This window comes from Lithobates pipiens, unplaced genomic scaffold, assembly GCF_037356315.1.
Source record: "Lithobates pipiens isolate NorthernLeopardFrog02 unplaced genomic scaffold, aLitPip1_a1.2 Scaffold_3, whole genome shotgun sequence".
Taxonomy (NCBI): domain Eukaryota; kingdom Metazoa; phylum Chordata; class Amphibia; order Anura; family Ranidae; genus Lithobates; species Lithobates pipiens.
This window is the reverse complement of record NW_027507790.1, coordinates 243,393,138-244,546,570: the sequence shown is the minus strand read 5'-3', so window position 1 is coordinate 244,546,570 and position 1,153,433 is coordinate 243,393,138. Positions and strand designations below refer to the sequence as shown.

At 44.1% G+C, this 1,153,433-nt stretch overlaps 5 protein-coding genes and 1 pseudogene across 9 annotated transcripts; 4 read left to right on the top strand and 2 right to left on the bottom strand.

Annotated features, from left to right (window-relative positions):
• The first annotated feature begins 6,528 nt into the window (after positions 1-6,528).
• CUNH18orf54 (chromosome unknown C18orf54 homolog) lies at positions 6,529-48,958 on the top strand. Of its 2 annotated transcripts, XM_077462989.1 has the most exons (9): positions 6,529-6,743; positions 11,481-11,771; positions 21,441-22,190; positions 22,304-22,451; positions 28,386-28,500; positions 34,108-34,239; positions 36,731-36,804; positions 47,078-47,164; positions 48,329-48,958. In XM_077462989.1, exons 2-9 carry the CDS (start codon positions 11,519-11,521, stop codon positions 48,390-48,392), a joined length of 1,623 nt encoding a protein of 540 aa, XP_077319115.1. In that variant the 5' UTR covers positions 6,529-6,743; positions 11,481-11,518; the 3' UTR covers positions 48,393-48,958. The 2 variants fall into 2 exon arrangements, with proteins under 2 accessions (XP_077319115.1, XP_077319116.1); XM_077462990.1 differs by lacking the exon at positions 47,078-47,164 and having other exon boundaries at positions 6,533-6,743.
• Positions 48,959-107,415: 58,457 nt separating this feature from the next.
• LOC143941060 (oxalate decarboxylase OxdD-like) lies at positions 107,416-152,753 on the top strand. The gene is made up of 9 exons (XM_077462988.1): positions 107,416-107,564; positions 123,881-124,141; positions 128,585-128,791; positions 130,877-131,107; positions 133,469-133,622; positions 142,822-142,931; positions 147,676-147,789; positions 149,370-149,516; positions 152,269-152,753. The coding sequence occupies exons 1-9, from the start codon at positions 107,469-107,471 to the stop codon at positions 152,401-152,403; spliced, it is 1,455 nt and encodes a 484-aa protein (XP_077319114.1). The 5' UTR covers positions 107,416-107,468; the 3' UTR covers positions 152,404-152,753.
• A 155,812-nt stretch (positions 152,754-308,565) lies between these two features.
• Positions 308,566-308,746, top strand: LOC143941756 (U2 spliceosomal RNA; annotated as a pseudogene).
• Positions 308,747-373,562: 64,816 nt separating this feature from the next.
• On the bottom strand, positions 373,563-594,888 carry LOC143941264 (uncharacterized). The gene is given in 21 exon segments (XM_077463301.1): positions 373,563-373,675; positions 374,425-376,447; positions 376,568-377,560; positions 378,326-379,552; positions 379,757-381,073; positions 381,377-382,752; positions 382,843-383,693; positions 383,823-391,767; positions 391,870-391,957; positions 392,396-393,852; positions 393,943-394,504; positions 394,856-394,918; positions 395,180-396,499; positions 400,109-400,141; positions 401,637-401,728; positions 427,389-427,527; positions 439,542-439,787; positions 444,931-445,137; positions 584,994-585,323; positions 587,666-587,716; positions 594,835-594,888. Coding segments are annotated over 21 exon segments (20,487 nt in total).
• Positions 555,806-936,780, top strand: RAB27B (RAB27B, member RAS oncogene family). Of its 3 annotated transcripts, XM_077462987.1 has the most exons (7): positions 555,806-556,028; positions 739,394-739,442; positions 920,349-920,522; positions 923,152-923,237; positions 929,517-929,620; positions 931,701-931,824; positions 935,840-936,780. In XM_077462987.1, exons 3-7 carry the CDS (start codon positions 920,370-920,372, stop codon positions 936,024-936,026), a joined length of 654 nt encoding a protein of 217 aa, XP_077319113.1. In that variant the 5' UTR covers positions 555,806-556,028; positions 739,394-739,442; positions 920,349-920,369; the 3' UTR covers positions 936,027-936,780. The 3 variants fall into 3 exon arrangements, with proteins under 3 accessions (XP_077319113.1, XP_077319111.1, XP_077319112.1); XM_077462985.1 differs by lacking the exons at positions 555,806-556,028; positions 739,394-739,442 and adding an exon at positions 785,946-786,059; XM_077462986.1 differs by lacking the exons at positions 555,806-556,028; positions 739,394-739,442 and adding an exon at positions 825,976-826,136.
• Positions 936,781-981,202: 44,422 nt separating this feature from the next.
• CCDC68 (coiled-coil domain containing 68) lies at positions 981,203-1,057,830 on the bottom strand. 2 transcript variants are annotated; one of them, XM_077462983.1, is made up of 12 exons: positions 1,057,534-1,057,830; positions 1,054,700-1,054,840; positions 1,019,914-1,020,069; positions 1,017,869-1,017,943; positions 1,010,588-1,010,734; positions 1,006,809-1,006,934; positions 1,005,759-1,005,887; positions 1,002,748-1,002,830; positions 1,000,023-1,000,128; positions 994,632-994,715; positions 985,100-985,176; positions 981,203-982,394 (listed from the first exon to the last, which is right to left on the bottom strand). In XM_077462983.1, the coding sequence occupies exons 2-12, from the start codon at positions 1,054,703-1,054,705 to the stop codon at positions 982,322-982,324; spliced, it is 1,062 nt and encodes a 353-aa protein (XP_077319109.1). In that variant the 5' UTR covers positions 1,054,706-1,054,840; positions 1,057,534-1,057,830; the 3' UTR covers positions 981,203-982,321. The 2 variants fall into 2 exon arrangements, with proteins under 2 accessions (XP_077319109.1, XP_077319110.1); XM_077462984.1 differs by lacking the exon at positions 1,054,700-1,054,840 and having other exon boundaries at positions 1,057,534-1,057,828.
• Between the last annotated feature and the right edge of the window lie 95,603 nt (positions 1,057,831-1,153,433).

The following is a 1,153,433-nucleotide window of genomic DNA, read 5'->3' as shown; positions in this document are numbered from 1 at the left end:
GTCCGACTACATTGGGTTAACGGCCGATGTGGACGCTCTGAGGAGTGATGAACCCCTAGACTACTGGGTGGGCAGGCTTGACCTCTGGCCAGAGCTTGCCCAATTTGCAATCGAACTGTTGGCTTGCCCCTCATCCAGTGTCCTGTCCGAAAGGACGTTCAGCGCAGCAGGGGGGATTGTGACCGATAAGCGTACTCGCCTAGCTCACCACAGTGTTAACTACCTCACATTTCTAAAAATGAATGAGGCATGGATCTCGGAGGAATTCAACACATGTGATCAGTAGACCATGTATATGTCTATAAACAATTTTTGGAATCAAGCACACAGACCTTCTTAATTCATTTGGCTCACTTCCCTGACCCAAAAAAGCACACCGTACTATATGCCCCTACCCTCCTCTTTGAAGAGGTTGAGCGGTGTCATATTTCTACTGGGGCTGCTTATTATGAGGGGTTCCCACCATCCCTGTGCTGTGCTGACTTCCTCCTGGGTGTTCTTATTATGAGGGGCTCCCACCATCCCTGTGCTGTGCTGACTTCCTCCTGGGGGTTCTTATTATGAGGGGATCACACCATCCCTGTGCTGTGCTGACTTCCTCCTGGGGCTGCTTACGGTGCTGCTGTCAGCGCTGTATGTCACGGAGCTGCTGTCAGCGCTGTATGTCACGGAGCTGCTGTCAGCGCTGTATGTCACGGAGCTGCTGTCAGCGCTGTATGTCACGGAGCTGCTGTCAGCGCTGTATGTCACGGAGCTGCTGTCAGCGCTGTATGTCACGGAGCTGCTGTCAGCGCTGTATGTCACGGAGCTGCTGTCAGCGCTGTATGTCACGGAGCTGCTGTCAGCGCTGTATGTCACGGAGCTGCTGTCAGCGCTGTATGTCACGGAGCTGCTGTCAGCGCTGTATGTCACGGTGCTGCTGTCAGCGCTGTATGTCACGGAGCTGCTGTCAGCGCTGTATGTCACGGAGCTGCTGTCAGTGCTGTATGTCACGGAGCTGCTGTCAGCGCTGTATGTCACGGAGCTGCTGTCAGCGCTGTATGTCACGGAGCTGCTGTCAGCGCTGTATGTCACGGTGCTGCTGTCAGCGCTGTATGTCACGGAGCTGCTGTCAGCGCTGTATGTCACGGAGCTGCTGTCAGCGCTGTATGTCACGGAGCTGCTGTCAGCGCTGTATGTCACGGAGCTGCTGTCAGCGCTGTATGTCACGGAGCTGCTGTCAGCGCTGTATGTCACGGAGCTGCTGTCAGCGCTGTATGTCACGGAGCTGCTGTCAGCGCTGTATGTCACGGAGCTGCTGTCAGCGCTGTATGTCACGGAGCTGCTGTCAGCGCTGTATGTCACGGAGCTGCTGTCAGCGCTGTATGTCACGGAGCTGCTGTCAGCGCTGTATGTCACGGTGCTGCTGTCAGCGCTGTATGTCACGGAGCTGCTGTCAGCGCTGTATGTCACGGAGCTGCTGTCAGTGCTGTATGTCACGGAGCTGCTGTCAGCGCTGTATGTCACGGAGCTGCTGTCAGCGCTGTATGTCACGGAGCTGCTGTCAGCGCTGTATGTCACGGTGCTGCTGTCAGCGCTGTATGTCACGGAGCTGCTGTCAGCGCTGTATGTCACGGAGCTGCTGTCAGCGCTGTATGTCACGGAGCTGCTGTCAGCGCTGTATGTCACGGAGCTGCTGTCAGCGCTGTATGTCACGGAGCTGCTGTCAGCGCTGTATGTCACGGTGCTGATGTCAGTGCTCTGTATTACGGTGCTGCTGTCAGTGCTCTGTATCTCCTGCACCCTCTTGTTTGCCTACCCTGGTCCCTGACCTTCCCTCTCCTCCATTGCCTTCATTAGCTCCATAGTCCTGAATTGTCAGAACAATTTCCCAAATAAAAAAAAAATGCTTGTAGTTATCGATCCCAAATTCACCTCATACATGTATTATGCTATTGTCCAGGTGGTGGGACTACGTGCTACCCCCTAATAATTACCCCGTGGCCGCAAATTCGACCTAAAGGTTTGCGAAATTCGCCTCCCATTGAAGTCAATGGAGCCCGCGGCGAACGGTCGTTTTCGCGAACGTTTGTGTCCGTTCGCGTTTCGCGTTCGCGAAACGTCCCGTCGGAAGTTCGTCCATCACTAGTCCTGAGGACAGGAGTTGAGAACCACTGGTCTAGGGGTAAACCAATTATACTTGATCCTCTGCTCTGGCTGGCACCTCCATGTTGCAAGACCAGTCCCTGCAGACTGTGCTCCCATAGCCCTGCATTGGACATGAGGACGCCAAAGGAAAGTCCACTATTAAAGCGTGGGGTAGTGGAGAATCAGGTAAGTAAAACTGCTTTTACTGTCCCCTAGACCAGTGTTTCTCAACTCCAGTCCTCAAGGCGCCCCAACGGGTCACGTTTTCAGGATTTCCCTAAGATGAAAGGGCTGTGGTAATTACTAATGCCCCGTACACACGATACAAATATCGTACGACCGATCTCACGACCGTTTTCGGTTAATAATCGCAAGTAGAAATTGAATAGCTAAATAAAGTCACGAAAATTCTTGTACGATAGAAAAAAAAAATCGTTAATGATGTCATGTGTTGTAATGTATTTGTATTGTATTTTCGGACGACAACTATACTGACTAAACGAAAATCGTACGATCTGGAATCGTACGAGGAAAATTTCCGTGCATGTCCGATCGAATAATATCGGATGAACGGTCATGATGGGCTGTCGAAAGTAGTGTACACACGATCCGAAAATCGCACGATCCTTCCTCAGATGACCGTTTTCGTACGATATTTGGATCGTGTGTACGGGCCATAAGGCAGTGAAACTGATCAAATCACCTGTGTAAAATAATGGTAATCCTAAAAACACGACCTGTTGGGGCGCCTTGAGGACTGGAGTTGAGAAACACTGCCCTAGACAGAAGCAAATTAGGTATTTGGGTTTTTAGGCTGGGTTTACACTATGTGCGGCCTCGGGGGACAGAAGGGGGTCTGGTGTGTCCCTGTTCACCATTTCAGGTCTGAATTAGGTTCGAATTTTTGGCTGAATTTGGACCTGAAACGGAGCCAAAGACGCACAGGACTCTTCTGCTGTGCGCTCTGCGGCCGCCCCGGAGATGTGTGAACCAAGTCCATTGGGAGCCGGTCACACACTCCTGTCAAGCGAACTGGATGCAGGGGAAACCCGTATCCAATTGGCAAGTGAGTGAACTTAGCCTTAAAAGCAAGATTTTGCCAGTTTTGACTGGATCAGGTGATGGTTATGTCTTCAGCCATCTTCTGCCACCACCGATCAAGTCTCCGGGGAAGTATCAATTGGACATCTTGGAAAAAATCTATCAATATTCTTATCCCTGGAGATATGATAGCAGTGCAGGTCTCTCGGCATGCTACCCCTGCCTCCTTTGTAGACCTAAACATGCATACTTGGGTGATCCAACCATGCATGTTTATTTGTGAAAAAAATAAAGTGAATTAATCTGACAAGTTAGATGGGCCCTGCATGTTTCTTTGAATGTCAGTGGCCGCTTGGGATATAACATAAATGAAAAGTCGAATAAGCAGAAAAAGACTGCCTTATAATGAACAAGATCGGTACACAGACATAGTCCATAGGAGATATAAGAGAGGGAAGAAGAGTCAGACAACAAACATAAACCCAAATCTTCCCCTATCTGTTTTGGATGGACCACCCCTTTAAACAACCCCAGTAAAACCTCAGATTCTTGAAACAAGCACATTTACTATTTTATGTTGGTTTTTATTACAATATTTGGTACAAATACATTTTGAAATGGACCTTTCAGTAACATTACAAGTCTTTATGAATACACTTCTGACATGTCACAATGTAAAGCAACTGTATACATTTTCAAAAATATCCCTACCTTTTAATAATAAAAATGTATCCCTTGTATCTTGCCTAGGATGAAATTATGTCCTCAGTCTACTGTAGGCAGGAAGAAGCATTGCCGTTTCTAGGCCCCCCCCCCAGATTTCATCCACCTGAGCAATCCCGCCAGGAAGCTGATACTGCACACCGCACAACCGCCATTGATCTGGTGGGTTGGGACTACGTTTCTGAAAATGCCTGAGCCCATCCCTAGTTGATGTAAGGGAATCCGATCTCAGCCATGTGCTGTTTTGGGAGGAGGACATCTGCTAACTGTGGCCAGGCTGTGTGCTCTGCAGGGATGGGAGAAGGAGCTGTGCTAAGTGCCCTGCCATCAGTGACCCCTGTCGTCTGCCCTGCTGACCCCTGTCCTCAGATCTGGCAACCTCTGCACACTGCCCTGCCAATCTCTGTGGTCCACTCTGCTGACCCCAAACATTGCCCTTCTGAACCCTGTCCTCTGCCCTGCTGACCCCTATCTGCCCTGCTGACCCCTGTCCTTTGCCCTGCTGATCCCTGTCCTCTGCCCTGCTGACCCCTGTCCTCAGATCTGGCAAACCCTGCACATTGCCCTGCCAACCTCTGTGCTCCACTCTGCTGACCCCAAACATTGCCCTTCTGAACCCTGTCCTCTGCCCTGCTGACCCCTATCCTCTGCCCTGCTGACCCCTGTCCTCTGCCCTGCTGACCCCTATCTGCCCTGCTGACCCCTATCCTCAGCTCTGGCAACCCCTGCACATTTATTAACTGTACACGAAAGGCCGCGCTTATGGAGCAGGTCACAGTCACACAGGGATATATGTGAATGCCTGTATCTCCCCCTGACTCTATTGATAATGTATTACTAGTTGCAGTATTTTATGAGGTATAGCAGTGTAGAAAATACATATATAAAAGTTGGACCTATTTATATTAGTCACTATGAGGTTGCTGCCTCCCTAAGAACACAATCTGAAACCCAGGTTATGTTTAAAAGTTAAATGGTAATGATAGGCTAATGGCGCTACCTCAAACCTATTGTTTTTGTGTTTATATCCAACTAATTCTTTCTATTATTCCAAATTCAACCATGTGCCACTACAAATCAGTTATATTCCTTACCCTAAAAAGGTGAACGCGCACAGTTCTTCACTAACGTGATCGAACACTCAATCAGAATCCCTAAAAAACACCCACACTACATGTAAAATCCAAGGATCCCAAACAATATTCAAACTAATTTTGTGATAGTGATTTTTGTGATCCCAAAAAATATATTAGTATACTACACAGCTGACTACCACACACAGTGTGCAAAACCCCTATTCGGGGGAGAAATTACACTTATAATCGCACTGCGTTTGTGCAGTTCCTGTGCAATTGCTATCACTGTGCACAATTTATATTACCACTATAATACCCCGTGGATGAAAAAAATATATTACAATGAAAGAAACAAAAACCACCGAGACCATGAAAAATACAAAAAATATAAGACTATAAAAATTATAAAAATAGAAAAGTCAAAGGCAAAAAAATAAAAAAATAATAATAATATAATAAATAAATGTGCGGGGTGATTCCTAACCCCCTTTCGAATGTGAAAAATACAAAAACCTAAAAAAAGGTGTAAATAGAATCCAAAAAATATCAATAGATTTATGTATCTATATATATAAGGTCCACAAGAAGTCTCTTATCATGTGCTTTCAACCATGCGACCCCTGTACACTGCCCTACAAACTGCTGACCCTATTTTCTACCCTGCTGACCTCCCATCCTCTGTCTCCTTGACATTTTTTTACTGTACCCCTATATCAGACAGGCTAGCTCTAGCCCTGGGAGGAAGCACTTTCTCAGTCTCCTATCCTCCAGAATGAAAGTGATTCTAAAGGGTTTCTTTAAAAAAAAAAAAAAACAATAACAAACATGGCATACTCATCTGCTCTGTGCAGGGGTTTTACACAGAGCAGCCCGGGTTTCTCCTCTTCTTGGGTCCCTTGCTGGCGCTCCTTGCCCCTCCCTCCTGTCAAGTGCCCCCAGAGCAAGCATCTTGCAATGGGGCACCCAAGCAGGCTCGTTCCCGAGCCTCAGCTCTGCGTGTCTATTCACACACAGCCACGGCTCGAACAAGCCCCCTCTCTCTTCTCATTGGCTCACTGGCTGTGATTGACAGCAGCGGGAGACACACACAATCGCACACAAACAGCGATCGTCCCACACATGTGGGGTATCACAGCGAGCAACAGATCATGGGATGTAATTCCAGCAGCAGCGTCGCCTATGGATAGTACACTTTACTTTGTTTTCCACTGTTGCCCGGGCGAGCACAATTTTAAAGTGTGACATGTTTGGTATCTATTTACTTGCTGTAACATCTTTTATATTTTACACAAAAACAAACAGTTATGTAATGTGTGTTTGGTGTGGTCAGCCTGAAACAGGAAGTGCTGTTACTGGCAGGATCACCAGGTCACCAAGTACCCAGCTTCTTGTACTGTGAGGGGCAGTTGGCTGGATTTTTTAAAAGACGAGACAGGTACACTTTAATGTCTATTCAGTACAGGACAATAATGACTCCACACCATTGTCAGCATTATGTACACAACTGAGTGGGGGCGGGCAAATCACCGCCACACTGAACGACATCTATGAGCGCGTATCCCTCCGCCAGGAGGTGCGGCGCTACATTCGCGGAAGGGTACGGCGTTGCTAAGCGGCACGTTGTTCGTAGGAGCGGGACATGCTGGTTTAGGAGGACGGTGCTGAGCGCTGCTCTATGGAGAAGAGGAGGATGGAGTGCCCGACTCTACCACCGGGATGGAAGAAGAAGGAGGAGGTGATTAGGAAGCCCGGTGTGAGCCATGTCTACTACTTCAGGTACTCGGGGACAGGGGACGGCGGGCCTGTAAACTTCACACTGACAGGAAACGCAACCAACTTTTTGCAGCGGTTTACTGATAGCGCTGAGCTGATTGGTTGCTGTTCTTTGGCTCTTCTTCCCTATTGGCTGTTGCTTCAAGCGCTGCCAACACAGGAATCTAGTTAGACAAGCCTTTTGGGTTTCCACGATTGGCTGGGTGCCTTTTAATCTGTGCGCTCATTGGCTGCGTTTATTCCCACCGTTATCCGCTCACCTCGTGATTGGCTGTTTTATTTCACAGCTGAGATTGTTACATTGTTTGAATACGGCTGTGTGTGTGTGTTGTATGGATGGGGGTGCGAATTCTTCTTCCTGCCTTTTTGTTTGGACCACTTTCTTGTATTAGATAATAGGAGGGTAGAAGTGGCGCTATTTTGGTGTGGAGTGTTTTAACCACTTCAGCTCCGGAAGGATTTACTCCCTTCCTGACCAGAGAGCTTTTTGCGATTTGGCACTGCATCGCTTTAACTGACAATTGCGCGGTCGTGCGATGTTGTACCCAAACACAATTGACATCCTTTTTTCCCCACAAATAGAGCGTTCTTTTGGTGGTATTTGATCACCTGCGATTTTTATTTTTTGCGCTATAAACCAGAAAAAGCGACAATTTTGAAAAAAAAAAACGCATTATTTTTTACTTTTTGCTATAATAAATGTCCCCCAAAAAATATTTATAAAAAAAAAAAAACATTTTTTTTCCCTCAATTTAGGCCAATACGTATTCTTCTACATATTTTTTTTAAAAAAAGCGATTATTTGGTTTGCGCAAAAGTTATAGCTTCTACAAAATAGGGGATAGTTTTATTGCATTTTTATTTTATTTTTTTATTTTATTTATTTTTTAAATGGCAGCGATCATATTTTTTTTTTTAGTTTTTTTTTTTTATCGTGATTGCGGCATTATGGCGGACACATCAGACATTTTTGACACATTTTTGGGACCATTGTCATTTATACAGCAATCAGTGCTATACAAATGCACTTATTCCTGTGTAAATGACACTGGCAGTGAAGGGGTTAACCACTAGGTGGCAGTGTAGGGGCTAAGTGTTCCTAGGGGCGTGTTACTAACTGTGGGAGGCGTGACTATGTTTTACAGATCACTGATCTCTGCTCCAATTACAGGGAGCAGAGATCAGTGTCACTTGTTGCTAGGCAGAACGGGGAGATGCTGTTTACATCGGCATCTCCCAGTTCTTCCTCTCCGTGAGGCGATCGCGGGTACCCCCGCGGCAATCGAGTCCGCGGGACCCGCGACCGGACTCGCGGAGCATCCCTCGGGCGTGCCCGCCGTCTCCTAAAGGGCCAGCTATGGACACCTGATTTTACCTGTACATGCCCTTCTGCTGACTTATATCGGCGTGAGGCGGTCGGGAAGCGGTTAAACCGATGGCTTGTGAAGGATCCCTAAATCTATAGAGTGAATTCCTGATGTAATAACTGCAGATGATGCAAAAATCCAAGACAAATAAATGTGCACATATGCAAATGACCTGAGTGATTATTACAACAACCTAGTATAATACTACTGGAATACAGATTGGTGAACAATCCAACCAGTGATTAATATATTCCTCCTGTGCAAAAAACACAATACTAAAAGCAACTATCTGCTGTGATAATAAATCATGTATAACAACAAACATAAAACATGTGTAATGTCCTCTAGTAAAAGAAAAGTGGTGTGCACTAAAAAGTCCATATATCATAAAAATGTAATATAAAGTGACAGGTGCTCTTCAAAAAACTCTATTCGGTGCTTCTTAACCACTTAAGGACCGCCGCATGGCAATGTACGTCATCAGAATGGCATGTACAGGCACAAGCACGTACATGTACGTGCTTGCCTTCCAGCGGGTGGGGGGTCCGATCAGACCCCCTCCAGCTGGATGCGGTGGTCCGTTTCGCCGCAGGAGCGATCCGGGATGAGGGGATGGCCGTTGGTTTCTGGCCATCCCCTCTCGATCGCTCCTGGCGAATGAGAAGCTTCCCCCGCCTGTGTATAGTAATCACAGGCAGGGAGGAAGTGATGTCATTCTCCTCGGGGCGGTCTTTTTGACCGGACTATGAGGAGAACACAAAGTGCACCAAACACTACACTAACATGTAGGTACACAAATCCCCCCCAATCACCCCCCGATTCCCCCCCCCCGCCACTTTTGCTCAAATCAATAAATATACGCTTATTGACATTTTTTTTTTTTACTAAAGACATGTGGCTGAATAAATTTTACCCTAAATGTATGACTAAAATTGAGTTTATTCAATTTTTCTTATAACAAAAAGTAGAAAATATATTTTTTTTCCTCAAAATTTTCGGTCTTTTTCCATTTATATCGCAAAAAGTAAAAATCGCAGAGGCAATCAAATACCATCAAAAGAAAGCTCTATTTGTGGGAAGAAAAGGACGCAAATTTCGTTTGGGTACAACGTTGCATGACGGCGCAATTATTAGTTAAAGCAGTGCAGTGCGAAATTGTAAAAAGACCTCTGGTCCTTAGGCTGACAATTGGTCCGGGGCTGAAGTGGTTAAAAAGTGCCCCATAAGAAATGCACTCACCGAAATCATTCACCCCACAAGGAGGTATTACACCTTCACAGTATTTTTCACTGTGTAGCACACAGGAAACACCTTTTTGGTCCTATTTCAGCTGGTTGCTTTTGTGTTTGCTGTGTAAGGCATAAAATAGTCTCCTTGCAGCCGGTCCTTTATTGCTCCCAAATGCAGAAAATAAACACCTCCATAGCGTATTACTATAAAAACATTTTTTTTTTTTAATGCAGACAAGGATGTACTCGCATTCAGTCTGTTAATACAGAGCTTTGGGGGGGGGGGGGAATCAGGAAGCTGGAACAGTTTGCGTTCCACGGCTCAAAACCGGAAGTGATGCAATGACGCTGTAAGCCTATCCCTACGCGTTTCATCACTGGGACGTCATCTGGAGTGGTGCCATCTTGCTGCGCCATCCGGTTTATATAGTATGAGGTGTATCCTAGTCGGTGGCCATGGCCATTTTTGGTTAGTCCGGACTTCGACATGGCGGCACTGATAGTAGTATAACTCAAATAGTAGTATAACTCAAACGGCCAATAATTAGATGAAAACCTAATACTACTCCGCAACATGTCAAGATATACAAATTTGAAAGGACTGATCTTACGATCCTCATTGTCTGTGGGGACACCACCATACATTCATATAAACATACTAATGATGTAAGCATCAAAATGATAAATTATCGAGATATAAATGTATCTGTATGACCCCCACGTATATACAGATGACCTCAATGCAAATAGAAATAAAAATTCAGAAGGGAAATTTTTAAACAATGGTTATATATATATATATATATATATATATATATATAAAAAATATATTACACCATACATAGGTTATAATTAAAAACAAAAAGATCAAAGAATCACAGTGGATCTTTTATTTTGAATACTCTTCAACTTAAAGGCTTGAATATTGACTTGAATTGTTCTCTCACCAATTTCTAGGTCCCTCCCCTGTAATCAGTCCTTTCTTGAGATGCCGCAGGAGTATAATCATGTTTTAATTTGATTATAATTTATAATTATTTTTGTTTTTAATTATAACACATATGTGTGTATTTTATAATTAAAAACAAAAATGCAATTATAATTTATAATGATTTTATTTTTGTTTTTAATTATAACACACATATTTGTTATAATTAAAAACAAAAATACAATAATTATAAATTATAATTAAATAAAAAAAATGAATATACTCCTGCAGCAATCTACTCAGGGTGCCTGACAAAAATGAAAAGGGAAGAGAATGCTTCTCCCCATAGGGTACTTACATATGAGCTAAATATGAAGTGGTGAGATTGCAGCAAAAGTGCCGCCGCTCAAGGCGCCTGTCATGGGAGCCGAGGTACAGGGACCCAAGGAGTGGAGCAGGAGCACAAAAAACCTCCACAGGAAAGACATGTCCAGAAGTGATCTGTACAGGCTCCAATACTATAAATTGTGTTTTGTATTGACTGTTTCGGTTGCCGCACAAACTTCATATAAAGTCCCACTCCAGTCCTCCTCCTGGCCACCGACCCGAGGCCGTTTATAACTCTTACTGTTGATGCAGAAACCCTTTTTTTTTTTTTTTTTCCCACTGACCTCTAAGCCCTTGTACACACGGTCAGACATTCCAACGGAAAAGGTCCGATCGGACCATATTGTCGGATAGAGAGCTGGATATAAAAATTTATCGACAACATGATCCAATCGGACAAAGTCCAATCGTTTGTAGAGAATTCCTATCGGACAAAGTGGCACGCATGCTCAGATCAAATTACGAGACCAAAGCTATTGGCTACTAGCCGGCACGTAGTCCCATCGCAACGACCAAACGTTCGTCATCACGTTCCGAACGATCGGATTTTCCAACAACTTTGTCCGACCGTGTGCATGCAACACCACTTTCGGAGAAAATCCGTCGGAAAAAATCTGACGGATTTTGTTGTCGGAATGTCCGACCGTGTGTACAAGGGCTAACACCAAGTTGGTGTGTGGTGTTTTTTATTTTTATTTTTTTTCTTATTCTAATATACCGTTTACCAGGGCCAGTGAGTTAACACCCTGATGATCAGGAAATTGGCCCCTTCTTTTAAAAGTGTAAAATAAATAAATGTAATGAAAAGACCATGTTCTTATTTTTACAGGTAGATTTCACCCAGGAGGCTGATGTGATTGTAGGAAGATGGCCGGATCTACATCTCCCGACTCCTCTATATCCATCTCCTCTCTCCTGGCCAGCTGTAGACTGGAGAACACTAAGGGGTCCTCGAGTTTTTCCAGCTCCGTAGAATACAAGGAGAAGCTGTATGACTCGGCTACGAAAGCATTGGAGGACTATATTGAGGACTTTGAAGAGAGTCTCAGATCTCCTTTGGCCAGTACAGGAAAGATCCACATCCGTTCAACGGCTACACTTGGTTCACCTAAGAAAAAAGGTACGATGTTCCAAATGTATGCAGGTTCTTGGTACTGGAGATATCTCAGTGTCCCCGAGATTCTCTTCAGGTGTTTTGGCTAACATGGGCAGAAAGTAGCACAAATGTCAGTGAGAACTCAAATTTGTTGTAAGCCGGCCATAGCATGTTTTTTGCTGTGATTGCAAGAAAGAAAATCACTTGATTGTATTATTATTATACAGGATGTATATAGCGGCAGCAGTTTATGCAGCGCTTTACAATTTAAAGCGGAGGGCCGTTTAAAAAAAAAAAAGTCAGCAGCTGCAAACACTGCAGCTGCTGACTTAATCAGCCCACTTACCTGTCCAGGTCGCCCGCGACGTCGGCCGCCCGAGGCCGACCCATCCCTCGGCTCTCGGGTCCCGGCGCCGCCATTCCTTGTAAGGGAAACAGGCAGTGGAGCCTTACGGCTTCACTGCCCGTTTCCTACTGTGCATGCGCGAGTCACGCAGCGCTTTGTGAATGGGACGCGCTGTGTTCTGGAACACACAGTTCCCAGAACACAGCGTGACCCATTACCCAGAAGACGCCGCACGGAGGAGAGAAGAAAGAAGATCTCCGCGGAGGAGGAAGAGGAAGATTAGGATTATGTGCCTAGCAACAAGCACTTCTGGTAAGTAAAAAAAAAAAAAAAAATTTTTCATTTTTTTTTTTTTTTTAAGTGTTCCTAGGGGTGTGTTACTAACTGTGGGGGGGTTGGGCTTTCATTTAGTGAACACTGATCTCTGCTCCAATCACATGGAGCAGAGATCAGCGTCACTAGTTGCTAGGCAGAATGGAGAAATGTTGTTTACACGGCATTTCCTCCATTCGGCTGCTCCGTGAGACGATCGCGGGGATGCCCGCGGCGATCGAGTCCGCGGGTCCCGCGACCGGACTCACGGGGGTCCCGACCAGCGCGGGAGCGCGCTGATGGCAGGGCGGCATTGAACATTGGACGTACCTGTACCTGCCATGCCTGCCCGTGCCATTCTGTCGACGTACATCGTCGTGCACTGGTCGGGAAGTGGTTAAAGCGGTTGTATACCTGCAAAAAAAAGAAAAAAATAAACTGTAAGGCAAAGGCATAATGAGCTAACATTCACCGCATACTAGCTTATTATTAAATACGTTAGAACGAAGCGCCGGCATCACCTCCCGGTTACCGCTGAGGGAGCAGACTTGTTCCCTCTGCGTATTCCTCTGGGTTTGTGGCTCCGGTGCTGTGAGTGTCACTCCTGCGCATGTGCGCGGTAGTCCTCTATCCTTCAGAGCATATGCACCACTGACATCAGCAGCTGCATGCAAGGTGAATATCTCCTAAACCATACAGGTTTAAGAGATATTCATTTTACCTACAGGTAAGCCTCATTATAGGCTTACCTGCAGGTAAAAAGGTGAAAGCGGGGTATACAACCACTTTAATAAGGGCAACAAATTTCAGGAGAATGAGATTATTAGATGGACTTCTCAAAACTAGAACGTCCATAGATGGATCAGAATTCACCCGTTCTCTACTGAACCAGACAAATTTCGACCAGCTTTAATTTCGAGAGAGCTGGAATATATATATACAGAAAGTAAAAAATATATATTAATTTTCAAAATGATCATTCCCTTTTTTTTTTTTTTTTTTTTAATTTGTGTTGATAGTGCAAAAATACTTAAAACCACAGAGGTGATCAAATACCACCAAAAGTTCGCTCTAATTGTGGGAGAAGGACATCAATTTTGTTTGGTTACAATGTCGCACGACTGCGCAATTGTCAGTTGAAGCGACGCAGTGCCATTTTGCAAAAAATGGCCTGGTCATTAAGGGGCTAAATCCTTCTTGGGCTGAAGTGGATAAAGCAAAAGATCGAAAAAAATAAAAAAAAAAAAATAAAAAAATATTGTTTTTGATCTTTTTGCTTTTAAAGGTAAGCAAGAGATTTGGGGTTTTTGACCGCAGATCTCTAAATAAAGAGGACCTTTATTTACAAGGGATGTTTACATTCCTTGCAATAGGAATAAATCTGATAAAAAAAAAAATATATATTTCCCAAGGCGTCTTTCAGGACAGCACCTGAGAGATAGCGACTCCACCCTCCTCGTTAGGAAACACCTTCTTCCTCCAGACTTTAAAGGGAGGCGCCTCCCTACCACACATCAGTTTTTGTGTTTCCTCCGGCCCGGAGGGAACACCTTTTGGGAAGGAGTCTGTTTCTCTTAGGTGTTCCTGAGGGACTAGGCTTCTTTCCCTTTTTTTTCCTCCTTTAGAGACCCGCTGTCCTCCCGACCTACCCACGCCTCGTCAGCGGTAGCAAGCGGGCTCCTCTTCCCCTCTTGTGCTCGGAGAGAGCCGAAGACTCGGTGGCCCGCACGTTCGTAGGCGCGGCGGCGCGCGTGTGCCGCCGCCATGTTTGTTTTCGGCGGTCGCGCCGGAAGTGACAGAGCGGGTCATCGGGTCAGCTGAAACGTCGTTTCCGGCGTGGACGCAGGGGGGAGGAGGGAGGACAGGTGCTGGTGCCTATTTCCGCTTCCGGTCCAGTGCAGCTGCACGGCGTGACTCCGGAGGCGGCGTTTAGCCACAAGTGGATCTCTGCACAGCTGATTATGGAAGATTCAGCGTCTGCAGCGGTGGGGACAGGCACAGGCACCAGCAAGGCCCAGGTAAGAGGCAGCAGTTAAAGTCTGCCTTTCTTTTTCTATTTCCTGGCGTTTGGTCTCGCTCTCTCCTTTCTTTTTTCCCCCCTGGTGGCAAGGGGCCTGTCTGGGCACTAGAAGCTGACTGGTTTCTTCTTAGTGCACCTGTGTGGTGATCCCTATCAAAGCTGAGACTGGGTCTCACTAAGGGTTCCCTGGTTTTTTTCCCTTTTTTGTCTTTTTCTTCATAGGCTAAGAGCTCTGACCCAAAGAAAAGATGTCCTTCTTGCAGGGCCAAGCTGGGAGAAAATTGGAAGAAAACCTTATGCAGTCCCTGCATTACTTCTTTAGTTAAAGAGGAATCTGCCTCTGTATGTGAGGATCTGGTGGCCTCTGTAAAGAAGGAGCTGTACGCCACGATCCAGAATTTTCGTGACTCACTAGCAAACCCGGCTGCTAGTCAGCCTTCCACTTCAGAGTCTTCCCAGGGGTCTCTCTCAATCCCGGTGTTAGAATCTCTGCCTGAAGACCCTTCAGATAGGGAAAAGCAGTCCACTGCTCTTTCCGTTAAAGATTCGGAAGAGGAGTTGGAGGATTCTGAGGTAGCCCCCTCTAAATTCAAACTGTCCCTTGAAGAGGTCGATGGGCTCCTTAAAGCCATTCATGCTACGCTTGGTTTAAGTGAGGAGAAAAAGGAATTATCACTCCATGACCGCATGTATGCTGGGTTGGATGAGCCTAAGGGCCGAACATTCCCAGTTCATCCGGTCATCTCTGAGGCCATTAGGAAAGAATGGCAGGATCCAGAGAAAAAGCCCTTTTTCTCCAAAGCCCACAAAAGGCGTTTTCCTTTCGAGGAGGACCCTGCAGCAGTATGGAACAAGGTGCCCAGACTGGATGCCGCCTTTTCCCAGGTTTCAAGGTCCACAGATCTGTCCTTTGAGGATATGGGAGTTTTGAAAGATCCGATGGACAAACGCATGGATCTTTTGCTCAAGAGATCATGGCAATCAGTTATGAGCAATTTAAAACCAGCAATGGCCACAACGTGTGTAGCCAGAAATTTAGAATACTGGATTAACCAGTTAAAGTCACATATAGCTGCAGATTCCCCTAAACAGGAAATCTTAGATTCTTTTCCTACCCTGATTACGGCAGTGGCCTATGTTGCAGATGCCTCAGCTGAGGCAATTAAGATATCGGCCAGGTCAGCAGCTCTAACTAATGCTGCAAGAAGAGCCTTATGGCTTAAAACCTGGCCGGGTGACTCGGCTTCAAAGAATAAGCTGTGTGGGTTACCCTTTTCAGGAGACTTGCTCTTCGGCTCTGACCTCGATAATATTCTTGACAGGACAGCCGATAAAAAGAGATCCTTTCCGGTCAAAAAGAAAAAGCAGGTACCAAAGCGTCTTTTTCGACCTCAAAAAACTCAGGATCAGGACAGCAAGTTGCAAGGGAGAAGGAAAAGTTGGTCCGCCCCGAAGCCGAAGGGTAGAGGCGGAATTCTCTTCCGTCCTCCTACACAGGCCGAAAAATCGCAATGACTCGTCTCTGCGGGTGGGCGGAAGACTACAAGAATTTCTTCCGCAGTGGTCAGGGATAACTTCAAATCAGTTTATCCTGACCACTCTCGCGCAGGGTTACTCACTCGAGTTTGTCAACGACCCCCCAAAAAGGTTCCTGATTACCAACACCCCGCGGGATCCAGTAAGGGCCCTGGCCATGAAGTCCTCTCTAGAGGAACTGATGCAACAGGGCGTAGTAGTACAGGTACCCCTGCAAGAACAGCAGGAGGGGTTTTATTCCCATGTTTTCCTAGTAAAGAAACCGACAGGGAAGTTTCGGTTGATTCTCAACCTAAAACCTTTAAACGAGTCCATAAGGTACAGGAAGTTCAAAATGGACTCAATTTTTTCGGTCAGAAACCTGTTGACGCCAGGATGTTTTATGGCGTCAGTAGATTTAAAAGACGCATACCTACATGTTCCGATCTCTCCCCAGTCTCAGAAGTTTCTCAGGCTGGCGGTGAGGTTGGGGGGTATGGTTCATCATCTCCAGTTCAGGGCCCTACCCTTCGGCCTGTCATCATCTCCCCGAATTTTTACCAAAATAATGGCAGAAGCTTTAGCGCCACTGCGTCTTCAGGGAATCGCAGTTATTCCTTATTTAGACGATCTGCTGTTTTTCGCCCCATCCAGCGAGGAATTGCAGACCAATCTAGGCAAAGCTCGCAGCCATCTGGAGGCGTTGGGTTGGATTTTGAACCTCCAAAAGTCGTCCCTAAACCCATCTCAGGAGATTCGGTTTTTAGGGTTTCTAATAAATTCGGTGGAGCAAAAAATCTTCCTTCCCTTAGACAAAAAGGACAGGATTTCCGGTGCAGTGTCTTTATTACAGACCAGCCAAAATCTGACAGTAAGACAGGTTATGTCAGCTTTGGGAGTTCTGACTTCAGCAATGCCAGCAGTCCAGTGGGCAAGAATGCATTTCAGGTGTCTGCAGGCTTTCCTTCTAAAATCTTGGGATCACACAGTGGCATCCCTAGAGGCAGAGGTGAGAATGTCAACCCAGGTAAAAAGGTCCCTATGGTGGTGGAAAAGACAGGAGGTCTTATCGGAAGGGTTAGTCTGGGCTTTTCCAGTCGGGAAAAGACTAACAACCGACGCCAGTTCCTGGGGGTGGGGAGCCCATCTAGGAACACGTTTCACTCAGGGGTCCTGGGCCAAAGAGGAGACAATAAGGTCCTCAAACTGGAGGGAACTCAAGGCGATTGCCTTGGCTCTGGAGTTGTTTGTTCAGGAACTGCAGTCCCATCACGTCCAGGTCCTAACAGACAATGCCACGGCAGTGGCTTATTTAAACAGACAGGGGGGTACAAGAAGCAGGTCGCTTCAGGTACTGGCCATGGAGATTCTTCGGTGGGCGGAAAAACATTTGTTATCCCTATCAGCAGTCCACCTAAAAGGGGATCTAAACAGGGTAGCGGACTTCCTAAGCAGAAACGCTATTCGGGAAGCAGAATGGTCTCTAAATCCGGAGGTATTCACAATGATTGCCGGAAAATGGGGTTTACCAGAAGTAGACCTGTTCGCCTCAAGGGTGAACGCCCAGGTTCCCCAGTTCTTTTCCCTGGACAGTCGCGATGGCTCGCTGGGCACAGATGCGCTAGCTTATCCATGGGAATTTCGTCTTTGCTATGCTTTCCCCCCATTTCAGTTAATCCCGTTAATTTTAAGAAAAATTCAGAGGGAGAAGGTACCAGTTATTCTAATCACGCCCTTTTGGCCAAAAAGGGCTTGGTTTTCGACAGTTCTAGGCCTGGCAATCAAGCCTTGTTGGCGTCTGCCCCTCAGACACGATCTGTTGTTGCAGGGCCCAGTGAACCATCCAGGAGTGGCCAGCCTGGCTCTCGCGGCCTGGTTTCTGAAAGGCAGCTCCTTAGGAGCAAGGGGTTTTCCAACCGTTTGATCTCGACCCTTTTAGCAAGTAGGAAAAGGGTTACGAGGGCCATTTATTCTAAGGTCTGGAAGCGTTATGAAACTTGGTGTTTGTCAGCCGCCCAGGTGACAGGGAGCCTTGTCTCCATCTTGGAGTTTTTACAAGATGGTGCAGACAAGGGACTGGCAGTTAGTACCCTGAAGGTGCAAGTAGCAGCCCTGACGGTGTTCTTAGAAAAATCTGTGGCCTCAGATCCGCTGGTGATCAGGTTCTTTAGAGCTCTTAAAAGATCTAGGCCAGCTCCTGTTAAGGTTTTTCCTAGATGGGATTTGTCGGTAGTCCTACAGTCTCTAACAAAAGGGCCTTTTGAGCCTCTTGTGGAGGCTTCCCTTAGGTTTCTCACATTAAAAACCGTGTTTCTGATTGCCATTGTCTCTGCACGCAGGATCAGTGAGCTAAATGCTCTGTCAATTAAAGAACCATATCTTTCCATTTTTCCTGACAGAGTTATTCTTAGAACAGATGCAAAATTCTTACCGAAGGTAGCTTCAGTTCAGAACCGTATACAGGACATAGTACTGCCAACGTTTTGTGTTAACCCCAAAGGAAATAAGGAGACTTCTTTCCATACTTTGGACGTCAGAAGGACTCTGCTGAGTTATTTAAAAAGGACGGAGTCCTTCAGGCGTTCAGATTCACTGTTTGTACTTTTCTCAGGAAGAAAAAAGGGTTTTCAGGCTTCTAAAGTTACTTTAGCTAGATGGCTGAAATTAGCTATCTCAGAGGCATATTCCCAGGCAGGGTTATCTCCTCCAGCAGGAATTTGTGCACACTTAACCAGAGCTCTGGCGTCTACGTGGGCAGAGAGAGCTGGTGCCACCCCTGAGCAGATCTGCAAGGCGGCGACGTGGTCGAGTTTTCACACATTTGTGAAACATTATAGACTGGATCTCACTTCTGCCAGCGATCAGGCGTTTGGCAGAAAGGTCCTGCAAGCTGTTGTCCCGCCCTAAGGGGTAAGTCTCTGTTATCCTCTCAGGTGCTGTCCTGAAAGACGCCTTGGGAAAGACCAAGTTAGACTTACCGGTAACTTGTTTTCCAGAAGTCTTTCAGGACAGCAAGCATCCCGCCCTATGGTATTATATTATGCTACGCTGTGACTAACGTATGTGTTTATGTGTTCCAGCCGGGGCCGGAGGTTCTCTTCTACAACTGATGTGTGGTAGGGAGGCGCCTCCCTTTAAAGTCTGGAGGAAGAAGGTGTTTCCTAACGAGGAGGGTGGAGTCGCTATCTCTCAGGTGCTGTCCTGAAAGACTTCTGGAAAACAAGTTACCGGTAAGTCTAACTTGGTCTTTTTTTTTATTTAAACGGAGAGTGTAAAAATAAGGGGGGGGAGGAGTGCATCATCTCTCCATTCTTGCGCGCTGAAACGAACGCATATGTAAATGATATTCTCACCACGCGTGAGGTATCACCGTGAATGTTGGAGCAAAATAAGTTATTGCCTATGGACATTAAGTACCGTAGTTTGCCACCTTTGCACAAGTGCGCGCAATTTTAAAGTGCGACATGTTGGGTTATCTATTAACTCACCGTAACTTCATCTTTCACATTGTACAAAAAATTGGGGTACATATTGTGTATTTTTTATTTTTCTAAACAAATTGCATTTGCCAAACCGTGTGACATAAAAAATTGCATTGAATGCCCCCTTATGTTTGGGGATTAGAAAGTCACATGAAAAACCCTCGCCTTGTAAAACGACCTATTCAATCTGTGTATTTATAAAAAATAAAAAAAAAATTATAAATTTACTTTCCCTGTTAGACAATGGCATAATGTGCTAGTATGCATCGCATGTTCGCACATTATGAAATGCCTCAGAACGAAGCCCTTCCAGTGGTGCTCCCGGTCACCGCTGAGAGGGCTGACCTCTTCCCCTGGCCTTTCTTCTGGGTTCATAGCCTCCACATAGCGATGTGAGTGGCCAGAGCTGCGATGACGTCACTCCTGCCCTTGGTTCCGCCACGGTATGCCAAACCCTCAGAGCACAGTGACTTCAGCGGCTGCATACATCCTGAACAGTGCACATTTTTAGAGATATTCATTTTTACTTTCAGGTAAGCCTTTTATTATAGCTTGCCTGTAGGTAAAACGAACAAAGCGGGCTTTACTACCACTTTAATAGGAAAGTAGGGAAACTGGCAAGATCACTGGGCATTTCACATAAAGGAAGCAGTACAAAGAGAACAGGAGATTTTCTTATACAAGTACATGGTACAGCAGGCACATATCGGGAATATGAAATGTTGGGTTTAAATACTCTTTTTACCCTTTCACACTGGCACTGTTTGCCATAATGTTTGTAATATGATTATCTCCTATGGTCATTGGCCCCGTCTAGTGGTCATAATGCAGTATTTCAGGAAAATACGACGTTGGGGGCCACTAGATGGAGCTAACAATGAAGGGAAATTACTATATTACAAACAATGCACAGCCCAGGCCAGAACTCCTCTTTAAGGCAACTGCACAGCAAATTATTTATACATAAGAGTCTATGTGTGTGTTAGCTGTACCTGGCCACAGTTTATTCCCTGGTCTGGTTCATTTGTGTAGTCTGAGCACACTGCTGTGATGGTGGCATATGACTGGACCTCATTTGGCGTCATCCTGGGAGTATTTTGGTCAGGCTTCATAAGGTATGTAAATTTCCTCTATATATATATATATATATATATATATATATATATATATATATATATATATATATATATATATATATATATATATATATATATATATATATATATATTCATCTTTAGTCAGAGCTGCACAGTTTGTTTTAATCTACAAACATACCTTACCTGCAAAATGCTCTGTAGTTTTTATTTCTATAATTTCCATTGTGGAGCAGTTTTAATGCTTCTCAATGCTCCTCAAAGTTTTCAAAACCATGCATGGAGGATATAGGGAGCGTTTTTTTTTTTTTTTTTTGTTTTTTTTTGTTTTTTTTTTAGTGCTTGTAAAACACCCCATACTAAAGCTCATTGACGCCCATTCTAACAACATACAAGCATGTTTGTTAAGCGTTCGGGATTGTTCCCACTTGACTAAATTTCTAAGTGTAATTTCTGTCTGCTGCCTTATTCCTCTATCAGCAGGAATTACTTCTGACAAGTTTTCCTGATGTGGAGAAAAATGGTGACACGGGACGGAGCTCCACCTGATTGCAAGCCTCAGCCCTGTTTCTGTGTGCTGTGTGGAGGGGGGTTGTCCCTTCCCTCCCCTCCAATAAGCTGTCAGAGCTCTCCTCGCTGAGCCCTGCAGAGTGTAACCTCAGCTCTCTGCCCCCTTTTTTTTTTCTGAACTCTCAGGCAAGCTTTATAAATTCAGCACTCAGAACAGATGTATAGAAGAAAGAAATGCAGATAAACGGGTACAAATCATGTAGGAGGTTTTGTTTTATCTGTGTATAACCTGAGGATAGTCACTTCACTGGGTTTATAACCACTTTAATAAACAAGGGCAACACCTGTTTTATGGGAGAAGATTATTAGAATTTGAAATTTTTAAAGAGAGGTTTTTTTTAAATTTTTTTTTAGGTGCAGCTGATAGAAGTTTTCGACCCAAGCATTTATCTAGAAGACGATATGTTGCCCATGACCCAGATCTATTGAGTCTCACCACTGATGATCTCTTGGACTTCCCCCCTGATGGGTCACTACCGTTCTCTCAAGTCTCACATTGGAAACACTGTGAAAAAAACCTGAATAATTACTATGGACCTTCCCTCCGGAGCCGCACTTCTCCGTCCTCGCCTCTAAGGTCCTCATTAAACACAAGGGTTCACCGTTACTCTTTACGTCACGATTCCCCGTCTTTGGATCTTCAGAGGCTTGGAGAGGACCTCAAAGAAAACAAAACAAACATTCTCTGTGAACTGGAGAGAGAAAACCGTCCTGCTTATTGCAACAACCTGAACTCTCCATGTTTGTCCAGAGGATCTGAAGTACATAAAAGTTATCCAAGATGGTTGACTAGTCAAAAATCAGAACTTAGTGTGTCGGGAATCACCAGTATTCCAGATGTTAAGTATCCCCTCTGGATAAAAGACTATGGTCTTCTGGGAGGTTCCCATAGCCCCATCACCAAGAACATGTACAGGACCTCAAAAGCTTCTGCTAATGAGCCCTTTACAGATGTACATGGCTCCTCACCTTTAGGTTCTTTACAACCTTTGTTTTATGATAGACATGGCAAAGAAGCAGTTAATGTCAACAGCACCAGTGGGAAGTTCTCTTCGGGACTTTCTGATTTGGATGTTCTAAAACATTTGCATACACCTCCTAAAAGTAAGTGTACGTCCATCCTTCTTCCTAAACTCACCAGCAGGAAATATTTGCCTTCCTGTGACATTTTCTTATGTAAACTGTTATGTAACATGCCTTAATTGCTTTGTTCTTAGATCACCCTGATGATTCACATTTGTGGAAATCACAAACCTTTGCATCCCCACTGAAGGAATTTCCTGACCCCCCAGAGAATAACGGAAGCCCCCGAACTGAAGATGTGCTGGAGGCGGAGAGATCCTGGGAGAAAATCCCATATTCATTGTAAGATGTGTTGCTGCCTATTGGTTAAATTAGATTTATATTCTGATATAACATATGACTCGGTATTTCTTTTTCTGATTTAGCTTAACCACTTCAATACCGGGCACTTTTGCCGCCTTCCTGCCCTGGCCAATTATCAGCTTTCAGCACTGTCACACTTTGACAATTGTGCAGTCATGAAATTCTGTACCCAAATGAAATTTATATATATATATATATATATATATATATATATATATATAATAATTTTATATTTATTATTATATTTTTTTTACTCACAAATAGCTTTATTTTGGTGGTATTTAATCACTGCTGGTTTTTTAATTTTTTGCTAAAAAAAGTCTGAAACTTTAAAGAAACAAAACCCTTTTTTTTTTTTTTTTTCTCCTGCACTGACCTGTGCTTATGAGGCGGTACTGATGGGCACTGACTGGCACCACTACTGGGCACTGTTGGGGCTGCACTGACAACCGAGACACTGATGATCAGTGCCCTGATTATCTGTACAGGTTTCCCCTGTGAGGAAAGGCTCTTCTCACACACTGTCAGTGTGAGGCGATGAGAGCCGATAACCTGCATTTCCTTGTTTTATATTGTGATCAGCTGTGATTGGACAAAGCTGATCACATGGGGAAAGATTCATGTCTTCATTGTCCCAGGAGGAGAGGGGAATCCCGCCCACTGTCATTTGACTATACGGTGGGCGGGAAGAGGGTAAAGAGACCCCATCAGAATGGAAACTTTATGAAACAGAAGTTTTAAAGTAATTCTAAGGTAAAGAAAAAAATAATATATACGTGCCTGTCCTGTGTAATGGTTTTGCACAGAGCAGCCCCGATCCTCCACTTCTCGGGTCCCCCGCTGGCAGCCCTGGCTGCTCCCCTCCCACCCCCGCCTCCAATAGCAATGGGGGCACAGGAGCAAGCTCACTCCCAAGCCTGCCCTCTGTGTGTCATTCACACACAGAACTCGGCTCCAATTGCCAATGGCTCCCGCTGCTGTGTGAGCCAATGAGGAGAGAGACCTGGAGCCGCTGCTGTCATGCACATTGCTGGATTGAGCTGGGGCTCAGGTAAGTATAAGGGAGCTGCACCTAGAAGGCACCCCCCACCATAAGAACTATAAAACACTATTTTCCAGGCGGATTTATTTATTTATTTTCTATAGCGACATGGTCACTTTAGGGACTTGTGCACATAGGCCTCCTATGTTTAACACCAAAGAAATTGATCTGGGAATATAAACTCGCTTTATACCTTTTTTCTGATTGCTTTCTCCTGCGCATAGATTTACTTGCATTAACATGCGTATAGCTGCAGAAAGTCAAGATGCACAACTGTCTTGTTTTTGTGAATGCAGCGAGACTGGACACGCCTACCGTAGAGGTTGCTGACTGTCTATATGTGATTTCAGCGATGGAAAAGCATTACATGCTTTCAGATGTATTTAGAAATTGGATCCAAACACGGCTTTTGACACCTGTGTGCTTGAGGCCTAAGGCTGTACTCCATGCAAACCACTAAATACACAATAAAATGCATACAGTATATTAGAAACGCATAGGTAGAAATACAACTACTAAGGCCCCTTTCACACGGGACAGATCAGTAATGATCCGCCCCGTGATGATCTGCTTGCTCAGTGGGGATCGCTCCGTTGTCCCCGCTGAGCCGGCGGCGGACAGGGCGGTCCCGGCACACTGTGCAGGGACCGCCCTGTCAGATCTCCGCTCTCCTCTATGGGGGATTGGATGAGCACGGACCGTCTGTCCGTGTTCATCCGATCCGCTCTGCAGACGGATAGAAAAATAGGATTTTCCTCCGTCTGCAGAATTGGACAATTGCGGAGGCGGACAATAGCGGGTGTCTGCGATGTTCATCTACAGACACCCGCTATCCCATAGGGATGCATGTATGTTCGTATTTCATCCATCCTACTGTCCGCATGTGTGAAAGGGGCCTTAGATGTACAAAGCTCTGTCAGGCAGAATATCCAAGCCTGGTGACCTGACTTGTGTCTGCTACAGGTCGGCAATAAAACTAGGTCACCTGCTTGCCCCCAGCTTGTGATTGGACCATAAACGAGCAGCAGATTGCTCCATTGCTTTCTCTTCCTTCTCCTCAGCATGTTCCGTTTTTTTTATATTCCACACACCTGATTGGCCCCCAACTATTGCTGTAAAGCTGAAATTTTAAGATTCGACATTTGAAACTTGCTGACGGAAGGAAAGAGAAAAGTGATGATTTGCTTAGTGTGATTGGTGCTTCTTCATTATCCATTTGCCAGGCAAATTTTTATTTTTTTTTGTTAAGCCCCATTTCTTAAGATGAAACTAAACTGGTGGTGCTGCCTAAAAAGAAAAGGGCGTGCAAAGGACTAGAACATTGCCTGTGTTCACCTAGCAGATGATCTTTCCTCCATCATTGACTTACTATGCCTTGTTCTGCAGTGTCTCTGGATGGAGGTGGCCATCTTGGTAAAGGCAGGGCTTTGCTTCTTCGTGTCCGAGCCCCCAGTAAAGTGAACAGCGAGCAGCCCAGTAGCAGTATATGTTTCTTAAAGTGTAAGTTCACCTTTACAGGAAATCTGTAAGATGATCCTTCACTGGACACCCCCAGTCCTGCTATACTGTAGTCCCGCAATCCTGCGCTGCCAGAGATTGGAGTGCCGCTTCACCAGTCTGGGGATTTAAAATCTTCCTGCCCTTTTCTCCTCTCCTTGCAGTGCTGACAGGACTGCTAGATGCCGTCAGCCTCCTCGATCCGAGACGCAGCGTTTCAGACTCACATGCCACCCATCTCTGCGCGCTCCTGCGGCTTATCCTGCTGGACGTCATATGACACCCAGTCAGGATGATGAAACTATCCGACATCTCCTTCAAATACAATATATCGTCCACAATAGGTCCCTAACAAACAATGTTCCTGTCACTGGACATTAATAAGGCATTTGACACCTTGTCCTGGCCTTACCTTTTACAGGTACTAAACCACTTTGTGTTTGGCACATCCTTTATGAGCTGGGTTTCAGCTATTTATGCCGCCCCCCAGGCCAAAGTAAAGTACTATGGATTTGAGTCGCCTACCTTCCCTATTTAAAAGGGGAACCCGACAAGGTTGCCCACTTTCCCCGCTTCTATTTATCTTGGCACTGGAACCCTTGGCGGAGGCTGCCCAATCCCATCTGGATATAGCGGGGGGTGGAAATAGCGGGTACCTCTCACAAACTGTCCTTGTTTGCGGACGATATCCTGCTCACCATCACTAAACCTAGACTCGCCCTCCCTAACTTACTATCCCTTTTAAACACCTTTGCTACGTTTTCGGGCTTAGCTGTCAATACTGCTAAATTTAAAGCTATGTTTGATTAACCTTTTCGCCCCCTGAGTTGGATGCTTTAAGGTATGCATTCTCCTTTCAATGGCTAAACTCACTACCCTACTTGGGAATCAAACTTACCTCAAAATACTCAGACCTATATCAAGCCAACTTCCCCTTACTTTTTGGCAAGCTGGCAGCTATGCTCACCTCCTGGTCTGCCCTCCCGTTGTCCTGGTTCGGAAGGATAGCAACCATCCGCATGACATATCTCCCAAAGCTGCATTACTATTTTAGAGTTATTACTCCATGTTCCACCCCACATTATACGTATACATCTGCGTAAAATTATGCAGTTTATCTGGGGTTCTACGAGGCCCAGGATCAAAAAACAGGTTCTGTATGCCCGCAGGATCAGTGGTGGCATCTCGGTCCCCAATTTACACGCTTATTACGCAGTGGCGGCTATCGCCCTGTTATCACATCTCCATGAGAAACAACAAATGCCGTTGTGGGCCACCATTGATCTAGTGGACTCACTCGATACCACTGGCCTCCCTCCTTTGGCTCCCCAGAGCCCACCGTCCAAGTAACATCGCCCCATGTCTGGTCCACTCACTCCGGATGTGGGACTCGATTAAGTATTCCGCAAACCTGATTTCCCCGCATCTCCCATTAATCCGTCTTCTGCATTGCCCACTGGCTGCGATAACCCGCTGCAATTCGCGTGGTGGTCCGAGAACGGCTTTGTGGATATTCACTCCATGTTTACTCCCATTAAGATTATCCCATTTGCATCCTTACGATCCTCCCATGACATCCCCCTTAGGGAGCACTATAGCTACATACAAATCTGACACTTCCTTCAACAACTTATTAAATCTTGACCAACTCCCTACACATTAACCCCTTTTGAGAGCGTTTGCAAATCATGGAACCAGTCCTTGGGTTTAATCTCTTTAATATATACAGCCATAATAGGCTAAAATAAAACACCCTTGCGACCATATCATCTCCAGAGGGAGGCAGAATTGGACCCAGAGGATTGGCAGGTCATAACTGCTACATTGTCAAAATGCTCCAAGAATGTACTATCTCTGGAAAATGCCTACAAAATGCTATATAGGTGGTACTATACCCCGGCTAGATTGGCGAGTTTTATTCCATCCTATTCCCCCCTATGTTTTCGTGGATGCGCCCAAGAGGGCACAATGGCACACATTTGGTGGAAGTGCCCCAGGGTATGCAGATTGTGGATCAGAATCTATACACTTCTTCGTAACCTTTAACACTAACATAAAGAGGGACCCATTTGAGGCGATTCTATGGAAACCAATTACAGAATTGCTACGACCAGAATGCCAGTTGGTGTCGCACATTTTTACTCCAACTAAATTGACCATAGCAAAAACATGGGAAAACCCCGGCCCTCAGCTTTGAAGCAGTCAATCATGTAAATGATATCATGGTTAATGAGAAGCTGACAGCCGTGTTATCGGATACACATGATAAATTCCTCCAGACATGGCAACCTTGGGTGACGCATATCCCCCCTTCCCGATTCCATCCAGTGCTACTTTCACTCTAATATGCCTCCACTCCCCTCACCCCGGGGACCACCCCCCTTCTTACCCCTCTTTCTTCCTCTGCACCATTCTCTCTACTTTCCCTCAACCTTTCTTCCTTTCATTCCCCCCTTTCTATACTCTCCCCTTTTGATTTTTCGACCCACAGGCCAGTTCCTGTTGGGACTGGACACATGGTGAGAAAATGCTTTTATTGCATAGGAGAATATGCTACCTAGCCACACGTAGGCTCCTCTAAAATGTTCTGTTTCACATTCCTTTCTCTACCAATATACTACAAATGGCTCTGTAAACGAAAGCACACACAAGCAAAGTTAAGGGTGCTACCACACGGTCAGGACCTGGTGGTCACGGGGGACCGCCTCTGAACCCTCAGGAATGTGTGCAAATTTCTGTGTCCAGAAATGCCATATTTTGATACTGGAAATTTATGCAGATATGTTCACATGTGTCCACTACTATTTTTGTATGTTCTTGTTGATCTGTATATTCAATAAAATCCTTTGTACAAGAAACCACTTCCCGGCTGTCATTCTGCTATATGGCAGGCAGGAAGTGGTTAAGGATGAGATTCCCTTTGAAAAAAAATACACATTTTTGCAGGAAACAAAATGTGCAACACACAAGAGACAAAACCTAGGAAGATGCTTTGAGAAATGTACTTCATATGTTTTCTTTTTTTAATTTGCTTTGACATACATTTTTAAGTAGTCTACATCAGTGTTTCTCAACTCCAGTCCTCAAGGTGCCCCAACAGGTCTTGTTTTCATGATTTCCCCCAGATGAAACAGCTGTGGTAATTACTAAGGCAGCGAAACTGATAAAATCACCTGTGCAAAACAAAATAATGGGAAGTCTGAAAACATGACCTGTTGGGGCGACTTGAGGACTGCAGTTGAGAAACACTGGTCTACATCAGTGTATAGCGACACAATAAAATAAAATGGGAACATTCTTCTGCAGCTTCTCACCTTTTTGAGTTCAAACAGCGTTTTTCAGTGTAGGATAAACTGTTCTTCCTCTGATTACAGCAAACCTCCAGTCACTATACCATGCAAGGATGAGATCAATGAGGAGTTTGCGGCTCCCTTAACAGCACGTCTTGTGGAAGATTTCCTTCAGGACAAAGTGAAAGAAGAAAGTAAAGTATGTTTGAGATTTCTTTATATTGGTGAATTTTGTTTATAAAGATTTTTCCAGACTGAACTCCTGATGGCACTGCTGTGTTCTACATGATCAAGTAAACATTATATACTTTTCTCTATCGTTCATTGACGGACACAGCAGCTCATCTTGACCTTAGGGTTATATCACCCCTTTAGGCGAGAACTAGGCAGAAAGTGTTAAAAACAGCAACACTTGCACAGTACTGCCCAGGGGGCGGTCCCACTGGTTATAACCCCTCACACTGCATCCAGCAGCTCAGTTGTTGTTTTTTTCTGCCTAGTTTAGAAGAAGGACCTGGCTCCTGGTGGAACCATTGGTCCTTGGAATTATTATTTAATTTTTTTTTCTTTATCTGCATTTTTGATCTACAATCAACAGCTGGGCTGGGTGATAGGTTGCATGATATAGATCCTTGTAGTCTCCCCAGCCTGGCCATCGAGCGTGAGCAGGCCCCAGCTACGCGCTGGGTCGGCCACGACATGCCCCATCTAATCCAGGGGCGGCCGGTGAGCTATATGCTCTGGGGCACACACATGACCAGGCTACTGCTGTCTGTGCCATGGCCGGCAGCCACCCCGTACTGCTCGGGTGATGGGTCTGTCTGTGGAATGTGTCCAGCAGTCCCTGCAGGAGGGCTAAATATGGTTCCACCTGTCTCGGCAGGATGGAGCAGCTGAGAATTCCCTCGGAGGTCGACTAGGGGGGTCTCTTGCGCTCCTTTTCTTCTCTCCCTGTCCTTTTCCCTCCTCTCCATACTATGGGCAGGTGTTTGACTTGGCACATGGGGGTACATTGTATGTACCTGGCCGGGGGTCCTCTGGGGGGGGGGGGCTCTGGGTCCTGGCAGGGGGCTGTGCCGGGTGTTGGGGGTCTGCTCGTCCTCTTCCCTGTTTTTGGTCCACGGTGGGGTGTTTGTGCTGTGTGAGACATGTGGGGAGGCCGCTGCACGCTCCGCGGCCATTTTTTTTGTAGCCACAGGCAGTTTTTTGCCTTTTAGACATTTTCTGGTAGTTTGTGGCCATTTTTCTGGTGCCCTCAGGCTGTTTTGTTGAGGCGGCTGGCTGCCGTTTTCTAGTAGCCTTGGGTAGTTTTGCCTCTAGCGCTGGGTGTTTGTTTCCTTCTAGAACAGCACGCTTCCACACAGGGGAAAGCGGACAGCAGCAGCACAACGCAGTACCTGGGTTAGGGTGATGAGTCCTGCGGGGGGCCCCCCTCAGTCTGTGGCAGCTAGGAGGGTGGACTTTTTGTGTGACTTACCTTAGGTCCCTAAGGGGTGACAGGCGAGTGTGGGTCAGCATGGTGTCAGAAACTGGCGCTTCTTCTCCAGACATCCCTGTTATTGCAACTGGTTCCCCTGCACCTGCAGTACCTATGGATGCTCTGTCGGCAGTCCTGGAGGCCTTTGTTGACAGGGTGAAAGTGTGCGGGCGTAAAGGGGGTAAAAAAACTCCCCCTCCCCCTACCGTTTTCTGGGGAAAGCTCTGATTCAGACTTGGAGGCGGTACCATATGCTCAATTTCAAACTCGAGTCTTGCAAAAGGAGATCCTGTCAAGATGGGACAAATCTCCATTGTCCCTGGATTGTCAAATCTGAGTGAGCCAGCTAGTCAGGGACTCCCTCCTCTGGTGGCTGAGGTCGCTGGCTCTTCAGTCCGGGAAGTTTTTCTTTCCTCTTTGGACGGTGATCACAACGAACGGCCGCCTGGGGGGGGGAGTTTGGGGCGTACAGTCAGCCCAGGGTCGGTGGATCCAGGAAGAATCCAGTCTGCCGATCAACGTGCTGAAACTTCAGGCAATCAGGCGGTGCCTCTCCACATGGTCACAGAGGCTCAGGATCCAGACGGACAACGCCGCGACGGTGGTGTACGTCAACCATCAAGGAGGAACAAGGCGCTTGGCTGCAGCACTGGAGGTCGCTCACTTTCTGCGGTGGGCAAAGCGTCGACGTGCTGGCTCTGTCAACCGTGTACATTCTGGGCGTGGTCTGGGCCCTGCGGGTGTATCTGTCTGCTATGGCTCCTTTTCGGAGGTCAGACTCGCTGTTTGTATCGGCGGCTGGTCCGAAGAAGGGACTGACAGTCTCATCGGCCACCATCACTTGGTGGATCAGACAGATTGTAGTTCAGGATTATGCCATAAGGGGGTGGGCACCTCCCTTTCCTGTCGAGGTGCATTCTACCAGGGCAATTGTTGCCTCTTGGGCGCTTTCCGCCATCAAACGCCCACTTCCCAGGCGTGTAAGGCGGCGACCTGGTCGTCCATTCACACTTTCACAAAATTTTACAAGCTTGCTGTGAGCGCATCTTCGGATGCTTGCTTTGGCCGCAAGGTTTTGCAGGCGGCTGTTTAAGGTTGCGACGACTTAGTTGAGGAGCTCTGGTTGTTATGGGTGGAGTTGTTTGCTGTTCCCAACTCTCGTTTCTTTGACACTGCTTTGGAACGTCCCTAAGGTCAAGCAGAGCTTCTTTGTCAGTCAATGAACGATAAAAGTAGGATTTTTGTACTCGTCGTAAAATCCTTTTTCTCTGAAGAAGTTCATTGACGGACACAGCAGCTCTTCTTGACCTTAGGTTTACATCACCCCTTTAGGCGAGAACTGGGCAGAAAGTGTTAAAAACAGCAACACTTGCACAGTACCGCCCAGGGGGTGGTCCTACTGGCTATAAACCCTCACACTGCATCCAGCAGCTCAGTTTGTCAAAAGCAGTACAATCCTAAATAGGGGGGGTGGGGTGCTGTGCCTGTCAATGAACTTTAGAGATAAGGATTATTTTTTAATTTTTTTTGTGGAAGTCCATGCAAAATTTGTTTCAAATAGAGTATGGAACACGTAAACTCTGATCAGGTTTATATTCCTGTTTTGTGAGATCTTCCACTCTCTTTGCTTTGTGGTCATCAGGGTGGGAAGTAAGGAAGATGAAGAAGGGATACAGACAGCAATAAAAACTCTCTCTGAGGTTCTAATCTCCAATTTGAGTTCTAATAAAAAGTATATAAATAAAACATCCGTGCAGGTAGTGGATATGAAAATGCACATGTAATCAAAGGTTTCTTCCCCACATGTAGTACACACTCACCAAAAGTAATGTGTTGTCATACAGCTAAGCAAGCTTAATAAGATGATTATAATAGTGAATGGGAGTCGCCTATCAATTATGAACACAGAATTTTCCCCCTCAAGCAGTGCGCACTCACCAAACATAATGTGCTGCCATTAGGAATGCAGCTACCACACTTGGGCAGATAGGTAAATGGATGGATGGATCCAAGCCAGACATCAATATCCTTTAATGTATACTCCTCTCCATAATCTACTTTTTAGGAGACACTGTGATGGCTCATTCGGTCAGACAGTATCATCAAGACAACAGAAAAGATGGATCGAAGTGTAATAGTCTTAAATGGAATTTAGCAACAATACAATCATTGCAAAAGTACTAAGCCAGTAAAAAACTTAAAAAGATGCTGCTCATTTTTGTCTTTTTATTTATTTTTTCCTTATTTTTTTTGCTGTTCTATAGAACCTGTGATTCCTAAATAGAGCACTGATATCAAATGGGTATTGATTCTGATCTGGGTCTATTCTGATAGATGGACATTGACGTAAGATGTGTATTGCTTGGATCTACTCTTCCCCCTGTACTTCCGCACCCATATTGATGATGGCGTTGGGTATAGGGGGCGGATCTAGGTGTTCTCTTAATTCGAGATTCTGTTATTAAATGCTTGCGTTACTTTCTTTATGCATCTGCTCACTTTTTTTTTCTTCTTTTGTTTTATGTGGAAACTAATAAAAACTTTGCTTTATAAAAAAAGATGTATTGCGTCGCTTCTTGGCCGCAGCCAGAATGGTGATTCCGCGTTATTGGAAGTCGAGGACTGTACCTTCCCTGGGGGAGTGGGCCATTGAAATGGACCGCATTAGAGACCTTGAACGTCTGTTGGCTGAGGAATCTAATGACGATCAGTTCTCCTTTACTTGGACTTCTTTGTCCATGTTCCGCTACTCATCGGACTTCATCTCATGGGCGGAGGGCAACCTAGACGGCACCACCTCATGACCATGTTGGAGTGACTCCGCCTGTTCCTAACCTTTCTGCTTTCCCTACTTTCCCCTAAATCCTCCTTCTCTTCATATAAATGTACTCCTCAGAATCCAGATGCAAAATAAGGCCCTCACAGGCAAATCCTATACAACATAACAGGTTTTTAGAATAAGTTTGATTGTAGTAATATATGAAGTTTACTTGTAATCCCCTCCCATACAGTGAGAGGGCCCTTTAATTATCCAAGTTATGTCTCAACATGTTGTTCAAAATGTTTTTTTTTACCTGTTATCAACACACATAATGTACTTGTTACAATACTACATTATGTATCCTTCATATACATTTGATGTATTGTCACCACCTGCTACTGTTATTGATGTTGTCTTTGTGGAATACATTTCCCTCTTTGTTTCTTTCAATAAAATAAGTTTGAACTAAAAACGCCGCCAGCTTGGAGTCCAGCGTGGCGGTGTGACATCATGTATATTACAGTAAAAACAGAGTAGTGCTAAAATTGAGTATGTAAAAACATGTAATGAACATGTAAATACAATTGATATTCCAGGAAGCTTGTTATATACATAAGAAAAAACACAATGATTGTTTCGCTAAGGTATTTCCGGCAGGCAAAGCTATGTGATAGGGGTCTTAGAGTCGCGCGATTTCTGGTATACGCAGTATGAGGCTTGGTTGGTGACACCTACTCTATCCTGCTTTTTCATTACTAATATGGCATGTGAGCCTCCTCCATCCTGATTTTATTATCTTGAAAATCCTTTTGGAATTATATGTATGTAACAAGCTCCCTGGAATATCAATTGTATTACATGTTCATTACATACTCCATTTTAGCGCTGCGCTGTTTGTATTGCATCTCTCATGTCAAATGTCAGCTATTTTTTTATTTTTTGTAATTTTTTACCAATACTGCGGATTTATTTTGGTGTTTTGTCACGTATATCTCTCGCTCTAGCTCTCTCTCTCGCTCTCGTGCTCGCTCGCTCTCTCTCTCTCTCGCTCTCTCTCTCGCTCTCTCTCGCTCTCGCTCTCGCGCGCTCTCTCGCTCTCGCGCGCTCTCTCTCTCGCTCTCTCGCTCTCGCTCTCGCTCTCGCTCTCTCTCTCGCTCTTTCTCTCGCTCTCTCTCTCTCTTTTTGTGGGTGGGGATGCAGGTACCTGGTTTTCAGTTAGCCGCTCCCCACTGCTGCTCAGATATCGCCTAGGCGATGGCAGTTCTCTCCCCCCACCCGCAGTCTTCTGGAACACTTCACACTGGTCCCAGAGGACTGTGGGTCCACTTCCAAGGAGCAGTCACAGCCAGCTGCCCACAGATAAGATGCTGGTGGCGGACACCAAAGACAGGTGAAGAAACTGTCCGGATGAGGACAGCACTGGATCCTGGGACAGGTGAGTGGCTGTTTATTAAAAGTCAGTAGCTACACTTTTTTTTGTTTTTTACTAAGGGGACCAGAGAACGACTTTAAAATTGCCCGTCTTGTGTTTTTATGTTTTTATATTATTATTATTTATTTATTTTTAGGCCAGCTCATTCTCAGGTGGAAATCATCATGGTCCAGTAGAGGCTCTGAAGCACATGTTGTTCAATCTTCAGACTTTCCAGCAGAACTTTACCCAGGCTCAAACCTCTAAGCAAGTGGAGGAGTTTCAGAAAGTAGGTATTCTATTTCATATTTACCAAAGTGGAACTCCACCTGAAAGGGGACATTCTGCTTTAAGTCCTCCTCCCCTGCCATGTTTGGGGGGCGGGTACCTAGTTTTGACAAGTACCTGTTCCCACTACCGCTCAGTCTAGGCACCAAACCCAGACACAATCCATTGGATTACTAGACAGAAAAGGGTAATTTGTCACTCCAGAGAACACGTCTGCACTGCTCTAGAGTCCAGTGGTGGCTTGCTTTACACTACTGCATCCAACACTTTGCACTTGGTGATGTAAGGCTGCTGCTGCCTGGCCATAGAAACCCATTCCATGAAGCTCTCCACACACTCTGTCTCTTTACGTGGCCTACCACTTTATGGCCGAGTTGCTGTTGTTTCCACTTTGTTATAATACCACTAACAGTTGACCATGGAATATTTAGTATCAAGGAAATTTCACGGATGGACTTATTGCACAGCTGGCAACCTATCACAGTACAATGCTTGAATTCACTGAGCTCCTAAAAGAGCGACCCATTCTTTCACAAATGTTTGTAGACGCAGTCTGCATGCCTAGGTGCTTGAGGTTATACACCTGTGGCCATAGAGGTAATTGGAACACCTGAATGCAATGATTTGAAGAGGCGTCTCAATACTTTTGGCAATATATTGGATCTCTAAGGTGCTGTAGGGTTGCAGTATGAGAGAACTGTCACTAGATGGCAACTACTTTCTATATTCTAATACATTTGCTTACTTTGTTCAGGAAGTATCTGTAAAACGATACTGCTTGAAAGATTCAAAAAAGTATCCTTTTAAATTGAAATACTATTGCTAAAAGAATTTCTGTAATGGTGCCACAATATTGCTTAATAGAAACATGGATAGCTAAGGGGAGAGGGGACACAGACTGGAAATGCATGGGTTGTTTTTATCACTTTCAGTCTTGCGTTTTGTAAATCCAATACGTTTCCTGTTTGTAATGTGCTTTTGATAAAATAAAAAAAAATACACCTTCACAGCTTTTATAGTATAGAAAAATTACTTGGCATCCTGTGTTCTGGCAATGTTTGCCAAACCTGGTACAGAAGAACCTGATTGTTCTCCTCACACAATAGAGCCCAAAAAGTTAAACCATATCTAATGCAGTCATTAGAAAAAATGAATAATGACCTTAAGGCTATTACCCTGACTTATTGTGGAAATATTTTGTACCTTGTTTGAGACATTTACAGGTGAAGCATTTCCTTTTCTACATTGCTATATTCTTTCGGGTTCGGGGCATGTATGTGTGCGCCCCCTGCCCAACCCATGTTGTGATTGGACACCGCATGAGACTGTTGGCTGATTTCGGCTGAAACCTGCTGATCAGCTATGTCCAATCACACAGAGTTCTGTGTGTACAAACACAGAACTCTGTGCACAGAGAACAGCGATCTGGCTGTTTGTTTTTCCCTGAAAAACTGAGAAAACCCAGCCAAATCTGTTAGTGAAAGTAGCACACATTACATATTGTTAGGCACACAGTTAACCCTTTGATTGCCCCTAGACATTAACCCCTTCCCAGCCAGTGTCATTAGTACAGTGTTATCACTGTATTAGTGTCACTAGGGATGTCGGTCAGTCACTGACCCTCCCAATAAATACATAAGTGGTGCGCATCAACACAAACCGAACAAAAGTCCACAATAAAATATAAGTGGGAAAATAAATCTTCAAAGTCCAATAATGTGATTAGCAATTTGCTGGTTGAGTATTGGCGGTTGTTTTTAAGCCACATAAGGAGAGGTGCAAAACTTGTGATGTATTAAAGTGGTTGTAAACTGCTGCAGTAAAAATAAAAAATAAAACTTTCCCCTGTAAGGCAATTCCATAATGTGTTAGTATGCATCGCATACTAGCCCATTATGAAATACTTACCTTAGACCGAAGCCCTGTCACTGGTGGCGGGGGGGGGGCTTCCATCCTCCACTGGTCTTCCTTACGGGTTCACGGACTCCGGCTGTGTGAGTGACCAGGGCCCCGATGTCCCTCCCTGGTCTGGCACCATGCTTTGAAGGTCCAGTACGATATGCCGGACCTTCAGCACGCATGCGCTGGTGACACCGGCTGCATTCCGTGTGAATATCTCCTGAACAGTGCATGTTTTAGAAGATATTAATTTTTACCTACAGATGAGCGTTATTATAGGCTTACCTGTAGGTAAGAATCACAAAGCGGACTTTACTACTGCTTTAAGCAAATCCCTCTATTCTTTGGACTTATTACTGCCAGTTTGTTAATAACAGAAGGTGGAATTTAATATTTAGTATTTTCCAGTGGATAGCAGGTAAATTGTAAAGTGCAGTGACTGCACACACCTTTTTGTCAGATCACACAGATGCAAACTAACCTCACAATCCTTCCCTCAGGGAATCCTGATCCGTTCATGTTTCTTTGATTCTTGCCTTTCAGACCCATTTATTCTGCTGGGTACTAAATGTATAATCATTTTTCTCTTGTAGGTTTATACAGAAGCAGAATCAGAAATCCAGCGTGTGGACCAAGAGGCATTTCCTGTAAATAAGTCTCTTCAGAAGTAGGTTCTGGGTCCATAATTCTATGAAATGCAACAATGTGTGTAATTGTTACCCATTTTAAACCTTACGGAAATTATTTGAATTTTAACCACTTGCTTACTGGACACTTAAACCCCTCTCCTGTCCAGACCAATTGTCTGCTTTCAGCGCTGTCACACTTTGACAATTGCGCAGTCAAACACTACCCAAATTAAATTTTTATAATTTTTTTCCCCCACAAATAAAGCTTTCTTTTGGTGGTATTTTATCACCTCTGCGGTTTTTATTTTTTGTCAAAAACATCTAAAAAGACCAATAATTTTTTTTTTTATGTGTGTGTGTGTGTGTGTGTGTGTGTGTGTGTATTTTTTTTTAATAAATTTTGCAAACAGGTAATTTTTCTCCATTGATGTACGCTGATTAGGCTGCACTGAGAAGTTGCAGTGATGGGCACTGGTAGGTTACACTGAAAGGTGGCACTGATTGGCACAGAGGAGGAGGCAGATGTGCCTCCTTCCTCTTCAGGACCAATGTCCCTTGAACATAAGCCGGTGACCAGCTTTTTTTTTCTCCTCGTGCTGCCGTCATAGGACGTCCTCCCCTCCCCTCTGCCCACTGTCAAAGTGGGGAGGCTCAGGATGTGATGGTGCTGGAACATGTTACATGATGCACCCTTAATATGAATGTAACCTGTTCTAAATGTGACCTTGGGCTTTAACGGCTAAGTGTAGCTAAAATGAAAAGCGTAAAAATCAGTACAAGGGATATAACTTACAAGACAGTAGGATGTGGCCCTTGTGCTGATTCCTCTTCTGTTAGTAGAAATCCCGCTTGGTCTATGCCCTTCACTGCCATAATCTTCTGGGGCGATAGGTGCTACTACAATAAACAGGATGTCACCAACTATGCCCACCCTTTCCTCCCAGCTCCTCCATTCATAGAAGCCATACTACAGCTTCTATGAGTGGAAAGCAATCTCTGAATAGAAGATGGGCAGATGATTAAAAGTCCACCTCCATTCATAGATTGTTTCATTGAAGCTGTAATATGGCTTCTATGACTAGAGCAGCTGGGCAGAAAGGGCGTGCATTGTGGGGCTCTCCTAGTGAGAGTCTGGACAGGCCCTTGTATTATCCCCTGCCACACCCGAAGATCGCCACTACACTGGGGATACATAGACTAAGGAGGATATCTACTAACGCAAAAGAAATTGTCACAAGATACATATTACTTACTATAAGTATTGTCCCTTTTGATTTTTCTGTTTATTGTAGCTACAAATGAGCTTTAAAGTACATGTAACGCGACCGATGCCTCCTGATGGATACAGAAAGTACTCTGAAGTACTGCAGACTCCATAATTATATTTTAAAGGAATAGGTCACCTATTTTAATTTAAGACCTACTGCTTTGCAATCTGTGTGCCGTCTGCTAGACCTAAACACTGTCACAGGACAAAGGGGACATTACAGCTCTTTGGTTGGTTGGGGGAACGCTGATGAGGTATGTATCGCATGGTATTATGATATGGCATCAACTGCCAACATGTTTCATCTCTACAAAAGGCTTCATCAAGGGGTTACAATCAAATGCCCTGGCGGTTGATGATGGCATGCCATGTGAAGGTCTATGATGGGTTGATGACTGATACCTACCACCCCATATTGGTGGATGTTTTGAATGAATAGTGTGGGGTTATTATCCATCTACATGTTGATAAAATGTTGCATCATTGGCTCAGTCCTGAACAATGAGGCAGAATAGCTGAGAACCTGGTGATCTCAATAAGATTTTTTTAAAGTGGTTAAAGTATATGATATGAATTCTGTTGAAAAGTTTAGAACTGTAACAGCTAATGCATTCCTATCTAATGAGAATGATGGGTGGTGTGACCCTATGGAAGTTTATTCAGAGACTGGTTTATCAAAAATGCTGCGTAGATAATACCTGTAATCATGTCATAAAATTACCTGCGTTTTAAATGGATAAGAACTTGCCAAGGGGATGTATTTCTTGCTGATTATGGGTGAAATAATTTAGCGGACAAACTGATACCATCTGAATGAGAACTATTAACAAATTATAGGGTGAGGACAATGCCTTAAGTAGTATGACGATCTACAGATGGAGAAACCTTTTGAATATGGATTCTTGGATGAGACTGTTTAAAACGAAAGCACTTATTTAAAATGTACCGTATTTATCGGCATATAACATGCACCCCAAGTTTAGGAGGGAAGTTGCAGCCTTGTCAGTATAATTTGCAGCCTTGTCATGCAACCTTGTCGGTGTAATTTTCAGCTTTGCCATGTAAAAATAGCGCCGCCGAGATACAGAGCTGGATGTCCCGCCTTCGGCCGTTCACGGCGGCTCACGATCGGCGGGGGATCAGCGTATAACGCGCACCCACGATTTTCCCCTGATTTTAAGGGGAAAGTGCGTGTTTGAAACAGAACTTTACCCCACAAGAAATATTTTCCCTCAATAAACTAACCAAAAATACTTCCATTATCATCAAATCAGCGGACAAAGGGAGTGGTATTGTTATCCAAAACCGTGATGAATACCTTGGTGAGGCAAACAGACTATTATTGGATAACAAAATACACACACGCCTCACTAGTGATCCACTTCCCCGTTTCTCCTTAGAGGCCGAAACACTCATTAAACGAGCCATTAAAGACCATATCATCACCAAAGCCGAAGCGTCCCAGAAAATCCCCCAGGATGGCCCATCGTAGCATCAATGGAGAGTGTTGCCAGTTTCTCTTCAATCTACCGGTATATTGATCATTTTCTACAGCCACTAGCCCAAGATATACCAACATACATACGTGACGGTACCCATCTTTTGGATACTCTCAAAGCTCATACCTGTGGGTTTCCCTGGATGTAAATTCTCTATACACATCAGTCCCCCATGATGTTTGTCTCCGAGCTGTCAAACACTTCCTATCACTTGACCCATCCATTAAATCCACACAGGCAGATTTCATTCTAGATTCAACCAATTTTTGCCTGACCCACAATTATTTCGTCTTCGATTAAAAATTTTTACTTGCAAACCCAAGGGACAGCCATGGGCGCTAATTTTGCACCCAGTTATGCAAACCTAACAATCCTTCTTTTTTTTTTTATTTTTTTTTTTTTATAGCACAGACACTGGGACACACATTTAGTTAACAGAGGGGATGACAGGAATATACTATAGTTATTCCAGCAGCAGGAGGGGAGCAGAGGAACAATGCCACGAGCTGACAGGGAGGAGAGGACAGATGACTGTGGCACGTAAACTGACCACGGTGTCAGGGGTCAGCAGTCATAATAAACTGTGGTCAGTTTACAGTGGGGAGGGCAGGATCAGCCAGGTATATTGGGTGATGGAAGGGGCCAAATTACACAGCACAAGCCCTGTGCTGTATAACATGCTTTAAGGCAGGGATATGCAATTAGCAGACCTCCAACTGTTTCAAAATTATTATACACGATTTGAGTAGCGCCAACAGTTTACAATGTATGGGGGGGGCGACACAACACAATTACAGTACAGTTCAATTCAAAAGGTACAGGTGGGCCCTGCTCATAGAGCCTATATTCTAAAGGGAGGAGGTGGTGGTACAAAAGGTAATAGCTGCAATAGCTACAAAACTACAAGTCCCATCATGCCTCTGGGTGTCATGCTTGTGGCTGTCAGTCTTGCTATGCCTCATGGGACTTGTAGTTCTGCAACAACTGGAGGTTGGCCAATTGCATATCCCTGCTTTAAGGGAACAGGATCTATTTCTTTTTTGGGTAACAAATGCTTTAATCAGCCGGTGCAGTGTCCCGGGGATTCTCTCTCTCTCTCTCTCTCTCTCTCTCTCTCTCTCTCTCTCTCTCTCTCTCTCTCTCTCTCTCTCTCTCTCTCTCTCTCTCTCTCTCTCTCTCTCTCTCTCTCTCTCTCTCTCTCTCTCTCTCTCTCTCTCTCTCTCTCTCTCTCTCCAGACTGATGCATTGGCTGCATGGGCACCGGCAGCTCGGCGCCTATGGAGGAAAGTACAGTGAGGGGTGGAGGAGGGGGCGGGTGTGTAGAGTGTTACAGAGGGTGTAGATCACCCTTCCTTTTTTTTTTTTTTTTTTTTTTTAAAGGTTAACTAAAACGTTAAATATCTCCTTTCGTTTTAAAGGAGAGCTCCACATTTTATATGGGAGACTTGTAAAGACAGCATGGGGTCACAGTAAATGGGCAGAATGGCCTGATATTGCTCTGAAAAGGACCACTGACACATGACTGAAGAGGTAGTCAGCAAAACACGCTGGAGAGTGGAGAGGGTAGGTGAAAATCGACCATACATACATACATACATACATACACAAAAGAAATATATTTTTTCTAACCAAGAATAATACATTTATATATATATATATATATATTGTAGACATGTCACTGGAGAAGTGATCGAGGGGGTGTACATCTCACCTAGGTTGCTACACAGTGTGAGATGGTAAATCCAGGATGGATCAGTTTCTCAGCAGCGATATGCTGCTGAGTTGTTATTTAATTTTGCCGGGCCTGGGTTTATATGGAATGGCAGGTAGGTTTGGTAGAGGGACCTGTCATTCCACATCCCCCGATCCAGTTCTGGGTTTGGGATCAGGTGAGCTTTGATCCTAATTAGCCTGGGAAGCTAAAGGCACTGCAGGGTCTGCAGGTGGTTGCTCTCAGCCAGGGAATGAACAATCTGTGTGTTGAAGGAAGCTGCAAGCACAGCCACTGCTGGAGCTAAAACTCACCCTGCGATATCCAGGTGAAAGACGCTGTGTTTGTAAGTGTCAGATAGGTGAGCAGAACCTGTTAGTAAGCGCCCAGCCGGGCTAGGACTTTTATTTTTGTTGTACTTAGAAAGCACGGTGTTGCTGTATATTTTGTTTGCTGGACTGTTTGTACCACGAATAAACGCCAAGATCTGCTTTATAAATTCCAAGTCTGCTGTGAACTGTGTCCAAACACACCCTACCCCGGGAAGATCCCTTACAATTGGTGGAGGTAGCGGGCAACACGGTTGCTAGGGGCAACGGTGTGGACAGACTTGGCTACAGCTGCTGATGTCCTGGGTGAAAGCTGTAACTACACTCCAAGAACAGTCCAGCAACATGGAGGAGATGCTGAAGCAGTTTATGCAAGTGAGTTTGCAACAACAGCAGGCTCAGACAGAGGCCAATAGACGACATGAACAGTCCATGGCTGAACAACAGCAGGCGCAGACAGAGGCCAATAGACGACATGAACAGTACATGGCGGCACAACATCAGATGCATAAGGAAGAGTTGCAAGCTTTGCGCCAAAGCCAACAACAACTTATCGAGCACCTGATAGTAAATCGAGAGGCGCCTGTGGTTGCTAATCCACCCACAATGGAGGGAGCCGCTCCAGAGATTTTTTTTGGGAGAAGGACTGTGCAGAAAGCGCTGCAAAAGATGACTGCTGAGGACGATGTTGAGGCCTATCTAACAGTATTTGAGCGCGTGGCTGAGCGAGAGAAGTTACCAGCCGCTGAGTGGGCAGAGGTAATTGCGCCCTATTTAACAGGTGAACCTCAAAAGGCCTACTATGACCTCAGTGAGCAAGAGGTTAAGGACTATACTCGGCTAAAAGAGGAGATACTTGCCCGACTAGGAGTTACTACTGCAGTCCGTGCCCGGAGGGTACGCAACTGGAGCTACAGTCTGGACAAATCAGCGAGGTCCCAGATGTATGACCTAATCCATTTGGCAAGAAAGTGGTTGGAGCCAGACACTTCTACTCCTGCACAAATCCTAGAGAAGGTCGTGATGGATCGCTACCTCCGAGCGCTTCCTACTGACCTGCAACGCTGGGTGGGACAAGGTGATCCTAGGAACGCAAACGAACTTGTCAACCTTGTGGAGAGGTTCCAGGCGACTGAGGACTACCTCCGTGATGTTCCTGCAGCATCTTCACCTCCCCGGAGCGCCAGATCTGTGCTGTCAGCTGGTAAGAGACTTCCATCTATTGGGGGAGTGTGGAGGGGTGCTGATGGGGGGAAAAGGGCTCAAGTGGTGTCTCAGGGACAAAAGACTGGTGATGGTCCCGGGTGGCTAAGGGGCTCTGAAAAGGACTCCTTGCCAAAGAGACCAGGCCCTATCCAGTGTTGGAGATGCCATGAGGCGGGACACGTGTCTGCCCATTGCCCTCTTACCTCTGAACCCATGGAATGTGACGCTAGCCGGCGTCAGTCGCTATTTGCGGAACCATCTTGTGCTGCAGTTCCTGGACTAGAGACTGAACCGCAAATCTGCAACATCACAATCAATGACTTTCCTGTTAAAGCGTTAATGGACTCAGGAAGCCTTGTAACCTTGGTGCATGCTAGCCTGGTGACTGGGGACTTAGAGTCTAAAAAGCATATGAGTGTTGTGTGCATACATGGTGATACAAAAGTGTACCCTATAGTGCTGGCTAAAGTCGGGACTGAACAAGGCACCGTACAATATGAAGTGGGTGTGGTTAAAAACCTCATGCATAATGTAATATTGGGGCGCGATTTTCCATTATTCTGGGCTCTTTGGGAAAAAAGAAAAATCCCCAAAAGGAGTGAGGATACCTCTAAGGGGGTTGCCTTGTCCACTGTGAATGATAAAAATGTGCAGGATGAAAATGATTGTTTTCCTTTGCAGGTCCTGGCTGGGGAGGAGGAGGCTCCTCCCACTGAGCAAAATATACTAGACTTAGAGGTGTCTAGCGATAATTTTGGGACTGCACAATTACAGGACCCCACTCTCAAAAATGCGAGAGAGCAGGTTGCTGTTATGAACGGGGTACCTCAGGAACCAGATGCTGAAAAAAGATTTCCACATTTTTCGGTGACTAATGATCTTTTCTATAGAGTCAATAAGGTTAAGGATGAGATTGTGGAACAGCTTCTGGTACCTAAGCCGTACCGGCGTCAGGTGCTTGACATGGCACATAACCATGTTCTTGGGGGACACTTGGGGACTGACAAAACGCGAGAGAGGGTTCTCCAGAGGTTTTTTTGGCCGGCCATATATGATGACATTAAAAAATACTGTGAGTCGTGCCCCACATGTCAGGTTAGTGCCCCAGTGTCACATTTTCGCAGTCCTTTGGTTTCGCTCCCTATTATAGAGGTGCCTTTTGAGCGTATTGCCATGGATTTAGTGGGTCCCATTGTAAAGTCAGCTAGAGGACACCAGTATATTTTGGTAGTCCTGGATTATGCGACCCGCTATCCTGAGGCTGTACCCTTAAGAAACACTGCATCTAAAACAATTGCACGTGAGTTGTTTTATATGTTCTCTAGGACTGGGATCCCCAAAGAAATCCTAACTGACCAAGGTACGCCATTTATGTCGAAAGTAATGAAGGAATTATGCAAACTATTTAAAATCTCACACATCCGTACCTCTGTGTACCACCCCCAGACGGACGGATTGGTGGAGAGATTTAATAAAACTTTGAAACATATGTTGAAGAAAGTGGTGGCAAAAGATGGTCGTGACTGGGATCATTTATTACCCTACCTCATGTTTGCTATTAGGGAGGTGCCCCAAGCGTCCACAGGGTTCTCACCATTCGAGTTGGTCTATGGTCATCACCCTAGGGGTCTACTGGACATTGCAAAAGAGACATGGGAGAATGAGTCCACCCCATACAAGAGTGTTATTGAGCATGTAGCACAAATGCAGGACCGTATAGCCACTGTAATGCCCCTGGTAAGGGAACACCTCCAGAGGGCTCAAGAGGCCCAAAGTAGAATTTACAACCGGTCCGCAAGAATCAGGACATTCAACCCAGGCGATAGGGTCCTTATACTAGTCCCCACTGTTGAGAGTAAATTCTTGGCGAAGTGGCAAGGTCCTTATGAAATTGTTGAAAAGATCAGTGAGGTGAACTACAAGGTGCACCAACCAGGTAGAAGGAAGCCTTTCCAAGTTTATCACATAAACTTGATCAAGCCCTGGAAAGACAGGGAATCCTTGGTGGCGACAAATACTGTTAATGATTTGTCACAACCAATCCCTCCAGTCAAGGTAGGTGATACTCTATCAGTGTCACAGAAACAGGAGGCTCAGGAATTTTTACAGAAAAACAAAAACAAGTTCTCTGACCTCCCAGGGCGTACACACCTCATCCATCATCACATTGAAACTGAGCCTAGAAGCAGAGTAAACCTTAAGCCCTATAGGATACCGGAGGCACGTAGGGAAGCCGTATCTGCCGAGGTAAAACGTATGCTTGCTCTGGGGGTAATTGAGGTGTCACAGAGTGAATGGTCCAGCCCAATTGTGCTAATCCCAAAGCCCAATGGAACTTGGAGGTTCTGTAACGATTTCAGAAAGTTGAATGAGATCTCCAAGTTCGATGCGTATCCTATGCCCAGGGTAGATGAGTTGATTGAGAAGTTGGGTAACGCCAGGTACATAACCACTCTCGATCTCACAAAGGGCTACTGGCAGATTCCACTTTCTGGTGAGGCTAAAGAGAAAACTGCATTCTCCACCCCTGATGGGCTATTCCAGTATGTAGTGATGCCATTCGGGTTACATGGAGCGCCTGCAACTTTCCAGAGGTTGATGGACTTGATTCTGCGACCACATCGTGATTACTCAGCTGCCTACCTCGATGATGTGGTCATTTTTAGCCCTGATTGGGAAAGTCACCTCTGTAAGGTACAGGCCGTGTTGGATGCCATAAGTGATGCGGGGTTGACCATAAATGCCGAGAAGTGTGCTCTAGCCCTAGAAGAGGCCAAATATCTGGGCTACATTATTGGGAGAGGGTTGATTAAGCCACAGCTAAATAAAATTGAGGCAATACAGAATTGGCCTAGACCCCTGACAAGGAAACAGGTTAGAGCTTTCCTGGGTATTACGGGGTATTACCGTAGATTTGTGCCGAACTTTGCCTCAGTTGCTGCTCCACTAACTGACTTGACAAAGGGCGGAAAGACAGCAATGGTCACGTGGACCCCAGAGGCCGAGAAGGCTTTCCAAAGCCTTAAGTCTGCCTTGTGCCAACCACCTGTGTTAGTTACCCCCGATTTCAGGCGAGAATTTCTGGTCCAGACAGATGCCTCTAACACAGGCTTAGGTGCAGTACTCTCACAAGTAGTGAATGGTGAGGAGCATCCAGTGACGTACTTGAGTAGAAAACTAACCCCGGCCGAGAAAAATTATGCCATTGTGGAGCGAGAATGTTTGGCAGTAAAGTGGGCCCTAGAATCTTTAAAGTATTACTTGCTAGGCAGGAAATTTAAGTTGGTGACAGACCATGCCCCCCTAACATGGATGAAGTTAAACAAGGAGAGAAATGCAAGAGTGACTAGATGGTTTCTCTCCCTACAAAACTTTAATTTCACGGTGGAACACAGGCCAGGGAAATTACAGGCAAATGCTGACGCATTGTCAAGGGTAAGTTGTCTGTGGGGACAAAAGGCTCAGCCCTCCGGTCTGAAAAAGAGGGGGGGGATATGTAGACATGTCACTGGAGAAGTGATCGAGGGGGTGTACATCTCACCTAGGTTGCTACACAGTGTGAGATGGTAAATCCAGGATGGATCAGTTTCTCAGCAGCGATATGCTGCTGAGTTGTTATTTAATTTTGCCGGGCCTGGGTTTATATGGAATGGCAGGTAGGTTTGGTAGAGGGACCTGTCATTCCACATCCCCCGATCCAGTTCTGGGTTTGGGATCAGGTGAGCTTTGATCCTAATTAGCCTGGGAAGCTAAAGGCACTGCAGGGTCTGCAGGTGGTTGCTCTCAGCCAGGGAATGAACAATCTGTGTGTTGAAGGAAGCTGCAAGCACAGCCACTGCTGGAGCTAAAACTCACCCTGCGATATCCAGGCGAAAGACGCTGTGTTTGTAAGTGTCAGATAGGTGAGCAGAACCTGTTAGTAAGCGCCCAGCCGGGCTAGGACTTTTATTTTTGTTGTACTTAGAAAGCACGGTGTTGCTGTATATTTTGTTTGCTGGAATGTTTGTACCACGAATAAACGCCAAGATCTGCTTTATAAATTCCAAGTCTGCTGTGAACTGTGTCCAAACACACCCTACCCCGGGAAGATCCCTTACAATATATATATATATATACATATACATTTATTATTCTTGGTTAGAAAAAAAATATTTTCCTTTTGTGTGTGTATGTATGTATAGTCGATTTCTTTATTGATTAAAAACCATACAGCAAGACATAGAATCACCAGTTAACGTGTTTTTCACACCATAACTACTCGTGCTTACTCATATCTTATATTTAAACGTTTCTTTAAAGAGACCCTGTGATAGCTCTGAATCTGCTGGGGCTGCTGACCTCACGTTCCAGGGCTTTTGAATGTCTACACAGGAGAGGCATTTACAGGTAAATAATATGCATTAAAGGGGTAGTAAACTTTGTAAACAAAAAATGTTTTACCCTGTAAGCTTCCACCTGCAAGGTTAAGGCATAATGTGATAGTATACATTGCAATACTAGCACATTATGAGAGATTTGCCTTAAAATTAAGCCCTCCAGCCTTGCGCTGTCACCGCTAACAGGGCTTCTATCTTCATCCAGGTTTCCTTCCGTGTTTGCAGACTCTGGCTGAGCTGTGATGTCACTCCTGCACATGCGTACGGGAGTCAGTTTATGGCACAGGCCTCCTGAAAGAACGGCACAGTATGCTGTTCCATTAGAGTGCATATGCCAGTGACCTCACTGCTGCTCCATCAAATATCAAATGAACGGCCCAGGTTTAGGAAATATTAATTTCACCAAAAGTAAAAAAAAAAAATTTAACTGAATACATAACATGTATGTATAACATGAAAGATTTTGTTGAAATGAATGGTCTCCCTTTAAGGTAAGTTATTGGTATAGGGCATGGGTGCTCAACTTGTGGCCCTCCAGTTTTTGCAGAACTAAAGGTCCAACGACAAGGCTGACCATTACATGCATGCCTCCCAAAGGCAGAGGAATGATAGGACGTAGTTCTGCAACAGCTGACGTGCCACAGTTTGAGCACCCATGGTATAGGTCACTTTTCAGAGCAAACTCCTGTTGCAGTTGCTTACTGTGGTGTTTACTTTGCTCACTGCAGTTCAGCTTTAGTTTTGTAAAGAGCTCTTAAAGAGGGAGGTCCAGCCTCCCCATGAAAAATGTAAGTCAGTAGCTACAAATACTGCAGCTGCTGACGTTTAATATATGGACACTTACCTGTCCAGGGAGCTTGCAATGTTGGCACCCCAGCCGATCTTTGGATTGGTTGTCAGGTGCACTTTCGGCTTCACAGCCAGTTCCCTACTGCGCTTTCTAATTGGTCAGCGGAGGAAGAAGGAGGGGACCGAACATGTCAATAATGGGTATCTGTCGCCCCCCCCCCCCCCCCTGTAAGGTGCCCAATGTGGCAATGGAGGGGGGGGGGGGGGTGGAGACAGATAAGCGGAAGTTCCACTTTTGAGTGGAACTCCGCTTTAATTTTGTTCATGATATTTACGTGCTACTATTTATTTTGCATAACCTTGTATTTTTTGTTTTTCATTGTAGAGCTTTGCAACATTTGGCAAGACTGAAGGAGCTGGTAGGAGACGGCACACCAAAACAGGACTAAGAAAAGTATGCAGAAATAAAAACGCAGAATTCGCTGACCGGCTAAGCGATTGCTATGAGTGAATAGGGAGTGTACAGAAATCCTGGCAGACATCTAATGTTTGGTATTAAGCTTTGTCCTCACAGCATGTAACGGTGTGTTGCTGAAGTGAACCGACTAAATTGTAAACTCAGAATAAACAGGCTTCATGTTCTCTGACCCTAGAGCTACTCGCTGCTGCTCCCAGTGCGATGCACATCTGTACTGTACCCTGGCTACAGTGTATCTGCTCTGCCCTCCGTTCTCATTATAGAATGTGAACCTAATAACTGTCAGGGCACTAATGCGTGAAGCACGCATGTCTGATCACATTAATCTCTCCAATGTGTGTTTTTTTTTTTTTTTTTTTTCTTTATCTATTTATTGCATCTTAATGTTATCAGATGTTTACCATTGGTATATCTTTTTGTATGTATAAATCTTTACATATTTTAACACGTTATGCAGAAAAAGGTGTTATTTACAAGGTGTGTATACAGTATTTTAAAATATTGTATGTGCCATATTAAAAGTATTTATTTTGTTCAGTTAATGGATCCTCTGATTTATAACCACTTCACGTTCTCTGCAATTTTTTGCTGGAAAATTACAATCCCTTAAACCTTTCATTAATATATTTTTATTATCTGAAGGCAAAGGCCCTGTAGAATTAAAAGCAATTTTTGTGTATTGCACAATATTTATCAAAGCCATATTTTCAGGAAAAATACAATAAAATCTTAATACTACACCCCAGGACACAGGAGGTAATGATCATAACTGCATGGGTTATGCTGCCATGTTACGGGTTAATGGATACTGGTTAAAAAAAAAATGCTGGAATCTTCATCCAGTCCAGGGAGATTGATATATGCGCTTCCCTGGGTCTTGAGATCTTCTTTGCTGTTCCTTACAACCTTGATGGGGCAGAGGTGGGCCTTATCTGGATTGATCACTACAGCCAAGGCGGGACCGTATCCAGTCGTACCCAAGAGCAAGAACAGAAACAAGATTTACCTGTGCTAAAATCCCAATAGCTTGTACATGTATTTAAATCTGGTGCTAAAGGGGTGTGACTACATGTTGAGACTACAAATTCTGGATGAACCCTCTGCACACTTGCTGTACATTTTTTTCCAGCAAACTATGCAGTGAAAAACAGGGGTTTTTAGATTGAACATTGCAATACATGTTTAAGCTGGCCAACTGTGTCAAAGTAAACCTTCTTACAGCCAGTCCAGGACTAAGAACGGGCTCGAATGTCTGTCTGTAAAATTGGTCAGTGCTAGATCCTATGGCTCAAGTGTTGGTTGTTGGAACTTCTCTGCAAGAAGCAGATAGAAATGCTTTGAGGACGTATGCTAATTTAGACCATTCAGAAGGCAATGAAGAGTAAAAACACACTCCGAAAGCAAAAGGTGGAGATGCCGGGTCAGAAAACAGTGGTGCCTTCTAAATCCAGGAGATCTTTTTGCAAGCAACCAACCTCCGGCTCTAAGAAGCCTGTGTCCTAGTTCCATAAACAGGAGCTGGACCCCAAAGTCCTGTTCTGGAGGCAAATACTCCTCACCGTGAAGGGGTTCCGGCACTCACAGGGGTGGTGGAAACTTCTGTTGGCCTTTTTGGTCACCTGGACTAAGGAATCTTAGACAACTGGGTCTGCAGTATGGTGTCTAGAGCATGGGTCTTCAAACTATGGCCCTCCAGTTGTTCAGGAACTACAATTCCCATCATGCTTAGTCATGTCTGTGAATATCAGAGTTTTACAATGCCTCATGGGATGTGTAGTTTCGCAACAGCTGGAGGGCCGTAGTTTGAGGATCCCTAGTCTAGAGGCTCCAAACTGAAGCTTCGCTGCTTACCCCCTCCACACTTTGCTCATGAGTGTCTATGGTCTACGGATCAACAAAGTCATTTTCTTTGTGGCCCTTGAAAACTGTCTTAAGGGGCATTGTACCTATGCTGGCTGAGGAGAGGTCTCACGGCTTCTATTCCAGTCTCTTCATTGGGTACCAAGTAGAGATGTTTGGCCTATTCTGGACCTCAAGCATCTCAACAAATTCCAGAAAATGCAAAAATTCAGGATGTAATCCACCTGGTCGCGACTTTGATTTGCTTGATCAAGGTGCCCCAAGAGTGTTTAATATGTTGGCTCTGGATCTGGGGTTGTTGAGGATGTGGAGTCTCACCATTGTGGGCCGTCTAAGCTTTCTGCTGCTCAGGGAGAAATTGGCTCAGAAACTGGCATCACATGTCCAGCAGATGGTATAAATCTTGGAGAAGATCAACTGTGTGCTGAAGGCACCCTTGTTTCCGGCACAGCATTTTTGGAGTAGTTAGGTAAGTACTTGACATGGCACAGGTAAAGGTTCTGCTTCCATAGGCAAATGTCTGTCCAAGCCCAGGTAGCGTCCCTGAGGTTCTTGGGGAAAACTGTGGCTGACTTTGATGCAGTTCTCTATGCCTAGTTTCACTCTGGCTCTCCTTAGGTAGCTTGTGGACAGAGCCGCACCCATATGTGCTGATATAGAGAGATGGTAGCAAAGGTAGATTTAGATTACTGTAAGGCTCCATTCACACCTGGGCGTTGGTTCACGGAAGAATTGCTGCAATTTTGCCTGTAATCTCAAAACTCATTTGAAATCATAAAACATGGGTTTAAAGGCCATTATTTTCAATGACCCCTAAAATTTGGTGCGGTTTGGCCACGATTGTTGCAGCAAATTGAATCGTCTGAAGCTTGTCGCCCAAAAAGAAGCAGAAGCTTCCTTTGGACAAAAAGCTTCACGTGATGTTATTTTCTGCAAAATAAATTGCGCTATAATCATGGCAAAATCACATTGTGTTTTAGGTGCCATTTGAAAATGATGGCACCTGAACCTGCTTTTTGCAATTATAGTGTATTTTGAGATTGTGAACACCCAGGTGTGAATGGAGCCTTATGCCACGTACACACGACCGGACTTTTCAACGGACTAGGTCCAACGGACTTTAGGTGGAGGTCCAACAGACTTTCTGAACTAGCAGACTTGGCCACACACGACCGGACTAAGTCTGTATAGTTTTGAATGTAATGGCGTAAACGGGACTAAACAAGGAAGTTCAATAGCCAGTAGCTGCCCTTGCGTTGTATTTGGTCTGTCAGACTAGCACACAGACAAGCTGTTTGCATGCTAGTAAGCCGAGTCCGTTGGACAGATTTGAAACATGTTTTATTTCTAGGTCCATCTGACTTTTGGGAAAAAAAGTCCACTGGAGCCCACACACGATTGAATAGTCCAGATTCCGGTCTGCCGGAAAGTCTGATCGTGTGTGTACGTGGCATTAGGGATTGATTTATAGACTTTACACTTTGCGAACTGCAGTTGCTCCAGAGCTTAGTAAATGAGGTAAAGCTTCACTTTGCAAAGAGTACCCAATCATGTGCAAGGAAAATAAAAACAAAACAACATTTTTGCTTGGATGATTAACCACTTGGCTACTGGGCACTTAAACCCCCCTCGTGACCAGACCAATTTTCAGCTTTCAGTGCTCTCACACTTTGAATGACAGTTACTCAGTCATGTAATACTGTACCCAAATACATTTTTGGCCTTTTTTTCATACAATTACTTCCTGAGTTTTTAATTTTTTACGCTATAAATGGAAAAAAAAAAACATTTTCTTTGTTTCTGTGGTACAATTTTGCAAATTATTTTTTCTTCATGCTTTTTGGCCACAATTTATACTGCTACATATCTTTGGTAAAAATAATCCAAATTAGTGGATATTATTTGGTCTTTGTGAAAGTTAAAGCGTCTACAAGCTGTGATGCAAATCATAAGAAATTGCTCACACCTGATGTACTGGTGGTCTATCTCATTTCTTGTGACCCTAACAAGCCAGGAAAGTATAAATACCCCCCAAATGACCCCTTTTTTGAAAGTAGACATTCCAAGGTATTAAGATGCATGGTGAGGTTTTTGATGTCGTTTCTTCCCACAATTCTTTGCAAAATTATGTGTTTTTTTTTTTTAATTTTCCCCACAAAATTTTCATTGTAATAGGTTATTTCTTTCACATGGCATGTGTATACCACAAATGAAACCCCAAAATACATTCTGCTACTCCTGCGTATTACGATACCACATGTGTGGGACTTTTTCACAGCCTAACCACATAGAGATTCAACATGCAGGGAGCACTGTCACATGTTCTAGGAGCATAAATAACACATCTAACTTGTTGACTACCTATTACACTTTTGAAGGTCTTGGAGCACCAGGACAATGACATGTGGCACTGATGACACGTGACACTGATAATATGGCATGTGACACTGACAGGTGGCACTGATGACAAGGGGGAGGTGGCACTGGGGCCAGATGGCACTGTGGGCATGTGTGTGTGTGTGTGTTCATTCACACACTCACGGCGTATGCTGCAGCCAGAGGTTGCTCTCCCTCCTCACATGCGGCCTCTGTGTGAGGAGGGAGAGCCTGCGATGAGAGATGATCTCATATGTTTACAAATGAGATAATCTCTTCTTGGACACTCCGAGTGCTAAATGGCAGCTGTGATTGGCCATTTAGCAAGATCTGTGATTGGCTGTGTCCAAGGGACACAGCAAATGCAGATTTCCCCTGATGCGCACCCGCGGCGACGCGCAGGGGGGTTGTAAACAGGAGGATGTCCAGAGACGTCCTCCCAACAATCGAGCTCCATGCTGTAGCCGTCTTTTCGGTGTAGCGCGGGCGCCAGGTGGTTAAAGTCAGCAGAGCTTCTGCTCATTTACAAAGAGCTATAGGAACTGTACTTTGCAAAGTGCACAGTCTTTTGCCTTTAGTAAATAGGCCCCTTAGAACAGGGGTCGCCACACTTTCCACTTCCAGGGCCACATTGTAAATTTTACACATATTTGCGGATCGAAAAAAAATCTGTTTTATTTATAAATTAATCTGCAGGAGCAGAATATTAAAGAATTTGGCAGGCAACTGGCAGCGGCGCTGGATGGTGCTTCTGTATCCTCTGCTGACACCTAAATGCTGGAGCATTATGCCCTGAGGCCTTACATCTTTGCTCCCAGAGTATCCCTATACATCTCTATCCCCATCAGGGTCTCCCTGCAAATTTGTGTCCTCATTAGCGTTCCCCTTATATGTGTGTTGTCAACAGAGCACCCCATTTATTTGCATTTCCCCTTCATAGCCCCCCTTAAACACATTTGTGTCCCCTTCAGAGTGCACCCCCCCATCCACTTTTGTTTCTGTCCCCATCACAGTTCCTCATGTACATTTAGTGTCTCCCTCACAGCCCCCCCACATACACATTTGTATCTGCTCAGTGCCCCCCACGTACATCTGTTTCCCCCCCAAGAGCCCCCCATATACCGTACTTTTTTTCTTGTCCCCCTCAGAGCCCCCCAAGCACATTTATATCTTCATCACAGCCCCCTCCCACACATTTATGTCCTCTTCAGAGCTCCCTATGTACATCTGTGTCCCCCTCAATTCCCCCATGTATTTTTTTTATTTTTTATCCCCCCTCCTTTATGTTCCCATCATAACCCATCTTAGCACATTTGCCTCCCCATCAGAAATCATTATCTTGTGCCTCTGAAATAACTAGCAAGTAATCACCAGCTCTGGTCCTGCTGATACATCGGCACCCTGTGTAAAAGACATCCTAAAAGCCGGTTCACACAGGGGCAACTCAGATCCGACTTCAGGTTGCCCCTAGTTGCCTTAGATTGGGCTACATGTAAAAATCAATGCAAGTTAATGAGAGCCGTCTTAATGCACACTACTGAAGTCGCTCCAACTTCAGAAAAGGTTCCTGTACTACTTGTATCCGACTTGTAGGCGACTGGTACCCATTGATTTCAATTTAAGTCGCCTCCAAGTCGGATCTCCGTCTATATGGAGGCGACTCTCACAGAATTATCAGCTCTCGAGAGGGAACTCCACGCCAAATTTATTTAAAAAATATGGTGTGGGTTCCTCCTCCGGGAGCATACCAGGCCCTTAGGTCTGGTATGGATGTTAAGGGGAACCCCTATGCCGAAAAAACGGCGTGGGGGTCCCCCCCAGATCCATACCAAACCCTTATCTGAGCACGAAGCCTGGTCGATTAGGAAGGGGGTGGGGACAAGCGAGGGCCCCCCCTGGACCGCACCAGGCCACATGCCCTCAACATGGGGGGGTTTGTGCTTTGGGGAAGGGGGCGCCCTGCAGCCGCCCCACCCCAAAGCACCTTGTCCCCATGTTGATGAGGACAAGGGCCTCTTCCCGACAACCCTGGCCGTGGGGGGTCTGGGGGGACCCCCATGCCGTTTTTTCGGCGTAGGGGTTCCCCTTAAAATCCATACCAGGCCCTTAGGTCCTGGTATGCTTCCAGAGGGGGAACCCACGCCGTTTAAAAAAAAAAAAAATTTGGCGTGGAGTTCCCCCTTGAGAGCTCATTCTCTGATTGGCCACGGCAAAAGTCGCCTGGCCTGGGGCGACCTAAAGTCGTGTTGTAAGTCGCCCCAAGTCGTGTTGACAAGTCATGTCCAAGTTGCCTCCAAAAGTCACGTTGGAAGTCGTGTTGCCCTTGTGTGAACCGCCTCTAACAGTGGGACTCCAGGTAAGTACTTCATTGTTTGCAAGGCAGTCCTAGCAATCAGTAGTACAGTATGGGGCCGGGTGGGCTTTCTCAGGTTGCAGGACTTGCTCTGTACAGTGCGGTGGACTATGCAGCGAAGTCCCGCAACCCGACAAAGAGACCGGTCCCTGCACTGAGTGTGAGGACTCGAGCTCTGCTTTGGAGACCCCTGCCTTAGGATATGGAATGTTGTTTATATGATACTATCTGCCTGATCTCCACAAACTTTGCACCCAAAAATTCAGCTTTTTATTTGTTTTATAAAGGCCACCTGTCCTTATAAATCAGAAACCTTTTTCTAATACTGGATTTATTTTTAAATTTTTATTGTCCTCGTTGAATATGTTAAAGTTCTACCTTCTCTTATTTCACCATCGTTGCGCTTCTCTTTTTGATATCTCACAGCCAGCAGACAGGCTCAGATTTACTCCCATTGCCGCCCCAAGGCCAGGTCCTTCAATGACGACACACACACCACCCTAGTCCTTTATTGATGACTGCTACAATAGATCAATAAAACCATATCTCCACACATGAGAATACTGAAAATAACTGCCTTTAATTGTACAGACTGAAAATACTCTAATGCAGAAAATGTCTTTTAAAGATTATAGCAGTAAGAAACTCCCTACAATTTTTTAGTTCTAACTTTTCTTTTGGCAAACTCAATATCTTTGTTTCAAAGTATTTAAAAGTTCTGACTCAATGGCAAGTAAAGCTAAACTGTTTCTTGACCCAAAGATGATCATAAATAGTTCTTTACTCGTTTCAGACATGAAAAAGATCGTTCTGCTGAACAGTTAGTAACCAGAGTGCAAATTTAAATACTCATTGCTATATCAATATTAGGGTAAATAATCTGCAATTGTTTTGCTTTGAATGTTTATTAGAGCTCTGAAATTGAAGCTTCACCTTTATCAATATTTTTCAATTCTTTTTCTGGTAGTGGTGGTGACGTCACAGTCTCAGACCCCCGCGCCTGACCTGGGGGAGATGAAGCCGGTTGCGCAGAGAGGGTAGGGTTCCCCTTTTTCTCGTGACTTGTCTCTTCTCCTCACGTCACTGGGCACAAAGACCCCTGCTCCCGGCCACGCAGTTGGCGCAGAGGAGGGTAATGCTCTGCCAGTTACCTTACTTTTTTTTCTCCACCAGGAAGTCATTGCGTGCGCCTGTCTCACACAGCCTAGGCAAAGTAGCAGGTGCCCCCCGGGGAAAATGTTAGTGTGGGGGGGAGGGGCAGCCGAGAAGTCACTGAAGGAGCGGCGCCACCCCTGCACCACTGCCGCCCTAAGGCCTTGCCTCGGTTGGCTTGTGGGAAATCCGGCCCTGGCAGTAGATCTAGGGGGAAGTTGACTCTTAAGATCTATGGAGTTGATGTACTAAAACAGAAGAGCACATGGTGTGTGTGTTCTAACTTCAGCTTGTTCAGTTAAGCTTTAACAAAAAAAAAAAAAACTGGAAGCTGATTGGTATCTTTGCAGAACTGCACGCCTCCAGGTTTAGTAAGTCGACCCCTATGTCTACTGTTTATATGAGTAGTTTCAATCTTAGATCATTGTTGGCATGCTGGGAATGCTAACTGCACATTGGCTGTGCTCTCAGCCAAACTATCAAACCATCCAATGGCTGGTGTCATAACGAATCACATGTGCAGCACCATAGCAGTTGAAGATTAAACAGAGGCAAAGATGGCAGCTTCCTTGGCTGAAAACGATAGGGGAGTTTACTTCCACTTTAAATGCAGGACCAGGGTGAAGGAGTAATACACATACAATGTCAGAAACCCAAGCAGACTTTCAAGGTGAAATCCATGCAAAACATATAGTCTAAAATACTAGGGGCATGTTTAGTATCACTTGATTCTTGGTGTGATCTCTACATTTCTTCTATATCTGTGCAATAATCTGTTGCCAGCCACCAGTAAATTTATGGACAGTTTGTTATGGGCATTGTCAGTGTTTCCATATTGTAGCACAAAAAAAGACTTTCAGGCCTCGTCCAAGTAATACAGAAAATGAAATGGCTATCATAGGGTTGCCACCTTTTCTGCAAGCCAAACATTCTAGCGGCACACAGCAATTTTTTTTTTTAACCATTTCGGAAAGTTTTATTCCCTTAATGACCAGGCCATTTTTTTGCGATGCGGCACTGTGCTACTGTAACTGACAATTGCGACATTGTACCCAAATAAAATTGATGTCTTTTTTTTTTTTTTTGCCACAACTATAGCTTTTGTTTTGTATTTGATCATCTCCTGCCGTTTTTTTTTTTTTTTTTTTTTGCGCTATAAACAAAGAGCAGCAATTTAAAAAAAAAAAAACTATTTTTTACTTTCTGCTATAAAACCTTTCCAATAAAAATGTAAAAGAAATCTAATTTATTCATCAATTTAGGCCAATTTGTATTCTGCTACATATTTTTGGTAAAAAATAAAAATAAATCTCAATTGGAGTATATGGATTGGTTTGTGCAAAAGTTATAGTGTCTACAAACTATGGGATAGATTTATGGAATTTTTTATTTTTACTAGTGGCAGCGATTTTTAGACATTGCGGCGGACAAATTGGAGACTAAGTAACACTTTTTTTGACACTAATACAGTGATCAGTGCTAAAAAAAAAAAATTACTGTCACAGTATAAATGTCACTGGCAGGGAAGGGGTTAACATCAGGGGCGATCAAAGGGTTAAATGTGTTCCCTGGAAGTGTTTTCTAACTGTGAGGGATGCTGACACTGGATGAAGAGACAGATCTGTGTTCCTGATTAGTAGGAACTATGTAAAGTGTGTGAAAAGTTGGAGTTCAGCTTTAAGTCTGTAAACAAATCTGATATGGATAACTGGACTAAACAAAGTCTCTGAAGTGTTGCTGTAGAAAATTGAATTCTCAATCCTTCAACATGAATTTTACAATGTCTTCTGGAACACGTTCGTCACTTTACAACTTCAGAAGAAGAAATGTTTAGGTTGGGTATTTAGTCATTGCTATAAACCTGCCACAATTCTTTTCCTTATTACAATACTTTAACAATAAGGTCATTATACCATATAATCTGATCCATGAGGAAATGTTATCAACATCCATTCACCAAATTGCCCCAGCAGAGCAGAAACATTCGACATCCACTCGTCAGACATCAAGAATGTTCTTGAGATAATATTAAGTTGTTTCCTTATTTTCATGAATGGCCTTTTATCAAAAATGTGTCACCATTGATTTTTTTATGTTATAACCCAATTGCAAACTTTTTTTTTTTTTTTAAAGCAATAAAGCAATATTTGAGATTGCAGTTTTAATCTCGTTCCATAAATATTTTGTAGGTGTCATTTAAGAAATTCTGGGGTTGATTTACTAAAACCAGGGAGTACAAAATCTGGTGCAACTCTCCATGGTAGCCAATAAGCTTCTAACTTCAGCTTGTTCAATGAAGCTTTGACAAAAAAAAAAACCTGAAAGTTGATTGGTTTCTATCAGAATAGGTGTAGGGATTCCCCCTTTCCGAGTCACCCCTACCCACCTCCGAGCCCTATTCCTTGGTTCCACCCCCTACCCACCTCCCAGTACCACACCTTTTAAAGAATACAGAACCACGTATCATTTTGTGGTGCTTTGGAATTTGGTAATGATAGCAAGAAAAGCAGTAAAATGGATCCCCCTGCAGCCAGTAACAATAGGGCCCCTACGTCAACCACAATAGATCCCCCTAACAACAATGGATCATATGCAACAACATTTCCCCTCTGCTAACAATAGACTATCGGCAGCAACAACAGATCTCCCCACAGCCAGCATCAATAGACTCCATCAGCTGACCCCCCCAGCAATATAAGACCCACCCTCAGCAAAAATAGGTCCCCCACCAGCAACATTAGACCTCAGCAACAATAGACCCCCCTGCAACCAGAATAGATCCCCTAATCAATAGACCCGGCAGCACACCCCAGCTTTTCTTGCCATCACATACAGTCAGTGCTGGAGGTGCCGGAACTGCATTCCTCCCTGTTCCCGCTGAAAAAAAAGTAGCCCTGGTTTCTATGCAGCCCTACATCAGATTGTGTACTCTCCAGTTTTAGTAAATCAACCCCTCTGTGTGTAGCAGTGAAGATAGTCTTTTAGCCAATTCTGACATTCCTCTCCTATATGTAAAATCAGCATTTTTGTTTGCTAGAAAATGACTTAGAGCCTTCAAACTTTATATGGTTTTAAGCAGAAGCCCTAAAGAATAAAATGGTGGGTGTTGCAATTTATTTATTTTTTGACACAGCAGTTTTTCAAACACAATTTTTATTTTATTTTTTGGAAAAAAAAATCCATTCATGAATTTTAATGCACAAAAACACAATATAATACCCAATTGTTAGTAAAATATAAAAGATGATGTTGCTCAAAGTAAATGGATACCTTACATGTCACACTTTAAAATTATGTACGACCATGGAATGACAACAAACTTCCGTACGTCTATAAGTGATGCTTTAACACTTCAATACTGGGCACTTAAACACCTTCCTGCCCAGACCAGTTTTGAGCTTTCAGCGATGTCGCACTTTGAATGACAATTGCGCGGTCATGCTACACTGTACCCAAATAGAGCTTTCGTTTGGTGCTATTTGATCACCTCTACGGTTTTTATTTTTTGCTAAACAAATAAAAAAAGAACTTAAAAAAAAATAACAAAAAACTTTGTATATAAGTACGTTTTCTCCTTCACTGATGGGCACTGACGGGCACTGATAAGGCGGCACTGATGAGCTGGCACCCTTGAAGTGGCACTGATAGGTGGCACTGATGGGTGACACGGATGGACACTGATAGGTGGCACAAATTGGCACTGATAGCTGGCACAGATTGGCATGGATAGGCGGCATGAATGGGCATGGATAGCCGGCACAGATGGGCATGGATGGGCACTGATAGTTGGCATGGATGGGCACTGATAGGTGACACGGATGGGCACTGATATGCAATACAATGTCGCTTTGTTTTGTACTGATGGATGCCAATCAGTGCCAAACAATGCATGCCAATCAGTGATGCCCATTGTGGGTACTGATTGGCATCCATTGTGGGCACTGATTGGCATCCCTGGTGGTCTAGGGTGGCATACCTGGTGCTGGCATCCCTGGTGGTCTGGTGGCATCCCTGGTGGTCCAGTGTGGGCATCCTTGGGGGGACTGTGCTGATAATCGATCAGCACAGACCCCCCCTGTCAGAGGAGCAGCCGATCAGCTCTCCTCTACTCTCATCTGACAGACGTGAGTGAGGAAAAGCCGATCACCGGCTCTTCCTATTTACACTGTGATCAGCCGTGATTGGACACGGCTGATCACGTGGTAAAGAGTCTCAGTCAGAGACTCTTTACCAAGATCGTAGTTGCCGGGTGTCAGACTGACACCCCGCAACAACGATCGGCTCAAAATCCTGGGACATCCTATCAGGAATTTGAAACCACTTTGCAGCTGTCATTTGACAATTTTCGGGCGGCAAGTGGTTAAAAGCCTTTACAGATTACCAGTTTAGAGTTGCACAGGAGGTCCAGTGCTAGAATTATTGCTTGCGTTATAATGTTTGCAGCAATACCTCACATGTGGTGCAAACACCATTTAAATATGCTTAGGCAACCTACGTATGCATTTGCCTTTGCACTGGAGGATGGGGTGCTTTAAAAAGATAAAAAATATTATTACATTTTTTATTTTATTTTTTTACATTGTGTCTTTATACTTTGTGAGATCATGAACAGTGATAGAAAATGGATTTTTGGATGATGGACTTTATAGGCATAACACAGATATATATTAAAAATATATTTATTACAAAAACTAAAATCAAGACAATTACACAAAATTTCATATATTGTACTTGGAGTGTACGTCTGTGGATGGTATAGGAAAGGAAACTATAACCAGAAAACATTGACCTGAGATGTGCCGGGGTCACGTGGTCAGTATGCCTAAAAGGGGGCATACCCAAGTATGAAATGAAATGAAAAAGAAAAGGGGAATGGGTGGGTGGGACACAAGAGCCAACGGCCACAAGGGGAAGAGGCAAAAGGAGGGCAGCCTGACTCCTCCTACAAAGTCAGCCTAAGCCAGGGGTGTCCAAACTTTTTATAAAGAGGGCCAGATTTGATGAAGTGAACATGCGTGAGGGCCGACCATTTTGCCCGACATTCTTTGAACCATTGAAAATTCGGTCTAAGTGTGTCCATCCGAGCGCTAATACACGGCCCAACAAGAATTCTCTTGCCTTTGTCGCGCTCGTTCCCAACAAACAGACGAATGCTCTGCACTTTAGGGGGTACCGTTAATTCTTAATGGTACCCCACACATTGGAAAATGTAGGGTGCTTTTGGTGCAGTGCAATTTAAAAAAAAAAAAAACTCGGGAACTTCTTTCCCTGCATTTGTGAGTAGGGAAGTCCATTGAAATTAATGGGCTGCCCTACACACAGTACGCAGCCACACAGATGTTGCATTTATGGGCTTAAAACAGGTGGTGAGGAGGCAACATAATGCCTCTTTACCGCCATTCAAATGCCTCTGAAAAGAGATCTGTGCATGGATTGCTTTTCAGAGGAGCAGCAGTCCTGGCTAATATCACACACAAGCCCTACAAAAGCAGTTTTGATGGTATAAGAATGGGGGGGGGGGTCCGGATTAAACGTAACATACACACAGATACATGCACACACTTGCAGACAAATGCACGCCGCACACACATACAGACACATGCATACACATACATACAGACATACATGCACACACATACAGACATACATGTGTGCACACACACATACAGACATACATACAGACACATGCACATACTTACAGACACATACAGACATACATACAGACACATGCGCACACACACACATACATACAGACATACATACAGACACATGTGCACACACAGATACAGACATACATGCACAAACCTACAGATATACAGACATACATGCACACACATACAGATATACAGACACATGTGCACACACACATACATACAGACATACACATACATGCACACACACAGACATACATACAGACACATGTGCACACACAGATACAGACATACATGCACACACATACAGATATACAGACACATGTGCACACACACATACATACAGACACACGCATACACATACATGCACACACACAGACATACATACAGACACATGTGCACACACACATACATACAGACATAAATGCACACACGTACAGACATACATACAGACACATGTGCACACACACACATACATCCAGACACATGTGCACACACAGATACAGACACATGTGCACACACACACATACATACACATACAGACACATACACACACACACACACATACAGACACATGTGTGCACACACACAGATACAGACACATGTGCATACACACACATACAGACACATGTGCACACACACACACACACATGAATAAAGCCCTTTTTTACACTCATTTAGCTTGTAGCATAGTACAGTACCTTTGCAGCTTCCTCATTCAGCCGGGTACTGCACTGTAGGGGGAAGCAGAGAGCACAGCGCACTCCTCTGCACTTTACTTTCACTTTTGAAGCTCACGGAGCTTCTCACAGTGCCGGGGATCGGCTCATCTGACAGCCCTGATCCCGCGGCACACTAAATTGAGAAAGACCAGGCGGCCCGTTCAAAACCGAACCGCGGGCCGCAATTGGCCCGCGGGCCGGACTTTGGACATGCCTGGCCTAAGCCCTTGTACACACGGTCGTAAATTCCGACAGAAAATGTCTGATCGGACCATATTGTCGGATAATCCGACCGTGTGTGGGCTCCATCTGACTTTTTCCGTCGGAATGTCCGACCAACAAAGTTTGAGAGCTGGATATAAAATTTTCCGACAACATGATCCGATCGGACTTTGTCCAATCGTTTGTAGAGAATTCCGATCGGACAAAGTGCCACGCATGCTCAGATCAAATTACGAGACCAAAGCTATTGGCTACTAGTCTGAACGTAGTCCCATCGTAACAAACGAATGCCATCACGTTCTGAACGATCGGATTTTCCGACAACTTTGTCCGACCATGTGTATGCAACACCAGTTTCGGACAAAATCCGTCGGAAAAAAATCAGACGGATTTTGTTGTCGGAATGTCCGACCGTGTGTATGGGGGCTTACACTTATTCACAAAATGTGCCTATGAGCATAGACAACGCACCACCCACATACAGATAGAATAATAACAATTGAAAAATCAAAGGACCAAACAGATCACTCTACATTATTGAAAGAATTGAAGAGGTAGTGTGTCATGAAAACTCAGCTCTACATGTTGCGCGTATTCATTAAACGCTTCTTCAGGATCTTATGGCATATTATTAATCAAGGACGAAAAATAAAAGATTGAGCAGAGAGTAATATCCTCAGTACTGAGAGAGACAGATCTTTGAATCACTTCTAAAGCTGCATGCACACGACCGGAGTTTCTGGCAGAAAAGGTCTGACGGTCTTCCCAACAGAGTTCTGACGGACTTCCGAACTAATGGACTTGCCCACACACAAAAGGACCAAAGTCCGTTTGTTTTGAACGTGATGACGTACGACAGGACTCAAAAAGCAAGTTCAATAGCCAGTAGCCAATAGCTGCCCTTGCCTAGGGGTCTCCTCTCTGATGACAGCTCCGCTCGTGGAGGAGACAGCTGCTATTTTGAAATTATCGGGATGTGGCAATTTCTACAAAAGTGTCGTATCCATAGTACCACTCTGTGGTGATACGAATTTTTTTTTATTTATTTTTTTAAAGTTGTTTTTATTGAAATTTCAAGGTAAATACAAAACAAAACAGCCTATTGGGCATACCCAGGCTCAGTCACTACTATAAAACCACCAAGAGAAAAAAAACTGAAATAAAATTATATATATTCCTAACAAAACCACTGTACGCTCAACCACCCATGCAGAATATGCAAAGCAATCCTCTAATTCTACGTATACCCTGCAAAACTTTCTTTAATTATTCATGGGATGAAATGTACATTACACTTACATATTCTTACTCCCCCTCCTCCCCATAGATTATTGACATAAGAGCCCAGGGATGTTTATGAGATCAGGGATGCCACCTACATCATTCCCGGTACTTAATAGAGTGATACTAAACATCGATCGAATCTGCATTAGTGGACTGGGATTCCGTACAAATATCCCAAATTTTGTGAATTTTTTTTGCCACAGCCACGTGACAGGTAAGTAGCTTTGAACAATGGTAGAGCCGTGTTTACTAACCTCTTCCAGAAATTTATTGAAGGTGCGGTTGAGGCCTTCAATCTGAGTACTATAGATTTACGGGCATAGTATAGTAATAGTCCTAACAGAGTTCTGATCGCCCAGCGTGGGGCCAGCGGTTCAACTAGTCCCAGCAGACATACCTCTACAGACAATGGCACAGGGATGGTGATGACAGTCAAAGTAAATTTGGTTACCTCAACCCAAAAAATTTCAATCTGTGGACAGCTCCAAAAAATATGAGTGAAATCCGCTGAGGGTGAGTTGCATCTCCAGCAAGAGGTGGAAACAGATGGATAGATTCTATGTAGATGTACGGGCGTGTAGTACACCTTATGTACTATTTTAAATTGCACTAATTTATCTCTAGCTGATACTAGCTGTGAAAATGGGTACTCCCACATTTCTTCCCAATCTTCTGTTTCTAGTGTAGGGAAATCTACCTCCCACTTTGCCTTAAGGTTTTCTAGTGCCATGTGGACGTTAGGGAGTAATGCTTTATATATGGTGGATAAGGGCTTAGATAGAGCTTCATCTCTGAGCACAGTCTCCAGATTTGAGGTATAAAAGGCTACAGGAGCATTTTCAAACTGAGTATTAAAAGCGTGACTAAGCTGCAGGAATCGAAACAGTTGTGAGTTAGGTAAATTATATTGTTGTTTCAACCTGTCAAAAGTCTGTATTTTGCCCTCAAGACAGATCTCATTAATATATTTGATGCCCTTGCATGCCCATATACCAGGGTCGGGAATGGATCCAAATTCTGATAAATTTGGGTTAAGCCAAAGAGGGCTATATGGGGGAATGTGTCCCGAGGGTATGGGGCGAATTGCTGAGGTAAGAGCTCTAGGGCCCCGGTAAAGTAGGTTCCGTAGCGCCTCATAAGACCCCAAACGTGATGCTTCCAGGACCACTGCCGCGTTGGACTCATCCGAGACCAGGCAGTTGTGGTCGATATATATAAAATATCGATCCATTTGCGGAATACTTCTCCAAAACCCATAACCTCCAGCACTGAGGACATAAAAGGTCATGCTACCGAATCAAACACCTTTTCAATGTCCAGTGTAACCATTACCCTCTGGGAGGACTCAGCGGGAGGTAGCTCAAGATGGGTAAACACTCTACGTAAGTTTATGTCTGTAGATTTCCCTGGCATGAAACCAGTCTGGTCTATATTAATCAAGGGTGGTAAAATCATCCGCAGTCTGGTCGCTAATATTTTTGTCAAGATCTTGAGGTCATAGTTTATCAGAGATCGGCCTGTAAGAAGTGCAGAGGGATACGTCTTTGCCGGGCTTAGGGATAAGGGCTATGTGTGCCTGATACATTGAAGGGGGTAATGCCATCTGTTTTTTACTTTCAGAGAAGACTTTTAACAGTTTTGGTGCAATTAAGGATGCATACATTCTGTACCATTCACCAGGTAGACCATCAGGTCCTGGTGTTTTTCCACTAGGAAATTAACAAATCGCTTCTTCTATCTCCTCGGTGGTAAAATCTTTGTCTATAAATTCAATATCCTCCTGCGAAAGAGTGGGTAGATGCAGGGAATGCAAAAACTCCCTACGCCTGTCCTCAGGCTAGCCAGGGACTGCGTTATATAAGTTTTCATAGAAGGATCTGAATTCATCTAGAATTAGTTTTGGAGTAGATATGAGCTGACCATCCAAACCACAAATTTCTGACACCACTGTCTGCATTTTAGAGTCCGCTATTAAATTCGATAGGAGTTTGCTATTTTTTTTTCTCTGGACTCAAAGACTTTCCCCACTAGAGTTTTCAAATCTAAATGTGTGGCCGATGGAAGATGTAGAGACAATGCTCTTCTTGCCTCAGCTAGCCGGCTGAAGTGATCCAGAGTTGATGAGCCAGAAAAAGCCTCTGCTGCCCTAGCCTTTCCCTCCTTTAGTGTCTGGACCTGACAGGACATCTCAGAACGGACCGCTTTAATAGGTGAGATGTATTCTCCTCTGGTGTTTGATACAAATCTTTAATCATGAACAGTGATAGGTTCTCTTTACTGAGACTTCTGGGTTCTATTAGTCCACACATCTCTCCTCTGCCCTTAAAGATGGGTTCACACCGCAGCATGGAGCGGGTCACAGCAGGAGTACGGTGCTTATCCATTCACTGTTTCAGGTGCAATTTCAGCCTAAATATTTGGCTGAATTTGGATCTGAAATGGACCAGAAGATGCACAGGACCCCTGTGCAATTCGCACAGGAGCCGCAAAGGAGCTGTGTGAACCGGCTCCATTGAGAGCCAGTCACAATCTCTTGGATGCAGGGAAATCCCCACAATTCCCAATAGTGTGAACCCAGCCGTAAAGCATCTGATCAAACCAAAATTGGTTCTATCAGATGCTTTCACAGGCCAGTAATGGCCTGTTTGAATTAGACCAAAACTGGAAGTGACAAAATACTTGTCGCTTCCGGTTTCATAGACCATAGAGTCGATCAGGGAAGTTCTGGTCATTTCCTAGGGTAAGCTGGCAGAACCGCTGGTTTCGGTCCTCAGCTCCCCATTGGAACGGGAGAGCCCAGGAAGGTGGGAGGGAGTACCCCCTTCTGCCTCTATGGTAAGCCGGCAGAACCACCGGCTTCAGTGCTGGGCTCCCAGGTGGAACGGGAGAGCCAAGGAAGGTGGGAGGAAAGACCCCCTGCCGCCGCATGTCAAAATGTTATTTTGCATTGCCGGCTGGAAAAAAAATACTGGGGTCATTACTGTAGCTGCAGCCATGGCCCCAATATAACCACTGAAATTCAATAATGTATGGATACATCCTATGGGCGTGATGTGGTTAAAGTACAACTAAAGGTGTGTGACAGCCTAAATAAGCTCCAAATCCAGTTATTGTGGGATGCACAAGCCTCATAAAATAAACAAAAAAACTTCCTTTACCCTCCCCTGAGCCAAATCCTCATTCATTTGTGGCTCATACCCTCCCAGACACTGCAGCTCACAATGATAGAGGTACAACAACAGAGGCAGTGCTGTAAATTCAGAAAGCAGTGGGCAGGACTAAGGGTCCATTCACACTAGAGCAGTGACTGGTGGTTTTTAGCATTGGAAGAACACCAGTTAGCCCAAGGGCACATGGAACGCAATTGTTTTCTACATGCCCTGTTCCAACTAAAATGTACTGTTCAGAGAGGTGCAATGAAATGCAAACATGCTACATTACATCGCACCTCACTGGATGACACTGCATATCACTGCGCAGCAAGTGCAATGCACCGTACTGCTGTGCGGTCACATGAATGAAGTGCATCACACTGGCTCTTGATGCACATCACTGCAGCCTAAAACAGACAGCTGCTTACACAGTATACCGCTCTGGTTTTATTTTGTGGGCAAGTGTGAATGTGCCCTAAATGTGACTAGGTACTGGCTGACAAGCTACAGGCTGTCACATTTCCCCAGACAACTAATGGCTTTAATGCAGTTATTGCTGTCCAGAGCTTAAAAGCACCAGGTTCCTTCTCCACTCTCACCATGTCTACGTGTGTTGGATCCAGATATGCCTTCTCTAGAGGAGGTAGCCATAGAGGGGAATGAAGAAGATCCAGAAGCTGTGTTAGAGGAGACTTCGCACAATTTCTCATCCCAGGCTGCTATACACCTGATGTTACAGCTTTACACAATATGCTTGCCTGTGTTGATATGTTCACTTCTGCTGTGCAAAAGAGCCTCTGCATTGTTGCACTTGATTCTCCTTCATCTTTCAAAGTCCATTTGGGTACTAAGAGACCTGCTAAGTCTATAAATCAGGGTTTCTCAACCAGGGTTCCATGGAACTCTAGGGATCCTTCAGAGGTTACTAGGGGTTCCTTGAGCAATGAGTCGTTTCTGCCTCTGAGATAAGTTCCCACTGGCACCATTGATGTTTCTAAGCTATCTGTAAGGAGGTAATTCTTCTCAATGAGCACAAGTGTAAGGCCGCGTACACACGGGCGGACTGTTCGCCCAACTTTGTCCGTCCAACAGTTTCGGCAAACAGTCCGCTCAAAATTAGCATGGACGGACATGGCCACACACGACGAACGAACAGTTTGCTGAAACCGTGCGCGATGACGTGAACGGCACGTACGACGGGACGAAAAATACGACGTCCTATACACTGCATTATAGCTTTCGCCGTGAAAATCCTTTCTGAGCATGCGCGCAACTTTGTTTGACGAACAAGCCTACACACGAGCGGACTGTTCGGAATTTCCGAAAAACCTTGTCCGTCCAACTGTCCGCTGAAACTGTCCGCTGAAAGCCCACACACGAGCGGACTGTCCGCCCAAACACTGTTCAGCGGACAAAGTTGGGCGAACAGTCCGCCCGTGTGTACGCGGCCTAAGCCCTTGTACACACGGTCGGAGATTCCGACGGAATGTGTTCTATCGGACCGTTTTGTCAGATAATCCGACTGTGTGTGGTCTCCATCGGACTGTTTCCGTCGGAGTATCTGACGGACCAAGTTTTCCAACTTGTCCGTAAAATTTTCCTGACAAAATGCTCTGATCGGACATACTCCGGTCATGTGTAGCCTACTCCGACGGACAAAGTGCCATGCATGCTCAGATCAAATTCCTAGACCAAAGCTATTGGCTAGTAGCCTGAACTTAGTCCTGTCGTAACGAAATAACGTCATCACATTATGTACAATCGAATTTTCCGACAACTTTGTCCGACCGTGTGTATGCAACAGTTTCGGACAAAATCCGTCGGACAAAATCCATCGGACAAAATCCAATGGATTTGGTTGTCAGAATATCCGACCGTGTGTACTAGGGCTAAGGAGCATTCTTCTCACTGACCATCACACTTTTGTATGATGATTTGGAGATATAGTCATTTTTAGCACAGGTTCCCTGAGACCACAAAGTTATTTTTAGAGTTCCTCTATGTTAAAAAGGTTGAGAAAGGCTGGTATAAATAACAAATAGAATAGGGCAATTTATGATGAGTGTGGGTCAATCCAGAAAATATTTTCACTCCTTCAAGAATCATTGCCAAGCCCTATTCAGTGGAAAAAGAGTTCACAAAAAATGTACCGTATTTATCGACGTATAACACGCGCCGACGTATAACATGCACCCCAAGTTTAGGAGGGAATTTTAAGGAAAAAAGAAAAACGTACGTTTAAATGCCCATCAATGCAGCATTATCAGTGTCCATTGCAGCCTTGCCAGTGCAGCCTTGCCCCCAGTGCAGCCTTGCCCCCAGTGTCCATTACTTGGCTGAATTTAAAATTGGCGCCGCCGAGGCTCACCGGAGCAGAGAGAACGCCACTGAGATCACAGGGACTGGGCGGAGCCGAGATACACATAGCCGAGTGTACTCGGCTCCGCTCACAGTCACGCCCAGTCCCACCCTATGATGAACATAACACAGGTCCAATGGCCAGGCTGGGCGTGACTGTGAGCGGAGCCCAGAAGAGCTGAGTACACTCGGCTATGTGTATCTTGGCGGCGATCGCTCCGCTCACAGTCAGCGGAGATCGGGGTATAACACGCACCCACGATTTTCCCCTGATTTTAAGGGGAAAAAAGTTAGTGTCATACGCCGATAAATACGGTAGGTTTTTCCAGTAGTAAGTCCTGTCATTTCAGTCTTAAAGCAGTGTTAAACCCAAAAGCAGATATGTATTATATTGCATCTTACCATGTATTAGCTGTGATGGCTGCATTCGTTTTTTAGGGTTTTTTTTCTAGGCTTTCATTCTTCTATTTGTATTTGGCGATCTTGCCAGTAATTTTTCGTACACACGATCAGATCGTTGGCCAACAAAACCGTGGAATTTTGTCCGAAGGGTGTTGGCTCAAGCTTGTCTTGCATACACATGGTCGCACAACTGTTGGCCAACAATTACGAACATAGTGACGTACTAGATGTACTACGTGTTTTTTTAGCTCTTTAGCGCCATCCTTCGGGCTCCTTCTGCTAATTTAGTGTTAGTAGAAGTTTGGTGAGTGTTGATTCGCACTTTTCTTTTTGCGGTTTTCATTTAGCGCTTTCAGTTCGCGCTTTTCTTTTCGTGCCCTCAGTTCGTTTCTGAACACCCGTTCATCAACCAGACATGTTACAGAATCGGAGATGACGTGTAATTTATAATTGGCCTTGATTGCTTTGACATTATTTTTTGGTTGAATAATGATTTGATTTGGTAAACTTTCTATATTTTTGGATGCATAGAATGCACTTTTTGGTTAAGTTCTATTGGCAGATAGCATGCCTAATTTCTTTTTTTTTTTTAATGCACAGTAACAATTGTGGAGAATAAGGCCGCGTACACACGCGGGGACTGTTCGCTCAACTTTGTCCGCTGAACAGTGTTTCGGCGGACAGTCCGCTCGTGTGTGGGCTTCAGCGGACAGTTTCAGCGGACAGTCTGACGAACAAAGTTTTTCGGAAATTCCGTAAAACTGTCCGCTGAAACTTGGTTTGAGCGGACAGTCCGCCCGTGTGTAGGCTTGTTCGTCAAACTAAGTTCCGCGCATGCTCAGAAAGGATTTACACGCCGAAGGTTGCATTGCAGTGTATAGGACGTCGTATTTCTAGTCCCTTCGTACGTGCCGTTCACGTCATCGCGCAAGTTTCAGTGGACTGTTCGTTCGTCGTGTGTGGCCAAGTCCGTCCATGCTAATTTTGAGCGGACTGTCCGCTCAAACTGTTTGACGAACAAAGTTGGGCGAACAGTCCCCGCGTGTGTACGCGGCCTAATACTTGGCTATGTATTTTACTTCAAATGACAGTTTGGGAGTAGGTACATTTAAAAAAAATACAATGTAAAATTGACAAGGGACACCAACATAGTTATATCTTTGATCTTAAAAACTATGGGATAATGGTGTTGTGGTAACTTGCCCGAATAAAAAATAAAATAAAATAAAAGCATAATATTATCAGTATCCATCAGTATCACCAGCAAAGCAGCTTCATTATTATCCCATTAAAGAAGAAGAGAATGTGCCCATTTGGAGATTTCATAATTTGACACGTCACAAATGTTAATTCGCCATTACAAACGCTAGTTTACAAGACCGACCGCTTTTGCTTCTGAGCATGCGTGTTTGTACTTTGGACTTTTGTCCAACGGACTTGTGTACACACGATTGGAAAGTCCGTCAACACACATTTGTTGTTCATTTAAAGATTTAAAGTTTGGAACGCTCTTTTTTTTTTTTTAATACTTTATTTCTCTGCAGGAATACATGACAAAGATCACAAAAAAATAATAATAATAATTACATAGATCAACTTATCAAATCAATTTACAAAACAAAAACTTATTAATTTAACCAATGATACACATTGCATTCCTGCAAATTTTTTTTTTTCTTTTCCTTTTTTTTCCCCTTCTAAACAACTAACAATATTACAAAAACGATTCCCCTCAACAACCCTCTGCTCCAAGGCCCTAGATCCCGTGAGGGACTTATAGAACTGAGGAGAGAGAGAGAGAGAGGGGAAAAAAAAAAAAAAAACCCAGGGAATCCCAAATGGAACAAATAAAAATATGTTGCCCCTGCCGACAGAGGGACCTGTGCCACATCACTTACTAGCTATTCCTCTAGTTCCTCTCCAATTAGCCCTTTCCCTTCCTCTGATTGTAAAAATAACTCCCATGGAGCCCAGACTTGCAGTAGACACTCCCTTTCCTCCAAAGACATAGGGATCAATTTTTCCATGATCCCAATTCTTCTTACTTTATTTAACCAATTAGAGATTCGGGGTGTCCCTGGTTCTTTCCAACATATGGTGATGCAGCTTTTAGCTGCATTCACCAAATGGCATAGCATTGAGTTCTTGTATCTCTCTAAAGGAATTTGTGAGCATTGTAGTAAGAAAAAAGCTGGGTCTTCCGGGATCTGGTAATCAGTAAATAATTGAGAGATTCTCTGAACTTCTTGCCAAAACTGTCTAATTACTGGACAAAACCAGAAAATATGGGCTATGGTGCCTCTCTCCCTACACCCCCTCCAGCACCTATCCGACATTTCTGAAGAGAATTTATTCATTCGAGACGGGGTGTAATACCAACGCATTAGTACTTTGTAATTTAATTCCTGTATCTTAGTACATCTAGATGATTTAAAAGTTAAATGTATTATTTTCTGCCGTTGGGATGGTGTAAAAGTTTGTTCAAGGTCCCTTTCCCACTTATCTAAACTCGCTATACCAAAATCCTCAGGAGGTGCTGTTAGTAAAGCATATATCTTAGAGATAATATGGGAGAGAGGTTCACTCTCCCCACAGTACTTCTCAAACTTAGTGAGAGGTCGACCATACCCTTCGGCGGGTCCCAATGTTTCAAGAAAGTGTTTACCTTGTAACGCCTGCCAGAAGGGCAATTCGTATTGTCCTCCTAGTCGCGTTAATATTTCTATTGATGGCCACTTACCAAACCTCAGAAAGTGTGAGGCCTGGAAACATCCTTTCTTTTTTAATTTCCCAAATATTCCTGATTCCAAACCAGGAGGGAAATTTGGATTCCCTAGAATAGGAAACAGGGGGGTTTCTGGTGATGAAAATTTGGGGATCCGAGTAAATTTAGCACCCATACGAAGGGTAGGTCCTATTAAGGGATGTACTTTTAATATAGAAGGTAACGCTGCATAGCACCATATAGCTCTATCTAAGGGGATAGAGCTGATATGTTGTTCCAAGCAGTGGCGGAACTACCGCCATAGCGACACACGTGGCCGCTATGGGGCCCACAGCTGAGAGGGGCCCGTGGGAAGGATGATGTATGCATACGGGGGGGGGGGCGAGCACCGCCCGCACGGTCCCCCAGACAGCGGAAGTGAGGAGAGGAAGAGGCAAGCTGTCTGTACGAGCAGTGAGCTGTAATAGCTTTCATTTGAATGTCCTGTGTTCCCGGGGCTCACCGTCACATAGCCCCACCTCTTGGCCCGGTACCTTTGATAGACAGAACATCGGTCCAATGCGGGACATGTGACGTCATCAAAGGCTCCGGGCCAAGAGGTGGGGCTATGTGACGGTGAGCCCCGGGAACACAGGACATTCAAATGAAAGCTATTACAGCTCACTGCTCGTACAGACAGCTTGCCTCTTCCTCTCCTCACTTCCCCTGGCTGGGGAACTGTGCGGGCGGTGCTCGCCCCCCCCCACTCTGAGGCAGCCCCACGCTTGCCAGCAGCCATTTGAGGGCCCCAGTATGCATTGGCTCGCCTCTTCCTCTGCTCAGGTGAGGCTGCATTGTGACTGCACATTCATTCAGCATTTCTCTAGTTGCTAAATTCTAACATTAGTCATTGGTTATATAAAGGAAAATTGCCAGATCATTTAGATCTTTACAAATGCTGATCTTTTAATTCGTGCTATATGGTAATTTTTTGAATTGGCAAAGAAACCAATGTTTGAAAAAAATGTTATGTCTAAAGAACATGTAATGTATAGTGCATTTTTGCATGTAGGAAATATCTTCACTACATATTTCAGATTTTTATTTTTATTTTTTTACAGCTATAAAAGGTAGCAGTATTAGTGTTTGCGTTTTTAAACGATAACTTAACTACTTGCAGACCGGACCAATTTGCTGGTCAAAGACCAGACCCCTTTTTGCGATTCGGCACTGCGTCGCTTTAACTGACAATTGCGCGGTCGTGCGACGTGGCTCCCAAACAAAATTGACGTCCTTTTTTTCCCACAAATAGAGCTTTCTTTTGGTGGTATTTGATCACCCCTGTGGCTTTTATTTTTTGCGCTATAAACAAAAATAGAGCGACAATTTTGAAAAAAACGCATTATTTTTTACTTTTTGTTATAATAAATATCCCCCAAAAATATATAAAAAAACATTTTTTTTCCCTCAGTTTAGGCCAATACGTATTCTTCTACATATTTTTGGTAAAAAAAATCGCAATAAGCGATTATTGATTGGTTTGCACAAAAGTTATAGCGTTTACAAAATAGGGATAGTTTTATAGCATTTTTATTAATAATTTTTTATTATTTTTTTACTAGTAATGGCGGCGATCAGCGATTTTTATTGTGACTGCGACATTGTGGGGGACCCATCGGACATTTTTGACAAATTTTTGGGACCATTGTCATTTATACAGTAATCACTGCTATATAAATGCAGTGATTCCTGTGTAAATGACACTGGCGGGGATGCGATCGGGACCGGACTCACGGGGGACCTGACCAGCGCGGGAGCGCGCCGCCGGCGGCGCGCTCCCGATGGCAGGGCGGCATTGAATATTGGACGTACCTGTACGCCAATATGCCTGCCCGTGCCATTCTGTCGACGTACATCGCCGTGCGCTGGTCGGGAAGTGGTTAAAGCGGGAGTCCGCCGTTTTTTTTTTTTTTTTTTAAAGCCAACAGCTACAAATACTGCAGCTGCTGGCTTTTAAAATAATGACACCCGCCCAGCACGCCCGCGATGTCGGCACCCGAAGCCGATCTCTCGATCGTTTCTCGGGTGCTGCCGTCGCCATCTTGGGTATGGGAATCAGGAAGTGGAGCCTTGCGGCTTCATTTCCCGGTTCCCTACTGCGCATGCGCGAGTCGCGCTGCGCAATAAGGATGGTCCCCGCTGTCTCTGGGATCCGTGTGTTTCCCAGCAGACAGCGGGGTACCTTCGGAAAGGGGCGTAGATTCTGCGGAAAGGGGCGTAGCTTCTGCAGATATCTATGCCGGAAGTGGGTGCAGATTCCTGTACTGTACAGGTACCTGCACCCCCCTCCCCTCTGAAAGGTGCCAATTGTGGCGCCGGAGGGGGGAAGGGTTCCAATGAGCGGAAGCTCCACTTTAGGGTGGAGCTCCGCTTTAATTTTTCACTTAGAATGAAAATGAGGGAAAGAAAAAAAATCGCTGGGTTGATTGGTTGAAAAGGGACAGTTGGTAGATTCAACCCTATAATGAAAATTCTCACTTTTATTCTATCCAAGTAAAGGTATAAACCTCTGCCAAATACAATGGGGCTGATTTACTAAATGAGTAGAGAATGTTTACTCTCAAAAGTGGTTATGCTAAGCCAGCCTTTCTCAGCCTTTTCAACACAAAGGAACCCCTCAAATAACTTTTCAGTTTCAGAGAACCCCTGCTAAAAAATGACTATATCTACAACTCATGATATACTAGTATGATGGTCAGTGGGATGAATGCTCCTTACGCTTGTGGTCATTGGGAAGAATTCCCACCTTACAGATAGCTAAAAAGATCAATGGTGTCAGTGGGAACTTATCTGAGGCAGAAATTAATCAAGGAACCCATAGCAACCTCTGGAGAAACCCTAGTTGATAAACCCTGTGCTAGGCTACGGTTTAGTAATTCCTTTATTAATATTATAGTGTAGCACCCTCTACCTTAGGTAAGTACGTGCTAGGTGTAGGTTTTGTGTAAGCTGCCAGCGCAGGTAAATTTAAGAAGGCCTATGCTGTGAGCTAGGTCTGTTTGTTTTGATCTGGGGGCAGGGGAGTGGTTTAGTATAGCAGCAGGTGACTGATATGTGCCTCAGTTCTTGGGCGCCTCCTCTGTTTCCAGGGAGAAGGTTCTGGAAAAGGGGCATGGCAGAGAGCTGGAGTGCCATGAGGTGCATGTGGGAGCTCTGACCAATCCCCAACTAGGACTCCTTCATATACCCATGGTCAACCTGCTGTGGGAGGAGTTGTCAGCTGGATGATGGAGTGTTAGACTGTTGTGTCTGAGGGAACCCCCTTTCTTGGGGGGGGGGGTGTACCTCAGGCAGGGTGCTCGGGGCTGGGAGGGAGCCTCTCCTTACACGGTTATGGAGAGGTGTCTGGGAACAGGAGCCAGAAAGGACAGCTGGTCAGTAAAGTCATTCAGGAGGGATCCAGGCCAGGTATCGGTGAGTGGAAATCACAGTGGAAAGCTCTGGAAGAGACATGCCAGAAGTTGGATGTAGAGCCAGAGCCCCCCACTCTGAGGCAGTCCCACGCTTGCCAGCAGCCATTTGAGGGCTCCAGTATGCATTCCTCATCCTCCCCGGTAGTTCCGCCTCTGGCTCGCCTCTTCCTCTGCACAGGTGAGGCTGCATTGGGCACCTGTCACGCTGCATTGGGCACAGGTGAGGCTGCATTGGGCACAGGTGGGCACAAGTGAGACTGCATTGGGCACAGGTGAGGCTGCAATGGGCACAGGTGGGCACAGGTGAGGCTGTATTGGGCATGGATCACTATGCATTGGGCACAGGTGGGCACAGGTGAGGCTGTATTGGGCACGGGCAGGCCATGCTGCATTGGGCACAGGTGAGATCACATTGGGCACAGGTGAGGCTGCATTGGGCATGGGACATTCTGCATTGGGCACAGACAGGTCATGCTGCATTGGGCACAGGTGAGGCTGCATTGGGCACAGGTCACGTTACAATGGGCACAGGTGATGCTGCATTGGGCACAGGCCACACTGCATTGGGCACAGGTGAGGCTGTATTGGGCACTGGACACGCTGCATTGGGCAGTATTGGGCACAGGTGAGGCAGTATTGGGCACAGGTGAGGCAGTATTGGGCACGGGCAGGCCACGCTGCATTGGGAACAGGCAGGCCACATTGGGTACAGGTGAGGATTATTGAAGCGCTAACACCAGCTGTTTGGAGTATCTTTATCTGTTGATTGTTAAACTTTCTGGAATACGTATATTGCTATTGTGGTGTAGGATCTGGGCGTGTTGTCCCTCCATCCCTTTTCTTTGCTTCCTTCCTTCCTTCCTCATTCATCTCAGACTCGAACCACACCCCCTTTGAGCCATGCATTTTAAACCACGCCCACTATTTAATTTAAGCCCCACCATTTTTTGTGGGGGTGGGCCCCATACAACATTTTGCTATGGGGCCCTGTGATTTCTAGTTACGCCCCTGGTTCCAAGGTAATCCATCTTTTACTATCTCTATGGCGGCACCAGTCAATAACTCTACCTAACTGGGTAGCTTGATAATATTTATATAAATCAGGAGCCGCTATACCACCCACCTCTTTAGATAGCGTTAACAAATTCCTATTAATTCTTGGCCGTTTACTTGCCCATATAAACTTTGCAAACGCTATTCGAGTTTTACTAAAGAAGGCGGGTGGAATCGAGATAGGTAACGCCTGGAACAAATAGAGAAATTTTGGCACTATATTCATTTTCAAAATATTACATCTCCCGAACCAGGAATGTGAGGCTTTACTCCATTCATCTAACAATATGCTAACTTCCCTTAGTAAGGGTGGAAAATTTAGGGCATATACATCTATTAAATTGGGTGGAATCTGTAGCCCTAAATCATTGATGGTGAACCTTAGCACTCCAGATGTTTTGAAACTACATTTCCCATGATGCTCCACTACCCTGCAGAGTACATAAGCTCCATGGGAAAAGTAGTTCTAAAACATCTGGGGTGCCAAGGTTCGCCATCACTGCCCTAAATAATTCAAAGCCGTCGTTGTCCATTTAAATTTAAAATTATTCTCCAAGTTTCTTTGGGTGGAACGCTCCAGGGATACCCCCATTGCCTCCGACTTGCTATAGTTTATTTTAAAATTCGACAGAGCACCATAACACTCCACCTCCCTTAATAAATTAGGGAGCGATATTTGTGGACTGGAAAGTGAAAATAAAAGATCATCCGCGTAGGCTGAGAGTTTATATTCCTGATCCCCCAAGGGGATACCTTTAATATCTGGGTTCTGTCGAATTCTATTTAATAAAGGCTCCAATGTCAGCGCAAACAGAATAGGAGACAAAGGGCAGCCCTGGCGCGTCCCGTTGGATATTAAAACATTTTCTGAATTTATTCCATTAGCCTTCACCAAGGCTTGTGGCGTTGAATATATTCCTGCTATCCAGTCCAGCATTCGATCCCCCAGGCCGATCTGTTTTAGTACTCCTAGCATAAAGGGCCAGCTAACCCTATCAAAAGCCTTCTCTGCATCTGTATTCACAAAGATACTCGGCAACTTCCTCTGATTTACATATTGAACTAAATTCAAAACTTTAATAGTGCTATCTCTAGCTTCCCGTGTGGGAACAAATCCCACTTGGTCCCAATGAACCAGCTGCGTCATAAATGGTTCTAGGCGAGCCGCGAGTATCTTTGTGAATATTTTGTAATCCGTATTCAGTAATGATATTGGACGGTAACTACTGCAAACTGATGGATCTTTTCCTTCCTTTGGGATCAGTACAATATGTGCTCTCAATGCTTCTGCGGGGGGTAAAGCAAATTGTCCTAATGCATTAAATGTCTTGACCATATAAGGAGCTAGTAATGGGAAAAAACTTTTAAAGTATTGCAGAGAGAATCCATCTGGGCCAGGTGCCTTCCCATGCCGCATCATCTTCATTACTGTAGATACCTCCTCTATTGTTATTGGTAACTCAAGTTTTCTTCGTGTCGGAGACGACAGTCTCGTTAAATGTGAGGATTCAAGATATTCTTCTAGTGATGAAGAAGACTGGGAAGGCACCGGGAGATTATATAATGAAGTATAATATTTTCTAAATTCCTCTACAATATCCTTCGGTATTGAGGATTTTAGACCTCCTTTTGTTTTAATATAAGGTATATATGAACGAAGTTGTTGTTTTTTTAGTTTTCTGGCCAACAGCCTGCCACATTTATCTCCCGAATCATATATTAACCTCTTCCCTTGCTGTAGTGCCGCCATTGCCTTATACCGCAAGAGATCAGAGAGTTGTCTTCTTAAATGTGCTAATTCTATTCCCATTTCCGTCCCCATTGTCATCTTATGTTGTAACTCTATTTCCCTTATCCTTTCCAATAAGTGACCCATCTGTTCTTCTCTGGCTCTCTTTATTCGGGATCCATGTTTTATTAAAATTCCTCTAATTACTGCCTTATGGGCTTCCCAGACTATCCCTACATCAATCTCTCCATTGTCATTAATTTGGAAATATGAGTCGATTTCTTTAACCACATCTTCTCGTATTTCAGGGTACTGCAGCAGGCTTTCATTTAACCGCCAGTACCAATGTGTCTTGTGGGTAGCACCCTTCAAAAAGATCTTAATTATAACTGGTGCGTGATCGGACCAGGTTATATTACCTATCTGAGTGTCCTGTACTAACGAGAGAATTTGCTGTGGCAATAAAAAGAAATCGATTCGTGAATATCGTTGATGGGGATTCGAGAAATATGTAAAATCCCTCTCTTCTGCATGAAAGGCCCTCCAGGCGTCAACCAGTTGAGATTCATCTAATTTCCGAAGGATATTTTTCCTAATTCTCCCAGAGACAGAGGATGTCCCATTAGAGGTGTCTAACTTAGGATCTAGTGGGACATTAAAGTCCCCCCCTATGATCAATATTCCCTCCCTAAATACCATTAATTTGGATAGAACTTTGTTCAAAAAACTATCTTGATGTATATTTGGGAGATAAATTGTTGCAAGAGTCACCTCAACATTTGCTATAGACCCTTTAAGGAATAAATATCTTCCCCCTGGGTCTTGACATCTATCCAACAGAGACCACATAATACGGTTAGAAATTAAAATAGCAACTCCCTTGGTTTTAGCCTGTTGATTAAAGGCATGATATACGTTTGGAAAATGTCTACTTTGGAGATAGGGAAGTTTTCCTTCCTTCAAATGTGTTTCTTGCACCATGCCAATATCAGTTTTGAGACGTTTTAAATCATTTAATAGCATTTTACGTTTTTCAGGAATATTAAGTCCTCTAGCGTTCAGTGATGTGACACATAATCCCTCCATCTTCTCCAAGATGGGGGCTGTACTAAGGGGAAAAAAAAAAAGGGGGGGGGGGAAACAAAACAACACCTACCTAGGGGTACACAATTACCCGTAGGCGTTGGATATGGGGGCAGTGGCTAAGGGTTGGTGGAGCACTACTTCCCCTCCAGAGAAACTCTTTATATTAGCATCCATAAAGACTGCTACTATAATTTATTTTCAATTAATCCCACATTCCCTCCCCACCCATTTAATAACACGTAACACATAATAACCTGGTCTCCCGCATCCCCAGCCTACATTTCCCTTTCAAGTCAACCTATAATGTCCCAACCAAAACCAATAACCATATCATACCTTGGGGAGAGAAAAATAAATAAATAATAATAAAAAAAAAACCCATCCCTCCCCCTACCCCTCCCCATCTCCTATATAAACTATAACCAAAACAGCACACTTATATTCCTTGTATCATGCATATTACTCATTGCAGATCCCCCCCCCTTCTGTGGGGACATAACAGAAAGAAAATAAATAAATAAATAAATAAATAAATAAGAAGGGGGAAATGGGGAAATCCCTCATTTCCCTCAACGTCCAAACCACACACCAAAAGTGACCATAAATGTGATATATAACACCTTATTTCTAACATCTTAGAATCTCGTAGATTTATTACAACCTCTTAACTTAGAACCTGACCCTTCACCCCTAAGTGTGTATGTGTTGCAATATATTTCTGGCCTATGCCATATTGCCCCACCTCAATGCTCTATTACTCTCCCTTACCCCTTATCCCCCTACCCCCTAACTACTTATCCCCAAGACCAACCCACATGGTCTACTCCCTAAGTGTATGATCTATCCACCTCCAAGTGAGAACAGTGCACCTATTTATAATATTTGTGAACCTCAGTTTATTACTTCATAGTACCCCCCCCCTAATTAATTTATATTTAACCCTTAAAATAATCTAATATACTTTTAAATCTATGTGTATGTGTATTTATATATTTAAATCTATTCCATTACTCCCAAAAAAAAAAAAAAAAAAAAAAAGGGAGGGAACATTTAAAAGTTTGGAACGCTCTTAAAGGCTGTTGCACTTGCAGGCTCTGCAACGAGCTATTGCTGAAATTTCTAATGTAGTGGGTTGTCTGGATGTGGTCCGAGCCTGTTGACACAGTTTTGTTTGCCAGGTTGTTGCCTACCTTCTTGTTTATTGCTTGCAGGTTTCCAAAGGTCTATGACTATCAAGCTTGTACTGTATGATTAAGATCAAATAAATTTTTATCGGAATACAGTAGAGCAGTGGTCCCCAACCTTTTTTAGCACCGGGGACCATCTGCGGAGATATGAGATTTTTTGCAGGCAATTTGTCAGGGTAGTGGCTGGTGTTGGTGCTTCAATCATCCCGGCACCATGGTTTATATGGTGTCAGGATGATTGAAGCACATTATTTCTATTATTACATTGTAATATAAAATTAAATAGTTCAACTCACCATAATGCAGAATCAGTGGGAGCACTGAGTATGTCACTTGCCAAGTCGCCTGCCACCAGATGAGGAATGTCACCTGTCACGCTGCCTGCCACCAGATGAGGAATGCTGCCTGCCACCAGATGAGGAATGTCAACTGTCACCAGACGAGGAACGCTACCTGCCACCAGATGAGGAATGTCATCTGCCACCAGATGAGGAATGCTGCCTGCCACCAGATGAGAAATGTCACCTTCCACTACATGAGAAATGTCACCTGCCACAAGATGAGAAATGTCGCCTGCCACCAGATGAGAAATGTCGCATGCCACCAGATGAGATATGTCGCCTGCCACCAGATGAGAAATGTCGCCTGCCACCAGATGAGAAATGTTACCTGCCACCAGATGAGGAATGCTGCCTGCCACCAGATGAGGAATGCTGCCTGCCACCAGAGTGCTGTCTGCCACAGAGAGAGCAAGATGTGGGGTGGGGGATGAGAGATGATGTAATCTCTCTGCTCCCCGCCAAACCACCGTCATTGAAGAGGCCCGCACTGTGAGGGCGGGAGAGTGGGGATGCGGTGCGGGTGGAGAGAGATAATGTCATCTCTGCTCGCCAGCCCGCTTCTCTGATCCACCCGGCTCTCTCATGCACCCGTCTTGCTCTCTCATGCCCCCCGCTCCCCCCCCCCTGGTGGTTGGGGACCTGTGCAGTAGAGGACATAGGCCAACCTACCCTTTGTTACAAAACTGAGGATTCATGGGGTGGGGTTTTAGGGGGACACCCAGGGGAGCATGCTCACAAAAGCTTTTCCAGAGTCCAATCACCTAAAGATACCAGCCTATAACCCAGGGCCTAGGAATATCCAGCCTGTGTCCCGTACTGTACTCCAAGATATGGCATTTACAGGTTGGCTTACCATCTTGTGATCATCGAGTGATAAAAGAAACTATGTCCACATGAAACCTTCCTTAGGTTTTGTATATTTAAAAACGATTGTGTCATGGGTAGAGCTTTATTGTCCACAAGGCAATATAGGCAAAAACATAGAGCCTGATGGATGTCCAGCTACAACCTTCTTGCTCCTGCAGTAAACCAGAGGGATAGCGCATATGGACAAAATTGTATATCTGCCTGTCAGATCACTAGCAATGATGCATTGCACATTCTGATGGGACAATGCTAATATAGACTATTTCAGTGTGAAATTAAAGCTATAGTATCAAACATTTCATGTGAATGGTGATATATTTGTATTTTTTTATTTTGGAATTTTGAAACATTGTAAAGTTAAAGTATAACTCGATGCAAAACTTTGTTTTTTGGATAGATTGGAGAGGGATTGGAACACCTGTCAGTTTTTATTGCTGTCTGTTTCCCCATTAAGGAGATTCGTCCTCTCCATTTCTCCTATTTACCATTATCATTGAAAGTGAAAGTAAAGAATATTCCAAAGTTTGGGTTGTCCCCAGAAAAGTAATAGAGGGGAAATCTTCCAATGGGTACACTAGTTCTAGTGACCCTGGCGGTCCCCAGGGGATTCCAATAATTTGCAGGGATTTTACTTGCACAAACAAGAGGCTCCCGAATACTTTCTTCCTCTTCTGGGTTGCTTTAGCCCTCAGTGTGACTCGTGTCAGGGGGTTTGATGTCCCCAATGGCAAGGTCTGTGCTGGAGTCAGATCCCATGGCTCCAAACAAACATCCTGGGTGAGCTCACCACATGCACATTCCTCTAAAAATAAACAGTACACCATTCATTAAGCCACACCAAGTCTTACCGGTTTCTAGCATCCATTTTGCTACATTAGTTGACCAACCTTGAACTTCGTCTGATGTCAGTGTCTACTCCTGACTAGTGGACTATACCATGCTGTACTCCGGTTGTTTTCCTTGTGAAAAATGCATAGAAAACAGGAAAAATTATATAATTTTACAGAGGGCAAACACGGTCAGGACTTGTTGGACAAGTGCCAACATTGAAAAAGTCCAGCATTTGCCCCCCACCCCTCTTGACTCCTATGGGCTAGGGGATATATGATGATCATCCTAGCAGGTGTGACTCTGTGTGACTGTGATCCCTGGGGCCTCTCCTCTACCCATGTCTACACTGTCAAGGCTGCATTAATGGACACTGATGAGCCAGGCAGCAAGCAGAAAGTGTTCTGCCCTAAGCCCATGGCTTTTGGACCACCTAGAAGCACCCCTGTTAGTGGCTAAATGAGTATTTGAAGTTGTCACTTACGTTTTTGGGGGGGAAGATGGCCTTGATGCCTCCCCTGTGGGGGCCGAGCGAGGGTAGCTTCCTTTTGTCCCTTGTGGTGGCTTGGCTGGAGCCTTTTTGGTGCCTCCCTGTTGAAAAAGAGAAACAAAATTAAGGAAAAAAATGTCCAAAAACATGGCCAAATAAGAAGGCTCATATCTGCGTTAGTTACCTTCATCTTTAGAATACCAAGTCATAAAAAAGATTTTAGAAAACCTGATAAATAATTTTCTAGAGCTACTTGGAGAAAGAACATATGCAGACAGTTAATTTACAAATATACATATTGGTTAGATAAAAAAAAAATTTTATGATCTGATGTATGTACTCAGTCTGATCTTGTTCACGATGTTCGAGATTAGACCATCGTTTTTTAAATTTGGTCCTTTGATCGTTCCACGGAAAATTTGCTATTTAAAACGGTGATGACCTTCTCCAAAATGAGTTCCTTTTACCTGTTAGGCCATTCGTAGTTGCGCAACTGGCAGTTGTAATCGTGCTTCTCTAGGATGCGCACCATCTCACCCTTGCTCATGAGGGTTGCTTTGTGTCTCCTATGAGCTCCACCACCGTAGGGCTGCCTGGAATCCGCCATGTTGTCCCTCCTGAATCTTCCGCCGTGTGTCACATGTAGAAGAGAGCGTCATGAAGCACTGAGAGCGGAGTTTCACGCACATGTATATAAAGCCAGAACGCACGGTTGGGGGAACGGCCGTAGGAATGATCTTGGAGTGGAGGATGAACGATCACCAACACAAGAAAGGAGCCATAAAAATGAAGGTACAATTGTAAATTGGGGCATAGGTGGTTAATGGCCTATACTGCTTAGATTGAGGCCTATATTGGGACCAGCTTATGAGTTAAGCCAGACATTATTGTTTGTCTTGTGTTCTGTCTTGCAGGTATATATATATAATTTATCATGTCGGATAAATTTGCTGTGCCTGATTTTCTGGCACAATTCATTGACCTGTACCGGGAGCTGCCCTGTCTCTGGAAGGTCAAGAGTAGAGAGACTACTTCAAAAAAATATTGAGGAAGGCAGCTTTGGAGAAACTGCTAGAGTTGGTGAAACCAGTGCACTCCAGGGCAGACATCAACTATGTCAAGACAAACAAAAGAAACCTGAGGAGTACTTTTAAAAGGGAGCTCAACAAGGTCATGGACTCAGAAAGATCTGGAGCAGCAGCAGATGACATATATGTTCCCAGGCTGTGGTATTACCACAGCCTGCTGTTTTTGACTGACCAGACAGAACCCAGGCCATCTCTGTCTACACTAGTGATGGACGAACTTCCGACGGGACGTTTCGCGAACGCGGACCGCGGACGCGGCCGATAATTCGCGAACCGGAACGTTCGCGGCAGGCCCCATTGACTTCAATGGGAGGCGAACTTTGCAAACCTACAGGTCAAATTTGCAGCCACAAAATAATTAATAGCTGTGCAAACATAGTCCCACCACATGGCCAATGACATAACACATGTATGAGGTGAATCTGGGATCGACAACTACAAGCATTCTTTTTTTATATGGGAAATTGTTGTGACAATTCAGGACTGTGGAGCGCATGAAGGCAATGGAGGAGAGGGAAGGTCAGGGACCAGGGTAGGCAAAGAAGAGGGTGCAGGAGATGATCACCAGCAGCGTGACATACAGCAATGACACCTGCACCGTGATAGAGTCATATGAGAGCAGCGCCGTGATAGAGAGCACTGACATCAGCAGCGTGACATACAGCAATGACACCTGCACCGTGATAGAGTGATCTGACAACAGCACCGTGATAGAGAGCACTGACATCAGCAGCGTGACATAAAGCACTCACACCAGCACCGTGATATACAGCACTGACAGCAGCACCGTGATAGAGAGCACTGACATCAGCAGCGTGACATAAAGCACTCACACCAGCACCGTGATATACAGCACTGACAGAAGCACCGTGATAGAGAGCACTGACATCAGCAGCGTGACATACAGCACTGACACCTGCACCGTGATATACAGCACTGACACCTGCACCGTGATATACAGCACTGACAGCAGCACCGTGACAGAGAGCACTGACATCAGCACCGTGATATACAGCACTGACACCTGCACCGTAAGCAGCCCCAGGAGGAAGTCAGCATAGCACAGGGATGGTGGTAACCCTCATAATGAGCATAGCACAGGGATGGTGGGAGCCCCTCATAATGAGCATAGCACAGGTATGGTGGGAGCCCCTCATAATGAGCATAGCACAGGGATGGTGGGAGCCCCTCATAATATGCACAGCAGAGGTACAGCCCCAGGAGGAAGTCAGCACAGCACAGGGATGGTGGGAGCCCCTCATAATAAGCAGCCCCAGGAGGAAGTCAGCATAGCACAGGGATGGTGAACTTTACAAACCTACAGGTCATATTTGCAGCCACAAAATAATTACTAGCTTTGCACACATAGTCCCACCACATGGCCAATGACATAACACATGTATGAGGTGAATCTGGGATCGACAACTACAAGCATTCTTTTTTTATATGTGAAATTCTGACAATTCAGGACTCTTGAGACAATGGAGGCGAGGGAAGGTCAGGGTAGGCAAAGAAGAGGGTGCAGGAGATGATCACCAGCACCAGCACCGTGATATACAGCACTGACACCTGCACCGTGATAGAGTGCACTGACACCAGCACCGAGATAGAGAGCACTAACAGCAGCACTGATAACAGCAACTTGCTGCTGGGCCCCAAAAATATAACACCGCTCAACCTCTTCAAACAGAAGGGTACGGGCATATAGTACGGTGTGCTTTTTAGGTTGTGATTAGCAGACTGTACCTCACTCAACCCTATATACTGTAGTACACTATACCTTACCAGTCCTTATAAGGACCTTTGTGGAACTAGTAGGTTGTGATTAGCAGACTGTACCTCAGTCCCTATACTGATAAAGGACTGCTGCAGAATTGGGCAGCAGTCAGCAGTAGTGCACCTCAACCCTATATATTGTGGACCTATACCAGTCCTTAAGGAATAGCAGACTGTACCTCACTCAACCCTATGTACTGTAGTACCCTATACATTACCAGTCCTTATAAGGACCTTTGTGGAACTAGTAGGTTGTGAATGATTAGCAGACTGTACCTCAGTCCCTATACTGATAAAGGACTGCTGCAGTATAGGGCAGCAGTCAGCAGTAGTGCACCTCAACCCTATGTATTGTGGACCTATACCAGTCCTTATAGAATAGCAGACTGTACCTCACTCAACCCTATGTACTGTAGCACCCTACATCAGGTTACCAGTCCTTATAAGGACCTTTGTGGAACAAGTAGGTTGTGTGTGACTGATTAGCAGACTGTACGTCAGTCCCTATACTGATGAAGGACTGCTGCAGTATAGGGCAGCGGTCAGCAGTAGTGCACCTCAACCCTATGTATTGTGGACCTATACCAGTCCTTATAGAATAGCAGACTGTACCTCACTCAACCCTATGTACTGTAGCACCCTACACCAGGTTACCAGTCCTTATAAGGACCTTTGTGGAACAAGTAGGTTGTATGTGACTGATTAGCAGACTGTACGTCAGTCCCTATACTGATGAAGGACTGCTGCAGTATAGGGCAGCGGTCAGCAGTAGTGCACCTCAACCCTATGTATTGTGGACCTATACCAGTCCTTATAGAATAGCAGACTGTACCTCACTCAACCCTATGTACTGTAGCATCCTACACCAGGTTACCAGTCCTTATAAGGACCTTTGTGGAACAAGTAGGTTGTGAATGATTAGCAGACTGTACGTCAGTCCCTATACTGATAAAGGACTTCTGCAGTATAGGGCAGCGGTCAGCAGTAGTGCACCTCAACCCTATGTATTGTGACTGATTAGCAGACTGCAGCAGAAGGGCAGCAGTCAAGTATAATATTCTTTCTATATTTGGAAGAAAGAATATTATACGTGTACAAGCCTATTACCATACCACTGATACCAGTCCTGAAAATAACCTTTGTGGACCTAATATAGTAACATCTACTGATTAAACTGACCCTCACTGCCTCACACAGAGCTTCCTGCCTGTCCCTATATAAACTGACAAAACAGAGGCTGCTGGAACAATAACTGGTTACTGGAATAGCACTTTTGTGGACCTGATAGTAACAGCTAATGATTAAACTGACTCTCCCTGCAACACACAGCGTCCTGTCCCTTTCTCTAAACTGACAAAAGACACTCAGGCTGCTGCAACAATCAGTAGCACAGCAAACCTATATACACCTAACACCTATACCAGTCCTGAAAAGAACTTTTGTGTACCAAATAGCTAGCGATTTGGGTCACTGTAATCTCTCCCTGCTCCACACAGCAACCTCTCCCTATAGTGACAGAAGAAAGAATGTAAAATGGCCACCGGATCGGGTGTATTTATAAGTTAGGGGGAATGTCCAAGTGTCCATGTGCTGTAATGTCTCAATTGGCTGTCCTGTACCCCATGATGGATGTGTCATCATAGGTCAAAGTTCTTTTACACAGTAAACACGGAAGTCCGCCGGGCGAACGGCGCCAATAGTCTGCCGAACTTGCGGACCGCGAACAGCCGAAATTCGCCGCGAAACGACCGCCGGGCGAACCGTTCGGCCATCCCTAGTCTACACTCCCTTTGACATCTCCTGAGGCCACAGTTTCTGAGGTCCATCCAGGTCCTGCTGCACAGGAAGAAGATGCGGAGGGGCCCAGCTTGACCCAAGTATAGCATTGTTGAACATATTTGTATCCAAAAATACAATGATGATAATTAGACTGTTAAACTATTTCGGCCTTAACAAAGTGGTTTCCATATCAATAGACAGTAGTGACTGACCAAAAATGATTTGAACAATAATTAAAAAGTCTGGGGTCAGAATTATAGTCTATTGTCCACATTCAATTTGCAACAGCGAGGAGATCAGAATTGTTTGTTATTGATTAACAAACCCTAAAAAAGATTCTAATAATGTCCCATTTTCATACACAGGAAAGTGTCAGTCTGGAGGAGCTAGCGGTCAGCAGCCAGAGTCCCAGATCCCTCCCCTACGCCCTCTTGCTAAGAGGGCCAAGAAGAGCAGAAATCTGGAGGAGGCCATAGCTGCCTTCCTCAGCCAGGCCACTACTGCCATTCGGACAGACCCAGATGAGGCTGAGGGAAAAAATCATTATAAAATAATTATAGCTAAATATTTACCAATACTTTCCACAGATGGAGATATGGCACCAATACTTAGGTCGGGGTGTAGGTTTTCAAGCCGACATGCTAAAACGCTAGGAGGCCTTTCGTCCCCAAGTTTGTTTGTGTCGCAGCAATATAAAAAAAACGTAGTTGAACACTGTGGGCTCTTACAATTGTGTCTCTTACTTTGTGTCTGTAGTAGACACTCTAGACAATACAATAGACAAAAGTATTCACCCCCTTGGCATTTTTCGTGTTTTATTGCCTCACAACCTGGAACTAACATGAATTGTTTGAGGATTTGCATCATTTAATTTACAGAACGTGCCCACAACTTTGATTTTTTTTTTATTGTGAAGCAAACAAAAATAACAGAAAAAGTCAATGTGCATAACTATTCGTCCCCCTAAAGTCAATACTTTGTAGAGCCACCTTTTGTGGTTATCGCAGCTCCAAGTCTCTTTGGATACGTCTCTATAAGCTTGCCAGCAATCTTTAAAGCGGGATTCCACCCTAAAGTGGAACTTCTGCTCATCGGAATCCTCCCCTCCTCTGGTGTCACATTTGGCACCTTTCAGGGGGGAGGGGGTGCAGATACCTGTCTAAGACAGGTATTTGCACCCACTTCCGGGCATAGACTCCCACGGGAGTCTATGCCGTTTCCTCTCTGCTGGGACACACACGGGTCCCAGAGACAGCGCGGACCATTCCTAGTGCACTGGGCGACTCGCACATACGCAGTAGGGAACCGGGAAGTGAAGCCGAAACGCTTCACTTCCTTATTCCCTCATCTAGAATGGCGGCGGCAGCAGCCGAGACCTGAGAAATTGATCGGTCTCGGCTGCTGACATCGCCGGACCCTGGGACAGGTGTCAGCAGCTGTAGCATTTATAGCTGCTGGCTTTTAATATTTTTTTTGTAGGTGCAATCCCTCTTTAAGTCTGACGACTTTTCTAGTGGATAGAGATCTGGGCTTTGACTAGGTCAATCCAACACATTTACATGTTTCCCCTTAAACAACTCAAGTGTTGCTTTAGCAGTGTGTTTGGGGTCATTGTCCTGCTGGAAGGTGAACCTCCATCCTAGCCTCAAATCACACACAGAGTGGTACAGGTTTTGCTCAAGAATATCCCTATATTTAGCACCATCCATCATTCCCTCAACTCTGACCAATTTCCCAGTCCCGACTGCTGAAAAACATCCCCACAGCATGATGCTGCCAACACCATATTTCCCCATTGGCATGGTGTTCTTGGGTGATGTGTTGGGTTTGCGCCAGACATTTTCTTTGATGGCTAAAAAATTATTTGTCTCATCAGACCAGAGAACCTTCCTCCATACATTTTGGGAGTTTCCCATATGCCGTTTCGCAAACTCAAAGCGTGCCATTTTGTTTTTTGCTGAAAGTAATGTTTTTTTTCTGGCCACTCTGCCATAAAGACCAACTCTATGGAGCATACGGCTTATTGTTGTCTTATGTACAGATACTCCAGTCTCTGTTGTAGAGATCTGTAGCTCCTCCAGGGTTACCTTAGGTCTTTGTGCTGCCTCTCTGATTAATGCCCTCCTTGCCCGGTCTGTGAGTTTTGGTGTGCGGCCGTCTCTTGGCAGGTTTGCTGTTGTGACATGTTCTTTCCATTTGGTTATGATAAGTTTGATGGTACTCCTAGGGATCATCAAAGATTTCGATATTTTTATAACCTAACCCTGACTTGTACTTCTCAATAACATTGTCCCTTACTTGTTTGGAGAGTTCCTTGGTCTACGTGGCAGTGTTTGGTTAGTGGTGCCTCTTACTTAGGTGTTGCAGCCTCTGGGGCCTTTCAAAAAGGTATGTATATGTAATGACAGATGATGTGACACTTAGATTGCACACAAGTGGACATCATTTCACTAATTATGTGACTTCTGAAGGTAATTGGTTGCATCAGAGCTTTTTATGGGCTTCATAACAAAGGGGGTGAATACATACGCACATGCCAATTATCAGTTTTTTATTTCTGAAAAATAGTTTTATGTATATATACAATGCCTTGTGAAAGTATTCGGCCCCCTTGAACTTTTCAACCTTTTGCCACATTTCAGACTTCAAACATAAAGATATAAAATTTTTATTTTTTGTGAAGAATCACCAACAAGTGGGACACAATTGTGAAGTGGAACGAAATCTATTGGATTTTTGAAACTTTTTTAACTAATAAAAAAATTAAAAGTGGGGCGTGCAAAATTATTCGGCCCCCTTGCGTTAATACTTTGTAGAGCCACCTTTTGCTGCGATTACAGCTGCAAGTCACTTGGGGTATGTCTCTATCAGTTTTGCACATCGAGAGACTGAAATTCTTGCCCATTCTTCCTTGCAAAACAGCTCGAGCTCAGGTTGGATGGAGAGCGTTTGTGAACAGCAGTTTTCAGCTCTTTCCACAGATTCTCGATTGGATTCAGGTCTGGACTTTGACTTGGACATTCTAAAACCTGGATACGTTTATTTGTGAACCATTCCTTTGTAGATTTTGCTGTATGTTTGGGATCATTGTCTTGTTGGAAGATAAATCTCCGTCCCAGTTTCAGGTCTTTTGCAGACTCCAACAGGTTTTCATCCAGAATGGTCCTGTATTTGGCTGCATCCATCTTCCCCTCAATTTTAACCATCTTCCCTGTCCCTGCTGAAGAAAAGCAGGCCCAAACCATGATGCTGCCACCACCATGTTTGACAGTGGGGATAGTGTGTTGAGGGTGATGAGCTGTGTTGCTTTTACGCCAAACATATCGTTTTGCATTGTGGGCAAAAAGTTCGATTTTGGTTTCATCTGACCAGAGCATCTTCTTCCACATGTTTGGTGTGTCTCCCAGGTGGCTTGTGGCAAACTTTAGACGAGACTTTTTTATGGATATCTTTGAGAAATGGCTTTCTTCTTGCCTCTCTTCCATAAAGGCCAGATTTGTGCAGTGTACGACTGATTGTTGTCCTATGGACAGACTCTCCCACCTCAGCTGTAGTTCTCTGCAGTTCATCCAGAGTGATCATGGGCCTCTTGGCTGCATCTCTGATCAGTCTTCTCCTTGTCTGAGCTGAAAGTTTAGAGGGACGGCCAGGTCTTGGTAGATTTTCAGTGGTCTGATACTCCTTCCATTTCAAAATGATCGCTTGCACAGTGCTCCTTGGGATGTTTAAAGCTTGGGAAATCTTTTTGTATCCAAATCCGGCTTTAAACTTCTCCACAACAGCATTACGGACCTGCCTGGTGTGTTCCTTGGTCTTCATGATGCTCTCTGCGCTTTCAACAGAACCCTGAGACTATCACAGAGCAGGTGCATTTATACAGAGACTTGATTACACACAGGTGGATTCTATTTATCACCATCAGTCATTTAGGACAACATTGGATCATTCAGAGATCCTCCCTGAACTTCTGGAGTGAGTTTGCTGCACTGAAAGTAAAGGGGCCGAATAATTTTGCACGCACCACTTTCAGTTTTTTATTTGCTAAAAAAGTTTAAATTATCCAATAGATTTCGTTCCACTTCACAATTGTGTCCCACTTGTTGGTGATTCTTCACAAAAAATAAAAATTTTATATCTTTATGTTTGAAGCCTGAAATGTGGCAAAAGGTTGAAAAGTTCAAGGGGGCCAAATACTTTCGCAAGGCACTGTATGTTTCTAATTTTACTTCACCAACTTAGACTATTGTGTTCTGAGCCATCACATATAATTCAGATTAAAAAAAACATTGCATTTAAGGCTGTAATGCAACAAAATAGGAAAAATGCCAAGGGGGGGGGGGGGGGGGGGTGAATACTTTTGCAAGCCACTGTATGTGTGGAAACAAGATGTTGCTTATTATTTCATCTCTGTATCTGCTGCAGGAAATGTGTAAGAAAAAAATTAGGCTCTAGACATTACCCAATAATACACTACTTTCTCTAATTCTAGTAGTTTCCTGCAATAAATTTACACAACTGGGATTCTTCTACTGTTAAAAGAACCTTTGAACTGTATTGCATTAATGTAACTTTTTGTTTCCTCACTGTTATTGGAGTACTTATCTATTTTTTTATTGACTGGTTATATTTGATCAGTGTCTGAGTAGAATGATAAGAAGGTGCCATTCATCACAGCGCCCCCCCCCTCCTGAGCCGTACCAGGCCGCGTGCCCTCAACATGGGGGGGTGCTTTGGGGAAGGGGGGCCGTGCGGCCCCCCACCCCAAAGCACCTTGTCCCCATGTTGATGAGGACAAGGGCCTCTTCCTGACAACCCTGGCTGTTGGTTGTCGGGGTCTGCGGGGTCCCGACCCCCCACCCTATGTGAATGAGTATGGGGTACAATGTACCCCTACCCATTCACCTGTGGAAAAAATGTAAAAAACAAAACACAACACACAAGGGTTAAAATAGTTTATTGCATAGCTCCAGGGGTCTTCTTCCGTCTTCGGGGGTCTTCTTGCCAGACTCCTCCGCTAGCTTCTGCTAGCTCTTTTACTAGTGGACGAGCCCGGCTTTCTTCTTTGCCGCCGCCCTCTTCTTCCGACTTCGGGGGTCTTGTGCCCCTCTTCGATTCTTCTTGCCAGGCCACCGCGCCTTCTTCTAGCTCTTTTACAAGCGGTGGCCCCATCTTCTGTCGCCGCCTTCTGTTCTTCTCTTCTGTTCTTCTGTTCTCTTCTTCTCTTCTTGAGCTGTTGCCTCATCGCTGTCTCTGGCCACAATGACAGGGACGCGGCGTGCAGCGACTTATATAGGGACATCACCGGATGATGTCCCCTCCCATTATGATGTCACAGTCCCAGCATCCTCTGGGACTGTGACATCATAATGGGCGGGGACATCATCCGGCGATGTCCCAATATATGTCGCCGCACGCCGCGTGCCTGTCATTGTGGCCAGAAACAGCGACGAGGCAACAGCTCAAGAAGAGAAGAAGAGAAGAAGAGAAGATGAGAAGACGGCGACAGAAGACCGGGCCACCACTTGTAAAATAGCTAGAAGAAGGCGCGGAGGCCCGGCAAGAGGAACCGAAGAGGGGGACAAGACCCCCGAAGAGGGAGACAAGACCCCCGAAGTCAAAAGAAGACCCCTGGGCGGCGACGAAGAAGAAAGCCGGGCTCCTCCGCTAGTAAAAGAGCTAGCAGAAGATAGTGGAGAAGTCTGGCGAGAAGACCCCCCAAGACGGAAGACCCCCGGAGCAGTGCAATAAATTATTTTTAAACCTTATGTGTTGTGTTTTTTTTTTACGTTTTTTTCACAGGTGAATGGGTAGGGGTACATTGTACCCCATACTCATTCACATAGGGTGGGGGGCTGGTATCCGGGGGCCCCCTTATTAAAGGGGGCTCCCAGATTCCGATAAGCCCCCCGTCCGCAGACCCCATCAACGAACGACGAGGGTTGTCGGGAAGAGGCCTTTTTCCTCATCAACATGGGGACAAGGAGCTTTGGGGGGGGGCCTATTACGGCTCAGGAGGGGGGGGGGCGCTTCATCGTCCCCACCCCCTTTCCTGACCGGCCAGGTAGCGTGCTCGGATAAGGGTCTGATATGGACCTAGAGGGGGACCCCCACGCCGTTTTTCGCTGGTCCCGGGCTACCTGGAGATGCGTTCAAAATGAACGGACTTTCCTCCGTGTGTGTGGGCGAGTCCGTTCATTTCAAAAGTACGGCAGATAATCCACCGCAAAAGTACCGTGTGTGGGCAGGTAGCTCGTTCGGAAAGTCCGGCGGACAGTCCGGCGGTTTGTCCGCCAGACTGAGACCGCCGGATAGTCTGATACGTGTGTACGCAGCATTACAAATACTTTATCCGTGACTGCTGGCCTACAATCAACCACAAAATAAAATGCGACAGAGGGCTCTTCAATTATAAGAACAAAAAAGGCAGCAAAAAGGTTGATTGCCCCAAGATCTAGCAATCATAATGAAAGTTACTTTTATTAACTGACCCCTAGTCTCTGTGCACTTTGCCAGCTTTGCCTACAACAGCTTAGAATACACTAATGCCACATACACACGATCGGACTACACTGTGTGTGGGCTCCAGCGGACTTTTTCTTCCCAAAAGTCAGACGGACTTAGAAAGAAGTCTTGACTCAAAATTGTCCACCGGACTCGGCAGTCCGGCAGACAATCCACCCGTCTGTGTGCTAGTCCGCCGGACTTTTGAAATGAACAGACTTGCCCACACACGGAGTAAAGTCCGTTCATTTTGAACGTGACTCCAGGTAGACGGGACTAGCCAAGGAAGTCAATGTCGCCATCTCCATCCAACAGATTTACACCTCGCGAGCTCCGATAATAAGGGGCCCCCCATATTCCGGCCCCCCCACCCTATGCGAATGAGTATGGGGTAGGCAGGGTGCCCCCCTTCCCCAAAGCACCCACCCCCCATGTTGAGGGCACACGGCCTTGTACGGCTCAGGAGGGGCGCTCGCTCGTCCTCACCCCCTTTCCTGACCGGCCGGGCTGCATGCTCGGATAAGGGTCTGCTATGGACTTTGGGGGGACCCCCACGTCGTTTTTTTGGCTTAGGGGTTCCCCTTTAAATCCATACTAGGTGACGGGGCTCGTGAACAGGGATGGACTGGACATCGGGGCTACTGGGAGTTTCCCGGTGGGCCGATGGCTCAGCGGGCTGGTTTACAGTGACAGCCCAAGTCTCTGCGCTCAGCAGGTAGTGTAACCCTCCCCAGCCCGCCACATTTGAATACACAGGTGCTGGAGGGAGGCTGAATGGGGGCAGAGGAAGGAGAAACACACTGCATCTGAACTTGAAGCTGATGAGATACAAGAAGGTATGACCATTAGGGTTGCCACCTGTCCAGGATTCACCTGGACAGTTCGGGTTTGGAATCATGCATTCGGGTTTCAGACTGCCTGAAACCCGGACACATTATGAACTATGGCTGCATGCAGTTGTCTAAGCTGAGAGTTTCTGTTACACTCTTTAACACTGCCCAAAGCCAGCACTAACAATTCCCCCCAAACACACACACATGAGAGGAAAGAGGGCGCACTCTGCGCCCCCCCCCACCCCTCTGTGTCTGCCCACACTCCCTCCAATCCCTGGCGCTGAGCCCCAGAATAGGAAAGTAAGTCGGGCCGGAAATTTGAAGTCCAGCAGCCTCAGATACATTTGGATGAGAGGTGGTGAGTGAGCTCACCATCCATCCCTGTCTGTGACTGAAGTCTCCCCCCTTCTCGCTCCTGCCTCTGAGTAAGCACACTAAGGCAAATCAGGGTTCTTAGAGCACCCTTACATCAGATTTCCCCTTTACACCAGAGGCCATAGTGTTTCCCCTTTACATCAGAGTCTTCTCCGTACATCAGAGTTCTCAGGGTCCTCCCTTAAATCAGGGTTCCTAGAGCATCCCTTATGTTAGAGGTCTCCCTTACATCAGAGTCTGCAGTGTCCCCTCTTACAGTGAAAGGGAACTCTGATGTAAAGGGGGACTCTTGTTCTTAACTTCATATGATTAGAAATGTTATTTAATAGCAAAATATATATAGTTTATACCATAAAAAAAATTGCCGCGCGCTGCTAAAGTCTTCGGGTTTGACTTGAAGAAAAGGTGGCAAACCTAATGACCATAGCTACAGCAAAACCAGACTCCTGCATCACACAGAGCACTAGCTGAATGGGAACAAGATCGTGGGACTAGGGAGCAATATCACATCTACACTGGCTGCAGTGTCTTCCAGAAATCAATGCCTTCAGGCAGTGTTCAGGTTACCGATCTGTCCTCTCTTCTCCCTCTTGTCTTGTTTGGTACTTTTTTTTTTTTTTTTTTTTTTTATAGCTGCCTTTCCTGAAAACTGATAAGATCTGCTCTGCATTCTCTGTCCCTTGATAGTGTGACACATGGCTGGCTGTTAACCATTTCAGCTTCTTTTCAGTAATTTAGCCAGAGCTCTGTGTGTGCTGCACGGTTTCTGTGATGTTTTTTGGAAGAATTTACTGCTGGTTCAGACTAGAAGACCCATCAAGTGTTTATTGTCCTCCACTAATCCTGACCAGTTCACTGTTTGTAAGACAATTTGTATTTTGGAAATTGGATGTGCTGCTGTCTTCTGTCACATGGATGTACTTTCAAAGGAAGATTACTGACTTGATCTTGTAGAACTGGTTTAAATACAGTGGAGCAACCCTGTGATACATTACACTTTTACACTCGGTTCAGCCATGCCTGCAGTCTTTTTCCATCTCCTGTACTATGTCTGCAGTCTCTGAGCATCTCCTATACTATGTCTGCAGTCTCTGAGCATCTCCTATACTATGTCTGCAGTCTCTGAGCATCTGCTGTAATATGTCTGCAGTCTCTGATCATCTCCTGTACCATGTCCCCAGTCTCTGACCATCTCCTGTACCATGTCCCCAGTCTCTGTCCATCTCCTGTACTATGTCTGCAGTCTCTGAGCATCTCCTATACTATGTCTGCAGTCTCTGAGCATCTCCTATACTATGTCTGCAGTCTCTGAGCATCTCCTGTATTATGTCTGCAGTCTCTGAGCATCTCCTATACTATGTCTGCAGTCTCTGAGCATCTCCTGTATTATGTCTGCAGTCTCTGAGCATCTCCTGTATTATGTCTGCAGTCTCTGAGCATCTCCTATACTATGTCTGCAGTCTCTGAGCATCTGCTGTAATATGTCTGCAGTCTCTGATCATCTCCTGTACCATGTCCCCAGTCTCTGACCATCTCCTGTACCATGTCCCCAGTCTCTGACCATCTCCTGTACTATGTCTGCAGTCTCTGAGCATCTCCTATACTATGTCTGCAGTCTCTGAGCATCTCCTATACTATGTCTGCAGTCTCTGAGCATCTGCTGTAATATGTCTGCAGTCTCTGATCATCTCCTGTACCATGTCCCCAGTCTCTGACCATCTCCTGTACCATGTCCCCAGTCTCTGTCCATCTCCTGTACTATGTCTGCAGTCTCTGAGCATCTCCTATACTATGTCTGCAGTCTCTGAGCATCTCCTATACTATGTCTGCAGTCTCTGAGCATCTCCTGTATTATGTCTGCAGTCTCTGAGCATCTCCTATACTATGTCTGCAGTCTCTGAGCATCTCCTGTATTATGTCTGCAGTCTCTGAGCATCTCCTGTATTATGTCTGCAGTCTCTGAGCATCTCCTATACTATGTCTGCAGTCTCTGAGCATCTGCTGTAATATGTCTGCAGTCTCTGATCATCTCCTGTACCATGTCCCCAGTCTCTGACCATCTCCTGTACCATGTCCCCAGTCTCTGACCATCTCCTGTACTATGTCTGCAGTCTCTGAGCATCTCCTGTATTATGTCTGCAGTCTCTGAGCATCTCCTGTATTATGTCTGCAGTCTCTGAGCATCTCCTGTATTATGTCTGCAGTCTCAGAGCATCTCCTGTAATATGTCTGCAGTCTCTGACCATCTCCTGTACCATGTCCCCAGTCTCTGACCATCTCCTGTACCATGTCCCCAGTCTCTGACCATCTCCTGTACTATGTCTGCAGTCTCTGAGCATCTCCTGTATTATGTCTGCAGTCTCTGAGCATCTCCTCTACTATGTCTGCAGTCTCTGAGCATCTGCTGTAATATGTCTGCAGTCTCTGAGCATCTCCTGTACTATGTCTGCAGTCTCTGATCATCTCCTGTACCATGTCCCCAGTCTCAGACCATCTCCTGTACCATGTCCCCTGTCTCTGACCATCTCCTGTACCATGTCCCCAGTCTCTGACCATCTCCTGTACCATGTCCTCAGTCACTGACCATCTCCTGTACCATGTCTGCAGTCTCTAACCATATCCTGTACTATGTCTGTAGTCTCTAACCATCTCCTGTACTATGTCCTCAGTCACTGACCATCTCCTGTACCATGTCCCCAGTCTCTGACCATCTCCTGTACCATGTCTGCAGTCTAACCATATCCTGTACTATGTCTGTAGTCTCTAACCATCTCCTGTACTATGTCCTCAGTCACTAACCATCTCCTGTACCATGTCCCCAGTCTCTGACCATCTCCTATACAATGTCCTCAGTCACTGACCATCTGCTGTACCATGTCCCCAGTCTCTGACCATCTCCTGTAGTATGTCCGCAGTCTCTGACCATCTCTTGTAGTATGTCCTCAGTCTCTGACCATCTCCTGTACCATGTCTAGTTTATATACTGTTTTTTGCGTGTTCGCAAAATAAAAGTGGGCCAGTCTGGATAAAGTCCAGGGCCGAATTTTTGTCCCAGTCCAGCCCTGCTTGTGAGGTGTCAATCTCGCCAATGGAAGTGGCGACATTCACTTCCTTTCGGTAGTCCCGTCTACCTGGAGCCACGTTCAAAATTAATGGACTTTACTCAGTGTGTGGGCAAGTCCGTTCATTTCAAAAGTCCGCTGGATATTCTGATCGTGTGTATGCGGCATAACACTATGAAATTTGATCATATGGTCAGAGCAGCCAGTTGAAAATTCCTAGAAAAAGTTGGAAAATTGGTACAAAAATTCTCAGATAATTTGAATGTCATTCCAAAAAATTTTGTTTACTTTTAACATTTGATTTTGGAATGAATAGACCTTACAGAATGACATCCACATACACTGTTAGAAATGTGTTCCTTTGAGAGAATTTTTTCATCCTGCTCCTTCGAATTTTTTTATCATTTCAGTCAAAAATGAAATTTTCTTATAACATTCTTTTCCTAAGAATATTTGTTCTAAATTCTACCTATCTATAACCAGCTTAGCCACTTACGGACCGCCCGCTGTTGTTATATGTCGGCACTTTGAAGAGAGCTATCGTTATGGCAGCAGCTAGCTACCATAACCCTGGTATCCTCTACTTCAGTGGGTGGTCTGCTTTCAGATAAAAGTGTCGAATCCGCTGCAGAGACCACTTTTATCGGCGACGGGAGAGGGTCCCCCCCCTAAATTTACTGTTGTCTTATTTTTTAAGTGCATTTTATTCTCTAGGGTGTTAGGGGAAAAAATAAATAAATAAATAAATAAATATATATATATATATATATATATATATATATATAATGTTTGAGGGCTGTAAGTAATTTTAAAAATGTTTTTTAAAGTGATTGTAAGGGTTTTTTTTTTTTAAATAACAAACATATAATACTTACCTCCAGTGTGCAGCTCGTTTTGCACAGAGTGGCCTGAACCTTGTCTTCTGGGGTCCCCCGGCGGCTGTCGTGGCTCCTCCCTGCATCAGATAACCCCCTGAGAGAGCTTCTCCTAGGGGATTACCTTGTGGACACGCTCCCGAGTCCAGCATTCAGTGTCCTCGTTGCCTGCATTATTGGATTTGATTGACAGCAGCGTGAGCCAATGGCTGCGCTGCTATCAGTCTATCCAATCAAGAGCTGGGAGCCCGTGGAGAGAGAGACAGCACGTCCCCGCCGACTGAATAAAGGGGTTCAGGTAAGTAAAACGGGGGAGTGGATACACGTGTGCCGGGTCCGGTGGGGAAGGGGTCACCAGAGATACAGAGTTTACCTCAGAGAAGAAGAGCGAGAGAGAGAAGGAGGGGGTGGGGGTGAACCAGGACTAAGACTCACGCCACCCGGTAAACCGAGGTGGAGCCACTGTCACCATGAAGGGGTGAGATAACCTGGGACACCAGAGGGGAGCACTGAGAGGAGGTGGGGCAGTGACACCATGTGAGAGGGGAGGAATGTGTCATCTGTACTGGAGGACGACACGTGTGTGTGTGTGTGTGTGTGTGTATAATACACATACAGTGGGGCAAAAAAGTATTTTGTCAGCCACCAATTGTGCAAGTTCTCCTACTTAAAAAGATGAGAGAGGCCTGTAATTATCATCATAGGTATACCTCAACTATGAGAGACAAAGTAATAGTTTTATTATGCAATAATTAGAAAATGGAAGACGTACAAGACCACTGATAATCTCCCTTGATCTGGGGCGCCACGCAAGATCTCAACCCGTGGGGTCAAAATTATCACAAGAACGGTGAGCAAAAATCCCAGAACCACACGGGGGGACATAGTGAATGACCTGCAGAGAGCTGGGACCAACGTAACAAAGGCTACCATCAGTAACACACTACACCACTAGGGATTCAGATCCTGCAGTGCCAGATGTGACCCCCTGCTTAAGCCAGTACATGTCCAGGCCCGTCTGAGGTTTGCTAGAGAGCATTTGGATGATCCAGAAGAGGTTTGGGAGAATGTCACATGGTCAGATGAAACTAAAGTAGAACTGTTTGGTAGAAACACAACTTGTCGTGTTTGGAGTAGAGTGAATGCTGAGTTGCAACCAAAGAACACCATACCTACTGTGAAGCATGGGGGTGGCAACATCATGCTTTGGGGTTGTTTCTCTGCAAAGGGAACAGGACGACTGATCTGTGTACATGAAAGAATGAATGGGGCCATGTATCGTGTATCGAGTGCAAACCTCTTCCCATCAGCAAGGGCATTGAAGATGAAATGTGACTGGGTCTTTCAGCATGGCAATGATCCCAAACACACTGCCTGGGCAACAAAGGAGTGGCTTCATAAGAAGCATTTCAAGGTCCTGGAGTGGCCTAGCCAGCCTCCAGATCTCAACCCCATAGAAAACCTTTGGAGGGGGTTGAAAGTCCGTGTTGCCCAGCGACAGCCCCAAAACATCACTGCTCTAGAGGAGATCTGCATGGAGGAATGGGCCAACATACCAGCAACAGTGTGTGACAACCTTGTGAAGACTAAGGCCGCGTACACACGGGCGGACTGTTCGCCCAACTTAGTCCGCTGAACAGTGTTTCAGCGGACAATCCGCTCGTGTGTGGGCTTCAGCGGACTGTTTCAGCGGACAGTCTGACGAACAAAGTCTTACGGAATTTCCGTAAGACAGTCCGTTCAAACTTGGTTTTGTCCGTCCAAACTTGGTTTCAGCGGACAGTCCGCTCGTGAGTAGGCAAGTTGGACGGACTAAGTATGGCGCATGCTTAGAAAGGGTTTACACGGCCGAAGGTTGCATTGCAGTGTATAGGACGTCGTTTTTCTAGTCCCGTCGTACGTGCCGTTCACGTCATCGCGCACGCTTTCAGCGGACTGTCTGCTCATCGTGTGTGGTCAAGTCCGTTCATGCAAATTTTGAACGGACTGTTTGTCGGATTGTTTGACGAACTTAGTTGGGCGAACAGTCCGCCCGTGTGTACGCGGCCTTACAGAAAACGTTTGAGCTCTGTCATCGCCAACAGAGGATATATAACAAAGTATTGAGATGAACTTTTAAAATTGACAAAATACTTATTTTCCACCATAATTTGCAAATAAATTCTTTCAAAAATTAGACAAATGTGATTGTCTGGATTTGTTTCCACATTTTGTCTCTCGTAGTTGAGGTATAACTATGATCACAATTCCAGGCCTCTCTCATCTTTTTAAGTGGGAGAACTTGCACAATTGGCTGACTAAATACTTTTTGTCCCACTATATATACAGTGCCTTGTGAAAGTATTTGGCCCCCTTGAACTTTTCAACCTTTTGCCACATTTCAGGCTTCAAACATAAAGATATAAAATTTTAATTTTTTGTGAAGAATCACCAACAAGTGGGACACAATTGTGAAGTGAAACGAAATCTATTGGATTTTTGAAAGTTTTTTAACTAATAAAAAACTGAAAAGTGGGGCGTGCAAAATTATTCGGCCCCCTTATAGCTGCAAGTCACTTGGGGTATGTCTCTATCAGTTTTGCACATCGAGAGACTGAAATTCTTGCCCATTCTTCCTTGCAAAACAGCTCGAGCTCAGTGAGGTTGGATGGAGAGCGTTTGTGAACAGAAGTTTTCAGCTCTTTCCACAGATTCTCGATTGGATTCAGGTCTGGACTTTGACTTGGCCATTCTAACACCTGGATACGTTTATTTGTGAACCATTCCTTTGTAGATTTTTCTGTATGTTTGGGATCATTGTCTTGTTGGAAGATAAATCTCCGTCCCAGTTTCAGGTCTTTTGCAGACTCCAACAGGTTTTCATCCAGAATGGTCCTGTATTTGGCTGCATCCATCTTCCCCTCAATTTTAACCATCTTCCTTGTCCCTGCTGAAGAAAAGCAGGCCCAAACCATGATGCTGCCCCCACCATGTTTGACAGTGGGGATGGTGTGTTGAGGGTGATGAGCTGTGTTGCTTTTACGCCAAACATATCGTTTTGCATTGTGGGCAAAAAGTTCGATTTTGGTTTCATCTGACCAGAGCACCTTCTTCCACATGTTTGGTGTGTCTCCCAGGTGGCTTGTGGCAAACTTTAGACGAGACTTTTTTATGGATATCTTTGAGAAATGGCTTTCTTCTTGCCACTCTTCCATAAAGGCCAGATTTGTGCAGTGTACGACTGATTGTTGTCCTATGGACAGACTCTCCCACCTCAGCTGTAGTTCTCTGCAGTTCATCCAGAGTGATCATGGGCCTCTTGGCTGCATCTCTGATCAGTCTTCTCCTTGTCTGAGCTGAAAGTTTAGAGGGACGGCCAGGTCTTGGTAGATTTTCAGTGGTCTGATACTCCTTCCATTTCAAAATGATCGCTTGCACAGTGCTCCTTGGGATGTTTAAAGCTTGGGAAATCTTTTTGTATCCAAATCCAGCTTTAAACTTCTCCACAACAGTATTACGGACCTGCCTGGTGTGTTCTTTGGTCTTCATGATGCTCTCTGCGCTTTCAACAGAACCCTGAGATTATCACAGAGCAGGTGCATTTATACAGAGACTTGATTACACACAGGTGGATTCTATTTATCACCATCAGTCATTTAGGACAACATTGGATCATTCAGAGATCCTCGCTGAACTTCTGGAGTGAGTTTGCTGCACTGAAAGTAAAGGGGCCAAATAATTTTGCACGCACCACTTTTCAGTTTTTTATTTGCTAAAATTGTTTAAATTATCCAATAGATTTCGTTCCACTTCACAATTGTGTCCCACTTGTTGGTGATTCTTAACAAAAAATAAAAATTGTATATCTTTATGTTTGAAGCCTAAAATGTGGCAAAAGGTTGAAAAGTTCAAGGGGGCTGAATACTTTCGCAAGGCACTGTATATATATATATATATATATATATATATATTTATATTTATTTTATATATATATATATATATATATATATATATATATATATATATATATATATTAACCCTTTTTCAGTTTTTTTTTTTTTAACCTTTACACATCCATATATTTTATACATAAATAATATTTATAATTCTACTTCTTTTTTTTTTTTATATTGTCCTCAGCGTATACTTTCTATGGAATAAAGGAGGGGGAAAAAAAAGTATTTTATATGTCTATTATTATTCTCTTTATATATACACATACTTGTATGAATAAAGAAGGGAATCTGACATTCACCGTACTTTCTTTGCGAGTGAGTCTCTCTGCCCCATGTATGTCGCATGGAGGAATAGTACCCCATCATTGGTGTTTTATTCTGCAGTTTGAGTGCAGAATAAAATTTTTATTCTTACTTTTAAATAAATGGAAAAATTGCATATTACGTTTTTTTAATGATTTTACCCAATTAATCGAAAAAATTATCGCCCGATTAATAGATTAGGAAAATAATTGTTAGTTGCAGCCCTAAGTGTCTGTACAGTGTTTAACTGCTGGTGTTATCAGAGGTGAAATCGCTAGCCCATAGGAAGGCATAGAAAGCAAGGTTGATGGCCGCCTGGATGACTGGGCTGAGCAAGACCCCAAAGGGGGAATGTGTGAGGATTTCGGACATGCCCCTACAGAAAGCACTCATGATGGGTAAGCGTTTACCATTGGTTGCGGGCTGCTGTTTTTGAATATTGCACAGCAGGGCAATCACTGTATAGACTGTGAAGACAGGTGGCTTTCCAGGATCCTGTAAGGACGTGAAATGCTGAATACCGGCCAGGTACAGCCTGATAGTGATATGAGCAAGAGCCAGCTTTGTGTGGCAGTAAGATATAAAGGCTAGGATGTGAGTGACTTTATCTGATGTGGTTCTGGGACAAGCGGCTAGGAAATTACGGTAGATGTTCCAGGCCGTGCGATAAGCTTTTAGTGTGTTGCTAGACAGGGAGTGGTTGATGAGTCGGGGTTGCATTGGCAAGGTGTGGCTTAAATCCATTGTTAGTTGAGACCAAGGTGGGATAGGTGTGGATGTGGATGGTGTGGATTTACATACTGTGACCAGAGCAATACAGTTTTACCATAGTAACACTGTACTACTTTGGGGAGGTAATCAGAATATATAAGCAAGCATTTTTACTGAAGGAAATAGATTCTTTCAGTGTGTGTTGTTGTGATTAGCTGTGATTGGCCACAGCTAATCACTTGGTACAGATGGGCTTTGATATGCCCTGTCTGTACCATGTGATCACTGTGACCAATCACAGCTAGAAACACAATTGTACAAAATGAATCAAAGCCTTTCATTATTTACAATTGTTGTGACCTGCTGTGATTGGTCACAGCGATCAAATGGTACCAGGCTGGTATACTGATCAGTCATTTACTGTTTCTTGTGGACACAACGGTTGACAGATCATGCTGATGCGTGGCCCTCTCTGGAAGGACATCATATGATATCAACCCAGAATAATAAAGCTCGCGCTAAGGCGCCATGTTACCATGGCCCGGGTGGAAAGCAGTTAAGTAAGGATTATAGATAAATCAAGATAAGGAATGTAGATAAGTTAAATAATTCTTTGCACCTACTTCTTGCTAATGTAAGAGCTTATGGTGCAACTGTGTAACTACACATTTATAGGGATATTACCAATGTTAGGGAGCAGTTTCAGTGGTAAGGTGTATATAAACCCTAACACTAAACTTCTATTATTATTTTCCTTTGCTTTGTTAAACTTATTTGTTTATTATTTGTTTTGTTATATTTATTTAATAGGTGTCATAAAAACAGTTTATCTTGGAAGAAATTGAGACCTATTCTGTGTTAGTGTGCACTCACACAGGAACTACACCAACGAACCAAACCCAACCAGTTCACCCCCTCGGTCCAGTTCATGGAAAAATTGGTCTTTGGGTGTCAGCACCTTCACACCATAAGCCTATAGAGGTGCTCTTGATGATAGCAAGAATTGGCCTTGCTGTCAAAAATTTAAATGATTTGCACCTGTCATACAGGTGTGGAAAAAATGGTCTTTGGGTGTTGTTGGTACCTTCTCATCGTAACTCTATAGAGGTGCTTTTGATGAAAGCAAGAATTGGCCTTGCTGTCAAAAATTTCAATGATATACACCTGTCAAACAGGTGCGGAAAAATTGGACTTTCTTTGGGTGTTACTTGTGCCCATGAAACCTACACCAAAAAAATTCTTCCAGGTGAAATCAACACCCACATTGCTAGGCAGCCTAGAAGGCCTGCAGAGATTCCACATCCCCAAAACACTTAATCAGCGACATCGGCATCAGGGGCTTCATAGCTGCTAGTAATCCAGGACTGATTCATTTTGACAAATGTCAGACGATCCACTGAGTCCGTGGACAGACACATTCTATTATCAGTAACAAAACCTCCTGCAGCACTAAATGCTTGTTTGGAAAGCATGCTGGATGCATTGCATTGTCTTTATGGAACTTGACTGGCCTGCACAGAGTCCTGACCTCAACCCGATAGAACGCCTTTGAGATGTATTAGAGCGGAGACTGCAAGCCAGGCCTTCTCGTCCACATCAGTGTCTGACTTCACAAATGCACTTCTGGAAGAATGCTCAAAGGTTCCCATAGACATGCTCCTAAAGTGGACAACCTTCCCAGAAGGGGAAGCTGTTATAGCTGTAAAGGGTGGGCCAACTCAATTTTGAACCCTACAGACTAAGACTGGGATGCCATTAATATTTATGTGTGTGTAAAGGCAGGCATCTCAATACTTTTTGTAATATAGTGTATCTTTGTGTGCTGTACAAATAAAAACACCCTTCACTGGAAACATGTTAACCAAATCATTTAGAAGGTTGCCAAAATACTTTGTCCATATGGTGTAGATAGACACATTTAAATATTCACAGTGGATGCTGTGATGCAAATTCTATAGCATTATGTTCTCCTATCCTACTTTGCATTATAAATACTCATACATCTGCCAGATATCCTTGATATATATGCACAAACAGTGCATGCTCTTCTCTCTTCCATTTAATAATGGTTCCTTCATCAATAGTGGACATTGCTGTCCTCTCACACTTCGAGGATCCTCTCGATTGTGGGTCATCAGAAACATTTTTATCAGTTTTTTTTCTTCTTGACTCAAATTTTTATTTTTCAGGAAAGTGAGATCACATTTCACAGTACTTAAGAAAGTTATTTTTTCAATTTTTTTCCCTGTTTCTCTGCTGATGTAGTGCCAGATCAGCATGAATCACAGTGCTGTTTATTGAGGAACTGCAATAATGAACAAGTATTTCCCCACATCAGACACCTTTGATGCGATTGGCTGTTGCTCACATCTCTGTACCATGTGTGATGAGCAGTTGTTTGTGGATTCCTTGTGAAAGAGGTATAAAAAGGTGCAGCAGGCTGCAGGTGGTACTAGACTCCAGACTACATCTGGGAACAGCCATAGCATCCTGCAGCAGGCTACCTGGATCCAGCTACAATGGATAACAGTGCATTTGAGATGCATGAAGACAGTGTTGCTCATATGTCTTCCAACAAACGTCAAACTTATGAAAACCACATTGAATGTAGACAGGTATGTACCTTATTGGTCTGTATCCTAAATATGTTTATTATTACGTTCACTGTTGAGTTGTGTCCCATTTGTATAATGCCAACATATTCTGAGGTGGTGTGCAGAGGAGGAGATTTACTAAAACTGGAGAATGCTAAATCTGGTTTGACAATAAAACCTGGAAGCTGTTTGGTTTCTATGCAGAGCTACACCAGATTTTGCATGCTCCAGCTTTAGTAAATATCCCCCAGAGTGTTGTGACCATGCCCCCCACCCCGGGGACTACATTCACATCTTCTGGTCCTGCCCGGTAATTACAGTTTTTTGGTCAAAAATCCTTATGATTGTGAATGAACTACTACGTTTCTCTATTGTTCCATCCCCAAGAATATGCCTGCTGGGGTTGGTGGAGGACCTGGTGCCCAGGGTGGTCGAGAGAACCTCGTTGGGTCTCTTGCTGTTCTATGCCAGGAAATCCATCGTCCCATGATAGAAGCAAAAGACTCCTCCCTTTATATGTCTATGGAAAACACTTATAAATAATGTGATACCCTTATACAAGGACACCTATAATTATAGGCTGTCCGAAAAAAAAAATATGACAGAGTCTGGACTAAGTGGTTAGCAGAACCCTCTACCACTGCAGCGGATTAGGAAACCTTCCTAATATCTGAAGGCCTCCCTTGAGGTCCTAATAGTTCAATATCAGCTTACCCTTGGAGCATGAGCCAGGCCATGATTGATCACTGAGGACCATTGACGATGGCATACTTTGGTATTCATAAATAATCTAACATTTCTTTGTACCGTAATCAGTGATGTAAGTAACTCAGTTAAAATAAACGGAGTTACTTAATGCAGTTACTTTAGAAGGTAACGAGTAATCTAACTGATTACTCTTCCCCTCATGGTAACGCAGTTCCCATTACTTGGGCTGCGTTACTGCAATTACATCTACCGCCTGGGACCAGCAAAGGAAGTCAATGTCGTCGCCGCCTCCATTGGCGAGATTGACACCTCGCGAGCCCCGTTGCCCGGTATGGATTTAAAGGAGAAAAAAACTGCATGGGGGTCCCCCCAAAGTCCATAGCAGACCCTTATCTGAGTACGCAGCCTGCCGGTCAGGAAAGGGGGTGGGGATGAGCGTGCGCCCTACCTTTTGAACCATACCCTGCGGCCCCCCCACCCCAAAGCACCTTGTCCCCATGTTGATGAGGACAAGGGCCTCTTCCCGACAACCCTGGCCGTTGGTTGTCGGGTCTGCGGGCGGGGGGCTTATCAGAATCCGGAGACCCCTTTAATAAGCTTCTCAACAACATGGGGACAAGGTGCTTTGGGGTGGGGGGGCCGCAGGGCTCCCTCCTTCCCCAAAGCACCCCCCATGTTGAGGGCACGCGGCCTGGTATGGTTCAGGAGGGGGGGCATCGCTCGTCCCCACTCCCTTTCCTGACCGGCCGGGCTGCATGCTCAGATAAGGGTCTGCTATGGACTTTGGGGGCACCCCCACACCCATTTTTTTGGTGTTGGGGTTCCCCTTTAAATCCATAACAGGTGACAGGGCTCGCAAGGTGTCAATCTCGCCGATGGAGGCGGCGACATCGACTTCCTTCGCTAGTCCTGTCTATAGAATATTAAAAAAAAAGTCACAGTTACTTTGTTGAGTAACTAATTCCTTTTCCAATGTAGTAACTGAGTTACTAACGCAATTACTTTTTGGGAGAAGTAATTTGTAACTTAACTAATTACTTTTTTAAAGTAAGATGACCAACATTGACTGTAATGCTTCCTTGTGACCCCTGTGCGGGTCCCTTCCCTGATGATAGCCAGATGTTGGCTGTGCTGTTGTACATTTGTATTGTCTGTGTGTTTATTACGAAAAAGAAATATATATATCCCCCCGGAGTATGTAGAATTTTTAGTATGATCTCTTGTCCTTGAAAGAGGTAACACATAAAAAGTACAACTCCAGGAACACAAAACCAAAATGAGTAGAAAAAAAATACTTTTGTGAGGGGGCTCATTAAATTTACAGCTGGGCATGTCATTTCAGTGCGAAGATATCAAAGTTCTTAATTGCTAATAATTCGGCACTTTTTTTTTCTCTTAACAAACTGCTTGTGTCATTTAATTTGACATTTGAGTCAGCACATCATAAAATTCCTCAGAGACACAAAAGTAATAAGTTCACCACCAATAAAAAAACTTTTGGTGTTATCTAACTTTTTCATGTTATTTAAAGCGGAGGTCCACCCTAAAGTGGACCTTCCGCTCATCGGAACCCTCCCCCCCTCCGGTGCCACAATCGGCACCTTTCAGGGGGGTGCAGTTACCTGGATAATCCAGGTAACTGCACCCACTTCCGGGATAGCTCTCTGCGGAAAGGGGCGTAACTTACAGTGCCCGCCCCTTCCCGCAAGTGCCCCGCTGCCTGCTGGGAAACACACAGATCCCAGAGGCAGCGGGGAGCGTCCTTATTGCGCAGCGCGATTCACGCATGCGCAGTAGGGAACCGGGAAATGAAGCCGAAAGGGTCCATTTCCTGATTCCCATACCCAAGATGGCGGCGGCAGGACCCGACAGACGACCTAGAGATCGGCTTCGGGTGCCGACATCGCGGGCGCGCTGGACAGGTAAGTGTCACTATTTTAAAAGTCAGCAGCTGCAGTATTTGTAGCTGCTGGCTTTTAACCACTTCCTGACCAGCGCACGATGATGTACGTCGACAGCATGGCACGGGCAGGCATATTGGCGTACATGTACATCCAATATTCGTTGCCACCGTGCCATCGGGAGCGCGCCGCCGGCGGCGCGCTCCCGCGCTGGTCGGGACCCCCGTGAGTCCGGTCGCGGGACCCGCGGACTCGATCGCCGCGGGCATCCCCGCGATCGTCTCACGGAGCGGCCGAATGGAGGAAATGCTGTATAAACAACATTTTCCCATTCTGCCTAGCAACTAGTGATGCTGATCTCTGCTCCATGTGATTGGAGCAGAGATCAGTGTACACTAAATGAAAGCCCAACCCCCCCACAGTTAGTAACACACCCCTAGGAACACTTAACCCCTACACTGCCACCCACTGGTTAACCCTTTCACTGCCAGTGTCATTTACACAGGAATCACTGCATTTATATAGCAGTGATTACTGTATAAATGACAATGGTCCCAAAAATGTGTCAAAACTGTCCGATGGGTCGCAGTCACAATAAAAATCGCAGATCGCCGCCATTACTAGTAAAAAAAAAAATAATAAAAAATTATTAATAAAAATGCTATAAAACTATCCCTATTTTGTAAACGCTATAACTTTTGCGCAAACCAATCAATAATCGCTTATTGCGATTTTTTTTACCAAAAATATGTAGAAGAAAACGTATCGGCCTAAACTGAGGGAAAAAAATGTTTTTTTATATATTTTTGGGGGATATTTATTATAACAAAAAGTAAAAAATAATGCGTTTTTTTCAAAATTGTCGCTCTATTTTTGTTTATAGCGCAAAAAATAAAAACCGCAGGGGTGATCAAATACCACCAAAAGAAAGCTCTATTTGTGGGAAAAAAAGGACGTCAATTTTGTTTGGGAGCCACGTCGCACGACCACGCAATTGTCAGTTAAAGCGACGCAGTGCCGAATCGCAAAAAGTGGTCTGGTCTTTGACCAGCAAATTGGTCCGGTCTGAAAGTGGTTAAAAAAAAAAAAAACGCGGAGTCCTGGTGGACTCCCGCTTTAACCTGGCAAAACAAACTTTTTTTTTAATCAATAGTTTTTATTAAAGTTTAAATTTTTATCAAGACAAATGACAGAAATTATGACTAAATAACAGATCAGTTACAGTATTTAGATACATAGATAATAGTATCCAAAAATAATAAAAAAAATAATATAAAGAAAACCATATTAATTATTTCAATTATAATAGGGATAATAAAGACAACGATCGGGAAGTTATTAATACATCCATTGTGGAGACAATACACAAAAGTAATATAAATATTATCTTCATATATTTATATACTGCCAATTCAAGTAATTCAAAGATGATGACCCTAAATATATTCCCGAACACCCCTATGGGTGCTAAATTGTGTTCGGGACAGTAATAGTAACCTGTCATTTAATAGATACAAAACAAAGATTAAAATATTAGAGCGGGGTAAGTCATTTTTTAATTCAAGTTATCTAGGAACAAAGAACTCGTGCAATGTTTTGGGGACTAGCCCATTTTAAGGCCAAAACTTTTTTAACGTGACAATTTAAGCGATCTCTTTGTAAAAATTTTCATACAAGATTCACACATTTTCCTGGATTTTTTATTTTTTTTTGAGATTCAGTTAGGATGACTTCATAAATTTGTATTGTATAAATTTGTATTGCCAAGACCATATATCAATAAAACAATAAAAGCTATCACAAAGATACTAAGTATTGTTAAAAGTATAAATGACTGGTCTATTTGTAAATGCTTTTCACATAATATTCACTAAAACTTTACTCAGGATGCACACATTTTTTACAGCCTTCTTCACACGCTCGTTTAGATGCAGCCACTGGATTCCAGCAGCAATAATCAACGTATTCTTGTGGCTGGAATGACCGGGCATCTGAATAGCAGCATCGATCAGCCTATATAAACTAATGACCGGCTGACAGCGGCAGCCACTGTTCGCATGTAGCCACACACAAATTGGTTAACTGCGGTTAGGGACAAATGTCCAAGTTTGAACACAACTGACTGTGCCCAGGCTCGGACATCCAACCCTAAGAGCGGCAAGGATGTGGAATTCCCTTCCACAGGTGGTGGTCCCAGCGGGGGGCATCGATAGTTTCAAAAAACTATTAGATAAGCACCTGAATGACCGCAACATACAGGGATATACAATGTAATACTGACATATGATCACACACTTAGGTTGGACTTGTGTCTTTTTTCAACCTCACATACTATGTAACTATATAACTGCATCACCCGATTTGCGTGTGGCTACATGGGAACAGCAGTGGCTGCTGTCACCCTGTCACTTGTTTATATAGGCTGCTAGTTGAATGCTCCAGTCATGCCAGCAGCAAATCCGGTGGCTGCATCTAAACCACAGTGTGAAGGAGGCCTTAACCGCTTCCCACCCTCCCAACGTCATAGGACGCCATCCACTTTGAGTGGTGATATCTGAATGATGCTTGCAGCTACAGGCATCATTCAGATATCTTCTTTTAGAGCCGACGATTCACTGCACTATAAGAACAATCATAGCGGCTGTTCAGCCTCTTGATCGTTCTTATAGGTGGCGGGAGGGGACATCACCCCCCTCCCGCCCCCTGCGATCAGCGAACCGGAGAAGGAACCAACTGGCACCGGATGTTGACCATAGAGATTTCCGATGGGCCAGATTGTCCCTGGGGTCTCTATGATTGTTTGGAGGCTGGGTGCAATGTTATGACATCACGCCCGGCCTCTGCATTTGAAAAAATGCCGCCGCCTCGGCTGGGAAGCCACGGTCTTTTTTTTGGGAAGGGGTGGGGGATTTCAGGCTTTCCAGCCTAGAGGTGAGATATGGGGACTTGTTGACCCCAGATCTCACTGTAAAGAGGACCTGCCACGCACTATTCCTATTACAAGGGATGTTTACATTCCTTGTAATAGGAATAAAAGTCATCCAAAAAAAATTAAATGTAAAAAGAAAGCATCAAACTAGAAAAAAAATTAACAATAAAAAATAAAATAAAAATAAAATTTAAAGCTCTTCTGTCCCCGTGTGCTCGCTCACAGAAGCAAGCGTATATGTAAGTCACACCCACATATGTAAACGATGTTCAGACCACACGTGAGGTATTGCCACGAACATTAGAGCAAGAACAATAATTCTAACACTAGATCTACTCTGTATATCAAAACACGTTTAGGTACCGAAGTTGGGCGCCCTTCCAGGAGCGTGTGCAGTTTTGAAGCATGACATGTTAGATATCTATTTACTCAATGTAACATCATCTTTCACATTATGTAAAAAAATTGGGCCAACTTTACTGTTTTATTTTTATTTTTTTATTGCATGAATCTTCCCCCCCCCCCCCCCAAAAAAAAACGCATTTGAAAAATTGCTGCCCAAATACCGTGAGAGATAAAAAATTGTAATGATCAACATTTTATTCTCTAGGGTCTTTTCTAAAAAAACATATATAATGTTTGGGGGTTCTGTGTAATTTTCTAGCAAAAAAATGTTTTTTTACATGTAGGAGAGAAATGTCAGAATTGTCCTGGTAGACAAATGGTTAAAACAGTAGTAAACCGCACAAAATTTCAAATCGTTTTTAAACCCTGCAGGGTAAAGGCATAATGTGCTAGTATGCATGTTGTCCAGGTGCCCACTGTCACTTGTGAAAATAACATGGCCATGCAGGGCTCTGCCCGCTCCGGCTACGTCATTCATTCACAGTCCTCTGTGAATGGAACACTACAAGTCCCAACAGCCTTTGTGGCTGTCGGCTTGTAGTTTCAATGAACTACCATGGTGATGCTGAGTGGTCTGGTGGTTCATTCTGTCTTCCTGACAGTATTTATCTGTCTGCCCGTATGAGGTACGAGTAGATAGATACACTGACAAGTCCCCAGAAGTTCTGTATGGTAACCGCAATCTGCTGATCATGGGTGCAATGCTTTCCAGACTCTAACTAAATTTTTTTTAAAAATACCTGCAAAAAGATGTGCATTTATTATTTTTTAAAAAAAAGGCAAACTTGTCCTTTAACCAGTTCATCAGAAGATTTACCCCCCCTTCATAACCAGGCCATTTTTTGCAGTATGGCGCTGCGTTACTTTAACTTACAATGGCCTGGTCATGCGACGCTGTACCCAAATAAAATTGATCTCCCCTTTTCCCCCACAAATAGAGCTTTCTTTTGGTGGTATTTGATCACCTCTGTGGTTTTTATTTTTTTCACTATAAACAAAAAAAAGCGACAATTTAGGAAAAAATATATATTTTTTTTACTTTCTGCTATAAAACATACCCAATAAATTTTTTTTAAAAATCTAATTTCTTCATCAATTTATCCCAATAAGCCTATATTGATTGGTTTGTGCAAAAGTTGGAGCGACTAAAAACTATGGAATAGATTTATGGATTTTAATTTTTTTTTTAGTAATAATACTAGTAGTGGCGGCGATTTTTTTTTTGGAACCATTGACAATAATACAGTGATCAGTGCTAAAAGCAAATGGACTGCCACTGTACCAATGACACTGGCAGGGAAGGGGTTAACATCAGGGGCAATCAAGGGGTTAAATGTGCTCCTAGGGAATGCTTGCTAACTGTGAGGGGGGGGGGGGGGTTGAGGTGCTTTGACTGGGGGAAGACAGAGATCTATGTTCCTGCTTAGCAGAAACACAAGATCTCCATCTTCCCCTCTGACAGAATGGCGATCTGCCTTGTTTACATAGACATCGAGTGACTGGAAACAGTGGGAGCGAGCCTCCGGCGGCGCACATGCGCTTCCCTGACCTGAAGAAAGAAATCACGTACAGGTACCCGATTTTGCGCCGAAGGCCCCCCCCCCCCCCCCTGCATGGGTCGGTCCGGAAGCAGTTAAAACATTTTTTAAGCCCTTGGTGAAAGTTGTGTGAAAATCTTTTAGAAATAGACCAGTAAATGAAAAAATAAAAAAGTTGTATTTATGCTAGTATCCTTTTTATGAACTTGCTTGGTCAGTGGTTTACTTACCCCAAGTACCTTTTATATGCATTTACATGCTTGGCATTGACCCTCTGCTCACCAGAATACTCTCATATTTTTATTACCTTTAAATTTTAAAGCTTAATTGAACAAACTGAAGATACAACCTGATTGGTTGCAATGCACAGCTGCACCAGAGTCTGTTTCCACCAATTTTGATAAATATCCCCAAAGATATGTAGCACTGACCCCTGAAGAAGCTGCTGGTTTTATTGGGCTTACCGTTACCTTCTTGACTGTTTCTCCGTCTAGGGGTTCCCGTGGTAGATGGGCCAAAGAAATATGGTAGCTGACACTGAAACTTCTTTTGGGTTATTTATTTAAAGTATAAACAAAGTCTTTCAGTTTAGTGTAGAGGGTTAGGATTAAGTTCAGGTACTTTGGACTGCAAAAATGATAAGTCTCTTATAGAAGAAATCCAGAAAACAACCGTTTCACAGCTGGATTCTACAACCCCCGGATAGACCTCCTCTCACTAGGCCTAGCAGCCGGTGGGGTGTTAATCAAAGTCTCTGCCACAGACTTGAATGTAGAATACTTAAGAGAAAAAGTCTCTGCCACAGACTTTAGTGTAACTGAGGGACATAGACAAATCATACAGTACCAGTATCTCTCAGCCGATCCGGCGATACTGTATGAGTGCAGATCCATGAAGTGTCCTTTAACTGAGCATCCAGGCTCCTTCAGAGAAGCCAGCCTTGCGCACGGTCTTCTCCTGAAGAGTCCTCCCCTGGGTGCTTCTCCAGTTGCTGGGCCTCTCTCTTAGACGAGATGGCACTGGACCACCTTTGAATCAATAAGACCCCGATATCCATTCAGGCCTGTCGCTGTAGGTGCTTTGCCTCGGGCTAGCCAGTCCAGAGACTTGGAAATGCATGATTCCGCACCCCAGGCCAGGAAGGCCAGGGGGCTGGTCAGGAGGACCAGAATGAACCAAACAGACAGCGAACCCTCTCTGGAGCGGAACCCCAGACCACGTGATGTCAGTACCTTTAATACCACCTCCCAGAAGGCACAGCAGGAGAACACTCCCACTGGGTTGGTTCCGAGAGAGACATGACATTCAGTACACCAAGCTAGACTGCGTTCTCAAACTTGCCGGAGGTGACAGCGACACCTACGGTCAAGGAGAACCCAGTGCAACCCAGCCAGACTGGTACTGAAGCCATAAATTTAGTAAAATTAGCCCCAAAACCCAACTGTGGTTTTAGGAGAATTAACTTTGAAAACATATAGCGCATGCTCGTCAGGAGCCAGCGCCACAGATATGATTTGGCACTCATTGTTAGGAGTTGAGCAAGCCAAAAGAGTATACAATTTTCTTTCCTTCATCCACAAGTTTCCCCATCAACACAGTCAGTGTTGAAGGGGGAAACCCTCCTGCTGCACTATTGTACTATTTTGACAGGGGGAGGTTTCCCCCACCGTCAGAGTACAATGATTACTGCTGCTGGCTATAGCCACTGGCCACCTTCACACAAGACAAACCCAAGAGGCTGGTTCATACTTAAATTGATCGATAGATAGATCAACTTCAGTACAACCAGCCTGCCCATAGATGGATCGAAATTTAGCAAGTTCAGCCATCTGTGGCTGACCTTAGGTTTAGGGTAATTTGGTTATGATAAGGATAAGCAACTTCTTTTTTGGATATGAAAAAGTCATTTAGTGGTGATGTGTTTGGCATTCACAGCAAGTTTTTCTTGCCAAAAAAATACTCCTTGTTGGTGTGCACTGAAAAAAATAAAAAAAAATTCAGATTGTGTTACGATATGTTGCAATGCATCACAATGCGCTACAATGCATATAATTACATTGAAGTTAAAAAAAAGAAAAATGAAGCGAGCAATGCAATGTGTTTTACCACACATCAGCACCCATGCATTTTGAGCATGATAAAGCACATTGTGTGGTTTGAATACATTGTATACTGTATATGATACATTTTACAAATACACTATGTTACCAAAAGTATTGGGACTCCTGCCTTTACACGCACATGAACTTCAATGACATCCCAGTCTTAGTCTGTAGGGTTCAATATTGAGTTGGCCCACCCTTTTCAGCTAGAACAGCTTCAACTCTTCTGGGAAGGCTGTCCACAAGGTTTATTAGTGTGTCTATGGGAATGTTTTTGCATTTCCTCCAGAAGCGCATTTGTGAGGTCAGGCACTGATGTGGAGGAGAAGGCCTGGCTCGCAATCTCTGCTCTAATTCATCCCAAAGGTGTAGCAGTTGCTGTAAGAAAAATAAAGTATAGAAATGGCCAGTTTTTTGCAATAGGTTTACTGAATTAGGGAGCCAGTATACAGCAATTCAGATTATTATTGGTATGAATTCAGATTTGTTAGTCATCCTAAAATTTATAACAGAATATGTTTTAACTGCTGCATTTTTTTTAAAACATTATTCAGAAAGGAATTGTTTATGACAGTTTAAGATAATTAGGATTAAAAAAATTTAAGTAATAATCCAAAGCAGGAAAAAAAGATTTAATTGCTATTTTAATAATCGGTTTAATTACATTTCTAGATCGTTGACTTAAGTCATCTTTTCGTTTATTGACTTCAGAGTGACTGTTCATAGCAGACTGGAAATTTCTGACGCCTTGTAATTGATTTAAAGGGCAGCTATTCCAAGCAGACGCTCCTGTATCAAACCAGTTATTGTATAGTCAGCAATACAAAGAAAATAAGACAAATCTGCATTTGGGTTCAATGCCAACAAGAAGCTGTGCCAGGCCTCAAGTTACTTATGAGTAGGGATGAGCCGAACACCCCCCGGTTCGGTTCGCACCAGAACTTGCGAACGACCCCCGCGTTTGGTACGAACGTTAGAACCCCATTGAAGTCTATGGGACTCGAACGTTCGAAATGGAAAGTGCTAATTTTAACGGCTAATATGGAAGGTAGTGTCCTAAAAAGGGGTTGGGGACCTGCCTCCTGCCCCAGGGGACATGGGTCACTGCAAAAAAAGTTTTAAAAACGGCCGTTTTGGCGGGAGCACTGATTTTAATGACGATTAAAGTGAAAAAAAAAGGTGAAATATTCCTTTAAATATGGTGCCTGGGGGGTGTCTGTAGTATGCCTGTGAAGTGCCACGTGTTTCCCGTGTTTAGAACAGTCCCTGCACAAAATGACATTAAACGGAAATAACACCATTTAAAACTGCTTGCGGTTTTAATGTTATATCTGGTTCCTGCAATATGGTTGAAAATCATTGAAAAAAATGGCATGGGTAGCCCTCCCTGCCCATTACCAGCCCCTTTCGGTCTTGTACGCATATTAAGGGGAACCCCGTACCCATATTAAAAAAAGGAAATGCGTGTGGCCCCCAGGCCCTATATACTCAGAACAGCAGTATACAGGCGGTGCAAACAAGACAGGGACTGTGTAGGTTTGTTGTGTTAAGTTGAATCTGTTATTTTCAACTGGTACATTTTTAAAGTGTAGCTCCATTCAAAAAAAATATTTTAAAGCTTTTTGGAAAACATAGGGAAGGGTTATCACCCCTGTATAATTTGTTTTGTCGTCCATCTTTTTTCATCTCACTTGCTGCTGTCTCCTTGCGTTTGCAAGTAGGAGATGTTTGTAAGTTGGATGTTTGAAAGTAGGGGCCTGCCCTATATTATAGCGGTATGTACTGGGTACAGAGCACGCAGACAGCACGCACTATCTCCTAACACTACTGACTGCAAGCTCTATTATTAACCACTTGACCACTGGGCACTTAAACACCCTTAATAACCAGACCAATTTTCAGCTTTCGGTGCCCTCACATTTTGAATGACAATTACTCAGTCATGCAACACTGGACCTATAGGAAATGTTTGTCCTTTTTTTCACACAAATAGAGCTTTCTTTTGGTGGTATTTAACCACTTGGGATCCGCGCTATTGCCGAATGACGGCATTAGCGCGGACCTAGATTGCCGGGACGACGTCTATTGACGTCGTCCCGGTTACGAGCGGCCTGCGCGCCCCCTGAGGGGCGCGCGCGGCGCGCTCTGTGATCGGCGAGTCCGTGAGACTCGCCTGATCACCGATCCGTGTAAGGGGTCGATCCCGACCCCTTATCACGTGATCAGCTGTCAGCCAATGACAGCTGATCATGTGATAAAACGGAGCCGGTAATCGGCTAGTATTCCTCCTCGCGCTGACAGCGCGAGGAGAAAAAAAAAAAGCCGATCGCCGGCGGCCGTGTTCGGGACATCAGTCCCGATCACGGCCAGCAATTCAAGCGGACACCTGCCCCCTGCCAGTGCCCACCTGCCACCCGCAGTGCCATCCTGAAATAAAGTAAGTGCCCCCCTGTCAGTGCCACCCAGCAGTGCCCATAGTGCCCACAGTGCCACCCAGCAGTGCCCACAGTGCCACCCAGCAGTACCCACAGTGCCACCCACAGTGCCACCCAGCAGTGCCACCCACAGTGCCACCCAAAATCTGCCTCAAAGGTGCTGCACCCCAGTGCCGCCCATCAGTGCCCAGCAGTGCCGCCCATCAGTGCCCAGCAGTGCCGCCCATCAGTGCCCAGCAGTGCCACCTATCAGAGCCACCTATCAGTGCCACCTATCAGTGCCCATCAGTCCCATCTATCTGTGGTACATATCAGTGCCCATCCGTGCCACCCATCCGTGCCACTTATCCGTGCCACCCATCCGTGCCATCTTATCTGTGCCCATCTTTGCCCATCAGTACCGCCTTATCTGTGCCCATCGGTGCCGCCTTATCTGTGCCTATTAGTGCCGCCTTAACTATGCCTATCAGTGCCCACCAGTGCAGCCTATCAGTGCCCACCAGTGCAGCCTATCAGTGCCCACCAATGCAGCCCATCAGTGCCCACCAATGCAGCCCATCAGTGCCCACCAATGCAGCCTATCAGTGCCGCCTAATCAGCGCACTTCAATGAAGGAGAAAAATGACCCGTTTGCAAAATTTTATAACAAACTATTAAACATGATTTTTTTTTTTTTTGCATCTTTTTTTGTTTGTTTAGCAAAAAATAAAACTCCGAGCTGTAACTAAATACCACCAAAAGAAAGCTCTATTTGTGGGAAAAAAATGATAAAAATTTCATTTGGGTACAGTGTTGTATGACCGCGTAATTGTCACTCAAAGTGCATCAGCGCTGAAAGCTGAAAATTGGTCTGGGACTGAGGGGGGTTTAAGTGCCCAGTAAGCAAGTGGTTAATCACCTCTCAGTTTTTTATTTTTTGTGCTATAAAAGAAAAAAGACCGAAAATTCTGCGAAAAAATGAATTTTTCTTCGTTTCTGTTATAAAATTGAGCAGATTAGTCATTTTTTCTTCATAAATTTTGGCCAAAATTCATACTACTACATATCTTTGGTAAAAATAAGTACAAATTGGTGGATATTATTTGGTCTTTGTGAAAGTTATAGAGTCCACAAGCTATGGTGCCAATATCTGAAAATTGATCACACCTGAAGTACTGACGGCCTATTTCCTTTTTTTTTTTTTTTCCACAAAATTGTCATATTATCAGGTTATTTCACACACACAGCATATGCATACCACAAATTACACCCCAAAACACATTCTGCTATTACTCCCGAGTACGGCGATACCACATGTGTGAGACTTTTACACAGCGTGGCCACATACAGAGGCCCAACATGCAGGGAGCGCCATCAGGCGTTCTGGAGCACCCAGGCCAATTCTGACATTTCTCTCCTACATGTAAAAATCATCATTTATTTGCTAGAAAATTACAGAGAACCCCAAAACATTATATATATATTTTTTTTTTAGCAAAGACCCTGGAGAATACAATGGTGGTCGTTGCAAATTTTTATCTCACACGGTATTTGCACAGCAATTTTTCAAACGCGTTTTTTTGGGGGAAAAAACAGTTTTGTGCTTAAAAAACAAACAAAAAAAACAGTAAAGTTAGCCCAATGTTTGCATAAAGTGAAAGATGAAGTTATGCTGAGTAAATAGATATCAAACATGTCACTCTTCAAAATTGCACATGCCCGCGGAATGGCGCCAAACGTCGCTACTTAAAAAATCCCCATAGGCGACGCTTAAATTTTTTTTTTACTGATTACATGTTTTGAGTTGCAGAGGAGGTCTAGGACTAGAATTATTGCTCTCACTCTAACGTTCTCGGCGATACCTCACATGTGTGGTTTGAACACCGTTTTCATATGTGGGCGGGGCTTACGCATGCGTTCGCTTCTGCATGCGAGCACATGGGGACATGGGCGCTTTAATTTTTTTTTTTTTTTTTTTATTGTTCATTTTACTTTATTCATTTTAGTTTGACATTTTATTCCCCAAAAATATATTTTTGATCACTTTTATTCCTATTACAAGGAATGTAAACATCCCTTGTAATAGGAATATGGGGTGACAGGTCCTCTTTACAGTGAAATCTGGGGGTCAATATGACCCCACATCTCACCTCTAGGCTGGGAAGCCTGAAATAAAAAATAAAAAAAAGATTCTGGCTTTGATCGTACTGGCGAGTTGGTAGAAGCACCGGAGGGCGGTGAGGGGTGGGGGGCGTCTATGGCTGGGTATTTCAGGGTATCACCGAGTATGGCTGGGTATCTCCTAGTATGGCTGGGTATGGCAATTTATGGCAGGGTATTGCAGAGTATTGGCGGGGTATTGGCGGGGTACTACAGAGTAATAGCAGGGTACTGCAGAGTATTGGGGGGTACTCCAGAGTAATGGCAGGGTACTGCAGAGTAATGGGGGTTACTGCAGAGTAATGGGGGGTACTGCAGAGTAATGGCAGGGTACTGCACTGCAGAGTAATGGCGGGGTACTGCAGAGTAATGGCGGGTACTGCAGAGTAATGGCAGGGTACTGCACTGCAGAGTAATGGCGGGGTACTGCAGAGTAATGGCGGGGTACTGCAGAGTAATGGCGGGGTACTGCAGAGTAATGGCGGGTACTGCAGAGTAATGGCGGGGTACTGCACTGCAGAGTAATGGCGGGGTACTGCAGAGTAATGGCAGGGTACTGCAGAGTAATGGCGGGTACTGCAGAGTAATGGCAGGGTACTGCACTGCAGAGTAATGGCGGGGTACTGCAGAGTAATGGCGGGGTACTGCAGAGTAATGGCAGGGTACTGCAGAGTATGCACTGGTATTGCAGAGTATTGGCAGGGAATTGAGGGGTTAAATTCGGTGAGCAGCGATGTGGGCACTGCAGATGCAGCCCACATCGCTGCTGACACCGATCTCTTTTCCCTCCGCTGTACCGATCGGTACAGAGAGGGGAGGGAGGAACCGGCGTCATAACATGACGCCGGTTTGTTTACAAGTGATCACTCCGTCATTTGACGGAGCGATCACGTGGTAAACGGCCGCTATGAGCGGCCGTTTACCGTGATCCGTGATGCGCCGGGTCCTGTGGACCCGGCGGTCACGGATGCTCTCGAGTGCGCACACCTCGGGGCGCGCGAGAGCAGAATTCTGGGAGGCCGTTAATTAACGGCCTCTCAGAGTTAAACAACCGCCCTGAAGCCGTTAATCGGCAATGGGCAGTTGTTAAGTGGTTAAAGCTAGATCACTAGCTATATAGGTGAGGTGAATATAGTGGTGTATACTGCAGTCAGGGCACAGACAACAACCACTACACAGCAGCAAGATAGGAAATTAGCCAAAAACTATTGGTGTGTAACTGTGTTGAAGGTACACAGAACACCCACTGCTTCAGATGCTAACACACTACACGAGGCCGCCTCAAAGGCGGCCTTATATAGTGTGGGGCGTGCACTACACAGCCTGAGCTATGATTGGCCACAGGCAGGATGCCTGTGGCCAATCATGGCTCTCCCCGCTGCTGGCGCTGCGATTGGCCAAGCATGCGGGGTCACAGTGCATGCTTGGCCAATCATGAGGCAGCAATGCACTGCGCCACCGCAGTGCATTGTGGTCCGCGCGCGCGCCACTCGAATTTTGACGCGAATGGCCAAAACGTTCGGAATTCGCCGAACACCCGAACAGCCAATGTTCGAGTCGAACGTACGTTCGACTCGAACACGAAGCTCATCCCTACTTATGAGGCTAGGGCTACTGATTTTGTGAGGAAACCCTATGCTGGATGTCCATTTTGTCTTAATGATAATATTTCTTGATAAAGGGGACATCCCGAAGAGAGCACAGATAGCAACTGTGCACCCTTAAAGCTAAATTCCAGGAATTCAGCACCTTTGTAAAAAGTGAAGGCAAACTATGAGTTAAGTCCAAGGAGGTGCATGACATTGCCTGGGCCTAGCGCTATTATTTACATCTGACAAGTTAATGAACTTCTGGAAGATGTTTTATTTCCAAGAGCCTGATGCTAATGCTTCAAGGGTGTCACAATGAGAAATGCTTCATCACTTATTTCCTTGCAAGTGCTAGTTAAGGCTATAGCATCGACCTCAGCCATCATCTTTAAGAAGCCTCTTATATCTTTCTGAGCATTAAAAGTTTTTCATGTATAGTTGGTTTGGTATATATGGATGACTGGTACCATTTGGGATGTACATAATGTCTTTGTGTCATTTTAACCATGAGATGCATGCCAAACGTTGAATTAAGTGCTTTTGTTCTTGTACTCAGTAGAGGCTAACTGTAGTGTCCTCTATGTCCTCCAGGAGAAGAAACGACCCATGTCTTTGATGAAAATCTTTCTTGTCTGCTTCCTGGCATGCCTAATAACCACGGCGATCGGGGTTCTAATATTATCTCTGGTCTACCTGGTTCATTTTAACCCAAGAAGCTCCCAACAGATGAATAATCCAGCCCCTGATATGGACAAAAGTCCATCACAGTCTGGTGGAGGTGGTAGCAACATCACCATTGTCAACCAAGTAGAGCCTCGCTACAGCTTCATGAGCCAGCTCAGTAAATCTAAGGTAAGGTGCACCAGAAAGTAAAACTATGGTGGAAGTATCTGGGAACTCATGTAAATATGTATAGCATGCACTGTCTGCTTAACACTTAGCAATTCCTTGGAACAAAATAACCCTTCTGAGTTGCTGTAAAAAAAAACAAAAAAAAAAAACAGTATTCGTTAGATCATATATGTCAAACACAAGACCCGCTGGCTGAATCCAGCCTGCCAGGCCTTGTCATGTGGCCCTCCATGCCACTACCTCCAGCTCTGACCCTCTACTCCTGTTCCCCACTATCACTTGTAAACACAGAAGCCTCCTGCATGTACTCATGGAGGGGCACGGCAGGGACAGCTCTCCAGAATCTAGAAAGAGAACGATCTTCCTGCAAGGTGAGGCAGAGCCACCTACACAGTGAAGTATGTAGGAGAGAGGGATGCAAGGAAGCTTTGTGAAGGGGGTTGGAGTTGCACACTGTGCATAGCGCACCCCTAAACCCTGCACTCTGTACACAGCACACCAGTGAACTCTGCACTCTATATGTAATACACTCCAGAACCCTAATCCTGTACATAGTGCACCCCTTAACCCTGCATTCTGTACATAGCGCACCCCTTAACCCTGCAGTCTGTACATAACACTCCTGAACCCTGCCCTCTGTACCTAGCGCACCCCTAAACCCTGCACTCTGTACATCGTGCACTCCTGAAGTTTGCAATTTGGGCATAGGGCACCCCTGGAACTGCATGAACACTGAAGAGCCGGCACTTCTGGAAGTTCAGTCTTGTATCTTTATTTCATATGACCATGTTCTAAAGAACACACAGATGCGTTTCTGCACAAGCCTTGTCCACAGCACATTCTAAAGTGAAACACTTGACATACATATATACAGACAAGGAGATGGTAAAGTTCCCTCCCTCCAATTAGGTGATGTCCTCAATTAGAGCATGAGTAGCATGACCGCGCAATTGTCATTTAAAGTGCGACAGCGCTGAAAGCTGAAAAATGGCCTGGTCAGTAAGTGTCTTGTAGGCAAATGGTTAAATAATTGTGAAATCCAAAAACAATTTCAATATTTTCAGTAAAGTTTCTTCTTCTGATTCTCTCTGCTCAAACTAACATATCTCATCAGGTCCATGCTGGTCTATATGCAACAAGGCCATTTTAACCACTTCCAACATTATTTAACCAATTGTACTGTAGATTACAAAAAGGACCACATAAAATAGATGAAGAAATCCCAACAGTGCAGACGTGTCGCAGGTCACTGCTGTCTGTGTGTGTCAGATTTGAAATATTACATCATATCAGAGGTTACACACAATATTCTCTGTATGCAGTGACCTAGCATGCTCCTGGCTTCTGTCACACAATAAGTAAAATGATGTCGGCACTTCTAGACCTCCAGAAATATCTGAAGGGCTTTAAAATGCACAAGCTGGTTCTTGTTCTCCATCCAGGACATCTAGATCCCAGATCCTCTCAGATCCCCTGGTTTCTTCACATTATTGCCGTTCGTTGGTTGTGCAAACATAGCGCAACATAAGAACTGCAGCCAGGATACAAATTGAAGTAATGAATATACTGTATATATATATATATATATATATATATATATATATATATATATATATAAATATGTATATGTATTATTTTTTTTGGGGGGGGGGGGGGTGTTGTTTTGTAGGTAAAAAAAAAAAAACATAAATGGTTGGGCCTTGTAGCAGGTTATTATAGCCCAATTGAACTCTCCACTTAAAGCAGAGTTTCTCCCCCCCCCCCCCCTCAGAAATTAAAAGTTAGAAGCTACACATACTGCAGCTGCTGACTTTTAATATTAGACACTTACCTGTCCTGGAATCCAGCAATGTCGGCACCCCAGCCGATGTTACCCTCAGCTCTCGGGTGCTGCTGCCGACATTCGTAGTAAGGGAACCCGACAGCCGGATCCCTATTGCGTTTGCACAAAGCATGCTGAATGCTTTCTGAATGGGTGAAGGGGGGCCAAACTTCTGAGTGATAAAAAAAATGATCCTGTTGCCTTAAAGCATGTTATGCAGCACTGTGCTTATGCTGTGTAATTTCCCCCCCTGTATAACCTAAAATACCTGGCTGATCCTGCCTGGTTTGCCCTTCCCCCTGTAAACTAACCACGGTTTATCATGGCTGCTGAGCCCTGACACCGTGGTCAGTTTACATCATCCAAGTTCATCTGCAGCTCTTCTCTGTCCTCTCCCCCGTCCTTTCCCCTTCCCTGCTTGTCAGCTTGCTTCATCCACTCCCCAGCCCTCCCCTCCTGCTGCAATCATAACACATTGCTACAATCCCCTCTGCTATATTAAATAATGTCCCAGTGCATGTGTTTTTAAACATAAATGCTGTACCTCATTTCATAGCACCGATTGGCGCTCACGTGACTGGTCGCTTCTCTTCTCCCCCTCCCCTCCACACCCTGGCTGACGTTAGCCACCCACTGTAGCTGTCAGATCAGGAGAGGGAGCAGCGGCCGGTCACGTGAGTGCTGATCAGAGCTATGAAATGAGGTACACGGCATTTAAAAAAAAAAAAAACACACGCACTGGGGACATTTTTTAATATAGCAGGAGGATTGTCCTTGTGTGGCTTAACAACCACTTTAAATCAGCTAAATACATTTCAGGTGCATTAAAACACAAGGAATTCAAAGTTTTAAGCCCCATACACACTATCAGATTTTCTGCAGATTTTTGTCTTCAGATTTATCAAAACCATGTGCAAGGGCCTGCCTGATTGCCAGGGCCATCTTTAATATTGATTGGACCTTGGGCAAAACTTTTCTTGGGCCCCGCAATGCAGTTTGGATTTCCACCTGCCCTGAGACATACAATAAATAGCACCTAGACTCAAAATCAGTTTACTGAATCAGATCAGGCAGCTATTGCGATTGGTTGCCAGAGGTTACAGTGTATCATTACTGCTCACTGACTGGTTGCTAGAGGTTACAGAACAAGATTTTTGCTTGTTGATTGGTTGCTAGAGATTACTGTGGATATGACCTCAGGAGGGCATGATATACATATCAATGCCACCAGCCGCTAATATTTACATATGAATGCCACTGCTATTTACATATGAATGCTGGTAATGTACATGTAAACAGAGGGTCTGCAGGTAAGTCATCTGTACACAACAATAGGGCAGAGTTGGGCAGCATTAGTAGCAGCACTTTACACTCAGATATCAGGACACAGCACAGGACTAAAACCTCAAGGGACGAGAGAATTTAAACCAGGATAGTTGGCAAGTATGAGGCAGCTGCTTTGGGCCCCACAACAATGACAGGGCCCAGGGCAGCTGCCCCTTTTTGCCCTGCCTTAAAAACAGCCCTGCTGATTACATACAAATTGAAAACTAAGGTTTGACCTCATATTATATGGTTTTAGTAAATCTGAAGGCAAATCAGCAGAAAATCTGATAGTGTGTATGGGGCTTTACAGGTCCTGTCATGCTTTTTTTTTCTATTACAAGGGATGTGTACATTCCTTGTGATAGGAATAAAAGTGATCCAAATGTTTTTTTTTTAAAAAGGACAGTATCAAAATAAAAAATAAATGGTAAAATAAATAAGAACAATTTTTTTTTAAAGTCCCCCGTCCCACCGAGCTCGAGCGCAGAAGCAAACGCATACGTACTTCGTGCTCGCATATGAAAATGGTGTTCAAACCACACATGTGAGGTATCACCGCAATCGTTAGAGCGAGAGGAATATTTCTATCACTAGATCTTCTTTGTATCTCAAAACTGGTAACCTGCAGAACATTTTAAACGTCGCCAATGGAGATTTTTAAGTGCCAAAGTTTGTCAGCATTCCAATTTTGAAGCGTGACATGTTGGTTATCAATTTGCTCGGTGTAACATTATCTTTCACAATATAGAAAAAAATTGGGCTAATTTTACTGTTGTCTTATTTTTTTAACTCAAAAACTTGTATTTTTTCCCAAAAATTTGACCACTGCGCAAATACTGCCATTTTATTCTCTAGGGTGTCTGAAAATTATATATATAATTTTTGGGGGTTCTAAGTAATTTTCTAGCAAAAAAATAATATTTTAACTTGTAAACAAGTGTCAAAAAGAGGCTCGGTCCTTAAAGTGGTGAAGGATTTTCCATTTTAATCATAGATACACTTTACATCTGCTGCTTAGATTACTGATACAGGTGACCAAAAAAGTTGAAATAACAGAAAAATGTGGGCACAATGTATTGTAGTTGCCGACCCACTTTTCCATCTACCCAAGGAATTATCACAAATTTTGCTACCGTGTCTATATATTTATACAGTGTATATGGGAAAGTTCTTGGCTATTATCATGCAGTGGGGAATCTTTTATTTTATATTTAGTCACCCTTTATTACTAATTAACATCAAATGCAATTTTTAATGTGAAGTGAATATACAAAATTCTTTTTTGACATTTTTAGGAATTCAAATTTGAAGGTGGCGCTATACAGTGGGCCCGCTATAGAAACAACCCAAAAGAATATGCGAACGATAATGAGAAGGAATTTGGCATCAGCATTAACAGTCATGAGTCCAAAACGACTGTCGGTACACTGAGGATTGTCAGCCAAGGATTGAGAGCGCCACACTGGCACTTTAATGCCAACGAGCATGGATTCCTGATACAGGTACATGACATTTACCCTAGACGCCCAAATCACTGTCCTGGAGACCCAACAGAAAGGGGGAGGAAGTTCCATGATTGACAGCTGTCACCAGGAGAGTTGTCCTCAATAGGAGACCTCCTCACTAATGCCGGCTATAGACTCTTCGAATCTCAGCTGGTTCAGAAAAGATTCAAACCATATATGGGCAGGCTGAATATACCAACTTGGGTACAACCAGCCTGCTGGATTTTACCTACAGTTATTGCTAGCGGCTCGTATAGCTGTTAGCAATAATCACTTCTACTTTTGTGGATGCCCCCCCCACCCCTTACCGGGAGAAGACAATGGCATGGTGGGAAGGATTCCTGCATCAACACTGTCTGTCTTGATGGGGGAATTAAGAAAATTTCTTTCCTGAGTTTAGATGAAAGTTGGGTATCAATTTACTCGGCGGAACATTATCTTTCACAATATAAAAGAAAATTGGGCTAACTTTACTGTTGTCTTATTTTTTAATTCAAAAAAGTGTATTTTTTCCCCAAAAATTGTGCTTGTAAGACCGCTGCTCAAATATGGTGTGACAGCAAGTATTGCAATGACAATATGTTTGGGGGTTCTGAGTAATTTTCTAGCAAAGAAACCTGATTTTAACTTGTAATCACCAAATCTCAGAATGAGGCTCGGTCCATAAAGTGATTGTAAAGCTTTGTTTATGTAAAAAATAAAAATAACAAACATGTCATACATACCTCCACTGTGCAGCTCATTTTGCACAGAGTGGCCCCGAACACCATCTTCTGGGGTCCCTCGGCGGCTGTTGTGGCTTCTCCCCACATCAGATAACTCCCGAGTCCATCATTTGGTGTCCATAGTCACCGAATGCATGATTCAACCCCACCCCCCGTCACCCGTGTCATTGGAATTGATTGACAGCAGCGGGAGCCAATGGCTGCGCTGCTATCAATCTATCCAATCAAGAGCCGAGAACGCTGGGCAGAGGAAGAACGCGTCCCCACCGGATGAAGTTCCAGGGATCAGGTAAGTAAAATGGGGGTGTGGGGCTGAGAGGCCGGAGCTTGCCAGGTGTTTTTTCACCTTAATGCATAGGATGCACGAAACTCGGAAACGCGCGTGAATCATGCTAATAAATCAATAAATAATAAATAAATAATAAATAAATAAATAACAAATCAATAAAATAAATAATAAATCAATAAATAATAAAATCACGAGCTGGAACACAATGTTCCCACTACATATGTGAACAGAGCTTTATAGTTATCCTCAAAACAGCAGGTGATTGGAAAATTTCTAATGAGGATACCAGTTCCCCGACTACAGCTGTCTTAAACTGGCCATATACTAGTAGATTTTTGTGAATGAACATTCATATGAAAATTTTCATTATCTTTCGAGAACTTCATAAATGTTGTTTGAAAGTACTTTCATTTGCTTTTAACATCTATTGCAAAATATAATTTCTGGAGGTAAAATCGTTCAAGAACATTTTTCCTGGTCCTTCAAAGTTTCTCGTCACTCTAAACCAGCCTTTCTTAACCTTTTCAACACAGAGGAACCCTTGAAAAAGTTTTCCAGTCTCGGGGGAACCCCTGCTAAAAATTCTGATACATTAGTGTGATGGTCAGTGGGAAGAATGGTCCTTACACTTGTGGTCATTGGAAAGAATTACCTCCTTACAGATAGCTAAAAAGATCAATGGTGTCGGTGGGAACTTATTCGAGAGGCAGAAATGGCTCAATGCTGAAGGAACCTCTAGCAACCTCTGGAGGAACCCTGGTTGAGAATTGCTGTTCTAAACGTTAATTTGACCCTACTAACAATTAGAAAATCAAACAAACATTGTAAGAACAAAAAAAATTAACAAAATTCTTTCTGTTTATGACCAGCTACAGCATGGATTCACCCTCATTTTGGAGAGATTTCCTCTCACTTCCTGTTATGTCTCCAGGATGTGAAAGGAAATATCCTAAACAGAACAGAGACTGAAAAAAGAAAAATCTGACAAAAGATCTAACCCTTCTGTATTCTATCCAAAGTTTACAGATAACTAAAGAATTTGAGTTTAACAAAAATGTGTTCTCTCAGGGCAAGGCATGGATTGGGGTTATCGATGATGGCAACACTGTCACCACCTTCAATGTCACAGCTGGCCAGGTCATCTTCTTCCCAAAGAACACATTACATTGGGTGAAGAACGTTGGAGATGAAGATTGCCTCTTCCTTCTCTTCTTTAGCACCCATGATGAGCTGAAAACCCTTGATGTAGATGATGCTTTCTTTATGACACCAGAGGACATTGCTTCCCGATCTCTAAAGGTACACTTTAAAAAAAAAAAATGAAAATTAAACATTGAAATGGATCCAGGGAGTATGTACTACTGCTCAACATTTTTGTTTCTTATGCAGGTATAGCTGTTGCTAGACATGTGCAATGCGTTTTGTTCCAAATTCTTTTTTTAACTAATATTGACAAATTTGTTGATTCTGAAATAACAAAAACCCATTTAACAAATTTTTCTGAATATTCCAAAATTCGTAAATTTGTAAATTCAATAATTCGAAAATTTGTAAATTCGTAAATTCAAGCCTCTGAAAACCCGAAAATTTGAAAATCTGAAATAATAACTAACTATTAAATTATAGGTATTGGAATTTCCTTTCAAATTTGGCTGTTAGTGAACGTAACGAATACAAATTTATCCGAATTTACGAATTATCCAAAATAACGAATGCCGTATCTAAATGAATGGAACGTAATGAATTAATAATAATAAATAATAATAGTAATACAAACTTTTTATTATTATTTATTATTCATTTTATTCCGCTCCATTGGTTTCGATGCAGCATTCGTTGTTACAGACAATTCGTAACTTCTGATAAATTCATATTCGTTACGTTCACTAACAGCCAAATTTGAAAGGAATAGTTATTTATTATTAGTTATTCTTTAGAATTTTCCGATTTTTGTTCTTTCTTATTTTCGGATTTTCTTTCTTATTTTCGGATTTACAAAATTCACGAATTTTCGAATTTACGAAATTACGAATTTACGAATTGCGATCATAACTAATGATGCGAAAAATTAAAAAGAAAAAACACAAAAAAAACCTGAATGTAACTAAAATTTTTCGACAGTGCACATGTCTAGCTGTTGCTGATCTGTTCATGAAAAAAAAAATGAACAAGAAAGCGTTTGATAGGAAGACCTTAGTTTAAATTAGGAGTGCCAAACTCAATTTCATTGTGGGCTGCATCAGCATTACCCAAGAAAAAATGTAGCGCTCAGCACAATATCAATAAACACCTGAAGTGTTTTGATAGTGAGTCCAACATTGAAACTATTCAAAAGAAACAACCATAGAATAGTTCTTATGAAGAAGTATCAAATGATAGGATTATTAGAAAGTATCTGGGAAGTTCTTGATGAGGTAATTTGTGAATTTGTTTCATAGATGAAAGACTTAATACTCCAGAGGCAGTTATAAATATTTTTTGAAGTCCACCATTTGAATTGGAGGGGTTCATGAAATCCTGGTAAAAACATCAGGTTACGTACGATTGGTAATAGGGGAGCATAAGGACACATTAAATTACTTTTAAATTTGTATTTATCCCAAATTAACATGGAATGCTTGATAATGGGGTTATGAATAGGTTTTCTAAATTTTCTTAGGAATCCATAGAACAGTATCAGTCCTCTATTTTTTTTAGTTTGGAAAAGAGCGTATTTTTCTTTCTTATGTCCCGTACACACGAGCGGATTTTCCATCGGAAAAACTTGGATGTTTTTTTTCAACGGAATTCCGCTCAAGTTTGTTTTTCACACAAAAGTTCTCTGAACTTTCGACTATCAAGAACGCGGTGACGTACAACACTATGGTGAGCCGAGAAAATTAAGTTCACTGCTTCTGAGCATGCGTCAAATTGTTTCCGAGCATGCGTAGGAATTTTGCGCGTTGGAATTTGTACAGGTGATCGGAATTTCCGATCTGAACTTTTTCTGACTGAAAAATAGAGAACCTGCTCTCAATCTTTTGCTGGCTGGAATTTTTCCAGCAAAAGTGCGATGGAGCATACACACAGTCAGAATTTCTGACCAAAAGCTCACATCCAACTTTTGTTGGCAGAGTGTGTGTATGGGGCTTCAGTGACAAAGGTCATCTTAAAGGGTAAGGAAACCTTTAAAAACATTTCCTTAATGTCTCTCTACCCTTTTTGCCCCCCCCCCCCCGAGCTAATATAACTCTCACAATCAAAGCTGCATAGTTACCCAGTTCTGGAACCCCATCCAGCTGCATCCAACCATGATATGTACCTAAGACCAGCAGCCAGTCTTCTTTTTGCCTGCACATCTCCTGAAAAGCAGAATAAATCCCTTTAGAAGTTAATTGGTTCTATTGAGCACGGGCAGAAAGCATATAGTACAGAACCTGCCTGGCCAGGGGTAAACTTTGCAGCTGGAAATTGCAGAACTAAATAAGTGTGAAGCATTGAATGAGGGACTGTGGGTCAGATTGAGTCAGATCATCTCAATGGGTGTGTGGGGGTGGGGGGTGGGGCATAAAGATAGGAAAACATTTTTTTCCAAAGTTTCCTCACTGTTTGATAACTAAATTACCATGATAACAGGCCCTTCTTGTATTGTTAAACTTTCTTTTTGATGCCACATTTCAGCCACGTGGTGGAGTGGAGTTCATCAGAACATTTAAGAGACCAGAGGAAGATCAAGCAATAAACCTCCCAGAAAATCTGGTGGAACTCATCCAGAAAGCTGATTATGTTCAGTATGATGAGTCTGACGTCTGGAAGTACTTTTATGACCTAAAAGGTAAAAATATATGCATTGAGCACAAGCAGCTTAATGACTACCTATACACTATATGCCAAAATATTTGTGGACACCCTGGCCATCACACCCTTATGAGCCTGTTTGGCATCCCATTCCAAAACCATTAGTATGAAGTTGCCTCCGATGTTCTAGGAAGCCTTTCCACTAAATTTAGAGACGAAAACAGAAGTTCTGATCTCTGTTCTTGTCCCAGATCAGTGACTCCAAATACTGATGCCAGAGGGCTGGCATGACAGTTATTCATCTACCCCGCAGTATTTTTCTCATGACAGGTTGGTTTTAAAAAGCTATAGCATATTGGTTACAAAAGGTACTACAGTCTCATTGACATGACATGTTGCCCAGAACTTGACAGAGTAAACTGGAGTATTTGTATCCCTGCCCCCAACAGGGGTTACAATTTAATGTCCCTACCACCGGCATTCAAGTCCATGCATTGCAGGACCAGTGTGGTTAGGAGCCAATTAGCCTACCCATAGATTTTTGGGATGTGGAAGGAAACCCATGGGAAGAACAAAACCCACCAAGAAGTTTAGATGAAAAAGCATAAAGGTTAAGAATGTAGAAGAGGCACCTGTGGATAAATGTATTACCCAGTTGAAGGAACAGTATAATGTTAGGACAAAAAGTCCTGAAGAATGTTTCTTGCTAATTAAATATTTATTTAAACACCAATGATCCATTTTGTGATGAATAGTCACTTACTCTAATAAAAGGTGTAATACGAATTCTATAACAAGTAAAAATGACAAATAAGAACAATGTGTGATAATAAATACCACGTAGAAATTATAAATAAGAACAATGTGTGATAAATCATTTTAATTTTATTAAATGTTAATTCATATTGTGCCTATATTATATATATATATATATATATATATATATATATATATATATATATATATATATATATATGAAAATAACTGTAACATTGGATATTATAAGTATCATATTCATGAACAGTATTATAAAAAATTAATAAAACCATAGTTATTTTTTTTTTTATATAAGCATGTATATTATTAAGTTCATATTTGATAAACTATCAATCATAACAGAGATAATTAATAAATTAATCATAATTGAGACAGCCGAAACACGGATAAAAAGTACAAATATATAAATATCTGAAAAGCATCATCAAGGTAAATTAATACAGTTATATGTTATAAAACAAACTCAGCTTGACTGGATACATGATTGGAATATGTAAGAAATGCTATCAAAAAGGATCAGAGTGATTACTCACGCATTGGATGAAAATGAAAATAGGTTTTTCGATGACGGGACTGAATTATATAATAAATGACATAAAAAATTGATTCTAGATGATTAAATAGGACTGAAAAATAAATCTAATGAACATGAATTAAAAAATATTTTTTGTAGAATTTTAATTTGTGGTTGATAAAACGAAAATAAATAATGAATGGTTAAAAATATAATAAAATAAATTAATCAAATGCAATAGGTGCGGTAATGGGAGTATACGATAGATAGAGAGATAGTAACTAGTGTAAATTCATGTAATCATAGGCTGAGCTGAATAACAGAATCATAAATCTAGGGCTATTATTTTTTGGGAATGAATATATTATATAGTTCGTTAGTAGGCTCATTCTATCATTTCGTTAACCCATCACAACTAATCATTTCAAGAGGAAAAATCCAAAATGCCCCTCTTGACTTAGTTTTCTAAATCTATTGCATAAAGCTATCATTTGTCGGAGGTTGATACATTCTCAATGGGGTGACTGGGGCTATCAATATATTTATTATGTAAAAGAGCATAATGCTTGGGTACACTGTGATTGAGAAACCCTTTAGCGATGTTCGTTCTCTGTTGTCCAGATTTATGATCGTGTTGTTCATCTCAGCTTATATTATCATTACACGAATATACGTCAGTTGCTATATCTTTATCTATCGCATGCTCCCTTTACCACACCTATGGTGTTTGATTTATTATTTATTGCTCATTTTATTACATTTATAACTATTTATTATTTATTTTCATGTCATCACCATGATTTCACATTCTAAATTTCAGATTTAATTTCTGATCGTCATATTTATTTCCTCATCCAGATTCTATACTTCACCACATGTCTTTTTTTTATTTCTTTCAGTCCGTTTCTTCTTATATACTTCAATTCTGTCACTAATTATATACTCCTTTTTTTGCATTGATCGTTCCATTTTTACGCTCAGCTAACTTTTTTTATACACTTTCTTATTTTATTTATTTTTATTATCTATAATTTTTATTATAGTTATTATATCTAATAGTCAGGTTTAATTTTCTATATTAGCTTAAGTAAAAAGTACAATGTCATTAAACTAAAGGACATTTGATTTAATTAATTATTGCACATTGTTCTTGATTGTAATATTTTATATATATATATATATATATATATATATATATATTTATATATTTATTTATTTTATTTTCCTTTTAATGGTTGAACTAGATGGACTTGTGTCTTTTTTTAAACCAGACACAAATTAGGCAAATTATTATTTGCCTAATTGTGCCTTGTGAGATTCACAATTGAGTTGCACAAACAATAGTTTATTACAGGAATGCAAGCATACCCAGTGCCTAATTAATCCGGGTGACTAAGTCCTCCTATCTGTATCTATGATTTCCCATCCATACAGGATTCAGGACTGATCCTGTTTGTAATGTTTACTTGTTATAGAATATGTGTTACACATTTTATATGCGGAAACAATCCTCTCAAAATATGTAATTTAATCATTTTAATAAACATTTCTTCATGCTTTTGGGGTGTACCCCTTTCTTCAAGGTCTAATACCCTGTCCACACGGTTGGACATTCCGACGACAAAATCAGTCGGATTTTTTCTGACGGATTTTGACCCAAACTTGTCTTGTATACACACGGTCACACAAAGTTGGCGGAAAATCCGATCGTTCAGAACGAGGTGACGTAAACCACGTACGACGGGACTATAAAGAGGGAGGTAGCCAAAAGATTTCACCTCGTAATTTATTCTGAGCATGCGTGGCACTTTGTCCATTGGAATTGTCTACACATGATCAGAATTTAAATGATCGGATTTTGTTGTGTGTGTGTCGGAAATTCCAATGGAAAAAGTCCAATGGAGCCCACACACGATCGGATTTTCTGACAACACGATCCAATTGTACATCCGACTGTGTGTACAGGGCATTAGAGTACGACTTGGAACACCCCGAAAGCTTGTCCTGAAAATATGGACAAGATATAATAAATATGGATAAAATATGGATGTTAGTGCAAACAAAAATAAATAAAAAAGAGGATCAAGGACAATACTCAGTTGTTTTTTTATCAACATTCTTCAGGACTTTTTGTCCTAACATCATACATTACCTTCAACTGTGTAATAAATTTATCCACGGGTGCCTCAAAATAGTAGCAAACTTTTACTTTTTTTTCCATCTACACCAAGTTCATCTAATCCTCCTAATGTTGCCAAAGTGGATCTAGGATTGGACCACCCCAAGCACTGCCTGCCTTTACACACACATAAACTTTAATGGCATCCCAGTCTTAGTCAGTAGGGTTCAATATTGAGTTGGCCCACCCTTTGCAGCTATGCCAGCTTCAACTACTCTGGGAAGGCTGTCCACAAGGTTTAGGAGTGTGTCTATGGGAATGTTTGACCATTCTTCCAGACGCGCATTTGTGAGGTCAGGTACTGATGTGAACGAGAGGGCCTTCCTCGCAGCCTCCGCTCTAATTCATCCTAAAGGTGTTCTATTCAGTTGAGGTCAGGGCTCTGTGTAGACCAGTCAAGTTCCTTCACCCCAAACTCACTCATCCATGTCTTTATGGACCTTGCTAGAACAGGAAGGGGCCATCCCCAAACTGTTCCTTTAAAGTTGGGAGCATGAAATATCTTGGTATGCTGATGCCTTAAGAGTTCCCTTCACTGGAACTAAGGTGCCAAGGCCAACCCCTGAAAAACAACCCCACACCATAATCCCCCCTCCATCAAATTATTTAGACCAGTGCACAAAGCAAGGTCCATAAAGACATGGATGAGCACATTTGGGGTGGAGGAACTTGACTTGACTGGCCTGCATAGAGTCCTGACCTCAAGAACACCTTTGGGATGAATTAGAGTGGAGACTGTGAGCCAGGCCTTCTTGTCCACATCAGTGCCTGACCTCACAAGGGCGCTTCTGGAAAAATGGTCAAACATTCCCCATAGACACACTCCTAAACCTTGTGGACAGCCTTCCCAGAAGAGTTGAAGCTGTTATAGCTGCAATGGGTGGGCCAACTCAATATTGAACCCTACAGACTAAGACTGGGATGCCATTAAAGTTCATGTGCGTGTAAAGGCAGGCATCCCAATACTTTTGGTAATATATTGTATCTTCCATAAACATCCATCAGAGGCTGCGTATACCATTCTTTATGATCACTTGCAACCTTGCCAGATCTACATTATAAAATGTTATTCTTTATGTTGCTATGTTTTTTTTTATCACAAAGTACTACACCATAAGGGCCATCGCGGTTTCCCTCTTTTTTCCTTTTCATGTAAATGTTCCATTCCCTCACTCTGAGAACCCCAAAATGAGATACAAATTCCAACCAGATGTCCATGCTAAGAACTGAATGCACTGCAAGGAAATATTCTTGAAGCCTAATTCCAGCCAAATGTCTTTCATTCATTTTGGATAAGTCCATTTTTTTTTTCTGTGACTCCGCATATTTTTTGTATTTATTCCCTACCTGTTTAGCACCCATACAAAAAATATGGGGAGCCCTTGTCACCAATGCAAGAAGGAATAGACAGCACTAAAATCGTTGTGAGACTGTATATGACCCTGTCTCCTTCTACCAAAATGAGTTTAAGGTAGTGTCCCCGATAGAGAGATTTCCCATCACTTCTTGTCCCAGCAGAAGGGGAATCTTCAAAAACGGTAGGGCAATAAAAACCTTCCAGAGGCTCAAATTTTTCCTGGCTTAAACCAAAATGAAACAAAAAGTTATGGCTGGAGTTTAACCATTCTGATGCCAAAAATGGTCGCTTCTTCACCTTCTCTCTCCTCCCTCTCACTTCTACACCTTCCCTCAGTAGTAAATAGCATTTTTACAACCTTGCACGTTTTGAGGGTGCCATGCATAGGCGGCTAGGCCCATCCACAGGAGTTTCTGATCTTTTGCTGATCTTTTCTTCTATTTTTATTTATTTCATCATACCGTAAACAGCCTCTGTATGACAGCTGCATGATTAATGTAGTACTGAATCCATTTTTTTTTGCAGAAATATTATTTTATATTTTAAAAAAAAATACTTTTAAACACAAATACTTTAGTTTTAGTTAGCCAGTGCGGCTCTTCTGCTTGATTCCGAGCATGCGTGGAACTTTTTACGTCAGAATTGTGTACACACGCTCGGAATTTTCGGCTAGTTTTGTTATCGGAAAATTTGAGAACCAGATCTCAAACATTTTGTCGGAAATGCTGACAGCAAATGTCCGATGGAGCATACACATGGTCAGGATTTCCGACTACAAGCTCACATCCAACATTTGTTGTCGAGAATTCCGACTGTGCGTACGCAGCATAAGTCATATGTTCTCCTCCTCAGGACTACATGTTCTATCATCCCGAGCACCAGGGTGCAAGGATGCTCCCTTTTAATCTTGGGTTATCTGTGCATAATGGCGCAGAATCCTCCTCATGGCAGCATCCAGTCCTCCCCAGGAGTGCAAATGGCAGAATGGCTCCAGCGGGCCTCCACAGGAACCTGGAAGCCAAGGGGCCATCCTGAAAGGAACTGAGTGAAACTACAGGAAAAGTTCCTTTCACGTGGACTATCCAATCAGGTCCAACTGCCAGTTTTTCAGGTGGACCTGATCAGAAGGTCCGGTCTATCCAGATCCAGGAAGAAGAAAAAAAAGAACTGCATTCTTTTCCCATTTTCTGGACCTAAACGTGATGGATTGGTGGTAACCTGATGCAAGCAGAAACAAGTCAATTTACATCCGGCACCCTATAGAGCCATCACGGGTCTGCCACAGGCTGCTATCAAAATGTATCAAAAAGTGATTTGGACACGTATGTTACAAATCTGACATCTGTCCTGTTCAGCTCTGAATCAGCAGATGATCTTCTTATGAATCCACTGCTGAACAGAGTGGCCCCACGTGAAATGAATCTAAAACATGAAGGAACTGCACACGATATAAGTTTTGAGGTCAATCACTTAAAAAAATTAAGCATTTAATATCACTTTATGGAAGCCCTCACTTTTTTTTGCCATAAAGAAGGGTAATTTTTGTTCATTATTATGCATTTCTATTTTTCAAAGTGCTGGAAAATATCAGTGGCTCACATCTATCAACTGATGCTTGCTTAGCCATTATTGCTTAACTGCTGACCATTACTCTACACCAGCCATTCTCTATCAGGATCCCGTGGAACCCTAAGGTTTCTCCAGAAGTAGTTAGGGGTTCCGTGAGCTGTGGCTAACTGACCTCCTATGTGATGATGCCTGCATAGTTCCAGGTCCTATACCCCTTGTCATAGCCAGAGCCACCATGACTGTAAGGGAACTCAATTCCCATTGACTACCACCAACAGAAGGGGTATTTTCCCAAAGACCACCAATGAACAAATTTTAACAGGGATTCCCTGAAACCTGAAAATTATTGCAAGGATTCCTTTTGGGGTAAAAAAGTTGATAAAGGCTGCTCTACGCAATTATTCCTAATTTGGATCTCTGACCTACTGTCTGCATTGCTAAGCTATCTAGCGAGAGGTCATTTTGGATCCCAGATGGGCCAAACGCAGCATTATAAGCCCAGTTGAGAACTTATACTGTAGGATAACTGGGCTGCACACGATCTGTATTTACATCCTGCGCTGGCTCAGTGTCCTGAAAAAGGTCAACGCAACATGTTGTAATATTTTCCTTACTGAGCTGAGCTATGCATTACCTGGAAACTATGAATAGGGATTTTATTTAGCTGAGAAAGAGCAGATGTCAGCGAAGGGGGATTGTCTCACTTTTCATTGCACTTATAGAGAAAAATGCTGACATACTTCTAAGTTAGCTGTAATGTTTTTCTATGTGATAATTATTTTACTACTAATCCAAGGGCAAAGATGAGGAAATACTTTGGTGCACTTCTCCTTAGAGTGGACTACTCAGTTATTTTATTATTCAGTACACAAGAGTTAAAGCTGAACTCCAGGTATGGATTTTATTACTTAGTTATATCGTTAACAGCTTGGACCAGCGTAGGGATGGATCTGCCATACTTGTGGGATCGCTGTGTGCAAAATCACTCTAGCAGTTAACCAGTACTACAGTGATCACCGCAGTCTTCCGTGGTCCATGCCAGGCAACTGCCATTCACAGGACGCCTTGCATTTTTTACTTTTAATGAAAATCTTCAGCGCACCACCTTGTCCAGTCAGAGAATTATTTTCATTCAGAAATATGAAAGGCATTCTATAAATGGCTCCCGTGCCAAGTGAGCGACCCCCTGTGGTCACTATGAAGAAGGGCAGCCATTCAGCACAGGACCCTGAAGACAATGGTGATCACTGCAGCATTGACAACTACTACAGTAATTCTACGCTTCCACCTTGGTCCCATAGGTATGTCACATGCATATGGCCAGGCCGCACCACTGTGACTATGTAGTACAATCCATTGTGACCCTTGACTGCTTTGTGTGCCGCTCAAGCTCGCTGAAATGGGGTGTGAGTCCCAAACTTCCATCACTGGGAGTGCCGACAAGCGAGGGAGCTCCTCCCAGCTCCTATAATCACTGGCAATGAAGAAAGAACTCCCTGGAGCCACACATCCATGCTGTTCCTATGCTGGGTGTATGAATGACAACCTGCACTCCGAACAGGCCATATCCCCAACGCGTTTCACCCCGCCCCTCAAAGCTTAGTCATGGGGATGAAGATCCCAGGCATTTGAGGGAGCATTTATGCATCATTGGCCATAATTCAAATGTGCAGAGGATCAACAGGTGTGTAGAGTGAGAAAGCGTGTGAAAGAATGTTGGAGAATGCTAGTTTATAATTGAAAAGTGTGGGATAATTAAAATGCCAAAGCTGGGAATTATAAAAAATAAAAATAATGAAAACAAAAAATAAATATATATTTTTTAAAGTTTATATTTAATTTTTTTCATTTATTTTATTTTTTTCATAATTTTTTTTTATCTTTATTATTTTCATTATTACATTTTTTGGAATTCACAACCAAAAAAGATTTTGGCCGAAACTTGTCTTGCATACACACTGTCGCACAAAGTTGTCGGAAAATCCGATCGTTCGGAACGAGGTGACGTACAAAACGTACGACGGGACTACATAGTGGCCTGTAGCCAATAGCTTTCGTCTCCAAAATTTTTTCTGGGCATGCGTGGCACTTTGTGCATCGGAATTCTCTACACACGATCGGAAAAAGTCAGATGGGATTTTGTTGTTGGAAAATTTTAGATGCAGCTCTCAAACTTTTTCCGTCGGAAATTCCGACAGAAAAAGTCCGATAGAGCCCACACACGATTGGATTTTCCGACAACATAATCCAATCAGACTTTTTCCATCGTAATTTCTGACAGTGTGTATGGGACATAAGTGTCAGTTCACACTGGGGCGGCTTCAAAGTCATGCAACTCTGAAGTCGCCCCCTTCAGCGCAGCTTGGAAACGACTTCTGCAATAGAAGTCAATGCAAGCAGCTCTGAAGACGGCCCCAAGTAGTACAGGAACCTTTTTCTAAGTCAGAGCGACTTGAGCCACTCTGATTACAACAGTTCCTTTGCAATGCATTGAGCATGACTTGTCAGGCGGCAGGTTGCCTTAGTGTGAACCTGGACTTAGGGGGCTTTATTATCCCACATTTTACAATGGAAGATTTCCTTCTATTACTTTTTTTGGGGGCAACCCAAAATTTAGGATCTTTGAGGATTACCAGGACAAATAGAGAGGGTAAATCTCCAGAACGGGGGGCACAGACCACAATAAAAAGCCGACAGGTGTTCTAATTCTTCTCTAATACAGAACTTAAAAAAAAAAAAAAAGTTATACTTTAAGTACTTGCAGTACTGCTTTTGGTCAGCAGATGTCACACTTAATGCAAAGTGAAAATATCTTCATGTAATGAATGATGTATTCTCAGGATCCAAGCAATACAAGTTCCCCGGAGGAATTATTCAGTGGGCTCGCTACCGCAGGAATGCAGCTGGTTTAAACGCTACTGAGAAAATCTACAGTGAATCTGTCAATATGGTGAGATGGTTTACTTTTTTCAACTTAAAGGGATCTTGATGTATAAGGCCTTGTTCATAAGAGGTATACTTAAGGTTGCCACCTGTTCTTCAAGCCAAACCAGAACACTTTAGTGGCCACTTTAGTGGCCTGGGACAATGCGGTGGGCAAATTATAATGCAAAATATAATGCACCCTGTCCTGTGCACGCCCTCACTCCCATTTACTTCCCCACCCCCACTTGAGGGGTCACCTCCCCATCCCCAAAGTATAATGCACCCTGTCCTGTGAACGCCCTCACCCTCATTTACTTCCCCATCCCCACTTGTAGCCTGGCATTACAGCCGATAGAATTTATATGACATTTTTTTTTATATATATCTTAAAGGAGTTGTAAAGTCTTAAGCCCCGTACACACGATCGGACTTTCCGATGGGAAATGTTGGATGTGAGGTTGCTGGCGGACAATCCGACCGTGTGTATGCTCCAGCGGACATTTTTTGTTGGACTTTCCAACAACAAATATTGGCTAGCAGGTTTTCAAATTTTCCACCAACAAATGTGTGTTGTCGGATTTTCTGAGCGTGTGTACACAAGTCCGTTGGACAAAAGTCCAAAGTGCAAACACGCATGCTCGGAAGCAGAAGTGGTCGGTCTTGCAAACTAGAGTTTGTAATGGAGAATTAACATTCGCGACGTGGCAAATTATGAGATCTCCAAATCTCTTCTTCTTTAATGGGATAATAATGAAGCTGCTTTGCTGGTGATACTGATGGAGTTATTGAAAACGAATTTTCAAAGGTTTTTTTTCTAGTGATATCAAGAATAATATTATTATGCGTTCTTTTTTATTTTTTTTTATTTATATATTTGTGCAAGTTACCACAACACCATTATCCCTTAGTTTTTAAGATCAAAGATACAGTTGGTGTCCCTTGTCAATTTTACATTGTATTTTTTTTTTTAAATGTAACTCCCTACTCCCAAACTGTCATTTGAAGTAAAACACATAGCTAATTATTATTCTCCACAATTTTTTTATTGTGCATTAAAAAAAAAAAAAATAATTAGACATACTATCTGTCAATAGAACTTAACCCAAAAGTGCATTCTAAGCATCCAAAAATATAGAAAATATACCAAATCAAATCATTATTCAATCCAAAAAATAATGTCAAAGCAATAACTCCAAGGCCAATAATAAATAACACGTTATCTCCTCCGATTCCAACATGTCTGGTTGACAAACGGCCGTTCAGAAACGAACTGAAAAGCACAAAATGAAAAGCATGAACTGAAAAGCGTGAAATGAAAAACACGAAATGAAAAGCATGAATCAACACTCACCAAACTTCTACTAACAATAAATTTGCAGAAGGAGCCCAAAGGGTGGCGCTAAAGAGCTGAAAAACCACATAGTACGTCACTACCAACATTTGTGTGGCCGCGTGTATGCAAGACAAGTTTGGGCCAACACCCTTCGGACAAAATTCAAAAAGTTTTGTTGGCCAACAATACGATCGTGTTTAAGGTTAAAAAAAACCTTCTGTGCTGCAGCTGCCCCCCAGAGCCTCCCTTTTTCTTATCTGAACTTTTTTGTTCCAACGATGAGCATGAGCACAGCAGCTTCAGCTGCTGTCTCAGGGTCCTCATTGGATAGATTGATAGCAGCAGCCATTGGCTCCTGCTGCTGTCAATCAAAACCAGTGAGGGGCGGGGCCGAGTCCTACTGTCTGTATCAATGGAAGCAGCAGCAGGACTCAGGTGCCCCCTTGGAAATCAGCTCTTTGTGGGGGCACTCAAGAAGAGGAGGAGCCAGGAGCGATTCCCGAGGACCCCAAAAAAGGAGGATCAGGGCCTTCTCTGTGCAAAATCTTTGCACAGAGGAGGTAAGTATCACATGTTTTTTATTTTGAAAAGAAAAAAACAAAAACAAAAAAAAACCTTTACAATCACTTTAAAGTTGCCCTTCTGTTTGTCAGAAATCAATATTTTTGTTTGTTTATGAAACTTGGTTTTATTTAAAAAGACATTATACATCACAATGGCTAAATCTGTTTCTATAGTCAAACCTAAATACCATAAATAACATATTATTATTATTAGTTTTTTTTTTCGTTTCAATGTTTATATTAAAGTTTTTCACCAAAGAGAATACAAAAATGTTTACAAAGAACACGCACAGTATAAAATATATACTAAACAGCATGAAAATACACCTAAAGTGTGCGTTCTTCCAAGTATAGACCTTTTCTAGTCTATATAGATTGTACTATCAGTGTCTTTATGGGGTAGCCCCAAAACTTGTTTAGTACTCCAACTGTGACATTAACAAAATGCATCTCAGTCTCCATATACAGTTAAAGATAGATATATTACATATTGCAATTTCAAATTAAAAGTCAGCTCATAACTCTTAATAGATTGCAGATGCGCCTAATATCTACTGTATAGATCAGCGAAAGGGGTCAACACCTTCATAAAGAGGAAACTATATCCCTCGTCACCCTGAAACCAGATTTCACACTAAGGGAATAATCACTTTTCAGGGTTTATAGGAAATAGGTCAGAAGACCCTTGTAAGACTACAGCAAAGACCGAAAAAAATTGAGAAAGAGAGAAAAGAAAGGTTGAAGGGAAAAGTAGGGAATGACCTCACGCTCTGAATCCCACCATCCCAAAGCTGCTCTAATCAGGTGTAGATAGAGGATCTCCAGTCAGATATTTGACCCACGGGTCCCAGATCCAGTCAGATACTTGACCCATGGGTCCCAGATCCAGTCAGATATTTGACCCATGGGTCCCAGATCCAGTCAGATACTTGACCCATGGGTCCCAGACTTTCTCGAACATCCGCATTTGATCATTCAATACCACTGTCTCATTAATCATAATTCAGGAAAGTTTGTACTTGAGCTGTTTCGAATGGCAAGACAGCCAATTTCCAAGTTTTTGCGATAATAATTTTTGAAGATATAAATATACCGTAAATGCTATGAGACATCTCTGAGATTTCGATGCTGTCTCCACCTTACAGCCCAGCAGCGCCTGTCTCAGGGATTTGAGAAGGTTTACTTGGGGGAGAGTGTAAATGAAATTGTACACCCTAATCCAATAACACCTTACCTTACGGCATTGCCACCACACGTGGTACATTGTAACCTCTTGTCTGCATCCATGGAAACACAAAGGAGATGCTGCCGGTACATAGGTTACCAGCCTGGCTGGAACCATGAACCATCTCAGAAGCACTTTATAATCCGCTTCTATAGTAGAAATATTGTGACCCCTTGGGGTTATTCTATTTTTTACTCCAGGAGTATATAATGAGTTTGCCAATTCTAGAGAAATGCTTAAATAATGTATTACAATTTAACTACACCTAGATTTTAGTCGACTAAATGAAAATTGGAATTCATTTTCATCATAGTTTTCATCAATTGACCTAATTCTATTTTTATTTTCGTTTAGTTTTCGCCACTGAAAACATACAGCTGATAAAAACTATGATCAAAATATTTTCATCAAGGAAATGAACACTGATTGATACTGCCCATTGCCAGCGCACTCCCTCCACTTCTTAAGTCCCTTTCACATGGGGCAGATACGCTCAGAGGAGTCCGCCAGATCAGCGGGAGATCACTCCATTGATCTCCGCTGAGCAGGCGGGGGACAGGTCTGACCTTTCAGAGCCCTGCTGAATTCTATGGGGAGATTGGACGAAAACAGACAGCATGTTCCATTTTCATCAGATCTCATCCGATCCGCCAGACAGATGGCTGAACGTATCTCCATACGGCTGTTTTTAGTGTATCGGATGGCAGACGGGTGTCAGCGAACACATCTCCGCTGACATCCGCCTTCCCATAGGAGTCAATGGGTAGCCTGTTTGGATTCGTCTGAAAAACGGACATGCGATCCGAGAGGGCTTATCGTGTGAAAGGGGCCTAACTCTGTCACAGACACTATCAGAATCCCCAATCTTGGCTGGTATTGGACACAAATGGGGGGCGGAATGTGAGAGTGCTCAGACCTAGTGATTGATTGCTAGAACCAAGCACTGTAACATGCACCATAACTGGATATCTTTAGCAGCTGAGGCAGCAGAAGGAGTGGCAGGAGAGCGCCGTGCTGTTACTATCAGGGGGAATGTTTACACCAACACAATGGGTTGATTTACTAAAGGCAATTAGGCTGTTCACTTTGCATGTAAATCTTTCATTAGCTTAGTAAATGTGGGCAAAATTCACTTTGCAAAGAATGCCCAATCACATGCATGAAAAAAACAACAACTTATTTTTGCTTGAACATGATTGGATGATGGAAGCCAACAGAGCTTCATCTCATTCACTAAGCTAAGAGAAACTTCCCTTGCCAAGTCAACAGCCTATTGACCGTTTTAGTAAATTAACCTCTATATTTTAAGTGATCAAGACAACTGCAGTTTGAAAGAGAAGAGACACGGGGATTCATTTTCATCCATGGACCCAGAGCCTATATTTGGATCCAGGGTCCTCTTCATGTACCATTGACCTGAGGTGCAGACAGATGTAGACAACACAAGGCACTTAATTTTTCCAGCCATGTTATTTCATACACTTTGATGGACATGACAGGCTCACTTTAAGTCCCACTTTAAGTGCCATTTACTTGCTGTATGTTGTTTGATGCTCCTGTGTATGGGGTCAATCCAGTTGAATATTCCTCATCACTACTGACTGCAGTGGGTATCACTGTGACTAACAGTTCTTTTCTTTGCTCTCAGCACTCTGACACCCTCACTCTGGCCACATTGAACATTACCACCAATGGACTAAGACAACCACATTTCCACTTCAATGCCCATGAAATGGGATATGTTATCAGTGGCTGCGGTCAGGTAAGTGTTTCCCGGTTCATATTTTGTTTATAGGAGGTTAGTAGTTTGTCTTTATGCCCTTACTGTCTGAAACCTGTATATTAACATTCATCAGCATGGTGCTCCTGGCTGAGGATAAGCATCATTACTTTTACCAGTTGACCAGCCAGGCACAGTATCCTCTAGTAACTGTCAGACTTGGCATTCACTGACAGCTTTGGTCCCTACTAAAAGATTACTCTATTATGGGGTCAATTTACTGAGAGTTAAAAAAACGCTGAAAAAAATGCGGTATATTAACCCATGCGGAAACAAGTTTGTAAATTTCCAATTCATTAAGAATTGTGCAGTAAATAACTACTGTGGCAAAGTTTGGATAATGCGGTAATTACTGCATATTTTCATGCAGTCATTTATCACATTGAGCTGGTTGCTAAGGAGTGGGCTGGGAAGCCCCTTAACAAATGATGAATCATCAGCTGTCAGCAGGTTCGCCACTGACAGCTGAATGTAAAGAAAAATTCAAAATTCAAAATGCATACCAGGCCTTTTGGGTCTGATATGGATTATAAGGGAAACCCCATGCCAAAATAAAAAAAAAAAAACGGCGTGAAGTCTCCCCCACCCAAAACCCATACCAGATCCTTATCCAAGCATTCAGTCCGGCAGGTCAGGAAAGGGAGGGGATGAACAAGCACCCCCCCCCGCTCCTGAACCATACCAGGCCACATTCCCCCCTCAATATGGGGGGGTGCTTTGGGGGCCACATGCCACCCCACCCCAAAGCACCTTGTGCCCATGTTGATGGGGACAAGGGCCTCTTCCCCACAATTCCCCACAACCCTGGGCGGTGGTTTTGGGGGTCTGCAGGTGGGGGGCTTATCAGAATCTGGAAACCCCCTTTAACAAGGGGGCCCCCATATCCTGCCCCCCCCCATGTGAATAAATATTGGTATATTGTACCTCTACTAATTCACCAAAAACTGTCAAAAAATAAATTTAAACACACACACCGTTTTTGACAATTCCTTTATTAAAAAAAAATGTCCCCCCGAAGTAGCTCCAATGTCATCACGATGCCCGCCGCATAGCCGGATCTAAAAAAAAAACCCCCTCCTGCCCACGTTTGTTATTTTTAAACGAAAAAGAACAAGACTTTAAGTACCGTTATATTGTGTTTGTATGCACTAAAATTCATTTCAGCTTTATTTTTTCTAAAAGAAAGAAAAATGCACAAATACCCTCCGACATGTACCCTCTACCCTCTACAGGGCCTCTACATTCAGAAAATATATACTGTTTGGGGGTTCTAAATAATTTTCTAGAAAAATGCTGATATTAACATGTATGTGAAAAAATGTCACAATTGCTCTGGGAGGTAAATGGGAAATTAAAGATTTTTTGAAACAGCTACACAATCTTCCCCTCAATGAGAAAGTGGCACTATTGTAGGAAATAATCTCCAGGTCAGGATATATCAATAGTTCCCAACTTTTCCTGATCAGTTTATCTGGAAGGCGATAGGACTGAGATTGACCAATGTCATTAAAGTGTGTGAGTGGTGGGTAAAAATATGGACTAATAATGGTTTACTTGCTCAGATTGGGATAATTGGAGAAAAACCGGTTCCAGACTTCAGCATTGGTATAGGAGATGTGTTTTTCTTTCCGATCGGGACTCAACATTATATTAAGAGCATCTGTGATGAGGACCTCTTCATGATTCTGGCCTTCAGTACTGGAAACCAGGTGAGATACTCTAGTTGTTCCCCAATTTTTTGTTTTCTCTGAGCTTATTGCATCCTTTATAGAAGGAATACACAGACCCCTTATCTAGCATACAAATTTGTCTAGAGGTCCTGTTTAACCACCCAGATGATCATTCATAGAACGCTCAGAGAATTCATGTCTCTGCTCCTGTCCACCTAATGCCGCGTACACGTGATCAGACTATCCGGCGGACTTAGTCTGGCGGACAAACTGTCGCAAAGTCCGCTGGATAGTCTGATCGTGTGTACGCGGCATTAGAGTTTTGGGTGTCCCCATCTGCCTTTGTACCTTTAAGTGCCTTCTTTAGGCCCCTTTCACACTGAAGGATCGATCGGGTGCGCCTGTCAGTTTTTCATGCAGACCACATCCATAGCTCTCTGCCGCTATCCAATCCGAACCAGGCTGCCAAAAACAGATGGATGGAGATCAATTCCCCAATCCGACTGTCCCATAGAGAAGAGTGGACTGTGTTCATGTCCACACTGCATAGTGGAGCGGACACAAGCCTGCCATCCGCCTGCTTAGCGGGGATCAGGGGACAGATTCCCACCTGCTGGAAGGATCCGCTTGATGGAGTCTGCTCTGTCTAAAAGGGGCCATACATTCTCTATAGTATAAAATAAATAATCAACACCCCATCATGGCCAAAGCAGGTGTGCAGACCCAGGAACCCATCTGCCCGCCTCTCCACTTTAGTCAATCAGAGGAAACCTTGCATTACTTTATAAAAATACAACATTCCTGTGAAATGCTGAGCAGTGTTCAGCCTGACTTTATTTTGTTTCGGGAGCGGGATGGGAAGTTTCCGTCCTGCTGCCAGAACACAGCACTGTACACCCGCTTAAGGACTTCCTACCGCAGATTTACTGCAGCAGAGTGGCGCTGCTTTGCTGGACCTTGTATATGTACAAGATCTAGCACTTCCTGGTAGGAGGCGCATGCGCACACACCCTCTGCCCTGGCTGCGCTGCCACTCCTTGCCATCCCAATGATTTATGGCTGTAACCTGCTGATCAGCTGAGCAAATGACAGAAGGGAGTTTTGTGTTGTTAAACAACACAAAGCCCTTTACAGAAAGCAGCAATGCGCTGTTTTTTTCCCTCTCTACAAGGTAGTAGATAAAACCAACACCCAGTATGCACAATAAACATTGTAGGCACACCATTGCTCACAGGCCACTAAAAGGGGGCAAGCAGCCTCTGAAATAATATTTAACAGCAGTGACCATTCCTGCACCCAACAAGAGTAACTGTGAGGGGTTATCGTGTTATGCAACCACCAACACCAAGGGCCCAGTTTTTCAGCAGAGTATATAGCGCCCTCAGTGTAGTATATATAATACAGTGCAGGGTATATAGTGCAGTGTACAATATATAGTATAGTGTATTAAAGTGGTTAAGGGGAGCCCTATGGCAGAATTAAGAAAAAAAAACAGGCCCTGGGTCTGGTATTGATTTTGGGGGGGATCCCCATACCATTTAAAAAAATAGATTTTTATTGTTTCATTTTATTTCTAAAACTATTACTGCTCCTGAAAAAACGTCTGTTTTAAAAAAAAATTTTTTTGCATTGATACATGTCCCCTGGGGCAGGACCAAGGTCCCCAAACACTTTATATAGTAATAACTTGCATATAAGCCTTTAAAATTAGCACTTTTGATTTTTCACATTTATATCCCATAGACTTTTTGCATGTTTGCACATATTTTTGATTTTTGGTCTGTTCGCAAGCTCTGGTGCAAAACGAACCGGGGGGGTGTTGTTCGGTTCATCCCTACTGGAGACGATAAAGCAAAATAAAGATGAACATAGGCTTGGGAAGAATACAATTCACGGCTGGGGAGTGGGGACCATGAATTGACTTTAGTGCAGATAGAGAGGCTCTGCTCACAAAATCCTGACAGATGCAGGCTCCAGTAAGGTAGTCCAGCCTCCAGTCCTCTCAGTATGCCGATCCAGTGATAAAGGGGAAAAAAGACAAACATCTAAGGGCTCCAGACTATTTAACAGAAACCCAGCCACCATCTGAGCACACCCCTGCCCGAAGATTGGCTAGGCCCTACTAAATAGGCTGGATATTTAAAGCTTCTTCTAGAGGCAGGGGGAAGCAATCAAACTTCCTGCCTGTGAAGCCCTGTGCAGACCAAACGAAACAAGCCCTGCCCCTGTGATTAAAGCAGAAGCACAAAAACTAAGCTCACCTAACAGCATAACTGGGAGGACGCTACACTAATGATTGGGTTGGTAGGGTTAGAAGTTAGGTTTAAAGCAGAACTTCAACCAAAAAGTACAAGATTCTAATTTTCACCTTATTCTGAGAATTCAAACACAGTACTTTTTTCAACCACTAGATGTCCTCAGTGTGACAGTAAGCATCAATTTACCCACTTACTCATAGCCCAGGTTGTCCAGGTTAATCTTGGACCCACCTCAGGTTGTGACTGAACAATGAAGCAGCATAGTGATGAGCTCATCTACCTGTCACTTTGATATCTCCTCCTATCAGCATGCTTTATGTAAGCACATGAACTGATTGGCTCCTTGTGCTGTTTTTTCCACTCATAGTCCAACCTTGCTTTATTTGGACTGGAAGAGGCTGATATCAGGTCAAATGTAGGTAATTACACTGCATACATTAGTTTAACTTGTGTATACTAGGTTAGTGAAACATATGCATACAGCTTGGTATTGGTCTTTTTTTTTTTTAAATGTCTTTATGTGTTTTTGGCAGCTGGAGACACTCGACATGGATGACTATTTCCATGCAACAGCAGACCATGTCCTGGCCCAGCTCTTCCTTAAGAAATCTGATGAATTTAAGAAGATTCCAAAGTTTGATGAGGACCAAGCCATCAATGTACCATAAAAGACATGATAAATCACATGCTTACACTGTATCAGTGCACAGAGGGACAATCACAGACACAAGCTGACTTCAAGGACTCTGTTCAACACAGAGCATAAATACTGTACCAGTGTCTTGTGATATGACCAGTGGCACATTGAGCCAAGAACTTTGTGAAAAAGAAGTTGAACGTTCCGCAAGTGTCAGACGAATATTTATAGACACCTCATTGTGACTTTACCAAATTTTAGAAATGCTACTACTGTACTCGGGACACTTCCAGGGAAGCAAAAAGCATGCAGAGGTCCTCAAATCCAATTATTCAACCTTGTCACGTTATTTTCTTATTTAAAATATATTTATGCTGTATATATTGTGGTTTGTTGTCTTCACAGTGGTAAATAACATGTTATATATTAATGAGGACCTATACTGAGAGATTAAATGCAAAGTTATATGTGTAGCGCTACCCCCGCAGGAGCAGCTGGTTAGGATTGGTCCTCTGTTCTTTGCCTTAACCTCCTTAAGAACTTCAGCCCCTCTGGCACACTAGGTTGATTGCACAAATCATTAAATATCTGAAAAATAGCAAAGAAAGTAATATTTACTTCCCAGTAGTAGGACTATATCAAAGAAAACAGACACTGAACCGGTTAGTAAAGGCACAATTAACCTCCCTGGCGGTACGATTATTTCGGATTTTAGGTGCTAAAAGCGGTACCATTATTTTGCATGAAAATTTGGCGTTTTATATTGTAGTCCTGCAATTCTTAGGAATAACTCACTTAAATCTGTCCAAACCAGAGTCTAGCAGACATCCCGGGTATAATAAAGTTTGAAAAATGAAATCATAAATTATAATATAATAAATAATTATAAATAATTGTACCAAATAATAATATAACAATAATAAAAATTATTCAATAATGTAATCAAATCAAAACCACTGAAATTTGCTCAGTTGCAGAATTGTCACTGTCATTACTTTTCAGTATTTGAGGACGGATCTCCCCACAAATCACTATCGCTCAATTCTGCGAGTGATTCCAATTTATTATCGCTGTTTTCTAGCTGGTCTAAAACCATTTTTTATGTAAAAGGACAGTTTTGGTTGCTATGGACAATCTCCAGTTTCCAGGCATAAAGAACAGTTTTTATTACATAAAACTGCATGCAGGACACTGGGCAGACCACTAGGGACAACGGGGATGTGAAATATTTACATACAGCAATGTAATCTGTAAGATTACATTATACTGTATGTTTACTGTTTGTTTCACTTTTTGAATTTGGCGCCGATCTCCGTCCCCGTGCGTCGCAACGCTCGCAGGGCACGGAGATCGGCAATGTGATGCATCGAGCGAGACACGGCTCGCTCGTACAGCGGGGAGACAACGCTGGATCCGAGGGAAAAGGTAAGTAAACCTCCTCCTGGATCCAGCGATGCGGTCCCGAGTCTGGCTCGGGGATACCGCGTTTGGTATGAAAATTCCACCCCGAGCCAGACTCGGGAATACCGTCAGGGGGGTTAATATATTCTCACCTGATATGGTTGGTAACAAAGTAAGCATTAAAATAAATTACCAATGATAATAGCATAATTTAGCATACTGGGTAATTAGTAATAAGGACTAGGCATAAGATGACACTTGGCGTCCAGATCAGCATAAACAGTAGCAAGGTTCAACAGTAACCAGTAATAAACCTTGATTTACAGAATTTAAGAACTTTATTGCCAAAGTGCAATAATGGCAACTATGCTAGACCTAGACCGACTAGATGTTCATGGAAATTAAGGAAAGGGGAGAAGGGAACAAAGAATACTTTTAGGATGGTTTTAGGGGAGGGGCAGTCCTTTATGCTGTTCTTCTGCTGGCTACTGTTGGGGCCCTTTAAGGAGCGTTAGTGTACTTAACAACAGTTTTGTTAATCCAGCATGCAGTATAGGTGCAAGAAAAATGCAGCAAAGGTGTGGTATAGGTGAAGTATACTTAATGTCTTGCCTTCAGTAACTCACTCCCTGCTAGCAGTGTGAACAATGAGCAAGGGGGGCCCCCTTAGTCCTCCATTGAATGCCTCTGGAGATTCAGCGATGGGAAGTAGAGGGGAGAGGATGCTCTGATCTCCCTGTGGCAATGCTGCACATGCAATCGCTGCAGTCTGTGCTGTTCTGCATTGGGTGTCTCCTCTGGTGTGGCCTCTCAGCAGTCTGGTCGGTTTCCAGAAGCTGTGCTCTCATCGGTTCCCTCTGCGCCAAGAGAAAAGGTCTCGAACTGTGTCAGAAAAGCAGCTCTACTCCTCCTCCTTGCCCCAGTGTCTCTTGGGAATTATAGTGCAAAGAGCCCATAAGCTCCACAATCTGGATTCTTCTTGGACTTTAAACTCCATGATCCTCAGCGTTCTGATAGGAATCCATAAGCATTTCTGACTATAGTTCTTCTGCTGACTGGACGGGATAGCCCAACACAACACTCAGTATAACAGCAGAAAGTGAAAGTAAACTGATTCTAAAGAGGGAAATGTCTCATTCTCCATTATGCTGTAGTGCAGCACCTGGGTACATACAAAAACCCATCAAATATGCAGAAAGTAATTTTTTTTATACCACTTAAACTTACTGATAGCTCTTTCATGAGATGTTTTTCACTTAGTTCCTTAGGAGTTGATTTATTAAAATTGGAGCGTGCAAAATCTGGTACAGCTATACATGGTAGCCAATTAACTTTTAACTTCAGCTTGTTCAATTAAGCTTTGATAAAAATACCTGGAAGCTGATTTAAATGCAGAGCTGCACCAAACTTTGCATTCTCCGGTTTTAGTAAATCAACCCCTTAGATCTTTACCTGAAAATGATCTGCACTAAAACCCCATTTAACCACTTGCCGACCAGCGCACGACGATGTAAGTCGACAGAATGGCATGGGCAGGCAAATGGGCGTACATGTACGTCCCTTTAAATTTGCCGCCCTGCCATCGGGAGCGCGCCGCCGGCAACGCGCTCCCGCGCTGGTCCGGACCCCCGTGAGTCCGGTCACGGGACCCGCGGACTCGATCGCAGCGGGCATACCCGCGATCGTCTCACGGAGCGGCCAAATGAAGAAATGCCATTGTAAACAGCATTTCTCCATTCTGCCTAGCAACTAGTGACGCTGATCTCTGCTCCATGTGATTGGAGCAGAGATCAGTGTTCACTAAATGAAAGCCCAACCCCCCACAGTTAGTAACACACCCCTAGGAACACATAACCCCTACACTGCCACCCACTGGTTAACCCCTTCACTGCCAGTGTCATTTACACAGGAATCACTGCATTTATATAGCAGTGATTACTGTATAAATGACAATGGTCCCAAAAATGTGTCAAAAATGTCCGATGGGTCCCCCACAATGTCGCAGTCACAATAAAAATCGCTGATCGCCGCCATTACTAGTAAAAAAAAAATAATAAAAAATTATTAATAAAAATGCTATAAAACTATCCCTATTTTGTAAACGCTATAACTTTTGCGCAAACCAATCAATAATCGCTTATTGCGATTTTTTTTACCAAAAATATGTAGAAGAATACGTATCGGCCTAAACTGAGGGAAAAAAATGTTTTTTTATATATTTTTGGGGGATATTTATTATAACAAAAAGTAAAAAATAATGCGTTTTTTTCAAAATTGTCGCTCTATTTTTGTTTATAGCGCAAAAAATAAAAACCACAGGGGTGATCAAATACCACCAAAAGAAAGCTCTATTTGTGGGAAAAAAAGGACGTCAATTTTGTTTGGGAGCCACGTCGCACGACCGCGCAATTGTCAGTTAAAGCGACGCAGTGCCGAATCACAAAAAGTGGTCTGGTCTTTGATCAGCAATCTGGTCCGGTCTGAAAGTGGTTAAAGCATTACGCAAAGACCAAGCTCCAATCCAACATTCCTTATGATTACTTTACTCCTCCTTAACCACAAAGGGCTACCAACAAGACCTCCCATTCTTCCACAAATGGGCCTATGGAGTTGATTTACTAAAGGCAAAAAGACTGTGCACTTTATGCATTCTGCAAGGGCAGTTGCTCCAAAGCTTAGTAAATGAGGTAAAGATTCACTTTGCAAAGACTACCCAATCACATGCAAGGGGGGAAATTTAAAAAAACTGAATTTTTTCTTGCATATGATTGGATGAGCTCTGGAGCAACTGCTCTTGTGGAGTGCAAGTCTATTTGCCTTTAGTAAATCAACCCCTATTTTCTCCCAGGTCCAAAAAGATCACACACAAAGCTTCCCTGGCCAACAAATACCAAGAGAGTTGGTACAAATGGTTGACTTGATGGTATAGAACACCTCAGAAGCTAACACAGATATACCCCCAGGTCTCCCAAATATGCTAAAGGAATGTTATTCATATATTCTGGGACTTCCAATAATTTTAAGATTCCTGCAATATAGTTAAAAACTTTGCAGTGATCCCGACGGGTGTGTCTCTTGTGGACAAACCTTTTTTTTAATGGCAAGCCTCCTATCTATAAAGAATTACACAAATTCCCACCTCAAACGTCTTCTGACTCCAGCTAAGGCATGTATAACTGCAACGCAGAAAGAGGAAAACAAAATTTCCACTCCAATGCAGTGCTATACCAGAATTAGTGAGTTCCAGCAAATGGAGAATCTTACCTTAGCGCTGAGGAACTAGGAAACAAAAACTCTGCCATACATGGACACCTTGGTTTCTACATAAGGATGCCATAAACCTAATTCAACAATAAAACCATAACCCCTACCCTTCCCTTCCCTTCCCCTACCCCCCCCCCCCCCCCTTTTACTTTTCTTCTCTCTGTCTCCTTCTAAAACCTCCCTTATGTGAACACAGTTCTTCCACTGCTTCCTCTTGCTACTTCCCCTCCTTGTCATAATCTATCCCCCCTACTTCACTCATAACAAACAAGGAGAACAGTTGGTTTGTAGGTGATAACATTTTATTACCAACCCAATAAGACTTATAGTAAATATTCATATGTCATGCTTGGACAGGTCACCGACAGGTTTCTGACCACTTTTGTATCTTGTATAATAGGATTGTAAATCTGATGATTTTTATATGTGTGTTGGTTGCTTTAACATTGTATGCTTTCCTAACAGTTGTTATTGCTTCTGTTTCCGTATTAAATAAAAAATGAATAATAAAAAAAGACCTACTGATAGCTGTACTAACAAGAATCTGGCTCCCTATGGCAGTGGGTCATGTGACCAGTACTCAGAAATATTTCCGGTTCGGCCTGACTCTACTTAACGAGTGGCTTGGCATTTTTCAACTACTCAAATTTTTCTCTGCATGGTCTTTTAAATGTAATTAAAATCCCTTCCAGTGCCCTCTTAACTCCTGTACTGTACTGTAACTGTCTCCTTTTATTTGGTAACGTTAAAGTGCTCCACAAAACGTTTGACATTATTATTATTATTATACAGGATTTATATAGCGCTAACAGTTTGCACAGCGCTTTACAACATGAGGGCAGACAGTACAGTAACAATACAATTCAAGACAGGAGGAATCAGAGGGCCCTGCTCAAAAGAGCTTACAATCTAGAAGGGAGGATCAAGTGATACAAAAGGTAGTAGCTTTGGGGGCTGAGCTGATGAAGAAAATCAAAGTACAGTTGTTAGGTGTGGGTAGGAAAGGCTTCTCTAAAGATGTGGGTTTTCAGGGATCGTCTAAAAGCAAATAGGAGTAGGAGATAATCGGACAGATTGGGGTAAGGAGTTCCATAGGATGGGAGAGGCTCTGCAAAAGTCCTGGAGGACAGCATGGGAGCAGGTGATGAGGGAGTTAGAGAGCAGGAGATCATGGAAGGAAGAAAGAGAATGATTTGGTTCTATATAAATCATGTATAATATTAATAAAAATTTAATTAAAAAATAATTATGTCTGGCCAAACCTTTTTTTTTTTTGATGTTATATGGAAAGATTAGAACCCTATGGGATTTTACTGCTATCAGGAGCTAGAAACATTTCCCCTCACATTGCATACACTGTTTGGGTATCCTGACAGCAACAGGTGCTGTCTGTCAGAATACAATCCCTCTTTAGGGTAGATTTAGATGTTTTCAGATTGCTTTTCAGAGGCGATTGACAGGCAATGAGGAGGTGATGTGACACCTCTTCACTGCCTGTTTTAACATCATTTTTGCCAGCAAACGCATTGCAACCACATGCGTTGCATAGAATTGAGGGGCGTGTGCGAAATTTCCACGTTTGCCCAAATGGGGCATCTGGGAGATCTTGGTCAGCTTGGCATGGCGTCTATGGAAATTCTTGGCCAGCTTGACTTCGCACGGCTCCAGTAACATTTCACATTGGCATCCATTGAAAATCCTTGTCAGCTTGGCATGGGCATGACAAGCTAACCAAAATTTCACCACAATGCACATGCGTGAGATAGGCAGGAGCATGCTGGGTAGCCAGCATGCACGGAATCCAGGAAGAAGGACACTGTGGCTTTAGATGCCCACACTGGAGATGGCCGTGCTATGCTGGAACTTCACAAAGTAAGAAACCGATGCTGCACAAATAGAAAACTGGGCATAGTTTATAGCATACCTTTGTTACATTGCATGAGGCATGAGTATTCTAGTGGTATTTTTATCTTAAAAGTCATATTTCGGCCAGAACTCCTCTTTAAACAGGTAAGTCGTTAAACGAGGAGTATCTGTAGTATCAATGAAAAGTTTCAAAATGTGTTTCCCAATATTGGGCTTACAGAGGCAAAGGAAAAAATATCAGCAATGTCACTGAAAGGAAATAATGTCCCTGTGTCGGTGGTGTTGCTGAAATGAAAAAATGTCCCAAGTTGGTGATTCATTGAAATGGAAAAATGAGCCCAAGCTGGTGGTGTCACTGGAAGGAAAATAAAGTCTTTGCATCAGTGGTGTCATTGCAAGGAAAAAAATGTCCCTGCGTGTGTGGCATCACTGCAAGAAACACAATCCCCCCCCCCCCCCCCCACGTACAGAGCTTTTTACTTATACCTGCTCCCCTTATACAAAGTTCAACCTTTCCCTTTAGTACAGAGCATTCCTTTCTTCCAACCCCTACCCCCAATACACAAGCCCCCTCTTCTCCCTCCAGTACACAAAGCTCCCTCCTCTTCCTCTCCCCCTGTAACCCCAGTACAGAAATCCCCCTCCTCCCTCTCCCCCAGTATACAGAGCCCCCTCATCCCTCATTACACAGAGCCCCCCCAGTACATAGAGCCCCCCTCCTCCCTCCCCCAGTACACAGAGCTCCTCCTCCCCAGTCCACAGAACCCCCACTCCTCCCTCTTCTCACAGTACACATTGCCCCCTTCTCCTCCCTTATCCCCCAGTACACAGAGCCCCCTTTCTCCCTCTCTCCACAGTACAGACCTCTTTTCACCTCCCTCTCCCCAGTATACAAAGCCCCTCTCCTCCCTCTGCCCTCAGTACACATAGACCCTTTTCCCCTCTCTCCCCAGTACACAGAGCCCCCTCCTTTCTCTCCCTCAAGTACATAAAGCCCCCTTTCCTCCATCTCTCCCCAGTACATATATCTCCCCTCCTATCTTTTCTTTTTAGCAAATGTTTTGTAAATTAAGCGGTTTGTTTGTTTTTATTGTAATTATGTAGCACTTTGAGGTCTTTTGATGGAAAGTGCATTATAAATAAAATGTATTATTATTATTATTATTATTACCTTTCCCCCAGTACAGAGCCTTTCCCCTCCCCTCAGTACAGACCCCCCCCCCCTACTGTCTCTCTCTTCAGTACACAGAGCCCCCCTTCTCCCTGTCCCCCAAAAACACAGATCCCACTCTCTCCCCTTTTCCCCCAGTATACAGAGCCCTTCCTCCAACTCCCCCAGTACACCAACCCCCCTCCTCCCTTTCTCCTAGTACACAGAGCCCCCTACCACCCCTTTTTAAAAAAAATATTTTTATTGGTTTTATAATGCAGTACAAAATGTAGAGTACAAAAGTACATGCACAAACATAAACATTCCAGTCTCAGGCACTTAGCCCACGCAGGGGCACATAAGGAAAAAGGATTAATATATAGTAGTTCAAGGTGGCCTTAAGGACTGTAACAACATACACAACGAACAACTAGTAAGACTCATGTACAACTGGCCAGCTTGGCCGCCCTCTACCTCTTTACTCCAAGTACACAGAGTCACCCCACCCTTCCCCCAATATATAGAACCCCCTTTCCTCCCTCTCCCCCCCCAGCACACAGAGCTAGTGCCAGAGTACCACCACACCTTAAACAAAATAAAACCCCTGCCGATAGGAGTGACACTGCAGTTACTCCTGTTGCTGAGAAAAACATACAATATGTTGCCCAAGGTTCTGGTAGAATATGAAAGATGAGGCTGCAAAGAGTAAACAGATACCCAACATGTTGAGTCTTACAAAATGTGCATTTGTCTGTTAAATGGCAAGAAACTTCTGTACTCAAAATTGTCAATAGGTGAAGCTTTAAAAGCCCTTGCAGATCATCATTGCAGAGATAACCATAAATAATGGCCTTATGATTATTGTTGGGTTTTTGTGCCTGTATAAGTAATTAGGTGACTTTACGGCCATCCAAAATTGCTTTGAGGCACTGAAAAATTACACACAGCCACCAGGAGCATGTGTAAAAGCAGTTGCTGCCACTGACCTAAGCTTTAATGCTTGAATCCTGCAATAGAAAGGATAAATCAAAGCATTTAGATTTGTGATATGCTTATATACTTCACACAAATGTTGTACATGTAGATATTCATCCAACATGTTTCTTGGGTCAACATTTTCAAGGATACAAATGCAGTTCAGATGATAAGAAACACGTTGAAAGGGAAAACAACAATAGGCAATTATGTCAATCAAAACGATGTAGATAGTATTGTTTATCTTACATTAACTTTACACAATATTTTTTGCAGACATCATCAGCTTGATCATGCTGATGTTCACAGTCATAAAGAACCATCAAACTTTCACCATAAAAACATGCCTAAACTTAAGTTAAGTCTCCAGTTCTTGTAGTGTAGTGCCAGAACTGGGAATCAACTACGGAAAAGACATAAGGATCCTAGTTGGAAAACTAACCCCCCCCCCCCAAAAAAAAAATAGCTATGGAATACACAAATTCAAGCTGTTATATCCACCACCACAACTTAATGTTCAGTATGCCCCTTCAAAACTCACATTTCGCACAGGGGTATGAGGTTGTCCTTAGACGGGTGTTATCCCAGCCAGTGACCATCACCCCTGCCATTGTTGCATCCAAGGAGAGAGCAGGGCATACTGGCATACTGCTACTCTTATCTCCTGCCAAAGAGTCACATCACACACCCAGTGACATCTTTATGCATGGACCAGAAATTCAGCTGAGCACTTCAAGCAGCACAAAAACACTTCCACCTCATGTTAATGCAGTCAAGTTCCTCCTCCTACCAATGGAATCTATATGATTGACGGAAAATACAAAAGTCAAATGACTTTGCAGATGACACCAAGATATACGATAAAATAACATCCTTACAGGATGTTTCCAATTTTCAAGCCGACCCCAATGCACTTTCATGTGGCAAATGAGGTTTAATATTGATAAATGTAAAGTTATGCACTTGGGGGCTAAGAATATGCATGCATCCTACATACTAGGGGGAGTACAACTTCCTTTGAATCAACTGTAGGTATATGATTGGGTATATACAGTCCCTTGAGAAAGTATTCATACCCCTTGAAATTCTCCACATTTTGTCATTGTACGACCAAAAGGCTAAAAAGGTAAATGTATTTTATTGGGATTTTATGTGACAGACCAACACAAAGTGGCACATAATTGTGAAGTAGAAGGAAAATGATTTTCCAATTTTTTTTTACCAATAAATATCTGAAAAGTGTACATTGGTATTCAGCCCCTTTTACTCTGATACCCCTAACTAAAATCTAGTGGAACCAATTGCCTTCAGAAGTCACCTAATTAGTAAATAGAGTCCACTTGTATGTAATTTAATCTCAGTATAAATACAGAAATTTACAGAGAATACAGAGCACTGTTCAATCCATCATTCAAAAATGGAAAGAGAATGGCACAACTGCAAACCTACCAAGACATGGCCGTCCACCTAAACTAACAGGCTGGGCAAGGAGAGCATTCATCAGAGAAGCAGCCAAGAGGCCCATGGGAACTCAATGAAGTTCAAGCCATCTATAGTTATCTTCACATCAGTATCAAGATTGTCCTGAGATTGTCCTGAGCACAATCTTTAAGAGATTATTTGGTACGGACCCATTATGAAACCAAAGCACAGGCATACAGTAAGTACCATTTTCTAAAAAAATGCAGCTATACCGTATATTATCATTCAAACAGATTAGCCAATAGAGAACGATTAATTCCAAAATATGTTCTTAATTGCTTTACCGTGGGGTGATTTATCCGATGATAGTTCAATGCATAGCTTTTTATGAAGAGAAGACAAAAAGCAAAATATGTGGGAAAATGTATGACTATACACGTGTGCCAAAAGAGATTGAGATCTACCTTTTCCATCAGCACCTCATTCTGGGATGAATCATGGATATGAGTCTTCCAAGGCTTGGATTATATCTTAATGACAAAAAGAGGTGGGGATAAACAGGATAAATTGATAACGTTTTATTGAAATCTCCTTATAAATTAATATATAGAAATAAGGCCACTATATTCCCAGGCTTTAATGAAAACAATTATTTTGTTCCACCGTTGTAATGTATTTTCCCATGATCTCTGTTTTTTTGTAATTTCGTAGTATATATTTTGTAAAAAAAAAAATATGTGAGGTGGATAAAGAAGATGTCATTGTGAATTTAATTATGTATACTGTATGTTCCATTCTAGTGTGTTCTGTTTTGTTCTAGCTCCCTGTTGTAGGTGAGGTGCCTCACTGGGAGGTATTATGTAGGATGGGCACTTGACATGAATGTACTTTCCCCTATTTTGCATGGGCTCATGTATGACATTTTTTCCATATTTTTCCCTCATTTGACTACTGTTCCAGTTGTTGTGGAAAATGTTATTAATGTGTGTTTTCAGATGCCTCCCAGTGTCAGTTTTGCTGCAATATGCTCATGTGAGGATATTCGCACATACAGACATTGGATGTGGAAACCTTCCCTTAGACATGGCGGATCTATTTGCTCTTTTAAGGTTGTTTGTTTATGCCTCACCAAGGGACTGGCCACTCCATGGCGACCGCATTTAAAATCCTAAGTAAGCAGATCGGTGTATTTGGGAACCATAGTATAACTATACAAAATTATGGCCCACTGGGCCATAGTTTGGTATGGCTCACATCACTGGTAGCAGTGGGAATGTGCACACGGTTGTGTTCGGAACCATGTGCTTGCCACATGGTTTTGCACACCACCGTCTGCACACTTCACTATTGTTTTTCTGTTTGAATATATGCATGTGTGTCATTGGTTCTTTTGAATGAATACAAGTGTCTGATTGGCTGATTCTGAAGTCAGCAGCCTCTTTTGTTATCAATGTGTTCACACCAACAACTGAGAAAGAAGGGCACGCTTTCCCGGCATTATATAAGAGGGCTTTTTGTGCTTTTAAGCGCAAATAAATTATATGCTTATAGGGAGACGTTTTAATTTTCTTTAACATTAATGGCGAGCCAGGCCGGAGCTAACAGATCTTCCTAAATCAGCGTATCTCGACGGAGACCAGACCAGAACCAGACCAGCAAAGGCCGGCCTATAGTAAGACAACCATACTTCAAGTTTTTTGAACATTTTTGCTGTTCTGTGTTCGGGATCTTGATTCTCTGTCCGCTGTATGAGGTAAGATCTGCCAGGCAAAGAACCTTATGTTTTTTTGTTGCTCTTTGTATAATGACGGGACTTTTATTGTAGGTTATATTTTTGTCTTTGTAAGTAGGTCTATTAATTGGGGAAGCACCTATATTTAAATCCTCTATAGGCCCCATTTAATACAAACCTAAAGTGAATGTTGTGTGTGACTGAGCAGGCTGTGTAACTGTATATTATGTGATATATTTGTGATGTATATGAGAAATAGATGTATTGTGATTTTTACCCCTGTATGGGACCAAGACACATGTCCCCATAAGTGTAAAAATATTTTTAAAGGGTTTGGTTTTAAGTTGAAAAGCCTGTCGCATATACAAGCGGCCATGTATTGTTGGGACATCACAATAAAAGCTGTTTACACTCTGTGGGGGGTCTCAGGCTTCTAGGTAATAGCATGGGCAGTTCTGTTGACTTTCTAACTCTCAGAGCCAAATATTGTGTTTGTATTTGGAACAAGAGTGTATGGTTAAGATGTTTTATGTAACTTTGGCATTTTTGGATATATTACATGGTTACATGGTTAGTGGGGTTGAGTGGAGACACCAGTCCATCCAGTTTGACCTGAGTGAGTGTGGGTGTGTGTCTGCAGTTGTCCGTGTCCCTGGTGTCTCATTAAGCTGCTCATATTTGTTTAAGGTGCCCATATAGCACCATTGGTTTGCACAGGGCTCCACACATGCATCACACGCTCCCATCAGTCCCTGCCCTCAGGGAGACCGCAGTCCTGGGTCCCCAGCTTGCATTCATATACAAGGGCCAATTTTGGACGGAGGCCAGTTGCCCTATCAGCATGTCTTGAAGTGTGGGAGGAAACTGGAATGCCCGGAGGAGACCCACACAGGCACAGGGAGAGCATGCAGAGACCAGGCAGGTAGTGTCATGGTTGGGATTCAAACCAGCAGCCCGGGTTTTGCTGCCGGGTGGAAGTGCTAACCACTACACCACTGTGCCACCCAATATTGTTGCAGTATAGTTTAATATGTCTATATTTTAGTATCGGCCCTAATTGACATAGCCTAAAGTATTTGTCTATGGATAAGTGTTAATATTGGTGTCTCAATTGTATGATCAGTTTTTGTAGGGAGAAATCCTGGTTTGTGTTGGTTTTCATTTGTTAATATCGGCCATCTTTCTGTAGTCCGGATTTCATCCACCATTTTGCCGTTGACCGATTTTCGATTGCTACAACAGCCTTTTTGTTTTTGCTGATTTTAGCCTGGAGCGATATATAGTCTGTTCTTGTACTGAATTCTATTTCCAGTAGAATCATTTATTTATTTAGGTTTTTATTCCAGTTTTTTTAGAGAAGTTTGTGTTTCTAATGAAGAAATCTGGCGGGATCAACAACTAATTTTCATGTGTTAATGGTGCCATTTTGTTGTGGCCTGGCTTTTGCCTGCCATTTTCCATTCATGTAGTCACCATGGGCCATGTCTTTATTTTCGTTTGTCCCGCTGTCATTTTGTGTCCGCTGTGTTTCTGTGTTTGGGTGGAATTGCTATTTGGTTTATAGAGGCGCAGTTTAAGGCACTGTTTCCTTTTAAGTGAATTCAATCTTTTTTTACTTTTAAAACGGTGTGTGTTGTTTTTGTTTTTGATTGTTTGTGGCCTGCAGTGGAAGGGAAAGACTTTGATTGACTTCTTTCAGATGTCTTTTTGCAGGAGTTTTAGTTTTGGCATTTGCTGCTCTGTTGTGTGGTATTCCGGTCTCAAAACTTGTGGTTTGACTTCCCAGGGAATATGTGAGTCAAGGGGGATCCCCCCCCATTTGCAATATGGGGGTTTATTCCACCCACTCCTGGACCAAAGTGTTTTATTTGCTGATGTTAGCCATAGATTTTTCTAATGTCTTGATAGACAAAATATGAAGCTATTCAAGGCTTCCCCTCACCCTCCCTCTTCCTGTTCAGGTGTGCAACAGGAAGTTGGTGGGAGGGGCTTGGGGTCTTTTGACTTGTGTTTGGAAGGACAAAATAATTTTGATTTTTAAATTAAATTAAGGTTTATATTGTAATACAGTTTTTGGTAGAGAGCAAACAGGAGGCATCCACGTTATTGTTGTAATATCTAGGTACAGATAGAAGCCATAAGATTGTTTTGAATAGCGGAGGATTTCATGGTGTTTTTGTAGTTGTCGGACAAACACGTTTAGAAGGCTGTATATATCGCGAGACTGGTCGGGCCTGTATAATAGTCGGAATTCCAGTGTGCGATTGTATTGGCATAAACATGAGGAGTAGTATGCTAACAGCCCCGCTCAGGCTGTGTATAATAATCGGGATGTGGGGGTCGATTATGGTGATAAAGGTACAAACCATAACCGCTCCGAAAATAAAGCGCAGGGTTCTCTGGACACAGAGTTCGCCAAAAAATCGTTTTGAATCGTCATGGGCAATGGGTCATCCATGCACACCAGTCAGACAGCTTCACAATACATGAAATCTGGGTATGGGGCTAAGGCCATTAGACCCCTTAAAGATTGGCAGATATGATCAGAGGGTACAGTAAGGTGTCTTCCTTTGGAAGGTACTTTTGATGTCTGAAGGTACGAGACCCCAGAATAAAAATACCTTGGAAGTAGTTCAGCTGTGGCTTCAGAAATCTGTAATGATGAGTGAGTTGATGGATATGCAGTACATGTTTGTGTGTTTAAAAATTATCATCCTTGTTTTTGGACTTTGTGTGGCTGGTTCATACAAGATTCTGAGATGTTCTCGTGTCTTTCCCATTGTATTTTTTTCTATAGTAAAAGAGTGAAGGCAGCATTCCATCTGGTTGTTTTTGTTTTTTTTAATTTTCATTTTGGGAACTATAAAATATCTTCCCCACATTTGTATCTAAGTGTTTGTCTCATGTTTTAGTCTTCTCAGTGTTTGTATATGGTAACAAGAATATGTTTAAACCTACCTCGACAGCCCTCTTACGTGTCGCGGGCGTTGTATTTTAGTAAGAACATGAAAGTAAGGGACAGATGGTACAGATGATTTAGTTATTATCGGTTTTGAGGAATGTCAGTGACAATTTACCAATGTACATGAATGTTGTATTGTTTACCATTCTTAGCAGGTTAAATATGAAGGATAGGATAATAATGTTTGTTTATATGTATCTTTTCAGGTCCAAGGAGTTTCTGAAAGTGTATGTACATAGAAAGCAGATGTATAAAAAGGTAAAAGTATCATAGGCTATTTCCCAGTTTTTTTCTGCACCATTCTATCTAAACCCTGCATGTCTTCCTCCAGTTGTAACAAGCAGGAAAAAAGGGGAGATGAGAGTGGTAAGAATGACAAATTTTTAAACCAATAATACTAATTGCTCTAATTCTAGCCAAGTTTGTGACCTAGTAGGAACGACAGGTTCCACGACTTTTTTCCTTTGATGGAATTTGGGTCAGCAGTCTGGTGAAGGACACTCCCATAAGAACCTTTTTTTCATTGGTTCCAGGTATTACACCCCAGATGGTAAGATACAGTGACCACAGTCATTAAGTTCCCACATGTCTGAGTTATTGCCATATGAGGTTTGTTTGGAAGTCAATCAAAACCAGAGTTGTACTTTACTCATTAGCTGTCACCTGCATTCTCAGCTGATGGGGTAGGTGCAATCACTGGAACATGAACTTCAAAAGGTCCACCACAGGGTTCAGGAGTCCCTCCTGGACCCTGACACAATAACCAGTTTACAATCTTTCTAACCAGATGACTGGGCTGTTGTAAAGAAGCTTGGGGGACGAGACCAGGCCAGCCACTGAAAGAAGCTGCTCAACTACACCAAAGGATGAGGAGTATCTTTGTTATTTATATTTTTTTAAGTGTATTTTCCAACTAGCTAAGAAAGCAAGCAGGACACATGGTGGGGTCTACTCTGAGTCTCCACCGAGCTCTAGTTCCCCAGCGATAACGGAGGTAAATACTATGTGTGATATTCATATTGGTATGAGGAGTTTTGACAAACTAGTAAAACCCAAGCAGACACTTGTCAATAGAACTTAACGATACAGTTCAAGAGGGTAAAATGAATTATAATTTTAACAGAGCTCTGGTTCTCGCCAGCTATGGTATCAGGACAACTAGATAGCCCACAAGTGTGCTTCAACTTTAGTTTGGTATTAATGCGAATCTACAGCTTATAAGGTAATTTCCCTAAGGCAAGAGGTTCATGTGTTCTGGTGAAACTCATCTCAGCATCTTATGTCACGGCCAATTGTGAGGATCCTATGGCGCGAGAGAAGGTAAGAATCGCAAGGACAGCTGGAAGGGAATTGCTTGTACGCGGTGGGGGCTTGAGCTTATGAAACGATTGAACAATTTCTCATCCATTGAGGATGGGATGTTTCATGTAACTGTGGAAGCTACAAGGAAGTTTCCACAGTCAAAAGTGGGTTTTTGGGAATTCACAAGTAAACATTGGTGTACCTGGATTGAGGATACCAGTGACAAAATTCAGGCCCATATGGATAAGGTTAGATCCCTGCAAGGCAAAGCCAGAGCTATAGATAGTGAAAGTTGGAATCCTTTTCAGGGGTTGGGGAACTTGGGGGATTTTTCATTCTTTATCAGATCATGGCTGAAGGAAGTAGGGGTATACATACTCATGTTGTTTTTATTTCTATTCCTTCTATACATTGGGGCAAAAAAGTACAGGCCTCTCTCATCTTTTTAAGTGAGAGGATTTGCACAATTGGTGGCTGACTAAATACTTTTTTGCCCCACTGTATGTCGTGATGAGGTGCTCCTGTTGCCTGATTGGACGCGTGACCAGAGCCCGAGCAGATGACCACATCTTCTTCACCGAGATGAGACGCCCCCGAAGCCCAGCCCACGTACAAGACACAGAGGATCCCAGACCGACTGCCAATTACTACTGCTCACCATGTCGTGTCCTCCCTATAAGTCATTCCTCCTGAAGAACAGAGTCTACATGTCAAGCCGTGTTTTCCTTTTTTTATGGACTCATATGGACTGTAAGGACTGATACATTTCCAGGTGTAAGAAGAAGATCAAGATTCATCGAGGGACACATGGGAGGATATGACAAAGAGGAGGAGGTATTGTGGAAAATGTTATTAATGTATGTTGTCAGATGCCCCCCAGTGTCAGTTTTGCTGCAACACGCTCATGTGAGGGTAGTCGCACATACAGACATTGGTGGAAAACCATTGGATGCGGAAACCTTCCCTTGGACACGGCGGATCTGTTTTTTCTTTTAAGGTTGTTTGTTTATGCCTCACCAAGGGACTGGCCACTCCATGGCGACCGCATTTAAAATCCTAAGTAAGCAGATCGGTGTATTTGGGAACCATAGTATAACTATACAATATTATGGCCATAGTTTGGCCACTGGGCCATAGTTTGGTATGGTTTGCATCACTGGTAGCAGTGGAAATGTGCACATGGTTGTGTTCGGAACCATGTGCTTGCCACATGGTTTTGCACACCACCGTCTGCACACGTCACTACTGTATTTCTGTTTGAATATATGCATGTGTGTCATTGGTTCTTTTGAATGAATACAAGTGTCTGATTGGCTGATTCTGAAGTCAGCAGCCTCTTTTGTTATCAATGGGTTTAGTATAAATAAAAGCCACTTGGCTATTTTGCTCAGAATTTCATATTAAGCTCAAGGTTACACCAACAGCTGTTTGTGTTACTTGGAGAGACAGAAGGGCACGCTTTCCCGGCATTATATAAGAGGGCTTTTTGTGCTTTTAAGCGCAAAGAAATGATATGCTGATAGGGAGAAGTTTTAATTTTCTTTAACACTTCTGCTCTTTCATAACTTGGCCTATATGGATTTCATTGGTGGGAGGAGGGACTCATTGGGAGGAAGAGTTTTTGCATTTCAAACCCAAGTTGTCCTGGAAGTGCCCAGCTGAATTTCATGTCCATGCCTCTGATGTCATGATGTTGGCATGTAGGCAGGTGCCTACAAGGAGTTAATATGTCTGCCCGTGTAAGCACTTGTTTTTCCTGGCTGTGCTCATTTGCTCATGTTAGTTGAGCCAGCCAATGTCTAGATGTTTTCCTGAGTCCTTAGGTTGACCTGTGAGCTTGGGGTAACCAGGCTATAAGAGTTAATGTTTTTCCTGCCTTTTTTGTCAAGATTACTGCCACCTACCGGTCAACCAACATAAAAGAGGCTGCCCCTAAACCCCTAGAGAGAGTCCTGGGGGAAATACTGCCTAAATGTAGGTGGTTACTCTACTGGAGAGGTCACAAGGGGAGGGGGAAGCCTAACTGGGGTTCCTGGAGAGGGTCCCAAGCCTGTAAACCATATAGACTTGTAGCTTTTAATCATTGACTTACTGCATTTATGGATTACTGCAAACCATTGACTCTAAGGGACTTTTGGATTTTTTCCTAAATGGACTCTGGCCTTAAAATGGATTGCTTTGTGGACTTGCCTTCTGTATACTGTATACAGACTTGTGGGATGCTATAAGTGCTTTGTACGGGTATTGTGTTGAAACTGCTTTTTGAGAACTGTACTGTGATCAGCAGCTACCTCAGTAAAGGATAATTTTTGTTTACTTGCGTTACCTGGTCTGAAGTCTCTTAAAGGGGTGCAAACACAGCGTGTCAAAAGAACAGGGCTTGCAACACAACAAGGGGACTGAGAGCAAGATACAATACATGGGTCTAACACAAAAAGTACTAACTAGAGGAAGTTAATGTGTTATTACTAAGGACTACAGTGTTCTGTCACACTGTAGTGGCCTGTTCCCCACTTTTTGGAACTGAACCCACAGCACATAGTGCCTAGGGACCCAGCCTTGAATCACGGAGGAAGGAGAGAGCAAGAGTGGAGCTTGGAGAGTGAGAGCATTTCCTGTATTCTATAGCAACCATGGGACTAGTCACTGGGATAGAGGGAACTTCTGGATTGTTGAGGTCCGGTACAAGCTCTGTGGTATCGGTCCCTTAATGCTGCGCACCTGGGAGTGGTGTCCTGCAAGAAAGGGCAGTGTCAAGTGTAACAGCCACAGAACAAGAGAGTTAACTGTGCATGTGCTGCTCACTTTGAAGCTTGGGAGATCTGCCTTAATGATGACCGGCACATGACCACATCTCCCTGCCCTGGGATTAGGCATCAGTGAATGCAGTTCCACTCGTCCCCACAGGGGTGCCTAAGTCCCATCCACAGGTCCCAGGTGGGTAGATAAAGTGACTCTTTGATGGGAGAAAAGATAACCAGGGCACCAGTATGCACTTCTCTCTCTCTCTCTGGACGCAGCAGCGGTGGGGAAGCGGCATACAGTACACTGGCTTGTGTTGGCAGATATAACATGTTTAGGAGTTCCTGTATTCCATGACTGTTTCTTTGAGGATTATTCAGTATATCCAACTAGTCTCCACCATCTCTTTCCTGCAGTCACTTCCTAGTAGTGGCATCACACTCCAGAAACAAGAAACTTAAAGAGGGAGTCCACCTAAAAAGAATTATTAAAAGCCAGCAGCTACAAATACTGCAGCTGACGACTTTTAATAAATGGACACTTACCTTTCCTGGAGTCCAGTGATGTCGGCAGCTGAAGCCGAGCAATCGCTTGGCTTTCGGTTGCTGCCGGCGCCATTCTCGGTGAGGGAATCAGGAAGTGAAGCATCGCGGCTTCACTTCCCGGTTCCCCACTGCGCATGTGCGAGTCTGCCCTGTCTCTGGGACCCGTGTATGTCCCAGCAGACAGCGCGGTGGGACAGGGAGTGTATGCCTGGAAGTGGGTGCAAATACCTGTCTTAGATAGGTATCTGCACCCCCCTTCCCCCTGAAAGATGTCATATGTGACACTGGAGGAGGGGAAGGTTCCGAAAAGCGAAGGTTCAATTTTTGTGTGAACCTCTGCTTTAACAAATCTTTGATGGTTCCTTATAGGTGTGAACAATGTTGTGACCTATCAGATGAGGCCTGTATACAATACTGTGTAAAATAAATGTAAGATAAACTATATTAAGCCTTCTTTTTCTACATTTATGATGTACATTAAAGTAGAACTAGAGGCAAAACTTTTTTATTTTTTTTAATTTTAGATAGAGCAAAGGAATTATAACCCCGGTCAGATTTTCTTTTTTTTTTTTCGCCATTTGTGTCCCATTTCAGAGATTTCCCTTCACTTCCTGTCCCATATCCAAACAGGAAGTGAGAGGAAATCCTTGCAAATTAAGGGAATCCCTTGGGAACCCCCAGGTCACCAGAACTAGGGTTCCAATTGAATGAGTTATGTGGATACTTGTGGCTATTTGGGGTATATATGTATCCACATATGCGATCAATGTATACTGATGACATACATGTTTTTAACTTTTGCGTTTGTTTTTAATTATTACGTACAAAAAACTCTTTTGTTATATTCTTTTGGTACCATTAAAATCCCACCATTATACTCTTTACTTGCATTTCTTTGAGGGATGTGGCACCATGCATATGGGGCATTAGTCAAATGTCCTGACATAATTTTATTCAGTAAACTAGCCCTTTCCTTTCAAAAATGTTTAATTCCTTTTAACAAAATGCTATTCTGGTTATACAATATGTATTTACCATATATGGGGGTGGAGGGAATACTATTTCCAATATGGAAATATGTGAATTTAATTTGCCAGTTATGGGTTTTGCTAATATTTAGTATTTTTAACTTCTTATTTAATTTGCCTCATATACAGTCATTAATGTGTCAACACTGTTAGTTAGTGATTAACGCACACTTATTTAAAAAAAAAAAAAACTTTAATTACCCCTTAATAAAACATAAATGACACTTGTGCTGGAGGGAAGGGTTGAGACATGGTTCATTCATGTTCGGTTTTACAATCTTCGTACTGGCATAGGTGAGAATAATTGAAATTCAGTGCCAAAATATGTAGGTTGCCAAAAAAAGACAATAATGTTAAAGGTATATGTGTGTGTGTTTCTGCATTTAGCTGTGTAGAGTTAATCTTCATAGCAAAATCTATACATAGAGCCATTAAAGTCACGAGTGGGGGGAAACGGGGTGGATGAAATATTACAAGCTCAATTTTAGACAGATTGGAAGAAATGCTGTGACATCCATACTGATATGCTGCTCACTAAATTTGTGGCATGTGAGGAGATAGATTTGGGTGTCATTGGCATAGAGGTGGTATTGGAAGCCATGGGAGGTCATCAACTGACCTAAGGAAGAGGTTTAGAGAGGGAATAGGAGGGGTCCAAGGACAAAGCCTTCGTTTGGATATGCAATGAAGGGAAATATAAATATGTGTAAATATGTATCATACATGTCGTATGAAAATGGCCTTGATCCAGTAGTCATTACTTTGGATTTAGAAAATATTTGCACAAAATCCATTGGGACATTGTCTGAACCCCATTGTTCTCAGTTTAATCCAGTATTATATAGCCATGTGTTTACATCTTGGGTTTAACATTACTTAATTATTATATGAAAAATAGTTTCTATGTTTAGAAGTCATAAAGAAATTCATTGGGTACTTATGTTAAATACCTGCCATGTGAAAATGGCATTTAGCCAGAAGTAATTTCTTTGGGGAGAATCATTTGATTAGCATCCCACGGGACATTGCCCAAAGCCTTCCTGTGTGCTCATAGTTCTCCAGTATATCCAGTATAATCTTCAATTCTCTTTTGATTTTTTATTAGGATATATATATATATATATATATATATATATATATATATATATATATATATATATATATATATATATATGCAAATCAATAATACACTCACTAATGCCCTTTCACCTGTGTATTTACCACTGCGCTTCCAGCAAAAAAAACCTTCCCCACTAAGCAGCCACTTAAAATAATGTGTGATTTCTGTGTATTTGTACCTATTATAAATAATTGAAACACGTGGCGCTAAACCAAGTGTCTGTTACACCACTAAATATTATACTACAAAGTGCATCAAGTATAGCTAAAAAAAATTGTATACATAGTGTGGCAGCAGGCAGGTGAAGTCACCTGGTTGTATTCAGGATGGTAAATATGTGTGTCCTAGATTCAGGCTTTATGCAGACTTTTACAATTAGAGGGGAAGAGTTAATGAGCCCAGCTGAAGCAAGTGGGCTCATTAAGGCCTCTACAAAAAACCCCAGCATGCATAGGGAGATGCTCCATCCTGGAACCAGTTTTGTGTTGTATAGACTGGGGAGTGTGTCACCTGTACTGTGCGGTGAGTTAACGCCTGTGTGGCAAAACCTTTACAACAAAGGCAGGGACTGGTACAGCACAAGGCTGTACCCAGTTGTTTTACAGGGAGTCTATGTGTGTAGTTAGAGGTCAAGCTGACCAGGATTTATTTTCTTGTTTTATTTTGTTTGGCTGTTATATGTATCACTGCATGGAGCATAAATAAACCGGATCTTTTGTTTTTTGAACCTACACCGCTGTCTGCGCTGCCTGACTTTGTGTTGTGAACCCATCCAGGGGGTCACACACACCCGCTGCCGAGCTAACCCCTCACAGTTGGTGGAGAATTTTGGCACTTTTTTTTTTTTTGTTAAGGCCAGCATGGAGGAGATACCGAGACAGCTGGCTCTAGCAAATGCAAACCAGCAACAAGCAAATGCAAATCAGCAGCAAACAAATGCAGGTTTACAAAAGAGCCTTGCAGCTCAACAACAGAGCCTTGCAGCCCAGCAGCAGACAAATGCAACTTTGCAGCAGAGTTTGGAAAATCAGCAGAAGGCTCACCAGCAGAGTTTGGAAGCTCAGCAACAAGCCCAGCAGCGATCTGAAGCCCGCTTCATAGACCTGTTGCAGAAGCAAGAGCAGAATTTTCAACAGAAAATAGAGACATTAATACAGCAACGTCCGCAGACCAATGAAGCAAGTGGTTACAATAATACCGCATCCTTTGGTGTGAGCCGTTTACTGACAAAAATGACTGGAGAGGATGATCCGGAGGTGTTTTTGACCACATTTGAAAGGACTGCTGAAAGGGAAAAGTGCCTAAGGAGCAATGGGCTGGACTGGTGGCCCCTCTGTTAACTGGGGAATCGCAGAAAGCTTATTATGACCTAGAGCCTGACCAAGCAAAAGACTATGTGGTGCTAAAAGCAGAAATATTGGCACGGCTGGGTGTCACCCTGGCCGTCCGGGCTCAGCGTGTGCATAACTGGACTTTTCAGGTTGGAAAACCTCCCAGGTCTCAAATGTATGATCTCATTCACCTGAGCAGGAAGTGGCTGCACCCAGAGACTTTGACTGCACCAAACATTGTGGAACGTGTGGTTATGGATCGTTTCCTGAGAGCTCTTCCTACTGCCATCCAAAAATGGGTAAGCCATGGAGACCCAGAAAATGCAGATACACTTGTGGATCTGGTTGAGAGGTACTTGGCTACAGAGAACCTGACCACCTCTTCCAGGGACTCACGGACTTTCCCCCCTAAGACCAGATCATCCCCAGTGGCGGGTAAGATGACTCCAAGGGGTGAGGGTGGAGAGAGTGAGAGGGTGGGAGTTCTACCTAAGGTCTGGCGGGAGCAGCCCAGGAAGCCCATGCTGCAAGAGGCAGCGAAAAAGATTATTTGCTACCGCTGCCGGCAAGAGGGACATATTGCAGCCAATTGCCCAGTTGTGGATGAGCCTATGCAATGTGACTTTATAAGGGAGAGACGTCAGTCGCTGTTTGCGACAGTTGCATGCACTGCCATTCGGGGACCTGAGAAACATTTATGTAAAATGTGTATTAATGGTAGACATGTTGATGTGTTGCTAGATTCAGGTAGCCTGGTAACATTGATAAAAGCTGAATTAGTTACTACAGAGGTCTCTGGGAAGAACAGGGTGGCTGTTATTTGTGTGCATGGGGACACCCGAGAGTATCCTGTAACTTCAGTGTTTTTTGAGACCCCCAAAGGTAACCTCTCTCATCAGGTGGGGTTAGTGGCTCACTTACCACATGATGCTATTGTGGGAAGGGATTTTCCAAAATTCTGGGAACTCTGGGATTGTCCTGAGGCCCCCATTGGTGCCCCTATAAACCAGGAAGATGACCAGAATTCCTCTGGGAGTGGTGAGGACTCTCCTGAATTTCCCTTGTCGGTATTGGCGGGGGAAACTCGAGAAACTGGGGAGGAGCCAACATCCTCAGATGAAAACATGCCGTCTGTGGAGTTTTCGGATCTTGAGGTTCACAGGGAAAATTTTGCCACAGAACAGTTAAAAGACCCCACCCTAATAAAGGCACGGGAAAATGTGGTGAAAATAGATGCCGAGTAAGTGAACCCAGATAAGACTTGCCCTTATCCTTACTTCACTATGGAAAGGGACCTGCTATATCGAGTGGCTCAAAGGGCAGAAGAAACCATTGAGCAACTTGTAGTGCCCAAACCTTACAGGAAGTTGGTGTTAGAATTGGCTCATGGACACATTCTGGGAGGTCATCTGGGGACAGAGAAAACCAGAGAGAGGGTACTGCAGAGATTCTATTGGCCTGGGGTCATGAAGGAAATAGAAAAGTATTGTTCCTCCTGCCCTGTGTGTCAGAAGTCGGCACCTATGCCACATTTCCGTAACCCACTGGTACCTCTTCCTATCATTGAGGTCCCCTTTGAGAGGATCGCAATGGATTTGGTAGGTCCGATAATGAAGTCTGCTAGGGGGCATCAGTACATTTTGGTTATTTTGGACTATGCCACCCGTTATCCGGAAGCAATTTCTCTCCGAAATACCTCGGCCAAAACCATAGCCAAAGAGCTATCTCTTGTTTTTAGCCGCGTGGGTATTTATAAGGAACTGCTTACGGACCAAGGTACACCCTTTATGTCCCGGGTTATGAAAGAATTATGCAAGTTGTACAAAGTGAAGCAATTGCGTACATCTGTGTATCACCCCCAAACAGATGGGTTGGTTGAAAGATTCAACAAAACCCTAAAACAAATGTTAAAGAAGGTGGTGGATAGAGATGGAAAGAATTGGGATTGTCTAATACCCTATCTGATGTTTGCCATTAGGGAGGTACCCCAATCCTCTACGGGTTTCTCACCTTTCGAGTTGCTCTATGGGAGACACCCAAGAGGGCTGCTGGATATCGCCAAGGAAACTTGGGAAAATGAGAGTTCTCCTCACAGGAGTGTGATTGAGCATGTCGCCCTGATGCAAGATAGAATTGCACAGGTAATGCCAATTGTAAAGGAACATTTAACCCAAGCGCAGTTAGCACAGCAGAGAGTGTACAACCGTGGGGCCAAGACCCGTACTTTTTCCCCGGGGGATAGGGTCTTGGTGCTAGTCCCTACGGTTGAAAGCAAATTTCTGGCCAAATGGCAAGGTCCATATGAAGTAATTGAAAAAATGAGTGAGGTGAACTACAGGGTTAGACAGCCAGGAAGGCGAAAGCCGGAGCAGATCTATCACGTCAATCTGCTGAAAGCCTGGAGGGATAGGGAATCCCTAGTCGCAGAGACTTTGTCACAAGTACAGCCTGATTGCTTAGTTCCTGAGGTTGGAATAGCAGACACCTTATCGAAACCCCAACAACAGGAGGTTAAAGAGTTTGTACTTCGTAACAAAGAGATTTTCTCTGAATTTCCGGGACAAACATCTGGCGTAGAGCATGACATTATCACCCCGCCAGGAGAAAGGGTAAAACTAAAACCTTATAGAATACCAGAGGCCCGACGGGAGGCAATACGTGGGGAGGTTCAAAGGATGTTGGAATTGGGTGTGATAGAGGAGTCCCAGAGTGACTGGTCCAGTCCTATCGTACTAGTGCCCAAACCTGATGGGAGCTGGCGGTTTTGTAACGATTTTAGACAATTAAATAAAGTTACAAAATTTGACACCTACCCCATGCCACGTATAGATGAGTTGATTGACCGGCTGGGAACAGCCCGATATATGACAACTCTTGATCTCACCAAAGGGTATTGGCAAATTCCCCTGGCCGAGTCGGCCAAGGAGAAAACTGCGTTTGTAACCCCAGATGGGGCATTCCAATATAAGAGAATGCCGTTTGGGTTACAGAATGCACCGGCAACATTCCAGCGGAAAATGGATAAGATTCTGAGGCCCCATCAGAAATATGCTGCAGCTTACCTGGATGATGTGATTATCCATAGCACAGACTGGGTCTCACATTTGCAAAAAGTACAAGCAGTCCTAGACTCTATCCGGGAAGCTGGGTTTACGGCCAATCCAAAGAAGTGTACCATTGGACAGGAGGAGGCCAAATATCTTGGGTACACTATTGGGAGGGGGGTGATAAAACCCCAAGTCAATAAAGTCGAGGCCATACAGAGTTGGCCACGTCCCAACAGCAAGAAACAGGTACGAGCCTTTCTGGGAATCGCTGGCTATTATCGACGATTAATTCCCCATTTTGCTTCTCAGGCTGTGCCCCTCACCAACCTGACAAAAGGGAAAGAGTCGGTTATGGTTAAATGGTCCCCAGAGGCTGAGGAAGCATTTCAGTCCTTAAAAACAGCCTTATGTAGCCAGCCAGTGTTGTACTCACCAGACTTCTCTAAGGACTTCGTGGTACAAACTGATGCATCAGACGTTGGGTTAGGAGCAGTGTTATCCCAGGTCTGGAACGGGGAAGAGCACCCAGTCATTTACCTCAGCAGGAAGTTAAAGTCCCATGAGGTAAATTACTCCACGATTGAGAAGGAATGTTTAGCAGTGAAGTGGGCTCTAGATTCCCTTCGGTACTATCTGCTAGGTAGGCACTTTGACCTGGTGACTGATCACGCTCCTTTAAAGTGGATGGCTCAGAACAAGGAGACAAGGAGACCAATAGAAGAGTAAATAGGTGGTTCCTAGCCCTACAGGAATTTAACTTTACAGTTAAGCATCGCCCTGGTGTTAAAATGGGGAATGTGGATGCTTTGTCTCGGATACATGCGTGTCTGACTGCTGGTGTTACAACCCCAAGGTTGAAACAAGAGGGGGGGGTATGTGGCAGCAGGCAGGTGAAGTCACCTGGTTGTATCCAGGATGGTAAATTAGATGGTAAATTAGAGGGGAAGAGTTAATGAGCCCAGCTGAAGCAAGTGGGCTCATTAAGGCCTCTACAAAAAACCCCAGCATGCATAGGGAGATGCTCCATCCTGGAACCAGTTTTGTGTTGTATAGACTGGGGAGTGTGTCACCTGTACTGTGCGGTGAGTTAACGCCTGTGTGGCAAAACCTTTACAACAAAGGCAGGGACTGGTACAGCACAAGGCTGTACCCAGTTGTTAGACAGGGAGTCTATGTGTGTAGTTAGAGGTCAAGCTGACCAGGATTTATTTTCTTGTTTTATTTTGTTTGGCTGTTATATGTATCACTGCATGGAGCATAAATAAACCGGATCTTTTGTTTTTTGAACCTACACCGCTGTCTGCTGTGCCTGACTTTGTGTTGTGAACCCATCCAGGGGGTCACACACACCCGCTGCCGAGCTAACCCCTCACAATAGATAAATAAATAAAAAAATTAATAATAATAAATAAACATTAAATAAAAATAAATAACCCAGTGAATAATTGATAGTTCACACAATACATTTAAACACTCCTCAGGGAGTATTGCAGAGCATATGCAGTGTTCATACAATGTTGCAAAAGTCCGCGAGTCTCCAAAACATATTTCACTTTAACAAACAATATTGATCAGTGTTTTTTCCTCTCAAACCGCCTTTCCTTCACCACACCGCTGTGAAATGTGATTCCTCTCCCCCTTATGTGAATTAACTCACTGACTAAATTAGACACAATTTCTTACCCTTCGCTTATTATTGTAATACACTTCATTGACATTTTGCCCTTATCTATACATGTCTTGTAATGATTATTATATAACATCTAAGATGTATAATACCCCTGTATTGTGTTTTTGTTTGTGCTGTTTGCTAAACCAATTTTGCACTTAACTTTTTGTTCCATTTTTTCATTTTTAATGTTTTGTATCTTTCTTAGTTTTTAATATCTGCTGCATTTTCCTGAATAAAGTTCAAGGGAGCGAAACATGTAGAAAGAAAAGAAAATCGCAGCATAAGCAAATGTGTTGGTTTGGTAACATTTCATGGTGTTATGAACTGTACCTTTCGTGTATACATTTTCATGAATTTATTCTCACGAAAACTGTATATGTATTTATCTATGGACTTTATTTTGAATCTATACTAAACATTTAATAAAGCTAATGTATTATCTCTGTGGGTATTATTTTTGATTTTTTTCTATTGTGGTACCATTTAAAGTCCTGGGGGTTGGTCACCCTCCAGCCCCTTTTCCCTTTTTCCTCCCTCATTTTTTGTTATATTCAATAATGAGATGTGGTACCTTTTATCCTGTATTTTTTTGATCGCTTCATCTGAATATACTACTTTGCAAAATGAACTTAATCGTGTGGTTGAAGTGTGATTGAATTTTTTTTACGGTATTAATGTTTATTTATTATTATTAATTTTTTATTTATTTATCTATGTATACAATTTTTTTGAGCTATATTTGATGCACTTTGTAGTATAATATTTAGTGGTGTAACAGTCACTTGGTTTAGCGCCACGTGTTTCAATTATTTATAATAGGAACATATACACAGAAATGTTATATATATATATATATATATATATACCGTATATACTCGAGTATAAGCCGAGATTTTCAGCCTCTTTTTTGAGGCTGAAAGTGCCCCCTCGGCTTATACTCGAGTCGCCGCTGTCTGACTGCTCGATCAGCGTATCGAGCAGACAGACGGCGGACATTAATTTTCAAAAGCCGCGCCTCCTTCTCCGCCTCCGCCTGTGATAGGCGGAACACTGAATTTCCCAGCAGTCAGTGTTCCGCCTATCACGGACATCCGCTCATTCTCATACTACGGACGAGTATGAGAGGATGTCCGTGATAGGCGGAACACAGGCTGCTGGGAAATTGAGTGTTCCGCCTATCACAGGCGGAGGCGGAATTTTGAATTGTAGAATGGCCGCCGAGAAGAGCGGCGATCCATCGGCACGGGACGGAGGAGGCACGGGACGGAGGAGGCACGGCACGGCACGGCACGGGACGGAGGAGACACGGGACGGAGGAGGCACGGCACGGGACGGAGGAGGCACGGGACGGAGGAGGCACGGCACGGGACGGAGGAGGCTCGGGACGACGGCGGCTCGGGACGGAGGCTTGGGACACAGGTAGGCTGGACACACACACAAGGCTGCACGGACACACACACACACACACACACACACACACACACACACACACACACACACACACACACACACACACACACACACACACGGATGGATGGATGGATGGATGGATACACACACACACACACACACACACACAGGGATGGATGGATGGATGGATGGATACACACACACACACACACACACACACAGGGATGGATGGATGGATGGATGGATACACACACACACACACACACACACAGGGATGGATGGATGGATGGATACACACACAGGGATGGATGGATGGATGGACACACACACAGGGATGGATGGACGGACACACACACAGGGATGGACGGACACACAGGGATGGACAGCCATGTCTCACCCTCGGCTTATACACGAGTCAATAAGTTTTCCAGTTTTTTGGGGGTAAATTGGGGGCCTCGGCTTATACTCGGGTCGGCCTATACTCGAGTATATACGGTATATATATATATATATATATATATATATATATATATATATATATATATATATATATACAGTATCTCACAAAAGTGAGTACACTCCTCACATTTTTGTTAATATTTTATTATATCTTTTCATGTGCCAACACTGAAGAAATGACACTTGGCTACAATGTAAAGTAGTGAGTGTACAGCTTGTATAACAGTGTAAATTTGCTGTCCCCTGAAAATAACATAACACACACTGCCTTAACCTTCTTGAGCATGGAGTTCACCAGAGCTTCACAGGTTGCCACTGGAGTCCTCTTCCACTCCTCCATGACGACATCACAGAGCTGGTGGATGTAGAGACCTTGTGCTCCTCCACCTTCCATTTGAGGATGCCCCACAGATGCTCAATAGGGTTTAGGTCTGGAGACATGCTTGGCCAGTCCATCACCTTTACCCTCAGCTTATTTAGCAAGGCAGTGGTCGTCTTGGAGGTGTGTTTGGGGTCGTTATCATGTTGGAATTCTGCCCTGCGGCCCAGTCTCTGAAGGAAGGGGATCATGCTCTGCTTTAGTATGTCACAGTACATGTTGGCATTCATTGTTCCCTGGATAAACTGAAGCTCCCCAGTGTCGGCAGCACTCATGCAGCCCCAGACCATGACACTCCCACCAGCATGCTTGACTGTAGGCAAGACACACTTGTCTTTGTACACCTCGCCTGGTTGCCATCACACACGCTTGACACCATCTGAACCAAATACATTTATTTTGGTCTCATCAGACCACAGGACATGGTTCCAGTAATCCCCTGCTTTCTTGTACATCATCTCTAGAGGCTTCCTTCTGGAATGACAGCCATGCAAACCAATTTGATGCAGTGTGCAGCGTATGGTCTGAGCACTGACAGGCTGACCCCCCACCCTTTCAACCTCTGCAGCAATGCTGGCAGCACTCATAGGTCTATTTCCCAAAGACAACCTCTGGATATGACGCTGAGCACATGCACTCAATTTTTTTTGGTTGCCTGTTCTGAAGTGTCTACTTTCCAAAATTTGGTAATTTGTGGGGGTTTTGTGCTATATTGACATTTCATGGCCTCTGAAACTGTGATAGGTGGTGAGGAAGTGAGCTCACCATTTTACTCCCGTAGAAAGCCTGGAGGTGGTGATTGGTTTTCAGGGTCCTGTACATGGCTAGAAACCCAAAAAGTGTCACACATGTGATATCCCCGTACTCAGGAGAAGCAGCAGAATGTATTTTGGGGTGAAATTCCACATATGCCCATGGTATGTTTGAGCAATATATCATTTAGTGACAACTTTGTGCAAAAAAAAAAAAAAAAAGTTTGTTAATTTCCAGAAACTTGTGGCAAAATGTAAAATATTCCATGGACTCAACATGCCTATCAGCAAATAGCTTGGGGTGTCTACTTTCCAAAAAGGGGTCACTTAGGGGCGGGGCCGCCATCAGAAATGTTGGGGCCCCTAACACAGCGTTCGGCCTGACCACCAACATTCCTCAGGGCCGGCCCAATGGCCGTCCCACAAATCCACCTACTGGCCATCCCCTGAGTTATTTGGTGCACTCACTTTTATTTTAACACTATTTTAATGCTGGACGTAGATGGGGATGCATTGTGGAAAGGGATGGATGGTGCTAGGTGTGGATGGGGATGTATTGTGGAGAGGGATGGATGGTGCTGGACGTGGATGGGGAAGCATTGTGGAGAGGAATGGATGGTGCTGAGAGGGGATGGGGATGCATTATGGAGAGAGATACATGGATGGTGCTGGGTGGGGATGGGGATGCATGGTGGAGATGGATGGATGGTGTTGGGTGGGGAAGCATTGTGGAGAGGGATGGATGGATGGTGCTGGGTGGGGAAGTATTGTGGAGAGGGATGGAGGGATGTTGCTGGGTGGGGATGGGGATGCATGGTGGAGAGGGATGGATGGATGGTGCTAGGTGGGGAAGCATTGTGGAGAGGGATGGATGGATGGTGCTGGGTGGGGATGGGGATGTGATGTAGAGAGGGATGAATGGATGGTGCTAGGTGGGGATAAGGATGCATGGTGGAGATGGATTGATGGTGCTGGATGTGGATGGGGATGCATTATTGAGAAGGATGGATGGATGGTGCTGGGTGGGGAAGCATTGTGGAGAGGGATGGATGGATGGTTCTGGGTGGGGATAGGGATGCGATGTAGAGAGGGATGGATGGATGGTGCTGGGTGGGGATGGGGTTGCGATGTGGAGAGGGATGGATGGATGGTGCTGGGTGGGGATGGGGATGCATGGTGGAGATGGATGGATGGTGCTGGACGTGGATGGGGATGCATTATGGAGAGGGATGGATGGATGGATGGTGCTGGGTGGGGATGGGGATGCATGGTGGAGATGGATGGATAGATAGTGCTGGGTGGGGAAGAATTGTGGAGAGGGATGGATGGATGGTGCTGGGTGGGGATGGGGATGTGATGTGGAGAGGGATGGATTGATGGTGCTGGGTGGGGATGGGGTTGTGATGTGGAGAGGGATGGATGGATGGTGCTGGGTGGGGGTGGGGATGCATGGTGGAGAGGGATGGACGGATGGTCCTGGGTGGTGATGGGGATGCATGGTGGAGAGGGATGGATGGATGGATGGATGGGGGTGGGGATGCATTGTGGAGAGGGATGGATGGATGGTTCTGGGTGGATATGGGGATGCATGGTGGAGAGGGATGGATGGGGGTGGGGATGCATTGTGGAGAGGGATGGATGGATGGTCCTGGGTGGGGATGGAGATGCACAGTGGAGAGGGATGGATGGGGGTGGGGATGCATTGTGGAGAGGGATGGGTGGATGGATGGGGGTGGGGATACATTGTGGAGAGGGATGGATGGATGGTTCTGGGTGGATATGGGGATGCATGGTGGAGAGGGATGGATGGGGGTGGGGATGCATTGTGGAGAGGGATGGATGGATGGTCCTGGGTGGGGATGGAGATGCACAGTGGAGAGGGATGGATGGGGGTGGGGATGCATTGTGGAGAGGGATGGGTGGATGGATGGGGGTGGGGATGCATTGTGGAGAGGGATGGATGGATGGTTCTGGGTGGATATGGGGATGCATGGTGGAGAGGGATGGATGGGGGTGGGGATGCATTGTGGAGAGGGATGGATGGATGGTCCTGGGTGGGGATGGAGATGCACAGTGGAGAGGGATGGATGGGGGTGGGGATGCATTGTGGAGAGGGATGGGTGGATGGATGGGGGTGGGGATGCATTGTGGAGAGGGATGGATGGATGGTTCTGGGTGGATATGGGGATGCATGGTGGAGAGGGATGGATGGGGGTGGGGATGCATTGTGGAGAGGGATGGATGGATGGTCCTGGGTGGGGATGGAGATGCACGGTGGAGAGGGATGGATGGGGGTGGGGATGCATTGTGGAGAGGGATGGATGGATGGTCCTGGGTGGGGATGGAGATGCACGGTGGAGAGGGATGGATGGGGGTGGGGATGCATTGTGGAGAGGGATGGGTGGATGGTCCTGGGTGGGAATGGGGATGCATGGTGGAGAGGGATGGTTGGTGCTGGGTGGGGATGAAGATGATTGAGTTACATTGTGAAAATGGATGAGGATGACTCTGGGTGGGGATGAAGATGATTGAGTTACATTGTGAAAATGGATGAGGATGACTCTGGGTGGGGATGAGCTACGGCCCTGCTTAGGGGGGATTTGAACTTTTAGGAGCTTATGTCACACATCACCCACTCTTCTAACCACTTGAAGACAAAGCCCTTATCGACACTTTCTGTTTACTAGACATGTGCGATTAGTTTCGTACGAATCCGAAATACTAATTTTTATGCTTACGAATTTCATACGAAATTTCAGATCCAAATTAACAGAAACATGACTGGTGTTTTGTTCACCAATCAGAGGAAGTCAGCACAGCACAGGGATGGTGGGAACACCTCATAATGATAAATTCATCATAACAAACTTTTTTTATTTTAACGACAAGTTTACGAATCTAACGAAAATTCTTATTTCGTACGAATCAGAATTACATTTCCTACAAGAATTGCGAAATACGATTTTTTTTTCATACGGAACAAAGCGGAACGAAACAAAACAATTTTTTGATGGCGCCCATGTCTACTGTTTACATGAAAAACATTTTTCTTTTGCTAGAAAATTACTTTGAACCCCCAAACATTATGTATTTTTTTTAAAGCAAAGGCCCTACGGATTAAAATAATGGGTGTTGCAATTTTTATTTCACACTGTATTCACGCAGCAAATTTTCAAACGCAATTTTTTTGGAATAAAACACTTTTTTCAATTTTGATGCACTAAAACACACTATATTGCCCAAATATTTGATGCAATAAAAAAGATGCTCTTATGCCAAGCACATGGATACCAATCGACATGCTTTACAAATGTGCAGCGGCGACAAACTAAATACATTTTTTAAAAGCCTTTAAAATCCTTTACAGGTTACCACTTTAGATTCACAGAGGAGCTAAAATGACTGCCCTCGAACTGACCTTCGCAGTGATACCTCACATGCATGGTGCAATTGCGTTTTACGTATGACACCAGACCGATGCTTGAGTTCGCCTTAGCGCGTGAGCTCGGGGGGACAGGGTGCTTTTTTTTATTATTATTTATTTTACTTTTTTTTTTAAACTGTTACTTTCATTTGAATTTTTTTTTAATCATTTTTATTGTTATCTCAGGGAATGAAAACATCCCCTATGATAGCAATAGGTAGTAACAGGTACTCTTTTTTGAAAAAATTGGGGTCTGTTAGACCCTAGATCTCTCATCTGCCCTCAAAGCATCTGACCACAGGATGGTGTGATAAAATGCTTTCATAATTTCCCAAGGGCGCTGTTTATACATGGCTAAACCTAATGCCACATACACACGATCAAAATTCTCGTCGGAAGAAGCTCTTATGGTTTTCCCGACGGAATTCCAACGGAATTCCACTCAAGCTGTCTTGCCTACACACGGTCACATCAAATTCCGATAGTTTAGAACGCGGTGACGTACAACGCGTACGACGGAACTAGAAAAAGGAAGTTCAATAGCCAGTAGCCAATAGCTTCTGTCTCGTAGTTGAATCTGAGCATGCGTGATTTTTTGGAGTGTCGGAATCGCATACACACGATCCGAATTACCGATAGAAAGTTTTTCCGTTGGGAAAATTGAGAACATGCTATCAATTTTTGGATGGCGGAAATTCGGACAGCTAAATTCCGATGGAGCATACAGACGGTCGCATTTTCCGATGAAAAGCTCTCATCGGTCTTTTTCTGGCCGGAATTCCGACCATGTGTGCGCCGCATCAGTCATGAAATGCTTGTAGCTTCTGGTTTCTTAGGCCATAGAGATAATTGGAGCCATTCTGGTCTCCAATAAGCGCTAGGGTCAGTTGGCGGAACCACTGGCTGCATTCTCGGGTTTCCTGCTGGTACAGGAGAGCCCCAGAGGGAGGGGGTGGGCGTTCCCTCCCACTGTTTGTAAAAGCAGTCTAGAGGCTAATTAGCCACTAGGATTGCTTTTACATGGGCCAGGAGCACCAAAGAGGGACCCAAAGGAGAAGAATTAGGATATGATCGCCCCCTAGTGTTTAACCCCTTCCCTACCAGTGTCATTTACACAGTAATCAGTGCATTTTTATAGCACTGATCGCTGTATAAATGACAATGGTCCAAAAATAGTGTCAAAAGTGTCTGATGTGTGCGCCATAATGTCGCAGACATGATACAAATCGCAGATCGCTGCCAATACTAATAAAAAAAAATTATAATAAAAATGCCATAAAATTATCCCCTATTTTGTAGACGCTATAACTTTTGTGCAAACCAATCAATATACGCTTATGCAGAAGAATACGTATCGGCCTAAACTGAGGAAAAAAATATTTTTTTTATATATTTTTGGGGGATAAAAAATATTGCTTTTTTTGTTGCTCTTTTTTTGTTTATAGCGCAAAAAATAAAAACCACAGAGGTGATCATATACCACCAAAAGAAAGCTCTATTTATGGAAAAAAAAGGTAAATTTTTCTTGCACGGCCGCGCAATTGTCAGCTAAAGCGACGCAGTGCTGAAGCGCAAAAAGCGCTCTGGTTAGGAAAGGGATTAGGAAGTTGTTAAAGGAGAATTATGCAAAAAAATATTAGTTAAATCCACAACCTTTTTTTTTTTTTACCACTACTATCCCGTTATACTGGCTTTTAACATTCACAAATGCAGCAATTTAGAAATTGGATGAAAGATTTAGCACTGGGAAACACTTTTTGAAAGATAAACAGTGCATTATATATATCTATATAGAGCAGACCAAAATGAGAAACAAATGCGGACGCATGAGGGACAGAGGGACATTGTTCCAAATCAGGGACAATCCCTCAAAATTCGGGACAGTTGGGAGCTATGCATTAATATGAAATTCGCTATTGATAAGAATGTGTAGCAGATGACAGCCTTCTCGGAACCCTACCCCAGACCGCCTGGTCTGGGGTAGGGATCCGTCTGTTCCCGATTCTCGGAACCGGCTGGTCCAAGGCGCAATAACTGAGGGAGGATTCAAGGTGTCCGGGTGGGCTCTCGGCTTGGAGGGGCACCACAGCTCGTGAAAAAGGGACCAGGGGAGGACTCTTTGGAGGGGGGCCGGCAAGTGGCATCCTGAGAAATGCCTGGTTACTGAGTTGGGAAGGACACTGACGAATCCACGATTTTTCCAGTACTATCAAGGAGACAGAGAATGTTCCAGGTACTGAGGGAAAAGGTTCCTGTTTGCTTTCAGTTACAACTTGTTCACGTTCAGAAAATTTTACAAGTTCTGAATCAACGTGCTGATTGCCACGATCTCTGGCTAGAGATCTGTTCAGCCTTGAAGCGCTCAGCTGCGAGTGGCTACTCTCTGGGTGATACTAGAGACTTTGTTATGTCTGCAGTTCAAGGTGCCTGAGTTCTTCACCCTTGCCCTCTGTTCCTATACGAGACTGTGTTGTTGGATGTTACCCCTGCAATAAAACCTTTCAAAAAGGACTTTATTGGTGTCAGCATCCAAGTTGTTGGGTATCAACCCTGGGAACCCCTAGATGTGGAAGAACAAGCCAAGCGGAGGTAACCGGTAAGCCCAATAAGTCAAGGCCGCCCTACAAAGGGTTATGGCCTCTACAAATGTATCAAAATGTTTTTTAAAATGTAAAAGATATTGAGGTCCTTCATTATTTATAAATGTAGTGATGATGCTGTATGATAGTAGACAGTAGCTATGACCAAGAAACCCAACCCAGCCAATCAACTTTCTCCAGAGTAGATTTGGCCAGGACAGGAAGCTTTTGTGAGGGTCGTGAAGGTGTCTACAAACATGTCACTGTATCTAAGAAAAACCTGTATTAATATTATACAGGATTTATATAACACCAGCAGTTTAAACCGTACTTTACAAAATATAGGAGACTGTACAGCAGGGTTTCTCAATCAGGGTTCCTCCAGTGGTTGCTAGGGGTTCCTTGAGAAATTAGCAATTTCTGCCTCTCAGATAAGTTCCAACTGGCACCATTGATCTTTTTATCTATTTGTAAGGAGGTAATTCTTCCCAATGATCACAAGCGTAAGGAACATTCTTCCCACTAACCCTCATACTAATTCATCATGAGTTGTAGATATAGTGATTTTTAGCAGGGGTTCCCTGAGACCAGAAAGTTATGTCAAAAAAGTTTAAAAAGGATGCTGGACAGGCTGCATAGGATCAATGCCCTATAACATCTGCATACATCTTAGGTTGACCATACATTATACAATTCTCTTGTATGATTTTCCTATATATATATATATATATATATATATATATATATATATATATATATATATATATATATATATATATATATATATATATATATATATATATTTTTTTTTTTTTACCAAAACCATATAATATGAGGTCAAACCTAAACACTTTCAATGTGTATACAATTAGGCAGGCCCTTGCATTGCATGGTAAATCGAAAGGAAATGGAGTAAGAAAATTGTATAATGTATGGCCAGCTTTAGTAGCTACAGCATGGGCCACCAGAAAGATTTCCCTAATCCTTTTACAAGGTGAGCTTAGTTTAATTTTCAAAATTTACTGACAGGGCCACTTTAAGTGAAAACTGGTTCATAAGCATTACTAACAATCAAGGAATTTGTGCTACAAACAAAGCATTATAAATGGATCATTTTGAACTAATATATTCTATATTCCTGTGTGAACAGTCCAGGCTTACCACTAGTTAATCGGTAATAAGTACATAAGAAATTGTCTTTGTTTTTAGTAGTCATTAAAAAATTCACTGAGTAGATATGTTACATACCAGCCATGTGAAAATGGCGTTGAGCCAGAAGTCATAATTTGGAGAGAATTATTTTCATAGTATCCCATGGGACATTGCCTAAAGCCTGCCTTTTTGCTCACAGTACTCCAGTATAATCCTACATTATTTTCTGATTAAGAGCACTGGCTGGCAGGAATGCACTCCAGTATGATCTGTAATTATTTTTTAATTAAAGTGGTTGTAAAGGCTTATGTATTTTTTTTTACCATAATGCAATCTACGCATTAAGATTTAAAAAAAAAAATCTCTGCCAGAGGGTCCCACTAACCCTCCCCGTTCTCGATCTAGCGCCGTGAATGGGAGCAGCGGCTTTCCCGGCTCTGTCCTTCCTAACTGGGCAGATTGATAGCAGTGGGAGCCATTGTGAAGAGGTAGTGGGGCTGAGCTGCTTGTCTGTGTCACTAGGCGCAGACAGGTGGCTTGAGAGCAAGCCTGCACAAGTGGCGCCATACAAAGGGGCTTTCTATGGGTGCACTTGCTGAAGAGGAGGAGCCTAGAACACCCCAGAAGTGGAGGATCAGGGCTGTTCTGTACAAAACCATTGTGCAGAGCAGGTAAGTATGACAGTTAATTATTTTAATAAAAAAAAAAATCCCACAAAGGTTTAGTATTGCTGTAATAATATAGATATACTGTATATATGTAGCACCCTCTACCAATAGGTAGGTGCTATTATATTTTTTTTACTAGGGACAGTCAGCACAGGCAAATTTAGGCAGGCCTTTGCTGCAAGCTAGGCCTGTCTGTTTTGATCTGGGGGCTGGGAGTGGTCAGAGTAGCAGTGGGTGCTCTAGTTCTGGGGTGCCTCCCCTGCTTCCAGAGAGAAGATTCTGGAAAAGGGGCAGGGCCTGGAACTGGAGTGGGAGGCAGCTCCTGTGGGAGCCCTGACCAATCCGCAATTGGTATTGGCAGGGGGCGGGCCTCCTATATAAGCTGAGGTGATATGCAATTGGGGGGATTTCTCGGCTGAGTGAAGTGAGGAATGGAATACTAGGCAGCAGCAGGAGGACACCCCTATCTTGGGGGGGGGTGTACTGATTGCAGGAGAAGGCTCAGGGAGAGCTATGAAGGAACTTTGCCTCTACACGGTCATTGGCAATGTCTTTGTCAACACATGGTTGGTTGTAAAGAACTCCAGGAGCAGAGGGGCAGAAGAAGCTGTCAGAACATATGTTCTGGTAAAGTTCCTCATCAAGGACTCAGAGTTGGAAGGTCAGTGAGTGTTACCACAGTGGAGGGCTGGATGTGCCAGGAAGTCTGTGAGGGAACTTTGCTTCTACACGGTCATTATCAAAGTCTTCATCAGTCACATGGTGAATAAGGAGGAGTCCTGGATCAGGGAGGGACTGCGGGGATATGTGTCAAGTCGATGTGGCCTGAGGGGACAGGATTGGCAAGTTGGGCTGGCTGGGAGCAGTAGTCCACCATCTAAAGACATGCTTTTAAACTACTAGGCCTCTGGGAAGAGGTGCTGCAGCCCTCAGGTCTAGTAGCAGCGAGCAATCAGAGTCCGATTAGGAGCTTATTCAGAGTGGGTCCTTATCTCTCAAAAGAAGATGTTACATGAGGAGGAAACAAGTCTGTTCAGGAGGAAACTAGTTTGTGCAGGAGGTGAAAGAGTTATAAGACTATCATTTTTACACAGGCCAAAAGTGATGTCTTCATCCTTCACACGGTGATGGATAGGGAATTCTTATGCCCTGTACACACGGTTGGACTTTTCGATGGAAAATGTCGTATCTTGCTGTCAGAAAATCCAATTGTGTGTGGGCTCCATCTGACTTTTTCTGTCGGAATTTCCGACACACAAAGTTTGAGAGCTGGATCTATAATTTTCCAACAACAAAATCTGATCGTTTAAATTCCGATCATGTGTAGACAATTCTGACGGACAAAGTGCCACGCATGCTCAGAATAAATCACGAGACAAAAGCTATTGGCTACTGGCCCGTTTATAGTCCCGTTGTACATGTTCTACGTCACCGCGTTCTGAACAATCAGATTTTCTGGCAAATTTGTGCGACCGTGTGTATGCAAGACAAGTTTGGGTCAAAATCCGTTGAAAAAAATCAGGCGGATTTTGTTGACGGAATGTCCGACCGTGTGTACAGGGCATGAAAAGGAATAGTCTGCGGAGGTTAAGCAGAGGAGGAGCAACAGTCTGCATGGAGATGTAAGAGGAGATTCATACTCAGTATAAACGCACATCCAATCTTCTGGCTCTAGCTGTGTGCTGTTGTGCTTAAAGTGGAAGTAAACTCCCCTATTGTTTTCAGCCAAGGAAGCTACCATCTTTGCCTCTGTTTAATCGTCAACTGCTATGGTGCTGCACATGTGATTCGTTATGACACCAGCCATTGGATGGTTTGATAGTTTGGCTGAGAGCACAACCAATGTGTAGTTAGCATTCCCGCCATGCCTTTTTTTTTTAACTGTTTAAATCCATGGGTTTACTTCCACTTTAAATATTAAAATATGATGGCAATTATATATTCTATGGGCATCCCATATCCCTATTCCCTATCCAAGTTGTACCCCCCAATAAAACAACAAAAACAAAACCAGCAAAAAGACTGCTCATTGTCTCTGAAAGTGATGTATGATGTCTGGCAGCGGGGTGAATTGGTGGATTGTTTGTTACTAGCGGCAACTACATCACTACATATACACTGTATATATATCAGGTACAAACAATAATACGTAAATAAGCCTGTGGGTAGGTTCTAAGCCAGTGTTTCCAAACTGTGCCCTGTGCGGTGAATTTGGCCCTTTGCTTGCCTTTATCCAGCCCTTGGGGCACTGTTCCTCCCACCAAATGACACCAACAATGAGGTGACATTTCTTCCACTGACACCAATGATGGTGCATTTTTCCCTCCACTGATAACAAAGATGGAGAATTTCTCCTTCCACTGGCACCAATGATGGGGCCTTTTTGCATTCCAATGATACCAACGATGGGGCACAGTTCCTCCCATTGATATAAATGATTGGGTCCTAGTCCTCCCACTAACACCAATGATGGGGCACTATCCCTCCAACTAATACCAATGATGGGTTGCTATTCCTCCTTCTACTGACCACAGGCTCTGTTTAATTTTTGTAACTCCCCATGGTCACCAAGCCTGAGACGCTGTCTATGCCCATTGATGCAGGGGCATTTTTCACTCTCACCAGCCATGGTCTGTCCCTCCTAAAGTCTAAAGCTGGCCAGAAATAGATCAAAATGTGTGGATGGGGTATCCATACATATAAAAAAAACATATATATATATCCATTTATGGCCAGCTTAAGGAACAGTAAACTGATCCTTTGTTTAGAAAGTTTAAGCTTTTGAAAGATGTACTAAGAACTAAGACTATACATTCTTATTAGTGCAAAGCCATTGCAGACAGATAATGTTGTGCTGTAGTCTAAAACCCATACAAATAATCATTAGCAAGCACCCAAATATCACCTTACAATCACCAGAAATGGAGGCGTAACTAGAACCTAAAGGGCCCCCGTGCAAGAAACCATGAAGGGCCCCCTGACCTTCGGCCGGGCCATCCCACTGATCCTAGGGTCCTTTACTCCCATTGCAGGACCCTTTATTTTGGTCCCACAGTGGGACCCTTTCACGTGTTCTGCAGCCACCCCCTTCCTGCTGTCTTTGGGGCAAATAAATGAATTCTATCACTCAGTTACAAACGGGCTAGACTGTATTACAGTCACTGCTCTCACAGGTTTCTCAAAGTATGCAGTACTTGGGATACTGATTTATTATTATTCGACTTATCAGTCACATGCATGCTTTAGTCCATAATCAGTAAATTTGCAATGACAATGTGTAGATAAAAGTTGTAAAACCACATTCACTGGCTCTAATAATCCATTGTGAACCACAAGCAATTATACTGGTTCTGCTGTGATCCATAAGTGGTAAGTCATATGAATGTGACACACAATGGAAACCACATACAATGGCTATTGTATGGTAATTCGCTATTAATAGCAGGCAAATAAACATTTTTTGCTGTGATATATATACTTCCACAAATGAGCTTGGCAGTGGCAACCTAACCTGAACCGAGATTAGACGTGCAATTTGTTTAGTTCCAAATAGTTTTTTTTAACTAATTCCGACGAATTCATTAATTCGGAAATTAGGAGTGGTTGGTCCATAAGGAGTGTAGTTTGCATGCAGGGGTGCCTTTATAGCATTCAGGGCACCGGAGGTTTCTATGAGGCTGGAGGCTCTAATTGGCTTGAAAAAGGTTGAAAAAGGTTTATAAGCAGACAGCAGGTTTTTTTTCTTTTGCGATAAAAGATTTACATAAATAAATAAAAGCTGCTCATTGTAAACTGCTAGTGTTAAATGTTTTGTCTCATCCATATACACTGATACGATTGACTGGAGAGCTTGGTTGGATCACCAGATGAAAATAGAAGAAAGACAGCCTAAAAAAGAAAACTAATGCAGCCATCACATCTATTAATTGGTAATCTGCAATATATTAAATGTTTGTTTTTGGGTTTAATACTGATTTAAGCCAGTCATTTCTTTGGAGATACCGTAATTATTTGTTTAGCATCCCATTGGGCATTGCCTAAAACCTGCCTTTTTTCTTACAATACTGCCCTTACCCCTTCTAACACCTATACTGACTAACTTGTATAAAAAAATATGTGTATAATTACCTATTTTCAGCCTGCTCCAGTCTGGCACATGATTTCCTGTGTGTCCACGTGTCCACCAGCAGCAGCTGCAGCGGAGAGGAGAGAGTGTGAAAACAATGGCTGGTTAAAGAAAATTATTTTTTTTTTCAGAATCATACTTACCTAGGTAGATGCAGCATCCGACCTTGCCATCTCTAGGACTGAAAGCTCCCTGAGCAGAGAGCTGGTGACAGTCTGCCCCCCTCCTTGCTCACTGGAGCCTGGACCAGATCTGTGCCATCAGCAGACAGCGGGATTCAGCACTCCTCTGATCTAAAGGAGAAGAACAGCCAAAAAAGCTTTGGCTGCACTTCTCCTTTAACAATTTGCCGACCAGCTTCTTCTACATATTTTTGGTAAAAAAATTGCCATAAGTGTTTATTGATTGGTTTGCGCAAAAGTTATAGCATCTATAAAATAGGGGATAGTTTTATGGCTTTTTTATTGATAATTTTTTTTTACTAGTAATGGCGGCAATTGTCAATTTTTATCGTGACTGCGACATTATGGTGGACACATCAGACAATTTTGACACATTTTTGGGACCATTGTCATTAATACAGCAATCAAAGCTAAAAAAAAAATGCATTGATTACTGTAAAAATGTCACTGGCAGTGAAGGGGTTAACCACTAGGTGGCGTTGTAGGGGTTAAGTGTGTCCTAGGGAGTGATTCTAACTGTGGGGGGGGCTGTATGTTACACGTCACTGATCAGCGCTCCCGATTACAGGGAGCTGTGATCAGTGACACTGTCTCTAGACAGAATGGGGAAATGCTTGTTTACATTATCATCTCCTCATTATTCCTCACTGTGAGATGATCGCGGGTATCCATCGTGGACATCGGGTCCACGGTACACGCGATCGGGGTCATGAAGCTCTCGACAAGCGCACATGCTTGCCCGCGAGCCGCCTCTTAAAGGGCAACGTACAATCTGCCTGTACATGCCCTTTTGCCACAGTATATCAGCGTGAGGCAGTTGGGAAACAGTTAAGATTAGTTTTAGCTATCATTATATTTTAAGGCCCCTTTCACACTGGGGCGGTGGGTGTGTCGGCGGTAAAGCGCTGCTATTTTTAGCGGCGATTTACCGTCAATTTGGCTGCGCTATTCGGCTACTAGCAGGGTGCTTTTACCCCCCGCTAGCGGTCCAGAAAGGGTTAAAACCACCACAAAGTGCTGCTGCCCCATTGATTTTATTGGGCAGGAGCGGTGAAGGAGCGGTGTATACACCGCTCCTTTACCGTTCCAAAGATGCTGCTTGCAGGAGTTTTTTTAACGTCCTGCAAGCACACCGCTCCAGTGTGAAAGCACTCAGGCTTTCACACTGGAGAGACAGGAGCTGCTCTTTACAGGTGCTATGTAGGTGCTATTTTTAGCGATGTAGCGCCTGTAAAGAGCATCAGTGTGAAAGGGGTCTAAGAGCAATGGCTGGCCCGATTGTGGATGGTGTATTTGTATCACCTAGATATCTCACCTACACATGGGAAGGGGTTTCAGGGAAAACACAAACTTGTTATATATACACACACACACACACACACAATTAATTACATACTGTCTATCTCTTATGTCAAACTGAGAACATTAAACATGTTACATACAGCCAAAACATGACATGTCCACTCCTTTTTCCCCCTGCCGCATTAGCCAGAAATTTTCAGCTGTGAAAATGTCAGCCAGGAGTTGCTGTGTTATAAAGCAGCTATTACAGCCACTGATATCAAATAATAAAACTCCTGATCAGTGTTTATAAACACTGTTCAGAAATGAAATAGATACAAAGTATCATTATTGTTATTTTGTATTTATTCTGTTCCATTCAGACATGCAAATCAATTGAGTAACTTTCTTCAGTTATAGCAACCCCACAAGAAAAAAAACAAAAACAAACAATGTTCCTATTTTACCCCTTATTAACCTTAATTAGCCAGGCCTTCTCATCAGTGACCTCACAAATGCGATTCTAAAAGAATGGTCAAACATTCCTATGGACACACTTCTAAACCTTGTGGACAGCCCTCCCAGAACAGTTAAAGTTGTTATAGCTGCAGAGGGTGGGCCAACTCAATATTGAACCCTACGGACTAAGACTTGGATGCCATTAAAGTTCATGTGCATGTACAGGCAGGTGTCCCAATACTTTTGGTAATATAGTGTATATCCCAAATAAAAAGCATTCAAGTGTATTTATGAAAATGAACATTTTCATTAAAATAGAACATTTTTAACTAACAGAAAACATGTTGTTACTGACAACAGGTATCAAATTCAGAAAAGCGCAATGGCATGGAAAGGACTCATCTAACCTTTAGGTTAGATGAGTTCTTTCCATGCCATTGCACTTTTCTGAATTTTATACTTTGTTGTGATCACAGAGGAGAGATTTTTACTTGATGCAAATATATTTTTGGATTTTATGTAAAGCCTTTATATCAAATAAATACATAACCATGTGGAGGCTTTCTGTTTTTTATGGATGCTGTGACCCATAAACCTACTAAACGGTTTTGTGGTTAAGGGAGATCTTTACCATTTTGGACATCACCATTTTGATCCACACTTTCCACCTGCCTGGCCGGGGGTTTCTTAAGTGGCTTAGCTGAGGAGGAGGAATCACACCACTTGGTATCTAGAGCTGTGATATTGAATGCCTGATTTATGCTAACTTCTGGTAAGCGTATTTTATCTTCTCCCTTGGGTGGTGGTGGTGATTTAGCTTTGAGCATATCTCACCAAAAATGAAATTTTTTGTTGCATGGGATGCTCAAAATCAGACTTGTATGTTAGTGTAAACTTCTGGGAAAATCAGTAAGCCAATCACAAAAGCAGGAAATTACATATCGGGGGGGGGGGGGGGGGGGGGGGGCGTGCTGTACACCATCTGACAAAGTGCCGTATAGTCAAAGCTAGGATATTCCCAGTAGTAACCTATGGCTGCAAAAGTTGGACTATAAGGAAGGTTGAATGTCAAAGAATTAATGCTTTTGAACTATGGTGTTGGAGAAGACTCTTGAAAGTCCCTTGGACGGCAAGATGATCAAACCAGTCAATCTTGAAGGAAATCAACCCTAAATATTCACTGAAAGGCCAGATCCTGAAGCTGAAACTCAAATACTTTGGCCACCTAATGGAAAGAGAAGTCTCATTGCTGGGAAACATGGAAGGAAAAAGGAGAAGAGCACAACAGAAAACAAGATGGATAGATAGCATAATTGAAACAACGAACAAGACGTTAAGCAAGCTCTGGGAGGCAGTGGAGAACAGAAAAGCCTGGCCTTCTATGGTCCATGAGGTTGGACATGGCTAAACAAGTGAACAACAACAACAATATGACTTGTGTCGCAATTATACATGCTGAAAGGAATTATACACCTTGACAACCACCCTGGTTTATGCAGGCAGACCACCGGGACCCTCGGATCTTTGAGAGACCAAATGAGACACTGGAAACAGGCTTGAGTGTATGTTCATAAGATCTCTGTCTTTATTGAATACAACAGTAGTATATATACAAGTCTAAAGCCGCGTACACACGGGCGGACTGTCTGGCCTACTTAGTCCGCCGAAACACATTTCAGCGGACAGTCCGCTCGTGTGTGGGCTTCAGCAGACTTTTTCAGCGTGCAGTCTGGCGGACTAAGTATTTCGGAATTTCCGTAATACTGTCCGTCGGACTCGCATTTCGGCGGACAATCCGCCCGTGTGTGTGCCAGTCCGCCGTACTTTTGAAATGAGCGGACTTTTCCCACCCGGAGAAAAGTCCGCTCATTTCGAGCGCGTCTCCAGGTAGGCGGGGCCCGCGAAGGAGACGTCGCTGGCCCCGCCGCCTGGTATGGACTTAAAGGGGAACCCCAACGCCGAAAAAAATCGGCGTGGGGGTCCCCCCCAAGTCCACAACAGACCCTTGTCTGAGCACGCTACCCGGCCGGCCAGGAAAGGGGGGCGACCGAGCGCCCCCCCTCCTGAGTCGTACCAGGCCGCGTGCCCTCAACATGGGGGGGTGCCTTGGGGAAGGGGGGGCCGCGCGGCCCCCCCACCCCAAAGCACCTTGTCCCCATGTTGATGAGGACAAGGGCCTCTTCCCGACAACCCTGGCCGTTGGTTGTCAGGGTCTGCGGGCGGGGGGCTTATTGGAATCCGACTTTCCTCCGCGTGTGTGGGCGAGTCCGTTCATTTCATGGTAGGGCGGATAGTATGGCGGACTTAGTACGCCTTATTAGTCCGCTCAAAAAGTGGTGTGTGTGTGGTAAAGTCCGTTCATTCGAAAGTATGACGGACTGTCCGTCGGATTGTCTGACGGACTAAGTTGGCCAGACAGTTCGCCCCGTGTGTACGCGGCTTAAGGGTTATTCAAACTTTACACTCAGTACATTCTTATCAAGAGTTAGGCTGCTTGATTAGGTAACAAGAAATAGCTGATGACTTGCTGACACAGATTCAGCTTAACCACAATATCTCGTAGGGTGCGGTTCTATGCAAACTGCTAGTCAAACTGACCATGGCAAAACTTACACACATAAAAAGTTAATTTATAATTTATGTAAAATGGAGGGGAATCTAAGCCCTTGTACACGCGGTCTGAGATTCCGACGGAATGTTTCCTATCGGACCGTTTTGTCGGATATTCCGACTGTGTGTGGTCTCCATCGGACTGTTTCCATCGGATATTCAGACGGACCAACTTTTCCAACTTTCCGGTAAAATTATCGGACAAAATGCTCCGATCGGACATACTCCGATCATGTGTAGCCTACTCCGACGGACAAAGTGCCACACATGCTCAGATCAAATTCCTAGACCAAAGCTATTGGCTACTAGCCTGAACGTAGTCCCGTCGTAACGAAATAACGTCATCACGTTATGTACAATCGGATTTTCCGACAACTTTGTCCGACCGTGTGTATGCAACATCACTTCCGGACCTCTTCCGGAATTAATCCGTCGGAATTACTCCGACGGATTTGGTTGTCCGAATCTCCGACCGTGTGTACAAGGGCTAAGATTGAGTCAGTTGTTTATACATTCTATTTTACACGCTATATTAATTATTATTTTTTATTCGCAAGAGTGGAGTTACCCTTTAATATTAATATTTATTCACTCCCTTTTTTCATGTTCTTATTATACTAGAATTGTGATATGTCTTCTCTACAGCCAGTGCAGTGACTGCATTATTTTATTATATTTTTATTTTAATAAACAGCTTACCCTTAGATGGTGGCGCCCTCTTTTGCTTGATTGTATAAGTGGAACGAATATAAATATAAATAATATATGCACATATTTCCTTATCTCCAAATGTAAAAGATACCAGCATGAATTTTTTTTTTTATTATCCAACAGAACATGTTCTGGATGCTGCAACAATTTGTCGGATGTCAGCATGATTCGCTGCCATGCTGTGCAGAGCTGCAGAAGATATTAGATGCTGCTTCTTCATTGCTGCGCCGGATGCAGGACTTTAGTGATCTCTTGACGAAGTTGTAGCATATTGTCAGAGCCACTGGCAGTGATCATTGTGTCCTGCTGGCTGGGAATTATATCTGATGAAAAAACAAAATAGTGCTGCAAGATGGAATCTAGCAATTTTTCAAACATATGCAATCATCTACGGCATGCCGTATGTGTCCTATAATATTTGTTAATGAAATTTAATATATCCCTCTGCGGAACACCTTTCAAACCTATATATTTGGAAAACAAAACCACACACTTGTAGCTGATGAGCCAACTTCTAATTCACACCTTTTGTTGACTTTATTCAAATTTGCAGACTGTTTTTCCAAGCCGATTGCCAAATGAGTTTACCACATTTGCAGATAAATGACTTCACACTTTTCGAGGCATCTACATCCTGCATGGATGAGCCAGCAATATTGACACATCCTACTATTAAGAGAAGACAGAGGGAAAATAAATATATTCATTGTTTAAGCCAGCTGTACTGAAACAAGTTTTTATTTGAAAATGTAATAAAAAAAAAAAAAAAACAGTAATGAACTTTTAAAAGTAGAATAGCTACTTAAAGCGGACCTTCAGTCATTCTTTCAACGTTTCATCTAAAAAATGATTCTGTTCTTTGAATAGTAAAACATTTTTTCCTGCCAGTAAAAGCCTTATACAGCTCACTTCCTGTTTCTTGTCTGGTCATTAGTCTAGGCTTTTGACATCATGCACGACTCTCTCACTCTCGTGAGAGTTTGCCAGGAAGGGAGGGGAGATGAGTCATAAGAGGGTCAATCAGAGCTGCGGTGCTTCAGAGCTGGAGGTGGACCTCTGTGTGTCTGTGTAAATCTAGGAAGTAAATAGGCAGCAGCTTCAGCTGCCCACAGTTAAAATCCCTGCAGCCAGACTTAGTGGAGGGAGATTTCTGCAGCATATTTGGCAAGTACTGAATCACAGTATATATAAAATAATATGCAATGTGGTTGGAGGGAAGCTTCAGTATGGCAAAGATGTTTTTATTACAAATTATGTGAGCAGACTGCAGTTCCTCTTTAAAATAAAGACCAAAGCTCAACTGAAGCCATTAATGTTGACAGAAAAATAATTGAACACTCCCCTAGTGCCAACAAAATAATTCACATAATCCAAGCTGCATGAATGGGCATTTAATATAGGCAACCTGGAAGATGCAATGCCAAGAGATGCGAGTCCCTCAGTGTGCTCATAGCCTCCACCATGGACATTACTACCGGGTATAGCTGGAAGTCTATCCACCTCCTTCTCCCATGGCACAGCTGTGATGTACACCTGTGCATGTGTCCTCAGGTGGTTATGAAGGACACAAGAGCAGAGAACAAGTATGTACATTTTATATAGAGCCAGAATGATGGTGGTTTGAAATATGCAAAATTGGTCCGCCATGATGATGAAAGCATTCTCTACTAGCCTAGGTTCCCTGTACACTCAAAAGTTCAAGATCTTCAAGTGTCATGTTGTGCATGGGGAAGGACTTCATGAGGTGCACTCCTAGGACATAGGCATCCTCAGCCACTAAAACAAAGTTCATACCTTTGACAGTGTCATCACAGGTCGGCAGGTCCAGAGTTCCACTCTGGAGGTGCTGGTAGAATTCTGTGTGTTCAATAACACAGGCAACAGAGTTGCATCCATTTTCCCAATGTCTAAACATATAAATTCATACCACAACTGCAAGCATTATGATGCTGAAATATCCTTTATAACTGAAGTAATATGATCCAGACCTGGGGGTGGTGTAATCCTTACATGCTTCCCATCATAGTTACATAGTAGATGAGGTTGAAAAAAGACGCAAGTCCATCAAGTCCAACCTATATGTGTGTCAGATTACATGTCAGTATTACATTCATTGTATATCCCTGTATGTTGCGGTCGTTCAGGTGCTTATATAATAGTTTCCATATCTTTGCCACTCTTACTGTAAAGAACCCTCTATGTATTTTAAGGTTAAACCAATTTTCTTCTCATTTTAATGAGTGGCCACTAGTTTTGTTAAACTCCCTTCTGTGAAAATGTTTTATCCCTATTGTGGGATCACCAGTATGGTATTTGCATATATCTTCTTATATCTTCTCCAGAGAGAATAAGTTCAGTGCTCGCAACCTTTCCTCATAACTAATATCCTCCAGACCCTTTAGTAGCTTTGTTGCCCTTCTTAGGACTAGTGCCCAGAACTGGACAGCATATTCTAAGTGCAGCCAGACCAGAGCCATGTAGAGCAGGAGAATTATTGTTTTATCTCTGGAGTTGATCCCCCTTTTAATGCATGCCAATATTCTGTTTGCTTTGCTAGCAGCAGCTTGGCATTGCATACCATTGCTGAGCCTATCATCTACTAGGACCCCCAGGTCCCTTTCCATCCTAGATTGCCCCAGAGGTTCTCCACCCCAGTGAATAGATAGCATTCATATTTTTTCCACCCAAATCCATTATTTTACATTTTTCTATATTAAACCTCATTTGCAATGTAGTTGCCCACCCCATTCATTTCTTCAGATCTTTTTTCAAGGTTTCCACATCCTGTGGAGAAGTTATTGCCCTTAACAAACACAGAGATTGAACTGTTTACCCCATCCTCCAGGTCGTTACTACTCCCCATTTATCACCACCCTCTGAACTCGCCCTTGTAGCAAGTTTTCAATACATGTACTCAGCCTATGGTCCATGCCAACGGACCTTATTTTGTGCAGTAATTGTTTATGGGGAACTTTGTCAAATGCTTTTGCAAAATCCAGATACACCACGTCTACGGGCCTTCCTTTATCTAGATGGCAACTCACCTCCTCATACAAGTTTAATAGATTGGTTTGGCAAGAACAATTCTTCATGAATCCATGCTGATTACTGCTAATTATACCGTTCTCATTACTAAAATCTTGTATATAGTCGCTTATCATCCCCTCCAAGAGTTTACATACTATTGATGTTAGGCTAACTGATCTGTAATTCCCAGGGATGTATTTTGGGCCCTTTTTAAATATTGGTGCTACATTGGCTTTTCTCCAATCAGCTGGATCAATGGTCTGGCAATTAATTCGGGTGCAAGCCATCTGGTCCTGGTGATTTATTAATGTTAAGTTTTCCGAAGTCTAATTTTAATTCTGTCCTCTGTTAACCATGGATATGCTTCCTGTGATGTGTCATGAGGACAAACACTGCAGTTTTGGTTACTGAAGCCCCCTGATTCCCTCGTGAAGACTGAGGAGAAGAATACATTCAATACCATCGCCATCTCCCCATCCTTTGTAACCATATGACCTTCCTTATTCTTTATGGGGCCAATATGGCCCATCCTCCCTTTTTTACTGTTTACATATTGAAATAATTTCTTGGGATTTTTTTTGCTCTCCTATGCTATGTGTCTTTCATGTTCTATCTTAACCATACTTATTGCACCCTTACATTTCTTGTTGCATTCTTTATAAAGTCTGAATGCTGATGATGATCCCTCAACCTTGTATTTTTTGAAGGCCTTCTCCTTTGCTTTTATAAGCATTTTTACATTGGAGTTAAGCCATCTTGGACTTTTGTTCGCTCTTTTAAATTTATTACCCAATGGGATGCATTGGCTAATTCCCTTATTCAATATGCTCTTAAAGCAAACCCATCTCTAGTCCGTGTTCTTTGTTCCTAAGATTTTATCCCAATTTATGCCTTATAGCATGGTTTGTAGTTTAGGGAAGTTGGCTCATTTGAAGTTCAGTGTCTTTGTATTCCCCTTATGTTTCCTATTTGTGTGATTTATACTGAAACCAATTGACCTGTGGTAGCTGCTACCTAGATTTCCCCGTATTTCCACATCCGTGATCAGGTCTGTATTGCTGGTAATCAGTAGATCCAGTAACACTTTATTTCTAGTTGATGCGTCTACCATCTGACCCATAAAATTGTCCTGCAAGACATTTAGGAACTGGCGTTTCCCATCCTTGCTGCTAAACCAAATTGTGATAGGAGATCTGTCTCCCATTCCTCCCTCAGGTTATGGGGCCTATAGCACACTCCCAGTATTATTTCCCCCTAGCTTCATCCCTTTGGAGCTCTACCCATAAGGATTCCAAATCCTCCCTAGCTTCCTTAGTGATGTCATCTCTCACATTCACTTTTACATTATTTTTGCTATATAAGCATACCCCTCCCCCTTTTTTACCCTCTCTATCCTTGTGATAAAGGGTATACCCTTGAATGTTTGCCAGCCAATCATGAGAGTTGTTGAACCAGGTCTCTGAGATTACCACAAAAAAATCTGAGTCCTCCTCTTACAGTATCTCTAGTTCTCTCATCTTGTCCACCAGGCTCCTGGCATTGGTGAACATGCCACGTAGTTTAGACCGGTCGCATATTATCCTCTTATTGGGTGTTCTGAGATTGCAACTAGGATTTGCTACTATACTTACCTTGGGTTTACGTGCTTTGGTCAACCTACCAACCTACCACTAATGCCCTGCTTTGGTCAACCTACCACTAATGCCCCCAATACTACCCTCTGGAATATATTCCATGCTGGACTATCTCTACCTCTGGACCCTCCCCCCATTGCCTAGTTTAAAAACCCCTCTAACTTTTTGCCCATCTTCATTTCCAGATGATCTACCAGTTTTCGACTGAGAAGTCAGCCCAGTCCTCCAGAAACCCAAACCCCTCCTTACTACACCAGCTCTTCAGCCACTTGTCTACTTCCCTAATCTCCCTCTGCCTTTCTGTACTACCTTGGAAGTCCTTTTCCTCAATTTAGCTCCTAAGTTCCTAAAATCATTCTTCAGGACACTGCATCTGCCTCTGACTTTGTCATTGGTGCCAACGTGCATCATTAGAACTGGGTCTTGCCCATCCCCTCACAGTAATCTGTCCACCAGATCCGTGATGTGCCGACCCGAGCGCCTGGTAGCCAACATAATGTTCGGCACTTCAGGCCTTTGTTACAGATTCCCCTCTCTTTCCTTCTAAGAATTGCATCCCCTACCACCAGAATCTGTCTTTCCTTTCCCTCCCCCCCCACTCTCACTGGAGTTCTTTCCCCGACAGCTAGGAGAGTCCCTCAGCTCCAGCAGTGCTGGTCCCTGACTGGTTTCACCAATGTCACTCAATGGAGCGTACTTATTGGTATGCTCCAGCCCTGGATCGGCCTCCCTATCACTTCCCCCTCTACCCTTCCTAACTGTCACCCATCTCCTCTTTGCTAGTGCCTGCACCTCTTTGTCTCCACCCGCCTCTGTGCTGGCCCCTGCCAGCACCTGCCGTGTAAGTTCCTGGCTTAATGAGGATTGGGGATTATACTCTTTTAAAATTACCTAACAACCAGCTTCCTGACACTAATACTCAACAAAACAATATACAAGTACTCAACAAGAAAATATACAGGTACTCAACAAGACAATACACAGGTACTCAACCAAACAATACACAGGTAATCAACAAGACAAGGCACTCGCAAAACTACGTGCACTCGCAGACCACTCGCAGAACTATGTGCACTAGCAGACCACTCGCAGGCCTACGTGCACTCGTAGTGTTCCATCGATTGTTCCACCACAAATAGAAAAGTTCCAAAGCTCCTAAACTATTTTGGGAACCTTCAGCCAATCAGCAGAATTAATAGGAAACTGATTGAATGCACAATCATATAGAATCATATAGAACACTTAAGCCCCATAAACACTATTAGATTTTCTGCTGATTTTTGTCTTCAGATTTACCAAAACCACGTAGTGCAAGTGCCTGCCTGATTGCATACAAATTGGTTTTGGTAAAATCTGATAGTGTGTATGGGATTTAATAGTAGGGCAGACACATTATGTAAACTTTTTTTGTTAAAAAAACTATTTACATAAATGCACTGTACCTTTATATATTTGTCCTTTAGCACCCTGATGAGAGCCGTGTAAATCTCTGGGGTGATTTGTTCAAGGGCTCGTGGGGAAATGTGAACTTTAGAACCTGCAGGCCAGATATCATAGGGTCACAATTGGCCTATGCTCCAGACTAATAGACTCACGGATTATGGTGTCCTTTTTTTGAATATGTGGATTCATGGCTATCAGCAGTTGCTAGAAGCAGTCATCATTCATCCTCAATTTTTTTCAGAAATCAGCTAAGCTGTTTGCCTGGAGTTCATGTGAGAGTATTTTCCACTGATGTGAAGCCATTGCTTACACCACGTCCTGTGCTTGGTCTTCTTCTTTTCAATTACTTTTTGGATGGCCAAAATTCCAAGAACAGCTATTAGAATGGTGTAATCCTGTGTGTCATCTGAAAAAAAATCTATTTAAAAAATAACTGAACATAGGCAATGAACAAATCTGCTTCAGACAAGGATTAATGCATGAAAAATCCTCAGCACGCCAATTGTGCATGACTCTAGGTGTGGCTAGAAGAGGGGTCAAATGTACATTACATCCCTTCCGATTACACACTAGAACATAGCTATGTAAGTAGAAAGTTGCATTCTGTCATACAAGAATTTTCGTATCTTTAATAAACCCCATGTTTTTGATATGAGACTATCATGCAGAAAAAATGAATGATTGTTCATCTGATTTTCATATCGTGTGTACTAGGTTTAAGCAGTGGTGGCTGGTGCTCAATTCTTTTTGGGGGGCGGCAAACAAACCCCCCGTCAGGTCCACACTCACCCTATCCACAGGCATGGCTTTCCCGGCTTCTCCTCCCAGCTAATCAAGTCTTAAGATCAACCTCCTGTCCTGATTGGCCAGAAGGTGAAGCCGGAAGACAATAGCGAGTATTTATTCGCTAATGCCACAATTGAGTGGGTTTTAGTCGCAGTGCTTCACGCCCCGAGCCCAACCTTTTTTGAAGCCAATTGGAGCCTTAGGCGCTAATCATGTGTTTCCAAAAAAAACCTCATAGAAAATTTTGAGTCTGGCACTCTGCATTTAAATTAGGGGGTGACCCCGCGCCCCTTTCGGACCGACCGCCGCTGGGTTTAGGGTGCCGAACTATATATATATATATATTTTTTTTTTTTTGGGGGGGTCAATTTAGGCAGGAGCCAATAAACCTATCAGCATGTCTTTGGAGTGTGGGAAGAAACCCACACAGATACAGGGAGAACACGCAAACTTCAAGCAGGTAGTGCTGTGGTTGGGATTTGTACTGACAACCCTGGTGCTGTTAGGTGTAAACGCTAACCACCTAGCCACTGTGCTGTCTAATTATTAAACATCCACGGGTTCTGACATTTTATGCGCTTTAAAAATCCATACAAATCTCTTCCAGGCAAACCAATTGTTTGAAATAATGAATGTTTTGCTGAACCACTTCAATTTATTGGTATCTTAGACCACAGTCTCCTATCTTTTGTTATAAACACTATACATTTATTGAAAATCTTAGAATGCATAACCCTTTCATGACTAAGCCTATTTTTGGAATTTGGTGTTTACAAGTTAAAATCCATATTTTTTGCTAGAAAATTACTTGGAACCCCCAAACATTATATATATTTTTTTAGCAGAGGCTCTAGAGAATAAAACGGCGATTGTTGCAATATTTTATGTCACACGGTATTTGCGCAGTGGTGTTTTAAACGCAACTTTTTGGGAAAGGGACACTTTCATGAATAAAAAAAAAACAAAACAGTAAAATTAGCCCAATTTTTTTGCGTAATGTGAAAGATAATGTTACGCCGAGTAAATAGATACCAAACATGTCACACTTTATAATTGCGCGCACTTGTAGATTGACGACAAAGTACGGTACCTAAAAATCTCAGTAGGCGACCCTTTAAAAAATTTTTACGGTTACCAGGTTAGCGTTACAGAGGAGGTCTACTGCTAGAATTATTGCTCTCGCTCTGACGATCGCGGCGATACCTCACATGTGTGATTTGAACACCGTTTACATACGCGGGCGCGACTTCCGTATGCGTTTTCTTTGCTTCGCGAGCTCGCGGGGACGGCGGGCGCTTTGAAAATTTTTTTTTTATTTATTTTATTTATTTTAAAATGACTAAATTGTTTTAAAAAAAAAATAAAAAATTTGATCACTTTTATTGCTGTCACAAGGAATGTAAACATCCCTTGTGACAGTAATAGGTGGTGACAGGTACTCTTTATGGAGGGATCGGGGGTCTAAAAGACCCCCCACCCCTCCTTTACACTTCAATGTATTCAGATCGCCGAAAACGGCGATTCTGAATACCGGATATTTTTTTAAAACCGGCGCCATTGGCAGCCGAGTAAACGGGAAGTGACGTCATGACGTCGCTTCCGTGTTTACGATGAGGAGACTGGAACGAAGCCGATTACGGCTTCGTTCCAGTTCCTCCCCAGCAGCCAGAGCCGACGGATCGCTAATCGGTGCTCCCGATCGAGCGGGAGCACCGGTAACAGCGGCGAGAGGCGGCGGGAGGGGGGGACGTCCCCTCCCGCTCCTCCGGCATAACAGCCGAGCGGCTTTTAGCCGCATCGGTTGTTATGGCTGGAAAGCCAATCGCCCGCTGTAAAAAACGGTACCGGGATGATGCCTGCTGGTGCGGGCATCATCCCGGTATACCCCCCGGAAGCCGAGTACGCAGATCTGCGTACGCTCGGCGGGAAGGGGATAATCATCCCATTCTGATTCTGTCTGGTTGACACTAACATTGAAGCACTCTACTAGTATTCCATCCATTTTGGGCTAGATATCATTAGTACAGGGGCGAACTGACCCATCGGGCATTCGGGCAGTGCCCGAGGGCCCAGGCCATACAAGTCTAGCGGGGATTCAGGAAGCGGTTGTAATAATACCTCGCACAGCATGCTGCTCCCCACTGGCCCCTCCTTCCCTCCCATCCACCCCAGGTGCTTGTTCTGTACATGACATCACCTGGGACGGATGAGAAGAGGGGCCAGCAGGGAGCAGAGAGCTGTGAGCGGCATCGGATGAGGCACTGTTTTTTTATTGGAGTACCATGGCGACCATCACAGGGGAGGTAGCAGGCGATGCAGCAGCCAGTACAGGTGTAGAGGGCCAGGGCCTGAGCCCCAACAGGACCGCAGGAGGCCCCATGTAACTCTCCTTCCCCCGCATGGTCTCCTCCTGTGCCCTCCACCCACCCACAGTGTCCCCCTTTGCCCTCCACCCCCACAGTGTCCCCCTGTGCCCTCCACCCACCGTGTCCCCTTGTGCCCTCCACCCCTCCCACAGTGACCCCCTGTGCCACCCACCCACCTACAGTGTCCCCCTGTGCCACCCACCCACATCTTTCCCCTGTGCCCTCCACCCACTATGTCCCCTTGTGTCCTTCAACCCCCACAGTGTCCCCCTGTGCCCTCCACCCCCCACAGTGACCCCTTGTGCCACCCACCATGTCCACCTGTGCCAGTGATGTGTGGCATGCCCTGCTGTGTACCTCCTGATGTGCCCTGTGATGTGCCCTGCTATGTAACCTCTGATGTGCCCTGTACCCCCTGTGATGCACCATACTGTGCTCAATAATGTGCCCTGCTGTGTACAGCATAATAAACTCTGCTGTGTGCCCCTGTGTGTCCTGTGATGTGACCTACTGTTTGCCCCATGATGTGCCCTGCTGTGTGCCCCATGCCCTGTGATGTGCCCCGTGCTCTGCTGTGTGCCATGTGATGTGCCTTACTGCGTGCTCCATGATTTATGTAGGTGGGGCTTTGTGTAGGTGTGATTTGCGTGTGGGCAGGGACACAGGGGGCCCCATGATCTTCTATTGCCCGGGGGCCCCATGAGTTTTCAGTCATTGCCTGCATTAGTAGATTCTTTCAAGAGAGGTGATACTCTTGCTGCTGGTTGCCAGACGTGTGTTGGAACTCCAACACATATTTGAACACATGTATGTGCAATGTATTCTTTTTTGGGTCTCCCACCACATCCATGTACTAGCCATGGGGACCTGCTGTGCCCCATCATATGCCAATCTGTACCTGGGGTGATGGGGGTATGCGCTGTTTGTGGAAGAATCCCTTTTTGGTGTACCTTGCCACACCCTAACCTTACAAAGGTATATTGCTAATGCACTAGTCATTTGGGCAGGATCAGTAAATGAACTTGTTTACTTCAATGTCTAACCCTGTTGGCATTTTGGGAGTCTACTGTCTATCCCCCCCCCCCCCCCCCCACACACACACACATTGCACAAGAATCCCTGGTAATTGAGCCACAGGGCTGAATGCTTTATATTTATGCCTGAATGATATAGTATGTTTTTCATACATTCATGGGGCAAGCTTTAATACTAACATTATAGCAGACGTAAGGATGTTTCATAGACTTTTCTGAGCTGGTTGGTCTGCTCTGACCAGGGGCGGACTGAGAACTCATGGGGCCCCGGGCAATAGGAGATTATGAGCCCCCCAGGTAATCAGAGATTATGGGGCCACACAGTATACACAAACATACACACACAGTATACAATTACACAGTATACACAGACATGTTTCTATTGGCTGAGAAGGTACTGGAGAGGTGGGGTAGCTATAATCTCAGGATTTTTAGACCAAAAGGATGTCGGTAAGGGACATTTCAGAGACAGATATAAAAAAAACGGATTTTTACATACTGTCCCTGGTTTTACTGAGGCTGGCAACCCTGATGGGGCCCCCTAGTGGTCCGGGGCCCTCGGGCAGTGCCCGAGTGGCCAAATGGTCAGTCCGCCCCTGGCTCTGACAGATTTGGACAATTATATTGTTTAACCTGTCCTGAGTTACTAGGAGAATAATATAGCAACAAACTGTGATCCTTATTTAAATAATCATAGAGCTTCATATAAAATCGAGACTTTGAAAAGATTGTAGCGTCCTGGTGAGTCTGCAGGAGCTCGTGCATTGCATCTACGATCCACCAATCATGGGTTGCAATGCATTTTAGGATTGAAAGCAAAAATGTAATAAATGCAATTTTTTTACTTTTGTTCAAATAAATGCATTTATTAAATTTTTGCAAGCAGTGGAATTTGTCTTTTATACATGGTCCACCAGACAGGTATCTATTATACGTCTTTTCTACACAAGTTAGTCAGTATAGAAGTTAGGAGATGGGAGAGATAGATTTTAGCTGAAATTACCCTTTACCATTCTGCTCCACCGCTTGGTAGCGCACATTTTGAGTCACGCTAACGCATTGAAAAATGTGGACTTTAAAGGGTTAAGAACAACGTCTGGCCGGATTCTGGATGGTGTATTTGCATCACCTAGATTTCTCACCTACACATGAAGAGGGGCTGCAGGGCTGATGACTGATTTGGAGAAGACAAATTTGCTTTCCCTTACAACTCTTTTCCACTGCTATCATTTATATATCAATATATAGATAACAGCAGCTATCAACAATGATTATTTTTTTAAATCATTGCATGGCATGCTGTCTACTTCATCAGAGAATCTTCTTCTTCAGAGAACCTAAAGCAGTTTCAGCAAATTACAAGCAATCTATACACTGACCGAAAATATATATCATCTATTACATACAGTATATCTCTTATGTAATGGGTTGAGAACATTGGACATGCTACATACAGCCAAAAAAGTACACAGGGCGTACGTGGCATGTCCTGTCCTTCTTCCCCCTGCTTATTAGCCAGAAATGTTCAGCTGTCAAAATGACAGCCAGGAGTTTCTGTGTTATAAAGCAGCTATAATAGCCACTGGTGTCAAAAATACTGCTCAGAAGTGAGACAGATACAAAGTGACATTATTGTTACTTTGTATTTACTCTGTTCTATTCAGATTTGCAGATCTTTTGGGTGCCCTACTTACAGTTAAACCAACCTTACAGAAAAAAAAAAAAAAAAAAACCCCAAACATTAAAAAATAAATTGTTCCTATCTATTTTACTCCTTATTAACCCTAATCAGCCTTATTACCTCAGATTTCTCCTTCTCCCATTAACTATTATTTTCCTGATGATTTTTTTTATTTCTATTTTTTAACCATTAATCGATTTTTACCATTAAACCCTTGTATACTGCGGCAGGATGGCTCCCCTGCGCGAGCCGTCGTAGCTGTACATAGACTCTTTAAGATGCTGTAGCAGGCGCACGTGCACAGCAGCGTGTCCCCGGAGCCAACACGTGTGCCCGGCGGCACGATGACAGCCGGGCACCCGCGATTGCTTGCGACAGAGTGAGAACTGGGATCTGTGTGTGTAAACAGTTCTGTCAGGGGAGAGGAGAGAGATTGTGTGTTCCTACTAAGTAGGAACAACAATCTGTCTCCTCCTCTAGTGAGTCACATTCCCCCCCACAGTTAGAACACATCTAGGGAACACATTTAACCCCTTGGCCGCTCCCTAGTGTTGACCCCTTCCCTGCCAGTGACATTTATACAGTAATCAGTGGCTATTTTTAGCTCTGATGGCTGTATAAATGTCATTGGTCCCAAAAAAGTGTCTGATGTGTCTGTCGCAATGTTGCCATCTCAATAAAAATGGCAGATCACTGCCATTACTAGTAAAAAAAATTATAATAATAAAAATGCCATAAATCTTATTTTGCAGACGCTATAAATTTTGCGCAAACCAATCAATACGCGCTTATTGAGATTTTTTTTACCAAAAATATGTAGAAGAATCGATACCTGCCTAAACTGATGAAGAAATTTGTTTTCATTTTTTTGTGGGATATTTATTATAGCAAAAATACTAAATATTGTGTTTTTTTCAAAATTGTCCCTATTTTTTTTGTTTATAGCGCAAAAAAATTAAAACGCAGAGGTGATCAAATACCACCAAAAGAAAGCTCTATTTGTAGGGAAAAAAGAACACACATTTTGTTTGGGTACAACGTCGCATGACTGCGCAATTCTCACTTAAAGCGGTGCAGTGCCGTATCGCAAAAAAATGCCTGGTCAGGAAGGGGTTAAATTCTTTCCGGGGCTAAAGTGGTTAATATAATAATTCTTTTCTTTTTTTTTTCATTCTCTTATTCAAAAATTGTTTTAGTACTGCATTAAAAAAGGCATAATTAATTAAAAATGTATTTATTTCAGTGGGCAAACTGTTGAAATATACCTGTGCATAATTTTTTCTTCATGAAAAATTATTGTACCAGAAAAATGTATTTATTTCAGTTGCAAATAACTTTAAATCTTTTTTTCATACTTTTATTTATTAATTGTTTTGGTTAATTGTTTTGGTGTTACTTTAAAAAAGCATAATTGATAAAAAAAAAGCCTTTTTTTAATTTGCAAATAACTTTGAATGATTTGTACCTGAATCATAGTTTAGCCCTGGTTCACACCAGTGCAATTTGTCATGTTCAAAATCACATGACAATCCCACTGCCGGAAATGGAACCTTTTAAGTCGTTGCGTCTCAAGTCACAGCGACTTTGAAAAAGGTTCCTGGACTACTTTTTTTCTCAAAGCCGCAATGAAATCAGAGGTCCAAATCGCACTGATCTGCAGCTTTGAAATCAAGCTGAAGTAGGTGAGCGTTTAATGTAATTTTAAACAAGACAAATTACAAATTTACAAAATTACAACTAATGGACAGGCTAGTGTCCATCAGTTCCACCTCATCAGTGCCCACCAGTTCAGCCTATCAGTGTCCATCAGTACCACCTCATCAGTGCCCACCAGTTCAACCTATCAGTGTCCATCAGTGCCACCTCATCAGTGCCCACAAGTGCAGCCTATCAGTGTCCATCAGTGCCACCTCATCAGTAGTGATGGACGAACTTCCGACGGGACGTTTCGCGAACGCGAAACGCGAACGGACACAAACGTTCGCGAAAACGACCGTTCGCCGCGGGCTCCATTGACTTCAATGGGAGGCGAATTTCGCAAACCTTTAGGTCGAATTTGCGGCCACGGGGTAATTATTAGGGGGTAGCACGTAGTCCCACCACCTGGACAATAGCATAATACATGTATGAGGTGAATTTGGGATCGATAACTACAAGCATTTTTTTTTTATTTGGGAAATTGTTCTGACAATTCAGGACTATGGAGCTAATGAAGGCAATGGAGGAGAGGGAAGGTCAGGGACCAGGGTAGGCAAACAAGAGGGTGCAGGAGATACAGAGCACTGACAGCAGCACCGTAATACAGAGCACTGACATCAGCACCGTGACATACAGCGCTGACAGCAGCTCCGTGACATACAGCGCTGACAGCAGCTCCGTGACATACAGCGCTGACAGCAGCTCCGTGACATACAGCGCTGACAGCAGCTCCGTGACATACAGCGCTGACAGCAGCTCCGTGACATACAGCGCTGACAGCAGCTCCGTGACATACAGCGCTGACAGCAGCTCCGTGACATACAGCACTGACAGCAGCTCCGTGACATACAGCGCTGACAGCAGCTCCGTGACATACAGCGCTGACAGCAGCACCGTGACATACAGCGCTGACAGCAGCTCCGTGACATACAGCGCTGACAGCAGCTCCGTGACATACAGCGCTGACAGCAGCTCCGTGACATACAGCGCTGACAGCAGCTCCGTGACATACAGCGCTGACAGCAGCTCCGTGACATACAGCGCTGACAGCAGCTCCGTGACATACAGCGCTGACAGCAGCACCGTGACATACAGCGCTGACAGCAGCTCCGTGACATACAGCGCTGACAGCAGCTCCGTGACATACAGCGCTGACAGCAGCTCCGTGACATACAGCGCTGACAGCAGCTCCGTGACATACAGCGCTGACAGCAGCTCCGTGACATACAGCGCTGACAGCAGCTCCGTGACATACAGCGCTGACAGCAGCACCGTGACATACAGCGCTGACAGCAGCTCCGTGACATACAGCGCTGACAGCAGCTCCGTGACATACAGCGCTGACAGCAGCTCCGTGACATACAGCACTGACAGCAGCTCCGTGACATACAGCGCTGACAGCAGCTCCGTGACATACAGCGCTGACAGCAGCACCGTGACATACAGCGCTGACAGCAGCTCCGTGACATACAGCGCTGACAGCAGCTCCGTGACATACAGCGCTGACAGCAGCTCCGTGACATACAGCGCTGACAGCAGCTCCGTGACATACAGCGCTGACAGCAGCTCCGTGACATACAGCGCTGACAGCAGCTCCGTGACATACAGCGCTGACAGCAGCTCCGTGACATACAGCGCTGACAGCAGCTCCGTGACATACAGCGCTGACAGCAGCTCCGTGACATACAGCGCTGACAGCAGCTCCGTGACATACAGCGCTGACAGCAGCACCGTAAGCAGCCCCAGGAGGAAGTCAGCACAGCACAGGGATGGTGTGATCCCCTCATAATAAGAACCCCCAGGAGGAAGTCAGCACAGCACAGGGATGGTGGGAGCCCCTCATAATAAGAACACCCAGGAGGAAGTCAGCACAGCACAGGGATGGTGGGAACCCCTCATAATAAGCAGCCCCAGTAGAAATATGACACCGCTCAACCTCTTCAAAGAGGAGGGTAGGGGCATATAGTACGGTGTGCTTTTTTGGGTCAGGGAAGTGAGCCAAATGAATTAAGAAGGTCTGTGTGCTTGATTCCAAAAATTGTTTATAGACATATACATGGTCTACTGATCACATGTGTTGAATTCCTCCGAGATCCATGCCTCATTCATTTTTAGAAATGTGAGGTAGTTAACACTGTGGTGAGCTAGGCGAGTACGCTTATCGGTCACAATCCCCCCTGCTGCGCTGAACGTCCTTTCGGACAGGACACTGGATGAGGGGCAAGCCAACAGTTCGATTGCAAATTGGGCAAGCTCTGGCCAGAGGTCAAGCCTGCCCACCCAGTAGTCTAGGGGTTCATCACTCCTCAGAGCGTCCACATCGGCCGTTAACCCAATGTAGTCGGACACCTGACGGTCTAGGCGTTCCCTGATGCTGGATCCGGATGACACCTGTCGATGGGTCGGCTGAAAGAATGACCTCATATCCGAAGTCACCAACACATCTTCAAACCGGCCTCTTCTTGCAGGCGCTGTTGGATTGGTACCCGCAAATCCTTCTCTGGGAGTGGGAATTGCTCCTCTGCCAGCGCACGCAAAAGCAGAATGCAGCATTTCTCGAAGCAAGGCCTGGAAGTGCTGCATTCTGACAGCCCTCTGCGACGGCGGTAACATTTCCGCCATTTTGTGTTTGTACCGGGGGTCTAAGTACGTTGCCACCCAGTACTGGTCCTTGACCCTCATGCTTTTTATACGGGGGTCCCTATTAAAACACTGGAGCATGAAGGCCCCCATTTGCACTAAAGTGGAAGCGGTGTGGTGGCCTGGCTCCTGCTCATCATCCAGGATAATGTCGTCCTCTTCATTCTCCTCTCCCCATCCTCGCACAACAGGGATCCCAGAAAGGTTTAAAGCATGCTCTTCTTGCTCCTGCTCATCCGCCCCGGCACCATCCTCCTCTGACTCCTCATCAGACTCCTGTTGTTGACTTGTCTCAGATAGAGTAGCCCCCCCTGGGAATTCATCCAGCATTGCGACTTCCTCATCTTCCCGCTCCTGCTCCTCCACAGCCTGATCAATGACACGACGCAATGCACGCTCCAGAAAGAAGGCATAAGGTACCATGTCACTGATGGCGCCATGGCTGCGACTGACCAGTTTGGTGATCTCCTCAAATGGCCGCAGAAGTCTGCATGTGTCGCGCATGAGCAGCCACTGGCGCGGTGAAAAAAAACCCAGCTCCCCAGAACCGTTTCTTTCGCAGAGTTCATACAGGTAGACGTTAACTGCACGTTTCTGCTGGAGCAGCCTATCAAGCATATAGAAGGTTGAGTTCCATCGCGTCGGGCAATCGCAAATAAGACGTCTGACCGGCAGATGGTGTCGCCGCTGAATGTCAGCAAGGCGAGCCATGGCCGTGTAAGATCTTCTGAAATGGGCCGAGATTTTCCTTGCCTGCCGCAAGATGTCCTGGACCCCAGGGTATTTGACAAGGAATCGCTGCACGACCAAGTTTAAGACGTGTGCCATGCACGGCACGTGCGTGATTTTGCCCTGTTTCAATGCGCTAAGCAGATTGGCACCGTTGTCACACACCACTTTACCAACTGTCAAATTGAGCGGTGTTAGCCACTCATCTGCCTGTGAACGCAAAGCTGAAAGGAGTGCCGGGCCAGTGTGGCTCTTTGCTTCCAGGCACAACAGACGCAGCACGGCATGGCAACGTCTCACCTGGCATGTGGAATAGGTTCTGGGGAGCTTGGGCGGTGCAGTGGAAGAGACGCTAGCAGCGGAAAAGGAGGAGGCAGCTGAGGAGGAGAGGGAGGAGGATGGAGTAGGAGGAGGAGAAGAAGAGTCAGGCCTGCATGCAATCCGTGGCGGTAAAACCAAATCTACACGGGTGCCACGGGTTACATGCTTGACGGCCGTCAGAAGGTTCACCCAGTGGGCAGTAAAACTGATATACCTTCCCTGCCCGTGTTTGCTAGACCACGTGTCTGTGGTCAGATGTATCTTGGCACCGACACTGTGTGCCAGAGATACATTCACTTGCCGCTGAACATGGCCATATAGCTCTGGGATGCCCTTCTCTGAGAAATACTTCCTTCCTGGGACCTTCCATTGTGGTGTTCCAATGGCCACAAATTTGCGAAAGGCCTCCGAGTCCACCAGTTTATATGGCAGTAGTTGGCGGGCTATGAGTTCTGACAAGCCAGCCGCCAACCGTTGGGCAAGAGGGTTATCCGGCGTCATCATTTTTTTACGCTCAAACATTAGGCCCACGGAAGCCTGCCTTTTTGCAGAAAAATGTGAGCTTGGCGTGATGGAAGGTGGAGTGGAGGACAATTGTGAGGAGAGAGGAGAAGGAGAAGTAGAAGACGAGGCTGGACGGTGAGAGCCTGCAGTGTGGCTTTGTGTGTTCCGTTGCTCCCACTGGGCTCGGTGATGGCTGCTCATGTGCCTTCTTAAGGCGGTCGTCCCTAGGTGAGTATTGGGCTTACCGCGACTAACGCGTTGACTGCAAAGATTGCAGATGGCAACGCTATTGTCAGCAGCGGACACGTTAAAAAAAGCCCACACTGCGGAGCCATGTGCCGGTGTCCTGGGAGCGCCAGATGTGACCGTACATGGTCGATGACTCGCTCCTGATACATTTGCAGTCTGCTTTGTCCCTGCTGTGCAATGTAAGTCATTGCTGCTTCTCCTCCCTATCTGCTGGTCCATATCTCCCTCTGAACTCCCCTCCTCTTCCTCTCTTGTGGGCACCCACGTGACATCACTAGACACGTCATCATCAACGTCACCTTCCCCACCGCTATAAGTAGAGTAGGCAGCAACACCGGGGACCAACCTCCTCCTTGGGCTGATCTGGGTACTGGCGTCAGACTGCTGAGTAGCGCTTGTTGCTACCTCCTCTTCCTGATCCAATACCAAGAGTGGCTGCGCATCAGAAATGTCCTCTTGATATGGATCGGAAAATAATTCCAGTGACTCAAGCGGAAGGTATGTGGTGGTGGTGGTGGTGGTCGTGTTGTTGGTGGTAGTGTCTTTGGGGGTGCACATAGCAGAGAGTGAAGAAGAGGGTGCAGATCGAGAGGATGAGGAGGGTGCAGAAGAGTAAGGCTGAGCGAGCCACTCAACCAAGTCTGGTGCATCCTTTAAAGTAATTGAACGCACCTTCTGCAACTTCCCACTTTGGCTCAAGCCTGTTGCTCCTGCCCTACCCCTACCACCCCTGCGGAAGGGCCTGCCTCTTCCTCTGCATGTCATTTTTTAAATGACCCTGTGACAAAACTCTTAGTCCCTATACCGCTGAAGGACTGCTGCAGTATAGGTGAGCGGTCAGCAGTGGTGCACGTCAACCCTATCTATTGTGGACCTATAGCGGTCCTTACAGAACAGCAGACTGTACCGCACTCAAGCCTATGTACCGTAGCACCCTATACCAAGTTACCAGTCCTTATAAGAACTTTTGTGGACCAAGCAGGTTGTGTATTAGTGTTTAGCAGACTGTACGTCAGTCCCTATACCGCTGAAGGACTGCTGCAGTATAGGGCAGCGGTCAGCAGTGGTGCACGTCAACCCTATCTATTGTGGACCGATAGCGGTCCTTACAGAACAGCAGACTGTACCGCACTCAAGCCTATGTACCGTAGCACCCTATACCAAGTTACCAGTCCTTATAAGAACTTTTGTGGACCAAGCAGGTTGTGTATTAGTGTTTAGCAGACTGTACGTCAGTCCCTATACCGCTGAAGGACTGCTGCAGTATAGGGCAGCGGTCAGCAGTGGTGCACGTCAACCCTATCTATTGTGGACCGATAGCGGTCCTTACAGAACAGCAGACTGTACCGCACTCAAGCCTATGTACCGTAGCACCCTATACCAAGTTACCAGTCCTTATAAGAACTTTTGTGGAACAAGCAGGTTGTGTGTTAGTGATTAGCAGACTGTACGTCAGTCCCTATACCAATGAAGGACTGCTGCAGTATAGGGCAGCGGTCAGCAGTAGTGCACGGCAACCCTATGTATTGTGGACCGATAGCGGTCCTTACAGAACAGCAGACTGTACTGCACTCAGGCCTATGTACCGTAGCACCCTATACCAAGTTACCAGTCCTTATAAGAACTTTTGTGGACCAAGCAGGTTGTGTGTTAGTGTTTAGCAGACTGTGCGTCAGTCCCTATACCGCTGAAGGACTGCTGCAGTATAGGGCAGCGGTCAGCAGTAGTGCACGGCAACCCTATGTATTGTGGACCGATAGCGGTCCTTACAGAACAGCAGACTGTAACGCACTCAGGCCTATGTACCGTAGCACCCTATACCAAGTTACCAGTCCTTATAAGAACTTTTGTGGACCAAGCAGGTTGTGTGTTAGTGATTAGCAGACTGTACGTCAGTCCCTATACCAATGAAGGACTGCTGCAGTATAGGGCAGCGGTCAGCAGTAGTGCACGGCAACCCTATGTATTGTGGACCGATAGCGGTCCTTACAGAACAGCAGACTGTAACGCACTCAGGCCTATGTACCGTAGCACCCTATACCAAGTTACCAGTCCTTATAAAAACTTTTGTGGACCAAGCAGGTTGTGTGTTAGTGTTTAGCAGACTGTGCGTCAGTCCCTATACCGCTGAAGGACTGCTGCAGTATAGGGCAGCGGTCAGCAGTGGTGCACGTCAACCCTATCTATTGTGGACCGATAGCGGTCCTTACAGAACAGCAGACTGTACCGCACTCAAGCCTATGTACCGTAGCACCCTATACCAAGTTACCAGTCCTTATAAGAACTTTTGTGGACCAAGCAGGTTGTGTATTAGTGTTTAGCAGACTGTACGTCAGTCCCTATACCGCTGAAGGACTGCTGCAGTATAGGGCAGCGGTCAGCAGTGGTGCACGTCAACCCTATCTATTGTGGACCGATAGCGGTCCTTACAGAACAGCAGACTGTACCGCACTCAAGCCTATGTACCGTAGCACCCTATACCAAGTTACCAGTCCTTATAAGAACTTTTGTGGAACAAGCAGGTTGTGTGTTAGTGATTAGCAGACTGTACGTCAGTCCCTATACCAATGAAGGACTGCTGCAGTATAGGGCAGCGGTCAGCAGTAGTGCACGGCAACCCTATGTATTGTGGACCGATAGCGGTCCTTACAGAACAGCAGACTGTACTGCACTCAGGCCTATGTACCGTAGCACCCTATACCAAGTTACCAGTCCTTATAAGAACTTTTGTGGACCAAGCAGGTTGTGTGTTAGTGTTTAGCAGACTGTGCGTCAGTCCCTATACCGCTGAAGGACTGCTGCAGTATAGGGCAGCGGTCAGCAGTAGTGCACGGCAACCCTATGTATTGTGGACCGATAGCGGTCCTTACAGAACAGCAGACTGTAACGCACTCAGGCCTATGTACCGTAGCACCCTATACCAAGTTACCAGTCCTTATAAGAACTTTTGTGGACCAAGCAGGTTGTGTGTTAGTGATTAGCAGACTGTACGTCAGTCCCTATACCAATGAAGGACTGCTGCAGTATAGGGCAGCGGTCAGCAGTAGTGCACGGCAACCCTATGTATTGTGGACCGATAGCGGTCCTTACAGAACAGCAGACTGTAACGCACTCAGGCCTATGTACCGTAGCACCCTATACCAAGTTACCAGTCCTTATAAAAACTTTTGTGGACCAAGCAGGTTGTGTGTTAGTGTTTAGCAGACTGTGCGTCAGTCCCTATACCGCTGAAGGACTGCTGCAGTATAGGGCAGCGGTCAGCAGTGGTGCACGTCAACCCTATCTATTGTGGACCGATAGCGGTCCTTACAGAACAGCAGACTGTACCGCACTCAAGCCTATGTACCGTAGCACCCTATACCAAGTTACCAGTCCTTATAAGAACTTTTGTGGACCAAGCAGGTTGTGTATTAGTGTTTAGCAGACTGTACGTCAGTCCCTATACCGCTGAAGGACTGCTGCAGTATAGGGCAGCGGTCAGCAGTGGTGCACGTCAACCCTATCTATTGTGGACCGATAGCGGTCCTTACAGAACAGCAGACTGTACCGCACTCAAGCCTATGTACCGTAGCACCCTATACCAAGTTACCAGTCCTTATAAGAACTTTTGTGGAACAAGCAGGTTGTGTGTTAGTGATTAGCAGACTGTACGTCAGTCCCTATACCAATGAAGGACTGCTGCAGTATAGGGCAGCGGTCAGCAGTAGTGCACGGCAACCCTATGTATTGTGGACCGATAGCGGTCCTTACAGAACAGCAGACTGTAACGCACTCAGGCCTATGTACCGTAGCACCCTATACCAAGTTACCAGTCCTTATAAGAACTTTTGTGGACCAAGCAGGTTGTGTGTTAGTGATTAGCAGACTGTACGTCAGTCCCTATACCAATGAAGGACTGCTGCAGTATAGGGCAGCGGTCAGCAGTAGTGCACGGCAACCCTATGTATTGTGGACCGATAGCGGTCCTTACAGAACAGCAGACTGTACTGCACTCAGGCCTATGTACCGTAGCACCCTATACCAAGTTACCAGTCCTTATAAAAACTTTTGTGGACCAAGCAGGTTGTGTGTTAGTGTTTAGCAGACTGTGCGTCAGTCCCTATACCGCTGAAGGACTGCTGCAGTATAGGGCAGCGGTCAGCAGTAGTGCACGGCAACCCTATGTATTGTGGACCGATAGCGGTCCTTACAGAACAGCAGACTGTAACGCACTCAGGCCTATGTACCGTAGCACCCTATACCAAGTTACCAGTCCTTATAAGAACTTTTGTGGACCAAGCAGGTTGTGTGTTAGTGATTAGCAGACTGTACGTCAGTCCCTATACCAATGAAGGACTGCTGCAGTATAGGGCAGCGGTCAGCAGTAGTGCACGGCAACCCTATGTATTGTGGACCGATAGCGGTCCTTACAGAACAGCAGACTGTACCGCACCCAAGCCTATGTACCGTAGCACCCTAGACAGACCAAGTTACCAGTCCTGATAAAGAGCTTTGTGGAACAAGTGAGTTGTGAATGATTAGCAGACTGCAGCAGAAGGGCAGCAGTCAAGTATAATATTCTTTCTATATTTGGAAGAAAGAATATTATACGTGTACAAGCCTATTACCGTACCACTGATACCAGTCCTGAAAAGAACCTTTGTGGAACTAATAGTAACAGCAAGTCTTTAAAATTATCCTCACTGCCTGACACACTGCTTCCTGCCTGTCCCTATACAAATTGGCAAAAAAGAGTAGGCTGGAACGATTAGCTGGAACAGCTCTTTTGTGGACCTGATAGTAACAGCTAATGATGATGATGATGATGATGATGAAGAAAGACTAATCTGGCTGAGCTGTCCCTAAAATAGCAGCATACAGCGCTCTGTCCCTTTATCTAAACTGACAAAAGAAACTCAGGCTGCTGACCTAACACCTATACCAGTCCTGAAAAGAACTTTTGTGTACCAAATAGCTAGCGTTTTCTCTGTCCCTACTCCACACAGGATCCTTTCCCTACAGTGACAGAAGAAAGAATGTAAAATGGCCACCGGATCGGGTGTATTTATAGGTTAGGGGGAATGTCCAAGTGTCCATGAGCTGTCATGTCTCAATTGGTTGTCCTGTAACACATGATAAACGTGTCACGAAAGGTTAAAGTTCTTGTATACATTAAACACGTAAGTCCGCCGGGGCGAACGACGGAAAAAGGCGTTCGAACCCGCGGACGGCGAAAGTCGGAAATTCGCCGCGAAACGACCGCCGGGCGAACCGTTCGGCCATCACTACTCATCAGTGCCCACCAGTTCAGCCTATCAGTGTCCATCAGTGCCACCTCATCAGTGCCCACCAATGTAGCCTATCAGTGTCCATCAGTGCCACCTCATCAGTGCCCACAAGTGCAGCCTAACCGTGCCCATCAGTGCAGCCTATCAGTGTCCATCAGTGCCCACCAATGCACCCTATCAGTGCCCCCTCATCAGACAATCCACAGGCCGACATTGTATTGGAGAGAAGGACCTACCTGTCAGTCAGCTCACTCCACATCCAATTCGTGCTTCTGGGGGTTGTCAGCGCTGCCACTTCCACTCTAAACCTGTTACTTAGCTTCACGGTTCACCTGCAGCCTCGGCCATCTCCTCAATGCAGACTGCATCAGGGTAAGGTCTGACAGTGATGGACATCTCCCCTGCTCCCTGTGGACTACAGGCATCATGGGGCGGCCCCCAATGTGCAGGCAGCGTGGACTCCAGGGGCCTCTCATTTGGGCCCCAAAATAGTGACTGGGCCTGAGACATTTGCCCCTTGTTAAAGATGGCCCTGGCGCTGCTCCTCTTAAATTGCCGCCTGTGTTCCATGGACCCTGCGGGAACCATGGTAGGGCCGACCCTTCCTCTACATAGTCTGTCCCCCCTTCAATCCATTATGAATGCTGCTGCCAGATGCATCCACATTTCCAATTGCTCTGTGTCTGCTACTCCTCTCTGTCAATCCCTCCACTGGCTTCCACTCACCTAACAAATTAAATTCAAACTACTAACAACTACTTACAAAGCCAACCACAACTTAGCCCCCCACTACATCACTAGCCTAGTCTCAAAATACCAACCTGATTGTTCTCTTTGTTTCTCTCAAGACCTACTGCTCTCTAGCTCCCTCGTCACCTCCTCCCATGCTCGCCTCCAGGACTTTTCCAGAGCCTCTCCCATCCTATGGAACTCCTTACCCCAATCTGTCCAATTATCTCTTACTCTATTAAGTTTTAGACGATCCCTGAAAACCTTCCTCTTCAGAGAACCCTATCCTACCTACACCTAACAACTGTATTTTCATTTTCTCAATCAGCTTATCCCCCACAGTTATTACCTTTTGTTTCACTTGACCCTCCCTTTTATATTGTAAGCTCTAATGAGCAGGGCCCTCTGAATCCTATCTATTGAATTGTATTGTAACTATACTGTCTGCCCTCTTGTTGTAAAGCACTGCGCAAAATGTTGGCGCTATATAAATCCTGTATTGTAATAATAATAATAATAATTAATACCCAACATATTCTCATCAATTTGTGGGGAATCGTGAAGAAGTGTGTCAGGTGGTTGTAGTTAACATAATAGAGAAAATGGGTTTACATGTTTTTAATGGTTCCTAGAGAGCACTAAGGCCTATGAGTTTATTTCACATCTTTGTATAAATAAAATATTTTTTTATGCTTTTTATATTTTATCAGTGTCTGGCAAATGTACTTTGTGAATGTTGGAATTGAAAATCCCGTATTTGTTGGTCAGTTATTGTGGATTAGTTATTTAGGATGCCAACACTCACAAAGGAACCTTGATAAGGGGCTTCACCTTATATATCTTACTAGCTTATTCAAAGGATTACTATGTATTTATATAACAGAATCCTGACCGACCCCCTTCCCCATACTAGCTATACTTCTTTGTAGATCAGTGGAGAAGCAGGTCCTGTAGCTATGGCCTACATTGGGTGAGTGGCACCATACTTCAGAATTTCAGGGCGTGGGCACATTCAGTACTGTGATGCCCATTGGCTGAAAAGTTTAGGCCTGTTCTCCAAGTGCCAGACAATCTGCTAATCTGAAACAAGTAAGGGGTATAGTAAGTTTACTGGGGGGGGGGGGGGGGGTAAGAAAGGATTAGAATCCAAATGCAGATTCTCTAGTCACCCCCATTTCACTCTCCTTCTGGACATCATTCAACCAAGAAGGGGAAAAAAAGCTGAAATTGGGCTTTAAGTTCTTAGCAGTTTTGCATTTTGACAGATTTAGTGCCGGTTCACACAGGGGCGGCTTCAAAGTCACCGACTCTCGCCCGACTCTGAACCCACCCTGTACAGCACAACTTATATCTGTATAGAAGTCAATGCAAGCCGCTCCGAAGTCCCCCCAAAGTAGTACAGGAACCCTTTTCTAAGTTGAGGCAACTTGAGTCACTCCTATTAGAACGGTTCCATTACAATGCATGGAACGCGACTTGTCAGGTGGCTACGTCGCTTGACAGGTCGCGTCTGTATGAACTGGCACAAGTGTTGAATGTTTACTATCAAAGCAACCCTGTCAATATGTTAAAAAATAAAAAATAAACGAAGCCCACCCTGTAAAATAAAAATGGTAAATACTTACTGTACCTTTTTCGATTGCCTGTGTCTTAAACCTCCACCAATTTGCTGTTGTTCCTCCAGCCAGCCTCTAAGTCACTACAGGCAGGAGGACAGCAGCACATGGCAAAGGAGGAAATATTTGACAAATCTGGTGTCGGATACCTGCAGCCATTAACAGCAATGCAGCAAAGTCTTAAGACAGAGGACGCCAGAGAAGTAAGCATTTTCATTCTTCTTTTACCGTTTGGGCTTAGTATCATTTTCTATATGTATTGACAGGGCCATTGTAAGTAACAAGGGTTCAACAGGATTACTAACATAACTATTTACCAAGGAAGTTTATGCTACAAACAAATTAAGCATTTAAATTGGATTAGCCGGAACTTAATGCTTAATCATGTGTACATACTCCAGGGTTACCATTGGTAAATCAGTTGTATATGAAAAATAGTTTCTGTATTTAGAAGTCATTAAAAACATTCACTGGATATGTATGTTACATACCTGCCATGGGAAAATGGCGTTGAGCCAGAAATCATCTCTTTGGAAAACTAATATGCATAGTATGCCATGGGACATTGCCTAAAGCCTGCCTAGTACTCCAGTATAATCTTTCATTTGTTTTGGATTATGATGTATTTACAATATCTCACAAAAGTGAGTACACCCCTGACATTTTCGTAATTATTTTATTATATCTTTTCATGTGACCAACACTGAAGAAATGACACTTTGCTACATAGTGAGTGTACAGCTTGTATAACAGTGTAAATTTGCTGTCTCCTCAAAATAACTTAACACACAACCATGTCTAAATCACTGGCAACAAAAGTGAGTACACCTCTAAGCGAAAATGTCCAAATTGGGCCCAAAGTGTCAATATTTTGTGTGGCCACCATTATTTTCTAGCACTGCCTTAACCCTCTTGGGCATGGAGTTCCCCAGAGCTTCACAGGTGGCCACTCCTCCATGATGACATCACAGAGCTGATGGATGTTAGAGACCTTGCACTCCTCCATCTTTCATTTGAGGATGCCCCACAGATGCTCAGTAGGGTTTAGGTCTGGAGATATGCTTGGCCAGTCCAATGTTTCTTTTTCTCTCTCTTTCAGTCCTAAACAATGTTGTTTGATAAACATGGCCTTTTTTTTTTTTTTTTTACAGCTGTGAGTATCGAACTGCTCTGTGCTTGTTATATGAATTGTGGAAATGCTAGGTTAAAGTGGAACTTCAACCTAGCCCTTGCAACTTTTCAACTTTGGATAGTAGCATTTTTTTTTTCTGCCAGTAAATGCCTTATACAGCCCACTTCCTGTTTTTTGCCTGGTAAAAAGCTTAGGCGTGTGACATCATGCACAGCTCACATAGGCGTGTGGCGTGTGACATCATGCACAGCTCACATAGTTACATAGTAGGTGAGGTTGAAAAAAGACACAAGTCCATCAAGTCCAACCTAATTGTGTGATTAGAAGGATGTGAGAGAGAAAATCTCCCTCAAAAAATAATGGGATTTTAGTGAAAAATGTTTTGACTGTCAGGCTGAGGCAAGCATGAACCTGTAAACATTTTTTTATCAAAGATTTATACCAAAAAGGTATAGTTAAAAAATGTGTGTGATTATATGTCAGTTTTACATTGTATATTCCTGTATGTTGCAGTCGTTCAGGTGCTTATCTAATAGTTTATTGAAACTATCGATGCTACTTGCTGAGACCACCACCTGTGGAAGGGAATTCCACATCCTTGCCGCTCTTACAGTAAAGAGCCCTCTACATAGTTTAAGGTTAAACCTCTTTTCTTCTAATTTTAATGAGTAGCCACGTGTTTTGTTAAACTCCCTTCCACAAAAAAAGTTTTATCTCTATTGTGGTATACCTAGTACGGTATTTATGAATTGAAATCATATCCCCTCTCAAGCATCTCTTCTCCAAAAAGAATAAGTTCAGTGCTCGCAACCTTTCCTCATAACTAATATCTTCCAGACCCTTTATTAGCTTTGTTGCCCTTCTTTGTACTAGCTCCATTTCCAGTACATCCTTCCTGAGGACTGGTGCCCAGAACTGGACAGCATACTCCAGGTGCGGCTGGACCAGAGTCTTGCAGAGCGGGAGAATTATTGTTTTATCTCTGGAGTTGATCCCCTTTTTAATATTCTGTTTGTTTTGTTAGCAGCAGCTTAGCATTGCATGCCATTGCTGAGCCTGTCATCTATTAGGACCTTCAGGTCCCTTTTAATCCTTGATTCCCCCAGAGGTTCTCCCCCCAGTGTATAGATTGCATTCATATTTTTGCATTACCCCCATTCATTTGGCCTTCAAAAAATGCAAGGTTGAGGGATCATCATCAGCATTCAGACTTTATAAAGAATGCAACAAGAAATGTAAGGGTGCAATGCGTATTTCCACATCCGCGATCAGGTCTGTATTGTTGGTAATCAGTAGATCCAGTAACGCTTTATTTCTAGTTGGTAGGGCTACCATCTGAACTATGAAATTGTCCTGCAAGACATTTAGGAAGTGGTGAGCCTTAGGCGAATATGTGGTGCCCTTTGCCCAGGCTATGTCTGGATAATTAAAATTGCCTATTATGATAACACTTCCCATCCTTGCTGCTAATCCAACTTGTGATAGGAGACCCGTCTCCCCCTCCACCCTCAGGTTAGGGGGCCTATAGCATACTCCCAATAATATTTTCCCCTTAGCTTCATCTCTTTGGAGCTCTACCCATAAGGAATCCACCTCCTCCCTAGCTCCCTTAGTGATGTAATCTCTCACATTCACTAGTACATTATTCTAGGCATACCCCTCCCCCTTTTTTACCCTCACTATCTCTGTGATAAAGGGTATACCCTTAGAATGGTTGCCAGCCAATCATGAGAGCTGTTGAACCAGGTCTCTGAAATTCCCACAAAATCCAAATCCTTCTCGTACAACAGTATCTCTAGTTCACCCATTTTGTCCTTCAGGCTCCTGGCATTAGTGAACATGCCATGTAGTTTAGACCGGTCGCATACTATCCTCTTATTGGGTGTTCTGAGATTGCAACTAGGACTTCTTACTCTACTTACTTTTGGTTTATGTGCTTTAATCAACCTACCACTAATGTCCCCAATACTACCCTCTGGAATATGTTCCGTGCTGACTATCTCTACCTCTGGGCCCTCCCCCCTGTCGCCTAGTTTAAAAACCCCTCTAACTTTTTGGCCATCGTTATTGCCAGCTGATCTGCACCCTCCTCATTTAGGTGCAGTCCTTCCCTTCTATAGTACTGGTGATCGACTGAGAAGTCAGCCCAGTCTTCCAGGAACCCAAACCCCTAATTACTACACCAGCTCTTCAGCCACTTGTTTACTTCCCTAATCTCCCTCTGCCTTTCTGGTGTGGCTCGATGTACCGGTAGTATTCCTGAGAATACAACCTTGGGGGTCCTTTTCCTCAATTTAGCTTCCAAGTCCTTAAAATCATTCTTTAGAGCACTCCATCTGCCTCTGACTTTATCATTGGTGCCAACATGCATCATGACAGCCGGGTCTTCCCCAGCCCCTCCCAGTAATCTGTCCACCGGATCCGTGATTTTCCAAACCCGAGCACCCGGTAGACAACATACAATTCAGCGCTTCAGATCTTTGTTACAGATTGCCCTCTCTGTCCTTCTAAGAATTGAGTCCCCTACCACCAGAATCTGTCTTTCCTTTCCCTTCACTTCCCCCACTGTCACTGGAGGATTTCTTCTCCCGGCAGCTAGGAGAGTCCCTCACCTCCAGCAGTGCTGGTCCCTGACTGTTTTCACCAATGTCACTCAATGGAGCGTACTAATTGGGATGCTCAAGCCCTGGATTGGCCTCCCTGGCACTTCCTGACACTAATACTCAACAAGACAATACACAGGTACTCAACACAACAATACACAGGTACTCAACAAGACAATACACAGGTACTCAACACAACAATACACAGGTACTCAACAAGACAATACACAGGTACTCGCTGACCAACATGCACTTGCTGACCAATGTGCACCCGCTGAACAATGGGCACCCGCTGACCAATGTGCACTCACTGACCAGAGTGCACCCACAGACCAGCTCTCTCGTTAACTCTCATGAGAGTTTGCCAGGAAGGGAGGGGGTGAGTCAATGGGCCAATGAGAGCTGCAGGGCTGCAAATTATTATATTATACAGACTGCAGTTCCTCTTTAAGATCGTGAGGGGGGTTGAATCGAGATCACATTTTTTTAATGATTAATCGTGCAGCTCTCATATACGGTATGTAAACTGACTGATTATATGTGTTTGATACTTTTAGTGCTGCAAGGTAGCACTTCTGTCTTTCTCACCTGGGTGAGAATGAGATTGCGCTTCCTAGGCACTGATGGCACTTGCACACTGTCAGAGCTTCGGAACCACCAGAGAATTTGGTATATCAGGGTTTTCCCGCACATGCACGAAGATGACAAAGGTATGATCCCAAATCTCCCCCCCAGTGCAAGAGCAGATGTGCCACAGATCTCTGCCAGGAACAGAATCCTTTGGCACTTCTGTGCATGTGCTTGGTTTTTAAAAATGGTGGAGTGCGCAGGGCCGAATCATGGGGGATTGAAGCTCCTCTTTAAAATACCTTCTATTTTGGCAAAATTACCTCCAAATAATCAAGGCATCATCCAGATATCTTTGCTTTCAGCCGGTGATTCCATCCTAGCGGCCCCTGGATTGCTTTTGTAGGCAGTGGGAAGCACAATACCTCTCCAGGCTTTTCCATGCAATGGGAAAAGCCTGGAGAGGTATTGGGAAGCCGGAGATGTGATCTGGCAGTGGCTGTGGACCAGATGGTCATGATGTCACTTCTGGCTCTGGTATATGTAAACACTGTCAGTTTTTTCCCCTGGAAAGCAGAGATCAATGTTTTTTTTTTCTTGATCTCATGCTTTCCAGGGTAGAGGAGATATCTGGGGTCTTACTGACTTCAGATGTCCCCATAAAGAGGAACTATCATGCCTTATTCCAATTACAAGGGATGTTTACATTTCTTGTAATAGGAATAAAAAGAAAAAAAAAGAAAAAAATTAAAGGGACAGTGTAAAAAACAAAAATAAAAATGTAAATTTTTTTTAAAGTACCCCATCCCCATACTCGCACGCAGAAGGAAACGCATATGGCGAATATGGCAAATGGTGTTAGCACCACACAGTGAGTTACCAGCGCAAACATTAGAACAAGAGCAAACATTTCTACCACTAGACCTCCTCTGTAACTCTAAATTAGTAACCTGTAAACATTTTTAAAGTGTAGCCTATGAAGATTTTTAAGTACCCAAATTTGGCTCTATTCCACAAATGTGCGCAATTTTAACCGCCTTAACCCCCGAAAGATTTTACTCCCTTCCTGACCAGAGCACTTTTTCCCCAGAAATAGAGCTTTCTTTTTATGGTATTTGATTGAATACCTAGGAACAATTGTGTAATGGCATGTCAAGCTCTGTTTCTCTCACTTACCTACTTTTTTTTTTTTTAAAAACATTCAGAATGGCATCAATAAAATGACTGCTTTTACAAATGTGTGCTATATATTCTTGCAGCACATGGAAATCCCAGTAGTTGGTCATTTCTGTTGTATCAGTAGGGATGTGGTGCATGGAGCCAATTTTCTGGTGCTAACTTATATGCAGGCTTAAAAATAATAATGAATAAAATTAACCCTTAAATTAGATGTAAACCCTAAGAGTCCATTCACACTGGGGCAACACAACTTCCAGCAAGACTTTGGGAGGCAACTTGGACACGACTTAAGTATGAATCACAGCGTGACTTGAGGCAACTTACAAGGCAACTTGAAGTTGCTTCCAGGACAGGGGACTTTGCCAGTGGTCAATCACATAATAATCAGCTCTGTGGGAGGGAGGGGTTTGCCTACAAAACTATTTTTACTTCCTGGAAAGTTGCTTCAGTTAAGACAGTGGATCAGACTTGGAGGCAACTTCCATTGAAATCAATGGGTACAAGTCGCCTAGAAGTCGGATTGAAGTTGTACAGGAACCTTTTCTGAAGTCGGAGCGACTTCAGTAGTGTACATTAAGACGGCTCTCATTCACTTACATTGATTTTATCATGTTGCGCGACTTGAGGCAACTTGGGGCGACTTCAAGTCAGATCCAAAGTTGCCCCTGTGTGAATGGAGTCTCAGGCTCGGTTCACACAGGGGCGACACGACTTCAGGACGACTTTGTGAGGCAACTTGGAGACGACTTGAACACGACTTTTAGACACGACCTTGGGCGACTTACAACACAACTTTAAGTTGCCCCAGGCCAGGCGACTTTTGCCGTGGCCAATCAGAGAATGAGCTCTGAAGGGGGAACTCCCCGCCAAATTTCTGAAAAAAAATTGGCGTGGGTTCCCCCTCCGAGAGCATACCAGGCCCTTAGGTCTGGTATGGATTCCAAGGGGAACCCCCTACGCCGAAAAAACGGCGTGGGGGTCCCTCCCAGATCCACACCAAACCCTTATCCGAGCACGCTACCCGGCCGGCCAGGAAAGGGGGTGGGGACGAGCGGGCGCCCCCCCCTCCTGAGCCGTACCAGGCCGCGTGCCCTCAACATGGGGGGTGCCTTGGGGAGGGGGGCGTGCGGCCCCCCACCCCAAAGCACCTTGTCCCCATGTTGATGAGGACAAGGGCCTCTTCCCGACAACCCTAGCCGTTGGTTGTCAGGGTCTGCGGGCGGGGGGCTTATCGGAATCCGGGAGCCCCCTTTAATAAGGGGGCCCCCGGATACCGGCCCCCCACCCTATGTGAATGAGTATGGGGTACAATGTATATATATATATATATATATATATATATATATATATATATATATATCTGAATATATATATATATATATATATATATATATATATATATATATATATATATATATATATATATATATATATGTATGTATAAATATATATAAAAATATAAATAAGTATAAATGACAATGGTTCCAAAATAGTGTCAAAAGTGTCCGCCATAATGTAACAGTCACGATAAAATCTCAGATCGCTGCCATTACTACTAAAAAAAAAAAAAATAATAATAAAAATGCCATAAAACTATCCCCTATTTTGTAGACGCTATAACTTTTGCGCAAAATAATCAATATATGCTTATTGCGATTTTTTTTTTTTTTTACCAAAATTATGTAGAAGGATAAATATATCGGCCTAAACTGAGGTAAAAAATTTTTTTTTATATATTTTTGGGGGATATTTATTATATTTATAGCAAAATGTAAAAAAAATTAGTTTTTTTCAAAATTCTTTTTTTCTGTTTATAGCGCAAAAAATAAAATCCACATAGGTGATCAAATACCACCAAAAGAAAGCTCTATTCATGGGAAAAAAAGGACCTCAATTTTATTTGGGTGTAACGTCGCACAACCGCGCAATAACTTTCAGCTAAAACGACGCAGTGGCGAATCACAAAAAATGTTTTGGTCAGGAAGGGAGTAAAATCTTCCCGGGCTGAAGTGGTTAATGATACTGCTTAGGGAATCTCTGCAGCATGTCACTCACCAGCCACAGAATGATACCTTGTTCATCTGAGCTGAAAAGAAGCAACCCTGGAGGCAGGGGAGTATTCCTCTAGCCTGTAAAAGAATCCTAGCACTGGAAAGCTGTTCCAGCAAGGGAACTGCTAGTGTGACGTGACCTTGTATCAGTATATATAACAGATAAAAGTACTATATGTTAAATGTATTATACTGTGGGACGGCACAGTGGTGTAGTGGTTAGCTCATGGAAATGCAATTATTTTAGCAGATAAACTGCTAAAAACCTTTTCTCATCAGCAGTTAGAGCAGTCTTGTGACTTCTGTCAGTGTCTGATAAAGCTTGTAGACGGAGTATATATTTCCCTCACAATTGTCCTATCAGGGTGCAGGACCCTTGACCCTCTGTCTGGATAGTGCTGATTGGCCCTGTGCTAATCACATTCACTCTCCTAAGAAAAGCAATCACTCAAGATGACATCCTCCTCCCATTTGGCCTTAAATACGTTTGCCAAGCTAGGGGTGAACTTGCCTCCCATAGCTACTCCCTGGTTCTGTAAATAAAAAGAGCCATCTAACCAAAAAAAACTATGTTGCATAGCAAAATACAGTAAGGTCTCAAAAGACTGGGTGAGAATATACCATAAACTCCTTCATTACTTGCTCCACCAAGAATTCTTTATATAATTTTTTTGATATGGATTTTATTTATTTTATTTTTATATTTATTAGTGTTCAATTGCATTATGATATGGACGCGTTCTTTCCTTTCTCGTGGCGGATTGGGTTTTTCTTATTTATTTTGATGTATCATAACATCTTTTATATGAACGTTTTTTTGAAGTCCAATTGTTCCCCATAATACTTCCACATATGAACTCTGAGATAGATATGTTTTTCTTGTTGATTCAGAGAAACTTCCCCACCTCTTGCCCTTCTTCTGGTCGATTCCCTGCAGGTATTTAAGCCGTAGTGCACGCCTGGTAACCTCACCCCTGACGACATCAAGTGTATGACGAAACGCGATGGGTGGGACCAAACGTGACATCACCACACTCTTTGGGTGCTTATTACTCTGTTTATGGCCATCGCTGCAGCATTTTTTCATATGATTACATGCTCATTTTATACTATGGATATATGAGTGCACCTTTTTATATTTAATAAACGGCCTTTTTATACAGAATTACGTTATGATCTTTCATGTTCTAAATATGCATATATCGGGAACAAGACTATGACTTGGAGCATGCCAGGACTGCCAGTACCTCTATGGATGTATTTGGGAAAGCTTTTTCCCTACATCTCATCTGGCTTCTCCATTAATTTAGAAGCCAGCACATTCTGTTAAGCTGCTATCTTCTACATTGTTGGTGTTGCACACGGAGGATCTGGGGAAGCTGGCTCTCCTATGCATGCAGTTGCCTGTCTCTATATTCCATGGATTCCGCTCTTCTGGGACACTGGAGTCTATTCTTATATTCTAGTGCAGTGTTTCTCAACTCCAGTCCTCAAGGCGCCCCACCAGGTCATGTTTTCAGGATTTCCCTCAGATGAAACATCTGTGGTAATTACTAAGGCAGTGAAACTCATCATATCACACGTGCAAAATAATGGAAAACCTGAAAACATGACCTGTTGGGGTGCCTTGAGGACTGGCGTTGAGAAACACTGTTCTAGTGAACTCCTTTTTTTCCATTTTTTATTTTTTGGACTTTTATGGAGTTTCATTGATGAATTTGGAGTTCACATTATGTCACTTACATATTGTTTTTTATTTTCTTGAATTTATGTAATTCTTTGATAGCGCTGCACTATATATATATATATATATATATATATATATATATATATTTATATATTGAGTTGGGAATTGCCAGCAAGTAATCGGAGGGGGGAGCTGCAGGAAGTACAGGATGTCCACGACTAATTAATATAGATATTAAATAGCATTTATACTACTGTTTCTGTTTCTAAATATAACAAAAATACTTCTGCTCCTGAGAAAATGAAAAGAATGCTAATGAGATGATTTAATTATAGGTTGCTCTGGCAGCCTTTCCATTTGTTCCCGTGTCACGTTTTTGTCATAGCCTTAGTTACCCTTACTTTGCACAGTTCTGCTGAAGATGTTGGCCCTATTATATTAATAATAATGGATCCAGTGCTCAGAATTACTTGGCAGTTGACAATTATGCTAAAGAGATATGCTAAAGAGGAGGAATGGCCTCAGACATCATACATGCAGAGCAGACATCAACCCAGATAGCTGGTACCCTGGGGTAGATCCAGTGGCCACACATAACCACCCAAGGAAGGAGGACTTCTCCAGGGGTATCCACACCCTCCAGGTCTAACAAATAGGTCGATGATCTATGGGGATCTAATACAAGTAGGCTTCATGAAGGACAATGTTGCACCATGTCCCCGAATAATTTGGCTGCCAGCTGCTGACAAGGCCTACTGTATGCTTTCATCTACACTGGAAAAAAATAACACTAAAGGTCCAGTTCACTTCCAGTCTATTCTTATTGCTATCAATCAAGCCCTGATGAAGGGGGCACTCTTGGTGATAACCCATTCTGATAGACACTGTGTATAGACATCAATGCTTCCTGCACTCATTACCATCTTTAGTCCAAAGATCTGTTCCAGCATATCGTAGACACCAGGGATGTGCGATGAGGCCAGTGGCTGTTGAGGCACTGGCTGGTATCAGAGCCAGATACACACAGGTTACATATGCCACGATTGATATAGCTAGAGCAATAAAACTCTAAACATGTAACCTGTAAAAAAAATTAAAGTGTCGCCGATGGAGATTTTTAAGTACTAAAGTTTGCCACCAATCCACGAGTGTTCGCAATTTTAAAGCGTGACATGTTAGATATCTATTTACTCGGTGTAACATCATCTTTCACATTAGAAATAGGGGGAAAAACACTGCGCTATAGTCAAATATATACAGAAAAACAGCCACAACAGCCGAAACAGCAGCCAACACCAAAAACAAAGTTCAACAAGCAAAAGGTAAAAATAGTGTAGCGCTTCTATGGTGATAAGTGTAATCAATATAAATTAAAAGGATAATCATATAACAGAGATCATATGAATAATATGGCATGCCCCTGTCGAAGACATATGTGTCGAAACGCGTCGGGCTAGCTGTTGGCACCCTACATTGCTTTTAGTTTCATTTTATTCCATTTTTTGTGATCACTAAGTCATTAATAATTTTTTGACTTTAATAAATTACTATTTTATACCGTCTGACCCGCACCATGTGGAGCCCTTTTTTCTTTTCCCCTTTCTTCTTTTTGGTCTAAACCCCCAAACATCTTCCTCCCCATCTTGGGGAGATTGGAGTATCGTTGTGTAATGGGCCGCGTCTGAGCTGGATTATAAACTATCCTGATGTTCCATCTGTGAAATACATCATCGGGCATACAGCCGTTTGGAGTTTCCTCACCAGTTCGACAGACCTCCCCCGATCCACTCCTTCATCTTTCACATTATACAAAAGGAAATTGGGTTATCTTTATTTTTTTATTTCTATTTTCATGAAACAGTTTTTTTTTTCCCAAAAAAACGCATTTGAAAAGTTGCTGCGCAAATAACGTGTGACATAAAAAGTTGCAACAACCACCATTTTATTCACTAGGGTGTCTGCTAAAACAATATATATAATGTTTGGGGGTTCTGAATAATTTTATAACAAAAAAAATTATGATTATTACATGTAGAGGAGAAGTATCAGAATTGGACTGGGGGCAAGGGGTTAATTACCATAAGTAATATACAAAGAATTATTATATATATTTTTTAAGGCAATTTACTATATTTTCAAAAACTATACTCAAGCAAGTGGCTTAATGGAGGAATTACTGAAGTTTGAAGTTATAACTCAAACCAGCAATTTCACAGTAATTAGATAAATAATAAATTACTATCTTATAACATAGAGCATAATAATATATGATTTAGCTTAATTATAACACTACCTTTTCAACAGCAGCAGATTCTTATTCTCTCTCTTAACTGTGCGAGAAAAACATGGGATTGTGGGTAAATATAATACACATAAACTCATGTTATTTCCTTGTAGTTAAGAGGATATAATAAATATACATTGATCAATCACAATTTGAATATTTAATAAGAGAGATACAATGAAACAGCACATCCATCAACCATATGTCTACCAGAAGTTTTTAATTTGCTTTTGAATGATTTGCATTCCAAGAACTCGTAGAGACAAGCAATGAGCTACAAAGCTAAAAGCTTCATAGTATTACATAGTATTACATAGTAGGTGAGGTTGAAAAAAGACAAAAGTCCATCAAGTCCAACCTATGTGTGTGATTATATGTCAGTATTACATTGTATATCCCTGTATGTTGCGGTCGTTTAGGTGCTTATCTAATCGTTTTTTGAAACTATGGAGCTCACCAGAGCTTCGTAGGGTGCCACTGGAGTCGACTTCCAATCCTCCATGACGACATCATAGAACTGGTGGATGTTAGAGACCTTGCACTCCTCCACCTTCCGTTTGAGGATGACTCACAGATGCTCAATAGGGTTTAGGTCTGGAAACATGCTTGGCCAGTCCATCATCTTTACCCTCAGCTTCTTTAGAAAGGCAGTGGTCATCTTGGAGGTGTGTTTGGGGTTGTTATCATGTTGGAATACTGTCCTGTGGCCCAGTCTCCGAAAGGAGGGATCATGCTCTGCTTCAGTATGTCACAGTACATATTGGCATTTATGTTTCCCTCAATGAACTGTAGCCTCCCAGTGCCAGCACCCCTGACGATGTTTCTATTGGACGAAACACCATGTAGGGTGGAGCTCTGACATCCCGACACGGTAATGTGCTGACTGCGGCCATCTTTGTGGTTGGAAACATCTGCTATCCATGACGAATTGCAACTTTTGATATACCTGCTTTTATTTTGCGAAATGTGAGTACCCTGGCTTTTTATAAGAATTCTTGTATCCTATGTATATGCCTATGAATTACCATTGAGTGGGACTACAAGATTCAGCCTTCTATGATCCAATTGAAGTGGTTCTGTGGCGCTGTGGATATATCATGAGTGTTTGACCACCTGTAATCCAGTGGTCCATTTTCTTTGGTAAGAGGCCCGGTGTGTTGATGTTCGGTGGAGGATAATCTCATGTTCACCTTATTTTATCTCTGTCTGCACCGTGGGTGGTTGCAGTATTTCCCCTGAACAAAGACTCTGTTTTAACACTATGGACTTTTATTTTATAATTCGATGCTTCTAGTGCTGCATATACTTAACGTTTATGATAAATATACATTGATCAATCACAATTTGAATTTTTAATAAGAGAGATAACGAAACACCACATCCATCAACCATATGTCTACCAAGTTGTTAATTTGCTTTTGAATGATTTGTGTTGGCGGCATTTGCATTCCAAGAACTCGTAGAGACAAGCAATGAGCTACAAAGCTAAAAGCTTCTTGGTATTACATAGTATTACAGAGTAGGTGAGGTTGAAAAAATACACAAGTCCATCAAGTCCAACCTATGTGTGTGATTATATGTCAGTATTACATTGTATATCCCTGTATGTTGTGGTCGCTGAGGTGCTTATCTAATAGTTTTTTTAAACTATCGATGCTCCCCGCTGAGACCACCGCCTGTGGAAGGGAATTCCACATCCTTTCCGATCTTACAGTAAAGAACCCTCTACATAATTTAAGGTTAAACCTCTTTTCTTCTAATTTTAATGAGTGGCCACTTGTCTTGTTAAACTCCCTTCTGCAAAAAAGTTTCATCCCTATTGTGGAGTCACCAGTACGGTATTTTATGATTTGAAATCATATCCCCTCTCAAGTGTCTCAAACCTTTCCTCATAACTAATATCCTCCAGACCCTTTATTAGCTTTGTTGCCCTTCTTTGTACTCACTCCATTTCCAGTACATCTTTCCTGAGGACTGGTGCCCAGAACTGGACAGCATACTCTAGGTGCGGCTGGACCAGAGTCTTGTAGAGCTGGAGAATTATCATTTTATCTCTGGAGTTGATCCCCTTTTTAATGCATGCCAATATCCTGTTTGCTTTGTTAGCAGCAGCTTGGCATTGCATGCTATTGCTAAGCCTATCATCTACTAGGACCCCCAGGTCCTTTTCCATCCTAGATTCCCCCAGAGGTTCTCCCCCCAGTGTATAGATTGCATTCATATTTTTGCCACCCAAATGCATTATTTTACATTTTTTGACATTAAACCTCATTTGCCATATAGTTGACCACCCCAATTTGTTCAGATCTTTTTGCAAGGTTTCCACATCCTGCGGAGAAATTATTGCCTTGCTTAGCTTATCGTATTGTCTGCAAATACAGAGATTGACCTGTTTACCCCCCTCCTCCAGGTCGTTTTTTGAACAAAATAAATAGCATTGGTCCCAGTACAGAACACTGGGGGACCCCACTACCTACCTCTGACCATTCTGAGTACTCCCTATTTATTACCACCCTCTGAACTCGCCCTAGTAGCCAGTTTTCAATCCATGTACTCACCCTATAGTCCATGCCAATGGACTTTATTTTGAACAGTAAATGTTTATGGGGAACTTTGTCAAACACTTTTGAAAAATCCAGATACATCACATCTACGGGCCTTTCTTTATCTAGATGGCAACTCGCCTCCTTATAGAAGGTTAATAGATTGGTTTGGTGAGAACAATTCTTCATGAACCCATGCTGATTACTGCTAATGATACCGTTTTCGTTACTAAAATCTCGTATATAGTCCCTTATCATCCCCTCCAAGACCTTGCATACTATTGATGTTAGGCTAACTGGTCTGTAATTCCCAGGGATGTATTTTGGGCCCTTTTTAAATATTGGTGCTACATTGGCTTTTCTCCAATCGCCTGGAACCATTCCAGTCAGTAGACTGTCAGAAAAAAATAGGAACAATGGTCTGGCAATTATTGGACTGAGTTCCTTAAGTACCCTCGGATACAAGCGATCTGGTCCCTGTGATTTAATAATGTTACGTTTTCCAAGTCTAATTTTAATTCTGTCCTCTGTTAACCAAGGTGCTTCCTGTGATGTGTTATAAAGATAAACACTGCAGTTTTGGTTACTGAAGCCCCCCGATTCCCTCATAAAGACTGAGGAGAAGAATAAATTCAATACCTTCGCCATCTCCCCATCCTTTGTAACCAGATTTCCTTCCTCATTCTTTATGAGGCCAATATGATCTGTCCTCCCTTTTTTACTGTTTACATACTTAAAGAATTTCTTGGGCTTCTTTTTGCTCTCCTCTGCTATGTGTCTTTCGTGTTCTATTTAACCTGCCCTAATTGCACCCTTACATTTCTTGTTGCATTCTTTATAAAGTCTGAACGCGGATGATGATCCCTCAACCTTGTATATTTTGAAGGCCTTCTCCTTTGCTTTTATATGCATTTTTACATTGGAGTTAAGCCATCCAGGACTTTTGTTTGCTATTTTAAATTTATTACCCAATGGGATGCATTGGCTAATTCCCTTATTTAATATGCCCTTAAAGCAAACCCATCTCTCCTCCATGTTATTTGTTTCTAAGATTTTATCCCAATTCAAGCCTTCTAACAAGGTTCGTAGTTTAGAGAGGTTGGCTCGTTTGAAATTCAGTGTCTTTTTATTCCCCTTATGTTTCCTATTTCTGTGATTTATACTGAAGCCAATTGACCTGTCATTGCTGTTTCCTAAATTGCCTCATATTTCCACAGGTCTGTATTGTTGGTAATCAGTAGATCCAGTAACGCTATATTTCTAGTTGGTGTGTCTACGATCTGAACCATGAAATTGTCCTGCAAGACACTTAGGAACTGGCGAGCCTCAGATGAATGCGTGGTTCCTGTCGCCCAGGCTATGTCTGGATAATTAAAATCCCCCATTATGATAGCATTTCCCATCCTTGCTGCTAATCCAACTTGTGATAGGAGAGCTGTCTCCCCCTCCTCCCTCAGGTTAGGGGGCCTATAGCATACTCTTAGTAATATTTTTCCCTTGGCTTCATCCCTTTGGAGATCTACCCATAAGGATTCCACCTCCTCCCTTGCTCCCTTAGTGATGTAATCTCTCACATTCACTTGTACATTATTCTTGATATTGAAGCATACCCCTCCCCCTTTTTTTACCCTCTCTATCCCTGCGATAAAGGGTATACTCAAAAATGGTTGCCAGACAATCGTAAGAGCTGTTGAACCAGGTCTCTGAAATTCCCAAAAAATACAAGTCCTCCTTGTACAACAGTATCTCTAGCTTCCTCTGCACGGCATCTCCAGGATGAGCGACAGGCTCCATTTGCCTCTATGATTAATAGCACCATCTACAGGCAAAGAGTGCAATAGCACAGGCTCAGTCATTAGCAGTAACACATGGAAAGGAAATTCATGCAGTGATTACCTGTACTTTGTACCATTCATTCACAGCATTGTAATCATCATGAAGTGAAAATAAATAAATAAACCAAATATATGTATAAAACACAAATGTAAACCAAAGTGTAAAAAATATATATAACAGTAATACTTCAGCACTTCAAGATAATAAAGTGACAAGCGCTTAGTGTTGCGTGACTCAATCCATAAAAAATGTGTATATATATATATATATATATATATATATATATATATATATATATATATATATATATATATATATATATATATATATATATATATATATTAATAAACACAAATAAACGTGTTGAGAAAAAAACAACAAATCTAAAAAATGTTTTGTGCTGCTCCTGCACACAAACCCTATGTATGATAAAATGACAAGTGCTAATTCCAGAGTGATAAGTCCCAAAAAATATATAATCTGTATGTGTATATGATTATACACTATTAAATAGCAGTCAAGTAAAATAAAGGTGACTCTCCAGTGCTCCCCTCTTCCATCTGCATCACCCTCTTGTGCCTGCACTCACCAGAGTGCCTTGCCCCTGCAGGGGTAGCAGGAGTAATAACTGTATCCCAATGGAGGCGTCCCCCTTTAACAAGGTATCCCTCTGGTTCGCACAGCTGAAATCCACCTCATCAAAGCGGTTTAGGAATCTCCAGCAACGGCCATCCACATATGTATGGAAAAGATGAGCCTCATAGCGTGAATCCATGGAACCAAAGTTTTATTTAATAAAAAGTCTCCATTTAAAAAAAAAAAAGAATATTAAAAAAGAAGCTCCACTGCTCTGCTATGTAATCAATAAGGGACTTCAGTTGTCCCGGCGTGGTCATGGCCAGGCTGGAAAAAAACGGAAGTTCGAAGAAATGGAAATGACCTGTTGTGTATCAAGTATGTCCCGCCTTACGCATGTCGCCACAGGGACGTCATCTGAGGCACTGCCATATTGGTACACCCTATGTCCATAAATAGGGCATGGTGGTGCCGTAATAGCCAATCGAAGGAATGGCAATTGAACAATCGCAGCAAACTCCGCCGTAGGATGAGTAATAGCTTCCCTTTACAGAGCGCCACCTATTGGAGGGAATAAATGATGGCAAGGACGGCATCTCCATTGCTAACATAAACGTGAAAAACATGATAAATAAAAATCAGTCAATATACATGTAAAAAGACATATATATCTAATATATATGGATCAATGTAATTCTCCAAAAATGAGCAAGGGTAAGATTAATAGGAGGACAAGGGGCTAAATACATAAGGGTCAATAAATATAAAAATTGATATACTATAAAAATAGATTTAAATATAAATATATAGTAAAGTGTAAGAATGAAATATATCTATACATATTTATGTAAGGCACTGTGTATCTAACCCTGAGAAGATAGAAAAATTCAATTATTTAAAAAATATTATAAAAATATATAAAATAAAATAAAAATTGTTATTAAAAAGGGATGAACATAGACTCGGCTAAGTAATTTGCATATAAGGGATATTGTAAAAGAGCATGATTGAAAATTAGATAAAAAGCAATTCAGGTTGATATCTACATTTAACCCTTTGGGCACTAGGGACCCACCCTAAACAATATATCGAGATGTATGAGCATTATGTGTCTGCAAAAATCCCCCCCATAAAAAATGAGCACTAATCTGCATGCTTATCCTCTAAACATAAACCCCCCCTCCTCCCAGGACAAATCTGTGCCCCTGCAGAAATCCCTCCAGCTCAAATGCCATCTCCAAACAAATTACCCCTCCTAGCACAAATCCTCTATCCTTCACATTCCTCACATTTCCTCTCTGAGTACATATTCCCCCCCCCCCCCCACTCCAAATCCACCCTCCCAGCAAAAATTTTCCCCATTCCCCCTCCTAGCACAAATCTTCCCCCTCTCCAAATTTCCCCCCAGCACAAATACCCTTGAAGCCTCCCCAGTAGCACAAATCCTCTCCACCCCCCCCCCAAATTTGCTATCACAATCCCCATCCACCATATTTTTTCTAGCACATCCCCCCCAGCACAAATCCTCTTCTCCCATCCCTTTTCTCAACACAAATTCCCCTAAATCACCACTCCCCTCCTAGAATACTAGAAAAGTTCTTACCCCCTGCTGACCCCAAATTCCCTCTTCCAACACAAATCTCCACGCGTCACATGCACAGGGCAGCCACAGGGCAGCCACAGTGCACAGGGCAGCTACCCCTCCTGCCCGCCTCCTGTCCCAGGCCTGACTTACACTGCTTGCATTTTAAAATATACATTTAAATATGTAATAATGATTCCAGAGCTGCATAAGTTTTATGATTCTAGATGAAGAATATTCAACAAAGGATTCTTGACATGTACTTCTCCTTCACATTAACAATTAAAGTATATTGTTGATGGGATAATTAGATTTTGTCAGTCAAATTAGCCTACTCTACATTCATAGCATGCTTCTCTACTATGCCATGGTGTGGCCTCACCTTACAAAGTGGTTCAGCAGAGGCAAATGACATTTATTAAAAAAGGCACATGTTCTTTTTTAATAAACACATGGAAACAGTACAACTACTAAGATTGCAGTGTTTAATAATAATATGCATTAATAAATACTTTAAATATTATATCACTGATGACAAAAGATTACGTGGGATGTGATAGGTGACCAAAGGCCGGGCTGCTGTATTGGAAAGCTGCCTGCCGTGAGTGCTCATTGCAATGTCAGAATAAAGACTGGGCTGCCACATCTGTGCAGAGGGGACAACTGTCGGAGAGATTCAGTGAGCTGGAGGAAAGGGATGTCACAGTTTCAGTGAGAGAACATCACTATGTAGGCGGGTGTAGTTCAGCCTCCCTGCACAGGTGATGCTGTGATGGCAGCTGCCATGCAGGAAGGATGGAGTATAAGAGGGATTCCTGCTCCTCTTCGGCCTCCATTAGCCATCTTTATTGAGGGCAGTGCAGTGCTAATAGCACTGTCCCACTGCGGTTGGTGCACATTTGTAATGTGGATAGGGCAAGGAAAGGTATCTGCTGGTGAGGGACAGGGCCTCTAGCATAGGGAAAGGTACCAGTGGAGGAAGGACAGAATAGGAACCTCACACCCGAAACCTCCATCCAGGAGCTTATTTTGCCTATCGGCTGCTCTTGCCACGACACTGTCTACCAACCACCTCCTTCATCAGATGCTGTCGGGTGTAGTAAGCTTATTAATAGGTCAATGTGTCCTTTGCTGTATTGAGATTGTGTTCCTCAAGTTCTTCTGCAAAGAACTGCAGGATTGTTTATGCTGTGGTTTAGGCCCTGTTGCCACTTTTTGGAACATTTGAGTTAATAGTTCCCATTAGGTACCACAGTTAGAAGGCCTCTTTGAGGAGAATGTTATCCTAACTGAACTCAGACACAGGTTTTTTATTTGTAGACAACAAGAGGATGAGAGCCTTACTCACTTTGCTGTAGCCCTTTCAAAAGTTATAGAAATGATTGGAGAAGAAAGACCAGAAAGGGTGTGCTGGCATACTGTAAGTACCCCAGATAAGCTACTATGGGACCTATTCATTGAAAGAGTAAGCATTGGCCCCATCTAGTGAGCCCTGCAAGAATGAGTGAGGTCTCCACCCTCCATCATTTTCAATGATGTGGTGGTGGCAGTGGCGGCCCAAGAACAGAAGGAAACAGAAACCGCTACTATGGTGACAAAGAGAAACCAGCCTCTATACTTTAAGGAGAAGGCTTTAGGGACTTCCCCATTGCCAGCCCTACAAATAGCCATATGGGGCTGACACAAAACATGGCAGCAAGAGATGACTACTATCAAGCAGGAGCTGACACAGTTCTCCAAGGGTGGGAATCCACTGTGGAAAGACCCAGAGGAAGACAGGAGGTGCTAGTTGTGTGAACGCTATGGACACCTGGATAGAAACTGCAGCTGCCCTCTAGAGTAAGGGCACCCCTTGTCATCAGTTAAACTAGTGCTTTCTGGGGCGAGGGGATGATCTCCAGAAACTTTGCATTTATTTCCCATGAAGCCAAAGTCCGTGGTTTCCCCGAGTCCCCTCGTCACTTCCTTAGAGAATGGCCAGCTGGTCACTCATCTGATCGGCACCAGTTCTACAGTGGTTTGGGACCCACAACCAACTAGATCAGTCAGGGTTGTCTCTAAAAGTGGCAAACAATTTTCACATCATGGTGGAAGGGGTCACATGGGTGACGCTTCAGGTGTTTGACCAAGTGGTTTTACGTGTAGAGTCATGGTCCAGCTAATTAACTTGGGAACCATTCCCATTCCATTGCCAAACTGCATGATCATCTTCAACCTCTATGTGTACCCAAGCATTGTATTGTGAAGTTCCAACCGGGGGTGAAAGCCACCTGTGCTCCTTTGCAATCTACTATGTCCTTCCTAGACATTGACCACTACCAACAGTTTCTATACCAATTAGCCAGCCCCTTCCAGGAGTATCCACTGTCCCAGCAGCATCTTCTATATCAGATATTGGAAAAACACTTGTTAGCCTTTGAGACTGGTCCTTAAGACGGCACACACCTGCCCTGTGCCAAGAAGTGAACGACTTGATTTGCAACATGCTGCAAGTGGGATAATCAAGGAAAGCCACAGTACATGGACCGCCCCCGTTGCCTGGTGAAAAAGGATGGTAGTTTACAGTTCTGTGTACACTATCTCCAACTCAACACTTGTACCCACCGGGATGTCTGCCCGCTACCACAGGTAGAGGAGTTGCTCATAGTGTTGGGCCAGGCCTGTTATTCATCCACCCTGGACTTGGTTAGTGGATACTGGAAAGTCCCAGTGAAAGAGTAGGACTGGGAGAAAACAGCCTTTTTAACCCCATTGAGTCTGTATGAGTTGAATGGCATGCCTTTTGGGCTAACCAATGCCCCCAGTACTTTTAAAAAACTGATGGAACGATACCTGAGAGATTATAACTTAGAGACAATGTTGTTCTACCTAGATAATATTATCATTTTTTCCAAGACCTTCAAGGATCAGATTCAGCATCTTGACCGGGCGTTAGTCAAAAAGTTTAAGAGAGGTAGCACACTGGAACCTAGGTGGGAGATTACCCCTGTATTGAGTGGAGAAACAACGTTTCCCATCGCCCCTGTGTATGATGTGGTGTCTAAAGGTCCTAAGTCTGTCAAGAAAAATCTTCACTGAAACCCACTGAGGCTCTATGACAGGGGTAGGCAACCTTGGCCCTCCAGCTGTGGTTAAACTACAAGTTCTATAAGACATTACAAGACCCTGACAATCACAGGCATGACTACTAGAGGCAGAGGCATGAAAGGATTTGTAGTTTCACCACAGATAGAGTGCCAAGGTTACCTACCCCTGCTCTATGAGCTGAGTGGGGATTGTTCCACCAGACCGCCTACATACTGAAAGGGCACTAGTATCTAGGGATGAGCCGAACACCCCCTGGTTCAGTTCGCAGCAGAACATGCGAACAGACAAAAAAATTTGTGTGAACATGCGAACACCGTTAAAATCTATGGGACACGAACATGAAAAATCAAAAGTGCTAATTTTAAAGGCTTATATGCATATTATTGCCATAAAATGTTTGGGAACCCGGGTCCTGCCCCAGAGGACATGTATCAATGCAAAAAAAGTCTTAAAAATGGCAATTTTTTCAGGAGCAGTGATTTTAATAATGCTTAAAGTGAAACAATAAAAATTAAATATTCCTTTGAATATCGACTTGGGGGGTTTCCTTAGTCTGCCTGTAAAATAACGCATCTTTCCCATGTTTATAACAATACCATAGCAAAATTACATTTCTAAATGAAAAAATTTAATTTAAAACTGCTCGCGGCTGTAATGTATTGTCGAATCCCGGCAATATAGATAAAAATCATTTTGTGAAATATTATATCAAAAATTGTAATTACATGTCCCTGTTGAACAGGGGCAGAAAAATTGGGCCTTGGGTGGTGGTGGTGCCACAACACTGTAACCCCTCACAAATACTCTTGTTGGGTGCAGGAACGGTACCTGCTTAACTATTATTTAAAAAATAGTAATTACATGCTCCTGTTAAATAGAGGCAGAAAAATTGGGCCTTTAGTTTTGGTGGTGCCAGAACACTGTAACCTCTCACAGTTACTCTTGTTGGGCGCAGGAATGGGCCCTGCTTTGAACTATTATATCAAAAATTTTAATTACATGCCCCTGTTAAACAAAAGCAGAAAAATTGGGCCTTGGGTGGTGGTGGTGCCACAACACTGTAACCCCTCACAAATACTCTTTTTGGGTGCAGGAACAGACCCTGCTTAACTATTATTTTTTTTAAAAAATAATTACATGCCCCTGTTAAACAGGGGCAGAAAAACTGGGCCTTTGGTTTTGGTGGTGCCAGAACACTCTTGTTGGGTGCAGGAACAGGCCCAGCTGTGAAATATTATATCAAAAATTGTAATTACATGTCCCTGTTAAACAGGGGCAGAAAAATTGGGCCTTGCGTGGTGGTGGTGCCACAACACTGTAACCCCTCACAAATACTCTTATTGGGTGCAGGAACGGTACCTGCTTAAAGCGGAGGTCCACCCTAAAGTGGAGCTTCCGCTCATTGGAACCCTCCCCCCCTCCAGCGCCACAATTGGCACCTTTCAGGGGGGAGGGGGGTGCAGATACCTGTACAGTACAGGTATCTGCACCCACTTCTGGCATAGATATCTGCAGAAGGTACGCCCCTTTCCACAGAATCTACGCCACTTTCCGAAGGTCCCCCGCTGTCTGCTGGGAAACACACAGATCCCAGAGACAGCGGGGACCATCGCGCTGCGCAATAGGGAACTCAGGCTCCACTTCCTGATTCCCATACCCAAGATGGCGGCGGCAGCACCCGAGAGACGATCGAGAGATCGGCTTTGGGTGCCGACATTGCGGGCGCGCTGGGCGGGTAAGTGTCATTATTTTAAAAGTCAGCAGCTGCAGTATTTGTAGCTGCTGGCTTTTAAAAAAAAAAAAAAACGGCGGACTCCCGCTTTAACTATTATTTAAAAAATAGTAATTACATGCCCCTGTTAAATAGAGGCAGAAAAATTGGGCCTTTAGTTTTGGTGGTGCCAGAACACTGTAACCCCTTACAGTTACTCTTGTTTGGCGCAGGAATGGGCCCTGCTATATCAAAAATGTTAATTACAAGCCCCTGTTAAACAGGGGAAGAAAAATTGGGCCTTGGATGGTGGTGGGGGTGCCACAACACTTTAACCCCTCAAAGATACTCTTGTTGGGCTCAGGAATGGGCCCTGCTGTGAAATATTATATCAAAAATTGTAATTACATGTCCCTGTTAAACAGGAGCAGAAAAATTGGGCCTTGGTTGGTGGCCTAAATCAAAAATATTGTTGGAAGCTAGCATCATCAAGATTGAGGAGGAATACTGTCAGCATAGGCAGCCTTTAAGGGATACCAGATCCATAGCAAATTCAATAAGTTACATCAGCATCAGGTGCTCGATAGCTGCTGATCCAAGACTGATTAATTTTCTTATGAATGTGAGCCTATCAACAGAGTCTGTGGACAGGCGCACTCTTTGATCCATTACAGACCCAACAGCAGCACTGAATGTGCGTTCAGAAAGCACGCTGGATGCAGGACAGGTCAGCAGCTTGATTGCATATTGAGCAGGTTCTGGCCAGTGGTCCATCCTCAAGACCCAGTAACCCAGTGGATGGTCTGTTGGAAAGGTCTCCAAGTCTGCTCTTGCCCTTAGATATTCCTGCACCATATAATGCAGACGCTGGCAATGGTTGTCACCGATCAGACAATGGCGCTGAGGACTAAAAATAGTTTAAAGGCATTGGTTAGCTGGCAACCTTCTCCAACTCTCTTCCTCAGACTGAACGAAGCCTCAGCAACACGTTGTCCAGCATCAGGAAATGGTAACCTCCCAGGGTCTGAAAATGCATTACACAAACCTTTCTTCAAGGCCTCCTGAAGACGTTTCATCCTCTGCGCTCTCTGCAAAGGAAGGATGAGTTCTGCAACTTTACCCTTGTAACGTGGATCAAGAAGGATTGCCAGCCAGTAATGATCCCTCTCCTTGATACCATGAATCCTAGGGTCCTTTCGCAGGCTTTGCAGAATCAGGGAGGCCATAAGTTTGCAGAGGCATTCGATTCTGAGTCCTCTGGGTCACTAAGGATCACATTGGATCATATTATATATATACTATACTGACTGTATATAAATATCAAATACACTACCACTAACTGAATAACTTGCCTGCTTAATCTAACTCAAGATATCTCTCTGTCTATATATAATACAGTTCAGAGTACCACTCCTGCCCATTGAAATGAATGGGCAGCGTGGCTATACCACAGGCATATCGCCGCTGCAACAGCATTTTGCGGTGGTTTTAACCCTTTATCGGCCACTAGTGGGTTGGTAAATGCGCCGCTAAAAATAGCGGCGCTTTACCGCCGACGCATCCACCGCCCCAGTGTAAAAGAGGCCTTAAAAACACAAGCAGCTCTACTGTCATGGACCGCTTAGAGCCCACACCTATTGGTTACTGGAGCAGGAATGGAAGGCTTGGAGTAGAATAGTTGGGACTCTCTGTAGAATGAAATATGCATGTTCAGTATACAATTAAGATCACACCAAGAGTTCAGCTTTAAAGAGGAAGTAAACCCTGATTGGTTTTACAACCTCTTTGTTCCCCTGCAAAGTAAAAGCATAATGGACTAGTATGCATCACATACTAGCCCATTATGTGGCTGCTAATGAAGCTTGCGCTGTCCCCGCATTCATCTTCGCCCCTCTTCATTCCGGGGCCACGGAATCCGGCTCTGTGACTGGCCGGAGGCGTGTGATGCAGGAGCCATCAGTCACATCACTTGCGAGTGATGAAACGGCACAGAGGGTCGTTTCTTCACAGCGCATGCGCCCCAATTACATCATTGTGCAGTGTACAGCAAATATCCCCTAAACGGCGCATGTTTATAAGATATTTCCACTACCTACAGGTAAGCATTATTCTAGGCTTACCCCTTGGCAAAAAACACTTTAACAGCAGAGGTTAAACTGTATATATATATATATATATATATATATATATATATATATATATATATATATATATATATATATATATATACAGAGAGAGAGAGAGAGAGAGAGAGAGGGAGAGAAAGGTAGTTGCCATAGGGCATGTTTTATTTTTTTCACGGGAATTGTAACATTAATAAAAACTGGTTAATAAAGTCTTTTATAGTCCTCATCACTACATTTACACCAGGCCGACAACAACAATAACATGTTAATCTTTGCTAGGTTACTGGAGGAATATACTGTATGCATATTTGAATGTCATCCAGAAGGGAGGGTGTGTGCAGTGAATTTACCACATTTTATTACAGTAATTAGAAGTGAGACGTCTACCTAATTAAAGAGAAGCCTTTGACAAGGTAACACGTGTCCTCAACTGACACAGACGATTGTTATGATGGTCTCAAATATGTAATATTCAAAATGGTCTGTAACATTATAGATATGGGGCTGGGGAAAGGTAGAAGCTGTAATGTCTGGGCATGCCAAAATGCTTGTTTTGTTTATGCAGGACAAAATAAAAATAAAATGTACTTACCTGATTTTATGCTTCCACAGGCTTTCTACTAGCTGAATGACCAGTTCCCCAAAGGCAATCCTCTTCAGTGCTCTAGTGTCGGTAAAAGGTACTACATTGAAAGTGAACGAGGGAGTACAGAGGGCCCACCATGGATTGTCAGAAAAAGTGAGAGGGGCACCGACTGTCAGAGAGTGAGGAATAAGGTAAGTATAGTTTCTTTTCCTCTTCCCCTATACAAAACAAGTGATTAAACTGTGTTAACAAGGGGGACCCCCCATTCACCAAAAAAGTGAATAAAGATAGTACACCAAGTCCTCTACTAAAAAGTTAAAAACAATGCCCCCCCAATGTAGATCTAGCCCCAGTCACACTGCCCGCCACAACAACGGATCTGAAAAAAGAAAGAAACCTCCAGTCTCATCGAAGGCTCCTGCCGAAAGCCTGTTCCTTCATCTGACATTTATTTATTGCAAAGTCAGAAGGTTTATCGTTATGCATTCTATGCATTAAGACAAAAGGCCTTCTCTGTGCAGCAGCCTCCCTCATTCCCCCAACACTTACCTGGGGTCCATCTTGATCCATGCTGTTGCACGTAAGACTTGACTGTCCATGACTTCCCTCCTCATTGGCTGAGACAACAGCACAGCGCCATTGGCTTCCGCTGCTGTCAATCAAAGTCAGTGAGCCAATAATGAGAGACACAGGGAGCTACAGCTGGGCTCGGGGGCCCCCATAGCAAATTGCTTGCTGTGGGGGCACTCAACAGGAGGGAGGAGCCAGGAGGACTGAGGAGGGACATGAGAAGAGGAGGATCTGGGCTGCTCTGTGCTAAATCAACTGCACAGAGCAGGTAAGTATAACATTTGTTAATTTTAACAGAAAAAAAAGACTTCAGTATCACTTTAAACAGCGCGTGACCCCTTACCCTTGTGATGTCATCATCTGGGGGCATGATGGATTGATGTTGTCACAAGGGGGGTGGGTCACCCACTGTTGCTGACATCATCAGGTGACTCCACCCCTTAGCTATTTAAGAAATGTCAGATGGAAGAGCAGGCAGTTATCAGGAGCCTTCGACGAGGGCAGAGTTTTTTTGGGTCCGGCGGTGCAGCAGACGTGTGACTGAGGATGGATCTACAGTGGGGGACATTGTTTTTTAATTTTTAATAAAGGACTTGTCAAAAACTTGTGTATTGTCTTTACTCACTTTGTATTGTCTTTGTCATTTTGTACCCATTTTGGTGAATGGGTAGGGGTATTATGTACCCCATGCTCATTCACATGGGGGGGCGGGATCTGGGCCCCCCTTGTTAAAGGGGGCGTTCAGATTCCGATAAGCCCCCCACCCGCAGACCCCCACAACCACAGCCTTGTGAGGAAGAAGCCCTTGTCCCCATCAACATGGGGACAAAGTGCTTTAGGGTGGGGGCAAAGCCCTCCCACCCCAAAGCACGCCCCTATGTTAATGGCATGTGGCTTGGTATGGTTCAAGAGGGGGGCCCTCACTCCCCCCCTCTTTCCTGGCCTGCTGGGCTGCATGCTGAGATAAGGGTCTGGTATGGATTTTGTGGGACCCCACGCCTTGAGAGAGAATAAGTTCAGTTCCTCTAATCTTTCCTCATAGCGAAGCTCCTTCATGCCTCTTATCAGTTTGGTTGTCCTTCTCTGTACTTTCTCAGGAGACCGGGCCACCACTTGTAAAAGAGCTAGAAGAAGGTGCGGTGGCCCGGCAAGAAGAAACGAAGAGGGGGACAAGACCTCCGAAGTCAGAAGAAGAGGGCGGTGGCGAAAAAGAAAGCCGGGCTCCTCCGCTAGTGAAAGAGCTAGCAAAAGAGCAGAAGATAGTGGAGGAGTCCGGCAAGAAGACCCCCGAAGAGGGAAGAAGACCCCCCGGAGCTGTGCAATAAACAATTTTAACCCTCGTGTTTTGTGTTTTTTTTTACTTTTTTTCACAGGTGAATGGGTAGGGGTACATTGTACCCCATACTCATTAACATAGGTTGGGGAGCCGGGATCCGGGGGCCCCCTTATTAAAGGGGGCTCACAGATTCCGATAAGCCCCCCGCCCACAGACCCCGACAACCAACGGCCAGGGTTGTTGGGAAGAGGCCCTTGTCCTCATCAACATGGGGACAAGGTGCTTTGGGGTGGGGGGGGCGCGTGTCCCCCCTTCCCCAAGGCACCCCCCCATGTTGAGGGCACGCGGCCTGGTACGGCTCAGGAGGGGGGGGGGGCGCTCGCTCGTCCCCACCCCCTTTCCTGGCCGGCCGGGTAGCGTGCTAGGATAAGGGTCTGATATGGACCTAAGGGGGGACCCCCACGCCGATTTTTCGGCGTAGGGATTCCCCTTTAAGTCCATACCAGGTGACGGGGCCAGCGACGCCTCCTTCGCTGGCCCTGGCTACCTGGAGATGCGCTCAAAATGAGTGGACTTTTCTCCGGGTGGGAAAAGTCTGTTCATTTCAAAAGTATGGCGGACTGGCACACACGGCCGTACTGTCCGACGAAATGCGGCGGACAGATTGGAGTGCAAAAATACTTTCTTAGTCCGCTGGACTTTTGGGTAAAAAAGAGCCTACACACGGGCGGATTGTCCGTCTGACTTTTCCACCGGATTGTTTGATCGTGTGTATAAGGCATAAGGCAGAAAAGCTTATAATCATTAGATTTTAAGCTACTATTGCGTACAAAGGCTTGCAGACATCATGAAAATGTCTAATTAAGCTCAGGACAATGCCCATCTGATGCTGCTTTTTAACATACAAAGAAATGTGTCAACTGAGATGAACCAAACATGCCTACAATTAAAACTGCTGATTAGATATTAGGCAGTGGAATCTAGAAATGGTGCCAGTACAGTACTTCCTAAATCTCTTAATGTAATGAATGCATACGTTAACGCTGAACTTAGGGCAGGTACGTACAGTAGTGCAAAACTAATTGGCGATTGATAAACGGGCATACACCTATATGAATAATAAAGAAAATTATTTCAGATTACAACTCCCTATCACTCACAACAATACTAGGTGAAGAAAATAATAATAAAGACATTTAGTTGAAGTGTCTTCCAGGAAAAATAAGATCACCTTATTATTTTCACATAAAGTTATAAAATGCATACATATGGATCTCCCCAACTAAAGGAGATGTCCAATATATAATATATGTTAGAACACTTATCATTAAACTCAATAAAAGGAGCTTACAAATATAGAATTATACAATTAAGACCAAAATAATAGAAGTTATGTGACTGTTCAGAACCAGCAATGTTATATATTTATGTTTCATTTTCCCTTAAAGTGGTTGTAAACTTCAATGATTATTTGTACCTATAGGTAAGCCTATAACAAGGCTTACCTATAGGCAGTGTAAATATCTCCTAAATGCACACCGTTAAGGATATACTTACTGTATATGCAGCCGATGACATCATCAACACATGCGCTCTGAAGGAATGGCCACCCGTGCTGTTTCTTCAGACCCCTCTGCCGTGACCAGTGGCTCCCGTGCACATGCGCGTGTCTTTTTTTGCCTGTTTCGCTGTAATATTTTGTTCTGTTTTATGGTCTTATGGCTGCACCATCTTTAATGCATCTTTTAGTGTGTGTCCCCCAAATATGTTGTTTGCGCGGGCGTGATTTCATGCGTCTCTGGCCAGTCACACGGCTGGTGTCTGCTGAAGGAAGATGGGTGAAAATGGATGCGGCCTCCAGCAGTGACAATGCATCAGTGGAGAGCTTCGTTTGCAGGTAAAGTTCACATAGTGTGCTAGTATGTGATGCATACTAGCATGTTATGCCTTTATTTTGCAGGTCAGAAAAAAAGGTAGTGGTTTACTTCCTCTTTTATTCTCCTGCTTGGAAAACACATATATGGTAGTCTCAAAAACCAAGTGGCTCTTCAAACAATAAGTGATAGAAAATGTATCCTGAAAAATGTACTGTATACACTGCTCCACATACTTGAAATGACTGCTACTGTGCTAGTTGATAAAATATGCAGTCAATCATTTACAAAAGTATAACTTGGATATCTAGTAAAGTGCAAATGATTTTTCAGCTATAGCATAGTTTTTTTTTTTAACACTTAATATATTTTTTGGGCATATTACTTTCAGGTACAGGGAACTGCAATGGGAACCACATTAGCACCACCATATGTGAACCTGTAGTACAATAGTGCAGTGCTTCAACCCATCCAACTTATCATACTATCAAAAGAGCAGCACCTGTGCCCCGACCACAGTGGCATGAACTGTTAAATAGTATCTGACTAAAAAAGGTTGGCAATCAGGTGTTCCACGGTCATAAAATCTTCTTTATCAACCACTTAAGGTCCACCATATAGTAGTTTTACTGCTGCAGGACGACACCTCTGTGGCGGATCACACACACACACACATATATATATATATATATATATATATATATATATATATATATATATATATATATATATATATATATATACATATATATATATATATATATATATATATATGTATACGTGATCTGACATTTCTGGGTAAGGGGCACACATGTGCGATGGTGGCGGCTCACTTCCTCTGAGATTACACACAGCAGGAGCCACTTGGTGGGTACCATGCACTCTATGTCTGCCAGCACCCGGCGATCATCATTCAAACGGACAGAACGGCGGTCTGCCTATGTAAACAAGGCAGATCGCCATTCTGACAGGAGGGAAGAGATGAAATTTGTGTTCCTGCAAAGTAGCAAATGCATTTAATCTCTTCCCCTAGTAAAATCATAACCTCCCAATGTAGTAAAACACTGGTTAGGCACACAGTTAACCCATCGAAAACTCCTGATGTTAACCCCGTCCAAGCTAGAGTCATTAGTACAGTGACAGTGCATATTTTTTAGCATTGATAACTGTATTAGTGTCACTGGTCCCCAAAAGTGTCAAAAGTGTCAGAATGCAATATCACAGTCCTGCTATAAGTCAATGACAGCCACCATTACTAATATATATATATATATCCCATAGTTTGTAAACATTATACATTTTACGCAAATAAATCAATATACGCTTATTGGTATTTTTTTACTAAAAATATGTAGCAGAAAACATATTGGCCTAAACTGATGAAGAAATTTGATTTTTTACATTTTTTTTATTGGGTATGTTTTAGTTTTTTTTTTCAAAATTGTCAGTCTTTTTCATACAAAAAGGAATATGTCTGTTGTCACCCACAAACCACCTCCATTCCAATATATGCAACACAAAACAGAAAATTTCCCCAGGAGTTTAAATGAGGTGAATGCGTTTAGCCAACAGTTGACAGAGTAAATGCACTCTCAAAATGTATTAAAATAGTCATGCAAACATAAACATGAATCATAGCCAAGCCACTGAAATGATACATACAGTAGAAAATGTCATTACATTAAAGTTTCGCAAGACCATGCTCATTTCATCAGGGGTAGATGTTTGTGTAGTACATCTGTAGGGAGTATAATTAACCAAATAAGTATCAACACAGATATGGTATCATGACAATTAGTCAAGAGGATCCAAAAACGCATGGCTCTATACTCACCGAAGGCTGGATCAGACTACCAATTGCTTGATACCCAGAGGCGGCAGTAATGAGCGTCTGGCTCGGAAGCTGAGGAGGCATAGGAAAAGCAAACCCAACAGAGCACAAACTGGGGGCAGACATGGCTGGGATGGGGGAATGTGTCACCAAAGATCTCCCAGTATCCATTAGTAATATCAACTGAAACATAAATGCATATGTATCAATAGGTGCTGCCATGCCAGCATAGAAATAAAGTAGTATATAATAGGAATTTGTAAATGCATGAACCAAGCTGGTTAAAAAATAGTATAAGCTAGGAATTGGAGAGACAATAGAGAAAAAAAATGATAATGAAAATATATATATAGAAATAAAATAGGACAAAGACAATGTGATAAAGTGTGTGTCCCGTATGTCAGCTAAGAAAAAAATATATGTATATCAGTTAGTACTATACCAACAGAGTATTTTGGTTATTTATTTTTTTCTCCATTGTTGCGACATCAGCTCACTATTGCGTGGAATGTCAGCATGTGCGACTTGGGGGCACCTGTGCATGTGTGCCCCCATTTGGCGACGAGCGTTACCCACGTTCGCTTACCTTGTCACACACACACACATGGCGTTGGAGGCGGAGCTCACTGGGGCCTCTGGGGATATTAATTGAAAGCCTCCTTTTATAAAAAGGTACAGTATACCACAGTTGTTTGTTTGTGGACCAGGTGAACTTGAAATTCACATTATCATTGAGCACAGCACAGAAACATATATTTTGGATACTATCAATTGAAGATGTGCGATTTTTTTAAATCTTTTTACTTCTTTTACTTCTCTTTACAGAAAACCGGTGGTGGGCAATATAATTTTACAGATAGCGCATATTTTAATTCTGTCATTGGACAGTGCCTCAGGATTTCAAAGCAGCTTTTCTGGGAGAATGCCTCAGTTCAGTGCCGGGACAAGGTAATTCGGTGCCCAGGGCAAAGATGACAAACTGCGCCCCCCCCCCCCCCCCCCCGGGTGTAAAGAAAGAGTCAGTGTCAGTCCAAATCAACTATGTTTCCTGTGTGTGCTGCTTTTTACTGAAGATCGATTTGTTCTTTTTCCAGAAAATAAAAAAGATTGATTATTCCCTCTGTAAAGAGCCCTGTATTGATTATCAGCACAGGGCTCTAGGCTGTGATTTGACACAGCCGATCAGCAGGTCCCAGCCATGAATCATTGGCTAGGATCTGCTGACAGTCTCCTGCTGCGTCAAATCATAGGGGAGTATATCGGTGGAAGCATGCGCCCAAAACTGAAACAGGCAACGTCGTACACCTGTAGCTGCCACCCTGTAGCAGTGTCAGGGCTTGGTTCAGCCCTTCCTTCTCTGAGCTGGCCGCTCAGCTGTTGGCTAATTGCCAGCTCCCATCTCTCTCCACAGATACTCAGCTGTTGATGATATCCTGCTCATCAGTCCTGCCTACTTGAGCTGTTCAGTTCAGAGGATCTCTGCCTGGTCAACATCACAGAGACATTCTCCTGTGTTCCTGTTTAAAGACTTGCTTTGCTGACATCCCTTCTGGCTCCAGATCCTGCTTGCTGTTTCATTACGTTGATTCCCGACTTCTGGCTTGGCTGACTATCCGTTCCGGTTACTGAACTTCGGCTATGTTTTGACTAAGTTTGTTCTTTTTACTTTTATTATTAAACAAGTGATTTCATGGTTTCTGACAAGCAGTATATGTACTGTGATGGATTGTCTTTTCAAGTGGTTAATTACCAATGGTATTTTATTTGTAATATGCAGTACGGGGGGTTAATGTACTGCCACTGATCACTGATGCATTAGTGACTGACCAGCAGACTGACTGACTGACTAGCAGTAAATTACCCCTTTTGTACTGCATTAGTGGCACCAGTGTCAGAGTAACCCTGACACTGGTACCTGTCAGGGTAACCCTGACACTGGTACCACTAATGCAGCACAAGGGGTTTAGTCACTACTGCATTAGTGAGAGTACATTAATATCCCCATGCTGCATATTACAGAAATGAAATAGCATCGCTAATTAGCCTACCCTCAGCCCCCTCCACCAATCCAGACAGTTTAATTATTACTCTGCAGATGGCATCATGCCTATGATTATCTGCTTACTTGTGCCGTTCGATACACTCTGCTTTGTTGGTTCCTCAGGCTCCCCGACTCCTCTAGGTCACAGCTCCGGCAGCAGCTCTCTGCGAGTCCTCCCACCCGTGAGTGGCGTCACGCTGCCGTGCCGAGACTACAAAGTGCCTTCGTAGGGGGAGTGAAGCACTGACAGGGAAGGGAAATGAAAGGCTGGTGGTCTGCCAGCTTGTGCCGGGTGCAGGAATGCCCTCGGCACATAGTTAGCAGTACATTACAGCCAGGGTTGATCCTAGGGTTACAGACGCCTGGGTGCAGAAATATTTCTGGCAACCCCACATGGACGTGGTCATTTTACTAAATCCTCCCATTTACAAATGTTTCTATGGCATGCATCAATGGCACAACACCTAAACATTTGAGTTTACAGTTGTTTCAGTAAGCCTAAACTACAAGCATGCCAACCACATCCTGAATTTTACCAACATTAACTAATCACAGCTCTACTACTTAGCAATGTGGGGATTTGGAAACACCACCCCGCCTCAGTTAATAAGGCTTTAAACATAAACATCTCATAAAAGCATATAAATGTGTTGTATTATCTGATACAGATAGACAAAGTAAAGTCAAGGGCAGATTACTAGATAAAACAACTAGGATTAATATTACTAGTTTTCCTGCCAACATACACAATTAAAATAGTTCATGCCTGTGGCTTTGGGTGGCAAAAGTATAATCTTATTTCTAAAGTGGTGTCATTTAGCCTAGTGCTTACTTCTCGTTGCACTCCTACTTTGAGATATAAAACTACACAAAGTGACTATGTACATCTGTCAATTATTGTAAGATTAAGGAAACATACAGATGAGGCACATGTCCTATGTACCATACATAAAAGTAGGGCTCTACCGAATGGGCAGTTTATTGCCTTGGCACACATTGTTTACTACAACATAGAAGGCATTATACCTTGCAAATTGTGAATGTTTTATGTTGAAAAAACAAAATGCCAATTCAAAATTCATGTCTTAATCTTGGGATAAGTTCCAAGAAATGTAAGATCTATTATTGCATGATACATGATTATTTAGCATGTAAAACAACCTTAACTCATCTTTTTGCCTTAGGTAGGGTCCATGAATCACAAAGAAGTGATTTTGACATAAGATTGCTTCAAGTCACTGGATTTATGGTAAAAAAAGATTTTTCTAGACTCGATGCCAAAAATATATAAATTGTTAATTATTTTTGTTTTTGCCTTATATTTTTTATTTTGGATAAACTGGATATGTTTGTAAATTATGCATGTTTTTTAAAATGTTTTTTTATATTTTTTGTTCCCCCTACCCCTTCCTTTTTTTATGTCATCCTTTTTCTCCATGATTTTTTCCCCATTTTCTAAGTTGAGAAACTAATTTAAATCATATTAAATAAAACCACCAGTATCTCCTACTGTTATATACTGTGTTGTGGTATTTATACATTAAAGATCCAAAAATCCAAACATAAGAACAAAAACCTGAAAACTCAAAAGAACAAAAATCTGAAAATTTTATTTGATTTATAATTAAAATATTGAGTCTATAACTCTAATGATAGTTTTTATTACTATTATTAATATTAATTTGTTACATTCCATTCGTTTAGATGTGGCATTCATTATTTTTGAATAAAGCCCCATACACACGATCAGATTTTCTGCAGATTTTTTTCTTCAGATTTACCAAAACCATATAATATGAGGTCAAACCTTAGGAGTTTCAATTTGTATGCAATCAGGCAGGTTTACCAACATGGTTTTGGTAAATCTGAAGGAAAAAAAAATCAGCAGAAAATCTGATAGTGTGTATGGGGCTTAATTCGTAACTTGGGATAAATTCGTATTCGTTTCACATTCACTAACAGCCAAATTTGAAAGGAAATTCGAACACCAACAATTTAATAGTTTATAACTATAATTATGCTACACATTTATTTTTCCCCTAGCGCGAGTGTGTTACAATTTTTTTTTTTCACAATAACGTTTATTGTAACTATAGAAAAAAAAGAGGTAATAGAGTACAAAGTAAGGTGGGTATTGCAAATACCCAAAATTTAAGCACTTAACAAGAAATAAAATGTTATAACATAGGTGTGTAACAGTAAACAGGTAAATGAAATATGGCAATGAGGTTTGTAAAATTTATTTTTACATATAAGTAATGCGACTGTAAATAAACAAATATTATTCACGTAGGAATAATGAATGAAATAAAATTATTTTTGTTAAACATGAAGACCATCAATTGCAGGGAAAAGGGAGTTAATTATTAATTTTAGTGAATGGGAATGCATATCAGGTATTTAAGGGCAAATACATTTGTATACTAGACAAAATTACACATGTGCATTCATACCCATAACACACGTATACATACACATGTACATAAAAGGAGTATTTTGTATATAGTTAAAATGGAATGGGTGAGACATTGGAAGGTGATTCCATAAAGAGAATTAGTTTCCACCTTTGTTGAAACTGAGATGTGTTTTCTCTTATAATGGTAATTTTTTCCTCCATTTCATAAATTGAATTCATTTTTGTAAGCCAGTCATTGATTGTTGGGATATTTTTGGATTTCCAATTGACTGGGATTAATGCTTTGGCGGCATTGAGCAGGTGTCTTGTAAGAGAGCTTTTGTATTTTCGGTAAAAAGGTTTGTTAATATGTAGTAAGCAACAGGCTGCATTTAGTTCTATCTGAGTGCCCGTGATGTGAACTATCCACTTTTTAACCTTGGACCAGAAGGTTTGGATGAGAGCGTAGTTCCACCATCAATGAAGGAAGGAGCTCCTTCCTTTATTGCATCTCCAGCAAACGTCCGATTCTCCGGGAGACCATTTTTAACGTTTGTGATATACCCCTAAGTGTGGATTTTATATGATATTTTTTGCATACGTGTGCTTAGGGAGCATTTATGGGTAAACACACTGTATTTTTCCCATTATAGATCTGAGAATTGCATATTTAGGTCATCCTCCCACTTTTTTTTGTATTTATCCGGGAGATCTGACGTTGGCTGTGATAGCCAGTTATACATAAGAAACGTGATCTTTTTTTATTGGGGTTTGGTTGAGGCAAATATGTTCAAAATTAGTAAGAGATCTAATTATATAGTCTTATTTTCGTTGTTTAGTGTAAAGTGGATGTGGATTTGTAGGTAGATCCAGAAATTTATGGGTTTTGTGCCTAGTTCGTGTTGTACTTCTGTATATGATTTTAAATTATTGTTTTGTAGGCAATGGTAAGCTAGAAGAGGTTTATTGGTATTGTCTTTGAGAAGGTTTTTGTTGTCAAGTCCAGGTGGGAAGTCGGGATTATTTGCTAATGAGGATAAGGGACTGGGCGTAGAAGACAGTTTAAGCTTGGCTGCTATTTTATGGAATATCTTCAGAGTTGTGTGTATCAAGGGGTGTCCTTTAATGTTAAGAGGATATTGACCAGGATTAGTCCAAGGTAGGTATTGTATGGCAAGTTTTGAACAGGATTTTTCAAGTATAACCCAGTCCTTGTAATGATCGTGGCAATGCCAATCTATTATTCTAGATAAATGGGTCGCAAAATAGTACTTACTAAAGTCAGGAAGGCCTATTCTTCCTTTTGTTTTAGGAAGTTGTAGAAGACCAAGTTGTACCCGCTATTGTTTTTTAACCTATAGGAAATGTCTTTGAATTGAGGCTATTTTTTTTTAAAGAAAGACTCTGGTAGTTCTATGGGTAGTGTGTGGAATAGGTATAAAAGTCTTGGCAGAACCATCATTTTCAGGATGGTGGCCCTGCCAAACCACGAAAACTGCTTGGAATTCCAGTTTTTTAGATCTGTTAAAATGTTTCTATCTTATTATACATTTTATTATTATTATTATTTATTTATATAATAACAATAATAACAAAAACTATAATAATGGTTAATAAATGTAATATTTTAATTACGGCATAATATAAATTATCCAAATGTTTTTTGTTCTTTTTCGGATTAGGAGAAATGTCACCTGAGACTAGGAGAAGGAGGGTGAGGAAGGCAAGACGGGAGTGGGATGTGCATGAGTGCACGTGTCTAACGGCCCTGGTGTTTATGCCAGCATGTGGGTGCAGCAAATGCAGGAGATGATGGGTGCAGTATAGGGAGAGGGTAGGAGTGAGGGTTATATGTACATACTGCAGGGTAGAGAGGAGGGGTAGAGGAAGGATAATTTGAGGATAGAAAACACGGATGTGAGAAGGAAGACAAGAAGGAGCAAGTTAGTGGATAGAGAGTGGGAATCTGACTTCATATTAAAATAAAATGTGAATAAAGTGCATATGCCTTATGTAGTGTAATAAGACCCTATAAGCAATTAATTTCATCTTGTTGTCTCTACTTTCAAGTGAAAACTGACAACACTACATAATGCATATGCACTTTATTCAATCGGAGCAATGAAACAAACTCTCAACACAGATACATTTCTGATATTTTTTCATCTTATATATTTATCGTTTTTGAATCAGCATTTTTTTGATAATTATACATTCAGATTATGAGACTGTTTTGAGTAGAATCTACTGTGTGGGGTGGATGAGAGTTGTATATGATTGGCTGTGGTGGCTACCTGTGTCCCATTAAGACCTTTGACTTAATTTTAACTATATGTGTTGGAGGTGGGTGTATTTAATATATTTTTCTAAATCTATAATGTGGATATTCAATAAAGAAAGTTAGTTTCATCCGGCTTATCCTCTTTGAAGAATATTCTTTGGATTATCTTCCTGCTTTTTTCTTATATGTCTTTTAGAGTGGAGCAGAGTTCATGTTGTACCTTCATCCAGTTTTAGTTATCCTGCATTCGTTAAACTGCGGCGGTAAAACTGTGCATCACTCATGACAAAACCACTCAGGAAAGAGCCATGGTGTCTGCGCCTTGACCCTGTCTGCGTCTCCCTATAGGCTGCTTAAAATTTATAGGGAAACTATGCAGGCATGCATTTCTCAATTGGTCATTACAGGGTCTGATTTGGGACACCTGAATTTGGGAGAGGCGATAACCAATACCAGACCAGCCCAGGAATCCAGTGCTGCCCTCACCTGAGTATTATTTGAAGTGGACTTCACATGAAAAGGGAAGATCCATTCATCCTCCTTCTCCCCTCTACCATTTTTGGAGGGTTTTTCTTCTGGGAGAAGGTATTTCTGACAGGTACCTGCTCCTGCTCCACAAAGTCCTCCCAGCCCACAATGTCCTGAGACACATCACATGAGACTATGGGATCACTGTAAAAGGGGAAGCGCACCTTGCGTATGTGCATGGAAAAGCTGGCTGTAAAACACCAGGAAGTTACAGCTGGCTTCCCCCAAGCAAGATGACGGTGCCGGGGACCTGAAGATCAGGGAAGAACTACCTCGGGTGTTTATTAAAAGCCATCAGATACAGTATTTTTTTTATAACTGCCCAAAGCTCCTATTGAACTTCAGTAGAGAATAATCAGGTCTCCAGCCTTTCAAGACAAGGCTGTTGAGAATGCACAGAAACACAAAATTCTTTGACTGGTAAAACTGCTCCTTATATGTATTTTGATTTGGTTATCCAGTTGTTTGCTTTGAGTTCAGCATTACCCAAAAAGAATAATCATAATAATCATAGTATAATAAAGAACATAGGGGAAGCTCAGCTATGAGGAAATGCTAAAAGAGCTGAATGTATTCTTCTTTTTAGCAGAGAAGGTAAACAAAGACCCAAACAGTCAAAGGACAATGGATTATGGTTCTACCCACTGGCTGCTACATCATTAGATTATTCCTTCTGACTTGCAGTTATAGGGAGGTATAGAATACCATAGGGAAGCACTGCTGATCAGCCTCCAAGGGATATTATAAGATGTCAGGTCACTCAATTTGATAGATCAGGCGGTGAAATATCAGTTTTAAATAGAGAAGGGTATTCGCCAGGGGCATTAAATTATTTTAGCATCATATAAATTGTAACATCGATGAAAACTGGCTAATAAAATGATTTACAATCCTCGTCATTATATTTACACCGGCCTGACAGCAGCAATAACGTGTTTATCCTTGCTGACTGACTGGAGTAAGATGTGTAGATTTGAGTGTCATCCAGAGCGGAGGGTGTGTGCCACAGATTTACTGCATTTTATTAAGCAATTAGAAACGAGAAGTCTACTTACATTTGTAATTAAAGGCTAGTTTTTCATAAGATAAACATGTAGCCCCATCTGACACAGAGGATTAATATGGTGAATGGGCCCTTAATATTCTAATATCCGATATCCAAATTGGATGATAAAATTACATGGATGAGTTGGGGAAGGATGTAATTTATAAAGCCTGGGAAATTTCTCACACGTTTGTCTAGAAACACACATATGTCTGTCATCGACCAACCTCTACTGCAATACAAAGCTGCCACCTGCATTCCCTCTGAATCTCTATAGTAGACATTATTACTGATACCTCTAAAGGGTTAGTTCCCATTTACCCATGCATGTAACGGTCATCTGTAGATAAAAGTAAACTGTGCAGATTTGAGCAAACTTAAATTGGAACTAAAGGCAGTTTATACTGGCCTCTTTGCCTGTTAGCTGTTTTTCAGGCATCTTCATTGGCCAGCACAGGGTGACATCACTCCTGGCATGTGTACAAGGTCATCATTCTGGTGCACAGGGTCTGGGACGGACGTTGTAAGCTGTGCATGCCCAGCTCAGTTTACAAGCCAAGGGATGCTGCAAACAGGCAGGTAAGTGTATTTTATTGCAAATGAGACATTGCATTTCTCTTCTGCAATAAAAAAAAATCTGCTTTCTTGCAGCTGACAATAGTGAAACTTTAGTTCTCCTTTAAATAAGACCTTGCTATAGGTGTTGGCCATTTACCTGTCTCTCAAAGCCTGGCCAAAAAGCTCAAGCAGAAGTGTAGTAAAAGAACAAGCCAAAGGTCAGTAACAAGTGGTAGTGAAAATAAAGATGGCAGCAGGATCGAGAAGAGCAAGCTGGCTGGAAAGAGCACAATAATCTGACAAACAGGAAGTGCAGAGACATGGCTTAAATCAGGAAGATCATGGGAGGTGCAAGGAGTTCAAGGTTCATGAGAAACAAGAGATAAGCCAAATTTGTCTAAGTAATCAGGCAGAAAGCCATCCGGCATTTCAAGTGACTCAGAGAGAAGAGTCACTGCCAGACACAGCAGAGGTCCCAGGTTCAGGTACAGGCCCTGACAATATTGTATATGAGGAAATATTAACTTAGCTGAGGGTATTCTCCTTTAAAAAACATGATATTTTTCACTGTAAATTTTTTTTTCTCTGAGTTCATTGAAGGGCACAGCCTGGAAAGAATCTTGACCGTAGTGTTATTGAACCACATTCAGGAGTAGGACACTAGGTAAATAAAAAAAAACAAAGAGCACCACCTATGGGCAACCCTTACTAATGGTCAAACCCCCCATCTGCTACAGGCAGCTCATTTAGTAACAAAGCCTTACAGAAAACAGCCTCAGAGGGGTGGGAGCTGTGTCCTTCAATGACCTCAGAGAAAGGGATGTTGTGGTGAGTATAAAGAAAAACATAGAATTTTCTCTTACATACATGGAAGGACACAGCCTAGGAAGAATCTTGACTATAGTAATGTCCCAAAGCAGTGACCATCAAGGGGTGGGTAACCAGAACCAAAACACTCAAACCACAAACGATCCCCCAGAAGGGAACAAAGAAACTCAGCTACCTGTTGTTATCTGCCTAGTGTCCTACTCCTGAAGGCGACGCTATAACCCTACAGTCAACATTTTTGCTGTGTCCTTCAATAAACGTAAGAGAAAAACAAAATTGAAGAAGACATGAACTGGAAGATGTACCAAAAAAGGCAGCTTTGTGCCTCTGTTGGTAGGGGCAGGGCTTTGCTATCTCTCTTCTTAAACAAACAGAACAGGGAGCAGGCAGAGTGCCATCAAATCTCACTTCAGATCTTGTGGGAATACCAGTCAGAGCAACGGTGTCTTAGATTCACACTGCAAATATACAGCTATCAGACTGCAGGCACAAGAGTGTATAGGCACCTTCACTAATGCACTAGAAAGTACGCTGCTATATTTCAAGAAGAATTCAAGGCACATTTTTCAAGGTACTCCTTTAGCACTGGGAACATTTCTAGATGTGCCCTGTAACATACATTTTAAGATTTAACACCTTTTAAATTCAGGTCAACTTGGGCAAGGGGGGGGGTTAACTACCACTTTATATTAGATGTCCATGTAGTAAACTAAGTGTAAAGTTTACAACTAAGGATCACTGCAATAGATACAGGGGCATTTTTTGGTGAAAAGAAGGTTGAACCTTTACATATTTAAGGATTTTTTACCGTAAGAGCTGTGGAAATGTGGAGAACTTCCAGGTAAACAAATAAACAGCTGATTTTACTCGGAAGGATTAACATTGTACAGCGTTGATCCAGGAAGTATGTAATTGCCTTTGGTTGTCAGAAAGTACAGTGCCTTGCTAAAGTATTCGGCCCCCTTGAACTTTTCAACCTTTTGCCACATTTCAGGCTTCAAACATAAAGATATAAAATTACAATTTTTTGTGAAGAATCACCAACAAGTGGGACACAATTGTGAAGTGGAACGCAATCTATTGGATAATTTAAACTTTTTTAGCAAATAAAAAACTGAAAAGTGTTGCATGCAAAATTATTCGGCCCCTTTACTTTCAGTGCAGCAAACTCACTCCAGTAGTTCAGCGAGGATCTCTGAATGATCCAATGTTGTCCTAAATGACTGATGGTGATAAATAGAATCCACCTGTGTGTAATCAAGTCTCTGTATAAATGCACCTGCTCTGTGATAATCTCAGGGTTCTATTGAAAGCGCAGAGAGCATCATGAAGACCAAGGAAGACACCAGGCAGATCCGTAATACTGTTGTAGAGAAGTTTAAAGCCGGATTTGGATACAAAAAGATTTCCCAAGCTTTAAACATCCCAAGGAGCACTGTGCAAGCGATCATTTTGAAATGGAAGGAGTATCAGACCACTGCAAATCTACCAAGACCTGGCCATCCCTCTAAACTTTCAGCTCAGACAAGGAGAAGACTGATCAGAGATGCAGCCAAGAGGCCCATGATCACTCTGGATGAACTGCAGAGAACTACAGCTGAGGTTGGAGAGTCTGTCCATAGGACAACAATCAGTCGTACACTGCACAAATCTGGCCTTTATGGAAGAGTGGCAAGAAGAAAGCCATTTCTCAAAGATATCCATAAAAAGTCTCGTCTAAAGTTTGCCACAAGCCACCTGGGAGACACACCAAACATGTGGAAGAAGGTGCCTTGGTCAGATGAAACCAAAATCGAACTTTTTGCCCACAATGCAAAATGATATGTTTGGCGTAAAAGCAACACAGCTCATCACCCTCAACACACCATCCCCACTGTCAAACATGGTGGTGGCAGCATCATGGTTTGGGCCTGCTTTTCTTCAGCAGGGACAGGGAAGATGGTTAAAATTGAGGGGAAGATGGATGCAGCCAAATACAGGACCATTCTGGATGAAAACCTGTTGGAGTCTGCAAAAGACCTGAAACTGGGACGGAGATTTATCTTCCAACAAGACAATGATCCCAAACATACAGCAAAATCTACAAAGGAATGGTTCACAAATAAACGTATCCAGGTGTTAGAATGGCCAAGTCAAAGTCCAGACCTGAATCCAATCGAGAATCTGTGGAAAGAGCTGAAAACTGCTGTTCACAAACGCTCTCCATCCAACCTCACTGAGCTCGAGCTGTTTTGCAAGGAAGAATGGGCAAGAATTTCAGTCTCTCGATGTGCAAAACTGATAGAGACATACCCCAAGCGACTTGCAGCTGTAATCGCAGCAAAAGGTGGCTCTACAAAGTATTAACGCAAGGGGGCCGAATAATTTTGCACGCCCCACTTTTCATTTTTTTATTAGTTAAAAAAGTTTCAAAAATCCAATAGATTTCGTTCCACTTCACAATTGTGTCCCACTTGTTGGTGATTCTTCACAAAAAATAAAAATTTTATATCTTTATGTTTGAAGTCTAAAATGTGGCAAAAGGTTGAAAAGTTCAAGGGGGCCGAATACTTTCGCAAGGCACTGTATCTTCTCTGTTGGAGAAGATTGGACTATGCTTTATCTACAACCAACAAATACAATGGAAAACTGGTGAAAATGTTTCTCTTGACCAAAGTAAGACTGGCTATGGTGTACAAAAAACCCCCTCCATGCTATTAAACATGGATAGATTGCTTATTTAATTTGGTTATTTGACCAAAAATATTATACCTACGGTAATTCTTTAAGTGAATTTTGGCGGGTTCATCAGGAACAAAATGCAAACAATAAATGACCAGCTTAAATCTGAAAAGTGTGGGAAATAAAACACATCTCAATAAAAAGTTGACAATTACATATGATAAATCTTTTTTTTTTTGTGGTGAACCAACACTTTGGGCAGAATCTTGGCTTACAGAACATAAAACATGGACCTTACTGAGTTATATAAAATTGTCAAAAGAATCTATAAACATTAGTCATGTTAATTCAAATTGCCATGTCAGATCAATTACAAGTATCTGGGTGAGCCTGTTGAGCAGCAATTACTGTTCTATATACCTAATAAGCAATATTGGAGCATCACTGCATTCAGTCGAAGACTGGACAACACAAACAGCTTTCACATGCGGGTTGTAACGTACTGCGTCAATCCGGTGAGTATTACATTTTTAAGCACCAGTTACAAGGGTTACTTATTTTATAGGGAAAAATCATATTAACCCATGGCCATTTTCTGGCTAACAGTTTGATTTCTATTACAGGTATTTTTATTTTGGGGGTACTTTTTTTGTGGTTGTGTTTTCTAGGTGTATATACTCTGTTTCTAATATATATATATATATATATATATATATATATATATATACACACACTGTATATACACATACTTTATTGTCAAAAGTATTCCTTTGTGTTCCAACATTTCCAACATGACTGGGCACCAGTGCACAAAGCAAGGTCCTTAATGGGATTTCTCATCCAACATCAGTGCCTGACCTCACATATGCACTTCTGGAGGAATGGTCAAACATTCTCATAGAGGTGTGCAGATGCTCACCTCGGGTCCGCCGTGACCACAATTCACCACTTTAGAATTTTTATGAAGACTTGCTGTGATATTTATGCTTGTTTTGAATTTATTAAAATGTGAGTGTAAAGGTTGAAGATTTTAGAGTGTTTTATTAAACTGATTCATACGTTATTACACTATTTGAGCACCTTTTATTATTTACAAGTGGAGAGAACCCTTATATACACGGCGGGATAGCGGATATTTTCTTAACCCTTTCTATGTGGTTTAAAAGCGTTTGAACCAAGTATGAAAGTGTAAGCCCTTGTACACACAGTCGGAGATTCCGACAACCAAATCCGTCGGATTTTGTCCGAAACTGTTTATACACACGGTCGGACAAAGTTGTCGGAAAATCCGACGTGATGACGTTAATTCGTTACGACGGGACTATGTTCACGCTAGTAGCCAATAGCTTTGGTGTAGGAATTTGATCTGAGCATGCGTGGCACTTTGTCCGATCGGAATTCTCTACACATGATCGGAGTATGTCCGATCGGAGAATTTAGTCGGAAAATATTTCCGTCAAGTTGGAAAAGTTGGTCCGACGGATATTCCGACGGAAACAGTCCGATGCAGACCACACACAGTCGGAATATCTGACAAAACGCTCCGATCGGACACATTCCGACGGAATCTCCGACTGTGTGTACAAGGGCTAAGGCATATTAATCTGGTGAGTGCGTTTTCTGAAGGGAGCGATATTACTTGCACACTGTTGTGGTGGATGAATAAGATGATATTACACTAAAATCATTTACTGGATTATTTTTATGGACTTTTCATTGTAAAATTTATTTATTTTTCAATTGTCACAGGGTGATAATATTTTATCAAAATTCTTTTCTATATTTATTTTTGTTGTATTGGGCATTTATATAATATGTATTTATATATGATTTCAATATTGTGATTTAAGCGTCACTATTTTTTCTCACTTTTCAAATTTGATAAGGGTTAAAATACTGTTCACATTTCATACTATTTAAAATGGCAGCTCTACTTGTTTAAGATATATTGTTCTGAGGCGCAGTGGTGGAACTTCGAGTGTTGTTGAACTTGATGACCATCAATTTAGATATCTACATAAAGATGGTCTAGGCCAGTGATGGCGAACCTTGGCACCCCAGATGTTTTGGAACTACATTTCCCATGATGCTCCACTACACTGCAGAGTGCATGAGCATCATGGGAAATGTAGTTCCAAAACATCTGGGGTGCCAAGGTTCGCCATCACTGGTCTAGGCTATAAGAAGATTGCCAAGACCATAAAACTGAGCTGCAGCATGGTGACCAAGACCATACAGCGGTTTAACAGGACAGGTTCCACTCAGAACAGGCCTCGCCATGGTCGACCAAAGAAGTTGAGTGCACGTGTTCAGCTTCATATCCAGAGGTTGTCTTTGGGAAATAGATGTATGAGTGCTGCCAGCATTGCTGCAGAGGTTGAAGTGGTGGTGGTGGTGGGGGGGGGGGGGGGGACAGCCTGTCAGTGCCCAGACCATGCGCTGCTCACTGCATCAAATTGGTCTGCATGGCTGACGTCCCAGAAGGAAGCCTCTTCTAAAGATGATGCACAAGAAAGCCCGCAAACAGTTTGCTGAAGAAAAGCAGAATAAGGACATGGATTTCTGGAACCATGTCCTGTGGTCTGATGAGACAAAGATAAACATATTTGGTTTATATGGTGTCAAGCGTGTGTGGTGGCAACCAGATGAGGAATACAAAGACAAGTGTGTCTTGCCTACAGTCAAGCATGGTCCTGGGAGTGTCATGGTCTGGGGCTGCATGAGCTCTGCTGGTACCGGGGAGCTAAAGTTCATTGAGGGAACCATGAATGCCAACATGTACTGTGACATACTGAAGCAGAGCATGATCCCCTCCCTTCAGAGACTGGACCGCAGGGCAGTATTCCAACATGATAACGACCCATATATACCTCCAAGATGACCACTGCCTTGCTAAAGAAGCTGTGGTTAAAGGTGATGGACTGGCCAAGCATGTCTCCAGACCTAAACCCTATTGAGCATCTGTGAGGCATTCTCAAATGGAAGGTGGAGGAGAGAAAGGTCTCTAACATCCACCAGCTCCATGATATCATTATTGAGAAGTGGAAGTGGACTGCAGTGGCAATCTGTGAAGCTCTGGTGAACTCCATTGGCAAGAGGGTTAAGGCAGTGCTGGAAAAGAATGGTGGCCACAGAAAATATTGACACTTTGAACCCAATTTGGACATTTTCACTTAGGGGTGTACTCACTTTTGTTGCCAGCGGTTTAGACATGAATGGCTGTGTGTTGAGTTATTTTGAGGGGACAGCAAATTTGCACTGTTATACAAGCTGTACACTCACTACTTTATATTGTAGCAAAGTGTCATTTCTTCAGTGTTGTCACATGAAAAGATGTAATAAAATATTTCTGAAAATGTGAGGGGTGTACTCACTTTTGTGAGATACTGTGTATGTGTGTGTGTGTATATATATATATATATATATATATATATATATATATATATACGCACACACACACGGTGGGTATAGTAAAGAATCCCCCCCTTTAAAATAATCAAATATTGTTGCTTTGCAGCCTGAAATTAAGGCATAAACTGTTTTTGTTTTATCCAACTGTATTTACTGCAACGTATAGCATCCTAGTGAAAGATAAACATGTCAGAAAAAGTTTGAAAAAGGATCACCCCCTTATGTCAGTATTTTCAAGGGCCTTGGCCAGCTAAGACTAAGCCCCTGTACACACGGTCGGAGATTTTGCCAACCAAATCCGTCGGATTTTGCCCCTATGGATTTAGTCCGACAGATTGTGTCCGAAACTGTTGCATACACACGGTCGGGCCAAGTTGGCGAGAAATCCGATCTTTCAGAACGTGATGACGTAATTTAGTTACGATGGGACTACATTCAGGCTAGTAGCCAATAGCTTTGATGTAGGAATTTGATCTGAGCATGCGTGGCACTTGATCCGATGAAAATGCTCTACACATGATCGGATTAGGTCCGTCCGGCCTAGTTGGTCGGGAAATATTTCCAACATGTTGGAAAATTGGGTCGGACGGAGATTTGGACAGAATCAGTCCGATGCATACCACACACAGTCGGATTATCTGACGACACGGTCCGATAAGACTCATTCCGACAGATTCTCCGACTGTGTGTACAAGGGCTAAGACTGGAGGCTTTAGCCCACCCAAAGCTCTTCAAAGCCAAACATTTGTTTACTTCATATCAGTCTCAAACCATGGTGCCCCTCAACATGTGTAGGTGAAAAACTTAGGTGACGCATGAACATAGACCACAATCCTGACAGCCAGTACCCTGACCTCCACCTCTGCTCAGATATGTGGGAAGGAGCACATTTTACTAACACAAAGTGAACCCATAACAGTCCATTAGCATTGCCTTGTTGAGCCCCTAGCATGTGCACTACATAAACTGTAATGTCTAGCAGAGGCAGAACCCATCTTGTGCCCCTTGCAGTGTTCCCTTTGTTCTAAGCCATCCACTGTAATAGAAAATGGTCTGTAATTGCTCAGAGCTGTCTGGGAAAAAAAGTGCACCCTTTCTGGCGAGAAAGCCGCTTTTCACTGTTGAATAGTCTGTCTCTGCAAGGGTTCATGAGAAATGCTATTGAATGTTCTGAATGTTCTTCCCCATTTATTTTCCTGAAACAAGACAACTCCCAGACCAACATCAGAGGCACCTGTTTGTACATTAAATTCTTGACTGAAGTTTAGTAAGGTTAACCCTGGTCCCTTACACAATACTGGCTTCAGCTTTTGAATAGCTTTCTCTGGCTCCCCTTAGAGGACTTACTGCCGTTGCTGGGATCAATTGGTGGAACTGCTGGATTAAACCTGTAATTGCTTCAGTATTGTTAATTAGAGGCTTTAGGACCTACCCCACCCAAAGCTGTAGCCCGAACGCTGTGCTTCATCTAGGCCTATTGCACATTTAAAAAAAAAAAAAAATTATTGGCTGTTAACCCACCCTAAAAAATGGAATAATAAACTTCCTGTAGGTGGGAAAATGACAACATCATCTCCCAAGATCTCCTGCTCTCTGGCTCTCTCTTGTCTCCTCCAACCACGCTCACCTCCAGGACTTCTGCAGAGCCTTTCCCATCCTCAGGAACTCTCTACCTCAATCGGTCCAGTGATCTTCTACTCTAGCCACCTTTAGGCCATCACCAAAATCAAATTTCTTCAGGGAAGCCTATCCATCCTCCACCTAACAACCAAACTAACAGCTCATCCCTCACAGTTATTACCTTTTGTACTCTTGCCCCACCTTATTAGAATATAAGTTCTTATGACCAGGGCCCACTTAACCCTCTTGTATTTTATTGTATCTGTACTGTCTCCATTTATATTGTAAAGTGAAGTGCAAACTGTTGGCGCTATGTAAATCATGTGTTATAATAATAATCATCTAGATATGCCAAAACATGGGGGGGTTATTTACTAAAAGAAAATCCACTTTGCACTGAAAGTGCACTTGGAAGTAAAGTCGCTGTAGATCCAAGGGGGACATGCAAGGAAAATAAAAAACAGCATTTTAGCTTGCACAGGATTGGATGATAAAATCAGCAGAGCTTCTACTTATTTCAGATCTACCCCTTAGATTTAGAGCGACTGCATTTTCAAGTACACTTGTAGTGCAAAGTGGATTTGGCTTTCGTAAATAAACCCCATGGTTTGTTGAGGTTGAGAATTGTATTTTGAAAGGATGAACCCCATATACAGCCCATGCAGTGTCTCCAAAGCTGACTTTTCCTTTGCCCTGTCTGCTTAGGGAACCCTTTCAATACTGTTCAGTAAGAGTGAAGGTGGTAGTATACTTCTTGGGTATCCATCGCTCTATGAACTCAACCACTTGGGATGAGCATTTAATAGGTATCACATTTGCAATATTTTATTTAATTTCCTGAAGGTGTTACAAAACTCAGGTTGCCATTTGGTATATGGATGAGCTCTATGGGACTTGAGCGCTCGCTGTTAGATTCCTGTATAACTGCAAGGGTCTTATATTTTCTGTACCCCTCTTCTGAAATGGCTTTTATCTGAGTTTCTTGATTTTTCTGTGAGAACTCTCTTAACTTCTAAACCTGAGTAGCAGGCAGGGTCTCTGATAGCCACTGGTATACCTTTCATGGTGATGCTTTAGGCTGGAGGGGCCAACTGACCCTTCCAGGGTGTTATTAGGATAACATTGTGTATTTTGAAGGGGCTTCCTCTTTGCAGGCTGGTATACCAGTAAGCACTGTTCCTCCTTCTGATCTCATAGGGGATCTACCACTTTGCCTGTAATTAGGGATGAGCTCGGTGTTCGACTCAAATGCATGTTCGACTTGAACATCGGCCGCTCGTCTGTTCGGCGAATTCAGAACTTTGTGGACCGTTCGCACCAATTCGTATGGAATGAATGGCCCACAATGCACTATGCCATCGAAGTGCATTGCTGGCTCATGATTGGCCAAGCATGCAATGTGACCCCGCATGCTTGGCCAATCACAGTGCCGGCAGCATGGAGAGCCATGAGGAGAGCCAGGATGCCTGTGGCCAATTATAGCTCAGGGGGTTTAGTACACGCCCCACACCTATTTAAGGCCGTCAGCGAGGCGGCCTTGTGTAGTGTGTTTTCCGGCGTGCAGGGAAAGAGCAAGATACACCTGTATCTACCCTTTTTTTGCTGGTGTTCTCTAATACAGGCATCTGCAGGAGTTAGTGGGTGTTGTGTGCCTCCAGCACAGTATACACCTGAAGATACCCCTTATTGCTGGTGTTGTCTGTTGCATATCTTGCATATTAGCCTTTAAAAATTAGCAGTTTTGATTTTGAACGCTCGAGTCCCATAGACTTTAATAGAGTTCTAAAGTTTGTATGAATTTTTGGTCCGTTCGAAGGTTCTGGTGCGAACCGAACCAGGGGGGTGTTCGGCTCATCCCTACCAGTAATGTGTTCTCTACAACAGGTACCACAAATAAGACTTTGTTTCCTGGGTTAAAAGTCCTGAATTAGCAGAGCAGTTGCAAACTCCTACTTGCACTTCTTGCCTCATATATGTTCCTGAACTATGATACTATCTTGCATTTGAGAAATTTGTTTGAGTACACTTCTGTACCATTTTAAATATACGAGGGGTCTTCAAAAGATTTTCGCACTTTTACATTGAGGTATTTTGCTGCTGGCATTAAAAAGATGGTACAACGCTAGAAATAATGCATTGCCAAGGAAGGTGACTACGTCAAAAAAGTGATGTTTTTGAAATTCTTAATAAAAAAAGAGTTTAAAATGTGCGGAAATGTTTTGAAGAACCCACACATGCAATGCTCATAAAAAGGTCTGCATTTGCATATTTGAATGTAGTTTTAAAATATTTATTAAGCAACCAGTGAATTTAACCAGTTTTGGACGTGATTCACACCATCAAAATGCAGTGTTTAGCGTGTTCTGTGCTTCACCCCTGCGGCTGCTCCCCCCCTCCGCATTTGCTGGAGTTGCCGTGGAAATACAATGTTTATTATAGCTGCTGTAAAAAGATGGACTTGCTCGGAAGCGTTTCCGAGATACGGAGTAATATAATTTTTTTTTTTTTTTAAATCACTCTGTTCTATTTATATGCATATCAAAGAGGTGAGTATATGATGTCAGTTAAAGCAACCTGACAGTAAAATAAAAAAAATTAAAATAGAGCTTTTTTTTTTTTTAACTGTTTTAATGTAATCCCTTATAACTCTTAGTTTACCCCACTCGCCTTAAATTATCTCCTTCCCTTTCTTCGCTTAGCTGTCATTTTTAGTGGTTTTGTTTAATTTTTTATTTGTCTTCTTAGAAAAAGCACAACATTTAAAAAGCCTTTGTTTAATTTGTCAATAACTTTACAAATGCTATGTACCAGAATCATATCAATTTTAGTGACAAAAATTTAACATTTTTATATAAAGTAACCTTTTTATTTTAAATTAATATTGATCACCATAAAATAAAACATACAAAAGGGTGTTTCCTATTTATGTTAAAATGTTGTTTATGGTTCGCATAAAGTATAAAAATCATTTTTGCAAAACAATAAAACCAAAAGAAAGCCTTGTTTTTCCTAAAAAAAACTCATATATATTTTATTATCATGAAATAAACAACCCCATAGCACTAGAACGAAATTGTTGAAACATGTTTTGGATAAAACTAGGTTTAAAAAAAGAAATTAATAAAGTAAAGAAATCAATATGAAAAGGGAACACAAAATAGCTTTCTGTGTACAGCAGAGACACAGACTTCAATTAAAACGTGACAGGTATACAATACCCTTCTAGCACTATAGAGGGCATAGATCCAAATCCGAAGATGTTTTGGCTTTAGATACTTTAAGTTGGCTACATTTTTTATTCTTTGTCATCTAATTACATTTTTGATTGAAAAATATATTGAACTTGTAAATATCTCATTCGTTTACCATTTTATAGGCACTAGGCTTGATCAGAGGGTCTGAATTAAGAGTCTGAATCCAAAATGTTAATACATTTTAAAACCCTGTTGTAAATGACTTGAAATTTGCTAAAGTTTGCAACGTGAAAAAAAAAATGATATGATGAAAAACCCACACATGTATTTTTAGATGCAATAGGGATTTCAAAACAACCAGGTTAAGGGAATAACTGGACTGCAACATTTGCGGGAGTCTTTAATCGTGTCCTATCCTGGTAATTGGGAAAATATCTTGCAAACTGCCACTGAGAACCATCGCTCTAAAACATATCTTCTTGCTTAAAAATTCATATTTTAAAAAGGAAGTGGAGTTTTAAGAGTTTGAAACAGATTCCTATACAGTTAACTAAACCTAAGCATTTCCAAATAGACACAATTGATACTTCAACAGCCTGTTTGCGCATAGCAAAACATAATAGCAATGGGTAATATTTATAAAGATAAATATCTAGCATCTGGCATCTATTAAATTGAAAAAAACAAAACTGTGGTATATATTGTATTTTGTATTTGGTATTATTTAAAATTCATTAAAGTGTATTTTTTTTCATTAAAAATTGCATTTAAAAAAACGATGTGCCAATACCATGTGACATAAAAATTGCAATGATCACCATTTTATTCCCTATTGTCTCTGCAAAAAAAAAAAAAATATATATATAATGTGTGGGGGCTATAAGTAATTTCTTAGCAAAAAACTCTTATTTAACTGGGAAACAAAAAGTGCCAGAAAAGGTCTGGTCTTCAAGTGGTAAATCAGGAGGTCCATTCTTAGTATTAATGAAAATTGATGCACTGACCAAAAACATAATAAAATAATTAAAGTTATTTACAAATATTTTTTTCTCTCTCTTTTTAAGGCTCAAAGATGCCGCCAAGAGTGCAATGAAGAAGCTTGCCTACCCACTGTAATGATACTAAGCTTGTTTCAGTAATCTGTTTATTTGGTGTTGTGTTAAAGGATATCTAAACCCAAGAAAAAATATGTAATATAATATAAATTACAGATTAAGTCCCTAGATATGGTGGCTGCTTTGGTTTTTATTTTTCATGCTAAAAACAGTTTCAGCAAGTACAGAAAACATATTTTTAATCTTTTCCTGTCACTTCCTGTGAGCTGAACTGAAATCACAAAGAAAGTTTTCTTCCTTCTTTAAACCACTTATCACCCTCTTCTTCCATGAACAAAGGAAGGCATGCTTGAAGTCCAGCCTGGGTGGCAATCATGGCTCCTTCCTTAGGTATAGTGGAATGAGCATTGTCACAAAGGATGATCTAAGGTTCAGCTCAAGCTTAGACGGGACAAAACCCATGGGAAATGGTCACATGACAGCAGGCCACTGTCCCAAGCCCCTCAAACATAACAAATGGGCAGGGATGTTGGTGACATCATTAAATTAATAAGGTCACATGGCCATTTTTAGACAATGTCATTGACCAAATATGGCCATGTAGCGATATTAGGTTAATACTGTCACCAACATCCCCATCCCTTTGTTAGGTGGCTGCTCTCTAAGACTTAGACTTGACATCAAAGAACACAGAACAGAGATGGGAATCTTTCAAATTGACTGTATGTGAGCACACTGCAAATCATTTTTGAAATTTGCAAAGAATATACCGGTAACTGAATATGTAAAAAAGAAATCAAGGCTGCAAAAATTCAAAATGAACGACAGGTTACGAAAGTGATTAGGACAAACCACAAACATGTTTTCACATACATTCATTGATAGTAAATAAGTCAGTTCTGAGTGTGTAGTGCCTTCTAAAATAATTGGGAATTGGGGAAAAAGAAGACACATTTATTTAATAGCTTTGTGTATACAAATGAAAATAGGAGCTTGAGTCCATATTGGGGATAAAAGAACTCCAGTGGCTCAAAACTAGTATGATCAAGCAACATTTATACCAGGTGTCACCAAATGACAGACCACAGTCTGGACACAAACTAAGTGACAGTCCTGTTTGGACTGCAGCCGCACCACTTAGCAGCATGGGTGGACTGTTCTTCTGTATGTACTCACCTGCCTGCCACTCCGGTTAAACACACAGCAGGGCAGATGGTGGGAGGCACAGCACGTCTGCACAATGGGTGGGAGCTGCCCAAATTTTCAAATTAACAAGCGTATGATGGACATGAGGCAGTCCTAGCAACCGATCACTCGCTTGTTAAAAAGTTGGGCAGCTCCTGCCTTCTGACCTGCTGTGAGTTTAACGCCAGGAGCAATGGCGGCAGGCAGGCAAGTACAGACAAAAGAGTCTACCCTGCTGTGCCTCTAGCCCCCTGCCCTGTTGTGTTAATGTAGGACTGTGAAGGGCTTAGAGCTGTAACTGAAATGGGGACTGTGGTTCATTAGGGGGCTGTGATAGCAAGGGGGGGCTGTGTTTGGGGGAGCTATGATGTGAGGGGGGAGTATGTTATTGCAAAGGGGGCATTGTTGTGAGGGGGGCTGTGATGTGAGGTGGGAGGGTTGTGATTGCAAGGGGGGCTGTCATGTGAAAAGGGGGGAGATGTTATGTGGGGGCTGTGAATTGAGGATGGGTTTGTGATGTGAAGGGGATCTGTGATTGCAAGGGGGGCTGGGATTGCAAAGGGGGTTGTGATGTTATGAGGGGGGGGGGGGGGGTTGTAATAGAAAACGGAGACTGTGATGTGAGGGAGGGGGGAGCTGAGATGTGAGGAAGGGGTTATTTCAAAGCCATTGTTTCTAATTTTTAGAGACTTTTTGATTTGACAAATGATTTGCTTTGGTACCCTTAGATTGGCGAATCTAAGGCCAATGTGGTGCCTATGTTTGAAAAGGGATCACAATCTTTACCAAGTATTTACAAACCTGTTAGTTCAACTTCTTTAGCGGCCCATATAGTGAACTTGGTAGAGTTATACACTTTAGGTCACTACAGAGGACAAGGGGGCACTCTTTAAATCTGCAGGAAAAGAGATTTAACTTTTAATAATGGAAAGGATTCTTAACAGTAAGAGCTTTGAAAATGTGGCATTGACTCCCTCAGGCAGTAGTCTTGGCCAGCCCAGTAGATTGTTTAACCACTTGCGGACCAGCCGCCGCAGTTTTACTGTGGAAGGTTGACTCCGCTGCATGAAATCACGTTATCGTATGTGGTATGTGATCTAGTGAGGCTTGCATAGCAGGCACGTGTGCCCGCTGCGAGCTCCATGAGTCCGACCGCAGTTCCCGCGGACTGGATGTCCGCAGGGATACCCGCAATCGTCTCACGGAGAGGAAGAACGAGGAAATGCTAATGTAAACAAGCATTTCCCCATTCTGCCTAGTGACACTGTCACTGATCACAGCTCCCTGTGATCAGGAGCGGTGATCAGTGTTGTATCACACACAGCCCCCCCCCACAGTTAGAATCACTCCCTAGGACATACTTAACCCCTGCAGCGCCCCCTCCTGATTAACCTCTTCACTGCCAGTCACATTTACACAGTAATCAGTGCATTTTTAATTGCACTGATCGCTGTATAAATGTGAATGGTCCAAATATAGCGCCAAAAGTGTCCGATGTGTCATAATGTCACAGTCACGATAAAAATCACTGGTCGCCCCCATTACTAGTAAAAAAATAAAATTTATAAAAATGCCATAAAACTATCCCCTATTTTGTAGACTCTATAACTTTTGCGCAAAGCAATCAATAATCGCTTATTGCGATTTTTTTTCACCAAAAATATGTAGAATACATATCAGCCTAAACTGAGGAAAACTATTTTTTTTATATATATTTTTTGGGCATATTTATTATAGCAAAAAGTTAAAAATAATGTGTTTTTTTTTTCAAAATTGGCACTATTGGCACGACCGCGGAATTGTCAGTTAAACCAACGCAGTGCCGAATCACAAAACATGCTCTGGTCTTTGGCCAGCCAAATGCTCCAGGGCTGAAGTGGTTAAAAAAAGAGCTGGATGGATTGCTCAATGCACAAAATATAACTGAATATTAACATGGAGGTTTTCTTTTTATTCTATTTTTTACATTTTTTTCCTATTGGTTGAACTAAATGGATTTGTCTTTTTTCAACCCAACTAATTATGTAACTATATAACAATATACAGAGCACATATACAGTACATATACCAAAATATAAGAACACACTCCGTGAAAATAAGTTATCCTTGAGTTCCTCCAATACATGAATATTTCTTCAAGTTTTATCTCTAAAAAAAAACACTACAGGTACATAAAACATATTAGTTGAACCTGGCAGAAAGCGTCTGAGATCTACTTCCACTGAAATCTCTATTAGTTTACTCAGGATTCAGAACAGGAAGTATATTACTGGCAGGATCACCAGCTGAAAGTAAAGGAATAAAGCCTGACAACAAAGAACACTAATGCAGCTACCACATCTAAGGATTGATAAGTTACAGTAAATTAAATTTTGGTTCTTGGGTTTAGATAAACTTTGTTGATTTTTGCTTGACAGAATACATTACTATATTATATAGTGTACCCTAATCATAGCTTGAGAAGTTGATCAGTAGAGTTGGGCCGAACATACCCGGTTCGTGACAGAACTCTTGAACATCGCAAAAGTTTGAACCCGAGCTCCACACCCAATTGAAGTCTATGGGACCCGAACTTGAAAAGAATCCAAATTGCCCATTTTGAAGTATTTGCAAATAATTAGCTGTAAAAAGGGTATGGAGGCCTGGGTAGTGGCCTGGGGGACATGTATCATGTATTTTTTTTTTTTAAGATTTATAAAGGAGCAGTGATTTTAATGATTGCTTAAAGTGAATCAATAAATAATGAAAAATTCCTTTAAATTTAGTGCCGGGGGGTCCCCTTAGTCTGTCTGTAAAGTGCGCATCTGTACCTTGTATAGAACATGCTGCAGCAAAACTAACATTTATAAAAAAAAAATTACATTTAAATTTCCGGCAATACAATACCATTGATAGAAAGGATGAACCACCGCTCCAAGGTAATCCTTGAGGACTGAAGCTCTCTCTCCTATTGATGAGCAAACAAGCAGGACAAAACTCTGGATAGCCGCACACTGGAAAAAGACTTGAAATCCCATCTGTAATTGAAACAATGTGGGTCACATCAAAACAAAATCAAAAAATCCACAGCAAAAGGAATAACAGGGTACAGGAAACTGACGCATTTCGCACCGCAATCAGTGCTTACTCATAGCTCATGAGTAAGCACTGATTGCGGTGCGAAATGCATCAGAATTTTCTTGTACCCTGTTATTCCTTTTGCTGTAGATTTTTTGATTTTGTTTTGATGTGACCCACATTGTTTCAATTACAGATGGGATTTCAAGTCTTTTTCCAGTGTGCGGCTATCCAGAGTTTTGTCCTGCTTGTTTGCTCAATACAATACCATTGCCGGAAATAGAAAGATGTTCAAATGAACAGCCCCTTTGGGCCTGGTATTGATTTTAAGCGGAAACCCAGGCATGTGGCCTGGTACACTTCAGGAGGAAGGTGGGGGGGAGGTAGGCGATCATTCGCCCCCCCCCTTTCCTGGTCTACAAGGATGCATGCTCGGATAAGGGTCTATATGGATTTTGGGGGGAAACCCATACCATTTTTTTTTATTTTGATGTGGGATTCCCCTTAAAATCCATACCAGAACCAAAGTGCCTGGTATGGACTGGGGGGGACCCCCGCGTAATTTTTTAAAACATTTTTCTATTGCCAGCAATGCCTGTTAACAGCTGACTCATCCATTGTTAAGGATGCTGCGGCTGGTTTTCCCATTGTTTCTCCTTATCAACAAGCTATTCAGTGTGCTTAGAATGCACTTCACTGCGTAGTGCACTATAGGGCGCTCAGCAGGTGAACATTCCACCAAGCGCCCTGCAAATTCGGGTGTTCGCCCAACTCTATTGATCAGCCAGGGTGGGAAATTTCTAATGGTTTTACATCAATCAGGATACTGAGATACTTTATTCATGAATGTGATTGTATAAGATTCCATAAGAAAATGTATGAATCTTATTGTGAAAACAGTGATAAATAGAATCTAGGAAGGTAATAAGAAGATACAGTAAGGTACCCAATACTAGCTCAGTTCAAAAAATGTATCTATTACCTTTTTATTAATAGGTAGATTAAAGTGTGATCTTTAATATATTTCTGAAGTTCTGATTTAACTGTGCGTAGTTTCAGTGTGCTGAGACAGGAGATATTTGGCACCCTCAATAATCATAATCTAATTTTTATTACATACCTGTTAGGGAACCGTATATGAGATCATTCAAGTTGACTGGGTGTCAACTGACAGTTTTCAGATGACCTATGGCCTCCTGAATAACTTTCAATTTTGGTAAATAAAGCTGAATAAGTAGGAAATTACGTTTTATAAGTAAGCCTGCACAATAATAATAATTTAAGACTGCATATTTAGATTTTTTATATATATAACTGGATAAAATGATGATCTTTAATATTTATTGTATGCATTGTGTCAGCAAGGGGGAAGGGGGCCATAATTAAAGAGAAAACCATGTTATTCAGGTGCAACGTCCACTTTAAGGGACAATGATAGAGAAGGGGATTTAATATACTATGATGTAGCAACCTCCTAGTTAGGCTGCTAGGATGTTAGGCAAATTTTATATTTGGATCCTTTGTAATCAGTAGAGCAGCTGCTGTTTGCTTTTGGCTGTTCTGTATCTTACAGGCTGCAGGTTTGAATGCTCTCCCCTGGTTTCTAGAAGCTTGTGGAAGGTTGGGCAAGGCAAATGGACAACCTGAATATTTATTGTGACACTCCCTGTGGACGCAGTAGGTGGCTTGCACATAAATAGTCTGAGGCCTGGAGCAGCCTGGCTTATCCTGCTGTAGAAATTCCCAGTCTAAGTGGCTGTAGCATGCTGCATGTTCATTGAGGTCCCAGCTTTGGAGTAGTTGCGGGGGGTCTATTTCTAAAATCCTACTCTAAAGCTACTTAAGGAAATTTCACCAAAGGACCTGGTCTGGAGAGCTCACTGAAGAGTGCCCAGTGAATGTTGGAATGGGTCTGACTGTCTTTTGGCATTGTGAGGCTACTTCTCCCTCACTGAAGAGTGTCCATGATAGTGGGAGAAGTCATCTGGTGATCCTGTGACATTCTGAGTACTGACCTAAGCTCTGGGTCCTAGTGACTGTGCTGTATTTCTTTGGGTGGAAGAGCAAATGGCAGTACTGTCTGGATAGCTTCTAAAAAGGGACCGCCATTTTTATTTGCTCCTGCATAGAGACTGTTCAGGGAGGCTTAGCAAAGTGGAGTGTCTTCCTGAGAATATTCAGTAACTCTTCAATATCCCAGGTATCACTCTACACCCCATCCAAGTTCTTCAACAATAACAATGCTATAAAGACATCCCCTAGACTGATTGGTGAGCCAAGAGTGATTGAACTATTGCCGTGTGCTTGGCTGCCTCTGCACTAATCTTGGGAAAGAACCAGGTAAATCACAGCGGCTCCTTTGGGGATAGCTCTACACTGCAATATTTTGAGTAGGTGTTATTTCTACATACTGTATATGCCTCTTAAAATGAGAAAGATAACATTTAGTTATTTCATTTATAGGCTTGCCTTTATGAATTCTGTTTATTACTCTTCTAGTGTGGTCAATGCTTGGAACCATGGAAAATCTTTCTCATCTGTGGTTTGATGTGCGCCATCGCCACTGCCGTTGGAATCATGACCACTGTGTTTGTTTTAATGGACCGATTTCCAGCAAATGCTGTAGATCCCAACGTTCAGGCTACAGCCCCCTCCACAACACAGCCCAGTGGTCTGAGGAATTGCTCAGAATATGTTTTTTCTCACTCGAAAATAAAGGTAGGGCAAATTCACTTTATTCCTGGGGTGGAACTGCCTCATTACAACATTTTGTGTTTTTGTGATTTTTATCTGATAATGACTGCATGTATGCTAAGAGTAAATTGGTTATAGGAACCCGAATGAAAACTGAACATGTTTTTTATTGCCTTTGCTAGACAACATACTTTTTATTTTAAGTACTGCGCATGAGAAATACACTCAGAATAAATATGCTGTGTTGTCAATGGTTTGTTTGGTGACTATGATCCCAATTGCTTTGAGATTATTCACAAGCTCCTCCTGTGTAGTTCTGGGCTAATCCCTCACTTTTCTCATGATCATCCTTACTCCATGAGGGCTGGTTATTTTGTATTTCTTCCATTTGCAATGAATTGCTCCAACAAGTGTCTCCTTCTCACAAAGCTTTTCGCTGATGGTCTTGTAGCCCATTCCAGCCTTGTGTAGGTCTACAATCTTGTCCCTGATGTCCTTTGACAGCTCTTTGGTCTTGCCCATGATGGTGAGGTCTGAATAGAAGAAAGAGATTCTGTGGACAGTTGTCTTTTATACACATAACGAGTTGTTGTTAGGAGCACCTTCTTAAATTGATAGGACGAATCTGTGTACCAATTACTGATTTTTTGGTTGATATTCTGTCTGTATCATTTAAAATACACCTATGATAAAAATGATAGACTCTTCATTTGTTTGTAAGTGGGCAAATTTACCAAATCTGCAGGGGGTAAAATAATCATTTACCCCACTATATACAAGTGGAGCCATCTTTTAAACAGCTTCAAGCTAAATTATGAAGTCACTTATAAATGCTAAAAAGTCAGATCAAAAACACCAAAGTGATCCAATTATTGATATTCAAAAGTATACATAGAACACGTTAACATATTTAAATACATGAAATAACTATAATGCAATTATGTAATTGAAAGTAAAAAACACATCTTTCTTGCAGAGTTTAAAGTGGTTGTAACCAGTGATGGGACAAGGCCATCCAGTGCCCAGGGCAAAGTTGCCCAACTGTGCCCTCCCTTCCCTTAGAGTTAGGGTCAGGGTGCCCACATTCCTGCAATAAAACCTTTGCGCTCAGGGCAGCCGGCCCTCCTGCCCACCCCTTGTCCCAGCCCTGGTTGTAACCCATACATAGATCCAGGGAAGTGACTGGTCGTAGGTGATACACAGATATTAAACAAATCCTCCTACATAAGTTGTATGTAAAAAAAATGCATTTGGGTGGCATTTGGGTCCCATGAGACATTGCAAGACCCTAACAATCACAGGCCTGACTCCTAGAGGCAGAGGCATGATGGGATTTGTAGTTTCAAAACAGCTGGAGAGCCGAGGTTCCCTACACCTGCACTAGGGGGAGAACCTCTGCGGGAATCTTGGATGGAAAAGGACCTGGGGGTCCTAGTAGATGAGAGGCTCAGCAATGGCATGCAATGCCAAGCTGCTGCAAGCAAAGCAAACAGAATATTGGCATGCATTAAAAAGGGGATTAACTCCAGAGATAAAACAATAATTCTCCCGCTCTACAAGACTCTGGTCCGGCCGCACCTGGAGTATGCTGTCCAGTTCTGGGCTCCAGTCCTCAGGAAAGATGTGCTGGAAATGGAAAGAGTCCAGAGAAGGGCAACAAAGCTAATAAAGGGTCTGAAGGGCCTAATTCCGCATACACACAAGCAGAATGTCCAACAGAAAAAGTATATTCCGATCGTGTATACCTCATCTGCCTTTTTTTTTCCGAAAATTCTGACGGACCTAGAAATAGAACATGTTTTAAATATTTCTATTGTGAAAACCGTTTGTCTGTATGCTGTTCCGACGGACCAAAAATTAAGCATGCTCTGAAGCAAGTACGAGACGGAAGCTATTGGCTACTGGCTATTGAACTTCCTTTTTCTAGTCCCGTAGTACGTGTTGTACGTCACTGTGCTCTTGACGGCCGGACTTTGGTGTGATCGTGTGTACGCAAGACAGTTTCAGCGGAACTCCGTCGGAAAAACCTTCAGAGTTTATTCAGACGGAAAAAACTGTTGTGTGTATGCGGCATCAGTTATGAGAAAAGGTTACAAGCACTGAACTTATTCTCTCTGGAGAAGAGACGCTTGAGAGGGGATATGATTTCAATGTACAAATACCGTACTGGTGACCCCACAATAGGGAGAAAACTTTTCAGCGAGAGGGAGATTAAAAAGACACGTGGCCTTTCACTAAAATGTGTTTTATTGAACTACATGGGTTATTATTGTTTTGTAGTATGCTGACATCTAGTTGGGCCACTAAAACTTGTTTACTATATGATTCTGGTTTCTACTTGTGTTTTTCTCTTCTTTTAGACCCCTTTCACACTGGGGCGGTTTTCAGGCTGGAAATAGCTTCTGCTAAGCGCCTGAAAACCGCCTCCCATTCATTCAAGTGTAATTTTTCACACTGGGGTGCACTGCCCATCGGAATGAATAGGCAGCGCTTTAGAAGCAATCAGAAAAGTGATTTGAAAGTGCTGCAAAAAAGGAGTTTTTAACCCGTTTTTTGTGGTTAAAAGCGCCTCGCTAGCAGCCGAAAGCAGTGCAAAAATACAGCTTAAACAGCACTAAAGAGACGCTAAAACAAGCAGCGTTTTACCACGAACGTTGCCCCATGTGAAAGGGGTCTTAGTTACTTCAGTCCTAGCTAGACCCTGCCCAGATCTTCCATGTTCCCTCAATCAGTGTTAGTACTTTGCAGAGGAAAGGCTTAGGAAAGTCAATGTCTTCTTAGCCCTTGTACACACGATCGGAGATTCCGACGGAATGTGTCCGATCGGAGCGTTTTGTCGGATATTCCCACTGTGTGTGGTCTGCATCAGACTGTTTCCGTCGGAATATCCGTCGGACCAAATTTTCCAACTTGCCGGAAATATTTTCTGACAAAATGCTCCGATCGGACATACTCCGATCATGTGTAGAGAATTCCGATCGGACAAAGTTATTCAAAGCTATTGGCTACTACCCTGAACATAGTCCCGCCGTAACGAAATAACGTCATCACGTTCTGAACGATCGGATTTTCCGACAATTTTGTCCGACCGTGTGTATACAACAGTTTCGGACAAAATCCGTCGGACAAAATCCGACGGACAAAATCCGACGGATTTGGTTGTTGGAATCTCCGATTGTGTGTACAAGGGCTTACACTTCAAAAGACTGGAAAAACATCCCTTGTACTGCAATTAGTTGAAGTAAAGTTGCAATTGGATCCAACTTCTGTGCCTTATAGAAGAGTTAAGCTGCCTGTGGATGGTGCCAAGTCATCGGGTGATCATACTGTTTGGACAGACTGGGTCTAACGAGGTATGTCAATGCATAAAGAGGAATTTGAAAAAGAGCAATGTGCAACCTAATATTACAAAAGTTGCAAGTGATTTTTACCCTGACTTGAGGTCTTCATTAACAGTGTAAAAAATAAAAAATAAAAAAATGAATTATATTATTTGGTATATTTATATTGTTTTTCTACTTTCCATAGAATGAGACATTTGAGGGAGGTGGGATCCAATGTGCGAAATACATAGCGAACCAGTCGAATTATACAAGTTTAGAAGAGCTCATTTTTGGAACATCCATCCATAACCATCAAGCTGGAATATCCTTGTGTGTATTATATCTAAAACCCGGAGGGCTACGTGTCCCACACTGGAATCTGCAGGCCAATGTTCACGGGTTTGTCATCCAGGTAACTACAGAAATATATGACTGAACAATAGATGTTAAATGTAAAATAAATGTAGATTTGCTATATGCAATGCAAAATCCACTTCTTGTCTGTAGAATGTGTATCTACTGTTATATCTGTATCACATATATCTGTCATAACATACAGGAGACTCAACTAAACTGTGACCTTTATCTGGCCTATGGGGCACTATTCCTTCCTTCCTATTCCTTCCCTGAAGAGGCACTATTCCTCTCACTGACACCAACAATAGGACAATAATTCCAGCACTAATATCAGCAATGGGGCACCATTCCTCTCAATGACACTGAAGATATGGCTGTATTCTTTACACTGACGTCAATGATGGGGCACTATTCCTCCCACTGACACCAATGATGGGGCACTATTCCTCCCACTGATTACCAGTGCTGGGGCGCTATTTCTCCCACTGACACCAGCAATTGGACAATATTTTCTGCACTGATATCAACAATAGGGACACTATTCCTCTCACTGACATCAATGATGGGACACTATTCCTCTCACTGACACCAATGATGGGACACTATTCCTCTCACTGACACCAATGATGGGGCACTATTCCTCTCACTGATACCAATGATGGGGCACTATTCCTCTCACTGACACAAATGATGGGGCACTATACCTTCCACTGATTACCAATTATGGGGCACTATTCCTCTCACTGACACCAATGATGGGGCACTATACCTTCCACTGATTACCAATTATGGGGCACTATTCCTCCCACAGATTACCATTGGTGGGGTACTATTCCTCCCACTGACACCAGCAATAGCACAATGTTTTCTGCACTGATGTCAACAATAGGGGCACTATTCCTCCCAGTGACTGCAACAGTGGAACACTATTCCTCTCACTGACACCAACCCACTGACACCAATGATAGGGCACTATTCCTCCCACTGATTACCAATGATAGGGCACTATTCCTCCCACTGATTACCAATGATGGGGCACTATACCTCCCACTGATTACAAATTATGGGGCACTATGCCTCCCGTTGATTACCAATTATGGGGCACTATGCCTCCCGCTGATTACCAATTATGGGGCATAATTCCTCCCGCTGATTACCAATGGTGGGTCACTATACCTCCCACTGATTACCAATGATGTGGCACTATTCCTCTCGCTGATTACCAATGATGCGCCACGATTCCTCCCACTGATTACCAATGATGGAGCACTATACCCCCCACTGATTACCAATGGTGGGGAGCTATTCCTACATACACCAGTGGTGGAGCTCTGCTATTCCCACTGTCACTTACAATGGGAAACTGTTTACTCCCATTGATGCTGGGACATTTTTTACTCCCATTGGCCAAGGTCCGGCCCCAATAATGTCTGAAGTTCAGTCAATTGGCCCATTGTTTATAAAGTTTGGAGACCCCTGCACTAAACTATATTAATTCTTATTTGCTATATTGACTGGTTTATGCAGCAATGAGAGACACCTATGCATTGAAAATAGCATACACATGGCTACAATCATTATGACATATTCATTATTGTTCAGTGAATTGGGCCTTATGCATAGTCATGCTCATACTCATACTCATGCATATGCATGCTCCTACTCTCACTACCACCCTTTCGTTCCACTTCTTTTTCTTTCTTTTGGGCTGTTGTAAAACTAAAATAGTAAGTTCCAGATGTTTAGGCAAGAGACAGCTGAAATTGGGAAAAGGATACGATGATTATAATTTCTCTTTTGCTGCTACCATTAAGTGAAGTTTTACATCTCCAAATGGGATTAACATGCTCACCCCCATAATTATATAAAAATGTATGTATGAATGTATGAAATCTTTGCAGAGTACCCTGTTGTGTAATATACTAACATTGCAATAGGAGGCGCTCTTCTCTCACTAGAGTACATTGTCCTTATACACATGCACAGGGTTGGTTAGTAGGGCTCTGACAACTAGCTTCATCTATGCATTGTGATGTCATGAACATAGGCCCATCCATTTAGGAACTTGGCATACACAAGTTGACATGGTTTGTAGCGGAGATGAGTAAAGTGTAATGTGGTGGGTAAGTGTGTAGTAGTGTTTCTTGTCAGCTCTTTAGTGTGGAAATGGTCAAGTTGAGACCATGTGTGTTCCACGGTCAGGACTTTAGTGTTACATAGAGCAAATTTACTGGTTATGATTTATTTCTGCAATCGTTTTAAGTGCAAATTATGCTGTTGATAAACTTTGATATTACAAGAAGTGTTCTTAATGTTACTGCGGATTGCAGCATTTAAAATTTACAAAAAATGATATTGCCACTACTTACCCTAAAAACATAAACTCAATATACATTACGCACACAGAATAAAAGAAGAAGAAAAAAATAGATAGATGTAACACTACCTTCTGACAAATCCTGCTAAGCCTCGTGGGCTAGATTTAATTTTGCATTTATAGCCTTTGGAAAGAAGCTGTCCCTGAATCTGTTTGTCCTCACCTTGGTGCTCCTATAGCACCTACCCGATGGCATGAAACAGTTGTAAAGACACTTTTTCTCCTAAACTAATAAACATCTTATTCTTACCTACTTTGTGCAATGAGATTGCACTTAGCAGCCCCCTTACCTCCTCTTTGGGGGCCCCCCTGCCAGCGATCTCTGCTCTTCTCTGAGTGCCCCAGTAGCAAGCTGTGTGCTGTGGGGGGCGACCCATGCGGGCATGCTTCTGAGCTGGGTTGTGTGCGTCCATAGACACACACAGTGCTGCTCGGCCCCACCCTCTGTTCCCTCCTCACAGGAATGAATGACAGCAGCAGAAGCCAATGGTTCCCTCTGCTGCCTCTGTCTTGTGAGAAGGAGAGAGACCAGCACTGCTGCAGACGGGACCACCACTTAATCAAGAGAAGAGTCAGGTAAGTACTGGGAGGGGGGGGGGTCAAGGTACAAGTAGTAAGACTTTTTGTACTTTAAAGTATGGAATGCATTAAGGTTAAACATATGACTTGCCTTTAAGTCAACCACTTTAACTCAAATAAATGATGACCGGGATGAGACGAATCGTTCCCTGGTTTCCCTGCTCTACAAAGTAACAAGACTGGTAGATCTCATCCAATTTTAGAGGCTGTATTGTACGTAAAGGTTTTACAATTGTTTTTCTTTTTTCTTTTTCAAGGGAACAGTGTGGGTCGGTATAATAGAAGGAGGAAAGGAATCAAATATAAGTGGCAATGTTGTGACATTCACCGTTACATGTGGCCAGGTGTTCTTTGTGCCCAGGCTCAGTATACAATGGATAAAGAATATTGGGGACACAGAGGCCACTGTGGCTCTTTATTTTTCAACTTCGGAGGAATTCTTCACCACCGAGCTGGATGTGCTGTTTTCTGAAACTGATGAGGATATACTGATAAGGTCACTCAGGGTAAGTCATCCTTTGGCACTGTGTATTCTGCTCTAGATTTGTCAACTGTTAAAACTCACAGTAGCACAAAGTTAAGGTTACCAGTTCCTACAGTATCCAGGTTTTCATACTATCACCATATCTAAGACCATTCAATATATAATATTTAGTTCAGAGGTATATTGAAACCTATTTCCTGAGACTCTGGACACCTGCTAAGGAGTAGAGACAAATACATTATATTGTCAAAAGTACTGGGACAGCTGCTTTTACACACACAGGGACTTAAATGGCATCCCAGTCTTAGTACATAGGGTTCAATATTGAGTTGATTTTTTCTAGACCTTTTGATGTCTTTGCATAAAACCAGTAAACCACATGGGGAAAACATACCAGCTGTGCATTCAATGCAGCCGCACAAGGGTTCTTTGGGACTCTGGGGTCCATTTTTATTATATATGGATCAGATGGGTGCTGAAGGAGCTAGATATGTCCCATGTCTATCTAGCTGCCAATCAACACAGAGTGAATAGGTATGGGTATTTTTACTTGGCCAGAAGTTGTCAAAAACTGACTTGTGTACAGGAGCCCTTTGGTGAATTTGTCCACAAATAAAGTAACATTCCGTATAAAGAAAACACAAAGCAACCAGCAGAATCACAAAATTAAGATGCAAAAATCAGTATAAAAATCTGCAAGTAATCCTTGCAGTATAAAACTAGCAAACATCAATCAACAAAACTAGAAGGCAACAATCAATATAACTAAACCAGCAAGCAACATTACAAGTATTAAAACTGCACATATGGGACTGCCTCGAAGGAGCCTCCCATCCAACCCAGCACCCTCATGCAGAAGCAAATGGAAGGGTGTTCAGGAAACTCATCGCCTATACTCTAGACTAAAGTTGTTCCTGGGGAAGGAAAACATATGGCAGGGTCATGTCCAGGACAAGGTCTAGATGCTCCAGTTGGGCTTCATTGTCCGTTTTTTGAGATTGATGACCCAGACAAAGTCCTGCAGGATTTGCACTGTTTGCTGCATATTCGCTCTGAGGCCTTCTTTTGACTGGGGAAACCCTGGCTCATAAAAGAGCTAAGATTGGGACTAGCACCTTCGTGAACACTTCCGGTCCCATGGCCAAAAGGCAGAACCACAAACGGAAAATGTTGTTCTCCCACTGCAAAGTGCTCGTAGTGTTGATGAAGCAGGAAATTAGGGATGTGGAGGCATCCTTGACATCCACCAAGGCAGCCACTGACCTTGCGGATTCCATACAGAACTTTTGAACATGTAAAATTGTACTTAAGGTCCACAATGTGTTGCACATCACCATGTGGCCTGGGTGCCTTTGGAATAGTAACTGTCAAACCCCTCTAGTTCTGAAACCAGGGCAATGACCACTGGGAGTGCAACTGGTCCAAACCAGCAAACACCTTTGACAGCATTGAGTATGAAGGAGGAATAACATGAAAATCCAGCTTCTAACCTCTGGACACAACATCGTGAATCCATACATCGGAGATATCTTGGATCCATACAGCCAAGCCTCTCTCCACTTGCAGAAGTGGGGGTGCTCCTTTATTGCAAAGAAGGTTTGCTGCCCATCTAGGCAGGATTTTTCCAAAAGGAAACTTTTTGTTTCACCTCTGGGTTCTTCTCGGTTCCAGATAAATATGACTTCTGCTCCATAGATATATGCTACTTCCGCCGCCTGTGATTTTCTGGAAAAACCAACATAGAGCATTGACATAAAAAGGTGTTCATCATCGATTGGCATGGATTCCAACTGCTTATTGCAGGGGAGTTCAGCTAACCAGCATTCTAGCTACAGCACTTGCCTCACGTTCAATGGGATTAGGGGCAAAGCAGAAGCGCAATGCTCCTGGGGAGAGCTCCAAGTGCTGTCTGGCCCATAAGCCAGACTAAAAAACTCCAGGTTCTTTTACCTATTTTACATATACTTTGCCCATACCAGAAGAGCGTGGCACACGCCCATGGATGCAGTGGTAAGTTACATGACCACACTGTCCCAGGAAAAGGAGACCATATGAAGGAACTCATCTCTCTCTCTCTTTTACCATTTACTTTGCCCATACCAGAAGAGCGTGGCACACGCCCATGGATGCAGTGGTAAGTTACATGACCACACTGTCCCAGGAAAAGGAGACCATATGAAGGAACTCATCTCTCTCTCTCTTTTACCATTTACTTTGCCCATACCAGAAGAGCGTGGCACACTCCCATGGATGCAGTGGTAAGTTAGTTGACCAAGTCAGAAAAAGGAGACCTTACAAATGAACTCAAGTTTTTTGTCTGCAGGGGCCTTAAATACCAGTACATCATCCAACACTACAGTAATGGCTTTTATTTAACTAATACCCTGCAGGGTCCACAGAAGGGACTTTTTGCAAGACTCTCTTCCATTGGATATCGTTCCTCAGTTTCTATAGTGCCCCAAAAAGCAGGGGGATAGCATCAGAGGACCCACCACAATATAGACACGATAAGTCATATGGGGAGCCGAGCTGGAAAATTGGCTTCACCTTATCCAGAAAAGGCATATCCAATAGAGTCTTCAGCAAACAGACCACAGCTTTGGACCTGTAAAGCACCCCACAGGCTAATTCACAGATGCAACCACCTGTCAAAGTGGGCACCCCAAATGGAATCCAGTGCCAAATCAGCCAAAATACATTATACATGAAATATATGTAAACCTCACATAGTTGCACTGTGTAAATACAAATAAGTGATTATAACAAGCGGGTATAACAATAAAAATGCTGATGGTGCAATCTCCAGCAAAGCGCGAGTAACATAAGCACAAACTCCGCCCCACCCAGACGTATGTTTCGTCTAAACAGACGTTGTCAAGGGGATCAGACGGGCACCAGCTATGTTTTCATTGTTATTACGCGCACTTACTAGAAGTTGTTTTTCATGTCGTTTTTTGGCTTATTTCAAACAAAGTATTTTATGGTACTCTAATATTGGAGCTTATTTTACATTTGTGGAGTAAGGAGAGGAAGATTGCAGTGGAGCTTCCATTCAAGTGCCATATGTGTTTCTGTGTCAGATGATCCAGGGTCAAGACCCATGCAGCCTCACACTATATCAGACCTCCTATATTCTGGGGTCTGACAGTTTGGTAAGAGGCTGTATGTGTAGGTGGTGGGCTCACTCTCACATTTGTCAGGTCTTATCTAGGATTAATGGACACCTTATTTATTCACAGAGGATTAACTTTAATCACCATATCACTTTGTTGATTGTGTGGACCTATTCATTGTATAAAACACTTGCAGAGGATTTATATTTACAGTGATTATCCTTGGACATTATTTATCACTTGTTATAATCACTTATTTCAATTTACATAGCGCAACTATATGAGGTTTACAAGCTTTGCTATTTGCCTGTGTCACAGGATCTTCCCATCGACCCCCCCCCCCCCCCCCCTAAACTTACCTGAGTCAAATTTTGATCCAGCGCTGTGCATGAGAGCAGCATCTCTCTCCGCTCTCTCTCTCTCTCCTCACTGAGGAGATTTCTGTGACGAGGGAGTGGGGGCCCAGCCACCCTGTCTTTGTCAATAGATGCAGACAGGGTGCCTTGGGAGCGAGTCCCCTAGAGTACCCCCATAGAAAGCTGCTTTCTATGGGGGCGGTTGGGGAAGAGCCAGGATTGCTGGTGGGAACCACAGAAGAGGAGAATCGGGGCTGCTGTGTGCAAAACCATCGCACAGAGTAGGTAGGTATGACATGTTTGTTATTTTATTTATAAAAAAATAAAGCTTTACAATCAATCACTTTAAGAAAAACCAAGCAACAAACAGTAGAATAAAACCAGCAGCAACAGTCAGTATCACAAGATCAGCAAGAAAAGATCAGTATAATAAAACCGGCAAGCAACAGTCAGTATGACAAAACTGGCAAGCAACAATCACTATAACATAAGCGGCAAGCCACACCAGTATCACCAAATTCAGCAAGCAGAAATCAGTATAACAAAACCAGCAAGAAACAGGGAGTATAAAACCAGCAAGCAACAATCAATATAACAAATCCAGCAAGAAACAGGCAGTATAAACACTGCAAGCAACAATCAGCCTTAGAAAATCCACAAGCAATAATCAGCATTAAAAAAATAGGAAAACCAGCAAGCAATAAGCAGTTTAACAAACCAGCATGCAGCAATTAATATAACAAAACCAGCAAACAACAAGCAGTATAAAAACAGCAAGCAGCAAACAGTATAACAATACCAGGAAGCAACATGAAGCCTATTCTATAAAACATCGTCAATTCATCAGTTTGAAAATCCAACCTTAGATTGTCTGTGTCTGGGAGCACTTGGTGGCGGGAAGGAGCCAGGAGCGTTGGCCGGGGATCCCAGCAGAGGAGGATCTGGCTGCTCTGTGTAAAACCATTGCACAGAGCAGGTAAGTATGAAATGTTTGTTATTTTATTAAAAATAAAAATAAAAAAAGCATTACAATCATTTTAATGAAACAAACCCAGCAAGCAACAAGCAGTATCACAAAAACAGCAAGAAACAGCCAGTATAAAATCTGAAAGCAACAATCAGCATCACAAAAAACGCAAGCAACAATCGGTACAACTAATGCCGTGTACTCACGACCGGAGTTTGACAGACTAGGTCAGACGAAACGAATCCGTCAGACAATTCGATCATGTGTGGGCTTTATCGGACCTTTGCTGTCTAAAAATCAGAAGGACTTTAGATTTAAAACATGTTTCAAATCTATCTAACGGACTCGAGTCCGGTCGAAAAATCTGTTCGTCCGTATGCTAGTCCGATGGACAAAAAATGGTGCTAGGGCAGCTATTGGCTACTGGCTATGAACTTCCTTATTCTAGTCCGGTCGTACGTCATCACGTTGGAATCTGTCGGACTTTGGTGTGATTGTGTGTGGCCAAGTCCGTTCATTCAGAAAGTCAGTCGGAACTCCGCCGAAAGTCCGTTGGGAAGACTGTAAGATCTAGTCTGTTGAAAAAGTCCGGTCGTGTTTACGCGGCATTAGAAAACCAGTAAGCGATAAGCAGTATAACAAAACCAGCAAGAATCAGGCAGACAGTATAAAACCAGCAAGCAACAATCAGTATAACAAAACCAGTAAAAAACAGATAGTATAAAACCAGAAAGCAACAACCAGCATTACAATTATTTGCAAGTGCAATTACTGTAATATAATAAGACCAGCAAAAAAGCAGTATAAAAACTAAAAAATACCAGCAAGCAACACAAAGCCTATTCTGCAAAACATTGTGAATTCAGAAGTTTAAAAATTCAGTAATAATAGCGTTATTTAGATCTTGGTAATGATCCTCACTTACCAGTACTGAGCTGGCACGCAGATTCTTGCCGTCACATTATTCAACGATGAACATGTTTTACGAGGTTTTATTGCTTACAACATTATAACATAATTAAGAGGCGGAGAAGGTAGAGTTACTGGCGCCAAAGAAAGTTTTGGCAAACCTCCAATTACTTTTTGGCAGGTCAGGTGTATATATTTGTAATGTATACTTCTGTTGTTTTGGGCCCCATTATTATGGAATTAACTCAGCAGCCAACTAAAAAGTAGTATTTTGGCTGGTATTATACATGACATCTTTTTTTCTTTCAATAGTTGTTAAGGATGCTGGCGGGTGTAGGCACCACTGAGTCCTAAACAACCAGTGATGCCCACGGCCCCATTCATTTACAAGCAAGGTAGCTGGAAATAAAAAAAAAAGACATGGGTGTTCCCACCAATTCATACCAGGCCCTTCAGGTCTGGTATTATTTTAAGGGGGATCCCACACACAACCCCACCCCCCAAAAAATGGTCAATGATGTAATCAGGAGACCCCACCCCACTGTTATCCGGCAGGAGTGAAGAGACAGGACAAGATGTAACAGGTGATGTAACGCCGAGTGACGCTTCTTCTCAGTGACAGCTGTTATATAGCTGAGGGTGGGGCCACCCGGTGACGTAAACGGGTGACCCCGTACCCCCTCCCCTCTGATGCCACTTGATGTCAGAGGAAGGTGGGGTCGCCTGTATATGTCACTGAGTGGCCCCGCCCTCAGCTATATAACTGCTGTCATCGAGAAGAAGCGTCACTCTGTGGGAGCATCCCATGGAGGCAGAGCTGTAGCGGCTTTTTCTTTTTTCGGCTTGTCGGGCGATGGAGATGGAGATGGATCTACATCGTGGGACATTTTTATTTTTTTTATTAAAGGACTTGTCCCAAAGTGTCTCCCGTCTTTTTTACTATTTTTGACACTTTTGTTGTGAAATGGTAGGGGTACAATGTACGCGTTGCCAATTCACATAGGGGGAGGCCAGAATCTGGGGGTTCCCTTGTTAAAGGGGGCTTCCAGATTCCAATAAGTCCCCTGTCCACAGACCCCCACAACCACCGGGCAAGAGTTGTGGGGATGACGCTCTTATCCCCATCAACATGGGGACAAGGTGCTTAGGGGATCCCAAAGCATCCTCCCCATGTTGAGGGCATATGGCCTGGTATGGTTCGGGGGGTCGCTTCTAACCCCCCTCTTTTCCTGCAGCCTGCCAGGTTGCATGCTCGGATAAGGATCTGGTACGGATTTTGGAGGGGGACCCCTATGCTGTTTTTTTTAATTTTTGCGCAGGGTTCCCCTTAATATCCATACCAGACCTAAAGGTATGGATTTTGGGCGGATCCACACGCAATTTTTTTTTCATTTTTGGTTCGGGGTTCCCCTTAATATTCATACCAGACCCAAAGGACCTGGTAATGGACTGGGGAGGGGGGGGTACCCATGCTGTTTTTTTCAATGAGTTTTATCTATATTGCCGAGACCCAACAATTCATTACAGCCTCGATCAGTTTTAAATGACTTTTATTCCTTTAGAAATGTCATTTTGCTGGAAACACGTGCCACTTTACAGGCATACTATAGACAACCCCCAGGCACAATATTTAAAGGAATATTTCATTTTTATTATTTCACTTTAAGCATTATAAAATCACTGCTCCCGAAAAAATGCAGTTTTTAAAACTTTTTACTGTTTTTAAAATATAACATTTTGTTCATTTGTGTCTTTATAGCCCCTGTCTGGATTGGATTTCATTCAAGCTTTGAAACAAGGCATTTCTCAACCTCAAATAATTACTCTGGGTTCCGTCCAAGGAGTATACCCCCAATCTCCAGCTAACATTGTCTCAAAGTATTTTTTGGACTTGGAAGGTAAGAAGGGATTGTACTGAAATGTTGTAATTACTGTATAACCCGGCATACAGGACAGGAGAAGTAGGACTGTGCAGAGTCCATACCAGTGGCAGCTGGTGCTCAAAATGTTTGGGGGGGGCAAAAAAATGTTGAAAAGAAAATCATCAATTGCAGCCACTGTGCCCATCAAACGCTGCCACTGTGCCTATCAAACGCTGCCACTGTGCCTATCAAACGATGACACTGTGCCCATCAAACGCTGCCACTGTGCCTATCAAACGCTGCCACTGTGCCTATCAAACGCTGCCACTGTGCCCATCAAACGCTGCCACTGTGCCCATCAAACGCTGCCACTGTGCCTATCAAACGCTGACACTGTGCCCATCAAACGCTGCCACTGTGCCTATCAAACGCTGACACTGTGCCCATCAAACGCTGCCACTGTGCCTATCAAACGCTGACACTGTGCCCATCAAACGCTGCCACTGGGCCTATCAAACGCTGACACTGTGCCATCAGTTGCAGACACTGTGCCATAAAATGTTGCAATGCATGAATCTATCTATTGGTGATTGTGGGGGGGGGGGGTGGCGGGAGAGAGGGGGCAACGCCTATGCGCCCTTATGGACGGGCCACCACTGGTCCATACATACAGAATAAGAACTAATACTGAGAATTACACCCGGCATACAGGACAAAAGACATGCTGCTGTGCAACATCCATACACACAGAATAAGATCGATATTTAAATCAGCATTAATCCCAACAACAAAAAGGTAGTATATTGCAGATCCCCAATCCTTAATGTAGTGGCTGCATTTGTTTTCTTTTTTAGGCCTTTTTCCTTTATTTTCACCTGGTGCTTCGGCCACTAACACACGTCCTGTCTTAGGGTGTCTCTATTCTGCATGGAGGAGCAACAGGGACAGGTTTAGACAGCAGCATTGTCCATATGGAAAGAGGGCAGTGTTAGATGAACTCAGGGCTGGGACAAGGGGATGGGCGGGTAGGGCGACTGTCCTGGGCACTGCGGTATCATGTGAAGGGGGGGGGGGGAGGTCGGAACCACAAGGAGATTGGGGGAGGGGGCAATTTGTGTTGAGAAAGGGATTTTGGGAGGCAAAAGGGGGTAAGAAATGTTCTAGGAGGGCAAATTTGAGGAGGTGTGTTGGGAGGGGTGTTGAGGGAAGAGGATTTGTGCTAGGAGGGGGGATTTGGGAGGTTTGTGATAGGAACTTTTTTGGTGGGGGGGGGTTGCTAGTGGAGATGATTGGAGGGGGGTATTTGTGCTAGGAGGGGAAATTTGTGGGGGATTTGTGCTAGGTTGGGGGATTGGGGAGGGGAATTTGTACTAAAAGTGAGGGATTTTAAGGGGGGGGGGATTTGTGCTGGGAGGGGGTATTTACTTTACTTGACCGTTTATAGTAATTTCTAGGCAGCTAGGTTTAGAGGCTTTTTTTTGGAACGCAAAAAAATGGGTTCAGATGCTGAGTTTGGAGGCATTTCAAACGCCAAACGCTTCTAAACATGGCTACACGCGGTAACTTGCATTTAACCATGTTTTGTTTACAGGCGTTTTTCATTTTTGGGTATTTAAAAAAAAAAATTATATATATATATATATTTATTTATTTAAACGCTTCTAAACGCAAACGCGGCATATAAAATGCACCAAAAAGGACGTTTTAAAAGTGGGTCACTATCTGTCAAATTAAATCGTTCAGGACAGGCTGTAAAAACGCCACGTGTACATGATGCCTTAGTCTCAACCTTCTAACTGTCACTTTTCCTGGACAGCTTGGCCTGTTAAAAAAAGTTTAAATATATCAGACTTACTGGCTGGATCACCAAGTGAAAATAAAGAGGAGAAAAGAGCCTAAATAAAAAACAAATGCAGCCACCACATCTAAAAATTGGTTAGCCGCAATATATTACATTTTGTTTTTTTAGTTTATTACCACTTTGACAGTACTCATAGATAAGATACTTATAGAATAGGTACTTTATATATTTATTTCAGGTACTTATACAGAACCATCAATTTACGCACGGCTTTACACATACATTATATTACCAAAAAGTATTGGGACGCCTGCCTTTACATGCACATGGACTTTAATGGCATCCCAGTCTTATTCCGTAGGGTTCAATACCGCCCTTTGCATTTGTAAAGCCCCATACACACTATCAGATATTCTGCTGATTTTTTTTTCCTTCAGATTTACCAAAACCATATAATATGAGGTCAAACCTTAGGAGTTTCAATTTGTATGCAATCAAGCAGGTCCTTGCACTACATGGTTTTGGTAAATCTGAAGACAAAAAATAGCAGAAAATCTGATAGTGTGTATGGGGCTTAACAGCTTCAACTCTTCTGGGAAGGATGTCCAGAAGGTTTAGGAGTGTGTCTATGGGAACGTTTGACCATTCTTCCAGAAGAGCATTTGTGAGATCAGGCACTGATTTTGGATGAGAAAGCCTGGCTCGCAGTCTTCGCTTTAATTCATCCCAAAAGTGTTCTATCGGGTTGAGGTCAGGACTCTGTGCAGGCCAGTCAAGTTCCTCCACCTCAAACTCGCTCATCCATGTCTTTATGGACCTTGCTTTGTGCACTGATACAAATCATTTGGTGGAGGGGGGAATTATGCTGTGTGGTTGCTTTTCAGGGGTTGGGCTTGGCTCTTGGAATTCTTAAGGTGTCAGCATACCGAGACATTTTGGATAATTTCATGCTCCTAACTTTGTGGGAACAGTTTGAGGATGGCCCCTTCCTGTTCCAACATGACTGCGCACCAGTGCACAAAGCACCCATAAAGACATGGTTGAGCAAGTTTGGGGGGATGGAACTTGACTGGCCTGCACAGAGTCCTGACCCTTAGGTGACCCAAGATAGTGTAGTTATAGAGTATATACCTATAGAATAGGTACTTAACAATTTTTATAAATAGGATACTTATAGAGTGGGCACTTTATACAATAGGTACTTACTTCTTATATATAAGATATTTATAGAATAGATGCTTATAGATTTGATACTTTAGCACACTTCTACAGTAAATTTACTTAACAAAAAGCATTGGGTGACCGCATTTCTCTATATTAAAGGGTAGGATGACTTGACACCTCTGTGCTGAGCTGGATAAATGGGGATTCTGCATTTTATGACTGAGACTGTTGAGAGGATTATAGGGCCGGGGTCTCTATTCCTACCCTATGCAAAACTTCCTTCTATCACACCGCTTTAAAAAAAAAAAGTACATCTACCTTTTAGGTCCCTTGCGCTTATGCAGATCATTTAAAAATATTTCCTCGCTATAACATTTACAATAGTTGCATTATGTGTTTCATTTTAGGTGAAAAGAAATTAATGTATAACAATATAATAATAACAACCATCGCTCGCTACTATGAGAACACTACAGAACTCACCCAAAATACCATCACCTATGGCAATTCCATATTCTCGGTAAGGAACGTTTTTTTTTTAATTTTCAAATAGGTTGATAAATGCGTTTTAGTTTATTTTGTGGAAGTTTAACATTTTAAATCAATGGTTAAAAAAACAAAACAAAAAAAAACTATTATAGAATTTTAGTTAATACACATGGATCAGGCCAATCTGGGGCATTTACCATGCATATTCAGGATGGTATACATTTTCCTTGGTTGGGTGCCGAGGACAAATACATATGAACTGAACTCAAGGCAAAGTGAACACACAGTTGATGTACAGTATGTCATAAAAGTGAGTACACCCCTCACATTTTTTGTAAATAATTTATTATATCTTTTTATGTGACAACACTGAAGAAATGACACTTTGCTACAAGGTAAAGTAGTGAGTGTACAGCTTGTATAACAGTGTAAATTTGCTGCCCCCTCAAAATAAATCAACACACAGCCATTAATGTCTAAACAGCTGGCAACAAAAGTGAGTACACCCCTAAGTGAAAATGTCCAAATTGGGCCCTAAGTGTCAATATTTTATGTTGTCACCTTTATTTTCCAGAGGGTTACTCTTGGGCATGGAGGCCACCAGAGCTTCACAGTCCTCTTCCACTCCTCCATGATGACATCACAGAGATGGTGGATGTTAGAGAACTTGCGCTCCTCCACCTTCCGTTTGAGGATACCCCACAGATGCTCAATAGGGTTTAGGTCTGGAGACATGCTTGGCCAGTCCATCACCTTTGCCCTCTGTTTCTTTAGCAAGGCAGTGGTCATCTTGGAGGTGTGTTTGGGGTCGTTATAATGTTGAATTACTGCCCTGCGGCCCAGTCTCCAAAGGGAGGGGATCATGCTCTGCTTCAGTATGTCACAGTACATGTTGGCATTCATGGTTCTCTCAATGAACTGTAGCTCCCCAGTGCCGGCAGCACTCATGCAGCCCCAGATCATGACACTCCCACCACCATGCTTGACTGTAGGCAATACACACTTGTCTTTGTATTCCTCACCTTGTTACCACACACGCTTGATACCATCTGAATAGGGATGAGCCGAACACCCCCCGGTTCGGTTCGCACCAGAACTTGCGAACGACCCCCGCGTTCGGTACGAACGTTAGAACCCCATTGAAGTCTATGGGACTCGAACGTTCGAATTGGAAAGTGCTAATTTTAACGGCTAATATGCAAGATAGTGTCCTAAAAAGGGTTTGGCGACCTGCCTCCTGCCTCAGGGGACATGGGTCACTGCAAAAAAAAGTTTTAAAAACTACCGTTTTGGCGGGAGCACTGATTTTAATGACGATTAAAGTGAAAAAAAAAAGTGAAATATTCCTTTAAATATGGTGCCTGGGGGGTGTCTGTAGTATGCCTGTGAAGTGCCACGTGTTTCCCGTGTTTAGAACAGTCCCTGCACAAAATGACATTAAACGGAAATAACACCATTTAAAACTGCTTGCGGTTTTAATGTTATATCTGGTTCCTGCAATATGGTTGAAAATCATTGAGAAACATGGCATGGGTAGCCCTCCCTGCCCATTACCAGCCTATTTGGGTCTTGTACACATATTAAGGGGAACCCCGTACCCATATTAAAAAAAGGAAATGCGTGTGGCCCCCAGGCCCTATATACTCAGAACAGCAGTATACAGGCGGTGCAAACAAGACAGGGACTGTGTAGGTTTGTTGTGTTAGGCTAGGTTCACACTATTGCGATGCGGGAACGCCGCGAATCCGCGGCGTTTTCCCGCATCGCATACCTCCCGCCGGCAGTTCACACTGCCCTATGCGGACGGCTGGGGGTGTCAATGTTATGTTAATGACACCCCCAGATCCGTCGGCATATCGCAGTGCGATCTGCCGACTCGCACAGGAATCGGATCGCATGGTGTGAACCCCCATGCGATCCGATTCCGTTGCGGACCCAAAAAAGGGTCCTGTGCGAGTTTGCTGCGGGACAGCTGCGAGTTCAGCCATACTATCTGTATGGCTGAACTCGCAGTGCTACGGAGATCGGATGTGATTTGCTGTGCGAATCACATCCGGATCTCCCCCCGCAGCAGTGTGAACCCAGTCTTAAGTTGAATCTGTTTGTCATTTTCAACCGGTACATTTTTAAAGTGTAGCTCCAGTCAAAAAAACTATCTTTAAGCTTTTTGGAAAACATAGGGAAGGGTTATCACCCCTGTATAATTTGTTTTGTCGTCCATCTTTTTTCATCTCACTTGCTGCTGTCTCCTTGCGTTTGCAAGTAGGAGATGTTTGTAAGTTGGATGTTTGAAAGTAGGGGCCTGCCCTATATTATAGCGGTATGTACTGGGTACAGAGCACGCAGACAGCACGCACTATCTCCTAACACTACTGACTGCAAGCTCTATTATTAACCACTTGTTAGCCCAATGTTTGCATAAAGTGAAAGATGAAGTTATGCTGAGTAAATAGATATCAAACATGTCACTCTTCAAAATTGCACATGCCCGTGGAATGGCGCCAAACGTCGCTACTTAAAAAATCCCCATAGGCGACGCTTTAAATATTTTTTTACTGGTTACATGTTTTGAGTTGCAGAGGAAGTCTAGGACTAGAATTATTGCTCTCGCTCTAACATTCTCGGCGATACCTCACATGTGTGGCACATGCGAGCACATGGGGACATGGGCGCTTTAATTTTTATTTTATTTTTTTATTGTTCATTTTACTTTATTTATTTTAGTTTGACATTTTTTTTCCCAAAAATATATTTTTGATCACTTTTATTCCTATTACAAGAAATGTAAACATCCCTTGTAATAGGAATATGGGGTGACAGGTCCTCTTTACAGTGAAATCTGGGGGGTCAATATGACCCCACATCTCACCTCTAGGCTGGGAAGCCTGAAATAAAAAATTAAAAAAAAGATTCTGGCTTTGATCGTACTGGCGAGTTGGTAGAAGCACCGGAGGGCGGTGAGGGGTGGGGGGCGTCTATGGCTGGGTACTTCAGGGTATCACCGAGTATGGCTGGGTATCTCTGAGTATGGCTGGGTATGGCAATTTATGGCAGGGTATTACAGAGTATTGGCGGGGTATTGGCGGGGTACTACAGAGTAATTTATACCATTACATGACCATATCCACTGTCACTACCGAATAAATCCAAATAGTGGCAGTGGGTCCCTCTTAAAGAAATAAGTCCTTATGTCACTCCTCAGAGTCTACAGAGTAATAGCAGGGTACTGCAGAGTATTGGGGGTACTGCAGAGTAATGGCGGGTACTGCAGAGTAATGGGGGTTACTGCAGAGTAATGGGGGTTACTGCAGAGTAATGGGGGGTACTGCAGAGTAATGGCAGGGTACTGCAGAGTATTGGGGGGTACTGCAGAGTAATGGGGGTTACTGCAGAGTAATGGGGGGTACTGCAGAGTAATGGGGGGTACTGCAGAGTAATGGCGGGGTACTGCAGAGTAATGGCAGGGTACTGCAGAGTAATGGCAGGGTACTGCACTGCAGAGTAATGGCAGGGTACTGCACTGCAGAGTAATGGCGGGGTACTGCACTGCAGAGTAATGGCGGGGTACTGCAGAGTAATGGCGGGGTACTGCAGAGTAATGGCAGGGTACTGCAGAGTAATGGCAGGGTACTGCAGAGTAATGGCAGGGTACTGCACTGCAGAGTAATGGCAGGGTACTGCACTGCAGAGTAATGGCGGGGTACTGCACTGCAGAGTAATGGCGGGGTACTGCACTGCAGAGTAATGGCGGGGTACTGCACTGCAGAGTAATGGCGGGGTACTGCACTGCAGAGTAATGGCGGGGTACTGCAGAGTAATGGCGGGGTACTGCAGAGTAATGGCAGGGTACTGCACTGCAGAGTAATGGCGGGGTACTGCACTGCAGAGTAATGGCGGGGTACTGCAGAGTAATGGCGGGGTACTGCAGAGTAATGGCAGGGTACTGCAGAGTATGCACTGGTATTGCAGAGTATTGGCAGGGAATTGAGGGGTTAAATTCGGTGAGCAGCGATGTGGGCACTGCAGATGCAGCCCACATCGCTGCTGACACCGATCTCTTTCCCCTCCGCTGTACCGATCGGTACAGAAAGGGGAGGGAGGAACAGGCATCATAACATGACGCCGGTTTGTTTCCAAGTGATCACTCCGTCATTTGACGGAGCAATCACGTGGTAAACGGCCGCTATGAGCGGCCGTTTACCGTGATGCGCCGGGTCCTATGGACCCGGCGGTCACGGATGCTCTCGAGTGCGCACACCTCGGGGCACGCGAGAGCAGAATTCTGGGAGGCCGTTAATTAATGGCCTCTCTGAGTTAAACAACCGCCCTGAAGCCGTTAATCGGCAATGGGCAGTTGTTAAGTGGTTAAAGCTAGATCACTAGCTATATAGGTGAGGTGAATATAGTGGTGTATACTGCAGTCAGGGCACAGACAACAACCACTACACAGCAGCAAGATAGGAAATCAGCCAAAAACGATTGGTGTGTACTGTGTTGAAGGTACACAGAACACCCACTGCTTCAGATGCAAAGTAACACACTACAGGAGGCCGCCTTAAAGGCGGCCTTATATAGTGTGGGGCGTGCATTACACAGTCTGAGCTACGATTGGCCACAGGCAGGATGCCTGTGGCCAATCATGGCTCTCCTCGCTGCCGGCGCTGCGATTGGCCAAGCATGCGGGGTCACAGTGCATGCTTGGCCAATCATTGGACAGCAATGCACTGCGCCAACGCAGTGCATTGTGGTCCGCGCGCGCGTCACTCGAATTTTGACGCGAACGGCCAAAACGTTCGGAATTCGCCGAACGCACGAACAGCCAATGTTCGACTCGAACACGAAGCTCATCCCTACATCTGAACCAAATAGGTTTATTTTGGTCTCATCAGACCACAGGACATGGTTCCAGTAATCCATGTCCTTAGTCTGCTTGTCTTCAGCAAACTGTTTGCGGGCTTTCTTGTGCATCATCTTTAGAAGAAGATTTCTTCTGGGACAACAGCCATGCAGACCAATTTGATGCAGTGTGCGGCGTATGGTCTGAGCACTGACAGGCTGAACCCCCACCCCTTCAACCTCTGCAGCAATGCTGGCAGTACTCATACGTCTATTTCCCAAAGACAACCTCTGGATATGACTCTGAGCACGTGCACTCAACTTCTTTGGTGGACCATGGCGAGGCCTGTTCTGAGTGGAACCTGTCCTGTTAAACCTCTGTATGGTCTTGGCTACCATGCTACAGCTCAGTTTCAGGGTCTTGGCAATCTTCTTATAGCCTAGGCCATCGCTTCTCGGCCTTTTGGCTAAGATCAAGTGTAGTATCTGTTCTTATCAGTTACCAGGAGGTGGCGCTTGCTTCCGTCCCTGTTCTACGGCGAGGTGGAGTAGGGGTGGCGGTTGCTATGCAAAGTAAAGCTGGTGTAAAGGTGACCTGGAGCGGTTCGTAGCCGAAAGGGAAGCCTTCTGATGGGGATGGAGAACCACTGGTCGAAGCCAGGGGAGGGGACCCTGGCCTTTTGGTCTGGATTGTGGCAGCTTTAGCTCCGGTCAGTTTTTCGGGATTGGAACGCTTGTTCCCCCTTGTCCGGTGGGGGGAGCGGCCAGTACGTCCTGCATGTAATTAGGTGGGAGTGATGGGAGTGAGGGTGTGACCTGATGGTAAAGGGTCTCACTAAGCTCCTGGATCTCCATACCTTCCTGATCAGGGGTGGGGGCTGTTGTGGTCTGGGCTGGGGGGCCAGGGATGCTTTTGTTGGAAAGCCCATGGTGATGTGCCCCTGGAGTGGCAGTCCAGGGGTGCCTTCTTTCACTGTGCATCAGCACTTTGATTTAGGCACCTAGGTCACGTCACCATTACACGCTTTTTTACACCTGCCTCTAGGGCCCGGCCTTTTGACTAGGACCAGAGGAATTTTTGATTCCTGGCCGGAGCGCCGGCCATTGTATTGCACAATGGTCACTTTTCACTCTCCTCTTCACTATCCCTTCCTCACTTTTTATTTATTTTATTTGTGTGTGTTTTGTCACAGTCTGTCACTGCACGTTTGATGAGTAGGGTGTCGGTCCTCGGACCAATCCTGAAAGTCTCTGGGAGAGCGGACATAGGCCTTCTGGCTTGGTCCAATCTCCATGAGGGGGGCCTACCTTCGGGGAAGCCCCCATAGTACCAAGTACCTAGGAGGTTCTGTTTCGGCAGTCCTCCCGGGGAAAGGAGGTCTTCCGGTTTCGTCCAGGGACCACTGTGTTGAGTCTGGTACCTCAGTCCCTGTCTGGAGCCTAACGCCCCGGGGATCAGGGTATGGTCCTTCTTTTGGAGGACATCAGACACCCGTCTGCACTTTTTAGTGTGTCACTCTTTATGTGTGTGCACTTTTTTTATGCACCGGGTGGAAGTTTTTTGGGTGTGTTTGCACGCCATGGACTTTTTCAATTAAAATCAGTGCCCACCAGTGCCGCCTCATCAGTGCATATCAATGAAGTTAGAAAAATTATCTGTCTGCCAAATTTAATAGCAAACAATGATTCATGATTTTTTTTCCATCTTTTTTTTGTTTGTTTAACAAAAAATAAAAACTCCAGCTAGCTGTGATTAAATACCACCAAAAGAAAGCGCTATTTGTGTGAAGGAAATGATAAAAATGTAATTTGGGTACTGTGTTGTATGATTGCACAATTGTCATTCAAAGTGTGACAGCACTGAAAATTGGTCTGGGCAGGAAGGGGGGTTTAAGTGCCCGGTAAGCAAATGATTAATGAAAATAAAACTCAACAAAAGACAATATAAAACACAAAACCAGAAAACAACTAAAAATCTATTATTATTGCTTGTGGTTAGAAAGTCCATTCGATTCACAGTATGTAGATTTCATCTCACTTTTATAAAAGTTATCAACGTGTTTCTCAATAAAATTAGCATCTTGTTACATATTTATGTGTATCTTGTATCTTGCTCGGGGAAATTAAACTGATACAATTTGTTTTTTTTTTTCAGTATCCAAATACACTTAGCTTGGGAGTGGTGACCCTAAAGCCATTCGGCCTCTTGGGACCATATTATAATCTAAATGCACATGAAATGGCCTATGTACTCAAAGGTTGTGGAAAGGTACGTAAATACAGTGAATAAAAAAAGCTTGGGTGGTCTTTGTAGTAGCCAAATCCGACTATTGTTAATGGCCAGTAACATACAGAGGGGTTGATTTACTAAAACTGGAGAGTGTGAAATCTGGTACAGCTCTGCACAGAAACCAATCAGATTCCAGGCTTTGTTTTGCCGAAGCTTAATTGAACAAGCTGACGTTAGAAGCTGATTGGCTACCACGCACAGCTGTGCCTAATTTTGCACTCTCCAGTTTTAATAAATCAACCCCACAGTAGCTTACACCCGTATGGCAACAAGGCAGAGCCTCTGCTCATTAGACTATTTTTTCTATGGCCGTACCTCCATTGTGTTGCACTTTGCTAATTCAAGGTGGATCCTAAAGGATATCTAAACCAGAGAACAAAATGTTCTACAGTGCCTTGAAAAAGTATTTATACCCCTTGAAATTTTCCACATTTTGTCATGTTAAAACCAAAAATGTAAATGTATTTTATTGGGATTTTATGTGAGAGACCAACACAACGTGGTACATAGTTGTGAAGTGGAAGGAAAATGATAAATGGTTTTCAATTTTTTTTTTTACAAATAAATATGTAAAAGCCGGGTATGTATTTGTATGGCACCCCCCTGAGTCACTGCTTTGTAGAACCTCCTTTCACTGCAATTACAGCTGCAAGTCTTTTGGGGTATCTGTCTCTACCAGCTTTGCACATCTAGAGAGTGACATTTTTGCCCATTCTTCTTTGCAAAATATCTCAAGCTCTGTCAGATTGGATGGAGATCATCTATGAACAGCAGTTCTCAAGTCTTGCCACAGATTCTCAGTTGGATTCAAGTCTAGCCTTTGGCTGGGTCATTCTAACACATGAATATGCTTTGATCTAAACCATTCCATTGTAGCTCTGGCTGTATGTTTAGGTTTGTTGTCCTGCTGGAAGGTGAACCTCCGCCCCAGTCTCAAATCTTCTGCAGACTGTAACAGGTTTACTTCTCAAGCCTCGTACACACAATCAGATTGTTGGTCAACAAAACCATGGAATTTTGTCCGAAGGGCGTTGGCCCAAACTTGTCTTGCATACACACGGCCACACAATTGTTGGCCAACAATCACAAACGTAGTGACGTACTACGTGGTTTTTGAGCTCTTTAGCTCCACTCTTTTGGCTCCTTCTGCTAATTTTGTGTTAGTAGAAGTTTGGTGAGTGTTGATTCGCGCTTTTCATTTTGCGCTTTTCATTTCGCGCTTTTCCTTTCGTTTCTGAGCGGCAACCAGACATGTTACTGATCCGCCCCGTGTGAAAGAGGCCTTATAAGTTAAGGTGTCGTTTACCCAAAAATGTTAACTAGAGAGTGTTTTTGACAATATGTATAAGAGTGTATGCTCCTTGGGGCATGGGATGATGTTTTATCTACTGAGATTCATGGTTATATTTTACTATTAAGAAGTCCCCTATACTGTATACCTCTCTGTAATTATAGATCATATACAAACTCTTTTTTTCTTTAACTAAACATATGTATTATTTTCACCAGGTAGCTATCTCCGGCACAGAATGCGATGTTGTTAAAGGGGATGTGATCTATTTCCCTATCGGGGTTCCTCATTATTTAAAAAGTACCTGTGATGAAGACTTCATATTGATTAGAGCTTTCAGTGTACCCGGAGAGGTAAATATAATGTACACCGTGCATAGAGTATGTGTACATACACAGTATACAGTATATTTATAAAGCCGTGTATGTGACATTCACTGCAGGTGAATCAATTACTATCATTTAAAACACTCGCAACAGGTAGATGCACCTACCTTGGTGAAAGTCACATTCACCAATTTATAAATATATCCCTATGTTTTTACAAAGGAAATTATTCAGACTCTGAAATAGTGTTGGGCGAGCAGTTGGGACTGAGCATGAGTTCGGCCCGAACATTGCCTGTTCACCCATTTGAGCACCCGAATTTGCGGGGCACTTGGCGGGATGTTCGCCCGTCGGGCGCCCAGGGTCGTCTTTAAGGCAGGGCAAAAGGGGCAGCTGCCCTGGGCCCTGTCATTGTTGTGGGGCCTAAAGCAGCTGCTTCATACTTGCCAACTATCCGAGTTTAAATTCCCTTACCCCTTGAAGTTTTAGTCATGTGCTGTGTCCGGATATCTCAGTGTGAAGTGCTGCTACTAATGCTGCCCAGCTCTGCCTTATTGTTGTGTACAGATGACTCACCTACAGACCCTGTGTTTACATGTAAATAACTGGCATTCAACATTTAAAAAGTGGCGGCATTACTATGTATATCATGCACCCCTGCAGTGAGGAGATGATGTGCTGTAACCTCTAGCAACCAGTCAGTGAGCAGTATTACTGTACAGTAATCTCTAGCAAGCATTTAACAAGAAAAAATCATTTGCTGTAGCCTTTAGCAACCAATCCGTGCTCAGTATTACTGTACAGTAATCTCTAGCAACCAATTAACAAGCAGAAATCCTTTGTTGTAGCCTCTAGCAACCAACCAGTGAGCAGTATTACTATACAGTAATCTCTAGCAACCAATTAAAAAGCATAAATCATTTGATGTAACCTCTACCAACTAATCAGTGAACCATAATGTTTGCTGTAACCTCTAGCAACCAGCCAGTAAGCAGTAATGATATTCTGTAACTGCTGGCAACCAATCGCAATTGCTGCCTGATCTGATACAGTAACTTATTTTAAGTCTAGCTGCTATTTATTGTATGTCTCAGAGCAAGTGGAGGGGGAAATTAAATGGGGGGGGGGGGGGAGAACATTTTTGCCCAGGGTCCAGTCAATATTAAAGACTGCCTTGCAGACGTCCCATAATGCACAGTGCATTCTAGGGCCCTAATTGGCTGAAGCAAGTCAGGTGCAAGGCTTTGCCCAATCAGGGCACAGAGCACTGTCAGGATAATTGGCTTTGCCCAATCATGGCTCAGTGCTCATAGTCCCACCCCACACTTTATAAAGGCTCCTTCCCACAGGAAGCTTTTGCAGTGTGTTGTTAGAATGGAGATAGATGGAGCAGGGCTCAGTTAGCTACTAGCTAGTTAGCGTGTTATTGTGACGCTGAGTGTAGAGTGTAGTGCAGTGTTTAACAGCATTACATTACATTTAGTCAGGGCTTTTTTTCTCAGAGAGTAGGTGTAGGAACTCACCCCTTATGAGTCACCCTCCGTCTCTGCCCCCCTACCCACCTCTGAGCACTGTCTCTTGGCTCCAACCCTACCCACCTCCCAGTACCATCCCTTTTAAAAAAAATACAGAACCAAGTATCATTTTGTGCTACTAAATTGTATGGAATTTGATAGACCCCACCCAAGCAGCAACAGACCCCACCACAGCAACAACAGACCCCCCCCCCCTGCACACAATGACAGACCCCCCCCCCCCCCAGAAACAATGGATCCCCACAACAAAATACCACCCCAGCAACAACAGACCCCCACAAAAAAATAGATCCCCAGTGACAATAGATCCCACAGCAGTCAGCATCAATTGACTCTCCAGCACACACAGAATACATTCAGTGCTGGAGGTGCCGGAACTGCGTTCCCCTGTGTGCCCTGCATTTAGTGCTGTAAACACAGTTTTATTTATTCTTTGGTTGCCTTTTTTTTATTTTTTTTGTCCCCTGCCTGCCCCCTATATATAAATTGCCAGCTGCAGTTTTTCTTACTGTGACACCGGTGTTCCCTATTTTTTATATTTTTATTTTGTGTATATATATATATATATATATATATATATATATATATATACATATACACAGTATATCACAAAACTGAGTACACCCCTCACATTTTTGTAAATATTTTATTCAATCATTTTTCATGTGACAACACTGAAGAAATGACACTTTGCTACAATGTAAAGTAGTGAGTGTACAGCTTGTATAACAGTGTAAATTTGCTGTCCCCTCAAAATGACTCAACACACAGCCATTAACAAAAGTGAGTACACCCCTAAGTGAAAATGTCCAAATTGAGCCCAAAGTGTCAATATTTTGTGTGGCCACCATTATTTTCCAGCACTGCCTTAACCCTCTTGGGCATGGAGTTCACCAGAGCTTCACAGGTTGCCACTGGAGTCCTCTTCCCCTCCTCCATGATGACATCACAGAGCCGGTGGATGTTAGAGACTTTGCACTCCTCCACCTTCCATTTGAGGATGCCCAACAGATGATCAATAGGGTTTAGGTCTGGAGGCGTGCTTGGCCAGTCCATCTCCTTTACCCTCAGCTTCTTTAGCAAGGCAGTGGTCATCTTGGAGGTGTGTTTGGGGTCATTATCATGTTGGAATACTGCCCTGTGGCTCAGTCTCTGAAGGGAGGGGATCATGCTCTGCTTCAGTATGTCACAGTACATGTTGGCCTTCATGGTTCCCTCAATGAACTGTAGCTCTGCAGTGCCGGTGTCCTATCATATAGAGTCCCCCATCGGATAGTGTCCGCTGTGTACTGCGCATTCACAGTATACAGCACACACAGATTCCGAAAATACCCAAAGGTGAACGGCGCCTGCGCCATGAGTCCAGGTTCTAGCCCCACCATCCAAGTGGACATAGAGTTGGAATAAAAAGAGCCAAGCGCAGCGAGGCCGAGCCCGAAGCATGGAGAGCGAAGCAAGGCCGCGAGGGGCCCTCTAATTTTTTCCAGCCTTATGTCCGCTTGGATGGTGGGGCTACCACTTCAACTCATGGTGCAGGCGCCGTTCATCTTCTGAGATTTTCCGAAGTTTCTTCTGCTCCATACTGCGCAAGCGCTCCGCATGCACAGTACGGGGCAGACAGTATCCGATGGCAGGACACTATATGCCAGAACACCGGCAGCACTCATGCAGCCCCAGACCATGACATTACTACCACCAGCAAGCGCCTCCCCCTTCTGAACCATACCAGGCCACATGCCCTCAACATGGAGGGGTGCTTTAGGGGCAGGGGGCTCTGCCCTAAAGGGCCTATTCCCCACAACCCTGGGTCATGGGTGTGGGGGTCTGCAGGCAGGGGGGCTTATTACGCCATTTTTTATTTACTTTTTTGTTTATCCGGCAGTGGGTTTTTTTTTTTTTTAACAAAGCTTGCAGCTGGGAAAATCAATTGAAATTTATTTTTTTAAATATTTGTCAGTTTTGCTACAGCAGATTCTATACATGGTACAGATGCTCCACTTTACAGGCAGACTAAGGTGACTCCCCCAGGCACTATATTTAAAGGAATTTTTCATTTTTATTGTTTCACTTTAAACATCATTAAAATTACTGCTCCTTTAAAAATTTTCTTTTTTAAACAAACATGTTTGCATTGATACATGTCCCACAGAGCAATACACAGGCCCCCATAACCCTTTTTATGAACAATAACTTGCATATAAGCTTTCAAAATGGTGACTTTTGATATTTTTGATATTTTTCAAGTTTGAGTCCCATAGAATTTAATAGGGTATGTGGTTTGTGGTGAACTTTTTCGATGTTCAGGAGTTCTGGTGTGATATTGGGGGTGTTCTTCTGCCTTACTAGTGTAACAATGAGGGAAATTGTATTTGATCCCCTGCTGATTTTGTACATTTGCCCACTGACAAACAAAATGATCAGTCTATAATTTTAATGGTAGGTTTATTTGGACAGTAAGAGACAGAATATCAACAAAAATATCCAGAAAAAATGCATTTCAAAAAAAGTTATACCGTATATACTCGAGTATAGGCCGACCCGAATATAAGCCGAGGCCCCCAATTTACCCCCAAAAAAACTGGCAAACTTATTGACTCGTGTATAAGCCGAGGGTGAGACATGCCTGTCCATCCCTGTGTGTGTGTCCGTCCATCCCTGTGTGTCCGTCCATCCCTGTGTGTCCGTCCATCCCTGTGTGTCCGTCCATCCATCCCTGTGTGTGTGTGTGTCCATCCATCCATCCATCCCTGTGTGTGTGTGTCTCCATCCATCCATCCATCCATCCCTGTGTGTGTGTGTCTCCATCCATCCATCCATCCATCCCTGTGTGTGTGTGTCTCCATCCATCCATCCATCCCTGTGTGTGTGTGTATCCATCCATCCATCCATCCCTGTGTGTGTGTGTGTCTCCATCCATCCATCCATCCGTGTGTGTGTGTCTCCATCCGTGTGTGTGTGTGTGTGTGTGTGTGTGTGTGTGTCCAGCCTACCTGTGTCCCGAGCCTTTGTCCCGAGCCTCCGTCCCGTGTCGTGCCTTGCCTTCGTCCCGTCCCGTCCCGTCCCGTCCTGTCCCGTGCCGTGCGTTGCCTTGCCTCCGTCCCGTGCCCTCTTCGTCGGCGGCCATTGTAAAATTCAAAAGCCGCGCCTCCTCCTTCGCCTGTGATAGGCGGAACACTGAATTTCCCAGCAGCCTGTGTTCCGCCTATCACGGACGTCGTATCATCCTCGTCCGTAGTACGAGGATGAGCGGATGCCCGTGATAGGCGGAACACAGGCTGCTGGGAAATTCAGTGTTCCGCCTATCACAGGCGAAGGCGGAGCCGGAGGCGCGGCTTTTGAATCAGAATGGCCGCTGTCTGTCTGCTCGACACGCTGATCGAGCGGGCAGACAGCGATGACTCGAGTATAAGCCGAGGGGGGCACTTTCAGCCTCAAAAAAGAGGCTGAAAATCTCGGCTTATACTCGAGTATATACGGTAAATTGATTTGCATTTTAATGAGCGAAATAAGTATTTGATCCCCTATCAATTAGCAAGATTTCTGCCTCCCAGGTGTCTTCTATACAGGCAACAAGCTGAGATTAGGAGCACTCTCTTAAAGGGACTGCTCTTAATCTCAGTTTGTTACCTGTATAAAAGAGACCTGTCCGCAGAAGAAAATCAATCAATCAGATTCCAATCTCTCCATGGCCAAGACCAAAGAGCTGTCCAAGGATGTCAGGGACAAGATTGTAGCCCTACACAAGGCTGGAATGGGCTACAAGACCATCACCAAGCAGCTTGGTTAGAGGGTGGCAATTATTGGTGCAATTATTTGCAAATGAAAGAAACACAAAATTACTGTCAATCTCCCTCGGTCTGAGGCTTCATGCAAGATCTCACCTCATGAAGTTTCAATTATCATGAGAACTTTGAGGAATTAGCCCAGAACTACACGGGAGAATCTTGTCAATGATCTCAAGGCAGCTGGGACCATAGTCACCAAGAAAACAATTGGTAGCACACTACGCCATGCAGGACTGAAATCCTGCAGTGCCCACAAGGTCCGCCTGCTCAAGAAAGCACATGTACGAGCCCGTCTGAAGTTTGATAATGAACATCTGAATGATTCAGAGGAAAACTGGGTGAAAGTGTTGTGGTCAGATGAGACCAAAATTTATCTCTTTGACATCAACTAGACTCGCCATGTTTGGAGGAGGAGTAATGCTGTCTATGACTCCAAGAACACCATCTCCACTGTCAAACATGGAGGTGGAAACATTATGCTTTGGGGGACAGGACAACTTTAGTGCATAAAAGGGACAATGGACGGGGCCATAGACCCTCAAATCTTGGGTGAGATAATGACCCCAAACACACAGCCAAAACAACAAAGGAGTTTCTCAAGAAGAAACACATTAAGATCCTGGAGTGGCCAAGCCAGTCTCCAGACCTTAATACCATAGAAAATATGTGGAGGAAGTTGAAGGTTCGAGTTACCAAACGGCAGCCTCAAAACCTTAAGCCCTTGTACACACGGTCGGACATTCCGATGGACAATGTCCGATAGGACCGTGTTGTCGGATAATCCGACAGTGTGTGGGCTCCATCGGACTGTTTCCGTCGGAGTATCCAATGGACCAAGTTTTCCAGCTGGGCTATAATAATTTTCCGACAACATGATCTGATCGGACTTTGTCCGATCATGTGTAGAGAATTCCGATCGAACAAAGTGCCACGCATGCTCAGATCAAATTCCTAGACCAAAGCTATTGGCTACTAGCCTGAATGTAGTCCCGTCCTAACGAAATGACGTCATCATGTTACGTACGATTGGATTTTCTGACAACTTTGTCTGACTGTGTGTATGCAACAGTTTCGGACAAAATCCGTCAGACAAAATCCGACGGATTTGGTTGTCGGAATGTCTGACCGTGTGTACAAGGGCTAATGCCTTGGAGAGGATATGCAAAGAGTGGGACAAAATCCCTCCCGAGATGTGTGCAAACCTGGTAGCCAACTACAAGAAATGTCTGACCTCTGTGATTGCCAACAAGGGTTTTGCCTCCAAGTACTAAGTCATGTTTTGCGAAAAGGTCAAATACTTATTTCACTCATTAAATGCAAATCAAATTATAACTTTTTTCAAAAATGTTTTTCTGGATTTTTTATTTTGGTATTCTGTCTCTCACTGTTAAAATAAACATACCATTACAATTATAGACTGATCATTTCGTTATCAGTGGGCAAACATACAAAATCAGCAGGGGATCAAATACCTTTTTCGCTCATTGTATAACCCATACGTTTAGTCTGGTGTGCCCCATGGAACCCAAGTCTTTTCTTTCAGTGTATTTCTTTAAACAGTGGATCATGGTCCTATATTTATCCAGTGCCATCTATACACAGAGACTCTGTACTAAGCCAATCCAAGGGGTTGGGTGCCATGTGATCACTTTGACTGGTCGTCACAGCAATCACATTGTATTGTTTACAGTGTTGATCCCTCTGCTTCCCCCACAATTGGGGACAGAGGGAAATGGAGTACTTGTGAATAGAGAAAGAATGAATGGATGAGCAGTCTCAGCTGCAGATTCATTCATTTTGTTTCAGTGACACAGGGACCTTTTTTAAAAAAACATTTCATGCCCCCCTCCAGTACAACACATACTATCTACATGGTGTCTCTATGTGACCTGCATATTAACCCTTTCCCCTCCCTTTTTGTGCCCATCTGAATATTAATCCCTTCATCTCTAGTTTTCCACTGTGTGTGATCAGTACATTAGCCTCTTCTCGTCCTCCTTCCTCTGTGTGTATGCTGTACATTAAAGTGTTTGTAAACCCTTACATATATCCAGTGAAGTGACTGGCTTTGGATGATATACGCATGAATCAAAAGCTTCTACATAAGTTGTACCTGTTTATCTGCAGCTCTCTTTCCACTACGGCCATTCAAAGTCCAGGATTTATAAAGCTTATCTGAGCTCTCAGAAAAGAGAGCTTAAATTACACACTGCAGAGCTCAGTGAGGCGAGCTCTGAGAGCTAATTGGAGGAAAGGGACACACCCCTCTTCACACAGCACACAGGCACAGATCCCAACCCCTTACCACATGATCAGCTGTCGGCCAATGACAGCTGATCACGTGATGTAAACAGAACCAGTAATCGGCCAGTAACCAAACACTGGCTTCTGTCAGAGGGACATCGGTCCCGAACACAGAGAGCCACTGCTGCCCCACCTGTGCCACCTACTAGTGCAAATCAGTGCCCACCTGTGCCACCTATCAGTGCCATTCAGTGCTGCCAATCAGTGCTGCCTATCAGAGTCACCTACAAGTGCCTATCAGTTCTACCCATCAGTGCCATTCAGTGCTGCCTTTCAGTGCTACCCATCAGTGCCACCTATTAGTGTCACCTATAAATGCCACCTATCAGTGCCCACCAGTACCACCTCATCAGTGCCGGCTTATCAGTGCCCACCGGTGCCACCTATCAGTGTCAATCAGAGCTGCCAATCAGTGCCTCATCATCAGTGCTGCCTATCAGTGTCACCTTCCAGTGCCCATCAGTGCCACCTATCAGTGCTACCTATCAGTGCCCATCAGTGCAGCTTCATCAGCACACATCAACGAAGGAGAAAAATTACCTGTTTGCAAAATTGTATAACTATGAAAACTTTTTTTTTTTTTTTTTTTTTTTTTACATTTTGTTTGCTTAGCAAAAAATAAGAACCCCAGTCGTGATTAAATAGCACTAAAAGAAAGCTCTATTTGTGTGAAAAAAATGATAAAAATTCAATTTGAGTACAGTACTGCATGATCGCGCAATTGTCATTCAAAGAGTGACAGCACTGAAAGCTGAAAATTGGCCTGGGCAGGAAGGGGGTTTAAGTGCTCTGTAGGCAAGTCATTAAAGCGGGAGTTCCGCCATTTTTTTTTTTAAAGTCAGCAGCTACAAATACTGCAGCTGCTGACTTTTAAAATAAGGACACGTACCTGCCCAGCACGCCCACGATGTCAGCACTCGAAGCTGATCTCTCGATCGGCTCTCGGGTGCTGCCGCTGCCAACTTGGATACGGGAATCAGGAAGTGGTTCCCTAGTGCGCATGCGTGAGTCGCGCTGCGCAATAAGGATGGTCCCGCTGTCTCTGGGATCTGTGTGTTTCCCAGCAGACAGCAGGGGGCCCGCAGGAAGTGGTGTAAATATCTGCAGATTCTGCGGATATCTATGCCGGAAGTGGGTGAAAATACCTGTACTACACAGGTATCCGCACCCCCTCCCCCCCCCGAAAGGTGCCAATTGTGGAGTTTAGGGTGGAGCTCCTCTTTAAGTGTATTTTCTGTGCGAAAGCACCTCTCAGAAACACAAGTTAAGGTGGTGGGTGGAGTGGGGTGGGGGGTGGTTTCTGTCTGTAAGAGAATATGCCTGTAAACTCCTGAAAAAGCTATTGTGTTCATGGAAACATTGGCAAACATGGTGGGGAGTTTCCAGGCAAAAATTAGAGCTCAAAAGCCTGTAGGAGCCGCTTCTATGAGCTTCTTTGAGCTTCTTTGCAATGCAGTGTGCATGAGCCCTAAGGCCGCGTACACACGCGGGGACTGTTCGCCCAACTTTGTCCGTCAAACAGTTTCGGCAAACAGTCCGCTCAAAATTAGCATGGACGGACATGGCCACACACGACGAACGAACAGTTTGCTGAAACCGTGCGCGATGACGTGAACGGCACGTACGACGGGACGAAAAATACGACGTCCTATACACTGCATTATAACTTTCGGCGTGTAAATCCTTTCTGAGCATGCGCGGAACTTAGTTTGACGAACAAGCCTACACACGAGGGGACTGTTCGCTGAAACAAAGTTTCAGTGGACAGTTTTTCGGAATTTCCGAAAAACCTTGTTCAGCGGACTGTTCGCTGAAACTGTCCGCTGAAAGCCCACACACGAGCGGACTGTTTGCCGAAACACTGTTCAGCGGACAAAGTTGGGCGAACAGTCCCCGCGTGTGTACGCGGCCTTACTGTTATCAGGAAGCCAGTCCTGAGGTATGCTTGGCAGCTGAAGCTGGAGTGATTGTAGATGTGGCTGAAGCAGGGTACTGAGGTCAGCAACACTGGGATAGGAAAAAGGAAGAACAAAGGTGAACAAAAAAAAGTGACTGTTTATGATGCACAGCACTGTATCCAATTAAATATCATCCTTTTCAGGTTTAGATCTTTGTTAAGGCATGATCTTACTATGGAGGCTCTCAAAATATATAAAGTTAGGAATTCAGATAATACCGGGGTAACGCCACGCGACCTCTGCATCTTGCTCATGTATTTGCAAATATGTGCAAACGAAAATATGTGAACTGTTAGACAGGACAATTCTGTTTGTTGCCGGCTGGCTAGTGAGTTGAGCTGGGAATTTCTTTGTTGTTGTTTAAAATGTAGCTAAACTTTCCTTACCGTCCTTCCCATTGAGGCATCTTCTGCTGGGTGCTGGTCCTTGGCTGACTTCATTGGCTGGTGCACAATGACATCACTCCTGCGCATGCTGGCGAAGGACTGCAGTCTGGCAAACAGGCACTGTGCTGGAATGTAAACTGAGCTGCGCTTGTACAGTCCAAAGAAGACTCGGGACTTCTGCACCATTTTCTTGTACTTATGCAGGCGCAGTGAATGCTTGGGTCCCAGTGCATATAATAGGCATGCAGAGACTTTCTGAAGACATCATCAAAGTTGCCTAAGTAACATCTTTTTTTTTTCTTTTAGGTAGAAATGTTGTTTATGGATTATTATTTTCTCACCATACCAGCAAACATCATTGCTGAGCTCTTCCATCAAAACGAGAGTGTTTTAGGACAACTTCCTGCTATCAGATATAATGTTACCTATTTGTTTTACTATGGAAATATTTGCATTGTGCAACCTGGAACTCCAAAGACAACATCAGCCAGTCCAACAACGAGAACAACCACAACAGCAGCAACCATTTCTTCTAAAACTACCAGTGGAGGTCCAGTAATACCTGTGACTACAACAACACCAACTACCACAATAGTCACCACCACAGCTACAACACCACCTGCTACAACCACAACAATCCCTTCAACAACACAGCTAACTACAATAACACCAACTAGTACAACTGCCCCTACAACAACTACTATAACCACAACAACTCCCTCAACAACACAGATGACTACAGTAACACCAACTACCACAACAGTGCCCACCACGGCTTCAACAACACCTGTTACCACCACAACAATCCCATTAACAACACAGACTACTACAGTAACACCGACTAGTACAACTACCCCTACAACAACACCTGTCATACCCACAATTCCCACAACACAGATGACTACAGTAACACCAACTACCACAACAGTCACGACCACAGCTACAACAACACCTGTTACAACCACAACAATCCCTGCAACAACACAGACCACTACAGTAACACCAACTACCACAACAGTCACCACCACTGCTACAACGACACCTGTTACAACCACAACAATCCCTTCAACAACACAGACTACTACAGTAACACCGACTAGTACAACTACCCCTACAACAACACCTGTCATAACCACAACAATTCCCACAACAACACAGGTGACTACAGTAACACCAACTACCACAACAGTGCCCACCACAGCTTCAACAACACCTGTTGCCACCACAACAATCCCACCAACAACACAGACTACTACAGTAACACCGACTAGTACAACTACCCCTACAACAACACCTGTCATACCCACAATTCCTACAACACAGGTGACTACAGTAACACCAACTACCACAACAGTCACGACCACAGCTACAACGACACCTGATACAACCACAACAATCCCTGCAACAACACAGACTACTACAGTCACACCGACTAGTACAACTACCCCTACAATAACACCTGTCATAACCACACCAATTCCCACAACAACACAGGTGACTACAGTAACTCCAACTACCACAACAGTGACCACCACAGCTTCAACAACATCTGCTACCACCACAACAATCCCCATAACAACACAAACTACTACAGTAACACCGACTAGTACAACTACCCCTACAACAACACCTGTCATAACCACAACAATTCCCACAACAACACAGGTGACTACAGTAACACCAACTACCACAACAGTCAGCACCACTGCTACAACGACACCTGTTACAACCACAACAATCCCTCTAACAACACAGACAACTACAGTAACACCAACTACCACAACAGTCCCCACTACACCTACAACAACACCTGTTACAACCACAACAATCCCTTCAACAACACAGACTACTACAGTAATACCGACTAGTACAACTACCCCTACATCAACACCCGTCATAACCACAACAATTCCCACAACAACACAGGTGACTACAGTAACACCAACTACCACAACAGTCACTACACCCGCTACAACGACACCTGTTACAACCACAACAATCCCTGCAACAACACAGACAACTACAGTAACACCAACTACCACAACAGTCCCCACTACAGCTACAACAACACCTGTTACAACCACAACAATCCCTGCAACAACACAGACAACTACAGTAACACCAACTACCACAACAGTCACCACCACAGATTCAACAACACCTGCTACCACCACAACAATCCCCTCAACAACACAGACTACTACAGTAACACCAACTAGTACAACTACCCCTACAACAACACCTGTCATAACCACAACAATTCCCACAACAACACAGGTGACTACAGTAACACCAACTACCACAACAGTCACCACCACAGCTACAACGACACCTGTTACAACCACAACAATCCCTTCAACAACACAGACTACTACAGTCACACCAACTAGTACAACTGCCACTACAACACCCACCATAACTACAAATCCTTCAACAACACAGGTGACTACAGCACCACCAACTACCACAACAGTCACCACCACAGATTCAACAACACCTGCTACCACCACAACAATCCCCTCAACAACACAGACTACTACAGTAACACCAACTAGTACAACTACCCCTACAACAACACCTGTCATAACCACAACAATTCCCACAACAACACAGGTGACTACAGTAACACCAACTACCACAACAGTCACCACCACAGCTACAACGACACCTGTTACAACCACAACAATCCCTTCAACAACACAGACTACTACAGTCACACCAACTAGTACAACTGCCACTACAACAACACCCACCATAACTACAAATCCTTCAACAACACAGGTGACTACAGCACCACCAACTACCACAACAGTCACCACCACAGCTACAACGACACCTGTTACAACCACAACAATCCTTTCAACAACACAGACTACTACAGTAACACCAACTAGTGCAACTACCCCTACAACAACACCTGTCATAACCACAACAATTCCCACAACAACACAGGTGACTACAGTAACACCAACTACCACAACAGTGCCCACCACAGATTCAACAACACCTGCTACCACCACAACAATCCCCTCAACAACACAGACTACTACAGTAACACCAACTACTACAACTACCCCTACAACAACACCTGTCATAACCACAACAATTCCCACAACAACACAGGTGACTACAGTAACACCAACTACCACAACAGTCACCACCACAGCTACAACGACACCTGTTACAACCACAACAATCCCTTCAACAACACAGACTACTACAGTCACACCAACTAGTACAACTGCCACTACAACAACACCCACCATAACTACAAATCCTTCAACAACACAGGTGACTACAGCACCACCAACTACCACAACAGTCACCACCACAGCTACAACGACACCTGTTACAACCACAACAATCCTTTCAACAACACAGACTACTACAGTAACACCAACTACCACAACAGTCACCACCACAGATTCAACAACACCTGCTACCACCACAACAATCCCCTCAACAACACAGACTACTACAGTAACACCAACTAGTACAACTACCCCTACAACAACACCTGTCATAACCACAACAATTCCCACAACAACACAGGTGACTACAGTAACACCAACTACCACAACAGTCACCACCACAGCTACAACGACACCTGTTACAACCACAACAATCCCTTCAACAACACAGACTACTACAGTCACACCAACTAGTACAACTGCCACTACAACACCCACCATAACTACAAATCCTTCAACAACACAGGTGACTACAGCACCACCAACTACCACAACAGTCACCACCACAGATTCAACAACACCTGCTACCACCACAACAATCCCCTCAACAACACAGACTACTACAGTAACACCAACTAGTACAACTGCCACTACAACAACACCCACCATAACTACAAATCCTTCAACAACACAGGTGACTACAGCACCACCAACTACCACAACAGTCACCACCACAGCTACAACAACACCTGTTACAACCACAATCCCCTCAACAACACAGACTACTACAGTAACACCAACTAGTACAACTGTTCCTACAACAACACCCATCATAACCACAACAATTCCCACAACAACACAGGTGACTACAGCACCACCAACTACCACAACAGTCACCACCACAGCTACAACAACACCTGTTACAACCACAATCCCCTCAACAACACAGACTACTACAGTAACACCAACTAGTACAACTGTTCCTACAACAACACCCATCATAACCACAACAATTCCCACAACAACACAGGTGACTACAGCACCACCAACTACCACAACAGTCACCACCACAGCTACAACGACGCCTGTTACCACAACAATCCCCTCAACAACACAGACTACTACAGTAACTCCAACAACAGAGGTGACTACAGTAACACCAACTACCAGAACAGTCACCACCACAGCTACAACAACACCTGTTACAACCACAACAATCCCTTCAACAACACAGGCAACTACTGAAGTTACAGTAGCAAATATAACTGTCGGTATTACTCAGCCTAATAATTATTATTATTATGATGATGATTACTAGGGATGCACCGATACCATTTTTTTTAACACCCAGTACGAGTACAGATACTTTGTTTTAAGTACTCACCAATACCAACTACCGATACCTATCGCCTAGGAAGAATAGGTATAGGGGTGGTTTGGGGGGGTGGGGTGTAGGGGAGCAGAGTGAGGCTGGGGTAAGAGCAGGGTGGGGGGAGGGTGTAAGTGAGGGCTGGGTGGGGGGAGGGGGGGCGAGGACAGGATGGGGGGAGTAGGGGATAAGTGAGGGTAGGGTGGGGGGGATTGCAGATTGTCAGAGACTGCGGACTTGGTGCATAGTAGGGTGACATGATATTTACAAAGGAAATAGTCAGAGAGCCCTTAATAATTAATAAGGATCCCACAGTTATCAGGGGATTATCAGTATGTTGTGCTGATTTTTTTTTTCATATCCCCATTCAGGACCTTCACACAGATTGGATGATGACAGATAACCCTCTTTTGACTATCAATCACTTAGACAGTACAACCTTTAGGTCAGTAGTCCCCAACCTTTTTGGTATCGGGGACCGGCTGCGTGGAAAAAAAAATTGTGCTAAGGACCCGTGGGGTGTCGCGATTTTTCGCGGGCAATGGCTGGTGTTAGCGCTTCATTCATCACGGCACCATGCACATTATTACTATTATTACATTGTAGTAATAAAGGAAATAGTTAAACTCACCATAATGTAGTGTGTCACCTGCCACTCTCGCCTGGCAACAGATGCAGAATGTCCCTTGCCACATCACCTGCCACAAGATGTGGATTGCCACCTGCCACCTTGCCTGTCACCAGATGCAGAATGTCACTTGCCACATTGCCTGCCACAAGATGTAGAATGTTCTTGCCACGCCACCTGTCATGTTGCCTGTCACCAGATGCGGAGTGAGTGGAGCACCCCTTGTGGTATGTCAGGCAGACAGCTGAGGGGGTGAACTACAAGTCCCAGCACACCTCACCTGTACTCCCACACACAGCTCACCTGTCACTGAAAAAAATACTTTTCTTCTCAGCAAATATATTCCACAGTAGCCGGGCATTTACAACATTTACTACACCTACAATGATACCTGGTGAATTCAGTAACCCCTTGTGCTCAAAAGAGATTGTTAGCAATATAATCAAATTTTTTAAGTAGAGCAGGGAAGGATTAGAATATTTCCTTCATTGCTGTATGTATCCCAATGGGGCGTGTCTGACATGTATGATGGTCACCAGGACAGGAAATAAGGAGCAATCTCCCTATTGGAGTTACAGACATCAACACAAATATGACAGAGGTCCTAAACCTTCCCCACTCTATTTAAAACTTAAGAAACAAACTGTACATTAGATGCAAACTATATTAAAAGTTTGGTGAATATGCAATGGTAGTTATTATTTTATTGTTTACACTTTTTTTATGTATTTTTCACATTATGTATATAATTAATGTTCTGTATATTATATATGTATTTTATATGCAGATGTGTAGGTCTGCCCTCTAGTGACTATCTGTATTATAGACATTGCATTCACTACCTTTGTTGTACAACTAAAGTAAAATTAACAATATACAAAGAAAGTGTATTGTTTTTATTCAGACTGAGCATACTTTTACTGAGCAAAAAATCCCTATGTAACCCTATTTTTTTTCTTTCCGATTTTATGTGACCAAAAACAAAGTGGCACATAATGGTTTTAATTTTTTTTTTACAAACAAATATCTGCAAAGTTTGGCGTGTATTTGTATTCAGCCCCCTTTACTCCGATACCCCTAACTAAAGTCTAGTGGAGACAATTGCCTTCAGAAGTTACCTAATTAGTAAATAGAGTCCACTTGTGTATAATTTAATCTCAGTATAAATACAGCTGTTCTGTGAAGCCCTCAGAGATTTGTTAGAGAACCTTAGTGAACAAACAGCATCATGAAGTCCAAGGAACACACAGGTCAGGAATAAAGTCGTGGAAGAGTTTAACCACTTTTAGACCGGACCATTTTGCTGGCTTAAGACCGGATCACTTTTTGCGATTCGGCACTGCATCGCTTTAACTGACAATTGCGCAGTCGTGCGTTGTGGCTCCCAAACAAAATTGACTTGCTTTTTTTCCCACAAATAGAGCTTTTTTTTGGTGGTATTTGATCACCTCTGCGGTTTTTATTTTTTGCACTATAAACAAAAAAAGAGCGACAATTTAAAAAAAACGCATTATTTTTTACGTTTTGCCATAATAAATATCCCCCAAAAATATATAAAAAAACATTTTTTTCCTCAGTTTAGGCCGATACGTATTCTTCTACATATTTTTGGTAAAAAATCACAATAAGCGATTATTGATTGGTTTGCACAAAAGTTATAGAGTTTACAAAATAGAGGATAGTTTTATGGCATTTTTATTAATAATTTTTTTTTTACTAGTAATGACGGCGATCAGCGATTTTTATTGTGACTGCGACATTATGGCAGACACATTGGACATTTTTGACACATTTTTGGGACCACTAGCAATCAGTGCTATACAAATGCACTGATTCCTGTGTAAATGACACTGGCAGTGAAGGGATTAACCAGGGGGTGGCAGTGTAGGGGTTAAGTGTGTCCTAGGGGCGTGTTACTAACTGTGGGGGGCTGGGCTTTGTGTTAGTGAACACTGATCTCTGCTCCAATCACATGGAGCAGAGATCAGTGTCACTTGTTGCTAGGCAGAATGGGGAGATGCTGTTTACTTCCGTATTTCCCCGTTCAGCCTCCCCATGAGACGATCGCGGGTATCCCCGCGGCGATCGAGTCCGCGGGACCCGCGACCTGACTCACGGGGGTCCCGACCGGCACATGAATGTGCCGGTGGCGGCGTGCACACGATGGCACGGCGGCATTCTTAAAGGGACCGATCTGTATGCCCATATGCCTGTCTGTGCCATTCTGCCGATGTACATTGTCATGCGTCGGTCGGGAAGTGGTTAAAGGGTTACTAAAGTTTTTTTTTTTTTTTTAAATCACAAACATATCATACTTACCTCCTCTGTGCAGTTGGTTAAGCACAGAATGGCCTTGATCATCCGCTTCTGGGGTCCCTCAGTGGCGCTGGTAGCTCCTCTTCTTCTCGAAATGCCCCTTGGAGAAGCGCTCTCCTTAGAGAAACCGCAGGCACGCTCCTGAGTACTGCTTCTGCGTATATTGACACAGAAAGCAGGATTTGGCCCCGCCCCCACGGGCATCATTAGATTTGATTGACAGCAGTAGGAGCCAATGGCTGCTGCTGCAAAGGTTATTAAAAAAATCCCAAGCTGTGAACATCTCAAAGGGCACTGTTCAATCCATCATCTGAAAATGGCAATAGTATGGCACAACTGCAAACCTATCAAGACATGGCCGTCCACCTAAACAGACAGGCTGGGCAAGGAGAGGATTATTCAGAGAAGCAGCCAAGAGGCCCATGATAACTCTGGAGGAGCTGCAGAAATCCACAGCTCAGGTGGAAGAATCTGTCCACAGGACAAATATTAGTCGTGCTCTCCCCAAATCTGGCCTTTATGGAAGAGTGGCAACAAGAAAGCCATTGTTAAAAGTAAGCCATAAAAAATCCTGTTGGCAGTTTGTAAGAAGCCATGTGGGGGACACAGCAAACATGTGGAAGAAGGTGCTCTGCTCAGATGAGACCAAAATGAAACCTTTTGGCCTAAAAGCAAAATGCTATGTGTGTCGGAAAACTAACACTGCACATTACCCCGAACACACCATCCCCACCGTGAAACCTGGTGGTGGCAGCATCATGTTGTGGGGATGCTTTTCTTCAGCAAGGACAGGGAAGATGGTCAGAGTTTGATGGGAAGATGAATGAAGCCAAATACAGGGCAATCTTAGAAGATGACCTGTTTGAGACTAGGTTGGAGGTTCACCTTCCAGCAGGACTAAATGTACAGCTAGAACTACAATGGAATGGTATAGTTTAAAGCATATTCTTGTGTTAGAATGGCGCAGTCAAAGTTCAGACCTAAATCCAATTGTAAATCTGTGGCAAGACTTGAAAATTGCTGTCCACAGACTCTCTCCATCCAATCTGACAGAGCTTGAGCTATTTTGCAAGGAAGAATGGGTAAAAGTTTCACTCTCTAGATGTGCAAAGCTGGTACAGACATCTTCAAAAAGACTTGCAGCTGTAATTGCAGTGAAAGGTGGTTCTACAAAGTATTGACTCGGGGGGGGCGCTCTACAAATACACGCCACACTTTTCACATATTTATTTGTAAAAAATGTAAAAACCATTTATCATTTTCCTTCCACTTCACAATTATGTGCCACTTTATGTTGGTCTATCACACAAAATCCCAATAATAATAATAGATCCACTTGAATAGATTTTATTTGCAAAAACTCTCAAACAGTCTTTCAACTTGGGATCAGAGGGTTGGAAAGGAAGGTTCAGGTACTCTCAATGTCAAAGTCCAAAAACTTTAAGGAACTTGCTTACTTTGACTCCATCCAGAGAATAGCCATTCGCAGCTGGATGAACACTCAGGTTGGACAGTCCCTCTCTCACAAGGCCTAGCAGCCAACCAGGTGTTTACTCAGGAACAAAGTCTTTATCACCGACGTTGTTGCAGAACACGTAGGGAAAACTAAGCTGTAGAACACTTGTAGGATACCTGGATCTTTCAGCCTGCTTGGCGATATCCACAAGACCGGATTCTCTCGGTTACTTCAGCCCTTCCAGGCTCTTTTTAAGAAAACCAACCCGTACGTGGTGTTCTTCTAAAGAGTCCTCCCCTGGAATGCTCGAAGTTCAATGGGTCTCTCACCGGAGAGAGCACCCATCCACACCTTGGAATCCTTCCTTAGTTCCCTTGCCTTGGGCTTCCTGGGGGCTGGTCAGGAGGACCAGGACCATGTAATCAGCACAGCATACTGGACCGGAACCCCGAACCACGTGACGTCCGCATCTTAAATACCCTCTCGCTGTGCCCTCTGCCACTCCCACTGACCTGACTCAGAGAGAGTAAATTAAACGCCCAACCAGACCATAGTTCCACGTCTGCCACCAGAGACAGCGCCCCCCTGTGAACATCTCACAGCCCAGTCAGACTGACACAGAAGTCAAATTTAGGCAAATAGATCCAAACCAAGCTGTAGTTTGGGTAAAGTTACATTTTGAAAACACATAGTGCGTGCTCTTCAGGAGCCCGCCGCTACATATACATATAGCACATTGCCTTGAATAGTTCTCGCTTGGCAATAGGAAGCCAGTGCAATTTTTCCAACACGGGAGAGATGTGGTCTGTTCTGGTGCATCCAGGCAAGCAGCTTGATTCTGAGTTGCTTGTAATTTTCTTTGCCACTTCAATGGAAGTTCAAGAAAAAAGATGTTAGAGCAATCCAACCGGGAATGCACAAGGCCCTGTACAAGAGTTAGCCGGTTTTCGTGCGAAAACAGATCTTTAATTTTCCGGAGTCTCTATATGTAGAAGTTGGAGTTTTTGATACAGAGTTTTGCATGAGGTATAAATGACAGGCAGGGATCAAAGATGATACCTAGGTTCCTGACCTGTTTTGCCGGCGTTTGGATGGGGCAGAATGAAGTGGGCCAGGCCAAAAGAAAATTGGTGGTTGATTGAGCATCACCTTGGTCAACTCTTTGCTTCATTAAGGACTCGCTTGTTATTGGCCATCAATTTTTGTATGTGAAGGAGTCAATTTCTCAGTTGTAAGTGCATATTTGGCCCATCATCAAAAATCTTGGGCCATCTTGTGGCCAAAAAGTATAATGGACCGACGGAATGCAAAAAACAACTGACAAGAAGCCCGGTGGATCGCCGCAATGTACAGATAATTTCAAATACAATAATATACAGGAAAAAAAATAATTAAATTGGTAAACAATATAAGACACACATTACATATCATGAATTTCAAAAAAAATTAATATCACTATGAATTTAATAAATTAAAAAATTAAATTTTTGCAATTATATGTACATTGCGGCGATCCATTAGGCTTCTTGTCAATTGTTTTTTTGCATTCCGTCGGTCCATTATACTTTTTGGCTACAAGATGGCGCAAGATTTTTCTTTTCTTTTTTTTGTTTAATTGGCTTCCTTTTGTTTTGTCCATTGCATCTATTTGGGCAGCAAGCTGTTAATATGGTGGCGCCTTTATGCTCTCTATTTCCTTATCTAGAGTGGCCAGTACTTAAGATGGCGCTGCGGGGCTATTTAAATTCTAAACCTAATGACAGCGTCACTTGGCCCATCCCCGGACTACGTCCTATCATGACAAAACGCGTAGGGTGGGGCCTGTGATGCTGACATCATTACCTTCTTTCTTGAAGGAGATTGATGGGAAGCAAACAAACAGCAGGAAGCCTGTGGGGACGCCGCAATCTCCATCTGTAAGCTGTATTATTACAATGCTCACTTTGGATGAATTTCTTGTAAGTGCAACCTTTATCGCCTAATAAATTATTATTTTGAATGATTACACTATGGGAGCAATTTATGCTTTTGCCTTTCGAGTGTTACAAATGTAGTGGTGATTGAAGGAGCTGCTAAAGAAGTTGTTATAGGTGTTTGGGAAACCTGGAAACCTGAAACTTCCATGTGTTTGGTGAGATCACCTTATGGTGGTCACTTGGAGTCGGTAAGGAGCATTAATACTCACTTGTGGTGTGTCACTATTTTGGATTGAGGATCTGGTTCCACTTATCTTCATTTGGATTGTGATTTTTTTGCACCTTATGTGGACTCTTTTTTATTTGTTCTGTTTTTTTCTATTTTGCACTCATTTTCTATTGAATGGAATTTTTTTTGATTTGTTTAATACTTTTCCTTTATTTTTATGGACTCACTAATATGCTTTTTATTTACTATTTTCACTGATGCTTTATTGATTAATTTTATTACTTAATATTGTCAACAAATATTTTTTGTGGTGTCTGCTTTAAACTAAACTATTTAGTCACCAATATTTGTTTTATTCATTAAGGATTTTCGGCATAATATTTTTATAGCTATTGCTATGTGGTAACTGCTGAGAAATTAGATAGGCAGTCAAAAACTAAAAGCTGTGCAAATTCCAGAAAATGTACCCTAGTTTGTAGACGCTATAACTTTTGCGCAGACCAATAAATATACACTTATTGTTTTTTTGTTTTGTTTTTTACCCGAGACATGTGGCTGAATTTTTTTTGGCCTAAATATATCACTAAAATTGAGTTTACTGTATTTTTTTATAACAAAAATTAGAAAATATCATTTTGTTTTCAAAATTTTTGGTCTTTTTTCGTTTATATTGCAAAAAATAAAAACCATACAGCTGATCAAATACCACCAAAAGAAGCTCTATTTGTGGGAAAAATAAGACACAAATTTTGTTTGGGTACAGCATTGCATGACCGTCCAGTTACTACTTAAAGCAGCGCAGTGCCAAATTGTAAAAAGTGCACTGGTCAGGAAGGGGGTAAAACCTTCCAGGGCTAAAGTGATTAAAGCGGAGTTCCTCTTAAAAAAAAAAGGTCAGCAGCTACAAATACTGCAGCTACTGACTGTCCCAGGGTCCCGTGATGCGGGAGGATCGAAGCCCCGCTCATCTCCCCTCCTCTCTGCGGCACTGCCATTGTCACTGTGGGTGCTCAGCTGTGGCTTCACAGCCGGGCACGCTCTGCGCTAATGTGCGAGACACGCAGAGGGCTGTGACTGTGACAATCATCTGGGACCTGTAACGTGTCCCAGAGGATTGCCGAGAAGGAGGGGGAGAGGTGAACTTACGTCTGGTGCCATGGTGCCCTGGGAGGAAGTGGGAGCTGGGATCCTCTAAAAATAGGGTTTCCGCCCCCCCCCCCTAAAAAAAATGACATACCAAATGTGTCATGTCAGGGGGTCACCTTCCCTTAAAGTGAAAGTTCAATTTTTGGGTGAAACTCCACTTTAAGGAACTGTCTGCAGGATTTGGGCTAGGGCAAAGTCAAATGTATCATTTAGGAACACTAACCGTATAATCCAGCTACATGTAGAAGTATGTTTGTCTGCATGTTATCCAGGTACCGTTTATGTTGTGGTTAAGTATGATCGGCAGGCGGTACCTGAGGCTTTGTATCGGTAGGCTGTCAGTACATGCATCTGGCTCCAAGAGGAAGAAGCTAGTATGAGCATAATACTGCAGAGATTTCCAAGCATAACAATTATGTTATGGCTTAAGGCTGTACAAAACCAGAGAAACCATCGATTTCAACACAAGTGCTGACAGGAGCATTATCACATAATCACAGTATAAAGAAAAAGTACAAGTGGAGATTACAGCTTCCTGTGTCCTTCAAATGGTTTACATTGCTCGGTAATACTGGTACAACACCATAAAATTGGTGCTGAAATGGCTTATTACTGGTCTAAGAAATTTACAAGCCAAATATCTTGGTGTGCGGAGGAAGGCGTGCCCAATGGATGGTGGACCTGGATAAACCACATTCTATTTTGGTAATTACAGTAAAGAAATATGATTAATGGGAGATTAATTGAGCTGTGAGTATATGATCCCAACCAAAGAGAAGCAACGGCTAATGCTTTAGGAAACACAGGAATGCTAAAAATTTTTATTTTTTTTGGTTTAAAAATAACAAACATGTTATACTTACTTGCTCTGTGCAGTGATTTTGCACAGAGCAGCCCAGATCCTCCTCTTCTCGGGTCCCTAGCGGACGCCTCTGACCCCTCCCTCCTGCTGAGTGCCCCTACAGCAAGGAGCTTGCTATGGGGGCACCCGAGTCGCTGCCCTGTGTGTCCATTCAGACACAAAGCTGCGGCTCGGCCGCGCTCCCTCTCTCTCCTCATTGGCTCAATAACTTTGTTTGGATATTTGATCACCTCTGGGTTTTTTATTGTTTGCTCTATAAATGAAAAAAGACCGAAAATAAATTAATTTCTGTTTATAAAATTTAGCAAATTAGTAATTTTTCTTCAACGATTTTGTCCAAAATTTACACTGCTACATATCTTTGGCAAAAATAACCCAAATCAGTGTAAATTTTTTTGTCTGTGAAAGTTGTAAAGTCTACAATCTATGGTGCCAATCATTGATAATTGATCACACCTGATGTACTGAAGGCCTAACTCGATGCTCTCTCCTACTACCTAATGCCGGTTGCGCAGTGTGCCACTACTTATATTGGCATGGGGCAGGATCACCAGGGACCTACCCCTTATGATGTCATAGGGGGCGGGGACTACGAATTATGTCACTTATATTGCCCCATGCCAATATAAGTAGTGGGACAATGCGCACCCGGAATTAGAGCTGGAGAGAGCATTGAGTCAACATTGGAAGAAGAACAGAGGGAGAAGACAGCGGAGAAGACCTAGCAAAAAAGTGAGAAGAGAGCAGCCGAGGTAGAGGACAGCGGACAGAGGGAGAAGAACCAGAGAGAGAGCGAAGACCCGGAGAGGGGAGAAGAAGTCGGAAGAGATGTCGAAGCTGCCTTAATAAATTACTTTAACACCCTGTGTGCTGTGTTTTATTTTTGACACCTTTTTTTTCAGGTGAATGGGTGTACAATGTACCCCATACTCATTCACATAGGGTGGGGGGCCGGAATCTGACCAGATTCCGGCCCCCCTAGTTAAAGGAGGCTTCCAGATTCCGATAAGCCCCCCGCCCGCAGATCCCGACAACCAACAGCCAGGATTGTCAGGAAGAGGCCCTTGTCCTCATCAACATGGGGTCAAGGTGCTTTAGGGTTGGGGGCGCAGGCCCCCCTGCTCCAAAACATCCACCCCCCCATATTGAGGGCATGTGGCCTAGTATGGTTCAGGATGGGGGGGGGGGCGCTCGCTCCTCCCCATCCTCTTTCCTGACCTGCCGGGCTGTGTGCTTGGATAAGGGTCTGGTATGGATTATGACGGGGGGGACCCCAATGCCATTTTTTCGGCGTAGGGGTTCCCCTGAAAATCTTACCAGACTGAAGGGCCTGGTATTCTCACGAGGGGGAACCCATGCTGTTTTTTTTGTTTTTTTTTACATTGTGTATGGAGTTCCCCATAAAGATTCATACCAGACACAGTGCCTGGTATTGTCGGGATCATAGTCGGATCCCTGTTCATTGAAGTCAGACGTATGTCGGACTTCAAGTCGTAGGGCAAAGTCGGATCCTAAGTGGTACAACTGTCGTGTCACACCAGTGTGAACCCGGCCTCAGGCTTGATTCACACCAATGCATTTTTAGTACTTTTTGCATTTTGCAGATTTGCACTACAGCCTATTTAACATAGTTTGCTATGCAAATCTGCAAAATTCAAGAAGCAAGAAGCACTAAAAATGCATAGATGTAAATCAAGCCTAAAAAGCCAGGAAAGTACAAATACCCCTCAAATGACCTCTTTTTAGAAAGTAGATATTCCAAGGTATTTAGTAAGAGGCATTTTTTTTAACTTGTGATTTTTTTTCCCCAAGTTCTTTGCAAAATTGCGATTTTTTTTTTCCATTTTTGTTTCACAAAATTGTCATATTAACAAGTTACTTCTCTCATGCAGCATATGCATACCACAAATTACACCCCAAAAAAACATTCTGCTACTTCTCCTGAGTATGGCAATACCACATGTGTGAGACTTTTACACAGCCTAGCCAGATACAGAGGCCCAACATGCAGAAAGCACCATCAGGTGTTCTAGGAGCATAAATTACACATACAATTTCTTGACTACCTCTTACACTTTAGAAGATCCTGGAGCACAAATGCCCAAAAATTATCCCAATTTTGTAAAGTTAACACCCGTATATTCTATGAGGCATAATGAGTCTTTTGAACACGTAATTTTTTTCCACAAGTTTTTGGAAAATGTGGAAAGAAAATGAAAATGCATTTTTTTTTTACACAAACTTGTCCATTTATAAGCTATTTCTAACACATAGCATGTACATAGAAAAAAATGATACCACTAAATACATTTTGCTACATGTCCCGAATATGGCGATACCACATGTGTGAGACTTTTACACAGTCAGGATACATAGCGAGGCCCAACATGCAGGGAACACCATCAGGTGTTCTAGAGACATACATTTCAAATCTAATTTGACTACCTATTACACTTTTGTGAGGCACTGATGGGCACTGTAGTGGCATGGATGTGGCATGGATGAGCACTGATGTGGCATGGTTATGGAATGGATGAGCACTGATGTGGCACGGATGATCACTGATGTGGCACAGATGAGCTACGAATGAGCCATGAATGTGGATGGGTAAGCATGAATGAGCCATGGATGGGAATGGATGAGCTATGGATGAGGATGGTTGAGCCATGAATGTGAATGGATGAGCCATGGATGGAGCATGGATGGATGGATGAGCCATGGATGCATGGTTGAGCCACGGATGGAGCATGGATGAGACATGGATGGAGCATGGATGGAGCATGGATGGATGGATGAGCCATGAATGCATGGTTGAGCCACGGATGGAGCATGGATGAGACATGGATGGAGCATGGATGGATGAATAAGACATGAATGAGCACATATCAGTGCTGTGGGAACTTCAGATCATGCCCACAGCACTGTTGCAATAAGCTCCCTGCCTACTCCTCACACACTGTACCGATTGGCGTGAGGAGAGGGGAGGAGCCGAACCGGACATGTTCCAGTTTGTTTACAAGTGATCACACCTTCATTGGATGGCGTGATCGTGTGATAAAGGGCTGCTGTCATTGGCCCATTACCCCAATTCATGACATGCTGAGTCTTGGAGACCCGATGGTCATGGACATTCCCGGGTATGCACCCCAGGGGGTTCGCGGGAGCGCAATTTTGGGAGGGCATCATAGTACGCCCTCCCAAAGTTATCAGACCACGCTGTAGCCATCATTCAGTTATGGCCCGGGCGGTAAGTGATTAATGCATAGAATGCATTAAGATAAAAAAAAAAACTTTTGCCTTTAGAGAAACTTTAAAGTTAAATTCTACAAAAACATCTAAGACCATACACCGCACACTGCATCAAATTAGTATGCATGGCTGTCGCCCCAGAAGGAAGCCTCTTCTAAAGATGATGCAGAAGAAAGCCCACAAACAGTTTTCTGAAGACAAGCAGACTAAGAACATGGATTGCTGGGACCATGTCCTGTGGTCTAATGAGACCAAGATAAACTTATTTGGTTCAGATGATGTCAAGCGTGTGTGGCGACAACCAGGTGAGGAGTACAAAGACAAGTGTGTGTTAAGCATGGTGGTGGGAGTGTCATGTTCTGGGGCTGCATGAATGCTGCCGGCACTGGGGAACTACAGTTCATTGAGAGAACCATGAATGCCAACATGTACTGTGACATACTGAAGCAGAGCATGATCCCCTCCTTTTGGAGACTGGGCCGCAGGGCAGTATTCCAACATGATAACGACCCCAAACACACCTCCAAGATGACCACTGCCTTGCTAAAGAAACAGAGGGTAAAGGTGATGGACTGGCCAAGCATGTCTCCAGACCTAAACCTTATTGAGCATCTGTGGGGAATCCTCAAACGGAAGGTGGAGGAGCGCAAGATCTTTAACATCCAGCAGCCCTGTTATGTCGTCATGAAGGAGTGGAAGAGGACTCCAGTGGCAACCTGTGAAGCTCTGCTGAGTTCCATGCCCAAGAGGGTTAAGGCAGTTCTGGAAAATAATGGTATTCACACAAAATATTGACACTTTGGGCCCAATTTGGACATTTTCACTTAGGGGTGTACTCACTTTTGTGGCCAGCAGTTTCAACATTAATGTCTGTGTGTTGAGTTATTTTGAGAGGACGGCAAATTTTCACTGTTATACAAGCTGTACACTCACTACTTTATATTGTAGAAAAGTGTATTTACTGGTGTCACATGAAAAGATATAATAATTATTTACAAAAATGTGAGGGGTGTACTGTATTTGCACACAGGCATAATTTTCATACTTTTGGCTCTGTATGCTACCAGAATAAAATTAAAACAAAACAATCAAAATGAATTTGAAGTGCAGACTTTCAGCTTTATTTCAAGGGGTTGAACATAAATATCAAGTACAAATTTTAGGAACTGAAACCATTTTTATACACAGTCCCCCCATTTTCAGGGGCTCAAATGTAATTGGATAAATTAATATAATAATAAATAAAATGTTCATTTTTAATATTTTTTTGAGAATCCTTTACTGGCAATGACTTCTTGAAGTCTGGAACCCATGTACATCACCAAAGACTGGGTTTTCTCCTTTTTGATGCTCCAGGCTCTAACTGTAGGATGATCCAGGCTCTAACTGCAGCTGTCTTCAGTTGTTCTTCATGGGTCTTTCTACCTTTAGTTTTGCTTTCAGCAAGTGAAATGCATGCTCAATTGGGCTGAGATCAGGTGATTGACTCAGCCATTGCGGAATATTCCACTTCTTTTACTTCAAAAGCTCCTGGGTTGCTTTTGCAGTGTGTTTTGGATCATTGTCCATCTGTACTGTGAAGCGCTGTCCAATCAACTTTTCTGCATTTGGCTGAATCTGGGCTGACAGTATATCTCTAAACACTGCAGAATTCATCCGGCTGCTTCTGCCTTCTGTCACATCATGAATAAACACCAGTGACCCAGTACCACTGGAAAGTGCCACATGCATGCCCATGCCATCACACTGCAAGCTCCACTATGTTTTACAGAGGATGCTGTGTGCTTTGGATCATGAGCTGTTGCAAGCTTTCTCTGTTTTTTCTTCCAGTCATTCTGGTACAGATTAATCTTAGTTTCATCTGTCCAAAAAATGCATTTCCAGAACTGGTTTGGCTTTTTAAGATTTTTTTCTGGCAAAGTCTAATCTGGCTTTTCTATTCTTCAGGCTTATGAATGGTTTGCACCTTCTGCTGAACCCTCTGTATTTGCTCTTGTGAAGTCTTTCATTGTAGACTTTGACAAATATACGCCCGTCTCCTGGAGAGTATCCTTCACATGTCTGGATGATGTGAATGGGTTTTTCTTTACCATATCAGTGGTGGATCCTGCGATCATCCACCACTATTGTCTTCCATGGACGTCCAGCCTTTTTCATGTTGCTGAGCTCACCAGTGCATTCTTCTTTCCTCAGAATGTACCAAAATGTTGATTTGACCACTCCTAATGTTGCTGCTATCTCTCTGATGGATTTGTTTCCTTTTTGAAGCCTTACAATGGCCTGTTTCACTTGCATGGAAAGCTCGTTTGAATGCATGATGTAGGTTTGCATTAATAGATTCCAAATGCAAATACCAAACTTAGAATAAACTTCAGACCTTTTACCAGTTTAATTGATGAAGAAATAACGAAAAGTAGCCCACACCTGCCCATGAAACAGATTTTTATTCAATTGTCCAATTATTTATGGTACCTTGAAAAAGGGGGATCGCTATTCTCAAGAGTTGGAATTCCTAAATCCTTCCTCCGATTTGGTTGTACATACCCTCAAATGAAACCATAGCTTGAATATGTTTTGGTAAATACCTGAAAATACTAAAATTGTGCCTGTGTCCAAATATATAATGCTAGAAAAAATGGCCTAGTGCGACAGACACAGCCGGTACCCCTGGGGATGTTTGAATGAGATAGACCAGTCCGTAAATGAAGTATAGCACCATAATTTATTAGTGGTACATATTACCTACATATATGGTAAAAAACTTTATTGTGGCAACATATGTAGATAAAAGGTTACTAGACAAAACTTTAAAGGCCAAGAAATAAATCCCCCCACCCTTCACTCACCTAATCTTATTAATTTGTCTGATTACCACTTATCTCCACAGGAAATTTCAGTATTACAAAAAGGCCTCACTTTCTGTCCTGTATCACAAATCGACAAATTTTCTGTCATTAAAGACATTCACCTTTTTATTCGTAAACTATTATTACAGAGTTTATACTCTAAAACGCCACTCACTGACCCTTCACTTTACACTTTTGCGGAGGCAAATGCAGTTCAGGACCTCATGGACCTCCTCGAGGACAATGCACCCATTGACCTAATTGATACTCTTGACTTTGACAGAATTCTTTCTGAGGTTGACAATGAATCGGCTATCATTAGGCCGAGGACATCTATTTTGTTTGGGTGCAGTGTCGCACGAGGGAAGAGGCGCACAGGACCATGGCTACCTTCTGGAAACATGTCTTACTGCATTGTGGTGACCAGGAGAGAACCTCAGCATGGAGCCAATTAAAAGAGGGGTTGTGCCTCTGTAACCAAGGATAACCAATGGAAACATAGGTGAGAAAATAACTAGGAATTGGATTATCTCATGGTGAAGAGCCCCTACGACCATGGACAACGGAACAGTCTCATGAGTCACGTGGGCAGGCTGTAGAGGTATTCCCTCAAGAGCCTTAATGGCAATGAACAGGCCTGCAGCCCCAGTCGATTAGAGCCTGTATCTTGACGGACAACTCGGCCCAAAAAAGGGTACCCGAAACCAGGGGCTTATCCTTCTGGATAACTGGGGATGAAACAAGGCATCTGCAGGAGTTAGTGGGTGTTGTGTGCCTCCAGCACAGCACAGTATACACCTGTATCTACCCTTTATTGCTGGTGTTCTCTAATACAGGAATCTGCAGGAGTTAAAGTGGGTGTTGTATGCCTCCAGCACAGTATACACCTGAAGATACCCCTTATTGCTGGTGTTGTCTGTTGCATATCTTGCATATTAGCACGTTCGAGGTCCATAGACTTTAATAGGCTTCTGAAGTTCGTACAAATTTTCGGTCCGTTCGAAGGTTCTGGTGCGAACCGAACTGGGGGGGGGGGGGGGGTGGTGGGTGTTCAGCGCATCCCTTGTTCCAAGCCGTCTCTTGTCTTTTTTTTTAATTTTTGACACTTTTTTGTGAAATGGTAGGGGTACAATGTATCCCATTACCAATTCACATGGGGGGGCAGGATGTGGGTGTCCCCTTGTTAAAGCTGGCTTCCAGATTCCCATAAGCCCCCACCCGCATACCCCCACAACCACCAGGCAAGGGTTGTGGGGATGAGGCCCTTGTCCCCATCAACATGGGGACAAGGTGCTTTGGGGTCAGACCCCAAAGCACCCTCCCCATGTTGAGAGCATGTGGCCTGGTATGGTTCAGGAGGGGGGACACTCTCTCGTCCCCCCTCTTTTCCTGACCTGCCAGGTTGCATGCTCGGTTAGGGTCTGGAATGGATTTTGGGGGGGCCCCTACGCCATTGTTTTTTATTTTGGCGCAAGGTTACCCTTAAAATCCATACCAAATCTGAAGGGTCTGGAATGGATTTTTGGGGGGGAGGGCATGACTTTTTTTTTCAATTTGGCGCAGGGTTCCCCTTAATTTCCATGCAATTTTTTTACATTTTTGGTTCGGGGTTCCCCTTAATAGTCATACCAGACCCAAAGGGCCTGGTAATGGACTGGGGGGGGGACCCCATGCCATTTTTTTCAATGAGTTTTATCTATATTGCTGAGACCCGACAATTCATTACAGCCGCGATCAGTTTTAAATTACAATCCTTTAGAAACATGGGAAAATTGCACCACTTTACAGGCATACTATAGACACCTCCCAGGCACGATATTTAAAGGAATATTTTATTTTTATTGTTTCACTTTAAGCATTTAAGAAATGACTCTTCCTGAAAAAACAGCCATTTTTAAAACTTTTTTTGCATTGATATCAGATTCCCAAACACTTTTTATGACAATAACTTGCATGTAAGCCTTTAAAATTAGCACTTTTTATTTTTCATGTTCGTGTCCCATAGGCTTTAACGGCGTTCATATCTGCTGCCGAATTTTTTGCCTGTTCGCATGTTCTGGTGAGAACTGAACCAGGGGGGTGTTCGGCTCATCCTTAGTGAGGATTTAAAAGCTTTTTCAGGTTTTCAGTTTAGAGTTAATTATGAATGATTGTCCTAGCTCTGATTGGTCACAGTGATCACATGGTACAGACTGGGCCAATTACAGCCCATCTGTACCATGTGATTAGCTGTGGCAAATCACAGCTAATCACAAAACACACTGAAATAATCAGTTTCATTCAGTAAAAATGGTTGCTCATAAAACATGAAATTCACTGACATAAGAAATCATGTGTAAAAACAAAAAAAAAAAATCACTTCCCTGGAGTAGTACAGTGTTACTATGGTAACACTGTTTTGCTTTGGTCACAGTGTGTTAAAAAGAATTGTTAAAAAAAAGAAAAAAATTGTAATAAAAAAAAATTGATCACTGCCACACCAGTTATATAATAATGCTGTACTGCATTGGTGACAGTAGGTAAAGAAAGAACATTGTGGATTTTTTTTTTAAATGTCTTAATTTTCCAAGAAATTGTAACAAAAAAATTACAATTTCAGAAAACTCGCTATGTCTCCTACTAAATACCTTGGACTGTCTACTTTCCAAAAACTGGTCATTTAGGTGATATTTGTACTGTCCTGCCATTTTTGGGTCTCAAGAAATGAGATCAGTCCCCAATACATCAGGATTGATCGATTTTCAGATATACTGTATACCAAAGTTTGTGGACTCTATCATTTTCTCACAGACTAAATAATATACACTGATTTGGGTTATTTTCACCAAAGAAATGTATAAGAATACAGTTTGGCATAAATTTATAAAGAACGATTATTTATTTACAAAATTGTATAACAAAAAATAAAAAGGCCAGTGGTGATTAAATACCACCCAAATAAAGCTCTAATTGTGTGAAAAAAATGATAAAAAATGTGGGTACAGTGTTGCATGACTGTGCAATTGTCATTCAAAAGTGTGACAGTGCTAAAAGCTGAAAATTGGCCAGGACAGAAAGGAGTTGAAAGTGCCCGGTATTGAGGTGGTTAATCATGGCCATGACCTAATTAGTGAAACTCGTTGGCAATGTTTTCAATTGTATTTTATCGTCTTACATTAAAGGACGTCTGTATACACTGATATACTGGAGTTACGGCTTTTCCCTTGCATGTAGATCGAGGAAGGAGTGTTCCTCCATGTTTAGCAATCCTGGCCATTTACAGTGGTCTTGGGATCTCTGAAAGAACAAAAGAGCCCAGAAATCACTGAGGGTGGTGACATGGAAGGGGGGTGGGGGGATGGCCTTTCTACTGAATGACCAATCTCCATCTATAACAAATGACACCAAGCTCATGGCTGCACTTATAACCATGTTTAGCAAGGGGTATGCTTTGCCTTTTTATTTAAAACCCCATTCAATGTTTTCAAATAATGGATCAACAAATATTATTTTAATAAAAACTGAAAATTACAGCAAAACATGAAAATTTATAAGAGATTTTTGTGCTTGGCTTTACATATACTTTAATTGGCAGCAGCACCATGTTGCCATTACCATAATGTGAAGGAGTTGTGTGCTTCCCAAAATTCTCCACAAGGGCACCAAATGAACAAGAACAACTACAAGATTTTCCTGCCTGGGCCTGTTGAGCATTGTTCTCCGTAAAGGAAAGAACCTGAGCAAGAAGTCTCTGATGAAAATTTACTGACGTCTGGGCTTCAAAGAAAATTCAGAGTGGTGATGGCTTCACTTCCAATGGCTCAGCTTACCTGTCCCAGAGCTAGCAACTCATATTGCTGCTTCCATCAAAGGGTTTTGAAACAGGACTTTTGTAGAGCCACAGAAGTGCAATGCAGTAAATGTCCCAAATAATCCTAAATCACTGTATGTACAATAAGGTACTTCACAGTTCTGTAACAAGTCAGTACAAATATGCATAATTTACAGGCAGTAGTGTGATCGTGGAGTGCTCCTTAAACAGGCCCGAATGACGGCTACAGTGTGATCGCATGTTGCCAGGGGGGCATCGTATAATGTCCTCCCGTGATCGCGTTTCCTTCGCGTCCCCTGAGGCACGCATAGGCAGTGATTTGTGATCGCTGTACAGCTGGTCACAGATTGGGGTAGAGAGCCAATCACAAGGGCACTTTACCTTGTGACCAACTGTGTCTAAGCACAGCTAATCACAGTGTAAACAGGATTTGCTGGTTATTGGCAATACGCCCCTTATACTGACAGCATGTGAAGACAGGAGAGCTGATAAGCTCACAGGGAACATCTACACCGGTGATCAGCCCCAACAATGTCCACCAGTGCTGGCAATAAGTGCCTATCAGTGATGCCTATCAGTGCCCATCAGTGATGCCTATCAGTGCCCATCAGTGATGCCTATCAGTGCCCATCAGTGCTGCCTATCAGTGCCCATCTTGCTGCCTATCGGTGACCATCATTGCTGCCTATCAGTGCCGCATATCAGGGCCCATCAGTGCCCCCTCATCAGTGCTCATAAGTGCTGTCTCAGAGCCCATCAATTCCACCTCAGCAGTGCCACCTCATCAGTGCCCATCAGCGCCGCCTCATCAGAGTCCATCAATGCCGCCTCATCAGTGCTGCCTCATCAGCGCACATCAGCGAAGGAGAAAAATTATTTATTTAAAAAAATGTTATAACAATAAACTAAGAAACTTATTTTTTTCAAAATGTTCAGTCTTTTTTTTATGATTTTTAAGGAAAAAATAAAAAACACAGTGGTGAGTAAATACCACCAAAAGAAAGCTCTATCTGTGTAAAAAAGAAAATGAAAAAAATTTAATTTGGGTACATTGTTGCATCACCGCACAATTGTCATTCAAAATGCGACAGCACTGAAAGCTGAAAATTGGCCTGGGCAGGAAGGGGGTGAAAGCGCCCAGTAGGCAAGTGGTTAAAGGGGTTGTAAACCCTCAAGGTTTTTCACCTTAATGCATTCTATGGAGCGGCTCTCCAACGGGGCACTTGAGAAGAGGAGGAGCCATGAGTGCCGCAGAGGGACCCCAGAAGAGGAGGACCAGGGCCACTCTGTGCAAAACCAATTGCACAGAGGAGGTAAGTATGACATGTTTGTTTAAAAAAAGAATGAAAAAAAAAAACAAAACGAACCTTTAGTTATCCTTTAAGGAATTAAAGACATGTGAGGGCTTTTAGTGGTGGAAAATAGAATCGACATACCTAATGCCACGTACACACGATCAAACCATCTGGTGGACTTGGTCTGGCGGACCAGAGTCCGCTGGACAATCCACCCATGTGATGGCTTTGGCGGACTTTTTCTTTCCAAAAGTCCGGCGAAGAAGTTTTGACTCAAAATTGTCTGCCGGACTCGGCAGTCTGTGTGCTAGTCCGCCGGACTTTTGAAATGAACGGACTTGCTCTCACGGAGAAAAGTCCGTCTTTTTTTGAACGTGGCTCCAGGTAGTCGTGACTAGCGAAGGAAGTGAATGTCACCGCCTCCATCGGCGAGATTGACACCTCGCTGGCCCGTCACCTGGTATGGATTTAAAGGGGAAGCCCTATGCCGAAAAAACAGCGTGGGGGTTCCCCCAAAGTCCATAGCAGACCCTTATTCGGAAAGCCAAAAGCCGCAGAGAACAGCTGAGTGCGGCCGAAAATAGCTGAGAATGGGCGAGTGCGGCCAAAAATATCCGAAAGCCGCAGAGTGCGGCCCGAGAACTACCGGCGCCATTTTTAAACGGCAAATGACTGACAAGGCTGCAAATGCAAGGCTGCATATGACTGACAAGACTACAAATGACTGACAAGGCTGCAATGCAAGGCTGCAAATGACACTGACAAGGCTGCATTGATGGGCATTTAAATGTAAGGTTTTTTTCCTTAAACTTCCCTCCTAAAAGTTTTTTTCTTTTAAATTCCCTCCTAAACCTGGGGTGCGTGTTATACGCCAATGCGTATTATACGCTGATAAATACGGTAGTTATTCTTTTGAATCTTCCGATTTTTTGCCATGGCACTGCAAGCACAGAAGGACATCCATGTACGCCCTCCCGGCAAATGAAGCCCACGCTGTAGCCATCGTTCGGCTATAGCACAGGGGTTCATTGATTTTGATTGGTTGAGCGTGGTGTAAGGCATTTTTTTCTTTGGCCTTGGATTTTTTGCTGTATTAGTACTACCAGTATAATTTTTGTTTCTATTTTTTGACTGGTTATTTCTGATTGGATCAATATGAAGGTGAATATATTCTTCTTTGCAGTACATTTTTAAAACTTGGAAACTTTTGTTTGCATATATTTTCTAGTTATCTTATGTATGTATTATTAGTACAGCATTAACATGTCATTGTTGTTATTACCTTTTATATCACTTTCCTCTCCCTTTTTTTTCCTCTCCCTTTTAGATCATAAGCTCTCAAGTTCAGGTTCCTCCCAATCTTCCTGTCTTGAATTGTATAGTAACTGTACTGTCTTCTTTTGTTTTGTAACGTGCTGAGCAAACAGTTCCCAATATATAAATCTTGTAAAATAATATAATAGTAATAATTACATGACAGAGAATTTTCAACCGTAATAGCCACTTCTGGCAGTCCATCAGTGTTTTACAATGAATTGCTGTTTCCAGTCCTTCGTAAAGCAATTTTCTTGCTCCTGGAATTAAAAAGAAATAATACAGTATCTAATAAAGTGTGTTTTATGTTTTGTAGTTATTGTGTTTTATTTGTGCAGTTTTTTTGATGGATACCATCACCAGTGCCAGATACAAGCCGCAGAGCACACTTATTTGACGTTTGCTTCATTTAACGAGAAACTACCAGATGATGGACGGCAATGTTGTGTAGAAGGAGGGTAAGGGAGCCAGCTATAAGTTCAGCTCTAGTTCTTGACAATTCAATGTTTAGTAATAGGGATGAGCTGAACATCCCTTGGTTCGGATCACAGCAGAACATGTGAACAGACAAAAAATTTGTGCCAACGCGCAAACACCATTCAAGTCTATGGGACGCGAACATGAAAAATCAAAAGTGCTAATTTTAAAGGCTTATAAGCAAGTTATTGCCATAAAAAAATGTGGGGACCCGGGTCCTGCCCCAGGGGACATGTATCAATGCTAAATTCTTTTAAAAAAAACAGACTTTTTTTCAAGAGCAGTGATTTTAATAATGCTTAAAGTGAAACAGTAAAAATGAAATATTCCTTTAAATATCGTGCCTGGGTGGTGTCCTTACTATGCTTGTAAATTAGCCCATCTTTTCCATGTTTATAACAGTGCCACAGCAAAATGAAATTTCTAAGCCCTTGTACACACGGTCGGAGATTCCGACAACCAAATCCGTCAGATTTTGTCCGAAACTGTTGCATACACAGTTTGCATACAAAGCCAATAGCTTTGGTGTAGGAATTTGATCTGAGCATGCGTGGCACTTTGTCCGATCGGAATTCTCTACACATGATCGGAGTATGTCCGATCGGAGCATTTTGTTGGAAACTTTTACCAACAAGTTGGAAAACTTGGTCCGTCGGATACTCCGATGGAAACAGTCCAATGTAGACCACACACAGTCGGAATATCCGACAAAACGGTCTGATCGGACACATTCCGTTGGAATCTCCGACCGTGTGTACAAGGGCTAAAGGAAAAAATGTCATTTTAAACTGATCGGGGCTGTAATGTATTGTCGGATCCTGGCAATATAGAAAAAAATACCAAAAAAAATGGCGTGGATGTCCCCCCCCAAAATCCATACCAGCTCCTTCAGTTCTGGTATGGATATTAAGGGAAACCCTGCACCAAAAATGTAAAATAAAAATGGCGTGGGGGTCCCCCAGGCACTATATACTCTGAACAGTAGTATACTGTGGTATATATATATATATATATATATATACTATGCCCTATACACTCTGCAGAAAAACTGGCCTTAGGTGTTGGTGGTACCAGCACACTGTAAGCCCTCACAGTTACTCTTGTTGGGGGCAGGAACCGGCCCTGCTGAGAAATATTATATCAAAAATTGTAATGACATGCCCCTGTTAAACAAGGGCTTGTTGGGTGCAGGAACGGTGCCTGCGTTGAAATATTATAGCAAAATTGTAATTACATACCCCTGTTAAACAGGAGCAGAAAAATTGGGCTTTTGGTTTTTTATGGCACCAGAACACCGTAAGCCCTCACAGTTACTCTTGTTGGGTGCAGGAATGGGCCCTGCATTGAAATCTTATATCAAAAATTGGAATTGCATGCCCCTGTTAAACAGGCAGAAAAATTGGGCCTTGGGTGATGGTGGTGCCACAACACTGTAACCCCTCACAGATACTCTTGTTGGGCGTAGGAAGGAGCCCTGCTGTGAAATATTATATCACAAATTTTAATTACATGCCCCTGTTAAACAGGAGCAGAAAAATTGGGCCATGGGTGGTGGTGGTGTCCTAAACAATATTGTTGGAGGCTAGCATCATCAAGATTGAGGAGGAATAGGATAGTCAGTATAGGCAGTCTTCAAGGGATCCCAGATCCATAGCAAATTCAATCAGTTACATCACCATCAGGTGCTTGATAGCTGCTGATCCAAGACTAATTTGGTTTTATGAATGTGAGCCTATCAACGGAGTCTGTGGACAGGCGCACTCTTTGATCTGTTACAAGACTAATGGGACAGTGTCACTGATGCATGCATTGTTGCTGCTCACCAGCCTTGTGGCCTCCTCAAATGGTGACAGGACAGTGCATGCACCCTTGATCAGTAGCCACTGGCGTGAGGAAAAGAAGCCTACAACATGTAGCGCTGTCACCTAATGCATGAACATATAGGTTGTGAAGAAATAGATATAAATCAAAATGTGAATAAATAAATAGTAAAAGATCTGTGTGGATGGATAAATATATATATATTTATATATAAAAAAAAAAAAATAAGTGAAAGTGTAATATGTGCCAAATATTCATCAAATTTATTTTTCAAATAAAGTCCACTACACATTTGAGTGTCTTGATAATCTGAAGAAAGTCCAGTATCCAACAACGTAAAATGTTCCATCTATAAAGGAAGTATAAACTGAAAAGAGTGCAGCAACACTGTCTCCAGTACACCACGACTGTGCACCAATCACCAGATAATCACACTGCTGCTTACCAGAATGTTGGACCTCATAATAAGCTAACAATTCTAATAGCGCTTCAAGGAGAGATCCCAAAACAGATGGATGTTGGATGCTCAATCTCTCAGGCTAGCCCTGTATCTATTTGCTCATCTCCAGTTAAAATAACGCTGAGGGCACCCTGGTAGCCAGACAATCATACATTCCATAAAAAGCAGAAGGGGAATCGCCCATAGTGTAGTAGCATATACCACCTTTTATTTAAAACCAGGCAATTACTCACATATAAAAAGTAATGTATAGCTTTTCACAAACTCTTGATCAATAACCCTGGCATGCGTGATGACGTCACCACAGTAGCTCTTCCCTTATGCCCTGTACACACGGTCAGACATTCCGACCACAAAATCCATCATATTTTTTCAGACGGATTTTGGCCGAAACTTGTGTTGCATACACACAGTCGGACAAAGTTGTCGGAAAATCCGATTGTTCGGAACGAGGTGACGCTCGTTGCGTAAGATGGGACTATGTAGAAGCTAGTAGCCAATAGATTTGGTCTTGTAATTTAATCTGAGCATGCGTGGCACTTTGTCCATCGGAATTCTCTACAAACGATCGGAAAAGGTCTGATCCGATTTTGCTGTCGGAAAATTTTAGATCCAGCTCTCAAACTTTTTCCGTCGGGATTTCCAAATGAAAAAGTCTGATAGAGCCCACACACGATCGGATTTTCTGACAACAAGATCCGATCGGACCTTTTCCGTCGGAAAATCCGACCGTGTGTACAGGGCATAAGCGTTTTGTCCGAAAAGGACGTCTTCTCAGGGACACATTTTCCATGTTTTTTTTAAACCATGGATTAGTGTCACTTTAAGGACACAGAAAAGATGTGGCTATCAATTGGAGTCACCAATACATTTTCCAGTCAATATCGTTACTGCTGAACAGAGAGGTGTTCTGGTGGTGCAGACAGCAAGGAAGGTACATATTCCCTTTTTTTTACTGACTTTGCATGACTTCATTGTGGGGACACACCCCTTTCATTTGTCCTAGTAGAGTTAGTACCCATTTGTGTTTTTAACCTGTAGAAGCCAGTGCTGGATTTGCTCTTTAGTAAGCCCAGCATGCTATCGGTGGTACATTATAATAGAATAGCTATACTTATACCAAACTTTAAGCGGTTCTTCGTCCTGTTTGAAAAAAATTTAATAAGTCAGCAACTACAAATACTGTACCTGCTGACTTTTACTAAAAGGACACCTACCTGTCCAGGGATCCAGTGCTGCCCTCACCTTAATCAGTTCTTCATTGGTTTTGCACCGACATGTTTACTGTGGGCAGCCGGCTGTAATTCCTTTGCAGCTTTACTGCCAGCTGCCCACTGCCGTATTTGCCCTTTGTGAATGGTCCCGCAGCCTTCTGGGACCTGTGGCACGTCCCAGAAGGTTGTGGCAGAGAGGAAGGGGAGGGGAATGTCTGGTGGATCGCTGTGGCTATCAGACAGGAAGTGGGAGTGGGTATCTGTAAAAAACACCTCCACCTTGTTACCTCCTTCCCCAAAAAAATGTGCCAAAAATACAAGAGGTGCTACCCATACCTCCTTTTATTACCTCAAAACAGTAGGTGATCTTTTAATCTGGGGCACTTTGTTAAGGGAAAATTATATTTCAGTTAAATCCTTATTATTTTTATTGTACATACAGCACTCAGAGGAGACTGATCACCCATGCAATTATAAGCTCCCCTGCCTTTAATTAGCTCTGTAGTTACTAATAAGATGACAGCTCAGAGCACTAATGGAAATACTCAATCCCAGTTCTTATTAAAATACAACTGGTTCAGTTTGGCAAGCTTCCCTGACGGAAGGAATTTGCAGGCAACATGAAAGACGATTAAATAGCAGTAATAATGACTGAACATGAGGCATGACTAAGGAGATTAATATTTCATCTATGATTGGTTAAAAGAACGAATGCATCAGGCTGTCAGTATCAGTGGCGTAGCTAGCACACCTGGCACCCGGGGCTGGTCATATTTTTGCACCCAACCCTCAAGAAAAATGATAAGTGGCACTATAGTGGCGCCACACAAAAACTGTGGCTGTGATCAAATTGAATCAACAGTGGGAGGGGCTTAAAGGGCCATATGCTTTAACCTCCCTGGCGGTATGATTATTTCAGATTTTAGGTACTGAAAGCAGTACCATTATTTTGCATGGAAATTTGGCGTTTTATATTGTAGGCCTGTAATTCTTAGCCCCTGTACACACGGTCGGAGATTTTGCCAACCAAATCCGTCGGATTTTGTCCGTCGGATTTAGTCCGACGGATTGTGTCCGAAACTGTTGCATACACACGGTCAGACCAAGTTGTCTGATTTAGCGGTTGCCAAGAACACGGTGATGTAAGCCCTGTACGGCGGGACTAGAAAAAGGAAGTTCAGCACCACGTCCGGCACCCTTTGGGCTCCTTCTGCTGATCTCGTGTTTTAGTAGAAGTTTGGTGAGAGACGATTCGCGCTTTTCAGATTAGTGATTCAGATCGCTATCGCTCTTCAGTTTGTGCTTGTCTTTGCGTATCTGATAATCAGTGCGTGCAGTCATTAAGTATTTGCTTATCATTGTGGACTATATCTTGGTATAGTACGCTTTGAAAGGCATTTTTTATTGTCTGCTTGCTTCTGCTATTCAGGTCGTCCTTTCAGGCCTTGCTGTTTATCGGTGTTTTCTGGTGTCCGTTCTGACTAGCCGACCATTTTCCAAACATGTTTCGTCTACGTACTCATCGTACAGTTTGTGCTGTGCAGGGGCTTCTTGTTGGGGTTCTTACTTTGACTTTGACACAAGCCCGGTCCATGAACAGGGAGGGGAGGCGTTTGTGGACCAAGAATTGGTTGCGCCAGCGTCACCAGTTCTCCCACATGCCTTTGCTCCGTCAGATCCGCTAGAATAATCCTGATCATTTCTGTATTTTTCTCAGGATGACGGACCCCGTTTTTCACCGTCTGCTGGCTTTGCTGACCCCTTATATCACCAGGCAGGATACCTGCATGCAGCAAGCCATCACTCCGGAGCAGAGGCTCATCGCCACGTTGCGCTACTTGGCGACAGGGAGAAGTCTTCTAGACCTCAAGTTCTCTATAGGCATCTCCCCCCAGGCTCTGGGGATCATTATTCCAAAGACCTGTTCTGCTATCATTCAGGTCCTGCAGAAGGACTATTATGCTAAGTTTTATCCTTAAACATCACATTCTATGTATTCCATGATTGCTAATGTCTTGCATTTCTTTCCTCATTCCCTAATTACCATCATTGCAATATGCTCTAATTCATATGCTCTGCCCCTTTGTCCTCATGCAGATTTGCCTCACTAACTTCCCCACCATGCTCTTCTTGGCCCCTAAAACTATAGTCTAGTCACTTAACAATGTCTTTTGGCAGCTCTATAGTATTGCTTTCCCCTAAACACCCCCTAAAATCTTTACAAATGTGATGTGTGTGCTTCAATTCATGCAAAGTGACCTTTTTTAGATTTTTGGAGTTGTGCCAAACTCATTAGTAACCCCCCTCTCCCCAACTGCTAGCTCAGCTGATAGCAATCCTCTATCTGATGACTTGACCCAACCCAATACACACTCTAAATACCTTTTTTATGATCACATTTATGGACAAATTCACCAAAGCATGTGAAACCATAGTGTAAGGGCCTGCCTCAATACTTTCAAATGCTATTTTTATTTTTTTAACACATAAATTTTCTTGCTATGTAATAGCAGAATGTCAAAATGTGCTTCCATTTTGTTATTATGACACTTCTTACCTGTCCGGTGGGCTGCCAATAGTGTAACTAAGGAGGGGCTTCCCAAAGTATCACACATTATTTAGGCATTCAGCTCTCAATCAAGTGGAGAGGGTTACCTGTCCTAAACATCCCCCTTCATTTTTTAGCAAGGGCCCATCATATGGGGGGGGGGGGGTGGGGGGGTTATGACACTCATAAGGGGACCTTATACTTTAGGCTTTAAATACTCTGTTAATAAAATGCTATACTAATTTTGTCAAAAAATGTGGGTGTCTAATCTGCATGCAATGTTGATTTGTCATTACTAGTTTTTGTTCTTGTTTCACTACACAGTGTCCTTCAACGCCACAGGAATGGCAGACTGTGGCCTCCCACTTTGCCAGTTTTATTAAAGTTGTGCCTTTTTCACCAACAGTGCAAACCCAAGTTCAGAGCGAGCTGAGGTGACAGTCTCTTCTTCAGATAATGTTATTATGTTGTGGGTCTGCTACACACACACCTTCTTTTTGGTAACTAATATATGTAGTGCATTACTGATCTAAATCGTGCTCATTTTCAGCTCCATGGCAGGAAAATGGCATGATTGTCCAAATTTACACCTCACTGTGGGTGCTTTTTACTAAAGGCACATCCACTATGCACTACAAGTGCACTGCAAAAGTACACCTGAAGCTGCACTTGGAGTGCAAAGTGGAGTTGCCTTTAGTAAATCGCACTCCTTCTCAGCACAAACTCAAATTTCACTACAAATACATTTTAAGCCCAATGAAAAAGGAAGCCACACATTGTTGAGAATTCAACTTTTTAATACAAGCACATTCATATGTGCGTTTATTAAAGGTTTTTACAACAAACCAAGATATTTTGTTTATCCAAAACAGAGTTTAATCATATTTTTTTTTTACTTGTTTTTTTTTGTGTAAACAGGCATGTATCAAACCGTAAAATACAGAACACAGGAACTTACAAAGTTCAATTTTGAAAAGTGAAGACAATATCAGACATGAGTATGTACAAACTGGGCTGATATTGCCTTCATCACATGGGGTGTGACCCCTGAAAAAAACACATTTGGAAGATGCACACAGTGTGTCAACATGTGCTAACTCCCATCATGGGGGATCAATGTACATGCTTTGGGGCTGCAACCCCTTCATCTCAGACACTTTCCACAAAACATGTACATTGATCCCCCATGATGGGAGATAGCGCATGTTTACACACTCTGTGCATCTTCCAAATTTAAAATTTTGCAAAATACAACATTTTTAGGTTAAAAAGCAAAAATAAAACCCTATCTAGTTTTTTATTTTTCACACTCTCCCCAAAACATCAATGATGTTCTTCATTTTATTTTTAACATCATTGATGTTTTGTTGTACAATTTCCAAATCCCGATTGCACCCCATTATCTCCCTGATCAAGATCTGGGCACTTTCACTGGTAAAACGGGAATCTTCTTCCACATCACCTACAAAAAAAAGCAAACAAACACACCATGTAATCCAAATATGGTGATATACACTGATGAGCTTACCAGAAGCTGTGTTCTCCGACACTCACCTGTTGTGGTGACAATTTGTCCAACCTCCACGATCTCTCCTTCCTCCTCCTCCTCCTGCTCCTGCTCCTGCTCCTCTGTTTCTGCTTTTGAAAGTTGGCCTTCTTTGGGAGGGGTGTGGTCCCTGGTGTCCTCATGGTCCCTGGTGTCCTCATACTTGACGAGTCTTCTCTCCCTAATGAGAATGTAAACAAAGAATAATTAGCACACAGAGGGCATAAATAGGAATCTGAAACATTGCTTGGAAGTGTTGTACAATTGTGTTTTTTGGCCGAGTTCCAAGGTGACAACATTTTTGGGGACACTTTGTTAAGCTGGAATACTTCCCTGCAGAACGATGTTTCATACAAAACCATGACCTTGAAAGTGGCCATTTTAAAATGCACAACATGAAATCAAAGCACATGGAGCATGTATGCAAGCAAGAATAATCATACGAACACACGACAACTACTTACTTTTTTTAAGAACACGCTTGATCTTTAGGTACTGCTCGTACTCCCTCAGTTTCAGGTCTGACCAGCGTTTTCTCAGTTGATCCTTGGATCGGCGTACCCCAAAATTCTTCAGAAGACTCTTCACAACTTTTTTCATGATCTTGGCCTTTCTGAGATTTGGGTTTGGGTAAGGTCCATACTTCCCATCATAGTCGGTCCTGTTCAATATGTCGACCATCTCCAACATCTCTCCAAAAGACATATTTGAGGCCTTAAATCTTGTCTTTCTGGATCGGGAAGTTTCAGACTCCGGGCTTTCCTCACCCTCACCCTCGTTAGTGGAACTATTAGTGCGCACCTGCGTTCTCTCCGCCATGTGCTCTCCCCACTGCGCGGGAAGCAAAGGGGCGGGGAATAGTCTGGAAAGAATGTCAGGGGCGGGCGGAGTTTTACGAATGCGCACTGTATATAAAACGCAACACGTGTGTATCGTCCGTACGATCTGGGAGGAGAATGTGAGGCACGGACGCGACGAACGTGGAAACGAAGGTAACATTTTTAAATTGGTGCTTCACTAGACTAGACTGCTTCTATCTAGGCTGATGTTGGGACAAGATTAGGAGGGATTTTAATTGCATTATTAGTATTTGAGGGTTTGTCTTGTGTTGTGTCTTGCAGACAATATGGACCCATTCAACAATGCCAACTTTATGGGGCTATTCATAGAACTGTACATGGAGATGCCCTGCCTGTGGCAGTTCCACAACAAGTTTTATAATGACAGATCAAAGATGAACGCAGCACTGGAGAGACTGCTTGCTTTGTTGCGGATCATGGTCCCCACGGCAGACATGACCTATCTGAATCGCAAAATTGTGGCCATGAAGATGACATATCTCAGGGAGAGAAAGAAGCACCTGGAGTCCTTGAGAGCAGGAGATACAGATGCTGTTTATTACCCCAGGATGGTGCACTTTGACAGGCTGCATTTTCTGGTAGACCAAGGGGTACCCAGGCCACTACTCAGGCCACCACTCTCCAGGCTTCCTCCAAGGCATCCTTCACCCCCAGCTGAGGCTTCTGATGTCCAACCTGGGCCTTACAGGCAGCACCATGTGGTGGGGCCCAGCTTGAGACAGGTATTGCATTATTGAACATATTTCTTGTGTTACATTTAATGATGTTAACTAGATGTTCTTATTGATCAGTAAGTTGGGATTTCTCAAAGTGATTTACATCTCAAGAGACAGTAGTGACCAAAAATGATTAGGACGGGAAAGAAAAATGCTGGAGTCACAATGATAGTCTGTTCTATTTGGTAACATTCAATTAGCAAAAGCCAGGAGCACAAAATGGTGTGATTGATGAGCAAAAAACTAAAACTATGTCCCCTTTTCATATACAGGATGACCTCAGTCGGGGGAGGCTGTGGCAGCCAGGAGGTTGACCAACGCCCTCCTCCTCCTGCCCCAGCTACAGGAGCCCAGCCACAGCCTGGAAGGGTGCCTGGTGGGAAGTCCCAAAGGAAGACCAGAGAGTGATGGCCTGGGTTGAGTCTGGTCTGCCAGAAGATGCAGCCTCTTGAAGATCCACATCCTGGGGACAGAAATGGCATCTGAATTTCCTGCTGTCTAGGACTTCGGGACCAGACTTCTCTCCCTGAGATATCTACTCCTCAGGCCACCAATTTTTTTATATCTCATTTAGTCATGTCTGCCCTGGGGGCCAAAGGCTGCACCAAAGTTAAGAAGTTTTTCCAGTGCTGCGTTCCTATTTTTAGTTTCTAGCGAACAAAAAAAATTTTTTTTTGGTTTGATAAAATACTTGTGTAATGTGTTTTCCTTCAAAAAGTACAGTTTATTTGTGAGCAGGCAGGTACATTTCAAAAATACAAAGTGAACTAAATAACAAGGGGTAGCAACACTAAACAACCTCCTGTAGATTAAAAAAGAAAAACAAAATATAAAAAATACAATAATGTTGTTGTTGTAAGTTTACACACAAAAAAAAATAAAAAAATAAGGAGAAATTAGCAAACTGTCTTTAAAGGAGATTTTTAGGGAATCCCCCCCCCCACCCCCCAAAACATCCAAAAAATAAAAAAACAAATCTAAAATTGTGTAGATGTGACGCAAACTAAAATTGTATTGCTGAAATGGTTAAAAAAGAGTAATGAAATCCGTTCGGGAGAAGTGTGTGTGACTATGAGCATCAAAAGAAGTTCGTTCTTGCAGCATTGTAAAGAACAAGAGAATGCGCTTAATGAAATAATTTTTAACATTGCAGCGCGACGAATGTGCTATATCGCTTACGAGCAGTAGTTTTACCTGAACGAGCGCTTCCGTGTCGGAATTTGAATGTGAGCATGCGTGGCACTTGGTCCGATCAAAATGCTCTACACATGATCGGATTAGGTCCGACCGGCCCAGTTGGTCGGGAAATATTTCCAACATGTTGGAAAATTGGGTCCGACGGAGATTCGGACGGAATCAGTCCGATGCATACCACATACAGTCGGATTATCCGACGACACGGTCCGATAGGACACATTCCGATGGATTCTCCGACCGTGTGTACAAGGCTTTAGGAATAACTCACTTAAATCTGTCCAAACCAGATTCTAGTAGACAACTCGGGTTTGATAAAGTTTGAAACACAAAATCATAAATTATAATAAATATAATAAATTATAATATAATAAATAACTATAAATAATAAATAATAATATAATAATAATAATACTTTTTATTCAATAAATTTTAGTAAATAATATAATCAAAAACATTGAAATTTTTTTGGACCAAACAAGGGTGCAATATTAGTAGTCATATTCCTTCAGTAAACATGCTGCCTTCTTTTCCGTTGGTGGAATGTGGTCCATAAAGTGAAGATAAGTCAGGCGTTCCGGATTCACAACGCCAGCAGCACGACGTCCAGATCTAGTTACAGTCATTGGTGTTTGGTACTTGAGAAATATAAGTTTGGCAACTTTCCAAACAAAGTCCGCATGAACCACAGGCTTGTTACTCTTTTTTTTACAAGAATGACAGCATTCCACAGGCACTGTTCAAGAAGATGCCTGAAGATTTAATTGTAAATTTTTTTTGTTGCTTTCTCATGGCTGGATAAAAAGTCATGGCCTGGTTAGCTCTGTCAACACCTCCCATGGTGTTGTTGTAGTCCATCACGACTTGTGGTTTCATTATGTCTTTTCCACCTTTTGTGTGTACCATGACAGTAGAGGTGTTGTGAATAGTACTCATTAGGCACACATCTTTTTTGTTGCGCCATCTCAGTGCCATCATTTTGCCTTTCTGCCAGGCAAATATTTCTCCTGCCTTGAGCTTTTTATTGCCAAAGGTTGGCGGCATGTCACGCCGGTTAGCTCTAATGGTCCCATATGCATCCATCTTGTGTTGTAGAAGGAACTCATAGAGTTCTGGAGAAGTGTAAAAATGATCTGGTTACACAATAGTCCTGATTCAGTAATGGTTCAATCAAAGTAAGAACAGAAGTGGTTGCCATTCCATAATTACTGAATCTTTTGTTGAACTTGATTACTTATAAAGGACAGAATTCCATTTGTAACCAGTGCTGGATTCACAGAGCATGAATGATTTTATACCAAATTGTGCTCTCTTAGACGCGATATACTGTAGAAATGATTGGACTCATGAGCTATGGCATGTTATTGCCATCATCCCGAAAATGATACATATAATTAAATAACACCTCAAATTTATTGGGATTTTTAAGGCAATATAGAAAAGAGAAAATATATACTAGAATGTATATGAAAAAATATATAAATTTTTATTACAACTATCAAAAGATATTACAAAACCACAATGATCTATAAAATAACACTGTTATTTTATAGATCATTGTGGTTTTGTAATATCTTTTGATAGTTGTAATAAAAATGTATATATTTTTTCATATACATTCTAGTATATATTTTCTCTTTTCTATATTGCCTTAAAAATCCCAATAAATTTGAGGTGTTATTTAATTATAAGACGCGATATACTGTATCCAGCTGAGTCTTCCTTTGTAGGCCATTAGACTTTTGCCGATACTGTCATGGTACATTTTTCTGAATAATTTGATATACCTCCCAAATCTTTTTCTGTTTTGGTGCTGGATTAGAAGTCTCATCAAATTCTTCATTATTTTTAAAGTGAAAATATTTCATTATAAGAGAAAATTTGTTCACCGACATGACGTTCCAAAAAAAGGAGTGGCTAGTAATTTGTTGGTTGTCCAATACCACTTCTGCAGGGGTTTCCCCACCACTCCCTGAAGAATTATGAGGCCCAGAAACTTCCAGATGTCCACTTTGGTCACTGGTTCCCACTTTCTGCTCCTTGCAAACCTCCCGTTTACGTAAACATGATGACCCGCCCCCTCTGACATCACGGGGAAAGACAGGGAAGTCTCTGTGCGTCAGAGGGGGCGGGGTCACTGGGTGGCCCCGCCCTCCATTATATAAGAAGTGTCAGAAGAACCAAAGCGTCACATGGCGGAAGACTCCCACTGAGGCGGATTGTGCGGACGGAGTGGAGAAGAACACCGAAGGAAGACTAGAAGAAAAAAGATGAAAGAAGAAGCGGAAAGAAGAAAAAATGTATAAAGGACTTGTCAAAAACCATCTTTTCTGTTTTTTTAACCCTTTTGACACTTTTTTTGTGAAATGGTACATTTGTACCCCATTACCAATTCACACGGGGGGCGGGATTTGGGGGTCCCCTTGTTAAAGGAGGCTTCCAGATTCCGATAAGCCCTCCGCCTGCAGACCCCTACAACCACTGGGCAAGGGTTGTGGGCATGAGGCCCTTCTCCCCATCAACATGGCGACAAGGTGCCCCAAAGCACCCTCCCAATGTGGAGGGCATGTGGCCTGGTACGGTTCAGGCAGTTGGGGCACTCTCTCGTTCCCCCCTCTTTTCCTGCGGCCTGCCAGGTTGCGTGCTCAGATAAGGGTCTGTTATGGATTTTTGGGGGGGTAATCAGGGTATCAGGGTAATTTGGGTAGTTTCTGTTGCCATTATGATCTAAAAAGAGTAAACACAGTTGATTGATAATAAATGGCTTCAGCCAAACACTAAACAATGATTGAAAGAAAATTTTTTGTGCTATCATTCATATTCTCTGAAAAATGGCCAAGAAATCATAAATTCTGCCAGGGTATGTAAACTTATGAGCACAACTGTATATACCATATCCTACACATATAGCACTCTGTACTCTTGTACGTTACTACAATGGATGTGCACTGCATGCATGGTGTGAATGACCAAACAACTTCAAATTCATAAATACGTGTTATATATTAACTCAATGCAGTTCTATCTTTTATATTTAGTAGGGATTTTTAAATTATTATTTTATTTGTGTGTACCAATAACAATTTTATGATATTTTTATCAAAATTATTCCTTTAATAAATGTAATTTGCTCAGCTATGTTAGGACTTAGAGAATGAATAGAACCTCCTTCATTTCTATATGCCCTGCACATTCAAAAAATACATGGTTTGAGTGGGGGAAGGTCTTTCATATTTTTTTCTCTGTAATTCAAGTCTATAATGTGTATTGATGTGTATAATGTGTATTTTAAAAATAGTAAAAATGGTCCAGCCACCTGAGAGCAAAAGCCCCAACTGATCTCTGTGGCGCTCCCTATCCGAGGGCGCTTCAGGAGTAGGGACAGACAATGACCAGAGGGCAGGGTTGCATACATCATTGGAGGCCAGCTGCCTAAATCTAGAAGAGACAATCGTCTTCCGAAGACTGAGAAGTACCAAGATGGTGGGCTGCTGCACCTGGTCAGTGGATCACAGCAACGCTTGATTCGCTGGGCAGGTGAGTATCTGAATCGATGATAAGCCCCGAAAACAGATAAGTGGGGATTAAAAAAATAAATAAATTATAGTAGGGTGAGTCGAGTTTCTCTTTAACTGCAGCGGACAGGACGCAGGAGTAGACAAGACTGTTTTTGGTGGCAGAGCTGTGTAAATCTCAGGACTGGCAACAGCGGCATGTGCCATTGGCTCCTGCTGCTGTAAATCAAAGTCAGTGAGCCAATGAGGAAAGAGTCTGAATGGACACACAGAGAGGCGGATCAGCTCCAGTGCCCCCATAGCAAGCTCCTTGCTGTGGGGGCACTCAGCAGGAGGGAGGGGCCAGGAGTGCCAACGAGGGACCCGAGAAGAGGAGGATCTGGGCTGCTCTGTGCAAAACCGCTGCATAGAGCAGGTAAGTATAAAAAATGTTTTTTTTAAACAACAAACAACAACAAGAAGACTTTAACATCACTTTAAGTAGCATTTCTATGTTTCCCAAAGCATTACCTACCTGTAGCTGTGCTTTGGTTGGGATCGTATATTAACAGCTTCATTTAATTTCCCATAATTTTTTTTACTGTAATTACTGAAATAGAATGTGGTTGATCCAGGTCCATCATCCATTGGGCACGCCTTCCTCTGCACACCCAGATATTTGGCTGCAAGTCTAAATTTCTCAGAAAAGTAATAAGCCATTTCAGCACCAATTTCATGGTGTTGTCCCAGTATTACCGAGCAATGTAAACATTTGAAGGACACATGAAGCTGTAATCTCCACTTGTACTTTTTCTTTATACTGTGATTATGTTATAATGCTCCTGTCAGCACTTGTGTTGAAATCGATGGTTTCTCTGGTTTTGTACAGCCTTAAGCCATAACTTAATTGTTATGTTTGGAAATCTCTGCATTATTATGCTCATACTAGTTTCTTCGTGGAGCCAGATGCATGTACTGACAGCCTACAGATACAAAGCCTCAGATACCGCCTGCCGATCATACCCAAGAACAACATAAACCGTACCCGGATAACATGCAGACAAACCTACTTCTATATGTAGTTGGATTATACGGTTAGTGTTCCTGAATGATACATTTGACATTGCCCTGGGCCAGATTCTGTAGGCAGTTCCTTAATTGGCAAGCAATGAAGGCCAATGTGGGGGATCTGCCACATTTGGCCTTTATTGCTTGCCAATAAGGAACTGTCTTCACGATTTGGGCCAACGCAATGTCAAATGTATGGTGGGGATAGTGGTCACCGTCACCTATTCTGGGATTTCTCTGCAGACGCAGAAGATTGGAGTCCCGAAGAAAGCAGAGGGCTAAGCCCATCTGTAAATCACATTGCTATGTGTGGGTTTTCATGGCTTGTCCACAATAGATGTGTTGGTCTACACCAGACTTTTTAAACCAGGGTGCCTTCAGGTTTTTTCAGGGGTGCTTTGACAAAATGCCTAAAAATTAGATCAAGCTTGCAGGCTTCCATTGTGGACCATTATAACCTCTACTAGCCGCTGGCACCCTAACAACCGATTACATCATTGGTTGATAAGGAGGATGTCAGGCCCCTGCACAGCATCCTTGTTTGCCCCCCCCCTGCCCCTCTCCACCATCACTGGGGTCACAGGAGAAAAGACGCTTGAGAGGGCAGTTTTGCTCTCCACCTGCTCTGAGACATACAATAAATAGCAGCTAGACTCAAAATCAGTTTACTGAATCAGATCAGGCAGCTATTGTGATTGGTTGCCAGAGGTTACAGTGTATCATTACCGCTCACTGACTGGTTGCTAGAGGTTACAGCTCACTAATTAGTTACTAGAGGTTACAGCTCACTGATTAGTTACTAGAGGTTACAGCACATGATTTCTGTTAATTGGTTGCTAGAGATTACTGTACAGTAATACTGCTCACTGATTCGTTGCTAGAAGTTACAGCACATCATCTCCTCACTCCAGGGGGCATGCTATACATATAGATGCTGCCTTTATGTACATATCAATGCCGCTGGATGCAGCTATTTACATATGAATGCTGCTGCTATTTACATATGAATGCTGGTTATTTACATGTAAACACAGGGTCTGCAGGTGAGTCATCTGTACATAACAATAGGGCAGAGCTGGGCAGCATTAGTAGCAGCACTTCATACTGAGATATCAGGACCCAGCAAGATACAAGGAAATGTAAACTGGGATAGTTGGCAAGTATGAGGCAGCTACTTTGGGCTCCACAACAATGACAGGGCCCAGGGCAGCTGCCCCTTTTGCCTTGCCTTAAAAAAACGGCCCTGCAAATACCATACTGGTGACCCCACAATAGGGATAAAACTTTTTCGCAAAAGGGAGTTTAATAAGACTCGTGGCCACTCATTAAAATTAGAAGAAAAGAGGTTTAACCTTAAACTACGTAGAGGGTTCTTTACTGTAAGAGCGGCAAGGATGTGGAATTCTTTTCCACAGTCGGTGGTCTCAGCGGGGGGCATTGATAGTTTCAAAAAACTATTAGATAAGCACCTGAACGACCGCAACATACAGGGATATACAATGTAATACTGACATATAATCACACACATAGGTTGGACTTGATGGATGGATGTGTCTTTTTTTCAACCTCACCTACTATGTAACATTAACTGAGTGGGGGAGAGAAACATTGGAATAATAGTCAGTACCAGTGCACAAAGGTGTATTTTCTTTGGAAGAGTAAATCACCTCTAACATGGTGTGTCCTATATTTGTCAATGTTGCTGCGTTATGTAAAACTATTATTTTAGTTTTTTACATTTTAGAATGGGGTGCCTTGAGATTTTGCATAATTGACTAAAAAAAGGTTGAAAAACACTGGTTTGCATGACCACAGCCCTGTCCAACTCAGTCCCAACACATAGGCAAGAGAAAAAGTCTTGTTCCCTATCATGGTACTGCAGCGCGGTGGTGTGAACAACCACAAAAGACAACAAGGCTTTTGAGTTGTATATGTGAAGGGGCTGCAATAGTAAAGGCTGCTCAGTGCAGCGGAATGCATATAGTGTAAACTAGCACTATAAAGAATCAAATTTATAAAGCATAGCACAGTGATTTACAAATAAGCATAGTACTCCACTGGCTTTGGGGCTTGGCACTGGTAGGCGGCACTGATGGACACTGGTAGGAGGCAATGCTGGGCAATGGTGGGCGGTAATGCTGGATACTGATGAGGCTGCACCAATGAGCACGGTAGGCAGCAATGATGATCACTAATACGCGGCAATGATGGGCACTAATAGGTAACACCGACAGGCATTATTGATAAGGAAGGGGGAGCACTGATACAAGGGGACTGCGAGCTAATGGGGGTCTCTAAGGGGGGTGCTTCTGATCTACTGGTTGATCCTCAACCAGTAGATCAGCAGTCTGTACCCCCTCTTAGAGACACCCATTAGCTCGCAGTCCCCTTATATCAGTGCACCCCGCCTCCTTCCTCAGAGACCTCCAGAGATGAGAGACCCACCTACCAGCTGAGCTGGTAGGTGGAGCTATTCTAGGGCTATTTACCCCCCACCATGCAGTGTAAATGGCAGAAAAAGCATATCATTGGTTGCTAGGACAGCAACCAATGACTGCAAGGAGATAATGGAGGTGGTGGCAGTGGCGGCAGGGGGTGAAAGAGGCAATGGGTGCGGGAGGTAGAGAGGCGCAATACAAGACAGGTGGCAACCCTATCCGGAGACAAAACTGGGGACAGACTTGGTCCGGGGACAGTGTCCTCAGTCCGGGGATGTCTGGTCACCCTAGTTGCAGCACTCTTTTTCTAGCTACAATTGCACCACACTGCGGTCAATAGAACTTAAAAAAAAATTAATTTTGTGACTTCTTAACCACCTCGTGCCCGCCCTATAGCCGAATGACGGCCGTAGAGCAGGTTCTTTCGTCCGGGTGGCCGTCCCTGGACGTCCTAATGTTTACTTCCACAATGTGTGCCCCCGCGGGCACGCATCAGGGAAGTTCTGGGTTTGCCATGTCTCCCGGAGACAGGCAAACACAGATCGCTGTAAACGGCCAATCACAACATATAAACATATGAGATCATCTCTCAGCGCCGCTCTCCCTCCTCACACAGACAGCGTGTGAGAGGGGAGAGATGAACGGCTGCAGCGCCGTAAGTGTAAAAGAAAAAGTAAAAAAAGTGCCATCCTCCCCAGTGCCATCCTGCCCCAGTGCCATCCACCCCAGTGCCATCCTGCCCCAGTGTCATCCTGCCCCAGTGCCATCCGCCCCAGTGCCATCCACCCCAGTGCCATCCCCCCAGTGCTACCTGCCCCCAGTGCCACCTGTTAGTGCTATCTGTCCCCAGTGCCACCTGTTGTCATTGCCATTTGTTCCCAGTGCCATCTGTCATCAGTGCCACGTATAAGTGCCATCTGTCATCAGTACCACGTGTCATCAGTGCCACATAGTGCCATCTGTCATAAGTGCCACATATTAGTGCCATCTGTCATCAGTGCCACGTATCAAAGCCATCTGTCATCAGTGCCACGTATCAGTGCCATTTGTCATCAGTGCCACCTGTCAGTGTCACGTGCCATCTGTTGTCAGTGTCACGTGTCATCAATGGCACTTATCAGTGCCATCTGTCATCAGTGTCACGCATCATTGGTGGCACGTATTAGTGCCATTTGTCATCGGTGGCACGTATTAGTGCCATCTGTCATCAGTGCCACGTATTAGTGCCACATGTCATCAGTGCCACGTAAAGATGCCATCTGCCATCAGTGCCACATATTAGTGCCATCTGTCATCAGTGCCACGTGTCATCAGTGCCACGTATAAGTGTCATCAGTGCCACGTATCAGTGCCATCTGTCATCAGTGCCACGTGTCATTGTCCTGGTGCTCCAGGGCTTTCAAAAGTGTAATAAGTAGTCAACAAGATGTGTAATTTATGCTCCTAGAACACGTGATGGCGCTCCCTGCATGTTGGGCCTCTCTATGTGGCCAGGCTGTGAAAAAGTTCCACACATGTGGTATTGTAATACTCAGGAGGAGTAGCAGATTTTTATGGGGGGTGTTATTTGTGGTATACACATGCCATGTGAGAGAAATAACCTATTACAATGACAATTTTGTGGATAAAAATAAAAAAAATTAAAAATCTTAATTTTGCTAAGAATTGTGGGAAAAAAATGACAACATCAAAAAGCTCACCATGCCTCTTACTAAATACCTTGGAATGTCTACTTTCCAAAAAGGGGTGATTTGGGGGGTATTTGTACTTTCCTGGCTTGTTCGGGTTAGATAGGCCACCAGTACATCAGATGTGATCAATTTTGTGCGATTCGCACCACAGCTTGTAGACTCTCTAACTTTCACAAAGACCAAATAATATGCACTAATTTGGGTTATTTTTACCAAAGATATGTAGCCGTATAAATTGTGACCAAAATTTATGAAGAAAAATTAATAATTTGCATAATTCTGTTACAGAAACAAAGAAATATGTGTTTTTTTTCAAAATTTTCAGTCTTTTTTCATTTATAGCGCAAAAAATAAAAACCCCAGAGGTGATCAAATACCACCAAAAGAAAGCTCTATTTGTGGGAAAAAAAGGACAAAAAATTAATTTGGGTACAGTGTTGCATGACTGAGTAATTGTCATTCAAAGTGTGAGAGCACCGAAAGCTGAAAATTGGTCTGGGCAGGAAGGGTGTTTAAGTGCCCAGTAAGCAAGTGGTTAATAAAGTTATAACAAAAAAGTTACAGTGCAATCCGCTGTTTACAACCCATCAGCACTGTTGCCTTCACATCGCACACCATGCACACTGCTGGTGTAAACCAGTCATTTAACAGCGGTATAGCCAGCTGTAAGGTCAATTTATATTGACAGCAAAGAGGCTGTTCTATCAGTTCTATTATCTGGCCATCAACTGTTCATTAACCACTTCACCTCTGGAAGATTTTACCCCCTTCAGGACCAGGGTATTTTTTGCTGTTTGGCACTGCGCTACCGTTCTGACTCAACTACAAGACCATAAACGTTATCTCCAGTTCTATTTATCCCTCACATCGATTCAGACAGTTTAACTCGATGAATAAACTCACCTGTTGAGGAAGCCAGACAAGGAAAACATTTCGAATGTTCAGTTTAAGTACTTTAAGCCACTTTAAGCCCGGAAGCATTTACCCCCTTAATGACCAGGCCATTTTTTGCAATACGCCACTGCGTTACTTTTTTTTTGTGTGGTTGTGCGATACTGTACCCAAATAAAATTGATGTCCTTTTCCCCCCAAACATAGCTCTTGGGGGTATTTGATCACTTCTGCATTTGTTATTTTTTGTGCTATAAACAAAAGAAAATAATTTAAAAAAAAAACAAACAATATTTTTTTACTTTCTACTATAATACATATCCCTCCCCCCCCAAAAAAAAACAAAAAAACAAATGTCTTCATAAATTTAGGCCAATATGTATTCTGCTACATATTTTTAGTAAAAAAAAGTGTATATTGATTTGTTTGCGCAAAAGTTATAGCGTTTACAAACTACGGGATAGATTTATGGACTTTTAATTGTGTTATTGTTTTTACCGGGAATAGCGGCGATCAGCGATTTATAGCGGGACCACGACACTGCGGCAGACAAATATGACCCTAAAGCCTCGTACACAAGATTGGATTTTCGGCAGGGAGTTGTGTGATGACAGACTGTTTGCCTAAAATCCAACCGCTAGTATGCTACAATTGTTGTCCAACTTTGGCAATGATAGGCACTGATGAGGCTGCATTAATGAGCACTGATAGGCAGCAATTATGAGCACTAATACGCGGCAATGATGGGCGCTAATGAAAGCACCGACAGGCATTATTGATAAGGAAGGGGAGGCACTGATACCAGGGGACTGCAAGCTAATAGGGGTTTCTAAGAGGGGGTACAGACTGCTGATCTAATGGTTGATGATCAACTATTAGATCAGCAGCAACCCGCTTAGAGACCCCCATTACCTTCCAGTCCCGTTGTATCAGTGCCTCCCCCCTTCCTTATCAATAATGCCTGTCGGTGCTACCTATTAGTGCCCATCATTGCCGTGTATTAGTGCTCATCATCGCTGCCTATCAGTGCTCATTAGTGCAGCCTCATCAGTGCCCATCATTGCCATCTATCAGTGCCCATCATTGCCACCTACCAGTGCCCATCAGTGCCGCCTACCAGCGCCCATCATTACTGCCTATTAGTGCCCATCATTGCCGCCATTCAGTGTCCATTATTGCTGACTATCAGTGCTGCCTATCAGTGCCCATCATTGCCGCATATCAGTGCCCATCATTGGCACGTATCAGTGCTGCCTATCAGTGTCCATCATTGCCGACCTATCAGTGCCCATCATTGCTGCATATCACTGCTGCTCAAATATGACCCTAAAGCCTCGTACACATGATCGGATTTTCGGCAAGGAATTGGGTGATGACAGACTGTTTGCCTAAAATCCAACCGCTAGTACGCTCCATCAGACAATTGTTGTCCAACTTTTTGCCAACACATGTTGGATGGCAGGCTAGTAAATTTTCGGCGGACAGCAGTCTGTTGTCTGATTTTCCTATTGTGTGTACACAAATCCGTCACGCAAAAGTCCAAAGTACAAACACACATGCTCGGAATCAATGCTCACCAAACACGACATTAGCAGAAGGTGCCCAAAGGGTGGCACTCAAGAGCTGAAATTCCATGTAGTATGTCACTGCGTTCATATTTGTTGGCCAACAATTGTGTGCCGTTTGTATGCAAGACAAAATCCAGGCATACGCCCTTTGGACAAGTCTGATGCTTTGTTGGCCAACAATCCGATCGTGTGTACGAGGCTTTTGTGACACTTTTTGGTAGACAAGTGACACCAATTCAGTGATCTGTGCTAAAACAAATGCACAGACCAATGTATAAAAGACACTGGCAGAGAAGGGGTTAACATCAGGGGCGATCAGAGGGTTAACTGTGTTCCCTGTTTGTGTTTTCTTACTGATAGGAAGAATACAGAGATCGTTGTTCCTGATCACTAGGAACAGACTAACTCCATGTTCTCCCCTATCAGAACGGGGATCTGCCTTGTTTACATACTGGCAATTGAGCGGTCATGCAACACTGTACCCAAATTACATTTATAAAACAATTTCCCTATAAATAGTGCTTTCTTTTGGTGGTAATTGATCACAACTGTTTGTTTTTTTGTTATTATTATATAAACGAAAAAAGACCAAAAATTTTGACAAAAATATATTTTTTACTTTCTGTTAGGAAACATATCCAATTAAATCAAATTGTTTCATAAATTTAGGCCAAAATGTACTCTGACACATGCCTTTGGTAAAAACCAAACTGCGTTTTTGGGAACATAAATCCCAGTATAGTATAGTTTTGATCCTGATCAGATCCTTACAGACACTATGCAGGTAATGGGGGTGATCAGCGACTTATAGTGTGATTATGATGGTGTGGTGGACAATCTGGCTGACGCTGACTGGAGGGACATTAACTGACATTGACATCATTAGTGACACCAATACAGTGTTTAGTGATAACACTGTACACAGTACTGATGACAATGGCTGGGAAGGGATAAACTTAATGCCGTAATCAAGGGGGTTAACTGTGTGCCTAACAAGTGTAACGTGTGTAACGTGTGCTGCTTTAACTAACAGATCTGGCTGCTTTTCTCCCTGAACTCAGAGTTGATTTCAGGGAGAAGAAACACCCAGATCGCTGTCTGTGTACAGATTTCTGTGTGTTCGTGGCCACATTCGATCAGCAGGTATAGAGCCAAAATCATTGGCTGAAACTTGCTGACAAACTTGTGCCCTGTCCAATCACAGCACAGGTCATCAAAGGGCACATGCATGTATGCCCAAAAATTTGGAAACAGATGGGGGCATACAGGTACACTGCCTAGCCTGCAGCTGCCGCCCACCTGCAGTTAATGTACTATGGGCAGGTGGCAAACAGTTAAAGTGATATTAAAGCCAAAACCAAAATTTTATATATTTGAGAATACCAGTTCTTCGTTGTGATGGCTGCATTTGTTTTCTTTCTTAGGCTTTCTTCTATTTTCACGTGGTGATCTGGCCAGTAAGTCTGTTGTTTTTCAACAAAACAAGCACATTTTACCATGTGTTACTGTAACATATAAATGTGAAGGCTCTGAGGGATTTTCTCTTGCTCTTCCTGTTAAGTTCCTTACAGTGTCCAGTTCCCATGGGCCTCTTGGCTGCTTCTCTGATTAATGCTCTCCTTGCCCGGCCTGTCATTTTAGGTGGACAGCCATGTCTTGGTAGGTTTGCAGTTGTGCCATACTCTTTCCATTTTCAGATGATGGATTGAACAGTGCTCGGTGAGATGTCCAAAGCTTAGGATATTTATTTATAACCTAACCCTGCTTTAATCTTCTCCACAACTTTATCCCTGACCTGTCTGGTGTGTTCCTTGTCCTTCATGATGCGCTTTGTTCACTAAGGTTGTCTAACAAACCTCTGAGGGCTTCACAGAACAGCTGAATTTATACTGAGATTAAACTACACACAGGTGGACTCTGGTTACTAATTAGGTGACTTCTGACGGCAATTGGCTTCACTAGATTTTAGTTAGGGGTATCAGAGTAAAGGAGCTGAACACAAATGCACGCCACACTTTGCAGATGTTTATTTATAAAAAAAATTGAAAACCATTTATCATTTTCCTTCTACTTCACAAATATGTGCCACTTTGTCTATCACATAAAATCCCAATAAAATACATTTACGTTTTTGGTTGTAACATGACAAAATGTGGAAAATGTCAAGGGGTATGAATACTTTTTCAAGGCACTGTAGTTCAGGAAGCAATAGCACGTCTCCTGCAATGGGACATCAAAAAAAAATAAAAAAATGACAGAGGTTTTGAAGCCTAACACCAATTTGCATAGGGTTACATAGGGATTTCTACTCACTAAAAGACTGCTCAGTCTGATTAAAAAAATACACATTCTTTGTGGCTTGTTAATTTTATTTTAGTTGTTCAACAAAGGTAGTGAATGCAATGTCTATAATACAGATAGTCACTAGAGGGCAGACCTACACATCTGCATATAAAATACATGAATAAAATACAGAACATCAAGAACATACAAAATGTGAAAAAGACAAAAAAGTGTAAACCATGAAATAATAAATACCATTGTGTACTCCCCAAAGGTTTAATATAGTTTGCATCTAATGAATAATTTGTTTTCTAAGTTTTAAATAGAGTGGGGAAGGTTTAGGACCTCTGTCATATTTGTGTTGATGTCTGTAACTAGGGAGATTGCTTCTTATTTCCTGTCCTGGTGACCATCATGCATGTCAGACACTCCCCATTGGGACACATGCAGCAATGAGAAAAACATTCTAATTCTTTCCTGCTCTTCTTAAAAAAATGTGATTATATTGCTAACAATCTCTTTTGAGCAAAAGGGGTTACTGAATTCTCCAGGTATCGTTGTAGGTGTAGTGAGTGTTGTAAACACCCGGCTACTGTGGAATATATTTGATGAGAAGGAAAGTCTTTTTATTCAGTTTTAGAATTCAGGGCTAGAAGTAAGGTTGCCACCTGTCCAGGATTCACCAATTCGGGTTTGGAATCATGTGTCCGGGTTTCAAACTGCCTGAAACCCGGACACATTATTCAGACTGGACTATGGCCTCCCAGCAGGGTTGCTGACTCCAGTTGCCTAAGCTGAGAGTTTCCGTTACACTCTTTCACACTGCACCAAGCCAGCACTAATAGATCCCCAACATACAGATGGGAGAGGAGACAGAGCTCGATCTGCTCCTCTTCCCCCCACGCCTACCCCGCTGTGTCTGTCCACACTCCAATCCCCGGCACTGTGCCTCAGAAAAGGAAAGTGGGGCCTGTAAATTTGAAGTCTAGCAGCCTCAGATACATCAGAATGAGAGGTGCTGACTGTCAAAGGGTGAGTGAGCTCCCCATCCATCCCTGTCTGTGACTGAAGTCCCACGTTATCTCTCCTGCTTCTGACTGAGTACACTAAGGCAAATCAGGGTTCTCAGAGCAACCCTTATATCACAGTTCCCCTTTACACCAGAGGCCACAGTGTTCCCCCTTACATCAGAGTCCTCTCCGTACATCAGAGTACTCAGTGTTCCCCCTTACATCATGGTTCCCAGAGCATCCCTTATGTTGGAGTCCCCAGAGTTCTCCCTTACATTAGAGTCTGCAGAGTCCCACCTTATAGTGTAAGGGAAGTGTTCGGGTTTGACTTGAAGAAAAGGTGGCAACCCTAGCTAGAAGTTATATGAGGTTATCAAGGTTAATCATAAAAATAAATGGGATATTCAGGCTCAAAAATACTGACAGATGGAATTGCTATTGTAACTTCAGAAGTTGTAGATGCAACTGTTTCAGGCGATGTTGTGGTAGGAGCTGCTTTGGTAGTTAAAGTAGTTAACTGTGTTGTTGATGGGATTGTTGTGGTGGTAACAGGTGTTGTAGCTGTGGTTGGGACTGTTGTGGTAGTTGGTGGTACTGCAGTCACCTCTGTTGTTGTGGGAATTGTTGTGGTTATGACAGGTGTTGTTGTAGGGGCAGTTGTACTAGTGGGTGTTACTGTAGTAGTCTGTGTTGTTGAGGGGATTATTGTGGTGGAAACAGGTGTTGTTGTAGCTGTGGTGGTGACTGTTGTGGTAGTTGGTGGTACTGTAGTCACCTGTGTTGTTGTGGGAATTGTTGTAGTTATGACAGGTGTTGTAGGGGCAGTTGTACTAGTTGGTGTTACTGTAGTAGTCTGTGTTGTTGAGGGGATTGTTGTGGTGGTAACAGGTGTTGTAGCTGTGGTTGTGACTGTTGTGGTAGTTGGTGGTACTGTAGTCACCTCTGTTGTTGTGGGAATTGCTGTGGTTATGACAGATGTTGTTGTAGGGGCAGTTGTACTAGTTGGTGTTACTGTAGAAGTCTGTGTTGTTGATGGGATTGTTGTGGTGGTAACAAGTGTTGTTGTAGCTGTGGTGGTGACTGTTGTGGTAGTTGGTGGTACTGTAGTCACCTCCGTTGTTGTGGGAATTGTTGTGGTTATGACAGGTGTTGTTGTAGGGGCAGTTGTACTAGTTGGTGTCACTATAGTAGTCTGTGTTGTTGAGGGGATTGTTGTGGTGGTAACAGGTGTTGTAGCTGTTGTTGTGACTGTTGTGGTAGTTGGTGGTACTGTAGTCACCTCCGTTGTTGTGGGAATTGTTGTGGTTATGACAGGTGTTGTTGTAGGGGCAGTTGTACTAGTTGGTGTCACTATAGTAGTCTGTGTTGTTGAGGGGATTGTTGTGGTGGTAACAGGTGTTGTAGCTGTTGTTGTGACTGTTGTGGTAGTTGGTGGTGCTGTAGTCACCTCTGCTGTTGTGGGAATTGTTGTGGTTATGACAGATGTTGTTGTAGGGGCAGTTGTACTAGTAGGTGTTACTATACTAGTCTGTGTTGTTAAAGGGATTGCTGTGGTGGTAACAGGTGTTGTAGCTGTGGTGGTGATTGTTGTGGTAGTTGGTGGTACTGTAGTCACCTGTGTTGTTGTGGGAATTGTGGTTATGACAGGTGTTGTAGGGGCAGTTGTACTAGTTGGTGTTACTGTAGTAGTCTGTGTTGTTGAGGGGATTGTTGTGGTGGTAACAGATGTTGTTGAAGCTGTGGTGGGGGCTGTTGTGGTAGTTGGTGGTACTGTAGTCACCTCTGTTGTTGTGGGAAATGTTGTGGTTATGGCAGGTGTTGTTGGGGCAGTTGTACTAGTTGGTGTTACTGTAGTAGTCTGTGTTGTTGAGGGGATTGTTGTGGCGGTAATAGGTGTTGTTGAAGCTGTGGTGGGGACTGTTGTGGTAGTTAGTGGTACTGTAGTCACCTCTACTGTTGTGGGAATTGTTGGGGTTATGACAGATGTTGTTGTGGGGGCAGTTGTACTAGTTGGTGTTACTGTAGTAGTCTGTGTTGTTGAAGGGATTGTTGTGGTGGTAACAGGTGTTGTTGTAGCGGTGGTGGGGACTGCTGTGGTAGTTAGTGGTACTGTAGTCACCTCTGTTGTTGTGTTAATTGCTGTGGTTATGACAGATGTTGTTGTAGGGGTAGTTGTACTAGTTGGTGTTACTGTAGTAGTCTGTGTTGTTGAGGGGATTGTTGTGGTGGTAACAGGTGTTGTAGCTGTGGTGGAAACTGTTGTGGTAGTTGGTGGTACTGTAGTCACCTCTGTTGTTGTGGGAATTGTTGAGGTTACAACAGATGTTGTTGTAGGGGCAGTTGTACTAGTTGGTATTACTGTAGTAGTCTGTGTTGTTGAAGGGATTGTTGTGGTGCTAACAGGCGTTGTTGTAGCTGTGGTGGTGACTGTTGTGGTAGTTGGTGGTACTGTAGTCGCCTCTGTTGTTGTGGGAATTGTGGTTATGACAGGTGTTGTTGTAGGGACAGTTGTACTCATTGGTGTTACTGTAGTAGTCTGTGTTGTTGATGGAATTGTTGTTGTGGCAACAGGTGTTGTTGAAGCTGTGGTGGTGATTGTTGTGGTAGTTGGTGGTACTGTAGTCACGTCTGTTGTGGGAATTGTGGTTATGACAGGTTTTGTTGTAGCGGCAGTTGTACTAGTCTGTGTTACTGTAGTAGTCTGTGTTGTTGAGGGAATTGTTGTGGTGGTAACAGATGTTGTTGAAGCTGTGGTGGGGGCTGTTGTGGTAGTTGGTGATACTGTAGTCACCTCTGTTGTTGTGGGAATTGTTGTGGTTATGGCAGGTGTTGTTGGGGCAGTTGTACTAGTTGGTGTTACTGTAGTAGTCTGTGTTGTTGAGGGGATTGTTGTGGCGGTAACAGGTGTTATTGTAGCTGTGGTGGGGACTGCTGTGGTAGTTAGTGGTACTGTAGTCACCTCTGCTGTTGTGGGAATTGTTGTGGTTATGACAGATGTTGTTGTAGGGGCAGTTGTACTAGTAGGTGTTACTATACTAGTCTGTGTTGTTGAAGGGATTGTTGTGGTGGTAACAGGTGTTGTTGTAGCTGTGGTGGTGGCTATTGTGGTAGTTGGTGGTACTGTAGTCACCTCTGTTGTTGTGGGAATTGTGGTTATGACAGGTGTTGTAGCAGGGGCAGTTGTACTAGTCTGTGTTACTGTAGTAGTCTGTGTTGTTGAGGGGATTGTTGTGGTGGTAACAGATGTTGTTGAAGCTGTGGTGGGGGCTGTTGTGGTAGTTAGTGGTACTCTAGTCACCTCTACTGTTGTGGGACTTGTTGTGGTTATAACAGATGTTGTTGTGGGGGCAGTTGTACTAGTTGGTGTTACTGTAGTAGTCTGTGTTGTTGAAGGGATTGTTGTGGTGGTAAAAGGTGTTGTTGTAGCTGTGGTGGTGACTGTTGTGGTAGTTGGCGGTACTGTAGTCACCTCTGTTGTTGTGGGAATTGTGGTTATGACAGGTGTTGTTGTAGGGGCAGTTGTACTAGTTGGTGTTACTGTAGTAGTCTGTGTTGTTGAAGGGATTGTTGTGGTGGTAAAAGGTGTTGTTGAAGCTGTGTTGGTGACTGTTGTGGTAGTTGGTGGTACTGTAGTCACCTCTGTTGTTGTGGGAATTGTTGTGGTTACGACAGGTGTTGTTGCAGGGGCAGTTGTACTAGTCTGTGTTACTGTAGTAGTCTGTGTTGTTGAGGGGATTGTTGTGGTGGTAACAGGTGTTGTTGTAGCTGTGGTGGGGACTGTTGTGGTAGTTAGTGGTACTGTAGTCACCTCTGCTGTTGTGGGAATTGTTGTGGTTATGACAGATGTTGTTGTAGGGGCAGTTGTACTAGTAGGTGTTACTATACTAGTCTGTGTTGTTAAAGGGATTGCTGTGGTGGTAACAGGTGTTGTAGCTGTGGTGGTGGCTATTGTGGTAGTTGGCGGTACTGTAGTCACCTCTGTTGTTGTGGGAATTGTGGTTATGACAGGTGATGTTGCAGGGGCAGTTGTACTAGTTGGTGTTACTGTAGTAGTCTGTGTTGTTGAGGGGATTGTTGTGGTGGTAACAGATGTTGTTGAAGCTGTGGTGGGGGCTGTTGTGGTAGTTGGTGGTACTGTAGTCACCTCTGTTGTTGTGGGAAATGTTGTGGTTATGGCAGGTGTTGTTGGGGCAGTTGTACTAGTTGGTGTTACTGTAGTAGTCTGTGTTGTTGAGGGGATTGTTGTGGCGGTAATAGGTGTTGTTGAGGCTGTGGTGGGGACTGTTGTGGTAGTTAGTGGTACTGTAGTCACCTCTGCTGTTGTGGGAATTGTTGTGGTTATGACAGATGTTGTTGTGGGGACAGTTGTACTAGCTGTGGTGGTCATTGTTGTGGTAGTTGGTGGTACTGTAGTCATGTCTATTGTTGTGGGAATTGTGGTTATGACAGGTGATGTTGCAGGGGCAGTTGTACTAGTTGGTACTGTAGTAGTCTGTGTTGTTGAGGGTATTGTTGTGGTGGTAACAGATGTTGTTGAAGCTGTGGTGGGGGCTGTTGTGGTAGTTGGTGGTACTGTAGTCACCTCTGTTGTTGTGGGAAATGTTGTGGTTATGGCAGGTGTTGTAGGGGCAGTTGTACTAGTTGGTGTTACTGTAGTAGTCTGTGTTGTTGAAGGGATTGTTGTGGTGGTAAAAGGTGTTGTTGAAGCTGTGTTGGTGACTGTTGTGGTAGTTGGTGGTACTGTAGTCACCTCTGTTGTTGTGGGAATTGTTGTGGTTACGACAGGTGTTGTTGCAGGGGCAGTTGTACTAGTCTGTGTTACTGTAGTAGTCTGTGTTGTTGAGGGGATTGTTGTGGTGGTAACAGGTGTTGTTGTAGCTGTGGTGGGGACTGTTGTGGTAGTTAGTGGTACTGTAGTCACCTCTGCTGTTGTGGGAATTGTTGTGGTTATGACAGATGTTGTTGTAGGGGCAGTTGTACTAGTAGGTGTTACTATACTAGTCTGTGTTGTTAAAGGGATTGTTGTGGTGGTAACAGGTGTTGTAGCTGTGGTGGTGGCTATTGTGGTAGTTGGCGGTACTGTAGTCACCTCTGTTGTTGTGGGAATTGTGGTTATGACAGGTGATGTTGCAGGGGCAGTTGTACTAGTTGGTGTTACTGTAGTAGTCTGTGTTGTTGAGGGGATTGTTGTGGTGGTAACAGATGTTGTTGAAGCTGTGGTGGGGGCTGTTGTGGTAGTTGGTGGTACTGTAGTCACCTCTGTTGTTGTGGGAAATGTTGTGGTTATGGCAGGTGTTGTTGGGGCAGTTGTACTAGTTGGTGTTACTGTAGTAGTCTGTGTTGTTGAGGGGATTGTTGTGGCGGTAATAGGTGTTGTTGAGGCTGTGGTGGGGACTGTTGTGGTAGTTAGTGGTACTGTAGTCACCTCTGCTGTTGTGGGAATTGTTGTGGTTATGACAGATGTTGTTGTGGGGACAGTTGTACTAGCTGTGGTGGTCATTGTTGTGGTAGTTGGTGGTACTGTAGTCATGTCTATTGTTGTGGGAATTGTGGTTATGACAGGTGATGTTGCAGGGGCAGTTGTACTAGTTGGTACTGTAGTAGTCTGTGTTGTTGAGGGTATTGTTGTGGTGGTAACAGATGTTGTTGAAGCTGTGGTGGGGGCTTTTGTGGTAGTTGGTGGTACTGTAGTCACCTCTGTTGTTGTGGGAAATGTTGTGGTTATGGCAGGTGTTGTTGGGGCAGTTGTACTAGTTGGTGTTACTGTAGTAGTCTGTGTTGTTGAGGGGATTGTTGTGGCGGTAATAGGTGTTGTTGAGGCTGTGGTGGGGACTGTTGTGGTAGTTAGTGGTACTGTAGTCACCTCTGCTGTTGTGGGAATTGTTGTGGTTATGACAGATGTTGTTGTGGGGACAGTTGTACTAGCTGTGGTGGTCATTGTTGTGGTAGTTGGTGGTACTGTAGTCATGTCTGTTGTTGTGGGAATTGTGGTTATGACAGGTGATGTTGCAGGGGCAGTTGTACTAGTTGGTACTGTAGTAGTCTGTGTTGTTGAGGGGATTGTTGTGGTGGTAACAGATGTTGTTGAAGCTGTGGTGGGGGCTGTTGTGGTAGTTGGTGGTACTGTAGTCACCTCTGTTGTTGTGGGAAATGTTGTGGTTATGGCAGGTGTTGTTGGGGCAGTTGTACTAGTTGGTGTTACTGTAGTAGTCTGTGTTGTTGAGGGGATTGTTGTGGCGGTAATAGGTGTTGTTGAGGCTGTGGTGGGGACTGTTGTGGTAGTTAGTGGTACTGTAGTCACCTCTGCTGTTGTGGGAATTGTTGTGGTTATGACAGATGTTGTTGTGGGGACAGTTGTACTAGCTGTGGTGGTCATTGTTGTGGTAGTTGGTGGTACTGTAGTCATGTCTGTTGTTGTGGGAATTGTGGTTATGACAGGTGTTGTTGTAGGGGCAGTTGTACTAGTCTGTGTTACTGTAGTAGTCTGTGTTGTTGAGGGGATTGTTGTGGTGGTAACAGATGTTGTTGAAGCTGTGGTGGGGGCTGTTGTGGTAGTTGGTGGTACTGTAGTCACCTCTGTTGTTGTGGAAATTGTTGTGGTTATGGCAGGTGTTGTTGGGGCAGTTGTACTAGTTGGTGTTACTGTAGTAGTCTGTGTTGTTGAGGGGATTGTTGTGGCGGTAATAGGTGTTGTTGAGGCTGTGGTGGGGACTGTTGTGGTAGTTAGTGGTACTGTAGTCACCTCTACTCTTGTGGGAATTGTTGTGGTTATGACAGATGTTGTTGTGGGGACAGTTGTACTAGTTGGTGTTACTGTAGTAGTCTGTGTTGTTGAAGGGATTGTTGTGGTGGTAACAGGTGTTGTTGAAGCTGTGGTGGGGACTGTTGTGGTAGTTGGTGGCACTATAGTCACCTCTGTTGTTGGGGGAATTGTGGTTGTTACGACAGGTGTTGTTGCAGGGGCAGTTGTACTAGTTGGTGTTACTGTACTAGTCTGTGATGTTGAAGGAATTGTTGTGGTGGTAACAGGTGTTGTTGTAGCTGTGGTAGTGGCTGTTGTGGTAGTTGGCGGTACTGTAGTCACCTCTGTTGTTGTGGGAATTGTGGTTATGACAGGTGTTGTTGCAGGGGCAGTTGTACTAGTTGGTGTTACTGTAGTAGTCTGTGTTGTTGATGGGATTGTTGTGGTGGTAACAGGTGTTGTTGTAGCTGTGGTGGTGACTGTTGTGGTAGTTGGTGGTACTGTAGTCACTTCTGTTGTTGTGGGAATTGTTGTGGTTATGGCCGGTGTTGTTGGTGCAGTTGTACTAGTTGGTGTAACTGTAGTAGCCTGCGTTGTTGATGCGATTGTTGTGGTGGTAACAGGTGTTGTTGTAGCTGTGGTGGTGACTGTTGTGGTAGTTGGTGGTACTGTAGTCACCTCTGTTGTTGTGGGAATTGTTGTGGTTATGACAGGTGTTGTTGCAGGGGCAGTTGTACTAGTAGGTGTTACTGTACTAGTCTGTGTTGTTGAGGGGATTGTTGTAGTGGTAACAGGTGTTGTTGTAGATGTGGTGGGGACTGTTGTGGTAGTTAGTGGTACTGTAGTCACCTCTGCTGTTGTGGGAATTGTTGTGGTTATGACAGATGTTGTAGGGGCAGATGTACTAGTAGGTGTTACTGTACTAGTCTGTGTTGTTGAGGGGATTGTTGTGGTGGTAATAGGTGTTGTTGAAGCTGTGGTGGGGACTGTTGTGGTAGTTGGTGGTACTGTAGTCACCTCTGCTGTTGTGGGAATTGTTGTGGTTATGACAGATGTTGTTGTGGGGGCAGTTGTACGAGTTGGTGTTACTGTAGTAGTCTGTGTTGTTGAAGGGATTGCTGTGGTGGTAACAAGTGTTGTTGTAGCTGTGGTGGGGACTGTTGTGGTAGTTGGTGGTACTGTAGTCACCTCTGTTATTGTGGGAATTGTGGTTATGACAGGTGTTGTTGCAGGGGCAGTTGTACTAGTTGGTGTTACTGTAGTAGTCTGTGTTGTTGATGGGATTGTTGTGGTGGTAACAGGTGTTGTTGTAGCTGTGGTGGTGACTGTTGTGGTAGTCGGTGGTACTGTAGTCACTTCTGTTGTGGGAATTGTTGTGGTTATGGCAGGTGTTGTTGGTGCAGTTGTACTAGTTGGTGTAACTGTAGTAGTCTGCGTTGTTGATGCGATTGTTGTGGTGGTAACAGGTGTTGTTGTAGCTGTGGTGGTGACTGTTGTGGTAGTTGGTGGTACTGTAGTCACCTCTGTTGTTGTGGGAATTGTTGTGGTTATGACAGATGTTGTTGTGGGGACAGTTGTACTAGCTGTGGTGGTCATTGTTGTGGTAGTTGGTGGTACTGTAGTCATGTCTGTTGTTGTGGGAATTGTGGTTATGGCAGGTGTTGTTGGGACAGTTGTACTAGTTGGTGTTACTGTAGTAGTCTGTGTTGTTGAAGGGATTGTTGTGGTGGTAACAGGTGTTGTTGAAGCTGTGGTGGGGACTGTTGTGGTAGTTGGTGGCACTATAGTCACCTCTGTTGTTGGGGGAATTGTGGTTGTTACGACAGGTGTTGTTGCAGGGGCAGTTGTACTAGTTGGTGTTACTGTACTAGTCTGTGATGTTGAAGGAATTGTTGTGGTGGTAACAGGTGTTGTTGTAGCTGTGGTAGTGGCTGTTGTGGTAGTTGGCGGTACTGTAGTCACCTCTGTTGTTGTGGGAATTGTGGTTATGACAGGTGTTGTTGCAGGGGCAGTTGTACTAGTTGGTGTTACTGTAGTAGTCTGTGTTGTTGATGGGATTGTTGTGGTGGTAACAGGTGTTGTTGTAGCTGTGGTGGTGACTGTTGTGGTAGTTGGTGGTACTGTAGTCACTTCTGTTGTTGTGGGAATTGTTGTGGTTATGGCCGGTGTTGTTGGTGCAGTTGTACTAGTTGGTGTAACTGTAGTAGCCTGCGTTGTTGATGCGATTGTTGTGGTGGTAACAGGTGTTGTTGTAGCTGTGGTGGTGACTGTTGTGGTAGTTGGTGGTACTGTAGTCACCTCTGTTGTTGTGGGAATTGTTGTGGTTATGACAGGTGTTGTTGCAGGGGCAGTTGTACTAGTAGGTGTTACTGTACTAGTCTGTGTTGTTGAGGGGATTGTTGTAGTGGTAACAGGTGTTGTTGTAGATGTGGTGGGGACTGTTGTGGTAGTTAGTGGTACTGTAGTCACCTCTGCTGTTGTGGGAATTGTTGTGGTTATGACAGATGTTGTAGGGGCAGATGTACTAGTAGGTGTTACTGTACTAGTCTGTGTTGTTGAGGGGATTGTTGTGGTGGTAATAGGTGTTGTTGAAGCTGTGGTGGGGACTGTTGTGGTAGTTGGTGGTACTGTAGTCACCTCTGCTGTTGTGGGAATTGTTGTGGTTATGACAGATGTTGTTGTGGGGGCAGTTGTACGAGTTGGTGTTACTGTAGTAGTCTGTGTTGTTGAAGGGATTGCTGTGGTGGTAACAAGTGTTGTTGTAGCTGTGGTGGGGACTGTTGTGGTAGTTGGTGGTACTGTAGTCACCTCTGTTATTGTGGGAATTGTGGTTATGACAGGTGTTGTTGCAGGGGCAGTTGTACTAGTTGGTGTTACTGTAGTAGTCTGTGTTGTTGATGGGATTGTTGTGGTGGTAACAGGTGTTGTTGTAGCTGTGGTGGTGACTGTTGTGGTAGTCGGTGGTACTGTAGTCACTTCTGTTGTGGGAATTGTTGTGGTTATGGCAGGTGTTGTTGGTGCAGTTGTACTAGTTGGTGTAACTGTAGTAGTCTGCGTTGTTGATGCGATTGTTGTGGTGGTAACAGGTGTTGTTGTAGCTGTGGTGGTGACTGTTGTGGTAGTTGGTGGTACTGTAGTCACCTCTGTTGTTGTGGGAATTGTTGTGGTTATGACAGATGTTGTTGTGGGGACAGTTGTACTAGCTGTGGTGGTCATTGTTGTGGTAGTTGGTGGTACTGTAGTCATGTCTGTTGTTGTGGGAATTGTGGTTATGGCAGGTGTTGTTGGGGCAGTTGTACTAGTTGGTGTTACTGTAGTAGTCTGTGTTGTTGAGGGGATTGTTGTGGCGGTAATAGGTGTTGTTGAGGCTGTGGTGGGGACTGTTGTGGTAGTTAGTGGTACTGTAGTCATCTCTGCTGTTGTGGGAATTGTTGTGGTTATGACAGATGTTGTTGTGGGGACAGTTGTACTAGCTGTGGTGGTCATTGTTGTGGTAGTTGGTGGTACTGTAGTCATGTCTGTTGTTGTGGGAATTGTGGTTATGACAGGTGTTGTTGTAGGGGCAGTTGTACTAGTCTGTGTTACTGTAGTAGTCTGTGTTGTTGAGGGGATTGTTGTGGTGGTAACAGATGTTGTTGAAGCTGTGGTGGGGGCTGTTGTGGTAGTTGGTGGTACTGTAGTCACCTCTGTTGTTGTGGGAATTGTTGTGGTTATGGCAGGTGTTGTTGGGGCAGTTGTACTAGTAGGTGTTACTGTACTAGTCTGTGTTGTTGAGGGGATTGTTGTGGTGGTAACAGGTGTTGTTGTAGCTGTGGTGGGGACTGTTGTGGTAGTTAGTGGTACTGTAGTCACCTCTGCTGTTGTGGGAATTGTTGTGGTTATGACAGATGTTGTTGTAGGGGCAGTCTGTGTTGTTAAAGGGATTGCTGTGGTGGTAACAGGTGTTGTAGCTGTGGTGGTGGCTATTGTGGTAGTTGGCGGTACTGTAGTCACCTCTGTTGTTGTGGGAATTGTGGTTATGACAGGTGATGTTGCAGGGGCAGTTGTACTAGTTGGTGTTACTGTAGTAGTCTGTGTTGTTGAGGGGATTGTTGTGGTGGTAACAGATGTTGTTGAAGCTGTGGTGGGGGCTGTTGTGGTAGTTGGTGGTACTGTAGTCACCTCTGTTGTTGTGGGAAATGTTGTGGTTATGGCAGGTGTTGTTGGGGCAGTTGTACTAGTTGGTGTTACTGTAGTAGTCTGTGTTGTTGAGGGGATTGTTGTGGCGGTAATAGGTGTTGTTGAGGCTGTGGTGGGGACTGTTGTGGTAGTTAGTGGTACTGTAGTCACCTCTGCTGTTGTGGGAATTGTTGTGGTTATGACAGATGTTGTTGTGGGGACAGTTGTACTAGCTGTGGTGGTCATTGTTGTGGTAGTTGGTGGTACTGTAGTCATGTCTATTGTTGTGGGAATTGTGGTTATGACAGGTGATGTTGCAGGGGCAGTTGTACTAGTTGGTACTGTAGTAGTCTGTGTTGTTGAGGGTATTGTTGTGGTGGTAACAGATGTTGTTGAAGCTGTGGTGGGGGCTGTTGTGGTAGTTGGTGGTACTGTAGTCACCTCTGTTGTTGTGGGAAATGTTGTGGTTATGGCAGGTGTTGTAGGGGCAGTTGTACTAGTTGGTGTTACTGTAGTAGTCTGTGTTGTTGAAGGGATTGTTGTGGTGGTAAAAGGTGTTGTTGAAGCTGTGTTGGTGACTGTTGTGGTAGTTGGTGGTACTGTAGTCACCTCTGTTGTTGTGGGAATTGTTGTGGTTACGACAGGTGTTGTTGCAGGGGCAGTTGTACTAGTCTGTGTTACTGTAGTAGTCTGTGTTGTTGAGGGGATTGTTGTGGTGGTAACAGGTGTTGTTGTAGCTGTGGTGGGGACTGTTGTGGTAGTTAGTGGTACTGTAGTCACCTCTGCTGTTGTGGGAATTGTTGTGGTTATGACAGATGTTGTTGTAGGGGCAGTTGTACTAGTAGGTGTTACTATACTAGTCTGTGTTGTTAAAGGGATTGTTGTGGTGGTAACAGGTGTTGTAGCTGTGGTGGTGGCTATTGTGGTAGTTGGCGGTACTGTAGTCACCTCTGTTGTTGTGGGAATTGTGGTTATGACAGGTGATGTTGCAGGGGCAGTTGTACTAGTTGGTGTTACTGTAGTAGTCTGTGTTGTTGAGGGGATTGTTGTGGTGGTAACAGATGTTGTTGAAGCTGTGGTGGGGGCTGTTGTGGTAGTTGGTGGTACTGTAGTCACCTCTGTTGTTGTGGGAAATGTTGTGGTTATGGCAGGTGTTGTTGGGGCAGTTGTACTAGTTGGTGTTACTGTAGTAGTCTGTGTTGTTGAGGGGATTGTTGTGGCGGTAATAGGTGTTGTTGAGGCTGTGGTGGGGACTGTTGTGGTAGTTAGTGGTACTGTAGTCACCTCTGCTGTTGTGGGAATTGTTGTGGTTATGACAGATGTTGTTGTGGGGACAGTTGTACTAGCTGTGGTGGTCATTGTTGTGGTAGTTGGTGGTACTGTAGTCATGTCTATTGTTGTGGGAATTGTGGTTATGACAGGTGATGTTGCAGGGGCAGTTGTACTAGTTGGTACTGTAGTAGTCTGTGTTGTTGAGGGTATTGTTGTGGTGGTAACAGATGTTGTTGAAGCTGTGGTGGGGGCTTTTGTGGTAGTTGGTGGTACTGTAGTCACCTCTGTTGTTGTGGGAAATGTTGTGGTTATGGCAGGTGTTGTTGGGGCAGTTGTACTAGTTGGTGTTACTGTAGTAGTCTGTGTTGTTGAGGGGATTGTTGTGGCGGTAATAGGTGTTGTTGAGGCTGTGGTGGGGACTGTTGTGGTAGTTAGTGGTACTGTAGTCACCTCTGCTGTTGTGGGAATTGTTGTGGTTATGACAGATGTTGTTGTGGGGACAGTTGTACTAGCTGTGGTGGTCATTGTTGTGGTAGTTGGTGGTACTGTAGTCATGTCTGTTGTTGTGGGAATTGTGGTTATGACAGGTGATGTTGCAGGGGCAGTTGTACTAGTTGGTACTGTAGTAGTCTGTGTTGTTGAGGGGATTGTTGTGGTGGTAACAGATGTTGTTGAAGCTGTGGTGGGGGCTGTTGTGGTAGTTGGTGGTACTGTAGTCACCTCTGTTGTTGTGGGAAATGTTGTGGTTATGGCAGGTGTTGTTGGGGCAGTTGTACTAGTTGGTGTTACTGTAGTAGTCTGTGTTGTTGAGGGGATTGTTGTGGCGGTAATAGGTGTTGTTGAGGCTGTGGTGGGGACTGTTGTGGTAGTTAGTGGTACTGTAGTCACCTCTGCTGTTGTGGGAATTGTTGTGGTTATGACAGATGTTGTTGTGGGGACAGTTGTACTAGCTGTGGTGGTCATTGTTGTGGTAGTTGGTGGTACTGTAGTCATGTCTGTTGTTGTGGGAATTGTGGTTATGACAGGTGTTGTTGTAGGGGCAGTTGTACTAGTCTGTGTTACTGTAGTAGTCTGTGTTGTTGAGGGGATTGTTGTGGTGGTAACAGATGTTGTTGAAGCTGTGGTGGGGGCTGTTGTGGTAGTTGGTGGTACTGTAGTCACCTCTGTTGTTGTGGGAATTGTTGTGGTTATGGCAGGTGTTGTTGGGGCAGTTGTACTAGTTGGTGTTACTGTAGTAGTCTGTGTTGTTGAGGGGATTGTTGTGGCGGTAATAGGTGTTGTTGAGGCTGTGGTGGGGACTGTTGTGGTAGTTAGTGGTACTGTAGTCACCTCTACTCTTGTGGGAATTGTTGTGGTTATGACAGATGTTGTTGTGGGGACAGTTGTACTAGTTGGTGTTACTGTAGTAGTCTGTGTTGTTGAAGGGATTGTTGTGGTGGTAACAGGTGTTGTTGAAGCTGTGGTGGGGACTGTTGTGGTAGTTGGTGGCACTATAGTCACCTCTGTTGTTGGGGGAATTGTGGTTGTTACGACAGGTGTTGTTGCAGGGGCAGTTGTACTAGTTGGTGTTACTGTACTAGTCTGTGATGTTGAAGGAATTGTTGTGGTGGTAACAGGTGTTGTTGTAGCTGTGGTAGTGGCTGTTGTGGTAGTTGGCGGTACTGTAGTCACCTCTGTTGTTGTGGGAATTGTGGTTATGACAGGTGTTGTTGCAGGGGCAGTTGTACTAGTTGGTGTTACTGTAGTAGTCTGTGTTGTTGATGGGATTGTTGTGGTGGTAACAGGTGTTGTTGTAGCTGTGGTGGTGACTGTTGTGGTAGTTGGTGGTACTGTAGTCACTTCTGTTGTTGTGGGAATTGTTGTGGTTATGGCCGGTGTTGTTGGTGCAGTTGTACTAGTTGGTGTAACTGTAGTAGCCTGCGTTGTTGATGCGATTGTTGTGGTGGTAACAGGTGTTGTTGTAGCTGTGGTGGTGACTGTTGTGGTAGTTGGTGGTACTGTAGTCACCTCTGTTGTTGTGGGAATTGTTGTGGTTATGACAGGTGTTGTTGCAGGGGCAGTTGTACTAGTAGGTGTTACTGTACTAGTCTGTGTTGTTGAGGGGATTGTTGTAGTGGTAACAGGTGTTGTTGTAGATGTGGTGGGGACTGTTGTGGTAGTTAGTGGTACTGTAGTCACCTCTGCTGTTGTGGGAATTGTTGTGGTTATGACAGATGTTGTAGGGGCAGATGTACTAGTAGGTGTTACTGTACTAGTCTGTGTTGTTGAGGGGATTGTTGTGGTGGTAATAGGTGTTGTTGAAGCTGTGGTGGGGACTGTTGTGGTAGTTGGTGGTACTGTAGTCACCTCTGCTGTTGTGGGAATTGTTGTGGTTATGACAGATGTTGTTGTGGGGGCAGTTGTACGAGTTGGTGTTACTGTAGTAGTCTGTGTTGTTGAAGGGATTGCTGTGGTGGTAACAAGTGTTGTTGTAGCTGTGGTGGGGACTGTTGTGGTAGTTGGTGGTACTGTAGTCACCTCTGTTATTGTGGGAATTGTGGTTATGACAGGTGTTGTTGCAGGGGCAGTTGTACTAGTTGGTGTTACTGTAGTAGTCTGTGTTGTTGATGGGATTGTTGTGGTGGTAACAGGTGTTGTTGTAGCTGTGGTGGTGACTGTTGTGGTAGTCGGTGGTACTGTAGTCACTTCTGTTGTGGGAATTGTTGTGGTTATGGCAGGTGTTGTTGGTGCAGTTGTACTAGTTGGTGTAACTGTAGTAGTCTGCGTTGTTGATGCGATTGTTGTGGTGGTAACAGGTGTTGTTGTAGCTGTGGTGGTGACTGTTGTGGTAGTTGGTGGTACTGTAGTCACCTCTGTTGTTGTGGGAATTGTTGTGGTTATGACAGATGTTGTTGTGGGGACAGTTGTACTAGCTGTGGTGGTCATTGTTGTGGTAGTTGGTGGTACTGTAGTCATGTCTGTTGTTGTGGGAATTGTGGTTATGGCAGGTGTTGTTGGGACAGTTGTACTAGTTGGTGTTACTGTAGTAGTCTGTGTTGTTGAAGGGATTGTTGTGGTGGTAACAGGTGTTGTTGAAGCTGTGGTGGGGACTGTTGTGGTAGTTGGTGGCACTATAGTCACCTCTGTTGTTGGGGGAATTGTGGTTGTTACGACAGGTGTTGTTGCAGGGGCAGTTGTACTAGTTGGTGTTACTGTACTAGTCTGTGATGTTGAAGGAATTGTTGTGGTGGTAACAGGTGTTGTTGTAGCTGTGGTAGTGGCTGTTGTGGTAGTTGGCGGTACTGTAGTCACCTCTGTTGTTGTGGGAATTGTGGTTATGACAGGTGTTGTTGCAGGGGCAGTTGTACTAGTTGGTGTTACTGTAGTAGTCTGTGTTGTTGATGGGATTGTTGTGGTGGTAACAGGTGTTGTTGTAGCTGTGGTGGTGACTGTTGTGGTAGTTGGTGGTACTGTAGTCACTTCTGTTGTTGTGGGAATTGTTGTGGTTATGGCCGGTGTTGTTGGTGCAGTTGTACTAGTTGGTGTAACTGTAGTAGCCTGCGTTGTTGATGCGATTGTTGTGGTGGTAACAGGTGTTGTTGTAGCTGTGGTGGTGACTGTTGTGGTAGTTGGTGGTACTGTAGTCACCTCTGTTGTTGTGGGAATTGTTGTGGTTATGACAGGTGTTGTTGCAGGGGCAGTTGTACTAGTAGGTGTTACTGTACTAGTCTGTGTTGTTGAGGGGATTGTTGTAGTGGTAACAGGTGTTGTTGTAGATGTGGTGGGGACTGTTGTGGTAGTTAGTGGTACTGTAGTCACCTCTGCTGTTGTGGGAATTGTTGTGGTTATGACAGATGTTGTAGGGGCAGATGTACTAGTAGGTGTTACTGTACTAGTCTGTGTTGTTGAGGGGATTGTTGTGGTGGTAATAGGTGTTGTTGAAGCTGTGGTGGGGACTGTTGTGGTAGTTGGTGGTACTGTAGTCACCTCTGCTGTTGTGGGAATTGTTGTGGTTATGACAGATGTTGTTGTGGGGGCAGTTGTACGAGTTGGTGTTACTGTAGTAGTCTGTGTTGTTGAAGGGATTGCTGTGGTGGTAACAAGTGTTGTTGTAGCTGTGGTGGGGACTGTTGTGGTAGTTGGTGGTACTGTAGTCACCTCTGTTATTGTGGGAATTGTGGTTATGACAGGTGTTGTTGCAGGGGCAGTTGTACTAGTTGGTGTTACTGTAGTAGTCTGTGTTGTTGATGGGATTGTTGTGGTGGTAACAGGTGTTGTTGTAGCTGTGGTGGTGACTGTTGTGGTAGTCGGTGGTACTGTAGTCACTTCTGTTGTGGGAATTGTTGTGGTTATGGCAGGTGTTGTTGGTGCAGTTGTACTAGTTGGTGTAACTGTAGTAGTCTGCGTTGTTGATGCGATTGTTGTGGTGGTAACAGGTGTTGTTGTAGCTGTGGTGGTGACTGTTGTGGTAGTTGGTGGTACTGTAGTCACCTCTGTTGTTGTGGGAATTGTTGTGGTTATGACAGATGTTGTTGTGGGGACAGTTGTACTAGCTGTGGTGGTCATTGTTGTGGTAGTTGGTGGTACTGTAGTCATGTCTGTTGTTGTGGGAATTGTGGTTATGGCAGGTGTTGTTGGGGCAGTTGTACTAGTTGGTGTTACTGTAGTAGTCTGTGTTGTTGAGGGGATTGTTGTGGCGGTAATAGGTGTTGTTGAGGCTGTGGTGGGGACTGTTGTGGTAGTTAGTGGTACTGTAGTCATCTCTGCTGTTGTGGGAATTGTTGTGGTTATGACAGATGTTGTTGTGGGGACAGTTGTACTAGCTGTGGTGGTCATTGTTGTGGTAGTTGGTGGTACTGTAGTCATGTCTGTTGTTGTGGGAATTGTGGTTATGACAGGTGTTGTTGTAGGGGCAGTTGTACTAGTCTGTGTTACTGTAGTAGTCTGTGTTGTTGAGGGGATTGTTGTGGTGGTAACAGATGTTGTTGAAGCTGTGGTGGGGGCTGTTGTGGTAGTTGGTGGTACTGTAGTCACCTCTGTTGTTGTGGGAATTGTTGTGGTTATGGCAGGTGTTGTTGGGGCAGTTGTACTAGTAGGTGTTACTGTACTAGTCTGTGTTGTTGAGGGGATTGTTGTGGTGGTAACAGGTGTTGTTGTAGCTGTGGTGGGGACTGTTGTGGTAGTTAGTGGTACTGTAGTCACCTCTGCTGTTGTGGGAATTGTTGTGGTTATGACAGATGTTGTTGTAGGGGCAGATGTACTAGTAGGTGTTACTGTACTAGTCTGTGTTGTTGAGGGGATTGTTGTGGTGGTAATAGGTGTTGTTGAAGCTGTGGTGGGGACTGTTGTGGTAGTTGGTGGTACTGTAGTCACCTCTGCTGTTGTGGGAATTGTTGTGGTTATGACAGATGTTGTTGTGGGGGCAGTTGTACGAGTTGGTGTTACTGTAGTAGTCTGTGTTGTTGAAGGGATTGCTGTGGTGGTAACAAGTGTTGTTGTAGCTGTGGTGGGGACTGTTGTGGTAGTTGGTGGTACTGTAGTCACCTCTGTAATTGTGGGAATTGTGGTTATGACAGGTGTTGTTGCAGGGGCAGTTGTACTAGTTGGTGTTACTGTAGTAGTCTGTGTTGTTGATGGGATTGTTGTGGTGGTAACAGGTGTTGTTGTAGCTGTGGTGGTGACTGTTGTGGTAGTCGGTGGTACTGTAGTCACTTCTGTTGTGGGAATTGTTGTGGTTATGGCAGGTGTTGTTGGTGCAGTTGTACTAGTTGGTGTAACTGTAGTAGTCTGCGTTGTTGATGCGATTGTTGTGGTGGTAACAGGTGTTGTTGTAGCTGTGGTGGTGACTGTTGTGGTAGTTGGTGGTACTGTAGTCACCTCTGTTGTTGTGGGAATTGTTGTGGTTATGACAGATGTTGTTGTGGGGACAGTTGTACTAGCTGTGGTGGTCATTGTTGTGGTAGTTGGTGGTACTGTAGTCATGTCTGTTGTTGTGGGAATTGTGGTTATGGCAGGTGTTGTTGGGGCAGTTGTACTAGTTGGTGTTACTGTAGTAGTCTGTGTTGTTGAGGGGATTGTTGTGGCGGTAATAGGTGTTGTTGAGGCTGTGGTGGGGACTGTTGTGGTAGTTAGTGGTACTGTAGTCATCTCTGCTGTTGTGGGAATTGTTGTGGTTATGACAGATGTTGTTGTGGGGACAGTTGTACTAGCTGTGGTGGTCATTGTTGTGGTAGTTGGTGGTACTGTAGTCATGTCTGTTGTTGTGGGAATTGTGGTTATGACAGGTGTTGTTGTAGGGGCAGTTGTACTAGTCTGTGTTACTGTAGTAGTCTGTGTTGTTGAGGGGATTGTTGTGGTGGTAACAGATGTTGTTGAAGCTGTGGTGGGGGCTGTTGTGGTAGTTGGTGGTACTGTAGTCACCTCTGTTGTTGTGGGAATTGTTGTGGTTATGGCAGGTGTTGTTGGGGCAGTTGTACTAGTAGGTGTTACTGTACTAGTCTGTGTTGTTGAGGGGATTGTTGTGGTGGTAACAGGTGTTGTTGTAGCTGTGGTGGGGACTGTTGTGGTAGTTAGTGGTACTGTAGTCACCTCTGCTGTTGTGGGAATTGTTGTGGTTATGACAGATGTTGTTGTAGGGGCAGATGTACTAGTAGGTGTTACTGTACTAGTCTGTGTTGTTGAGGGGATTGTTGTGGTGGTAATAGGTGTTGTTGAAGCTGTGGTGGGGACTGCTGTGGTAGTTGGTGGTACTCTAGTCACCTCTGCTGTTGTGGGAATTGTTGTGGTTATGACAGATGTTGTTGTGGGGGCAGTTGTACTAGTTGGTGTTACTGTACTGGTCTGTGTTGTTGAGGGGATTGTTGTGGTGGTAATAGGTGTTGTTGTAGCTGTGGTGGTGACTGTTGTGGTAGTTGGTGGTACTGTAGTCACCTCTGTTGTTGTGGGAATTGTTGTGGTTATGAAAGGTGTTGTTGCAGGGGCAGTTGTACTAGTAGGTGTTACTGTACTAGTCTGTGTTGTTGAGGGGATTGTTGTTGTGGTAACAGGTGTTGTTGTAGCTGTGGTGGGGACTGTTGTGGTAGTTAGTGGTACTGTAGTCACCTCTGCTGTTGTGGGAATTGTTGTGGTTATGACAGATGTTGTTGTAGGGGCAGATGTACTAGTAGGTGTTACTGTACTAGTCTGTGTTGTTGAGGGGATTGTTGTGGTGGTAATAGGTGTTGTTGAAGCTGTGGTGGGGACTGTTGTGGTAGTTGGTGGTACTCTAGTCACCTCTGCTGTTGTGGGAATTGTTGTGGTTACGACAGGTGTTGTTGTAGGGGCAGTTGTACTAGTTGGTGTTACTGTAGTAGTCTGTGTTGTTGATGGGATTGTTGTGGTGGTAACAGGTGTTGTTGAAGCTGTGGTGGTGACTGTTGTGGTAGTTGGTGTTACTGTAGTAGTCTGTGTTGTTGAAGGGATTGTTGTGGTTGTAAAAGGTGTTGTTGTAGCTGTGGTGGGGACTGTTGTGGTAGTTGGTGTTACTGTAGTAGTCTGTGTTGTTGAAGGGATTGTTGTGGTTGTAACAGGTGTTGTTGTAGCTGTGGTGGGGATTGTTGTGGTAGTTGGTGTTACTGTAGTAGTCTGTGTTGTTGAAGGGATTGTTGTGGTTGTAACAGGTGTTGTTGTAGCTGTGGTGGGGACTGTTGTGGTAGTTGGTGTTAATGTAGTAGTCTGTGTTGTTGAAGGGATTGTTGTGGTTGTAACAGGTGTTGTTGTAGCTGTGGTGGGGACTGTTGTGGTAGTTGGTGTTACTGTAGTAGTCTGTGTTGTTGAAGGGATTGTTGTGGTTGTAAAAGGTGTTGTTGTAGCTGTGGTGGGGACTGTTGTGGTAGTTGGTGTTACTGTAGTAGTCTGTGTTGTTGAAGGGATTGTTGTGGTTGTAACAGGTGTTGTTGTAGCTGTGGTGGGGACTGTTGTGGTAGTTGGTGTTACTGTAGTAGTCTGTGTTGTTGAAGGGATTGTTGTGGTGGTAACAGGTGTTGTTGAAACTGTGGTAGGGACTGTTGTGATAGTTGTTGATATTGTAGTCACCTGTGTTGTTGTAGGAATTGTGCTTATGACGGGTGTTGTTGTAGGGACAGTTGTACTAGTTGGTGTTACTGTAGTAGTCTGTGTTGTTGAGGGGATTGTTGTGGTAACAGGTGTCGTTGTAGCTGTGGTGGTGACTGTTGTGGTAGTTGGTGGTGCTGTAATCACCTGTATTGTTGAAGGATTTGTAGTTATGGTGGGTGTTGTTGTAGTGGCAGTTGTACTAGTTGGTGTGACTGTAGTAGTCTGTGTTGTTGAAGGGATTGTTGTGGTTGTAACAGGTGTTGTTGTAGCTGTGGTGGGGACTGTTGTGGTAGTTGGTGTTACTGTAGTAGTCTGTGTTGTTGAAGGGATTGCTGTGGTGGTAACAAGTGTTGTTGTAGCTGTGGTGGGGACTGTTGTGGTAGTTGGTGGTACTGTAGTCACCTCTGGTATTGTGGGAATTGTGGTTATGACAGGTGTTGTTGCAGGGGCAGTTGTACTAGTTGGTGTTACTGTAGTAGTCTGTGTTGTTGATGGGATTGTTGTGGTGGTAACAGGTGTTGTTGTAGCTGTGGTGGTGACTGTTGTGGTAGTCGGTGGTACTGTAGTCACTTCTGTTGTTGTGGGAATTGTTGTGGTTATGGCAGGTGTTGTTGGTGCAGTTGTACTAGTTGGTGTAACTGTAGTAGTCTGCGTTGTTGATGCGATTGTTGTGGTGGTAACAGGTGTTGTTGTAGCTGTGGTGGTGACTGTTGTGGTAGTTGGTGGTACTGTAGTCACCTCTGTTGTTGTGGGAATTGTTGTGGTTATGACAGATGTTGTTGTGGGGACAGTTGTACTAGCTGTGGTGGTCATTGTTGTGGTAGTTGGTGGTACTGTAGTCATGTCTGTTGTTGTGGGAATTGTGGTTATGGCAGGTGTTGTTGGGGCAGTTGTACTAGTTGGTGTTACTGTAGTAGTCTGTGTTGTTGAGGGGATTGTTGTGGCGGTAATAGGTGTTGTTGAGGCTGTGGTGGGGACTGTTGTGGTAGTTAGTGGTACTGTAGTCATCTCTGCTGTTGTGGGAATTGTTGTGGTTATGACAGATGTTGTTGTGGGGACAGTTGTACTAGCTGTGGTGGTCATTGTTGTGGTAGTTGGTGGTACTGTAGTCATGTCTGTTGTTGTGGGAATTGTGGTTATGACAGGTGTTGTTGTAGGGGCAGTTGTACTAGTCTGTGTTACTGTAGTAGTCTGTGTTGTTGAGGGGATTGTTGTGGTGGTAACAGATGTTGTTGAAGCTGTGGTGGGGGCTGTTGTGGTAGTTGGTGGTACTGTAGTCACCTCTGTTGTTGTGGGAATTGTTGTGGTTATGGCAGGTGTTGTTGGGGCAGTTGTACTAGTAGGTGTTACTGTACTAGTCTGCGTTGTTGAGGGGATTGTTGTGGTGGTAACAGGTGTTGTTGTAGCTGTGGTGGGGACTGTTGTGGTAGTTAGTGGTACTGTAGTCACCTCTGCTGTTGTGGGAATTGTTGTGGTTATGACAGATGTTGTTGTAGGGGCAGATGTACTAGTAGGTGTTACTGTACTAGTCTGTGTTGTTGAGGGGATTGTTGTGGTGGTAATAGGTGTTGTTGAAGCTGTGGTGGGGACTGCTGTGGTAGTTGGTGGTACTCTAGTCACCTCTGCTGTTGTGGGAATTGTTGTGGTTATGACAGATGTTGTTGTGGGGGCAGTTGTACTAGTTGGTGTTACTGTACTGGTCTGTGTTGTTGAGGGGATTGTTGTGGTGGTAATAGGTGTTGTTGTAGCTGTGGTGGTGACTGTTGTGGTAGTTGGTGGTACTGTAGTCACCTCTGTTGTTGTGGGAATTGTTGTGGTTATGAAAGGTGTTGTTGCAGGGGCAGTTGTACTAGTAGGTGTTACTGTACTAGTCTGTGTTGTTGAGGGGATTGTTGTTGTGGTAACAGGTGTTGTTGTAGCTGTGGTGGGGACTGTTGTGGTAGTTAGTGGTACTGTAGTCACCTCTGCTGTTGTGGGAATTGTTGTGGTTATGACAGATGTTGTTGTAGGGGCAGATGTACTAGTAGGTGTTACTGTACTAGTCTGTGTTGTTGAGGGGATTGTTGTGGTGGTAATAGGTGTTGTTGAAGCTGTGGTGGTGACTGTTGTGGTAGTTGGTGTTACTGTAGTAGTCTGTGTTGTTGAAGGGATGGTTGTGGTTGTAACAGGTGTTGTTGTAGCTGTGGTGGGGACTGTTGTGGTAGTTGGTGTTACTGTAGTAGTCTGTGTTGTTGAAGGGATTGTTGTGGTTGTAACAGGTGTTGTTGTAGCTGTGGTGGGGATTGTTGTGGTAGTTGGTGTTACTGTAGTAGTCTGTGTTGTTGAAGGGATTGTTGTGGTTGTAACAGGTGTTGTTGTAGCTGTGGTGGGGACTGTTGTGGTAGTTGGTGTTAATGTAGTAGTCTGTGTTGTTGAAGGGATTGTTGTGGTTGTAACAGGTGTTGTTGTAGCTGTGGTGGGGACTGTTGTGGTAGTTGGTGTTACTGTAGTAGTCTGTGTTGTTGAAGGGATTGTTGTGGTTGTAAAAGGTGTTGTTGTAGCTGTGGTGGGGACTGTTGTGGTAGTTGGTGTTACTGTAGTAGTCTGTGTTGTTGAAGGGATTGTTGTGGTTGTAACAGGTGTTGTTGTAGCTGTGGTGGGGACTGTTGTGGTAGTTGGTGTTACTGTAGTAGTCTGTGTTGTTGAAGGGATTGTTGTGGTGGTAACAGGTGTTGTTGAAACTGTGGTAGGGACTGTTGTGATAGTTGTTGATATTGTAGTCACCTGTGTTGTTGTAGGGATTGTGCTTATGACGGGTGTTGTTGTAGGGACAGTTGTACTAGTTGGTGTTACTGTAGTAGTCTGTGTTGTTGAGGGGATTGTTGTGGTAACAGGTGTCGTTGTAGCTGTGGTGGTGACTGTTGTGGTAGTTGGTGGTGCTGTAATCACCTGTATTGTTGAAGGATTTGTAGTTATGGTGGGTGTTGTTGTAGTGGCAGTTGTACTAGTTGGTGTGACTGTAGTAGTCTGTGTTGTTGAAGGGATTGTTGTGGTTGTAACAGGTGTTGTTGTAGCTGTGGTGGGGACTGTTGTGGTAGTTGGTGTTACTGTAGTAGTCTGTGTTGTTGAAGGGATTGTTGTGGTTGTAACAGGTGTTGTTGTAGCTGTGGTGGGGACTGTTGTGGTAGTTGGTGTTACTGTAGTCACCTGTGTTGCTGTCAGAATTGTTGTGGTTATGACAGGTGTTGTTGTAGGGGTAGTTGTACTAGTTGGTGTTAATGTAGTAGTCTGTGTTGTTGAAGGGATTGTTGTGGTTGTAACAGGTGTCGTAGCTGTGGTGGTGACAGTTGTGGTAGTTGGTGTTACTGTAGTCACCTGTGTTGTTGTGGGAATTGTTGTGGTTATGACAGGTGTTGTTGTAGGGGTAGTTTTACTAGTCGGTGTGACAGTAGTAGTCTGTATTGTTGAAGGGATTGTTGTGGTTGTAACAGGTGTTGTTGTAGCTGTGGTGGGGATTGTTGTGGAAGTTGGTGGTACTGTAGTCACCTCTGTTGTTGTGGGAATTGTTGTGGTTATGATGGGTGTTGTTGTAGGGACAGTTGTACTAGCCTGTGTTACTGTAGTAGTCGGTGTTGTTGAGGGGATTGTTGTGGTTGTAACAGGTGTTGTTGTACCTGTAGTGGTGACTGTTGTGGTAGTTGGTGGTACTGTAGTCACCTTTGTTGTTGTGGGAATTGTTGTGGTTATGACAGGTGTTGTTGTAGGGGCAGTTGTACTAGTTGTTGTTACTGTAGTAGTCTGTGTTGTTGAGGGGATTGTTGTGGTGGTAACAGGTGTTGTTGAAGCTCTGGTGAGGACTGTTGTGGTAGTTGGTGGTACTGTTGTCACCTCTGTTGTGGGAATTGTTGTGGTTATGATAGGTGTTGTTGTAGGGGCAGTTGTACTAGTCTGTGCTACTGTAGTAGTCTGTGTTGTTGAGGGGATTGTTGTGGTGGTAACAGGTGTTGTTGTAGCTGTGGTGGGGATTGTTGTGGAAGTTGGTGGTACTGTAGTCACCCGTGTTGTTGTGGGACTTGTTGTGGTTATGGCAAGTGTTGTTGTAGGGGCAGTTGTAATAGTTGGTGTTACTGTAGTAGTTTGCATTGTTGAGGGGGTGGTTGTGGTTATGATAGGTGTTGTTGTAGGGTCAGTTGTAATAGTTGGTGTTACTGTAGCAGTCTGCGTTGTTGAGGGGATTGTTATAGTGGTGGTAACAGGTGTTGTAGCTGTGGTGAGAACTGTTGTGATTGTAGATGGTACTGTAGTCACCTGTGTTTTTGAGGGGATTGTTGGAGTTATGACAGGTGTTGGAGGGGTAGTTGTAATAGTTGGTGTTACTGTAGTCACCTGTGTTTTTAAGGGAATTGTTTGGGTGGTAACACGTGTGTTTGTAGTCATTCTTGGGGTTGTTTTATTATTTGTTGTAATAGTTGTTACAGTCAAGGGATTTATTGTGGAGGTAACAGGTACTGTTCTATTTGTTGTAGTAGTAGTTAGTGTTGATTTAGACATCTGTGTTGCTGAGACGGGTAGTTTAGTAATAATGGTGGATTCTGTTGTAGTTGTAGAGAGTGGTTTTGTGTTAGTTGTAGTAGATGTAGACATAGAAGCTGTTGTTGTATAGGTTAATGTGGAAGTAGTGATAACAGGTTTGGTTACTGTAGTGAATGATATTGTTGAGGGTGGTGTTTTAGTTGTACTTTGTACTGTTGTAGTCCTCACAGGTATTACTGGCCCTCCTTTAGTAGTTTTAGATGAAATGGTTGCTGCTGTTGTGGTTGTTCTCGTTGTTAGACTGGCTGATGTTGTCTTTGGTGTTCCAGGTTGCACAATGCAAATATTTCCATAGTAAAACAAATAGGTAACATTATATCTGATAGCAGGAAGTTGTCCAAAAATACTTTCTTTTTGATGGAAGAGCTCAGCAATGATGTTTGCTGGTATGGTTTGAAAATAATTATCCATAAACAACATTTCTACCTAAAAGAAAAAAAAAGGTGTTACTTAGGCAACTTTGATGATGTCTTCAGAAAGTCTCTGCATGCATATTGTATGCACTGGGAGTCTGAGACCCGTGCATTTACTGAGCTCTGCATAAGTGGAAGAAAATGGTGCAGAAGTCTCCAGTCTTTTTTTAAATGTACAAGCGCAGCTCAGTTTACATTCCAGCACAGTGCCTATTTGCCAGGATGAATACAGTCTTATGCCGTGTATACACGGCTGGATTTTCGACAGCAAATTTCTGACGGAATGAATCCGTCGGATAACTCGACCGTGTGTGGGCTTCATCGGACCTTTGCTGTCGAACAATCAGGCGGACTTTAGATTTAGAACACGTTTCAAATCTTTCCGATGGACTGGAGTGTGGTCGAAAAATCAGTTAGTCTGTATGTTAGTCTGAAACCGACGCTAGGGCAGCCATTGGCTACTGGCTATGAACTTCCTTATTCTAGTCCGGTCGTACGTCATCACGGTCGAATCCGTCGGACTTTGGTGTGATTGTGTGTAGACAAGTCAGTTTTGGCAGAACTCAGTCGAAAAGTCCGGCCTTGTGTACACGGCATTACACTAGCATACGCAAGTGTAATGTCATTCTGCGCCAGCCAATGACGTAAGTCCATTAACAGCACCCAGCAGAAGATGCCGGCACTGGCGAGGGACGCAGACCATGGAAAGTAAGGTCAGTTTAGCTACGCTTTAACCACTTGACCACTGGGCACTTAAACTCCTTTCCTAACCAGACCAATTTTCAGATTTCGGTGCTCTTACACTTTGAATGACAATTACTCAGTCATGCAACACTGTACCCGAATAAAATTTTTGTCCTTTTTTTCACACAAATAGAGCTTTCTTTTGGTGGTATTTAATCACCGCTGGGTTTTTAATTTTATGTGCTATTAACCAATAAAAACTGAAAACTCGGTAATGTTCCCGGGTGCGCGCCCCAGGGGGCACGCGGGAGCAAGATTCTGGGAGGACGTCCATGGACGCCCTCCCAGATTAAGCCAACCGCGCTGTAGCCATCTTTCAGCTATGGCCCGGTCGACATGTGGTTAAATATGTGGTTAAACAACAACAAAGAAAAATTCCCAGTTCAACTTACTAGCCAGCCTGCAACAAACCGAATTGTCCTGTCTAACAGTTCACATTAAAAAGAGGGGCACACATTTGCAAATACATGAGCAAGATGCAACATCACGGCATCCCGGTGTTATCTGCAGTCCTAACTTTATACATTTGAGAGCCTCCATAGTAAGAGCACACTTTAAAGCAGACCTAAACCCTAAAGGATGACATTTAATTTGATACTAGGGATGGACTGAACACCCCTCGGTTCGGTTTGCACCAGAACATCTTTCGAAAAGGCAAAAGTTCTAGCAAACCCTATTAAAGTCTATGGGACATGAACATAAAAAATCAGAAGTCCTCATTTTAAAGGCTTATATGCAAATTATTTCCATAAAACTTGTATGGGACCCCCCAAAGCACCTTGTCCTCATATTGATGGGGACAAGGGCCTCTTTCTGACAACCCTGGCAGATGGTTGTTGGGGGGTGAGGGCGGGGGGGCTTATCGGAATCTGGAAGCCCTCTTTAGCAAGGGGCCCCCAGATCTCGCCCCCCCCCCCCCCATGTGAATGGGTATCGGGTACATCGTACCCCTACCCTTCACCAAAAAAAGTGTCAAAAATTAAAAACCATTTTTGACAACTCTTTTATTAAAAAAGGGAAAAAAAGTGTCCCGTGATGTACATCCACTGTCAATCACACTGCCCAACGGACCCGAAAATAGAAAAGACATTAAAACCTCCGCCTCGATGGGAGACCGCTGTCTCTTCGCTTTGACAGCTTTTATATAGGCAAGGGTGGCACATGACGTCAGAAGGGTTCACTCGGTTATGTCACCAGGGCGGGGGGGGGGGGGGGCTTGCTCGTGCCCCCTAGCCTGGCCTGCCAGGCTGCTTGCTCATGTGAGGGTCTGTTATGGATTTTGGGGGGATGCCACACCAATTTTCTTTTTAATTTTGGTGTGGAGTTCCCCTTAAAATCTGCAAGGGACCCAAAGGGCCTGGTATGGATTTTGGGGGGACCCCCAGGGTGTTTTTTTTCTTAATTCTGTCATAGGGATCCCCTTAACCACTTCAGTACAGGGCATGTTCAACCCTTCCTGCCCAGACCATTTTTTATCTTTCAGTGCTCTCACACTTTGAATGACAATTACTCAGTCATGCAACACTGTATCCAAACCAAATTTTTATAATTTTTTCACACAAATAGAGCTTTCTTTTGGTGGTTTTTAATCACCACTGGGTTTTTTCTTTTTTGCAACATGAGTAAAAAAAGAGCAAACATTTTTAAAAAATAAACACTTTTTACATTTTTTATTATAAAATTTTGCAAATAAGTAATTTTTCTTCATAAATTTGGGCCAAAATTTACACTGCTACATATCTTTGGTAAAAATAACACAAATTAGTGGATTTTATTTAGTCTGTGTGAAAATTATTGAGTCTACAAGATGGTGCAAATCATAAAAATTTGATCACACCTGATATACTAACAGCCTATCTAATTTTTTGAGGCCCTGAAATGTCAGCACAGTACAGATACACCCCAAATGACCAAGTTTTGGAAAGTAGACAGTCGAAGGTAAGGACCCGATGCACATGCCCGACGGGCGCAATGTCTGCCGGGCACCCGCGATTGCCCGTTAACCGAGCAGGACCGTGGATCTGTGTGTGTAAACACACAGATCCACGTCCTGTCAGAGGAGACCGATCATGTGATCCTAGTACAGAGGAACATCGATCGGTCTCCTCCCTTTGTGAGTCCCCTCCCCCTACAGTTAGAATCACTCCCTAGGACACATAGTTAACCCTTTGATCACCCCCTAATGTTAACCCCTTCCCTGCCAGTGACATTTATACAGTAATCAATGCATTTTTATAGCATGGATTGCTGTATAAATGCCAATGGCCCCAAAATGATGTCAAAAGTGTCTGATGTGTCCGCCGCAATATCGCAGTCACGATAAAAATCGCAGATCGCTGCCATTACTAGTAAAAAAAAATAATAAAAATGCCATAAAACTATCCCCTATTTTGCAGACTAGCTATAACTTTTGCGCAAACCAATAAATATACGGTTATTGCGATTTTTTTTAACCAAAAATATGTAGAAGAATATATATCGACCTAAACTGAAGACATTTTTTTATTTTTTTATTTTAAATTTGTGATATTTATTATAGCAAAAAGAAAGCACTACGGTATTTGTGGGGAAAAAAAAATGAATTTGGGTACAGCTTTGCACAACCGCGCAATTGTCATTCGAAGTGCGACAGCGCTGAAAACTGAAAATTGGCCTGGGCAGGAATGGGGTGAAAAATAGGATTTTTTGTACTCACTGTAAAATCCTTTTCTCTGTAGTTCACCGAAAGACACAGCTCCTTTCTTATACCATTGGGTTTTTACACCAGATGACCAAGTCGCCGCTTTACACTCCTGAGCGACAGACGCTTGATGTCGGAAGGCCCAAGACGTTCCAATTGCACTGGTGGAGTGGGCTGTGACAGGAAAAGGGGGCACCTGCCCCTTCAAGGCGTAGGCCTGTACTACAATCTGTCTGATCCACCTGAAATGGTGGCCGACGAGACCGCCATGCCTTTTTTCGGACCAGCCACCGAAACAAACAAGGAGGCTGACTTCCAAAAGGGAGCCGTAGCAGACAAATACACCCTCAGAGCCCGGACCACATCCAGGGAATGGAGGGCCACCTCCTTAGGATGTGTCGGTTTAGGACACAGAGATGGTAACACAATGTCTTCATTGATGTGAAACCACCTTCGGCAGAAAAGAAGGTTGCAGACGCAACACCACTTATCCTTGTGGAAAACCAGATAGGGCAACTTGCAAGACAAGGCCGCCAGTTCCAAAACCCTCCTGGCCGAAGTAATGGCCACTAGAAAAATCACTTTCTGGGAAAAGGTCAACAGAGGATCTCTCTGATATTTTCAAATAGTGTTTTCTGAAGCACCGATAACACCAGGTTCAGACGCACCGGAGGAATAACATGTCGGACCCCTTGAACAAAAGTGCTCACTAGAGAGTGAGACGCCAGGTGTCGCTGAAAAAAGACAGCCAAGGCTAATATTTGTCCTTTGATGGTGCTTAAAGCCAATTTCTGGTTTACTCCCTGCTGTAAAAACAGCAGGATCCTGAATATAGAATAGGAGCGTGGATGCCAACCTTTCTCCTCACACATGGAGATGTAGGTCTTCCAGGTACAATGATATATCTTACGAGAAGAAGATTTCCGTGCTCTCAGCATAGTTGGAATCACCGAGTCCGAAAGACCCCGGTTCCTCAACACCTGGCTCTCAATAGCCATGCCGTTAAAACCAGCGATGGTAAAGCAGGATGCAGAATCGGACCTTGAGACAACAGGTCCTCTCGTAACGGCAGTCGCCATGGGGCGTCCGCCACCAGGCGCACTAGGTCTGCATAACAGGGATGCTAGGGCCAATCTAGGGCAATCAGTATTACTGGAATCCCCTCGGCCTCTACTCTGCGTAGTAGACGTGGTAACAGCTTCAGTGGAGGAAAGGCAAAGATCAGCTGGTACTGATCCCACGGAGCCACCAGCACATCTGACGTGTCTGCCCAAGGATCTTTTGTCCTGGACACGAATCTCGGCACCTTCCGATTGAGGCGGGAGCCCAGAAGATCCTTGTCTGGTGTACCCCATCGCCGGCACAGTAGCCTGAACACCTCCGGATGCAACGCCCATTCTCCTGGGTCCAGCATCTGGCGACTTAGGTAATCCGCCTGCCAGTTCTTCACTCCCGGGATGTAAATGGCTGATAGGGCCGGTACATGTCGCTCTGCCCACTGAAGGATGTGAGCGATCTCCCGTGCGGCGGCCGAGCTTCTTGTTCCTCCTTGGTGATTGACATATGCCACCACCATGGCGTTGTCTGACTGGATTCTGATTGGACGCCCTTGAAGTCTTATCGACCATGTGGAGAGGCATAGCCTGATCACTCGCAGCTCGAGCACATTGATCAGCAGCTTGGATTCCTCATCCAATGTAGCAGTAGGAACGACTTCCCGGACCAAAGTGACGGGGGCCTCAGCCACCAGAGCAGGGAGTCCCTGACTGACTGGCTCACCTGAATCTGTCGATCCAGGTATAACGGAGATTTGTACCATTTCGTCAAGATCTCCTTCTGCAAAACTCTCGTGTGAAACTGGGCATACGGTACTTGCTTCGAAGGAGGCCACCATAAGTCCCAGGACTTGCATGCAGAAGCTTAGCGACGCCCACCTGTGCTTCATCAGCAGTCTTACCGCGGCTCTGAGAGTTCACAGCTTGTCTGAAGGGAGATAGACTCTCGCTTCCATGGAATCCAGTAGTAAGCCTAGGTACTCCAAATGTTGAGTCGGTACAATCACTGACTTTTTTAGGTTTAACAGCCACCCAATCTCCTGCATGGTGTTCACCACATCCTGCTCTAACCCTGAGGCGGAAGATGCTCTCAGGAGGAGATCGTCTAGGTAACCCACGATTGATTGCAATCCCACATTGTCGCAGCAATGCCAAAACAGGAGCCAATACCTTGGTAAAGACTTGGGGGGAGCCAAAGCCAAAGGGGAGAGCCACAAACTGGTAGTGGGCTTCCCCAACTGCAAATCGCAGACATTTCTGATGCCGAAGGCATATGGGTATGTGCAGGTACGCATCCTGGATGTCCAAAGACGCCAGGGAGTCCCCTTGGTGGAGTGCAGCGACTACTAAGAGAACTGATTCCATTCTGAACCTCTGTACATTTACAAAGTAATTGAGGGCCTTTAGGTCCAAAATTGGAAATACCCCTTCCTTTTTGGGGACTACAAACAGATTTGAGTAAAACCCCTGGAAACGCTCCGACTCCGGAACAGGTACTATCACCCCGCGATTCAGCAGGTCCCTTACCGCCCCCAATAGGGCCTCCCGGTGAGCCAGGAGTACGAGTATGCTGGAGGGGAAGAATCTGTTTTGTGGGCAAGAGAGGAACTTTATCTTGTAGCCGGAGGAAATCAGATCGCAGACCCATTGGTTGGACAGCCGAGAGGCCCACCGGGCTGCAAACTCCCGAAGGCGACTCCCCACCCGTGTTGCAAACCTTCATGTGGTAGCACTTTTGCTCGCAGGCTTGTTAGGCTTGCAGTTCCAGGGGCGCTTTTGTCCTTCAGAGGTCGTCCTGTCAGGCTGGGGACGCTTAGCCGAAAAAGCCGCGTGTGAGCGGAAAAAGAGGGCCCTTGCCTACAGAGTGGCTCCTTAGCCTTCCTGGCCTGTGGGAGTAGTGTAATCTTATCACCTGTGGCATTTTTAATAATGTCATGTAATGAGGCTCCAAAGAGCCGCACGCCAAGGAAGGGTAGATCCGTCAGGGCTTTTTTAGATGCCTGGTCAACCAACCAGCATTTTAGCCAAATCAGGCGCCTCAGCACCACTGCTGACACTGAAGCCCTGGATAGCAGAGGGAGAGTATACAGGGCCGCGTCACAAACATACTTAAGGCCTTGCACTAACTGGTATGCTAGTTCCATGCAGACAGGAGAAGCCTGTTGCTCCCCCAATTTGCGGTGCAAAAATTTTGCCCACTCAGTGTCTGTGACACAAGTGTGAATGTCAGTACTGGTCGCATTGCTGACCCCACAACCGTAAACACGGAAATATCCACTGCCTCGGCCTTCCTGTCCATGGGATCCTTAAAGGCAGGAGTCCCCTCTACCGGGATAGTGGTTACTTTGTTTAACCTGGATATTGGGGGGTCCACGACTGGAGGAGCCGACCACTTTTTGAGAAGGCTCTCCTCAAAAGGGTAGCGCTTCACCATATATTTGGGGACCAAAAAGGTCAGTTGCGGTCAACCCCATTCCTTGTATATGAACTTATCGAAATAAGTCAGAAAAGGAAACACCTTAGGTGTACGGGCTTGCTTACGGGACCCAAAAGGGACCGTTACATCAGAAGAGGGATCTGCTGGCTCCTGAATTTTCAGGGTATTGCGCACAGCTGTGATAAGTGCTCCAACAAGCGTTTTATTGCGCACGGACCCAGGCGGGGAATCATCCTCACTGTACGAACGGTCCTGGTCAACGTCGCCTGAAACGTCAGAACAGGGGTCACCAGCCTCAGCAGGGCCCGAGTCTGCGTCAGAGCTCTCCCCTGAGGACGGGGGGCAGGGGCTGTTTTTTACCACCTGTGCGCCCATGCAATGCCTCCATCTTGGCAACGAACGAATTAAGGACCGCCAACAAGGCGTCCAGAGGCACTGCACAGTCTGCAGGTGAACCGGTTGCAATTGCCTGGATTTCGGGGGATGAAACACCAGTTTCGGAACCCATACTGACCCTACCCTGTCTGCCACCTGTTGGGGACTTAAGACAGTGATGGTCCCACCCTCCTAACTGCTGCAGACTGAGGGGCCCCTACCGCAGGACTCACCACCCTGACCGAGTTCTGTGCCGTCCAGATAGGTGTGCCTGTGTCAGCTCCCAGATGCATAAGAGACAAAGCTGCGCTGTGCTGAGTTCCTCTGTATAGCGTTGAAGCTGAAAAACATGTTCAGGCTTCAACAAAATGGCCACCGAGCATCCAGTATAAAGGACATCACAGAGAAAATGGCCACTGGACTACAGTAAAATGGAGACAGAGTATGCTGCTCACTGGTCACACCAAAAATGGCCACTGGACACTGTATGCAATGAAGAATAGCAAAAAAACAGGCAGAGAAATGGCGGTAAAACAGCGCTACAGTGATCAGCAGACACAGCCTCCAGACACTTTAGGGGAGAGACCTACAGACATCCAGGCACAGCTACCCAGTGCAGTCCCCACCCCAGGTGAGAGCCCCTGTCCATGGCACACACACGGGGAGGGAAGATAGGGACAGGGAGAGAAGAGAGGCAGGTGAGGGACCCCCGAATTGACCTCCCAGGGAATGCTCAGCTGCTCAGCCCCACCGAGGCAGGGACCAGTCTACCAGTCCTGAAGAGCTGGGAGACATTCCATCATAGACCCACTCTCCGATCAGTACGGGGTGGCTTCTGGCCTGGCACACTGTGACACAGACATCAGTAGCCCAGTCATATGTGTGTCCCGGGGCATTACGCCCACCAGCTGCCCCTGGAGCTGGGGCATGTCGTGGCCGACCCAGCGCAGAGCTCTGGTCTGCACATGCTCGCTGGCCAGGCTGGGGAAACTACAAGGATAAGGGTATCCAGCCTGTCACCCAGCCAGTTGTTGATAGCAGATCACAGGATCACAGGATCATTAATCTTGCGCAAAAAGCAAACTTCTGCAGAAAAATCCATGGACCGATGGGCCCACAGGGTTCCTAGGTCCTTCTCCTTCACTAGGCAGAAAAAAAATGAGGCTGCAGTAGCAGGCTGGGGGGTTGTTACCTAAGGGAGCACCCCTTGGGCAGAATTAGAAAGTTCTAGTTTTATTATAACATATTAACATGCTCTGCCTAGTCCTCTCCTGAAGGTGGAGTAACAACCCAATGGTATAAGAAAGGAGTTGTGTCAGTCGGTGAAATGCCCGATATTTTTATACATTCTGGATTTTGAATGGCTGAAGAGGAGAGGGCTGCAGATCAGTGGCGTCACTAGGGTGTCACCCAGTGTGGAAAAAATTGGTGTCACCCCCTTCCACCAACTATAGCCCCCCCTCAGTACAGACCACCCTCTCTCAGTATAGACCCCACCCCCCACTAAGTACAGATCCCCCTCCTGCAGTATAGATCCCCCTCCCTCAGTACATATCCCCCTCACTAAGTACAGACTAACCTTCCTCAGTATAGACGCCCTGCACTAAGAACAGACCCCCCATCAGTATAGACCCCCCTCAGTACAGACCCCCCATCACTACAGACACCCCCTCAGTATAGACACCCCCCAGTGCACACCCCCCCTCAGTATAGACACCCCCCAGTATAGAAACCCCCTCTCAGTACAGTCCCCCCATCAGTATAGACCCCCTCAGTGCAGACCCCCCTTTCCCCTCCCATAGCACCCCCCCCCGTGCAAATGTCCATCTACATATAGTAAAGTGTATAGAGCTCAGAACAGCGTGGACGGATATACACAGCGGTGTGTGTCCCTCTGGCTCCTCCTCCTCCTGTGTGGATGTAAACAGAGAAGAGGGGGAGGCAGCTTCAGTCCGCTCCACTGAGAGACACAGCCACGAGACCAGAGACCAGTGCAGATCAGTGTAGGGCAGCGGACGGTGTTAGCAGTGCTGCCACATACGGGTTTCACCCATCTGGTGGGTGTCACCCGGGAGCAGCCCGCCCCCCCCCCCCCCCCCTTATGTAGTACAACTTATGTAGAAGCTTTTGTTTCATGTGTATATCAGTTAATGCCAGTCCAGTCACTTCCCTGGGTATATGTAAAGGTTTACAACTATTTTAATGTACAGATCACACACACAGAGGAAGGAGGAAGAGCAGAGGCTAATGTACTAATCATGCACAGTGGGAGACTAGAGATGAAGGGGTTAATGTTCAGATGGGCACAAAGGAGGTGAAAGGGTTAATACGCAGGTCACATTGAGACATGATGGCGATTACCTTTTTGAAAAGGTCCCTGTGTCACTGAAACACAAAGAATGATCTGCAGCTGAGACTGCTGATCCATTCAGTCTTTCCCTATTCACAAGTACTCGATCTCCCACTGTCCCCTGTTGTGGGGAAAAGCAGAGGGTTCAACACTATAAACAATACCATGTGATTGCTGTGATGACCAATCACAGTGATCACATGGTACCCAATCATTTAGATTGGCTTAGTACAGAGTCTCTGTGTATAAATGGCATTGAGATAAATATAGGGTCATTATCCAATGTTTAAAGACATCCCCCGATAGAAAAGGGATTAACCAGACTTGGGTTCCATGGTGAACCCTCAGAGATCTAGGCAGACTGAACGTATCGGATATAGCACTAGTACAGCAGAAGAACACCCCCAATATAAGCTTTGCTATTCAGAGTGATAATAATTTGCTTTGCACACACATATGAATATATTTATAAGTCAGTGAATGTGACTTTCACCAAAGTAGGTGTATCTTCCTGTTGCGTCTGTTTTAAATGACAGTAATTGATTTACCTGCAGTGAATGTCACATACACGGCTTTATAAATATACTGTATACTGTGTATGTACACATACTCTATGCACAATGTACGTTATGTTTACCTCTCCGGGTATACTGAAAGCTCTAATCAATATGAAGTCTTCATCACAGGTATTTTTCAAATAATGAGGAATCCCGATAGGGAAATAGATCACATCCCCTTCAACAACATTGCATTCTGTGCCGGAGATAGCTACCTGGTGAAAACAAGTTAAAGAAAACAGTTAACATTTGTATATGACCCATAATTACAGAGAAGTAATTAGGGGACTTCCTAATACACATGCGCATTCATTTTCGTCCGAATGCATTTTCGTCCGAATTTCAGGTATTTTCCTTATCGTTTTGACAAACGATAATGAAAGCACAGAATCCGAAAAATGAAAGATCCAACAGAAATAAATGCTTTATTTTCGTTTTAGTTTTGACACAGTTAGATACAGATAGGCGATTCAACATGACTCTGACAATAACAATCTGTGTCTATTGAACTTGTATCATAACAGTCCATTTACACAGGGGCAACACGACTTCCAGCGCGACTTTGGGAGGCAACTTGGACACGACTTAAGTGCGAATCACAGCGCGACTTATAACGCGACTTTAATGTAAAAAAAAGGTTTCCTTTCAAGGGCATGGGTATTAAGGGGAACCTCGCGCCAAGAAAAAAAAATGGCTTGGGGGTCCCCCTCAAAATCCATACCAGACCCTTATCCGAACATGCAACCTGGCAGGCTGCAGGAAAAGAGGGGGGGGCGAGAGAGCGGCCCCCCCACCTTAACTGTACCAGGCCACATGCCCTCAACATTGGGAGGATGCTTTGGGGTCCCCCCCAAAGCACCTTGTCCCCATGTTGATGAGGACAAGGGCCTCATCCCCACAACCCTGGCCGGTGGTTGTGGGGGTCTGTGGGCGGGGGGCTTATCGGAATATGGAAGCCCCCTTTAACAAGGGAACCTCCAGATCCCAGCCTCCCCCCCGGGTGAGGTGATAAGGGGGTACAAAAGTACCCCTACCATTTCACCAAAAAAGTGACAGTGTAGAGAGAGAGAAAGTCATGAGGAACATAGTTTCTCTATGGTTTCCTGGGTCACTGGGGCAGTGATCTGGTTGGATGCTGACAGCCCATGTGACCCTGGTGACCATCTTGGGTCAGGCAGAGTCTAAGACCCTGGCTCCTGGGTTTGGCATGCATTCAGCATGTGGGTAGTGTAGGGACAGGTCAGCCATCTGTCAGGGACAGTATTAGCAGTAGGGGAAGGTTCCAGATGAGTAGGGAATGCTTAAGGATCCAACTATACAAACAAATGGCAACCAACCCTCCAGGCATACCTGCCCTGAATCTATCCATTATTATATATGTGCTTCAACTTTGGATACTTTCACATTATAGAGTAAGTACTGCAGTGCACGGGGGTGCCGTGACATGGCTGCTGCTGCTTACGCATGTATTTGCAAATATGTACAAACTGAACCCCTGTCTTTAACGTGAACTGTAGACTACCCAAGCTTTTTTTATCCACTGTATTTACGTACCTTTGCACAACCTTTGAGTACATAGGCCATTTCATGTGCATTTAGATTATAATATGGTCCCAAGAGGCCAAATGGCTTTAGGATTACCACTCCCAAGCTAAGTGTATTTGGATACTGTAAAAAGAAATTGAAGTTGTGTCAGTTTAATTTCTCCAAGCAAGATACAAGGTTGCATAGCACAGAATTATGTAAAAAGATGCTAATTTTATTGAGAAACATGTTGATGACTTTTCTAAAAGTGATATGAAATCTACATACTGTGAATCAAATGGACTTTCTAGCCACAAGCAATAATAATAGTTTTAGTTGGTTTCTGGATTTTCATTTTATATGGCATTTTGTTGAGTTTTATATTCATTAAATTTTTTATTATAAAAAAAAAATATTTCCTAGAAAAATTCATTTTTGTTTCAGTCCACTTCCTATCCTACGGCCCCCTCCTATACGCCCCCCGTACAAAGCAACCCAAGACCATTAAAGTGATCACTAAGTTCTCTGCCCATCATAATCATTCACGTACCTTACTATCACATCACTGGCATCTAGTAACAGATCACCATGCCCTAAGGAAGTACGTCAGACCCACCCTCCGGAACTGGTATTTCATAGGGCAACCTCACTTGGAGATAGGCTTACCAGCAGCCACTATTGGGCGGAGTCGCGGGGGGCCATTTTGCATGATGCCCTTGGCTCCAAGAGACTACAACATTTATACTACCAAATGAAGAACTTTTCTCCTCTCCCACACATGCCAGCTGTGGTACGAGAGGAGTTATCTACTTGATGGTGTACGCATGTAACGCATTTTTTACGTGAGCAAGACCATCAGAGAGCTCCGGCAGAGAATAGGGGACCACCTACAGTGCCTTGCAAAAGTATTCACCCCCTTGGCATTTTTCATGTTTTGTTGCCTCACAACCTGGAATTAACATGGATTGTTTGAGGATTTGCATCATTTAATTTACAGAACATGCCCACAACTTTGAAAATGTTTTTTTTTTTTATTGAGAAGCAAACAACAAATAGGACAAAATAACAGAAAAAGTCAATGTGCATAACTATTCACCACCATAAAGTCAATACTTTGTAGAGCCACCTTTTGCAGCTATCATAGCTCCAAGTCGCTTTGGATAACTCACTATGAGCTTGCCACATCTTACCACTGGAATTTTTGCCCATTTCTCCTTGCAAAACTGCTCCAGCTCATTCAATTTGGAAGGTTTGTACTTGTGAACAGCAGTCTTTAAGTCTGACCACAGATTTTCTATTGGATTGAGGTCTGGGCTTTGACTAGGCCATTCCAACACATTTTCATGTTTCCCCTTAAACCACTCAAGTGTTGCTTTAGCAGTGTGTTTGGGGTCATTGTCCTGCTGGAAGGTGAACCTCCGTCCTAGCCTCAAATCACACACAGAGTGGTACAGGTTTTGCGCAAGAATATCCCTGTATTTAGCACCATCCATCTTTCCCTCAACTCTGACCAGTTTCCCAGTCCCGACTGCTGAAAAACATCCCCACAGCATGATGCTGTCACCACCATGTTTCACTGTGTGGTGTTCTTTGGGTGATGTGATGTGTTGGGTTTGCGCCAGACATAGTGTTTTTTTTGATGGCCAAAAAGTTCAATTTTAGTCTCATCAGACCAGAGCACCTTCCTTCATGCCTTTTTTGCAAACTCAGAATGTGCCATTTTGTTTTTTGCTGAAAGTAATGGCTTTCTTCTGGCCACTGTGCCATAAAGCCCAACTATGAAGCGTACGGCTTATTGTGATCCTATGTACAGATATTCCAGTCTCTGCTGTGGAACTCTGCATCTCCTCCAGGGTTACCTTAGGTCTCTGTACTGCCTCTCTGATGAATGCCCTCCTTGCCCGATCCATGAGTTTTGGTGTGCGGCTATCTCTTGGCGGGTTTGCTGTTGTGCCATGTTCTTTCCATTTGGTTATGATAGATTTATGGTGATCCTAAGACAGTGATGGGGAACCTCGGCACCCCAGATGTTTTGGAACTACATTTCCCATGATGCTCATGTACTCTTCAGTGTAGTTGAGCATCATGGGAAACGTAGTTCCAAAACATCTGGGGTGCCAAGGTTCACCATCACTGTCCTAAGAATTATCAAAGATTTGGATATTTTTTTTATAATCTAACCCTGACTTCTACTTCTTAACATCATTGTTCCTTACTTGTTTGGAGAGTTCCTTGGTCTACATGGCAGTGTTTGGTTAGTGGTGCCTCTTGCTTAGGTGTTGCAGCCTCTGGGGCCTTTCAAAAGGGTGTGTATATGTAATGACAGATCGTGTGACACTTAGATTGCACACAGGTGGACATCATTTCACTTACTATGTGAAGATAAGTGGTTGCACCAGAGCTTTTTATGGGCTTCATAACAAAGGGGGTGAATCCATACGCAGATGCCAATTATCAGTTTTTATTTTTGAAAAATAGTTTTATGTATATATTTTTCTAATTTTACTTCACCAACTTAGACTATTATGTTCTGATCCATCACATATAATTCAGATTAAAAAAAACATTGAACTAAAGCCTGAAATGTAGCAAAATAAGTAAAAAGCCAAGGGGGGTGAATACTTTTGCAAAGCACTGTATATTATTACTTCTCCAATGGAAAACTCACCACTGTGGGTCGCCATATAGGCCTGCATCATAGGTTAAATCCGAGGTGGTTACATTTATAGTTCTAGAGGTGATTCCAGAATACCTGCAGGGGGAGATCTCCTCCAACATGAAACCGGAGACCGTATGGATTGAGCGAAGCAATGCCAATGTCCCCCCAGGTTTAACCACTTGCTTACTGGGCACTTAAACCCCCCTCAGTCCCAGACCAATTTTCAGCTTTCAGCGCTGATGCACTTTGAAGGACAATTGCGCGGGCATACAACACTGTACCCAAATTAAATTTTTATCATTTTTTTCCCACAAATAGAGCTTTCTTTTGGTGGTATTTAATTACAGCTGGGAGTTTTATTTTTTGCTAAACAAACAAAAAAAGATGCAAAAAAAAATCATGTTTAATAGTTTGTTATAAAATTTTGCAAACAGGTCATTTTTCTCCTTCATTGAAGTGCGCTGATGAGGCGGCACTGATAGGCTGCACTGGTGGGCACTGATAGGCTGCATTGGTGGGCACTGATAGGCTGCACTGGTGGGCACTGATAGGCATAGTTAAGGCGGCACTAATAGGCACAGATAAGGCGGCACCGATGGGCACAGATAAGGCGGCACTGATGGGCAAAGATGGGCACAGATAAGATGGCACGGATGGGTAGCACAGATGGGTGGTACTAAGGGGCACTGATAGGTACCACTGATAGATGGGACTGATGGCCACTGATAGGTGGCACTGATAGGTGGCTCTGATAGGTGGCACTGCTGGGCACTGGTAGATGACACTGAAGGGCATGGATATGTGGCACTGGGGTGCAGCACCTTTGTTGAGGCAGATTGTGGGCACTGCTGGGTGGCACTGCTGGGTGGCACTGTGGGCACTGCTGGGTGGCACTGTGGGCACTGCTGGGTGGCACTGTGGGCACCGCTGGGTGGCACTGACGGGGGGCACTTATTTTTTATTCATCTTTATTGATGAGGGGGCAGGTGGGCACTGGCAGGGGGCAGGTGGGCACTGGCAGGGCTGGCCGTGATCGGGACTGATGTCCCGATCACGGCCGCCGGTGATCGGCTCTTTTTTTTTCTCCTCGCGCTGTCAGCGCGAGGAGGAATAATAGCCGATTACCGGCTCCGTTATATCACATGATCAGCTGTCATTGGCTGACAGCTGATCACGTGATAAGGGGTCGGGATCGACCCCTTGCTCTGATCGGTGATCAGGCGAGTCTCATAGACTCGCCGATCACAGAGCGTGCCGCGTGCGCCCCCCAGGGGGCGCGCAGGCTGCTCGTGTAGACATAGTCCCGGAAAAGGAGATCCGCACTGTAGCCGTCATTCGGCTATAGCGCGGGTCTCAAGTGGTTAAATGAAGTGCCTACATATAAGCCGTTTTTGTACTCTTTTCCTTCTTGTGCCTCTCCCCTCCCCCCCCTTTTCTCCCAGTTTCCCGCTTTTCCCTTTCCCCTTTATGCTGTACCAAACTGGCAGCGCCAGCAGATTGTGATTTGTCTTTTAATAAACTCTTTATTTATATAAAAAGACATATTGTTTATTGTGTTGTTTAATTGCGGAGTGAATTTATTTATCCTTATGTTTTGTTATATAATTTACATATGTTTTTATCTGGTTGATGCCTGTAGTGCCTATGTATCGTTGCCACATCCATTGCACAATAAACGTTTTAATTTATCTTTAGCCTTTTTGTCCTATATTGCACCGTGAGTTCCTGTGGATATATGTTCAGCCCGAGTTGTTTCTTCCTCCGCCAGTGGAAGACATGCGCCTCTCCAGGGAGGGGAGTATCTGCCTCGATAGAGAGCCTTGTTCACTCCCACCTGGATGACGGCCCATATTTTGGCCGCCTCGACATATGGTTACACGTGTGAGCGTACTCCACGCATGCCCAGTGTGGAGAGATGGGCCCGGTGATGTCACGCGCTGGCACCAGCCAGCCGGGAGGTGTGTGAACCGGGGTGCAGATATATACAAGGATGCATTGAGTGGCTTCCATTCAGATGGCTGCTTCCCAGGGGTACATGGCACTGACTTTTTTTAAACTTTCTGCCTTGCAGTCACTATTTGATTAAAAATAATTGCGGTATAAGTGGTACCTGAATCTGTCCTCTGATATCAGCCTCTTATAATTCCCTGCACAGCTGCATTCTGGGAGGATGGAGAGGCAGGCCACTAAAGCCCCATACACACTATCAGATTTTCTGCCGATTTATTCCTTCAGATTTACCAAAACCATGTTGTATAAGGGCCTGCCTGATTGCATACAAACTGAAACTCCTAAGGTTTGACCTCTTATTATATGGTTTTGGTAAATCTGAAGGAAAAAAAAATCAGCAGAAAATCTGATAGTGTGTATGGGGCTTAAGGCTGCATTCACACTTTAGTGTTTTGAATCGCGTGCAGGTTTACCACGATTTGAAAGCGCCAATGTGTGAATGACACATCGCATGTGGGATGCCATTCATTTGAATGATGCTCTAAATTGCGGTGTGGGTCTGCCACGATTGCCTCATGATAATTTGCGCTGCAATCGCGGGAACCCACAGGAAGCATGACGCACAAAAAAGTTCAGGAGCTACTTTTGGGCGACGTTCTTCCGGCGATGCCGCGAGGCAATCGCAGAAGACCAGCACCGCGATTTAAGATGTCATTCAAATGAATGGAATCCCATATGCGAGTCCCACGATTTGTCATTCACATATCAAGACCTCCTACTCTCAATCTCTCTCGTCTCCTCCTCCCATGCTCGTCTCCAGGATTTCTCCAGAGCCTCTCCCATCCTCTGGAACTCGCTACCTCCACTAGTTCGGCTATCCCCTACTCTTGCTACATTCAGGCGATCCCTGAAAACTCATCTATTTAGGGAAGCCTATCACGTCTCCAGCTAATCTCCTACCACTTCCATCAGCTCATTCCCGACAGTTATACCCTTTTGTACCACCTGCCCCACCCTATTAGATTGTAAACTCTTCTGAGCAGGGCCCTCTTAATCCTCTTGTATTTTATTGTATTGTAACTGTATTTTATCCTTTTTATATTGTAAAGCGCTGCATAAACTGCTGGCGCTATATAAATCCTGAATAATAATAATAATAATAATATCAGCGCTTTCAAATTGAAGGCTGAATCATGGCAAATTTTCCAGCGATTCAAAACGCTGAAGTGTGAATGCAGCCTTAGGTTGTAAGTGTCTCAGTACGTTGAAACGTCACTACGTTCGTGTTTGTTGCCTAAAAAGTCAGATCGTGTGTATGCAATGTAAACTTACGGCCAACGCCCTTTGTACAAATGTCCATGGGAAAGTTTGTACAAAGTCTGATCGTGCGTATGAGGCTTATGCCCCGTACACATGTTCCGATTATCGTAAGACAGATCGTTCACATTTTGTTGCATACAACTAAGATCGAATACAACAGTGCAAAATGTGTGTAAGATTTTTGTTGTACGATTCTGGAAAAATCTTCCGTTGTGCGTAGCTATGTATTTTAAATGATGTCAAATACGTGTGACCTGTGTGTCCTTCTGGTTTACTTTCGTGTTTCCGATCATGCATGGTGTTTGTCGAACAACTTTTATCGGACGCATACTGTACTGACTACACGATTGTCGATGGGCTGTCATCCGACCAAAGTTTTCCTGTTTGTCCCTTCGGATTTGGTTGGATGGACTGTCGTGATCGGCTGTCGAAAGCTGCATACTAACAATCAGATTATCGAACGATCTGTCCAAAAGCGACTTTTGTGGTCCGATAATCGGAATGTGTGTACGGGGCATTAACAATGTGAGCTTCCCAGGAGGAGGAGAGAGCAAAGTGATGACCTTATCAGTGTGCAGCTGCTCATTCATTGTCCAATCACAGGCTGAGGTGGGTCTTAGACCAGGCTGCATTGCTAAACTGCAGAGTAGTCTGCAGATAAGTCTATGGGTGTGTAGCACTTGGCTGTTCTGTCTAGCAGGGGTGGATGTAGCTCAAGATCAGTTGAGAAGAATTACAAATCTTTTGGCAGGCGAAACATTTACTGTCTATATACATCAACTGTGTATTCAGTTTGCCTTGAATTCAGTTCATATGCATTTGTCCTCGGCACCCAACCAAGGAAAATGTATACCATCCTGAATATGCATGGCATATACAATAGTTTCTTTTTTTAACATTGATTAAAAATGTGAAACTTCCACTAAATAAACTAAAATGCATTTACTAAGACATTTGGAAATTCGAAAAAAAATAAACTGTGCCTTACCGAGAATATGGAATTGCCATAGGTGATGGTATTTTGGGTCAGTTCTGCAGTGTTCTCATAGTAGCGAGCGCTGGTTGTTATTATGTTGTTATACACTAATTTTTTTCCACCTAAAATGAAACACATAATGCAACTACTGTATAGCAGGGAAATATTTTAAAGTGATCTCTATAAGGCCCCTTTCACACTTGTGCGACTTGTTCTTGTGACTTGGGATTGCAAAGTCGCATGACAAGTCGTACCCAGGGCCGTCTTTAAGGCAGGGCAAAAGGGGCAGCTGCCCTGGGCCCTGTCATTGTTGTGGGGCCCAAAGCAGCTGCCTCATACTTGCCAACTATCTCAGTGTAAATTCCCTTGTCCCTTGAAGTTTTAGTCCTGTGCTGTATCCTGATATCTCAGTGTGAAGTGATGGTACTAATGCTGCCCAGCTCTGCCTTATTGTTGTGTACAAATGACTCACCTGCTGACCCTGTGTTCATATGTAAATAACCGGCATTCATATGTAAATAGTGGTGGCATTACTAAGTAAATAGATGTGGCTGGCAGCATTGATATGTAAATAAAGGTGGCATTCATATGTGTATCATGCTCCCCTGCAGTGAGGAGATGATGTGATGTAACCTCTAGCAACCAATCAGTGAGCAGTATTACTTAACAGTAATCTCTAGCAACCAATTAACAAGCAGAAATCGTTTGCTGTAACCTCTAGCAACTAAACAGTGAGCCGTGGTGTGTGCTGTAACCTCAAGCAGTAATGATATGCTGTAACCACTGGCAACCAATCGCAGTTGCTGCCTGATCTGATACAGTAAACTGATTTTAAGTCTAGCTGCTATTTATTGTATGTCTCAGAGCAGATGGAGAGCAAAATTGCATGGGGGGGGCCAAGATAATTTTTGCCCAGGGTCCAATCAATATTAAAGACGGCCCTGGTCGTACCCCATGATTTCCAATTAATATCATTCATATCTGTGTGACTCCAGGTGGGAATGATTGCTCCCTTCAACCTTGTGGTGCAGGTCCAGCCCGTAGCCTGAATAAGAGCCAATGGTTCAAGAAAGGTTGACCGTACGCCCAGGTATGAAGCAGTGATGATTACTTTATTGAAGATAAAAATCCATCAAGATACATCATAAAGTCCCATACACACTATCAGATTATCTGCTGAGTTTTTCCTTCAGATTTACCAAAACCATGTAGTAGAAGGGCCTGCCTGATTGCATACACATTGAAACTCCTAAGGTTTGTCATCATATTATATGGTTTTGGTAAATCTGAAGGAAAAAGCCAGCAGATAATCTGATAGTGTGTATGGGGCTTAAGACTAGAGTTGCCACCTCATCCCTTTAAACCCGAACACAGGTTCTGAGGCTAATTTATGCAGATAAGGCACCAAGTGAGTTTAATTACCACCTTAATCAGCCTCGGAACCTGTGTAATTAATATGTGTTCCGTTTTAAAGGGATGAGCTGGCAACCCTACATCATACCATATCAAACCTACTAAGACATCATGCGACCTCTATGCAGGCATGGCAAGATTATGTGTTTCACTCCGGCCCTATAATCCTCTGAACAGTCTCAGTCAATAAATACAGAATCCCCATTTATCCAGCTAAGCACAGAGGTGTCAAGTCATCATACCCTTTAAAGCCTCATACACACAATCGAATTGTTGGCAGACAACGTGCCAGACTTTTGTCCGAAGGGCTTGTGCCGTTAACTTGTCTTGCATACAAGCGGTACACAATTGTGGGCCAACAAACACAAACGTAGTGACGTGCTACGTGGAATTTCAGCTCTTGAGCACCACCCTTTGGGCACCTTCTGTCGTGTTTGGTGAGCATCGATTCCGAGCATGTGTATACTTTGTACTTTTGTGTGACTGACTTGTGTACAGACTATAGACAAATCTGACAACCGCCAAAAATTTACTAGCCTGCCATCCAACATTTGTTGGCGGAAAGTTGGCCGCATGGAGCGTACTAACGGTTGGATTTTAGGCCAACAGTCTGTCATCACTCAATTCCCTGCCGAAAATCCGATCGTGTGTAGGAGGCTTAAGACTGGGTTCATACTTTTGCAACTTGGATGCTGGTTTCCCCCGTATCCAATTCACATGACAGGAGAGCATGACCGGCTCCCTTTGGAGCTGGTTCACACACCTCTGGCTGCGGTCTGCATTAGGAAAGGGTCCTGTGTGTCTTTGGCTCCAAATCAGGTCCGGATTCAGGTAGAAATTCAGACCAGATTCTCACCTGAATCCGTGAAAAGGGACGCACTGGACCCCTGGTGTGAGCCACGGCCGCAGCATGTGTGAACCCAGCCTAATATAGAGAAATGTGGTCACCCAATGCTTTCTGTTAAGTAAAGTTACTGTAGACATGTGCTAAACTATCAAATCTAAAAGCATCTATTCTATAAGTATCTTATATATAAGAAGTAAGTACCTATTGTATAAAGTATTTACTCTATATGCATACCTCCCAACTGTCACAGATTCGCCGGGACTTTCCTGGAACTGCAAGCAAATCCCGCTGTCCCGCGAATCCATGCTGAATCCCACAGCAGAGCCCAGTACCGGAACAAGTTCCTGTCCTGAACTCCACTAATCCTCCAGTCCGGTGCGCATGAAGTGGATGCGCCGTACTGTACCAGTCCCTTGTCTTCCCTGCCCCCTCTGTGTGTGCAGGCTCCTCTCACATAGGCGGCTGATGAGAGGCTTCTGGTTGGCCGAAGCTGCTACCAATCATCCCCTGCACTCCCAGAAATGCCCTCTGAGCCCCGCCCTCCTAGCAACCAAAGATGTCACGTAGGTCCTGCCCCCTGTAACGTGCTTCTTCTCCCACCATGCCCGAGCTACAGGGACTTATTGGACAGATACAGCTCTACTGATCTATGGGGACACCTGCCGTGGGGGGAACTCTGATGGGGACACCTGCTGTTGGGGGGACTCTCATGGGGACACCTGCTGTGGAGGGCTCCCATGGGGACACCTGCTGTTGGGGGGGAGCTCTGATGGGGACACCTGCTGTGGGGGGGGGGCTCTGATGGGGACACCTACTGTTGGGGGGACTCTCATGGGGACACCTGCTGTGGAGGGCTCTCATGGGGACACCTGCTGTTGGGGGGCTCTGATGGGGAAACCTGCTGTTGGGGGCTCTGATGGGGACACCTACTGTGGGGGGGCTCTGATGGGGACACCTGCTGTGGGGGGGGGCTCTGATGGGGACACCTGCTGTGGGGGGGCTCTGATGGGGACACCTGCTGTTGGGGGGGCTCGAAAGCACTCCGTACTAATGATCCGAAAATCTACAGCTTGTCATACAAATTTTTCCATCCGATTTTCGGATGGTGTGTACAGGCCTTGAAGGCCAAATTCCACCCCCCCCCCCCCAAAAAAAAACTCCACCACCCCCAAAAAAATTTCCCCTCCTTACACAAATCCCCCCCCCCCAAATCACCACTCCTAGCACACCTCTCCAAATTTGCTAGAATAATTCTTTCCCCCTTCTGCCTCCCAAATGCCACTTCTCAACACAACCCCCCCCCCCTAATCTCCTTGTGGCCCCCCCCAACACGATACCACAGTGCCCAGGACAGCCTCCTTTCCTGCCCACCCCTTGTTCCAGCCCTGAGTTCATCTAACACTGCCCTCTTTCCATATGGACAATGCTGCGGTCCAAACCTGTCCCTGTTGCCCCTCCATGCAGAATAGAGAGAGACACGCTAAGACACCCTTAGTGGCCGAAGCACCAGGTGAAAATAAAGGAAAAGGGCCTAAAAGAAAATGAATGCAGCCACTACATTGGGATTGGGAAGCTGCAATTAGTGATGGACGAACTTCCGACGGGACGTTTCGCGAACGCGAAATGCGAACGGACCCAAACGTTCGCGAAACAGAACGTTCGCCGCGGGCCCCATTGACTTCAATGGGAGGCGAACTTTGCAAACCTTCATGTCGAATTTGCGGCCACGTGGTAATTATTAGGGGGTAAAACGTAGTCCCACCATCTGGACAATGACATAATACATGTATGAGGTGAATTTGGGATCGATAACTACAAGCATTTTTATTTTATTTGGGAAATTGTTCTAACAATTCAGGACTATGGAGCTAATGAAGGCAATGGAGGAGAGGGAAGGTCAGGGACCAGGGTAGGCAAAGAAGAGGGTGCAGGAGATGATCACCAGCAGCGTGACATACCGGAATGACACATGCACCGTGATAGAGGCATCTGACAGCAGCACCGTAATACAGAGCACTGACAGCAGCACCGTGACATACAGCGCTGACAGCAGCACCGTGACATACAGCGCTGACAGCAGCACCGTGACATACAGCGCTGACAGCAGCACCGTGACATACAGCGCTGACAGCAGCACCGTGACATACAGCGCTGACAGCAGCACCGTGACATACAGCGCTGACAGCAGCACCGTGACATACAGCGCTGACAGCAGCACCGTGACATACAGCGCTGACAGCAGCACCGTGACATACAGCGCTGACAGCAGCACCGTGACATACAGCGCTGACAGCAGCACCGTGACATACAGCGCTGACAGCAGCACCGTGACATACAGCGCTGACAGCAGCACCGTGACATACAGCACTGACAGCAGCACCGTAAGCAGCCCCAGGAGGAAGTCAGCACAGCACAGGGATGGTGTGATCCCCTCATAATAAGAACCCCCAGGAGGAAGTCAGCACAGCACAGGGATAGTGTGATCCCTTCATAATAAGAACCCCCAGGAGGAAGTCAGCACAGCACAGGGATATCATAAGCAGCCCCAGTAGAAATATGACACCGCTCAACCTCTTCAAAGAGGAGGGTAGGGGCATATAGTACGGTGTGCTTTTTTGGGTCAAGGAAGTGAGCCAAATGAATTAAGAAGGTCTGTGTGCTTGATTAAAAAAATAGTTTATAGACATATACATGGTCTACTGGTCACATGTGTTGAATTCCTCCGAGATCCATGCCTCATTCATTTTTAGAAATGTGAGGTAGTTAACACTGTGGTGAGCTAGGCGAGTACGCTTATCGGTCACAATCCCCCCTGCTGCGCTGAACGTCCTTTCGGACAGGACACTGGATGAGGGGCAAGCCAACAGTTCGATTGCAAATTGGGCAAGCTCTGGCCAGAGGTCAAGCCTGCCCACCCAGTAGTCTAGGGGTTCATCACTCCTCAGAGCGTCCACATCGGCCGTTAACCCAATGTAGTCGGACACCTGACGGTCTAGGCGTTCCCTGATGCTGGATCCGGATGACACCTGTCGATGGGTCGGCTGAAAGAATGACCTCATATCCGAAGTCACCAACACATCTTCAAACCGGCCTCTTCTTGCAGGCGCTGTTGGATTGGTACCCGCAAATCCTTCTCTGGGAGTGGGAATTGCTCCTCTGCCAGCGCACGCAAAAGCAGAATGCAGCATTTCTCGAAGCAAGGCCTGGAAGTGCTGCATTCTGACAGCCCTCTGCGACGGCGGTAACATTTCCGCCATTTTGTGTTTGTACCGGGGGTCTAAGTACGTTGCCACCCAGTACTGGTCCTTGACCCTCATGCTTTTTATACGGGGGTCCCTATTAAAACACTGGAGCATGAAGGCCCCCATTTGCACTAAAGTGGAAGCGGTGTGGTGGCCTGGCTCCTGCTCATCATCCAGGATAATGTCGTCCTCTTCATTCTCCTCTCCCCATCCACGCACAACAGGGATCCCAGAAAGGTTTAAAGCATGCTCTTCTTGCTCCTGCTCATCCGCCCCGGCACCATCCTCCTCTGACTCCTCATCAGACTCCTGTTGTTGACTTGTCTCAGATAGAGTAGCCCCCCCCTGGGAATTCATCCAGCATTGCGACTTCCTCATCTTCCCGCTCCTGCTCCTCCACAGCCTGATCAATGACACGACGCAATGCACGCTCCAGAAAGAAGGCATAAGGTACCATGTCACTGATGGCGCCATGGCTGCGACTGACCAGTTTGGTGATCTCCTCAAATGGCCGCAGAAGTCTGCATGTGTCGCGCATGAGCAGCCACTGGCGCGGTGAAAAAAAACCCAGCTCCCCAGAACCGTTTCTTTCGCAGAGTTCATACAGGTAGACGTTAACTGCACGTTTCTGCTGGAGCAGCCTATCAAGCATATAGAAGGTTGAGTTCCATCGCGTCGGGCAATCGCAAATAAGACGTCTGACCGGCAGATGGTGTCGCCGCTGAATGTCAGCAAGGCGAGCCATGGCCGTGTAAGATCTTCTGAAATGGGCCGAGATTTTCCTTGCCTGCCGCAAGATGTCCTGGACCCCAGGGTATTTGACAAGGAATCGCTGCACGACCAAGTTTAAGACGTGTGCCATGCACGGCACGTGCGTGATTTTGCCCTGTTTCAATGCGCTAAGCAGATTGGCACCGTTGTCACACACCACTTTACCAACTGTCAAATTGAGCGGTGTTAGCCACTCATCTGCCTGTGAACGCAAAGCTGAAAGGAGTGCCGGGCCAGTGTGGCTCTTTGCTTCCAGGCACAACAGACGCAGCACGGCATGGCAACGTCTCACCTGGCATGTGGAATAGGTTCTGGGGAGCTTGGGCGGTGCAGTGGAAGAGACGCTAGCAGCGGAAAAGGAGGAGGCAGCTGAGGAGGAGAGGGAGGAGGATGGAGTAGGAGGAGGAGAAGAAGAGTCAGGCCTGCATGCAATCCGTGGCGGTAAAACCAAATCTACACGGGTGCCACGGGTTACATGCTTGACGGCCGTCAGAAGGTTCACCCAGTGGGCAGTAAAACTGATATACCTTCCCTGCCCGTGTTTGCTAGACCACGTGTCTGTGGTCAGATGTATCTTGGCACCGACACTGTGTGCCAGAGATACATTCACTTGCCGCTGAACATGGCCATATAGCTCTGGGATGCCCTTCTCTGAGAAATACTTCCTTCCTGGGACCTTCCATTGTGGTGTTCCAATGGCCACAAATTTGCGAAAGGCCTCCGAGTCCACCAGTTTATATGGCAGTAGTTGGCGGGCTATGAGTTCTGACAAGCCAGCCGCCAACCGTTGGGCAAGAGGGTTATCCGGCATCATCATTTTTTTACGCTCAAACATTAGGCCCACGGAAGCCTGCCTTTTTGCAGAAAAATGTGAGCTTGGCGTGATGGAAGGTGGAGTGGAGGACAATTGTGAGGAGAGAGGAGAAGGAGAAGTAGAAGACGAGGCTGGACGGTGAGAGCCTGCAGTGTGGCTTTGTGTGTTCCGTTGCTCCCACTGGGCTCGGTGATGGCTGCTCATGTGCCTTCTTAAGGTGGTCGTCCCTAGGTGAGTATTGGGCTTACCGCGACTAACGCGTTGACTGCAAAGATTGCAGATGGCAACGCTATTGTCAGCAGCGGACACGTTAAAAAAAGCCCACACTGCGGAGCCATGTGCCGGTGTCCTGGGAGCGCCAGATGTGACCGTACATGGTCGATGACTCGCTCCTGATACATTTGCAGTCTGCTTTGTCCCTGCTGTGCAATGTAAGTCATTGCTGCTTCTCCTCCCTATCTGCTGGTCCATATCTCCCTCTGAACTCCCCTCCTCTTCCTCTCTTGTGGGCACCCACGTGACATCACTAGACACGTCATCATCAACGTCACCTTCCCCACCGCTATAAGTAGAGATCTCGGAGTAGGCAGCAACACCGGGGACCAACCTCCTCCTTGGGCTGATCTGGGTACTGGCGTCAGACTGCTGAGTAGCGCTTGTTGCTACCTCCTCTTCCTGATCCAATACCAAGAGTGGCTGCGCATCAGAAATGTCCTCTTGATATGGATCGGAAAATAATTCCAGTGACTCAAGCGGAAGGTATGTGGTGGTGGTGGTGGTGGTCGTGTTGTTGGTGGTAGTGTCTTTGGGGGTGCACATAGCAGAGAGTGAAGAAGAGGGTGCAGATCGAGAGGATGAGGAGGGTGCAGAAGAGTAAGGCTGAGCGAGCCACTCAACCAAGTCTGGTGCATCCTTTAAAGTAATTGAACGCACCTTCTGCAACTTCCCACTTTGGCTCAAGCCTGTTGCTCCTGCCCTACCCCTACCACCCCTGCGGAAGGGCCTGCCTCTTCCTCTGCATGTCATTTTTTAAATGACCCTGTGACAAAACTCTTAGTCCCTATACCGCTGAAGGACTGCTGCAGTATAGGTGAGCGGTCAGCAGTGGTGCACGTCAACCCTATCTATTGTGGACCTATAGCGGTCCTTACAGAACAGCAGACTGTACCGCACTCAAGCCTATGTACCGTAGCACCCTATACCAAGTTACCAGTCCTTATAAGAACTTTTGTGGACCAAGCAGGTTGTGTATTAGTGTTTAGCAGACTGTACGTCAGTCCCTATACCGCTGAAGGACTGCTGCAGTATAGGGCAGCGGTCAGCAGTGGTGCACGTCAACCCTATCTATTGTGGACCGATAGCGGTCCTTACAGAACAGCAGACTGTACCGCACTCAAGCCTATGTACCGTAGCACCCTATACCAAGTTACCAGTCCTTATAAGAACTTTTGTGGAACAAGCAGGTTGTGTGTTAGTGATTAGCAGACTGTACGTCAGTCCCTATACCGCTGAAGGACTGCTGCAGTATAGGGCAGCGGTCAGCAGTGGTGCACGTCAACCCTATCTATTGTGGACCGATAGCGGTCCTTACAGAACAGCAGACTGTACCGCACTCAAGCCTATGTACCGTAGCACCCTATACCAAGTTACCAGTCCTTATAAGAACTTTTGTGGAACAAGCAGGTTGTGTGTTAGTGATTAGCAGACTGTACGTCAGTCCCTATACCGCTGAAGGACTGCTGCAGTATAGGTGAGCGGTCAGCAGTGGTGCACGTCAACCCTATCTATTGTGGACCGATAGCGGTCCTTACAGAACAGCAGACTGTACCGCACTCAAGCCTATGTACCGTAGCACCCTATACCAAGTTACCAGTCCTTATAAGAACTTTTGTGGACCAAGCAGGTTGTGTATTAGTGTTTAGCAGACTGTACGTCAGTCCCTATACCGCTGAAGGACTGCTGCAGTATAGGGCAGCGGTCAGCAGTGGTGCACGTCAACCCTATCTATTGTGGACCGATAGCGGTCCTTACAGAACAGCAGACTGTACCGCACTCAAGCCTATGTACCGTAGCACCCTATACCAAGTTACCAGTCCTTATAAGAACTTTTGTGGACCAAGCAGGTTGTGTATTAGTGTTTAGCAGACTGTACGTCAGTCCCTATACCGCTGAAGGACTGCTGCAGTATAGGGCAGCGGTCAGCAGTGGTGCACGTCAACCCTATCTATTGTGGACCGATAGCGGTCCTTACAGAACAGCAGACTGTACCGCACTCAAGCCTATGTACCGTAGCACCCTATACCAAGTTACCAGTCCTTATAAGAACTTTTGTGGAACAAGCAGGTTGTGTGTTAGTGATTAGCAGACTGTACGTCAGTCCCTATACCGCTGAAGGACTGCTGCAGTATAGGGCAGCGGTCAGCAGTGGTGCACGTCAACCCTATCTATTGTGGACCGATAGCGGTCCTTACAGAACAGCAGACTGTACCGCACTCAAGCCTATGTACCGTAGCACCCTATACCAAGTTACCAGTCCTTATAAGAACTTTTGTGGAACAAGTGAGTTGTGAATGTTTAGCAGACTGCAGCAGAAGGGCAGCAGTCAAGTATAATATCCTTTCTATATTTGGAAGAAAGAATATTATACATGTACAAGCCTATTACTGTACCACTGATACCAGTCCTGAAAAGAACCTTTGTGGAACTAATAATAACAGCAAGTCTTTAAAATTACCCTCACTGCCTGACAACACTGCTTCCTTCCTGTCCCTATACAAATTGGCAAAAAAAGAGAACGATTAGTGGTTACTGGAACAGCTCTTTTGTGGACCTTGATAGTAACAGCTAATGATGATGATGATGATGATGATGATGAAAGACTAATCTGGCTGTCCCTGTAGCATACACCGTCCTTTCCCTTTCTCTAAACTAACAAAAGACACTCAGGCTGCTGCAAGAATCAGCAGCACAGCAAACCTACTATCAACACCTAACACCTATACCAGTCCTGAAAAGAACTTTTGTGTACCAAATAGCTAGTGGTTTATCTCTCCCTACTCCACACAGGAACCTGTCCCTATCGTAACAGAAGAAAGAATGTAAAATGGCCACCGGATCGGGTGTATTTATAGGTTAGGGGGAATGTACAAGTGTCCATGTGCTGTCATGTCTCAATTGGCTGTCCTGTATCACATGATAAACGTGTCACCAAAGGTTAAAGTTCTTGTATACATTAAACACGTAAGTCCGCCGCGGCGAACGACGGAAAAAGGCGTTCGAACGTGCGGACCGCGAATGTCGGAAATTCGCCGCGAAACGACCGCCGGGCGAACCGTTCGGCCATCACTAGCTGCAATATACTACCTTCTGTTGTTGGGTTTAATACTGCTTTAAATATCTTATACTGTATGTATGGATGTTGCACAGTAGCACTTCCTGTATGCTGGATGTAATTCTCAGTATCATTTCTTATTCTGTATGCATTGACTTATTTTGTCCTGCATGCTGGGTTATACAGTAATTACAACATTTCAGTTCTTCTTACCTTCCATGTCCAAGAAATACTTTGAGACAATGTTAGCTGGAGATTGGGGGTATACTCCTTGGACGGAACCCAGAGTAATTATTTGAGGTTGAGAAATGCCTTGTTTCAAATCTTGAATGAAATCCAATCCAGACAGGGGCTATAAAGACACAAATGAACAAAATGCTATATTTTAAAAACAGTAAAGTATTTTTTGGGTTTTTTTTTTGTCTGTAGGAAGGGGATAACGTATCCTCTTAGCCCTTGTACACACGGTCAGTTATTCCGATAGAAAATGTCCAATAGGACCGTGTTGTCGGATAATCCGACCATGTGTGGGCTCCATCAGACTGTTTCCGTCGGAATATCCGACGGACCAAGTTTTCTAGCTGGGCTATAAAATTTTTCGACAACATGATCCGATCGGACTTTGTCCGATTGTGTGTAGAGAATTCCGATCGGACAAAGTGCCACGCATGCTCAGATCAAATTCCTAGACCAAAGCTATTGGCTACTAGCCTGAACGTAGTCCCATCGTAACTAAATTACGTCATCACGTTCTGAACGATCAGATTTTCCGACAACTTTGTCCGACCGTGTGTATGCAACAGTTTCGGACAAAATCAAGAATGTCCGACCGTGTGTACAAGGGCTTAGTGTAGGCTCTCCTTACAAGAAATGACCTTTTAACACCCCCCTATATTGGGTGCAGTCCTGTGGATGATACAGGTTTACATGTGCTATGGGGAGATTGCGGTACCAAGAAGGTGGTTCCTGGATAGTCCTATATTACTGTAGGTCCTAGCAAAGCAATGACTATGTGGGACAACCTACAGTATCTCACAAAGGTGAGTACACCCCTCACATTTTTGTAAATATTTTATTATATCTTTTCATGTGACAACACTGAAGAAATGACACTTTGCTACAATGTAAGTAGTGAGTGTACAGCTTGTATAACAGTGTCAATTTGCTGTCCCCTCAAAATAACTCAACACACAGCCATTAATGTCTAAACCGCTGGCAACAAAATTGAGTACACCCCTAAGTAAAAATGTCCAAACTGGGCCCAATTAATTTCCCTCCCCGGTGTCATGTGACTTGTAATGCCCTGTACACACAATAGGGTTTTCTGACAACCAAATTCATGTTTTTTTTTCTGACGGATGTTGGCTCAAACTTGTCTTGCATACACACGGTCACACAAAGTTGTTCGTAGATTCCAAACGTCGAGAACGCGGTGACGTACAACGTGTATGATGAGCCGAGAAAAATTAAGTTCAATAGCCAGTGCTGCTCTTCTGCTTGATTTCAAGCATGTGTGGCACTTTGTGCGTCGGAATTGTGTACACACGATTGGAATTTCCGACAACGGATTTTGTTGTCGGAAAATTTGAGAACCAGATCTCAAATTTTGTGTGATGTAAATTCCGATGGAAAATGTCCAATGGAGCCTACATATGGTCAGAATTCCCGACAACAAGCTCCTATCAAACATTTTCCGTCGGAAAATCCTATCTTATGTACGGGGCATTTAGTGTTACAAGGTCTCAGGTGTGTTAATGCTCTCACTCTCTCATACTGGTCACTGGAAGTTCAACATGGCCCCTCATGGCAAAGAACTCTCTGAGCATCTGAAAAAAAGAATTGTTTCACTACATAAAGATGACTATAAGAAGATTGCCAAGACCCCGAAACTGAGCTGCAGCATGGTGGCCAAGACCATACAGCGATTTAACAGGACAGATTCCACTCAGAACAAGCCTCGCCATGGTCAACCAAAGAGACTGAGTGCACGTGCTCAGCGTCATATCAAGAGGTTGTCTTTGGGAAATCGAAGGATGAGTGCTGCCAACATTGCTGCAGAGGTTGAAGGGGTGGAGGGTTTAGCCTGTCAGTGCTTAGACCATACGCCACACAATGCATCAAATTGGTCTGCATTAATGCCGTCCTAGAAGCCCACAAAGTTTGCTGAAGACAAGCAGACTAAGGATATGGTTTACTGGAACCATGTCTTGTGGTCTGAGACCAAGATAAACTTATTTGGTTCAGATGGTGTCAAGTGTGTGTGGCGGCCACCAGGTGAAGAGTACAAAGACAAGTGTGTCTTGCCTACAGTTAAGCATGGTGGTGAGAATGTCATGGTCTGGGGCTGCATGAGTGCTGCCGGCACTGGGGAGCTACAGTTCATTGAGGGAACCACAAATGCCATTATGTACCATGACATACTGAAGCAGGGGATGAACCCCCCCCCCCTTCAGAGACTGGGCCAAAGGGCAGTATTCCAACATGATAACGACCCCAAACACACCTCCAAGATGACCACTGCCTTGCTAAAGAAGCTGAGGGTAAAGGTGATGGACTGGCCAAGCATGTCTCCAGACCTAAAAACTATTGAGCATCTATTGGGGATCTTCAAATTAATAGTGGAGGAGCACAAGTTCTCTAACCTCCCCCTCTCTGTGATGTCGTCATGGAGGAGTGGAAGAGGACTCCAGTGGAAACCTGTGAAGCTCTGGTGAACTCCGTGCCCAAGAGGGTTAAGGCAGTGCTGGAAAATAATGGTGGCCACACAAAATATTGACACCTCAGGCCCAATTTGGACATTTTCACTTAGGGGTGTACTCACTTTTGTTGCCAGAGGTTTAGACAATAATGGCTGTGTGTTGAGTTATTTTGAGAGGACAGCAAATTTACACTGTTTTACAAGCTGTACACTCACTACTTTACATTGTAGCAAAGTGTCATTTCTTCAGTGTTGTCACATAAAAAGATATAATAAAATATTTACAAAAATGTGAGGGGTGTACTCACTTTTTTTACATACTGTACATGCCCATCTGAAAAATAGAATTGCTGAGAGACTATTTAAAGAAACTCAGTTAAAGAATACATTTAATAAATTATATTCAGGGATGCCATGGAGCAGCGATGCAACATTTCTTTAAATAACATGCTAGGGGTTTGCCCTTAATCAGTGAAGTGAAATACCAGTGCAATGTATTCAACTGACATTTCCAAAGAACAAAATGTGATTCAATTGCCGGCAAAATAACAGCTCCGGCTGTTCTGTGTGTGAACAAAATGGCCAGGGTTCCCCTCATCTATACTAAACCTGTCAAGTATGGATTTTAAACTTGGGGTCCCTCCCGAACAATCCACCATGGATTTATGATAAGGACAAGGGGCTCTTCCAAACAACCCTGGCCTGGTGGTTGTGAGGGTCTGTGTACAGGGGGGTTATCAGAATCGGAAAGCCCTGTTTAACAATAAGGGTTCTTCCAGATATCGCCTCCCCGGGGCCGAAACTAGGGATGGGAGCAGGGGTACGTGTGCCCCTGGCACGGCATTGAGGGGGGGGGGCACCACAGCTGGTACCAATCCTCCTGAATCTCTACCTCCCGCTAGCAGACCACCACAACCCCCCCCCCCCCCCCAGCGCTCACCTCTTCTCCCTGGCTAGCTGTGCAGTATGCGGGCGGGCTGAATACAGACATGGTCCTCAGAACGGAGAGGCTGATCATATGATCAGAAAGACATAACCTTCCCCGGCACTTGTTGTCCTGGTCTTTCCTTCCCCCACTCTCTATCCACTCTCTATCGCTAAACTGATTCTTTGCCCTGGGTGAAAGAATGTCTAGCTTTGCCACTGCACCCTATTGTGATAAGTAAGGGGTGCATAGGGGTAAAAACAAAATGTAAAGTGTAAATTAAAACACAAACAGTTTTTGACAAGTTTAGAATTAAAAAAAAAAAATTCAATGATGCACATCCGACATCAATCATGTCATCCACCGATGTAGATCCTTGTCAATTATGATGCTTACCGACCTGCTGAAATCATTTAAAAAAAAGCTGTCCCCTGACAAATCTTGTCCTGTCTCTTCACTCCTGATTACATCATTGACTTTTTTTTGTGAGGTCCACCTTAAAATAATACCAGACCTGAAGTGCCTAGTACAGTGATGGCGAACCTTGGCACTCCAGATGTTTTGGAACTACATTTCCCATGATGCTCCACTACACTGCAGTGTGCATGAGCATCATGGGAAATGTACTTCCAAAACATCTGGGGTGCCAAAGTTCGCCATCACTGGCCAATATGAATGGGGGGTGGGGGGGGCATCTGTGCCTTTTTTTAAATTTAACCCCTCTTTTGCTTACATGACCAGCCATGCAAATGAATGGGGTTGGTGGCACCACTGGTTACATATTGGACTGGTTGTTTTGGACTCAGTAGTGCCTGCACCCGCCAGCACCCTTAACAACAAGTGAAAGCAAATAGATGTCTTGTATAATAGCAGCAAAAACTAACTAAATCCATAATAATGGGGCCCATTGCTCCCAACTAATCTTTTGAAACCCCAAGTGTAATGCCAACAAACTTTCAGCAAATTGACATTTGCATAAAATTTCCATTGGTCTCCAGAGGCAATTTAAGATAGCAGAGAAGTGCAAGGAAGGTAGATATGGGCTTATGCTGCCTACTCTACTCTCTTTGTATTAGAATCACAATTTTTTTTAAATTTCTGAAAATGTTATCTACCGTGGGTTTTACAGAAACAGCTTTCTGAAAAACATGTTTTTAAAGAGGAAGTAAACCCTGATGGGTTTACTTCCTCTTTGATTCCCTGCAAAGGTAAAGCATAATGGACTACTATGCATCGCATAGTAGTCCATTATGTGTCACTTACCTGACACAGGAGCCAGCGAAGTCACCGCTGTTCACCGCAGTCCGGAGCATCCATCTTCTCGGTGGGTCTCGCCGCTCCGCCGCTGTCATTCGGCGAAGCCGCAATGACGTCACTCCTGCGCATGCGCACGGGAGCTGCCACTCGCGGCATATCGCCGTTGACAGCCACAGCTCAAGGAACCCCTAGCAACCTCAGGAGGAACCCTGGTTGAGAATGTCGGCCATAGAACTAAATAAAGAGGATAAATCATCAGACATACGGGGAATTACATTTAAAACAAACATGACTTGAAACTCATAACTAGACAGAAATACATCTACATACCACTTTTGCCTGCTTGTGAGCTAAGAGAGGGGTTTGTATCTTGAAGCTTCATAGTCAGATGGCTTACTTTACACACACACACAAAAAAATAAACTTTAAACCTTGGGAAAACAGCACTGTACAATTTTCTTTTAGTTGCAAAAAAACAAAACAAAACAGGAAGTGAGATGTAATAATGCATGATGGGGGAAATAAATGAACAAGTAAGCACACATGTGCCATCTAGAGGAAATTAACATTATAGACACAAAACTTTGTGCATGCAAGTACAATGTTCTAAGCAATAAAACCTCGGAAAACATGTTCATCATTGAATAACGTGACGGCAAGAATCTGCTTGCCAGCTCCGTACTGGTATGTGCGGATCATTACCAAGAATTAAATCATGCTATTATTATCATTGTCTAAAGCTGAATTTTCAAACTGCTGAATTCACAATGTTTTGCAGAATAGGCTTTGCATTGCTTGCTGATATTGCTATAATGTTTGCTGAAAAAAGGATAAAAGAAACTGTGCTAAATAAACTAAATAAATGGCTGGAGAACTTATTTCCAACCATTCAGTGGGGAGCTGCAATTCTCACGTATAACATTAATATAAAAACAGAAATTAGAAAATAATTTGGATCGCGCTACCCATACAATTCTAAAAATATAGAATCAAAGATAACATATATAAACCACCTATTGTTCAAATAATGTAAAATAATCCTGTGCATATCATAACAGTGAGTGAAAAAATATGATAAGGATCAAAAATTTATAAAAATCAACAATTAAACTAATTGTTGTGATCCGAAAAATGATGTCCATAAATTAATAATAAAAATGAACATGAATAATAGTGAAAAAAGTAAAAAAAAAACACACATATAGTCCATAAAGTGCACAAAGTAAACTGATTAAGAATCAAAAAAATTGTGAACGAATGAATATACCCCAGTGCACTGGGAAATAAACATCCATATAAATGTGAAAAAGCCATCTTCAAACTCTGAGCAGGAAACCGTGTTCAATCCACCACCAAACCAGCAGGAATAAACTCTTATGCCCCGTACACACGAGAGGAATTAAGTCTGACAGACCTCCAAAGGAGTTCCGCCGGAGTTCCGCTGGAGTTCCGACGGAGTTCTGGCGGACTTTTCGACCGAACGGACTTGACCACACACCATCACACCAAACTCCGACGGAGTCGAACGTGATGACGTACGACTGGATTCGACGTAGGAAGTTCATAGACAGTAGCCAATAGCTGCCCTAGCGTCGGTTTTAGTCCGTCGGAGTAGCACACACACGAGCGGATTTTTCAAAGGGGACCGGGTCCGGCGGAGTTCCGTCGGGAAAATTTAAAGCATGCTTCATTTCTAAAGTCCGTCAGACTTTAGCTTCGCTAAAGTCCGTTGCAGCCCACACACGATCGGATAGTCCGCCGGACTCAGTCCGTCGGAGTTTGGATGTCGAAAAGTCCGCTCGTGTGTACGGGGCATTACTGAATCACCATGATTCCCCATAACAGAGGATCAAGGAATGCATGTAATGGATCACAGCATGGCTCCAAAAGACAGCAGGCACAATCACGGATTCTTAACAACCACCTCAGGGCCAATCAGACCATCACATGGATCTGGAGGATGGTGAAGTGTGGAGAAGGTCAGGGCAGGCAGCCGCTGGATCTCTGATCACGGATGAAATGAAGAGAGTGACCAGAGGAATCCACAAATAGCCTGCTGTCTTTTGGAGCCAAGCTGTGATCTATTACATGCATTCGCTGATCCTCTATTATGGGGGATCATGGTGATTGGGTAATGCCCTGTACACACGGCCAGAGTTTCCGAAGGAAAATGTGCAATCAGATCGTGTTGACGGAAAATCCGATCGTGTGTGGGCTCCATCTGACTTTTTCAGTCGGAATTTCTGACACACAAAGTTTGAGAGCTGGATCTAAAATTTTCCAACAACAAAATCCGATCGTTTAAATTCCGATCGTGTGTAGACAATTCTGACGGACAAAGTGCGACGCATGCTCAGAATAAATTACGAGATGAAAGCTATTGGCTACTGCCCTCTTTATAGTCTCGTCGTATGTGTTGTATGTCACCCACTTCTGAACGATCGGATTTTCCAACAACTTTGTGCGACCGCGTGTATGCAAGACAAGTTTGGGCCACAATCCGTCGGATTTTGTCATCGGAATGTCCGACCGTGTGTACAGGGCATAAGAGTTTATTCCTGCTGGTTTGGTGGTGGATTGAACGCGGTTTCCTGCTCATAGAGTTTGAAGACGGCTTTTTCATATTTATATGGACGTTTATTTCCCAGTGCACTGGTGTATATTCATTCGTTCAAAATTTTTGGATTCTTAATCAGTTTACTTAGTGCACTTTATGGACTATATGTGTGTTTTATTTCCTTTTTTCACTATTATTCATGTTCATTTTTATTGATTCACAATTTATGGACATCATTTTTTGGATCACAATAATTAGTTTAATTGTTGATTTTTATAAATTTTTGATCCTTATCATAATTTTTCACTCACTGTTATGATATGCACAGGATTCTTTTACATTATTTGTACAATAGGTGGTTTATATATGTTATCTTTGATTCTATATTTTTAGAATCGTATGGGTAGCGTGATTCTAATTTTTTTCTATACTGTTTGCTGCTTGCTGTTTTTTTTATACTGCTTGTTGTTTGCTAGATTTGTTATATTAATTGTTGCTTGGTAATATTGTGATGCTGATTATTGCTCGCTGGTTTTATACTGTCTGTTTCTTACTGGTTTTGTTCTACTGTTTATTGTTTACTGGTTTTCTTAGTTTTTTTAAACTGATTGTTGTGTGTGTTTTTTGTGATGCTGATTGTTGCTTTCAGATTTTATACTGCTTGTTTCTTGCTGCTTTTGTTATACTGCTTGTTGCTTGCTGGTTTTGTTTTCTTAAAGTAATTGTAATGCTTTGTTTTTTTTAAATAAAATAATAAACATGCCATACATACCTGCACTGTGCAATAGTTTTGCACAGAGCAGCCCTGATCCTCCTCTTCCCCAGCACTCCTGGCTCCTCCCCACCTGCCGAGTGCCCCCAAAGAAAGCCACTTTCTATGGGGGCACTCTTGCAGGCTTGCTCCCGAGCCACCCTGTCTGCATCTATTGACAAAGACAGAGTGGTAGGGCCTCGACTCCCTTTCTCTCATCACAGAATTTGATTGACAGCAATAGGAGTGAATAGCTATAAATCTGACGCCTGGATTTGCCTCCCCATTTTGTTACTGTCCATAGCTGTTGGACCTTTCTTTCTCTGCGGAGAAAACCTTTTCTTCCTAATGCCCCGTACACACGAGCGGACTTTTCGACATCCAAACTCCGACGGACTGAGTCCGGCGGACTATCCGATCGTGTGTGGGCTGCAACGGACTTTAGCGAAGCTAAAGTCTGACGGACTTTAGAAATGAAGCATGCTTTAAATTTTCCCGACGGAACTCCGCCGGACCCGGTCCCCTTTGAAAAATCCGCTCGTGTGTGTGCTACTCCGACGGACTAAAACCGACGCTAGGGCAGCTATTGGCTACTGTCTAGGAACTTCCTACGTCGAATCCAGTCGTACGTCATCACGTTCGACTCCGTCGGAGTTTGGTGTGATGGTGTGTGGTCAAGTCCGTTCGGTCGAAAAGTCCGCCAGAACTCCGTCGGAACTCCTTTGGAGGTCTGTCAGACTTAATCCCTCTCGTGTGTACGGGGCATTACTGTATGAATTTCTACTTGAACTGCCTTCCTCTGCTGATCCTCAGTACTCTATAGCAGTGGCAATTTTCCAGATTGGTACTTATTGATGTTTCCCTTCCAGAGGCAGAATACCCAGACCCCAGTCAAAGAAGACTACCTGTTAGCTGATTTGGCACTGGATCCCATCTGTGGTGCTCACTTTGACAGGTGGTTGCATCTGTGAATTAGCTTGTGGGGTGCTTTACAGGGCCAGGGCTGTGGTCTTCTCCCTAAGACTCTATTGGATATGCCTCTTCTGGATAAGGTGAAGACTGAGCCAGTTCTCCAGCTCTGCTCCCCAAATGAGTTATAGTCTCTATTGTGGGGGTCCCCTGTTGCTGTCTCCCTGCTTTTTGAGGCACAACAGATACTGGGGAACAATAGGTTGGACTTGATGGACTTGTGTCTTTTTTCAACCTCACCTACTATGTAACTATATAATACCCAATGGAAGAGTGTTTTGCAAAAATTCCCTTCTGTGGACTCTGCAGTGTCTTATTTAAATAGAGCCCTTCCTGTAGTGTTGGATGATGTACTGGTGTTTAAGGCCCATGCAGATTAAAACTTGAGTTTCTTTGTAAGGTCTCCTTTTGCGGGGCCAGTGTGGTCGTGCAACTTGCCACTGCATCCATGGGAGTGTGTCATGCTCTTCTAGTATGGGCAGAGTATATGGTAGCCTTTCAGTTTGGCTCATGGGCCAGACAGCACTTGGAGCTTGCCCTAGGAGCATTGCGCTTCTGCTTTGATGGATTGGGAGAGTCTGTCCAACAACTTTTGTGCCTAATGCCATTGAACATGAGGCAAGTACTGCTAGAATGCTGGTTAGCTGAACTCCCCTGCAATAAGCAGTTGGAATGCATGCCAATCGAGGATGAACACCAGTTTGTGGTTCTGCCTTTTGGCTTAGCCATGGGACCGCAAGTTTTCATGAAGGTGCTGGCCCTAGTCTTAGCTCTTCTGTGAGCTAATGTACAGCACACAGTGCAAGTCCTGCAGGAGTTTGACTGGGTCTTCAATCTCAAGAAATGGACCCTGAAGCCATCATACCAACTGGAACATCTAGACCTTGTCCTGGACATGACCCTGGCACATGTTTTCCTTCCAAAGGAACAACCTTAGTCCACAGGATAGGAGATGAGTTTCCTGAACACCCTTCCATTTGTTTCTGCATGAAGTGTGCTGGGTTTGATGGGAGCCTACTTTAAGTCAGTAAAAATACCTATTCACTCTGTGTATTTGATAGCTAGACAGATGTGGGCCATATCTAGCTCCTACTGCACCCATCTGATCCATATATAATAAAAATGGACGTAAGAGTCCCAAAGAACCCTTGTGGTGCTGCATTGGATGCACAGCTGGTATGTTTTCCCCATGTGGTTTACTGGTTTTATGCAAAGACGTCAAAAGGTCTTGACAAAATAGTGTTTAATCACACATAAGACAGTAAATATTCAGAATAATGCATGTTATTTTTTAGAAACCTTATTTCTGTGTAGAGAGCATAAATAAATATATGTATATTAGGGAAAGCAAACTATTATATTTGTACAACTGTTGATAGGTTGTACACCCTCTCTATTTGTTCTGGTGACCATTGCCACACACCTTATCTTCCACAAAGGAGCCCTCTTCCGTTTGTGGGCAAAACCTACCTGTCTCCAGTGGCTCTATAGGGTTACCTGCTCTAAGCTATCAGGTGCCTTTTCTCTACCAAAACTGGCTTTTCCAGGGTCACTTACCATATTTACACTGTGTTTTTTTTATTCTATGTCAGCCTTTATCAACCAGGGTGTATTCAAGTTTCTGCAGGGGTACTTTGACAATATGCCTAAAAATTGCCCAAAAATTGTATACAAGCCAGCAGATGGATGACGTTTTTTTTTTCTTTTAGTTAATAGGTTTTCAGTGTGCACCATGGAAACCTTCAGCTTCCGGCATCCTAACAACCAATGACATCATCGATTGATAAGGAGGACATCAGGGGCCTACACAGCATCTTGTTTGACCCTCTCTATCAGCACTGGGGTCACATTATCTGAGTGAGAGAGCGAAACCAAGGTTTAAGAGAAATGATGGAAACATTTTCAGTACCAGTGTTTTTTAGAAGAATAAATCAACTCTAATGTTGGGTGTCCTACGTGGATGTTACTATTTTATGTAAAACGATTCGTTTCGTTTTTTTTACATTTTAGAACGGGGTGACTCAAGATGACTCAGATTCAAGAGCTTTAACCCCTTCCCGACCAGCCCCGCAGTTATACTGTGGCAGGTTGTCCCCTCTGGGCGAACTGGTGTAGCTGTACGTTGGTTCACCTTTTGACCACTTGGGGGCGCTCACACACCGCCAGAGCCGATACGCATGCCAGTTGGTCATCGCGACCACTGGGTACCCACGATTGCTCCACACAGAGACAGAACGGAGATCTGTTAATGTAAACAGACATATCTCCATTCTGTCAGGGGTGAGGAGAGCGATCTGTTGTTCCAACTAAGTATGAACAACAATCTCCTCAGGCAGTCCCATCCCCCCACAGTTAGAATCACTCCCTAGGTAACACGGTTAACCCCTTGATCGCCCCCTACTGTTAACCCCTTCCCTGTCAGTGACATTTACACAGTAATCAGTGCATTTTTTATAGCACTGATCACTGTATGAATGCCAATGGTCCCAAAAATGTGTCAAAAGTGTCCGATCTGTCCGCCATAATGTCGCAGTCCCTATAAAAATCGCAGATCACCACCATTACTAGTAAAAAAAAAAATAATAATAAAAATGCTATAAATCTTTCCCCTATATTGTAGATGCCATAACTTTTGCGCAAACCACTCAATATACGCTTATTGTGATTTTTATTACCAAAAATATGTAGAAGAATACATATCGGGCTAAACTGAGGAAAATATTAGCTTCGTTTTCTTTCAAAATTGTCAGTCTTTTTTTGCTTATAGCACAAAAAATAAAAACCGCAGAGATGATCAAATACCACCAAATTAAAGCTTTAATTGTGGGAAAAAAAAGATGTAAATTTTGTTTGGGGACAACGTCGCACGACTGCGCAATCGTCAATTAAAACGATGCAGTGCTATATCGCAAAAAATGGCCTGGCCATTGAGCAGCCAAATCTTCTGGGGCTGAAGTGGTTAAAGGGTGCCTTGACTGAAAAAAGGTTGAAAAACACTGGTCTATGTATTTATCTCTACTCCTTAGCAGGTGTCCTGAGTCTCAGGAAATAGGTCTCTATATAGCTCTGAACTAAAAAGTGGTCTTAGATATGGTGATAGTATGAAAACCTGAATACTGTAGGTACTGGTAACCTTACCTTTTTGCTACTGTGAGGTTTAACAGTTGACAAATCTAGACTAGAATATCCAGTGGCAAAGGATGACTTACCCTGAGTGTCCTTATCAGTATATCCTTATCAGTTTCAGAAAACAGCACATCCAGTTCGGTGGTGAAGAATTCCTCAGAAGTTGAAAAATAAAGAGCCACAGTGGCCTCTGTGTCCCCAATATTCTTTATCCATTGTATGCTGAGCCTGGGCACAAAGAACACCTGGCCACATGTAACTGTGAATGTCACAACATTGCCAGTTATATTTGATTCCTCTTCTCCTATTATACCGACCCACACTGTTCCCTTGAAAACAAAGGAAAAACGATTGTAAAATGTTTACTTACAATACACTCTAAAATTGGATGAGATCAGGACTCTGTGCAGGCCAGTCAAATTCCTCCACCCCAGACTTGCTTATTCTTATGTTTATGGACCTTGCTTTGTGCACTGGTGTGCAGTCATGTTGGAACAGGAAGAGGCCATCCCCAAACTGTTCCCACAAAGTTGGGAGCATGAAATTGTCCAAAATGTCTTGGTATGCTGATGCCTTAAGACAGTGGTCATCAACAATGTCCTCAGGGCCCACTAACAGGCCAGGTTTTATGTATTACCTTGGAGAGATGCAGACTAGAATACTGCAATCACTGAGCAGCAAATTATATCACCTGTGATGTATTTCAGTTATCTTGCAAACCTGGCCTGTTAGTGGGCCCTGAGGACAAGGTTGATGACCACTGTCTTAAGAGTTCCCTTCCCTGGAACTAAGGGGCCAAGCCCAACCCCTGAAAAATAACCCCACACCATTATTCTCCCTTCACCAAATGATTTGGACCAGTGCACAAAGCAAGGTCCATAAAGACATGGATGTGTGGGATGGAAGAACTTGACTGGTCTTCACAGAGTCCTGACCTCAACCCGATAGAACACCTGCAAAGGGTGGGCCACCTCAATATTGAACCCTACAGATTAAGACTGGGATGCCATTTAAGTTCATGTGCGTGTAAAAGCAGGTGTACCAATACTTTTGCCAATATAGTATAGCCCTGACCTCAACCCGATAGAAAACTTTTGGGATGAATTATAGCGGAGACTGCGAGCCAAGCCCTCTCGTTCCCATCAGTGCCTGACCTCACAAATGTGCTTCTGGAAGAATGGTCAAAAATTCCCATAGACACACTCCTAAACCTTGTGGACAGCCTTCCCATGAGAGTTGAAGCTGCTCAATATTGAACCCTATGGACTAAAACTGGGATACCATTAAAGTTCATGTGCCTGTAAAGGCCAGTGTCCCAATACTTTTGGTAATATAGTGTATAAGTTTTGTTGCTTTTGTAGAGCAGAAAAACTAGGGAATGATTCTACCTCATCCTGGTCATCATTTATTTGAATTAAAGTGGTTCTAAAGGCAAGTCATTTGTTTAACCTTAATACATTCTATACTTTAACCGCTTTAGAACCACCCCACGTACATATAATGCGGCAGGGCTGCCCCTAAGCGCAAAATCACATACCTGTACGTGATTTCTCTCTTCAGGTCTGAGATGTACACGCTGCCGGAGCCCTGCTCCCACTATGATTGGACACAGTGGGAGCCAATCAGCGGGTCTGGTGGCTGCGATGGCCGCCGTGTCTCACCGATCATTCACAGGAGAGGCAGAACCGCGGCCTGCCTATGTAAAGAAGGCAAACCACCATTCTGCAAGGGAAGAAGATGGAGATCTTGTGTTTCTGTTTTCCTCCAGTCACAGCATTCCCCCCACAGTTAGAAAGCACTTCCTAGGACAGTGATTCTCAACTAGGGTTCCTCCAGAGGTTGCTAGGGGTTCCTTCAGCATTGGGCAATGTCTGCCTCTCAGATAAGTTCCCACTGTTCCCAAGATCCCATTGATCTTTTTAGCTATCTGTAAGGAGGTAATTCTTCCCAATGACCACAAGTGTAAGGACCATTCTTCCCAATGACTACAAGTGTAAGGACCATTCTTCCCAATGACTACAAGTGTAAGGACCATTCTTCCCAATGACCATCACACTAATGTATCATGAATTGTAGATTTCTAATTTTTAGCAGAGCACTGTAGACCTACACAAGGCTGGAATGGGCTACAAGACCATCGTCAAGCAGCTTGGTGAGAGGGTGACAACAGTTGGTATGATTATTCACAGATGGAAAAAACACAAAATAACTGTCAATCTCCCTCTGTCTGGGGCTCCATGCAAGATCTCACCTCGTGGCGTTTCAATGATCATGTGAGGAATTAGCCCAGAACTACAATCTTGTCAATGATCTCAAGGCAGCTGGGACCATAGCCACCAATAAAACAATTGGTAACACACTATGCTGTGAAGGACTGAAATCTTGCAGTGCCTGCAAGGTCCCCCTGCTCAAGAAAGCACATGTTTAGTTTTCTAATGAACAACTGAATAGAGGAAGAAGAATGCTGCCTATGATCCCAAGAACACCATCCCCACTGTCAAACATGGAGGTGGAAACATTATGCTTTGGGGGTGATTTTCTGCTAAGGGGACAGGACAACTTCACTGCATCAAAAGGACAATGGACAGGGCCATGCACTGTCAAATCTTGGGTGAGAACCTCCTTCCCTCAACCAGGGCATTGAAAATGGGTCGTGGATGGGTATTCCAGCATGACAATGACCGAAAACACACGGCTAAGGTAACAAAGGAGTGGCTCAAGAAGATGCACATTAGGTTCCTGGAGTGGCCTAGCCAGTCTCCTGACCTTAATCCCATAGAAAATATGTGGAGGGAGCTGAAGGTTACCAAACGTCAGCCTCAAAACCTTAATGACTTGGAGACGATCTGCAAAAAGGAGTGGGACAAAATCCCCCCTGACATGTGTGCAAACCTGGTGGCCAACTATAAGAAATGTCTGACCTCTGTGATTGCCAACAAGGGTTTTGCCACCAAGTACTAAGTCATAGTTGCGAAGGGGTCAAATACTTTTTTCACTCATTAAAATGAAAATCAATTTGTAACTTTTTAAAATGCGTTTTGAATATTTTTGTTGTTATTCTCTCACTCACTGTTAAAATAAACCTACCATTAAAATTATTGTCTGATAATTTCGTTCTTGTATTCTGTGAGCGTAATGTATATTGAGTTTATGTTTTTTAGGGTGAGTAGTGGCAATATAATTTTGTTGCAAATTTTAATTTTGCCATAACAATAAAGGCAATTGCATTTCTACTTTTTCTATTTCTAAATTGCTGCCATCCATAACAACATCAAGAACACGTTTGGTAATGTCAATGTTAATGGACGGCATTACTTGCACTTAAAACTAATGCAGAAACATATTTGCTCTACGGAACACCATAATCCTGACCAAGCTGGCCATTTCCACACTAAAGAGCTGACAAAGCTGACAAGAAACACCACTACAAACTTCCCCACCACCTTCCCCTTTACTCTCTACTACATGCTTAGAAAAGGGTGTCAACTCATGTATGCCAAGTTCCTAAATAGATGAGCCTATGTTCATGATATCACAATGCATACAAGAAGCTAGTTATCAGAGCCCTACTGACCATCCCTGTGCATGTGTATAAGGAGAATGTACTCTCGTGAGAGAAGAGCGCCTCCTATTGCAATGTTAGTATATTGCAATCACAAAGTACATTACACAACAGGGCCCTCTGCAAAGATTTCATATATCTATTTTGATATAATTATGGGGGTGGGCATGTTAATCTCATTTGGAGATTGTGATATTGGGGGTGTTTAGCTCATTGATAGATGCATTTTTTTACAGCGAGTCAACGGCAATCAGTTATCAGGTTTAAGGGCGTAGCAGCCTATTTTTATTAAAAGGAACAAAATAAAAGTTTATACAGATTGCCCACACAGGGGTTCTTCTCCAACAATGCAACAAATGAAACTGCCAAGCCACCTGGCTCTCAAGGTTCACTCAGCCTTGGTTGCAGTACCATGCTGTGCAGGCCTAGTCCTGGCCTTAACAAGATTCTTCAGCCCCCCTGGGTTTGCTCACTGTTTCCAAAACTTCAGGACTTACTCCAGCCCCCTTGGACTTGCTAGCCACCTTGGCTCTCCCAGCCTCCCAGACCCTCTTCTGGTCTCCCAAGCCCGTGTAGCCGTCCCGACCTTCGCAGTCCTTCAGACAAGAAGTTCCCCCCTCACCAGGGATTAGGGTTGCCACATCATCCCTTTAATCCAGGATACACATTAATTACACAGGTTCTTTGGCTAATGAATGTGGCAATTAAACTCACTTGGTGCCTTATCTTGATTAAATCAGCCTCAGAACCTGTGTAATTAATATGTGTCCTGGATTAAAGGGATGATGTGGCAACCCTACCAGGGATGTAGTGTCAGACAGAGACAACCAGGTTCTCTGACAGGGCTCAGAATCTAAATAGCAGCCACTACTCACACTCCAACTTCCACAACTTCCTGCTCTCACCAGTCCAGTGTTATATGGGCTGTGTGCACCTGGGCACACACCCTGCTGGCTGTCCGCAACACCCGGACACAGGGTTGGAGATCCCATCCCAACCAAGACTCTTATGCCGTGTACACATGACCGGTTTTCCCGTCGGAATAAACTCTGAAGGTTTTTCCGACGGAGTTCCGACTGAGTTACACTGAAACTGTCTTGCGTACACATGACCACACCAAAGTCCGATCGTCAAGAACGTGGTGACACACAACACGTACAACGGGACTAGAAAAAGGAAGTTCAATAGCCAGTAGTCAATAGCCTTTGTCTCGTACTTGCTTCAGAGCATGTGTCGTTTGTGGTCCGTCGGAATAGCATACAAACTAGTGGTTTTCCCGATAGGAATTGGTTCAGTTGGAAAGATTTAAAACATGTTCTATTTCTAGGTTCGTCAGAATTTTTGAAAAAAAAAAGTCGAAAAATATACGATAAAAAGATTCCGTCAGACTTTTTCTGTCGGACATTCCGCTCGTGTGTACGCGGCATTAGGAATCTCCAAACTACAGAGCCACATCCAGCGATAGCAAAATCCAGAGAAAACTACAATACTGGGAAGAATAGTGCCCCATTTTTTATATCGGTGCAGAAAGTATTGTCCTATTGCTGGTGTCAGTGGGAGAAATAGCGCCCCATCGTCGGTGTCATTTGAGGAATAGCGCACCATTGTTGATATCAGTGCAGGAATTATTGTCCTATTGTTGTGTCAGTGGGAGGAATAAGGAATAGTCCCTCGAAGGTCAGATAAAGGCAAGCAAAGGGCCGCAGTTTAGGGAACTGAGTCTCCTGTATGTTATGATAGATATATGTGATACAGATATAGCAGTAGATACAAATTTATTTTAACAAAGACAAGCAGTGGATCTTGCATTGCATATAGCAAATCTACATTTGTGCCATGAATATTTTTTTTTAATTTTCATTAAAATAACATCTATTTACAGTTGTTCAGTCATATATTTCTGTAGTTACCTGGATGACAAACCCATGAACATTGGCCTGCAGATTCCAGTGTGGGACACGTAGCCCCCCGGGTTTTAGATATAAAACACACAAGGATATTCCAGCTTGATGGTTATGGATGGATGTTCCAAAAATGAGCTCTTCTAAACTTGTATAATTCAAATGGTTCTCTCTGTATTTCGCACATTGTATCCCACCTCCCTCAAATGTCTCATTCTATGGAAAGTAGAAAAACAATATAAATATACCAAGTAATATAATTAAACATTTTTTTTACACTGTTAAAAAGTCAAGTCAAGGTAACCTCTGTAATATTAGGTTGCACATTGTTCTTTTTCAAATGCCTCTTTATGCATTGACATACCCCCTTAGACCCAGTCTGTCCAAACAGTATGATCACCCGCTGACTTGGCACCATCCGCAGGAAGCTTAACTCTTCTATAAGGCACAGAAGTTGAATCCAATTGCAATTTTACTTCGGCTAATTGCAGGATGTTTTTCCAGTCTTTTGAAGTGTAAAACCGCATACACACGATCAGATTGTTGGTCAACAAAACCGTGGACTTTTGTCGGAAGGGTGTTGGCCAAAACTTGTCTTGCATGCACACGGCCACACAATTGTTGGCCAACAATCACAAACGTAGTGACGTACTACGTTGTTTTACAGCTCTTTAGTGCCACCCTTTGGGGTCCTTCTACTATTGATTCACACTTTTAATTTTGCGCTTTTCATTTCACGCTTTTCATTTCACGAGTTCATTTCTGAACGGCCATTAGTCAACCAGCCATGTTGCGGAATCAGAACAGATAACATGTTATTTATTATTGGACTTGGAGTTATTGCTTTGACATAATTTTTTTTGGTTGAATAATGATTTGATTTGGTATATTTTCTATATTTTTGGATGCATAGAATGCACTTTTTGGTTAAGTGCTATTGGCAAATAGCATGTCTAATTTTATTTGTTTTCTTTTTTTGATGCACAATAAAAAAAAAGGTGTAGAATAATACTTGGCTATGTGTTTTACTTCAAATGACAGTTTGGGAGTAAGCAGTTACATTTAAAAAAAAAAACTATGTAAAATTAACAAGGGACACCAACATAGTTGTATCTTTGATCTTAAAAACTATGGGATAATGGTGTTGTGGTAACTTGCACAAATAATAAAAAATATTTTTTTTTTTGCAATAACTCCATCAGTATAACCAAGCAGCTTCATTATTATCCCATTAAAGAAGAAGAGAATGTGCGCTGTATTTCAAGATTTCATAATTTGCCACGTCACAAATGTTAATTCTCCGGCTAGTCCTTGCTTCCGAGCATGCGTGTTTGTACGTTGGTCTTTTGTCCGATGGACTTGTGTACACACGCTCGGAAAATCCAACAACACAAATTTGTACGTGGAAAATTTGAAAACCTGCTAGCCAAAATTTGTTGGCGGAAAGTCCGACAACAATTGTCCGATGGAGTGTACACTTGGTCGGATTTACCACCAACAGCCTGTCATCGAACATTTCTCGTCAGAAAATCTGATCGTGTGTACGAGGCTTTAGAAGACATTGACTTTCCCAAGCCCTGTCTTTGCAAAGTACTAATGCCCCATACACACGGTCGGACATTTCAACCACAAAATCCGTCTGATTTTTTCCGACGAATTTTGGCTGAAACTTGTGTTGCATACACACGGTTGCACAAAGTTGTCGGAAAATCCGATAGTTCGGAACAAGGTGACGTTATACCAAACAACGGGACTACGTTGAGGCCAGTAGCCAATAGCTTTCGTCTCCAAATTTTTTCTGAGCACGCGTGGCACTTTGTGCGTCAGAATTCTCTACACACGATCGGAAAAAGTCTGATCGGATTTTGTTGTTGGAAAATTCTAGATCCAGCTCTCAAACTTTTTCCGTCGGAAATTCCGACAGAAAAAGTCTGATAGAGCCCACACACGATTGGATTTTCCGACAACATAATCCGATCTGACTTTTTCCGTCGGAAATTCCAACCGTGTGTAACCAACCGTGTGTATGGGGCATAACACTGATTGAAGGAACATGGAAGAACTGGGGAGGGTCTAGATAGGACTGATCTAACTAACAGAAGGGAAAAACAGAGGTAGAAACCAGAATCATATAGTAAACAAGTTCTAGGGCCCAACACCTCCACTAGATGTCAGCATACTACATAACAATAATAACCCATGCAGTTCAATACAATATAGAAACAGGACATAGAAGTGGGGCAGAACACACACTGTTGAACAGAGATGTAGAGCAGATATTGGGCAGTTTGCTGGAGCCCTCAGAAACAGGAGGTTGTTGCAGACAAGCCCAACAGTATAGGGAACATTGTTATTAGTGGGACTGCTTTCAGCTATTAAAGCCATTCCACTTTTAAAATGTTCAGCTCTTTCAGTCGATGTGTGCTATCCTTCAACTTTTTTTCTACTATTTATACTTTTTAAAATATTAAGCTTTTTAATACTTTTTTTAACATTGAAGTCAATGAGAGCATGCTTAAAATCCGTAAAATCTTCTTCCGCTGCCAAAGGTTTCAGCTCCTTCATACTTTCACCTACAGACGCCAAACAAACTTTAAAATTTTCACAAAATATTCAGCTATCTGGCTATATCTTGATATCTTTTACAGTTTTTGTGGAAAAAGCTGTTTAAGTTTAGTGATAATTTCAGAAAATGTCATTAAATTTAGGGCAGCCAGGCTTTTGTTGTCTGTTTTGTTTCCATGGTTACCAACACTTCTTATACACAGGGATGGGCAGTGGGGGAGAGCACAGCCACACCACATACTGATTTATAATAGAGGAATATGATGGGCAGTTTTGATGGGGGCAATATGATGGGGCAGTTTTGATGCTATTCAGCATCCCCACGCATTTTCTCCAGGAAATGCATTTTCTAGTTTAACTTGTGTTAGCTTCATGCTAATTTTTCTGGTTGGCTAACTTGACAATGTCTTGCTAAACATCTTCAGGGTCTGTTTGGATAAATCCAATAGATGTTGTGCAGTTTACTAATGGTAGCCTAAGAGGATGGGAACTTTTGCCTTGGCTCTAGATCACATGAACATAGGAGCAGCAGGTTGTAAACCCTCAGACATGAAATATGAACAAAGCATATCCCTCTATAGAGTGTCTCAATTAAGAGTACAAAGTATCATCTCTGCTTCTTCATTCCTCTGCTATCTGCTTCAATCACTTCTTAAAAGTTTTTTTGACTCCAGGAGAGGAAAAAGGTGACAGGGAAAGGATCTCCAGCACACAGCCTGTGATTGGCGGTCTCAGCTCTAGTCCTGTGTGCCGAGTGAGGGGGGTGTCCCTTCTCTCCAGCATGTAATTTCAGCTCCCACACCCTGCTTTCTCATAGCCCTTACAAGCTTTATAAATTCTGGACATTAAATAGCTGTAGCAAAGGGAACACTGCAGCTAAACAGGTACAACTTATGTTAGAGGACTTGTTTAATCTCTGTGTATCACCTAAGACCAGTCACTTCACTGGATGTATTTATGGGTTTATAACTACTTTCAACTAGGAAAGAAAGATGTGTTTTTTTTTTTTTTTTTACTTTCAATTTCATTATAGTTATTTCATTTATTTAAATATATTAATGTGTGCTATGATAGGTGCACTAGTGTTTTTTATCTGACTTTTTAGCATTGTTAGGTGACTTCATAATTAGTTTTAAGCTGTTCAAAAGATGATTTCGCTTGTATATGCAGCATGTTTTTCTGAGTTTATTTCACATGTGCAGTACTTTAGTCACTTGTCGCTCGCCATATAGCAATATGACGTCGGCAGAGTGATTGCGATATCCTGACCGGACGTTATATGATGTCGCCAGGATATTAAGCTGCTGTGCGCTCCCCCATCGCGTTATTGCGGTGTGTCAGTAAGACACACTGCAACTCCGATCTCGATAAAGAGTCTCTGACGGAGACTCTTTACCATGTGATCAGCCATGTCCAATTACGGCTGATCACAATGTAAACAGGAAGAGCCGTTGATCGGACTTTCCTAACTCGCGTCCATCAGACGTAGAGGAGTAGAGGAGAGCCAATCGGCTGCTCTCCTGACAGGGGGGTTTATGCTGATTGATTATCAGTGCAGCCATCCCCCCAGGATGCCCACACTGAACCACCAGAGATGACACCTGACCAGGACCACCAGGCATGCCACCACTAGTCACCATCATGTATACCACACATGGCCACCAGGGATGTCAATCAGTGCCCACAACGGATGCCAATCAGTGCCCACAATGGGCATCACTGATTGGCAGGCATTATTGTTTGGCACTGATTGGCATCTATCAGTACCATCCATTAATGTACATCCTTGCCACCTATCAGTGCCCATCCATGCCACCTATGTGTACCCATCAGTGCTACATATCAGTGCCACCTATCAGTGCCCCATGAGTGCAAAATATCAGTGCCACGTCATCAGTGCCACGTCATCAGTGCCACCTCATTGGTGCCATTGAGTGCCGCCTTATCAGTGCAGCCCCATCAGTGCCCATCAGTCAAGGAGAAAACTTACTTATTTACAAAGTTTTGTAACAGAAACAAAAAAAAGTATTTTTTTCCAAATTTTCGGTCTTTTTTTTATTTATTTAGCAGAAAATAAAAATCCCAGAGGTGATCAATACCACCAAAAGAAAGCTCTATTTGTGGGAACAAAATTATAAAAATATAGTTTGAGTACAGTGTTGCATAACCGCGCAATTGTCATTCAAAGTGCGACAGCGATGAAAGCTGAAAATCGGTCTGGGCAAGAAGGTGTATAAGTGCCCGGTATAGAAGGGGTTAAAAAATGTTTGTTGTCTAGCAAAGTCAATAAAACATCATTTTCAGTTTTCATTTGGGTTCCTATAACCAATTTACTCTTAGCATACATGCAGTCATTATCAGATAAAAATCATTGTGATAAAGTCATTGTCAAAAATCACAAAAACAAAACACAGTGTAATGGGCCAGTTCCACCCTGGGAATAAAGTGAATTTGCCCTACCTTTATTTTCGAGAGAGAAAAAACATATTCTGAGCAACTCCTCGGATCACTGGGCTGTGTTGTGGAGGGGGCTGTAGCCTGAACGCTGGGATCAACGGTATTTGCTGGAAATCGGTCCATTAAAACAAACACAGTGGTCAAGACTCCAACGGCAGTGGCGATGGCGCACATCAAACCACAGATGAGGAAGATTTTCCATGGTTTCAGGCATTGACCACACTAGAAGAGTAATAAACAGAATTCTTAAAGGATATGCTATGAAGGGTAGCCTATCAATGAAATAACTAAATCTTATCTTTCTCATTTTAAGAGTCATATACAGTAAACGTGCAATTTGTTTCATTCCCAATTCGTTCTTCGTTACAATTAGGCATAGTCGTCAATTTGGAAAAGGAAAGACCATGTAACAAATTTTTTCTAAAAACACATTTTTAAAAAGAATGAAAATCTGAAAATTAAAAAATCCGAAATTCGAAAAATCCGAAAATGTGAAAATTTGAATAAAAATGTGAAAATCAGAAAGAACAAAAATCGGAAAATAAGAACAAAAATCGGAAAATAAGAACAAAAATCGGAAAATCAGAACAAAAATATGAAAATAAGAACGAAATTCAGAAAGAACGTAAATCCAAAAATAAGTACGAAAATCGTAAAATTCCAAAATTCAAAAGAACAAAAAATATTTGGATAATTTCTATTATAATTAAAATCTAAGTTTATGAACCATTATTATAGTTTATTATTATTTATTAATAATAAATAATAATAAAAACTATAATAATAGTCATAAACTTTTAAATTATAGGTATTGGAATTTTCTTTCGAATTTCACTGTTAGTGAACATAACAAATACGAATTTATCCTAAGTTACAAATCATTTTGGATTATTATAGTTTTTATTATTATTTATTATTAAAAAATAATAATAATAAAATACTATAATAATGGTTAATAAACAAAATATTTTAATTATAATATAAATAAACAACATTTTTGTTCTTTCAGATTTTCGAACTTTCAGATTTTAGTTCTTTTTTATGTTTGGATTTTTGTTCTTATTTTCGGATTTTCGTTCTTTTGAATCCTCGGATTTTCAGATTTTTGTTCTTTCGGATTTTTGAATTTTTTGGATTTTCGTTCTTTCGAATTTTTGAATTTCGCATTTTCGTTCTTTCAAATTTTCGGATTTTCAAATTATTACAAATTATCAAAAATAACAAATTCCGCATCTAAACTAATGGAATGTAACGAATTAGAATTTATTCGAGTTTTCAAATGATTGAAATAATGAATACTGCATCTAAATGAATGGAATGGAATTTATTTGAATTTATCCGAAGTTATGAATTCAAAATACTGAACATCAATCATAACAAACGATCCGAAAAACAAACAAACAAATGAAACGAAAAAAAACAAAAACTTTTTGGCAGTGCACATGTCCAATATACAGTATGTAGAAATAATGCCTTCACGAAATGTGGCAATGTAGTGCTACCCCAAAGGAGCCGTTGTAATTTATCTGGTTCATTCCAAAGATTAGTGCAGAGGCAGTCAGGCACACGTCAATATTTCAATCAATCTTGGCTCAATAATCAGTCTAGGTCAGTGATGGCGAACCTTGGCACCCCAGATGTTTTGGAACCACATTTCCCATGATGCCCATGCACTCTGCAGTGTAGATGAGCATTATGGGAAATGTAGTTCTAAAACACCTGGGGTGCCAAGGTTTGCCATCACTGGTCTAGGTAAAGTCTTTTTAGGCTTTTGTATTGCCAAAGACCTTGGGTGTGGTGTAGTGTGATACGGGATACTGCAGATTTACTGAATATTCTCAGGAGGATACCCCACTTTGCTAAGCCTCCCTGAACAGTCTCTATGCAGGAGAAAATAAGGATGGTGGTCCCTTTTTAGAAGCTATCCAGACAGAACTACCGTTGACTCTTGCACCCAAAGGAATACAGCACAAGTCACTAGGACCCAGAGCTCAGGTCAGTACTCACAATGTCACAGAATCACCAGATGCCTCCTCCCAGTATTACGGACACTCTTCAGTGATGGAGAGGTTGAGCCTCACAATGAACTCGGACAGTCAGACCCATTCCAGCTTACACTGGGCATTTAAAAAAATAATGGATGGGAGGAAGGAATACCCAAAGGGTACTTCTAAATATTGGATGTAAAGTGTCCAGTGCCACATCCTAGAAAATAATCTGCACAAGAAAGAACCCTGAAATCTAAAGTTAAGGACTTTGACAGGACCACTTGAACTATGATAAAATATTAGGGCTGTTACTGATTAAAAATTTTGTGTTCGATTAATCGATTTTTTTTTTAATCTATTAATCGACTAATTTCAATTAATTATAACGCACATACAGATCCAACTACTTTTATCTGATCTCCTTGCATTGCAACTCTGCATAAGTCAGTGGTAAATGTGGTATACACTATATACAATCACCCGACACTAGTTAGTTTCCACAATCCATGACTTAACTTCACAGTTCACACAAACGTTTTAAATTCAAACTGTAGCTCTGACGTAAGCAATTTTTTTTTTCCACAGTAGCGTGAAAATCCCTCCACCTCCGGTCTAACTAATAACTCTCACCTTATGGCATGGACCCCTGTGCAAACAGGTGGTCATGCATGCAGGTATCAAAAGGGTTATCACGGACCATAAACTTCTCTCACAATCTCAGGTCATGGGTAGAAAGAAAAGATCAAAGTGCTCACGTATACAATTACATTTTTGTGTTCAAACACAAACTACTCACATAAAGATGATAAAAACACAACACATGTAAAGCCGACAATCGTGTTAGTTATGCTTAGCTGCCCGCTTCATCAGGAAGAAAACTAAAGCCAAGCTCTATAGTACATATACAGTATATAAACACAATAATACTATGATCAGTTGTTGCCAACTCCTTCGATAGGTGGGGTAGTTCATCAGGCTTCTCTCCACCATGTCACCGAAGGCCCAGGTTTCAACCTCAGCTATAGATATTTGATATTTTATCATACTTTCATTGGGCACTCTTCAATGAGCTCTCCAGACCAGGACCTTAGGTGAAAGTTTCTTAAATAGCTTCAGCAAGGGATTTTAGCCCCCCAGCTATGCCACATCTGGGACCTCAATGAACATGCAGCACTCTTCAGCAGTCTGCCTGGAGGGGCAGTGCCCCTTAGGCTGGGAACTCCTCCAGCAGGATAAGCCAGGCTTCTCCAGGCCTCAGACTATTTATGTGCAAGCCACCTACTGCGTCCGTCTCCCCAGGGATTGTCACAATAAATATTCAGGCTACCATTTGCCCAACCTCCTATGTTCCAGAAGCTTCTAAAAAGCAGGGGAGAGCAATCAAACAGGCAGCCTGTGAGATGCAGAACAGCTAAAAGCAATCACCAGCTGCTCTACTGATTACAGAGGAGCCAAGAAGTTAATTTTCCTAACATCCTAGCGGCCTAACTAGGAGGTTGCTACATAAGCATAGTATAATAAACCCCCTTCTCTATCCTTGTCCTTTGCACATAAATAACAAGGTTTCCTTTTTAATTATGGCCCCTTCCCCCCTGCTGACACACTGCATACATTAAATATTAAATATACCCTTTTATTCAGTTATATATTAAAAATCAAAATATTCAGTCTTAAATTATTATAACTGTGCACGCTTACTTATGACATTTAATTTCCTACTTATTCAACTTTATTTACCAAAAACAGGTACAGTATGTAAGAAAAGTTAGATTACCATTTTGGAGGGTGCCAAATATCTCCTGTCTCAGCACACTGAAACTACACACAGTTAAATCAGAACTTCAGATATATATTAAAGATCACCCTTTAATCTCTCTATGCATTAGTACATAAAAAGGTAATAAATCCACAACATCACCGCCAGCTACATCACCAACCTCATCTGCAGATACAGTATTACCCAACTTGTCCTCTCCTTTCCTCCCAATACCTCCTGCTCTCTAGCTCCCTTGTTACCTCCTCTCATGATCGCCTCCAGGACTTCTCCAGAGCCTCTCTCATCCTCTGGAACTCCCTGCCCCGGTATGGCCCCTTTCCCCCTGAGGCGTTTTTCAAGCGCTAAAGCACTAAAAATAGCACCTGTATAGCGCCTGAAAAAAGCGTCTCCTTTCACTCCAGTGTGAAAGCCAGAGGGCTTTCACACTGGAGCGGTGCGCTAGCAGGATGGTAAAAAAAAGTCCTGCTAGCCGCATTTTTGGAGCGGTGAAGGAGCGGTGTATTCACCGCTCCTAAACTGCTCCTACCCATTGAAATCAATGGGGCAGCGCAGCTATATCGCTGGCAAAGCGCCGCTGCAACCGAGCTTTGCCTGCGGTTTTAACCCTTTTTCGGCCGCTAGCGGGGGTTAAAACCGCCCCGCTAGCGGACGAATAGCACCGCTAAAAGGACTGTAAAGCACCGCTAAAAATAACGCCACTTTACCGCCGACACCCGCACTGCCCCAGTGTGAAAGGGGCCTAAGTCCAGTCAGCCCCTAACCTGTCCACCTTTAGCAAAACCCTGAAAACTAATTTATTCAGGGAAGCCTATCCCATACCCACCTAAGAACTCTATCTGAGCCACCCACATCAGACCATCCCCCGCAGCTATTACCTTTCGTACAATTTCCCCCTCCCTTTAGAATTTAAGCTCCACGAGCAGGGCCCACCTGTCCCTTCTGTATTGTAGTTGTGCTGTCCCCCTCTACATTGTAAAGTGCTGTGCGAACTGTTGGCGCTGTAAAAATTCTGTATAATAATAATAATTACATTTTTGAACTGACCTAGTATTAAGAACCTTACTGTATCTTTTTAATACCCTTCTGGATTCTATATATCAGTATTTTCACCGTAAGATCACACATTTTCTTATGGATGCTTCTACACCATAGTCATGAATAAAGTATCTCAGTGCTGCCTGTTTGATGCAAAACCATTCAAAGATTTCTACACTGGCTGATCAAGAGAGTTGGGTGAACATTTTGAACCGAGCAAAAATTCAGCACAAACATTGCCCGTTCTCCTGTTTGGCGAATATCCGAAGTTGTGGAGTGCTCGCTGGCTCACTTTGGTTGTTAAGCTGGTTGGTAAGGAGTGGGCCGGGAAGCCCGCTGCTGCGTCCTTAACTACAGATGAGTCTTCAGGTGTCAACGGGCATTGCCGTCAATGGAAAAATGTATGAGTGTCCCCCAATCCATACCAGGCCCTTTAGGTCTGGTATGGATTTTAAGGGGAACCCCATGCCAAAATTTAAAAAAAAAGTGTGGGGTCGCCCTAAACTCCATGCCAGACCCTAATCCAAGCATACAGCCTGGCAGGCCAGGAAAGGGGGGGAGCAAGCACCCCCACCCCCCCACTGAACAATACCAGGCCACATGCCCTCAACATGGGGGGTGCTTTGGGGCAAGGAGGTGATGGGGACAAGGGCCTCTTTCACACAACCCTGGGCTGTGGTTGTGGGGGTCCATGTGCAGGGGGCTTATCGGAATCTGTAAGCCCACATCAACAAGGGAGCCCCCAGATCCCAGCCCCCCTATGTACCCCATATACATTCACATCTGGGTCTGCCCCCTTCCTGCAGACCCCCACAACCACAGTCCAGTGTTGTCAGGAAGAGGCCCTTGTCCCCATCAACATAGGGACAAGGTGCTTTGGGGTAGGGGGGCAGAGCCCCCCATTCCAAAGCACCACCCCATGTTGAGGGCATGTGGCCTGGTATGGTTTACGAGGAGAGGCGCTCGCTTGTCCCCTCCCCTTTGCTGCATGCTCGAATGAGGGTCTGGTATAGATTTTGGGGAGAACCCCATGCCATTTTTTTAAAAATGTTGGTGTAGGGTTCCCCTTAAAATCCTCACCAGACCCAAGGGCCTGGTATAGATTGGGGGGGACCCCCACAATGTTTTTTTGTATACATATTTTCTATTACAATGGTATTGTATTGCCAGCATCTTAAATGTAATTAATTTTCTTTATAAATGTCAGTTTTGCTGCAGCAGGTTCTATACATGGTACAGATGTGCCACTTTACAGACAGACTAAGGCACTATATTTAAAGTAATTTATCATTTTTATTGTTTCACTTTAAGCATCATTAAAATCACTGCCCCTTTAAAAATGATCTTTTTTTTAAAAAGTGGCATTGATGCATGTCCCCTACGGCAGTACCCGAAACACCCTAACACTTTTTATGCCCAATAACCTGCATATAAGCCTTCAAAGTGGGCACTTTGGATTTTTCTAGTTCGGGTCCCATAGACTTCAATGGGGTTCAGAGTTTGGGTCTGAACTTTGGCAATGTTCAAGAGTTCTGGCACAAATCGAACTGGGGGAGGGGGGGGGGGGTGTTCGACCTAACTCTACTGATCAACTTCTCAAGCTATGATTAGGGTACACTATGTAATATTCTAATATATTCTGCCAAACAAAAATCAACAAAGTGTACCTAAACCCAAGAGCCAAAATGTAACCAAAATGTAACCAAAAAGAAAAAAAAAACAGATTACTGAAACAAGCTTAGTATCATTACAGTGGGTGGGCGAGCTTCTTCATTGCAATCTTCACGGCATCTCCGAGCCTTGAAAAAGAAAAAAAAAATATTTGTAAATAACTTGACTTGTTTTTTTATGTTTATTATGTTTTATTATGTTTTTGGTCATTGCACCAATTTTCATTTATGCAAAGACTGCACCTCCTGATTAAAGGGTTCCTGTATCCAAGAACAGAGCTCTTGTAAATAATGCAGTTAGAGATACCTTATATTGTCAAATGTATTGGGACGCCTGACTTTATAAATACATGAACATTAATGTCATCCCAGTCTTAGTCCGTAGGGTTCAATATTGAGTTGTTTTATTTTATTTTCATTTTTTGATTTACACTTTCCCTTTAAAAAAAAAAATTTGATCACCTTTATTCCTATTACAAGGAATGTAAACATCCCTTGTAATAGGAATAGTGCGTGCTCTTTATGGAGAGATGTGGGGTCAATTTCTCCTCCAGGCTGGAAAGCCTGAGAGAAAAAAAAACATGACAATCTCGCCTTTCCAGTATTTACAACTGCCAGGCCGGGCGTGACATCATGCTGGCCCTCCCAGGCCTCTTAGAGTTATAGAGATGACGAGGGGCCATCTGTTCCCCCGGAAATCTCTATAGTCAACTTCCAGCACTAGTGGATTCCTTCTCCAGCCATCGAGCTGGCAGAAGCACCGGAGGGTGTACTGCCGCTATGATTGTTCTTACAGTGCAGGGTATCGCCGGCTGAGGAGAACGATACCAGGTCGATGCCTATGGGGGCAGGCATCATCTGGGTATAACCACTGAAACGTCCATGTACGCCCTCCCAGCGGGAAGTTGTTAATACAAAATAACTTATCATTATCTATATGTACTATTAATAACTATATTTTTAATGCACTATCAATGTTAGAATATATAGAGCAATATTAACCACAACTATATATATATATATATATATATATATTGTAGACATGTCACTGGAGAAGTGATCGAGGGGGTGTACATCTCACCTAGGTTGCTACACAGTGTGAGATGGTAAATCCAGGATGGATCAGTTTCTCAGCAGCGATATGCTGCTGAGTTGTTATTTAAATTTTGCCGGGCCTGGGTTTATATGGAATGGCAGGTAGGTTTGGTAGAGGGACCTGTCATTCCACATCCCCCGATCCAGTTCTGGGTTTGGGATCAGGTGAGCCTTGATCCTAATTAGCCTGGGAAGCTAAAGGCTCTGCAGAGTCTGCAGGTGATTGCTCAGCCAGGGAATGAACAATCTGTGTGTTGAAGGAAGCTGCAAGCACTGCCACTGCTGGAGCTAAAACCCACCCTGCGATATCCAGGTGAAAGACGCTGTGTTTGTAAGTGTCAGATAGGTGAGCAGAACCTGTTAGTAAGCGCCCAGCCGGGCTAGGACTTTTATTTTTGTTGTACTTAGAAAAGCACGGTGTTGCTGTATATTTTGTTTGCTGGACTGTTTGTACCACGAATAAACGCCAAGATCTGCTTTATCAAATTCCAAGTCTGCTGTGAACTGTGTCCAAACACACCCTACCCCGGGAAGATCCCTTACAATTGGTGGAGAATGTGGGCAACGCGGTTGCTAGGGGCAACGGTGTGGACAGACTTGGCTACAGCTGCTGATGTCCTGGGTGAAAGCTGCAACTACACTCCAAAAACAGTCCAGCAACATGGAGGAGATGCTGAAGCAGTTTATGCAAGTGAGTTTGCAACAACAGCAGGCTCAGACAGAGGCCAATAGACGACATGAACAGTCCATGGCTGAACAACAGCAGATGATCGCTGCACAACAGCAGGCTCAGATAGAGGCCAATAGACGACATGAACAGTCCATGGCTGCACAACAACAACTTATTGAGCACCTGATAGCAAATCGAGAGGCGCCTGTGGTGATGGGAGCCGCTCCAGAGATTTTTTCTGGGAGAAGGACTGTGCAGAAAGCGCTGCAAAAGATGACTGCTGAGGACGATGTTGAGGCCTATCTAACAGTATTTGAGCGCATGGCTGAGCGAGAGAAGTTACCAGCCGCTGAGTGGGCAGAGGTAATTGCGCCCTATTTAACAGGTGAACCTCAAAAGGCCTACTATGACCTCAGTGAGCAAGAGGTTAAGGACTATACTCGGCTAAAAGAGGAGATGCTTGCCCGACTAGGAGTTACTACTGCAGTCCGTGCCCGGAGGGTACGCAACTGGAGCTACAGTCTGGACAAATCAGCGAGGTCCCAGATGTATGACCTAATCCATTTGGCAAGAAAGTGGTTGGAGCCAGACACTTCTACTCCTGCACAAATCCTAGAGAAGGTCGTGATGGATCGCTACCTCCGAGCCCTTCCTACTGACTTGCAACGCTGGGTGGGACAAGGTGATCCTAAGAATGCAAACGAACTTGTCAACCTTGTGGAGAGGTTCCAGGCGACTGAGGACTACCTCCGTGATGTTCCTGCAGCATCTTCACCTCCCCGGAGCGCCAGATCTGTGCCGTCAGCTGGTAAGAGACTTCCATCTATTGGGGGAGTGTGGAGGGGTGCTGATGGGGGGAAAAGGGCTCAAGTGGTGTCTCAGGGACAAAAGACTGGTGATGGTCCCGGGTGGCTAAGGGGCTCTGAAAAGGACTCCTTGCCAAAGAGACCAGGCCCTATCCAGTGTTGGAGATGCCATGAGGCGGGACACGTGTCGGCCCATTGCCCTCTTACCTCTGAACCCATGGAATGTGACGCTAGCCGGCGTCAGTCGCTATTTGCGGAACCATCTTGTGCTGCAGTTCCTGGACTAGAGACTGAACCGCAAATCTGCGATATTACAATCAATGACTTTCCTGTTAAAGCGTTAATGGACTCAGGAAGCCTTGTAACCTTGGTGCATGCTAGCCTGGTGACTGGGGACTTAGAGTCTAAAAAGCATATGAGCGTTGTGTGTATACATGGTGATACAAAAGTGTACCCTATAGTGCTGGCTAAAGTCGGGACTGAACAAGGCACAGTACAATATGAAGTGGGTGTGGTTAAAAACCTCATGCATAATGTAATATTGGGGCGCGATTTTCCTTTATTCTGGGCTCTCTGGGAAAAAAGAAAAATCCCCAAAAGGAGTGAGGATACCTCTAAGGTGGTTGCCTTGTCCACGGTGAATGATAAAAGTGTGCAGGATGAAAATGATTGTTTTCCTTTGCAGGTCCTGGCTGGGGAGGAGGAGGCTCCTCCCACTGAGCAAAATATACTAGATTTAGAGGTGTCTAGCGATAATTTTGGGACTGCACAATTACAGGACCCCACTCTCAAAAATGCGAGAGAGCAGGTTGCTGTTATGAACGGGGTACCTCAGGAACCAGATGCTGAAAAAAGATTTCCACATTTTTCGGTGACTAATGATCTTTTCTATAGAGTTAATAAGGTTAAGGATGAGATTGTGGAACAGCTTCTGGTACCTAAGCCGTACCGGCGTCAGGTGCTTGACATGGCACATAACCATGTTCTTGGGGGACACTTGGGGACTGACAAAACGCGAGAGAGGGTTCTCCAGAGGTTTTTTTGGCCGGCCATATATGATGACATTAAAAAATACTGTGAGTCGTGCCCCACATGTCAGGTTAGTGCCCCAGTGTCACATTTTCGCAGTCCTTTGGTTTCGCTCCCTATTATAGAGGTGCCTTTTGAGCGTATTGCCATGGATTTAGTGGGTCCCATTGTAAAGTCAGCTAGAGGACACCAGTATATTTTGGTAGTCCTGGATTATGCGACCCGCTATCCTGAGGCTGTACCCTTAAGAAACACTGCATCTAAAACAATTGCACGTGAGTTGTTTTATATGTTCTCTAGGACTGGGATCCCTAAAGAAATCCTAACTGACCAAGGTACGCCATTTATGTCGAAAGTAATGAAGGAATTATGCAGACTATTTAAAATCTCACACATCCGTACCTCTGTGTACCACCCCCAGACGGACGGATTGGTGGAGAGATTTAATAAAACTTTGAAACATATGTTGAAGAAAGTGGTGGCAAAAGATGGTCGTGACTGGGATCATTTATTACCCTACCTCATGTTTGCTATTAGGGAGGTGCCCCAAGCGTCCACAGGGTTCTCACCATTCGAGTTGGTCTATGGTCATCACCCTAGGGGTCTACTAGACATTGCAAAAGAGACATGGGAGAATGAGTCCACCCCATACAAGAGTGTTATTGAGCATGTAGCACAAATGCAGGACCGTATAGCCACTGTAATGCCCCTGGTAAGGGAACACCTCCAGAGGGCTCAAGAGGCCCAAAGTAGAATTTACAACCGGTCCGCAAGAATCAGGACATTCAACCCAGGCGATAGGGTCCTTATACTAGTCCCCACTGTTGAGAGTAAATTCTTGGCGAAGTGGCAAGGTCCCTATGAAATTGTTGAAAAGGTCAGTGAGGTGAACTACAAGGTGCACCAACCAGGTAGAAGGAAGCCTTTCCAAGTTTATCACATAAACTTGATCAAGCCCTGGAAAGACAGGGAATCCTTGGTGGCGACAAATACTGTTAATAATTTGTCACCACCAATCCCTCCAGTCAAGGTAGGTGATACTCTATCAGTGTCACAGAAACAGGAGGTTCAGGAATTTTTACAGAAAAACAAAAACAAGTTCTCTGACCTCCCAGGGCGTACACACCTCATCCATCATCACATTGAAACTGAGCCTAGAAGCAGAGTAAACCTTAAGCCCTATAGGATACCCGAGGCACGTAGGGAAGCCGTATCTGCCGAGGTAAAACGTATGCTTGATCTGGGGGTAATTGAGGTGTCACAGAGTGAATGGTCCAGCCCAATTGTGCTAATCCCAAAGCCCAATGGAACTTGGAGGTTCTGTAACGATTTCAGAAAGTTGAATGAGATCTCCAAGTTCGATGCGTATCCTATGCCCAGGGTAGATGAGTTGATTGAGAAGTTGGGTAACGCCAGGTACATAACCACCCTCGATCTCACAAAGGGCTACTGGCAGATTCCACTTTCTGGTGAGGCTAAAGAGAAAACTGCATTCTCCACCCCTGATGGGCTATTCCAGTATGTAGTGATGCCATTCGGGTTACATGGAGCGCCTGCAACTTTCCAGAGGTTGATGGACTTGATTCTGCGACCACATCGTGATTACTCAGCTGCCTACCTCGATGATGTGGTCATTTTTAGCCCTGATTGGGAAAGTCACCTCTGTAAGGTACAGGCCGTGTTGGATGCCATAAGTGATGCAGGGTTGACCATAAATGCCGAGAAGTGTGCTCTAGCCCTAGAAGAGGCCAAATATCTGGGCTACATTGTTGGAAGAGGATTGGTTAGGCCACAGCTAAATAAAATTGAGGCAATACAGAATTGGCCTAGACCCCTGACAAGGAAACAGGTTAGAGCTTTCCTGGGTATTACGGGTTATTACCGTAGATTTGTGCCGAACTTTGCCTCAGTTGCTGCTCCGCTAACTGACTTGACAAAGGGCGGAAAGACAGCAATGGTCACGTGGACCCCAGAGGCCGAGGAGGCTTTCCAAAGCCTTAAGTCTGCCTTGTGCCAACCACCTGTGTTAGTCACCCCCGATTTCAGGCGAGAATTTCTGGTCCAGACAGATGCCTCTAGCACAGGCTTAGGTGCAGTACTCTCACAAGTAGTGAATGGTGAGGAGCATCCGGTGACGTACTTGAGTAGAAAACTAACCCCGGCCGAGAAAAATTATGCCATTGTGGAGCGAGAATGTTTGGCAGTAAAGTGGGCCCTAGAATCGTTAAAGTATTACTTGCTAGGCAGGAAATTCAAGTTGGTGACAGACCATGCCCCCCTAACATGGATGAAGTTAAACAAGGAGAGAAATGCAAGAGTGACTAGATGGTTTCTCTCCCTACAAAACTTTAATTTCACTGTGGAACACAGGCCAGGGAAATTACAGGCAAATGCTGACACATTGTCAAGGGTAAGTTGTCTGTGGGGACAAAAGGCTCAGCCCTCCGGTCTGAAAAAGAGGGGGGGGATATGTAGACATGTCACTGGAGAAGTGATCGAGGGGGTGTACATCTCACCTAGGTTGCTACACAGTGTGAGATGGTAAATCCAGGATGGATCAGTTTCTCAGCAGCGATATGCTGCTGAGTTGTTATTTAAATTTTGCCGGGCCTGGGTTTATATGGAATGGCAGGTAGGTTTGGTAGAGGGACCTGTCATTCCACATCCCCCGATCCAGTTCTGGGTTTGGGATCAGGTGAGCCTTGATCCTAATTAGCCTGGGAAGCTAAAGGCTCTGCAGAGTCTGCAGGTGATTGCTCAGCCAGGGAATGAACAATCTGTGTGTTGAAGGAAGCTGCAAGCACTGCCACTGCTGGAGCTAAAACCCACCCTGCGATATCCAGGTGAAAGACGCTGTGTTTGTAAGTGTCAGATAGGTGAGCAGAACCTGTTAGTAAGCGCCCAGCCGGGCTAGGACTTTTATTTTTGTTGTACTTAGAAAAGCACGGTGTTGCTGTATATTTTGTTTGCTGGACTGTTTGTACCACGAATAAACGCCAAGATCTGCTTTATCAAATTCCAAGTCTGCTGTGAACTGTGTCCAAACACACCCTACCCCGGGAAGATCCCTTACAATATATATATATATATATATATATATATAGATATATACAGTAATACTTTGGATTACGAGCATAATTTGTTCCAGAAGCATGCTTGTCATCTAAAGCACTCGTATTTTAAAACGAATTTACCCATAGGAAATAATGGAAACTCAGATAATCCGTTCTACAGTCACAGCTGGTCTATGCAATACCTCATGTGGCCAGAGATGCAGGGGGCCAGAGACACTTGGAAACGCTTGGAGACCACTCGGAGATGCTTGGAGCCAGAGTACATGTGCTCAGAGTTAGTTGGGCCAGTAAACAGAGTCCAGGAAGGAAGGGGCGGCTGTCCTCTCCCCAGGGAGGAGGGCATGTGGCTCTGGGTGGTCAACCCAGGGGCCTAGAGAGAGAAACCGAATCCAGAGGTCCTGCAGAGCTGACTGGAAGGGAGACACCAGGAAGGATCTGAGTTTGCCTACTGTGAGTACAGATCTATGTCTTTGGGGCCTGTCAAGTGAGGGCCGCCCCCTTCAGCTAGAAGAGTCAGTGGATGGGTGTCAGTTAAGGGAATGATAGACAGTGTCCTGAAGATAATGTAGTGACAATATAGTGTATATTTATTAATATCTTCAATAACAAACATTTTAAACAATAAGAAAACATGCCATAGATCAAAGACTAATCAACATAAAGGGTACAGTACAGGTGGGAAGGTAGAAAGACACAAGACAGGGGAGTGGGGGTTAGGAGGGCACAATACTGGGATCAGAAAGGCACCATACAGGTTCTGGGACACAACCATCATGGAACAGCTTAGAACAAAGTGTGACTGTCCTGGCAAATCAAGGACAATTGACAAGCACAATGTAATATGCAAGATTATCATGGGGCCCCCCTGCACCTGGGGCCCCTGGGCAGTACCCAGGGGTGCCCATGCATTAAGACAGACCTGGAATGACTTTGCTGCTTTGTAGAAAAGTAGGAACTATTTAACATCCCAAGGGAAACCTATAAAAATGCTGCCCAGATAATGGCTTTGTTGGAAGCTATTACCTTATCAGATGCTATTGCTGTAGTAAAGATAAAGGCCCATACTAAAATAAATTATCCTATCAGTATAGGGTACCAAAGAGCAGACAGATATGCTAAAAAGGCTGCTTTGTTCCCTCTAGATGAACGGAAAAAAAAGGTGTGTTTCTTAAAAGGTACACCTGATATGGAGAAGACACTAAAGAAATTACAGGATGCAGCATCCCAAAAAGAAATAAGCAAATGGCAAAAGGCCTGATGCAAACAGAATGAAAGAGGTATTTGGCATCAGGAGGATGGGAGACTGTGTGCCCCTCATTCTATGTATTCTGCCCTATGTTCTATGGCGCATCTCCCCTCTCATGTTGGCAAAAATCAGAATGGTTGATTCCATTTTGAAAAATATGGTTTGCATCAGGTATTGAAACAATGGCAAAACAATTTTGTCAAGCATGTTTGATTTGCGCACAATATAACCCGGGGGAAAAAAAGGTACAAACACCATCTGGTCATATCCCAAGACCTTTATACCCATTTCAGAGGTTGCAGATAGATTATATACAGTTGCCAAAAGTAGGGATGTATGAATATGTTTTTTTCTGGCTGGTTGGAAGTTTTACTGTGGGAAAGGCAAGTGCTACTACAGCAACAGCTAAGAAATTAATACAAGAAGTAGTATGCAGGTATGGAATTCCAGAAACTATAGAGCGTGATATGGGAAAACACTTCATAGGTCAGATAATGACGTATTGACAGCTTTCAAAATTGAAACCATATAACCCTGCTGCAAGTGGTAAGGTAGAGAAATATAATGGATTGTTGAAAGCACAGTTAGAAAAAACTCAAATCTGAGACAGGATTGAATTGGTTACAAGGATTACCAATTGCATTGTTCTCTTTGAAGACTACTCCAAGACAAAAAGAAAAGATAGCTCCTTATGAGATACTTTTTGGATCAGTGCCAAAGACAGGTTTGTACTATCCACAGGCCCTAGCTAAATCCTATGGCACGCTCACTGAGTATGTAATAGGATTTACACCTTAAGCAGTTACACATTAAGATCTATGCTTCACTTCCAGATCCAGATGATTTTGAAGGGACACACAAGTTACAACCAGGTGATGCTTAATGCCGCGTACACACGACCGGACTTTCCGGCAGAAAAGGTCAGACGGTCTTCCGACGGATTTTCAACGGAGTTCCGACGGACTTCTGAAGGAACGGACTTGCCCACACACAAACGGACCAAAGTCCATTCTTTTTGAACGTGATTATGTACGACGGGGCTAGAAAAGGAAGTTCAATAGCCACTAGCCAATAGCTGCCCTTGCGCTGTATTTGGTTCGTCGGACCAGCATACAGACGGTTTTCCCAATAGAAATTGATTCCGTTGGACAGATTTGAAACATGTTCTATTTCTAGGTCCATCTGAATTTTTGAAGAAAAAAGTCAGATGAAGCCCACACACGATCGTAATATCTGACCTTTTCTGCAGGAAAGTTCAATTGTGTGTACGCGGCATTAGAAGCACCAGAGGAAAGGTCTCGAGCCTAGGTGGTCAGGGCCCCATTGTGTAGTAATGGTGACCCCAACTTCTGTAAAGCTTGAAAGCAGAGATGTTTGGGTGCATGTGTCAGACTGTAAGCACGTGCATAAAGCTGTGGTACCTGAACAATCAGTCTAACTTAACCACTTCAATACAGGGCACTTTCGCCCCCTTCCTTCCCAGCCCAATTTTCAGCTTTTATCGCTCTAGCGCTTTCAGACATTTTTATCATTTTGTTCGCACAAATAGAGCTTTATTTTGGTGGTATTTATTCACGACTCCGTTTTTTATTTTTTGCGATATAAGCGCAAAAAAGGCAGAAATTTGGAAAAAAAAAAACAATATTTTCTTTTTTCTATTTTAAAAGAAATCCAATAAAATCAAATTTTGTCATAAATTTAAGCCAAAATGTATTCTGCTACATGTTTTTGGTAAAAAAAAGTGTATAATAGCTGGTTTGTGTGATCACGGACATATGTACGCAAATGTTCATGTACATATGTGTGCAGGTGATCACGTACATATGTGTGCAGATAATCATTGGGACACGTGATTTTAGTGGGACATATGTGGGGGACATGTTTTTATTATTAGGGACATGTGTTTTTATTATTTGGGGACATGTATGTTTTGGGGACATGTGTGGGGACATTGTGTTTATACTGTGTGGTGTGTTTACTGTGTGGTGATTTGTGTTTACACTAGACTGGTGATCAGTGAGTAAAAAGCTGTAAAAACAGCTCATACTCACTGATCATCAGCCAGCTGCAGCGATCTGCTCTCCTCTCCTCAGCGATGACTTCTGTGTGAGGAGAGGAGGAGCCGATTGCCTAGCAACCGGCTGTTTGTTTACATAACATGACGGCCGTGATTGGACACGGCCATCATGTGATCAGGAGGGCCAATTACAGAGCCCTCCTGCCGATCTGAGATGTGCCGTGTCCGGGTGACACAAGCACATCGGGATCGCACCGCTGCGCGGGCACACGCGCGCGCGATCCCGCTCCTTCTGAAGGACATTCCTGAACGTCCTATCAGAAGTAGACGGCTCCCACCCGGCCGTATATGTGCATTGGCCGGGTGGGAAGTGGTGGGAAGTGGTTAAGGAATGGAGGCCTTGGAGGGGGCGCTGGATCTTAGCATGTGGTGCTTAGGAAAAATATTACTTGTGTCCTTTTAGTTTCAGAGTAAATCTCCTGCGGAGGAGGAAGATGAGCGCATGGAATGGTGTCCTGGTGGTATTAGTCCTGGGGCTGATATGTGTGGGAAGCCAAACCTTCTTGAATAAGGTGATCCAAATGCATGAGGTGATCAGTACTCAATTTAATATCTCAGATTGTTGAATATGTACTATGATTCCCCCTAGTGTACTTCACAAACTCATAATTGCTATGGCAGTGACAAGTCCTGATTTATATCATGCCTTATTGATAAACAGATCTACGAATAGGGAGTTAACTACACAGCAAGGAAAAATAGCTAAGGAAGAGGATTTGTTTATCCAATGCATATTGGGTAAAGGAAAAAGTATCATCCTAAATGGAACAATTAGTGCCCGTTCACACAGGGGCGACACGACTTGCAGCGCGACTCACAGATGCGACCTGCACACGACTTCAGCAGCGACTTGCAAAACGACTACTATATAGAAGTCAATGCAAAGTCGCCTGAAGTCGCCCCAAAAATAGTACAGGAACCTTTTTCTAAGTCGGAGCGACCTGAGTCGCTCCTATTAGAACGGTTCCATAGTACAGAACGGAGCGCGACTTGTCAGGCAACTAAGTCGCCTGACAAGTCGCGGTAGTGTGAACGGGCACTTAGAGTGGGTATAACAGATTATTATAAAGAACCAGGTGAGATCCAGGTTTTTCTGAATGGGTGTTATTATATCTTAAATCAAACTATGTGTCAATGTGTGAGGAGGATGATTGCTCCAATTGTTTTGACAAGACCTTGAAGCAATCACTTAGGGCCGGTTCACACAGCGAGGCGATGCGAGGCGACACGGCTCGCCTCGCCTCGCTCCCGCAAGTCGCCCCCGTTCTGTACAATGGAACCGTTCTGAGAGGAGCGACTCAAGTCGCTCCGACTCAGAAAAAAGGTTCCTGTACTACTTCGGGGCGACTTCGGGGGCGACTTGCATTGACTTCTATACAGAAGTCCTCTGCAAGTCGCCGCTGAGGTCCCCGCAGGTCGCGGCGAGGCAAGTCGGAGACGCCTCGCCGCGCCTCGCTGTGTGAACCGGCCCTAAAGGCTATGAATTTACCGTATGAGTGTAATGAGACATATATAAACACTGAAAGAGATGGTAGAGTCGGAATTGCAACAAGAGTCTTGCCTAATCCATACTAATTTGTGTGTGGTCAAAAGGCAAGGAAAAGATTGCCTCTCAAGGCCAATAGTACATGTATAATAGCAATAATTATCTATGCTACTAGACCTGTAAATATGTCCAATCTGCTAAGAGAATGTCAAGGTAGTAGGCATAAAAGATCTACAGAGAGTAAGGCATACTCAATAAAAGCTGCTTTAGATGCTATGACTGAGATTGCACAGAAGTATAACATATCAGTATTCAGGGCCAGATTTACATAGGGGCTATTGGAGCTGCAGCTCCAGGCCCCTTTCTCAAGATAGGCCCATTTGCCCCAAAAAAAAAGATTGACTTCGAGGATTGTAGCTCAGCGATCAGGAGTCACAGAGACCCCATATTTGGGGGATAGGTAACTGAAGACCCACTCCAGCACTGGTTAAAATATGGGGCTGCTATCATCTATGGTTCCGGACATACAGAGCTCCTTGCACAGCCTGTCAGAAGCTACATACAGAGCGGCCAGTATAAATACAAGCTGGAACACTCTGCAGCAGACGGAGAGGATGAACTCACAGAGCTTATAATAATTATTTGTATATTACTTATGATAATTAACCCCTTGCCACCCAGGCCCATTCTGAGACTTCTCTCCTAGATGTAAAAATCATCATTTTTTTATGCTAGAAAATTACTCAGAACCCTCAAGCATTATATATTGTTTTAGCAGACACCCTATGGAATAAAATGGTGGTCTTTGCAATTTTTTATGTGATATTTGCGCAGCAATTTTTCAAACTTTTGTTTGGAAAGAAACTGTTTCATTCATAAAAAAAAAAAACACTAAAGTTAGCACGATTTTTTTGTGTGTATTAAGCGATGCTTTAAATCTTTTTACAGGTTACATGTTTAGAGTTACAGAGGAGGTCTAGTGCTAGAATTATTGCTCTCCCTCTAACGATGGTGGCGTATGTAACCTGTGTGTATCTGGCTCTGATACTAACCAGTGCCTACCCAGGGACTGACTAGTATCTCTCCCCAGCCTGTCCTCACACACCCTCTCACCTGCTGACCTGTGAATGGGGCAATCACACCCGCAGTGTTATTGTGTTCTGCCAGTGAATACAATGATTAGTGTTGCTAACTATAGCTGGCAGCACTGATTGTTTTGGGGAAAACCTGACAGGCTGGTTGTACTCAAGTCGGTTAATAGGTTGACTTGTGTAAAACCAGATAGCCCATACATAGATCAACTATGGCTAGTCTCATACACCACCTATTAAGATATGGATAAACTGTGGAGATAGATCCCGGTGGTCTTCGGTTGTGGTTACTCTCACGCATCTTACGGTTTACATTATTGAGCCTCACAGGGTGTCAAATGTTTACTTCCTTATTGTGCTACTCCATACTTCTAGCTTAAGTGAGGCCGTTCTTTTCTGCATACTCGGATTCAAAACCGTTGCCTTTGTTCTACATGTTGGTTAACAGGATGTAAGGAGACTAACAGGATCTTATGGTGGGGGGAGGAACCTGACTCCGCTTGGACACAGTCCAGCTCCCTTTCGGGGTGTCCGGGTGGAGTTGCTCCCCTCCCCTCTACCCATTAGTAAAACGAATTTTTTTTTTATAAACAACATATATAGTATAGGTCCTTATACTTCTCAAACTGTCTAATGTATTCCTGGTCTTAGCATGCATAATACATGGCTGTTACTACATGTTTTGTATAAGTTGTAATGTGATAGCTTGTCAAAACGGTTCCTGTTATTTTGGCTTTAAGTCGTATTTTTCTGTATATTTATGTATACTTCAATAAAAATTTGTTTAAAAAAAAAAAAAAAACTATGGCTAGTCTCTGCTTAATTGGTGTAATTTCAATCCATGTATGGCCCGCTTAACCACTACGTAGTCCCTAAACATCCTTCCACAAACCTTTACATTTTTCCTTCCCAGATTACTTCATCCTCCTCACCTGTACATACTGCTCACTGTCATACCCTCCACACATAACGGTCGCTGTCATATCCTACACACTCCTCCTCTCTTGTACATAGTGCCTGCTGTCATACACTTCTATCCTGTATATAGTGCCCACTGTCGTACCATCCACATTCCTCTCCTATACATAGTGCCCACCGTCATACCCTCCACACCCCTCTCCTGTACATACTACTCACTGTCATACCCTCCATACTCCTCTCCTATACATAGTGCCCACTGTCATACCCTCCACACTTCTCTCCTATACATAGTGCCCACTGTCATACCCTCCACACTCCTCTCCTGTACATACTACTCACTGTCATACCCTCCATACTCCTCTCCTATACATAGTGCCCACCGTCATACCCTCCCTCCACACACCTCTCCTGTAATTACTGCCTCCTGTCCTACTCACCACACTTCTCTCCTGTACATAGTGCCTACTGTCATACCCTCCACACTCCTGTACATATTGCTCACTGTCATACCCTCCACACTCTTCTCTTATACATAGTGCCCAATGTCATACCCTCTGCACTCCTCTGCTGTGCATACTGCCCACTGTCATACCCTTCACACTCCTCTCCTGTACATAGTGCCTTCTGCCATACCCTCTGCACTCCTCTCATGTACATAGTGCCCACTGTCATACCCTCCACACTCCTGTACATATTGCTCACTGTCATACCGTCCACACTCTTCTCTTATACATAGTGCCCAATGTCATACCCTCTACACTCCTCTGCTGTGCATACTGCCAGAGGCGGCTCTTTAATTAGGCAAATTAGGCGATTGCCTTAGGCCTCGCCCACAGGAAGGGCCTCGCCATCGAGCGATTGCCTAATTTGTCTCTGAGGTGTTGTGCTGCACTGTCTGCTGCTGTGTGGAGTGTCTCTCAAACGGCGGGGTGAGCGAGCGGCGGGCGCGCTGCACACAGCTGCAGACAGAGTGAGCTCCGCGGCGGTGGATGAGGGGGGTGATAAGAGTATGTCCGACTGTCTAATATGCATGGCTTAGGCTGCCTGTGTGTCCAATAGCAGCAGCGCTGTCCTCCGAGTCCTAGCCCTTCCTTCCCCTAACGGCGGCCCCATTGCATGCCGGGAATTGTAGTTCTCCCACAGAGCACAGGCACATAGACTTTAACATGGCCGTCTGGTGCCTGTGCTCTGCAGAGACTACAACTCCCAGATTGCACTGCAGGGCAGAGCTAGAACATCATGTGTTGCTTCTCCAACTGAGTCCTGCTGCCTTTACCAATTTGTCACCAAGGCGAGGAGCAGGATCATCAGGTACAGTTTATATATAGGTTTTTCATATATATATATATATATATATATATATATATATATATATATATATATATATATATATATATATATATATATATATATGAAAAACCTAACAACAATGCACCCCCACCAAATCTAAGAGTCCAAAGGCCATATTAACTCTGCATTGACAAGACAGTTTTATTTTCACACATTCTAAAAATAACTTTTCATCTGCTTTACTGAGGATGCTTTACAGTGGCTGTGTTTGATGGCATGGTGGCTGCAATTGATGGCACAGTGGCTGGGTTTAATGGCACAGTGGCTGCAATTATTGAGCACAGTGGCTGCGTTTGATGGCACAGTGGCTGCATTTGATGGGCACGGTGGCTGTGTTTGATGGCACAGTGGCTGCGTTTGATGGCACAGTGGCTGAGTTTGATGGGCACAGTGGCTGCGTTTGATGGCACAGTGGCTGCGTTTGATGGGCACAGTGGCTGCGTTTGCTGGCACAGTGGCTGCATTTGATGGCGCAGTGACTGCATTTGATGGGCACAGTGGCTGAGTTTGATGGCACGGTGGCTGCAATTGATGGCACAGTGGCTGCATTTGATGGGCACAGTGGCTGAGTTTGAAGACACGGTGGCTGCATTTGATGGGCACGGTGGCTGTGTTTGATGGCACAGTGGCTGCAATTGATGGGCACAGTGGCTGCGTTTGATGGCACAGTGGCGGCGTTTGATGGCACAGTGGCTGCGTTTGATGGCGCAATGACTGCATTTGATGGGTACAGTGGCTGAGTTTGATGGCACGGTGGCTGCAATTGATGGGCACAGTGGCTGAGTTTGATGGCACGGTGGCTGCAATTGATGGGCACAGTGGCTGAGTTTGATGGCACGGTGGCTGCAATTGATGGGCACGGTGGCTGCAATTGATGGGCACAGTGGCTGCATTTGATGGGCACGGTGGCTGTGTTTGATGGCACAGTGGCTGCGTTTGATGGCACAGTGGCTGCATTTGATGGCACAGTGGCTGCGTTTGATGGGCACAGTGGCTACGTTTGATGGCGCAGTGACTGCATTTGATGGGCACAGTGGCTGAGTTTGATGGCACGGTGGCTGCAATTGATGGCGCAGTGGCTGCATTTGATGGGCACGGTGGCTGCATTTGATGGGCACAGTGGCTGAGTTTGATGGCACAGTGGCTGCAATTGATGGGCACAGTGGCTGTGTTTGATGGCACGGTGGCTGCTTTTGTTGGCACGGTGGCTGCGTTTGATGTCGCAGTGGCTGCGTTTGATGGGCACAGTGGCTGCGTTTGATGGGCACAGTGGCTGCGTTTGATGGCACAGTGGCTGTGTTTGATGGCGCAGTGGCTGCAATTGATGGGCACAGTGGCTGCGTTTGAGGGCACAGTGGCTGCGTTTGAGGGCACAGTGGCTGCGTTTGAGGGCACAGTGGCTGCGTTTGATGGCACAGTGGCTGCGTTTGATGGCGCAGTGGCTGCATTTGATGGGCACAGTGGCTGAGTTTGATGGCATGGTGGTTGCAATTGATGGTGCAGTGGCTGCATTTGATGGGCACAGTGGCTGAGTTTGATGGCACAGTGGCTGCAATTGATGGGCACAGTGGCTGTGTTTGATGGCACGGTGGCTGCTTTTGTTGGCACGGTGGCTGCGTTTGATGTCGCAGTGGCTGCGTTTGATGGGCACAGTGGCTGCGTTTGATGGCACAGTGGATGCGTTTGATGGCACAGTGGCTGTGTTTGATGGCGCAGTGGCTGCATTTGATGGGCACAGTGGCTGCAATTGATGAGCACAGTGGCTGCGTTTGAGGGCACAGTCGCTGCGTTTGAGGGCACAGTGGCTGCGTTTGAGGGCACAGTGGCTGCGTTTGATGGCACAGTGGTTGCGTTTGATGGCACAGTGGCTGCGTTTGATGGCGCAGTGGCTGCATTTGATGGGCACAGTGGCTGAGTTTGATGGGCACAGTGGCTGCAATTGATGGGCACAGTGGCTGCGTTTTGGCACAGTGGCTGCGTTTGAGGGCACAGTGGCTGCGTTTGATGACACAGTGGCTGTGTTTGATGACACAGTGGCTGCGATTACTGGCACGGTGGCTGCTTTTGATGGCACAGTGGCTCCTGTATCATTGTCCGCCCACAGTCTCTGACCATTTCCTGTATCATTATCTGCGCACAGTATCTGACCATCTCCTGCATCTTTGTGGCATGATTGTCTGTCAGCACCCTGTCAGTGGCTCCAACTTTTCATACCGTGTTAGCCAGGTAAGAGTTTGCTTGTTATTACCATAATAAAACCGTCTCCTGTATCATTGTCTCTGCAAGTCTCTGACCGTCTCCTGTATCCTTGTCCACACACAGTCTCTGACCGTCTCCTGTATCCTTGTCCACACACAGTCTCTGACCGTCTCCTGTATCATTGTCCACACACAGTCTCTGACCGTCTCCTGTATCATTGTCCACACACAGTCTCTGACCGTCTCCTGTATCATTGTCCACACACAGTCTCTGACCGTCTCCTGTATCATTGTCCACACACAGTCTCTGGCCATCTCCTTATTCATTGTCCACACACAGTCTCTGACCATCTCCTGATTCATTGTCCACACACAGTCTCTGACCATCTCCTGTATAATTTTCCGCAGTCTATGACCATCTCCTGCATGATTGTCTGTCAGCACCCTGTCAGTGGCTCCAACGTTTGATACCATGTTAGCCAGGTAAGAGTTTGCTTGTCATTACCATAATAAAACCATCTCCTGTATCATTGTCCACAGTCTCTGACCCTTGCCTGTATCATTGTCTGCACAGTCTCTGACCGTCTCCTGTATAATTGTCTGCATAGACTCTGACCATCTCCTGTATCATTGTCCACACACAGTCTCTGACCATCTCCTGTATCATTGTCCACACACAGTCTCTGACCATCTCCTGTATCATTGTCCACACACAGTCTCTGACCATCTCCTGTATTATTGCCCGTACACAGTCTCTGACCATCTCTTGTATCATGGATGTGAGGTCGGTGACTGTCCTTTAGCTGGATTGGACTGTCTCTTAGCTGGGCTGTCTCTTATCTGGGACTGTCCCTTAGCTGGATTGGATGGGTCGGACTATGTCTATCAGCTGGGTTGGACTATGACTATATCCCTCAGCTGGGACTGCTCCTTAGCTGGATTGGACTTGTTGCATTAAACAGGTTATGTTTTAGAATATGTTGTAAAATTACTTTTTTTTTTGTTTTATACTTTGTTGACAAATTAATTTCACATTTATGAGACAGCACAAAGGATAATGAGTAGGCAGCTGCACAATTTGATCTATATCTGTGTGCGTGTAACATATATACCCACCCACCCTATGTTTAATGATATTTGATTAAAGAATAATTGGCTAGAGAAATTTATAGAAACGGTGAATTCATAGTTCATAGGAATTAAGTTAATATATGCATTCATACAGTTAATTTTTATCATTTTTATAATATTTTTCCCATTATGGGCGTGAGTGGGGCCTCATGTCTAAGTTTTGCCTAAGGCCTCAGAAAGTCTAGAGCCGCCTCTGCATACTGCCCACTGTCATACCCTTCACACTCCTCTCCTGTACATAGTGCCTTCTGCCATACCCTCTGCACTCCTCTCATGTACATAGTGCCCACTGTTAGACCCTCCACGTTCCTCTCCCTCACCTGCACATACTTCCCACTTTTATACCATCCATACTCCTCCCCTATGCCTCTTGCCCACAAAAACTGTTCTTTAAAATTATACTGAATATCCTCAATGTTACCAGCTCTAGAATGGACACACTTTTGTTAGTTCAACTAAAGGAAATCTCACAGTCCTCATATTTGTTCTGCCCCATTATTAGTACTTATTTAATTTTGTAATTACTATTGTGATGTATAGAGGAACATAGGGGATGTCAGCTGCTCTAAATGTAGCACTTGTAAAAAAAACGTCCCTGAAAATATTTTTGAAATGTTGACAACTATGCACTTAGGCACTGCCCAAGGGCCACAGGGTCAGTAGCGGCCCCATGAGAGGCTCCTGTGATATTAAAGCGGTAGTAAACTTTTCTAACATTACTACTTTTTAGAGGCCCTGGGGTAGGTTATGCCCTAATGTACAAGTATGCACAACATATTAGCACATTAGGGCACACTTAAATTGCCAGACTGAGCCCTCCAGTGCTGTGCTGTGATAAATCCGGTGGGGCCCGGGCACTTCCATCTTCACCCGGTCTTCCGTCTGGGTTCTTCAGTCACTTTCCTTGTCCAGGCTGCGTTGATGTCATTCCCACACATGCTCATGTGCATCATCTTTCTCTCATCCCCCCTTTCTCTCTCATCCTCCCTCCTTTACCCCTCACACCTCTTTCATCCCCTTTCTCTCTCATCCCCCCTCTCGCTCTTTAATTTAATTTGTTATAACAAAAAATAGTTTGCATTTTTATTTATTTATTGTTTATGAAAGACCCCACCAAAATCCTCAGCACCAGGCCCACGATGTTCTTAATTTGGCCCTGTCAGTATTTGGGGAGGCATTTAAAGCTTGGACTTCTGCTCCATCCTTTTCTGGATGGGGACATGAGATGGCAAATAGAATAAATACTGTAGTTATGCAAATGTGACTAATATAATGTTGGGTCATGTCCTAGCAGCATTAAAAGACAAAGCAGAGAAGTTAATAGAAATAATAAGGCAGGTGATTGCTAATCATGTTGTTTTAGACATTCTGTTTGCATCTCAAGGAGTATTATGTATTATGTACAGTAATAAAACAGGAATGTTGTACCTATATGGTTGACAATAGCTATGAGATCAATGCCCACCCATCAGCAGCAGAGGAATTACAGGGTGATGTACCTGGAATCATTGACTATACTTTAGATCTGTCTAAGTGGGGGGGGGGGGGGGGGGTGTTGTCATGGACATCCTGGTTGAAACCATCTAATTGGTTTAAGGGAATTGGTGAAATCTTTAAAACATTTCCGATAGGATTATTGAAAATAGGAGGAATTGTGTTAGTAGTGATAATGTGCTTGCTCCTGTGCTATAAACTAAGCTTGTGCATTTGCAAAAAGATTTATAAAAGTTTTAAATCTAAGAAAAACTCAAAACTCAGATATGTTTGTCACTTTGTTCCAAAGGAACAATGACAAGCAGGAGAGACGAAAGTTATATGCCTAATCTGTCACCAATCTTTGAGGGGTCCTTTGACACAATCATTGATGCATTCCTTGCTGACACCTTTCCCCAGGTGCCTACATTGGTACCTGTGCCACCCTCATCCACAACTCCTGAAGAAACGAGCAGGCCTGACCATGATGACTTTGAAAAACATGAAAAGCCTTTGTTTTATGCTATTCGAGACCGTTCAATCACAAGGTTTCTTCCTATGTTTCCTAAAGTAGAGTGGATTGTGTCTGCATTGAGTGATTTACCATCCACTAGTGGTGGATCGACGCGGCCTACCCTGTTTACCCCAACTATGCCAAAGAAGCTCCAGGATTGTCTCAAAGCCCCGTAGGAGTCAAAAAGGACATTATAATTGTTGGACATTCATACAGATCTCTGGCATATTCTAGATCCATGTGGCTAAATATGGAAAATGTGGGGTTTCCAGAAGAAGAGATTAGAATTTGGTAGATGGGTCATGGAGGGATGAATTGGCGACAGTTGAGATGGGTTCTGCAGGGAGAGACACCTCTCAATTATCCACAACCATTTGCCACCATAGTACACCTAGGAGGAAATGTGAATAGAAAGGGGCGGGTGAATGGTTTGGTAAAGAAAATGCAGGAAGATATGCAGTGGATGAGAGAAAACTTTCCAAATACGCACATTTTTTCACAAATCATAAACCGGCCTTTATGGAGAGATCACAGAATCAGGCATGCACAGGAGGTGGAGGAGTGTTACAGGGCTCTATGTAAAATTAATGAGTTTGTCTATTACTATTGGGTTTTGATTAATGCACGAGACCCACGCTTATTTGGAGCAGACCGAGTGCATCTAAATGACACCGGGTTTAATTTTTTCTTGATGGGATTGCAAAAGATGGTCACCATGTGTCTGAACAAGGGAACTCAGGGGTAACATATGGGTCAACAATTTTAAGACAGAAATCTATTTCTTTACATTAGCTAGCGTGTGAAATCATTGCGATTGCTAAAGTGTGAAAATGCAACAATAAAGATAAATGCTTGCTGGTGTGACTGCAGAGGGCCAACGTCCCTTCGCTGTGTTCCTGCCCCGGTTGGAGGCAATCCTCCGACATGTAGATAGGTTTAGCCTACCTATATGTCCCAGTAAAGAGGGATTGGATGTTGTCCACTTATAGACAAGTTAGGAAACTGTTGTAACATCTGCTGATGGGAAACTAAGGGACAAAAGCATGCAGAGAGTGGAAAACCACACCTGTGCAGCTGAACTTCAGGAGTAATGGCGGTAACAACATCTCAGGGTTTTGCCACCTCTGGTATTCATGCTGCAAGGTCCCTCTAGCAGTATATGAAAATTAAAAAGGAGGTGGGTTTGGTGATCAGCAGGTGATCAAAGGGGTTGGAATTTAGAGAATCTCAACATTCTCTGCAGCCTTCCTGATGGTTATGTGTGGGTCTACTAAACTGCACATCCTATGAGTGTATTGTAATTGCTAATGTGCGATCAATAATTAAGATGCATTAAGCAATACAGTTGAAGATTTGAGGGTTTTTTCACAGCTATGTGTAAGAAACGAATAAATATGATCAGTAATGATCAAAGGAGGGAATTAATGTGCAGGGACAGAATATATGTACATGATCCTTACTATCCATATCATACTATACATTAATTGGGGTTAATATTACTCTATATATTCTAACATTGACAGTGCATTAAAAATATAGTTTTTAATAGTATATATAGATAATGATAATTTATTTTGTATTAAGCATGATAATAATTAATGTGTGGATGCATTCTACATTTTATATAAGTAGTTAAGATGGCCGCTTCAGCTTGTGTGATAAACAAACTTTTTTCAAGTAATCAACAAGTTGGGGACTTTCCTGTATCTGGCATATTTGTAATATGTAAGATGTTGATATGATAGGGGGTGATTTGCCATTGGTATGTCATGTGTATGTAGCTAAGGAGAGGTGCCATATATACATGTTGCTTTTGATAAGAAACCTTATAAAAAGGGCTTCCTGATAGCTATCAGATTAAAGCATACACTGATGCGTATAAAGGTATTCTCTCCACGGTGACAAAAATAAAATAATTATTTGGGAACTCATATCATCTGAAGGTTGATTCCACAGGTCCTTGAAAGAACAGGGAACTTGAGATTAAGATCTCTATTCAGGAATATCTCATCAAAAATGAAATTTCTGTTGCATGGGATGCCCAAAATCTGACTTGTATCTTATTACAGACTTCTGGGAAAATCAGTAAGCCAATCACACCAGCAGGGAATAACATTTCTCGAGGTGGGGATGTTCTGTACACGAGGTTGCCATATTTACAGAAAATTACAGAGCTGCAGTTTGAAAAGGAAAGGTAACTTTTAATAACATTCAATTACAATGGGGAAGATTTACTAAGACTGGAGCACTCAGAATTTGGTGCAGCTGTGCATGGTAGCTAATCGGCTTCTAAAGCCCCTTCCACGCAGGCTGTCCGAACAGGTCCGCTTGTCAGTTTCTCAGACGGACCTGATCGGACACTCCATTCAACTCTATGGAGCGGTGGCATGTGTCATCTAGGTTTCTCATCTACATATGTTGAGGGGCTCCGGGGGTTGTGACCGATATGAAAAAAAACACAATTTTGGTTTCTCAGATCCAAACCAGAAGGCTTTGAAGGTCTTTGATTGGGATAAAGCTTGCAGTCTTAGGTCACATCTTTTCTGATAGCCAGACCTCATTATTAGTCTCAGCTGATCATGGGCCTTTTTATATATGAGCTGACTGATGTTCATGACTCTCTCTGCTGTGGGAGACTGCTGCTGGGTGAAAAGGCTGACTGCTGCCAGAATATGGAAAAGGTACATGAGTGCCTTGCTTGTTTTAGGGAACCTGGTAGTTGCCACCCCGTTAGTCAGGAAATGATCTGAGTTTACTTAGAGGCTCAGAGAATCAGATTTTTTTTTCATTTTATGCCATGGACGTGTTGTGCCAAGACCTCCTTCGCTGTGTTTGATTTCGTACTGAATAAGAGTGCAGGATAAACTTACGCAGACTGTTCCTTAGTATTCCTCTCTTGTGCATGATTTTACCAGTGCCAATACCAAATGAGTTTGCCCCCTTATACATACTTTATATATATATATATATATATATATATATATATATATATATATATATATATATTAGAAACAAAATCTATAAACCTAAAAATCACAACCAAAAGAAAAATGACCCCCAAAATATAAATCCCTGTAATAGATATTGAACGTTTAAATGCAGATGTCCACAAATATCCAATATGTAATAGGTAGTGTAAATACATTTAACTGTTCTATTTTAAAGGCAGCCTGAAAATGGCCATGGGCTAATATGATTTATTTTCCCTATAATGAAAGTAACCCTTGTAACTATAACTTAAAAATGTAATACTCACCGGATTGACGCAGTACGTTCCAACCCGCATGTGAAAGCTCCTTGTGTTGTCCAGTCTTTGAATGAATGCAGTGATGCTCCAATATTGCTTATTAGGTATATAGAACAGTAATTGCTGCACAACAGGCTCACCCAGATACTTGTAATTGATCTGACATGGCAATTTGAATTAACATGACTAATCTTTATAGATTCTTTTGACAATTTTATATAACTCAGTAAGGTCCATGTTGTATGTTCTGTAAGCCAAGATTTTACCAAAGTGTTGGTTCGAACACAAAAAATAGATTTATCATATGTGAATATTTTATTATTTAGATGTGGTTTGTTTCTCATATGTTTTTTAGATTTAAGCTGGCCATACATTGTTTGAATTTTGTTTTGGATGAACCAGGCAACATTCACTTAATGGGTGGGCCTGTCAGCCCCCTCCTTAAAAAATAAAAGGAGTTAGGTGGATACTTTTTGGCCAAATACCCAATCTACCCATGGTAAATAGCATGGAAGAAGGACTTTTTTTTTGTTCTAATGGTGTATGGCCAGTCTTACTTTGGTCAATAGAAACCTTTTCACCAATTTTCCATATTATTTGTTGATCATAGATAAAGCATAGTCCAATTTTCTTCAACAGAGAAGATACTTTCTGACAACCAAAGGCAACTACATACTCCCTGGATCAACACTGTACACAGTTAATACTTCCAAGTAAAAGCAGCTGTTTATATTTGTTTACCTGGAAACACATTCATTGCTTTTCCAAAGAAGATCTCCACATTTTCACAGCTCTAAGCCCTTGTACACACGGTCAGAGATTCCGACGGAATGTGTCCTATCGGACCGTTTTGTCAGATAATCCGACTGTGTGTGGTCTCCATCGGACTGTTTCTGTCGGAGTATCCGACGGACCAAGTTTTCCAACTTGTCTGTAAAATTTTCCGACAAAATGCTTCAATCGGACATACTCCGATCATGTGTAGCCTACTCCGACGGACAAAGTGCCACGCATGCTCAGATCAAATTCCTAGACCAAAGCTATTGGCTACTAGCCTGAACGTTGTCCTATCGTAACGAAATAACATCATCACATTATGTACAATCGGATTTTCCGACAACTTTGTCCGACCGTGTGTATGCAACAGTTTCGGACAAAATCCAACGGATTTGGTTGTCAGAATGTCCGACCGTGTGTACAAGGGCTTACAGTAAATAATCCTGTAGAGCTTCAATATTTTTTCCACTAAAAAAATGCCCCTGTGTCTTTTGCAATGATCTTTAGGACTGAACTTTTTCGCTAATTTCAATACATGGACTACTAATATAAAGTAGTCACCCCCCCAACCCCCTTAAAGTGGACCTGAACTTAAAAAGTCTTAAGTGTTAAAATGTATGTTACATGGCACATCTAGAAATGTTAATTGCACTTAAACAGTACTTTGAAAAATGTACCTTATTCCTAGAACTCCTCTTGAAACATAGCAGCCTACATGTTAATATGCGAAGGTATCCAAGCACTCCTGTGCCTGCAGTCTCAAGCTGTATATCTGCAGTGGGAATCTAGTGGCGCATACACATGAGCAGAATTTCCATCTGAAAAATCTTGGATGGTTTTTCCGACGGAATTCCGCTCAAGATTGTCTTGCATACACACGGTCACACAAAAGTTCTCGGAACTTTCGACCGTCAAGAACACGGTGACATACAACACTATGACGAGCCAAGAAAATAAGATTCAATGCTTCCGAGCATTCATTGAATTGTTTCCGAGCATGCATGATTTTTGGGATTTTCTGCACATTTTCGGACTGGAACTTTTCCCGACCGAAAAATAGAGAACATGTGCTAAATCTTTTGCTGGCTGGAATTACGCCAGCAAAAGAACGATGGAGCATAACCATGGTCACATTTCCGATCGTATGTACGCAGCATTAAAGAGGAAGTAAACCCTTCCAAACAACTTGGACCTATAGGTAAGCCTAGATTAAGGCTTACCTGTAGGTCCAAGCAATATCTCCTAAACCTATATGGTTTAGGAGATATTTGCCCGAAAATGGGCACCGCTGTCTACGGCGCATGCGCCGTAGACAGCGGCGCGCATGCGCACTAAATGCGGCAAATCCAAGAATGGATTTGCCAAATTTGTCGACTCCCGTGCGCAAGCGCGGGAGTGACGTCATCGCGGCTTCGCCGTATGACAGCGGCGGAGCTGCGAGGCGCGACTCCCGTGCGCATGCGCGGGAGTGACGTCATCGCGGTTGCGCCGCTGTGATTCGTCGGAGCTGCGAGACGCCACAAGCAACATGGATGCGGCGGACTACAGGGGACAGCGGCGACTTCGCTGGCTCCTGTGTCAGGTAAGTGACACATAATGAGCTACTATGCGATGCATAGTAGTCCATTATGCTTTACCTTTGCAGGGAAAAAAAGAGGAAGTAAACCCATCAGGGTTTACTTCCTCTTTAAACACCGTTCCTCTGGTTACTAGTCTCCCAAGATCTGAAGTGAGATTTGATGGCACTACTGTGCTGTTCCCTGTTATTATTTGTTTAAGAGAAGAGATAACAAAGCCCTACCCCTATCAACAGAGACAAAGTGCCATTTGCTTGCCTTTTGTGGCACATCTTCCACAGTTCAGGTCTTCTTTAATTTATTTTCTCTTATGTTCATTGAAGAACACAGAAAAAATGTTGACTGTAGGGTTATAGTGCTGCCTTTAGAAGTAGGACACTAGGTAGATAACAGGCAGCTGAGTTTCTTTGTTCCCTTCTGGGGAATTATTTGTAGGTTGAGTGTTTTGGTTCTGGTTACCACCCCTTTATGGTCACTATTTTGGGACATCACTATGATCAAGATTCTTTCCGGGCTGTGTCCTTCCATGAACAAAAGAGAAAATTTGATCTTTTTCTTATACCCACCAATCTGAGGATGTTTTCTATACTGCTTTGTTACTAAGCTGCCTATAGCAGATGAGGGGGTTGGCTACAAGTAGGGGATGCCCATAGGTGGTGCTTATTGTTTTTTTCTTTACCTATTGTCCTACTACTGAACATGTCACTATAACACTACAGTCAAGATTCATGCCAGGCTGTGTCTTCAATTAATTCAGAGAAATAAATTTTACAGTGAGGAGAAAAATATCATGTTTTTTCAAAGAAGAATAACTTTAGCTATATTTCCTCATATATTGTCAGGGCCTTGACCGGAACCTGGGACCTCTGCTGTGTCTGGCAGTGACTCTTCTCTATGAGCCACCTGAGATGCTGGACAGTGCCCTGTCTGATTGCTTAGACAGCCTTGCCTTAAGTCTTGCTGCTTGTAGACTTTGAACTCCTTGTCCACCATGAACTTTCTGATTTAAGCCATGTCGCTGCACTTCCTATTTGCCAGATTATTGTGCTCTCCAGCCAATATTTCCTTGTGTCACTCCTGCTGCCATCCGTATCTTTACCACCACTAATTAAAGACCTTTGTCTTGTTCTTTGACTATGCCTCTGCTTGAGTTTTTTTTTACCAGGCTTTGAGAGATATGTAAATGGTCTACACCTATAGCAATGCCTTGTTTAAAGCACTTCACTGTTGTTCACTGCAAGCAAGCAGGTTTTTTTTTATTGCTATGCAATGTCTCATCTGCAATAAAATACTAGACATGTGCACTGCCAAAAAATTTGTTTGTTTTTGTTTCATTCGTTTTTGTTTTGTTTTTTGTTTTTCAGGCCATTCATTATGATCACAATTCGTAAATTCCAAAATTCGTAAATTCCAAAATCCGAAAATAAGACAGAAAATCATACATTTTGAAAGAATAACAAACTAACTAATAATAGCGAACTATTAAATTACAGTGCCTTGAAAAAGTATTCATACCCCTTGACATTTTACACATTTTGTCATGTTACAACCAAAAACATAAATGTATTTTATTGGGATTTTATGTGATAGACCAACACAAAGTGGCACATAACTGTGAAGTGGAAGGGAAACGATAAATGGTTTTAAATTTTTGTTACAAATTAATATTTGAAACGTGTTGTGTGCATTTGTATTCAGCCCCCTTGAGTAAACACTTTATAGAACCACCTTTTGCTGCAATTACAGCTGCAAGTCTTTTTGGGGATGTCTCTACCAGCTTTGCACATCTAGAGAGTGAAACGTTTGCCTATTTTTCTTTGCAGAATAGCTCAAACTCTGTCAGATTGGATGGAGAGTGTCTGTCAACAGCAATTTGCAAGTCTTGCCACAGATTCTCAATTGGATTTAGGTCTGGACTTTGGGTCATTCTAACTCATGAATATGCTTTGATCTAAACCATTCCATAGTTGCTCTGGCTGTATGTTTAGGGTCGTTGTCCAGCTGGAAGGTGAACCTCCACCTCAGTCCCAAGTTTTTTGCAGACTCTAAGGTTTTCTTCTAAGATTGCCCTGTATTTGGCTCCGTCCATCTTCCTATCAACTCTGACCAGCTTCCCTGTCTCTGCTAAAGAAAAGCATTCCTTCAACATGATGCTGCCACCAACTTGTTTCACGGTGGGGATGGTGTGTTCAGGGTGATGTGCAGTGTTGGTTTTCTGCCACACACAGTGTTTTGCTTTAAGGTCAAAAAGTAAAATTTTGGTCTCATCTGACCAGAGCACATGTTTGTTGTGTCCTCCACATCAGTGGTCATCAACCCTGTCCCCAGGGCCCACTAACAGGCCAGGTTTGCAAGAAAACTGAAATACATCACAGGTGATATCATTTGCTGCTCAGTGATTGCAGTATTTTGGTCTTCATCTCTCCAAGGTAATACATAAAACTTGGCCTGTTAGTGGGCCCTGAGGACAGGGTTGATGACCACTGCTCCACATGGCTTCTCGCAAATTGCAAACGGTATTATGGCTTTAGATATCTTTTTATATCATTTTCCATCTTTGTAAAGTTTCATTACCTTGTTATGCAGGTCTTTTGACTGTTCTATCCTACCTCCTCATGGCTCAGTGTCTAGCCTGCTTAGTGCATCCACGTGAGAGCTAACAAACGCATTGACTATTTATATACAGACCCTAAATGTGATTTAAAAAGCCACAAATGTGGGAAATTAACCTTTAATTGCCATTTTAACCTGTGTGTGCCACCTTCTGTGTCTGTACCAAGGCCACACATTCCAGGGTATGTAAACTTTTTATCAGGGCCATTTTGGTGATTTCTGTTATCATTTTGATTTAAAAAAGATTAAAAAAACGATGTGATAATAAATGGCTTCATGTGATCGCTATCCTTAAATAAAAGACGTTTTTTTTTGGCATAATCAGTCATATTTTCAAAATGAATGCCAAAATTTCACCATTTCTGCCAGGGTATGCAAACTTTTGAGCACGACTGTATGTGTGTCCCTTGATAAATGTGTGAGAACTTTCCCAGCATTTATAAAATACAGCCTTCCTCAACCCCATCCATGTAATATTATCATCCAATTTAAATATTAAGTATTAGAATATTAAGGACCCATTCACCATATTAATCCTCTGTGTCAGATGGGGCCACATGTTTACCTTGTCAAGGACTATCCTTTAATTACAAGTATAACTAGATTTCTCTCTTCTAATTGCTTAAAAAAATGCAGTAAATCTTCGGCACACACCCTCCGCTCGGGATGACACTTAAATCTACACATCTTCCTCCAATCAGCCAGCAAGGATAAACACATTATTGCTGCTGTCAGGCTGGTGTAAATTTAATGATGAGGATTGTAAATCATTTTATTAACCAGTTTTCATCGACGTTACAATTTATTAAATTTTTTTCCCAAAAACATATTTTATTTGGTTTGATAGATGGGCAAACAGCTCATACAACGTGAACATTGCCAACATCTTGTGAACAGAAATTCTTGCAACAAATGAGTAATGGGCAGTTGGGCCTTTCTGATGTAACTGATAACACTGAAATACAATTGGGTGGCATATTTACTAGTACATATCGTTGAAGACTAAGGTTAGAATCAAGACTGCAATATGAGAGATTATAACTTAGAAATTACAAATCAGCATTTCCCAAACACAATTATTAATAGCTTATAAACTTGTAGAGCTTGTTGTGTATATGAAAGGCTAAGGGTCAGAGAAAGGGGCATGAGAAGTATGTAGGCTTGACAATTCTTTCTACCAGGAACAATGGGGAGCCTGTTGTTATCCATGGAGGGGGTCTTTTGAGAGTGCGGTTAAAGTCATTAATCCACTCCGGCCAATGTTGTCCTCCTAATAAAACAGAGATCCTGGTTTTGGGAAGCTCCCTGGGCAGCACAGTGGTGTAATGGGTAGCACTCTCACCTAGCAGTAAAAAGGGTCACTGGTTCAAATCCCAACCATGACACTACCTGCCTGAAAGTGGTTGTAAACCCTTACGAACTACTTTGACCTACAGGTAAGCCTAGATTAAGGCTTACCTGTAGGTCCAAGCAATATCTCCTAAACCTATATGGTTTAGGAGATATTTTCCCGAAAACGGGCACCGCTGTCTACGTAGACAGCGGCACGCAGGCGCACTGAGCGCGGCATTCTCAGCGACTGAGCTGCCACGCGTGTCGGCTCCCGCGCGCATGCGCGGGAGTGCCGTCATCGCGGCTTCGCCGAATGACAGCGGCGGAGCTGCGAGACCCCACCAACAAGATGGATGCGGCGGACTACAGGGGGCAGCGGCGACTTCGCTGGCTCCTGTGTCAGGTAAGTGACACATAATGGGCTACTATGCGATGCATAGTAGTCCATTATGTTTGCCTTTGCAGGGAATGAAAGAGGAAGTAAACTCATCAGGGTTTACTTCCTCTTAAAGTTTGCATGTTCTCCCTGTGCCTGTGTGGGTTTCCTATGGGTACTCTGGTTTCCTCCCACACTCCGAAGACATGCTGGTAGTTTAATTGGCTCCTGTACGAAAATTGGCCCTAGTATATTAATGTGAGTTTGGGACCTTGGATTGTGGACTCTTTGGGTGTGGGGACCAATGTGTGCGTGTGTGGTGCACTGTGTAAATTGACAGCAATATATGGGTACCTTAAATAAATTATATATAATGGATGAGCATCTTGATGAGACACAATGTGCAGGGATAGGGACAATTTTAGACACTCACTCTAGATGGACTGGTGTCTTTATTCAACCTTACTAACTATGTAACACTCCCTAGCAGAAGGGGGAGGGTGAAGCACAAAAAGAAAGAGAAATCCTCTTATCTATGGTCATCATGCACCAGGGAAAGAGTATAATAGAGATAGATAACCTGTGTCTTGAGCAGGGGGATAGAATATCCCCAGGGCAAAGGAGAAGATTGTGGGGTCTCCCAGAGATTTATTTGATGCTAAAATAATTTCATCCCACTGACCAACCTTCTCTATTTAAAACTGATATTTCACTGACTTAGCTGTCAAGTTGAGTCACCTTCTGTCTTTTTATATCCCTCGAAGGCTGATCAACATGACCTTGACTAGTTTTCTATACCTCCCTATCATTGCTAGTCAGAAGGAACAATCTAATGATGTAGCAGCCAATGGGTAGAACCATAGTCCATTGTCCTTTCTGTTTGCTTTTTTTGTCCCACTGTTTGGGTCTTCTTTTACCTTCTCTGCTAAAAGAAGAATACATTCAGCTCCTTTAACATTTCCTCATAGCCGAGGTTCCCCTATGTCCTTTATTATACTATGATTATTATAGGGGAGCAGTTTTACCAGTCAAAGAATGTGTGTTTTCTGCCCTGTGTGGAAAGGCAGGAGACCTAAATTTTCTTTGCTGCAGTTCAATAGGAGCTCTTTTAATAAACAGACCCTTACAAGCCCAGGGAACCAGTGCTGTATTCATTCAGGCTGGTTCTTCGCCCCCCGACACCGCCGTCTTGCTTGTGGGAAGTCGGCTGCAACTTCCTGGTGTTTTCCTGCCTTATCCGTGCACATGTGTGAGATGAGCTGCCCATTCTCAGTGATCCTATAGTCTTATGTTACATGTCCCAGGACATTGTGAGCTGGGAGGCCATTGAGGAGTGGCAGCAGGTACCCATCAGAAATAGATACCTGTTCCCAGAAGAAAAATCCTCCAAAAGTGTTAGAGGGGAGGAGGAAGATGAGCGGATCTTCCCTTTTTTAGGTGAAGTCCACTTTAAATAACACTTACAGTTCTTGTCGATCCCCTATGTTTCACTTTGTGTCTTTTATGGTTCTTTGCTATAAAAGCAAGAAATCAATAAAAGCTCTGTAGTGTATTAATGTGTTTTGCTTTACTAAACATAACATGCTGTACCTACAAGCTACAAGCTTACAATTTTAGGAAAAGAATAGACGACTTCTAGATTATCACAAATAATGCTTACAAAATACACATGCACAAGCTATCTATCCTTCCTAGCAAATTAACAGTATCTAACAAAAAATGTACAGTAGTACAGTACCTAACAAAAGTGAGTACACCCCTCACACTTCTGTAAATATTTCAATGGCTGTGTGTTGAGTTATTTTGAGGGGACAGCAAATTTACACATTTATACAAACTGTACACTCGCTACTTTACATTGTAGTAAAGTGTAATTTCTTCAGTGTCGTCACAGGAAAAGATATAATGAAATATGTAGCGGCCATAACCCTTGATAGGGCGGCCTTGACTTTTGGGCTTACCGGTTACCTCCGGTTGGCTTGTTCTTCCACGTCTAGGGGTTCCCAGGGTTAGTACCCAACAACTTTGGACGCTGACCCCATAAAAGTCCTTTAGAAAGGTATTTATTTGCAGGGGTAACATCCAACAAACACAGTCTCGTTATGGGAACAGAGGGCAAGGGTGAAGAAACTCAGGCACCTTGAACTGCTAGTCATCAGAACGTTTCTAATACAACCCAGAGAGTAGCCACTCGCAGCTGGGCGCTTCAAGGCTGAACAAATCTCTAGCCAGAGATAATGGCAGTCAGCACTTTGATCCGGAACTTACAAAGTCTTTGACCTTGAATAAAGCTTGCAACCAAAAATGAAAAGGAACCTTTCCTCAGTACCTGGAACGTTCGCTGTCTCCTTGGCACTGGCAGCACTGGAAAAGTGTGGATTCCTTAATGTCCTTGACAACCCAGCAACCAGGCACTTCTTGGGATGCCAGCTTGTTGGCCTTCCTCTGAAGAGTCCTCCCCCGATCGCTTACACGGGCTGCGGTGCCCCTCCAAGTTGAGAACACACCTGGACGTCTTGAATCCTCCTTCAGTTACTGCTCCTCGGACCAGCCGGATCCTTACCCCAGACCATGCAGGTCTAATGGGGCTAGTCAAACTGACCATGTTGTGGGGTGGCACATGCTCCCATGACCCTTTGCGGGGCTACCCCGGTCCAGATCCAGGAACAGGCAGCTATGGCCTCTTGAATGAACCCTGAACACGTGACTTCAACATCTTAAGTACCCTTCCCCAGACTCCTCAGCGGGGCCAGCCGCACCCACTGATTGGTTCAAGGGAACGCGGATACCTAAAGCGTCCAACCAGACCTGGTTCTGGGCCTGTCATGTGCACCAACTGTGAACATGACCAGGTAGAACTCTAACACAGCCCAGCCAAACTGATGCCAAAGTCAAACCTACACAATCAACCCTCAGAACCCCTTTACTGTTCTGAGGAAAAAACTAAATTTGTACATAGCAGACACCTTGTCCAAAGTGTCACCGCTACAAATATTTACAAAAATGTGAGGGGGTGTACTCACTTTTGTGAGATACTGTATGACAATGAATGCAATAGGAACAGGGATACACTAAAAGTTGTTTAACTTGGGTTGTATATTTAGCATTATCCCCAAGTAACGTTCATTCTTTCAGTCTTCCTGGTGATATGGAGTTGTCTTCCTTTGTATCCAGGATCCCTTCCAAACAGCTCCTCACTTCTCCTAGCCTTGCCAAAGTACCTGCTCTTTGTCTTCAGCACATGGCTGAGTTTGAGCCTTTTGTTCCCTCTCTCTACTTCCTGACAACATCACTTCCTGTTCTGTGAGCTCCATGAAACCCAGTGGATTAATTAGAAGATGAAAAATATATGAATAGCTTTTAAAAACAATACATGGTAACCAAAATCTCATATATTTGTGATGTAAAAATCACTAAAATAGCCATAGCAACACACCCACCCTGTGATTGGACAGTGAATTGAAAAGCAGCAAACATTCGATCTAATTTCACTTTCATTTTCTCTCTCCTCCTATCAGCATAATTAGCACTGCAGCATAACTAATTGTTTCATTGCGCCGCTTCTCCCTCCTCAGTTAGTCTAAACTCTGCTGTAAAGGAAACTGCTCTGATTCAAGTATTTACACTGCTTGTATTAACCACTTCCGGACCATTGCACGACAATATGCGTCCTAGGTTTGAAGAGGAATATCATTGTTATGGCAGCAGCTAGCTGCCATAACCCCTGATATCCTCTCTGTCTCTGCAGCAGATTCACTACAAGATCACTTTTATCAGTGGCGGTAGAGGGGGCCCCCCTCCTGCAGCGCTCCGGTACCCTCTGCCGCTTACCAGAGCATTCGGCAGCAGCGCAGACGATCGGATCTTCACCCTTGCTGGGCATTGAGACAAGTGAGGGGAAGATGGGCCACCCGTCTCCATAACATTGCAGGGTGGAAGCAACGTCAAAACATCACTTCCACCCATAGCTCTTAAAGGTCTTTTTATTTTTTTATTTTTTTTATTATTGCATTTTAATGTAAATATGAGATTTGAGGTCTTTTTGACCCCAGATCTCATACTTAAGAGGTCCTGTCATGCTTTTTATCTATTACAAGGAATGTTCACATTCCTTGTAATAGGAATAAAAGTGACACTTTTTTTTATTAAAACATTGCAAAAATAAAAAATAAAAGGTAAAATAAATAAGATTTTTTTTTTTTAAAAGTGTCCCCTCCCGTCGAGCTCACATGCAGAAGGGAACGCATACCTGAGTTGCGTCCGCATATGAAAACGGTGTTAAAACCACACATGTGAGGTATCGCCGCGATCGGTAGAGTGAGAGCAATAATTCCAACCTCAGACCTCCTCTGTAGCACAAAACATGCAACCTATGGAGATTTTTAAGTGTAAAAGTTTGTTGCCATTCCACGATCGGGCGCAATTTTGAATTTACTCTGCGTAACATTATCTTTCACAGTATAAAACAATTGGGCTAACTTTACTGTTGTCTTATTTTTAATTCAAAAAAGTTTATTTTTTCATAAAAAAAGTGCGCTTGTGAAAGCCCCGAGGGCTTTCATACCGGAGCGGTGCGCTGGCATGAAGGTAAAAAAAATCCTGCTAGCAGCATCTTTGGGGCGATGAAGGAGCGGTGTGTACACCGATCCTGCCCATTGAGATCAATGGGGCAGCGCAGCTATACTGCTGCAGTATTGCTGTGTTTTTAACCCTTTCTCGGCTGCTAGCAGGGGGGTAAAACCGCCCTGCAAGTGGGCGAAGACTGCTGAAAAAACAACGGTAAAGTGCCGTTTTACCGCCGACGCCACTCCCGCCCCAGTGTGAAAGAGGCCTTACAGAAATGGATCATGTAATGTAACTATTACACATTTTGCCATTATTGAATTAGCCAGTAACATATAAACTCAAAAAATATACAAAATATCGTAACATAGACACCCATAACCATAGATAAAGAGGAGACTGTAATTAAAGTGTTACTATAAATACCAAAACACAGTATAGAACAGTAGGAGATACTAGTGGTTTTATTTCATTTGAATTAAATCAGTTTCTCAATTTAGGAAATGGAAAGTGTGGAAAAAATCATGGAAGAAATGGATGAAACAAAAAAGCAAGGAAGTAGGTAGAGATAGGGGGGTTACAAAAATATGCATAATTTACAAACATATGCAGGTTATACAAAAAAAAAAAAAATATATATATATATATATATATATATATATATATATATATATATGGCAAAAACTAAAATAGTTTACAAACATAAAGCATTTTTTGGCATCATTGAGTCCACAAAATCTGTTTGCCATTAAATCATAAATCCAGTGACTTGAAGCAATCTTATGTCAAAATCACCCCTTTGGATCATGGACCCTACCTAAGGAACTAAAGTTGTTTTACATGTTAAAAAATCATGTATCATGCAAAACTAGAACCTAGGTTTCTTGAAGCTTAATCCAAGATTAAAAAATGTATTTTGAATTGACATTTTGTTTTTTCAACATAAAAACTTTCACAATTTATGAGGTATATCAGAGGTCCCCAACCTCTGGGCCGCAGGTTCCTGTTGGGAGTCGAGCCGCACAGCAGGGATGAAAGGCAAGTGAGGCTCAATTTTAATTTGCGTCCACTTGCATTGCCACCTTGGCCCTGGCTCTTTTCATGGGCTGCGTGTGTGAGGAGTCTGTGTGGGTCTAGTGCACTGCCACTCTCCGCCCACCAGAGGGCGCCCACTCCCCTTCTCCCAGCAATACCACTCCCTTCCCTCCCTGTGGTCATGTCACTCATTGTTATTATTATATATTTTTTTATCTTTATTATTATCTGTTTGGCTGATTACATGAGGATATTCAACCATGTTAAATAGGGCACTTGTAATCAGCCAAACAAATAGAAAGAAAGATTTAAAAAAAAAAATATATATATATTTAGTTTCAATAATTTCTCATAATAATAATTAATCATACTCATAATAAATAAATACAGATACAAATAAATATATGAGTAGCAGTTGAGGTGACAGGCTGCAAAACCCACCCAACCCCACTCCCCACACCATATTACTCCCCCCAGGGCAGGCAACAGGGGGGTACAGCCGTTACAACTGTAAGGGGCCCTGGGGTGAAGGGAAACTGTGATGTGCGGTACAGAATTGATCTTGGCTCATTCTGCTCTCTGTGGCATTGAGCTCCAACATCAAGCTGTTAACTGCCACCTCTGGCTACTATATGCATGTGCACCTCTCGTGTACTGTGCTTCTCTGTGCCAGCAACATGTCAGCTTTGTGAAACGAGCTGGGATCAGGTAGGAAGGTCTTCTTTACAAGTAGGGGCTGTGAAGGAAATAGAGGGGGGCGTTTTGTGTACAGGGAGGGGCCAGTACCTTGTGTGTTTACATGTTTGTGTACATGTGGGGCTGCAATATATAAATGTGGTTGGGGGGGCTTTCATATATACAAGTGTGGGGGAGCTGACACATATACAGGTGTATGAGGGGGGAGGCTGCCATATATACAGGTGTGAAGAAGGCTAACATATATACAGGATTGAGTGTGTACTGGTGAGGTGGCCGGTGTGTGGATTCGGAAGGATGGACCATGGGCAAGCCCTGGGGAATGTTGGTGGTCAGGCTCGGTGGGGGCCCAGGGATAAAGCTGTGTAAGGGACCCAAACATTTCTGATGGCTGCCCTGCTCCCCCCACCCAGCCTGCAGAGGGGTCGTCTTCCGTGTGGCCGGTCCCTGGTGCTGGGGAGGGTGGAGACCACTGATGCACCAGTTTGAGACCCCTGCAATAGAGCCTTACTTTGATGTATGATACATAGGACATGGGCCACATGTGTACGTTTCTTTCATCTTACAATAACTGGCATTTGTCCCTTTGTGCAATTTTAGCTCTCAATGAAAAGTAAGCACTGGGCTGAATGACACCACATTAGAAATAAGATCAAAATTTTGCCACCCAAAGCCTAAGTTTATGCATGACCTCTTTTAGTTGTGTATGTTGGCATGAAAACTAATAATAATCCTAGTTGTTTTATCTAGTAATCTGTCCTTGTCTTTACTTGTTTCTCTATCTGTATCAGATAATACAACACATTTATATGTTTTTATGAGATGTTTATGTGTAAAGCCTTTTTAACTGAGGCATTCTCCCAGAAAATCTGCTTTGAATTCCTGAGGCACTGTCCATCCTGAGTGGTTCTAACGACAGAATCCAAATATGCACTATCTGCTTATAAAATTGTATTGCCCACCACCAGTTTTCTGAAGAAGTAAAAGAAGTAAATAAAAAAAAATTTGCACTTCAAATCATAATATCCAAAAAGGACTTTTTTTGCACTATGAAATGATAATGTGAATCTCAATTTGAACCTGTTTTGGTTCAACTGGTGCACAAAGTTCATCAACAACTGCGGTATACCTTTTTTTATAAAAGGAGGATTTAATCTACATACCTGTGCCACAAACCAATGTTGAGCAGGTACATACTATATACGTTCCCATTTCACTGGGTACAGGTTTGCATATTATATAAAAAATAGGTAATTCAGCCATTCCATGCTCAAAAAACATCTTTATTAAAGATCCAACAAGAGTAACAAGTCCTTTACAAAATGTGTTCACACGTTTCAGACGGTGGGCTCTAGTCATATGGTTAAAAGCCCATGCGGGCTGAAACGCATCAACACTTTTTCTATAGAATCTTGTTACTCTCGGCAGAGCTTTAATAAAGAAGCTTTTATGAGCATGGAATGCCTGATTGCCGACATTTTTTAACCAGATGCTGTTCAACATTTGGCGCAACTGTGGTTTGGGCACAGGTGCTGCTCTTTTGATAGTATGATAAGTTGGATGAGTTGAAGCACTGTGCTATTTTACTACAGGTTCACATATGGTGGGGCTAACGTGGTTCCCATCGCTGTACCCTGTACCCAAAAGTAATGTGCCCAAAAAATATATATATATTAAAGAGGAAGTAAACCCTGATGGGTTTACTTCCTCTTTTTTTCCCTGCAAAGGTAAAGCATATTGGACTACTATGCATCGCATAGTAGCTCATTATGTGTCACTTACCTGACACAGGAGCCAGCGAAGTCGCCGCTGTCCCCTGTAGTCCGCCGCATCCATGTTGCTGGTGGCGTCTCGCAGCTCCGACGAATCACAGCGGCGCAGCCGCGATGACGTCACTCCCGCGCATGCGCACGGGAGTCGCGTCTCGCAGCTCCGCCGCTGCCATACGGCGAAGCCGCGATGACGTCACTCCCGCGCATGCGCACGGGAGTCGACAAATTAGGCAAATCCATTCTTGGATTTGCCACATTTAGTGCGCCTGCGCGCCGCTGTCTACGGCGCATGCGCCGTAGACAGCGGTGCCCATTTTCGGGCAAATATCTCCTAAACCATATAGGTTTAGGAGATATTGCTTGGACCTACAGGTAAGCCTTAATCTAGGCTTACCTATAGGTCCAAGTTGTTTGGAAGGGTTTACTTCCTCTTTAAGTGCTAAAAAATAAAAAATAAATACCTTTGCTATAGCTGAAAAATAAGAAACTCCCTGCAGAGGTGGTTCTGGCCAGCTCAGTAGATTGCTTTAAGAAATGCCTGGATTATTTCTTAAGTGTACATAATATAACTGAGTACTAACATTTATAGGTAAAGTTGATCCGGGGAAAATCCAATTGCCTCTCGGGGGATCAGGAAGGAATTTTTTCCCCTGCTTTAGCAAATTGGATCATGCTCTGCTGGGGTTTTTTGCCTTCCTCTGGATCAACTGTGGGTATAGAATTGGGTATATGGGATTGTATGATATTATTATTATTATTTATTTTTTTGTGGTTGAGCTGGATGGACTTGTGTCTTTTTTCAACCTGACTAACTATGTAACTATGTAACTTTACCAGATATCCAAGTTATAACTTTGGAAATTATTGACTGCATATTCTATCAACTTGCACATTAGTGATAATTTCAAGTATGAAACTCTTTATACCATACTTTTTCAGGATACATTTTGCAACTATGACTTATTGTTTGCAGACCCACTTGGTTTTTGAGGCTACCATATTTGTGTTTTCCAAGCAGGAGATTTAAGGGGCAATGATAAATAATAGATATATAACATTGTTTGTTCTGAACAGTCACATAACTTCTATTATTTGGGTCTAAATTGTATCATTCTATACTTGCAAGCTCCTTTTATTTTGTTGAATGATAAGTGTTATAACATATATTATATATTGGACATCTCTATTAGTTGGGGAGATCCATATGTATGCATTTTATAAATTTATGTGAATATAATAAAGGTGATCCTATTTTTCCACGATCACACTAAATTTCTTTATTATTATTTGAGTCACATAGTATTGTTGTGAGAGATAGGTAGTTATAATCTGAAATAATTCTCTGTATTAACCATATAGGTGCATGCCTGTTTATCAGTCCCCAATTAATTTAGCTTTTAATGTGTGTCTTTTCACCTGCACCAAGTTCAGCGTTAACGTATGCATCCATTATATTAAGAGATTGTCAGGAACATTTGGCAGTAACACTGAGATGCACATGAGTGTGCAGGTGTGTACTGGCTGATACCCATCCAGCTGTGAACAGATGTTCACCAGTGAGCATGTGCATGTGCAGAAGCACGCACACACGATCGCGCACAGGTGTGCGCAGAAGTGAGCGGTAGTTGTCGCATTGGCACCCAATGGCCTATATAAGTGCAGAAGCTGCACTAGTCCTTTGCAGTTTGGTCTGCAAAGATTCCTCTATTCCTGCATCTGATCCTGTTGATTCCTGTGTTCGACTCGGCTTGCCCTTGACTTCGCTTGATTGCTGCCTACCTTGACCTTGGCTTATTCTACACTTTGCTTTGCCTTCTGATATCTGCCTGATCCTGTGTTGCAGACTCCTGCCTGTACCCTGAAGATCCCTTCGCCTGCTGTTCTGGCCTGCATCTGCCCATCTGTTACCGACCTGGCTCATCCGACTACGCTTCCAGTCGCTATTGCTGCTATCACTATCTTCCAACCAGAGATCTGCTATCTGCCAGCATCAGTTCCAGCTTATCATCCAACTCTGGTGACAAACATGCCACTCATCTCTTCATCCAGCAGAGAGACAACACGGGCACCTGCATTCCTGCGACCACTGTCACAACATCAGTGGTTTTCGAGTCGGGGCTGTCCGAGAGGCCTCCTTCTGCATGTCAGGCTCAGCCACAAGGTACGTGACAGAAGCACTGTACTGGCATAATTTCTAGATGCTAATATCTAATCGACAGTTTTAATTGTAGGCGTGTTTGGCTTACTTCAGCTGACATGTTTCTTTGTATGTTAAGGAGAACACTAGCAGCAGATGGGCATTATCCTAACCTTAGAAGTCTGATGATGTATGCAATCCTTTGTATGCAATAGTAGGTTAAACTCTAATGTGATTTATTAGCTTTCCTGCCAAACGATCCATATAAAGACAAAATATATTCAAGATTTTGTGAACTACTTAAGGGGAACTTAAGGGGATACTACTGTGTATGTATCACCTTCCCTGGGAAAAAGATAGTCCAGACGGTAGGTTTTTCTTAAAGTGGAAGTAAACCCGCTGACGTTTTTTTTTTTCTGACCTGCAAGGGAAAAGTCATAATGAGCTAGTATGCACCGCATACTAGCTCATTATGAAACACTTACCTTAGAACGAGGCCCCGACATCTCGCCCGAACCACGCTGAGGGAGCTGACATGTTCCGTCTGCGTGTCTTCCGGGTATCGCGGATCCATCGCTGTGCGTGGCCGGAACAGCAATATCATCACTCCCGTGAAGGGCGTGGGAGATCTCTTTCCGGCAGGGTGCGGTGTCTGCCGGACTTTCAGCCGAGAAGCCCCTGTGTGCATGCGCCGCTGCAGTCAGCGGTGCATTGCGAAGGGAATATACATACAGGTTTAGGAGATTTTTTTTTACCTACAGGTAAGCCTTATTATAGGCTTACCTGTAGGTTAAACTTCTAAAAAATACTATACAACCACTTTAAATCTGACTTGTAGCAAGTTTTATATAAAAAGTTGCATGGAAATCAAATAAACAAAAACAGAAAATAAATCCTACATTTCAGGTTCCTAATTCACAGGTGAAGGGCTTCTCCCAGTCACCCACAAAACAAAGATAATGCAAACCTTTTTCTCTCTCACAAAGCAAATTTCACATCAGTAGCTCTCTCAGGTTTTAGCTTCCTGACTCACAAGCCAAGAGCAATCTCCTGCTCCAGTCCTGCTTTAATTATCCCACTTGTTGGTGGACACAAGTGGACCACAAAATCTGGTCCGGAACCAACCCTGCCAAGGTGGCATTGTTTGGAGAAATGCAGAAGTACATTGCAGGGCAGACACTGCAGCAGCATGGTGTGGGGAGCTGAGTGTGGAGAACTACGGACAGTGACACCTCTCTCCCCACTGAGGCAGAGAAGGGCGGTGCGAGATCTGCGTCCATGAGCGGATGCAGCACTGCATTTCAGCAAAGAGTGGGGTGACTGGGGCAGTGACATCCATTGAGACTGACACAAGAAGCAGGCGGGCAGTAAATCAGTAGGACCAGAGACCGGGTAGCAAGACCGGAGACCGGGAGTGTCAGGAGAGGGGGTGGGTAAGTAAAACCACAGACCAGAGGGGGGAGTGTGTGACAGTTAGTCGGTGAAGCAGCGGGAGCACAGAGGCAGGCTGACCGAGGGAGACTAAAGGTGCTGTCAAAGCCTATAAGAGACTGTGACAGGGACTGAGTACCTGAGTGTGGCCGAGTATCTGAGTGCTGCTAAGTGACTGAGAAACTGTTGAGTATCTGTGTATTGTTGAGTACCTGTGTATTGTGTGAGTATTCTGAGTACCTGAGTATTATGTGTGTATTGTGAGTACCTGTGTAGTGTGTGTGTGTATTGTTAGTACCGGAGTATTGTGTGTACATGGGCTGTGAGTGCACGTGGACTGTGAGTACACGAGTGCTGAGAGTGCACGTAGACTGAATGCCGTGGACTGTGAGTACCTGTGTATTGTATTGTTGAGTACCTGTGTATGAATGAATGAATGAATGACTTGTATAGTGCTACCTATGCGAACTGAATCGCCTCAGGGTGCTTTCTTGCTACCAGAGTCCATCTGCGGCTTTGCATGGGCCTTTACCCTGTAAGGTCCTGACACGCTTACAAACACATACAACATTGACATACACATACACATATTAAGGCCAATTTTTTCAGACAAGGTCTAATTAACCTACCAGCATGTCTTTGGACATGTATTGTTGAGTATTAGTGTCAGGAAGCTAGTTGTTAGTTAATTTGGACAGGGTAAATTCCTCAATCCCTATAAAATTAGTAGGTACGATGCCCGGCAGGTATGGAGTTGCGACTCGGTGTACATCTTGCAGCATGTATGCGTTCCTTGAGGGCGAATACTGCTGTGCAAAATGTAAGAACATTGTTTCCCTGGAAGCCCAGGTTCTGAATCTAGGGAAGCACCTGTCGATACTGAGAAGACCCTCCATACTAAAGGAGAGTTGAGATCGTACCCAGCAGGTGCCAGCACAGAGGTGGATGGAGATAAAGAGGGGCAGGCACCAAAGCAGAGTAGATGGGTGACAGTCAGGAAGGGTAGAGGAAAAAGTGCCAGGGAGGCCGGTTCTGGGCTGGAACATCCCAATAAGTAGGCCCAGTTGAGTGACACTGGTGAAACCAGTCAGGGACCACCACTGCTGGAGCTGAGTGACTCCCCTAGCTGCCAGGTGGATAACTCCTCTAGTGAGGGTGGGAGTAAAGCCAAGGGAAACGATAGATAGATTCTGGTTTCAGGGGACTCAATTCTTAGAAGGACAGAGAGGGCAATCTGTCACAAAGACCTGAAGCGCCGAACTGTATGTTGTCTACGGGGCGCTCCGGTTCGGCACATCACAGATCTGGTGGACAGATTGCTGAGAGGGGCTGGGGAAAACCCAACTGTCATGGTGCACATTGGCACCAATGACAAAAGTCAGAGGAAGGTAGAGTGTCCTAAAAAAAACAATTTTAGGGACTTAGGACCTCCAAGGTAGTATTCTCAGAAATGCTACCAGTACCTCGAGCCACACCAGAAAGGCAGAGGGAGATTAGGGAACTAAACAAGGCTAAAGAGCTGGTGTTTACTACACCAGCTCCTCAGCCACTTGTTTAGTTCCCTAATCTCCCTCTGCCTTTCTGGTGTGGCTCAAGGTACCGGTAGTATATCTGAGAATACTACCTTGGAGGTCCTTGGAGGGTTTTGGGTTCCTGAAGAACTGGCCCGACTTCTCAGTCAGTCACCAGCTCTAAAGACGGGACAGACTGCACCTAAATGAGGAGGGTGCAGATCTGCTGGGGGTGAAGATGGCTGACAAGTTAGAGGGTTTTTTAAACTAGGTGACATGTGGAGGGTGCAGAGGTAGAGATAGTCAGCGCGGAACATATTCCAGTAGTAGTATTGGGGTATCGGGGGCATTACTGGTAGGTCGACTAAAGCACCTAAACCCGAGGTAAGTATAGTAACAAGTCCTATTTACAACCTCAGAACACTCAATAAGGAGACAGTATGCGACCGGTCTAAACTACGTGGCATGTTCACCAATGCTAGGAGTCTATCGGACTGTTGTATGAGGAGGATTTTGATTGTGACAGAATTACAGAGACTTGGTTCAACAGCTCTTATGATTGGCTGGCAACCATTCAAGGGTATTCCCTATATCGCAGGGATAGAGAGGGTAAAAAAGGGGGAGGGTATGCCTGTATATCAAAAATGATGTACAAGTGAATGTGCGAGATGACATCACTAAGGGAGCAAGGGAGGAGGTGGAATCCTTATGGGTAGAGCTCCAAAGGGATGAAGCTAAGAGGAAAATAATACTGGGAGTATGCTATAGGCCCCCTAACCTGAGGGAGGAAGGGGAGACAGATCTCCTATCACAATTTGGATTAGCAGGAAGGATGGGAAGTGTTATCATAATGGGGCATTTTAACTATCCAGATATATACTGGGTGGAGGGAACCACACCATCATCTAAGGCTCGCCAGTTCCTAAACATCTTGCAGGACAATTTAATGGGTCAGATGATAGATGCTCCAACTAGAAGCGTTACTAGACCTACTAATTACCAACAATACAAACCTGATCACGGATGTGGAAATACGGGGCAATTTAGGAAACAGCGTCAATTAGTTGTAGTATAAATCACACTAATCGGGAAACATAAGGGAATACAAAGACACTGAATTTTAAAAGAGCCAACTTCCCTAAACTATGAGCCTTGCTAGAAGATACAAAATGGGATAAACTCTTTGGATCAAAGAACACAGAGGAGAAATGGGTTTGCTTTAAGAGCATATTATATAAGGGCATTAGCCAGTGCATCCCAATGGGAAATAAATTTAAAAGAACTAATAAATGTCCTGGGTGGCTTAACTCCAATGTAAAAATGCATAAAACAAAGAATGCAACAAGAGATGTAAGGGTGCAATCAAGGCGGCTAAGATAGAACACGAAAGGCACATAGCGGAGGAGAGTAAGAAAGAAATCTCAAGAAATTCTTTAAGTACATAAATAGTAAGAAAGGGAGGTAAGATCATATTGGTCCCATAAAGAATGATGAAAGGAATCTGGGTACTAAGGATTGAGAGATGGCGGAGGTATTGAATTTATTCTTCTCAGTCTTCACAAGGGAATCGGGGGGTTTCAGTTACCAAAACTGCAATGTTTATCCTCATGACGCGTCACAGGAAGCACCCTCATGGCAAACAGAGGACAGAATTAGAAATAGACTTGAAAAACTTAACAAGTCACCGGGACCAGATGGCTTGCACCCGAGGGTCCTTAACTGCTTTAAGGCCTATTTTCAAACTTCTTGTTTACAAGTTAAAATATTTTTTTTGCTAGAGAATTACCCCCAAACGTTATATATATATATATACAGTTATATATATATATATATATATATATATATATATATATATATATATATATTGTAGACATGTCACTGGAGAAGTGGTTGAGGGGGTGTACATCTCACCTAGGTTGCTACACAGTGTGAGATGGTAAATCCAGGATGGATCAGTTTCTCAGCAGCGATATGCTGCTGAGTTGTTATTTAATTTTGCCGGGCCTGGGTTTATATGGAATGGCAGGTAGGTTTGGTAGAGGGACCTGTCATTCCACATCCCCCGATCCAGTTCTGGGTTTGGGATCAGGTGAGCTTTGATCCTAATTAGCCTGGGAAGCTAAAGGCACTGCAGGGTCTGCAGGTGGTTGCTCTCAGCCAGGGAATGAACAATCTGTGTGTTGAAGGAAGCTGCAAGCACAGCCACTGCTGGAGCTAAAACTCACCCTGCGATATCCAGGCGAAAGACGCTGTGTTTGTAAGTGTCAGATAGGTGAGCAGAACCTGTTAGTAAGCGCCCAGCCGGGCTAGGACTTTTATTTTTGTTGTACTTAGAAAGCACGGTGTTGCTGTATATTTTGTTTGCTGGACTGTTTGTACCACGAATAAACGCCAAGATCTGCTTTATAAATTCCAAGTCTGCTGTGAACTGTGTCCAAACACACCCTACCCCGGGAAGATCCCTTACAATTGGTGGAGGTAGCGGGCAACGCGGTTGCTAGGGGCAACGGTGTGGACAGACTTGGCTACAGCTGCTGATGTCCTGGGTGAAAGCTGCAACTACACTCCAAAAACAGTCCAGCAACATGGAGGAGATGCTGAAGCAGTTTATGCAAGTGAGTTTGCAACAACAGCAGGCTCAGACAGAGGCCAATAGACGACATGAACAGTCCATGGCTGCACAACAGCAGATGATGGCTGCACAACAGCGGATGCATAAGGAAGAGTTGCAAGCTTTGCGCCAAAGCCAACAACAACTTATCGAGCACCTGATAGTAAATCGAGAGGCGCCTGTGGTTGCTAATCCACCCACAATGGAGGGAGCCGCTCCAGAGATTTTTTTTGGGAGAAGGACTGTGCAGAAAGCGCTGCAAAAGATGACTGCTGAGGACGATGTTGAGGCCTATCTAACAGTATTTGAGCGCGTGGCTGAGCGAGAGAAGTTACCAGCCGCTGAGTGGGCAGAGGTAATTGCGCCCTATTTAACAGGTGAACCTCAAAAGGCCTACTATGACCTCAGTGAGCAAGAGGTTAAGGACTATACTCGGCTAAAAGAGGAGATACTTGCCCGACTAGGAGTTACTACTGCAGTCCGTGCCCGGAGGGTACGCAACTGGAGCTACAGTCTGGACAAATCAGCGAGGTCCCAGATGTATGACCTAATCCATTTGGCAAGAAAGTGGTTGGAGCCAGACACTTCTACTCCTGCACAAATCCTAGAGAAGGTCGTGATGGATCGCTACCTCCGAGCGCTTCCTACTGACCTGCAACGCTGGGTGGGACAAGGTGATCCTAGGAACGCAAACGAACTTGTCAACCTTGTGGAGAGGTTCCAGGCGACTGAGGACTACCTCCGTGATGTTCCTGCAGCATCTTCACCTCCCCGGAGCGCCAGATCTGTGCCGTCAGCTGGTAAGAGACTTCCATCTATTGGGGGAGTGTGGAGGGGTGCTGATGGGGGGAAAAGGGCTCAAGTGGTGTCTCAGGGACAAAAGACTGGTGATGGTCCCGGGTGGCTAAGGGGCTCTGAAAAGGACTCCTTGCCAAAGAGACCAGGCCCTATCCAGTGTTGGAGATGCCATGAGGCGGGACACGTGTCTGCCCATTGCCCTCTTACCTCTGAACCCATGGAATGTGACGCTAGCCGGCGTCAGTCGCTATTTGCGGAACCATCTTGTGCTGCAGTTCCTGGACTAGAGACTGAACCGCAAATCTGCAACATCACAATCAATGACTTTCCTGTTAAAGCGTTAATGGACTCAGGAAGCCTTGTAACCTTGGTGCATGCTAGCCTGGTGACTGGGGACTTAGAGTCTAAAAAGCATATGAGTGTTGTGTGCATACATGGTGATACAAAAGTGTACCCTATAGTGCTGGCTAAAGTCGGGACTGAACAAGGCACCGTACAATATGAAGTGGGTGTGGTTAAAAACCTCATGCATAATGTAATATTGGGGCGCGATTTTCCATTATTCTGGGCTCTTTGGGAAAAAAGAAAAATCCCCAAAAGGAGTGAGGATACCTCTAAGGGGGTTGCCTTGTCCACTGTGAATGATAAAAATGTGCAGGATGAAAATGATTGTTTTCCTTTGCAGGTCCTGGCTGGGGAGGAGGAGGCTCCTCCCACTGAGCAAAATATACTAGACTTAGAGGTGTCTAGCGATAATTTTGGGACTGCACAATTACAGGACCCCACTCTCAAAAATGCGAGAGAGCAGGTTGCTGTTATGAACGGGGTACCTCAGGAACCAGATGCTGAAAAAAGATTTCCACATTTTTCGGTGACTAATGATCTTTTCTATAGAGTCAATAAGGTTAAAGATGAGATTGTGGAACAGCTTCTGGTACCTAAGCCGTACCGGCGTCAGGTGCTTGACATGGCACATAACCATGTTCTTGGGGGACACTTGGGGACTGACAAAACGCGAGAGAGGGTTCTCCAGAGGTTTTTTTGGCCGGCCATATATGATGACATTAAAAAATACTGTGAGTCGTGCCCCACATGTCAGGTTAGTGCCCCAGTGTCACATTTTCGCAGTCCTTTGGTTTCGCTCCCTATTATAGAGGTGCCTTTTGAGCGTATTGCCATGGATTTAGTGGGTCCCATTGTAAAGTCAGCTAGAGGACACCAGTATATTTTGGTAGTCCTGGATTATGCGACCCGCTATCCTGAGGCTGTACCCTTAAGAAACACTGCATCTAAAACAATTGCACGTGAGTTGTTTTATATGTTCTCTAGGACTGGGATCCCCAAAGAAATCCTAACTGACCAAGGTACGCCATTTATGTCGAAAGTAATGAAGGAATTATGCAGACTATTTAAAATCTCACACATCCGTACCTCTGTGTACCACCCCCAGACGGACGGATTGGTGGAGAGATTTAATAAAACTTTGAAACATATGTTGAAGAAAGTGGTGGCAAAAGATGGTCGTGACTGGGATCATTTATTACCCTACCTCATGTTTGCTATTAGGGAGGTGCCCCAAGCGTCCACAGGGTTCTCACCATTCGAGTTGGTCTATGGTCATCACCCTAGGGGTCTACTGGACATTGCAAAAGAGACATGGGAGAATGAGTCCACCCCATACAAGAGTGTTATTGAGCATGTAGCACAAATGCAGGACCGTATAGCCACTGTAATGCCCCTGGTAAGGGAACACCTCCAGAGGGCTCAAGAGGCCCAAAGTAGAATTTACAACCGGTCCGCAAGAATCAGGACATTCAACCCAGGCGATAGGGTCCTTATACTAGTCCCCACTGTTGAGAGTAAATTCTTGGCGAAGTGGCAAGGTCCTTATGAAATTGTTGAAAAGATCAGTGAGGTGAACTACAAGGTGCACCAACCAGGTAGAAGGAAGCCTTTCCAAGTTTATCACATAAACTTGATCAAGCCCTGGAAAGACAGGGAATCCTTGGTGGCGACAAATACTGTTAATGATTTGTCACAACCAATCCCTCCAGTCAAGGTAGGGGATACTCTATCAGTGTCACAGAAACAGGAGGCTCAGGAATTTTTACAGAAAAACAAAAACAAGTTCTCTGACCTCCCAGGGCGTACACACCTCATCCATCATCACATTGAAACTGAGCCTAGAAGCAGAGTAAACCTTAAGCCCTATAGGATACCGGAGGCACGTAGGGAAGCCGTATCTGCCGAGGTAAAACGTATGCTTGCTCTGGGGGTAATTGAGGTGTCACAGAGTGAATGGTCCAGCCCAATTGTGCTAATCCCAAAGCCCAATGGAACTTGGAGGTTCTGTAACGATTTCAGAAAGTTGAATGAGATCTCCAAGTTCGATGCGTATCCTATGCCCAGGGTAGATGAGTTGATTGAGAAGTTGGGTAACGCCAGGTACATAACCACTCTCGATCTCACAAAGGGCTACTGGCAGATTCCACTTTCTGGTGAGGCTAAAGAGAAAACTGCATTCTCCACCCCTGATGGGCTATTCCAGTATGTAGTGATGCCATTCGGGTTACATGGAGCGCCTGCAACTTTCCAGAGGTTGATGGACTTGATTCTGCGACCACATCGTGATTACTCAGCTGCCTACCTCGATGATGTGGTCATTTTTAGCCCTGATTGGGAAAGTCACCTCTGTAAGGTACAGGCCGTGTTGGATGCCATAAGTGATGCGGGGTTGACCATAAATGCCGAGAAGTGTGCTCTAGCCCTAGAAGAGGCCAAATATCTGGGCTACATTATTGGGAGAGGGTTGATTAAGCCACAGCTAAATAAAATTGAGGCAATACAGAATTGGCCTAGACCCCTGACAAGGAAACAGGTTAGAGCTTTCCTGGGTATTACGGGGTATTACCGTAGATTTGTGCCGAACTTTGCCTCAGTTGCTGCTCCACTAACTGACTTGACAAAGGGCGGAAAGACAGCAATGGTCACGTGGACCCCAGAGGCCGAGAAGGCTTTCCAAAGCCTTAAGTCTGCCTTGTGCCAACCACCTGTGTTAGTTACCCCCGATTTCAGGCGAGAATTTCTGGTCCAGACAGATGCCTCTAACACAGGCTTAGGTGCAGTACTCTCACAAGTAGTGAATGGTGAGGAGCATCCAGTGACGTACTTGAGTAGAAAACTAACCCCGGCCGAGAAAAATTATGCCATTGTGGAGCGAGAATGTTTGGCAGTAAAGTGGGCCCTAGAATCGTTAAAGTATTACTTGCTAGGCAGGAAATTCAAGTTGGTGACAGACCATGCCCCCCTAACATGGATGAAGTTAAACAAGGAGAGAAATGCAAGAGTGACTAGATGGTTTCTCTCCCTACAAAACTTTAATTTCACTGTGGAACACAGGCCAGGGAAATTACAGGCAAATGCTGACGCATTGTCGAGGGTGAGTTGTCTGTGGGGACAAAAGGCTCAGCCCTCCGGTCTGAAAAAGAGGGGGGGGATATGTAGACATGTCACTGGAGAAGTGGTTGAGGGGGTGTACATCTCACCTAGGTTGCTACACAGTGTGAGATGGTAAATCCAGGATGGATCAGTTTCTCAGCAGCGATATGCTGCTGAGTTGTTATTTAATTTTGCCGGGCCTGGGTTTATATGGAATGGCAGGTAGGTTTGGTAGAGGGACCTGTCATTCCACATCCCCCGATCCAGTTCTGGGTTTGGGATCAGGTGAGCTTTGATCCTAATTAGCCTGGGAAGCTAAAGGCACTGCAGGGTCTGCAGGTGGTTGCTCTCAGCCAGGGAATGAACAATCTGTGTGTTGAAGGAAGCTGCAAGCACAGCCACTGCTGGAGCTAAAACTCACCCTGCGATATCCAGGCGAAAGACGCTGTGTTTGTAAGTGTCAGATAGGTGAGCAGAACCTGTTAGTAAGCGCCCAGCCGGGCTAGGACTTTTATTTTTGTTGTACTTAGAAAGCACGGTGTTGCTGTATATTTTGTTTGCTGGACTGTTTGTACCACGAATAAACGCCAAGATCTGCTTTATAAATTCCAAGTCTGCTGTGAACTGTGTCCAAACACACCCTACCCCGGGAAGATCCCTTACAATATATATATATATATATATATATATATATATATTATCTTTTTAATTTTTTTTTCTAGCACCCTAGAATAAAATGTCGATCGTTGCAATTTTTTTGGAAAAAAATACACTTTTTTAAATTAAAAAAATAAGACAACAGTAAAGTTATCAAAGTTATTAAAGTTATGAAACATGATGTTACGCCGAGTAAACTGATACCCAGCATGTTATGCTTCAAAATTGCGCCCGCTTGTGAAATGGCCACATACTTTTATCCTTAAAAGTCTCCATATGCAACGTTTAAAAAATTCTACAAGTTGCATGTTTTGAGTTACAAAAATTGTGTCACTTTTGTTCCTCTTACAAGGAATGTAAACATCCCTTATAATAGAAAAAAAGCATGACAAGACCTCTAAGGTCCCATGTACACGGGACGCTGTTGGACGTTTTTTTCAATTGCCCCTGAACTCATTCAATGTTATCCTATGTGACCATGTACACAGTCTCATTTATTGCCATTTTTATGCAGTTGCATTTAACAGCGTTTCTATGGAAGCAAAAAAATGGGTTCAGATGCCGAAGATTTCCACGTTTCAGACTCCAAGCGCGGCTAAACGCGGTGCCGGTATTTAGACGCGTTTTAGTTTATAAGCGTTTTTAAAGGTACCCTATATTTTAGACCTGAAAAGAAAAAAAAATGATGGAAAACAATGAAAAAACATTAAAAAAATTGTTAAAAATGTTTTAATTACGTGCGATGATTCATAGACCATATATAGCCCTTGATGCAATGCAATACACCACTGGCATTGCTGTATTCAAATTGGGTAATACTTTTTCAAGTAGGAGGTCAAATGTGGCAATGGACATGCGTGTGAAATTAAAAAATTTGTCGGGGTAGGTACACAGCTGTATTTACATGTTTACAAATATCCTGCCAACATTCACTGCACAATCAAAGGAGGGGTCCAATAGCGATGAACTCTGACTCTGGACCTCTCACGCAATTTTCTACGTTGCTCTAGTCTCATCAAGAGCAATGTCAGGAGCATTTCCTCACATATGCTCAATATGGGATCCATTGCAAAGAAAGCAAAGAAATAGAGGCAAATACAAGTATACAGCTGCTCTCTCTGCTGCTGCCACTCACTCTCGTCAAAATGGCTGAAATAGTTAACTTACAATGTTTTTTGAGCTTGGAGAGGGTCTTAAATTAGGTAATCTTAATAAACTCTTCTAGACGCAAACGTGGTTAAACGTGGCTAAACGTGGCATGCAAACGCGGCTAAATGGGCATTTTAAACGTGTCAAATAAATTCGTTCAGAGAACTTTGCCTCAGCGTCCTGTGTACATGGGGCCTAAAATATGAGATCTGGGGTCAAAAAGACCTCAGATCTCATGTAGTACTAACCCCTGAAGGAGCTGCTGGTTTGATTGGGCTTACCGTTACCTTCTTCTCCTCGACTTGTGTCTAGGGGTTTCCCGTGGTAGATGGCTCAGTAACTTTAACCACTTCCCGACCAGCGCACGACGATGTACGTCGACAGAATGGCACGGGCAGGCATATTGGCGTACATGTACGTCCAATATTCGATGCCGCCCTGCCATCGGGAGCGCGCCGCCGGCGGCGCGCTCCCGCGCTGGTCGGGACCCCCGTGAGTTCGGTCGCGGGACCCGCGGACTCGATCGCCGCGGGCATCCCCGCGATCGTCTCACGGAGCAGCCGAATGGAGGAAATGCTGTATAAACAACATTTTTCCATTCTGCCTAGCAACTAGTGACGCTGATCTCTGCTCCATGTGATTGGAGCAGAGATCAGTGTACACTAAATGAAAGCCCAACCCCCCCACAGTTAGTAACACACCCCTAGGAACACTTAACCCCTACACTGCCACCCACTGGTTAACCCTTTCACTGCCAGTGTCAATTACACAGGAATCACTGCATTTATATAGCAGTGTTTACTGTATAAATGACAATGGTCCCAAAAATGTGTCAAAAATGTCCGATGGGTCCCCGACAATGTCGCAGTCACAATAAAAATCGCAGATCGCCGCCATTACTAGTAAAAAAAAAAATAATAAAAAAATTATTAATAAAAATGCTATAAAACTATCCCTATTTTGTAAACGCTATAACTTTTGTGCAAACCAATCAATAATCGCTTATTGCGATTTTTTTTACCAAAAATATGTAGAAGAATACGTATCGGCCTAAATTGAGGGAAAAAATGTTTTTTTATATATTTTTGGGGGATATTTATTATAACAAAAAGTAAAAAATAATGCGTTTTTTTCAAAATTGTCGCTCTATTTTTGTTTATAGCGCAAAAAATAAAAACCGCAGGGGTGATCAAATACCACCAAAAGAAAGCTCTATTTGTGGGAAAAAAGGACGTCAATTTTGTTTGGGAGCCACGTCGCACGACCGCGCAATTGTCAGTTAAAGCGACGCAGTGCCGAATCGCAAAAAGTGGTCTGGTCTTTGACCAGCAAATTGGTCCGGTCTGAAAGTGGTTAAAGACTGACGACGGATCCGCATAAAGGGATTTTTATTTGCAAAAAACGTAGTCAACGAACAGTCTCTTAAAATAGGATCAGAGGGTTAGGAAGAAAGTTCAGGTACTGTGTGACTTAACCACTTGCTTACTGGGCACTTAAACACCCTTCCTGCCCAGACCAATTTTCAGCTTTCGGTGCTCTCACACTTTGAATGACAATTACTCAGTCATGCAACACTGTACCCAAATTAATTTTTTGTCCTTTTTTTTTCCACAAATAGAGCTTTCTTTTGGTGGTATTTGATCACCTCTGGGGTTTTTATTTTTTGCGCTATAAATGAAAAAAGACCGAAAATTTTGAAAAAAACGCATATTTCTTTGTTTCTGTGACAGAATTATGCAAATTAGTAATTTTTCTTCATAAATTTTGGCCACAATTTATACTGCTACATATCTTTGGTAAAAATAACCCAATTTAGTGGATATTATTTGGTCTTTGTGAAAGTTAGAGAGTCTACAAGCTGTGGTGCGAATCGCAGGAAATTGATCACATCTGATGTACTGGTGGCCTATCTCGCTTCTTGTGACCCGAACAAGTCAGCAAAGTACAAATACCCCCCAAATGACCCCTTTTTGGAAAGTAGACATTCCAAGGTATTTAGTAAGAGGCATGGTGAGCTTTTTGATGTTGTCATTTTTTTCCCACAATTCTTTGCAAAATTAAGATTTTTCATTTTTTTTATTTTTTTCCACAAAATTGTCATTGTAATAGGTTATTTCTCTCACATGGCATGTGTATACTCCTCCTGAGTATTACAATACCACATGTGTGGGACTTTTTCACAGCCTGGCCACATAGAGAGGCCTAACATGCAGGGAGCGCCATCATGTGTTCTAGGAGCATAAATTACACATCTAACTTGTTGACTACCTATTACACTTTTGAAGGCCCTGGAGCACCAGGACAATGACACGTGGCATTGATGACAGATGGCACTGATACGTGGCAATGATGACACTTATACGTGGCACTGATGACATGTGGCACTGATGACAGATGGCACTAATATGTGGCACTGATGACAGATGGCACTTATACGGGGCACTGATGAGACGTGGCACTGATGACAGATGGCACTAATAAGTGGCACTGATGACAGGTGGCACTAATACGTGGCACTAATACGTGCCACCGATGACAGATGGCACTAATACGTGGCACCGATGACGCGTGACACTGATGACAGATGGCTCTGATAAGTGGCATTGATGACACGTGACACTGACAACAGATGGCATGTGACACTGACAGGTGGTACTGATGACACATGCCACTGATACGTGGCACTGATGACAGATGGCACTAATATGTGGCACTGATGACAGATGGCACTATGTAGCACTGATGACACGTGGCACTGATGACAGATGGCACTTATACGTGGCACTGACAACAGGTGGCACTGGGGACAGATAGCACTAACAGGTGGCACTGGGGACAGATAGCACTAACAGGTGGCACTGGGGGCAGGTAGCACTGGGGCAGATGGCACTGGGGTGGATGGCACTGGGGCAGGATGGCACTGGGGTGGATGGCACTGGGGCAGGATGGCACTGGGGGAGGATGGCACTGGGGCGGATGGCACTTTTTAAACTTTTTTTTTTACACTTACGGCCGCTGCAGCCGTTCATCTCTCCCCTCTCACACGCTGTCTGTGTGAGGAGGGATAGCAGCGCTGAGAGATGATCTCATATGTTTACATATGAGATCATCTCACATTGGACACGCCGATCACACTGTAAATGGCCGCTGTGATTGGCCGTTTACAGCGATCTGTGTTTGCCTGTCTCCGGGGGACACGGCAAACACAGAACTTCCCCGATGTGCGCCCGCGGTGGCGCGCATTGCAGAAGTAAACAACAGGACGTCCAGGGACGGCCTCCCGGACGAAAGCGCCTGCTCTATAGCCGTAATTCGGCTATAGGGCGGGCAGGAAGAGGTTAATGTCAAAGTCAATAATGAAAGACTTGCTTACTTTGACTAAATCCAGAGAATAGCCATTCACAGCTGGATGTTCACTCAGGTTGGATAGTCCCTCTCTCACAAGGCCTAGCAACCAACAAAGTGCTTAACTCAGGAACAAGTCTCTGCCACAGACGTTGTTGTAGAACATGCAGGAAACTAAAACTTGTGGAACACGTGTGTGATACCTGGATCTTTCAGCCAGTCTGGCGATACCCACGAGACTGGATTCACTTGGGTACTTCAGCCCCACCAGGCTCTTGCTAAGAAGCCAACCCATATGTGGCCATCTTCTGAAGAGTCCTCCCCTGGATAGCTACGAAGTTATTGGGCCTCTTCAACTACCGGAGATGGCACCGGACCACCTCGGAATCCTTCTTTAGTTTCCTTGCCTTGGGCAAGCCCCGAGACAACAAGTCGGGTGGACCCGCACGCCAGGCCATAGCCTTCCTGGGGGCTGGTCAGGAGGACCAGGACCATGGGGTCAGAACATATTTCTGGACCGGAACCCCGAACCACGTGACATCCGCATCTTAAGTACCCTCTCCCAGAAAGCACAGCAAGAGTGACACTCCCACTGGGCAGGCTACCAGAGAAGGTAACCTTAAAGCACCCAACCAGACTGTGGTTCCATGCCTACCAGAAGAGACAGTGCACCCTGTGGCCAGGCTGAACATCCTATAGTCCAATCAGACTGATGCTGAAATCCAAATTTAGAACAATTGTACCCAAACCAAACTGCAGTTCAGGTGTAACCTTAAATTTCAAAAACACATAGCACGTGTTTTTCAGGAGCTGGCGCTACACTCATATTTACACAAAAAATGCAACAAACAAAATGAAAATAAATTAATAAAAAATGTCCCTTTTAAGAGCTATGGGCAGAAGTGGCGTTTTGACAAAGCTTCGGCCCTGCAATGGTATGGAGCTCCATACTACAGAGGGTACAGGATCCGATCGCCTCCACCTCTACCGGCGGCTCCGTTAAGTGGCAGAGGGCACTGGAGCGCGGCAGGAGGGGGGCCCTCTCCCGCCACCGATAAAAGTGGTCTCTCGGCGAATCCGCCGCTGAGACTACTTTTATCTGAAAGCGGACCGCCCGCTGAAGAAGTAGATACCGGGGTTTTAGCAGCTAGCTGCTTCCATACCAAACAATATTTGACTTCAAAGTGCCGCCGTATAATCATGGCGGGTGGTCCGTAAGTGGTTAAGAAAATCAGTCAAGTAATTGCCAGATCATTGTTCCTAATTTTTTACGAACAGTCTACTGACTGGAATGGTACCAGGTGACTGGAGAAAAGCCAATATTTAAAAAAGGGCCAAGTTAGCCTAACATCAATAGTATGCAAGCTCTTGGAGGGGATGCCTCAAAACAAACTGCAGACTGATTAACAAAGTTGATCAGTCTGCAGTTTGATTTGAGGCCCCATAAAGCACACACACACACACACACACACACACACACACTGATTAATCACTTGTTTTGTGTAGGGGGAACAGGAAAAGAAACGAAACTTACCTATTTGAGACCTGTTCATCATATTAATCGTGTCATTCGAGGTCACGTGTTACTTTGTCAAAGGCTTTTCTTTAATTAGGTATATGTCTCTCTTCTAATAATACTGTAAAAAAAATGCAGTAAATCTACCGCACACACCCTCCTTTCTGGCTGACATTCAAATCTGCATACTGTACATTCCTCCAGTCACCTAGCAAAGATTAATATTTTATTGCTGTTGTCGGCCTGGTGTAAATGTAGTGATGAGGATTGTTAAAGACGTTATTAACCAGTTTTTATTAGTGTTACAATTCACATGAAAAAAAAACAAAAAAAACATGCCCTATGGCCACTACCCTTCTATATAAATAAGCAGTTTAACCTCTGCTGTTAAAGCTGAACTCTAGGTGTGATCTTAATTGTATATTGAACACTGGTTCTGCTTGGTCCAAAGTAAGCATGCATATGTCCGTAGCAAGTTCCATAAAGACATGGATGAAAAAGTTTGGGGTGAAGGAACTTGACTGGCCTGCACAGAGTCCTGACCTCAGAACACCTGTCGGAAACTGCGAGCCAGGCTTTCTCGTCCACATCAGTGCCTGACCTCACAAATGCGCTTCTGGAAGAATGGTCAAACATTCCCATAGACAAACTCCTAAACCTTGTGGACAGCCTTCCCAAAAGAGTTGAAGCTGTTATAGCTGCAAAGTGATGGGCCAACTCAATATTGAACCCTACGGACTAAGACTGGGATGCCATTAAAGTTCATGTGCGTGCAAAGGCAGGTGTCTCAATAGTTTTGGTAATATAATGTATCTCATTCTACAGAGAATCCCAAGCCTTCCATTCCTGCTCCACCAACCGATGGTTGCTGGCTCTAAGCGGCCCGTGACAGTAGAGCTTCTTTCATTCTGAAAGCCCAGAATGAGTTTTATTATTACTGTCTGGTACAAGAGTTATTCTGACTAAGCTCCAAGTGAAGTGAAATGCGTAAGCGAGTAGGTGGTACCAGATAACCTTAATAAAACTCACTCTGAACTTTTAGAAGTCTAGCAGCTCTACTTTTATTTGTGATAATGTACATTACCAATAACATGAAACTGGCAATCACTACTGTGACCCCCACTGCACACTGACTATAAGGGCTTCCTTAGTTGGCACTGCCACCATTCACAGGATGCCCTTCTCTTTTTTTTTTTTTTTCAGTGGATGCAAGACATATGTAATGGACAAGGTGGAGATCAATATGCCACTACCCCTCCTCTCCACCATGTCTAATCAGAGAATACCTTGTACTCATTAAAATATTACAAGGTATTCTGTTAATAGCGGCAGTGCCAAGTAAGTGACCCCCCACCCCTGGAAAAAGAGAGCCTCCTCGGACCCTAACAGTTGGCACGTGTTGCATTGGCCATTCCTTGGTTTCCTGTCAGGTGGATGGACAGACACTCAGAACAGTTTACATAAACTTCATGGTGCTGGATGGATACTGGAGAGGAGATGCGATTTCCAGTTACCCATTTTACATAGTTACATAGTAGGCAAGGCCGAAAAAAGACACACGTCCATCATGTCCGTGTGTGATTATATGTCAGTATTACATTGTATATCCCTGTATGTTGCGGTCGTTCAGGTGCTTATCTAACAATTGTATGAAATTATCGAAGCTCCTTGCTGAAACCACCACCTGTGGAAGACAATTCCACATCATCAGCGCTGTAATATTTTAAACGACAATTTTGCGGTCTTGCGACATTGTACCCAAATGAATGATGATGATTTTGATCATCCCCCCCCCCCCCCCATAAATAGAGCTTTCTTTTGGTGCTATTTGATCACTTCTGCGGTTTTTATTTTTTGCACTATAAACAAAAAAAGACTGACAATTTTGAAAAAAAAAACACAATAGTTTTTACTTTTTGCTATAATAAATATCCCTATTGAAAAAATAAATAAAACAATTTCTTCCTCAGTTTAGGCTGATATGTATTCTTCTTCCTTTTTTTTTGTTTTTTTACCAAAAATAACGCAATAAGAGTATATTGATTGGATTGTGCAAAGGTTATAGCGCCTAAAAATTGGTTATTGATTTATTTATTGGTAGTGCGACATTGTGGCGGACACATTGGACACTTGACACTATTTTGGGACCATTGACAATTATACAGCGATCAGCACTATAAATATGCACTGATTACTGTGTAACTTTCAGGGAAGGGGTTAACACTAGGGGGCAATCAAGGGGTTAAATGTATTACCTAGGGATTGATTCTAACTGTGGGGGAGGGAACAGATGAGGAGAGGAGACTGATCGGTGTTCCTATATACCAGGAACACACGGTCGGTCTCCTCTCTCCTGACAGAACGTGGATCTGTATTTACACACACAGATCCACGTTCCTGCTCTCTGAGAAGCAATCGTGGGTGCCCAGCAGACATTGCGGCCGCCTGGCATGAGCATCGGCTCCCAAGTGATGCGGCGGGCCCCCTACAACGCAGGGAAGTTGAGGACGTCATATGATGGACGCCCGAAGGGACTGAGTCTTCCTGCGGCCTTGATATTACAATGGCTGGGATGGGAAGTGGTTCAGGTAAAACCACTTTTCTTCTAATTTTAGTGAATGGCTGCATATATCTTATTAAATTACCTTTCGCAAAAAAGTTTTATTCCTATTGTGGGGTCACCAGTCCGGTATTTATATATTGTGGGGTCACCAGTCCGGTATTTGTACATTGAAATCATATCCCCTCTCAAGCGTCTCTTCTCCAGAGAGAACAAGTTCAGTGCTCACAACCTTTCCTCGTGACTAAGGTCCTCCAGTACCTTTATTAGCTTTGTTGCCCTTCTTTGTACTCTCTCCAGTTCCAGTACATCCTTCCTGACAACTGTTGCCCAGAACTGGACGGCATACTCCAGGTGCGGCCGGACCAGAGTCTTGTAGAGTGGGAGAATCTTTTTTTTGACCTGCCTATAATTTGGAAGTCACAACTGCTTTTTAGTATCAATACATGGTGGTTGTAAGCAGGGCTCAAGTCCTGCGGGAACGCATGGGAACAGAGTTCCTGTACTTTTTCCACAACAGGAACCCCCGTTAGTTCCCGTTAGAAGCCGTGTCCTGGAAGACTTTGAAGTATGCGAGCTGTGTGGCAGGTGCTACACCAGCAGCCGCTGACACAGCTCACAATAGTAAGTGCCGCACACCTGAGCATTCAGGCATTGCCAGTAGGGGGCCCCATGACAGCTTCCGCTTCGATCTACCTGTCAATCACAGCTAGCTGACGGGTAGATCAGGTCCCTGCTGCTAAGAGATTGTATTTAGTGAGACCTCTCGTGTTGCGCTCCTCCCCGCCGGCCCCTCCTTATTTTCCATCCCCCCCCCCCCAGTCTCCTGCATACTTGCTCTGTGTGTCCCGCTGAATCCCCCCTCCTCTATCTTCAGTGCCATATGATGAGAGAACCCAGAGGAGGAGCACAGCTATTCTGCTCACAGGACATGCAGGGAGAGAGGTGAGCTGAGGGAGGAACATCAGTTTGGGGTGGTAAGCTAAGCACAATACCTGGCAAAGTTTAATGCCAGGAGGGAAGTTTATGTGGAAATATGTGAAGGGTTAGAATAGCAGCGAGTGTGTGTTGGAGCCCTGCAGAGTTTGCAGCCCCCCCAAGCTAACATACATCTCCTAAGCAGGAACACATCACTATCTCCCCAAGCATTCTGTCCAGATATTGTGCAGTTCATTTATGACCTTTCCGTTTAACCCTGTGTTATCCAAACTCTGTTCAATGTAAAGTGTAAACTCACCACATAAACACTCTATATACAAAATAACATTCCCCAATAAAGATCAGAACATGATGTTCACATTTGCATGGAAGCACAATTGAATGAATGCTGATTATTCAGAGAATACCATATCTATGTTTATTGAGGATTGTTTTTTTTATGTACTAACAGTTAAAGCGGGAGTCCGCCGTTTTTTTTTTTTTTTAAAAGCCAGCAGCTACAAATACTGCAGCTGCTGACTTTTAAAATAATGAAACTTACCCACCCAGCGCGCCCGCGATGTCGGCACCCGAAGCCGAGCTCTCGATCGCCTCTCGGGTGCTGCCGCCGCCATCTTGGGTATGGGAATCAGGAAGTGGAGCCTTGCGGCTTCATTTCCCGGTTCCCTACTGCGCATGCACGAGCCGCGCTGCGCAATAAGGATGGTCCCCACTGTCTCTGGGATCCGTGTGTTTCCCAGCAGACAGCGGGGGACTTTCGGAAAGGGGCGTAGATTCTGCAGAAAGGGGCGTACCTTCTGCAGATATCTATGCCGGCAGTGGGTGCAGATACCTGTACTGTACAGGTATCTGCACCCCCCTCCCCCCTGAAAGGTGCCAATTGTGGCGCTAGAGGGGGGGAGGGCTCCAATGAGCGGAAGCTCCACTTTAGGGTGGAGTGCCGCTTTAATCTTCATACACACAATACGAAAATTGGATGAAAAATACCACTTTTGAAGCGTTCCTGCATATGAGCGTATAATTTTTTTTTTTTTTTTTGGTGGGGGGGTGGATCTTGGGTGGGAGTTCCCACACTTTTTTCCCCAGGACTTGACCCCTGGTTGTAAGTGAACACACCTTATAAAGTGTTCTTTATTTCTTAATCATTATATATTTTTTAGGGAGGTTGAGCTGATTAGTTCCACTACACAACTGCTGGTGAGTACATTTCCATTTGGTGAAGGTACATAAAGGTGAAAAACATTGGATTAACTTCATTGATAAAGAAGATGTTTTGTTTATTTGGATTTTGGAATTGTCATGAACTTTGTATCATGTTTATATCACATTGTGTAGATTTTGGATTTTTCGGATATGTTTTACTTTCTCATATTTGTTTCTATGATATTATATGTTTATATCATGGTTGCATGGAATATATGTATTACCCTTCTACACTAGATGCTAGGAAAATGTAGAGTTTGGCTTGCTCTGTAGCCAAACACTACTTGGGTCTGTTCATGGTTTTCAGGGTGGTGAGATTGATTACTTCCCCTTATCTCTGTTGAGAACCTTCCAGAATTCAGGAAGGGAAATGCAAATCTACCACCTAAATATTTACTGCCCTCTGGCCAATCCTTGGGGGGGGGGGGGGTCCCGATAGGTGGTCAGAGAGGAAGTAAATAGGCTGGAACCTGTTCAGACTTGATCTTCCCTGAAGGAAAGTAGAGCTGTGTGCTTTAGGGGGCTGTTTGCCCTGAAGCCTTCCCTGCTGGACTGGCTGCTGGTGCTGGACTACTTTTCCTTGCACAGAGTGCATGGACTTGTTCTCAATGGGGACCAGTGAGTAAAGCCAAACCCTCCATACTGTAGTTTATTCATGGTCCCCGGCTGTGGATGTCTGAACTGCCTATGTACTTGCGCTACCAATTTACTTTGTGGCCCCCACACACACACACACACACGATTACTGAAATGGTGTGAATGGATTGTAGCTGTGTTCCTGGCTGCCTTTGCACTGCTTGGAAAAGAACGTGTCTAATTTGTTAATTTATCACTGTACTCAGTGCCATCTTAAGAGCATTATAGGCCCCCGGGCAATACAGTGCACTGGGGACCTGTCTACACAATCACACACGATTGCACAAAGTTTGCACATTTTCTCTTTCTCCTCTGCAGCCTTTTTCCTCTTCTGTGCTCCACTCAAAACATTACATTTCATTTCTGCTCTAAAGGTTATTTTTACAAACACGTCATGAAGTTTCTTTTTCCTCATCTTTCTTACACTTCCTCAAACTAGTGGCAACTCTAAGATTGATATATAAGGGGGAAACATAAGATATTACAGTCAAAACTTGGGGGGACCCGGGCACTAATAACTTTCACCACTAAATCATACAACTAAAAAAAAAATATATATATATATATATATATATACCTCCCAACTTTTTGAGATGAGAATGAGGGACACCTATCAGCAAAAGTATGCCGCCATAGGACACACCCCTGGACACGCCAAGGAATTTGCTGAGAGGCATGTTGAGTCCATTGAAGATTTTATTTTTGTGTCACAAGTGATTAAAAAATGATAATAATAAATTATATATTGCTCATACATGCCATGGTTATAAGTGGAATTACATCCTGAAATACATTCTGCTGCTTCTCCTGAGTACGGGGATACCACACGTGTGAGACTTTTTGGGAGCTCAGCCGTGTACAGGACCCCGAAACCAATCACCGTCTTTAGGCTTTCTAAGGGCGTAATTTGTTGATTTCACTCCTCACTACCTATCACAATTTCGGAGGCCATGAAATGCCAAGATAGCACAACCCCCCTAAATGACCCCATTTTGGAAAGTAGACACTCCAAGCTATTTGCTGAGAGGCATGTTGAGTCCATGGAATAGCTAATATTTTGCCACAAGTTTCGGGAAAATTAAATTTTTTTTTTTACACAAAGTTGTCACTAAATAATATATTGCTCACATATGACATGGACATATGTGACATTACACCCCAAAATAAATTCTGCTGCTTCCCCTGAATACGGGGATACCACATGTGTGAGACTTCAGGATTTCTAAGGGTGTAAATTGTTGATTTCACACCTCACCATCTATCACAGTTTCGGAGGCCATGAAATGTCAAGATATCACAAAATGACAAATGACCCCATTTTGGAAAGTAGACACCCCAAGCTATTTGCTGAGAGGCATGTTGAGTATTTTTCAGATCTCACTTTTTGTCACAAAGTTTTGAAAAATTAAAAAATACATTTTCTTTTATTTCTTTTCTTCATTTTCCAAAACAACGAGAGCTGCAAAATACTCGCCATGGGGGTTATTTACAAAAGGCAACTATACTTTGCACTTGGAAGTGCAGTTGCTGTAAATCTGAGGGGTAAATCTGAAATAAGGGGAAGCACTGCTGATTTTATCATCCAGTCATGTGCAAGCTAAAATGCTAATTTTTATTTTCCTTACATGTACTCCTCGAATTTACTGCAGTGCACTTGTAGTGCAAAGTGGATTTGCATTTCGTAAATCACCCCCCATGCAAATACTGTACTGTGGGGTGTCTACTTTCCAAAATGGGGTCATTTGGGGGATTGGGAAGGGGGGGGGGTTGTGCTATCTTGGCATTTCATGGCGTCCGAAACTGATAGGTAGTGAGGAGTGATATCGACAATCTACACCCTTAGAAAGCCTGAACATGATGATTCATTTTCGGGGTCCTGTACGTGGCTAGACTGCCAAAAAAAGTCTCACACGTGGTATTCCCGTACTCAGGAGAAGCAACAGAATGTATTTTGGGGTGTAATTTCACATATACACATGGCATATGTGAGCAATATATCATTTAGTGACAACTTTGTTTTAAAAAAAAAAAAATAATAATTTCCCCAAACTTGTGGCAAAATATAAAATATTCAATGGACTCAACTTGCCTCTCAGCAAATAGCTTGGGGTGACTAATTTCTGAAATGGGGTCATGGGGGGGGGAGGGGGTTTGAACTGTCCTGGTATGTATGTCCAACTATAGAAGCTTATGCCACAAGTCCTTTCTATTATAACTTTATCTACTCTGGCCTTACAGCAACTAAGTGCGACCCCATCACCTAGTCAATGAAGTCCACCCCTCCTATTTTAAGGTTGTAGTCGTGGACACAGAGGGGCTTCTCAGCAACATCAGTCGCCATAGTAGCTTGGACTGCCATATCTGGGTGAATGGAAGGCAGAAGGAAAATGTTCCATTTATCCTTCCATTTCACTGCAAGTAATTCATTGGACCTCAAGCAGGCTCTCTCCCCCTGACTAAGTTGGGCAATTACAAGCCGTTGGGGGAACCCCCGGCTATTAGATCGCACAGTGCCAAATGCACCAAACATGATTGATAGAGGGGTCTAAAAAGTGGCACGTTTGAATAAAAATTGTCCACGTATAAATGGCAACCCTTTCCGAATAAGGGTGACACCAAGTCCCAAACAATCTTACTGCTGCTCCCTATGTAGTCTGGGCAGTTGGGGGTCTCCAAGCTGCTATCTTTTACCTTATAAACCAGAAAACTCCATATATAGCCTGTGGCCCTGTAACAGAGCTTATACATCTTGACCCCATATCTGGCACGCTTGCTGGGGAGAAACTGTTTGAAAACAAGATGGCCAGAAAATGTAAGCAGGAACTCATCAATGCAGACATCATTTTCAAGGTCACCCCAGGGACGACAGAGTTCATTATCACTGAAATGCATGAACCGCAATATCTGCTCGTATATAGCCCTAGCCATTGTAACAGAGAACACGAGCATGTGGTGCATTGGGTCAGTGGACCAATATGACCGCAACTCACTCTTTTTACTAATGCCCATGTTGAGGGATAGGCCCAGAAAGGTCCTAAATTTGGGAACAGTTATAGGCTCCAGCCAAATTGTCTGGCAAGGGGTGAATTTGGGTTTTGGGCGATTAATTGACCAGCATATAAATTGCTTTGGTCCAATACAGATCTACGCCTGGCCTTAACTGCTCTGTCGTCAGAGCTATCTGTCGGGGTGCCACTCTCTACGGGTTCAAATATTGAGCCTGAATCTGACAGTGAGGACTCCCTGCTCTCATCTGTCATGCTCAGTATCTTGTAGTGCACCTTTCGTTTGACATTTTGGCCGATAAATTTATAGGTAACTAGTGCGTCTTACAGGTAAAAAAGCACCTGGTTGTCAGAGGAATGCTTGAATTGATATAAAAAAATGAACTGCTAGTGCTAGCAGGGATCAGGCCTGACTCTGCTAAACACTGCGGTTTTGTATGATGTGTTTTGGAAGTGACAGTGATCTTCTGATACTGCACTTGGGTGGGGTGGGCTGGGTGGAGGGGCTAAATGCAGGTGCTGGCAGGTGCTGGCAGGTGCTGGCAGGTGTCGGGCTGATCCTGCTAACGCCGTATTTTTGGGAACACTATACTAATGGGGACGCTAGTATAGTTCTGATCTGATCAAAGATATTGATCCGCTCAGACACTATACTAGTAATGGAGGTATATAATATGTGTATGTTTTACTGGCAATCAAAATGGTAAAATCTGACGCTGTCTGGGATTGTCGCTAAGTGACGCTCACACCTAACTGATGCTGACACTAACTTATTCCAAATAGCTAACTAGCGTCACTCGTGGCACTAATACGGTGATCAGAAAAAAAATCTGTACACTATACTAATGACATTGTGACAGGGAGTAGGGAGGAGAACGTTAACTGGGGGGTGATCAAGGGGTTAAACCTTTGTTAGGGAATATATATGGGTTACCCTAAACCTATCTGGGCCTACCACTAACTGCCCTATCGCTGTTTAGCATCACAAGTGACACCAACACAGTGATCAGTAAAAAATATATATACTACACTTGGTGACACTGTGGTGGGGAGTGAAAGGGTTAACTGGGGGGGGGGGGGGGATATGTGCCTAAGTGTACTGGTGTTAGTGTAGTGTTGGTGTACTCACAGTGAGATGCTCTCTCCCCCCTCTCTGGAACCAAAATTGCATCACTTCCTGTGCCTATGTTTACATTAAACAGGCATAGGAAGTTTGTCCATTGGTCAGAACCGATCAGCAGGTCCAGGACCATAAATCAGTGGCCTGGACCTGATGAGTGATCGGTTCTAAATTAGTCACCCTACTGCAGTATATGTACGTGGGGTGGTCTGGAACTGGTTAATGTGAGATCACATGGGGTCAAAAAGAACTTGGATCTCACATTTACATTTAAAAGCAATAAAATTTAAATGAAATAAAAAGCCATTTTTTTGTTCTACCCAGCAGGGTGCTTTTCTTGCGCAGGGACAGGGAAGCTGGTCAGAGTTAATGTAACAAAATACAGGATAATCTTAGAAGAAAACCTGTTAAAGTCTGCAAAAGACTTGAGACTGGGGCGGAGGTTCACCTTCCAGCAGGACAACGACCCTAAACATACAGCCAGAGCTAATATAAATTGTGAAAGAATCACAATCAGCACTATAATAAATTACTTCCTCCTATAACAGACTTCTCAAAGAAGAGCATATGCAATATGCAAATGCAATAAATTATTTTTAAACCTTGTGTGTTGTGTTTCTTTTTTTGTGTTTTTTTCACAGGTGAATGGGTAGGGGTACATTGTACCCCATACTCATTCACATAGGGTGGAGGGCCGGTATCCCAGATTCCGATAAGCCCACGGCCAGGGTTGTCGGGGAGAGGCCCTTGTCCTCATCAACATGGGCACAAGGTGCTTTGGGTGGGGGGGCCACGCGGCCCCCCCTTCCCCAAAGCACCCCCCCATGTTGAGGGCACGCGGCCTGGTGCGGCTCAGGAGGGGGGAGGCGCTCGCTCGTCCCCACCCCCTTTCCTGACCGGCCGGGTAAGGTGCTCAGATAAGGGTCTGATATGGACCTAGAGGGGGACCGTTTCTTCAGAGTAGGGCTTCCCCTTTAACTCCATACCAGGTGACGCCTCCTTCGCTGGTCCCGGCTACCTGGAGCTGCGCTCAAAATGAGCGGACTTTTCTCCGGGCGGGAAAAGTCCGTTCATTTCAAAAGTACGGTGGACTAGCACACACACACGGCCATATTGTCCGCCGGACTAGCACACACACGGCCGTATTGTCCGGCGAAATGCAAGTCCGGCGAACATATTTAGGTGAAAAACTACTTTCTTAGTCCGCCGGACTTTTGGGTAAAAAAAGTCCGCCGGAGCCCACACACGGGCGGATGGTCTGCCGGACTTGAGTCCGCCGGACTTTTCCACCAGATTGTTTGATCGTGTGTATGCAGCTTTACAGTGATACACCACACCAAATTCAGTATTGTTTTCCAAATAGTGCAGCACTGTGTCTCATTGGGGGTTATTTACGAAAGGCAAATCCACTTTGCACTGCAAGTGCACTTGGAAGTGCAGTCGCTCTAAATCTAAGGGTTAGATCTGAAATGAGTGGAAGCTCTGCTGATTTTATCATCCAATCATGTGCAAGCTAAAATGCTGTTTTTTATTTTCTTTCCACGTCCCCCTCGGATGTACAGCAACTGCACTTCCAAGTGCAAAGTGGATTTTCCTTTAGTCCATTAGACATTAAAATTTGCATACAAAATTTATATTAAACATTTCATGGTAAAAAAAAAAAAAAATGTCAAACAATTGTGTGAATAAAGGCTCCATAAAAACTTTCCAGAGCTCCATGTCCCTCTAAATGTGAGTGGTCATGGTAAGCATGTGTGTATTTCCCAAGCTGCACCAACCTAACTATGTAATAATATCCATACCTGGAATTCTTCTTTGAGAAGTCTCGAATTTCCATCTTCAATGCAAGTTTTCTGCTGATATAGGAGTGCTAATTGCTTCCATAGTCATTTTGCATACAGGCTCTCACATTTTGCTTATGTTTATTTCATGCAATTGTATTTGCCTTGTGCTGTTGCTATCTCCATACTTTGCCATCTAGTGGGCCCCATAGATGAAGTCACATCTTCTGCTATGGCAATAGTTATGTCCTTGCTCCAGGTAGGTCCCTCTTAATAACTTTATATTATGTGAAAAACAGGAGGAGGTAGGACACACAAAACTCCTAGGTGGGCAGGAACAGAGGTCTAAATAATACCAGGGCTATCTGACTGTTGGAATATCCAAGACATAAAAGATGCCAGGGGTTGACCAAGTCTACTACACCTCACCCTTTTGGGTGGACTTACCCTTTAAATATTTCAATCAAGACGTGAATATCTTGTGCAAAAAAAATTAAAAAAATTAAATGAAAGGATGATAAAACACACAGTACATATACTGACATGCTCAGTGCGTTAGTTCTTTTAACCAATCATAGATGAAATATTAATCTCCTTCATTAGTCATGCCTCATGTTCAGTTATTACTGCTATTTAATCATCTTTCATGATGCCTGTAAATGCCTTCCATCAGGGAAGCTTGCCAAACTGAGGCAGTTGTATTTTAATAAGAACTGGGGTTGAGCATTTCCATTGAGTGCTCTGAGCTGTCATCTTATTAGTAACTACGGAGCTAATTAAAGGCAGGGGAGCTGAAAATTGCATGGGTGGCCAGTCCCCGCTGAGTGCTGTACAATAAAAATATAAAAGAGTGTAATTGAAATATAATTTTTCCTTAAAGAAGTGCCACAGATTAAAAGATCACCCACTGTTCTGAGGTTATTAAAGGAGGTATGGGTAGTGTGACGGACTGGGGTTTATATGGTCACAAAACAGACACCCCAAAGCAAAGTACATGTAATTTTATTTTATTTTATATCTAAGCAAAGAAATACCTCCCTGCTATTCTATCAATAACCAGTAGATGGCAGAGAAGGTACACAAACAGAGTCTATATAAGGCCACATACCAGGTGACTGGAAATTAAATTACTTCCAGCCATAAAGTCAGTGGTCATATCTCATGCTGTTTGTGTGATTCTTTGCAGGTATGTACTCTATATCGTTCCTAATCTGTATTAACCTGTGATAGAAAATTCCTAAACATCTTGAGCAGATGCAGGAAAAGTCTCAGCAGATTTTATGCTATAGTTTTTCTGCAATTAGAAGTTTAGAGCAGCATGTGTGAGAAACAAGTGAAAAGGGCATAAAAACATGAAAATACTGCATTAGTCAGAACAAATGTCTATTATAAGCACTAAACCGTTCTAAATAGGTATATTTAAACCTGATTTATGGAAAATTGCATAGCTGTATAAAGCACATGTTGAAAACTGTTATTAAAATGGGAAACTATTGTATGTAAAGCTTATGCATTTCGTCATACAGACATGCAATGTGCACCATCTAGTGGTTAAAAAAGGGTACTACCGAGATAATATCTGTATTAAAGCAATGCATTGCCAGTATGATTATTGCACACTTAAAGTGTACCAGAGAGGTAAAGATAATTATCTATAACACTGAATAACAGGTATATATATGTTATTAAAATATAGTAATGTTCATTGTTGTAACTACATTTTAAAATACTTTAGTTAAAATCGGTATTATATATTGTTAATGGTTATAAACATGTGACTATAAAAATGTAAAAGATGTATTGTTATGTAAAAATTAAACTACTTCCAGCCATAAAGTCAGTGGTCATATCTCATGCTGCTTGTGTGATTCTTTGCAGTCCACGCCAAGCTGATCACCTTATCTCATGGCGTCTACAATCATCGGCTCTCTTAATTCAAATTTTGAGGCCGGTAACAGTAGCACAGGGGTAGGGGGGCAGCTGCAAGGCTTAAAACTAAACTTAACCCTAAAGGGTGCCCTCCTCCCCACTCCCATTGTATTTTTGGCACTTTTTGGGGGGGAAGAAGTTGATTTTTTACAGATACCCACTCCCCATTCCTATCAGATCGCCACAGTGATCCACCAGACGTTCTCTTCCCCTTCCTCTCTACCTCAACCTTCTGGGACATGCCACAGGTCCCAGAAGGCTGCAGGACCATTCATAAAGGGCAGTAGGGCAATGGGCAGCTGGCAGTGAAGCTGCAAGGAATTACAGCAGGCTGCCCACAGCAAACATGCCGGGAACCGGAAAACCAGGGACGAACTGGCTCGGGTGAGGACAACATTGAATCCCTGGACAGGTAAGTGTCCTTTTATTAAAAGTGAGCAGATACAGTATTTGTAGCTACTGACTTTTTTTTTTCAAACATGGCGAAAGAACCGCTTTAAGTTTGGTATAAGTATAGCTATTCTAATATAATGTACCACCGATAGCATGCTGGGCTTTCTAAAGAGCAAACCCAGCACTGGCTGCTAACTTCTACAAGTTAAAAACACAAATGGGTACTACCTCTACTAGGAGAAGCAAGAGATGTGTCCCCACAGAAAAAAAAAAAAGCAATATGTACCTTCCTTGTTTGCACCACCAAAACACATCTCTGTTCAGTAGTAAAAAATTTACTGGAAAACTTATTGATATCCACATCTTTTTTGTTTCCTTAACCACTTGCCGACCACCGCGCGCCAATTTACATTGGCAGGATGGCACGGGTGCGCAAAAGGGCGTACCCATACGTCCTTTCGGATCTGCCGCCTAGCGGGTGCATGCACGCCGGAGCATGCCGTTGCATTTCCCTGTTCTGCCTAGCAACGTGACAGAACTGTATGAGTGTCAATGGCCTCAAAATAGTGTCAAAAGTGTCCGATCTGTCCGCCGCAATGTTGCAGTGACAACATTGACATCATCACCATTACTAGTAAGAAAATAATTAATAATAAAAAATGGCATAAATCTATCCCCTATTTTGTAGACGCGATAACCTTTGCGCAAATTAATCAATATAAACTTCTTGCGATTTTTTTTTTTTTACCAGAAATATGTAGAATACATATCAGCCTAAACTGTGGAAGAAATTAGTTTTTTTCGATTTTTTGGGGGGTATTTATTATAGCAAAAAGTAAAAAATATTGCTTTTTTTTCAAAATTGTCGCTCTTTTTTTTGTTCATAGCCCAAAAAATAAAAACCGCAGAGGTGATCAAATAGCACCAAAATAAAGCTCATTTGTGGGGAAAAAAGGACGTCAGTTTTGTTTGGGTACAACATCGTATGACCCATGACCGTGCATTTGTCAGTTAAAGCGACGCAGGGCAGAATAGCAAAAAAAGCTCTGGTTGGGAAGGGGGTAAATCCTTCTGGGGATGAAGTGGTTAAAGTAACTCTAAACTCTGGTTTAAAAAACAAAATAACAGGAAGAGTGTGTCCCTGTGAAGACATCCTTTTGGACGAAATGCATAGGGCAGAGCGACTGCGGTGACATCATCACACCCGCCAGGGTGATTGATCAAGACTTTGTGAAAAGCTGTACATTGTTTTTTATACGTAATTGCCTGGTTTTAAAATAAAAGTAGATATATGCTACTACACTCCTCTTTTTATGGTATGTATGATTGTTTGGCTATATGGGTGTCCTCGGCGTGATTTAACCTGAGTTGAGAAAATAGATGAAAGCCTGGCCTGAGAGTTTAAGCATCCACCATCCATCCATCCATCCATTTTGGGATCTCGCCTTGAAGCGCTATTAGAATTGTTAGCTTATGAGGTCTAACCTTTGGTAAGCAGTGGTGTGATTATCTTGTGATTGGTGCACAGTGGTGGTGTACTGAGGACAGTGTTGCTGCACTCTTTTCAGCTTATACTTCCTTTATAGGTGGAACAATTCACGTTATTGGATATTGGACTTTCTTCAGATCATCAAGTCACTTTTAAATGCGTAGTGGACGTTATTTAAAAAAAATATATGAATTTTTATGCATATTTAAGCACTTTCATCAATTGTATTTTTTTTTTCTATTATTTATTTATTCATATATCCACACAGATGTTTTACTATGTATTTATTCACATTTTTATTGATATTTATTTCTTCACAACCTATATCTTCATGTATTAGGTGACAGCACTACATGTTGTAGATGTTGTAGTTGTTTTTCCGGCATGACTGTGCCCCCGTGCACAAAGCCAGGTCAATAAAGACTTGAATTGGGTAGCTTGGTGGCATAAGCCTTGAGTGGCCTGCAGAGAGTCCTCACCTCAACCTTACTAAGTACCTTTGGGATGAACTGGAATGCCTGACTGTGAGTCAGGTCTTATAGTCTAACAACAGTACCTCACCTAACAAATGAATGGGCACAAATTCCCACAGACACATGGAAGGCCTTCCCAGAAGAGTTATGGTTGTAGTAGCTGCAAAGGGGGCTGTGTCCATATAAAATGCCCATGGGTTTGAAATGGGATGTCCAACAAACTCACATAGGTGTAATGGTCAGGTGTCCATACACTTCAGCTATATATAATATGGGATGCCACAGGATCATGTTCAAGGACATAACCAGAATAGATGCAGAATAAATAAATTTTGTAATAAACTAGCTTTGCGATGGCATTAGGTTGGTGTCAGATCCCTATTTTCTTGTCTTGGCTTTAGGGGACACCGCTCCCCATTTAGGCACCATATTACAAAGAGGTCAGACCCAGGACCATTTCTCCTTTTTTGGCTGAAGTGGCTATGAACCCCCATAAATTGCTAACACCAGGTGCCGGGGAGGAGAAGGCAGGGACATAGGCCTACTGAGAGACACATGCTAACAAATAGTAAGGGCAAATAACAGAAAGCCAGTGACTTTATCAACAAACAGCACAGTAACAAAAGAAAATGCACAGCGAGCCTATGATAGAGTAACTACATTTATATAGTAAAATATAACCATTGAGATTTTTCTTCCACAAGAAAAATGCAGAAAATAAGAAAATGCATACTGTAAATATTTGTATGTATGTAATTTAAGGCCTATTCACATTGTCCCATTTGCATTACCATCCATGCACGTATTCATGCATATTTGTAACACAAAGTGTATAGTAGATGTAATATGGGGCACATTTATTTATTACTAATGGGCAAGTCAATGGAGTAAACAACACAACTGATTCTTCAACATCCAGTAATACACAGACGTGAATACACAAACATTGCAGTGCACTGCGTTGTCAGGTATGTTTCTTGATCTGTGGACATATATTGAAGACCCGCAGCAAAACCAAGCGCAAGTGCAAGTGCAAAACACCAAAAACAGCAGCCAATTAGAATTGATCAATGACCTGACTTTAGTAAATATGAAAGCTGATTGACTGCTATGAGTCACTGCAGTTTTCACTTCAACTTTTCCTTTGCATTGATTTAGACAATATCTCCACTATGGGCATTCCAGCTAGCTTATTCCTCCACCTAATGGTTAACAGGTGACATTGCAACCTTAGAATGAAGTCTCTCTTTAAAACGGTTGTATACCCGCTGAATTTTTTTTTTTTAACTCACCTGCAAAGGAAAAGGCGTAATGAGCTAGTATTTTATATTTTTTTTACCTACAGGTAAGCCTTATTATAGGCTTTCCTGTAGGTAAAAGTACCTAAATTGACTATACAACCACTTTAACTCAGCTTTTCACAAACTTTCTAACATGGAACCTTTGAAATGGAGTTTTGATTTTAGGGTACCCCTGTTAATAATTACTATAGCTACAGCTCAGGGTACATATGCTTTACGTTTGTGGTCATTGGGAAAAATCTCCCTCTTAGCCCCTGTACACACGGTCGGACATTCTGCCAACCAAATCCGTTGGATTTTGTCAGACGGATTGTGTCCGAAACTGTTGCATACACACGGTCGGACCAAGTTGTCGGAAAATCCGATCGTTCAGAACGTGATGACGTTATTTCGTTACGACGGGACTACGTTCAGGCTAGTAGCCAATAGCTTTGGTGTAGGAATTTGATCTGAGCATGCGTGGCACTTTGTCTGATCGGAATTCTCTACACATGATCGGAGTATGTCCGATCGGACCAGTTTGTGGGAAAATATTTCCAACAAGTTGGAAAATTGGGTCTGACGGATATTCCGATGGAATCAGTCCGATGCATACCACACACAGTCTGATTATCCGACAACACGGTCCGATAGGACACATTCTGATGGATTCTCCGACCGTGTGTACAAGGGCTAACTTAAAAAGATCATTGATATCAGTGAGATTTTTTCTGAGAGGCAGACATTGGTCAAGGAACCCTTAGCAACTATCTGTAGGAACCCTAGGTCGAGAAAAGGACTGTTCTAATTTATCAGCCAAAAGAAACATAGAAGAATAATGTCAGAAACAGATCAAGTTATCCATCAAGATTGCCAAATTTTATTGTTTAATTTTTTTTTGTCTGAGTACAAATCTATGTTTGTCCCTAGCATGTATAAATTCACCGTTGACTGGCTACTTCTGCTGGAAGTCTGTTCCAATCATCATCTACACTTTCTGTAAACAAAATATTGTCTAAGGTTTTGAACTTTCCACCCACTAGTGCGAGGTCAGGATGGTTTGATCTCTAACCATTTTTGTTGCATATTTCTAGCCTTGATCCATCTTATCAATATTTTGTCTCAGGAACTGGACATAGTATTCTAAATGAGATTAAAATTAAGATCTGTATAGAGGATATACAGTGTAGCACTAACCCCCGAAGGAGCTGTTGGTTAGATTTGGGCTTACCGTTACCTTCTGTTTTACTCGCTTCACGTCTAGGGGTGTCCCGTGGTAGATGGCCCAGTAACTCGAGAGACTGACAATAGATCCACTTGAATGGATTTTATTTGCAAAACGTACACAATGAACAGTCTCTTAAATTGGGATCAGAGGGTTGGAAAGGAAGTTCAGGTACTCTTAATGTCAAAGTCAAAACGTTAAAGAACTTGCTTACTTTGACTCCATCCAGAGAATAGCCATTCGCAGCTGGATGATCACTCAAGTTGGACAGTCCTTCTCTCACAAGGCCTAGCAGCCAACAAGGTGCTTAACTCAGGAACAAGTCTCTGCCACAGACGTTGTTGTAGAACATACAAGATAATGTCTCTGCCACAGACGTTGTAGAACACGTAGGGAAACTAAACTTGAAGAACACTCGTAGGATACCTGGATCTCTCAGCCAGCTTGGCGATATCCACGAGACCGGATTCTCTTGGGTACTTCAGCCCTTCCAGGCTCTTACTAAGAAACCAACCCGTACGTGGTCTTCTTCTGAAGAGTCCTCCCCTGGAATGCTTGAAGTTACTGGGTCTCTCCCAAACTGGAGACGGCACCCAACCAGCTCAGAATCCTCCTTTAGTTTCCTTGCCTCGGGCTAGCCAGCCCCGAGACAAAAAGATTGGGTGGATCCGATCGGGTGGATCCTTAGGCCATAGCCTTCCTGGGGGCTGGTCAGGAGGACCAGGACCATGAAGTCAGTACATCATTCTGGACCGGAACCCCGAACCACGTGACATCCGCATCTTAAGTACCCTCCCCCAGAAAGCACAGCAAGAGCGCCACTCCCACTGGGCGGACTCCGAGAGAGAGTAACTTAAGCACCTAACCAGACCATAGTTCCATGCCTGCTAGAAGAGACAGTGCCCCCTGTGGCCAGGCTGAACATCTCATAGTCCAGTCAGACTGATGCTGAAATCCAAATTTAGACAATTGTACCCAAACCAAACTGCAGTTTAAGCATAACTTTAACTTTGAAAAATGCATAGCGCGTGCTCTTTAGGAGCCGCCGCTACAACAGTATCTCACAAAAGTGAGTACAACCCTTGTAAATATTTCATTCTATCCTTTCATATGACAACACTGAAGAAATGACACTTTGCTACAATGTAAAGTAGTGAGTGTACAGCTTTTATAACAATGTAAATGTGCTGTCCCCTCAAAATAACTCAACACAGCCATTAATGTCTAAACCGCTGGCAACAGAAGTGAGTACACCCCAAGTGAAAATTTCCAAATTGGGCCCAATTAGCCATTTTCCCTCCCCGGTGTCATGTGACTCTTTAGTGTTACAAGGTCTCAGGTGTGAATGGGGAGCAGGTGTGTTAAAATGGTGTTATCGCTCTCAGTCTCTCATCCTGGTCAGTTTTGGGGTTCTACATGGCACCTCATGGCAAAGAACTCTCTGAGGATCTGAAAAAAAATAATTGTTGCTCTACATAAAGATGGCCTACGCCAGTGATGGCGAACCTTGGCACCCCAGATGTTTTGGAACTACATTTCCCATGATGCTCCACTACACTGCAGAGTGCTAGGGCATCATGGGAAATGTAGTTCCAAAACATCTGGGGTGCCAAGGTTAGCCATCACTGGCCTACGCTATAAGAAGATTGTCAAGACCCTGAAACTGAACTGACTGGGGACTCCTTTCAAAGGCCTCCGACAGCCTAACACTTTATCTCCATGTTCCACCCAAACTCCACACTCCCCAGCTGGGCTGACCCAGATTATTTGAGGGGGTCTGCCCCCTGCCAACACATCTGACTCTAGATAGTTCCTCCTAGACCCCTCCCAACTGCTTCTGGAACCTTCTCCAAGTTTCCAGCAAGCAGGGGGAGTCACCAGAGATGCTGTTGCTGAGTCATACCAGTACTCCCTGAGTCACTCAACCCTGACCCAGAAAAACACAAAGACTTCGCTGCCCACAAAGCCTGAATTTACCTAAGTTTTAGGACTGACCCCATATTATATGGTTTTGGTAAATCTAATGGAAAAAATCTAAAGAAAAATTTATAGTGTGTATCCAGCTTAACCACTTAAGCCCCGGACCAATTTGCAGACAAAGGACCAGGCTCCTTTTTGCGATTCGGCACTGCGTTGCTTTAACTGACAATTGCGCGAACGTGCGACGTGGCTCCCGAACAAAATCAACGTCCTTTTTTTCCCACAAATAGAGCTTTCTTTTGGTGGTATTTGATCACTTCTGCAGTTTTTATTTTTTGTGCTATAAACAAAAATAGAGGGACAATTTTGAAAAGAATTCAATATTTTTTACTTTTTGCTATAATAAATATCCCCAAAAAATATATAAATTTTTTTTTCTTTTCCTCAGTTTAGGCCGATACATATTCTTCTACATATTTTTGGTAAAAAAAAGTCGCAATTAGCGATTGGTTTGCACAAAAGTTATAGCGTTTACAAAATAGGGGATAGTTTTATAGCATATTTATTAATATTTTTTTTTTATACTAGTAATGGAGACCATCAGCGATTTTTATTGTGGCTGCGACATTATGGCGGACATTTTTGACACATTTTTGGGACCATTGTCATTTATACAGCAATCAGTGCTATTTAAATGCACTGATTCCTGTGTAAATGTCACTGGCAGTGAAGGGGTTATCCACTAGGGGGCGGGGTTAAGTGTGTGTGTGTTTTTTTTTTAACTGTAGGGGGCGTGGCTTGGCGTCTGATGTCACTGATCGTCTTTCCCTATAACAGGGAACAGACGATCAGTGACAGCCACAGTAGGAAGCAAGGGGAGAGGTTTGTTTACACAGACCTCTCCCCGTTCTTCAGCTCTGTGACCCGATCGCTGGACACCAGCGGCGATCGGGTCCACTGGTCCCGTGGCCACGGTCACGGAGCTCATGACCGGGTCGGGAGCGCGCCGCCGGTGGCGCGCTCTCAACTCACGGCTGGGCACTTAAAGAGCAACGTACAGGTACGTGCTTGTGCCCAGCCATGCCATTCTGCCGACGTATATGTGCAGGAGGCGGTCCTTAAGCGGTTAACACAAAAATCCTAACATTAGCACTCAAGCCACACTAGAGGGTGCTACATTTATTTTTAGACATATGGGCTTCATTTTTAAACCCCATTAGGCTCAGCAGAAAAAAAGTGTTGCTTTTTTTTTTTAAACAAGGCTCTTTATTCTGATGTGTCAGCTTTGTGATGAGGACTTTTTGCTTATTGCTGTCTGTGCCCCTCTTGCCGACATCTACAATCTACCCCCATTTCTCCTTTGGTTGTCACAGGAACAGGAAGTGGGGAAAAAACTCACAATGGACATAATTAAAACTGGAAAAAAATTTAACTTGTCCCCACAGAAACTAAAAGGGGTTAGGCCTTCACAATGAAAACCTTCATAACTAAAAAAGGAACATCGCCCACATTCCCTGTATTCCTTAATTACTAAACATTGAATTTTCAAGAACTAGAGTTGAACTTATAGTCAGCTCTTTCCCTCCTTCTACACAACATTACCATCCATCATCTGGTAGTTTCTCGTTAAATGAAGCAAACGTCAAATAAGTGTGCTCTGAGGCTTGTATCTGGCACTGGTGATGGTATCCATCAACAAAACTGCACAAATAAAACACAATAACTACAAAACATAAAACACACTCTATTAGATACTGTATTATTTCTTTTTAATTCCAGGAGCACGAAAATTGCTTCACGGAGGACTGGAAACAGCAATTCATTGTAAAACACTGATGGACTGCCAGAAGTGGCCATTGTTCTTGGAAATTCTCTGTAATGTAATTATTACTATTATATTATTTTACACAATATATCTAGCAGGAACAGTTTGCTCAGCACTTTACAAAACAAAAGACGACAAGATTACTAAACTATTACTCCGTGGCGTCTGCTCCATATGGGGCGCCACCCTCCTAATTCATGCGCTTGGCCCCTAATCTACATGCAGGGTGCCAAACTGAGGCTCTAATTGGCTTAAAAAAAGGGTGGGCTTGGGGCACACCCAGTTATGTGACAATAGCACCTAACTGGTTGCCGGACACAGTGCACTATGGGAAGCACCACGTGAATTCAATCATGAGATTGCAGATGAGGCGATTAATTTGCAGGCTTTTGACCTGCTTTGTGGCGCATTCCAAAGCGCCGGACAGCTTCCGCCCGTAGTATTACTACGGGCAGAGGCTTTGTTCTTCTAGTTAACTGCAGTGGTTACTTCTGGTTTCCATATGCTAGTGGTGAACTGGAAGTGTCATTGGCCGCTCTGTGGAACACACGGCCTGAGCAGAGCTGCCTGTAAGGTAAGTAAGACTCAGTTAGCACGCTGCATGTAAATGCTTCTTGTTGATTGGACAAGTGTTCTAAGGGCAATGTTGAGGGCTTTTCCAATAAGTTCCCAATCAGACTGAGGCTGCATTTGATGGGGCACAGTGAGGCTGCATTTGATGAGGAACAGTGAGGCTGCATTTGATGGGCACAATGGCTGCATATGATGTCGCAGCGGCTGCATATGATAGGCACAGTGGCTTCATTCAATGCTGCACAGTGGCTGCATTCAATGTGGCACAGTGGCTGCATAAGATGGGCACAGTGGCTGCATAAGACTCTAAACGCAACTGCCTAAAAACAACATTAAACGAACCTGTGTACATGTACACATAAGATAACAATGGATGAGTTCAGGGGCAGCTGAAAAAAGCACCCAACTGCCTCTGAATAGGCAGGAGCCGAACACCCCCCGGTTCGGTTCGCACCAAAATTTTCGAACGGACCCCAAATTCGAACGAACGTTAGAACCCCATTGAAGTCTATGGGACTCGAACGTTTGAAATGAAAAGTGCTAATTTTAACGGCTAATATGAGAGATACTGTCCTAAAAAGGGTTTGGGGACCTGACTCCTGCCCCAGGGGACATGGGTCAATGCAAAAAAAAGTTTTAAAAACGGCCGTTTTGGCGGGAGCACTGATTTTAATGACGATTAAAGTGAAAAAAAAAAAGTGAAATATTCCTTTAAATATCGTGCCTGGGGGGTGTCTGTAGGATGCCTGTGAAGTGCCACGTCTTTCCCGTGTTTAGAAAAGTCCCTGCACAAAATGACATTAAACGTAAATAACACCATTTAAAACTGCTTGCGGTTTTAATGTTATATCTGGTTCCTGCAATATGGTTGAAAATCATTGAGAAAAATGGCATGGGTAGCCCTCCCTGCCCATTACCAGCCTATTTGGGTCTTGTACGCATATTAAGGGGAACCCTGTACCCATATTAAAAAAAGGAAATGTGTGTGGCCCCCAGGCCCTATATACTCAGAACAGCAGTATACAGGCGGTGCAAACAAGACAGGGACTGTGTAGGTTTGTTGTGTTAAGTTGAATCTGTTTGTAATTTTGAACTGGTACATTTTTAAAGTGTAGCTCCAGTCCAAAAAACTATTTTTAAGCTTTTTGGAAAACATAGGGAAGGGTTATCACCCCTGTATAATTTGTTTTGTCGTCCATCTTTTTTCATCTCACTTGCTGTTGTCTCCTTCCGTTTGCAAGTAGGAGATGTTTGTAAGTTGGATGTTTGAAAGTAGGGGCCTGCCCTATATGCTCTATGCAGAAATGGCGGAACAAGGTGTTGGTTTTGCCACAACATTGTAAGCCCTCAAAGTGACTCTTGGTGGGCGCTGACGCCCCTTTCCGAAGGTCCCCCGCTGCCTGCTGGGAAACACACAGATCCCAGAGGCAGCGGGTCCATTCTTATTGCGCAGCGCGACTCGTGCATGCGCAGTAGGGAACCGGGAAATAAAGCCGAAAGTCTCCACTTCCTGATTCCCATACCCAAGATGGCGGCGGCAGCACCCGAGAGACGATCGAGAGATCGGCTTCGGGTGCCGACATCGCGGGCGCGCTGGACAGGTAAGTGTCACTATTTTAAAAGTCAGCAGCTGCAGTATTTGTAGCTGCTGGCTTTTAAAAAAAAAAAATGCGGACTCCCGGCGGACTCCCACTTTAAAGTAGAGGTGAGAGTTCTGGGAGCCCATATCCTTTCCTTTCTACATGAATATGTTTTAACCACTTCCTCTCTGAGTTGAGTCTATCAGAATACTTTTGGTGCCGTTGAATATACCTAAGGACTTGCTATATGGACTAGATTTTTTAACTACCTTTTTGTATATTTATTTATTTATGCACTAGCACATTTATCATCATATTTTGTATTTGCGCAGGACCACTATTTATTTTATTTTCCAGTACTGGTATTGTGTGAATACTACTAGGTCCAGCTGCAGTTATTAGCACTGTAATTGCTATTTTGCACGTTTACACGTTTTAGTGACACTTGCTTGATTTAAGTGCGTTTATTCACTTCATTTGTCTATATGAGGTTTTTTATCACATTTATACATATATTTATCACTTTAAAAATAATTTTTTTGTGATTTTACACTTTAAATAGTAGCGCGAAGGCCTTTTTACCCATTTTATCTGTTTTTTTATTTATTGCCCTTCTCCGCAAAATCAACAAAACAAGATTTGTCGATCGTATCCCTGTCACGAGGGACTAGCGCTAGAAAAATCTATAAATTTGCAACGTCAGATCTCGTCCTTTACCTCCTCTGACAGGTGCATGCCATTCGGGTAAACCACCCACAAAGCACCACCTGCAACAGAACCTGAACTAACCGCTGGACCCGATACCCCCACGTGGGACAAGACCGATTTTATGACCACAACTATGCATTCGTCTGGCTGACCCGATCCAGCAGCATCACTGGACCTACCCCAAATGAAATCACAGTCATACTCACTGATGTGTGGAGACAGAGCTGAAGAAAGGCGACCAGCAGCTGATCCAGATGGGCAGTAGGGGCTGGCAGAGGTGTGTGATGTCCATCTGCTAGAGGAGTTGTGGCACCTGGCGAAGCAGGTGGGTGATGACAGAAGGAGAGGTCCAGAGGCAGAGGTCCGACCACCGACCCTGATGAGCCCGGGTGGCCAAGAACAGCAGCCGAACAGCAACAAGAGCAATCGCTGACTCCAGACAGAGGACCCGTGATAGGTGCAGTCGACATCCTGGGAATGGAGTGGGAATCTCCTACCCTGCCAGGCACTGGTAGATGAGGCCGTGCAACAGACCGAGGCTGGGGTGTGGTGGCAGGAAGCTTGTGTGAATCTCCCACCCAGCTGGGTGCAGGGAGATGCTGGTAGGCACGAGTCAGCTGGAAGGAGTGGGCAGCAGGTGTGGAGTGGCCATCTCCCTCCCAGCTGGGCACAGGGAGACCCGGGCAGTCAGGAGACAGAGGCAATGGGTGGGCAATAGGTGAGGCATGGTGATCTTCCACCCAGCCGGGTGCAGGGAGATGCGAAGCAGACAGCACAGGTGAGGCAGTGTGCACTGGCATATTCAAATCTCCCGCCCTTCTGGGCGCATGGAGAGAAGGAGCTGCCGGGGACAGCAGTGTAGATGCTGGGAGAGCAGAGGAATCAGAGGAGATGTGAATGGGCAGCTGAAGAGGACCCTGCAGAGACTCCCGGGTGGTGTGCTAGAGAATGGGGAGGCCTTAGGGTTGCCACCTTTTCTTCAAGTCAAACCCGAACACTTTTTTTTTTATAGTATAAACTATACATATATTTTGCTACTAAATAACATTTCTAATCATATGAAGTTAATAACAAGAGTCTCCCTTTACATCAGAATCCACAGAGTTCCCTTTTACATCTGAACTCAGAGTTCCCTTTTACTGTAACGGGGGACTCTGTGCAAACTCTGATGCAAGGGAGAACTCTGGGGACTCTAGCATAAGGGATGCTTTGGGAATACTGAGGGTGTACACTGAGAACTCTGATGTATGGAGAAGATTCTGATGTAAGGGGAAACACTGTGGCCTCTGGTGTAAAGGGGAACTCTGATGTAAGGGGTTTTACCTTGGTGTACTTACTCAGAGGCAAGAGGGAGAAGGGGAAGACTTCAGTCACAGACAGGGATGGATGGTGAGCTCACTCACCCCTTGGCTGTCAACACCTCTCATCCAGATGGATCTGAGGCTGCCAGACTTCAAATTTCCGGCCCCCACTTTCCTTTTCTGAGGCACAGCGCCAGGGATTGGAGTGTGTGCAGACAAAGAGAGGTGGGGGGAAGAGGTGCAGTTCGAGCCCTCTCTCCTCTGCCCTCTGTATGTGTTTGGGGGGGGGGGAGGTTTGTTAGTGTTGGCTTTGGGCAGTGTGAAAAAATGTAACAGACACTCTCAGCTGAGACAACTGCAGTCAGTAACCCTAGCCATAGTCCAGTCTAAATAATGTGTCCGGGTTTCAGACAGTCCAAAACCTGGACACTTGATTCCAAACCCGAACTGTCCGGGTGAATCCTGGACAGGTGGCAACCCTAGGAGGCCTGGAAGCGGATGAATAGGAGGATCTCTGTGGAACCTCCCCCAAGCCCCCACCCCCCTGCGCGCTAGGGGAGTGAGGACGGACCCAGGTACAGCAGCGGTGGGCACCCGCAAGCGTGGGACAGAGGTGGGAAGTACTGCAGCTCCTGCCCGGCCGGGTACAGGGAGGCAAACAGGGGAAGAGGCAGCAGGAGGAGCCTGGGCGGACCATAGCATGGCTCTAGGGCTCTGGGAGCATGCATAGTGGGCAGAGATCCAGACCGCGGCATTCACTGGCAGAGGGAAGCCTGCTGGCCAGAACTCCACACCATCTTCGTACTGAGCAGTGAGCACTTGTGGTGGAAGATTTAGAAGTTTTGTCTCAGAGTATATCGTTTTGGTGTTGGGATTCATTCACTTATGGACTTTATGCTTGCTTATTCTCTCATTCATTAATATGCACATTTAAAGAGGAGAGCCAGCTTTAAAAATCATTTTTTAAAAGTCAGCAGCTGCAAACACTGTAGCTGCTGACTTTTAATATGCAGACTTACCTGTCCAGGGGGCCCCCGATGTCGGCCGCCCCGAGGCTGACCCCTCCCTCGGCTCTCGGGTCCCGGCGCCGCCATTTTAACTAAGGGAAACAGGCAGTGGAGCCTTGCAGCTTCACTGCCCGTTTCCTACTGCGCATGCGCGAGTCGCACAGCGTTTTGTGAATGGGGCGTGCTGTGTTGTGGGACACACAGTTCCCAGAACACACAGTGCCCTATTACCCAGAAGACGCCGCACGGAGGAGAGAAGACCGAAGATCACCACGGAGGAGGAAGAGGCAGTGTTTTCTTTGTGGCAGTTCTTTTATATGAATATGTATAGTGCCTTATCCTTTATTTTATAATAAATGATATGCCTAGCAACAGGCATTTCTGGTAAATTAAAAAAAATTTAAAATTTCATTTTTTTTTTCTGATTTTTTGCTAAATTTTAATGTATTTTTATTTTTCAGGGTGGCCCTCCACTTTAAGTTTGATGCAGTGTTTTCTTTGTGGCAGTTCTTTTATATGAATATGTATAGTGCCTTATCCTTTATTTTATAATTTTGCACAGTTTAATGATTTCTTCACTTTAAAGGGGGCAGCTGTTTGTTTATATGTTCTCATCGCCACAAGGCGCCATTTTTTTGGTACACATGTTTACAGTATAAACATGTTTAGCAGGGGTTTCACTTTGCTTTTTTTTTTTCAAAACTCTTCATTGTTTTCAAATAATGGAATAACAAATTATTTAAATAAAAACTGCAGATTAAAAAACAAAACTTTTTTAATTCAAGTAACGTGAAAATTTCTATGAGATTTTGGTGCTTGACTTTACATATACTTTAATTGGCATGCTGCCATAATGTGGTGGAGCTGTGTGCTTCCCTAATTTCTCCACAAGAGGGCACCAAATGAGCAAGAACAAATACAAGGTTTTCCTGCCTGTTGACCAGAACCTGAGCAAGAAGCCTCTGATAAAAATTTACTGAGGTCTGGTCTGGGCTTCTAAGAAAATCTAGGGTTGTGATTACTTTACTTACAATGGCTCAGCCCACCTGCCCCATATCTAGCAACATAGATTGCTGCTTCCAGCAAAGGCCTTTGAAACAGGACTTTTGCAGTGCCACAGAAGTGCTCATGTACAGCAATTCAGTAATAATCCCAAATTACTGTATGCACAATAAGGTACCATAGAGGTCTGTAACAAGTCAGTACAAATTTGCAAAATTTACAGGCAGCATCATGCTTGAGCAGTGCTTGTTTAGTAGGTCCTCTTGACTGGCATAAAGTGGGGTGCTGTTCTGGTGCTATAGGGTACAAAGTCACAGAGGTCGCCAGGGGTAATCCTGGCCATCCCTATTCCATCCCTGCTTCACAGGAATCTCTCCCCACACCCGACCCATCTCTCCATATCCAGCAAACGGTATCTATGTATAGATCGTAACTCACACTTCCATAGCTCCCAACTGTCCCTGATTTGGAGGGACTGTTCCTGATTTGGAGCAATGTCCCTCTGTCCTTCATTCCTCCTCATTTGTCCCTCATTTTGGTCTGATCTATATAGATGTATATAAAACGCACTTTTTATCTATCAAAAAGTGTTTCCCAGCACTGCACGTGTGCGTTTAACGCATTTTTTTTTTGTACAATTCTCCTTTAAGGGACGTGGTCAGGGGTGTGTCCTATGCCTGCATACTTTTGCTGATAGGTGTCCCTAATTCCCATCTCAGAAAGTTGGGAGCTGCGCACTTCTCACACTGCAGGTCTCACCATGAAAGCCAGGAAGGGCTATATACTGTGTAGCGGGCCCCCTAGGGAGCCGCACATAGAACTGGGATCCCCCACCCTACACAGCCAGGCACACCAACTTTCCACAGGCATACTTGAGTCAGGCAACAGTCCAGTTCTTGTTTCTGTATTTTTATTGAGGGGGTAAAACTTGGATGGGGAGTTGATGTCTTATGGAATGCCCACTTGACTTCAGACAACTTCAGGGACAACTCTCCTATATACAGTCTATATACAATCCTTTCTCTTCCTCCAGCATTCCACTTGATTGCAAAAAAAAAAAACACACTGGGACACTTTTGGTAAATCTGGCAAAGCAGAGCTCTTTACAGGCAGGGAACCCGAGACCCCTTTGGCTATGTAGCAAAGTCCAGTGTCCAGTTTACATTCCTGTGACTACTGATCCCAGCACCACTTCTTCAAGCACTTGGTTGCAGCTGCCCCCTTTCCATAGTTGCCAACATTGTAAAATTTATAGGGACACTTTTTGGTCTGTAGGCGGAGTCTTATTATAATTAGGGGCAGGGCATTCGTGTGTAGGTGTGACGTAGTGGGGGAAACAGGCGAAAAATGGGCATGTTTAAGCTAAATATTGGGCGTGGTCCCTCTTTACATCAGGCATTCCCAGTAGAGTCCCTCCTTACACCAGGCATTCCCAGTAGAGTCCCTCTTTACATCAGGCATTCCCAGCAGAGTCCCTATTTACACCAAGCATTCCCAGCAAAGTCTCTCCTTACATCAGGTGTCCCCAGCAGAGTCCCTCCTTACACCAAGCATTCCCAGAAAAGTCTCTCTTTACATCAGGTGTCCCCAGGTGTCCCCACTTATATCAGGTGTCCCCAGCAGAGTCCCTCCTTACATCAGGCATTCCCAGTAGAGTCCCTCTTTACATCAGGCATTCCCAGTAGAGTCCCTCTTTACATCAGGCATTCCCAGTAGAGTCCCTCTTTACATCAGGCATTCCCAGTAGAGTCTCTCCTTACACCAGGCATTCCCAGTAGAGTCCCTCCTTACACCAAGCATTCCCAGCAAAGTCTCTCCTTACATCAGGTGTCCCCAGCGGAGTCCCCCTTACATCAGGTGCCCCAGGGGAGCCCCCCCTTATATCAGGTATCCCCCAGTGGTGTCCCCCTTACATCAGGTGTCCTCCAGTGGAACCCCCCCTTTACATCAGGTGTCCACCAGTGGGGCCCCCTTTTACATCAGGTATCCCCCAGTGGTGTCCCCCTTACATCAGGTATCCCCAATGGAGCCCCCCTTACATCAGGTATCACGCTATTGGCAGCCACCCGGCCTCTTGTTTGTTCTCGGCGTTCTGGTCTTCTGTAAAATGGCAGCATTGGCTCCACCAGCTGTGGAACTCTAGTGACAGTGAAAAATCTGGAAAATTAGGATTTCCCAGGACATTTGCCGGGAATCGTGAAAACCGGGAAAAAGATCTGAATCCCGGCAACGTCCCGGGAATTTCGGGACAATTGGCAAGTATGCCTTTCACTAGCCCTCTTTGCTAGTTCTCCTTAGTCCTCCCAGACTGACACTTTTACCACAGTCCACACAGACTGCTCACTCACTAGCTCACCCGGCTGACTTCTAGAGAACTCCTGGACATGCCGACTCTCTCCCGCTGTCCTTACACTTGTTCCCATGCCTCCAGGAAGGATATCCATGTGTTGTAGAGTGTCCTTCCAGCACCCGAGCCCCCAACCAAGCCCCAGGCCAGAGGTCACCCCCCTCCCCGACCAGGGGGCACCCTCAAGAGCCTCCTCTGTACTGTTTCTTCTTCTTCCAACCGACTGCCCCGCTGGCAGGACCCATGAATATTTATGAGATGGCCTGCCACTTGCCAGCTCATTTTGCTGGAGATTGGCTGAGGCCCTTTTCAGTACTCCAAGCTGATCCTCCTAACCTCCCACCCATGTTTCTGGAAGCTTCTCCAAGGTTCCAGCAAGTAGGGGGATGTGCCAGAGGTCATCCAGCCTCCCTGAGTCACTCAGCCCTGACCTAGATTCAACCCCAGCCTGGCTCTCAGCAAAGTCAGTTTACCTACTCGTAACAATTATGTACAATTTGGCACACTAGAGGGTGCTACAGCAGTGTGCCCAGTGTCTAAGATTGGGTGAATTCAATGTCCAAATAGACACTATACCAAGATGGTGCCCAGAGTCTATGGAAGAGGACACACTGGTTCCATGCCTGGCATTCCCTCTTAATAGAGAAATAACTTTGCTGGCAAAACAAGTAAAATTAAAACAGACCTTCACCCTAGTGTACATGCAATAGTGCACTGCCTCCCCCCACTTCCCTCTCTCACAGCATAATTTTTTTTTGACCATTTATTTGTGCTTTAGCGTTCACATTTCTAGGAGAGAATGACACAGTCCAGTTTTCCCAGACATTCACAAAGACTGTCTATTTTGAAAATCCCAAATCTTTGCTGTCTTTGCGCATGCATGAGAAATCTCCTTTGCAGATGTGCCGAAGGGCTGGAGTCATAAGGGCTTGTTCACACCATACGTGCATTAAAACTGATGAGAAAACCACACAGATTTCACTTGCAGGGAGCAGAGACAACAGTTTATACCATGTTGATGTCATTCAGTATTTTCTCCTGTGCAGAAAACTGCATACAGGCTGCAGATTCCTGTACAGGAAAAAATCAGCAAGGCATGGTGTGAACAGGGCACATAGAGAACCATTGTTCTTTTTTTTTTTTTTTTTTTTTTTGAGCAATTGCAGAACCCATGGTGTGAATGAAGCCTAATGCCGGGAAAACCATTTGTGTGTATGCTGATCCGACCTTCCAAATATGACTGTATTCCGTTCGTGTGTGGGCAAGTCCATTCTTTCGGAAGTCCGATCGTAACTCCGTCACAAATCCATCGGGGAGACCGTCAGACCTTTTCTTCCAGAAAGTCCGGTTGTGTGTTCACAGCATAACTGGTCACATGTGCACCATCATGGCAGTTGAAGATCAAACAGTGGCCAAGAGGCCTTCATTGGCCGAAAGTGATAGGAAGGTTTAATTCCCGTTTAAAGTGATTGTAAAGGCTTGTTTTTTTTTTTTTTTAAATAACAAACATGTCATACTTACTTCCACTGTGCAGATCATCCTCTTCTGGGGTCCCCTGGCGATGCTATCAGCTCCTCCCCACATCGTATAACCCCCCTAGGAGAAACGCTCTCCCAGGGGGGGTTACCTTACAGGGGCGCTCCCCAGTCCAGCATTTGGCGTCCATAGACATAGTGAGTGTACAGCTTGTATAACAGTGTACATTTTCTGTCCCCTCAAAATAACTCAACACACAGCCATTAATGTCTAAAACGCTGGCAACAAAAGTAGAAGAGTACACCCCTAAGTGAAAATGCTCAAACTGGGTAATCTTAGCCATTTTCCCTCTCAGGTGTCACGTGACTCGTGAGTCTTACAAGGTCTCAAGTGTGAATGGGGAGCAGGTGTGTTAAATTTGGTGTTATTGCTCTTTCTCTCATACTGGCCACTGGAAGTTCAACATGGCACCTCATGGCAAAGAACTCTCTGAAGATCTCAAAAAAAGAATTATAAAAAATTGTTTGCTGCAACCTACCCTTTTAAATAGTTTAGGCCCTTGACGACAGCGCGGGGATACCCTAAATCAAAAAAAGAATTATTGCTCTACATAAAGATGGCCTAGGATATAAGAAGATTTCCAAGACCATGAAACTGAGCTGCAGTACAGTGGCCAAGACCTAGCAGCTGTTTAACAGGACAGGTTCATCATATCCAGAGGTTGTCTTTGGGAAATAGATGTATGAGTGGTGCCATTGCTGCAGAGGTTGAAAGGGTGGGGGGGTCAGCGTTCAGACACACACTACATCAAATTGGTCTGCATGGCTATCGTTCCAAAAGGAAGCCTCTTCTAGGGTTGTTGCACAAGAAAGCCTGCAAACTATTTGCTGAATACAAACAGATAAAGTACATGGATTATTGGAACCATGTCCTGTGGTCTGATGAGACGAAGATAAACTTGTTTGGTTCAGATGGTGTCAAGCATGTGTGGCAGCAACCAGGTGAGGAGTACAAAGACAAGTGTGTCTCAGTCAAGCATGGTGGTGGGAGTGTCATGGTCTGGGACTGCATGAGTGCTTCCGGCACTGGGGAGCTACAGTTCATTGAGGGAACCATGAATGCCAACATGTACTGTGACATACTAAAGCAGAGCCTGATCCCCTCCCTTCGGATACTGGGCCACAGGGCAATATTCCAACATGATAATGACCCAAAACACACCTCCAAGACGACCACTGCCTTGCTAAAGAAGCTGAGGGTAAAGGTGATGGACTAGCCAAGCACGCCTCCAGACCTAAACCCTATTGAGAATCTGTTGGGCATCCTCAAACGGAAGGTGGAGGAGCACAAGGTCTCTAAAATCCACCAGCTCTGTGATGTCGTCATGGAGGAGTGGAAGAGGACTCCAGTGGCAACCTGTGAAGCTCTGGTGAACTCCATGCCCAAGAGGGTAAAGGCAGTGCTGGAAAATAATGGTGGCCACACAAAATATTGACACGTAGGGCCCAATTTGGACATTTTCACCCAGGGGTTTACTCACTTTTGTTGCCAGCGGTTTAGACAATAAAAGCCTCTTATCGCTGACCATATGCACATACACGGCCTCGGCTTGAAGGGGTTATACTGCTGTAGGCATCAACTCAGGGCGGTTTTGTAGAGCTGGCGGTTGGCTTTTTAGTGATAACAACCGATGGGGCTAAAAGCCGCTCAGCTGTTATCCTAAAGGAGCGGGAGGGTATGACCCCCCCTCCCCCCCTTCCGCTGTATTCCACCGCTCTTCCAGCGCCTCCCGTCCCACCGGGAGACCTGATCCACGATCCGACACTTCCGCCAGCTAGGCTGAGACTGGAATGAAGCCGGAAACGGCTTCGATCTACTCTCCTATGTAAAAACATGAAAGCGATGTCACGACTTTAGACAGCATGATTATTGCACAGGTGTGCCTTAGGCTGGAAACAATAAAAGGCCACTCTAAAATGTGCAGTTTTATCACACAGCACAATGCCACAGATGTCGGAAGTTTTGAGGGAGCTGACTGCAGGAATGTCCACCAGAGCTGTTTCCCATGAATTGAATGTTAATTCCTCTACCATAAGCCGACTTCAAGGGGGTATCAGAGAATTTGGCAGTGCATCCAACCGGCCTCACAACTGCAGACCATGTGTAACCACACCAGCCCAGGGCCTCCACATCCAGCATCTTCACCTCCAAGATCGTCTGAGACCAGCCACCCGGACAGCTGCTGCAACAATCGGTTTGCATAACCAAAGAATTTCTGCACAAACTGTCAGAAACTGTCTCAGGGACCGGCTCGTCGTCCTCATCGGGGTCTCGACCTGACTGCAGTTTGTCTTTGTAACCGGCTTGAGTGGGCAAATGCTCACATCCAATGGCGTTTGGCACTTTGGAGAGGTGTTCTCCTCATGGATGAATCCCAGTTTTCACTGTACAGGGCAAATGGCAGACAACGTGTATGGCATCGTGTGGGTGAGCAGTTTGCTGATGTGAACATTGTGGATCGCGTGGCCCATGGTGGCGGTGGAGTTATTGCAACGAACACATGTGCATTTTATTGATGGCATTTTGAATGCACAGAGATACAGTGATGAGATCCTGAGGCCCATTGTTGTGCCATTCATCCACGTCCATCACCTCATGTTGCAGCATGATAATGCACGGAGCCATGTTACAAGGATCTGTACACAATTTCTAGAAGCTGAAAACATCCCAGTTCTTTTATGGCCAGCATACTCACCGGACATGTCACCCATTGAGCATGTTTGGGATGCTCTAGATCGGCGTATACGACAGCGTGTTCCAGTTCCTGCCAATATCCAGCAACTTCGCACAGCCATTGAATTGAAATGGACCAACATTCCACAGGCCACAATCAACAACCTGATCAACTCTATGCCAAAGAGATGTGCTGCACTGCGTGAGGCAAATGGTGGTCACACCAGATACTGACTGGTTTTCGGACCCCCCAATATAGTAAAACTGCACATTTTGAGTGGTCTTTTATTATGGCCAGCCTAAGGCATACATGTGCAATAATCATGCTGTCTAATCAGCATCTTGATATGCCACCCCTGTGAGGTGGATGGATTATCTCGGCAAAGGAGAAGTTCTCACAGATTTAGACAGATTTGTGAACAATATTTGAGAGAAATAGGCCTTTTGTGTACATAGAAAATGTCATAAATCTTTGCGTTCAGCTCATGATAAATAGGAGGAAACACAAAAGTGTTTGTTGTGTTTATAATTTTGCTCAGTGTATATATTAGAGCTGCACAATTCTGGTCAAAATGAGAATCACAATATTTTTGCTTAGAATTAAGATCAAGATTCTCGTGGCGTAACATCATCTTTCAGATTAAAAAAATAGTTGGGCTAAAGCCGCGTACACACGATCAAACAATCCGGTGGAAAAGTCTGGCGGACAATCCGCCCATGTGTGGGCTCCGGCGGACTTTTTTTACTCAAAAGTCTGGCAGACTAAGAAAGTCGTTTTGCACATCAATCTGTGCGCCGGACTCGCATTTCGGCGGACAATACGGCTGTGTGTGTGCTAGTCTGCCGTACTTTTGAAATGAACTGACTTTTCCCTCCCAGAGAAAAGTCCGCTCATTTTGAGTGCGGCTCCAGGTAGCCGGCACCAGCGAAGGAGGAATCGCTGAAAAAACGGCGTGGGGGTCCCCCCCAGGTCCATATCAGACCCTTATCCGAGCACACTACCCGGCAGGTCAGGAAAGGGGGTGGGGATGAGTGAACGCCCCCCCTGAGGGCCCACCAGGCCGCGTGCCCTCAACATGAGGGGGTGATTTGGGGAAGGGGGGCCATGTGGTCCCCCCACCCCAAAGCAGCTTGTCCCCATGTTGATGAGGACAAGGGCCTCTTCCCGACAACCCTGGCCGATGGTTGTCGGGGTCTGTGAGTGGGGGGCTTATCGGAATCCATGAGCCCCCTTATTAATTAATTAATAAGGGGGCCCCGGATACCGGCCCCCCACCCTATGTGAATGAGTATGGGGTACAATGTACCCCTACCCATTCACCTGTGAAAAAAATGTAAAAAAAAACAGGCACGCGGCGTGCAGCGACTTATATAGGGACATCGCCGGATGATGTTCCCGCCCATTATGATGTCACAGTCCCAGAGGATGCTGGGACTGTGACATCATAATGGCCAGGGACATCATCCAGCTATGTCCCTATATAAGTCGCCGCACGCCGCGTGCCTGTCATTGTGACCGGAGACAGCGACGAGGCAACAGCTCAAGAAGAGAAGAACAGAAGGCGGCAACAGAAGACCGGCAAGAAGAACTGAAGTGGGGGACAAGACCCCCGAAGTCGAAAGAAGAGGGCGGCGGCTCCTCCGCTAGTAAAAGAGCTAGCTAAGATAGCGGAGGAGTCCGGCGAGAAGACCCCCGAAGACGGAAGAAGACCCTCTGGGCTGTGCAATAAACTATTTTAACCCTTGTGGTTTTTTTTTCACAGGTGAATGGGTAGAGGTACATTGTACCCCATACTCATTCACATAGGGTGGGGGGCCGGTATCCCAGGGCCCCCTTATTAAAGGGGGCTCACGGATTCCGATAAGCCCCCTGCCCACAGACCCCGACAACCAATGGCCAGGGTTGTCAGGATGAGGCCCTTGTCCTCATCAACATGGGGACAAGGTGCTTTGCCATGCGGCCCCCCCTTCCCCAAAGCACCCCCGGGGCACGTGGCCTGGTACGGCTCAGGAGGGGGGGCGCTCGCTCGTCCCCACCCCCCTTCCTGACCGGCCGGGTAGCGTGCTCGGATAAGGGTCTGATATGGACCTAGGGGGGACCCCCACGCCGTTTTTAACTCCATACCAGGTGACGGGGCCAGCAACGCTTCCTTCGCTGGTCCCGGCTACCTGGAGCCGTGCTCAAAATGAACGGACTTGCCTCTGTGTGTGTGGGCAAGTCCGTTCATTTCAAAAGTACGGCGGATAGTCCGGCGGACTATACGGTGGATAGTCCGCCAGACCTAGTCTGCTGAAAAAGTCCAGTGTGTGGGCAGGTCCGCTCGTTCAGACAGTCCGGCGGTTTGTCCGCCAGACTAAGTCTGCCGGATAGTCTGATCGTGTGTACGCGGCATAACTTTACTGTTTAGTTTTTTTATTAATTTATTAAAGTGTGTTTTTTCCCCAAAAAATTGTGTTTAAAAGACCGCTGTGCAAATACAGTGTGCAACAACCGCCATTTTATTCTCCAGGGTTACAGCTAAAAAAAATATATAATGTTTGGGGGTTCTAAGTAATTTTCTAGCAAAAAATACTGATTTTAACTTGTAAGCAACAAATGTCAGAAAATGGTTTAGTCTTTAAGAGGTTAAACTTCCCTCATTTACAGACCGAATTTCTCCCCTTAGCTCTAAAAGGAGTAAGTGTTACAATGTTTCTCCTTATCTCTGTCTAAGGCCCCTTTCACATGTGCGGACCGTTCAGATCCGCCTGTCAGTTTTTTCAGGCAGACCTGAACGGTCGCTCCATACATCTCTATGGAGCGACGGATGTCAGCGGTGATATGTTCGCTGACATCCGATCCGCCCCGTTTCGCTCTGCAAAAACCAGATGGATGGAAACTCTATTTTCCATCCGACTGGTGGATCGGATCGGATGAAAACAGACAGGCTGTCCGTTTTCATCCAATCACCCCATAGAGGAGAGCGGAGATCTGACAGGTTAGTTTCTGCACAGAGACGGACTTGTCATCTGCTGGCTCAGCGGGGATCAACGGATCGATCCCTGCTGAGCAGGTGGATGAGAACGGATCTGCACATGTGAAAGGGGCCTAAGACAGGGGTAGGCAATCTTTTGAGCACAGTGTGGCAAAAAATATTTACAAATAAATTGAGAGTGCCGATTTTCTAACAACAAATTGTTAACTTTATGCTCTCAATTACGAAAAGGATTTTTTATAAAGTAAATTCTGTAAACTACTTTAGTAATGAGAAATTAACTTTTCATCCATATATATATATATATATATATATATATATATATAGCGTTGGCTTCTGAAGAGCACGTGCTATGTGTTTTTCTCTATTTAAAATTCCTAGAACCGCAGTTTGGTTTTGGGTTTAATTATACCATATGATGGTTTCAGTACCAGTCTAGCTGGACTGTGTTCTGCTTGGCCACAGGTGGCGCTGTCATCACTGGCAAGTGTGAGAATGTAGTTCAGCTGGGCCATTTTTCTCGGAACCAGCCCAGTGAGAGTGTCATCCTGCTGTGCATTCTGGGAGAGGGTACTTAAGGTACTGAGCACATGATGGGTTCCGGTCCAGAAGATCTTTTCTGTCTGTTTGGTCCTGGTACTCCTGACCAGCCCCCATGGCCCTCATGGCCTGGGGTGCGGATCCATCCAATTCCGAGTCTTGGGGCTGGCTAGGTGTATTAGTGCCATCTTATCTGTAGAGAGGCCCAGCAACTGAGGAAGCAACCAGGGGAGGACTCTTCGGGAGAAGGCCACGCTGAAGGCTGGCTTCTCAGAAAGAGCCTGGAGGCTTAGTTGAAAGACCCCAAGTGAATCTACACTCATACAGTATCACCGGACTGGCTGCAAGATACTGGTACCGTATAAGGGGTTTTCTAAATTTGTCTACGTCCTTCAGTTTACTACAAGTGTTCTACAAGTCTGTGGCAGAGACTTTACTACAAGTGTTCTACAACAAGTCTGTGGCAGAGACTTTATTCAAACGTTCCATATGCAAGTCTGTGGCAGAGGCTTCGCTTTATCTGAACACTTTATCGGCTGCTAGGCCTAGTGAGAGGAGGTCTATCTGGTGGCTGTGAAAATCCAGTTGTGAGTGGCTATTCTCTGGATTTCTATAGGGAGAGACTTCCTATTTTGAGTAGTTCCAAGAGTACCTGGACTTTCTACCTGAACCCTCTAACCCTCATTGAGAGACTGTGTTTTGTCTACTTTCTTTTGCAAATAAAAATCCCAACATGGATCCAGTGTCAGTTTATACAATTCTTTGGGCCATCTACCTCAGGAAACCCCTAGACGCACACGAGGTAAAGGTAACGGTAAGCCCAGCAAATCAGCCGCTCCTTCGGGGGTCAGTGCTACATGTGGGGGCTCAGGTCCGGGATATGTCGTTACCCCTCACAATGAAAGAACTGTACACGCGGTAACTACAGGGTAGAGGGTTGAATTTTTGGAACTGCGCAATTTTGTGAAAAAATTATTGACATCCACTGTTGCCGCGTAAACTGTGGGTGGAGTTGGAAAAAGCTTGCGAGTTGGGGGACCAGAGGAGCAAGTGGGAGGAGTCTTGCCTATTTCCTCTCCCTACACGAGGCACCGCCGGGAGAGTGTCGTAGGAGAGAGAGAGGAAGGAGGTTGTGCCTTGTTGCGGAAGAGAAAAAGATGTTTAGAGTTCCGGTAATGTCGCCCACCATGGGACCCAGAATGCCATCTGTTGGGATCCCTGTGAGTGTGAGACTCCCAGGAACTGTGTTGACCGATACGGGGATTCGCCTGGCACCTCAAGAGCGTTTCATCCTGTTTTATATATATCTATATATGATTCTTATACTCACTGTGGAACCTAAGGGGTTAATCCTCTTCATTGTGTAAAAAGGCTGCTTGATCCTGCATGGACAGATCCATCCCTTCTTTCACTGACTCCAGAACATGCCCAGATAAGACAGAGTTACTGGAGTCACTCTGCACATGCTCAGTTTGGTGTGTATTGCTAGAGATTTTTTTTTCTTAGGAGGGTGCAGGTGATCAGCACAGGGCCAATCAGCACTGTCCAGACAGAGGATCAGGGGTCCTGCATCCTCATAGGACAGCTCAGTGCAGTATGAAAACTCCTCCTACAAGCTTTAACAGGAACTGATAGAGGGAGAGGCCACAAGACTGCTATATACTGCCAATGAGAAAAGGCATTTAGCAGTTTATATTTACTAAAATAATTGCGTTTCCTTGTTCTGTGTACTGTGGGGGACCAGATATTGTGAATGCAATAATAAACATCCCTTATGGACACAATAGTCACAGGTCAGGTATTATTATGAAGGGATCTAGGATCTATAAGACCCCAAATCCCTCCTTTGCACTTAAAATATGCAAAATGCCAAGTTTGGGAGTTTTGAATACTGACTTTTTTTTTTTATCTGGTGCCGTTAAGGCTTGTATCCTTGAATCCCTCGTAGAGCTGTATGCTTCTGGTAAACCAGTCTGCCAGGTCAACGTTTCGCTGATAGCATGGCTTCTTCAGGACTCAATAAGGCAAGGTAGAGTAACTCATATTGCAGTGGATCACATGAGCACAGCAAAGTAGAGTCTGGGGGTGGGCACAGGGGCACCAAGGCCCACAAACAGGTGGCGGGGACCGTCACGAACAGAGATAATGAACTCTTAATTAGAATTAACTTTTCAAGAAGGACAGTTACACTTAGGACACCAGTAGTGGTCTTGTTGGGCCAATTGTGTAAAATTGTGTCATAGAAAGTCGGGATAGGGCCCCGTCATCCAACCAAGGGGTTTAGGGAACCAGACATATTATAGCACACATATCCCAAAATACAGTCCAAGGATAGGTAGTCCCATAAGGTGTCCAACAGGGTATGCTAATGCTCCAAACTGCCGTAAAACAACTGCCCGCTGGACCGCCATCCTATTTGCATTGTGTGGATATGGTTCTAGCCAAAACTTCTATTTTTACTAAAATTTTCCAGTTTTTATTGAAATTTAACAGCAATCGGGATTGTGTGTAAATCTGACAAGTAGACTGCTGCCTGTCAGATGGAAGCATTAGGGTGGCTGCGCTGCTGCCCAATTGCTTCCACTCACCTCTGGTAATGGCGCCCCCCACGCACACCCTTGCCATGTGTCCGGCCTCCGCTTGCCCATATGTGGGCATGGGACCGACATAGCAGTTGCCGCCAGGTAGAGGGGAGCTCTCGTCTCCTCCCTGTTGCTGACCTGGAAAACGACATGTTTGACATCACGTCCGGGTCCGCCTCAGTGTCCCCGGCCAGCAGGGCTGAACTTACCATTGGGCTTGACTGGGCTCAAGCCCATGGGACCCGCCCAATAGGGGGCCCCGTGGGCCCTGCCGAGATACATAGCCGAGTGTAATTGGCTCGGGTCCGCTTACAGTTATGCCCAGTCCCGCCCTATGATGGATATAACACCGAGGCTGGGCAGGGCTGCAGATGGACACTGATAAGGCTGCATTGATGGGCATTTAAATGTAAGTTTTTCTCTTTAAACTTCCCTCCTAAAAGTTTTTTTCCTTAAAATTCCCTCCTAAACTTGGGGTGCGTGTTATACTCCGATCAATACGGTAATGTATAGAAGGTAGGGCCCGAAAGTGACTCAAGCCCAGGGGCCCCCCACCACCCTAAGTCCTGCCTTGCCGGCCAGCATACTATGGTAAATGTAATGCAATATGAACTGCATTGCATTGTATTCAGTGGAGCTCAGGGGAGACATGCAGGATCTTTTAGACCCTGCATGTCTCATTAAAGAAAACCTGTCACCAAAAAAAATCATCAGATAGGGGACTTTTTGTCCCCTATGTGATGGGAAAAAAAAGTTGGGTAAAAAAATCGTTACACCTAAGCACATAAAATCCCCCCCTTCAAAGAATTTTTCAGAACACCCCCCCCCCCACGAATATGCATGTATGAACGTAAATGCACGCATCGGGGGTGCCTATAATCAAACCGCTGATTGCAATACACATGTTACACACGGCTGCGCATGCCAGAGTGAGAGCAATATTTATAGCACCAGTCCTCCTCCGTAACACTAAACTGATAACTTAGTGTTGACTATTAAAAATATAGGGTGCTGAAGTTTGTAACGTTGTCACGTTGAAGTTTGTATGTAATTTCTCAGGTGCACACAAATTTAAGGTCTGACATGTTGGGTATCTATTTACTCAGTGCAACACAGTCTTTTTATATTTTACCCAAAAGTTGGGTAATTTACTGCGTTTGTGAGCCCTAAATTTAACATTTTTTTTTTTAAAGTATTTTTTTACTGAAATTTTGCAATTGCGGTAATATCGTGTGACAATTTTGGAAACCCCATTATTTTATTCTCTAGGGTGTTTGCTTGCAGAAAATATTTTATGTTTTTTTTTGGGGGGTGAGGGGAGGATTTTGTGTAATCTTCAGTCCTAAAATATTATTTTTTTGAAAAAATGCCTCTGGCGGCGAAAAGGTAAAAAATTTGAAGTCCAGTAAAATAACCTGAAATAGTACATAGTTAAGCGATAAACTGCCAGAGGTGATACAAAATGTGTACTTTATGCATCCTTTAATACACTGCATTTCCTTAAATGCACCAAAAAGCCTACCATGTGCACAAACCCCAAAAAACTACGAAAGCCTGCAATCACATGGGCGTAAACATTTTACTGATCTCATTATGCGTGTTTTTTGTCTTTTTTCTTTTTTTTTAGCACAAAAGTTTCTGTGTAATATCACTAAATATTTGTTTGTTTTTTTCATTTTTTGCTACATATGCGTTTGACTTATATGTTCACGTATTTATTCTTAGATGCAGATTTTTTAATTTTTTGTTGCGGATCTGATCGGTTTGTGCACCGGTATGAAAATTTCTAATAAAAATTATGCAGCTGCGTTCAGATTTGTCTAAAAAAGAAAAAAAAATTATTGTAAACATGTTTGTTTTTTTGGGGGGATTTTTTTTTTTTTACAGGCGTGGGAATGAAGCTCAAAGAGAAAAACCACATATAAAAGGCAAGCAATCTCCTACAAGGCAGAAGAGGGATGTAGCTGGAGGAACGAAGAGCATCATCAGCACCAGAGACGAGGAGGAAGGAGGAGTTAGGACCCAGCGAGGCTGCAGGCAGGCTGAGATCAGGAGACGGCTGTATCTGGAGGGGGGGAGACGTCTATGTAAGCAGTGTGCACCTTGCATTGCACTCATCCCCTTCCATCCATCCCCGCTCCTCGCCCCGCATCTCCCTTCACCCATTGCAGACCAGAAGATGGAAGCAACAGTGTTGTGAAGCAAGCAATGGGCTGAGCCCTCCATCAGGCAGACACAGCATCTTCTCAGCATTGCACGTCAAGGCCGTAGGTATGTGATTTTATTTCATTTATAATCAGTCTCCCTGAGCGGTGGGTCCCTGCCGGTCCTGCCTGGTTTGCATGCTCCAGTTGCATGCCAGGGGGGAGGCCGGTTCTGGCTATTTGGCCTTAAACTTGCACTACTTTCAAAGTTAGGGTGGTCTCCATTCATATTGTCATCGCTGCTCCCTGATTTTTGCTACGTGGCGTTGATGACCGCCTGTTGGGTTTGTGGCGGCGGCGCTCTGTGGTGTCACTTGAAGTTTCCCAGGATTGATGGACTTGCAGGGTATTCTCAGATTTGCCTACAGACCATCCAGATCTTTGCAGTGAACGACGGTGGCTGGGAGTAACTGCTGGCATACTCAGTCCGCTGGTTTACTGAATAAGCCTATACATGGAATGCTCAATAACTCAAAACGGTCGCCTTCCATCAGCAGGCTGAGCAGTAAATGGTGATGGTTGCTGTGGGTTACCACAAAGGGCAGGAGCAGTGTAAATCATAACAACCAGCCAGACGATGGGTTACTAAAAACACAGGATAAACAGCAGCATCCATACATAGGTTCAGTAACCCATAGCAACCAACCAGCCACCAACCAGATGTCATCTGGGGCTAATTACATCTCAAATCTGCTTAGTTGCTAAAAACTTAAGATAAGCAGTAACATTGATACGTATGTTCAATAACCTACAGCAACCAGCCTGAAGTCTTTGGGATTAGGATCATATACAATCCGCTTGGTTGCTATGGGCTACCAAAAACACAAGGCAAGGAGCAGCACTCATATGTATGTTAACTCATAGCAACCAGAAACCTAACTCTATACATGGAACGCCCAATAACCAGATGTCATCTGGTGCTACTTACATCTTAAATCTGCGTAGTCGCTATAGGCTACTAAAAAGTCAAGGCAAGGAGTAGCATCGATATGTATGTTCAGTAATCTACAGGAACCAGCCTGGGGTCTTTGGGACTAGGATCATCATATACAATCTGCTTGGTTGCTATGGGCTACCAAAAACACAAGGCAAGGAGCATCACTATGGGTTACTGCACTTTGTATAGCAATGTTGGGAGCATGGAGGAGCACCAATATGTACACTTAGTAACCCATAGTAACCAGTCTGAAGTCCTTGGGACTAAAGCCATCCAAAATATGCTTTGTTGCTATAGGTCAATGGTTCTCAACCCTGTCCTTGAGTACCCCCAACAGGCCATGTTTTGGGAATTTCTCTTAGATAAAATAGCTGCCCAAAATACCAAGCCATTGACTCCGATTTAAAGCACCTGTGCAAGATAAAGGAAAACCTGCAAACATGGCCTGTTGGTGGTACTTGAGGACATGGTTGAGAACCACTGCTATAGGTTACCAAAACACAAGGTGAGCAGCACTGATACATAATATGTCCAGTAACTCATAGCAATCAGACTGAAGTCTTTGGGACTAAAGTCATCTAAAATCTGCTTTGTTGCTATGGGTTACCAAGAATTCAAGGCAAAGAGCTGCACTGATACATATGTTCAGTAACTCGTAGCCACCAGACTGAAGTCCTTGGGACTGCAGACATCTGAAAATTGCTTGGTTTCTATGGGTTACCAAAAATTCAAGACAAGGAGCAGCACTGATATGTACAGTAAATTCAGTTACCCATAGCAAACAACCAGAAGACATCTGGAATTACAGAGAATCTGCTTGGTTGCTATGGGTTTTTGCACTCTGTTGTCTTTTTCTTGCAGTATATAAATACATTCATCAATCAGGGAAAGTGTTCTGAAAAGGAGAAGTAAAATCCAGTTTCTCCCACACCTTGTACATCACTATTGCTCTTTATGCCGACATACTGATGTCTGTTGTAAAAAGGTAAAATAAGTATTGTCTCTAAGTTTATTGAGGACTGGAGATGCCCAGCCACCTGTTAGACAATCCAGAAATGGAGGAACTACAAGTCTCAGCTTTCTTTGAGGTTAATTGAGGTTTCAGTGTACTGTGCCAGTCAACATGCTGGTAGTTATGCTATTGCAACCAACGAATGGACTATCTGATAACCTCCCGTCCAAGTTTTTTTTTTTTAAACCAGACTGAGAGTTTGCTATGGACTTTAGAAAAAGGACACAGTGCATGAAATGAAAAATTCAGCAGCCAATCAAAGGTTGTCTTTCACTGTCTGTCAGCAGTTAATTGAATTGTGATTGGACATTATGGATTGTTAGCTTTACTGCTTTATTAAAGCTGGACTCCTGGAAAAAAACTAAAACTTTTACTAATTAGCGGTCTCCCCTCCCCACTGCAAGGGTTATAACTGCTAGTTTTGCCTAAAGGAAGAATGATGAATGAGGTGAAAAACCTTATGCCGCGTAAACACGATCTGAAGTTCAATGCTTCCAAGCATGCATCGAATTGTCTACCAGCATGCGTAGGAATTTTGCACGTCAGAATTGCTACAGACGATCGGAATTTGCAATTGGAACTTTTTTCCGTCGTAAAAATAGAGAACCTGCTCTCAATCTTTTGCTGGCGGAAATTCCACCAGCAAAAGTCCGATGGAGCATACACACGGTCGCAATATCCGACCAAATGCTCTCATTGGACTTTTGCTGGCGGGATTTCCAATCGTGTGTACGGGGCTTAAAGAGGGATTCCACCAAAAAAAAAAATATTAAAAGCCAGCAGCTATAAATACTACAGCTGCTGACTTTTAATAAATGGACACTCACCTGTCCCGGGTTCCAGCGATGCCGGCAGCCGAGGCCGATCGATCGCTCGGCTCTCGGCTGCTGTCGCCACCATTCTAGGTGAGGGAATCAGGAAGTGAAGCGAATCGGCTTCACTTCCCGGTTCCCTACTGCGCATGCGCGAGCCGCGCCGCGCAATAGGAAATCTCCGCACTGTCACTGGGACCCGTGTGTGTCCCAGCAGACAGCGCGGCAGGGCAGTAAATGGCGTAGACTCCCACGGGAGTCTATGCCCGGAAGTGGGTGAAAATACCTGTCTTTGACAGGTATCTGCACTCCCCTCTCCCCTGAAAGGTGTCAATTGTGACACCGGAGGGGGGGAGGGATCCGATCACCGGAGGTTCCACTTTAGGGTGGAATCCCGCTTTAAGTCCTCACTCCCAGGGGCTTCCTCCTCTTTGTGTGACCAGCGCCCCAAAGCCTATTCCCTTCATCTCCTCACCAGCTGCAGCTCTCTGACATCATCCCATACAATGCAGGACCAGCCATCCTTCATTGGACAGGAGGACAGCGAGGACCCGTCCACATTCCAGAACAACTGGACAAGGGAGGAGAACATCAGCTGCCGCTGGAGCAAGGTATATGGTAAGTATATTCTCTTGTTTGTCATCACCTACCAGTGGAAGGAAAAGTGCCCCAAGGGCTGGAAAAAGCCAGCAAAGGGCCACATCCGTCCCAAGGGCCACAGTTTTGAGACCATTGACTTAGGCAAAAAGAGCAGATAACCTTTACATGGAAAGACCCACTACAAATGTACATGGTTCAGTGTTAAAAAATATATATTTGAGTCATCCGATGTCGGTGATGTTTGTGTTTTATTATTGATTGTATGGAAGCTGTAGGCTCAGGACAAGATTTGGACTTTGTGAATGGGTGCTGATTGATTCAGCTTTATGACACCTTGCTTTTAAATTTAGAAAAACATTTTGTTTATGTGTGGGTAATGTTTTTTAATTGGATTTGGTCGGTGAAGCCATCGTGTCTAAAGATTACCATTTGCTGCCACTGTCAATTCATTGTGAGTGACTTGAAAAACCTTCACTTGGTATGTCTGGTTCTCTTCAAATTGCATGCTCACCTGTTAAGCAAATCCAGTGTCCTCCTATAGCCATCCACTGTTCAGGTGCCACAGCTTGTGTCCTTTGCCATGAACTTGGTCCTGTCAGCTGACTGCCTCTTAGCCCTTGTACACATTTTGACAACCAAATCCGTTGGATTTTGTCCGACGGATTTTGTCCGAAACTGTTGTATACACACGGTCGGACAAAGTTGTAGGAAAATCCGATTGTACATAACGGGATGACGTTATTTCGTTACGACGGGATTACGTTCAGGCTAGTAGCCAATAGCTTTGGTCTAGGAATTTGATCTGAGCATGCGTGGCGCTTTGTCCGTCGGAGTAGGCTACACATGACCGGAGTATGTCCGATCGGAGCATTTTGTCGGAAAATTTTACGGACAAGTTGGAAAACTTGGTCCGTCAGATACTCCGACGGAAACAGTCCGATGGAGACCACACACAGTCGGATTATCTGACAAAACGTTCCGATATGACACATTCCATCCGAATCTCCGACCATCTGTACAAGGGCTTACAGGTTCAGGCATCCTGGCCCAAATAAACACACTCCAGATCTGCCTGGGTACTGTCTCCAGCAACCTCCTGCGATTTATGACGAGGTAGCTCAGGCGGCTGCAGGAGCAGGACACATCATTCTTGTATAGCTGAAAATGGCCTTAAAGGGTGGGGCCATCGAACGCCCCCCCAAAAAAAAAAAAATATGAGGAGCGGTATGAGGAAAAGATAGGCCTAGTACAGGCCAAGGTTCCTGAGGAGTAGCATCAGGAAGAGCTTGGCCTAGTAAAGGTAGAGGTTCCTGAGAAGCGGCATGAGTAGGAGAAAGGCCTAGTACAGGTAGAGCTTCCTGAGGAGTGTCATGAGGAATAGATAGACCTAGTACATGTAGAGGTTCCTGAGGAGTGTCATGAGGGAGAGATAGGCCTTGTACAGGTAGAGGTTCCTGAGGAGTGTCATGAGGAATAGATAGACCTAGTACATGTAGAGGTTCCTGAGGAGTGTCATGAGGGAGAGATAGGCCTTGTACAGGTAGAGGTTCCTGAGGAGTGTCATGAGGAATAGATAGACCTAGTACATGTAGAGGTTCCTGAGGAGTGGCATGAGGAATAGATAGACCTAGTACATGTAGAGGTTCCTGAGGAGTGGCATGAGGAATAGATAGACCTAGTACATATAGAGGTTCCTGAGGAGTGGCATGAGGAATAGATAGACCTAGTACATATAGAGGTTCCTGAGGAGCGGCATGAGGAAAAGATAGGCTTAGTACAGGTAGAGGTTCCTGAGGAGCAGGGACAGAATAGTTATGAGTTAAGTTCTACTTTAAGACTTCTCTCATTCAACACATTGGCTTGGGTGAAAAATATGTACCAATAATGGCGCCCTATAGGGATGAGAACATATAGCAAACAGCTGCCCCTTTAAAAGTGAACAAATCACTAAACTGTGTAAAATATTGAAATAAAGGATTTGGCGCTATACACGTTCATAAAAAACTTTGCACAAAGAATAAATATATGGTGCATCAAACCTAAATGTGCACTCTAATAAAATAAATTATCATAATAGAAAGCAAAAAGTTCATAAGTGATAAATCCCAACACCAAATCGAAATGCTCTGAGATCAAACTTCCAGTTCTTCCACCACGAATGCTCAGTATGAAGATGGCCACTCACCAGAGATGTTTGACCCCTTTTTACAGGACTGTCAAAAAATGCTGGAACACCAGATTGGATCCGCTAATAGCATAAATCCACCCCAATGGCCACTCACGATGCAACTAGGATGTAAAAAATGACTCCACAGGAGACACAAATAAAAGTCTCATAGTGTATTAATTTTTAATTAAGTAAAAATCCTTGCTCCGGAGGGCAAAGCCTGGTATGCGGTACCAAGCTAGGACCTGGAAGTGACTGATCCTCCGCTTCCGACATATGTTTCGCCGTGATTGGTGTCTTCAGGAATTCTTCAGAGAATCCATCACTTCTGGGTCCTTACTTGATAACCTATACCAGGCTTTGCCCTCCGGAGCGAGACGTGGAACGCACGCCACCCCCAGGGGATTAGCTGACTCACAAACGCTGATTAAACCTAGTCGCAGGCCAGGCACTTCAACATGTGAGTGTAACTGCTATTATTGCTGCTGTTTTTATTTTACTTTATTAAAAATGACTACACTATGAGACTTTTATCCTTGTCTCCTGTGGAGTCATTTTTTACATCCTAGTTCCATCGTGAGCGACCATTGAATGGATTTATGCTATTAGCGGAACCAATCTGGTGTTTCAAAAGCATTTTTTGACCATCCTGTAAAAAGGGGTCAAACATTTCTAGTGAGCGGCCATCTTAATACTGAGCACTCGTAGTGGAAGAACTAGACGTTTTATCTCTGAGCATTTCGATTTGGTGTTTGGATTTATCACTTATGGACATTTTGCTTGCTATTATGACAATTTATTTTATTGATGTGCACATTTAGGTTTGATGCGCTGTATATTTCTTCTTTGTCCAAAGTTTTTTATGAACATGTATAGCACCAAATCCTTTATTTCAATATTTTACTCATTGGCTTGGGTCTGCCACTAGAGTGATGCCCCAGGTTCTGTTCTAACCCAGGTAGACAATACACAACAGAAGAAGGATATTTTAGAACTAGCAGCCATTAAAGCAGTTGAAAAAGACTGCTTTCTCTTTTTGTGGCTGTTGTTCCACTTTAATGACAGCGGATCGATTCCTCAGAGGTTTTTTCTGCTTCACTTAATATATAGACATTGACCTTTCATGGCCTCAGCTCTGGATAATACGGGTAATTATTACATGTGGCTTCCAGGGGTTTATAATCAGTTTATTTGTAAATGGGTCTTTCCTGTGGATTACGCCAGGATTGTGTGCAAAGTCTGAGCAGCAGAACTCAGTCCCTGGTTGTAGTATGGAAAATGCTGCGCCATTCTCGGCAACCGCATGCTGATAAGGATGCCTGGATGACCGAATTGTGAAATATGAAGGGCCGAGAAATCCTTTTTTTGCCCCAACAATGATTTCTCCGCTTTGAGTCAGAACTTTTTGCTGTCGCTTCCAAAAATGTCTCAGTGATTGTACTGAGGGTCCTTTACTAATGCGTTTAGGCACGTTTGCATGGTTCAGGTGTGTCAAGCATTTGTTCAATTAATGAACCCAATTTAATTAACCAAGAGCATCCAATCGGGTTCTGCCTTTCCCGAAACCTAATATCAATTCTGATTGGCTGCAGCAGGAAACTGCACTGTTTTATTATTTAAGCCCTCTTTTATAGCCTGATGTTTTAGCTTTCAACTTCGGTGGCGAAAGATGGAGAGGTTTGACCTCCCTTGTGTACCTCGGAGGAGCTTTAATGTGATAAATAGGAATGTAGCTTTTAATATTCATAACCCTACTTAATGTATCGGCAAGCTTGTCACGAAGTGGAGAAAAATCTATCATCAAAGGATCTGCTCTATTAGAAGACAAAATACTTCATATGTTCAGATGGAGTGATGATTCAGGGTGGCGAGGAGGACCCATTTCATCGTTAAAGGGGAACTCATGTTTTTATCTTTTTGTATTGCAAAAAATAGAATTTTGCCATCATTACAACTTTTATCTACCTATCTATCTATCTATCTATCTATCTATCTATCTATCTATCTATCTATCTATCTATCTATCTATCTATCTATCTATCTCAAAACTTGCTGTACAAATGTACAAAATTCAGTATTTTGCCTCATAGTTTTATTTCCTATATTCATTAATGCCAACTAGTGGACATATTGCTATATTTTCCTGAAATATGTCAATCAATAAAAATTTTAATTATGACCACTAGATGGCGATCAAAATAATCATATTAGACAACACACAGTGATTTTCCATTGCATCTGTGCAAATGTTTGTCACATTTGTGCAGCAATCTTTTTCTAAATAGAACCGAAAAATGTATATAAATCAAAAATCTCTTTTCAGTGTGTTTGGCATTATGTTTTACTTAATTTGGTTTTCTTAAAGCGGAAGAAAAGCCAAACACTGGCTATTCTTAAAAACATTCCCTCCCCCTTCTACCTATCCTGCATAAAAATTATATGTGTACTTAAAGCGGAGTTACGCCCCCCTCAACCTCCAAAAATGAAAAGCCGGCAGCTACACATACTGTAGCTACTGACATTTAACATTAGGACACTTACCTGTCCTGTAGTCCAGCAATGTTGGCACCTCAGCTGATGTTTCCATCAGCTGCCGAGTGCTGCCGCCGCCATTGCCGGTAACGGAACCTGGAAGGAAGCACTGCGGTTTCACAGCCTGGTCCCTACTGCGCGAAGCTCACTGCACTCTCTTACTGGCCCGGTGGAGGAGGAAGGAAGAGGGAGGAGGAGGGAGCCGGACTTCGTTATACCTTGCCGCGGCAAGGTCTGGCGGAAGTGGGGACAGGGTACCTGCCCAAAAGTGGCACCTGGAGAGGGGGAGGAGCCAGATGAGCGGAAGTTCCACTTTTGTGTGGAACTCTGATTTTATTTTTTTAAATCCGGTCCAGCTCCTCTGTGCGCTTAACAATGGCTGTGAATGATAGGACCCATAGTGTCACCCATAGGCTCCTATGGCCCAGCCATTGTTGGCACCCTATCTTTTCCCCTGCAGCAGCCAATCAATGACACAGGGGAGCCAGAGCTGCAGGATCATATGACCGGACCAGAACAGATTTAAAATAGGTAAGTACACAGATCTTTTTTTTTTATACCGAGTAGGCAGGGTAGGTGTGATGGTGGGATGGGGGGCATTTTTAAGAATAGTGTTATGCCCCGTCCACACAATCGGATTTTCCAACAACAAAACCGTGGATATTTCTCCAAAGAATGTTGGCTCAAACTTGTCTTGCATACATACGGTCACACAAATATTGGCCAAAAATTCCAAATGTGAGAACGCGGTGACGTACAGGACGTACAACAAGCTGAGAAAAAGGAAGTTCAATAACCAGTGCGGCTCCTTCTGCTTGATTCAGAGCATGCGTGAACTTTTGTGCAACGGTCTTGTGTACACACAATCGGACTTTCCGACGGGAAATGTTTGAGGTGAGCCTGTTGTCGAAAAGTCTGACCGTGTGTATGCTCCATCGAACATTTGCTGTCGGAATTTCCACACACAAATGTTTGAGAGCAGGCTCTCAAATTTTCCAACAACAAAACTTGTTGTCGGAAAGTCCGATCGTATGTACACAACTTGTTGTATATTCCAACAACAAGTTTTGTTGTTGGAAAATTTGAGAGCCTGCTCTCAAACATTTGTGTGTGGAAATTCCAACAGCAAATGTTCGATGGAGCATACACACGGTCGGACTTTCCGACAACAAGCTCACATCGAACATTTCCCGTCGGAAAGTCCGATCGTGTGTATGGGGCATAAGGCTTTTCTTCCACTTTAAAAAAATAATTATTTGTCAATCTGTTGCAAAGTTTCTTACCTGGTGATCCTGCCAGTAACAGCACTTCCTGTTTCAGGCTGACCACACTAAGCCACAGCCTCCCCATTAGCGGCAGTGTTGTCAGCCTGCTATGTGAGCGCCTACAGTTGCCCATTGAGCTGCCTAGCAAAATTTACTTTATAATTCTCAGCCAGCATTTGTGCACCTATAGGGATTAATTTTCTTACAATCAATTTGAAGTAACCACTTATAACAAATCTTTGTGGTGACACATAAAAAATAAACTCTGTGGAGTTTTCTCAATTTGTCTGGTCTTGTAATGTAACACAAACCTGAGATCCTGTCATCGGTGTTCAGCTCCGTCTGTTACATCTGTGTGATGTATTGTGCTGACACAGACCATATGCCTGCGCCGTAGGCCTGTGTGTAGCCGGGACGTCTGACTGCGGACATGTCATGGTCTTTTTTCAGAATCATTTAAAATTGAATTATTGTAGAGGGTTTAGCTAATGCAAAGAGAACCAGTCACCAGTGGGCATTTGGAACAAGCTGATTTTCCACTTTCAATATATTATATGACTGCCTTACTTTTTTTGGGGATTACCTAACTTTTACCTAACTTTTTTTTTTATTTACTTGTATTCTCTCCCTGCCATGGAAGAAGCATCAAGTTGTCATTGTTCAGCCTGAGCACTATACTGGCTACAGGCACTAAAAAAACAGTGCTGCCATAATTACATGAAACAAATGGAAAGGTTTTTTTTAGCTACTTCAATACTGGGCACTTTCACCCCCTTCCTGCCCAGGCCAATTTACAGCTTTCAGCGCTGTTGCACTTTAAATGACAATTGGGCGGTCATGCAACACTGAGACAGATAGAGCTCTCATATAATATTTAATCACCACTGGGTATTTTGTTTTTTGCTAAACAAATGAAAAAAGACCAAAAATGTTGATTTTTTTTTTTTTTCGTTTGTTATAACATTTTGTAAATAAGTATGTCTTCTCCTTCACTGATGTGCCCTGATGAGGCTGCACTGATTAGGTGGCACTGATGGGCACTTAGGAGGCACTGATGAGGAGGCACTAATATGCAGAACTAATGGGTACTGAAGTAGGCGGCACTGATGAGGAGACACTAATATGCAGCACTAATATGCAGCAACGATGAGGTGGCACTAATATGCAGCACTGATGGGCACTGAAGAGGAGGCACTAATATGCAGCACTGATGGGCACTGAAAAGTCGGCACTGATGAGGAGGCACTAATATGCAGCACTGATGGGCACTGAAAAGGCGGCACTGATGAGGAGGCACTAATATGCAGCACTGATAGGCACTGAAAAGGCGGCACTGATGAGGAGGCACTAATATGCAGCACTGATGGGCACTGACAAGGCGGCACTGATGAGGAGACACTAATATGCATCACTAATATGCAGCAATGATGAGGTGGCACTAATATGCAGCACTGATGGGCACTGAAGAGGCAGCACTGATGAGGAGGCCTAATATGCAGCACTGATGGGCACTGAAAAGGCGGCACTGATGAAGAGGCACTAATATGCAGCACTGATGGGCACTGAAGAGGCGGCACTGATGAGGAGACACTAATATGCAGCACTGAAGGATACTGATATGCAGCACTAATGGGCACTGATAGGTGGCAATAATGGATACTGATGGGCACCGATGGGCGGCAATGATGGGCACTGATAGGTGGCACTGATGAGAAGGCACTGACAGGCATCACTGGTGGGCACTGATTGGCATCACTGGTGAACATTGTTGATGAGGCTGCACTGATAATCACTGTGATGATTATCAGTGCAGATCCCCCTGTCAGGAGAGCCGCTTATCAGCTCTCCTCTACTCACGCTCTGTCAGCATGAGTAGAGGAATGCCGATAACCAGCCAGCACTTCCTAGTGACGCTGTGATCAGCTGTGATTGAACACAGCTAATCACATGGTAACGAGCCTACGTCAGAGGCTCTTTACCGTGATCGGAATGGGGTGTGTCAGAGTAACACACCACACTACCAATCGCCGTGCTGCATGCTCTGGGGGCATGGACAAGCGGCTTGTTCTGAAGGACATCAGCCAGAATGAGAGAGCCTTACGCCTGGCCATCATTTTGCTATAGGCTGGGCGGGATGTGTTTAATTAAAGAGGATCTTCAGTCCCGTCCCCCCAAATAAAAGATAAAAGTCAGTAGCTACAAATACTATAGCTGTTGACTTTTTACTTTACAAAGGTTTTTATTGACAAAAAGCATAGTCATACAGAGCCAACTGACAACGACAATAATCCAAAGTGTACAACATAACTCAAAGTACAGCACCAAAATACAGTGGAATGTGGAGGAACTATAATGAGTAATTATTGCAATAATAAAACTGATCATTAGTATGAATGTAATGTTCAGATGTATAAAGACTAGAACAAATAGCTGCTGACTTTTAATAAAAGGACACTTACCTGTTCAGGGATCCAACGGTGTCCTCACTCGGCTGGTTCTTCTCCAGTGTTCAGGTCTCTGGCACCGGCATGTTAATTTTGGGAAGCTGGTTGTGACTTTAGAACCTGCCTCTCACTTCATGCACGAGCCGCGCTGCTCTTTGTGAATGGTCCTGTAGCCTCCTGGGACCTGGGACATGTCCCGGAGTGCTTCCAGCAAAGAGGGGGGAAGGGGCAGCCAAACAGGCTGGGAAGTGGGAGCGGGTACCTATAAAAACTAGGTACCTTACTACCTCCCCCCCCCAAAAAAAGTGTCCAAAATGGGAGAGGAAGGCTGGGGTGGAGAGGCAGAAATGTGGAACTTCCCCTTTTGGGCGAGGTTCTGCTTTAAGTCCAAGAACAAATGAATATGAGGTACTGAAATCAATCTTTTCTCCTTTAGTTGGGGACTATTGGTTGGGCTTGAGGACTGAACATTGGCAGCTCTAGCACAAAATTGAGCCCCGCTTTGTGCTTTAGAAATGCATGCAGGTTGCATGAGTTTCTTATGCAAACATCTTTTCTGACTATTAATGCTCCTTTTTTCATTTAGAACATTTTCCAGGATCTTTTATAGATCGTCTCGTGCCCTGTACACACGATCTGAAATTCCGCCAGCAAAAGTCCAATGGGAACTTTTGGTCGGTGTGTGTGTGTATGCTCCATCGGACTTTTGCTAGTGGAATAAATACACAAACAGTTATCCCTTATGCCACGTATACATGATCGAACTTTCCGGCAGACTTGGTCCGACGGATCGTAATCTGTCGTACAATTCGATCGTGTGTGGGCTTCAGCTGACTTTTTCTTCCCCAAAACATCCGACGGACCTAGAAATAAAACATGTTTCAAATCTGTCCGACGGACTAAAAATTGGGAAAACCGTTCGTCTGTGTGCTAGTCCGACGTACCAAATATGACGCAAGGGCAGCTATTGGCTACTGGCTATTGAACTTCCTTATTTAGTCCTGTTTACGTCATCACGTTCAAAACAAACGGACTTTTGAACGGACTTAGTCCAGTCGTGTGTGGCCAAGTCCGTTTCGTTCATGAAGTCCGTCGGATCTCCACCGAAAGTCCGTTGGGAAGACCGTCAAACCTATTCCATCGAAAAGTCGGGTCGTGTGCACGCGGCATTAGAGGTAGGCCTGTACTATAATAACAACTTAGGGGTGGAGATTCAGATGCTTACAAATAGCCATTCCCGAATGGTTATTACACCACCCAGTATCATGAGGGGGTTCAGGAAAAGCTAGAGCCAATTAGTTGCGTTGTCTGTATACATATCCTGCTCTTTGACTGAGGCCACAAGCCCTTGAGCCGCAGCTGTGCTCCTGTGCTGGTGGTTGAAAATATAAAATACCTCAATCAACCCTCAGTAATTACTGTTGCAAACTAACTGCATTACAGTAATACTTGACAAAGCTTTAAATGGCCTTTAAATGCAGACAATAGAAATGTATTTAAATTGCAGAGTGTATGTACAGGTTATTTGCTGATTATTAAAGCGTAGCAGAACCTGTATGGTCATACTGTCTGGTTATTAAAGGATAGTTTTTTCATGGTGTCTGTGTGTAATGAGGCAAATCAAACATGTTTGATATCAAGTACAATGAAGATTAATTCTGAGAATGACGGAACATGTTGTATGCGTGTGTGTAAACCTGATAATGTTTATCTTACTTGTAATGTTTAACAAAATTTCATCTGATGATGTCTGTTTCCTGTAGATGCGTTACAGCCAACTAGACTGAGACAATTATCAGGAAAGAGGCGGCCTCTGTTGTACTCGTAAATGTTGATCGGCATTTAGCCTGGAGCTAAATTTCATATATATATTAGAATGGTTTTTCTACCACTACTATATATGACAGCTTATTTCTTCTGCTGTCTATGGTTGTTAAGGATGTGGGCGGTTCCACCACCTGCCACATCCTTAGCAACCGGTGATGTCACCCAGTACCATTCAGTTGCTGGCCGGGAATCCAGCAGGGATAAACATAAATGGCTGTATGTAAACAAAAAAAGGCTTGCTGTCCCCCCATAGTTCATACCAAACACTTAAAATCTCACATAAACCCCACCCAAAAAAAAAATGGCTTGCGGCCCCCCCCATAATTCATATCAAACACTTAAAATCTCATATAAACCCCACCCAAAAAAAATGGCTTGCGGTCCCCCCATAGTTCATACCAAACACTTAAAATCTCATATAAACCCCACCCAAAAAAAAATGGCTTGCGGTCCCCCCATAGTTCATACCAAACACTTAAAGTCTCATATAAACCCCACCCAAAAAAAATGGCTTGCGGTCCCCCCCATAATTCATATCAAACACTTAAAGTCTCATATAAACCCCACCCAAAAAAAATGGCTTGCGGTCCCCCCATAGTTCATACCAAACACTTAAAGTCTCATATAAACCCCACCCAAAAAAAATGGCTTGCGGTCCCCCCCATAATTCATATCAAACACTTAAAATCTCATATAAACCCCACCCAAAAAAAAATGGCTTGCGGTCCCCCCATAGTTCATACCAAACACTTAAAATCTCACATAAACCCCACCCAAAAAAAAATGGCTTGCGGTCCCCCCATAGTTCATACCAAACACTTAAAGTCTCATATAAACCCCACCCAAAAAAAAAATGGCTTGCAGTCCCCCCTTCCCCTAATTTCTATACCAGACCTTTCTGCTGCAGTGTGGATTTTTCTGGGGGAACCCAAGCTTTTTTTTTTTTTTTTGTGTAGAGTCCACCTTGAAAACTGTATCAGACCCTCATCAAGGATAAGGGGGAATCCCATGGCATTTTAAATTTTTTAAAATTTTTTTATTTTGTAAGTTGTCCCCTATTAACATTTACGCCAGATCCTCCACTATTATAAGGGTCCAAATTAGATGAAGGGAATCCCTGGTGATTTGTTTGTGAACAGAAGAAAGTGGTCAAAGCTGTAATTTGCTGCCAATTAAAAAAAAAAAAAAATTGTAAGGCCAAAAGGCCAATAGGACCACAGACAGCCTGAACTGACGGCTGCAGCCAACCAATGTATTTTCATGGACAGTTTCTCCTGTCCACAGAATTTTATGAATGGGAGAAATCCAAGTATTGTTTTACAAACTGTCCATGAAAATACAGCCGATTGGCAACCCTGCCTCTGAGATTGGATGTGCTGGAAGAGTTTTTACTGACTCGTTTTTATAGATGCAGACTCAGAAGCTGCCATTGTGATCCAGCTTTGCTATCTAATCACTCAGCTCCGATCCAGGATGGGTGTTTAGACTTTTCAGAATGCAATGTGTACATGATTGTTCCAGCCAGGATTACAGCCCTTGAGCCTGCACTTTGGAATTCAAGTCAGCAATGACTGCTCCCATATTTCCATCTTCATGGTTTTTTTCTGAGATTGCAATCATTATCTGTGACCAATTTAAATGCAGGTAGTTCATGCTCTTTATGAGGCACTGTTGATTATCAAGTCTTTAGATACAATGGAAGATAAGTGGAAATACTTAATAACATTAATATCAGTTAAATACAGTTTCAGGAGTGGCTACTGTAAGAGCAGATTCACGTAAATGATGCTTGGCGATTAGTAGTTCTGAGGCATACAGCATCAGAACAAAGATTCTATCACTGCCGAATATGTTGTCATAAGAAAATGTTTTCACCCCAGGCTTATATATATATATATATATATATATATATATATATATACTGTGTGTGTGTATATATATATATATATATATATATATACACATATATATATATTTGTAGTGCCGGTTCCTGATGAGCACGTGCTATATGGTTTTTGAAAATGAATATTCCTAAAGGTATTGGGGCTAATTTTGCCAAATGATGGTTTCAGTGTCAGTCTAGCTGGATTGGGCCGAGTTCTCCTTGGCTGCAGGTGTTGCTGTCACGGCCAGCAAGTGGTAGAATGCAGTCTAGTTGGGTGTATTGAGTACCATCATTGTCTCGGAACCAGCCTAGTGGGAGTGTTTTCCTGCTGTGCATTCTGGGAGGTGGTATTTAAGGTACTGCGATCATGTGCTTCAGGGTTCCGGTCCAGAAGATATTTTCAATCTGTTTGGTCCTCCTGACCAGCCCTTATGGCCCTCCTGGCATGGGGTGCGGATCCATGCAATTCCGAGCCTTGGGGCTGGATAGCCTGAGGCGAAGCAACTGCAGGGACAGGCCTGAATGGATATGAGGCCATAATGATTCAAAGGTGGACCGGTGCCGTCTCATCTAGGGAGAGGCCCAGCAACTGGAGAAGCTTCCAGGGGAGGACACTTCTGGAGAAGGCCATGCATAAGGCTGGTTTCTCAGAAGGAGCCTGGAGGCTCAGTTGAAGGACACTTTGTGGATCTATATTCATACGGCATGGCCGGACCATCTGAGAGATACTGGTCCCGTATGATTGTTCTCTAAATTTGTCTACGTCCCTCAGTTACAACCAAGCCTGTGGCAGAGACTTTTATTTCTCAAGTGTTCTACAACCAAGTCTGTGGCAGAGATTTTACATTACTTAACACCCTGCCGGCTGCTAGGCCTAGTGAGAGGAGGTCTATCCGGAGGTTGTGAGAATCCAGCTGTTTATTCTATGAATTTTGCAGTTCCAAAACTACCCGCACTTCCTTTCTAACTCTCTACCTTTTTATCAACAAACTGTGTTATCTTCTAAAATAAATAACCCAAAAGAGGATCCAGTGTCAGTGTCTGCATTTCATTGGGCCATCTACCACGGGAACCTCTAGACAGAGACGAGGTCAAGAAGGTAACGGTAGGCCCAACAAAACCAGCAGCTTTTTCGGGGGTCAGTGATATATATATATATATATATATATATATATATATATATATATATATATATATTATAATATATATAGATCTGCTGCACACTTGAGAGTCAGACGGCAGCTCAACACAGTGGCCTGGGTCTCCAGCTGTCCACCGCGTTCCCTGCCTAGTGCTCCAAAGGGCAGAACTCATGCTCCCTGAGCTTGGAAACTTCAGTTGTCCATCAAAGACTACTCCAACAACAGGGTGACAATGCTTCAATCATTTTACTGCAGAGTTAACATCATTGTTGCCCTGTTAAATGAAGTAGAAAAATAACAGATCTACTGGCAGGATCATTGGGTAATAACGCTTTGGGGTTTATATACTAAAGCTGGAGAGTGCAAAATCAGACTCACTTCTACATAGAGACCAATCATCTTCTAACCTCAACTTGTTCAAATAAGCTTTGACAATAAAACCTGGAAGCTGATTAGTTTCTATGCAGAAGTGAACCTGATTTTGTACTCTCCAGTTTTAGTAAATAAACTACATACAAAAAAGAAATTACCTGTCAGCTGTGGATAAAGATTAATCCCCGCTGAGAGGAAAAAGATGGCTACTATGGCTATAGTGGGCAAATATGAGAGATTTTAGTTTATTTCAAAATCACGTTTATTAACTATCAAAACCTATGTTTCATGGGGGACTCAGAAAGGCAAAAACTACAGCGTTAATGATAGTGACAGACTGGATCGCAATTTTTATTTTGCCCACAGTTTCACTTTATTTTTCATCTTTCTGGCGTATTTTCACCTAATGTGACCCTACAAGTTGTCATACTTCCATGTTCCAGACACATAAGCGTCGTCATAAGGCTGGATCTGTTTTCAGGCCGAAGAACCAACTGGCTGACTTTCTCTGAATGTCCTCCTATGAGTTCAGGTACTTTTGTGTACATTTGTTTTCTTCTTTTTTTGTATTTTTTTTTTTTTTTTTACGAATAAGGAAAAAAAAAAGATTGGAACATGTTAATTCAAAAACAAGCAATTGCGTCTATAAATATAGGAAACATTGGAAGTAAAAAGTCAGTAACTAATACAATCTTGACCTTTTCTACACAGAGGAACCCTTGAAATAATGTTCCAGTCTCAGGGAACCCCTGCTAAAAATGACTATATCTACAACTCATGATGCATTAGTGTGATGGTCAGTGGGAAGAATACTCCTTACATTTGTGGAAGAATTCCCCCCCTTACAGATAGCTAAAAAGGTCAATGGTGTCAGTGGGAACTTATCTGAGAGGCAGAAATTGCCTATTGCTCAAAGAAACCCTATCGACCTCTGGGAGAATCCTAGTTGAGAAACTCTGCCTTAAGATGAGAAAGCAACACCGATATGATAACTATTAGCTACAACTAATGAAATATAAGTGTGATGGTCAGTTGGAAGAATTCCACTCTTATGCCGCCTACACACGATCGGAATTCCAGGCAGAAAAAGACAGATGAGAGCTTTTCATTGGAAAATGCGACCGTGTGTATGCTCCATTGGAATTTAGCTGTCCGAATTTCCACCAGCCAAAAATTGATAGCATGTTCCCAATTTTCCAGATGGAAAAACTTTCTATCGGTAATTCCGATCGTGTGTATGCAATTCCGACACGCCAAAAATCACGCATGCTCAGATTCAACTACGAGACAGAAGCTATTGGCTACTGGCTATTGAACTTCCTTTTTCTAGTCACGTCGTACGTGTTGTACGTCACCGCGTTATAAAGGATCGGAATTTGATGTGACCGTGTGTAGGCAAGACAGCTTGAGCCGAATTCCGTCGGAATTCCGTTGGGAAAACCATCAGAGATTTTTCCGACGAGAATTCCGATTGCGTGTATGCGGCATTACAGATAGCTAAAAAATGGCGTCAGTGGGAACTTATCTGAGAGGCAGAAATTGCTGATTGCTCAAGGAACCTCTAGCAACCTCTGGAGGAACCCTGGTTGGGAAACCCTGATCTATAGCCATTTACACTTTGTGATAGTAAAGTTGAATGTGGATATAGGAGCAGGAAAATGGTGATGAAGTAGTTATGATACAAGGCAGAAGGAGGCCTCATAGGGGTTGATTTACTAAAACTGGAGAATGCAAAATCTGGTGCAGTTGTGCATGGTAACCAATCAGTTTCTAACTTCAGCTTGTTCAGTTAAGCCTTGACAGAAACACCTGGAAGGTGATTGGTTTCTGTGCAGAGCTTCACCAGATTTTGCACTCTCCAGTTTTAGGAAATCAACCTCATAGAGTCATACATATTAGGAAAAGGCCCTTTCCATGTGCAGTAGGGAGTACATTTGGTTTAAAACTTGAACTAAAAGGACAGGCTGGGAGCACCTTAATGCCCAGCCGCTGCTGTGTAGTTCTAAAAGGCACTGCATCGGCACCCCAAGATCTGTGACCAAGCTGTCACCGCAATCAGGAGCTGGTAGGATGGGTTCCTGATGACATCAGCACTGTACAGCTAAAGACAGAAGGATCAGGAGCCCCTCTTATCAGCCTAGGGCCTCAGAGCCTATTTACACCTAAAGGTTTTTCTACACTGGAATTATGTTGCCTAAGCAAGAGTGACATGTCCCTGCTTCTGCAGCCTTCTGGAATATTCCTGTCACATATCTTAGGAGGCTGCAGGAGTAAATACACCCAGCAGCTTGAGGGTGGACCTGGTGGTGTATCATCAGGAGCTGGCTGCAATAACCCAGAAGAGACAGCCAGATCTGATGATGTAGGATGGGAAAATGGTGGTGCTAGACCTGGCGTGTGGCAGCGGATTGTAGGACAGCACTCAATTTGCTGCAAAAATGGTAAGAGGGCATAGGAAAAAAAAGCACTTACGGTTCCTCTGTAAATCGTAGGAAAGAAGGGACAGGTGGAATTAATTCATCTTTCTGTCTACTTTATTATGCCAATATTTTATTTGATTTGCAAGTGCAATTTTCATTTAATTTGTTATCATGTTACCAGAAAGTACAATAACTACTTTATTTTATTTATAATTTATGCCTTTCCACCCACGTGTGTGGGTTATTCACAGTAAGTGAGCTGGTAAATGAAAGCATCTGTTTACACAAAGAAAAATAATAATTTAGGATTAAAGTGTTACTAAACTCACAACAGTAAAATCAGTCTGTATATGCAGTAAAGCATGCTTGTTATACCCGCTGCGGAACCTAAGGGGTTAATCCTCCGCATTGTGTAAAAAGGATGCTTGATCCTGTATGCACACATCCTCCTCTTCTTCCACTGACTCCAGAACATGTCTGGATAAGACAGAGTCTATGGAGTCAGGCTGTACATGCTCAGTGTGTTGCTAGATAGTTTTTTTTTTGTCTTGAGAGGGTGCATGTGATCAGCATAGGGCCAATCAGCATTGTCCAGACAGAGGGTCAGGGGTCCTGGATGCTGATAGAACAGCTCAGTGCAGTATGAAAACTCCTCCTACAGGCTTTTTTTTTTTGTTTTTTAAATACTCTTTATTGAGTTTTCGTGTGAAAAAGAGGGTTACATAATAAAGCCTCTGGGCATACCCTGGCTTAAGCAACATACATTGTAACAGTTCTATAAGATCTCATACATTCTATAGAAACAACTACAAACTTAAACTACTTGTGTCTAGTGATGGCCGAACGGTTCGCCCGGCGGTCGTTTCGCGGCGAATTTCCGACATTCGCGGTCCGCACGTTCGAACGCCTTTTTCCGTCGTTCGCCGCGGCGGACTTACGTGTTTAATGTATACAAGAACTTTAACCTTTGGTGACACGTTTATCATGTGATACAGGACAGCCAATTGAGACATGACAGCACATGGACACTTGTACATTCCCCCTAACCTATAAATACACCCGATCCGGTGGCCATTTTACATTCTTTCTTCTGTTACGATAGGGACAGGTTCCTGTGTGGAGTAGGGAGAGATAAACCACTAGCTATTTGGTACACAAAAGTTCTTTTCAGGACTGGTATAGGTGTTAGGTGTTGATAGGTTTGCTGTGCTGCTGATTCTTGCAGCAGCCTGAGTGTCTTTTGTTAGTTTAGAGAAAGGGAAAGGACGGTGTATGCTACAGGGACAGCCAGATTAGTCTTTCATCATCATCATCATCATCATCATCATTAGCTGTTACTATCAAGGTCCACAAAAGAGCTGTTCCAGTAACCACTAATCGTTCTCTTTTTTTGCCAATTTGTATAGGGACAGGAAGGAAGCAGTGTTGTCAGGCAGTGAGGGTAATTTTAAAGACTTGCTGTTATTATTAGTTCCACAAAGGTTCTTTTCAGGACTGGTATCAGTGGTACAGTAATAGGCTTGTACATGTATAATATTCTTTCTTCCAAATATAGAAAGGATATTATACTTGACTGCTGCCCTTCTGCTGCAGTCTGCTAAACATTCACAACTCACTTGTTCCAGAAAAGTTCTTATAAGGACTGGTAACTTGGTATAGGGTGCTACGGTACATAGGCTTGAGTGCGGTACAGTCTGCTGTTCTGTAAGGACCGCTATCGGTCCACAATAGATAGGGTTGACGTGCACCACTGCTGACCGCTGCCCTATACTGCAGCAGTCCTTCAGCGGTATAGGGACTGACGTACAGTCTGCTAAACACTAATACACAACCTGCTTGGTCCACAAAAGTTCTTATAAGGACTGGTAACTTGGTATAGGGTGCTACGGTACATAGGCTTGAGTGCGGTACAGTCTGCTGTTCTGTAAGGACCGCTATCGGTCCACAATAGATAGGGTTGACGTGCACCACTGCTGACCGCTGCCCTATACTGCAGCAGTCCTTCAGCGGTATAGGGACTGACGTACAGTCTGCTAAACACTAATACACAACCTGCTTGGTCCACAAAAGTTCTTATAAGGACTGGTAACTTGGTATAGGGTGCTACGGTACATAGGCTTGAGTGCGGTACAGTCTGCTGTTCTGTAAGGACCGCTATCGGTCCACAATAGATAGGGTTGACGTGCACCACTGCTGACCGCTGCCCTATACTGCAGCAGTCCTTCAGCGGTATAGGGACTGACGTACAGTCTGCTAAACACTAATACACAACCTGCTTGGTCCACAAAAGTTCTTATAAGGACTGGTAACTTGGTATAGGGTGCTACGGTACATAGGCTTGAGTGCGGTACAGTCTGCTGTTCTGTAAGGACCGCTATCGGTCCACAATAGATAGGGTTGACGTGCACCACTGCTGACCGCTGCCCTATACTGCAGCAGTCCTTCAGCGGTATAGGGACTGACGTACAGTCTGCTAATCACTAACACACAACCTGCTTGTTCCACAAAAGTTCTTATAAGGACTGGTAACTTGGTATAGGGTGCTACGGTACATAGGCTTGAGTGCGGTACAGTCTGCTGTTCTGTAAGGACCGCTATAGGTCCACAATAGATAGGGTTGACGTGCACCACTGCTGACCGCTCACCTATACTGCAGCAGTCCTTCAGCGGTATAGGGACTGACGTACAGTCTGCTAATCACTAACACACAACCTGCTTGTTCCACAAAAGTTCTTATAAGGACTGGTAACTTGGTATAGGGTGCTACGGTACATAGGCTTGAGTGCGGTACAGTCTGCTGTTCTGTAAGGACCGCTATCGGTCCACAATAGATAGGGTTGACGTGCACCACTGCTGACCGCTGCCCTATACTGCAGCAGTCCTTCAGCGGTATAGGGACTGACGTACAGTCTGCTAATCACTAACACACAACCTGCTTGTTCCACAAAAGTTCTTATAAGGACTGGTAACTTGGTATAGGGTGCTACGGTACATAGGCTTGAGTGCGGTACAGTCTGCTGTTCTGTAAGGACCGCTATCGGTCCACAATAGATAGGGTTGACGTGCACCACTGCTGACCGCTGCCCTATACTGCAGCAGTCCTTCAGCGGTATAGGGACTGACGTACAGTCTGCTAAACACTAATACACAACCTGCTTGGTCCACAAAAGTTCTTATAAGGACTGGTAACTTGGTATAGGGTGCTACGGTACATAGGCTTGAGTGCGGTACAGTCTGCTGTTCTGTAAGGACCGCTATCGGTCCACAATAGATAGGGTTGACGTGCACCACTGCTGACCGCTGCCCTATACTGCAGCAGTCCTTCAGCGGTATAGGGACTGACGTACAGTCTGCTAATCACTAACACACAACCTGCTTGTTCCACAAAAGTTCTTATAAGGACTGGTAACTTGGTATAGGGTGCTACGGTACATAGGCTTGAGTGCGGTACAGTCTGCTGTTCTGTAAGGACCGCTATAGGTCCACAATAGATAGGGTTGACGTGCACCACTGCTGACCGCTCACCTATACTGCAGCAGTCCTTCAGCGGTATAGGGACTGACGTACAGTCTGCTAATCACTAACACACAACCTGCTTGTTCCACAAAAGTTCTTATAAGGACTGGTAACTTGGTATAGGGTGCTACGGTACATAGGCTTGAGTGCGGTACAGTCTGCTGTTCTGTAAGGACCGCTATCGGTCCACAATAGATAGGGTTGACGTGCACCACTGCTGACCGCTGCCCTATACTGCAGCAGTCCTTCAGCGGTATAGGGACTGACGTACAGTCTGCTAATCACTAACACACAACCTGCTTGTTCCACAAAAGTTCTTATAAGGACTGGTAACTTGGTATAGGGTGCTACGGTACATAGGCTTGAGTGCGGTACAGTCTGCTGTTCTGTAAGGACCGCTATCGGTCCACAATAGATAGGGTTGACGTGCACCACTGCTGACCGCTGCCCTATACTGCAGCAGTCCTTCAGCGGTATAGGGACTGACGTACAGTCTGCTAAACACTAATACACAACCTGCTTGGTCCACAAAAGTTCTTATAAGGACTGGTAACTTGGTATAGGGTGCTACGGTACATAGGCTTGAGTGCGGTACAGTCTGCTGTTCTGTAAGGACCGCTATAGGTCCACAATAGATAGGGTTGACGTGCACCACTGCTGACCGCTCACCTATACTGCAGCAGTCCTTCAGCGGTATAGGGACTGACGTACAGTCTGCTAATCACTAACACACAACCTGCTTGTTCCACAAAAGTTCTTATAAGGACTGGTAACTTGGTATAGGGTGCTACGGTACATAGGCTTGAGTGCGGTACAGTCTGCTGTTCTGTAAGGACCGCTATCGGTCCACAATAGATAGGGTTGACGTGCACCACTGCTGACCGCTGCCCTATACTGCAGCAGTCCTTCAGCGGTATAGGGACTGACGTACAGTCTGCTAATCACTAACACACAACCTGCTTGTTCCACAAAAGTTCTTATAAGGACTGGTAACTTGGTATAGGGTGCTACGGTACATAGGCTTGAGTGCGGTACAGTCTGCTGTTCTGTAAGGACCGCTATCGGTCCACAATAGATAGGGTTGACGTGCACCACTGCTGACCGCTGCCCTATACTGCAGCAGTCCTTCAGCGGTATAGGGACTGACGTACAGTCTGCTAAACACTAATACACAACCTGCTTGGTCCACAAAAGTTCTTATAAGGACTGGTAACTTGGTATAGGGTGCTACGGTACATAGGCTTGAGTGCGGTACAGTCTGCTGTTCTGTAAGGACCGCTATAGGTCCACAATAGATAGGGTTGACGTGCACCACTGCTGACCGCTCACCTATACTGCAGCAGTCCTTCAGCGGTATAGGGACTAAGAGTTTTGTCACAGGGTCATTTAAAAAATGACATGCAGAGGAAGAGGCAGGCCCTTCCGCAGGGGTGGTAGGGGTAGGGCAGGAGCAACAGGCTTGAGCCAAAGTGGGAAGTTGCAGAAGGTGCGTTCAATTACTTTAAAGGATGCACCAGACTTGGTTGAGTGGCTCGCTCAGCCTTACTCTTCTGCACCCTCCTCATCCTCTCGATCTGCACCCTCTTCTTCACTCTCTGCTATGTGCACCCCCAAAGACACTACCACCAACAACACGACCACCACCACCACCACCACATACCTTCCGCTTGAGTCACTGGAATTATTTTCCGATCCATATCAAGAGGACATTTCTGATGCGCAGCCACTCTTGGTATTGGATCAGGAAGAGGAGGTAGCAACAAGCGCTACTCAGCAGTCTGACGCCAGTACCCAGATCAGCCCAAGGAGGAGGTTGGTCCCCGGTGTTGCTGCCTACTCCGAGATCTCTACTTATAGCGGTGGGGAAGGTGACGTTGATGATGACGTGTCTAGTGATGTCACGTGGGTGCCCACAAGAGAGGAAGAGGAGGGGAGTTCAGAGGGAGATATGGACCAGCAGATAGGGAGGAGAAGCAGCAATGACTTACATTGCACAGCAGGGACAAAGCAGACTGCAAATGTATCAGGAGCGAGTCATCGACCATGTACGGTCACATCTGGCGCTCCCAGGACACCGGCACATGGCTCCGCAGTGTGGGCTTTTTTTAACGTGTCCGCTGCTGACAATAGCGTTGCCATCTGCAATCTTTGCAGTCAACGCGTTAGTCGCGGTAAGCCCAATACTCACCTAGGGACGACCGCCTTAAGAAGGCACATGAGCAGCCATCACCGAGCCCAGTGGGAGCAACGGAACACACAAAGCCACACTGCAGGCTCTCACCGTCCAGCCTCGTCTTCTACTTCTCCTTCTCCTCTCTCCTCACAATTGTCCTCCACTCCACCTTCCATCACGCCAAGCTCACATTTTTCTGCAAAAAGGCAGGCTTCCGTGGGCCTAATGTTTGAGCGTAAAAAAATGATGATGCCGGATAACCCTCTTGCCCAACGGTTGGCGGCTGGCTTGTCAGAACTCATAACCCGCCAACTACTGCCATATAAACTGGTGGACTCGGAGGCCTTTCGCAAATTTGTGGCCATTGGAACACCACAATGGAAGGTCCCAGGAAGGAAGTATTTCTCAGAGAAGGGCATCCCAGAGCTATATGGCCATGTTCAGCGGCAAGTGAATGTATCTCTGGCACACAGTGTCGGTGCCAAGATACATCTGACCACAGACACGTGGTCTAGCAAACACGGGCAGGGAAGGTATATCAGTTTTACTGCCCACTGGGTGAACCTTCTGACGGCCGTCAAGCATGTAACCCGTGGCACCCGTGTAGATTTGGTTTTACCGCCACGGATTGCATGCAGGCCTGACTCTTCTTCTCCTCCTCCTACTCCATCCTCCTCCCTCTCCTCCTCAGCTGCCTCCTCCTTTTCCGCTGCTAGCGTCTCTTCCACTGCACCGCCCAAGCTCCCCAGAACCTATTCCACATGCCAGGTGAGACGTTGCCATGCCGTGCTGCGTCTGTTGTGCCTGGAAGCAAAGAGCCACACTGGCCCGGCACTCCTTTCAGCTTTGCGTTCACAGGCAGATGAGTGGCTAACACCGCTCAATTTGACAGTTGGTAAAGTGGTGTGTGACAACGGTGCCAATCTGCTTAGCGCATTGAAACAGGGCAAAATCACGCACGTGCCGTGCATGGCACACGTCTTAAACTTGGTCGTGCAGCGATTCCTTGTCAAATACCCTGGGGTCCAGGACATCTTGCGGCAGGCAAGGAAAATCTCGGCCCATTTCAGAAGATCTTACACGGCCATGGCTCGCCTTGCTGACATTCAGCGGCGACACCATCTGCCGGTCAGACGTCTTATTTGCGATTGCCCGACGCGATGGAACTCAACCTTCTATATGCTTGATAGGCTGCTCCAGCAGAAACGTGCAGTTAACGTCTACCTGTATGAACTCTGCGAAAGAAACGGTTCTGGGGAGCTGGGTTTTTTTTCACCGCGCCAGTGGCTGCTCATGCGCGACACATGCAGACTTCTGCGGCCATTTGAGGAGATCACCAAACTGGTCAGTCGCAGCCATGGCGCCATCAGTGACATGGTACCTTATGCCTTCTTTCTGGAGCGTGCATTGCGTCGTGTCATTGATCAGGCTGTGGAGGAGCAGGAGCGGGAAGATGAGGAAGTCGCAATGCTGGATGAATTCCCAGGGGGGGCTACTCTATCTGAGACAAGTCAACAACAGGAGTCTGATGAGGAGTCAGAGGAGGATGGTGCCGGGGCGGATGAGCAGGAGCAAGAAGAGCATGCTTTAAACCTTTCTGGGATCCCTGTTGTGCGTGGATGGGGAGAGGAGAATGAAGAGGACGACATTATCCTGGATGATGAGCAGGAGCCAGGCCACCACACCGCTTCCACTTTAGTGCAAATGGGGGCCTTCATGCTCCAGTGTTTTAATAGGGACCCCCGTATAAAAAGCATGAGGGTCAAGGACCAGTACTGGGTGGCAACGTACTTAGACCCCCGGTACAAACACAAAATGGCGGAAATGTTACCGCCGTCGCAGAGGGCTGTCAGAATGCAGCACTTCCAGGCCTTGCTTCGAGAAATGCTGCATTCTGCTTTTGCGTGCGCTGGCAGAGGAGCAATTCCCACTCCCAGAGAAGGATTTGCGGGTACCAATCCAACAGCGCCTGCAAGAAGAGGCCGGTTTGAAGATGTGTTGGTGACTTCGGATATGAGGTCATTCTTTCAGCCGACCCATCGACAGGTGTCATCCGGATCCAGCATCAGGGAACGCCTAGACCGTCAGGTGTCCGACTACATTGGGTTAACGGCCGATGTGGACGCTCTGAGGAGTGATGAACCCCTAGACTACTGGGTGGGCAGGCTTGACCTCTGGCCAGAGCTTGCCCAATTTGCAATCGAACTGTTGGCTTGCCCCTCATCCAGTGTCCTGTCCGAAAGGACGTTCAGCGCAGCAGGGGGGATTGTGACCGATTTCTAAAAATGAATGAGGCATGGATCTCGGAGGAATTCAACACATGTGACCAGTAGACCATGTATATGTCTATAAACTATTTTTTTAATCAAGCACACAGACCTTCTTAATTCATTTGGCTCACTTCCTTGACCCAAAAAAGCACACCGTACTATATGCCCCTACCCTCCTCTTTGAAGAGGTTGAGCGGTGTCATATTTCTACTGGGGCTGCTTATGATATCCCTGTGCTGTGCTGACTTCCTCCTGGGGGTTCTTATTATGAAGGGATCACACTATCCCTGTGCTGTGCTGACTTCCTCCTGGGGGTTCTTATTATGAGGGGATCACACCATCCCTGTGCTGTGCTGACTTCCTCCTGGGGCTGCTTACGATGCTGCTGTCAGTGCTGTATGTCACGGTGCTGCTGTCAGCGCTGTATGTCACGGTGCTGCTGTCAGCGCTGTATGTCACGGTGCTGCTGTCAGCGCTGTATGTCACGGTGCTGCTGTCAGCGCTGTATGTCACGGTGCTGCTGTCAGCGCTGTATGTCACGGTGCTGCTGTCAGCGCTGTATGTCACGGTGCTGCTGTCAGCGCTGTATGTCACGGTGCTGCTGTCAGCGCTGTATGTCACGGTGCTGCTGTCAGCGCTGTATGTCACGGTGCTGCTGTCAGCGCTGTATGTCACGGTGCTGCTGTCAGCGCTGTATGTCACGGTGCTGCTGTCAGTGCTCTGTATTACGGTGCTGCTGTCAGATGCCTCTATCACGGTGCATGTGTCATTCCGGTATGTCACGCTGCTGGTGATCATCTCCTGCACCCTCTTCTTTGCCTACCCTGGTCCCTGACCTTCCCTCTCCTCCATTGCCTTCATTAGCTCCATAGTCCTGAATTGTTAGAACAATTTCCCAAATAAAATAAAAATGCTTGTTGTTATCGATCCCAAATTCACCTCATACATGTATTATGTCATTGTCCAGATGGTGGGACTACGTTTTACCCCCTAATAATTACCACGTGGCCGCAAATTCGACATGAAGGTTTGCAAAGTTCGCCTCCCATTGAAGTCAATGGGGCCCGCGGCGAACGTTCTGTTTCGCGAACGTTTGGGTCCGTTCGCATTTCGCGTTCGCGAAACGTCCCGTCGGAAGTTCGTCCATCACTACTTGTGTCATCAAATTGGAAGGATACGGGGAAGGATAATGGATTGTATACTTCAGGTGACCACTTCAGGGAGAGATGCTGAGGTTGGGGATAACGCATCTAGGTCCACCTTCAGATAACCGCAATATTAGGTCTTCACCGCTACAAGACATTTAAAGTAAGCAAACAAAGGGATCCAGATCCTTTTGTGTTGCGTTTGTAACCACACCATACCAAATTTTGTCAAACTTAGCTGGGCATCATCTGGCGAGATAGGCCACATTGTATAGTGGCACCGCTGAGTTGACCAATGATTTCCATGAATTCAAAGTGGTTGTTTCCATTTTATGAGTAAAGCCTTCATAGCATAAAATAATAGACATCCTATTAGACCTCTGTCCAAAAGGCCTGGATCCTGGGAAAGGACGATAACATATGGCTAAAGTCAGCATCTGCTTTACCACACTTCCAACAGTTGGAAGAGGAATTTGGGATAATTTTGGATAATCTTTGGGGTGGCAAATATACCCTGTGAATCAGTTTAAATTGTATCAACCGGTCTCTGACAGAGATAAGTTGTAGAAAAGGATACTCCCAGGTGTCTTCCCAGTCTTCTGAATCCAAATCAAGGATCTCACCCTGCCACTTGGGGAACAAATCCTCCAGACCAGAGTTGACTGAGGGTAATAAAGCTTTGTAAATGGTAGAGGTGGGTTTGACCAGAGGGATATCCCCTAATGTGGATTCAAGGTTGTACTGAAGCTGAAGCACTAGGATGGATCCAAATTGGGTAGTGAAGGTGTGGCGAATTTGAAGATATCTAAAGAATTGGTGATTATTAGTAAGCCCACATTTCTCCTTAAAGGAATCAAAGGATAGAAGGGAGCCACTAATACAGATATGCTTGTATACCTTTAGCAGCCCAGAACCCTGGGTTTGGGACAGTCAGAAACTCTGATAAATGTGGGTTGAGCCACAAGGGGGTGTCCAGCCATCTAGTGTGAAGGTCCCCTTGGAGTTTACATACCAAAGGTTGCCAAACCCTGATCATAGCCTTCATGGAACGTGTGAGAGGAAAGGATGCCCTGACACCCCTACATAAACCATTTATCAGCGCTTCGTAGGAACCGAGGTGTGCAGCCTCAAGGACTACAGCAGCATTGGTATCATCAGAGGCAATCCAGTTCTGGACGCGTGATAGTAGTGCAGCAAAGAAATACTTGTGAAGATCCAGACAGGCTAGACCACCCTCTGTCCAGGGCCTTTTGAGTATAGATTTATTTATTCTGGGGGGTTATACTTCCACAGAAAGGAGGTTATAACGGGAGTCAAATTTTTGAAAAAAGGGTTTGGGGATCCAAATTGGGGAGTGCCTCAGAGCATAAAGAAAAACTTGGAGGAATTTAATTTTAGGTTCATCCGGCATTTGAGGGATAATGGCAGGTTATTCCAAGCTCAAAGTTTTAGTTTGAGTTGGGTGAGTAAGGGGTATAGATTTAATTTAGCAAAGTCAGAGACCCTAGGGATAATGTTAATGCCCAAATATCTGACAGAGGAGGTCCAGGTCAGTAAAACAGAGGGGTCTGCATGAAGTTTTGCCTCTCAGCCCAGATAATTCTGAAAATTCTGAAATAATATTCAGAGCAGCACAGAGGAAGGGTCCCAGGTCATTGAGAAAAAGCATGAGATCATCCACGTATAGAGCAAGTTTTTCAGTGATAGGGCCTACTTTAATGCCCTTTACTGAGTCAGAGTTCCTGAGGGCCAATGCCAGAGGTTCCATGACCAGAGCAAACAAAAATGGGGAGAGGGGACACCCATGCCTGGTTCCTCTCTCTACTGGGAAAGGATCAGACAGCAGGCCCCTAATTTGATTTGCGCTATTGGGGATTTATACAATATATCTATCCACTTGCAGAAGGAGGGACCGAATCCAAAGGACTGATGAACTAATTTCATGTATTACCATATTGAAGGCTTTTTCAATATCTAATGCAACCATTACACAGGTTTGGGAATGAGAATTTGGGAGCTGCAGATGAGTGAGAACTCTTCACAGGTTGATGTCACTGGATTTTTCTGGCATGAATCCGGTTTGATCAGTGTCAACCAGTTCAGGCAGAACTCTGACCAACCTAGTGGCGAGGTCCTTGGCCAGAATTTTTAGGTCATAGTTTTTTTTAACAGAAATGTTTACTGTAGAACAAATCTGAATTACAATGTCATGATCGATAGAAATACCATACAGACATAAAAAGCAGGATTACGTCAGTATCAGCCTAGGTATCTAACACCAGTCCAGGGGGATACCTGGACTGGGGATTAGAGGAGGAAGGAGGGTGAGTAAAACTTCAGGTCTACTCTTAGTACTTTAACCATTAGTGTCTATCTACCCCGACCAAACCTTATTGAATTTTGTTGGGCACTGCCTGCTCTCATATGTGAGCCCGTAAAGGGGTAGTACCGAGTTTATTGAAAGGCACTAAGAGTCTCTTGTGGATGGCTCTGCCGACTTCCATCTTAGGAGTATTTCCTTCCTAGCATAGAAAAGGGAGAATGTCATACAAAGATTAGTGTACCTGTCTTCCTGCACATCGCCAAAGTGACTCAGTAGGAGAATCAGGGGGTCCAGCGGGATCTGTGTCCAACTCACCTTGCTCCAGGTATCAGCGGCTGCCTTTCAATAGGGTTTGAGGCAGGACCAGACCATATGCCAGAATGAGCCTACCTCCTGTCTACATCTGGGGCACAATGGATATCGCTGAGGGTATATGCGGGCTAGTCTCTGTGGGGTGTAGTAGGCCCTGTGGAGGAATTTGGATTGAATAAATCTGTCTTTTGCCTATATCAGCGAGGGGATAAAAGGGGACACACAATTCCCCCGCCCCATTCCTCGTCACTAAGGGTCTGTATGTCTATCTTCAACTTTCCAGAGATTGGGTTGGTTTAATGTTGTGGGCTACCATCAAGTAAAGGTATAGAGAGGAAAGGGGTTTCCCCATCTGATCCCAAAATGATTGTTTCCGGGAATTGGGTCCTAAAAGCATGTCTTAATTGCCAGTATCTAAATTCCCGTGAGTTGGGTATCGAGTACAGGGCTTTCAATTCCTGAAATGTCATGAGTTTACCGTCCTTAGTGATATGTTTCAAATTCGTAATCCCTTTCCTTACCCAAGATCTATGCAGAGCCAATATCTTACTTCCCATGGGATGGGTCTCTTGTAGAAATAGGATATGCGGCTTGTGGGACTCTAAAAATTTGAACATTAAGGAACGTTTCAATTTATGATTCAGGCCTCGTATGTTCCAGGAAACTAGTCTAACATCAGACATAGCCATCATGTGATAAATTCAGATAGTTAGCAAAGATCATTGCTAAATCTTTCAGTAATTACTCTAGAGAAAATTCCCTCAGCAAACAGAGATGCAGAAAAGGAAATAAAATGGTGATAAGCATGACCGTGTAATCAGACAAGCAAGCAGTTTCAACCTTAGCAAAAAACTCCCAACTACTTAGCCAACACCCCAACATAACTGGGCTAGTAGTTTATTCCCTACACTTTTATACCAAAACAAAATTGCCTACTTGAGGCTCAAAGTTCCAGGGAAGACCCCTGATGGTGTCTGGCCTGTAACAGCAGGCGAGGGTGAGGGGACATGTATCCCATAACATCTAGTGGGCGACCGGATAGTCCAGAGATGCCCGGCGTGAGCACAGTGTCATAGAGAAGGTATGTTGATTTATTTTGCTGTAGCTCAGATTAGCTAGGATAAAGTAAGATCAGGAGAGTGCATCGCCCCAACTTTCGATAAGACTGTGGGTACAACATGAGTCAGCAAATGGAAGGCCAGCCTACCCCCCACTGCAGGGCATGCATAGAGGACATCCGCTAGGTGGTCACTAGGCTGAAGAAGGATGTCAGGCAGCTGGGTAAAGGGGTCCCCCTGCATGCTCCCACTGCAGGAGAACGGTATCGCTCCACACGTTGTAATATGCTGAATTGATCAAGCATCCGTGAAACATGAACAAACGAACCTTGGAACAAAAACAACAACCAGGATTGTAAATTGGAGAGTAAGCACAAAGATTACTGCAGAGATAGTAACCAGGTATCTGCCTCATCAGGAGATTCAAAAACTTCACCGAACCGCTATGTTTAACTCGCAGGCAACTTGGAAAGAGCATGGAATATTTGATATCTCGTTCCTGGAGCCATTTTCTGACATCAGTGAAGGTCTTGCGACATCTTTGTAAATCTGCGGAGAAGTCAGGGCTTCTCCGCACCATTGTATGTTCATAGAAAAGGGTGGGATGCTTACGGACCTCCCTGAACATGTGATCTCGGTCTTTGTAAATTGAGAAACCTCACTAGGAAGGGACTCGGTAGAGCCCCAGGGGTGCCCTGGCCAGTTAGGACTCTATGGGCCCTTTCCACCACGTAGGTTGGGGGACCTCGGTCAGGTTAAGAAGGGTCTTAAAGAAAGGCTCGCAAACTCAGCTGGATAGTCCTTCTTTGCCCCCTCAGGAAGACCTAGGACCCTGACATTCCTCCTCTGAAGGCGGTTTTCCGCATCATCAGATTTAGCCACCAGTGATTGGACGGTGTGCTGTAATGTGAGGAGGGCAACATCATGGTGGGCAGTGAGATCCTCTGTGGTAGAAATCCGCGACTCAATCTCAGAAAGTGTGCCCCTGATTTTATTCAAATCTGCCCTGATGAGCTTACATTCCTCAGCCAGGTGATCAATGCAGACCAGTAAGGAGGTTCTACTCTGTTCTATGGCCACAAGGATAACAGTGGTGTCACTTGCCTGTGGTGGTGCCTGCAGAGGTGGAGAGGCCATCGCGTTCGCTGCCAGTTCCATATCTGCTAACAGTGCTCTAAATTGATCCAGAATGGTGCTGGGACACTTGTCAGGCTGTGCGGGCGCCTTTTTGGTCACTGATTTGCTTTTTGAGGGCACGAGCAGGTGTTCTGGGGATTTTCAGGCTGAACTGCAGGGTGGTGGATTTGTCCCGTTAAGAGCGGGAGAGGGAGAACGAGACTTCCATGCAGGGGTGGCAGACACCTGAAATCAGTGCACAGCTGAGCTCCTGCCCTGAGGCCTAATGGGAACGTCTGATAGCCCCCAGATGCTGCACCCCTTATCAGCCCCCTCCAGGGATGTTGCCACAGGGATGGGAGTGTGAAGCGGCCGCTACAGCAAGAAGGATGCAGGAGGCTCCATAGGCCCAAAGATGTCGGTGGGCTGTGTGTGCGTGGAGCCGGCCTTATGGTACCATCCGACAGCCCCCTGATGCCACGCACCCAATCAGACCCTCCAGGAATGTTGCCACAGGTCTGGGAGTTAGGGTTGCCACCTGTCCGGGATTCACCTGGACAGTTCAGGTTCAGAATCATGCGTCCAGGTTTCAGACTGCCTGAAACCGAGACACATTATTCAGACCGGACTATGGCTTCCAGATACATCTGGATGAGAGGTACTGACTTACAAGGGATGAGTGAGCTCACCATCCATCCCTGTCTATGACTGAAGTCTCCCTCCTTCTCTCTCCTGCCTCTGAGTGAGTAAACTAAGGTAATTCAGGGTTCTCAGAGCACCCCTTACATCAGAGTCCTCCGTACATCAGAGTTCTCAGTGTTCCCCCTTAAATCAGGGTTCCAGAGCATCCCTTATTTTAGAGTCTCCAGAGTTCTCCCTTACATCAGAGTCTGCAGAGTCTCCCCTTACAGTAAAGGGAACTTTGCGAATTCTGATGTAAAACGGGAACTCTGTGGATTCAGATGTTAAAGGTGAATTCTGCAGACTCTGATGTAAAGGGGAACTTATGTTATTAACTTCATATGATTAGAAATGTTATTTAATAGCCAAATATATGTGTAGTTTATACTATAAAAAAAAAAATTGCTGTGCGTCGCTAAAGTGTTCGGGTTTGCCTTAAAGAAAAGGTGGTAACCCTACTGGGAGAATGGGGTGACCGCTCTTCCCGCGAATCGTGGCACCAGAGCATGGAGGATGCAGGAGGCTCCGTAGGCCTCAAAATGGCGGACAAGCAGGGCAGCTGTAAAGGCTTACCAGGGTGCACTGTGGGAAGGATGGTGATGGATTGCTGCAGGATAAACGGAGCTCTTCACAAGCACATCCTCTTCGGCTCACATCCAGACACGCCCCCTCCTACAGGCTTTACCAGACACTGATAGAAGTCACAAGACTGCTATACACTGCTGATGAGAAAAGGTATTTAGCTGTTTATATTTACGAATACATTTGCATTTCCAGTACTGTGGGAGACCAGATATAGTGAGTGCAGGGTGCCGGGTTTAGTAACACTTTAACTCTTGGAATAATTGGGGGATGAGGTTTCCAAATTGCAGCAAGGTGTCATCCAACGGCCAGGCTATGGAAACTCTGCAAACTGTCCTTGTTCTGGGGTTCTAAGTACATAGGTATTAACATGGTTGTAAACCCTTAAATATACTCAGTGAATTGACTGGCCTCAGATGATACACAGAGATGAAACAAATCCCCCTATATAGATTGTACCTGTTTAACTGCACCCCCTTCTTCTCTACATCTATTCAAAGTGCTGAATTTTAAAGCTTGTCTGAGCATTCAGAAATAAGGGGGTGGAGAGCTGAAGTTACACTGCAGAGCTCAGTGAGGAGAGCTTTGATAGCAGATTGGAGGGACAAGACACCCCCCTCTACACAGCACACAGGGGCAGATCTGAGTCTGTCAATCAGCTGGAGCTCCCTGCCCTGTCACCATTATTCTATTGGTGTCAGGAATACTTGTCACAAGTGATTCGTGCTGATAGCAAAGGAACGAAGCAGCAGACAAAAGTGACAGTGCTCTGGACTGAAGCAAGTACACACTATAGAGGGATATGCTTTGTTCATATTTAATTTCTGAGGTTTACAACCAATTCAAGTCTTTGGTTTTAAAGTATGGACCAAGTGTTCTCAAATCCTTCTATTGTAGGCTCAGTCTGTGCCCTTTATGCTTTGTCATTGGGCATGGTAATGATGTGACATGGTCAGTATGAAAACATTTTATTATTATTATTTTTTTTATGGGGTTTTAAGAATTACTTTAAGTTTTCATTTTAATCTTTTAGATCATAATTTTAGATCAAATCAAGTATTTTTTTGTATCCAAACAAAAAGAAAAAAAGATGCATTTGTGTCCAGTTAAAAAATCTTGTTTTGATTTGATAAAAAAAAAAAAAAAACCCTTAAAATGGATATGTATGTGGCTAATATTAAGCTGGGCTGAAAGAAAAAAATCCAACAGATTCCTCTATCCCCGGGGTCAGCAACCTATAGCCCGAGGACCACACCTAGCCCGCCGCCGCTATGTCCAGCCCATCAGTGCACGTGATGAATTCACGTGCACCCGGCCCGTGGATATTTTAACCCCTTCACACCAACGGTTGGCTTTCTTGGGATAACAACCGATGCGGCTAAGAAGCTGCTTGACTGTTATCCCATGCAGTCCCACCGATCCCGACCCCTTACCACGTAATCAGCTGTCAGCCAATGACAGCTGATCATATGATGTAAACAGAGTCGGTAATCAACTATTTTTTCTCCTCACTCTGGTAGCATGAGGAGAAAAAAAAACATCACCAGCGGCTGTGTGAGGGACATCAGTCTCAATTGTGGAGAGCCTCTGCAGAGGCTTCTGTGCCACCTACCATTGCCCACCAGCACCACCTACCAGTGCCCACAGTGTCACCTACCAGTGCCCATCAGTGTTACCTACCAGTGCTACCTATCAGTGCCCATCAGTGACATCTATCAGTGCCACCCAACAGTGCCCCCAATCAGGGCCCATCAGTGTCACCTTATCTGTGCCTATCAGTGTCGCCTTATCTGTGCAGCCCATCAGTGCAACCCATCAGTGCCCATCAGTGCAACCCATCAGCGCCCATCAGTGCAACCCATCAGCGCCCATCAGTGCAGCCCAACAGTGAACATCAATGAAGGAGAAAAATTACCTGTTTGCAACATTTTATAACAAACTATGAAATATGTTTTTTTTTTTAATTCCAAAATTTTTTTTTCTTTGTTTAGCAAAAAATAAAAACCCAAGTTCTGATTAAATACCACCAAAAGAAAGCTCCATTTGTGGGAAAAAAAGAATAAAAATTTCATCTGTGTACTTTGAATGACAATTGCGTGGTCATACAACACTGTATGACCGCGCAATTGTCATTCAAAGTTTGACAGCGCTGAAAGCTGTAAATTGGTCTGGGCAGGAGGGGGGATTAAATGCCCAGTAAGCAAGAGGTTAAAGCGGGAGTTCCGCTGTTTTTTTTTTTTTATCTAAAGTCAGCAGCTACAAATACTGCAGCTACTGACTTTTAAAATATGGACACTTGCCCGTCCGCGATGTCGGCACCCAAAGCCATCTTGGGTATGGGAATCAGGAAGTGAGGCCCTACCTTATATAGGTATCTGTACCCCCCCCCCCCCCCGAATGGTGCCAATTGTGGCACCCGGAGGGGGGGAGGGTTCCGATGATTAGAAGTTCCACTTTAGGGTGGAACTCCACTTTAATATATTCCGTTAAATAAATATCCTTTTCTACAAACATACATCTATCTATACTTTTCTCAATACATAAGTGCCTAAAAAGTCCTCCTAGGGGTATTTAGTTCTTTTCTAACAATTTTTGGATGTGGCACTACTGAGGATTCACTCACCGATTTCAGTCTCAAAGTAGGCCCTGCACTACTTTAGTCAGACTTTGATGCGTCTTGAGGTCCATAGACCTCAAGGTTACACAGGCATGGCTTCAAGTCACGTTGAAGTTTCGTCAAAGTCCCCCCCCCCACCTTCATATTCCTTTTTGCTGAATATAGTGCTTCTAAGCACAATGTACATTGATGAATAAATAATTCATTATAAGCATGCCTCCGTAGGACCCAATGGCATAAGCTCCATCAGTAACAACATTCTATAGAATGCTTAGAAAGTTTCCCTTAATTTGCTGCTTCTCGTATGTGTCGGCTGCCTTTGTCAGCTTATTTTTTTCCTCCACCTTTACCTATTGTGTGTTGCAGCAGCATGAGAGCCCTAATGTGTTCCTTTCATTTCTGCTTGTTCTGTGTTTCTGCTCTCCCGGCTTCCTCTTCTTCATCTGCTAAAGATTTTACAAATACCCGGCGTCCCGCTGGTTATTGCATTACAAGTTTTTCTTCTCTGCTTTTTTATTTTAATGTGTCTTTTGTTCATTAAAATCTCAGGAAATACTTCCTCTGAGCTTAAAGGACCGATCTTGACTTGGAGTTTATGCAAGGGTCAAAATGCATTTATTGTAACTGTGCAGGCATTAAATATTCATAGTTCCCCTTATTTACCATGAATTCAGTTGTTGAGCTGACATTTCAGATTGAGTGTCGGGGTTTGAGGTCACTTAAAGTGTTACTAAACCCACAACAGTAAAATCATTCTGTAGATGCAATAAAACATGCTTGTTATACGCACTGTGGTACCTAAGGGGTTATTATTAAGGGCCTAAGGGTTGCCAACTGCCAGGTTATTTACTGACAGTTTGTGAAAATCTGTGATTTTTTTTTTACAACTGCCAGGGGCTGATAATTTCATGCTGTGTTGACTTTTTAAGTGTAAAGCTAGCAAATGACTTTGTTATAGGTATTGTCAGTGTTTCCATATCATGTTTATACTGTTCAAATATTCACTGTGTTAGTTTTCAATAGGACTTCTGTCATTTCTCAGTTTGCCAGTAAAAAAATGTGTCTGTCAGTAAATTTTGTCAGTAAAAAATGATGCGGGAGGTTGGCAGCCCTGGCCACCCCCATCAAATCATTCCCCGCATCTATTAACGTTTATACCGCCACCCCCTCCCTTTAGAATGTAAGCTCTACGAGCCGGGCCCTCCTGTCCCTTCTGTATTAAACTGTACTGTAATTGTGCTGTCCTCCCCTCTACATTGTAAAGTGCTGCGTCAACTGTTGATGCTATATAAATCGTGTATAATAATAATAATAAAATTCCACTGCATTGTGTAAAAAAAGGCTGTTTGATCCTGTCTTCTCTGATCCTCCTCTTCTTCCGCAGTCTCCAATCCATCTCATGATAGAACAGAGCTGTGGAGGCACTCTGCACATGCTCAGTTTGGTGTATTGCTAGAGAGGGTTTTTTTTTTGCATGTGTGTAGCACAGGGCCAATCAGCACTGTTCAGACAGAGACTCAGGGGTCATACAGCCCCCAGTCAGAAGAGAATGAAAACTCCTCCTACAAATGCTTGTAAACCCAAGGGGAAAAACAAACAAACCTGCAAGACAAAGGCATAATGAGCTAGTATGCATCGCATACTAGCTCATTATGGAATACTTACCTTAGATCGAAGCCCCCGCAGCGACACCCGGCACACTGCTGTGACCAGCGACATGTCTCCCAGAGTTATTTCCAGGTTTGCAAGCTCTGGCGCTGTGATTGTGTCACAGGAAAACTACAAAATTTTCCTCAACTACCAATGGAAGAGAATTCCCCATAAAAGAACTGATTTCTTGCAAAAGCACGCATGTGACATATGTCATAGAGTGCCCCTGCCACAAACAATATGTAGGAAGAACTACACGGGAACTACATGTAAGAATCGGGGAACATATTAAAAACATCAGAAAAGGATATGACAAACATAGTGTCTCTCGGCATTTTAGAGACTTTCATAACCAAGATCCTAAACAAATGATCTTCTACACCATTGATAAAATTAAAGGACATTGGAGGGGAGAAGACATGACTATTAAAATTTCACAGAACGAAACAAAGTGGATTTTTAACCTGGAAACTTTACACCCTGCAGGAATGAATATAGACCTGGATCTTAATTGTTTCTTAACCAATTTTTAACCTCCAACCTCTAATTTTTAATTTTTAATCTTTAACTACTAATTTTAATCTGCTATTAATATATTTGGAATTTTTATTTAAGAACATTTCCAGGTCGAATGTAATAAATTCAACAAACCAAAAAATCTCATACCTGCTAAGAAAAGGGCAGTAAGACATTTCCTTATTCACCATAAGACGGAAAATATTACCATTACTTCTAAAGTCTTTTCCTTTCCAATCCTTCCCCCTCCCTTACATGCAACTATAGACACATGTCCTTTGGGAATGGCTCCAAACCCATCCCTTGCATATCCATATACATGATTCTCTATATAAGTTTCTATACTTACCATTATTATTACATGTAGTCTCAGGGGTCAAACACAATTGGAGATCTGACACACCAATCAGGGGCAAATATCCTCCACCCATGAAGCAGACACATATGGTAGTCAACCAAGGTGTAAAATCACATAATTAATCCAAGGTGGAAATAAGTGATGGACTCCACCTCTATTAAAAATTAAAGAACAACACATGAATTTGGGTCGAATGTTATTTATTCAAAAATAAAAATAAAAATTAGAATATTTCCGGTAAAAATATATGGTAATAATCAAGGCATTCTCAATTTGGTCCTCCCTTAACGCATTCTTGTTTCCCATTTTTACAGACTTTTTTGTCTATTTATTTATTTATTTCTATATACCTTCTACATTTTTTCACATCTTCTTATACTGAATACAAATGGTTTCTTTTTAAAGCATATATCCTTTATAGGCCAAATCCCTTACATAATAATAATAATAATGACTACTTTTTTATATACATATTTTTTATATATATATTTTTTTATTTTTATCCTTATAGGAACATAATTTTTCTTTTAATAAATAATCTTCCCTTCTCCAAGTATTAAATAGGCCCCGTCTTGTTAAATTATTGACATAGCGCAGTTGCAATAGTGAGAATCTATTTTAACTCATTCCATAAGTAACGTTTATAGCATAGTCGCAATAGTGAGTATTCACTTTAATTCAATATAAGTTTTCCATAATTAAATGACCCGGTAACATAAATAGAGAATCGGGTATCCCAACTTATTATCGTTTTAAATCAAGTCCCCACACAATATCTATCTAGCTTCTCGTTTAAATAAAACCATATCTTTTTTAACACAACCATCTTCTCTACTAGTTTCCTCACTACAGCAGTTTCCACATTCGTTTTCTGGTTTTTGTTTTGTTTTGTTTTATTGTTTAGTTCCTGTGCATTAGAATTTGACTCTGATAAAGTCTGAGCATAGAGTGGGTCAAGTTGCAGCTTCAAACATAGCGGTGTATTGTCCATCGTACAAGCAGCGAATTAAATGGGCATTCCCTGACTGGAAATGGCGGCGACTGACCGCGCATGCGCAATAGGAACATCACACGGCGCAGTACTAAAGAATGAGGGTATTCCCTCACTAAAAATGGCGGCGATTGACCGCGCATGCGCGATAGGAACAATACACCCTATATAAAGCTAAAGGTGTATGAAGATGGCCGCTCCAGATGACGTCTGTATGACGAAACGCGTAGGGCGTGGCCAAGCGACGTACACCTCTAGCATACACCAGGAAGCTGAGCGGGACTTTTAAAACCGTCTTAAAGCTGTAACACAACCGCATTTGCAAACTCTGCTTTTGTAAGTAGTTTTAATCTTTTGTGAATAAAAATGAACTTTTAAACGTTATCACACTATGGATATGCCTCTCTTTTAATTAACATAACGTGGCACACTATACTCACGGAGAAACGAGGGATCCCCAGTATTGCATCTGAAGCAAGCCAGAGAGCGACACAATAGCTGATATTGTGAAGGCTGATCCACCCCGGATGGGGTCCTTTTTCCGGTGAGAGCATAATATAGAAGTGACCACTGAACACGGGAAATAATTTTGGAAATTATCACTTCCCTCTCCTTCACGCACGGAAGATTCCGTCACTCACCAGAGACTTTTATTTTTATTTTTATATTTTTATATTTTTATATTTTTATATTTGTATATTTTTATATTTTTATTATTTTTTGCAGTGTGTCAGTCATCACGAAATTATTCCTGATTATACTTTGCATGATATTTTGTGCAAAACACCTTATAAACAAAATATAGTCACCATATTTTTAGTAGTTCTAAGATAACACATTTTGTTTTACTCCATATTTTTAATTCACGTATGATAACATATAGCTATTGGCACATGTAAATTCACTGGCACTTGCACTTTAGCAGCATACTGTTTGAGTCACTTTTGGATAAGCAATTTCCACTTTATGGTTTTTTCCATGTCTTTTATTTAATTGCCAGCACGCTGAAAATTACAAAGTCTTTATGCACAGGTCTATCACTTGCACTTTAGTATTATTAATAGTAATATTCGGATGAGCATTTTCTATTTTATGACTTTTATTCTATGATTTCCATTTAATTGCCAGCACGCTGAAAATTACACATAACAGAGTTCTCACGTACAGATTTGTAGTGGTATATGGTATAGCGCCAGGTCTATTTCCTCTCTTACCCCTTTCAGTATCTTTCCACCCGTTTGGGTGGAAATAAATAGAGGCTGCTCTTACCCAATTTTTCATATTTATATATATTTTTACCTTTTGTATTGAGTGGTCCATAGCGCAATCTAACCCCCCCCCCCTAATCCTGGCGCTGTGATTGGCCAGAGCTGCGATGACGTCGCTATCATGCGCCGATAATGGCCCAGCAGCTGAAGAAATGGCACAAGCGAGCCGTTTCTTCAGTGTGCATGTGCCGATGATATCGGCACATACTAATACAGTGAATATCTCCTAAATGGTGCACCACTTTTATCTAATTATAGGCTTACCTGTAGGTAGAAGTGGTGTGTAAGGGTTTACAACCACTTTAACCAGACACTGATAGAAGTCACAGGACTGCTATATACTGCTTATGAGAAAAGGTATTTAGCAATTTATATTTACTAAAATAATTGCATTTCCATGTTCTATGTACTGTGGGAGACCAGATATAGTGAATGCATGGTCCTGGGTTTAGTAACAATTTAAAGTGGTTGTAACCCTAAAAAAGACCCTGCTCCTTTAAAACATGATAAACAGCATAGTGCTTGTGCAGTGTCATTTCTCCCATTCTATGCTGTAAAATACCTGGTTGATCCTGTGTTCCCCTGTGTTTGCTGACCACGGTAATCATGGCTGCTGATCCATGATACTGTGGTCAGTTTATGTGCCTCCATCATCCTGCTGCTCTTCCTCTTACCCTCTCTCCATACATGTCAGCTATTGAGTCAGTGATGTGAAAGCCTATCTGCTCCCTGCCCCTCCCCTCCTGCTGCTATTCCGTTTAAAGTCACTGTGCCTAATTACTAGAATCCCCTCTGTTATAGGAAGCTATGTTGCATTGTCTTTGTTTTTAATTATGTAGCTCAATACCTTATTTCAGAGGGCCGCTGTGTGGTCATGTGACCTCCCACCACTCTCTTCCCGGCTGACGTAAGAGGGGAATCTCAGTCCCTCCCATTGTAGTCCTCAGATTGGGGAAGAAAAGAGGTCACATGAGCGCACAGTGATGTTCTGAGATAAGGTATTGTGCTGCAAAAAAACAAAAACAAAGACATTGTGCAACATAGCTTCCTATAACAGAGGGGATTCTAGTAATTGGGCACAGTGACTTTACAACCATGTTAAAGTCAAAAAGTTGATACCACACACATCTCACTTGCCTCACTTGCTTTCTCCTGTGAGAGCCCAGCTGAACTTTTACAGTTTGTCATTCTTCTTAGCCCTTGTACACACGGTCGGAGAATCTGTCGGAATGCGTCTTATCGGACCGTGTCGTCAGATAATCCGACTGTGTGTGGTATGCATCGGACTGATTCCATCCGAATCTCCGTCCGACCCAATTTTCCAACATGTTGGAAATATTTCCCGACCAACTGGGCCGGACGGACCTAATCCGATCATGTGTAGAGCATTTTGATCGGACCAAGTGCCACGCATGCTCAGATCAAATTCCTACATCAAAGCTATTGACTACTAGCCTGAATGTAGTCCCATCGTAACGAAATTACGTCATCACGTTCTGAAAGATCGTATTTTTCGCCAACTTGGCCCGACCGTGTGTATGCAACAGTTTCGGACACAATCCGTCGGACTAAATCCGACGGGCAAAATCCGACGGATTTGGTTGGCAAAATCTCTGACCGTGTGTACGTGGGCTTAGAAAGCAGCCACAGGTTGCACCAAGTAAATAGATACATGTCAAGTTAAAAAATTGCGTGTGCCCATAAAGATGACGGCCAACTTCGGGAACCCTATATTTTCCATAGGTGACACTTTAAAAGCCCTTACACGCCATTCGTTTAGAATTAACCATGAATAATAGACCCAGAATTAGTGTTCTCACTCCACCGTGTGTGGAGATATGTAACCTGTAGCACACGCAATGTTATCTTACATAGGCTCCCCTGACATAGTTACATAGTCAGGTTGAAAAAAGACACAAGTCCATTTAGTTCAACCATAAAAAATAAAAAAAATTATCAAACAATCCCATATACCCAATCCTATATCAACAGTTGATCCAGAGGAAGGCGAGAAAAACCTAGCAGAGCATGATCCAATTTGTTACAGCAGGGGAAAAAATCCTTCCTTATCCTCCAACTTTACCTATAAATGTCAGTACCCAGTTATATTATGTACATTTAGGAAAGTATCCAGGCCTTTCTTAAAGCAATCTACTGAGCTGGCCAGAACCACCTCTGGCGGGAGTCTATTCCACATTTTCACAGCTCTTACTGTGAAGAAACCTTTCCGTATTTGGAGATTAAATCTCTTTTCCTCTAGATGTAAAGAGTGCCCCCTTGTCCTCTGTGTTGACCGTAAAGTGAATATCTCAACACCAAGTTCACTATATGGACCCCTTATATATTTGAACATGTTGATCATATCCCCCCTTATTCTCCTCTTCCCAAGAGTGAATAAATTCAGTTCCTCTAATCTTTCCTCATAGCTGAGCTCCTCCATGTCTCTTATCAGTTTGGTTGCCCTTCTCTGCACTTTCTCCAGTTCCCCGATATCCTTTTTGAGAACTGGTGCCCAAAACTGAACTGCATATTACAGATGAGGTCTTACTAATGATTTGTACAGGGAGGGGGGGGGACGAAATTATATCTCTCTCTCTGGAGTCCATACCTCTCTTAATACAAGAAAGCACTTTGATCGCTTTGGAAAACGGCAGCTTGGCATTGCACGCTATTATTGAACTTATGATCTACCAAAACCCCCAGATCCTTCTCCACTACGGATTTCCCCAGTTGTACTCCCCCTAGCATGTATGATGGATGCATATTTTTAGCCCCCAAGTGCATAACTTTACATTTATCAACATTAAACCTCATTTGCCACATAGTCGCCCAATTAGACAGAGCATTGAGGTCGGCTTGTAAATTGGAGACATCCTGTAAGGACGTTATTCCACTGCATAGTTTGGTGTCATCTGCAAAGACAGAAATCATACTTGTAATCCCAGTCCCAGACCCAATATCATTTATAAAGATATGACATGGGTTTACGTTGTATGTGCATTATGTGGGGGTGGGGCAGGCTCAAACTTTTTCAGTGGAGTAAAGCGATTAGGTGTAATATTCTTTTTTTACACTTTTTTTTTCCGTCTGAAAATGTATTTATATTACATAGGTCAGGGTTTCTCAACTCCAGTTACCAAACATCCCAACAGGTCATGTTTTCAGAATGCTCTCCTTGCCCGGCCTGTCAGTTTATGTGGACGGCCATGTCTTGGTAGGTTTGCAGTTGCGCCATACTCTTTCCATTTTCGGATGATGGATTGGACAGTCCTCCGTGAGATGTTCAAAGCTTGGGATATTTTTTTTATAACCTAACCCTGCTTTAAACTTCTCCACGACTTTATCCCTGACCTGTCTGGTGCTGTTTGTTCACTAAGGTTCTTTAACAAACTTCTGAGGGCTTCACAGAACAGCTGTATTTATACCTTGATTAAAGTGTATGTAAATACACACTATGCAAAACACCTCTATGGACAGTAAATTAAATATGTGTTTGTTTTATAGTTAGGTGTTTTCCCGAAAACAATTCTGATACGTTTTTTTTTATATATTTGATTCGGCGGTCACATGATCATAGCTCCCAACTGTCCCTGATTTCGAAGGACTGTGCCTGATATGGAGCAATGTCCCTCTGTCCCTTGTTCCCCCTCGTTCATCCCTCATTTTGGTCTGATCTATATAATTGTATATAAAATGCACTTTTTATCTTTCAAAAAGTGTTTCCCAGTGCTAAACCTTTCATCTAAATTCTAAATTGCTGCATTTGTAAATTTTAAAAGCCAATATAAAGGAACAGTAGTGGTAAAAAAAGAAGCTCTTGTGGATTTAATTAACCTTTTGTTTTGGTTAATTCTCCTTTAAGAGGGTGTGGCAGGGAGCACATCCTATGCCTACATACATTTTCTAGTAGGTGTCCCTCATTCCCATCTCAAAATATTGGGAGGTATGTATGACCGCAAATAGATTAATAAGAATGCGGCGCTACCTAAAAAGTGCTAAAACTTATAAATAAATAGTAATCCCAAATTCAATATAAATCAAATAATAACAACTAATTGAAGCATGGATATAATAAGAAATGAATCAATGTAAATCATCCAGATTAAGATACGCGTGCACGCAATAAATGTGCAACAATTAGTGAAAAAAAGTCAGTGAGAAATTATCAATCCAGTGATTAAATAGAAATAATTTGCATAGATAATCCAAATGTAAACAAGCATATAAAATATATATATATATATATAAAAAATATATATAAAAATATATAAAGTGAAAATCCGTGAAAAAAAACAAATATAGTGACTATTTAAATAATCAATATACACACGTGATTGTCCATAAATAAAGTGCACTGATGACTGGTAAAATTGCAAAAAATATATAAATAAAGTTCATGCAAAAAAGTGTAAAGAATCCATTCCCAAGAGTGGCAAATCACTGCAAACTTCAGTGCTTAATGGGTGCACCAACTATTTTCCCCAGCCTCTCACCTCCAATAGCTGGTAAACAGGCACTGTGTAAAAGGATAACTGCTGGCTTCTTAATCATTCCCTTTGAAAAAGTTACGTTCTGTAACGCAACGCGTCAGGGAAGGAATTTGGTGTCGGACCTATCACTTCCGGTTTACGGCCGAAACCGGAAGTCCGCGGTTGCTGCACACTTTGCTGTATTTGTGAATGTAAGTGTGGATTTTACCTTTTATTTCAATAAAATAGCGAAGATACTACACATGAAAGCCCTCTGTGTTTTTCCATTTTATATGGCTTGGATATCCTGGAGCTATTGGGAGGGCATATAATATATAACCTTACAGTGAAATACAAACAGCGGTGGAGCAGTGTGACTGAATGATTAAGAAGCCAGCAGTTACCCTTTTACACAGTGCCTGTTTACCAGCTATTGGAGGTGAGAGGCTGGGGAAAATAGTTGGTGCACCCATTAAGCACTGAAGTTTGCAGTGATTTGCCACTCTTGGGAATGGATTCTTTACACTTTTTTGCATGAACTTTATTTATATATTTTTTGCAATTTTACCAGTCATCAGTGCACTTTATTTATGGACAATCACGTGTGTATATTGATTATTTAAATAGTCACTATATTTGTTTTTTTTCACGGATTTTCACTTTATGTATTTTTATATATATTTTTTATATATATATATTTTTTTTTTATATGCTTGTTTACATTTGGATTATCTATGCAAATTATTTCTATTTAATCACTGGATTGATAATTTCTCACTGACTTTTTTTCACTAATTGTTGCACATTTATTGCGTGCACGCGTATCTTAATCTGGATGATTTACATTGATTCATTTCTTATTATATCCATGCTTCATTTAGTTGTTATTATTTGATTTATATTGAATTTGGGATTACTATTTATTTATAAGTTTTAGCACTTTTTAGGTAGCGCCGCATTCTTATTAATCTATATACCTATTTTTTAGTGCAGAGATCACTGTTTTTATGCTGGCTGCTTCCTATGCGCATCAATTTTGTATATTGTTTTATGACATATTAGGTGGAGCGCACTAGTTTACTCTTTACACATGTATGACCGCAAAGACTCTTCTGAGTTTTATGTCGCGGCTGATGGGGCTTGCCAGTGTTGGAGGAGGGGCGGGCCGCTAATGACTAGATATGTGCACTGACAAAAAATGTGTTCGTTTTCGCTTCTTTCTTTTTTTTGCTTTTTTTCAGAAATTCGAATTTCTGAATTTTTGGAATTTGAAAATTCGGACATTCAAAAGTTCAAAAATCAGAAAATTCAAAAATCTGAAAAAAAGAAAGAAAATCTGTAAAATTCGAAATAATAGCTAACTATTAAATTATAGTTATTGGAATTCCCTTTCAATTTTGGCTGTTAGTGAACGTAACGAACACAAATTTATCTGAAGTTATGAGTTATCCAAAATAAGGAATGCCGCATCTAAACAAATGGAATGGAACAAATTAATAATAAATAATAATAAAAAGGTTTTATTATTAATATTGTTATTTATTGTTATTATTATTACGGCATTCGTTATTTCAGATAATTTGTAACTACAGATAAATTCGTACTCGTTACGTTCACAAACAGACAAATTTGAAAGGAAATTCCAATACCTATAATTAAATAGTTATTATTTTGAATTTTACTGATTTTCTTTTTTTCAGATTTTTTAATTTTCAGATTCTAAAAATCTGGAAATTAGAATATCCGAAATTCGGAAATTTGTAATTTGGGATATTCGGAAATTCGGCATTTTCGGAAATTGAAAAATTTGCTAATTTCGGAATTAACGAATTTGTTAAAATTTGTTAAAAAACAAATTCGTAATTAAACAAATTGCACATGTCTACTAGTGATGTCTAAGCCCTTGTACACAGGGTCGGACATTCCGACAATTTTTTCCGATTTTGTCAGACGGATTTTGTCCGAAACTTGTGTTGCATACACACGGTCGGATAAAGTTGTCAGAAAATCCGATCTTACGTAACGTGATGACGTTATTTCGTTACGACGAGACTACGTTCAGGCTAGTAGCCAATAGCTTTGGTCTAGGAATTTGATCTGAGCATGCGTGGCACTTTGATCGGAATTCTCTACACATGATCGGACAAAGTCCGATCGGATCATGTTGTCGGAAAGTTTTACAGCCCAGCTCTAAAATTTTGTCCGTCGGATATTCCGATGGAAACAGTCCGATGGAGCCCACACACAGTCGGATTATCCGACAACACGGTCCGTGTACAAGGGCTAACACAATGGGGAATACTTTCTTCCTCTGTTTACATTGCATTCCGGGAGCTTGCCTCTTCTGCGCTCCAGGCTGTGAGCAACATACACAGAGGGTAAGTCCTTTCTCTGTGTATATCTTCCACTGTCTGCACCCCTATTGGCTTCAACTGCATATGACAGGCTGTGATTGGCTGATGGGTCACAGCCTTCTTGCAGCAGCGGCAATGGCCAGGGGGAGTGTCTACTGACCTAACTACAGAGACACAGGCTCACCATGCTTACGTGTGGCATGCCTGGATCTCTAGATAGACGCAAACTGACCACGCTAACACTGATGTGCTTCCGTGCTTAAGGTGGTCAGTTTTGAAATGAAAAAAAGGAGGGACTGACAGATCCCCAGTTATTTCTCCCTGAAGAACAAACTGTAACAAAAGAGGCCACTCTTTCTTGGAAAGACATACCCTGATGGACAAATAATAAATAATAATAATAAAATGGCTAAAATAATTGTAAGGGTTACATACGCTTTAAATTACACATGGGTGGACTCTATTTACTAATTAGGTGAGTTCTGAAGGCAATTGGTTCCACTAGATTTTAGTTAGGGGTATATCAGAGTAAAGGAGGCTGAATACAAATGCACGCCACATATATTTATTGAAAACCATTTATCATTTTCCTTCCACTTCACAATTATGTGCCACTTTATGTTGGTCTATCAGATACAATCCCAATAAAATACATTTACATTTTTTGGTTGTAACATGACAAAATGTTGACAATTTCAAGGGGTATGAATACTTTTTCAAGGCACCGTATCTATATGTAGATGTACACCAAATGTGCCACAGTCCTGTTATGAGTGAACCTCAAAGGGTTATCACTTCTTGAGCCGCGTACACACGGGGCGGACTGTCTGGCCAACTTAGTCCGTCGGATTGTTAGTTAGTCCGCCTGTAAAAGAGCTATAAGAAGGCGCGGTGGCCCGGCAGAAGAACCAAAGAGGGGGACAAGACCCCCGAAGTCGGGAGAAGAGGCCGGCGGCGAGGAAGAAAGCCGGACTCCTCCGCTAGCAAAAGAGCTACAAGAAGATAGCGGAGGAGTCCGGCGAGAAGACCCCCGAAGACGGAAGACCCCCGGAGCTGTGCAATAAAGTATTTTATCTCGTGTGTTGTGTTTTTTTTGTACTTTTATTTTACAGGTGAATGGGTAGGGGTACATTGTACCCCATACTCATTCACATAGGGTGGGGGGCCGGTATCCGGGGGCCCCCTTATTAAAGGGGGCTCCCGGATTCCGATAAGCCCCCCGCCCGCAGACCCCGACAACCAACGGCCAGGGTTGTCGGGAAGAGGCCCTTGTCCTCATCAACATGGGGACAAGGTGCTTTGGGGTGGGGGGGCCGCGCGGCCCCCCCTTCCCCAAGGCACCCCCCATGTTGAGGGCACGCGGCCTGGTACGGCTCAGGAGGGGGGGGCGCTCGCTCGCCCCCCTTTCCTGGCCGGCCGGGTAGCGTGCTTGGACAAGGGTCTGTTGTGGACTTGGGGGATTTTTTTCGGCGTTGGGGGTTCCCCTTTAAGTCCATACCAGGCGGCGGGGCCAGCGACGTCTCCTTCGCGGGCCCCGCCTACCTGGAGACGCGCTCGAAATGAGCGGACTTTTCTCCGGGCGGGAAAAGTCCGCTCATTTCAAAAGTACGGCGGACTAGCACACACACGGGCGGATTGTCCGCCGAAATGCGAGTCCGACGGACAGTATTATGGAAATTCCGAAATACTTAGTCCGCCAGACTGCACGCTGAAAAAGTCCGCTGAAGCCCACACACGAGCGGACTGTCCGCTGAAATGTGTTTCGGCGGACTAAGTAGGCCAGACAGTCCGCCCGTGTGTACGCGGCTTTGGAGTTCTGTGATTTTTTTTTTAATTCCAACATTCTGTTTTTGTTTGTCCTAATAACACCCCTGGTCTGGACCATAGCGATGGACCCACGAGGGGGAAGAAGATTCTCTAGCAGACGCTGAGCACCTGTCAGCGAGATTGATGAATAGAGCAACTCGGCGAGCCGGCCCAGTGCCTGTGTTTGTACGCAGCACAATCTCATTAGCAGGCCCTGGCGCGAGCGCCTTCCATCCAGATTGCTTGCAGTAGTCAGACACTTAAAATTCTCCTACATATGAAGGGAAATCAATGGAGAAATACTTAGAGGATTCATTCTGCCTCAGTGATGGCCGACACATTCACAGCTTCATGTTTTTGATCTTTATTTTTATTTAAAACTGACCTCTCGCCTTCCCTTCAGTCTTGGCCAGCCCAGGTTCCTCTCCTCTACTGAAATTGCTTACTCTGATTTCACTGCACACTGTGAGCTTCTTGCAGTGTGCATTAGAGGTTGCAGCGGGTCAGATACAGCCTGCGGGTCAGATACAGACATTTTCTGGCAAGAGGGCATCCAGCATTATCTAGCCCCCTGATACCAAACCTGTGGCCCTTTGGCACTTTGTGTGCCACCCTTGTGGCCCCTACAGACACCAATCCATGTTTCCTTATTGCCCTGTTAGCAGTCTAGTATCATGACTGTCTTTTGAAACAGGTTACCATTCTGCAGCAACTATGTCTTTTATCATGTTTTTAGTCTCTGACCATCTCTTATATCATGTCCACCATCTCTAACCATCATCTGTATGATGCATACAGTCTCTCAACATCTCTTGTATCATGTCCTCAGTCTCTAACCATTTCTTGTATCATGTCCACAGTCTCTAGCCATCTCTTGTATCCTGTCCACAGTCTCTAGCCATCTCTTGTATCCTGTCCACACTCTCTAGCCATCTCTTGTATCCTGTCCACAGTCTCTAACCATCTCTTGTATCCTAGACAAAAGGATGTATATATGACAAGGCTGGAGGTCATATCAATCTAAATAATGAAAAAAGTGCCACATCCCAGTTAAGAATCATTGCAAAAGAGGGGGGAAAAGGTTATGAACAATGGGGACTGGAGGGTAACCAACCCCCGGGATTTTATCAACGGCACTAAGTATGATCAATCAATATTTAAAATCAATTATAAATGTTATTCAATGTACAAAAAGCATTATTTGAAACAAGTGATTTTCATCTATTTTACATATACAGTACAAAATACGGGTATACAGAAATAGGTATATGAGCCTCGAAGACTACATATGTTACCACATTAGTGTATAATTCAAACTGCATTGTTTTTTTCTACATGTTTCGCTCAGATAGAGCTTCCTCAGGACAATTGCAGCGTATAATATTCTACAAAAGAACAAGAATTATATAAACAAATTAATTGATTTAGAAAAGAAGTACAATAAATATACATAAATAAGTTTTGTACATAGCAAAATCACAGAGGGTACAGAAAGTATTAACCGATGTAGGTCAACACATTCTGATCAAATAACTCTAGTGGTGGAGTTCCTTCCCAGACATCATTGATGGCTGGAGAGGAACGCAACCACCACCCTACACGTAGAACATAAGGACATAATTAGCAAATCAATGTTGAATACCATAGTAATTTTCCGAACCGGGGGACACATTAACCCTTTATTTGGGTGGCGTCCCACATATTCATAATTGTAAGGTATGAGTTAATATCGTTCTCCTCTAAAGAGAACGATAACAGAATTGAGACCAAAAAACAAAAAACAAAAAAAAAGTAAAAAGAAAAAGTAAAATAAAATAAAATAACGATGACATTCTAACATACAAATATTATGCATGAGAAAAGTTATGAAAAAGAAGTATCTGAAAAAAATATATATATTAGTGTAAAATAGAAAAACAAGGCAAAACACAGCCTCTTACCCCATAGGTCTAATAGATTAAAGTGCTTTGGAGTCGTGACAGTTTGTCTAAATTGTGTATTGTTTCTTAGGATAAAGACCAATTATCTTATTTTATTCTGTCATCAAATGAGCAGATCGCGGTGAGGGCACCATTAGGGATCTCCCAATCAACCCCCTTGGGGATCTGCAGAAGCACAAGAAATAAATATGTAATGGGCCAGTTCAAATAAAACATCAGAATGGCCCAATCGATGCTCCAAACATACCTGATAGAACCCTGATGGTATTTATAAATAAAGTAGAACCAGTTCAACAAGCCCGATATCAACAATCACCGTGTATTGTCAGACATGGATTAGATAGAGTGTAGTTCAGGCACAGAAGGTCTAACAATGCTGATTTCTAAAGAAAAAATAGAAAGAGAGAGAACACAAATGTTCCAATCACTATTGCAAGAGTATCCCCAAGCGATCATCAATGTGATCCCCTCAGAGCCTTTCCTTTCCTACCTGTTCAATTGAATAGTGTGTGGTCATAAAGGTTTGGGTGCTCCTCCGCCCGTTCAGCAGCTCCCCACGTCAGCCTCCATCACTAGTTGAGATGGTACTGACTGGGACCCGCATTAATAACTCGTGCTTCCAGCCCGGCGGCGTCTGACGTCACCGCCGGGCTGCGGGCACACCTGTTGAGAGGATCACCGTCCCGCGCGTAACGATGACTATTGCGCATGCGCGAAGGACGTAGGTCACGTCCATATCGCGCGACGCCCATTTTGGATTCTGGCAAAAAAAAAAATTTTTTTGCCAGAAGATGATATATCAATCCATGTACTCTGACAATGACCTAATATAAAGTCAGAGACATGCAGCCCTAATGGCTGAAGGCCAAATGCCAAGATCTTATAATTAGATACATCGAAATAGCGAGTAACCAGGGGTAAGAGTGAATCGACATTATAAGTCAATCACCATACACTCCTGATTTCAACAGGATGGAAAAAGTGAAGGGTACTCGCAACCAATCGGCCGAAAAAGAGGAGGGGGAAAAAGACTCCCAATTGAAAATGGGGCGGGCTGACTGAACCCCTAACCAGTTAGGGAGGGTAGAGAGTCAAAGCCCGCCCCGGGGTGCCCGTACAGACCCCACAAGGAAAATTACCTAGGAAATCCCTTTCAGATATGGCATTCATCACCGTAATCCGCAAAAAAAATAAAAAAAAATAAAAAAAACCATTTTACTAACACTTGTTAAAGAAAAGGTTTGAAACTAAAAGCATCATTGAGTCCCGGAGATCGAGTAGCTTTCAAATTAAATATCCATCTAGTTTCTCGTTGTAGGAGAGTCTGATTATAATCACCCCCTCTTTCTCCTGGGGGGATATGTTCTAAAGGAAAGAAGTGCATGAAGTTATCATTAAATTGATGATATAAGCCAAAATGTCGGCTGATTGGAGTCTCCATTTTCTTCCCACGCACCAGGGACACATGGTCCCTGATGCGGTGGAAGAAGGGACGTTTCGTCTTTCCAACATAGAAAGCATTGCACTGGCAGACCATAATGTACACAACCCCTACTGACTGACAGGTCACAGCAAATTTGGGCTTGAATACATGGCCATTGGGTAAACGTATGGATTTTGATGCATATAGGTATCGGAAAAAGCCACATTTGTGGCAAGGGGTACAACCTGTTTGTCTGGAACCCAACCTTACAGAGGAAGAAAAATGACTTTGTACTAAAGAGTCCCTCAGAGATCGCGACCTTCTATATGTGACACCCGGATATTCCGGGAGATGTTTGGCTAAAAGGGGGTCACCCTTCAAAAGGTACCAATATCTCTGAAGGACTCCCTTAACTTGCACATGTTGTTCATTATATGTAGTGATGAATCTGACCTCTTTATTGGTCTTTGGTGGTCTATGGTTATGTATTAATGAGGCCCTATTCTGTTTCTTGGCTTGTGCATAGGCCCTTTTGAGGCATTTGTTACTGTAGCCTCTTTGACGGAGGCGCAACCTCAGCTGCCTTGCCTCTAGGACAAAATCCTCGTGACTGCTGCAATTTCGTCGTAGACGAAGATATTGTCCGTATGGGATACTCGCTATCAGAGGGGACGGGTGTGAGCTTGATGCCTGTAGGAGTGAGTTTGCCGCAGTTGTTTTTCGATGGAGAGTGGACTGAACAGCCCCACCTTCATCCGTAAAGATTTGCACGTCCAGGAAAGTTATCCTGGAAAGACTCATTTCCATGGTGAAATTTAAGTTAAAGGAATTTGTTCCCAATAGATCCACAAACATCCTCAATTCCTTTTCACTCCCTGTCCACACGAAAAAGTCCAGTCCCCATTGTTCATAACTTTTTCCCCCCTCTTTTGCAAAGATCTCTTGTATCCTGTCCTCAGTCTCTAACCATCTCTTGTATCATGTCCACAGTCTCTAGCCATCTCTTGTATCAGGTCCACATTCTCTAACCATCTCTTGTATCATGTCCACAGTCTCTAACCATCTCTTGTATCTTGTCCACAGTCTCTAGCCATCTCTTGTATCCTATCCACAGTCTCTAGCCATCTCTTGTATCCTGTCCACAGTCTCTAGCCATCTCTTGTATCATGTCCACAGTCTCTAGCCATCTCTTGTATCCTGTCCACAGTTTCTAACCATCTCTTGTATCCTGTCCACAGTCTCTAACCATCTCTTGTATCATGTCCTCAGTCTCTTACCATCTCTTGTATCATGTCTTTAGTCTCTGACCATCTCTTTTATCATGACCACAGTCTTTGGCCATCATCTGTATGATGCAAGCAGTCTCTGACCACCTCTTGTAACATGTCCATAGTCTCTAACTATCTCTTGTATGCTGTACACAGTCTCTGACCATCTCTTGTATTATGTCCACAGTCTCTAACCATCTCTTGTATTACTATATGTTCACAGTCTCTGGGCATCTCTTGCATCATGTCCACAGTCTCCGACCATCTCCTGTATTTTGCACACAGTCTCTGATCATCTCTTGTATCATCTGCACATTCTATACCCATCTCTTGTATCATGCCCACAGTCTCTGACCATCTCTTGTATCATGTCCACGGTCTTTAACCATCTCTTGTATCATGTCCACAGTCTCTGACTATTTCTGATATCATGCCCACAGTCTCTGGTCATATCTTGTATCATGCCCACAGTCTTTAACCATCTGTTGTATTATGTCCACAGTCTCAGACTGAATATGTCTGATATCATATTATAAAAAAACCCAACCAAGGCAGAGTCATGGGAGTGAAAATGCCTGCTTAGTGCCACACCGCTCATTAAGGGAAGTGCATCCAAAAAGCCATAGTATATAAAAAAAAAATCCATCAGGATAGAGAACATCAAAGGCTACTATAGCAATATCACCCCTTTTTATATATGTATGTCTGATATCATGTTCACAGTCTCTGATCATCTATTGTATCATTTCCATGGCCTTTGACTATATCCTGTTGTGAGTCTGCTGTCTCTCATACAGAATATTCACTTAATTTTATGTGTGGTCCTTTGGTGATGTTGGGGGCCATACTTGGGTCCCCTCTTATCAAGAAAGTTGACCAACATTGATCTGATTATCCCTTCCAATCATCCCTTGAAGTAAATTGCTTGTTTAGCCCTAGGGGACTTGTTAAAATAGATTTACTTACCTGATCCTTCGCTCCTCCTTGCTGCTAGGCCACTCCCCACAGCATTTCCACTGCAGGAGCATGGGGGTGCGCCATCTGCTGGTGGTGGAGGATTAGGTAAGTAAATTTGATTAGTAGATTGTATTCATGCTCCTATTATGCGTTGGTTATTATATGATAAGTGAATTTGATATGAGAGGTGCAAGGTTTGTTTGGTTTATGTTTTGTGGTTTTGTTTTTTTTCTTTCCTTTTCTTTTATATCGTTTAATGACTTCAGATATTTGATGAACTTATTTGATATATTATCTGTTTGTATGTATAGTTATCAAAATAAAATTATCTGGAAAATTTTTTTTTCCTAATCCCTAGACTAGAGGTCTCCAAACTTTCTAAACAAAGGGCCAGTGGGAGAAATAGTGCCCTATCATTGGAGTCAGAGGGAGGACTAGGACCCCATCGTTGTAATCAGTGTGAGGAATAGTGCCCCATCATTGGAGTCAGTGGGAGGACTAGGGCCCCATAGTTGGATTCAGTGTGAGGAATAGTGCCCCATCATTGGAGTCAGTGTGAGGAATAGTGCCCCGTCATTGGAGTCAGTGGGAGGAATAGGGCCCCATCAGTGGAGTCAGTGGGAGGACTAGGGCCCCATCGTTGGATTCAGTGGGAGGAATAGTGCCCCATCATTGGAGTCAGTGTGAGGACTAGGGCCCCATCATTGTAGTCAGTGGGAGGACTAGGGCCCCATCAGTGGAGGCAGTGGGAGGACTAGGGCCCCATCATTGGTGTCAGAGGGAGGCTTAGGGCCCCATAATTGGTTTCAGAGGGAGGACTAGTGCCCCATCATTGGTATTAGTGGAAGGAATAGTGCTCCATCATTGGTGTTGGTGGGAGAAATAGTGTGCCATAGTTGGTTTCAGTGAGAGGTCTAGTCCCACATTGTTTGCGTCAGTGACAGGAACAATGCCCCACTGTTGCTGACAGTGGGGGGAGGGATATTGTCCCAATGGCCGGATAAATGTAAGCACACAGTTTGGACACTACTGCTCTAGACCAAGGGTCTCCAAACTTTTCAAACAAAGGGCCAGTTTATTGGCCTTCAGACTTTAGAAGGGCCAAATTGTGCCCAGCGGGGGCAGAACATGTACTGGGCCCAGCATCAGTAAGAATAAATATGGCCTCAGGGTTGGTGGTCAATAGGAGGAGGAGTAGTGCCCCTAATAAGTAGCAGGAATAGTATCCCATCATTGGTATTGGTGTAAGAAATAGTGCTCCGTTGTTGGTATCAGTGGGACGAATAGTGCCCCAAGGGCCAGATAAAGGCTAGCAAAGGCCCTCGGTAGGCAGTTTGAAGACCCCTGCTCTAGACTAAAGAAGCAACTAACCCATCTAGTATGGGCACAGCCCACTGGAAGGGATCATGTTTGCATTTTTTTGGAGTTGTGCTCTAAATTCGGATCACTTGATGTATGGCATTAGAGAGCAACAGATGGGAAGTCAGCGCTTCTGTAATCAGTGAGGATCTCCTAGCAACACCAGGCTATACTGCATGGGAAGCAATATATTGTACAAGGTAGATGAAATTCTTCATAAGTGTTATTGAGGACTAGACATCGCCTGCCCAAATGAATATTACAGTAATAATAATGTGATGCAGATGAGCAGATTTTTAATTATTCCCATGGATGGACTCTGTAGTTCGTTATGCCTTTTATACTTAACCCCTTAAAAATAAACCCAAAACCAAAAATATAATAATAATAATATTTCTTATATTTTTCCCATTGTTTCCCATTGTTTTCTCCTGGCGATCTTGCCAGTAACACACCTCATATAGTAGAGTGCCACCACTCTGGATGAAGCAGCACAGGGGAGAACCTTTGGACAACAGCTTTGTCAGTCTGGGGGTGGGGGGGAGTCTTAAATGGGATTGGCAGATTTAAATACACTAACACACAATGTTAGTGAAATCATGGAACAGTGTTGTCACTTTGTGAACTGTTTAGTTTTTAATAAACATGCAGTTTAAGGGTCTAGTCACATGGGGCGCCGGAGTGCGTGCCCCATGCAGGTCCGTGTTTTCCTGACATGGCACAGGGATGCACAGGCGTTGTTTAAATGCCTAGAGGCGATTCAGTTCGCATTGTGCGCTATACAAGTATTTCATTCATTCATTCATTCAGTATCAGCAGTCTATAGAAATCTATTGGGAAAGTGGCTGAACAGACATAGCCGCTGTGTCCCAATAGGACATGTGTGGGTACAGGTTCCTAAACTCACCCTGTGTGCATTCAGGGACCACACCCGCACGCACCTGAATTTCATATTGGGACAAAGCAGGTCTGATTTTGCAGCCGTGCATCTCGATAAACAGTCAAGTACCCCATGTAATTGGACCCTAAAAGTGATTGTAAAGTCTTGTTTTAAAAATAAAAATAACAAACATGTTATACTTACCTGCTCTATGCAGTTGCTTTTGCACAGAGCAGCCCAGGCCTCGGGTCCCTCTTTGCTTCTCCTGGCCCCTCCCCCCTGATGAGTGCCCCCACAGAAAGCAGCTTGCTATGGGGGCACCCAAGCTGTGTCTATTCAGACATGGAGCTGCCGTTCGCCCCCCCCCCCCCGATTGGCTCACTGACTTTGACAGCTGTGGGAGCCAATGGCGCCGCTGCTTAGTCTCAGCCAATCAGGAGGGTAAGTGTCGGGGGGGGGGGGGGGCTGCTACACACAGAAGGTTTTTTATCTTAAAGCGGAGGTCCACCCACTGCTGCAAAAATTAAAAGCCAGCAGATACACATACTGCAGCGGCTGACTTTTAATAATAAGACACTTTCCTGTCCAGCGATGTCGGCACCGCAGCTGGTGTTTCCATCAGCTGTCGCCGCCAGTGCCAGTAAGGGACCTCAGCAGTGAAGCATTGCGGCTTCATGCCGGGTCCCTACTGCGCATGTGTAAGGAACTGCTCACTCTCCTACTGGCCCAGCGGTGGGGGAAGGAGGAGAGAGGAGGAGGGAACCGAGCTGCTGACGTAATTCGCTGCTGCCCAGTCTCCCGGAAGTGGGGGCATGGTACCTGTCAAAAACAGGTATCCGCTCCCCCCTGAAAGGTGCCAAATGTGGCTCTGGGGGGGGGGGGGGGGGGACAAATGAGTGGAAGTTCCACTTTTTTTGGTGGAACTCCACTTTAATGCAAAGAATGCATTAAGATGAAATACTTTCCGCCTTTACAATTCCTTTAAATGGACTTTACCCCTTGCCTCCCAAACCATTTCTGACACTTCTCTCCTACATGTAAAAATCATCATTTTGTTATTTTTTTTACTAGAAAATGACTCAGAGCCTCCAAACATTATATATACCATATTTATCGGCGTATAACACGCACCCCAAGTTTAGGAGGCATTTTAAGGAAAAAAGTTTTAGGAGGGAAATTTAAGGGAAAAAAAACTTACATTTAAATGCCCATCAATGCAGCCTTATCAGTGTGCATCTGCAGCCTTGTCCATCATTGCAGCCTGCCAGTGTCATTTGCAGCTTGCCAGTGTCATTTGCAGCTTGCCAGTGTCATTTGCAGCTTGCCCAGCACTGTTTGCAGCTTGCCCATTGCCGTTTGCAGCCTTGCCCATGTTTAAATTTCCCGCTGCCGAGACAGACCAAGCGCCGACGAAGAAGTCTGGGCGGGACTGCGAGTGGAGCCGAGCCAAATACACAGTACAGTCGGCTTGGTCTTTTTCGGCATCGCTCGCTCCAGAAACAGCAGGGAGGGGGACTGCGAGCGGAGCCGAGCAGTCGGCTCGGCCTTTTTCGTCAGCGCTCGGTCTTTTTCAGCGGCGCTCGGTAGGAGATGGATTAGAACCCCTGTCAGTTTTTAGTGCTGTCTGTCTTTTAATCCTTATCATTAAAAGTGAGAATAAAAGAAAATCCCACATTTTGGGTTGTCTCCAGAAAAGTAATAAAGGGGAAATCTTCCAATGGGAGCACTAGCTCTGGTGACCTGGGGGTCCCAAAGTTACCTCTGTTCTCAGCTGCATGACTGCCGGGGGGAAGAGATGCAGCAGCACACTGAGCTTCCCAGTGAATGGCTGTGCAGGGGGCATGTCAGGACAAGTTTGATCATTTGAAGAGAGAAGGCTGAGTTTCCAGCATAGCTAGAGAACTGACCACGCTGTGCTCTCTTGCTTAGTTTGGTCAGTTTTTAATAGGAAAACAGAGGGACTGGCAGGAACACCAGGGATTTCACATAAAGGAAGCAGTACAAAGAGAACAGGAGACTTTCTTATACAAGTACATGGTACAGCAGGCAAATATAAGTAAAATGAAGTGTTGGGGTAATAAACATTTTAATTTGCAGGGATTTCCTCTCACTTCCTGTTTGGCTATGAGACAGGAAGTGAAGGGAAATCTCTGCAATGGGACAAAGATGGCAAAAAAAAACATTACAAGGGTTATAACCCTCTCTTACTCTATCCGAAATGGCAAAAAAAGTTTGGCCTATATTTCTATATTATCTATATTTCCCACCTTCATGACCGGGCCATTTTTAGCGCTATACACAAAAAAGACTGATAATTTTGAAAAAAAAAAATAACAATATTTTTTATTTTGCTATAATAAATATCCCAAAAAATATAAAAAAAGTTTAGGCCGATACGTATTCTGCTACATATTTTTTTAATTAAAAAAAATTGCAATAAGCGTATATTGATTGGTTTGCACAAAAGTTATAGCGTCTACAAAATAGGAGATAGATTTATGACATTTTTATTATTATTATTTTTTTTTTACTAGCAATGGTGGTGATCTGCAAATTTTTATCTGGACTACGACATTGCGGCGGACAGATTGGACACTTTTGACACTTTTTTGGGACTAGTGACATTTATACAGCAATCAGTGCTATAAAAATGTACTGATTACTGTATAAATCACACTGGCAGGGAAGGGATTAACACTAGGGGGCGATCAAGGGGTTACATTTGTTCCCTGGGAGGTGTTTCTATCTGTGGTGGGGGGGGGGGGGGACAGACTGGGAGTAGAGAGAGATTGCAGTTCCTGATCACTAGGAACAGACTGTCTCTTTCTACTCCCCTGTCAGAACGGGAATCTGTTTGTTTACATTGAAAGATACCTAGTGCTGGCTGTTTGCGGAGCGATTGTGGGTGGTTGGGGGACATTGCGGCCGCCGACCACGCACATCAGCATACCTCCCAGATGTCCCTGATTTTGAGGGACTGTCCCTGATTTGGAGTAATGTCCTTCTGTCCCTCTTTTCATCTCATTTTGGTCTGATTTATATAGATGTATATAAAATGCACTTTTTATCTTTGAAAAAGTGTTTCCCAGTGCTAAACCTTTCATCCAATTTCTAAATTGCTGCATTTGTACATTTTAAAAGCCAATATAAAGGAATAGTAGTGGTAAAAAAAAAGCCCTTGTGGATTTATTTAACTTTTTTTTTGGTTAATTCTCCTTTTAAGGGGGTGTGGCAGGGGGCGTGTCCTATGCCTACATACATTTGCAAGTAGGTGTCCCTCATTCCCATCTCATAAAGTTGGGAGGTATGCATCAGCTCCCCCTCCATGCAGCAGGCCCGTGCCCACTATAGCTGTTAAAGGGACGAACGTACAGCTAAGGCGATTTACGGGAACGAGCCAACCTGCCGCAGTATAATGACGGGCGGCTGGTCAGCAAGCGGTTAAAGCGGCGCTCCACCCAAACGGGGAAGCTCCGCTTGTTCGTACACCCCCCCCCCCTTCACTGCCACATTTTTTGGGGGGTGGAGCAGTTACCTGGTTTTGACAGGTACCCGCTCCCACTTCTGGGTGAGATCGCCCATGGCGATCTACGACATTTCTGGCCCCTCCTCCCCCCGCTGCCCCCTGAGCCCCATCACTTCCTCAACACCTGCAGATCACATTTTACCGGATCCATCGCAGATCTCTCTTTTTTTGGGGGGGTCAGTAAATATTGCCTTTAGTAAGTGACTGTTACTTTTATTCAACTTATTTGGTCGGTAAATGCGGAGAAAAAAAAAGGGGGCATATTGTAAAAAAAGAATTCCTATACTAATCATTACAGATATTCTCCTCCTGCAGCTACTGAGATACAATGTTTTTTTCGCTGTAGCGGTCCTTTGCGGTCTCAAGTTGAGATCCCCTTAAATCCTTCATTATTAAAAAGAAGACGGGCAGAGCCGACTCCCCAATCTCTCGGCGGCACTATGAGCGCACTTCCCAGCCTTCGCCTTGATCTCACATATATACAGTACAGCTGCTCTATGCAAACATGTCGGATTGAAGAGTTCTGTAGATGTAGGAGGAAAAAAACAAGGCGAAGAATGAATCATACAATAAAAAACGCTGCGCATTCCGCCAGTGAATAAGAACCTGATCTATTTCCGTGGAGCCATTTTCTGTTTTATGGTATTATTTTAGACACCAATCAAAGCCTCATTGTCAGAATCCAAGAAGAAGCGATCCCCGGAGTCTCAGATGAAATCTGAGCTCTATTTGTATGATAAGCGGCGTCTGACAGGATGCGCGGTGCTCTACATCATTGTCAAGGTACATTTGTACAGAGAATAAGCCGAGGTTCAAGTGCTGCTGCGCAATTGCTTGTAGTAGGTACATTTTTTTGTAGTGCATTTTTGCATGTTTTTAAGTGCATTTTTATGCTTTTTCTTGCTTCATTCATTTTATTTTTTTCTGTTTCAATGGTTTTTATTGATCTTTTACGTAGATTGTTAACCACTTCAATACCGAGCACTTTCACCCCCTTCCTTCCCAGGCCAATTTTCAGCTTTCAGCGCTCTTGCACTTTCAAGAAGAATTGCGCGGTCATGCAACACTGTACCCAAATTTTATTTTTAGCATTTTGTTCACACAAATAGAGTTTTCTTTTGGTGGTATTTATTTACAAATCATTTTTTTATTTGTTTGCGATATAAGTGAAAAAAAAAGCAGAAATGTTGAAGAAAAAAAAATATTTTCTACTTTCTGTTTTAAAAGAAATCCAATAAAATCAATTTTTTTCATAAATTTAAGCCAAAATGTATTCTGCTACATATCTTTGGTAAAACGAAATTCAGTTAAGTGTATAATAATTGGTTTGTGTGATCACAGACAGATGTGGGCAGATGATCATGTACAGATGTGCGCAGATGATCATGTGCAGATGTGCGCAGGTGATCATGTACAGATGTGCACAGGTGATCATGTACAGATGTGCACAGGTGATCATGTACAGATGTTCGCGGATGATCGTGTACAGATGTGGGTGATCATGTACAGATGTGTCGCAGATGATCATGTACAGATGTGCGCAGGTGATCATGTAGAGATGTGCACAGGTGATCATGTAGAGATGTGCACAGGTGATCATGTACAGATGTGCACAGGTGATCATGTACAGATGTGCACGGATGATCATGTACAGATGTGCACGGATGATCATGTGCGGATGTGCGCAGGTGATCATGTACAGATGTGCACAGATGATCATGTACAGATGTGCGCAGGTGATCACGGACATATGTGTGCAGATGATCATTGGGACATATAATTTTACTGTTACATATACCTCCCAACTTTTTGAGATGGGATCGAGGGACGCTTGTTAGAAAAAGTATGTAGGCATAGGACACACACCCTGCCACGCCCCCTTAAAGGAGAATTATTCAAAAACAATATTAGTAAAACCCACAAGTGCTTTTTTTTACCTCTACTATTCTTTTACTTTGGCTTCTAAAATTTACAAATGCAGCAAAAATCCAGTTAAGTGTATAATTGGTTTATGTAATCACAGACAGATGTGCACAGGTGATCATGTACAGATGTGCGCAGATGATCACGGACATATGTGTGCAGATGATCATTGGGACATATAATTTTACTGTTACACATACCTCCCAACTTTTTGAGATGGGAACGAGGGACACTTGTTAGCAAAAGTATGTAGGCATAGGACACACCCCCTGCCACGCCCCCTTAAAGGAGGATTATTCAAAAACAATATTAGTAAAACCCACAAGTGCTTTTTTTTTACCTCTACTATTCTTTTACTTTGGCTTCTGAAATTTACAAATGAGGTCATTGGTTTGTGTAATCACAGACAGATGTGCACATGTGATTATGTACAGATGTGCGCAGGTGATTATGTACAGATGTGCACAGGTGATTATGTACAGATGTGCGCAGGTGATTATGTACAGATGTGCGCAGGTGATCATGTACAGATGTGCGCAGATGATCATTGGGACATATCAGTTTACTGTTACACATACCTCCCAACTTTTTGAGATGGGAACGAGGGACACTTGTTAGCAAAAGTATGTAGGCATAGGACACACACCCTGCCACGCCCCCTTAAAGGAGAATTATTCAAAAACAATATTAGTAAAACCCACAAGTGCTTTTTTTTTTTTTTAACCTCTACTATTCTTTTACTTTGGCTTCTGAAATTTACAAATGCAGCAATTTAGAGATTGGATGAAAGATTTAGCACTGGAAAACACATTTTGAAAGATAAAAATGTAAATTTTATATACAACTATATAGATCAGACCAAAATCAGGGACAAATGAGGAGGAAAGAGGGACAGAGGGACATTGCTCCAAATGAAGGACAGTCCCTCGAAATCAGGGACAGTTGGGAGCTATGCTATTACAGATGTTTTTACTGTGTGGGGATATATGTGTGGGGACAGCGTTTTGGGGACACTATTTAGGGGACATTGTGTGGGGACACTGGGCCGGTGATCAGTGTGTAAAAAGCTGTAAAAAAACAGCTCATACTCACTGATCACCAGCTGGCTGCAGTGATCTGATCTCCTCTCCTCACTGACAACTTCTGTATGAGGAGAGGAGAGCCGATTGTCTGGCAACCAGCTCTCTATTTACATCACATGACGGCTGTGATTGGACACAGCCATCATGCAATCATTAGGGCCAATCACAGAGCCCTCCTGCAGATCAGAGATGCGCCGTGTGACGAGCGCATCGGGATCACGCCACTGTGCGGGCACCTGCGCACCCGCGCACGCGCGCACCATGATCCCCCTCCTTCTGAGTGGATGTTCCTGAACGTCCACTCAGGAGGAAGCGCCCACCTGGCCGTATATGTTCAGTGACCGAGTGGGAGGTGGTTAAAGAATCGTCAGTAGAACAGCGAACAGTCCTCGCTTGTTCCATGTGTATCAAAAAAAAAGAAAAAACTGTTGAACAAGAAAGCAAGCATCCAACCATTGAAACAGTATACAAATTCATTGATTGAATTCTAGGCCTAATACAGACAAATATAAACCCGACTCACAGGTTAGGTCCTTTATTGCCCCCCCCCCCCCCCCCAACACAAATTAACTAAGATGGGAGGTAGGACAGTGTCTAGTGTTGGAATACTGATAGAACACGGAATCTACCTTTATTCTGCGGTGCAGTCATTCTATCAGCCACCCGGGGGCGTTGCTAGGTCTGAAAAAGATCTGGGGCACCAACCTTTCTGCAGGCCCGCGCGAGGGGGGGGGGGGCATTGGGGGCACGCCAGTGGTAAGCCATATTTCATGGCCAATGGCTTGTTTTAGAGCTTCAATCATCATGGCACCATGGTTGATATGGTGTCAGGGTGATTGAAGCTCATTGTTTCATTCTAATATATAATGAAGTGGTTCAACTCACCATAATGCAGAATCAGTGGGAGCCTTGGGCAGGCCACTTGCCCTATCTCCTGCCACCAGATGCGGAGTGCCACTTGCCCTATCTCCTGCCATCAGATGCAGCGTGTCACTTGCCACCGTCGCCTGTCACCAGATGCAGCGTGTTATTTGCCACCGCCACCTGCCCCCAGATGTGGATTGTTGCTTGCCACTTTCACCTGGCAGCAAATGTGGATTGTCACTTGCCACATCACCTGCCACCATAGGTGTGTACACGGGGTGTGCCGGGTGTGTCTGGGCACACCCTAATCACCTCGTGCTGTCTCCAGAGATTTGCCCCAAAATGCTGCATCCAAGAGTGTGTGGCTTGTGAGGATTGCCAGAGCTGTCAGATAATGACACTGCATGCAGGGAGAGACACTGGCTGTCAAAAGTCAGTGGTGATGTCGGGGGTGGGAGGGACCGAACGGCCATCAAACACCAGCCAGTGGGATGGGGTCTGGGCGGGCCACTACATTTATGGGGCCCTGCCCCCTCTCTGAAGCAGCTCAAACATTGGCTGGTGTTTATATCGCTTGGTCCCGCCCACCCCTGACATCGCGGCTGAGTTGTAATCGCGGGGTTATGGCAGCTGACTGTTAAAGGAGTAGTCAAGGTTTCTCACTTTACTGCACTCTATGCATTAAGGTGAAAAGCCTTTTGTAGGTGCAGCTACGCCCTCCCCCCCAGAGCTCCACCTTTTACTTACCTGAAACTCGATCGTTCCAGCAGCGAGATCGATCCCAGCGGCTCTTGGGTTCTTATTGTATAGATAGATAGCAGCAGAAGCCATTGACGGGACGGGGCCAAGTGCTACTGTCTGTGTCAATGGACGCAGCAGCAGGACTCAGGAACGTCCCCGCCTAGAGTGCCCACCATTTAAAGTGGCTCTCCGTGGGGACACTCAATGAAGAGGAGGGGCCAGGAGTGCCGTCAGGGTACCCCAGAAAAGGAGGGTTGGGGCCACTCTGTTATAAAACCCTTGAACAGAGCAGGTAAATACAGGCATGTTTGTTATTTAAAAAAAAAAATCCTTTACAATCGCTTTAAGCACAAAATCCTGCCAAATATGCACCGAAAATGTGCCAAAAATGCATGCATTTTTCATGTGCTCCCATTGAGGTCTATGGAGACAAAAACGCACCAAAAGAAGCACCTGCACCTTTTCAAAAATCACACTGCACCATGTGAACAGACATGCAGGCAGATGCACTCTACTCTCTCTACTGTAGGTGGCGCTCTTCTGCAGCTGCACTGCACTCCAAACTTTCTAAGCAGGGGGCCAATTTACTATCCTTCAGGCTTTATGGGGGCTGGACTGTAGCAATTGGGAGAAGAAAATGCCCCAGCATCACTGCCCCATCATTGGTTTTAATGGGAGGAATAGTGCCCCATTGATGGTGTCAGTAGGGGGATGAATACAGGTGTGTAAGCGCTTCCCCTTGCTCACATCACAATAGGGGGAATGATGCCCCACCACTGGTGTCAGTTTGTGGAATAGTGCCCAAGGGCCAGATAAAGGCAAGCAAAGGGCCACATCTGGCCCCCAGGCTGCAGTTTAGAGACTAATGTTCTATGGTTTTCTGGGTCACTGGGGAAGCATCCAATTCGATGTTATTGTCTCGTGTTCCTCTGGCAGCCATCTTGGGTCAAGCAAAGTCTATTTAAAGCAGAGCTACACCCAAAGGGGAAGTTTTGATTGTTTGCCTGTTTGTAAATTGTTTCTGCATTATCTCAGTACAAGTTCTTTCATTGCACTGGGACTGAGTGTATTATTCCGCCACACTTCGCTGCACCCCACTTATGCCCCGTACATTGCCCTTTAAGAGGTGGCTTGCGGGCATGCGTAGGATGCATTAAGGTGAAAAAACACAAACCTTTACAACCCCTTTAATTCATAAAATCTTAATCTTAATCCTGCATTTCCATGATTCATGTAACAAGTACAAAGCAGTTCTCTGCCAAGAGCTGTAAAAAAAAAAAAAGCCTGCAAATTTTTCACAACATTGCTCAGCGCTAAGATAAAAAGAAACATGTATCATTTAGATCTTTTAGATCAAAGTAATGAACTTCGGTCTGCAAATGAGGTCAGTTTAACCACTTAAAGCGGATCTTCAGTAATTTTTTCACATTTACATCTATTAAATCTTCTGTCCTTGTTGTTTTAACTTTGGATAGTAAAACATTTTTTTTTCTGCCAGAAAATCCCTTATACAGTCCACTTCCTGTTTCTTGCCTGGTCATTGGCCTAGGCTTATGTCATCATGCACAGCTCTCTCTCTCACTCTCGTGACAGTTTGCCAGGAAGGGAGGGGGGGATGAGTCATAAAAGGGCCAATGAGAGCTGCAGAGCTGGGGGTGTGCCTCTGTGTGTCTGTGTAAATCCAGGAAGTGAACAGGCAGCAGCTTCAGCTGCCCACAGCTAAAATGGCTGCAGCCAGACTCAGAGGAGGGAGATTTCTGCAGCATATTTGGCAAGTACAGAATCACAGTATATATAAAATAATATGCAAAAGTGGTTGGAGGGAAGCTTCCGAATGGCAAAGATATTTTTATTACAAATTATACTGCAGTTCCTCTTTAACCACTCGCCTACTGTGCACTAACACCCCCTCCTGCCCAGGCCATTTTTCAGCTTTCAGCTCTGTCGCACTTTGAATCATGCTACACTGTACCCAAACACATTTTTTATCAATTTCTTCACACAAATAGAGATTTCTTTTGGTGCTATTTAATCACTGCTGGGTTTATTATTTAAAAAAAAAAAAAAAAGAGACCAAAAACGTTGAAAAAAATGTTTTTACCTTTTTTCTGTCTGTAAATTTTGTAAGTAAGTAATTTTTTGCCTGCACTGATGGGCACTGATAGGCTGAACTGGTGGGCATTGATGAGGCGGCACTGATGGGCACTGATAGGCTGAACTGGTGGGCATTGATGAGGCGGCACTTATTAGGTGGTACTCATGAGCACTGATAGGCGGAACTGATGGCCACTGTTAGGTGGCACTAGTGGGCACTAATAGGTGGCACTGGTGGGCACTGATAGGCGGCACTAGTGGGCAATGATAGGCAGTACTGATGGGCATTGATGGGTGGCACTGATGGGCAACACTGGGCATTGATTGACAGCAGTGATGGGCTTTGATGGGCAGCACTGATAGGTGGCACTGATAGCCAGAAATGACTGGCATCGCTAATGGGCACTGATTGGTGGCACTTGTGGGCACTGGTGGGCACTGATTGCTGCCACTGGTGGGCACTGATAGTTGGCATTGGTGGGCACTGATTGTTGACATTCTTTTTCTTTATTGTAATCAGGACACTGATGATCAGTGTCCTGATTACATTCCTACATGTCCCCCTGTGAGGAGATGCAGCTAATCGGCTCTCCTCTCCTCACACTTTGTCAGTGTGAGGCAAGGAGAGCCAATTACCGGCACTTCCTTGTTTACATGCGACCGGCTGTGATTGGACATAGCCAATCACATTGTTAAAGAGCTGCAGAGATCGGGGTTGTGCCATGTCCTAGCAATGTGGCGTGGCCACAATCGCCACGCTGCACGCCCCCCACCGGCACAAGAGCTGCACCGCCCCGCTGTCATTTGACGGTGGACGGGCAGCAAGCAGTTAAAGACTAGGTCTGACGGGATCAGTCCATTGGACAATCCGATCGTGTGTGGACTAGTCCGATCATTTTTCAAAAAAAAAAATCGAACATGTTTCAAATCTATCCAATGGACTAAATTCCGACGGACTAAAAAACGGGAAAAACGTTTATCTGTGTGCTGAACGGACCAAATACAACGCAAGGGAAGCTATTGGCTACTGGCTATTGAAGCCCCTTGTTTAATCCCGTCTTACGTCATCACATTAAAAACAAACGGACTTTCGAAACAGACTTAGTCCGGTCGTGTGTGGGCAAGTCCGTTCGTAGAACATTTCAAAGGGTATGAATACTTTTTCAAGGCACTGTATACAGATGCATCTCAAAAAACGAGATCGTCAAAAGTTCATTTATTTCAGTAATTCAATTCAAAAAGTGAAGGTCATATTATATAGATTCATTACACACAGAGTGATATATTTCAAGCGTTTATTTCTTTTAATTTTGATGATTATGGCTCACAGCTAGTACAACCCCAAATTCAGTATCTCTGAAAATTAGAATATTGCATAAGACCAATGAAAAAATGTATTTTTAATAGAGAAATGTTGGCTTACTGAAAAGTATGTCCATGTACAGTATAGTATGCACTCAATACTTGGCCGGTGCTCCTTTTGCATTAATTACTGCATTAATGCGGCGTGGCATGGAGGGGATCAGCCTGTGGCACTGCTGAGGTGTTATGGAAGCCCAGGTTGCTTCGATAGCGGCCTTCAGCTTGTCTGCATTGGTGGGTCTGGTGTCTCTCATGTTTTTTTTGACAATACCCCACAGATTCTCTATGGGGTTTAGGTCAGGCAAGTTTGCTGGACAATCGAGCACAGTGATACCATGATCATTAAACCAGGCATTGGTATTTTTGGGCAAGTGCCAAGTTTTGCTGGTAAATTAAATCAGCATCTCCATAAAGCTGGTCAGCAGGGGGAAGCATGAAGTGCTCTAGAATTTCCTTGTAGAGGGCTGTGTTGACTTTAGACTTGAGAAAACACAGTGGACCAACACCAGCAAATGGCATGGCTCCCCAAGTCATCACCGACTGTGGAAACTTCACACTGGACCTCATGCAACTCGGATTCTGTGCCTCTCCGGTCTTCCTCCAGACTCTGGGATATTGATTTACAAATGAAATACAACATTTACTTTCATCTAAAAAGAGAACTTTGGACCACATGCTTCTGACGTTGTCTCTGGTTCAGGAGTGGCTTGACACAAGGAATGTGGCAGTTGTAGTCCATGTCCTGGATGCATCTGTGCGGTGGCTCTTGAAGCTCTGACACCAGCCGTAGTCCACTCCTTGTGAATCTTCCCATCATTTTTGAATGACCTTTGCTTCATAACCCTCTCAAGGTTGTGGTTATCCCTGTTGTTATCCCTGTTGCTTGTGCGCCTTTTTTTTAGCACAATTTTTCCTTCCACTCAACTTTCCATTAAAATGCTTGGACACTGCACTCTGTGAACAGCCAGCTTCTTTAGCAATGACCTTTGGTGACTTTCCCTGTTTGTGGAGGGTGTCAATGACTGTCTTCTGGACAACTGTCAAGTCACCAGTCCCTATGATTGTGTAACCTACTGAACCAGACTGAGAGACAATTTAAAGGCTCAGGAAACCCTTAGCCCACGTACACAAGGTCGGAGATTTTGCCAACCAAATCCGTCGGATTTTGCCCGTCGGATTTAGTCAGACGGATTGTGTCCGAAACTGTTGCATACACACGGTTGGGCCAAGTTGGCGAAAAATCCGATCTTTCAGAACGTGATGACGTAATTTCGTTACGATGGGACTACATTCAGGCTAATAGCCAATAGCTTTGATGTAGGAATTTGATCTGAGCATGCGTGGCACTTGGTCAGATGGAAATGCTCTACACATGATCGGATTAGGTCCGTCCGGCCCAGTTGGTCGGGAAATATTTCCAACATGTTGGAAAATTGTAAAAAGGGAAAACACTGCGCTATAGTTTGTGAAAAAATGGCCACAACGGCCACAACAGCAGCCAACACCAAAAACAAACAAAGTTCAACAGATAAAACAATAAAAATAGTGTAGCGCTTCAATAATAAGTGTAATCAACACAAATTATATAAAAATAGTAATAGCGAAACAGAAATCGCACAGAACCAAATGCCTAGAAATCAAAGTCCAACATAAAACACTCATTCAACTGTGTTGATGGCGTAGAAGTGACCAAACCGTCACATAGAAGGACAATGGTGTACTGGACGAATGTGTTCATACGGGTAAACTTGATTGTAAGCATCAAAATGAAAAGCGAATAAATACTTCTTACCGGAGCGGTTGGACTCACACAGTCATATGACGGTTGAGTCTAGAAGGCTTGGGGTCACACTCTGGGACCAAAGACTATAAGGAGAGAGGTCTTCTGAGCTGGTGGAGGAGCTCCGGGCGGTTGCAGACCCAAAGGTGGATCCTTCCAGATGAAACATCAAAGGTCAAGATGATCAAGCTCAGACGCAGCCCGTTGCGCCAACAATCCCGCCTCCCCCGAATGGGGAGGGGAGTGCTTGTAAAGTTTTACACCAAAGCAATGGAGAGGAGAAAAAAGAAAAAAAGGCTCCACATGGTGCGGGTCAAACAATATAAAAAAGTTGATTTATTGAAGTCAAAAAGGTAATAAATGACTTAGTGATCACATAAAAAACAAAATGAACTAAAAGCAATGTGGGGTGCCAACAGCTCGCCCGACGCGTTTCGACATATGTGTCTTCAACTGGGGCATGATGAAATCAACTTTTTTATATTGTTTGACCCGCACCATGTGGAGCCTTTTTTTCTTTTTTTTTTTTCTTTTTTCTGCGTCTGAGCTTGATCATCTTGACCTTTGATGTTTCATCTGGAAGGATCCACCTTTGGGTCTGCAACCGCCCGGAGCTCCTCCACCAGCTCAGAAGACCTCTCTCCTTATAGTCTTTGGTCCCAGAGTGTGACCCCAAGCCTTCTAGACTCAACCGTCATATGACTGTGTGAGTCCAACCGCTCCGGTAAGAAGTATTTATTCGCTTTTCATTTTGATGCTTACAATCAAGTTTACCCGTATGAACACATTCGTCCAGTACACCATTGTCCTTCTATGTGACGGTTTGGTCACTTCTACGCCATCAACACAGTTGAATGAGTGTTTTATGTTGGACTTTGATTTCTAGGCATTTGGTTCTGTGCGATTTCTGTTTCGCTATTACTATTTTTATATAATTTGTGTTGATTACACTTATTATTGAAGCGCTACACTATTTTTATTGTTTTATATGTTGGAAAATTGGGTCGGACGGAGATTCGGACGGAATCAGTCCGATGCATACCACACACAGTCGGATTATCTGACGACACGGTCCGATAAGACTCATTCCGACAGATTCTCTGACCGTGTGTACAAGGGTTTACAGGTGTTTTGAGTTAATTAGCCGATTAGAGTGTGACACTATCAGTCTACAACATTGAACTTTTTCACAATCATCTGATTTTCTGAGATTCTGAATTTTGGGTTTTCACTAGCTGTAAGCCATAATCATCAAAATTAAAAGAAAAACGCTTGAAATACATCACTCTGTGTGTAATGAATCTGTATAATATGAGTTTCACTTTTTGAATTGAATTACTGAAATAAATAAACTTTTTGATGATCTAATTTTTAGAGATGCATCTGTATACAGTGCCTTGAAAAAGTATTCATACCCTTTGAAATGTTCCATATTTTGTCATGTTACAACCAAAAACGTAAATGTATTTTATTTGGCTTTTATGTGATAGACCAACACAAAGTGGCACATTGTGAAGTGGAAGAAAAATGATAAATGTTTTTTAAAATGTTTTAAATATCTGAAAAATGTGGTGTACATTTGTATTCAGCCCCCCCAAGTTAATATTTTGTAGAATCTCCTTTCACTGCAATTCTGCAAGTCTTTTTGGGGATGTCTCTACCAGATTTGCACATCTAGAGAGTGACATTTTTGTCCATTTTTCTTTGCAAAATAGCTCAAGCTCTGTCAGATTGGATGGAGAGTGTTTTGTGAACCGCCATTTTCAAGTCTAACCACAGATTCTCAATTGTATTTAGGTCTCGACTTTGCCTGGGCCATTCTAACACATGAATATGCTTTGATCTAAACCATTCCATTGTAGCTCTGGCTGTATATTTAGGGTCATTGTCCTGCTAGAAGGTGAACCTCCGCCTGAGTCTCAAGTCTTTTGCTGTTTTTTAACAGGTTTCTTCTAAGATTGCCCTGTGTTTGGCTCCATCCATCTTCCCATCAACTCTGGACAGCTTCGATATGCGTTATCTACTGAGCCAAATTTGAGTGTTTATTCTCCACTGAGTGGAAACAAATAGTATATTAGCAATCTTGCGTGATGATGTTGTGTTAATTATTTTGAGAATCCACTTACCCTGGAGAAGTCAATTACCCTGGGAGAATCCCCGGAAACTATTTATACCATTACCCAGGATCGGAACACATAGAGGCTGACCACTATGAGTATTTCTGTCTGAAAATATTTGGAAGGTGAGCAGGCAGTTCACACTGAGGTGGTGGTGACTTTTTGTTTGCACTTTTTTTTTAAATAATTTTTTTTTCATTATATCGGCATACGGATTTTGATATAGAGTTTCTTTAGTACAGTTTTTCCAGCAATCATATCTTTATGGACATTTCATTTCATGTGATTGTTTTATCGTGCATTGTATTATTAATTTAGTTTCTAGCGCACTATTAAAAGTTAAATTTTGGTCTCATATGACCAGAGCACCTTCTTCCACATATTTGCTGTGTCCCCCCACATGCAGGCATGTACTGGCCATCGGGACTACAGGGAGTTTTCCGGTGGGCCGATGGCTCAGTGGACGGGTCAGGTGCAGTCCTGGAGTCACTCCTCTCTGACAGTGAGTGATCACGATTTCACACCTGTCAGAAGGAGCAGCTCCGTCACTTGCTGGAGAGAGCATTAGGCTTTCTGCTCCCTCCAGCCTGCAGGGGGAGATAGACAGCCGGCAGACTTTCCTTCCTCTCTCCCCTTATCACTTGTTATCACATGACTGGAGAGAGGAACAGAAGCTGCCTTCAAAACTGAGTACATGTGGGAGGGGGAGGAGAGGGAGGACACTCTGATGTGAAGGGGGCTTCTGATGGAGACACTGATGTGAAGGGGGCTTCTGATGGAGACACTGATGTGAAGGGGGCTGCTGGTGGGGACACTGATGTGAAGGGGGCTGCTGGTGGGGACTCTCTGATGTGAAGGGGGCTGCTTGTATGGACTCTGATGAGAAGGGGGCTGCTGGTGGGGACTCTCTGATGTGAAGGGGGCTGCTGGTGGGGACTCTCTGATGTGAAGGGGGCTTCTGATGGGGACTCTCTGATGTGAAGGGGGCTTCTGATGGGGACTCTCTGATATGAATGGTGCTGCTTGTATGGACTCTGATGAGAAGGGGGGCTGCTGGTGGGGACTCTCTGATGTGAAGGGGGCTGCTGGTGGGGACTCTCTGATGTGAAGGGGGCTGCTGGTGGGGACTCTCTGATGTGAAGGGTGCTGCTTGTGGGGACTCTGATGAGAAGGGGGCTGCTGGTGGGGACTCTCTGATCTGAAGGGGGCTGCTGATGGGGACTCTCTGATGGGAAGGAGGCTGCTGATGGCTACTCTCTGATGGGGAGGGGGCTGCTGATGGGGACTCTCTGATGGGAAGGGGGCTGCTGATGGGGACTCTCTGATGGGAAGGGGGCTGCTGGTGGGGACACTCTGATGTAAGGGGGATGCTGTTGGGGACATTAAAGTGGGCCGTTCATGATGAAGTCCAGGGCCAAATTTTTGTCCCAGTCCAGCCCTGCCCACATGGCTTCTCACAAACTGCAAACGGGACTTCTTATGGCTTTCTTTCAACAATGACTTTCTTCTTGCCACTCTTCCATAAAGGCCAGATTTGTGGAGTGCACGACTAATAGTTGTCCTGTGGACAGATTCTCCCACCTGAGCTGTGGATCTCTGCAGCTCCTCCAGAGTTACCCTCTTGACCACTTCTCTGATTAATGCTCTCCTTGCCCGGCCTGTCAGTTTCGGTGGACGGCCATGTCTTGGTAGGTTTGTAGTTCCAAACTCTTTCCATTTTTGGATGATGGATTGAACAGTGCTCTATGAGATGTTCAAAGCTTGGGATATATTTTTATAACCTAACCCTGCTTTAAACTTCTCCACAACTTTATTCCTCACCTGTCTGGTGTGTTCCTTGGCCTTCATGATGCTATTTGTTCACTAAGGTTTTCTAACAAACCACTGAGGGTTTCACAGAACAGCTGTATTTATACTGAAATTAAATTATACACAGGTGCACTCTATTTACTTCTGAAGGAAATTGGTTCTACTAGATTTTAGTTAGGGGCATAACAGTAATGGGGGCTGAATCCAAATGCACCTCGCACTTTTCACATATTTATTTGTAAACAATTTTGAAAACAATTTATCATTTTCCTTCCACTTCACAATTATGTGCCACTTTGTGTTGGTCTATCACATAAAATCCCAATGAAATACATTTACGTTTTTAGTTGTAACATGACAAAATGTCAAGGGGTATGAATACTTTTTCTAGGCACTGTATTCCTCTGTCTCTTGTTATAGGGGATATTTTATTTTTGTTAGTTTGCCAGTGGACATGAACTCACATTTGTGCCGCTGTTAGTAAGTGCATAGCCAAAGATTTGTAATAGGAGGCCTAAAAAAAGTCTGAGAGATGATGAAGGTACTGCTTTGGGTAGAAGTCAAGAGTGTATGTTGTAATCTTCACTATAATGCCACACACCTAAGACCAGTGATGGCGAACCTTGGCACCCCAGATGTTTTGGAACTACATTTCCCATGATACTCACGCACTCTGCAGTGTAGTTGAGCATCATGGGAAATGTAGTTCCAAAACATCTGGGGTGCCAAGGTTCACCATCACTGCCTTAGACCAAGGTTGGAGAGCAGGGTGCATCCACCAAATTTGAGGCAGTGTGCTGCTCTCATCTTGTGCATATTTTAACCGCGCATTTTGCCGTGTGTCTTTGTGCCTCCTGTTACCCCATTTCGGGTGCTATTAACAATAAAGCGCAACACCCATTTCTTGCATGTTTCATGAACACACGCAAAATCACAATTGCACATGTCCATATGCTCCACCAGTGTGAATGCACCCTATTGAGACACATTGCAAAACTGCTATAAGATGAAGGAAGAGGCAAGACTATGAAAACTGGCCTGGTAGTACTAAGGTCATCATTTCAAATCTCAACCACAACGCTACCTGTATGGAGTTTGCATCTTCTCTTTGAGCATGCGTGGGTTTCCTCGGGGTCTACTGATTTCTCCCTACATTCCAAAGACATGCTGGCCGGTTAATTGGCTCCTGTCTAATTTGGCCCTAGGATGTGTATGAATGAATGTGAGTTAGGGTAAATTGCCAGTGCTATATAAATACCTAGAATAGATAAATGTAGCACCCTCCTAGTAGAGAATGCGATGGGCAATTTAGGAGCCACTCTGTAATCATTGGATCACCTATTGATTGCTTAGGGCTGTTATAAATTTCACAGGCTTCAGGCTTGATTGCTTCATCCTGCTTTCTTGAGTCTTCCAAAACATAGAGGGCTGGAAAAGTCAAATGGACAGTCAGAATATTTAACGTGCCCAGTTGGTGGCTGAACAGGAAGATAAATAGTCTGGGGCCTGGAGCAGCCCTGGTCTGATCCTGCTGGAGACGCTTCCAGCCTCAGGGGCTGCTGCCCCTTTGAGGCAGTCCTGCTGGGATCTGCTGATGTCCATCGAGGGACCCAGCCATAGCAGAGCTGGGGACTTATTCCTAATTACTTTTGGAGCTAATTATCTGGTCTGAAGAATTCACTGAGGGGTGTCTGGTTGAAGCTGGCAGGTCTGAAGCTGCCCCGGGGCATTGTGAGTTCTGACCTAAACATAGGAGCCTAGTGACTGTGTGCTGTTCTATCTTTGGGGTGCCAGTGGTAGCTCCTTCCCTGAGACGGTTCTTTCAAGACCCTCTGCCTCACCCACAAATGCATACAAGGAAATGCTCCTCAATACCTACTTGATAAAATAAAACACCACACACCCAATCGCAGTCTTTGATCATCTAACCAAAACCTCCTCCTCATTCCCAAATCCCGCTACAAAGCATAAGGGAGAACGAAGATTCGCAGTCCAAGGACTACGGCTATGGAACACTACTGACTTACATCCGCATGGAAGAAAACCATCAGGCCTTCAGGAAAAAACTCAAGACCTACCTCTTCTAAGAAGCTGGACAACACAGGACCAATCCAGCTCCTTGAGGTGACTCAGTTCGCATTGCAGCGCTATACAAATTATTAATTCATTCATTCAAGGTCTCAGTGCTGGCTCCCCCTTTTGTTGCTGGCTTAAAGACTGTTCCAAGAAGTTTCACCTGGTGAAGTGTGTCCTCCTGTTTTTGGAGTGTCCCATACCACTTCAATCCTTCTCCTGTTAAAGTTCTGCATGCAATAAATCACAAAAATACTTATCCTAGACTGTTTTTTGAAGCCATAGTTCACTGCTGCCTATGTGAATGGTGGCCTCTGCACTGTTTGGGAAAGAACCAGTTAAATCCAGGGGGTCCTACAGGGGTAGCGCTACATAATTAAAAAAGAAGGAAGTAGCAACTGCTGAAAGTGGTTGCAAAAGATGAAGGCTTTTTACCTTCATGCTCCCCCCACAGCCCCCTCTAATGTTCGCTTACTGTCAGTCACATTAAGTGAGCCAATGAGGAGAGAGCAGGGGGTGGAGCCTTATGCCTTATGGACACATAGAGCAGGGCTTGGTAGTGAGCACATACTAGTGCCCCCATAGTAAGCGGCTTGCTACGGGGACTCTGGCAAGGGGGAGGGGCCAGGAGCGCTGACGGGGACCAGAGAAAAGGAGGATCAGGGCTGCTCTGTGCAAAACTTCTGCACAGAGCAGGTAAGTATAACTTTTAATACCACTTTAAAGTACATTTTTTCTTCTTGCAACTTCCAGAAGTCATGCCATTGTTTCTGCGTCCTATCTTCTCTGGCGAGGCCTTTGCTCTGACCTTTGATTGTTTAGGATGGAGCGATGTCAGGAAACCGCAGACCAATCACTATTAATAAAAAAGGTTTTCTAAAGACGTTACCGTAGGAACTGTCCGATATTGACAAATGTAATTACAGTGCGGCATGCAATCAATGGTGCTTTTTTTTTTCCCCTTCCCTATAAGAGAGTGCATCTCGTCTTTAATAAGCCTAACGTGCCTTTCTTGTCTTGTCATTTTTGATTGTATTCTCTACAGCTTATTGATTGGGTGAAGGAGCCATCTGTCGCTGTCTGAATTTTGGTTCCAGCGATTATATTATCAATTTTGTTTTTATTATTTTCTGCCGACTACCCACAAGATGCCTGTTATTTTACAGCTTTCTCTCTCTGGTGCCTTGCTAACGGTTATAATAAACTTTGGCGCTTGAAGCCAATATCAAAACATGTCACGGTATCCGGAAAGCTGATACTTTGTAATATTTCTGAGTTACAAGTTGAAAGTAGATTTCTTTTTTCATGGCACAAAATGTACAAAGAATCACATTTGGACCGTGAATAACTAACAGCTATATAGTTTTATTTTTAGGGGGGTGTTTCGGGAACTGCTTTGTGTCAAATTCCTTACTTTCCTTTACAAATTCCTTTAGTCCGACGGACTAAAAATCGGGAAAACCGTTTGTCTGTGTGCTAGGCCGATGGACCAAATACGACACAAGGGCAGCTATTGGCTATTGAACTTCCTTGTTTAGTCCCGTTTACGTCATCACTTTCAAAACAAACTGACTTTCGAACGGACTTAGTCCGGTCGTGTGTGGCCAAGTCAGTTTTGTTCATAAAGTCCGTCGGACCTCCACCAAAAGTCAGTCGGACCTAGTCCGTCGAAAAGTCCTGTCGTGTGTACGCGGCATAAGAGGTCTATTTGTAAAACATTCGTTGGACGAAGGTCACAAACAATCCCCATATTTGTTTTTATACTAAGAACATCAGCGCCATCTAGTGGATAAAAGACAGTATATTTTCTGATTGAGGTATTTCAGAAGTATATACTGCATTTTGGCCACTAGATGGAGTCTGCAATCATAGGAACCAAGCTAAACCGACAGGTATCGCTCAAGGCTTCACCGAGTCCACTTATGTGGCAACCGTTTGGAGTGCAGGCAAGGACAGAGCTTGTCTCAGCTCTAGACATCCAATGGAAAAAGGAAAATAACTAGAAGTCGCCCATCTCTGCAAAATCCTGTAAGAAGGCTTCAACCAGGCCATACCCCCAACTTGTTTCACTCCACCCATAGAGTTTTTAGTCCCCATGACTACGTTCTATGGGTGGAGTGAAATGCGTTGGGACATGGCCTGGTCGGAGGTTGGGCTGAGGCTGTCATACACCTTATAACAGGGTTTTGCAGAGATGTGCGACTTTCAGGACTTTTCCCTTTTCCATAATTATTGGAAGTTATAGTATTAGAGAAAATACAGGAACAGTTTCTGCAGTCTGGACAAATACTTGTGACTTTCATTAAAAAATTGGAAAAGGAAAAATAGAACACTGCACTGATGAAACAACCCGGATAAGGAAGATGAAAGTGGCTTCAGCTTGATACCTCCCAGAACACGCCCATGACACCTTTCGCCCCACCTACAGGGCTTAGTCATAGGGGTCTGAGACTAAGCACTGTGGGCAGGGCGAAATGGGGCTTAGTCATAGACAAAATGTGTTAGGGCTTGTCCTGGGAGGAGTTGGGCTGAAGCCGCTTGATCTTTTTTACCTGGGCTGTTTCTTCAGACTACGGTATTCCATCTCTCATTCTCCATGTGTGTATATAGACCCAGAACGGGCTCTCTCAACATCAGCTTCTGCTTCCAATGTGAATCAAAAGAGCATTATGGGATGATTGCTTGGAGTGGTATCCAAAGCTTGTTTGGTTATGTGTCAAATTACTGACACATTTATATCCACCCAATGGGCTTAGGAGTCTATGACTAAGCCCTGTGGGCAGGGCAAAATAGAGTTTTTAGTCATAGACTAAATGCGTCAGTGGTGTATCCTTGGAGGAGTTCGGCATCTTTTCTTACCTGGGCTGTTATTTCAGACTACGGAATTCCATCATTCCTTCTCCATGTGTGTACATAGAGACGAGACAGGCTCTCTCAACATTGACACCTGCATCCAATGGGAGTCATCAGAGCATTATGGGATAACTGCTTGGAGTGGTACCTGAAGCATGTATGGTTATTCGTCGAATGAATGATACATTTCACCCCACCCATAGAGATTAGGGGTCTATGACTAAACCCTGTGGGTGGGGTAAAATGTGGCTTAGTCTTAGACAAAATGCGTCAGCATGTGTCCTGGGAGGAGTCAGGCTGAAGCTGTTTTCATCTTTTCTTACCTGGGCTGTTTCTTCAGACTATGGCATCCTATCTTTCCTTCTCCATGCGTGTGTGTATATAGAGCTGGGACGGGATCTTTCCATGCCAACGCCTACATCCAATGGGAGTCGCAAAGCATTATGAGAGGACTGCTTGGAGCGGCACCCAAAGGTTTTACGGTTATTTGCCAAATTAGTGTTTTATAAATAGACCCCATAGTCTGTTTACAGAATTTCAAATTGATATGTTTATTTGTTCATCTTAAAAAGGAACAACCCCCCTCCCACCCCTTGCCCTTGGGTAATTTTGCTCTTAACCATTTCTTACCTGGTCTGCTGGGTTAAGCTATAATAAGCTACTAACCTGCCCAGTGAATCCAGTACTCTCCTGCTGTCAACCACCAAAAATCACTGCACTCCAGGTCCTGCGCCTCCATCTTCTTTGTGAAATTGTCTCTCTCATTCTCGCATGAGACACGCTCCCCAAAAAAAGGTGTCCCCCACCCAAATGTTTTCTTTCTTTTTTTACAATTCACTGTAAGGGGGAGGAGAAGTACAATGAATTGAACATGTAAAAGTGGGTAAAGATCTGCTTTAATGCAACTAATGAAGGAAAATCTTCCAAAGGGGGCCCCTGTTTTGGTGATAACGGTCTAATGCCCCGTACACATGATTGGATTTTCCGACAACAAATGTTGGATGTGAGCTTGTTGGCTGAAAGTCCAACAGTGTGTATGCTCCATTGAACATTTTTTGTTGGACTTTCCGCCAACAAATGTTGACTAGCAGGTTAAATTTTTCGCCAACAAAACTCTGTTGCCGGAATTTTCAATCGTCTGTACACAAGTCAGATGCACAAAAGTTCCCGCATGCTCGGAATCAAGCAGAAGAAGCCGTACTGGCTATTGAACTTCCTTTTTCTCTGTTCATCATACGTCTTGTACATCACCGCGTTCCCACGTTCATAATTGTTGGCCAACATTTGTGTGACCGTGTGTATGCAAGACAAGTTGGAACCAACATCCTTCAAACAAAAAATCCAAGGTTTTGTTGTCGGAAAGTCAGATCGTGTGTACACGGCATAAGAGGCTATTTATCCTTGCTGTGGCTTGCTCCTTCAGTCACCCCCAAGTGGACTCCCACTATACTATTTATAACTGACCCCTATTCCCCAAGATGCCCCACATTAGCATGGGCAGGGTGGGCACCTCCCAAGATCCCACCCTTCTGTTGCTCTAGTGCCGCGTACACACGAACGTAATTTCTGACAACAAATCTTCGATGTGAGCTTGTTGTCGTGTGTATGCTCCATCTGACATTTGCTGTCGGAATTTCCGACAACAACTGTTTGAGGGCAGGTTCTCAAATTTTCCGGCAACAAGACTTGTTGTCGGAAATTCTGAGCATGTGTACACAATTCCGATGCACAAAAGTCCATGCATGCTCGGAATCAAGCAGAAGAGCTGCATTGGCTATTGAACTTCATTTTTCTTGGCTCGCCGTACGCTTTGTACATCACCACGTTCTTGATGTTCGGAATTTCCGACAACATTTGTGTGACCGTGTGTATGTAAGACAAGTTTGAGCCAACATCCGTCGGAAAAAAAAATCCACGGTTTTGTTGTCAGAATATCGTATCGTGTGTACATAGCATGAGGGTGTCTAGTGGCTTTCTATGAGACTACACTTCCCACTCACTACGAGTCCCTGGGCATACTTTCACCGCTGTGGAGACAGCCTTCGGCCAAACTAGGCAACTACACTGGGCGCCCCCATGCCCTTACCCTACATTTGTAATAAATAAACTGTAAACAGTAGGGTTGATTTACTAAAACTCTCCTGAAATGAAAGTGTATGGAAACCCAAAATATATTTTACAACATGTCTCATCGGTGTTGATTTACTAAAACTGGAGAGTGCAAAATCTGTGCATGGTAGCCAATCAGCTTCCATTTTTTATTTATTTTTTCCCGTCAAAGCTTAATTGAACAAGCTGACGTTAGAAGCTGATTGTCTACCATGCAAAGCTGCACTAGATTTTGTACTCTCTAGTAGTAAATCAACCCCAGTGAGACCTGTTGCACTTGAATTTCAGGAGATGGTACAATATAAAGAAAAATACATTTGTTCCCTTTAAACCTCCGACGTGAACCATATGCATATTACATCGTATGTCTTTATTGCTGTTATTTACACATCACTAATGTGAAATCCCTTTTTTTTTTTTAAAAACTGATACCGTTTAAATGCACATTTTTAATATTTTATAAGCCGCTTGCAGAAGTGCTCATTTATCATGCCCAAATGCAAATATAAATTATGCAGCTGCTCCCAGCAAACACTAAAGCTCGCAGCACTGTTTGTTCTCACTTAACATCATTTGTTTTGGGGTTTTTTTTTTTTCTTTTTTCCTTTTTTTTTTTTTTTTTTTTTTAAACCTTAAACCAAGAGGGAAGAAAGTCAGATAATAGACATCTATCCAATAATGGTGATGGCTGCTCGGGTGAGCAGAAGGCAGCAGAATGTACAGTGTGGTGACAATGCAGTGAAATATCCCATGCGTCCCCTGGTTTTGTTGCTCGTAGAGGGTACGACTCGCCTGATTTCAACATTTTGCTTCCTGCAAAAAAAAAAAAAAGGCTAAACCTCGCAGGCTTCTTTTTCTTTGAACGTGTAATTAGTTTTGCTAGGATAGCCCCGAGCGAAATGTGGCTTACTTGTTAGTATGCAGCGAACGAGAATCAGATTAACAGAGATATTAAAGTGGACTGGTTATGAAAAATAGGGAAAAAAAATCAACTTTTAGGTAGAAAGTCAATTCGGTTTCATATCAGAGTTTTTGTTTTATTTCTATGCACATTGCAAACGTAACTCACTACAACCAGCAACATATACTCGCCTTTCCTTTGCTGTACCACTACATTGACGCTGCCATGTTTAACCACTTGCTTACTGGGCACCTACACCCCTCTCCTGCCCAGACCAATTTTCAGCTTGTAGAGCTGTCACTCTTTGAATGACAATTGCGCGGTCATACAACTCTGTACCCAAATTACATTTTTTATCATTTTTTTCCTGACAAATAGAGCTTTCTTTTTGGTGGTATTTGATCATCTCTCGTTTTATTATTTTTTGTTAAAAAAATGTAAATACTGATTTAAAAAAAATAAAAAATAATACAAACTGTTTTATATTTTGTTAATCAATTTTGAAAACAGGTAATTGTTCTCCTTCATTGATGTACGCTGATGAGGCTACACTGGTGGGCACTGATAGGTTGCACTGATGGGCACTGATAGGTTGCACTGATCTGCACTGATAGGTTGCACTGATGGGCACTGATAGGCTGCACTGATGGGCACTGAAAAGGCGGCACTGATGAATACTAATAGGCGGCCCTGGTGGGCACTGATGAGGTGGCACTGAGATGTGGCACTAATGGGCGGCACTGAAGGGCATTGATAGGTGGCACTGAAGGGCACCAATAGGTGGCAGTGATGGTCACTGATGGGTGGCAGTAATTGTCACTGATGGGTGGCAGTGATGGGCAATGACCGGCACTGGTAGGTGACACTGATAGGCAGCACTGCTAGGTGGCACTGATGAGACACCGATTGGCACCACTGGTGGGCATTGATAGGTGGCACCCTTGGGCATTAATAGGTGGCACTGATGTACTGGTGGGCACTGATTGGTGGGAACTGTGGGCATTGATTGCTGGGCACTGTGGGCACATATGAGGCAGCTTCACCTCTCCCTGCTCGGGACTGATGTCCCTTCAACAGAAGCCGGTGATCGGCTTTTTTTTTATCCTCACACTGTCAGCATGAGAAGAAAAAAAAAAAAAAAAAACGATTACCGATCCTTTGTTTACATCACGGGATCAGCTGTCATTGGTTGACAGCCGATCACGTGGTAAGGGGTCAGGATCGACCCCTTACTTCAATCTGTGAACACCCGAGTCTCATTGACTCGGGTGATCACAACGCGTGCTGCGCATGGCCTGCACAGGGGCATGGCCAGCTTTGAAAGGGGAGGCCGTCAATAGCTGCTTTGCCGGGAGGCCAGTAGACGGCCTCCCGTCAAAGCAGATCTGCACTGTAGTCATCATTTGGCTATAGCATGGAGCTGAAGTGGTTAACCCCTTCATGCCTAAGCCTTTTCTGACATTTGTTGCTTAAGCTGTATTTTTTGCTAGAAAATTACCCCCAAACATTAAATATATATATTTTTTTTAGCACAGACCCTAAAGAATAAAATGGCGATCGTTGCAGTATATTTTATGTCACACTGTATTTGCGCAGCAGGCCTATCAAATGCAATTATTTGGGGAGAAATACACTTTCATTAATTAAAAAACAAAAAAACAAACAAACAGTAAAGTTAGCCCAATTTTTTTATATACAGGCATACCCCACTTTTAAGTACACAATGGGGTTTATTTACTAAAGCTGGAAAGTGCAAAATCAGACTCCCTGAGCTTCTAACCCCAGCTTGTTCAATTAAGCTTTAGTAATAAAACCTGGAAGCTCATTGGTTTCTATGCAGAAGTGAGCCTGATTTTGTACTTTCCAGCTTTAGTAAATCCCATTGTGTACTTAAAAGTGGGGTATGCCTGTAATGTGAAATGTTACGGCAAGTAAAGAGATACCTAACATGTGTCATGCTTTAAAATTGCGCCCACTCACGGAATGGCGACAAACTATGGTACTTAAATATCTCCATAGGCAATATTTTATACATTTCTACAGGTTACCAGTTTAGAGTTCCAGAGGTGGTATTGTGCTAGAATTATTGCTCCCGATCTAACGGTCGCAGCAATACCTCACATGTGCGGTTTGAACACTGTTTACATTTGTGGGCTCGACTTACATATGTGTTTGCTTCTGCACACAAGCTGCAAGGGACGGGGCGCTGTAAATTTCTTTCTTTCTTTTTTTCTTATTTTTTTTTTATTTATTTTTTTACACTGTCCCTTAAAAAAAAATAAAATAAATACTGATCACTTTTATTGCAGTCACAAGAATGTAAACATTCCAGTCAGTGACCGGTACTCTTTATAGAGGGATCGGGGTCTATAAGATACCAAATCCCTCCTTTGCACTTAAATTCATTCCAAATGCCAAGTTTGGCAGTTTTGAATGCTGTAACTTTTTAAAATTTGGTGCCATTAAATCGGAAGCCCCGCAAAAATATTTTTTTTTTAAGTCCGCAGCTACAAATACTGCAGCTGCTGACTTTTAAAATAAGGACACTCAACTGTCACAGGGTCCAGCGATGTCGGCACCCGAGGCTGAACCATCCCTTGGTCCTCGGAAGCTGCCGCCGCCATCTTCGGTAAGGGAATACGGAAATGAAGCCTTGCGGCCTTACTTCACCAGTTCCCTACTGCGCATGCGCGAGTCGCGCTGCGCAGTCCGAATGGTCCCTGCTGTCTTTGGGACCCGTGTGTGTCTCAGCAGACAGAGCGGTGGGATTCGTAGACTCCCGTGGGAGTCTCTGCCCGGAAGTGGGTGCAAATACCTGTCTTAGGCAGGTATCTGCACCCCCTCCCCCCTGAAAGGTGCCAAATGTGACACCGGAGGGTTCCAAAAAGCGCAGGTTCAATTTTTGTGTGAGCCTCCGCTTTAAAGTCTTCCGTAAACCACTTCTGGGTTACTAGATCAGAGACCCGATCAAAGCCAATTCCGGGTTCGTTTGGGTCTCTGGCTAGGCAGCGGACATATCGGCTGGTCGCACGGGCATTCTGGTGGGACAGGTGAACCCGGGTAATCTGCGAAAGGCGGCGGTGGGTAGTCCTCTCTGGCTGCTTATAACGATCAAGCAGCTGCTTCGATGGCTGCATTTGTTTTCTTTTTTAAGGCTTTCTTCTATTTTTATTGGGCGATCCAACCAGTAAGTCTGTTGGTTTTCAAAAGCTCAAGCTCTCCAGCAGAATATATCAGTTTACATGGATGTGACAAACCATTTATCACTGGCAGGGGAGGTTAAAATTATCAGTTTTTATTTATTCGTGCAAAACCTTTATCCCAAAATGCTGTAACTAATTATAAAGTGAGAGCTGGAGTTTGGCTTCAATTAGTTAGTGTATTTAAAATGGAGCTCCACCCAAAAGGGGAAGTTCCACTTGTCTGCCCCCCACCTTCTGCTGCCACATTTGGTGGCACCTTTGGGGGGGGTACCTGGTTTTAACAGTTCAGCCCCCCTCCTCCTTACCCCGCAGCCAATTAAAGAGAGCAGCACAGTAGGGAACCGGCTATGAAGCTGCAATGCTTCACTGCTGGCTTCCCTCAGCAAAGATGGTGGCGCCAGCGCCCAGGAGCCGAATTAAGAATCAGCTCGGGTGAAGACACCGATGGATTCCTGGACAGGTATGTGCCTTAATAGTAAAAGCCAGCAGATGCAGTATTTGTAGCTGCTGCTTATTTTTTTTTTGCAGAGGTAGAAATCACTTAATATAAACACTACCCCCCCCCCCCCCCCCCCCAAGACTGACAGTGCTGCTGTTTGTTGCCACTAAATCACTAGGTGAAAACAGAAGGAAAAAGCAAACAAAAAGAAAACAAATGCAGCCACCACATCTAATGAATCACAAGTTGCAGTGGCCACTGGCCAGCTCAAGAAGGCTGATTAACCCTTTCATGACTTAGCCTATTTTTGACATTTGGTGTTTACAAGTTAAAATCCGTATTTTTTGCTAGAAAATTACTTGGAACCCCCAAACATTATATATATTTTTTTAAGCAGAGACTCTAGAGAATAAAACGGCGATTGTTGCAATATTTTATGTCACACGGTATATGCGCAGCAGTGTTTTAAACGCAACTTTTTGAGAAAAGGGACACTTTCATGAATTAAAAAAAAAAAAAAACAGTAAAATTAGCCCAATTTTTTGCATAATGTGAAAGATAATGTTACGCTGAGTAAATAGATACCAAACATGTCACACTTTATAATCACACGCACTCGTGGAATGACGACAAACTACGGTACTTAAAAATCTCAATAGGCGACGCTTTAAAAAAAAATTCCGGTTACCAGGTTAGAGTTACAGAGGAGGTCTAGTGCTAGAATTATTTCTCTCTCTCTCTGACGATCGCGACGATACCTCACATGTGTGATTTGAACACCGTTTACATATGCGGGCGCGACTTCCGTATGTGTTTTCTTTGCTGCGCGAGCTCGCAGGGACGGGGGGGGGGGGGGGGTCGCCTTAAAAAAAAAAAATGTCTTATTTATTTTATTTATTTTAAAATGAATAAATAGTTTTTTTTGTTTTTTTTTATTTGATCACTTTTATTGCTGTCACAAGGAATGTAAACATCCCTTGTGACAGTAATAGGTGGTGACAGGTACTCTTTATGGAGGGATCGGTGGTCTAAAAGAGCCCAAATCTCTCCTTTACACTTCAAAGTATTCAGACCGCCATTTGCGGTGATTCTGAATACTGTATATATTTTTAAATCCAGCTCCATTGGCAGCCGAGTAAACCGGAAGTGACGTCATGACGTCGCTTCCGTGTTTACAATTAGGCTTACGGCTTCATTCCAGTCCCTCCCTAGCCGCCAGAAGTGGTGGATTGTGCATCGGTGCTCCTGATTGAACGGGAACCCCGGTAAGAGCGGCGGGAGGGGGGCACGTCCCCTCCCGCTCCTCCGGCATAACAGCCGAGCGGCTTTTAGCCACATCAGTTGTTATGGCTGGAAAGCCAATCGCCCGCTCTAAAAATCAGTACCGGGATGATGCCTGCAGGTGCGGACATCATCTCGGTATAACCCCCGGAAGCCGAGTACGCACATCTGCGTACGCTTGGTGGCAAGGGGTTAAAACTTAAGTTTAGGTCAATTTACTTTCTTAAAAAAACAGCACAAGGGACATTACTTATATTGCATGTTGGAACGTGGCCATCCAGCTCCTGAGATGGACGATGGAATTTTTGGTGTACAATACACATGTCCACAACTAACGTGTACTGCTCATTCCAAACAAACAGAAGTAACTGGGAAAAGGACAAGGATGATGAATAACAAAATAAGAAACGACTTACTGAAAAACACACAGTCGAACTTTCCGGCAGAAAAAGTCAGTCGGAATCATTTCATTGGATATTCCAATCGTGTGTGGGCTTCAGAGGACTTTTTTTTTTTTTTCGAAAACTTTGACGGACCTAGAAATAGAACATGTTTTAAATCTTTCCGACGGAATCAATTTCTATCGGCAAAATCATTCGTCTGTATGCTGTTCCAACGGACCAAAAACGGCGCAAGGGCAGCTATTGGCTACTGGCTATTGAACTTCCTTTTTCTAGTCCTGTCGTACGTGTTGTACGTCACCGCATTCTAAACGATCAGACTTTGGTGTGATCGTGTGTAGGCAAGTCCGTTTCAGCGGAACTACGTTGGAAAAACCGTAAAAAAAAAAAAACGTTGTGTGTACGCGGCATTACACTAAAATCCCTGCAAATACAGACACCTACTATCTAACACCAACCTATCTAGCTCTGTAAAGAAGAAATCAGTATACATACCTTTTCATAAGCCAATCTGACCCGTTCTCCACCGGTGGAAGCTCTGCAGAGGACATGGCCGACAACGGCTGTGAAATGAATGGGGAGTGACGTCACCCATAGACTTACTATGGGGCTTCCGTTGTCAGATGTGTCCTGTGCACACGCCCACACAGCCGTGTGTGCAGAGGACACATATACACACACACACATATATACACACAAAAGTGAGTACACCCCTCATTTTTGTAAATATTTTATGATATCTTTTTATGTGACAACACTGAGTGAAAATGTCCAAATTGGACCCAAAGCGTCAATATTTTGTGTGGCCACCATTATTTTCCAGCACTGCCTTAACCCTCTTGGACATGGAATTCACCAGAGCTTCACAGGCTACCACTGGAGTCCTCTTCCACTCCTCCATGATGACATCACAAAGAGGATGTTAGAGACCTTGCGCTCCTCCACCTTCCGTTTGAGGATGCCCCACAGATGATCAATAGGGTTTAGGTCTGGAGACATGCTGGGCCAGTCCATCAGTTTTACCCTCAGCTTCTTTAGCAAGGCAGTGGTCATCTTGGAGGTGTCTTTGGGTTTGTTATGTTGGAATACTTCCCTGTGGCCCAGTCTTCGAAGGGAAGGAACCTTGCTTGGCTTCTGTATGTCACACTACATGTTGGCATTCATGGTTCCCTCAATGAACTGTAGCTCCCCAGTGCCGGCAGCACTCATGCAGCCCCAGACCATGACACTCCCACCACCATACTTGACTGTAGGCAAGACACACTTGTCTTTGTACTCCTCACCTGGTTGCCATCACACACGCCTGACACCATCTGAACCAAATAAGTTTATCTTGGTCTCATCAGGCCACAGGACATGGTTCCAGTAATCCATGTCCTTAGTCTGCTTGTCTTCAGGAAATTATTTGATTTTATTTGGCCTTCTTGTGCATCATCTTTAAAAGCGGCTTCCTTCTGGGACGACAGCCATGCAGACCAATTTGATGCAGTGTGCGGTGTATGGTCTGGGCACTGACAGGCTGACCCCCCACCCCTTCAACCTCTGCAGCAATGCTGGCAGCTCTCATATGTCTATTTCCCAAAGAAAACCTCTGGATATGATGCTGAGCATGCACACTCAACTTCTTTGGTCGACCATGACGAGGCCTGTTCTGAGTGGAACCTGTCCTGTTAAATCACTGTATGGTCTTGGTCACCATGCTGCAGCTGAGTTTTAGGGTCTTGGAAATCTTCTTATAGCCTAGCCCTAGGCCATCTTTATGTAGAGCAACAATTCTTTTTTCAGATCCTCAGAGAGTTCTCTGCCATGAGGTGCCATGTTGAACTTCCAGTGACCAGTATGAGAGAGTGAGAGCGATAACACAAAATTTAACACACCTGCTCCCCATTCACACCTAAGGCCTTGTAACGAGTCACATGACGCTGGGGAGGGAAAATGGCTAATTGGGCTAAATTTTCACTTAGGGGTGTACTCACTTTTGTTGCCAGCAGTTTAGACATTAACCACTTCCATACAGGGCATTTTGACCCCCTTTCTGCCCAGGCCAATTTTCAGCTTTCAGCACTGTCACATTTTGAATGAGAATTGTGCGGTCATGCGACGTTGTACCCAAATTAATTTTGATTATTTTTTTCTCCCACAAACAGAGCTTTTTTTTGGTGGTATTTCATCACCTCTGCGGTTTTTAATTTTTTGCGTTATAAACAAAAAAAGAGCGTCAATTTTGAAAAAAAAAACAACACAATATTTATTAGTTTTTGCTATAATAAATATCCCAATTTATTTTATTTTTTTTAATTTTTTCCCTGAGTTTAGGCCGATATGTATTCTTCTACATATTTTTAGTAAAAAAAACGCAATAAGCTTATATTGATTGGATTGCGCAAAAGTTATAGTGTCTACAAAATAGGGGATAGAATTATGACATTTAAATTTTTTTACTAGTAATATCGACGATCTGCGATTTTTATTGTGACTGCGATATTGCGGAGGACATATCGGACACTTTTGACACTATTTTGGGACCAGTGACATTTATACAGCGATCCGTGCTATAAAATGCATTGATTACTGTATAAATGTCACTGGCAGGGAAGGGGTTAACCACTAGGTGGTGATCAAGCGGTTAACTGTGTGTCCTAGGAGTGATTCTAACTGTAGGGGGAGGGGACTCACAAGGGGAGGAGACCGATTGGTGTTTCTCTGTAATGGGAACACACGATCGGTCTCCTCACCTGACAGGATGTGGACCTGTGTGTTTACACAAAGAGACCCACGGTCCTGCTCGGTTAACAGAAATCGTGGGTGCCCGGCGGACATTGTAAGATATCGGGGTGATTCAACTCAAGTGGTGCATGCGATTTTAGGAACATTCAGATTGCATTTTTAGGCCCACTTTTATTTAAAGGAAACAAATAAGTTCAAACAAACAGTAATCTTCCCTCTCGGGGTTCCGCCATCACTGCTGTTCGGGATGTTCGGTCGCAGGCCACATCTGCCTGCTACAGACATGCACACACAGGCAGCAGGCTGCAGCCTTATGCTTTGTACACACAGTCGGAAATTCAGACGGAAAAGGTCCGATCGGATTATATTGTCGGAAAATCCGATCGTGTGTGGGCTCTATCGGACTTTTTCTGTCGGAAATTCCGACGGAAAAAATTTGAGAGCAGGATCTCTAATTTTCCGCCAAAAAATCAGATCTGACTTTTTGCGATCGTTTGTAGAGAATTCCGACGGGCAAAGTGCCACGCATGCTCAGATCAAATTACGAGACCAAAGCTATTGGCTACTAGCCTCTACGTTGGCCCGTTGTATGCAACAAATGTCACAACGTTCCGAACGATTGGATTTTCCGACAACTTTATCCAACCGTGTGTATGCAACACAAGTTTCCGGCAAAATCCGTTGGAAAAAATCAGACGGATTTTGTGGTCGGAATGTCCGACCGTGTGTACAGGGCATTAGACTCCAAGACCTCCTGTCTCTTTCTCCTGGAGCCGTCTCCTGCTGGAACCCTCCCGACCTTCTAGGCCAGACTTCCTGTCTGCCGGGCGGAGAGTCTGAGCCTTGAGCTCTCTTCCTGGGATGTATATGAAGCCGGCCCACAGGTGTGCAATTAGCAATCCTATCAAAATCAGACATAGCCTGCCAATATACACCATGAAATGGGGTCACATCTCCACAATATATATACAGTGGAACCTTGGTTTACGAGTAACGTGGTTAACGAGCGTTTTGAAAGACAAGAAACTTTTTTAAAAATTCGGACTCAGTTTGCGAGTGTTGTCTCAAGCAATAATAAGTGGTGCAGTACCGCATTTGGCCAGAGGTGCGGGGGGCACCGGGGACACTCGGAACTATTCGGAGCCGTTCAGAAATACTCGGAAATACTCAGTTGCCGAGTGTTTAAGAGCCTTTCCGAGTTCAGTCCGAGTATTTCTAAGGATCTCTGGCGCCCCCCCCACCTCTGGCCACATGCGGTATTGCATGTAATAGAAGTCGATGCGCAACAAAGTATCTTCCTTTCCATTGACTTCTATGGGGAAACTCGCTTTGATATGCGAGTGCGATTACATGCATTCACCTGGAATGGATTATGCTCGTAATCCAAGGTTCCACTGTGTGTATATATATATATTATATATATATATATATATATATATATATATATATATATAAAAAATGTGTGTGTATATATGGGTGCTTATTAAGCTGCTTTGGGATATGCTGGTTATTTTGCGTTTTTTGCTGCCCCGATCCGTTGCTCTGGGATCGATATGCTTGTTCTCGGTGTCACTTGTGCTGAGATTGATGTCTTGATAGATGGGGAGAATTTCTCAGAACACTGATACCACTCTGATAGGATCTTTGTTGTTGCTCATTGTACAGACAGTTGCTGTGTGAACAGGCTTAAGATCAGGAAATGAACAGTAGGCAAATAAGATAAGGCTAACCACAGCGATAATATTGAGGCCTGGTACATGCACTTATCATGTACTAACTGCTGACGGCAAGCTCTGCCGACCTCATTTCTCGGTGTGAGAGATTCTGGAACAGTATTTGCACTCCTCAGCCTTTTACGCCTATGCATTTCCAAGTATTTTCTTTCTGCATTTTTTTTTTTTACATTTTGTGTTATATTTGTCTCATCACATAGAGATTTATAGCCAGTAGGATCAGCTCTACGTACATGAAAAGGTTAGAGATTTATGCTGCGCACAAATTTCTTTCCTGGTCTTTGTTTGCATTGTAAATAGGCCCTAAAACCTTTATCAACTTGAGTTTTTTAGTTGATATTTTGATGCTTTGGCGTGTAGAAAAGACATCTTGCTCTCTCTGTAGTAGCAGTGGTCTCTCTGCAGGGGTCCGGCACGCCCCCACTGAGTAAAACATATGCCCCATGCTTATTGAAGAGCTCTCACTCTTACTCAGACATGGTTTCTTAGACCTTGGCAGATAGACCACTGTTTCTCCACAAAGAGCAAGGGTCCATCTCTACAGCATGCTGGCAGAAGTCAGGCTTTTCTACTAAGGCTTTGGCTACGGAAAATATATATTTTTTTTATTTTGTACCTGGAATGTATTTAGCTGATTTAATCACTTGCGACTGCCTATTATACATATACTGTACAGCGTGTCTACTTGCCTGTTATTCCCAGAAGACATACTGGTAAGACCTCCAGGAACTTCGCGCCTGTGCGTGCACAGTCAAATGACTGCCTCTGATTGGACACAGCAGAGAAGAGGAAAAAGGTACAGAGCCAATGAGAGTGGCTTTGTACCATATGTTTGCTGTGACCAATCACAGAGTGCAAACGAGGCCATCCTTGTCTAAGGCTCCATTCACAATTGGCGTTTTGGGATCTGGAGAAGAATCTGCCTGCAGTCTAAAATCGCACTGTAATCGCCAAAAGCATGTTTGAGAGCCATTCATTTTCAATAATACCTAAAGGCGGTGCGGTTTTTCCGCAGTTATCATTTGAAAAATTGCACGGCAATCGCGGAAAACTGCAACACGCAAAGTTTGTCACCCAAAAGAAGCACCTGCTGCTTATTGGGAAACAAGCTTTGCGAATTGTTTGTCGCCCAATGTTTGCCACACGATTTATCAAACTACATTTTAGGTGCCATTGAAAATGAATGGCACCCAAGCATGCATTTTGCATTTTGCGATTGCAGTGCGATTTGAGATCACAAGCAGAATCACAGCAATCCCAAATGCGAACGCAACCTAACTTACTGGCCAGTGATCAGGAAACCCTCATACAGCTTCCTAACCACCAACCAGCACCAGTGAAATGCAGTAAGGACTCATTTACATGTTAGCTTCCGAACAAGTGATCCACTGCGGATCGCTTTTCAGAAGGTGTTCCACGATATAACTCCTCCTCACTGCCTGTCTTAATTCCAACCCGCAACCGATTGACCGTGAGACCAGCAATTAATATTATTGATACCAACAATTATTATTATTATTATTATTATTATTATTATACAGGCTGTATATAGAACCAACAGGTTACGCAGTGCTTTACAATATAAAAAGTGAAACTGTGCAGTTACAATAAAATACAAGAGTGCTAAGAAGGCCCTGCTCATAAAAGCTTACAATCTAATAGGGTGGGGTAAGTGGTACAAAAGGTTATAACTGCGGGGGATGAGCTGATAGAAGTAATAAAAGATTAATTGGAGGTTTGGTAGGCTTCCCTGGAGAGATGCGTTTTCAGGGATCACGTAAAGGCAGCCAGAGTAGGAGTTAGCTGAACAGATTGAGGTAGAGAGTTCCAAAGGATGGGAGGTGCTCTGGAGAAGTCCTGGAGACAAGCATGGGAGGAGGAGACAAGAGAGCTTGAGGGTAGGAGGTCTTGAGATGAGCGGAGAGGGTGATTTGGGTGATATTTGGAGATGAAATCGGTGATTTAGCTTGAGGCAGAGTTGTGAATGGCTTTGTATGTTGTTAGTATTTTGAAAGTAATTTTCTGGACAATTAGAAGCCAGTATAGGGGTTGGTGGAGAGGGGTGGCAGACACTGAGAGGTTGGTAAGGTGGATGAGTCTGGCAGCAACATTCATGATAGGCTGAAGAGGGGATAGCCTATGGAGAGGTAAGCCTATGAGAAGGGAGTTGCAATAGTCAAGGCAAGAGATAACGAAGGAGGGAATGAGTAGCTTGGTGGTTTCATTCATCCTTTTGCTGTGTACAGGCGATCGGACATTCCGACAACAAAATCCTGGATTCATTTCCGACGGATTTTGGCTCAAACTTGTCTTGCATACAGACGGTCGCATAAATGTTGTCAGAAATGCCGAACACCAAGAACGCAGGGACGTACAACAAGTATGACAAGCTGAGAAAAATTAAGTTCAATAGTCAGTGCGGCTCTTCTGCTGGATTCCGAGCATGCGTGGAATTTTGTGTGTCGGAATTGTGTACACACAATCGGAATTTACGACAACGGATTTTGTTGTCGGAAAATTTAAGAACCAGCTCTCAAATTTTGTTTTCCGACAACAAATGTCTGATGGAGCCTACACATGGTCGGAATTTCCGACAACAAGCTAGCATGGGACATTTGTTGTCGGAAACTCCGACCGTGTGTATGCGGCATTTGAGTCCAAAAGTTTTGCCAAAGCCACCAAATCTATCATAGCCTCTCTTCATCTGGGACATTGTCTGCCTTCTGTGGAGATAAGTAACCATTGACACAGTGGACTTTTAAGCTATCTGTAAAGGGGGTTCTAACCTACCACAAATGTAAGGAGTATTTTTTATTATTCACCATCACACTGTTCTTAGCCCTTGTACACACGGTCGGAGATTCCGACAACCAAATCCGTCGGAGTAATTCCGACGGATTAATTTCCGGAAGAGGTCCAGAGGTGATGTTGCATACACACGGTCGGACAAAGTTGTCGGAAAATCCGATTGTACATAACATGATGACGTTATTTCGTTACAATGGGACTACGTTCAGGCTAGTAGCTAATAGCTTTGGTCTAGGAATTTGATCTGAGCATGCGTGGCACTTTGTCAGTCGGAGTAGGCTACACATGATCGGAGTATGTGCTATCGGAGCATTTTGTTGGAAAATTTTACCGGCAAGTTGGAAAAGTTGGTCCATCGGATATTCCGACGGAAACAGTCCGATGGAGACCACACACAGTCGGAATATTCGACAAAACGGTCCGATAGGACACATTCCGTCGGAATCTCCGACCGTGTGTACAAGGGCTAAGAGCTGTAGATCTCGAGCAGGGGTTGCCTGAGACTGGAAAGTTATTTCAAGGGTTCCTCCATTTTAAAAAAGGTTGGAAAAGGCTGGCCTTATGATATGTTGTATTTAGAGTTTGTAGATCTACCTTGTGCCCTTTGCTCAAACTATAATACACACAACTGGACTTTTTGATGGACCAGGTCCGACGGTCTTCCCAACGGACTTTCAGCAGAGTTCTAATTGACTTTCCGAATGAATGGATTGGCCACACACAAGCACAACAAAGTCCGATGGATTCTAACTTGATGATGTACGACCGGACTAGAATAAGGACGTTCATAGCCAGTAGCCAATAGCTGCCCTAGCGTCGGTTTTCGTCCGTCGGACTAGCATACAGACGAACGAATTTTTTCGACTCGAGTCCGTCGGAAAGATCTGAAACATGTTTTAAATCTAAAGTCCGTCTGATTTTTAGACAGCAAAGGTCCAATGAAACCCACACATGATCTAATTGTCCAGTGGATTAGTTCCGTCGGACTTAGTCCATCTAAAAGTCCAGTTGTGTGTACGCGGCATTAGTTTCTGTGTCAGTAGAGCTGCTGTTTTCTATTTCTCGTTCATGTTGTTGTATGGAGGCCCTCAGCGGTCATGACCACCCCATATACATTAGCATGCATTATATACATATGCGCTCTAATTTATCATTTATCCCGATGCAATGTTAATCTAATTTCCTACCTTACATTAATATACTCTTCTTTCTATAAACAGAAATTGAAGTAATTCCAGGTTGATTAGATTTCATAGAGAAGGCAGAAACCTGCTTAGCAACAATACACATGATGATCATGTTAGTTATATTATAAGCCGGCAGCGTCCTAAGAGGAAACCTTGGAAATAACCTCAGAACTGAAGGCAGTTATTATGAGCAGGTTGTGTGCTAGGATAAACACTCGATTAACAAGATAAAAAAAAAAAAGCAAACCAGAATCCATGTTTTGTGGTTTATGTCAGCCACATATGCAATTTTCAGAGGTGGGATTCAGGGGAGAATGGCTGGTTCATACTTGTGTAGGGATTTAGTATTACAAAATCCCATTCTCGTTTTTACGTGATCTGTAGAAAGCAGCGGGTTTTAGCCCACCGTCTCCTGTACATCAGAAATCAGAATGAAAATTGGAGCTCGGTCAGCTTTTGGAGCCAGCAATGAGATATCCAGGTTGAATTTTGGTCCACTTGTGTACTGTCTGTAGGCAGATGCAGTCTATTTTCTACCCTGCAGGTGGCACTCAACCAGTGAGACGAACATGGTTCCTCTATGGTTTCCTGGGCCAGTGGTGAAGCGGTCGGTTGGATTCTGCCGCCCCATGTGAGTCTGGCAGCCATCTTGAATCAGGCAGAGCTTATTTAAGGGCTTGGGTCCCAGGCTTGGTGTGCATTATGAGCGTAAACAAATATATGCAAAGGAAAAATACCATCAATGGGTACCATGAATAACACCCTTAGTTCATTTACCCACTCACTTAACTAATTTAATTAAAATGGGACTCTATGGCAAGAAGGGGCATATAAAAAACAAGACAGGACCAGGAGGCGGAGCTGTCAAAAAGTCATAATATTGAGTATAAAGGATGCAAATGTTCGCATGTGGGTAATGTAGGGGCAGGTTACCTGTCTAACAGGGACAGTGATTAGCGGCAGGGACAGGTTCCAGATGGGTAGGGCAGGGACAGACCATTCTTCCAAGAAACTAGGGATGCACTGATACTATTTTTTTTTATTTTTTTTTACAACAAGTATGATTACTGATACTTTTTTTTAGTTATCGTTAATGTCAATTACCAATACCTACTGCAACTGTTTTGGCTGTCAGTAATGGTACAAAGTATTGAAAAGTTATTTACAAATTAAATCTTTTTTATTTTTTTTGCACTTTTTTTTTTTATCTGAAACTTGTAAATATATGTTAAAGGTGTAAAAATAATAATGAACAAAGCAAACTTAAAAGTCTTATATATTAACAGTATATAATATAGAAGTGAACAAAAACAAACATCTGTAGGAAAGTAACAATTAAATGGAGAAGGAGAATCAGGATTTAATTAAGGTTGAGTAGAGTAAACTAAGGGTTAGTAAGGGGTTAAACAGAGTAACATTGAATATAAAAAAAAAATTGTCAGGTTGCTTAAAAACTGACTTTATCTGGAGATCAAAGTTCATCCCTTTGATCTGTAGATGAATAAACTGGAAGATACAAAAAGAAACAATGTTTCTTTTTATCTTTCTGTTTCAGGGGCTGAGCAATGTTGTTGATGAACATTGTCCAGCTGTTTTTTTTTCTTTCTTTGACAGCTCCAATTGCCAGAACTTCAGTTACACATCAGCTGTCAACAGGATAACTCTGACAGCTAAATGCGTTATCGGTTGTTGAGGGAGCGTCGGCCCCGCACCTTAACAACCAATTATTTCTGGATTTTTCTTTTTTTTTCACATTTCAGCTGTCAGTGGGGGAATCCTGCTGACAGCTGAAAGAATGGAGCCTGAAAGTATTAGTTCTGGATATCGGAGCATTTGCACGAGTACCAATACTCATGCAAATGCTTAGTATTGGCACCAGTACTTGTATTGGTGCAACCCTACTGGAAATCTGCACAATTTGGCACGAACCGGCCAGGCCACATTCCGCCTTTTAAGACAGGCACTTTTGTCACTCTTAAAACCTGCTCTGCTACACATCGCTTGCAACCTGTGAGTGTTCCTGGTCTGGTGTCATCCCACTGGGCTTGTTGTGACTTATTGAACTTCACTTTAATCCAACTTTAATACAAAGTCTGTTTCAGCATATGGACTCTGTGAGGGAGATTTACTAAAACTGGAGAGTGCAAAATGTGGTGCAGCTGTGCATAATAGCCAACCAGCTTCTAACTTCAGCTTGTTCAGTTAGAGCCCGTTCACACAGGGGCAACTCAGGATCCGACTTCAGGTCGCCCCTAGTCGCCTCAAGTCGTGCTACATGTAAAAATGAATGTAAGTGAATGAGAGCTGTCTTAATGCACACTACTGAAGTCGCTCCAACTTCAGAAAAGGTTTCTGTACTACTTCTATCCGACTTCTAGGCGACTGGTACACATTGATTTCAATGGAAGTCGCCTCCAAGTCGGATCTCCATTTATATTGAGGCGATAATGTCGCCTCTCACAGAATAACCGGCTCTCGAGAGGGAACTCCACGCCAAATTTATTTAAAAAATCCGGCATGGGTTCCCCTTCGGATCTGGTATGGATTTTAAGGGGAACCCCCTACGCTGAAAAAACGGCATGGGGGTCCCCCCAAGGTCCATACCAGACCCTTATCCGAGCACGCAGCCTAGCCGGTCAGGAAGGGGGTGGGGACGAGCGAGCGCCCAGCCCCCCCTGGACTGTACCAGGCCGCATGCCCTCAACATGGGGGGGGTTGGTGCTTTGGGGAAGGGGGGCGCTCTGCGGCCCCCCACCCCAAAGCACCTTGTCCCCATGTTGATGAGGACAAGGGCTTCTTCCCAACAACCCTGGCCGTTGGTTGTCGGGGTGTGCAGGCAGGGGGCTTATCGGAATCCGGGAGCCCCCTTTAATAATCAACATACCAGGAAGACAATATCGCAAAAATCGAGCAGATGACCAGCAGTTGGTATAAAGTGACCCCTTTTATAGCAACTGCTGGGCATCTGCACGATTTTTGCAATAGTTTGTTTACTGCCACCCAGTGGCATCGCTAGGGGGTGGCTTTTGGGGCTATAGCCCCAAATCTGGGGCCCATAGCCCCGAGTCTCTGCAGGGGTCCCCAAGGGGAGGAGAGGCTCTCTGGGGACCCTGATGCAAGGGGGAGGCTCTCTGGGGATCCTGATTTAAGGAGGGGCTCTCTGGTGATATATACACACATACACATATATTACTGTATATACATGTGTATGCCCGCCCAAGCTTATGACTTTCTGTACTACGCTGCTATGGGCTCTAGCTAGGGTTGCTACCTGTCCAGGATTCACCTGGACAGTTCAGGTTTTGAATCATGTGTCCGGGTTTCAGTCCACCTGAAACCCGGACACAACATTCAGACAAGAATGTGGCTTGGTACAGGGCCTGACAGGAGAGTGGGGGGGACACTATGCACACTGCGGTACTATTCTCTTTGGAGTGCCCAAAAGGTGTCTCCGGTCTCTTACAATCCTATAGTGAATGCTAAAAAAGATTTTTTTTTTCTGTGCACCGCTAAAGTGTTCGGGTTTGGCTTGAAGAAAAAGTGGCAACCCTAGCTCTAGCCCCAGATCTCTTGTAGACCTAGCAACGCCTCTGCTGCTGCCGCACCACGCTGCGCCTCCTCACATGTCAATTGCTGGAGGCTGCAAAAGTAAATGCCCCAGAGCAATGGGTAAGGCCCAGGATGCACATATCTAGCTACTAGACCTTTTGAGATTTGAAAGAAGACGGTTTCAACCACCAATGGACTAAACCTTTAAATATCCACAAAACACAAATTATATTTAAATTGCAAATATCTGACTTAGTGCTATTTTATATTAAATCCCCGTGTTTGCATAAAAAAGTCTATAGCAAAATGAACACAATCTTCCCATGAGAAATGTCAAGGCAAAAATATATAAATAAAAGAAAACCTCGGGAGCATTCCAGAATCTTGTCTGTGCAGACTCCCAAGATAATTTTTATAAACTGCCAAATAATTCATAGGGTAATTAACTTCACATTAAATGTTCCTTTCCCAGCCCAGCCACTGTAACATAACGCATTGTCTGTTTCCTAAAGGAACAGCAGCGATTTATCATTTTTCTTTTTTTTTTTAAAGAAAAAAAGTTTTCCTCCCTATTCAAATAGAAATAAAAGTTTTAATTAAGGAATGTTTACGTTTTTCTTTTTTTGCGGGGCACTACACATGTGGCAGAAAAGCAGCGTTATGCTTCTACCTTATCTGTTGTATTTATAAATTAAAGTTCTTCTATAAAAAATAAAATAAAATAAATAAATAAAAATAATTCTAGCAACTGTATGGAATTGGCAAGAGTAAAAATATTTTTCAGTACATCAATTATTCTTTTAAAATGTAATTTGCCTTTATTTATATTGTTCTTCACATTTATAAGCGGACCAAGCTGTCCAGCAAAAGTGGTGGTAAAAGGGGTTGGGACAAACAATATAACACTGCCAGGGGTGCTCAGAAATGGTCGGCTATAATTCATGAAAACTTTTAAAACTTGATTTTTAAAAACTTAAAACTGAACTGTAAAAAACTTGAAACATAAAGCTTTAAACTGGTTAAAACATTTTTCCAAAATTATATATTTTTTTTTGCTGTAAATGCTTACAAATTGTAATCTGGAGTTGGGCCATAATTTGTTTGATTCTTACTTTGAGCCCATTTAAAGCTATGTGTCTGTAGGGTGGCAATGTCGGTGAGCAGCATAAACAGGGTTGTCAACCTGTAATGCTGGGTACACACGGGCGGAATTTCCGATGGAAACAGTCCGATGGGAGCTTTTCATCAGATTTTCCGACCGTGTGTATGCCCATCGGTCTTTTTCTGTCAGCATTTCTGACGATCTTTAGATTGAGAGCCTGTTCTTAATTTTTCAGATGGAAAACCTTTCTATTGGATTTTTCAATTGGGTGTATGCAATGCCGACACGCAAAATTCCGACGCATGCTCGGAAATAATTTGTTGCATGCTCGGAAACAATTTGACGCATGCTCAGAAATAATTTGTTGCATGCTCGGAAACAATTTGACGCATGCTCGGAAATAATTTGTTGCATGCTCGGAAACAATTTGACGCATGCTCAGAAATAATTTGTTGCATGCTCGGAAACAATTTGACGCATGCTCAGAAATTATTTGTTGCATGCTCGGAAACAATTTGTTGCATGCTCGGAAACAATTTGTTGCATGCTCGGAAACAATTCGACGCATGCTCGGAAGCATTAAATTTCCCTTTTTATAGTGTCGTCGAACATATTGTATGTCACGGTGTTATTGACCATCGGAATTTGGTGTGACCATGTGTAGGCAAGACAGTTTGAGCGAAATTCCGTCACCATTCCGACGGGAAAACATCAGAGCTTTTTCCGACGAGAATTCCGATCGTGTGTACATAGCATTAGAAAAAGTGGAAAGATAAAACTAATAAAAATAATAAAACTATGTATCAGGGAGAACTCAGAAACTGCTGTGTTAATACCACTGAAAGATTGCATCATACATGTCATTTTTTATTTTGGCCAAGGTTCCACTTTAACCACTTGACCTCCGAAAGATTTACCCCCCTTAATTTTCGTGATACGGCACTGCATTATTTTAAATGACAATTGCGGTGCTGTACCCAAATAAAATTTATGTAATTTTTTTCCCCACAAATAGAGCTTTCTTTTGACAAAATTAGATCACTGCTGTTTTTTTTTTCTTTTTTGCGCTATAAACAAAAAAAGACAATGTTTTTTACATTCTACTATAAAACATATCCAATAAAAATATATTAAAATCTAATTTCCCATAAATTTAAGCCAATAGACGTCCTGCTACATGTTTTTGGTAAAAATCATTTTATTTATATGTATATATATATTTTTTTTTATATTATATTATATTGATTGGTTTAAGTGAACGTTATAGGGTCTACAAACAATGGGATGTATTTTTTTTTTGTTTTTGTTTTTTTAACAAGTAAAAGCAGCAATCGAGAACTTATAGCTGGACTTCGATATTGCGTAGGACAAGTCAAACACTGACACTGACACTTTGTGGGAACCAGTGACACCAGTATAGTGATCAGTGCTAAAAAATATGCACAGTCACTGTACTAATGACACTGGCTGGGAAGGGGTTAAACATCTAGTGCGATCAAAGGGTTAAATGTGTGCCTAGCCAGTGTTTTTGTGTAAACAGTGTGCTGCTTTTACTAGGAGAAGAGATTAATTTTATTCCCTGCTTTGCGGAGACACAGAGTCTATCCCTTCCCCCTATACAGAACTGGGATATGCCTCGCATAGCTCGGTTCTCTTTGTATTGCCGATGATTGGTGGGTGCTGAAGGACATTGAGTGCCTGTCACCCGCAGATCGGTGATGTAAATGTTGACATCAGAAGCAGCCCGCGTGATTCTGCACAGGAGAGCCTCCCTGTAGCAGTAAAACTGCTATGGGACGGACTTTAACCACTTCATCCCCGGACAGATTTACCCCCTTAACCTCCCTGGCGGTATGATTAGTTCTGGTTTTAGGTGCTGAAAGCGGTACAGTTATTTTGCATGAAAATTTGGCGTTTTATATTGTAGTCCTGTAATTCTTAGGAATAACTCTCTTAAATCTGTTCAAACCAGAGTCTAGCAGACATCCCGGGTATGATAAAGTTTATAATATAATAAATAATAATAAAAATTATTCAATAATGTAATCAAATCCAAAAACACTGAAATTTGCTCATTTGCGGAATTGTCGCTGTCATTAGATTTAGTGTTTGATGACGAATTTCCCCACAAATCGCTATCGCTCAATTCTGCAAGTGATTATAATTTATTATCGCTGTTTTTTAGTTGGTCTAAAATCACTTTTGACATAAAGGGACAGTTTTTGTTTGCTATGGGCAATCTCCAAATTCCAGGCAGAAAAACAGTATTTACTGTATAATATAAAAGTGCATGCAGCGCACTGCACAGACCACTAGGGACAAAGGGGGTGTGTAATTTTTTTATACAGTACTGTAATCTGTAAGATTACAGTACTGTGTGTGTTTTGTGTATTTTAACTTTTTTTAATTTGGCGCCGATCTCAGCTCCCGTGCGCCGTACCGTCGCAGGGAACAGAGCTCGGCGGCACTCGGGCACTCTGTGAATCGAGCGGAGGACGGCTCACTCACACTGCGCGGAGGACATCGCTGAATCCAGGGGACAAGGTAAGTAGCCTCTCCCTGCATTCAGCGATGCGATCCCGAGCAGTGGCGGCCCGCCCATAGGGGGCGCCCGGGCGCCGCCCCCCCTCTCCCTAGGTGTAAAAAAAAAAAAGTAAAAAGTCGCCATGTGACATCAACCCATGTGACCAACCCATGTGACATCAACCCATGTGACACCGCCCCATTGTCCCTATATAAGTAGCAGCGCAGCGCGTCCCTGGCATTCCGGCCAGGGAGATCGTCGAGGCAACATCTCCTGGAGAAGAAGAAGAAGAAGAAGAAGAACGGGCGGCGGCGGCGGCAGCAGAAGACCGGGCCACCGCCTGTAAAAGAGCTATAAGAAGGCGCGGTGGCCCGGCAGAAGAACCGAAGAGGGGGACAAGACCCCCGAAGTCGGGAGAAGAGGCCGGCGGCGAGGAAGAAAGCCGGACTCCTCCGCTAGCAAAAGAGCTACAAGAAGATAGCGGAGGAGTCCGGCGAGAAGACCCCCGAAGACGGAAGACCCCCGGAGCTGTGCAATAAAATATTTTAACCCTGTGTTGTGTTTTTTTTTTGTACTTTTTTTCACAGGTGAATGGGTAGGGGTACATTGTACCCCATACTCATTCACATAGGGTGGGGGGCCGGTATCCGGGGGCCCCCTTATTAAAGGGGGCTCCCGGATTCCGATAAGCCCCCCGCCCGCAGACCCCGACAACCAACGGCCAGGGTTGTCGGGAAGAGGCCCTTATCCTCATCAACATGGGGACAAGGTGCTTTGGGGTGGGGGGGCCGCACGCCCCCATGTTGAGGGCACGCGGCCTGGTACGGCTCAGGAGGGGGGGGCCGCCCGCTCGTCCCCACCCCCTTTCCTGGCCGGCCAGGTAGCGTGCTCGGATAAGGGTCTGGTGTGGATCTGGGGGGGAACCCCACGCCGTTTTTTCGGCGTAGGGGGTTCCCCTTGGAATCCATACCAGACCTAAGGGCCTGGTATGCTCTCGGAGGGGGAACCCACGTCAAATTTTTTTTCCGATTACATAAGGGGCGTGTTTTATGAGAAGTGGGAGGGGCCAAAATGGTGGGCGGGGTCATGATGGGCGGGGTTTGGCGCCCCCCCATCCAAAAACTTCACCAGCCGCCACTGATCCCGAGTCTGGCTCCGGGTTACCACTTATGATAGTAAAATCCTAACCCGAGCCAGACTCGGGATTACCGCCAGGGAGGTTAATGACCAGGCCATTTTTTTCGCTATAAACAAGGTCGTGCGGCTTTGTACCCAAACAAAATTGATCTCCTTTTTTCCCACAAATAGAGTTATCTTTTGGTGGTATTTGATCACCTCTGCAAATTTTATTTTTTGCGCTATAAACAAAAAAAGAGCAACAACTTTGAAAAAATATATATATTTTTTACTTTCTGCTATAAAACATATCCAATAAAAATATGTAAAAAATCTAATTTCTTCATTGATTTAGGCAAATTTGTATTCAGCTACATATTTTTGGTAAAAATAATCCCAATTAGCATATATTAATTGGTTTGCGCAAATTTCATTTCGTCTACAAACTATGGGATAGATTTAGGGACTTTTTTTTACTTGTAATGGCGGCAATCAGTGATTTTTAGAGGGACTGCGACATTGCGACTGGCAAATTGAACACTAAGTGACATTTTTTGGGGACCAGTGACACCAATACAGTGATCAGTGCTGAAAAAATGCACTGACATTGTATAAATGACACCAACAGGGAAGGGAGTAACATCAGCGGCAATCAGAGGGTTAAATTTGCTCTTAGAGAGTGATTTCTAACGTGTGGGGGATGCTGACACTTGACAAAGAGAGAGATCGGTATTCCTGATTAGTAGGAATCACAAATCTCTCCCTTCCTCTGTGACAGAACGACAGTCTGCCTGTGGCTGGTGGTCGATGGCCATTGCGGCCGCCGGTCACACCGATTAGCTCCCACTGTTTCCTAAGTTGCCCCGTATTTCTACATCCACGTGTTTTGAAGGTGCCCCCCTCTTCCTCAGACCCCTCGGTCTATCAGGAGGAGTATTACCAGTTCAGGTCATACTGTTTGAAATTTAAGATGGATTATATGCTCTGCGTTGTTTTTGAGTATAGTACTTTTATATTTTTATATAAATTGTGTCTCTCGATTAATGCACCAGACTGGTGCGCCCTCTTTTGTTCTATTGTGTATAATGCTCTTGGATCCACCAACTTGATGAGGGCAGCAAGGTCAAGTAGACCCTTGAAGATCATGACCTGGGCTATGTGCAAGAGATGCTTGGAGACTAGAGAGGGTTTTTCAAGAGAACTGGTGCCATAAGTGAATTGTATATTTCGTTGCTTGAGAATGGATATGACCTCTGCCAGGTTTTTGTTGTGTGCTCTTGCCCTCCCTTCTTGTGATAGGAGAGGTATATTGAATGTATTCAATGGGGACACAGACAGCAATAAATGCCTGATGCAAATGTAATGCTCCTTGCTGTATCCCAATGAAAAAAACTATTATCAGACATTATATGATCCCTCAGGGCCCTAAGGGCCATAGGTTGTCCCGCACCACTCTATATACGCCAAGAGTCAAGGGAGGCTGGGTGTTCCAGACTTCTGGGCCTATTATAAAGCGGCGCAGCTTATGCAATTGTCTGTCGTATATTCAAGACGGGAATGCCCTGATTGGGTCACTATCGAATGATAGGCAGTTCCTTCCTACACTATTGATTTCTATTTGTGGTGCCCTTCTAAAGTTAGACACCCTATTATGCTGCCCACCCTTTCTCACTCCTTTCTGTTATAGGCGCGTACTAATCCGGCATTGGTTTCAGCCTTTAGCCCCTTGGGCTATTTGTTCCATAACCCGGCCTTTCCTCCGGGCATGGAGATCAGAGCTTTCAAATGGTGGACAAACAAGAGCCTCTACCATATAGGACACTTTTATATGCATAGACGGCCCTTTACCATTTTAGGTTGTATTAATAACTTAGGCCGCGTACACACGCGGGGACTGTTCGCCCAACTTTGTCCGTCAAACTGTTTCAGCAAACAGTCCGCTCAAAATTAGCATGGACGGACATGGCCACACACGACGAACGAACAGTTTGCTGAAACCGTGCGCGATGACGTGAACGGCACGTACGACGGGACGAAAAATACGACGTCCTATACACTGCATTATAACTTTCGGCGTGTAAATCCTTTCTGAGCATGCGCAGAACTTAGTTTGACGAACAAGCCTACAAACGAGGGGACTGTTCGCTGAAACAAAGTTTCAGCGGACAGTTTTTCGGAATTTCCGAAAAACCTTGTTCAGCGGACTGTTCGCTGAAACTGTCCGCTGAAAGCCCACACACGGGCGGACTGTCCGCCGAAACACTGTTCAGCGGACAAAGTTGGGCGAACAGTCCCCACGTGTGTACGCGGCCTTAGAGATGCACCCCAATGAATGATTATGTTTTCTTCAAATTTTACATTTCCTGTCGAGTCTCTGTCCCGCATCATACCCTCCTTCCTTAACACATGAGCAGTGGTGTACTAAAGACCAGGACACCAGGGGTGGCATTTCCATGGCTTATGCATCTCTACTTGCCCCACCTCTAAAACACCCTTATATGTTGGCATGGGAGAGGGACCTCTATATTTAAATAGAGCCTGAGTCCTGGTATTCCAGGCTTCAGGTCACTTTCAAGGGTATACTGAATGTCTCTTTAAAAGAGGTGAGAGTCAAAGTTTTGACGAGTTGGTATTTGGTCCCTACTCGCTTGGCTAAGATATATCCATCATCATCATCAGCAAACTGCTTTAGTGTTCTCTACAAGGTACTATGCTTCACATATGGTGGGAATGCCCTGTATTAGGAGTAATTGGAACAGGGTTTTTTCCTTGATACGCAAAATAACACGCATTGAATCCGAACAACTACCCTCTATCGCCCTGCTGAATGATGTTCTTGGCAACATGCCACGCCCAATGAAAAGTCTGGTTTATTTTATGCTGCTGGTGGCTAAGATCACCATGGCGAGAGCTTGGAAGCCCCCCTCCGTATCTGTCCACCGTATGAAGCATAAGATATCCTGGGTAATGTTGCATGAGAAAGTGGCTAGTATGATAAACAAAGACTCTAGGTCTCACTTTTCTTTTCTCTCTCTCTCTCTTTCGCTCTTTTCTCCTCACCCTCTTTTGTTTCTCTTGTCCACTCTACAGCAGTGGTCATCAACCCTGTCCTCTGGGCCCACTAACAGGCCAGGTTTGTAAGACAATTGAAATACATCACAGGTGATATCATTTGCTGCTCAGTGATTGCGGTATTCTAGTCTACATCACCCCAATATAATACTTAAAACCTGGCCTGTTAGTGGGTCCCGAGGACAAGGTTGATGACCACTGCTCTACAGCGTTGGTTTGTTTTATTCTTCTCTTTTTTCGTCACACCTTTTACAAAATTATGGGGCAACTCTGTTAAAGTGGAAGTAAACCCGCCTATCGTTTTCATCCAAGGAAGCTGCCATCTTGGCTAGGCTTGTGCAATTAGTTTCGTAACGAATCGTAATTCGGCCGAATTTTGCATCTTTTGGACATTCGGTTGCATTCGAATGTCCGAATAAAAAAATAACGAACAACAACGAATACGAAAGAAATATAATGAATGAATTTGAATGAATTCGACATGATTCGGTAATTCTTTAAAGATCTAATGAAACAAAAGGTCAGCTCAAAGTAAATCTTATAGTCCAATCAGCTAATTAATTTTGTGTCAGAGGATGGATTACTGGCAAAGTGCATTCCTGAGAACTGAGTTAGAAGGGTGTTGTATTGTATTTGAGCCGAGGAGAAGAGACGTTGTCATTGTGTGTGTTAAAAGATTCAATAAACAAACGACTTTCCAAACTACGAATCATTATCACGAATGTCTATACATACATAAATAGGGAATTTCAACGAATACGAATGAATGAATTCGACACTCTACGAATAATAACGAATTATCCGAAAAATTATTAATGTAACATAATGAATATAACAGAACGAAATGATGCATTTTACGAATGGCAACGAACCGAAACTAAACAAAATTTTCTGTTGTGCACAAGTCTAATCTTGGCCTCTGTTTAATTTTCAACTGCCATAAAGCTGCACATGTGATCAGTTATGACACCAGCCATTGGATGGTTTGACAGTTTGGTTGAAAGCACAAGCGATGTGACAGTTAGCATTCCCGGCATGCCAGGAATATACATGTTTCTTGAAACTGTTAAATTGATGGGTTTACTTCCACTTTAAGTAGGCCAACATAATGTGTATACAGCAGATCTCTCCTGATAGCATCAGATGTATTTCATAACCTTCTCTGATCCCTTAGAGTTGCAATCCTCTTTGTCCTATTAATTTTGCTTTTATCTGTAATATACTACATGATTTTGTTGACCTGTACATTGGCTTGTTTGATTTGTATTACTATTTGCTCCTTAAATCAATAAAACTCTTTGAATGAGATTCCAAAACAGTTTTGGAATCCCGAAGCGGATGGTCAGCTGATCACATTCCTAGACATTTAGTCATGTGATCTCTGATGAAGTGGGGATTAGCCAGTCGTAACTCTGATTGTGAGATAATATTGTGCATTGGAACCAGCCAACTTCTACAGGACCATGCAGTGGGCAATCCTACTACACAACTGTATAATGTTGCTTGCATAGACAGTGTGACGGTACTGTCATCCTACTTCCTTCCGGTGACTTTGGCTTCTTATAAACGGGATGTCTTGTAATATGTTTGTGAGATTTTCTGACATTTCTTGCGGATTAAGAGTGGTTTAATTATTTAGGTCATGCTGTTTAGATGATCTCCTTCGTCCTGTGAGTCAATTATGCAGCAAATTGATGACATATGCAACTCCACAGTCTATTGGGTCTGTCTGAACTCAACCAATATGATAGAACAGATTTATCATATCAGTAAAATGAAGAAAAAGGACATCATTTAGAAGTAATTAAAAATATAATGGTTTTGGTCCAAGATAATATTCATTTATTTTTATTTTTTTATGTTTTAATCTGTTGTGTTATAATTATAGTTACATAATCCTATCTTTCTTTCTTAGTATATCTTAACCACTTCAGCACCGGAAGATTTGGCTGCTGAATGGCCAGGCCATTTTTTGCGAATGGGCACTGCGTTATTTTAACTGACAATTGCGCGGTCATGCCACGTTGTACCCAAACAAAATTGACGTCCTTTTTTTCCCACAAATAGAGCTTTCTTTTGGTGGTATTTGATCGCCTCTGTGTTTTTTAGTTTTTGCTCTATAAAAATTTTATAACAATAAAACATTAAAACAATACAATACAATTAAATACAATAAAACAATAACAATTTTGAAAAAAGCTATATTTTTTACTTTTTGCTATAATAAATATCCCCAAAAAATATAAATATTTTCCCCTCAGTTTAGGCCGATATGTATTCTTCTACATATTTTTGGTAAAAAAAAAATGCAATAAGCATATATTGATTGGTTTGCGCAAAAGTTATAGTGTCTACATATAGGGGATGTTTTTTTTTTTTTATTATTAGTAATGGCAGCAATCTGCAATTTTTATCAGGACTGCGACATTATGGCGGACACATCGGACACATTTGACACATTTTTGGGACCATTGTCATTTTTTTTTTTTTTTTTTAAATTAATGTTTATTAAAGAAGAGAAGCGTGTACAGAGCATAACAATCAATATAGAAACCAATAGCAAGATCTACAACATTATAACGTTAGTTACATGGGCACATAAATATACACCCTCCTCTTCTATCATAAAAGAGGAAATATAGTAGACAGAATTAGAAGGGGAGTAAAGGAAAAGGAAAATAAACAGAAAGAGAGAGAGAAAGAAAAAGAAGGGAGAGGGGGGGGGGGGGGGCGGGGAGGGGGCAGACCACCGTCAGACAACCTATTGCAAAATAACAGTAGATGTAGTAAAAACAAGCGTCGTGTTCACTTCACTCTGGTTGAGACATTATGGCTGCATAACTCGAGGAATATTTGAAGGCAACCCAACAGGCCCAGATCTTTGTTGACAACTCAGATTTACCCCGGAGGGAAAGGGTCATATCCTCCATGTAATATGTGGTATCCACAGTGAGCAACCAACGCCGGAGGGTGGGGATCGTCTTCATCTTCCAAAACTGAGGAATGAGGGTTTTAGCAGCGTTTAAGAGATGTGGTGTAATCGACCTCTTGTAGGAGCCTGTCGGCCTTCCCGTGCAATGGAACAGGACATACCACGGGTCATTAGGTACCTCCCATCCCTGGATTTCTTTAATTGTGTATATGATCGCCAGCCAGAATGGGCGGATCCTCGGGCAGTGCCACCAGATATGGGCATGAGTGGCTACCTCCCCGCACTCCCGCCAACAGAGTGGGGAGGACTGGGGAGAGAACCTATGTAGGACAACCGGTGTGTAGTGCCATCTGGTCAAAAGTTTATACGCCATTTCTGATGTCTTAGAGGATCCCGAGGAGGCATGAGCCAGTGTTAGGATTTGTGACTGCTGGGACGGAGACAGCTCCATTTGTAGTTCCCTTTCCCAGTACCGTAGAAAGGAGGGGGTACCCGTAGAGGTGAGGGACAGCAAGGCCTGATAGAAGTACGAAACTGGCCGCTCAATCGGGTCAGGTTCAGCAAATGCGGTTTCCACAGGTGTAAGCTCCGCCAGGGTGCGCAGGGGTTTTGGGAGCATGCGAACAAAGTTCAACAGTTGATGATGTTTCCAGCGATCCATGTAGGAAATGGAGGAGTCACCCATGATGGAAACAAGAGGTAGCACCCCGGATGGGCCGGTGAACTGATGGAGATAGGTGTTAGTGCCCAGCCGCCACGGGTGAATCTGAGGGTCCATGTTACCCGGTGGGAAAAAGTTGTGACCCACCAAGGGCATCAGGGGGGAGTTATGCAGCCAGCCATTTCTCTTACAGATAGAGTCCCATACCATCAAGGAGGAGTGTGTAAGTGGGGACGTGGTAGGCAAAAGGGTTCGGAACTTCCTCGGTATCCACATCAGCGTGGAAGGTTCAGCTCCACAAAGGTCTGTTTCCACATTTACCCAGAGTTTCGTGCCCTTGCAATACTTTAAGTCAGAGAGTCTGGTCAGCACAACGGCCCTATAGTAGAGTTTGAAATCTGGTACCGCTAAACCCCCGCTACACTTAGGGCGGATGAGGAGCGTTCTATTCAGCCTGGGCCTTCTCCTATTCCATATGTACCGGTATACCATAGATGTCAAAATTGTAAAAAACCCCACCGGTATTCCAAACGGGACCATCTGCAACATGAAGAGCACCCTGGGCAGCAAGTTCATCTTAACCAGGCCTATTCTTCCCAGCCAAGAATGTCGTAGCTGGGACCACTTTTGGATATCGGATCTAAGAGTGTTGAGTAAAGGCAGAAAGTTAGCGCGGAAAAGGGACGATAATGAGGGCGTTAGGTAAATGCCCAAATATTTCATGGAGCTCAGCTGCCAGTTAAAGGGATAGTTCTTTTTCAGGTGGGATACTTGTTTGGCGGGTACAGAGATGTTTAACATTTCCGATTTGGACATATTGATTTTAAAGTTCGACACCGCGCCGTAGGCCGCAAACTCGGACATAAGATTTGGAAGGGTGATCAGAGGCTGTTGCACGTAGAACAAAATATCGTCCGCGTAAGCCGCGTATTTGTGTTCCGTCGTACCAATGGTAACACCACGTATATTCGGATTTTGTCTAACAAGGGATAAAAATGGTTCTAGGGATATCGCGAATAAAATCGGCGAGAGCGGGCACCCCTGACGAGTGCCGTTGTATAGGGTGAAGGGGTCACTAAGGGTTCCGTTGATCCGTATCTGGGCTGTGGGGCAGTGGTACAACGCCGCTATTTGGGAGCGCAGAGTGGGACCTATGCCCAGGTGCGCCAGCGTAGCCATAAGGAAGTCCCAGTCCACCCTGTCAAACGCCTTCTCAGCATCCGTGGAGAGTAACAGGGTGGGCTGGGCAGTCCGCCGCACATATGCCATCAAGGAGAGTGTGCGGAGAGAGTTATCCCGCGCTTCCCTCCCGGGGATGAATCCTGTCTGATCCCGTGAAATCCATTGTGGCACCAGGGGGAGCAGCCTATTCGCTATAGCTTTAGCATAAATCTTCGCATCTATATTCAAGAGCGAGATAGGGCGGTAGCTCGCGCAGTCACTAGGGTCCTTGCCCTCCTTGGGTAATACCGTGATATGTGCATGAGTGGTCTCCGGGCGAAGGTCCCCGCCGTCCGAGGTCACGTTAGCATATCTGGTCAAGTACGGCATCAGTATGTCAGCGTACGCTCTATAATACGATACCGTGAGGCCGTCTGGACCCGGTGCCTTACCGCGCGCCATAGCTTTCATGGCGCCCAGAAGCTCCGCAGTCGTCAACTCCCCCTCCAAGGAAGCCAAAACCTCCTCGGAGAGTTTCGGGAGAGCGGCGCGGGCCAGATAGTCCCCAATAAGGCGTCTCCGAGCCTCTCTATCATGGTCCCCCTGGTGCACCCGATACAGGCGCTGGTAAAAGTCCCGGAATGTCTTGGCTATACGGGGTGTCTCGAACACCAAGTCTCCCGAGGGGGTCTTAACTTTGGCAATAAACGCTGCATTCTTCCGCTGTCGCACCGAATTAGCCAGCAGTCTACTGGGCCTATCGCCCCACTCATAAAAACGGTGAGCTACCAACCGCGCGCGACGTTTGTGGTCTAAATGAAGGAGAGACTTCAGGGTCTCCCGTTTTTCCGTTAAGGCGTGGAAAAGGGCTGGAGTCTGGTTCAACTTATGTTGGCGTTCTAAGTCAGTAATGTCCCGCAACAAGTTGGCCTGTTGAGTTAAGCGCTCCCTCTTTTTCCTAGAACCCAATTCTATGAACTTTCCCCTAATATAGACCTTGTGGGCCTCCCAAAGCACTCCCGGTGAAACTTCAGGACTGACATTAGTCTTAAAATAAAACTCCAAACTTTCACCCATCACCTTTTTATCCGCTTCTTCGGCTATAAGGTCCTCGTTCAATTTCCAATTAGTGGCCTTCAGGGGTATGGACGCCACGCTAATGGTTAAGGATATCGGAGCATGGTCCGAAATGGGGGAGGAGTCAATGCTTGACTTCACTACGAGCGGAAGATGTTGGTGGTCAATGAAGCATAAATCTATTCTAGAGTAGGTTTGGTGCACCGGGGAAAAATAGGTAAAGTCCCTTTCCCGTGGGTGAGCAATTCTCCAGACATCCATCAATTGTAGGTCATGGAGTCGAGAACGTATATACCTTATTCCCCTGCCGGAAAGCGAGGAACCACCCCTAGAGGTGTCCAGAGTAGGTTCCAAGGGAACATTAAAATCGCCTGCTAGGAGGATGCATCCACGTGCAAAGTTCCGCAGGGAGCTAAGTGTGGAAGCCAAGAAACGCACCTGGTTTTTGTTAGGGGAGTATAAGGTGGCCAAAGTACACTGCATGCTGCCCAAGGTGCCCCGCAGAAACAGAAAACGTCCCGCAGGATCACACAACATTTCCTCAAACGTGAACGCGGTTCCCCTACGAAGCCCGATGGCCACACCCTTGGCTTTAGAGATGTCCGAGAGGCTGTAGTACCACGTGGGGTACTGTGGTGAGTGTAACCTAACTCGAGTCGTCTGTGTGAGGTGGGTCTCCTGGAGGAAGACCACGTCCCCCCGCAAACGGTCCAGTTCCCTATATAAATTGTGTCTCTTCCCTGGGGCGTATAGGCCCCGTACATTAAAAGATACAATGTTCACAGTAGCCATGGGGTCTCAGGAGGAGGAACCGCGATCATCACAACATTATCAATACAATACCAAGGCGGTCTGCCGCCAGAGAGGGGGGAGGGGAACAGAGGAGGTGGAGGCAGTAGACAGAAAAGGTGAGAGAGAAGAGGACAGGAGAGAGAAAGGCAACAAAAAAATACAAGGCCCCACCTTAGTGGGAAAAACAAATTGAACCAAAAAAGGTGCTGTCGAGAAACAGCCATTAGTGCACGCATTACTATGCCGTGCAAGAGCGGGCTGCGTGACCGCCACAGGGCCCCCACGCCCGCCACCCCAACGGGGGAACGGACGCCGAGGCCCCGCGCCGGGCAGCCCCCGCTCAAAAAGGGGGAGGCGGGACGCAGACAGCCGGGCGCAAACCACACCATAAAGGTCCAAGGCAGCGCCCCGCGGTCCGGTGCCGACACCCAGGCAAAAAAAATCTATGAATAACATCATCCAAAACCTAAAGCGCCTGTACAGAACAATATTGGTATAAAACTGAGGCGGTAGGGTACCCAATGGGGGGGGGGAGAGAGGAACCAAGAGTCAAATACGCTCCAGAGGCACAGCGAGGAAAATAAAGAAATGTCACGCCAATAAAAAGACAAAGGGCAAAAGTGCAGCGATGTTCATATCCAGACTGAGGGCCCCCTAGGGGTGCTCAGCCCTGGCCTGCAAAAACACGTTGTCGCCAAAGGCGGTCAGCTTCCTCGCACAAACTTAGTAAAGGAAACATTCAGGCGGTATGCCCCACAGATGCAAGTAGACGTCCTGAACAGGTAGCCAAGCTGAACAAGTTGGTGGGCAGGATGCCCTTTCAAGGGCGGCAATCAGGTGCAGAAGTACGGCGGGCACGGCTCACTCTCTGCCAGCCCTGGTCGGTCCCAGCGGGCAGGGGCGGGATGCCTTCATGCCATCCAGGTAGTTCTGGGGTAGGAACGGACATATCCGTGCAGAATTTGGACAGCTCCTCCGGAAATCGAAGTATTGCGGTTTTGCCATCTCTAGATGCGATCAAGGCCGCAGGGAAGCCCCACCTATATTTAATGGACGCCGCCCGGAGCAGTTCCGTGAGGGGCCTTAAAGCCCTGCGTCGATCCAAGGTTTCTTTAGCGAGATCCGGGAAAAAGGATAGCATCGCCCCATGAAAATCAAACGGATTAGCTCCCTTAGCTTTCTGCATAATCAGTTCCTTTTCAGGATAATGGTGGACCCGGCAAATAATGTCCCGTGGGACGTCTGTAGCAAGATTGCGTGGGCGGAGTGCCCTGTGCACCCGGTCAATCTTCAAAGGGGCGTCAGGTGCTCGTCCCAGAAGGCTATTAAAAATGCCCCGAACGGATGGTAACAGATCGTCGTCTCCAGTCGCTTCGGGAAGTCCCCGAATCCGAACGTTATTACGTCTGTTACGATTCTCTTGATCTTCGATCTTGTAGACGGTCGTACGATGCGAAATGGCAAGTTGACGTGTAGTCGCCTGGAGGGATCGAATAGCGTTCGCGTGGCGATCGAGACGTTGCTCCGACTCTTCAACACGAGCCAATACTTGCGAGAGATCCGAACGAACTGCGGAGACCTCCTTCCTGATGACCCGCTCGAGGTTCAGAAGCATGGCGGCGAGATCGGAGGTAGTAGGGAGATCGCTCACTCTCGGCGCCGCTCCGGCGGAAGGATGTGACTCACCCTCGGCCCCCGAGCCCGCCGAGGACTCGGGCGAGCGCGACCTCCGGTCCGGCCCATCGCGGGATGCGGAATCCACTCTACTCCGCGGCTTGCGGCCTAGGTCGTCCTGCTCTTCCACCTTGTCCGGTTCCACGGAAAGGAATCGCTTAATCGACCCCGTTGAGGCTCCTTTCTTGGGCAGAGACTTGCCCGTCCGCCGGCCCATCACTCAGGTAGGAAAAATATGAGTTTTTGGATGATTTTATGTATATTTCTCGGTGTCGGCCTCGGAGCTCACAGAGCACACGTCTGCTCTAGCACATCACCAGGCCACGCCCCCCCGGGACCATTGTCATTTAAACAGCGATCAGTGCTATAAAAAATGCACTGATTACTGTAAAAATGTCACTGGCAGGGAAGGGGTTAACACTAGGGGGCGATCAAGGGGTTAACTGTGTTCCCTGTTACGTGTTTCTAAATGAAGGGGACCGACTAGAGGAAGATGGATCATGTTTCCTAGCTATTAGGAACATACGATCTGTCACTCCTCACAGAGTAGAACAGGGATTTGTGTGTTTACACACGCATTTCCATGTTCTTCCTCTCGTGCCTGCGATCGCTCGTGGTCGGCGGTCATCCCGGAGCATCGGCACCCCCCCCCCCCCCGTGCAGCAGGCTAATGCGCGTGCCTGCTATCCCAATCCCACAAGCCGGCGTAAAGCTACGACGGCTCGTGGGATCGTGCCAACCTGCCGCAGTAAAATGATGGTGGCTGATCGGCAAGCAGTTAAAGTGGTTCTAAAGGCTCAAGGTTTTTTACCTTCATATATTCTATGCATGCAGGTAAAAAACCTTCTCTGTGCAGCAGAGAACCCGTTCTTTCATCGCTGTGCATGAGAGCCTTGGCTCTCCAGGACCCTCCCCCCTCATTGTCTGAGCCATTGGCTCCCACTGCTGAAATTTAAAGGCAGTGAGCCAATGAGGAGAGGGAGGGTTGGGGCCTCTGTGTGAGAATGGACATCAGGTAAGATGTGTTCCTAGGCATGGAGCACATAAAACTTTAGCACCCAAAGTCTCCAGGCTCCAGGGCACAGGACAGGAATTAATAAAAGTGAAGTGTGAAAAAAACAAAACATTCATACTGCTCTAGGTGGATGCAACAAGGCTGCTGACCCCGCAACTGTGCTCTCTATACTGAGAACTGAGCGATCAAAGACTGCTGATTGCTCAGTTCTCGGTTTTCAATGAGCAGAGCGTCAGTGATTCTCAGTCATCTGCTCTCTGCTCTGCTGCTCCAGTGCTTATTTTAGTGTAAGACTGTGGAGGGGGCAAGAGCACCTGGCTCAGCCTCAATGGCACACTGAGCATTAAAGTCAGGATCCCTCCAGAGTCTGGACTGGCTAAGTGATGTCAGAAAACAACGTACTAACTTAAAGTGGTTGTATACTCAATTTTTTAACTTTTACCTACAGGAAAGCCTACAGTGGTGTGAAAAAGTGTTTGCCCCCTTCCTCATTTCCTGTTCCTTTGCATGTTTGTCACACTTAAGTGTTTTGGAACATCAAACCAATTTAAACAATAGTCAAGGACAGCACAAGTAAACACAAAATGCAATTTGTAAATGAAGGTGTTTATTATTAAAGGTGAAAAAAAATCCAAACCATCATGTGCCAATGTGTGATTGCCCCCCTTGTTAAAACATACTATAACTGTGGTTGTCCACACCTGAGTTCAATTTCTCTAGCCACACCCAGGCCTGATTATTGCCACACCTGTTCACAATCAAGGCATCACTTAAATAGGAGCTGCTTGACACAGTAAGGTCCACCAGAAGATCCTTAAAAGCTACACATCATGCCGAGACCCAAAGAAATTCAGGAACAATTGAGAAAGAAAGTAATTGAGATCTATCAGTCTGGAAAGGGTTATAAAGCCATTTCCAAAGCTTTGGGAATCCAGCGAACCACAGTGAGAGCCATTATCCACAAATGGCGAAGACATGGAACAGTGGTGAACCTTCCTAGGAGTGGCCGGCCGCCCAAAATTACCCCAAGAGCGCAGCGACGACTCATCCAAGAGGTCACAAAAGACCCCACAACAACGTCCAAGGAACTGCAGGCCTCACTTGCCTCAGTTAAAGCGGGATTCCACCCTAAAGTGGAACCTCTGCTGATCGGAACCCCCCCCCCCCTCCGGTGTCACAATTGACACCTTTCAGGGGGGAGGGGGTGGAGATACCTGTCAAAGACAGGTATTTTCACCCACTTCCGGGCATAGACTCCCACGGGAGTCTACGCCATTTCCTGCCCTGCCGCGCTGTCTGCTGGGACACACACGGGTCCCAGTGACAGCGCAGAGATTTCCTATTGCGGTGCATACTAGCTCATTATGCCTTTTGCTTTGCAGGTTTAAAAAAAAAAAAAAAAAAAGTTTGCGGGTTTACTACCGCTTTTTTTACACCTGTCAGGGAAAAGGCATAATGAGCTAGTATGCACTGCACGCTAGCTCATTATGAAATACTTACCTTAGAACGAGGCGCTGGCATCTCACTCGGTCCACGCCAAGGGGGCTGACATGTTCCCTCGGCGTGTCTTCCGGTTATCGCGGCTCCGGTGCTATGAGTGGCCGGAGCCGCGATGTCGTCACTCCCGCGCGTGCGTGTGGGAGTTTTCTTTCCAGCAGGGTCTGGCGTCTGCCGGACTTTCAGCTGAGAATCCCCGGGGCGCATGCGCTGCTGAAGTCAGCGGCTGATTGCGAGAGGAATATCTCTTAAACCGTACAGGTTTAGGACATATTCTTTTTACCTACAGGTAAGCCTTATTATAGGCTTTCCTGTAGGTAAAAGTTAAAAATTTAACTATAGAACCACTTTAAGGACCAAGCCTCATTCTGAGATTTGGTGTTTACAACAAAAACATTTTTTTTGCTAGAAAATTACTTAGAACCCCATAACATTTTATATATATATATATATATATATATATATATATATATATATATATATATATATATATAAAAATATAAATATATATATATATATATATATATATATATATATTCTTTTTGTTCTAACACCATAAAGAATAAAATGGCGGTCACAATACTTTCTGTCACACCGTATGTGCAGCGATCTTTTTTTTGAAAAAATACACTTTTTTAAATTAAAAAATAAGACAACAGTAAAGTTAGCCCAATTTTTTTTTTTTATATTAAGAAACATAATGTTATGCCGAGTAAATTGATACTCAACATGTCGCGCTTCAAAATTGCGCCCGCTCATGGAATGGCGACAAACTTTTGCCCTATTGCCTCTCTATAGACAGCGTTTAAAAAATTCTACAGGTTGCATGTTTTGAATTACAGAGGAGGTGTAGGCCTAAAATTATTGCTTTGGCTCTACTGATCATCGCTTCCACACGCGAGTTCGTCGGGACAGGGCGCATTTAAAAAAAAATATTCTTTTTTGTGTTTACACTGTTCTTTAAAAAAAAAGAAAATGGTGTCGCTTTTATTCCTATTACAAGGAATGTAAACATCCCTTGTAATAGAAAAAAGCATGACAGGACCTCTTAAATATGAGATCTGGGGTCAAAAAGACCTCAGCTCTCATAGTTGCAGGAAAATGCAATAGAAAAATGTCCCTTTAACCACTTCCCACCCGGCAAATGCACATATACGGCCGGGTGGGAGCCGTCTACTTCTGATAGGATGTTCAGGAACGTCCTTCAGAAGGAGCGGGATCGCGCGCGCGCGTGCTCGCGCAGCGGCGCGATCCCGATGTGCTCGTGTCGCCTGGACACGGCACATCTCAGATCGGCAGGAGGGCTCTGTGATTGGCCCTCCTGATCACATGACGGCCGTGTCCAATCACGGCTGTCATATGATGTAAACAAACAGCCGGTTGCTAGGCAATCGGCTCCTCCTCTCCTCACACAGAAGTCATCGCTGAGGAGAGCAGATCACTGCAGCCGGCTGATGATCAGTGAGTATGAGCTGTTTTTTACAGCTTTTTACTCACTGATCATCAGTCTAGTGTAAACACACAACACACCGGGTGCTCGGGTTGTGGTGGCGTTGGATGCGGCCAAGGCATTCGATTCTGTGGAATGGGAGTATTTGTGGGAATGCCTCAGACGTTTTGGGTTTGGCCCTAATTTTATTCAATGGGTTAGGGTGCTGTACTCCTCCCCGGAGGCCAGGGTGGCGGTGAACGGGCAGATGTCGGAACCCCTGATCCTGAGACGGGGGACTAGGCAGGGTTGCCCATTGTCCCCTCTCCTGTACGCCTTGGCGGTGGAGCCGCTAGCGGCCTCCCTCCGAACCAATGCTAATGTCCAGGGACTTCGGTCAGGCCCCATCACCGAGAAGGTGAGCTTGTATGCAGATGACATGCTCCTCTATCTGGCGGATGGGGGGCCGTCTCTGCAGGCTGCTCTACAGATTATAGAGGATTTTGGGGTTCACTCGGGCCTTCGGGTTAATTGGTTGAAATCCCAGATATTGCCCATAGACATGTCCCCCCCCTCCTGCGACGCATCCTCCCTTCCGCTTCGTCGAGTATCCTCCATTCAATACTTGAGAGTCCAGATCACCAGGGAGCCCCTAGATTATGTGACACATAACGTCCTACCCCTGATCCCATACCTTAAAGCCAAGACTCAAACGTGGGCCAGACTCCCATTGGGAGTAATGGGAAGAATCAATCTGATAAAAATGATTATTTTACCCAAAATTTTATATAAAATGTGGCACTCACCCACTTTTATACCCCTCAAGCTCTTTAAAACAATAGACACTATCCTTAATACCTTTGTTTGGGGATCAGGCCGCCATAAACTGGCATGGAATACACTCAAGAACCCCACGGACCTGGGAGGGGCGGCACTCCCTGACATACGCTCGTACTATATCGCGGCCCAGCTGTCCCATTTTCACCACCTGCATAAGTCTGATGGCCCCCGGTATCACCCGCTGACCTGTGGAAATTCTCTTGACCCTACACACGCTCCCCTTCAGGTTTTGTTCCGCGGACGAACGAGGGGTGGGAGGCAGAAAGGCGGCACACCCCTACTGGACCAACACAGGCGTGTATGGGATGTTGCTCAGGGGATGGTCGGGGCTGAGAGGGTACACTCTCACACTCCACTGTGGCACAACCCCCAATTGGGGGAGCTTAGATCGTTACCGGGAGTGGGGCAATGGGCATCTAGGGGGGTGATATATTTACATCAGGTTGTCTCCCCGATGGGAGTCCGCAGCTTCCATGCTTTACAGGCGGAATTTGGACTGCCCTCACACATGGCTTTTTGCTATGCGCAACTCTCACATGCCCTCCGGGCCCAATTTGTGGACGGGTTTCCCAGTACCCAAGAGATGCCCCTGGTGGGTGTTATAGTGAGGGAGGATCCCGCCAAGCTTATCTCAACTATATACACTCTCCTTAGAACGCGTACGGTGACCGGGATTGCGGAGGTAGCTAAGCATAGATGGGAGGAGGAAGTAGGCCCACTGGACACCGAAGAATGGGAGGACATTCTCACCAATGTTGGACTGGTTTCCCCTAGGTTGTCGGACCGGCTGACCCAGCTCTACATTATACACAAGGCATACCTCACCCCACTAAGAATGAGCAAGTTCCGCGCGACACAGGACCCGGGATGCCCACGCTGTGGGGATCACCCGTGTACATTTTATCACTTAATCTGGGCTTGTCCAGACATTCAGGCCTATTGGCTGCGCGTCATCCAATTTTTACACGACCACATGGGCTCTCCTCTACAGGTTGACCCCAAAGTTTGTCTACTAGGTCTTCTGCCTGACGCACGGAACACTCGCTGTCATACCACTTTTCTACACGAGACCCTGTTTAGTGCTAGAAAACTGATTGCTAGGCTGTGGCTACGCACAACACCCCTCACCATTAGAGCATGGATAACCAAGGTGAATCTGTCGCTGCCCCTGAAGAGGGTCATATACGTAAATAGGGGCTGTCCCAACAAATTTACTAGGATATGGGACGGGTGGCTTGCCAGCCCGGACACCTGTGTGGAGTCTGTTTAAAGACGTACATTGAGTGACCTACTGGGGGTCGAGGAACGAAAACCATTTATTACCTGCAGTCCCAGTCCACTGGGGGAGCTGACCGGTGGGTGGCGGGGATGGGAGGGTGGTGTGGAGATACTAGTGATATAGAACTGGCCTGCATTAACTCGGGGTGCGGCCTCCCGGGGGGTTCTGATCCCCGGGCCATAGCGGCGGATGCCTGGAGGTTGCGGGGGGTGGGATGATGGGGCGGCTTTGCCTGCAGCTCGACCAAAGAAGCTATAATGTATATCGGTACACTGTATAATATCTGTGTCTGTGATTTGACTGCTGTATTGCTTATATTGTATTATTTGCTGTATGACCTGTTGATCTGGTCCACCAATAAACTTGTTGTTTAAAAAAAAAAAAAAAACACACAACACACCACACAGTATAAACACAATGTCCCCAAAACACACATGTCCCCAAAACATACATGTCCCCAAATAATAAAAACACATGTCCCTAATAATAAAAACATGTCCCCCACATATGTCCCACTAAAATCACATGTCCCAATGATTATCTGCACACATATGTACGTGACCCCTGCACACATATGTACGTGATCACCTGCACACATCTGTACATGATCATTTGCGTACATATGTCCGTGATCACACAAACCAATTATTATACACTTAACGGAATTTTTTTTACCAAAAACATGGCTTAAATTTATGACAAAATTAGATTTTATTGGATTTCTTTTAAAATAGAAAAAATAAAATATTGTTTTTTTTTCCAAATTTCCAGTCGTGAATAAATAACACCAAAATAAAGCTCTATTTGTGCGAACAAAATGATAAACATTTAATTTGGGTACAGTGTAGCATGACCGCGCAATTGTCACTGAAAGCGCGAGAGCGCTGAAAGCTGAAAATTGGGCTGGGAAGGAAGGGGGCGAAAGTGCCCTGTATTGAAGTGGTTAAGAGCTATGGGCAGAAGTGACGTTTTGACAGCGCTTCTGACCTGCAATGATATGGAGACGGGTGGGGTCCATCTTCCCCTCACTTGTTTCAATACCAAGCCAGCAAGAGGACGCAATCGCCTCTGCCGCTACCAACGGCTCTGGTAATCCAGAGCATGGTGGGAGGGGGGCTCTCTCCCGCCGCTGATAAAAGTGATCTTGCGGTGAATCCGCTGCAGAGACCACTTTGACCTTGAAGTAGAAGAAGAGGATACCAGGGTTATGGTAGCTAGCTCCTGCCATAACAACGGTATTCCTCTTCAAAGTAGCGGCGTAAAACAACGGCGGGTGGTCCGTAAGTGGTTAACCTGCTGTTGGCTGAATATGGGTCACAGGAGTGCAGAATTAAGGTCGCTCCTGTGACCTACAGGAGATACTCCTCTAATCATGTCCCTCATAATGCGTAGGGGAGAAACCTAGGTGACACATATCCACAATCCTGCCAGCCAGTAAGCCGGCCTCACATTCCCTCTCCCTGTGCTCAGACTATTGAGCAAGAGTACATTTTGTCAACATGCAGTGGATGCATGACTGTCCAATATTCCCTTGCTGAGTGTCTGTTATAAATAAAAAATTCTGTTTTTAGATTTTTTTTATGCTTTATTTTTACTTGGTGATCAAGCTAGTATGTATTTTTCAATGTTGAGACAAACCATTTAAAACTGACAGGGGTGCTCACACTGATCAATATTTATTAATTTATGTAAAACCTTTATCTCAAAAGGAAAATAAAACTGTAACTGCTTAAAAAGTCTTAGTTGGAGTTCCGCTTTAAATGGTTACTGAAGAACATCTAAATCTGCTAGCGGACGAGCTTTGGTAAACAAGTTCCTCTGGCAACACCAACCTCCCAGACTTAAGCATAAGATTTTATGTGCCCCCAAACTTAGGGGGGGTACGGGCCTCCCGGACTTCCAACTATATCATACATCAGCGGTATTTTCCCGACTTCTAGACTGGTTTCCGCAATCGAACATCAAACCTTCCACCTCAGTTGAGCAGGACATGGCAGGGGTGGACCTGCGTGCCCTGCTATGGGGGTATAACACCAGATATCGCACGATGCAGGGGCTCTCCCCCTTAACGAGGGCGGCCCTTACATTGTGGTACACTAAAGCTACTCCTTATGCCTTATCCACAGATCCCAGCCCATTAACGCCCCTGTTTGATAATCTGGCCCTCTCCTCCATAGCAGCTAAAACGTCCTGCGGGAACTACAAGCGTGACAGTTGGCCGACAGCAAACCAGTTTGTCCACCCCTCCACTGGACATTTCCGTCCTCCCTCTGACTCACAAGCAGCCACCTCTTCGGACTGGTTGACCACGATTTCCTTAAACCAGCTATGCAGAGACCTTCACCTCTCGGGCAAAACACACAGACCACTCACGTTGTTTGAGGATCTCTGCAAACTAGCCCAAACCCCCAGACACACTCTGTCATTAATTTACAAAGATGTTCAATCTCGCTCATACGACGCCCTCCCGACCTATACGAGTAAATGGTCTAGAGACCTGAATTTAGATATCACCCCAACACAGTGGACTACCTCCTTCACCCACACGCATCACTCCTCTAGGTCAGGGTTTTCCCAAGAGAAGAACTATAAATTGCTCTCGAGGTGGTACAGGGTCCCGGTCTCGGTGCACAGGATGTTCCCTTCAACCACAAACATGTGTTGGCGCTGTCACGGAGCACAAGGTTCTTATATTCACATGTGGTGGGACTGCGATAAGGTTCGCCCATTTTGGAATAAAATATATGAAATTTATAATGAGGTATATCAGACCACGTTGCCTCCTTCGCCTTTGTCTGCTCTTCTATCCATTCTCCCAGGGACAATTCGGTCCCAGAAAGGTAGTCTTTTAAGATTCTTTCTTTCAGCAGCCCGTCACACCATCTCCCTGTGCTGGAAGAGGGAATCCGCTCCCTCTATTTCAACTTGGGTGGATAACATTAATGATATCATGCTCATGGAGGAATTGCAGGCGAAGGCGGATGATACTTATGATAAGTTTACTATGCTGTGGTCTGTCTGGCGGCATCACTCTCAAAAGGAAATATTTCTTAACAATCTTAAACTCACTTGAACAATCCTTCTGCCATGACTGAGCAGAGAGTGGTGGCGCCGGGAGAGCCACAGGTAACACCGGAAGAACATACATAATTGTTTCCACAACTGTAACTAGGCGACTGTGGTGCTTTTATCCTTCACATAAACCAAGTATTTTGATACATGTGTTGATCATTTTGTTTTCACTAAATGAATCTGCTGTGCACTCCCCCCTTTCCCCCTCACCTGTCTTCTTTTCTTTCCCATCTTCCTCTCCCCATCTCCCTGTAGTACTTACCTTCTCCCCCCCCCCCTCCCTTGATCTATTGTGTTTAACAATGTGTATTAGTAGTCGTTGTTGGTGACATGAGTTATATGCCTACTCATTATCAGGTACACTATGTTATCCCACCTGGCATATAGTCGTACACAAGTTTTCAATATTAACTTTGTAATCTTACCCTTCCCCATCCCCCCTTCCCCTCCCCTCCTACCTACCCTTGGGTTATACAGCATACTATGTCCATCTACTTGGACATGTTATACGCTCAGGAAAATGTTTGCAACTTTCTGCACTGTTAATCGCGTTTAAATGTTCATACGCTAAGTACCATCTGAGTGGTTGTAATTGTTTACCACTACCCCCCATTTCCCCCCCCCCTTTTTCTTTATTCTGTACCCTTAATTATTTTTACTGCAAAATGATTAATAAAATATATATTCAGCCTTAAATCTGCTAGCGGGCAGCCGCTCTGTGCCAGATCACGTACCTAGTACCTGAACTGACACTTCCGGGTCAAGGTTGCACATGCGCACTACCGGTGACCCGCTCCCACACACAGCGGGAGCAGATCTGCGAGTACCGTGGACTCAATGACGGCCAGCACCCGCTTATTAGACAGTAAGCAGGCAGAACAGTGATCTGCCTAAGTAAACAAGGCAGATTGTTGTTCTGTTAGAAGGGAAGGCATGGATCCTACGTTCCTGGAAAGTAGGGACATGGATCAATGCCTTCCCATAGTCAAAGCACCTCCCACATAGGGATGAGCCGAACACCCCCCGGTTCGGTTCGCACCAGAACTTTCGAACGGACCCCAAATTCGAACGAACGTTAGAACCCCATTGAAGTCTATGGGACTCGAACGTTCGAAATGAAAAGTGCTAATTTTAACGGCTAATATGCAAGATACTGTCCTAAAAAGGGTTTGGGGACCTGGCTCCTGCCCCAGGGGACATGGGTCAATGCCTAAAATGTTTTTAAAAATGGCCGTTTTGGCGGGAGCACTGATTTTAATGACGATTAAAGTGAAAAAAAAAAGTGAAATATTCCTTTAAATATGGTGCCTGGGGGATGTCTGTAGTATGCCTTTGAAGTGCCACGTCTGTCCCGTGTTTAGAACAGCCCCTGCACAAAATGACATTAAACGGAAATAACACCATTTAAAACTGCTTGCGGTTTTAATGTTATATCTGGTTCCTGCAATATGGTTGAAAATCATTGAGAAAAATGGCATGGGTAGCCCTCCCTGCCCATTACCAGCCTATTTGGGTCTTGTACGCATATTAAGGGGAACCCTGTACCCATATTAAAAAAAGGAAATGCGTGTGGCCCCCAGGCCCTATATACTCAGAACAGCAGTATACAGGCGGTGCAAACAAGACAGGGACTGTGTAGGTTTGTTGTGTTAAGTTGAATCTGTTTGTAATTTTCAACTGGTACATTTTTAAAGTGTAGCTCCAGTCAAAAAAACGATTTTTAAGCTTTTTGGAAAACATAGTGAAGGGTTATCACCCCTGTATAATTTGTTTTGTCGTCCATCTTTTTTCATCTCACTTGCTGTTGTCTCCTTCCGTTTGCAAGTAGGAGATGTTTGTAAGTTGGATGTTTGAAAGTAGGGGCCTGCCCTATATGCTCTGCAGAAATGGCGGAACAAGGTGTTGGTTTTGCCACAACATTGTAAGCCCTCAAAGTGACTCTTGGTGGGCGCTGGAGCTCCCTGCTGTGAACGATTATACCAAGAATTGTAATTACATGCCATTGTTGAACAGTGGTAGAAAAATTGACCTTTGGTGGTTGTGGTGCTGGTGCCACAACACTATAAGTCCTCACCGTTACTCTGGGTGGGCACAGGAAGGGACCCTCCTGTGAAATATTATATCAAGAATTGTAATTACATGTCCCTGTTAAACAGGGGCAGAAAAATTTGGCCTTAGGCACTGCTGCTGGTGCCACCACACTGCAACCTCTTCCATATACTCTAGTTTTATTGCAGGAATTAGCCCTGCTGCAAAGCATTGCATCAAAAATTGTACTTAAACGCCCCTGTTAAACAGGGGCAGAAAAATTGGGCCTTAGGCACTGGTGCTGGTGCCACCACACTGCAACCTCTGCCATATACTCTAGTTTTATTGCAGGAATTAGCCCTGCTGCAAAGCATTGCATCAAAAATTGTACTTAAACGCCCCTGTTAAACAGGGGCAGAAAAATTGGGCTGATGGCATCAACCAGAACCAGAAATGTTCTTCCAACATATCAGCGGAGGAGGAAGAGGATAGACAATCAACATAACAGGACAGTCACTCAGCATCATACTGCGGTCAGGGCACGCAGACAATAACCAGAGAACACCAGAGATAAAGGGGTATATACAGATGTATACTGTGCTGTGCTGGAGGCACACACAACTTCCAATAACTCCTGCAGATGGCAAGTGGGCTCAAATAGAGAAGAGCTATGTAGGTGGATATAGCGGTATGTACTGGGTACAGAGCACGCAGACAGCACGCACTATCTCCTAACACTACTGGGTACAGAGCACGCAGACAGCACGCACTATCTCCTAACACTACTGACTGCAAGCTCTATTATAAAAGATAGATCACTACTGCTAGCTATATAGGTGAGGTGAATATAGCGGTGTATACTGCGGTCAGGGCACGCAGACAATAACCAGAGAACACCAGAGATAAAGGGGTATATACAGATGTATACTGTGCTGTGCTGGAGGCACACACAACTTCCAATAACTCCTGCAGATGGCAAGTGGTCTCAAATAGAGAACAGCTATGTAGGTGGATATAGCGGTATGTACTGGGTACAGAGCACGCAGACAGCACGCACTATCTCCTAACACTACTGACTGCAAGCTCTATTATTAAAGATAGATCACTAGCTATATAGGTGAGGTGAATATAGCGGTGTATACTGCGGTCAGGGCACACAGACAATAACCACTACACAACAGCAAGATAGAAAATCGTCCGAAAACGATCGGTGTGTACTGTGTTGAAGGTACACAGAACACCCACTGCTTCAGACGCCAACACACTACACGAGGCCGCCTCGATGGCGGCCTTATATAGTGTGGGGCGTGCACTACACAGCCTGAGCTATGATTGGCCATAGGCATCCTGCCTGTGGCCAATCATGGCTCTCCTCGCTGCTGGCGCTGCGATTGGCCAAGCATGCGGGGTCACAGTGCATGCTTGGCCAATCATGAGCCAGCAATGCACTGCGCCATCGCAGTGCATTGTGGGCCGTGAGCGCCACACGAATTTGACGCGAACGGACCAAAATGTTCGGATTTCGCCGAACGGACGAACAGCCAATGTTCGAGTCGAACGTACGTTCGACTCGAACATGAAGCTCATCCCTACTCCCACACAATGATAAAGCACAGGCTAGGCACACACTTAACCCTTTGATCGCCCCTGATGTTAACCCCTTCCGAGCCAGTGTCATTAGCACAGTGATAGCGCATATTTTTAGCACTGATCACTGTATTAGTGTCCCTGGTCCCCAGTCAGTTAGGTGTTCGATTTGTCCTCCGCAATATCGCAGTCCCGCTATAAGTCGCTGATTGCTGACATTACTAGTAAAAATAAATAGATAAATAAAAATATCCCATAGTTTGTAGGTGCTATAACTTTTGCGTAAATCAATCTATATACGCTTATTGGGATTTGTTTACAAAAAATATGTAGCAGAAAACATATTGGCCTAAATCAAAGAAGAAATTGGATTTTTTACATTTTTTTTATTGGGCATGTTTTATAGCAGGAAGTAAGAAATGCAGTTTTTTTTCAAAATTGTCTTTTTTTTTTTTTTTTGCAAAAACTAAAAAACACAGAGGTGATCAAATACTACCAAATGAAAGCTCTTTTTGTGTGAAAAGGGGACATACATTTTATTTGGGTACAGTGTCACATGACCATGCAATTTTCAGTTAAAGTAACACAGTGCTACATTGCAAAAAATTGCCTGGTCATGAAGGGGGTACATCTTCTGGAGTTCAAGTGGTTAAAGCGGGAGACCAGCAATTTTATTATATTTTTTAAAGTCAGCAGCTTTAAAATACTTTTAACATAAGGACACTCACTCACCTGTCACAGGGTCCAGTGATTGCGGCACCTGAGACCGAACCATCCCTTGGTCCTCGGATGCTGCCGCCATCTTCACTATGGGAATCAGGAAATGAAGCCTTGCAGCTACACTTCCCGGTTCCCTACTGCGCATGCGCGAGTCACGCAGGGCAATCTAAATGGCTCTGGCACCCATGTGTGTCCCAGCAGACAGCGCGGCGGGACAGGAAGAGGTGTAGACTCCCATGTCTTAGACAGGTATCTGCACCCCCTCCCCCCTGAAAGGTGCCAAATGTGGCACCGGAGGGGGGAGAGTTTCGGAAAAGCAGAGGAACAATTTTTGTGTGAACCTCCACTTTAAGTGCTGCGAAGTTTCAGTCTTCTCCATCTTTTTTAACTACTTTTTTTGGGGGTTATTTTAAACCGTTTCACAAGCTCATCAGTTTGGCATTAGTACACCAATGTTATTAGCAGGTTATGGAATCATACGCTTGGAAGATTGTTGTATGCAGAGAATACTTTATTTTCATGGAGGATTAGCAATGCCTGTCTTCCTGCATTAGGAAACATGATACAGGAACAAGGAAGATACAAGTACATACATTGAACATAGACAGAACATCCTGTTACTACATTACCATGGAATAACACTATAAAACTGCAGTGCCACCTACTGGTATAGATGTATATATTGCATATACTGTATATAGTTCACAATATAGAAAGCTACTTGCTGTTACTTCTTTCAACAGATATGTGTAGGTGAGTAAAAACTGACACAACTTGGTTTCCTTCTGACATGAAAGGGGTTTCTTGATGTGTAAACATTTTCCTTAGGAGTACATTAATAGAAAAACTTGTAGAAGAATTTTTTCACTACTAACTTAGAGAATGCTTTTCTAAGAGAGATTGTTTCTGGATATTGGTTGGCATAATCAAGGACTACTAAAATGTGCTAGTGCCCCCTGGTGGCCTTTAACAGTGGCATGTTAGACTCATAGTAAACCTTTTAAAAAGAATAATTTACAGGCAATGTTACTAGCTGACTTTAAAATGTGGTTAGGATGCATTACTTTGACATTTAGGGCAAGATATACAACATTCCTGTCAGATGGCTAAACAGTTCACCTCTTGCATGAGCTGATTAGTCTTCTGATGGTTAACATTTACCAGGAAAAGCTGTTTTACAAATGCCTTCATTTTATTCAACACTTGGTGTCTTTTTACTGCAGTGCCCGCATCCTCCACCACATTGTAAAGGGGCTAGGTCTAACTGATATTGGCAGCAGTAAACCTTAGAGAAACTCAGGGGCAGTCCAAGCAGGTTTTGTCCTGAACTTTTATTCAGCAAGGCAGCAAACACAAATTTATTGCAGGAGGGCTTTGTATGGAAGTTCATAATGTAATACAAACAAAACACCTTTCTAAACTCATGTCTGTTCATGACAAAGTGGGTGCTCCTTATGGGTTGCCCAAAACAAACAGGCAGCTCTTATACGTTTTTTGAGAAACCCCATGTGATGATGTCATAAAGAGTGATGCCAACAAAACCAGTTGGGGACAGACTCAGACTTCCGTGGTAGATTGCCAATCACCACTAGTAAAGGAGGTGCTGGCAAAGGTCCGTTTGTTTTTTCTAATCTCTCAACCTGATGTTTTATATCTGTTTCTTTTTCTTATATGTATACTCTTTTTTGCTTTCCAAATTAGCATTTAATATATGACAAAGAATTTCATCTGGGGTTACTCCAGGGTGGGCAGATCCACACTCATTCTTATGGCTCCTTTCTAGCACTTCTTCTAAGTTTGGCGTCTTCTCTCTTTGGTCAACTGGGCAGTCACTAATGATATAATGCAGTAATGATATTATGCAGTTGCATAAACCTGGCTCTGTTTTCTTTCAGAATGGTGAGAGAGTATCCTGCACTGAGCATGTGCGCAGGCAGTGTTCATGAAATAAGAAATTGCTACAAGAAACAGGAAAGAAATCTAGAAAGCTCTCCCTCCTAGTGATGTTTCCAGACTTAAATGTTTACCTTAAACTGAAATATTAGGCTTTAAGTGGACGGATACTAAAAGCATGATTATATAAGGGGTAGGTGGGGTGTGGTTGGTCGGCACGTCCTCCATGTCTCCCTTTTCGTTGGGTGCCAAGTAAGAGTCACATGAGGGGCTTACCCCAGGTTGGGTTCTTCTAGGTTATGCTAGGCACTTTGAATAGGCTGACTGCTTTACACATGGGGTACCTTTGCTCCAACAACCGACTGATCTCTAATAAACTCTCTCGATGTTACTGTATATCACCATGGTCACTTTTGTAGTGTATCACCAATACCCCACAACCAGCATGGGATCCCGACGTGCACCTAGCACTGTTTCCATGCATGCACTTCACTTAACTCTTCTTCTTCTGTACCTGTGTTCATGACTAGTGTAGTCTGAATGTTCCCCTTATATTATTCCTTACCCATACTTTCCCCTATTAGAAACGAGACCACACCATAGGTTGGAGTAAACTGGCCACAACAGCCTTTATTAAACATAACTCAAAATTCACTCCAATAACTTGTAAATATGAAAATATATAAATATATATAAATATATAAATATAAATAACTTTATTAACATTAAACCACATTAAATAACATTAACTGCCCATTCTGGTGATCTCTGACGGTGACCCCACTTAAGCCAATACCAAATCACTGCGGTACACCTGACCAACTTCCCAAAGGCCTCCACCTGTGACCGGTCGGAGACAACTTCCGCCATTGAACATAACCGTATTCCCTCCAACGTTCAGGAATACCCAGAGGGGCCGATCGTTAGATGAGCCCCCCACACCCTCAGATCCCTTCTGAGTACCTGTCTACCGTCAGAAACCACCAGAAAACACACCGCCAACACAGGAAAACCTTCAGCTGCCGTGACAACCGACGAAACCTGCAAAAGAAGAAAAGACCAGCAACAAACGACACAACAAAACAAACACATAACATTAGGGCGGGAGGGCGGGAAAAACTGCCTCCTCTGTGTCACGCTGGGATCCGAATGATCCCCTAAAGCCACACCCCTCTCTTTTATATGACCCCTCCCCTACACTGAACTTGTTTCCTGCAAACCTTTTTCCTCAGCTCCACCCATAAAGCTTAACCCTCTGTGTCCCTCATCCACACTGTCATGTCCAGCACTCCTTATATCATTGCATTCTTAATCCGTGCTTCTCTGGATGAGGATCCTGGCAGTACAGTGCTCCATGCGGTGCAGTGCATATCTGCTCCCGTTGCTATGTGAAATGGCTTCTCCCTCACTGCAAGAGGCTACCTCATCTGTACATGCTTATGACAGGCTGCTTGAGAGACCTTCATTACCCTTGGTAACTACTGTATCTTCACACTATATTAACCCTTGTAGCATTATCTTTATACTTCAATGTGTATATTGACCCAAGCTGTAACTACGTGTCGGTTACTTGTGTTACACCCCTTGAGTAAATTAAGACCAGGTGAAGACATAGTTTCAAATGCTTTTCTTAAATAAATGAACATGATAAAAGATGCAGATAAGAGTCCCAAATAATGTGCAGTCTTTTCTCTAACTTCCCTAGTCCTTAAAAGCTGAGGTCCACCCTAAAGTGGACCTTCCGCTCATCGGAACCCTCCCCTCCTCCGGCGCCACAATTGGCACCTTTCAGGGGGGAGGGGGGTGCAGATACCTGTACAGTACAGGTATCTGCACCCACTTCCGGGATAGCTCTCTGCGGAAAGGCGCGTAGATTATGCCCCTTTCCGCAAGTGCCCGTCCCGTTCCGCAAGTGCCCCGCTGCCTGCTGGGAAACACACAGATCCCAGAGGCAGCGGGGACTGTCCTTATTGCGCAGCACGACTCGCGCATGCGCAATAGGGAACCGGGAAATGAAGCCGAAAGGCTCCATTTCCTGATTCCCATACCCAAGATGGCGGCGGCAGGACCCGAGAGACGATCTAGAGATCGGCTTCAGGTGCCGACATCGCGGGCGCGCTGGACAGGTAAGTGTCACTATTTTAAAAGTCAGCAGCTGCAGTATTTGTAGCTGCTGGCCTTTAAAAAAAAAAAAAAACGCGGAGTCCCGGCGGAGTCCCGGCGGACTCCCGCTTTAACATCAGGCTTGTGGCTACCCCAGCATACCTACATAGGAAAGAGTCCATATGTGGCTGAGTCCAAGATTGGCATCTCCAGGAAAGACTGCAAGTCCCAGCAATCTTCCTGGGCATAATCTGAGTTCCAACCTTGGGATGACACTTGGAATCCAGACTCGGGTAATGGCAGCGATGGGTCCGACCAAGACAAGCTGACCGGAACCAAGCCTACAGAACAGCAACAAGAACCCCTTAGTCTGCCCTAGGATCCGGGCCTCTGTCCCTTTTACTGTATAGCACACAGGACCAGGGGTTGGACCCAGGAAAAAGCAATTAAAGGATAAGTACAGCCAAAGATTATTTGGATGTACTCCTCCTGTGGACCGTTTTCAGCACGGGGGGGGGGGGGTTAGGGCAGAGAGCAAGTGACTGACAGTTACTCCCTCTCTGCTCAGGGAGCTCTGAGAACCGAGCGATCGGCGGTGTTTGATCGCTCGATTCTCAGTGTGAGACCCGGCAGTGGACCATGCCAATGCCAACAAAACCAGTCGGCGGCAGGTTCAGACTGCAGTGCTAGATTGCCAATCCCCACAAGCAAAGGAGGCTCTGGCTGGAGTCAGTTTATTTTAATCTATAGACTCAAGGTTTAAAGGAGTTGTAAAGGCAGAAGTTTTTTTTTAAAACAACAGACTTTACAATAACTTTAAGCCTGATGTTTTATATCTGATTTTTTTTTTAATTATTATTATTATGTATACTGGTTTTGTTTTACTAATAAACATTCAATACATGATTCTGTCTGGGGTTCCTCCTGGGCGGGCAGATCCACACTCGTTCTCATCGCTCCACTTCTTCTTTAGAGTAATGCCGCGTACACACAATCAAACAAGCGGGTGGAAAAGTCCGGCAAACTCAAGTCCGCCAAACAATCCCCCCGTGTGTAGCCTCCGGCATACTTTTTTGACCCGAAAGTATGGCGGACTTAGAATGTAGTTTTACACTCCAATCTTCCCGCCGGACTCGCATTTCGGCGGACAATCTGGCCGTGTGTGTGCCAGTCCGCCTTACTTTTGAAATGAACGGACTTTTCCCGCCCGGAGAAAAGTCCGCTCATTTCGAGTGCGTCTCCAAGTAGGCGGGGCCCGCGAAGGAGACGTCGCTGGCCCCGCCGCCTGGTATGGACTTAAAGAGGAACCCCGACGCCGAAAAAAATCGGCGTGGGGGTCCCCCCAAAGTCCACAACAGACCCTTGTCCGAGCACGCTACCTGGCCGGCCAGGAAAGGAGGGGCGAGCGAGCGCCCCCCCCCCCTGAGCCGTACCAGGCCGCGTGCCCTCAACATGGGGGGTGCCTTGAGGAAGGGGGGGGCCGCGCGGCCCCCCCACCCCAAAGCACCTTGTCCCCATGTTGATGAGGACAAGGGCCTCTTCCCGACAACCCTGGCCGTTGGTTGTCGGCCCCCCACCCTATGTGAATGAGTATGGGGTACAATGTACCCCTACCCCTTCACCTGTAAAATAAAGTACAAAAAAAACACAACACACAAGATAAAATAATTTATTGCACAGCTCCGGGGGTTCTTCCGTCTTCGGGGGTCTTCTCGCCGGACTCCTCCGCTATCTTCTTGTAGCTCTTTTACTAGCGGAGGAGCCCGGCATTCTTCCTCGCAGCCGCCCTTCTTCCAACTTCGGAGGTCTTGTCCCCCCTCTTCGGTTCTTCTGCCGGGCCACCGCGCCTTCTTATAGCTCTTTTACAGGCGGTGGCCCGGTCTTCTGTCGCCGCTGCCGCCTTCCGTTCCTCTTCTTCTTCTTCTCCTGGAGATGTTGACTCGACGTTCTCTCCGGCCGCAATGCCAGGGATGCGATGCGTTGCGACTTATATAGGGACAAGGGGCGGTGTCACATGGGTTGATGTCACATGGGTTGGTCACATGGGTTGATGTCATATGGCGACAGTCCCAGCATCCTCCGGGACTGTGACATCGTAAGGGGGCGGGGTCACCATGTGACACCAACCCATGTGACATCAACCCATGTGACACCGCCCCTTGTCCCTATATAAGTCGCAGAGCAGTGCGTCCCTGGCATTGCGGCCGGAGGGAACGTCGAGTCAACATCTCCAGGAGAAGAAGAAGAAGAAGAACGGAAGGCGGCGGCGGCGACAGAAGACCGGGCCACCGCCTGTAAAAGAGCTATAAGAAGGCGCGGTGGCCCGGCAGAAGAACCGAAGAGGGGGACAAGACCCCCGAAGTCAGAAGAAGAGGCCGCGGCGACGAAGAATGCCGGGCTCCTCCGCTAGTAAAAGAGCTACAAGAAGATAGCGGAGGAGTCTGGCGAGAAGACCCCTGAAGACGGAAGACCCCCGGAGCTGTGCAATAAATTATTTTATCTTGTGTGTTGTGTTTTTTTTTGTACTTTATTTTACAGTTGAATGGGTAGGGGTACATTGTACCCCATACTCATTCACATAGGGTGGGGGGCCGGTATCCGGGGGCCCCCTTATTAAAGGGGGCTCCCGGATTCCGATAAGCCCCCCGCCCGCAGACCCCGACAACCAACGGCCAGGGTTGTCGGGAAGAGGCCCTTGTCCTCATCAACATGGGGACAAGGTGCTTTGGGGTGGGGGGGCTGCACGGCCCCCCCTTCCCCAAGGCACCCCCCATGTTGAGGGCACTCGGCCTGGTACGGCTCAGGAGGGGGGGGGGCTCGCTCGCCCCTCCTTTCCTGGCCGGCCGGGTAGCGTGCTCGGACACGAGTCTGTTGTGGACTTTGGGGGGACCCCCACGCCGATTTTTTTCAACGTTGGGGTTCCCCTTTAAGTCCATACCAGGCGGCGGGGCCAGCGACGTATCCCGCCTACCTGGAGACGCGCTCGAAATGAGCGGACTTTCCTCCGCGTGTGTGGGTGAGTCCGTTCATTTCAAAAGAAGGGGGGATAGTACGGCGGACTTAGTACGCCGTATTAGTCCGCTGAAAAAGTGCCGTGTGTGGGCAAGTAGCCCGTTCGGAAAGTCCGACGGACAGTCTGGCGGAAAGTCCGCCAGACTAAGTACGTCAGACAGACGGTTACGTGTGTACGCGGCTTTAGGCTTCTTCTCTCTTGGCCAGCTAAGCAGCCACTGATAATATAGCTCTTCACATGCATGGTGGAGGTGCATAAACTTGGCCTAGGGTTGCCAACTACGCAGGATTCGCCTTAACAGTCCGTATTTTGAATCATGTGTATGGATTTTAGTCTGCCTGAAACATGGACACAATATTCAGACTGGGCTGTGACTCCCCAAATAATCGAGATAGTCACACACAAATCTGTTTCCATCCAGGATCTGCGGGCGGCTGTCTCGGGGCAGGTTCGGCATCACTGGGGGGGGGGGGTCACTGGGGGATGTCAGCAAGAGCAGTTTGGCCACTGTTTGACCCAAAAGTGTCCCAGGTCTTTTATAGTCCTATAGTATATACAAAAAAAAAAAATGGCCCTGTGCAGCTAAAGTGTTCCGGTTTGGCTTGAAGAAACGGTGGTGACCCTAACCCAGCCCTGTTTTCATTCTGAATGCAGACATTGTAAGCTGCGCTGCGCATGGTCCCAGGCATGTGCACAAAATAAAAAATTGCTAGGAGAAAGAGGAAAGACATTTTATGGCTTTAATGGATCTATGGATGCTAAAATCGCGAATATTGGTAGATAAGGGTTTCAATAGCATTTTCCTGGATGCAGATAAGTGGCATTTTAATACCTAACAAGCAGTGTGAGATGCACATAATTAATGGATGTTTGGGGAGATGTGAAATGGTTATAATTTGTTTCCAGGATTACAGGAACTGTATTGACTGAACGACACAGAGAGGAAATTGGTGTGAAGTGTCTGACTGTCAGTATTAATGACTAGATGCTGGTGGTGAGAAATGAATGATTAATTAATAAGAAGGGTGGAAGAAGAACCTAAGTGGGATTCTACAGAACAAAATATCTAATACACTGAATATCTTTAAAGGCTACTATAATCCTGCTCCATAAAATCCATTAAATTCTTTAGTTAGACTTTGATAAGTGCAGCAAAGGACAGTTTAAAGGGTGAAAATAATTATATAAACTGGTGCCTGGTGCATAATGAACCTTTTATCATGTTGGAGTGTCCTTTCTTAATCAAAAAGCAAAGTTTTATTGAGGCATAAAATAAAAAGAGACATACAGAAATAAAGTGCAACAGGCACTACACACAGGGCAATCGCGTTGACATATACATATCGGTCACAAGTCATTGAGGGTTCTGTTAACAAGTGGAACCAATGATGGCAAACAAATGCTGTATATATACATGTAGCGCCGGTACTCCTGAAGAGTACACGCTATGCCTGGAAATTTATTTTTTTCCCAAGAATATAGTTAAGTCTTGGGGTTAATTGCTCTAAATTGAGGTTTTGGCATCAGTTTGGCTGGGCTGTACTAATGTTCTGCCTGGTCATAGGTGTAGGTAGCACTTTTGACAGGCATTGTAACGCAGTCTGGTTGGATGCATTGGATACCAATCTCTCTCTCTGACCCAATCAGTGGGTGCGTTGTCTCGCTGTGTATTCCGGGAGAGGGTACTTAAAGAAAGATTTCACTGTAAAAAAAAATTATTAAAAGCCAGCAGCTACAAATACTGCAGCTGCTGACTTTTAATAAATGGACACTCACCTGTCCTAGGATCCAGCGATGTCGGCAGCCGAGGCCGATCGAACGCTCGGCTGCTGCCGCAGCTATTCTAGGTGAGGGAATCAGGAAGTGAAGCATTGCGGCTTCACTTCCCGGTTCCCTACTGCGCATGCGCGAGTCGCGCAGTGCAAAAGGAATGGTCCGTGCTGTCTCTGGGACCCATGTGTGTCCCAGCAGACAGTGCGCCGGGACAGGAAGAGGCATAGTCTCCCGTGGGAGTCTATGCCCGGAAGTGGGTGTAAATACCTGTCTTAGACAGGTATCTGCACCCCCCCTCCCCCTTGAAAGGTACCAACTGTGACACCAGAGGGGGGGAGGGTTCTGTTGAATGGAAGTTCCACTTTAGGGTGGAACCTCGCTTTAAGGTGCTGAAGTCATGTGGTTCTGGATTCTGGTCCAGAAGTATGTTCTGACTCCATGGTCCTGGTCCTCCTGACCATCCCCCAGAGGCCCTCACGGCCTGGGGTGTGGATCCATCCATTTCCGTGTCTCGGAACTGGCTAGTCCGAGGCACAGTAACTGGAAGGAGGATTCTAAAGTGGTCCAGTGCCGTCTAAGGTTTTGGAGAGGCCCAGCAACTCGTCATGCAACCAGGGGAGGACTCTTCGGAAGAGGGCCACGCATGAGGCTGGCTGCTCGGTAAGAGCCTGGATGCTGAGCTGTATGGACACTAACTGAGTCCACATTTCTTACGGTATCGCCGGACTGGCTGCAAGATACTGGTACCATAAGAAGGTTCCTATTTTCATCCTTCTGTTACAACTAAGTTCCTGTGAGAGACTTTCTGTATTCATCTAAAGTTTGCAACCAAGTCTGTGGCAGAGACTTTGCTAAGTTTGAGTCATTTGTCGGCTGCTAAAGCCATAACCCAGGATTTATCCGACAGTGGAAATATCCAGTTGCGAGTGGCTACTCCCTGGATTACCTAGAGAGAGACATTTATTAAGTGTCAAGTTTCAAAGTGCCTGAGCTTCCATACCTATACCCTCTATTCCCAACTGAGAGACTGTGTTTCTGTTCAACGTTTTAAGCAAATAAAAATTCCTAAAGGAATTCAAGTGTCGGTCTCTGCAGTTATTGGGCCATCAACCTCTGGAACCCCTAGACAAGAACGACGAGTTACAAGGCGGAGGAGGTAAACGGTATGCCAAAGAAAACCAGCCGCTCCTTCGGGGGTCAGTGCTACCTTCAAAACACCAAACCATGTATCATATATTGGTATGATTGTAAATGCCCACAGGGAAGGGGTGGGGGGAGTCATATGGATGAGTACATAGGTCGTACTGGGGGGGGGGGGGGGGGTTGCTAGCGTAGATCAAGGATCATACCTTTGCATTGCAGGTGGAAGCCAACTATCCCAAATTTTAGGGTATTTGTTTGGACAGCCCCTATGTAAATAGAGTAAATTTTTGTAGAGAAGGGTAGTGTTAATAGCTCTGATTCACTGTTGTATAGTGGGGGCGACTCTCTCATCCATGTCCTGCCAAATTCCATTCTGGCTAAGAATAGTTTTTCTTGCAAAAATATGTTTAAATATTTATCGCCCTCGGAGAGAAGCCCCAGTATACAATGACAGGGGCACAGGGTCAATAGGGAACCCATGTGAATGAGAAGGAATTTGACAACCTGTGACCAGTAACCCTGAATAGACAGGCAGGACCATAGCAAGTGGTAGAAGGAGCCACTGGGATCACCACACTTAGGACATGCAGGACTGTGCTCTGGCCTATACCTGGAGAGGTGGTGGGGTGTTAGATAGGACCTATGGAGAACGTAGAGAGGGGTGGGGCAATCAGATAGTTTAGGAGACACACATTTGCAGGTAGCTAGCGCCTCCTCCCAGTCCTCATCCATCACATCACCCAGGTCGGGCTCCCAGTGGGACTTCTGCTAATAGGCAAGAGCAGTGTTAATAGGTAGCATGAGGTAATTATGGCACTGAGAAATAACTATTTTAGGATCCCGACCTGCGATTATATATACTGAGAATAGTTTTTCAAGGTTGAGGATGGAGTTCAGAATTAAGCAAATGCTGGAGTTGGAGGTATCGAAAGAACATATGGATGGGTATTGCAAAGCAGTCTTTTAGTGTTTAAAATGATTAAACTGACCTATTGGATACATTTGAAAGGTATATAACCCCTTTATTAATCCACAGACCGTGGTCAGGGATGGATGACAACTCGGACAGGTGCAGATTGTCCTACAGTGGTGTATGGTAATGAAATATGGTGGCCTTGCTATGATGCATGGCCAACTGCCAAATCTTGCAGTGATGGAATAGCATAGTACCCCAGGAAGAAGTCACTTTTGACGAAACAACGTAGGGTGAGCGGCGTGCTGACGTTACCGCCATTCCCCGTTGACCAGGAAGGGCGGGCAGTGTGAATAGGAGAGAGCCGGCCGACTCGTGATTATACACACGCTTGTATTCAGCTGGAAATCTGTGAGTTTGTTACTTTTATTTTATTACCTTCGGATTAAAATTTTATATGGAGTTACGCTATGGGAGCCTTTCTCTTTTTTCTTACTAAATGATTATGGTGGAACTGGAGACGCTCTGAGAAAGGGGTACAGGAGTTGGAGACGCCAGCAGAGCCTATTAAAGGGACCAGGATTGATTGTCTCGTTTGCAAGCTTGTATGATCTCCCTAAAAAGAGATCTTGTCAGCTGGTAAGCCTTAAGGCCCGTACACACGGTCGGACTTTTTGACAACAAACATGCAAATTAGCTGTTTTGGAGCAACATCCGACTGTGTGTACGCTCCATCGGACAAACTTTTTCTGTTTTCATCGGACTTTTGTTGGCTGTGCGAACGGACAAACTTTCTGGCAACAAAAGTCAGATGGAGCAAAGTCCGACCGTGTGTACGCAAAAGCATCGGACTTTTGTACAAGGTACAAACACGCATGCTCAGAACCAATGCAAAAGATCAGACTACAATACAGAAGTTGACCAAAGGTGGCGCTGGAGTCATTGAACGTCCTCTTTTGAAGTGGCGTCAGTACGTTGTGACATCACTACGTTTGTGTTTGTTGTCAAAAAGTCTGACCGTGTGTATGCAATACAAACTTGTGGACCACGCCCTTTGTACAAAAGTCCACAGAAAAGTTTGTACAAAGTCCAACCGTGTGTATGAGGCTTTACTGAATCTGGTGGTGGATGAACCTCTCTCTCTGGGTGCACCTGCTATATACCTGAAGGGTGTTTTACAGAGTCACTTTAATGGACTGAAATTCATCTCCTTGTCTCTCTCCCTCTTTTTTGGACTGTTTATGTGTTTTTAAATTAATTTTAGACATCAAATTTCACCCCATACTTGCTAATGAACCAAAAGTACCAACACAAGGGACATAAGGAGCTTCACACTCACGAGACTGTTACCCCAGAATGAGAGCACAGTAGTCTCGACCCAAGGACGTCAAATGTTTTATGGTCAATGCTCTGGAAGTCGAGATGCACAGACATTGTAATTACAACAAGTTCTGCCCTTTGTAACCAAGTATGTTTACAGTTACTGTATTGTTATTTTGCAAATAAAGAATTTGGGAAAAAAAAAAATTAATTTTAGATTCATTTTTGCACTATTTGCAGTCACATTATTATTTTTTTGTTTTTTTCGGTTCTAGCGCAGCTTTACTTTTGGATGGAATAGCATATGGCTCCTTTTTCCCATGTGAGACACTCCGCGGGTACCACAGAGTAGGATCTAAAAAAGGATGAACCACTGGGTGAGAGGCCTGGGCACATATTAGGGTGGAGAATCTTTCATTGTCATCCTGATTGAGGTAAAAGAAATAGGAGAGTTGGGAAGCAATGTAGTATAGGGATAAGTCCAGTAGTGCAGTGCCACCCACTTCAGAGCTTGCCATCACTGTTTGTGACAGGAGGAGCCCCAGATAAATGTGTTGATAAAGATTGCATAGATTTAAATATGCATGGTGGGATGTAGAGTGGGGATTGCCAGAAAATGTAAAGTAATTTGGGAAGTAGGATCATTTTTACTAGGTTGATTCGTCCCATAACCCCAAGGGGGAGACAGGACCATGACTGTGTTTTGGTTTTTAGGATGTCATATAAGGGTTCGATGTTAAGGCCTATGTAGTCCGTTAGAGATCGGGAGACTTGAATGCCCAGGTATTTGATTTTACTGGCATTAACCAAGGGAAGTGTGGCTCGCTTACAGTAGCTGTGGGGGCACCTAAATCTAGTGGTAGAATTTGGAACTTAGCCCAATTAATCTGGAGACCGGAAAATACCCAAATCGTTTAATTAGCTGCAAAACAGCCTGAAGTGATGGACCAGCATCTTTCGGATACAAGAGCATGTCATCATCGTACAAGCTGATAACCTCAGTCATCTGTCCGCCAAGGAGACCCCGGATGTTTGGGTGGGCACTGAGTGCAATGGCAAGGGGTTCCACAGCTAGAGCATATAGAAGTGCAGATATAGAGAAGCCCTGACGTGTGCCACGGGAAAGAGAAAAGGGATCTGAAACTCAACCATTGACCTGGATATGAACAGTGGGAGCCTGGTAGAGGAGTTGGAGCCCTTTAATAAATTTTGGACCGAAGCTAAACATGCGGAGACACTCCCACAGGTAACTCCACTCTACGGAATCAAATGCCTTAGGGCGTCAAGACTGACCACTACTATGGAGCCAATATTGTCATGATGGTATTGAAGATTCATAAAGAGCCACCTGAGATTAAATGCTGTGTTCTTGTTGGGCATAAACCTGGTCTTGTCTGGGTGTGTTAGGCTAAGGATTTTAGCAAGTATCTTAACATCTATTTGCAGGAGAGAAATGGGGCGGTATGACTCAGGGAACAGACGGTCTTTCCAGGCTTGGGTATCTGAACAATAAGGGCTTCACCCATGGTGGTTGGGAGTGTGGCAGTATCGAAAATGTGGGTATACAGCTCACGTAGTTTAGGGATAAGGATCTCTCCAAACTGACTGTAAAACTCAAGGGGAAGCCCATCTGAGCCTGATTGGTGACTCAAGATGAGCAATCTGAAAGGGAGTCAGCATGGAGAAAGCAACATCATATAGGAATACCGAAAGTTTCTCTGGAGAGTATTTGGCGCTGGAGGTATATAGGTCAGAATAAAAAGTTATGAATTCCCCAGCCACCAATTCAGGGTCTGTAATCGAGGCAGATTGAAGTGTAACCACTAACGGGGGTTTGTGGTCAAGGTGTGCCATGTAGGCAAGCAGTTTGCCAGCACGCTCACTGTGTTCAAAAATGCGTTGATAGCTGAAAAAAAAAACACTGTTTGGCTTTCTCAAAATGTAGTTGGTTAGTGAGTCTAGTCTGCATTCGTACAAGTGACGCATTGGCAGCGGATGGGTCATTCAGGAAGACCTGTTCAAGGGATCATTGGTGTTCTTCTGCCTGTCGGAGTACAAGTTTAGAAGAAGCCTTGTGTCTGTTAATACGTGAGACTCCTTAGCTTGTAGGATACTAACGAAAAAGTGTTTATTCTTCAGAAAGATAAGCAAGACAAGACTTGCGTAGTGACAAGTGGGAACATATAGTTTGGCTTCAGATCATCAGAAGGAGAAAGAGATGACAGATGTTATGTCCCCCATAGTGTAGGGCAGGAATATGCAATTAGCGGACCTCCAGCTGTTGCAGAACTACAAGTCCAATGAGGCATAGCAAGACTCTGACAGCCATAAGCAAGACACCCAGAGGCAAAGGCTTGATGGGACTTGTAGTTTTGCAACAGCTGGAGGTCCGCTAATTGCATATCCCTGGTGTAGGGTTTCTTCCCTCTCTCTTCCTAACTTTTCCATTTAGAACCATTTATTCTTATACTGTTTTGCAAAGTTATGTCAGCACGTCACAAGAGTAACACCCATTCTTGCATATATGGTTTAAACTATAGTAAGATACATAACTCCTCATAACATACTAACGTAGAAAGTCAGAATAGAAATACATACACAGCATTTTATTTTCTGCTCACGCTGTCAGTGAGTGCAGAAAAAAGCAGATTATAGATCTTTTGTTTACATCACGTGATCAGCTGTCATTGGCTGCCAGCTGATCACTTGGTAAGGGGCTGGGATCGGCCCCTTACTCCGATTTGTGATCAGCCCAGTCTCATTGACTCTGTGATATTTGTTATGTTACGTTAATACGTTTTCGGATAATTCGTAATTTCTGTATAGTGTAGATATTCGTTATACTGAATCTCGAATCATGCGCTATAATTTCGTTCATATTAGTTGAAATTTGATATTTATGTATATATATATATATATATATATATATATATATATATATATATATATATATATATATTCGTGATAATGATTCGTAGTTTGGAAAGGTGTTTGTTTATTGAATCTATTAAACACACAATGACAAAATCTCTTCTCTGCTCAAATACAATACAACACCCTTCTCACTCAGTTCTCAGGAATGTACTTTGCCAGTAATCCAACCTCCAGCACAAAATTAATCAGCTGATTGGACGGTACGATTTACTTTGAGTTGACCTTTTGTTTCATTCGATCTTTAACAAATTACCGAATCATGTCGAATTCATTAGTTATATTCGCTATAATTTCTTTTGTATTAGTTGAAATTCGTTATTTTTTTATTCGGACATTCGGTTGCATCTGAATGTCCAAAAGATGCAAGATTCAGCCGAATTTCGATTTGTTACAAAAAGAATTGCACAAGCCTACTAGGGATACACAAAAATATTGCTCAATGCCTAAAATTGCATACATATCCTTCATTACCAGACGTATAAAATTAAGAACCATTATCTGATTCCATGGTTTGAAACCTAACCCAAATAGAATATGACATAAGTTCACAACAACTTAGCTTTTGTTAAAATAATATTATTTGTTGCTAGAATTACCTCAATTAATTTATCAAAAATAAATCTTAACTACACCAAAAGCAACTTTATATCCCCCTTTAGCAGGTGGGAAAACTAATATAATCAATCTGTACAGATTGCTAAATCCATCAGTAATAGGTACTCCTTGTAGTACCTGTTTACCCTTTCCTTTTGAATTGGTCTATAAATAAATAAAAAATTCAGAAATTTGATGACAGTGATCTAAAATGATTATTTCAGAATTTCTTTAATTCGCTTAAACACAAAAAAAAAACAATCATTCAGGTACCTGGATATGCAAAAAGGAATAGTTACATTAAAAAACCTCTATTCATTATTGTTGGAAAATAACAAATCAATGGTTTTTACAATAAATGTTATCTCCACTTTCAGTCTGTACTGATTCTAACTAAGACAAGATTTCATAATCCCCTCTTTGTCCTGTGACTTTATCCTGTGATTTTATTAAATTAAAGAGTAGTCTTACCAGATTATTGTGTTTTTTGTACTACACTTTCAATTGCTTTAATTTTGCAAAAGAAAGGTCCACGGATTTCGTTTGGTCTTTCCTACGTATTACATATTGCATATTTCTGAAAGAAATTTGATCATGTTGAAGTACCATATTTATCGGGGTATAACACGCACCGGCGTATAACACGCACCCCAAGTTTAGGAGGTCATTTTAAGGAAAAAAGTTTTAGAAGGGAAGTTTAGGGAAAAAAAAAACTTACATTTAAATGCCCGTCAATGCAGCCTTATCAGTGTGCATCTGCAGTGTTGTCCATCATTGCAGAATGATCAGTGTCATTTGCAGCTTGCCCAGCGCTGTTTTCAGCCTTGCAGAGTGTCATTTGGAGCTTGCCAGTGTCATTTCCAGCTTGCCCAGCACCGTTTGCAGCCTTGCCCATGTTTAAATATCCCGCCGCCGAGACAGACCGAGCGAGCGCCACCGAAAAAGTATGGGCGGGACTGCAAGCCGAGCCGAGCACACAGTAGAGTCGGCTCGGTCTTTTTCGGCAGCGCTCGCTCCAGAAACAGCAGGGAGGCGGGACTACGAACGGAGCCGAGCTCGGTCTTTTTTGGCGGCGCTCTGTCTTTTTCAGCGGCGCTCAGTCTTTTTCGGCGGCGTTCAGTATTTTAGACTCACAGACAGTGGGGATCGGCGTATAACACGCACCCACGACTTTCCCCCGTTTTTAAGGGGGAAAAAGTGCGTATTATACGCCGATAAATACGGTAGTTTATTTTTGAGAACCAACCATGCCTCTCATACAGTATGAAATATATAAATACAGCGCTCGCAAACATAAATATATGTGAAAACAATTCTATATAAGGTGAACCAACATAAAGTCCAAAAACACTGAAAGTGCTCCAATCCGAAGTGAATAAAAACTTCAGGTGCACAACACCCCCTTAAGAGTCCCCACTCACCAGATACACATGACCCCCAGCTTTTCAGTCTGGAGGGTCAATTCAGGCTTGGTATAGGTGTTTTTATGATGGTATGCGGAAAGCCAGGTCAGCAGATCCAAGGTTCCTCAATGAAGAGTTTAAGCCAAATAGACATGTACACAGTACATGTAAAAAAGGGGGGACTAATAGTGAAGTACCATCAAAAACCGATTTATTATGGCGATTTATTTGAACAAAAGATGGGTACTTACAAAACGAAGGGATTAACAAGCATCAAGCATGAAACCAATGAAACCATCATAAGTATCGTGCATTCCAAACGACCGGAAATGACGTCGGTGTTCCCGGAAACAGCATCAACGTTTCGCCCTCCCACAGGGCATCATCAAGGACCTAGTTTCCGGTAGGCTGAGCCAGCTTAAATAGAGGGTGGAGGAGTAAACGCCCCTCCATATAACCAATCAACATAAGCACGATGGTCATATTGTTCGTTGGATAAAAGTGTCGCTCCTATGGATCAAAAAAAGTCCATAGGAGAGACAAAAACGCCATGTTTATGGTTTGATCACATCAAACAATCTCCAAGGAAACCATAGATGTCAATTCCGGTTTACTATTGGAACTAATAGTAAATACATAAAAAATACATGAAAAAAAAAAATGAAAAAAAAAAATGACAATGAATGAAAATAAGAAAATAAAAATAAAATTAAAAATAAAAATACATATAAATAAAAATACAAATAAAATTAGAAAAATATATAATAATAATAATGAAAATAATATATATTATAAAATGTTTTCAATATTAAATATTAAAAATTGGACAGGGAACAATTCAGATCTAGTTCAATATTCAGGCCCAGGGGCCTCATCGTTTTGAGACGATGTATCCACTGAGTTTCATTACAAGAAATGGCTCGCTTCAGCTTCCCACCTCTCCAGTGTCCCTCCACTCTGTCAATGCCACAGAAGGCGAGACCACTAGGGTCCCATCCGTGGAAAAGTCTAAAGTGATTGGACAAACTATGGTACTTATACCCTTTTCTAATCCTATTCACATGTTCTCTTAATCTCACTCCCAGTGCCCTAGTGGTCCTACCCACGTACTGTAGCCCACATGGACAGAACAGAAGGTAGGTGACATGGGTAGTGCCGCACGTGATAAACTTATTAATTTTAAAAGACTCACCCGTGGAACGAGCTGTTAATTTGGTGGTTTTCCTCTACCTGTGTTTAGATGTTCTACACATCACACATCTCATACAGTATGAGTGAATTAACCACACTTATGCCACGTACACACGGTCGGATTTTCTGAGGGAAAATGTTCGATGGGAGCTTTTTGTTGGAAATTCTGACTGTGTGTAGGCTCCATCGGACATTTTCCATCTGAATTTCCGACACACAAAATTTGAGATCTGGATCTCAAATTTTCCGACAACATAATCCCTTGTTGGAAATTTTCCGACAACAATTTCAACGCACAAATTCCTACGCATGCTCGGAATCAAGCAGAAGAGAGGCATTGGCTATTGAACCTATCGGCACGTCGTACGTCACCGTGTTCTTTTTTTTTTTAACAATCAGGAGTGCTTTATTGAACTTTATCATAATACAAAATCCGCATACAAAGGCATATAGTTAACATTGTACAAAGGTCGTAATAGCAATCATAATGAACACTGAGGATGTGTGAGCCAAAGGATAGCCATTGCAGTGATATAGCCCACCCGGGAGGGAAGAGGGAGAGGGATGGAAGGGAAGACAGCAAAAAGCAATAGAGAAGAAAAAGAGAGGAGGAAAAAGGGAGAACGAGGAGGGAGATGGAGGAGGGAGAAGCCAGGGGGGAAGAGAGGAAGCACATCAAAAGGAGCGAGAAAGTGTGGAAGGAGGAAGACACAGGGCACCATGCCACTCTCAGCCCATTATCCAAGGGTAGGTCCAGTCCAGGGGGACCATACCTTGTCGAACTTCCAAGGACATCCCCTACTTATATAAGTCAATTTGTACAGGGGTAATACAGCATTTATTTTATCCTCCCATGCGGACACCCTAGGTGGAACTGGGGATGTCCATCTCACCAGAATCTCCCTCCTAGCATAAAAACAGAGGATAGAGATAAGGATCTTACTATGGTGTGGTCTGTGGGCGTCCTCCTGTATTCCCAGGAGAGCAAGTTCCGGGGACCTAGGAACCGACAACTCCATACGAACATTCATATGTTCAAAAATCCCTTCCCAGAAGGTCGCCAGAGATGGGCACTCCCAGAACATGTGTAGAAATGTGCCGAGATACGTTCTACAACGGGGGCAGTACGGGTCCCTGTCCGCGTACATCCTGGACAGTCTGACTGGAGTAAGATACGTCACCGTGTTCTTGACGTTCGGAATTTCCGATAAACATTGTGTGACCATGTGTATGCAAGACAAGTTTGAGCCAACATCCGTCAGAAAGAATCCCATGGATTTTGTTGTCGGAATGTCCGATCGTCTATATGTGGCATAGCACTCGCAGTCTTTAGTTCAGCTTTCAGTGTAGACACATATCCAGGAAGTTTATATTGTAATATTGTAATAAAAAAATTCTGATCTGAAATCCAAACAGCAAATCCCATCCATTGTGCCAATATCTGGTGCAATCTATATAGCTCTGTCCCTCACATTGCATTATTTTAGTCAAGATGTATTTATCTCCTACTTCAATTGACAAGCCTTTCTCTTTAACATCCAATTGCCACTAGGCAAAGTTGTGTGCATTGACACCCCTTTTGTTTTCCTTGTAATAACACCTTTAGGCCCCAGTCACATCTGAGCGTAGCAATTTCAGGCAGAAAGTCGCACGATTTTACATCGCTTTTGCAGCATTTTTTACCACGATTTTGACGCGTCTTTGCCACAATTTTGTACAGGTCAAAAGGTCACCAATGTAAAAAGCAGAAAAACGCCCAAATCTGCCTAAAAAAAAAAAAAAAAAAGTTCCAGAATTTGTTTGAGCTTCAGGTGTTTTGGAGTGGAGATGTGAACCATCTCCATAGAGAATAATTGATTGTTTCCCCTCCAGCATTTTGTAGCTTTAGGCTTCAAGCTAAGAAATTCTCAGATGTGAATGGGGCCTAAATGTAACATGAAATGCTTTCAAAACAAATGGTGTAAAAAAAATACCAATGAAATTGTCTCGTCACCCACATAGACTTGAATGTAAAATGATTGAGAGAGAGGGGCGTGGCTTAGCAATGGCCGAGTGAGGACGGGTGTTGTGAGAGCTCCGGTCCTCCCTACCTTACCCAGCTATCACAGACAGCTACTGTGGCCGTTCCGAGCGGTATGTGCCCCGCCAAACGACACAGAACCGGATCGTCTACCGGCGGCGCCCGCCCGAGAGCTCTGCAACGGTCTATCCACAGATACCTGCAGGACCCGCACAGCACCCCGCCTGGCACCATTGCTGGGACACCACGTGCGTCCTGCACCACTGAGAGACCCGTACCTGCCGAGCCGGTCTCCCCTACCCTACCCACGGACGAGGATCCTGCTCTGGAACCACTGAGTCCCCTGCATGCTGAAATGGCCGGCCTACCGCAACCACTACCCGTTCTGCCCGATGACCTGCGGAGGATATTACAGGCCTTACCTACCAGAGCAGACTTCGAGGCCCTCCCCTCTAAAGCGGACATCGAATCCCTCATAATACGGGTGGAGGAGGCCCATGCCCGCGACATCCAGGAGGTAAGGGGGGACATCCAGGCTTTATCAGTTAGGGTGGATTCTGGAGAAGCGACGCTGCAATCCCTTACGCAGTGGGTGGTAGAACTGGAGCAGGCGCGGACTAGGCAACAGGCCGTGACCATAGACCTGCAGCTCCACGCGGAAGATTTGGAAGACCGCAGCCGCCGCAATAATTTGCGGCTGCGGGGGTTACCAGAAGCCATGGGAGCGGAAGATCTGGAAGCGACAGTAGTGGCAATATTCCACAAGATCCTAGATATTACCCCTGCACCGCTGGTGGAGCTGGATCGAGTACACCGAACCCTGGAACCCAAGTCAACGGACCCGGAGAGACCCAGAGATGTGCTTTGCAGGCTCCACAGGTACTCCCAGAAGGAATTGATTTTTAGGAGGGCCTGGGAGCATGGCGAAGTGAGCTTCGATGGAGCGGCGGTCAAAGTGCTACCAGACCTTTCCAGAGCTACGCTCCAGAGGAGGGCATTGCTGAGACCTGCCTTGGACTTAGCCAGACGACGGGGATGCACATACCGCTGGGGTTATCCCCTGGCGGTTACGTTTAGGAGGGACAATGGCTCTTTTGCTCTGCGCTCCCCAGAGGATTTGCCAGCGTTCTTCACCTTCTTAGGGGTTGATCTGATACCTGTCCCTAATTGGCTGGAGGCCATCCCACACCGAGTATACCGCCCAGGCTCCGCACCTCACCGTGTCCATCTACCCCAGCGCCCGTACCGGGCAAGGAGGCGATCGCGGACACTGTCGGCAGAGGGGTCACGTGAGTTATAACTACCTTCTGCCATGTCTATCCTGGATCTTTAGCCAGACAGATCGGTGCTGATGTATCCCTGAGCCCCACTCCCTTCTCTCCCCCATTGTTGTTTTTTTTGTTTGTTTTTTCCTCCCCCTTTCTCTCCCCCTTCCCCCCCCCCCCCAGATAATGTGGTTTCACCATTTTGTTTCTCTTATTGGGGTACTTCCTCTCCACACCGCCCCATGGTATCTATAGTGGGAGGGGTTTGCTCCCCCTCCCGCCATTGCCTTCATGGAACTTGCCTCTACATGCTAACTGTCTTGTAACCTCCCCACCGGTGTACCTGACCCCCTGAGGAACTCCCACTGATGCAGTTAATGGGAGGGGTGGAGTTTATGGGGGGGCTTGCCGGATTGCAGCTGTCTGCGCCATCTGTTCGGGACTTCCCTGGGTTCTTATGTTGGAGGTCCTCCCGGGCTGCTAGGTGGCCCCCCCCCTCCCCTCTGAAGGGATGCCCTTCCCACTGAGGAGAGAGGACTCTCCTGCTTATTTGGCTCAGAGGGGATTGACTGTCACTGTATGGGTGACTGGGAAGGATCTTGCCACGTCTTCTACTACCAGGACACCGTTTTCACCTGAACTTGCCTTTATGCACGGTGTTGGACTGGAGGACGGGGACTGACACCTCCTGGGGTGAGGGAGGTTTCTCCCTTGGGGAAAGCCTTCTGGAAGAGGGGTGAAGGAGACTGGGGAGGTGGTTGTTCACAACTCCCATTTTTTAGAGGACCCCCTGGGCAACACCTTGTGTGGCTGAGTCCGGAGATCTGGGGTCAGGGCATATTTACGCTGGGTGGAGGGACAGTTTTGAGAGGGGGCTGGCAATTTTTTCCCTTGGGGGGGATGGGGATGGGGGGATGGTTGCCCGACCCATTTCCATAATATGGGAGTATTTTAAGGGTACCATGGTCACTTCTGTTCTTTTAGCAATATCCGGCCCAGTGTTTGTAAACCATGTTGATACACATACTGCTGTTTGTTATCTGTTAAGAACTTGTATTTCCTATATGTTGTATATTTATGGTATTGTAGCTGTCATTACAGTCCATTTATCATAATCTGTCACAGTCTGGGTGAGGGGAGGGCGGGTAGTCTCCCCGCTGATCATTGCTTTCCCCAACCCCACATAGGACTGCGCTCGATTACCAGTCTTATACTGGTGAGCGCATTAGCCCTATTGTGCTGTAAATTTAGAACCGCGCTGTTCTCCATCTGAGAATCAGCTAATTACCACTTCTCCTCTCCGTCCTTTCTCAGTCTATCCTTCTGCTTCTCTTCTCTCATCTCCCTCCCTGCTTTCCCTGTAACCACCCCCCCATCCCTCTCCCAGCCCCTCCCCTTAGTTCCTTTCCCGGGGACCATGGAGGCAGTAAAAGTTCTTTCCCTGAATGCGAGGGGTTTAAATGTCCCGGAAAAGAGGCGCATGCTTTTGCAGGATCTACGCCGGCTTAAAGTAGATCTGGCTCTGATCCAAGAGACCCATTTTAAAAGTGGAAACCTGCCCTTCTTCTAATTTATACCCGACTGTGTATCACTCCACCAGTGGGACTACTAAGTCCAGGGGAGTCTCCATTCTAATTGCTCGACATGTCCCCTGGAAATGCTCAGAAGTAAAAATGGATTAGGAGGGCAGATTCCTGTTCCTTAAGGGCACTATTGGGGGAGTAGAGGTTACGTTTGCAAACATATACGCACCTAACTCCAGCCAAGACCGCTTTATTTCCAAGACGCTGACTACTCTACAGACGTTTGTTTCAGGCCAATTGATAGTAGGAGGGGATTTTAACATCCCGCTGATACCTACGGAGGACACATGCTCAGGGCACTCCTCCATTGCCCCTAGTGTCAGGCATCGTATTGCACGTTCCATACACAGAGCACAGCTGATTGATGCATGGAGGTTACTCCACCTGTCAGAGAGAGATTATACATTTTACTCTACGCCCCATAGACATTATTCCAGGATTGATTACTTCTTCATCCCTCACGATCAATTACATGCCCTTAAAGACTCTTCTATTGAACCAATAACGTGGTCTGACCATGCCCCCATTCTAATCTCCTATTCCCTGACTGACAGCCACACAGCAAAGGCAAGGACGTGGAAGTTAAATGAAAGCCTGTTGCAGGACAGGGAGGTGCTCCAGGATTTGGTCCGGGAATTGGAGCATTATTTTGTTACCAATGACACCCCTGACAGTAGCCCAGGAGTAGTGTGGGAGGCACATAAGGTGGTTATACGGGGGGGGGGGGTTTAGCAAGCATGGGGCACGCATCAAGAAGAGACGCACTGCACAGATGACGGCATTACTTAGTGATCTACATCTAGCCGAGGCCAGACATAAACACATCCAGACTCCGGCAGGAGAAACGGAACTCAGGCTTCTTCGGAATAAATTTACCGACTTAATGCAATTCCGAGCAAAGGCGTCCTTACAAAAGTGTCGACAAATTTCATACGAGTCTGGCAATAAGTGCGGTAGAATCCTAGCCCAAACATTAAAAGACCAGGCGCTGGCGAGTTACGTCCCTCATATTATGAATCCACACAACCAGAAAGCTACCCTTCCCCGGGAGATAGCGGGGGAATTTAAGGACTTTTATGGGTCTCTATATAACTTACAGACTCCCTCCCTTTCCCACACCCACATTGAGGACTATCTGAACGACTCCGATATGCCCAAGTTACCAGAGGAAGTAGGTAGGGCCCTAGACGAACCTATTACCTAGCAGGAACTACAGGCGGCGGTGGGGGCGGCGAAGCTTGGGAAGGCCCCGGGACCGGATAGGTTCATGGCTCAATACTATAAAACGTTGCTACCGTCACTGGGGAACTTTATGCTTAAATTCTTCAACTCGTTGGGAACCACACAGACATTTACAAGGGAATCCCTGCTAGCCCACATCACTGTACTCCCTAAGGATGGGAAGGACCCCTCGCAATGTGGTAGTTACAGGCCAATCTCACTACTTAACGCGAACCTTAAGATATTCACGAAATTACTGGCATCCAGGATACAAGGCCTTCTCCCGTCCCTGATCCACCTAGACCAGGTGGGCTTTGTACCCACCAGGGAAGCAAGAGACAATACGGATAGGGTTCTTAACCTTCTACACATAGCCAATAACACCAAGACCCCCTGTGTCTTTCTGGGGACGGACGCGGAGAAGCCCTTCGACAGGGTGAACTGGAGATTCATGACTTCTGTTTTGAGTCACGTGGGCTTTGGAGAGAGGCTAATGAATTGGATTGGCTCCATTTACTCCAATCCGTCGGCCCGGGTCCGGGTCAATTGGGTTCTGTCCGAACCCTTTGAGATACGGAATGGAACTCGCCAGGGATGCCCGCTGTCCCCTCTCCTTTTCGCCCTGTCGCTGGAACCTTTCCTGCGCAAGGTGCGAGCCAATCCGAACATTACGGGAATCCCAGTAGGAGACACACAATACAAAATTGCTGCATATGCAGACGACATGTTATTTTCCTTGACCAACCCAATGATTTCTCTCCCCAATTTGATGCAGGAATTCCGAGAATATGGCAACATCTCCAATATGAAAATAAATTTCCATAAATCTGAAGCGATGGGCTTAGGCCTCCCCCCGAGTCTTATAGCAACGCTCCATCAGAATTTTAAATTCAAATGGACCCATACAGCCCTGAAATATCTGGGAACGTATATCCCACCAACTATATCCCAAGTCTATGTTTTAAATTTCCCCCCATTACTGTCGACAATACGTACCCTGCTTGCCAAATGGAATAAGGGACTGCACTCTTGGCTGGGCAGATGCAACATCGTCAAGATGTGCATCCTCCCAAAATTTCTCTATCTTCTGCAAGCTTTGCCGATCCATATGCCTTCTCACTATTTTTTACAGACCAGGGCTTTATTATCCGACTTTATCTGGGCTCACAAACGACCGAGACTTAATTACCGCCAGCTGACCCGACCGAAGCAACAAGGAGGATTAGCGATACCAGATCTCCGTAGATACTATCAGGCTGCCCACCTGACCAGACTGATAGATTGGAACAGACACCAAAATACCAAACTGTGGACCCAGTTGGAACAAGCCCAAAAAGGGATAGCACTGAACAGAGCTCCCTGGTGCCACAGCCGATTACCAAACAGTGTGAAAAGCCATCCTATTATAGGAGTAACCTCGCGCATTTGCGTGTCTCTCTTCCTGAGCGCCAAGCTTGTATCGCAGATTTCCCCACTCTGCCCAATTCTGGGGACCCCAGAGTTTTCTCCCGGGGTCACGGACCCAGCGTTCCGTTCCCTTAGGAAGTCTGGGATCTATCAGGCATCCCAATGGGCAACTACTACTGAGCTTATGGACCCAGAGGGTCCGTATAAAATTAGACTTTTGGAAAGCATCCCAGCTGAACCATTTTTTGCAGTCCCTGACTCCCCCTGATAAATTCAACCAAAGTTTGACCTCCTATGAAGCTCACTGCTCGGAGGGAGGTGCCATGCCCCATGCCCTGTCTACCACATATCAACTATTAATTGCGTCGCCGGATGATAGTAGTCCGAGTTGTCTTGGGGCCTGGGAGAGAGACATGCGGTGCAGATTTTCGACACGTCAAAAACAAAATATCCTACATTTTACACACAAACCTTCCATCTGCACAAGAACACAGGAGACTAACTTCAAAATTGTAACCAGATAGTATAATACCCCAGTGAAGCTGCACCGGATCTTTCCGACATCGTCAGACAGATGTTGGAGATGTCGGAGGGAAGAGAGGGACGATTCTCCACGTCTTTTGGTCCTGCCCTCTTCTGGAGCGGTTCTGGAAGATGGTCAGGGGAACGATCTCAAAGTTTACTAACATTCCTGTTCCGGATGACCCTGCCTTTTTTCTGCTCCATGCCACGAATATTTCCCGAAAGAAATATAAGACTTCCTTGATCCGGCATCTACTAGATGCTGCCAAAGCGTGCATCCCACTGAGATGGAAGAGCACGCAACCACGACAATTGGTATGTGGCTGAGAAAGGTTAAGGTCATCAAGAAAATGGAACATTTAATCCTGACAAACAGGGGCCAGAATGAGAAATTCACTAAGACATGGTCAGGTTGGAACATATTTATATTCTCAAGGGAGGGTAGGGCCCTTTTGGAAGGGGATGCCTTGAGTAGTTGAGGATATTTCCTGGGTATGAATCTCGGAAAGAGCGGACATACTACTACTGACGGGCTTGGGGCCCTGCGTTCGGTGCTCGATACAGGGGGATTGCTCTGCCTCCGTGGACCCCACCCCCGCCCCCCCCCTCCGCTACCCTTCTTCCCACCCCCCCTCCTCCCTCTCTCATCCTCACACCCTCCCTCCCCCATCTTCCTGTGCCTTATTCTCTTGATAATTCTTGTCTTACTCTCTAAATTTTCCTCTTTTTCTCTTTTAAGGGTTTGAGCTTGGAGAGAACGACGGAGTGTCCTCCACGCCCATACTATCTTTTCTATATAAAAGTCTTGAAAATCAGGGTGGGATTTATGGTGCATACTGGTGTATCAGGAATAATCTTGGTAAAGGCCTTTGGCCTTTACGGTACAGAGGAGGAGACGCCGTAACGGGAAAGGCTCTTTACTACGGAGCAACAGAGAGAATTGCTTGGACAACGCCGTGATGTTGGATGTTCCTCTTCCTTTGCTCCGTAGGTTAATGTACCACTTGTGCATGTTGTATATCTCACCTGTTGCCGCATTGGTCTATTTTTATGGTTATCTGTTCACTGTACCATTTACATGTTTTTCTCCATGTTTCTCTGCCCTTTGAATAAAGAATAAAACATTTGAAAAAAAATGATTGAGAGAGATCTCTTTATTTATCATACGTACTAAATTTATAAGAGCTTTCTTTAGGTCTTCAAATGATCATATACAAGGTCTCTCCTTTTATTAACCACTTATGGACCGCCCGCCATCATTATATGGCTGCAATTTGAAGAGGAGTATCATTGTTTAGGCAACAGCTAGCTGTTGTCTCGCAAAATAAGCAGGATTCAAGCCAATGAGGTGTGCAGTACCGCATTTGGCCAGAGGTGCATGGCACCAGTGACACTGGGAACGGTTCGGAGTCCTTTGGAAATACTAGGAATCACTCGGGAATACTCGTAAATTCCATTCTCAATTGTTTCCAATACTTTCCGAGGGTTTCCGAGTTCAGCCGAGCTGTCGCGAGTATTTTTGAGGCTCTCCAGTGTGACCCCAGCTCTGGCCACATTCGGTATTGCATGCAATAGAAGTCAATGCGGAATGAATTATCTTCGTTTCCATTGACTTCTATGGGGAAACTCGCTTCGATTATGCTTTGGATTACAAACATTCTCCTGGAATGGATTACGCTCGTAATCCAAGATTCCACTGTACCCCTGTCAGTGGTCAGTAGTTTGTCTCCACCCTCTAACTGTCTCTTTTGCCAAACAGCTTTCTTTGTTAAAGGAAGTTAAAAGACAGCAGATTTACAGGCCAGATCACTAGATGAAAATAAGGGAAAAAAAACTAAAAAAAGAAAACCAATGTGGCCAGTACATCCTAGACTTGGTAAACTGTTATGAAATAAGTTTTGTTTTTTTGGTTTAATGACGCTTTGAAAGTGTCACATACCTGAGTGTGAAGCCTGAGAACCTGAAAGTCTGAGTCAGCATTTTGTTTCTTATAGGCTTGGGTTGACCAGCTTTTCTTAAATAGGATCTCTAAAATGCAACTGAAAGCCCCGCTTGCAAACTAGGGGGCCCCTTATGGACCAGCAGCTACTGGGAGCCAGGAACCCGAAGATGGGTAAACAACCGGCCTGGTTAAGAACACTGATGGATTCCTGGACAATTTTTTTTTTTTTTATCAGCAGTTAAAGTATTTGTAGCTGCTTTTAACTTGTTTGGAGGGCACTGAAGATCCTATTTAAGAAAAGCTGGTCAACCCAAGCCTATAAGAAACAAAATGCTGACTCAGACTTTCAGGTTCCACCTAATAAATATCCCTCTTGGGTGGACTGGCTTCTTATAAGTGTATGTGCAAGCTCTTCTACGTTTAAGTGTAGCTTTAAAACTCATCCCGAATGACAGGTTTACTTACTCAATTCTGAGTCCTTTTGTAGCTTGCGTTCAACTCTTGCGGCCCTTTTATGATCTAAATCAATAAGCGTTTCAGTCCAGCCTTGGATTCCATTAGAGCAGTAGACATGGACGTGACTGAGGCCTCTGTTATTTGGTGATTGCTGGGAATTTGACACACTGAACTTCCTTTACATGAAAAGACTTCCACAGATAAATATGATTGGCAGAACCGCTCGGATAAATGATATTTTGGGACTTTTTGCCTCGGGCACTGCTATTATAATATTATATAAGTTGCCATGTTGTATTAATGTGTGTACGAGAAGTAGGGTGAGTTCAGCCCATGGACGCACACACATTGCTGCCAGAAGTTCCCATGGAAACCCGCACTTACTGCTTCTTATGGGATGTCACAATGAAATATGAATCGCTTGGAAAGTCCTCAGTCACTAAAATCCATTTCGGGTTTTGCTTTGACCAGATTAAATATATAAATTATGGTAAATTTTAAGACGAAACCTCAAGGAAACCGCTTAAGGTGGAACTAAACTGCACCACAAACTAAAATTTCATTTTGATATTCAAAGCAAACTCACCCATCCATCCATCCATTTCTCCATGCTTTATTTTTTTTGAGAAATCACTGTGAGCGACCCCCCCCCCCCAAGATGGCCACAGCTAGAACTGCTAGGAGGGCTTTTCTAGCTGCGGCCTTCTTGAGTAAGGCCAGATAATTCATGTAGCATTTATTTCTTGAAATCCATCTGCCCTTCACCCAGTCATGCAGGGTGTGTTTAGATGAAAAAGCCCCTCCTCCACTTTTGTAGATGAGGAAAAAAATGCTTATGAGGGCTCCTGGGATGTATGACATCATTTTGACCTAGACCAGAAATCAGGAAGCAACTGAAGAAATGTAAAAAAACTATTATTAAACTAAGTAAATATAATAAATAGGGCTGTGGCAATTAAAGATTAATTCCTCGATTCATTGATTCATTTTTTTGATCAATCAAATTTCTTTTGATCGGTACTCACCTCTCTGCCAGCTTCCGGGTCTTCAGGGAGTTCAGTCGGAGATCCGGTGACATCGCAGACATCGACGTCACTGGACTCCTCCCCCTTCCCCAAGTGCCTCCATCTTGCTAACGAAGGGAAGGGGGAGGAGTCCGGTGATGTTGAAGTTCTGATTGAATGGAATGCTTACGGGGGAGGAGCTACGCATGACGTCACCCGCTGCTGCCCTACGAAACTAACACGATTGTCGGCTTTACATGCTGTGTTTTTATCATCTTTATGTGAGTAGTTTGTGTTTGAACACAAAAATTTAATCTTATACTTAAGCGGGGAGCACTTAGATCTTTTTTTTCTACCCATGACCTGGCGTCCTTGCTGAGATCTAAGGAGACGTGAGAGAAGTTTATGGTCCACGTTATCCCTTTTGATACCCGCTTGCATGACCACTTGGGGTCCATGCCATAAGGTGAAAGTGATTAGTTAGACCGGAGGTGGAGGGATTGTCATGCTACTGTGGGAAAAAAAATGACTTACATCAGTGCTACAGTTTGAATTTAAAACGTATTTGTGTGAACTGTGAAGTTAAGTCGGGGATTGTAGAAACAAACTAGTGTTGGGTGATTGTATATAGTGTATACCACATTTACCACTGACTAATGCATAGTTGCAATGCAAGGAGATCAGCTAAAAGTAGTTGGATCTGTATGTGCGTTATAATTCATCGAAATTAGACGAGTAATCGATTAAAAAAAAATTTTGATTAATCAAACACGAAAATTTTAATCCGTAACAACCTTAATAATATACCTTCCTATTTATTTACTAATACTAGTAGCAAAAGGATTAAAAATAGCTCATATTGATTGTGAGGGTGTAGCTCTACTTTGAGGAACACAGTGAGTGGTGTCACCTCCCTGCCCACAGCCTGCTGATTGGGCAATAAGGAGCAGCAAATCACTGAAAAAGTCATCAGCATTTCTCATACAACTGCTTTCAGTTGCATTTTAGGGATCAGTGGGGTCAATTCCCTGAAGCCTCGTACACACACGATCGGACTTTCCGATGGGAAATGTTCGATGACAGACTGTTGGCGGAAAATCCAATCGTGTGTATGTTCCATCGGACAATTGTCGGATTTTCTGCAAACAAATGTTGGATGGCAGGTTTTCAAATTTTCCACGGACAAATTTGTGTTGTCGGATTTTCTGAGCGTGTGTACACAAGTACGTCGGACAAAAGTCCAAAGTACAAACATGCATAATTGTTAATTTTACATTGTATTTTTTAAAATGTAACTGCCTTCCCCCAAACTGTCATTTGAAGTAAAACACATAGCCAAGTATTATTCTCCACAATTTTTTTTATTGTGCATTAAAAAAAAGAAAACAAATAAAATTAGACATGCTACCTGCCAATAGAACTTAACCAAAAAGTGCATTCTATGCATTCAAAAATATAGAAAATATACCAAATCGAGTCATTACCAAAAAAATAATGCCAAAATAACTCCGAGGCCAATAATAAATAACAAGTTATCTCCTCCGATTCCGCAACATGTCTGGTTGATGAACGGCCATTCAGAAACGAACTGAAAAGCGCGAAATTAAAAGTATGAAATGAAAAGTGCGAATCAACATTCACCAAACTTCTACTAAGATGAAATTAGCAGAAGGAGCCCAAAGGGTGGCACTAAAGAGCTGAAAAACAACGTAGTACGTCACTACGTTCATATTTTTTGGCCAACAATTGTGTGGCCGTGTGTATGCAAGACAAGTTTGGGCCAACGCCCTTCAGACAAAAGTCCATGGTTTTGTTGGCCAACAATCTGATCGTGTGTACGAGGCTTAAGAATTAAATAATGGCAAACAAAATGCAGTAAAATACCGCGTGCAGTAAATGAGTTGTGAAAGTTCAATTCACAAACAATTTAGCGTTAAATAACGAATGCAGTATTTTTTCAATTGTTCGGTAACTACAGAATTTTCCAATGCGGTCAATGCGGAATTTTCCAATGTGGTCATTTATTGCACGTGTCGGGGGTTAAGGGTTGTTTAAGGTAATTTCCTTATAACATGTTTTTATTTTTCAAAAAATTATTTTTTCATCAAATTTTTTTTACAGTAATCTGTATTTGGAAGCGTTTAAAATTTTAACTTCCTTCTCCTGATGCTTGGCAATCCAAGCTCCTTTACTAAATCTATCATGCCATACATTCATGAAAAAAAATACTAGAGATTTTTAAAGTCCTCTTTACTAGATTGTTTTATGTTTTTGGCCCAATTCTGTGCCCCTGCCTATGTTTATATTGTGGAAACTAAAGAAAACTTGACTATATATTTTTTTTCAATTTTTTTTTTTTAAATATTTATTTATTTTTCATGTTCCCATCCATTAACTTGTAAAGGTGTATATAACCAAACGTATTACAGTGGCCATTGGTTTTAAGAGGTCACTTCTAGCTGGAGTAATTGTCATGGTTGGCATGCACCTTTGTAAAAAAAAAAATGTCTTTTTTTTTTTAAGTTCTTAATGTCAAATTTCAGGCAATATTTGCATTTATTTGAATTGCACGTCATGCCTTTTTAAATTTAATTTTAAATAAAACAAATACTTATGTACTCGGGATGTATAATGCTACATTTTTCTGTGTCCACTGCTAGTGGAATAGTGTCAACTTTCTGTGGGTCCTTTGTGGGTGGAATTAGGCTCTTGGTGGGTAGAGTGCCCTTTTCTGATGAATTGAATAGACCCCTCTTTATGGTACCGCACTGGTTACTGCCACCAAGGGTGGTGTTAAATATCGCACCTTTTTTTTTTAGTCCCTGTTTCGTTTATGAATTGGATTTAACAGATTACTGCATGATTTTTTGCGATATCTAATGGCACATTCTTTTTTCCCATTGTTTACGCAAAATTGTTTTTGTTTTTTTGTTTTTTTATGAACTGGACTTTACTTACCGCATGCAAATGAGTAATATGATACCCTTACTGCATGCGGTAAAGCTTATTGAATTGACCCCAAAGTTTCACTTCCATCACTAATCCTAAACAAGTAAAACCATAAAATTATAACTGTTGCAAGTACCGTATATACTCAAGTATAGGTCGACCCGAATATAAGCCGCGGCACCTAATTTTACGACAAAAAAATGGAAAAACATATTGATCGCACTCAGGATAGGATCGGTCCCCGCTTGGTGGCGCTTGGAGCTATAAATAGAACGGTGCCCACTTGAGACTCTGGGCTTTTTTTAGGACCCACTCTGGGCTTCAGCTACGGTGAGCCCCCCCCCCCCCCCGCCGAAGCCACTGGTCAACAACCAAAAGATGACTAATCGGAGATGGAATACGCTGGCAATGTCCACTATAAGGAGCATCAAGGATGGTACATCTTCAACCAAAAAGGGGAAGTACTGTATATTTACTCTTACCGGAACAGGTGGACTCGAATGTCAGCGACAACGAGTCATAAATGCATGGATTCCGGTGTCTTGTCGAATACTGTGCCCCGTCGGATAGTGTCCGCCCTGTACTGCGCTTGAGCAGTACGGAGGGCAAGGAGATGCTGAAAGTCTCCAACGATGAACGGCACCTGCGCACTGAGTCCACGTTCAAGCCCCACCATCCAAGTGGACATAGAGTTAGAATAAAAAATTGCAAAGCGAGGCTGGGCCCGAAGCGTGACGAGCGAAGCGAGCCCAAGAGGGGCCCTGTTACTAAGTGCTGTTTTACATCATCTACTGTATGTCCACTTGCATGATGGGGCTTGAACCTGGACTCAGGGCAGAAGGTACTATCAAGTGCGCAGGCGCCGTTCATCTTTAGAGACTTTCGGCGTCTCCTTGTCCTCAGTACTGCGCAAGCGCTGCGCCTGCGCAGTAAGGGACGGACACTATCCGATGGGGGGACAGTTCTCGGCAGAACAACAGGATCAGCAGATTGACAGAACTCCAAGAAACCCAGGGCCTGCAGACACAGCTCCGAAAAGTGTAATGCCGTGTACACACGACCAGACTTTCCGGCAGAAAGACCATCGACTAGGTCCGATGGTCTTTCCGATGGACTTTCGGCGGACCAACGGACTTTCCGAACGAATGAACTTGGCCACACACAATCACACCAAAGTCTGACGGATTCGAACGTGACGATGGACTAGAATAAGGAAGTTCATAGCCAGTAGCCAATAGCTGCCCTAGCATCGGTTTTCATCCATCGGACTAGCATACAAACAAAATGGATTTTTCCGCAACATGTTCCTGTCAGTGACCCCTGTTAGACCCGACTGGTCTGGGGTAGGGATCCGTCTGTTCCCGAGTCTCGGAACCTGCTGGTCCGAGGCGCTGTAACTGAGGGAGGATTCAGAGTGTCCGGGTGGGCTCTCAGCTTGGAGGTGCACCACAGCTCGTGCAAGTGACCGGGGGAGGACTCTTCGGAGGAGGGCCGACAAGTGGCTTCCTGAGAAGTGCCTGGTTACTGAGTTGGGAAGGACATTGACGAGTCCACACTTTTCCAGTACCTCAAAGGAAGCAGGAAACATTCCAGGTACAGTCGGAAAAAGGTTCCTGTTTATCTTCGGTTAATTGTTCAAGTTTTGAGTCAACGTGCTGACTGGCATGACCTCTGGCTAGAGGTCTGTTCAGGCTTGAAGTACCCAGCTGCGAGTAGCTACTCTCTGGGTGGAAATAGAGACTTTGTTAACCCATTCCCGCCGAGCGTACGCAGATGTGCATACCCGGCTTCTGGGGGGTATACCGGGATGATGCCCGCACCTGCAGGCATCATCCCGGTACCGTTTTTTTCAGCGGGTGATTGGCTATCAAGCCATAACAACCGATGCGGCTAAAAGCCGCTCGGCTGTTATGCCGGAGGAGCAGGAGGGGATGTCCCCTCCCTTCCCGCCGCCTCCCGCCGCTGTTACCAGTGCTCCCGCTCAATCGGGAGCACCGATTCCATGTCTGCTGCCTCCGGCTGCTGGGGAGGAACTGGAACGAAGCCGTAATCGGCTTTGTTCCAGTATCCTAATAGTAAACACGGAAGCAACGTCATGACGTCACTTCCCGTTTACTCGGCTGCCAATGTTGCTGGTTTTAAAAATATATACGGTATTCAGAATCGCCATTTTCAGCGATCTGAATACATTGAAGTAGAGGTCGACCGATATGGGTTTTTCTCTGGCCGATGCCGATATTTAGAAATCATGGCGGCCGATAGCCGATATATGATGCCGATTTTTTTTGGGCCGATATGTTAGGCCGATTTTATTTTATTTATTTATTTTTTTCCTTTTTTATTTTATTTTTTAATCCCCCTTGATCTAACACACCTTTCCCACTGGGGCGTTTTTCAGGCGCTTTTGGGCTAAAAATAGCGCCTGTAAAATGGCTCCCCTGCAGTCTGTGTGAAACTTTCACACTGAGGCGATGCGCTGGCAGGATCTTAAAAAAAAAGTCCTGCAAGCAGCACGTTTGGAGTGGTGTATACCGCTCCTCCACCACTCCTGCCCATTGATATGAATGGGCACCACTGCCGAAGCGCATGCAATGCGATTTGGCAGCGGTGCTTCATGGGCGCATTTAACCTCTTCCTTGGCCGCTAGCTGGGTTATATGTGCCCCACTAGCAGCCAAATAGCACCGCTAAAATGATGGTAAAGAGCCGCTAAAACTTGCGTTTTACCATCAACGCTTGCCCGCTCCAGTGTGAAAGCAATCTTCATAAGTGATACAGAAAATTTCTTACATTTAAACATTTATTAAACAAAACAAACCTCCAATCAGTTTACTTGTATCTATGATTTAGATAAAAAAAAAAAAAAAAAACATATATTAAATAAAAACAGGTAGTCAAAACTTTTGTACGAAAAAAAAAAATGGGCTAACTTTACTGTTTTTATTTTATTTTTATTTTTTAAATAGTGTATTTTTTTCCTAAAAAAATGCATTTGAAAGACCTCTGTGCAAATGCCGTGTGACATAAAATATTGCAACAACCGCTATTTTATTCCCTAGGATCTCTGCTAAAAAACTATATATAATTTTTGGGGGGGTCTAAGTGATTTTCTGGCAGAAAATACAGGATTTTTACTTGTAAGCAACAAGTGTAAGAAAAGATTTAGTCTTTAAATGGTTAAACTGAGAACTTCTACACACAGAGATGACTTCATTCATTGAAGTGTAAACATTGTATCATTTTGTTCTTTTCTTGGCAGCCTGCCCAGAGAGGAGGAAAGGGTTTCTATGACGACTCAGGCAACTTACACTGACTGAAATGACTTCTGTAATAGAAAAGTCCCGCTGTAGTTCTAAATCGGCTTTTTATCAGCTCAAATCGGCCGATGCCGATTATTTAAAAAACGGCAAATATCGGCCGATATATCGGTCGACCTCTACATTGAAGAGTACCTGTCACCACCTATTACTGTCACAAGGGATGTTTACATTGGGACTGTGTTTTGTGAAAGTTCTACTGCAAAATAAAACCTTTTGAAAGGACTTTATCTGTGTCAGTGTACAAGTCGTTGGGTATCAACCCTGGGAAGCCCTAGACGCGGAGGTGCAGGCCAGGAGTTGGTAACCGGTAAGCCCATTCAGTCAAGGCCGCCCTGCAACGGGTTATGGCCGCTACACTAAGAACCAGCATACATCAATGAGGGGCAATGTGAGAAGCAGAAAGCTTAGGTGACAACTGTCACCCACATGTGATCCAGACACATGATGAAAACTACAGCCTGTTGTCACTGGCAGGTTCAGAGAGATGATGTGCAGCCAACACTGGAGCTGGTACAGGAAATGGTGGAAAGAGGCTGGAGGGGATCAGCAGCACTGAGATGCAAAATAAAAAAAATAAAAAGAAGGGAAAAGCAGTATTTTATTGAAAACGAAAATGACAGTTTATAATCCCCATTGCTATATCATCCAGGCAGGGATTAGATCTATTTTACGATGGTTGGAATGGCTTTGTATATGACAAGCAGAAGGGTTAAAAGTGAAGTCTTCCTGAAGACTGACAGCTATCGGAGCGCGTGATCCCGCAGAGGGCTCCTCGGGAGCTCTGGCTAATAGGCAGCGTATGTGACATGTTTCATTAATCATCAATTTTCTGAGAGTCACATAGTAATAGTTCCATCCACATTCTCAGCCGACAAGTGACACAAAAGAGCAGGAAGGAGGCGGCCCGTATCCTATAAATACTGAAATGAACAGCTGTGAATTACCGATTAATTAGACCAGCTGTGGGATTGACGTTGTGATGACACTTCTCGTGTTTACAGAGACAGTACACTGGGGTGGATAAATGGCTTGTGATAAAAACATGTATCATCCCGCGTTTAATTAGTTGGTTCAACTCAAAGTTTCACCCGCTGTCAGAGATATTTACTAACAGGGCTGATAGGTGCAAATTTCCAATCAGACCTCCGCAGCCAATCAGCAGCTACTTAGTGCTTGGCCGTGATAGTGAAAGGAAGATTGATTGGCTACTCTGCTGATGAGCAGTAAAGGATTTGCCAGTTCAAGGAAGAATTAATGCTCTAGAACAGGGGTCTCCAAACTGTGGCCCAGGGGCCAGATGTGGCCCTTTGCTTGCTTTTATACGGCCCCTTGGGGCCACTATTTAATCTACTGATGCCAACAATGGAACACAATCCCCCCCCCCCCCACTGTCATCAATAAAGTGGCCCAATTCCTCCTAATGACACCAACAATAGTGCACAATTTCTCCCAATGACACCAACAATGGGGCCCAATGACACCCACAATAGGGCACAATCCCTCCCAATGACACCAACAATGGGGCCCAATGACACCCACAATAGTGCACAATTCCTCCTAATGACACTAACAATGGGGACCAACAATAGGGCACAATGCCTCCTAATAACACCAACAATGGGGCCCAATGATACCCACAATAGTGCACAATTCCTCCTAATGACACCAACAATGGGGACCAATTCCTCCCAATGACACCAACAAAAGGCACAATTCCTCCTAATGACACCAACAATTGGGCCCAGTGACACCCACAATAGAGAACAATTCCTCCTAATGACACCAACAATAGGGCACAATTCCTTCTAATGATGCCAACAATGGGGTCCAATGACACCTACAATAGGGCACAATTCCTCCTAATGACACCAACAATGGGGCCCAATGACACCCACAATATTGCACAATTCCTCCTAATGACACCAATAATGGGGACCAATTCCTCCCAATGACACCACCAATAGGGCACAAGTCCTCCTAATGACACCAACAATGGGGTCCAATGACACCCACAATAGGGCACAATTCCTCTGAATGACACCAACAATGAGGCCCAGCAACAACAATGAGGCATACTAATTTCCATTGACGCCAAAGATGTTTTTTTTTTTTTTTTTTTTACTCATTGATGTTGGGACCTTTCCTACTCTCAATAGCCACAGTCCGGCCCTCCTAAAGCCTGAAGGACCGTAACATTTTTAACAAGGAAGAACACTTAAAATAACTTTCTGGTCGAAATGAACCCCTGCTATTAATTACGTTATGTACAGCTCACTACCCCCCCCCCCCCCCCCCCGCAGGAGCCGCTGGCAATTTGGGCCTATTTCCCCCACTCACAGCATGTACGGCCAGGCACATGGCATTTTTGTAATGCTTCCACTGGCTCAAGAATCAGGCTAGGGGGTTAATTTTTAGGGTTTTTATTGACTAGGAACTTGGAGAGGGAGCATGTGATAAGCTGAACTGTAGAACTTGCTAGGATTCTGGCTGCACATGGCACTTGAAGTGGTTGTAAACCCTTTTTGTTGACTTTTACCTATAGGTAAGCCTAGAATAAGGCTCACCTATAGGTAGTGGAAATATCTCCTAAATGTGCGCAGTTTAGGAGATATTGCACTTGTAGTGCGCCGATGACGTAATCAGCGCATACGCTGTGAGGAAAACGGACCTCCGTGCCGTTTCTTCCCCCAGCGTGTGCCGTGACTGACGGCTCCCATACGCATGCGCTGGAGTGACGTCACGTGACTCCCACCAGTCACAGAGCCGGAGACCATGGCCCCCAGAGGGAAAAGGGGCAAAGATGGATGCGGCCTGCTCAGGGGACAGCGCGGGCTTCGTTTGCAGGTAAGTGCTGTATAATGGGCTAGTATGCATTTTATTTGCAGGCCTTGCGAGGAGCAAAAGAGGAAGTAAAACCCATCTGGGTTTACTTCCTCTTTAACCACTTGGCTCGGGAAGAATTTACCCCCTTCCTAACCAGACCACTTTTTGCGATCCGGCACTGCGTCGCTTTAGCTGACAATTGCGCAGTCATGTGACGTGGCTCACAAAAAAATTGACGTCCTTTTTTTCCCACAAATAGAGCTTTCTTTTGGTGGTATTTGATACCCTCTGCGTCTTTTATTTTTTGCGCTATAAACAAAAAAAAGCAACAATTTTGAAAAAAATAATTAAATATCCCCCAAAAAATATATAAAAACAAAATTTTTTTGTGTGTCCTTGTGTGTGTTCTAACTGAAGGGGGGAGGGGACTGTGCAGGGAAACTAACAGATTGCTATGTATGAACAGACGATCTGTCAGTTCTCCCCTCAGAGAACCGCAAACTGTGTGTTTACACTGTGTGTTCCAAGCGATCGCAGGAGCCCGACGGTGATCGAGACCACTGGGTACTCACATCAGCTCGGGGGCGGCGCACACGAGCCCCCTTGTGGCCCCAGGGCAAAGCGACGTTACATAATGTTGTTTCGCCCAGCCGCGTCATTCTGCTGCAGTACAACTGCGGCGGCTGGTCGGCATGTGGTTAAAGGAGAATTAACCCCCCCAAAAAAGTTACTCAAATCCACAGGGGCTTTTTTTTTTTACCACTACTACTCCTTCATATTGGCTTTTAAAATTTACAAATGCAGCAATTTAGAAATTGGATGAAAGGTTTAGTACTGGAAAACACTTTTTGAAAGATAAAAAGTGCATTTTATATACAATTATATAGATCAGACCAAAATGAGGAGGAAAGAGGGACAGAGGGACATTGTTCCAAATCAGGGACAGTCCCTCGAAATCAGGGACAGTTGGGAGCTATGGCATAGTAACCATTTCGATTTTAGCTTCAGCTTGTTCAGTTAAAGGGGAAATCCATGCAAAATCTAAAATCCCTGCATCTATAGACGCCAGGGATCTAACACCAACCTCTCTATCCCTGTAAAGAAAAAAAGAGTATACATACCTTTCTGGAAGTCCGCCGGATAGTCGGCTACGTGTGTACGCGGCATACGATGTGATGGCCGCATTAGTTTTCTTTATTAGGCTTCATTTCCCTTGTTTTCACCTGGTGATCCGGCCAGCAAAGCTGTTGTTTTTCAAAAGAACAAGCTGCCCTGCAGATGTGGCAGTTAGCTGGACAAGGCAAAATATGTACCATTGACAGGGTGCTTACAATGATCAGCTTTTATTTATTTAGGTAAAACCAGGCCTTTTTTCAGCAGGAACACAGGGGAGTGCAGTTCCGGCACCTCTAGCACTGCATGAATGTAATGGCAGGGGTGCTGGGATATGTTGGAGGATGTAATGGTGCTAGCTGCTGGGGGATCTATTGTTGCTTGAAGGGGTCTATAGTTGGGAGGGTCTTGTTGTTGCTGGTGGGGGATCTATTGTTGCTGGGCAGGGGTGCTATTGTTGCTGGGGGATCTACTGTTAAGGGAGGTGTCTATTTTTGCTTGGGGGTCTACTGTTGAGTGAGGGGTCTATTTTTGCTTGCTCCTGAAGGATCTATTGATATTGGCTGGGCTGCTAGGAGATATATTTTTGCTGGGTGGGGGTCTGTTGTTGCTGAAGTTGATCTATCGTTTTGGTATGGGACATGATAGCATCACGCAGTTGCTGCAGATTTGTCGGCTGCACATCCGTGATGTGAATCTCCTGTTCCACCACATTCCAAAGGTGCTCTATTGGATGAGATCCTGTGACTCAAACAGTAAATATATCTCCTGGCTCCGCCCCTGGCGCCTTTTGCTTCTAAATGAACTTAGTTGGATGACTAATGCCGCGTACACACGACTGGACTTTTTGACAGCAAAGGTCTGACGGAAGGAATCCATCGGACAATTCGATCGTGTGTGGGCTCCATTGGACCTTTGCTTGCCAAAAATCCGACAGACTTTAGAAATAAAACATGTTTTAAATTTAAATACGACGCGCGGGCAGCTACAGCCCCTGCCCACGAGAATGTTTATATCGCGCTGGTTCTCTGCGACAGGGTACTGTACATCTCGCGCTCGCTGTAGTAGGAAAAACACATTTTCCTATCGCAGCGAGCCCGAGGGAGCATGCCCTTAGGTCTGGTATGGATTTTAAGGGGAACCTCTATGCTGAAAAAACGGGTCAGGGTCCCCCCAAAATCCATACCAGACCCTTATCCGAGCACGCAGCCCGGCCGGTCAGGAAAGGGGGTGGGGATGAGCGCCCCCCCCCCCAGCAGTGCCAGGCTGCATGCCCTCAACATGGGGGGTGGGTGCTTTTGGGAAGAGGGGGCGCCCTGCTGGCCCTCCCACCCCAAAGCATCTTGTCCCCATGTTGATGAGGCCAAGGGCCTCTTCCCCCGACAACCCTGGCTGTTGGTTGTCAGGGTCTGCGGGTGGGGGGCTTATCGGAATCCGGGAGCCCCCTTTGATAAGGGGGCCCCCAGATCCCGTCCCCCCACCCTATGTGAATAAGTATGGGGTACATAGTACCCCTACCCATTCACCTGGGGGAAAAAGTGTCAATAAAAAAAAACACACAACACAGGTTTTTAAAGTAGTTTATTAGGCAGCTCTGGGGGTTTTCTTCCGACTTCTCTGCGCTTTCCGGTTCTTCTCCCGGGCTCATCCACTATCTTCTGCTCTTTTGCCGCTCTTTTGCTAGCGGTGGCCCGGCTTTCTCCTTTGTCGTCATCAGTCGGACCGTAGTCTGCTGGAAAGTCCGGTCGTGTGTACAGGGCATACGCCTATTTGGGTGGGAAACACATCAGTAGTGAAGCCTGCATCCAGGAAGAAGATGTACAGTATTTCTGGATTTAGCAGAGTGCAACTTTATTTCCTGTTTATTTATTTAGTTATAAGTGATAACCTGAAAACCTGCATCCAACAGAACATGGAATATTTTTTTTTTTTAGGTTTTCAAGGGGAAAGAGTGAATCCATATTCGTATGAAGTAGAATATGCAGTTCCAAGTAAAAATTGTATTTATTTATTTTTTTGTAGCGCAGTTGACATACCCAGATACAGTTGCAGTAAATATCGCCAGTGTTCTAGTAGAGAAACATGGTAATGAGGTTCTAGAAAAGATACATCATGAATAATTCAGATTCCATTTGATACATATTTTTCATTTAATTAATTAGAAAGTGACTATTTATGCAACTTTTCTGCTGACTCTGAAGGTACTGCCCTTGAAAAATGCATGAACCTTTTTCAGAAATGGAAGATGTTACCCTGACAAGTATATAAAGAGAACCTGTCCAGGAGGTTGTTACCTGTTACATATCAAGCTCTCATGCAATGCTTGTGGACTGCATTGTCCCACTCTGGGAAGTGGTGTCAGTGCCTTCAGTCTCCTTTTCCTGTTATGCCCCATACACACGGTCGGAAATTCCGACGGAAAAATTCCGATCGGATTATGTTGTCGGAAAATCTGATTGTGTGTCAGCTCTATAGGACTTTTTCCGTCTGAAAACGTTTGAGAGCTGGATCTAAAATTTTCCGACAACAAAATCCGATCTGACTTTTTCCGATCGTGTGTAGAGAATAAATTATGGAATAAATGAGCTAAGGGCATGCTATCTGATACCAGGGATGAGGACCGCTTGAGCTTATCTCAAAGGGCTACAGAGTGAGACAGGGAGGGGGAAAGAATGGGAGGCGATTTGCGGGTGGACACCATAGAAGATAGTCTAATGTGTGCGAGGGAACCGCTTGTCTCTCAATGTCTACCGAGTCCAGTTTGACCTTCTTAGAGTATACTGTGGATAGCTGGGCAAATCTTGTGGCCTGGTAATACCAGAGCAGGTATGGGAGACCCAGCCCACGTCTAGTCCTTAGTCTGAAAAGCGTGTGTCACGAGAGTCATGTCCTGACTTAAACCAGACAAATTTAATGATTTTGCTTTGGAACAAGCTCAAGTGGACCTTCCTGATTAGAATTGGGAGAGAGTGAAAAAGAGTTAAGAGTCTCGGCAGAAAAATCATTTTGATGGAGTTAATTTTGCCTAACCAAGAGAGTATATATTGGGCCCAGGCTTTGAGGTCTATTTCTAGTTTCAGGTACATGGGGGATAGTTAGCAGAATACAATTGTTCAAACTTGGGAGTGAGGTTTATCCCCAGGTACCTAATGGTAGATTTGCTATATTCAAATTGAAAGGATTCCTTCAGCTGGGCCACCAATGTCGGCTTTAGAGAGACATTAAAGCGGAGGTCCACCCTAATTAACAGTACTAGGTCTATGTGATCCCCCCCTTCCCTAATCGCTAGGTAACCCCCTTACCTTTCTGCTGTCTTCTTCTGTTTTCTCCTTATTTTAAATTTTCTGCCTCTGGAGATTGCGGAAAGGGGCGGAGCCGCTACGGAAATGGGCAGGGCTTCAGCGGCAGGTCACTTCTTCCTGTCTGCCGCAGGGGCTCCTGGGATCGTTTTTTTTTTCCCCAGGAGTCTGTGCGGCGCCCAGGCTGAGTTGTTGTGTTCGCTCGAGCGGATTGATCTGCGCATGCGCGAGATCGCAGCTCATAGGGGCGGTGCATGATGGGAGTTTAGAGGACTGTGCCCCGGAAGACAATGCCTGTGGGCTTCACATGCCCACAGGCAAAATGGAAAACGCCTGGAGACGTTTTCCTAGGCAGTTTTGAAGAATGAAAAAGACTTGGAAGAGAATCGGACAGCACATAGAGGTATGTGAAATATTTAGTAAACTTAATTTAAAACATTATTGCGGGGAAAAAAAAAAAAAAAAAACGGCGGTGGAACCCCGCTTTAAGAGCTTGTTATTTGGCGTAGTTAACCTGCAGTCCCGAAACCTTGGAAAATTCCTCTAAGAGTTTGCATATAACAGGAAGGGAGTCAACCGGAGAGAGATGATAAAGAGGAGTAGGTCATCCACAAACAGACCACATTTATGTGTGTTGGGGCCACATTTGACCCCCGCTATATTTGGGTTTGCAATTGCCAGGGATTCTATTGCAATGGCGAAGATTAATGGAGATAACGGACAGCCCTTAGCTATTTTAATGGGATCTGAGTAGAGGCCCTGTAGTCGAATCCTAGCTTCTGGCGTGGCATATAATGCCCTGAGAAGGCCTGTAAAACGAGGGCCAAATCCCCAGTGATCCATTATGGCAAAGAGGTAGGGCCAAGAGACAGAATTTAATGCTTTTTGTAGATCCAACGAAAGCAATATGCCGACCTGTTTAGAACCACCATAAGTCACAGAACAAATACCTTTTCCGGAGACAAGTTGCCTTTGGAGAGGGGGAAACTGTGGGCCCCATGTTGGTGCAATTTGTTAGAGCAAACTCTCCCTCCTCAGTGGTACCTACGATTACCACAGAGGATGGAAGAGTGACCTTGTATGCTCCACAAATGGGAAAGTTCAAAGAATTTTATGAGGTTCTGTATAGCTCTCGGCAGAACAAGACGAAGGAGGAAATTAATAGTTTTTTTCGGCGTCTGAGCCTCCCCTTCCTTTCTGGGGTGGATAGAGCAGAACTAGATTGCCCCATAACATTAGAGGAGATGCAGCGGACCACTAGTGAGATGGCGAGGCAAAAATCACCAGGCCCAGATGGCCTCCCCGCCAAGATATACTGCAACTATGGAAAGGTTTTGCTCCCCGAGCTGCTGAGGGTAATGAGTTCCTCGCTTACAACAGGAGCGCTACCACCATCGATGATGGCTTCCACTATAATCACCATACATAAGGAGGGCAAAGACCCAGTTGATGTTGCCTCATACAGGCTTATTGCTCTGTTGAACACAGATATGAAAATTCTTGCAAAGGTCTTGGCTGCTAGGTTGAACAAGGTCATGGCGAAACTCATCCACCTCGACCAAACAGGTTTTATACCCGGAAGATCAACTAGCACAAATATAAGGTGACTATATTTGAATCTCCAGGTCCCAAAGAATGAGGGTGGAGAGAGGGCCATTTTGTCATTGGATGCCGCCAAGGCCTTTGACAACTTAGAATGGCAATACCTTTGGAGGGCAATGGAGGCCGTCCAACTTGGACCGGACTTCATCAACTGGGTCAAAATGCTTTATAGAGCACCAGAGGCCAGAATAAGGGTAAATAATGAACAATCTGATACATTTGGATTGAGGAGGGGGTTGAGACAGGGATGCCCCCCTGTCACCTCTCCTCTTTGCCATTGCGATCGAGCCTCTGGCCATTGCTCTCAGATCCTCTGAACAGGTGAGGGGTTTTAGAAGAGGTGATTTGGAGGAAAAACTTCTACTATATGCAGATGACTTTTTCTGTTATTCCTCAGAGATACACAGGACTCTCTTAAGAAAGCTATGAACATTTTTAATAGTTTTGGTCAAATCTCCGGGTTAAAAATAAACTGGGCAAAATCTAGCTTGTTACCTGTAGATCCCTTGGAAGGCCCCCTCCCAATGGAGGTGGCCCAGATTCAAGTGGTTAACAAACTTAAATACCTGGGTATAAATATCACCAGAGGCCCTCAACTTTATACCTCAGACAACATTGACCAATTACTGGCCAAACTTAGGGGCAAAATAAAAGTCTGGAAATGCCTGCCACTATCTTTGGCAGCCACTGTAACCTAATCAAAATGATTTGGATGCCACAGCTTCTTTATGTATTACATAATTCCCCAATCTGGCTGTATAAAAAGTGGTTCCAAAGGATAGATATCTTGTTCAGAGAAATGATCTGGAAGGAAGGCCCAGCAAGAATTCAGTTAACCAGTCTGCAGCTCCAGAAGTCGGAGGGAGGAGTAGCGATCCCGAACCCTTTTAGTTATTTCTTGGTGTCACAACTCCAGCACATAGCCGGGTGCAATTTAGTAGGCCAAGAAGCAGGTAGAAGGATGCTTCTACAAAACACTCCACACGATTCAATAGCCGCAGCCCTGGAGGCAGGATCCTTTCCCTCAGGACTCCCCACCTTGAATCTAATGATAAAAGTATGGGATACAGCGAAAACAATCTTGAAGTATAGCAGTCTCACGGAATTTACCCCCCTGTGGGAGAACAGCAAACTGGGAGAACTACAAAAGATGGGGGTGGTAAAGGAATGGGAGAGAAGTGGAATAAAATACAGTACCCAGATATATTTAGATGGCACTTTGAAAACCTTCCAGAAATTGAGAGACCAATTTGCCCTACCGAATAACTCTTTTTTTTAGATACTTACAGGTCAGGCACACACTGGACGAACAGTTCAGAGGGAACCCCCCAGAATGGAATACATCTCCTTCAAAATTAATCAATGCAGAGTCAGGGAAAGGGTTCATTTAAAAAATATACCCACATATTAACAAGGGGAGAATGGGAGGGATGGAATCCCTTTTGTACAGGAGAAAATGGGAAAAAGATGTGGGAGACATCTCTGAATTGCAGTGGGAGAGAATCTTGGAACTGGCCCCACTGGTTTCACTGTTCCCCTCTCAGAGGATGTCACATTTGGTTTTGCTATACAGAACCTACTACACCCCTCAAACTATGCCAGTTCGGCCGCCGGCCACACTCAAGATGCCCTAGGTTTGGGGAGTTGTGTACCATATGTTTTGGAGGTGCTCAAAATTGTTCCGCTACTGGACAGAGGTGACGGGAATCATTGATCGGTCATTTGGAAGCTCCACTGAGTTGGAGGCAAAACATTGCCTACTAGGATTACTGGAGGGAGTTGGATATCCAGGAAACAGGCAGCTAGCAGTGATGAGATGCCTATTCCAAGCTATAATTTTGATCGCTCTGAGATTGCAGTCGGCGTCACCACCGTCCAGTGGGGAATGGTTAAATACTATGAATGGAGAAATCTGTATATATAAAGCAATGCACATTAAAGAAATATGACCTGATTTGGAAAACCTGGTGGGAAGTAAAAGGGATTAATGTGTACATTTTACTAGAGCAGAGAAACATGCAAATGATGGGTAGTGACCCAAAAATAAGTAAAATGTGTGAGAATGAAAGAGGAGTGCTTCAGAGGAAGTATGGAGTAGTGAGCCCGAACTGTATGGGTTGCGAATTTTGATATGAACAGAACTTTAGACAGGCTACCCACCCCTCCTAGGCAATACCCAAAACGTCTATAGTATATCAGCCACACCGCCCATTCAAGGAGTGGGAAGTACTGGGGAGGGAGGCTGGGCCTCGGAGGAAATGTCTGTTTTGATATTGTATGTTAAAAATTTTAAAATACCTCAGTAAAGAAATTAAGTCAAATCCCCAGTGATCCATTAGGGCAAACAGGTAGGGCCAAGAGACAGAATTGAATGCCTTTTGTAGATCCAACAACAGCAACATACCGGCCTGTTTAGAACCGCCATCCCAACCTGATTGTAAGAGGGAGACAATGTCTACTGCTGTCCTAATTTGATCTGGACCCTGTGTTCCCGGGATGAGCCCCACTTGATCTTTATGAATGTATGCTCCTATAAAGGAAACAAGGTGATCTACCATGACTTTAGTTATGATCTTTAAATCATTATTGATCAGGGATATCGGCCTGTAATTGCCTTCCTCACCCGGGTCTTTATTTGGTTTTTGTGATGATGGTTATAAACGAGTTTAACTGTGTGTGTGTCAAGAGGGTCACCATTGGTTTTGATGTTAAAAAATTTAGCCATGTAGGGCACTACAGTGCTCGCAAAGGCTTTGTAGTAGGGAATTGAGAACCCGCCTGGGTTTTCTTAAAATTTTTAATCACCTCTAACACTGTCTCTGTAGAGAAGTGGGCATCGAGTCTGTCTCTATGTTCTGCTGCCAACGTGGGGATGGGGAGATTATCAAGAAAGTTAGATAAATCTGAAGAATTTTCAGCTTGCTGTACGCTGTATAGGTTCTCATAGAACTTGTGAAAGGCCTGCATTACGCTCAAGGAGTTCGCTAGTGGGGGTCCATCTGCAATCTTGAGTATAGGGAAGAAGTGTGGGCATGAGGTGTAAGCCTGGAAGCCAGTAGGGAGCCTGGAAGCCAGTAGGAAGCCTGTCTTGTTTCTTTGATGATAATATCTCACCCCACTCCATCTAATGCTTTTTTCTGCATTGGCTGTCAGTGCTAAGTTCAGTTCCAGACAGGCTGCATCTAGAAGGGAGGTAGGGACTCGAGACGGGTCTTTCTTGTGATCTGCCTGGATTGAGGAGAAATTCTTCTCCAATTTCTTGATGTCTGCACGTTTTGCTCTTTTCAGTTGAGTCGCAATTTGTATGATTTTGTCCCTTTATGTGCTGCCCATAAAGTTTCTGCTAAAACACTGTTTACATCGTTGAGGGTGAAGTATTCTATGAGGGCCTTTTCCATCTCGATTTTTCTGATGGGGTTATTTAGGATGACCCCACCAAGTCTCCAGTTGGGAAAATTAGGTTGGAGGGGGGTCGGTTATGGATAGTGATAACAACCATGGAGTGGTCTGACCAGACTGTATCTGTAATTTGCGCTCTAAGCACTGAAGGGATTAAGGCGTTGGAGACCAGGAGGTAGTCAATACTGGTGTAGTATTGGTGTGAATGGGAGAAGTGCGTGTAGTCTTTTTTTGTGGGGTTCAATTCTCTCCAGATATCAGCGAGTCCCAGCTGAAAGATCATTTTGGCAATTTTGGAACTGCTCCTGGTTGGGAGAATAATTTTCAGCATCAGGAGGTTAAGATTTGTCTAGGCCTTGTTCGAAGGCCTTATTAAAGTCCGCCCCCCCCCCCCCCCCCCGAAGACTATAAAACCTTCTAACTGGGGACATGAGGTCCTAAAGAGTGCGGAAAAAAATTTAGATTGGCCGGAATTAGGGGTGTAGTAGGACACAAAGGAGTAAAGGTGACCGTATGGTCCCCTTAATCAGGAGGAATCTGTGTTCTAATGTCAAAGAGAATCTACAGCTCCTTGAGATGAGAATAGCTACCCCTCTGGTTTTATCCTCTGCATTAGATAGGAAATATAGGGGGAAATGAGTGTGGATAAAGGATGGTCTGTACCAAATTTAACACATCTGCTCCCCATTTACACCTGAGACCTTGTAACACTAACAAGTCACATGACAGCGGAGAGGGAAAATGGTTAATTTGGCCCAATTTGGAAATTTTCACACTTTACTCACTTTTGCTGCCAGCGGTTTAGACATTAATAGGTGTGTGTTGAGTAATTTTGAGGGGACAGCAAATTTACACTGTTACACAAGCTGTACACCCACTACTTTACATTGTAGCAAAGTGTCATTTCTTCAGTGTTGTCACATGAAAAGATAGAATAAAAGATTTACAAAAATGTGAGGGGTGTACTCTGTTTGTGTGTGTGTGTGTGTGTGTGTGTGTGTGTGTGTGTGTGTGTGTGTGTGTGTGTGTGTGTGTGTGTGTGTGTGTATATATATATATATATATATATATATATATATATATATATATATATATATATATATATATATATATATATATATATATATTATACATTTCATAGTTACCTTACCAAAAAATATATATTTTTCATATAGCAGTGAACATAAATCCTATGCATCCCAATTATCATAATATAAGATCATCTTCTACTCTTATATCGGACAGCGGTGGTATCATGTCGCTACAAGCTGAAAACTGTAATTGTGACGTTCTGTTGGCGCAGGCTTCTTGCCAGCGCATAATTATAAGCGACATTCCATTGACACTCTCGGGGGAAAGTTCACTTCTATTTAATGGCTTTCAGGCATTCTCACTTTCTTTACGGCATATTTTGACTCTGACACTTTAATTTCAGCCCCATATCTTACAAATTTATCTAGTAAGTATTTACTGATGACTAATCGGTGGGAGATTTACTCTGCATGTTAATAAGTAGGAAATCCTATTTTCTAGTGTGATTTTTCTGAAGGGTTTAACCGCTTGAGTACCAGCCTGTATCACCTCTCTATTACCAGGCCATTTTTCTGTTTACATAGTTGTGATGTTTTGAACGACAATTACAAAATATATATCTATATCTATCTATATATATATATATATATATATATATATATATATATATATATATATATATATATATATATATATATATATATATATATCTTTTTTAGACCATAGTCCCCTATAAAAGGTAACTCCTGAGGATAGCACCAGGCAGGTAATAAAGAGATGTTTCTACCCTCACCATAAAGTGGGCGGCTAGTAGAATCTTCTGCCCTTCCCCCTAGAAATGGCCCTCAGACTATATACGGGGACAGACATTTCTGGGGGGTACGTGCAGCAGATTCTAGTCTCCCGCCTTATGGTGAACTCAGAAATGTCTCCTTGTTACCTGCCTGTTGCATTCCTCAGGAGTTACCTATTAGGGGACGGTGATCCCCCTCTGGATAATGTGATCCCTATAGGGGTAGGGGACTATGGGCTATGGTGCCATTTCCACATGGATGATTATTTATCCGGCATAGAAGATTTCTCTGCTGTAAGTTATAAAATTTGTGGTAGTAGTCAACTGTTCATTAGTCCACCTTCCTCCCTGGTGGTCCTCACAGGCCCGGTCCATTGTCCACCAAGCTAGGGAATTAATTTTGAAATTAGAAAACTATGAAGTCTTTTGTGAGCCTAAAATGTTTGTTGGGAATTCTTGTACTGGATAATCAAATCTTCCCAAAAATTCAGGATGTAGGTATGACTTATGGCACCTGAAGAACCCCACAATTCAGGTAACTGGGGGGGTCAGTTAGGGAGTTGGGGGCTGGGGAAAAGCACCATGTCACAACCTAAATATGGGTGAAAGATGAAACAATGCTGTGAAAAATGGACTTCTTCTTTAGAACACGGGACTCCAAACATGCAACTTGCTACAAAATTTTCCAGCACAGTCTGCAGTGGTGGCTGGTGCGCAATTTTTGGGGGCCGGGAGGCAGCAAAACCACCCACTAATCCTACCCCACCCCCCGATCGGTAGGTCAACCCCCCCCCCCCCCCCCGTTGCTTGGTCGTCAGCCCAGCAGCCCTGCACTTACCCCATCTAGGTTGCAGGCAATGCTTTCTCCTAACGGCTTCACCCCAAGTCTTCTCCTCCTTGGCTTCACGCCAGCTTCCCCTGCGTCTCTTCCTCCTCGAGGGCCAATACCATTGATTCTCTTCTCGGCCAATCGGGTCTCAGGACCCGCTTCCTGATTGGCCGGAAGGAGAATCAGGAAGACAATAGTGAATATCAATTTGCTATTGTCACACAACTGGGTGGGCCTCGAGCCCAGACTTTTTTGAAGCCAATTAGCCTCAGGCTCCAATCACGTGCTTCTAAAATAAAAAAAAAAACCCTATTGGAATCCATGCATCCGGCACCCTATATGAAGATTAGGTACCAGGCGCATGCAATAGGGGGTACTTTGATTGGGACCCTGATGTAAGAAAGGATTCTGATGTCAGGGGGACTCTGATGAGGAAACCAATGTAAAAGAGGCTCTGATGAGGACACTGATGTAAGAAGACTGTTATGGGGACAAGGGCCTATAACGAGGGACTCTAATTTGGACTCTGATGTAAGGGGGCTCTAACCTAAGGGGAACCCTGATGTAAAGGATGTTCTGATGAGAAAAGTGCAATTGAATGTATTTTTGTTCGACCTTTATTATTGGGTTAAGCTTATTTGCAATTTATTTGCTTTGCTTTACTGAAGTTATTTCTCTGTTTTTCTGAATAATATAATGTGCTGATTACAAAAAAGCTCCAAGTAAAATGTATTCTTACAGGTAAAGTGATTGTAAAGGCTCCTTTTTTTATAAAATAACAAACATGTTATAATTACCTGCTCTGTGCAGTTGGTTTTGCACAGAGCAGCCTGGATCCTCCTTTTCTCGGGTCCCCATTTGCTGCTCCTGGCCCCTCCCTCCTATCAAGTGCCCCCATAGCCAGCAGCTTCCTATGGGGGCACAGGAGCAGAGTCACAGCTCCCTGTGTCCATTCAGACACCGGGCTCTGACCTGGCCCTGCCTCCTCTCTCCCCTGATTGGCTAACTGGCTTTGATTGACAGCCGCAGGAGCCAATGGCGCTGCTGCTGTGTCTCAGCCAATCAGGAGGAGTGTCCCAGAAGGCTTAGACATTTGCTGAAGAGAGAGGGGGCTCAGGTAAGTAATTAGGGGGTGCTGGGGAGGCTGCTACACACAGAAGGTTTTTTTTTTATCTTAATGCATAGAATGCATTAAGATAAAAAAAAAACTTCTGCCTTTACAACCCCTTTAAATTGTATTCATCCATTTTTTTTTTGGTGCATGAGTATTTGTAAAATATAGGATGTCGCCCAGTACTGAAAAGTTTAGAGACTCCTGCTTTAAAGTATATGTAAAACCTTACCTTGTAGAACAACCCATTCAGTTTAAAATATTAAAATAGAAATGAAAGGTAAAATATTTGTGTGTGTGTTTCTCCCCACTGTTTTATAAGTGACCACATAATCTCTGTTCTCAGCTGCATAAGGAATTCAGAGAGCTGGGGAAGAAGAAACAGCAGCACACTAGTCTTTCTAGTAAATGGCTGTGCTGTCAGGACAAGCTGGGTTGGAGGAGAGCAGGATGAGTGCCCACCGCAGCTAGAGAACTGACCACGCTGTGCATTTTTGCACAGTGTGGTCAGTTTTTAATAGGAAAGCAGAAGGACTGGCAGGAACACCAGGGATTTCACATAAAATTAAGCAATGCAAAAAGAACAGGATACGTTCTTATACAAGTACATGGTACAGTAGCCACATATCAGGAACATGAAATGTTGGGTTTACATATTCTTTATCTTTAAGGTGACTGAGTTACCTGTGTGAATATAAAAGCTGAGGAGGTAACCATTAGACCTGAAGAAGTGGCTTAGAGAAGCTGCGAAAGGTCTTCCAACATTAAAGAACGAGTTCAGTTGAAGGGGACCAACTACCACTAGACACGCCATGACTTGGATAGAGGAAAACCTTCACAGACAGTCTCTAATGGTATTTTATTTTGAATTTGCAGATTCACAGACGGGTGTTGCTCTCCTCCACTGTGGGGTGAAGTCTTAAGGGTAAGTGATTGCTCTATATGAACACTGAAGTTAGCTTGTCAGTAGATGTTGTCAGAATTGTCATACTTGCCATAAGATTGTTAGTGTATAAAGTCATAATTCAGACACTTCCAGTGGGTGTATTTGTAGTGCTATGTGTACAATATGGCTGACATTTAAAGTGGTTGTGCAGAGTGGCACACACACTGCGGAGGGTGTCAGGTCGCACCCCCCGTGAGTGAAGCGGTGAGAGGGGGGCGGGCTCAGGCAGTGCAGCGGAGCGGTGACAAGGCAGCCAGGGAGAGCCAGGAGAGCCGAGCTGTGACTGTGCAACATGCAGGGGGTCCAGAGCTGAAGGGGTGGGGGGGGTCTGTGTAACATGCAGGGGTCCAGAGGTGCAGGGTGCTGTGTAATGTAAATGGGTCCATAGGTGCAGGGTGCTGTGCAATGTAAAGGGGTCCAGAGGTGCAGGGTTCTGTGTAATGTAAAGGGGTCCAGAGGTGTGGGGTGCTGTGCAATGTAAAGGGGTCTAGAGGTGCAGGGTGCTGTGTAAAGGGGTCCAGAGGTGCAGGGTGCTGTGTAATGTAAAGGGGTCCAGAGTTGCAGGGTGCTGTGTAATGTAAAGGGGTCCAGAGGCGCAGGGTGCTGTGTAATGTAAAGGGGTCCAGAGGTGCAGGGTATTGTGTAAAGGGTTCCAGAGGTGCAGGGTGCTGTGTAATGTAAAGGGGTCCAGAGGTGCAGGGTGCTGTGTAATGTAAAGGGGTCCAGAGGTGCAAGGTGCTGTGTAATGTATAGGGGTCCAGAGGTGGAGGGTGCTGTGTTATGTACAGGGGTCCAGAGGTGCAGGGTGCTGTGTAATGTAAAGGGGTCCAGAAGTGCAGTTGTGGAGAGGGGGGTACTCTGTAGTGACAAAGAGATATTGGGGGATGCAGAGGTATACAGGGGGCACAGTGGGGTGTTTTTACATTTTAACGTGGGGGATGCCAGATATAGAATCCACCTCAGGTGCCAAATGCTCTAGTTACGCCCCTGGTTGTACACCTGAAATATGAACAAAGCATATCCCTCTATAGTGTGTACTTGTCTTAATTCAGAGCACTAGGTGTAATTTCTGTCTGATGGTTCATTCTTTTGCTATCAGCATGAATCACTTCTGACAAGTTTTCCTGACACCAAGAGAAAAAAAGGTGACAGGGGAGAGGGGAGGGCACTCGAACTGATTTACAGCCTCAGCTCTGTTCCTGTGTGCTGTGGGAAGGGGGTGTGTCCCTTCCCTCCAATCAGCTCTCAGTGCAACTTCAGCTCTCCACCCCCTTTTGTCTGACAGCTCAGACAAGCTTTGTATATTCCCGGACTTTGGAGGGATGCAGAGAAGAGAAGACTGCAGATAAACAGATAAACTCATGTAGGAGGATTTGTTAATCACCTGAGACAAGTCACTTCACTGGGTATATGTAATGCCGCGTACACACGACTGGACTTTCTGGCAGACTAGGTCCGATGGTCTTCCCAACTGACTTACGAACGGACTTGCCCACACACGAACGGACGTAAGAAAAGTTCGAAAGTCTGTTATTTTTGAACGTGATGACGTAAAACAGAACTAAAAAAGGAAGTTCAATAGCCAGTAGCCAATAGCTTCCCTTGCGTCGTATTTGGTCCGTTGGACCAGCATACAGATGAATGGTTTTCCCGGTAGGAATTGAGTCAGTCGGACAGATTTGAAACGCTCTATCTCTAGGTCCGTCTGATTTTTATAACGAAAAAACTATCAGATTAGCCCACACACGATCGGATTGTCCGACAGACTGATTCCGTCAGATCTAGTCTGCCGGAAAGTCCGGTCGCGTGTACACGGCATCCGGGTTTACAACTACTTTAAAGGGATGAACATTTTTTGTCTCTTTGTGACTCCGCTGGGTAATATCGTATGTGGTCTGATTTATTGCAATTCTCTTTAATGCAGTAATCTCTTAAATTATGTAAAATATTCTTGCTGTGTAAGTCATTTGATATTTTGTTGTCAATCCAGTACAGTTTACTTCAGTCAGCAGGCAGACATTTTTGTAATTGACATTTTTTTTATTTTATTTTTTATATTACCCATGATCCTCAAGCTGAGCTCCAGGCAAACAGCTGAAAGAGCTGATTCAATCACCGAAGCTTTTGTAATTCTGTGCAGCCTGTCCAGAGAAATACACAGCGAGTGACCGGACTTGTCTCTGCTGCTCCACCCCAAACTCGCTCATCCATGTCTCTATGGACCTTGCTTTGTGCCCTGGTGGGCAGTCATGTTGGCACAGGAAGGGGCCATCCCCAAAGTGTTCCCACAAAGTTGGGAGCTCGAAATTGTCCAAAATGTCTTGGTATGCTGACGCCTCAAGAGTTCCCTTCACTGGGACTAAGGGGCCAAGCCCAACCCCTGATAAACAACCCCTCACCATAATCCCCCCTCCACCAAATGATTTGGACCAGTGCACAAAGCAAGGTCCATAAAGACATGGATGAGCTTGGGGTGGAGGAACGTGATTGAGCCCTGACCTCAACCAGATAGAACACCTTTGGGATGAATTAGATCGGAGACTGCGAGCCAAGCCTTCTCACCCAACATCAGTGCCTGACCTCACAAATGTGCTTCTAGAAGAATGGTCAAACATCCCCATAGACACACTCCTAAACCTTGTGGACAGCCTTCCCAGAAGAGTTGAAGGTGTTATAGCTGCAAAGGGAGGGTCAACGACTAAGACTGGGATGCCATTAAAGTGAATGTGTGTGTAAAGGCGTCCCAATACTTTTGACAATATAGTGTATGTGGGTGGAGTTTGGCTTACCTCCCCACCCCCAAGCTGTGTTTGAACAATGAAAAAGCAGCAAGAACACTGACTAGGTCATCTCTCTGCTCCTCCTCTTGTCTGCATGTTCCTTGTCAGCACATGTTCATGTGGTGGGACCTGTTTGACTCAAAGTACAACTCCTCGCACTCCAAGTTTAAGTTCTGCTATACAGAGCATTACAAGAGGATGTAATTAGCACAATTATGGGTTACTTACTCTTTTGCCGCGTACACACGTAGCCGTCTATCCGACGGACTTAGAGCCGTCTATCCGACGGACTTGGTCTGGCGGACTTCCCGCCAGACTGTCCATCGGACTTTCCGAACGGGCTACTTGCCCACACACGGCAATTTTTCAGCGGACTAATACGGCGTACTAAGTCTGCCGTACTATCCGCCCTATTGAACGGACTCGCCCACGCACGCGGAGGAAAGTCCGCTCATTTCGAGCGCGTCTCCAGGTAGGCGGGGCCCGCGAGGGAGACGCCGCTGGCCCCGCTACCTGGTATGGATTTAAAGGGGAACCCCAACGCCAAAAAAATCGGCGTGGGGGTTCCCCCAAGTCCACAACAGACCCTTGTCCGAGCACGCTACCCGGCCGGCCAGGAAAGGAGGGGCGAGCGAGCGCTCCCCCTCCTGAGCCGTACCAGGCCGCGTGCCCTCAACATGGGGGGTGCCTTGGGGAAGGGGGGGCCGCGCGGCCCCCCACCCCAAAGCACCTTGTCCCCATGTTGATGAGGACAAGGGCCTCTTCCCGACAACCTTGGCCGTTGGTTGTCGGGGTCTGCGGGCGGGGGGCTTATCAGAATCCGGGAGCCCCCTTTAATAAGGGGGCCCCTGGATACCGGGCCCCCACCCTATGTGAATGAGTATGGGGTACAATGTACCCCTACCCATTCACCTGTAAAATAAAGTACAAAAAAAAAAAACACAACACACAAGATAAAATAATTTATTGCACAGCTCCGGGGGTCTTCCGTCTTCGGGGGTCTTCTCACCGGACTCCTCCGCTATCTTTTTGTAGCTCTTTTACTAGCAGAGGAGCCCGGCTTTCTTCTTCGTCGCCGCGGCCTCTTCTTCCGACTTCGGGGGTCTTGTCCCCCTCTTCGGTTCTTCTGCCGGGCCACCGCGCCTTCTTATAGCTCTTTTACAGGCGGTGGCCCGGTCTTCTGTCGCCGCCGCCTTCTGTTCTTCTTCTCCTTCTTCTCCTGGAGATGTTCACTCGACGTTCTCTCCGGCCGCAATGCCAGGGACGCGCTGCGCTGCGACTTATATAGGGACAAGGGGCGGTGTCACATGGGTTGATGTCACATGGGTTGATGTCACATGGCGACAGTCCCAGCATCCTCCGGGACTGACGTCGAAAGGGGGCGGGGTCACCACGTGACATCAACCCATGTGACATCAACCCATGTGACACCGCCCCTTGTCCCTATATAAGTCGCAGCGCAGCGCGTCCCTGGCATTGCGGCCGGAGAGAACGTTGAGTCAACATCTCCAGGAGAAGAAGGAGAAGAAGAAGAAGAACGGAAGGCGGCGGCGACAGAAGACCGGGCCACCGCCTGTAAAAGAGCTATAAAGAAGGAGTGTACATTCACATAGGGTGGGGGGCGCCCCCTTATTAAAGGGGGCTCCCGGATTCCGATAAGCCCCCCGCCCGCAGACCCCGACAACCAACGGCCAGGATTGTCGGGAAGAGGCCCTTGTCCTCATCAACATGGGGACAAGGTGCTTTGGGGGTGGGGGGGGGCCGCGTGGCCCCCCCTTCCCCAAGGCACCCCCCATGTTGAGGGTACGCGGCCTGGTACGGCTCAGGAGGGAGGGGGGGGGGCGCTCGCTCGCCCCTCCTTTCCTGGCCGGCCGGGTAGCGTGCTCGGACAAGGGTCTGTTGTGGACTTGGGGGGACCCCCACGCCGATTTTTTTCGGCGTTGGGGTTCCCCTTTAAGTCCATACCAGGTGGCGGGGCCAGCGGCGTCTCCTTTGCGGGCCCCGCCTACCTGGAGACCCGCTCGAAATGAGCGGACTTTTCTCCGGGTGGGAAAAGTCCGCTCATTTCAAAAGTACGGCGGACTGGCACACACACGGCCGGATTGTCCGCCGAAATTCGAGTCCGACGGGAAGATTGGAGTGCAAAACTACTTTCTAAGTCCGCCGTACTTTCGGGTCAAAAAAGTATGCCGGAGGCTACACACGGGGGGATTGTCTGGCGGACTTCAGTTTGCCGGACTTTTCCACCCGCTTGTTTGATCGCGTGTACGCGGCATTTCGGTTACTTACACTAGTTCCATATATTTAAAGCCGTATTAAACCCAAAAGCAAACATTTATCATAGTGCAGCTTAACAATTTTTAGATTTGGTGGCTGCATTCATTTTCTTTTTAAGGCTTTCTTTCCTTTATTTTCACCTAGTGATCTGGCCAGTAAGTCTGTTTTTTTTTCTCACAGATGTAGCAGTTAGAGGGTTAAAACCATTTACCATTGACAAACGTGCTTACAATGGGCATCACTTGTTTAGAGGTGAGTGCATTGGGAGGTTCACTGCCTCCCATATACAAAGGCTCTCAAAATCATGTCATCCTGTGACTGTACCCCCGACGGCAATCTGGTCTTCTATAGTGATCAAGATGCCCAACAGTCACGGCTGGGCAGGGCAAATAGGGCAGCTGCCCAGGGCACAATCACTGTTGGGGGGGGGGGGCCCAAAGCACTTGCCAATTGAGCCCACGCTGCTGCCCGCCGGAGTTCTGCCACTTGTTAGCAGCTCACTAGTCACTACTGTCAGTTGTAGATCCAGAGAAGTGCTGCTGGTGTATTTACAAGTGACAGCACTCTTCTGTCTGTCGGTGGCCACTCCGATTCCTCTCCACTCATCACATCTCTATATGAGAGCGAGGAGGGGGGGAGAGAGGGGGCGAGCAATGTACACAGGCAGAAGCTCCTCGTGAAGCAGCCTGCACAGACCGACGTCCTGCGAGTTTAGTTGATCTTCTGTAGCTGCACTATAACTGTGATGTTTTCTAGATGCTAGGAAAGGATTTGGGGAGAGAGAAAATCTCTACGCTGGCTTTGGGGGGGTGAGCTCTGAACTGGAATCTGGGGGGAGAGCTTTGTCCTTAGGGGGATGGAGAACTTGGATGTACACAGCCCTCAGTCCCGCACTCCATACAAAGTTTACCCCTCAACCCTGCATACCATACGTAGCAAACCCCTCAACCCTGCAAACCATATGTAGCGAACCCCTCAACCCCGCATTCCATATAAAGTTTACCTCTCAACCTCGCATTCCATAGGTAGCACACCCCTCAACCCCACATTCCATATGCAGCGAACCCCTCAACCCCGCATTCCATACGTAGAGCACCGCTCAACCCTGCATTCCATACGTAGAGCACCACTCAACCCCGCATTCCATACGTAGAGCGCCGCTCAACCCCGCATTCCATACGTAGAGCACCGCTCAACCCCGCATTCCATACGTAGAGCACCGCTCAACCCCGCATTGCATACGTAGTGCACCCCTCAACCCCGCATTCCATACGTAGAGCACCACTCAACCCCTCATTCCATATGCATACGTTTTCCCCTCAACCGTACACTCTGTACATAGCTCAAACCGACACTCTGTATGTAGCTCACTCCTCAACCATGCACTCTGTACTTAGCACACTCTTCAACCCTGTACTCTATGTTATGCACTCCAGAACCCTGCAGTCTGTATATGGTGCACTCCTGAAATCTTGGTTTATAACAATGCCTCACTGTTAGTGCAGTTTAGCCACACTCACAATCTGATGCAGAGGTAATGATGTGCAGTAACCTCTAGCAACCAATCAATGAACACTAATAATCTTCTGTAATCTCTAGCAACCAGTCAGTGAGCAATAATGATATGCAGTAACCTCTAGCAACCAATCAGTTAGCATTAAAGATGTGCAGCCAATCAGCAAGCAGAAACAATGTGTTTTAGCTTCTAGCAACCAGTCAGTGAGTGGCAATTATATGCTGCAAGCTCTGGCAGCCAATCACAATTGCTGCCTGATCTGCTGCAGTAAACGGATTTTGAGTCTAGCTGTTATTTAATGTATATCACAGAATCGGGGGAGGGCGCTAAGAAAATGTTTTCCCAGGGTCCAATCAATATTAAAGATGGCCCTGCCAACAGTTCCTGTCGGGGCACCAAGTGGAGGGGGAATGCGATAATATTGTATGTCCACAGGTAAATGATGTTTCAATGGAAAGCATACCCAGACATTTTCACCCATTATTGGGGCTCGTACAAATTGGTTTCTTTACTGAAAAATATATCTTCTGTTGTTCTCCCAGTGGCAACTGTAAGATTTTAGACTTCCCATCTCTTTCGGTCTTGATTACAATGGTCACCGTCACAAATACAGTGAATCCTCCTTGACGGAACACAGACACAGAGGATCTAACACTTCCCTACTTTGGATCGGATACTTTAACTTGGACCTTCATAAATAGCTCCTATATTGTCTGATTTTAATTTGTAGTAATTTGTTTTAATTACCTTTCAGGTACTAAATAGTGTCTAAACAATCAAAACTATGAAACTACAAATGTGTAGTGAGGAAGCTTAATTCGCAGCTAACTCTTAAGCCTCATACAAACTATCGTTTTTTTGGCAGGGAATTGTGTGATGACAGACTGTTTGCCTAAAATCCAACCATTAGTACTTTCCATCAGACAATTATTGTCCAACTTTCGACCAACAAATGTTGGATGGCAGGCTAGTAAATTTTCAGTGGACAACGGTCTGTTGTCAGATTTTTGTATCGTCTGTACACAAGTCCATCACACAAAAGTCCAAAGTACAAACACGAATGCTTGAAATCAGTGCTCACCAAACACGACATTAGCAGATGGTGCCCAAAGGGTGGTGCTCAAGAGCTGAAATTCCACGTAGTACATCACTATGTTCGTGTTTGTTGGCCAACAATTGTGTGCCGTTAGTATGCAAGACAAGTTCCTGGCACACGCCCTTCGGGCAAAAGTCTGGTGCTCTATTGGCCAACAAACAGATTGTGTGTACGAGGCTTTAAAGGAACCTGATTGAGCTGCCTTGGCTTCAGACAAAACATGGAGACTCATTGGCCTAGATAAGCTAATTTCAGGTCATGTAACCTAAAGCCAACAAAGATCTAAGGTGGTAACGTATATTAATTGAACTAGAAATGCCTGCCAGTCCCTTAGTGGCTAGACTCTGGCAGTGGACTGTATGGTGAAAGGTGGTGCTTTGCCTTGAACGGTGAAGGGAAGCGCATAGTTCTAGAACGTGGTCGTGTTAGTGCTGTATTGGAAGTTGGGGCACCAAATATCTAAAAGCTACCAAGGCATACAAAATGTATTTGAAAATTAATGCACCACAGCTTTAGATATTTTGAGAGCCTGTCAGGTTCGCTTGGACTGTTAAATGGTGAAGGGTGGTGCTTTGCCTTGAATGAGAAAGGGTAGGTTTTAGTTCAAGAAAGTGGTGAGGCTTAGTGCTGTATTGACAGAAGCTGGGGCACCATATATTGTAATGTTCTGGGATCCAAAGGCTTCCAAGACATACAAAAATGTTATTTGTGTGCCCGTCTTCCAAGGCATACAAAAATAATGTTATTTGTGTGCACATCTTCCAAGGCATACAAAACAATATTTGAAAATGAACACATGTACTTATAGGCACTACAACATTCGATATTTTGAGAGCCTGACAGTTTCACTTGGACACTTGAATGGTGAAGGGTGGTGCATTGCTTTGAATGGTGATAGGTAGAGTTTAGTTCAAGAAAGTGGTGGGGCTTGGCACTATATTGGCATAAATTGGGGCACCATTTATTGTGATGTACTGGGATCCAAAGGCTTCCAAATCAAACAAAATTCTATTTGTGTGCCCCGACTTTCAAGGCATACAAAAAATATTTGAAAATTAACACGTATTTATAGGCACAACAACAATAGATATTTTCAGAGCCTGACAGGTTCACTTGGACTGTTGAATGGTGAAGAGTGGTGCTTTGCCTTGAATGGTAAAGGGTACGGTTTAGATTTAGAAAGTGGTGGGGCTTGGTGCTGTATTGGCAGAGGTTGGGGCACCATATATTTTGATGTCCTGTGATCTAAAGACTTCCGAGTTATATAAAAATGTATTTGTATGCCTCAGATTCAAAGGTTCACAGCTGCCTTACCTTGAGCTTACAAATTCAAGATAAATCAGCAACAGCTTTATTGTCTTTTCACAGAGACAATGAGATTAAAATTACATTCTTCCAAGCCATGTGCAGACCTCTTAGATTTAATGTGAAAATGAACACATATACTTATAGACACCACAACATTAGATATTTTGAGAATCTGACAGGTTCACTTGGACTGTTCAATGGTAAACGATGGTGCTTTGCCTTGAATGGTGAAGGATAGAGTTTAGTGTTTAGTTCTAGAAAGTGGTGGGGCTTTGTGCTGTAGTATGCCGCGTACACACGATCAGACTGTCCAGCGGACTTAGCCCGGCAGACAAACCGATAGACTTTGAAGCGGAAGTCCGCCGGACTTTCCGAACGAGCGGGCCTGCCCACACACAACCTAGTCCGCCGGACTTTTGGCGGGAGTCCGCCATACTTTTGAAAATGAACGGACTTGCCCACACACGGAGGAAAGTCCGTTCATTTTTAACACGGTTCCAGGTAGCCGGGACTAGCGAAGGAGGTCATTTTCACCGTGGGGGTCCCCCCCAAAGTCCATATCAGACCCTTATCCGAGCACGCAGCCTGGCCGGCCAGGAAAGGGGGTGGGGACAAGCGAGCACCCCCTCCCTCCTGAGCTGTACCAGGCCACGTGCCCTCAACATGGGGGGGTGCCCCACCCCAAAGCACCTTGTCCCCATGTTGATGAGGACAAGGGCCTCTTCCCGACAACCCTGGCCGTTGGTTGTCAGGGTCTGTAGGCGAGGGGCTTATCGGAATCTGGGAGCCGCCTTTAATAAGGGGGCCCCCAGATACCGGCCCCCCACCCTATGTGAATGAGTATGGGGTACAATGTATGTAATGTAATGGGTTTAAAATAATTTATTGCACAGCTCCGGGGGTCTTCTTCCGTCTTGGGGGGTCTTCTCGCCAGACTCCTCCGCTATCTTCTGCTCTTTTGCTAGCTCTTTTACTAGCGGAGGAGCCCAGCTTTCTTCTTTGTCTCCGCCCGGGGGTCTTCTTCTGACTTCGGAGGTCTTGTCCCCCTCTTCGCTTCTTCTTGCCGGGCCTCCGCTTTCTTCCTTTAGCTCTTTTACTAGCGGTGGCCCAGTCTTCTGTCGCCGACGCCTCTTCTTCTGACTTCGGGGGTCTTGTCCCCCTCTTCGGTTCTTCTTGCCGGGCCTCCGCTCTTTCTTCCAGCTCTTTTACTAGCGGTGGCCCAGTCTTCTGTCGCCGCTGTCGCTGCCTTCTCTTCTTTTCTTCTCTTCTTCTTCCTTGAGATGTTTACTCGACGCTCTCTCTGGCAGGGATGACAGGGACGTGTTGCGTGGCGACTTATATAGGGACAATGGGCGGGGTCATCGGGTTATGTCCCCGCCCATTATGATGTCTCAGTACCAGAGGATGCCATAGTTTGATCGTGTGTACGTGGCATTAGTAGAAGTTTGGGCACCATATATTGTGATGTACTTGGATCCAAAGACTTTTAAATCATACAAATATATATTTGAAATTTAACACATGTATTTACTTATAGGCACCACGACGTTAGATATTTTGAGAGCCTGACAGGTTCACTTTAACTATTGAATAGATTTAATTTATTTTCCAGTTATAATAATATCTGAAACGTGTATAATTTACATGAACACAGCTGACATGCAGTATTTCTTGAACTCTTCACAATTCAGTCTGTGGCATGGACAGGTCAGCCTGGATTATAACAAAACACACAAGATAAGATTTTTTTTTTCCGTCAGGCAAAAATGGGGGCTTGTTCGTGTTTAATGTGATTTAGCTGGTGACTGCACAGATGCCCCAAGGTCGGGGGAACCTTTTAAACTCGACAAGCGCTGGAATACGAAGCATATGACGCAAGAAGCGGAGAAGAGATTTCACATGACCGGAGCTTTACTATGTTATGTGGATAAAACTGTTCACATCAAACTAGCTGTCCAGCTTCATCTGTCAATACACCAGTCATTAGGAAAGCAGCCACAGCCTTTAGACAAAAAGCCAAATACAGAGTTTAAATACATACTGTATATGGGACCTGTTGTATTATTTCTGTGCAGGGAGTCTTTGACCCAGGCAACCCTATCAAACATCACTGCCAGGTCCTAGATCTCAACTGCAGCAGCGCAACATAGTCAAAAACACACACCTGATCTGCTGATTGGACTCTGAAAGAGCAGCAGTCTGATGGGTTCATCCCTCTATACTCTGCTACATGCTGGCCTCCATGGTGCCTTACCATCTCTTTTGTGCATGTCTTGGTGTCTACAACTGTTCATGTCTTGGTGCCTCTACCACTGTTCAAACCTTGGTGCCTACCACTGTTCAAGTCTAGGTGTCTACCACTGTTCATGTCTTAGTTCCTATAACTGTTTAAATCTTAGTGCCTTACTAACAATTTCTGTGCAAGTCTAGGTGCCTACAACTGTTCATGTCTAGGTGCCTACAACTGTTCATGTCTAGGTGCCTCTACCACTTTTGAAGTCTTGGTGCCTACCACTGTTCAAGTCTCAGTACCTACCTTTGTTCAAGTCTAGGTGCCTACAACTGTTCAAACCTTGGTATCTACCACTATTCAAATCTTGGTGCTGACAATTGTTCAAGTCTTAGTGCCTTTCCAACTGTTCTGTGCAAGTCTTGGTGCCTACATTTCAAGTCTTGGTGCCTACAACTGTTCACATCTTGGTTCCTCTACCTCTTTTCAAGTTTTGGTGCTTACCACTGTTCATGACTTGTTTCCTACAACTGTTCAAGTGTTCGTATCTACCACTGTTCAAATCTTGGTGCCTACAACTGTTTAAGTCTTAGTGCCTTACTAACTCTTCTGTGCAAGTCTTGGTGCCTACCACCATTTGTCTTGGTTCCTACAACTGTTCAAGTCTAGGTGCCTTCCCCCTGTTAAAATTTTGGCAACTACCACTGTTCATGTCTTGGTTCCTACAGTCTTAGTGCCTTACTAACTTTTCTGTGCAATTCTTGGTGCCTACAACTGTTCAAGTCTTGGTACTTACCACTGTTCAAATCTTGGTGCCTGCCACTGTTAAGGTCTTGGTGCTTACAACTGTTCAAGCCATGGTATCTACAACTGTTCAAGCCTTGGTGCCTACAATTGTTTAAGGTTTAGTGTGCTACCAACTCTTCGGTGCAAGTCTTAGTACCTACCACTGTTCAAGGCTTGGTGCCTACCATTGTTCATTACTTTTTTGCTTGACACTGCCCATGTCTTGTTGCCTGCAACTGTTTTTTTTTTTAGTAGCTGCATCTATGTGCAGAAGGTGATAGTAATGGAATGCTCCATTTTCCATGGTGCCTATGGTCCACCTGTTCTACTAGCTTGGTATACAGATTTTTTTTTTTTTAATAGACATTATGTGGACATTGTTTTGTTTTTTCAATGCAGACATAATGTGCTTTTTCATAGAGTCAGTCTAGACTGCCTCTCTTTTTGAGTCTACTTTTAGAACCTGTAGAGCTTCCACAATGTTTGCTGTGCCTACTTTACATCTGTTTCCTGACATTACATTGGTCACTAACATATTCAATCCAGTGAAGAATGCATTGGTGTCACTTACAACATTTTCTGTGATATTTATCACTTTATACTGAACTGAAAATGAGGTCTTACGGTAACATCCTAAATAATATAGTAGTATATAAAGCACAGCTCTCTACAGGTGAGAAATATAAATCTTTCATAAGCAAGTCTGCATAATTACTGTATATTAAAAATGAATATTCACTTTCTTGCATGAGACCAAATCAACAGAAGTCACACCAACCCTGAACATGTATGCAAATAAGGGTGTTTGGTTTCCTGACTGTTATACTTGTTTCAGGTCAATGACATAAAAGTAATTGAAGAATCAGAGGGTTTATCAGTGGTAGGCCCCATGGCCCCAATTTCATTCCAGACACATGAAAACAAAAGCTGTGCAACCCGTGTAGAAAAGCTGTCCTGCCAGCAAGCTGTAGAGAAGAACCCTTGTTCTCTGCAAAGCAGTGGTCCCTCTGCAGAGGTTTGTCAAACACCCCTTCTGAGTCAGACCTATATCACTGCCGTCAACAAAGACCAAGCTCCCTGCTGACTGGGGAACTCAAGAGAGAGTCTGTTGGGCCTCTGTAGAGAGACCAATGCTTCCACATACTAGAGAGCAAGGGTCCTTCTCTACAGCATTCTAGCAGGGGGCAGGCTTTTCTACTCAGGCCGTGGTTGCTTTAGAAAGAAAACACAGCTTGAACTTTGAACATTTTTTGTTTAGATGTATCTGAAATGTATTTAGTTGATTTAGAGTCCATTCACACAGGGGCAACTTTGGATCCGACTTGAAGTCGTCCCAAGTTGCCTCAAGTCACGCAACATGATAAAATCAATGTAAGTGAATGAGAGCCGTCTTAATGAACATGACTGAAGTCACTCCGACTTCAGAAAAGGTTCCTGTACTACTTCAATCCGACTTCTAGGCAACTTGTACCCATTGATTTCAATGGAAGTTGCCTCCAAGTCGGATCCCCTGTCTTTCCAGTTGCTTCCCACAGAGCTGATTATTATGTGATTGGCCACTGGGAAAGTCCCCTGTCCTGGAGGCAACTTCAAGTTCCCTTGTAAGTTGTCTCAAGTCGTGCTGTGATTCATACTCAAGTCCTGTCCAAGTTGCCTCCCTTCACTGGAAGTCATGTTGCCCCTGTGTGAATGGACTCTAATACCGCGTACACATGACTGAAATTCTTGTCGGACATGCTCCGATGGTTTTCCCGACGGAACTCCGCTCAAGCTGTCTTGCCTACACACGGTCACATCAAATTCCGATCATTTATAACGCGGTGACATACAACACGTACGACGGGACTAGAAAAAGGAAGTTCAATAGCCAGTAGCCAATAGCTTCTGTCTCGTAGTTGAATCTGAGCATGGGTGATTTTCGGCGTGTCGGAATTGCATACACGCGATCGGAATTACTGATAGAAAGTTTTTCCGTCTGGAAAATTGAGAACATGCTATCAATTTTTGGCTAGCGGTAATTCGGACAGCTAAATTCCGATGGAGCATACACACGGTCGCATTTTCTGGTGAAAAGCTCTCATCTGTCTTTTTTTGGCCGGAATTCCGATCGTGTGTATGCGGTATTAGCCCCTGTACACACGGTCGGAGATTTCCACAACCAAATCCGTTGGATTTTGCCTGTCGGATTTAGTCCGTTGGATCTTGTCCGAAACTGTTGCATACACATGGTCGGGCCAAGTTGGCGAAAAATCCGATCTTTCAGAGCGTGATGACATAATTTAGTTACGATGGGACTACATTCAGGCTAGTAGCCAATAGCTTTGATGTAGGAATTTGATCTGAGCATGCGTGGCACTTGGTCCGATGAAAATGCTCTACACATGATCGGATTAGGTCCGTCCGGCCCAGTTGGTCGGGAAATATTTCCAACATGTTGGAAAATTGGGTCGGACGGAGATTCGGACGGAATCAGTCCGATGCATACCACACACAGTCGGATTATCTGACGACACGGTCCGATAAGACGCAATCCGACAGATTATCCGACCGTGTGTACAAGGGCTAAGAGTTTATGCACCTTTTGAAATGTTACAGAATGCTGCAGGTGGACATTTGGCAGAAAGATTCTGCATAAAAAGTGGTCCATAGTGTATCTCAGCTCATATGGATATACGCATGTTTTGTATGTCTATAAAAGTTGAGATGTGTATGGGCAGCCTTGTTGATGATTACATCTCCAGGATGACTTTGGCCTTCAGTCATTCTGAATAACTGAAGGCCAATGTCATCCTGCTCCCACGCCGCTGCCTAGTGAATGACTCATTCAAAACAGCCAGGGTGACATGTCAACGTCAACAGTTGGTAGGCAGCGGCGACTGTGCAGAAGGATCTTGACATTCAGAATGACTGAAGGCCAAGGTTATCCTGCACCGCTGCTGCCTATCCATTGTTTATGATTACACCACTCTCCTGGCCCCCCGAATTAGTCATTCACTAGGCAGTGGTGTCAGCGCATATGTTTATGTAATTTGCACAGACAGGTAAAATATGGTCAAAATCCAACAATGGATACAAAATGTCTTACTTTAAGCGGGAGTCCGCCGTTTTTTTTTTTTTTTAAAGCCAGCAGCTACAAATACTGCAGCTGCTGACTTTTAAAATAATCACACTTACCCGCCCAGTGCGCCCGCGATGTCGGCACCCGAAGCCGATCTCTCGATCGTCTCTCGGGTGCTGCTGCCGCCATCTTGGGTATGGGAATCAGGAAGTGGAGCCTTGCGGCTTCGTTTCCCGGTTCCCTACTGCGCATGCGCGAGTCGCGCTGCGCAATAAGGATGGTCCCCGCTGTCTCTGGGATCAGTGCCTTTCCCAGCAGACAGCGGGGGACCTTCGGAAAGGGGCGTAGATTCTGCGGAAAGGGCTGCAGAATCTATGCCGGAAGTGGGTGCAGATACCTGTACTGTACAGGTATCTGCACCCCCCTCCCCCCTGAAAGGTGCCAATTGTGGCGCCGGAGGGGGGAGGGTTCCAATGAGCGGAAGCTCCATTTAAGGGTGGACCTCCGCTATTAGGTTTATGCAGCTCAACGTTATGGGGTATTATTGACCAAAACCTAGCCATGTGAATGGACCCATAGCATAGAATAATGATGCATTCAAATCATTTTTATATGCCTATGTGCATGAGCCCTAAAAATTCTATTCAAATTCCAGCCTAAGGCTGAGTTCACACTACAGCGGTGACGAGAATCGGATGTATAAAAATCAAACAAATGGTGTGATTTCGGATGTGATTCGCACCGTATTGCAGTGCAAATCACATGCGATCTCTGTGCGATGCGAGTTCAGCCATACAGATAGTATGGCTGAATTTGAATCGCACCCGCCCCAAACTCGCACAGGACCCCTTTTTTGGTCCACAGCAGAATCGGATTGCATGGGTGTTCACACCATGCGATCTGATTCCTGTCCGAGTTTGCAGATCGCACTGCGATATGCGGACTGATCTGGGGGTGTCATTAACTTTTCACTGACACTCCCGGCCGTTCACATAGGGCAGTGTGAACTGCCACCCGGAGGCATGCAATGCGGGAACCCGCAGCGGATTTGCGGCGTTCCCGCATCGCTGCAATGTGAACCCAGCCTAACTCTACACTCTGGTCTTGTCACATGATCCCGTGTATCAGTGAGCAGCAGCTGTAGGGGAGAGGAGGGAATGCTTGACCATAGCTGGGAATTCCAGGAGCTGTGATGTCACCCATAGGCTCCCATAGCCCAACTGTTGTTGGTGCTCCCTCCTCTCCCCTGCAGCCATGGCTCACTGACTCATGGGAGCTGAAGGATAACATGACTGGAGAGGAACAGACTAAAAATAGGTACGTGTACACATCTTTTTTTACACAGGTTTGGCAGGATAGGTAGCAGGAGGGAGAACATTTTTAAGCATAGCTAATGTTTGCTGGAATTCTAGTTTAAAGTTTATTTCAATTTATATACTTCATATTACCAAAAGTATTGGGACGCCTGCCTTTACACACATGAACTTTAATAGCATCCCAGTTTTAGTTCGTAGGGTTCAATATTGAGTTGGCCCACCCTTTGCAGCTATAACAGCTTCAACTCTTCTGGGAAGGATTTCCACAAGGTTTAGGCGTGTGTCTATTGGAATGTTTGACCATTCTTCCAGAAGCATACTTGTGAGGTCAGGCACTTATGTGGACGAGAAGGCCTGGTTCCGTCTCCACTCTAATTCAGCCCAAAGGTGTTCTATTGGGTTGAGGTCAGGACTCTGTGCAGGCCAGTCAAGTTCCTCCACCCCAAACTCACTCATCCATGTCTTTATGGACCTTGTTTTGTGCACTGGTGTGCAGTCATGTTGAAACAGGAAGGCACCATCCCCAAACTGTTCCCACAAAGTTGGGAGCTTGAAATTGTCCAAAATGTCTTGGTGTGCTGATGCTTTAAGAGTTCCCTTCACTGCAACTAAGGGGCCAAGCCCAACCCCTGAAAAACTACCCCACACCATAATCCCCCCTCCACCAAATGATTTGGCCCAGTGCACAAAGCAAGGTCCATAAAGACATGGATGAGCGAGTTTGGGGTGGAGGAACATGACTGGCCTGCACAGAGTCCTGACCTCAACCCAATAGAGCACCTTTAGGATAAATTAGAACGAAGACCGCAAGCCAGGCCTTCTCGTCCAACATCAGAGCCTGACCTCGCAAATGCTCTTCTGGAACAATGGTCAAACATTCCCATAGACACACTCCTAAACCTTGTGGACAGCCTTCTCAGAAGAGTTGAAGCTGTTACAGCTGCAAAGGGTGGGCCAACTCAATATTGAACCCTACAGACTAAGACTGGGATGCAATTAAAGTTCATGTGTGTGTAATATAGTTTATTTGGGTGTCCCTTATATCTGTAAATGGGATTGGGCTGAGTACTGTAGACCGTGAATGGGCTGTGTGTTTAGGTGGCTTGAGCCGCCAGGTGCTGCATGCAGATAGCCCATGTAAGTGTATAGAGATGCAGCAGCTGCCCAGACACTGCTTCTCAGGTGAAGTGGTCCCAAATGCACATTGTCTGCCTCCATGACCATGTGAATGAGGCCTAAGGCTGAAATCCAGGCACCCATATGAAGAATATCACCATCCAAATGCCTCCTGATCTTCCTTCTATCGGTTTTTCTCCCACAGTGGGTGCCAACCCCTCTAGAGGCACATCTCAGTCCAAGAAACAATCAAAATAGAAAAAATAGGGGATGCACACCATGAAAATCAACCACATCTGCTGGTAAGCAAACAGAGGCTTCAGCTACAGTTGCTGAATCTTGGCTGGCTGACGCGTTTCACCATAGTCCAGGCATAGCTATTTTTTTCTCCATTTTTTTTTAATCTTTATTTTTTACATAAACACTGGAACTTGTGTCAATCATACACACATTTGGTTGAAGCGAGAGGCAGAAGTGTGGCACCCCGCTGTACATATTAGGAGCTCTTAGCGGAGGTTAGAACAAAATGACAATTTTTATGTGAGAAATAAATGTTAAAATAAATTAAAATAGCTTTGCCTGGAATTGGGTTTTAAGGTTTCAGGACTGGGAAGCACAGTATTGCTTTCTAGATAAGAAATAATTGCGGGTCTTTATAAATATGACTTGGCAATTGGTTTCATCATACAAAAGTCTGGGTGGCAGCTCAATTCTAATGACCTAAGTAAACCATTGCGAATGATTTTTCTCCGATTGACAAGGAGCTAGAGAATGTTTTAGTATTCCCTGCAGTGCATATGGTTCATGCAACATTGGATTTGCAATGAAATGGGATGTGTTGTTCCCTCAGGAGACACCGTGTAGTTGTCAGTGACATTTGTTAAACGCTCTTTCATTTTTCTGGCTTGGATTTTTTACTTTGAAAATCGCAGAAGTTGGCAGTGTTTTACGCGTGGTCATTTCATTTTACAAGACCTATATCTCAAACTCGATTGTAAAAAATAGTAGTTGATATGGAGCTCCTACCTAAAATTGATTTCTCCAATTTGAGTGGAGTGGGCAGCTCGGGATGTCCACCTGGATCTTCATTCCTGCCCAGGCTGCATGTATATTGAATTTTAATGGTGACAAGAGACATGCTGATAGGGTGAGAGAGCAGACAGATGGAGGAGCGCATCAGCCTGCTGCTTCTCCTTTCACTGTCCAGTTACAGGCTGGGGGAGAGGCAAGACCTATAAGTAAAGCATACAGGATTTTCAGAATGAAATCAAGGACATCTAGTGACCACAGCCACTTTAAAACCACACTAACAAAACCATGCCCTTTACCTATTTGTAGCCACACCCACAAAACATGTCCCTATTTTTAACATGCTCTGCACCAATTGGGCACCCATAAGCATAGAAATATTGCAGCGCTGTAAATGTGGGAGGGGCTTAGAGGGGTATGTTTAAATTAGAGTTCCACCCAAAAGTTCCACTTTAAGCACTCCTCGCCCCCTGACATGCCACATTTCACATGTCATTTTTGGGGGGGGGGGGGGGGGGTGGGAATGTGTGCCCTCTTTTTGGTGGGACTTCCTGTCCCACTTCCTCCTTCCTGTTCTCTGCCGCCTAAGCGACTCCTCCTCTTGCCCTAGGCGGCCCCTCCCTGCCATCAAATAAAAACAAATATGTGGCGCTAACTGCAGTAAGGAAAAGTGAGTGGTCAAGCTGAATAAAATAAACAAAAGAATCCATATGATAAAAGAAACAAATAATAATCAAACCTAACCAATAATGCATAGGAGTGGATAGCAATCACAAATCAAAATTATTAACCAAAAATCCCTGCCAGCAAACTTCTGGGACACAACACAGGTCCCAGAAGATTGGCTGGGCAATAGCAGAGCGCAGCGTGACTCGCGCATTCCTCAGTGCGTGCCTGCCCGTGAAGCTGCAAGCTGTCCTGGTCGGGTGCCCAGAGTATCAATGGAGGGGCCGAGGAGAAGAGGGGGAGAGGAGCGAGGCTCCAGGCGGCTGCATCACTGGACCATGGGACAGGTAAGTGACGGTTTATTAAAAGTCAGCAGCTATGCTTTTTGTAGCTGGTGACTTTTAATAAACTAAAAACGGGTGCAACACCGCTTTGTATAGAACCTCTCTTCTTGATCAAGAGTGTGTATAGCACAGAGTGCAGGAATCAGGAGTGTATAAGTATTGAGTGCAGGAGTCATGAGTGAAAAACACCTAGTATGCAGAGGTCAGAAGTGTATAATGCACAGTGCTTAGAGGTCAGGAGTGTGTAATGTACAGAGTGCAATGGCTAGGAGTATACAACACAGCTTGCAGAGGTCAGGAATGTGTAACTCATAGAATGTTGAAGTCAGGACGGTGTAATGTACCTTGTACAGAGACCACGAGTGTGTGATGTAGTGTGCAACACACAGAGTGCAGAGGTCAGAAGGGTGTAACACAGATCTCAGAGGTCAGGAGGGTGTAACGCACAAATTGCAGAGGTCAGGAGTGTTTAATGCACAGATTGCAGAGGTCAGGAGTGTGTAATGCACAGATTGCAGAGGTCAGGAGTGTGTAATGCACAGATTGCAGAGGTCAGGAGTGTGTAATGCACAGATTGCAGAGGTCAGGAGTGTGTAATGCACAGATTGCAGAGGTCAGGAGTGTGTAATGCACAGATTGCAGAGGTCAGGAGTGTGTAATGCACAGATTGCAGAGGTCAGGAGAGTATGCACAGATTTCAGAGATCAGAAGGTTGTAAAGCACATACTGCAGAGGTCAGAAGGTATAATGCAGAGGTCAGTAGAGTGTAACACACAGATTGCAGAGGTCAGAAGGATGTAATGCGCAGACTACAGAGGTCAGGAGGTATAACGTGCAGAGTGCCAAGGCCAGGAGGGTGTAATGCCCAGATTGCAGAGGTCAGGAGGTGTAACGTTCAGAGTGCAAAGGTCAGGAGGGTGTAACAGAGATTACAGAGGTCAGAAGTGTGTAACACACAGAGTGCAGAAGTCAGGAGGGTGTAGTGCACCGATTGCAGAGGCCAGGAATGTATAATGCACAGATTGCAGATGGCAGGAGAGTGTAACATCAGATTGTAAAGGTCAGGGGTGTGTAATGCACATATTGCAGAGGTCAGAAGGTGTAATGTTTAGAGTGCAGAAGTCAGGAAGGTGTAATGCACAGATTGCAGAAGTCAGGAGGTGTAATTCTGAATGCAGAGGTCAGGAGTGTGTAACACAGCATTACAGAGGTCAGGGGGATGTAATACACAAATTTCAACAGTCAAACACAAGTAATGCACAGAATGCAGTGGTGAAGAGAGCATAACACACTGATCTCAGAGGTCAGGAGCAATGCACAAAATGCAGGGTAATAAGTGCAGCTGCAGCATAGTAGTTTAAAGAAATTAATGGTCCTTTGCAGCTGGCCCACAACCCACATAAGTCTGGCATACATTCTCTTATCTTATTTTCTCTTCTCTTCTCTCCCTGGCTGCCACAGCACAGTGTAAACATTGAATTGGATGACACTAGCATAACAGCCCCCAGTCTCAGGGAACCCCAGCTAAAATGCAGCTTACATACCATTATGTGATCATTAAGTTGCAGAAAGTTTAAAGTTAAAGAATCAGACAATACAGTGTCCTAAAGTATTCGACATCCACTGCACATATTTTTAAACACCCACCTGCTGTTATTGAAATTAAATGTATTAAAATTGAAATGAAATGAATAATAGTAACAGGATAGAAAGCAGACAATGAAAACTGTGATGTCCCCTTACATTAGGGGTCAGTTACAAGTGATCCCGTACATTGGCGGCCAGGAACTCCATTGAAACCTCAGGAGGAACCCTAAAGATTTAAGGAACTGGTTGAAAAGGCTGATCTAAGATGTTTAAAAATTGGATTATTCTTCAAGCCTACAGCATATGACACTTTTATGCTGTTTCTGGATATCTAATCCTCTTGGGTTTTATTGATCTGTATTATATTTCCTAATACTTAGTCAGCAAACCATGAAGTTCATCAAATTGTACCAATTCACATCAGCCCTGTAATTCGTTCTTTTCTGGCAAAGCAGTCATTTGGCTCATTTTGGAATGTGTGGGCAAAAATATAGCTTCTGATACTTGGTAAGAGCAGTTACTGAATTATTAGCATTGATTTTTCTTTGGAGTGTGAGAAATGTATTATTCCATTGATCCTGTTTTGATTTATTGTAGGAGAACTCTTGTAAAATACAGTGATTTGGCATTATAATTTGAGATTAGAAAGGTGTTCTTCGAAGGGGCGCTTCTGAAGTGTATATCATAACTCAGATTTCAATTGTAAGGTTTTGCTTCTATGGAGAGATAAAATAAAATGTGAAACTAGTAAGCATAGTACACATTTGGATGTAGGAGAATGTAGGTGTTTTCCAGAAGACGCCAGAGATGAGGGATAACCTAGTATTGGTATTTCAGATAAGGTAGAATAAGCTTCAGGCACCCGTAGAAGCATGTATGGTATAGATTTATGGTCAAAAAACATATCCTTAGTGTAAGATCACTTTTACAGAAATTCTGTAAGGTGAACTTACACTGGACCCAGTGGCAGCTGGTGCTAAATATTTCAGGGGCGGGGGTGGCAGACGGCAAACTAATGCCAGCCGGGGGAGATGGATGGGAAGGCAGCGGTCGCCACAAGCTCCCCTGCCCCACGCGGGAGACGGGCGGCAGATGGGAAGGCAGCGACCGCCACAAGCACATTCCCCACCCCCGCCATTGCTTCTCCCCTTCGGCTAAACAGGAAGTGTGTCCTGACTGAGGAACGATTGGCCAGGGAGTCCTAAAACTCCTTTTCCAATCGGGTCTCAGGACCGGCTTCCTGAATGGCCATAAAGGAGAATTAGAAAGACAATATTGAATATTAATTAGCTATTGTCACACAGTTGGGTGAACTCAGGACACAGTACTCTGTGCCCCGAGTCCACGCCTTTTTTAAGCCAATGAGAGCCTCAGGCTCTAATCATGTGCTACAAAAGAAAAAAAAACATTGAAAGCCATGCGCCTGGTGCCCTGCATGTAGATTGGGGGGCTGCGCCCCGTATGGACGGGCCGCTACTGCTGGTGCCCCTCCCCCCCCCCGGTGATCACTCACTATGAGACCTCAGCTTGTCACTTCACCAGTCCTGGGATTTGAAATTTCTCTTCTTCTCCCCCGCTGACAGGACAGGCTAGGTGGGTTCTGATTGGTCAGTGCTGACCAATTAGAATGCTTCCTATACCTACCTTTACGAGGTACCTTTAGGGGATTTCAAATTCCCAGACCGATGAAATGGCAACCCGATGTCGCCTAGCAGTTGATCCCTGGCCTCAGGTACAGTGGAACCAGGGGGATGGGGAGGGATTTCTGTAAAGGTGAACTTGCACTTTAAAGTACAAGTAAAGGCTCCTATATGACAGTCTAAACAAGTACTACTTTAATTATGTGTGATGCACAAGCCTCATACAGTAATACTTCCTTTACCTTCCCTGACTAAGCCAAATCCTTCCTCATCTGTGTCTCACACTAGGGTTGCCACCCTTCTTCAAGCCAAACCCGAACACTTTAGCAGCAGTGTTTTTTTTGGGTGGGGGAGGCAGTAAATGCTATAAGATTGTAAAAGGCCTGGAACTCTTTCGGTGGCCTGAAAGAGAGTAGTAATGCGGCACACCACGACGATCAGTGCGTATGCACAAATTGTGAGTGTTATGCATGGAATGCAGGGGTCAGAAATATTTAATCTACAAAATGCAGGGGTCATGCCCTGGGGAGAGGGCTAGTGCTAATGGGGGAGGGGGGGGGAGTTAGATATGTGCTGGGGAGAGTCTTTGGGAGGGGAGAGGGCTAACAAAGGGGGGTCAGATATGTTCTGGGGGGAACGCTTTGGGAGGGGAGAAAGCTAGAGCTAGCTAGGGGGGTCAGATTTGTGCTGGGGGGATGCTTTGGGAGGAGAGAGATCTAGTGATAGCAGGGGGAGGGGTCAGATATGTGCTTGGGAGGGTGCTTTGGGAGGGGAGAGGGCTAGAGCTAGCAGGGGGGCTTGGATATGTGCTGGGGGTTCTTTAGGAGGGGAGAGGACTTGTACAAGCGGGGGTAGATATGTGCTAGGGGGGCGCTTTGGGAGGGGAGAAAGATAGAGCTAGCAAGGGGGTGTCAAATATGTGCGGGGGAATGCTTTGGGAGGGGAGGGAGCTAGAGCTAGCAAGGGGGGTGAGGGCCTTGGAAATGTGCTGGGGGTGCTTTAGGAAGGGTGAGACTTGTGCTACCAGTGGGATCAGATATGTGCTAGGGGGATGCTTTAGGAAGGGAAAGGGCTAGTGCAAGATGGGGGTGGGGGGTTGGATATGTGCTGAGGGGCACTTGGGAGGATGAATGTGTGCTGGGGGTGCCTTGAGAAAGGAGAGGGCTAGTGTGGGGGGGGGGGGGGGGGTTGGATATGTGCTGGGGGGTGCCTTAAGAGAGGAGAGGGCTCGTGCAAGGGGGAGGGGGTAGGGGCTTAGATATGTGCCGGGGGTGCTTTAGGAGGGGAGAGGAATTGTGCTAGCGGGAGGGGGAGTCATATATGTGCTAGGGGGCGCTTTGGGAGGGGAGAGAGCTAGAGCTAGCGGGGGGGGGGGGGGGGTCAAATATGTGCTGGGAGAAAGCTAGAGCTAGCAAGGAGAGAGGACTTGTGCTACCAGGGGATCAGATATTTGCTAGGGGGTGCTTTGGGAGGGGAGAGGGCTAGTGCAAGATGGGGGTTCGATATGTGCTGGGGGCGCTTGGGAGGTTGAATGTGTGCTGGGGGTGCCTTCAGAGGGGGCAGGGCTAGTGCAAGGGGGGGTTGTAAATGTGCGAGGGTTGCTTTGAGAGGGGAGAGGGCTAGTGCAAGGGGGGGGGGAGGGGCTGTTGGATATGTGCTATGGGTGCTTTGAGAAGGGAGAGGGCTAGTGCAAGGGGGATGTCAGATTTCAAATTCTAACCCACACACGTCTAGCATAAGTTTTCCCCCTGCCAAAGTTCCTCCCGCACATATCCTCTTAATCCCTCGATCACTCATATACATATTTTTTTAAATTGCCCTCCTTCCCAGACACTTCACTGACACTGTGCTTAAACAGGCCTCGTTCGGGACTCAGGGAGACACATCAGATGGCGAGCAGACGTGTTCGCCTCTGTGCAGTCTGGTGTGAATGATGTGTCCGGGTCTGGGGCAGAGTAAAACCCATACATATCATTCAAAAACCGGACTGTCGGGGAAAAAAACTGGACAGGAGGCAACCCCATCTCACACACTCCGGCTCTCAGACACTGCAGCTCACAGTGGGAGACCTTCAGCAACAGAGGCAGCGCTGCCAATCCAGAAAGCATTGGGTTGGGCTAGGTGTGGCCAGGTGCTTATTGACAAGCTTGTGAATTGTCAATCAGTGAGAATGCTGATAGCCACACCCCTGCAACATCTCCTTCTCCCTGTAGTATATAACAGGAACCGCTTACATGTAAGTGATATCTTTTAATTCAGGAACACTTGTGTACTGGCTGTCTACTGGCTCATCAGCAGTCCGCCATAAGTGTATGAATGGGGGCAAAAATGAATGTTATCAGGTGATTTTCTATCCAGTTCGAGTGTTTTTTATTGATAGTAATAGATGGGTTCAAAAAATACTACATTATGGCCAATAGATGGGGCTGCCAATCATATTAAATAATTATTTCCTATGATCGTCAGCTCCATCTAGTGGCCAAAATGTGTTATTTTCCTGATTCACTCCACTGTGTAAATGAAAAACAATTGACCTGAAAAGGAGATATTCTAATAACATGAAATTTGCCGCTGCTCACACAGTATAAATGTAAATGCAGGTTCGCCAATATTTTTTATAAATACACCCCCTGAAAGCAGTGGTTGCCAACCTTTCGGCCCTCACAATTTTAAATTCCACAGGCCACTAACATGAATTTTACATCCCTTATACACACAATGCTCCAGCTCTCCGCCTCCTCCCCTGAATCACACTGCCTGCCTTATACACACAATTCTCTGACTCTCTGCCCTCCTCTGCCCAACCTCCTCCCCCAGCACTCTGCATCACACTGCTGCTGGACACAGACTCATCATTGGATCTCAGCTCCGCTCAAGCTCCTTGTTCCCTCCCACAGTCTGTGATTAGCGCTGCCATCGGAATTCCCCTCCGTCTTCACCTCCTGCTCTCTGCACTACTCCCAGTGCCTCCATCTGAGTTCACAGGAGCCAGAACTTCAGAGGAGGCTTCGGGCATCAATGCGCGCTGAGAGTATTGACTGTCAGTGCACATTGAGAATAACACTGGAGACGACAATGTGACAACAATTGTTCTGCCACAATGTTGATTTGCGGCAGAACCGCTGGGGACCACCAACCAATGCAGTCTACTAGTATGTACTTGCAGAGGGGGCAGGTCAAGATGCAGTTCTGCCTCACTAGTGAGAGACATGTGAAATGGGGGCTGAAATCAAAATGTCTAAGCCAATTCTTTGAATTGCACACCCAGTAGTGTATACAGGGTCATTTCCCAGAAAACAGCCAAATGATAGTGTAGCACCCTCCTAGGAAGGTGCTAGAAGAGAGTATCGTTTTTGGTCTTTCTGCTTAACAGGAAGATGCTCGACTCCAACATCCTCTTCACCGCTCAGCCTTGCCGTTGATAGGCTGGAGTGGATGGATTGAAAGCAGCGCGCCGGGGGCGGGGCCGAGTGATACAGTGAACGGCTATAGCCGCCGGCTGTATCACGGGAGCGTGCCCGCAAGTACTTCTTACCATGTGAGGGAGCTCGCATGAACCTGAGAAATACTTACGGGGGGAAGCAGAGAGAGCCACCAAGGGACCCCAGAAGACCAGGTTCAGGGCCACTCTGTGCAAAACGAGCTGCACAGTGGAGGTAAATATAACATGTTTGTTATTTAAAAAAAAAATAATAATAATTCTCTTTACAACCACTTTAATGGGTGCACAGACCGCAACAGATCCCGATAGGGTTCTCTCTATCAAAAAAAAAAAGAAAAAAAAAGAAATGTTCCTTTAAGAACTTCCATAACATGTCCAAGCAATGTGCCATTAACATCCTGTATGGGTGAATGTTCTACTGCCATCCTTCAGTAAAATTATACCATCTCAAAAAAAGCCTGGTTTGGACTTCCTTCTGTACCAGTGGTGGACTAATCATGGCTATGGGCTTGTGCTGAGGAATGAGAGGAGACCACAGTCTGCAAATAGATTGAGCTTGACAAAGGACCTAAGTTCTGGTTGGGCCAAGGTGGGCCTCACTCATGGTGACCAGGAGGAGTCATTTCTTGGTGTTCCATCATGACAGGCACGAGAAACCTGGGCAGCCCATGCAAATGAACCATGACATGCCACAAGGATTGGCCAAAGCCAAGTGGGAAGGGATTAAATGCTACACTACACCTGGTCCCACTATACTACCATGCCATCAGAGCAGCAGTTGACCTAAAGACTCAGTTAAGACATGGCTGGTGGTGCTAATTGGTCAAAAAGTGTTGATATGGAAGAGGACTGGTAGCAACCTAAATGTTCTATAGATGAACGTTGCAAGTTGACACAGAGGGAGAGGTAATATTAGGCTTGCTGATCCGTAGAGAACCTTGTGGCTCATTTTAACATCCTCTGCTGTTGGCTGGAACAACAGAAGAAAATGAAGGCAGAGGCACTGCAGGACATTAGTAAGCAAAGCCTGACATTTCAGGCCAAGAGCTAAACAATGCATTATTGTGGGAACAGCTGATTAAAGATCAATAGATCACCATTATCTTTACAGCCAATTAATGTCCACCTACACTGAGAGTGTATGAAATATATATTTTATTACTCATACCAGAATGGCATTCCTATTAAAAAAAGAATAATATGACACATAACTTATCATCTGTTCATAAAACCGCATCACAGAGTGATCCATCCTTCAACCTTTGCAGTAGGGCTCATCGTGGCAAATATATAATTGCCATATAAAACTTTTCACCTACACAACTGCCAAATGATGTGCGACTTCAGCTGTCTGGAATATCTGATGTTAAGGCAGGAAAATACACTATATTGTCAAAAGTATTGGTACACCTACCTTTACACGCACATGAAGTCTACTGGCATCCCAGTCTTAGTTTGTAGGGTTCAATATTGAGTTGGCCCACCCTTTGCAGCTATAACAGCTTCAACTCTTCTGGGAAGGCTGTCCACAAGTTTTAGGAGTGTATCTATGGGAATGTTTGCCCATTCTTCCAGAAGTGCATTTGTGAGGTCAGGCACTGATGTGGAGGAGAAGGTCTGGCTCACAGTCTCCTCTCTAATTCACCCCAAAGGTGTTCTATCGGGTTGAAGTCAGGACTCTGTGCAGGTCATCCAAGTCTTTATGCACCTTGCTTTGTGCACTGGTGCGCAGTCATAAAAACAAAATAGAATGGAAGGTGCACGCACCTAGTGCATTGCCAAAAAACATTTATTCAATAATAAAAATTGGATACTCACAAGATGGCAGATAATAGTAGGCCATACAAACACACAATGCTGAACAGTATGGACACACATGTGCCGTATTAACATCTCATTGCGGGGTATACATTTGACGCGTTTCGGGGGCGCACCCCTTCCTCAGAGCTAATTTACTCTGAGCACCTCAAGGCAAACGCTTTTACCCGCTTACCGACCGCCTCGCGGTGATATACATCGGCAGAAGGACTCGTACAGGCAAACTAACGTACATGTATGTGGCCCTTTAAGAGACGGGCGCGCGTGCCCGCGGCAAGCTCCGAGAGTTGGGTCGTGGGTCCCGCGGACTCGATCGCCTCACGGAGAGGAAGAATGGGGAGATGCTAATGTAAACAAGCATCTCCCCGTTCTGCCTAGTGACAGTGTCACTGATCTCTGCTCCCTGTAATCGGGAGCAGAGATCAGTGATGTGTCACATGTAGCCATGCCCCCCCCCCCCACAGTTAGAAACACTTCCCAGGACACACTTAACCCCTAAACTGCCCCCTAGTGGTTAACCCATTCACTGCCAGTGTCATTTACACAGGAATCAGTCTATTTGTATAGCACTGATTGCTGTATAAATGACAATGGTCCCAAAAATATGCGATGTGTCCGCCATAATGTCGCAGTCATGATAAAAACGCTGATCACTGCCATAACTAGTAAAAAAAAACAAAATGAATAAAAATGCCATAAAACCATCCCCTATTTTGTAAACGCTATAACTTTTGCTCATACCAATCAATAAACGCTTATTGCGATTTTTTTTTTTTATCAAAAATATGTAGAAGAATACGTATCGGCCTAAACTGAGGAAAATTTTTTTTTTTTATGTATTTATTATAGCAAAATGTAAAAAAAGAATGTATTTTTTTAAAAATTGTTGCTCTTTTTTTGTTTATAGCGCAAAAAATAAAACCCCCAGAGGTGATCAAATACCACCAAAAGAAAACAATTTTTGGGGAAAAAAAGGACGTAAATTTTGTTTGGGAGCCACGTCGCACGACCGCACAATTGTCAGTTAAAGCAACGCAGTCCCGAATCGCAAAAAGTGCTCTGGTCAGGAAGGGGGTAAATTCTTCCAGGGCTGAAGTGGTTAAATAGGAAAATCCTCATTCAAGAAACCCCTGGAAGAAATTAAAAAAAATGTTTATTATTAATTAATGACAATACTAATTAATAATAAATTAAAAAAATTTCAATTGCTTCATTTTTTTGTATTTCTTTTTTCTCCGCCTACTTGGGGGTGGGTCTCTTGAATGAGGATTTTCCTATTTAAAGCACTTGCCTTGAGGTGCTCAGAGTAGCCCAACTCTGAGGAAGGGGGTATGCCCCCGAAATGGGTCAGTGGTATACCCCACGGTGTGAATATGGGACATGCGTGTCCACACTGTTAAGCATTGTGTGTTTTTATGGCCTACTATTATTTGCCATCCTGTGAGTATCCATTTTTTATTGATCCTTGTATTGAATAAATGTTCTTTGGTAATGCACTAGGCCGGTGCACCTTCCATTCCATTTTTTTTTTTGTAGTATCAATAGGACCAACCCTGTCTGAGGAGGGCAGAAAATCCCCATCCCTCTGTTTTTAGCAAATTGGCGGGTGTAAACGAACACATGTACACGCTTCATAGAGGATAATGGATGGTTCGATTGGATCCGCCTGAAAAGCTGAGAAAAGGGACTAAAAGTTTTGACTTTAGATCTTTAACCACTTTCAGACCGGACCATTTTGCCGGCTTAAGACCAGACCACTTTTTGCAACAATTGCGCGGTCGTGCGACGTGGCTCCCAAACAAAATTGACATCCTTTTTTCCCACAAATAGAGCTTTCTTTTGGTGGTATTTGATCACCCCTGTGGTTTTTATTTTTTGCGCTATAAACAAAAATAGAGCGTCAATTTTGAAAAAAAACACATTATTTTTTACTTTTTGTTGTTAATAAATATCCCCCAAAAATATATAAAAAACATTTTTTTTCCCTCAGTTTAGGCCGATACGTATTCTTCTACATATTTTTGGTAAAAAAAAAATTGCAATAAGCGATTATTGATTGGTTTGCACAAAAGTTATAGCGTTTACAAAATAGGGATAGTTTTATAGCATTTTTATTAATAATTTTTATTTTTACTAGTAATGGCAGCGATCAGCGATTTCTATTGTGACTGCGACATTATGGCGGACACATCGGACATTTTTTTTACACATTTTTGGGACCATTGTCATTTATACAGCAATCAGTGCTATACAAATGCAGCGATTCCTGTGTAAAGGACACTGGCAGTGAAGGGGTTAACCAGGGGGTGGCAGTGTAGGGGTTAAGTGTTCCTAGGGCGTGTTACTAACTGTGGGGGGTTGGGCTTTGTGTTAGTGAACACTGATCTCTGTTCCAATCACATGGAGCAGAGATCAGCGTCACTTGTTGCTAGGCAGAACGGGGAGATGCTTGTTTACAACGGCATTTCCCTGTTCAGCCGGCCCGTGAGACGATCGTGGGTATCCCCGGGGCGATCGAGTCAATGGGACCCGCGACCAAACTCACAGGGGTCCCGACGGGCACGCGAGCGCCCCGCCGGCGGCATGCACGCCATGGCAGGGCGACATATAAAAATGGACGTACCTGTACGCCAATATGCCTGCCCGTGCCATTCTGCCGACGTACATCGGCGTGCGCTGGTCGGGAAGTGGTTAAAGTAGATTTTCACCCATAACCAGGGCATCTTCCCCTTTGACTTTATAATTTCTCTTAAACAAATATATGCTTCCTACACCCTCACCTAGGTGAAGCTCGATGCCTTGGTATATCCCACACATGTGCAGATATGCCAGGGATCTATAGGCGTGGGCAAAGCCCCTCGGCCAGTCTTCGTATGTGTGAAATCCTTTAAAACCCTCCAAACATGTGCAGACATACCACACATCTCTCCCAGACCTATAGATTGGAATAAACCCAACAGGAGACCCATAGCATGTCTTCACATGTGTAGGATATGGTTCCAATATGGCAGCATGGGAGCAAAGCTACAAAGAAGAAGAACCAAGAACTGGAAGAAAGACATCTCTGGACTCCATGGACAAGTAGATATGTCTTTTATAATCTACAAACAGGAACAATAACTAGAGATTAGAAATTCTTTTGGTAGGGTTAAGTTCCTCATTAAAGAAGATGTTCGGAAATGACAGGAAATAATAAGGATGGATTGACTGGTGGGAAATATAAAACAGATTTATTGTCCCCGGTGAAGCGGTTTCTTGTCTTGTTCAGAGGGCACATCAGAAGACGTGAGGCTCAGCTGGGCTTCTTCATCTCTGAATCATTCTAAAAATAGACAGGCTATTTCTGACAATCTTTGTTGTATCTTTAGGGGATCGGTTATTGTTGGTTCCTCCTTGCTGCCCTATTGAGCCTGTACATAGTACGTTCATTAAAAATAAAGGGTTCAGCTGGGAGCCGTGTCTAATGTTTGGCACGCGGCATGCTGCCTTCTTGTTCATTCTCTTTATGCATCATTTGTAAGTTTACATGATATTAAAGGAAATCTGGAGGCTGTCACTGCCAAATTCTCCTTCAGAAAATACTTCATGCAAACCCATTTGTAGCATTGACGCAGATCAACTATGAACATAGGGACCCAAATTTTTTTATTTATATAGTGCCATCAATTTACACAGCACTTTCCATACTATACTATTGCATGAAAGAGTTTACAACCCTGGTGCAGGCATGTACTGGCCATTGGGACTACAGGGAGTTTCCCGGTGGGCCGATGGCTCAGTGGGCCAGTTTCAGTGACAAAGTAATGGCTGCGCGGCTCGCCCTCAACTTCACGCAGTGATGTGAGAAAGATGCGAAAAATACAGAGGAGAATAAGTGAAATAATAAAAGAGGTTAGTGAGGACTCCTTATGTTATGCTACTTATGTTTTTCTGCACAATTACGTATAGTTTTATATACTGTTTTTGTGCTTGTTTGCAAAATTAAAGTGGGCTGGTCTGGATGAAGTCCAGGGCCAAATTTTTGTCCCAGTCCAGCCCTGTCCTGGTGTCCAACACGTGTCCACAGACCCCGATGTTGGAGGCTATTACTGAGTACCCAGACACCAATGTTGGAGGCAACGCTGTATCCTGGTCTAGGCCGAAAATGCCCAGGCCTAGGGCAGCACTTTGCTGGGGGGCAGCACTGAAGGAGTCCCTGCCAGCTTGTGATGTTAGTGTAGCGGCAGTTTTATGGGACGGACTGGGCTGAGAGGAAAATAAAAGTCTAGCGCCCCTATAAAGCGGCCGCACTCCGCAACTGTTGGGTGGAGAGCGCTTCTAATTTTGACTGTCCTATCATCCTGGACCACAAACCTTCCTCACTGTGCTATATGTTTTCTGCTGCACCATTGGCATGATTATATCTTCTTAGTCCTTCATAAAATTATCAGAAATTTGTGCCTAAAGTAGAATTATAGGCAACACTTTTTTATTTTGGCAAGAGTAAGGGAGGGTTATAGCCCCTGTCAGTTTATTTTTTTACCATCCCTGTCCCATTGCAGATATTTTCCTTCACTTCCTGCCCCATAGCCAAACAGGAAGTCAGAGGAAATCTATGCAAATTAAGGGAATCCTTTGCCCCCCCCGGCCCTCAGAACTAGTGTCCCCACTCAAAAATGTCAGGGTGGGTCTTAAACAGTAAGGGGTGTGGCCTTGACAGGAAGGGATGGGTCATATTTACATTAGGGGGTGCACAAGTTTAGTCAGGCCTAGGGCAGCACAAAACCTAAATACACTGCTTGTTGGAGGTCCTCAGACACCAATGTTGAAGGTTATTACCGAGTCCCCAGACACCAATGTTGGGGCCTATTATTGAGTCCACAGACACCAATGTTGGAGGTTATTACTGAGTCCACAGACATCAATGTTGAAGGATATTACTGAGTCCCCAGACACCAATGTTGGGGGTTATTACTGAGTCCCCAGACACCAAAGTTGGGGGTTATTACTGAGTCCCCAGACACCAAAGTTGGGGGTTATTACTGAGTCCCCAGACACCAAAGTTGGGGGTTATTACTGAGTCCCCAGACACCAATGTTGGGGGTTATTACTGAGTCCCCAGACACCAATGTTGGGGCTTATTATTGAGTCCACAGACACCAATGTTGGAGGTTATTACTGAGTCCACAGACATCAATGTTGAAGGATGTTACTGAGTCCACAGACACCAATGTTGGGGGTTATTACTGAGTCCCCAGACACCAAAGTTGGGGGTTATTACTGAGTCCCCAGACACCAATGCTGGGGCTTATTATTGAGTCCCCAGACACCAATGTTGGGGCTTATTATTGAGTCCCCAGACACCAATGATAGGGCTTATTATTGAGTCCCCAGACACCAATGATGGATGTTATTACTGAGTCCCCAGACACCAATGTTGGGGGTTATTACTGAGTCCCCAGACACCAATGTTGGGGGTTATTACTGAGTCCCCAGACACCAATGTTGGGGGGTTATTACTGAGTCCACTAACACCAGTGTTATTATTCTGGCCATCATGCAGTGTTTTCCCAATTCACAATTTTTAAATGAATAACATTTGATCTGTAGAGAATATTCATCGCTTGTGCAGAATGAATTTACATGCAGTTTTAATGAATTAAGAGTGATGCAAATCTTTTATAAATATACCCCATAATGTTGGATTGTGTTTACATATCCAGAAACTCTAGCTATGTGTTGTTTATAAATTTTCCTGCTTTTCATTGTTGATAACGTTATTGGTGGTGGGAAAATACAATTTGCAGAGGTTTGTTCCCTTTTCATATAAAAACGTACATTGTTTATTAATAATTTCTTTATCTTTTACTGTACTTCTTCTCGCTTTACTCCCATTGACCCGTCCATCTGGTTTAATCTCTGCACCTTTCTCTTTATGCCATATGGGGCGATAATATATTCATGAGGAATTTAAAGGCAACCGAAATTGGCAAGATATGTGTTAAATTTTTCCCACGTTCCCTCGTTATTTTCAAAGTTGTTACTGTTAGAGAAAATAGCAAAATTGTGGGAAGTGTAGTGAATTTCAATCTGCACTTATATTGACTTATTACTACAGAGTTTTTCTTTCTTGTAGTCATTTTTGAAGTGACTTTTACATTTTTGCATAAAATCCCTTCTATAGATCTTTAGTGTATTAAAGCAGAAGCCCCATTTTTAATTTTATTTTTTACAAATTGACTCTCGCTGCAATGATCGTCATGTCCTCTTCAATTTCACCACTCAGCCAATGTGTGTCGGTCCCACTAAAAGGAAGTTGGGTGACAGCAGCAAAAATGAAATTTGGAGATTTGGAGAAGGCTGAGAGCAACAGAAAAGGGACTTTTTAAATATAAATAACATTTTTTTTTAAACACATGTTCTCAAACATACAATACTTTGCTCATCATTCTGCAGTACAGGACTCAGAACACATATCAAGTATGCAAAATGCAGGGAGGTTCTCATCAGTAAGCCAATGGATCATCGGCATGTAGAGACATTTAGCAACCAACACTCATCCTGACAAGAGAACGTGTTACAAAAAGGGGGATATCCTAAGGTGCAGCATGTACAATGTCATCCTAGGCACAATAAAAAAAAAATAGGATAGCATATTTTCCTGGTGCCTCTCTGGCAGCATAGGTATGCTGCCATGGGTAGGAATAGGAAAATAAAATTACAGAAAGGCAAGTATTCAATTTTCTGATATATCTATTGAGAATGTCTTTACACTGGATAATGGATATAAGCTTATAATAGGACTGCATATGCAATGCTTGTGTTAGTCATCCATTCCGAATTGACCTAATTGGACCAACAGAGCATACATGGCAAAGTAGACAAAACAAAATCAAAAGGAGAGATATAGTAAAAGGAGCACAAGAAGAGAAGGGAAGGAAGAAATTGTGAGCTCTCCACCCCTCTGACCACCAGACATCTGCTGAAAAGAAGATGTCGCCAACTAGGGAGGGTCTTCCTTGCTGTGCCAGGGTGCCCAAACTTTGTTGAGCTTATCCAAGGTGTTGCAACCACGCTGTATAGGTCTCCATAAGTTCTACCTCCTTAAAACTAGAACTAGAAATGCAGGGTCTCTTTTTTTTTTTGCATTGCAGGACTACTAAACATTTAGCTGCTGTAAGGACATGTTGTGCTAATTGTTTTGCTTTTTTGGAAAGGGTAGGGGGAACTGGGCCCAAGATGAATTCCTTAGGAGTGAAGGGTATAGTCGAGTCAAAGAGGCACTGTAAGAGATGCTGGACCGATTGCCAGTATAGTTTAATATGCTGACACTGCTTGTATATATACATGGATGGCTGAATAGTGTGGAGGCAGCCTCCCCCCCCCCCAAGTCTCTGAGTGTGTTTCCACTGATCCAGGAACCAGTCTTATACAGACAGTTGACGTAAGGAGTCATACTGATGGGGACAGTCCATGTAAGGGGGCACTGTGATGGGGACAGTCCATGTAAGGGGGCACTGTGATGGGGACACATGATGTAAGGGGGCACTATGATGGGAATAACTGACCATATGTAAGGGCACTCTGGTGATATTGACAACTGATGTCAGGGGGAGCTCTGATGGTGACACTGATGTAAAGGGGGTACTCTGAGATGGACACCTGATGGGGACATCCGATGTATGAGGGTACTCTGATAGGGACATCCGATGTATGAGGGTACTCTGATGGGGACATCCGATGTATGAGGGTACTCTGATGGGGACATCCGATGTATGAGGGTACTCTGATGGGGACATCCGATGTATGAGGGTACTCTGATGGGGACATCCGATGTATGAGGGTACTCTGATGGGGACATCCGATGTATGAGGGTACTCTGATGGGGACATCCGATGTATGAGGGTACTCTGATGTGGACATCCGATGTATGAGGGTACTCTGATGGGGACATCCGATGTATGAGGGTACTCTGATGGGGACATCCGATGTATGAGGGTACTCTGATGGGGACATCCGATGTATGAGGGTACTCTGATGGGGACATCCGATGTATGAGGGTACTCTGATGGGGACATCTGATGTATGAAAGTACTCTGATGGGGACATCTGATGTATGAAGGTACTCTGATGGGGACATCCGATGTATGAGGGTCATTTGATGGGGACCCTAATGTAAGAGAGCACTCTGATGAGGACCCTGATGTAAAGGGGGAACTCTGAGGGGGCAAAGTTTCTGTTGAATTACCCTAATCTAATGACAGCCTAATACATACTAGTGTTCCCCAGGTTGTGACAGACTGACAGTGACTTACACTCAGTGTTGACATTATGCCCCCTGACTTTTTTTACTGCACAGATCAAATAGTCTTGATCCGGCCCTGTGTGAAGGAGCTCAGGAGTTAAATACCAAAAATAGTGTGCAGATTGAGCTCTTCTCCACCTAAGACCACACGACTTGTCAGGCCTCAGAAGTCAGTTCCTCCCCCTATGCACTTTCCCACTTATGTATATAAGAATGCTTCCCTAGTGTCTATACATGGTAGTACAAAAAAGACGCCACTTGGCCCCATCTATGACTGGCTATCGCAGTAAGAAGCATTGGAAGGCTAAAAACCGGTATAAACAAGGCCAAGGATAAATCTAAGGGAAAAGCCAATCTTAACTTACCGACCAGCCACAGACAAGCAAATAACCTGTCTAACAGTATACGTTCAAAGCAGAGTTTTAGTCTGCACACATTTGCAAATGCCACAGAGCCTCGTCAAGGCACCTTGGTATCTATGGTATCTAAGACAGGTGGTACAAAAGATTGTAACTGTGGGGAATGAGCTGATGGAAGTGGTAGATTAGTTTGAGAGGTAGGCTTCCCTGAAGAGATGCATTTTCAGGGATCGCCTGAAGGTAGCGAGAGTAGGGGATAGCAGGACCAGTGGAGGTAGTGAGTTCCAGAGGATGGGAGAGGCTCTGGAGCAATCCTGGAGATGAGCATGGGAGGAGGAGACGAGAGAGCTTAAGAGTAGGAGGTATTGAGAAGAGTGGAGGGGAAGATTTGGGGGATATTTGGAGACAAGATTGGTTATGTAGCTCGGGGCAGAGTTGTGAATGGCTTTGTATGTTGTGGTTAGTAGGAGGAGAGGGTTGGCAGACACTGAGCGGTTGGTAAGGTGGATAAGTCTGGCAGCAGCATTCATGATAGACTGAAGAGGAGATAGCCTATGGAGAGGTAGGCCAATGAGAAGGGAGTTGCAATAGTCAATGTGTGAGATAACAAGGGAGTGAATGAGGAGCTTGGCGGTTTCATTTGTTAAAAAGGGGTGAATTTTAGAGATGTTATGGAGGTGAATTCTACAAACCTTTGAAAACGATTGGACTTGGGGCTAAAATTACAAGTCAGAGTCTAGGATTACACCTAGTACCCTGGTGGGGGGGGGGGGGGGGGTGCTGATGGTTGCGTTGTTGATTTTGATGGAAAAGTCATGGAGGGGGTCATGTGCAGGGGGGAATATTAATAACTCAGTTTTAGAGAGATTTCGTTCAAGGAAGTGGTGCAATGTCCATGCTGATATGTCAGTTAGTAAGTTAGTAATGGGAGAGGAGACTGAAGGAGTGAGGTGAGGAGTAGACAGATAGATAGATTTTGGGGTCATCGGCGTATAAGTGGTATTGGAAGCCGTGGGCGGTTATCAAGTGACCAAGGAAGGAGGTGTAGATAGAGAAGAGAAGGGGTCCAAGAACAAAGCTTTGGGGGACCCCCACAGAAAGGGGCAATGGAGAGGAGGAGACAGAGTTGTAGGTGACACTGAAGGAGCACTGTAATAGATAGGCAGAGAACCAGGATAGAGCAGAATCTCGGAGGCCAAGGGAATGTAGTTTATTGAGAAGAAGCGGGTGGTCAACAGTATCAAAGGCCGCAGAGAGGTTAAGTAGTAGGAGTATGGAGTATTGGCTGTTGGTTTTAGCAGTTAGTAAATCGTTAGTGAGTTTTAGTAAGGCAGTTTCCTTGGAGTGCTGCGAGCGAAAGCCAGACTGTAATGGGTCAAGAAGGTTATTTTCACTGAGGTAGGAGCTAAGATGGTTGTAGACTAAGCGTTCTAGAAGTTTAGAGGTGAATGGGAGCAATGAGATGGCTCTTAAGTTGTTTAGATTGGTGGGGCCCAGTAAGGGCTTTTTAAGTATGAGAGTGATCTGCACATGTTTTAGAGGGGAGGGGAGGGGAAGGTGCCACTAGAGAGGGAGAGATTGATGATGTGAGCGAGGGAGCATAGGATAGAATAAGAGGGTGACCTTAGTAGTTGTGAGGGAATAGGATTCAAGGGACAATTGGTTAGGTGGGCATCTGATAAAAGTTTTGTAACCTCTTCAGTAGTAGCAAAATCAAAAGAGGAGAGTGTTGAATGTGGTATTACCATTGGAGTGAGTGGAAGTACCCTATCCTGTCCATTGCGTTAGGTCAAAAGATGAGGTTAAGTCGAGAAGTTTAGCTGTAGTTGGGCTGGTAACATTGACAGGAATGTTGAAGTCACCAAGAATGGAAGGTGCTTTGTGGGGATAAAAGGAATCCTCCTCCTTTCTGTCCGTTGGGTCTGGGGGAGTGAGTCCAATGGAGGCCACCATGGGAGAGGGGAGAGGGGAGAGGGCAGCAGGAGAAGCTGAGTCCAAATTTTGAAGCCAGGTTTCGATTAAGGAGAGTATGTTAAAGCCATGAGAGATGAAGAGGTCATGTACAGATGTTAGCTTTTTACAGATGGAGCGGGCATTCCAAAGGGCGCATGAGATAGGTGGGCTGCTTTGAGGAAGCAGAGGGATAGAAACTAAATTAAGTGGATTGCGGTGGTTGCCAGAGAGGGAGTGGTATTGGAGATGTGTCTTGCAGTTTGAAAATGGCGGACCAGGATTAGGAGAAATATCACCTGAGACTAGAAGGTGGAGGTTGAGGAAGGCAAGATGGGAGTGGGATGTGCATGAGCGCACGTGTCTAGTGGCCTTGGTATTTATGCCAGCATGTGGGTGCAGCAAATGCAGGAGATAATGGGTGCAATAGTAGGGAGAGGGTAGGAGTGAGGGTGATATGTGCATGCTGCAGGGTAGAGAGGAGGGGTAAGGATAGTTTGAATATAGAAGACACCAATGTGAGAAGGAAGAAAATGAGGAGCATGTTAGTGGATAGAGTGGGAATCTGACTTGATATAAAATAAATGTAAAATGCTGGTTTGCTTGCCGTCTTGCAGAGTGGAGCAGAGTTCTTGATCCAGATTTAGTTATACTGCTTTTGTTAAGCTGAGGCAGTGAAACTGCACGTAACTCAGCACAAAGCCATGATGTCTGCGCCACCCCCATAGGCTGCTTTAAATTTATAGGGAGACTGAGGCATGCATTTCTCGATTGGTCATCATAGGGTCTGATTGGAGACACCTGAATATGGGAGAGAAGATGGCCAATACCAGACCAGACACAGGCTAGGGTCGTAAAGCTAATTACCTCTCTTGACCACTCAAGCCAAATGGGGTTGAGACTCAATCACCAGTAATTTAGCTATTGTAGTGTGGCTGTTATATAGCTAGCATTAAAGGCGAAAAAACATCAGACTGTGCCTGCGCCCCCAGTCCCCCCGTTTTACTTACCTCACCCCTCGAAAGTCCCGCGCTCGTCCCCGACTTCCTCTTCACCACTCAGACTGGCCGCTGATTGGCTGGAGTGGATGGATGGAAAGCAGCGCAGCCATTGGCTCGCGCTGCTGTCAATCACATCCACTGACGCGGAGCGCCGGGGGGTGGGGCCGTGTGATACAGCGAGCGGCTATAGCCGCCGGCTGTATCACGGGAGCACGCCCGCAGATGTTTCTTACCATGCGAGGGAGCTCGCATGAACGTGAGAAGTACCTGCGGGAGGAAACAGAGACAGCCGCAGAGGGACCCCAGAAGAGCAGGTTCGGGGCCACTCTGTGCAAAACGAGCTGCACAGTGGAGGTAAGTATAACATGTTTGTTATTTAAAAAAAAAAAAATTTTAACTTTACAACTCCTTTTAATATAGAAGTTTAAAAATATGACAGCAGAAGACATTTACCAAATATGTTACAGTTCAGCAGAGTAGAGCATACAAATGGATAGACATTTAGTTGTAAAAAAGCAGAGGAGAAGACAAGATCAGAACTGATAACTGCGGCAGTGAAACTGCGCATCACTCGTGATGGAGCCACTCAGGACAGAGCCATGATGTCTGCACCTTGCCCCTGTCTGCCATGTATTATTTTGTACACTTCAAAAAAAAGAAATTATGTGTAAATTCCGTTGTATATTAAGAGATCTTACTCCCAAGTGGAAGAGTGCATGAACCTCATGCACACAAAAGATTAAGGTAAATAAAATTAATTTAACATATACAGTCCATCAAGTGAACGTCTAACAGTCCTTGAAATGTGTAATATCAATCACAATTCCAAACTTGAGGTGACGTGAAAAAAGGTGAAATTCAACTTCTGATGTGTAGAATAATACCACCACCACCGTGATAAAGAAGGGGACCCCAGAGGACGGCTGTTTAGTTGAAACGCGTCGGGTGGACCCCCTTACAGACATCGCTACTTTCTGACTATGTTATTACGATTGAACCAAATGTGAGTGTAATTTTATTATTATTTTTTAATAAATTGGATGTTAAAACGGTATCACGCTATGCTAGTTTTCTACTTCCATGGTCTTTGATACCTGAGCCCCCTATTTTCGTGGGATGAGCACTATAGGAGGATCGCTACGGATGATTTCATGACCTGAAGACTTGCGGGAGATTACATACTAGATCTACGATTATCTGGTTTGCTTACCTACAGGCCCATATGACTCGAGAGGCGTAAGCCTTCCTCTGAGTCCACGTCATTTGGTAAGCCTCCTCTCCCCTTCTTTATCACGGTGGTGGTGGTATTATTCTACACATCAGAAGTTGAATTTCACCTTTTTTCACGTCACCTCAAGTTTGGAATTGTGATTGATATTACACATTTCAAGGACTGTTAGACGTTCACTTGATGGACTGTATATGTCTAGAGTAAGATCTCTTAATATACAACGGAATTTACACATAATTTCTTTTTTTTGAAGTGTATGTAATTTTCTTTGCTTGAATTAGTGCCTTACTGGTTCATGTGGTTTGTTGCCACCTAAGCGCCACACTTTTTTGTTTTAATTTTTGTATGTTACTGTGTAGTCTTCAGTAGTGTTGGCAGCTGGGTAGAACACATCTTTTCACAGCGCAGTATTTTTTTACACCTTTATTCCATGTATTATTTTGTAAATATCGGAGATTAAAACCTTCTGGGATGGACCAAAAGGCACTTTTTCAATTTAAGAATACATACTTGAGTAAAATTTTATAACCAAAGTTTCATGTCACTTCAAACCATTTGGATTACATCTCAATAAATCAAATTCCTGTTCTTCTGGATATCCTTCTCTTCTTTGTAGTGTAATGAACTTTTAACGAGACATGGCACGCACCTCCTGCGTCTTTCAAAAATTCTGGGACACAGTATGTCGAGATCATGCAGCCGAAATATAATTAATTGTGGCCACGTATTTCTCAACGTTTCTAATTGTCTTTGCTCAGCGGTGTGTGAAGACCTCGAGGTGTTCGCTGCACTTTCATGTTTCCTGTGAACGCAGAACAATGAGTGCCAGAGCTGACTTATCCTCACATGGGACCACTCGGTGAACACTTTGTCCAAGCAAGGCCGTAAAATCTGATTCATGATATGGGAAATAAATAGATGGGGGTGCATCTGCACAATTTTTCCTTCTCTTCCTCTTCATTAGTCGTAGCAGAAAAACTCTGGGGAAAATCTACATACTGAGCTGAACCGCCGCAGATAACGTCAAGGCCGATGATTTGGATCTAATAAATCATTTGTTTTGTATTCACATTGGATGCCAGTGGCCTAATATCTGGAATTCCCATTCAACAAGAAATGATTTGCTGTTTCCATATAGCAAATTGTTGATTTTGCCAATGATTCACCACTGATTCCTCGATGGCACATGCATCCGCCAGACCACCATACATTAAGGGCACTGCAAATGATTTTTATTCCAAATCTTAAACGAAAGTTTAGGTGCAGTAATTTTTTTTTTTTTTTTTTTTTTTTAGATTTATATTGATCCAGCTTATATTAGCTTTTATCAAAATGGGTGCATTTATTAATTTTTTGCAATTTGTGGAATATAAAAAAACTATACAAATAGACAAACTCACACTGGGCCACTTACACAGTAATGAATAAATTAATTAATAAAGCAAGCAGCTGCCTTTAAAAGAAAATAACAACCCATGCAATAAGAAAAAAAAAATAGGCGCCACAAAATAATCAATCACTTTACTTGTGAAAATTCATATACTGTATATACATTTAAAAATAAATATAATATCCATGGAAAATACATAAATAGGAAAAAAATCTAAAATACAATAAAATATGCACCACAGAATAAAAAGCAAAAGTCTACATAACATTAGGCTGCTTTCACACTGCTTCGTTAATTTTTTTAAATCAAAAACACATATGTGTTTCAAATGTGTTTCCAGGTTGCCTGGTTGAGGTCATTTTCTATTCATTTCAATGGGGAGATGTGTTTCTGGTGCAGTTTTGAAAAGCACTCCAAAGATACTGCAATCAGGACTTTTCAAAACCTGCTGCACCCAGAGCGCAGTGGTGTGAAGAGTTTTTTTTAGGAATTAAAGGGAAACATTTTTTTTTTATTGAAAGGTAAAAACGCAGTAAAAATGCATCAGTGTGAAAGGGTCCTTAATCACGTGCCCAAAAATGACTTAATTATCTTCTCCATTCACCAATATGCAAAAATCAATAAAAAAGTGACAGGCCTCCTGGTGTTAAAGCGGAGCTCCACCCCATTTAACATGTTTTGCTTAATCACATGCCATAAGTCTATTCAGTAATAAACTGATATTTTTTCTTTATTTTTTTTCTTTTGTACCTGTGTTTTTGCAGAAGTCCGCCTCTGCTTCCTGTCTTAGCTCTCTACGGATATGGGCGGGTAATCTGCAGGTATTACGTAATTTCCTCTTTTCGAGCAATGTCTCCTGGGAGCTCCTGTCATTATTCCCAGGAGTCATTGCGGATGCCTGCCGCGATTTCTCGCGGGATTTCGACGATGCCCTGCCATTGTGATGGCAACCCCTCAAGTTTACATCACTGCTCACTGTAAACACTGAGCATGGGTGGGAAATAGCGGTGAATGCTGGGAGCTCAGCATTCACCATATCCAGGAAATCCATGCTTGTGGGCTTCACATGCCCACAAGCAAGATGGGAATGGCCACAATCTTTTTTTAAAATAAATATTTATTTAAAACTAAAACGGACAGCAACAGCAAAAAAAAAAAAAAGGAAACAGTGAGTGTATTTATGATTTTACATTTATTTCAATGACTGCAAAAAATAAAATAAAAAATAGGAATGGTCGCTGGAACCCCGCTTTAACCCCTAAAAGAGAGCCTCTCACCCTCCTCTTTGACCTCCTTGTAAAAAAAGGTCAAACAGCTCTCAAACTGTATATAAGAGTAAATGCACAATAGTAAAGTACCATAAAAGAACTTTCATTAAAAAGTTAAAAACACACTCACATGAACGAAAAATACAGATACATAAACATCCATCAGAAAGTCCCTCATTGTCTGTGAACGTGACGTCACCAGGACTCATACTCACCATGGACTGAACATACTGTAGGAGATTGCTTGCTTGGCATGGGTGCACTCAGGGACCACTTTGCATTTTCTCAATTATTGCAAATCATTTTCTGATTGAGGTGGAGGAAATTTTTGAGAAAATGCAATGTGTTCTCTAAATGGCACCTATGCCAAGCAAATGACCTCCTGCGTTCAGTTTGGTGTAGGACACAGCCTCTAGCAGCAATCACATGCCTCCCAACATTTTGAGATGGGAATGAGGGACACCTGCCAGCAAACATATGTAGGCATGGGATATGCCCCCTGCCACACACCCTTAAAGGAGAATTAACCAAAGAAAAAGGTTAATTAAATCCACAAGGGCCTTTTTTTACCACTAAAATTCCTTTATATTGGCTTTTAAAATGTACAAATGCAGCAATGTAGAATTTGTAAGAAAGTTTTAGCATTTTTATATATGTATTTTATATACAGTTGTAAGGATCAAGACCAAAATGGGGGGGGGGGGGGGACAGAGGGACATTGCTCCAAATCAGGGACAGTCCCTAGAAATTAGGGACAGTTGGGAGCTATGCAATCACTGTGGTAGCGGTGTCTACTACAATGAGTTTCAGCTTCCATGGGTATGACATATACATACTTGGTCCAAGCTGGACCAAACTATGTAAAAATTTTCATATCTAAACTTCAGCTTCAATTTTATGTAAGCCTAATCACAAAAAACCCACATTAGCTTTAAATGCATATTTTAATGTTCGCAAAAAATGAATCAATGCACCCATATGATTAGTGGATTGTGAGTAGAGTGTACAAGGTCTTACAGACCCCCCCCAGCCAAGGTCCATACAGAGGTATGGACCCACCATTAAGGTAAAGGGAGGAAGTAATCAATGGACGAGTATGGCGATATCACTGCACTTGTGCTCCTTGGAGACCTACAAGTCCCTCTGCCACAACAGCAGTTGGGACTTGCAGTCTTCCCATTCACACATACCTGGGAATAGATCTGTAAGGCTTGGTTCACATTTATGTGGTGCGGGAAAAGCAGCAAATCCTGTGCGTTTCTCACACTGCATTGAAATCGCACGGCATTCCTGCAAACCACAGCGGTTGTCAATACCAAGTTAACAACACCCCAAAACAGTTTGCAAAATACAGTGGAATTGACAGAATTGAATCGAATAGGGGTGAATACCCATGCAATCCAATTCCAGAGTGGACAAAAAAAGGGTCCTGCACCTTTTTTTGTTTGGATGCGGTGCAAATTGTGCCATATAAATTAATGGCTCAAATCGCACAGCAGAGGAATCTCATGTAAGTTTCACAGAAATGTGGTGCGATTCTTGTGCGAATCACATGCAGTATGCCACACCGCATATATGTAAACCGAGTCTAAAGGAAATAGAATGCTGCAAGGAGAAGAGACATGCGATTCAGGTAAGTAGAGGGGAGGATGACCATAGAATGTGACCATGTTTCATGTTACACTCTAACTAGGTGTGTAGTATGAAACATGATCACAAAGGTGGACTAAACCTTTAAGCCCCATACACACTATCAGATTTTCTGCTGAATTTTTCCTTCAGATTTACCAAAACCATATAATATGAGGTCAAACCTTAGGAGTTTCAATGTGTACGCAATCAGGCAGGCCCCTGCACTACATGGTTTTCTTAAATCTGAAGACAAATATCAGCAGAAAATCTCATAGTGTGTATGGGGCTTTAGCCGTCATTCACACTGAACACGGCTTTGAATTCAGATGAACTCGCACGATTTTACAGCTGCATTTCAGTCCGACTTTGGGGACGACTTGAAAGACATCTGCAGGTTCATGCACAGATGTCTATTGAAATCGCCCCAGAAGTTGCCAAAAGTAGTGCAGGAACTACTTTTGCAAATTGGAGCAGCACCGTAAAGTCGGAGTCCGCACCGATTGGGACACTCCTATTGCCAGTAATAGGCTTCCAATTTGACATGCGATTTGACCTGTCAAATGTGAACAGGGGGCTAATGGCCCGTAGACACGATCCGAAAATCCCACGAAAAATACAGCTTTCGGCGCGATCGTACGATAATCGGATCGCTAGTACAGAGCTTTTGAGAGCTGATCATGACAATTCATCTGATATTATTCGATCGGACAATCGCGAAAATTTTCCTCGTAGGATACCAGATTGTATGATTTTCGTTTATTCAGTACAGTTGTCGCCCGAAAATGCAATGACAAACACATGACATCACGTCCGATTTATTTATTTTTTTCTGTTGTACGAGAATTTTCGTGACTTTAGTAACCTATTCAATTTCTACTTACGACTATTAATTTCTAGATTGTAAGCTCTAACGAGCGGGGCCCTCTGATCCCTCCTGTATTGATTTGTATTGTAAGTGTACTGTCTTCCCTTATGTTGTAAAGTGCTGCACATACTGTTGATGCTATATAAATCCTGTATAATAATAATAATAATAATATTGATCGAAAAAAGTCAATCTGTCATCCAATTTTCGGTTCGCATGTCTGGGCCTTTAAAGCGGAACTTTGGTTAGCTTACCAAAAATTGACTAATTGAACTAGAATTCAGCACAAGAGTTGGGGAACAGCTGCTTCTATCACAGCCTGATCACACAGGTGTGCTGTTTTAGTCCCCAGGAGACTAGACCTCGTCTACAAGGAAGGAGGGTGTGCAGCTACACATTTGTCAGTAGATGGCGCTGCTGCCTCTGTAGTTTTTATATAAGCAATTGCATTGCAATCTTGGGTGTGCACCGAAACATTACTGAGGGCTTCTGCAGTAGCTCCTGGGCAGGGGAATCCCAATAAAAGAAGGGACCCTGTTGCTAAGGTAAAAGAAAATGCATGAATTAAAAGAGAAGCACCCTTTGAGGAATTGAGGGCCCATTCATGGTAAGTTGACCCGCTGCGGTACAGTAGTACACATTCTTATATATGTTAATGTATGTTGGTTTTGGGCAGCCCATCCGTCATGTTGCACCACAATGAATAAAAAATAGACATGACCCATTTTTAAATCACAGTGCATAGTACGCAAGTTGTGCTATGGTGTGTTGGTGCCATTCACAACGAATGGCACCACAATGGCCTGAACATAGAGAAGATACGTTGGCATGTGGTTTAGGGCACGTTGTTGCTATACATAAGCATAGCTCCAAACTGAGGGACTGTCCCTGGTTTGGAGCAATGTCCCTCTTTCCTCCTCATTTGTCCCTCCATTTTGGTCTGATCTATATAGATGTATAAAAAATGCACTTTTTATCTTTCAAAAAGTGTTTCCCAGTGCTAAACCTTCCATCCAAATTCTAAATTGCTAAATTTTTCAATTTTAAATGCAAATATAAAGGAATAGTAGTGGTGTAAAAAAAAAAAAAAAAAAAAAGGGGGGGGAGGTTACTTAAATCCACAAGTGCTTTTTTTTTTTTTTTTTTTTTTTTTTTTTTTTTTAGTTCCCCTTTAAGGGGGCATGTCAGGGGCGTGTCCTATGCCTACATAAGTTTGCTAGTAGGTATCCCTCATTCCCATCTCAAAATGTTGGGAGGTATGCATAAGCAAGCAGGGGGACAGGTATCCACTGACTACAGCAAGCGTTGCCATACCTATAGCAATCAATCAGAATCCAGCTGGTACCTGATTAGGCGACATGTTGAGAGACAAATTCCCATTGGTTGCTGTTCTGTCTCTGCTAAACTTTCCCTGTGTGTAGCTTGACATGCAGCTAAACCCTTCTATTCTGCAATAAGCCAGACTGTGTGTGTAATTTTGAAGCTTTATCAACTGCTTGCCGACCGTATACAGTAAATATACAGCAGCAAAGTGGCTCCCCTGCGCAGGATCACGTACCTGTACATGATCCTGAACTTCCGGGTCTGGGGCACGCCATGTCCGCCGCCGGTGACCTGTTCCCGCTGTCATTGGACAAAGCGGGAGCCAATTAGCAGGTCCGGCAGACGCGATGTCCACGAGGAACCGCCGATCATTTTGTAAACAAGGCAAATCGCCGTTCTGTGAGAAGGGAAGGCTGTGGTCTTGTGTTCCCACAAAACGGGAACACGGATCTCTGCCTTCTCATAGTACAAGCACTACCTAGACACACATTTAACCCTTTTGATCACCCCCGATGTTAACCCCTTCCCTGCAAGTGTCATTGGTACAGTGACAGTGTATATTTTTAGCACTGATCACTGTATTAGTGTCACTGGTCCCCAAAAAGTGTCACTTCCTGTCAGATTTGTCCACCGCAATGTCGCAGTCCCGCTATAATTTGCTGATCTCCACCATTACTAGTAAAAAAAATGTTTTTTAAAAATCTATAAATTTATCACATAGTTTGTAGATGCTATAACTTTTGCGTAAACCAATCAATATACGCTTATTGGGATTTTTTTTTTACCAAAAATATGTAGCAGGGTACACATTGGCCTAAATTAAAGCGGGATTCCACCCTAAAGTGGAACCTCCGCTGATCGGATCCCTCCCCCCCTCCGGTGTCACAATTGACACCTTTCAGGGGGGAGGGGGGTGGAGATACCTGTCAAAGACAGGTATTTTCACCCACTTCCGGGCATAGACTCCCGTGGGAGTCTACGCCATTTCCTGCCCTGCCGCGCTGTCTGCTGGGACACACACGGGTCCCAGTGACAGCGCGGAGATTTCCTATTGCGCGGCGCGGCTCGCGCATGCACAGTAGGGAACCGGGAAGTGAAGCTGATTCGCTTCACTTCCTGATTCCCTCACCCAGAATGGTGGCGACAGCAGCCGAGAGCCGAGCGATCGATCGGCCTCGGCTGCCGGCATCGCTGGAACCCGGTACAGGTGAGTGTCCATTTATTAAAAGTCAGCAGCTGTAGTATTTATAGCTGCTGGCTTTTAATATTTTTTTTTTTTTTTTTGGTGGAATCCCTCTTTAAAGAAGAAATTCTATTTTTTTTTTTTTTTTCCAAAATTGTTGGACTTTTTTGTTTATAGTGCAAAAAATAAAAACCACAGAAGTGATTAGATACCACCAAAAGAAAGCTCTATTTGTGGGGAAAATTGGACATACATTTTATTTGGGTACAACGTCACATGACTGCGCAATTGCCAGTTAAAGTAACGCAGTGCCGTATCACAAAAAATTACCTTGTCATGAAGAGGGGTAAACCGGAGCTGAAGTAGTTAACAAAACAAGGTGAGTGAAACTATTGAGAAAAAACAAATACCAGATAGTTACAATCAGTATATGACATATACACAAATACAATGATAGCTAGGCTTTAGATGGCCACAAGTAATTCTCACTAGCGTTGCTGCATTTCGGGGATGTAAGTTTTAGTCCAACATGTTCTCTGATAGCTGGTTTCTTCTTTTAGTCTCTAAGATGGAGTCTGAGTTTCCAGGATGCACCTGTTTCTCTTCCTTACACTAAAGAATGATGGGAACTTTTGCTAAAGGTGAACAGTTTCTAGTTTCTGCAAAAAACAGAAAATGTACCACTGGCTCTATCTTGTGGTCAAATCTGACATTGCAGGCAAAATAACCTAATTACTATTCTGCTGAAGGCAGAACAGTTGCACTAATAATACAATGTGATAAGAAGTGCAGATTGACTGTACGCTGTGGCCGGCAGATACTATGGGGGAGATTTGCTAACACTGAAGCACTCAGAATCTGGTTAAGCTTTGCATGGTAGTCAATCAGCTTCTAACCCCTCCTTCCTGACCAGGCCATTTTTGCGATACTTTACATATCAAGTGTGCGGTCATGTGACGTTGTACCCAAATAAAATTTATGTCCTTTTTTTTTTTTTTTTTCCCAGAAATAGAGCTTTCCTTTGGTGGTATTTGATCACCTCTGTGGTTTTCTCTTTTTTTTTTAAATAAATAAATAAATAAATATATATATATATATATATATATATATGTTTTTTTTTTTTTACTTTCTGCTATAAAACACATCCAATAAAAAAAAAAAAATCAAATTTCTTCATCAATTTAGGCCAATATGTATTGCTACATATTTCTGGTAAACCAAATCCCAATAAGCGTATATTTATTGTTTTGCGGAAAAGTTAGTGTCTAAAAACAATGCTATATATTTATGGAATAATTATTTATTTATTAGTAATGGCGGCAATCAACCCTTTTTAGTGGGACTGTGATATTCAAATCGGACACCCAACTGACACTTTTGACACTTTTTGGGGACCAGTGACATTTTAAAAAAAAATGCACCATCACTGTATTAATGACACTGTCAGGGAAGGGGTTAACATCAGGAGTAATCAAAGGGTTAAGTGTGTACCTAGGGGGTGCTTTCACTGGGGGAGAACAAAAATCTGTGTTTCTGCTTAGCAGAAACACAAGATCTCCATTTTGCTCTCTGGCAGAATGGCGATCTGCCTTTTTTACATGGGCAGACCGCCGTTCTGCCTCTCTTCAGAGGGATCAGCGGACATAATGTCTGCTGGACCTGCTGATTGGCTCCTGCTTTGTCCAATGACAGCAGGAGTGGGGCGCCCCAGACCCCCTGCAATAAATCACGTACAGGTACAGTTGTGCTCATAAGTTTGCATACCCTGGCAGAATTTTATGATTTCTTGGCCATTTTTCAGAGAATATGAATGATAACACAAACTTTTCTTTCACTCATGGTTAGTGTTTGGCTAAAGCCATTTATTATCAATCAACTGTGTTTACTCTTTTTAAGTCATAATGGCAACAGAAACTACCCAAATGACCCTGATCAAAAGTTTACATACCTCAGTTGTTAATACCTTGTTTTGCCCCCTTTAACATTAATGAAAGCTTGAAGTCTTTTGTGGTATTTTTGGATGAGGCTCTTTATCTATTCAGATGGTAAAGTTGCCCATTCCTCTTGGTAAAAATCCTCCAGTACCTGTAAATTCTTGGGCTGTCTTGCATGAACGGCACGTTTGAGATCTCCCCAGAGAGGCTCAATGATATTGTGGTCAGGAGACTGAGATGGCCACTCCAGAACCTTCACTTTATTCTGCTGTAGCCAATGACGGGTCGACTTGGCCTTGTGTTTTGGATCATTGTCATGTTGGAATGTCCAAGTACGTCCCATGCGCAGCTTCCTGGCCAATGAATGCAAATGTTCCTCCAGTAATTTTTGATAACATACTTCATTCATCTTGCCAACAATTTAGCCCAAATTTCCTGTGCCTTTTTGTAGCTCACACATCTCCAAAACATCAACGATTCACCTCCGTGTTTCACAGTATGAATGGTGTACCTTTCATCATAGGCCTTGTTGACTCCTCTAAAAGTAGCATTTATGGTTGTGGCCAAAAAAGGGCAATTTTGGTCTCATCACTCCAAATGACTTTGTGCCAAAAGGTTTGAGGTGGTTTGAGGCTTGTCTCTGTGCTGTTTGGCATATTGTAAGTGGGATACTTTGTGGCATTTGTGCAGTAATGGCTTTCTTCTGGCGACTCAACCATGCAGCCCATCTTTCTTCAAGTGCCTCCTTATTGTGCATCTTGAAACAGCCACATCACATGTTTTCAGAGAGTCCTGTATTTCACCTGAAGTTATTTGTGGGTTTTTCTTTGCATTCCGAACATTTTTCCTGGCAGTTGTGGCTGCAATTTTAGTTGGTCTACCTGACCGTGGTATGGTTTCAACAGAACCCCCTCATTTTCCACTTCTTGATTAGAGTTTGAACACTGCTGATTGGCATTCTCAATTCCTTGGATATCTTTTTAAATATCTTTCCTGTTTTATACAGTTCAGTTACCTTTTCTCATAGATCCTTTGACAATTCTTTGGCTTTCCCCATGACTCAGAATCCAGAAACATAAGTGCAGCACTGGATGAAAGATGGAAGGGTATGTAAACATTTTGATCAGGGTAATTTATGTAGTTTCTGTTGCCATTATGATTTAAAACGAGTAAGCATGATTGAGTGATAATAAATGGCTTCAGCCAAACACTAACCATGAGTGAAAGAAAAGTTTTTGTGTTATCATTCATATTCTAAGAAAAATGGCCAAGGAATCATAAATGCTGGCAGGGTATGTAAACTTATGAGCACAACTATAAGTGATTTCACGCAGGAGGGCCGCTCTGCACAGTATATTTGGCTGGGGCAGTCTTAAAGTGGTTAAGCTTCGACAATAAAAACTGGAAGCTGATTGGTTTCTATGCAGAGCTGCACCAGATTTTGCACTCAAGTTTTAGTCTCTTTCCTAAGCGGGAGATTTATTATCTGGCGGGACTCAGATAATATCTGGCATTGTAACATTATATCTTCATATACTGTATTGACATTGTTGCTCTTTCTTTTCTTCTCTCAAATAACTCAAGAGATGAATAAAAGGTGGCACGCTTCCAGTTTGTCCTTGTCACTTTATTATTGTCATTGTGTTATGTGTGAGATAGAGCAGAGGAAAGTCCTGTATATTAGAGGTGGCTTGTGTTCTATCTGTGACAACGGTGACATTTGTGTTGAGGGAGCGAGGTCTGGAGCACATTGATGTCTTACTGATCCGTCATTCCCAGTAATTGCCATGCAGAATCCGCCTGTATACTAAGGGAGGGATATTAAATAAAGGCGTGCAGCAAAAAATACACATTTAGCCAGATATATAGGGCAGGGCCTCCACAGTACAGGTTAGTCGGGATGTAGGGTGAGAAAAATGTTTTAATGGCTTTAGAGGATAACTGTGACTTGGTCTACTTTCACATTGGGGCGGGCGTCAGTGTTAAAGCGGTGCTATTTTTAGCTCTGCTTTACCATCGTTTTAGCGGCGCTATTCAGCCTCTAGCGGGGAGGTTTTAACCCCCGCTAGCGGCCGAAAAAGTCTTCTTTGCGAGGCTCGGGTACCATTTTATATAAGCCTGTGTCAAATGGATCCGATCGGTCAATATGTTGATTCATTTAAGAACCGTATGTGGGACTAGAGACCTGGAGCTCAGAGAGCTCAAACAAACCGTGCCATCCACTGTGCAGACACTGGTAAAAACTGAAGTACTTCCTATATGGGGGGGGGGGGGAGTTTAAGGGATCACTTCCTGTCTGAAGACCTTTGTCTTACCAGTGTCCATTCACCTGATGGAGTATAACTCGGTAGGTAACGAATATTAGTCTGACTCTGTATCCCATGATGTATGAAAAAGGAAAAAATGCACCCCATATTGGAATTCATGCATCCAGTGTCCTACAAGGTTTTGCCTGTAATGCGACCTCCGAGCGCTGGACCCTACGAAGTGAAATCCTGGACACCACCGCGCTAAGGCGCATGTTCAGGTCCAAGGGAGTGGACCCTAAAATATGGAAAGGGTACCCAGTCCTTGAAGTTCCTCAAGTGACAGGAACCCGCTGTGATGGGTGAAGTTTGGGTTCTTTGTTTCTAAGCCGCCCTGTGCCTGGACGGGTAAGTGAAACCCCTTTAATATTATTGTGGGGTGTCCCAGAGATTGTTACAATCGGTCAAGCTAGCTAGAGGTGGACACCTATGTGCAGTGACCATACGGGGCAGTTTTGGGCTAGCTGCGGATGTTTGCAAAGTGTACTTTTTTTTTTTTTTTTTTTTGCTTGTGTCTGGCTGTTTATTTTTACCAGTATAATGGCACATGGTGTGGATGGATGGTGTGCCGCTTCACCTTGGTTCACCAGGGCGCACGTGCATTCGCAAGAGTGCCACTATGCTCAGCAGTTTGTTTGGCGGCCATGACACACAGCAGCTTTGCCGCACATGCGCAGTAGCCTTGTATCTGGGCATACAAGGATTTGTGTCATACGCAAATACAGCCAAGCCTGTTCCCCCTGGAACCACGCGTGTGCACACGCGCACAGAACATTTCCGCACGCACAGCTTATTTAAGCTGTGTAGGGCAGGCTAATCAACATAATGGTGCAGGAGTCCAACCACTGACTATTCTGTGGCAGCCCAGGTGTACCTCTAAAAGATGTCCATGGCTGGTGAGTTCCCTTGGGGTTGCAGACGAAGGCTATATCCTTGCCAATGACATGGACCCTCCAGCTCCCAGGTGGGCCCGTACTGAAGCTCTCTATGAGCCCGGATATATATATATAATGGACCAGAAAGGAAGACCGGATCCAAAAATAATCCAGGAAACCAGTGATCCAAAATTTCACCCTTCCCTAACCTGGGCAGAAAAATCTTGGTTGCTAGCAATACCATTCCCTTAGTAAGCACATGCCTACAAGCTGTTGGCTTCACAGCTAGTAGCATCCCAGCATCCAGCAACAATGAGAACGGCTGGGCCTGATAGAGAAGCTTAGACACTAGTTTCTCATCATGTCCACACCCCTTATGATTACCAACAAGCAGAGCGCAAATTCTATAACATATCAGGGTGTCTGTTGGCTATGGATCCACCTACTGCCTGCTGTCAATCACAAAGGAAGCGGACCTGATGGGGAACTTGTAAATTCCCATCAGACTCCGTCCATCAACATTTAAAACTCCTGCCACTGTGCTGTCTGTGTGGCAGCTGCACTGAGGATGCGCCAGTCTCTAGTCTCAGCACTTCTCCACTTTTCTGGTTGGAAAAGGTACATACATCTGTCACTTGCACCAACATCCTTGGTGCGGAGGCATGTCAGAATGCTAAAGAGCATCTTCAATGCTCTTTATGAATTCCATTGAAAATGTCATTAAACACTTCTAATGCTAATCGAAAAGCCAGTGATTTATTCCTTATCTTATAATAGTAGGTAAAGTCTTGCAAGTCTTTCCTTTCTGCCGCTGGGCTAACTGTGCATTTTAGAGTGCACAGATGCAACAAATTTACAAAATCATTTATTCTAACATGTAGACAGCTATTTCAGCCAATTGGGTCCTTATTATTGCAAGGTATGGAATTCATCATTGTAAAAAGCAAGCACTTGGGAGGGAATAGTGTGCAATTTGGCTAGCTAGTTAGCTTACGGTTGAGGATGGGCCTAAAGTTTTGGAATTTTTAAATGTTTTTGTTGGATGTATTGTTTCTGTTATAACAGATTTTATAACACCTTGCAGTGTTATGCCCTGTACACATGGTCTTGCATACACATGGTCACACAAAGTTGTCAGAAAATCCGATCGTTCTGAACGAGGTGAGTTACAACGTGTATGATGGGGACTACGTAGAGGCCAGTAGCCAATAGCTTTTGTCCCCAAATTTATTCTGAGCATGCGTGGCACTTGGTGCATTGGAATTCTATACACATGATCGGATTTAGTTGTCTGAAAATTTTAGGTCCTGCTCTCAAATTTTTTCAGTCGGAAATTCCGACGGAAAAAGTCCACTAGAGCCCACACACTATCAGATTTTCCGTCAACAAGATCCGATCGCATGGTTTCTGACGGAAAGTCCGACCGTGTGTACAGGGCATTAGGCTCAACAGTTCAAATCCCAACCAGGGCACTACCTGCATGGAAACAAAACCAAAGAAATTCCAAGCTCAACTTACCGACCAGCTTGCAAACAACCCAATTATCCTGTCTAACCATACGTGTTTAAAAATGGGTTTAGTTTGCACACATTTCCAAATACATGCGTAAGCTACAGAGCCCCACCACGGCACCCCAGTATTTTCTGTAGTCCTAACTTGAAAATTTGAGACCCTCCACAGTGGAAACACATGCATTATAATTGATAGGCAGAGGGCAGGTGAGCCTGGAAGAAGCCCCCTTCCTCCTTTGCACAGGGGTGCACAGGACACCCAACATATAGCACCATGGCAGTAAAGGTGTCCAGTGCATCCCCCTCAGCAATATTTCAACAGAACAAACAAATGGCCACTGCCCTCACCTATAACTGGCCTATAACAGCAAGGAACACATGGAAGGGCAATGCATGCAAAACAAAACCATGTTAGAGTCCCGTCAAGGCATTTAATTATTTTCTGTAGTCCTCCTAACTCAAAATTTTGAGACCCTCCATAGTAGAAGCACATGCATTATAATGAATAGGCAGAGGGCAGGTGAGCCTAGAGGGAGCACACCCCTCCTTAAAAGCACAGGGGCACACTGGAAATCCAGCATATAGCACCATGGAGTTTGCATGTATTCCCTGTGCTTGCATGGGTTTCCTCCAACACTCCAAATGCATGCTGCTAGGTTAAGTTTCCTGTGTACATTGTAAGGGCAGGGACCGATGTGATTGTACAAAATGTCTAAATTGTTGGCACCTTTTATGAATACCTGTAATAAATGGGGGGAAAAAAAAAATCTAAGCGAGTATGGTCAGCTTTAGTCTGATTGCAAGGGATTGATAAATTAGCATATAAAATTTAAAGTGGACCTGTACTTAAGTAGTAAGGAAAGTGGACATTCTATTTTCAATGGACATTAAGGTCTTCTGGGTAATATTAGTGATTTGATTTGTTTTTTTGGTTACTTTTGAGTAGCTGCGATCTTCAGTTGCCAAACGTTGCTGGGAAAACAGGGACATATGGGATCCCTAGACACAGTGCACAGTTGTGAACAATAAGAGCAAAATATGGCTTTCCTCCAATACGTGGGAGGAGTGGAGCCTACAAATAGGTAGGCAATATTCAGGGCAAGCAGAGAGTGAATTAGAATCTTCTTGGTGCAGTTTACATGAGAGTTACTAATATGTAATGAGACTAATAGGGCTGAATTATAGCTGGACTAAAGGAAATGTTGAGGTAGCAGCTAGTTAAATGTGCGCTTTCTACTTAAGTAGAAACCAATCACTGGGAACTGATTGGTTGCTTTGAGGAGCACTAGCACGCTTCCGTACTTTTTTTTTTTTTTTTTTTTTTTTTTTTGGTTTACCAAATACATGTATACAATAATTCTCTTGGAACTAAGTAATAGCCATCCCACACATTTATCCACAATAATATAAAAAGCCATAAATCCTTTTTGTGGTCATACCCTTGACTTGGCCTCAACTTCCTCCCCTCCCCCTTCCCCCGAATGTACGCCACGAGTACCAATTTTTCCCAGTCGAGTTTCTACTCCACTGGATGGGAGAGATGGAACAGAGCGCTGGCAAAGCTAGGGGGGCAGGAGTCCTCAACTCGTCCATCTGATATACCCAAATATGCAGTCCACTAGTTCCTAGAAGGGGGGAGAGGTTCCTTCCTCTCCCTCTGCCCCTCCCCCCATCAACGTACCAGGAGTTAATGGGGCGGTAGCACAAGCTACCCCTCCAACATCCCCCCCCCCCCACAACGAACAGCCCATCTCATTCAGCCAACGGCTCCATAGGCCCTCAAATTTTAAGTTATTTTGCTTAATATACCACACCCTCTCACACCAGATCATAGAGCTAATGACTTTAATCCATTCTACTGAGGAGGGGGGTATTTTAGACTGCCAGTTCAACACTATTAATCGCCTAGCCTGGTATAGAAATCTTAACACTGCTATTTTTATTGGGGTTTGAATCCTGCCCTCCTCAAAACTTCCCAGAAGACAAAGCTTTGCCTCTGGCTTCAATATAGTACCAAAGGTTCTATTTATCCTCTCAACTATTTCCCCCCAGTATCTATCTGAACAGTTTTGGGCATTTCCATACCATATGTAGCAAATCCCCTGGTGCTCCACACCTAGGGCATTCATCTTTAGGTATCACTCCAAATTTACACATTCTTTGGGGAGTGTAATAAACTCTATACATACCAGCCATTAGGGTACATTGCAGCACAAACATCGAAGCAGCATGATGGACAGGGCCCTTTGGGAGCCAGAACAATGCTGAGTTAACGTAAAAGATGTGAAATGGTTTTCCACTTTTGGAAAATAAAAGCTGATTTGTTGGAAATGTTTTAAGGCTAACAGGTAAAGGAATGTTGAGCTGGAGTGAGGAAGCACCACTTCTGGGTGTTCCTGTGTTTTTTTTTTTTTTTTTTTTTTTAAGGGGAAACCCCTTTGAACTGTTAATGCATCTAAACCTAAAGGTTTCAATAGTGGCTGGTCAATTAAAGCGGAGGTCCACCCTAAAGTGGACCTTCCGCTCATCGGAACCCTCCCCCCCCCCTCCGGCGCCACAATTGGCACCTTTCAGGGGGGAGGGGGGTGCAGGTACCTGTACAGTACAGGTATCTGCACCCACTTCCGGGATAGCTCTCTGCGGAAAGGGGCGTAGATTACGCCCCTTTCCGAAAGTCCCCCGCTGCCTGCTGGGAAACGCACAGATCCCAGAGGCAGCGGGGACCGTCCTTATTGCGCAGCGCGACTCGCGCATGCACAGTAGGGAACCGGGAAATGAAGCCGAAAGGCTCCACTTCCTGATTCCCATACCCAAGATGGCGGCGGCAGCACCCGAGAGACGATCGAGAGATCGGCTTCGGGTGCCGACATCGCAGGCGCGCTGGACAGGTAAGTGTCACTATTTTAAAAGTCAGCAACTGCAGTATTTGTAACTGCTGGCTTTAAAAAAAAAAAAAAAAACGCGGACTCCCGCTTTAACTGAAACTATCACTTTGCCTATTTAGGTATAATGGTTCTGTTGACAGGTCTACAACCTTCAATGCCAGGCTTTCCCATAGCTCTGTTCCTTTGTCAGAGCTCTAGGTCTAATTCCTATTTAAGCTCTATGTCAGACAGTGTGGAAGCTTGCATAAGGTTAATGACATTGTTCCCTCGTCACTTGGAAGTATGTAGGTCTAGTGATTGGCCACCCAGGCCAAGGAGTGCATCCCAGGAGGAAGGGAGAAGGACGCATCACCCACTAAAGCTGAAAGTATTTCTGAGGGCTCCAATGGAAGAACAAAGCTGCAGGGGAGTGCATTGGCCATTAGTTTTAATGTGTAGGAAGGTGGAGTTTCAAGAGAACCTGTGACTTTGCCCAGAATGAGTAAGTGATCAATTCTGTTTACATTACTGACTAACTAGTTATGACAATTAGGAACATCAGCGGTTAAATCTTCATAATGCCAACCCAACCATTTGCTGCAGTTTTTGAGTTTAATGTCTCTGGTTTCCAATTTTTCTTTGAAGAATCTAGAATGGCCTGTATATCTCCTAGCAGCAGCCATTCATTGGTGGTACTTTACAGACTCACTGCTTCCAAGAGAAATAAGAACAGCGTAGAACAAGAGAGATGCAATTGCTGTTGACTTTTGGGACTATTTCCTTAGTTCTTGCGGCCTTCTAACAAGTCACCAAACCATAACCATTTAATAAACTTTACAAGCTGTATGCTTTTTCCAGGGCAATAACCTCCTAGCTAGTGAGCCTCAGGATCAGTATAGTAGACTTGTGGTTTATACATTTTAAAAAGGCAAGTCACCAACTGCAGAACAAGTTTCCATTATTACAGGTGCACTTTACAGCATATTAACACTGGATAAGAATAGTTTCCTATATCTCTTCTCTAACCTCCGAATGGAACCTTTGTTTCACTCAAAGTTTTTCTCCCTTGAAGGGGCACATTATAATGTAGGTGGCCATGGCCTCCTCTGGCCCTACACTAGTGATGCCACTGTCTTGAACATACCAGCGGACATCAACACTGGAAGTGTTACAGGGTATGCTGCGCAAGTTCTTTGGAACGCCCTTCAAAATGCCTGCAGACATTTATCAATGCTGCAGGTCTTACAAGACCATGTATAATTTTGATCTACCTTCAACACTGTCTTAGTACAGTATTATTATACTAGATCTTCTGCAACTAATATTTCTGTAGCCTAAGCAATACTACTAAATGTCCTTCATTTTATGGTAGTTAAAGGAGAAGTACAGTTAAAGCTCGTGTGGATTTGTTCTGAATTCCTGTGACCCGTTTTTAGCCAACAGCAGTCTGAAGCCCGCTGTCGGCTGACGTCACAGAGCCAGTCCAAACTGGGACAAGATCATGACAATCTGGTTGGGATCCACCCACAACTTTTGACCGCCACCTGAGATCCTGAGCCAGCTGCTCCCGGCCTCACTACAGCTCAGAGCTCCAGTGAGCGCAGGGGGGGGGGAGGGTGCAGAGCAGACAGCGGTCATCAGCTCTCTGCTCACTGAGCTCTGAGAACCAAGCAATCAGTGGTGTTTGCTCAGTTCTCACCCTTAGAGCCGCGGCGGGGGACAGATGCAGCACAGATTACCACCTAGGTAACTATGGTTCTAAAAAAATAAAAAAATACCCATACTTGTCTTTTAAACATTTTACCATTTCAATTTTAAAGCCCAACTACACTGCAAGGGATAACGCCCCTTTCCGCAGAGAGCTATCCCGGAAGTGGGTGCAGATACCTGTACTGTACAGGTACCTGCACCCCCCTCCCCCCTGAAAGGTGCCAATTGTGGCGCCGGAGGGGGGGAGGGTTCCGATGAGCGGAAGGTCCACTTTAGGGTGGACCTCCGCTTTAAGTGACTACGTGTTCTCTTTAGCGACCTGAAACTGAACAGTTTTTCCCCTAGAATCACCATTTAGATATTTTATATATTGCGATCATATCCCTCTTGAGCGTCTCTTCTCCCAGAAAAGTAAGCTTAATGTGTGTAGACTTTCCTTATAACTGAGGTCCTCCAACTCCCTTAATAGCTTTGTTGCCCTTCTTTTGAATTTTCTCCAGTTCCAGCACATTCTTCCTGAGGACAGGAGACCAGAACTGGACGGCATATTCAAGATGTGACTGGGTTTAAAACCCTGTCTTTTTTTGTTTGTTGATGTCCTATATCCTATCGGCTACATTTCTATTTACTTCTTATGTAGTGCTAACCGCCCCGCCCGTAAGGGCCACTGGATTTCTCACATCCAGGCAACAGGAATTTTGCAACTCTCTCACAGGCTCAATATCAGTCATGGGATGCCCAAAACTGTAGAACTTGGATAAAATCTTGAGGACTTGCTAATATCTCTGACTGCTTGGTATTAATGTCAAAAAATGTTTTCCACCCATACGATTGTTGGCATAGCTAAAATACTAGCAAAACAAAAAGTTCCAACTGAAGAATGCTGGTGCTGCTGCTTGGAAAAATACTAGCGCACATACCTGCCACTGGCCTAAACGAGAGGTGTGGGACGGCTTTTGACAACTTGGTGTTAACACTAAGCTGTCCTTTGGTTATCGACAAGCAAAATATTGCACCTTGCTGTCCCCTCTATCCAGGCTTGGAGGTATGCTGAAAAGGAAGTTACAGTCCCTCTTTTGGTAAACCCTGGAGTCCAAGAGGCTGATGTATAGTATTTCTGCTACACAGGGTGGACCTTGTCTGTCAGGATGCTTCAGTTAAGCCTAGCTCAGGCTAGTAAAGGGGTGAAACTTACAACTGCACTTTCTCTTCTCCCCTCCATCCTTCTGCCCAAGGGTCCCTTCCTGGAGTTTTGACCTTGGACTCTACTCCTTTACTGCCAGGCTCTTGAACATTTATAACCCATTCCCCACCTTCTGGGTCTTACCTCAGTAAGGCCTAGAAGGTGGGGAATGGGTCATAAATGTTCGTAAATATAAATGGGTCGTAAATATTTATGGAGTTGGTGAGAAATCCATAAATATTCAGGCTTTAGCCTCTGTTCCTCTACCCTCTAAGTTCCAGAAGGATCCAGCAAGTTCTAGAAGCCAGGGGGAGGTAACAGAGCCCAGCCCTCAGAGCTGTGCACAGCTAAGCACAAATAAACGTCAGCTCCTCTGCTTACAGAGGAGCCAAACTAAATGTATTTACTCTGTAACACTGAGGTTGCTAAGAGAAACCCTCTATCCTAAAGCTTTGGGGGGGGGGGGGGGGATTTGAGATATACTTAATGCCAACTTTCGCAACAAAATAGACTTGCCTTCCTTTCACTTCTCCGTTGCAGTGAAGAAAGGCAGCCCTATGTAAAGTTTGAGTCATTCTATTTGGAACTTACAAAAGGCAGAGGACTCTGTCCCCAGTCCCATAAGACAGCACAGGGCTAAAAAAGGGGTGAGCCACATATCTCAACATTGTGATCATCTTCCAACAGCTAAAGACATCATTGAAGAAGGAAAAGAAACAGAAGTATTCATAGCACATGTTTGCTTTACTTTTCTTCTAACCTTTTTCCCAGCTGTTTAATACCCGAAGAGTGTTTTCTTCATCAATAAAAAAGCTGTCTTCATAATTTTTCAGGGGTACAATATATAGAAATGATATAACTCTGACTTGTTGCTCTGGTGCCCCGTTCATCTCATTCACTATATATAACACAAGCAGCATAAGTTACCCAGCGTAGGCTGAGTTGATGGATGTCATTTTCAGTTCTTGTCAAGTTCCGTAGCAAATGTTACCATGTATTACACTGCAATTTCTCTTGTCAATTTCCAGACTGTATTCGCTCTTACGCTTTATTATCCCGAAGGACACAATCCACTTATTACTTGCACCCCACAATGAATAGAACATAAAAGGAAACCCATCTCTAGAAATTGGATTGAGGAGAAGGTTCAGGACTGGCGGAAAGACGTTTGAAATAAGATAAAAGGGTCAAAGAAAAAAATAACCATGAAAGCAAAGTTGCAATCACCATCAGGGAAGAGTAGGCTACTTGGAAGCAGAACAATAGAAATGTAGGATGAAAGGGGAAACCAGAGAGGCAAATGGTACAATTGGAGCGTTGGAAAATTAAAGTGAAGATGATTTAAGTTTTGTAGAATGCACAACAGAAATAATAGAATGTTCTTTATGAGGTGTATATTCATGTATGATAGAACTATATAAATTGTCGTTGACCCATATCCTTCATGCTTTGTACTTATTTAAAAGTATTGTGAAACTTTGTTCCAGTTTAATGGGCTACTGTTAGACACAGAGCGAAAAGGGTTGTTGGACAGGCTTGACTCTGACAGCTATGGACAAAACCATGTCTGTTTTGGTGGAACTAATGTGCTCATTTAGGCCAGTGGATAGGAACACAAGACTGGAAACTGGGCTTGGGAAGTGATCACAACCAACTGGCCTTTCCATGGTAGGCGTCATGTTTTGTGGGCTAAAGATAGTCTGCGGCAGTGCCGCATCGGTAGGAGGTTTTGGTAAGAGATGGGTGTTATCTTAAAGATGAACTCTGGACATAGTCCTCACTGCTAATTGCTAGAAAGTTAAATGCCCAAAATACTCATCCAAATCTGTGGTCGTGTAATGCGCCGGGTTCATCTTTTTCCCTTCAGAAGGGTAGGGTCCTTCTTTCGATTATCAATGTCACTGCCTGGGTGACATGGTTAGTTCCTATTGGCTGTTGAGTGGTGGGATACTTTCACAATCCCGAATGGTGGCGACCGGCACCTATAGACTATATTAGCGGTCCAAACAGGTTTGAGTAGGCAAATGATGGAAGCTGAGTTTTTTTATTCAAAATGCCTTGCTATAAGCACTGTGCTGATTTTAGATGATTTCTACCCATTTCTGATTATTTGCTCATTTTTGAGCAGGCAAGCGGGTGGTCGATTGATGTGGACCCTTTTAATTGCAAGTAGCAGTTTCTTGACTGAAAGCTGATGGAAAGCTTCCATAATTGTCCTTCTTTTTTTTTTTTACATTCCCAACAGGAGTGGGATATACAGTACGAATGAAACTCATTCTAATAACAGATGTATGTATTTCATTATGTTTTAAGACAGCATCATCTTCTCCTCCCCAATCCCAATTAAAACAATTCCTTATTACATTGGCATTGTGAATTCTTTGTCTACAGAGTGCAGTGAACAAAATGCATTTAATTTGCTTGGAATTCTTCTAAATTGCCTTCCTCTGTGAGCCCCTGGAGACCGGGGCCTATAATGACATGTTGGCCTTCTTTTACGCTAATATGGAATGACATGGCCTCCCTTGTTCTGGTATTAGTGATAAAACGCACAGCTATGAATAGACACTGAAATGATACAGCTGAAATATGCCATTGGTGTTTAGTTATATGATTATTAGAATAGATGGATGAGCACATTATTTATATATTTGAGTGTTATTTAGTAGTGCAGCACTGTTTGCGATTGATTTATTATTGGTTTGAGTGTAGTAAAAACACTCTTGAATGATGGCAGCTAGTTTATTTTGTACTTTTCATTATTTTCCACATAACGTTATTTCCATTTGTTTTTCGCTGGATGTGCTTTTAATTTTACACGTGGATTGCACCAAATACTTTTTTAACTACTGAAATGATACAGCTGAAAAATGGCATTGGTGTTTAAAAAATAAGAAAAAAATATTTTTAACAATTTTTATCTTTTTTAAGAATCTGTAGGCTTTTAAATGTATTGTTTTTAAATCTCATTTAAACTATATACAGTAAGTGAGAAACCAGGCTGGCCATACACCAATATTTTTTTTTTCTCGCTCAACCAGCTGGTTGAATCCCTTTCACAGTGCTATTGTATCAGCACCAATACCGCCATTAGAATCCGCTCACTAGCATCGCCAGCTATAGCCAATGGCGCCGACCAAGAGAATTTCCCATCAGGCTGGTTGTCGTGTAAAACGACAAACATTTTAGTTGACTAAATGAATACTATTTAAGTCAACTAAAATACGACTATAACTAAAACAACTGAGAACTAAAATATGGCTAAAACTAATATGGCATTTCAGTCAAAAGACTTAAATGGGACTAAAACGCCATTTTAGTCAAAAGACTAAGACTAAAACTAAATTGAAATTTGACATCAAAATTAACACTGGTCTGTAGTGCATGTTTATACCTCAATACCATAAATGATGACCTATTTGATTTTTCACTCCAGCAGTATATAATGAGTTTGGAAATTTGTAGAGAAATGTTAACTAATGCATTACAATTTAATTACACCCATTAGATTTTAAACAACTAAAATTAGTTTTAGGCGACTAAAACGTAAGACTTTTTATTCGACTAAATGCGATTTAAAACTAAAACAATTACAGAAGACTTAAATAAACTAAAATGCCATTTTAGTCCTAAAACTAAAACTAAATCAAAATTTGCTGCCAAAATTAACACTGTACACAAGTCGAGCCCTCCTGACTCCTAGGCTGAGACCTTCTCTGTCTGCCAGGATGGAGCCCTGGACCATAGTCGCATCTGTGATAAAAACCATGTACACACCTGCACAATCACTGTGTCAACAAAACCTGAACCTAGGAGTGGAGACTTCACCCCTCCAAAGCCTCTATGAACCCTTTGATCTCCAGGTCCCAAATTGGGTTTTAACAGCTATATGTATGTGTGTGTGTGTGTGTGTGTGTGTGTGTGTGTGTGTGTGTGTGTGTGTGTGTGTGTGTGTGTGTGTGTGTGTATGTATATATATATATATATATATATATATATATATATATATATATATATATATATATATAATTAGATATGGCCCTCATCTGTGGGGACCAAATCCCTGTATCCCTCTTTCTTTATCATTTAATTCTCTTTTTGGTCTGATATAGATAGAGAGAGAGATATATATATATATATATATATATATATATATATATATAATGACATGCGTGGAAGTCTAATTTTAAAGCTGAAAATCACAAACTGCAAGCAGGCAGCCTCTTTATTGCAGAAAATATATGCAATGTCTCTTATGAAATAATATAATACACCTACCTGCCTGCTTGCTCTCCTCTCTTCTCATGAGCGTGCTTAGGTCAGTTTACATCGCTGGCAGTCCCTGTGTGCTGGGTGCAGTGGCAGCCTGTGCATTGAGGGGCACGGAGCGCGACTCCTATCCCCCCCCCCCCCCGACACCTGTGCCGCTCTCCCTATTCATGTGCCCGGCCCCTTTCAGGACGCCGGACACATGAAATACTATGGCGGGGGTGTGTATTTTGAAGCACATGATTGGAGACCGAGGCTCTAATAGGCTTCAAAATAGGGTGGGCTCAGGGCGCAGAGCACTGCGTCCCGATCCCACCCTGTTGTGTGGCATAGCAAATGTATTTTTGCTATTTTCACACTAACGTTCCTCCCTGCTAATCAGCAGGCAAGTCAGTGAGACCTGTCTCCCGAATGGCCAAAGCATTAGGCAATGCCTAACTCTTTGGCGGAATAGGAGACATGGCACAGGAAGCCCGAGGAGCGGACACAGGAGCCGCAGCCGCCGCTTCCCTCCACTACAGAAGAGGAGGAGAGCCCCGTCAGTATGTGCTGCTGGGGTTAGTGAAGTGACAGCCGTGGACATGCCTGCCTGCATTTGATGGGCACAAGTGGTAGCTGATGGGCACAGTGGCTGTGTTTGATGGGGGGGGGGGGGGGGGGTTCAGTATTTTTCACTTTGAGCACCGGCCGCCACTGATGAGCAGAATATCAACCTGGGCCATCTAATGTAGACAGCCGAAGACCAGAACCCCAGGAGAAGGTGCTGGCACTGGTGAGGAACAGGGACCGTTGAGAGAAAGGTAGGTTTTTTTTTTTTTTTGCTCTGCTTTAGGCTCCGTTTAACATCTAATCAAACCTTAACCTAACCCATGGTCCTGATCCTAAGCCTAAAACCTAACTGTCAGTTTAAATGCTGTCGTGAGGCCTGGGAGGGAACTCCGGGGCTGGGGGGCTCGCCCTCCAGGCTGGGAGCTGAGGAAAGGAAAGAGAGGAAGCCTAAAGAAGGAATCTCCATTACCTTTTGGGTCTTGTGCAGAAGACATCTGGGCGGGCATGGGAAGAGCTGATCAGTTGGGGGCCTGAACAAAAGTCTTGCCCAGTGCAACGGGGAGCAAAGGACAGTGTGAGTACCTCCGCTTACCCAGGGTCATACAAGGGGAGAGAATGCCAGACATGGCATACTTTTCAGGAACAGCATTGTGCTAAATCCCAATTCCTTGTGCTGGGGCGTTCTTCAGGTGGGCTGGTAGTATCTGCATGTGTCCAGAACTGTGTGAGGTTCTACTGGGGAGACACGACACTCCTGCGTACAGTTTGCAACTTTGAGCTATTTCACTTAAGAGGACCGAGAGCTCCTTGTCTGTAAAGCACCTTGCCACTGATCCATAGAGACTGCATTTATTCCAGAGGGAGTACAGTCCAGGATCTTAATTTTGTATATAGAGAAGGAAAGTTGTCCTCCATCTGATTGTTTCTTCAGGCAAGTTGGGCATCCCATAATCCCTACACCCTATTAAAGTTGTTTCCCCAATAAAACAACAAAAACAAGCTAATGGATTGATTTCTTGTCTCTGAGAAAAATTCAGAAAATGCGTGTTGCCTGGCTGTGCAGGAATAGGGGGACTTAATATCCAGCGTTTCTTAAGTGGGTAGCGCTACGTCTCTACAGAGGTCTGACATGCCTCAGGCTAAGTCAGAGCTAGAGTCTTCCAATCAGCACCAAGCATGAGCTGTCCTTGCAGTGTATTAATGTGCATTGTCCATTTTTTTTTTTTTTTTTTTTTTTTATGCGTCACTTTGTGGTACAGGGCCCGGTGATGACCATAACAATGCTAAGTATGGCAGTGTGCACCATGCAAATTCAGATTATTATTATTATTATTATACAGGATTTATATTGCGCCAACAGTTTACAACATCGCTTTACAACATGAGGGCAAACAGTACAATTACAATACAATTTAATACAGTAAGAATAAGATGGCAGTTTTTTTTTTTTTTTTTTTTTTTGTCATTTTGTTTGCTGCTTTTGTTCCCATTTTTCAATAAAAACATTGGTTTATGTTTTTTTTTTTTTTCATTATTCTGCCAGCTTTTAGATGTCTGCGTAGTAGCTGGATAAACAGTAGCCAGAGTGAAAATTGCCTTTCTTTTAAACACCAAAATCCATCAAATGGCAAGGGACTCATTTCCCTTAATTCAGATGCTGAAATATTCATCCTGGGATGTCTGTGTGCTCCGGGATTACCAGCCCCGTACATTAGTGACAGTGTTAGCCTGGAGTGTATTTAGCAGTGATGAAATGAGCTGTAAATTCGCAGCAACTTTGGAATAACAAAAGAGCGTTAAAATGGGGTGAAAGAACGGAGGCGACAATATCTAGACTGCAATGCCTGATTAAATATTTAAGTGTCAAATGGAAGAGTGTGAATGTCCTGCAGTCCACCCCGTGGGGGGGCAGGTAATAGATTAAACGAGTTCACGCCTTCATAGGTATCTGAAATAGTTTTGGCTAAAGTAGAGAATATTTAAAGCTGAATTGCAGGAACAAATATTTCATTTAAATATATTCCTCAGTAGCCACAAAGGTTATAAATCGGAGGTGCACAGAATGGACATTTTTAAATGTATATTTCTAGCACCTTGGTGTTTAGGCTGGGTTGCTAATAAATTTAGTTTGCCAGGTGGTAATTATCCTGGTTGATTGTTAGAGATCAATTGATTCCTCTCTAAATTCTGGAATTGCGGCACCTTTCCTCTTCTGCCACTAGGAGGCACTGTGGCTGGTGACATTAGAATGACAAGGGCTTAACAAGCTCAGATAATGGATGGGGTGTCTCAGCCAATTGACAGGGGTTCCTTTAGTCCCTTGGCCTGCTTGGAGAGCCTATTTGGGTGAAGTCAGATGATCGGGGTTTTGTGCCACCTGGACTGCTGTCTTTTATGTTGCCCCGGGTTGCTAGGCCGGAAGCCTGAGGCCCATCTCGGGGGCACTAGGCTGCCTGAGGCCTATCTGGGAGAAGCAGCGTAGGGTTGGGACTGCAGGATTGGAGTCAAACCGAGTTGCCAAAGTTAAGCCGGACGGGGAACCAGTTGTGGTCAGAGGTAGAGGGGAATCTGTCGCCACTAAGGGACCATCCAAGCAAGTACCTGAGCAGTCTTCTTACCAGCCTGGGACGGTGAAGTGCCAAGTCAGGAACCCAGCGGGATAGCGGGGCGGGGGTGATGCTTGAGGAGTCTACAGCGAGATAAATGTGGAAGAGTTCAGCGGTTCCAGTGACGACTGGGATCTGGAAGTCTAGCAAGAGACTGGGAGCTCAGTTGCCATAGGAGACAATGGTCCTACCTATACAGAAGTGTTATCCGGCTGGAGGCCTTCCACTGTATAGCTGTCTACCTATAGAAGTCTCGGAGTCTGCCAGTTGCCATTGCATCTGCTCAAGGGTGTCTTGGCCAATTCTGTTGAGAGACAGTGAATCTTTTGTTCGCATTCAAAAGTGGCTGGTGCCCACACTCGCCATGCCTGGTAACTCTGATACAAGGAAGGATGTCGGCTCTCCCTAGCCCTTGAGGTCATCATTAGGCCCCTTGGGCCCCGGGACCTTGCTGCATATTTTTATATATAATTATATTATATTTGACTTTTTAACATTAGCACCGGCTCCTGTAGAGCACACGCTATGTTTTTTTTTTTTTTTTTTTTTTTTTAATTTAATGTTACACCTGAACTGTAGTTTTGTTTGGGTATAATTATTCCAAATTCAGACCTCGGCATCAGTCTGACTGGACTATAGGGTGTTCAGCCTGGCCATAGGGGGCACTGTCTCTTCTGGCAGGCGTGGAACCACGGTCTGGTTGGGTGCTTTAAGGTTACTTTCTCTCGGAGCCCGCCCAGTGGGAGTGTCACTCTTGCTGTGCTTTCTGGGAGAGGGTACTTAAGATGCGGATGTCATGTGGTTCTGATCCAGAAGTATGTTCTGACTCCATGGTCTTGAGCCTTCTTGGAGGCTGGTCAGGAGGACATGGCCTGGGGTGCGGATCTACCTGACTTTGTCTCGGGCTGACTAGCCTGAGGCAAGGAAACTAAGGAAGGGATTTGGAGGTGGTCCAGTGCCGTCTCTGGTTGTGGAGAGGCCCAGCAACTTCGTAGCTATCCAGGGGAGGACTCTTCAGAAGGCCATGTACGGGTTGGCTTCTTAGCAAGAGCCTGGTGAGGCTGAGGGACCTAAGTGAGTCCAATCTCATGGGTATCACCAAACCAGCTGAAAGATACTGGTATCACACCAGTGTTCTAGTTTCCCACATGTTCTACAACAACGTCTGTGGCAGAGACTTATTCCTACATGTTCTACAACAACGTCTGTGGCAGAGACTTATTCCTACATGTTCTACAACAACGTTTTGTGGCAGAGACTTGTTCCTGATTTTGAGCACCTTGTTGGCTGCTAGACCTTGTGAGAGAGGGACTATCCAACCTGAGTGAACATCCAGCTGTGAATGGCTATTCTCTGGATTTAGTCAAAGTAAGCAAGTCTTTCATTATTGACTTTGACACTAAGAGTACTTGAACTTTCCTCCTAACCCTCTGATCCTATACTAAGAGACTGTTCGTTAACTACGGTACGTTTTTTGCAAATAAAAATCCCTTTAAGCGGATCTGTCAGTCTCTAAAGTTTCTGGGCCATCTACCACGGGAAACCACTAGACACAAATTGAGGTGAAGAAGGTAATGGTAAGCCCAATCAAACCAGCAGCTCCTTCGGGGGTTAGTGCTACATAACCATTTCAGCCCCGGAAGGATTTACCCCCTTGATGACAAGCCATTTTTTGCGATACAGCACTGTGTTATTTTAACTGACAATTGCGTGGTTGTGCGACGTTGTACCCCAACAAAATTGATGTCCTTATTTTTCCCCCACAAATAAATCTGTTAATTTTTTGCACTATAAACAAAAAGACTGACAATTTGGAAAAAAAAAAATGTTTTTTACTTTGTTATAATAATTTTAAAAAAGATGAGATATCTCTCTCCCTCTCCCTCTCTCTCTCCCTCTCCCTCTCTCTCTCTCCCTCTCCCTCTCCCTCTCTCCCCCTCTCTCCCCCTCTCTCCCCCTCTCTCCCCCTCTCTCCCCCTCTCTCCCCCTCTCTCCCCCTCTCTCCCCCTCTCTCCCCCTCTCTCCCCCTCTCTCCCCCTCTCCATCAGTTTAGTCCAATATGTTTTCTGCTACATATTTTTGGTAAAAAAGTTATAGCATCTACAAAATGGGAGATAGATTTATGGACTTTTAGTAAAAACATAAAGTTTTTACTGGTAATGGCGGTGATCTGCAATAATTATAATTTATTTTTTTTGGGGTGTCTGCGACATTGTGGCGGACAAATCTGACCACAAGTGACGCTTTTTGGGGACCAGTGACATTACTACAGCGATCATTTAAAAAAAAAAAAAAAATGCACTGATCAATGTATAAATGACACTGGCATGGAAGGGGTTAACACCAGGGGGCCATCACTGGGTTAGCTGTGTCCCCTGGGTGTGTTCTCACTGTGTGGGGGATGGGCTCACTGGGACAACAGAGATCGCTGTTCCTAATCACTAGGAACAGCAGATCTCCATGTTGTCCCCTGTCAGAACGGGTATCCGGCTTGTTTACATAGGCAGATCCCCGTTCTGCCTCTCTGTGCTGCGATCGTGGGTTTCTGGCGGACATTGAGATGCGTCTTTCATACAATAGAGCCACCCTGCTGCAATATATGTGCAGTGGGTGGTCTTAAAGGGGTTCATTAATATCATGAATTTAAAGTGTTACTAAACCCACAACAGTAAAATCAGTCTGTACATGCAGTAAAGCATGCTTGTTCTACTCACTGTGGAACCTAAGGAGTTAATCCTCTGGCTTGTGTAAAAAGGACATTTGATTCTGTATGCACAGATCCTCCCCTTCTTGCATTGTCCCCAAAACATCTCTGGTTGAGACTGAGTTAGTGGAGTCACTCTGCACACGCTCAGTTTGGTGTGTATTGCTAGAGTTGTGTGGATTATTTATTTTTTTTTCCTTGGGAGAGTGCATGTGATCAGCACAGGGCCAATGAACACTGTCCAAACACAGGGTCATGGGTCCTGCATCCTGATAGGACATTCATGACAGAATGAAAACTCCTCCTACAAACTTTAACCAAACACTGATAGAAGTCACAAGAATGCATTTGGATGGCAAAAATCTGAATGCAATCTATACACTGGGGGGAGAACCTCTGGTGGAATCTAGGATGGAAAAGGACCTGGGGGTCCTAGTAGATGATAGGCTCAGCAATGCCAAGCTACTGCTAACAAAGCAAACAGAATATTGGCATTAAAAAGGGGATCAACTCCAGAAATAAAACAATAATTCTCCCGCTCTACAAGACTCTGGTCCGGCCGCACCTGGAGTATACTGTCCAGTTCTGGGCACCAGTCCTCAGGAAGGATGTACTGGAAATGGAGCGATGTACAAAGAAGGGCAACAAAGCTAATAAAGGGTCTGGAGGATATTAGTTATGAGGAAAGGTTGCGAGCACTGAACTTATTCTCTCTGGAGAAGAGACGCTTGAGAGGGGATATGATTTCAATATACAAATACCGTACTGGTGACCCCACAATAGGGATAAGACTTTTTTGCAGAAGGGAGTTTAACAAGACATGTGGCCACTCATTAAAATGAGAAGAAAAGAGGTTTAGCTTTAAACTATGTAGAGGGTTCTTTACTGTAAGAGCGGCAAGGATGTGGAATTCCCTTCCACAGGCGGAAGCACCTGAACGACCACAACATACAGGGATATACAATGTAATACTGACATATAATCACACACAGGTTGTGTGTCATTATGCTGTACATAGTCTGTGCAGAGAGTGTTTCTGATCAGGCGCAGTCGCCCTCCTCCCTCTTCCCTCTCGCACATACAGGCAGATTAACGTACCTGTACGTGGCCCTTTTAAGAGGTGGCTTGCGGGCACGCGCCAGGAGTTCCGTGACAGTCATCGCACGTCCCGCAGACTCGATGTCCGCGGGGATACCCACGATCATCTCACGGTGAGGAAGAATGGGGAGATGCTAATGTAAACAAGCAATTCCCCGTCCCACTAGAGACAGTGTCACTGATCACCACTTCCTGTGATCGGAAGCAGTGATCAGTGATATGTCGCACGTAGCCCCCCCACAATTAGTTAGAATCACTCCCTAGGACACATTTAACCCCTACAGTGCCACCTAGTGGTTAACCCCTTCACTACCAGTCACATTTACACAGTAATCAATGCATTTTTAATTGCACTGATTGCTGTATAAATTTGAATGGTCCCAAAAGCGTCTGATGTGTCTGCCATAATGTCGCAGTCATGATAAAAATTGCTGATCGCCACCATTACTAGTAAAAAAAAAAAAAAAAAAAATCAAATCAATAAAAATGGCATTAAAACTATTCCCTGTGTTTGTAGACTCTATAACTTTTGCGCAAAACAATCAAACGCTTATTGCAAATTTTTTTTTTTTTTTTTTTTTTTTTTACCAAAAATATGTAGAGGAATAAATATCTGCCAAAACTGAGGAAAAATGTTTTTTTTAGATGATATTATTATTTTTTTTTTTTTTTTTTTTTTTATTATAGAAAAAAGTAAAGTAATGCGTGGTGGTTTTTTATTTATTTTTTCAAAATTGTTGCTATTTTTTTTTTTTTTTTGTTCTTTATAGCGCAAAAAATGAAAACCAGAGGTGATCAAATACCACCAAAAAAAAGCTTGATTTGTGCGGGGAAAAAATACATCGATTTTGTTTGGGAGCCACGTCGCACGACCGTGTAATTAAAGCGATGCAGTGCCGAATCGCAAAAAGTGCTCTGGTCTTTGGCCAGCCAAATTGGTCCGGGGCTTAAGTGGTTAAACTAAAATCATTTGCTCCGTTCCCATACGAGAAAAATTTTGGAGTGTGTCCCTTTGGGAATTTTTGTGCGAAAATTCGAAATTGGCTGTCGAAAGTTGTGTACACACGATACAAAAATCGTACCTAAATTCTTTTGGATGAAAAATGTTCGCCCGATTTCCTTATAGTGTGTACGAACCTTTAGAGTAGTACCGTATTCTACATACAGGTGGTGATATGGAGTCATAAGCATTCAGTGAAATAATAAAAAAAAATAGTCAGGCCATTATCTTGATGAATGTCCCAAATAAGGGGAAAAAAAAAAGTTTGTGTTCCACCCGTTTACTTGTTTTCTTGCTTCTGGCACAATTGTCTCTTTTAAAAATAAATTACCCACTGACAGCTGTGGGTTGTACAAATTAAAGCAGAACACAAGCCAATTTCAAGATCTTGATGAACTAAAGCCTATTAAAGATTAAAATAACAAAACCAGCTTTTGTTGTAATATTCACCTTCATTCCAGAGCCCTGCAGTACTTTTTTTCTGCCACTAGATGTCCTCAGTTTGATGGCAAATGTCATTCAACCCACTTTCACAGAGCCCAGGTCATCCTGGCCCAGCCACATCCTGTGACTGGAAGGACAAAAAAAAAAAAAAAAAAAAACATTTTGCTTGCACGCCACTTGTTACATGTTTTTATTGCTTCTGGCACACTTGTCACTTTTTATAAACAAATTACCCACTGGCAACTGTGGGTAGTACAAATTAAAGCAGAACTTAAGCCAATTTCAAGATCATCATGAATAGAAGCCCATTAAAGATTAAAATAACAAAACCGGATTTTGTTGAAATATTCACCTTCAATCCAGAGCACTGCAGTACTTATTTCTGCCACTAGATGTCCTCAGTGTTAATAGCAAGTATCATTCAACCCACTTTTACAGAGCCCATGTCATCCTGAACCCTGAGCAGCCTGTGACTGGGCACTGAAGAGAGAAGTAGTGAGGAACTTTATGAATCCGTATTTCTGACCAATTACCTTCAGCTTGCTCTCCAGATGTAAAACAAAACCAAAGAAAATTCCCAGCTCAACTTGTCAGCCAACCTCTGCCTATCCATGATAATGCATGTGGTTCTACTATGGAGGCTCTCAAAAATGTATAGAGTTAGGACTGTGGATAACAATGGAATGCCTTGTCGTTGCCTCCGCATCTTACTCATGTATTTGCAAATGTGTGCAAACTAAATCTTTGTTTTTAACGCAAACTGTTAGACAGACGGGGCTGGTGCTACCACTAGGTAAACTAGGCAGCCACCTAGGGTGCACTGCTGCCTGGGGCACCCGGCCACTGGTGTTCCTATGCTCCTCTTCTCTCTGCAGTAAGCAACTAAGTCTCAGCATAAGCAGGCAGCCGCCCCTCCGTTAGCACATAGTGTCAGAGGCACAGCGGCAGCTGAGGACTGTCTGTGTCCCGACTCCCAAATAAACGGAAGCAAGCAAATATTCATTGATGGGAGCTGGTGAGGCTGCATTTGATGGGCACTTCATTAAAAAGATGGGGTATACATGCGCAGGGCAAAAGGGATGGAGTCAGGGGTGGAAAGGGGGGGGGGGGGGCAGAAAAATGTGGTTTCACCTAGGGTGTCAAATTCTTGCACCAGCCCTGTAAACAGAACAATTTGGCTGGTTGCAGGCTGGTTGAGTGCATTACAGTCATTGAAAAGAAGGAGCTGGAGATCGAACGACCTGCAGGGATCTGAGTACATCAGCTGGAGATGCAACCAGGATTGTAACTAAGATTGCTGAAGTTCCTTGGGCACCTTTTGGGTGTCCTAAAGAAAGTAATGATGTGGCGTGCCGTGGTGAACCGCTACATTCCACTAACAGTGAGAGGGGCTTAAAGGGGTATGGTTAAATTAAACATGAGCCTACTCTTCTCTGGGTCAGGAGTAAGTAACTCACATCTCTCAGGGGTCAAGTAATGTACAGAGTGCAGAGTTTAGGGGTAAGTAACACACAGAGTGCAAGGGTCAGAAGTAAGGCACAGAGTGCAAGGGTCAGGATTAGGTAGCATGCTGAGATCATGAGTAGATGAAGTGCAGAACTCAGGATTAGGAATCGTGCAGAGCGCAGGGGTCAGAAGTAACACACAGAGTGCAGGAGTCAGAAGTAACACACAGAGAGCAGAGGTCAGAAGTAACACACAGAGTGCAGGAGTCAGGATTAATTGAGATGTAACACTCAGTGCAGCAGGGGTCAGAAGTAATTAACACACAGAAGTTAAAGCTCAAGGGTCAATATTTAGTAATGCACAGAGCTCAGGATTAAGGCAGTATTAAACCCAAAAGCAAACATTTTATTATATTACAGCTTACCAATTCTTAGATGCGATTGGTGCATAGATTTCTTTCTATCTCTTTTTTTTTTTTTTAGGCTTTCTTTCCTTTATTTTCACCTAGTGATCCTGCCAGTAAGTCTGTTTTCCTGCAGATGTAGCAGTTACAGGGTTGAGGCTAACCATTTACCCTGACAGGGTTACTTACAACGATCAGCTCTTATTTATTGATGTAAAAAAAAAAAAAATTTGCTATAAGAGCACTTTCACACTGCCAGCGCCTAAGCGTCAGCGGTAAAGTGGCGATATTTTTAGCAGCGTTTACCATAGTTTTTGCAGCTCTTTTCGGCCGCTAGTGGGGAGCTTTTAACCCCCACTAGCGGATGAAAAAGGGCTAAAATCACTGCAGCGGTGCTTTTGCCAGCGGTTCATCGTGCTGCCCATTGATTTCAATGGGCAGGGGCAATTTAGGAGCTGAAGGAACAGACTGACAATGCTGTTGTCCAAAGGTGCTCCTTCATCGTGAGTGGAGGCACTCTAATACCAGAAGTGTTACTGACCAGATTAAAACAGAGGGCAAAAAGCCTAAAAAATGAAAAATAATGCAGCCACCACATCTAAGAATGGGTAAGCTGCAACAGCGCACGACGATTTACGTCAGCAGAATGGCACGGGTGGGTAAAAGGGTGTACAGGTACGTCCCCTTTAAGAAGTGGCGCTGCGTGCGCAGTGGTCTCCATGACCGAAATGTCCACCGGGTGCCCACGATCGTGTCACGGAGAGGTAGAACGGGGAGATGCCTTAGTAAACAAAGCATTTCCCCGTTCTGCCTAGTGACAAGACAGCGATCACCACTCCCTGTCATCGAGAGCAGTGATCGCTGTCATGGGAGGCGTAGCCCTCCCCCCCGCCTACAGTTAGAACACCTCCCTAGGACACACTTAATCCCTTCACCCCCTAGTGGTTAACCCCTTCCCTGCCAGTGTCATTTAAACAGTAATCAGTGCATTTTTATAGCACTGATCGCTGTATAAATGGCAATGGTCCCAAAATAGTGTCAAAAGTGTTTGATCTGTCCGCCATAATGTAGAATACATATCGGCCTAAACTGAGGGAAAAAAACTTTTTATTTTGTTTTATATATATTTTAGGGTTGTATTTATTATAGTAAAAAAATATATATTTATAAATAATGCAAAAAATAAAAATCGCAGAGGCGATCAAATACCACCAAAAAAAAGCTCTATTTCTGAGAAAAAAAAAGATGTCAATTTTATTTGGGTACACTGTCGCACAATGCGCAATTGTCAGTTAAAGTGATGCAGTGCAGAATCGCAAAAAGTGCTCTGGTCAGGAAGGGGGTAAATCTTTCTGAGGCTGAAGTGGTTAATACGGCTCTAAGTAACGTGCAGCAGTCCTGTCATGCATTTTTTGTTCTTTTTTTCTATTACAAGGGATTTTTACATTTCTTGTAATAGGAATAAAAGTGATACAATTTTATTTTTAAAAGAACAGTATAAAAATAAGAAAAAAAAAATATATTTTTAATGCGCCCTGTCCTGCCAAACTTGCGCGCAGAAGCAAATGCATACGTGAGCATCGCCCACATATGAAAATGGGGTTCAAACCACACATGTGAGGTATCACCCCGATCATTAGAGCAAGAGCAATAATTCTAGCCCTAGACCTCCTCTGTAACTCAAAACGTGCAACCTGTAGAATTTTTTTAAACATGGCATATGGAGATTTTTAAGGATAAGTTTGTCGTCATTCTACAAGCGGCACCATTTTGAAGCGTTGGGTATCAATTTACTCAGCGTAACATCTTTCACAATATAAAAAAATTGGGCTGACTTTACTGTTGTCTTACACTTTTTTTTAATTTTTTTTAATTTAAAATAAAAATAAAAAATTTTTCCCCAAATAAAGTGCGCTTGTAAGCCTTCTTCGCAAATATGGTGTGACAGAGTATTGCAACGACCGCCATGTGTATTCTATAGGATGTTAGAACCTCCAAACATTATTATTTTTTTTAAAGTAATTTTCTAGCAAAAAAATAGATTTTAACTTGTAAACAACACGTTTGAAAAATAGGCCCAGTCTTAAAGGGGTTAAATAACACACAGAGTACGGGGCTCAGGAGTAAGTAAAACACAAAGTATAGAAGGCACAGAGTGCAGAGCTCAGGACTGGATAAGGCAGAGCGCAGAGCTCAGCATTGGATACAGCACAGAGCGCAGAGCTCGGCATTGGATACAGCACAGAGCGCAGAGCTCGGCATTGGATACAGCACAGAGCGCAGAGCTCGGCATTGGATACAGCACAGAGCGCAGAGCTCGGCATTGGATACAGCACAGAGCTCGGCATTGGATACAGCACAGAGCTCGGCATTGGATACAGCACAGAGCGCGGCATTGGATACAGCACAGAGCGCGGCATTGGATACAGCACAGAGCGCGGCATTGGATACAGCACAGAGCGCGGCATTGGATACAGCACAGAGCGCGGCATTGGATACAGCACAGAGCGCGGCATTGGATACAGCACAGAGCGCGGCATTGGATACAGCACAGAGCGCGGCATTGGATACAGCACAGAGCGCAGAGCTCGGCATTGGATACAGCACAGAGCGCAGAGCTCACGGTTAGCTAAGGCACAGAGCTCAGGGCTAAGTAACACACAAAATTCAGGAGCAAGTAGTGCAGAGTGCAGAGTAACGCAGAGAGCTCAGGAGTAAGTAACGCAGAGAGCTCAGGAGTAAGTAACGCAGAGAGCTCAGGAGTAAGTAACGCAGAGAGCTCAGGATTAAGTAACGCAGAGAGCTCAGGAGTAAGTAACGCAGAGAGCTCAGGAGTAAGTAACGCAGAGAGCTCAGGATTAAGTAACGCAGAGAGCTCAGGAGTAAGTAACGCAGAGAGCATAGAGCTCAGGAGTAAGTAACGCTGATAGCTCAGGAGTAAGTAACGCTGATAGCTCAGGAGTAAGTAACGCTGATAGCTCAGGAGTAACGCAGAGAGCTCAGGAGTAAGTAACGCACAGAGCATAGAGCTCAGGAGTAAGTAACGCACAGAGCATAGAGCTCAGGAGTAAGTAACGCACAGAGCATAGAGCTCAGGAGTAAGTAACGCAGAGAGCTCAGGAGTAAGTAACGCAGAGAGCTCAGGAGTAAGTAACGCAGAGAGCTCAGGAGTAAGTAACGCAGAGAGCTCAGGAGTAAGTAACGCAGAGAGCTCAGGTGTAAGTAACGCAGAGAGCTCAGGAGTAAGTAACGCAGAGAGCATAGAGCTCAGGAGTAAGTAACGCAGAGAGCATAGAGCTCAGGAGTAAGTAAAGCTGAGAGCTCAGGAGTAAGTAACGCAGAGAGCTCAGGAGTAAGTAACGCAGAGAGCTCAGGAGTAAGTAACGCAGAGAGCTCAGGAGTAAGTAACGCAGAGAGCTCAGGAGTAAGTAACGCAGAGAGCTCAGGTGTAAGTAACGCAGAGAGCTCAGGTGTAAGTAACGCAGAGAGCTCAGGTGTAAGTAACGCAGAGAGCTCAGGAGTAAGTAACGCAGAGAGCATAGAGCTCAGGAGTAAGTAACGCAGAGAGCATAGAGCTCAGGAGTAAGTAAAGCTGAGAGCTCAGGAGTAAGTAACGCAGAGAGCTCAGGAGTAAGTAACGCAGAGAGCTCAGGAGTAAGTAACGCAGAGAGCATAGAGCTCAGGAGTAAGTAACGCAGAGAGCATAGAGCTCAGGAGTAAGTAACGCAGAGAGCATAGAGCTCAGGAGTAAGTAACGCAGAGAGCATAGAGCTCAGGAGTAAGTAACGCAGAGAGCATAGAGCTCAGGAGTAAGTAACGCTGAGAGCATAGAGCTCAGGAGTAAGTAACGCTGAGAGCTCAGGAGTAAGTAATGCTGAGTGATCAGGAGACGCACTCATCTGCTGGCTCCTGTTTCTGCTTTGCCCCCCACCCCGCTTGTCAAACCTGAAGCACAGAGCTGGGAGGTGTTTCAGAGCTTTCCCCTTGGCTCTGTGCTGCAGATCTGATAGGAGGTGAAATAGAAAAATGGTGGGCGAGCGGTACTGGGACCTGGGGCACACAGTAATAGATGTGTGCTTGATGCAAATTTTACCCTGTGGACATTTGCTGCTGACTGCACTGTATTGGGGGGGGGGGAATGGACAGAATGAAAATTTACAAAAGTTACAATTTTTTTTTTTCTTTTATGAAAATGTGGAATCCACTTTAAACTTTAAATAGTTTTGTAAGAAATAAAGCTTATCTTCAAAACATAAGGATGTGTAAATGATGTGCCCACACAGGCATGAATGCAAACATACTGCCTCTACACGCCAGCAACATACGAGTCACAGAAAAATAACATCTGACGTGTGCATGGCTTGGAATATAAAACTGATTGAATGCGGAGTGAAAAAAAAGTATTTTTATATATAAAAACAAGTATTGTGCGCACTCCAAGGACTTCCATAAAGACACCAGAAAGGTAATACTGAGGTCTCATTGCACCAATGTTTATATAATGTACATATACAGTATATAAACTATATAATAAGCTAAATAGGCTGGAAAATAAATATGAAATATTTCTAAGACTTAAAAGAAAATGGTGTAACATTTTGTTAAAAGAAAAAAAAAAAAGTTAATTGAAGAAGGCATTCTTTAAAAATCGTTCCACCATACCAAAGTGGGAAAGTGTCTAATAATGCATGGCAATCATAAAATGTTTTTAAAAGATGTTTTTGGTTTTTTTTCCAACCATTTTCCTAGTGGTAGGGCCTTCTAATGTCACAATATACAGTGGCAAGAGAAAGTATATGAACCCCTTGGAATTAACTGGTTTTCTGCAGTAACTTGCTATAAAATGTGATCTGATCCATCAATTACTCTTAATTTGTATGGCTTCAGAGAGCTCCTTTTTTGCGAGGCATGGTTCCCATCAGCTGATGCTTCTTATGAACAGCAATTTTAAAATGTGAAATTTATCAGTCAAAGTAGCTCTAAATCACACCTCCAAACTCATTTCATTAATTGGACTCCAGGCGTGCAAACTACTGACCACAATTAGCTTTTATTGAAGTAATTAGTCTATGGATTCATTTACTTTTTCCTCCAGCACTGTTAATGTTTAATGGGTGTGCTCAATAGTCACAAGAAATTAGAACTGTTAGTGTGTTATCAGCTTAACTACTTGCTTACTGGGCACTTAAACCCCCCTCCTATCCAGACCAATTTTCAGCTTTCAGCGCTGTCGCACTTTGAATGACAATTGCGCGGTCATACAACACTGTACACAAATGACATTTTTATAAAAAAAAAATAATCCCCCAAATGGAGCTTTCTTTTGGTGGTATTTGATTATATATATATATATATATATATATATATATATATATATATATATATATATATATATATATATATATATATATATATATAATAATTTTTTTTATTTTTTTTTTTCCTATTTTGTTTAAAAATTTTATAACGGGCAATTTTTTTTTCTGTCATTGATGTACGCTGATTAGGTGGCAGTGATCGGAAGCACTTGTAAGTGGCACTAGTGGGCACTGTTAGACAGCATAAATAAGGCATAATTGCCTCTTCCTTTTCGGGACCGATGTCCCTTTTTAAGATAAGCCGGTGATCGGCTTTTTTTTTTCTCCTCCGCTGTCAGCGTGAGGAGAAAAAAACGATCACAAGCTTTTGTTTTGATCATGTGATCAGCTGTCATTGGCTAACAGCTGATCACATGGTAAGGGGCCGGGACCGGCCCCTCACTCGGATCGGTGATCACCCGAGTCTCAGTGACTCGGTGATCACAGCGCGCCCTGTAGGGCGCGCGCATGGAGCATGCACAGGGGAGGCCATCATATGACGTCCTCCCGGGAATTCGGCCATAGCGTAGATGTCAGGTGGTTAAAGGAGAAGTACAGCCAAAATCCATACCAGACCCTTGTTCAAGCACACATCCTGGCAGGCCAGGAAAGAGGCGGGGGCGAGCAAGGGTCCCTTCCTGAACCATACCAGGCAACGTGTCCTCAACATGGGGGATAGTCTCTTCTCCGCAACACTGGGCTGTGGTTGTGAAGGTCTGCGGGCAGGGGGCTTATCAGAATCTGGAAGCCCCCCTTATACAAAGGGGACCCCTATATCTCACCCCCCATTTGAATGAGTTGTACCCATTCACCCCCAAAAAATTGTAGTGGTACAAGAAACAAAGATGGTTTTTGACAAGTCCTTCATTAAAAATGAAGAATGTCCCAAGCCGTAGCTCCAACGTGTCTTTCTCCGGGGATGTATTCTCCCTTCGGTCTTCTCCCCCCGCTGTCTTATTCCTCCAGTGATGTCTTCCTGGTATGGATCTGGGGGGGGGGGGGGGGGGGCATGTAATTTTTTTAAATATTTTGGTGTAGGGATGAGATCAAGATCCTCAGCACACAAGTGGCATGCCACAAGTCAGATCAGTTAAGATGATGATGCGACTTACATTCAAATCAATGGCCTGAAATCGCGCCCAAGTTGGGACCAAAGTTGTGCAGGAACCTTTTTAAAAGTCAGACCAGTTAAGACGGCTCTCATAGGGAACCATTGATTTTTGACACGTCATGCGACTTGCGCTCTCGCTGTCAGAGTGCATGTTGGACCAGTGTGAACTGGCCCTTATGCCCCGTACACACGATCCGAAAATCGTACGGGAAATACCGCTTTCGAAGCGATCGTACGATAATCGGATCGTTAGTACAGAGCTTTCGAGAGCCGATTCGGACAGTTCATCCGATATTATTCTATCGGACATGCACGGACATTTTTTTCGTACGATGCCAGATCGTACGATTTTCGTTTAATCAGTACAGCTATCGTTCGAAAATGCAATACAAATGCATTACAACACATGACATCACTTCCGAATTTTTTTTGTGTCGTGCGGGAATTTTCGTGACTTTAGTAAACTCATCAGATTCGATCTGAGATTAGCATGCAATAAAAAACGGACGATCATTCGTCCGATAATCTCATCGTGTGTATGTGGCATTAGGCATATTGGGGTTGGTTTACTAGAATTGAAGAGTGCAAAATTTGATGCCGCTCTGCATAGAAACCAATCCGCTTCCAGTTTGTTTTTTTTCTTTTTTGGAAAAACCTAATTGAACAAGCTGAAGTTAGAAACTGACTGCCATGCACAGCTGCACCTGATTTTGCACTCACTAATGTGTTTGCCTACTGTTGTGACCATGATGAGGATTAGATGACATTTTATGGCAAATTACTGCAGAAAACCAGTTAATTCCAATGGGTTCACATACTTGTTCTTGCCATTGTACACTTAAAAGTAAAAAAAACTATGGCAAAGAGATGATTTAGTAGCCTATAAAAACTAACACTTTGCAAGCGCTATGGACAAAAATGTGGTTCATCAGAGTAAACCGTGCAAGGTATTTCTGTTCCTCCAGAATTTATCACTTCACATCTAGAAAAAAATCTTGTTGTAGCCGGGGGGGCAGACAGAAAGAATCAAGACAGTGCCCCGGGTGGAAGTGGCTGAACAGGTTGGATCGGAATTCTCAAAATGCAAACGGGAGGGTGTGAGAATCTGTTACTGTATATACAGACTTATGACCTATAATAAGAACCCGGCCTGCTGCTACAACCAAATACAATAATTATATAGGTGTCAGGGGTAAACCCATTATGGACACATTATATAATTATAGGGTAGGTATAGAAAATCTATAAATCTTTTGTGATAAAAAAAAACTTCTTCACTTTTTTTTTTTTTTTTTTAAGATTTTCACTGCAGGGAACATGTGCAGAATATTGATATTCTGTTTTTATGTGTGATGGATCCAATGGGTGTCGGGGATAGGAGTGGACAGTGTGCTATTACCTGCAAAGTAGGGAAATGGTAATTGGCCGTGGTAAGTGATTTCAGCTGTGTCTTGTATAAGTGTGTGTGTGTATATATGTATGTGTGTGTGTGTGTGTGTGTGTGTGTGTGTGTGTATATATATATATATATATATATATATATATATAGATGTGTGTATATATAAATAATATATTTTACATGCAGAATGGAGGGTTATCTACTAAAGGCAAATCCACTTTGCACTGCAAGTGCACTTGGAAGTACAGTCACTTTAAATCTGAGGGGTAGATATGAAATGAGTGGAAGCTCTGCTGATTTTATCATCCAATCATGTACAAGCTAAAATGCTGTTTTTTACTTTCCTTGCATGTCCCCCTCGGATCTACAGCGACTGCACTTCCAAGTGCACTTGCAGTGCAAAGTGGATTTTCCTTTAGTAAATAACCCACATTATATCACAAAAGTGAGTAAACCCCTCACATTTTTGTAAATATTTTATTATATCTTTTCATGTGACAACACTGAAGAAATGACACTTTGCTACAACGTAAAGTAATGAGTGTACAGCTTGTATAACAGTGTAAATTTGCTGTCCCCACAAAATAACTCAACACAGACATTAATGTCTAAACCGCTGGCAACAAAAGTGAGTACACCCCTAAGTGAAAATGTCCAAATTTGGCCCAAGTAGCCATTTTCCCTCCCCAGTGTCATGTGACTCATTAGTGTTACAAGGTCTCAGGTGTAAATGGGGAGAAGGTATGTTAAATTTGATGTTATCGCTCTCACTCTCTCATACTGGTCACTGGAAGTTCAACATGGCCATGGCAAAGAACTCTGAGGATCTGAAAAAAAGAATTGTTGCTCTACATAAAGAAGGCCTAGACTATAAGAAGATTGGCAAGACCCTGAAACTGAGCTGCAGCACCCTGGCCAAGACCATACAGCGGTTTAACAGGACAGGTTCCACTCAGAACAGGCCTCACCATGGTCGACCAAGAAAGTTGAGTGCACATGCTCAGCGTCATATCCAGAGGTTGTCTTTGGGAAATAGACGGATGAGTGCTGCCAGCATTGCTGCAGAGGTTGAAGGGGTGGGGAGTCAGCTGGTCAGTGCTCAGACCATACGCTGCACACTGCATCAAATTGGTCTGCATGGCTGTCGTCCCAGAAGGAAGCCTCTTCTAAAGATGATGCACAAGAAAGCCTGCAAACAGTTTGCTGAAGACAAGCAGACTAAGGACTACTGGAACCATGTCCTGTGGTCTGATGAGACCAAGATAAACGTATTTGTTTCAGGTGGTGTCAAGCGTGTGTGGGGGCAACCAGGTTAGGAGTACAAAGACAAGTGTGTCTTGTCTACCGTCAAGCATGGTCCTGGGAGTGTCATGGTCTGGGGCTGCATGATTGCTGTCGGCACTGGGGAGTTACAGTTCATTGAGGGAACCATGAATGCCAACATGTACTGTGAAATACTGAAGCGGAGCATGATCCCCTCCCTTCAGAGACTGGGCCACAGGGCAGTATTCCAACATAACGACCCCAAACGCACCTCCTAGATGACCACTGCCTTCTAAAGAAGCTGAGGGTAAAGGTGATGGACTGGCCAAGCATGTCTCCAGACCTAAACCCTATTGAGCATCTGTGGGACATCCTCAAATGGAAGGCGGAGGAGCACAAGGTCTCTAACATTCAGCAGCTCTGTGATGTCATCATGGAGGAGTGGAAGAGGACTCCAGTGGCAACCTGTGAAGCTCTGGTGAACTCCATGCTCAAGAGGGTTAAGGCAGTGCTGGAAAATAATGGTGGCCACACAAAATATTGACACTTTGGGCCAAATTTGGACATTTTCACTTAGGGGTGTACTCACTTTTGTTGCCAGCGGTTTAGACATTAATGGCTGTGTTGTTATTTTGCGGGGACAGCAAATTGACACTGTTATACAAGCTGTACACTCACTACTTTACATTGTAGTAAAGTGTCATTTCTTCAGTGTTGTCACAAGAAAAGATAGAATAAAATATTTACAAAAATGTGAGGGGTGTATACGTGTGTGTGTGTATATAATATAATATATATTGTGTAGGGAAAGGTTAACTGGTTGTGTTAATTGACTTTAGCTGCATCTTATTATGATGGGGGGATAAATAAGACGTAAATAAAAAAAAAAAATCATATATATATATATATATATATATATATATATATATATATATATATATATATATATATATATATATATATATATATATTATTACACCAACACTTTCTTTTAAATGTACTAGAATTTTTCATTTTATAGTTTTATGATTTTTTTTTTTTTTTTTTTTTTTTTTTTTTTTTTTTTTTATAGTCCTGATCTATCTCCTACAAAGGACGATCACAAAGTTATCATGCTGAAGTTGCTGGTTTTTCCTTTTTTTATTTTTTTTATTTTTTAATTCATGCTGTCTTTGCTGAGTAATTAGCAGTGGAAATGCCAATGGGACAGTAGGCTGACACTGCCCCCCCCCCCCTCTCCCTTTTGCATTTGTCATGTAGGAGGGAGGGGGAGGGAGGAGGCAGGAAAAAGGGCCTGAGACACAAATTTCTTTCCTGCAACCCAGGGGGCAGGGGCGGGCGATGGAAGCAATCCTTGCTGGGAGAAGACCGTGATTATCTATAGCAGCCGATAGTGATATTATTATATATTATATAGAGAATCCGGCATGCTGGTTGTACGCAAGTTGATCAATCGATCAACTTGGTACATTCAGCCTGTTCATTACCAGTTCGAATCTCGGTCGGTTCCTGCTGAATTGGCCGGGATTCGGACCCGTGTATGGCCGGCCTAACAAGCTTGAGTAAAGTTCCGATTTTAGGCCGGGTGCACATTTGTATTTTTAACCGCATAACATGTGATTATGATTGGTTTTCAATGGAGCCGGTTGACACAAGTACGGGGCGTATGCAAAGGGTCCTGTGCGTTTTTTGGGTCCGCTTCAGGTGAGAATTCAGGGAAGAATTTACACCTTTAGCCTCCTGTACCTAATAAATTTTCACACTTGAAAACAAACTCTTTTCCATAAACTCCTTTCCATAAACCGATGTTGTTTGAGCAAGGTGGCCCTTTAATGCGTTGTGATTTCTGCGCACAGAATAACCTTTTTATAAGAACGGCGCATTCCTCCAGTTAAAGGGCGCACACCGTCTCTGTGCAGGCTTCCAGTCAGAAGACAGTTGTGTGTGTTTTAGTCGTAATGTGGTTGAGTCACAAGAGAGATTTGCCTGAGGTGAGTTCCTCATATCCGTGTTGGGAGATTGCAAGGCACGCCTTCCCTCTGTTCACGGCACTCGATGTGCTCAGACACAAGGGTGGTGCCAAGACACACAGGGACCTGTTGAAGGAACGCTGCAGCCACCATCAGGAGCCCAGGCACTGCAAACGGTGAGTTTTCCCTTCTAATTCCATTCATTTCTGTAGATAAACGCTCCTTTCCTTTTGTGTGCCTTCTCCGGCGCTCGGCGTTGATCTGGGATCAGGTGACATCGCTGGCTGGGAACTGTCAGAGTCTTCCTGGATTAAGGAAAAGTTTCTGTGAAGCGTTTGTGGAATTCGGCACATTCTGATATGTAACAAATCTGAACCCTGCTTGCGGTCAGTCTTGGGCCTCTATGGTTGTCTTGGCGTTGTTGGGATATAGTTATCGGTATTAATATTATGATGCTAGAAGGTAAAGCCTATGAGATTTGTCCTGAGGAACCCGGTGAGCAGCTGTGAAGCAGCTGGCAGCACCCGGAGGATAGCAGAAGGTGCCCAGATAACGAGACGTAAAAGAGTTTAAGGAGAAATGTTGATTTTTTTTTTTTTTTGGAGAACAAGAACTTCCAGCGTTCCCGTATATTGATGCGAAACGACGTATGACCCCCCCAACCTGCTTAACATCCCCCCTACACCCTCCACCTGTTGAAAAAAAACGACAAGAGCCGACAAGCCCTGCTACACTCACGGTGGAACTTCAACCCTCAATTGTTAAAAGTGGACATTTCATCACAGGTCAGAGGAACTACAAGTCCCAGCACGTCTTTCCAGCTTTTACTTGGTAAATGCAAGTACCAGCATTGGACCTTAAAGCGGACCTTCGCTCCCTCCTTCTTTAACCACTTAGCCTCCAGAAGTTTTTCTTCATGACCAGGGCGTTTTTTTGCTATTCAGCACTGCGCTACTTTTATGTGCAATCGTGCGGTAATACAGCGCTGTAAACAGGACATTTTATATTGTTTTTTTTTCTTCACACAAATAGATCTTTCTCTTGCTACCGTTTTTATCACTGGGTTTTTTATTTTTCATTCTATAAACAAAAAAAAAAAATAGCAAACCTTTTGAAAAAAAAAACCCTCAATATTTTCTACTTTCTGTTATAAACATATCATATATATATATATATATATATATATATATATATATATATTTGGCTACAAATTGTTTTTAGGGACACTGTACTATTGGATGCTGGTTCTAATCGTGATCAAAATACAGTATAGACCAGGGGTGCCCAAACTTTTGAAGAGCGAGGGCCACTTAAGCGACTCGGTAACCAGTCACGGGCCACAATGAGCGGAGCGGGTGGGTGGCATGTCCGTGTCCACTTTGCAATTGGAGAGCGGACACGGACTCAGCCCACGACTTTTTAGTGGATCGTATTGGAGGTAGAACACAAGTTGGTTTATGTCTGCCGATACTTAGAGGTGAATGGAGGGTCCAATTGGTCGGACTGTCAGTGTGAAAGGGGTCCAAGGCTGCTTTCACAATGATGCGCTGCGGTTTACCCGCCCCACCTGTGCAACGCAGTGTACCTTTTGGCTTTCCTGCAGTTTGCAATAGACTATTATATTCTACAGGTTTGGTGCACTTTCAGAAAGCTCACCAAACTCGCAGATAATAATAGAAGTCTATGTCTCAATGCAGATAACCCGCAGGTAACCTGCTCTGCACCTACGTATCAGTTTGAAAGCAGCCCAGTAACCACTGCAGAAAAGATATGCCCAGATATGCACTGTGATTTTAGTAATAAACTGACCTTTAATAACAGTATTCTTTCTATTCTATCCCAGAGCAGGAGGTCGCGGGCCACATTAAAGGGCTCCTCGGGCCACATGTGGCCCCCGGGCCACTGGTTGGGCACCCCTGGTATAGACACTAGTAATGTGGGGATCAGCGACATATATAGGGGTTTATTTACTAAAGGCAAATCCTATTTACACTACAAGACCACTTGGAAGTGCAGTCGCTGTAGATCCAAGGGGGACATGCAAGGAAAATTAAAAAATGCATTTTTGCTTGCACATGATTGGATGATAAAATCAGCAGAGCTTCCCTTTATTTCAGATCTTCACCTCAGATTTACAGCGACTGCGCTTCCAAGTGCACGTGCAGAGTGGATTTGCCTTTAGTAAATCAACCCCATAGTGTGACTGTGATAGTGTGGCGGACAATCTAGCACTAACTGGGAGGGATGCTAACTGACTGGCACTGACCTTGCTAGTGACACGAAGACTCCTTTCACACTGAGGCAGTTTTCAGGCATTTTAGCGCTAGAAATGGCGCCTGTAATGCACCTAAAAACTTCCTCCCATGCATGCCGCCTGAATGCGAAAGCCCGAGTGCTATCACACTGGGGCGGTGCGCTTGACATTAGAAAAAGTCCTGCAAGCAGCATCTTTGGGGTGGTTTGAGAGAAATGTATACACGCTCCCAAAACACCCCCGCCCATTGCAATGAATGAAAAGCGAATCAGAAGCGCTGAAATATGGGCATTTTTAACCCCTTCTCCACCACTTAAACAGCGCTAAAACAGCACTTTAGCATTAACGCAGCCGCGGCCCCAGTGTGAATGGGGTCTAATACAGTGATCAGTGATAATATTGTACGCTGTACTAATGGCATGGCCGGTAAGGGGTTAACATCAAGGGGCAATCAAGGGGTTAACTGTGTGCCTAACAAGTGTATGTGTGCTGATTTTACCAACAGATCTGTATGCTTTTTCTCCCTGAACTCAGTGTTGATTTCAGGGAGAAGAAACAGACCACTGTCTGTGGTGAGTTCTTTGTGTTTCTCAACACAGAACTCTGTGTTGTGACTGGCCAGAGCCGATCAGCAGGTTTCAGACAAAATCATTGGCTGGAATCTGCTGACAAACTCGTGCTGTGTCCAATCATAGCATGAGTTAATAGGGGCCATCTGCATGCGGCCACCAAACTGGTGAGTGGCCTAGCAAGCGGTTAAACAATCCTGCTCCCCCCCCCCCCCCCCCTCCCCTCGAAATTGCATTTTTTTTTTTTTTTGGAGAGCACAGACTGCGCTTCCACTTTTCTCATCTAGGCAAAGATGATGTGCCCACCTACCCAAAGTCTGCTCAGATACTCGCTTGTCGCACCCTAGGAGAACACGCTGCCCATATGCCACTGTCTTATCAGGGGGCAAGCTGCAACAACCCAGAGGAGACAGCCCACTTCCAAAGATGCAAGCAAAGATGGCGGCGCGGGACCTCTGGAGTGCGATAGTCTTCAGAAGAATAATGCTGGATTTGGCTGATTGGATTTGTGCTTTGGGGATAACCCAAGAAACTAGGTAAGAGTGAAATTTTTTTGCTGAGGAGGGTGATGTTCCTTTTTAAAGGGCTTGCTGGTTATTGTAGTTCCACTGTCACTTGCTGCAACAGTTGTAGGTTGCCTGAAAATGACTTTATCCTCGGGTTGAACCCTGTAGTAAGGTCGGTTTCAGTCTGCAGAGTTCAGTCTACTATAAAGAGACTTGTACGAAGAAAGGCCACTATTACCCACCTCTCCTCCTGAAAACAGTATTTACCTGGCTGCCATGCTGGATTGGTTGAATCGAGTCCAGCTTTTGGACACACATGAAAATGAAATGGCTTAGCGGGTAGCAGATTTCACTTATCTACTTCACTGACTTTTTAGCACTGCAGTTACCCTGCTTTTTCCTCTTTTTGCTACTGTTCACCCAATGCCATTCAATCCACATCCAGCATAGGCTGTCATAGACACCCCTCTTGGGGATGGAGGAGATGGAACCACAAGAAGTGGCTAAAAAGAGCCTGCAGCACTCAGACAAAAAAAGGCAAATTTGCAGTTGTATATGATACCACAATATTTTAGCAAGCTATATACAGTCAGGCATCACCAATTCTCACTCCAAATCTACAGAGTTTAGCAGTCAGAGGCAGCAGTGCTTTAGATTTCATACTGCAGATATGCGGCTATGAGAATAATAGACAGGGGTGCCTAGGCACACTCACATACCACAAAATGCTATTTTTCAGAAGGAATTCAAGACAAAAAGGCAAAGTTTGTAAACAAAATTTCACATTTTGTGTTTAGACACAAACCATTCTAGATGTTCCCCGTAACATAAACAGTTTTTTTTACTTTTTGAGTTCACTTCCACCCAGGAGAGCTTGTCACTGCTGTGCTGCTTGCTGGAGAGGAAGGTGAACCTGAGAACCTGCAGTGCAAAGATCTCTCTGCTTGTGTTCCTTTCACTCTGTGGATCTATCAATTCTTTATGAAATATGTCAGCCATTTTCAACCAGGGTTCTGTGGAATCTTAGGGTTTCTTCACGGGTGGCTAGGGGCTCCTTGAGCTGTGGCTAACTGACCTCCTACGGGATTGTGCCTGCACAGTTTCAGGCCCATTGCCATTTGGCAGAGCCAGCAGCACGACTGCAAGGGTGTCATTCTCCCTATCAATATAAGGAACCCTCTGGTTTCTCCAGGGGTGGCTAGGGGCTCCTTGAGCTGTGGCTAACTGACCTCCCATGTGATGGTCCCTGCATAGTTCCAGGCCCATTGCCATTTGGCAGAGCCAGCAGCACGACTGCAAGGGTGTCATTTATCTTATCTTCCCAGGGGTTCTCTGAGACCTGAAATAATTTAAAATGTTCCCCTGGAGTAAAGCGGTTGCAATAAGTTTACACAGTGCTTTAGAAAACTTAGGCTGTTCATCGACGGGTTGTGTTTTTTTTTTTTTTTTTTTGTCGATCAGCCAGGGATTGATTAAAAGAACGGATACACCAATGCACTCAAGCAATGTGGATGGAGTAATCCCCTCCCTGTGCTATTGTATTTTGACCATAGGGACTCCTCCACTGTCAGAATACACACTACACACTGCTCAAACAAGACATTTCCAGCATTCCCGTTCGACAGAAGTCAATCATTAGATGGGTCGAAAGGATAACCAGCTGACTTTCAATCCATCTATGGCTGGCTTTAATGTCCTTTAGGTAAGGTCCAGCCAACAAGGCAGACACCATTGGGATCTGCAATTCTTGCCGCCAATGGAATTATACCCATGCACACAGCTGTGGCTAGCAGCGGCATGGCTGGATTTGTAAATAAAATTCCTGGTTTTGACAGGTACCCGCTCCCACTTCTGGCTCAGATTGCTGTGGCATTCTGAGCCAAAAGTTCACCCCTCCTTCCTCCACAGTCTTCTGGGACACGTCACAGGTCCCTTAAGACTACTCGACCAGTCACAAGGCGCAGCATGGCTTGCACATGCACAGTGAGAACCCGGCTGCCGACGCTTGCATCCGAAGCCGATTTGAAGAATCGGCTCAGGTGAGGACATCAATGGACCCTGGGACAGGCGAGTGTCCTTACATTAAGTCAGCAGCTACAATATTTGTAGCTGCTGACTTTACATTTTTTGGGGTGAGCCTGGAGCTTCTCTAGCAGATAAACCACATGTGGAATGTGCACTGTTTGTTCTGTAGAGCTATATACAGAATTTCTAACAATACACGCTCATCTAAGCCTGACCATCCTGGGACGCAGTCAGTTTTTTGCCCTGGGGTGGTGTTTCTGTGCACATACATGTATAGCACAGGCCATAGCACAGAGAGCTGCGGTGCCCAGATACAGCCACCTTATTTGACCATCTGGGTCCTCAGGATTTACATCTGCTTTATTGCTTGTAGGCAGGGCCGCCATCAGGGAGGTACAGGCAGTACCCGCTCCCCGCCTCACTTCACATGAAAATACACAGTCATCTCATCATAGCCCGTGCAGCAGAGAATACAAGCCTCAGCCTGAGAGGCGTCCTCCACCACTGCCGCCTTTCGCTAGCAACCCCTCCACCCCACTCCCCTCGGCCGGTGATCGACAACGACACTCAATCCCCTTCCATCCGTGGCTAAGGCGGAGCTTGCTAGTTGCTGCTGCTAGGTTGAAATCACATTGGCCAGTACTGGAGCAGGGGGCGTGGTCAGCTTCTTAGCCTGGAAAGTGAACCCAGGCGCATGAAGATATGAGAGAGCGGCAGAAAAATGGAGTGTATCGCTGTGCCCCCTCACTTAATCCAATAGCTGGAAGTTGAACACTATTGCATATTATTAAGACAACACCTGAACCTGGCATGATGGACTTGCATTGTGAAAATAAGGATGATTCTGGGTGGGGAAGAGTTACATTGTGGAGAGCCTCTTCTTCACTATAACTCTCATCTCCACCCAGAATCATCCTCATCCATTTTCACAATACATCCCCACCTCCGGCGGATGTGAGGATCAGTGGCGGCTGGTGCTCACATTTTTTTTTTTTTTGTGTGGGGGTGCAAACTAACTGAAAAATTATGGAAAAAATGGTGGCGGTTGGACAGCTCCTCGATGTCTTCTCCCGACCTCTGCTAGGATTGGATGATTCTGCAATGCATGAATCTATCCATTGGTGATAAAGGGGGGGCTGGAGAGAGGGGGCGGAGCCCATGCACCCTTATAGACTCAATGCCACTGGTGGGGATACAATGTGGAGAGGGATGGATAATGTTGGGCAGAGGAGGGGATATATTGTGGAGAGCGATGGATGATGGGCGGGGGTGGGGATATATTGTGGAGAGTGTTTAAAATAAAAGTGGGTGCACCGATTCGAGACTCAGTGGGATGGGCAGTAGGTGCATTCAGTGGGACGGGCCCTGGGGAATGTTGGTGTTCAGGCCCCGGGGGGGGGGGGGGGGGGGGACAGGCCTGAAGCTTTGTAAGGGGCCCCACAATTTCTGGTGGCTGCCCTGCTTGTAGGATACAAACACGCATACATGTCATTATCCTGGAGGTGAAATATTTTCAGTGGACAGGTTTTTCACATATCTCAGGCCGCCATCGTAAGTGTACGGCTAGTCTAGAATGAATAATACTTTTGCATAAACCTATGTCAACAAACCTGTTATACTTGCTTGCAATGGTCTGAACAATGCAAAATTAAGTTTGTTGCTCACTGCAACCAATCATATTCCTCCTTCAAATTTCTTGTAATGCTTTGGGAGAGTCCACTGGAAAATCTATTTGCTTTGATTAGCAAAAGCAGTTCTTTATGTAGGTACATAAAGCTCCAAAGCCAGACTCCTGCAGTTGTTAGAGTATTTGGACTTCCATATATTGTAATAGTTTGCTGGTGTGTTAAGTTGATTTGTGTAATTTTTATTTATTTTTTTATCTGCTGTTTTTCCCTTTTTTTTTTTTTTATTTATTTTTTATAAGGATTTGTAATATCTTTTTATATTGCTTTTGCTATGTACTGTATGTACAGCATGTCTTGTCCTGCTGCATTTGAATTGCTTTTACTCTGTCGGTCGGTAGCACTTACCCCATCACCAGCGACTTCCCCCTGCTCGGTGGCGGCCTCCCGTTCTCCTGCTCTACATCACCGGTGGCCTCCCGTTCTCCTGCTCTACATCACTGGTGGCCTCCCGTTCTCCTGCTCTACATCACTGGTGGCCTCCCGTTCTCCTGCTCTACATCACTGGTGGCCTCCCGTTGTGCTCTACATCACTGGTGGCCTCCCGTTCTCCTGCTCTACATCACTGGTGGCATCCCGTTCTCCTGCTCTACATCACGGGTGGCATCCTGTTCTCCTGCTCTACATCACTGGTGGCATCCCGTTCTCGTGCTCTACATCACTGGTGGCATCCCGTTCTCGTGCTCTACATCACTGGTGGCATCCCGTTCTCGTGCTCTACATCACTGGTGGCCTCCCGTTCTCGTGCTCTACATCACTGGTGGCCTCCCGTTCTCGTGCTCTACATCACGGGTGGCCTCCCGTTCTCGTGCTCTACATCACGGGTGGCCTCCCGTTCTCCTGCTTTACATCATGGGTGGCCTCCCGTTCTCCTGCTTTACATCACTTGTGGCCTCCCGTTCTCCTGCTTTACATCACGGGTGGCCTCCCGTTCTCCTGCTTTACATCACGGGTGGCCTCCCGTTCTCCTGCTTTACATCACGGGTGGCCTCCCGTTCTTCTGCTCTACATCACGGGTGGCCTCCCGTTCTTCCGTTCTCCTGCTCTACATCACAGGTGGCTTCTGTTTCCTTCCTCTTTGGGGGCCAATCGGCAGTCTTCTTTTTTCGGCCAATTGGAAAACGAGTTTCACACCCGCTTCTGATTGGCCAGATTGAGGATCAGTTATTCAACAGCAAATATTCATTCACTGTTGTAACACACCTGGGTGGGCTCCAGGTCGCATGCTCTGCAACCCAAGCCCACCCTATTTTAAAGTCTATTAGAGCCTATGGCTCTAATCGAGTGCTTCAAAAAAATCTTCTGCTGCTGTAATTTTTGCTACCCGGTGACCCGAAAGGCATGAATAGGGGGTGGCCACAGCGGCCATGGATGCATGAATCTATCCATTGCCATGTAGTGGGTGCCCTGGATAGAGGGCGTGGCGCTTGGGCACCCCTAATGGATGGGGCCACCACTGCATCATGGTATCTGATGCACAGAATGAAGGGTACAAAGATCTGGAGTAGGCCTTAAAAAGAAAGTAAACCCTGATGGGTTTTACTTCCTTTTTTGTTCCCTGCAAAGTAAAGGCATATTGTGCTAGTATGCATCGTGATGTCCTTGCTGGAGGCCACATCCAGGTTCGCCCCTCCTTTCTTCTAGGGCCGCGGACTCTGGCTCTGATTGGCCAAAGTCGTGCGACTTCAATCCCGCGCAGGAGCTGCCAGTCACAGCATTTGCTAGTGAATAAACGGCACAGAGGGCAGTTTCCTCACAGCGCATGCACCGATGATGTAATTGGCGCAGTACAAAGTAAGTATCTCCTAAACGGCGCACGTTTAGGAGATATTTATCGTACCTATATGTAAGCCTTATTATCAGCCTAGCTATAGGTAAAACTTGCAAATGGAGCTGTCTAACCTCTTTAAAGTGACACCAAACTCTGGTTTAAAAAAATACATTCTATTCAAGCATGTATTCTTAACTCTGAAAAGTCCCAAAATTCCTTTTTATTTGCTGCTGTGATCTGACTTCCTGTTGGAGGGTGGCCATGTTTCTACATACAGTGGGACCATGGAACGTGAACCTAGCCACCCTCTCTTGCTCAGTCCCAAAATGGGCTATAGGATTCATAGGGGTTCAGTTACTAAAGCTAGAGCACTCAAAATTTGGTGCAGCTGTGCACCGTAACAATCAACTTTTAACATCAGCTTCTTCAATTAAGCTTTGAACCCAGAAGCTGATTGGCTACCATGCACAACTGCACCAGATTCTGAGATGCTCCAGTTTTAGTAAATCCCCCATAGTGTGCATGGAGCAGTGCAAATGGCGGCAAATTAAAATATGCTGCTTATTTCAAACAGAAGTGAGAGGGAAGATGTGTGGTTTAAGAGCTCATGGAAGATGCTAAAAGGAGGCAGAAAAAAACAGTAAAACAGTTTCATGAAAAATAGATTATGTGGATTATTTTTGAAAAATAAGTATATTGTTTGATGTGACTCTAGAGCCATTTTTTCTGCTAGCGCCATTTTTTTCAGGTTTTGCACACATGTTATAGCTTAAAGATTTGTTATTCCCAAACTGTATATATTTTCTGAACGCAGACCCTGGAGAAAATGGTTGTAGTTGCAATTTTTTGTTTCATGTCACGTGATATTTAACACACACGTTTATCTAGCACATATTTTCAGTAAAAAATACACCAAAGTTAAATTGCTTTGCACACAGACCCAGAGAAAATATAAAAGACGAGGTTGTGCCAAGTAAATGGATACCAAACATGTCAAACCTTAACATTGTGTGTGCTGGCGAAAAGGCAACAAATTTGTACCTAAAATTGTCCATGGGGGATGTTTTAAAAGCCTTTTACAGATCTATCAATATAGAGTTAATGTCACATACCTGGTACAGTCTGAAATGACGACGAGGTCGGCCTCTCTTGTATCTCCAGCCCAAGCCCCACTGCAGATGGAACAGATAGTGCCGCACACACACGACCAGACTTTCCGGCAGAAAAGGTCCCACGGAGTTACGACGGACTTCCGACTGAACAGACTTGCCCACACACGAACAGACTAAAGTCCATTAGTTTCGAACATGATGATGTAAGACGGGACTAGAAAAGGAAGTTCAATAGCCAGTAGCCAATAGCTGCCCTTGCGTTTTATTTGGTCCGTCGGAACAGCATACAGACTAATGGTTTTCCCGACAGGAATTGAGTCCATCGAACAGATTTGAAATCTGTTCTATTTCTGATTGTTTTTCTTTAAAAAAAAAAATCGGACTATCCCACACACGATCGGGCTATCTGACGGAATGATTCCGTCGTACCTAGTCTGCCGGAAAGTCCAGTCGTGTGTACGCGGCATAAGTGTTGCTTGTGGAGTAGCTGGTTTAGAAGTTCAGGCAAAGCATCAGGTAAGGAATTGGACCTAGGGGAACTGGGATGATAGGCGGCCAGCACAGGCACTCAGAGACAGCGTTGAGCCGAGCGGGGTCACAAGGATAGCTGGGTTCGGTAGCAGGCGGGCAGCGAGGTAACAAGGCATTAAGCAGAAGCAAGGTCAGATGGGAAGCCGGGATCAGGATCCAGTAATCGGAAATATGAGTCAAAAGGCAGGGTTGAGGAAAGCCAAGTTCAGCAACAGGTATCAAGCAAGGTATAACCCGATTCAGGATATCGGGACACCTGCTCAGGAGTCAGGGCACCCTTTAAATAGGCCGTCTGGCGCCAATTGGGGCTAGGGGTGCATTTGGGAATCTGCTGTTCCCCGTTCATGTGTGCGCTGGGTGCATTTTAACAGTTCTCTTACAGTTCACCTTGAATGATGGCCCTATGTGATAGCATACTGTACAGACAGATTCTGTTTATTGGGGCATCAGAAGTTCATTAGACCTCTGATGTCTCCCCTGTCCTCCTCTGAAGCTAATGGAGCACAGATCGTGCTCCAAAAACGTTTTTCCTTCTTTTCACTTAACCTGGAAGTGATGTATTTCCCATTATTCTATGTTCATTCACTGGAGAGGTGCCCGGGTCCAGATTTCAGCCTGGGACCTCTGCGGTGCATGGCTGTGGCTCTTCTTGCTGTACCACCTGAGATGCTGGACAGCTCCCTGTCTGATCGAATGCACAGTCTTGCCTTGTCTCTTGTTTCTGATGAACCTTGAACTTTGTTCTTTCCATGAACTTCCTGATTTAAGCCATGTCTCTGCACATCCTGTTTGCCAGATTATTGTGCTCTCTCCAGACGATTTCTTGCTCCTTTTTTGTACCTGCAGATGTCCTTATCTTCAGTACCACTTGTTACCGACCTTTGCTTGTTTACAGACTACGATTCTGTTTGATCCCTACTATATTTGCTACTGTAACCTGGCTTGCACACCTCCTGGTGGGGTGATCCCAAGGACCATGACCTAGTACTAACATGCAGCAAATGCAATCTCCACCATCAGCAGCTCTGGTGAATATTGATTAAGGCTTAGACCCCTCGCCTTGGGTGAGCCGGCATCATCCACCAGGGTGGCCTGCTTGAGTACTTATCCTGCTGGTTGATGGCTATCTACTTCTATGGCTACTGTTCTCTGAGCCTGAATCTTGACTGTGACAAGGGAAGATCAACAAATGGATGTTCAATAACCTTCTCCATTCACCTACCACACCAATGCTAGTGGGACATTGGAGCTTGGGATACATGGTGGGGGCACTTGGTGGGAAAGTGATGACTTCCACCAGAAAGTCTCTCGCTGGCTGAACAAATTTAAACATCTGTTTAAAATCCCATTCTATTAGCCACCATTTATAAATGGCTTCAGGTGGTAAATAAATGGTCTACACCCTTGGCAAGGGCATTATTCAATATTGGTCAAAGCTGCACAGTTTGTTTCTATCTATAGACACCCCTTATCTGCATAGGCAGTTTTTTGGTAAATATGAACTAATCCTACCTTTTTAAAGAGTAACTTTACTTTTGCTAAGAGAAAAACAATGCCCACTTAGTGATCTATGTATATTGCAGAGTCCTACCTGTTTCTGTTGTAAAGAAAAAGCTGTATGCTCAACCATGTTTGGCTATACTACTTCTTCTCCTGTGGACCACAGCAGCGCAAGTTCGTTTTGCACTCCTGTGACCTGTTTTCAGCAGACAGCGGGCTGAAGATTGCTGTCTGCTGATGTCACAGAGCTGGTCCAGGCTTGGGAAAGATCGCGACAATGACCTCCGGGATCCGCTCTCAGGTTCGCCCTATGACCTCTGGACCAGCACTCGGCTAAGACTCTGTGAGCTGTTGAGAGCCTGAGCCGCCCGCTCTCGTCCCCTCCACAGCCCAGGCATCGGCATCCCCCTCATTATACTTACCTGAGCCCTCATTCAATCCAGTGCCATGCACGTCTGCAGCTCTTCTCTCCTCCCACTTCCAGGTCTCGCTTGCTTTGCTGGGGCACTGGCCAATGGCTCCCAGTGCTGTCAATCAAAACCAGTGCTAAGGAAGCGGGGGGTGCTGTCTGTGTCAATAGACGTAGCAGCGGGGCTCGGAAAGCGAGCATGCACGAGTGCTCTTATGGGAAGTGGCTGGACAGAGAGGAGGGACCAGGAGTGCTGGAGGCGGACCCAAGAAGAGGAGGTTCATGGCGGTAGTATAGGGATTTTTTTTTTTTTTTGTCTTTTTTTTTTTTACTTTTACCTTTTTTACAATCGCTTTAACCCTTTGGGAGTATCTCTTCAAAAATCCAACTTGCATCTGGTGCATATGATTTAAATGACAATAATTATTTTATCACCAGTGAAAGTCACATTCACCTCATTATAAATCTGCCCAAAAGTACCAGGAATTGTTGAAAGGGAGGATTTGAATGGCAGAAGGAAATGGACCTGTCTCCCATATTTGTGGCCTGTGTCTATGGCATACCTCCCAACATTTTGAGATGGGAATGAGGGACACCTACTAGCAAACGTATGTAGGTATAGGACACGCCCCCTGCCACACCCCCTTAAAGGAGAATTAACCAAAAACAAAAGGTTAACTAAATCCGCAAGAGCCTTTTTTTTACCACTACATTTCCTTTATATTGGCTTTTAAAATTTACAAATGCAGCAATTTAGAAATCAGATGGAATCAGATGAAAGGTTTAGCACTGGGAAACACTTTTTTTCAAAGATAAAAAGTGCATTTTATATACAACTATATAGGTCCGATCAAAATGAAGGACAAATGAGGAGGAAATGAGGGACAGAGGGACGTTGCTACAAATCGGGGACAGTTGGGAGCTGTGCTATGGCATTGCATATTCTGTGCCTTCCTAATAAGAAACAATGAAATGTGATGTGTATGAGGCGGGTCCTTGTTGCTCAGTCATCCGGAAGGTCAGGTCAGCTATTGAAAGGCAGACTCGCGTGCTGCTCACACTACCCGCCTCTTGTGTTTACTTCAAGACCAGGATTCCAGCGATAGTCAGAGCTGCCAACTCAAGGTGTATTTATTTTTTATTTTTTTATAGGCAAAGGCCAAAAACATCCTGGGCTGCTAACCTGACCATTACAGTACTGATCTGAGCAGTCAGAACATGATCTAATCTACACCCTGGTGCCTTTCTATGAATAACATAAAATAAAAATATGAATGCAATCTATACACTGGGGGGGGGGAACCTCTGCAGGAATCTAGGATGTAAAAGGACCTGGGGGTCCTAGTAGATGATGGGCTCAGCAATGGCATGCAATGGCTAACAACGCAAACAGAATGTTGTCATACATTTAAAAAGGGGATCAACTCCAGAGATAAAATGATAATTCTCCCGCTCTACAAGACTCTGGTCCGGCTGCACCTGCAGTATGCTGTCCAGTTCTGGGCACCAGTCCTCAGGAAGGATGTACTGGAAATGGAGCGATGTACAAAGAAGGGCAACAAAGCTAATAAAGGGTCTGGAGGATATTAGTTATGAGGAAAGGTTGCGAGCACTGAAATTATTCTTTCTGGAGAAGAGATGCTTGAGAGGGGATATGATTTCAATTTATAAATACTGTACTGGTGACCCCACAATAGGGATAAAACTTTTTCGCAGAAGGGAGTTTAACAAGACACGTGGCCACTCATTAAGGTTTAACCTCTTTTCTTATAATTTTAAACTACGTAAGGGTTCTTTACTGTAAGAGCGGCAAGGATGTGGCATTCCCTTCCACAGGCGGTGGTCCCAGCGGGGAGCATTGATAGTTTAAAAAAAAACTATTAGATAAGCACCTGAATGACCGCAACATACAGGGATATACAATGTAATACTGACATATAATCACACACATACAGTAGGTTGGACTTGATCAACCTCACCTACTATGTAACTTTCTAATAAATTGGGTTGCCATTTTGCATTAGATCTCCAAACTACAACCCAGGGAGCAGATATGGCTCACTGCAAGATTTTATCCAGCCCTATGATATAAAAGGGGACACTAATGGGGACTCTGAATCAGACTCATGTTAGTAGGGACTGTGATGGGGACTCTGATGTAAGGGGGACTCCAATGTGAGAGGGACTTTGATGGGGATTCCAATGTGAGAAGGACTTTGATGGGGGTTCCAATGTGAGGGGGCTTTGATTTGGAATTCTGATGTAAAGGGGGACTCTGATGGACTAAAAATAATTTGAAATCTCTTTGCCTTGCTTTACTGATGCTTTGTTTTTCTGTTCTATATCAGGTGCCTCCACGCTTTCTAAACAAAGGGCCAGTTTACTGTCCTTCAGGCTTAATGGGGGCCAGACTGTGGCCAGTGGGAGTAGAAAATGCGCTGGCGAGAGTAAACCATGCCCGGTCCTTGGCTTTAATGGGAGGAATAGTGCCCCATTGTTGGCAATCAAGGAAGGAATAGTGCCCCATGGTGCGCCAAGGGATAGTTAAAGGCAAGCAAAGGGTTATATCCATCCCTCGGGCCGCAGATTGGAGACCACTGTCCTTAATCATATTATGCAAATTACAAAAAACAGCAAGTAAAAAAATAAATAAAACAAGTAAAGCAATTCATTTATTTTACAGAGCAACTCCACTTCTGTTAAGGAAAAAAACCCTTCCCCTCTGGGTGATGTACATTGCAGGGGTTTTAACAAACTTTGTTGCAGATTCCTACCTTTTTGTTATTCTGAAGAAATAGCTGTTTGCATCTGTATGGGAGTGATTTTATAATTATTAGCCAGCTGCAATGAGGAACGTGGCAGGGCCTGCATCCTTTTTAGAGATGATTTCCCTTTGAGAGAATCTCACCAAAAATTAAAGTTTTTTGTTGCAGGGGATGCCCAAAATCTAACTTGTGTCTTGGTGCAGACTTCTGGGGAAATCAGTGAGGGAGTGGTTTTATAATTGCCCAGCTGCTGTACTTGCATTAGCAGCAGGAAACTAGTGACATTGACACTCCGTCCTTTTGGAGAGAAAAGCAAGCAAAAGCATAGTCAAGGGGAGTATGCCTGTACTTAGTGATTCTAAACACACACTGTTTTAATTTGAAATATCCCTTCTCTTCCTATCCCTTATATACTGTATATTTGAAATCAAATCTTTATTATTTTTTGGCAATAACATGGTGTGGGCAGACTTCTGCTAGTCACAGGCTGTGTCACGCCCCTCCAACTGTGTCTTGGAATAAGAGGGAGGTGAAGCCTCCATCAATTAACCACTTGCTTACGGGACACCTAACCCCCCCCCCCCCCCCCCCTCCTGCTCAGGCCAATTTTCAGCTTTAAGCGCTGTCACTTTTGAATGACAATTGTGTGGTCATACAACACTGTACCCAAATGAAAATGTTATCATTTTTTTCCCACAAATAGAGTTTTATTTTGGTGGTATTTGATCCCCTCTGTGGTTTTTAAAAAAGACCAAAAAAAAAATACAAAACAGTTTTTATATTTTGTTAATAAATGAATAAACCAGGTCATATTTCTCCTTCATTGATACGCTGATAAGGCTACACTAATGGCCACTGATAAGGTGGCACTGATGAGGTGGCATGGGTGGCACTGAAGGGGTGTTGATGGGTGGCATGGAAGGGCACTTATAGGTGGCACTGATGGGTGGCAGTGATGGGTACTGATCGGCACTGGTAGGTGACACTGATAGGCAGCACTGCTAGGTGGCACTGATGAGGCACTGATTGGCACCACTGGTGGGCATTTTTAGGTGGCACACGTGAGGATTGATAGGTGGCACTGATTGCTGGCACTTTTTTATGTACTGGTAGGCAGTGATTCGTGGCACTGGACACCGGCAGGTGGCACTAGCAGACGGTACTGGTGGGCACATATGAGGCGGCTTTGCCTCTTCCTCTTCGGTACTGATGTCCCTTTAACAGAAGCCGGTGATCGGCTTTTTTTCTCTTCTCTTCACGCCGTCAGCGCGAGGAGAAAAAAAATATTACCGATACGTTTACATCACGTGATCAGCTGTCATTGGCTCACAGCTGATCACGTGGTAAGGGGCCGGGATCGACCACTTGCTCTGATCTGTGATCACCCGAGTCTCATTGACTCAGTGATCACAGCGTGCGCTGCACACGCCCTGAAGGGGGTGCGCGGGGAGCGTGCAAAGGGGAGGGCATCTATTGACTGCCTTCTGGCAAAGTAGATCCGTGCTATAGCCGTCATTCGGGTATATCGCAGATCTGAAGGGGTTAAGAGGTAATATGCAACCCCCATTATGTTTAGCTGCTTAGTAGGCATGGAGGAGGAGGGAGTGTGCTGTACTCTATAGTTGCATGGGTTGCCCGGATGTGATAATGAGGAAATGCTCAGGGTAGAAATATACTGAAAACTGAGCATGTGCAGAGCTGCCAACACTGCTCTGCAAAATCTCCAACTGCTGTGGGGACATGGACAGGAGGGGGAGACAGAACAACCGGATAAAGCAGTTTTTTTACAGAATCCAGAAAAAGAGTCCCATAGTGACCAAGCGAGTATGAACAGCATGCAATACACCATTTATTGATAGTTTTTAATGCTGTGGGTTTAATGACACTTTAAATATATCTAAAGCCCAGTCCACATTAATATAAATGTCAGCTTGGGCCACAATAAAAAAAACAAAGCGTGAAGAAAAACAAAGCTCACAGATCAATAGTTATTGCTTGCAGTTTAAATCTAATATTCAGTGTTTATTTAGTATGTCAGTCTCTCGGCATGGTTTAATATTGCTTTTTGCTCTCCGGAGAAGCGTTTTCTCCACCCAAGACGGATGTCTTACACATGCAGGAATTCTTTTAATTATGGCTGCAATTCCCGGCTCTGTGAATTAGTGTCATTAGAATGCTCGCAGCGCCATTGGAAGGAATTGGTCCCAAGGCATCTTGTGTTGGAGGGTGAGATGCACTGTGGTGAGGATATACTCTGCACGCGCTCAGGAACCAAGCTTCAGTTTTAAGTGTGAAAAACACAATATTGTCAATAGTTTGCATGAATGTGGATGGACTTGATTGGTTTTCTTGGGATCCCAGCAGACTAGCTAATCTTGGTTCCGGTCCTTAAGAACTGCCAACAAACTGGACCCTACATCGTCTTATTCTTGTGCTCTGATGAGCTACCTGTCGTCAAGTTTTTTTTTTCTTTTTTTTTTTCTTTTAAACAGAAAAAACTTCATTCAGGGAAAGAATTTATTTAGAATGTTAACACACAGTATCTCACAAAAGTGAGTACACCCCTCACATTTTCTTGTAAATATTTTATTATATCTTTTCATGTGACAACACTGAAGAAATGACACTTTGCTACAATGTAAAAGTATGCAAAGTAGTGAGTGTACAGCTTGTATAACAGTGTAAATTTGCTGTCCCCTCAAAATAACTCAACACACAGCCATTAATGTCTAAACCACTGGAAACAAAAGTGAGTACACCCCTAAGTAAAAATGTCCAAATTGGGCCCAAAGTGTCAATATTTTGTGTGGTCACCATTATTTTCCAGCACTGCCTTAACCCTCTTGGGCATGGAGTTCACCAGAGCTTCACGGGTTGCCACTGGAGTCCTCTTCCACTCTTCCATGACGACATCACAGAGCTGGTAGATGTTAGAGACTTTGCGCTCCTCCACCTTCTGTTTTGAGGATGCCCCACAGATGCTCAATAAGGTTTAGGTCTGGAGACATGCTTGGGATCATTTTTGTGTTGAAATACTACCCTGCGGCCCAGTCTCCGAAAGGAGAGGATCATGTTCTGCTGTAGTATGTCACAGTACATGTTGGCATTCATGGCTCCCCAGTGCCGGTGTTCTGGCAGATGGTGTCCTGCCATCATATAGTGTCCGCCCCGTAAAAGCTTCGGAAAATCTCCGAAGATGAACGGCGCCTGCACCGTGAGTGGAGGCCCCATCATCCAAGCATGAGTGGAGGCCCCACCATCCAAGCTTCGCTCGCCACGCTTCGGGCTCAGGGCCTCGCTGCGCTCGGCTCTTTTATATTCCTACTCTATGTCCACTTGGATGGTGGGGCTAGAACCTGGACTCACGGCGCAGGCACCGTTCATCCTCGGCTATTTTCGGAACCTGTGCTGTGTACTGCGCATGCGCAGTACACAGTGGACACTATCCGATGGGGGACCATATATGATAGGACACCGGCAGCACTCATGCAGCGCCAGACCGTGACACTCCCACCACCATGCTGGTCTGTAGGCAAGACACACTTGTCTTTGTACTCCTCACCTGGTTGCCGCCACACACACTTGAAACCATCCGAACCAAATAAGTTTATTTTTTGGTCTCAACAGACCACAGGACATGGTTCCAGTAGTCCATGTCCTTAAAGGCCATACACACGATACGAAGATCAGATGGGAAAATTAGTACTACAATCTGTCTGTCGATTTTTGGATAGTTAGTGCGGTGCTTTTGACAGCTGATTTCACTTTTTCGTCAGACAATAGCTGGATGAGCAGACTAGAAATTTTGACGAAGGACAGCTCAATGTCTGATTTTTCATATGGTCAGTACAGAAATCGTCACACAAGTTGAAAGTACAAACGTGTATGATCGGAATCAAGGAACAAGCTGGAAGAGTTTAGTCTTGTAAACTACTGTTCGTAATCTAGAATTGACATTCGTGACGCACCAATTGATGAAATGTCGAAATGCAGCGCACATTCTTATCTTCTTTAATGGGATAATAATGAAGCTGCTTTGCTGGCGATACCGATACTGATGTAGTTATGCCAAATGTATTTTAAAAAGGCATTTGTTTTGTAGTGATATAAATATTATTATAGTTGTTAGGCCGCGTACACACGGGCGGACTGTTCGCCCAACTTTGTTTGTCAAACAGTTTCGGCAAACAGTCCGCTCAAAATTAGCATGGACGGACATGGCCACACACGGCACTTTTTTGAGCGGACTGTTTCAGCGAACTGTTTGCCAAACAGTTCGCTCAACTTTTGAAATGAACGGACTCGCCCACGTAAGGCGGAGGCAAATCCGCCCATTTCGAGCTCGTGTACAGGTAGGCGGGGCCCGCGAAGGAGACGTCGCGGGCTCCGCCGCCTGGAATGGACTTAAAGGGGAACCCCAACGCCGAAAAAAATCGGCGTGGGGGTTCCCCCAAAGTCCACAACAGACCCTTGTCCGAGCACGCTACCCGGCCGGCCAGGAAAGGGGGGCGAGCGAGCGCGCCCCCCCTCCTGAGCCGTACCAGGCCGCGTGCCCTCAACATGGGGGGGTGCCTTGGGGAAGGGGGGGCCGCGCGGCCCCCCCACCCCAAAGCACCTTGTCCCCATGTTGATGAGGACAAGGGCCTCTTCCCGACAACCCTGGCCGTTGGTTGTCGGGGTCTGCGGGCGGGGGCTTATCGGAATCCGGGAGCCCCCTTTAAGAAGGGGGCCCCCGGATACCGGCCCCCCACCCTATGTGAATGAGTATGGGGTACAATGTACCCCTACCCATTCACCTGTGAAATAAAGTACAAAAAAAACACAACACAGAGAAAAAATATTTTATTGCACAGCTCCGGGGGTCTTCCGTCTTCGGGGGTCTTCTCGCCGGACTCCTCCGCTATCTTCGTGTAGCTCTTTTACTAGCGGAGGAGTCCGGCTTTCTTCCTCCCCGCCGCCGGCCTCTTCTCCCGACTGCAGGCGGTGGCCCGGTCTTCTCCCGATTGCAGGCGGTGGCCCGGTCTTCTGTCGCCGCTGCCTTCCGTTCTTCTGTCGCCGCCTTCGGTTCTTCTGCCGGGCCACCGCGCCTTCTTGTAGCTCTTTTACAATGGGGCGGTGTCACATGGTATATGTCACATGGGTTGGTCACATGGGTTGATGTCACATGGGGACTATGACATCGTAAGGGGCGGGGTCACCATGTGACACCGCCCCATTGTCACTATATAAGTGACCGCACAGCGCGGCTCTGGCATTCCGGCCGGAGAGAGCGACGTGTCAACATCTCCTAGAGAAGAAGAAGAAGAACAAGAAGAAGAAGAAGAACGGAAGGCGACGACGGCGACAGCGACAGCAGACCGGGCCACCGCCTGTAAAAGAGCTACAAGAAGGCGCGGTGGCCCGGCAGAAGAACCGAAGGCGGCGACAGAAGAACGGAAGGCAGCGGCGACAGAAGACCGGGCCACCGCCTGCAAAAGAGCTACAAGAAGGCGCGGTGGCCCGGCAGAAGAACCGAAGAGGGGGACAAGACCCCCGAAGTCGGGAGAAGAGGCCGGCGGCGGGGAGGAAGAAAGCCGGACTCCTCCGCTAGTAAAAGAGCTACACGAAGATAGCGGAGGAGTCCGGCGAGAAGACCCCCGAAGACGGAAGACCCCCGGAGCTGTGCAATAAAATATTTTTTCTCTGTGTTGTGTTTTTTTTTGTACTTTATTTCACAGGTGAATGGGTAGGGGTACATTGTACCCCATACACATTCACATAGGGTGGGGGGCCGGTATCCGGGGGCCCCCTTCTTAAAGGGGGCGCCCCCGGATTCCGATAAGCCCCCCGCCCGCAGACCCCGACAACCAACGGCCAGGGTTGTCGGGAAGAGGCCCTTGTCCTCATCAACATGGGGATAAGGTGCTTTGGGGTGGGGGGGCCACGCGGCCCCCCCTTCCCCAAGGCACCCCCCCATGTTGAGGGCACGCGGCCTGGTACGGCTCAGGAGGGGGGGCGCGCTCGCTCGCCCCCCTTTCCTGGCCGGCCGGGTAGCGTGCTCGGACAAGGGTCTGTTGTGGACTTTGGGGGAACCCCCACGCCGATTTTTTTCGGCGTTGGGGTTCCCCTTTAAGCCCATTCCAGGCGGCGGAGCCCGCGACGTCTCCATCGCGGGCCCCGCCTACCTCGAAATGAGCAGACTTTCCTCCGAGCGGGAACAGTTTGCTCATTTCGAAAGTAGCCTACACACGGGCGGACTGTTCGCTCAAACACAGTTTCAGCGGACAGTTTTTCGGAATTTCCGAAAGACGTTGTCCGTCAAACTGTCCGCTGAAACTGTCCGCTGAAAGCCCACACACGAGCGGACTGTCCGCCCAAACACTGTTCAGCGGACAAGGTTGGGCGAACAGTCCGCCCGTGTGTACGCGGCCTTATGGTTTTTTTTTTTTTTTTTTGGGGGGAAGTTACCACAACACAATTATCCCTGAGTTTTTAAAGCAGAGTTCCAGGCTTTTTTGTTTATTTAAAAGTCAGCAGCTACAAAAAGTGTAGCTGCTGACTTTTAATGGACGCTTGCCTGTTCCATGGTCCAGCGATGCGGTAGCCCGTGTGTAGGCTACTTTCGAAATGAGCAAACTGTTCCCGCTCGGAGGAAAGTCTGCTCATTTCGAGGTAGGCGGGGCCCGCGATGGAGACGTCGCGGGCTCCGCCGCCTGGAATGGGCTTAAAGGGGAACCCCAACGCCGAAAAAAATCGGCGTGGGGGTTCCCCCAAAGTCCACAACAGACCCTTGTCCGAGCACGCTACCCGGCCGGCCAGGAAAGGGGGGCGAGCGAGCGCGCCCCCCCTCCTGAGCCGTACCAGGCCGCGTGCCCTCAACATGGGGGGGTGCCTTGGGGAAGGGGGAGCCGCGTGGCCCCCCCACCCCAAAGCACCTTATCCCCATGTTGATGAGGACAAGGGCCTCTTCCCGACAACCCTGGCCGTTGGTTGTCGGGGTCTGCGGGCGGGGGGCTTATCGGAATCCGGGGGCGCCCCCTTTAAGAAGGGGGCCCCCGGATACCGGCCCCCCACCCTATGTGAATGTGTATGGGGTACAATGTACCCCTACCCATTCACCTGTGAAATAAAGTACAAAAAAAAACACAACACCGAGAAAAAATATTTTATTGCACAGCTCCGGGGGTCTTCCGTCTTCGGGGGTCTTCCCGCTCCTCTCCTCCTCCTCTCCGAGTTGCCTCCATTGAAACTGTGGGCACCCACTGCGCATGTGCGAGTCACGCTGCGCTCTCCCAGTGTTCAGCCAATCTTCTGGGACCTGTGATGTGTCCCAGAAGATTGGCGAGAGGGAGGGGCCACCTAGGGGGAGAGGAGGAGTCTCCTAGGTGGCCCGTAGGCGGAAGCAGGAAGTGGGACAGGAAGTCCCACTCAAATCTAAGCACCCACCCCCCCTCCTCCCCGAATGTGGCATGTAGGGGGCTGAGGAGTGCTTAAAGCGGAGTTCCACTTTTGAGTGGAACTCTGCTTTAAGATCAAAGATACAACTATGTTGGTGTCCCTTGTCTCCCATTGTGTTTTTAATGTAACTGCTTACTCCCAACCTGTTATTTGAAGAAAAACACACAACCAAGTAGTATTCTACACATTTTTTTTTTATTGTGCAGAAAAAAAAAACTAGAAATTAGAGTTGCTATCTCCCATCCAAATAAAAATAACTTAACAAAAAAGTGCATTCCATGCAGAAAAAACTAAGAAAATATAACAACATAAAACAAAACATTACCAAAAAAATACACAAAATGATAGAAATTAGAAAGGGGGGTAGGGTTTATAATCCCCAGCCCAACGTGCTTGTTGGGGTTCATGTGCTGATATTGTAACTGACCAGCATAATAATGGCATGTTCTCTCCTCTTATTTCGTAACATGGCTGGTTGATGAACGACAATCCTATCCTGTGTACGAGGCTTTAGTCTGCTTGTCTTCAGCAAACTGTTTGCAGGCTTTATTGTGCATCATCTTTAGAAGATGCTTCCTTCTGGTATGACAGCCATGCAGACCAATTTGATGCAGTGTGCAGCATATGGTCTGAGCACTGATGGGCTCACCTCCCACCCCTTCAACCTCTGCAGCAATGCTGGCAGCACTCATACTTCTATATCCCAAAGACAACCTCTGGATATGAAGCTGAGCACGTGCACTCAACTTCTTTGGTTGACCATGGCGAGGCCTGTTCTGAGTGGAACCTGTCCTGTTAAACTGCTGTATGGACTTGGCCACCGTGCTGAAGCTCATTTTCAGGGTCTTGCCAATCTTCTTATAGCCTAGACCAGGAGTGCCCAACCTTTTGAAGAGTGAGGGCCACTTAAGCGAATTGGTAACTGGTCGCGGGCCACAATGAGTGGAGTGGGAGGATGACAGGTTCATGTCCACAGACACAGCCCACTCTACTCTATGGGCCCTCTGATCCAATCCGATTTGCCCAGATGGAAGGGGCAGATCCCTTTCTATTTTTTTTTTTATTATTATTTTTTTTTTTTAGGTTGGCCGTTTACATCTGCTGCTCCATAGAGGTGAATAGTAAGTCCAATTGGGTCAGACCAATCACGTGAAAGGGGCCTAAGGCTGCTTTCACACTGATGCGCTGCGATTTGCCCAAACCGTGGGTGCAGCGCAGTGAACCTGTGAATTTTCTGCAGGTTAGCTGCACTTTGCCGTAAACTTCTATCATATCCTGCAGGTGTGGCAAACTTTCTGAAGGCGCAACAAACCCGCAGGTAATAACAGAAGTCTATGGCTCAATGCAGGTAACCCGCAGCTGCACTGCACCTGCGGATCAGTTTGAAAGCAGCCCAGTGACCACTTCAAAACAGATATATCCATATATACTGAGAATTTAGTAGTAAACTTAACTTTATCTTCCATTCTGGTATCGCTGGCTGTTGCTGTCCTAGGTGGAATGCATTTGGTATCACTCCGCCTGTGACAGGAGCGGGCACTATACAGGAAGCATTGGCTATTGTGGCTCTGCTCCGGAGCCACTTCCACTACCAGTGGCTTCATTCACAAAACTGCTGCTCTGGGATGGTGGGTTGGCAACCCGTGATCTGGGCTTGCCATCTTAGAGCAGGAGGTTGAGGGCCACATCAGAGGGCTCCGTGGGCCACATGTGGCCCCCGGGCCACTGGTTGGGCACCCCTGGCCTAGACTATCTTTATGTAGGACAACAATTCTTTTTTTCAGATCCTCAGTTCTTTGCCATGAGGTGCCATGTTGAACTTCCAGTGACCAGTATGAGAGAGTGAGAGCGATAACACCAAATTTAACACACCTGCTCCCCATTCACACCTGAGACCTTGTAACACTAACGAGTCACATGACACTGGGGAGGGAAAATGGCTAATTGTGCCCAATTTTGACATTTTCACTTAGGGGTGTACTCACTTTTGTTGCCAGCTGTTTAGACATTAATGGCTGTGTGTTGTGTTATTTTGAGGGGGCAGCAAATTTACACTGTTATACAAGCTGTACACTCACTACTTTACATTGTAACAAAGTTCTAATTTCTTCAGGTTTGTCACATGAACAGATATAATAAAATATTTACAAAAATGGGGGGGGGGGGGGGGGACTACATTTTTTGAGGTACTGTAATTAATTTTATTAAAGAGCTGAAAGGATCAGTCCACCCAAAATTAGTATTTTAAAGTTCAAATGGATCTTGGTAATCAGAATCAATCATTGCCTTCTTGTATGTTCTGGGTACTCCAAAAGTGAATCCTTGGAGTTTTAGATGTTCTGTCTCACCTACGTGTGTCCCAGCTTTTCTTGTTCAAGTGGACTTACAATATCCCCCTATATATTTACCTCTCTAGGGTTCCCTTGCCAATTCTATAGGCTTTGACCACATTACCCAGTGTGCACTGGGCTTTGATTATCTATTTCAAAATAAACCAAATGCCTAGCAGTGGTTGGCAACCTATGAGCTAAGGTGGGCCTCAAATATGGCCCCTGATATCACCAAAGGGCTACACATAATGTATATAATATGTAATTATTGAGAGTGCTGTCAGAAACCACAGACCTAATAGAGGAAATGAGGGTCAAAGTGTGGGCATGTTTCATTTTCGACTTGGTATATGCTGCAGAAGAGAATACAAAACTGGGATCATGTTACATGAGCCTAGTAGAGATCAATGCTATTACTGTAATCAATGTTCCCACTACAGACTGCTGAGGCCACAGGTTGGACGCCAGGGGTCTAAGGTTTTGGAAATATCACCAAGACTGGAAAAACCATGGTGTAGCATTTACTCCAACAAATGGAAGTACCTCAGTCACTGCTAAACTTTATATGTATACATGTTATGTTTTACTTGATCTCTTTGCCACCAGGAGTAAAGACCAATACCTAATACATCCAGGTATAGTAGATAATGTGACTCCTCCCCTTCCCCCATGTGACAGCACTAGTACTTGCTAGTTGGCCTTTCAGGCACTGTGGAGAGAGTCTTCTTCTGTCCTGTGTAAGCTCCTACTGATAGACATGGCTAACATAACACTAGGGGAGCAAAGGGAAGGTGAGCATAAGATGCTACAGCAGTGGCCTCCAAACTGTGGCCCATGGGCCAGATGCTACTCTTTGCTTGTCTTTATCCAGCCCTTTGGACACTTTTTTTCTTCCACTGATCCAAGGCACAATTCCCTCCACTGACATCAACATTGGGGCATAATTCCTCCCTCTGAACACCAATGATGGGGCATAAGTTCTACCTCTGATACAAATGTTGGGTCAATATTTCTCCCACCTGGCATCAATGATGGGGCACTATTACTACTCCTACTCCCACCGACAACCAAGCCTGAGTCATTATCTACTCCCAAAGTCCACAGTTCGACCCCCCCCACTAAAGTTTGAAGAACATTAAATTCCCTTTATTTATAAAGTTTGGAGACCCCTGGGGTGGACTTAAAGCGGGAGTCCGCCGGGACTCCGTGTTTTTTTTTTTTTTTTTTTAAAAGCCAGCAGCTACAAATACTGCAGCTGCTGACTTTTAAAATAGTGACACTTACCTGTCCAGCGCGCCCGCGATGTCGGCACCCGAAGCCGATCTCTAGATCGTCTCTCGGGTCCTGCCGCCGCCATCTTTGGTATGGGAATCAGGAAATGGAGCCTTTCGGCTTCATTTCCCGGTTCCCTACTGTGCATGTGCGAGTTGCGCTGCGCAATAAGGACGGTCCCCGCTGCCTCTGGGATCTGTGTGTTTCCCAGCAGGCAGTGGGGCACTTGCGGAAAGGGGCGGGCACTTGCAGAAAGGGGCGTAATCTACGCCCCTTTCCGCAGAGAGCTATCCCGGAAGTGGGTGCAGATACCTGTACTGTACAGGTATCTGCACCCCCCTCCCCCCTGAAAGGTGCCAGTTGTGGCGCCGGAGCGGGGGAGGGTTCCGATAAGCGGAAGGTCCACTTTAGGGTGGACCTCCGCTTTAAAACCAGAACTAAACTTTGCCTATACTTCACTCTAGTAATTTAACATCTGTGCACCATTGTTGACATCTTCTCCTGGCTTCGGAGTCTTCAGGGGAGACTGGGGAGATGATGTTACTGGAGCAATGGTAAGGTGGAGTTTAGTTCTTCTTTAAAGTCACCTCCGCAGCGTCTTATACTCTCACTGGCTTTTCCTGGGAGTTCATTTATCTTGTCACTGAGCAGATGCCAGGACTATACACCGAGCTGTAGTGTACAGTGTAAAGAAGATTGCCAGAAGGAAGGTTTTGGATTTATCAAAGTGGTGCAGGCTTTTAAGCAGAGGAAATTGATCAGTTGTTGCTCCTAGTTAAGAACAGAGGCACAAGCTCACATCCTATATGCCAGGTCTGACCTTGCAACGATCTGCAGCGGTTTTCTATATTGAAAACTGCCTCGGTCACTCTGTTAAATAGGCATAAAACCCACACCAGTTTGTTTCACTCTGAAACAGAAACTGGATAGGTGGTACAGATGAACCAGAAAAATCCTGTTAATGTGGTTCATGCTACTTGTGCTAATTTCCTACAAGTTTAATTCCCTGGTCTGTGTCTCTTTGTTTTCTGTAAACCCCCCCCCCCCCCCCTCAAAAAAAAAAAAAAAACAGGTTCACTTTAAGGGCCAATAAATTAAAAATAGATAACTCTCCTGCACTTTCCAAATAGTCCAACAAAAATGATATAGAACAACCAAATATCTTGGTCAACCGTGAATAATATGACGGTTGCTGCAAGCACTGTCTTGTGTTCCCACAACCCAAAATTAAGAAAGTATAATTAAGCGCTGCGTTGCCTGCATAGATTCCCAATGTGCTATATATCAAATTATCACTTAAGTGAGTCAGATAATTAATTCAGCCTAGACCGTGTGTGTGTATGTGTATATGTATGTATATGTATATGTGTGTGTATATATATATATATATATATATATATATATATATATATTTATATTTATTTATTTTTATTGACAAGAAAAAGAACATTTTCATTATACAATAAACATAGCATATCTCTTTTGGAGAGAACACAGTTATCCAGTTGTATAGCCAGGCGGCTATATGATTTTTGCATTATTACTGTATTTAAGGCAACAGTCCATACAAAATAAAAATACCTAGTTACATAGGTTGAAAAAAAAGTTCAACCATAAAAAAATAAATACATTTAAATAAAATAAATATACAATCCGATACCCACATCCTATACCCAACCCCCCCCCCCCCCCCCAGAAAAGCATGATCCAATTTGCTACAGCAGTGGAAATAATTCCTTCCCCTGATCCCAGAGAAGCAATTGGATTTTCCTCGGATCAACTTTACCTATAAATGTTAGTACCCAGTTATATTATGTACATTTTAGGAAAGAATCTTTCTTAAAGCAATCTACTGAGCTGGCCAGAACCACCTCTGGTGGGAGTCTATTCCACATTTCACAGCTCTTACTGTGAAGAAACTTTTCCTTTATTTGGAGATGAAATCTCTTTTCCTCTAAGCGTAAAAAGTGCCCCCTTGTCCTCTGTGTTGACCGTAAAATTAATAACTCAACACCAAGTTCACTATATGGACCCCTTATACAGTGGTGTGAAAAAGTGTTTGCCCCCTTCCTCATTTCCTGTTCCTTTGCATGTTTGTCACACTTAAGTGTTTCGGAACATCAAACCAATTTAAACAATAGTCAAGGACAACACAAGTAAACACAAAATGCAATTTGTAAATGAAGGTGTTTATTATTAAAGGTGAAAAAAAATCCAAACCATCATGGCCCTGTGTGAAAAAGTGATTGCCCCCTAAACCTAATAACTGGTTGGGCCACCCTTAGCAGCAACAACTGCAACCAAGCGTTTGCGATAACGTGCAATGAGGCTTTTACAGCGTCCTGGAGGAATTTTGGCCCACTCATCTTTGCAGAATTGTCCTAATTCAGTTACATTAGAGGGTTTTCGAGCATGAACGGCCTTTTTAAGGTCATACCACAACATCTCAATAGGATTCAGGTCAGGACTTTGGCTAGGCCACTCCAAAGTCTTCATTTTGTTTTTCTTCAGCCATTCGGTGGTGGACTTGCTGGTGTGTTTAGGATCATTGTCCTGCTGCAGAACCCAAGTTCGTTTCAGCTTGAGTACACGAACAGATGGTCGGACATTCTCCTTCAGGATCTCTTGGTAGACAGCAGAATTCATAGTTCCTTTTATCACGGCAAGTCTTCCAGGTCCTGAAGCAGCAAAACAGCCCCAGACCATCACACTACCACCACCATATTTTACTGTTGGTATAATGTTCTTTTTATGAAATGCAGTGTTCCTTCTACGCCAGATATACTTGGACACACACCTTCCAAAGAGTTCCACTTTTGTCTCATCGGTCCACAGAATGTTGTCCCAAAAGTCTTGGGGATCATCAAGATGTGTTGTGGAGAAATTGAGACGAGCTTTGATGTTCTTTTTGCTCAGCAGTGGTTTTCTCCTTGGAACTCTGCCATGCAGGCCATTTTTGCCCAGTCTTTTCCTGATGGTGGAGGCATGAACGCTGACCTTAACTGAGGCAAGTGAGGCCTGCAGTTCCTTGGACGTTGTTGTGGGGTCTTTTGTGACCTCTTGGATGAGTCGTCGCTGCGCTCTTGGGGTAATTTTGGGCGGCCGGCCACTCCTGGGAAGGTTCACCACTGTTCCATGTCTTCGCCATTTGTGGATAATGGCTCTCACTGTGGTTCGCTGGATTCCCAAAGCTTTGGAAATGGCTTTATAACCCTTTCCAGACTGATAGATCTCAATTACTTTCTTTCGCAATTGTTCCTGAATTTCTTTGGGTCTCGGCATGATGTGTAGCTTTTAAGGATCTTCTGGTGGACCTTACTGTGTCAAGCAGCTCCTATTTAAGTGATGCCTTGATTGTGAACAGGTGTGGCAATAATCAGGCCTGGGTGTGGCTAGAGAAATTGAACTCAGGTGTGGACAACCACAGTTATAGTATGTTTTAACAAGGGGGGCAATCACTTTTTCACACAGGGCCACGATGGTTTGGATTTTTTTTCACTTTTAATAATAAACACCTTCATTTACAAATTGCATTTTGTTTACTTGTGTTGTCCTTGACTATTGTTTAAATTGGTTTGATGTTCCGAAACACTTAAGTGTGACAAACATGCAAAGGAACAGGAAATAAGGAAGGGGGCAAACACTTTTTCACACCACTGTATATTTATAGACATATTATAAAAACATATAGCTGAGTCTGTCGTCTTTAAGTTACTATATATTGAGTGTGTCCTCGTTGTATCTTATCCCCCAATGCCACTCCCAGTCCCCAACTGGACCACCGAGCAGGGCACGGTGCCACACGCCCCTAAACAGTGGGGTATGATTCACAGTATTCATATAGACCTTGTGCATATATACCAATACAAGGAAAAAAAATTACATATGTATTCCATAATATTGCTCTCAGTTCATATATTTTTAGTGAGGATGTCAACAAATTCCTTGACTAGATCATCCACGTGAACTTCATATATAATTACATCTTCTTCCCATCCACCACTGTGCTCACCTTATAAAATTGACCTGCAATGCATGTAAGATCAGACAAATTGGACACTTTTGACACATTTTTTGGCACCATTAACAATTATACTGTGATCAGTGCTATAAAAATGCACTGATTACTGTATAAATGTCACTGGCAGGGAAGGGGTTAACACTAGGGGCGATCAAGCGGTTAAATGTGTTCCCTAAGTGTGTTCTAACTGTAGGGGGGGTGGGACTGTCTAGGAGGAGAGAGAGAGATCGGTGTCCATACTTGGTATGAACACACGATCTGCCTCTACTCTCCTGAAAGAAGCGAGATTTGTGTGTTTACAGACAGATCCCGGTTCTCACTCTCACGAGTGATCACAGGTACTCGGCGGTCATCGCGGCGCTCACATCGGCTCCAGGCACTTACTGTGGGCGCCCTTAGTGGCCAAAGGAGAAGCGACGTAAGGTAACGTTGATTTGCCCAGCCGAGCCAACCTGCCATAGTAAAACTGTGGCGGCTGGTTTGGAAGAGGTTAAACCTCTACTTCCGGTCTGCGATCCACAGGCTCCATCCTACGTGTTGCGTAACGTGATGTCATCGGTGCACTATGTGCATTATGCTCTGGATAACACATGCCTGCTCTTGTACATTATGAAGAATGCATTTTTACAATTCATTGTACAGATTACCTTTTTTTGCGCTGCATAAAAAAATGCACCCTGTCCTGCTTTTTTCAGTGCACACCAAAATAGCACGTAGGTGTGAACTGAAACAATAGGGCATAAGGCAGATTGTCTTGTCTGTGTGTTGGAACTACATTAGCCAACCACCACTGCCCCCAATATTTGCTCTGTTGAAGAACTATGGTGCACAAAGAATCTTCAGCATTTGACACATCTGGGTCTATTGAATAGACGTGCGGTTCGTTTCGTTCCGAACTAATATTCTGACAAATTTTTCGTTATTCGGCTATATCCAAATACCTGAATTACAATATAAACAAATTTTACCGAATGCTCTGAATAACGTAACGAAATTTGCGTGAATTTTGGAAATTTGGACTGAAATTCACATCAAATTTTATATTGAACTCCAGTCAAATTCTCACTACACATATTGCTGAAATCAAAGACTGTATGTGTTATTAGAGTACCAATTTCGAAATTATGCTGTCTTTGTTAAAGTGGAAGTAAACCCCCCTATCGCTTTCAGCCAAGGAAGCTGCCATCTTGGCCTCTTTTTAATCTACAACTGCCATGATGCTGCACATGTGAGCAGTTATGACACCAGCCATTGGATGGTTTGACAGTTTGGTTGAGAGCACAACCAATGGGAGTGTTGCATTTCCGGCACGTGCCGAAAATGAAACTGTTTTATGGATGGGTTTACTTCGGCTTTAAGCCAAAGGTGATTTAAAGAGTCATTGGGGGTTATTTACTAAAGGAAAATCCACTTTGCACTGCAAGTGCACTTGGAAGTAAAGTCGCTGTAGATCCGAGACGTGCAAGGAAAATAAAAAAATGCATTTTAGCTTGCACATGACAGGATGATAAAATCGGCAAAGCCTCCCCTCATTTCAGATCTTCCCCTTAGATTTAGAGCGAGTGCACTTACAGTGCAAAGTGGCATTGCCTTTCATAAATAACCCCCCATTGTAATCATTTGATGATGTTTCTTTTGTTTGTTCACTTTGCTGCATTCAAAAAAACAATATAACATTTTTGCTTCGACCAATTTGAAAATCTATCGATTTGATCAATTAGAATCGAAAAAAATCTAATTCTGAATACGAATTCCGAAAATTTATGTCGAAAATGAATTAAAGGAATCGCCCGAATTGAACTAAACAAAATAACTAGATTAACAAATCAAAACAAAACAAATGTTTTCGTCATGCACATGTCTACTATTGAATGCCTGAACCGATGCTAGGCGATGTGGTTGGATCTGCTGGCCCCTACATTGTGTCCTGTAAAGGCACCGCAGCGATCAGCAGAGAGCAAGGCCTTCAACAATTCTGGAACTGTTGGATGGTGAAGATTCCTTGAATGCCATAACTCTTTAAGTGAGCAAAGGTCATTGGTGACAGTGTCCAGACAGGTTATTATTTCTTTCCTTTTATATGGACACCTTACTTTCATGTTTCAGTTAATCAGGAATGAGCTGTGGGAAAGGACTCCATTTTTTTTCCCCATTCTCCATGCCCTGTTTATCATAAATCAGCCCCGTAATTTAATATGATATTTCAAATGACCATATTAGATCACCCAGACTGATAAATGTCTGCTCTAACATTAGCAAAAAAAGGTCAAATCTGTGTTCTAGAGTGAAATTAGATTTTTTTCGTATTTTTTTTACCTTCGTTGGAATTTTGGCGGAGATGATGGATATTTTTATTTTAAACCATCAATAAAATATTGTGATGCTGCTTTGTCAACAATGGTTTGTGTCATAGACAGATGAATAGGCCAGATTTATAATGACGGAGTAGATCCAGGTGAAGTCTTTATAGTACATCCTGTGATAATAGACTTGCTAAGCCGGAGACGGGAGTCTTTTCATGGGATTTACACCCTGGCAGTTACTGTGTGCTGACACATCAGATCAGTACGATATATATCACACTAGGCCATCATTAAACCAGACAGCAAGGAATTTAATAAGATCTTAGGTTTACGAGGACCAGTATTAAATAATAGCTGTTAGGTTGGAGTGAAACTGTACTTTAGTTACGCTGGATAAAGTTGGCTGCCCTCTGGCTGCTGATACTGATCTTCCCTTCGCTCAGGTTAGAGCTTCCATAGGGCTGACAACTCTGACAACCCTCAATGTAACAGCGCATAGACTTTGAGTCCCATACTCCCCACCAGTGCCAGGACAAGGTCATCCAGCGCCCAGGGCAAAGATGCCAAACTGCGCCCCCCTTTCCCTTGGGGTTGGGGTCAGGGTGCCCCCTATCCCTGCAATAAACCATTGCACCAGGGGCAGCCGCCCCTCCTGCCCACCCCTTGTCCTGTCCCTGCCCCCCACAACCAGAATTACCAGGAATTTCACTTCAGGGAGATGGCCAATTAGGGGAAGAAGAGAGTCGCATGCTCCCCACAACTAGAAGTAGCAATAATTTCACTTCAGAAGATGGCCAATTCAGGGAAGAAGAGTCCCATGCTCCCCACAACCAAACGTAGCAGGATTTTTACGGCAATTTGGGGAAGGAGAGAGTCCCATACTCCCCACAACCAGAAAAAGCTTGAATTATAGTAAGTTATTGGTTGAACTAGATGGTATTTCTTTCGACCAGACTAACTATGTAACTATGAATTTAACTCCAGGGGGTGGCTGATTTGGGGAATTAGAGAGTCTCATGCCCCCCACAAGTAGAAGTAGCAGGAATTTCACACTGGGGAAAACTATGGCTGGTTTAAATGAATAATTTGATACCACTAATGTTTAGAAAATCAAATGAAAATTCTTAAAATAATAGTTTTTTACAAAATTCTACTAGTGTATAGCCAGCTTTAGAGCTTCTTCTGCATTAATCTGAGTTGATCAATGCCTTTCGTTAATACGTTGTCACTGTAATGTGTTGCAACAACAGATTGCAGAGCGCGTGCACAACGGGCTCTAGCGCTCACACTTTTTGCACACCAGAACACACCCAATGGTGTGAACAGACCCGAACTCTAACCACTCATAAGAAATTGTCCCCCCCCCCCATTCTTCCCCTTCCTCCAGGGCTGGACTGGGACAAAAATTTGGCCCTGGACTTCATCCAGACCGGCCCACATTTTGCAAACACACGCAAAAACAGTATATAAACTATACGCAATGGTGGGGAAAAAAAAAAAAAAAAAGTTAAATTATTTCACTGTAAGTATAAACAGCTTTTTCTTTTATTATTTAGAGAAAAATATGCATTCCAACATAACAGACGCCTTTAGCATTAAATGTGTAAGTTACACTCTGTTCAATGGCAGGTGTCATAAATAAGGAAAACAGTTATACCAGTGGTCATTAATGCATCAGTGACCAGTGGCAGTACATTCATTCATCATCAGTGATCATGACCAGCAGAGACAGTACATTAATTCATCAGTGACCATGGCTACCAGTGGCAGTACATTCATTCATCAGTGACCATGACCAGTGGCCATAAATTCATTCATCAGTGACCATGACCAACAGTGGCACTAGCAAATTCATATATCAGTGACTGTGACCAGTGGCATTAAATTATTGATCAGTTACCGTGACCAGTGGCATTAAATTATTAATCAGTTATGGTGGCCAGTGGCATTAAATTATTAATCAGTTACCGTGGCCAGTGGCATTAAATTATTCATCAATTACCGTGACCAGTGGCATTAAATCATTCATAAGTTACCGTGGCCAGTGGCATTAAATCATTCATCAGTTACCAGTGGCCAGTGGCATTCAATTATTCATCAGTTACCGTGACCAGTGGCATTCAATTATTCATCAGTTACTGTGGCCAGTGGCATTAAATCATTCATCAGTTACTGTGGCCAGAGGCATTTAATTATTCATCAGTTACCGTGACCAGTGGCATTCAATTATTCATCAGTTACTGTGGCCAGTGGCATTAAATCATTCATCAGTTACCGTGGCCAGAGGCATTTATTCATCAGTTACCGTGACCAGTGGCATTCAATTATTCACCAGTTACCGTGGCCAGTGGCATTAAATTATTCATCAGTTACCGTGGCCAGTGGCATTAAATCATTCAACAGTTACCGTGGCCAGTGGCATTAAATCATTCATCAGTTACCGTGACCAGTGGCATTCAATTATTCACCAGTTACCGTGGCCAGTGGCATTAAATCATTCATCAGTTACCGTGGCCAGTGGCATTCAATTATTCATCAGTTACCGTGACCAGTGGCATTAAATTATTAATCAGTTACCGTGGCCAGTGGCATTAAATTATTAATCAGTTACCGTGGCCAGTGGCATTCAATTATTCATCAGTTACCATGACCAGTGGCATTCAATTATTCATCAGTTACCATGACCAGTGGCATTCAATTATTCATCAGTTACCGTGGCCAGTGGCATTCAATTATTCATCAGTTACCATGACCAGTGGCATTCAATTATTCATCAGTTACCGTGGCCAGAGGCATTCAATTATTCATCAGTTACCATGACCAGTGGCATTCAATTATTCATCAGTTACCATGACCAGTGGCATTCAATTATTCATCAGTTACCATGGCCAGTGGCATTCAATCATTCACTAGTTACCGTGGCCAGTGGCATTAAATCATTCATCAGTTACCATGACCAGTGGCATTAAATTTATATTAATGCCACTGGTTACGCTAACTGATTAATAATTGAATGCCGCTGGTCAATTATTAATTTAATGCCACTGGTCATGGTAACTGATGAATAATTTAATACCACTGGTCACAGTAACTGCTTAATAATCAGTTACCATGACCAGTGGCATTAAATTATTTATCAGTTACCATGACCAGTGGCAGTACATTTACCCCTACCCCCCCCCCCCATGCTGCATATTACAGAAATCAGATAATGACAGTAATAGACTCAGCTTATCATGCAGCCTGCATCCCGTATAGCATCTGATGCTGTCTGGACTTGCTGCACTGCAAGGAATTATCAGGTTCCTCCTCCTCAGTGGCGCTGGCTCCTTGGTTGCAGTCTTGCAGGCAGCTGAGCTTGGGCAGCCGCTCGCTACGCTCCTCCTGTATCTCCGGCCAGCCTCCCCCTCCCCGGCCGTGAGTGACGTCACGGCGCCAGGACAAGGAGGCCGTAATGTTAGGGGGAGTTACAATTGAGTGGCAGCATCACGATGATGGTGTCTGTGTGCCGCCGCTGCCGGGTGCAGGAGCGGAGCCAGCCAGAGTTATTATAACACAATACAGACACGGAGAGAGAAGTTTAGTGAGTCAGTGACACACTGACAACCGGCCCACTGAGCCAATCGGCCCACCGGGAAACTCCCGGTAGTCCCGATGGCCAGTACAGGCCTGCCTTCCTCCCATGGATACAGAAAATATTGCTTTATTGCTTGTTTTTCTATGGTCAGCAGCCTTTTAAATTAAAAAAGGTGAAACAAGCATTTTATTTTTTAAAATGCAATTGTTAATGATGCATAGCACTTTATCAAACTATGGGGTTGATGTACTAAAACCAGAGTGCAAAATCTGGTGCAGCTCTGCATGGAAACCAATCAGCTTCCAGTTTATTTTTGTCAAAGCTTAAAGCTGAGCTCCACCCAAAAGGGGAAGCTCTGCTTATATGCCTCCTCCCCTCTGCGCTGCCACATTTTCCACCTTTCAGGGGGGTACCTGGTTTTGACAGGTACCCGCTTCCACTTCGTGCTGAATTCACTGTGGCAAACTCATCGGGAAGTTCACCCCCCTCCTCCTTTCCCCCGCCGCGGGGCCATTCATGAAGCGCAGCTGTGAAGCCACAAGACTTCACTGCCGATTTCCCTTACCTAAGATGGTGGCGGCAGCACCTGAGAGCCGATTGAAAAGTCTACTCGGGAGAATACACCGCTGGATTCGGGGACAGGTAAGTGTCTTTATATTGAAAACCAGCAGCTACAGTATTTGTAGCTGCTGACTTTACATTTTTTCTGAAGGCACCTGGAGCTCCAATAAAATTGAACAAGTTAGAAGCCGATTGGTTACCATGCACAACTGCACCAGATTTTGCACCGGTTTTAGTAAATCAATCCCAAAATGTCCTTTGGTTAGGGTTTACTGAATGTAAATGTAATAGTTTTGTTTTATTTCAGATAATTATTTATGTGATTTATTCTAATTTTATTTTTACGTTTATGGTGACTGCTAGACCAATAAAAAAAATATGCAAGTAGGTGTTAATCCTGAGTAGATGAAAATTTTGGCCACGTAGCGCTCCCTGGCCCATTCCTTGCGATTACTCATCTCACGGTGCTCATCTATTAAAAGCAGTAGAGCCCACACACGGTCTCCCACTTCATATGGGTAATCTGCCTTTTATGTTACTCTGGTGCCCAGCTGTCTTGTGCTTTTTTTCCAGGAAATAATCAAGTGATTATGTGGATGTATAGCTCACAGTACAAGGATGGCAGGCTTGGGGACAGCATTGTGGCGCAGCATTTGTTATCTCATTGTATATGCGCTAATTACAAATATATTTCATTCAGACGACAAGATTATGCATGGACTGACACAAGAGACACACTTATTCGTTAAACTTCCCTACCGGTCCTGCATTTATCTTTGTCATCTGATTGCACTGCTACTTAATGTTCTTAAAGCATAGATGCCAACTGTCTTGGATTTTTATTTTTGTCCTGATGTTGTGTCCAGGGTTGTGTTCTGCGATCGCAGCATTACTTGAGTTACTGAACGTACGCAATACTACTTTTACTGTCCTGACATTCATCCCTGCCAACCAATTGTTACCTAATGTTCTTAAAGTATAGGTGCCAACTGTCCGGAATTTTCAGGGACAGTCCCTCAACTTTGGTCTATATACTGATGATGCCATGTCCAGGGTTGTGTTTTGAGATCACAGCACCACTTTTACCTGAGTTACTGACCATGCTCAGTACTGCTCCACCTATCCTGTCATTCTCTGTCGAATGACTGCAAGTCTAACTAATGTTCTTAAAGCATAGAAGCCAACTGTCCTGGATTTTCAGGGACAGTCCCACAACACTGTATTGATGATATTGTGTCCAAGGTTGTGTTCTTCACAGATTACTTGAGTTACTGAGCGTGTGCAATACCACTCTACCTATCCTGGCATTCATCCCTGTCAACCGATGCACTGTTACATAATATTCTTAAAGCAGAGGTGCCAATGTCCCGAATTTTCAGGGATAGTCCTTCATCTTTTTTTCTATATACTGATGATGTTGTGTGCTGTGATCACAGCATTACTTTATTTACTAAGTGTGAGCAGCACTGCTCTACCTATCCTGGCATTGTAAAAAATAAGTTGCGCTAAATGTGGAAAAAGATGAATAAAGCTGAACGGCAAAAAGATTTATTACTGAGAGTATGTATTCCAATGTCCATTAACAAAAGATGGAGGTAGATTCAATGGAGAGAGAACGACGGGTCTCAATCTGAATATGGAATAAAGCTCTATAAGTGGGAACCCTTACCAGAGCGCGTGGACCCCCTCAAGAGTGGAGTCAGCACCGGCAGATTGAGCCCTCTGCGGGGACAAGTAGATCTTCCGATACCTCTGTACCTTCCGAAGTCTTCCCGTGATGAGCGGAGATCACCCCGGCAGGATACAGGGAAAGAGCCTGACACGCAAACGCTAGGATATGAAAAAAATACACTTGGGCTCAAAGCTACGAGTGTAAAAAAATAGATGGAACTCCAATCGTGAAGTATTGTTAAAAAAACAGCCGTTGATGCTAATAAAACAAGCGGTAACACCCGCAATTGTACATCTGTCACTCTCTAATCTCTCTGCACTGTGATGTAAAGGGGGACTGAACTGTAGGGAGCACTGTGATGTAAAAGGACACTGTGATGTAAAAGGACACTGATGTAAAAGGACACTGTGATGTAAAGGGGGCACTATAATGTAAAGGGAGGCTGTGATGTAAAGGGGACTCCACTGTAAAAGGGCACACTGTAATGATTACAGTGTGCCACCCTTTACAGTGCAGTCCCCTTTATATCACAGTGCCCCTAGCAATCACAGCTTCCTCCATCACTGTGCCCCTGCAGTTTTCCCTCCCTTTCCTCTCTCCCCATTCTAATCTATGCCTCCCCTGCTTACGTCTCATACCTTTGGCAGGGCAGAGGCTGTGCTCAGTCTGTGTGTCCTCTCCCAGCTTCCTTGCCCGCCCGCCGATGTCGCCTATCAGCTGTGGACTGGCTCTGGTCCGCCACCCAGGGGTTGGGGACCCCTGGTGTAGAGGATGGCTAGAACCTCTGTCAAATTTTTTTTTTTTTTATTCTATCTGAAAGAGTTGGACAGGTTTTCTTAATAATGGATCAAAGTTTTGAGTTGTCACCAGAACAGGAACAGAGGTTTAATTTATTAAATAATTTGTTAAAAATGAAAAATAAAAGTTTTTGGTTTTAGATACACTTTAACACAGAAGGGAATATAGCAAATTTACTGGTACACCCTCTTTGTGAAAGTGACTTCAGGGGCTTTTATATAAAAGGAATACCCCAGCTTTGCTGTCAGAATTGATTTCCTATCTTCGGTAGTACAGAATCACAGGCACCTAAGTAGCCATGGCATCTCTCCATATCATTCTGCAATACGATCAATACTGCTGTGCATGCGCGGGAGTTCTTTCATGAAGGCAGATGCTAAATTTGTACACTGAGCTGAGCAAAACTTGTTCCTTGTGAGGCCAATTCTTAACATTAAGCTGCCATGGTGTGTGGTAAAAAAAAAAAACAGTACTGCTGACAAGTTTTTTTTCAGGGCACCTCATCCCTTTAAACCCGAACGCATATGAATTACACAGGTTCTGAGAATAATTTAGTGCAGATAAGGCACCATATGAATTTGATTACCACCTTAATCTGCCACAGAACATGTGTAATCAATATGTGTTTAAAGTTTAAAGGGCTAAGGGGGCAACTCTAACCGTATGGCAGCGTGGTGGCCTCAAGTAGTGCAAGTCTTCACTGTCCTGGCCATGCCCGTGGATTACAGCCACATAGACTTCTATGGTGTTGTGTCTTGAAGCCAGAAACAGAGACAGGCCCATATAAATCTATGAAATTGTAATGCGCAGGTGTGGCCAGGACAGGGAAGACTTGCAGTGTGTGTCAACAGTGGCTCCGCGGCCAACACATGGAGCTAAGTTTGCATCTATAGAGGTGGCAGGTGCGTTGGGTCAGGGTAGGTGGCAAAAAGGGTAAGTGCACTCTAATTGATTTCTACAGAATCACTTTTTTCCAGTTATTGACAGTTGCAGGTGTCTGGAAATGCATGAAATTCTTTTGTGCAAAAAGAACTGAATAGTCTACAGCAGTGGTCTCCAAACCGAGGCCCGGGGGCCAGATGTGGCTCTTTGCTTGCCTTCATCTGGCCCTTGGGGCACTATTCCTCCTATTGACACCAATGATGGGGCACTATTCCTCCCACTGACACCAGTGATGGGTCACTATTCCTCCCACTGACACCAGTGGTGGGGCACTATTCCTCCCACTGACACCAGTGATGGGGCACTATTCCTCCCACTGACACCAGTGGTGGGGCACTATTCCTCCCACTGACACCAGTGGTGGGGCACTATTCCTCCCACTGACACCAATGGTGGGGCACTATTCCTCCCACTGACGCCAGTGGTGGGGCACTATTCCTGCCACTGACACCAGTGATGGGGCACTATTCCTCCCACTGACACCAGCGATGGGGCATTATTACCGAAGCAGGACATTTTCAGCTCCCACTGGCCACAGTCAGGCCCCTCTAAAGTCTGAAGGACAGCAAACTGGCCCTTTGTTTAGAAAGTTTGAAGACCCCTGGTCTACAGTTTTTCAAAGAATGTAGGTACAATGCAAGGACCAGATTCTGTTTAAAAATTTGTCACTGAAAGATGTCCTGGTTTCCCCGTCCATTATATTGGGAAGCATGCATAATGCATATCTATACCCTATCTATGATTACAGTTTTCGTATCGCTTACTCAGAACTCTCTTTACTATTAGATGGATGGTAACGATTGCACTCCAGGCTGTATGAATTGTTTTGCTTTTTAAACCACAATCCCGGCAGTATGAAAAGTTGCGCCAGGAAATAAAGCTGCTTTTGTTCTCTACGTGTTTATTTTTAGATGTTTCTCTTACTCTTTGTCTATCTTTCTATTTGCTATTTAGAGACTATTTAACACATCTAGTGCTGCTCCAATAGGAAGGACTCCTTGTAAAATTTAAGTAGAAATTTGGGGTCCCAGTACCCACCGACTCAAATTTAGTATAAATGCGCCGAAATGTTAACAGTACATGTGTGGAGGTTCTGATGTATGGGGTAAACTGGGTGTATTAGCCTCTGATCTGCCTATTATGGATGCAAAGACTTCTAAGCTCCTAAACCAGTTGTCTCCAAATTGTAGCCCTTTGCTTGCTTTTATGCAGCCCTTGGGGCATTATCCCCCCCCCCCCCCTGTCAGCAACAATGGGGCTCTATTCCGCGCACTGACACTATTGCTGCCACTGACCCCAACGATGGGACACTATTCCTCCCACTGACACCAAGAGGGTACACTTTTCCTCCCACTGACACCAACAACGGGGCACTATTCCTCCCACTGACACCAGTGATGTGACCCTATTCCTCCCACTGATACCGATGATGGGACACTATTCCTACCATTGATACCAATGATGGGAAACTATTCTTCCCACTGACACCAATGATGGGGCACTACTCTTCCTACTAATACCAATGAGGAGACACTATTCTTCCCACTGACACCAATGATGGGGCACTACTCTTCCTACTAATGCCAATGATGGGACACTATTCTTCCCACTGACACCAATGATGGGGCACTACTCTTCCTACTAATACCAATGATGGGACACTATTCTTCCCACTGACACCAATGATGGGACACTATTCTTCCCACTGACACCAATGATGGGACACTATTCTTCATACTGACACCAATGATGGGACACTATTCTTCCCACTGACACCAATGATGGGGCACTATTCCTCCCACTGACACCAAGAATGAGGCAACATTCATCCCACTGATACCAATGATGGGGCACTATTCCTCCCCTAATACCACTGATGAGGTATTGTTTACACCCACTGACTCCGGGACATTTTTTACTTCTACTGGCAACAGTCCAGCTCCCCTATTGTATGAAGGACAATAAACTAGCCCATTGTTTAGAAAGTTGTAGACCCCTTTCCTAAAATGATATCCCACCTACCTATAATGTGGCCTTGAGGTATGAGGGATTCTCATGATCTTTTTATGAGGAGTTGTTGGGTGTTTTAGCGCAATGTCACAACACTTTTTGGTTAAAACTATTTTTAGATCCCTGTGTTCCACCTAATATACTTTATTCTACATTTGATATACTTTAGCTACCTTCTGTGGATCTAATTGGGCTTTGCTGGTAACCGTTTATGTACAATTAGAGACACATCCAAGTGAACTTCGATTGACTGATCATATCACAAGACCCACTCTAGAGGTTTATACTTGGATCCTCTAGCCCCCTTATCATCTCAGTGACCAGATTTTATCAGGATAGTGTGTTTTATATCATATAACAGAATCTCAATACTAACCTAGGGGGTAAAATAACTTGCAGTAGATCTACTTATGGTGCGCAGGTTCTCTTAATGATCATCTGGGACCCTCCCCTCCCCCCAATCATTGGAGATGGGTTACGAATAAGCAGAAGTAATGATTTTAATATAGTAATTTAATCAATACAAAATTATACATACGTTATACTCGCTTCCTTTTCCTGATGAAGTGGACCTTTGAGACTTTTTTCCCCCTCTCCGTTATATTGCTATGCAGACTTCTGATCTAGACTCAATCAGTTATATTAATGAAGTATAGGGACATTACGACACCATTTAGTCCGATTTTAGACATATGGATACTAATAAAATTGAGAATTGCCTGTATCTCGAAAGTCCAATTTTTTGTTGTTTTTATATAAGGGATGTGGCCCACGCCCCAAAGGGTGAGATTTCATGGAATCTAAACATAGGTTTATTGTAAACTCTTGGTAGTGCCATCTGCACCAATGTTATGTCTGCCCTGGTCAGGGTTTGTACTCTCTCTTATGTGGCATGAAAACATATTGGGATTTGAAAGGTATATACAGAACACAAGACGTATTGTAGGAGAACTGTGTGCAAAACAAAGGCACAGACCGTATTGTGTCCAAAAGAGGAACTGTCCTTGCAAACCCGACACATCTGGGAGCTTTAATTAAGAATAGTCAGCTCAATCCTGGAAAAGTGAAGAACAATACACGGGGGAAATCAAACTTGTTCAAGGGAAGATGGTGTTTCCAGAACAATCCTTTATACTTTCTAATCTGAAATAGAAGATAGATAGACAGACCATCAATGAATGAATTGTACCCAGGCCGTTTTCAATTCATGAAATAGCATAACAAGAGCACCTACCTAGATCATTTATCCCTGACCTATAAATATATATTTCTTTAACATAATTATTGCACTTACTTGTGCATAGGAAGGAGGTAGGAGTATTGGCGGTCAAGGTGGGAAAGAGTTTCAGTGAAAATGTCAGCACCATGGCCAGCGGTATGGATCCAGGGTGGACTCTTTGGCTCCCTCCAATTCAGTTCTGGATAGATGGAATTCTCCTCCTGAGCAATAACATGTTACACGCCACAGAACCGCTAAGTATGGTGCTAGTAACAAAAACTGCTGGAGACCCCCCACTTCTTGTTTGTTCCAAAACAGCCTTTCCCATCCCTTTTACTGCAGAGGAACCTTTCAAAATATTGTTGGGAATCATCGCAAAAAAACAGTCAATTGGTGGTTATCTGGAAAATTCCAATCATATTGGTGGCTACTGGGAAAAATGCTCCTTACAGTGATAACTAGAATGTCACCCTTAAAGGCAGCTAAAAAAGATCATAGGGTTCATGTAGCTGGCTCCACCAAGTTGTGTTGACCCAAGAACTATGCAGGGATTATCAGAAGAGAGGTCAATCTGCTTAAGGGACATCTAGCAACCCCTAGAGGAACTGATGCACTGGTGGTTATCTGGAGAATGTCCCTCATTGATGGCTAGTGGGAACAATGTTTCTCGTGGCGATGGTTAGAATGTCACCCTTAGAGGCAGCTAAAAAGGTCATTGGGTTCATGTAGCTGACTCTACCAAGTTGCGTTGACTCAAGAACTATGTAGGGATAATCAGCTAAGAGGTCAATCTGCTCAAGGTAAATCTAGCAACTCCTGAAAGAACCAATCCATTGGTGGTTATCTGCAACATGCCCCTCATAGTGGTGGCTAGTGGGAACAATGCCCCCTAGGCCCCTTTCACACATTGTCAGTTTTCATGGAGTCCATTTGCTCAGCGGGGATCGCTTCATTGATTCCCCGCTGAGCCGGCGGATGACAAGTCCATCTCTGCTCACTGGAGAGAGATGGACCTGTCAGATCTCCACTCTCTGCCATGGGGAACAGATGAAAACGGATCCGCCTGTCTGTTTTCATCTGATCCGACCTGATCCACCAGATGGATGGAAAATAGGGTTTCCATCTGTCTGAATTTAGTGGATCTGATGTCACTGTTGATATCCATCGCGCCATAGAATTGCATGGAGCATCCGTTCAGGTCCACCTAAAAAACTGACAGGCTGAACGCATGTGTGAAAATGGCCTTACCTTACTTGAAGGTTAGAATTTCACCCTTATGCCGCGTACACACGACCGAACTTTCCGGCAGAAAAGGTCAGATGGAATCATTCTGTTGGATATTATGATCGTGTGTGGGCTTCATCAGACTCTTTTCTTCAAAAATTCAGACGAACCTAGAAATAGAACATGTTTCAAATCTGTCCGATGCAATCCGTTTCGGAAAATTGTTTGTTTGTATGCTGGTCTGACTGACCAAATATGACGCAAAGGCAGCTATTGGCTACTGGCTATTGAACTTCCTTTTCTAGTCCCATCGTACGTCATCATATTCAAAATGAACAGACTTTGGTCCGTTGGTGTGTGGGCAAGTCCGTTAGTTCGAAAGTCCGTTGGACCTTTTCTGACGGAAAGTCCGGTCGTGTGTACGCAGCATTAGAGGCAGCTAAAAAGATCATTGGGATCATGCAGCCGGCTCTACCAAGTTGTTTTGACCCAAGAACTATGCATGGATTATCAGACGAGAAGTCCTTCATATCAAAGGAACCACTGGCAACCCCTAGAGGAACCCTGGTTGAGAATGGCTGCTCTAAAACATGTTTTCATAAACTACTATATGATCTCAATTAAAATAATTATTCAAAATATGATAGCATCTTGGAGGCTGTATTTTACAACATAATTGGAGGAAACATGGGACAACACAGTTTATGAACATATAATATAAAAGAGCATAAACCACAATTTACAAGGAATGTAATGGTATAAGTAAAACCCTTTTGGTGCAGATATGAATGTGTTTACATTTAACCACTTGCCGACCAGCTCACACAGATATACTGCAGCAGGTCGGCTCTCCTGCACAAATCGACATTCTTGTACATCAGTCCATGCAAGGAGGATATTGTGCCCGTGGGTCCTGCGGACCCGATGTCTGGCGGTGACCCCGAGATCGCTGTGTACAGAGGCGGAACGGGGAACTGCCTATGTAAACAAGACGTTTCCCTGTTCTTCCTAATGACATGTCAAAGATCTTCTGTTCCCAGTGACCAGGAACAGCGATCTGTCATGTCCCAGTGAACCCAATATGTAGAAGAGTGAGTGTGTGTGTGTGTGTGTGTGTGTGTGTGTGTGTGTGTGTGTATATATATATATATATATATATATATATATAATTATAAAAAAAACAACAAAGGATTCGCTCTGGGTCTTTAAATGAAGTGCGTACTGTTTCCGCCAGTAAACACAACAGTAGTAAATATAGTATATGGTTTATTCAAATACAATTGTTTACATGGATAAATAACACCAACGGTTGCCAATTAAAAAAAAATACATAAACAAGGAGTATTGGTACATAAAGTTAGAAGTAGTACATGGTACACGGGCATCATACTACCCGACTAGTTTCGTGAGATCCAGCTCGCTCTTCAGGGGTGGATGTGTGTAACAATGTACCTAGGATGAACAAAAATATATATGTTTGGCAATATAGCACAGTATTAGTTATAAAGCCACAGGGTAGGAGGGGTTGTAGGGCCCCCCCATACTTACCACTGAGCTTGGCAATGGCTACAGGTGTGCGGCCTCGAGACGGCGGCAGCAGATGCGTCCCCAGGGAGCAGAATCAAATGGGACCCCACCAAGGGCCAAACGGAGAGCAGGCATGGCATAGGTGTAGTGATGTATCCCTAGAGTCCTCGTTGGTCGATAAAAAGTATAGGCTGTGAACATAAGTATGTTTGTCAGGCATCTAAAGTAGTAGAGTAAAATCAATAGATATTGGTATAAAGATATGTATGCATGAATGAAAGGCCTAGCCAAAGGTTGTAGGGCCATGAAGATGGTTAGAAACCTAGGACAACAGAGGGGTACTACCAGGTGACAAAATGGACAAAGAAAGAGGGGAAAGAGGTGAACTACAATTGTGTGGGTAGTGATGTATCTCTAGAAACCTCATTAGTCCATAGAGCATATAAGCTATAAACAAATATGTTTATCAGGCATCTAAAATAGTAAAGTAAAATCAATAAGTATAGGCATAAAGATATGTATAGCTAAGTAAGGCCTGGATCAAGGATGGTAGGGACATGGAGATGGTGGAAAACATAGGATAGCCAGGGGATACTAGCAGATGACAAGATAAGAAAAGAGAAGGAGAAAGATGGACTTGTGTGGAGGAATCAACAATATCCAAAAATAAATAAAATAAATGAGAGTAGATGCTCAAAAGATAAACAACGTGTAAGATATGCAAGTGTACCTAAATAAAGTAAGTATCAAAAAGGTGAATATAGTAAGTACCTGAGTAAGGTGAATATCCTAAGTATAAAAGTAATGAGACACAGCAAGCAATCTCCACAGCTGTGTGTGTCCTCAGTGAAGAGTGAAATTAAATGCAAGCCATGCCTGACCTCCAATTTAACCCCGGAGGGCCCCAGGAGGCTCCGCCCCCAACACCATGTGTGGATGGCTGACATGTGAGTGCAGAGGGCACCCGCTGTCATAGGAAGGCACGCAAATGCAAGCGTACCCCCCATGCCATCAGATGATATAGTGCGTCCAGCTGTGCCGACGTCTACAAAATCGCAGACGCCATGCTTCTGAAGCCTGAACATGGTGCCGATGTTTAGGTGTCCCCATCTGCCTAAAAGCAGATGGGGACAGCAGGAGACATGAAAAAGCCTCCCTTTATACCAGTGTTTCTCAAATCCAGTCCTCGGGACCCCCAACAGGTCATGTTTTCAGGTTTTCCATTATTTTTCACAGGTGATTTGATCAGTTTCACTGCCTTAGCAATTACCACAGCCGTTTCATCTGAGGGAAATCCTGAAATCATGACCTGTTGGGGGGGCCTGAGGACTGGATTTGAGAAACACTGCTTTATACACATCGCAGCTCCCAATGCAAGAAAAAAATCGCTAGTGCCAACCGAGGAATTGCACAAAGAGCCAGGGTATATAACAATACTGGAATAAAAATTGTGTTGGAGGATAAGTAACCTAGTATAGTATCAAAGTGTAACGATTGTTTATACATGTAAATACTGGCGGGGGTGACAACAGACCAGGTTTGGGCTAATGGGTGTCTTCCACCCGGGTTCAATATAGAGAAAAAGGAAAAGGTCTGGTGTCCCCAGTGACACACTTCTATCCCTGTAACATATAAAAAACAACAAAGGATTCGCCTTGGGACTTTAAATGAAGTGGGTACTGTCTCCGCCAGTAAACATAACAGTAGTAAATATAGTATATGGTTTATTCAAATACAATTGTTTACATGGATAAATAACACCAACGGTTGCCAATTAAAAAAATACATAAACAAGGAGTATTGGTACATAAATGTAGAAGTAGTACATGGTACACGGGCATCATACTACCTGACTAGTTTCGTGAGATCCAGCTCACTCTTCAGGGGTGGATGTGTGTAACAATGTACCTAGGATGAACAAAAATATATATGTTTGGCAATATAGCACAGTATTGGTTATAAAGGCACAGGGTAGGAGGGGTTGTATATACTGTGTGTGTGTATATATGTGTACTCTAAGCTGATGAATACATTTGTTTTTTATTGTTTTTGGATATGTATTATAGCAAAAAGTAAAAAATAAAAAAAATATTGTTCTTCTTTTTTTTTTTTTTTTTGTTTATAGCGCAAAAAATAAAAACCGCAGAGGTGATCAAATGCCACCAAAAGAAAGCTCTATTTGTGGGGGGGGGGGGGAAAGATTGTCAATTTTGTTTGGGTACAGCGTCGCATGACCGTGCAATTGTCAGTTAAAATGGCACAGTGCTGTATCGCAAAAAATGGGCTGGTCATTAAGGGGGCAAATCCTTACGGGGCTGAAGTGGTTAATAAAGAACTAATGCATAAAAAATGTAATTCATAGGCCACCATCAAGGGATCACACAAAAGGTGTGCAAACTCATATAATTTATTTTGTTTAGAAAGCGGCCACAGCCAGAGTAGAAAAGCCTGACCCTGCCAGCATTCTGTAGAATGGGACCCTTGCTGTCAGTTTGGAAGCAGTGGGATCCCCCTGATGAAGTCACGTGGTGTGATGTCACGTGTAGGGACGGGAAGGACGTGGACTGTGGATGCACTTTCTGCTGATTACTAGAAAAAGGCTTTTTTCTATCTATTAATGTGTGAGTACCCTGTGTATGAAATAAATGCTATTTGTGAAATATTACATTATGGTATTCCCTCTCTATTAATCTATTGGGTCCTCTGGAGTAATAAGAATAAAATTTAAAGGAGAAGGTGACCGAATTTACCAGGAGAGAAGACATATAAAGAAATCTATATACCTCTATGCGAATCCCTCCTTGCTATAGGTAAGGGGCCACTGCCCACTAAAGTGTGATCACAGTGGGATTAAGCACTGGGAGAGCCACACCTCAGTTGAATTTGCACAAAGTACTTGCACTTAAAGGAGACCGTTGTTTATTTATGGACTTGAATATTTATATCTTTTTTTTATTTTTGATGGATTTCAATATGAATATTTAATCTATAGAGGCCGGATTCATTCTGATATAACGTATGTTACAGCCGGCTCTGTAGTGCGTTTACTACTATATATATTTTTGTTTAATTCTAAAGTTTATTTCCATGTGATCAGGAGCGGGTACCCCCTTTTTGGTCTAGGTATACTCTTTCTTATTTTCTTGTATATAATTTGTTTATTATTAGGGTGGTTCACTTACATCACCTCTGGAGAGTGTTTACTTATTTGCACATTTATAAGACGCACTTGGCACTTTAAGATCAATTCACAGTTTTTTGGCTTTGCACTCAATTGAAGCAGTTGTGTTTCCGTGGAGGTTTTCCATTGACTCTGTAGTGCGTTTTACTTTTTTTTTCTTAATTTTCTCTGCACTTTTATCAAAATAGTAATTTTTTTAAGAGACTGTTTTTAGTTACTTACCTTTTGTTCACTTGATTTTCATTTATTTGGATTCTATCACCTCTGTGGTGTGTTTATTTTATTTAATGTAGCACTTTGCACTTTTTGATATTATTTAGTAGACATTTATATATATTTTTATATTACACTATTGATTTGTGTAACTAGACATTATACTTATCACCCTCGGAGGGTTATTTAATATAGGGGCAGCGCAATACCAACATATCTTTAGTTTCATATTAAGTGGATACAGTGTGATCTATTCCGGTAGTAGCAGCAGCCCCTGACATTTGATAGATCACCAGTGGTAGCACAGGAATAAAACACTATCATTTAAACTGCAGTGGAGAACATTTTAGCTGCCATGGACCCTCCTGGAGACTGTGGCCACCCACTCCCCCTATTATACTCTACCACTGGAACAGACTCTGTTTTTCAGATCCAATGTTTCAGGCTGCCCGTATTTTTTATTTTTTTTCTTCTTCTTTTACACTTTTATTAGGTTAAACTCCCACATCTTGATGACAGGAATTTTCTCAGCCGGTTATTAATGTCTTTATTATCTTCTTGTATAAATAGTACATTTCTCTATCGGTGCCAAGAGTGGATACAACTCACCACACAACTGATGTTCAAGTATTGTGGTCCAGATTTAAAGCGGTAGTAAAACCGCTCTAAAAAAATAAAATAAATGGACCCCCTGCAGCGTTATGCCATAATGTGCTAGTATGCACCGCATGCTAGCACATTATGACAGACTTAGAGTCCTTCAGCATGGTGCTGTCACAGCTCTATCTTCTTCCTTCTGGGTTCACAGGCTCCGACTGTATGAATGGCTGGGGGGGGGGGGGGGGGGGGGCGCGCAATGACGTCACTCCCATACATATGCGTGGGAGGCCACGGCACAGAGCTCTGAAGGTATGGCATGGGTATGCTGCCCCTTCAGAGCACATGCACTGGTGACATTACTGCCTAAATCCCATGTTTAATATATTCTAAACCATGCAAGTTTGGGAGATATTCACTGTACCTACAGGTAAGCCTTTAATGCCACGCATAGGCGACCCTCTGCCTCCCTGTTATTCTCGGGTACTTTATATCCTTCAGAAAGGATCTGAAACAAAATGCGTGCCAGAGCTACGTTAGCCACTCAGAAGATACTAGGGTCCCCTAGGAGGCTGAAGTTGCGTTTTTTTTTTTTTTGGCCTGCACACATACTAAGGTGAAAGTAGACAACAACCAGGTAACCTACCAGCATAGCCTGTGCTCCATTGGCTTCAGTGGAGGGCAGAGGAGAAATCAGGGGTTTAATAGACTCCTGATGTCTAAAGAAATCCTATTGTATTGTTACATTATAATATAAAGTAACTAATATTACATGACATAAAACATTGTATTGCAAAAATTGCAAATATTTTAAACAAATTTTCAGACCTAAAATTAACATTTTAACATGTACAAAAACTGGAAAAATGGCTCTGGTAGAAAAGTGCTTAACCTAGAATACATTTTTATCTATGCCCATCCTACCTTAAAGCACGACTCTAAGCAGATAGAAAATGTTCACTTGCAGCGAGGCTGTGCCTGCACTGTCGGGGTTAATTGCTCATTTTGGGCTGGAGGAGTGGTTTCCAAACTGCGACCTGGGGGCCAGATGTGGCCCTTTGCTTGCCTTTATTCAGCACTTGTGGAACTATACATCTCCACTGATACAAGACTCTATTCCACCCACTGACACCAACAATGGGGCATAATTCCCACCACTGACACCAAAAATGGGGCACTAGTCCTCCCCCTAATATCAAAGATGGCAAGCAATGATGCTGAAAGTTTGAAAATGACTTGCTAAGCAATTGCTGGACTTGCTAGGTCTCACAGGTTTGCTGCACAGTTGCAGCAAATCCGCATTGCATGACTCCAGATCAACTTTCTTTGCAAACATTTTGCAAGTTTGCTGCAAGTTCTGGTCTAGTTATATTGTAGAATAGTCATCCCACCACAGGGGGTCACTGTGCCTGAATTGGCATGCTGTAGATTTGCAGAGCTCTTGACTCGCCACTGCGACTTTGCTCTTGCTAGACTTGCCACGCAAATTTGCTACAAATTGGAAAAGTTTCATAGTTAGGTTGAATAAAGACACCAGTCCATCCTGAGTGTCTACAATTGCCCCTATCCCTGTACATTGCACACTCATATTGGTCCCTACCCTCAAGAAGCCCACAATCCAAGGTCCCCGTTCATATACTAGGGCCAATTTTGGATAAGCCAATTAACCTACTTGCATGTCTTTGGATTGTGGGAGGAAACCGGAGTACCCGGAGGAAACCCACACAAGCACAGGGAGAACATGCAAACTCCAGGCAGGTAGTGTCGTGGTTGGGATTCGAACCAGTGACCCTTCTTACTGCTAGGTGAGAGTGCTAACCACTACACCACTGTGCCGCCCAGACACAAGTGCCAACTACAACTTTTGCTTCAAGTGCTCTGCAAGTGTACAACTTGCAAGTGAAAAGGTGCAGCAAGCTAACAGACTTAGGCCTCTTTCACACTAACGTCCCGTTCAGGCCCGCCTGTCAGTTTTTCAGGCGGACCTGAACGGGTGCTCCATAGAGGTCTATGGAGCGTCGGATGTCAGCGGTGACATGTCCGCTGACATCCGACCCGCTCCGATCCGAAAAAGTGTGACGGAGGAAAAAGCTATTTTTCCATCCGTCTGCGGATCGGATCGGGTGACGACGGGCACTGCGGTCCGTCGTCATCCGATCTCCCATAGGGGAGAGCGGCGCTGTGACAGGTCCGTCCCTGCGCAGTGTGCAGAGACGGAGCTGTCATCTCCCTGCTCAGCGGGGATCGGCGGAGTGATCCCCGCTGAGCAAACGGACATCCACGGGGCGGATCAGAACTGATCCGCCCCGTGTGAAAGGACCCTTAATATTCAACACTGCCACAAATGTGTGGCAAGTTATCCTTTCTATTTGGACTGGGGCACTGTTTACTCCCACTGAAACCGGGACAATTTCTAGTCCCACTGGCCATAGTCTGCCCCCCCAAAGTCAGCAGGACAGTAAACTTGCCCTTTTTTTTAGAAAGTTTGGAGATCCCTGGTCTAGGGAAAAAAAAGGATTTAGTTACACGATCTGCAACCTGCTAGACTGGTCCCTGCAGCTTCTCCCTCATGCTCCAGTGCTGTAAGGCAGCCTTTTTCAACCAGGGTCCCTTATGGTTTCTTCAGGGGTGCCTTGGAAAAATTGCCCAAAAAATTGTATGCAAGGCAGCATTCTGGATAATGGCTGCCTTTTAGTTACACAAAGTCACAGGTTTTCATTGGGCATTATTAAATACTTCTAGCTGCCGGCTTCCTAACAACCAATGGTGTCATCAGTTGATAAGGGGGATGTCAGTCACCTGCATAGTGTCCTTGTTTGACCCTCCTCTGCTCCTCTCCATCAATGTTGAGGATCACATTAGCTTTGCAGAAACAAAGAGGGAGAAGAGAAACATGGGAATACTAGTCGGTACCAGTTTGCAAAAGTGTGATTGCTTTGGAAGACTAAATCACCTGTAACATTAAGTGACCTACTAGGACTTGGGGATGTTTCTGCATTATATAAAATTATTAGAATAGATTTACATTTTAGAATGGGGTGCCTCAAGACTGTCCATCCTTTTTTTTTAAGGGGTGCCTCGGGACAGTCAATCATTTTTAAAGGGTGCCTTGACTGAAAAAAGTTTGAGAAACACTGGTCTAAGGTTTTGACGTCATTAAGACCAGAGGTGAGTCCAAAGCCTTGCACTGGGTATGATAACAGGGGCAGTCCACCGCTGAAGCATGAGACAGAGCGCGCTCTCTCTTTTTCTCTTTCTCCTTCCTCCCACCTCCTTCCTCCTTCCTCCTTCCTCCTCCTCCTCCTCCTCCTCCTCCCTCTTTCTGCTCCCTTCCTCCTCTTCTTTCTCCTCTTCCTTCTCCTCCTCCCTCTTTCTCCTTCTCCTCCTCCTCTTTCTCCTCCTCTTTCTCCTCCTCCTCCTCCTCCTCCTCCTCCTCCTCCTCTTTCTCCTCCTCTTTCTCCTCTTTCTCCTCCTCTTTCTCCTCTTTCTCCTCCTCCTCCTCTTTCTCCTCCCTCTTCCTCTTTCTCCTCCCTCTTTCTCTTCTTTCTCCTCCCTCTTTCTCTTCTTTCTCCTCCCTCTTTCTCTTCTTTCTCCTTTCTCCTCCCTCTTTCTCCTCTTTCTCCTCCCTCTTTCTCCTCTTTCTCCTCCCTCTTTCTCCTCTTTCTCCTCCCTCTTTCTCCTCCTCCTCCTCCCTCTTTCTTCTCCTCCTCCTCCTCCCTCTTTCTCCTCCTCCTCCCTCTTTCTCCTTTTCTTTTTCTCTCTACTTGCAGAGAGAAAAAAAAACAGAACTCTGTGTAAAAATAACTAAAATAAAAAATAGCTAGATAGCAAGGTTTGATCTAGGTCAGTGCCAGGGCTAGTGTATATATGTGTGTGTGGTATCACTGCGATCGTCCAGAGCAAGAGAATATCTTTTGGGTTGTTCTTTGGTGGTAGGTTATGTTAGTAACAAGAAATATACAGGTAGATTTAAAAAAAAAAAAATCTTTTTTTTTACTATTTTGGGACAGTTTTGCAATAATAATAATAATAAAAAAAAAATCAGGAGATATCCATAACCATTTATCACCAAATGAAAACACAATTTTTCATGAAAAAAACAAAGTATAATTATTATTATACAGGATTTATATTGCGCCAACAGCTTATACAGCACTTTACAAAATAAAAGGGAGACAGTACAGTTACAATATAATAAAATACAAAATAAGAAAGAGGGCCCTGCTCATAAGAGCTTATGATATAAGAGGGTGGGGAAGTGGTACAGAAGGTTATAACTGTGGGGGATGAGCTAATGGAAGTGCTAAAACGGGGGTCTCCAAACTTTCAAAACAAAGGGCCAGTTTATTGCCCTTCAAACTTTAGGGGGGCCGGACTGTGGCCAGTGGCATCGATGGGAGTAAACAATGCCATAGACTTGGTGGGCAGTGGGAGTAAAAAAAAAAAAAAAACATTGCTGTCAACGGGAAGATGAGTGCCCCATAATTAGCGTCGGTGGGAGGAATTGTGCCTCATCACTGGTGTCAGTGGAAGCAATAGTGTCCAATCATTGACGTCAATGGAAGGAATAGTATCCCATCATTGGTGTCAGTGAAAAGAATAGTGTCCCATCACTGGTGTCAGTGGGACAAAGAGTGTCTTGTATCAGTGGAAGAAATAGTGCCCCAAGGTCCAGATAAAGGTAAGCCAAGGGCCACATCTGGCCCCCAGGCTGCAGTTTGGAGACCTCTGTAATAAAAGATTAGTTGGTGGCGTGATAAGCTTCCCTTAACAGATTAATTTCAGGGATTGACTGAAGACAACCAGAGTAGGAGGTGGCTGGACAGATTGAGGTAGAGAGTTCCATAAGATGGAAGAGGCTCTGGAGAAGTTCTGGAGACAAGCATGGGAGGAGGAGATGAGAGAGCTTAAGAGCAGGAGGTCTTGCGAGGACAATTTGGATGACATTTTTGCTGACTAGATTGGAGATGTAGCTCAGGCCAGAGTTGTAAATGGCTTTGTATGTTGTAGTTAGTAAAAACATACATATCACCACAACTACTTTGTGCATCCAGGTGCAATTGAAGTCAAAATGCTAACACATGTCAAAGTTGCAGGGGCAAAAAAACGCTAGATGCCCCCAAGAGCAGTGTTCAAAATGTTGTGTCTTCACAAGGCCTTAACTGCATTGGCTCTTTAACATTAACAGAATGTCAGACATGTGGAATACAAACATATTATGACTTTGAAGCACCCGATCTAGTCTGTACAGGTTACACGTCCTGTAAATTATAAGCTGCATAAAAGGTTTGTTTATACAGTCAGGAGTGTTACCTTATTGTTCTTTACAGTAAACTTGTCAACTATTTGAAACTTTTGAAAAGTTAAATGCCTACATTTTCTGGTTTTACCTATGTAAGCCAGAAATGTCTTTCCCGTGCACCCCTCTTATCTTGGTTTCTAGCCCCCATCAGTGACCCTCAGTCACAAGCCCACTGGAGGGAATGGAGGAGATGAGATCTCTGGTCCCCCATATCCAGAGAGTCCTATGGCGGTATGAGATAGACAACCTCAGCCTGGGCTCCCGACAGGTTATGCCCCCAACGTCTTTCGCTTTGCACCCCAACGCGTTTCAGTCTGCCCCCCCGAACTAGGTCATGTGGAGGTCACAAGCCCACTGCTAGGGAAGACCTTGTAGTTCAGCTTCAAAAGCAATGAGATACCTAAAGCAGTTTTATTAGTAACTCATTTTCATGCACTTTGAAAGGGAACGTTACTCCCCCCCCCCCCGCTTACCTTTTTATTCTGGATTGAATAAAAAATACACACCTACCTGCCCAGTGGACCTAGGTTGTCCTGCAGCGATCCACTGCTCAGCTGTCTATGTCCTAGTTCAACACCGCTATCTTGGTCCTCTCCAGCTGGCTGCTTCTTCTGGATTCAGGCAGCCCGCCCCTTTGACATAGAAGCTCGGCCTCCCTGGCCTTTCTGTAATTGGGTTCCTGTAGCCTCTAGGGATGTGAGGTCTCCCAGGGGGCTGCTGGGGCAGGGCAGGTCTGGGGCTGGACAAGTCTTTCTGGCCTATGCCACACAAAAAAAGCCCCCCACTCCCAAAAAATAACCACCTCTTATTACTGTAGAGCAGACAGGCGGAGGCATGCAGCTAAACCTTATTTTTGAAATGAAGCTCCACTTTAAGGGCTCGTTCCCACCACTCCTCACACTTAGGCTGGGTTTACATTGCTGTACGGAGCGGCTCACGGCAGGGGGTCCGGTGCGTCCTTGGAATTGGGCCTAAACCTCACCAGTTTAGGCCCAATTTCAGTCCAAATTTTGGGCTGAATTCAGACCTGAAACGGTGAAGTTGCACCGGACCCCTGCTGTGAGCAGCTTCGTACAGCAATGCATTTATTTTTTTCCCTTCAGTTTTGTTCTGATTCACTTCTACTCCTATCTTATACTGCATACACCCAGCATTCCAGCTAGGTATTGTAGATAGTTTCTTGTCCGTCCCTAATAATAAACAGAAGAAACTCCAGGAATAGGTCAGTGTTTGCAGACAGTCTCATTCTATGACATTATGTGATTTTTTATTTATTTTTTTGTTACTGCAGCAAACCTACCACTTGCCGACCAGCCGCCATCATTATACAGCAACAAATTGGCACGGCTGCGCGCATTGCCGTAGGTATACTCCGGCCGCTTTAAGAGCCTTTAGGGAGCACCCACGGCACGATGCCCGAGACTATGAGCATGTCGGCCGGCGAACCGCGATCAATCCACAGAGGGCCAGAATGGGGATCTGTCAATGTAAACAAACAGATCCCCTTCTGATAGGGGAGTAGAAAGAGATCTGCTGTTCCTACTGATCAGGAACAGCGATCTCTCCCTACTCCCTGTCAGTCCCATCCCTCCACAGTTAGAAATGCCTCCCTAGGGAACACCTACCCCCTTGATTGCCCCCTAGTGTTAACCCCTTCCCTGCCAGTAACATTTATACCGTAATCAGTGGCAATTTTAGCGCTGATCGTTGTATAAGCAGGGCTGGACAGGGACCAAAATTTGGCCCTGGACTTCATCATGACTGGCCCACTTTAATGTCCCCAACAGCATCCCCCTTCACATCAGAGAGTCCCCACCAGCACCCCCCTTCACATCAGTGTCTCCATCAGAAGCCCCCTTCACATCAGAGATTCCCCATCAGCAGCCCCCTTCACATCAGTGTCCTCCCTCTCCTCCCCCCTCCTACATGTACTCAGTTTTGAAGGCAGCTTCTGTTCCTCTCTCCAGTCATGTGATGACAAGTGATAAGGGGAGAGAAGAAGGAAAGTCTGCCGGCTGTCTATCTCCCCCTACAGGCTGGAGGGAGCAGAAAGCCTAATGCTTTCTCCAGCAAGTGACGGAGCTGCTCCTCCTGACAGGAGTGAAATCGCGATCACTCACTGTCAGAAAGGAGTGACTCCAGGACTGCACCTGACCGGCCCAGTGAGCCATCGGCCCACCGGGAAACTCCCTGTAGTCCGGTGGCCAGTACATGCCTATGTATAAGTGTCACTGGTCCCAAAAAAAAGTGTCAAGTGTCCAATCTGTCCACCACAATGTCACAGTTCCGCTAAAATGTCACAGATCACCGCCATTACCAGTAAAAAATATAAAAAAAAAATAACAACAAAAATGCCATAAATCTATCCCCTATTTTGTAGACACTATAACTTTTGTGCAAACCAATCAGTATACAAGAATACGTATCTGTCTTTTTATATATATATATATATATATATATATATATATATATATATATATATATATATATATATATATATATATATATATATATATATATATATATATATATATATATATATATATATATATATATATTTCTTGGGGATATTTACTATAGCAAAAAGTAAAAAATATATATATATTATTTATTTTTTTCAAAATTGTCAAAATAGCGCAAAAAATAAAAACCACAGAGGAGATCAAATACCACCAAAAGAAAGCTCTATTTGTGGGGAAAAAAGGACTTCAATCTTCTTTGGGTGCAACGTCGCATGACCGTGCAATTGTCAGCTAACCACATGCCAACCAACCGCTACAGTTGTACTGCGACAAAATGGCTGGGCGAAACAACATTATGTCACGTCGCTTAGCCCTGTGGCCACTAGGGGTGTGTGCAGCCCCTGCTCGCCCACGTAGCTGATGTGACTTCCCGGCGATCTCGATCACCACCGGGCTCCCGCGATCGCTTGGGGCACACGGAGTACCTGGAATGGTGTGTAAAAACACAGTTTCTGGTTAACAGATTGTCCGGTCATACAGTTCTCCCATCAGAGATCTTCTCTGCACAGTCTCCACCCCCCTTCAGTTAGAACACAAACTAGGGAACACATAAACCCCTTCACTGCCCCCTAGTGTTAACCCTTTCACTGTCTGTGACATTTTTACAGTAATCAGTGCATTTTTAATTGCACTGATTTCTGTATTAATGCCAATGGTCCCAAAAATGTGTCAAAATTGTTTGACATAATGTCGCAGTCCCGATTAAAAAATTGCTGATCGCCACCATTACTAGTAAAAAAAGAAAATTATTAATAAAAATGCCATCAAACTATCCCCCATTTTGTAGACGCTATAACTTTTGCACAAACCAATCAATCTACACTTATTGCATTTTTTTTTTTTTACCAAAAATATGTAGAAGAATACGTATTAGCCTAAACAGAGGAGAATATTAGTTTTTTTGTTTTTGTTTTTTTTTTTGGATATATTTATTATAGCAAAAAGTAAAAAAAAAATGTTATTTTTTTTTTGTTTTTTTTTGCAAAAAATAAAAACTGCAGAGGTGATCCAATACCACCAAAAGAAAGCTCTATTTGTGGGGAAAAAAGAATGTCGATTTTGTTTGGGAGCCATGTTGCACAACTGCACAATTGTCAGTTAAAGTGACACAGTGGCGTATCGCAAAATAAGTGCTCTGGTCAGGAAGGGGGTACATTTCTTCTGGGGCTGAAGTGGTTAAAGTACTCCTGAGACTTCGGAGAAAATATCGACCTCTCTGCAGTTAGTAGCAAATGTCTAATCAATTAATGGAATATCAACTTGCACAACAAGTTTACTATAATTGACGATCTCCCTGCGGCAATAAGGGAATGCGCTACCAACGTACAATATTGTGATCAATGCGGTACGGAACTTAAATTTTACTCTCCAGACATCTAATCATTGATCATTGAGCAGTGGCTTTGATTTGTATCCAAAATGTCGTGATGTGTCTCTTTGGCCATAAACTTCTACCATAAACTTCTTATGTGTCATGTCAGAAGTCCTCTGATATTGATCTTGGTCTCGGACAGTCAATCTGAATATATATAATGGACTGTATTACTTGACACCAACTAGTAGAACACTACTGTTTTCCCCAAAATTATAATTTTATTTATTCTTTTCTTTATTATTATTATTATTCAGGATTGATATTGCGCCAACAGTTTACCCAGCGCTTTACAACATGGGGGCAAGACAGTACAGTTACAATACAAATCAATACAGGAGGAATCATTAAAGCAAACAATCTAGTTAAGAGCCTACCTTTTGGTATTGTAGCTAAAACACAGACAGATTGTCCACAGAAACATAGAAAAGTGACAGAAGGAAAAGTAACGAATAGTCGAGTCTGCCCGTTTTTGTGTGTGTGTGTGTATGTATGTGTATATATATATATATATATATATATATATATATATATATATATATATATATATATATATATATATATATATATATATAAATAAATTATACGGACGCTGATGCTATCTGAAGCCACCTGTGACACTAATACAGTGATCAATAAAAAAAATGCACAATGACAAGGCAATCAAAGGGTTAACTGGAGGACAATCAAACAGTTGAATGTTCCTAAGACCCCTTTCACACCAAAGCGTTTTGCATGCGCTATAGCGTTAGAAATGGCGCCTGCAATCCGCCCTAAAAAAAGCTGCACCATTGTTTGTAGTGTGAAAGCCCCGAGGGCTTTCGCACTGCAGCGGCGCGCTGGAAGGACGTCAGGGAAAAGTCCTGCCAGCAGCTTCTTAGGAGCGGTGTGTTTACCGCTGCTCCCCATTGAAATCAATGTGTCGGCGCTGCAATACTGCTGGCAAAATGCCACTATTGTGGCGTATTGCCAGCGGTTTTAACCCTTTCTTGGCCGCTAGCGGGGGGGGGGTAAAAGCACCCCGCTAGCGGCCGAAATTCGCCGCAAATCCAGCGGTAAAACACCGCTAAAAATAGCGGCATTTTACCACCCGCGCTATGGGCGGTGTGGTGTGAAAGGGGTCTTACTATGCAAGTGTATGTGTGCCATACCTCCCAACATTTTGAGATGGGAATGAGGGACACCTACTAGCAAATGTATGCTGTCATAGGGCACACCCCTCTGCCACACCCCCTTAAAATAATTAACCACACAAAAAGGTTAATTAAAGTGGAGGGCCACCCTGAAAAACAAAAGTACCGTATATACTCGAGTATAGGCCGACCCGAATATAAGCCGAGGCCCCCAATTTACCCCCAAAAAAACTGGCAAACTTATTGACTCGTGTATAAGCCGAGGGTGAGACATGCCTGTCCATCCCTGTGTGTGTGTCCGTCCATCCCTGTGTGTCCGTCCATCCCTGTGTGTCCGTCCATCCCTGTGTGTCCGTCCATCCATCCCTGTGTGTGTGTGTGTCCATCCATCCATCCATCCCTGTGTGTGTGTGTCTCCATCCATCCATCCATCCATCCCTGTGTGTGTGTGTGTGTCTCCATCCATCCATCCATCCATCCCTGTGTGTGTGTGTGTCTCCATCCATCCATCCATCCATCCATCCCTGTGTGTGTGTGTGTCTCCATCCATCCCTGTGTGTGTGTGTGTCTCCATCCGTGTGTGTGTGTGTGTGTGTGTGTGTGTGTCCAGCCTACCTGTGTCCCGAGCCTTTGTCCCGAGCCTCCGTCCCGTGCCTTGCCTCCTTGCCTCCGTCCCGTGCCGTGCCTTGCCGCCGTGCCTTGCCTCCGTCCCGTCCCGTGCCGTGCCTTGCCTTGCCTCCGTCCCGTGCCCTCTTCGTCGGCGCCTCGGCGGCCATTGTAAAATTCAAAAGCTGCGCCGCCGCCTTCGCCTGTGATAGGCGGAACACTGAATTTCCCAGCAGCCTGTGTTCCGCCTATCACGGACATCGTATCATCCTCGTCCGTAGTACGAGGATGATACGATGTCCGTGATAGGCGGAACACAAGCTGCTGGGAAATTCAGTGTTCCGCCTATCACAGGCGAAGGCGGAGCCGGAGGCGCGGCTTTTGAATTATAGAATGGCCGCTGTCTGTCTGCTCGACACGCTGATCGAGCGGGCAGACAGCGATGACTCGAGTATAAGCCGAGGGGGGCACTTTCAGCCTCAAAAAAGAGGCTGAAAATCTCGGCTTATACTCGAGTATATACGGTACATTAAAATTTAGCAAAAAATCTGAGAAAAAAAACTTACCAGAAATGCCTGTTGCTAGGCATATCGTCCTAATCTGCCTCTTCCTACTCCGCGGTGATGTTCGGTCTTCTATCCTCCGTGCGGCGTCTTCTGGGGAATGGGGCGCTGTGTGTTGTGGGAACTGTTTGTCCCAGAACACAGCGCGCACCATTCACAAAGCGCTGCGTGACTCGCGCATGCGCAGTAGGAAACGGGCAGTGAAGCCGCAAGGCTCCACTGCCTGTTTCCCTTAGTTGGAATGGCGGCGCCGAGAGCCAAGGGACGGGTCAGCCTCGGGCGGCCGACATCGCGGGCGCCCTGGACAGGTAAGTCTGCTTATTAAAAGTCAGCAGCTACAGTGTTTGCAGCTGCTGACTTTAAAAAAAAAAGCTGGCCCTCCTCTTTAAATGCACAAGGGCTTTTTTTTTTACCACTAATATTACAATGCAGCAATTTAGAATTTGGATGAAAGGTTTAGCATTGGGAAACACTTTTTGAAAGATAAAAAGTGCATTTTATACACAACTATATATATCAGAGCAAAATGAGGGACAAAGAAGGAGGGAAGAGGAACAGAGGGACATTGCTCCAAATCAGGGACAGTCCCTCCAAATCCGGGACAGTTGGGAGCTATGTATGTGCTGCTTCTACTCACACAGGACCTGCTTTCTTCTCTCTGAACCGAAAAGGGCTCCGAGAGAAGATCCGTTCAGATCCTGTGTCTGTGTTTACAGACAGTGACACAGGCTGTGCTGTGATTTGCTACAGCCAATCAGCAGGTTCAGGGCCAAAATTATTGGTTGGAACCTGCTGACAAGCTTGTGCTGTAGCGAATCGCAGCACAGATCGGGCGGGATGATGTACCTGGTCCAGCCTGCCCGTGCCGCCCGCAGGCGGGCGGGAACTGGTTAAAATTGTGTGCACAGCAACGGACTTCTATATCAAACTTGTCCAATGATGACGCTTTAAAAGCCCTTACAGGATATCAGATTAGAGTTAAAGGATAAGGCCGCGTACACACGGGCGGATTATCTGCCCAACTAAGTTCGTCAGACAATCCGACAGACAGTCCGTCCAACTTTTGAATGAACGGACTTGACCACACACGACGAACAGACAGTCCGCTGAAAGCTTGCGCGATGACGTGTACAGCACATACGACGGGACTAGAAATACGACGTCCAATACACAGCAATGCAACCTTCGCCGTGTAAATCCTTTCTGAGCATGCGCCATACTTAGTCCGTCCAACTAGCCTACACACGAGCGGACTGTCCGCTGAAACCAAGTTTGGACGGACAAAATTACGGAAATTCCGAAAGACTTAGGCCTCTTTCACACTGACGTCCCGTTCAGGCCCGCCTGTCAGTTTTTCAGGCGGACCTGAACGGGTGCTCCATAGAGCTCTATGGAGCGTCGGATGTCAGCGGTGACATGTCCGCTGACATCCGACCCGCTCCGATCCGAAAAAGTGTAACGGAGGAAAAAGCTATTTTTCCATCTGTCTGCGGATCGGATCGGGTGACGACGGGCACTGCGGTCCGTCGTCATCCGATCTCCCATAGGGGAGAGCAGCGCTGTGACAGGTCCGTCCCTGCGCAGTGTGCAGAGACGGAGCTGTCATCTCCCTGCTCAGCGGGGATCGACGGAGTGATCCCCGCTGAGCAAACGGATATCCACGGGGTGGATCAGAACTGATCTGCCCCGTGTGAAAGGACCCTTAGTCCGTCAGACTGTCCGCTGAAAAAGTCCGCTGAAGCCCACACACGAGCGGATTGTCCGCTGAAACACGGTTCAGCGGACTAAGTTGGGCAGACAATCCGCCCGTGTGTACGCGGCCTAAGTCCACCCTAACACTAAACTCTCTACATCTAGAGATTTACTAAGCTATCTAGCCCTGTAAAGAAGAAATCTTCTTTATAGGGCTAGATAGGTTAGGCTTATATTGTAGATGTCTGTAGATGTAGCTATTTTAGTGTTAGGGTGGACTTCCCCTTTAACCATGAATGATAGTCGTAGAATTATTGCTCTCATTCTGGTGTGCTTGGTGATACCTACCTCATATGAGTACAGCAACTGATACATGCATTTACGTTATTATGTGTACGCGGAGGCAGGGGACTTTAAGGCCTCATACACACAGACATTTTAACAGCGGCTTTTTGGGCTTTTTTTGCTTCTTAAGAACGTCGCTCATATGGGCTCATACACACCATAGCGTTTCTGAGCTGTAACAGACATGGTAGTTTTTAAGCTCCAAAAAAAAACCAAGGACCAGCACGTTCTGAGGCTCCAGTGCTGGAGCTGTTTTGATGCTGACGCCAAAAAAAGCTCAAAAACACGCATTACTGACGTTTTTTAGCGTCATAGTTTTTAAGCTGTAAAAATGTTTATGTGGGTAATTTGGGAGTGGAAAATAGCAGAGGGATGATTTTTTTATTTTTATTTTTTTTAAACGCGCCTTAGCGTTAACGCATACAAACGACGTTAAACGTGCATTGATGCCAAATCAAAACGCTAATAAAATCGCGTTTTCAACACTGCTTTTTTTCCAGGTGTTACTAGCTTTACAGCCCATTTTATAAAACGTCCGTGTGTATGAGGCATTAGAATGTTTTTGTGTTTGTTTGTTTTTTTTGTTTTTTTTTATTTATTATACTTTACTTTGTATTTTTAACTTTTTTTTATTTTTTTTACACCTAATTTTATTGCTGACAGCCCCCTATGTGATAGAATAATAGCATACTGTAGTAATGACAGGTTTTCCTTGAGGAGACATCAGGAGTCTATTACACCCATAATGCCACCTCTGAAACCCACTGAAGCTGATCAAGCACAGATCGTGATTGATCAGCTTCTTCTCCAGCCAGCGTTGCAAAGGAATGACGGCTGTAAATGAAATGCTTGTCGCTGCCAGGGTCATTCAGTGCAAAGTTTGCCATACACCAGGGGTGCCCGACCTTTTGAAGAGCAAGGGCCACTTAAGCGACTCTGGTAACCGGTCGCGGGCCACAATGAGCGGAGCGGGTGGGTGGCATGTCCGTGTCCACTCTGCATTTGGAGAGTGGACACGGACACAGCCCACGATACTTTTTAGCGGATCGTATTGGAGGTAGAACACAAGTCGGTTTATGTCTGCTATGGGACTGTCAGACTGACTGTGTGAAACGGGTCCAAGGCTGCTTTCACACTGATGTGCTGCGGTTTACCCGCACCACGTGTGCAACGCAGTGTACCTTTTTGGCTTTCCTGCAGTTTGCAATAGACTTCTATTATATTCTGCAGGTTTGGTGCACTTTCAGAAAGCTCACCAAACTCGCAGGTAATAATAGAAGTCTATGGCTCAGTACAGGTAACCTGCAGGTAAATTGCTCTGCATCTGCAGATCAGTTTGAAAGCAGCCCAGTGACCGCTGCAGAAAAGATATGCCCATATATACACTATGATTTTAGTAATAAATAAAATAAACCTTTAATAACCGTATTCTTTCTATTCTATCCCAGAGCAGGAGGTCGCGGGCCACATCAGAGGGCTCCGCGGGCCACATGTGGCCCCCGGGCCACTGGTTGGGCACCCCTGCCATACACCATACAATTTTCTTACTCTGTTTTCTTTAGATTTACCTTCAACTATGTAGTGTAAGGGCCTGCCTGATTGCTTACAAATTGAAAGTGTTCAGGTTTGACCTCATATTATATGGTTTTGGTAAATCTAAAGGAAAGTTGTACAACAAAAATTGTATAATGTATGACCAGCCTCATGCCTCTAACACACGTTTCCGATTATTGGATGATAAAAATCACTTTCAGATTGATCGTTCAATAATGTGACCGTTAGTACACAGCTTTAGACAGCCGATCACGACAGTCCATCCAACAAAATCCGAAGGGACAAACACGGAACCTTTGCTCGTCGCACGAAAATCGTTTAATCAGTACAGTATACGTCCGCAAAAAATCAATATACGAGCACCACGCATGATCAGAAACATGAAAATGAACCAGAAGGACAGAGGGGTCACATGTATTTAAAGCGGAGGTCCACCCTAAAATGGACCTTCCGCTCATCGGATTCCTCCCCCCCTCCGGCGCCACGATTGGCACCTTTCAGGGGGGAGGGGGGTGCAGTTACCTGGATAATCCAGGTAACTGCACCCACTTCCGGGCTAGCTCTCTGCGGAAAGGGGCGTACATTACGCCCCTTTCCGCAAGTGCCCCGCTGCCTGCTGGGAAACACACAGATCCCAGAGGCAGCGGGGACCGTCCTCATTGCGCAGCACGGCTCGCGCATGCGCAGTAGGGAACCGGGAAATGAAGCCGAAAGGCTCCATTTCCTGATTCCCATACCCAAGATGGCAGCGGCAGCACTCGAGTGTCGATCTAGAGATCGGCTTCGGGTGCCGACATCGCGGGCGTGCTGGACAGGTAAGTGTCACTATTTTAAAAGTCAGCAGCTGCAGTATTTGTAGCTGCTGACTTTAAAAAAAAAAAAAACGCGGAGTCCCGGCGGACTCCCGCTTTAACATCATTTCAAACATGTAGCTATGCACAGCGGAGGGTTTTTCCAGAATTGTACGTCAAAAAAGCGTACTTTTCGTAAAACGCATTTTGCACTGTTGTATTCGATATTAGTTTTATGCAACAAAATGCAAATGATCCATCGTACAATTATCAGAACGTGTTTGCGAGGCAGAAGTGTGTTTATAATCCCATTCTACCAGCTAATAAAAGGCGCTGGTTAGACAGTGGTACTGCACTACCTTCTCTGCTTTCTGTTCTGTTTTTATTAAAGTGGTAGTAAACCTGTGTGTGTGTGTGTGTGTGTGTGTGTTTGTTTCTTTTTTTTTTTTCCACCTGCAAGGTAAAGCCATAATGTGGTAGTATGCATCACATACTAGCACATTATGTGAAACTTACTTTAAAACGAAGCCCTCCAGCGCCGCACTGTCATCGCTGAGAGGGCTTTCATCTTCACCCGTCTTCCTTGCGGGTCCGCGGCCTCCGGTGCTGTGTACGGCCAGAGCCAAGATGAGGTCACTCCGACGTATGTGTGCGGGAGATGGCGTTTATGGCACAGGACTCTGAAGGAATGGTTCGGGTGGCTGTTCCTTCAGAGCGCATGCGCCAATTATGTCACTGGCTGCATTTACAGTAAATATCTCCTAAGTAGACATGTGCACTCGCGAAAAATCTGTTTGTTTTTCGTTTCATTCATTTTTATTTAATTTTTTTGGGTGGGGGGCGGGTTTAGGGTCACGATCGCAATTCGAAAACTTAAAATTCAAAAATCCCAAAAATTAGAAAGAAAATCCCAAAATTTCGAAAGAATAACTAATAATAACTAACTATTAAATTATAAGTATTGGATTTTCCTTTCTCCTTCTCCTTTTTTCCTTCCTTTTATTGCAACGAATACAAAATTATCCGAAGTTACGAATTATCCAAAATAACGAATGCTGCATCTAAACAAATGGAATGGAACAAATTAATAATGAATAATAAAACGTTTTTATTAACATTATTATTGTTATTTATTATATACAGATTGAACAGAACAAATGAATAACAAATAATAATAAAACGTTTTTATTATTATTTATTATTAATTCATTACATTCCATTTGTTTAGATACAGCATTCGTTATTTTGGATAATTTGTATTCGTTACGTTCACTAACAGCCACATTTGAAAGGAGATTCCAATACCTATAATTTAATAGTAATAGTTAAAGAGGAAGTAAACACTGATGGGTTTACTTCCTCTTCGTCTCCCTGCAAAGGTAAAGCATAATGGGCTACTATGTGTCACTTACCTGACACAGGAGCCAGTGATGTCACCATTGTCCCCTGTAGTACGAAGTGTCCTTCAGGGTATCGCTGCTCCGGCCACTCACATCGCCAGAGCAGCGATGACATCACTCCCGCGCATGCACACGGGAGCCTCCACTAACGGCATATCGCTGTCAGCAGCGGCATGCTCAGTGCGCCTGCGCGTCGCTGTGTACGGCGCATATGCCGTAGACAGCGGTACCTCTCTTTTTGCAAATATCTCCTAAACGTGTAGGTTTAGGAGATATTTCATGTACCTACAGGTAAGACATGTAGCGGCCATAACCCTTGCAGGGTGGCCTGGACTTATTGGGATTACCAGTTACCTCTGCTTGGCTTGCTCCTCCACATCTAGGGGTTCCCAGGGTTGATACCCAACAACTTGAGCGCTGACAGATAAAGTCATTTTGAAAGGTTTTATTTTGAAGTAGTAACATCCAATAATACAGTCTCTTAGGGAACAGAGGGCACGGGTGAAGAACTCGGGCACCTTGAACTGCAGGCCTAGCAAAGTCTCTAATTCCACCCAGAGAGTAGCCACTTGCATCTGGGTACTTCAAGGCTGAACAGATCTCTAGCCAGAGATCATGGCAGTCAGCACATTGACTCAAAACTTGAAGCAATTCTATGAACGTGAACAAGTTGTAACTAAGGGTGAACAGGAACCTTTTTCCTCAGTACCTGGAATGTTCTCTGTCTCCTCAATGGTACTGGAAAAGCGTGAATTCGTCAATGTCCTTCCCAACTCAGTAACCAGGCACTTCCCAGGATGCCACTTGCCGGCCCTCCTCCGAAGAGTCCTCCCCGGTCACTTCTACGATCTGTGGCGCCTCTCAAAGCCGAGAGCACATCCGGACACCTTGAATCCTCCCTCAGTTACAGCACCTTGGACCATCTGGTTCCGAGACTCGGGAACAGACGGATCCCTACCCCAGACCAGGCAGGTCTATTAGGGGCCTCTAACAGGAACATGTTGCGGGATGTCGAACACCCCGTGAGCGGGACCCCTCACGGGGCTACCCCAGTCCTGGAACCAGAACAGACCACATGGGCCTCACAAACTCCTCTCTTGAAACACGTGACCCACACATCTTAAGTACCCCTTCCCAGACTCCCTAGCGGGGCCCAGCACTCCCACTGATGGGTTCCGAGAAGGTTGATACTCAAAATGTCCAACCAGGCCCGGTTCTGGCCTGTCATGTGCAGCTCACTGTCCACATGACCAGGCAGAACTTCCAACACAGCCTGGCCAGACTGATGTCAAGGCCAACCTATGTAATTAACCCTCAGAACCCCTACTGTTCTGAAGAAAAAAACAAAATTTACATGCGTATGACATTTTGTCCAAAATGTCATCCGCTACATACAGATTTCCGAATATCCGAATTTACAAACATTCGAAAAACAATTCTAAGGAGTTTGTTTTTTATGGTTAGGACATTTTTATAGACCTATATGAGGGAATATGAAGTGTGCCATCATGCCTTCCGCCGTAAGCTGTGCTAGACCGATGCCTTCACAGGTACTCGTGAGTCATAAAATACACATTATATTCCAATGTTGCGATTCGGCTGATGTGTAGATAAAGGGTGTGGATGAGGTAAGTAGAGCCAAGAAGCCTGGGGCTACCTTGGAAGTCATGACACTATAGTCATATAAATAGGCAGCCTACTAACAAATGATTGAAACTTGCACATTGATGTACCAGAGGGGAAGCAAAGGTGTCAGAGTTCCTATATCAAAGTCTCTGGAGAAGGAAGACTTTTCATTTCATAGCCAGCAGTAGGGGAACCTTGTCCTTATACAAGAATTTATTCTAAAAGGATAACTAAAGCCGCCTTCTAAAATCCTTGCAGGTCAGGGGTATTACATGTATATATTTGTTAAATATTGTTTTACATTACCCTAATTGAATGAAATTCAAAGCAGATCTGCTCCATTTCTGCTCTGTGCATGCGCGGCTGAGGCATTAATGAAAGTAAGTGCCATCTGTAGTGCCAGTAATACACCCTATGAGGGAACTGCTGTCAATCAATGTGGGTGGGCAGTCAGTTTGCACCCAGCCAGAACATGCATTCCTTGGATGACAACACTGCTGCTGCTTAGCCACTTGACCTTCAGAAGGTTTAGCCCCCTTCAGGCCATTTTCTGCGATACGGCACTGCGTTACTTTAACTGACAATTGCGCAGTCGTGCGAAAGTGTACTCAAATAAAATGTCCTTTTTTTATGACACAAATAGCTTTTGTGTTGGTGGTATTTGTTCACCTCTGCGTCTTTTTTTTTTTTTTTTTTTGCGCTATAAACAAAAAATGGCCGACAAAAAACAAAACAATATTTTTTACTTACTGCTATAAAACATATCCAATAAAAAATTGAAAAAAATCTAAATTATTCATTTAGGCCAATATTTATTCTGCTACATATTTTTGGTAAAAAAAAAAAATCCCGATAAGCGTATATTAATTGGTTTGCGCAAAAGTTATAGTGTCTACAAACTATGGGATATTTTTTATTTTGTTTCTTTTTTTTTATTTTTATTATTGACGGCGATCAGCGACTTATAGCGGGACTGCAATATTGCGTTGGACAAATAGGGCACTAAGGCTGAATTCACACCTATGCATTTTTAGTGCTTTTTGCATTTTGCAGATTTGCACTACAGAACGTGTTCCATAGGAAACCATGATAAATGGACTGTAGTGCAAATCTGCAAAATGCAAAAAGCACTAAAACTGCATAGGTGTGAATTCAGCCTGAGGCTCGGTTCACACGATGCGGGAACCCTGCAAATCCACTGCGGGTTCCTGTATCACACCCGACTCTCACAGCAGTTCACACTGCCATATGCGAACTGCCGAGAGTGTCAATACATTAATGACGCCCCCAATTCAGCTCACATATCGCACTGCAAATTGACAGTTCGGACATTAATCAGATTACATGGGTGTGATCTGGGGCATACCCCTGTATGATCTGGGGCATACCCCTGTATGATCTGGGGCATACCCCTGTATGATCTGGGGCATACCCCTGTATGATCTGGGGCATACCCATTTGTGATCTGCATGCCTCCCATCATTTTGAGATGGGAATGAGGGACACCTACTAGCAAATGTATGTAGGCAGAAGACACGCCCCTGCCACACCCCCTTAAAGGAGAATTAACCCCCTCCCAAAAAAGGTTAATTAAATCCACAAGTGTTTTGTTTTTGTTTGTTTTTTGTTTGTTTTTTTACCACTACTATTCCTTTTATATTGGCTTTTAAAATGTACAAATGCAGCAATTTAGAAATTGGATGAAAGGTTCAGCACTGGGAAACACTTTTTGAAAGATAAGTGCATTTTATATACAGCTATATAGGTCAGAGCAAAATGAGGGACACATGAGAACAGAGGGACATTGTTCCAAATCAGGGACAGTCCCTCGAAATCAGGGACAGTTGGGAGATATGGATCTGGGCATACCCCTGTATGATTTGGGCATACCCCTGTATGATCTGGGCATACCCATGCATACCTCCCAACTTTTTGAGATGGGAATGAGGGACACCTATCAGCAAAAGTATGCAGGCATAGGACACTCCCCTTTCATGTCCCCTTTAAGGTGAATTGTACAAAAAAAACAAGATTTGTTAAACAAGTGCTTTTTTTTTTATCACTACTATTCCTTTATATTGGCTTTTGGAATTTACAAATGCACCCATTTAGAAATCGGATAAAGGTTTAGCACTGGGAAACACTTTTTGAATAATTAAACGTGCATTTTATATAGATCAGACCAAAATAAGGGACAAATGAGGATGAATGAGGGACAGAGGGGCATTGCTCCAAATCAGGGACAGTCCCTCCAAATCAGGGACAGTTGGGAGCTATGCCCCTGTATGATCTGGGCATACCCCTGTATGATCTGGGCATACCCCTCCCTGTATGATCTGGGCATACCCCTCCCTGTATGATCTGGGCATACCCCTCCCTGTATGATCTGGGCATACCCCTCCCTGTATGATCTGGGCATACCCCTCTCTGTATGATCGGAGGGGCAAATGAGGAGGAATGAGGGATAGAAGGACATTTCTCCAAATCAGGGACAGTACCTCCAAATCAGGGACAGTTGGGAGTTATGCCCATGTATGATCTGGGCATACCATGTATCAGCTGAGCATACCCTTGCATGATCTGGACATATCATGTATGATCTGAAAGGGGCCGGACGCATGAATAGGGGGTGGTGGCGGCAATGGATAGAACACCGCATTGCTAGAAGGTGGAGGGGAAGGCAGCCGTGTATAGAGGGGGCGGCCCTAATGGACGGTCCGCCACTGGTTGAGGCTGTAATTGGTGCCAAAGGTGCTTCAACAAAGTATTGCGCAAAGGCTGTGATTACTTTATGTACATTGGATTTGTTTAGTTTTTATTTTGAATACATTTGCAAAGATTTCAAACAAACTTATTTCACGTTGTTATGTCATTAGGGGGTATTGTTTGTAGAATTTTGAGGAGAATAATGAATTTAATCATTTTTGGAATAAGGCATAACATAACAAAATGTGGAAAAAGTGAAGCGCTGTGAATACTTATCGGATGCACTGTATATTACATTTTTTGTTTGGGGTTAATTACTGCTTTAAAAAGTTGCCATATTTATATATTTTTGTGCATTTTGTTTTTTTCCCTGTAGATTAGTTCCAATTAAATGAACATTACATCAGGGCATTGATAGGGTTACATTGCACTGGCAGATCACTGGCTTGCTGCTCTTTAAAATACAGCCGTATTGTTCGTGTGCATTTACATACTGTAGAACATAACAATGTTACAAGATCGGAATAAGGCAAATGTAATCAAATGAATTGGTCACAGAATAAGGTACACCGCGGTACTCTGGCCACCCACACAGGCGTGCTCGGCTCCTGTTGTCTTTGACCAATGGCTGAATTGCCAGTCAGGTTCTGCCAGTCCATGTATTAGTAGAACTGGCTCAGCCAGCTTTCTCAGATACTTGTCAATGTACATTCCACACGTTGTTAGGTGCTCACATTTTTGCACTTTGTCTTCCTACGCACACCCAGGTCATCCATTGAAACGAGTGCCATAAAGCGCTGAACAATAGTAACCAAAAATAGTGACCGATTTACACAACAGATAGAATTGCCTGTTTATTCAAAGGGCCCTCAATGCTACCTACTGTGTACACATTTGTATAATGAGCTTATGTTCAATTTCTACATTGCAGCAACACACAAGTATATTGTGCCTTTGTCAAAAGAAAATTACATTGGATGCACCACCAGCGCATTAAAGAAAACAATCACTTGACTATATCTAGTAAAATCTACAACTATGAACAGAATATGTAGTCATGGATTTGTGTGGACATACAAAAGAGAAACTGAGTAAATAAAAACAACTTTATGTACCATTAAAAATCTATTACACAACATTAAAAATTACTCTCCACATAGGTGTAGCACCCTCCTAGTTTAGGTGCTAGGATGTAAATATTTAGACTAGTGTAATTTGCTCTTCCGCCTAAGGGTCCGTTCACACAGGGGCAACACGACTTTTGGAGGCAACTTGGGCACGACCTGAACACGACTTGGGGTGACTTACAACACAACTTTAAGTCGCCCCAGGCCAAGCGGCTTTTGCCGCGGCCAATCAGAGGATGAGCTCTCAAGAGGGAACTCCATGCCAAATTTATGAAAAAAATTTGGCGTGGGTTCCCCCTCCGAGAGCATACCAGGCCCTTAGGTCTGGTATGGATATTAAGGGGAACCCCCTACGCCGAAAAAACGGCGTGGGGTCCCCCCCAGATCCATACCAGACCCTTATCCGAGCACGCTACCCGGCCGGCCAGGAAAGGGGGTGGGGACAAGTGTGCGCCCCCCCCTCCTGAACCGTACCAGGCCGGGTGCCCTCAACTTGGGGGATGCCTTGGGGGAAGGGGGGCCGCGCGGCCCCCCCACGCCAAAGCACCTTGTCCCCATGTTGATGAGGACAAGGGCCTCTTCCCGACAACCCTGGCCGTTGGTTGTCGGGGTCTGCGGGCAGGGGGTTATCGGAATCCGGGAGCACCCTTTTAATAAGGGGGCCCTCGGATCCCGGCCCCCCACCCTATGTGAATGAGTATGGGGTACAACGTACCCCTACCCATTCACCTGTGATCAAAAAAAAACAAAAACAACACAGGGTTAAAATAGTTTTATTGCACAGCTCCGGGGGTCTTCCGTCTTCGGGGGTCTTCTCGCCGGACTCTTTCTTCTTCGTCGCCGCCCTCTTCTTCCGACTTCGGGGGGCGACGAAGAAGAAAGCCGGTCTCCTCCGCTAGCAAAAGAGCTAGCAGAAGATAGCGGAGGAGTCCGGCGAGAAGACCCCCGAAGACGGAAGACCCCCGGAGCTGTGCAATAAACTATTTTAACCCTGTGTTGTGTGTTTTATTTTTTTTTACATTTTTTTCACAGGTGAATGGGTAGGGGTACATTGTACCCCATACTCATTCACATAGGGTGGGGGGCCGGGATCCGGGGGCTCCCAGATTCCGATAAGCCCCCCGCCCGCAGACCCCGACAATCAACGGCCAGGGTTGTCGGGAAGAGGCCCTTGTCCTCATCAACATGGGGACAAGGTGCTTTGGGGTGGGGGGGCCGTGCGGCCCCCCCTTCCCCAAGGCACCCCCACATGTTGAGGGCACGCGGCCTGGTATGGCTCAGAAGGGGGGGCACGCACGCTCGTCCCCACCCCCTTTCCTGGCCGGCCGCTGCTGCTCGGATAAGGGTCTGGTATGGATCTGGGGGGGACCCCCACACCGTTTTTTCAGCGTAGGGGGTTCCCCTTAATATCCATACCAGACCTAAGGGTCTGGTATGCTCTCGGAGGGGGAACACACGCCAAATTTTTTCATAAATTTGGCGTGGAGTTCCCTCTTGAGAGCTGAAAATTTTGTCAGAGTCGCCTCCGTATAGACGGAGATCCAACTTGGAGGCGACCTCCATTGAAATTGGGTACCGGTCGCCTACAAGTCGGATTGAAGTAGTACAGGAACCTTTTCTGAAGTCGGAGCGACTTCAGTAGTGTGCATTAAGATGGCTCTCATTCACTTACATTGCTTTTTAAATGTTGTCCGACCTGAGGCGACTAGGGGCGACCTGAAGTCGGATTGGAGTTGCCCCTGTGTGAACGGACCCTAACGGTGGGGCTAGAGGCAAATCTATCTTCAGCAGGTTCTGCTTAACAGAATGCGGCAATTTATTAGTTAGGGCTGCTCCTGTGTTCTGGTGCTGCTGAGTTTGCTTGGACTCCTACCACCTTCTAGAAACTAGTAGAGCTTTCTGGAGCATGGGTGGGAGTTAGGAAAATGGGCAGCATGAGTATGTAGCAGCCCCATTACAGGGGAGGTGCCCCCCGGAGCATGTTGGGATTACCCTATATATATTTAGGGAGCATTTGAACTCTGGTCCCTTACCAGATGTTGGAGTGCACCGGTCAAGGTTGAGGCAGGCTTGCCACCCCTGGCACTTGCTGCCATGCGGCCTCAGGTGGTGAACGTGAGAGCCTGAAGCTAAAGCAAAGTGACCCTGGTGCTTCTGAAGGGCTGACTGAGGGGGAGCTGTGCCTGAGAGGATCTGTTTGCAACTCCAGTGAGTACAAACCAATGATCTAGGAGCCTGTTCTTTTTTTTTGTTGTTCTTTTGGCTAGAAAGAAAGAAACATTTTATCACCGCTCATCCCAGACGAGCCTCCAGACAATATATACATTAAAGTGGTTGTATAGTCATATTTCTAACTTTGGCCTACAGGTAAGCCTATAATAAGGCTTACCTGTAGATATAAAGAATATCTCCTAAACCTGTATTGGTTTAGGATATTCTCCTTGCAATGAGCCGTTGACTTCAGCGGCACATGCGCTCCGCGGGCACATCGCCGCGGCATACCCGCGATCGTCTGACGGGGCGGCTGAACGGAGAGATGCCGTTGTAAACAGCATTTCCCCGTTCTGCCTAGCAACTAGTGATGCTGATCTCTGCTCAATGTGATTGGAGCAGAGATCAGTGTTCAGTAAATGAAAGCTCAGCCCCCCACAGTTAGTAACATACCCCTAGGAACACTTAACCCCTACACTGCCAGTCCACTGGTTAACCCCTTCACTGCCAGTGTCATTTACACAGGAATCACTGCATTTATATAGCAGTGATTGCTGTATAAATGACAATGGTCCCAAAAAATGTGTCAAAAATGTCCGATGTGTCCGCCATAATGTCGCAGTCACAATAAAAATCGCTGATCGCCGCCATTACTAGTAAAAAAAAATTATTAATGAAAATGCCATAAAACTATCCCCTATTTTGTAAACGCTATAACTTTTGCGCAAACCAATCAATAATCGCTTATTGCGATTTATTTATTTTTTTACCAAAAATATGTGGAAGAATACGTATTGGCCTAAACTGAGGGAAATTTTTTTTTTTTTATATATATATATATATATATATTTTTGGGGGATATTTATTATAACAAAAAGTAAAAAATGTGTTTTTTTTTTCAAAATTGTCGCTCTATTTTTGTTTATAGCGCACAAAATGAAAACCGCAGGGGTGATCAAATACCACCAAAAGAAAGCTCTATTTGTGGGGAAAAAAAAGACGCCAATTTTGTTTGGGAGCCACGTCGCACAACCGCGCAATTGTCAGTTAAATTGACGCAGTGCCGAATCGCAAAAAGTGGTCTGGTCTTTGACCAGCAAAATGGTCCGGGGCTGAAGTGGTTAAGTTGCAAGGTGCATGTAAATTACATTTCATTTGCTAAATTCCTTCTTTTTTTTTTTTTGTCATTTTGTAAACTCCATTCAGAAGTAAAACTCTGGCGGCATTGTGCAAATTCCCATGCATTTGTTTTGTAGACTCTACCCAAGTACATCAATATAGATGATGTCCATTCATTTCAAGGCTATTTCTTAGTTATGTTTTAACAAAACCGTAATGGGAAAAGAATATGTTTTGCTCAGGCAAGAGTCTGGGTTGCCATGGCTACATATTAATACAAAATCCTGTTTTTCACCCACTTTAATTTTCCTGTTACAACAAGAACTGCAATGGACATGGTCACATCTGTGTAAATGTTGTATGACAAGTAATTTAAAGCTGCAGGCCAGGTCTACAGAATAATATGCCATTGAAACACACATATTGGAACTGTCTTGACTACTAAAGTATTTGTGATTTATGTTTAACCTGCTTGATTTGGACACCTCTGCCAGACAGCATAGCTAGATTAGTGACCTCAGTTTCTCCATTGTAGTTAATCAAACCCATCTCCAGCCTGAAGCCCGCTGTCGGCTGACATCACAGAGCCACTCCAGGCTCTGAAAAGATCCCAACCATATGGTCGGGATCCACCCAGATGACTGGGCCGACAGCTGGCTCAGTCTCTCAGTGAGTTGCTGAGAGCCTGCGCCAGTCACTCCTGCCCCTCCACAGCCCAGTGCTCCAGTGTGAGCTGGAGGGGCAGAGCAGAGATCTGGAGACTGACAGTCACCAGCTCTCTGCAGCTTAACCACTTTCAGACCGGACCATTTTGCTGGTAAATGACCAGAGGTCTTTTTACAATTTGGCACTGCGCTGCTTTAACTGGTAATTGCGCGGTCATGCAATGTTGTACCCAAACAAAATTTGCGTCCTTTTCTTCCCACAAATAGAGCTTTCTTTTGATGGTATTTGATTGCCTCTGCGATTTTTATTTTTTGCGATATAAACGTAAAAAGACCGAAAATTTTGAAAAAAAATGATATTTTCTACTTTTTGTTATTAGAAAAAGCCAATAAACTCAATTTTAGTCATACATTTAGGCCAAAATTTATTCAGCCACATGTCTTTGGTAAAAAAAAAGTCAATAATTGTATATTTATTGGTTTGCGCAAAAGTTGTCACATCTACAAACTAAGGTACGTTTTCTGGAATTTACGCAGCTTTTAGTTTACGACTGCCTATCTCATTTCTTGAGGTGCTAAAATGGCAGGGCAGTGCAAAACCCCCCCAAATGACCCCATTTTGGAAAGTAGACCCCCTAAGGAAATTGATAAGAGGCATGTTGAGCCCATTGAATATTTTATTTTTTTGCCTCAAGCGATTGAATAATGACATTTTTTTTTTACACAAAGTTGTCACTAAATGATATATTGCTCACACATGCTATGGGCATATGTGAAATGACACCCCAAAATAAATTCTGCTGCTTCTCCTGAGTACGGGGATACCACATATGTGGGACTTTTTGGGAGCCTAGCCGCGTACGGGGCCCCGAAAACCAAGCACCGCCTTCAGGCTTTCTAAGGGCGTTACAGTTTTGAAGGCCATAAAATGCCAAGATGGCACAAACCCCCCCCAAATGACCCCATTTTGGAAAGTAGACACCCCTAAATTTAGGGGTACACTAGTGAGACTAGGTAATAAATGGCGGGTGCCCTGAAACTATAAAAAAATAACTAACCAACCAGCGTCACCTGTAACAGTTATATGGTGATCACTGGTGAAAGGGTTAACTAGGGGGCAATCAGGGGGCTTTATGCGGTAGTATATGGGGGTCCCTGGCGCTATAAAAAGTTGCGGCGAACCTAAATACCTACCTGCCTAACTAGCGTCACCTGTGACACTAATACAGCGATCAGAAAAATGATCGCTTATTAGGCTGGGTTCACACTGGAGCGATGCGGGAACGCCACAAATCCGCGGCGGGTTCCCGCATCGCATGCCTCCCGGCGGCAGTTCACACTGCCCTATGCGAACTGCTGGGAGTGTCAGTGAAATGTTAATGACACCCCCAGATCAGTTCGCATATCGCAGTGCGATCTGCAAACTCGGATCGCATGGTGTGAACACCCATGCGATCCGATTCTGCTGCGGGCCAAAAAAAGGGTCCCGTGCGAATTTGCGGCGGGTGCGATGCGAATTCAGCCATACTATCTGTATGGCTGAACTCGAATCGCACAGAGATCGGATGTGATTTGCACTGCAGTGCGGTGCGAATCACATTCGTTCTCATAAACCGCTGCAATGTGAACCCAGCCTTAGTGACACTGGCGACGGGGGGTGATCACGGGGTTAAACCTTTATTGGGGGGGTTAGGGGGTACATTAGAACTAAAGGGGGGCTAACCCTAACTGCCCTAACAGTTATTACAGTCACAAATGACACCAATGCAAAAAAAAATAAAAAATGACATTGGTGTCACTGTGACTGGGGGGCAGGGGTAATTGGGGGGGGTGATCGGGGGGGTGTGAGTGTGCCTGGCATGTTCTACTGTGTAGTGTCGTGTTGGTGCAACTCACCGATCCTCTCTCCTCGGTGTCGGAACGAAAAATACCGACACGGAGGAGAGATTACATCACTTCCTCTCCTGTGTTTACATTACAGGAGAGGAAGTGATGTCACGGAGCATTTTCATTCGTCGGGAGCGATCGCGAGGGGGTGGCCATGAATGAATGGCCGTCCCCTCGTCCGGGATCGCTCCCGAACGAATACCGACCGCCGCAGGCACCGGGCGGGGGCCCGATCGGGCCCCCGACCCGCGGGCAGGCAAGGACGTACATGTAAGCCCTTATGCCTGCCCGTGCCATTCTGTCGACGTACATCGTCGTGCGGCGGTCGGGAAGTGGTTAAAGACCAAGCTGTTTGGTCTTAGGACCAGCAGGAGGACAGATGCAGCATCGAACCGATGTTGCATCAACCTAGGTAAGTATAATTTTTTAAATTTTTTTTTTGAATCCCAAAATTTTTCTTTTAAAGGATTATCACTCAGTGTGCTTCTTCCACCATCCCATATAGAGGCTGACATACACTATGTAGCGCTGGCTCCTGACGAGCATGCACTAGATGTTTTCAAAGTTAATTTTCCTAAAACCACAGTTGAGTTTTGGGGCAAATTTTACTAAATTTATGGTTTCAGTTCCAGACTAGCTGGGGTGCACTGGGTTCTCCTTGACCGCAGGTGTCGCTGTCACCGCCGGCAAGTGTGAGAACGCAGTCTAGCTGAGTGTATTTAATTCTATGTTTTCTCTCGGAACCAGCCCAGTGGGAGTGCTCTCCTGCTGTGCATTCTGGGAGGTGGTATTTAAGGTACTGGCATCACGTGGTCCGGGGTTCCGGTCCAGAGAGTTGTTCTGTATGTTTGGTTCTGGTCCTCCTGACCAGCCTCCATGGCCCTCCTGGCCTGGGGTGTGGAATCATGCATTTCCAGGTCTTGGGGCTGGCTAGCCCGAGGAAAAGCAACTGCAGGCACAGGCCTGAATAGATATTTGGGTCCTGTTGATTCAAAGGTGGTCCGGTGCCGTCTCGTCTAAAGGAGAGGCCCAGCAACTGGAGAGGACCCAGGGGAGGACTCTTCAGGAGAAGGCCATGCGCAAGGCTGGCTTCTCTGAAGGAGCCTGGAGGTTCAGTTGAAGGACACTTCATGGATCTACACTCATACGGTATCGCCGGACCGGCTGAGAGATACTGGTACCGTATGATAGCTCTTTAAATTTGTCTACGTCCCTCAGTAACACTCAAATCTGTGGCAGAGACTTTTCTCAAGTTTTCTACATTCAAGTCTGTGGCAGAGACTTTACTTAGCACCCCGTCGACTGCTAAGCCTAGTGAGAGGAGGCCTATCGGGGTTGTGAAATCCAGCTGTGAAACTGTTATTCTCTGGATTTCTTCTATACAAGACTTATATTTTTGCAGTCCAAAGTATCTGAACTTAATCCTAACCTTCTACCCTAAACTGAGAGACTCTGTTTATACTTCAAATAAATAACATAAAAGAAGATTTAGTGTCAGTTTCCACATTTCTTTGGGCCATTTACCACGGGAACCCCTAGATGGAGAAACAGTCAAGAAGGCAACGGTAAGCCCAATAAAACCAGCAGCTCCTTCGGGGGTCAGTGCTACAACTATATTACCAAAAGTATTGAGATTCTGCTTTTACATGCGCATGAACTTTAATGGCATTCCAGTCTAATGCCGCGTACACACGATCGGACTTTCCGGCAGACTTAGTCCGGCGGACCAGAATCCGTTGGACAATTCGATCGTGTGTGGGCTCCAGTGGACTTTTTTTTCCCAAAAGTCCAATGGACCTAGAAATAAAACATGTTTCAAATCTATCCGACGAACTCAAGTCCGAGGGACTAAAAACCGGGAAAACCGTTAGTCTGTGTGCTAGTCTGACGGGCCAGATACGACGCAAGGGCAGCTTTTGGCTACTGGCTATTGAAGTTCCTTGTTTAGTCACATTTGTGGCATCACATTCAAAACAAAGGGACTTAGTCCGGTTGTGTGTGGCCAAGTCCGTTCGTTCAGAAAGTCAGTTGGGAAGACCGTCAGACCTAGTCCATCAAAGTCCGGTCGTGTATACACTGCGTTAGTCCGTAGGGTTCAATATTGAGTTGGCCCACCCTTTGTAGCTATAACAGCTTCAACTCTTTTGCAAAGGCTGTCAACAAGGTTTAAGAGTGTGTCTATGGGAATGTTTGACCATTCTTCTAGAAGCACATTGAGGTCAGTCAATTTCTTCCAACTCGAACTTGATCATCCATGTCTTGATGGACCTTGTTTGTGCACTGGTGAGCAGTCATGTTGGAATAGGAAGAGGCCATCCTTAAACTGTTCCCACAAAGTTGGGAGCATGAAATTGTTCAAAATGTCTTGGTATGCTTACACCTTAAGAGTTCCCTTCACTGGAACTAAGGGGCCAAGCAAGGTCCAAAAAAAATACGGATGAGCAAGTTTGGCATTGAGGAACTTGATTGGCCTGCACAGAGTTCTGACCTCAATCCTCAAGATCTCAAGAGCCAGGTCTTCTCGCCTGACTTCACAAAATGCGCTTCTGGAAGAATGGGCAAACATTCCCATAGACACACTCCTAAACCTTGTGGACAGCCTTCCCAGAAGAGCTGTTATAGCTGCAAAGGGTGGGCAAACTCCATATTGAACCCTACAGACTAATGCCTTGTACACATTCCGACCACAAAATCGGACATTCCGACCACAAAATCCGTCAGACAAAGTTGTCGGAAAATCTGATCGTTCGGAACGAGGTGACGTACAAAACGTACGACGGGACTACGTAAAGGCTAGTAACCAATAGCTTTGGTCTCATAATTTAATCTGAGCATGCGTGCTCTCAAATTTTTTCCCTCTGATTTTCCGACGGAAAAGGTCTGATAGAGCTCACACGCGATTCGGATTTTCGGACAATATAATCCGATCAGACCTTTTTCGTCGGAAATTTCCGACCGTGTGTATAGGGCATAAGACTGGGATGCCATTAAAGCTCATGTACGTGTAAAGGCAGGCGTGCCAGTATTTTTGGTAATATAGTGTATGTGGGTGCTATCGGATCCTGTATCAACATGTCAACCTCTTTTTTCCGTCTCTGTTTAAGGCCTTAAACTTGCAAAACATCTCAGAAGCAAGAACACTGGAAAGGTGGTACATATTGATCTGACCAATACAATTCATTGAATGCTGACGTAGCAGTATGCAGAGCCTGCACTTACACCCCTTTCACACCAGGTCGTTTTGCAGGCACTATAGCGTTAGAAATAGCGCCTGCAATCCGCCCTAAAGAAGCTGCACCATTGTGTGTAGTGTGAAAGCCCTGAGGGCTTTCACACTACAGCAGTGCGCTGGCAGGATGTCAGAAAAAAGTCCTGCTAGCAGCTTCTTTGGAGTGGTGAAGGAGCGGTGTGTTTACCGCTCCTCCACCGCTGCTCCCCATTGAAATCAATGGGGCAGCGCTGTAATACCGCCGGCAAAACGCTGCTATTGTGGCGTATTGCCGGCGGTTTTAACCCTTTCGCGGCCGCTAGCGGGGGGTAAACGCCGCAAATCTGCCGCAAATCCAGCAGTAAAACGTCGCTAAAAATATCGGCGTTTTACCGCCGACGCAATGGGCAGTGTGGTGTGAAAGGGGTCTTGCAGTGCATCCCCTACCTCTCTCAGTCGGAGTCCTGCTGTGCAGAGGATTACAGAAAGATAATATAAAGACAGAATAAGATACTCACACTCTCTATATTTAAAACTGAACTCCTGGCAGATATAAAAGACAAATACGTGCAGCTCTATATTAATACATCACAGAATTTATTTTTAGTACATGCAGCGTAAGTACCTGAATTTGACTTGTTATCCGTCTTTGCAGGCGGAAGAACCTCATCAGTGTGCTGCTGCTCCTTTCACTGTCCAGTCACTGTGTATTTAGCTATTTGTATGGAGTTCAGCTGTAAAAACACATATAGTACCCAACAATAAAACATGTTGATCACCTACAGTTTTATGGTTCTATGTGAGGTATGCACCCCATCCTAGTCTATCTGTGGGGTTTACGGTTTACTATTAATCAAGATTAATGCTGACTTCTGCATATCGTTAATCTTCTTCAGAAAACGGGTGTTGTCTTCTAGAGAAGTTGAATTGGTGAGGTGGCCAGACATTTTACATTTTTCAAATTTTAGACTTACAAATAGATACCGTGTGGTAACTAATTATTTGATCCACTGCAGATTTTGTAAATTTGACCACTTACAAAAAATGAAGGGTCTATGATTTTTATCGTAGGTGTATTTTAAATGATAGAGACAGAATATCAACCGAAAATCCAGAAAAAAAAAAACACATGATAAAATGTTATAAATCAAGTTGAATAAGTATTTGATCCCCAAGCAAAACATGACTTAGTACTTGGTGGAGAAACCCTTGTTGGCAAGCACAGAGGTAAGATGTTTCTTGTAGTTGGTTACCAGGTTTTGGTCCACTCTTTACATTTCTTCTCTAAATCCTTATGCCCCGTACACACGACCAGACTTTTCAACATCAAAAGTCTGACGGAATGATTCCGGCAGACTATTCGAACGTGTGTGGGCTGCAGCAGACTTTTGATTTGCAAAAGTCTGACAGACTTTAGAAATGGAACATGTTTCAAATTTTTCCGACAGAACTCTGCCGGACCCAGAAATCCGCTCGTGTGTGTGCTAGTCTGACGGACTAAAACCGACGCGAGGGCAGCTATTGGCTACTGGCTATGAACTTCCTTATTCTAGTCCAGTCATACGTCATCACATTCGAATCCGTCGGACTTTGGTGTGATTGTGTGTGGCCAAGTCCGTTCATTCGGAAACTCTGTCAGAACTCTGTCAGAACTCCGTCAGAACTCCGTCGAAAGTCTGCCGGACTTAAGTCCTGTCGTGTGTACGCGGCATAAAGGTTTCTTGGCTGTTGCTTGGCAACTCAAAGTTTCAGCTCCCTCCCATAAATTTTCTATAGGATTAAGGTCTGGAGACTGACTAGGCCACACTATGACCTAAATGTGCTTCTTCTTGAGTCACTCCTTTGTTGCCCCGGTGGTATGTTTTGGGTCATTGTCCTGCTGGAAAACCCATACATGACCTATCTTCAGTGTTCTGGCTGAGGGGAGACGGTTCTCATCCAAGATTTTACAATACATGGCCCCATCTATTGGCCCCTCGATGCGGCAAAGTCAGCCTATACCTTTAGCAGAGAAACAGCCCCAAAGCATGTTTCCATCTCCATGTTTGACTGTAGGTATGGTGCTCTTAGGGTCATAGTCGGCATTTTTCTTCCTCCAAACATGGCAAATCAAGTTAATGCCAAACAGCTCAATTTTGGTCTCTCCTCGCCATAGGACTTTCTCCCAATCCTTCTCTGAATCATTTTAGATGTTCATTGGCAAACTTCAGATGGGCCTGTACATATGCCTCCTTGAGGAGGGGGACCTTGCCGGCACTGCAGGATTTCAATCCATACCAGCGTATTGCTACCAATGGTTTGTTTGGGGACTATTGTTCCAACTGCCTTGAGATCATTCACAAGCTCCTCCCAAGTAGTTCTGGTCTGATCTCTCACTTTTCTCATGATCATCCTTGACCCATGAGCTGAAATCTTGCATGGAGCTCCAGACCAATGGGCATTGATGATTATTTTTATTTCTTCCATTTGCGAATAATCACTCCAACAGTTGTCTCTATCTCACCAAGCTTCTTGCTGATGGTTTTGTAGCCCATTCCAGTCTTGTGCATGTCTACAATCTTGTCCCTGACGTCCTTTGACAGCTCTTTGGTCTTGCCCATGATGGTAAGATTTGAATGGAAGAAAGACATTCTGTGGATAGGTGTCTTTTATACACATGTAGCGCCGGCTCCTGAAGAGCACGCTCTATGTGCTTTGAAATGTAATGTTACACCTGAACTGCAGTTTGGTTTGGGTATAATTAATCAAAATTTTGAACTCCGCTTCAGTCTGACTGGACTATAGGGTGTTCAGCCTGGCCATAGGGGGCGCTGTCTCTTCTTGCAGGCATGGTAACAGTCTGGTTGGGTGCTTTAAGGTTACTTTCTCTCCGAGCCAGCCCAGTGGGAGTGTCACTCTTGCTGTGCATTCTGGGAGAGGGTACTTAAGATGCGGATGTCGCATGGTTTGGGGTTCTGGTCCAGAAGTATGTTCTGACTCCATGGTCCTGGTTCTCCTGACCAACCCCCAGGGCGCCTATGGCCTAGGGGGCGGATCCACCCGACTTTATGTCTCGGGCTGGCTAGCCCGAGGCAAGGAAACTAAGGAAAGGATTTGGAGGAGGTCCGGTGCCATCTCAGGTTGTGGAGAGGCACAGCAACTTCGTAGTTATCCAGGGGAAGACTCTCCAGAAGAAGGCCACGAAAGGGTTGGCTTCTTAGCAAGAGCCTGGTAAAGCTGAAGGACCCAAGTGAATCCTATTTCATGCGGTATCACCGGATCGGCTAAAAGATGCTGGTACCATACGAGTGTTCTACAAGTATTCAAGTTTTCCTTGTTCACGTTCTACAAAAAAGTCTGTGGCAGAGACTTCTTCCTACATTTTCTACAACAAAGTCTGTGGCAGAGACTTAATCCTTATTTAAGCACCCTGTTGGCTGCAAGGCCTTGTGAAAGAGGGACTACCCAACTAGAGTGAACATCCAGCTGTGAATGGCTATTCTCTGGATTTATTCAAAGTAAGAAAGTTCTTTATTATTGACTTTGACACTAAGCCCTTGTACACATGGTCGGACATTCTGACAACAAAATCCACAAAATCCATCGGATTTTGTCTGACGGATTTTGTCCGAAACTTGTGTTGCATACACATGGTCGGACAAAGTTGTCGGAAAATCCAATCGTACGTAACGTGATGACGTTATTTCGTTACGACGGGACTACGTTCAGGCTAGTAGCCAATAGCTTTGGTCTAGGAATTTTGATCTGAGCATGTGTGGCACTTGGTCCGATCGGAATTCTCTACACACAATCGGACTATGTTGTCGGAAAGTTTTATAGCCCAGCTCTAAAACTTTGTCTGTCGGATATTTTCCGACGGAAACAGTCCGATGGAGCCCACAAACAGTTGGATTATCTGATAACATGGTCCGATCTGACATTTTCCATCGGAATGTCCGATCGTGTGTACAAGGGCCAAGAGTACCTGGACTTTTCACCTAACCCTCTGATCCTACATGAGAGACTGTTGTTAACTACGTTTTTGTAAATAAAAATCCCTTTAAGCGGATCTGTCGTCAGTCTCTAAAGTTTCTGGGCCATCTACCGTGGGAACTCTTAAGCCCCGTACACACGACCGGACTTTTCAACATCCAAAGTCTGACGGAATGATTCCGGCAGACTATTCGATCGTGTGTGGGCTGCAGCGGACTTTTGATTTGCAAAAGTCTGACAGACTTTAGAAATGGAACATGCTTCAAATTTTTCCGCCAGAACTCTGCCGGACCCAGAAATCCGCTCGTGTGTGTGCTAGTCTGACGGACTAAAACCGACGCTAGGGCAGCTATTGGCTACTGGCTATGAACTTCCTTATTCTAGTCCAGTCATACGTCATCACGTTCTAATCCGTCGGACTTTGGTGTGATTGTGTGTAGCCAAGTCCGTTCATTCGGAAAGTCCGTCAGAACTCTGTCAGAACTCCGTCGAAAGTCTGCCGGACTTAAGTCCTGTCGTGTGTACGCGGCATTAGACACGAGGAGCGAGTGAGGGAAGGTAACGGTAAGCCCAATCAAACCAGCAGCTCCTTTGGGGGCCATTGCTACACATATAACCAGTTGTTAGGAGCACCTTCCTAAATTGACTGGACTAATCTGTGTATCATATGGACACATACTGTAGCCAGTCTGTGGGAGCCAGAATTATTGTTGGTTGGTAGGGGATCAAATACTTATATTATTCACTGAACTGCAACTCAATTTATAACATTTGTATCATGTTGTTTTTTGTTTGTTTTTTTGGATTGGATTGGATTTTTGGTTTATATTCCGTCTCTATCATTTAAAATACACCTATGATAACAATTATAGACCCTTCATTTCTTTGTAAGTGGGCAAACTTACAAAATCTGCAGGGGATCAAATAATAAATTTCCCCGCTGCAAATATGAGCTATCAAGTTAGTTGACAAGTACCGTATTTATCGGCGTATAACATGCACTTTTTTTCCCCTTAAAATCAGGGGAAAATCGTGGGTGCATGTTATATGCCAATCCCACGATCCCCCGCTGATCTCCACTGACTGGAAGCGGAGCGGAGCGATCGCCGCTGAGATACACATAGCCGAGTGTACTCGGCTTTTCTCAGCTCCGCTCACAGTCACGCCCAGTCCCCTCATTGGACCCAAGGTGGGACTGGGCGTGACTGAGCGGAGCCGAGAAGAGCCGAGTACACTCAGCTATGTGTATCTTGGCTCTGCCCAGTCCCTGCGATCTCAGCGGCGTTCACTCCTCTCCGGCGAGTCTCGGTGGTGCCATTTTTAAATTCAGCAAGCCGATGGACACTGGGGGCAAGGCTGCACCGGGACAAGGCTGCATTGATGGGCATTTAAGTTTTGGGGGTTTTTTTCCTTAAAATTCCCTCCTAAACTTGGGGCGTGTGTTATACTCCGATAAATACGGTAACTTCTTAAAAGTCAGATGAGACTTGGCATGCATGCTTCTCCACCACTTTCTTTGGTGCCCATTGATGATGCAATTAATTTGATTGCTGTATTTGCTTAGCCCTGGCACCCGGCAACTTGCATGTGCCCAGGTAGTGTATTGCAAATGAAAAATTACTAGGAGAATGAGGATTTTTTTTTTTTTTTTTTTGGTAAATGTAGACATGCAAAATCTCTTCTGCCAAAAAAAACTCTCCCTCCTAGCAATTTTGACATTACTGATTCTACGTGAAAGGTGACTGTACTGTATGTACAGTATGATGTACACAGTGTACTTGGAATTTTTTGTTGTTGTAGTCTGGCCCAGATTTGTGTGAAGTCCAGCAAAGCTGCTTAGGGCGACAGTTATACCCTGACACTGATACCTGATCCAGCAACTCTCCTACCCTTTGCTTCTGAGCAGAGGTGTTCTTTACAGAGGGACATGAATGGACAAAAAAAATAGGACAATTAGGAAAAAGTTAAAGCAGAACTTCAGTGCATCTTAGCACTACAAACCAAAAACAATGTTTAATTCATGTTTAATATTCCAAGAAAACTCATCCATCCATCCATCCATCCATATTTTCATACTTTATTTTGCTGAAAAATCGCTTTGAACCCCCCCCCCCCCCCCGCATTTCTGGTCATGGACACCTTAAGTAAGGGCAGAAGATTAATGTAGCATTTGCTTCCTGGAACCCATCTGCCCTTAGCTTAGGTAGGCAGACAGGAGGGTGTGCTTAGCTAAGAAAACCCCTCCTCCCCTTTCTGAAGACTCCTGGGATTTATGACATAATTTGCCTAGGCATGCAAACCAGGAAGTAACTGAGCAAATGTAAAAATAAAGTTTAAAACAAGTAAGTAGTTAGCAATGCTAGCAGTGGTGGCTGGTGTTCCATTTTTCTTTGGGGGGACACAGCAAACAAACCCTCTACCCCTGCCCTGCCTGCTCACCAGCCAGGCCCACTTGCCAGCCCCGCTTGCCAGTCCTGCACTTACCCCATCCAGGTCATGGGCGGCTTCCCCGGCTTCTCCTCCCAGCCAATCCGGCCTAAGGACCCGCTGGGAGGTGAAGCAGGAAGATTTTCGGCTCTAATCATGTGCGTCCACAAAAAAAAACTCGTAGAACTCTATGCATCTGGTGCCCCGCATGGAGATTAGGGGCCGGCGCAAAGAGATTGGGGGGGGGGGGGTGCTTATGGACCGGCCGCTGCTAAATGCTAGCAGCATAAGGATTTAAAAAAAGTCCCCAACGATTGAGAGGGTGAAGTTCCGCTTTAAGTTACAGCACATCGAAAATGTAATCAATCATATATGCATGGTGATAATTAAAAAAGGGGGGTAAAAGGTTATAAATCACTAATATTGCTTGGATATTAGAAAAAGCCTAATTGTCCATAATAAAGTCTTTTATGCATTCATAAACACTTGTAGCAGCACCTTAAGGAAACTGAAGTATAATAAAAAAAAGACAGCAGAGGGCGCCAAACTAAGTGCAGCATTTATATCAAGTTTTATTAAATAAAAGACAACTGGCAACTCACCTGGTTAAACAAGAGAAGGCTTGTTGAAAAATGTACTGGAGTAATGGCACTGCTGGAACAGTTAAAGGGTTAACATGTATAAACCTATTACAGGACAATTTTTTTTGGTACAGTTTATTAAGACCCCAATTAGGAATGATGCTCTGTTGGGCCTGGTCATCTCAAGCCATGCGGAGCTTATTAATGTTCATATAAAAGAACATCTGGGTAGCAGTGACCATAACATGATTTCATTTGGTGTTCACTGTAAGCAACAAACACATACAGGAAAGATAAAAACACTTAACTTTAAGCCCTTGTACACACGGTCGGAGATTCCGATAACCAAATCCGTCGGAGTAATTCCGACGGATTAATCCTGGAAGAGGTCCGGAAGTGATGTTGCATACACACGGTCGGACTAAGTTGTCGGAAAATCCGATTGTACATAACGTGATGACGTTATTTCGTTACGACGGGACTAGGTTCAGGATAGTAGTCAATAGCTTTGGTCTAGGAATTTGATCTGAGCATGCGTGGCACTTTGTCCGTCGGAGTAGGCTACACATGATCAGAATATGTCCGATAGGAGCATTTTGTCGGAAAATTTTACCTGCAAGTTGGAAAACTTGGTCCGTTGTATATTCCGATGGAAACAGTCCGATGCAGACCACACACAGTCGGAATATCCGACAAAATGGTCCGATAGGAAACATTCCGTCGGAATCTCCGACCGTGTGTACAAGGGCTAAGAGTGCAAATTTACCAAGGCTGGAGGGCTGCTCTCCAAGACTTAGACTGGGAGGGACTATTGATATTGATGAACATAGAACACAAAATGGGAATTCTTCAAAAAGACTGCATGTAAACTCACTGCAAAGTATATTCCCATGGGCAATAAGTTTAATAGGATAAAAATAAAACCTATGTGGCTCATGGCCAAAGTTAGAAAAGCTTTAAATAATAAGAAAAGAGCTTTTAAAAAATAAAAAAAAATAAGGAACACTATTATCATTTAAATGTTACAAAGAATCTAGAGTGGAGGACAAAGAGAAGGCAAATGTATTAAATACTTTCTTCAGTTCTGTGTATACAAAGGAGCATGGGGGAGCTCATGTCCATAATGGGGGTGGTAGTGACATATGGTCCAAAAATATGTAGACAGAATAAAGGTAGATAAAGCACCTGGACCTGATGGCATCCACCCACGGATCCTAAAAGAATTGATCTCTGTCATTTCAAAGCCATTGTATCTAATTTTTAGGGACTCATTAATGACTGGAATGGTACCACTGGATTGGCAAAGTCTTTAGCAAGTAACTATGTTTTGAAACCACATTTCCCATGATGCTCCTGCACACTGCAGTCTAGTTGAGCATCATGGGAAATGTAGTTACAAAACATCAGGGGTGCAAGGTTCCCCATCACTGGTCTAAGGTTAACAGTGGTGTACCCCCAAGGTCCCCAAAGTTAATCTCTTTATAAATGATATAGGGTCTGGGATTAAAGGACCATTTCAGTCTTTGCAAATAACACCAAACTATGCAGTGGAATAACCTCCTTACCTCCTTTATATACACAGGTGCATCTAAAAAAAATAAAAAAAATTATTTTATCAAAAAGTTAATTTATTTCAATAATTCAATTCAAAAAGCGAAACTCATATATTTTATGGATTCATTACACACAGAGTGATATATGTCAAGCATTTCTTTCTTTTATTTCAGTTTCAGTGTAATTCAGTATCTCAGAAAATTTTAATATTGTGAAAAAGTTTATTGTTGTAGACTGATGGTGTCACACTCTAATCAGCTAAATAACTCAACACCTGTAAAGGTTTCCTGAGCCTTTAAATGGTCTCTCAGTCAGGTTCTGTAGGTTACACAATCATGGAGAAGACATCTGCATTGAGCGTTTTCCAGAAGACAGTCAATGACCCCCTCCACAAGGAGGGCAAGTCACAAAAGGCCAATGCTAAAAAAGCTGGCTGTTTACAGAGTGCTGCATCCAAGCATATTAATGGAAAGTTGAGCGGAAGGAAAAAGGTGTGGTAGAAAAAGGTGCACAAGCAACAGGGATAACCGCAGCCTTGAGTGAATTGTTATGACGCAAAGGTCATTCAAGAATTTAGGGGAGGTTCACAAAGAGTGGACTACGGCTAATGTCAGTGCTTCAAGAGCCACCACACACAGAAATATCCAGGACATGGGTTTCAACAATTGTATACCTTATGTCAAGCCACTTCTGAACCAGAGATAACGTCAGAAGCGTCTTATCTGGGCTATGGAGAAAAAGGACTGGACTGTTGCTCAGTGGTCCAAAATTCTCATTTCGGATGAAAGTAAATGTTGCATTTCATCTGGAAATCAAGGTCCCAGAGTTTGGAGGAAGAGTGGAGAGACACCGAATCCAAGTTGCATGAGGTCCAGTGTGAAGTTTCCACCATCAGTGATGATTTTGGATGCCATGTCATCTGCTGGTGTTGGTTTACTGTGTTTTATCAAGTCCAAAGTTAGCGCAGCCCTCTACCAGGAAATTCTAGACCACTTTATTCTTCCCTCTTCATGGAGATACAGATTTCATTTTCCAGCAGGATTTGGCACCTGCCCACACTGCCAAAAGTACCAATACCTGGTTTAATGATCATGGTATCACTGTTATTAATTGGCCAGCAAACTCACCTGACATACACCCCATAGAGAATCTGTGGGGTATTGTCAAGAGGAAGATGAGACACCAGACCCAACAATGCAGCCGAAATGAAGGCCGCTATCAAAGCAACCTGGGCTTCCATTACACTTCAGCAGTGCCATAGGCCTCCATGCCACACCACGTTGATGCAGTAATTCATGCAAAAGGAACCCCGACCAAGTGTTGGTATAGTGCATACTATACTGTACATGGACTTATTTTTCAGTAAGCCAACATTTCTCTATTAAAATCTTTTTTTTTTTTCTTTTTTTTATGGTCTTGTGTAATAATCAAATTTTCTGAGATACTGAATTTTGGATTTTCACAATCTGTATGCCATAATCATAAAAATGAAAAGAAAGAAATGCATGAAATATATTACTCTGTGTGTTTAATTAATCTACTGTATATAATGAGTTTAACTTTTTGAATTAATTTACTGAAATAAATTTACTTTTTTAAGATATTCTAATTTTTCGACATGCGCCTGTATAGAGAGAGGGAGATTAAGTGTGCTATAAAGGTCTCATAATCACTTGCCTTTTTTTTTTATCGAGTCTGTAAGGGATTTAAAGCATTGTTATTGATTTTAGTAAGAATATATTAGTTTGTGGTTAGAATGGATTGCATATAACAATGTCTTGGATTTTCTGCCGTGTTGGTGAAGTTGTGGTGATCATGACAGCGGATCCAGCCTTTACTATATGTCACTTACACTGTTGCAATGTAATAAAACCATCAAGGTTCTATCTTTTAAGACCTTGTAATTGTGGCCTTACAATCCCCCAGAGTACCTTACCACTATTGTCTGTGTATGTAATTGTGGCAGCCAGGCAGATCTTTTCATCTTGTGCTGTAGAGAGCGAACATAGAAATTTATCAAACCTGTGATGTCTGAAATTGGGGGAAAGATTAATTGTATCCTACAGAATCCACTCAGTAGTTTGTTTCCATTCGCTCAAATAAGGTATTGGGAAGGAACATCAGCTCTTTAATTGGTTGTGTGTAAAGGTTTGGACACAGTCAAACAATGCATTTTGTTGGTTTGAAACAGTAACACAGCTTTGGGATGGAATGCAAAGGATCAATCCACCGATAAGCAATATTTTATTTACAAGTGGTGGTCTGTGTGGGCTGAATCAGCTCTTGGCGTCTTATGTCCTGGCTGGGTGAATCAACTGTTACACAAGCCAGACTCTCACAGACATATATAAACCTCAGGACAAAGGAAAATTTCTTAAAAATAAAAATCTCCCCTTACATATGCTTTTCTGCACACAGAACACAAACGTAGGGGTAACACTTTGTTTGAGCTTACCTAAAGGAAGAAGTGCATTAAAAGAGATGGGGACTAACTAGCAACAGTGTTAATTTAATCAATGAAAATATTTTCGGTAACTAAATTAAAGGGGTTGTAAAGGCAGCAGCTCCCCTCAGCCTCCCTAATACTTACCTGAGCCCCATCTCTATCAAGTAATGTCCACGAGTGCCTTGACCGTCCAGTACTCTCCCTCCTGATTGGCTGAGACACAGCAACGGCACCATTGGCTCCCACTGCTGTCAAAGTCAGTAAGCCAATCGAGAGAGAGAGGGGACAGGGCTGAACCACAGCTCAATGTCTGAATGAACATGCGGAGCTGCAGCTCGGGTGCCCCATAGTAAGCTGCTTGCTGTGGGGGCACTGGACAGAAGGGAGGGGGCAGGAGCACAGAAGAGGGATCCGAGAAGAGGATCCGGTACTCTCTGGTTGTGCAGTGGTTTTGTGCAGAGCAGCCTCAGTGCTGTTCTTCCCAAGTACCCCGCTGGCGCTCTGATTTCCTCCCCCTTGCCAAGTGCCCCCCATAGCAAGCTGCTTGCTGTGGTGGCACTCATGCAGGCTTGCTCCCGAGCCGGCTCTCTGCATCCATTAGACACAGAGAGCACAGCTCAGCCCCACCAATGGCTCCTGCTGCTACATCTCAGCCATCATCAGGAGGGAGAGACGCGGGAGAGCCTCAGGTCTCGTGCACATCGCTGAATCGATATCGGGATTGGGTAATTATTGGGGGAGGGGGCTGAGGGGGGAGCTGCACACTTTACAACCACTTTAAACCTATTAAAAAAAAAAAAAAAATAAATAATATAAATATATATTAATATAATATAGCGTTGGTGCCTGAATTTGATCTGGCTTCTGACTTGCAGTTCCTGTACAGCAGGGCTGGAGTGGGAGAGAACCACGAGGACCAGTTCATGTGCTGACAAGATGGATGCTGATAGCAGGATAAAGCAGAGTGACACAGAGATGAGCTCATTAATGTGCTGCTTCTCCTTTTGCTGCCCAGTCACAGCCTGGGGCGTGTCCATCAATGATCTGAGCTCAGAAGCAGTGAGTTGACCGATACTGGCCATCGGACTGAGGACATCTAGTGGCTTGAAAAAATTACTGTGGGGAAACCTTTAGATTGAAGCTGAATATTACATCAGAAGCTAGTTTTCTTATTTAACAACTTCAGCCTTGGAAGGATTTATCCCCTTAATGACCAGGCCATTTTTTGCAATGCGGCACTGCATCACTTTAACTGACAATTGTACAGTCGTGCGATGTTGTACCAAAATAAAATTGATGTCCTTTTTTCCCCCCACAAATCGAGCTTTCTTTTGGTGGTATTTGATCAACTCTGCAATTTAAAAAAAAAAAAGAAAAAAAAATTAATTTCTTTGTTTCTTTTTTTTTTACTTTCTGCTATAATACATATTCAAAAAATATATATAAAAAAACTAATTTATTCATCAGTTTATGCCAATATATATTCTTCTAAAATAAGTTTAATTCAGTATTTTAAATAATGTGATCTCTTCCTCTTTAACAAGTCCCTCTCTCTTGTCGTACCACAGGTTCACATAGCAGTAGACACTATGACGGATGGTGACTATGATTATCTGATTAAGCTCCTGGCACTTGGAGATTCTGGTGTTGGAAAGACGACATTTCTCTACAGATACACAGATAACAAGTTCAATCCTAAATTTATCACGACGGTCGGGATTGACTTCAGGGAAAAGAGAGTGGTGAGTTACCTTTTTATTGTCTTGGAATTCTAGTGGGAGATTATGGGAATTTTAAAGTCCAACTCAGAATACAACAATGATGTAATGCAAACAAAAGAAATGAAAAATATTGAAAAAGTACAAAAATAAACAAAAGTCCAAACTTCTAATGATCGATAGTCCAAACTTTCCAAAATTTCATGCTGTGTCTCCAGCCATCCACTGCAATATATCTGCTCACCTCCAAATGTGGACCCCAATATCATATCAAGGTCATAAAAGCTTAAATCATCCACACCAAGGGGATGTCTCCTCCAGCATGATTCTGTAGTCTCCTCCTCCAGCAGCTCCAGACTCACAGGTATGTATACATGCAAACACAAACACATTGCATACTAGCACATTGTGAAATACTTACCTTAGAACACAGCCTTACTGATCAAGGAAGTCTTATAACTCAATTGTAAGCAAAAGGCTTACCTCAGCCGGCTGATTATCAGAAATTCCCGGATCGTCTCAAGCTCCTAGTTTCGGATTCTCAGGGTCACCTGTAAATCCTCTCCTGGCTGGCTCGCCATCTGACCTGGACATTTTATAGATAGGAAACTGCTATCCTCATCCTCATATTGATTAGTGGTTCCAAACGAATAATTACTGCAGTAGGGAACAGACACAAAAGATACACTCCGCATCTTTCCAAATAACTGTTCTGCTTTATTATGACGCAATTGAAGGTTTTTATACACATCTTTACGTATGTATCACATTAATATTACAATTGTACGTTTATGGTAACAAGGGGCGTAACATAGTCAGACTCATTCTAATCAGGACTTGAAAGAATGCAAACATGTAATGAAAACATTATTAGTGCCGTGTGCACAGTGAGGGTATTGTGCAATACATATAAAATAGAATACAATTATATACAGAACTTACAAATTTCCTTTATACTGTGACCACTGACAGGGCTTCCATCTTCCCTGGTCTTCCTTCTGGAACAAAGCCGGAGTCCGCAATGGCGTTACTCCTGTGGTTCCCGCACGGTGCTCTAAAGGTCCAGCACGGTATGCCAAATCTTCTGAGCACATGTGCCGGTGGTGACATCACCGGCTGCATCCAGTGTGAATATCTCCTAAATGGTGCCCATTTAGGACATATTAACTTTTACCTCCAGGTAAGCCACCTACAAAGTGGACTTTACTACCTTTTAATCTGCTCGCCTCTTTCTGTGGACCCCAATATAGTCAAGATCAAACTGGCATATGTTATTTCATCCACGGCAGTATTTCTTCCACTCCATTTAAACACTCCCCTCCTTCAGCCGCTCAGCATTCGCAGGGTAAGTTAACATGTAAACACAAAAATGGGATGCATAGTGTTCTCCATATAAAACCACATCCCTGCAATAAACCATTGCGCCCAGGGCAGCTGTCCCTCCTGCCCACCCCTTGTCCTGGCCCTGCTCGTACACATACAACCTTCACTTAGAGTGGCTGCATAGGAGCATCATTGTTGTATTCTGAGTGTATATATAGTGTGGTGGAAAGCACTGTTGATGTTTAGCGGCATTCAAGGATTGTATTTTCTATCACATTAAGTGTTATATTCACACTAAGATTAGTACTGTATTGGTATTGTTCATTTATATATTTATAGCCCAACTCAGATGTTTCCAGCAGGCAAACATTCCTGTTCCTCAGGAGGACCTCACTTTCATACAGGCATACTCCTTTCTCCTGCAAATCAGTTTGTTCATATGCCAGAAGAAGTACAGCAGGATCCAGTGGCGGCTGGTGCTCAAAATATTTAGGGGGGGGGGGGCGCAAACAAACCTGAAAGTCTGAAAAATACAAAAAAGATTCAGATGCAGCCACTGTACCCATCAAATGCAGCCACTGTGCCCATCAATGATAGCACAGTGGCTGCATTTGATGTGCGCAGTGGCTGCAATTGATGGGCACAGTGGCTGCATTTGATGGTTTTTTTTTTTGTTTTAGTTTTTTTTATTTTTCAGAATTTTTCAGTTTGTTTGCGCCACCCAAAAAAATGTGAGCACCAGCTGCCACTACCTTACACACTCGGGCCGTGCGTTCCACGGAGCTGCTGACATCCCTTCCGGTTCACCACTAGCATATAGAAACCGGAAGTGATCAGTTAACTAGAAGAATAAAGCACCAGCCCGTAGTATTATAAGTTGTCCGGCGCTTTGGAATGCGCCACAAAGCATGTCAAAACCCTGCAAATGAAGCACCTTGTCTGCAATCTCGTGAATGCATTGATGTGGTGCTTCCCATAATACACTGTGTCCGGTGCCCAAACACAGTGCACTTAAAGAACATTTTTTTTTCTGACTGCTGGGCATGGGTGCCGCCCCCCTATGGAAGGTACTTTCCCGACACTTTGCATGAAAGCACTACAAGTCTCATAGACCCCGGAACTACAGTCAGATTTCTGCCTCCCTCTTCTCCAAACTATTCACAAGCTAGCAGATTCACTTTACTTATATTATAAATTCACCAACCAAATCAAAATGAAGTCCTTTTGCTGACCTAGCTACTTGCTGGGGGAATTAATGCTGGGGAGTAAAATATGAGTGTATGATGATTTCTTTCAAATATATTTAATGTGTTGATATGTCTTTCTTCAGGTTTATAATAATGCCAGTCCAGGCAGCACGCACGGAAAAACCTTCAAGGTCCATTTACAGCTTTGGGATACAGCTGGACAGGAAAGGTAAGTTAAATATTAGGAAATTATTTTATTTCCAGGTAGAGAGTTCCTTAAATTGAACTTTGCACTTCAGAAAAGGTGTGCTTATTCCCCCCACCCCCTTTCCGTGCTTAAAAGCTGCATTGAAGTTCAAAAAAGAACCTGCGGAAGAAAAATAGTTTGCCAATATACTCAAATTTTCCCCGACTTCAGGAGGCAGGGGGTGACAACATCCTCCAGCTGACGAGAATCCGGGGAATGATGAGTAGCCCAAATCTCTAAAGAATACAACGCAGCACCACATGGGATCATCTTCACGTGAGATGTGGGCTGCTCAACATTCTCAGAGTTCCCACCAAAAGGATGATGTCAGTTACCTAGGCACTGCGCACGGAAACTATGGAAAGGTAAGCAGACATAGGACACTCCTACAGTGCCTTGCGAAAGTATTCAGCCCCCTTGAACTTTTCAACCTTTTGCCACATTTCAGGCTCCAAACATAAAGATATAAAATCTTTATTTTTTGTGAAGAATCACCAACAAGTGGGACACAATTGTGAAGTGGAACGAAATCTATTGGATTTTTGAAACTTTTTTAACTAATAAAAAAATGAAAAGTGGGGCGTGCAAAATTATTCGGCCCCCTTGCGTTAATACTTTGTAGAGACACCTTTTGCTGCGATTACAGCTGCAAGTCGCTTGGGGTATGTCTCTATCAGTTTTGCACGTCGAGAGAATAAAATTCTTGCCCATTCTTCCTTGCAAAACAGCTCGAGCTCAGTGAGGTTGGATGGAGAGCGTTTGTGAACAGCAGTTTTCAGCTCTTTCCACAGATTCTCGATTGGATTCAGGTCTGGACTTTGACTTGGCCATTCTAACACCTGGATACATTTATTTGTGAGCCATTCCTTTATAGATTTTGCTGTATGTTTGGGATCATTGTCTTGTTGGAAGATAAATCTCCGTCCCAGTTTCAGGTCTTTTGCAGACTCCCACAGGTTTTCATCCAGAATGGTCCTGTATTTGGCTGCATCCATCTTCCCCTCAATTTTAACCATCTTCCTTGTCCCTGCTGAAGAAAAGCAGGCCCAAACCATGATGCTGCCACCACCATGTTTGACAGTGGGGATGGTGTGTTGAGGGTGATGAGCTGTGTTGCTTTTACACCAAACATATCGGTTTGCATTGTGGGCAAAAAGTTGGATTTTGGTTTCATCTGACCAGAGCACCTTCTTCCACATGTTTGGTGTGTCTCCCAGGTGGCTTGTGGCAAACTTTAGACGAGACTTTTTATGGATAGCTTTGAGAAATGGCTTTCTTCTTGCCACTCTTCCATAAAGGCCAGATTTGTGCAGTGTACGACTGATTGTTGTCCTATGGACAGACTCTCCCACCTCAGCTGTAGTTCTCTGCAGTTCATCCAGAGTGATCATGGGCCTCTTGGCTGCATCTCTGATCAGTCTTCTCCTTGTCTGAGCTGAAAGTTTAGAGGGACGGCCAGGTCTTGGTAGATTTGCAGTGGTCTAATACTCCTTCCATTTCAAAATTATCGTTTGCACAGTGCTCCTTGGGATGTTTAAAGCTTGGCAAATCTTTTTGTATCCAAATCCGGCTTTAAACTTCTCCACAACAGTATTACGGACCTGCCTGGTGTGTTCCTTGGTCTTCATGATGCTCTCTGCGCTTTCAACAGAACCCTGAGACTATCACAGAGCAGGTGCATTTATACAGAGACTTGATTACACACAGGTGGATTCTATTTATCGCCATCAGTCATTTAGGACAACATTGGATCATGCAGAGATCCTCGCTGAACTTCTGGAGTGAGTTTGCTGCACTGAAAGTAAAGGGGCCGAATAATTTTGCACGCACCACTTTTCAGTTTTTTATTTGCTAAAAAAAATTAATTATCCAATAGATTTTGTTCCACTTCACAATTGTGTCCCACTTGTTGGTGATTCTTCACAAAAAATTTAAATTTTATATCTTCATGTTTGAAGCCTGAAATGTGGCAAAAGGTTGAAAAGTTCAAGGGGGCCGAATACTTTTGCAAGGCACTGTAAGTAGGTTGCTGGATAGGATAGGTAAGTTTAGTTCTTTAAGGCTCCAGTAGTTTGTGATTGCTTTGGTCTGTTTTTGGGTTTCTTTGGCTTCAGGTTTGACTGATTTCCCCTGCCTTCTGGAGCATTCTGGAATGTAGAGAACTGGAAGAGGCAAATCAAGTCTGAATATTTATGTTGTCTCAGCCAATCCCTGGGAGAAAGTGACCAGTAGGTGGCTGAGGAGTGCATACATCAGGAGTAGGCAACCTGGGGCCCTCCAGCTGTTGCAGAACTAAAAGTCCCATCATGCATCTGGGAGTAATTGTAATTGCCAGCCTTGCAATGCCTCATAGAAAATGTAGTACCACAACAGCTGGAGGGCCCCAGGTTGCCTTCCCCTGGCATACATAGTCTGGGTTCTGGGGCAGCCCTGTTCTTGTCAAGGAGGAGATGATCCCAGCCTATAGGGCTGCTACTCTTCTAGGCAGCCTAGCTGAAGTTCTGTGTATGCCCATTAAGGTTCCAGCTGTGCTAGAGCTGGGGGACCTAAATTGCTGATAATTTCTGGAGCTACCTAAGGGATTTCACTGAGAATTTGGTCTAGAGTTCATGAGAGAAATGTCTGGCTGATATTGGAGGGAGGCATCCAAGTATCTATGGACACTGTGAGCACAGGCCTGAGTATAGGGTCCTAGTGACTGTTTGCTGCTACTCCTCCTTGTACATCAGTGCTTGCTTGGGCTGAGATATTTATCATGGTGTCTCATGCCCTTATGTGTTACTAGAGGGACTTTACTGAAAAGCTCTGATAAAGAGATGACTGTCCTCTTATAACTGAACAAAGCTGGAGTATCCCACATCTTCCTGAACCCTACCCAAGTTCAGTAAGCAACACAGCATAAAAAATACACCCCTAGACTGCTTACTAAAACAGAAGCCATGACTGTTGCTGTGTGCCTGGCTGCCACTACAACTGGGGAAAGGAACCTGGGGCAAATCAGTGGGCCCTTTTTGGAGGAGTACGCTACATATGTTATTTAATTCCCCACCCCTCCTAGATTTTTTTTTTCTGCGCTTTCATGCAATGTTTTAGGCAGCGGAGGGGGACACCTTGAATAATCCAAACTTGCTATTGATGCAAGGTCCGCTTTAAAGTGAACTTTGGTCCAGGCATTTGACATTCAAGATTTTACATATTATTAAAGCAGATCTTGCATGAACATGGAAAGTCTGGTCACTACTTAGCTCTCTCATGGCTTTCCTGTGGGACTCTGGGTAAAAAGCTAAGGATCCCAGATACCCCGAAAATGCACTTCTGCACAGTGCTGGAGCATCTCATGAAATTTGGGTTTGGGATCCCATCTTACTCATCATCCCACAAGAAGGCATAAGATGACATTGCTAAAGCTCTTACAATGCACTGGATTTTTTTCTTCTAGTGTTCCATTGCAGGTCTCCATACCTCCCAACTTTTTGAGATGGAAATGAGGGACACTTGCTAGCAAAAGCATGTAGGCATAGGACACGCCCCCTGCCATGCCCCCTTAATGGAGGATTAACCTAAAAAAAAAATTATTTAAACCCACAAGGGCTTTTTTTTTACCACTACTATTCCTTTATATTGGCTTTTGAAATTTACAAATGCAGCAATTTAGAATTTTGGATGAAAGGTTTAGTACTGGGAAACACTTTTTGAAAGATAAAAAGTGCATTTTATATACAATTGTATAGATCCGACCAAAATGAGGGACAGAGGGACATCGCTTCAAATCAGGGACAGTTAGGAGCTATGCATCTCTCTGTCACACTAGTATATCTCACAGTGATGCCCATTGCATTAAAGCGGAGGTCCACCCTAAAGTGGACCTTCCGCTCATCGGAACCCTCCCCCCCTCCGGCGCCACAATTGGCACCTTTCAGTGAGGAGGGGGGTGCAGGTACCTGTACAGTACAGGTATCTGCACCCACTTCCGGGATAGCTCTCTGCGGAAAGGGGCGCAGTAGGGAACCGGGAAATGAAGCTGAAAGGCTCCACTTCCTGATTCCCATACCCAAGATGGCGGCGGCAGCACCCGAGAGACGATCGAGAGATCGGCTTCGGGTGCCGACATCGTGGGCACGCTGGACAGGTAAGTGTCACTATTTTAAAAGTCAGCAGCTGCAGTATTTGTAGCTGCTGGCTTTTAAAAAAAAAAAACGCGGAGTCCCGGTGGACTCCCGCTTTAATAGGATTAAAAAAGTCACCGGTCTAAAAAAATATATATATATTCCCATTTAAAATAACCCTCTCGTTATTGAAAGGGTTATTTTAATGGGAATGTATGTTTGTTTGTTTTTTGTTTTTTTTGAACAGTGAGTTTGCAGCCTTTCAGCCTACTAATCTCTGATATGAACACAGGATATACTTACTGTATAGGGTGTCCCCAGCCTGGATGGAGTAATAATGAAGTCACCCTTGGACAGCAGCCTTGTCAGTCTGGGGAGAAGGAAATGTTGGATGAACCAGAAAATTTACTAAAATATTTAAGCTAAACTCCAGATAAATATTAAGCAGATTTATTTTTTTTTTTTTTGGGATAAAGGTTTTAAAGAGGAAGTAAACCCTGATGGGTTTACTTCCATTTTAAATGAATACAAGCTGGTCAATGAAAGCACCCCTGTCAGTGGTAAATGGTTTATCTCAACCCTCTAACTGCCACTTTTGCTGGACAGCTTGGTCTGTTAAAGGAAGTTGAGGTACAAAAGTATTGGGGCGCCTGCCTTTACACGCACATGAACTTTAATGGCATCCCAGTCTTAGTCCGTAGGGTTCAATATTGGGTTGGCCCACCCTTTGCAGCTATAACAGCTTCAACTCTTCTGGGAAGGCTGTCCACAAGGTTTAGGAGTGTGTCTATGGGAATGTCTGACCATTCTTCCAGAAGCGCATTTGTGAGGTCAGGCACTGATGTTGGATGAGAAGGCCTGGCTCACAGTCTCCGCTCTAATTTATCCCAAAGGTGTTCTATTGGGTTGAGGTCAGGACTCTGTGCAGGCCAGTGAAGTTCCCAAACTGTTCCCACAAAGTTGGGAGTATAAAATTGTCCAAGATGTATTGGTTTGCTAATGCCTTAGGCTGAGTTCACACTACTGCGAATTGGATGCAGGTTTCTCCGCATCCAATTTGCATGTCAGGAGAGTGTGACCGACTGGCAATGAAACCGGTTCACACAGTTCATTGATGGCTGTGGAGCAAAGTGCACAGGAGTCCGGTGTGTCTCTTTTGGTCCGTTTCAGGTGCGAATGTAGCTGAAAATTCGGACCGGAATTGGACCTGAAACGGTGAACAGGGACGCACCGGACCCCCTCCTGTGGGCCGCTCCACACAACAATGTGAACTCAGCCTTAAAGTGGTTGTTAACCCACTGTGCTAACATAGTCTTATCCCCTCTGTATTATAATAACATTTGTCCCTGTGTCTGTGTAATGTAAAAAATCTGCCGCTCTGTACATGTATAAGCTGCCCTCAGCTGACATGTCAGCTCCCTTGTTTCTCCAGTTCACAACTCTAGTAGGCGGGGCCGAGCCATCCCGCTGACGTCAGCTGGTGGAGGCAGGGGAGAGAGAGAGCGTGAACAATCTGCTGTGCGCCAGGAGCCATTTATACATATCGGCAGAGTCTGTACCTTTATACAAAGACACAGGGACAGATGCTCTAATGATACAGAGGGGATATGAATATTTATGATCCGAGAGGAGCGGGGGGGGGGGGGGTTGGTGGGGGATATAGGAGGCAGACACAGGGAGAGCTGCAGATAGCAGACTGTGGCTGATGGAAGCAAGCAAACGGACCACAATGTCATGCTCAGCAGCCATGATTATCGTGGTCTGTTTGCAGAGGGGAGTGTATAGCCAGGCAGGGTCAGCCAGATTTTTTAGGGTATACAGGGGGCCAAATGACACAGCGCAAGCACTGTGCTGTATAACGTGCTTTAAGGGAACAGGATCAGGTTTTTTTTGGGGTTAACAAACGCTTTAAGAGTTCTCTTCACTGGAACTACGTGGCCAAGCCCAACCCCTGACAAACAACCCCACACCATAATTGCCCCCCCCCCCCACCACCACCAAATGATTTGGACCAGTGCACAAAGCAAGGTCCATAAAGACATGGATGAGTGAGTTTGGGGTGGAGGAACTTGACTAGCCTGCACAGAATCCTGATATTTTCAGGGTGTTTCTATTTCAGGCAATTTATAGTTGATTATTCTTTAACTGTCCCCAGGTTCCGGAGCCTCACCACGGCATTTTTCAGAGACGCCATGGGTTTCCTGTTAATGTTTGACCTCACCAGTCAACAGAGTTTTCTCAATGTCCGAAATTGGATGAGTAAGTATTACACCTTTTTATAACGTTTTATGCAGGCATTGTACCTACAGAGATCTGGGGTGAAGGCACTGGTACAGCAAAGTATGTGTCCTTGTAAATAAAGATATGATCTATAATATGAGAGTTTGCCACTGCAACTTAAAATGTAAAATGGAATTTTCAGTAAAAATCCTACCACACATGAATGAATTGGCTATATTTTAGAATACCAGTTTTTTCTATCTTAGTGGTGCTGATCTCCTGCATCCACGTTACAGCCATCTACTGTCTGGATGCACTCAACTGATGACTGGTTGTCTTTCTTGATGTTGACCACTATGGGCCCTGTCTGTTTATTGTGACTCGAAGCAGCCTCTTGTAGTATCCATTGGAAGCCCATGTGATAGGGTGACAGTACTGGAGACCAAATGGGAGACAGGGGCACCATATAACCCTCCCTATTAGATTGTAAGCTCTCAGGTGCAGGGCCCTCTGAACCCTCTTGGATTAAATTGCATTGTTACTGTACTTTCTCCCTATATAATATAAAGCACTGTGCAAACTGTTGGTGTTATATAAATCCTGGATAATAATAAGGACCTTCATGGCAGGATCACCAGGTATTTTAATAAAAGCTGCAAATTTCAAAAAATACATTAAAGTAGATATTGCTCGATTGAGTATGGCCTGCTGCTTTAAAAATTACTGTGAGAAAACTGTAGATCAGTGGTCTCCAAACTGTGGCCCACGGCTATATGTGGCCCTTAGCCTGCCTTAATCCAGCCCTTGGGGCACTGTTCCTCCCACTGATATGAGACACTACTCCTTCCACTGGTACCAATGATGGGTCACTACTCCTTCCACTGGTACCAATGATGGGTCACTACTCCTTCCACTGGTACCAACGCTGGGCCACTACTCCTTCCACTGGTACCAACGCTGGGTCACTACTCCTTCCACTGGTACCAACGATGGGTCACTACTCCTTCCACTGGTACCAACGATGGGTCACTACTCCTTCCACTGGTACCAACGATGGGTCACTACTCCTTCCACTGGTACCAACGATGGGTCACTACTCCTTCCACTGGTACCAACGATGGGTCACTACTCCTTCCACTGGTACCAACGATGGGTCACTACTCCTTCCACTGGTACCAACGATGGGTCACTACTCCTTCCACTGGTACCAACGATGGGTCACTACTCCTTCCACTGGTACCAACGATGGGCCACTACTCCTTCCACTGGTACCAACGATGGGCCACTACTCCTTCCACTGGTACCAACGATGGGCCACTACTCCTTCCACTGGTACCAACGATGGGCCACTACTCCTTCCACTGGTACCAACGATGGGCCACTACTCCTTCCACTGGTACCAACGATGGGTCACTACTCCTTCCACTGGTACCAACGATGGGTCACTACTCCTTCTACTGGTACCAACGATGGGTCACTACTCCTTCTACTGGTACCAACGATGGGTCACTACTCCTTCCACTGGTACCAACGATGGGTCACTACTCCTTCCACTGGTACCAACGATGGGTCACTACTCCTTCCACTGGTACCAACGATGGGTCACTACTCCTTCCACTGGTACCAACGTTGGGGCACTACTCCTTCCACTGGTACCAACGTTGGGGCACTACTCCTTCCACTGGTACCATGATGGGGCACTACTCCTTCCACTGGTACCATGATGGGGCACTACTCCTTCCACTGGTACCATGATGGGTCACTACTCCTTCCACTGGTACCAACGATGGGTCACTACTCCTTCCACTGGTACCAACGTTGGGGCACTACTCCTTCCACTGGTACCATGATGGGTCACTACTCCTTCCACTGGTACCAACGATGTTGCCACCCTGTCACATGGGCATGAGAGAACCCATACAGCCATCGCTGTAAACAGGAAGCGGCTGCAAGAGATCAGCACCACTGAGATGCAACAAAGGTGAAAATGGTATTTTATAAAAAAGAAACATGACCATTGTTTTATAATACAATACGAAATGCCAACTAGTTGGCATTTACATCTACCTTAATATCACGTTGACGAGCACATTTTTATCTTTCTTTTTTTTTCTTTCAGGTCAGCTGCAAGCAAATGCTTACTGTGAGAATCCAGATATTGTCTTAATTGGTAACAAAGCAGACCTGTCAGATCAACGAGAGGTCAATGAACGGCAAGCAAAAGAGCTCGCTGATAAATATGGGTGAGTCATTTAAATAAACCAGATTTATTGGGATAGTCCATCCTCATTTTTTAGCAGAGACCCTAGAGAATAAAATGGTGTTCGTTGCAATATTTTATGTCACACTGTATTTGCAGCGGCCTTTCATACGCAATTTTTTTTTTACACTTTATTGAATTAAAAAAAAACTGTAAAGTTAGCCCAATGTTTTTGTATCATGTGAAAGATGATGTTACGCTGAGTAAATAAATACCTAAAACATGTCATGCTTCAAAATTGCACAAGCTACATTACTTAAAAATCTCATTCACATAGGAGAGGCAGGATCTGGGGGCCCCCTTGTTAAAGGGGGCTTCCAGATTCCAATAAGCCCCCTGCCCAGGAGTGGACTGACCATTTGGCCACTCGGCACTGCCCGAGGGCCCCCGGGCCACTAGGGGGCCCCATCAGGGTTGCCAGCTTCAGTAAAACCAGGGACAGTATGTAAAAATCTGTGTTTTCTTTACATCTGTCTCTGAAATGTCCCTTACCGATATCCTTTTGGTCTAAAAATCCTGAGATTATAGCTGCCCCACCCCTCCAGTACCTTCTCAGCCAATAGAAACATGTCTGTATATACTGTGTGATTGTATACTGTGTGTGTGTGTATACTGTGTGGCCCCATAATCTGATTGCCTGGGGGCCCCATAATCTCCTAATGACCGGGGGCCCCATGAGTTGTCAGTCCGCCCCTGCCCGCAGACCTCCACAACCACAGGCGAGAAGATCTCCCCCACTCCAAAGCACCCCTACCATGTGGAGAACATGAATCAAAAAGTTAAACAAGCTCCAATGCAGGATGGAACTGTGGGGGTTTAAGATCACGTCCTATACGATAGTGCTTACATAGAAAAAAAAATGGACTTTCCAGGCACCAATTATAGCAAAATATAAAGTACATTTTTATTAAACAATCAATACATAATATACATTTAAAATACTGCCAATTGCCGTAGACAACTGAACCTCTCCAATATGGATCATGAGTGTCAAGAACATGCCATAATAGACATGTGAGACTATACTACATTGTAACATACAAAAATAGCTCTACATGTTTCGCGAAAAAATTGCTTCTTCAGGAGCTTGATAAATATTCTAGGGAGAGAAAAAAGGCAGTCTAACAATTATAGTAATGTATATTGATAATAAAATGTCTCGAGAGTCTCTTGAGTTGTTTTATTATCATTATACATTACTATAATTGTTATTGACTGCCTTTTTCTCTCCCTTTAATATGTATCAAGCTCCTGAAGAAGCGATTTTCGCAAAACATGTAGAGCTATTTTTGTAGTTGTCTACTGCAATTGGCAGTATTTTTTAAATATCTTTTATGTATTAATTGTTTAATAAAATGTACTTTTATATTTTTCTATAATTGGTGCCTGGAAACTCAATTTTTCCATTTCTTTCTATTATATTATATATATATATTATATATATATATAATATATTATATTATATATTATATTATATATATAATATTATTAACCACCATATTGAGGACATGAGGGGTGGGGGAACTCCCTCCTTTCCTGGCCTGCCAGGCTGCATGCTCGGATAAGTGTCTGGATTTGGGCGGGGGGACTCCACTCCCTTTTTTTTTTTTTTTTTTTTGGCATGGGGTTCCCCTTAAAATCCATAGCGGACCTGAAAGGGCCTGCTATGGACTGAGGAATTTTTTATTGTTGCCAATGTTTTTTTGTTTTGTTTTTACATTCAGCTGTCAGTGGGGAATCCCGCTAACAGCTGATGAGTGATCCGTTGTCAAAGATTCGATGGCCTGCTCCTCAACAACCAACCAGTGTTAAAGATGCCGGAGGCTGCTAGCTCTGAAAATCCATACACTATGCAATCTGATTCCACAATCTCTGCACAATTTCCTTTAGATTTACCAGAACTATGGAATAGGAGGACCCAGCTGAACAATCCATTCAATTTGTATCAAATCAGACAGGTCACTGCACTACATAGCTGATGGTAGATCTAAACTAGATTGTACAGAAAGTTGGAATAGTAATGAGGGAGGTGTGGTCCGGACAGCTAATATATGCCTATTGTGTGATGCATTAAGGCAAAGCATTTTTTTAAAATTCAAATGTGAAAATTGAAAGCTCGCACTGATCTACAGTTGTCCCCCGTGAGTTAAGTGATAGAAAAGAACATTGAGATGGCTGGGGCAGAAAAGACACGCGGAAAGGCTATTTATTATGAAAAACGAAATGCTGCCCAAAAAGGTGAACTTAGCCTTTACTACAGTTGTTACAGTTTTCCTTAGATGACCAGCTCCATCTAGTGGCCATAATTCAGCATTTTACTGAAATACAGTATCTCACAAAAGTGAGTACACCCCTCACATTTTTGTAAATCTTTTATTCTTTTCATGTGACAACACTGAAGAAATTACACTGTTACAATGTAAAGTAGTGAGTGTACAGCTTGTATAACAGTGTAAATTTGCTGTCCCCTCAAAATAATAACATTAGCACCACTTTAAGCATTTCAACAAGTGAGTCACAAAGTTTAAAGTGGTAGGTTAACCAGTTCCCGACCAGCGAGCGCCGATGTACGTCGGCAGAATGGCACGGGCAGGCAAACTGGCGTACAGGTACGTCCAGTTGAATTAGTCACCCTGCCATCGCATACGCGCCGCCGGAGGTGCGCGCGTGTGCTGGTAGGGACCCCCATGAGTCCGGTCGCGGGTCCCGCAGACTTTAATCACCACGGGGATACCCACGATCGTCTCACGGGGAAGAAGAACGGGGGGATGCCATTGTAAACAGCATCTCCCTGTTCTGCCTAGCAACAAGTGACACTCTGCTCCCTGTGATTGGAGCAGAGTTCAGTGTTCACTAGCACACAGCCACGCCCCCCACAGTAACACGCCCCTAGGACACACTTGACTCCTACACTGCCACCCCCTGGTTAACCCCTTCCCTGCCAGTGTCATTTACACAGGAATCAGTGCATTGTATAAATGACAATGGTCCCAAAAATTTGTCAAAAATGTCCGCCATAATGTCGCAGTCACAATAAAAATCGCTGATCGCCGCCATTACTAGTAAAAAAAAAAAAATTATTAATAAAAATGGCATAAAACTATCCCCTATTTTGTAAACGCTATAAATTTTGCGCAAACCAATCAAACGCTTATTGCAATTTTTTTTTTATTTTTGATTTTTCTTTTTGATTTTTTTGTTACCAAAAATATGTAGAAGAATACATATCGGCCTAAAATGAGGAAATTTTTTTTTTATATATATATATTTTTGGAGGATATTTATTATAGCAAAAAGTAAAAAATGCTTTTTTTTTCAAAATTGTCGCTCTTTTTTTGTTTATAGCACAAAAAATAAAAACCGCAGGGGTGATTAAATACCACCAAAACAAAGCTCTATTTGTGGGAAAAAAAGGACGTCAATTTTGTTTGGGAACCACGTCACACGACCGTGCAATTGTCAGTTTAATCGACACAAAAAGTGGTCTGGTCATTGGCCTGCAAAATGGTCTGGTCTGAAAGTGGTTAATTAGCCCTACCCTGTTTCCCCCGAAAATAAGACCTAGCGTGATTGTCATGAATGACTGCAATATAAGCCCTACCCCCCAAATAAGCCCTAGTTAAAGTCCTTGTAGGTCTTATTTTCAGGGTAGGGCTTATTTTCAGGGAAACAGGTAGGGCTTATTTGGGGGGTAGGGCTTATATTGCAGTCATCACCTACAATCACGTTAGGTCTTATTTTCGGGGGATACAGGGTAGTATATGTGTGTGCATGTATGTAAATATGCATGTGATATAAGGACCTTAGATTGTTGGCTCCCTTAGGGCAGGGACTGATGTATATGAATAGTAAAGCTGTGTAATTGTCGGCACAATATAAATCCCTATAATAAATAAATATTTTAGTTCTCGTGAAGTAAGCCTGCATAGTTTTGATTCACATGTATATTGTTTTAATAGTCTTTTTTTTAATTTAAATTTTTTTTTCCTCCATAACAGCATTCCATACTTTGAAACAAGCGCAGCGACTGGACAGAACGTGGAGAAGTCCGTAGAAACCCTGCTGGACTTGATCATGAAACGGATGGAGCAATGCGTAGATAAGACCCAAGTCCCAGACGCGGTGAACGGAGGAAACTCTGGAAAATTAGACGAAACAAAAGCAGAGAGAAAGTGTGCCTGTTAAATATCCCTAGAAAACGAATCTGTACAGACTGATTATCCGATACAACTGTTGTGGAATGGCTGACACACCACCACAGTGCCCCCTTGTGGTCAGTCTCTACACTGCAGCCATTCGTACCTTCATATTCAGCTCCTCCAGGAGCCCCTCTTCCCCATTGTTATGGTAGACGCCAACATCTCTTGTGAAGAAAGTGTTAATCTATATATTTATATGCAGCATAAATGAGAGACAAAAAAAAAAAAAATATGTTTCTTACAGAAATAAGGGGTGACTGTGGTTTAAAAAGGGGATTTTTTTTTCTTGGTTCAGAATCATCAGTCATAGATTTTAGGCTGGATCAGGTATGCGAGTTACTAAAAATTGCATTGTAAGCACGCCAACAAATTGTGCAACACGGGCTTTCGACCTTGTACTGTTTACATTTCTTTCCATTTCAGGATCTCCCGTTCTTTATATCTGAACGATACAGCATTTATGTGTCTCCTAAATGTTTGTGAATGAATCTGAAGTATTTTAGTAATGTGTTTTTTGCTTGGTGCTTATGTTTTTTTTTTTTTGTTTTGTTTTGTTTCTTTGCTATTAAGACCATTTTCTGTTCTGATCAGGTATGTAGAAAAAGGCCGGGTTTTAAATGTTGGTCAGGGAATGGTTTACAGTGGTTCCACACTAAGGCTAAGATGACCGGCAAGGTGAAATATAGAATTGTTATATTAAAACGGCTCATACACTTGAGTGTTTGGGGCCTGTAAACCAAGCAACACAAGAATATTATTATTATTTTTTATAGACAATAAGCAATTTTGTTTTTAATACTGTTTTACTATATGAGACCCTATGAAATGACAACCATTCAACTAGCATTGAGGAAATGAAAAGGTCCAAAATATTACACTAATGTAACTCCAGGCAGGTATAAAAAAAAAAAAAAAAAAAAAAAAAATCACTGTTTAATCCAGTTATATGTTCATTTAAGATTTTTTTTTTAAAGTTGTCTTTACATAGGACTAACATAAATACCTTAAGGTGGTTGTAAACCTCAGAAATGAAATGTGAACAAAGCATATCCCTCTATAGTGTGTACTTGTCTCAATCCAGAGCAAATGTCATTTCTGCATGCTGCCCTGTTCCTCTATCTGCTTAAGTGGCTCATGAAGCTTTCAGACAAGTTTTCCCGACACTAAGAGGAAAAAAAGGTGACGGGAGGGATCTCCAGCACACACAACCTGTGATTGCCTCAGCTATGTTCCTGTGTGCTGTGTGAAGGGGGGGGGGGTTCCCTTCCCTTTCCCTTCCCCCTTCCCCTTCCCTTTCCCTTCCCCCTTCCCCTCCCCTTTCCCTTCCCCCTTCCCCTCCCCTTCCCCCCTTCCCCCCTTCCCTCCCCTCCCTCTCTTAAGCCGGGTTCACATGCGTGTGGCAACGGTTTCCAGCATGGGATCCGGTACATTTCCTGTTCACTGGTTCAGGTGCAATTCAGGTCCACATTTTGGCTGAATTTGCACCTGAACCGCACCCAAAAATGCACAGGAACCTTTGGAATCCACGCTGCGGCCTCCCTGAACATGTGCGAGCCAGCTCCATTGAGAGCCAGACATACTCGCATGTAATGCGAATTGGATGCGGATTTTACCGCATCCAATTCGCATATATGTAAACCCGGCCTGAGTGTTCTCCTCACTGAGCTCTGCAGAGTGTTATTTCAGCTCTCCTCACACTGTTTTCTGACAGCTTAGACAAGCTTTATAAATTCTTCACTCAGAATGGATGTAGAGAAAGAAGAGAAGACTGCAGACAAACAGGTCCAACTTATATAGGAGGATTTGTTACTTCTCTGTGTAGTACCTGAGGCCAGTCACTTCATTCGGTATATGTAAATGTTTACAACCACTTTAATCTGTTTTGATATTTATCACTGTAATCCTTTGCAAAGTAGACCTCAAGTTAGAAGGGGCAGGGAGGAGCCAATCAGTGCTCTGTTTACAAGGAACATGCTTACAGTAGCAAAGAGCACAGGGATCCCACTTTTTCATTGTCCAATCACAGACTAGGGCGGGACCTAGACCATGCTGCATTGCTGGCCTGCAGAGGTAGTCAAGGATCTGGCTGTTCTCTCTTATACCAGAAGCCTTGACTACAGAATTATGATTGCCTGGCAGAAAAGCAGCTAAATACACATTTTACATTTATATATTTAAGCTTTTTTACAAGAAATATTTCTATTGGGACAGTCTTGTGATTTTTACTCTCCTAGCACAGTACGCTGTTCATTATTGCATCTCTGCAGCTTCCTATGTCACCTATTCTAGCCATCAAAGGAGCCTCATCATACTGCTGAGCTTGGCCTCTAATTACTCGTACAAACGATCAGACTTTTTTTTAGGCGGATGTTGGCTCAAACTTGTCTTGCATACACACAGTCATAAAAATTTTGTCAGAAATTCTGATCGGCCAGAACACGCTGACGTACGACAAGGCGAGAAAAATTAAGTTCAATAGCCAGTACGGCTCTTCTGCTTGATTCCGAGCATGCGTGGACTTTTGTGTATCAGAATTGTTTACACACGCTTGGACTTTCCGAACAACATAGTTACATAGTTAGTTAGGTTGAAAAAAAGACACAAGTCCATCAAGTTCAACCACTAAATAAATAAAATAAAATAATAATAATATACAATCCCATATACCCAATTCTATACCCACAGTTGATCCAGAGGAAGGCAAAAAACCCCAGCAGAGTATGATCCAATTTGCTAAAGCAGGGGAAAAAATTCCTTCCAACAAAGTTAGAATTTCTGACAACAAATGTTTGAGAGCAGGTTCTTCAAACAGTAGATGTCCGATGGAGCATACACACGGTCGGAATTTCCAACGACAAGCTCACATCGAACATTTCCCGTCGGAAAATCCGACCGTGTGTACGAGGCATAAGATAAACAGTTCTACCTCCAGCCTCCATGCCTGAAACATGTTAGATGGAGAGCATCGTGCATTACAGTAGAGCCTAGCTAGCTTACACTGTCAACTTCCCACACTCAATCTGATTTCTCTGGAATAGGGGATTATGGGAAGATAATATGAAGTTAGACTTAAAGAGGTCTATTTATGAAACATTTGCATGGCTTTTCCTCCACTGAATCTGCATGTACATTTGTTCTATACCAATTGTGCAAAATCAAGTGTTCTTTAGGCTATTTTGTCTTCTGAACGAATGTTCTTTTATTATTTGCAGTAGCAAAATAGCACAAAATGGCCTCTAGATGGAGCTGAGGAACATTGGAAATACATTTGTCTTTGTAACAAGAGATACAATGAGGTTGATGCACTCAGACTGGAGAGTGCAAAATCTGGTACAGCTCTGCATAGAAACCAATCAGCTTACAGGTTATTTTTATTTTTTTGTCAAAGCTTCATTGAGCAAGCTGAATTTAGAATTTAGCTCTCGTCCTGGGGATCAGACAAGTCCTGTCTGGGAGAGCTCATAAGACCCCATGGAGATGTTGTTGAGATGACCATTACAGCCTAAACTCCTGTCCATCTTTGGGAATACCCTGGCTGGGTTGTTTGGCCACAGGCCCTGACCACCTCTCTTTTGACTAGAGAGTCCTAAGAAGTCTGTAAGCCTGCACTCATTATTAGGTGGTGTTGTCACGGCTTAGAGGCTGTAATGGTGGTGATGGATGGTGGTTCACTGCCTCTGAACATTTGTGAAAAGAGTCTAAGGCCGCGTACACACGAGAGGATTGTCCGTCCAACTTAGTCCGCTGAAACGTGTTTCAGCGGACAGTCCACTCGTGTGTGGGCTTCAGCGGACTGTTTCAGCGGACAGTCTGGCGGACTAAGTCTTTCGGAATTTCCGTAATATTGTCCGCTGAAACACGTTTCAGCGGACAGTCCGCTCGTGAGTAGGCTAGTTCGACGGACTAAGTATGGCGCATGCTCAGAAAGGATTTACACGGCGAAAGGTTGCATTGCTGTGTATTGGACGTCGTATTTCTAGTCCCGTCGTACGTGCTGTACACGTCATCGCGCAAGCTTTCGGCGGACTGTCTGTTCATCATGTGTGGTCAAGTCCGTTCATTCGAAAGTAGGACGGACTGTCTGTCGGATTGTCTGACGGACTTAGTTGGACGGACAATCCTCTCGTGTGTACGCGGCCTTACATTGCACTTCCACTTTCTACAAATGTTGTCTTTCCCTTTCCTTCTTTATGGACTTCATTATGTATGGTCCAGTCTGGTCCACACTCTCATAATTAATCTTTTTTTTTTTTTTAGATATTATGGTTTTGTAGCGTGGCTCTTTTTGATATTATTTTAGATGCGGATTCAATGCACACCATGCAGAGCTGCACCAGATTTTGCACTTTCCAGCTTTAGTAAATCAACTGCAATGTAACAATTCTAGAACATGCCAGAGGGAGTTAACAAATGAATGTAACCCGGTACAAGTACAGCCCTCAGCTCCCAAGTCCTTTGTGGGTTAGCAATGCACAGCATTTTTTGTGAAATGAGTGGTGTCAGCCCTGCCCAGTTGTCTTTTACTAGACAACTGAATAACACCACTTTTTTTTCATTCTACACAATATGAGAATTAATTGATCTGTAGTCCCAAAATATAAACTGGGACCACCTAATCAGGTTACTTTACATAACCTTGAGAATGCAAAGTGTTCTCCAATTGGTAGAGAGGTGAGTTGGCAATGTCACAGTCTCCACCTCGTCCAATCAGAGAATGCTTTGTATACTTTGAGAAAATGCAAAGCAGTCTCTGAAAGGCGCCTGTGCCAAATGAGCTACCTGCTTTGTTCACAATGCAGCAGGGCAGCCGATCAGCAGGGAACCTGGAGGTTGGTGGATATCACTGTAGTAGCAGTGCCATGGGGAACCCGCAGGGATGGCAATTAACCTACTTACATTGGTCCAAGCTATGTAAAAATAGTCATACCTGGAATTCAGCTTTAAGGCAATTATATCAGACATTTTTAAAAATATATTTATTCACTGTAAGTCCTTGTACACACGGTCGGACATTCTGATGGAAAATGTCTGATCGGACCGTGTTGTCGGATAATCCAACCGTGTGTGGGCTTCATCTGACTTTTTCCGTCAGAAAGTCCGACCAACAAAGTTTGAGAGCTGGATATAAAAATTTTCCGACAACATGAGCCGATCTGACTTTGTCAGATCTTTTGTAGAGAATTCCGATCGGACAAAGTGCCATGCATGCTCAGATCAAATTCCTAGACCAAAGCTATTGGCTACTAGCCTGAACGTAGTCCAGTCGTAACTAAATAACGTCATCCTGTTGCGAACGATCGGATTTTCCAACAACTTTGTCCGATCGTGTGTATGCAACACCAGTTTCGGACAAAATCCATCTGACAAAATCCGACGGATTTTGTTGTCGGAATGTCCGACCGTGTGTACAAGGGCTAATAGATACACTGAAACCTTGGATTACGAGCATAATCCGTTCCAGGAGAATGCTTGTAATCCAAAGCATATCAAACCAAGTTTCCCCATAGAAGTCAATGGAAAGATAATTAGTTCCACATTGACTTCTATTGCATGCAATACCACATGTGGCCAGAGGTGTGGGGGGGGTAAAATACTCGGACAGCTCGGCTGAACTCAGAAAGGCTTGGAAACACTCGGGAATGGAGTATTTCCGAACGGCTCCAAACCGTTCCGAGTGTCATCGGCGCCCCCTCACCTCTGGCCAAATGTGGTACGGCACACACCATTAGCTTGAATTCTGCTAGTTTTGCGAGACAACACTCGCAAACCGAGTCAGAATTTAAAACAAAAAGTTGCTTGTCTTTCAAAACGCTCGTTAACCACGTTACTTGTTACACAAGTTTCCACTGTACAAATTTGGACAACATTTTTTATGCTTAAAATATTTGTCTGCTGTATTATGGTGTGCCTGTTCGGTGACACCTTCTCTAATATTAGAAGTAAAGTATACTTTTCACAAAGAGACTGGCTCACTGTTACACAATGAAATAGGCATGTTTGAGAGGGAGGGTCCTACTATGCCAGATACTGTGATGGGCAATGGCACTTATGCATGGTATGCATAAAGACTGCTATGGTGGGCCAAGGAGAGTCTGCCCCATTTTTATTATGGTTAAGTCAGCTCTGGCTTTATATGAACCTTAATACAGCCTTTCAAAGAGCCTTTATTCATAAATGACCTACTTCTCTTTAAAGTGTGAATGTGAAATATTTTATAAATACTGGATGAGCAAAAGTTATACATTCTTACACAACTGCAATAAATATATGGAAGCTATTCTACCTACCAACGATGATCAGCCAGGCCTGAGATTTACACCACCTCTGATAGATGCCATAGACAGGCAGTGCAGCTAATAAGGTAGTACAACTGGTCCTGTTGTACTGGGCCCAGGCCTCATCAGCTAAACAGGGAGGGACCCAGGGCAAATTTATTGTTAATTTTTTTCTAAATTAATAAATGGATTTTAGTAGACCACACCTCAGCTCCTACTTGCTTCCCAGACCTCAAATTACATTTCCCTGGGCCCCATCAGGTAAAAAGTGGGGCCCAGGAGGTAGGACTTTTTTCATTTTCAGGGAGTAGGGGGATAAAGCCAGTGCCACTGTTTCGCTGCACCCTGGGGGGGGGGGGGGGGGTGGTGTGTAGGCCAGGGTTGAGGAAGGCTCCGTCAGGAAAGCTGTACGGTGCCCCCACGATTTCTATCAGAGGCCCTGTAGACACGTCAGAGACCTAGGCTTTTTTTACTGCAGATAAACAATACAGCTTGCTCACCTCTGCAACTGATTGGACAATGAATAAACATCTCCATGCTAACACAGTCATCACTTTGATCACTTATCTATCGCCTTCTATCAGTAAGCTGCCAGCTATCAGTAAGCTGCCAGTGTTATACTTACAATCCAATGAGAGCTTGAAAAAAAAAAATGTACAAGGTTTTTAATGACAAAACTGAGTCATAGCAAAAAAATAAAAATCCAACGTGTTTCGGGCACCAAACACTCCTTCGTCAGGGCTTAGGAATTTTGACTGTGCGTAAATGTACTCAGGTAAGCAGATACCAAATAGATCTGCACTGTGATTTACCACTGGAACAGTTCCAGGAGGGCAGGTTAAGCCAATGTTAGTGAATGAAGCAAAGTGTTTCCCAACAGCGCTGATTGGTGCATCAGAGCCTGATTGGTCCTGTTATGCAGGGGAGTCACAGGGAGCTGATATGAAGACAGATGTAGCTAATTATACCAACTTTATTGAAAATATATTTAAGGGTTTTAATGAACTTGATTAAATAAGGGTCTTTTATATCTTCCTGGTGATCAATGAACTCAAGAGTAGCAAGTTCTCCTGATCGGGGTGCGGTGACATGGCAAGATAGTATGAATGTAAATGTAACTTGAAACGACTCAAAAGCATCTGAAATGTCAGTTACACCTGCAGATACGAAACCTAAAGCACATCAGCGCACTTACACCTGATCCAGAGATCCTTTGGGCCTGAAATTCTTCTTTAAGATAGATCTAAATCCTACTGGTACTCTATTTTGTTTGCTAGAGCCCTGTTCCATATTTTTCATAAAAGAACTGTTTTTATCCTTTCATGCATCTCACAGCTGCTGATCTCCCTCAGCCTTGTTTAGCCACTTCCTGTCTACATGCAGAGCCAGCTACACAACATTGCTCTGGTATGGCTTCCTCATAGTGACAATGCAGGACCATGCTTGCGCAATGCATATTGGTATGGTCGCTTGTTGTCTCCATCGGGAACGCATGTGAAGGGTGATACAGGAGCACATTTGGGTATTAGTTATCACCCTATAACAGGAAGTGTTTAAACAAGGACTTTGATGGCAGGATCTTGAGGTGTTATTTTATGGAAAGCAACAGATTTAAGATTAATTGAATACATCTTATACATTAAAAAGTGACTGGGTTTAGATCTATGTTAAAGTTGAACTACACAAAAACACCCTTGCAATAGTGGTTCCCTGCACTGCAAGAGTTAAATGTTCATTAAAGAGGTTGTAACCCCTTTCTATGCTGTAAAGAACCTGGTTGATCCTGCCTGTTTCTGTGTCCCCATAGGTGTGCTGACATGGTAATCATGGCTGCTGATCCAGGACACTGTGGTCAGTTTACGTGCCTCTGTCATCCACAGTCTCGCCCTCTCCCCCTCCCTCCCTGCCTGTCAGCTCCTATGTGTGAGCCCAAAGAGAAACCTCCTGCTGCTATTCCAAGTGGCAGTAAAGTTAGTGCCCACAATTACTGCCATTCCCTCTGTTATAATATGCTATATTACACAGTGTATGTTATTTTTTGTATTTTTTATTCTGCTGCTAAATACCTTTTTTCACATCGCCAATGTGGGGTCATGTAACAGCCTGGCTGATGTCAGATGGGGATCTCAGCCACTCCCTCTGTAGTCCTTAGATCAGGGAAGGAGAGCGGCGACCGCACATTGGAAATGTGTAAAAGGTATTTAGCAGGAGAATTAAAAAAAAAAACACATAAGCCGCGTACACACGATCAGACTTTCTGATGGGAAAGGTTTGATGACAGGCTGTTGACGGTAAATCCGACCGTGTGTATGCTCCATCGGACAATTGTTGTTGGACTTTCCGTGAACAAATGTTGGCTAGCAGGTTTTCACATTTTCTGCGGACAAATTTTCCGCGGACAAATGTGTGTTGTCGGATTTTCTGATCGTGTGTACACAAGTCCGTCGGACAAAAGTCCAAAGTACAATCACGCATGTTCGGAAGCAAGGACGTGGCAGAAGCGGTCGGTCTTGTAAACTAGCATTCGTAATGGAGAATTAACATTCGTGACGTGGCAAATTATGAAATCTCGAAAAGCAGCACACATTCTCTTCTTCTTTAATGGGATAATAATGAAGCTAATTTTCAAAGGCTTTTTTTTTATAGCGATATCAAGAATATTATTATTATCCTTTTTTTTTTATTTGAGTTTTTATTGTGCATTAAAAAAACAAAAACAAATTAAATTAGACATGTATCTGCCAATAGAACTTAACCAAAAAGTGCATTCTATGCATCCAAAAATATAGAAAATATACCAAATTAAATCATTATTCAACCAAAAAAATAACGTCAAAGCGATAACTCCAAGGCTAATAGTAAATAACACTTTATCTCCTCCAATTCCACAACATGCCTGGTTGACGAACGGCCCTTCAGAAAAGAATTGAAAAGCATGAAATGAAAAGCGCGAACAGAAAAGCGTTAAATGAAAAATGTGCAAAGAAAAGCGCGAATCAACACTCACCAAACTTCTACTAACACTATATTAGCAGAAGGAGCCCAAAGTGTGGTGCTAAAGAGCTGAAAAACCACATAGTATGTCACTATGTTCGTAATTGTTGGCCAAAAATTGTGTGGCCCTGTGTATGCAAGACAAGTTTGGGCCAACGCCCTTCGGATAAAATTCCACAGTTTTGTTGGCCAACAAACCAATTTTGTGTATAACAGAGGGGTTGGCAGTAATTGTGAGCAATGATTTTACAACCACTTTAAGTCCAGGGGTAGAAGAAAGAGATGTAAGGTCTCATTGAAACCATTAAATCGAGTTTAGTTCTGCTTTATGATTTACTGCTATTCAGGGGCCTTGGGCTTCAGCAAAATGGCAGCCTCCAGCAAGAAGAAACAGAAACAATGCTAGAGGCAATTTACAGCACACACTCCTTTTGGTAGCATACTTATTAATGTGGAATGTATGTTCCTTGCTAAAGAACATTATTTTTTATCAAGCTGTTATGGGTAAAGTTATACTTTAACAAGCATTTAACTCTTGTAGTGCAGAGGTGAGCCCACTGCGAAAGTGTTTTTTGTGTAGTATTCATCTTTAAGCCATGTACATAGATTGGTGTATTTTATATGCCAAAGTATAACATTCCAACACTGTATAAAAAAAAACAGTATGGAAACAAAGGGAGAATCCAATTGGTTGTTGTAGAGAACACAATCTTGTCTTTCTCCGAAGACGTATTTAAGTTCCTCTATGTGAAACCCTATGATATGGACCAGTAAAGGTCCCTGTAATATGACATCCCTTGGTCTGCCGCTAGGTACATTTTAGAAATGTCTTGATTTATTTTCCACACAGTTGTCATTTTGTTCTCTGCAATGGTTTTATTTTGATTGAAAGCTTTAATGCCAATATATCTACGGTCAACGCTTCTTCCCTCACTTATAAAGGTCTTGTAGAAAGATGCAAAGTGTGAAGATAGACCCTCAGAAATAAACAGGGTGCTAATATTGTAAAACTTCTATTTTTGTGACAATATATATATATATAAATATATGGTATATGTATCATAAAAAAAAATTCTCTTCAAGTGTGTATGACTCAGAAATAGGTGGTCATTTTTGGCCTTTAAGGAGGACCAGCCATGACTTGACTTATGCATAAATCAATATAGTCAGTCTTTTAAGTGGAACAAGCAGCAGCTACATGCCTGTGTAAATGTAGCACATCATGGTATTTATTACCTCTGACAGAGATCATACACCCACTCTGGCAATACATGCATCTGCTTTTCTCTGCAGAAGGATAGCGCCATCTTTGTTTAGATATCATCCACAGTCACCATATACAGTACTTCCTGGACTGAGAAGTTGGCTCAGAGATGACACACACATGTAAATCCCGGGGCCTGTAAAATTACACTATAGCTGTAAAAGTGTGGAACGCCCTTCCAAATGATTAAGGTATAATGCCGCGTACACACGACAGGACTTAAGTCCGGCAGACTTTCGACGGAGTTCTGACAGAGTTCTGACGGACTTTCCGAATGAACGGACTTGGCCACACACAATCACACCAAAGTCCGACGGATTCGAACGTGATGACGTATGACTGGACTAGAATAAGGAAGTTCATAGCCAGTAGCCAATAGCTGCCCTAGCGTCGGTTTTAGTCCGTCAGACTAGCACACACACGAGCGGATTTCTGGGTCCGGCAGAGTTCTGTCGGAAAAATTTGAAACATGTTCCATTTCTAAAGTCTGTCAGACTTTTGCAAATCAAAAGTCCGCTGCAGCCCACACACGTTCGAATAGTCTGCCGGAATCATTCCGTCAGACTTTTGATGTTGAAAAGTCTGGTCGTGTGTACGAGGCATTATGTTTGCAGTGAAGGCTACTGTTAATGCTTCAGCATACGAAGACATTTTAAACAATCGTGAGATTCAAACCTTTGGTAAAAGTTTAAGAAAAGACCCCTTTCTGTTCCAGCATGACTGTGCCACTGTGTACAAAACAAGCTCCATAAAGATAGTTTGATCAATTTGATCCAGGGGACTTGAGTGGCCTTCACAGGGCCCTGACCTCAACCTTACTGAACACCTTTTGGGTGATCTGTAACATTTGTGGAGAGGCAGGTCTTCTCCAATGTCAGTACCGAACCCCACAATGCTCTTTTGATTGAATAGGCGCAAATTCCCCTAGAAACACTCCAAAATCTTGTGGAGCACCTTCTCAGAAGGGTGGAGGCTGTTAAAGCCACACGAAGGGGCAACTCTATAATAATTCCCATGGTTTTGAAGAGGAGTATCCAACAAGCTCATATAGGTGTAATGCTCTGGTGTCCACAAAATCTTGCCATATAGTGCATAACCACATAAAGGGGCAACTGCATATTAATGACAATGGTTTTCAAGAGGGATGTCCAACAAGCTCCTATAGATGTATTGGCCAGGTGTCCACAAAATATTGCCATATAGTGCGTAACTACATCAAGAGGCAACTCCATATTAATGACCGTGGCTTTCAAGAGGGTAGTCCAACAAGCTCATATTGGTGTAATGGTCTGGTGTCCACAACATCTTGTCGTATATTGTATAATAATTTAAGACTTGGGGCTCAATTCACAAATATTTAACACCAGCCTAAGTCCCCGTTCACACTGCCGCGAGTTTGCAGTGATTGTGACACTATTTCAGGGAATTCCTGTGTAAACTTGAGGTCTATGGAACTCAACTCACGTGAAAGTCAGACCAAAGCAGTACAGGGACTACTTTGAAGTCACACATATATGAATGGTTATCATTGGAAATCATGGGGAACTACTTGTCATGCAACTTTGCAGTCCCAAGGGGCCTTAGGCACTCTATTTCAGCCACAAGACTGGGATTTTCACATTTCATTAGATTCAACTATAAATAACTGTAATTTAATAAAAATAAGAACACTTCTCCTGGTGTGTTTGCCTTGTGAATTGAGCATTTATGCCTCATTCACACAGGCCTCTTTTGATTTTGGTTGTGCAGATTTAGTTTTGCATCATACCTTTCCCTCCAAATCCACAGTGGCATCTCTAGCTTTCATATTTAGGAGGAGGGGCACATGGGGGAGACAGGGACAAAAGTAGGGAGGGGGGGCAACCATGAAAAGCAAATATATATATATATAATATTATATTTTTTTATTTTTTCAAGAATAGAATGCACTCCAGAGGTCTTGTTACCTCACCAGTGCCCTTCAATGCAGCCTCACTGGTGCCCATCAATGCAGCCTCACCTGTGCCCATCAATGCAGCCTCACCTGTGCCCATCAATGCAGGCTCACTGGTGCCCATCAATGCAGCCAGATCAGTGCCCATCAATGCAGCCTGATCAATGCTGTTCAATACAGCCTCACCGGTGCCCATCAATGTAGCCTGATCAGTGCCCTTCAATGCAGCCTCACCAGTGCCCATCAACACAGCCTCACCAGTGCCCATCGATGTAGCCTTACCAGTGCATGATGGAAGGGTGGGGCGAGCACTGCTGGATTACATAGAGCAGGGATCTCCCACTTACCCGGTGGCTGCTGTCATACGAAGTACCACCTCATGGATGGGATCCTGTGATATACTACACACAGCGGCCCTGCCGTATAAGTGGGAGATTTTTGTAATCTGGCAGTGCTAAAGGACTTCTAGTCACCTTAGGCTAGTGGCCAGCAGGACCCACAGGGTCACATGAGGGGCACACAGTAAAATTGGGGGGTCGTGGCCCCCCCAGGCCCCACACTAGTGACGCCAATGCAAATCCATGCATTTCAATATGTATCTACACTGCCCATGGATGCACATATAATTCAATTTGTCTAAGCCCAAACTGAATGCACCTGAATGTAAGTAAACCCACAGTGTGCATTATAACATGTAAAGTCATTACATGAATTTATAGTACATTATTATTATACAGGATTTATAAAGCCCCATCAGTTTGTGCAGTACTTTATATATATATATATATATATATATATATATATTCTTATGTATGTCAATGCCCATGTAAATGGAGCCTTAATATTCAGATTCTTGCATAAGCACATGCAGGACTGGTTCTCTCCAATGTTTGATTATTTTTTTTTTTTATATAATTTATTATGGTGCCAACTTTCCTGAGCTGGATGACTATTGTATATTTGTTGGTGAAACACAGATTTTCATGAACTTTAAACATGAAATGCATTTTGTTCTCTTTAGGTTTGTCTTTGCCAAATGTTAAAAGAAAAACTGGCAAAAACGAAATTTGTTTCAGTTTATACAGTAGGTAGACTTTAGGCTTGTTGTACGTTATATAAGGTGTCCCATGTTTTTGTTCAGAAAAGAAAAAAAACTTTCCATTTGGGGTATTTTTGTAGCTTGAAACATGGCTTCATTCTAATTAAAAAACGGGATATTGTTTTAATGCGGAGTTTACCCACATATTAAAAGTTGCACCTGCCAGTTCGTTATTGCCTTATAATTCCTCATTGGATGTTTTTTTTTTTTCCTGTAGTACAGGGATATGCAATTAGCGGACCTCCAGCTGTTGCAAAACTACAAGTCCCATCATGCCTCTGCCTCTGGGTGTCATGCTTGTGGCTGTCAGAGTCTTGCTATGCCTCATGGGACTTGTAGTTCTGCAACAGCTGGAGGTCCGTTAATTGCATATCCCTGCTGTAGTAAAATTACATTATTTGTAAAGGGTAATTGCTCTTCTTCCGATGTACCTCGCTATAGCGAGGTACGTCATTTCTGGCTGCAGTATTGGCTCCTGGGATATGAGTTTCATCAAACCCAGAAGTGAATGGACGACCTCTGCTGGTTGCAGTGCGTTATTTCCAAACAGGAAATGACGCAATGCAAGGCGGAGATAAGTGCTGTATCCCGGAAGGAGATACCAATGGGCTTCACGTGCCCTCACTGAAGATGGGAACACACTCGAAAGGGACAGCAAAGTTGTTTTAAAGAAAAAAACATATAGAAAACCAACATTAACTATTTATGCAGTCTGGTAATAAATTAGATACAAACATCACTGGGGAGTTAAAAAAAAAAAAATCCATCTGGAACTCCGCTTTAAGACAAGGGCTGCTGATACACTATATTACCAAAAGTATTGGGACACCTGCCTTTACACGCACATGAACTTTAATGGCATCCCAGTCTTAGTCTGTAGGGCTCAAAATTGAGTTGGCCCACCCTTTGCAGCTATAACAGCTTCAACTCTTCTGGGAAGGCTGTCCACAAGGTTTAGGAGTGTGTCTATGGGAATGTTTGACCATTCTTCCAGAAGCGCATTTGTGAGGTCAGGCAGTCATGTGGATGAGTAAAGGTATAAACAGAAAACATTCTCCTGCGCTGGTACAAAGGGCCTTAGTAAGGGTGGTAGTATTTCTTGCAAGCCCTGCTGCCTATGCTGACTAGGGAAAGTCGGAAATATAATTTGAAACTAAGAATTTATTGTAAACACAAAGGATATATACAAGGAAATACTACCTATTCATACATATAGGTAAAAGCAATGTTAAACATTTAATGGATTGATATATATTGTTGTTCACGCGTTTTGAGGGTCATTTTCTTCATCAGAGCCTTAAAGGGCCAAATATAGTCTGTGTTTGCATATATTAAAGTAGATATAGATATAGGAAGTTGGATGGGTAGTATACCACTACATGGTTGGTGTAGTGTTGTGGGCAAATTCTTTTTTTCTGTAAGGGGTATCATTCCATATCTCAGCACTCTAAATAGAGTAAAATGAACACCAGACAGATATAGATAGCGGTGGAATTGCAGACGCTAATGCAGATGCTAAATCATACATAAAATATATATTATATCTTTAAAAAGGTATACATCTCTCTCTCTCTCTCTCTCTCTCTCTCTCTTTCTCTCTCTCTCTCTCTATATATATATATATATATATATAAAAACACACACACATACATATACATATATATATATATATATATATATATATAGAGAGAGAGAGAGAGAGAAAGAGAGAGAGAGAGAGAGAGAGAGAGAGAGAGAGATGTATACCTTTTTAAAGAACAACGCGAACGCGAACATATATATATATATATATATATAAAAACACACACACATACATATACATATATATATATATATATATATATATATATATATATATATATATATATATATATATATATATATATATATATATATATATATATATATATATATGTTCGCGTTGTGCGCTATACAAATATTTTACTCACTCACTCACTCAGGACTTTGTGCAGGCCAGTCAAGTTCCTCCACCCCAAACTTGCTCATCCATGTCTTTATGGACCTTTCTTTGTGCATTAGCCCATATCATTTGGTGTAAGGGGGGATTATGGTGTGGGGTTGTTTTTTTCAGGGGTTGGGCTTGGCCCCTTAGTTCCAGTGAAGGGAACTCTTTAGGTCATCTGCATACCAAGACATTTTGGATAATTGAATGTTTCCAACATTGTGGGAACAGTTTGGGGATGGCCTTTTCCTGTTCCAACATGACTGCGCACTAGATAAAGCTGTTTTAGCTGCATAGAGTGGGCCAACTCAATATTGAACCCTACAGACTAAGACTGGGATGCCATTAAAGTTCATGTGTGTGTATAGGTAGACGTCCCAGTACTTTTGACATATTGTATCACTCACAACTAATTAAAGTGTATCTGAAGCCAATTTTTTTTTTTAAGAACCATTGCAGTCAATTTGGGTCAATTATCCTTCATTTCTTGTAGCAGAAAAATCCATGCTTAGACTTAATGCACACTGGCCATTTAGCCTCCCTGCGTGAGATCCCAGCACTTTGGTGAGGGCGGAAGTCACACACAGACCATCCAGCCTGGCTATCTGCAGCCTGTGAAGCTCTATGAGAGGCTGAAAGCTGCTGTGGCTAGACAGAGCTGGACAGTGCATAGACTAGTACTGTTTGGGCCAGAATGTATCCAGGGACATATATCTGAAATGCAGACTGCTTGTGCTCCAGGCATTCTTCCCTGGGAGTAGGAATGACCCGAAAAAAATATATTTTCTACTTTTTGTTATAAGAAAAATCGATCAAACTCAATTTTAGTCATACATTTAGGACAACATGTATTCAGCCACATGTCTTTAGTAAAAAAAAATGTCAATAAGCTTATATTTATTGGTTTGCGCAAAAGTTATAGCGTCTACAAACTAGAGTACATTTTCTGGAATTTACACAGCTTTTAATTTATGACTGCCTATCTCATTTCTTGAGGTGCTAAAATGACAGGGCAGTACAAACCCCCCCCCCCCCCAAATGACCCCATTTTGGAAAGTAGACACCCCAGAGAGGCATGTTGAGCCCATTGAATATTTTTTTTTTGTCCCAAGTGATTGAATGACAAAAAAAAAAATGTTTACAAAAAGTTGTCACCAAATGATATATTGTTCACACATGCCATAGTTATATGTGGAATTGCACCCCAAAATATATTCTGCTGCTTTTCCTGAGTACGGGGATACCACATGTGTGGGACTTTTGGGAGTCTAGCCGCGTACGGGACCCCGAAAACCAATCACTGCCTTCAGGATTTCTAAGGCCGCGTACACACGCGGGGACTGTTCGCCCAACTTTGTCCGTCAAACAGTTTCAGCAAACAGTCCGCTCAAAATTAGCATGGACGGACTTGCCCACACACGACGAACGAACAGTTTGCTGAAACCGTGCGCGATGACGTGAACGGCACGTACGACGGGACGGAAAATACGACGTCCTATACACTGCATTATAACTTTCGGCGTGTAAATCCTTTCTGAGCATGCGCGGAACTTAGTTTGACGAACAAGCCTACACACGAGGGGACTGTTCGCTGAAACAAAGTTTCAGCGGACAGTTTTACGGAATTTCCGAAAAACCTTGTTCAGCGGACTGTTCGCTGAAACTGTCCGCTGAAAGCCCACACACGAGCTGACTGTCCGCCGAAACACTGTTCAGCGGACAAAGTTGGGCGAACAGTCCCCGCGTGTGTACGCGGCCTTAGGGTGCAAATTTTTGATTTCACTCCTCACTACCTATCACAGTTTCGAAAGCCATAAAATGCCAAAATAGCACAAAACCCCCCAAAATGACCCCATTTGGAAAGTAGACACCCCAAGCTAGAGGCATGTTGAGTCCATGGAATATTTTATATTTTGCCACAAGTTGCAGGAATATTACAAACTTTTTTTTTTTTTTTGCACAAAGTTGTCACTAAACGATATATTGCTCACACATGCTATGGACATATGTGAAATTATACCCCAAAATACATTCTGCTGCTTCTCCTGAGTACGGGAATACCACATGTGGGGGATTTTTTGGGAGCCTAGCCGCGTATGGGACTCCGAAAACCAAGCACCACCTTCTGGATTTCTAAGGGCATACATTTTTTATTTCACTGAGCCTGAATCTGACAGATGAGTGACCTCCTCTTCACTATTTGTCATGCTCAGAAACGTGTAGGCCTCTTCACTAGTTTACCTTCGCTTTGCCATTTTGGGCTCTAAATTTAGTGGTACACTAGTGAGATTTACAGGTGAAAAAGCACCTAGGCTGTCAGCGACTGTATAAAACGCTACCAAAAAAACTGTTAGCGATCGCAGGGATCAGGCCTGACTCTGCAGTTATGTGTTTAGTGTTTTGTAAGTGACAGTGATCGATCGATACTGCTCTTGGGTGAGCTGGGCGGAGGGGCAAAACGCAGGTGCCAGCAGGTATCTGGACTGATCCCGCTAACAATGCGTTTTTTGGAACCCTAAACTGCTGGGGATGCTAGTATAGATCTGATCAGATCAGATATTGATCTGTTCAGATACTATACCACTACGGGAGGTGTATGCTTTGCGCATGGGTGTTAGCGGTACTGGCACTAACCTAGCGCTGCCTGGGGCGACGCAGACCCTATCTGACCCTAAAACCTAATTGATATCACCCGCTGGGTGATCAGGGGGTTAAACCTTTATTGGGTAATAAATGGCTGGTGCCCTGATACTATAAAAAGCAAACTAACTAACCAGTGTCACCAGTAACACTTATGCGGTGATCACTGGTGAAAGGGTTAACTCTAGGGGCAATCAGGGGGTTAAAACCTTTATTAAGTAGTATATGGGGGTCCCTGACGCTATATAAAAACATGACGGGGAACCTAAATAACTAACTGGCTAACCAGCGTCACCAGTGACACTTATACAGTGATCACTGGTGAAAGGGTTAACTCTAGGGGCAATCGGGCGGTTAAAACCTTTATTAGGTAGTAAATGAGGGTCCCTGATGCTATATAAAAACCTGACAGGGAACCTAAATAACTAACTGGCTAACCAGCGTCACCAGTGACACTTATACGTTGATCACTGGTGAAAGGGTTAACTCTAGGGGCAATCAGGGGGTTAAAACCTTTATTAGGTTGTATATGGGGGTACCTAACGCTATAAAAACCTGACAGTGAACCTAAAAAATAATTGGCTACCTAGCGGCACCAGTGACACTAATGCAGCGATCAGAAAAACGATTGCTTAGTGACACTGCCAAAAGGGGGTGAAAGGGTTATCTGGGGGGCAATCAAGGGGTTAAACCTTTATTAGGGGTGGTAGGGGGCTACCCTGGACCTAACACTAACTGCCCTGACACTTTTTACAGTCACAACTGACACTAAATGCAGTGATCAGTAAATAAATGATCACTGAAATCAGTGACACTGTGACTGGGGGGGGGGGGGGGTGGGGGGTTATCAGGGGGTGACTGGGGGTCAAAGTGTGCCTATGTGTACCTACATGTCAGTGTAGTGTTGGTGCACTTACTATGATGTCTTCTCTCCTCGCCGTCCGGTCAAAAAGACCGCCACGAGGAGAGTGACATCACTTCCTCCTGCCTGTGTTTACACTACACAGGCAAGGGAAGCTTCTCATTCGCCAGGAGCGATTGCGAGGGGATGGCCAGAAACCATCCCCTCATCCCGGATCGCTCCTGCAGCGAAACGGACAGCCGCAGCCAGCGGGAGGGGGTCTGATCGGACCCCCACCCACTGGAAAGCAGGCACGTATGGGTATGTGCTTGTGCCTGTCCGTGCTATTGTGCTGACGTATAATTACATGCAGCGGTCCTTAAGCGGTTAAAGGCTAATATGCAAGATATGCAATAGACAACACCAGCAATAAGCGGTATCTTCAAATGTATACTGTGCTGGAGGCACACAACACCCACTTTAATTTCTGCAGATGCCTGTATTAGAGAACACCAGCATAAAAGGGTAGATACAGGTGTATACTGTGCTGGAGGCACACAACACCCACTAACTCCTGCAGATGCCTGTATTAGAGAACACCAGCAAAAAAGGGTAGATACAGGTGTATACTGTGCTGCAGGCACACAACACCCACTAACTCCTGCAGATGCCTGTATTAGAGAACACCAGCAAAAAAGGGTAGATACAGGTGTATACTGTGCTGGAGGCATACAACACCCACTTTAACTCCTGCAGATGCCTGAGAAAAGACCACTGTCTCTGCCTATCTTGCGCTTTCCCTGCACGCCGGAACACACTACACAAGGCCGCCGCGCTGGCGGCCTTATATAGTGTGGGGCGTGTACTAAACCCCCTGAGCTACAATTATGGCTCTCCTCGCTGCCGGCGCTGTGATTGGCCAAGGATGCGGGGTCACAGTGCATGCTTGGCCAACCATGAGCCAGCAATGCACTGCAATGGCGTAGTGCATTGTGGGGCGTTCTTACCGCACAAAGTGCGAACGGTCCACAAAGTTCTGAATTCGCAGAACAGATGAACGGTCGATGTTCGAGTCGAACATGTGTTTGAGTCGAACACCAAGCTCATCCCTACCTGGGAGCATACTGCCCTAGATGTTAATGTACCATCCTGCCACAGCAGCTTTCAGTATCTCATAGGGTTTACAGACTTCCAGCAGCAGGCCTGGATGATGTCCCTGTGTCTTCCACCCACACCAAAATGCTTGGATCTCATGCAACAGTGCTAAATGCCCAGTGAGCATGGGGGCCTCAAACAGTTGTCTTTGGAAAACAGGTGACCCTATAGTAAGTTTTCTATTTCAGTATTGGAAATATATCTCCCATGGGACTTTGTTGCAGCAATAGAAATCACACAATTAGAGCATATATACTGTATACAAAAATAGAAAATCTTTATTGAACAATAGATTAAAAATGGCTGATCTATACAATTATCGTCCTATTCTGTGAAATATTTCCTGCTGACCTCACAGGGAGCAGGAATACATAAGTAAATTAAAATAAATTGCATATCCACCAAATCAACCCAACACGTTTCAACTCATACAAAGTCTTCATCAGGGGTTGGAAAAGTGGAAGCAATCCTATATACATAGAAACAGGAAAAGGAGAAAGTAAAAATTTAATTCATATTGACTTGACCAAATTTACATAGCACACTGTTATCTCATACAATGTATTGTGAAAATATTTTGCATGTTTTTGTAAGTGCAGAATATGTTTACAATTAGGGATGGCCGAACTATTCGCCCGGCGGTCGTTTTGCGGCAAATTTTGCGTGTTCGCGATTCGCCCAATCGGGGGACTATTGCCGCTGTTCGCCCGGCGGACATATGTGTTTACAGTGTGAAAGAACTTTGACCCATGATGACACATCCATCATGGGGTACAGGACAGCCAATTGAGACATTTCAGCACATGGACAAGTGGACATTCCCCCTACCTTATAAATAGACCTGATCTGGCGGCCATTTTACATTCTGTCTTATTTCAGTGTAGGGACAGGACGCTGTGTGGAGCAGGGAGAGACTGTAGTGACACAAATTACTAGTTATTAGGTCCACAAAAGTCCTTTTAAGGACTGGTATGGTATAGGTGTAGTACAGTATATAGGGTTGAGTGCACTGCTGTGCTGGTGATTGCAGCAGCCTGTCTTTTGTCAGTGCAGGGAGGGACAGTCAGTTTAATCACTAGCTATTACTATTACTGTAGGTCCACAAAGGTCCTTTTAAGGACTGGTATAGGTGTACAGTATATAGGGTTCAGTGCACTGCTGTGTTGGTGATTGCAGTAGCCTGTCTTTTGTCAGTGCAGGGAGGGACAGGATACTGTGTGCAGCAGGGTCAGTTTAATCACTAGCTATTACTATTAGGTCCACAAAGGTCCTTTTAAGGACTGGTATAGGTGTACAGTATATAGGGTTGTACAAGTATAATATACTTTCTTCCAAATATAGAAAGAATATTATACTTGACTGCTGCCCTATTCTGCAGCAGTCCTTTATCAGTGTAGGGACCGAGGTACAGTCTGCAAATCACTAGCTACTTGGTCCACAAAGGTCCTTGTAAGGACTGGTATAGGTGTACAATATATAGGGTTGTGGTGCACTGCTGCAGATTGCTGCCCTATTCTGCAGCAGTCCTTTATCAGTGTAGGGACTGAGGTACAGTCTGCAAATTACTAGCTACTTGGTCCACAAAGGTCCTTGTAAGGACTGGTATAGGTGTACTATTTGGTGTGCAGTATATAGGTGTGTATACACGTATAAAATACTTGCACATATAGAAAGTATAGTATAGTGCATTTCCACTGTGCAGCATTGTGACTGCTGAGCGGTTCTGCAGCGATACTACAGAGAGCGACAAACAATAAAAAAAAAGTATTATAACTGGTGTGATAGACCAGTGGCCCCCAAAAACAACAGATTGAAGCGGGGTGTTATATACCTTCTTCCACATACATACTGCACTTCTCTAGAGACTTTTGTCACAGGGTCATTTAAAAAAATGACAGGCAGAGGAAGAGGCAGGCCCTTCCGCAGGGGTGGTAGGGGTAGGGCAGGAGCAACAGACTTGAGCCAAAGTGGCAAATTGCAGAAAGGTGCGTGCGATTACGTCAAAGGACGCACCAGACTTGGTTGAGTGGCTCACTCAGCCTTACTCTTCTGCACCCTCCTCATCCTCTCGATCTGCCCCCTTTTCTTCACTCTCTGCTATGTGCACCCCCAAAGACACTACCACCAAAACCACCACCACCATATACCTTCCGCTTGAGTCACAGGAATTATTTTCTGATCCATATCAAGACATTTCTATATCACAGTGCTGGTGTCAGTGCTCTATATCACGGTGCTGGTGTCAGTGCACTCTATCACGGTGCTGGTGTCAGTGCACCTTATCACGGTGCTGGTGTCAGGGCTCTATATCACGGTGCTGGTGTCAGTGCTCTATATCACGGTGCTGGTGTCAGTGCACTCTATCATGGTGCTGGTGTCAGTGCTCTATATCACGGTGCTGGTGTCAGTGCTCTATATCACGGTGCTGGTGATCATCTCCTGCACCCTCGTCATAGCCTACCCTGACCTTTCCTCTCCTCCATTGCCTTCATGCGCTCCTGAGTCCTGAATAGTCAAAATTTCACATATAAACAAAGAATGCTTGTAGTTGTTGATCCCAGACTCACTTCATACATGTGTTATGTCAGTGTCCATGTGGTGGGACTATGTGTGCACAGCTAGTAATTATTTTGTGGCTGGAAATATGACCTGTAGGTTTTTAAAGTTCGCCTGCCATTGAAGTCAATGGGGCCCACCGCAAACTTTGCGGTTCGCAAACTTTCGGCCACGGTTTGCGGTTCGCGAAACGTCCCGTCGAAAGTTCGTCCATCTCTATTTACAATATCTGAAAAGTTAGGCATCCTTCATAAATGCTTAGGGGGCACTCACACTGACAGTTTTAACTGGGCATGGTTAACCCACTTGGTCCAGTTAATTTGTGCAGTGCCCAGGGCCAGTTAGGTGTATCGCACTTGGGACCACTTAGACGGGGTGGCCCTGGCCACGGTTCACTTGAAGTCCTATACAGTTGATTTCACTTCTGAGCACAGAAGCAGGAAACACTGTGGTCTGATTGGCAGAGGTAATGATGTAATTATGCCCAGAAACACTTGCCAATAGCCCAGTGTAAGTGCAGGGATGTGGGGAGAGGGGAACAATCAAATTTGAGCACAGTTCACTTCAACCCTGCCAAGTGTGAGTGCAACCTAAGTATTTAAATAATCTTAACTAGCACTAAACAAGGTCCCAGCAGTGACTTGGCAGCTCAGCTCACTCAAATTCCCCTTCTTAACAGTAATGTTGTATCTCAGCTCAATCTCTGCTCCCCTTTTAGCAATGACTTACTATGTTGGCAGATCCAAATTCTGCAGTACACAGGGAATATGATTACCCTGAAGGAAGGCAGGGTCATATTATGCAGAAAGTACAACCAGGTCCCCCACTTCCACTCTGCATGGCGTGTCTGGGCACTCTCTAATATTGTGGGACAGACAGCTTAAAGTGATTGTAAAGCTACAGTTTTTAAATTAAAACAACATACATTTTATATACCTACCTGCTCTGTCTTGCACAGAGCAACCCCAAACTTTCTCTTCGGGCAATTGTGTGGGCGCACTTGAAATCTGGAAAAACTGTCCTGATGGAAAGATTTTCAGATCTGCAGACGGTGCTGAGGATGAGGTCTTGTCACTACCTGGTTGGAAAATGGCAGCAACAGGGTGGTTTTCAACCTCACACATCTAAGGTCCTCCTCCTGCATGTGATAGCTGTAAAAAAAAAAAAACTTCTTTCAGTGTTACTGTCCTTATTGAGGATGTCTGAACTAGAAGAAATGCAGGATGAGATAACATGTCCAGCACTATTTGTAAATCCCAAGGGGGAATGAACAACCTTTTTGATGGGCGAATTCTTGCACAAGCCTTTTGGGATTGGTTCATCAGATTATGAGATGGCCCATGTAACCCAGAGAGTGAGGACAGGGCTTTGAAAAATTGAACTCTGCTAAGTGCTAACACTTAAACCATATCAAGGAAGAAAATTCATAATATCTTTTATGCAAGGAACAGAGAATAAAATGATTGAGAACTTGCTAATTCTCTGAATTGTTTCCACACTCTAGTACAGGGGTGTCAAATTCAATATCATTGCGGGTCACATCAGCATTGCTCAAAGGGCCGGTTGTAGCTCTAAGACTGTGTATGCACAGTTCAGAAGTGCAGGGTTCTACTACAGAGGGCAGAGTTCAGGAGTATATAGTGTTCAGAGTGCAGGGTTTAGGGGTATGCTACATACAGAGTGCAGGGTTTAGGGGTATGCTACATACAGAGTGCAGGGTTTAGGGGTATGCTACATACAGAGTGCAGGGTTTAGGAGTGCGTTACTTTTAGATTGCCCATTTCAGGAGGGTGCTACATACAGAGTGCAGAGTTCAGGGGTGTGCCGTGTACAAAGTACAGGGTTGAGGAGTGTGCTACATACAGAGTGCATGGTTTAGGGGTGTGCTATGCACAGAGTGCAAGGTTCAGCTCTCTTTCAGCTGTCCACATTTCACTTCCACCCCCCCCCCCCCCCCCCGCTTTGATCTCTGCACCACTCTCCCCTATCCCCCACCTCTGCACACATCTCCCTTCACAGTCCTCATCTCTCCAAAAAATCTTCTTTGCATCCTACATACCCAGCCTGCCTCTAATACCTCCCAGTTTGCCTCTCTCTCACTTGCAGGGAGACCATCTGTCCCAGCAGTGAGTGCATATAGGGCAGGTAGAGGGGTCTCTGAGAGCCACCAAGAGGAAAGCTGTCCTTGTAAACACAGAAGGCTTTGGTGTTTACAGCTGAGAGTTGTAGGTGGGGAGCAGAGGACAACAGCCGTAGGTGGCAAATTGTCACGTTCCAGCTGAAAAAAATCCCTGGGTGCAAGGCTCTCATGAAATGACCTGGCGGACCTTGTGTTTGACACATGCTCTAGCATATTTCAAATGTTGAAGCCCAACCTTTTCAGTGGATCACTTGATGGCGAAATCTTTAAAAAGGGTTTTGCTGCTCCTAGAAAAGAATAGATGTGAAATCAGGCCCACAAAGAAAGGATTGAGCATTCTTATTAGCATCTCCAAATCTTTAATTTCTTTGCCTTTTGTCTGCTTGCTGTGGATTGGCAATGAGGTCTTCTATTATGAGGAATTGATCTCAACTTGCCTCCTCTAGACTCAATAGTGCTGACCAGGGAGCAATTCTGCACCAATTTGACTTGGAAGAGATGTCTGCAGTCCTTGGCTTAAGTTGTAGGGCTCGTCTTACCATAACCAAGTATAACTACATGGCTCTAGAGGAACTTTATGCAGCAACCAAAGAACTGCCAAGACTTTGTTACCAGCCAAAAGGTTTGATGTCTGATAATTCCCAAGGCGGGGGGGGGGGGGGGGGGCGGTGTTATCACTCCATAGGCAGCAGGAAATCCGAAGGGTGTCCCAAAATGTGGTGCTATGATGGAGTAAGCAATTGTGAAATCCTTAAAGACCATAATCCTGAAACCCCCAAGTCAGAGAGAAATTCTGTAAGCCGCACATCAGTAAGCAGACCCGTGTGAAGAAATTGAACCCCCCAAGCTCCTGGTTATGGGGCAGGCTTCCCTCAAATAGGTGCCTTAAGCTAACTGTAGAGAGGGAGCTCTTTAACAGGAAGTGCTGAATCTGTGCGGCTGGAGGATAAAAAGAAACATTTTTTTAGCAACAGCATTACCGGCTGCCAGTGAGTTAAATAAGGAGAATATAATAAAAGGACACATATGAGTCAGCAAGGCTGCACACCTCCCAAAAAAAAAAAGAAGCGATTTCCCCACAGTTTTTTTTAGCAGCAAATTAATTGTAGACGATTAGATTTTTAATAAAGTCTTTTATTTATCAAAATATAAAATTCTAATTCACAATGAGTTTTAAATATGAGCTCTGGTTTATGACATGTATACAACATAATCCATCATTCGTAGCAATAAATTTCACTGTGGAGGCAGTTGTTTACAATACATTATAACATTGCTTTCCACATGTATACCCTAACGTGTTTCGATCCCTACAGTCATGGTCTTCTTCAGGAGTATTTTTATTCATTCAGAAGATGGAGGAGAAGTTACATATCCATAACCAGAGTATTAAAAAAAAAAAAGGGGTTGGATTCAGTGATCCCGAAACCCTGTATGTCTTCCCCGCCTCTTTAAACAGTGAAAGAGCTTGATTGAGTAACCAGCAAATGAAGTGTGGAATGCTGAACAGGCAAAAATATATGTAGCGGATGACATTTTGGATAAAATGTCATACGCAGGTAAATTTAGTTTTTGCCTCAGAACACTAGGGGTTCTGAGGGTTAATTACATAGGTTGGCCTTAACATCAGTCTGGCCAGGCTGTGTTTGGAAGTTCTGCCTGGTCATGTGAACGGTGAGAGGCACATGACAGGCCAGAACCAGGCCTGGTTGGATGTTTAGGTATCAGCCTTCTCTGAACCAATCAGTGGGAGTGCCGGGGCCCGCTGAGGAGTCTGGGAAGGGGAACTTAAGGTGTATGGGTTACGTGTTCAGGGAGAGGAGTTCGTGAGGCCCGTGTGGTTTGTTCTGGTTCCAGGACCGGGGTAGCCCCGCGAGGGGTCCCGGTCACGGGGTGTTCAGCATCCCTGTCACGGGGTGTTCAGCATCCCGCAACATGTTCCTATCAGAGGCCCCTAATAGACCTGCCTGGTCTGGGGTAGGGATCCGTCTGTTCCCAAGTCCCAGAACCGGCTGGTCCGATTCGCAGTAACTGAGGGAGGATTCAAGGTGTCCGGGTGTGCGCTCGGCTTGAAGAGGAGCCACAGCTTGTGAAAGTGACCGGGGGAGGACTCTTCGGAGGAGGGCCGGCAAGTGGCATCCTGAGAAGTGCCTGGTTACTGAGTTGGGAAGGACAATGACGAATCCACACTTTTCCAGTACCATTGAGGAGACAGAGAAAGTTCCAGGTACTGAGAAAAAGGTTCCTGTTCACCCTTAGTTACAACTTGTACACGTTCATAGGATTTCTTCAAGGTTTGAGTCAATGTGCTGACTGCCATGATCTCTGGCTAGAGACCTGTTCAGCCTTGAAGTACCCAGCTGTGAGTGGCTACTCTCTGGGTGGAATTAGAGACTTTGCTAGACCGGCAGTTCAAGGTGCCTGAGTTTTTCACCCGTGCCCTCTGTTCCCATGAGAGACTGTTTTATTGGATGTTACTACTTCAAAATAAAACCTTTTAAAAAATGACTTTATTCGTGTCAGTGTTCAAGTCGTTGGGTATCAACCCTGGGAACCCCTAGACGTGGAAGAGCAGGCCAAGAGAAGGTAACCGGTAAGCCCAATAAGTCAAGGCCGTCCCGCAACGGGTTATGGCCGCTACATATATGGAATTGATGCCTCAAAGTGTTTAGGATAAAGCCATATTTGATGCTCCAATTCTCTTTAGGCCTGCATATGGACAGCTCACCCAGGATCACCTCCAATGGCTTTATCCTGAACACTCTGAGTTTCAGCAGCATTCCACAAATGATTTGCTAGTCACTCAATCAAGCTCTTTCAGGAGTTAAAGGTGCCTCATTTCCCATTTCCCTTCTCCCCTTTAAAGTCCAAGTGTGTGACTCCTTGCAAGCCTCATTGGAGCCATTGCCCACCTGGAGGAGGTGGGGAGGACACATGGGGGTTTTGGGATCGCTGAATTTAACTCATTTAAAAAAAAAATACTTATAATTATGGGACATGTTCCTTCTCTTCCATCTTCTGAATGAACAAAAATCTCCCAGAAGAAGACCAAGTTGAAACGCGTTGGGGTATACATGTGGACTGAAATGTTGTAATGTATTGTAAACAACTGCCTCCATGGTGTAATTTATTGCTAGGAATGATGGATTATGTTTTATACATGTCATAAACCAAAGCTCATATTTTTAGACTCATTGTGAATTAGAATTTTATTTTACTTTATTAAAAATCTAATCCTCTACAATTAATTTGCTGCTTAAAAAACCCTGTGGGGAAATTGCTCCATTTAATAAGGAAAATACTGCCTTGAGATGGGTATTGCATTGCTAAATATAGCCAGTTGTGATTGGGTAAGGGATGGATATACTGTATACCCATGTATGCTGCCATGATTGTGTCAAGAAAACACCAGGTGAAAACCTAAGGCCTCTTTCACATGAGCCGCAGTTTTACATTCCCCTGACTGCCAACCTAAAAGCTACCATGCATCTGGAGAGGGCTGTACAATTTGTTAAGTTGACAGGTGGCAAAGCCTATTAAACTTGTTAATTCAAGTCAATGGGGTTGCGCTGTAACTATGAGCCAAACACTTGTCATAAGTACCAATAGAAACTGGTTTTCTGCAAAAAAAAAAAGAGTAAAAAAACGCATTCAGAAGGCAGCAGTACCTCCTGAACACCTGATGGCAGATGCTTAGCTGCCTTCTGAAAAAGCTGATCCACCACAGAGCATTTAAGAAGAAAAGAAAACTACCCATGTTTTAACCTAGCCTTACGGTTTTATCCAATTTGCTGCTACAAGCAAAAGATTCCTTCCATTTTGAAACCTGTATGGACCTTTTATGTATTTAATCAAGGTGGACCCCATATTCCCCCAATTGGTTCTTCTCTCGTGTCCAAACTCATGAACAATTACTAGACATGTGCAGAGTAAAATATTTCGTTTCGGAATTTCGTTTTCGTCTGAAAACTTAATTTATTTAGTTACTCCCGAAATTCGTTTTTATTTATTTCGTTTTTCGTTCAAAAATTGCATTCGTCCGAAAATCCACATGAATTACGGTCGAATCTGTCTTGGAAGGCTTATGGTGTCTGTCGAATGTATAAAGAAGATTCGACGGAGCTAACTATATAGCATACTTTAGAACTCTATTAAAGTCTATGGGACTCCAACGTTCAAAATCTAAAGTGCTAATTTTAAAGGCTAATTTGCAAGTTACTGTCCTAAAAAGTGTTTGGGGACCCGGGTCCTGCCCCAGGGGACATGTATCAATGCAAAAAAAAGTTTTAAAAACGGCCGTTTTTTCGGGAGCAGTGATTTTAATAATGATTAAAGTGAAACAATAAAAGTGTAATATTCCTTTAAATTTCGTGGGGGGGGTTGTCTATAGTATGCCTGTGAAGGGGCGCATGTTTCCCGTGCTTAGAACTGTCCCTGCACAAAGTGTCATTTATGCAGGAAAAAAAGTCCTTTAAAATCACTCGCAGCTATAATGAATTGTCGGCTCCCGTAATACAGAGAACACTCATTGAAAGTCATTGATAAATAAATAAATAAATAAAAAAAAAAGCGTGGGGGTCCCCCAAATTCAATTACCAGGCCCTTCAGGTCTGGTATGGATATTAAGGAGAACCCTGCCTCAAATTTAAGAAAAAATTTGACGTGGGGTTCCCCCTAAATATCCATAACCAGACCCTTCAGGTCTGGTATGGATATTAAGGGGAACCCCGCGTCAAATTAAAAAAAAAATTGACGTGGGGTTCCCCCTAAAAATCCATACCAGACCCTTTATCCGAGCACGCAACCTGGCAGGCCGCAGGAAAAGAGGGGGGGACGAGAGAGCGGCCCCCCCTCCCTCCTGAACCGTACCAGGCCACATGCCCTCAACATTGGGAGGATGCTTTGGGGGTCCGTGACCCCTCAAAGCACCTTGTCCCCATGTTGATGAGGACAAGGGCCTCATCCCCACAACCCTGGCCGGTGGTTGTGGAGGTCTGCGGGCGGGGGGCTTATCAGAATCTGGAAGCCCCCTTTAACAAGGGGACCCCCAGATCCCGGCCCCCCCCCCTGTTTGAAATGGTAAGGGGGTACTTTACCCCTACCATTTCACAAAGAAAGTGTAAAAAATGTTTAAATAAAACAAACACACTTTTTAAAAATTCCTTTATTAAAAATAAAAAAAAGATTCCAGCGGCGGTAATCCACTCTTGCTATCCAGCGACGGACGGTCATCTCTCCAGCGATGTCTCATCTCATCCAGCGCAGCGCAGCATCCTTCTTCTGTCTCCTCCACGGAGACACTGCAGGCATTCCGGCGGATGACGTTTCTTATATACGGAGGGCGGGGCCACCCGTCACCTGACCCCGCCCCCCTCTGACGCAAGGGGAAACCCGGGGTTCCCCGTGACGTATGGGTGACCCCGCCCCCCTCTGATGTAACGGAAACCTGCCTGTGTTACATCAGAGGGGTGCGGGTCACCCCTACGTCACAGGGAACCCCGGGTTTCCCCTTGCGTCAGAGGGGGGCGGGGTCAGGTGACGGGTGGCCCCGCCCTCCGTATATAAGAAACGTCATCCGCCGGAATCCTTGCAGTGTCTCCTCCACGGAGACAGAAGGACGGAGGATTCGCTGCGCTGGATGACATGAGACATCGCTGGAGAGATGATCGTCCGTCGCTGGATAGCAAGAGTGGATTACCGCCGCTGGAATCTTTTTTTTATTTTTTTATTTTTAATAAAGGAATTTTTCAAAAGTGTGTTTGTTTTATTTAACCATTTTTTACACTTTCTTTGTGAAATGGTAGGGGTACTTTTGTACCCCCTTACCATTTCAAACAGGGGGGGGGGCGGGATCTGGGGGTCCCCTTGTTAAAGGGGGCTTCCAGATTCTGATAAGCCCCCCGCCCGCAGACCTCCACAACCACCGGCCAGGGTTGTGGAGATGAGGCCCTTGTCCTCATCAACATGGGGACAAGGTGCTTTGAGGGGTCACGGACCCCCAAAGCATCCTCCCAATGTTGAGGGCATGTGGCCTGGTACGGTTCAGGAGGGAGGGGGGGCCGCTCTCTCGTCCCCCCCTCTTTTCCTGCGGCCTGCCAGGTTGCGTGCTCGGATAAAGGGTCTGGTATGGATTTTTAGGGGGAACCCCACGTCAATTTTTTTTTTAATTTGACGCGGGGTTCCCCTTAATATCCATACCAGACCTGAAGGGTCTGGTTATGGATATTTAGGGGGAACCCCACGTCAAATTTTTTCTTAAATTTGAGGCAGGGTTCTCCTTAATATCCATACCAGACCTGAAGGGCCTGGTAATTGAATTTGGGGGACCCCCACGCTTTTTTTTTAATTTATTTATTTATTTATCAATGACTTTCAATGAGTGTTCTCTGTATTACGGGAGCCGACAATTCATTATAGCTGCGAGTGATTTTAAAGGACTTTTTTTCCTGCATAAATGACACTTTGTGCAGGGACAATTCTAAGCACGGGAAACATGCGCCCCTTCACAGGCATACTATAGACAACCCCCCCCTACGAAATTTAAAGGAATATTACACTTTTATTGTTTCACTTTAATCATTATTAAAATCACTGCTCCCGAAAAAACGGCCGTTTTTAAAACTTTTTTTTGCATTGATACATGTCCCCTGGGGCAGGACCCGGGTCCCCAAACACTTTTTAGGACAGTAACTTGCAGAATCTTTTCTCTCTGTCAAATCTTTTTTCTCTGTTGAATATTTTCTCTATATAATCTTGGACTAATAGAGGTAAGGTTAAGCACATTCGACCACAGGTTCTATAGACACAGATTGTTGTCAGAGTCATGTCGAATCTCCTATTCTATATCGAACTGTTGTAACAATGAAAACGAAAATAAAGCATTTATTTATGTCGGATCTTTCGTTTTTCGGATTTTGTGCTTTCGTTATCGTTTGTCAAAACGAAAACGAAAATAGCTGAAATTCAGACGAAAATGCATTCGGACGAAAACGAATGCACATGTCTAACAATTACCAGTTTTAGTATCAGAAGCAAAAATGTAAACTTTTGCTTACTGTGTTGCTTAGCGTAAATTTGCTTTAAAAAAAAAAAAAAGTGTGTATTTAGGGTTGTTTGGCTAATTTAAAGTGTTACTAAACTCACGACAAGTGGCAGCCAGTGCTCAATAATTTGGAGGGGGGCGGAAAACACCAACCCCCCCCCCCCACGGGAGACAGATGGGAATACGACGACCTTAGGTGGCAAGAGGAAGGAAGAACCGGGCCATTGCTTCTCCTGTTTGGGTCTCAGGAACCACTTCCAGATTGGCCGGAAGGAGAATCAGAAAGAAAATAGAGACTATTAATTCGCTATTGTCACACAACTGGGTGGCCTCATGGAGAAGTGCTCTGTGCCGCGAGCCCACTCTTTTAGAAGTCAATTAGAGCCTCAGGCTGTAATCACTAGCTTCTAAAAAATAAAAACATTGGAATCCATGCATCTGGAGCCCTGCATGTAGATTAGGGGCTGGGCGCATGAATTTAGGGGGGCGGTGCCCCAGTGCCTCGTATGGATGGGCCGCCACTGCTCACAACAGTGAAGTCACTGTGTATAAGCAGTAAAGCATGCTTGTTATACTCACTGTGAAATCTAAGGGGTTAATCCTATGCATTGTGTAAAAAGGCTGTTTGATCCTGTCTTCTCTGACCCTCCCCTTTTCCACTGTCCCTAATCCATCTCCTGTATCATATTATAGAGCCTTGGGGCAGCTGCACATGCTCAGTTTAGTGTGTATTGCTAGAGAGCTTTTTTTGGGGGGAGGGTGTCACGGTTGGGCTCAGCCCTTCCTTCTCCGAGCTGGCTGCTCAGCTGTTGGCTAAATGCCAGCTGCTATCTCTCCACAGTGATTCACCTGTTGATGATATCCTGCTCGTCAGTCCTGCTTACTTAAGCCATCCAGCCCAGATGATCTCTGCCTTCACCTTGGTCAACATCACAGAGACTATCTCCTGCATTCCTGTTAAAGACATGCTTGGCTGACATTCCTTCTGGCTCCAGATCCTGCTTGCTGTTCCATTACCAACTACCATTGGGGGGTTACTTCTTTTTTTTTTTTGCCATGGAACCCAGGCGGACTCAGCTAAACAGCAGATTACAATACAAAGAGAAAAAAAATATATACATATATATATATATATATATATATATATATATATATATATATATATTATACAGGAATGTATAGATGTATTACACCCTTAAAAAGATATTATTATTATTATACAGGATTTATATAACACCAACAGTTTGTGCAGTGCTTTACAACTTGAGGGCAGACAGTACAGTTCAATACAGGAGGAACCAGAGGGCCCTGCTCATTAGAGCTTACAATCTAAAAGGGAGGGTCAAGTGATACAAAAGGTAATAACTGTGGGGGGGGATGATCTGATGGAGAAAATAAAAGTGCAGTTGTTAGATGTGGGCAGGATAGGCTTCCCAGAAGAGAAGGGTTTTCAGGACTTGTCTTAAAGCAAACAGACTAGGAGATAGTTGGACAGATTGGGGTAAGGCATTCCATAGGATTGGAGAGGCTTTGGAAAAGTCCTGGAGGCGAGCATGGGAAAAGGTGACAAGGGAGCTAGACAACAGGAAGTCTTGGGAGGAATGAAGAGAACAATTAGGTTGGTATTTTGAAATTAGGTTAGTGATGTAGCTGGGAGCAGAGGTGTGGCTTTGTAAGTTGCTGTTAGTATTTTGAATGTATTTGTTGAGCCAACCGAAGCCAGTGTAGGGATTGGCAGAGAGGAGTAACAGACACGGAGGGGTTGGTAAGGTGGAGGAGTCTGGCAGCAGAATTCATGATGGACTGAAGGGGGACTAGCCTATGTAAAGGCAATCCAATGAGAAGGATGTTGCAGTAGTTGAGGCGAGTTTTGGAGATGTTGCGGAGGTTGAGGCGTCAAGATTTGGACAGTGATTGGACATGGGGCTGAAAGAATAGTTCAGAGTCCAGGGTTACACCCAGAACCTTGGCGTGCAGGGATAGGCTGATAGTAGTACCATTGATCTTGATAGAGAGATCAGGGTAAGAGGCACGTGAGGCAGGAAATATTATGAGCTTGTTTTTTTCTAAATTGAGTTTGAGAAAGTCGTGTGACATCCAGGCTACGCCTGTTAGTAAATTAGTGATACGTGAGGAGACTAAAGGAATGAGCTGAGGGGTAGAGAGATAGATTTGGCTGTCGTCAGCATAGAGAAGGTATTGAAAGCCATGGGAGGCTATTCCCTGACCCAGGGAGGAAGTGTAGATGGAGAATAAGAGAGGTCCAATAATAGAACCTTGGGGCACCCAACAGAGAAAGGAAGAGGAGAGGAGGTCGTAGAATTGTAAGTAATGCTAAAGGTGCGGTTGGATAAATAGGATGAAAAACAGTCACAGAGACCAAAGGCATCGAGTTTTTTGAGGAAGACGGAGTGGTCCACTATGTCAAATGAAGCAGAGAGGTCCAGGAGTAGGAGTAAAGGATAACGTCCATTGGTTTTAGACATACAATTTTACCTAAAAAGACCCAATATACTGTATATTGTATTTGTAGATCCGCAGTCCAGTGAAGCCATTCATGTTACTGGCATTTCATCCTTATTTATATGTTTACACAAGATACAGGAGACTTCTTGAAGTTTCATGGAAACTACTCGTTTCATGGAAATCCCTGCTTCCTCAGGACCAAGATGAGTTATAATGCCTGGGTGGGTATTTTATTTACAGACGGAAATACAAAAATAAATAAATAAAATAGACAAAAAATACATAAAAAAAAATAAAAAATAAGATAAAAGACAAAAGGGAACAAATAACGCATTTAATTTTACGCTGAGGTGTTGAGGAAATGAAAACTCTAAATTTCGCTCATCCTTACTCACAATTTAAAAAATATATATTACATTAACTGCAAGTACATACGAGCTGACGGTATCCAAGTTCATTGCGGATTTCACCCCTGACTGTAATTCCCGTAAAGAGAGGAAGAAAGTTTGACACACAATTACAAAATTTCTTAAAAGAACACGGAGCAAGAGCAACGCCTGAAAGACGCCCTTAATAGATGCCATTCACTGACCTTCTTTCCCGCAGGTGCTAATTAAATGGATACTTAATATGTGCAGTTTTCTCAGAGTTTCACATCTTGTTCAGTCTGCCAAATGAATTTCTCCCTGTGAGCTTCCAGTTCTGCAAACATCAGCCCCGAGTAGTACAAAAAAATTAAATCTATTCCTAATCGCTGTTCAGTTTAATTTTATTAGGTAAGATGCAAGTGATCAGTGGCAGCTGGTGGTAAACCTTTTTTGGGGTGGGAGGGGGGGGGGGGTTGCAAACCGTGCACCCACAGCCACCCCCCCTCAGTTGGTCAAGTAACCCTCACAACCCCCAATCCCCTCCCCCCCAGTCTGGTTGATTTATCAGGAGCACTGGGACTTACCCCATCTATGGCAGCCAGTGCTTCACCTGGGCGAAGGCTTCCCCTGCGCTCCTCCTCGGCATCACGGGCAACGGGCGGCGGCATCCCCTGCTCTTGGGCATCACAGCGGCTTCCTCTGCGAGTCTCCTCCCTCCTCCTCCTTCCTCCTCCTAGGCCAATTGGAACACTTCTCCTTTCTGCCAATTGGGAAACGGGTCTCAGACCCGCTTCCTGATTGGCCAGGTGGCGAATCAGTGTGACAAAAGCGACTATTCATTCACTAATGTCACATAACTGGGTGGGATCGCGGCGCAGTGCTCTGCACCCCGAGCCTTCCCTTTTTTTATAACCCATTAGAGATTCTAATGACATGCTTCAAAAACAAAAAACAAAAAAAAAAGCCCCCAATTGGAATGGGGAGGTGGCACCCCTAATGGACGGGCCGCCACTGCAAGGGATTATGGTAAGTAGTCACTAGGTTGCCTATAATAGCCAGCTTTCAGCTGTCATTCTTCCAGGGCAATTTATCATAAATTATAAGATAAGATGATTGTTATCGTTGTGCAAGGGCATTGTAAATATTGTAAGTACCGTAGATGTTAGGACCCATTCACATCTGTCGATCTGGGATCCCGGCAGAATCATGCCGATTCCAAAGCACACTGCAATAGTGGCAAAACGCTCTCCGGAGTTATTTGCGGGCTCTGGCGCTGTGCTGTATTGTGCATATGCGCGGGAGCCACTGGTCCCGGCACAGTAACTGAAGAAGCGACACGAGCGAGGCGTTTCTTCGGTACTCATTTGCCGATGACATCAGCACATGTGGATACAATGAATATCTCCTAAATAATGCAAGTTTAGGAGGTATTCATGGTACCTACAGGTAAGCCTTTTTATAGGATCACCTGCAGTGAAAAGGGGTGTGTAACGGTTTACAACCACTTTAGTGGCATCCCAGTCTTAGTCTGTAGGGTTCAATATTGAGTTGGCCCACCCTTTGCAGCTATAACAGCTTCAACTCTTCTAGGAAAGCTGTCTACAAGGTTTAGGCGTGTGTCTATGGGAATTTTTGACCATTCTTATAGATTTGTGATGCGCATTTGTGAGGTCAGGCACTGATGTTGGATAAGAAGGCTTGGCTCGCAGTCTCTGCTCTACTGCATCCTAAAGGTGTTCTATCGAGTTGAAGTCAGGACTTTGTGCAGGCCAGTCAAGTTCCTCTACTCCAAACTCACTCATCCACACTATATTGCCAAAAGTATTGGGCTTCCCCTCCAAATCATTTGGTGGAAGAGGGACCAGGCCTTCTCATCCAACATCAGTGCCTCACCTCACAAGTGCGCTTCTGGAAGAATGGTCAAACATTCCCATAGATAAACTCCTAAACCTTGTGGACAGCCTTCCCAAAATGTGTTATGGCTGCAAATGGTGGGCCAACTCAATATTTAACCCTACGGACTAAGACTGGGATATATACAGTATCTCACAAAAGTGAGTACACTCCTCAAATTTTGTAAATATTTTATTATATCTTTTTATGTGACAACACTGAAGAAATAACACTTTGCTATAATGTAAAGTAGTGAGTGTAGAGCTTGCATAACAGTGTACATTTGCTGTCCCTCAAAATAACACAACACGCAGCCATTAGTGTCTAAACTGATGGCAAAAAAAGGGAGTACACCCCTAAGTGAAAATGTCCGAATTGGGCCCAAAGTGTGGCCACCATTATTTTCCAGCACTGCCTTAACCCACTTGGGCATGGAGTTCACCAGAGCTTCACAGGTTGCCACTGGAGTCCTCTTCCACACCTCCATGACGACATCACAGAGCTGGTGGATGTTAGAGACCTTGCGCTCCTCCACCTTCCATTTGAGGGTGCCCCACAGATGCTCAATAGGGTTTAGGTCTGGAGACATGCTTGGCCAGTCCATCACCTTTACCCCCAGCTTCTTTAGCAAGGCAGTGGTCTTCTTGTAGATGTGTTTGGGGTCATTATCATATTGGAATAAGGCCCTGTGGCCCAGTCTCCGAAGGGAAGGGATAATGCTCTGCTTCAGTATATCACAGTACATGTTGGCATTCATGGTTCCCCAATGAACTGTAGCTCCCCAGTGCCGGCAGCACTCATGCAGTCCCAGACCATGACACTCCCACCACCATGCTTCACTGTAGCCAAGACATACTTGTCTTTGTACTCCTCACCTGGTTTCCACCACACGCTTGACACTATCTGAACCTAATAAGTTTTTCTTGGTCTCATCAGACCACAGGACATGGTTCCAGTAATCCAAGTCCTTAGTCTGCTTTTCTTCAGCAAACTGTTTGTGGGCTTTTTTGTGCATCATCTCTAGAAGAGAATTCCTTCTGGGATGACAGCCATGCAGACCAATTTGATGCAGTTTGCAGCGTATGGTCTGAGCACTGACAGGCTGACCCCCACCCCTTCAACCTCTGCAGCAATGCTGGCAGCACTCATACGTCTATTTCCCAAAGACATTCTCTGGATATGACGCTGAGCACGTGCACTCAACTTGTTTGGTCGACCATGGTGAGGCCTGTTCTGAGTGAAACCTGATCTGTTAAACTGCTGTATGGTCTTGGCCACCGTGCTGCAGAGCTCAGTTCAGGGTCTTGGCAATCTTCTTATAGCCTAGGCCATCTTCATGTAGAGCAACAATTCTTTTTTTCAGATCCTCAGAGAGCTCTTTGCCATGAGGTGCCATTTTGAACTTCCAGTGACCAGTACGAGAGAGTAAGAGTGATAGCACCAAATTTAACACACCTGCTCCCCATTCACACCTGAGACCTTGTAACACTAATGAGTCACATGACACCGGGAAGGGAAAATGCCTAATTGGGCCCAATTTGGACATTTTCACTTAGGGGTGTACTCACTTTCGTTGCCAGTGGGTTAGACATTAATGGCTGTGTGTGGAGTTATTTTGAGGGGACAGCAAATTTACACTGTTATACAAGCTGTACACTCATATATTTTATATACAATATACAAAACAAATCCCTAAAAAAAAGGTAGAAATTAGACTTAAAAAAAGTTTCATAACTACCATTTTGGCCCATATAAAGTTGTTTATAACCGGACACATAATCATAGATAGAGTCCTCCAGTGGCATTCAGCTTTATGCAGTAGAATACATAATCCATAAAATTCTTAGTTTTCCTCAACATGTTTCAGGAGCAATGTTCGCTTCTTCAGGAGGTTTCGGTCGAAGAATATCAATCATTAACCAGGTTCAGTCAATTTAAAACAGCAGATGACAGAGTGTGCGCAAGAATTTAACTGGTCCCAGCAAAAGGGGAGGAAAAGGGATAAAACAAGAGAAGTAGTGGGCCACACAGGGGAAAACTCACAAAGATTGTATTCACACAATCATAAGCATTCAATACAATTGTAACATTTACCGACAGAGTTGGGATTGTTTATCAAACTTGCAGTTTAAAGTGGACCTTTCCCACCCAAGACAAAAATGCATGGTGCCTGCAGCTCTTCATGTACATGCATAAACATTTAAAAAAAAGTCACTTTTTTTAATCAAAATTTTGCTTTGTGGCTTCAGGATCTGTACTTATGGCCCCAGGTAAAGTTGTTAGATCTCTGTCATGCATTGTTTTAATCCCATAAGTGCACTTTCAATTTTAACAATGGGTGGACTTTATGCTGGTAAAATGTGCAGGCCGAATGTGTGGTTTATAAAGAATGGATTCATTAAGTTCTTTGGATTTAAATTCCTTACACGTGCTTTTTAATCAAAGCCTAAAAACTTTTGGTTGCTAAAAGCCTGTAGTAATCCAATCAAATTAGTCGGTGAAAGACTGTTTTAATGAATATATTATGGCAGACTAATTACACATTAATAAAAGACAATCTGGCGGAGAGTCACAGTGGTAGTTTTCATCTGATTCGCTGGCGTGCATCCGATCTCATTTTCAAAATGTTTACATGGAATTTTGGTTCAATTATGCTCAGTGAGTAATGAATCAAAGCTGTTAGCGATATACAACTTGTGTTAGTGACTTTTATCAAAGGGCTTTTCGCATGCATACATAACAGTGCCTGAGACCTCTTTCATGCTGAAGGCACTTTACATGCGTTTTAGCGCAAAAAATAACGCCCGTAAACTGCCTCTCCTATCTCCCCAGTGTGAAAACCCGAGTGCTTTCACACTGGGGCAGTGCGCTTGCAGGACAGAAAAAAAAGTCCTGCAAGCAGCATCTTTGGGGCGGTGCAGGATGGGTGTATACACCGCTCCTCCACCACCCCATCATTGAATTCAATGGGCAGCGTTGCCGAAGCGGCTGCAAAACGCTTTTCCAGCGGAGCTTTTCGGGCACTTTTAACCCCTTGTTAACCTTCTGTCACAGCATGTAATGAGAGACAGCAGCCAAGAGAGAAGCATCATGGGACATGAAGTCCCAGAGACAATGCCGCTCAAAGGATTTAATGTGGCATAAACTACAGTCTCCAGCATGCTCGTAAATAGGGGGAGGAATAGCCTGGAGCCTGGCAAAAAGGATGAGATGGAGAGTGTATGTGGGGAGCGTGACAGGGAGAATGAGGGGAGCGTGACAGGGGTCAGAGGAGAAGCAGTGAGAAAAAGAGGGAGATACCCCAAAAAGGCCATTGCAGTGTACACCAAACAGAGGGGACAGAGGACAGGAGTTGTGAGGTGACAGGACTGTGTGATGGAAGTCCACCTAAGAGAGAGAGCCAAGACTACCGGGTGAGTGCTGCCAGGATGGAGGGATAGCCTGGAGTGGTGACCAGGTGTCAGCCACCTGGTCCGCCACAGTTCAGCCCGGGGTTTCTGTGGCTGACCATCAAGAGTATAAAGTTACTAAAATCCTGGATTCCCGATGTAGGGTAGACAATTGCAGTATCTGGTGGGCTGGAAAGGCTACTCCATTGCAGAAAGGACTTGGGTGCCTGCTCGTGATGTTGGTCAAGTCTTTCCACAATAGGCACCCATCCAAACTCAAATAGGTTGGGGGGCATCTTTGTGAGTGGGGTACTGTCACACCGTGTCCAGGATTTGATCCTGGAACCTGGAGGTCTGTGAACGGTTTCCTACTACCTGAGCCACTGGGGAACTTCCTTCTGTCTAGAGCCCTTGCTATGCCCTGCTCCTTGATCTTGGACCCTGACCCCACACAGTGTCCAGCTGTAGGCATTCACATGATTTAGTGACCTTCCCGTCTTTGCCCTAGTATAGGTTTTGGATCACACCTTGGATTTAAGCCGATCTTGTTGCCGACCCTGCCTGTTGCCGACGCCGCCTTCTGGTTGACGCCCGTGTACTTATGCCTTGGATTGTTTAGGATTGTCCTTTCTCCCACTTGGTTCCTGTCTTTGGCCTCTACGCGAGTTATTTGCTGGTGGTTCCTTGTTAGGCCGTTTGGACCATCTATTTGGACATTCACGAACAACGCACATTATGCGGCGTAATAAACAAATAAAAAAAAACGCAGAACCCTGTTAACGACTTTGGGACAGTAACATGATAAACCAAAAATGCTAATTTTAAAGGCTTATATGCAAACATATTAAAAAGTGTTTAGGGACCCGGGTCCTACCCCAGGGGACATGTATCAATGCAAAAAAAGTTTTAAAAACTGAAGTTTTTGCAGGAGCAGTGATTTTTAATATTGCTTAAAGAGAAACAATAAAAATGAAATATTCCACACACATAAATACACACATATATTGTATACATGTGTATGTCCGCCCAAGCGTATGACTTTACTTGCTACACTGCTATGGGCTCTAGCCCCAGATCTTTTGTAGACCTAGAAATGCGCCTGGTGAGGGCCCTTCATGGTTTCTTGCACTGGGGCCCTGAAGATTCTAGTTACTCCTCTGGCTCAGTACATTCTCTGCACTCATTTAAGGTGGCCATACTAGGAATGAAATAATAAAAGGAATCATCTATTCTATAGCCACCTTAAATGAGGGCAGAGGGTATATGGAGCTGCTGAACAGGTAAAAGATAAAAAGTAATCTGGGATGGAAAGGGTGTCAGGCAGACAGTCAGTGATTGGATCCCTAGAGAGTAATGCCCAGATCTGAGACCACACTTGTAAAGAAGACCTTTAGGGGTTCATTCACACAGCTGGGAGGGGCAATACAAGCAGGAAGTTGAGCTGAAGTTTTACCACCCCCGACCACCCCACCTGAAAAGAGATGCAGCCACTCAGTGCTGTTTAATGGCACAAATGAAATGGCATTTCATCATAATTAGGGTGCACAACTATCCTGCAAGTTTGTACAATGAACATGACTGGGGCATTGTGGGTCTGCATATGATGGGCACAGTTTTATCCAGCAGTAATGATACATAATCACTTGATAAATGGCTATTTACAGCCCTGCCTTGGTTTATGTTAATGGGTTTCTGGTTGCTTGTTCCTGATTCCGCTTCTTGGATTACCCCCCTGGCTTTACGCTGATCTTGTTGCCGACCCTGCCTATTTCCACCGCCGCCGCCTTCTGGTTGACCCCCGTGTACTTCTGCCTTGGTCTGCTGACTTGAATTGTTTAGGATTGTCCTTTTTCCCACCTGGTTCCTGTCTTCAGCCTCTACTAACCATGAGTTATTTTCTGGTGGTTCCTTGATGGGCTTTTTGCACCATCTATTGTGGTCCCCTAATACCGGCTGTAGGATCTCAACCATCCCTCCACCTGATACTGGGATAACAAGACTACCGGTCAGGAAACCGGAGTGACTGTTGCAATCTCCTGGCAGACCTGACACTACCTAACAGAATATCCTAGATGATTACGGTTTCAATTTTGCTTGATTAAACCTACTCTGTTTACAAAGGGCCCCAATGTTGGCTAGCAGAAGATACTAGTACTCTTCAACTCAGGACCTGTAATGTTATGGAACTGTGCTTACTGTACCTTTTCAACCCATTTCTTTTTTGTATTGTTCACCGATCAATTGTGTTCGTGGTCCAGAAGGAACTGTGAAGTTGACAAATCTTCTCTCCTCCCTCTCAAAACCCGTGTTGTGGGCACATAGATTACGGTTTCTTTTTATACTTACAGTTGCTAAATATTTAATTTTGTCATTACTATTGTATTGATATCCTGCAGTAAGGGCTAACAGTGCTGTAAGTTTCCCCATGTTCTAGACCATGATAATATATTTAACTTGTTTATCACTACCAGGAGTGTCTGTTTTTTGGTAACAATACCACAGCCAGGATAACAGTATTTTTCACTTGTGTCCTTAAACATGTTTGCAGTCCATTTTATTTAACCAGGTGTGCCGACCTATGGGATTTGTACTGTGCAGTGCACATAACCACAACTGATAGAAGTCAGGTGGAAAAGGAGAGGCTCAGGAGCTCATGGAGGCTATAAAGGAGGCAGAAAAACACAGCAAGAAACAATTTAATGAAAAACAGATTATAGGGCCCTTAACCGCTTCGATACAGGGCACTTTTACCCCCTTCCTGCCCAGGCTAATTTTCAGCTTTCAGCACTGTCACACTTTGAATGACAATTGTGCAGTCATGCAATGTTGTACCCAAATAAAATTTTTTTTTAAATGTTTCTCACATATAGAGCTTTCTTTTGGTGGTATTTAATCACTGCTGTTTTTTTTTTTTTTATATTCTAACAAAAAAAAGACTGAAAATGTTGAAAAAAATATATATGTTTTTCCTAGTTTGTCAGTAAATTTTGTAAATAGGTAATTTTTCCCCTTCACTGATGGAGGCGGCACTAATATACCACACTGATGGGCACTGAGATGCCACACTGATAGGTGGCACTACTGAGCAATGATAGGTGGCGCAGATGGGCACTGCTGATCAGTGCCCTGATTATCTGTACAGTCTCCCCTGTGAGGAGATGACCCTGATCGGCTCTCCTCGCCTTACACTCCGTCAGTGTGAGATGAGTAGAGCCGATAAAAGGCACTTTCACCTTTACATGTGATCGGCTTTGATTGGACATAGCCGATCACATGGATAAAGAGCCGCATCATCGGCTCCTTACCGAGATCAGGGCCCCTGGGACACGGCGCAAACACGATCACCACGCTGCGCATTCTCCTCAGAAGCGCAAGAGTGGTGACACTGGGGCGACATCATATGTCGTCACCCCAGAACGCGAGGGGAATCCGCCCACCCTAATTTTACTATACGGCAGTGGGAGGTAGTCGAGTAGTGGATGTGAATGGATTATTTTTAGAGAATAAGGATATTGTTTAGTGTCATTTGATATCCTTTTAATTCCAGGTTCATACATTTATATTAAAGGGGTTGTAAAGGTAAAAATGTTTTAAGCTATTAACAATCTCTGTTACATACTGATTTCTAATAATTATATGATTTCCTACAAAAATATTTTATTACCTATTAAATTTGTATGTAATAATCGTCCTCCTGCTATCCTCCAGCGATTCTTTCCTCTACATCCGGGTTTGCGATGCGCGTGCATTAAAGCGTTGTCACGGCAACCACGGAACTACATTTGCCAATATGCTTAGTGGCATCGCACATGCGCAGTGTCATTTTTTCTATATTTTATCTAACGAGAATGAGAAACGTTCTCGTTCACACCCAAATTAGAGGGCGGGGCAGTGAGGATTAGTGCAAGTTACAAATAAGGCACAGGACTTTGCACTTTGCCTAGGAGCTGCAGGTGGAAAGGGGGGTTAGGTTAGCATAAACCATTTTTTCTTTCCAGGTACATTTTACACCTAGCCAGTGATTTGTAAGGGGGGGGGCCTTGACAGTGGCATTTTACTGCAAGGTCCACTGTAATGGCTAATTCACACATATGCACTGTTGTAACGCACTTGCGGGCGGGAGCAGTCTGCATTCCCCACCATAGGTGGTGCTCAACTGAAACGGCAATTTTAAAGAAGAAGGAAGTTAAGAGGAACTTGATTCCTCTATTATTTCCTTAATCACAGGGAGACAGCTGTCCGATTGGGCGCTGGCACTCCACGTGATTTTGGCAACCATCTTGGGTCAGGCAGAGTCTATTTAATACTCTGGCTCCAGGGCTTTGTGTGCTTTATGCACACAAAGCCCTGGAGCCATAGTGTAGGGACAAGTTCCCCATCTGGCAAGAATAATGCTTAGAGATAAGGAAACTTTCTGGAGGCGTAGGGACAGAGCAGGAACTATGTCTACCTCACTTCAGGAAGCCTCTCCTTTGGATGTGAACTGGCCAAGCCCCTCCTCGTCGTAGACTGTTGCCATTTTTCAAGTCTACAGACAACTGTTATAGTTCGTAAGTTGCCCCAGATGGCAATTTCTACCCACTGGTCCTAGTTGTACTGTGTTGAACCTTTCTACAATATATTGCTTTTGCCCACCTTGGACTCTGTGTCTACTGCCTACCACACCACGCTGCACCTTGCTCACACAGTAAAAGTTAACGCAGCGGCCAACCATTCATCATGGTCAGTGTTTACAGCTTGTATAGAGATGACACCTGTTCTGTGGCACGGCTTTGAGCTATAGCGTCTGCTCTTTTATTATCTCTATGGTTCTAAGCTGTACTCTACAGAAGAGGCATCTAGCTCCTCAAAGGTCAGGAGAGTAGAAAGCAGGTTCTTGTTGCATTGGAGGTCTGTAGTGGCAGTTTGTTTTGGGGTGGAAGGCAGTGCCACTTCGTCTTCAGAACCTCTTCACTTCTCTCTATGGAGCAATTCAACTGCCCAAACCACAATTTGTTGGAGAGTTACAGACAACTGAACATATCTGGTGTTCTACACTAATATCCAAAGAGAAGGACAAGACCTTTAAATCCAGACCAAAGGAAGTTGAGTTAACGGCATCACAGTTCTCTCCATGCTTTTTGAAAACGACACATCACCCAAAGTAATCATGCAGTCTTTTATTTCACAAATTAAATAAAGTATATACAAGCTTATTGAAAAACTTACATCTGAAGTGAATCAGAATTCCCTGACCTGCGTAGTGCAACTTTCTCATGTAGCTACCCCGCAACTTCTCTTTCCTCCACCCGAGCCAAGAGTCAAACCCTGTGTAAGTGCTTTTTTGGATGGTGTCAGAGCTTACAAAGGGTTGAGGACTTCTACCTCTTCCTTATGTGAGAGTGTTAGTCCTAGTTAATATGAGGAGTGGGGCAGCAATAACAGCCAGTTGAATCACAATTTTACTGCTTCTCTGACCACCCACGTAAAGTGGAGTTCCACTCAAAAGTGGAACTTCCACTTATCCGTCTCCCCCCCCCTCCGGTGCCACATTTGACACCTTTCGGGAGAAGGGGGTTAATTTTTTTTTTTTTTAGAGGTACTTTTCTCCACTTCTCGACGGGGCTGTGGCCTGGTGGAGGGCGGGGGTGTCTGGGGTGTGCTGAGCTTCTTCTCATATTGCTGTGGCAATCTGACTGGAAGTGGCAGCTGGTTTTGACAGGTATGCACTTCCCCTTCCCCCTTAAAAAGTGCCAAATGTGGCAGTGGAGAGGTGGAAGATGCAAACAAGCGGAACTTCCTCTTTTGGGTGAATTTCTGCTATAAGTAATGAAATCTCAGAATTTGTCCATATGCTCAACTTCTCAATGTCCAGAACTAATAATACACATGATTGAGCTTGTCCGTTTCCAGCTACCGCACTCTGAAACGTTGCCTGCACATACTGGAAACAAGACGGTAAACTCTTCTCGAATACCATCAGCAGTTTAGAGGTTGAATTTATGAGTTGCCTGGAGCTCCTCTTTAACAACATAAAGATATGAGACAGCACTCCAGTATTATTGATTGCTCTGATAACATCATATCCTTAGCGAGCACTTCTCACTCTTCCTCTCCTCGGTCCGGCAAACAAAGCAGATGTTGCACTGCAAGATGCCACCCTGTGTATGGACAGCGAACCGCCAAACTGAAAAGAGGCGATGGGGACTCCGATTTTGAAAAGAAACTCTAGCAAGTAGTACAGCAAGTTCAGCAGATGAGAGTTGATTGGTATTAAGGCACTATTAGCTGCTCCCCATAGATTTCTTGTGTTTCAGCAGCATGAAGTAAGGGGTGTGGTTGCCAAACATTGATTCACTGGAAAAGAAAAGCAATTAATGAAATGTTCTTTCAGCAACATATCTGAACCTTTAAAACAGCAATGATGTCATCCTGGGTGCAGCATGTAGATCTAACTGCACTTAAGGCTACTGCCATTAAGCGGCAAGGTGGTGCCCTCTGTAGGCAGCCGGTCATTTTCATAGTTGTTCAGCTGCTTTCTGCTGCTGTGGACACAGTGGAAACACTACGGGGTCTACTTTGTTGCAATGGAAACCATGCAGGGTCTACTTTACTGCAGTGAAACCCATGCAGGGTCTACTTTACTGCAGTGTCTGTATAGGCACAATTTTACCTGGCTTTGACACTGTAGTAGAGCAAGGCACCAGCAGGGGCATCATTTCAAATGCAAGGAATGCTTTAAAGGTAAAAATGTTTATTTTTATTTTTTTTGCAAATCTTTTTATTGAGATTTAGACAGTAAACAAGCAAACCCAAAAAAAATAAAAAAAATAAAAAAAGGTAAAAATGTTTAGGCTTTAGAACCACTTTAACTTCAGGGACAATGTACAATTAAATCGGGTTGCCTCTTGGGGGGGATCAGGAAGGAATTTGTTCCCCTGCTGGAGCAAATTGGATCATGCTTTGCTGGGTTTGCGAGGGATCAATTATTTGTGAATCATACTTACCTAGCTGGATGCTGCATCTGTCCCCCACCAGCTTTAACACTGAGAACCGAATGATCAAACACCGCCGATCGCTCTATTCTCAGAGCTCTGCCCCCCTGCGCTCACTGGAGCACTGGGCTGTTGAGGGGGTGGGAGCAGGCGGCTCAGGCTCTCGGCGAGCCAAGTGCCAGTCCATTCATGTGGGGGCAATTCTAACATTAATGAAATGTTCTTTCAGCAACATATCTGAACCTTTAAAACAGCAATGATGTCATCCTGGGTGCAGCATGTAGATCTAACTGCACTTAAGGCTACTGCCATTAAGCGGCAAGGTGGTGCCCTCTGTAGGCAGCCGGTCATTTTCGTAGTTGTTCAGCTGCTTTCTGCTGCTATGGACACAGTGGAAACACTACGGGGTCTACTTTGTTGCAGTGGAAACCATGCAGGGTCTACTTTACTGCAGTGTCTGTATAGGCACAATTTTACCTGGCTTTGGCACTGTAGTAGAGCAAGGCACCAGCAGGGGCATCATTTCAAATGCAAGGAATGCTTTAAGGTAAAAATGTTTAGGCTTTAGAACCACTTTAACTTCAGGGAGAATGTACAATTAAATCGGGTTGCCTCTTGGGGGATCAGGAAGGAATTTTTTCCCCTGCTGGAGCAAATTGGATCATGCTCTGCTGGGTTTGCTGTGGATCAATTATTTGTGAATCATACTTACCTAGCTGGATGCTGCATCTGTCCCCTGTCGGCTTTAACACTGAGAACCGAATGATCAAACACCGCTGATCGCTCGATTCTCAGAGCTCTGCCCCTCTGCGCTCACTGGAGCGCTGGGCTGTGGAGGGGGTGGGAGCAAGCGGCTCAGGCTCTCGGCGGGCCAAGTGCCAGTCCATTCATGTGGGGGCAATTCTAACCATATGATCGCAATCCATTGAGCCTGGAACGGCTCTGCGAGTTCAGCCCGCTTTCTGCTGAAAACCAGTCACAGCAGTGCAGAATGAACTGCACTCCTGTGATCCACAGGAAAAGTACAACCAAACAAGCTTTGACTGTACGTCTCCTGTAAGCTTATGCAATCTACTTTTTAGTTACCAAAACTCTGTAATAGGAGGACAAATCTAAACAACCAGTTCAATCAGTGTCACAACAGACAGGCCTGTGCACTGAATAGTTGATGGTAGAACTAAAGGCGATTGGACATTCAGATTCTATAGTGTATGATGAGCCTTTTAAATCTAAAAGCCTTGGTTACATAGAACATATTGATCAACCCAGGGCGTCTCACCATTACAGTAATAATACAATTTCACACAGTTTAAAGTGGTGTTCTTCCCAAAAATGGAACTTCCACTTTAAGGGAAGATGACCCCCTGACATGCCACATTTGGCATGTATTTTTTTGGGGTGGGAGCGGAAACCCTTTTTTTTTTTAGAGAGTTCCAGCTCCCATTTCCTCCCGGGGCACCACGGCGGCGGAAGGGAGATCACTCCCCCCCCCCCCCCCCCCTCCGGCAATCATCTGTCACAGGTCCCAGATGATTACCCGGTCAGTCACAGCGCAGCTTGCGCATGCGCAGTGCGTGCCCGGCTGTGAAGCAGCGCCCAGGTACCCACAGTGACAATGACAGCACCGCAGAGAGGAGTGGGAGACGAGCGGGGCTTCGTTCCCTGGGACAGGTAAGTGTCCGATTTATTAAAAGTCAGCAGCTGCAGTATTTGTAGCTGCTGTCTTTTTTTTTTTTTTTTTTTAAATGGAACTCCACTTTAAGAGATTGTGAAACTGTAGGTATTGTGTACTGTAGGTACAGCGATAAGTCCAACATTTAGGTCCAGAAGCCTAGTCTCTATGTAACAACATCACTTTAAATCTATGTTCTGGCGGCACAACTTTTTCTACTTCTATTGATGCCCCTAGGTGTTCCAGGTCTTCCATCAATCTGCAACTGTAAAATGGAAATCTAAAGACGATTGGTTGCTCTTGCACCTCCCAATTGTAAAGCGATGAGATTTCTTTATTCTGAAGTCAAACTGTCAGAGAGCTCAAAAATTGAAAAATAAAAACACAAATCTTACTTTACAGATGTTGCTTTAGAGATTTTGAACTTGCTGGGACTGGACCAGTGATCTACTTTATACTTCAGTTCTTTGTTCTGGTGGAAAATCAATCACAGAAAGAAATCAATCATTAGTAAAAGAAAACAGCATTACTTCCCCATTATAATACCACTCTGCTTATGTGAGAGTTTCAGGTGACACATGCAAATTCAAATTCTCACCCCAAAGAAAGCCTACGAATATATTGTCGAAATAGACTTTGTTGTGTTATTTTCCCATTTGCCAAAAATGGGAAGAATCGGCAAAACTAATGGAAAATATATGTTCTATAAAAGAAATAGAGGCAGAACTAGCAAAATAACCCTTTTAATATACCGTGCTGCCCCCTTCCTAATTTTTTTACATATTTGTCTCACTTAAATGATTCAGATGTTCAAACAAATTTTAATATTACACAAAGAAAACCCGAGTAAATACAAAATGCAGTTTTTAAATGATGTCCAAACCTGTATGGCCCTATGTGAAAAAGTAATTGTGCCTCCCCCCTTGCTAAATCATGAATTAACTGGTTAACTACATTTTTTGGAAACTTGAATTTCACTTGCCACACCCAGGCCTAAATACTGCCAGACTTGTTGAATCAAGAAATTTGGTTGACAAAGTGAAACACGCTAATAGATCTCAAAAAGCAACACATCATGCCGCAATTTAAAGAAATTCAAGAAAGGAGAAGAAACAAAGTAATTGACATGTATCAGCCTGGAAAGGGTTAAAAGCCATTTTAAGGCTTTGGGACTCCAGCGAACCACGGTGAGAGCCATTAACCACAAATGGAGAAAACTTGGAACAGTAGTGAACCTTCCCAGGAGTGGCCGGCCTACCAAAATTACTCCAAGAGCATTACGACGACTCATCCAAGAGGTCATAAAGAAACCCTAGAACAGCATCTAAAGAACTGCAGGCCTTACTTGCCTCAGGTAAGGTCAGTGTTCATAACTCAACAATAAGTAAGAGACTGGGCAAAAAATTGCATCCATAGGAGAGTTCCAAGGCAAAAGCCACCATTGACCAAAAAGTACAAAGGCTCCTCTCACAATTGCCAAAAAAAAATCTTGATTATCCCCAGGACTTTTGGGCAAATATTCTGTAGACTGATGAGACAAAAGTTTAACTTTTTGAAAGGTGTGCAGCCTATTACATCTGGCGTAAAACACAGCATTTCATAAAAAGAACACCGTACCAACAGTCAGACATGGTGGTGGTAGCGTGATCGTCTGGGTCTCCTTTGCAGCTTTAGGACCTGGACGACTTGCCATAATTAAGAGAACCATGAATTCTGCTCTCTACCACAAAATCCTGAAGGAGAATGTCCGGCCATCAGTTTGTGACTTCAAGCTCATGGATAATGCAGCAGGACAATGATCCAAAAGACACCAGCAAGTCCACCTCTGAATGGCTAAAAGAAAAAACGAAGGTTTTGGAGTGTCCTAGTCAAAGTCTGGAATGAATTCCGACTGAGATGCTGAGGCATGACCTTAAACATCTTCATCCTGGAAAACCCTCCAATTTGGTTGAATTAAAGCAATTCTGAAAAGAAAACGTGGCTGAAATTCTTTAACAGTGATTAGAAAGAGTTAGGGCCAGGCAGGTTTGGCCAGCCGTTTTCCCTTAGTAAATGGAATCATCATTTAAGAACTGAATTTTGAATTTACGCAGGTTATCTTTGTGCAATGTTAAAATTTGTTTGATGATCCGAATCATTTAAGTGTGACAAATATCCCCAAAAAAAAAAAAAAAAAAATCAGGAAGGGGGCAAATACTTTTTCACAGAACTGTATATACCATACCTTTGGGATCCTCTAGAAGCTGGTAGTAATCACTGCTATTCCTGTGCTCTTTACTTGCCTCCAGGTCCCATGCTAAGCAGTTGTTCTGCTGCCTACTAAACGCAGGGGGTTGGCTACATAGCACAGGCACCATTCAGAGAAAGCTTTGTATTTTCTCAAAGCAAAGAGTTCTCTGATTAAAGGGTTTGTAAACCCTTGTGTTTTTTTTTTTTTAAATAACAAACATATACTTACCTCCACTGTGCAATTTGTTTTGCACAGAATGGCCCTGATCCTCGTCTTCTGGGGTCCCCCGGCGACGCTCCCCACATTAGTAAACCCCTTAGGAAAAGCACTCTCTCAGGGGGTTACCATGAGGGTCACCTTCCTGATTTCACGTACTCCGACAAGGAACTTTGTAAACAATGTAAAAAATGCAAAAAAACTACCATCGTCTGAAATTTCAAGAATCTTCTTTAAAGCGGTAGTTAAGTCTGCTGTAATTTCTTATTTTTGGGGATCCCCAGATGTGTTATACCCAGGTCCTGGGTGTTTCCATCTTTGCCCAGTCTTCCTTCTGGGTTACATGCCTTTGGCCGCTTGAATGGCCAGGCCGCAATGATGAGACTCCCATGCGCATGCGTGGGAGGGACATCACAGCAGCGCAGATGAGGGCTGTAAATGCTTGCTGAGCTGCGCATGCTGACAGGCAGGAGGAAGCATTTATGACATGAGACACAGATAGGGCCTCTTCTGTCATAAATACTCCGCCTGTCAGAAAGTTTTCAAAAAAAACGTTTAATACCTCTTTAATATTGTTCATCATGCATTTTTCCCCGCTGGTATACATGTTATGGTTTACATCACAAAATCTTGATTTACTTGCTGTCCCCTGTGAGTTGCGGAGTGAGTAGTGCATTGTACAACACTGGGATAATTAGCTTCGTACGGGTGGGTTTACAAGGCTGTGGTCTCTTTTTATTGAATTTTATCTCCTTCTTTGCATTTGTTTTTTTTTTGTATCTAAGTTTTTTTGTAAAACCTAAACTAAACAAAACTTTAAAATTAAAAATGAATCAAAACAAAAAGCAAGTGTTCATCTTTTCTAAAACTTTGTGTTTGTGCTGTGGGCAATTTTGCACAGAAGGCACAGTGATTCAATAGGCCACGCAAATCTACTCCAGATAGCACAGAGACTACCTGCCACCCAAGCAACAGTTTATTCACTCTGGTGCCAACACAATCTAGGGGTTGTCTTTTTGTGGTTTATTGCTGGTAAACTTAAAGTGGTTGTAAAGTTAATTTTTTTTTTTTAAATAACAAACATGTTATACTTACCTCCACTGTGCAGCTCGTTTTGCACAAAGTGGCCCCGAACCTGCTCTTCTGGGATCCCTCGGAGGCTGTCTCGGCTTCCCCCACAAGTATTTCTCACGTTCATGCGAGCTCCCTCGCATGGTGATAAGAACTTGCGGGCGCACTACCGTGATACAGCCGGCAGCTATAGCCGCTCACTGTATCACTCGGTCCCACCCCCGGCGTGCCGCGTCAATGGATGTGATTCACAGCAGCGCGAGACAATGGCTGCACTGCTTTCAATCCATCCACTCCAGCCAGTCAGCGGCCAGGACGTCGGGGGCGAGCGCGGGACTTTCGAGGGGTCAGGTGAGTAAAACGGGGGGGCTGAGGGGGCCGGCACTGTCAGATGTTTTTTCACCTTAATGCATAGAATGCATTAAGGTGAAAAAATATTTACTTTTACAACCCCTTTAAAGTGGTTGTTAACCTACTAAGTAAAATTTTCAGTATCCTAGGTTTATTAACGAAAAAAAAAAATGCAGCTATATAACGGTTTTCAGAGCGCCTACTGGCGCTCATGTGATCTGCCACCTCTCTCGGCCTGACAGCTACAGCAGGCGGGGCCGAGAGAGGAGCGGGGCAGCGGATCACGCGAGTGATCAGCACTCTGAAATCAGGCATATAGCTGTATTTTTTATAAGGCACAGACACAGGAGCAGATTACAATAATAAACAGAGAAGATACTGTAAAAAATGTAACAGTAATTTCAGCAGGAGGAGGGGGGGGGGGTGGACACAGACATGGAGCTGACAGGCAGGGAGGGAAAGGGGGGGAGAACGGAGGCGAGCACAGAGGAGAGAGCATATGACGAAGGCATGTAAACTGACCACGGTTTCAGGGCTCACTGGCTATGATTAACCGTGGTCAGTTTACAAAGGGGTGGGCAGTGTTATAGTGGGGCAAATTACACAGCACAAGCACTGTGCTGTATAACATGCTTTAAAGAAATAGGATTTTTTTTTTTAGGTTAACAAATACTTTAAGAACAGGATGGGAACTAGGGCATGCGATACTCCAAAATGCTCTGCAATGGTTGGTGAACAGAGGACAGTCTTTCTAGTAGTAGCAGGGGATGGTGAACAGTCCAAGGCCCTACACCTGAAGAACATGGGGCAAGTCTTTGGGCATCTGGTTATCCTGTGCTAATGTTCAACTATCAGTATCCAGTGCAGCGTCCAGCACACAGTCCCAGGGACCAATGAAAGGTCACTACTCACACATCTCCAGGACAGCTGCCTCCTCCCAGCTTCCTCCGGACACAACCCAGTGATTTGAAATGGCACCTTTCAGGACAGGATCACGTGTGGTGTGTCAGTCCTGAGCAAAGTCCTTTTGAACCTTTATTCCTAACCTTTCTTAGGCCTCCTGGAGAAACTGTTCTATGGACTGCCTGACAGCAACAGCCATTGCACCTCTGGAACTCTCCAGCTCCCTACTGGTCACGTCCCCTCCAGGAATAGGCTGGAGCCCAATAAATATTCAGGCTGGTTGGTTTGAATCTTCCACCTCAACATGGATGTAACCCCGATTCATAAAATTTGAGCTGGGCACATATATTCACAGTGTTTTGTTTTGTCTCTTCAAAGCACTTAGTCTCGTAGCTCTGTCCTGCTCCGTTCGTTCGTCATCTGGTATCAATTTTTGACAAACTCTGAGGCCCGGAGATAGAAGTGTGTGTCGGAGGAGGTTGCTTTAAATAGATTAGCAGCCAGCTAAACGATACACAGGTAACCTCTGCGTGTGTGCGTGTGTGCGTGTGTGTGTGTGTGTGTGCGCGTGTGTGTGTGTGTGCGTGTGTGTGTGTGGTGCCTTTCCTCCAGTCAGCTGTCTCACAGTGTCTAGCAATGATCTCCGCCAACAGGAGAATCAGGAAGTGAAAATTCTAACAAAATGTGCACTTTCTAAACAGTATATCAAGGTGAAGACAAAAGATATACATGCAAAACTTATGTAGGGAGATTTGTTTCATCCCTGTGTATCATCTGAGGCTGTTCACTTCACTGGGTATATGGAGGGTTTACATCCACGTTACGCTCGGGAAGCTTATGCCAAAGGCAGGGGGAAATCAACTCTATACTTGTGAGACCCCGAGTACGCCAGAACAAACTACTTCTCCCTTGGTTAAAAAAGATGCCAAAGCGAAATTTGCCTAGCAACCTATGCTAGAATGGTGCTACATTCTAAACATGTGCAGAACAGAAAAAATAATTTCATTTAATTTTGGAAAGATTTGTTATGTTACTAAATTTGTTTTGTTGATTTGTTTCGGAATTTGTTTTTGTTTATTCATTTTCACAAATTTTTGGAAAGATTTGAATTCGGATCAGTTGAAAAATGATTGACTGATTTGAACTCTGCATAAAAAATAGAGATATACACCACCGCTCAAAGGCAGGTCCTGGGAACTCAGAGATAATTGCTCCAGGTGAAGGGATCCGGGTGCGAGCCACAGCATGCAGATAATGTGGATAATGACAGAACTCTGGACGGCAACACTTCAATGCTAAAACAATGCTTTATTCAAATAATATTTAGGACACAGCAAATTACATCACAGCAAAAGATGCTAACCCCTGACGCGTTTCGCACTAAGGCTAGTGCTTACTCATAGCTGGTTCAGCTATGAGTAAGCACTAGCCTTAGTGTGAAAACGCTTCAGCTGTTAGCATCTTTTTCTGTGATGTCATTTGCTGTGTCCTAAATATTATTTGAATAAAAAGTACAGATTAAGCTTTGGCTCTAAAACCTTTCTTAACGTGCACCCAAGTGCCAAAAAATAGGTGTGTAGTGGTCTAATCAGTGTTATAATTATTTGGCCTAATTTATTGCCCCAAAAAATATTATAACAAATCAATGATGGGAACCTATGTAAAATGTGTAGTCTCTTGGTGTCTGCCTTGTAGGTGGTATCTACCAAATATCTATATGTATACCTCTTGTGACTTTGTGTTAGTATGAATTAAATTAAATTGAAATAAAAATAGAATAAAATTAAAATAAAATTAAAAATGCCCAATAATGTGCAACCTAAAAGTGCACATGTGCTATGAAAAATTGTAAATATATCCCATAAAAAAATAAATACCACAAATATATATAATAAGTGCAAAAAATCATATGCAAACCACAGACACCTACTTTTTTATTTTTATTTTTATTTTCTGATTCTTTTTCCATTAGAATACAATGGTTGTATCCACTTCTATGGAAATGACTGCATGGATTTGTTTATGCAATTTTAATTCTTCTTCTTTCACTTCTATGGAAATGACTGCATGGATTTGTTTATGCAGTTTTAATTCATCGGATTCATCGCGCAAGCGCAGTGGAGCGCTGCACCCTACTTAAACGATAAGGTGCACCAATATGGCCGTTCCAGATGACGTGGCTCTGACAAAACGCGTAGGACGTGGCCTAGGACGTGCACCTTTACATTGATATACAGGCAGCAACGCCGGCACAGCCGACATTAAGGCAGATTGTTTCTTAAACATTGTGAGTAATTTAATTTTTTAAGCAAATAAAAAGTTCAAAGACAGTGTTGCTCTATGGATGTACTTCTGTTTCCTCCCTCATGCATCTGTTAATGGACTATATGCGGAAGTAAAAGGGCGAACATTCCCCCAGCACAGCAGGAGCAGAACCCAAAGAAAAATACACAGTGGCTCATACTGTGACTGCTCGGCTAACCCATTGAGGGTTCTCTGTCTGGTGAGCGCAATTATATTCCCCTGACACTGAGTGGCGCACCGGAAAGGAATGCTCCTAATCTTCCTGCACTAGTCACCTTGTTCTATCCTTTTACTGGAAAAGACTTTATGCGTTTTTTAGTAACTGAGTGATGCGTTTTTGAAAAAAAAAATTTGACATTGAAGGATTTCCTCTTGCCATTTTTTTCTTGTTACTTTTATGATCATTTTGGACTGTCACGTCTGGGACTTATAGTATAGAGCACAGTTTATAGATCACTAATATTTTGTGGTTTACACCAATATTTTTGGTCTGTGGTTTGCATATGATTTTTTGCACTTATTATATATATTTGTGGTATCTATTTTTTATGGGATATATTTACCATTTTTTCATAGCACATGTGCACTTTTAGGTTGCACATTATTGGGCATTTTTAATTTTATTTTAATTTTATTCTATTTTTATTTCAATTTAATTTAATTCATACTAACACAAAGTCACAAGAAGTATACATATAGATATTTGGTAGATACCACCTACAAGGCGGACACCAAGAGACTACACATTTTACATAGGTTCACTTTATTGATTTGTTGTAATATTTTTTGGGGCAATAAATTAGGCCAAATAATTATAACACTGATTAGACCACTACACACCTATTTTTTGGCACTTAGGTGCACGTTAAGGTTTTAGCACCAAAGCTTAATCTGTACTTTATATTTCTGGCCTACTCCTTTTTTTTAAGAAGTAGGATCTAGGCATAGGCAGCTTCAACTTTTTGAGTTTTGTTTTATTTTATTTTAATTCATCTGATTTCGTAATTTTCCTTCATTTATCCTCGCAGCAAATAATTGCTGTACAATTTGTCCATAGCGCAATTTTAACTACTCACCCTATTATTTGAATAAAGCATCGTTTTAGCATTGGAGTGTGGCCATCCAGAGTTCTGTCATTATCCACATCATCTGCATAAAGAATAGCTGGTTATTAACCACTTACAGACCGGACTATTTTGCTGGTCAAAGACCAGACCACTTTTTGCGATTCGGCACTGTGTCGCTTTAACTGACAATTGTGCGGTCGTGCGACATGGCTCCCAAACAAAATTGACGTCCTTTTTCCCCCACAAATAGAGCTTTCTTTTGGTGGTATTTGATCACCTCTGCGGTTTTTATTTTTTGCGCTATAAACAAAAATAGAGCAACAATTTTGAAAAAACGCATTATTTTTTACTTTTTGTTATAATAAATATCCCCCAAAAATATATAAAAAACATTTTTTTCCCTCAGTTTAGGCCGATACGTATTCTTCTGCATATTTTTGGTAAAAAAAAAAAAAAATCGCAATAAGCATTTATTGATTGGTTTGCGCAAAAGTTATACAAAATAAGGATAGTTTTATAGCATTTTTATTAATAATTTTTTATTATTTTTTTTTTTACTAGTAATGGCGGCGATCAGCGATTTTTTTTGTGACTGTGACATTTTGGGGGACCCATCGGACATTTTTGACACATTTTTGGGACCATTGTCATTTATACAGTAATCACTACTATATAAATGCACTGATTCCTGTGTAAATGACACTGGCAGTGAAGGGGTTAACCAGGGGGTGGCAGTGTAGGGGTTAAGTGTTCCTAGGGGTGAGTTACTAACTGTGGGGGGGTTGGGCTTTCATTTAGTGAACACTGATCTCTGCTCCAATCACATGGAGCAGAGATCAGCGTCACTAGTTGCTAGGCAGAATGGAGAAATGCTGTTTACACGGCATTTCCTCCATTCAGCCGTCCCGTGAGACGATCGCGGGTATGCCCACGGCGATCGAGTCCGCGGGTCCCGCGACCGGACTCACGGGGGTCCCGACCAGCGCAGGGCGGCATTGAAGATTGGATGTACCTGTACGCCAATATGCCTGCCCATGCCATTCTGTCGATTTACATCGTCGTGCGCTGGTCGGGAACCGGTTAAGGAGCTGGCCGGGAAGCCAGCCGCCATGTTCTCAACAACTGATGACTCATCAGCTGTCAGAGGCAAGACAGGATCGCGGCAAATAAAAATTCTGAAAAAAATAAATAAAAAAAAACCACAGCATGCCCCCCCCAATCCATACCAGGCCCTTTGGGTCTGGTGTGGTCTTTAAGGGGAACTCGACCCCCAAAAACAATATAAGACCCCTATCTGAGCATGCAGCCCGGCAGGCCAGCAAAGGGGGGGGGGTAACAAGCAACTGACCCCTCCCCCTTCTGAACTCTGAACTATACATGTCCTCAACATGGGGGGATAGGGGATTTGGGGCAGGGGGGGCCCTCTTTCCCACAACCCTGGCCCGGTGGTTGTTGTGACTTATCAGAATTTGGAAGCTCCCTTTAACAAAGGGGCGTTTTTACTGCTTCTCCCCACTTACTGTAAGCTGTAAAGTAGCTGGAGATTGTTTTGCAGACAAAACTAAAAATGTATCATTAAAGTTTATAGAACAGATTAGCCTAGGTGTGGCTACGCTTTAGTTTTTTTTAACTATTTTGCTATAGATAGATAGAGAGAGATTAGGATACAAACAAAATAACATAAATAGAATGATAGAATAGAATGACATAATACAAAAATAAATAAATAAATGCAATAGTGTTAAACTAATTCCTAATACCTTTAAAATGATCACATGGCTTTACCTGACATTCCAGAAAATTTACTTTTTCCTTTAATTCCCCAATGGTGGTGTCCTGCTCCTTCAGACGGTTCTTTAAATCCTCTCGCTGTCATTACAATAATAAGCAGTCAATAACCTTTACATACATAATGGTACAGTAACAAGAGATCAAAGCCACGTCATCTCGTAAAACAGATCTTAGTTTTCTATCAGCTCTGACAGGTGATGTATTTACTAGATTGTAAACTTGAGTGCAAGACCATGCTCAGATTATGCTTTGATCACTAATATATAGAGTATACCCGAGTCTGCTGCCATTAAGTAATTACCATGGAAGTCATTACTAAATGTGGACTTCCACTGAGTGGATCAATATTGTTCAAAACCGAATTCTGCCAAATAATTTCAACATGTGATACTTTGGTACAACTGTCCATGTGATATCAGCATTGTATGGGTGGGATAGTATAATGGATAGTGGTAATTGTTCTTGAATAGGGAGACATCCTTCCAGGTCCTTTTTTCTTCCCCACCCTCATAGAATTGAAGTTGGTTCAAACGAAAAAAAGACACTTGCAGTAGGATGGTGGTAAAAAAGAAAAAAGAAAGTGTTTTTACTGCATCCCCCCCCTTAAGCTGTAAAGTAGCTGGAGGGTAAACACATGCTGAAGCTGCAATGCTTTGCTTCACAATTGCAGCAAAAATGTTACCCCATGTTGTGTTCAGGGGGCAGTGCCAGTGCATGAATGAACGCATTGCTCCCAACTGTCTCTGATTTTGAGGGACTGTCACCGATTTGGAGTAATGTCCCACTGTCCCTCTTTCTTCCTCATCTGTCCCTCATTTTGTTCTGATCTATTTAGTTGTATATAAAATGCACCATTTATCTTCCAGTGCTAAACCTTTCATCCAAATTCTAAATTGCTGCATTTTTAGATTTTATAAGTCAATATAAATGGTAGTGGTAAATAAAAAGCCCTTGTGGATGTAACTAGTCTTTTTTTTTTTAGATAATTCTCCTTTAAGGGGGCATGGCATGTGTGTGTCCTATGCCTACATACTTTTGCTAGTAAGTGTCCCTCACTCCCATCTCAAAATGTTGGGTGTTAAGGTCAGGGGTCAGGCTTGCAGGCCAGTAGCTATAGCAGTATAGAGACTCCCACTGACCAGTAGTGTAAGTTCAAACCTGGTGGATGACATGGACTCACCCGAAGTGCGGGGACTAAGCACTAACCAGCATTCACCAGAGCGCCTCATGGTGGAGATGGCTTTTGCTGCATGTTAGTACCAGGTCGCACTCCTCAGGATTGCCCCACCAGGAAGTGAGCAAGCCAGGGTCCAGTAGCAAAGTAGCAAATGTAGCACCGGCTCCTGAAGAGCACACACTATGCGTTTTTCAAATTTAAGGTTACACCTGAACTGCAGTTTGGTTTGGGTACAATTGTCTAAATTGGGACCTCAGCATCAGTCTGACTGGACTATGGGATGTTCAGCCTGGCCACAGGGGGCACTGTCTCTTCTGGCAGGCATGGAACTATGGTCCAGTTGGGTGCTTAAGTTACTCTCGGGCTGGCTAGCCCGAGGCAAGGAAACTAAACAAGAAAAATAGGAAACCACCGCTCCAGGTCAGTTCACCAAGAGATTGCTCGTTCTCCAAGCAGGTAAGGGTCCCAGGTGCAGGCTGATTGTTCATCCTTCATCTATTTGGTTTGTGCAAACTCTGGACAGCCGCACTCCGGATCAGATGAAAAGTAAAAAGTGCCTTTTATTCCTTCAAACTAAAAGAAATATTTATATATATATATATATTATATATATATATAGCCATGAGTAAGTGCTAGGTTTAGCGTGAAACGCGTCAGTAATTTTGTTTTTCTTTTTTCCCTTTGTTGCTGTTATCTGTGTGATGTGAGGTTCTTTTAGTTTGAAGGAATAAAAGGCACTTTTTACTTTTCATCTGATCCGGAGTGCGGCTGTCCAGAGTTTGTTCATCCTTCATCTATTTGCAAGGACACTTAAGTAGGATTCTGAGGTGTTTGGGTGCCGTCTCCGGTTCGGGAGAGACCCAGTGTACTTCAAGCATTCCAGGGGAGAACTCTTCAGAAGAAGACCACGTATGGGCTGGTTTCTTAGTATGAGTCTGGAAGGGCTGAAGTACCCAAGAGAATCTGGTCTCATGGATATCGCCAAGCTGGCTGAAAGATCCAGGTATCACACGAGTGTTCTACAAGTTTCGTTTTCCTACGTGTTCTACAACATCTGTGGCAGAGACTTATCCTTGTATGTTCTACAACAACGTCTGTGGCAGAGACTTGTTCCTGAGTTTAGCACCTTGTTGGCTGCTAGGCCTTGTGAGAGAAGGACTGTCCAACCTGAGTGATCATCCAGTTGTGAATGGCTATTCTCTGGATGCAGTCAAAGTAAGCAAGTTCTTTAATATTGACTTTGACACTAAGAGTACCTGAACTTCCTTTCCAACCCTCTGATCCCATTTTAAGAGACTGTTCATTGTCTACGTTTTTGCAAATAAAATCCCTTTAAGTGGATCTGTCGTCAGTCTCTCACGTTACTGGGCCATCTACCACGGGACACCCCTAGACGTGAAGTGAGAAAAAAGAAGGTAACGGTAAGCCCAATCTAACCAGCAGCTCCTTCGGGGGTTAGTGCTACACAAATATAGCAGGTAGGGTTCAAGCAGAAGCGTGGGTCAGTAACAAGCCAAAGGTCGGGAACAAATAGTTTCAGGTTGGGATCAAGCAAAAGCGTAGTTGAGGAACAGTCCAAAAGGTCAGTAATGAGTGGTAGTGAAGATATGGATGGCAGTAGGAGAGACAAGAGCGAGATATTGGCTGTGAGAACACAATAATCACAATAATCTAGCAAACCGGAGGGGAAAAAGGCATGGCTAAAATAAGAAGTTCATGAGAGGAGCAAGGTTCAAGAGAAATAAGAGAGACAAGGCAAGATCTTTTAAGGAATTTTCCAGGCTCCTGTCTAGCATCCCAGGTGGCTTAGCATGAGGAGACACCGGCAGACACGGATCAGACCTGGGTCCTTTCAAAGGGGTCGCACCACAACATGTGAAATGCATGGAGTTGAATTGCGGTAGCGCATCATTTACAGAGTTAAAACAGGGGGCAAGGAGGCAACAAATCAAATGCCTCTAAAAAAAGTGAACCATATCTAGAATATACAGTTATGTTGAAATACTCCCCCCCCCCAGGGGATGGGAGGGGGGAGAGACCGTGGATAATATTTAATATTTTTGGTACTGTGAGATTGATCCAAGAACTGTGTTGATTGTGGCAATGATGTGTCCTGTTTTATTTATATGTATGTTAAGCATGTTTAAAAGGTGACCCATTAACACAGACACCCATTGTGGAGCTGTTAGAGGACGCAAGTTATTTTTAGTACATAAAATGCAAATTGTAATTACCCCAGTCACCACAAGATGGCACAGAATGAAAGTGTCAGGATACAGGCTTGTATTAAAACTAACCAGGCTTGGAATGTTTTTATAATTTATTAAATGTAACAGATGAATGCTTGACAAAAAACTGTAAAGTTTCTGGTAATTGTATTTAATTTTATTATACATTGATCTTTTATATAATTTAGATTACTTAAAAATAAACATATATTAAAAGGGTGCATCTCTGAGCATCCTGAGCTTTCAAATTAGAAAACCCAGCATGGCATTTTGGGTTTGCCACTTTCCCTTTACAAAGGTTTCCTACTTTTTCTAAGAAGTAATCATTTTTGGGCAGGAATCTTGTTTTGAAGGGGGGGCTGGATAATTGGGGGATCTTTGATGGGGGAGATTGTGTGAATGGTGGGACTGAGCGATGAGGGGCTCTGAGATAGAGAGACTCTGTGATGGGGGTACTCTGCCATGGTGGTACTCTGATGAGATGGGGGGGGGGTTCTCATTTATCAGAGACGTCTGATGTGATGGTGCACTTGATACGTAGGATACGCCCCTGCTTTTGAATTACCATTTGTCTCCACCCCCTACCCACCTCTGAGCACCGTCCCTTGGTTCCACCCACTAGCTACCTCCCAGTACCATCTTCTTTAGAGAATACACAATCAATTATCATTTTATGGCGATAAGTAGTTTGCATGGAAGTTGTCAATGTGAACAAGAAAATCAGTAAAATACATCCCCCCAGCAGCCAGTAAGAAAAAACCTCCCCCAGCAAAAATAGACTTAAGGCAGCAACAATAGATCTCCCAGCAGCCAGACACAAAAATCCCTTCAACTGTAGATCCCTCCCAACAACAATTGAACCTCCTGTAACATAAGACCTCCACTTAATCAACTGTAGATACCCCACCAGCAACAATAGATACCCCACCCCAGCAGTCAACATCATTAGACCCTCTAGCACTCCTTGCCATTATATACATTCAGTGCTGAAGGTGGCAGAACTGCATTCCCCCACGTTCCCCCTGAAAAAAAAAAATACCAGTGATATGATATACCTCTGATGTGATAGGAGGGCCTTTGATGTGAAGTAGGGGCTGTGATAGGATAGGGGGACCTCTGATGTGAGGTAGGGGCTTTTGATGTGAAGTAGGGTCTGTGATAGGATAGGGGGACCTCTGATGTAATGGGAGGGGCTTTTGATGTGAAGTAGGGGCTGTGATAGGATAGGGGGACCTCTGAAATGAAGGGGGGGGGGGGGGCTTTTGATGTGAAGTAGGGGCTGTGATAGGATAGGGAGACCTCTGATGTGAGGGAGGGGCTTTTGATGTGAAGTAGGGGCTGTGATAGGATAGGGGGACCTCTGATGTGATGGGAGGGGCTTTTGATGTGAAGTAGGGGCTGTGATAGGATAGGGGGACCTCTGAAATGAAGGGGGGGGGCTTTTGATGTGAAGTAGGGGCTGTGATAGGATAGGGAGGCCTCTGATGTGAGGGAGGGGCTTTTGATGTGAAGTAGGGGCTGTGATAGGATAGGGGGACCTCTGATGTGATGGGAGGGGCTTTTGATGTGAAGTAGGGGCTGTGATAGGATAGGGGGACCTCTGAAATGATGGGAGGGGCTTTTGATGTGAAGTAGGGGCTGTGATAGGACAGGGGGACCTCTGATGGGAGGGAGGGCTTTTGGTGTGAAATAGGGGCTGTGATAGGATAGGGGGACCTCTGATGGGATGGGAGGGCTTTTGATGTGAAGCAGGGGCTGTGATAGGATAGGGGGACCTCTGATGCGAGGGAGGAGCTTTGTTGTGAAGTTAATTTCATCAAGGCAGTTGTGTGCATCGTCCCAGGCTCAGGTTTCCCATTGATTTTTGGCTGGGGTGCCCTGAAATGTTGTAATAATTGTAAGGGGCGCTGTAAAACTCTACCCTAGACATTTAGTCATGCCTGTTCATGGTGAATATAGGACAGGATAAGAAGGTCTCACCTCTTGGATCAGATCCCGAAGATGTTGGTGCTGTGACATCATGAGTTGCTGCAGGTGGTCAATCTGCTCTTGTACTGTAGAGACTTTCGTCTGCATTGCCACACAACTGAAACAAAGGAAATTACAGCATTTTCTTTAGATTTGTGAATTATACAGGGGCATTGGGATCTGCAGGCTTACAACCTATATTCCCCTAAACCCCAGTGAGCTTATTCTCCCCTTTACATGTGCTTTCTACCCTTGATGAAGGAGCTCTGAGCTCAGCATTTGAGAGCTCACTGCCATGATGGTGGAGGTCCGCAACGTCCTAGTCAGCAAAAGATGATGATATTTCTTGAAGCTGATCATTTAGTCTTCAGGAGGTACACTATATTGTCAAAAGTATTGGAACGCCTACCTTTACACGCACATGAACTTTAATGGCATCCCAGTCTAAGTCTGTAGGGTTCTATATTGAGTTGGCCCACCCTTTTCAGCTATAACAGCTTCAACTCTTCTGGGAATGATGTCCACAAGGTTTAGGAGTGTGTCTATGGGAATGTTTGACTATTCTTCCAGAAGCGCATTTGTGAGGTCAGGCACTGATGTTGAACAAGGCGGCCTGGATCACAGTCTCCACTCTAATTCATTCTAAAGGTGTTCTGTTGTGTTGAGGTTAGGACTCTGTGCAGGCAAGTCAAGTTCCTCCACCCCAAACTCGCTCATCCATGTCTTTACGTACCTTGTTGCTTTGTGCACTGGTCCAAATCATTTGGTGGAGAGGGGATTATGGTGTGGGGTTGTTTTTCACGGGTTGGGTTTGACACCTTAGTTCCAGTGAAGAAAACGCTTAGAGCGTCAGCATATAAAGAGATTTTGGACAATTTCATGCTCCCAACTTTGTGGAACAGTCTGGGGATGGCTCCTTCCTGTTCAAATACCAGTACACAAAGCAAGGTCCATAAAGAGATGGATGAGCGAGTTTGGGGTGGAGGAACTTGACTGGCCTGCACAGAGTCCTGAACTCAACCTGATAGAACACCTTTGGAATGAATCAGAGCAGGGACTGCGAGCCAGACCTTCTCATTCAACATCAGTGTCTGACCTCACAAATGGGCTTCTGGAAGAATGGTCAAACTTTCCCCATAGACCCACACATAAATCTTGTGGACAGCCTTCCCAGAAGAGTTGAAGCTGTTATAGCTGCAAAGGGTGGGCCAACTCAATATTGAACCCTACGGACTAAGACTGGGATGCCATTAAAGTTCATGTGCGTGTGTAAAGGCAGGCAATTTATGTACATGGCTTACCCACACCTATAGTAAAGGCATTATTCATCTTTGGTCAAAGCTGCCGTTTGCTGTTATCTACAGATGCTCCTTTCCTGCATAGGCAGTTCTTTGGTAAAGGTGATTTATGCCTTTGTGACCAAATAAAAAAATAAAAATAAAAAAAGTAAAGCCCAACTCCAGCAAACACTTTTCAAACAATTACAACATCATCTTCTAGAAGGAGTTTAAATATGCATAAAAGCTCAACATAAGGCTTCATTTAAATGGGCATAAAAATGTTACTGATGTTATTACACGTGTGTCTAGATGAAAAGTCTCTGCATAATGATACTTGTGTACAGATGCATTTAAACATGTAAAGATGCGTACATAATGATAATTTATTTCCCCCCATTGTTTAGCCTTCATTTATGTGCTTACAAACCCGTATACATGCATTTATACTCGTAAACGCGTAAAGACACAGATTTTTGAATTTTGTGTTACGGATGTGAATGCAGGGCATGTTTAGGCACCAGTGTGAATGGCTCCATTGAAAACAATGCAGCTGTGTTCAGATCCGTAATTAAAAACACTTGTATGTCTGTTTTTTTTATGTTCACATGAATGAAGCCTTATAAACAAACAGTGTTACATGGTTTATCCCAACCCCTGTAACTCATTTTTTTTCCGGACAGCTTGGCCTGCCAAGAAAGATTTAGAGTCCATTCACACTTGGCGACTTTAAAATCATGCCATTTCCATTGCAACTTTACTTTGGATAAGCCCAAATTCATTGCCACTTTGGCTTTGACCAAAGTTATTGTGCTCTACAAAGTCGCACAAAAGTCATATGTATATCATGCAGGTACGACTTTCATATGACTTTTCAGGGTTTACATTGACGTCTATGGCCCTCAAGTTGTACCAAATTCAGACCAAAGTAGTGCATGAACAGATATGAACGGTACTCCTTGAGAAACATGGGGTGTGACTTGTCATGCGACTTTGGGGTCCAACATTGCATGAAAAGTCTCACAAGTGTGAATGGGTCCTGAAGAACAACAGATCTACTGGCAGGATTACCCCATGATAAAACTGTCATAGGGGAATTCATTGGCTCTCACCTGAAACTAAAACTGACCATAGACGAATTGATGTTCAGCCGGTTCAGCAAGAACTGGACGCATTTCGATCCGTTTATAGGGAGGCTGGTTGTACAATCAGTCTGGCGATAACCACCAGCAGTGAGCATTGTATTCTGCTGATGGGGAAGGTTCCCTGTGCTCCTCATCAGCAGAACACAATAGCGCTGTAGGGGGAATTCCCCATCAGCACTGTGTTGATGGGTGATTTGAGCATAATGCATGGGCTGCCCAACTGTAATTTTCTGAAAATGAGGGTCCTTATTTTGGCGTGTTAGCTGTGTGATATGAACCTTTTGTCCACATTGTATAAAATATCAGATTACTGACCCGTTCTTGTTGGATGGGTCTCCTGTTCGTTTGAACAGTTCATTCTCCAGTAATTTCTTCTTTTCCATCAATGCTTCTTTTTCCTATTGAAAACAGAGGAATTCATTCATTTTGAACATGATTGGATAAGTACTGTGCTTGAGGAAAAACTGCATGCCAATCTTCATCAATCTTCTTATTGGAATCTGTTTGGCAAAAACCAACCAAAAACTGTGTATGTTGCCCCCTCACAGTGAATCAGATTTGTCCTTTTGCTTTTTAGCGCGCTTTCATTTTTGGTTCTGGGTAGAGTAGGGGAATAATGCCGTGTACACACAGCCGGACTTTTCGTTGGACTGAACTCCGAAGGACTTTGACGGAGTTCCGCCGAAGCGGACTTGGCCACACACAATCACACCACAGTCCGATGGATTTGGCCATGATGACGTACGACCGGACTAGAATAAGGAAGTTCATAGCCAGTAGCCAATAGCTGCCCTAGCGTCGGTTTTCGTCCGTCGGACTAGCACACAGATGAACGGATTTTTCGACTGGACTCGAGTCCTTCGGAAAGATTTGAAACATGTTCTAAATCTAAAGTCCGTCTGATTTTTCAACAGCAAAAGGTCCGATGGAGCCCACACACAGTCGAATTGTCCAACGGATATGTTCCTTTGCTGTCGAAAAGTCCGGCCACGTGTACACGGCATTAGGTGTCATTTTCTGTTATCTATATCCTTTCAAGATTTCCTTTTCTCTTATTGTTACATATAAACAACTGGAAGCAATTAGAGATCTTTCCTAAACGAGGGAAATCCCATCTTGGACTGTTGTCCATGAAACAAAATGTTCCCATTGAAAGCTTTCCTGTGTGTTCCTGTGCTAGTGACCAGGGATGGGCGAACGGTTCTGCACGAAAATAAGTTCGGGCTGAAATGTCATTGTTCGTTGAACAGCCCGAAACCAACGGGTCGTTCGACCATTCGTTCACCCCCCCCCCCCCAAATCCACCACAGTGCATTGCAATCCTTGATTGCCTGAAGCAGTGCAAGCTTCAGCCAATCAGGGCACAGGCCACACTGCAGCCGTCTTCCACTCCCTGGACATGAAGGTACTGTATGGAGGAGAGCTCAGAGGGGAGAGCCTGGGGGTCTTGCAGGGGAGTGTAATCCCCAGATCCCAAAAGATAAGAAGAGTGAATAGAATTGCATCTCCCAGGGTGCCTGGAGGGTGGGGGGGGGCACAAGGAGGAGCTAAGGGGAGACTTCCCCTGTTTTTAGAGGGAAAATAAGAGCTGCTGGAGGAGGGCGCTGTGCTGAGCTGGGAGCTATGGTTTGGTGCCCCTTGGCTTGTGTGGGCAAAGTGGACTGTGCTATAAATGGGGCTGTTACTGGAAGAGACTGTTTGCCACTTTAAACACCCCAAAAGCTATGTGGAGGTGAGCAGGGAACTTTACTGTGCCGCCTAGAGATGGGCTGTGACCACGGGGTCCTGTATTGTTTTGCCTGTGAACAGACCTGGTTACTGAGAGCCATTGCTGGGGAGAGGTGTTCTACATTCTGCAGTGCTGTGCTGGCGAGACCAGAATCCCAGAGCCATGCTTGAAAGACTGGTCTGCCATCTTGGCTTGCTACACAGTGTCCCAGAGTGCTACATAACTTGGCTACACAAGAGCCTGCAGCTGTTCCTAACTCATTGAGGAGTGGGCTACCTAGTGCTGCTGGATGTCAGATGGAGAGTTGCAGGAGTTTTGAACTCTTCTATTTTTGAGAGGCCTTCTGGCTATCATTCTACTCTAGTTTCTCTACACTGTTCTACTCTCTAGGGATTACCCCTTAACCTTTCGCTTTGGGATCATCCAATTTGGGTTTACAAAATACTCTATATAAAACAACAAAAACAAAAACAAAAAAAACAAAACAAACACACTCCATCCAAAGACTAAGGACCCCAACACCAGCAGGATATGGTTGCCACCTCATCTCTTTAAACCCAAACACATATTAATTACACAGGTTCTGTGGCTGATTAAGGTGGTAATTAAATTCATGTGGTGCTTTATCTGCATTTAATTAGCCTCAGAACCTGTGTAATTCAAAGGTTCAGGTTTAAAGGGATGAGGTGGCAACTCTACAGCAGGACCAAGTTAATGTTCCACTGGCCAGTGGGTTATTTAGGGCCTCTTTTATCTTTATTCAGGCCTCATAATACATTGGCGTACCTCGTAACTTTTATGTATAATTACAGTGCCATTGTGTTTGTTCATTGCATACATTGTACTATTGTGTCATATTATTGTTTTGGCCATTTGATTTTTTCCTACAGGGCTTTGAACTTTTTTTTGGCAGGGGGGATTTTTTATTACCAATCAGCAGAGGTTACAAAACAGTAACAGTATAATTTTAACAAGAAGAAAAGATATTGATAGATATACAGAGACATACAAAACGCAATAGGATTGACCTTTCCAAAACACGACTACCATATTTACACTTGCCACAGACATTGTACCTCAGAGGCTGAGGTCCTTTTTTTGTCCCCCAACAAGGTTAACATTAAACCTCATACTCAGATTTTCAAAACAAACATTAGCATCAGAAAAAAATAAAATAAAATACCCTGGTCCCAGTAAGGTGTGTGAAACGAATCCTTCAATCCATCATCCAAGAGCATACTATCCCTCCACCTCCTATCCCATAGCCGTTCAAGTATCAACATCCCCTTCTAATGTTTCAGTAGAGTCAAGGCTTTTAACTTTTTAACAAACTTTTTAAATTTTTAACAAAGCCCGTTGCAAGCAAGATCTGTCACTAAGTCCTGAGTCAGTTCCGGGCAAGTCATCACTGAAGTAAGATAGGATGACTCAAACAAACAATCCAGCTGGGGGGTAGCTCTACATGAACAAAGCCTAAATTGGTGGCTGACCTCTTAAACAGCGACTAGTAAACAGTCACAGTTCAATTTCAGGGTGAACTGGGAGTTCAAGCATGAAAATCTTCTTTTAGAAACCCACATAAAGCACCAGTACTCACAGCTTCCATTCTTTCCATCAGCTTCTCCAGTTCAAGGATTCGTCCATGTTTTTCTTGTATCTTCTCAGCCACCTCATTCAATTTCTGAACACTTTTCATAAATTGATCTTGATGTTCAACTGCAGCAATCTGTAAAAAAAAAAAAGTGAAAAGTGAAAACCCATCACTTTTATAAGTTTTTCAAGTTACTATAACATTTCTTCAGTTCCCACACGTGCCTAGACCTTGTGTATTCACATCAATTTGTACATTTCTAATGAGTTAATTGAAGGGGTCTGGTGGGGTGTACTTAAGCTAAGAACATGTCCAGATTCATTGTAAGGAGATTCCGTAACGGTTATGCTGCGTACACATGAGCAGAACGTCCGACAGAAAAAGTCAGACGGAATCTTTTCATCGTATATTCCGTTTGTGTGTATGCCTCATCGGATTTTTTTTTTTTTTTTTTTTTTTTTTTTACAAAAATTGTGACGGACCTAGAAATAGAACATGTTTTAAATATTTCCAATGGAACCAATCCCTATCGGGAAAACTGCTCTTCTGTATGCTATACTGTTTTGACGGACCAAAAACAACACATGCTCTGAAGCAAGTACGAGACAGAGGCTATTGGCTACTGGCTATTGAACTTCCTTTTTCTAGTCCCGTCGTACGCGTAGCATGTCACCGCATTCTTAACAATCGGACTTTAGTGTGATTGTTTGTACGCAAGACAGTTTCAGCAGAACTCCGTCGGGAAAAACCTTCAGAGTTTATTCCGACGGAAAAATAGTTGCGTGTACGCGCCATTAGAAGCCATTGAAAAACCTTAACTGGAGTTCAGCTTTAAGGCCTGATTCACACCTATGCATTTTTAGTGCTTTTTGCAGATTTGCACTCCAGAACGTGTTCCATAGGAAACCATGTTAAATGGACTGTAGTGCATATCTGCAAAAAAAAATACTAAAAATGCATAAGTGTGAATCAGGCCTTACATAAATATTCAAAGTGAACTGACCTTTTGATATTAAATGAAATAATCACAGTAGCTTGGCTGCAATCATGGTTTACCTGCAATTTCTGCTTCTCTTCTTCGTGACTCTTCCGTATCTGCTCAGACTGTTTGCTGTAGTTTTCATACAGCTTACGTGTAGCGTCTCTTAGTGCTCCAGCCCCAGCTTCACGCGATGCTTCCAACTGCAGTGGAAACAAAGGACCATAAAATCAGCTTAGAGATGTTAATGAACATGCTATTGCTGTTGATGGTTGTGCTCCACTGAAATAAAAATAAAAATCTAAAATATGCAGGATTTATAAATGAACCACAATGTTTTGTTTTATTAAAAGTAGTCAACACACAATTGGACTTTGCGCGTAAAATATATGGCCAAAAGTATGCAGATACCCTCCAAATGATTAAGTTCAGGTGTTTCCAGTGAAGAGAACTGTTAAATACTACAGAATACAAAAACATTTTAGAGCAAACATCCTCACTTGTGGTTCCATAGAACCCTTCAGAGGTCGAGCTGTGTCCGATTGACCTCCCATCTGACGGTATCTTCACAGTTTCAGGACCTATGCCACGTGGCAGAGCCAACGTCGTCTCACAATTATCTTTTAAGCTGTCTGTAAGGGTGGCACTTTGTCTACCATTGTATGGGTTGCATTCGTCCTACTGACCACCAACATAAGGGACATTTTCCCGATCGACCCCTTATGAATTAATTTTACTAAGGTTTCTGAAAATTTTAGGGGTTCCTCTGGGGCACAAATTCCCACAGACACACTAAAATCTTAATGCAAATCTTTGCAGAAGAGTGGAGGCTAGTCACAAGGAGAGAAACACTATAATAATGACCATGGTTTTGCAAAGGGATGTTCAACAAGCTACAATAGGTCTCGTGGTCTGGTGCCCATTAATGTTTTGCCATTTAGTATATGGATTTTTCCAGTCATATTTTATGCAAAGCCAAATGATAAACTCAATGACATATGTTTCTATTAATTTTAATATATGAAAATATTCTGTTTATTGTACCTTACAATAAAAGTTGCATACATCTGCAAAAACACCAAAAATATACAAATCAGTATCAGGGTGCCTCTGCTAGTGTGAACTCAATATTTTGCCAACTTTTTACAGTAAAATTATTTGTGGCTGATCCCATTATTTTGTTGTAAGCACATTGGGTTTGATTCATAAAGTGGGATCAACAGTGCTTAAATAAAAAATCCTCTCTGTCTTACTACTGCCACTGGTTTTCTGGGTTGAACAAGGCTAGTCTTCCTCTGAGTCCAGGGCATAAAGGACCTACCCCCTGGGTGCACAACACCATGGAGGAATGAAGAAGAGCCAAAGCATCATGAGATCAAAAAACAAGAGACACAGTTTGAGAACAGGCTGTAATACTGCTCACCCATAGGAATGGAGGAGGCCTTGTGCACTAAGAAGAGCAGCTGGAGACATTTTTGTGAGGGCAGGGACGCAAAGTTTAGATCGCTAGAAAACCGATTGCCAACACACTCTGCATTTTAGGGAAATGGGGGGGTTAATATAGGACAAGCTTCACTAAAAGTGCTTTGAAGTAACACTAAAAGCAAAACTTTTTTTTCCCATTTTGAATAGCATAAGGGTGGATTATAACCCGTCAGTTTTTTGTTTCCCATCTGGGTTCCATTGGGGAGATTTCCCTTTACTTCCTGTCCCATAGCCACAACAGTAAATGAGAGGAAATCCCTGGCTGTCACCAGGGTCATTAGTGCTAGTGTCCTCGGAATATTTCCCTTCTATTTCTGTTCTAATGACAACCCAAAATTTGGCATTTTTTTCTTTTCACAGGACAAATAGCGAAGGTGAATCTCCCCAACAGGGACATGGAAACAGTACAAACCTGATGATGTTCTATTCTCCCTTCTATTTAAAAACTAAAACATTTTTTGCTTTTAATTTCTGTATACTTTAAGTGTTAAAACAACTTGATTACCAGGCTGTTTCTGCTATAGTCTTGGTCAATTATGTTTGTCTTTGTATATCTAGGTTACCTTTAGAAAAGCATTAAGACCCCTTTCACACTGGGGCCACGCCACTAGTTTTACCTGTGCTTTACAGTCATTTTAGTGGCGCTTTTTGGCAGAAGAAAGGGTTAAAACATGTTGTGGCCCTGCCGAATCGCTGCCCATGCATTTCAGTGGGCAGGGGCGGTTTAGGATCGCTGTATAGAGCGTTACCAAACCATCCCAAAGTTGCTGAGTGCAGGACTTTTTGTAACGTCCCGCAAGTGCACCACCCAAGTGTCAAATCACTTGGGATTTCACACTGGGGTGGCATGGGAGGCGTTTTTCAGGTGCTTTACAGGCACTATTCTTAGCGCTAAAACACCTGAAAAAACGCCTTCAGTGTGAAAGGGGTTTAACATCAGAAAAAGACCAAGTTGTCCATTGAGTCCGCCCTCATTTTTTGTTTACTTTTTTTTTTTGTCCGTTATAGACTCATGTTTATCACAAGCTAGTTTAGATTTAGACTCCGTTCAAACGTGTGCGACTTGTCATGCAACTTTGGACAAAGTCGTATGACAAGTCATCGTCCATGTTTTCCAATGATAACCATTCATACATATGCGACTTAAAGTTGCAGCGGCTTCAAATTAGTTCATGCAATATTGTACCTTGGTCTGACTTCATGCAACTTGAGGAGCATAGACTTCAATGTTAACCCTCAAAAAATGCACCTGGATGTTTGTTAGAGAATTTAGATTCTTATTTTATAATCATTTATGTTTTTTTTGCAAAAGATTGCTTAAAAGTAGTAGAATTTCATTTTAACCAATATATGTTATTTCATAGATTTAGAAAATGTTCAACTTTAGAGATGACCTCTCTGCTTCTTTCTCATACTTTTATAGTTTACTGGGTGAAAGTTCATTAGAATAGATTCAACTTATATAGAATTGTCTCAAGTCCTTGAAATGCATATAAATCAGATAAGATAAGAATATGTGGAATACAGGAAAGTTATGTACAGTACATTAATTAAGCTTGATAAGGTCAAACAAAAGGTCTGCTTGAGCCCTCATTAAAACTGTTAAAATGCATTGAATACGGAAGTATGTGTAAATGTATATATATATATATTTTATACAGTACTTTTACACATAGGATTATATAGTAACACATATAACACATCTGGTGGGGTTATTGAAAATTCATTCTCTCAAAGTCGTAAATCTGTAATGCTTGAAGTTATTTAAATCTTATCTTAGATAAGGAGGGTTTGATTTAACGCAGCTGGGTGTCATACGGTTTCTACACAGGTGTTTTTAATTGGACAGTTCTAAATCACGTTAAAGTGGGATACGCTCAAAAAAAAAAAAAATGTAAAAGTAAAAGTCAGCAGCTACAAATAGATTTTTTATAAATAGGACACTTACCTGTCCCAGGGTCCAGCGATGCGGGGGAATGAAGCTCCCCCTTGTTCCCCGCTCCACTCCCAAAAAGTGTAAGCCCTCAACTAAAAATGTTTGCATTCTACAGCTAACAGAACATTCTACCCTGCTGCTTATCTCAGTTATCGGTCACATTACACAGCCTGTCTCAAAAAAGTTGGATATAGACATGAGATGATCATACACCAATCCATCTATTCTAGAACAACAAACACCAGTGCAAACATCAACCTCAGTGAGAAATATGTTTGAAAAACTTTTCCTAATTCCTATCATTCCTCTGAAATAATCCAGTGTTGGGAACTATTGTCCACTTCCCTTCCATTTTCCGCTTTCATTCAGTTAAACATGCATGCTCTGGTGCTCTACATCAGCGGACTAAGGCTGCCAGTTAGTGGATGGTGGTACCTTTATCTGCAGATCCTCGTTTTCCCTGTGAACATCTTCAAGCTGCAGGTCCTGGTCCTTCAACTTTTCAATGATTCTCTTGTACCGTGAGCTAAAAGAATTGTCCTCTTGATATGCAAAGCCATTTTCCTGTACATGGGAGGCATTCTAAAAAAGGAAAAACAGAACTAGTGTGAATTTTTACAAATAGTGCACTGGGGAATTTTTATATTATTGTGCTCAATGTGTTATAATGAAAAAAACACAGCGTTTAATACTACTTTATCATAAAGTTTTAGGAACTAAAGCATTCCTCAGCAGTATATCGAACCCTATTGATTCTTTTAGGGATTGGGGACTAAAAGCTGGCGTGCTTTGTGACAAAGTTTTGTTTTAATTTTTCCTAGTGCAGCATCCCAGGGCCCTTATAAAACATTAGTTCCAGATTTTTCTGGCAAACCCAAAACCTGAGGTGCTCTGATGTAGAAATAGCAACCAAAGCTACCCTGTTTCCCCTAAAATAAGACCTAGCGTGATTGTCGGTGTTGGCTGCAATATAAGCCTTACCACCCAAATAAGCCCTACTCTGTTTCCTCAAAAAGAAGCCCTACCCTGAAAAGAAGACCTACAAGGACTTTAACTAGGGCTTATTTGGGGGGTAGGGCTTTTATTGCAGCTATCACCGACAATCACACTAGGTCTTATTTTAGGGGAAACAGGGTAGCATGGCCATGATTGGATACACTGTATGCCACCTACACACTTTGCCCAGTGATAGATGGAGGTAGGTTAGAGAGTGTGACCATGCTTCCTCCAGACACCAATGTAGATAAAAGAACCCCTATATTTCCGTAAAAGAAATCTGGGGATGCCTGAATGCAGACAATGAAATAGTATTCACACCCCTTGACATTTTCCACATTTGTTCATGTTACAACCAAAAATGCCCCCCCCCCCCCCCCCTTTGTAGTACCACCATTCACTGAAATTACAGCTGAATGTCTTTTTGGGTATGTCTTTACCAGCTTTGCACATCTAGAGAGAGACATTTTTGCCCATTCCTCTTTGCAAAATAGCTCAAACTCTGTCAGATTGGATGGAGAGCGTCTTAACAATTTTTGCCACATATTCTCAACTGGATTTAGGTCTGGACTTTGACTTTGCCATTCTAACACATTAATATGCTTTGATCTAAATAATTTCACTGTAGCTCTGGCTGTATTTAGAGTTGTTGTCCTACTGGAAGGTGAACCTCCGCCCCAGTCTCAAGCCTTTTGTTCCCATCAACTCTGCCCAGCCTTCTGCCTCTGCTGAAGAAAAGCATCCCCACAACACGATGCTGTCACCACCAAGTTTCACAGGGTGATCCTGTGTTCAAGGTGATGTGCAGTGTTTTTTCTTGCCAAGTATTTCTTCTCGTCACTCTTCCATAAAGTTTAGATTTGTGGAGTGCACGACTAATAGATTCTCCCACCTGATATGTGGATCTCTGCAGCTCCTCCAGGGTTACCATGGGCCGCTTTCATGATTAGTGCTCTCCTTGCCCGACCGGTCAGTTTATGTGGACGGCCTGGTCTTGGTAGGTTTGCAGTTGTGCCATACTCTTTCCATTTTTGGATGATGGATCGAACAGTGCTCCATGATATGTTCAAAGCTTGGGATTTTTTTTATTTTTTATAACCTAACCCTCCCTTAAACTTCTCCACAATTTTATCCCTGACCTCTCTGGTGTGTTCCTTGGCCTTCATGATGCCGTTTGTTTACTAAGGTTCTTTAGCAAACCTCTGAGGGCTTCACAGAACAGCTGTATTTATACTGAGATTAAATTACACACGTGAACTCTATTTACTAATTAGGTGACTGCTGAAGACAATTGGTTCCACTAGATTTTAGTTAGGGGTATCTGAGTAAAGGGGACTCAATACAAATGCACACCACACTTTTTAGACATTGATTTGTAAAAATAAAATGAAAAACTATCCTTTTCCTTCCACTTCACAATTATGTACCACTTTGTGTTGGTCTATCACATAAAATCCCAATAAAATACATTTACATGTTTGGTTGTAACATGAGAAACTGGAAAATTTCAAGGGGTATAAATACTTTTTCAAGGCACTGTATGATTTGTGATTGTAAAATGACAATACATTCCTTAAATCCTTGCAGGAGGGAGTGGTGGAGCACAATGATGTCACCAATAAGTGTTTTGTAACCTGACCAAGTTTTTTTTTTGGTGCAAAATGTGTATTTCAAAGACTTTGAAAAAATAGCTTTCATTTGGGAGGGGGGGGGGGGGGCTGAGTAAAGTGAACCTTCCAGTTCCTTAGACTGGCTGCTTCAAGGAAATCCCATAATGCTTTGTAAATGTTAAGTATGTGTGCTTTAACAAATAACAAATGTTTTTTGTCAAGTAAAGATTTTATATGCATAGATGTGAACCTGGCTTTAAAAACTCTTAACTGTTATGTTCACCTAAAACTCACCCGAAACCAATATAGTTTGCTTTTTAAAACGACACCCAAAACAAAGTCGTAAAATACTATCAAAACACTTACTTATCAGCAGGACAAAGCTGGTGCAGGGCAGGATAGACATATACACCCAGTTAGTACACACCAGTGTGTCAATAATACAAAACACATCTGGTTTCAACAACCCAATGACAGTTTAAAGCAAACCACCACACAAGATAAAATGTATGCAAAAAAAACAAACAAAAGGATTTTGAATTTTCAAACCTTTCTTTGAACACATATGAAAAAAAAAATAAAAAATCTAAAAATCTACCGTATTTCCACACTGCTGCCAATTATACATTGCAAAAAGCCTTTACACACACGGGGGGGGGGGGGGGGGTAGAGAGAGAGAGGGGAGAGAGAGAAGAGAGAACATGCTATACATTTTTTGCTGGCGGAAATTCGGACAGCTAAATTCCGATGGAGCATACACACTGTCGCATTTTTAGATGAAAAGCTGTCATCTGTCTTTTTATGGCCGGAATTCCGATCATGTGTACGCGGCATTAGACAAACTCCTAAACCTTGTGGACAGCCATTCCAGAAGAGTTGAAGCTATAAAAAGGCGGGCCAACTATAACATATTGAACCGTACAGACTAAGACTGGGATGCCATTAAAGTTCAAGTGTGTGTAATACTTATGGTAATATAGTGTGTGTATGTATGTATATGTACACACATATACACACATACCGCTTCATATGCTTTTTAAAGCAAGTCTGGCCTCGCTCTGCATGGTTTCGTCTTTCCCACGGAGTCATGTGGTTACATAAAAAAAACTAAACAGAACAAAAAATTATAGCGCACACATACAAAAATGTAATTTAAATCCTACAAGACTATTTAAAGCCCCTGAACATAATAAGCAAATATGGTGATTTAGTCTCACCATATGGCCATACATTTCTTAAGCCCACTACTGCCGTCAAAGTGCCCCATTTTCAGTGGGTCTTACACTATTCATAGAATGAAAGATTAAATGTGATGCATAGTTAGTGTGTGCACCCCAAGTCTTTGTCTGTTATATGGGTCCTGACCAGACTCCTTGGGATGGAACACCCATCATGCCCCACCAGTACTTCTAATCAGTGTCCACGGTTGAGAAGTGGGATCATTCTATGAATAGTGTAGGGCCTGCTGAACATGGGGTACTTTGACGCGGTAGTGGGCTTAAGCATTATATGTTGCGACTAAAGCCCCATATTTGCTTATTTACTTATTATGTTTAGGTCCTTTAAATAGCCTTGTAGGATTTAAATTACATTTTTGTATGTGTGCACTTTAATCTTTTGTTGTTTTCATGGTCTTATGGCAGCACCATCTTTAATGGGATGCACTTAATGGGGGTACATTTGACACGGGGGGCCAGGAACTGGGGATCCCCTTGTTAAATGGGGCTTCCAGATTCTGATAAGCCCCCTGCCCGCAGACCCCCAAAACCACCGGGCAAGGGTTGTGGGGATGAGGCTCTTGTCCACATCAAAATGGGGACAAATTGTTTTGGGGGGTACCCCAAAGCACCCTCCCCATGTTGAGGGCATGTGGCCTGGTACGGTTCAGGAGGGGGGTGCTCTCTCGTCCCCCCTCTTCTCCTGTGGCCTGCCAGGTTGCGTGCTCAGATAAGGGTCTAGAATAAATTTTTGGGGGGACCCCACGCTAATTTTTTTTTTCATTTTGCCATGGGGTTCCTCTTAAAATCCATACCAAACCTGAAGGGTCTGGTATGGATTTTGAGGGGGGCCACCACGCCATTAAAAAAAAAGAAAATTGTCGTGGAGTTCCCCATAATAATTCCCCTTCAGGTCTGGTATGGAAATTTGGGGACCCCACGCAATTTTTTAAAAAAATGTTGGTTCGGGGTTCCCCTTAATATTTATACCAGATTGACTGTGGGGGAATCTCATGCCTTTTTTTCAATAAATTTTATGTGTACTGCCGGGACCGACAATTCATTATAGCCACGAGTACTTTTAAATAACTTTTTTTCCTTTAGAAATGTAATTTTGCTCTCGGACTGTTCTAAACACGGGAAACATGTGCCACTTTACAGGTATACTATAGACACCCCCCCAGGTACGAAATTTCAAGGAATATTTCGCTTTTATTGTTTCATTTTAAGCGTTATTAAAATCACTGGTCCCGGAAAAATTGCATTTTTTTTTGCATTGATACATGTCCCCTGGGCAGGACCCAGGTCCCCAAACACTTTTTATGATATTACCATGCATATAAGCCTTTAAAATTAGCACTTCTGATTTCACTCATAGACTTTTAAAGGGTGTGCCGCGGTTTCGAATTTGCCACTAAGAAGAAGAAGAACGGAAGGCGGCGGCGGCGACAGAAGACCGGGCCACCGCCTGTAAAAGAGCTATAAGAAGGCGCGGTGGCCTGGCAGAAGAACAGAAGAGGGGGACAAGACCCCTGAAGTCGGAAGAAGAGGCCGCGGCGACGAAGAAGAATGCCGGGCTCCTCCGCTAGTAAAAGAGCTAGAAGAGGATAGCGGAGGAGTCCAGCGAGAAGACCCCCGGAGCTGTGCAATAAATAATTTTATCTTGTGTTTGTGTTTTTTTTTTTTGTACTTTATTTTACAGGTGAATGGGTAGGGGTACATTGTACCCCATACTCATTCACATAGGGTGGGGGGCCGGTATCCGGGGGGCCCCTTATTAAAGGGGGCTCCCGGATTCCGATAAGCCCCCCGCCCACAGACCCCGACAACCAAACGGCCAGGGTTGTCGGGAAGAGGCCCTAGTCCTCATCAACATGGGGACAAGGTGCTTTGGGGTGGGGGGGCCGCGCGGTGTTGAGGGCACACGGCCTGGTATGGCTCAGGAGGGGGGCGCTCGCTCGCCCCTCCTTTCTTGGCCGGCCGGGTAGCGTGCTCGGACAAGGGTCTGTTGTGGACTTGGGGGGACCCCCATGCCGATTTTTTTCAGCGTTGGGGTTCCCCTTTAAGTCCATACCAGGCGGCGGGGCCAGCGACGTATCTTTCGTGGGCCCCGCCTACCTGGAGACGCGCTCGAAATGAGCGGACTTTCCTCCGCGTGTGTGGGCGAGTCCGTTCATTTCAAAAGTAGGGCGGATAGTACGGCGGACTTAGTACGCCGTATTAGTCCGCTGAAAAAGTGCCGTGTGTGGGCAAGTAGCCCGTTCGGAAAGTCCGATGGACAGTCTGGCGGGAAGTCCGCCAGACTAAGTACGTCGGACAGTCGGCTACGTGTGTACGCGGCTTTACGTTCGACTCCAACATCGGGCTGATCCCCATTTCTGAGCCTTTAAATGGTCTCTCAGTCTGGTTCAGTAGGTCACAGTCATGGGGAAGACTGCTGAATTGACAGACAGTCAGTCATTGACACCCTCCACAAGAAGGGCAAGTCACAAAAGCGAATTGCTAAAGAAGCTGGCTGTTTACAGGGTGCTGTATCCAAGCATATTAATGGAAAGTTGAGTGGAATGAAAAAGTGTGGTAGAAAAAAGGTGCTCAAGCCACAGGGATAACAACAGGGATAACCACAGCCTTGAGAGGCTTGTGAAGCAAAGGCCATTCAAGAATTTGGGGAAGATTCAGAAGGAGTGGACTACAGCTGATGTCAGTACTTCAAGAGCCAGCACACACAGACGTATCCAGGCCATGGACTACAAATGTTGCATTCCTTGTGTCAAGCCACTCCTGCACCATCAGAAGCTAAGGAGAAAAAGGACTGGATTGTTGCTCAGTGGTCCAAAGTCCACTTTTGGGATGAAATTCAATTTTGCATTTCATTTGGAAATCAAGGTCCCAGAGTCTGGAGGAAGAGTGGAGAGGCACAGAATCCAAGTTGCATGAGATCCGTATGAAGTTTCCGAAGTCAGTGATGATTTGGGGAGCCATGTCATCTGCTCATGTTGGTCCACTGTGTTTTAATCAAATCTAACATCAACGCAGCCCTCTACCAGGAAATTTTAGAGTACGTCATGCTTCCCTCTGCTGACCAGCTTTATGGAGATGCCGATTTCATTTTCCAGTAGGACTTGGCACCTGCCCGCCGTACCAATACCTCGTTTATTGATCATGGTATCATAGTGCTCGACTGGCCAGCAAAGTTACCTGACCTAAAGCCTACAGAGAATCTGTGGGGGTATTGTCAAGAGGAAGAGGAGACACCAGACCCAGCAATGCGGATGAGCTGAGGGCCGCTATCAAAGCACCTAGGCTTCCATAACACCTCAGCCGTACCACGGGCTGATGGCCTCCATGCCACACCACATTGATGCAGTAATTAATGCAAAAGAAGCCCCGACCAAGTATGAGTGCATACTATACTGTATATGGACATACAGAAATGTTGGCTTACCGAAAAGTATTAAAAATTCTTTGTTTTTATTGGTCTTATGTAATATTCAAATTTTACTGAATTTGGGGTTTTTACTAGATGTAAACCATAGTCAAAATTAAAAGAAAGAAATGCTTGAAGTATATCACTCTGTGTGTAATGAATCTATACAATATATACGTTTCACTTTTTTATTTGAATTACTGAAATAAATTAAACTTATTGATTATATTTTTTTTGAGATGCACCTGTATGTCACAGGGACCCAATTTTGAGTTAAGCAGTGATCTACTCACACAAGCAGCCTTACTGAAAGTCAGTTTTTTAAGTTAAATCCAAAATAACTTGAGAAGCAATTTTATATATTAAATCAATTCTAACAAAAGTGGCGTTTTCCTTTAAAGTTTAATTCTAGGGGGGGGGGGGGGCAATTACTGACCCTAAGATCCATATGTTCATATATACGTACCCCTTCCAGTGCTGGTTTCCCGTTATTTTCATCTTTAAAGAGCTGACTTTGAATCTTCTCTAATGTTGCTCTGATCTGTTGAAAAAACAGAAACTAGTTACAAAAGACAGACTGTGTGTTGTGTTACACAAGTGTTTAGATGAAACATCTACTAGATGTGCATTTTACATTTTTGTAGCTTTCAGGCATGTGGCTCCTAGCTGTCTGTTAAAAGCTCACCTGTGGTCAGGGTATGCACATTCAAATATTTACATGTATCAAACAGTAAATGGGATTTAAAAAAAAGCCCCCCATTGACATCTGTAGCTGTAGACATTCATCTTCAAAAAAGTCCATAGCAGAAGCACTTTCGTAACCCAAGCCATGGTCTCAGCAGCTCAGCTCAACCTGCTCAGAGCTCCCCCCACCCCACCCTTTATCCAGCAGCTATGGTCATCCCTGCCATGAGTGATTCAAGATTTCGGTTCCCCCCCTCCCAGCGGTGGATTAGCAGCTCAGTTCACCATGCTTCCCTCTTCCACATCAGCTCAGTTTCCCATTATCCTCTACCAGCAGTGACTCAGCAGCCACCTAGTCCAGCCTTTTTCAACCAGGGTGCCCAGTTGAAAAAGGCTGGACTAGATGGCTGCTGGGTGCCTCAGCAAAATACCTAGAAATTTCCCAAAAACTGTGTACAAGTCAGTGGGTGGATCAAGCCTGCCTATTAGTTGCACAAAGCCACTGGTTAGGTGTCCTAACAACCAAAGACGTCATTGGTTGATAAGGAAGAGGATGTTGGGCCCTGCACAGCATCCTTGTTTGCCCCTCTCCTGCCTCTTTCTGTCACCCCTGGGGTCACATTAGCTGAGTGAGGGAGAGAGACCGAGGTAGAAGAGAAACATTGCAATTCTAATTAGTACCAGTGTGCAAAAGGTGTACTTGCTATGGAAGAATAAGTCACAGATAATGTTGGGTGTCCTACTCACGTGGATGGTGCTACATTATGCACAACTGTAAGCCCTTGTACACACGGTCAGAGATTCCGTCGGAATGTGTCCGATGGGAGCGTTTTGTCAGATATTCCGACTGTGTGTGGTCTGCATCGGACTGTTTCCATCGGAAATATCCGTCGGACCAAGTTTTCCAACTTGCCGGAAATATTTTCCGACAAAATGCTCTGATCGAACATACTCCGATCATGTGTAGAGAATTCCGATCGGACAAAGTGCCACGCATGCTCAGATCAAATTCCTACACCAAAGCTATTGGCTACTAGCGTGAACATAGTCCCATCGTAACGAAATAACGTCATCACGTCTGATTTTCTGACAACTTTGTCAGACCGTGTGTATACAACAGTTTCGGACAAAATCCGACAGATTTGGTGGTAGGAATCTCCGACCGTGTGTACAAGGGCTTGGTTTTTTGTGTTTTTTTTGTGTTTTTTTTTATTTTTTATTTAGAAAGAGGTGCCACGAGTTTGTATGCAATTTTAAAAAGGATGCCTTGACAGAAAAAAGATTGAAAAACACTAATCTAGGCTATTATATAAATTGGGAGAGCAGAGAGATCTGATCTGCTGGGCCATCACTGAGCTGGGGTAAAGTAGGTTAAGCTGAACTGCTAAATGAACTACATAAATCATTTCAGTTTTGTTACTGTGAAATTTGAGGATACATTGCTCTATAGTGACTGCAGTCACAACAGTCAGTGATGGACTTTTTTAAATCTCATTTAGTACTTGTCAATAATATGTAAACACCTGTACAGCAGTCTATTGTAGAAGCTCGCATTCAGTGCTTTTCGATCCAAAAGATGATTGTAATGTAGTATTGATCGACCAATGTCTGCTATTATCACAGACATCCGCACATATTAGTTGCTGTGCACATCGCGGTTGTTGAATACAGTGCCTGTTTTACACCTCCCTCAATACACTGAAACCAGTGGTACAAGCAGTAAAATTGAGACAAATGAAGGAGTTGGTGTTCCTACTAAATCTATTTGAACTAGGAGATTGTACAATCTGATTGTGAAGTAAGCAGCTTTCTGGCATGTGAACTCACCTTGCTTACATATTCGGTTTCCTCTGTGATATGGGCAGCTGTGGAGCCATACATGTAAAATATGTCATCTTCCGTTGGCCTCTCATCAATTCTTTTCAGATAAGTCCTTCCAGTAGATGGAATCAAAGTCATTGTAATAGTGAGTCCTGAAGATGTCTACAATAATATAATTGATTATTAATCTAAAAACTTATGTTATAGAAGAACTCTGATAATCAATAATTATTTGTAGATGGCAAAGTCTAGTCACGAGTAGGGATGAGCTGGGTTTGAGACCCTTGGGAAGCCATTACATCACTGTATCCCTGTTGGCCCAGTCAGTTCTGGCCAGGGCATAATCACCTTCCTTTCCTGCAGCTGCACATACCCAGAGGGGTGGGGATAATCATGGTGACATTGACCTAATATGGCCTCAAAAGACAGCATCTCCCGCTATGGAGCAGGAAACCCAAAAATCAACAGCCTCCCTATTCAGCAGCTGTACTTTTTGGGTGTTTAACCACTTCAACTCTAGTACCATTTGACCCCTAATGGACTAGAGCAATTTTTAAATTTCTGCTATAGACCTTGCTTACTGTGATCATTTTGTCACTACTGAAAGGGTAAAGGCAAAACATTTTTTTTTAGTTTTCGATAGATTGGAGAGGGATTAGAATACCTTTCAGTTTTTATTGCTGTCTGTGTCCCTGGGAAATCCACTCTCTCAATCTGTCCAGTTTACAATCATCATTGAAAAGGTAAAATAAAATAAAACCCCAAAATTTTGGGTTGTCCTCAAAATAATAATAGGAAGGGAAATATTCCAAATGGGGACACAAATTTGGTGACCTGTGGGTCCCCAACGAACTCTTAATTTGCAGGGATTTCCTCTCACTTCCAATGGGACACAGATGGCAAAAAAAAAAAGAAAACAGACACCGGTTATAACCCTCCCTTGCGCTATCCACATTTTTAGCTGCGTTTTACTGCTGGATTTGCGGTGCATTTCGGCCGCTAGTGGGGCGCTTTTACCTCCCGCTAGTGGCTGAGAAAGGCTTAAAACCGCCAGCAATATACGCCGCAATAGCGGCATTTTTCCGGCGGTATTACAGTGCTGCCCCATTGATTTCAATGGGGAGCAGTGGTAAACACACCGCTCCAAAGAAGCTGCTGGCAGGACTTTTCCCTGACGTCCTGCCAGTGCACCGCTGTAGTGTGAAAACCCGAGGGCTTTCACACTACAGACAATGGTGCAGCTTTTTTAGGGCAGATTGCAGGCGCTATTTCTAACGCCCTGGTGTGAAAGGGGTCTAAGATAAAGCAATACATACTTTTTGGTGAAAACCTAAACTCTTTTGGAAATACTGTCTTGTAAAAAATATTATACTCATTTAAAGATTTTTTTGCAATCTAGAGAGAAAGCACCAAGTTTTCTTTAGGTCACAAGATAGGTCTTCTTTTTACCTTTTGTTTTAAACACACTTTGGGGGTTATTTACGAAAGGCAAATCAACTTTGCACTGAAAGTGCACTTGGAAGTGCAGTCGCTTTAAATCTACGGGGTAGATTTGAAATGAGTGGAAGCTCTGCTGATTTCATCATCCAATCATGTGCAAGCTAAAATGCTGTTTTTTTATTTTTCTTGCATGTCCTTCTCGGATCTACAGCAACTTTACTTTCAAGTGCACTTGCAGTGCAAAGTGGATTTTACTTTTGTAAATAAGGCCTAAACCCCCTTTTGTGTCTTAGCCCTTGTACACACGGTCGGACATTCCGACGGAAAATGTCCGATCGGACCGTGTTGTCGGATAATCCGACTGTGTGGGCTCCATCTGACTTTTTCCGTCGGAATGTCCGACCAACAAAGTTTGAGAGCTGGATATAAAATTTTCCGACTAACATGATCCGATCAGACTTTGTCCAATCGTTTGTAGAGAATTCTGTTCGGACAAAGTGCCACGCATGCTCAGATCAAAGTACGAGAGCAAAGCTATTGGCTACTAGGCTGAACGTTGTCCCGTTGGAAAGAACGAACGTCATCATGTTCCGAACGATTGGATTTTCCGACAACTTTGTCCGACCTTGTGTATGCAACACCAGTTTCGGACAAAATCCGTCGGGAAAAAATCAGACGGATTTTGTGGTCGGAATTTCCGACCATGTGTACAAGGGCTTAAGGCCTAAAATGTTGTTTACTTAACCAATTAACCAACACCAGCTTCAGGTTTCACTTCCAAAAATGGGTTGGGGAGTTACATCAGAATTATCAACATCCAGAAACTATGTTCAGCAGAGACTTTGATTACCTGGTTTGATAGAGCCAGCCAATCAGAAGCATTACCTGAACACAGTTACTGGATAAAGACAGCTCAAACATGACTGCCAAGCCAGTGTTGGAAGTGAGACCTATAACCATAACCAGGTACAACCTGGAGCAGGTGTAAGGTTAGAATAAACAATGTATACTTGGTACAGCAGGAGATGAGAAGGTGGTGGGGAAAGGGTTAAAAAAAATAAAAATAAAAAGACAGACATTCAGTGACTTTAGGTCTGCTTTTATTTATTTTATTTTTTCAATTAATATATTTTTATTGAGGCTTTTATCATAAAAAGTTGCAGGGGAAAAAAAAAAAAAAAAAATAAAAAAAAACGAGAAATTAAAAGAAAAGACCTTAATTGTACAATAGACCCCATAAGTATATCAAGTATATTTCATGATACATTTTTGGCTTTTGGTATACATTGCTATAGGAAATATTAAGACAAAATTGCAAATATACATTACATTACATTACATATACAAAGTTAAATACTGAAAACCATTGTTAGACATAGAGAGAAAAAAAAAGGCAAACAACCAAAAGACTTAAAAAAAGGAAATGGGCCTGTCGACAAGGTGTCCAATACTATATAAAGAGATAAGGGTTTTAAAGGTCAGGTAGGGGGAATTCTATGATAATAGGGTTACAAAATTAGAGTTTTTCATAGAAGATATCACGGGAAGCCATATGCCCTGGAAATTAGAATATTAATTGTGTAACTGCACCGATAGTTTTTACATTCTTAGAAGGTTGTTTAATGCAAATATCTATTCTGTTATTGAGACTAAGCGCTGAGATTTCCAATATCTCGGAATTTCCGTCCTTGCAGCCACTAAAAAGAAACGAAAAATTCCCTTCTGGAATTCTGAGACTTGTTCTGGGAACATAGATAATGCTATTCGGGGTGTTTGGGGCACGGTCGCTGAGGGAAAAGTATTATATATTTTAGAGGCATTGTCCCAAGATGGACGCAAAATAGGGCAACTCCACCATATATGTTGCATGGTGCCTACATGGGGTAAACATTGCCAACATTGGTCTGATGAGTTTGGAAATATTTTATGTAGTATCCAGGGACAGTAGTACAATCTCATAATGACTTTATATAATTTACTTCCTGTATTTTATTGCAATAGAAAATTTATGAGTCAATATACAAGATTTACAAACTTCTTCTTCCGCAAATATAGCTCCTAGTTCCCTTTCCCATTCCACAACTTAAGAAGCTTTAAATGTGTTATAAAAAAAAATATCAGCTAGGAAAAGGTTATAGAGAGCCAGCATTATGCGTAGGAGGGTCAAGTTGTGTGCATAAAGACTCAAAAACAGTAAGGAGATCGATGAAGGTTGCCTCTTGCTTTCAGTGAATTATAGATGTTACGAAGTTGGAATTATAATAGCTACCTACTTGAGTGGCATGGTAAAAACTCATTCAACTGTACCAAGGGTTTCAAGCCAGGCAGTAACATCAAGAAATTAATTTTGTAGGCAACAAAAGAAGGAACCTTTAATGGCAGTCCAGGGGGGAATTCCAGATTACCTGTGAGTGTCGTTAATGGACTTATGTAGAAAGATAATAATGGAATTGTGATGGACCCCCATACTCTTGAGGAGTAGGTCAGCCATACAAGCTTCCCTTGCCTGATAGCAGCACGATCCAAGATCCCTCAGCCCACCCAGTCACTTGTCAAGACAGCAGTGTAGAGTGAATAAAAGACTTTGTATAAGAACAGATTCAAGTATATATCTCTGGAGACAATCTCCTCCCCGCCCCTTGTTGGCATAGAGACACAGGGTGGGATAAAAAAAACTTTACATACAATAACATCAGGCACCGGAACATTGAAACTTTTCAACGCATCAATAAACAAAATCTGGGCATGCTGCCAACAACTAGTGGTACTGAAACATTTAACCTTTCAACAACTATTTAAAACAACAACTGGGCATGCAGACCACTTCTTTCATGGAGAGACCTCCTAAAAGGAGCTTCTCTTCCATGACTTGGGCATGTGTGCCTACACACAGTTCAAATGTCCAACTTTGTCAGCGGGAAGGACACTTGAGGAAACTCTTATTTCCAATGTCAGTGTTCTAAACATAGTGTAGACAGCCTGGCTGGTTCAGAGGTAAAACAAAATGCTGATTTCAGGATGGTTGTATAGAGTCCGATTAGACCAGACCAGACTGGGCTTCTCAGGTCACCCTGTGCCCCTAATAGACACACATTAACTTACACATAAGAGGGGCCCGGGGAGCTGAAAAGGGAGTTTCCTGACCCCTCTAAGGTAAGCTGGGTTCAACAGGCCCCCGCCCAAAGTAACTCCCGTCACAGGAATAGGAGATTTTAGGAGTCGACAAGATGCAAATAAGTATAGAATTTGCTTGAGAGCGTAGGGAGGGCAAAATCCACAGTAAAGACACAAGAGGGTAAGGCGATAGTTTCCTTGAAGGGTTATGGATCCATTCTATTACCCAAGCTATATGAACCGATTCAATATAGTGACCCAAATGTTTTGGCCTGGTTAGGGTGTCATAACCAATTCTAGCAAGACAGAGTCAGCCCAAAACTGTGCAGGAATAAAGATTTCAAAGAACTGAATAAGGAACACGGAGTGCCTGCGAGTACAGTTTTTGTGTTTTTTTTGTGTTTTTTTTGCGCTTAGACTTTTTTGCCCGTATTCTTTACGTCTTTCAAAGTCAGCGCTGGCCCCACAACCAACTCTCAAATATTCACAGTCTATGTAGAAAAAGTTCTCTTGCTCTAGGTGCTGCAGCTCTCTCAAAGATCCACTGGGTGGTGGACTTAATATGAAATATACAAGGAAAAGAGAACGTACGGCTGCCCTAGTGTAATTCCATTTTAATGATACAAATGCAAAATCAAACAATTGAGGATTGCACTCACAAGCCCCCTTGAATTTTTCAACCTTTTGCCACATTTCAGGCTTCAAAACAAAGATATAACATTTTTATTTTTTGTGAAGAATCACCAACAAGTGGGACACAATTGTGAAGTGGAACGAAATCTATTGGATTTTTGAAACTTTTTTAACTAATAAAAAAAATGAAAAGTGGGGCGTGCAAATTATTCGGCCCCCTTGCGTTAATACTTTGTAGAGCCTCCTTTTGCTGCGATTACAGCTGCAAGTCGCTTGGGGTATGTCTCTATCAGTTTTGCACATCGAGAGACTGAAATTCTTCCCCATTCTTCCTTGCAAAACAGCTCGAGCTCAGTGAGGTTGGATGGAGAGCGTTTGTGAACAGCAGTTTTCAGCTCTTTCCACAGATTCTCGATTGGATTCAGGTCTGGACTTTGACTTGGCCATTCTAACACCTGGATACGTTTATTTGTGAACCATTCCTTTGTAGATTTTGCTGTATGTTTGGGATCATTGTCTTGTTGGAAGATAAATCTCCGTCCCAGTTTCAGGTCTTTTGCAGACTCCAACAGGTTTTCATCCAGAATGGTCCTGTATTTGGCTGCATCCATCTTCCCCTCAATTTTAACCATCTTCCCTGTCCCTGCTGAAGAAAAGCAGGCCCAAACCATGATGCTGCCACCACCATGTTTGACAGTGGGGATGGTGTGTTGAGGGTGATGAGCTATGTTGCTTTTACGCCAAACATATCGTTTTGCATTGTGGGCAAAAAGTTTGATTTTGGTTTCATCTGACCAGAGCACCTTCTTCCACATGTTTGGTGTGTCTCCCAGGTGGTTTGTGGCAAACTTTAGACGAGACTTTTTATGGATATCTTTGAGAAATGGCTTTCTTCTTGCCACTCTTCCATAAAGGCCAGATTTGTGCAGTGTACGACTGATTGTTGTCCTATGGACAGACTCTCCCACCTCAGCTGTAGTTCTCTACAGTTCATCCAGAGTGATCATGGGCCTCTTGGCTGCATCTCTGATCAGTCTTCTCCTTGTCTGAGCTGAAAGTTTAGAGGGACGGCCAGGTCTTGGTAGATTTGCAGTGGTCTGATACTCCTTCCATTTCAAAATGATCGCTTGCACAGTGCTCCTTGGGATGTTTAAAGCTTGGGAAATCTTTTTGTATCCAAATCCGGCTTTAAACTTCTCCACAACAGTATTACGAACCTGCCTGGTGTGTTCCTTGGTCTTCATGATGCTCTCTGCGCTTTCAACAGAACCCTGAGACTATCACAGAGCAGGTGCATTTATACAGAGACTTGATCACACATAGGTGGTATCTATTTATCACCATCAGTCATTTAGTACAACATTGGATCATTCAGAGATCCTCGCTGAACTTCTGGAGTGAGTTTGCTGCACTGAAAGTAAAAGGGGCCGAATAATTTTGCACGCACCACTTTTCAGTTTTTTATTTGCTAAAAAAAGTTTAAAATATCCAATAGATTTCGTTCCACTTCACAATTGTGTCCCACTTGTTGGTGATTCTTCACAAAAAATTAAAATTTTATATCTTTATGTTTGAAGCCTGAAATGTGGCAAAAGGTTGAAAAGTTCAAGGGGGCCGAATACTTTTGCAAGGCACTGTAGATCACATGTACAGCAGGTATGTCTTCCTTTCTGGCCTGCTGTACATGCAATCTAAGTACCATGTTTGTGAGTGCAATCCTCTATTGTTTGATTTTGCATTTGTATCATAAAAATTTTATTACACTAGGGCAGCCGTGCGCTCTTTTCCTTGTATATTAAAGAATACGGGCAAAACATCCATTTTCAGGAGTGCCATCCTTCCGAACCAGTAGTGATTAAAAATCCGCCAATCTTTCAACCTGCTATTTACAATAAATGGTTTTGAATTTAGATCAGGGGTGCCCAACCAGTGGTCTGGGGGCCACATGTGACACCAGGGAGCCCTCTGATGTGGTCCTCAACCTCCTGCTCCAAGATGGCAAGTTGGACAGCCCAGATCACAGGTTGCCAACCCGCCATCCCAGAGCAGCAGTTTTGTGAATGAAGCCACTGGTAGTAGAAGCAAGTGGCTGTGGAGCAGAGCCACAATAGCCAATGCTTCCTGTGTAGTGCCCGCTCCTGTCACAAGTGGAGTGATACCAAATGCATTCCGCCTAGGACAGCAACAGCCAGCGATACCGGAATGGAAGATAAAGGTAAGTTTACTACTAAATTCACAGTATATATGGATATATCTGTTTTGCAGTGGTTACTGGGCTGCTTTCAAACTGATCCGCAGGTGCAGTGCAGCTGTGGGTTACATGCATTGAGCCATAGACTTCTGTTATTACCTGCGGGTTCGTTGCGCCTTCAGAAAGTTCGCCACACCTGCAGGATATAATAGAAGTTTTTACGGCAAAGTGCAGCTAACCTGCAGAAAATTCACAGGTTCACTGCGCTGCACCCGCGGTTTGGGCAAATCGCAGCGCATCAGTGTGAAAGCAGTCTTAGGCCCCTTTCACGTGATTGGTCTGACCCAATCGGACTTACTATTCACCTCTATGGAGCAGCAGTTGTAAACGGACTTGTGTCTGTTTACACTCGCCTACCTAAAAAAATAAAAAAAAAATAGAAAAAGGGATCTGCCCCTTCCATCTGGGCGAATCGGATTGGATCAGAGGGCCCATAGAGTAGAGTGGACTGTGTCCGTGGACTCGAACCTGTCATCCTCCCACACCGCTCATTATGGCCAGCGACCAGTTACCAATTCGCTTAAGTGGCCATCGTTCTTCAAAAAGGTTGGGCACCCCCGATTTAGATCATAAAGTGATTCTAAATTAGGTGGAATTTGAATACCTAAATAATTAATAGCATTGGCTTTCCTGGTAAAAGCTAAAGAATCCTACAACATGGAAACAATTGAGCCTGGTATGGTGACATTTAATGCTTCTGTCTTATGCAGGTTTGCTTTAAAATCACTATATTGGCCAAAGAGTTTAAGCTCATGCATTAGGGCCAGAAAAGCCATAGTGGGGTTAGAAATATACAATAGTAAGTCATCAGTGTAGAGACTTAATTTTATCTCTCTTTGGCCTATGACAAGACCCTGGATAGAAGAGTTAGATATACAGTAATAGCATTCACAAGGTATTCCATTGGCAGAATGTAAAGATAAGGCGAAAGAGGGCACCCTTGACGTGTTCCATTATGGATGTAAATGGGATCCGATAGATGCCAGGGGTGAGTCATACATGGCCATGATTTTAAATTACCAAAACTAGGAGGTACACCAATTTGTGTGAGAGAAGCAGGAATAAAGTCACTTTTGCATATATTTTTGAATCTACATTAATAAGAGAGATAGGTCTAACTACTACATGATGCTTGGTCTTTATTGGGTTTCCGTATGACAGTTATGAAAGCTTCGTGAGAATGTTTTGGGAAAGGGCAAGTTTGTAAGATGGAATTAAAGGCCTCTCTCATAAATGGACATATATAATCTAGAAATTGAGAGTAAAAACAAAAAGGGGTAAAGCCACCAGGGCCGGGACTTTTCTCAGCCGGAGAGGACTTAATTGCTGAAATAAAGATTCTTCAGTCCTAAATAGCACTGAAAGTTTTTCAATGCCAGCAGGTGGAAGAGTCGGGGGAGCGTTAGTTTGCATATATTGCATTAAAAGAATTGTGTGAAATCCTTTGCTTATGCCTGTTAAAGCAGCTGGGATATTATACAATGATGAATAATATAGTTGAAAGGCCTTAGCTATAGCTTATGAAGCGTGCACAAGACCCTGGGTGGGGCATAATATCCGAGGGACCCATGTCTTAGGTCTTCTTTTATTTTTTATTCAATCCTATCCTGCGAAAGCAACAAGAAATGAGAGCAAATCTCTCCAAAGTAAAGGGGAAACGTTATGCCCCATACACACAGAAATTCAGTCAGAAAAAACTTGGATGGTTTTTCCGACGGAATTCTGCTCAAGCTTGCCTTGCATACACATGGTAACACGAGTTCTCTGAACTTTCAACCGTCAAGAACGCGGTGATGTACAACACTATGACGAGCCGAGAAAATTAAGTTCAATGCTTCCGAGCAGGAGTCAATTTTTTTCCAAGCATGCATGATATTTTGTCCAAATTGCATACAGATGATCACATTTTCGGATAGGAACTTTTAAATAGAGAACCTGCTCTCAATCTTTTGCTGGCTGGAATTCCACCAGAAAAAGACAGAGGGAGCATACACACGGTCACATTTTCTGACAAAAAGCTCTCATCTGAGTTTTGCTGGTGGAATTTCCGATCGTGTATATGCAGCTTTAGAAGATTTATCCTCACCCCCCTGTTCTGGTGCCAACTGTAACATTTTGGATTTCTCAGTGACAGTGGTCACCAGAACTAATAGAGCCAGTGAATCTCCCAAGTTGGGACAGAGAGCAATAAAAACAAAACAGGGGTTCTAACCCATCTTCATCCCAAGCTAAGGCCCCAGTGGTTACCTGTGGATGATTGCTGCCGGAAGCAAACAAGACCAGTAGATGTAGGAATATACTGCAGGAATACTAGAACATAGTAGAGCACCAAGGTAGTCCTGAAATCTGAAGAACTCTTATAAGCAAGTAGACCACTGGTCTGACAATGACCTTAGGCAAGTCTGGCTCCCACACTGCCTGGGAAACCTAAAAGTAGCAGACAAATAACTTTTGATCAGATGTATGCTCCCTGCAGGTCCACCAAGCCAATATTTCCCAGGTGCTTCCTTTCAAATCCTTCCAAGACCAGAGACCAACAGTTGAGATACAAAAGGCAGACTTTCACTGCCTTGGCCTCTGTCCTGATCACTTAAATTTGGTCAGTGGCAGATCAAAGCATCAAAAGGAGGAATGTGCAAAAAGCCAGAAAAGAGCAGGCGCACTGGGTAAGCCGCAGATCACAGCAATATGCTGGCAAGTGACGGCTCCCGTGCGCATGCGCGGGAGTGACGTCATCGCTGCTCCGGCGAATTACAGCGCTGGAGCAGCGAGACCCACCAAGAAGATGGACGCTCGGAACTACAGGGGACAGTGGTAACTTCGCTGGCTCCTGTGTCAGGTAAGTGACACATAATGGACTACTATGCAATGCATAGTAGTCCATTATGCTTTACCTTTGCAGGGAATGAAAGAGGAAGTAAACTCATCAGGGTTTACTTCCTCTTTAATACTTAGGGGTTATAGTTTAACGTGTAGAGAGATAAACAGGTATATAGAAATGCAGATTCATCTTTGCAATACCATGAACTCTCTCAGGGTCCATAAAAAAAGCAACTTGGGTCAGACCCTAAACACCCCCTTCATTTCCAGTTCAAATAGTGTCAAATGGGAGAAGCATTCTGTATATCTCATTATTGCCCATGCAGGATGTGAAATGATGTGCTCGTTGCCCAATACCATGTGGATATTTTAATCTAGTAGAATAGTTAGGCCATCATGAAGAACGCCTCCCAGATCTCACTTGCTGAGTAGTGTCCAGGTCCATTTAACAGGAGGGTCCCCAGTACCCGCCTATCCCACATAAAGTATAAAATGGAGCCTTGCCCAAAGGGCCCTTGTGCAGCTAAACAGTCTGCACAAATCTTTTGTCTGTCCATAACCCCAGTGGCATTTGTATGGAAGTACCAGGGAATCACCAGAATGTCAGAGAAGAAGGCTCCAGGTGAGAGTTAAGCATTTTTTAGTAGGTTTTTCAGACAGCCTTGGGGGACAGGCATGTAAGCAGACGGAAGCAATCATTGGGTGCTGTTCCAGCCTGGAGGATTAGGGTTAAAGTTTTGGTGGCTTTTCTGGCCCACTTGCCCTGTGCAATATAAATTGGGATGGTGGTCCAATCCCAAGGAGAGGAAAGGGAGAGTGTTCCCAGAGGGGGACCAGGGAGTCATCCTTGGCCCCGCAGGAATAAGTGAGCATGGTTCAGCCTTGAGTTTGAGATCCATAGGGGAGGAAGAAGGAAGAAACCTGTAGGAGTAGGAGAATGTTGTCTGTCGTGGTCTGCAACAGACTTAACTTGAGTTCACCCTGAAGATGCCAACACTGGATTATGCCTCCGGAGGACCTACACTTGCAAGAGAGGGAGCCTGTAAAGGACTATGCACTTTTTAGGTTTGCTGGGGCAGGACATCAGCCTGTAGTTGTAGTTAAAGAACTAGGGAAGCATCATGTCTTGCCTGTTGGACTGTAAAATGTCTACTTTTGCACCTTTATCAAGTAAAACTTTGAAACTCTGTCTTTGCCTGGTCTAGAGTCATTAAACAGGGGTATCGTAAGTAACCAGCACACAGTCAACTAGTGAATCTTAACACATTGCGGTATGAAGACATTAGCATTGAATGTGAAGTCATAAGTAGTGGAGTAATAAAAGTCTAACAAGCAGCTTGTTAGTAGCATGTACAGTATCGGTTATAGGTGGCACAGCCTCTAGAAGCGAGGGAGATGTTGTCTCCACTTCTTGTGTAAAGTGGTCTGACTTCCATAGCAACTGGATTGGATTGCACCGCAGATGCAGAGATATGGAAGATTCAAGAGTCTAGTTGAGTGTAAGTGTGGACCCTGTACAGAGCGCACAGCGGGGCTCACTCCGCTACTGAGGAGTTGTAGTGGAAAACGCTGGACAGGTGGTTGTGGACATTGGCTCAGCGTGTCCCTCCAAAATGCAAGTTATTATGGAAGAGGTGCATTGACAGGACAGTAAAACGGGAGAACAGTTGCAGTGCAGGAGTACAGTACATGGTGTACATGCATCACTAAGAGTAGAGGCCCACCTTAAGGTTAAGTATTCCCCCACAGCCTTGTTGTGAGTTATTGAGAAAATTACACAAAGTAAAAAATGTACCCAAGTGTGTGTAAGTGTGTGTGTGTGTGTGTGTGTGTGTGTGTGTGTGTGTGTGTGTGTGTTAACCCTTTAATAAAGTGCCGAACATAGCCCAGAAGAACCCACCTGGGGTAGGACTCATGCATCCCCTGCTTGGCGCCCAATGAGGAGGGGAACATGGAGGAGGTGACTGACATCCATACACCTGCCCCTTACAGGCAGACCAAAAGTAGTTTTCTGTATTAGGTCTAAGTCTTCCTTGGGCCCTCCCTCTTCCATTCTTCAAAAATGGATTATCCCTGTGGGTGCCTTACAAACCAATAGTGTAACATGTAAACTTGAGCCAATTACATCTTTAGGAACAATGTGGGCATATTAAAGTGCTCCAGGCTTTACATGAGATTTGTAACATTGCAAATTAAATTATTACAACTTAAAATGAGGCCCAGTGCATTTAACAAACATCGTCCATGTTCCATGGTGTTAGAAACAATAAGACAAGCCAATACAGCTCCCGGTTAGATTTTCAGCTAATGATGATTTCATCAAGAACATGAAAAATTTGGGCTCAACACCTGCAAGATATTCTGGATATATGGCAAAATCCTACAACATATCAGTTGGCACTACATTTACTTGGGACCCCAGGCTGAGACATGTTAGTGACAAGAGTCCATTGTCTACTGGAGTGGAAGGATGGATGAATGTGAAAAGATCAGCCACGCCAGGTTTATGATGTTTACGAGCCTTCTATTTGACATGTGCTGGCTCGAGAATTAAAACATAAAAAAACAGGCTGAGACTCAAAAACAAGGACCAGCCCCATCCTGTCTAGAGAGATAACATACTGTATGTCTTAGTAAGTGCTTCCCACACTTGTCATCATACCTCCCAACTTTCTCAGATAGAGAAATGGGACAAATCATAGCACAATGTAGGAAAATGAGTCATCTCTGACACACACCCAGTTACATGGACCATAAAGAACTAATAATGGAAAAAACGACTGGATAAATCCAGAAGAGTCTTATTCATCACTAAGTTTTCGTTACACTGGTTCTTCAAAATAACATGCAACAATATAGAACGCTATACCTTTTCACTATAACACTTTTGGTAATTAAGAATCTTTTTTTGTAGACGTTTTATGGGTTCAGCTCAAAACATTGAGACTTCCCATCACCTCTAATAACAAACTCAATGCTTTCAGCCTTCTGGCTAGTTTGTCTTTTTAGATCTCCGGTCTGTCTTCAGAAGGACCCAAGCTCACAGGTCTTGGCCTGGGCAATTTAGATGCTGTTCATATCTGCCTTTTGTCTCCCGGAGGAGCCCTTGTGTCTCCCGGGTAGATCCCGAACAACAGTCAGTATCCTCAAAGCGGACCTACCCCCTTTTCACTAGAAATTAGATCAGGATGCAGCTCTGCATGTTGATGTGAAATCCTTTTACATTCATTAGTTAGTGAGGGACTGGTGATGTAACTAGGGACTCACAGATGCATTCTGGGCAGTGGTGGTGCATCCATTAAGGGTGCACGGCACCGCCCCTCTCTCCAGCCACCCCCTCTGTGTAGTATGGATAGATTCATGCATTGCAAGAATCTATCCATGAGTGCTGTAGCCACCCCCTATTCTGGTGTCTGGCCCCTTTTCGGACACCTGATTAGAGCCATAGGCTCCAATAGGCTTCAGAAAAGGTGAATCCATTGCGCTCGCAGTCCACTCAGGTGTGTTAGCAAAGCAATCAGTCAGGAGATGTGGATGGTGCTGGTCACCCGATTGACTGAAGGAAGAAGCGATCCCATTGGCCACCTAGCAGAACAGGAAGAAGACGTGCACGGAGGACACAGGAGCCATCGTCGCACTACTAGTCTGACAGCTTGCCACCTGTCCCATTGCCTGACCCACCACCATGATGGGGTAAGTGGCAGGAAGACAGCGGGCGGGGGGGCACAGTGGCTGCATATTATTGGCACAGTGGCTGCAATTGATGGGGCACAGTTGGCTGCATTTGGTGGGCATAGTGACTACATATTACGGGCACAGTTTTTTTTCCTTTTATTATTTTCAGTGTCAGTGTGTTTTTGGTTTGGAAAAAAAAATGTGCACTATTGAGAAATGACTTGTAAACTCAATCAGGTGTAGCTAATTAACTTCTCAATTGCACACAAAGCCATTTGACTTTCAACTGTGATTATCTGAGGTCAATTTTGATTAGCTCAGCATGAAAAGAACTTTCCTGGAGCATTCCCTGGTAGTGCAACTGAAGCAATCAACTATGGGTGGCAAAACACAGTCAAAGATCTGCGGGATCAAGTTCTAGACAGGCAAGTCAGGAAATGGATCCAAAAAAATTCAACCTTATATCAATGCCTAGAAGCACAGTGAAGTCCATTATTAAGAAGTGGAAGGTACTGTATTTGTGTGCATGAGACAACAATATCACAAATTCTCCACAAATGTGACTTGCATGGGAGGGTTGCAAGAAAAAAAAGCCACTCTTCAAGAAAGGCCACATGCAGTCATGACTGAGCTTTGTCAAAAAACGCACCTTGAAGATTCTGAGGCCACACAGAAAAAGCTGTTATTTTCAGATGAGAATAAAATTGAATTATTTGGCCTCAAAACCAAACAACAATTAGCAGAAATCCAATACAGCTCACCATCCAAATAACACCATTCCTACAGAAAAGCATGGAGGGATGTAATATCCTGTTATGGGGGTGTTTCTCTGCAGCAGGGACTGGAGTACTTGTCAGGATAGAAAGAAAAATGGATGGGGCAAAAAACCAAGTTCCTGAGGAAAATCTGCTTCCCTCTGCCAGAAAGTGGTCAATGGGAAGGAGGTTTACCTTCCAACATGACAATGGACCAAAGCACAGTGGTTGAAGGAGAAAAAGGCGAATGTCCTTGCATAGCCTAGTCAGAGCCCAGACTTAAATCCCATTAAAAATATGTGGAATGACTTGAAGACTGCAGTCCAAAAGGTCACCATCAAATTCAATTGAACTTGAGATCTCTGCCCTAGACGCAGGGTGAAGCTGCCAAAATGGAGGAGACACAGGAAGGAGCCGAAGCTGCCCGTGACCCACGGGAGGGAGGGATAGGATGTTGGCAGAATGTCTTGTTTGCCACCCCCCTCCAGAATATACAGCACCAGCCGCCACTGGACATATCCCAACAGACTAAAGGCTGTAATTAAAGTGGCTCAACAAAACACTGACACAAGGGGGTGATCCTTTTTCCAACTCAGTGTTTGTTTTTGAATATTATTTTTCTATGACTGTTTGGTGTTATATCTTTCACTTGAATGTTATAAGTTGCACTGAGTAAATACAGCAGGATAAAACAAAAAGTGTATCTGTCTTAATTTCAGGCTGTAAAGCAACAAATTTGATTATTTGGGGGGGGGGGGGGGGGGGTGATTCTTTTCTATACCCACTGTAGATCCAGCCCTCCATAGATTAAACTTTACTACTGCTCACTGCTGCACTTGGGGTGGCCTTGCTACTCTTTATGCTGATCAGGGCGCCAAATGTCATCTCATGTCTAGTCCTTACGGTTAAAGTGGTTGTAAACCCTTACAAATCACTTTGATCTACAGGTAAGCCTAGATTAAGGCTTACCTGTAGGTCCAAGAAATATCTCCTAAACCTATACGGTTTAGGAAATATTTACCCGAGGACAGCCATCGCTGTCTACGGCGCATGCGCCGTAGACAGCGCCACGCAGGCGCACTGGGCAGTCCGCAGATCGCGGCGATATGCCGTGAGTGTCGGCTCCCGTGTGCATGCGTGGGAGTGACATCATCGCGGCTCCAGCGAATCACAGCGCCGGAGCCGTGAGACCCGGAAGTCGCTCCGGGATCCATGGCAGCGGGGAAGAAGAAGACGGATGACCGCTTTGGGGGTTTCGTTCTCAGGTAAGTTATTCATAATGAGCTAGAATGCTATGCATACTAGCTCATTATGGCTTTGCCTTGCAGGGTGTTTTTTATTTTATTTATTTTTTCTCCTTTACTTCCTCTTTAATCGCCTTGTATGGCAAATTGTGTTATTACCATTGGTAATCCAATGTATGCTTGCCTAGTTACAGTGACGGCTGTTGCCGTTTTTTTTGCGGGGGGGGGGGGGCGCAAAATATTTTTTAAAGAAAAATCATCAATTGCAGCGACTGTGCCATACGCTGCCAGTGTGTCCATCATATGCCCCCAGTGTGGCCATCATCTGCCCCCAAAGTGTGCCCCCCGCCCGCTCGCCGTCTGCACTTACCCTGTCTTGGTTGGGCAGTGGGTGACAGCGACGAGCGCATCTCCTGCCTTCCTCATCTCCTGTCCTCTCTTCCCGCTAGGCGTCCAATACTTGCACCTGTCGTTTCATCAGGTGACAGGTAACAGACCTGAGCACCTGATTGGTGGAGAAGCGGTTTAGGGTTAGGAAAGCAAACATCCATTCGCTTTTCTAACAGCACTCGCAGGTCACTTTTTTAATGCCTATTAGAGCCTATGTAATTCAGGTGGCCAGCGCCCGAAAAGGGGTCGGGTGCATGAATAGTAGGTGGCAACGGCGGCTATACATAGATTCATGCAATGCATGAATCTATCTATTGGTGCTAGAGGGGGTGGCAGAAGAGAGGGGGCAGCACCCGTGCGCCCTTATGGATGCACCGCCATTGCCTAGTAATCAACCATATTAGGTAACAAATTAAGTTTGCCTTTACTACCTGGTTTGGTGCCCGTTTTCTTCATTATAGCACTATTGTTATTGTATGTTTGTACACTCAACTTGGTGCGTCCGAGGGGCTGAGGTTCTTGAGAAGGTCGAGGCATAGAACAAAGGACCCATCCTATCCTCCTATGGGGGTATCGCTACATCTGCAATTTAAGTTGTATGCCAAAAAGCACCCAGGTGCATGAGCCCAGGTGTAGAACCTTGGAAACTTGGATATTCTTTTTTCCAAGTATCTGAAGGGTTCCCATATCTAGTGCTTGACTTACCAATCACCAAGGGTGCCCAGAGCCATCCCATGCGCAAAAATACACCCACTATATTTGCAGGAGCCCTACTACCTTTTGTTTTGAGGAAGAGGCTGCCTACTCAGAAGCAGCATGTAAAGCCTCCTGGCTCTTTCTGTAAAGGTTTAAAAAAGATTTGGAGTAGGTTTGAATTTAGCTTTTTTTCCAAATTTATTCCCTGGTCATCTCTCGCCTTGACTACTGCAACACCCTCCTCATTAGATTACCTTTACATGGTCTCCCCCCCTTCAGTTGGTCATGAATGCTGTTGCCAGGCTCATCCACCTTACAAATTGCTCAGTGTCTGCTACCCCTCTCTCCCAATCCCTCCATTGGCTCACCCAACAAATTAAAATTCAAGATACTAACAATAACTTACAAAGCCATCCACAACTGCCCCCAACTACATCACTAACCTAGTCTCAAAATACCAACCAAATCATCCTCTGCGTTCCTCCCAAGACCTCCTGCTCTCTAGCACCCTTGTCACCTCATCCCGCGCTCGCCTCCAGGACTTTTCCTGAGCCTCTCCCATCCACTGTAACTCCCTACCCCAATCTGACTATCTCCTACTGTCCACTTTCAGACAATCCCTGAAAACTCATCTTTTCAGAGAAGTATATCCTGCCCCCACCTAATAACTGTACATTTATTTGCTCCATCAGCCCATCCCCCACAGTTGTTAATTTTTGGATCTCTTGATCCCCCCTTGTAGATTGTAAGCTTAAGGGCTCCTTCACGGACGGGTTTGTGTACGGAGCCCACTATGCTCACCGGGGGGGGGGGGGGGGGGGAAATCGCTCCGTCGATCACCACTGAGCAGGCAGATGACAGCTCTGTGTCTACACACTATGCAGGGATGGACCTGTCAGAGCTCCGCTCTCCCCTATGGGGGATCGGATTGGACCGTCATCACCCAATCCGATGACGGATGGAAAAATAGTTTTTTCCTCCGTCACACTTTTTAGGATCGGAGCGGGTCGGATGTCAGCGAACATGTCATCACTGACATCCGTCCCTCCATAGACCTCTATGGAGTGTCCGTTCAGGTCCGCCTAAAAACACTGACAGGCGGACATGAACGGTCTGTCCGTGTGAAAGGGGCCTTAAGACCCCTTTCACACCACACCGCCGATAGCGTGGGCGGTAAAACGCTGCTATTTTTAGCAGCGTTTTACCGCCGGATTTGCGGCGCATTTCGGCCTTTTACCCCCCGCTAGCGGCCGCAAAAGGGTTAAAACCGCCGGCAATACGCCGCAATAGTGGCGTTTTGCCGGCGGTATTACAGCGCTGCCCCATTGATTTCAATGGGGAGCAGCGGTAGAGGAGCGGTAAACCGCTGCTTCACCCCTCCAAAGAAGCTGCTGGCAGGACTTTTTTCTGACGTCCTGCCAGCGCACCGCTGTAGTGTGAAAGTCCTCAGGCTTTCATACTACACACAATGGTGCAGCTTCTTTAGGGCGTTTTGCAGGCGCTATTTCTAACGCTATAGCGCCTGCAAAACGCCCTGGTGTGAAAGGGGTCTAAATGAGCAGGGTCCTCTGATTCCTCCTGCAGTAAATTGTATTGTAATTTTCTGTCTGCCCTCATGTTGTAAAGCGCTGTGTAAACTGCCGGTGTAGTGTCAAATACTGTCCCCCGTCAGATAGTGTCCACTCTGTACTACACTTGCACAGTATGGAAGACAAGAAGACGCCGAAAGTCTCCGAAGATGAACACTGAGTCCAGGTTAAAGCCCCACCATCCAAGAGGACATAGAGTTAGAACAAAAAATTGCCGAGCGAAGCGAGGCCGTGCCCGAAGCGCGGCGAGCGTATGTCCACTTGGATGGTGGGGCTTGAACCTGGACTCAGTGCGCAGGCGCCGTTCATCTTCAGAGACTTTCGGAGTCTCCTTGTCCTCTGTACTGCGCAGGCGCAGCGCCTGCGCAGTACAGGCCGGACACTATCCGATGGGGGGACAGTTTTTGACAGAACACCGGCGCTATATAAATCCTGTATAATAATAATAATAATATTAATAGACTCAAATCACAGCTTTTTCCTGCATAGCATTAGCAATAAAATGATTAGACTTCATGCCTGAAGCCAATCTGTAAGATACAATCAGCACAGAAATTACGTTATGCCCAAAGAGAAGCACTTAGTGAAATGACCTCACATATCTGAATCTGATACATAGAAAATCTTAGAAATCTTTTATTTACCTCCACTCTAGCGGAACATTCTTCACAGCTCTCTATAAGATACAATAACAATGAATGCAGCTCATTGTACCGGCTTGCAGAGCTGGCTCATCAACAGTGCCGTATGACCTCATAGACTGGATTGTTCATTGTTTGAGCAGAAACAAATGCTGACCTGAGGCACAAGACTCATAACTGGTAGATAAACAGGGAAGCATTAAAAGGACAAGGACATTCTCTGTACACGTGTTTTCATTTGTCTTCCCCAACAAATCACTGTATAGCTTCCACAGGCAGCAAGATAAGACTTCATTGTCACACAACCATTTGGCTCAACCAAATATTCAAGTCAACAGAAAGGCCTTGTTTACACAGGGAGCAATACAAATAGGTGGTTGAGCTGTGGTTTTACTACCCTTTGACTATGCCACAAGTTTACTTGGCCAGCATCCATGTTAGTACATACTGCCACATTGGTGGTCCGGCAACATTTATACAACAGGTCACACTTGCCAGTCAACACTGCCACCAAACGCAACCCATTCAGGTGCTTGGATTGCGGTTGTGGTGAGGTGATGCCATAGAAGACTGCCTCTTTAGCTGAAATTTAAAAAATAAAATAAAAAAATACAATAAAAAAATACAATAAATAAATAAATAATAAAAAAAGGGAAGGAAGAACATTCAAGACGCACTATCGCCTCCTGATTACCTGGTAGCCACCACCACAAATCACTTTTCAGAGGGGTGGTACCACTAGAGTTGCCACTTTTTCTTTAAGTCAAACCTAAACACTTCAGCGGTACACGGCATTTTTTTTTTTTATGTACACTATAGGATTGTAACAGACCTGGGACACCTTTGGGCACTCCAAAGATAATAGTAATGCGCCACACAGTGCCTCTCACCCTCCTGTCAGGCCCTGTTCCGAGCCACATTCCTGTCTGAATAACGTGTACAGGTTTCAGGTGGACTGAAACCTGGACACGTGATTCAAAACCTGGACTGTCCAGGTGAATCTCGGACAGGTGGCAACCCTATGTACCACTGATCAGAAGAGTGGGGAGGTTGCGTCCCATGGGCAGCAGATTGTCTGATTTATTGTGGTTGGTGGTGAGTGGTGTGTTGAGTCCAGAGGCAAACCACAAATCAACCACAGGTAACAAGTCACCTATATACTATATATCTAGGACCAACCTAAAAACACAATGCTAGCAGAACTTTTTCAAACCTTTTTTTTTTAGTTTTGGACATAATGGGGGAAGATATAAATCTAAGGACAAAACATACACAGCTCAACCATACATTAGGCCTAACATTTCCGGCCAATCAAGTATCTCCATTAATTGTTCATCTATTGGTAATGTACCTTGTACAGAACAACTGCTGACAAGTTCCTGTCTTAACAGCCTAAAGCCCCATACACACTATCAGATTTTCTGCTGATTTTTTCCTTCAGATTTACCAAAACCATATGAAGTCAAACCTTAGGAGTTTCAACTTGTATGCAATCAGGCAAGCCCTTGCACTACATGGTTTTGTTAAATCTGAAGACAAAAATCAGAAGAAAATCTGATGTGTATGGGGCTTTAGTCACAGCGGGTTTTAACTAGGTAGGGTTGCCACCTGTCCAGGATTCACCCGGACAGTTCGGGTTTGGAATCATGCGTCCAGGTTTCAGACTGCCTGAAACCCGGACACATTATTTAGACTGGACTATGGTTTCCCAGCAGGGTTTCTGGCTGCAGTTTTCACTGCTGAGAGTGTCTGTTACACTGTCTTTCACACTGCCCAAAGCCACCACTAACAAACCTACCCTCCACCCCCCCACCAACACATACAGACGGGAGAAGAGAGAGGGCTTGAGCTGCACCTCTTCCCCCCCATCCCTACCCCTCTGTGTCTGCCCACACTCCAATCCCCGGCGCTGTGCCTCAGAAAAGGAAAGTTGAGGCTGGAAATTTGAAGTCCAGCAGCCTCAGATCCATCTGAATGAGAGGTGCAGACTGCCAAGGGGTGAGTGAGCTCACCATCCATCCCTGTCTCTGAATGAAGTCTCCCCCCTTCCCTCTCCTTCCTCAGAGAGAGTACACTAAGCCAAATCAGGGTTCTCAGAGCACCCCTTACATCAGAGTTACCCTTTACACCAGTGTTTCCCCTTACAGCAGAGTCCTCTCTGTACATCAGAGTACTCAGTGTTCCCCCATAAATCAGGGTTCACAGAGCATCCCTTATGTCAGAGTCCCCAGAGTTCAGAGGTAAAAGGGGAACTCTGTGGACTCTGATGTAAAAGAGGACTTTTGTTATTAACTTATATACATATGATTAGAAATGTTATTTAGTAGCAAAATATATGTATAGCTTATACTATAAAAAAGAAATTTCTGTGCGCCACAAAACTGTTCGGGTTTGACTTGAAGAAAAGGTGGCAACCCTATAACTAGGCAGAAACATGACAGAGGTTCTGCAGGTATAAGGCGCGTCTTCAATAAAGACCAATTGATGGAGATGCTTGAGTGTGGTTAAATGTTTTGGTTCATTCATTCTGTCTTGGAAGAGGAAGGGATAGGACCCCTGCTGGGTATTCATTTGTGATCTGTGTCCCAACTGGGGAGAATTCTCCTTATTCCCGTCAGGAAATCTCTGCCTGTGTATGCACACTGGGGAATTCTAAGGGAGTGTCTAGGACACACTTTATGAATTTCCCCATTCGTCCTCATGACAAATGTCAGTGCAGGTGATGGGTTTACATACCCGTCAGGAACAGGTACATGATCTCTCACTTAAAAGGGGTCAGCATTGAGGCTGGAGTGTCCATACCGTGAAGACTCGTCTCCAGCTTGTGGTTGCTAGAACGCTGGTGGCGCCTGGCTTCCTAGCAACCAATGACTCATTCATCTGCTCACCAGGAGATTTCCAAGTGGACAAGTGTGTAAAGTGTGAACCCAGCCTTAGAATCCATGCTTTTTTTTTTTCGTAAATTTACATAATATAACTGCATACTAATATTTAGAGGTAAAGTTGATTCAGGGAATATCCGACTGCCTCTCAAGGGATCAGGAAGAAATGTTTTGCCATGCTGGAGCAAATTGGATCATGCTGTTTTTTTTTTCTTTTTTTGCCCCCTTCCTCTGGATCAACTGTGGGTATAGGATTGTATGATTCCCCCCCTCTCCCCTTTATTGGTTGAACTAGATGGACCTGCGTCTTTTGCACCCCGCTCCTTTGTTTCCTTTCCCCTGTCAAAATCTGAGAGTAAACAAAGGGACAGGATGCTGGTGACATCACTGTTGAAATATGGTTATTGTCACTGCCATATTTTTACAATTATGTCACCAGCATCTCCATCCCCTTGTCACCTTGGAAATCTCCTGGTGAGCAGATGAATGGGACAAGGGATGACTCATTGTTTGCAGGGAAGCCAGGGTCCATCAGCATCAGAGCAACCATGAACCCTATGCAGGAAGCCCTGTCATATGTCCAACTCTGAGCACTGGCATCTCAGCTCAGAGTTGGACTTAAATTACTGCCTGTTCGCTTATCGGAGAACTTTAGATTCTGTTGAGACCATAGTGACAGAATCTGAAAATGACGACAGTAAGAACTACTTGAACCTGATGCATGCGTCAGTAACAGTAAGAACTACTTGAACCTGATGCATGTGTCAGTGCGAGTACTGAAACCGGCATACAGCTTTCATGAATTCGATGCAAGCCATGTAGTGCCTAATTGAATTCTCCCCCATCAGAATAAAGATGGTGACGTGCTTAGCTGCTAAATTCAAAGTATTAGGATGTAACAATACATGTAAGCACTCCAATTACTGCCAGAATATATATTTTAGAGCTGCCACGACGCGTCGACGTAATCGACTACGTCGACTAGGAAAATACGTCGATGTGCGTTCTGGGCGTCGATGCGTCACAGTGGTGGCAGTGCTTAGTATCTAGCACTGCCCTCCATGCCGCCGTCCCCCTCTCTTCTCCCCCGCCGTCCCCCTCTCTTCTCCCCCTCCGTGCCGCCGTCCCTAGGGGTGCAACGGATCGTCACCGATCCATGCGCACATGCCGCACTCCGCGGAGCGCTCCACGGTCTCGGCCTTAAGAGAGGCCGCAGCTTCGGCCTAGCTCCGAAGTGGCGGCCATCTTTCTACACCCAGGCATTTACAATGTGATCGCTCCAACGGAGCGATCACTTGTAAACAAACCGGCGTCATGACATGACGCCGGTTTCTCTCTCCCCTCTCTGTACTGATCTGTGCAGTGGAGGGGAGAGGTCGGATGGAAGCAGCCATCCCTCCATACCCAGCCAATACTCTGCCAGCCTCTGCAATGCAATACAATACTCTGCCCGCCAATACAGTACAATACTCTGCCCGCCAATACAGTACAATACTCTGCCCGCCAATACAGTACAATACTCTGCCCGCCAATACTCTGCCAGCCAATACAGTACAATACTCTGCCCGCCAATACAATACAATACAATACTCTGCAATGCAATGCAATACTCTCAAGGTTATCCAAAGGATTAATTAGCTAATCAAAAAAAAAAAAAAAAAAAAACACTAGATTCATTAAAAAATAAAAATAATCGGATAGTCGTTGACTAATCGAAAAAACATATATATATATATATATATATATATATATATATATATATATATATATATATATATATATATATATATATATATATATATATATATATATATATACACACACACACACACACACACATATACACATTATATATATATATATATATATATATATATATATATATATATATATATATATATATATATATATATATATATATATATATATATATATATATATATATATATAACTGTCTCTTCTGGCAGGCATGGAACTATGGTCTGGTTCTTAATTTGCTCTCTCTGAGCCCGCCCAGTGGGAGTGGCACTCTCACTGTGCTTTCTGGGAGAGGGTACTTAAGATGTGGAGGTCACGTGGTTTGGGGTTCCAGTCCAGAATGATGTGCTGACTTCACGGTCCTGGTCCTCTTGACCAGCCCCCAGGAAGGCTATGGCCTGGGGTGCGGATCCACCCGACTTTAATGTCTCTGTGCTGGCTAGCCCGAGGCAAGGAAACTCAGGTGGTTGGGTGTCGTCTCCGGTTCTGGAGAGACCCAGTGTACTTCAAGCATTCCAGGGGAAGACTCTTCAGAAGAACACCACATACGGGTTGGTTTTCTTAGCAAGAGCCTGGAAGGGCTGAAGTAACAGAGAATCCGGTCTTGTGGATATCGCCAAGTAGGCTGCAAGACCCAGGTAGCCTACAAGTGTTCTAAAGCTTAGTTTTCCTACGGGTTATACAACAACGTCTGTGGCAGACGCATTATCTTGTACGTTTCTACAACGCCGTCTGTGGCAGAGACTTGTTCCTGAGTAAGCACAAAATTGGCTGCTAGGCCTTGCGAGAGAGGGACTGTCCAACCTGAGTGATCATCCAGCTGCGAATGGCTATTCTCTGGATGCAGTAAAAGCAAGCAAGTTCTTTGACGTTTTTGACTTTGACACTAAAGCCGCGTACACACGGGCGGACTGTATGGCCAACTTAGTCCGTCAGACAATCCGACCGACAGTCCGTCCTACTTTCGAATGAACGGACTTGACCACACACGGATGCACAAACAGTCCGTCGAAAGTTTGCGCGATGACGTGTACAGCACGTACGACCGGACTAGAAATAGGAAGTCCAATACACAGCAATGCAACCTTCCGCCGTGTAAATCCTTTCTGAGCATGCGCCATACTTAGTCCGTCGAACTAGCCTACTCACGAGCGGATTGTCCGCTGAAACCAAAGTACGACGGACAATATTACGGAAATTCCGAAATACTTCGTCCGCCAGACTGCACGCTGAAAAAGTCAGCTGAAGCCCACACACGAGCGGACTGTCCGCTGAAATGTGTTTCGACGGACTAAGTTGGCCAGACAGTCCGCCCGTGTGTACGCGGCTTAAGAGTACCTGAACTTCCTTTCCAACCCTCTGATCCCAAGTTGAAAGACTGTTCAATTGTCTGAGCTTTGCAAATAAAATCCATTCAAGTGGATCTATGGTCAGTCTCAAGTTACTGGGCCATTTACCACGGGACATCCCCTAGACGTGCAACAAGGAGAATGGAAGGTAACGGTAAGCCTAAAAATAACCAGCAGCTCCTTCGGGGGTTAGTGCCACACACACACATTATATATATATATATATATATATATATATATATATATATATATATATATATATATATATATATATATATATATATATATATATATATATATATATATATATATATATATATATATATATATATATCTCTATCTATCTGACTCCTGAAGGAGCGGCTGGCTTAGTTGGGTTTACCGTTTACCTTCTGTACCTCGTTCTTGTCTGGGGGTTCCCAAGGTTGATGGCCCAATAACTGCAGAGACCGACACTTGAATCCCTTTTTAGGAATTTTTATTTGCATAAAATGTTCCAAAAGTACCTGAGCTGAAAGCTCAGGTATTTTGTAAACTGCTGACACTTGAAATATCTCTCTCTAGATGATCCAGGGAATAGCCATTCACAACTGGATACTCCAATTTCTGGAAAAATCCCTGTTTATGGATTTAGCAGCCGACAGGTGATTTAAGCTTAACAAAGTCTCTGCCACAGACTTGATTGTAGAACTTTAAGTTAGCACAGAAACTTAAGCGTAACCGAAAGATGAAATTAGGAACTTTCTTACAGTACCAGTATCTTGCAGCCGGTCCGGCGATACCGTAAGAATGCAGATTTACTTGGTGTCCTTTCAGCTCAGCTTCCAGGCTCTTACTGAGCAGCCAGCCTCGTGCATGGCGTTCTTCTGAAGAGTCCTCCCCTGGTTGCGTTTTGAGTTGCTAGGCCTCTCCAAACCCGAGACAGCACCGGACCACCTTTAAATCCTCCTTCCAGTTACTGCGCCTCGGACTAGTCAGTCCGAGACTCGGAAACGGATGGATCCGCACCCCAGGCCATGAGGGCCTCTAAAGGGCTGGTCAGGAGGACCAGGACCCTGGAGTCAGAACATACTTCTGGACCGGAACCCAGAACCACATGACCTCAGCACCTTAAGTACCCTCTCCCGGAATACACAGCGACACAACGCACCCACTGATTGGCTCAGAGAGAGAGATTTGGTACCCAATGCATCCAACCAGACTGCGTTTCAACACCACACACACACACACACACACACACACACACACACACACACACACACATACACGTTGCAGTATGTTATCCAAGCTTCCCATGCACAGCTAAGACTAGCTAAAATTGTATTTACTTTGCCTTCTCTGGCTCTTCCCTCATCCTCTATAATGTGCTAATGAAACGTTTACATAAAACCTGTATTATTGAAATAATTTTTTTTTTCTTTGAACTTGCAGAGTATTGAAACTGCTGTCTGTGTAGGAGGCATCAACCTTCTGTTATGGGACCAGAGGAAGCAAGCTGTTCTGTCCCACCTTTAAGTATTTTTTTCCTGTTGTATTGAATTGTACCAGGCAGGGCCAGGATAAGGGGTGGGCAGGAGGGGAGGCTGCCCTGGGCACTGTGGTATCCTGTGACATGGGGGGGAGGCACTGCAAGGAGATTGGTAGGGGGTAAGAATTGTTATAGGAGGGGAAATGTGGAGGGTGCTAGAAGTGCTAGAACTGCTAGGTACAAGAACTTCTGTGATGTAGCTGCAACCGATATATGGAGATAAGCACCCCTCAGGTCAATAGATGCCATGTAAGTTGGGGGCGAGTACATTTTTCATAGAGAATATCGTGTCTGTCTATCTGGAACCTTTTGTACTTTATAGATTGGTTCAGATTCTTCAGGTTGAGAATCAGATGAAATTTTCCAGAAAATGTGGGAGTAAAAACCCCTCCCTTCTTGGCCCTTCGGGACTTGGGAAAAAAAAACACCCTGTTGACGTCTCTTCTGAGAGAACTGATGCATCGCCAGGGCTTTTTCCTAAACGCTTGGAAGGTTTGTAATGTAAAACTGGTTTGGAGATGTCTGTGAAATTCTAGCTGATATCCTTGACTGATTAGATTCAGAACAAACTGGCTTTTTGTTGCTTTTTTCCCCCCAACCTAGCAGTAAGGCCTGTAACCTCCCGCCTACTGATAGATGGTTGGCATTGCTTTTTTGAGGTTTGCTCAGGGGGCCTAAAGACCCTCCTTTGCCTCTCCCCCTTTGAGGATTCCAGGGTCTTTTCTGGGTCTGATCTTTCTTTATGGGCTTGCTGAAAATTCTTCCTTTGCTGCACCACTTTCCTTTTCTGTAGAATGGCTTTCTTCTTGTCCGCTGTTCTATTAAAGACGGTCTCTAATTCTGGTCCAAACATCAGGTCTCCTGTAAAAGGTAATTCCGCACAAATTTACCTTTGAAATGGAGTCTCCTGACCAGGTTTTAAGCCAAAGAGCCCTCCTGAAGACCTGTCCGGCATTTGCCATGTATTTGACCGCTCTTAAAAGGGTAGGGAAGGACTCTAGAAAATATTTCCTAGAGGTACCTGCTACCACATGGCCTTTAAGTTGTTCTAGCCACCATTCCATGTTTCTGGCTACTACTGTAGCAGGCATCGCCAGCTTTAGACTTTCCTTAACAGTGCGTCTGCTCTTTTGTCCATGGCGTCTTTAACTACGCCCATGTCCTCAAATGCTAGATCAGTCCCTCTAGACACTTGGGAGAAGGCGGCATCAATTGTAGGTCTTTTATTCCACACCAACGCTTCATCCTCCTCAAAAGGAGGTTTCCTTTTGAGGACTCTAGCCCCTGGTACATTTTGTCATGTAATGAGAGCTGGGCTTTTTCTTCTTGAATTTCCAAAGTGGTATAGACCAATTTTAGTAAGTTATAAACTAACACTAGAAAAAGTGGATATCTAGACGACTCTATATGCTCCATCACAAGCACCACTGCAGCCACCTGTGTGCTCCTTAAATGAAGTTCCTCTGGCGTCCATCGCTCAGGAACGGAAGGAAGTCCCGGCCAGATGACCCGCCCCTTCCTCCTGCGTTCCAGTAGCCGGAGCCTATGCCCCGCTAGAAGTCTCTGCCCGGTTATGACATCACCCGCTAAGCTGGGACTCGGTGCCAACATGCCGAGACCCGGCACGAATGCTCCAACTGAGCACACCCACGCCCCCCCCCCAGTACCCGGGGTGGACGCGACCACCAGTGGACCCTTACTCCTGTGAGCCAGCGAAGGAATAGGCACCGGAGCAACCCCCCCCTCTCGTGCGGGAGGGAGCTGGGCTGGTCCGATAAGAACAAAAAGGTACTGCCAAAACCCCCTCCTTGGGAAGAGTGCAGCCCCTCTGGTTCCCCAGCAGTGCTTCCACCATGGCAAAGGAAACACCAAGACCCCTTTCACACCACACAGTTTACCGCCGGATTTGCGGCGCATTTCGGCCACTAGCGGGGCGCTTTTACCACCCGCTAGTGGCCGAGAAAGGGTTAAAACCGCCCGCAATACGCCGTAATAGTAATATGCACCTTACCGCTGACCGCCCTGTCCAGCGAGGCAAGGACATTGCCTTCCACATGCCGGTAGAGAGCCGGAATCGCCTTCCGTGAGAAAAAGTGGCGTTTGGGGACCTGCCACTGAGGAACCGCACATTGTAAAATCTCACGGAAGGGGGCCGAGTCTACCAACTGAAAAGGCAGCAGTTGAAGTGCTAGCAATTTAGCCAAGCTAGCATTCAACCGCTGGGCATGTGGATGGCTGGGAGTGAACTTCTTTCGCCGGTCCAGAAGCTGGGGCAGGGACATTTGCCTGCTATAATCGGACGTGGGTGTACTGCTAGCAGAGTGCCTGGAAGCACTTGGCTGTGACACACCTAATTCTACACCTTCATTCCTCTCAGAGCAGGTTTCAGAGAGGACTGAAGGTCTAGTGGGGTTGGAGATCCCAGCTGATGAGGAGCAAGGAGAGGTCCGCTTTGTTCTTTGGTCTTTGAGGTACGCTTGCCAATGAGCTGCATGGCAGGTCAACATATGTCTGGTCAAGCATGTGGTGCCCAAGCGGCTGATGTTTTGGCCACACGAGATACGCTTGAGACATATGTTGCAAATAGCAGCGGTGCGATCTGATGCACTCGTCTCAAAAAAGGCCCACAAAGAACTTTTAGAATAATGCGCAGAGGCAGCGCCCTGCACAGGCGGAGCTCTGCGGTGTGATTAAGTCGGTGTGCTGCCCCTAAGCTGGCCCCCGGAGGGCATCCTGCCTTGTTGGACATGTGCCTCCTCCTCCTCCTCCTCTCTCCTACCAGGCACCCATGTGGAGTCAGTGCCCTCATCATCCCCTCCCTCTTCATCGCTGGAGCAAACCTGGGAGTATGCTGCAGCTTGTGGAACATGACTGCCAGTTTGCTGTCCTTCTTGAGCATCCCCTCTCTCTGCGCTCACGCTACTGCCTTCATCAAGCTGAGTATCATCATCATCAGAGCCTACAAAACACTGGGCATCCTCCTGGAGCATATACCCAACACTGTGCTCAAAGAGTTCAGGAGACTCCTCAGGAGAACGTGGTGGGTCTAGGGAAGTAGTCACTGATGATGACATTGAGAGGAGGAAAGAGATGCGTTGGCAGCTATTTTGCTAGTACCCTGAGCCTGGGTGAGAGAGGATGAGGAGGATGAAGAGGGCTTGGTCATCCACTCTACCAAGTCTTCTGCATGTTGCGGCTCAACATGTCCAGCTGCCAAAAAGAAGGACAAGCGTGTCCCATGGCCACGTGCTGATGATGACGATGCACCGCGTCCACGACCAGCACTGTTGTCTCTAGACACAGAGCCTGCTTGCCCTCTTTTATCGGCTCGCGCCTGTTTGCCTCTCCTTGTTGGCCTTCCAGACATGGTAATGGCCTGAAGGGAGATGGGAAAACCAGCAATTGGGTAGTGTATATTGTGCTGGAGGTACACACAACACCCACTAACTCCTGCAGATTGCAGATGGCTCAATTAGAGAAGAGCTATGTGGGTGGATATAATGGTGTATACTGCGGTCAGGGCACGCAGACAGCATGCACAATCTCCTACAACTGACTGCAAGCTCTATTAAAAAAGAGAAATATAGCTAGCTATATAGGTGGATATAATGGTGTATACTGCGGTCAGGGCACACAGACAACAACCACTACAGAAGAGCCACTAACTCCTACAGACGCCAACACACTACACAAGGCCGCCGCGCTGGCGGCCTTATATAGTGTGGGGTGTGTACTACACAGCCTGAGCTATGATTGGCCACAGGCATCCTGCCTGTGGCCAATCATGGCTCTCCTCACTGCCGGCGCTGTGATTGGCCAAGCATGCGGGGTCACAGTGCATGCTTGGCCAATCATGAGCCAGCAATGCACTGCGATGGCGCAGTGCATTGTGGGCCGTGAGCGCCACACGAATTTGGCGCAAACAGCCCATAATGTTTGGTATTCGCCGAACGGACGAACAACCGATGTTCGAGTCGAACACGAAGCTCATCCCTATTGCGTCAAGTAAATAGATTTCAAATGTAGCACTCTGGTAGTAGGCAGGGTTGCTAATAAATTTAGCTTGCTAGGTGGTAACTCCTGGCTGATTGATAGGAAAAAGCCAGTGAATCCCCTAACTGGATTTGTTGCCTGTGGCATTAGAATGACTAGAGCATAGTGAGTTCAGATTAGGAGTGGATGGGTTGTCTCAGCCAATTGGCAGGGGTTTCTTTAGTCCCTTGGCCTGGGAGCCTATTTATTTAGGAGGCGTCAGGTGATCGCTGTTCTATGACACCCACGAGGCTCTGGGGTGCTAGGCCAGAAGCTTGAGGCCTATCCCAGGAGCACCTGGCTGCTAGGCTGTCTGAGGCCTATCCAGGTTTGAGAGAAGCAGCATGGGGTTGGGCCTTTTAGCCAGAACCCAAACCAAGTATTACAGTGGTCTTGTGATTGGGCAGACCCCCCGTGTAAACGCCCAGTTAAAAAGGAACACCAGAGTGGGGAAAGGGGCTAACTAGCAAATGTCACTTTCAGATTGTTGAGGAACAAGAAGTCCCATCATGCTTAAATGCTGCAACATATAGTTTCCAAATAGATGGAGACCTCAAATTGTCTACACATGGGTACTTATCCCATGTAGCTCCCAATTGTCACCCATTTGGATGGACTATCCATTTTAAAACCAAATGCCTCTGGCGTATCGGTCTAAAATATATGTCAAGACAACATTTTTTTAAAGTTTTGGATGGAGTGAGGAAGGATTTTTATTGCTATGTGGCTCCCTAAATGTAGAACTTAAGGCAAAATGTTTTTTTTCCCCCCCATTTTGGATAGAGTAAGGGAGTGTTATAATCCCTGTCAATTTCTTTTTTGTGACCTGTATCCCATTGGGCACAGAGTGAGCACAATCATGGCACTGGGGGAACCGAGTCAGCACTGTCATGGCGCGGTTGGTGCCGAGTGAGCACAGTCATGGCGCAGTTGGGCACAGTCATGGTGCAGTTGGTGCCAAGTGAGCACAGTCATGGTGCTGGGGGAGCAAAGTGATCATAGTCAAGGTGCTGGGGATGCTAAATGATCACGGTCGTGGTGCTGGGGGTGGCAAAGGGTCATAGCCATGGTGCTGGGGACAGTAAATGATCATAGTCATAGTGCTGAAGTGCCAAAAAATAAAAATGCCTTGAAAGGATTATATTAATAAAAAAATATGTTTTACAGCACAACGCTAAATAATAAAAGATAATTATTATTAGTATCCTTTATTATTTAGTGTTGTGCTGTAAATATTATCATCCTTTATTATTTAGTCTTTTTAAATTTCATTAATAATAATAATAATGATGCTTTAAATAATAAAAGGGTACAAACTCAAAACAACATATAGTCTAAAAACATAGGTTGTTACTGATGCTGAGTGATCATTCCTTTTTCTCTCAATGAGAATAATACCCACACTGCACGTGCACTATACTTACTATACTGTACATTGGATGAGTAAAGACAAAACCTAACCTCAGGTTCTGGGGATGTGGCTGCCCAATAGAGCATGAACAAATCTCCATTGTTTGTTGTTCCCAGTGACAGATCAGCTTGTGTGTGGCTAAAGTATGACACATACAAAACAAACAGGAGATCCCATTGGGCTCGGCTCCATGTGTATTTTTCAAATGCTGAACGATAAGAAGTTACCCTTTTTGCTGACAAAATTGGGAGAAAAATTAAATCACTTGCACTTGCAAATAGGGCCGGTTGTATTTGTTAGCCCCCCCTATTGCTTACAATGGAGCCGCTAGTTTCTGTAGCTATACGTGGCCACTTGCACCTAATTGCTCAAGAATAGGGATGAGCCGAACACCCCCCGGTTCGGTTCGCACCAGAACTTTCGAACGGACCGCAAATTCGTACGAACTTTAGAACCCCATTGAAGTCTATGGGACTCGAACGTTCGAAATAAAAAGTGCTAATTTTAACGGCTAATATGCAAGATACTGTCCTAAAAAGGGTTTGGGGACCTGGCTCCTGCCCCAGGGGACATGGGTCAATGCCTAAAATGTTTTTAAAAATGGCCGTTTTTGCGGGAGCACTGATTTTAATGACAATTAAAGTGAAATAAAAAAAAAAAAGTGAAATATTCATTTAAATATCATGCCTGGGGGGCGTCTATAGTATGCCTGTGAAGTGCCACCTGTTTCCCGTGTTTAGAACAGTCCCTGCACAAAATGACATTAAACGGAAAAAAAGTAATTTAAAACTGCTTACGTTTTTAATGTAATATCTGGTTCCGGCAATATGGATGAAAATCATTGAGAAAAATGGCATGGGTAGCCCCCCCTGCCCATTACCAGCCCCTTTGGGTCTTGTACGGATATTAAGGGGAACCCCGTACCCATATTAAAAAAAGGAAATGCGTGTGGCCCCTAGGCCCTATATACTCAGAACAGCAGTATACAGGCGGTGCAAACAAGACAGGGACTGTGTAGGTTTGTTGTGTTAAGTAGAATCTGTTTGTAATTTTGAACTGGTACATTTTTAAAGTGTAGCTCCAGTCAAAAAATCAATTTTTAAGCTTTTTGGAAAACATAGGGAAGGGTTATCACTCCTGTATAACTTGTTTTGCCGTCCGTCTTTTTTCATCTCACTTGCTGTTGTCTCCTTCCGTTTGCAAGTAGGAGACGTTTGTAAGTTGGATGTTTGAAAGTAGGGGCCTGCCCTATATGCTCTGCAGAAATGGCGGAACAAGGTGTTGGTGTTGCCACAACATTGTAAGCCCTCAAAGTGACTCTTGGTGGGCGCTGGAGCGCCCTGCTGTGAACGATTATATCAAGAATTGTAATTAGATGCCATTGTTGAACAGTGGTAGAAAAATCGGGCCTTTGGTGGTTGTGGTGCCACAACACTATAAGTCCTCACAGTTACTCTCGGTGGGCACAGGAACGGGCTCTGCTGTGAAATATTATATCAAAAATTGTAATTAAATGCCCCTGTTAAACAGGGGCTGAAAAATTGGGCCTTAGGCACTGGTGCTACGACACTGGTGCTAGTATAATGGTGTATAGTGCGGAATCTCCTACAACTGACTGCAAGCTCTATTACAGAAGAGCAATATAGCTAGCTATATAGGTGTATACTGCGCTCAGGGCACGCAGACAACACCCACAAACTCCTGCAGATTGCTAAAAGCTCAATTACAGAAGAGCAAGAAAGCTAAAATCGGCCGATAACGAACGGTGTATACTGTGTTGAAGGTACACAGAGAACACCCACTAACTCCTACAGACGCCAACACACTACACAAGGCCGCCGTGCTGGCGGCCTTATACAGTGTGGGGCGTGTACTACACAGCCTGAGCTATGATTGGCCACAGGTATCCTGCCTGTGGCCAATCATGGCTCTCCTCACTGCCGGCGCTGTGATTGACCAAGCATGCGGGGTCACAGTGCATGCTTGGCCAATCATGAGCCAGCAATGCACTGCGATGGCACCGTGCATTGTGGGCCGTGAACGCCACTCGAATTTGGCGTGAACGGCCCATAACGTTCGGTATTCGCGCGAACGTGCGAACAGCCGATGTTCGACTCGAACATCAAGCTCATCCCTACTCAAGAACAGTCTGCGTCCAGGGCCGATCATTCGCTATTTTTTTTATATGCCCATGCATAGAGGTGCATTAGGCAGGTGCACTGTCATGCATCAATACGCATTTCCTCTGTGCAGTGATGTATCTTGACGCATGTTTTTCAAAGTGTAGAAATTGGAGTGAATACAGCAGCCTTTCACAACGTCTTGATAATACTGTTACCAACACATTAAAGTCTTATATTCCTTTTGGTGCGCTGCCATTTACTTCTATTCACTGAAACGCAGAAAACAAAAAGGACATATATTTTTCAAAACACTCTGTACTGCAGGGCTGAGATGGGAAGGAATGCGATTTTTATTATGGGGAGGTTGGACAGTTGATTTGCCTGGCTGTTCAGACCCCCTGGCTTCAGTAAGTCACTGACCGAAATCAGGGCTACAGACTGATAAAGTCAAGAGTCCTTACCTGCATGCTTGTCGTAGGTCAGTGACTCAAAGTATTTTTGGAAGGAGAAGCAGCAATGGCTTCTCACAGGAAGTGTCAGTTCTTAGACTACAGACAGAAGTCTTGCAATCACCTGTACAGTTCAATGCCATATTCCTCATGCTGGAACACAAACAGAAACTTACTCTACAGTAGGCCAGTGTTATGGGACAACAAATTACACCATTAAACTACATCAGGGGTCTCCAAGCTTTCTAAACAAAGGGCCAGTTTACTGGCATAAGTGTGAGCAAACAATGCCTCATTATTGGTTGAATATATGTTTGAGTTTCAACGTGAAAATAGTACAATGGTATAAAAGAAATCAAGAGTAGTAACCATTTACTGTCAGTGGGAGGAATTGTGCCCCAATTGTTGGTGTCAGTGGGACGAATAGTGCCCCAATTAGATGTCAGTGGGACGAATAGTGCCCCAATTGTTGGTGTCATTGGGAACAATTGTGCCACTTCATTGGTGTCAGTGGGTGGAATAGTGCCCCAAGGGCCAGATAAAAGAAAGGAAAAGTCCCCCAGGCCACAGTTTGGAGACCATTGAACTACATGATCAATGCACATCTTTACATAGTAACATAGCTAATCTGGTTGAAGACAAAAACACACACACACACACACACACACGTCCATACAGTTCAACACAACCACAGAATCTTATGCTGGTGAAAAATACAAGGTGCGGGTAGGAAGGATTTGAATGCATTTCATAGATGTGCACAGCCTAGTGCATTAGAGTGTGCACCGCAAATGTATTAAAACATGGATGGTGAATGGTATCTTTTTTTTTTTTTTTTTTTTTTTTTTTTTAACCACTTTCAGACCGGACCAATTTGCTGGTCAAAGACCAGACCACTTTTTGCGATTCGGCACTGCGTCGCTTTAATTGACAATTGCGCGGTCGTGCGACGTGGCTCCCAAACAAAATTGACGTCCTTTTTTTCCCACAAATAGAGCTTTCTTTTGGTGGTATTTGATCACCCCTGCGGTTTTTATTTTTTGCGCTATAAACAAAAATAGAGCAAACGCATTATTTTTTACTTTTTGTTATAATAAATATCCCCCAAAAATATATAAAAAAACATTTTTTTCCCTCAGTTTAGGCCGATACGTATTCTTCTACATATTTTTGGTAAAAAAAAAAAAAAAAATCGCAATAAGCGATTATTGATTGGTTTGCGCAAAAGTTATAGCGTTTACAAAATAGGGATAGTTTTATAGCATTTTTATTAATAATTTTTTATTATTTTTTTTTTTTACTAGTAATGGCGGCGATCTGCGATTTTTATTGTGACTGCGACATTGTCGGGGACCCATCGGACATTTTTGACACATTTTTGGGACCATTGTCATTTATACAGTAATCACTGCTATATAAATGCAGTGATTCCTGTGTAAATGACACTGGCAGTGAAAGGGTTAACCAGTGGGTGGCAGTGTAGGGGTTAAGTGTTCCTAGGGGTGTGTTACTAACTGTGGGGGGGTTGGGCTTTCATTTAGTGTACACTGATCTCTGCTCCAATCACATGGAGCAGAGATCAGCGTCACTAGTTGCTAGGCAGAATGGAAAAATGTTGTTTACACAGCATTTCCTCCATTCGGCTGCTCCGTGAGACGATCGCGGGGATGCCCGCGGCGATCAAGTCCGCGGGTCCCGCGACCGGACTCACGGGGGTCCCGACCAGCGCGGGAGCGCGCCGCCAGCGGCGCGCTCCCGATGGCAGGGCGGCATCGAATATTGGACGTACCTGTACGCCAATATGCCTGCCCGTGCCATTCTGTCGACGTACATCGTTGTGCGCTGGTCGGGAAGTGGTTAATTTGTATTTTTTTAATGTCTTTCAGAAAAAAATAAAAATGTTAGGAGCCCCGTTGGGGGGCTTTGGTGAAATAGTAGGGGGAATCTGCACCATATGGGTTGATTAGGGTGTGCCCAGGCACACCCCCTGCTCACACCTATGATGCATTGAAACCTTTTTTCTAACCATATCTGGGTTTATCTGGACCCAGTTAAAGAAATTATGTCAGTCTGTAATGCCGCATACACACGATCGGAATTCTCGTCGGAAAAAACTCTGATGGTTTTCCCGTCGGAATTCTGACAGAATTTCGCTCAAACTGTCTTGCCTACACACGGTCACACCAAATTCCGACGGTCAATAACACCGCGACATACAACACGTTCAACGGCACTATAAAAGGAAGTTTAATGCTTCCGAGCATGCGTCGAATTGTTTCCGAGCATGCGTCGGAATTGCATACACACAATCGAGAGAAAGGTTTTCCGTCTGAAAAATTAAGAGCAGGCTCTCAATCTAAAGCCCGTCGGAAATGCAGACAGAAAAAGACCGATGGGCATACACACGGTCGCAAAATCCGATGAAAAGCTCCCATCGTTTCCATCGGAAATTCCGGCCGTGTGTGCGCGGCATAAGAAAAGCGGATATAATATCTCACGCATATGTGGTTTGAGGCAGTGATAGAAATTGGCGTTCCCTTAACTGGTTCATTGATGGCAATGGGAAGGCAGAAAGTTCAGGAATTGTATCACCTATCTGAAAAGCCTCTGATGGAAGCATTTTGTAACCCTCACCTGGACGCAAGAGAACGGCTGCTTCCCCCTCATAGGCTTTGTGAAAGGTCCCATTAAAATTTCTGACGTTGGCTACTTAAAATAACAAGCTGCTCTTGGATAACCTCCCCTTTCAGCAAGCTTGTGGCATCCTGGGACTTGTAGTTCCCCTACAGCTGTAGAGCCACCGCTTGCCTGCTTTCGCACATACAAATAACACATTAGCTGCCTACCTGTTGGGCTCCGCAGTTGGACAATGCATCATCTTCTCTCCAGAACTCTTCACATCTTTCATCCAGGTAAAGCAGAGCTCAGGTGAGACAACCACTCCCAGCAAAGCCAGGCAGCCCTGGGCAAAGTTCAGCAGTCCTTCCTCCTCTCTCTCCCCAGTATCGGTCAGGTTTACTTACACCTGGTAGTTGTGTATAGAGGACCTTCCCTGCAATGTGGGTGACATCAGCCTGTTGTCACTGATAACATATATTACACAGATTTCCATAGACAGCTCCTACCCTTCCTCTGCAGGTGTGGCCACTGAGCAGGTGAGCCTATGGTGGAACACAATAACCTCATTCATACCTCCCCAACCTTCCAGGACTAGGAGGAGGAAACTGATCACCGTTTGTAGAATTCAATCCTTGCCTTCGACACACATTCCAAACGCAACCGCCGATTCAAAATTCAGCAATCATATTCTGTACACTAAAAAATACATATACACTGGCCCAAACTAATTAGAATGAATTACATTATTACAGTATCAATGAATGTGATATGTATTGTATATTGGTACTGGCGGCAAATAAAAAAATAAATAAAAACACAAAGGCTGGAGTAATATGTAAATATACAATCAGATACATTGGGGGTTATTTACTAAAGGCAAATCCACTTTGCACTACAAGTGCACTTGGAAGGTGCAGTCGTTGTAGATCTGAGGGGAAGATCTGAAAATGAGGGGAAGCTCTGCTGATTTTATCATCCAATCATGTGCAAGCTAAAATGCTGTTTTTTATTTTCCTTGCATGTCCCCCTCGGATCTACAGCGACTGAACTTCCAAGTGCACTTGTAGTGCAAAGTGGATTTGCCTTTCGTAAATAGCCCCCATTGTGTATGATGCCCAATTCACAATCTTACTAGTGACCAGAGGCATTGCTAGGTCTACAAAAGATCTGGGGCTAGAGCCCATAGCAGCGTGGTAAGGAAAGTCATACGCTTGGGCGGCCATACACATGTATATACAGTAAAGATGAGCTCAAGCGTGTTCGCATACTCCATGTTCAGAGCCTGCCAGGAAGTTGGCGCAGCTCTGCGCTAATCACAGGCAGTGAAACATTGCCCCGATGCGCTGCTGCAGAGATCGGGCAATGGCTCACTGCCTGTGATTAGCGCAGTGCTGCGCCGAAGTCCTGGCGGGCTCTGCACGTGGAGTATGCGAACACGCCGGAGCTCAGTACAGTAATAAACGTGTGTGCGTGTGGGTGTATATCCTCAGAGAGCCCCCCACTTATATCAGGGTCCCCAGAGAGCCCCCCCTACATCAGAGTCCCCAGAAAGCCCCCCCCTTACATCATAGTCCCCAGAGAGCCCCCCTTACATCAGAGTCCCCAGAGAGCCCTCCCTTACATCAGAGTCCCCAGGGAGCCCCTCCTTACATCAGGGTCCCCAGAGAGCCTCCCCCTTGCATCAGGGTCCCCAGAGCCCCCCTCCTTTCATTAGAGTCCCCAGAGAGCCCCTCCTTACATCAGAGTCCCCAGAGAGCCCCCGTCCTTACATCAGGGTCCCCAGAGAGCCTCCCCCTAGCATCAGGGTCTCCAGAGAGCCTCCACCTTGCATCAGGGTCCCCAGAGAGCCCCCCTCATTTCATCAGAGTCCCCAGAGGGCCCCCCTTACATCAGAGTCCCCAGAGAGCCTCCCCCTTGCATCAGGGTCCCCAGAGAGCCTGTCCCTTGCATCAGGGTCCCCAGAGAGCCTGCCCCTTGCATCAGGGTCCCCAGAGAGCCTCCCCCTTGCATTGGGTCCCCAGAGAGCCTCCCCCTTGCATTGGGTCCCCAGAGAGCCTGCTCCTTACATCAGGGTCCCCAGAGAGCCTCCCCCTTGCATCGGGGTCCCCAAAGAGCCCCCCTTACATCGGGGTCCCCAGAGAGGCTTCCCCTTGCATCAGGGTCCCCAGAGAGCCTCCCCCTTGCATAAGGGTCCCCAGTGAGCCTCCTCTTTGCATCAGAGTCCCCAGAGAGCCCCCCACTTACATCGGGGTCCCCAGAGAGCCTCCCTTCCCCTTGGGGATGCCTGCAGAGACTTAGGGCTATGGGCCCCAGAGTCGGGGCTATAGCCCAAAAAGGCACCCCCTAGCGACACCACTGCTAGTGACCTTCCTTATTTGGGCACAGACACAGGGGGAAATAAGGGGGTCCAACACTCCCCCCAAGAGCATCTCTAGGAACTAGGCAGTAGCCTAGGGGGTCCCTAGAGCGCTGCTGCTGCAGGGGATGTTTCAGCATGGAGAATGGGGAAGGGGCTAGGAAATATTTCATTTACTGGCCCCTTCGTTTTCTAAATCAACACAATGAACACACTCACTCACTGTGTTCAATCATAACTGAAGCATAGTAAACGGTTTCCCATGCTTCAGTTTGTGAATGAACAAGAAGCCGCTCAGCACCAAGCACTTTCCATTCATTCACTGTCCAGTGCAGCTGTGGCCGCATAGAAAGGCAAGTGTGTTTGAGCTTTGGGGTGCACACCCTAACGCAATAGGCTGCTCACACCTATGCCCGCATCACTTGCTGGGTGCCCAGGTGCCAAAGCCGTACCTGCCTGTCTGAGTACAGAAGTAGATGGGGTTGAAAAGGTGAAGTGAACTACAATAGTGGAATGAAGGCTGCATTGGTGAAAGGGGGTGAAAAGGTGTAAGGGGGTGCAGTGGTGAATATGTGCAGAGGTGGACGGGGGTGCAGTGTGGAAAATGGGTAGAGAGGAAGAAGGAGGGCAGTGGTAGGAAGTGGGGTGCAGAGGTGGAAGGAAAAGCTGTGGTGAAAGTGACAGCCACCCCCCCCCCCCCCCCCCGCTCATCCTTCAATCCTTCATTTTGAGTGAGGGCACTTTAATACAGGAGTTGTGTTACTAACCCGATCACCAGGTGAAATCAGAAAAACAGAAAACAAATGCAGCCACCTCATCTAATAATTGGTAAGCTGCAATATATAACATTTTTGGTTTTGGGTTTAATATCGCTTTATTGTGCTTTGCTGTGTTCCCCTGCATGGCTTTCCCATGCTTTTCTCATAAATATATGTTTACTAGTTATGAAGTCAGGGCTGGTACTACCACTAGGCAAACTAGGCAGCCGCCTAGGGCGCACTCCTGCCTAGGGCGCCCGGCCACTGGTGTTCCTACTCTCTTCAGCAAGCTACTAAGTCTCAGCATCAGCAGGCAGCTGCCGCTCCGTTCGCTCATGGGGGGTTATTTACGAAAGGCAAATCCACTTTGCACTGCAAGTGCACTTAAAAGTGCAGTTGCTCTAAATCTAAGGGGTAGATCTGAAATGAGTGGAAGCTCTGCTGATTTTATCATCCAATCATGTGCAAGCTAAAATGCTGATTTTTATTTTCCTTGCATGTCCCCCTCGGATCTACAGTGACTTTACTTTCAAGTGTACTTGCAGTGCAAAGTGGATTTTCCTTTAGTGAATACCCCCCATAGTGTCAGAGGCGCAGCATACTTCGTCTGTGTCCCAACTCTCGAATGAGTGGAAGCAAGCAAACATTCATTGATGGGCTCTGGTGAGGCTGCATTTGATGGGCGCTGGTGAGGCTGCATTTGATGAGCGCTGGAGAGGCTGCATTAATGGGCGCTGGTAGGCTGCATTTGATGGGCACTGGAGCGGCTGCATTAATGGGCGCTGGTGAGGCTGCGTTTGATGGGTGCTGGTAGGCTGCATTTGATGGGTGCTAGTAGGCAGCATTTGATGGGCACTGGAGCGGCTGCATTGATGGGTGCTGGAGAGGCTGCATTTGATGGGTGCTGGAGAGGCTGCATTTGATGGGCGCTGAGGGTGGAGTAAGGGGTGGGATGGCAAAATGAGGTTTCGCCTAGGGTTTCAAAAATCTTTGCACCAGCCCTGCATGAAGTATACCATGTTAGAACACATTTTTGACAATCACTTCTATGGAGCCCACATCTTATGGGGATGAGTTAAGCACCGTACAATCGGGCAGACATTTGCCGATTCAAAAAAAAAATACTGGCATTCTGCCCGTGTGTATGTCGGACGTGCTGGCGGGGGGGGGGGGGGGGGGGGTGTCCCCCTGTCATAACACAACAGCTCAGCAGGGGAGATCGCTGAACTAACTTTGCATGGTTAGTACATCGGCGCCAACTGAAGCTGACAGTTTTTTTTTCCTTCAACCTAATAGTGTGTGCACAGTGCTGCTTCTCAGACATATGAATAGGTCTAATCTGTATAACAATCCTAGGATTGCTGCGAGTTCACTGCAGTAGGTGGTTGCAACGCACTGCTACAGGCTGCTTAGATGTTAAGGCAGTCTCAGATTTCGGGCAGGGCTGATGTTGATTATATACATAAACAAAAGGATACCAATTAGTGCCAAACAATGAGAGCCGGTTCACACAAGGGCAACTCGGGATCCGACTTCAGGTCGCCCCAAGTCTCCCCAAGTCGCGCTGTTTAGAAAATCAATGTTAGTTAATGGAGCTGTCTTAATGTACACTACAGCAGTCGCTCCGACTTCAAAAAAGGTTCCTGTACGACTTCAATCTGACTTTTAGGTGACTTGTACCCATTGATTTCAATGGAAGTCGCCTCCAAGTTGGATCTCCATCTATTATTGAAGCGACAATGTCGCCTCTTTCACAGAATAATCAGCTCTCGAGGGGGAACTCCATGCCAAATTTTAAATAAAAAACCGCCATGGGTTCCCCCTCCAAGAGCATACCAGGCCCTTAGGGCTGGTATGGATTTTAAGGGGAACCCCCTACGCCGAAAAAATAGCGTGGGGGTCCCCTCAAAATCCATACCAGCCCCTTATCCGAGCACGCAGCCTGGCCGGTCAGGAAAGGGGGTGGGGACGAGAGAGCGCCCCCCCCCCCCCCCGAACTGTACCAGGCCACATAGCCTCAACAAGGGGGGTGGTTGCTTTGGGGAAGGGGGGGGCGCCCTGCAGCCCCTCCACCCCAAAGCACTTTATCCCCATGTTGATGAGGACAAGGGCCTCTTCCAGACAACCCTGGCCATTGATTGTCGGGGTCTGCGGGCGGGGGCTTATTGGAATCCGGGAGCCCCCTTTAATAAGGGGTCCCCCAGATCTCGGCCCCCCCCCATGGGAATGAGTATAGTGTACAATAAAAGTGTCAATAAAAGTGTCATTAAAAAAAAAAACACTACAGGTTTTTAAAGTAATTTATTAATCAGCTCTGGGGGTCTTCTTCCGACTTCTCCGCTCTGTTCGGCCTCTTCTCCCGGTGTCCGGCCTCTTCTCCCGCTGTCCGGCATCTTCTCCCGCTCTCTGGTTCTTCTGCCGGCTCCTCCGCTATCTTCTTCCAGCTCTTTTACTAGCGGAGGAGCCGGTCTCCTCCGTCCTTCTTCCCTCTTCTCTCTTCTTTCTTCTTCCGATGTTGACACAATGCTCTCTCCCTCTGTAATGACTTGTGCGAAGTGTGCGGTGACTTATATAGGCATGGGACGTGGTCACCGGGTGATGTCACGCTTTGACCCCGCCCCTTATGACGTCAAGTCCTGAGGCATGCGCACGTCGCACAAGCCATTACAGCGGGAGAGAGCGTCGTGTCACATTTTATCCCCAGGTGAATGGGTAAGGGTACGATGTACCCCATACTCATTCACATAGGGTGGGGGGGGGATCTGGGGGCCCCCTTATTAAAGGGGGCTCCCGGATTCCGATAAGCCCCCCGCCAACCAATGGCCAGGGTTGTTGAGAAGAGGCCCTTGTCCTCATCAACATGGGGACAAGGTGCTTTGGGGTGGGGGGGCCGCAGGGCACCCCCCTTCCCCAAAGCACCCACCCCCCATGTTGAGGGCATACAGCCTGGTACGGTTCAGAAGGGGGGAGCGCTCGCTCGTCCCCACCCCCTTTCCTGACCGGCTGGGCTGCGTACTTGGATAAGGGTCTGGTATGGATTTTGGGGGGACCCCCATGCAGTTCTTTTGGCGTAGGGGGGTTCCCTTTAAAATCAATACCAGACCTAAGGGCCTGGTATGCTCTTGGATGGGGAACCCATGCCGGTTTTTTATTTAAAATTTGGTGTGGAGTTAGGGGTTTTCATTGCTAGGGGTTTTCATTTTGGGGGTAGATCAAGTGGAGTTTGAAAGAGGCTCAATATCATTGAGACAGTTAAAAATAATTTTTGGAGATTAAAGAGGAAATGTGTAAATTGCAGGATGATATTTTTCTTGTTCTTCACCTAAAGGTTGGTGGTGTTCCTGCTCCCATTGAGAGCTGTAAGTTGGTTGGTCAGAAAACTCATATTGCAGTTGTGAGATGCTATATGAAGGAGGTTGTAGAAGGGATAGCAGTTCTTCTATGGAATTGAGATTTAGTAGAGTATAGTGGTTTTAGGTGGAATTGAATGAAGTGTGGCAAGTGAAGATGCCCCCAGTCGTCCAGGGCTTGTGGAATTTCACTTCTCATAAGGTCTTGGAGGGATTTGGTTTTTGAGCCGGTGTAAAAATGGTGTAGGAGAAATTAATGAGCTGGGTGATTACTGTTGAAAATCCTGATCATGCAGTCCCAGGGAAAGTATATTAGGTTCAATAAGTACTCCTCTGTGTAGCGGGTTTGGTTGAGTTCCTGCTTCCATTGAGAGATGTAAAGAAATATAAGAAACTATATGAAGACGGTTGTAGTCTGGATAACAGTCCTCAGTTCTTTTATGGGACTAAGATCTAGTAAAATGTGCAGTGGTTTGCATTGGAGTTTTGCAATTCAAGATGTCTCCAGAAACCATGTCTTGTGGAATTTCACTTCTGAGAAGCTCTTGGAAGGGTTTGGTTTTGGAGCTGGTGTGAAAATAATGTAGAAAAAGATGAAGAGCAAGTGACCACTGTTAAAAGCCTTGATCATGCAGTCTTATGCCCTGTACACACAGTTGGAAATTCCAACGGAAAGGTCCAATCGGATTATATTGTCGGAAAATCCGATCGTGTTTGACAGAAAAAATTTGAGAGCAGGATCTTAAATTTTCTGACAAAAAAATCTGATCTGACTTTTTCCGATCGTTTGTAGAGAATTCCAACGGACAAAGTGCCACGCATGCTCAGATCAAATTACGAGACCAAAGCTATTGGCTACTAGCCACTACGTAGTCCCGTCATATGCAACGAACGTCACCACGCTCCGAACGATCAGATTTTCAGAAAACTTTGTCGGACCATTTGTATGCAACACTAGTTTCGGACAAAATCGGTCTGAAAAAATCTGAGGGATTCTGTGGTCGGAATGTCCGACCATGTGTACAAGGCATTAGGGGAAGTATAAGAGGATCAATAGGGGTGAGCTGTACTCAAGTGTGTAGTGGGTGTGGATATAGTCCCATCTCACCAGTATGGATTTAGTTAATGGGGAGGATTTTGCGGAAGTTATTTTCAACCATTTAGGGATGTATATGGTGGTTGAAAGTTCTGTGTTGGTCAGTTTTTTTTTTCCCCTTTCTCAACCTTTTTACAACAATAAACCCTTAAAAACGTTTTCTTGGGCCTCATGGTACATTAGTATGATTAGTAAGTTTGGATATAATAATAAAAAAATAATGTGGTGTACAATCTGCCACTCCTAACTTCTCAAGGAACCCCTATCAACCTCTGGAGGAGCCCTAACCTTTGGAAAAGAACATCTCTAGGTTGACCTCTAAGCTACAATCTTGTTCTTCTTGGATAGTGAAGAATGGTTTCCAATTTGGACAGTAGGTCAACATCAACAGTTGCTACAGCCCATGTGACCTGGCACTGCCAATAGTAACTTTCAGTACATTATACTCTCATAGCTCAATATATTATTCTTAGAAAAAAATAAATGCAAGTCATTCAGTAAAATGTAACGCCAGTAGATAAGCAAATCAATCAAATTAATAATATTGACAAGCTCTGTGTTTTTTGCAACAGTTGTCAACTGTCAGTATTTTTTTTCAGATATTTCCCAGTCCCCGTTACTTAAACAGTATTTTCAATCTCATGAACTACACACTTCAGTGTCACAGCAAGCTCTGACACTATACAACGAGCAGTGACAACAGCTAGTTGTACATAAAATTTATTGATTATGTGCAGTTTGGATTTATTGGCAGATCAGGTGCTCAGTAATCACCATAAATATTTCACACCCAAAAATAATCATTAATTTTATGAGCCCTGGGTGACTCAAGAATCAAAGCATGGGAGGTCCTCTCGTTAAACATGTCTAAAGTCCGAAATGCCTGTGGAATTTTTATTCAAATTTACTGAATAGGCATGAGCATGCATTGGTCATTAATGTACCATAGAACTCTAGTCTAGTTCAAAGATTGTGCTTTTTAAATAAAAAATATAGTAAAGTGGCTAACATATTTATATTGCAAAATGATAAATTAACATACTTTCCTTTGCTTCTCAATGGAGAATGGTCTACACTGAAATTCGCTATATGCTCAAAAAATAGGTGTCTGTGCTTCTTTGCATCACTGCATCATAATAACTGATATAGTGTGGTTCTTCAGAAGCAGATTTCAAATAACATGAGATCATTTAAGAGCAACGGCTGGTGGTCCTAACATTTTCAGTAGTAGCCTTCCAATCTGAAATAATCCTATGACATGGTGGTCATAGATTCCTTAAAGAGCTAATTCTCCATTTAATGTCCATCTGGCAGCAGCTAACTCAAGATCTCTTGGACATTTTTCTGCATAGCAGACTCCTCTGAAGATGATCCAGACCAGCAGCCATCTCCCTGATCCTCATAGCCCTTGGTTCAGGCACCTGCCTGGGGCAATTTCCAAGAAAAATATCTCCCCATTGTGGCATCCACTCCAGGCAAAGTCTTATATAGGCCAGCTTAGATTCTGTGAGCCCTGGCTCAGGCACCTGGCTTGGACCATGCCCCAGCAAAAGACCTCTCCATTGTGGCATCCACCCCAGGCAAAGCCTGGTAGGCACAGACAAAGATTTCCAATGGCTTCCCTATTAGGCAAAGCCTGGGAAGCACGTACCCTTCTAGAAGTTTTCTCTAATGTAGCACTGACCCCTGAAGGAGCTGCTGGTTTTTATTGGGCTTACCGTTACCTCACCTGCTCACTGTGTCCGTCTTAGGGGTACCATTGTAGAGTGAATTAAAGAATGTTAGCTCCAACACTCAGTCCTTTTTCCAAAGATTTATTTAAAATAAACATGAAGTTTTGCAATAGAGGGTTAAGGGGAGTTCACGTACCTTGTAATTGCGGGTTAGAGGTATTTCCTTGATCCAGAGGATAAAAAGCTTCCACAGGCTGGATCTAGCAACCACCGGATAGGCTTCTCTCATTGACCTAGCAGCCGGTGAGATGCTCGAACAAAGTCTCTGCCACAGACTTGTCAATTTAACGAAATTGTTGTGCAAACCTCTGCCACAGGAAAGTACAACCAGCAATTTGTTGCGAAATGAAAGAGTTGTCACACAGTACCAGTGTCCTTCAGCCGATCCGGCGATACTATGTGATAGGTGACCCGGGATACATCCTCCAACTGAGTCTACAGGCTCTTCCAGAGATACCAGCCTTGTTGCTCGGTCCTCTCCTGAAAAAGTCCTCCCCTGGATCCTCCAGTCACTTGGCTTCTCCCCACAGGCAAGACAGCACAGGACCACCCCTGGATTGGTAGGCCCCAAGACTTTTGGGCCCACCCTTTCAGTTATAAAGCTTCGGGCCAGCTGGCCCCAAGACATAGAGATAGGCAGCACACACCTCAGGCCAGGAGGGCCACGAGGTCGGGATAACGGCCAAGTAGAAACTAGCACAACCCAGCTGAACTGGTACAGAAACCAGAACTTTGACATAATTAGTCTGAGCCAAACTGCAGCTTCAGATAACTTAAATTTACAAAAAAACAATAGTGTCTGCTCATTAGGAGCAGGGCCCTACACTAATATTTATCCTTTACACCCAGCTCACATCCCAGTATTATAGCTCTCAGTCATTGGGCAAAGCAGATCACCATTTATAATTATGCTTTGTGCACTGGTCCAAATCATTTGGTGGAGGAGGGATTATGGTGTGGGGTTGTTTTTCAGAGGTTGGGCTTGGCCCCTTAGTTTCAGTAAAAGGAACTTTTAAGGCGTCAACATACCAAGACATTTTGGACAATTTCATGCTCCCAACTTAGTGGGAACAGTTTGCTGATGGTCCCTACCTGTACTAACATAACACCAGTGCACAAAGCAAGGTCCATAAAAACATGGATGAGCGAGTTTGGGGTGGAGGAACTTGACTGACCTGCACGGAGTCCTGACCTCAAACCGATAGAACACCTTTGGGATAAATTAGAGCGCAGACGGCGAGCCAAGCCTTCTCTCCATCATCAGTGCCTGACCTCACAAATGTGCTTCTAGACGAACGATCAAACATTCCCATAGACACACTCCTAAACCTGGTGGATAGCTTTCCAAGAAAAGTTGAAGCTGTCCTAGCTCCAAAGGGTGGGCCAACTCAATATTGAATCCTATGGACTAAGACTGGGATGACATTAAGCGCTTCAGCCCCAGAAGATTTTACCCCCTTCCTGGCCAGAGCACTTTTTGGGATTCGAAAATCGCAATAAGCATAAATTGATTGGTTTGCGCAAAAGTTATAGCGTCTACAAAAATAGGGGATAGATTTATGGCATTTTTATTATATATATATATTTTTTTTTATTAGTAATGGTGGTGATATGCAATTTTTATCATGACTGCGACATTATGATGAACATAACGGATACCTTTGACACTATTTTGGGAATATTTTCATTTATACAGCGATCGGTGCTATAAGAATGCACTGATTACAGTGTAAATAAATTGCACTAGCAGGGAAGGGGTTAAACACTAGGGGGCGATCAAGGATGTTAAGTGTGTCCTAGGGAGTGATTCTAACTGTGAGGGGGGGTGGGTTACAATTCACATGACAGTGATCACTGCTCCCGATGACAGGAAGCAGTAATCGCTGTCATGACTCAAGGCAGAATGGGGAAATTCCTTCTTTACATAGGCATTTCCCTGATCCTGCGGCTCTGTGACACAATCGTGGGGAGACTGGCAGACATCGAGTCTGCAGGTCCCGTGGCCACGTTCACGCTGTACGCGGTGGGTGCATGCCCGCTAACCACAGCCAATTAAAGGGGACGTACAGGTACGCTCATTTGCCCACCGCTGCCATTGTGCCAATGTATGTCGGTATGCAGCAGTCTGCAAGTGGTTAAAGTGCACATGTGTGTAAAGGCAGGTGTTCCAATACTTTTGACAATATAGTATATATTGGACAAAATGTCATACGCATGTAAATTTAGTTTTGCCTCAGAACAGTAGGGGTTCTGAGGGTTAATTACATAGGTTGGCCTTAACATCAGTCTGGCCAGGTTGTGCTTATAAGTTCTGCCTGGTCATGTGAACAGTGAGGTGCACATGACAGGCCAGAGCCAGGCCTGGTTGGATGTTTAAGTATCATCAGGGGCGTAACTATAGGGGGTGCAGCAGTCGCGACCGCAACCGGGCCCTGTGATGCAGGGGGCCCATGCAGCCCCCTCTACATATGGCCAGCAGCAGCATAGGCAGCTAGGGGTACCAGTGCACCATGCACACGGGTGGCTGGAGGTGGAGAGTGACTAGCAGAGCTCCATGCTCGACTATCGCACTGGCTGTTCTTTAGTTGTGCATTTCCCGCATGACCTGTGTCCTCAGCCGGCTCCTCAGAGTACCCCTATCCTGCTCCATGCATTGCCGCTCAGTCCGATGTCTGTTCTCCCCGGCCAGAGTCCCGCCCCCCCCGTGTCCGGCCCACACTGCACTGCATACTTCTCCCGGGTAAACAAACTTTAAGCACACAGATGCAGTGCAGCCCTATGAGAGCCGGCTCACCGGAGGACACTGCAGGCTTGTCTGCCAGCCCCCCTCCTCCCCCGTCATGCACAGATGATGAAAGGTCTTTCTGGGAGATATGCTGATCGCCCATCCAGCACACTGGATGGAGCCCAGACCAACATGGATGAGTGCGCGGCCTACAGCTTGGTCATGGTGAGTGAGAGGACCCCATCCCCCACACACCATTATATACCCCCTCCCTCTCCCCCTGGGGACAGGGACCCCTTCTTACGTGGGGACAGGGACCCCCACCTCCCCTGGGGACCGGGACCCCTTCTCACCTGGGGGCAGTAACTTCATCTGCCCTGGAGAAAAGGACCTCATCTCTTCTGGGGACAGGGACCCCATGCTGCCTAGGGACAGTCCCCCAATGGGGCACCTAAGAATTAAAAAAAAATTATAAAAAAAAACCTAATGATACCAGTGGTGGAACTACAGGGCTCACAAAGGTCATATCTGTGACCATGCCCTGGAGTTCCACCGCCAGACTCGAAGGGAAGGGCCCTGGCTGGGGTTCAGGGGGGCCCTTCATGGTTTCTTGCATCGGGGCCCTGAAGGTTCTAGTTACACCACTGAGTATCATCCTTCTCGGAACCAATCAGTGGGAGTGCCGGGGCCTGCTGAGGAGTCTGGGAAGGGGTACTTAAGAGGTGTGGGTCACGTGTTCAGGGAGAGGAGTTTGTGAGGCCCATGTGGTCTGTTCTGGTTCCAGGACAGGGGTAGCCCTGTGAGGGGTCCCGGTCACGGGGTGTTCGACACCCCGCAACATGTTCCTGTTGAAGGCTCCTGATAGACCTGCCTGGTCTGGGGTAGGGATCCGTCTCTTCCCAAGTCTTGGACCTGGCTGGTCCGAGGCGCAGTAACTGAGGGATGATTCAAGATGTCCGGGTGTGCTCTCGGTTTAGAGAGGCGCCACAGATCGTGGAAGTGACCGGGGGAGGACTCTTCAGAGGAGGGCCAGCAAGTGGCATCCTGAGAAGTGTCTGGTTACTCGGTTGGGAAGGAAACTGACAAATTCACGCTTTTCCAGTACCATTGAGGAGACAGAAAACGTTCCAGGTACTGAGGAAAAGGTTCCTGTTCACCTTTAGTTACAACTCGTCCACGTTCACAGGACTGTTTCAAGTTTTGAGTCAATTGCTGACTGCCATGATCTCTGGCTAGAGATCTGTTCAGCCTTGAGGTACCCAGCTGCGAGTGGCTACTCTCTGGGTGGAATTGGAGACTTTGCTAGACCTGCACTTCAAGGTGCCTGAGTTCTTCACCCGTGCCCTCTGTTCCCACAAGACACTGTGTTATTGGATGTTACTACTGCAAAAATAAAACCTTTGTTAAAGGACTTCATCTGTGTCAGTGTTCAAGTCGTTGGGTATCAACCCTGGGAACCCCTAGATGTGGAAGAGGCAGGCCTAGAGAAGGTAACTGGTAAGCCCAACAAATCAAGGCCGCCTAGCAAGGGTGGTGGCCGATATATATATATATATATATATATATATATATATATATAAAATATTATATATACTGTATATATATATATATATATATATATATATATATATATATATATATATATATATATATATATATATTACGGAGACTGCAGCAAGAAAAATTAGTCTCCCTGAAGGGACGCTGGTCAAATTCTAGATAAGTTTTGCTGGCCATAGATGAATCGATCAATTTGTTCAGCCTGTGAGCTGACTGGAAAAAAAAGAGCGGATTCCCCCATCCACACAAGTGAGGTGGATGAAGGAATCCTCCCCGCTGTGTTATTGTATTCTGACAGCGGGGACTCCTCCACTGTCAGAATACACCGATCAGCACTGCAGCCGATTAGCTGCCACCACTGATCAATTTCAATTAAAAAAACATCTAGTTTGACAAAAGTCAATTGTTAGATTGATTTTTGTTGCGCGGGAGTGACCACAGATGGATCAAAGTTCATCCAGCTGAAGCTCAATCCATCTATGGCCAGCTTCAGTAAACTTGCAACTCATGCTTTGGTTAACAGTAAAAGTTTTTATGGCCCAGAGGCGAGCATGTTGCTGTTGTTGTTTATGGCGAGTTTAACCTTGTGACTAGAAGATCTCCATGGTAACGCAGGAAAGACATACGCATCTTAATGTGCTGCAATTAGCAACCGCCTGAGGCACTTGGTGACTGTTGTCAACCTTTTGTGACTAATTGAATGTCACAGATTTCACTAATGTTTTTATCAGCCCAATTTACGTATTACAAACCTACCTGACGACTATTGACAGGAACACATAAATCTATTCATTTGATGCGTTATAGTCGGGGTGTGCGAGTGGTGACCGCACAATCCTGTGACTTTTCATCCAAATAACTTTCTCAGCGACTTGTTACTTCCTGATGGATGGCTCAGGGCTTTCAGGAACTTGTCAGTTTTACTACAATCATTCGTACGTTCATTCTTCATTGTCATGTAGACATGTGCAGAACGAAAAAATGTGTTTAGTTTTTTTTTTTTCGATTCTATTCGTTATTTCCATAAATTTGTTTAGTTAAACTTGTTTCATTCGTTTTCGGAATTCGTTTCTTTTATTTGTTTTACAAATCGATTCGAATAGTTTTTGAATTCTAATAGTTTTCCAATTTCCAAAAAGACTAAAATAGAATAGAATATAAAGGAATAGATTATTCCTTTATTTTCTATTCTATTTTATTCTCTTTGGAAATTGGAAAACGATTCAAACTTGAAAAGTTTTCTAATTTGAATTTGAAAACTATTTCAATTCGAATTTCATCCCAATTTTTGTTTCTTTATTTCGGATTCGATTAAATTCAGTACTGTTCTAATTCGGAAATTCGGATATATCCGAACTTCCAAATAACGAAAATTCCTCTGAATTTTAATTTGCAGCGAAATTAACTGCACATGTCATGTGTCATCTGAGCGTGTATGTCAGAGATTGTGGATTGGCATTGGCTTCAGTATCTTTCTGCGCAGGAAGGGTTAAAATATTGGTGTGCATTGATGTAAAGTCAATGTGTGCATGGAACACAAATGCATGCGTGGAAATACTTTTTTTTTTCATTCTTTACTAAGCTTTATTTCTGAAGGAAATTTTGACTGTTTTGACTCTTGCGTGTATGTGTTTTGCACTTAAAATAAAGTAGTGCATTTTTTGTTTTGTTTTTTCAGCACAGGGCAGCGCACATAAGCACAACACACTGATGTGAACTGCTCCTATTTTACTTTATTTATTTTATTTTTATTTGTTATTTTTATGTTTTTTTTAATGTACTTATTTTATTGTATTGCTTTTACAATGTGATATTTAGGTGGTGGGGGGCTGTAACAAAAATACATGGCACTATCCCTATGCAATTAGAGTCATTAGATGGTAAGTCCCCACATCTCCTCCTCAGATGCTGGGAGGGAAGGTGTCACCCTCAGATGATGTCGTGGATGACGAAACGTGCTAGAGTTGGGCCATACGAAGAACGGTAATGACGGCAGCACGTCATTTGGGGACACGGTCGTGACTACTGCTGGAGAGTTCAGCTCAGTGGGGTAGGAGACGTCGTAATGTTTCCAGGTTGTCTTTGCTGACTAAATGTGATCTATGCCTGCTTATTTCTGAAAGTCTGTAAGTGCAAGTCCTAAAGGGGGAGTTTTGTTATGTTCAAGTTAAATACATTTTCTCAACGGGATTACACTATGGCGTTTCCTCCTTTTGTTTTTTGAATGATCCTTTGAGTGTGAGATTCGTCCTCTGGTATCAACGAGACTTGGAGAGGAAATATCGCAAAATAGATTGTCCATGAAATATTCCGGTGTTTATGCGCATTTTTTCCAGTATTTTCTGGTGAGAGTTTTATCTGTAGGGGGAATCTGCACACCCCCCGCTTCTTTGCATGTGTGGAGGTGTTAGTGACAGCAATTTTATCTCACGGAATTGGAAAGATCATTGGACTCTCTTATCACTTTTTGCATAGCATACTAGCTCATTATGAATAACTTACCTGAGAACGAAGCCCCCGAAGCAGTCCTCCGTCTTCATCTTCGTCGCTGCCATGTATCCCGGAGTGACTTCCGGGTCTCGCTGCTCCGGTGCTGTGATTCGCTGGAGCCACAATGACGTCACTCCCATGCATGCACACGGGAGCCAACACGAGCTGCATATCGCCGCGATCTGCGGCCTGCTCAGTGCGCCTGCGCGCCGCTGTCTATGGCGCATGCGCCTTAGACAGCGGTGCCTGTCTTTTTGTAAATACCTCCTAAACCATATAGGTTTAGGGGATATTTCTTGGACCTACAGGTAAGCCTTAATCTAGGCTTACCTGTAGGTCAAAGTGGTTTGTAAGGGTTTACAGCCACTTTAAGCTTTTTGAATAATATAGAGCAAGGTTATCACCCCTGTAACATTTTTTTTTGCTGTCTGTGCCCTTGTTCAGAAGATTTCACCTCACTTTCTGTCCCAGTGCCAATTGGATTTAGAAGATTTGGGGTTATTAGGGGAAGAAGGATTGGTGATAAAGCATCAGTGGAGACCTTTTTCCCATATTAACTCTTACAGGAGAGAATTTCCCTTCCTAGGGGTAGATTTCCTCTCACTTCCTGTTGTCTCCCTCTGTTTGTAAGTAGGAGTCATTTGTAAGTCGGATGTTTGAAAATAAAGGACTGCCTTTATATACCATAGAGCCTGCCCTATACATTCTGCGTAAAATTGGGCCTTAGGTGTTGGTGGTACCAGAACAGTGTAAGCCCTCACAGTTACCTTTGATGAGCGCTGGAACGGGCCCTGCTGCAAAATATTATATCTAGAATTGAAGAGTAGCGCTAAATAATCAAACTGATGCATTACATAAATCACTCAGTAATGTGCATCCTAAACAAAGAAAGTGAAACAAATTCAAAAGTCTGCAAATGTAACAGGTCTGGGTCAGGACCTGTGTGTTGTCACTGAGATCATCGGGGACAGCGCCGCTCCCCGGGACTACGGAGCACATCACAGAGAGACTGCCATCATATACAGTCACTGATTGGAGTCCGCTGCTGATGTGCCAACTGCTGCTCTCTGCTGGATGATCAGTTGTTTATGCTTTGTCCTGGGCGTTTTTGACCACTACAATCGATGGTCCAGCTTATCCCTTTTTTTGGGTTCTTAATACCCTTTTAAGCGGTATTGTCCACCCTTTTCCTTAGATCTTTCGCTGATACCATTTGTCCACTGATACATTCACACGATTGGATTTTGACGTTCGATCCATCATCATTGGTCAATCTCGTGGCTGATTTTCTTTGGAGAACAGTGGGGTGCATTTTACATCTTCCACGATTCCTGTGACGGTCTGGTCCTCCTACCAATGGTTTCAACCTATGCATGATTGACTTGTTGTCGCTGACAGTCGGGACCAACAATTCAGGTAAGCGTACATATGTTATACTACATGCTCGAAAGAAATCTCCATGTGATGGTATATACGGCCTTGTGACGTCTTCAACTAGATATTTTATCACTTCCTTGATGGACACTTTTATTTCATTTTGTTACATTTGTGGACTTTTGAATTAGTTTCACTTTCTTTGTTTAGGATGCACATTACCGAGTGATTTATGTATTGCATCAGTTTGATTATTTAGCGCTACTCTTCACCTTCATAACTGTTTGAATTTTTGTCACATTCGTGTGTAGCTGCTTGCCTTTTTTGTCCTTTTTTGGGTAGGCACAATTATTATTTTTATTACACATATATCAAGAATTGTAATTACACAGCCCTGTTAAACAGGGGCAGAAAAGATGGGTTTTAGGCAGTGGTGGTGGTGGTGGTGGTGGTGGTGGTGGTGGCACAACACTGTAACCCCTCACAGATACTCTTGTTGGGTGCAGGAATGGGTCCTGCTTGGAAATATTAGATCAAAAATTGTAATTACACGCCCCTGTTAAACAGAGGCAGAAAAATTGGGTCTTAGGCAGTGGTGGTGGTGCCACAACACTGTAACCCCTCCCAGATTCTGTTGTTGGGTGCAGGAATGAGCCCTGCTGTGAAATATTAGAGCAAATATTGTAATTACATGCCCCTGTTAAAAAGGTGCAGAAAAATTGGGCCTTAGGCGGTGGTGGTGTTGGTGGTGGTGGCACAACACTGTAAAGCCTCACAGATACTCTTGTTGAGCGCAGGAGGACCAGGAAATTGTAACCTCCCAGGCTCTGGAAACGCATTGCTCAAACCATTCTGCAAGGCCTCCTGAAGATGTTTCATCCTCTGCTCCCTCTGCGAAGGCTGGTTAAGCTCCGCAACCTTACCCTTTTAACATGGATCAAGAAGGGCTGCCAGCCAGTAATGATCCCTCTCCCTGATACTACGAATCCAAGGGTCCTTTCGCGGGCTTTGCAGGATCAGGGAGGCCATGCAGCAAAGATTTGCCGAGGTATTCAATCCGGAGTCCTCTGGGTCACTGAGGATGACATGATCCACAGACACCTCCTCTCAGCCACGTACAAGTCTATGGGTTTCTGGGGACTGAAAATGTCCCTTGAAGACTGCTGCTGATGCTGAGTGCCAGGCTCCACCTCCATGCTGACACAATCCTCATCCTCATCCTCCGCTTCCTGTGTGATTGGCGGGCCCACAAGAATACTGTCAAGATAAAGGGGGCCTTGAGAGGTAAGGAAGTCCTCCTCTTCTTCCCTTTGTTCTGCCTCAAGTGCCCTGTCCATTATTTCATGAAACGCGTGCTCCAACAGGAAGACAAGAGGGACAATATCACTGATGCATGCACTGTCACTGCTCACCATCCTCGTGGCCTCCTCAAATGGTGACAGGACACTGCATGCATCCTTGATCAGTAGTCACTGTCGTGTCAAAAAAAAGCCAAGCTCCCCTGACCCTGTCCTGGTGCCATACTCACACAGGTATTCATTGATGGCCTTCTGCTGCTTGTGAAGCCGCTGCAGCATTGCCAGTGTTGAGTTCCACCTGGTGGGCATGTCACAAATGAGGCGGTTCTTGGTCAGGTTGCATTCCTTTTGAAGGTCAGCCAGCCGAGCACTGTCATTATGCCCACAGACTTTCCTGGCCTGCCTCAGGAGATCCTGTAAGCCTGGGTACTTGCACAAGAACCACTGCACCACCAAATTAAGGACTTGAGCCAAACAGGGAACATGGGTCAAGTTTCCCTGTCGAAGGGCAGAGAGAAGGTTGGTGCCATTGTTGCAAACGACCATTCCTGGCTGAAGCTGGCGTGATATCAACCACCTCTGATAGCAAATTCAATCAGTTACATCAGCATCAGGTGCTTGATAGCTGCTGATCCAAGACTGATTAATTTTTATGAATGTGAGCCTATTAACGAAGTCTGTGGGCAGGTGCACTCTTTGATCCATTACAAACCCTCCAGCAGCACTGAATGTGTGTTCAGAAAGCACGCTGGATGCAGGACAGGTCAGTAGCTCAATTGCACATTGAGCTAGTTCTGGCCAGTGGTCCATCCTCAAGATCCAGTAACCCAGTAGATGCTCTGTTGGACAGGTCTCCAAGTCTGCTCATGCCCCTAGATATTTCTGCACCATGTAATGCAGCCACGCAATGGTTGCTTGAACTGATAAGACCTTGGCAATGAGACTGGATTGAAAAATTGTTTAAAGACATTGGTCAGACGGCCACCTTCTCCACCACTCTTCGTGTGACTGAACGAAGCCTCAGCAACACATTGTCCAGCACCAGGAAATTGTAACCTCCCAGGGTCTGGAAATGCATTGCATAAACCATTCTTCAAGGCCTCCTGATGATATTTCACACTCTGCGAAGGCCAGGGCCGGATTAAGAGCATCATGTGCTTAGTGCTGAGGATTTTGTGGACCTTTTACTTGGCACCCTTCTGCTTTCCAAGAGCCTGTGCTGGCGTGCGCCCAAACTCAAAAGTGCGCAGCCGCACAGGCATAACACTAGGGAAGCCTGGCATTTGATTTGCCAATTTTCTGTAAGGGCCGTGCATTGGCGTTCACTCTGAGCTGAAAGAGTGCAGCTGCGCAGGCCTAACACTATGGAAGCCCCAGACTTCTGTAAGAACCCTGCATTGGCGTGCCCCTGGCTTCTGTTAGGACTGCTCATGCAGTGCCCATTATCAATCCCACCACCCTGCCCAGGCGGTGCATGTGGAATGCAGGGCCCGTCAGGGGAAATCTCTTCCCTTTGGCCCATTGCTTTCCATGTCCTTTTTGGGTGGCTGGGCATATATTAAGGTAGGGGCCTGGAGCTGCAGCTCCAATAGCCCCTACGTTAATCCAGCCCTGGCGAAGGCAGGATGAGTTCTGCAACCTAACCCTTGTAACGTGGATCAAGAAGGGTTGCCAGCCAGTAATGATCCCTCTCCTTGATACCACAAATCCTAGGGTCCTTTTGCAGGCTTTGCAGAATCAAGGAGACCATGCAGCGTAAGTTTGCAGAGGCATTTGATTCTGAGTCCTCTTGGTTACTAAGGATCACATGATCTGTAACTACCTCCTCCCAGCCACGTACAACTCCTTGCGTTTCTGGGGACTGAAAACCATCCCTTGAGACTGCTGCTGGGTGTTATCCTCTACATCCATGCTGACACAATCCTCCTCTTCTTCCTGCGTGTTTGGCGGGCCCGCAGGAATGCTATCTGGATAAAGGGGGCCTTGAGAGGTAAGGAAGTCCTGCTCTTCCTCCCGCTGTTCTGCCTCAAGTGCCCTGTCCATGATTCCATGAATCACATGCTCCAACAGGAACACTAGAGGTACACTGTCACTGATGCATGCATTGTCGCTGCTCACCATCCTTTTGGCCTCCTCAAATGGTGACAGGACAGAGTATGTTCAGTAGCCACTGGCATGGCAAAAAGAAGCCAAGCTCCCCCGACCCTGTCCTGGTGCCATGCTCGCATAGGTACTCATTAATGGCCGTCTGCTGTGTGTGTGCAGCTGCTGCAGCATTGCCAATGTTGAGTCCCACCTGGTGGGCATGTCACAAAGGAGGTGGTTGGTGGGCAGGTTGCATTCCCTTTGAATGTCAGCCAGCCAAGCACTGGCATTGTATGACCGGCGGAAATGACCACAGACTTTTCTGGCCTGCCTCAAGAGATCCTGTAAGCCTGGGTACCTGCTCAAGAACTGCTTTACCACCAAATTCAGGGCGTGTGGCAAATATATATGAATTATTAGAAACAGTACACCACGGAATGAACTGTAGATATAGGTTACACTGGATTCAGAGTGTGTGTGTGTGTGTGTGTGTGTATATATGTATATATATATATATATATATATATATATATATATATATATATATATATATATATATATATATATAAATATATATACAATATATACGAGGACTGTGTGTGTAATATATATATATATATATATATATATATATATATATATATATATATATATATATATATATGTAGCACTAACCCTCGAAGGAGCTGCTGGTTATTTTTGGGCTTACCGTTACCTTTCGTTCTCCTTGTTTCACGTCTAGGGGATGTCCCGTGGTAAATGGCCCAGTAACTTGAGACTGACAATAGATCCACTTGAATGGATTTTTTTTTCCACTTTAATGGATTTTTTTTTTCCACTTGAATGGATTTTATTTGCAAAAACTCAAACCATTGAACAGTCTTTCAACTTGGGATCAGAGGGTTGGAAAGGGAAGTTCAGCTACTCTCAATGTCAAAGTCCAAAAACCTTAAAGAACTTGCTTTTTTTTGACTGCATCCAGATAATAGTCATTCGCAGCTGGATGAGCACTCAGATTGGACAGTCCCTCTCTCACAAGGCCTAGCAGCCAACCAAGTGTTTACTCAGGAACAAAATCTTTATCACCGATGTTGTTGCAGAACACGTAGGGAAAACTAAGCTGTAGAACACTTGTAGGATACCTGGATCTTTCAGCCTGCTAGGCGATATCCACAAGACCAGATTCTCTCGGTTACTTAAGCCCTTCCAGGCTCTTGTTAAGAAAACCAACCCATACGTGGTGCTCTTCTAAAGATTCCTCCCCTGGAATGCTTGAAGTTCAATGGGTCTCTCCCGAACCGGAGACAACACCCATCCACCTTGTTTTCCTTGCCTTGGGCTAGCCAGCCCCAAGGCATTAAAGTCGGGTGGATCCGCACCCCAGGCCATTGCCTTCCTGGTGGCTGGTCAGGAGGACCAGGACCATGTAATCAGCACAACATACTGGACCGGAACCCTGAACAACATGACGTCCGCATCTTAAATTCCCTCTCCCAGAGGGCACAGCGAGAGGGCCACTCCCACTGACCTGACTCAGAGAGAGAGTAAATTAAACGCCCAACCAGACCATAGTTCAGCAACAGCCCATTACAGGCAGGAACTCACAGTCCCTTAACAGCAGCACACTGGAAAAACACAGCATACACTTTCTCCCTCACTTCCTCGCCATGGTTACTGAGCCCAGCACCACATCTTCAGGCAATGGCAACCCACCTGGCTGCATTTGCCCTTTTACTCCAGTCCACTCGACTGACTCTTTACCAGCCCACCCCACTGACTCTTAGGAGATCTCTAGGAAAAGGCTGAAGACTTAAGCACAGGGCTGTCTTAAAGGGAGACCAGATACCTATGGCAGTCTCCCCCCTTTGTAGTCCCCACAGTGCTACTCACTCTGTCCTCTCTTGCTCCCGTGCCTCCAGAAAGACTTCCTCCTCTGTGCTTTAACATGAATCCTTCAGCACCCCTGAGACTGACAGTTTTCTTAGCACTGCATCTCCAGCTTCCTCCCAAATGGCCCTGCTGGCATGGCATATGCCTATTTATGAGGTCATCTCCGTCCTCTGCCAGCCCACCACTGGGGATTGGCTGAGACATCAGAAATATGCATGGCAGCCCCTCCTTACTCCTACCCTCCAGTTCTGGAAGTTTTTCTTCAAACTTCCAGACCAGGGGAAAGTGTCAGACAGAGCTGCCAGATGAGTCATCCAGCCCCTGATTCACTTAACCCTGACCCAGATTCACTAACAAACCTATACTACATCTAGCAAACACTAAAGGGTGTCACACTGGTAATAGAACCTCATACAGTAGCCAATCAGGAAGCAGACGTGATTAGTCACGTTCACTTATGCTGAGCAAACCTGGACAAGTTCTAACTAGGTAACTAATGCCATTTTCCCTTTAGAGGTGGTCTTCAGGTGTGTGCAGTAGTCATAGCCCCACATTGGGTGCCAAAATGTAAGGTGGGTAAGTGGGGAGGTTGGTTGTCTTGCCCTCCATGTCTGCCAAGCAAGGGTCACACGAGAGGCTACCCCAGGGTGGGTTCTTCTGGGATACACTAGGCACCTGGAACGGGTCACTGCCTTACACATGGGGTACCTTTTACTTGCACAAACGACCGAACTTTAGGCTTTTTAAGCCACCCCGGGGGTTCCTTCTATATCACACAGAACCATGAGGTCGGGCCCAGGAAAGCCAGCCAACAAAGAACCTGGAAACACAATTAAAACTAACCCTTCAGACTGGGGCAGCTTGATCCATTTACAGTAATGAACAGTAACCTAGTTGCTAAGTTACCAATATTACATAAAAAAAAGCTATTTATGGAATGTTCTGGCTTCCATTTTGCAATTTGTGGCTTACCTTTGTATTTAAGCATTTAAGCAGGTAATATTGTTATCACAAGTATTGCAAGATTAGCTACAGTGCTTTATGAATGAACAATGGGAGAGCCAAAAGCCAATAAGAAACTAATGAAAATTACTTTTAATTTACAGTATGGATGTGGAATGTGTAGAATGTAGCACAGGTCTGGTATAGGTAACACAAACACACAAATAATAACTTCTATTGTCTAACAAGAGCAAGTTCACGAGAAAGAGCTTCAGTCAGTTGGCAAAGTCAGCCAGTTAACTACCAATGCACTTTGACCTTTAATCAGTATTATATACAGTATATTTATCTGTGTTCTGTCATCCTAAAACCTGGGAGCAGTGCTCTGAGTAAGGGATGAGCGAATCTGCTGGGTTCGAATTGCGGCCAGTTTCATGAAACTTCCTCAAAATTTTCCCTAAACCTTATGGAAGTCTATGGAGGGCTTGATATCTTATTTGTCCCTATTGTGGGGCTAACATGCAAACTATTGTCAAAAAGGATAGAAAGTCGGGGAATGCCATGGGGGCATGTACCAGTGGTAAATGTTTTAAAAATACAGCTTACATTAACCCTTTACAGCAGCAATATGCATAGGTGTGGTGGCAGGGTGGATGGACCTTAACACTTAGGCCGCGTACACACGGGCGGATTGTCTGCCCAACTAAGTTCATCAGACAATCCGACAGACAGTCCGTCCAACTTTCGAATGAACGGACTTGACCACACACGATGAACAGACAGTCCGCCGAAAGCTTGCGCGATGACGTGTACGGCACGTACGACGGGACTAGAAATTCGACATCCAATACACTGCAATGCAACCTTCGGCCGTGTAAATCCTTTCTGAGCATGCGCCATACTTAGTCCGTCGAACTAGCCTACTCACGAGCGGATTGTCCGCTGAACCGTGTTTCAGCGGACAAAATTACGGAAATTCCGAAAGACTAAGTCCGTCAGACTGTCCGCTGAAAAAGTCTGCTGAAGTTGGGCAGACAATCCGCCCGTGTGTACGCGGCCTTAGCTGCTGGGTATATGTGTTGCTGTCTTGTTATTGATCTCACTTCATCAGCCCCCTCAGGAATTGTGACCCAACTGTCAGCCAGCTCATGGTCAACTAATGACAATGGGGCTCTGGTAGGCCAATTATGTCAGCACTGTGAAGTCAATCAAAGTGCTGAAGGAACTGGAATGTTATGTCGCACCAATGTATAGGGGTTAAAGATACACAAATTATTTAAATGATAGGTTTGTGTGTTGTAATATAGCTGTATGTGTTCTGACGGAATAGCACGTTTTTCACAAGCAGCTTCAGAGAAGAGGAGGGGAAAAAGGGGTTCATTAGTAATGTTGGCAGAAAATTGGCTGCTCTGTATCTGGGAGGTGTAGAATGTTTTGTCAGACAGTCAAAAGACTGGGGAAAAAAACGCACCTATATCCTGTTTGTGCAACCTTTCTCCTGCTACCTCGGGGAACACCTTTGCCTCCCACTGCAATATATCTTTTTGGGCAGGTGAATGGAATGCCAACCTTTCACTGTACCTATGGCTATGGGGGTGGCTTTTGATGCATACTGGTTATGCAGCGGATTGCTGCCCTCAAGGGGCAGTTTCAGCAACTGTTCAGCAACTAGTGTATGCTGCATACCACAAGCCTTAAAAAGGCTCTTGCAGGTCAAATTTATGAGTACTGAGGAGATGTAAGGGCACTGTGAGCACTGTGGGGGTACAGTGAGTATTGAAGGCAAAGTGATCGCCGAGGAGTACTGAGGACATTGTGAGTACTGAGAACATTGTGAGTACTGAGGGTGCTGTGCATGTGCTTCCATGCAGCCCCATGGAAGACCCTGTTTAGGGAGGCTGTATATGTGCTTAAGCTCATCATAAAGGCTATTGCTGACTGCATAGCACATACCTGTAGTTATGTCTGCGAGAGGGAACAGAGTTTTTTGGCAGGTGTGGCGATCCTAGTGTCACTAATAAAGGCAGTCAGTGTCCCTAATTGCAAGCTACCCCAGTACAGTGTCACCATGCCAGTGCAGCCAGCCACAGTGTCCCTGATCACCATCAAACCAGTCATAGTGTCACCAGACAAGCTCAGTCAGCAACAGTGTTCCCCATCAACACCACACCACGGCCAGTGTCACCAGACCAGATTAACCCATCAACATTGTTCCTTATCGCTAGCCACACCAGTCAGAATGTCAGTAGACTAGTGTAAGCAAGCACCATTGCCAGTGTCACCAGACTAATACAGCATGCAACAATGTCCTTGATTTCTAGCTACACCAGTGCCAGTGTCCAGTGTTCCTGGTCGCCACCACACCTGTTTGCCACCTGTACTGTTTATAGACTATGTTTCTACCTGCAGCCTGGGCTGTTCCTATGCCTGTTTCCTGACCACATCTCTGCCTGCCTGGGCTGACTTATCTGAATGTCCTACTGACTACATTCCTGTGAGATGCCAGTCCCAGCCATCCCCAAAGGACAACTGCACTTATGGAACCACAGGAACTGTTATGTTCACCCTTTGTTCAGCCCCCTGTACTTCCTTGCCAGCGAACATAGCTTTTGGCAGCAGAAATGGAGCATGCGGGAATGTCAAATACCCTTTTAAAGGAAGCCACAAACTCTGGATAACTCAAAACAACAGATTTTTGCATCTCCCATAAAGGGTTTTCCCAGGCCAAGGCTCTCTCAGAAAGCAAAGATATCATGAAATCTACTTTGCTTCTGTCCATGGGAAACGCCTGGGTCAGCATCTCAAAGTATATCTCAACCTGGTTGAGAAACCCTCTGTATTAGACTGGATCGCCTCCAAATCGCTGGAGAAACGGAGCGGAACCAGACATACCTCTTATAGAGGTAATACTCGAGGCAGGTGCCTGCACAGAGACTGGAGCAGCAGCAGGGACAGCCTGCAACACAGCTTGTACCGTAGTAGCAATAGTGGGAGATTCCAGGTGAGCCATGCAACTCATGGCAAACTGATCCATGCGGTGATCCTGCTTATCCAATCTTGAAAAAATATTACCAACAAGTGGATCTTCTGAATTAATGGCCTTCGCCTACTGACAGAAACCATGAATCAGACCAAGACGGAAGTACAGTTGAATCATACTTATTTAATAATAAAAGTAAATAGAACAAACGTGGTCAAAACATAGCCAAAGTTCAGTAGCCGGAATGGATATTCAGACAAGCCAGAAAGTTAGGAAGCCAGGAATCAGTGTAATGGAACAGCAAGCAGGATCCGGAGCCAGAAGAAACGTCTGCCAAGAAAGTCTTTAACAGGCACGCAGGAGAGAATCTCTGTGATGTTGACCAAGGCGAAGGCAGAGAAGATCTGGACTGGACGGCTTAAGTAACTAGGACTAACGAGCAGGATGTCATCAACAGGTGAGTCACCGTGGAGAGATAGGAGCTGGCAATTAGACGACACCTGAGCGGCCAGCTCTGAGAAGGAAGGGCTGAGCCCAGCCCTGACACTGTGTCCCCAGATACTTGGATACCTTCTGTCCAATATCGGCAAGACATCTCTCTTGTGAATCTCCAGGTCAGATCCTCAGTGAACTCCCTTTACTTGGCTCAAACTGCTTCCAGAAAATAGACCAAACAGCTCACACTGAGCTGGGACTTCGCTGAGTTCCTGCAGGCTTCAGCTAGCCTGCCCAGAAGGGCAGCAGCCCTTAAGGCTGGGAACTACTCCTCCTGGACAAGAATCCTGCTGCTGCAGGATACATTGATCAGTAGCTGCACCTGATTGGCTGTAAGGAAATTTCCAACATGTCACTTTGACAGACTTTGATTAAACTTTCGACTTCTGTTGAGCGTAAACAAAGGATTTCTCAAGGGGTGGGATTTTAACGGACAAGAAATAGGAAATGTTGATTAAACTTTCGACTTCTGTTGAGCGTAAACAAAGGATTTCTCAAGGGGTGGGATTTTAACGGACAAGAAATAGGAAATGTAGTAGAAAAATATAAAATTTATTGATAAAGTACCAGATATTATTATTATTATTATTATTATTATACAGGATTTATATAGGCCAACGGTTTACACAGCGCTTTACAATATAGAAGGATACAATACAGTTACAATAGGGCCCTGCTCAGAAGAGCTTACAATCGAATAGATATAAAATAGAATCACGGGGGGCATGGCTGGGACATGGCTGAATAGAGACGTGTTGTGCCTGAGCTCCCGGCCATCTCCTACTACCCCGACCTCACCGGCAGTACTGCGGGACACTATGCACTCTTCTAAAAACAAGACAGCTAGGAGAAACGGCAGGCAATCCAAAGTGGTGACCCAGGCACCCTCCGGCGAGATTAAGAGGCTGTTCCAGCTCTCCCAGCATTGCCCGCCAGAGCTAAAAATGGCAGCTGCACACGGAGATGAAGGGGGAGCCGGTCTCCAAGCCGCTCCCCCACCCCAGAGGCGAGCTCGGCGCTGGCGGACTCTTACAGGGACTACCCGCCGGACCTCCGCCCGGCAGTCGGAGACCTGCCGCAGGCCTCCTTACAGCCCAGTGGAGTTGATGCAGAGCTTTGGGCGTTGCTACAGGCTCTGCCCACTAAGGCAGACATCGCTGCACTTATAGGGACAGTGGAAGCAGCCCACCGCAAAGAGCTGACCGCGGTGAGGGCAGATGTCTCAGCACTCGCTACCTGGCTGGAGACGGGGGAGTCATCGGTGGCAGCCCTGGGGCAACGGATGTCGGCGGTGGAGAGGCTTCAGGAGTTACAAGCAGAGGCCCTGATCAAGCAACAGCTCCATCTTGAGGACGTGGAGGACCGGGTCGCAGGAACAACCTGAGGCTCCGCGGCCTCCCAGAAGCATTTTTCCGCAGCATAGCGGGGATCGAGCTGCCGGACAGGGTGAAACTTGACAGGGTCCACAGAGCGCTGGGGCCTAGATCATCAGACCCCCTTCACCCCTGTGACGTGCTCTGTAGGCTCCATCATTTTGCGCACAAAGTGCAAATAATACGCTAGGCATGGGAAGCAGGGGACCTGGAGTTTGATGGCACGCATATCAAAATACTACCGGACATCTCCCGCGCGACTCTGCAACACCGCGCAATGCTGAAGCCGCTCTTGGACCTAGCCCGCAGCAGAGGGGTCACGTACAGATGGGGGTACCCGCTCTCTGTGACATTTCGCAAGACCAGCGATACTTTAATCTGCGCAGACCAGATGCCCTCCCGGTTCTTTTTATTTTCCTGGAAGCTGAACCTGTCCCGGTTCTGAATTGGGTGGCTCTCCTTCCTCGTACTCAGGGACGCTCATATGTACCGAGGCAGAGAGAGGACCCTGGGCCCAGACAGCAGAGGAGCCACCTACGACCTAGGGCGCCCTCCCGAGAGGAGCCTTGTGAGTCTTGAACCATTAACCTGCATAGGGACACTGTTTCTCCTTTGATATACCAAAGATGCTAACTGACCCTTTGGACAGCTGTGGCGCTATACTGATGTCGGCGCCTGCGTGCACCTTTGTTCCCCACTGACACAGTGCCTTGCCTATCGCTACTTCCTGGTAGGGCCAGTGCTCTTGTTTGAGTGAACGCCCCACCCCTGGAGACTGGCAGGCTGCGGAGATTACCCTGAGAGACCTGGGTCTGGACCACCCACTCCCCCCTTGACTGCCCTGATCTGCCTGCCCCGATGGGATCTAACTTTGAGCCCCAGAAATTCCCGGAGACTCCGATTGCAGGGGGAGTTTATGGTCCCACGTGTGCCCTTTGAACTCCTACATTCAGACCTTCCCCTCACCCAACAGATCGTAAGACTTGCTGCTGACCTTTGCCAGGCCCATCTGTCTCTCACGGCCCTGCGGTCGGCCGTGTCGGCTATTCTGAATGAAGGGGGTCCGGCACGGCTGCACCGACGTGGTGACGGGGAGGCGTGGGAGCAGCGGAGGTCCACACCACACGGATCTGAGGTAAACTTGGGATGTTTGATCTGTCTTATTTTGGGCACGTGGTGGCTCCTGAGTTATAGGGGTGCGGTGGGTCTGCTTGGTTTTCAGGTTCGGGGGGGGGGGGGGGGGGGTTTGGGCTGATATAGATTTATGCTGATGATGAAGTAATGGGGGAACAGTGCCCTATACCCTATTACTCTGTTGGTACTCTGTATTTTGTATCCTGTTGTCGCTCAAGTTCTTTTAGTTTTACTGTACTAAAGATAATGTGCTTTGCTATATACTCAGGATAGGTTGGGGTGTGGGGGGCCGGTCGAGGGATTGCTGTTTGAGCCCTGTCCTGCCCCTTCCCCAAATAGGATAGCATATTCCGCCGGGAGGTGCCAATCGGTCCTCCAGGTGGCATATGCAGATATTGTATTGTGAAAGGGGTGAGGTGTTAGACCTTGCCCCCACCTTCTAATTCTTATTTGCTTATCTCCTTTTCCTGTCTATACTTATTCTTTTTTTTTTTTTGGTTCTTACCCTACCCCTCTCTATCCCTCTCCCCTAGCTTTGGGCCCCATTCCCCCCCCCCCCCCCTTCCCATCCCTCCTCCCCTCACCCCTCATTGAGTGATGGCACTGGACAATCTTAAAGTGCTGTCCCTGAATGCCAAAGGTCTCAATACACCTGAGAAGAGACGTATATTGCTGGATGAACTAAAAAGAGCCCACACAGACGTTGCCTTTATCCAGTAGACTCATTTTAAAGATAATAGATTACCATACCTACAAAACAGATACTTCCCGTGACTTATCATTCCACCAACCCGATCGCCAAATCCAAGAGTGTTTCCATATTGATCTCCAGTAAGGTCCCCTGGCAATGCCAGAGCCATACCATAGATCCCTCTGGACTCTATGTTTTTCTTTAGGGCCTAGTGGGTACAGTACAGCTGACTTTGGCAGCGATCTATGCCCCTAACGAGAACCAAGCTGCATTTCTAGAGGGTGCACTGGGAAAACTACAGGACTTCCGGGAAGGGCAACTAATTCTAGGGGGTGACTTTAATGCCCCACTGATCCCCTCAGTAGACACTTCATCTGGCAAAACTTCCGTCCCACTAATCCAACTTAAACACATGGCCAGGGCGCTTCACAAATTACAACTGACAGATGTTTGGCTGCTACAGCACTCGGGAGTAGGGGACTTTACTTACTACTCACCCATGCACCAAATACATACCAGAATAGACTACTTTTTGATCCCCCACACCTAATTGCATGCGGTAGAACATACATAGGGAATAGGACATGGTCAGACCATGTACCCATATTCCTGGTCTATAGGCTATCCGATTCCTCCTCGCCCAGACATCGATTTTGGCATCCTAACGAGAGTCTGCTGCAGACTCCAGAAATACTAGCGGAAGTAACCAGAGAACTGGACTTCTATTTCCAGGAAAATTACCAACCAGACTGCGACCCGGGGGTCCTGTGGGAGGCCCACAAAACAGTTATTCGGGGTATCCTGATTAGACACGGGGCGCGTATTAAAAGGGATTGCAACCAACAGCTCACCCAACTACTACAGACGCTCGCTGGCGCGGAGTCCAGGCATAAGCATGCCCCCACTCAGTCCTCAGAGTCAGAACTGGCGATCCTTCGGAAACAGATTAATGATCTTCTCCATTACAGGACGAAAGCGGCCTTGCAAGTGTGCCGACAGGTGGTGTACGAATCCAGGGACAAATGTGGGAAACTACTAGCCAAGATGGTTAGAGAACACAGACTTTCCACTTATATCCCTCACATCAATGTCGCAGGGGGTAATAGGGTGGTTTTACCTATGCATATTACCCAGGAGTTTAGATCCTTCTACTTAAATCTGTACAATCTACCGAAGGTGACAGCGTCCCAATCAGATATGGCGGAATATGTCACATCCTCTGGACTACCATCCCTACCAACGGAAATTCAAACGGACTTAGACTCCCCCATAACTTTGATAGAACTTCAGCAGGCTATTAAAAATATGAAGCCAGGGAAAGCCCCGGGTCCTGATGGGTATACCCTACAGTATTATAAAACGACTCTAGGACCACGTCTTCTGAAGGTGTTTAATGCAATTGGGGCGGGAGGGACATTTACCAGGGACTCCCTGAGTGCCCATATTTCGGTGATCCACAAAGAAGGGAAAGATTCCGCATCCTGTGGTAGCTGTAGGCCCATTTCGCTGCTGAATGTGGACCTGAAATTGTTTACCAAGATACTGACTGACCGGCTAGTGCTACACCTTCAGCAGCTTATACATTTAGGTTTCATCCCCTCTAAGGAAGCCAGGGATAGCACCACGAAAGTACTGAATCTTTTACATATCGTGAACTCCAAGAAAACCCCATGTATATTCCTGAATACCGACGCTGAAAAAGCGTTTGACCTGGTAAACTGGCCCTTTATGTTTACGGTCCTTAAACCCATTGGCCTGGGGGAGGTGATGCTCAACCGGATAAGGGGAATATACTCTAGTCCAACCGCCCGAGTAAAAGCAAATGGGGTCCTGTCTGACCCCTTCAGGATAACAAACGGAACAAGACAGGGATACCCATTGTCCCCTTTCTTGTTTGCCCTGACTTTAGAGCCCTTTCTTTCCACAATTAGATCGAATCTGGATGTACAAGGAGTGGTAGTTGGTCGTGATCAGCACAAGGTATCAGCTTACGCGGATGACATGCTCTTTTCACTTACCAACCCGGCAGTGTCCTTACCAAATTTATTCAAGGAATTTGAGGTGTATGGGAAGTTATCCAACCTTAAAATAAACTTTACTAAATCCGAAGCAATGGGAATATCTATACCGACACATGCCCTCCCGACCATACAATCGAACTTTAGGTTTCGATGGACATCGTCCACCCTGACATACCTAGGCACGAGCATTCTGCCCAACCTGACACGCATATATGAGAGTAATTTCCCCCTGTTATTAGCGAAAATCAGGGCACTTTTGGATTCGTGGCATAAGGGTTGCATTCTTGGTTTGGGAGATGTAATCTCCTGGAAATGAGCATGCCACCCAAATTTCTCTACCTCTTCCAGGCCCTCCAGATTAGGATACCTCCCGTTTATTTTAAACAAGTACAAGCCCTTTTCACCCGTTTTGTCTGGGCTCACAAAAAACCGTGTGCGCCTAGTACCCAACTCTCTATGCCCAAGCATTGCGGAGGATTGGCGCTCCCTGACATTAGACGCTATTATCAAGCGATACATATGGGACGGGTGATTGACTGGGGTAGACACCAGGAGTTTAAATTATGGGCACAAATAGAACAACGACAGGCGACCATACCCCTGAGAAATGCACTGTGGTGCAGTGACTCTCTCCCTCTGGAGACACAATCACACCCCCTGATTGGGAACACTATAAAACAAAGTTCGAGAGCGACGCTACAGACTACCCTAACGACCAAACAGCATTGAGAGACTCGAACTTTGTGACGGCTGCACAATTTGTGCGACCAGGGGGATGGGCAACTATGACAGAACTATTGGACCCTGCATTCTGTAATGCATTGCAGGTACATCATTTTCTCCAGAGTATCCCGAACCCTCAAAGTTACTCTAGACCCCTGACTTTGTTTGAAGAACTCTTGGCAGGCAAGGAACCATTAAAGCGAGTCCTATCCCAGATGTATGCCCTCCTGAACAGTCCCTCCCAGCCACCGAATTTGCCATGTGGGAAGGGAACCTCCAACGCACCCTCACTACAGTCCAGAAACAAATCATGATCGATTTCTCCCTCAAGTCCTCCCTGTGTACGAAAATACAAGAGACCAATTACAAGATCCTGATGAGGTGGTACTTGACGCCTAGTCATTTACACACTATTTTCCCCGACGCGTCGGCATATTGCTGGCGGTGTCATGAGGAAAGAGGATTGATGTTGCAAATGTTTTGGGCTTGTCCCCAGTTGACAGCGTTCTGGACTGTGGTGCTCGCTATATCCCAGAAGTTCACATACTTTCAGATACCAAATGACCCGGCCTTCTTCCTACTCCATATATCCACCTTGCCTTCGGAACGCTATAAAAAGTCCATACTGCGTCACCTGACTAATGCAGCCAAATCCTGTATCCCAATCTTATGGAAGCAGCAATGTCCTCCGACAGCAGCGATGTGGTTGAAGAAGTTGGAGGAGATAAATAAAATGGAGGATTTGATACTGACAGCTCAAAATAGACAAGAAGTACATAAGAAAACCTGGTCCCTATGGAACATATTTATACACTCAGAAGAAGGAAAATCCCTTCTAAAGGTCTGAGCGATCATAATCTGACATACTTTAGGAAATACAATCTGATTCTAATACTATGGTAATAGAAATAGACGGAGCATTCGCCATTCCCTTCATCCACCTACCCCCCCCCCCCCCTTCTTTGCTTGCTACTTAACTTCCTATCTTTCTTCCTTCTCTCTTCCAGTGGCAGCCTCCTGCTCTGTCCAGGGACAACCTTACTTATACATGCGAACTGACTCTTGGAGACTCAGGGATGTTGATAATTTTATCTTTTCTGTGTTGTTTGAGCCTCCGGGATAAAGCCGTAGGGTGGTAGTCGGACACATTCCCTGTGGAGCCTTTCTGATTCACACGGAATGTATGTAAACGTATTTGCAGTTACCAGAATATGTTGTTCGGAGGCTGCGACCTCTACTGTTTTACTACTGTTGTATGTTTGCCGGGCTTTTTGCCCAAATTTTGAAAAATTAATAAACATATATTTGGAAAAAAAAAATAGAATCGCATTAAAAACAAGCAACAACATGGAATCAAACCAATGAATAACCTATGTATCGACTGTCCATGGTGGTGGGACAGAAGAAATCCAAAAGTTTCAATAGAGAATATAAATGAAGGTCTTCTTCAGGGACAATTCATTTTTCAAAATGAATCCTATGTGCTTATAATTGAACAAATGGGGGTCATGACTGAAGAGCAGAAAAGACAGAAACCGCTGAAGATGTACCGGTAGGCAATGGAGGACAAAACTGCCAAATGGGGCCCCAATCCCAGACTATCAACCCCCAAAACTGGCCAAGGCAAATGGAGGATCGATGAGTTTCAGCACTGGCTCCAAAAATTGTAGTCATATAAACTAGATGTAATATCTGGATGAGGAGATGATATCAATGAAATATCTCAAGAGGTGTCAATTAAGATTGTCAGAGTGTTTGCCACATCAGGAAACCCCAGGGCCAAGAGGAAAGGCGTAAATGAAGCCTTGACTGAATAAGAGTATGTTACATTGGACTATGATGCCCAATCTTGTCTTATACTCCAACAGTGCAATGGTCCACTGACGTCTCCCATAAGAAGTGCCTCAAACTATTCTCCTTCTCAGCCTACTTGCCACTTTCCCCCCCAGGGATTGACTGAAGCCACATAATTATTCAGGCCCAGGGTCTGCCTCTTCCAGTCCACTATGTTCTTGAACCACTCAAATTCTAGTGTTGGTAGAGGTCAGTAGATTGACCACAGTGGCCACACACATGGATAGAAATTCAGATGGTCCCTGCTGACCCGGCAAAATTTCTGTGAAAGCAGAGACCACCAAGAATAAAAAAGCAGTACTACCATTTTTTTTTTTCCGGTAATACGATATATTTGTGCTTATCGGGCAAAAATTTTCAGTACACAAGCACAAGTACAGTACATTAAATCATTTTTGGGACACATGAACCCAATATGTTCCCCATTTTATTTGGTAAAATAGAAAAGTTATAGTAGCGAGTAGATGCCTAACACGTCAATTCTTAAAATTGTGGGCGTCTGTGACAAGCTTCAGTACCCTAAGATTTCATGAGCAATGTTTTAAAAACCTCTACAGGTCATCAGTTTAGAGTTAACCATGAAAAATGGCCTAGGATTATTGCTCTCTAGTGAGTGTGGCGATATGTAACGTGTAGCACTCACCACATTTTTGAACATAGGTGCCCCAGACGTATGGGTAACTTTATTTTTTTACACTTTTTGTTCAATAAAATGTATTTGCATCACATAGGGTCCCCTATGTGATTTTATTGTGACAAATTCTCTATAATGAGACATCAGAGGTCTCTCTGCCCTCCATTGTGAGTGTCACATTCCCCAGCCATCATCTTCATCAGCGCTAGGGGCATTTCTTGGATTGTAAAAAAAAACAAAGGCACTTTTAATCACACCCACTGTTTACCGCCATGCAGTGCACTCACCACACTACAACTCTTCTTGGGGTGCCCAAAGGTACCTCATTTTTTTTTTACAATCCAAGTAATGCGGGGGAATGAGGAAGCTTGCCCCCTATAGGCTGCTGTAATTTAACCACACCTACTTTTTGCTGCGTCGAGTTCTGGAGGTCACGGTCTCCCTAATATGTTCCTCATTCTCAAGCCCTAAAGTTGGGAGATATGCGTTTGCCTCCGGTCACAAGCTGGAGAAAAAAACTGAACAGGCGTGGAATTCACAAAATTTACATCTGTTCTGATCAGAACAGAACAGAGGTTATGTATATAAATAGAAAATTATTGCAGAAGATTAACAGCAAAACACAAAAATAAAATTAAGTCATTTATTTACACAATACACACAGCAAACTAAATACAGTATCTCACAAAAGTGAGTACACCCCTCACATTTTTGTAAATATTTTATTATATCTTTTTATGTGACAACACTGAAGAAATTACACTTTGCTACAATGTAAAGTAGTGAGTGTACAGCTGGACTGACTATGGCAGGATTCCGCTGGACTTTTGAAATGAACGGACTTGAACAGAGGATGCTGGGACTGTGACATCATAAGGAGCGAGGTCACCATGCAACATCATCCGGTGACCCCGCCCCTTGTCCCTATATAAGTCACCGCACAACGCGTCCCTGCCATTATGGCCAGAGAGAGCGTTGTGTCAACATCGGAAGATGGAATAAGAAGAAGAAGCAGAAGGTAGCGGTGACGGCGACAGCGACAAAAGACCGGGCCAACGCTAGTTAAAGAGCTGGAAGAAGAAAGCGGAGGCGACAAGAACCAAAGAGGGTGACAAGACCCCCGAAGAGCGGGACAAGACCCCTGAAGTCAGAAGAAGACCCCCGGACGGCGGCGGTGATGAAGGAGAAAGCTGGGCTCCTCCGCTAGTAAAAGAGCTAGCAAAAGAGCAGAAGATAGCGGAGGAGTCCGGCGAGAAGACCCCTGAAGACGGAAGAACAGAAGACCCCCGGAGTACACAGTATCGGATTATCCGGTAGACTTGGTCAGGCGGACCAGAGTCCGCCAGACAATCCACCTGTGTGTAGGCTCAGTGAGTGTGTGTTGGAGCCCTGCAGAGTTTGAAGCCCCCCAAGCTAACATACATCTCCTAAGCAGGAAACATCACTATCTCCCTAAGCATTCTGTCCAGATAATGTGCAGTTCATTTATGACCTTTCTGTTTAACCCTGTGTTATCCAAACTCTGTTCAATGAAAAGTGTAAACTCACCACATAAACACTCTATATACAAAAGAACATTCCCCAATAAAGATCAGAACATGATGTTCACATTTGCATGGAAGCACAATTTAATGAATGCTGATTATTCAGAGAATTACCGTATTTATGTTTATCGAGGATTGTTTTTTTTTTTTTTATGTACTTAGGGCCAGTTCACACCACATGCAGTCCAGTGCGTTTTTTTTCTGCATCAAAAACGCATGGAAAGTAGGTTATATGGTTTTCAATGGCATAGTTCACACCAGTGCGGTCAGTTCCAGTGCGTTCCAGTTCCAGAAAAAAAAGTAGAACATGCTGCATTTTTTCTGCACTGGACTGTACTGGAACACTGTAAAACTCATCAAAAACGCACCTAAATGCACCAAAAACGCACTGCAACACACTTGTCCTTATTTAAGGTTAAGAAAAAAGAGGGGGGAAGCACTGGACTGCATCAAAAACGCACCAAAACGCATTAAAAATGCACTGGAACGCATCAAAAACGCACATGCAGAAAAGCACCTGGAACGCATCCGGACTCCATTTCTATGGTGTGAAGTGACCCTAACAGTTAGAGCCAGTTCACACCAGACGCAGTTCCGTTCATTTTCGTGTGCTTTTTTTCTGCACTAAAAATGCATGCACAATGTTTTCCATGTATTCCAATGGCTCTAATTCACACCATGCAGTCAGTTTCTGGTCAGTTTCCAGTTTCTGGTGCAGAAACTGACCGGAAACTGACCGGAACTGACTGTATTGGTGCAGAAAAAACGGAACTGCACGAAACTGCATGGAACTGCATGTGGTGTGAAATGGCCCTTAAGCTTCATACACACAATACGAAAATCGGATTAAAAATACCACTTTTGAAGTGTTCGTGCATATGAGCATATCACTTTTTTTTTTGGTGGGGGAGTGGATCTTGGGTGGGAGTTCCCACACTTTTTTTCTCAGGACTTGACCCCTGCTACACATTAATATACCAGCTTGAGCCAGCACATCCATTGATCTGACTCACAGAAGAGAAGAGAGGACTCTGACTATTCTTTAGTCTTTGGTCACACCGAACGTGGCTTTGAAATCATGCGACTTCAACAATTTCTAAGCTGCACGTCAGTGCGACTTCAGGTGTGACTGTGTCTATGCAAGTTGTACCTGAACTTGCAAAAGTAATGCGAGAACTACTTTTAAAATCGGCTTCTTTTGTGGACAATAAAGTGGGATTGATGAGCTACCAAAATGTGTTGGATTAGTATTGTAGCACTTATTTTTTTAATTTTCTGCCCATGCTGGACATTGGCTTTCAGTAAAAGCGGTTTCCCTTTTTTTAAATTTATTTTGAAAATAGTATATGGGCCGGTTCACACTGCGACGCGAGGCGAGGCGACACGGCTCGCCTCGCCTCGCTCCCGCAAGTCGCCCCCATTCTGTACAATGGAACCGTTCTGAGAGGAGCGACTCGAGTCGCTCCGACTCAGAAAAAAGGTTCCTGTACTACTTTGGGGCGACTTCAGGGGCGACTTGCATTGACTTCTATACAGAAGTCCTCTGCAAGTCGCCGCTGAGGTCCGTGCAGGTCGCGGCGAGGCAAGTCGGAGACGCCTCGCCGCGCATCGCTGTGTGAACCGGCCCTTAAAAATGTCTGAAATGTCCTTCCAAAGAGGATTTTTCCGTGGCCTGTATGCAGCTGCAGCATAGGCATGCACATGGGGTGTACCCAGGGCAGGACTAAGGCCGCGTACACACGGGCGGACTGTATGGCCTACTTAGTCCGTCATACAATCCGACGGACAGTCCGTCATACTTTCGAATGAACGGACTTGACCACACACGGATAGCCAAACAGTCCGACGAAAGCTTGCGCGATGACGTGTACAGCACGTACGACGGGACTAGAAATAGGAAGTCCAATACACAGCAATGCAACCTTCCGCCGTGTAAATCCTTTCTGAGCATGCGCCATTCTTAGTCCGTCGAACTAGCCTACACACGAGCGGATTGTCCGCTGAAACCAAAGTATGACAGACAGAATTACGGAAATTCCGAAATACTTAGTACGCCAGACTGCACGCTGAAAAAGTCCGCTGAAGCCCACACACGAGCGGACTGTCCGCTGAAATGTGTTTTGACGGACTAAGTAGGCCATACAGTCCGCCCTTGTGTACGCGGCCTTAGAGTGGTCGGGCCCCTGGGCTTGAGTCACTTTCAGGCCCTACCTTCTATACATTACCGTATTTTTCGGTGTATAACACGCACCCCAAGTTTAGGAGGGAAGTTTAAGGAAGAAAAAAAAATTACATTTAAATGCCCATCGATGCAGCCTTATCAGTGTCCATCTGCAGCCTTGTCATTGTCCATCTGCAGCCTTGTCAGTGTCATTTGCAGCCTTGCATTGCAGCCTTGTCAGTGTCATTTGCAGCCTTGCATTGCAGCCTTGTCAGTGTTGTTGTCAGTGTTGCCTTGCCCATCCATCTGCACCCTTGTCCAATGTCATTGTAGCCTTGTCAGTGTAGCCTTCTCATTTGCAGCCTTGCCCCAGTGTCATTTGCAGCCTTGTCATTTGCAGCCTTGTTATTGCAGTCTTGAAATTTAAAAATTGGCTCTCGGGTTCTCTCTGCGGCTCATGGGTCGTCTCGCAGTCCCGAGCGGAGCCGAGAGTAGCCGAGTGTACTCGGCCCGGCTCACAGTCACGCCTAGTCCCTGTGTTATGTCCATCATAGGGCGGGACTGGGCGTGACTGTGAGCGGAGCCGAGCCGAATACACTCGGCTATGTATCTTTGTGGGGCCCGCGGGGCCCCTTATTGGGCGGGGCCCATGGGCTTGAGCCCAGTCAAGCCCAATGGTAAGTCCAGCCCTGGGTGTACCCTAATCACCCCATGTGCACAGGGCTTTTTTTATCGTAATGTGTGTTCTGCTAGTCCCTTCCCGCTGCTTACTAGTATCCCTTGCACTATCATGGCTTCTGTGTTTACAAGTGACAGGCTCCTTTGCCAGTGGTGCGCACTCTGCACTATCTTTAGGAGAGCAGAGAAGATGAGGGGACAGGGGATGTGCACCGCTCTAGTGTCTTGGCGGCAGCTCTACCTAAAGCCTGTGGCAGCAGCCTGCACACTGTACATTTAAGCTACTCTTCATCAGCAGCCCCTATCTTCTATCTCTGGTATCCTTTAGCTGAGGTAGAGGGGATTTGGGAGAGAAAGGGTAGCTCTGTACTGGAAGCCAAGGCCGGGTTTTGAGGGAAAGCTCTGCACTGGGGGGGGGGGGGGGGTGATAAACTAGCCTGTAAGATATGCATTTGTTAACTCTGCATCCTGTACATTAAATACTTCTAAGCAGTACAGCCTGTACATAGTGCTCGTCTTCTTAACTCAGCACACTGTACATAGCACACTCCTCAACTCTGCACACTCCTCAACTCAGCATCCTGTACACAAAACACTCCTTAACTCAGCACCCTGTACATAGCACACTCCTTAACTCTGCACCCTGTACATAGCGCACTTCTTAACTCTGCACCCTGTACATAGTGCACTCCTTAACTCTGTACCCTGTACATAGCGCACTCCTTAACGCTGCACCCTGTACATAGCGCACTCCTTAATGCTGCACCCTGTACATAGTGCACTTCTTAACCCAGCACCCTGTACATAACGCGCTCCTTAACTCTGCACCCTGTACATAGTGCACTCCTTAACTCTGCACCCTGTACATAGCCCACTCCTTAACTCTGCACCCTGTACATAGCACACTCCTTAACTCTGCACCCTGTACATAGCACACTCCTTAACTCAGCACCCTGTACATATCGCATTACTTAACTCTACACCCTGTACATAGCGCACGCCTTAACTCAGCACCCTGCACATAGCGCACTCCTTAACTCTGTACCCTGTACATAGCACACTTCTCAACTCTGTGTATCTGTGTGTGTGTATATACTGTGTATATGTGTGTGTGTGTGTGTGTATATATATATATATATATATATATATATATATATATACATACACACGCATGCATGTGTGATTGAGCTTTGGGGTGCACACCCTAAAGCAATATGCTGCACACACCTATGAGCTGTCACCCTAAATGCTTTGTCCATATAAGTAATGAAAAGAGGATGTTCTAACAGAAAGAGCGCCGTTTCAATGCTTTGTATTAAAAAAATCATAGCAAAAAAGGATTTATCAGCTCAATGGGGAACGATACATAAAAGGTGTAGCATGCCGTGAGTTAGATTTAGCTTGTAGTTTGTTTCTTATGTGTGGACTAAAGTAATGCTGTGCCAGTATAAAACATGTCCATGACATATAAATGCCTGAATAAAATGTTGCATATGTTTAATTTGGCAAAATGAATACAAACTTATCACAGTTGGCTGCTCAGGCACAAAAAGCTTGCAGAACAGATAAATCCCTCCCATTGGGTGGTTGCTTTTTATAAATAGAAGCAACGAAAAAAATCAACCAGTAGCTTTTGTTCATCTGAGCCTGGTTAGAACTTATGGACAATGCATCTAGCTTCACTAATTTTTTATGGAATCTGTTTGAATAGAAATATAGGAACTGCAATTGCTGACTTGTTTTTGCAGATGCATGCTACACTGCTGTCACTATTTCCCCCTTGCTTTACTACTGAGTCACTGTCCTGGAACAGTGAAGTGTCAGGGCACCTTATTGTAAATGATTACCTTGTAAAACAACTCATTCAGTTTAAAATAGAAATGAAAGGAAAACATTTTTGTATAGATGAACAAAAACATAAATGCCTTCTCCCCCCCCCCCCCCCCTTTTTTTTATAAGTGATCACATTCCCTCTGCTCTGAGTTGCATGAGAGGATGAAGGAAGGAGAAGCAGCTGCACACTGTTTTTTTAAGATCTAACTGATTGCAGTGTATGGCCACCTTTAAAGATCAAGATCGGAAAATATTAATTTATTGGGTTTGGAAACACTTCTCTGTTCTTTGTAATGTATTGAAAGATTTGGGTACAAATAGAAAAAAAAAACACATTTCAAATGTATTTTAGAAGTAATAGGAATGAGGCACTGGCAGGAACACCAGGGATTTCACATAAAGGAAGCACTACAAAGAGAACAGGATACTTTCTCATACAAGTACATGGTACGGCAGACACATATCAGCAATATGAAGTGTTGGGGTAACAAACGCATTAAGGCTGAAATTCAGGCTAAAGAAATATTCTCTATATACAAGGTTCATTTGTATTCGTACTTGCATCTTGCTGTTGCTTGTGTAGATCTGTGTTGTAATCCAGTATGAAACTACTCTGGCACAATGCAGCAGTTTCCTATAGTAAAGACTGGACTAGTCAGTGCTGCTCTCCCTTCTTGTGCAGGGTGACTGGTCTTGTCTGAGTCCCCTCCTTAGTTTTCTGTAGATAGCCGGCAGTGCCAGGGGCTGCTGTGTCCCTCCCACAGTTCTGCTCTCTGCACAAGTTATGTACAGCATTGATGCTGTCACTGCTTCTTTTGAATAGCATTTGGTGCACAACATTATTATTCCTGTAGCGCTACCTCCGAAGGAGCTGCTTTAGGTTAGATAGAGTCTGTCGAAAACAGTGCAGAGGCAGCCAGACACACAGCAGCAGCAGTCTCTGGCTCATTAATCAGTCTAGGAGTTGTCTTTTGAAAGTTTATTAGCTACTAGAACTTGGGAGGGGATTTTTGGTGATGCAGGATACTCCAAAATGGAATGTATACTAGAAAAGAACATACATTGCTTAGCAGCTGGAGCACTAGTATAGGCAGAATGGAACAGTTCTCAGCTGGTGGTCACCATAAAGTAGTATGAGCACAAGTAGAAGTCGACTAAAACAATCCAAAGTACACAGCTGGGGACCATGAAGTAGTATGAGCACAAGTAGAAGTAGACTGAAACAGTCCATGGCATGGTACATTGCTGGAGATCATGAAGTAGTATGAGCACAAGTAGAAGTAGACTGAGACAGTCCATGGTACATTACTGGAGATCATAAAGTAGTATGTGCACAAGTGGAGTTAGATTGAAACAGTCCATGGTTCATGGCTGGGGACCATGAAGTAGTATGAGCACAGGTAAAAACTTTACTCACTGGATTCTGGTACGCAGACAGTCCATGGATGGAACTTCTTGTAAAGTGGTCCAGCATTCAGTCCATAGGGCTCCAGGGGCTGGCAACCCCTCTCCTCTCAGCTTACAGTTCCATCTCCACCGGGGAGGTAGGGGAACCCTCTCCTCAGGGCTCCAAATTATTTAACAGCAACCTAGCTCCATTTGGGCACATTCCCCAATGGAATGGGTAGGCAATGCTGAATATTCAGACTGGACATTTGAATCCTCCCGCCCTAAGCTCTAGAAACTTCTCCTAGATGTAGGGGGAAGTAATCAAACTTTCAGCCAGTGAAGCTCTGAGCAGGCCAAACCAAACAGTCACTGCTCATGTGATTACAGCATAAACTAAATCTCAATTTATTTAGAAGCCTAACTAGGATAGAGCTACATTCTATATTATACACCATGAACTAATTTGGAGCTTTCTTTTTATATTCTACAATCTTCCATTTTTAGCTGTTTACTATGTAGACTGTATCCATACCAATGGCATGTTCTTTCACCCTGTGATGTGACACATGGAATCTGCTGCTAAGCCACAACTTTAATGTGATTGTAAAGGCTCATTTAAAAAAAATTAAAAATAACAAACGTGTTATACTTACCGTATTTATTGGCGTATAACACGCGCCGGCGTATAACACGCACCCCAAGTTTAGGAGGGAATTTTGTGGAAAAAACTTTTAGGAGGGAAATTTAAGGAAAAAAACCTTACATTTAAATGCCCATCAATGCAGCCTTATCAGTGTCCATCTGAAGCCTCGTCAGCGTCATTTGCAGCCTTGTCATGCAGCCTGTCCTCATTGCAGCCTTGTCATGCAGCCTGTCCTCATTGCAGCCTTGTCATGCAGCCTTGTCATGCAGCCTGTCCTCATTGCAGCCTTGTCATGCAGCCTGTCCTCATTGCAGCCTTGTCATGCAGCCTGTCCTCATTGCAGCCTTGTCATGCAGCCTGTCCTCATTGCAGCCTTGTCATGCAGCCTGTCGTCATTGCAGCCTTGTCATGAAGCCTGTCCTCATTGCAGCCTCGTCATTGCAGCCTTGACATGCAGATTGTCCGCTTATGTTTTTAAAAATGGCGCCGCCAAGATGTCCCGTGTATCTCGGCGGCACCCGGAAGTTCTTGGCGGCTTTCGGCCGCTCTCGGACTTTCTCGGCGGCTTTCGGCCTCCTCGGCCCTTCTCGGAGGCTTTCAGCCGCTCTCGGAGGCTTTTGGCCGCCTCAGCCGCTCTCGGAGGCTTTCGGCCGCTCTCGGACCTCGGCAGCTTTCGGCCGCTCTCGGAAGGTCCGAGAGCGGCCGAAAGCCGCTGAGAAGGTACAAGAGCGGCCGAAAGCTGCGAGAAGGGCTCTGGGCGGCTTTCAGCCGCCCAGAGCCCAAAAAATTGTGTGGAAATCGCGGAGTATCGGCGTATAACACGCACCCGCGATTTTCCCCTGATTTTAAGGGGAAAAAAGTGCGTGTTATACGCCGATAAATACGGTACCTCCTCTGTGCAGTTGGTTTTGCACAGAGCAGCCCGGATCCTCCTCTTCTCTGGTTGAACTTCGCTGCTCCTAGTCCCTCCCTCCTTTGAGTGCCCCTCAGCCAGCAGCTTGCTACAAGGGGCACCCAAGCCGAGTCAGAGCTCCATGTATCCATTCAGACATGGAGCCCCAACTTGGCCTCGCCCCCTCTCTTCCCTTATTCGCTGACTGACTTTGACAGCCATGGGAGCCAATGGCGCCGCTGCTCTGTCCCAGCCAATCAGGAGGTGTGTTCTGAATGGCTGAGGCGATCGTGGATATCGCTGGAGAGAGAACGGGCTCAGGTAGGTAATTAGGAATGTGCTGGGGTGGGGCTGCCACACAAAGGTTTTTTATGTTAATGCATAGAATACATTAAGATAAAAAACCTTCTGCCTTTACAACTCCTTTAACTTAGTATGTTATGAGAATTATTCTGGAAAGAGAAAATAGATATTTTATGCTTAATTCAAACGTATTCTTTGTTCATGCAGGTCAAAGCTGTGATCAAACCTAATAAGCCGCTACACTGGAACAAACACAGCAGAAGTAAAAATTTTTTAGGTTTGATGATAGTGTTGACCTGCATTAACAAAGCATAGGTTTGAATTTAGCAAAACATATCTCTTTTCTCTTTCCAGAACTCCAGAATTTTCTAGCTTTTGACACGTAGGTGATAAGAACGGCATCACTGGAGCATGCTGCTTTAAAAGGATAATGAGATGGCACTGCTCTCTGCAGCATTCCAAGGTGGGAAAGGCCGTGGCATGAAACCTGGACACACAGGAAGTTCAGTGGCAGTTCTAATGTCACTGGGAAAGGCATGACATGTGAAGGACTTATCCCCCCAGTCCCTTCCATCCCCCTAATAAAATCTCCAATCCCTCCCCACAAAAAACGTAACAAGGTATTGGAGTAAATGGCCTTGCCGGCCTTTTATTAACAAAATTACCATAAACATAAATAAATAACATTTTTAAAATAAACTTTATAATAACCTTCTCTGTACTTTTTATGGGTCTTGTAGGGGGAACACACACCACTGGTCACTGCGACAAACTTTGTATCAACTTTTAGGTCTCCAGTCGCAAACCCCTGACTGTAAGACGGTACCCAACCTTCGCAGTGACCTACCTTTTCCACCCCTTCCTGGTTAATCCCTTGTAACCGGAAGGTACCTGATACCCCAGCTGGGTAACAACCATGTTATATCTCCATATAGACATGTGCATTCGTTTTCGTCCGAATGCATTTTCGTCCGAATTTCAGGTATTTTCGTTTTCGTTTTGACAAACGATAACGAAAGTGCAGATTCCGAAAAACGAAAGATCCGACATAAATAAATGCTTTTTTTCGTTTTCGTTGTTACAACAGTTCGATATAGAATAGGAGATTCGAAGTGACCATTCGATATAGAATAGGAGATTCGACGTGACTCCATATGTCTATTGAACCTGTGGTCGAATGTGCCTAAGTTTTGTTTACCTCTATTAGTCCTATTATATAGAAAAGCTTCGACAGAGAGTAAATATTCGACATAGAGAGAACAGAATCGACAGAGAGAAACGATACTGGAATTGGGTGGGGGAAGTAAATAAAAAAAAAAAATGATAATATTCGACGGGATCGTTGCACGTTTATAATAATATTCGACGGGATCGTTGCACGTTTATAATAATATTCGACGGGATCGTTGCACGTTTATAATAATATTCGACGGGATCGTCGCAACTATACGACACTGCAATCGTACATTTCGGCAATCGAATGCTCCGCCTATAGGCTATATAGTTTAGCAGCTCCATCGAATCTTCTTTATCCATTCGACAGATACCATAAGCCTTCCAAGACAGATTCGACCGTAATTCATGTGGATTTTCGGACGAATGCAATTTTTGCACGAAAAACGAAATAAATAAAAACGAATTTCGGGAGTAACTAAATAAATAAAATTTACGGCCGAAAACGAAAAAACGAAACTAAATATTCTAGTCTGCACATGTCTATCTCCATATAACATACATCTCCTCCTCCTCCTCACAGACCCAAACCACTGCCACTACTGCCCCTATTAAATACACTTCACATAAGGGAGGGTGGGTGGGAATCTCTCTCCCCGCCGCTCACGACTGACGTCACTTCCTCCCCTTGCCTCCTTCCTCTCCCGGCAAACAGTTCTTCTCCTGCTGAGGCACCTCCCCTTTTCTTAAAGGAACATGCCTCAGCCTCCCCCCTGACAGCGTGACTGTGCAGTCCGCACATGTCATGCTGTCCCTGCGCTGATCCTCTGCTCCGGGACTCCCTTGACATGTGAAGGACTTATCCCCCCAGTCCCTTCCATCCCCCTAATAAAATCTCCAATCCCTCCCCACAAAAAACGTAACAAGGTATTGGAGTAAATGGCCTTGCCGGCCTTTTATTAACAAAATTACCATAAACATAAATAAATAACATTTTTAAAATAAACTTTATAATAACCTTCTCTGTACTTTTTATGGGTCTTGTAGGGGGAACACACACCACTGGTCACTGCGACAAACTTTGTATCAACTTTTAGGTCTCCAGTCGCAAACCCCTGACTGTAAGACGGTACCCAACCTTCGCAGTGACCTACCTTTTCCACCCCTTCCTGGTTAATCCCTTGTAACCGGAAGGTACCTGATACCCCAGCTGGGTAACAACCATGTTATATCTCCATATAACATACATCTCCTCCTCTTCCTCACAGACCCAAACCACTGCCACAGCACGCAAGGAGTAAGACCTTACTATTGCGAGCACCTCCACACCCTCAAAGCGCGTTGTACACCCTCCTGCAAGCCAAGAGCCCAAAGATCGGTTCCAACCTCATTAAGGTGTACCCCGTCACTTCTGAGGTACCTCCATGTGTCCACCTCCAACTCTCTATGCCGTATGGTCACCCCCCCATTCCGAACAATGAACCTGCTAACCTCCTTGTTAACTTTAACTCTGGCCCTATCAACCTTTTTAGCAGACCAAGCCCAACGCCAGGACGTCCTGCCCACCATATCCGACCATACGATAACCATGCCCGGGAATGCTGCCTGTAGCCGTAAATAATCACATTTGATGTCCCTTATCAACTGCCGCATGGACCTAGCCCCCATGTCATTCCCCCCCACATGTAGCACCAAAACATCCGGTGCCCTATCTAAGCGGGCGAACCTGTTGACCTCCGACTTCACCCTGTTCCAAAGCATGCCCGGAACCCCGATCCATCTGACCTGAGCCTCGTGTCTGGGGATACCCAACTGCCTACCATTCGGCCGAACATCAGCTCGCCTGGCATCCCAGTAAACAAAGGAATGGCCCAAGATCCAAACCAGGCCCACTTCCATACCTGTGAAAAAAAAAGATGACAAACACAAAATAATGAGTTACCCCCCCCAAAAAAAAAAAAACACACGAATTCCAACAACAACTGCTTAACAAGTCTGTAACAAATGCGGCCGAATGTAAAGTTTGAATCTGTCCGAATCCCACCTCCCGATACGCTTCACCACCTCTTGGCTAAGCCCAGCCCTGGCTGCCTCCGTCGCAGCACCTATGCGGAAAGAATGGGATGCATAGTTCGTAGGATCGTAACCAGCCGCGGCCAAACCTCGTTTGAACACTGCAATGAATTGAAACTTCGACAAAGCCGACCCATCTGCATGCATCAAAAATGAACCTTTAAACCCTGGCCGCAAGTCCCTGTAATATTGCACCGCGCTCACCGGACAAATGTGTGACCCAGGAAGACGAAAAATTTCTATCTGCACACCCCTACCCGCCTGGTCCGTCTTTGACCGGGTTATACGTATCCTGATCGAATCGGGTAAGTACTCCAAGTCCTTTGCCTGTAGCCCCCCCTGTGCCCGTTTAGAACGGCTGACTAACTCCCCCACCCGTAACGCCCCAAAAAACGCCAATGCAAAGGCCGCCTTGAATAAGGCACCCTCAAACTCCGAACTGCAAAGGGTGGGGAGCTGCCGAAACAGACCATGCAGTACTCCAAATGACACAGGGTGCCGCCCGTCCCTTTTCCTGTGTGCCCTCCTGTAACCCTCACCCAAAATTCTTTTGTATAGTCCCGTTGCCCCTGCAACTTGAAGAGAAAGGCCAAACCAGCCAGTTTTTTGTCGATGGCCGCTGCCGAGATGTCCCGCTCAAAAACCCAGGTTGAGAAAATAGAGAACCGCGTGGACTAACTCCTGGCCCTGTGGGGAGATCTCCAGACTGCGCAAACATGCATACCATTCCCGCCATACCTTGGAATAGGTGTCCCACGTGGCCTTACTCACTGAGCGCTGAATCCACCTAGCTGCGTCCCCAAGGCAACGTTCCACATCCAGACGGGGCAGGCGACCCCCTGCTGCTCCGCGTCCGGTGCCAACTCCCGAAACCTGGTCCACTGGAAACGAGACAAAGCGTCAGCTACAGTGTTCTCCACCCCCGGCAAATGCACAGCGTAAATGAAAACATTCAACTTCAAACACCGCAGTACCAGGTGTCTCAGCAACCTGACCACCGGCACCGACTGGGCTGACAACCGATTGATCACTTGCACAACCCCCATGTTATCACAGTTGAGCCGCACTTTCAGATTGCGGAACGATTCCCCCCATATTTCCATTGCCACCACAATAGGAAACAGTTCCAGGAGGACTAGGTTCTTCAAGAACCCAGCTTCCCCCCAAGACGCGGGCCACCTGGCTGCGCTCCATTGCCGTTGAAAAACGGCCCCATAGCCCGTGGATCCCGCAGCGTCCGTAAACAATTCAAGATCCCAATTGCTGATGGGGCCCGACATCCACAAGGCGCGCCCGTTAAAAGATTCCAGGAAATCGTGCCACACCCGCAAATCTTCCCTGTGCTCACAGGTCAGACTCACAAAATTAGTGGGGGCCTTGACCCCTGCTGTTGCCGCTGACAACCGCCTGCAAAACACCCTGCCCATGGGAATTATTCGGCAAGCAAAATTTAGCTTCCCCAACAACGATTGTAAGTGTCTCAGCTGCACCTTCCGCCGCCCAATGGTCCCACGTATTGCCTCCTTGAGATTCTCCAGTTTGTCCAATGGCAATCGGCACTCCATACCCATGGAATCCACTTCAATTCCGAGGAAAACTATGTTGGACGTTGGGCCTTCCGTCTTGCCCGGGGCTAACGGGACCCCAAACCGTTCCGTTATGTGCTGCAACGTCCCCAAAAGGACGGCACAAACGTTGGAACCCGGCGGGCCGACACATAAAAAGTCGTCCAGATAGTGGACAACCGAGTTAATGCCAGAGACGTCCCGCACCACCCATTCCAAGAAGGAGCTAAACGTTTCAAAGAAAGCACAGGAGATCGAGCATCCCATTGGGAGGCAACGGTCCACATAGTACGCCCCATTCCACGTGCAACCTAGCCAACGAAAGCTGTCAGGGTGAACCGGTAAAAGCCGGAAGGCGGATTCAATATCCGCCTTAGCCATATGGGACCCCCGGCCGTATCGACGAACCCATGATATCGCTGCATCGAATGAAGTGTATGTGACCGCACACTCCTCCGGTGCAATCGAATCATTGACAGATCCCCCCTTCGGGAATGACAGGTGGTGAATCAGTCTAAATTTATTTGGCTCCTTCTTGGGAACTACACCCAATGGGGATACCACCAGGCCCGGCAGAGGAACTGAAGCAAACGGGCCAGCCCTGTGCCCCAATTTTACTTCCTTGTCAATTTTTTCAGTGACCACTGCCGGATGCAGCAGGGCTGACCGTAAATTATTCACTATGGGAGGGGTTACCGCCAGGTGGCAAGGAATTTTAAACCCCTGCGCAAAACCTGACTCCAATAGCTGGGCCGCTTGACGGTCGGGGTACCTACTGAGGAAAGGACGCATCCTTTCCACCCGCACCGGCGTCGTCCCTTTTATTCGCAGGCTCTCCGCCACGCCCCTTCCCTCTCCTGAAGCACTTGGCGAGGGCGTGTGATCCCCCGCAGCCGGAACACGTGTGCTTAAACCGACAGTTGGCGCCGAACCTGCAGGTGCCCTCGTTGAACTGCCAACAGAAGCCCCATTTCTTGTCGGTCGGCTGTCCTGGAGCTGGGGTACCCCCGACCCCCGCCTGAAAAAACTGGTTAGGAGCCCTCGCCGCCGTCATCAGCTTCATCCACAGGCTAATATCCTTATGGTCCCATCGAAGCGACGGTCGGACGGCCATCCGCTGACGAAATTGCTCATCATAGCGCAGCCATGCCACGCCGCCATACGTCCGGTGCGCCTCACTAATCGCCTCTAAATACACGAACAACGCAGAGCAATGTTCGGGGGCCTTTTCCCCCACCACGCTCGCCAAGATGGCGAACGCCTGCAGCCAATTTGAGAACGTCCGCGGAATCAGGCGGTATCTGCGTTTTTCCTCATCCTCCTTCTTGCTCTCCTCCGGTTTCAATCTATCCAGATTGAACTTCTCAAGCGGCAGTAATGTGAATATCTCCACATATTCCCCTTTCCAAATTTTTTCCTTCACTTCCGTTTTGAGATGGGCTCCCAAAGGGCCCTCAAAACAAACATAAACCTCGCTCTTGGCCGAGTCCGCCAACCTGACGGACTCCGTCTTCTTCTCCCCCGTCTTCTCCTGGCCAGCTGTAGCCGTAACGCTGGCCCTTGCCGCGGGCGCAATGTCCACCGCCGTCACTGTGTCCGCTGTGCTCGCCACGGCCTCCACCCTATTCGTGACCGCGGTCATTGGCGGAACCGGTGTCGTACCCTCCTTACCCATTGACGGGACCCACGCCTGGGCCGGCGATGACTTGTCCCCCGCCGTCGGCTCAAAGCGCTGCACCAGCTCCCGCAAACCCAGCAATAAATCCTGCAAGCCTGTCGCCCTCTGCCCCGCTTCCTGGGGCTGCCCCGAATGGTGTTGTACCCCACTCACCCCCGAAGAACCACCCTCCCTGGTGGGCCCATCTGCCTTACCCCGCTCCAATAACTGTTCTAATAAAGCAGAAACAGATAAAGTAGGAATGCACTCACCGGCTGCCCAGGACTGGGCCCATCAGCTGCCACACCGATATCCACCGCTGACGAATGTCCCTGGTCCTCGTCCCGTTCCGACCCGGACAGTTCTCCCCCCGATCTGTCGCTGGCCTCCACCTGCTGCACGACTGCTGTCTGCACCCCAGAGGGTCCCGCTCTGGCTGCTGGGGATCTGCGGAGTGTCTCGCGTCCTCTGCGCTGCGCCGGACCGTCAGACCCGTGCCTTGGCCGCCTGGATGGACTCTGGCTCCTCCGACTGCTCTGGGCCCGTGGCGTCCCCGCACTGCTCCCGCACACTGCCGTCACCGCGCTCCTCACGAACCTCCCTCTGGACCTGGCTGGGCTGCTGGCCGCTTCGGCCACCTGGCCAGCCCCCCGAAGCGTTGCTGCACTCCGCTGGGCCGCCTGGCTGTTCGGGCTCCCTCCTGCAGCCACGGCCGACTGCTCACGGCACCTGCGACGAGCCAGGGGGGCAGATCCCTGTGTCGCGCTGGTCTCACCCATCACCGCGCTCCGGCCTCTGCGCTGAGCCGTCCTGCCGTCCCCCCTCCTGGATCCCTGGGGTTGGTGGTCTCTGGGGGGTGCCTGGCTCTTACCTCCCCTCCGCTGCTTGTGCGTGCTCCGCTCCCCCTGCACCGCATCCGGGCTGTAGCGTTCCGGCGGCCGGGAACGCCGCACACGTGGAGCCTCCGCGTCCCCCCCGTTCGGAGCCGATCCCGCGTCCTGGAGTATAGCTGTGACCTGGGCGTGCAGCCAGTCTGCCCCTTGTGCTGCCGCCGCCTCCCGCAATTGCGCTACGAGCGCCGTTAGTGCCACCGGAGCCGCCATTAAGGAAGGGAAGGAGGACAGAGCGGTGGGAGCGTGCAATCTCTCTCCCCGCCGCTCACGACTGACGTCCCTTCCTCCCCTTGCCTCCTTCCTCTCCCGGCAAACAGTTCTTCTCCTGCTGAGGCACCTCCCCTTTTCTTAAAGGAACATGCCTCAGCCTCCCCCCTGACAGCGTGACTGTGCAGTCCGCATATGTCATGCTGTCCCTGCGCTGATCCTCTGCTCCGGGACTCCCTTTACAGACTATTTAAAAAAGCGGGGAGAATGGAATGTTTACTTTTTTGTCAAATCTGGAGTTGGTCTTTAAGGGTATTTGAAAAAGGTTGTAGTGTGTGTCACATTATTTACTTTATTTTAGCTGTTAGCTAAAACAGATCCACTATGTCAGTTCATTTCACTTCTACCATCAGTTTGTCTTTCAGATTGCTGGCCTGCTGCTGACTGAATGTCTGCTGATCAGTAAACAGACCTAATGTGGAATCAATGAGTGACCCAAGAGAGCAGTTCTGCAGAAGTTATCACTGCTGAAGTAACCCAAATCATTGAACCAGGGAGCGACACTATATGCCCATACCCAACATGCCATGGTGGGGAGTTTCCCTGACAGAATCTTATGTTACAAGGATCCACAAAATACATTTAGTCAGATAGAAATGGTTAATTGTGAAACTGTTATTTGGATTGACAAATATTTTTCTTTTAGAGGACCAAAGTATTTTTGGTGGGTGGTGAGTATAGCCCCAGCTACGCTCAATTGCTGCTGTGATGAACTGGCAGGGGGAGAGAGAAGGAGGACAAAGGACTTTAATTGGCTGCTACCGTCCCACAACAACAGGGCATCAAGAGGATTCTATTGGCCAGCTGGCCAAGAAGAAATGTGTTTGCATGGCATGGCCACTCTGAGCTCAGCCCAACAGGAAAGTTGAGCTCCAGAACCCATGTGGAGAGCAGGCAGGCTAGGGAAAGGGGCCAAGATCCACAGGCTGTGGGGAGCAGTACCTGCTTACTGAGGTGTTTATGTGTGCATGAGCAGAGATGTATTGCTGCTGTCTGGAAACTGTAGGTTGCTGTTGGGTGTCCTATACTGGGAAGATGGACTGGAGTCCCAGACAGAGTGGCGTTTGAGAGCTGCTAGACTATATCTTGCAGTGAAACAGAGCTGTAGAACCCCCCCCCCCCCCCAAGGCCAATTGTGCTGAAATGTGCTAGCCCTGCAGTGTGTTGTTTGCTGCTGTGCCCAACAATGTCCAGCTGTTTCTCTTTTCTCACAAGAATTCATATTTGTAGAATCATCATCTTTGATGTTACTCCTCTATTGATATAGTTACCTTAGATGTACGACCACCTATGCTGTCTTGCTACAATATACTTGTTTACCAATAAAGTTAGCAGTACAATAGCTTAGTGGTTAGCGGTTTTGTCTTGTATAAGTGGGGTCTGAATCCTGATGTGGGTGGGACTAACTGTGTGGTAGTCATTTAAAGGAATCAGCAGCAGAGATGGCTAGATCTGTATGGCTACACTCAAGGAACTGGGACCAGACTTTGTATGATTTAAGTGAGATTTATTTACAGTGAAACAAAATCCTTCCAAACACCCGAATGCAGCAAATATGAAACTATAAGTGAATCAAAAATCCTAGTGACAGAATACCTGACAAACAGGAGCCCATCTAACCACTAACTATATACAATATTCATAAAGCAGGGGAAAGCTGGAGGTGCAGGGAGCAGATAGGAAGGGGGGAAACACAACTCGGATCAGGAACAAGGGGGAGCAAGTACAAGGCAGCAAAGCACAGGGCAGGAAGAATCTAGGCAAACAGAATCTGTCAGCAGCAAAACACGAGAGGCACTTAGTAGAGGAGGACCTAAATACCCTCCCAGTAGCCAGAACTAGGCTGTTGGGAGACACCCGCTGGTGGACATTTTAATTAGAACCCTCTGCCCAGGAAACCACAGTACCACCAGCAAGTGATCCATGTCCCGACAAGCGATAAGTTAAGACATCTTCTGGCAATTTTCTGGTTTTATATAATGAATGATGAACAGTACAGCGATGTGATAATCCAAAGGAACTGTACAAAGGAGGACTATACAATTCCATGACAGGGTAAAAGAGTTGTAAAGAACCAAGAGATGCTCAAGGAGTGCTCTTTAAACTGGTCCCTTTGGCCAATATTAAGTAGCCTTTACATAGGGTACTGTGCTGGCGATAGAGGTCGCACAAATGTCTCAGACCAGATGCAAGCTGAAATAGGGTTCTTACCAACTTACAAATGTATGCAGGGATTTTACAGACCATTGATACACTATCCCTACTAGGCGGGGGCCTACTAGGCTTATCTTTCTCTAGCCAGCATTTGTAATGTCCCTGCCTAGATAGTTCTCACATATGGACTCGCCAGACTGACTCAGCAGGACCTATATAAAGTCTCTCTGGGTCCAAAATGGCTGCCCAAATCTCAGAATATTTCAGTGTCCAAACAGACAGTGGCTTTCCCAAAATCACCACCAGGATCCAGAGGTAGGCAGTGATCATATGATTGCTTCTGGCTCTTATAGGAAGATAAGGGTGATCTGCAGTGGTGGCTGTTACACATCTGCCAGCCACTATCTGCATGGAGTTTGCAGATATAGAGTTTGCATGTTCTCCCATTGCTTGCATGGGTTTCCTCTAGATACTGCAGTTTCCTCCCACACTCCAACACTAGTAGGTTAATTGACTCCTGTCTAAATTGGTGCTAGTATGTGGGAACTGAGATGGTGAGCTCCTTGAGGACAGAGACTGATGTGAATGTACAGTATTAAAGCATTTTGTAAATTGATGGTACTATATAAATACCACCTTTTTCTCCTATGCAACTCACGCATTCCTGTGTGTTAATTTTAAAGGATTTTTTTTTAAAGAATTCTGAGATTTGCTTGCCAATAGTTTATGGTAGTTTTTAATTATGTCCAAATACAGCTACATAAAAAGCTTGTAAACTTGATTCTTATCGGTATCTGTATTTATCTCGGCATGTTTAGTATATACACATGTTAACTTGATTATTGCCACAAGGTGGCACTGTTTACAAGACAAACACAGGACAAATCTGGAAAATCAAAGCTTTAGGCCTCATGCACACTGGACATTATAACAAAAAACAAAAAACTGTAGCGTTAGTTGTAGAAAGCTGTAGATGTAGAATGAGTTTTTCAGAGTTTTTGCAGTATCATTTTTCTAGCGTTTTTTTTTTTTAAACAAAATTATACTTCCACAAAAGTTTATGGCTCAAAAATGCTGATAAATGCAGAATAGCCATGTTTTTTCAGCTTCTTTGGGACGTTTTTAAGCTTTTATTAAAAACTCACTAGTTCTACTTTTTTTTTCCAGCCAGAAAATGCCCATGCCAAAAACTGCTGATAACAGCCTATGTGTGCATGGACACATAGGATAATATACTGGAGAGTTTATTGACTGCAGAAAAAAAACATTTGAACTAAAAACAGCAGCTGTAAAAACATCCAGTGTGCATGAGGCCTAATGCAAAAATATTATTTCAAATATGTTTTTTTTAAAGTATTGAAAAGGAATTTGGAGTGTATATATATATATAGGGGGTACTGACTTTTTTTTATTTGCAAAAATAAAACAATTATTGTTCAGCAATTGTTCAGCAAGAAACCTAGTGTACCAGGACCATGGACAGCACTAATTGCCCAACATTTAGTAGAATGAAACTAAAAAAAATGTTTAATCCACAATGCAACACTGCGTGGCATTGCAGGTTCAAAATCACTGGACCCTGTAACTTTTCATAGAGCAGCAAGAGTTTAGTTAACTGGTACATAGCCAGTTTGCCATGTGCAGCAAGTATTATGTCTATGGAAGTTTTAGAACCCTTTACTAAAAGGATCCCTTAGAGAGAGAGAGAGAGAGTGATAACAGTCCTAAGCAATATAATTGACCGGTATGTACACAGACTTGGGGCAATTTATAAGATAAGGGCCACATAATTATTTAGCAAGCTGTACAAAATGAACACTAGTATAACAAATAGGACCACAAAGCGGGTAGGCTATCTCCCCGAGTCGATTCAAAGTTAAAACAAGTGAAAACTCATAACTTTTTAGCTCTTTTTAGTTCTGTATCCCAAGTGTTATGACTGATTTTTACATGGAAATGCATCATAAATCTAATATTGTGCTAAATTTGCATTGCAGAAGAAGAGATTGGACATGTGTCAAGAGTTCTGTTACTTAACGCTGATTACTGAGTGCAGTAGCCCTAGCTTTGGTGCCTGTTGGACCCCTTTTACAATAGCGGACTAATTGGGTCTGCCTGTCAATTGTTCAGGTGGGCCTGATCAGACCCTTCAGTCTTCTCAATGGAGCGGCAGGTGGAAATGACCCGCTAAAAACAGATGAATGGGGATTCGTTCCCCATCCATCTAGATCGGATGGCAGTTGTGTGTAAATGGACAGAAACAGACCAGCCACCCTCCTGCTAAGCGGGTATCAGTGAACAGATTCCCTGCCACTCCAATGGAGCCTGCCCCATGTGGAAGGGGCCTTGGACTATGCAATCATATTTGGACACTCTGCTAAATTGCTGTAACAGGAAAGTGAAGGTAAGATCATTAAAAACAAAGGTTGTTAGTACAACGTGACTGCATATCCATTCCTGTGACTTTAGTTGTGCTTTCACCATTCCTTGCCCTAATTTAAAAAAAAATTGTATACATACTATTTCTATGGATCCTAAGTGCAGGCATATAACATCTTTGGTTCTATTTTTCCTCTGGTGGGTCCTGAAGGTTTCAGGATTGTCCTGTTCAGTCGAGGCGACTGCAATGAGAGGAGAGACAGGGCTTTTTTTCCCAGGCAAAAAAGAGACATCGGGGGTGTTTGGTGAGGGGAAGCTTTGTTAAAGGGGGCTTCCATATTCCAATAAGCCCCCCCCCCGCCTGCAGACCCCCACAAACACCGCCCTTGATTGTGGGGAAGAGGTCCTCATCTCCATCAACATGGGGACAAGGTGCTTTGGGGGCATATTGCCTGGTATGGTTCAGGAAGGGGGGGCCCGCTTGCTCCTCCCCCCTTTCCTGTCCTGCCAGGCTGCATGCTCGGATAAGGGTCTGGTATGGCTTTTGGGGGAGACCCCATGCCATTTTTTTGACATGGGTTCCCCTTAGAATACATACCAGACCCAAAGGGCCTTTTCAGACTTTTCTATTGCCGTCATTCTTTTGTTTACATTTCAGCTCTCAGCGGGGAAGCTCACTGACAGCTGATGAGTCATCGGTTGTTAAGGGGAAATAATAAAAGAATAACAAAAGTAAATGCCCCACCTCCCAACAAGCTGAACAGTGGGGGTTTTTTGGTGTGTGTGAGACTCAGCTCTGCTGGCATCTTCTCTGTCATCATTTTCCAGCAGCATTTGGTCTGAACGGCCACCAGGATATTGGAGGATTAAAGGTCCTAGCTGGGTATTAGCCACAAGCACAAAAGCTTGTGCAGTTGGTAATCTTGCACTCTCTGTGGTGGTGGGGCCATTTTTAATATTGACTGAACCCTGGGCAAACATTTTCTTGGGCCCCTTTTCCATGCAATTTCACTCTTCGCATGCTTTGAGACATACAATAAATAGCAGCTAGACTCAAAATCAGTTTACTAAATTAGATCAGGCACCGATTGCAATTGGTTGCCAGAGGTTACAGTGTATCATTACTGCTCATGACTGGCTGCTAGAGGCTACAGCACACATTATGGCCCACTGTTTATTTTTTAGATATTACAGCACATGACTTCTGTTGTTGATTGGTTGCTAGAGATTACTGTACATCAATACTACTCACTGATTGATTGCTAGAGGTTACAGGGCAGCTACACCACTCACTAATTGGTTGCTAAAAGTTACTGCACATTATTACTGCTCACTGATTGCTTCCTAGAGGTTACTGCCTATCCTTATAACTCAATTATTGGCTGCAAAAGGTAAGTGCACAGCATTGCTGCTCACTGATTGGTTACTAAAGGTTACAGCACATCATCTCCTCACTGCCTGCACACCATGGACTGGGGAGGTGAGAGGACCCATCAATAGACAGAAAACTCCTAGGAATCCTAGGACTCCTGGGGTCAGTGGCAATGCTGGGGGAGGGGGGTTGTTGGGATCAGTGGCAGTGGTGGGGGAAAGTACACTGTGACAAATTTTGAATCATTCATCAATTTACAATGACCACCAATGTGAGGGGGAGTTACGCTGACCATCAATGAGAGGGGGAATTTGCATGGACCACCATGTAATGGGGGATTTTACGCCACCCACCAATAGAAAAGAGGGATTTCTATACTGACACCAATGTAATAAGAGCATTTACACCAACCATCAGTGTAAGGGGAATATACAATGACCTCCATGTAAGGGGGGAATTTACACTGACCACCAATGTAAGGTGACACTTCTACACCAGCCACCAATGTTAGGGGAGATTTACACTGACCATCAATGTAAAGAGGGATTTACACTGACCACCAGTGTAAGGGCAATTTTTCACGTACCACCAATGTAAAGGGAAATGTACACTGATCATCAATGTTATGAAGAATTTACAATGACAACCAATGTAATAGGGGGATTTCTACACTGGCCACCAATGTAAGGGGGTATACACTCACCATCAATTTAAAGGGGGCTTCTACATTGACCACCAATGTAAGGGAAGATTTGAAACTGACCACAAATGCAAATTTGTATTTTATAAAACGATTACCAATATAACGTTTCTACACTGGCCACCAATGTAATAGGGATTTACACTTACCACTAATGTAATAGGAGCATTCACAGTAACCACCAATGTAAAGAAGGATTTACACTGTCCACCAATGTAAGGGGGGCCTTTACACTGGCCACTAGTGTGGCCACTAGTGTGAATGAAAGGATTGTACACCAATCCCCAATGTAATGAGAAGATTTTCACTGACCACCAATGTGACTGAGGCATTTAGCCTGCATTCACATTTGTGTGCATTGGGAATACATGGGAATACATGTAAAATGCGTATTCACATTCAAATTCACCTTTTCAGAACAGTCTGATGTTCGGCTTAATGACTATAGTTGTAGGCAGGACTTTCAAGCATGCTCTTTTACCTCCCCAGTGGGCAGCATTCAGCAGAAGTGATGGTTGATATCACCTCAGGGGGACATGATATACATATGGATGCCGTCTCTATTTACATATCAATGCAGCTGTCCGTGGCTATTTACATATTAATGCTGCCACTATTTACATATCAATGCATGTTATTTACATGTAAACGCAGGGTCTGCAGGTGAGTTATCTGTACATGACAATAGAGCAGAGCTAGGTAGCAGCGACTGAAATTTACACTGAGATATCGGGACACAGCACGGGACTAAAACTTCAAGGGATAAGGGAATTTAAACTGGGATAGTTGGATAGTTGGCAAGTATTAGGCAGCTGTTTTTGATGGGGGCTCAACAATGATGGGGCCCAGGGCAGCTGCCCCTTTTGCCCTGCCTTAAAAACGGTCCTGGATTCACATCTGTTTTGGAAGTCACAAGAGACAGTCACCATACTGTATTGGTGTACGCATTTATTCATCCTTCTATTGGAGGACTGTCTATGATTGTTTATGCGTTAGATTTATTGTCACATGATTCACTTACTGGGAATTTTTTGGTTTTCATATGTCATTACTTTTCTTATGTTTTTCTATTTATGTTTGTGTGTATTTCACTTTGAGTTGTAGCATTAGTGGTAGGTTTATAACAGCGCAGTTTATTTATTTTATATTGGTTGTTAAGGACCTGGTGGCAGGCTTCCCAGTCCACTCCTTAACAACCAGCTATTCTTCACACAGGATTAAAATCAGTCAATCATTTTTCGATCTATCCAAATTCCAATTGTTCTGAAAATTTGGAATTTGTTAGAAAATTAATAAACAAAATGAATGAAAACGAAACGAAATGAATTCCAAAATGAATTAACAAAATAAAATGAGTAACGTAACGAATCTATCCGAGAAAAAATAAAACACATTTTTCTGGTCTGTACAGGTCTTTGCATTGCAGTGTAGTGAGGAAGGCAACAACCTGGGACATTCGGGAGATGAAACAACTTGTCAACAAACAAATGGCTTAAAGCGGGAGTAAACCCAGTTTCAAAAAACACTTACATTCCCGGCATGCCGGAAATGATAACTTTCACATTGGTTGTGCTCTCAACCAAACTTTCAAACCATCCAATGTCTGGTGTCATAACTGATCACATGTGCGGCATTATGGCAGTTGAAGAATCATTAGAGGCCAAGATGGCAGCTTCCTTGACTGAAAACGATAGAAGGGTTTACTTCCACTTTAACATAGAAAGGCAATTCTACAGGTCAGGACTCAGTCTTCCTACTATTTAGGGAAAAGGGACATTCTTTTGACAACATATTGGACAGAAAGGACAGCTGGCTTGCAAGAGGCATGAAAGAGGCCATCTATGACAAACTGGAACAGTTATCCTTGAACAAGGGTGGAGGCCTTCAAAAACATCTGTTTTCCACATATAATGCCATTTTAACAGCTCTACTCCATCATTTTAACAATAATTCACACAATCAGCCATTTAAAGGATTAATACCTAGATGATTCTAGAACAGGGTGGTTCCAAAACTTTCACACCTCTCATCCTGTCCCTAGATAATACTATCTGCAATACCATGGAAGTTGGTTCAAGGTGTCGGTGATACCTATGTGGATGTACAGTAAATGCTGGAGTATTTTCCTGAAACGCATTAGAGCTGAAGAAGTGGTTTGGAGAATCTATGAAATGTCTTCAACATTACAGAAAATGTGACTAACTACTACTAGATATGCCATGAACTGGATAAATGAGAATCTTCACAGAGAATTACCATACACGCTCACCGATCAATTTATTATGCAGACCTAAACACCTGATCATTTATACAATCATCCAATCATTTAGCAACCATGTAATACATAAAAAATATGGACATACAGGTCATGTTTCATGGTTTAGCCTGTAGTTTCCTGCTTGTGAAATACTTTTTTGCTTGCTGCTGTGGTTCTGCTAAGATATGTGATTCCATTCACATGTACTGCGGGCTTCTGGCTTCTTCTATGGGCGTCACTTGCTCCACTGTGGATTTATATTCCTTTCCCATCTATTATTTCCTGGCCCACCTCCCAGTTTGCTTCCCTATATAAGACATAGTCTGCAAAGCTTGCATTACCTGAGCAACTTCCTAGTTCTCTGAGCTCCTTTGTGCCTAGTGTTACTTGTATTCAGTGTCTGACTTCCCATGTACTGACGCCAGCTTCATCTACTGTTTGTGCTCACCTGCCCTTGGCTTGTTTACCTGATCTTTATCTGTCTCCTGCCCTTTGTACTCCGCACACGTGAATGGTCTCTGCATCTTCAGCTTTGTGCACCTGGGGGCCGCAACTTGGTTCCAGCTAGCTGCAAATCCATCCCCACCATCAGACCCGGGTGAAGAAGCAGGCTGGGGCTTAGACCACGCGCCCTGGGGAACCCAAGTTGATTTTCTACAAGAGCTCACTACCACAGAAACCTGTCATTAGGAGCTCCTCATCCATCACCAGAATGTAAAAATGTGATCTCTGTGATTTTGACGATGGCATTACTGTTGGTGCCCAATGGACTGGGTTCATTAACTGCTGATCTTCTGGAATCATCTAGAAATCTCTAGTGTTTGCTCAAAATGGTACTGGAATTTTCTAGAAATCTCTAGTGTTTACTCAGAATGATACTGGAACTTTCTAGAAATCCCTAGTGTTTTCTCTGAATGTTTATGAGGGAGGTCAAAGGAGAATGGCCAGAACAGTTGACAGAGGGGCTACTGTAGCGCAAACAACCTTTCTTTCTAGCAAAACATCTCAGATAGCACAAGATGTCCAACCTTGAGGTGAGACTGCACTGGGCACAGGCTCACCAAAACTGGAGTGTTGAAGTCTGGGAAACTATACCCTGATTTGAGGAATCACAATTTCAGCCGAGGCCTACAGATGGTAGGGTCAGAATTTGGCATTGAGAGCATGAATCCATGAACCCAACCTGCTTTGTGTCACCAGTCCAGGCTGGTGGTGTAATGGTATGGGTATGGTATGGGGTATGGGGAATGTCTTCTTGGCAAATGTTGTTCCCATAAATACCAAGCAATCCCCTAACTGAGTATTGTTGCTGACCATGTGCATCCCTTTATGACCACAATTTAATATTCTGTAGTGTTCCTTCTAAAGTACACAGTGAGTTTATAGCTGTGTTTCATTTTGAATAATGAACACTAGCAGCCAAATTTTGCTGTATTCAATTATTTTACAAAACGTGTTTTAGCACTTTCATTAGGGTGCCACATGCTTCCTATGGCAGGCCTTTTCCGTCTGGATCCCGGGACCTCCAGATTGCAGCTTGCCATTTGCTGCATTTGGATTAATAGTGCAATTATATTTTGTCACCCCGCAGCTTGGTGAGTTTGTTGCTGTCTTCACTAAAAACAACAAACTGCATTTACCTCCTTTTCTTGTAACAGGAGCTCAACACAGCAAATGGACCCTGCCCAAACCTTATTATTTTTTGGGAAAAGTTGGGAAGGGTTAGAACCTCTCATAGATTTTAACAGTTTTTTGTATCACAGTTTTGGAGGTTTTCTATTACTATTTGTGTGGTCACTTATACAAGTCTTCCTAACTGGAGCACAGACAGCATTAGCTGGCAACAACAAGGTACCCATCACAAGACCCCATAGAGGAGAAGGGACAGAGAGTAATTGTTAAAATGTCTTTATCATCGATAATATTACAGTTCAATAAACATTGAAATATACAGTACATTGTTGAAAAATAATATAATTATTCATTAATTGCACATACCTCAACTAGACTAAGGCAAGTTTCAGTGTAATGTAATCACTTCTTTTAAAAATGAATCAATAAAAACCTTAAAAACAAAACTAAAACATATATATATATATATATATATATATATATATATATATATATATATATATATATATATATATATGTTTGTAAATATTTTATTATATGTTTTCATGTGACAACACTGAAGAAATGACACTTTGCTACAATGTAAAGTAGTGAGTGTACAGCTTGTATAACAGTGTAAATTTTCTGTCCCCTCAAAATAACTCAACACACGCCCATTAATGTCGAAACTGCTGACAACAAAAGTGAGTATACCTCACAAGTGAAAATGTCCAAATTGGGCCCAATTCGCCATTTTTCCTCTCCAGTTTCATGTGACTCGTTAGTGTTACAAGGTCTCAGGTGTGAATGGGGAGCAGGTATGTTAAATTTGTTGTAATCGCTCTCACTCTCTAATACTGGTCACTGGAAGTTCAACATGGCACCTCATGGCAAAGAGCTCTCTGAGGATCTGAAAAAAAAGAATTGTAGCTCTACATAAAGATAGCCTAGGCTATAAGAAGATTGCCAGGACCCTGAAACTGAGCTGCAGCACAGTGGCCAAGACCATATAGTGGTTTAAAAGGACAGGTTCCACTCAGAACAGGCCTCGCTACGGTCGACCAAAGACGTTGAATGCACATGCTCAGCGTCATATCCAGAGGTTGTCTTTGGGAAATAGACGTAAGGTAGATGTAAAGGGGTGGGGGGGTCAGCCTTTCAGTGCTCAGACCATACGTCGCACACTGCATCAAATTGGTCTGCATGGCTATAATCCCAGAAGGAAGCCTCTTCTAAAGATGATGCACAAGAAAGCTTGCAAACAGTTTGCTGAAGACAAGCAGACTAAGGACATGGATTAATAGAACCATGTCCTGTGGTCTGATGAGACCAAGATAAAATTATTTGGTTCACATGGTGCCAAGCATGTGTGGCAGCAACCAGGTGAGGGATACAAAGACAAGTGTAAAGACAAAATAATGATGGCCACACAAAATATTGACACTTTGGGCCCAATTTGGACCGTTTCAATTAGGGGTGTACTCACTTTTGTTGCCAGTGGTTTAGACATTAATTACATTTATGTAATATGATTGTGATACAAAGCATTGCAGTTTTTTTTTCAACTGTGCCCTTTTATTTAATGCCACACTGAAAAAAAATTATCAAATTAAATTAATAAAAATAAAAAAGTTTAAAAATGAAAAGAAGAAGTAGCTCTTTTGGCTCTACTTCTCCCGTTGGTCCTGGAAGTGCACTTAGTTCTGCACTCCTGTGACCCTTCACCTAGCCAGCCCAGGCTCTGGATCGATACCGACCAAGCTGATAAAAGACTGAGCCAGCTGCTCTCACCCCATCCACAGCCCAGCACTCCAGTGAGCACTGGAGGGGCAGAGCAGAGAGCCAGTAATTGATAGTTACTGGCTCTCTACTCACTGAAGATTGGGAACTGAGCAATGCTTGATCGCTCATTCTAGATCTTGGGGGAGGGGGGGCAACGCTACATCCACTAGGTGTGTATGATTGTTTGCTTTTTATTTTTTTATATCCCACACTTCTCTTTTAATATTACAGAAATAGAACCAAAATAAATATAGATATCTTCTGAAGTTTTTTTGGAAGTTTTTAAAATGTCGAGTGCCCACTGTTTAAATATCTTTATTAAAAAGAATATATTACATCTACATCGGTAAATGCATGCAGAACTTTTAGTTTAAAACTGTTTCAAATTCCTCATTAGGCTACTCTGGCCAGTGGTGAGTGATATGGAAATGTTCAAAGTAACAGTCCAGTTCAAAATGCACATCAGGCTTCAGATGATACCTTCAAACAAGCAGTAGATGTAAACGTGGGATTTACTATCTAAAACTAACTATAAACTAGTAGAATTGTCATTTTTGAAATATCCGTTTGACTTTCTAATGGTTAACGGGGTCAAATTAACAATCATTTGCAACCATATTGAAAAGAAAATTTGAAGCAGCAGATTGGCATTTTTTTCTGGCTTTATATCTGAACAAACAAAATTTTAACTGTGAATGAGATTTCCGTTTGGAAAAAATCGTACATATTATAGTGCATATATTCTAGGCACAGAAGAAATCCTGTTTAATACGTCCAGAAGTCCATTCATCTATATGTTGTAATAACATTTTAAGGACTTTCAAGCAAAGCAATTTTTACGAATTCTAGACAAAAGTTCTAACAAAATTCTACTGCTAGTTTGATGACATAGTTTATCTTTACTGCCTATGCAATTAAGGGGAATCTGAAGCTAAAAGAAAATTGTGCAGTTCTGACCGAAGTTGAATAATGTCCTTGCTATAGGTGTACTGTAGGCCATTTACAACCTAATTTCCAAAAAAATTGTGTAGCACCCTCTACCTTAGGTCGGATTTTCTGACGGAAAATGTTCGATGGGAGCCTTTTGTTGGAAATTCTGTGTATGTGTAGGCTCCATTGGACATTTTCCATCGGAATTCCTGTCGCACAAAATTTAAAATTTGGTTCTCAAATTTTTTGACAATTTTCCTACAACAAAATCCATTTGCGTAAATTCCGATCGTGTGTACACAATTCCGACACACAAAGTGCCACGCATGCTCAGAATAAATTACCAGACGTAAGCTATCGGTCTGATAAAACTACCGTTTGTAATGGAGATAGCACATATTTCTCGTGATCTCATGAATAATATTAATTTTGTTTTTCGACAGATCTCCATAATAATGTTTATAATTTTTTTTGTTTTTTTATCAAGATCTGCATTTTTTTTTCTAGTGCTCTCCTTAATATTATTTCTCGTTTTGTGTGTCAAGTTACCACAACACCGTTATTATCTTGTATCTTATATTATCTTGTATTTTTTAACCTTGCGGAGGTTGGTTGGTGTTGGTGTCCCTTGTTAATTTGACCTTGTATTTTTAAAATGTACCTGCCTAGTCACAAACAAACTGTCCTTTCTGAAGTAAAACACATAGCCAAGTATTTCTGAAAAAGAAATAGCCATTTATTCTGGGTCATAACAACATAAAGAGGAAGGCAATGCTGGAGAAATTGGTAAAATTTGCGAAGCCTTTGCAAGAAACAACACAAGACAAACCCTAATGTCAGACGACACTCTCCTAATCTTGAACCAATATAGGCCTCAATCTATAAGCAGTATATATGCCACTGATGCACCAAGTTAAATTTGTACCTTCATTATCATGATCATCGGTTCCGTTACTCTGCCCTCCTCTCACAGATCAAACTTACGACGCACGCGTGTTCTGCTTTATATACACTGTGCATGCGTGAAACTCTGCCCGCCCCTGATTTTATTTCTATTATATTCCCGCCCCTTCTCTTTCAGCGCAGTGGGAGAGCACATGGCGGAGAGACAACAGGTGCATGCAGAGGAGAGCAGCAATGACAAAAGGCCGGAGTCACAAACATCCCAATCCCGGAGGAGATTTAAGGCCTCAAATATGTCCTTTATAGAGATGGTGGACATCTTGACGAGGGCCGACTATGACGGGAAGTATGGACCTTACCCAAACCCAAATGTGAGAAAGGCCAAGATCATGACTAAAGTTGTGAAGAGTCTGCACAGGAATTTTGGGAGACGACGATCCAAGGATCAACTGAGGAAACAATGGTCAGACCTCAAATTGAGGGAGCAGGATCAGTACAGAAAGATCAGCAAACTGCTTCTAAAAAGTAAGTACTTGTCGTGTGTTCCTATTATTATTACTTGCATGCTGCTCCATGTGCTTTTCTTTACTGTTGTACAGTTTAAAATTGCAACGTTCATGGGCACAGTAATCGGTCATAAGAAACATAGTTTGTTCGCCCACTTATAAGATGTTTTTGACAGACGTAGGTTAACTACATTTGTTCAGCCTATTTGTATTAAAATAAGTTTGTTGTCTAGATGGGTTTGTTACTAGAATGAAATGCAAACTTGATTCAGTGTAAGGAGAGGACACTCAGCAGCTGTTTAACTTTTTAGGGTGTCACACACAGGTGCTCCAGTGGATACTAGGGGACTCCAAATGTGAGATACTTTAACAAAAAAGGGAAGTATTCCAGCTTTAGAAGGGAAATAAAATGTTCTTCAGCTTGGAACTCTGACAAAACAGACAATTGTATGACACTTCTAAGCAATGCTTCATATTCCTTTTTCTGCCCTCAAATATCTGTGTGCTAAGTATACCGATTTTTTATTTTAATAGGGGAGAAAAGACTCAGGACATCTGAGGACACCAGGGACCCTCACCTCCTAAAGAAGGGGAAATCCCAAAACCACAAGCAGAGAATGAGGAGGGAGACATTTATGAATTGTCACCACAACAGGTGAGTGCCAGAGACCACAGTTTCAGGTAATATTTGGATGCCTGCATATTTAAAATACATGGTGTGTTTTTTTTCTTTTATGTGATGTGGATGTTGTGGAAGAAGAATCTCATTTCACAAGTGAAAGTGCCCAGATCCTCATCGGGGAGAGAATGGGGTGCAATTGGGAATTAGAAAATATAAAGGAAAACATCAATGATGTTCAACAAAAAATGAAGAACATCATTGATGTTTTAGGCAGAATATAAAAGACACCAAAATGTCATTGTTTTCTTGTGTATTATTGCTTTTAAAAAAAATTTACGTTTTTTAAAAGCCAAATTTTGAAGATGCACACAGTGTGTCAACATGTGCTATCTGCCATCATGGGATATCAATGTATGCCTTTTGTGGGTGCAACCCCTTCCTCGCAACTCAATTTGATGAGAGAAAGGGGTTGCACCCCCAAAACACGTCCATTGATCCCCCATGATGGGAGATAGCACATGTTGACATTAGGCATGGGATCAGGAGGGAAATCCCCAGTTTGATTCCCAATTTGTGTGCATCTTCAAAATTTGGCTTTTACAGGGGTGACATCACCCCATCTGATGAAGGCAATATCAACACAGTTTGGACATAATAATGTCTGATATTGCCTTCAATTTATAAAAGTTGAACTTCTTAAGTTCCTGAGTTGTGTATGTTATGCTTTGAAACATGCCTGTTTAACCAAAAATCTTTGCAATGTGAAAAAAAAGGTTAAACACCAAAGATGTTGGTTTGTTCAAATAATAAGGCAAGTGTGTACTCAAAAACAGAATAAGCCCCCCATACACACGGTCGGACATTCCGACCACAAAATCCGTCTGATTTTTTCGACGTATTTTGTCCGAAACTGGTATTGCATACACACAGTCAGACAAAGTTGTCGGAAAATCCAATCATTCAGAACGTGATGACGTTCGTTCGTTACGACGGGACTACATTCAGGCTAGTAGCCAATAGCTGTACCAGCATAAGATTGTGTGTCTTTGGGGTTCTTGGTGACCGAACCCTTTAAGGATCCTAATGTAGTAGCCCGGGTTCTCGCTGGCGTTCCTATCCTGCCTATTCCCAGCGTTACGTGTTCCCTTTTAGCCCTTGTCAGGGCTGGACTGGGACAGAAAATTGGCCCTGGACTTCATTCAGACCGGCCCACTATAATTTTGCAAACACGCACAAAAACAGTATGTAAACTATACACAATTGCGCAAAAAAAATAAGATAGAATTATTCATCAGTTACTGTGACCAGTGCCATTAAATTATTCATCAGTTACCGTGGCCAGAGCCATTAAATTATACATTAGTTACCGTGGCCAGTGCCATTAAATTATTCATCAGTTACCGTTGCCAGTGCCATTAAATTATTCATCAGTTACCGTGGCCAGTGCCATTAAATTATTCATCAGTTACCGTGGCCAGAGCCATTAAATTATTCATCAGTTACCGTGGCCAGTGCCATTAAATTATTCATCAGTTACCGTGGCCAGAGCCATTAAATTATACATTAGTTACCGTGGCCAGTGCCATTAAATTATTCATCAGTTACCGTTGCCAGTGCCATTAAATTATTCATCAGTTACCGTGACCAGTGCCATTAAATTATTCATCAGTTACCGTGGCCAGAGCCATTAAATTATTAATCAGTTACCGTGGCCAGAGCCATTAAATTATTCATCAGTTACCGTGGCCAGAGCCATTAAATTATACATTAGTTACCGTGGCCAGTGCCATTAAATTATTCATCAGTTACCGTTGCCAGTGCCATTAAATTATTCATCAGTTACCGTGGCCAGTGCCATTAAATTATACATCAGTTACCATGGCCAGTGCCATTAAATTATTCATCAGTTACTGTGGCCAGAGCCATTAAATTATTCATCAGTTACCGTGGCCAGAGCCATTAAATTATTCATCAGTTACCGTGGCCAGAGCCATTAAATTATTCATCAATTACCGTGGCCAGAGCCAATAAATTATTCATCAGTTACCGTGGCCAGTGCCATTAAATTATTCATCAGTTACCGTTGCCAGTGCCATTAAATTATACATCAGTTACCATGGCCAGTGCCATTAAATTATTCATCAGTTACCGTGGCCAGAGCCATTAAATTATTCATCAGTTACCGTGACCAGTGGCATTAAATTATTCCTCAGTTATTGTGGCCAGTGCCATTAAATTATTCATCAGTTACCGTGGCCAGTGCCATTAAATTAATAATTGACCAGTGGCATTAAATAATAATCAGTTACCGTGACCAGTGACATTAATATTAATTTAATGCCACTGGTCAATTATTAATTTAATGTCACTGGTCAATTATTAATTTAATGTCACTGGCCACGGTAACTGATCAATAATTTAATGCCACTGCTCACGGTAATTGATGATCAGTTACTGTAGCCAGTGACATTAAATTAATAATTGACCAGTGGCATTAAATTAATATTAATGCCACTGGTCACGGTAACTGATTATTATTTAATGCCACTGGTCATTCAGGGACACCCCCCCCCCCCCCCAAAAAAAGATGATTTTTTAGCCAATTTTTGGGGCAGGGGCATATGAAATCAGCAAACCTGTGTGCAAGATCAAAAGCGGGCCCTAGGCATTAAGAACAACAACACATGTCTTAAATTGCACTAAATATTGGCTTAAAGGGGGTGTTGTTTAGGGCTGCAACTAACAATTATTTTCAGAATCGATTAGTTGGCCGATTATTGTTTTGATTAATCGGTTAATAACCTTAAAAAAAAAAGTGGGTCAAATTGACGTTTAATAAATAGGGAATGCGGAGTGTATGGTGGTGAGTAATATGTACAGGAGAGGAGTGCGGAGTGTATGGCGGGGGGTGATATGTACAAGAGAGGAGTGTATGGCAGGGGGGTAATATGTACAGGAGAGGAGTGCGGAGTGTATGGCAGGGGGGTAATATGTACAGGGGAGGAGTGTGGAGTGTATGGCAGGGGGGTAATATGTACAGGGGAGGAGTGTGGAGTGTATGGCAGGGGGGTAACATGTACAGGAGAGGAGTGCGGAGTGTATGGCAGGGGGGTAATATGTACAGTGGAGGAGTGCGGAGTGTATGGCAGGGGGGTAATATGTACAGGGGAGGAGTGTGGAGTGTATGGCAGGGGGGTAACATGTACAGGAGAGGAGTGCGGAGTGTATGGCAGGGGGGTAATATGTACAGTGGAGGAGTGCGGAGTGTATGGCAGGGGGGTAATATGTACAGTGGAGGAGTGCGGAGTGTATGGCAGGGGGGTAATATGTACAGGGGAGGAGTGCGGAGTGTATGGCAGGGGGGTAACATGTACAGTGGAGGAGTGCGGAGTGTATGGCAGGGGGGTAACATGTACAGTGGAGGAGTGCGGAGTGTATGGCAGGGGGGTAACATGTACAGTGGAGGAGTGGGGAGTGTATGGCAAGGGGGTAACATGTACAGTGGAGGAGTGCGGAGTGTATGGCAGGGGGGTAACATGTACAGTGGAGGAGTGGGGAGTGTATGGCAGGGGGGTAACATGTACAGTGGAGGAGTGCGGAGTGTATGGCAGGGGGGTAACATGTACAGTGGAGGAGTGTATGGCAGGGGGGTAACATGTACAGTGGAGGAGTGCGGAGTGTATGGCAGGGGGGTAACATGTACAGGAGAGGAGTGCGGAGTGTATGGCAGGGGGGTAATATGTACAGGGGAGGAGTGCGGAGTGTATGGCAGGGGGGTAACATGTACAGTGGAGGAGTGCGGAGTGTATGGCAGGGGGGTAACATGTACAGTGGAGGAGTGGGGAGTGTATGGCAGGGGGGTAACATGTACAGTGGAGGAGTGCGGAGTCTATGGCAGGGGGGTAACATGTACAGTGGAGGAGTGGGGAGTGTATGGCAGGGGGGTAACATGTACAGTGGAGGAGTGCGGAGTGTATGGCAGGGGGGTAACATGTACAGTGGAGGAGTGCAGAGTGTATGGCAGGGGGGTAATATGTACAGGAGAGGAGTGCGGAGTGTATGGCAGGGGGGTAACATGTACAGTGGAGGAGTGCGGAGTGTATGGCAGGGGGGTAACATGTACAGTGGAGGAGTGCGGAGTGTATGGCAGGGGGGTAACATGTACAGTGGAGGAGTGCGGAGTGTATGGCAGGGGGGTAACATGTACAGTGGAGGAGTGCGGAGTGTATGGCAGGGGGGTAATATGTATAGGAGAGGAGTGCGGAGTGTATGGCAGGGGGGTAACATGTACAGTGGAGGAGTGCGGAGTGTATGGCAGGGGGGTAACATGTACAGTGGAGGAGTGCGGAGTGTATGGCAGGGGGGTAACATGTACAGTGGAGGAGTGCGAAGTGTATGGCAGGGGGGTAACATGTACAGGAGAGGAGTGCAGAGTGTATGGCAGGGGGGTAACATGTACAGGAGAGGAGTGCGGAGTGTATGGCAGGGGGGTAACATGTACAGTGGAGGAGTGGGGAGTGTATGGCAGGGGGGTAACATGTACAGTGGAGGAGTGCGGAGTGTATGGCAGGGGGGTAATATGTACAGGAGAGGAGTGCGGAGTGTATGGCAGGGGGGTAACATGTACAGTGGAGGAGTGTGGAGTGTATGGCAGGGGGGTAACATGTACAGTGGAGGAGTGCGGAGTGTATGGCAGGGGGGTAACATGTACAGTGGAGGAGTGCGGAGTGTATGGCAGGGGGGTAATATGTACAGGAGAGGAGTGCGGAGTGTATGGCAGGGGGGTAATATGTACAGGAGAGGAGTGCGGAGTGTATGGCAGGGGGGTAACATGTACAGTGGAGGAGTGCGGAGTGTATGGCAGGGGGGTAACATGTACAGTGGAGGAGTGCGGAGTGTATGGCAGGGGGGTAGTTAGTGGAGAGAGGAGGAAGAGGAGTGCACCTCCTGATAGTCTGTCAAAGTTCCAAGGATACCAGACAGTACAATTATCCCCGTGATAGCAGCCAGTTTGCCTTTGAAGATGGGGAAGGGGGCAAGTTGTGAAAGAAGAATACTTGCAGTGATTTGGGGGTATAAGAGCATGCTGGATGCAGGGGCGGATCCAGGGGGGGGGCAACGAGTCAATTGCCCCCCCCGAGATAGTAGCAGTGAGAGTGAGACAGTGACATGTCATTGTCACATTCTCACTTGCTCTCAATGCTTCGTTCGCGTGTGACTGTGGCTGTGCACGGTGCCGCTGCCTCCTCTGCCCGAGAGACTTGTAATTACGCCCAGCAGACAGATAGGAGGAGGAGGAACAGCGGTGGGTGGAGCCTCTCTCCTGCACTCGTTGCTAACGCCTGGGCCGCCTGGCGTCTAGCAACGAGTGACGTCACGGTCACGCCGGTCACGTGGGAGGGAGACACAGACTCAGCGGAGCAGAGCTGCTGGAGCCTGGAGAACAGATCAGGCAGCAGCAGCCAGGCCGGGAGAGCTCAGAGCAGACTGACTGAGTCTGTCAATGTTATGCCAGTGAGTGAGTGACTGTGATAATCAATCACAGTCACAGTATTTGAGCTGTTCAGCTAAAAAACAAAGTCGAATCCTGCAGAGTGGCACAATCTTAGTTCTGGAGTCTGCCCCTGACGTTGTTGGTCCCACCCACCCAGCTCCCCCTCCATCTTGTCCACGCTACAGGCCTCCGCTCTGCCACCCCTGAGTTCGTTTTAGCTCCACCCACCTCCTCCATCTTCTCCACCGGTTTGTGCAGTGCAGTCTACAGAGTGAATTCTACATAGAATATTGAGAAGATTACTGCTGGATCCATCCATCCCATCCATCTCCACTCCATTGCTCCTGCATGGGAACGGTACCCATCCCCTCACCAGACTACCAAAAGAATTGCCTAAACGTGAGTAAAAGTATAAATGAATGTTATGTGACAAATCGCAAAATACATGTGTGCCATTATGTATGATTATTTCTTGTGATCCTGCGCTGCGTTACTTTGACTGGCTGATAATTGCGCGGTTGTGCAATCAATGCTGTACCGAAATTAAATTGATGTCCTTTTTTTCCCACAAATAGAGCTTTGGTGGCATTTGATCATCTCTGCGTTTTATTTTTTATTTTTTGCGATATAAACAGAAAAAGAGCAAGAATTTAAAAAAATAAAAAAACAATATTTTTTGCTTTTGCTATAAAAAAATATTGCTTCCTCAGTTTAGGCCAATCTGTATTCTGCTCCATATTTTTTGAGAAAAACAATCCGCAATGTGTGGTAGGTGACGTGGCAAGTGACAATCCGTAATGTGTGGTAGGTGACGTGGCAAGTGACAATCCGTAATGTGTGGTAGGTGACGTGGCAAGTGACAATCCGCAATGTGTGGTAGGTGACGTGGCAAGTGGCAATCCGTAATGTGTGGCAGACGATGCGGCAAGTGACAATCTGCAATGTGTGGCAGGCTACGTGTCAATCCGCAATGTGTGGCAGGCGGCAATCTGCAATGTGTGGCAGGTGACGTGGCAAGTGGCAATCCGCAATGTGTGGCAGGTGACGTGGCAAGTGGCAATCCGCAATGTGTGGCAGGCTATGTGGCAAGTGGCAATCCGCAATGTGTGGCAGGCTACGTGGCAAGTAGCAATCCGTATTTGGTGACAAGTGACAATCCGCATTTGGTGAAAAGTGACGTGGCAAGTGACAATCCGCATTTGGTGGCAGGCGACATGGCGAAAGACACCCTCAGGGCTCCCATTGATTCTGCATTATTGTGAGTTGAACCATTTAATTTTATATTACAATGTATTAATAGAAATAATGTGCTTCAATCATCCTGACACCATAACAACCATGGTGCCGTAATGATTGAAGTGCCAATACCAGCCATTTCCCATATAAATTGCCCCCAAAAAACATATTTTATAGAAGTGCCCCTCCCGAGACTGGACTCTGGATCCGCCCCTGGCTGGATGTGCTAGGAGGGCACACTTTGGGAGGGGAGAGAAATTGTGCAGGAAGGGGGGGGGGGGGGTTGAATAAAAAAATCTGACCCCCCCCCCCCCCAGCACAATTTCTCTCCTCTGCTAAAGTGCCTCCTAGCACATACAGCATGCTTTTATCCCCCAAAATCGCTGCAAGTATTCTTTTTTGACAACTTGCCCCCCGTCTCTGTGTCTTCTGCAAGTGCCAAGCACAAACCTCAGATCAGCACATCCCGTCCTGTTGTGTCCGTTCTCCTCCCCCTCCTTCTCCTGTCTGTGAGCCGAAGAAAAGGGGGAGGGGACTTCAGTCCATGTGTTAGTGTGAGGGGGGAGGAAGGGAGAGAAGCCGTGCAGTACACACTGTAATCGCAGTGTGTGGGAACAGAAACAGCCCACACAAGCTGCAAGCCAGTCACTGGAGCCAATTGCGGAGGTAAAAGAACCAGCAGTGACTCCCAGCAGCACTAGCGCGGAGGAGGAGGATGTAAAATCCTCCTCCGCATTCAACGCTGGGCTGTGACGTCACTGGTTGCCAGACGCAAGGCGGCTATAGCAACCAGTGATCAGGAGGAGGTGGAGGCGGAGATAGAGCCAGCGCTATGGCAGCTCGGTCCGCCCCTGTTCCCAGATTGTCAATTTCATTCCGGGACAATTTATGCCAGCATCACGAGGGGGTGGTGCTTGTGTGCCGGGTGCAGGAGCGGAGCTGCCGCCGCCAGCCTTATTGTAACACAGGACAGACACGGAGAGTCCAGGGAGAGTGTAGTGATTCAAACACATAACACACTGTCTGACAACCAGCCCACTGAGCCAATCGGCCCACCGGGAAACTCCCGGTAGTCCCGATGGCCAGTACAGGCCTGGCCCTTGTACACACGGTCGGACATTCCAACAACAAAATCCATTGGATTTTGTCCAACGGATTTTGTCCGAAACTGGTGTTGCATACACACGGTCGGACAAAGTTGTCGGAAAATCCGATCGTTCGTAAGGTGATGACGTTATTTCGTTATGACGGGACTATGTTGAGGCTAGTAGCCAATAGCTTTGGTCTCATAATTTGATCTGAGCATGCGTGGCACTTTGTCCAATCGGAATTCTCTACAAGTAATTGGACAAAGTCCGATCGGATCATGTTGTCGGAAAATGTTATAGCCCAGCTCTAAAACTTTGTCGGTCAGATATTCCATCGGAAACAGTCCGATGGAGCCCACCCACAGTCGGATTATCCGACAACACGGTCCAATTGGATATTTTCCGTTGGAATGTCCGACCGTGTGTACAAGGGCTAAGAGCAACATACACATAAAGGTAATCAAGCAGTGGAAAAACAAGCAACGGGCTCGATTGGCATCACTTCCGGTGGCAACAGTCCCGACGCGTGTTCGTCACGAATCACGTGACTTCATCAGTCACAGTTTTGCCTTTAGTTAAACTTTAATTTGAGACACAATAGCATAGAACATGGTCCCTACGCAAGTATGCAATGATGTCCTTTTTCCTAATAATTCTCCTATACAGTGAGTGTGGGGGTTAACATGAGATAATTATAACTCACACGGAGACACCGTCCCTAGTAGAAACAAAATTTGGAAAGAAACATGGATTGGGACTTTGCATGTGCCTCGGTGGAGTAGAGATAATGATTTATGACACAATGGGGGTTATTTATGAAAGGCAAATCCACTTTGCACTACAAGTGCACCTGGAAGTGCAGTCCCTGTGAATCCGAAGGGGACATGCAAGGAAAATAAAAAACAGCATTTTAGCTTGCACATGATTGGATGATAAAATCAGCAGACCTTCCCCTCATTTCAGATCTTCCCCCTAGATTTACAGCGACTGCACTTCCAAGTGGATTTGCTTTTCGCAAATAACCCCCACTGTTTCTTTTTTTTAAAAATCATAAAGATACTTTATTTACCATCCTTGGATGAAAATATTTAAAACTTTACAGTTTAAGAAAAAATACAAATTGTACTGTTACGCTTGATCCAAGCCTAGGGATATAATGACATTACACCGCACGTATCTTCAAGTACCAACATCACATTACAACGCTGCATGTGTTTAAAGAGGAAGTAAAGACTCTGAAAAAATAAATAAAATACACCCTGCAGGACAAAGGCTTAATGAGCTAGTATGCATAGCATACTAGCTCATTATGAATTACTTACCTGAGATCAAAGCCCCCGTATTGGCCCTCATTCGCCTCCTCCAACGCCACCATATATCCCGAAGTGACTCCCAGGTATCGCAGCTCCGGCACTGTGATTGACCGGAGCCACGATGACGTCACTCCCACGCATGGCATAATCTCCTTTAGAAACGGCATGCTTAGCGTGCCTGCGCCCGATGTCTACAGCGCATGCGCCGTAGACATCGGCCTTAGACATCGGTGCTGCTATTTCTGCAAATATCTCCTAAACCTTTTAGGTTTGGGAGATATTTCTTGCACCTACAGGTAAGCCTTCATCTAGGCTTACCTGTAGGGTAAAGTGGTTGTAATGGGTTTTCCAACCACTTTAAGGCCTGCAGCAGTGTATACACATATATCCTTATTTGAGAACCCAGGTAAGCCATTTCGTTATTCACACATACTCCTTCTTTTCCTTATTTATTTATTTTTTCATTTTTTCCCCTTTTTCTTCTTATTTATTTATCTCCCCTTTCTGTTTCTCCTTTCCTCTCTTTTTTTTTTTCATAACGCCCCCCTTTCTCCTTCTTCCTTTTTCTATTTTCTTTTTCTTTTCCTTCTCCATCCCCCCTCTGGCTCACCAATTCCCTTCCCATCACTTTCAACACTCCCTTTCCTTTCCCCACACTGGTCACAATTTTTTATTTTCACCAGTACCCACTTTCATCAATATCCCCAGTCTCACACTATACTACATTACTTTAGACACAGAGGAGTCTGCCCTGTTTTTCCTTCAGTGGGGCTTGTTGGGATATCCCCACGGCCTCCCCAGGCTCACCATCCTTTCCGGACCAACATGCCAAACACGCAACCTCAGGGTAAGCTATAAATAAACTATCATACTTGGTATTAATACATTTAACTTTTGTATGCTAAATTAGAATATTTATCTTCCTTTTCCTCTCCCTGTATGGAATATTCCTATGTCTATAGGACACTGCTGGACATAAATAAGCATGGCCTGTAGCTGCACTTTTGTTAAAAATATTTCTATGCTTTCATACCTAAGGATAACTATACATGACCAACAATTATGTTTTATATATATGCATTACTTACATTTCATCTAATATCATTTTATGATTTAGCTAAATTTGCAATTTTTTATCTCTAGTACATCTTTAGTATTCATATGCTGTTTATGCTGTTCTAAAAGGCCCCGACGAAGCGCGGTTCCTGAGAAACACGTAGGTCACACGTTATGATATTCCATACCAGGACTCGCACAACCTGGACCAACTTAACAGTACAATTGTATTTTTTCTTAAACTGTAACGTTTTAAATATTTTCATCCAAGCATGGAAAATAAAATATATTTATAAATTAAAAAAAACAAAAAAACATTGGGGGTTATTTACGAAGGCAATACCACTTTGCACTACAAGTGCAGTGTAAGAGCACTTAGAAGTGCAGTCGCTGTAAATCTGAGGGGGACATGCAAGGAAAGTGAAAAACAGCATTTTAGCTTGCACATGATTAGATGATAAAATCAGCAGAGCTTCCCCTCGTTTCAGATCTACCCCTCAGATTTACAGCGACTGCACTTCCAAGTGCACTTGTAGTGCAAAGTGGATTTTCCTTGCGTAAATAACCCCCAATGTGTCATAAATCATTATCTCTACTCCACCGAGGCACATATGTGAGGTCCCAATCTGCGTTCCTTTCTAAATTTTGTCTCATATACAGTAATTACTTGTATGAATGGTGATGTTATAGTTATGCATACATTTTATAAAAATCTAAAAAAAAAGGCTTCTTTCATGGCTTCTTGGTCACCCTATTGTTGCATTATTCGTGTGCGCCCAACCCCACTGTATGTGGCAGAGGCTGCGGTGCGTTCACAGAATAGTGAGCCGTCAGCCATCCTTTTTGCTGGCTAAATTTCAGTGCCATTCAGAATATGAGCATTCCAACTGCAGGAATTTAGCAAAAGGGGCACCCAGCTGCAGAAAATAAATGGTAAAATAAAAAATAAAAAATTACATCCAGCAAGTAGACTGTAGGACCTAATTGTATGCAAAATGTTCCTGTCTGAGTGGAGTGCACCCTTTTTTTTTTAACTCACCAGCTACTTCCATTGTACAATATTAAGATCCCCAACACCGGGACATTTTCAATGCTGTAATCCATAACATTGTGAACCAACAGCTGATGAATTTACCAATTAAGATTGAACAATTATTTTTTTGTAAATCCCAGAATGTGACTTAATTTTCTGCTGCTCTCAAGTGTTTCTGCACCCATTATAACTCCAACGAAACAAACTCCTCAAGTTTCCATATAATCACATAATTAGTGCAATTAGTCTTTTCATTGGAATCTTCGAAGCTTCATTTTCTTTGTGAATACACATCTAAATTAATTTCAAGGGACATAGATCACCATTTCCTAAATGGCACACAAGTGCACACAGGAAAAAAAAAAAAAAGTCAACGTGAGTAGGAAAAAAAAAAAAAAAAAGTTGAAAAGATATTATAGTAAAATTATTTTGTACAGATCGTTTCCCACAGAGGAAAGGACTTTTTTTTTTTTCTTAAATATTTTATTGAGTTTCTCTTAACATATTCAAACTCAAACTAACGGAGTTACCCTTTGGGAAAGAAAATACAAACATGAGACCTAAACCAGGTGACTTAAAAAATTAAACTTTCAATATTTGTTTCTTCCTCCTAAATGAATGTAATTTTCATTAACAGATAATTAAAAGGAAATTATACTGACATTACAATTACTTCTAGTGGCATAATTTATGAAGCCGTACAGCCGAAACAATTTGGGTCTGCACATCAGTGTTGCCTTGGTCGATGCGGTTGCCGCAGTAACCAAGTATAAATGATCTACTTTGCAACTATGTAAATTGAGTCTTGATGCTCTTCCTGTCTCTAAAAGCTAATGCTGCCGTACATAACAATAATGTTCAACATTATTAGTTTTTTTAATTATGCCGGTTAATTAGAATTGTTCCTCTTAAATGACCGTGATTCATCTCCAGATGAAGAATGTAGGATTTGCTTTTAAAATAAATAAATATAAGTAAAGTACAATATAAAACACACGTGTTGGCACTTAACAGGCATTAATTGTGGATAACGGTTGTATGTAAGTTACAGGATCAAGATGCCAAGCTGTATTTTCCAAAAAACGCAAATGTTACTTATTTCAAGTAGCAAAACTGGTAGTTAAAACAAATAGTTGATGTTTTTTTTTTTCATCTAAAGAAAATCTTGGAATGATTAAAATACTTAAAATTCACACTATATGGCCAAAACTTTGTTGATACCTGACCATCACTCCTACAGTATATGGCCTTACATAGTTACATAGCTGGTAAGGTTGAAGTTTTTTCACCAGTTCATCGATATCATATCCCCTCTCAATCGTCTCCTCTCCAGAGAGAATAAGTTCAGTGCTTGTAGTCATTCCCCATAGCTGAGATCCTCCAGTCCCTTTATTAGCTTTGTTGCCCTTCTCTGGACTCTCTCCAGTTCCAGCACATCCTTCTTGAAGACTGGTGCCCAGAACTGGACGGCATATTCAAGATGCGGCCGGACCAAAGTCTTGTAGAGCGGGAGAATTATCGTTTTATCTCTGGATTTAATCCCCTTTTTAATGCCAATATTCTGTTTGCTTTGCTTGCAGCAGCTTGGCATTGCATGCCATTGCTGAGCCTGCCATCTACTAGGACCCCCAGGTTCTTTTCCATCCTGGATTCCCCCAGAGGTTCTGCCCCTAGCGAGTAACTTGCATTAGTATTTTTAGCACCCAAATGAATTACTTTACATTTTTCAACATTGACCCTCATTTCCTTTTCATGTAGTTGCCCACCCCATTATTTTATTTAAGTCTTTTTGTAAGGTTTCCATATCCCGCACTGAAGCTATTTCCCTGCTTAACCACTTCAGCCCCAGAAGATTTTACCCCCTTCCTGACCAGAGCACTTTTTGCGATTGGGTACTGCACCGCTTTAACTGACAATTTTGTGGCCGTCAGGGCCGTTTTTAAGGCAGGGCAAAAGGGGCAGCTGCCCTGGGCCCTGTCATTGTTGTGGGGCCCAAAACAGCTGCTTCATACTTGCCAACTATCCTGGATTAAATTCCCCCACCCCTTGAGTTTTTAGTCCTGTGCTATGTCCCAAAATCTCAGGGTGAAGTGCTGCTACTAATGCTGCCCAGCCCTGCCCTATTGTTGTGTACAGATGACTCACCTGCAGACCCTGTGTTTACATGTAAATTACCGGCATTCATGTAAATAAGAAAAGTTTTGCCCAGGGTCCAATCAATATTAAAGATGGTCCTGGTGGCCGTGCTGCATTGTACCCAAACAAAATTGACGTTCTTTTTTTCCCCACAAATAGAGATTTCTTTTGGTGCTATAAGCAAAAAGAGAGTGACAATTTTGAATAAAAAAACTATATTTTTAACTTTTTGTTATAATATATCCCCCAAAAATATATAAAAAAACTATTTTTTTCCTTAGTTTAGGCCGATATGTATTCTTCTACATTTTTTTGGTTAAAAAAAAATTGCAATAAGTGTACATTGATTGGTTTGCGCAAAAAGTTATAGCGTCTACAAAACACGGGATAGTTTTATGGCATTTTTATTATAATTTTTTTTTTTTTATTAGTAATGGCGGTGATCTGCGATTTTTATCATGACTGTGACATTATGGCCGACACATTGGACATTTTTTACACTATTTTGGGAGCATTGTCATTTATACAGCGATCAGTGCTATAAAAATTCACTGATTACTGTGAAAATGACACTGGCAGGGAAGGGGTTAACCACTTGGGGGTGATCAAGGGGTTAAGTGTGTCCTAGGGAGTGATTCTAACTGTGGGGGGAGGGGCTACCTAGGACATGACATGATCACTGCTCCCGATCACAGGGAGCAGTGGATCTCTGTCATGACACAAGGCAGAATGGGAAATGCCTTGTTTACATAGGCACTTCCCCGTTCTACCTCTCCACGCCACAATCATGGGCCGCTGGAGAACATCGAGTTCCCGGGACCCGTGGGCACTCTCCCACGGCATGCGGCGGGCGCGCATGCACCCGAAAGGCAGCAAATTTAAAGGGACATATCTATACGCCAATTTGCCTGCCTGTGCCATTGTGCCAACGTACATCTGGATGCGGTGGGTGGCAAGCGGTTCATTTTGTATCAGCCAGACACACAGCAACGATCGCTTTTTCTGGCTCAATGAACAGTCTAGGGTATCTTTTTGATGCTTTATTGTGGATTAAACTTGGATAGGGTGCAGGGATCTATGGGATACACCAGTAACAACAAGAGGACACATTTCACTTAGTTAAAGGTTCCTAGTTCATTCCCTCTAATGCTGCGTACACACGATCGTAATTCTCGTCGGAAAAAGCTCTGATGGTTTTCCCGACGGAATTCCAACAGAATTCGGCTCAAGCTGTCTTGCCTACACACGGTCACATCAAATTCCGATAACGCGGTGACGTACAACACGTACGACGGGACTAGAAAAAAGAAGTCCAATAGCCAGTAGCTAATAGCTTCTGTCTCGAAGTTGAATCTGAGCATGCGTGATTTTTGGCGTGTCGGAATTGCATACACAGGATCGGAATTATCGATAGAAAGTTTTTCCGTCGGGAAAATTGAGAACATGCTATCAATTTTTGGCTGGCGGAAATTCGGAAAGCTAAATCCGATGGAGCATACACACGGTCGCATTTTCCGATGAAAAGCTCTCATCGGTCTTTTTCTGGGCGGAATTCCGATCGTGTGTACGCGGCATTATAGTAGCTAGAGAATGAGTAGCTCCAAGACACTATGATGACTGTACCACTTCAAGTAAGCTCTGGCACGCAGACCCAAGGGATAGTTATCAGCAACAGTCACTAGGATCCTACACTCAGGTCTGTACTCACAATGTCCCTGCATACTTGGATGGCTCCTTCCAATGTCAGCCAGACATTTCTCCAGACCAGATCTTCAGTGAAATCCCTTAATCAGTTCCAGAAAGTCTTCAGCAAGCCTCCCGTCTCTAGCCTAGCTGGGACCTCAGCGAACACATGCAAAACTTCAGCTGGACTGCCCAGAAAGGAATAAGCCCTTCAGGCTGGGAAATTCCCCTCCTGGACAAGAGTTGGGCAACTCCAGACCCTGGACTGTTTATGTACTGCCCAATCACCCACATGGCACCCACACAGGCCATAACAATATACATATTCGGACTGTTGATTTGCCTTACCCAACCCACTAGTCTAGAACCTTCTAGAAGGTAGGGGGAAACAGTCCAGAACAGATACTGATGTTGCATTTAGTGTTCCAACTCATCCTGAAGGTGTTCAGTAGGGTTGAGGTCGGAGCTCTGTGCAGGCCACTCACAGGTACATTAAAGAATACGTTCACCTTTTTAACAAAAAAAAATCAAAAATCAAATCAAAAAACTGCTGCGTCCTAACAACAGATGAGTCATCAGCTGTCAACAGGCCGCGCTGACAGATGAATAAAAAAAAGAAACATCGCTGGCAATAGAAAAAAGTGGGGAAAAAAATGGCATGCCCCCCCCCCCCCCGCCAAAATCCCTACCAGACCCTTATCTGAACATGCAGCTTGGCAGGGCAGGAAAGGGGGGGGCAGTGAGTGCCCCCTCTCTCCTGAACCATACCAGGCCAGAGCCCCTCTGCCCCAAAGCACCCCCCCATATTGAGGAGACAAGGGAATGTTGATGGAGACAAGGGCCTCTTCTCGACAACTCTGGGTGGTGATTGTGCTGGTCTGTGGCCACAAACCAGCACAATCATTTTTGTATTGCCAGCAATTTAAATGTAATTTTTTTTCTTTATAATTGTCAATTTTGCTGCATCAGGTCCTATACACGGTACAGATGCATCACTTAACAGGCAGACTAAACTGACAACCCCAAGCATGATATTTAAAGGAATTTTTCATTTTTATTGTTTCACTTTAACCAATTCCATTCAGGCCTATTTTGGCACTCCTCTCCTACATGTAAAAATCATAATAATTTTTTTTGCTAGAAAATTACTCAAAACCCCCAAACATTATATATCTTTTTTTAAGCAGAGACTCTAGGGAATAAAGTGGTGGTTGTTGCAATTTTTTACATCACATAGTATCAAGCGCATTTTCATTTAATAAAAAAATAAAAAAAACAGTAAAGTTAGCCCAATTTGTTTAGTATAATGTGAAAAATGATAGATACCTAACATGCCACACTTTAAAATTGCGCACACTTGTGGAATGGCGCCAAATTTTGGTACTTAAAATCTCCATAGGAGATGCTTTAAATATTTTTTACAGCTTACCAGTTTAGAGTTACAGAAGGGATCTTGGGCTATAATTATTGCTCTTGCTCTAACGCACGTGGCGATATCTGACATGTGTGATTTGAAAACTGTTTACATATGCCGGTGCAACTTATGTATGCATTCGCTTCTGTGCGCGAGCACGTGGGGACGGGGACGCTTTAAATGTATTTATTATTTTTTTGTTTATTTTACTTTTATTTTTTTATTTTTATATTTTCTCTTAAAAAAAAATTCCTAGGATCCCAGAGTCGATGTGCTGCCACTTGAGCTTTCCCATCCAGGATTTACATTATTGCCAGTGGCCCCCTTATCCTCCTTCTAGTGGGGTAGGTGGCCTCTTATCTTCCTACTAGTGGGGTAGGTGGCCCCCTTATCCTCCTACTAGTGGGGTAGGTGGCCCCTTATCCTCCTACTAGTGGGGTAGGTGGCCCCTTATCCTCCTACTAGTGGGGTAGATGGCCCCCTTATCCTCCTACTAGTGGGTTAAGAGTGAAGTGAAGGAAAAAATAGCCAACAAAGTAAGCCAGCATTAAAATGAGCCTGTTGCCTTGCCCAAGTACAGTGCCAGAGCTTGTTTGTACCTTTTAAATGTAGTATTTTTAATTGTGAATGGGATCTTCTTTATGTATCTTCTTTAAATAACTCTACCATTGTGTGTTAATGTCTTAACATAACATGTTTCTAGGTATTCTTTTTTAAGAAAGTGCCGTGCCTAGTGTGAAACTTGTCAATATAGAACTTGCTCCTGCTGGCTATGTTTCTAAAGGAAGAATATTGTTTTGAGTCTTGCTGTGTGGGATTCCTGTTGTTGGTACAAGTGATTGCTTCAGTGGAGGCAAGCCAAGCCAGCCCCGGAGATGTGATTGTGGAGTGTAGAGCCTACTCTCACATGGAGCAGCATGTGGCATATTTGACATATTTCAATATATAGTTTGCAGTTGGGCAAATAAAATAAAATTTGGTTGTTACATTTAGATACTTAGTAGTGCTGCACAGTGATTTTGCCTTGCTGAATTTTTCAACAGTCTCTGTGAAAACCTATAATGCTATGAAACACCCTTTGCTCCTGCTTTCCAGAGATCTTTTGACCCACTCTTCCTAGGCTTTAGCTCACCTATGAAAAATAATGCCGCATACACACGACCGGACTTTAGAAGCAGCAGCTTGGAGTCATGACAAGGAAAAAGTATTTTTTACTCAATGATTTGCTGATGTTGATTGATATGTTGCACTATTGAGTAAAAAAAAAGTGTAATCTTTTTAAGGAGATCCTTTTCTTGTCCATTCATGTGACAGTGTCTGCACAAAGCTCACCCTTCAGGCCTGTATAATAATCCAACCATGTTTCCTCGCTGGTTCCCTGCACTGCAGGAGCTGTCACTAAGAGAGTGGAGCTTCTGGGTATTGAGGAGCATGTGCCCTATGTGACTTATGTGACTATGCTCAGGAATGAGCCAATCACTATGTCTGAACCACTGTCCTGTTAGCCCTTGTACACACGGTCAGAGAATCCATCGGAATGTGTCCTATTGGACCGTGTCATCAGATAATCCGACTGTGTGTGGTATGCATCGGACTGATTCCGTCGGAATATCCGTCGGACCCAATTTTCCAACATGTTGGAAATATTTCCCGACCAACTGGGCCGATCGGACATTGTCATGAAAATCGCATGAAGAGATTGTCCTCCAGGTCTTCTGATTTACGATCGTCGCGGGTACGCACGATCGTACGAACGCCCTTACGTTCGTACACAGGTGCGTGTGCGCGGGCACGTGCGCGGTCGCGTGCGTGCGTCCGTGTTGGCGCCAAGCGGCCTATTTAAACTAGCCTCTTGCCAATAGTCTTTGCTGTCTGCTCTACAGCGTTATACCTGTGAGACCTGATCCGTATTGTTTGTTCCTGTTTGACCCGGCCTGCCTGTGACCCATCTGCTATCCGCCTGCACCCGACCCTGGCTTGTTGTGACGATTCTCCTGCCTGTTCCCTTGTACTTCGTTCCTGTCTGATATCCGATCCGGCTTGCTTTGACCATCCGTCTGCTAAAGGTGAACCTGCTTATACTGAACTGTGTCATCTGCTGCAAGTAACCTGCTTATACTGAACTGTGTCATCTGCTGCAAGTAACCTGCTTGTATTGAACTGTTCACCTGCTGTAAGTGCCTGCTCATATTGAACTGCTTATCTGCTGCAAGTACCTGCTTATATTGCGCTGTTTGTCTGCTTCAAGCCACTTGTCATATTGCACTGTTCATCTGCTTCAAGTCACCTGTCTTATTGAACTGTTCACCTGCTGCAAGTGCCTGCTCATATTGAACTGTTTATCTGCTGCAAGTACTTGTGTATATTGCACTGTTCACCTGCTACAAGTTGCCTGCTTCCCTGCACTGCTTATAACCAAGTTACCTGCTCCATTGAACTGTGTTATCTGCTATAAACTACCTGCTGATCCATTCACTGTGATTACCTGCTCCACTGAACTTCACCTACCCATCCTACCCATCTGTTGATCCTGCCAGGCACCTGTACCCCTCCTTACTCCTGTGTTCCCTGTTACATTGCCAGGAAACCGGTAGTGGGAGTTGTAAGGGAGGCATCTCTCCGCAATCCGGGCTCGCTACTAGAAGGTACGTGACAGACATACTCCGATCACGTGTAGAGAATTTTGATTGGACCAAGTGCCACGCATGCTCAGATCAAATTCCTACATCAAAGCTATTGGCTACTAGCCTGAATGTAGTCCCATCGTAACGAAATTACGTCATCACGTTCTGAAAGATAGGATTTTTCACCAACTTTGTCCGACCGTGTGTATGCAACAGTTTCGGACAAGATCCAACAGACAAAATCCGACGGGCAAAATCCGACGGATTTGGTTGTGTAAATCTCCGACCGTGTGTACAGGGGCTTAGAGATTGTGTCAGGATGGCATCATAAGACAATGTGCCCCAATGCACAGAACAAGGGTGATTGCTGGCTTGTTGCATGTGCATGAACGTTTGTATGAACAAGCTAATTCGCACACTGTGTGGATCTATGGGTGTGTAGGTGCACTCCCAAACCAGACAGCCTGTTTAAGCAACAAAGCTGAGGCAAGAAGTTGCTGGATGGTCTTCATCTGTTACCCTGCAACCCAAACCCGCATTGGTTCTTGAGATCTGCTCACCTATAGTTGAGTCAGCCTGCCCCTGAACTTGTCTCTGCTCGGACTTCCTGTTCCGACCCTGCATGATCCTGGCCTCATCTTCTCATTGTTGACCTAGCTTTTTCCTCACCACATCTCATCTCTGCTAATGTCCTGCCGTGACCTCAGCCTACCTCCTGACCACGACTCTGCTGACTTACAGGAGTGACCTTGGCCTCCCTCTTGAGCACAATTCTGCTGTCTTTTCAGCATGGTTTCAGCCTGTCTCCTGAACCTGATTCTGTTGATCTCTGGGTGGGGCCTTGGCCTGCCTCCTGACCAAAACTCTGCCTTCTGCCCTACCTGCTGTCTGTCTTATCATTTGCCAACCACTGCCTGTCTCAGACCATGCGTCCAGCCTGTCATGATTTCCAGTGTTCCTGCCAGCTGCTGTCCAGTCTGCTTCAGCACAGGTTTTCTCCTGTGGCCCTGCTCCGTGGTGATCTTCCTATCAGTCTGCACGTGCAGCTTGCAGTCAAGCCTACTATCAGAAGTGAGCTTCAGTCCACTGGACTTTTGTCACTCTGTGCCCTCTCATCTCCTGTTCTCCATCCCAGAGGTGTTTGGACCAGAGATGTAAGGGAAGCCCTCTTGTCATCTAGGCCTCTAACCAGGTACGAATTGGTGAAGTGACTGTGTCTCTTTAATACTAAACTCTCTATTTTGCCTTATTTTTACAAAAATCATGTCAACTAAGGATTTCAATATTTCCGTTTACCAAAACCAAGATTTTTATACCTTAGTGTATCTATTACACGATTATCAATAATTGCAAAAAGATTGGCTTAAGATTACCGACACAGATTGTTCTTTCTTTCTGTCTTTTATTTCTGCAATCTCCAGACATATCAGCCTTCATTAGGTCCAGAAATAATTTCCCCACCATTCAAAGACACTCCAGTCGCATAATTAATAGCGTGCTGTGTTTCTGCATTCCGATACAAAAATTATATTCTCCCCAGCTTGATTCCCCCATTGATAAATAGCTTCTTAAGGATTTAATGATAAGAAAAAAGTTACTTCAAATACAACAAGGCAGAAGCAGGAAAAGAAAAGCAGGGGGGGGGGGGGAGAGAGAAAAAAAATGGGAAAAAAAAAACAGTTTACCGTATACTTTTTTGATCTAATAAAAAAAGGAAAACTTTTTGAAATGTGAGTTGAAGCTTGCTATCACATGACGCCAAAGTTTTTGCTAGTATTAATTAAACAGGCAAGGAAAAACAGCAGAACTATTGTGATTTACATAATTGAGAGGAGCAAGTAGGAGCACGGTAGGTGGTCGGCTTTGTAGTGAAACAGGAACTATTATGATTGTAGCTATTGTTGGTCCAAAGCTGAAATCAAGAGCCGAGTTATATATTGACTTCACAGTCTAATCCACTGGTTCTCCTTTGTGATGGGGAACGGTTGCCTGAGGCATTGCATAAAAAGTAATAAGCTGGTTACGCTTCTTGTCAGCCAATTATTTGACATATAAATTGCTTTATTCTGTAAATAAGAGAGTTTTGAATGTGCTATCGGAGAAATACAGCCAATCCCCAGAGTCATTTTAACATGGCAAACTCGAGTAAACAAGGAAATGCAAATTCACAAGATAACGGAGATGGAATATTCTACAGCCGTGGCATGAATTCCCGTTTTGGGAAGGGGCTCCATTCCTTTCAAAGACCCCCTTCTTAAAGGGTCATTTCACCCAAAGCTGATGTTTCAGAGTTTGACAGATGCTGAATGGCTGAATCACCAAAAGAGCTTTTTATATCATTTAGCAGGCCTAAAGCTGGACAGAGACACAACTTTGTCAACTCGCAACCTAAAACCATAGTCAGTCACCCTTTTTTTTTTTTATAACCTCTTACATGCCAATTGATAGATGGGGAAGTCTGGTGTTAATCAGACAGTGAGCAAGGGTGGCAACAGTGATAGTGGAGGACACTGGCATTTAGTGGGCAGGAGACATTGATGCTCAGTGGGGGGGGGGGAGGCACTAGTGCTCAGTGTGGGCAAAGTTCTGGCACTGGTGTGTGGTGGGCCTAGTGCTCAGTGGGGGGATGGAGGGCATATACAAATATATATACAGTATATGTATGTAGAAGCCAGGAAGGTCACCATGTTTCCTGGGCCCAGTGGGTGGTAGGTGTTGGTGACAGCTTCTATCGGCTAATTTGTCAATCATTTCTAACATATGCAGCCATTCAGACAATGGATAATGTGTCTGGCTCCACTTTCACCATCTAAATCAACATCTCAGAATTATTTTCATCCTTAAAAAAAATAAACATAGATGGTGTGCAGTTAATGGACTACATTGAGTGAAATAAATTAATTAATAAACGCCAATTCACTGGTCGCTCCCTGCAGCTTTTCCATCTACGCAGTACAGAGTCATACCTTCCAATCAGTAGATGTTTTCCTCCATATAGTCAGCCACTAGGATAGTACAAACTGCCTGACTGTGCACCAGCAAAGTGTGAGGCAGTACAAAGTGGTCATTTACCAGCTTTACACAGGGGAAGGCCAGTGTAAAAGATCCAGCTAGAGATTTAGGACATTCTCAAAGTCTGTCACAGGTGGATGTTGGGGGGTGTGCCTCATACTGTGATTCTAGGACACAGTCCAAGACACTGCTGTCATGGGATTTGAAAAGTGGACTGTCCCAGCAAATCCGGTACATTTGTTAAGTGTGTATCTCCAATGGAATACGTATGTGACTCCACAATAGCGTTACATCATCCCAACACCCAACTCCTTTCTTAGCATCAGATTATCGGCTGACAGTGTAGATTGGACAGTGTAGAGTATACTGCTCATGTGGATCAGGCACTGTAAACAAAGAACAAAATTGCCAAAACTTAGACAATTGAGGTATTTGACAGACACACAACGTTTCTACCAAAAATGTTTCCTTTAAGTTTAATTCTCCTTTAATGCTTTTTCTTTTTTTTTGAAAATGGTGGAAAGGAACAGCGTTCAGAAGTATTTTCATCAATTGGAGAGTATGATGTATTCTTATGTGTAAGAGAATGTTGTTGCTTTTTTACAACTTTCTTTTCAGCAGATTTCTTAAATGTGGCCAATGCACCAGAAGGCGACATACGTTCCACTCTATTCAACATATGGTCACACAAAATCCACATTCTTACTTGAAACAGTGCCACATAGTAAATGTATAAATACACCAGAGAACAAAACAGGAGTTCCTAAGGCTAGCCTTTTCTACATCTATTAAAGGAGAACAGGCTAGCCCAAAAGCATTTTCCCAAAAATGTATTATGACCATTGTTTACTTGTAAAATCTCGGATGTTAGTGCTCCAATGGTGTGAAGGATCCCGCTTAATGTTTTCATGCTGCTTGGTGCCTGGACACTTTCCCCTGGCCCTCCATCAGTGAGGTTATCTCAGCACCTTAAGACTTCTTGGGCTGTGTAGTAAGGGGGTGGTGATAAGACCAGTTGATGACTGGCCTGAACTGCTGCACTGGATCACCAGTCTACTCCTGGAAGGGACAACGGCAGGGGTTTGTGATGGCAGAGGCAGGTAACCAAAAGAAAAAGGCTTTGTGGGGCTTTTTAACAAAATGATCCGCTGGATTGAATTGGGGAACATTTTTTTATTTTGGATGCAAGTGTACTTTAAGTATCCAACTCAATTGCTACATCAGGGGAGAAAGTGAAGAGCAGTAGCATTCTGCCTCTTTGCCTAAAGTCCTGTATTTTTCTCTTAACTCCCACAGGTTTGGTAAAAAAGTAGGTGAGCCTGTGGACAGTTGCAATTTACCTTCCCCCCTGTGCAATGTGTTGCTGACCACTGTACAGAGGCAATGGAAGATGAGAGAAACATTGTTCCTTTGCAGACTCTGTAGGTGTCATCAGGAGAGCAGTCGCAGTTGGATGCTGCAACACTGGATGACCCCCAGGGGCCATCTTTAGTGAGGGTAAGGTTAATAAATAGTAGTTCCCACTGCAGTTGGTGCGCATTTGTGAAGGAGATAGCATAGGGACAGGATATACCCTGGGTGGGGACAGCTCATTTAGCCCAACGAGAGGTTTGTGTCGAGGAGGGACAGAATGGGGACATTGCTACCAGCTCTGGTAATATCAGAACTCCTGGATGCAGCTGCTTTTTAGTGGATGATTTCCATCCAACTCCTTTGATTTCTCATTTGAAGAATGTTGGGTGCATGACCAGCTTTAACCCTATTACTTAATTGCAGTTAAAACAAGTCAGGTCACCATCCTTGCTGTGCTGTGTAATTCCCAGCAATGAATGGACAGACGTACAAATCCTTTGGCAAGTAACACCTCTGATTTATGTATTTTGTGTGTGTATTTAGCTGTTTGCCTGGAGTTCAGCTTTAAACAATGTAGCCAGGTGCTGGACTCCATAAATATGGAGGAGACCATTCCCTCTTTAGAATCAGTTTACTTTCACTTTCAGTTGTTATGCATTTGTGAACCACATTTACCTTGGACTTCTGCTGGTACTATACCTTTCCCTTTACTGCATGCGGGTTAACCGGGACTGTCGTTAAGTGCACCAATGCTTTTAAATGGCCCCAACGTTAGCCGGCAAAGAAACATCTCAGGACTGTCCCTACCATAATAATTATTCTGCAAGTCGCATTTGTTCCTTGCCCCCTACTCTACCATTCTTCTTTTATTTTTAATAGTGCATACCCAGTTGGTCTAGGACTAGCATCACTGCCATAACTGCGCTCTGGTAGCATATTTCCAGCACTTGGTAGATTAAACTTTACCACTGCTCACTGCTGTACTTGAGGTTGCCTTGCTACTGTTTATGCTTGTAGGTGGGCTGCGTCCAAGTGTAATCAAGGAACTTATGTTGAAATAATGCAGACAGTTCACAATAAACCCAGTGGGAAGACAACCCGAATGGGGACACTCACAGGTCAAACAGAGTGTAGAGAGCAGGTTTCAGTCAAACTAACAGTGCCCGTTGAGAGGGGCAGAATGTGGCCTGGCCGTTTCGTGCCCAAGAAGGAAGATGTCTAGAGAAGTTGAGAGCCCTACGCTTTCTCTCCATGTCAGGAACTGGTGGGCATTGATAGGTGGCACTGGTGGGAACTGCCTAACAGTGCTGATTTGCACTGATGCTTGGCACTGGTGGTCACTAGTATGTGGCATTGGTGGGCACTGCTTAGCAGTGCTGATTTGCACTGGTGGGTGGCACTGGTGAGCACTGGTATGTGGCACTGGGGGGCACTGCTTAGCAGTGCTGATATGCACTGGTAGGTGCCACTGGTAGGCACTGGTATGTGGCGCTGGTGGGCACTGCTTATCAGAAGTGGGTCTGGAGTGTGTGGGACCAATTACTGGCTCTGTTTACATCACATGTTTACTCTGATCTGTGATCAGTTGAGTCTCATTGACTCACTGCTCACAGAGCAAGCTGCAAGCACCCCGCAGGCAGCTCATGCACAAGAGGACATACATGGATGCCCTTCCGGCAATTTAGGTCCACCCTGTAGCCGTCTTTTGGCTATAGTGCGGGCAGGAAGAGGTTAATTTTTCCTTTGCTACCTGGTTTGGTGCCTGTTGTCTTTGATATTGCAGTACTACTGGGTACTAAGTATTATTTCAGTGATTCCCTGTTATATTGTATGTTTGTACACTCAACCTGTATAACACAGAAAAAAAAGTTTTGCCCACGGGACTTTTAAAGAGTCGCACAGTAAATGTAATTTTTTTTTTTTTATCATACATTTAAAAACATATGTACCTCAATAATAAAGAAGACATAAATGATGAACATGAGTGGTGCTGCATAGAATTCATATGAAAAAATTAGAAATGCAGGACCTGAAAGATCCATACAGATACCTCAATCGATCTAGAGCTGCTGCGCGAATGACCTCTACGCGTTTCACAAGGTAATTCTCACTTCCTCAGGAGAGGCACAGGTAGGTATCTGGAGATATAAATGAATCAATGAATGATAATAATAATAATAATAAACAAAAATAGAAAGGGGTAGTAGGGGGAATGAGAAAGGGCAGGAGGAGAACCATGTGTGTATGAGTATATATCAATATCTGTAACTTACAGGTAGTGCCAAATGCTGGTCAACTCTCGCCGGAAACATAATCCGGTTGGATAAAGAAGACACACTTATGTGTAGCAATATATATGGTAACATACAGAGGGTCTTCCCTGGGCACGTCCAGAAGTCAAATCCCTTTCCCCATGGGAGCTGTGAAGGGGCAGGGAGATGGTAACAATGTGGTGTGTTCACAGATCTGACATCCTGGTGGTCGATTTAAATGCAACCAAAGGAAAGAAAAAACGCCACACACCTGGAAACATAATGGTGTTGTTTAATATATGGGTAAAAAATGCGCTAATGACAAGGAGGAAAAATCTGTGAAGTTATAAAAAGTGTATATGTGTCACCAATAAAGATAGAAAAAACCCAATATGTGATGAAATAAACCCAACAATGATGGGGATACCTTGATAATAAGGAGGTAACCAATAAGGCGTATATAGGATAGTAGTAATAGGGTATGTTGAGTGTAGCAAACACTAATACCTATTAAACACATACCCGGTCCACAGTTGCTGAAAGTTGTACATATTTATATATGTGGTAGTAGTATTTCATCAATCTAACATACCAGTTAATTCATAAAATTTCAAAGCGTGGTCAAATATATATGTATATATTTGCCAGTGATAGCGGATGGGTGTGGCTAAAATTAGCCCTCAATATATAAAATTAATTGGCATAGAAATGCTATCTAGACATTAATGAGTGAAGGTGCAAAAATGGTGATGGTGTGTGGCCCCAGTGTATAATGAAGACTTCAAATGGAAATGGGATTACTTCTGAACAAACAAAAAACCCCAAACATGCGGTGAAACCCTGACCGCCCAACAGACACAAACAGTGAACATTAATTATAAAGTGAAAAGGTACAGCAAGAATGTCAACCATGGATGAACTTCACAATATGACTTACCCTTAGGGGAAGAAAGTCCAACACAGGACACTCAAGTGCTTTACTGCTGAAAGCACAGCAATGAACCCATGTTAGAGCCTGGACTAAATACTCCTGGTCTCCAAATGAGCCCTACCCTTTCAGCATCATCATGGTTGAAATCAACCAATGGGCTTGCAAAGTGTGAGGGGATGGGGTACACCCCTGGATCCCCTCCGATAGCTGCGGCCGATGAAAATCAGTCTCACCATGTAAGCACAGATGAGAGTATCAGCTGTGCATAACATGGTGGACCCTGCCCAGTACTGTGCGCATCCTCACCGCTGGGGGGGGGTGCAACGTAATGACAAAGAACATGAGGGATCTTAAAGCGTCAAGAGACGCTGAATCCCTGATGCCAATCCCTCTTGGTTCAAGGGGCAAAAGCATAAGGAGGCATAAACCACTCCATCCGGCGCTGAGGACACCGCTGCCATGGGGAATAGAATGAATTCCCATGGACGGGTGTCACCCAACAGGAATTGCGACAGATTGAAGGTAGGAGAGGGATTGCAGCTCTCATGGGAAAAATTACGTGAGACCTACTGGGACATGGAAAAAAAAAAGGGTTGCATCATAAAGAAAATTGCAAAACCAATGCTCATCATTTAGATCTTCTTTATTATTGTGGTACATATGTTTTTAAATGTAGGATAATAAAAAAGATTTCATATTTTTACATTTACTGTCTGAGGTGTGACTCTTTAAAAGTCCCGTGGGCAAAACGTTTTTTTCTGTGTTGTACATACGAATTTGGAACTGAGACACTACCTCAACCCTTCTCACATTAGCTCTCATTGTCTGTCTATATCAAACTTTTTTCAAAGGTGGCCAGATTTGATGAAGTGAACGTGCGTGAGGGCTGACCATTTTGCCTGACATTCTTTGGACCATAAAAATTTGGTCTAAGTGTGTTCATTTGATCACTAATACACTGACCAGCAAGAACTGTTTTGCCTTTGTGGCTGTGTGTGAATAAAGAGATGAGCTTGGGCGTATTAATTGGATATACCTTATTTATTGGCGTATAACACGCACCTTCACTTTAAGAGGGACGTTTCAGGAGAAAGTAAATACATTTTAAATAAAGAACTGTGAAGCAAAATAAGGGTCAGTGCCCATCTGCAGCCTCACAAGTGCCCATCTGCAGACCCACCACTGCCATGAATGTAGCCTCACCATTGCTAGGAATAGAGCACCCACCATTTGCCAAGAATGCACCACCATTGCCAGGAATTTTTTCATAAGTTTTCCTTTATTAACTAAAATATTTGATGCCACCTGATGTCATCATTTTAACCCAATATAAGGGAAAAGTTCTAAAGAAGTTTTTTTGGGCAATAATTAAATGCAAGTCGAGGCTCTAACACAAATATAAATAGAAAATATATATTTTTTCCTTAGAATACACTTTTTTCTTTTTTTCTTTATCTGAAATAAGATAAGGGCATATGGAATCTTGGGATGAGTTACTATCTATGAAGTTTTTTCTAGCCTAGTATAGAGTTTTTTCCCCTCACAAAAATTGTCAGTTATAAGGAACATTACATATATATATATATTTATTTTTTTACAAGCTTAAGCAACAGCGCCAAAACCTACTGTATTATATCTTTTCTCTACATTGCA

What these genes read in the sequence shown, in the direction of transcription:
- CUNH18orf54 (XM_077462989.1), top strand. Translation starts at nt 11,519, where the DNA reads ATGGCCGGATCTACATCTCCCGACTCCTCTATATCCATCTCCTCTCTC. An exon ending in TTTGCATACACCTCCTAAAA is followed by an intron (nt 22,191 to 22,303) that starts GTAAGTGTACGT and finishes CTTTGTTCTTAG; the next exon opens with ATCACCCTGATGATTCACAT. An exon ending in AAGTGAAAGAAGAAAGTAAA is followed by an intron (nt 28,501 to 34,107) that starts GTATGTTTGAGA and finishes ATTTATTTTTAG; the next exon opens with GCCAGCTCATTCTCAGGTGG.
- CCDC68 (XM_077462983.1), bottom strand. An exon ending in GGAAACCAGCACTGGAAGGG is followed by an intron (nt 1,010,735 to 1,017,868) that starts GTACGTATATAT and finishes TTCCTTTTTTAG; the next exon opens with AATGCCTCCCATGTACAGGA. An exon ending in ACGAGGATCTGCAGATAAAG is followed by an intron (nt 1,006,935 to 1,010,587) that starts GTACCACCATCC and finishes TTTCCACTGCAG; the next exon opens with TTGGAAGCATCGCGTGAAGC.
- RAB27B (XM_077462985.1), top strand. An exon ending in ACTTCAGGGAAAAGAGAGTG is followed by an intron (nt 920,523 to 923,151) that starts GTGAGTTACCTT and finishes GTCTTTCTTCAG; the next exon opens with GTTTATAATAATGCCAGTCC. An exon ending in CAATGTCCGAAATTGGATGA is followed by an intron (nt 929,621 to 931,700) that starts GTAAGTATTACA and finishes TTTTTCTTTCAG; the next exon opens with GTCAGCTGCAAGCAAATGCT.
- LOC143941060 (XM_077462988.1), top strand. Translation starts at nt 107,469, where the DNA reads ATGGATAACAGTGCATTTGAGATGCATGAAGACAGTGTTGCTCATATG. An exon ending in GCCAGCTCAGTAAATCTAAG is followed by an intron (nt 124,142 to 128,584) that starts GTAAGGTGCACC and finishes TGACATTTTTAG; the next exon opens with GAATTCAAATTTGAAGGTGG. An exon ending in CCTTCAGTACTGGAAACCAG is followed by an intron (nt 149,517 to 152,268) that starts GTGAGATACTCT and finishes TGTTTTTGGCAG; the next exon opens with CTGGAGACACTCGACATGGA.